This window comes from Canis lupus, chromosome 29, assembly GCF_048164855.1.
Source record: "Canis lupus baileyi chromosome 29, mCanLup2.hap1, whole genome shotgun sequence".
NCBI classification, from domain to species: domain Eukaryota; kingdom Metazoa; phylum Chordata; class Mammalia; order Carnivora; family Canidae; genus Canis; species Canis lupus.
Window position 1 is genome coordinate 29,078,247 of NC_132866.1, and position 990,367 is coordinate 30,068,613.

A 990,367-nucleotide genomic window follows, 5' to 3' on the forward strand; every position below is an offset into this window, starting at 1 on the left:
AGTGTTTACCCAAGTCCATTTTTGTCTTATTTGGCTTTGGAACATCATTTTTGTTAATGTCATACTAACATTTTTCCTTCTTCCCTTCTTTCCATGGGCTGCATGTTAAGTGCTATATGTCATGCAAAAATTTGTTTTACTAAAATTTTAAAGAACTGAAGATGTTTCAGTATTTAATTGCTAAAACATAGATAAATTTAGCCAAGAGGAGCAAAACAGCTAGTTCTGGAGACCTCTTCTGAAATAATGGAGCTCAGGTCCTATTTGCTGTCCCCTGAAGTAATGCTTCTCAGACTTTAAATCAGAATTTTAATCATTTGGGGAACTTGTTAAAATGTAGATTCTAATTTGTTAGGTTGGGATGGAGTCTGAGATTGTGCATTTCTAACCACTCCCACATTATGCTGATGCTACTGGATCTGTGGACCACACTGTGAATAGCAAGACCTTAGAGCAGAAGTGTGATCTGACCGGATGTACAATGAAATATTAAAACACATTTTGCCTTCCATTTACATTTTTTAATGAAAATTAATTGTATGAAATTTCTTAGAGCTGGCAAATTATTTATATTAAATATAAGTATCCAGCATAAATGAGAGGAAGATCTAATGTCATTGAGGATGTGTTGTAAAGCATATTTAAATTTGTATTGGGGTTTAGTTTAGCCATTAAATATTTTTGTGACATTGCTAGGCATTCTAGTTTTACATGTACCCCCACAAATTATTACAATAACTCTGTCAATTAGATTACTATTATTATTCTTATTTTAGGTATAAATAAATTGAGATTCAAGGAAGTTGTTTAACTTTATAAAAAAAAACTTCCTTAAGGCTTCTTAATAAATAGGAAAACTGAGATGGACTTAGGTCTGACCTTGAAGCTCATTTGTTTGGCATTGTAGTAAGCTTCCTTCCTAAATTTGTTTTCCTGGCAAGTAAACTTATATAAATCTTTAAATATGTCTGCGGACTCCTCTAAAGGAGTTTATATGTATATCTAGGAAAATTTAGATAGTTTAGCTTTGTGAATATTTACTATAGTGTTCTGTGAAGCTTACAGTGGTGATGGGAGACATGTGCGTGTGCATGCATGCACACGTGTACATTTCCCTGAAATTAGATGTACTCATGTAAGGAGATACTTACCCATCTCTAAAACCAGTCTCCTGATCTCTAAGATTCCTTGAAGCCCAGATATCCTAGATACATGTGTTAAGTTTTGTTTTTCAAAAAGGATTATGAGATAGATGGGGAATTTAAAATATTTCTACCAGCAGATGGCACTCCAGCATTTCTACAACTGGCAACCCTTAGCTGTTACCAAAGCAGAAACACAGGAGAAAACCGGGAGACATGTTAAAAAGAAAAGGGAAAAAAAGCGCCCAACTCATTAGAGTATGATGTATTTGTCATCATTGTGATGGCAAATTACATATGTATCAAGTAACAGACTCCTGTATATGTACAAAGTAATGTTACAACATAATACTTTACAGTGCTTCCTGGCAGTTTTCACTAACTCTACTATAGCACTTACCAAATGGATTTTTGTTAACCTGTTCATTTTCCCAGGTAGACAATAAGGTTTCCAAGGGCAAAGATATTCTTTGGATCCCAAGGGTGGGGGGAAGACACACTATCTAGCCTGTAGTCAGCCTTCAATATTTCTCCCTTTTGTTCCCCAGAAAATTAAGTATTACCTTGAATACAGGAGAATGTTTAACATTGGTCCACGCAGTCTTTTAGTTTTTCCCTTTGCATGATTACCTTATGGGCATCAACTCTAATGTGTTTGATGGATGTCCTTTGATATTTTTTTATCCTTGTAAAATATATTGGTTCGTGTGTGTTTAATTTATACAATGTTTTTATGCTATAATATCCCGTGTTTTTTGTTCCTCACATTATCATTCCGTGTTCTTGTATTTACATTCAGTTCATTGCTTCTAACTGTTGCCCTCTTCATTTTACCTGTGCATTTCCCTTGTGATGGACATCTAGGTGCCTCTAATTCCTCTGTATTAAAATCAGTGCTTTACTGATCATCCTTCTTCAAGTCCTTTTGTGAGTCTTTTGTGAGTTACTTGGATAATTTATGTCCATACTGGGACTGTTGGATCTTAGGGAATACAAATATATAATTTCATTAAATATTGCCAGATAGTCCCTCAGAATGGCCCAACTCATTTACACTCCCATCAATGTGCAAGAAAGTGCATTCTCCCTGCAAAATCTCCCCATATCTACAACTGGTGTTATTCAATATTTACATTTTGCCAATCAGATAGTGTAAAGGGGAAACATTTCAATCAGTTGAAACTCTGTTAAAGCTAATAGGATATATGGTATTTATTTGCATAATTTTCCTCCTCTGAGGATGGTCTCTCACTATCTGAACTTTCATTGTCTAAACTTAGGAATAGAATAGATTCTGATAATTTTCTTGATATAGCTCTTAGTTTTTGGACTCTTGCTCCTCATTACCTGAAACCTAGAAATCAAAAAGATGGAAATAACATGGTATCCCTTGCCATCTAAATTTGCTTTCTGTAACTAGAAACCCAAATAGAGTTATATAGCAATGGATCTAGGATATGCTGAGGCCCTACTCCAAAATTAGTTCTCAGAATATCTGCAGCTGGGCTGAGGCATATATCTTTTTAAAGATTTTATTTATTAGAGAGAGAGTGTGCATGCACACGAGTGGGGAGAGGAGCAGAGACACAAGCTGACTCCTCACTGAGTGCAGAGCCTAACAGGGACTCCATCCCAGGACCCTGAGAGATCATGACCTGAGCTGAAATCAAGAGTAGGTCACTTAACCGACTGAGCCACCAAGGCACCTTGAGGCATAATTATTTTTAAAAAGCTCCCAGTTGATTTTAATGTGCAGCCAGGGCTGAGTATCAGTGACCCTCGATTCTCAAATTATTTTTATTTCTTCCTGAAAGGGAAAGACATTTGAAAATACTTAAACACAGTAGCATGCTGGCTAGGCTTCAGAAAATCAAAAGAGAAATGTAATGTTTAAGTGTCCAGTGGAAATGAAACATACTTTCTAAAAGTCACAGCATATCATTGTCTCTAGGTGACTAAAAGGACTAGAAGAATTGGAAAATATGGTGAGAGTTCAGGTTGGTAATGTTTAACATAATTGGTTTTGAACCAAGAAAGGACTTCGATATGCTTATGTGGCAACAAAACTATTTCAGAGAGTTAGGAATCTAGATGTTAATACCAGCAGAAGTAAAATATTCCATTGTATGCACAAGTAGTCTATCAGCTGATTTTGATTATGAGGAGTGGACTGAACCTGTGATAGGCTTTCTATTGTCAATATTTGTTTAACTCTCATTACTATGAACTAAACACATTAGGATATTTAAAAAGGTCCAAGTGTGCTGTTTGCCTAGGGAACAAAAGAAAATGCAATCATAGTTGGCACTCATTGCGGGTCAACAAATGCAACTATGTTCCCTGCAAAAGTTTTATTACAGGTTTCATATTTCAATGTAGATACTAAAATAGGAGATATACTGAGATAAATAGATAAGATTTACAAAGGGGTGCCTGGGTGGCTCAGTCAGTTGAGTGTTTGACTCTTGGTTTCGTCTTAGATCATGGTCTCAGGGTCATGGGATTGAGGCCTGCATTGGGCTCCATACACCACATGGGGTCTCCTTGTCCCTCTCCCTTTGCTCTTCCCCTGACTTGTGGTCTCCCTCCCCCATTCTCTCTCAAATAAAAAAAATAAGTAAAATCTTAAAAATAATTTATATATATTTCATCTTCTTAGAAATTATCTTTAGCATCAATTAAATACTTAGAATTATATGACTAGGAAGGCAGTATAATGGAAACTGCTGTATGTATAAATAACTTACAGTGAATGAACTTATAGAATATGTGAAAGGCAATCTGAATTTTTTAACTGGGACATTATATGTAAAAAGTTCTCAGGTATTTTTGGTAACAAAGATAGCAAGAGATTAGTCTGATTATCAGTCAGTAGAACTGGCTTTAGCCTTAGATTCCTTAAGAAACTGCATTTTGAACTTTATTTTTTTAGTGGTGGGGAGGGGCAGAGGGGGAGAGAGATATTGATAATCTTAAGCAAGATCCACACCCAGTATGGAGCCTGACAGTGGGCTTCATCTCACAACCCTGAGCCTAGACCTGAGGTGAAATCAAGAGTCAGACATTTAACCAACTGAGCCACCCAGGTGCTCCAGTATTTCGAACTTTTTGACTTTGTATTTCCTTACCAGAGTTATGAGGATAAAGCTTGTCCTATCTATGCTATAAGCATAAAACAGAATGTATACCTATAAGTTATTATTAGACTATTTCAAATTCTTAGGTTTCAGGTATATAAATTTCTTCCCACCTTATCTATGCAAATTATAATTGTTTCTACCATGAAACCCAACCAGTGAAAATGATAGTTGAATAATAGCTAAGTGCCAAGAACTAAAGACATTATCTCGTTGAGTTCTCACAGCACATGTGGAGTGAAGTATTCTTAAGCTTATTTTGTAGATGGGGAAATTGCAGCTCAGCAAGAATAAATGACTTGTTCAACAAAGGTCACATGAACAGATAGTAAATTCTGAACTGAGTTTAAACAGTTCAAATCTATTGAACTCTAAAGCCCATGCAATTTCCAGTAAAACATGATGCTTTTCAGGACTAATCTGAATGTACAAAAGGCAAAATGGGCTAGGATGGTAAAATGACTCTTAATGAATGTGACTAAGGACATAAATAAATGTAATCCATTTTTCTGTTACTTAGTTTCCTACCTATAGCAGTTTCTCAAATAACTCTCATCCTTACCCCAAACATGCTAAGGGATTTTGAACTGAACTCTAATTAGAGTCAACTGCATTTATTATGGTTATGATCTTCCCCACATAAGTTTACTGCTTGATGGAAACAATGGGAAAAAAAACCCATCCAGCTAGAGTTTTCTTATATAACGAGGTAGAACAATCATAATTATAAATTCCTTTCCTCTTCAACTTTCCATATGGAGAAACTGTTGCCATCCCTTGTTCCCCTAAGCATGACAGAAACACAGTCTTTGTTATTCCCCAGCACTGTCCTTTGCCCACTCTTTTGCCTTCTCCTGTCTTAGTGGAAAACAGAAGGAGCCATGTAAAACTTAATCAACTTTTTCTTCCTTTTTCAGATCCTAGGCACAGGCAGATGAGCCTGCATCTTTTAACTATGTAGTACATACTTGCTTATTACTGCATTTATTGACATTGTATTAGAATTGACCTTTTGTTTCAACTTTATAGTTTAAAGAACTTTATAAGTTCTTTATATATAACTTAATTCTTGCCCCAGTCATCAGTTAAGGGGATGTATTTGTGGCAAGTGTAGAAGACAAGAAATAAGAGATAACAAGAAACCAGTGGCACAGTTGTATAATATTTTGGAATTCATAAAGCAGTTTATCCATAGATAATCTTATTTGCTTCTCATTCTAGGATATTATATTAGTTTTACAGAGTAGGCAGCTGAGACAACAGTTATAAAATTTACCCAAGATCACAAAGCTAGGATCTGGCAAAATCAGGACTTAAACTCAGGTCTTCCAACTCCTAGTCTAAGGTTTTTTCCACTGTACAATGACAAATTGTTAAGGGGTATGCAGTATTTTAGCCACTTACAGTAGAGTGTGTTAGTTAAGAACACTGACATAGGCTTTGGAGTCAGGTCCTAGGTTTCAATCCTTGCTGCCACTTATTAGCAGTATATAATGAGGAAGTTGCTTAACATTTCTGAGTCACTTTTCTCATATATAAGCTAGGTATATAACTGAATTTATACCTACCTCTCAGAGTTAATTAATAAGATAATATAGGTGTAATTCTGAGTATCATCATGGGACCACAAGGTCTCAATAAATAGTAGTCATTGTGGACAAGTACATATACAGTGATGAGACAGCAGGTTGGCTGCTATAGCTTCGTGCTTCCCAGTTCCAATTATTGTGGCAAGAATTTTTTCTTGCTATTTGACATCTTGGTATAAATCTTCCAGAAGGGGAAAACAAGTATAGAAATGACTGTAGCTCTGAATGTTTAATAGAAAGAGAGCATGTAAAAAGCATGTATATCTTGCAGTAAGATGGCATAGTATCCTAGAGTGAGAAGCAAATAAGATACTGTATACTAAAAAGTAGAATTTGGCCATAAACACAGGATGTAGCATTAGCCCCAGTGATTAGCACTGGTACACATATTGGTCACTGGCATATCTCTATTGGTCTGAGATGAAATGATAAAAAATATTATAATGATTTTTCATGAAATTAAATTTATTTAAATACTTGGTTTTTATTTTTGACATACCATCTCAGCTTTTTTTTGTGCTATTTTTTTTCTTTTGGGAAATAATAGTGATAAATAGTTGATAGATGTTTTTTAAGGTCCTGGCTAGACAAAATAAGTTGACAAATATATGTCAGCTCTTCCCTATTAATGTTTATTTTGAAATCCCATAGTCATAGTCTAGAAAACCATTGAATGAGTTAATCTTCAAGATTTCTTACAGGTGTGAGAACCTAGACTCCTAGATATCAAAGGAATTTATCTATGAGGACCATTCGGTAACATCAGGAAGAGAATTTCTAAGGAGATGCAGCTAGTTCCCAGAAATTCACATTTTATACATAGGCCCCAGTTCTTATCTCTTAGGAAATTACAATTTAAGACAGACAGAGATACAGGTCATTGCTACTCAGCACATAGAAACCAGGATAGAAACTAATCTAATATACAGATTAATAATGAGCTACTTATAACATATAATTTAGGATTAGATAGGAAGTAAGACAAAAACCATGCTACAGGGAGAGGAGGCTATTTGGAAAGAATAGCCTTGTGAAGATCTTTATCCAAACTAGACCAAAGGAGCAAACAATCAGGTCATCTTGAAGTCAACCAGGGCTATCTGGAACTCCTTAAATGTTACTAAATGGCTTTCTTTGCCTCGGTGTCCTGAGGCTGTATGTGACTATAGAATTTCAATGGCTGGCCTAAAGAAGATGGTTTTCATCAGGAATTAAAAAAAACAAAACAAACACTGTTTTGTTGGTTTTGATTTTTGTACCACTATACAGGTTCTGAGGAGAATATTAAATACTGATTAAAGTAACTAGGATACCAAACAATTATAGAATAGTTGAGTAAGTAAGCAAAAATCATGGATAAAATTAAGAACTAGGCAGATTTTCATTATATCCAAGTTCATCCTTAGTCCCAAGAGTAGATATTTTTGAAAGGTATATTAATTATAGACATCTATTTGGGTGAGTGACGTATTTCATTTATGTGGTTGTCCTCTGGTCCCAATTAATGTGGCTTCTAAAAGTACATTCAATTGTAAGCCAGTGGGTGTTTAGGCCTTTGGAAAACCTGACTCCTTGTTAAACATATATAATCGATTTTAATTCTGAATACAGCAAATGAACTAACTAATGGCTTCTGAATTCATAAGATAAGTACTTCCTGAAGGAGGTAACCAGGAAAATGCTAATAGCTGGGAAAACAAATTACTGAACAGAAACCTAAAAAACAGTTCACCATGACAAAAAAAAAATCTTATTTTTTTCCATATTTTTCTTGAAAGCACTATATGATTTTAGTGTGTTAAGCATGCTTTGATTTACCATTAATTTATTTCATAGACATTTATTGAGTGCCTGCTAAGTGCCTGGGTCTGGAGATACAAAGATAAATAAGAATCTTTGCTCACCAGGCTATTCCTGTTTAAGGAGGTGCTCAGTGCACATTTTAAAATTATAGTTAATTTCTATGGGAACTTATACCATACCACACACCCACACACACATATTTTAAAGGACTTAGGCATGTCAGAAACTTTCAGGAACGGAAAGAAGCGGGCAGGCCTTAAGGGCTGAAGCCCACATCTAATACTTCAGCATATAACATTCTGGTTTTTAAAATCATCTTTAAATAATATGCCTTGGATTTTCTTTCTTCTTTGTCCTCATTTTATGCAGTCCTACTTCTAGAAGGTCTTAGTGGCACTTCTCAGTCTAACCTAACTTAACTTCCATATTACTTGCTTGCTTAGTTTGATAGAAGCTCCTCAGAGAACTTCAGTTGAAGGTCATGCATTCCAGCCCTTTTCAAATTCCTTCATCCTGTCTGGGGGTATAGAGGGGAGACAGGTTGCCATTTCAGTGTTTGTGGGCTCTGAGACTGCCATTGCATATCCACTTTTGGGGAAAACCTTTGCTCTGCATTTTGCATGTTTGATATCCGGAGGCCCTGGGATGTTCATGCATACCCACAATACATAAAGTAGTTATCTTCATCTGCCAAATAAAAGGCCCATTTTGTTCCAGAAAGAATCTCAATGTGGGTCCTCAACTTTGCTGAGTACAGCAAACTGGGCCCGACTTCTTTCCCTTGATTAAGTTTGGGATCCACGGCTCCGCTTGAGAGGTGGTGTGGGTGGGGCTTGGTGAGCCAGGGCGGGTGGTGTATCACGCGACTCCTGGCGGACACTGGCTGTGACTCCTGGCTGAGTTTGAAAACCCAACTGTGTTACTCTGTTCCTTTCTGGCACTATAAAGGCGCACTTCCCTCGCAAGAGGGATAACCCCAGGGTCGACCTCAAGGAGGGCCTGGAGGAGCAAGTCTGCTTGCACAGTGGAGTGGCCATGCCGTGGTTCAGATGGGCGCAGCGCCGCGCAGACTATCCAAGCACCGACCAGTTTGCTTTGACTTGTCCTGAGTCAGCATATATTGACATTTTTCCCGTGGTTGCAGGCAGAACAGAGCCACGTGCAACCAATCTGGGCTCTTTTGCCCCTACCAGTGTATAAGCCCTTTGACCGGGTCACTCTGTATTCCTTCTCGCTACCGTTTCCCCTACTGAGGTCAGAGGATGCTCTGTGTGGCTGCTCTACGCATAGCTGAGGTCCATACTTGTGTCCATGAAGTCTCCATCTGCACTCTTATGCTTTGGCAGGAATCACAGTCGCCGCTGAGGACCCCCTGCAACTTAACCACTCTTACTCCTGCTCCTTCAACTCCTAGGGAAGGGCCCAGAATGGAAGAAATGCCTGATGCTGTCAGGAGAAACCCGCGCACGGCGGGTGCGCACTCTACTCCGGCGCGCCCAGGGCTGGCGCTGGGGCTTTCGTGTCGGGATTGAAGCTAGAACGGCCCTCCCCAGAGCCTCGCTGGGAGGGAAGTAAAAACAAGACGTCCCGCCCCGTACCCAGAACGTTACAACCGTACAGTTTCGGTCCCTCTCTCTGCTTCCTGACCCTAGAGGGTTAAATCAGGAGGGTACAACGCCACCCCTTCCTCCTACTTCCCGCCTCTATCCTCCACCCCCCCCAACCCCCTTACCTTTAAAAAGTTAAAAAATGTCTGCAGTCGAAATCTCTTAAAGGGGCGGTGCTGGTGAACGAGTACTCTTGGCACGAGTCACTGAGAAGGCTGGCTAGGGGCGTGAGTTCGCTCCACCAGCACCAAAACACTGAAAAAAAAGAGAGAGAGAGAGAGAGAGAGAGAGAGAGAGAGAGAAAGAGAGAGAGGGGGGAAAAAAGGAAAGGAAAAAAAAAAGTGGGGGGAGGCAGACAGACACACACTTTAGATAAGGACAATTAGTCACCAGTGAGACCCTGTAGGAAGAGAGGTTTAAATCAGAGGGATTTAATGAGGGTGCTCTGTGCCTTCCCTGAAGCCATGCCCTCCAGCAACTCCCGCCCCCCTGCGTGCCTAGCCCCGGTGGCTCTCTTCTTGGCTCTGTTGTTCCATCTCTCCTTTTCCTCCCAAGTTGGAGACAGGAGACCCTTGCCTGTAGACAGAGCTCCAGGTTTGAAGGAAAAGACCCTGATTCTACTTGATGTGAGCACCAAGAACCCAGTCAGGACAGTCAATGAGAACTTCCTCTCTCTGCAGCTGGATCCGTCCATCATTCATGATGGCTGGCTCGATTTCTTAAGGTAAGGCAGGGGCTTCCATGGATCATTTTTTTTTTTTTAAGTAACAACCCCCACCCCTTCCTATCCCCCATTCCAAAGGGGGAAGAAGAAGAAGAAAATCAAGCGGATCTCACAAAGAGAAGAAAAGAGGTTTTCCTCCTCCTGGAATATTTGCTGTGAGGCTTTAACTGGTGATTGAGAAAAGCAATGTTTTCTATTAAGATGCACATGTTTGCAATGCAGAAGGCATTTCAGAAACTTATCAGTTATGACTGAAAAAATGTTGTGCTTACATATATCCACAATTAGCCTCCCTGTCTCCTTCTGAAAAAGAAACAAGAGGTTCAGGGCAGTTACAAAAGCGAAGAAAAAGTCTCGAGCAACAAAGACCCGAGAGGAATGGGTGTGTATGCGTGTGTGTGTGCCTGTGTGTTATGAGTGTTTAAGCGGGCTCGCACGAAAGTGGAATTTTCCACGGAAAGATCGATTTGTCAGTTCTCTCCCACTCCAAGACAGAAAATGAATTTAAGCAGAGACTGAGCGGTTGGCAGGTTGGATCGGATTTTTGAAGTTTTCTTTTATATCCTCCGCTGTCCTTTCCAGACTGCAGGACTTTGTTAGACGTTTTTTATAGACCGAATGGCCCCCCAGTCCCTCCTCCTTAAATCTCCTGCGGTAACTGCATAGTTTAGTTTTTCTTTAAAGAAAAAAAATTCTCGCTCCAGTCATAGGGTATATAAGGAGAGCCGAAAGGGTACTAGAAATACTCCGGGGATTTTTCCGAGGTCTGAACCCGGCACCAGCGTATCACCAAACCGGGTGGTTTGTGATCGTGGACCACCCCCCACCCCCTTATTCAAGGGCTTGTAATCTAATTGGGCTCAACTCTCTTCCTGGGTTGTTGCTGGTTAGCAGTTAGGCAACTGCGATCCCTTTCCATCAGGGACAGAGTTGCAGTGTTAAAAAAAAATAAATAAATCGTCTGCAATGTCGAATTCAAGTGTTGAGTTATTAAAAATTCCCTCCAAATTGGATCCTCAGCTGTGGGCTCTCCCGAAGAGCCCCGAGCGCTCTCTCAGTCCCGCTTTTCTGCTCGGAGGCCGCGTCCGCCGCGCGTCTTTCGTGAGTATCTTTCACTCCCGGAGAAATCCGTTTTGCTGCTGCCGTGCTCAGCGCCGCGGTCTGCCCGGGCCTCGGCCGGGTCACTGGACGCGGCAGGTAGCGGGAGGCGCCACGTGGAGCGCCCCTTCCACGTGGAGCGAGCATTGCGGGAGGACCGAGTGGCTGGTGGTGGTGGTGCTGCTGCTGCTACTGCCGCTGCTACTGCCGCTGCGGCCCTTTCAGTTCCTGGCGGTGCCTCCGCTGGGAAGGCGGGAAGAGCTGCGCGCGGCCCGGCTTCCTCCTCGGAAGTCCTGTCGTGGAGCAGAGCGCGTCTCTGGGCTTGTCGGTTGGTTGGGGGCGACGGGGGTTTTACGAAATACACGCCCCACTTGCCTAGCACTACTCCAGCTGCGCGGACTCCTACGGGCTTTTTTCCTTCCTTCTTTTTAAAACCATCTTGTTAAATGCATGCTGCAAAAAAAAAAAAAAAAAAAAAAAAAAGGTTCTGGAAGGCAGCTTTTCGGGGAAGAAGCCGTGGCGGGGCGCATTTGCATTGGCTGTGCAGGCTTCCGGATGGACGGTTATTGGAAATGCCTTTTGTGCGGGGCCGCACTGGCGCGGAGGCTGCTCTGCCAGCCACGGCCCACGCGACGCCCGGACTGCACGCGTCCTGGGACGCAGTCCTGCAGCCCTCGGCTAAACGATGTTCGCGGCCACTGGGCTCCTCCGGGTGCTCACCGCTTTTGTCAGCGGCTCTCCGAAACTGCAGCCCCCGGCTTTTTTCTTTCATATCCACCTCCGATATGATCCCGTGTATTTTCTACATTTGGATTTGGATTTTCAGAACCTGAACCAGCAAAGCGTTAAAAATAACTGATAGATCCAGAATTTAACAGTTGCTCGCCTTAGTACTGAGAGTATTTGCACTGCTCCTTCTTTACCCCGCCCTGAAGTAGCTTTTGGCTTTTAAAACCATTTATTTATGGAAATCCTGAACCTAAATAAATGTAAATGCTTTTCTTCTGGTGCTCCTCGAATATCCTCCGACAAGCAGGTTCCATGTTTCGGCAAACTTCACTTTTTCCTCAGAGCTTGCTTCCAAAGGGCCCCACGTTAGGAATGAAAAAGATGGGAATTGAACTCGGAGAGTCGGAGAGGAGTATGTTACCTTTCCTGAAATCAAGGCTGAATTATTTAAGGGACCGAAGAGACCCTGCTTTTTACCGTGCAAGGCAGGGAGGGGGAGAGTTCCCAGAAAAGCAAGGATTTACCCCGGGAATCTCTTGTCCAGGGTTTGGGAGGTGGACGCGGTTGTTACAAGATACTGTTAAAGGAAAATCAACTTTAGCATTAAGGGAAAGCAACAACCACCGCCCCACAAACTAGACCTCGGGTACCTGGTCTGAGAGAGGAGGCAGGTTTCACCCTATCCACAGAGGCTGCGGTGCCCCTGCGGCGGCGGAGGCTGATCTCGGCTTTCAGCCTCCAGCTTTGGCAGAAGTCGGACCCGGCAGTCCAGTCCGCGCGCTGCGCGTCTCCGCCAGGAGCGCTTTCCGGGCGGCGGCAGGAGCTGGGCAACTGCGCCTTAGCCGCGCATTCCTAGCAAAAGTGCCCCCCCCGCACTCCCCCCCCCCCCCCCCCCCCGCCACGCGCGGTGTTCACAAACAGACTAACCGTTTGGAAAGAAGTACCTTTGGCGAGCGGCGTCCGGTTGTCTGCGGGAGGGGGCCGTGGCCGCCCGGGCGCAGGAGGCGTAGCCCGGGGAGCCGGGCGCACGCGGGATGCCGGGCCCGCGCGGGTGGCGGGTGGCGGGTGGCGGGTGGCGGGTGGGGGGGACGCCGCCTCCAGCCTCGGCCAGGTCGCTCGCGGAGAGTGGGAAGAGGGCCTTGGTCGGTGCCTCGCGCCCCCTCGCCGTCCCCCCGGATCCTTTCCTCTCTCTTTCTCTACCCTTGCAGCTCCAAGCGTCTGGTCACCCTGGCTCGGGGACTTTCGCCCGCCTTTCTGCGCTTCGGGGGCAAAAGGACCGACTTCCTGCAGTTCCAGAACCTGAGGAACCCGGCGAAAAGCCGTGGGGGCCCCGGTCCGGATTACTATCTCAAAAACTATGAGGATGGTGAGAAACTTGCTTCCAGTCTAGCGGGGTGGGGGAAGTTTGAGGACAGGAGCGAGCACTCGCTGTGTGTGTGCGGGGGGGTGGGGGGCTAGCAGGCTAGGAGGAGAGTGTGGTGGAAGCTCCTCTGTTAAGCTGGTGGCTGCGGGCGAGGGGGTACCGGAGTGTGGGACGCCTGGCGTGGTTACGCAGAGGGGGTCCCCAGCTTGTCCCCGTCCCGGCTGCCGGCCTTTCGCTGCGCGCCTTTGCTCCGAGGCCGAGATCTGGCAGGCGGAACAGTTGCTGGCCAGTGCAGTGGGGAGAAGATGCAGTGGGTTTCTTGAGAAATGTCAGACAGGTTCATAGGCTACTCATGGGTCCGGGTCACGTTTCATTCTTAAAATTCTAGAAAAAAGTGCCTTTCTGTTTTTCTTATTTCTTGCTTTCCTGAGATGAGGGTATGGATGATACAGTCTCTTGTGAAATCCATTTAAAGTTTTCTGAATAATCCCTTTTAGATTGAACCTTTGTTGGCGAAGGTTTGAAAATCCTCACAGGAGGTTCTCCTTCAGGCTGCCTAATCTTAGAGTCCTCTCTTTTTTTTTTTTTTTTTTTTTAATGGGGTTATAAATGCCAGCCTTTATTCTTGTCAGGTCAAATGAGTTAAGTGTTGGAAGGGGTTTGAAAACTCCTAATCATATGCTAGTGCGAGAGACCAATATTTTTAGTTTGAACAGTATCATTTTTACTAGGAAAAAAATGAAAATGGTATTTAAAATTTTTGTTGAAGGGATGTAGTGTTAATATATATGAATCTTCTTTGTGGGTAGGGTGACATATTTCTTTTAGATAGTCCAGGTGGTAATTGGTGGGTCCTCAGCTACCAAGACTGTTTAGATTGTATAAAAGAGGCTTTGGTGTCCATTCTTGGAGGGTTATCTCTGCCCTGCTGTCCCTTTTCATAAGTGAGCCTCAGTTTAATTTTTAAAGGGCTCAAGGACAGGTTCTTAGAGCTCCATAGAGTTTATTACATCTTGTCTTGTAAATCAGCAAAATGAGGAAATGCTGATGTATATTCTGGAGTTTCACTGAATGGAGATTCTGGAGAGATAGTGGGATCTATTTCAAGGATGACTGGGAAAAAAAAAATTTTTTTTAAGTGCCAGAATGGAGAAAGAGAGCAAGGCTGAGGCTTCTTGAGTTTAAAGCGTGAATAAGACTTACTCTTATAACATTTGCCAAAGTGTATAGGAGTTTAAAGCTATGTCTTTTCAAAGGTAAATGTCATTGCCATAAAAATGTGGATTGCAATAGATTTTGCTGTCACTCAGCATAAAATGTTGAAAGGTAAAAGATAATCCTGAACAGCAGCTCTGATGGTAATTTGACCCAGGGCCTTATAGCTCCCAGGGTCACTGTCAGCTCTGTGATCAGACATGAGAAGAGAAGGGAGAATATTAATGGTTTTCCTGGTGAAACAGCTCTTCTTGGAATCCATGTGAACCACCACTTCTTTGGCTTGTGAAAAAAACTTGTAAGAGCCCCCAAGAACCACTGGGGGGGAAAAAGGACCATAATAAATTACAGGAATTGGCCTTTTTCTTCCCCAACTTGTACCTAGGATTATATTACCAATTTATTGAGAACATGAGATCTGCTTAAAATGAAGCATACAATTTGTTTCCCTTTGTGAAAGGAGAAAGTGGGCATCATGGGGAGAAAGGAAATTGGCAGAAGGCTATGCCCTATAAAACTTCATAGAATTAAACAAAAAAAAAAATCAGAAATGGAAAAGATCTAAGAGGTCATCTTCAATCCTCCCACCACTTCAGGGGCTAGTATAGGATCTTTCCATATGGAATCCTTTTCTTATTTTGTCCAACCTGGTATTAGATATCTCTAGGAATGTAGTTTTTACCACACTTGTGGGAGAGAGGTCTCTGTCCCATAGGTTTTTGCCAGCATATTTATCCTGAATTTTCTTTTTATAAATATTCTTCAAATATTTACGGTTATTTCCTTTTTGCATTTTTAAAAACATCTATCTTCAAAATAATTCTGTCTTTGGTGTGTCAGCTTCAAAAAATAGTTTCCTCAAAGCTGTTGTTTTTTTTTTTTTAAATCTAGACTACCTGGATTTAGTTCTTTTAAAACTTTCTTTAAAGTCTGTACTTCCAGACACTAATCTGTTTTATTACTCCTAGCTGAGCTCCTTTTGATTTATGTCTCCCTGGTAATAAGATGCTCTGAAATATATCAGTATTTGAGGCCTTGGTAGAATTAAAGAGTAGGAATGCCCTATTCTGCCCTTTGATCGTCACATATCCTTAAATCAACCCATATTGTCTTTGTTGTTGCATGTTGCACTATAGAATTTAAGGCAAAAATGTTTTTGGTATAGTCTTAGCAATTTTGCAAACATAATACTTTAGTTATCACTTTTCACCCAGTGACAATTATCATCATCATCATGAACATCTTAAACATAATTAGGTCTTCTTAGTAAATGGCCCCGTAATAGGCTCTTGGGCATAAGCCCCTTATTAAAAACAAGATGTATTGACTTAAATATAGTACAGAGTAATAACATACATTTTGGGAAATAAGATACACCTTTTGGCACATTATGAAGTTGAATGCTATAGTGAAGGGAATATGGAATTTGGACTTAGAAAGCCTGTGTTGCAGGCCTTGCTCTATCACTTATAATTGTGTGGCCCTGAACTTGCTTCTTTATAGCATATGGATGAAGATAATACTTATTGTGCATTGCTTCTGTGAGGCTTTTAAGAAGTAATGTGTGTAAAATATTTTGTCAGTTACAAAGCACTACGTAAAGGCTAAGGATCTTACTTTTATTAAGAGCAATTTCAGAAAATTTCTAAATTTAATATTTTAAAGTGCAATTAAGGAGTGAATAAGATTCAGTGAGACAAATTTATATAGAAGAAAAGAGAATTAGGGAATTGTCTGAGAGGATTAAGGGAATTGTCTTTAAGGAATGGAGATGGAGAGCATAGGGGGGCTTACTTTTTTTTTGTGGTAATGAGAGAAGAGACCAAACTTTAGTTTTGTTACATGCTAACAGTGAAATGAACCAATAGTTCCAGTGTGGGTAAAAAATACACTTTTATGGTTAATTCATTCATATTGCCACTTTGATATAATTTGTTGTTTCCCCCCTGAATTAAGAGTGCAATTAACAAGACATGTGGCTTATATTTTCCAAATACTTTCTAAGCTTTAGTGCAATTGCATTTTCTCTACTTTCTAAAACCATTGTTTATGTATCACTTTGGGAGAGTCTTTGGTTACTCTTTTAATACAGTAATCTATTCTACTCTATGTTTAGGCACCTTGAATTTCATACAAACATGGTAACAGTGAAAGAAAAATAGGATTGTTCTTCATACCTTGGAATCTTACCATTTGCCTTACCTTTTGGATACTGCTTATTATGCGTGTCAAAAACAAGGTTGATATTTCTAAAATACTATATTCATTATATCACTCTTTTACCCAGAAATTTTGTTTATTTACGGATTGTGTACAGAAAATGTTCGAGCTCCTCAACTTGACATTCAAAGCCTTTCACATCTCAGTCTCGGCTTACGTTTTATATCCTGTGTTTTCATTTATTTTTTATTACAATCCTACTTGATTTTCACTCTCCCTAAAGCACCTTCATTATCTCATCCCCATACCTTTGTTCAGCCTCATATCTCTGCTCTGAATGCCTTCTCTTAGCTCTGTTCAAATCTCACCCACTACCCAATTCCTGAAGGCCCATTGTAAATGCCTATGCTCTTTATTTTTTCAGAGCCTTTCCTAAGCATATCATTGCATAGTGATCTCTTCTTTCTCTGGACTGTTGTAGCTTTTACTCTTTATGTTTTTTTTTTTTTTTTTTTTTTCCGGCTCCATCTGCCTTATTTTGCTCTTTAACTTTTCACATGTGTATGAAAAGTTTTCCTTTCCATTAAATGTTTTACCTTTACAATTAGAAAGCAATTTTTTTGTGGGAAGGGACCATATCTAATTATTGTATATTCTGAAATATCTAGCATTATATAGAACTTCAGCAAGTATTTTTGAAATATATTGGGTTAAGAATACTGTTAAAGCCCTAGGAAAATGGAGGTGACTAATGAAGAATTGAGTGAATTCATACATGAAGATTCTATTCATTTTTCATCTTCAATGCATAGTCTTACAAGTCCATTCTTAATGCTTATTTTTTTAAAAAAGATTTTATTTATTTATTCATGAGAGTCGTAGAGAGACAGAGAGCGAGAGAGAGAGAGAGAAAGAGAGACAGAGACACAGGCAGAGGGAGAAGCAGGCTCCATGCAGAGAGCCTGACGTGGGACTCGATCCTGGTCTGCAGGATCACGCCCTGGGCTGAAGGCAGGTGCTAAACTGCTGGGCCACCGCTTAATGCTTATTTTAATGACAGTTTTCATTATTTTAACCATGTACTATTATGTAGTCTAAATCGTCTTGATTTCATGCTACATATTTAAATCAACTTTTTCCCCCTGATTTAAAGTCTTGCACTGGACTCAGACTAGTTTTATATTGTATCTGTTTCTTCTTTGTCTTTACTTTTGCTTTTCCTTGTTAGCCTTACTTAGTTTCTATGTCTGATTTTTGAATTCCTGGTTTAATAGCACTTTTTCACAAACTTCAGAAGTTTTTAAAAATCTTCCTTATCTTGAAGATTTTCCCTTCAGAGAGCTTCTCAAATTCTAAATGATGAATGTGAGTGCATTTTTAAAACTCTGAGGTACTCTACAACTGTTGTTCACTTTTCTCCAGGAAGTTTTCCCAGTTTTAGTAGAGGTGAGGTAGTTAATTTTTTTCTATTACCATGCCATCAATCAAGACATAAGACATAAGAACAGCACAATTGCCAAAAAACGTATTTGCCTTGAACTTACCTACCTTTTGCTATCTCATTTTATTTAAAATAAAGGTTTTATAAAGGTTTCTTGAACTTTGATTACATTTACAAGGATTTTATGGTTACCTACTCTGTTTAGTTTCACACTAGACAAAGAATGGCAAAATATCAAATAAATAAATGATAGTGTCCCAAATTACTGTTATAATACAACAGTAATAATTGCTGTAGGCAAGATCTACTAATCAGTGTTAAAATAAATAGATGAGGGATGCATTGGTGGCTCAGTCGGTTGGACATCCAACTCTTGGTTTCAGCTCAGGTTGAGATCTCTGGGTCCTGGGATGGAACCCCACATCAGGGTCTGTGTTTGCTGAGGAGTCTGCTTGAGGACTCTCTCTCTCTTGAGGATTCTCTCTCTCTCTCCCTCCCCTTGCTTGCCTTTTCTCTCTCTCTCAAATAAATAAATCTTAAAAAAATAAATAGATAAGACTTTAATGTACAACTGGGTATTTGCATAGCCTCAAATCATCTCTCCCAAATATTTATGAATTAATTGTTTTGGTGGTTTTAGTTTATGTCCATAAATTCTTTGATACTTTTCTCTTTAGGAGGTAGAACTTGACTTTTGTTCCTTTAAGTATAGGATGGATTTAATTATTTGTTTCTAAAGAAGAAAATTTGTAAAAGGAAAAATACTAGCTTTATAGTGGAGAAACAGACTGTTGTTTCAGCAAAGTGATCAAACATAACATAAGCAGATAAATCATGTGGATAATCATGTATTCCCTGATATGATATGATATGATATGATGAGAAGGTATATCACCTTTTTGATATTCTTTGCAAGAATCTCTAACTCTGTAATTATGAGAAAACACTAGCCATATGGAAAGACATTCTACAGAACAACTGACCTGTACCCTTCAGAAGACACTGTCCCTGCTGTCAGTAAACTAATAGCTTACTTAGTGAGATAAATTTATACTGATAAAATTTAAGAGTAATTCAGAGACAGTATAGAAAGAAGTGCTAAGTGAAACATAGTTTGCCAGGTATACTATGAAAAGTAAAGGTGATTATGGGTCAGACTTAGGCAAGAGTTAGGTTTGGCCTTGTGAAAGATATGTAGACTTTAGAGAGGTAGCAACAAGAAGAGAGGACATTTAACTCAAGGGAAAGAGTGTGAAGGCAAAGTCTAAACATGTGTTTGGATAGTAAGGAGACCATCTTGGTTGCAGAGAAGGCACATGTTAGGAATTGTCTTAGTTCATTTTGCTAGAGCTCTGTTTTTTTTTTTTTTTTTTTAGAAGCCTATTTGCACATTTTGTTGTTAATTCAGAAATGTGATAATTTAAAAAATAGAATAAGTAAAGTACATGTTAGAAATTATTATTTAGGGGATCCCTGGGTGGCGCAGCGGTTTGGCGCCTGCCTTTGGCCCAGGGCGCGATCCTGGAGACCCGGGATCGAATCCCACATCGGACTCCCGGTGCATGGAGCCTGCTTCTCCTTCTGCCTATGTCTCTGCCTCTCTCTCTCTCCGTGACTATCATAAATAAAAAAAAAATTAAAAAAATTATTATTTATTTAGAGAGAGGAAACACAAGCAGGGGGAGGGGCAAAGGGAGAGGAAAAGTGAATCACAAGCAGACTCCTCGTGCTCCATCTCATGACCTTGAGATTAGGATCTGAGCTGAAATCAAGAGTCAGACACTCCACAGTCTCTGCCACCATGCACCTCATTAGAAATGATTCTAAGAAAAGCTCTGAGTGCTCACATTGTGTCTAAATTGAGTTTAAGAAGTTCTAATATATTTTTGTTAGCTCTAGAATATGTAATTAAAGAAGAAAGTATGTGTTTGAGGGAAAAGGTTGGTTGAGTAAATCCAGATTACATTATGAAAATCTTGAATTTTAGGCATAGTAAAATGGTATTGTTCCTATAGGAAACTAGAGGCTATTGTAAATTTTCTTGTTCCATTGGAAAAGGGAAGGATATGTTTTCAACATGGGCCGTGACCTTTGCCTTCTCCCATTCTTTTTTTTTTTTTTTACGATTTTATTTATTTATTAATGAGAGACAGAGAAAGAGAGAGAGGCAGAGATACAGGCAGAGGGAGAAGCAGGCTCCATGCAGAGAGCCCAATGCAGGACTCAGTCCTGGGACTCCAGGATCATGCCCTGGGCCAAAGGCAGGTGCTTAACCACGGAGCCACCCAGGCATCCCCCATTCTTCTTTTCAAAATTACTGCACATGTTCACATACTTTAGCTAAAGTACTTGGTGATGTTTGAGTTATGAAGCATGATTGAAAGACAGATAATTTAAAATTTAATAATTAATTTAGTTTTTACATCATCGGTATATAAAAGAAAGGAAAAGGTTTAAAGATTTTTTAAATTTATTAATGAGAGACAGAGAGAGAGAGAGAGAGAGCAAGAGCGTCAGAGAGATAAGCAGGCTCCATGCAGGGAGCCTGATGTGGGACTTGATCCCAGGTCTCCAGGATCAGGCCCTGGGCTGAAGGCGGTGGTAAACCGCTGAGCCACCCGGGCTGCCCAAAAGTTTTTAGAACTTACTTGATAAGTTTTATGATACCCTTCATATAGAATAAAAATAGGCTAATATTTTATAGTACTCATTTACTCATGAATTGACTCATTGAACAGATATCTAGTTCCTGTTTGACACTGAGGCAGAGAAGACGAATAAGGCTAAGATATTAATGTCAAATTTCATACTACTGACCTCTTGTCATGTTAGCAGCATCAGTCAAAAGCAGTTTCTGGAGATTTTTAGGCCGAAGAAGAACTTTCAACTTCATCATTTGGCATTTCATGATTTGTTTGCTAGCAACTTTAGAAGGATTTGATTTCATTTAATATTTTATTAAAGGGTGTCAGAAATCACTTGAAGTTTTATATATGTTTTATTCTGCCGTTTAGAAACAGAATGGATGCCTTTTCTGTAATGTTTAAAATTTGGTACCCAAGTCCTGATGTTAGTTGCAGCTTACTGTATCTTGTGAATTTGAATATGCTATCTCAAAGATACAGTCGTTCTGTCATTTAGTCATTCTGTAGAGTGCTGTAGAGTGCTGGAAGTGGTAGAGATCAGGAAACTCTGGGTCTATTATGGGTAGAGGGGGCTTAATTAATTTCAGTGAGTCAGAAGATCCAGTAAATAAACCTTAGATTCACAATCACATCTGTATAATCTATCACCTGGTCAATCCATAGATGTTGTGTATTCCTGTACAACATGATTATGCTGCTGTTGCCAATACCAAATATCATTACTTTTCTTGCCAAATGAGTTTAAATTCTCTCTCATTTTCTCCCAAGCCCTCCTGGTGGGATGAGTACCTCATAGAAGAAAAGAAATTTCTTTCATGATTCTCTGGGCCTGATCAGGCTGCCAATTACTTGGAGTCAGGAGCATCTTCTGAGAATCCTTCATCGAAATGGATTAGATGTTAAGGGTCTTAACTTTGGTGCTCCTTAATTCCTTAATCAAGTTTTTAGTTATCTTAGTCTGTGTGGCAGTGGATTAGGGACACTGAGAGAGTGTGTGTGTATGCGCATGCATGTGTGTTTGTGTAAGAGAGAATATATGAGCATGAATTTGGTGTGTTTTATTTCTTGCACTTGTCTGTGGATGGTGATATATTCAGAATAAATACATATTTCTGGATTATTGGGTAGTGCTGTATAAGGCATAGATACCTTGTTGAACTCTGATGTCCTTCGGTTTCATGATTTATTGAGTGATATTCAGTTCTGTCAGTTTTCTTCACTTTAGTATAGTGAAAAACAGTGTAATTTTGTTTAATTTAATCAAAATTTGATTATAAACTATGTGCCAAGCTTAGTGCTAGATGTTGGGGATGCCAAGAAGAATAAAGCATGAAGTGCAGTCTCAAGTGTTCTGGTCTTACACATTTGTAACATTTCATAGTAGTCTCCAATATTATCTTTCTATTTCAGTCAGATTAATCTTTGCTTAGTCTCTCCACTTTGCTTATATCATTCACCCTCCTTCTTAAATTCAAAATTTTATTTGTCCTTCAAAGTTATACCCGTCTCCTCTCCCACTAAACCTTCTGCTAAACCAGTCTGCATTCGTCCCTCCTCATTCTCTGAATTTTTGTGAGATTCTTCTCTGAATACTCCATCTAATTTAGTCCAAGTGCCCCAGAATTTGTTTGATTGACTTACGTGGACATCATTTTTGTCTTTAGGATTTTACAATTAAAACACACTAGCATTGACATCGATGAAAATCCATATAGAGATAACTATCAACACACTGCGTGGAACAGGTGCCTTAAGTCAAGCAAAATATTTATGTTATTTAGAAACTTTAATGCATGTGTTTTGCTTTTTGTATGGCAGAGAATAAAGAGTAAAAAATATAAGCTGCATAGAGAAAAGATGGTGTGCATATCTGTATCTATATGTTTGTATTGAGGATCTTTGTGTTGTTGGGGATTAAACCAGTACCTTATTTTCACTTGCTCTGGAAAGGCAAAAATGCCAAGAGGGTTGGAAGGTGAGATTGGAAATCTGGGAAAAGGTTAACTGCTCAGATATGGGGTATTATTTCTGAAATAAGAATGGCTGTTTTTCTGTAGCTTAATAATAGTAATAATATAATAATAATATTACTTAACATTATTGAGTGCTTATTATGTGCCAAGTACTATTTTAAACAATTTACATGCACTAGGACATTTAATTCTTTATCAACCCATGAGAAAAGTACTGTTCTCCTCACTTGACAAATGGGGAAACCAAAGCACAGAATGGTTAAGTAACTTGCTCAAGACCACGCAGCTAATAAATTGTAGAGCAGAGACTCAATGACGTCAGTTATTAAACCTGAAGACTTAAAAATCTTTTCAGACACATAAGACATGCAAAAAATAATAACAACAAGAACAAGTTAAGATATATTCAAATGTTATATCATGTAGAACAAGCTGTAAGGACTCTAGGAGTTGAGAGAAGGAGATTGAGAGTTGGAGTAGTCAGGACAGGTGCCTAGGAGGAGGGCTCTTGACCGAGTCTTAAGGGTATATAATAATAATGCTAATAATAGCTACTATTTGCTGACCTCTTACTATGCTTTACATGTTATCTCATTTAATTCTTAAATCAAGCTGATGAGAAACATTGTGTATGTGTATGAAGAACCTGAGACTCAGAAAAGACATGTGACTTGCTCAAGGTCATAAAGATGGGCAGTTGAAAGAATCAAGATTAGAACCCAGTCCTGTTCTCTCTTTACCATGCTTAGATAGGAGAGGGATCCTGTCTTTGATTCATTCATTATTTTATTTATTCATCTGTTCACCTATCTGGCTGGCCCTCAGAAGCCATATATTAAACATTGTAGAACATTAAAAATATGTGCGCTCCAGGCCTTCCCACAAGGATAATGAAAATCTTGTGAGTTAGGACACAAACTAGTTGTTAGGTAAAACCACAAAAGAATAATCACAGAAAGACACATGAAAAATGAAAGATGGTTGTCACATTTTTAAGATGTATTGAAGGAATAGAACAACTGATCTAATGGGGAGTAAAACTTACTAGTTTATCTGGGAAGGAGCTATATTCAGAAGTGGATACTTTTTTTAAAATAAATTAATTTTTTATTGGTGTTCAATTTGCCAACATACAGAATAACACCCAGTGCTCATCTCGTCAAGTGTCCCCCTCAGTGCCTGTCACCCATTCACCCCCACCCCCCGCCCTCCTCCCCTTCCACCACCCCTAGTTTGTTTCCCAGAGTTAGGAGTCTTTATGTTCTGTCTCCTTTTCTGATATTTCCCACACATTTCTTTTCCCTTCCCTTATATTCCCTTTCACTATTATTTATATTCCCCAAATGAATGAGAACATATAATGTTTGTCCTTCTCCGATTGACTAACTTCACTCAGCATAATACCCTCCAGTTCCATCCACGTTGAAGCAAATGGTGGGTATTTGTCGTTTCTAATGGCTGAGTAATATTCCATTGTATACATAAACCACATCTTTTTTATCCATTCATCTTTCGATGGACACCGAGGCTCCTTCCACAGTTTGGCTATTGTGGACATTGCTGCTAGAAACATCGGGGTGCAGGTGTCCCGGTGTTTCATTGCATCTGAATCTTTGGGGTAAATCCCCAACAGTGCAATTGCTGGGTCGTAGGGCAGGTCTATTTTTAACTCTTTGAGGAACCTCCACACAGTTTTCCAGTGTGGCTGCACCAGTTCACATTCCCACCAACAGTGTAAGAGGGTTCCCTTTTCTCCGCATCCTCTCCAACATTTGTGATTTCCTGCCTTGTTAATGTTCCCCATTCTCACTGGTGTGAGGTGGTATCTCATTGTGGTTTTGATGTGCATTTCCCTGATGGCAAATGATGCAGAGCATTTTCTCATGTACGTGTTGGCCATGTCTATGTCTTCGTCTGTGAGATTTCTGTTCATGTCTTTTGCCCATTTCATGATTGGATTGTTTGTTTCTTTGGTGTTGAGTTTAATAAGTTCTTTATAGATCTTGGAAACTAGCCCTTTATCTGATATGTCATTTGCAAATATCTTCTCCCATTCTGTAGGTTGTCTTTTAGTTTTGTTGACTGTATCCTTTGCTGTGCAAAAGCTTCTTATCTTGATGAAGTCCCAATAGTTCATTTTTGCTTTTATTTCTTTTGCCTTCGTGGATGTATCTTGCAAGAAGTTACTGTGGCCAAGTTAAAAAAGGGTGTTGCCTGTGTTCTCTAGGATTTTGATGGAATCTTGTCTCACATTTAGATCTTTCATCCATTTTGAGTTTATCTTTGTGTATGGTGAAAGAGAGTGGTCTAGTTTCATTCTTCTGCATGTGGATGTCCAATTTTCCCATTGAAGAGATTAATAGAAATGGATCAGCAATGTTATTGATATAAGGGAAATAGCAGGATAAAAACCAGAAAATTAAGTATATTTTAAAAAGTTGTTGGAAAGTTATAAACAAATTGTTGGGCAATTTTAGAATTACCTTATTTTTTAAAAAAGATTTTTTTAAATCCATTTGAGAGAGAACAAGTGGGGTGGTGGGCGGTGAGGCAAAGGGAGAAGGAGAAGTAGACTCCCTGCTGAGCAGGTTGCCCAATGGACAAGGGTATGAGGCTTGATCTAGGACCTGGAGATCATGACCTGAGCTGAAGGCAGAGCTTTAACAATCTGAGCCACCCTGGCACCCCAAGATTACCTTATTTTATATTTACAAATGGACCCATACTCTGCCTTCAGTTCTAAGCCCAGTGAAACCCTGTGAATGATAAAGAAAACTGATAGGGATGAGGTTTCAAGAAAACTCTTCCTTTCTAACCTCCCTCCCTGTCTTTCTCTTTGAATTGAGATTTTTAAATTCAAGTGGAGAACACTTTTATAGCCACTTAAAATGAAGAAACCAACAAACAAAGAGGTTTAAATATTCTGCACAAAGTCTCAGGGGTGATTTAAGTAACTCTGTTTTTAGGTGGCAGAGCTGTGATTGGAAGACATTCTCACTCTGAAGTTAGTCATTGTCACTGTCCCTCTTACAGCATAACAGCACCAGGTTCTTCATTCTTCTACCAAGACAGCTTCAAAGGTCTTTCCATTTCACTAGGGGTTTATATTAGCTTGAGTCTGATTTGGAAGTTTGAGAATAGGGCTACGTGAAAAGTATTATTTCTTTTGTGGCTGTTTCCATCTAGTTTTGTCATTTATTTCCTCCTTCTATCACCTCTCTCTGACACCTGAGTTCCATGTCTCTGTCCTTTCTATCCTGCTGCCTGATTAATCTTTCTGAAGCTCTACTGTCTGCCCAGCTAGAAACCTTCAGAGATCTCTTTTGTCTGCTTATTCAAGTTCTCACTCTCCTTCAGCTTTCCAAGGCCCTTGAGGGTTGGCTTGTACTCTCTCTGCCAGCATTTCTAGCCCTTTGATCCCCCACTCCATCATGTGTTGGCCCATTTTCTACCCATTTCTCAATTCTTTCTACCTTGCAAAACCCTGCTTACATTTGTCCTCCTTCTCTATGAATTCTTTACTATCTCAGCTCAAAGTGGTTTAATTAATGAATTTACTCATGAAACATTCATCAAGCCTGAATTTCTAAGGCATTTATTATCTAAAAATCACTTCTTTGCTATTTTCATATTGTGTTATCTTCTCATGTATCTTTTTGTGTATATTCATGTAGACTTGGTTCTACCCTTAGATTATAGGTCATTGTAAGAGTAGTGATTGTATCATTTCTGTAGTCTCTATAATATCTAGTAGAGTGCCTTTGGCATAGTAGCTCTTCATCACATACTTGTTGGCTAATAATTTGCCATTTATTTGGTAGCTTAATACACTAAAGGGAATAAGCTTTCTTTCATTCATCGTTTCTGCTTTTTTTTGAAAATAGGATATTTCTAGTGAATGCTTAACTTCTTAATTCATATTTTTACTTTTAAAGATTATGCTTTTATTTATTTTATTAATTACCAATATAATGCAGGCTCACTAGTATAAATTCAATAATACATATATCAAATCACCCCCAATCCCACTTTATAGATATAATCACTCTTAATAGTTTGGCATGTATCTCTTCAGACCTTTTTTTTTTTTTAAGATTTTATTTATTTATTCATGAGAAACAGAGAGAGAGAGAGAGAGAGAGAGGGGCAGAGACATAGGCAGAGGGAGAAGCAGACTCCATGCAGGGAGCCCGACATGGGACTAGATCCCAGGTCTCCAGGATCATGCCCTGGGCTGAAGGTGGTGCTAAACTACTAGCCACTCAAGCTGCCCCAGACCTTTATCTATGTATACAGCTGTATATAAACTTTTAAATATATAATTGGGATCATATTGTACAACTTGCTTATCTAGATCATCTTTTAGTCAGTAATTATGGTCAGTTTTTTAGTGAGTAAATGATCCATACGTAGATGAGCTGAAATTTAACTATTCTCTTTAGTTCTTTCATTGGTACTTTTTTGCAAGAACTTCTGTTTGGTATTTGTCCATAATTTCAAACAAAGCAGTGCTGTAGTGTCATATTTCTTTCTCCATATTGGAACTTGATCTAAATTATTTATTTTCCACTAATGTCTTTTTAAATACCCTTATCCATTTTAATCCTTTTAGCTATAATACATTCTTTGAATAAATGTCAAGAAAACAGTCACAGCAAAACTAATTCTGTGAGTCAAAGTGTGGTTTCATTTAGTGAAATAAGTGCTTTGTGAGGTTTTGGATACAGATGGAAAGTGACACTCAAAATATTTTGAGCTTTTGTTCAAATATTATATCACTGTGTGATTTAAAAGAAATCCTAGCTGAGGATTTCTTGATTTTCTTTGAATGTCACTCATCTCATTAAAGTTGCTCTGTGAATTTGAATATTAGTTAGCCAAAGAAGTGAGATTTATGAAGACCTGGAATAATGTTTTGCTAGGAACAGGTAGCCATTTTTGAAGACCTCTCTAATCTCTTGTTTACAAGAGAAAAATCATTACATTTTACATCTGTAATTCTCTTTTTAAAGATTATTAAAACACCTCTGATCCTTAATAAGGACTGTGTATAATAGGTTTACTTAAAATTTTGTCATTTCCATTTTATAAATAAGAAAACAGACTCAGGGAAGTTGTTCAAAGTTACATAGCTTTTAAGTAGAAGAGCTGGAATTAGAATTCAGCACCTCTACCTTCAAGCCTGATACTCTTAAATAAGGTATCACAGCTAATGATAGTCCCTCACTGTACTATAGTGAGCCACATGGGCACTAGTATTCTTCCATGATTGGGTCACTCTGCAGCAAATTCTCTGGGAGGCTAGAATGGGTCTATGGCTTTTGTGAGAGAGTGTGTTTGCTTGAAGGTGTGCTGGGGTCCAGTTTAGTCCTGGGTTCTTGTGTCTTTTTGAACCGCTCTTCATTGACAACGCGGTGGACAGGCCATAGAATGCTATTCTTGGAGATACAGCACCTGAATCCTAGACTCCCTTTAGACCAGATCCAAACCCAGGGTAAGTTTGAAATAATCCAGAGAATGGGACCAGGGGACTTTGAGAGCACTCTGTGGGATGCCAATATCTCTGAGGAGACTTCCAGCAAAAAATTGAAAAGCCTTTTCAATGTAGACATTCATTAGCTATTACAGTATACTCAGTGAAAGGGTGGAGGAGTCTGTTTCATTTACCCTGAGGAGGCCCATAGTAAGTAGGCAGAGAAGTTAGAAATAAAACATGAGCTTTTTGGTGTTAATAGTTACCAAACCATGCACAATTAAAAAAAAATCTTTGTAATCACTTTTGAAATAAATCTATATGTATCTCTCAGTGCCTTAACAGGTATGCTGTTTTCGTCTGGGTGTTTATTTCTTTGCAATTGTTGAAAAGACAGATTTTGAATTATTTGCCTGGCCATTGTGAATCCCTTTGGAAGAGTAGACTCAGGTTAAATCCAGTGAGATGTAAGATTCAAAAGGAACTCCAGGCCAGGCTGAGCCAAGTTAAAATCCACAGGTGAAACTAAACACGTAACCTAAAACCATTACACAAGTAAATGCTATTGTTTCATAGACCATTTGTAGAAGCAAATGAATGGCACCCCAGTCCAAAGGTCAGGATTTTCAACAACTCACAACAGAAAACTTACACTTATTAAATGTCTTCACTAGGGGTTTTTGTGTTAGTAGATGACTGAGGTCTTTTGTTTCTTCTGTTTTCCTCATGGCAATAAAGTTGAAATTTAGCAAGCTTTCAAAATGAAATTTCTCGTAGAAGTTATAACCACAGGTTTTAAGCTTTCATCACCTAAATGTGGAACAGAATGATTGAAAACTTGGGGGGAGGGAGAAAGAGAGTTGAGGACACATGTGGTGTGTATCAGGAATCCGTGTAAATCAGGGAGGTGTGGTAGGGGGATTTCCTGTCTTACAGAACTGCTGAAACAGTGCTCCCCCACCCTCCCGCAATACATTCCAAGTGAGGGTGCTGGCCTTTTCCGACACCTTGCAGAGATGGCTTACCCCTTCCCTGACACACTATAGTTTCCTTGAAGCTTCATTCAATCAACAGTTTGCTGCTAGGAAACACTCATCCTGGGGATAATGCATTCTTTGATTGTGTCCTTTCTTTGGAGCTTCTTGAGTTTGGCAGGTACCTTCCCTGTAGGGTGGGGCCAGACATTTGAGCCTGTTCTTTTTTATTCTTTCTCTGGAACAATTCATTTTTCAAATTTCCAGGTATGATGATAATAACTACTGATTATTGAATACTTACACATTCTAGGTACTGGGCCAAAAGCTTTTCAAAGATGATCAGATTTTTTTCTCTCACACCCCTGAAGCAGATACTCTTAACTGTCCCATTTGAATGAAACCTAGAGATGTTAGTCAGTGGTTCTCAATTCTGGCTGCACAATAGAATTAACTAGAGGAGCTTTAAAAATATCAGGTCCTAGACTAATTAAATCAATCCCTGGGGAGAGGCTAAGGCATTGTGATTTTTAAGAATCTCTTCAGGTACTTCTAAAGTGCACAACATGGTAATAACCTCTGGGTGAAGTGATTTGCCTAAGGTACCCTTTCTGGTCTGTTGTGGAGTTCAAACCTAGGCAGTCTGACTCTAGAGCCCTGGCATAGCCAGCTCTACTGTAGTGATGCCTAAATTCTAACATGGAACGCAAGTCACCTGGGGATCTAGTTAAAAATGAGATTCTGCATTTCTAAAAGACTCCTAGGTCTTGCCCGTGCTGCTAGTTTGGGGACCATACTTAGAGTAGCAAGGCTTTTCTGCTAGTTATTAATATTAGTGCCTATGGTAGCCAGATGCAGAAAATGTTCACCGAAAGGCAGCAGCAGGATGAGGAGCTGGGAAGGCCTTCTCATCCATTTTACTTTAGTTATGATGGCAGAGATCATGGGCTGATTATATGAACTTTTCAGTGTTTTCCCAGGGCTAAATGACTTGTTTGAGAATATTTCCATGTTCTTGAGAGCCCTTGGAACTTCAGGTCTGTGACAAAACTAGTCGTTAAGGCATTTTCACATTTTAGGTAGGAATACTGGGTGTAATTGCTAAGTTGGTCAGCTTTCAAAACTCTTTTTGAAACAGGAGTTTAGATGATAATTTACAAGAAATCCTTGAATTTTCAGTTAAATGTTCATTCAGTAAAGATTTATTAAGTACCAAAAAAAAAAAAAAGATTTATTAAGTACCTTCTATGTAGTAGTATTGCAATCTCTCAAAGAATACAAAAATGATTGGGATATATATAGTTTTTCCTCTGATAGAACTTAAGACTTAGTAGGAAAAAATAACATATACAATAGATAATGATAATATAAAGACGAATAGACAAATTACAGAGGAAGAAGCAGTAAAGTTTACCCGAAGTACCTGAGAACAACTTCATGGGTATCACCAGACAAATTTACTGTTGTTATTTCTGGTTGTTGTAAATGTTTATAAGAATTTAGGTTATTAGACCATGCTGAGATTTCTTAAGTTGTTTCTATATTACAGAATGGCTTTATAATTTTTAGATTAAGGGTCTAGGCAATTATCATCAATAGCATGCATAAAAAAATAGACAGTAAGTGTATTTTCCTCTGGAAACAGTATCAGTAACATTATCAACCTACACTACATTTATTGAGTTCTACCAAGGTACTATAGGCATTTCTCATTTAATCTTTTTCTTTTCTTTTCTTTTCTTTTATTTTCATTTAATCTTTTAAAAAAACACTTTCATTGAGATACGATTTGCATTCAGTATGATTCACATACCATTTATAGGATATACTTCAATGGCTTTTAGTATATTCACAGGGTTGTGCAATCATTACCACAATCAATTTTAGAGCATTTTAATCACTCTAATAGGAAACCTTGCACTGCTTAATTATCTCCCCCTGCCCCCCCCCCCCAATCGAGGCAACCACTAATATATCTTTATTATCTTTGTGTTTGCCTATTCTGGATATTTCATATGAACAGAATTATATAATATGTGGTTCTTTGGGACTGATTTATTTTTATTTATTAAAAATATTTATTTATTTTTTAAAGATCTTATTTATTTATTCATGAGAGACACACAGAGAGAGAGAGAGAGGCAGAAACAGGCAGAGGGAGAAGCAGGCTCCATGCAGAGAGCCCAATGCGGGACGATCCCGGGACTCGATTCCGGGACTCCAGGATCACGCCCTGGGTCCAAGGCAGGCGCCAAACCGCTGAGGTTTGGGGATCCCTTATTTATTTATTCATGGGAGACACACAGAGAGAAGCAGAGACAGAGAGGGAGAAGCGGGCTCCTCACAGGGAGCTTGATGCTGGACTTGATGTGGGACTCGATCCCCAGACCCGGGATCACACCCTGAGCAGAAGGCAGACGCTCAACTGCTGAGCCACCCAGGCGTCTCTGGGACTGATTTCTTTAGCTTAGCATAATGTTTCTTTTTTTTAAAAATAAATTTATTTTTTATTGGTGTTCAATTTACCAACATACAGAATAACACCCAGTGCTCATCCTGTCAAGTGCCCCCCCCCCCCAGTGCCCGTCACCCATTCACCCCCACCCCCCACCCTCCTCCCCTTCCACCACCCCTAAGTTCATTTCCCAGAGTTAGGAGTCTTTATGTTCTGTCTCCCTTTCTGATATTTGTGGGAAATAGCATAATGTTTCTAAGGCTTATCCTTATTGTAGCTATATTAGTACTTATAGCTTTGTATTGCTGAATAATACCCCACTGTATGGATATATCACATTTTGTTTATTCCTAAAAGAATATTTCTTTTAGTTCATGTGTAAAATGAAGCCTTTTTGATGTAATGCCAACTGTCTTTTTTTGCCTTTGGTATTTCTCACTTTCCCTTTGTTCTTATTGTCGATCTTACTGTTTTAGGCCTTTTACTAAAATGGTAACCTTTTAATTGGTGTCAGTGCCCTCATTTCTTTGAAAGAAAGAGAATAAACAGTTCTTGAGCACCTGCCCTCTGCAAGATACTTTATATTACATCTCATTTATTCCTCAGAGATTTTCCAAATATCCTCATTTAAAGATGAGGAAAGTGAAGTTAATCTATGTTTTTTTTTTCAACCATACATGGCTATTCCCAATCCTTTTTAGAATCTTGTAATATCTAGTTCAATGATGCGTAGTGTATGGTCAAAAATGCTTACTTACTTGTATTGAATTCTTGTTTTAAACACACTCTTACAACATTTAAAAGCCAGAGAGGGACAAATGATCTTACAATAAAATAATGATGCCTAAGGACGACTCACTCCACACTTCATGGTAGTCTGGACCTCTCCCTTGTATCTCTGCCCTTGAATGTATGGTGGTGTTTTAAAAATCACTGTATTAGGGACCCCTGGGTGGCGCAGCGGTTTGGTGCCTGCCTTTGGCCCAGGGCGCGATCCTGGAGACCTGGGATCGAATCCTACGTCGGGCTCCTGGTGCATGGAGCCTGCTTCTCCCTCTGCCTATGTCTCTGCCTCTCTCTCTCTCTCTCTCTGTGACTATCATAAATAAAAAAAAAATCACTGTATTATAGTGGGTCTGAATATAGTATGTGCTCAATAATATTTGTTGAAAGAATAATGAATAGGTTAGGTTACGGTGGTCTGGAATCCATTACAATGGAAAACAAGTCTTTAACTCCTGTAACTGGAATGTAGTTGTCTTTCTAGGAGTTGTTTCTGTATCTGCATTTGCAATCAGCATTAACCAAGGGAGCCCTCTAGTCTACAGAGAATGTTTAAGTTTAATATATTTAAATATTCACATGTAGAAAATAGAGGTCTTGAGGAGCTGCAGCTTGCATGTGAAGGAGTCTTACAACTTGAGAGTCTTGCTGTCTTAGAGCTAGTTTGTTTATTCAAAAGGAAAGAAGTATGGGGAAAAACTGAAAACAGACAAAAGCTAACTGGACAATTTTTAGTAATTGGATATGATGAGAGAGTAGAATTCCTAGATTCTGTCCCCAGCCTGGCAGCTGATTTCCTCCACTATTTCCAGCCCCTGGCTTGCTCCCCCAGTGATCTCATTGCTGTACATGAGGGGCTGTGGTAAAGGCATGGAAATGAGTGTTGTAAAATCTTGATGATGTTGGTAGGCTGATGAGTTACCACCATGGAGACTAATGTCATGGTCATCTTCTGACAATTTTGATTTTTTGGAAGTCAAAGGATTCTGAAAATAACTGTGAGCATAATCTGAGAAGTAAAATTTGGGGGGAATGAAGAAATACAGAGTAGATTTTGTTTTATGCATATATTAATCTTTGATCCCTTTTCTACAGTTTTTAGTTATAGGAGTATTTAGAAATGAAGGGATGCTCTTTATCTTTTGTTTGTTTCAAAAACTACTGAATGTTTGGGAATTGATGAACTAAAGATAATAATCATGTGCCATTGGGGCAGTCCCATTTCCAATATACGAAGGCCATTTGGGAACCAGTTGTAAAAGGCTTTCTTTGAGAGGTGAAGTTGGATTGGAATTTAGGATCAAATTGTGGAGGGCAATCTGATAGTAAACTTGAGAGTTAAGTTAAGGGGTTTGGATTTTATCCTTTAGGAAATAGAGAATCAAGGAATGATTGTAACTAGGAAAATTAGGTGTGATATTTTAGGGAGATTTATCTCATGGTTCCTCACAGGACAGAATATAAACAGTTGTAGATTTCTAACTGCAGAGGGACCAATGAGAGGCTTAGTGAAGATCTCCAGGAGTGAGATGAAAACAGATTACATTAATGAAGCAGCAGTGGGAAAGAAAAAAAATAGGGAATCATTACAAAGAAAATTGACAGAACATGGTAATTGATTTGATATGGGTAGTATCCTTTGCAATTAATTTGTGTTCCAGTTCAAACATGAAAGGGAGAGGGGTGGGGGTTTCGTTTTTATTTTTTCTTTTTTTTGAGAGTAACTGGGATCAAAGAGTGCTATAAACTGAGGGATTAATAGCATTGGCAAGAGTCAAACTTAATTTTTAAAAATTTAGTGAGTGCAGAGCAGGTTTTTGGCTCTGTGAGTTCAACTGGAAATAATCCCCTTTTCCACTATTTATGTATGTATGTATATCTTCATTTATTCATTCATTCATTTAACCTGATTTCTCTCCCTAAAAGCAAATAAAGCCAAATTGGATGAGGTTAAAAAAATGGATGGGGATAGGGTTAAAAAAATGTTTTCCAAGTATTATTAGTATATGGGCAGAAAACACTTTTGTATTTCAGCCTTTCTCAGACATTTATAAAATATCTATGTGACAGATAGGTATGAATCTAGTTAACCTGTAGGGGATATTTTCTTTCCTGTAGCTAATCTGCACTGTTAAATCTACTCTGTTGTGCTACAGTTATATGTTCTTGCTTAATAGAGACTAGATGTGTGAGTGGATGTCCCAGTTCTCCTATTCCTTCTTCCACTACCTCTTCTCCTCCTCCCTCTCCTTCTTTTTCTATGCCTGTTTATTACTAATGACTTTTATAAAACATTTAATATGAGTCAGATATTTTATCCACATGAAACCTACTATTTTACTTATTTTTCATAACCATTTTATGAGGTGTAAGAAACATTTTTATTATTGTACACATGAGGAAGCTCAGGCTTAGAAATGTTTAACTTGTTCAAGATTGTACAGCTAGTAAGTGACAGAACTAGGACAGGAATTCAGATCACTTTGATCCTAAAGCTCTGTTCTATCTAGTAAAATATTTCAAGGTACATCTCCAGCAGATATGTGGGGAGCATCAGTATTCCAACTAAAAATGACCAGTACAATATTTTTGAAACTCCTAAAGAAAAATGTGATTATATGGGTAGCCCCAGTGGAATAGCGGTTTAGTGCCGCCTTGGGCCCAGGGTGTGATTCTGGAGACCCGGGATAGAGTCCCACATCAGGCTTCCTGCATGGAGCCTGCTTCTCCCTCTGCCTGTGTCTCTGCCTCTCTCTCTCATGAATAAATAAATAAAATCTTAAAAAAAAGAAAAAAGAAAAATGTGATTATAGGGGCAAGGAATTATTTATAAAATGTTGGACACTAGTTTTCTAGGTTCCTATATTACTTTGCTACATACTGAACACATTTTAATAAGTCAGTGATTAATAGTAATGAGTCACTCTTTGCTCAGGTAGGATTTTTAAAAATTGTGGTAAAAAACACGTAACATAAAATTTACCATCTTAGAACTAATACATGAATTCAGTAAAGTTGCAGGATACAAAATCAACATACAAAAATCAGTTGCATTTCTATATACTAATAATGAACTATCCAAAAGGAAATCAAGAAAAATATCCCATTTACAAAGCATCAAAGAGAATAAAATACTTAGGAATAAAATTAACTAAAAAGATGAAAGACTGAAAAGTACAAAACATTGATGAAAGAAATTAAGACACAAATAAATGGGAAGACATCCTGTGTTCATGGATGGGAAAACTTAATTTTTTAAGTTTAAGTTTCAAACTTTAAGGTGCCCATACTACCCAAAGTGATCTAAAGATTGAATGTAATCCAATTAGAATGTAATCTCTATTAAATCCCAATGGTACTTTGACGTCTGTTTCTATAGTGAAATAGATAAAACAGTCCTAAAATTCATTTGGAACCACAAGAGATCCCAAATAGCCAAAATTATCTTGAGAAAGAAAAACAAAGCTGAAAGTATCACACCTCTTGACTTCAAAATATATGTAATATAAATGTAATAAAATATATTACATTTCTTTTTAAAAAATATTTTATTTATTCATGAGAGACACAGAGAGAGGCAGAGACATAGAGGGAGAAGTAGGCTCCCCACAGGGAGCCCAATGAGGAACTCAGGACTCAGATCATGCTCTGAGCTAAAGGCAGATGCTCAACCACTGAGCCACCCAGGCATCCCAATATATTACATTTCTTTTAGTTTGTCTAATTTGTTGGCATATAGATTTTCATTATATTTTCTTACATTTGTTTGTATTTCTGTGGTGTTGGTTGTTATTTTTCCCCTTTCATTTGTGATTTTATCTGAGCTGTTTCTTTTTTTTTTTTTTTATGAATCAGCTAGAGCTTATCACTTTTGTTGATCTTTTCAAAGAATCAGCTTCTCATTTCATTGATTTGTTCTATTTTTTCTTTTTTAATTTCCATATCATTTACTTTTGCTCTAATTTTTATTATTTCCTTCTTTTTCCTGGTTTTGGGTTTTTTTTTTCTAACTCCTTTACGTGTAAGGTTAGGTTGTTTGAGATTTTTCTTGCTTCTTGAAGTAGTCCTGTGTTGCTATACAATTTCCTTTTAGAACTGTGTTTGCTGCATTCCAAAGTTTTGGTACTGTTGTGTTTTCGTTTTTGTTTGTTTCCATGTTCTTTTTGAGTTCTTTGACTTCTTGGTGGACCCACTCATTGTTTAGTAGCATGTTACTTACCTCCCTGTATTTGTGGTCTTTCCAGATTTTTTCTTGTGGTTGATTTCTAGTTTCATAGCATTGTGGTCAGAAATGGTACATGATATGACTTCAGAGGAGATAGGTGGGCAATAGGGGAAATAGGTGATGGGATTAAGGAGGGAACTTGTGATTGAGCACTGGATAATGTATGGAATTGTTCACTCACTATATTGCAAACCTGAAACTAATAAAACTAATAAAACACTGTATTTTAACTATACTGGAAATAAAATAAAACATATATCACAAAGCTACAGTTATTAGAGCAGTATGGTACTGACATAAAGACAGACACATAGAACAGTGGAACACATCAGGCTCCCCAGAGGGAGCCTGCTTCTCCCTCTGCCTATGTCTTGTGCCTCTCTCTCTGTATCTCTCATGAATAAATAAAATAAAAATCTTAAAAAAATTTTCTAGACCAGTGGAACAGAATAGAGACCCCAGAAATAAATCCAAGTGTATATAGTAAACTGATCTTCAGCAGGGATGCCAAGGATCCACAATGGGGAAAGGCCAATCTCTTCAACAAATGGTGTTGGGAAAACCAGATATCCACTGGATATCCATATGGGAAAGGGTAAAATTGGATCCTTATCTTACATCATGCACAAATCAACTCAAAATGGGTTAGAGACTTAAATATAAGACCTGAAACTATAAAACTCCTAGAAGAAAATATAGGGGGAATGCTTCATGACATTGGTCTTGACAATGATTTCTTGGATAGGACACCAAAAGAAAAAAAAAAGATGAGAGGGATTACATGAAACTACAAGTTTCTACATAGCAAAGGAAACAACAGAGTAAAGAGACATCTTATAGAATGGAAGGAAATATTTGTAAAGCATATATCTGATAAGGGTTTTTATCCAAAATGTATAAGGAACTACTTCAACTCAATAGCATAAACAAACAAAAAACCAAAACAAAATAACCTGATTAAAACTGAGCAGAGGACTTGAATAATTATTTTTCTACAAAAGACATTCAAGTGGTCAGAAGACAAACAGATGGCTAACTGGGTATATGAAAAGATTCTTGACATTACTAATAAAAAGTGAAATGCAAATCAAAACCACAATGAGATATCACCTCATACCTTTTAGAATGGCTTTTATCAAATAAACAAAATATAACAAGTGTTAGTATGTAAAAAATTGAAACCCTTGCATACAGTTGGTGAAAATGTAAAATGCTGTAGCTACTGTGGAAAACAATATAGAGATTCCTTAAAAAATAAAAAACAAATACCCTATGATCCAGCAGTACCACTTCTCGGTATTTTTTAAAAAGATTTATTTATTTATTCAGAGAGAGAGAGAGAGAGAGAGAGGCAGAGACACAGGCAGAGGGAGAAGCAGGCTCCATGCAGGAAACCTGACGTGGGACTCGATCCCAGGTCTCCAGGATCACACCCTGGGCTGCAGGCAGTGCTAAACCACTGGGCCACCAGAGCTGCCCCACTTCTCAGTATTTATAAAAAAAATTAAAGTCCCGTCTCAAAAGATATATGCATTCCTTTATTCATTGTAGCGTCATTCACAGTAGCCAAGATAAAAAAAGAAAAAAATCCTGCTATATGTGATAACATGTATGATCCTTGAGGACATTATGCTAAGTGAAATAAGCCAGTGATAGAATGACAAATACTATATGATTCCACTTATATGAGATATCTGAAATAGTCAAACACATAGAAGCAGAGTAGAATGGTGGTTGTCAGGGACTAAGGGGAAGGGGACTTAGTGAATTACTGTTCAGTGGGTATAAAGTTTGAGTTATGCAAGATGATTAAGTTCTAGATATCTGTTGTACAACATTGTGTAACATCTGCTGCAACAATACTGTATTATACGCTCAAAATTTTAAGAGGGTTGATCTCATGTTGTGTTCTTACCACAATAAAAAAAGATTTCTACCATAACAATAGTATAAAACCCTAAAGTTTATTATATGAATATAGTAGGGTTTTAAAGTGCTATCTGTGACTATTTTTGGCATCCTAAAATTGTAAACTCTGAAAATGGAATCCATGTCTTTTATTTCTTCCATACCTCATGCTTTTAAAATGGTGAAGAACCACACAATGTATAGCTAATACTTGATAAATGGATAGATTTACTAATTATGAGAAAAGTAAGGATTTCAAACTGATGGAAACTGATTTTTTAAATAAGATTATATATATTTTAAAAGATTTTATTTTATTTTAGAGAGAGTATGTGTATATGTGAGTGGGGAGAGGCAAAAGGGGAGGGAGAGGAAGAGGGAAAGAATCCCAAGCAGACTTTGTGCTGAGCCTGGAGTCCAGTGTGGGGCTTAATCTCATGATCCTGAGATCATGACCTGAACTGAAACCAAGAGTCAGGTACTTAACCAACTGAGGCACCCAGGCACCCCTATAAGATTATCTTTTTAAGTTTTATGTATTTAAGTAATCTCTACACCCAGTGTGGGGCTTGAACACAATCCCAAGATCAAGAGTCTCATGCTGTTTTGACTAAGCCATCCAGGTGCCCTGGAAACTGATTTTTAAAAACATTTGCTCTGTGCCAGACACTGTGCTAATGTTTATTATAGTTTGTTTTATTTAAATGTTTACAAAACCCTGAGAGAAAGTTACTACTCCCCTTTTAATGATGAGACATCTGAGATTCAAAAACAGTGAATTGTTTGAGATGGTATGGTTAGTAAGATTTGAAACCAGGGCTTTGTTACGGTTTTTGATTGTTTTTTCTTACTTCAGAAACCTATCTCTTTAGCTACTAAAAATTATTGTGACCTAGGGAAAATATTACTATGTTAACCACTTTTAAGTATATAGTTCAGTAGTGTTATGCCCAGGTAGTTTTGAGTTTATGAAAAGGATTCGTCCTCTCTATCTACTTCACCTTAGGCAGATTCACATTTTATATTAGTAATTCTATGTTATATTTATCTGGTATGTTATTGTTTACTAAGGAAATGACACATAGATGTCATTTAATTTTCAGATAGCTGTGTCGGGGGCACTCTTACTCTTTTTCAAAAAAGAAAAAATAGACTTAGAAATTAGTTGGGTCAGAGTTAGAACTTGAACTTGGTAGTTCGAACTCCATGTTTGGTACTCTTCCTGTTGTAACCTATTAAAGTTAGTAGGGCATTCTCCTGAGTGTTGGAGAAAAGGCAATTTGCTAGTGCTGGTGATTCAGAGATGAATAATATGCTTGCTTTTAAGGAGCTCTTCTGGTACAAAAGACAGATACGCATAAAATGCATATGAAATTGAATGTTAATGTTAACCTGGAGAGATGTACAAATTCCAGTGTTAGTAAGGAAACATGAAAAACACAGTCATCCTTAGCCAGAATATAAATGTTCATCTCTCCTTATATATCTGTGGGACAGTATATCTCTAACTGGAATCCAAAGACATTTGGAGGTTCATGTGTATTGTCAGTGTCTTCTCAGGTGTCCAGGAATTCTTTACTAGAATTTAAAAATGTTATATCTCATCTTAATAATAATTTTTTTAAAATAATAATAATAATCTAATAGATATGTGGATCTGGCTACATTCTAATTCATCTGGATAAACACTTCTGCCATAAGATTTTGCTATCTATTTATTGGTCTTTAATATTGTGTTGGTGTCAAGACATACTACTTTGTCTCAGATTTATGGGGAAAGAACAAGGGTTAGCTTAATATATAAGTAACGTGAACAGCTCAAAATCATGGCAGAAAGGGCTCTAGGAACAAAAATTTTGAAATAGTTCCAATAGGGAAAAGTTGTGGGAGAATTGAATGATCCATAGGGCATATGCCAGATTCAAGATGATGATGATGATGATGATGATGGCAATGACAGAGATGATGATACTGATAATGGTAATAGTTAATATTTTGTTTTTTTAATAATAAATTTATTTTTTATTGGTGTTCAATTTGCCAACATAGAGAATAATTATTTTGGAGTGCTTATTATACACTAGGTACTGTGCATTTTACAGGCATTAGCTCATTAACTTATCGTAACTGTGAGCTAATAAGTTGCATTTTTATTTCTGTATTTTCTACATGAGGAAACTGAAGCATAACCTGTGCCATAAATCTTAGCTATAATCAGATCATGAATGTTGATTTGGTATTTCATAAAATGACACCATCCATCATGTTAAATTTAAATTTTAAGGATCTTTCTGGTTTGTTTCTGTTTAATTTATAAATTTGTTTTTGACAGTTGCTTAAGAACTATAGAGAAAGACTGATTTTTATGCCATTAAATATTTACATAACATGATGATGAAATAATTTCTTTTAATTTGGGGATGACCTTGAGAATTTTTTCTTCCCTACTTTGTCTTTAAAAGGAGAGCTATACATGAAAGATACTGCCAGGGAACATTATAGATATTCTGTTGCTTTCTGTCACAGCAGCATGTCATTCTCTGGGTGTAGAGATTGAAGTAGTGGACTCCCAACTTTTTGACAGTGTAATTCCATTAGTAAAAGCTTTTGAGTAGTCCCACAAATTTTGTTTGTGAATGTATTTACTTATAAATTATATACTTATATTATTGCATTAATTATTAGTATTGATATTGCATATCCATAAAAATAGAAGTTATAAATTAAAATGATACATAGATGTTGCATTATTTTCTCCTCACATCTCTGGTGTAAACATAACCCATTTCAGAGATCACAGGTATAGAAGACAGTTACATTCAGAAGACTGGGGTCTATTCCTGGCTCTGTTGCCTTAACCAAGTAATCTGTTATTTCTGGATCTCTCTTCTTAAAAGCTGAGCTTTATGGGTTAGTTTTTTTCTGTAAATAAGTCATAATTTTATTCTTTCTTATAATACAGTTAGTTTACACCTGTCGGTAATAATTGGTGTACATGCTAATTGTGGAAGTCAGGACATTTGAAATAATTCTTGCCAACATTACCCATATTTTATTTGTGATGAGTTAGCTCCTTAAGTTTTTAGCAAAGGATGTCCCAGTGATCCTGAATGTCTATGAAATATGATTTGTCAAATATGTTTGTGAAACATTAGGTTAAAGCAAATTATTTTTTTAAGGAGTTTTTAATATACTAACATGCAGTGTGAATCTCCGGAAGAGGGATAAGATATATATTTCATGAGATCTGTGTTCCACAAAACATGCTTTGAGAAACTCTGGGTCTGAGTTGTGGGTTTTTTTTTGTTTTGTTTTGTTTTGTTTTGTTTTGTTTTTTTGCTTTTTTGTTTTTGCATCAGTGTGATATAGCAGTGAGGGATGTTGGCTTTTTTTTTTTAAGATTTTATTTATTCATGAGAGACATAGGGATTGTGTCTCTCATGAGAAAGAGAGAGAGAGGCAGAGACACAGGCAGAGGGAGAAGCAGGCTCCATGCAGGGAGCCCAATGTGGGACTTGATCCCGGGACTCCAAGGATCACACCGTGGGCTGAAGGCAGGTGCTAAACCACTGAGCCACCCAGGGATTGCCCCAGAACATTGGCTTTTGAGTCAGGCAGACCTATTTTGAACTCTAGCTGTATGATCTTGGACAAGTCATTTGGTCTTGCTAGGTCTTAGTTTTTAAATTTGTCACAGAAATAAAAATGGCTGACATTTATTGAGCACCTCATTTAATCTTCACAGAAATTCTGTGAAATAGATTCTCATTCTCTCTACAAATGTGGCAGCTTAAGGAATGAAGAAGTTACATAACTTCTCCAAGATTATTCAACTTATATGTGGTAAAGTAAAAAAATCTAACTCAGGTAGTTTGACTCTAGAACGTGTACTTTAATTATTATTCCATACTGCCACACTGGGTATTGTGCAATGAAGTGTGATACATATGTCATGACATGCTAGGTTAAATGACACAATATGTAAAGTATTAACACAATGCCCAAAGCTTAGTACTTAACAAATGATATTTATTCTCTTCATGTAGACGAGTCATTACATGATTGCTCTGTAAAGCTGATCTGTGGCAGGGAAAACTGTACCAAATGAAGTTAGAAAGACTACACAGAGAGGCAGGCAGTGGGGGGGGGGGGTGGCGGAGATTCATGTATGGTAACAGAAGCATCTGTCTAGACTATTACTCAGAAGATTGAAGAGACTCTACTTCCTAAGCTGGCCAGAATATCTCTTGGATTCCCTGTGACTTAGAGAACACTAACTCCCCATTAGGCAGGGTGGTTGATTAATTCAGAGGGAGGCAAGACACTCTAGGATATTTCAGGGGTCTCCTATCTCAAAAAAGGACCCATATGAGTTGTGCTGTTCCCTTCTGAGCTACAGTCAGAGCTCATTCAGGAGATTATGTTCTACATAGGCAAGTATAAACAAACAGGCAAACAAAACAATAGAGAAAAACCGTGCTTGACATAGAATTGTACCATGTGGTCAAGTTCTTTCAGGACACGAATATTGGTATTTCCTAACTTAGAGTTAAGCTGCAGTCTTCATGGGGGTCTGATGTCATTTTGTGTATAGCCCCCACTATGCAATCATCAGACTTTGCAGCAGAGAACACTTTATTAAAATTTCTACACAATGACAAAATGACTTAGTGAATTCATGCTTTTTAATGAGGCCGTCTCCTCTCCTCCCAATCATGGGGTCCTTTTCTCCTCAATTGTCTACTCTGACGTGTAGAAAAGGAAAGAAAGGTAGGTATCTCTGCCTTTTGGGGAAATGTGAGATCTAACATTTAAACTTGCTCTTATGTGTGTTTTGCTTTCTTGGCCTGCTTATATAAATATAAGAAGCCAGAAGCCAGTGAAAATAAAAATCATGAAGCTATCCATGAGGCATGGCAGAAGTAGCCTTGTTGAATGATAAACAAGCTCAGCTGCAGGAAGATCTCTGGTCTGATACTCATTACTGAAAACCTCCCATTGGATGGACAGTTTGTCCAGATGAGTTAATTAATTGTAAGAGCTCTCTGTCCTCTTAGAAATACACCATTCCAGATTGGCTGCAAACATGTTTACTTTGAACATTCATCAGTAATTCTGGGTCAGCCACCCCACAGCTTGGTTTGCTTTGGTGCCAGCTGCATGTGGCAGAAAAGCTAATTAAATGTCTCTTGTATTACAAGGGGGAAAAGTCATGTGGGAGAACAGGACTCTTGCAGAGAGAATGAAATGTTGAGTTTCCACTTCTCAGGACTGGGAAGCAGAGAGCACAGACTAGTCCATATGAGTCCTTAAGGAATTCAGAGGCCTTTCCCAAGGATAGCTTCTCATCTCTACAAATGAATTTTCCATTTTGATATTCTAGAAATACTTAAATTATTTTACTTGTCCAAAGGCTCTTTTTTTAAAAAAAATTCCAGATTTTATCCTGCCTTTCAAGTCCTATTTGTGTGCTACCTTCCTTCACTCCCAATCTCTCTCTTATTGCAGTGACTTTATTAAGCCTTTCCTTATATGAAGTTCTAAAGCATAAGGGAGGTACTAATCTCGCTCTTTTCCATTATATTGTACTGTTTGCTGGTATTTTAAGTGTACTATAGCTCTCTCTATTAAATTTAGGTAAGGAATTACCTTGTGAGTAGATAGAACAAATGATCTTTGTAAATGATTTTGTAAAAAAGTTTCCTCTTCTTCCACTTCTTTTCCATAGCCCCTCCCTTTTGATCTGCATTACTTAGGTAAAATTTGCCAGTTTTTAAGTGTATAATTTGATGATGAGTTTTGACAAATGTATTCATTTAACTATTTCCACAATGTCCTATACATTTCTATATGATGATATAGAGCATTTCTCAAGTTTCTTCTTGCTCCTTTATAGTCAGCCCCCTACTCCTCTAGGAACTGCTGATCTGCTTTTTGTCACTAGAATTTTGTACTTAGAATTTTATTTAAATGAAATCATGCAGGAACACCTTGGTTGCTCAATAGTTTGAGCATATGACTCTTGGTTTTGTCTTAGGTCATAATCTCAGGGTTGTGAGATTGAGCCCTGATTGGGCTTATGTGTTGTGTGTGGAGCCTGTTTAGGATTCTCTCTCTCTCTCTCTCTCTCTCCCTCTTCCCCCACTCCAGTTCCTTGTGTGCTCTGTCTCTCTCTAAATTTTTTTTTTAAATAAATAAATGAAACCATGCAATACATAGCTCTTAAATTGGGCTTCTTTCACTTAGTGTAACACTTTGGAGATTCGTTGGTGTTATTGCATGAATGGGTAGTTTTTGTTTCTTTGTATTGGTAGGTAGTTTCCATTGAACAAATGTACTATAATTTCCGTATCCATTTCCCACCTGACGGAAAATGGGTTCTTTTTAGTTTTTGGCTATTATGAATAAAACTGCTTTGAAAATTCCTGTTTTTGCATGGACGTATGTTTTTATTTCTTTGAGATAAATGCCTGGGAGTGGAATTGCTAGATTGCATGTAAGTGTGTGCTTAACCTCTTAAGAAATTGATAGTAATATTTATTGAGTGCTTACTACATGATGGGCAATGTGCTGGGCATTAAAGAAAGTTTTTAATTTTGATGAAGTCCAACTCATCACTTTAAAAAACATTTTGTGCTTTTGTGTTCTAGGGTTTTCAAAATATACTTTACATGATCAAAATCTCCTTAATAACCATCACTCATTAAGGAGGGCACTTGTGATGAGCACTGGGTATTATATGTAAGTGATGAATCTCTAAATTCTACTCCTGAAACTAATATTATAGTATATGTTAACCAATTGGAATTTGAAGAAAAACTTGAAACAAACAAAAAATAAATGATCAGAATATACTTTTAATTAATATTATACAGTTTCATGCATAGTGTAAGTACCATGCTTCTCCTTTTGATACCTCATGCCATTGATAAAATTTAAACATATGCTATGCACAAAGTTCATTATTCCTGTACTTGCTTGAATCATTCAGCTATCTTAGAGTAAATAAAGAAAAAGATTTTGTTTTTATCTTCATTTATTCCTTTTCTGACACTGTTCAGTTTTCTTTTTTAAGATTTTATTTATTTATTTATTAATGAGAGACACAGAGAGAGAGAGAGAGAGAGGCAGAGACACAGGCAGAGGAGAAGCAGGCTCCATGCAGGGAGCCCAACATGGGACTTGATCCCGGGTCTTCAGAATCAGGCCCTGGGCCGAAGGTAGCGTTAAACCGCTGAGCCTCCCGGGCCACCCTCACTGTGTTTTTACATGCAAGTTTCTGACCTCTAATCCTTATGCCTGAAAACAAGACTTTCTTTTTTAAAAAAAATATTTTACTTATTTATTCATGAGAGACACAGAAAGAGAGGCAGAAACATAGGCAGAGGGAGAAGCAGGCTCTCTGTAGGGAGCATGACATGAGACTTAATCCCAGGACCCAGGATCATGACCTGAGCCAAAGACAGACGCTCAACCACTAAGCCACCCAGTTGCCCCTGAAGACAAGACTTTCTTGAACATTTCTTAAGGAGAATGTATGCCAACAATGAAGTTGTTTGTCTGATAAAGTATTTCTCCTTTAGTTTTGGAGGATACTTTTACATAGTGCAGAATTCTGGGTTGACTTTTTTTTTTCCTTTGAACACTTTAAACATGTCACTGTTTTCTTCCATGCTTTCTGATGAGAAGTTTGCTGTAGTTCTTATTCTTGTTCATTTACAGGCAGTGTATCTTTTTTTCTCTGATTGCTTTCAGGATTTTATCTTTGGTATTTAGCATTTGGACTTTGATATGCCTGGCTCTGTGTGTGTTTGTGTGTTTGTGTGTGTGTGTGTGTGTGTTCATGTGTGTTTGGTTGTTGTTGGTATTTATCTTATAATGTATCTGAGTTTATTGGCTCTGGCCATGTTTTGTTGTCTGTCACTAATTTTGGAAAATTCTTAGCCACTATTATTTTCACGCTGTTGTCCTTTTCTTCCCCTTCTAGGATTCCAGTTTTGCATATAATATATCATTTGATATTTCTCCTCTGCTCTTGGGCTCTCTGTTCTCTTTTTCTTTTTCTCTTTTTTTTTTGTTCTTTTTTTTCTCTTTTTCTAATCCTTTTTTACCTTTTTGCTTTTTCTTTAGATAATGTCTATTTGACCACTCCTATTGCTTACTTGTGTTGTCTCTGACAAAATGTTTGCTGTCATTATATATATGTGTGAGTGTGTGTGTGTGTATACACATACGTGTGTGTGTGTGTGTGTGTGTATAATGTCCTACCTACCAAAATGTCTTTTGCTCTGTGTACTATTAGGATTTTTGCAGGGTGCCTGGGTGGCTTAGTTGGTTAAGTGGCTGCCTTCAGCTTGGGTCATGATCTTGGGGTCCTGGGATTAAGCCCTGTGTCATGCTCTTTGCTCAGTGAGGAGTCTGCTTCTCACTTTCCCTCTATTCTCTCTGTCTCTCTCTCACTTTCTCTCTCAAAATAAAATAAAATCTTAAAAAAAGATTTTCTCTTCAATGTGGAGAGAGGGGAACCCTCTTACACTGTTGGTGGGCATGCAAACTGGTGCACCCACTCTGGAAAACAGTGTGGAGGTTTCTCAGTAAGTTAAAAATAGAACTTACCCCATGACCCAGCAGTTGCACTACTAGGTATCTATCCAAAGAATACAGAAATACTGATTCAAAGGGGCACATGCACCCCAGTGTTTATAGCAGCACTATCAACAATAGCCAAATAGTGGATAAAGTCCACATGTCCATCGATGGATGAATGTATAAAAAGGATGTGGTGTGTATATGGTATATATGAACATATGAACTCATATATATATGAATATTCCTTAGCCTTCAAAAAAGAATGAAATCTTGCCATTTGTAATAATGTGGGTGGAACTAGAGTATATTATGCTAAGTGAAATTAGTCAGTCAGAGAAGGACAAATACCATATGATTTCACTCATGTGGAATTTAAGAAACAAAACAGATGAACATAGGGAAAGGGAAGGAAAACTAAAATAAAATAAAAACAGAGAGGAAGGCAAACCCTGAGACTCTTAACATAGAGAACAAACTGAGGTTCCTAGAGGGGTGGTGGGTAGGAGATGGTTAAGTAGATTATAGGCATTAAGGAGGACACTTGTGATGAGCACTGGGTGTCATATGTAAGTGATAATTATCTAAATTCTACTCCTGAAACTAATACTACACTATATGTTAACTAATTTGACTTTAAATAAAATCTTGGATGAGAAAAAAGAAAGCAAATGTAAGCAAGGATGCAGGGCAACTGAAATGCTCATACACTGAATATGGGAAGGTAAATTAGAACAATAAATTACAAAAAAGTTTGGTGGTGTCTTACAAAATTGAATATATGCCTGTTATATGAACCAAATAATTCCAGTCCTAGGTATTTATCTAAGAGAAATAAAAATACATCTTTACAGAAAGTTTTGTCCAAGAACAGCTGTAGAAGCTTTGTTCAAAAATGGAAATAATTCAAATGCCCACCAGCAGGAGAATATATAAACAGATTGTGGTATATTCAGGACAAAAATTTAGGAAAGTAACTTGGCACGAGAGGGGAACAAGTAGGAAGGGGCCTGAGAAAAATGTTCTAAACTTGATAGGGGTGGGGATTACATGAGTGTCTGCCTTTGGGAAAATGAATTGAATGCTTAAGATAAGTACTGGAATGTAATATATACGGATGACTAAAGCTAATACCGCTGTATAATATATAGGAAAGTTGTTAAGAGAGTAGAGCCTAAGAGTTCTCATCATGAAGAAAATTTTTTCTTTTTCTTTTTAAAAATTTTTTATTGGAGTTCAATTTGCCAACATATAGCATAACACCCACTGCTCATCCTGCCAAGTGCCCCCCTCAGTGCTCATCACCCAGTCACCCCAACCCCCCACCCACCTCCCTTTCCACTACCCCTTGTTTGTTTCTCAGAGTTAGGCGTCTCTCATGTTTTGTCACCCTCACTGATATTTTTCACTCATTTTCTCTCCTTTCCCCTTTATTCCCTTTCACTAATTTTTATTTTTTTTTTAATTTTTAAAATTTTTTATTGGTGTTCAATTTGCCAACATATAGAATAACACCCAGTGCTCATCCCATCCAGTGCCCCCTTCAGTGCCCGTCACCCAGTCACCCCCACCCCCTGCCCACCTCCCTTTGTACCACCCCTTGTTCGTTTCCCAGAGTTAGGAGTCTCTCATGTTCTGTCTCCCTTTCTGATATTTCCCACTCATTTTTTCTCCTTTCCCCTTTATTCCTTTTCACTAATTTTTATATTCCCCAATGAATGAGACCATATAATGTTTGTCCTTCTCTGATTGACTTATTTCACTCAGCGTAATACCCTCCAGTTCCATCCACGTCGAAGCAAATGGGGGTTATTTGTTGTCTCTAATGGCTGAGTAATATTCCATTGTATACATATCCCACATCTTCTTAATCCATTCATCTTTTGATGGACACAGAGGCTCCTTCCACAGTTTGGCTATTGTGGACATTGCTGCTATAAACATTGGGGTGCATCTGTATCTTTGGCTCCTGTTTATGGGTCATATTTTCATGCTTCTTTGTTGGCCTAGGAATTTATAATTGGAAGTCAGACATTTTCAATTTTACATTTTTGGATGCTGGATATTCTGATATTCCTTTAAAATTTTTTTTTTTGTCTTTTTGCATGGTGAACTTAAGTTCTGTGGATCAGTTTGATATTTTTTTCAAGGCTTTCTTTCAAGCTCAAAAACAGTCTTAGTCTGGGGCTAATTTGGCTTCTCTATTGAGGCAGAACCTTTCTGAGGCAATACCTTTCTACATCCATATGCTTCTTACTTGATGCCTTGTGTGTTGTGAGGCTTTTTTAGTCTGGCTGGCCTAACCATGTGAAGTCCTCTGTGCACTGTGGTAATTGTTCCACTCACTGCTTCTTGGTGGTGGTTCTTCTCCTGGCATTGGTAGTTTTATCACATATGGTAGGTCATTACCCAACAGTGTCATGGCAACTCCACTGTAGGCCTCTGAGCACTTTATGTAGCTCTTTCCTTTCCTGTAATCTGTTCTGTAAATTCTAGTTGCCTTGGGGTCTCCAAACTCTGAACTGTGTCTCTTCAAATCAGCAAGACTGCTGAGTTCTATTTGGGTTAGATCTCCTTGTACTACAGCTTGAAAGCTCTCTCTAAGTAGTAAGATGGTATGGCATCCTAGGGTTAACTTTGTTTTTCCTTCCTCAGGGATCACTGTCTTATACTTTCTGTTTTCCTATGTCTGAAACCATTGTATTGTATATGTTGGTCTTTTAAGAAGTTATTTAAATAGGAGAGTTAACCCAGTTCCTTTTTTTCCATCATGACTGGGTGCTGAAATTTATGATATGATTTTAAGTTTCCCAGAATTCTGTCCCCAGATATTTTCCTTACTGCCTTTCAAGGTCCTTATAATTTTGCCATTAAGTAATCACTAATTTGGGTCTTTTGGTATTTGAATATCCTGTTAAGATGCAAAAGTGCCCCATAGGAAAGGGGCACTCACTGATACTCACTGGTACTTATGGGGCATCTGAAAGCATAGAAATGTTATAGAACTAGAACTCTGGGTATATGGATTTAGTCAGAGATCTACCACAGGCTACATATGAACCCCTAGCTAAGTTGTTTAACTTGTCTGGACCCTGTTTGTCATTTGTAAAATGTGAGGGAGATGGAATGAGTGAGTAGTTGGAATAGGTAATTAGTTGGCCTCTGGCTGAGAGCAAAAATAGGCCTATGCCTCACTCCTTAAGGAACTTACGTGTAGTTGGAGAAGCACAACTAAATTTTTAATATAATAGAATATTATCTATGATAAGTGCTATGAAAGTCCATATATATTAACCTAATTAATAGATTTATTAAAAAATAGATTTATTATTATGTATAATATTTTAAAATTATTAATATTTATATATTATTTTGGATAATAATATATTATCCTGAAAGAATAAGATAAGGCTTTGTGGCAGAGATGGAATTCAAGATATTCTTTGAAGGATGTGTATTTTTGGATAAGCCAAAGGGTACAAAAGTTAGAGAAATAAGATGTTCACTTTTGTTAAAATTTTTTTGTTATCTGATGGAAGTTTATTCTTCTAAGATGGGATCAATCAATTTCAGGATATTATTTATGAAATGGAAGTAATTGTTGTTTTTCATATACCACTAGGAGAGATAACACTATTTTATTTTATTTTATTTTATTTTATTTTGTTAACAATATTTTAATAGTGATTATAACTTGTGGTTATTCTGAGATGGTTATAATTTGTTCATAGTTAGGAGTTTTACAGATACTTTCTAGTGTTTCTTAAACCACAGATCCAATTTGTTCTTTAAATAAAACTTACTGAATTTCCCCTTTATTATTCAGTCTCTTGACTTCTGTGTTCCCTACCTTGATTTATGGCATCCAGTGTCTACCTTGTCTCTTGAGGAAAACTTAGAACTATTTCTGATTCTTTTCTGAGCCTAGTCTCCCATACTTACATGGCTGTTAGGTGTAATTGTCCTTAACTCTGGAATTTTCTTTTCTTGCTACTGCTGTGCTGCCATCCTTTCCTATCCCTCTCCTGAACTGTTACGACAGATTAATAGGTCTCTCTGCTCCCCAGCTCTCTTAATATAAATCTCATACTGCTATAAGAGTTATTTTCTGAATAATCTTCAGTAGTCACTTTTCTGATTCAGACACTCTGGTGTCTCTTCAGAGCCTGGAACATAAAGCTCCAATCATAAAGGCACTCATAAATTTGCTCTCAGCCTCTTCTTTTTAACTTTCTTCCCACCCTACTGTACTCTAGTCTTATTATTCTAAGTATGATGTGTGGAAAATGGAATATTTCAGATAGGAAGCAAAATTAGCAAAAACATGAAAATATATAATGTACTTGGATTCACCCTCAGATAGACATACTTATCCTTTAATAAGGACTTGGCTAAGAAGTCAGCCTCCTTTAGTACAGACTCCTGACTTCATCCCCTTCTCTATTTATGCAGATTTTAAGTGCTTACTGCGCTGTTTCAGAGTTATTTCTGTTCTTACTTATTTGTATACTAGGTTGTGAGTTCCACAAGGGTCACTAACATTTATTCATCTTTGCATTTCTAGTGTCCAAGATAGTGTATTGAGCACATTGTGGGAGTTCATGAGTTTGTTTGATCAGCATACTAACACTCTCTCTCTTTTTTTTAATAATACATTTATTTTTTATTGGTGTTCAATTTACCAACATACAGAATAACACCCAGTGCTCATCCCGTCAAGTGCCCCCCTCAGTGCCCATCACCCATTCACCCCCTCCCCCCGCCCTCCTCCCCTTCCACCACCCCTAGTTCGTTTCCCAGAGTTAGGAGTCTTTATGTTCTATCTCCCTTTCTGATATTTCACACACATTTCTTCTCCCTTCCCTTATATTCCCTTTCACTATTATTTATATTCCCCAAATGAATGAGAACATATAATGTTTGTCCTTCTCCGATTGACTTACTTCACTCAGCATAATACCCTCCAGTTCCATCCAAGTTGAGGCAAATGGTGGGTATTTGTCATTTCTAATGGCTGAGTAATATTCCATTGTATACATAAACCACATCTTCTTTATCCATTCATCTTTCGATGGACACCGAGGCTCCTTCCACAGTTTGGCTATTGTGGACATTGCTGCTAGAAACATCGGGGTGCAGGTATCCCGGCATTTCATTGCATCTGAATCTTTGGGGTAAATCCCCAACAGTGCAATTGCTGGGTCGTAGGGCAGGTCTATTTTTAACTCTTTGAGGAACCTCCACAGTTTTCCAGAGTGGCTGCACCAGTTCACATTCCCACCAACAGTGTAAGACAGTTCCCTTTTCTCTGCATCCTGTCCAACATTTGTTGTTTCCTGCCTTGTTAATTTTCCCCATTCTCACTGGTGTGAGGTGGTATCTCATTGTGGTTTTGATTTGTATTTTCCTGATGGCAAGTGATGCAGAGCATTTTCTCATGTGCATGTTGGCCATGTCTATGTCTTCCTCTGTGAGATTTCTGTTCATGTCTTTTGCCCATTTCATGATTGGATTGTTTGTTTCTTTGGTGTTGAGTTTAATAAGTTCTTTATAGATCTTCGAAACTAGCCCTTTATCTGATACGTCATTTGCAAATATCTTCTCCCATTCTGTAGGTTGTCTTTTAGTTTTGTTGACTGTATCCTTTGCTGTGCAAAAGCTACTAACACTCTCTCTTGAAAGTCTGGTTCTTTCCAGAACTCTTACTTCTGTAGGTCCCCTGAGGCTACCGCTAGGAGGCTCCAAAGCCATCCACATGGAAATTTGCTTCCAAGTTAGGCAAGGAACTGATGATGCCTGACAATTCTTATCAAAAGCTCAGATGTCTAAATCTTTGTTGCAATTTCTTTAGAATTCTGTTTTGTTTTCTGGTTGTCTTTGACATTTATCAACTCTGTGTTATGTATTGCCCTTCAGAGAACTTACAATATACCTAAATGATGATAAGCCAAGGATATAAACATTCTAGGCAGATCCAGTCTACCCATATCATGGGAGGAAGTCAACTTTCCAAGAAGCTAAGTTAGTTTTTTAAGGCACAGAATGAAGGTAAGTGCTAGTGATCTCTAATCCAATGCCTAAATATTTCTTCTCTTGTTCATTAAAAAGCATGAATTAACTATAACTGTTGCCTCTTGTCCTTACCTGGTCATTTATTTAGCTTCAAAAGATTTGAATATATCGGATTCCAGCAGAAATTGCCATTTAGGATTGTTGCTTCTCAGTGACCAAATATGCCAGGTCTTTGGCTCTCATTGGCATTTGTGACTGCTGCTTTGGTAGAGTAAATTCTAAACCATTTTGTAGAAGGTTGTCTCTTTAGGGGCTTCTTGAGCTTCTAAGTGGTTTTTACTGTTTGGATGTGAGAAGGAAGAGAGTAGCCCATTGGTGCAGAGCTACATTGTTCTCTTCATGTACTTCGGTCTTCTCTTTGACATCTAAATTCTGTCTGTTCTTCATGCCTATAGCACATCTTCTATGAGAGTTTCACCAGAATGTAATATTATTTTATTTTATTTTATTTTATTTTATTTTATTTTATTTTATTTTATTTTATTTTATTTTATATTTTTTTAGTGCAGGCTAACTAAATGTTAGAGTTGGAAGAACTTCAGTTCATGTAGTCTGGTCTTCTATCCAATTCCACCAAGTGTGGGTAGAGATGGCAAGTATATACTGAGTAAACCAGCCAAAGTTTTGGTTTTGGCTAAGACCGGTTATGTAGTTGTCTGAGCCCATTCCTCTTCTAAGAACTGGTGGTGCTTTGCTTCAAGTTGTATGTATCACAGCTAATAGCTATTTATGATTACACAGTCCTTCCATGAGGCAATTTATTTAGTACTTTTGTGAAGAATCAATCAGGCCAGAAACTAATATAACACTATATGTTAATGAACCAGAATTAAATTAAAACTTAAAAAAAGGAATCAATCAGGCCAAATACAATATCTTTGTGGATGGAATCTCAGCAATTGCAGATGACAGAAAAGAAGTAGATGTGATACATTCTGACACTTTGTATACATTAGTATTAGATCCAGTTCTACAGGGACTCTCACTTGAAAATAGACTTCAGGTTGATTGGGTGTGAGACCTGGTGTACAGATGAAAAAGCAGGACTGTGGTCAATACTGTGAGGATGGCCTTAGAAATATATTCAGCAGATGAATGATTTATGCTGAGCTGTTCAAAAGTCTGCTTCTGAGTTCAGTGTACAACCCAGTTGTGTTGCGTGTTTTCATGAACATACTTGAGATGGAACAATGGTGTCTTCATCTGGGAATGATGTGAAACTAGAGAAATACTGCAGACCACAGAGGAGGGAGCTGGAGCAGAGATTTGAATATTCATGGACATCTGCCAAATATCCATATATATTTGCATACATTTGTAGAAATGGATAAAAATACTTACTGAGGCAGATTCTGCTGTGGAGTCATTTATTCTGCTGGGTGATACAGTGGGAGGAACAATGATAATCATAGGAGGCCTAGGTTCTAATCTTTGCTCTGTACAAAATGCTGTGCAGTCAAGATGCTAGCCAAATCATTTCATCCCTGATTCCAGTTCCCTTATCTGTGAAATTTGAAGATCTTTTACTCTGTATCATCTCTCTAGCACAGGAGTCAGCAAAGTACAGCTTGCAGGCCAAATCTTGCCACCACGTGTTTCTGGAATTTTTTGGAACGCAGTCTTGCCCCTTTATTTATGTATTGTCTATGGCTGCTTTTGCATAACAACAGCAAAGTTTAGTTGCAATAGGAGGCTGGATGGCCCACAAAACCTAGAATATTTACTGTTTGGCTTTTTATAGAAAATAATCTGGCAATCTCTGCTCTGGAAAACATTTGAAAAAATTAGAGGGTTTTAGTCATTGAGACTAGGGATGCTACTGGTATTTAGTTCGGTGGGGGAGCAAGAATGTCAAATGTACTTCAGGGCAGGACATAATGAAAAACTGTCTTAACCTGAAATTCCAATAGCTCCCTCCTAGAAATTCCTTCTCGATTTTTAATTCTAAGAAGAACCACGTTTGAAAGCTGTCTGTACTCTTTTAGGCCACTAAGGCATCAGTTTCCCAAATTAAATGGGTTAGGAATTTTTTTTTAACCATTCCCCATAACCTGAAAGGAGTATCCACTAAGAATCTGAATCCATTATTATGCTTATTGGTGAAATGTTAGAATCATTCCCCTTAAAATCAGGGTGAAGCCAACAATGCCCACAGGTCACCTTTGTACTGGAGGTTCTAGGTGGCAAAATAATGTCAAGAACTCTGAGAGTCTGTGTTTTTAGCCTACTTGCAAGGTAAGAAGGTAGACTGCCAGAGTTTCATGATGCTGGCAGAAGATATGAAACCTCCTGTGTCAAACACAAACGAGTTTGTTTTTTGCAGCAATAGCAGTGGACAGAATATCAGCAACTTTTTGCACTGTTTTCCTGAGTCTCAATTCCCAAAAAACAAGAAGAATGCTAGGTGATACTTGCACATGCAGTGGGTTGTATAACAAGAGGGGAACCCTGAGGTTAAGGAACCTGAATCTTTTATGATGAGAAGTTAAACAGACCTTCCCTTTCCTCTGGAAGGAGATACTATATTATATTAGACACTAAGCGTGCCTGCCCTTTGCTCTGGAAGGAGGGTACTACCTTTGTCTTCTAAGACTCTTTAGTATACAAACATCTTTGAAAAGATAATCTGGAACAAAGGTAGCCAGTATCTCTGATTGTAAGATAAGCATAAATCCAAGAAACCAGTGTTTTCCAATACATAAGAAAAGCAAATTAAAAAGTTTTGGAGGGATGCCTGGGTGGCTTATCGGTTGGGTGCCTGCTTTCGGCCCAGGGCATGATCTTGGAGTCTTGGGATCGAGTCCTGCATCGGGCTCCCTGCATGGGGCCTGCTTCTCTCTTTGCCTGTGTCTCTGCCTCTCTCTCTCTCTCTCTCTCTCTCTTTGTGTCTGTGTCTCTCATGAATAAATAAATAAAATCTTTAAAAAAAAAAGTTTTGGTAACTTTGTATGGTGACAGACAGTAACTACACTTACTGTGTTGATCATTTTGCAGTATACGCAAATGGTAATTGCTATGTTGTACACCTGAAACTAATATAATGTTGTATGTCAATTATACTTCAACAAAATAGTAAATAAATAAAATATGTAAGAATTAAGGAAGAAACAAATTTATTTTTACTAGCAGATATGATTGTTTATGTAGTGAATTCATGAACATTGAGTCACAGATGTTTACAAAATAGAGTGTTTGCCAAGATTGCTAGATTCAAGTTCTGTATAACAAAACAAGCTACATTTTTATAAACTGGGAACAAAAATTTAGAACATATTATAAAATTGATATCATTTATAAAATTAGCAAAACTATAGAACCTTTGAATAAATCTAAGAAACGTTTCACTACATTTTAATAGAGGACATTGTAAAACTTGAAAAACATAAAAGAAGACCTCATGGAGATGCATAATGTCATGGATAAGAAGACTAAATGTCTTGAAATTGTTTCCAAATTAATTTATAAGTTCAGTGCATTTCAAGTTTTTACAGGCTGTGTGTGTGTGTATCTAATTTACTTAACAGGTTGGTCATCCCCATAGATGCAGAGAAAGCATTTGAAAAAATTTAACATCTATTCATGATAAAAGCTCTTGAAGGAACTTCCCTAACCACATAAAAAGAATCTACAAAAATGCTATCGTAACATTATTTTAAATAATGAAAAACTGAATACTAGCTACAATTGAGAAGAAGGCAGGATTTTCATTTTCATCACTCTTATTCCACATCATTCTTGAAGTCTGAGCCAGTGTAAAAAGGGAAGAAAAAATAAATGAAAGGCATACAGATTAGAAAGGTCGGCATAAAACTGTATATATTTGCTGATAACATAATAATATACATTAGAAAATTCCAAAGACTAGGAAAGTTCTTAGTACTAATGATGAGTTTACCAAGGCTGCAGAATACTATGTTAATATACAAAATTAAATTGTATTTCTATATCTACACTTACAATGAACATTGGAATTGGAAATTTACACAAAGTAGCACCAACAGTATAAATTTATGATAGCACCAAAAATTATAAATATAACAAAATACATGCACAATATTTATGCTGAAAATTACAGAACAATGGTGAAAGAAGTCAAATAAATGGAGATAAATATATATATATATATATAATATAAGTTTACAGATTAGAAAATTCAGGGTTGTTAAGACAGCAGTTTCCCTAATATGTGATGTATAGATTCAATTCAGTCAGAATCAGAATCAGGAAACTTTTCTATAGATATATTCGTCTATTAAAATATGTGAATATGTCTGTGTATACACAAGCACAAACACACACACAGGAACTAGAATAGGCAAAAAATTCTGAAAAAAGAGGAATAAAGTTGGAATACTCACATCACTTGATTTTAGTAATTACTGTAATGCTGTAGTAATAAAAAGCATATGGTATTGGTAAAGGAAAAACACATATCAGTGGAACAGAATAGGGAGCTTAGAAATACATGCACACAAATATCGTGAACTAAGTTTTGACAAAGGTGCAAGGGCAATTCAATGAAGAATGGAAGTCTTTTAAAAAAATGGTGCTGGAATGATTGGAAGATACTATGTGAAAAGTTGAACCTTGATACATACTTCACACTCTACAAAAATTAACTCAAAATTGATCATACATACCTAAACATGAAACTTGTAAAACTTCTAGAAGAAATGATAGGAGAAATCTGTATGACCTTATAATTGGCAAGAACTTTTTAGATGTAATATCAAAAATATGATCCATAAAAGAAAAAATTGATTATCTTATCAAAGTTGGTATCTTTTGCTTGGCAGGTGGAAGACCCTTTAAAGAGAATAAAAAAGTGAAGCCACAGACTGGGAGCAAAATTTTAAAATTGCAAATCTGTTAAAGTATTTGTGTTTAGGACTTACAAAAATTTTTTGAATTAAAAAAAAATTAGAAACTGAATTTAAAAATGAGTAAAAGATATGAATAGACACTTTACCAAAGAAGAAATTTGGATGGAAAATAAGTATATGAAAATATGTTCAGTATCATTGTCCTTGGGGAATGAAAATTAAAACCACAATGAGATGCCAATTCAAATCAATTAGATAACAGACAAAACTGAAGTGCTGTTGAGCATGTGGAACAGCTAGAACTCTCATTCATTGTTGGTGAGAATGCAGATTTGTACAACCACTCTGGCAAAGAGTTTGGCTATCTCTTATTAAGCCAAACACACTTATCATATGACCCTGCAGTCTTGCTCCTGGAAATTTACCCAAGTCAATTTTTTCTATGAAATTTATGTTCATAGAAAAACCTGAATGTGAATGTTTATAGGAGCCTTATTCATTGCCAAAAACTGGAAATGACCCAGATTTCCTTCAGTAGGTGAATGGGTAAACAAATGCTGGTGCATTCATCCAATAGAATAATATTCGGCAGTAAAAAGGAATAAACTATTGATGTACAGCAGGATGAATGAATCCTAAATGCATTTTGCTAAATGAATGAAGCCATATTCCAAAGTCTACATGTTGTATGATTCCATTGATATGACATTCTGAAAAAAGATGAAGTTATAGGGACAGAAACCCCAAACCAAAAAACAACAGATCATTGTTTGCCAGGGTGAGAATGGAATGAGAGATTGATAAGGAAGGGGTAACAAGAGGGGTTTTCTTAGGTGATCAAACTGTTTTGTATGCATATGTGTAGTGGATTCTTAATTCTGTGCAGTTGTCAAAACTCACAGAACCTGTCATACCATAGAGTGAATTCTATTGTCTTCAAATTAAAAAAAAAAAAAATCAACCAGGATGTTAGGGAAACAATGATGGAATGTACATTTACAAATGAATATAACTGTATTACAAGGAATGAGAACCACATTGAAGGCTTAGAGAAGAAAAGAGATGACCTAGGTAGCTTTATTTTGACTGGGTTCTATAAGGCTAACGAAAAAAGAACTGAAAAACAAAAAACCACTGTGCTTGATAAATTTGTCATAGGGGTATGGATTAGCAATCCTGAAACTGCATGTTACTACTGTTGAACAAATAAGTAAATATATTATAGTATAAAACAAGCAGATTTCTCACTGTCAGAGAAAGAAATTACAAATAAGAAAATGGGAATGCTAGAATAAACCCTTTGGTGTTGGATTGGAATTGGAGACATTAATATGAACTATGTTTTTTTCCTTTTAATAGGTAGATTGATACAGTAAATATAGATTTATCTATATACATCAGTTAGTAGATACATATACATTTCCTAGGTCAATCTACTGAGAGGATCTAGAAGTAGTGCACCCCAGTAGCAATGAGTGCATGTTGTGCCCAGATCTTGGTTTTTAAATAGCATTCTCAAACAAAAGGAACCAGAGCTCCTTGGCAAAGTATATGATTCAAAGACTGGGGCAAGGAAAATACAAGATGTTCCTGGAACATTTGTGGTGTTAGAAAATAAGGAAGTTGTTAAGAAAAAATGATGTGGGTATGTCAAAAGGACACAAAAGCTAACCTGGAAAAGTTCCAAATAGCTAAAGCTGGAACAACTTGTGCAACAAAATAGATAAATATGATGACTTAAAGAATGAAATAAATACTTGTAAGTCCATACTAATATAAACAGCAATTGAATAAATAAGTGGAGAAGGGCCACTTAATTTCTTACAGAATTAATGAAAGTAGAAGGAATGGGGAAAATAGAATATTCCACCATTGGAATACTAGAGGAATAATTGCTGTAGGCAAGATCCTCTAATGAATACTAAAATTAGTGGGTAGACATTTACAGGAAAGCACGGTATTGTATAGACTCAAAGTTTCTCCTATAAAATATTTATTAATTACAAAGGCAAAATAGTAACTTAACAGTGAAGAAACCTGTCAGACCACCTTAACAAGATTATTGGGGTTAATATCATCATTAATAAGACCTAAGAATAACTCTCTGGTATCCTGGCCCCAAATCCATAATTTATTCCAGCTATGAAAAAACTTCAGCCAACTCAAACTGCAGGACACTTTATTTGAGCCTGATGACTACTCTTGACAAGTGACAAAGTCATGAAAGACAAGGAAAGACAGGAACTGTTACAGTTCAGAGGATATTAGGGAGACTTGACAACTAATAATGTAGTGTGGGATCTTGAATCAGGTTCTGGAATCCAAAAGGGTACTCATAAACTGGTGAAATATATAGTAAAGTCTGTAGTTTAGTTAATCATATTTGTAGCAGTGTTGCTTTCTTATTGTCCCATGGTTGTAAAAATGTAAACTAATATATTTTTTTATCTATGTAATAAAAGCATACATACATACATATATACAGTTTTGTAAGTGTATTATTTGGAGGATTTAGGTTGGTGGTTATCTTTGTAAAGGTGGAGAGAGGAAGGAGAATGTTATTGCTGACAGGTAAGCAGAGGGCTTCACATATTTCTGAACTATTTTCTTTAAACTGATCTGAAGCAAATATAAAAATGTCATGCAACCATGAGAAAATGCTCTGCATCACTTGCCATCAGGGAAATACAAATCAAAACCACAATGAGATACCACCTCACACCAGTGAGAATGGGGAACATTAACAAGGCAGGAAACCACAAATGTTGGAGAGGATGCGGAGAAAGGCGAACCCTCTTACACTGTTGGTGGGAATGTGAACTGGTGCAGCCACTCTGGAAAACTGTGTGGAGGTTCCTCAAAGAGTTAAAAATAGACCTGCCCTACGACCCAGCAATTGCACTGTTGGGGATTTACCCCAAAGATTCAGATGCAATGAAACACCGGGACACCTGCACCCCGATGTTTCTAGCAGCAATGTCCACAACAGCCAAACTGTGGAAGAAGCCTCGGTGTCCATCGAAAGATGAATGGATAAAGAAGATGTGGTTTATGTATACAATGGAATATTCCTCAGCCATTAGAAACGACAAATACCCACCATTTGTTTCAACGTGGATGGAACTGGAAGGTATTATGCTGAGTGAAGTAAGTCAATCGGAGAAGGACAAACATTATATGTTCTCATTCATTTGGGGAATATAAATAATAGTGAAAGGGAATATAAGGGAAGGGAGAAGAAATGTGTGTGAAATATCAGAAAGGGAGATAGAACATAAAGACTCCTAACTCTGGGAAACGAACTAGGGGTGGTGGAAGGGGAGGAGGGCGGGGGGAGGGGGTGAATGGGTGATGGGCACTGAGGGGGGCACTTGACGGGATGAGCACTGGGTGTTATTCTGTATGTTGGTAAATTGAACACCAATAAAAAATAAATTTATTATTTAAAAAATGTCATGTAAGGATAGAGCTGGGTGAGGATACATGGGTGTGGGTGGGTATTCTGTGTACATTTCTCTGTTCCAAACATTTTATATTTAAAGTAATAATGAAGGTTTTTTTTTTTTTTTTTTTTTTGAGGGGGGAGAGGGGCAGAGGCAGAGAGAGAATTCTACTCTGGGTGCAGAGCCTGACACAGGACTCCATCTCATGACCCTGAGATCCTAACCTGAGCTGAAATCAAGAGTTGGATGCTTAAAACTGAGTCACCCAGGTGCCCCAAGAAGGACTTTTTTTTTTCCTAAAAGCGATGTTAATGCCTTGGAGATCCATGAGACTGTATTTGTGGATTCCAGTGTACAGTTTTAGTTACCTGATATGAGGTGCATATTATTAATTGGAATTGAAAAGAAGGGGACAACTTCAAGAGACATTTTGAAACCAAAGTGGATTAATTTGGTGACTTGAGGAACAGGGAGAGAGAAAGAAGAATAAAAGATGAGGAGACCAGAGACTAGAAGGTTAGGAAAATATGTGGCTGACTAAATCAGGGAAATTAAAGAACATAGGCAATGAGTGCTTTGACTTGGGGTTATAGGCTCTCAGCACAGAGACTCTCCTAGTTTCTGTGAACCTCTTTGAAGGGTTTGAAGATTAATCAGTCTTTCTTTTCCTATTGCTGTTTTAGTGGCTGCATTGAAGCCAGGAAGGAAGGGAGTGGTTCTAGCTAAATCCTCCATCATTTGGGTGAGAATAGCCAAAGCATTCTGTCAAGCCTGTACCTTCTGGGTCTGGCAGTACAGTAGCAGCATACAAAATTATATCAAAGTTGTGTTGTCTAATCTCATAATCCTCAGAGAAAACTATATATGGACTTTAACAATGGCATTGCAGCACCAAGATCCTAAGATGGTTCTTGTTTTAATTTTTGAAAAACTCTTATATTGCTGGTCATTTTGATTACTTAAAAAAATTTCAAATGGTCATAAAATACACATAATGAAATTTACCATCTTAACCATTTTTAAGTGTATGATAAATGGTTTTAAGTACATTCACATTATTGTGCAACCATCACTATCATCCATCTTCAGAACTTTTTTCTTCTTGCAAAACTAAAACTTTGTACCCATTAAATAACAACTCCTTTCTCTCCACCTTCTAGCCCTTGGCAAGCAACATTTTACTTTCTGTGTCTATAAATTTGACCATCCTAGGTGCCTCAAACAAATGGAATTATTCAGTATTTCTCTTTTAAAGTTTTATCTGTGTATTACTGGCTTCTTTCACTTATCCTTAAGGTTCATTCATGTTGTAGCATGTGTCAGAATTTCCTTCCTTTTTTTTTTTTTAAGATTTTGTTATTTATTCATGAGAGACACACAGAGAGTCAGAGACATAGGCAGAGGGGGAAGCAGTCTACCTGCAGGGAGCCTGATTCGGGGACTTGATCCTAGGACGGCGGGATCAGGACCTGAGCTGAAGGCAGATGCTCAACCACTAAGCCACCCAGGCCCCCCAGAATCTCCTTTCTTTTAAGGCTGAACAATATTTCCTTATATGTGTATACCACATTTCATTCATCTATCTGTCAAAGGACTCTTGGGCTGCTTTTACTTTTTTGCTATTGTGAATAATGCTGCTACGAACATGGGTGTATTATTTTTGTTACTTTTTAACAGAATTTTAAAGCTATAATTTGCATATGAAAGTTCATCCATTATAAGTATATTGTTATTTCTGTGAAATATATAGAGTTGTGCAACCATCATCCTAATCCAGTATTAGAACACTTGCATGCCTGTTTGCAGTCAATTCTTCTCCCATACCAGCCTCTGGAAACCAGTGATAGCTTTCTATCAGATTGATTTGCCTTTTCTAGAAATTTTACTTAAGTAGATTCATACAATACATAGCCTTTTTGTGTCTGTTTTTTTTTTTTTCACTTTATGTTGTTGAGGTTTTCCAGGTCTAGCATTTATCAGTAGTTTGTTTCTCCTTTATTGCTGAATAGTATTTGTATGTATCTTCCACTTTTTGTTTATCAGTTTACCAGTATATGGAATTCGGGTTGTTTCTAGTTCTTACTGTGCACAGTGCCGATGTATTTAACTACAAGTGTTTGTGTGAAGATACGCTTTTATTTGTTTTGGGTAGATTTCTAGGGGTGGATTTGTTGGGTCATACAGTAAGTTTATGTTTATCTTTTTAAGAAACTGCTGAAGTGTTTTACGAAGTGGCTGTATCATTTTACATTCCCACTAGCAGTGTGTGGGGGTTCTTGTTTCTTTACATACTTGTTAACACTTCATATTGTCAGTCTTTTAGATTATAGCCCTTCTGGGGTAGCGCCTCGTTGTGATTTTAGTTTGTGTTTCCTAATGACTAATGCATGATTTGAGCATATTTTCATGTGCTTATTAGCCAATTGTATATATTCTTTTGTGAAATATCTGTTTGGATATTTTGCCCATTTTTTAAATTGGGTTGTTAGTCTTTTTATTGAGTTGTAAACATTTCCTTTATATATTTATCATATATGTGATTTTTAAATATTTTCTTTCAGTCTGCCTCTTAGCTTTTTATTTTCTTAATGATTTTTTAAAAAGCAAAATCTTTTACTTTTGGTGAAGTTCAATTCATTATTTTTTCAATTCATTATTTTTTTCCACTGTGAATTGTACTGTTGATGTTATAACTAGGGAAATCTTTACCTAACCTAAGGAAACAAAGACATTTTCCTATATATTCTGGGAAATGTATGACTTCAGTTCTTCTCTTTAGGTCTGTGATCCATTTTGAGTTAATTTGTGTGTGTGTGTGTATTATGTAAGGTGCAAAGGTCTAAGTTCTTTTTAAATTCTATTTTGACCCACCATTTGCTTCGATGTGGATGGAACTGGAGACTATTATGCTGAGTGAAATAAGTCAATCAAAGAAGGACAAACATCATATGGTCTCATTCATTTGGGGAATATAAAAAATAGTGAAAGGGAATAGAGGGGAAGGGAGAGAAAATGAGTGGGAAATATCAGAGAGGGAGACAGAACATGAGAGACTCCTAACTCTGGGAAACGAACAAGGGGTGGTGGAAAGGGAGGTGGGCGGGGGGTGGGGGTGACTGGGTGACAGGCATTGAGGGGGGAACTTGATGGGATGAGACTGGGTGTTATTCTATATGTTGGCAAATTGAACTCCAATAAAAAAAATAAATTAAAAAAATAAATTCTATTTTGAAACAAATTTAGACTCCTAAAAACTTGCAAAAATAGTAAAGTAACTAAACTATAAACCTTCCTTGTATTTTATCAGTTTTTAAATGTATTTATTTCTTCTTATTGGTGTGTGTAATTTTTTAGAAGAATTTATTTATTTATTTGAGAGAGAGAGAGAACATGTGGGGGGACAGGGAGGGAGAAGCAGGCCCCACACTGAGCAGGGATTCCCAGGACCCTGGGATCATGACCTGAGCCAAAGGCATATGCTTAGCAGACTGAGCCATCCAGACGCCCCAGGGTATGTGTAATTCTGTGAAATTTTACACATATGTGAATTTGTGTAACCAATAGAACAGTCAGAATACAGAACTATTATACCACCCAAAATCAACAACCTCATACTACTTGTTTGTAATCTGTTACCTGTCTTTATGATTTTGTGATTTTGAAAATGTTGTATAAATGGAATCATACAGTATATAACCATTTGGGATTACCTTTCCTCCCCTATTTTTGGTAATTTGTGTTTCTTATTTTGCCATTTTCTTAAAAATTCTCAATTTTGTTGATCTTTTCAAAGGAACAGTATTTTGTTTCTTTGATTTTCTCTGTTCCTCTGTTTTTTAATTTCAGAATAGACATCAAGAGAAATGTCTGTTTTCTTCTTTCTACTTGCTTTGTGTTTAATTTTTTCTTATTTTTCTAGTTTCTAGGTGGAAACTTAGATTATTGATTTGAGGTCTTTCTTTTCTAATATATGTATGTAATGCTATAGTTTTCTAAGTACAATTTAGGCTCTGTTCCATAAATTTTGATATCACGTGTTCCCATTTTCATTTAGTTCAAAATATTTTCTAATTTCCCTTGTGATTTCTTTGACTTGCAGGTTATTTAGAAGTGCGTTGTATAGTTTCTTCATACTTGGGAATTTTCTAGAGGTCTTTCTGTTATGGATTCTTAGTTTAATTCCAGTGTTGTCAGAGAACAAGCTTTGTATGACTTCAATCCTTTTAAATTTCTGAGACTTATTTTATGGCCTAGCATAAGGTTATTCTGGTTATGTTTCATGTATGCTTAGAAAATATGTATATTCTGCTTTTATTTGGTATGTCCTATAAATGTCAGTTAAATATATTGACCTTTAAGTGATTTTCTACCTAGTTTCATCAAATACAGAGTAGGAGATTAAAATCTTGAACTATAATTGTTGAATTTCCCTTTCAATTTAGTCAGATTTTGTTTCATGTATTTTAGAACTCACTTGTTATGTGAATATACATTTATGGTTGTTGTATCTTCCTGATATATTGACCCTTTTATCACCATGATTTGTTCCTGTTTGTATCTAGTAATATTTACTATCTTAAAAACAATTTTGCCTTGCACAGCAAAGGAAATCATCAACAAAATGAAAAGACAACCTACTGAATGAAAGAAAATGTTTGCAAATGTATCTGATTGGGTTAATATCCAAAATACAGAAGGAACTCTTACAACTCAATAGTAAACAATCTGATTTAAAAGGGGCAGAATGTCTAGATATTTTTCCAAAGAAGACATCCAGATGACCAACAGGTACATGAAAAGATGTTCAGCATTACTAATCATCAGGGAAATGCAAACCAAAACCACAATGCAATATCTCATTCTCATGCCTGCTTGAATGGCTCTTATCAAAAAGATAAGAAATAACAAGTGTTGATGAAGATATGGAGAGAAAGGAACACTTATACACTGTTGGTGGGAATGTAAATTGGTGTAGCTACTACAGAAAGCAGTATAGAGGTTCCTCAAAATATTAAAAATAGAACTACATATGATCCAGAAATTCTACTTCTGGGTATTTATTTGAAGAAAATCAAAATCTTAAAAGAAAAAATATATGTAGCCCCATTTTCATGTAGCATTATTTAAAATAGCAAGATATGGAAACAACCTAAGTACCCATCAGTGGATGAATGGATAAAGAAATTGTGAGACACATTGACACACACACACACACACGCACACACACACACAATGGAATAAAAAAGAACAAAATTTTGCCATTTGTGATAACATGCATGTATCTTGAGTCCATCATGATAAATGAAGTATATCAGTCAGAGAAAGACAAATACCATACAATCTTATTTATATGTGGAATCTGAAACAAAACAGAACATGCAAATTCATAGAGAACAGATTGGTGGTTGCCAGAGTCAGGAGGTGAGGATGAGGTAAAATGGGTGAAGGGGATCAAAATTTATAAGCCTCCAATTATAAAATAAATAATTCATGGAGATGTAATGTATAGCATGTGACTATAGTTAATAATACTGTACTGCATATTTGGAAGTTGCTTAAGGAGTAAATCTTAAAAGTTAACTCATTACAAGAAAAAAATATTACCATGTATGGTAATGGATGTTAACTAGACTTATTGTGGTAATCATTTCACAACATATACAAATATTGAATCAGTATGTTGTATACCTGAAATTAATATAATGTTATATATCAATTATACTTCAAAAAAAGCAGATTACACAAAACTTAAGAAAAAAAGTTAAGTGGGCTGTTTTTCTTAACTCACTCTTTGGGAGTGTTGGCTAGAAGGACTTGCCTATTATGTTAAGTAGTGTGAAAGAAGGGGCAACTGACAGTCAAAATCAGCAATCTTGTGAATATTAGCCATAGATTCTTTGCCTAAAGGTAATGAGAGAGGAACCAAGTTTTCACTCTCTCAATACTGAATGGAGAGCAATTGTTGATAGAAAAAGGAAAATCTTTTTCTTCCCCTCTCCAGAAAAAAAAAAAAAACGTGATTAAATAACAACATAATGGGTACAACACCAAACCTGTATAGATATTTTGTTATGAATTTAATCACTTCAGCTCTCTTATGGTTATTGTTTGCATGATATATCTTTTTCCATTCTTTTATTTTCAACCTGTATTTGTCTTTAAATCTAAAATATGTCTCTTTAACAGCGTATATTTGGATCTTCTATAAATTCAATCTGACTGTATCTTTTGATTATTTAGTCCATTTACATTTAGTGCAATTATTGGTATAGTCGGCCATTTTGGTATTTTCTATATTTCTTATGTTTACTGCCTTTCTGTTAAACCAATTTTCTAGGTTTTCAAAAAGATTTTTTTAGAATACTTATTTAATTGCTTTGTTAGGTGTTACTCTGTATTATTTTCCATTATTTTCATAGTGGTTGCTCCAGGAATTACACTGTGTATCTTAGTTTTTACAGTCAAATTCAAGTTAATACTAACCTAATTTTGATAAGTTACAGCAACTTTGCATCAATATACATTATTTTTCTATTCCCTCTACAGTATCAATTTTTTATATATTACATCTATATATGTTATAACTACAAAATAAATGTCCTCTGTATATAATCTTATGCATTTTAAAGACATTGAAAGTATAAAAATTCTAATACATTTATCTACATATATGTATTTCTAATGTATTTTTTTTCTGTGTATTTATCTGATGCCATTTCCTTTCAGGCTGAAAGACGTCCTTTAATATTTCTTGTATTAGAAAATTCAGTGTTTTTTATATGGAAGTGTCTATTTTGCTTCCATTTTCTGAATGATAGTTTTGCTGGATATAGAATTCATGGGTTTAAGGATTTTTTCTTTCAGCACTTTAATATGTTGTACTGCTGCTTTCTGACTTCCATTGTTTCAGATTAGAAGTCAACCATTAATTATATTGCTGGTTTCCTTTTTTGAGATGATTTGTTTTCCTTTCTGCTTTTAAGATTTTCTTTTTATCTTGGGATTTCAAGACTTGTACTATGATGTTCTAGGTATACATTTCTTTGTAATTATTTTTTTGTTTGTTGCACTTCTTGGATCTGTGGTTTAATAATTTTCATCAAAGTTAGGAATTTTTTTTATTACTTTTTGAAATAATTTTATGTCTTCTCTCCTCTCATTTTATTCCATAGTACTCTGAGTATTTGTTCATTTTGCTTCAATCTTTTTCTCTCTGTTTTTCATGTTAGGTCATTTCAATTCATCTGTTCCCATACTGATTCTTTCTCTTGCCCTCTGAGATCTGCTGTTAAGCCCATCTACTGCATTTTTTATTTCAGTTATTTTACTTTTAAACTTTAGACTATCCTTTTATTCCTCTTTTTAAAATAAAAGTTTCTATTTGTTTCATTATTGTATTCATTGAGTCATTATTAGATTTTTCTTAGTTATTTAAACGTTTTTTAAAAAATTTTTTAAAATATATTTACAATTTATTCTTTGAAGTCTGTCTGCTGGGCCATGATAGAGTTAGCTCTAATTGAATGCTTTTTTTTTTTTTTTTTTTTTTTTTTTTAGTATAAGTCACACTTTCCTGTTTTTTTTTGCATCACTCATAATTTTTTGTTGGAAACTGGGCATTTTAGGTATATAAAAGCCAATCTGTAATTTAATTTTTTTCTCTTGATAGTTGTTGCTTTGCCTTTTTAAAAATAAATTATTCAGACTTAATCTTTTTAAGTGCTGCCACTGATATTTCTTCTGTTTTTAAATTATTATTATTATTATTGTTGTTGTTATTATTATTATTATTATTATTATTATTATTATTTTTTTAGCTTGGCTTCCTAGGGTTCATCTTTCAGTCCTAATAGTTTAGTGATCACCCAAAGATTGTTCAGTAGCTGTGTTTCAAACACTTTGAATCCCCAATCCCTAAGGCTTTTACTTGCTGTTGATGGATTTCTGTGAGGATTGGTAGAAATGTTCAGTTTTATGGTAATTTTTAAGTCTGCCTTACCATTTACTTTCCTCCCAGCCTCTTGGCTCTCCGTTGAGTTTGTGTATGGTTTCCCAGTTAGCCAGTTCTGTGTGAAGAATCTTATGCTGAATATCCCCTGCATGTGCATATAGCCTCCCAGTCAGCCAGGGATGTGTGGAAAATTTATGTAGTTCATTTTTATGTTTTCCAAAGCTAGGATTTCCCTGTTAAAGCTTTTGACTGGTCTACTAATCTGCCACTTGCACCAACGGGAACTATAGCCTTAGGCTAATAGAACTGTGGGTTACTAAGTGATTAAAGAATGGAGAAAGATATATCACAGAAAGAAGCAAAAACGAAAATACAAGCATGATTATGCTCACACGTTCAGAAATCATGATTGGCAATAACTTGACGTTAGGGTACCACCTTTGGTGGAGAATGCTTTCTCCCTTGTTGCCTCCCTCAGGGTATATGTTGGATCTTTGGCATTCTTGAACTACATCAGAATAAAGACCATGGGGGAGAGATGAGAAGATGACATATGATAGCTTGTTACTTGGAACTACTTTAATCACATAGCAATTAGGAATATCAGCAAGAAGGAGAGAACTAGTAGGAGGAGGGTAGAAGTTTAGGGATCATTCACCCCATCAACTTTTCAGTTTGGTAAACCAGGAAAGAGCCAAGGCATAAGGATCTTAAGTTTTTAGTCTATGGTTCCATGATTATTTGATAAATTATTTGAAATTCATGCCTAAATCTCCTGGCTTTGAATCTTTATTTTTTTTCTATTATGTTTGACAAAAGTAAAAGTTTTTGTAGAGCCATAAAATTTTTGAGCTAAAAATGAGCTAAAGGTATAATAATATCCTCCAGTAACAACTTTATGATATTAATATAATTATTATCATCCACAAAAACAACCAGAACTTGTTGATATGTCCCTATCAAGGGTCCTGGAATTGAGCCTGGAGGTTGGCTCCCTGCTCAGCAGGGAGCCTGCTTGTCCCTCTCCCCACCACTCATGCTCTTTCTCACTATCTATTTCTCTCAAATAAGTAAATAAATAAAATCTTTTTTAAAATTCTCATTTTGAAAAATTAGGAGAGATTTAGTGATTTGTCTAAGAGCTCTCAGAAAGTGATAGAGATGGGATCTGAACTTGCATATATTTGAATTCTGCCTTTAATATCTGTCATATTGCCTCATATAATGTTGGTGAAAGTACCTTAACCCTTTACTTGGCAGGCTTTTAATGACTAAACTGAAATAATTTTATTGTGTCTGCATCACCTAGTCTTTGCTTAAATATCTCCAGTGATCAGGAACTCACTCCATCTTTAAGTAGTTCCTTATAGGACAGCTTTTACATTTCTTTCATGTAGAGCTAAGTAATATGTCTTTTGGCTACTCCTATAATGTTTGGCTTTCTGTATTTATGCAGAATAAGTCAGTTTTCTTTTCTGTATGAAGCAAGCCATCTTTAATGTTTTCTTTGCCAGGCTCAACACTTTGTTTCAGCTATTTTTAAAAAAATAAAATTATTTACCATCTTGACATTAGATGATTAATGTCCTGAGAAACTATTACAGGCGGAAAACATATAATACTACAAGTAGAGTATTATAATGGCAAAAATAGTAACAGCTACCCTTTGTAGAGTTCTTATTATGTGGTATCTTATTATGTGGTATAGTGCTAAATCTTTTATGACTCTTTACAGTAACAGGATGAAGAAATAGCCTTCAGATGCATTGTTGTCTGTCATTTCTGCAGCTTATAAGGGACCACCAAGCTAGAATTTGAACCAAGGTCTGCTTTAACTCCAACTCTTTACTGTGCTGCCTTTGGCTAGCATGGAATTCAGGGTGGCTATGTTACCTCCTGTATTCTGGATGTTCTGGTTATATTAATTTAGTCTAAGAATTTTGTTAATCTTTTTGGCAGAAGTACTATATTTGGCAGCATTTTACTGACTTACATAAAGCTTGGATTCAACTAAAACTTGTAAAACTTAAAAAGATCTTAAATATTTAAGCTTCTGTTTGGTCTGGCCTTACCCTCTTATGTAATTAATTTTCAATATAATTGCAGGACTTTGTGTTCATGTCTACATCTTGGGGATTTCAGCCTAAGTTTCTAGGTTGTCAAGGTAATTTTGAATTGTGAATCTGTCATCTATAATATTAACTCTCCCTCCAGATATATATGACCATGTACATCTTTAATAAGTACCTTTTTTGTGTGTTTATCTAGTTTTTGATACAATTTCAAACAGATTATGGTGAATAAAGAATTTGTACAGCATATCTATTTTTTTCCTCAAACATTATTGCAGTGTACATTTCTAAAGTCTCAGATAAATGTTTGGCCATGCCCATGGTTTTCTTTTCTTACTATTATTAAAATAATATGGTCACTTTATTTTAAGGTTCTAGTTGGAATGATATTGAAGCTATCAGTTATAATATTTGCTTTCTTTGCCTTCTGAGCAAGACATTTATTATATAGGAAATAGAGAGTTTGGTAGGTGTTCTACTTTTGTATTAGATTCCTGGTAGAGGTATCTGAATAATTTAAACTCCTTTTAACTCTATATATAATGTTTTGGTACAAGTTTGGTAATGTTTTCTGAGCAAGTATCATACATTTTTCTTTTCTGGATAGACCATCTATGGTTTTGCTGCTGTAGAGATTTTTCTCTTTAGTTCCTTACTTTTATTATTTACCATACTTTACTATTAAATTCATGAATTTCTATATAGGAGTAACTTTTGGAAAGATCACTGGACTTGACTTTGAAAATTTCTGGATTTAGGGACTGACGATGCACTGTGAACTTGGGGAAGTCACTTAAGTTTTGTGGACCTCAGTTTCCTCAAATATACAATAGGGATAGTAATATTATTCTTTATCACTTATGATTACAACAACAGGTCAGGATTTCAAAAATAAGAAATTGATATCTCACATAACAAGAAATCAAGAGGTGGGCAGTCTAGGTCAAGAATGGTAGCTATGGGAACTCCTTAAAAACATCAGCACCCTGATGTTATGCTGGAGCTCCAATGGGAGAAGGCAGCTCAGATGCATCTTGTTCTCCTAAAGAAGCAATTCTCAAATCTTAGTCTCTCCCGATCTTCCATTTCACCATCCTTAATGTGTAGTCCTTTGTCCTCTGGCTTCTTGACTCAAGACACAAAATGGCTACTTTAACTCTGGGCTTCATGTCTATGTTTTAGACATAAGGAACAGGAAAGACTAATATGCTAAAGAAAAAAGACCCTGGTTTTCTCTTAGTGAGGTTTTGTCACTAAGGTTAAGTCCTCCTAAGGATGTCTGCCTGTAGCTTTTTGAGCAGAACCATATTACATGGTCATCCCTTGCTTCAAGGAAAGCTGGGAAATTATTAATTTTTGTGTTTTAGTCTCTATAATATAGCAAAGAAAAGTAGAAGGGATTGTGTGTAGGGTTTGGGTCAGCTAGTCAACAAAATCTGCCACATTCATAGGATTATTAGAGGGATTTAGTGATACAATGTAATAAGTTTTCCTCTTGCTTTCTATTGATGGTCTTAAAAACTAGAATGTATCTTGAATTAATTTATTCTACTTTTGTATTCAAGCCTCAGAAAATCTATGAGAGTATTTACTTGAATGTTAAATGAGTTCACTTTATTGCCTACAGTCTAGAAATTGGCATAAATATGTTTAGGAATAAATACTGCATTATTTCCAACCAGCTCCCCTGTTTTCATCCAAGATTAAGTAAGGACCATTCCCACATCTGGCTAATTGTTGTGTCAAATGCACATCCTAACTCTCATTGCCATGGGTTAGTATTTATATCTGGACTTCTCTTTTAGGGCTATGTTGACGGGTTTAAAGATTTATTTGTCTAGAACGATGTCCATATTTCATGCCACATGCCCTATTTTCTCTTTGAGCATTGCTTAAAGAACCAAATATTTCCTGTTGGTACGGTTAACACAGGTATTACTTTTTCCCTTCCAAAGCCATTGGTATCAACAGTGGCAAAGCAGTTTGTTCTTTTTTCTTTTCTTTACTTCCTTTCTTTTCTTTTTCGTTTCTCTTCCTTTCCTTCTTTCCTTCTAGCATTTTCTCCTAAAATCCTTCAATTTGCTACATAAAACTCGAAAGTTTCTGCTGCTATCCAGATTGCTGCTGATAAACATTATTTGTTTCTATGATAATCAGCTGAATTATATTTTAATTTGTAAAAACAAATAACTTAAGGGCATCAAAGCTCTATGGTAATTGGGAAATGTTCTAGGTGAATTTTTTTTTAAATTTTTATTTATTTATGATAGTCACAGAGAGAGAGAGAGAGAGAGAGGCAGAGACATAGGCAGAGGGATAAGCAGGCTCCATGTACCGGGAGCCCGATGTGGGATTTGATCCCGGGTCTCCAGGATCGCGCCCTGGGCCAAAGGCAGGCGCTAAACCGCTGCACCACCTAGGGATCCCCTGTGCCACCCAGGGATCCCTAGGTGAATGTTTTTGAGGAAGACTATTTTCTGGACAATACTTCTGCTTTGAGTGAAAATCATATTGAAGTATAAAAAGCAGCCTGTCACTAATGGGAAAATAATTGGGAAAGAGACAGATCTGTAAAGGGACTCTAGCCCTACTTTTGCTTTCTTCACTGACCCACAAATACTTTTAGATTTAAGGAGTTACTAGTGAGTCAGAATGCAGCCAGAGGCACATGAAAGATAGCAGGAGAAATCCTGAGCAGCTGACCCATAGAATGGCAGCCCTAATTTGAGCTGAATGAACTGGCTGGGAGATAAATTTGAAAACAGGTCACATGTTCTCTGAATATACATGCAGGAGCTATCACCTGGTCCTACAGCAGGAGGTAGAGGAAATAATCATAGTCACTAGTATTCAGACAAGGTTGTATGACTTTTTTTCTATGGAGAATGGTAAAAGATGTTAAGAAAAAGCCCCAGGAAGTGCACAAGTCCTGGAAGTAGACTGAGAGGAGAATGGAGGAGTGAGAATCTTAAGCGAGGTCACAGTGAGGTAATAAAATGGAAATTGCCAAAGATTTTGGAAATAAGAGGAGCCTGGGTGGCTCATTTGGTTAAGTGTCTGCCTTCAGCTCAGGTCATAATCTCCAGGTCCTGGGATCAAGCCTCACGTCAGGCTCCCTGCTCAGTGGGGAGTCTGCTTCTCCCTCTGCTCTTCCCCTTGCTCATTCTCTCTCTTTCTCTCTCTCTCTTTTTCAAATAAAATCTTTTAATAAGTAAAAAAAATAAATAAAAGAATTTGGAAATGACCAGAGAAACTTGCAGGATGTATCATGAAGTTGGAGACACTTCAGGTTTATTACTTCTGGATCTCTTAATTCTGATGAAATCCTAGTAGGTTATAAATTCTGTCATTTTAGGTGAAACAAGATTTTGATGGGTATATGGTTTTCTGTTATATTGTTTTGTTTTGTTTTTGCTGCCTGCCTTTATTTCTCTTTGTAGACATTGTTCGAAGTGATGTTGCCCTGGATAAACAGAAAGGCTGCAAGATTGCTCAGCACCCTGATGTTATGCTGGAGCTCCAACGGGAGAAGGCAGCTCAGATGCATCTTGTTCTCCTAAAGGAGCAATTCTCTAATACTTACAGTAATCTCATATTAACAGGTAAGCCTGTTGGAGTCGTCTGAAATCTTAGAGCATTATAGATTGTTGGCCTCTATTAATTAATAACTTGATGCTTGGGAGACATTAAAATGGACTCTAGATGAGCCCACATCTGTCTGTCTCCACCCACCATATTCCTTTTTAAATTGTGATGACTTTTGCCTTCCTATAAAAAATATTTCTTGTAGTTTGCAGTATTTTGGCTTGAGGTTATAGGCAACTCAGCATGTGTGTTCTCAAAAGACAGAACCAATGAAAACCTAATGAAGCCTTATAAAAATATGACTTTTTAGATGTGTGCCAGTAGATTTGAAAGAATTACTAAATTTGGTGTCTAAGAAGCTGCTATTTTCCTCTTTCTGTGTATGCCCTTTCTATGAACCCAGTGAACATAAAGATGAAATGTAAAAGAGATAATGATCCACAGGCTGAGCTGAGAATGTTCTATTCCTGGTGGAGTCTGAAAATATCTGGAGAATTTGATTTCTTTTTAAGAGCAAAGAGGCTATGAGACAGCCATACTCCCTTACATCCTTGGTTCAAGGAGGAAAGTGAATTTGTATGAGAGCTCAAAGGAGAAACAACTTTTTGCAGGGCTGCCTGCAAACTTGGCTGGTAAAGAGCATGTGAGTTGCATGCTTTTGTCAAGCTTTAGAGAAGATTCTTAGAGCAGAGCTAATGTGAGAATCATTGAGGACTTGGGATAATTAAGAAGAGCAGTCTAAATTACATTCATTTTCTTGAGCAAGGCATACCTGCATTATATTGATCTAAATAAAGTTAAATAAATCAGTGTCTGTTTTTCCTTGTTTATGAACATTTAAAAATCAAAAAGATGGAATGTCTGATAGGCCATGAACATCTCACACTTATTTTTGTCAACCCCAAGTTAGGAAAATTTTAACTTTTTTTACAGGCTTCCTGGCATTTCACCAGGAATTGCTGAATGGCAACCAAATTGTTTTGCTCTTGAGAAAGCACAAGTCTTCTCTAACTTTTCATCTTGTACCTGGTGGAAAACCCAATTGAATGAGATGAAAGTCAGATTTAAATGTGGCTTTGGTGAACAGAGAAGCGAATTATGGATTTCATAAGTATAGGCCTTGTTTTTTGCTCTTTAATAGGTCATTAAGGAGGGAAAACTTAAAAGTGATTTACGGTCAATGCTTGGTTAGTGAAACTGTTTAAGTTTAGATGTTTGGGAAGAACATAGATTTTTATCCAGATTTCTTTATTCTGTCTCAGGTGTACATGTATTTAGTATTTCTAAATTTAGTTATTAGAAATGAAATATTTTTATTTCATCCTTATTTTAATTTTAGGTCCATATTAAAGGGGTCAAACCCCATGCTCTTTAATGTGGCATAGACAGGGCTTAAGGTAATTCTAACCCTAAACTGTGGATCCAGAGTGTGGCTTGAAGGCATATTATCTTTGAAAACACAAGTGTTCTATTGGGTTCAGTGGAATCTTTTCTAATTCTCAGTAACATAATCCCTTTGGATGTTTATTCGCAGTTCAAACTGTTGGAATCAACATTGTCAACTTTTACCCTGACAACTTGCTTACTTTCCACTAAACAAACTTACCCTAGAGAAGAGCCTCTTTCCTGCTCTCACTTCTCCCAAGCTGCTTCAAAGAGTCCTCAGGCCTTTTCCACATTTTTCACCCAAATGCGTGTACAGAGGTGGTACCTTGCCACAGACAGAGCACTTCGTGTGCACCAGTTTGTTTATATGAAAGTTCAGAAGGTTTTGGTCCAGGTGTTGGGAAGAGATGTACTCACTTCAATTTAGCACCGATGGTAAAGCTATTTTAATGTCCTTTAACTAAGTCTTTGATTTTACACAGTGTGGTTTCCTAATTGTTATGAAGTTTAATCCTTGATTTCTTGTATAAATTTTGAGAACATGGTCTCCAGACAGCTAAACATAATATTTAAACATAACTAAACTAACTTTTGTAAATATTTCCCTTTTCAGTGATGAATGTATATTGGTAAGGAGGGTGAGGTTGAAGGGGCAGAGACCTCTCAAATGAAGTGACTTTCTATACCAACATGTTCAGAACACCTACTCCAGGATTTCTGCTTGGTGATGTTCCACTTATTTTTTATAACTCTGGCATAATCTTTGAAATGTCTGCAATGAAAGTATTTATGTGGAACAGTATGAGGAAACTGGGCCTCCACAATCTCAGAAAGAGATAATTTTCTTTACACTTCTGCCCTCCCCTCAACCCTTCTCTTTAATTGTTTACAGAATTTCATGTATATGGTTAGCAGTGTATCATAATTGTTTCCTGGTCAGTTAGCGGTATATTTTTTATTTTAAAATTGGATTCCTAAGATGGTAGTATGGGAAAAAATTAATAAAGTCAGCAATGTAGGAAATTAATTAAGTGACTGAAATATCAGATAGCTAAAAGCCTTTTTAAAATGATGGGTGTTGTGCTTGCTTTGGTAGCACATATACTAAAATTGGTGGGTGTTGCCTCCACCTAACCAGCAAGCCCTCATTCTTAGTTATTCCATCCCTTAACTAACGTGACTGTCAGTGTTGAGGTGAGAGGTATGTCTTCACATTCTGCATTCCGGCTCATGATCTCTCTTAAACAAGCCACCCCTCAGATGCAGGCTTATGGTATTCTAGCTTTGAAGATCTTCTGACCATTCAATAAAAGGAAACAACTCTGCAGTCCTTAGTGACAGCCCAGTTACAGAAATTAATAATATTTCTTTTAATGTGTATATCTTATTGAAGTATTCCACCTTATAGTTTTGGAAAAGTAGATTGTATTTTTGCATGGTATTAAACATGTCTTAATATTTTCATGTGAATGATTTACATAGCAATGGAAATAATGTTAGCCTCATCTAATCTAGAGGGTTTTTGAAATAAACTCCAAGGCTTTCAGAATATGATGGGGTAATACCAGTAGAATATCAGTGATAGAACTATTTTAAATGGTGATGAGTAACATGATGCACTTTTCACACTGACTCACAACACATGGATGTATGCTTGTCCTGTAGCTTCCAGTTTGTCCTGGAGCTTTTAAGAAAGAACAGGGACGGTTCCTCCATTTCTTTGTGTTCTTATGATTCTTAATGTAATAATGTTCTGTATATTTGTTGGAAATATTCTGCTGTGTATATGATGAATGAATTCATTTGGGATAATTTTGACATCTAATTAATAACTTTCATAGGTTCAGATTCAGCTATTCATTTCTCCTCTCCTTTTGCCATCCCCGTACTTTTTTGAGATGTAAATAGAACTTTTGTGGTAGATACCTATAATCAAATGAAAAAGTCAGCCTTAAGGGGCAATGTATTTTCTAGGGTTCCATTTAGAACATAAGCTTCTGGAGGACAAGGAATATCATATTGTACAGCATTCTGCATAGTTATATAGAGCATAGTGAATGATCTTGAAATGAGGTCAAATTAAAATGTATTTGTGCTGTGAAGTCATTTCAACCCTCTATAACCAGGCAGCCTGAACTGAAGCCATAATAAATAGATGGCTTTACCTAAGATGCTTTCCAATGAGGACTATTGTTATGTTAATTGCTGCCACTTTTTGTTTTGTACCTCCTCTTTCAGTCTTAGATTCCGAAGTGAATTGGAGTCCCTATAGTCAGCTTTACTGTGTTACTGTGGCAAATGAATTGAGCAAAAGAAGCTCGCACTTCTGTGTTGTGGCCCATTCTTCTAAGTTTAGTTGAACCAAGAGCTCAAATCAGTGGAATGAGAACTTTCTTTCAGTTCCCATAAGTCATAATGCTCAGAGGACAATTTGCAGGTCTTTTAATGTTACATTCTGTGGTATTGAAGATAAGATACTTTATTTAACCATTTCCCTGTTAATGTACATTAATTTATATACATGTTGACGCATTTATTTCTGTAGAATAGATTTCTCAAAGAGGGATGTCTGGGTCAAAAAGTTTGTATTTTTAAATTTTACAAAATAAGTTTTTTTGTGGTATAATCTATAAGAAAACATCAATTTTGACAAATGTATACGTCATAGAGTCAAATAGCCACCACTACCATCAAGATACGGATTTCCCTCATCCTAGAAGTTTTCTCATCTCCCTTTGCAATCTCCTTTCCCTTCCTCCAGTCCTTAGCTGTATCTGAACTGATATTTGTTCCTAAAAGTCAAAGAAATGGAATAATAAAGTGGTTGTGTGTCTGATTTCTTTCACTAAGCATAATTTTTTTGAGATTCATTCACTTGCTGCATATTTCAGCATTTCATTCCTTTTACTTGCTGAGTGATATTTCATGTTGTGAATATGCTGCAATTTATTTATCCATTTCTCTGTTGATGAACATTTGGTTTGTTTCTAGTTTTTGGTGATTATGAATAAAGCCACTATAAACGTTTGCTCTCAGCTCTTTGTGTTGACATATTTTTTCTTTTCTCTTAGGTAGTATGGTACCTAGGAGTGGGAATGCTTGATTTCCTGGTGTCTGTTTGACTTAAAAAAAGCTGTCAGATTGTTTTCCAAAGTGGCTGAAACTATCTTATATCCTATCAGTATGTAAGAGTTCTAGGTCATCCACATTTTTGCCAACAATTAGTATTGTCTGACATTTAAATTTTAGCAACTCTAATAAATATATAGTATATCTCATGCTTTTAATTTGCAATTTACCTTATGACTAATGGTATTAGCAGCTCTTATGTGTTTATTTGCCATCTATATGTATTCTTTGGTAAAGAAGCTTTTGCCCATTTAAAAAAATAATGAGTTTTGTTTTCTTACTATTCAGTTTTGAGAGAGTTCTGTATATATTTTGTCTATAAGTCCTTTTTTCAGATATGTGATCTGCAAATATTTTTTTTCTGTGACTGTCTTTTTCCTTTTGACTTTTTTTTTAATGTTTTTTTTTTTTTTTTTTTTTGAGAGGAAGAAGGGCTGAGGGAGAGGGAGAAAGAGACTTTTTTTTTTTTTTTTTTTTTAAGGCATGGGAAAGGAGAAGCAGAGTGAAAGATAGAGAGAGAGAGGATCTTAAGCAGGCTCCACACCCAGTGCAGAACCCAGTGCCAGGCTTGATCTCGAAATCCTGAGATCGTGACCTGAGCCATAATCTAGAGTCTGCTGCTTAGCCAACTGAGCCATCCAGACGCCAGTGTCTTTTTATTTTCTTAACAGTTTCTTTTAGAGAGAAGGGTCTTAATTTTGATGAAGTCCAATTTATGAATTTTTTATGGTTTGCATTTAAAATTGTGATGCACATTGCCAGATAATTTTTAGAAAAGATTATAGCAATTCCTATTCTCACTAGCAGTGTATGAGAGCAATTATTTCCTGACATTCTCATTAGCACTGGATATCAGCATTTTTTTCAAGCTTACTCGGCCTAACAGGTGAGAACTATTATCTTATTGTTGCAATTTTCTGGTGATAGCCAGAGAGAGTATATTTTCACATATTGTTAATTTGCAGTTTGTTTTGTGAGTATTCTTTGTGAATTAGGAATGTTAATCCTTTGTCCTATGTATTGCAAATAATTTTCCTGGATATCATTCATTTTTTTACTCTGTTTTTAATTTAGAGCTTTAATATCTTACTAAAACTGTAATTTATGTTTATATTAGCTTGATGTAAGTATATCACATTATTTTCTTCCATGCTGTGAGTGCACTGTTTTTAAAATAAAACATTCTTTTGCTGCTAAATTGAAACATCATATATGGTTATATATTATATATTATACTCCCACATATATATATGTACATCTTTCTGAACTGTATTTTCTGTCATTTTTCTGTTTTTTATTTCTGTGCCAATACTATACTGTTTTGATATCTGGTAAGGTTTATTAACTACTCTCTCACTTTTTCCCACAAAGTTTTCATAGCTATTCTCATATAATCACTTTTTGAAATGAGTTTCTCATTTCTTCCAGTTCAAGAATACTCATCACTAGATTCTGATTGGAATTGTATTCAATTTATATCCTGATTTGGAGGGAATTGATATTTTTCTTAAGAATATGCTACATCTCTTTATTTGTTCAGTTGTTGTATGTCATTTGAAGATATTTCATAAATTTTTTCACGTGACTTTTTTAACTTCTTCTTTAATGTTTTATACCTTTGCTGATATGGAGAGTGAATTTCTTTCTTTTTATAACTTATTTCCAGTGTAAGAAAGAAGCTGTTGATGAAAGACAAAGGTAGATTTTGATCTCTTTTCTAAGTTTTTACCAAGTATTTTCCTTTTAGTTTCTAAAAACCTCACAAACAATATTGAAAAATCGTGGTGATAGTTGCTTTTTACATTTCAATGAAATGACTCATTATTTCATGTGCATAAACATCTAGATATTTATCCATGACAACTAATAGTTTAAAAAATATGATTTTCAAAATGAGAATAACTTTATTATTTTTCTGATTATAGTGATAAAAATCTTTTTATTAATATCCTTTTGGACATTTCTCTATTCATATACACACATATATAAGTTATAAACATATAGGAAACACACATACTTTATACAAACCAAGTAACATGATACATGCCTGTTATTTTGTAATTTCTGTTAATATTTTGTGAACATCTTTCTATATCAGAGAATATGGGCTCATACTCTTTTTAATAGCTACATTAGAATTGTGTTTTATGGATATATTGTAATTATTTAACTGATCTTTAGACATCATGGTTATCTTTAATTTTTCATGATTTTAAACAGTGTTGTGATGAACATCATTACATTTGTATCTTTGTATACTTCCTAGAAGTATGAGTGCTATGTCAAAGGAATGAACATTTAAACTATTTTTAGTAAATGGACTTTAAAAAAAGTAGTAAATAGACTTTTAGGAAGGTCATGCCAGTTTATACTTATACCAACAATATGTAAGAGAAAACTAATTTATTTTGCTTTTTGCTAATGCTGATTATTTTCCCTTTTTACATGTGTTAGTGTAATAGGTTATAATTAATACATTGTTTCTAATTATAGTTCATTTGATTACTAATGAGGTAATGATTTTTTTATGTTCTTTGTCATTATTTCTATGAATTGTCCATTTCTTTAGTCCACTTTTTTGGATTATTGGTCAATTTCTTATTGAATTATAAGAACCTTTTTATGTGTAAGTGATAGTAATCTTTTGTCATGTATATTGCAAAAAATGTTTTCTTGGACTTTTAGTAGTCTTTACTTATATTTTTTTCAATTTTAATTTTCTTTCTTGTGTTTTCTTTAAAAAAATTTTTTTATTGGAGTTCAGTTTGCCAACATAAAGCATGACACCCACTGCTCATCCTGCCATGCCCCCCTCAGTGCCCATGACCCAGTCACCCCAACCCCCTACCCATCTCCCTTTCCATTACCCCTTTTTTGTTTCCCAGAGTCAGGTGTCTCTCATGTTTTGTCACCCTCACTGATATTTCCCACTCATTTTCTCTCCTTTCCCCTTTATTCCCTTTTACTAATTTTTATATTCCCCAAGTGAATGAGACCATATAATGTTTGTCCTTTTCTGATTGACTTATTTCACTCCGCATAATACCCTCCAGTTCCATCCACATCGAAGCAAATGGTGGGTATTTGTCGTTTCTAATGACTGAGTAATATTCCATTGTATACATATACCACATCTTCTTAATCCATTCATCTTTCGATGGACTCTGAGGCTCCTTCCACAGTTTGGCTATTGTGGACATTGCTGCTATAAACATTGGGGTGCAGGTGTTCTGGTGTTTCACTGCATCTGTATCTTTGGGGTAAATCCCCAGTAGTGCAATTGTTCAAAGAGTTAAAAATAGAACTGCCCTACGACCCAGCAATTTTAGTAGTCTTTAAATTTTGTTTTTCTTTTCTGTATCTCTCTTCCTCTGTATTCTCCCCTGGCAGGCTAGCAGTTTGGCTGTCATTGCTATTGCTCTTGGTGTACCTAGCTCGGAACCAGGTTTTATAGTGGTGTGTGGTTCTGCTCTGTGGTGATATTTGGGGTCTTATTATATCCAGTCTCTGGGCCACATGGCTTGGTGAATTCTAGGTATCTTGCAGCCCCTCTCACTTTTCCCTGCCTGCTTCCCATCGACTTTTGTCTCTGGGCAGCAAGTTAGCGGTGTTTATTTTTTATTTTTATTTTTTTAATTTTGTTTTTCCACTTAGTGAGTCTGGCTCTGGTCTTCCATCTCTCCCAGGGCACTTTTTATCTGCATTATCTCTTAACAGTCAAACTACTGTGACATCACTGTGACAGTGATAGGGTCGGCAGGTTTGGAGCAGAGACTACTTTAGATATGGCAGTCAGAGAAGGTCTCTCTTAGCTGAGACTTTCCAGCTGTGTAATCATTAGTATGTTTCAACCATCAATGTCCCTATCATTAATAGGTTGGTAGTAATATGTGCATTGCTTTTCTTTTTAGAGTTACTTTTGGGAATCATTGTCTCAGAGAGTGTTAAAACTAGAGAATTGGCGTTCTGATCTGTGTTTGAATAATAAGATAATGAATGTGAAAACACTTTATAAGTTAATCTGCTTCATGTCTTTATTAGTGAAGGAATCACAGTGGTCCCTTGGTGCAGAAATACACAAGTAGTTGGGCAGTTTTTTATTCTACCTAGTTGTGTTTGTTCATGTGAGTGAACATGTGAGTTTTGGAATCAGACAGTCTGACTCTAGAACAACCACACCAGCTTTCTTATCTTGGGAAAGTTTTTATCCTCTCTTTAGCTTTGAGTTCTTCAGGCATAAAATGGTGTTTGTATCTTACATATCTCAGAGAATTATTTGAGGATTAAATGAGACTGTGTGCATAATGCTTTAAGTACAGTACCTGGTATATAGTAAGTAATTATCCCATATTTGTTAGATTTATTCTTGTGATTAATTTTATTGTTCTTTCTAATGCATATATTACTCTTGGTAGCTCAATTTCTTTTTGGGACTGAAATTTGTCTATTTTTAGATATCAGTTAACATAATATGGGAAGATAAAACTAATGAGAAACCAATTTGAGCTCTGCTGTTAACTTGTGGTAACTTCATGATAAATGTCCCTACCACTCTGAACCTTGGATTTTTTCAGTTATGTAGGATGTGTGTAAGCATTAGTAAAATAAAGCACAAAGAGTCACTCAGTCTCCTAGATAAGAAAGGTCTGAAACATATGAGAAGTGTTGTTCATGATTTTTTGGTTAAGCATTTTGAGTTCCTTGAAGGCATGGCACACTAGATGAATATTACTTGGTATTAGACTTTTCCTGATTATCCTAAATGAAGCTCTGATGCTGAGCAGAACAGAAATTAGATGGTATTCTATATATTAGAATGAGTCTAATGCCATTATCAACGTAATGAAATGTCTACATAAAAGTCAGTGACCATATACAAGCGCACAGCCATGAGGTTAAATAAATGACTAGAAGTTTCCCTTTTCTCCAGCTGCTTTATGGTTTTAAGTATAAGGATACACTCAGTTGCTGAAAGATCCTCTTATAAACCATCACATGAGTGAAAAAAAGTTATTAACAAACTCAATTTCTTACGTTAAATATCTTCTATATTTAACAGACATAAATTACATTTCAGTAAATATGGTCAGAAAATACAAAACATAAAAAAGAATATAATTATACAAACTGTACATTTTGTTGTATTGACAATTAGAATAATCACTAACGGATGTTTTTAAAAAGTGCTCGTGTTCTGCTTCTCTCAAAATTAGATTTGGGAGCATCAACTGATTTTCTCCCAAGGTGATGGAAGCTTTGTGTGAATCACAGAATGAACTTCCTTATTTCTAGGAGTATTTATGTTAGGAGACATGCAGAAATATGATTATTTCTTGTTTTTCAGCCATTGTCTGTAAAGGTGATGTAGGAAGGAGTCCTTCGAATTCATTTTAACTTTAGTTCTCCTGTTCTCTTACTATGAGAGAGTTTCTCCTATGTTCCTTCAGTAGGCTGATGGCATCACATCAAATATAATTGAATAAAAGTGATTTTTTTTGCAGAGTGAATTAAATGCTGACTGTTCTATACAGGTCTACCAGTGGTATCTTTTAGAGAATTTAGGTCAGTGATCTACAAGGACCAGGCAGGTGTGTGGGAAGGTGTATAGACATTCCAGGAGATGTGCAGATAAAACCCCATCGAGTGGAGGAGTTTTGCTAATTATTAATTACTGTCAGACAGTTTTTAGTTTTATACATTTTTATTTATTCTGAGAATGGAGTGAGAATTTTCATAATTGGGAGGAATTGATAATGTATATTATCTGTTAGGTTATTTTCAGTATATTTCAACATACTGCAGTTCACATGTGCCCAGTTCAGTAGATTTAAAGAGATTTTTTTTAATAAAAGAAGTTGGATTAAATATGGTTCTAGTGATGCCAGCACAAAGGAACAAAAAGAAAATTGCAAAGCTGACAGTTCGTCTTTTTAAAAAAAGTTTTTATTTATATTCCACTTAGTTAACATACTATGTAATATTAGTTTCAGATGTACAATTTAGTGATTCAACAGTTACATACAATCTTTGTCAGCCACATGATTTGGTAAAAATAATCTGACAAGAAATCCAAAAAATTTCTGAATTATCAAGAATATTTGAAAATTGTAGGTAATCAAGTTTACATATTATTTTGAATAATATGTCTTATTGAAAGTTTAATAATACTCACATATTAATACTATTTTAAAAATAGGAGCAAAAAAGTTTTTGAACCATTATCAAAATAAAACAACTTTAAAATATTGCTTATTTAATTTTTAGCTGGTTAATTAAAAATTTCTATTTTGACCTATGTTTTATAATGTAACTAAAATATAACTACAGTAAGTGCATGTGTAATATATATATATATTACATCTATGGAAATATATATTTTATATATTAATACTTATATATGGATCATTTGTGATAAAAATGTTTTACTCATATGCAATCAAAAAATTTGGAGATCACCAACCTATGAAGTTCTTTATTTCTCAAAGCAGTGTAGGAGAGTAGATGTAAGCAGAAATTTGGGGGCTAAACAGACCCAGGTTTTTTTTTTTTTTTTAAGATTTTATTTATTTATTCATAGACACAGAGAGAGAGAGGCAGAGACACAGACAGAGAGAGAAGCAGGCTCCATGCAGGGAGCCCGATGTGGGACTCGATCCCGGGTCACCAGGATCACACCCCAGGCTGCAGGCGGCGCCAAACCGCTGCGCCACCGGGGCTGCCCCAGACCCAGGTTTTGATCCTGTGCTGACCATGTACTAGTTGTATGGAGCCTGGACTAACTACTTAATCTCGTTCTCATTTGTGAAATAGGGAAAATAATATCTTACATGGTTTGTGGGTTTAGATTAGCTAATATGAAGTGCTTAATACAAAGCCATACACTCAATGAATGTTAGCTATGTTGTGTTATTATAATTATTATGTTGTTATTATTAATAAAGAGATTGTCCTTTAGGGAATCTTCCATAAATAGCACATGTCTTGGGTACTATCACAATACAAAGTGAAAAAGAGCTAAATAGATTTCAAAAGAAGCAAATCTTTAAGTTTCATGATTGTTGTCAGGACTTAAGTTTTTCATGCACCTAGAGTGTGTGTGTATGTGTGTATGTGTGTATGTGTGTGAGGGCTGAGGCTTTGGAGGAAATAGAGTGTTTATAGAGATTACAGGGGCATGGGAAAATGAACATGCTTGCCACACTTTTTCCCTAGAGCAGTTCTAGTCTCTGTTAGGCATCTGAACAGGAGAAATGCAACCATCCTACAATTTCTTTAGTTTTTGGCCTATTTCCTTTGAATGTAATGGCTTCAGCTGTTACAGGTTACTCGTTCCTTTCCTTGGTATGAAGAAAATTTACAGATCTGCAGATAAAACTTCACAGATAATCTGGGTGAGTGAAAGTATGGTGGGGGTAGGAAGTGATTAATTGTACTATGCAGCAGGGAAAAATAACATTTTGTGCACCTGGAATAGCCACTTGGTTCTCAGGTGATTCATGTTGTAAAATATATTATTGTTACAGTGATTGATTATATATCAGGGAGACAGTTTTAGAGTTGAGAGACCTGGATTTCAGCTTTGCCATTTGCTTCTATGTACCCTGGGGCAATCCTCAGCTTCCTCGTTTATAAATTTGGAATTATAGTATCTGCCTTTTGTGAATATTTGTACAACCCGTATCTGAGCACCTATCATGTGCTAGTACTGTGCTATCCACTGGGGATATGTAGGTAAGACTTGATTTGATCCCTGCTTTCCCTGAAAGTATAGTATGATAAGGAGACAAATGTGCAAACAATTGTAGCTCACTGTGATTAGGGCTATATTAGAAAATAGTCTGAGTTGGCCTACCGGAATCGAGGAGGTCTTCATGAAAGAAGTGGGGCTAACGATCTTTGAATTTTTACTCTTACATAAAAATTCTGGTTATCACTTGTTTCAGAAGTTAAGAACTGTTTGGCATATTAAAAGGGAAAAAAGCACAGGAACAATTTTCTTCAAATTTGTTGGCAGTCTCTGGTGCCTTCAAATAATAAAAATAGTTTACAGGGAAGGAAGTACTATACCTTTATTTTGTACACTAGAATTAGAGATATATGTATGTGCCTGCAGATGTGGTTTGGAATTAGAATTGTTGAGCAACTTGGAGGATCTCAATCTTTCTTTTTCTGGTTCTTTTTCCTCATCTCTGTCTTTTGCTTGTGTGAGGATATACATCAGGGCCTCACCTTCTGTTGTCTTCCTCCACGTTTTAATCTACACTTGCAGCTTGAATTATCACATAAAGGCACATTCTGGCTTTGTGGGATCTGTAGTTTATAGAATTTTATTTGATTTCTTTAAGACAAAGGATACAAAATTATGAACTCAAAATTAATTACACACCAGTGTTTATATGGAAAGTCAGAAGAAGATCTAGAATAGCCAGCACAGTTCTGAGGAGAAACAAAGAGAACCCAGCTTTAAGACTTACTGTAAGGTGGCAGTAATCAAGATAATGTGATAATCAAGAAAATGTAGTATTGCCTCTGTAAGGTGGCAGTAATCAAGATAATGTGATAATCAAGATAATGTAGTATTCCATCACAAGATAAGTAGATCTTGTGATGGAATAGAGAGCTCAGGAGTAGACCCACACAAATACTTGATCTGGTCTTTGACAAGAGGAAAGGTAATTCAGTGAGAAAGGTTAGTCTTTTTAGCACATTCTACTGGAATAACTAGTCATCCATATTTAAAAAAAAAAAAAGAATCTAGAAACAGACCCTCCACCTTTCACAGAGATGAGAATGAATGATAGATCCAGAGTAAAACATTAAACTGTAAAACTTCTAGAAGATAACATGGAAGAAATTCTCGATGACCTTGAGTTTGGTCAATAGCATGAGTTTTGAAGTAAAAAGTTGAAAAATTGCACTTCCTTAAAATTAAGAACTTGTACTCTTCAAGAGATGCTATAAGAGAATGATCAAGTGGGTCCAGAAACATTCCTAATTTTTAATTTGGGATATTGTAAAATATTTTATGTTAAATTTGTCAAAAAATTACCTTCTTTCTCTCTACATACATTGTGATTTGTATTTCACAAGTAAATTTGTGATCCTTTACAAACTTGTCAGATATTGCTGTTTTATGAAAGGAAAAGTGATTAATATTGAAAAATTGAATGATGCTTTTATGAATCTTTTGGGTAATTTCAATAGAATGTTTGGGTTTCCTAATCCGTTAATAAAAGACAAATGGAATAAAAATATTGTTTTTCTGCTAACATCAAGATTTAAATAAAATGTTATTTTAATGCAGTAAAAACTTTTTTTTAAAAGATTTTATTTATTTATTCATGAGAGACACACACACACACACACAGAGAGAGAGAGAGAAAGAGAGAGGCAGAGACACAGGCAGAGGGAGAAGCAGGCTCCATGCAGGGAGCCCAATGTGGGACTCAATCCCGGGTCTCCAGGATCAGGCCCTGGGCTGAAGGCAGCGCTAAACCGCTGAGCTACCCGGGCTGCCCAGTAAAAACTTTTTCAATGGCCAATTTCCATATTTCCTGAAAACATTTGTGAAAGTGCAACTCTGTACATCATCATATAGATGAGTCTTCTTGATAAATCTTACTCTTCCTTGTGCATTGAAGTCATACGGCATTTTAGAAGAGGAAAGGATGCTTATTATCTTGTGTTCCTAAGGCAAGAAGTTATACCTGTCATGGTATACTTGTCAAGTATAGTGAGCTTCTGCACACACTTTGAGGAGCAGTTTCCACCTTTGTTCTGTGGCTGCTGCTCCTTTCTCTTTAGAGATAATTTTGAGCTGAAAAGCCAACCAGGAGCTGAAAACTAATCTCCTTTTCAAGTGAACCTACTCAAAAGAAGAGTGTATGCTAACTACAGGAAACTAATACTAAGGAGCATGTCTTTTTCTTCTAAAGTAGCTTCATGATAATATTTTCTTAGGAGAAGAAATCCCCAAATTAATATTCTTGTGTCTTTGAGTCAGATAATTCTATATATGGTGTTTTAGAGATATTTCCTCATGACACAAACTAACTAGCTAGTATATTAATTTTTAGGGAATAAATTGTCCTGTTTTCCTTAAAGATTATTTATGCTCCTGTATCCATCAGATCTCTTTCTCCCAGGCCTGTATTTCTTGATTCTCCATATGAGTAGATTCACAGAATCTAATTTTCATGGTACCGCACACAACCAGTCTCATATTCAACAGTGATCTTTAGTACTTTTATTTCTTTTTTTTCAAGATTTAATTATTTATTTTTGAGAGTGAGAGAGAGCATGAGCAGGAGGGGCAGAGGGAGAGGGAGAGATAATCTTAAGCAGGCTCCAAGCTGAGTGTAGAATGTGATGTGGGGCCCAATCTCATGACCCTGAGATCGTAACTTGAGCCGAAACCAAGAGTCTGTGCCACTCAGGCGCCTCTACTTTTATTTCTTCCAACTTAATTGTATCTGTATGCGTTCTTTTTCCTTTTTTTTTTTTTCTTTTTTTCTTACTCATGTGCTAGCAATATCTAATCCAGTGTATGGAGAATTTTTCTTCATGTCATTTTCAACCTCTGTTCGAGAGGCTAATGAAAGAGAAGAACAGGGCACACATTTGTTGTGCAGCCAAAACACATTCTGGAGTGTTTGCGGGTCATTGAATGCTGCCACTTTGTTCCATTGTTTTACTTATAAGAAGAGCCAGTAAAGAACTAGCCCCATATGACACAAGAGCTTCCTGTTTAGCATTATCATTCCATCTTGGAGTCACCCCATTTTTGGCTGGGAAATAATCCATTCCACTCCATGCCAGTTGGGAATAACTTTTGTTTGCCTGGCTGAAATCATTTCGGCATTGAGTACTCTAGGCAAGAATTCCAAGAAACTCATAACCAGATAAAAAATTAACCAGATAAAAAAAATTTCCAAATTAAATATACATTTATAGCTGGGAGTGTTATTAGGAATCAAGTCCAAGCCTGCCACATTACAGGTAGATAAGCTGAGGCTACATATTCAAGGACACACAGTTGCCTAGATGAGACTAAAATGCCTAGGCTTTGGACTCTTGAGTTCATGGCTCCTACTAGTATCCTGTAAAATGCTGTCTCCTGGAAATGAAGTATCTTCTGTTCAGTTGAAAAAAATTATACAATTAAAATAATATGTATACTCCAAAAAGTTTACTGAGGCCCCATTCTGTTTAGTACAGAGGTAGGCACTAACAGTGTGGAGGTGAACACATCAGTGTTTTAGTCCCAGATAAGTCTGCTGCCTGTGGATGTGACTGACAGACAGATCTACAACAATACAAGGAGAGAATAAGTGCTCCACTCTCAGATGTGGGGACCTGGAGTAACTTCATCTGGGAAATAGGGAAGTATCTGAGTTTTGAAGGAAGAATATGAATTGGAAAATGAATGAGAAGATACAGTTTAATTTTATTGAAAATGTGATACATCATTTAACACTTTAAGAAGTAAAAGTGTCAATTACAGGAGTATCCAATTTAAGAAACCACTTCATGTTAGGATTAAGGCTGTAGGATAAATCCAAGAGGGATTTAAAAATTCTCTTTAGGTTTTTAATTTTTGGTGGCTGAATGGTAGTTGCTAATATGGTCTCGCTTTAAGGTAATAATTAGATTTTAGGCATAGACAATGGAGAAAAACAATATTCCATTGCTATATGCTTATATCTTTAGTAGAATTATGATTGTTATCTATAAATTAGCCATGAAGTAATATATAGAGAGAAATTAGAAGAAACAGATTTCTAAATAAGATAGGTATACTGTGTTACTAAAGTAACTGATTTTTTTTCTCTAAACGGTGTCTCCTCTTTCTCTTCCTTGTGGGTTGCAGCAGATTATTTTCAGTATGCCTTTTTAAAATTTGTGCTGATTAGTATGAAGTTATGAAATAACTCCTTAGCACTTTCCTGCTAACCTCTGAACACAATAAGCTTTTTAACAGACTCTCAGATCCTCTCAGCACAAGTCTGTTCTCCAACTGCCTAGTTTTGTATCTCTATTTTTGTTCTTAGTTGTTTCCTGTCTTGTAGTTCACAATGACAGTGTCTTCTTTTAACGGTTCAGTAGCTTTGAAGCATCTCTCAAAGAAGAAACATGCAATGTCATCTGCTTCGGTTATTTATAATTTCTTCATTTAGAGAGGAATGTTATTTTACAGGAGTTAGATAAAAATTGTTATGTCCTCTTTGAAAAAGCAAAACAGATTTAAGTACTAAGAAGGTTTCTTTACAATTAGTCCTATCTTGCTTCTTTGTGGAATATTAGTATTTGCAAAAGGCTAGTGGTATGCCTTCTTAGAAAGATGAATCCAGGAGATACTTAGTGTTCACTTTGTTCCCCTCCTTCATTCCAAGAAAACCTAGTATGTTCAGTGTGCAAGTCCCTGAGAGATACATGTTGAATGTTCATATACAGTTCCATGAAAATTCCAATGGGTATGTTCTTGGGATTTTGAGTAGTCTTTTATCAAACAACCATTTATTGACAAAAAATCAAATGTATACAAGGCACAATGCTAGAAGCCATGGAGAAAAAGAAGTTGAATATATGTTCTTGATTTCCAGGGTAACTAAAACAAAGTGTTAAATATTGATCTAAGAATAAATGCCAATCACTATAAAAATATTTAAAACTACTCATAATAACAAATGTGAAATTAAAAATATTAGTGTTGGTTGAGGTAGAGGAAGACATCATTCTTATAGGAAAGGAGTCTGTAGGGGCATCTGGGTGGCTTAGTGGTTGAGTGTGTACCTTTGGCTCAGGTCATGGTCCTGGGGTCCTGGGATCGAGTCCTGCATCAGGTTTCCTATAGAGAGCCTGTTTCTCCCTCTGCCTATGTCTCTGCTTCTCTCTGTCTCTCATGTATAGATAAATTAAAAAAAAATTTTTTTTAAAGGAAAGGAGTCTATGGAGAGAACACTAACTCATTTTCCAAATTAGCTAAGAAGTGATTAAAGGCTAGAAAATCAATGAGAAAAATTTTTAAAAAATTACATTGTCAGAGTAGAAAGTGATTAATTTATAATGGTATAGTTAGCCTCTCAGAACTAATGGATCTGCTTAAGGGAAAGTTTGAATAGTCTATTTCAAAAGATGCCTAGACTATTATCAGATTAATGTCAGGGAAAAGAACATGAAACATGTTAAAAAAAATTAGCGAAGAGTAGTAATTTCTTAAATGTAGGAGTCAGAAAAGCCAGCAAGACTAGAAAGAAATTCTGACTTTATTAGCTGGACTTTGGAATCACTTCTTTAAGCCTCAGCTATAAAATGGGGGTAATAATAGTATCCATTTCATAGGATTGATGTGAGGATTAAGTAATATGTATGTTTAGAGTTTAGCACAGTGTCCAGTTTATTGTAAGTCCTCAAGTAAGTGGCAGCTATTGTAAGTATTATATAATTAAACCTTGGAAAAATAATAGGGATTTAAACATATTATTTTTTAATTTTTAAATTTACATCACTTTTCTCTTACATTAAAATTAGAATTGTTCTTCTTAAAGCAGTTCATGAGAACTCTAGCACTTAAAAAAATGGTTGGTGAAATATTGATAAAATGTCATTAACTTGTGTGTATGTAACTTGCCCACAAACCGTTAATATCTACATCAATAAAATGGTTATCATAACTGAAGCTGATTCTAAGATTTTTATTCTGGCAGAGATTTCAGAATAGATTTTCTAAATGTGATAAATGGAGTGGTTTGCTATTTTAAACTTTTTAAAAACTAATTGTTTCTACACACATCAATATCAATATAAGAGATGTTTTGCATTCTTTAATGATTCAGGTAATAAAAAGGAATTAAAAATAAAAGGCATGTAAGAAGCATTTATATATATATATTTTGTTATGTTATATTATGTTAAGGTCATCATAATAAGAGAGATTAAGCCCTGTGAAAGAAAGGATAAAAAAAGCAATAGAATTGAAATCCAGCATATTTGCTAAGCATATAGGCTCTTTAAAAATATGAGGTGTGTATTTTTTTTAATTTAAATGTTGTTAGTTAACGTACAGTGCAATATTGGTTTCTTTAGTAGAATTCAGTGATTCATCACTTAACATTCAACACCCAGTGCCCATCACCAATGCCCTCTTTAATGCCCATCACCCATCTAGCCCATCCCCCACCCACTTCCCTCCATCAGCCCTGTTTGTTCTTTGTCGTTTACAGTCACTTATGGCTTGAGGTATGTATTTTTCACTTACTTGTATCTTGCATCGGAATTTAATGATGAAGGGATAAGACTGGATCATATTTGAAAATGGAAAAGATGAAAAAGACAGGCTCCGTGGAAGGACTAGAGCCACCAACAGTTAAGTTACAGCCATAGAAGCTCCCGACTGCTACTTCAGTGTTTTGGCCGCTTTATGAGAAGACAGTGACTTTTCCTATCTGCCTTTTTTAAAGGCAGAAGACCTGGCGTTCATTTCTAGTTCCTTTACTTACTTGTGTTTTGATTTAAGACATGCCACTTAATTCTTGTGAGCCCATTTTCTTCTCTGTAAAATGGGGATAATGATTTCTAGCTAGCTAACCCATAGGATTGTTTTCAAGTTAAATAAAATAATGTACATAGAAGTACTTTGCAAATTATAAAACCCTATTTCATTATGAGGGAGTATTATAATAAAGGGATATCTCTACGTATTAGTTATGTTGTGTTTAAGGAAATATTTTATGGAGATTACTATTGCAAAGTACTGTAAAAAGAAATTTGAACCTTGTGGCAAAATAAAAATTTTTGAACTTGGAATTTTTGTAAATGGAGATAATTAGATTGTGAGAAGAGAAGGCTAGTTTACTATAGAACTAATTGGGATGGATCAGTTATTTTCCAGAATTTTTAGAGAAAACTAAAAACACATTAAAGACATGGAACTTCTAATATTATTGAGATAACCAAATGCCCCTTACAATGTAAAAGAGGCTATACTTGTTACCTCTATGGGGATTCAGAGGATGTAAATGTTCTTTAATCAAAAGGATGTTTTTTTCCCCTGTGGGGAAGAAAAACATTTATTCCAATTTTTACAGTTTAGGGAAACACAATTCCTGGAAGATATTTCAGTGTCCCACAGTATGGATTGTCCCAGGTACAAATGTTTCATCAGTCAATTCAGAGAGATAAACTAAGAAGTGTGTAAGACATAGACTATATAATGATGATTTAATAAAGTAGAAGAGTGCCACATATTAAGGACATTCTTAGTTTCAATTGGCAAAGTTATTTAACAGCCCCAGATCTCATTTTCTCATCTCTAAAATTGGCAACAAATTAAACTCCATAGAATTGTTGTGAGAACTAAATAAGTAAAGCACGGTTGAAAAGTACCTGACATGCATTAAGATTCAGTAAATTTTAGTTACAGAATTATTTTCATGGTTGATAAGATATACTAGAATGCTGGATAAAAGAACAAAATTTTAAATTATGTACTATTGTATGTTCAGTGGAATGTTATGGAGGTATTAAATTGTCTTTTTTATGAAAAGGGAAAATATTAATGGCATGATATTGAGAGAAAAACCACCATATTGCAAAACCAACTGCTCAGTGATTTCAATTTTGTTTCAAAAAAGGATATATATATATACATCTATATATGTATATATCTTTTTTATAATTTTATGAAGATCTGAAGAAGATATGTAAAAGATACTGTTTATATCAGAGTGGTATATTATAGATTTTAATTTTCTTCTTAATCTGGTTTTGTATGGACTTTACTCATCTAGTAAAAATAATCTTCGGATTGCACCATTAAGGCAAAACCATACTATGTTGTATATGAAAAAAGTACTTTAAAATGTGATTCAGAAAGACTTAAGACAAAAGCATATGAAAAGTGTATTAGAATGTCCACACAAAAACTAGTATACAAATATTCATAGCAGCATTTGTCATAATAGCCTGAAAGTATAAAAACCCAAATACTCAAAAATGATGAGTGGATAAACAGATCCATGCTACAACATGGATCAATCTTGAAAACGTTATGCTAAGCTATTCACAAATGCCACATTATTGTGTGATTCCATTTATATAATAAGTCCAGAATAGTCAAATCAGTGGAGACAGCAAGTAGATTGGTGGTCTTTTAGGGCTAGAGGCTTGGGAGGAAATGGGGAATGGCTGCTGATGAGTACAGAGTTTCTGTTTGAGGTGATGACAATGTTCTATTTTTTTATAATAAATTTATTTTTTATTGGTGTTCAATTTGCCAACATACAGAATAACACCCAGTGCTCATCCCGTCAAGTGCCCCCCTCAGTGTCCGTCACCCATTCACCCCCATCCCCTGCCTTCCACCCCTTCCACCACCCTTAGTTCGTTTCCCAGAGTTAGGAGTCTTTATGTTCTGTCTCCCTTTCTGATATTTCCCACAATGGAATGTGGTGATGATTGCACAGTTGTGTGAATATTCCAAAAACCATTGAATTGTACAGTTTAAATGGTTGAATTGTATGATATGTGAATTAAAACTGTTTAAAAGTATAGTAGGCAAATATCAAAAAGAGTAGGAGTCAAATAGAAATACCAGGAAAAGCGAATGGCTAAAAAGCATTAAGTAAGACAAAGCAGAATTTACCATGCTAATAAATACAAAGTGCAATAACAGCTGTAAATACCTACATGCCAAATAATCCTAAAAATTTTCCTAAAGCAGAAATTTAAGAGCTAAAATGACAGGAGATTTAAGAGAGAAAAGGAAAATAATTAGAAACACTGGTATTCACTACTTCACCTCTCAGTTCAATGGAAATCAAGTAGACACCAAAAATATGTGTAAATTCAGAAATGTATATGTATATAAATATGTATATATGCTTTTACTTTGAAGTAGGGAATATACCATCTTTTTGATTGTTCCATGGAACATTCTCTGAACCTGATTGTAAAAAGTTCGCAAAGAAAATCTTAATATAATCCCTGAAGAATTAGTATATAATGTAACAAAACTAGAAATTAATACAAAAAAACAATAGCAATGAAACCTGGAAATTGAAAAAAAAAACCCACAAAATAAAAACTCAAAAAATTGAAAATATCAGTGAGGATGACAGAACACGAGAGACTCCTAACTCTGGGAAATGAACAAGGGTGGTGGAAAAGGAGGTGGGTGGGGGGGGTTGGGGTGACTGGGTGACGGGCATTGAGGGGGGCACTTGATGGGATGAGCACTGGGTGATATATATATATATATATATATATATATATATATATATATATATATGTTGGCAAATTGAACTCAAAAAAAAAAAAAAGATAAAACCCTCATAAGTGTCAAATTCAAAAAAAAAAAAAAAAAAAGAAAGAAAGAAAAGAAAATGCTCCTTCTCAGACTGCTGGAGAGTGTCTGTGCTTCAGGGCAGGCTTCATGGATCTGGTTCATTTGGAGCTGTGCTCTCCTATTGGCTCCCTAGGGGACCTCTTGGGTTTAAATATCACAGAAACTGGGAAGGAAAGGAGAGGTGAGGGCATTTCTGTAGCTATCCTCGTGAATCTACATTCTGTTCACTTGTTTCCATTTTTGTGAGTGTTTCAAATACACATGACATGAAATATTCCATCCTAAAAAAAAAAAAACCTCAAAAAAAATCTCTCTTAATTCCAGAGTCAAACAGAAAATTAAATAATCTTAAGTAAAATATTTCTAGAAAACAATGGTAATGAAAATACAAGATGTCAATCTATGGCATAAACTAAAGCAGTGCTCATAGAAAAATTTGGAGCCTTAAATAACTATCTCAGTCAAGAAAGAATGAAAATCAATCTACTAAACACTTAAATAATTCAAAAAAATGAAAAAATATATGCATTGATAATAGCATGCATTTACATAAATTCAAGAGGGAAACAAAAACAAAAGTGATGATCTAGGAATGGTTGCAGGCCGGAGAGTAGGATGGATAAAAGATTGAGAGGGAAACTTTATATGCCTACTTATGATTCATGTTTTGCTTCTTAAACTATGAGAATGTATAATTTATTCAGTTAAAAAAATAAAGTTATTAGGTTTTTTTCAGGAAAATATTATGCAGAAACTATAATAATTATGATAGATAGCTAGTTATATAGCTGAGAGGAATTTTTGGGAGGTTGATGGGCTACACTTTTTAAGAAATGCCCATCTTGGAGAATGAAGTGAGCTTGCATGGCCAAATCTATATTATCTAATTTTTTTTTTAAAGATTTTATTTCTTTATTCATGAGAGACACAGGGAGAGAGAGAGGCAGAGACACAGGCAGAGAGAGAAGCAGGCTCCATGCTGGGAGCCCGACGTGGGACCCGAATTTGGGTCTGCAGGATCATGCCCTGGGCTGAAGGTGGCGCTAAACTGCTGAGCTACCTGAGCTGCCCTATATTATATAATTTAAATTTCTCAGAAGTCAACAAGTCTAATTGGAATTACAAAAGTACCGAATCTATTTTTTTAGTACCTTCTATGTCCTAGGTGTGTTATTTCTAATTCTTACAACAACTTAGCAGAAACTGATGGTGATATCCTCAATTTACATCTTCAGAAACTATGCATAGGATAGCTAAAGGACCAGGTTGATTTTGAATGTTTGACTCTAAAAGTCAGTTGGATTCCTTACCTCACATTATGGTGTCTCTAAACCATCACTGATTATGCTTTAAGATATCCTGAAATTGTAGCATTTCAGAACTGTTGATGCTCAGGTTCCTGAGAATTTACTGAATTTTTCATTGAAAATATAAACTGACATTATTTCTGGGGTCCCACTGACCCAGGTGCTTTGGACTGAACACATTTGACCACAGCTTGCCATCTTTAGAATAATGGGTTAGCTGAATCATGACATTTATTGACATTTATTATATAGTAGGCATTATATACTTACTGGGTTTTCTAATTTTACCATATAGTAAATTCTGTGGGATATTATTAGGTGTTAATTGGAGAGAGGAAAGGTTACATGGTGAAGCTTGTTTGGGACATATTGAGTAAAACCATTTTTTCACTGAAGGACTTATTAGAGCTTTTAATATGCTGATATATATATATGAATTTTAATGAAGTGAATATAAAGTGTGGTTTTATTTGACCACTAACCCTTTCTCTCTCCTCTTCCCACTTTTTCTACATGTCTTGAGACTGAGATGATCTGAAGAACATACTTTCATAACACTGTCTGAAAGGGTTTGTTTGGAAACTTCAGGATTCTTAGCATCTGAGCTTATGCATGTAACAAAGATTAAAGCAACTTTTGAGTTAGGTTAAAGAACTTTTAAAAAGAAAGCCCAGAGAATTCAAAGCCTATAGTGAATTTTGTTTTAAGTTAATTAACAGAGTGACATGTCCTTTATTTAAAGAGAATATGGTAAAGAGACCAGAAAAAAAAAATGATACGGCACAACTGCAACATCAAGACATTTGGATTCGGGACATAATAATGACATTCATGCCCCCATAAAAGGGTAAATTAAAAGCAGCTGAGAAAGACGAATATGCTGGCTGAGCTATCAAGAAGCATCACAATAAGGAATGGAGCACAGAATACCAAAAAGAACATGTGTAGGAGACTTTGTGTCCTTCCTTTTTTTTTTTTTTTAATATCAGAGCAACTTTACTTTTTAAGGAACAGCAAATTAGGCCAGAATCACACGAGGCAGTGGCTGTGGCTTTAAAGAATGCATTTATAGATTGATTAAGCTGAGTATTCTAGAAATAATTGTGGACTGAGAGTCTCTGGAGTCATTTGTTCAGTTTTTGTTCTGCAGGTGATTCTGGACAAGTAACAAGATTGTTTACCCTTATTTCACAACTGTTCAGGTGAAAGGAAGTAGTGAATGTGATTTTCTGTGCTACGTAGTAGGAGCTTATTAATAAGTTTAGTTGTAGCTCTGTGTCTCTTGGAATATATAAAAGAAGGTTAAGATACTCTAGAACTTCTATTTCATTTTCTGATTTTATGGGATACTATTACACGATGCTGCCAAGAACTAATAATTTAAAAAGATATTTTTTATCACCGATAGCAATGTTGGTCTGTAAATAACATCTCTGAAGTCTTATTACCAGTACAAGGAGAAAATATATGTTTTTTGAATCTCTAGTTAAGGCAAAATCCATTTGTTTGAATTGAAAGATTATCTGTACTCAGTGAGACTGAGGGCTGCATTGGGTTTTGCAGAGTGAGGGACTAAAGGAATTGTTTTCAAATGTAAGTAAGCATAAGGCTCCCCTGAGGAACTTGTTAGAAAAATGCAGACTTATAGGCCACAGCCCCGGAGCTCTTAACGGGAGGCAGGAAATTCCATTTTTACCAGTAAGCACCTCAGATGTTTTTGATGCAGATAGATCTTTGATCACATTTTGATAATATTGAGATACAACCTATATAAAACTATCATCATCATGATTAAATAAGGTACAATAATGTACAGGTGAAAGAATGATTTTTAGAAAATTTATTAATATTTTTACATCTTTGATCTCCACATTAAATTTTTTGAAATATTTTTTCTAATCCTAGTCATCTATTTATTGGTTTGTGTATTTCTCATTTAAACATGTATACTGAAATTTTATTTAGCATTTATAGATATTTAAATTCATGTGAGAGGAGAATATTCTGATAATGATATACTGTTTTGGGGAGGTCTTGTTGCAGTAGAGCTTCCCAAATGCTCCAAGTTATTCCTGAGTGAGTTCTCTCATTCATCCAGAACACACTTCCATTCAGTATATATCAGGCACTGCTTTAATTGCTACAGAAAATTACAATGGCCATTTTAGAAAGGAAGAGAAAAACTAACTAAATAAAACATATACTTTGTTAGATGGTGATAGGTGCTGTGGAGAAAAATAAAAGCAGAAATTATTTGCAAGTTGATTTTGATAACAAATGCCAAAATTCAAAGTTTGATAATCAGTTCTTGATGTAAACTTCTGGTTCTTAGATATCTGAGTTAATTCAAGGCCTATACAATCACACACACACACACACACACACACACACACACACACCATTCCTTTGGGATAAAAGTTATGTCTTTCCTTAGTAAGCTCTTTGAAACAAATACGGTGTGTATATTTTCAGTTTTTAAATTATGCATTGCACCCATTCTACAAAATAACATGTTTGTTATCACTTAGAGTTTTACACAAATTGTAAAGAATTCAGAGCTTAATTCCAAGTTTCTAAATCTTACTGAACTTGATGGATGGGTTGGTAAAGGGGATCTAGATAACTACTGAATTTGCCATTTGGGAAGAGTTCAGATAATGGACTTCAGATATTGCCTGAAGCTAATGGAAAGCCATTGGATTATATTAATGAGAACATCATTCTTAGAGTAGAAGTTTAAAAGGATCATTCTACCACCTGTGTGGAAAATGGATCGTGTTCAAGATAGGGGTACAGGAGACCAGAACAATGAGACTATTATAATTGGGGGAAAAAATGACAAGGCTAAAGATAGTGGAGTTGAAGAAGGGAGAAACTCATGAGTTATTAAGGAGATAGATTTGAAAGGTCTTGGTGTCTAACTGTATATGTGTGGTTTTGTGTGTCTGTGAGTGGACAAGGTGGGGTGGACATCAGACAAGGAAGAGTGACAAATACGGGATGAGCCTCAGGCTTCCAGGTGGTTCCAGATTGCCACTTTGCTCATTTGTCTTTATTTGTATGCAAGTTCATAAATGTCCTGAAATTATTAGGCTTATACTTTAATTCAGTGAAAAACAACAAATGAAAAATATCACAATTTAGTGGCTAAAGACAGCCAAATTGTTTTGTTTTTGTTTTTTTAGGTGATGTCTATTTTTATTTATTTTTTTGTATATTTTTTTATTGGAGTTCGATTTGCCAACACCCAGTACTCATCCCATCAAGTACCCCCTCAGTGCCCATCACCCAGTCACCCCATCCCCCTGCCCACCTCCCCTTCCACTACCCCTTGTTCATTTCTCAGAGTTAGGAGTCTCATGTTTTGTCACCCTCACTGATATTTCCCACTCATTTTATCTCCTTTCCCCTATGATCCCTTTCACTATTTTTCATTCCAATACTTTTAACAACTGTTTTAAAAATTGACATTAATTAGAATCTCAGTTTTATTTTCTCTTTAATTAGGAAATGGATCTGGAAATGAAAAACCTGGCTTTGGGCTGGTCGTCAGGGCAATAACAAACCACAGAACAAAGAGGACTTAAAATCTAGTTCTTTCCTTAGGTTAGAAGGCCACACAGGATCCAACCTGGCTGCGAAGTTCTTCATTTGTGCACAGCCTTCATGCATCACCTCTGGTATTATGTGCGCATTTAAGAGAAAGGAAGCCAAAGTCAAACCAATCTTCACGAAGAGAATTTCAGCAGTCACGTTAGGAGTATGGAGAGGACTATAGTCTGCCCTCAGATGCACACCCAGAATTTCCATTGACGTCAATACTTATTGCTCACACATATCCAAGGGCAGAATCTGGCCCTTAAAAATTAAATTAAATAATTCCCTGTGTGGGACGCCAGAAAGTATCACAGATCTGCTGAGAGGGACAAACTACTAACCATGAAAGGGAAGTTTTTCTTTGGTAATGTCAACACTGATGGATTAAGATGGCCCTGGGATGCAAAATAAGGGCCCTGCCCATTACCATTTAAGTTTACAAACATTTGGGCAGCCCGGGTGGCTCAGTGGTTTAGTGCTGCCTTCAGCCCAGGGCCTGACCCTGGAGACCCAGGATCGAGTCCCACGAGGGGGAGCCTGCTTCTCCCTCTGCCTGTGTCTCTGCCTCTCTCTGTGTCTCTTATGAATAAATAAATAAAATCTTAAAAAAAATAAGTTTACAAACATTTTTGATCTGCAAATGTGTTTTCAAGTGCACATGATTTTTCAAACATCAGGACATGGCTCTTATTTTCATCCTTTCCCTGTTATATGCTTTTAAATGTGATGAAAATAAAATTCTAAACCCTAACTTTCCAAAATCACTCTCATTCTATAATTTTAGACTTGGAATAATGCAGACAAAGCCAAATATTCTCCAAACTAGTCATCCATTCCATCCATAGGTAGATGTGTTTTTCTCAAGAAGGTGTCTAGAGTTTGAGAATTCCTGCGAGTCTTTTGGACTCAACAAATGGGAAAATGATTCTCTGCATGATCTTATTTAGAGGTTGGATGGAGTTGAACTCTTGTCAATCCTTGGAAGGAGAGAAATGGTTCTTTTTTTTGCATGGGAGTAAATAGAAAGGAGTCTTCATTTTGTGAATTTGCCACATTTGTTCTTTGAATGAAAGGTGAGATAGGATAATCTGTTTTCTATAAGAAATCCAATTCAAATATATACAGAGATCATCATTTAAACTCTTCAGATGAAAGTACTCTTGGGTATGTGGATTATTTAATGCTGATTAATAATACTTCCTTTGTTCTGAACCTGCAGTTCAATTAAAGAAATATTGGTTGTGTGGTTGTTTTTTTTTAAGATTTTACTTATTTACTTATTTATTCATAGAGATGCAGAGAGAGAGAGAGAGAGAGAGAGGCAGAGACACAGGCAGAGGGAGAAGCAGGCTCCAGGCAGAGAGCCTGACGTGGGACTCGATCCCAGGTCTCCAGGATCACACCCTGGGCTGCAGGTGGCACTAAACCGCTGCACCACCGGGGCTGCCCTTGTGTGGTTTCTTTAGGCTAGTCTTAGGGCTAGCACTCTGGGCTGAGATCTCAGTCCCAGCTATCCAGATACTTAGTATCTGTTGATAGGAACAGCCATACTACACTATGCACAGAAGACAGAGTGTGCAAGTTCTTGAAACAGACATAGGAACAAGATTCTTGGAGAAAGGGAACTGGGAGAGAAAAAATTCAAATTTACCTGCTGTTTTGGAAAGGCCTCAATTGCTCTGATTGTGATGTACTTTGTAAATGACCGGTTTTGTCTGGTGACAGAGGTGTGGATGGGAAAATGAAGACAGTATTTCAGATGGAGCAATAAACCTTTAAAAGGAATTAGATGAGTGCTTGATACAGATAGAGGAGCAATGAGATGTCTGACATGATTAGAACATAGAATGCCCTGAGTAGTAGTGGAGATAAAGAAGTTGGGACCAACCTTGGCCCTTGAATGCCAAACTGAGAAATTTGCATTTTGCTCTGAAAGCACTTCACATTTTATAGTGTTCTTGTTTAATATCAGTTCATATCAGGATAAAATTCCAGTCATTCTCTTCATAAAAATAGTTTCACAGATATTATCTCTAAGCCTTTTATACTCACATTGTTTTTATTTTTTCACTTTCTTTCAGTGCTTTTAATAAATATCATTCTCTATCTTTCTCATCCAGGAAAGTTTTAATATTGAAAAAATGGATTCATGAACCAGTATGATGAATATCCTAGAAGGGATTCAAGGTGGAAAGGGGTAATGTGAAAATCTTTGTGTGAGAAAGAGACAGATGAGGAAAAAAACAGTTTTTAGCTCTTATCTTTTTATTGTAGTTTTCCGTTGCTTAGGGATGAGGTAGGTTGTGAAGCACAGGCATGAAGCTAGCCCTAGCCCAGTCAGCTGTTGTGCTGGGAAGTAATCTTGGACCTCTGTGTTAGCCCTGTTAGCCCTAGCACATTGACTTGGACAAATGACTCCATATCCCTTGGCCTCATGTTCCTTCTTTTGAAAATAAGAGTTAATCTAAATAAACTCCAGGTTCCCTTCCTCTTTCATTTTTTTTAAATCTTTTTTTTAAATTTTTATTTATTTATGATAGTCACACACACAGAGAGAGAGAGAGAGAGAGAGAGGCAGAGACACAGGCAGAGGGAGAAGCAGGCTCCATGCACCGGGAGCCCGATGTGGGACTCGATCCCGGGTCTTCAGGATCGCGCCCCGGGCCAAGGCAGGCGCCAAACCACTGCGTCACCCAGGGATCCCCCTCTTTCATTTTTTAAAAAAGATTTTATTTATTTACTCATGAGAGACACACACACAGAGAGGCAGAGACACAGGTAGAGGGGAAGCAGGCTCCATGCAGGGTAATGTGGGATTCGATCCCGGGACTCCAGGATTACTCCCTGAGCCGAAGGCAGAGGCTTAGCTGCTGAGCCACCCAGGAGTCCCTCCCTTCCTCTTTCATAATTCATTATTGGGCAGTCATGACTGAACCTAGCAAGAGAATCCCCTCTTGGAATTTTCTTTGCTGCTGCTGGGCAGTGCTGAGCACACAAGCATCTACTCTGGATATATTCAGAGATTCTTGCATCTGGCTTGCTCTGCAGGCCAAATGAAGGGTAGTACAGGGGATGAGAATAAGAGCAGTTGGTGGTCAAGGTGTACTTTGAGCTGGTGGTGTGAAGGATATAGACCAGAAGAGGGAGAACTATAAAATAAACAAAGCTGATCTTTTTCACTACTGAGTTTGTTACTTTTTATGTACCCTCTGTGTGTTGGGCAGCATTGACTAAGGGGCCAGTTGGTTCATTGACTTCTTTTTGCAGGTTCTACTCTGTTAACTTCAGATATAATCACACTATTTTGCTGGCAACTGAAGGCATGCATTTATAAGAGGTGCTATCTTTGGTCACCAGGTTTTCCTATTTTTGTTTTTGTTTCTGCATTTTAGAATATTATCCCTGAGGGGATACAATTCTAATCATTGGCCTCCTTCAAATCAATTTCTAACCAGTGGAGCCACCCTGCCCAGCAAAATGGTTCCCAAGGGAGTTTAGTGTTGGTTTGTTTGCAGAAATATCTAACTTTAAAAATAATTCTCTGAGTATAAGGGGAAACACATGCCCTGAGAACATTTGGATCCCTCTGTGAGGACTTTTGACCTACCTGGGAGCTCATGTGCACTAAGTGGTTTCTTAGTGAAAGGGGCCAATATATATTTGCTAGAAAAAAGGCTATTTTACATCTTTATTTCCTCAAGCATTTTCTTTAGGGAGAAAAAGGCCTAAAATTGTCATTGCCCTTAGTTCTCTGGAATTGAAAATATGGACTTCAGTGCCCTTAAATGCACTGGTTACCAAGAAAAGCAAATGTTTCTCTGTGGCATTCAGTTGACATTCTGGGAACATGATTCTGCCTAGCATTTATTTCAGGATGGGGAGGAATGGAGTTTTATGATCTCCTCTGCAAAGGGCACAAGCCAAACAAATCTTGGGCTTTCTGACCTGGCTGTGAACAGCAGACTTTTTCCAATAGCTGTACCTTCCGTTTCAGATTGAAAATGGGGTAACTAGGCCTGAAATGACTCGGGAGAAAATCTTGAGCAGTTACTTAAAAAAAAAAAAGCTTTTTGCACATTCTCATAGTTTTGTAGGCCTTTAGTTCAGACTTGAAAAAGAACAATGCCTTCTAGCTCACCGATATTTTCAGTCTTTTGCAAAATTCTCAGGTCTTTGCCATTTGTTCTTTTTCCTTCAAGACATTTCTTTTCCATTATTGACACCAAAAGCATATTTGTTGGAGGGAAAAAGTCCCTCTAACGAACAAACACCTCTTTCCAAGAAAAAATAAATGACAAGATAGTTGAGAAGGGGTGGAGGAGTTTTCACTCCTCGATGGATTGTCCACAGGGCACCCAGGAATAGTGTTTTCTGGACTGAGAAAGAAAAGACCTTTACTGCTGGTTAGTGTTCTCTGTGACCTGGATCTATCTTTGCAGTCTTCTCCCTTTGTTTCTTTTACTGCGAAACTACGTTGTCCATCGTATGAGGCCTTTTTGTAAATTTCTGTTCTAGGTTTGTTGTGCCCAAGATTGCAAATCCGAGAAACCACCGAGGAGCCGACACCGATGCAAACACACGAGGGTTTATTTACAACCTCGAGTCTGGGTCCTCAAGCTTGGGTCCAGGGACTTGGACCCAGGCTCGAGGTTGTAAATAAACCCTCGTGTGTTTGCATCGGTGTTGGCTCCTCGGTGGTTTCTCGGATTTGCGATCTTGGGCACAACAGGTTTATTTAAAACCAAGACTTCTGATCCGTTCTTCTTGTCCCCTTTATCCTTCAAGCTTGGGCAGGCAATCTGGGATATTAAGTCATAATAAAAATAAAGAGGTTAAAAACCCCAAAACCCACTGTAAATTGTGAAATACTATTTGAATGTAAGATCTTTTGAGAAACGAAATGGAGGGTTAACATTTTTTTCTAGACTAAGATGTGATTTACTTTAGGTACTTGGAAATGCCCTATTTTTCGCAGTTGCTTCTGATTCAAAAATTTAGAATAGTGACCTTAAAGCTATCTACTTCACACTTCCCTTTGGACAGAAATCCACTTAAATAATCTTAGAAAGATGAATACTCTGAAAAGAGTATCAGTCTGTAGAGTTGAAGAATTCATATCTCTTTTGGCAGCTTTTGTCAGTGTTTCACATCCCTTGAGATGTGAATTCTAATTTTCAATATAAGAATCTCCTGCTATAATTGAGGCTGTTCCTTTTGTTCCATTACAATGGAAACGAAATAGCCATTCACCATTATTAATGTAATATTCCTTTAAATTATTGAAGGCTCAGTTTCTCTGGATGAAATGTGTTTGGTTTCTTTAGATTTTCTATATAGTTACTATTTCCGGAAGCTTTATTTTTCCAAGCATCTTTTTAATTTTCTAACTCTTGTTTTAGTTGTAGAACCCCAAAGTAGAGATTTTTTAATTGAAGGCATGTTCAGTGCTGGAAGATGAATCTGTTATTCTCTTCTTTTTATGTGTTTCTATAGATAGTACTCACATATTATTAGGATTTTTTTTCCTGCCAAATGACATAATGTAGTTTTTGACATTCAGATATTTTTGTATTTCGCTTGTACTTTGCTTAGGACCTAGGTAAATATGAACTTTGAGGTTCCTTTGAAATAGGGTAGAAGTAATGGCAGGTGTTTATGTTCCCTGTAAATTTATTTTTTCATTCCTTCAACAAATAATGTGTATCTAGTATGAGTCCAGTACTACAGATTTATTAATAAACAAAGATTATAAAATCTCTACCCTTCTGGAACCAACATTCAAGAATGTTGTCAAGAATTTCTTACCCCACCCATGCCTCCTCCAACTTTTTCAGTTTAAACGTATGTGGCTTGAGAATGTAGTTGAGACTGGTTATAAAAGGTGGGTGATAGCAACTTACTTGCTTAGGTGTAACACAGAATATAACATGGAGTAGAAATTCCATGGATTTCTCAGGAAGCAATATCAGCTGACTGTGCAATATTCAGGAGCTTAGCCAGAGTGTTCAGCCTTAGCCAAGACATTGAACAGGCTGTGTAGCAACTCTTTAGTTTGCAAAATGACAGGCCCTGTCATTGTCTCTAGCCATCTGAAAGACTGTGGAAGAAGGATTAACTATGGCTTGTAGGGGTCTAGGGTCTCATGAAATATGACTGGTATAATTTAAAAAGAGACATCTTTTAGTTCACTGTATGGAAGGGTTCTGCAATAAAGCTGTCCCAAAATGAATCAGTAGCTTTAAAAAAATTGTGTCATTATCATCACTACCATGATTTTTCATAGTAGAGTAGTACTCTAGTAGCTACTTATTGAATAATATGTCCAGATAGTATGTTCTAAGACCTTTAACAGCATTACTTTTTTTAATCTTCAAACTATCCTGTGAAGTCTCATTATTCCTATTTCACAGATAAAGCACTTGAGACTTAGAGACTTTGTGAGTTCTCCATTTTGGATCTAGGTTACATGACAGATGGTGTTGTAAAGGGATCAAAGCAGTACATGGGAGGAGGTGGCCCATTATTCATTTTTATATTGTGCAATGTGAGTTTTAAATGGAAATATAAGAGCATTTAACTTGGGGACGCCTGAGTGGCTCAGTGGTTGAGCATCTGCCTTTGGCTCAGGGAGTGGTCCTGGAGTCCCGGGATCGAGTCCTACATTGGGCTCCCCTCGAGGAGCCTGCTTCTCCCTCGCCTATGTCTCTGCCTCTCTCTGTGTATATCTAATGAATAAATAAATAAAATCTTTTTTAAGATTTTTTTTTTAAATTTATTTATGATAGTCACAGAGAGAGAGAGAGGCAGAGACACAGGCAGAGGGAGAAGCAGGCTCCATGCACCGGGAGCCTGATGTGGGACTCGATCCCGGGTCTCCGGGATCACGCCCTGGGCCAAAGGCAGGCACCAAACCGCTGCGCCACCCAGGGATCCCAATAAAATCTTTTTTAAAAAAAGATTGTATACAGGAACTTGTATACAGAATCACAGAAATTACATGGTTTGTATTTTGTAGCTCACACATGCATATGCATTTTGATCTTACCATAACGGTGGAAATGCTGTGAAGTCCATCTCAACAGATTTTACTTCACTCTTTGATAATGCACACATTCTACCAACATTCTGTACTTTTGGCTAACTAATCAATAAGGAAGACTCAAAAGAACAAAGAACTATGGGTTGTTCTGTCTTTCCCTTAACTTTTCATGTCATCATTTACATTGTAAGTAGTTGGTTAGTATGGGGAAAGAACATGAATAAGAGAATACGATAGGCTTCCTGGTTGTTCTAGTTTATTAGGATACCACAGCCTTTCTCCTGCATTCAAAGCAAGTTCTAGTTTGAATGAAAAGTGTGGCTTCTCCAGGCTGTGAGTGCCTCTGCTTATTCAATTGTAGATGTAAACACACTTATCCTGGACCCAGTTTGAGTCTCCCTGAACTTACACATATTGTGGATCTGTCAGAATTCTGTGCTTCTAGAGCATCATGAAGGCTATATGTGTGAAAGTGGCGGCAGGATGGGGTGGGGTGGGGATATGCCTTTTGTACCTGTTGCCTCTACTTATGTGTGTATGCTGCATTGTCCCATGGACTTATACAATATAAGTTCAAAGATACAATCATTGAGAATTTAAGATGGTGACATTTAAACTAAGTACAGAGCTCTTATGAGCACAGGACTTTGAGTATAAGGTAAGTATGTTGTAGAGACTGTAGTGAGCATCACAAAAGCTATATCCTAATGGGACAGCAAGGAACCATGGCAGATATGCATATTATGTGTATCTCCTCTGCTCACACTCATGTTCCATTGGACTTCACTTATAAAATACAAGCTCAAAGATAAAATTATTAAGAATTTTAAGATGGCAGCAACAGAGATTAGACCAAGGCTAATGCCTTTCTGAGTGTGGGACCCTGGGTGATAGTATAGGTTGCATGCCTGTGAAGCCAGTCTTGGCTTCTTCACTCACATTTCTGATGTCTGGGATAGGAGGACTCAAAAGTTGAACTCAAGTAGGCCTATTGACTAGAGCACCTACATGTGGCCTCTTGATATGAATTTGGTTTCTGCCATTGTGGTATCAAGCTGTGGAGTCCTTACAGGGACCTTTCAGAGAACAAACATTCTAAAAGAACCAGGTAGAAACTGGCCTTTAAAGACCTAATCTTGGATATCGCATAGTGTTACATCTGCCATACTGTATTTGTAGAAGCAGTCAGAAGAGTATTCTGACTTAAGGGGAGGGGGCATAGAGTCCACTTATTGATGGGAAGAGTGTCAAAGAATTTGAGACCATGTTTTAAAACTGCTTTATTTTATTTTTCATTTAAATTCAATTTAGTTAACATATAGTATATTATTAGTTTCAGTGATAGAACTGATTCATCAGTTGCATATAATACCTCGTACTCATTACATCAAGTGCCCTCCTTATTGCCCATCACCCAATTACCCCATCTCCTCACCCATCTCCCCTCCAGCAAAACAAACTGCTTTAGTGATAAAAGTGCTGAGGTGTTTTCATACTCTTTTTTCTCTCCTCTCCATTCTTATTTATTCCCATCTAGTACTTTCTCTCTCATCTCCCTTTCTCTTTTTCCTTTCCTCCTCCTCTTCCTTCTTTTTTTACTCTCATTGCACTACACTTTTTCTCATTGTTGAATAGGAGAAAAAATTTAGAGAATTGGAGAAATATGAAAGTAGGTGAGAAACGAAGAGCAAGGAAGAGAGAAAGTGGGATTAGCACATCTTTCTTTTTAGCTATGTGAATTTATGGCAATGTTTAAAAATTCCAGATACCTATATTATCTCCATTCACTCCATCTCAGCCCCATCTTCATTTCAAGAAAGGTCTGTGATTATACACATTCCCATTTCTTTATATTTATTTCTCATCTATTTGCTTTTGAAAGTGAGCACATCTACTAGCCCTGGTCTTATCTTCTCTGTGCTTCATTTCCTTATCAATTCTGCTACATTTCTTGACTCTTCTAGAATTCAAGCAACAGGGCTTCAAATATTCCATAATCAGCATTAAAATAAAAGAGATAAAAACTTACTCCAAATAAACTGAAGCAAGATGTGGCTGCAAGAGGAATTTTGGCCTATAAATGTGAAGAAAAAAATCTCATTGTATATTCGAAGAGAATGCATTTGGCAAGAGCATAGACTTCAGTGGAAACTGATAGAGCTGGTTTGTATAAAGCATCTTTAATCCATCTGCCACTTGAATGATGGTTTCTGACTCAGTCTCCTTATTTCAAAGGATACCAGTGGAGTATTGCCTTAAATCTCAAACATCACTCATAAAACAACACTTTGATTTACTAAGTGGAACTAAATCAGAAACACGTAGACTTGGCATCACTCAGATTTACAGAATGATTGAGCAGTGTCAAGATAATGCCAAGTAAAACAATGTGATGAGCTCTAAACATTATTTTCTCATATATCTCAGAGTACTTGGTTCCAGGCTCTTCATAGTCAATGTCAAAGATACCCTGACCCTGAAAGAATCTATGGCTTAACAAAGGCACTGTATCGTGGTATTTGTCCGCAAAGCCATTATTTCCCAAATGCCACAGACTTGATTTGTATTGTTTACTAAAAAGGTAAGAAGTGACAAAGGCATTTTATAAGTATTAATTTTTTTTTGCCAAGATAGTTTAAGCTAATGTATATTAAAGCAGTATCCTCCAAGGAACAGTAGGCTAATGACTTAAAACCCAAATGAAGTTATTTTACACTAAGAAATTATCTTTCTTTCCCTTTTTTTCTTTCCCTTTTTTAAAAAGATAATTACAATATCATGTCCAGACCATTTTGTATTCCACTTTTCCCATGGATTATAACAGTGTGAAGAACATGGGCTTTGGAGCCAGACAGATCTGGGTTTGAATCTAGATTCTATCATGTACAGTCTCTATGGGCTTGGTCAAGTTGTTTATCCACTTTGGTGTTCAGTTGAAATGAGAATGACAATTGACACTCAAATATAACTTGGGTTCCACATGACCAGTCTTTGCTTAGTATCTTATTCACAGAAACAGAATTTAGCAGAAAAATGTAACTAAACATAATTAAGATATATAGTCTTTAAAATATAGGAGAAATTTATAAAACAAAAATTTATTTCATTTAATTGACATACAATAAACTGCACATATTGAAGCATAAAATATAATCAATTTCAGCATTTATATACACCCATGAAATCATCATGATCAAAATAACGACATCTCTATACCACAAAAGTTTCCTCAAACTGCTTTATTCATACCTTTTTTTCTGCTCACTCTGGCTCCCCTATCCCTAGGCTACCACTGACCTGTTTTCTGTTATTCTGCATTAGATTGCACTTAATTTTTTTATATAAATGGAATCAGACAGTGTGTACTGTTTTTTGTTGACATCTTTCACTTAGCATAATTGTTTTGAGATTCATCCATGTTGTTGCACATATCAATAATTCATTCTTTTTTATTTCTGAATAATTGTATCAATATACCACAATTTGGCTATGCATTTACCTGCTGATGGATGTCTTTTGTTTTTTTTTCTTTCAGTTTTTAACTATCATCAATGTAACCACTATTTATATTCTTGTGCAAACCTTTGGATATATGCATTTCTTTGGCAAGTGAGTTTAACTTTTTAAGAAACTACCAAACCATTTTTTTTATAGTGGTTGTAACCACTTTACTTTCCACTAGTATTGTATGGAGGTTTTCACATCCTTGGTATGATCAGTCTTTGTAATTATAGCCATTCTAATTGAAAGGTAATGATATCGAGTGCCTGGGTGGCTCAGAGGTTGAGTGTGTGCCTTGGCTCAGGTCGTGATTTGAGTGTCTGTCTTTGGCTCAGGTCGTGATTCCAGGGCCTTGGGATCAAGTCCTGCATCAGGCTCTCCTCAGAGGGAGCCTGCTTCTCTTTTTGCCTATGTCTCTGTCTCTCTCATGAATAAATAAATAAAATCTTAAAAAAAAGAGAGACAATGGTATCTCTTGTGTGTGTGTGTGTGTATTTTTTTTATTGGAGTTCAATTTGCCAACATATAGCATAACACCCACTGCTCATCCCGTCAAGTGCCCCCCTCAACGCCCGTCACCAGTCACCCCAACCCCCCACCTACCTCCCTTTCCACCATCCCTTGTTCGTTTCCCAGAGTTAGGTGTCTCTCATGTTCTGTCACCCTCTCTAATATTTCCCACTCATTTTCTCTCCTTTCCCCTTTATTCCCTTTCACTGTTTTTTATATTCCCCAAATGAATGAGACCATATAATGTTTGTCCTCCAATTGACTTACTTCACTCAGCATAATACCCTCCAGTTCCCTTCACATTGAAGCAAATGGTGGGTATCTGTCGTTTCTAATGGCTGAGTAATATTCCATTGTATACATAGACCACATCTTCTTTATCCATTCATCTTTCGATGGACACTGAGGCTCCTTCCACAGTTTGGCTATTGTGGACATTGCTGCTATAAACATTGGATGAAATATCTAAATGTGAGATGAGAATCCATCAAAATCCTAGAGGACAACACAGGCAACACCTTTTTGAACTTGGTCACAGCAACTTCTTGCAAGATACATCTATGAAGGCAAGGGAAACAAAAGCAAAAATGAATTATTGGGACTTCATTAAGATAAAAAGCTTCTGCACAGCAAAAGAAACAGTCAACAAAACTAAAAGACAAACTACAGAATGGGAGAAGATATTTTCAAATGACATATCAGATAAAGGGCTAGTATCCATGACCTATAAAGAACTTATGAAACTCAACAGCAAAGAAACAAACAATCCAATCATGAAATGGGCAAAAGACATGAACAGAAGTTTCACAGAGGAAGACATAGACATGGCCAACAAGCACATGAGAAAATGCTCCTCATCACTGGCCATCAGGGAAATACAAATCAAAACCACAATGAGATACCGCCTCACACCAGTGAGAATGGTGAAAATTAACAAGGCAGGAAACAACAAATGTTGGAGAGGATGTGGAGAAAGGGAAACCCTCTTACACTGTTGGTGGGAATGTGAACTGGTGCAGCCACTCTGGAAAACTGTGTGGAGGTTCCTCAAAGAGTTAAAAATAGAACTGCCCTACAACCCAGCAATTACACTGGTGGGGATTTACTCCAAAGATACAGATGCAGTGAAATGGCAGGACACCTGCATCCCAATGTTTATAGCAGCAATGTCCACGGTAATGGTATCTAATTGTGGTTTTAATATCCATTTCCCTAATGAAAAATGATGTTAGCATTATGTCCTGTGAATATTTGCCTTCAGAATATAATCTTTAGATCAAAAATTTGGATCCAAATTTTCCAAAATTTGGTCATTAAAAAAATTGCATTGTTCATTTGTATTTGAGCTCTGAGAGTTCTTCATATATTCTAGATAAAAGTCCTTTATCAGATATGTGATTTACATATATTTTCTCCTGCTCTGGGGCTTGTCTTTTCATTCTCTGAACAGTGTTTTTCAAGGAGTAGAAATCCTAATTTTGATGAAATTCAACATCATTTTTCTTTTATGGGTCATACTTTTGGTGTTATTACATTATTAATGCACAGAAAAACTTAAAAAAAATTAAATATCTTTTTTAATAAAGATTTTATTTATTTATTCATGAGAGACAAACAGAGAGAAGCAGAAACATAGGCAGAGGGAGAAGTAGGCTCCTTACGGGGAGCCTGATATGGGACTTCATCCCAGGACCCCAGAATCATGACATGAACTGAAGGCAGACACTCAACCAGTGAGCCACCCAGGTGTTCCTGGACATCGTTTTCTAAATTGCTCTGTACAACAGTCCTGAAAAACCTTGCTCTGTACTTTCCTTCAAATCTCAATACATAGACATGTAGACTCTTATTTCTTTACCTTTACCCTAGTTTTATTATGGACCAAATATCCCAATCTGATTTGTCCAAGTGAGCATAGTTTTCTTTTTTCAGTGTATCAAGTAAGATTCAATTATAGTAGTTGCAGTGTCTACATAACCCTCTTTAGAGAACAAAACATGGACAATGTAAACTTTAGATGAGATGATACATGATAGCACTGTGTACTAAGTAATGCTCTATATGGCTATCATATTAGTGCCATTTCATACTGATATAGCTTACCACTTTTCATTGTCACTCAGAACTGTGAAGTTGAATATTTGTACTATATAGATATAACTAGGGTATGCACATAATTAAGTATAGAAGAAGGAAGAAGAGAGGGAAAGAAAGTTTTTTTGTTTTGTTTTGTTTTTGTTTTTTTGCAACATACTCTTAAATATAAGGGTTTTTTTTTTTTTAAACTGGAAAATCATTGGGCACATGGGTGGCTCAGTGGTTGAGTATCTGCCTTTGACTCAGGTCACGATCCTGGGGTCCTGGGATCGAGTCCCACATCGGGCTCTTCACAGGGAGCCTCCTTCTCCCTCTGCCTATGACTCTGCTTCTCTCTATGTCTCTCATGAATAAATAAATAAAAACCAAAACCAACCAACCAACCAAACAAACAAAAAAAACCCCAAATCCCAAACCTGGAAAATCACTTGTTTTTCATAGATGTAATAACTTCAAATATGAGAGATCACCTAAATCAGTAAGGTTAAACCAGTAAGGTTTTCTAGAAACTATAAAGTGATTTAGAACTGAGAAGCCTAGCTCTCATGGCTTGATCCTAATATTGCCCTGCAAGCCAAAATATTTCAGTTATTAGCTTCTTTGGGCAGAAATGGTGTGTATGTGTAGTTCCTTTATAGCTTTTAAAGGTAGCTATTCTCAATTTCTTCATGAGATAGTTTTAAATTTTTAAAGGACTTTTGAGATCCAGGTTGGTTCTAGAGCTTTCTTAACATGTACTTGGATAATATTTCCAGCTTCCTAGTTGTTCCTTAAGAATCCATCTGGAACCCAAAGATACCAGCATTAACTGAGTTCTGTGATCCTGGGTTTTGTTCAGACCAGGTTTAGAAAGCACTCTCAGGGGAACATCGACCTTATATTATGAGTTGGGAAGTATTCCCTTCTCCATCTTCTGGAGGAGTCTATGAAGGATTGATACTATTTCTTCCTAGATGCTTTAAATGATTTTATCAGTAAAGCCATCTGGATCTGGTGTTTTCTTTGAATAAATATTTAAAATTTTTAATTTAGTGTCTTTACTCATTATAGATTTATCCAAATTTTCTATTTCTTCCTGAATCCATTTTGTTTATTTGCTTCTTTCTAGGAGTTTGTTCATTTCATCTAAGTTGTCTAATTTATTGACATAAAATTGTTCGTAACACTCCCTTAGAATCTTTTAATTTCTACAGATTTTGTGGTTATGTGTCCTTATACATTACTGATTTTGGTAATCTATCTTCTCATTTTTTTTCATAGTGGATCTTGCTAAAATTTGAATATTTTTTGTTTTTGTTTTTCCTTTTCTGAGAAGCATTTTTTGGTTTTATTTTTTACTTTTGCCTTTTTAACTTCTACTCAATTGATTTACAGTCTAATATTTATTATTTCCTTTCCTCTCTTTATTTACTGTGGGTTAAATTTACTCTTCATTTTCTACATCCTTAAGGTGGAAGCTTGGGTTATTGATTTGATATTTTTTTCTAGCAGAGGCATTTAAAGTTGTAAATTCCCCTCTAAATATTGCTTAGCTGAAAATGGATAAATTTATTGCTGGCTATTTTTTATTTCAGAAGTTTTTAATCTTGATTTGGCAGAGACTATACAGATATTTGTTCTGTTTGGACATTGGGGTTGAATATTTACTGCCCTGCCAAAGCTACAATCTTTAGGAGCATATACACTGTTGCTGGGAATTTTGTTTTGTCCCAAACATTTGTTCTTCAGAGAAAATCTTACAAAACCATTTCCCCAGCTGTCTGCCTGTATCTATTCACTTTATGTTCTGATTTGTGATTTTCTGTGACTTATTTTACTAGTTTGACTATTTTCCATGGCCACTTGAAGCTGAAGAGAGGTAAGGATGCCAGGGATATAGTGTTCCAAATGATGAAAGGAACTAGAAGTTAGAAAGTTTGAATTTTGTTCCCACTTCACTACTCTTCAGAGTCAGACATGTATTTTGGATGAATGAAGTGATATGATTTCAGAGGTGTCAGGAAGGCATTCTTCAGAAACCTTTGTCCAGTTGGTGCTCACTCACTCTTAAGTCTTTGGCTTAGATATTTCTTTTAGAATTCTCTGACCCTTTGCACTTGGTTAGACCTCCCGTCTTTAACATTGTGTCTTAACTCAATCATAACCAACCACAGTGTAGTATAACTACTTGTTTGTTTATCTATTCTCCATGTTTTCTGAGGATAGGGTCCCTCAATTTGGTTCGCATTGTACACAGTACCTGAAAATATTGGGTACTTATGTAAAAAACCAATTTCTGAAATTTAACAGTTATAGCTTTATTTCTTTGTATATTTTTTTACTGATAAATTTGCTTTTCAGATTCCTTTCTGAAAGCAGGATTTATTGGAAGGGTGCTTGGTATAACTTGGGAGGCAGTACTGAAGAAGAACTGAGTACAGAAGGGGGCAAGGGGTACATTAAGTCTCCATTTGCCTCTGAGCTTAGCATGGTTTATTGGAATTCTTGTTTTTTGATGAACTTGTCATATTTTTATGTTACCTTGCATGATGAAATGGAGAGCATATGTGTTTAATTTGCTTATATCTCACAAAATTAAGCTGGTGATCTTGTTGTAAGTGAGAGAAATATGTTCAGATTTAAAATGATTTAATAAACTGAGGAAAGGGGAAGATATAAAAAGAAGGAAATTTCAGTTTGATGTAATTACTTTAGAAGGCAACTAGGTCAGAGGTGGAGTAAAGGTTAGTCACATTTTAAATGTTACAAATTGCCTACCGAAAAGGTTTCTATTTCCTCCAACTGTATATATGAGTATCTTATTTCCCAAATCCTTGCCAGCATTCATATTATCAATCTCTTTAATTCTTGCCAAGCTGAAAGGTGGTACCTCCCTGTTTAGTTTGCAGTTTCCTGATCTCTGGTGTGGTTGAGCTTCTTGTATTTTTTCTGTGAATTGTCTCTGTATGCCTTGCCATCTTTTTCCTCGTGTCATTTGTAGAAGTTTTTGAATTATTAGGGATAGTGATATTTTAAATATTTGTTAGAAGTATTTTCTCTCAGTTTAAAATTTATCTTTTAACTTTGTTTATAGTGTGTCTTACCAAAAAATTCATTTGTGATATGTCAAATCTTTAAGATTTTCATATATATTCTCATACGATCTTTAAACCAAATCGATAAAGGTAAGAATTATTATTATCATTGTACAGATGAGCTAATTGAGATTCATAGAGTCTAAATTACTGGCCCAAGAAGGAAGGGATTCACATGGAAGCCTACATTGCTAGAAATAGCACACCAAAATAAGAGAAACTAGAATTGGCAAAGGAGCCACAGAACAAAGAATGTTTTTTTCCAAACTGACTGCTCCTTATGGCTCAGCCATTGGTCAGTAGTCTTCAAGGAGACTGTGCCTAAAGCAGCAGTTACAGTTTGCAATGGCCTGTAGGTGGTTCTTGTAATATGAGGTGTTTGTAACTCCTCTGGCTTAACTTTGACACCCATTTCCCTTCCCTGCCTTTTCTTGCCAACTTTGTTTTATGATTCTTGGCTTAGGTTTTGGTTATTAATTTTGCTTCCTTCATGACTTCTGGCTCTGACCATTGGCTATGCCTATGGACAGATTATTGGCTACAATCTCAGTGGATCCCCCAGTTCCAGATTTAGGATTTTGGCCCTGGTTGAAGGCCCTGGTGATGATATTGGGATCCTAGGCCTTTATATCTGTAGATAACAGAGAAATGGAGAGCTGACGAAAATGCAACAACAAAAAATACTTTATTTAGAAATGCCCTCCAAATGCTTAATGAGAAAATTCAGCTACTAGATACCAAATATCTTTGAGGAAGTAGGTTGGAAGAGTGGTACATTTCATTCTTCTTTCTGACTGGAAAGAACTAGTTATAGGTAGTTTAATTATGCACAAAAGATTTATGATAGGGATTTTGGTGGCAAATTGAAAGAGGTCTTGGAGAAGTTTCTGCCCGTTCTCCCCTCCCCATTATGATAAGCATATACAATCACTATTTCATACCCAACCATGGGAAAAAGCCAAATTTTTCTTTCATACTTCTCAGGAAATGGAAGTTTCTATAAGTTAAATCTTTTTATTGACAAATACTCCTTTTTTAAAAAAAACATTTTTATTTATTTATTTGAGAGGTGAGAGAGAGAGAGAAAGAAAGAGCACGAGCAGGGGGAGAGGCAGATAGAGGGGGAGAAACTGACTTCCCACTGAGCAGGGAGCCCGACACAAGACTGGATTCCAGGACCCCAGGACCTGGAGAGAATGACCTGAGCCAAAGGCAGATGCTTAACCAAGGGCCACCAAGGTGCCCCATACATGCTTTTATTTTAAAGCATTTCTATTTTTTAAGATATTGTTTACATATAATATCTCATTTTATTCTTAAAATGACCCAATTTATGTATGGGAAATGGGAGACACAAAGAATTTAAATAATTTGCCCATGCCCACACAGCTAGGAAGTGGTAGAGCAGGGTCATCCAGAATCTGTGCTCTTTATTGTTTGTCCTAACCACTATGCTGTGCTGCTCCTCATGGGCAGAAGTATGGGAGAGGGTGAATGTTTTCTTTAACAATAGCCAACACTTACTGTTTATTATATTCCAGGACATGTACTGCGTGCTTTATATGTAAAATGTCACTTAATCTTTACCATAGTCCTTTGTGGGAGGCACTATTATTATCTTTATTTTATAGATGTAAAACATGAATTTTAGAGGGATAGAGTAACTTGCTCAAGGCCACACAATTAGTAATGGCAATGCTATAATGGTTAAAAAGGAAAAAAAAAAAAACAAGCAACAATAAAACCCAGCTACATTTATTCTCCTAAGCATTGAACTTACAGACCTACAATTATAAGTTCAGATACTGAAAGTCAACTTTCAGAAATATGTGAGGAAGTAACAGGAATGGACACCTCACTTGAGGACTTGGTGTGGAGGCAGAGTGGTGCAATGGACAGCATACTAGGCCATACTGGACCACTGGAGATAGGGTACTATGATTAAAGCCTTTGACTGGCCACCAACTCATTATGTGATTTTGTATAGATAGTTCACCTCTTTGGGTTGAACACTTAACTATAAAATTAATGCATAGGATTAGATAATCCCAAAATAACCTTCTGATTCAAATGTTCATGGATTATTGCCACAGGTGGTTGATATAGAGATGTTAGACTGTCTTGGAGTTTGGTTTTCACTGGCTGTCTTGTCTGACATTATTTTGTCTTTTTTTTTTTTTTTTGGCCTAATTTTCCAATGAATTGACTCTTTTTGCCACTGGCAGGCAGCTTTCCTTCCTGCCCAGTTCCCTTCCATCATTGCCCCCCCTCCCATCATTGCCCCTTCCTCAACATCTGCATTTCTTTCCTGTTGTGCTCTGTGTAACTGTGTTCTGTAAATCACTCCCCAGTCTCCTCAGAACCTTCTCTGAGTTCCTGGATTATTTGTCATCTATACCTATCACCAGATGCTTAGAACCTTTTAGTTCTTTCTTGTTGCCCATGTTTGCATTTTCTTTTGTTTCCCACTTTCAGAAACGTCTTTATTGTTTGTTTTAGACTTCTCTGTGTGTATTTCAATATGGTTTGCATAGCCATTCATTTTATTTTATTATTATTTTTTTCATGATAAGTGTACTCCTTAATCCTCATCACCTACTTCACCTGTTACTCCTCCCACCCACCCACCTCGCATCTGATAACCATCAGTTTGTTCTCTATAGTTAAGAGTCTATTTCTTGGTTTGTCTCTCTCCCCACCCCCTTTGCTCTGTCGTTTTGTTTCTTAAATTACACATAGGAATGAAATTGTATGATATTTATCTTTGTCTGACTGATTATTTCACTTAGTATAATACTCTTTAGCTCTGTCCACATCATTGTAAATGGCAAAATTTCATTCTTTTTGATGGCTGAGTAATATCTCATTGTGTGTGTGTGTGTATAAACACATATATATGTGTATATAGGTACACACATATATATAATATATATATATAAAATCTATTTCTAAAAAAAAATAAATAAATAAAATAAAATAAAATCTATTTCTACCTTATTGAAAAATCTCCATACTGTTTTCCACAGTGGCTGCACCAGTTTGCATTCCCCACATGTTTACATTTTCTCCAGAGTTTTAAACACTACTAGCTCAAACTTTTAAATTCACCATTGACTTTAAACCTGAAAAACATAACTCCAAATATATGCCACAAGGACATTCATCTATATCCATATTATCATTTTATTATATCTTTTGTGCTTTACTTCTTATATTTTACCATGTTTGTAATTGTCTTCTTTTTCTCTTGGATCCTTTTTATGCATAGGTTTTTTCAGCTTGGGGATAGGTTGGGGATTTACACTTTATTATTGCCTTTTGGGGCATTTTTCTAATTTTGTTTTTGTTAGGCAAAAGTATTTTGTCAATATATTTTTGAGTTGTAATTTTTCTCATACAATTTCTTTAAGCTTTCATTTTTAGAGTAACTGTGTGGGATTCCAAATTGCTGTACATTTTAATATATATTGAAATATGTGAAGTGTTTGTGGTTCAACATATACTCTTTGTGCCTCCCGATGTTCCCACAACTAGACTCTAAGTTTTTTGAGGCCAGTACCATATCTGTAGCACCAGCTCCTGGCTTATACTTTTGGCTAGGAATGATCCTTTTAGTGAAAAGTCTTCTGAAAAGTACTGTGCCCAAACTTACAAGTTATAAACTGCTCTTCTTGCTTATCTTTTCATATCCAGCTCTTTTTCCCCTTTCAAAGTGATATAGGAGTTTGTTCCCAGCAAATAGTCTGCCAACATAGGATGCTAATCTGTGTGAGTGACCATTTTAGTGCTTTCATTTAAAAAAAAAAGAGGAAAGAAAGAGAAAAGAAATGTACTGCTATCTATATTAATCTTTTTTAAAAATATTTTATTTATTTATTTGTGTGTGTGAGAGAGAGATCATAAGCAGGGGAGAGGGGAAGAGAGAGTGGGAGAAGCAGACTCCCTGCTGAACACGGAGCCCAAGCTCGATCCTAGGACCTTGAGATCATAACCTGAGCCAAAGGCAAATACTTAACCTACTGAGCCACTCAGGCACCCCTATATTAATCTTTACCATCACCAAAGTAAAGTACTAGTAGATACTTGAAAATGTTTATGATCATCAAGACACTACCCCATCTTGATTGCAAACAAGACTGAAGAAGTTCCACAAAAAGAATAGGTAAAGTAGAAAAGTTTTGTTAAGTTTAAAAGTGGAGAAGGAATTCATTTTAGATACACATTTATTTACACATTTAGGCATCTGTGATCCTGAGAAGAAAAGTTTACCACAGTTCCTCATGATATGATAGAATGCTTCAATTTTGAACAACTCTACTCATGTAAGACTCTTGCTGAAGCCATTGTGTAGTTCTGGAATTGAACCTTGAGTAATGGTATTTATTGGCATTAAATAGGGACCAACAACCTGTAGTCCAAGGGCCAAGTCCAGCCTGCTGACTGTTTTTTTTTTTGTATGATTTGAGAGCAAAGAATGGTTTTTACATTTTTAAGAGGTTTTAAAAAGTCAGTAATATTATTTCATGACATGTTAGAAGTATTTGAAATCCAAATTTCATTATCCATAAATTGAACAAAGCCATGCTCATTCATTTACATACTGTCTATAGTTGTTTTTATGCTACAATGGTTGAGTTGAGTACTTGTGACATAACCTGCATGGTCCACAAGTCCTAAAATAGTTGCTAAGTTGCTATCTGGCCCTTTATAGAAAAGGTTTGATTTATACTTCTGGTATAAAACAAGATAGGAGACCAAAAAAAAAAAAATCAATTAAGGGCAGAAATGAGGATAGAAGATAGAGGCAGAATTGCTTTCCTGCTGCTTTTTATTCTTTCCCTTGCCCTCCTGTTCCCTAATAGGCTCTCTCTCTCCTTTTCTTGTATACTACTCCCCACTGCACCCCACCTCCTATTCACAAGCACATATATATTGTGAAAAAAGAAAACCAAAGGCTTTCATTTTTATGAGAGTTTGATTTGTGATTACTCTTAATTTTTAAAATTATATTTTCCCTTATTGTTTTCAATCTGAAGTTTGGACCATCTGGGAAAGAAAACTGGGGACCTCAGTATGTAGGCTCTCCATTTGGCAACAGCTAAAAGTAGTGCTAAGACCAGTCAAAAGGAGTGAGACTGAAAATGAAGCTTTGTTGGACTGTGTTGGGAAATTTGGACCAGATCCGACAGTTGGAGCACCATTTTTGACCATCATGCTAGGAATCATGTTTTGTTCCATTGTACAGAAAACCTTTGGGGTTAAACTCCTACCATTCAGGTTGTTTTGTGTGTGTGTGTGTGTGTGTGTGTGTGTTGGGGGGGAACAACAACACAAAACTAGGGGCTCAATTTGGAGGAGAAGCTGAAACTGATTCAAACAAGATTTTATTAACTAATTTAGGGAGCATTTGGAGCTGTTCTGAGCTGTACAATTACTTCTTTTCTCATCTCTACTGGCACTCTGAGAATCAGATCACCTGGGGAAAGCAGATTTAAAAAATTCCAGATGGTGTATGCGATACTCCAGCTGTGGAGAATCTCTCCCAGTCAGGCAATCTGCCTTTCTGCCGGAACCCTCTAAAACTGTGCTGCCCATTTGTCATGCTTCTCCAATTGCAGCCTTCTGGATAGCTTCTTTTTGCCTTGTCTGACTCTTCCTTTCCAGTTTTTATCATCCCCCTTCATGAGCTAATGTAGTAACATCTCTTCATTGGCTATAAATCCATAGAAGAACCCGATGTAAAATATGGTTTTGTGAAGGATAATTGGAAAACATCTGTTTTTTTACCCATAAGATTCAGTGTTCACTTGTCTCATATGACGACGTGACTGCTTGTGCATGTGTGAAAAAGAAAAGAAACAGGAAGAGGGGAGGGAAAGGCTAGCATGAGGGTGAGCAAGAAAGAATTCATGCATTTGCTTTTGTAGCCAGCTGGACAAAATAAGTTCATCTCCATGTCATCTTGATTAGAATCCTGGGTTAATGTTGGGAAAGGTCAGTCTCATTGACTTGAATGACCTTGATGAGGCTACCGAAGAAACGATTGCTTTTGGGTTGGTCCTGACTATTGTTTTGATAAGTTTTGTCTGGAGTTATTCCTAGCTTATGGTGACAAGGCCTGAAAGCTTATGGACAACTTTTGGTCTTTAGAACATTCAGATGGGGTTTCCTTAGAAGTTCAACACTGTGGGGAGGTGAAGGGAAGAAGCAGATAACAGATGACACTTCATGATTGTTCTTCTATCTTTTCATAGTGGATATGCCTCACCTAATCTGTAGAATACTAAGTGGGCAAACTTTGGAATATTTAATTTTAGCTGTATTAGAATTGGATTCACATAAAGCATATGGGTCATTGAGTTTTATTTTACTTGATACTTGGTACATTTTGAAATCTGGATGGAAAATTATATAAATCAGCAGGAATTAAATTTTTTATATTGTCACTTGAACAATTGAGTAAAATTTATATATCATAAAATGCAAAAATCTGAAGTGTACAATTTGATTGCTTTTGATAAAAGTATGCACCTATGTAACTATCACCTTAAACAGGATTTAGAACATTTCTATCATCCATAAAGTCTGCTGTCCCTTTCTAGTCCATCCACATTTTACAAGGTAACTGCTATTCTGATTTCTGTCACCAGAAGTTCTTGAACTTCTTATATACTGTTTTATGTCTAGATTTTTAAGCTTAGCATAATGTTTTCAATAATCATCTTTGTTTTATTTTTTCTTAAGATTTATTTTATTTATTTATTTATTTATTTATTTATTTATTTATTTATTTATAACACATGAGCAGGGAGAGGGGTAGAGGGAGAGAGAATTCCAAGCAGACTCCACGCTGAGTGCAGAACCCAACATGAGGCCCAATAGCATGACCCTGACATCACAACCTGAGCTGAAGGCTGACTTAGCTACCCAGGAACCCCCAAAATACTCACCTTTGTTGTGTGTATCAGTAGTTCATTTAGATTTTTTTTTTTTTGACTCTTTCCCATCTTGCAAAATGGCAGATGAAAGAGCTGAGAATGCAGATGGTAAGGAGAAGAAACTTAAAGCCAAGAAAGCTGATGCTGGAGGCCAGATTAAGAATGGTAATCTCAAGGCTGAAATACCAAAGAAGGGGAAGCCCCACTGAAGCCAAAACTCTGACCTAGTCAGAGGAATTGGCACACATTCCCAATCAGCTATGTATTCCAAAAAGGTAACGTACATGAGGAAGTATTCAGCAGCTAAATCCAGAGTTGAAAAGAGAAAGAAGAAGGTATATATTTATACCAAAACCAGTTGGTCATGACAGGAATGGTGATATCGAATTGGTTAAACTTCACAAATTGCCTACATATTATCCTACTGAAGATGTGACTTGAAAGCTATTGAGCCACAGCAAAAACCTTTTAGTCAGCATGTGAAAAAACTACGAACTAGCATCTCTCCTGGTATCATTTTGATCATCCTCACTGGGCACCACAGAGGCAAGAGAGTAGTTTTCCTGAAGCAATTGAGCAGTGGCTTGCTACTTGTGATTGGATCTCTGGTCCTCAGTCAAATTCCTCTGCATAGAACACACCAGAAATTTGTTATTGCCAACTCCATAAAAATTGACATCAGTAGTGCAAAATCCCAAAACATCTCACTGATGCTTACTTCAAGAAGAAGAAGCTGAATAAACCCAGACACAGGAAGGTGAGGTTTTTGACACAGTGAAGGAGAAATAATAGAACAGTGCAAGGCTGATCAGAAAACTGTGGACTCACAAAATCTGCCAAATCAAAGCTGTTTCTCAGCTTCAGAGCTATCTCTGCTTTGTGTTTTCTCTCATAAATGGACTTTATCCTCACAAATTGGTGTTATAAATCTCTTGCAAAGAACTTAATTAGACAACTGATCCATTTCGAAAAATAAATAATAAATAAATAAAAATTTAAAAAATCTGAATTGTTTTCCAATGTATGACGATCTATATTTATGCTTTCTCCTGTTAGTGAAGTTCTAACTCTTATTCAGTTTTATAAACTCTGCTCTACAGAGCAGAAAGTTTTAATTATGGTAAGTCCAATTTATCAAAATTTTCTTTTATGTTTAATGTTCTTGGTGTTCTATCTAAGAAATCCTTGTCAACTGTCAAGCCCACAAAAATTTTCTTTCATCTTTTCTTGTAGATATTTTATAATTTTGCTTTTATACTGAAATCTGATCCACTTCACATTAATTAATTGTGTCAGGGGGAGATTAATATTCATTTTTTTCCATATTTTTATCCATTTATCCTAGCAGCATTTGTTAAAAACACTGTCTTTTCCTCTTAATTAATACAGCTGAGGATTGGATTATTTGGCTGTAAATTTCTTTTTTGTAATGTCCTTGTCAGATTTTAGTATCAGGATTAAGCTGGCTTATAAAATAAAGTGGAAACATTCTTTTCTCTTTCATTTTCTGAAATTGTTAATGTAACATGATATTAAGTCTTCTTTAAAGGTTGATAGAACTTTCCAGGGAACTCAGATGAGCAAGGAGTTTTATTCATGCAAAATTCTTATTATAGTTTCTTTGATACATATAGGGCTATACAGATTTTGTGTTTCTTCATAAAATTATGTCTTTTTAAAATAAGAATTGCCCATTTTATTCAAGTTGTTGAATTTATTGCCATGAAGTTGTTTGTAATATTACATTATTATCCTTTTAATGTCTGTGGGATCTGTAGTGATGCTTCTCTTTTATTCCTGATATTGTTAATTTGTGATTTTCGTGTTCTTTTCTTAATTATTATTGCTAGGTGTTTATTAATTTTATTAATCCTTTAAAAGAAAAAATGTTGGCTTTGTTAATTTTTTCTATTTGCTGATTTCTTTTTTTATTATTATCATTTTTATTTGCTGATTTCTAATCTGATCTTTATTATTCCTTTCTTATGACTTACTTTGGATTTAATTTGCTCTTCTTTCTCTGGCTTCTTTTCTTTTTAAAAGAGTTTTAAAATTTATTTGAGAGAGTGAGAGCACGCACAAGTGGGCAAAGGGCAGGGAGAGAAGGAGAAGGGCTCCCTTCTCATTGGGGCTCCATCCCAGGACCCTGGGATCATGACCTGAGCAGAAGGCAGTGGCTTAACCAACTAAGCCACCCAGATGCTCCCTTTCTCCAGATTCTTAATGTGGAAATTTAGATAATTGATACTAAATCTTGCTGTTTTCTCTAATGTGTGAATTTAAAACTAAATTCCTCCTTTAAACATTATTTGGTTTGTGTTCCACAAATTTTGGTAAGTTATTATTTTTTAGTTTGAAGTATTTTCTAATTTCTCCTGTGATTTTTTTCCTTGACTATGAGCTATTTAGAAAAGATTTAGTTTCCAGATACAAGGAGATTTTCTAGCTATCTCATTATTTTTTATTTGTAATTTAATTTAGTTTTTGCATATTTGTGGAAAGTTCAAGATGTTTCTCAAACTCCTCTAGCTTGTCAGGACTTAACTTTCAAACTCCATTTCCCTTCTGGATCTTATTAAAACTTGGCTTCATACTTTATTAGGGTGAATCTAGAGTACGTCTTAAATGAAAGTTTCATTGTTATTCCTATAGTGTGGCCTTCTGCTGTCTCAACCAAATGCCAACAATGTTATTACAGTATTAACAGGATCTCTCCACTCTGAAGGGGCCAGGAACTGTGCTTTTTTTCCCTCCCTCATAGTACTTGTTCTCTAATATCTCTATTTCCCTCTCAACTCTATTTTAACTGCTATCTGGTAAACTCTCATGGTCTCATTCTGAGCCTCATCCTCATCCTCAGTTGGGATTTATACAGGCCTTCCCAATGGGGCCTTCTCTGCACAGCCACTTTTTCTCTGTTACCGTGCATCATAGATTACAGCTTCTTCAACCAACCCAAACTGATTTCTGCCTCTTCATACTAATTGGATCACCTAGAGCAGCTCAGGCTCTAGCTCTCTGCATTACAGTTGGAAAATTATATCTATTTAGAGAACTGGGTGATCACGGGCTCACTTCAAGAGCTTCCTTTCGCTCAAGAGTTACAGTCATGTGCTGTCTGTTGTTCTCTGCCTGAAAAAGTTGCTCAGTTTTTTTTTTTTTTTTTCAGATTTATAGTTTATTTCAGGAGGGCTGATACAGTAACACTTATTTCAACATAGTTGGAAGTGGAATTCTAAGTCTATCATTTTGCTATTTGCTTTCTATTTGTCCTGCCTTTTTCCCTCTTCCTATTTTTTTCTTCTCTCCTGTTTTCTTTTAGGTTAATCACATTTTTATGTTTTGTTTTAATTATTTTAATGACCTTATAACTATAACTTTTGTATTATTTTTAATTAGTTGTACTAAAGATTGCTGTATTGATCTTTAACTTAAGTTCTACATAGAGTTAATGTAGTACTAATTTCAATAAAACTTGTATAACTAGTTTTAATAAAACTGTGATCCCACTTAGACCCCCCATCCTTTGCGATATTGTTTTATGTATTCTGTATCTATGTATATTTTAATCCCATCAATACAATATTATATTTTTATTAAATAATAAGTTGTTTTTTTATTGTGTAAAAAACATACAAAATTTACCATCTTAGTTATTTTTAAGTGTATACTTAAGTAGTGTAAAATATATACTGTCAGTTGTTTTTTCAAGAAATGAGTAGAACATGCAAAATATCCACATATTTACCATGCCCAGTCTCCCCCCCCCACCTTTTTTATGATAGTCACGCACAGAGAGAGAGAGAGGCAGAGACATAGGCAGAGGGAGAAGCAGGCTCCATGCACCGGGAGCCCGACGTGGGATTCGATCCCGGGCCTCCAGGATCCTGCCCTGGGCCAAAGGCAGGCGCTAAACCTCTGCGCCAGCCAGGGATCCCCCCACCCCCCTTTTTTAAAGAGGGAGGGAGTTGGGGAGGGCAGAGGGAGAGAAAGAATCTTAAGTAGAGTCCATGCCTAGTGTAGAACCTGAGATCTTACAACCCTGAGATCATGACCTGAGTTGAAATCAAGAGTTGGATGCTTAATTGACTGAGCCACTCAGGTGTCCCTCGTGTCCCCTTTATTTCTCCTTGTATGTGTGAAGTTCCATCTCATGTAGTTTCTCTTCAGCTAAGGAACTTTTCAACTTTGTGAGTTTTGGGAGGATGGCTCCAGCCTTTTCTTAAGCCTATATATTGAAATTTTTATTTCAGATATTACAGTTTTCATTTCTAGAGTTTTCATTTGGTTCTTTTGCATAGTTTCTATTTTTCTGCTTAGATGTTCCATCTTCTTATCCATTATGATCATCTTTTCCTTTAGAAGTTGATTATAATAGCAACTTTAAAGAACTCCTCTGGAAACAGTATGGAGTTTCCTCAAAAAATTAAAAATAGAATTACCATGTAATCCAGTAACTCTGCTACTGGTTATTTACCCAAAGAAGATAAAAACACTAACTTGAAAAGATATATGCAACTCTGTTTATTGCAGCATCATTTATAATAACCAAGATATGTAAGTTACCCAAGTGCCCCTGGATAGATGAATGGATAAAGAAGATGTGGTGTGTGTGTGTGTGTGTGTGTGTGTGTGTGTATCTTGTATGTATGTGTGTGTATCTATCTATCTATCTATCTATCTATCTATCTATCATCTATCTATCTATCTATCTATCTAATCTTGCCATTTGCAACAACATGGATAGATCTAGAGGATATAATACTAAGTGAAGTAAGTCAGAGAAAGACAAATACCATATGATTTCACTCATATGTGGAATTTAATAAAACCAAACATAGAAAAAGAGTGACAAAAAAAATGGATTCTTGGGGCACCTGGGTGGCTTAATCAGTTAAGCATCTGCTTTTGGCTCAGATCATGATCTCAAGGTCCTGGGACTGAGCCCTGCATTGGGCTCTCTGCTTAGCAAGAGGGAGTATGCTTCTCCCTTTCCTTCTCCCTCTCTCCTCCCACCCCCAGCTCGTGCTTTCTCTCTCTCTCTCAATTAAATAAATAAAATCTTTTTAAAAAATGGACTCTTGGGATGCCGGGTGGCTCAGCAGTTGGGTGCCTGCCTTCGGCCCAGGTCATGATCCTGGGATCCGGGATGGAGTCCCGCATTGGGCTTCCTGCAAGGAATCTGCTTCTCCCTCTGCCTCTGCTTCTGCCTCTCTCTCTGTGTCTCTTATGAATAAATAAATGAATCTTTAAAAAAAATCGACTCTTAAATATAGAGAACAAATTGTTTGTTGCCAGAGAGGAGATGGGTGGGGGAATGGGTGAAATAGGTGCAGGGGATGGGATTAAGAATACATTTATCCTATGAGCACTGAGTAATGTACAGAATTGTTGAATAATTATATTGTACACCTGAAACTAATATAACATTGTATGTTAATTATACTGGAGCTCTCTCTCTCTCTCTCTCTCTCTCTCAGAAATGGATTGCCAGCCTCCCAGTAGAATATAAAGCTCTCCTCACCTTCTGTTTTCCATCTTACTTTAAATCTTACTTCACAGATTTTGTTAAGGGTCAATTTGACCTCCATTTCTTAAATCAGATTTGATAGTGCTCTTTATGAGTCTTCAAAGCACAATTTGGAAGAAAGGCTACTAATTCAAGTTTGAAAAATGTACTCCATGAATGATCTCAGAAGTGTTTGGCAACAACTGCATTATTAGACAAAACTGAAATAATCATGAAGCTGAGAAAGAGCTTATTTTATATATGGTTGGGTAGAAAGCTAAATAATTCTACATATTCTAACATTGGTTGGTGTCCTGACCTTTGTAAACATTTGACCTGTAAAGACATTTGAGAAGCCTACGACTTACTCTGTCTCTCTTAAAAAAATGATAGATTTTATATTTGAATTTTTACAAATGGAGTCACAACTACCTGTATCTCCAAAGGAGCAGTTGTCTTACAAGGTACAGAACATGAGAAAATATATTCTAGAGAGCTCTGGAAACTTTTAAGGTCTTAAAATTTGTGGAGAAAATGAAATTTTATTTGTTTTTAAATGAAGAATCTACATTATGATAGTGGGCTACATCTGCTTGGAAGCAGCCCTTTCCAGTTTTCACTTAGCATGCTGCTGCACGTATTTGCTTAATTCCTCACAGAAATGTGTCATCAAATAAGAAATTATCAAATTACCATTTAAAAATAAATAAGCAGTTGGCATTTTTAGGAGAATCATTTCCATGAAATTCCAGATCTTATGAACTAATGCTAAGCATTTTCAAACCAGTTGTTTCAAGGATTTGAAGAAAATTGATTACTATTAAATCTTGGCCAGATGACCAGTGATAGATTAAATAGTTTCCAAATTTTTGTTTTGGATCATCAGAGATGAAGTAAAATGGAATATGTTTTGGGAAATGAGAAGTAGAGCTAGGGCAAGGAGTTCCCATCCCAAAAAGCTTGGTGTTTTGGAAGGCTCTCCTCAGAAATGGCAAGGAGAATATAGAATCCTACCAACAAGAATGTGGGGCACATAACCTACAAATGCCAATTGTAGGATTCTGCCTCATTCCTGACCATATTAATTCCCAAGTTATCTCTGATCAACTAGCCTTTTGGGAATGAGTGACAATATTTTTTTTTCACTTTTTTTAAGTTTTATTTATGAGAGACACAGAGAGACAGAGGAGGCAGAGACATAGGCAGAGGGAGAAGCAGGCTCCTCACAGGGAGCCCAATGTGGGACTCAATCCCCGGACCCTGGGATCACGCCCTGACTTGAAGGCAAATGCTCAACCGCTGAGCCACCCAGGCGTCCCTGAGTGACGATATTTAAGGGAAGAGCCAAATATTTCAGGAAGTAGAGTTCTCAGCCTCTGATGAAACTTTGATGAGCCTCTCATAGTCTGATGGGGACTGGCCTATGGATTCTTGGAATTATATGGAGATTGAGCTATGCCTTTTACATTCCAATGTATGGAATTAGAGCAGCATGTTGAATTAGAAGTTTTTACTAAGGGATCAATGTACAATAAATGTTACATACTAAAGCAGAGTAACAGTCCAAAGTGTAGAAGGATATACCTGGAAACTGGCCACATCATCTTAAAGACTCCTCATCTATTAGGAGGATATTAAATTATGTATTGCTAGATAGTTGAGGATTTTAAAAAAGATTTTTATTTATTTGAGAGAGAAAGACAGCATGAGTGGGGTGAGGGCAGAGGGAGAGAGAATCTTGAGCAGACTCCCTGCTGAGCACAGAGCCCGACACAGGGCTCAGTCTCATGACCCATGAGATCATGACCTGAGCTGAAATCATGAGTTGGATGCTTAACTGACTGAGCCACTTAGGTACCTCTTGAGGAGGATTTTTAAAGGAAGCTTTATTTGGAGAAAATGGTATTCTGAATCTTTTCCTGCATACTTGTCTCCCAGGAGTAGGGTGAGAGTGCTTCCATCTTCACCTAAGATTAAGAGAGAGGGCTACCTGAGGCACTTGATATGGATTTCCTATCAGTGGTATGGAAGAATGAAATGAACTCACTTCTTTCAAGGAAATCTAGAGGATGAAAGAGATGGCCACCTTCTTTCATGGTGGGACATGGAGAATTGCTGCTGTATTGGAATTGGCCTACACTTCTCAGAGTATTTGGAGGGAAAAATTCATGAATGTATCTAGTGGGTCAGATGTGGTTATACCTACAAGGGCCAGTATGGGAGATTTCTTAGATCCAGGACAATAGAAGTTCATAGACAGGCAAATAGGCCTCAGCAAGGTGGACCCTACTGTTTCCATGGAGCCCAAGGAAGAAATAAATGACTGCCAGAATAGAGTACAGTAATCCAAGTTGAGGGAAATAAATGTGACAGACTGCTAGCATTTGGGTGTGTGTGAGGTGCTTCAAAATACCTGTCATGGCACTCTCACCTTCAGAGAACATGATACCAAATTACAACAGTACCAATTAAATAAGAGTTTTATTGTTTTCCTTACCTTTCCTTACCCTTTTATGAACCTTTGAGCAGGAGATAGATATAATTTTGAATGAAATATAAAGGTTTGATAACCTGAGATTAGACATTTTGTGAACTTCGAGACTTATTGAGTCTTAAAGTTACTATAGAACATTTGCTACCTGAGAGTGAGAATTAAAAACCATGAAACTGCTCAAGTTTCTATCCAGGGCCATAGGAAATGCTTCCCCCACAAAGTATATTTTAAAGGGATAATGAAGACAAAAGTAACTCTACTATCTGATGATCTCCTACGAGTCTGCTTGTTCAGTGTGTTGGTTTTATAAATGTTGTTTCACAGTTTGCAGATTACGGCACAGGATCAATTTAGAAGAGAATAGCATGATGGTTAAGAACATGAGTCTAGAATCGGACTAGTTCCAAGTCTTGGCTTTTCCATTTTTTAGTTATGTTACTTTGGATAACTTATTTAAATTATTTAGGATCAGATCCAGATTCCTTATTTGTAAAATGAGGATAATAGTGATAACTACCACAAAAGATTGTTAAGATTAGATGAGATAATGCAAGTAGAATGCACAGCTGGATGCCTAGCTCAGGTGTTAGCTATATAATGGGTTTAGACTTTGAAGAGTTTAAATGGTAGGAACTTCTACTAGATTTGTTTCCTGAGGCAAGGGAAACAAAAGCAAAAATAAACTGTTGTGACTTCATCAAAATAAAAAGCTTTGCACAGTAAAGAAACAAATCAACAAAACTAAAAGGCAACCTACAGAATGGGAGAAGATATTTTCAAATGACACATTAATAAAACTCACCCAAAATCCAAACAATCCAATTAAAAAATAGGCAGAAGACATGAATAGAAAGTTCCCCAGAGAAAAAATACAGATGGCTAACAGATACATGAAAAGATGCTCAACATCACTCATCATCAGGGAAATTCAAATCAAAACTACAGTGAGACATCACCTCACATCAGTCAGAATGGCTAAAATTAACAACACAGAAAATAGCAGGTGTTGGCAAGCACGTGGGGAAAGGAGAATGCTCTTACACTGTTGGTGGGAATGCAAACTGGTGCAGCTGCTCTGGAAAACAGTATGGAGGTTCCTCAATAAATTAAAAATAGAACTACCATAGCATCTAGAATCACACTACTAGGTATTTACCCAAAGAATAAAAAAATACTAACTCAAAGGGATACATGTAACCCAATGTTTATAGCAGCATTATAAACAATAGACAAACTATGGAAAGAGCCCAGATGTCCATCGCTGATGAATGGCTAAAGAAAATGTCATACATACACACACACACACACACACACACACACACACACACACACAGGAATATTACTCAGCCATCAAAAAGAATGAAATCTTGCCATTTGCAATGATGGAACTAGGGACTATTATGCTAAGCAAAATAAGTCAGAGAAAGACAGATACCATTTAATTTCACTCATGTGGAATTTTTAAAAGATTTTGATTTATTTATTCATAGAGACACACACAGAGAGAGAGAGGCAGAGACACAGGCAGAGAGAGAGAGGCAGGCTCCATGCAGAGAGCCTGACGTGGGACTCAATCCAGGGTCCCCAGGATCACACCCCGGGCTGCAGGCGGCGCTAAACCGCTGCGCCACCGGTGCTGCCGTCATATGTGGAATTTAAGAAACAAAACAAATGATCATAGGGAGAGAAAAAGAGAGGAAAACCAAGAAATAGTCTCTTAACTATAGAGAACAAACTGATGGTTATCAGAGGGGAGGTGGGGGGGATGGGTGAAATAGGTGATGGGGATTAAGGAGTGCACTTGTTTGATGAGTACTGGATGTTGTATGTAAGTGTTGAATCACTAAGTAGTACACCTGAAACTAATATACTATATGTTAACTGGAATTTAAGTAAAACCTTGAAAAAGAAAGAAAAAAAGTAGAATAACAATTTTCTTTTTGCAGTAAGGGAATTTAGTCATATGGATTTTAAAGTAATAGCCAATTGTGAGCTATATTGGTTTTAATGTTTTTGTTGTTTAAAATACTGTCAAAATATTTTAAAATATAAATTATCAATAATTATTATTTGAGTTTATTAAAAAGTTTACTACTACAAACCATGCTAGAATAAAAATGCATGTATATGCTCATTTACTGAGAATAGATTTATTTCTGTAGTGTAGATTTCTCAAAGTGGGATGTCTAGGTCAAATTTCTATGTATTTTAAAATTTCATAAAGTCAAATTATTAAGATATAATTTATGTGCAGTAAAAATGATTTTAACAAATGACTATAGAATACAGTAATGAAGCCACCACAACCATCAAGATAGAGATTTCTATCATCCTGAAAAGTTTTCTTATGCATACTCTTTGCAGTCAATCTCCCTCAGTTTTTAGTTATCTCTCATCTGATATCTGTTCCTAAAGTTTTCCCTTTGCAAAATGTCCTACGAATGGAATTAGCTTCTTTCACTTAGCATAATACTTTTGAGATTCATCCATCTTGTTGAATGTATTAGCATTTCATTCCTTTTTATTGCTGAGCAGTATTCTGTTACATGAATGTTCTACAATTTGTTTACCCATTCATCTGTTGATGCACATTTGGTTTGTTTCTAGTTTCTTGATGTCATGAGTAAAGTCACTAGAAATATTTGTTGTCAGATCTTTGTATGGACATTTCTGTTGTGTGAATACCTAGGAGGAGTAGAATTGCTTGAACATATAAGTGTATGTTTGACTTTTTAAGAAATTACCAAATTTTTCCAGAGTGACTACCATTTCACATTTTCCAAAGTGACTACCATTTCACATTTTCACTAGCAATGTATAAGAGTTCCAGTTTCTCCATATCATTGCCAACAGTATTGTCAGTCTCTAATTATTGACAATCTAATGGGTGTAAAGTGGGATCTCATTGTGGTAATTTACATTTCCCTAATGACTAATGATGCTGCACATATTTTCATGTGCTTATTAGCCATTTGTATATGGTGAAATGTCTATGCAGATCCTCTACTTGTTCTTTTCATTGTGCTTTTATCTTATTATTGAGTTGTGAGAGTTATATATATATATATATATATATATATATATATATATATATTCTGGATATAAGCCCTTTATCAGATAAGTGATTTTAAATTTAAAAATTTTTTTTAACTTTTTAAAATTTAAGTTAAAAATTTTTTAAAGATATCTTTTAAAGAATGTAAGTTTTTTATTTGATGAAACTCTTTTAATCATTTTTTTCTTTTGTGCTGGTATATGGGCTTATCTTTATTTCATCCTTCACATTTATAATGTAGTTTTGCTGGATATGAAATCTTTGGTTGATAGTTTTTCCCTCCAGCATTTTGAATATATCATTCTATGGCTTTGTGTCTTCCACTGTTTCTGATTAGAAGTCAGCTTTTAATGGTATTATTATTCTTCAGTAGGTGATGGATAGTTTTTCCCTTGATATTTTCAAAAATTTCTCTCTGCTTTTGTCTTCCAAAGTTGGATTATGATGTGTCTAAGTTGGGATTTCTTTGAGTTTATCATACCTAAGAGTTCTTGACCTTTTTTAAAAAATATTTATATAAATGTGTTTCATCATCCTGGGCTATTTTCAGCTCTTCTTCAAATACTCTTTCTGTCTTATATGTCTTTGAGGTTTTGCTCACTGTTTTTTCAGTTTTTCCCCTTCTCCTTCATATTGGGTCATTTCTAGTGGTCAGTCTTATAGTTCACTGATTCTTCTGCCATGTTCAATTTGCTGTTGATTCTACTTAATGAATTTTTCATTCTAGTTACACTTTTCAACTTTAATATTGCCATTTAGTTTTTAAAACTTTCTGTTTCTTTCTTGAGATTTCCTGTTTGTTGAGTCATTATCCTCATATTTCCCTTGAAATTTCTGAATAAACTTCTTAAAAGTTTTGAACATATTTTAAAAAAAAGATTTTATTTATTTATTCATGAGAAACACACACAGAGAGAGAGAGGCAGAGACACAGGCAGAGGGAGAAGCAGGCTCAATGTAGGGAGCCCAAGGTGGGATCTCCATCCCTAGTCTCCAGGATCAGGCCCTGGGCTGAAGGTGGCACTAAACCGCTAAGACACCTGGGCTGCCCTGAACATATTTTTAACAATTGCTTTGAGGTCTTTGACTACTAAGTCTAATGTCTATACTCACCCCGAGTTAGTTTCTTTTATCTCCTTTCTTTTCCCTGAGTGTTTCTTTGCATGCTTTATAATATATTGTTGTTGTTGAAATCTGGGTATTTTTTGGTTTGAAAATGAGATTTTTTTTAACTGAAGTATAATTAACATACAGTGTTAAGTTAGTTTCAGGTATACAACATAGTGATTCAACAGTTCTATATATTACTCAGTGCTCATCCAGATAAGTATACTCTTAATCTCTTATTCATTTCACCTATATCATCACCATATCTCCTCTGGCAACCACCAATATGTTCTCTGGATTTAAGAGTCTTTTTGTTTGTTTGTTTTTCTCTTTTTCCCCCCTCTTCATTTATTTTTTTTCTTAAATACCACATGTAAGTGAAATCATATGGTATTTGTCTTTCTCTGACTAGTTTATTTCACATAGTATTATGCCCTCTAGGTCCATCCATGTTGTTGCAAATGCAAGATTTCATTATTTTTTATGGCTGAGTAATATTCTATTGTGTATATTTATGTATACATTGTGTGTATATGTATATATACACACAAACAACATCTTTATCCATTTATCTAGTGGTGGGCACTTGTAAATAATGCTACAATAATAAACATAATGCTACATATGTATTTTTGAATTAGTATTTTTATTTTCTTGGGGTAAATACCCAGTAGTGGAATTACTGGACCATATGGTATTTCTATTTTTAATTTTCTGAGGAGCCTCCATACTGTTTTTAATAGTGGCTGCACCAATTTGTAATTCTACCAGCAGTGCATGAGAGTTTCTTTTTCCCCCACATCCTTGCCAACAGTTGTTGTAACTTGTGTTTTTGATTTTAGCCATTCTGGTAGGCATAAGATGATATCATGATTTTGATTTGCATTTCTCTGATGTTGAACATCTTTTCATATGTCAGTAGGTCATCTGTATGTTTTTTTGGAAACGTGTCTATTCAGGTCTTTTGCCCATTTTTAATTGGATTGTTTGTTTGTTTGTTTTTGAGTTGTATAAGTTCTTTATGCATTTTAGATATTAACCCCTTATTGGATACATCATTTGCAAATATTTTCTCCCATTTGGTAGGCTCTCCCATTTTGTTTTGTTGATGGCTTCCTTTTCTGTGCAAAGCTTTTTTATTGTGGTGTAGTTCAAATAATTTAATTTTGCTTTTATTTCACTTACCTAAGAAGACATGTCTAGAAAAATGTTGGGAAGGCCAATGTCAAAGAAATTGCTGCCTAGGAATTTTATGGTTTAAGATATTACATTTAGGTCTTTTTTTAATAAATTAATTTTTTACTGGTGTTCAATTTACCAGCATACAGAATAACACCCAGTGCTCATCCCGTCAAGTGTCCCCCTCAGTGCCCATCACCCATTCACCCCTACCCCCCGCCCTCCTCCCCTTCCACCACCCCTAGTTCGTTTCCCAGAGTTAGGAGTCTTTATGTTCTGTCTCCCTTTCTGATATTTCCCACACATTTCTTTTCCCTTCCCTTATATTCCCTTTCACTATTATTTATATTCCCCAAATGAATGAGAACATACACTGTTTGTCCTTCTCCGATTGACTTACTTCACTCAGCATACATTTAGGTATTTAATCCATTTGAGTTTGTTTTTGTGTAATGCATAAGGAGGTGGTTTTGTTTCATTCTTTGTATATAAGATGTCCAGTTTTCCCAACCATTTGTTGAAGAGACTGTTTTTTTTCCATTGTATATTTTTGCCTTCTTTGTCACAGATCATATAAGTGTGCATTTATTTTTGGGATCTCTGTTCTGTTCATCTATGTATCTGTTTTTGTGCCAGTACCATACTGTTTTGATTACTATAAAAGCTGGGAATTTTAGATTATATATTGTAGCAACTCTGGACTGTATTTTTTTCCCATTAACAGTTTGTGTGTTTTACATTTTGATTTTTTTCATTGTTTGTTTTTAATAACTTGCTTGTACTTACCCAGAATATGGTCTTCTCTATGGTGTTCAGCTTCATTTTTTGTTCTTATTTTTATTTTTAAAATTTTAGTTTCCAAGGGATTGTCTTGTTCCTGTGTATGTGGTCACTAGTAGATTCAGAAGATACTGTGCCCAAGTTTCCGCAAGCCCCTAAAGTTTTCACCTTCTGTTGATGAATTTATATGTGAAGAGTATATTAAAAGTTCAAACAGTTCATAAGCATCCTTTAACTCTCTGCCTGGCTCTTCCTGGTATCCTCTGTATATGCCTTTGCCAGGGATATGTGATGGTTTATGTAGTTCTATGCTTTGTTCATTTCCAGGCTTGCTCTGTTCAGTTTCTGCATAGTCTTTTACTTTCACCTGCTGAAACTACTTTTTTTGGGGGAGAGTATTTTTTTTTTTTTTGGGGGGGGGAGAGTATTTGCTGACGTCTTTCCCAACTATTGCTGGAAGCCTTACTTGTCTTCATATTTTAAGATTCTTGATTGATATTACAAATCTCTTTCATTCTTCTGTCAGTCTGTAGGCATATATATATATCTGCAAGGTATTTCTGATGGTGGATAATTGAATGAATTATTGTTGTATGAGCCCATGAATATCTTTGTTTTATTTACATATAAATGATAACTTGGCTTACAAAAACTTGTGGTCATGGGACGCCTGGGTGGCTCAGCGGTTGAGCATCTGCCTTTGGCTCAGGGTGTGATCCTGGAGTCTTGGGATTGAGTCCCACATCGGGCTCCCTGCAAGGAACCTGCTTCTCCCTCTGCCTATGTCTCTGCCTTCTCTCTGTGTCTCTCATGAATAAATAAATAAAATCTTTAAAAAAAAGGTTGTGGTCACAATTATTTCCCCTTAATTAATTCTGTAATACATGGTTGTTTTGCAATTGATGTAGAAGAGAAATATGACTTCTGTTCCTTCACATATAACTTTTTTCTTGCTTGAATGATTTTTAAGGATTTGTCTTTGTTGTTTCAATTTAAAACTAGAATATATCTAGGTATAAGCATTTAAAAATTAATTTGGTCTAAAATTGAAATAAATTTAATAAAGAAGACATAAAATCTAAATTTGAAAACTGATAAAGTTTTACTGAAGTTTGTAAAACTTGATATGAATAAATAGAGAAGCATGCCACATTCCTGGAGAGAAGAAATAAATGTTACTTCTTACCAAATACTGTCATCTTTCATAGTATCAGGTGACACATAATCTGTTTGTCACACCATTAGTAATACAATTATAATCTGAATCCAAAAGGGTTTTGTGTGAATGGAATTTGATGAGTTGAGATTTTAAGGTTCATTTATAATAGTAAGTATGTGAAAATACCCAAGAAATTTTGGGAAATTAATATATTATACTGCTAAAATTTTAAAACATTGGGATGGGTGAAAGATCAATGGCATAGAAGAATGAGTCTAGAAAAAAGTAAGTATATATGGAAATTTAATATTTAAAAACAGTTGTGACATTTTAGATCAATGAAAAATAAATTAAAAAATTGTGCTGAATAGTTGAATATGCAGCTTTAAGAAAGTAAATTTAGATTTTTCTACTTTATACTACATACGAAAATTAATTCTAGATGGATTAAAAGTTTAAATATAACTCCTTTTCTAACTATAGAAATCTTAAGGAAATGTGGAAGAATATTTTTATAATTTAAATGGTATAAACACACTACTTAAAACTTAATAATAAAAGAAATGAGGGTCGCTGGGTGGTGCAGCGGTTTAGCGCCTGCCCTTTGGCCCAGGGCGCGATCCTGGAGACCCGAGATCGAATCCCACGTCAGGCTCCCGGTGCATGGAGCCTGCTTCTCCCTCTGCCTATGTCACTGCCTCTGTCTCTCTCTGTGTGTGACTATCATAAGTAAATAAAAATTAAAAAAATAAAAGAAATGAGTGGCAGATTTTAGTACATCAGAATACTCTTCTGTTTTACAAAATACTATATAAAGTTAAAAGTTAACAACACACTGAAAAAATGGACATGAAATACAGAAGACAGAATGTTGGTGAAATGTGTGAAAGTGGACATTGCAGGTAGGAAAATGTTTGGTATAAAAATTAAGAGGCTCATTCCTAACAATCTTAAATCTGGAACATATCTTATGAAAATAATTCCATGAATATGTTAATATGTTTTCCTTATATCATAATTAAAGAAGCAAAATGCTAGAAGTAACTATACATATATTAATAAGGGAATGGTCAAATAAATTTGGTATATCTGTTCAGTTGGAATACAGACAGCTATTAAACAGAATGTAGTAGCACTGTGTGAGCTGGTACAGAAATATGACTGTAATGTATTTTTAAGTGAAAACATAAATTTGAAGAACATCTGTATAGCATGATCCAATTTTTACAAAAAATATGCATGTGAAGGTATATGTGCACATATATGCCTGTATATAAACTATAATCTTCCTGCATAATTATACAAAAAACTGTGGAAAGATATATTTTACAGTTAACAGCAGTTAGATCTAGTACATGGATTTTAACAGATGGAGGTATACATTTATACTTAAAAATCATTTTTGAAGAATAATTAAGGATACATAAATATACTCAAGATATAATTAAAGCATAACAAGTATACCGCTGACTCTCATTATTTTAGTTTGGCTAAGTCAGAAATAAGACTGTTGGATCAAAAAGTCAACTTCTTCCTTTCCTTTTCTTCCTGCTACTCTTAGTATTAACTCTTCTTTTCTACTGTTTAATTCTAAGACTCCCAGAACTCATTTCCACTGAACTTGTTCTTTTTCTCTGTACTACTGTCCCTAGCTTGGACCTTCCATAACCCATTGCAATGTGATGATCTTGTTTAAGCTATGCTTGGAAAGACCAAACGCAGTATCACAGTGCAGAGTACCTACTGCTTCAGATGAGAAATATATATATTTGAGGTTCTTAATTGAGTAGATTTTGTATGTACTCTTTCTTGATTATTCCAATAGTACTATGAATGGGGAAAGGCAAGTATTTCCATTTTAACAGAGGCTTGACATGGTTGGTGTCTTATTCAAGACAAGCAAGAAAGGTAGTAAAACATAGATCTAGATATTTACTCTATTAGAACAAGAGCATAATCAAATTGAGGTGAAATAACTCCAAAGGGAGTAGTTAGAGCAGTGATGGGAATCAGAAGCCTATGGCTTTGAACATTTGATTTAGCCACTTTAGACCTCTGCCTCACGCTATTTTAAGATTAGTCAGATTGGCAAACTCAACTGCCTTTAAGGATTAGACAGGAATTTGAATGAATGGAGCACAGAGTATAAGATTATAAAGGAGTGGAAACTAATGAACTAGATCTCATAATCTCACTCCAAAGACTTTGAAATTAAAAAAAAAAATGATGCTGTTAACACCAATTAAAGCAAGTCTGTTGTTCATATCCAGTGCATGGGCTTCCAGTTTGTAACTTCTAGATTAGTTGATTTCTTTTCAAGTCTAACATCCTTTTATCCTTTTTGTAACATAGAAAAATAATTGAATGAATGAAGGTGGCAATTGGTAGAAGGTATTGAATTTATAATATGATTTTTTTTAAACTTTTATTGAGATCATTTTAGTGATTAATGGTATACAGATTGTTAAAAAAGATAGTATGGAGAGGTCCTGGATATCCTTCATCTAGTTTCCCACATTAGCTACCTAATTTGTATAACCACAGTACAACATCAAAATCAGGAAATCAACATTGGTGTGAAGTATGTATAAAGCTCAGTGTCATTTTATCACATTAGTAGATTTGTGTAACTCACCATAATCAAGTTACATAACTATTTATTTACCACAAAGATCTTCTTGTGTCAGCCCTTTATAGTCACACCCTCAACATGTATGTACCACAGTTTGGTTAATTATTTATCTCTTACAGCATATTTTGGTCATTTCCAGTTTGGAGCTATTTGTAACTAACATATGAACAATTGTGTGCAGATTTTTATGTGGATAGTTTTCATTCTGGGTTAAATGCTCACGAGCGTAATTGCTGTGTCGTATGGTGAGTGTATATTTAATTTTAAAAGAAACTGCCAAACAACTTTTCAGAGTGATGGTTCCATTTTACATTCTTACTTGTGATGTTTCTTTGCATTCTTGCCAGCATATAGGATTGTCACTATTTTCATTTTAGTTGTTCTAATATGTATGTAGTAATATCATCATGGTCCTAATTTCCATTTCCAATAGCAAGTGATGTTGGACATCTTTTCATGTGCTTATTTGCCATCCATATATCTTTTTGCCTTTTGTTCATTTTCAATTTGGATTGCTTGTTTATTTTACTGATGAATTCCCTTGGAATGTCACCTTATATGGCAAAGGGGAATTTAGGTTTTAGATGGAGTTAAGGTTGCTAGTCAGGTAATTAGTCTGAATTACCTGGGTGGACTCAATGTAATTACACGGATCCTTAAAAATGGAAGACCAAAGCAGAACAGTAAATTGTGGTATGAGAAGGACTCGACCTGTTTGCTTTAAAGGTGGAGGAAGGGAATCATGAGCCAAGGAATGTGAGTAGTCTCCAGAAACTGGAAAAGGCAAGGAAATTATTCTCTTCTAGAATCTTCAGAAAGAATTGCAGCCCTCCCAACACCTTTATTTTATTTTATTTTATTTTATTTTATTTTATTTTATTTTATTTTATTTTATTATTTTATTTTATTTTTTAAAATATTTTATTTATTTATTCATGATATATGAATATATATATATATAGAGAGAGAGAGAGACAGAGAGAGAGAGACAGAGAGAGAGAGACGGGGGCGGCGGAGAGAGAGGGAAAGACACAGGCAGAGGGAGAAGCAGGCTCCATGCAGGGACCCCAACACGGAACTGGATCCCAGGTCTCCAAGATCCCACCCTGGGCCGAAGGTGGCACTAAACCGCTGAGCCAGTGGGGCTGCCCTCAACACCTTAATTTTAGCTCAGTGAGACCCAGTGATACCCAATGATATGTAATATATATAAGTAATATATTTGTATTGTTTAAGCTACTTAATTTGTGGTAATTTGTTACAGTAGCACTAGAAAAATTAAATTACATAATATGATTATGCTACATCAAAAAGTGTTTATCCACTATAGGACTTCTAAAAACTTTTAAAAGGTAGAGGAATAAATAAATGTTAAAATAGATAAATATTAATTTGAAAGAGATGGGGGTGGGAGTGTGTATATCCTGAGGTACTTAAATCAAGTCCTTAGGGTTCCATGATATTTACCTTGAATATTATTTATTTTCTTATTCAAGTGTAGTTTACAAACAATATTATGTTAATTTCAAGTGTTCAACATAATGATTCAACATTTATATATATGAAATGATCATGATAAATCTAGCTACCACCTGTCATCACACAAAGTTGTTGCATATTATTAACTATATTCTAGGTGCTGCATATTGTGTCCCCATGTTTTATTTATTTTATAACTGGCAAATTTGTACCTTTTAATCCATTTCAACTAGAAGATTATTAATTATTAATTACTGAATAGTGGTGTATATTCCTGCTTTTGTAAACCCAGTTTCTTATGTGCCAGTGTTTTTTTCTCTCTACTTCTTTTCTCAAGCAGTGGGTAAACAGAAGGGAGACCTCATGATCTCAAAAGAGAATAGGTTGAAGACATTTTCTAAATATTGCTCTATGTGCAAATATGTGTCTGTTGAATCTAGATACAACAGCTCTTTCTCACTTTCTTATGATGTGCTCCAAACATTCAGCAGTATCTATAAAAAACACCTTTAAAATGTCTTATTTATGAAGTGGCAAGTGGAGATTAAGATTATTGTGCTTATACTTGAGCCAGATATATGTGGTGTGATTGATGCAGACATTCAAACTAAGGCTAAAAGCCTAGGTTGATTCGTGCATATTCTGTGAATGTTGTGATTGCTCTCATACTTAATAAGGTAGTGGAAATCCCGGGAACAAAAATCACAGACTAATAGCTTGCCATATTTGAACTTCTGGCATTCTCCATAAGCCTAAAAAGTGCTCAGCCTATTCCCTTTTCATTGCTGATATGTCACATTTAACTTAGAGTTGGATCTATTAATTTAACTATAAACTGTTCATCCTTCTATTTGAGAACTTTCACAACCTTCCCTGTTTTGCATCTCCCAGGAGCACTCTATAAAAAAATCAAAGTATTATAAAAATTATTGTCTTCTGATTCCTACAACTAGTTGTATCTTTTCCTTTCTGTGCCTCACTCAGAATTCTCTCCTCTCCTTCCTCCATCCTAGCCTACAGAAGTTTTAGGCATTTTTAAAATCCCAGTTCAAATGTATCTCCTTCCATGAAGTCTCCTCTTATGTCTTGTGAATGTGAAGGAAGGAATTTGTCTGTTAGAGAGAGCTTAATTAACTTTGCTGTGTAGTATGGAAATTTGAGTATTTATAAACTCTTCAAGATAGGGACTTTCTGAATTATTTTTTCATTTCTTTAGGGCCTAGTGTAGAAATTTAGATTCTCAAGAGATACTGCATAAAGTTATATGAAATAACTGTTAGAGTAGAAAAACTAGGACAACTGACACGAGTCCACACACAGAGGAGATTCTTCACACTTTAAAACCAGCTTTTGGTGACATGGTATTAGTGTTCATATGTGTGCCTTTTATTTTGTATTAATATATTTATTCCTAACACATTGGTTTCAAGTATTTGATATGGAAATTTCAAAGAAGTAGACTACTTAAGAGTAAATAATATATTAGTCTCCATGGGAATGTGACTTTAGAACAAAAAGAGGGAAATTTTGACTATATATTTCTGAGCTCATCTCATAATTGAAGAACACCCAAGAAATTATTATTCTTTCTTAAACCTTGGGAGGCTAAGATGGGTAAGGAATGAAGATTCTTCCAGGGTGTCTTGTTCTATTACAGGCAAATTCCTTCTTGTTAAGCATTCTTATTTCTTCCTCAGCTGCTCACATTGAGCACAAACTAGCTTTCAAGGGAAACCAGATAGATCTTCTGCACATAACTCTGATTCCCTCATTTTCATTTATTCAAGAAGAGAGAATGAAAGGTCAGATTCAACTGTATTAATTAAGAAAATGCTTATTTAACATAGGTGTGTGTCTTTATAGACCTAGAAGGGTGTCTACCTCACAAATCAGTGACTAAACAAATTCCCTGCCCTCATAGAGCAATCATTGTAGTGGGGACATTTTCCAGGTCATTAATCCACATTTTCTCATTGAAAGCCCATGCTTTCTTATCTTCCTATTTTTCCAAATCTTTGCTGATCTCAGCTACCATAATGTACTTACCTCTACCTCCCTTTGTGACTTCATCTTATTTTTGCTCTTATATAGTACTTGGGAATACATGTTATCTGGATGCCAACACTCTAACTTTAATTCACTGTCATTCTTGATCTTCATCTACAAATCACTGTTCTTCATGGTCAGAGCCTAGGCTTGCTGTCAAAAGAGACTGGAAACCTCTGCTTCTGAGCAAGAAGGAGTAATGGGGACTAGATTTAACTTCCCACCTGAAACATCTCCAATACTGGGCAAAATAAAAGTTTTAAAAAGCATACCAGGCAACTCAGGACTGTGATCTCTGAGAAAGGGAAACAAATGAGATAAATTCTAGTTATGCCATTTTACTATTTGCAGAAAGTTTTTTTCAAACTTCAGAGGAAGCAGCAGGAAACCAAAGCTAAGTCCACTGGTTTTCCTGAGATGAGATTGAACTGGGAGTCCAGAAAGGCCAAGGTAGTTAGAGTTCACATCTTTGCACAGAGACAGCCTCAGAGATATTCAGAGTCACCAGTGAGTTTTCAGCTGACTACTGACCAGCATATGTATGAATTGAAACTGTCAAAGGCCAGAGAATGTCTACCCAAAAAGAAGCAGAAGGAGTAATCTATGGGGTTACTTATGTCTGGTAATAGTTGATATTCTCACCAGCCATAGAGAAAAACTTCATAAATAATGGGCATTGGATAAGTTACTCAGAGGGTATTATCTCATTGATGGGGTAAAATCAGTGTTAGGTCAAAGATTGCTCTGGTTCTGCTTAGCAAAATTGAAAAGCAGGCATCAAAAGAATCAAAATGGTTCCAAGAGGGAGGAACTCAGGGGAGTGACTGAATTATTTATAATTATTATATCAACTCTTGTCCCTAAGCTGGGCATGCATGAATCTGATCTTACACACAATATTAAAAACCTTGAGAACTGAATTAAGAGCTAGACCACTGATCCAGTATGATATTGGTCACTGTGGAACACAAATGAAGAATATATTGAAATTGCACCGTAAAGGCTTTGAGAATAGAATTCTCATTGAAATCCTAACCCAAGGGGGCAGCTGAGTAGCTCAGTCCTAAGGTGTCTATCTTTGGCATAGGTCCGGATACTGGTGTCCTGGGATTGAGCCCCAAATTGGACTCCCTGCTCTGCAGGGAGTCTGCTTCTCCTTCTCCCTCTGCCTACCATTCCCCCTGCTTGTGCTCTCACTCTCTCTCCATCAAATAAATAAATAAAATCTGTAAGAAAGGAAGAAAGAAAGAAAGAAAGAAAGAAAGAAAAGACCCAATGAGGACTGGTTTGAACTTGTGGCCTTGAACTCATTGGTTTGATTGTCTACTAAAACAAAAATACCAATGTTCTTCATGGGACTGAACAAGACCCAAAGTCTTATATCATACAATTCAAAATGCCCAGGATATATCAAAAATTACATGGCATTCAAATAACCAGGAAAATTTCAACTTGCATTGGAAAAAATAATAGATGCAGATGACAAGATGACACGGACATTGAAATTACCTAACAAAGACTCTTAGGTAGTAGTATAATAATATTACAAGTAAAGTTGGACACACAACAATTGGAAACAAATGGAAATGTAGATTGTTACGGTAAAGAAATAGAAGCTACAAAGCAGAAGGAAATGGAAATTTTAGAACTGAAAATATAATCAATGAAATAAAAAATGCATTGCAGTGGCTTAATAGCAAGGAGAAGATGACAGATGAATGTGTCAGTGAATGATAGCTCAAGAAATGAAGATAGATCAAGAGAAACTAATCTGAACAAGAGAGACAAAAAATTGAAAAAATAAACAGATCCTCAGGGATCTGAGGATCAATACCAAAATGTCTAACATTTGTTTCTTATGAGTCTCAGAGGGAAAGGAAGAGAAGTGCAGTACAGAAAAATATCTAAAGAAATAATGTCTGAAATGTATCAATTTTTTTGAAAGACATAATCCTGCCAATTCAAGAAGCTTAGAGAATTCTAAATAGTATAAATTCAAGGAACCTGCACTGGACACATAATCTGCTGAAACCTAAAAGCAAAGAAAAAAATCTTCAAAACAGTCAGAGAAAAATGTATTTTTTATGGGAAGTCTACAATTTAAATAATTACAGGTTTCTTACAGAAACCATGGTGACCAGAAAGAAGTGGAACAGCATTTTTAAGAAAAGATTTTATTTTTAAGTAGTCTCTATAGTCAAAGTGGGGCTCAAACTCATGACCCTGAGATCAAGAGTCACATGGTCTTTCCACTGAGCCAGCCAGGCATTTTTAAAGTGCTAAAAGAAAAGAACTGCCAGGGATCCCTGGGTGGCGCAGCGGTTTAGCACCTGCCTTTGGCCCAGGGCGCGATCCTGGAGACCCCGGATCGAATCCCATGTCGGGCTCTCGGTGCATGGAGCCTGCTTCTCCCTCTGCCTGTGTCTCTGCCTCTCTCTCTCTCTCTCTCTCTCTCTCTCTCTGTGTGTGTGACTATCATAAATAAATAAAAATTAAAAAAAAAAAGAAATTAAAAAAAAAAAGAAAAGAACTGCCAACTACAAATTTTGTGTCAAGTGAGAATATCCTTCAGAACTAAGGTGAAATAAAGACTTTCTCAGACGAACTAAAATAATTTCTTCTAAAGGAATTTCTAAAATATTTTCTTCAGGCAAAAGGAAATTTGAAAGATCAGAAATGAAGGAAGAGCAATAGTAATGGTAAATTTTATATTATGTGTATTTTACCACAATAAAAAAGTAAAAGGGTAGAAGTAGTTATATTGTGAAAACACTAATAAAAAGAAAATTGGAGAAGTTACATTAGTATTACACAAAATAGACTTCAGAGAAAATTACTAAGGATAAAGAAAGATACTACATAATGATAAAATGAGCAATTTATCAAGAAATCATGATAATCCTAGATTTGTATACACCTAACAACAGAGCTTCAAAATACGTGGAACAAAAAGTCACTAGATAAATTATTTAGGTAAGTTACATTTAAAATTATTGTACTTATGTAAAATTATACAAAATATAGAATAATTTATAAGCAACAGAAATCAAAATACTGGTTGCCTGGGTAAAATAAGGTAGGATTACCAAGGGGCACAAGGAAACTTTCAAGAATGATGGATATGCTCATTATGTTGATTGTTGTGATAGTTTCCTATGTATATACATATTTTAAAATTTATCAAATTATGTACTTTAAATATATATTGTTTATTGTATATTCGGCTTTCATAAATCTGTATAAAAATTTAAAAGGAAAGACTGTAACAGATTTAATATTTCACATTCATCTTGGATTATAGACTCCAAATTTCTCCCTATTCCTACTCTTCTTCCCTACCAAATCTGCTGTTTACCTTTTTTGGATCTCTGGCCTCTTGGCGACTTCTTTGCTTCTGGATAACCCCTTTCTGGCCACACATGAAGGAAAGTCAAAGTATTGAGGCAAGTTCTCAAATGTCTGACTTTACCATTCCAGCTGGGAATTATAATCTAACCTAAAGGCGGAGAGTATGAAAAGGACAAATATTTTAAAAATTTGTTTAAGATCTTGAATCTTGAAATTACAAAGCTACCAGTAATTTATAAGCTTGGTCTACTGGAAGTTAAACCAACACTGCTGCCTCCCCACCTACAAACAAACATGAAAAGATGCTCAATATCATTAATCATTAGGAAATGCAAATAAAATCATGAAAGAAATGCTACTTTATACTCACTAGGATGGGCATAATAATACTGTTCAAAATGGAAAATAACAAGTTTTGGCAAAGATGTGGAGATACTGGAATCCTTATACAATGCTAGAAAATTGTATACTTATGGTCTGAATGTGATATCTTTGAGATGTGATTTGTGGTTGGTTTCGTTTGATGTCATATGTGTAAGTAAGTGTAAGTAAGTAAGTAAGTGCTGCCACTAGGACATTGTAAATTTGTGAGTAATGTAAAACAGAGAGTCCAGACAAGTGTTAGGACTCTAGAAGAATCCTAGGAAGGAAAAAGTCCTTAGAAGATTACACAATGGACCCTTGTACAACCTGGGTTTGAATTATGCGAGCCCACTTATATACATGGATTTTTCTGATAAATACAGTACAGTACTGTAAATGTATTTTCTCTTCCTTATGATTTTAATAGCATTTTCTTTTTTCTGGCTTACTTTAATGTACGACTATAGTATATAACAAATAAAATACAAAATATATGTTAATTGTTTATATTATTGGTAAGGCTTCTGGGTCAAGAGCAAGTGATTAATTAGTAGTTAAGTTTTGTGGGAACTTAACATATTTTTGACTGTGTAAGGCTAGAAGGATGGTAGGTGCTCTTAATCTCCCAGGTGGTTCACAGGTCAACTGTAATTAATTGGAAGAATGACTTGTATTATTAATAACTAACATTTGTATTAATGTTCTGAATTTTGAAAAAGATTTTATACCAAATGCAGTTTCATTGATTCTTTACTATCTCAGTGATATAAGTGGCATTATCTTTTTTTCATGAGGGAGAGGACTACTTACATTTCAGTGCACTTAATGCTAACCTTCTGAATCTTTTGCTTGGTTAGAGATCACATCAACAAGAGATGATCCCTTTCCAACTGTGTCTTCTCCATTCTTCCTTGAAAGATAAGTTTCCTTCTAAGTCTTGCTTCTGGGATTGCAAAGCAATTGGAAAGTGTTAGTTTGAAGACTACTACTATTTCAGGGAGAAAACAATGCTGAAGCAAATACCTTGGGGCTCAGGGAGTTGTCCTTTTAGGATAGCATGTGTAGAGGTAATAGTCCAATGTGTGTCCATTATGATGTGTACTATGTAAGGTATAGTGAGAAAAAGGCTGCTAGGAAATGTGAACTTGCAGATATGGATGATTTGTTAGTGATCTTCACTCTGTGTAAGCCTTGGATATGTTATTCTAAACTGATGTTTTCTCATCTATAAAATAGAGAAAATAGCGTCTTTCTCAAAAGATTCTCTTGAGGATAAAAAAATTTATGCATTATGAATCACTTAATATCAGACTTGATGTGGAGCAAACAATTGATGCATATTATCTATTAATATTAATAAATCATTATGATGAAGACAAAGATTACATACTCTAGTAGTAGCAAATCTGTTAGAGAACACTTGGAAGTGGGGGGAAGATAGTCACAGAGAACACTTTTAGGTAGACAGAAAAGACTTGGAGAGAGAAAAGACTTACACAGGAAAATTTCCATGAATGGATATTAAGACCACCAGTGTGCAGTCTTATCTGAACTAAAGGATAGGTTTTGGAAGAATAATAGAGGAAAGATCTCTACTTCTAAGTAATCATAAAAGCTCTGAAGTATTCTCTGGACTTAGGGTTGAGGGTGGAAGGAAAACAAGGTTGGTGTTAGGAAAGTAAGTGACAGCCTATAAGTCTTATCAGTGCACTCATCTTTATCAGGCTGCTTTAGATAGGGAGATTTTGTATTTGCAAATCTTTTATTCTAGAACACCAGACATTGTAATTAAATAGAATCAGAATTAATTAGTGTAAGAGATGCTTACACTAAAGCATCTCTTACACTAAAGCAATGTCTAATGTAACTTTGTTAAATTTGATTATGTTCACATAAGACAAAGTCCATATTCTTCAGGAGCTTACTCGAATGAGCAAATGTATATGCAATGCAGATGGCCAGTTTTGGGTAAGAGAGAGTAAAAAGGAATTGATAAGGAAAGAATACATTGTCCCAGAGTCATGGTCTAAAAAGGAAAAATACCAGAAATCATTCTTGAGTATTGTTGGTAATAGAAAGCTATTAGGATACAAATGTTAGGGGACCTTATTTTGTTTGCTTATTCACATGCTTTCTCTGCTGGAGATGGTTACACTTTGGGCACTGTATTGGTTTGCCATTGTTATGTAACAAATGACTCCAAAGTTCAGTGGCTTTAAACAGAGCATATTTATTATTATTATTTATAAGTCTGAGGGTTAGCTTCCTGGAGGTTAGCTGATCTAGACTGCAGTTGGCCTAGAACATCTCTGCTCTTTGGTATAGTGACCTAAGCTGAGCATGTTCTTAATGTGATGGTAAAATACAAGAGAGTAGGTGGAAACATGAAAGGCCTCTTAAAGCCTATGTCCAGAAACAGGTCACCGTCATTTCAGCCTCATTCAGTTGGCCACAGAAACTCACATGGCCAACCAAGCCTAGGGCCAAGAGGTACACTTGTCATGGTGGTGAAGGAGAGTGAGTGAAAATTTCTGACTACTTATCTAATCTATTAACCATAGGCTCTGAGAACACTGAAAAAGGTTTGTCAAGAAGCCAAAGAGCTTGGGGTCCATGACATTGATTTCCACCATGTGAATTGGAACTTTGAGCAGGCCTTTCTATTTACATAGCAAATTCAAATTCAAAGAAAACTTTCATATATATTATTTCAGAACTGTTTATTAATATAAGAAGAGATTATCATTCCTAAATTAAAGATCAGAGACATGATATGGCAATCCCAGGTTAACATTCTCTAGGAATGAATAAACAGGAATAGTTTCCATCTGATTTAATACAGAAGAAATTCTGAAACAATGTTAATACTCAGATGGCATTTTGGGCTCTCAAATCATCAAGTATTTCTTTGTCTTTAGATCAAGGACAAAGAGATTGGAAGAATGGCTTCTCTTTTTCTAAAGTCTGACTCTACACTAGGAAAGAAGCCATAGTTTTCTTTCTTTGACATCAGATGGATGGAAAACGGATTATTTTGGTTGCTTCTATAATTTTCTGTCATTCCAAAAGCCTAGAAGATTGGAATTGATTGCAACTTTGCCTTCAAACATAACTAGATTTGAAAACATTTGACAACTAGTATTTAGCAGTGGTTAGAAGATGCTTCAGTTGACATAGCTACTAGTTTCACTTATGAATTGGTTTGGGTATATGGCAGTTATTATTAGTTTTCCACCTAACAGCCATTCCTGCTCTTCTTCCTTTCTTAAAAGGCCTCACTTTTGCTCAGGGACAGGCAGCTATAAAGCCTCAGAGGAAGCTGATTCCTCCCAACTTTACTTGTAGGTGGATTTTAATTACTTTAAGTAAATCATGGGAATTCTCAACTCTTTATCAGTGATTGGCTTGAGAATGACCAATGAAGTAAAAACAGAAGTCTACTGGGGACACTCAGAAAGATTTCTTCACTTTTAAAAGAAGTGCGCTGAGAAAAATGGTTTTCTGCCTTTAGACACAACTGTGAAGAGGCGATGCTGGCAGCTAGTGCAGCCATTTTGCTACCTTTGAAGGGCAGACACAAGCACAAAAGCCAATACTCTCAGGTCAGCAGAGCAGAAATTGGAAAGGGTTTGCATTATTAAAGATATCACTGAGCCACTGAATTAATCAACCCTAAAACCACCTTATTTCAAGACTTCTTTACTTGTGTGAGATATTACATTTGTGTAGTGTTACACTACTTTTTTCCTTTTGTTTGCTGCTGAAAGTGCCCTAATTAATTGAAAGTAGGACCCTGTAGTGAGATGCCCTACATCTTGCCCTGCCTTGACCCTCAAGGAGGCTATAAATATGGTGATCAGGAGCATGGCTTTGAAGTGTGCCAGACCTATGTTTAAACGCTGGCTCTTGCCTTTTATTAGCTGAGTAACGTTGGATAAGTTATTTAACCTCTTTAAGCTTCCTTTTTTCCCTTCATCTATGAAATGGGAATAATATTATTAGCTATCTTTAGGGTTATAGTATTAAGTAAGGTAAATACATTCCTAGCATTAACACAGTATCTATCACAAAGTATGCACTAAATTCTTATTATTTATTTATTAATGTTAGAAAATCCACTGTCTACACCGTTTGTGCATTCAGCAAATGTTGATTAGACACATAGTTTGTAAATTGAGTGTTGGGGACAGCTTGCTTTTCTCTTGTGGAGACAGAAATCTAAGCTGTGAGAGGAGTTATATTTATGGGAGAAAGTTTTACAGTTTACAAGAAATTGTAAAGCTCTTAATGGAGGGATCAGATAGCTGAGAGTTCTTTATTCTGTGTCCTTTTTTCCTTCTCTAGGGGAGGAGGAGCTGGACTACCCAATCTGGCTGCCCTGACTTTTGAGATAATGCTTCAGAGGGCCCTGACTGCACTCTTCTAGCCAAGTAGCACACTTTCATGCCATAGTCGGTTATTCTTGTTTACCAAGTCATGACCATGCTGTGTTCCCTAGCCCTTTAAGCTGAACTGAGTCACCATTTTCAGCTAATATTTAAAGATTTTATTTATTTATTCATGAGAGACACACAGAGAGAGGCAGAGACACAGGTAGAGAGAGGAATAGGCTTCATGCAGGAAGCCCGGTATGGGACTCGATCCCGTGACTCTGGGATCATGCCTTGAGCAAAGGCAGACACTCAACCACTGAGCCATCCAGGTGCCCCATCAGCCAATATTTAAGATAGAAGTTGGTTGTTATTTTAGAAAATCAATTTAGAATGTCACCCTTCACCTACCTCTTTTTCTTTGGAGGGGCAGGTTATCCCTAAGATAAAGCCAAGGGGCCACTGCCATCTTCTACTTTTACTAGAGTATTCATGTGTTCTTTACAAAAGCTTAGGACACCTTCATGATGGAGATGTTCCTCAGCCATGCCCCCTAAAGCACAAACAATACACTTACCCTTCCTGCCCTTCCCTCCCAGTATGTCTCAGTAAAAAACCCAGAACATTCTGTAGTTGTGGTAAGAGGTAAAAAACTTGGAAAATCCTGCTCTAGAGCAGCTGCTGTGAGATTGCCTTGGAAATAGAATGTCAGATCATCATTCAATCATAAAGAAGCACCCTGAAATACATTAGGGTACAGAATGAAAGAGAACTGGACTGGGAACCAGAAACTGATATTTTATGAAAGACTCACTTCAGGACCTTAGGAAATCACTTTACCTTTCCATGTCTATTTATTCTTTCTCAGTCGATAACTATATATTGACTGAATAATAATTTATTTAATAATCATACATAATTTATGAATTATACATTTATTTGGACAATTGTTTAGCGTTTTACTATATAATTGCTTCCAAGAGATGACTATGTCTCGTTCTACTAGATATTGTAACATTAGCAAAATTCCTAAATTACAGCAAGTGCTCAAAAAATAATTGTGACTAAAGAAATGAATCTATAATATGAGTAGGCTATAAAAGAGGGTCCCTAAGGTCCCGTCCTGTCCTATAAATAAAGGGAAAATTCTATTTCCTCATGCTCTCTTTAGTGTAAAACTGAAGAGTGGTTTCATGAGGAATACAAATACCATTATATTTCAGTCCTTGAAGCATTAAGATACTGGAGGCCTAGGAAAGAACTTTTGAAGAAAATGTGGCTATTTTAACTTGAGATGAGTGGATTTGGCAAAACTTGAAAGTATGTGCATATATGCACTTAAAGACCAAAGTAGGTTAAAGATAAGATCATTGCTTTGGACTATTTGGTCTCAATCAGGAATAAGAGAAAGTCCAATTCTTCATGTGTTGAAATAAATTTGGGAGCTTCCATAAAAGTGATTTGGAAACTGAAGAATTCTGTAGGAGAAATTCACTCCTACCTATATGTGAGATGCCTCGGATGCAGGGACATCTTGAAGTAATATGCGACTCTTGATGACACCTCTTCAACACTTAGTAAATCTGACCTTTCCTTTCATCTGTCATTATGCTGAATCACATGGACCAGCAAGCAGCTAACACATTGCAACCAAACTTCACAATTGCCAGCTGGGAACATGTGCTCTCTCAATTGATTAGTGATATTACCAGTGTTTAAACCCATTTCCTGTCACCTTGGAGGATGGAGGTTACTTGACAGGAAGTCATTCTGCTGTCATCCAGCAGGGCTGCCAATGTAACTCTTTAAACTTACCAGTGAGTTGAGGCAGCCAGCTTTACTCTGGTCTAAAGCTTTTGCACATGTTGAGTAATGCAAGCATTTAGCATGTCATGGAAGTACCTAGTTTTGATACTTATGGAATGTGCATTTCCTTGAGGTTTCTAAGTTCTCAAAGGTTTTGGCAAATGCTGACATGGAAACTGTTTTAGTTAAAAATGAGCTTATTTTGTGCTTAAAGGGTCATTTTGCATTAGCTGTGTCTTCAAGTTGATTTTGAAAAATCAGCTCTTTGGGAGTGGGCAAAAAAGAAGTCCCAAGAGGCAGCACATTTCCTCTAATAAATTCAAGCAACTTTTTCTTTGTATTGAAGATATTATTTGTCATACATTTTCCTTGTCATACTGAGCATTCCCAGACTATCGTTTAAAACAGATTGGTAATTTGGCCCTTAATTTTGGCACCTGTACATCTTTTAAAGCTCTGGTTTGTGTTTGGAGACTTAACTACTCTGTAAGTTAATACCCTTTTAGGGCCTAAACACCACCATTAACAGCAAATTGGCCTCTCAGGATGCTGGATAGAACCATTTTTTATATTTATTTGTTTAATCTTTATTAGCCAAAGGTTGTCCAACAGCTCCAAGGGAGTGAATTGCCCATGAGGCTTGGAGGCATGTTAAATTTTCCCCTATAACTTCAGGGTTAGGACCACTGTAAGTACTTTGGGCTGCTTGTGGTTGCAGCCTCCATTTCTAGGCAGCCTTGAAAACCCAGCCATGAACTCCTTTCATTCCCTGGCTTGTTTGGCCCCATAAGTCCTAAATCTTCATAGCTGGAGGAGACCACAGACATCATCTGATTAAAACCAATTATTTCACAGGTAGGGAAACTCAAGTCCAAAGGAGGGAAATGATTATGTAGGTGCCTATTCCACCTACTTTTTCTCAACACTAGTATTAACGCATCCTCTGCCAGGGAGGAAGACCCCTTAAAATTACAGAAGTTTCATTCCATGTAGTATTTGGGTATGTTTATTTTAGGACAGCACCTAAGCACAGTGCCTGGCATGAAGTTGGTACTTAAGAATGTGTATTGAAAGCATATTTTAAAATGGCTTTAACATAACATTCTATTGAATATTCTATTTTACATTAGGAGTCCAGATTTCCAACCCTAATAGGCTCATCCAAGCATGACTGATGATTATTGAATTGTCAGTATTATGAAATTGTGCAGCCAGCATTCATCCTCATGAATATTTTGTGTTTGTTTTGAAGTATTTGATTAATTTTTTGCTGATTCTTGGCTAGTAGGGGTTGGGATAATTAAAGAATCCTAGATTCTTAGAGTTGGATAGCTTCTTAGAGGTCATCTATGCCAATCTGCTATCTAAGACTTGTTTGCTTTTCCTTTTGTAATGAACTTGCAAAATTGTTAAACAGGTTTTGCTTAACCTACTTACAGGTTAGGGCAACTCCTCATACCATGAGGTGGTCCATTGTCTTTGAACAGACTTAGAAAGCTATGCCTTTTTAAGAAAAGTTCTTATCTTTAGCAATATCTTGCATCTCTTAAAATTTCTGTCCAATGGTGGTAGTTCTGATTTCTGGAATCAGAGGAGTTAAATCTGATTCCTTTTCTATATGATTTCAATTCATGAGTTGGCTTTTTCCCAAGTTTGGTGGGTATGTTGTTAACATTATTCCTGCTTCTAAGGGAAGATGAAGATTCCAAAACAGGCAGATTCCATAGTTATTTTTCTTCAAGAGTATGTTTTATTTATTTTTTATAATACTTGGTGCTTACAGATTTTCAAAGTAATAGTTAATAAACACATTTACTTTCCTTCCTAGTCTTTTGGTTTTCCAAAATGATGGTTTCTTTATGCTTTTGTTTGTTACCTTCAGTGTTGACAAGTATCATTTGATGTCCTTTTCAAGCTGAGTAAAGAATCTCATTCCCCCCAAAATCTCACTGAGTTTTGGATTATTTCTTAATGGGACAGTAGTAATTACCAGAGAGGATTTTAAAGGTCTGCCATTAATAATTGATCTTTGGTAATTTTTTTCTGTCCAAAATAAGTAAATAAAGAGACAATAATAGAGTGTATCACTCCACTGCTCAAAAAGTTTTAGTTGACCATGACTGTCTTTCACTTATGTCTAAATATTACAGTGCTATCCACAGGTGAGCAGCATCAATATTACCAAAAAGGTTGTTGGAAATGAATTCCTAGTCCCTACCCAGGTCTATATGATCAGAATCTCTGGTCCCAAAACTCTATTCTAATAACTCTTCAGGGGATTCCTATACATACTGATGTTTGAGATGCAGTGGTATAAACTTCTTATAGACCTACATTCAACATCTACTGAAATGCCCAAACAACCTTTCTTCTTCTTTCCTTTTTATTACTCTTAAGCTTTGTCCAAATCAAATATGAGTTTTCCATCATGGAACCTTAACTTACTTTCTTACTAATTTTTGCTCACACCATGCACTTGACTATGAAATATCCTTACTGCCTTCTTTTTCTCCCTTAAGGCCCAGTTCAAGTGTGGCATTTTGTTACTTGTTTTGAACAATTTTATTTATTTATTCAGTAGAGAGAGAGTGTGTACATGTGTGGAGTGAGGGAGAGAGCAGAGGGGGAGGGAGAGGGACAAGCCAACTTTGCAGCACTGAGTGCAGAGCCCAGTGCAGGTCTCCACATCACCACCCTGAGATCACAACCAGAGCTGAAACCAAGAAGATGCCTAACTGACTGAGCCTCTCCGGTGCCCCCAAATGTGGCCATTTCTATGAAAACATCAGGAAGTCCCAAGTATAAGTGGCTTTTTCTATTTTTTTGAACTGTCCTAGCAATTTGCATCTCCCTGCACGTTGCATTCTTTTCTAAATTAGAGTTAATACTTATCATTTCTCCAGGATTCTATCCACCTCCCTATTCTGAAGGCAGATGCTTAACCCACTGAGCCATCCAGGGGCTCCACTAATTACTATCTTAAATGTCTTTATTTGCTAAAGCAAATGACTGTGAGATAATGAGCAACCCTGTTTTGGTGCCCTCAGTAATTATTTTTTTTGAAATGTTACTGGTCCATGGAATCCATACATATGTGAATAACTGGCTTAGATGCTTGCGCTCTAGATCTCCTCCCAGGGTTAACATTCTATAGCCTATAAATTGTAGTTGGATCGGCTTGAAAACAAAAACCTGATGGAGAATGCAGGTGCTACAGAACTGAAGTTTGGAATTCTACAAGAGACTGACTGCTTTGTCCCTGTGGTCCACTGTATAGTGGTGGCAAGTATGATGGCAAGGATATGGCTGCCAGTAACCGTACTCTGGGAGGAAGATGAAAGCTGGCCCTGGTGCTCAGAACTCTAAAGATCCTTTAGATTATCTCTAAAAGCATCTGCACTGGAAAACATCATTGGACCAAAATGGAGATTTTCACAATTCCCTCAGTCCTCAAAAAGTTTTTGGTTCACATGTGACAGAGCAATAGAACTTCCAGGTATAAGCTAAGGCAGTGGTGTCAGTAGCAATTCTTCTAAAATGATGCATGTTTTCAGATACAGGACCAAATTCTATTGCAGTAATAAAGGGACCATTTAAGAAAAGCTTATTAAACTGTCCTCAGGACTGCTTCATTCTCTTTTCATTCCAGTCCCCAAGCACCGAGTCTTGCTGCTTTAGTGTTCAAGCAGACTGACTCAAGAGGCTTTCTGTATCTAATTTTACAGTAGCATATCTCTCGATTATTAACACATTAAGGGCAATATACTTCTAGCATAGCAATCTGATACTAATTGGCTTTGGGATATTTTATTTAAAAACATTTTCCAAATGGGGCTGTGAATTGTTAAGTTTCTTTATTCAGGACTAAAGAAAACATTAATTCTGCCAGCAAAGTTGGACCAAAAGTGGGTCTAACAGGGCAGAAACATTAGAGTCTTGGAGTTTACCTGTCAATCTTGTATTTTCATGTCCTTTGCCTAGAAACAAGGCTACAAGCTAATTGACTTCTGTTCCTTTCCTCTTGGCCTCTCATTTTTCTGAACATGGAGACTCAAATTAAAACAAAGATAAAATTCCAGGGGAAGCTGGCATTGATCAAGGTTTGGATTAAATTAAATTAAGTGCTTTTTATTGAACTCAGCAGTATTAGTTATTAAAACCAGAAGGCTTTACCCTGGCTAGTGTAAAAAAAGAAAACAATGACTCATACTGCGGCACAGATTTTATTGGGAAATTAAAGCACTCGTTTTCTCTTATTCCATTAAAACTTTTGCAGACAAACACATGTAAACAAGATCAGGAGATGGAAAGCAGTGAGGAGTCAGTCTTTCTGGGCCCTGGTGCTTCATGGACTCTAGCTTTAGTTGCGGGAATTAAGGAAAAAAATCTTATCGGGGAAGAAAACAGGAAGCATAGTAGGATTTTTTTCTTTGGAGGGCATAAGTCAGACGAGTTGCTGAAATGCTCCTTTGTTTCTGTAGTGACTTGGAGTTGTGTATGTAGGAAAAGGGGAGAGGGCAGCAGTATAGTGTAACATAAAGAGCCTTAGCCAGGTAATTAGGCCGTCAAATCTCAGCTTTAGTTCTGTCACATACAGGCTGGTCAGCCTTGGGTAAGCCACTTCACCTTTCTGATCCCGTTTTTTCATTTGTAAAATAAAGGGCCAGATTGGGTAGTATCTAAAGGCCCTATTGTCATTCTGTCATCTATTTCTGTGTTTTGTTTTGTGCCTCATATGAGAGAGCAATGTTCACTATGATCTATAGTGAATGCAGCAATTAACCCAGACTGGTCCAGGACAAATCTGGCCAGCCACCTGGTATTATTACTATTATTATTATTATTATTATTATTATTATTATTATTATTTTAAATTAACTAAAAAAATTATTCAGATTTCTTTAGTTTTTAAATAGGTTCTTTTGCTGTTCAAGATATCATCTGGGATGCCATATTACATTTAGTCGTCATGATTTTTTTAGGTTCATCTTGATTGTGACAGTTTCTCAGAGTTTCCTTTGTTTTTTATAACCTTGAGAGTTTTGAGGAGAGTGAGTCAGGTATTTTATAGAATGTCTTCCTATTGGGCATTGCCTGGTGGTTTTCTCATGATTAGGCTGGTGCTACAGGTTTTGGGAAGGAAAACCACAGAGATAAGGTGCCATTCTCATTGTATCATATCAACAATATGTATTATTAACATGACTAATCACTATTGATGTCAGCTTGATCACCTGGCTGAGGTAGTGTTTGTCAGATTTCTCCACCATAAAGTTACTCTTTTCTCCCCTTTCCATACTGTACTTTGTGGAAGAAAGTCCTTATGCATAGCCCATAGTTAAGGAGTTAGGGATTTATAAGAATGGAATATTCTTCTGCATGCGAAATTTGCCTGTTCTCTTCAATTTATTTATTTACTCAATCATTTATTAATATCAGTATGGACTTATGAATGTTTATTTTATTTTTTGGTATAATCCAGTGTTATTTTATCTGCTTAGAGTTGTTGTTGCCAAGCAGTTCCTTTTGCTACCTGTTTTTTAGATAAAGTTTTATTGAGACATAGCCACATTCATTCTTTTACATGTTCCTTATGGCTACTTTTACACTACAAAAGACCATATAGCCTGCAAAGCCTAAAATATTTACTGACTCTTTACAGAAAAGTATTTGCTGACTCTTGGTTTAGCCCATTCTGCATGTTTTTTAGTAATAAATTATAGCTGTAACTTTATGGAATGTAATTTCCAGGATTTTCAGATTTAACTTTATGTCATTTTCTTCATGATCTAGACCCTAGATCATAATCTAGAACATGATTTTGGTTCTGAAGAATAAATCACCAGTGGTACCATCAACAAGTCTTTGGTAAATACTCATAGGTTTGGGAGGTTATGTTTCCTTACCCAGGCACTTCAGAGTTGCAAAGTGTTCTTTAATTTTTTTTTAAAATTTTTATTTATTTATGATAGTCACAGAGAGAGAAAGAGAGAGAGGCAGAGACACAGGCAGAGGGAGAAGCAGGCTCCATGCACCGGGAGCCCGATGTGGGATTCGATCCCGGGTCTCCAGGATCGCGCCCTGGGCCAAAGGCAGGCGCCAAACCGCTGCGCCACCCAGGGATCCCGCAAAGTGTTCTTTTCTGTTAGTGGTTTTTCATTGAGAGGGAAAAATGCAAAGATCCAATCTATCATGTCTTTATTCCTTTTACTAACTTGGACTAAAATAATTCATATAACCAAGATCTAAGTTGCTTAAATGGCTATGTATTGATAAATTCCTTCTTGATAGCACTCAGTCTTCCCCATGGAAGCATATAGGTGGAGAACTTGATGTGAAATGAAGAATGTTGACTAGAATTTTGGATAAGGCGATCAAGCTTATTTCATTGGTAAATTTACTCAAATTAGAACTAAAGGTTCCAGTAGTGAAATATGAGTGCATTAGCCCACTTCTCTTAAGTGTTCTCTAAGCCATATGCTCTGACCTATAGTGAGAGAAAATAAATCATCAGTCTCCATAGTGGTTTAATATGTCTAAACATCTGGATTTAAACATAAATCTTATTTCAATATGGTTTTCACAGTCCAACATCATCATCTCACCAAATTAGTAAAGTTGTCAATAGAGGGTGATTAGAGAAATGGGGTGATTTATTTCAAATAATAAGTGTATTAAAGTCCCAATGAAGCAACATTAGTGTTATAAATTCAAATTACAGTTCAACCTTGTAATAACACAGATAGGAGTAGAATGGATAAGGATAATACTCATATGCTTTCTCTGGTGTATCGAGACTGATATCCTACATAACACTATGCACAGAGGGGACGGGATTTGACCCATGGTATGGCCTGATTCAGATTATAGCATAGTGGTGCTTTAGCATAGAATTTTACTATAAAAATTAAAATTAAAATAATGGCCTGAGAAAGTTAAAGTTCTCTCCGGTACATTAAGCTTAGCACATAATATAAAGTACTATTTCTTTTTTCTTTCACTACCAATCTTTTCAAATGTTGTCTGTCCCACAGTCTCCACTTTCAACCCACACTCTCATTAATTCTCTGAAGTCTGCCCTTTTCTATGATTACTTGCCTGAACCAGAACTGTTGAAGATCATCATGACCTTCCAATTGCCAAATCCAATTATCTTTTCCCAGCCATAGTTTCCTTGATTTGCATGCAACATTTGATACTGTTTTGCACCTCTGATTGTGTGTGTGTAAGTCTAGCTCTTAGTCCTTAGCTTTGGTCACTATGGAATTTTCCTTAGTGATTTTGTTTCTTGCTTTGGCTCCACCTCTATGCAGATGATGGTCAAATCTGAATCTGAAGCCTGATCTCTCTCCTGGGTAGACATTTTCCTGTGGTGTATTGAAGTCTCAGATTCGGTGCATTTTAACCTGTCATTTTTCTTTCTTAAATTTGGTTCCTTTCTCTTAAATTTCTACTAATTTCTACTAGAAATAAGAAATTTCTTATTTTTACTTTATAATTTCTTTCTAATTTCTACTACTACTACTTATACTACCATTCTCAGAGTTGTCTGAGCCTTACCTTAGAGTGACATTTGATACACCTTTTCCCTTGTTTTCCATAGCAGTGAGTTAACAAGTTCTCATAACTTTCTCCTTGCATTGCTTTTTCCCTCCTGCTCTGTCTTTCTATAAATATTTACTGGGTATGGTCCACCATGTGTTAGGAGTTGTTTTCATATTTCTCTTCCTTTCCCTTCTATCTTGGGTTACCACTCTATATCTGCACTATTACAATGACTACCTCAGTTTGACTCCTCTGCTTTATTCTTTCTCCACCAATCTATCTATCTTACCCCATCCCAGATGACATTTCTTAAAAGTGACTTCCATAATGTCATTCAAAGAACTATAGTGGCTTCCCACTATAAAGAGAATAAGGTAAAACTCTTAAGATTTGTTGTATAATTTTTCCATGATTTGGCCCAGGCTTGTCTTGGGAGAGTCAGCCTCCTTCTTTTCTGTATAATCCTCTTTTTCAAAACAAGTGTCCTCTTACCCTAATAAACTCATCTTTTTGGGGGGATTTTTCATGGCAGTCAGAGTCTGCTTACCTAAAATGCCCTCCTCACTCCATTCCTCAGTGAAATCTGAACATCTTTCAAATCCCAGCTCACATTTCATTTCCAATGAGATTACATCAGTACAGAGTGATAGCATGAAAAGGCAGTAATATAGATAGAGAACCAAGGGATTTGAACATAGAGGATTTACCTCTCTACTAGTCACCATCTGGGTGACTTTGGACAAATCACTTTATTTGCCCAATCTTCCTTTCCTTATCTATAAAAGTTAGGGTATACTGTTACCTTTACTAGGATATTGAGAGGATTGAAGAAAGAAATATGCCGACTCTCCAGGCATAGTATCTGGCATCTAATCATTGCCCACAAATGTTTGTTGCATCTGAGCCTCCAAAGCCAAATTGCGATAGCATTGTTTGCACAGTCATTTTTCCTTCTGTGTATTTACTGCCCACTATAGTGAGTTATCTGAGTTATCTCTTTGAATTCTCTCTCTTCTCTCTCTTTCTCTTTTCTTCCCTTTCTCTCTTTTCCTCTCTTCCTCTCCCTCCCTCTCTCTCTCTCTCTCTCTCCATCTATCACCTAGTAGAGTACTTTGGGCATAACATGGGAACAGTGAATATTGATTTACATATTATTTCACCCAATAGATAGAGAATTTAACTGTAACCATCTCTCCCCTTTTCCTCCAAACTCGGGGATCCCCAAACACTACCCCCACCCCCTAACCCCCACATATACATACCCATAATACTGAGATCCAAAGAAATAATAGATAAATCTAATCCTAGCCTCAGAATTCTGTCTTTGACCTGTCTTTCCCTTTGGGTAGAGTGGAAGGAGGAAAGAACTTGTCCTATGATAATGATGAATGAGTTTACAAGGTTGGAGTCTCTTTTGTATCCTCTGGTATCCAGGAGGTGTCACTACAGCCTTATATGCATCGTGAAAGGATCTAGAATGTACCTTTTGTATGAGTGGACCTCTTATTGTACGATGGAGCTCTGGGCACTGACTTATCTTCAACTGGCCTTTTGAATAGTAAGTGCATGATTTTCAAGGGGGAAGCATTGAAATTCAAGGCACAAATCCTTATGTAATCCTGAGAAGCGATGGGAAGTTGCTGGAAGGATGAGTGATTTGGTTCAGTTGTTGTGTATGGAAAAAATGATTTGAAGTCTAGTATCCAGAACAATTTGGAGTTAAATGAAGGAGGATGTGTTTCCAGGGAGCTGAGGCCAAGGTGTGTTGATTATTTACAGGTGTGTTCATACCCCTCTTACAACAAGATTTCATAGGCACAGTCCTTGCTGAAAGCACATGGAGAGATCTTCATCTCTTTTGCATCTAGAATTCTCCTCCAGGCTCAACAAAAACTGAGCTTTCCATCAGGTAGACCCTTGAAGGCTATCACAGGGAGAAGAAAAACACTCAAAAATTTCTCCTTTAATATGGCAAAACAGAAGTATTCGAAAAGTTCCTAAAAGGGGAGTCTTTGGATGACAGTGTGTTTGTCTGTACTCTCAAAACCCCCATCACAGCTTTCTCTGTTCTCTCTGCTTGTGATGGAATATATCGAACTAAATGTTGGCTTGACCTTATGACATCAGGATAGAAAGATTTTGTAAGATTTCTACACATATTGCTCGTGTGCAATATTGCACCTGGAAAGGAGACTGCAGGATGGGATGGTTTGGGCATGGATAGTGGGAATGTTTTTTCTGTTGTATTAGAAATAAGCCAGTGCTCCTGATGGAAGGAAAAGGTACTGGTGCCGTGGAACGTGCCGTTTGTGAGATGAGGCTCTGACCACTAATGACACTTGTGCTTTTCATTACGACAGAGGTGTTAACCACATCGTGCTGGCTGTGCTCCAGCCCAAGCCATTGCAGCCTTCTGCTTCTGCAGCCTTCCTCGTCTTCACCTCAGTTGGCTGTAGAATTCTTTGCTTCCTGTCCTAAACTTTTGTGAGGTGTCATGGCTGTTAAACAGCTGCCATGTTGCAGGCCAGATGTCGCTGCACTTTAGTGTGCATGAAATGTTCCTCCTATAAAATATTAGATAGTTTAAAAATCTGTTCTGAAGGTTTGTAAAACGCTTAGGATTCCTTCAGATAAGAGGACTATTTGTATATTCTTAAATTGTAGTGGAAAATGTGCCAAAGTATAAAATACAAAGGATAGAAGTACTGTAGTTTCCTAGTCTTCTGATTGTGAAGATAAGTTGCCAACTCTTCTGAGGAGGAACAAGTGAATATGGTCCAATAAGATTTTCAAAAACCTATAACAGGATTTCTAACCAAAGGCCTTTAAAATATAGTCGTCTCATTGATTTTGGAGTGGGAGGAGTCTGACTGAAGTGGGGACTTTATTTAAGAACAAGGAACAAAAAGAAGGAATCCTTATGTTGTTTTAAAAATTGTTTTATTGAGGTATAATTTACATAGAATGAAGTACAGATATCTTGCCTGTACAGTTTTACCAGTTTTCACAAATGCATGATAGCCCTATCCCTATCAGCACCCAGTATATTTTCATCACCCCAGAAAGCTTCCTTATGCATTTCCAGTCTGTGTTATCCTGCTCCACCCTCAAATAACCTCAGGCCTACCTGATTTCTATCACCACAGATTGAATTTGACTATTCTAGGGTTTCATACCAATAGAATTATGCAGAATGTACTTTTCTGTGTCTGGCTTCTTTCACTTCTCTCACTTTGTGAGATTTACCCATGTTATTTTTTAAATCAGTAATTTGCTCCTTTTTTGTTGCTGAGTACTATTCCATTATGTGAATATACCGCAGTTTATTTATTGATTATCCTGTTGATGGACATCTGGATTGTTTCCAGTCTTTGGCTATTATGAATAAAGTTAATATGAACATTCTTGTGCAAGGCTTTTTTTAGATATACATTTTTGTTTTTCTCATATAAATATTTAGGAGTGAGTTGTAGGGTAGGTATATTGCTGAGTTGTAGGGTAGATAGATGAATGTTTAATGTTTTAAAAACTGTTACATTGTTTTTCTTTTTTTAAAGATTTTATTTATTTATTAATGAGAAACACACACACACACACACACACACACACAGAGAGAGAGAGAGAGAGAGAGAGAGAGAGAGAGGCAGATACACAGGCAGAGGGAGATACTCCCTGCATGGAGCCTGATATGGGACTTGATCCTGGGTCTCCAGGATCAGGTCCTGGGCTGAAGGCAGCACTAAACCGCTGAGCCACCCAGGCTGCCCTACATTGTTTTTCAAAGTGATTCTATCACTTTATACTCCTACCAACAATATATAATGGGTTATTTTACGTCCTCTCCAACATTAATTCTTTTTCATTTTACCAATTCTAGTGGATATGGAGTGGTATTTCATTTTTTTCAACTTTTTTTTCAAATAATCTTAGATTTACCAAAGCTTTAAAATGTATGTAAGTAGGTTCTTAGTTTTTATTTGGATTTCCTTAGTTTTTCACTACTGTCTTTTTGCTCCAGGAGTCAATCTAGGATACAACATTGCATTAATCTTATGATGGTTTTAATATGTACTTTTTTGGTGACCAATGATGATAATTTTTTTCATTGGTAATCTGTAGGTTTTATTTTTGTAAAGTGGCTGTCAAAGTGTCTTGCTTGGTTTTTTTGAGGGGGGATTATTTGCCTTTTTATCACTGATTTTTAGGAACTCCTTATTTGCTCTAAATATGGGTCCACTGTTAGAGATATGTGTTGTGAATATATTTTTTTCAGTCTGTAGCTTGTCTGTTTTCTTTATCATGTTTGGATGAATAAAAGTGAATACCTCCTTAAAGGGAAGTGTAATATTAGAGTTTCTATGGATTAGAAAGAGGACCTAGATTTGATCATTTTAAAATTAATCTGTAAGGAAGAACATACAAAGACTTCTTCAAAGAGGCAGGTTGAACTAAGTTTTCCCGGCATTGAAATATACACCTGAAGGAATATCAGAAATGGGCCTAATAATAATAGCAGTAGTAATTGCTAATACTTGCTGGATACATACTATGTAGCAGATCTTTTATTACTTTATTACTTTTATTACTTTGTAGGCATTATTTTGTTATATTCTCACAACAATTTTATGAGGGTAGGATTATTAATCTCTACATTCAACAGCAAGGAACCCAGGGTTTAAAGAAGTTAAATAATTTGTTCAAATTACAACTAGAAAATGATGACTTCAGGGTTTTAATCCAAACAATCTGACTCTAGAGCCTGCAGGTTTAATTTCCGCAACATTTTGACAGAAAGAAAGAAAATCAGTTAACATCAGTGTCTGTGACTATAAACATGGAAATCAGGTACTATGGAATATTGTTGCCTGATGTCATTGCTATCGTAAAAGGTGCATATTGATAACTTTATGGAAAACACTATTTTATCCTTGGGTAAAACAGGTGCCCTTCTACCCAGAGCACCATGTGTTCAATGAACCATATTCAAAATCATGGAATCAGAAAGGTCAACTAAAATAATAGAGTGAGAGGAGGAGGTGGTGGTAATCAATATATTCAGGGACAAATATACAGGGTGTATCTTTGAAAAGTGAAGAAATCTTTCCCAGAATCCCCCCAGTAGAATTCCATTTTTACTTCAGTGGCTATTCCCAAACCAATCACTAGTGAAAAAAATTGGAATTACTATGATTAATTTAATCAAGAGCCACTTACCTAATATTGGGAAGAAATTGGTTTCCCTTAAAGCATAGCTACCTGTTACTGAACAAAACGGAAACCTTTTTATAAAGGAAGAACTGATATATGAAGCTGGGGGGAAACATAATGAAAATGTCAAAGTACCCAGAGTATGGACAAAAGGATCATGGTTCTTAGTCACTGGATCCCAGAACTGTAGCATTAGAGGACTATCATTAAAACTTCTTCCATCAGTGGAAGCATGAGTATAATAAAAAGAACTCTTTTATATAACTTATGGAACCTATTAACTGAAAAGGTAGTGAAGAGTAAAAATAGAAATATGTTCAGAAGAAAGGTTGAAAGCTTTAATGAATGGCAGTTTTATGAGTTATTTAGGGGAGCTAGCCTGTGACAGGGAAGGGACAAGGACAGTCCTAAGCTTTGAAGTTGATGTCCAAGAGAACAACTATATTCAATTTTAACAAATCTCACTGTAAAACTTTAGGACATTCTATATGTCTGAATGCCTTGTCTTTCCTAGAATACGACATTGCATTTTTATGTTATTGTATATGCAGCTTTCTCTGGCTCTCTTCATCCTTAAAGACTCAGCTCAAAAGGGATATCATTTGTGAAGCCTTACCCAACATTTCTAGGCAGTTAGTCTCTGCTCTATGTTCCATGTAATTTCTTCTATTTTTCTATTTTAGCACCAATTTCAGTATTTAGTGTTATAGCCTAAATTTTCACTGGTGAATAACTGAATGGCAAATCTTGAGTTCAGAGCAATCAAAGAGGGGACAAGAATGTACAATCCTCCTGTCTACCCAGAACTAGAAAAATGGATATTGGTTAACTATAGTGATTTCTACTACAACTATTATCCCTGTTTTGAACTAAAACTCAGAGAAGTTAAGTAATTTGTCAAAGGTCAAGCAGCTGTAAAGAAATATAGCCAGGATTTTAACCAGTATGATATGAAGACTCTTTGACTCCTGTATCACATTTTAATTTACTCCACACTTGGCTATCATTGAGAACACCTGTAAGGAAGAGGGATGTTACTCTCCTTTAGCATTTTGGCCCTCCTTTATAGGCATCATTCTATTCTTCCTTGTATGTCCTTTCTTGTATAATAAGTTTCTCAACTGCAGGGCTTTTCTTATTCGTTATTTCCTCCACAGATCTAACACACTGTTTTGCCATGTTAGGTGCGCATTAAAAATTGAATTAATTGAATTGTATCTTATTGTGCTTCAGTGATTCAACACAGAGCTGAGCTGTGGCTTGGAAATTAAACCCTCATTGCCTTAGCTTCTCCTTATATCTCCCCAGTAAATGATTGGCAGCAACATAATCTTATGCCTGTGTTCTGGGATGCATTAACATTTTCTATTTTAAAATGTCTTATTTAGGCCCTTCTAGAGAGTTATTACTAAAGAAGTTGTATTTTAAAAACAGAAATCAGTTACTATGAAAAAACAACTATTTAAATTATAGAATTGTTCTAAAGAAGATGGAAAGCAAAAGGGGAAAGGGGCTATTCTAGTTCTCTAAAACCAAGGGAATAATAAAATATTTTACATAGTAAAATATATTGTTGTCATTTTTCACATTTATTTTTAAAAAGTAACCTTGCTCACATATGAATTTATCTTTTATTTAGGTATAGGCTCTAAAATATTGTCTCTGTCTTTAAGGAAGTTAAAATCTGATTGAGGAGTTAAGATAAAGTTAAAAGAAGCAATTGATAAAAGATGTAATTGTTTTTTATTTACACATGAATGGAAAAGAGTCAGTGCTATATGTCTTTAGAGGAATAACTGTGGAACTTATGAAATGAAAGAGGTGACTGAAACTTAGAATGGTCAAGGGAGTTTTGGAGAGTGAAGATGTCTGGGTACAGCCTATTTCAGAACTGCTTCCAAGCAGTTTTATGTGGATAAAGAAAAACCTAACACCTTGCTAACTAGTCTTACCTTAATTTCATGACTTTCAATAAGCCTTGGTCATTTTCAGCAGTCTTATTGTTTTTCTTGTCTACTCACTCTCCTATTCTCCTCATTTTCTCATCTCTCCTCAAAACCTACAATACTCACCACCCCCTCAACCCCCAGCCCTTGCCCCCTGCCTATCCTTTACTTTCATTGGCATCCAGTCTCCATCCCAACTTGCACTGGTTGCCCCCTCTCTAACCTTTTTCCTACTCTCCCATTTGTTACCTTCACTGGCCTCTTTGCTCTTCCTTGAAAATATAGAGTATGCTCTGTGTAAAGACTTTTACATTAGCTATTTTTCTGCTTGGAAACCTCTTTTCTCAGATGACTACGGGCTTGTCTCTCACTTCCTTCCAGTCTGTTCAAATGTCAGAGAGACTTTTCCTGGCCATCTACATAGAAGAACAATCCCCACTCTGACCTCAACACTCTGTAGCTCCCTTCCTCTGCCTTGTGTCTCTCTACGTTTTATATTTCTTTGTTTATCCCCATAAAGCCTGTCATTTTCCATTTGAATGCAAGGGACTGTGTTTTGCTCTGTGTTGTATTTTTAGAGCCTACATGTTGTAGACACTAAATTTTGAATGAGTGAATGAATGAATTAGACATTTGAAAAATGGACACACATTTGACAAATAAAGGCTAGGAAAGTAATTCCATGTCAGGGAAATGGTATGAGGAAAAAAGCAGAGATGGAAGTATGGATGATCAATAGAGGTTGAAGAGGTAGTTGTGGACCAGTATGACTGGGGCATTGGGTTTGAGCTGGGAAATGGTAGGACAAAATTTAGAAAGTTATGTGGGGGTATATTGTTATGAGTTCTGAAGAACCAGCTAAGATGTTTTATTTGTATGTATAGATGATGTGAAATGATTGCAGTTTTTAGAAGATTAGAATATCTTTCCTGCCACCAAGACAGAATCCATTAGGTACATCTCATAGAAGCTAATGATCCCTCCAGTGTCCCTCTTGCAAGACTCCCAGAAGCTTGCTTTATTTTGGAATATAGATGAACAGATTTTAATTAAGTTTTGAGCTGAAAGACACATTTGACATGTGTCTAACTACTAGTTTAGTGCCTAAACTACTACCATGAAACACTTATAGTACTTTCATGGCAAGGACTATTGTTTAGCACATTATCTGGCATCTAGTAGGAGGCAGTAAATATTGGTTGTAGGAGTACTATTTGTTGAGTAGAAAGAAGTCTCAAAGAATTTGAGTGACTTACCTCAAGGTCACCCAACAGAGTGGTTCCCAATTCAAGTTTTTTGGCAACTGTTCTTCATGGTTTCTTTACAGCAAGTAATTCTAGTGATTAGCCACATAATCCAAACTCTATACTTAGATTTTTTTCTCCTTAAATTATCAACTATTAAAATATAACAGTATTTGTTGTATTAGAGGTAAATAACTAAGTGAAATATATTTTTGATTAAAATGGAATGAAATAGAACTGTAATTACAAGTTACCTATTCCTAATTGATTTTTTATTAGGATTATAATCTTATCTGGAATGCATAATGAACTGTTTTACTATGATTTTATCTTGGCTTTTGCTTGATTGGTTAGTTGCAACTCTGACTTTGGAAAGGCACATCTGTTTTTAGGAGTTTAGGAGCTTTCTCCTCCTAATTCTTGACTTTCTTTTATTCCTTCTTTTCAAGAACATTTATTTCCTTTACTTCTAGATATCAGGTGTTCAGTGACTTTACTTTTAGATATCAAGTGTTTAGCCTAAAAATTCCTTTACCCAGGAATTTATTTGTGTGCATGTGTGTGTATAAGTCCTGGGAATCTATTGAGTTCATTGAGAAAACTTTCTCCATAGGGAATCTTCCCAGGTCCCAGCTTTTTCATGTTTTTATTGTTGTTTTCTGATTAACTTAAAAATCTTGTAACTTGGCAACTTTAAATCCATCTCTCCTCATTGCTCCAGATTTCTTTCTTTCTTTCTTTCTTTCTTTCTTTCTTTCTTTCTTTCTTTCTTTCTTTCTTTCTTTCTTTCTTTCTCTTTCTTTCTTTCTTTCTTTCTTCTTTCTTTCTTTCTTTCTTTTCTTCTTTCTTTTCTTTCTCTCTTTCTTTCTTTTTCTTTTTTGCCCCAATTTCTTATGAGACATTTTTGTGTCATCAGTTCCATCAGTTGAAAGAGAGTTTTAGATGACACTATTCAGATCAATGGGGGATTTTCTTTCTTTCTTATTCTTCTTTTTAAAACATCAGATGACCTTTTATCTCTTCTATCTCTTATAACAGATGATCTTTTATCTCTGAATTTCTGATGGGGGCTTAACATTTTTCCTCTAAAAATATTTTGAAACATATTGATCAAGAGGAAACAAAACCTAATTTTTGAGGGGAAAAAAAAGGGTAGAAGAAAAAAAAAAGGACAGTTTAAATTTGGAAGCAGCGATTTAAGATTAGTACAGGGTTAATGAGGCCAGTAAAGAGGATATTGTTTAACCTAGGACTCAGGTATTGGTTAAAGAGATATTAGAGAAAATAAGAAAGACTATATGAATGTAGGAAAAGGATTGACTTTTTTTTAAAGAATGGTAAGGGAGAAATAATAATAGCTGTAGACATAAGGCATTCAGGAGGGCAAACTGGGTTTAGATATATTAGAAGAGAGGGGAGAAGGGCGTAGAAGTAGAAATAGTCATCAGGCGGGTGACTGTACTGGACAAGAAGTTAGAATAGGTGTCAGTATTGGAAATGGAGTTTTGAACTTTCAGTAGCCTAGAGTTCTTTTACCCAAAGACTGTTTGGATCTCCTTATGGAACCAGAGTGAGAGGGAAGAGGAGCACATTTCTTGAACTCATCAGTAAATTGAATACTAAGCTAACCTTTCATAAATGTTATTTCAAAGACTCTTGCACTGGGGGCATCTGGGTGGCTCAGCATTGACCATTTCCCTTTGGCTCAGATTAAGATCCCAGGGTCCAAGGATCGAGTCCCACATCAGGCTCCCCACAGGGAGCCTGTTTCTCTCTTTACCTATGTCTCTCTTTGTGTCTCTCATGAATAAATAAATAAATAAAATCTTAAAAAAAAAAAGACTCTTGCACTAACGCTGTAAGGGTATAAGCCTCATTTTTCAAATGAGGATATTAAAGGACTTGCTAACATGTGGTAAATAAAGCCAGAGTTAAACTCAGTATTTTGTTTTCCAAGTTTATGTTCTTCCCATTTATATCACACTGATTCAGACATCTAAGAGGAGGAAAACTGGAAAGAAACTTTGGGGATAGGCATTAACAACTACACAAGGAAAGTATTTGGGGGATGAGAGGGCAGAATGAGGGCATGAAAGAGATAAACTGTTGAAGAAAATCAGGAGTAGCTTAGGCAGTGTGAGAATCTGATTATTTGACTAGTAATATTTTATCTAAAATCAGGTTATATAAATGTGGATCTGATTCTACACGAGACATCTGGTACCTGGTATGCTTGACTGTCAGTATTTCACATACTCAATGCATTGGAACGTTGCTACCTAAAATAAACATACTGTCATCTTTGGCTAATGATTTCACAAGGCATAGCTACTGAAATTACCAGAATTGGAAAAGATTCGGAGTACTCTGTTGGTTAAGCATCTGCCTTCAGCTCAGGTCATGATCCCAGAGCCCCAAGATCGAGGCCCAGGTCTGGCTCCCTGCTTGGCAGGGAATCTGCTTCTTCCTCTGCCTCTCCTCCACTTATGCTCTCTCTCTTTCTCTCTCAAATAAATAAAATATTAAAAAAAATAATTGGGAAAGGTTCTAGTTTAATATCCCACCATACTCCAAATTAGCAGTCAAATCATAGCACGGATTGAGTGATAGAGGGAAAACATTTTGATTTGTCAGCCAGAATATATAGTTACTTGACAAAAGTATTGTCTTCACTGTTTATTTATTTATTTATTTATTTATTTATTTATTTATTTATTTATTATTAAAGATTTTATTTATTTATTCATGAGAGGCACAGAGAGAGAGAGACAGAGACACAGACAGAGGGAGAAGCAGGCTCCATGCAGGGAGCCTGACGTGGGACTCCATCCCAGGTCTCCAGGATCACGCCCTGGGCTGAAGGCAACGCTAAACTGCTGAGCCACTGGGACTGCCCTTCACTGTTTATTTAATACTAAACATTGGGCTGTAGGTTCAGCCCTATGAATTCCAATATTCCATCAGTTTAACAACAGGAGTAAAAAAAATACTAAGAACAATAATTTATTGACATTACTGTTTGTGATATGCTAAATGCTTACTATTGATGATCTCATTTAATTCTTCAAGCAAACTGTGTGATACCATTCCCTCTTTTTAGAGATGAGGCTAAGAAATGTTGAATTTGGGATGCCTGGGTGGCTAAGGTTGAGTGTCTGCCTTGGCTCAGGGTGTGGTCCCAGAGTTCTGGGATTGAGGCCCCCGACATCGGGCTCACCTTGACAAGGAGGCTGCTTCTCCCTCTGCCTGTGTCTCTGCCTCTCTCTGTGTGTCTCTTATGAATAAATAAATCAAATATTTAAAAAATGTTGAATTGTCCATTGGCATATAGTTGGAAGGTAGTAGTTATTTGAGTAGAGATCTCTCTGACTGTACATGCCTTGCCGTTCAGTATGGTGGGTTGATTTCTTATGGAGAAGCAGCAAAGTGAAGACACTTGTAGTAATAATTACACAGTTACATAACACATTCCATTTTAACTAAGCCATGCAAAAATGGATATCGTGTCTCTTTCTTCAAGTTTAGAGTGACTTTTCTGCGGTCAGTCCAGTGGGGCTTTCCCTTTTTTCCTTTGCCTTGTAAATTCCTTCTGTAAACATTTCTCCTTTGTTGCCTAAATATTCTGTTAGAAAATAGAATGTTTGAAAGAGTCTATCAATTAAAAAAGATTTCTTTCCTATTTGTTGTTTCTTTTAAAATGAACTACTATAGTGGTTATATTCTACTAGCTGAAGAGGGTGTACCATCCTCCTGACCCTAGATAATGCACCTACAAATTTCTTTGAATTTCAGCCTCACAATGATGCTATCTTCTATGCTTTTCTTCTTCTTTTTTTTAATTTTTAAATTTTTTATTTATTTGTGATAGTCACAGAGAGAGAGAGAGAATGAGGCAGAGACACAGGCAGAGGGAGAAGCAGGCTCCATGCACCGGGAGCCTGACGTGGGATTTGATCCCGGGTCTCCAGGATCGCGCCCTGGGCCAAAGGCAGGCGCCAAACCGCTGCGCCACCCAGGGATCCCTCTTTTTTTTTAAATTGCTCATAATATCATGAATCTTTTCCATAGCTTTACCACACATTATGGGTGTTATTTTAGCTCTATTTGGAGTGATCCCCTTTTCCTGGAAGTACTCTGTTATTGATTCATTGTCATTGAACTCAAGGCCAACAGCACTAGAACTCATGCCTGAAGGAAGCTCATCTATTACATGCATTTCCTCTGAAAGTCACATCACAGTGTTCCTGAACTTGGGAACACTAGAGAGCCCTTCAGCATTATACTTGGGGGCTATTTTAAATGGTAAAATCACCAACGAAATGCACCAAAATGTGAAAATGTAACATAAAATAGGCTAGGAAAAGCAGACTTGTTTTATGGTTTAAAAGCTGAAACAAGAAGACATTACCTTGTTTGGCTTCAGTTGGGAACTTGTGAATTGGATATCAATTTTTTGGCCATTTTATGCATATCTTGTGAATGATAAGGAGAGCAGCACCATTAGTATCAACATTTTTTAGCAAATGAACAAATTTGCAAATACAGAATCAGCAAAAATAAGGATTAGTTGTAATGGATTTATTAAAAAACACAGTTTTTTTATGCATTGTAATTTTCATAGGTTCCATGGATTTGACATGAGTATTTTGAGGGGGCCATTTTTTAGCCTACCACAGGTAGCAACCACTGTCATGTCCATTTCTTATGAGGGTATGAAGAGTTCCTTACTTCAGGTGTGAGGAATGATTATGTTGCCAACCATAGAGAGATGGCAATATGTACAAAACAGCTCAGCTATGCTTAAGGATTGTCTTTTTGAAATATATTGAGTTCTGAACATCTTTCTAGCCACACATGCTAAGCCGTTATTGAGAAATTTAATTTTCATTTAACCATCCCCCCCCCCCGCCCGCCCCATCAAGGAAGATAGTGGAATACAGGCTCTATATTTTAAGTTGCTTGGCTACAAATCCCTCACCCCACTCCCATTATTTCTAGTCATGTGGCCTTGGGTAAGTCTTATCTGTAAAATAGGAATTATTATAATACTTACCTCATTGGGTTATTGTAAATTAAATGAATTAATACATGTAAATCATTTAAAACAATGCCTAGTGAATAGTATTTAATTAGTTAATGTACATTAACTTTTATTAGCTATTGGTGTACTTACTGTTGTTGGGGATACAGGAGAAATATAAGACATGGTCCCTTTCCTTGAGGAAGTACAGAAATTTGCATTTAGTGAAAATCTAGAAAATACAGAACTAACATAGTTGAGTTCTGGTTCAGGGATGGGAGACCAAAATCAAAAAGTTTGTCTTGCTATGGTAAATCACATGTGAGATAAGAGAGCCTGAACTGGAGCTATAGAACAGCGTAGTAGAAGGGTTGAGTAAGTGAAGAGTTTTAAAGATCAGTGGACCAAGACTTGGAAACTGTATTATACTGCATTATGGGGGAAAACCATTTTTTTCTTATTTTCACTGTTTCTAAAACCAGCATTGGTTACCCTTTTTCCTCTAAGGTGAATTAATGGTAAGATTCCTTCCAGAGCTCGAGTGTTCTGAATCTGAACTCTTCTGAGTTTTGAAGAAATTCCAGAAGTCCAACAGTTTGTTCAGGTGAACCGAGTGCTAGAAGCCTAACCTAGTTCTAGCCTCTACATTGTCTGAATTATTCTCTGCTGCATGATCTATCCTATTCTCACTCGCTCTTGCTCTTACAGTTCTTGAAACACATGGGCTGGATGGCTCTATATAAGAGAAGACTTACTGAATAAATTACATATGCTTACATTACTTATTCTCCATCTAGTCCTTTCCTCTGAAAGAAATACAGACAAATAACCAGGAAGAAAGAAAAGCAAAAGTCTTGAGAAAAGAAGTGGCTGTCGTTTCTTTTCTTTGAACAGTTAGTGTGATCTCACAGTTGATTTTTAAATTATGCAGCTGAGTACGACTGATTCAGCCTAATATAACAACATTATAACTTCAGCAACTGTTGCAGTTTCTCTATCAAATCTAATAAAATTTCATGAAAAGCAGTCACTCAAACACAAGTCAAAAAGGAATCCACTTATGAAATAAAGTTGAAGATAAAATTAAAACCAAGTTAGAAGAACATTCTTACTTTATTTTCATAATTCAGCATTGATGTATTGTTATTCATTCAAAGAAGATAAATCTAACATTTCATCTGCTCTGTTGAATACCACAATAACAGAACTAATAACATTAAGCTTTCCCACTATTAAAGGTTTGATGTTATCTTTCCTCAGCATCAGTTCCCTGCTTCCAAAATGGTGTATCTGTAGTCATCTGCAGTTAGTGGTGGTAGCTGGAGAGAGCAAAAGTTAATTAACAAGGTGGTAAGGTTTTTAGTTACTTTATAATGAACATGTTGGGCCTAAAGTTGAATTACCATGCCTAACACGTAACTCTGAATTTTCCATGATCTCTCTATGACTATCAGGTAATTGTTTTCTCTATCAAGTTGCTTCAATCATTTAAAATCCCACATTAAAGATACAGATTTTCCCTGCTGTCTGAAAGTTCCCTTTAAGCCACTTTTCTTTTTACAAAAGATCTACACTAATACCAGTTTTTGCAAACCTGAAGAAATCCAAAGAGGATATTCCCTTTTATAAAATGGTAATCACTTGTCATTTTGACTTACAAAAGTTTTCATGGAGCACTGTACTTTCAGCTAGCAAGGGAAACCTGTATTTTATTTGGCATTATAAATTATTCTCTTTGCTCATTCAAGTTCCTCTGTATTTTGAACTTCTCTTTTGTCACTGTGTATGTGTGTGGTGGTGTTGGTAGTGGGGATATGGTGCATGGGGAAGATAAGTAGGTTTTTTTGTTAAATGAATTATTCCATTTTTGTCCATTTTGCTCATCATATGCAATTTGCAAAATACAGACAAGTTAAAAATATTACCCAAAAATACTTTTAGAAAATTCCAATGACAAACATAAGCATATTAACCAAGTGAAAAAGATGCTATATTCTTGCTCTTATAAGCTGTTCACATTTAGTAAAGCAAATTTGGGATTTACTTTTTGTTATAAATCAGATGTGATCATCAAGACCATCTAGTTCAGAAGTACTATTTACATCATATATGCTGTTTTAAATTTTGTGGGCCTGGATATTTTACTTTGGAGACAGCATCTTAATTATATGTGAGAAGTTACCACCAGAGATAAGTGTTTGTAAGCAGGAAATTCTTTGAGCAGTCTTAGATAGAGATATGTTGGAGGAATATTCTGAAATTAGTGAATTGGCTTGGCACTTTTATATGGGTAGCAGCTTTTTCTGAAAGGTGTTTCTTTGTGGCAAAGTTGTGACTTGCAGTTAATCTAGACAGAAGCTTATTGCTTATTTTTTTTCCGGGTTATTTTGACATACTGGTAATCGTGTTTATGTAGAAAATGCAAACACTGTCATTTTTGTGTTACTGCTTTGTTGAGGGCTTTCTTGGTAAGGGTTACTATGGCTTCTTATTGATGGAAGTTACAATTAGCCTTAAATTTATAGTTCATTACACTAATGAACTAGTTTATTACCATTCCCACTTGATTTATACAAATCATTATAAAATTGTATAGTGGAAGCCACTGCAATCCTTATAAGAAAAAAACATTAACAGATTTTGGTTGCTTAGTAAAATCTAGAAAAATATACACACAATTCAATATGATCATGTTACTATTACATGACTCAGGAATCAATATATACAATTTATCATCTTAAGAAAGAAAGATCATCTCTAGGGGCACTTAGGTGGCTCAGTTGTTTAAGTGTCTGCCTTTGGCTCAGGTTATGCTCTCAGAGTGCTGGGAACAAGCCTATGTGGAGCTCCATGCTCTGTGGGGAGTCTGCCTCTCTCTCTCCCTCTGCCCCTTCCCCTGCTCATATTCTCTCTCTCTCTCTCTCTGTCTCAAATAAATAAATAAATAAATAACATCTTTAAAACATTTTTAAATATCATCTGTACCTAAAGTGCATTGTTGTCTAAACAAGAAACATACCCACATGGAGTTGTCCCCCAAAATACATATCTTATAAATACATTGAGAGATAACTACATCAAATGAGACTACATTTCTAGGAACTAAAATGCTTTCTGCTTTGTTGATTCCCTAATCATCAAAGTAGGACTTGATATAATAAAAATAGCACTAGGATGCTTGTCTTCCTTCTCTTGGCAATCTTACACTTTTGGGATGGGAGTTGATAGGGTGGTTTGAGCTAAGAGAGGAGAGGAAGACGGAAAGACAGTAGCAAAGTTGTTCTATTTATTGCATAAATGACGACACAATGCCAAATAAATAGCCTGGTGGAGCAGAGTAAAGATCTCAAAGAACAGTCCATGTATGTTTGTTATTTACATATGATTAGGTGGCACCACAAATCAGTGGACCTCTATGTGAAGGATAAGTCCATAAAGTTAATAGAAGAAAATAGAAGTGAATATATGTGTGATCCAAAGCCTCAATAAATGACTTCTTGATAAAATTTTAAGGCACAACTCATAAGGCAAACACTGATAAATTAAAATTAAGGATTTTTTGTGCAATAAAGCATCTAGGGCCAAAGTTAAAGACATGACAGAAGAGGAGACTATATAGGCAATGTGTGTAACTAACAGGAGATTAGTATCTTGGGTATATATGAAACTCCTGGAATCAATGACAAAAGAAAAACAGGTAAAGGATAGGAATAGAAACTTTAGTTAGAAAATTTAGTTAGGAGAAAACCCTAAATGCTAGCAAGCATGTGCTCAAAATCATTAATAATTTTGAAGGCACACATTGTAAAAGCAATGGGATACTACCTGGAAAAATTAGAAAGTTTGATAAAGCCAAGTGTTTGCACACTTGAGGGATATGGAAACCCTTATGCACTGCTGGTGGGATTGTACACTAGTGTATCCATTCTGCAGGGCAAATAGAGTATCCTTACTTTCTGACTTTGAAATTCCACTCCTCTTTTTTTACTTCCATCGAAATTCTCATGTGGGCTTATAAAGGGACATGTACAGGGTTTTCATTGAGCTTTACTTGTGAGGGAGTTTGAACAATTTGGGTGTTTATTTATGGGGGAATGCATAGAGAAAATGTGGTGATTACACAAATATTATACAATAATTAAAAGCAACCAATTTGTTGTTATGGATCATATGGGTGGATCATAAAAGCATTGTGAAAGAAACAGACAGTAATATATAGTACAATACCAAATGCTCACAAAATAATGCACATTTATAAAAGCTCATGCAAAAGAAAATGTATTATACACATTTAAGTGGTTGTCTGTCTTAAGGATGGGGGACTTGAATGTGGTATGGGTATAAAGAGAAATAAAATTAAATGCAATAAGAGTGAGGCTTTGCAAAGATTGATGATGGTGTGTCATGAACTGACCATAATTAATTCTACCCTCTGCACTTGAGATCACAAGCAAAAGAACACAAAACAAGGTTATAACAATAACAGAAATTAAATAACAGAAATTAAAAATAAAACTTATCTATAATTCCTCTACAAATTAATATTGTTTGAAAGAATGAATTTTAGGGCACCTGGGTGGCTCAGTGGTTGAGCTTCTGCCTTTGGTCATGATCCTAGGATGCTGGGATCAAATTCTGCATCAGGCTCCCCGCAAGGAGGCTGCTTCTCCCTCTACCTATGTCTCTGCCTCTCTTTGTGTCTCTCATGAATAAAGAATTAAATAAAATCTTTTAAAAAATGAATTTGTTGTTGCTAGTTTGTATAACTTGTGCCTGACATGTAGTGGTAAGTGCCAAGTTAATTATTATATTAATTAAATGAGTAAAATAAATGGAGGAAAGAATACAACTAATTATTTCTCAGTAACCCTGTGTTCTTTACAGTTGTTATCTCCAAGTTTTAAAATGCTCTGAATCAGGGAAATAAATATAGCCTCCATTTTGGTGGCTCTGTCCATCATATCAAGACTTTTAATAAGAGACATCTATATGAAATACAAATTTGATTACTTCCATGGTCAAATTCTTTATTGGCTCCACTTAAAGTTTTTTTTGGGGGGGGGTGGGGGGAAAGCGACTTTTTAAAATGTAGCATGCACGCGACTTGGCTTATGACTACGTCTTTTGCTTCATCTTTTTCTTCAGGCACCCTGAGCTCCAAGTCATAAGGAACTTCTTTTATTTCACAAATGTGATATGTTGTTTGATCCCCCATTTGCCTCTACACATTCTGATTCTGGAATAATGCTCTTTCATTCAAGAAACTTACAAGATGGTTTCAGATACTTGAGATAATCAAAAAAGTCTGGTTTGGGCCAGTTATTTTTGTTAAGCACTGTCCTGGTTCAAGGGATACAAAGATAAAAGGATACATCACTTAAATTAATGCGCTTTTTAGTCTCAACTCACTTGATTGAACAGGGTTGCCAAATCATTAATTTTCCACTAATTTAACTTTATCCTTGCCTTCATTGAGCTAGAGGAGTTTCTGTAATTATAAAATGTTGCAGTTGTAAGGGGTCTCTGAAGTTAGACCAGTGCAAATTCTTGGGTCACTGGTTAGGAACTGAAGGCAGTAGGAGGAAGTTAACGGCTTAATGCCACAACACATTCTGTATTTTTAATCAAGGATACTTTCTAGAAACCTCATCATGGTGCTGTTTAGTTAACCTCAAGTAAGGACCCAACAGGCACATTTTCCTAGAAAGATAAAAGCAGAAACATAAACAAGAGAAGGTTAAGGTACAGACTTGTCCATTTGCCCCCTTGAGGCTTGTGGCATTTTCCCTTTCCTGTAGAATAGGGGAAGTCTGGGCAAAAACAGTTGGCACTGGGCTTCAGATCAGTGTAACTGTTAACTATCTGAAGTAGGAATGAACAGTGGACATTTCCTTTCTAATGCTGAAGAGCAGATGGAAAAAGGAGAGGTTCATATGAAAAGCTTTGGTTTGCTTAGACTTGACTTATGTAAACTTGGCTTTAATACTTAGTTTTCCATCTGCCAAGATAAATTTTTCCTGGTGCATAAACATATATGTTATGCTCAGCCTTGAGTAGTTTGTTGTGTGAGGAGTGAGAAGCCCCGACAGGAGTCTCATTGGGAAGTCATATTACTGCTTCCCCCCTTTTTATTATAGATAGCTACTTAATTATCTAGTAATGTAAAGTGACTTTGATTTACAAAAACAAGTACTTTCATAAGAATCTCTACATCAGATGGTCCCTGGCTTAAGATGGTTTGACTTAGGATTTTTTTACTTTACCATATTGCAAGAGTGATATACATTCAATTGAAACTGTACTGTGAGTTTTAAATTTTGATGTCTTCCTGGCTAGTAATATGTGGTATGATATTCTCTCCTGATGTTGGGGAGCGGCAGCAATGAGCTGCAGCTCCTGGTCAGGCATGGAATCACCAAGTGGTATGGGGCAAGTAGGCGGTAAACAACCCATACACCTAACAACCATTCTATATCCATACAAACGTGCTGTTTTTCCCTTTAGTACCATATTCAATAAATTACATTCAATATTATAAAATAGCTTTCATGTTAGATGATTTTGCCCTATTGTAGGCTAACGTAAGTGTTCTGAGCACATTTAAATTCAGCTAGGCTAAGCTAGGGTATTTGGCAGGTTAGGTGTATTAAATGAATTTTTGACTTTGGATATTTTCAACTTATGATGGGTTTATTAGGATGTAACCCCATTTTAAGTCAAGGAAGATCTGTAGTAACTTTATAGAAGTCAGAGAATATTAATGATAAGAAATCTGAACAATAGCTATGTGGATCCAGACAGTGATGATTACTCAAACGACAAACTAAGAATATGTTTAGGGTGCTAGCAAAAAATCGTCAACAAGAAAAATAATATCTTTTTTAGAAAGTCTTAAAAATGGCCACCATGGAGAAAATCAGAAATTTGTTGGGCTTCCTTACACTTTGTTTTTTCCTTTACAGGTTAATAATTGTTTTTATTTTGAATTACATGGTGAGAGATGTGCAGAACCAAGTTTTCAGTCCTATAAAGGTTTTAACCAGTCTCTGATCTAAAAAATTCATTATTTAAGCCAGAAGTAAATGAGTCATGTGTGCAATGGACATGTTTCTGGTATTTCCCAAGGCCTGAGCAGTTCAATCTTGAGTGGGTCAGACACTCCCTCTCTTCTTGCTTCTAGGCTCTGGTCAGTTTGGAAAGACACCTACCATAATTGGGTCATATCTAAACTTTCCCAAGTTAAAATCTTACCAGGCATCTATCCATAACAAGTGTCAGTTTGGGGTCACTAGTGGTTATTCAACTGAATCATCATCCAAATATTTTACTTTATTTGCTTTACTAGTTCATTATTTAAATTATTTTTTTCCCCAAACTTAGCTTAGAGTCGTCTGAGGCTTGACCACATGTGAAGTTTGACATTTTAAAGGTCAGCTGGTTTGAGTTATTTGTATGTAAGTCAACAGATTTGTTTTTTCTTTTAAACAGGGAAATGTCTATTGTTTTTTCCACTTGAAGAACTAAATAAAACATACAAATATCTCATGAGCTTTCCTCAGACTTTCCCAGAAAGTGTCTGTATTTGTGCCCAGACGAAGCAGAGGGAAGTTTCAAATTCAGATGGTTTAGAGACAGTTCACATTGCAATAGCTCAAGGGTTAGATAAGGGAAAACCCGTGAAAGGCAGACTTCCACTGGCTTAAATGGAGAAAAGAAAATGTGACTTCTTTATATCTGTTATAGCACTCTACAGTATCATATGCTCCACTACATTTGAGACATGGCTGGAGTGAAACTAATATAGTAGGATGTGTTTAGCTGTTTCTGGAATATTCTATCACTTCTTAGTTAAAACCAGCTCCAGTATTCATATCATCTTTTGAGCTTAAGCTTTCATGAAACTGAAGGTAAAAGCTCAGAAGAAAACATTTTGGAGTCTACCACCTTCCTCTAACTGCTCTCTCCTCTAAAGCATCATCCATATGGCAGAGGATTCTTCTTAGAATGCAAATCAGATCATACACCCCCTTTCATAAAACCCTAACCGTTTTTCATAGCTTGAAGGATGCATGATCTTCATGATCTGAACTCCAGTCTAGAAGGAGGTCTACACAGTACTCCAATAGAAAGTTATTTCAATTTGTAAAATGTTTATGGATAACAAAACAGTGCCGAGATTAGATTTAATGACTGTTCATAAAATAGGCACTTTCATCTGAAAGTAAAATATACCAATGAGACCAATGGAGGTAGAGAGATGCAGTGGCTAAGTTGGTTGAACGTCCGACTCTTGATCTCACCTCTGGTCTTGATCTCAGGGTGATGATTCCAAGCCCCCCTCCACACAGGGCATGGAGCCTCCTTTAAAAAAAATGTGTCATTTGTGTATATGCAACATACCCTGCCTCCCTTCTCTTCTAAAGGTTAGTCCTTCATCATTAGCATGAAGATCAAAACATTGCTCTACTTTAAGTGATTAACATCAAACCTGTATCAGCAAGTTAAAAAAGGTATCAACTGAGTTGATGGGGGACGTGCTAAAAAGGGCCATTGGTTGGTAGAAAAGCTAAATCTAAAAAAGCATCACCATTTAACAGCCTCCTTTTTTTGTCACCTTGGCAGCTTTCATATTTCTACCTCCTAAGTCTTTTCGTTATGGTATTAACAACTATAATTTAATGTATTACAGGCACCTTTAAACATATGTGGCACTTTGGTAGAATATTCTCAGGGGAAGGAGCTACTTCCTCTTCTCTCTTACCGTATTTCAGTCTGGTTCCTTTCTGCTTCTCTACCTCATCTGTTTTGTTTTGTTTTTTAAGTTACTTTGATTTGCCAAGCTGTTTCTGGTCCCAAGACCTTCACACTAGCTGTTCTTTCCACCTGGAAGCTCTTCCTCCCTCTATTTGGCCAACGTTTAGTAACCCGTTAGAACTCAGTAATTCAGTGCTCATCAACAAGGACTTCCTATAAAGGGTTGAATGAGAGATACAAAGAGGAAAAGTGCAGAATGGTAGCCCTCAAGGAACGTGTAATACTGTAAAGGTGATATGTTCTGAATACATGAAAAATTCATGATATAGGACATGAGTTAAGAGAGTTGAGTGCTTAGAGGAGGCAATGACTGCTTTTAACTAAGGTTTTATTACAGGCTTTACAGAGTAGGGCAGGTTTTGAAGAGAACTTGAAGGTTGGTAATATTTGTGTAGGTGTAGAGGAGGGGCACAAGAAAGTGGAATAATTTTCTCATTTGGGAGAAGTAAACATGAGAGCTGTATTGGAGTGGGGAGACTGATTGGGGAAGGGAAACCTTGAATTTTAGAGACAGAGAGACCTTATATTCAGATTCAACTGACTTCAACTTAATGCCTACCATGCATCAAGCATCTTAATTTTGCTTTTACTTAATTTATGTTTACTCCAACTACATGAAAACATTATTACTTATCTCTATATTATGGGTCAGGAAACAGATTCGTGGAGGTTAAGTTACTTGCCCAAGATCAGACAATTAACAAACAGCAGAAACTGGTATTTTAGCCTCTTACCTCCTTATTCAGAGTCCAGTATTCTTTCTACTTACTGCGCCATTTCTTATAGTCCTAAAATAAGAATCTTTCGTGGAGATAGATTGTAGAGGACCTGAATGTGAAATCTGAAGTTTGTTTTTTTAGCCAACAGTACCTATTAAAGATAGTTTGATAAAAGGAATTACATGATGAAAATAGTATTTTCAGATTATTCTGGTAGTCATGTACAGGATAGGTAAGAAGTGGGAGAATCTGTTGACAAACTAGGAAGAAAGATATTGAAGTAGTCAAAGCATGATATGGCCTTATCTGGAAATTGAAAACAATGGAAGCAAGTTATGGTATTAGGAAAAGGATCAAGGAGGAATCAACAGTACTTGGTAATGATTAAATATAATGGGCAGGAAAGGTAAGTGAAGAGTGATTTCAAGGTTTTGAGTCATCTAGGAGAATGGTTTACCTCTATTAAGAATGAAAAGGAAACCAGGAATTGACATTGATTTTGAGGAAAATGTAAAGAAACTGGGTTATTCATATGATGCTAGCAGGACATATAATTAGAAATATTTTGTAGGCATCTTAAGAATATGTGACTGGGAGGCACCTGGGTGGCTCAGTGGTTGAGCGTCTGTCTTTGGGTCAGGTCATGAACCCAGTGTCCTGGGATCAAATCCCACATCAGGCTCCCCACAGGGAGCCTGCTTCTCCCTCTGCTCATGTCTCTGCCTCTCTCTGTGTGTCTCTTGTGAATAAATAAATAAATTAAAAAAAAAAAAAGAATATGTGACTGGAACTTGAGAGAGAAGTCAGGGCTTGAGAGGTTTAATTAATAGTTGACTAATAAATGGGGTAGCAAATGTCATGTATGCAGATGCAATCTCTAGGAGTAGAGGATTTTGATAGAGATGAGAGCAGAGGCTTGGAAACAGATCCATGGGGGATACTAACATCTAGAGGATAAGGAGGGGGACATGGTACCTGAAAGCTAGACAGCAGAGTGATTAGAGGGTGAGAGAACCAGACTAGAGGTGAAAGAAGGTGCTTTAAGAAATCAAGTGTAATTAGCAATGTGACAGTGTCAGATGCTTGATACTTGGAGTGAACATGGTTTTCACGTTATTATTTAAACAATAATTGAGCTATTAGCTGAGAAAAGGCCCAAAAGGAAAATAATGCCAAAGAATACCAATCCAATTACAATTTCAATAAACTCATTTTTATATAATGTGTAACAGCTATTCCCCACCCCCCCAAGGAGCTTAAATCTCTACAGAAAACTTTAAATAGGAATTTATTATATTACACATTCATGGGAATGAAAATAGGAAATAACTGGAAAATAAAACACAAAATTGGGGCAGGGTAGGCAGTTGAGATAAGGGCAAAATAAAAATTCAGGAAGGTGATGGTGATAAGTCACTGGATGGACACTGGGGTCAGGAAAAACTATTGTTTTTTGTGGATTTATTGAGCTATGCAGGTATTCCTCATTTAGTAATAGACACACTCTTTTTAGGTTGTGTGAACATTCACCTGTCTTTCCCATTGAGTTACATTATAATGTGAAATATTTTATTTCCATCTGGCATTGAGCCTAGATAATGGGGCCTACTGTTCCTAATGAGTGTTCTTTACTAGGTCATTAACTTTATCTTGACCTTTGGTTCCTAGGCTATAAAGGCATTTCTGAAACCTTTTTCCAGCCTACACAGTCTATGGTTCTGTGACTAATCCTTAATTGGAAACTGCCATCGTTGCTGTTCTCCACCTAAATAAATATTTTAACATATCTTTTTTTTTTTTTTTTAACTCCTTATGTTTCCTTTTAAGTCACAGAATGCCTCTACTGGGCAAAAGCTATCAGGGTCATTTATACTCATACTTCTGTATTTCTTGATGTTTCTACATTTCTAGTCATTCATGTGGGTGGTACCTAGAAACGAAGTACAAAACAAGGCAGCCCAAGAATGAATGTGAAGGTGATTAAGATGAAAGGCAGGGACACGATTTAATATACAAATGCATTATCAGTGCTCAAAACAAACCAGCAAAGAAAAGGGACTGGAAGAAAACACTCTATAATGTCTATAATGTTAATAGTAGTTACCTGCAGATGTGGAAATTGTGGTTTACTTTTACATATTTTTAAACCTCTTTGCCTATGCCTTTTAGATCATCTAAATTGTCTTAACCTAGCATATTTAACTTTTATAATCATCAAAAAATTATAAAGATGTCTTGTTAGGTTTTTATGCATATCCCAAAGGGCTTTAAAATGTTGGAAGTTTAGTAAGTCTGTCTTGTTGTTTATTGCCTGCTCTTTAATGAAAGTAATGAAAATTGTGTGCTATAGTGAAATCTTATGCTTTGTCAGTCCTGAGGATCCATAAAGTGACTACCAATATTCTACACCTGGGACTGAGATGATTAGGTTCCCAATTCAACAAACATTCACAGAGAATGTACTCTGTGTAACACAGAGGGGATCCATAAAAATGGGCAAAATTTCCAGGAGCTAACTCCATTTAGGAAAATGAGAAATATATATATAGCTAACTATAACTGAAAGAAGATGAATTCATGCTGTATCACAGGTACAAACAGAACTGTGGGACTACAGATGAGGGAGGAATTAGTTTTACCTTGGGGTGGTAGAGGGATACATTTTGAAACATCCTGTTTTCCATTCTATAGTAACTAGTATCTCCCAAATTTAATCATTTCAACCCACCTTCATAATTTCCCCCTTATCTACATTCCAGTTTTATAGCTGATTCACCTTTTTAACTTAATAATTCAAATAAATGAATTAAGAAAGTAAACTTTATCTTACTACTATAAATGGAAAGCTAATTCCCTTGCCATAAAAAGACAGTAACTAAAAATAACGATGGTATAAACAAAATAGTGTTATTAAATTCTGTGTAGGTACTGTTGCCTATTCCTTGGCGCTGAGACTGAGTCCTTATAAAAAGAAAGCTTAGCAAGTGTTGGAGACATGCTAATGACATTATAATATGGCTCTGGGACTTGTTTCTTAATAAATCAGAAAATCAGAAAAAGAATTGAAACTGGAATGGCTTTCTCACCATGTGATTCAATGCTATATAATGACTTCTCTTACCACTTGTGGTACCAATGGTACCACTTTTTTTTTTTAGAAATACTTAGGTAGATAAGCAGTCCAGACTTTGATATGATGGATATGATCTTAGTAGAAAAGAAGCAGATTTCATGGAAGAATTGGTGTCTGAGGCTTTTGGTTGGTAGAAATGAGGCAAGGACATTCCCATGGAAAAGTACACAGAAACATACTGGTTTCTATGGTGGTAGTGGAAAGAGAAGGAGGAAAACTGACTTCTATTTTACAGCCCTATTTTTCTGTCTCCAGAACTCATTTAGGATCTAGAAGTTAGGATGAGCTGAACAGCAGTTTTCCTGTGTTTCTAAGGACTTCTTAGTTGTTTCCATCTATGTGAAGGCCTCCACCCACAAGCCTCTGTGAGTCAGCTTTAGAGTATAAATGCCTCTGCAGATGTGAATAATGGGTGCTTTTTTTTGAATGCAGATGGCGTTTATATACTGAAAATGGACTTCCCTATAAGGTTTCCTTGAGTTTATCAGCTTCAGAAATAAAACCTTTCAAATATAGATCATTGAACACATTAGTATCATTTCACAAGACAACTTGGGCACCAACAGTGCTCTTTGATGCTTTGAAATCCAAGATAAATGCTGTCAGTCAAGACAGAAAGTGATAATTCTTTATGGTCTAGACCTTTGAAGAGATACGGGTGTTGGACTTGGCAGCACATCAGCAGCCACTGGGACTCCTTTTGCACTGGCTGTTTTTTTCAGAGATAATTTTGACAAAAGACTGGAGAGAATCCCTCTCAGTTCTCTGGGGAATGTGAAATTACTAGATTTATAAGATTTATCTTGTTTGCCTCAGCAGAGCACAACTTTAAGCTTGGTATGAATTGTAATTTGTTGCGGAATACAAAGCAATAATGAAAGGACTCCCTTAGGAAGTGTGAATTCACATCTCATGCTAATGTTCAGAAAGCATGATCAATATCCTAGTCATCCTCCTCCCAGAATAATAGTAATAAATATATTGGCTGTCATATTTTTAGTGCTTTTTCTGTTTGCTATATTCCAGACACTGTTTTTTACTTCACACACATTATCTTCAATCTTCACATCAACTCTGTAAAGTAGATATTTATCTCACTTTCCCATGGAGAAAGTGAGGTTCTTGGAGCTAGCCAAGGTCACAAGGCTAGAAGTGGTGGAAGCCAGTACCTCCTAACACTGCAAGTCTATGTCTTTACATATTGTTCCTAATTTTTTTAAAGATTTTATTTACTTATTCATGAGACACACAGAGAGAGAGAGGCAGAGACACAGGCAGAGGGAGAAGCAGGCTCCATGCAGGGAGCCTGACGTGGGACTCGATCCGGGGTCTCCAGGATCACGCCGGGGGCTGAAGGCGGCGCTTAACCGCTGAACCACCGAACCATCCAGGCTGCCCAATTTTGTTCCTAAATTTGACATGATACTCCAGGTGAGCTATGATTGGAATATAATCCAGTATAAATATTATAAACTTTTAATACTAATGCTTAATTTTACATTTTCCTCTCTCCTCTTTCCTAATTCCTGTGACATACGAGCATCACATAAGCATAAGAAGCTGTTAGAGCACAGGGTTTAGAGTTAGACAGATCTGGTTTGAATCCAGCCCCATCACTTATTAGTTCTCAGACTTGGCAAAATATTCAATCCCTCTGTACTCAGTTTCTTTAGCTATAAATAGGTATAATAACAGCACCTGTCTCTTGACATTATTATTTTAAGTAAGATAAGGTAATTTAAGCATTCAGCACATTGCTTAGAATGTAGTAAATGCTCAATAGAGAGCACAAATAATAATCATTGTAATTTTTTATTCATTTAATTGAAGTTAGATTTTTTCCTATTGCATCAGCTTCTCTTTTGTTCCATAGTTCTTTGTGTGACCTCATTTTCCTTGTATGTTTTTTTTAAGAACTATTATGTTTTGGCTAATCCTTGACTTTAACTTGTTTTCTACAATGCCCAGCTAGTTTCTACAAATGCATTAAAAATATATCACATACCAATTAATTAGCCTGGTTTAGTTTTTGTATATGTATATAAATGTATATAAGTATGTGTGTATGTATGAGTGTGTGAGTGAGTGACATTTATGGAGATAATTAAAGACTTTTAAGATACTAGCCTTATAGGGCATTATTTTATTAACAACCCTACTGATCTCCTCTTGGGAATCTAGATCCATCTTTAAACAGCTAAACTTTCTGGAAGATCTGTGACTCAGATTGTCAAAGCTTACAGAGAGCAAACGCTAGAAGATGAGACAGCCTCTCCAGCTGCTCCCTTTCTTCTCTCTGCAGATGTGGACACTTCCCACAAACCCCTATATGAAATGTAGGGGAAACAGAAGGGAAACTGTTGAGCTGTTTATTTTATTGCAAACAAAGGTTAAGAGAGTCTTTTCTGAATGTTTTTCTTGGATGCTGAGAAAGAAATCTTGTATTACTTGGCCAGTTGTTTATTTTGAGGGAATTTAAGATTTAACTACCTTGAATTGTATTTCTATTCAGGACATGCCTGCACAATCTGCTTAAAGCCAAAGCACTCCAATGTAACAATTGAGAAAAGCTGCTAAGGAAGTCAGGGGAAGGAGTGAGACACAAGAATCAGAAACCACTTTATTGATGGAGCATATAGAACAAGAAGACTGCTAAGTAGGCATGTAGTCACCACAAGGGAATTTAGATAAATGCGATGTTTGATGGTCTCCAACTAAGATGACCGTATGTATCCTTATCACGATGAGGACAGCCCTTTGAAGAGGACTGAAAATACTTCAATTTAAATTCATCATTGTGACGAGGCACTTGGGTGACTCAATGGTTGAGTGTCTGCCTTTGGCTCAGGTTGTGATCCCTGGGTCCTGGTATCAAGTCCCGTGTCAGACTCCCCACAGGGATCCTGCTTCTCCTTCTGCCTATGTCTCTGTCTTTCTCTGTGTCTCTCGTGAATAAATACATAAAATAATTAAAAAAGTAAATTCATCACTGTGACCTATCATAAGGTCTAACACGCCAGTCCCCTGATTTCATGCTGTAGCACACTTTCCCTCATTTAATTTTTTCTAGCTTTCTTTTGATTCCAGAGTATGTAGAATTCATTCCCACTTTGGGGATTTTGCTTTTGTCCTTTTATCTGATTGAAATGTTCTACATCCACATCTTTTCATGGCTGTGTCCTTCTCGTCATTGAGGCTTCAGGCCATGTGTTAGCTCCTTAGCGAGAATGCTAAACAAGAATGCTATGTGCTTCCAGTATATTTTCTCTCTTTATCCCCTTATTAGGCTGATTGCCACACAGCCAAACGGCCATATTATGCAGCTTCTCTCTATAGTTGAATATTGTCCTAACTAGCCAATGAAATGTAAGACAAAGTGTAATGTCATGCCTTGAAAACAGTACCTAAAAGGAAAAAGATATGTCCTTCTTTCTCTCCCTTTTCATCCTGTTCTGTGGAATATCAGATGTGGTGACTGGGCTCTAGTAGCTATCTTGGATCATGGGGAGAAAAGGGCTTTTACTAGGGATGGGAGCAGAGATATGGAAAGACTGAGTTTCTGATGAATTTGTGAGTCTCTCAAGAATCCTAGGGTTGTCTATTTCTAGGCTTCTTTTAAATGAGATAAAAATAAATTTTATCTCATTTAAGCCACTGCTATTTTTTATTCCTTTGTATATTCATCCAAACCTATATCAAGCCAATTTAAATGTACCTCCCCTGCCTACACACACTGTGCTTATCATACCATTATTCTCTGGTTTGTCTTCTTCATTGAACTTTTAACAATTAGAATGTCTTTCTTTCTTTATTATTTGTTTCTTCCATTTAGAATGTAAGGTGGGAGCAGGACCTTATCTTCCTTATTCACTATGGTGTCCTCAGATCCAAAAGAGTATTTATTTAGTAGGTACTCAGTAAAAAATACTGGTATTGTTGAAATTCTTTTTTTTAAATTTTATTTATTTATTCATGAGAGACACAAAGAAAAAAGGCAGAGACATAGGCAGAAGGAGAGGCAAGCTCTCTCCAGGGATCCTGATGCAGGACTCAGTCCCAGGACCTCAGGATCACAACCTGAGCCAAAGGCAGATACTCAACCACTGAGCCACCCGGGTCCCCCGATATTGTTGAAATTCTGTAGGCTAAGATTCCTCCTACTCACATCAGTATTTTTCTCTATGATTCTGCTTTTATAGTTAAGCAATCTTCTTCTGATCATACTTTCTTTTTTTTTTTTTTGGATATGATAAAATATTTAAATAGGTCTTTCTAGCCTTAAAGTTTTATATATCATTGATCCTTTGCTCCATTGATATTTAATACTCAATTTAACCTTCATTTCTAATTTTGTTTTGAGGGGAACATCCATTATCATCTCCAAGTACTTAATCAAATTTGAGTTATTTTCAGTTTCACTACAATATAACCTAAAGTATACATACATTACAAAAGCATAAGGTAGAAAATGCTTGGATTTATGTAGTACTCACCTTATACTGTTGCCTCAAAGAGAACGAAAGGTTTTAATTTCATTTATTTCTTACTGATGTGCTAAATAGGACAAGGTTAGTGCTTTGTAGAGCTGTGCTCCCAGGATCCCAATGACTACATGTTGCTAATTGGTGTTCAGCTTGTCATCTCTTTGACTCCATGCAGAAAAACCCATGAGATTTCCCTAAGAGTGATTCAAAGGCAACCACAGTGATATGAGAAAATATTTGGATTACTTTGCAAGGAGTGGAAGGCCAAGGAACATTTATTAACTCTGAAATATTTCTAATGTTTTAAGGCAGGAAAATGAGGAACAATCCAGAATCAAATGCTATTAATGTCTATAGGGAATCTGTGAGAAGAGGTGATAAAATATACAACATTGTGCTCATAGACATGAGAATGAGACCTCTGGATCCCTAAGAGTCAGGGTGGATTGTGAGGGACAAGAGGTTTCAGGGTTTTGTTGGAGAGAAGATTGAAGAAGGATTATGAGAGTAGGAGGAAAAGTAAAGAGACTGCAAGAGGGTATTATGGCAAGTGCAGACTTGGAGCATACAGTTATCCTCAGAAGGACTTCTTTGACTCAGTGTCCTCAGCTTTCACACAGGGCTGGCACTTAGGGATGCTCAGCAAATGATAAATTGAGTAGAAATATAGCCTGTTACCTCTGTGTGGGCAACATCAATGCTATACCTTATTTCACATTTCAAAATTAAGGAAGCAGTCTCTTTCATTATGTTACTTCATAGAAATAAGTAGGCTTTCTACACCAAAGTTACCAAAGCCATAGAAATATATTTATAGTGAAATCAATCTGAAGATTTCCTTTCTCTTACAGAAAAATAAAAGCATAGGAAATTAAGAACCTTTGGAAATGTCAGAAAGTAATTTCAACCAATCGATGACTTTTAAAACTTGAAGCTCACTATGTTCTACCTAATACTGTTAGTGTTGTCATTTTTGAAGAAATTTGGTATCTTGCTATCATGAGCATTTATTTATTTATTTTTAAAAGACTTTATTTATTTATTTATTTATTTATTTATTTATTTATTTATTTGAGAGTGAGACAGAGAGAGAGAACACAAGCCAGGGGAGCAGCAGAGGAAGTGGCAGAGGGAGACACAGACTTCCCACTGAGCAGGGAGACTGATGGAGGGCTCAATCCCAGGACCCCAAGATCATAAGCTCAGCTGAAGGCAGATGCTTAACTGACTAAACCACCCAGGCACCCTGCTATCATGAGTGTTCAATCAAGAAGAGTTTTAGTGATATATATGGTGCCTTTAGGGCTCCCAGTGAAGATTCTTAAGCCTACCCACTTTCCTGCACTTTCCTCCACAAAAACTTAGTGCTGTTTTCCTCCATCTTCATGAATCTTCTTAATAATACCGACTTCTATTTATAGAGTTCTAATTATAGATTATAGTCAGCATTTTGCTAATATTATATATTTAATCCTGGCAAAAGCCATATAAATAAGTATCATCCAGATAAGATCTTCTCTATCTCCCCCCAATTTCTCAAGCTTCAAAATAGTCTATCCTTTCCATTCTGTCAATGTGGAGTTACATTCTTTTGCTCATAAGCAAGTAGGCCCATAAGTCTTATCATAGACCTGGGTAGGTAATATAGAATATCACAGTGCACAGACCTGGGTTGGGGGAGGGGGTAGAAGGGACCAGGATTAGGCAGTGTGAGCACAGTTTGGTGCAATATGATGGCTGAGTTTGCCTAGGTCCCTGATGTGTTGGATAGAAACAGGGTGAGGTAAAATGGCATTAATAGGCCAAAGGGTGGCAGTCACAGTGACAGAGCTAGATTAAACATATCCATGCAGCCATAAGGGCCAAGTCAGCAAGGTTCTAGTCACATGGAAAGACAGCTACCCCAAGGCCCCTACACCAAGGATAGCATCAAATGAATTCGAATTCTGACTGGCATCTTCTAAATGAAGCCTTTTATTGAGTGTCTCAGAACTGCCAGCTCAATTCTGTTACATGCTATCAGCTCTTCTATGTAAGAAGCAACCCCCTGTCCACCAGGCATCTTTTGGCAAGTAGGCAACAGTACTTTTTTGGGGCATCTTTTTTCAACTATGTAGTAATTCCTTTGAGTTATTGGGAGCTGGGGCCAAAGTGGAGAGAAGAGAAAGTATGGGTTGGGTATTATAAGTCCATCTGCTTTCTCAGAACTTAACTGCTACTACTGCTTTGGACGGAATTATGTCTCCCCCAGATTTGTATGTGAAACTCTAACTCGCAGTATAATTGTATTTGGAGATAGGGCTTTTAGGAGGTAATTAAGGTTAAATGAGATAATAAGGATGGGGTCCTAATCCTACAGAATTTGTGACCTTATATGAAAATGAAGAGTCAAGAGGTCTCACTCTCCACACACCAGCACTGAGGAAAGGCCACAGGAGGATACAGCAAAAAGGAGGCTGTCTGCAAGCCAAAAAGAGAGCTCTTACCAGAACCTGACTATACTGGCATCCTGATCTTGGACTTCAGCCTCCAGCACTGTGAGAAAATAAATTTCTATTGTGTAAGGCACCCAGTCTATGGTATTTTGTTATAAGCAATCTGAGTTGATGAATACAACTACTTTATTATCAGAGCCTTTATCCTTAGGTGCAAGTCATTTTCTTTGGCCAGAGCAGCAGTTCTTTCAGTCCTAAAACAAACTGATCACAGTAATTCATAGTTGTGAATGACGAATAAATTTAACCTGAAGGAGGAAGGCTTTACCATTTAAAGTAAGGTTTATTACAGCCCATCTCTCTCTCTCTTTCCCTACTCGCCTACCCCCAGTCTTACCCCATTTTGCCAAACTACACACACACACACACACACACACACACACACACCTCCTTTTAAGCAAGGACTACTTCCTCAGTGGTCCTCTGCTTTCTTGATTACCCTTCCTTTCACCCATATGGTGGGTTGTGGGAATGGGAAAAAGAGGTGATCTCCTTGGAAAAATATTCCATGCACATGGATTGGCAGAATTAATATTGTGAAAATGTCAATGTTACCCAGGGCAATTTACACATTTAATGCAATCCCTATCAAAATACCATGGACTTTCTTCAGAGAGTTAGAACAAATTATTTTAAGATTTGTGTGGAATCGGAAAAGACCCCGAATAGCCAGGGGAATTTTAAAAAAGAAAACCATAGCTGAGGGCATCACAATGCCAGATTTCAGGTTGTACTACAAAGCTGTGGTCATCAAGACAGTGTGGTACTGGCACAAAAACAGACACATAGATCAATGGAACAGAATAGAGAATCCAGAAGTGGACCCTCAACTTTATGGTCAACTAATATTCGATAAAGGAGGAAAGACTATCCACTGGAAGAAAGACAGTCTCTTCAATAAATGGTGCTGGGAAAATTGGACATCCACATGCAGAAGAGTGAAAGTAGACCACTCTATTGCACCATACACAAAGATAAACTCAAAATGGATGAAAGATCTAAATGTGAGACAGGATTCCATCAAAATCCTAGAGGAGAACACAGGCAATACCCTTTTTGAACTCGGCCACAGTAACTTCTTGCAAGATACATCCACGAAGGCAAAAGAAACAAAAGCAAAAATGAACTATTGGGACTTCATCAAGATAAGAAGCTTTTGCACAGCAAAGGATACAGTCAACAAAACTCAAAGACAACCTACAGAATGGGAGAAGATATTTGCAAATGACCTATCAGATAAAGGGCTAGTTTCCAAGATCTATAAAGAACTTATTAAACTCAACACCAAAGAAACAAACAATCCAATCATGAAATGGGCAAAATACACGAACAGAAATCTCACAGAGGAAGACATAGACATGGCCAACACGCACATGAGAAAATGCTCTGCATCACTTGCCATCAGGGAAATACAAATCAAAACCACAATGAGATATCACCTCACACCAGTGAGAATGGGGAAAATTAACAAGGCAGGAAACCACAAATGTTGGAGAGGATGCGGAGAAAGGGGAACCCTCTTACACTGTTGGTGGGAATGTGAACTGGTGCAGCCACTCTGGAAAACTGTGTGAAGGTTAAAAGAGTTAAAAATAGACCTGCCCTACGACCCAGCAATTGCACTATTGGGGATTTACCCCAAAGATACAGATGCAATGAAACACCGGGACACCTGCACCCCGATGTTTATAGCGGCAATGTCCACAATAGCCAAACTGTGGAAGGAGCCTCGGTGTCCATCGAAAGATAAATGGATAAAGAAGATGTGGTTTATGTATACAGTGGAATATTACTCAGCCATTAGAAATGACAAATACCCACCATTTGCTTCAACGTGGATGGAACTGGAGGGTATTATGCTGAGTGAAATAAGTCAATTGGAGAAGGACAAACATTATATGTTCTCATTCATTTGGGGAATATAAATAATAGTGAAAGAGAATAGAAGGGAAGGGAGAAGAAGTGGGTAGGAAATATCAGAAAGGGAGACAGAACATAAAGACTCCTAACTCTGGGAAGCAAACTGGGGGTAGTGGAAGGGGAGGAGGGCGGGGGTGGGGGTGAGTGGGTGGCGGACACTGAGGCTGGCACTTGACAGGATGAGCACTGGGTGTTGTTCTGTATGTTGGCAAATTGAACACCAATAAAAAATAAATTTATTATTAAAAAAAAGAGGTGATCTCCTAAGTACCTCATTTGTGAAAGGAAGCCCACCTCTGCCAGTAAATTGTTCTTTTTTGTCTGTGATATGTGAGAAACAAAATCTTATAAAATAGAATCCAGAGGAAGTCACTCATCACACCCCTCTATAAGAATAGCAATTCAGGTTAGCAGTCATTTAGTGTAGGACTAAGAATATTTAAGGCTTTGGAATCAGCTACCTGGGCATGAATCTTGGCTCCACAGATTATAGTTATATGAACTTGGGCAAGTCATTTTGCCTCTCCAAGCCTTCATTGTCTCATCTGTAGGATGGAGTTATGATAATGGCTATTTAAAGTGGTACGGAGATTCAGTTGGATAATCTATGTTAAACTTGTAGAAGAGAATCTGGTCAATAAATGTTAGCTTTACTATTTATTTACTAATCATCCCCTATATAGGACACTATACTTGGAAGTAGACAGAGAAATAATGCTCTGTTCTTGCCTTCAGGGAGCTTACAAGTATGAAAAACAGCATGCAGCATTCCTATGAAATGAACAGATCCTCATAGACACCAAGTCTTTTAAAATATCTTCAAAATTCCTATTGTCTGGTAAAGCTGCTGTCATGTTTTTCTGCACACTCTGTTTATTTGTCTTCTTAAGTCTTTTGAAGTCAGCTACACTAGGTTTTTTTTTTTTTTTTTTTTGCATCTTTCCTTTTAGCCCTGCGCATAATATGGCCAAATATTATACCTAATGTATTATTTTTTTGTCACTTCCCTGGTGCTTCTCCAAAGTAGACCCCTTTCTTGCATGCAAAGGAAGGAGACTTTCTTGGAAGAACATCTAGTCCAGAGGCTCCATGTATCACATATGCCGACTCTGTCATTTCTTTTCAAAGACAGTATATTTTTTTGGAAAACAAAAACCCAGCTCTGTAAGAATTATCAGAATATTTTAGTGGTACCGACTAGGATAAAAATACTTTGCTTCTTTGCTCTGTTAGAGCTGGTGCTGCAGTGTTTCTGTAGTCATACTGTTGTCAGGATAGAGTTGTTGCAGAAGTCAGTGCGTGTGTAAACTGTGATGCCAATAGTTAGAACAAATAAAGGGGAAAAAAGTCTTATCACTTCTTAATGGCTAAAAATTGCCATGGTACTTCGTGGTTTTAGCATATTATTAATTCATGATGTATCTTTTGAATTTATCTTCTTGGATGAGTTCTTTGAGATAGAAATGTTGATTTGTTTATTGAATGAGCCCATGTCAGTATTGCACTGAAGAACAACAAATGGTGCTGGTCATTCTACCATCATATGATATCATAATAAAACACCAGTTTGATTATAATGTTTCTCTGATCTGTGCTTTTAGAATGTAAATTTTAAGGAAGTTGGTATAACCATGGAGATGGTCAGAAATATTAGGAAATATTGATAACATGGAAGGAAAATTATAATTGATTTTGTGAAAAAGGACAGTTAACCTTTCATCTTTTCATTTACTTTAATCATTCAACAAATATTTACTGAGTATCTCCTACTATATTTCAGTGAACCTAAGACTATCTAAGATCCACCATCATTTGAGGTAGGAATAGAATGGCAGGCAGGTTCTGATACGGCTCACCACCTCCTAGTATTCATGCCCTTGGGTAATCATTGAGTGTGGGCAGGATCTAGTGACTTCTAAAGAATAGAATATGGGAAAACATGGTAACCTTCATGGTTAGGTTACAAAAGACCATGACTTTAATCTTGCTAAGACTCTCTGTTTCTAGCACTCTCCTTTGCCTTCTTGTTTGCTTGTTCTGAAGCAAGCTGCCATGTTTGATATCCTCTATGGACAGGCCGATGTGAGCGACCTTGAGGCAGTGTGACCCAGTTAAACTTCTCCTGGATAAAGGAAGCACTAAAATTGAATCAGCTGTCATCAAAGTTTTGTTTCCTAACTTAATATAGAAATACTCATTTTTTTGTGTTTCAACTAGACATAAATTATGTTGCAATATAGACATATTTTTATATATTTAAATATATATTTTTATTAATATTTTTACTGGAATTTTTACAGCATTTTTTCCATTTGCTGTACTTCTGCCTGTGTTTCATATTTTCCCCTTTTTATGCCTTTTTTTCCATTTAGCTGCTTTTTTTTTCTTTCCTAGGGTACAACTTGTTTTTATAGAAAAGATTTGTATTTCAAGATGAAAGCTTACTGACTTGTAATCTTCCTTAATTTTTCTGAAACTTAAGTTTCCTATGTATAAATTGGGGATAATAAAATCTGCTATATTAGACATGACCTTTTTATTTCAACTGACAGAAACCCAACTCAAACTAACTTAGGCAACCGATAAAAGTAGAAATTCATCAATTTAGTTAACTTCAGAAAGGAGTGCAGTTGAGGCTTAGAGATTACTAACACCAGAGACTGCAATATCAAGAGAACTGTCCCTTTCCATCTATAAACTCTATTACTTTCTAGTCAGCTTCATTTTCTTAGACTGGCTGCTTTGACATGGTTTGAAACCTATTTACCACTAACTCCTATTTCTTACATCCCTGAGACACTTTTGCCACCAGAAAGGGACTATATTTCTTTCCCAAGCTCCAATTTAATAAATGCAAAAGAAAGACTGATTGTCCCATCTTGGATTACATTGGTTGTGGGAAAAGGCCTATATTTGGCAACCCTCAAGAAAATTACCTGGTTAGAATGTGTATGAGGAGTATTATTCTTGTTGTTTTTCCTTGAGTGTGAAGGGCATAGTCTCATCTGTATATTTGTAAAATAGAGACTGTGGTACCAACCAATTTGGAGGACTGGGAAAAATGAAATATTACAGTGTAAACTATAAATGCAAAATAAGAGATTATTATTATCTAATTGTCTCTCTTTTGATACTATTAAATTTTCTCCAAAAAAGGTCTGAGATTAAAAAAATCAATATAAGATTAAAGAGGAACTTTGAAGAGGGAAAATAATTACCCACAATTCTATTTACTTCACATTTTTTAAAAAAGATTTTACTTATTTATTCATGAGAGACACACAGAGAGAGAGAAAGAGGCAGAGACACAGGCAGAGGGAGAAGCAGGCTCCATGCAGGGAGCCCGATGTGGGACTTCATCCTGAGATTCCAGGATCATGCCCTGAGCCGAAGGCAGGTGCTAAACTGCTGAACCACCCAGATGTCCCAACAAATTTTTACATATTCCCTTCCAGGCCTCTTCCACATCCCCCAAAACATCTAAAGAGTTATGACTGTATTTACCTATACTTTCTATCTTGCTTCTAATATTATGTAACAAATATTTTCCATCTTTCTAGGTAGCAATCAGAATAATAACATAATGGTTATATACTGTTCCATTATATTGATGTATATGATGTTTATGCTGTACTTCCTATTTATTGATTGGATTTCACAGTTTAATATAAATAATTTTTGGCTGTCATGGTTTTTACATGATAGTTTCTTAGTAGTGTGCTGGATTAAAGATCGGTTGTACTAACATAAAATTGTTCACAAATAGGCAATTGCAATACTGTTTGGTAAGTGTTCAATAAATACTTGTATGAATGAATGTGTTAAAGAATGAGTTTCATGGAAGAAAGTACACTTTAATATGGAAAGAGCATTTGGCTGAGGATATAAAGAGAGGGAAAGGTGTGCATTTGAAACTGTGAGAGATCTTGTTTTGCAATATAAGATGCCTTTGGTGTCAAGAACTTTAACTTTTTGATCTGCCCAACTCTATAACCTTGAATAAACCTTTTACTTTCTTGAGACTCAGTTTCTGGAGGATTCCTAAAGTTTTCCAATAAAAATTCTTTGATTGTCTGATGACTAACTGCGTACAGATTGTCTGACTGGAGAGAGGATATGGATAATACTTTCCTAATACAGATTACAATGCTGAAAAGAGCAAATTATAATAATTGTGAGAACTTAACTATCTTGATGGCTGCTGGAAACTAGTGTCTGCCAAAGGCAGTAAAGAACTTGTTTGATAGACAGTTTTAGATGGTAAAGAGGATAAAGAAAGAAAGAGGCTAAAGAAGAAGTGTAAAGAAAGAAAGCTGTAAGAGAATCTTTCCATGTCATCTACAAATGTGATAAGTAGGGAAAGCTATTAGAAGATCAAATGTGAGCAAAAGGTCATTTTTAAAGAGAAAAGTAGTGGATTCTGGAAACAATAGAGTGATTTATATGTTCCCATATCTGTGAAAACAATGTAGAGAATTATTAAGCTTGTGCTTTGTAAACATTTAGAAGAAAGAGTGATTAGTAAGAGCCACTAAGAAGAAACCCTGCCAAAATAAATTTACTTCCTTTTTGGGTGGGGTTGGTGCCTTCATGTATGGGAGAATTCCATACACAAAGAGTATATTGATTTCAGCAAATCAATTTACAAAGGCTCCCATGTCATACATCTTGTAGCTAAAATGATGAATTTGCACCTAAGTGAATTTGCAGTTGATTGAACAACGATTGTGGTGTGACAGCAAAACAATCTAAGCAATCTTAGGCTCCATTAATAGATGTGTAGTGTCCATAAAAAGGGAAATAATGGTCTCCCTGGTTATTAAAATTAATAGTGCACAGGAAGGTCCTTGGCTCTCCAAGTGCCCTTTCCTTTCCAAAGTCAGCACTGTGAAGACAGAAGAATAGATGTGTGAGCTTAAAAAGGTCAGGGATGAAGAAATTTGAAGCGAACTAGAGATTTCAGGGATGGATGAAGGAAAAAGGAAACTTTCCACTCAAGCCAAAAGGCAGGTATTGTGATAGGGTCAGACCAGGCAGAATGAGTGTATTATGGGTTTCCTGAGAAATAGTATTATGTCTCATTCAACTTTTTTTTTTTTTCATTCAACTTTTAAATCCATTCTTACCCTTAAAGCCTAGTGCATTATGCCTAGAACAGAGGAAATACCCAGTAAACAATTATTGAATAAGTGATAAATGCAAAAGCACGAATGGGTTGCCTTCCAAGTGGAGAAAGTGCCCTGTCAGTACTTCTGTCCCTCAGGACCACTGAAACAGAATAAATTGTACTTCACCCAGGGCAGTGCTACTGCCTCTAGCATTGTGCAAAGAAAATATTCCAGTGATAAAGTTTATAAACATCCTATCCAAATCTTTTTTTCATATACGGAAACTGAATCCCTAGAGAGATCAAGAGGCTTGTTTAGGATTCCATAGTTAATTAGGAGCACAATCAATTTAGGAAATACTGGTCTCTTGGCTCTTAGTCCAGCAAAGCTTTTTCTTTGCCCCCTGTCTAGTCTCCTGTTCTCTGCTTCAGCAACTTCATGGACAAGTCCCTTAATACATTTTCTACCTGAACACTTGCTCAATTAAAATTTGTTTAAAAGCTATTATAATGGAGGAATACATTTATGCAGTCCAAAAGTAAAATATAGAAAGATATTCCCCCCTCATCTTTTCCCCTTCATAGGTAACCATTTAAAAATGTTTCTTGTATATTAACTTAGAGCAAAGGTTAGAAAATCTTGTTATATAAAGGGTCACATAGTAAATATTTTAGGCTTTAGAGGTCATACTCTTAGTTGCAACTATTCAACTCTGTTGTAGCATGAAAGTGCTCATAGCCAATAGTAAACAAGAGAAGATGGCTTTGTAGCAATAAAACTTTCTGGACATTGAAATTTGAACTAAAAAGAATTGTGTCATGAAATATTATTCTTTTAATTTTTTTTCAGCCATTCATACTTGGCTTGTGGGTTGTATTAAAGTAGGCTGATTTTGCCCACTGGCAGTAGATTGACAACCTATTCTAGACTTTCTTTATGCAAATGCAAGCAAATATTATAGTCTTATTTTTTCTCATTAAGAACATTAAATAATCTGGGTCACTTCAGAGCAAGCCTCTTATCTGTAGTCAGTGAACTTTTGGTTATTGGAAATTCTGCTGGCAACTACTCTATATCTTCAGGAACCATTTAACGTCATACTTCTTCATGAAGTTGGGCTTTTCCTCCCTTTTTCCAGAATGAGGAAACTTTTAGTGTCTGGGATAAATAGTGCCAAAGGAGATTTGGATATCATTTTGTCCACCTTCTTACTCATTTTTCCATTTTATAGACAAGGAATCTGGAAGTCTAGGGTTTTAAAATTTTTATTTTAGCAAGGAGAGAGCTAGTACTACAACTTTGGTCAAAGGAAAGCCTTCCTCTGCTATAGATTATAAACAGCAAGAAAATGGAAGATGATAGGATCTGCAGTGTCTGTTGTCATTGAAGCTTCCAATTTCTGTTTCTTGGTCTGGCATGATGACAGTGATGTATGTTTCTGGAATTTTGTGTCTGTTGTATTTGTTGACAAGGATACATTCAGTGTATGAAGCATATTAATAGTAGTGTATTAGGATGTTGATGGATGCTGGGGAGCATTAGGGGACAAGGAAGACTAAAAAGGGGGTGAATTTGTGGCAGAAATGTGGGATTTGGAAGCAGATGGATAAATTAAAGCTTGTTTGTCTGGTTGTGTTTTGGTTTGGTTTGGTTTGTGGGGTTTTGTTTTGTTTTTTTGCTTGTTTGTTTTTGTTTTTAGAGTTTGAGGGTAGGGTTTCACTGTCCTGGAAAGAATAAGGATGAGCAAGGGAGAAGTTGTATTATAACTTTAATTTAATGTGTACTAATAACTGCCTTTTTTTCTCCCTTTACCTTGTGGGTTTGGTGCAAAAAGCACATGTCAGATTTTTTTTTTAATTTTTATTTATTTATGATAGTCACAGAGAGAGAGAGAGGCAGAGACACAGGCAGAGGGAGAAGCAGGCTCCATGCACTGGGAGCCCGACGTGGGATTCGATCCCGGGTCTCCAGGATCGCGCCCTGGGCCAAAGGCAGGCGCCAAACCGCTGCGCCACCCAGGGATCCCACATGTCAGATTTAATGGTGCCTTAAAGGCATGTGAATGTTTTGTTGTTATGACCATTCTTGGCAGTGCTGATTAGGAGGGCAGGCATTACAATTAGAAGGTATTTAGGGAAATGGGTTGATGATAACTTAAACAGATCAAACTTTTCCCACTACCTAAAAAGCTAGTATGAAGCATGCCTCCTTTTTCTCATGCATCATGCAGTGTTTGCTGATCATGGGGCACACTAACTTAGAGTTTGTCTCCATGAAAAAAAAAAAAAAAGAATTTGTCTCCATGAAGGAGTAATCTTAGCTGTATTATGCTATATTCTTCCTTTAGTTCAGCTGTATGTACTCTTATGTTTTACTACTCTCTGGTCATATTTTAATTTTGCTTTCTACCTTTAATTCTTTTTTTCTGCCTTTAATTCTTGTTAGACTTTTCTTCATTCCTCCTACTCACCTTCAAACTTCCTTCCACTGACAGAGAACTAATTTTAAAAATCAGAGTTCTTTTATTGTTTCTTTTCTGAGACCACTTATTTTATAGCTTCATAAATTCATTCAACAGGTTACTACTGTCAGGCAAAAAATGCTGATGTTTTGAGGCTTGCTTTCTAGCAGGGGAAGACAGACAATAAATCATAAACATTATCCCTGAATAAATATGGTATTTTAAAAGGTAATGTAGCCTAATTCCACTTTCAGGAAAATAGAGTAGATGTACTTTCCTTTATTCTTCTTGCTAAATACAATTAAAACCCTTCATATATCCATATACCCATTTATATATGTGTATATACCAGTAAAGGAACAACCTAGGAAGACATAAAACTTTTAGACAATAACTACTCTACTAAGCCAAACAGCACAAAAGAATTGTGTCCCTCCCTACTATGTTAATTAACCAAGGCTGAGTGGGAATTCTATACTTCTACTCTTGTGAAGCTCTATTGCTGTTCCTCTTGCCAAATTGATGTCAGGTAAGTTCAAATAGGGAACATGGACTTTCATTCCTAGTGACTGGTAATGATGTCACTTTTCCACTGTGATGTCACTGAAACTGGAGAGCTGGAACTCACACACACTCTCCCAGCAGTAAAAAGAGCTCCCTAGGTGTCAGTAGAGGCTAAGTGAGTAACCTGGACTTTTACTTCCACCTGCACCCTTACTTCTACCAGAATGATATCCAAAAAAGCCAGTTAAATAGAAGGTTCAAAGAAGACTCAGAGTCTCATAGCATAATATAAAAATGTCCATGTTTCATTTGAAAATTACTTGTCATAGCAAGAACCACATCTCAATTTGAATGAAAAAAGATAATAGGTGCTGTCATAGCCAATTTTTTATAAGGACACTAATACCATTCATGAGAGCTCTGCCTTCATAACATAATTACCTTCTAAAAACTGTAACTCCTAATATCAACACATTGGGGTTTAGAACTTAATTGTATGGATTTTGAGGGGACAGGAACATCCAGTCCATTGCAGATGCCAACACTGAGATAAAGAGGAAATTAGAATTATCTGACAAAGATTTTAAAGTAACTGTGAGAGAAATGCTTCAATGAGCAATTAGGAATGTAATTGAAAAAATGGAAAATAGAAAATCTCTGCAAAGAAATAGAAAGTATAAGAAGAATCAAATGGGAATTTTAGAACTGAAAAATATAATAACCAAAATGAAAGAGCTCATTGGATAGGGAAGAATGGAGAGGACAGAAGAAAGAATCAGTGAGCTGGAAAATAGAACAATAGAAAAATAATAAATCTGAGCAAAAGGAAAAAAAATAAACTTAAAAAAGAACAAAGCCCCAGAGACCTGTGGTATTGTAACAAATGAGCCAACAGTTCTGTTATTAGAGTTCTGGAAGGAAAGGAAAAGAGAGCTGATAAAGTACTCAAAGATGTAATGGCTGAAAACTTGGCACAAGATGTAAACCTACAAATTCAAGAGGCTAAGTGAACCCCGCATAGGATGATCGCAGAGAAATCCACACCAAGACACATCATAATTAAAACTTCTGAAAACTAAAAACAAATTTTGAAAGCAACCAGAGAAAAGAGACACCTTACCTATAGGCAAAAGCATTTCAAATGGAAGCAAATTTCTCATCAGAAAACATGGAGACCAGAAGAAAGTGGTACAATATTTTTCAAGTACTGAAAAAAAGAACTGTCAACCCAGAATCCTATATCCAGTGAAAATACACTTCAGGATTAAGGGAGAAAACAAGACATTCACAGATAAAGGAAAATAAAGAGAATTTGTCACCAGCAGACCTATCCTAAAAGAATGGCTAGAGAAAGCTTTCTAAATAGACAGGAAACAACAAAAGAAGAAACTTGGAACATTGGGAAATGAGAATACCATAAACAAAAATACATGTGAATACAATAGGCTTTTCTTCTCTTGAATTTCTAAATTATGTTTGACAGTTGAAACAAAATTTATAACACTGTCTAATGTGGTTCTAATGTAGGTAGATGAAATATTTTTAAAAATTATAAATGGGAGATGGTAAAGGGATGTAAAGAGAGGTAAGGTTTTTATTTTTCACTTGACTTGGTAAAATGATAATACTAGTACTTATGTATATGTAATGTAATACCTAGAGAAGCCACTGAAAGAGCTATACAGAGATACAGTCAAAAACACTAGAAGATAAAATGGAATTCTAAAAATATCTTTAACTCCCAAGAAGTAATAAGAAAATAGAGAAACAAAAACAGAACAAATGGAAAATAAAAAAAAATTGGAAGACTTAAGCCCTAACATAGCAATAAATATACTTATTAAAAGACAGAGATTGGGTAAGTAGATTCAAAATCACGATTTTTATTTACTATCCTCAGGAAACTCATTTCAAATGTTATGATATAAGCAGGTTGAGAGTAAAAGGGTGTGGAAAAGTATACTATGCAATCATTAATCAAAGAAAACCAGGAGTAGCTATAATATCAGATGTTAGGTGATAAATATGTTCATTAACTCAATGGAGGGATCCTTTCATAATATATACACATATCAAATCACTTTAAATACTTAAAATTTTGTTTGTCAATTATACCTCAATAAATCTGAAAAATAGCAGATTAAACAGATTTCAAAGAAACAGAGAGGGATATTACATGGTAATTAAAGGGTCAGTATACCACGAAAACAACAATCCTCAGTGTGTATGGACCAGATAATATAGTTGCAAACATTGGAAGCAATAGAACTAAAAAGAGAACTAGATAAATCCACAGTTGGAGACTTCACCTTTCTGTTAACAATTGATACAGTGACTATACAGGAAATTAGCAGGATATAGAAGAACTCAAAAGTGCCATTGACAAGAAGATCTAATCAACATCAATAGAACATTCCACCCAACAACAGTAGAATACACAGTAGAATTCTTTTCAAGATCCCACAGAACATATGCCAAGATTGACCATATCCTGGTCCATAAAACGAACTTAACAAGTGTAAAAGAATTGAAACCTTACAGAGTGTATGTTATCCAACCACAAAAGAAACAAGATAGAAATCAGTGACTGAAGGATAGCAGGGAAATCTCTATACACTTGAAAACTAAATAATAAACCAAACACTAAACAATTCATGGGCCAAAGAGGAAGTCTCAGGACAAATTTTAAAAATACATTGAACCGAGAAAATGGAAATCAGAATACAACATATCAAAATGTGTGGGACCCAGTTAAAGTAGTACTGAGAGGAAAACCTATAGCAATAAATGCATACACTAGAAAAGAAGGAAAGTCTTCAATCAATAATCTAAGCTCCCATATTAAGAAGATAGAAGAAAAGCAAAAAAATAAACCAAAAGCAGGGAGAAGAAAGTAAATACTAAAGAGCAGATATCAGTGAAATCAGAAACGGAAAAACAATAGAAAAAAATCAATGAAAGAAAAAGCTGATTCTTTGAAAAGAGCAGTAAAATTGATAGGCTTGCAAAACAAAAAAAGAGAAACACAAATCACCAATATCGGGAATAAAATAGGCCATTACTAGAGCCTTGCAGACATCAAAAGTATGATAAGGGAATACTACAAACAACTCTATACACATTAATATGACAACTAAACAAAACGGACCATTTCCTCAAAAAGCACAAGATTCCATAACTTACTCAATATGAAATAGGTGATTTGAATAGCTGCGTACTAGGATAATTGAATTTGCAATTTAAAACCCCCAAGAAAGAATTTTCCAGGCTCAGATGGTTTCACTCTAGAATTCTATTGAATTAACAGCAATTCTTTGCAATTCCTTCAGAAAATAAAAGGGACCATTTCCCAATTTATTTTTTGAAGCTGGTATTGCCCTGATATAGAAACTAGAAAAACAGTACATATAAGAAAACTATAGAACAGCATTCCTTCCTAATGTGGATGAAAAATTCCTTAACAAAATGGCAAATTTACCAAATTCAGCAATATATAAGAAGAATTACACACCATGACCATGTGGGGTTTATTCTGGGATGTAAGGCTGTTTCAATATTCAAAGAGAAATCAATGTAAACCACCATATTAACAGACTAAAGAAATATGATATATGTCAACTGATGAAGAAAAAGGCTTTGACAAAACTCAACATCCATTCATGATAAAAGCCCAGACTAATAGGAATAGAGGGGAATTTCCTGAAACTGAGAAAGCATATGTACATAAAGCCTACGACTAACATTCTGCTTAATGGTGAAAAACTAAATGCTTCCCCCTAAAGACTGAAAAGAAGGCAAGGATGTCTACTCTCACCACTCTTATTGAAGATGATGCTGAAAGTTCTAGCCACTGCAATAAAGCAAGAGAAGGAAATAAAAGTTATACAGAACAGAAAGAAAGAACAAAATTGTCCCTGTTTAAATATGATATACTTGCCTATGTAGAAAATCTTAAGGAATTTACCAAAACTAAATACCTGTATTTCATGTCTCACACAATATTAACTCAGAAGGGATTATAGACTTAAAAATAAAGTAAAACTATGAACTTAAAAAAAATGGGAGAAAATCTTCAGGATACAGGCTAGGCCAAGCATTCTTATACTTGACACCAAAAGCATCATCCATAAAAAGAAAAAGTAATAAATTGGGGTTTGTAGAAATTAAAATTTTGCTCTGTGAAGGCTCTGTTAAGAAAATAAAAAGGAAAGCTATAGACTGAGGAAAATATTTGCAAATCACGTATCTGTCAAAGGACTAGTATCTAGAATATATAAAGACTTATCAAAACTCAACAGTAAAAAACCAGACAGTCCAGTTAGAAAACTAACAAAAGACAATAGATACTTCATTGAAGAAGGTATATAGATTGCAATCAAGCACATGAAAATCTGTTCAATACCATTAACTAGCAGGAAAATGCAAATTAAAACCATGAGATGTCATTACAGACCTATCAGATTGGCTAAAATTAAAAATAGTGACAGCACAGGTGGCAATGCTGGTGAGGATGCAAAGAAACATACCTTACTGATGAGTATACAAAATGGCACAGCCACTCTGGAAGACATTTTGGAAGTTTCTCAAAGAAAAAAAAAAAAAAAACCCTAAACATGCCACCACCACTCATTTGACCAGCAGTTGTACTACTGGACATTATCCCAGAATAATGAAAACATATTCACACAAAAACCTGTACATGATGGTTCAGAGTAGCTTATTTGTAATAGCCCAAAACTTGAAGCAACCTAAATGTCCTTCAGTGGGTTGAACAAACAGTGGTACATCCAAACCATAGAATACTACTCAGCAATGGAAATGAATGGACTATTAATATACACATACTGTATGAATATTCAGGGAATTATTCTGAATGAAAAAAGCTAATACTCAAAGGTTATATATTTTATTTGTGTAACCTTCTTGAAGTTACAAAATCATAGAAATGGAGAACAGATTAAGTGCTTGCCAGGGGTTGAGTTGAGAGTTGGGGGGTTGATAGAGAAGGGAAATGGGTGTGGCTATAAAAGGAGTAATAAAGGATCCTTGTGATGATGGAAATGGTCTGTATCTTGACTGTATCAATGGTAATATTCTAGTTGTGATAATATATTATAGGTTTGAAAGATGTTACTATTGGAGGAAACAGGGTACCTGGCATCTCTGTATTATTTATTACCACTGTGTGCGAATCAACAATTATCTCACTAAAAAGTTTAATGAAATTAATTAGTTAATTAATGCTATGGAAAAACAAAGAAGAACAGGGTACAGGAAAATGGAAAATCTAGATTTGCCTGGAAGGGGCATGATTTTAGAGTAGTCAGAGTATGCCTAATTGAGGCAGTGAAAGTGACATTTGAACAGGTTAGGGAGTTAACTACATGCCTATCTAGGAGAAAAACGATGCAGCTAGAAGGAGCAGCCACTGTAATCAGTAGCTTTATTGAAGGATTTATAATTAACTGCCTATAGGTTGTCTGCTTTTAGGATCTGAGACTCTTGAAGACTAAGCCTATGTCTTATTTGCATCTACGTATTTAGTACTTAGCTTGGCACATAAACATGGAGTAAATTCCTTACTTCTGTTCTTAAACACAACCTTATTTCTTATTATATAGATCAAACTTCCAGTTTTCTTCATAGAACTGTATTTATAATATAACAAATAGAATTACCCTTATAACTTTGTTGTGTGCAGGCCTATTTCATCACAGAAACAAATATTCTTGCACTCAATCATAGATATATGTACCTAAGAGCAAAGGGGGCAAACCACTTCTGTTCCCTTTATTTTTCCTTTCATTTCACATAATATGATTTTGAAAGGTTCTGAGAAGTATTTTATTTGTACTTTCTCCTTTCCTTCTTTTTTCTTGTCCTCTTTTCATAGTGTGTCAGTTCATGTTGCTGCCATGTTTGCACTCAATGACTGTAAGCATCTTCTTCCTTTGTTGCCATTTATCCTGTATTTCAGAGTGGAACACCTCTAAGGCAAAGGCAAACACACCTCTTTTACTTAGACTGATGGCGTTTTGTAACCTAACTTTAAAATGTTGGGCTCTGGGCAGCCCCAGTGGCGCAGCGGTTTAGCGCCGCCTGCAGCCCAGGGCGTGATCCTGGACACCCTGTATCGAGTCCCACATCAGGCTCTCTGCATGGAGCCTGCTTCTCCCTCTGCCTGTGTCTCTGCCTCTCTCTCTGTGTCTCTATGAATAAATAAATAAAATCTTTAAAATAAATAAAAAATAAAATGTTAGGCTCTGAGATACCCTACCCTTCACTAAGGAGTGAGGATGGGTTACAAAGTAGACAGAATACAGTATCGTGTCATTCTTGATAATCTTAATAGTTGAGTACTTTATATTAGCAGGTACTATGTACCAACTGCTGTGATAAGAGCATGAAATACCACTATTAATCCTCAAGTACTTCTACAAGGAATATACTATTATTATTCCTACATACACAGATGAGGAAATGGAGATCCAGAGAGACCATGTGGCTTGTTCAGAGTAATGGGGCCAGTAAATGGCAGAACTGGGACTTGAATCCTTGTCTGTATAATATAAAAATCTGGATAGGACATTATCTAGATTTATCAGTTTGGATTCCTACTTGAAACTACAGAACCCACTCTAACTAGTTTAAGCATAAAAAAGAATTTATTGAAGGATATTAGGTAGCTGTGCATGCCAGAGAGGTCCTAGATTTAGCTCTTTCTTTATAGCTGGTCACTTGCATCCAGCACACAAATCTTTCCCCACAAGTTGTCACCTACTAATTAATAGTTACCAACCCCTTAAAAGAGGAGCATGAGATGGGTGACAGAACATCATGGAAAATATTCCCTTAATATCGGTTCTCTTGCACAGATGGGAGGAGGTCTATGATTACACTAATTTCAGAAAATTTCCTCACAGGACACTGGCTCCAACTGTTGGGGAATGGACTTTGAAAAGTAAAGGTTTGTGCTGATAAGTGATGTCACAGTTGGGCGAAGGAGTATGTGCTAATGAACCATGCAAAGCCCCAGTCACTAAAATTGGGGTTTTACAGATGTGTTTTTATGGATCCTTATTTACCATGAATGTTTAGATGGTAATTGGAGCACAAATTGTCTGCTAAAATAGTTATTTCAGCTTTCCCTTGGCCATCGTAATCTTCTGGTAATCCCTCTTTTGGCCCTTTCCAGCTGTCTGCCCCCTATTCAGAAAGAGGCCAGCTTCCCCTTTGCTGCTGTGAGTGAAGACTGAGCCTTAATGTGTGGCCACTTACATAGCTTCTCAACTTTCTAGTTAAAAAAGAGGCCAGATCACTTTATATGGTCAATGACTTCTTCAATGTGGAGAACAACTCTGTCCATTCCCAGAGCAGATGTTCCAACTAACAACAATGACATAAATAATGGTAATTCCCAGATACTAAGTATTTGGTATGTGCCAGGAACTGTGCTAAATGCTCTATCTGCATTGGTTCATTTACTCCTTACAAGAAGGGCATAAGATATAGGTACTATTATTATAATCAGTTTACAAATGAAGGAACTGAGGATTAAAGAGGAAAAAAAAAAAACGTACTTAAGATCACCTAGTTTGAGCACCAGAGGAGCCAGGATTTAGACTCCAATGTGTAGTAGTACAAACCCTGTGTACTTAACTATCATGCCAGACTGCCTCCCTTGACTAGAATTCTTGTGTGTTGACTTTGAGGCAATGTCATCCAAATATTCTCCTGACAGCTGGATGTAGCTGCTTGCGGCAAGAAAGGCAAATTCTCCTGAGAAGTGGATGAACATTGTACTCCAGAGAAGACTCTTGTCTGCCTGAATTGCTTGTGCCCCTGGGGCTCAAAGAGGAGACTATGATTATTTAGGTTGAGAATTCACTTGGTTCAAAACAAAATTCTTATGGATAGAGTTTTCACTATTTTTAGTTCAATCCGGTTTTTATGGGAAGTTTAATCTAATTTAATTCAATTATATGAAATGTTAGTAAAAGATGTTCTGGAAGTTAGAATGGAACATATGACCCAAGGGAGGTGGGTATGTCATTAGGAATAAAATGTCTGACTATAAAGGTTGTTAAACACTGAGCCATTGTGTAATTTCTGGAAAATCCTGGGGACCAGCTAGCTACATTTCTCTCCCAGAGGTTGTTGAGGTGTGAGATTCTCTAAGAAGGGCTTCACATTTCCTTATAACTCTTATTCTTAATAACCTTACCTATAGTACTGTGTCAGTTCAGGCCCCTGAGAAGCAGACACCAAAAGGGGAATTAGGCATGTATGAATTTTATTTGGAGAAACCCCATGAAGAATAAAAAAGAAAGGAGCAGGAGTGGGCAAGATCCTTGAGATGGAGATGCAGGCCTGACACTTCTGAAGGTTGCAGGAGAGGAGAAGAAAATTGGGCAGGGAGAGCTTCAGACCACAATGCAGTTCTGAGAAAGTCTTGGCCAGGCTGATGGGGAGGCTTTAGGCAAAAATTCCCCTTTAGAGGGCAGCCCAGGTGGCTCAGTGGTTTAGTGCCGCCTTCAGCCCAGGGCATGATCCCGGGGCCCTGGGATTGAGTCTCACATCGGGCTCCCTGAATAGAGCCTGTTTCTTCCTCTGCCTGTGTCTCTGCCTCTCTCTCTGTGTCTGTCATGAATAAATGAAAATAAAAATCTTAAAAAAAATCCCCTTTAGAGAAATCCTGTTTTGGGGGAATGGCCCAACTCTGCTGCACCTTCTGTGCTCAGTCATTGCCTGGGAGCAGCACAGGAAGCAGAAGTTGGAGGTGGGGTGGGTAGCATGGCCTCAGAGCTAAAGCTGCCGCTGCCGTGGATCTAAAGGTACAGCCGCTGGAGGTTGTCAGATATCTGTGCTTTTAACAGTTCGTTCTCTTGAAGGGAGAGCTGAATGGGGTATCTCCGTGTCTGCCACAGTTACATATTGCCTTGCCAAACTGAAGTACTTGCCTAAAATTTACTGCTAGTGTCAAGCAAACTGAGAAGACTTTCTGTTTCAGTGGTATTTTCTCCTAAAAGTAACCCCTGGCATCAAAGTGCATTGTTTATAAAAATCTCTTTGTCCCCTCCTCCCTAGACACCATAGCCAGCTATCTGACCTTTTATTTTTAGTTTTTTCTGGAATCTCTTAAAGCTTTGCCATTTTTGATGTCTAATTTCTAAATGCTTTCAATGTCTATTCTGATGTGAATAGAAAGAACACTCCTGTATATATATTCTTCACTTTCATTTTCCATAAATATTATTTAAAATTATTACTAATTTTTCTCTTAAATATATTTAAATTTGTTCTTTTTCTCTATTCCCTATGTTTATAAATTCAGTTCCCTCATCCTCATTTCCTTGGATTATTTTATTTATTTATTTATTTTTATTTTTTTATTTTTTTTTAATTTATTTTTTTATTGGTGTTCAATTTACTAACATACAGAATAACACCCAGTGCCCGTCACCCATTCACTCCCACCCCCCGCCCTCCTCCCCTTCTACCACCCCTAGTTCGTTTCCCAGAGTTAGCAGTCTTTATGTTCTGTCTCCCTTTCTGATATTTCCCACACATTTCTTCTCCCTTCCCTTATTTTCCCTTTCACTATTATTTATATTCCCCAAATGAATGAGAACATATAATGTTTGTCCTTCTCTGACTGACTTACTTCACTCAGCATAATACCCTCCAGTTCCATCCACGTTGAAGCAAATGGTGGGTATTTGTCATTTCTAATAGCTGAGTAATATTCCATTGTATACATAAACCACATCTTCTTTATCCATTCATCTTTCGTTGGACACCGAGGCTCCTTCCACAGTTTGGCTATCGTGGCCATTGCTGCTAGAAACATCGGGGTGCAGGTGTCCCGGCGTTTCACTGCATTTGTATCTTTGGGGTAAACCCCCAACAGTGCAATTGCTGGGTCGTAGGGCAGGTATATTTTTAACTGTTTGAGGAACCTCCACACAGTTTTCCAGAGTGGCTGCACCAGTTCACATTCCCACCAACAGTGTAAGAGACTTCTGAAAGAAATTGAGGAAGACACAAAGAGATGGAAAAATATTCCATGCTCATGGATTGGCAGAATTAATATTGTGAAAATGTCAATGTTACCCAGGGCAATATACACGTTTAATGCAATCCCTATCAAAATACCATGGACTTTCTTCAGAGAGTTAGAACAAATTATTTTAAGATTTGTGTGGAATCAGAAAAGACCCCGAATAGCCAGGGGAATTTTAAAAAAGAAAACCATATCTGGGGGCATCACAATGCCAGATTTCCTTGGATTATTTTAGTAGCTTTCCATCTGTTCTCTTTGCCTCTGTCTTGTAGCTGTTCAGGTCACCTTCTGTCTAGGTACAAAAACAAATATGACATTTTTAGAAACTTTTAATGGCTTACTAGCATTTAGAGGGGGAAAATAATCCAAGCTCCCTGGCATGGCAAGTGAGGCAGTTCATAACTTATCCTCTGCCCATCTTGCCAGCCCATTATCTCCTTCTGTTCTCCCCCATGTGCTTTCTATTCCAGTGCTATGGAACCAATTATAGTTCTGCACACTGCCTGCCTCCTTTGTCTAGACCGTACTCTTTTGTGTCCACTTGACACACTGCTACTAAAATTCTGATCAGGTATTGCACTCTCTTTGAAGTTTTTCCTGATTTCTGTTCAGAATTGATCACTTCATCTTTCATATTTCTATTGAGTTTCTTACCATTCTGTAATTGCAGGCTCCATGGATTGTGTTATAATTATTTTTACCTTTTCTTCAAGGGCCAGGTTGTATCTTATTTTTCTTTACATCCCCTGTACTTAGCACAGTGTTTGGCCTGTGAGAGATGCTCCATGAATGTTGGGGAACTGAACCAAAATTGAGGTACTTTCTTTGTATTGCCCACAATGTCTTGCACAGTCTCCTTGAACAAATATTTACGTAATGAGATGTAAATGAATACAATGAAAATGCATTTAGGGAACAGGAAATATCAATTTCAATATTCATTAACTGGACTTGATGTGTTTGCATCTTACCGGTTTCATTACTTGAGAGCAGTTGCCTCATATGCCTTACTGTGAGGTCAATACCATTCATACGTGTATCATGGATGTATACATAACTGTGATGATGCAATAAGCAAAAACTGAGGGCCTGAATTATCTGACAGGTATGGCCCTGGCATGATATCACTTTTATTTCCATATAATCTGTACCTGGACAGATATTGGGTTGTGTCTGCAGAAAAATGTCACTAGGGATGTGTCACTACTCTTCATTAAAATTCCCAGTGTGAGCTGTCAGAAGAAAGACTAACAAAAAAGGAAGTGAAATCTCCTTGCTAGATGCCTACCAGAGTCTCTCCTTTATGAGTATTGCTAGATAATTATGTTCTTTCCTTTCTTCCTTTCTTTATTCATTCATTCATGCATTCATTCATTCATTCATTCATTTTTCATCTTACAGTGGTAAGCAATTTATTCCAACAGTGGTTACCAATTTATTGGTAAACAACCCATGAGAAAAAAAACTAGTATATGCCAGTTACTGATGCTCAGACACCAAAATAGGTGACTAATCCTCAAAACAGCTCTACGAGGTAGAAAATATTTTCATTTTAACAATGAAGACTTGCATGCTCAGAGAAGTTAAGTGGTAGAGGTAAGATCTGAACGCAGGAAATAGTGCTTTGCAACAGCCACATTCCAGGATTGATTTCAGACTCATCTGTTTCAATATCACTGCCACATACTCATTTAAAGATTGCTCATGTAATCTGTTGTGCTGTTTTTTCCACTCAATCCAGGAATATGATGATATCAACTTCCAAATTAGATGGTGATGCATAAAGTTCTGAATCATCATCATATTTATTGAACAGCTTATGTATATAGTTAGATCATTTGCAGTTTAGTCCTTATTTGGCTCACAAGAATTGTTTCTATTAAAAATTCTGGTGATTCTTTTTCAAATTTCTCTGGTTTTCAACCAGCTAATGGTGAATTGGTGGTGGGGAGGGTTTCTACTTTTAAACTGACAGTGATAAAATTGTCTTGGGTGGATCTGTATTTATGTAATACTTATAAATGGCTTCCTCCTTCCCTACTTTCCCCACCAAAAAAAGCAAGAATTGAAAAACCTGGCACAATCTGGAATAGTTGCCAGATCCTGATGTGAGGCTTTTATTTTGCTTTTAATAATGACAGACCACAATATAGCCCAAGGGGAGCTCCAATCAGCTCTATGGCAGGCTCATTTCCTCCCAGTAGGAGACATGGCGAGGAAGGTTTCTGAGGACAGATGCTCTAGAGCTCCTCCCAGGAGTGCTAATGTGGAAAGAGCTGACTAAGGAGAGGACCAGAGCTGAGCCTTGTGTAGAGGCACAGGCCAGGCCTATGTGTTAAGGCTAATCAGAATAGATGATCTGATTATCTCCCAGAATATAAACACCCCAAAACTTACTGGTCCTATTTATGTTGAAAGAAATCAAGAAACAAACTTCATTATGTTATTTGGAATAAATCTGTGCAAATGGTAAGCAGAACCAGAAACTGTTTGAAGTTTCATGACAAGCCAGGGGCATACATGAATATGATAACTTTTCCTTTTTTTAAAACATTTGATTTTATCAGCTTGTTTACCTATCTGTCACAATAGAGCATAAAACCAAGAAATGCTTGCATAGACTGATATCTGAGAAATATGTTCCTGGTAGCTGAGAAGTAACAAGAGAGTCATACATCAGTTTTCTGCTCTTTGTTAATTGCAGTAATAAACTAGTTCTTCAAAAATCACCTAACTGGTTGTCAAATAGAGTGTGACAGTGGGGAGATTTATAGCAAGGGGTAGGCATTGTCTGTGTAACAAATTGCTTTCTTGCACCAGTATTTCATGCCCTGTGCAGATAAATCAAAAGCAATTTGTCACATTTTTTAAAATTCCCTCCCATTAAGTTGTTAAACAAAGCAAGTAATTGTGGTACAGAGTTTTCTGTTCTTTAATCCTCAACCAAAGGACACCATGTCGGCCTCTGACAAACGTGGGTGGTTATCGCAGCCAGAGCAGAACTGGTTAAATCTTATTCTGCCTTCCAACAGGGAGCTAAAAGTAATTGCAAAATATTTCGTCCCCCTTGGCTCTGCGTGTAGATTTAAAATTAAATTGGTTCTGGTTAGCAAGCTAGAACAGGGCAACTAAATTGAATTTTCTGAGGAATGTTGTGAATCCTATGTGGAAAAAAAACCCCACACATACAAAGTTTGTATGTTTCCCGCCATCCTTTCTTTTGTGCTCTGCTCTCTCCTGTCCATTGTAATCTTTCCATACTCTCCTCCCCATTGGTAAGGCCAGCTTCAATCGTATCTCATTTGGGGTTTTAAATGCATTTGGACCCCGCATATTTATCTGAAAGTTGCAGTCACTACTTGTCATCCTTTCCAAACACTCTTCTCCCCAAGTGCAAATTGCTCCCTTTCTTTCTCTTCTCACACACTTCATGCAATGAGATTATTGTCAGCATTTTGTCGAGTTTGCACAAAGGAAAAACAAATACAGAAACACCAGAGACGGGCATGTGAAGTCTTAGCTTAGGCTGTTGATTATGTTTTCAAAGCACAATCACAGACTTTTGATTATACTAACTTCCAGAGTAGATGATGACATTCTAAAGAAGAATCTAGAATTATCTTAAAGCTCAGTTTCTCTCTCCATCTCATTTTTCTTTTTTATCTTAAAATTTATTTTCTTACTGTAAAACTAGTGCTTCCTTGTTGTAGAAAATATGGAAAATTCAGAAAAGTATATAGAAAATGGAAAAATTATGTCAAAGTTTATAAAGGTAAATAGAAATAGATGAAAAAATAATCTTGCCATTAAAGGCAAAAACAGTGAATAATTTAACATACTGTAGTGCCTATTTCTGTATTGTTGAGAGTTTACTGTATATACATTTTTGAATATTGCTTCAACCTTGGAAAATTTTGTTTTTTATTAAATTGATATTTGATGTAGGGGCCTAACCTTGGGGTGAAGTCTACCTTATACCTCCTTTCCAATGTTCAGCTAGCAAGATATCTAGAATGTGATAAAACTGGCCTCAGCTTGGCAGCAGATGGATGTCCATATATCTTTTAAGCACTTCTCCCTTCATTCTTAAGTGTAAAGGGCAGGTATCTTATTGCTGCCTCATTTCAGATTTCTTTGCTTCTATTATAGAGGGTACATTTTCTTTCGTAGAACCTGAGCAATTTTTCTTATTAAACATTATTCTGTAGTTAAGGAGATACTATGTCAGAAACACATCTGATGCAGCAGGTTACTAAATGGAGCTGCTCTGGATTCAAAGTATTTGCTATTTGGCCTTTAGGTACATATTAGAGCAATCTTGATTTTTATTTTATAGTTCCTTACAGAAAAATAAATGCCTCAACTGATACTAGTGTGTGTGAATTTGAGAAAATCATCGTGGTTTTTGTTTTGCTGCTTTTTTTTTTTTTAAGATTTTTTTATTTGAAAGAGAAAGAGAGTGTGTGTGCACAGTGGGAGAGGCAGGAGGAAAGAAGGAGGCTCCCTGCTGAATGCGGAGCCTGATCCAGGGCTCTGAGATCATGACCTGAACCAAAACCAAGAGTCACACACTTGACTGACTGAGCCACCCAGGCACTCCCTGTTATTGCCTCTTATATTTGTTGAAGAAATAACACTAGGTCTCACAATGCTTAAATCTTCCATGTTCAGCTACTAAAATTTCATTACCCTCACTGATCTTATGAGAAAGAGAAATAGATTATCTCTTTGGTTTATTCCCCTCAATTATTTGTGGGTTGGATGTTCTGCATGTCATTCAGTATGGTACTTACTTGCTTTTAGTAAAGAATTTAAGTTAAATTAAATCTAAGTATTTAAACTTCCCTTTCAAGAAATCTGTTAAAATTTTTTGATGATCCATCTCAGATGCCTCCTGGGGGAGCTTTAATAGTATTTTATTTGCTGTGATTCAGGTATTTCCAAGCCATGGTAAGCAGTCAGTGGGTCACATCCCTGGGCACTGTAAGTGTTGTTTGAGTTTCTCATTTGGGAAACTTTTAGACCAGTTTGTCTCAAATGGTGTCTTTAGGGTGATGTTTTCTAATATTTCAGAAGGAAACCAAAAGCCAGGCACATTTCAGTCTTTTCTGAGGCCAGTTCTTTTTCCAAGAATTGTTGGTTCCTGTTTCACCTCCACTATGCACAAACTGAAGATGCCAGAAGAGGTTAAAAACATTTATACACAGTTTACTTCATTGCATGAGGATAGATTACGTATGATTTTGTCCTGCAGTTCATTTCAACAGTTCTCCCATTAAAGCAGATAAATAGGGCAGCCTGGGTGGCTCAGTGGTTTAGCGCCACCTTCAGCCCAGGGCATGATCCTGGGGCCCTGGGATTGATTCCCACATCTGGCTCCCTGAATGGAGCCTGTTTCTCCCTCTGCCTGTGTCTCTGCCTGTCTCTGCCTGTCTCTCATGAATAAATAAATAAAATCTTAAAAAAATAAAGCATATAAATAATCTAAGATGGTGGTTGGCTTCCAATTTACACAATACTCCTGTTTCAGGGATAGTAACTTTGGTCATTTCAGTTTGGTTGTAGGACTTCTCAAGGTTTCACTATACAGAGATGGGGTTCTTTTAGCATTTTACAGCTGATAATTGTTGCTAATTAGATTAAAACTCTGCCTTGGAGATAAATCTCTTAATACAATTCTCTAATACATTTCTTTTGAATACCTGAAATCTTTGAATAGATAATCTTAACATTAGCCAATGAAGTAGAGGGCAATATGAGAAAGAAAAGATGACTAAACTCATACCAGTGGTGTTGCTAGAGGATTCTGTTGTACTAGACACGGTATCTAGCTGAGGCAGATGTTAGCAATTCAGTGGGTTGGTATTAGACATGTTTATTACAGAGAACAAAATAGTTGCTAAAAACAGGACTTTTCTCTCTCCTTGCATCTTCCTTACTCCATATCCACTTAGTGCTCTAATCCTGTTGGTGGTGATCTGTTTGCATATCCCCAGTATCTGCACTGCACTATCAATGTATTTGTCACTATCATTTATTACCTCATATGTAACCAGATACTACATTAGACACATGTTCATATTTAATTCTCACAATAACAATTCTGAAAAGGTAGGTATTATTATATGTATTTTACAGAAGAGGAAACAGAGGTTTGGAGAGATTATATAATTTCTCAAGGTTGAACAACTTGTACATGATAAAGCCAGATTTGAAGCCCATATTCATCTTGCTCCAAAACTGCTTCATCCATCTGCTTTCTCTATTTGCAACAGCCTCTTGATTTTCTTGCCTCCACCTCTATCTCGTTTCCAGCTCCCCCTAGTCCTTTTTTGCAGTACCTATACATTAGTGTTAAAGTATGGAAACACCAATGTGCCTCCAACTGCCTAAACAATGAAATCTAAGCCTCTTGGCTAAACTTCTCTGAACCTCTGACCCCTGGATCCCTGCTTCATCTCTATCCTTCCACTTACTCCCTGTCTGCCTACCTTCCAGTTCCTCATGCTTCAGCTGCTTATGATTCAAACTAGTTGGCATTATCTGAATGTTCCCTACTCTTTAACATCTCTGTGCTATTTTAGTTGCATACAATACACTCTGCCTGCCTCTTTCTTCTTAGTCTGTGAACTCCTATTCATCTTCCTAGCCCCGGCCCCGTGTTACTTCCTTTGTGAGTCCTCCAACTTTTCTTTTCTTTTTTCTTTTGTTTCGTTTTCTTTTCTTTTCTCTTTTTAAAGATTTTATTTATTTATTCATGAGAGAGAGAGAGAGAGGCAGGAGACACAGGCAGAGGGAGAAGCAGGCTCCATGCAGGGAGCCCGATGCAGGACTCGATCCCAGGACTCCAGGATCACGTCCTGGGCCGAAGGCAGGCGCTAAACCGCTGAGCCCCTCCCAGGGATCCCCACTCTCCCAACTTTTCTAGGCAGATTTTGTCGCTCTGACCTCTGTACTTCTATTATACATGCAGAGAGCCTTAGTTATTTATGTACCTGTTTCTCCCGCCCTGCCAAGTCTGTGAACTCATTAAGAGCAAAAGCCAAGTCTTATTCTTTGTACTGTCTCCTGTAGCTCCTAGCAAAGAGTCTGGCAATGGGCACTAATTAACATGCTATTCCTAGAAAACTAGGAACCATATCATGTCTTAGTAAAAAAGACACAATCCAAAGACTAAAGCAACATTTGTTAAAGCCCTCTTTCCCCTCCAAGCCACTTCTATTATCACTAGAATTTGGTTTTGTGGAAAGATCACTGGGTATGATCAGCTGATCTGGGTTCAAGGTCTCTGTTGTGGCACATACTGATTCTTAAATGTGGTGTGCTATGTATAAGCACTTTGCAAGCTCCCAAGCAGTACACTGACACTGAGTGATGAATTGCTCCTTTGGGCCTGTTCTTAGGCCTACATTGAACATTGTCCCTTCCTGCCTCTAAAGTCTTCTATCTCATGTAGGAAGACACTGATGCTGGATTTTTTAACAGTAGATATTTTGTTATTAAATATAGCATACAAACTCAAAAGTAGCTAAAACATGTATGTACAAGCTAACAAATAGTTATATATGAAACATCATATACCTAGCAGGAAACAGACCATTGCTGGCACTCCCTAAGGTCCCTTCCCATCCCATCTTCCATGTGTTATTTTGTTGATTTTTCACACTTTTAGCACTGGTCTCTTTATCCCTTTTAGTTGATTTTTTTTTTCTCATGACTAAGAATCCTCCTTGGATCTGATGCTGTACTAAAGCTGATGTACTTGGCAATGGAAAGCTTTGTCTAAAAAAGCAGCCCCATCTCATTGCCCAAGGTCCTGTTTGGTCACTGTGACTACTATTCCCCTCTTAGAACTGTCAGCTTCTTTCCTTGATCCCTGGGAAGGTAAGCAGATGGTCTCTAACTGCCCTTCCTTGTAGTCACATTGCATCAATATAGATGTTTGCTCATGTTATTAAAATTCTTCACCAAAATCATCTTAATGGTTGCCTAATATTCTGTCACATGGATATAATTTACTAAATGATTCCTTTATGAATGGCATAAATTTTATAAGTTTTTAAAAATTTTATAAACCTTTCAGTAAATAAACTTTTGTATATAAACTTTTATCTATGTTTCAGTTCATTGACTTAGGCTAAATTCCCCAAAATGGAATTACTGAGTTGAAAGACATGAATTTCAAAATACAACTTTTTTTTTCTGATTATAGAAGTGTTATATCTTCCTTACTGGTATTTTGGAAAATATAGGAAAAAAAATAAAGAATATTACAAAAATTAACTTGTATCAGTTACTAATGTAACAAATTAATTCTTAAATGTCAATTGTTTAACTCATTACTAGTTAATTTCTGTCTCAGAGAATAATGGACCAGGCCTCTCCTATACCTCTACTATATGACTCTCTTCAAAGCATTAGGGACTAAGGAAAGTTTTTTGTGGTTCCATCGTTTTGTGGCTTCCAAGTTACCTTGATGTCACAGCTGATTGACAGGATAGAAAGGAAAGTCTGTAAGGTCACATACAGATTTAGGGCTGGAATTGACATATATCCTTCACATTCAATTGCCTGAACTCAGTTAAATGGCTAAATGAGCCATATGACGACAAGGGAATAGGTGTTTAGGAAAAGAATATGTCTTTTTATGCCATGAGGGAAATGAAATGGCTTGGAGGACATATAGCTTAGAGGCTATAGGATTATAGCATATCATTCACAATCCTGTCTTCCAGGAGTAACCTGTAGTAGTGTGTGATATGGTATGGATATGTCCTCCCCCAAAGTCATATGTTGAAAATCTAATGTCCACTGTGGTAGAATTAGTCATTTCTTTGGGAAATGACTGGGTCATGAAGATTTTGCCTCATGAAGGGGATTATTGCTCTTTAAAAGAGACCACAGGGGAATCTCTTGCCCCTACCACCATGTGAGGATGCAAAAAGATTTTGGTATTCTGTGATATAGAAGAGGGCCTTCACAGAACTTGACCATGCTGCACCCTGATCTTGGAGTTCTAACTCCCAGAACTGTGAGAAGTAAATTGCTATTGTTTATAAGCCATCTAGTTTATGGTATTTTGTTATAGTAGTCTAAATGGACTAAGATAGTAGGCTTAGATATATTTTCTTTTAATATCTTTATATACATATGCTGAATATTATATAAATAGCAATTATTTTGCATATATATATCTTTTATCTGTTTCCTAACACCTTAGGAGCATTTTAATGTCATTAAATATTGTAGCTTTGAGTATTTTTAAAGCTCTTGATATATAATGATACACTGTTTTTTATAAAATGTGGCACCAGCATCAGTATGAGAGTGACTTGCTTGCATGGTTCTTTATTGATTCATATCTTGCTAATCTCTTTGGACCTTTGTGTTCTCATTTATCTACCTTATATGGTTGTTGTGAATGTTTAACAAATTAGTGCATGTGAATATCTTAAAAATAGTGCCTAGCACAGTGTAACTGCTCAGAAGATATTGTCTATTATTATTATTGTAAGAAGAGATTTGAATTCCCCAAGTCAACTATCAATCTTATGATTTAGCTTTGGTATCTTGGATACGTTTTTCTTTCCTTTGTGCTTGGTATTGAGTTTTCTAAGCACTTTTTAAAAAAAAATTTACTTGTTTGAGAGAGAGAGAGGGAGAGTGTACAAGTGGGGAGAGGAGCAGGGGGCAGGGAGAGAGAAAGAATCTCAAGCAGATACCCTGCTGAGTGTGGAACCTGATACCGGGCTCCATCTTACCACCCTGAGATCATGATCTGAGCTGAAACCAAGAGTCAACACTTAACCGACTTAGCCACCCAGGTGCCCCATGTTTTTTAAACACTTTTTAAGTAATTTTTTTTATTCACAAAATAAGGTGATCTCTGTCAAATAAGCTTAACTACAGTGGTGAGATTTTAAATAAACACTAAATTGTTGTTAGGGATACAGGAAAGGAAATTATTGTTTATTGAACATCTTCCATATATTGGACACTATTTTTACTTTCATACTGGATCTCATGTAATTCTCCCAGCAACCCTTTAAAGCAGATATTATTATCTAGATTGATTAGATAAGGAAAGTGATGTCCTCGTAATTAATTCAAGATTACAAATGCTAGTAAGTAGTAGGATCAGAATTTAAACCTAAGTCTGTCTCCTATCAAAGTCTCCCTACTATTCCATGGTGCCTTCTATTTATAATGTTATCCCTGTTGCACTTGTGGTATGTTAATGTGAAATAGTGTGCAGTTCTGAGGCCAAACAGTGTCAGAGCAATTACAGTGACTTTTGTTAAGCACCCAAAAAAGAAATCTGAAGCACATTTGAAAATCCTTTAAGTAAGGTTGAGAGTTTGCTTCTTGACTCTTCCATCATTTTTCTCTTTTACATTTTTCAATTAAGAATCAGAAAGAACTTTTCACTTTGGTTTACAAATATTCAAACAATGTACCAGCACTAAAAACAAGGGAGAACATTGTACCTTCTTATTTGGAGTATATTGGCTACATTGCCCTGATTCATGAGCTGTGAATTTGTATCAAATCACAAATCCAACTCCCCTTCAAAATTGCATATGTTCATTACTTACCTTGCTGGTCATTTAAAACTCAGTCTGGACTGATGGAGAAACTTGGGAAAGTTTGAAAACAATTTATCTTCTTTCCCACATTCATTCCCATCAGTTCTGCTCTCACTTTTACTCCTGCCACTCTGATTGAGATCTCTATAAGCTGAGGTGCCTGCAATGACAGCCTTCTAATAGGCCTCCTTGCTTCTGGTCTTTGTTCTTTCTATTTCATCTCCATCAGTTTGTGGACCAGATCTGGCCTCAGGCCTGTTTAATTGTCCTGAGAGCTAAGAATAGTTTTTACATTTTTAAAGGGTTGGGAAAAAGCAGAAGGAGGAGGAGTGAGGGGAGGAGGAAGAGAAGGAGAAGAAGAAAATGTGACAGCTTCTGATGGTCAAAAATATTTACTACTTGGCCTTTTATAGAAAAAAAGTTTGCTGACCCCCTTGATCTAGATTATCACTGGTGGATGAATCCAGGGAAAAACCCCTCACAGAGATAACAAGGTATATGACATAATGGAATGAATACTAGCTCTTGACTGTGGCATCTTTGGTTCTAATTCCAGACAAATCTTCCTCTATTTGTATCCCTACTTAGAAAGGGAAGTGAAGTGATGTGATCCTTAAATTCTTCTTGTCTTGACATTCTAACATTTGGTTTCTAAAAAACCATGTTTTAATTATATAAGTAATTCATGTACAAAGCACTATAGAATATATGTATATGTGTTTGTGTATCTTAAAAAATGTCTAGGTGAAACTTTCCAAGCCTTTTATACACACACAAATATACATACACATAAATATGTATCTATATAATTTTTTCCAACTCAACAATACACTGTGGATATTGTAACCTATCAGTGCATAAAATATTTCATTTAAAAAAATAGCAATGCAGCTATCTGTTAACCTCCTAGGTATGTGCCATGGCAAAGGGAAAATTTGCATTGGTGCCTTGAAATGAAAAACGTTGCAAAGCACTGATCTGGGCTATTCCCCAGCCTTCATAAAAAGATGGTGTTAAGTTATTCCATATGGATGAAAGTTACGCTTTCATTTTCAAAGACTTATCTTTCTCAAATGTGCCATGCTTATTTTTTATCTTGATCGTGTTATTCTGTCTTGCTTGAATGACCTGCCTGCTGCATTACCTCACATCTATCCTGGTTCTATCAGCCCTTCAATGTTCATCTTTATCTCAAGGTGCCTTTCTTTCTGGATCGTTCGCATGCCATTGCCTAAGCCTAAGTTACTCTGTTTTCAGAATTCCTACTCTCTTGATCATCTCTATTTTCCAGAAGTATAAGACTTGCTTTTTAATAGAACTGCATATAAGAACATTATTTCTATCCTCAATTTTTTCATCACTCACTCAGAGCAGCTCCTAGAAGTGAATATTCTTTAGTTTCTCAAAAGGTTGTAACATTCTGAAAATTTTTATTCTATTCAACGAAAAGTGTAGAATCCTAGATTTTATTGATGAGGGGCCTCAGACAATCATTTGTTTTTCTGAATGCCTTTTAGGCAAAAAAGGCATCATTATGTCTGTTTGACACAGATAGCCACAGAGGCACCAAAAGAGTCTATGATTTGTCAAAGTCTACATCAAATAGTCATTTTTCCCTCTGGATTAGTGAAAATTAAGCATCTCAGATTCTAACAGAGGACACAATGCATATATACACAAAGGGGCAGTTATTCAGAGCACAAATTTTAGAATCAGAAAGACCTGGGTTTGAGTCCTTACTTCATCCTTCTTAGCTGTGTAACTTTAGACAAGTTATTTTATTTTTTAAGCTTTATTTGTAAAATGGGTGTAATAATAGTAATTCCTCATAGCATTGTTGTGAGAATTAAATACTTAAATATGCTATATGATATACTTGCTGGAGCTCCTAACATAAACTCAAATTATTATAAATGCTATTAAATGAATAAATTACTTCTATTAGCAAGTTGTTCTAATATTCTAGCACTTTTAGTTATTGGCAAAATGTCTTTATGTTTAACCTGTATCCTTTATACTAAAATTTTACTGTCTATTCTTATACTATTGGTTTTCTCTCACTTGTCTCTAAAATAAATAATTCCATAGGTAGGCCACCAAAATGCCTTGGGTGATATTTGTTACCTTCTTACATACAGGCTGCTGGATAGGAGTCACTGCAGCCTGAACATTTAAATGTTTTCCAGGTTATTTAAATAAAATGTCTCCCTTTTCCTAAGTTTAGCTTTTTTTTTTTTTTCCTTCTAACCTATCAGTTGCTAGGCTCCAATCAGAAGTACTTGTGCTAACCATGATAGTATATTTCATGTTATGTATGGTCTCTGTTTTTCTCCTGTCTCTTACCATGTCCAGGTTAAGTGTAAACTGACAACAATGTATTAAATGTTGAAAAATTTTTTGAAAATATATCTTACATTTATAGTCGTTAAAATGGAAAAAAAAGGTACACAAGAGTTGGGACATTTGAAATGTTAAATATCAAATAATACTATAATATAATAACTCATATAATAGAGTATTATTTGAGATTATAATTTAAATCATTTGCCTAATATAGATAATCTGGGAAGCCAGCTTACTTTTACCATTGTAAAAATTTCTTTATTTTATATAGATTTATTAGTTAACTTGTTCTTTAGCTAAGGGAGGGATAGGAAACATGCAGAGAATCCACAATTTTTTTTTTTTACCAGAAGTCACCATTGTACAGATAAGCAAATATTAAATCAGCCAGAAAACACGTTGTTCTTATGTCTGTTGATGTAGCTGCTTGGTCTTCATTTGTGGGAGATTGAACTACAGTAGAACTTTGTATTTAAATTATCCTGAAAGGATATTATAAACTTCATTTTCACTTTTTAAAAGAAAATACATGTTGTTAATAATAACACAATCCAAGCTCATGACTCTCACTAAAATTCCTCTTTACTTCCATAGCCCTGCCTTCAACGGTGTGTTTTCTATCATACCTATGTTCTGTTCAAGCTTACTATCCAGTTAGCTTTTGTCTGTTCCAACCATGCTCTAACCCTTCTTCCATGTTATTCTCCATCTCCTCAGTCAGTCTTGAAATCATTATGTTTTAAGCTATTTCCTTTCTTCCAAAAACTATTAAAATTCCATCTGTTACTCTCAGTTATAGGGAAAATATTGTATTTATTATTTTTCCTCAAACCCTAAAGCACATTACTAACTTTATCCTTGCTAGTTTACAAAGAAAGTTAGATAAAACAACAATTATTTCTAAAATATTGACATGTCACAGTGTATTTAATTATCATGATAATCCCATGAGATGGGTGGTATTTTCTTCATTTTACAATTACAAAACTGGTAAACAGGGTAATTAAATGTCTTAAGATCACAAAGCTGTTAAGCCTCTTTCAATTTAACTGAAGGTTTCTGATTCTAAGATAATGGCAAAGTCTATTCTCCCTGAATACTTCTACATGCTTCAGTTGTGACACATGTTGATTTATATCTTAATTATGTGTTTACATATCTGTCTCCTTTACTAAACTATAGACTTTTTGAGGGCAGGCAACAGGTCTCTTTTGGCTTTTATTTTAGGTGCTTAACAAAATGTCTGACATAATAGAACTACTCTGTAATACAATCTACCAATTGAATGAATGAAATCAGAAAAGCCTCAACAGGAATATTGTGGTCCAAGAACAAAGGTGAAATAAAACCCCAAAAGAAAATCTGAGGAGTTTCCCAGAAACATATAAGAAAATTTTAAGTACCAGGATGCCTGGGTGGCTCAGTGGTTGAGCGTCTGCCTTCGGCTCAGGGCATGATCCTGAAATCCGGGATCGAGTCCTGCTTCGGGCCCCCTGCATGGACCCTGCTTCTCCCTCTGCCTGTGTCTCTGCCTCTCTCTTTCTGTGTTTCTCATGGATAAATAAATAAATCTTTTAAAAAAGAGAAAATTTAAAAAAATATATAAAAAGAGAAAAATTTAAGTACCTATAAAGCAAAAATTAAGACAGACAATGAAACCACTTCTTAATTATAGTGCTAAAGAGGCACAATGTAGAGAGAGACTAGATAAATTATTTGACTTAATTTTTGATTTTTAAATAGCTTTATGAGGAACAATTCTCAGACCATATAATTCACTCATATAAACTATACTATTCAATGGCTTCTGGTATATTTACAAAGGTGTGCATCTATCACCACAGTCAATTTTAGAACATTGTCACTGCTCCAAAAAGAAAACCTCCATTCAGTAGCCATCAGCCCCCAAATCCGCATCTCTTCCAGCCCTAGGGAGCCACGAACCTTTTTTCTGTCTCTACAGATTTACTTATTCTGGACATTTCATATAAATGGAATCATATAATATGTCATCTTTTGCAATTGTTTTTCTTACTTAGCGTAATGTATTCAAGTTTTATCCATATTGTATCATGTATCAAAACTTCATTCCTTATGATGGCTGAATAATATTCTGTCATATGGATTTAGCACATCTGTTTATCCATTCATTGGTTGATGAGCATTTAGGTTGTTTCCACATTTTACTATTATGAATAATGCTATTATGAACATTGTGTTCAAGTTTTTTAAGGCATATGTTTTTATTTCTCTTGGGTATATATCTAGGAGTAGAACTGTCAGACCATGTGGTTACTCTGTGTTTAAACATGAGGAACTACGAGACTGTGTTCCAAAGAGGCTTCACTGTTTTACAGTTCCACCAGCAGTGTGTGAGAGTTTCAGTTTCTTCATGTGCTTGCCAACACGCGTTATTATTATCTTTTATTAGCCTTGTTTTCTGTACAAGGGGCTAAGAAACTATGTGGAAAAGATTAGGAAAGAGAACCTTACCATGTGTGAGGGGTTTATAGGGTATAAACACGTAAGATGAATCAAGACTATAGAGTATTTTTCTCTGGTATTTAAATAATTATTTAACTGCTATTTATTTTCAATATTTTATTAGGAAAATTTCATACATAGAGCCAGCTTGACAGAATTTTACAGTGAATACACATATACTCACCGTGTATATTCTGTCATTAACATTTTTGTATATTTGCTTTATTATCTCTCTCTTTCTTTCCTCCTCTCCCTCCCTCTATTCATCTTTTATGGGTGCATTTTAACATAAGTTGTAGAAAACTGTGTACCTCATCCCTAAATGTTTTAGCATTCATATCATTAATGAAAGTTTATTATTTGTGTAGAGGATTGTTTTCGTTTCACACAGAATTTACATACAGTAAAATGCACAAATAGTAAGTATATATATTCACTGAGTTTTAACAAATGTATACACACGATCAACCCAGGTTACAGGTTTTAAGTTAGAAAGGACCTTTGGAAGTCATTAGACCATCCCCTTCCAGCTTACAGATAGGAAAACTGATGTCTAGAGAGGGGAAGTAAGTTGTTCAAAATCCAAGGAGGAATAGAACATCAACTTAGCATGCTTTGACTCACATTGTCATCCAGATCTTAGGTATTGAGGTTGCTATGATCCACAGAGAGCCCCTTAACATGACAGTAATCTTAGGCTGCAATGTCATGCTTGCTGTACAAAGGTTTAAATGAGGCAGGATTTTCCATGTGAAGTAATAAAGTTCTTTTTCAGAGCACTTCATGAAACAAAATAAATTAAGACACTGGAAAGTCTAGCCAAGATCACGAGTTAATTTCTCACTTCAATCAAATACACCTTTATTCATATACTTTCTGGTTTGTAAAATCCTATTCAAGTCTTGCTTCCACTAAAACTTATTTCAAATCCCTCTTTTCTAATCCTCTCACTCTATTGTTTGTCCCACATAATTAATAACTCTTCAGTCACCATATTGTGATTGTGGATTCAGATCCTGAGGCAACTTTAATGCTGAAAGAAATAATTGATAACTGCTTGAGTTGTGATTACATTAACATATTATAGCGTTTTCAGGCAACCTAGATGTGGAGGGCCCCTGAATTAAGGTCTTAGAGATTGAGGTACCTGGTGTTGATTAGCCTGGGTATGAAAGATAAGGAAAGCTGCTAACAAGTGAGGATATACCATACCAGCAGGTATTTTATGAGGTGCTCTCCATGCATGATCTTCTTAATCCTCATAATCCGCATTGTGCTATTAATATGAATATTTAACAGCTGAGGAAACTGAGGCCTAGAGAGGTTAAATAACTTGCTCAAGATCACTCGTAAATAATATATATGGTAAGATTTAAATTCTAGGCCTGTCGGATCTCAGAGCTCATGTTATAATTCTGCCGTATTGTCTCCAAGATAGGTATTTTTGCATATTCAAGGGCTGTCATGAAAGATCATATTAAGGCTACTGCAGAGGGCAGAATTTGGACCACATATGGTCATTAGAGGGAAGTATATTTAGACTCAGCATGGGAAGTTTTTCTGACAAAGCTGTCAAGAAGTGGACAAAGCAGCCGAATGTAACTCTAAACTTCAGATATGAGAAATATTCGGGCAGAAGTAGGTGACTATTGTAGAAAAGGTATTTGCATACAGTGGACTTAAGCTTTGTTTGGAGATTTCTCCAATGCTGGAATCACTTAGTGGAAATTTTTTTTCCCACCAGATTAACTATATGGAGGTAAAATTAACATACAATGAAATGTTCTCATTGTAATTGTACATTTTTAACAAATTTATACAACCATGTAACAACCACCAAAATGAAAATATAAAACATTTCAATAAGCCTCCAAAGTGCCCCTGTGCTTCTCCCAGTTAATGCCTTCCATATCCCTATCTTCAAGCAAACAGTAATCTAGTTATTTCACCATAGAGTAGACTGGTCTTCTTTAGCATTTCGTATAAATAGAATCATACTGTGTAGGTAGCATAATGTTTCTTAGATTCATTCATGTTGTTGTATGTACCAGTAGTTCATTCCTTTTATTGACAAGTAGTTTTCTATTATATGAATATAGCACAATTTATTTATTCACTTGTTGATGGACATTAGGGTTGTTTCATTTCTGGCTATTATGAATAAAACTGCTATGGATGTTTATGTGTATATTTTTATATGGACTTTTTTATTATTTATTTTTTTATTTAGGCATAATTGACACATAACTTTTTTGGACATATGTTTTTATTTCTCTTCAGTAAACACCTAGGAGTGGAATGCATGGGTTGTATGGTAAGCATAAAAAACTGCCAAACTGTCTTCACCTTTTTACATTCCCATAAGCAACGAATGAGAGTTCCAGTTGTTTTGCATCTTCACCAGCATTTAGTATTATACATTTTAAAATTTTACCATTTTGATTAATATTTAGTAGTATCTCATTTTATGTGTTTTTTTTTATTTTTTTATTATTTATTTATGATAGTCACACACACACACACAGAGAGAGAGGCAGAGACATAGGCAGAGGGAGAAGCAGGCTCCATGTACCGGGAGCCCGACGTGGGATTTGATCCCGGGTCTCCAGGATTGCGCCCTGGGCCAAAGGCAGGCGCCAAACCGCTGTGCCATCCAAGGATCCCCTGAAAAATTTTCTTATGCCTTTTTGCAACTCTTCCTTCTTTCCCTTCTACCCTTTACTCTGTGCCCAGGTAAAGTTGATCTGCTTTTAATTACTATAGATTAGTTTGCATTTTCTAGAATTGCATATAAATGGAATATTATAGTTTGCACTTTTGTTTGGCATCTTTCTCTTAGCATATATTTTGATATGCATTCATATGGTAGTATACCTTTTTTTTAAAAAAAAAAAAGATTTTTATTTATTTATTTATTCATGAGAGACACACAGAGAGAGGCAGAGGGAGAAGCAGGGTCCAGGGAGCCTAATGCGGGACTTGCTCCCCAGACCCCAGGATCATGCCCTGAGCCAAAGCAGATGCTCAACCACTGAGCCACCCCGGTGCCCCTGGTAGTATACCTTTTTACTGCTAGTGATATTCCATTGTATGGCTATACCACACCTTGTTTATCCATTCATCTGTTGATGGACATTTGGATTGTTTTCCAGTTTTTTTACTATTATAAATAAAACTACTAGGAACATTTTTATATGTTTTTATTTGTTCATAGGCTTTTATTTCTTTTGAATAAATACCCAGAAGTGGAATGGCTAATTTACATGGCTAGTATATGCTTAAGTTTTTAAGAAATTGCTAACATGTTTTCTAAATGATTGTACTATTTTACATTCCCACTAGCTGTATATGAGAGTTTCCTATCCCTTTACATCTTCATCAAAACTTGGTATAAGCAGTCTTTCTTTTTAGCCATTCTAATGGTATGTAGTGGTACTTCATTATGGTTTTATTTTCCTAATGACTAATGAATGATGTTGAACATTTTTTCATGTGCTATTTTCCATCCATATATCTATCTCCTTTGGTGAAGTATTTATTCAAATGTTTTAAAGTGTGAAGTTTAAAGTTTGGTTGTTTGTTTTTCTATTACTGAATTTTGAGAATCTTTATGTATTCTAGATACAAGTCCTATATCAATTAAATGGTTTGCAAATATTTTTCTCCCTGTATGTCACTTGTAATTTTATTATCTTGATGGTGTTTTTCAATAAGCAAAAGTTTTAAATTTAGATAAAGTCTAATTTATCAATTTTTTAATAGACTGTGCTTTTGGTGTTCTCTGCCTATGTCTCTGTCTCTGTCTCTCTCTGTGTCTCTCATGAATAAATAAACTCTTAAAAAAAGTAAAATTGCCAAGTATTATTGACAGCTCCCACCTCCACCTACTTTCCCTTATTATTAGTGTGATCATGATCATCATCACCATTTATATGGATCATTCTAGCCTTCTGTCCTTGTTTATTCCTTGCATTTGTATCGTACATTTGTTACAATTAATGAATCAATACTGATAAATTAATTTTATATCAAGTCCATGCTTTATTCAAATTTCCTTAGTTTCTACCTAATGTCCTATTTTCTGTCCCAGAATCTTATCCAGAAAACTGTATGACATTTGGTTGTCATGTTTGCTTTGGCTCTTGGCTATAAGTTTCTCAGATTTACCTTGTTTTGATGACTTTAAGAATGGTCAGGTGTTTTGTAAAACGCTCCTCATTTGGATCTGTTTGATATTTTTCTCATGATTTGAGTAGGGTTGTGTTTTTGGCAGGAAGACCACAGAGATAAAGTGCCATTTTCATCACATAATGTCAAAGGTATATGTTATCAACATGACTTCTCACTTTTGTTGACTTTGATCACCTGGCTGAGGTAGTGTTTATCTGGTTTCTCCACTGTAGAGTTACTACATCTCACCGCCAGCTCCCTTCTTCCTATAGAAGGAAGTCATTATTCACAATCCACATTTAAGGAATAAGGAGTTATGCTCTACCTCCTAGAGGATGGAATATCTATATAAATTACTTGGAATTCTGAAAGAGAGATCTGTTTCTTTTTCCTGTTTATTTATTTAGTCAAATCATTTATTTACATCAGTGTAGAATGTTGGATATTTATTTTATACTTTGGGTTATAATCCAGTAGTACTCTATTTCATTGCTGAAACTTTTCAGCTTTGGCCAGTGGGAGCTCTTTCAGTTGGCTTTTGTATCCTTTGACATATCACTGTCAGTGTTTGTGCGTGTGTGTGTGTGTGTGTGTGTGTAGTACTTCCTTGCATTCTGGCACTATGATATCCCAGGCTCATCTTGTATATTTTCTGCTCTGGCCTAGAATCAGTCATTTCTCTAAGAAGCTGTCATTCCTTTTATTGGAGAATGGTATTAGAAACCAAGATCTGGGTGCCAGGTGCACTCATTGCTACTGGGATGTGTTGCTTCTAGGACTTCTCAACAATAGAATAAGGAAAAATATATGTGTGTTTTTATGCATATACACATATCTATAACTATGTTATATAAAACACCTTTATTTATATTAAGATGAACATAAATAATACTGATGTGTCCTACTCTAATCCATTACCATATGGGTTGTTCCAGCTTTCTCTCCTTGTTTATCTTTATCTGTAAACTTCCATTCTGACAGTGAGAAATCTGCCTCACACCATCCTCCATTCAGTTACTTACTGTTCAATTCTAGTATATATCTATAATAGTATCAGAATTGTTAGCCCATATCCCCATGGGAACAACTTTACCACCTATAGTAGAGTGTGTATGTATAGTTTCTTTTACCTTCAGTCTTACAGACTCTACTCATTTTTGAAGTTACATAAACTAGTACTTTTTCTCCTACTCCCTTCAGTGTGATTGTCTCAGACATTTGTAATACAGTTATAGTCTCACATTATGCATTCCATTCCTGGATCTTCTGACCTCCTAAATAATTTTCTAAGATTTGCATAAGATTTTCTAACATTTGTGCTAAGTTCAATGGGTTTTGTTAAATGAATAGACTTGCACCCACCATTAGAGTATCATTCAGAGTAGTTTTGCTACCTTAAAAAAATCACCTGTGTCGCACCTATTCAACCCTTCCTCCCTTTCCCTGAGCAATTAGCAACCACTGATCTTTTTACAATCTTGATAGTTTTGCCTTTTCCGGAATGTCATATATTTGGGATCATATGTACACAGCCTTTTCAGACTGACTACTTTCATTCAGCAATATGCATTTAAGATGCATCCATGTTTTTGTGGCTTGATAACTTATTTCTTTTTATCACTGAATGATATTCCACTGTATGAATATACCGAATTTGTTTATACATTCACTTCTTTTTTTTTTTTTTATACATTCACTTCTTGAAGGATATCTTGGTTGCTTCCAGTTTTTGGCAATTATGCCAATTAATTAATTAAGCTACTATAAACATTAATATTTTTTAGCCTGTTGACCTGGTGGATTACATTGATTTTCTTTTTTTTTTTAAGTAATTTTTATTTTATTTTTCTAAAGATTTTATTTATTTATTCATAGAGACAGAAAGAGAGAGAGAGAGGCAGAGACACAGGCAGAGGGAGGAGCAGGCACCATACAAAGAGCCTGATGTGGGACTCCATCCCGGGTCTCCAGGATCACGCCCTGGGCTACAGGCGACCCTAAACCGCTGCGCCACCGGGGCTGCCCAGATTACGTTGATTTTCAAGTGTTGAACTAGCCCTATTTACTTGGGATAAATCTTACTTTTCATGGTGTACATTTCTTTTTATGCAATGTTGCATCCATTTGTTTATATGTTTTTGAGAAGTTTTGCATCTACATTTATGAGAGATATTGGTCTATAGTGTTTCTTTTTGGTAATAAATGTATCTGGTTTTGATATTAAAGTACTGTGGCCACACAGAATGAGGAAGTCTTTTCCACTGTTTTCAGGTAGAGATTGGAGAATTGGTATCATTTCTTTCTAGATGTTTGGTAAATTTAGCAGTGAAACCATGTGAGTCTGATGCTTTCTTTTTTTAAAAGGTCATTAATAATTCAGTTTCTTTAACATATATTGGCATTTTCATATTATCTCTTTCTTTGTGTGAATTTTGGCAGTTTGTGTCCTCCAAGTAATTGGTCTATTTCATTTATGTTATCAAATTTGTGAGCATAGATTTTTGCCTGGTATTATTATTCTATTAACTTTTCTATGTTCATTGGATTACTAGTGACTCCTCTTTTATTTTGCTATTTGTATTTTATATCTTGTCTTTTCTTCTTAGTTAACATGGCTAAAGCTTTGTTAATTTATTGGTCTTTTCAAAGAACTAGCTTTTAGTTTCATTATTTTTCCCTTTTGTTTTCCTAATTTTAATGTAATTGAGTTTTGCTCTGATTTTTATTAATTATTTTCTTATGCTTGCTTTAGGCTTAAAGTGTTCTTCCAATTTCTTTTTTTTAAGATTTTATTTATTTATTTGAGAAACAGCAACAGAGAGAGCATGAGAGGGGGGAGGGGCAGAGGGAGAGGAAGAAGCAGGCTCCCCTCTGTGCAGAGAGCCAAGGCAGGCTCAATCCCAGGGTTCTGGGATCATGACCTGAGCCAAAGGCAGGCTGATGTTTAACCAACCAAGCCATCCAGGTACCCTTCCTCTAATTTCTAAAGGTTGAAGATTAGGTTATTGATTTTAGGCCTTTTTCTCTTTCCTTCCCTTTTTTTTTTTTTTTTTTAAGATTTTATCCATTTGAGAGAGAGAGAGAGAGAGAGAGGACGGGAGGGAGTCAGAGGGAAGAGCAGAGGAGAGGGACAAGCAGGCTCTCAACTTACCGACCCACCCAGATGCCCCTTTTTTCTTTTCTAATACATGCAATTTAATGCTATAAATTTCCATCCAAACAGTGCTTTTCTTCTATCATCATTTTTCCAGGTTTTAGACAACCAACCAAACTTATGATTAGAACTAGTCTCAGCTGCTGTCTATTTCACTGAATATAGAGTGTCTGATAAATTTACCTGTAGTTACAAATTAACTATTTCTAAAATAGCTAATTTCTTTCTCCCTGATCTAGCACCCTCAGAATATTTTCCCCTATATAATTCTTACAAATGTAAAATTAGGAGTTATTTTTGGTGTGCAAGCCTTCTTTTCCTGGATTTTATGTTGCAATTTACCACCTGGAAATATGCTGGGATCTGCCATGGGCGATGAGAGATATTTAGATGGAGCATGAGAAAAATTGTTACCCCTTGCAAGGGAACTATATATATATATATATAGATATATATAGATATATACCTTCGTACTAGTCTTTCCAAACATGGAGCTGAAGCTTCTATTAACAGTATAGGGAGAGTGGGGTTTAGGATAGCTGGTTGCTTAGAATTATCTGAATTTTCCTAAACTCTTTAAAAAAAGATTTTATTTATTTATCATGAGAGACATAGAAACATAGGCAGAGGGAGAAGCAGGTTCCCCACAGGGAGCCCAATGTGGGACTCAATCCCAGGACCCTGGAATCATGACCTAAGCCAAAGGCAGATGCTCAACTACTGAGCCACCCAGGTGCCTCTTCCTAAACTTTTAAAATCAATGTGTTAAAGTTTACACAGAGATCTGGTGAGGTAAGTTAATTAAAAAGCAATGGCCACTATAGCCAAACTGTGGAAGGAGCCTCGGTGTCCAACGAAAGATGAATGGATAAAGAAGATGTGGTTTATGTATACAATGGAATATTACTCAGCTATTAGAAATGACAAATACCCACCATTTGCTTCAACGTGGATGGAACTGGAGGGTATTATGCTGAGTGAAGTAAGTCAGTCGGAGAAGGACAAACATTATATGTTCTCATTCATTTGGGGAATATAAATAATAGTGAAAGGGAAAATAAGGGAAGGGAGAAGAAATGTGTGGGAAATATCAGAAAGGGAGACAGAACGTAAAGACTGCTAACTCTGGGAAACGAACTAGGGGTGGTAGAAGGGGAGGAGGGCGGGGGGTGGGAGTGAATGGGTGACGGGCACTGGGTGTTATTCTGTATGTTAGTAAATTGAACACCAATAAAAAAAAAATAAATAAATAAAATAAAATAAAATATGCAAAAAAAAAAAAAAAAAAAGCACACAGATTAGATTCTGCATCCAATTTTCAACTATGTGAACTCTGTGGTTACCAGAGAGTTTCTTACAGTGCGATCCTAGAAACTGGTTAACAAGTATCTCAGGAAATAAATTTAAAACATAGTGCCTGTTTTGATAAGCAGTATTTTTAAAATTATTGTTCAGTTCCCTTTATTTTCTTTTTCATCTTTATTGAAGTATAATTGACAAAATTATAATATTTTTAAAGTACGCATCATGGTGATTTGATGTAGATTGTGAAAGGATCTCCCCATTTAGTTAATTACCACCAAATTCATCACCTCACATATTTATCTAATTTTCTGTACCTTCTGTATGTTATTATAATTTCTTACTTTCCTCAGCTAGTAAAAATGTGTTTTTAATTTCTATATGTGTGGTGCTTTTCTAATTAATTTTTTATTCTTAATATCAGTGTTTTACTGTCAGAGTTTGCCTGTCTATGGATGGTAAACTCCTAATTCTTTTTTATCTTTAGATGTCTTTATTTCATCTTCGTTTTTGAAAACAAAAGGCTTTGTTTTATATATAATTCTGGGTTTATAGTTATTTGTGTTTCCATTACTTTGAGGTATTATTTCACTATCATTAGTTGTTGTTTTGAGAAGTCAGACATCAACCTAATTATCATTCCTATGTCTTTATTTTCTCGCCGGCTGCTTTTAAGATAATCTCTTTGTCTTTGATGTTTTGTAGTTTTACTATGATATATCTTAGTATAGATTTTTGTTTTGTCTTGTTTATATTATTTGGTACTGGTTCTATTCCTCAATCTGAAAATTCAAATTTTCATCAATTCTGAAAATTTTCCAACTTTTTATTTTTTTAAAGATTTCATTTATTTATTCATGAGAGACAGAAAGAGAGAGAGAGAGAGAAAAAGAGAGAGAGAGGCAGAGACACAGGAGAGGGAGAAGCCGGCTCCATGCAGGGAGCCCCATGCGGGACTCAATCCCTGGTCCCCAGATCACTCCCTGGACTGAAGGCGACGAAACTGCTGAGCCACTGGGGCTGCCCTTTTCTGCTGTGTCCATTATTTCCTATGGAATTGTTTTGTACTCATGTTAGCCTTCTCTACCCTTCTTTTTTATATTTTTTATACCTTTGACGTTCCATGCATATCTCTAGGTAATTTCTTTAGCTTTGTCTTTTATTTCATTATTTTTTTTACTTATTCTTTTGCCTTATTATTCTGTTAACTTTTTTATTAAGTTTTAATTGGTAACATTTTTAATTTCTAGAAGTTCTGCTTCATTCTTTTTCAAATTTGCCCTACTCTTTCAGTTTTAAAAATATCCTATATTATATCTTTAAAGATAGAAAACATAATTTTGTCATATTCTATACCTGATAATTTTAATGCCTGAATTTTTTTTTTAGTCTGATTCCAGTATCTGTTGTTCTTGCTTCTTTTTGCTCATGGTGACTTGTTTTCTATTGTTACATATTATGAGAGATTTTTTTAGTCCTGAATTGAAGACTTTTTTTTTCCTTCAATTCAGGAATGTGGTTTTACCAGGTACCTTTAGGCACCAACAATCCATGACCACTTTAAAATAAATTGTAAGACTGAGAGGTTTTATTCAGCCATGTCACTAAATGTGAATTTAGGTTACATATTTATGTGGAAGTTAATTTGTGGCATATGTTTTTAGAAAATATTTTTTCCTTCTATCTGTATTCTCTTGCCAAGATTTAGAAAAATAGTATTCTCTACTGTCATCTTTTATATTTTTTTTGTTTGATGTTTTAAATTTTTTTTCTAGTTTATCATTTTATTGTGGTAGAACCCTTGGAGATCTCCGGCTTTATGCAGGGATCTTCTATGACTCCCTGCATTGAGAAACTCTGGACTTTCTCTTTTGTCCTTTTACTCACCAGTATCATAAAACCACTACTCAAAGTCTCTAGGCATTGGTGGATGTTCCCAGGACTTTGGCTTCTGTGCTTGTTTTTCTCTCTGAATTCTCTAATTTCCCCCCTTTGATTTCTCTTGTTTTCTTACCAACTCAGTAAAGCATTTTTCATATATTTTTTTTTTAATTTTTTAAAATTTATTTATGATAGTCACACAGAGAGATGGAGAGGCAGAGACACAGGCAGGGGGAGAAGCAGGCTCCATGCACCGGGAGCCCGACGTGGGATTCGATCCCGGGTTTCCAGGATCACGCCCTGGGTCAAAGGCAGGCGCCAAACCACTGCGCCACCCAGGGATCCCCATATATTTTTTTATCTTTTATTCAGAACTTAATTTTTTGTGCAGGTCAAGTAATGCTCAGGATATCTAATTTGCTGTCTGACTAGAAATGGAGTTTAGGCATTTTCTTTTATTACTTGGTATCCTAGCTCATGACTTTCTTTTAATTTGACTCCATCAATGCAGATGTTTACATGGAATGCATACTCTTTCATCTTTAGGAGAAAGGGCTGTTTTTACTAGCTTTATGACTATGTACCAGTCACTTCTCTTTTAAACCTCATTCTAAAAATGATGGTGATAATGATATCTACTTTATAGTACTATTTGCAAGAGTTAAATGAGATAATGTACATAAAGCACTAAGACTACTGTATGGCATCTGGTAAGTACCCTTCCTCCTTGTTGCAGGAAAGAAGATGGCTCTACAAAGGTTTAACACCAAAAATAAAACAGAGCTAATGGCTTTTTCAACAATGTACTTCTCACTTCTGTCACAGAAGTTAGTCACAATTCTTGGCTACAGGGATAATTAAAATCATTCAGGGGAAACAAGAGACTTGTCATAAGGCAATTTATTTTAGTTGTCAGAGTTAACTGGTTGATGAATTAGTTTGTGGTTTTCGGAAGTTGGGACTGAAACTCAACTCAGCAGAAAAGACAGTGGCACAGTTGTAAATATCTTATTTCTTCCAAAAGAGACCTATAAAGGATAATAGGTTATTTTGCTCAAGAAAAATCTGATAGTTCATTAATTGGGAGCTCAGCAGAGAAAGGTTCATATTTGTTCATTTCTGGTTGATTTCCTATACCTATTTTCATGCTTTCCACATTATAAGCATTTAATAAATTTTTGCTGAATTATGAAGATGGACTTGTTGGTGGTGTCAGGGTAATATTAAAGAATTTTTACTCCAAGTTTATTCCAAAGCCCATTTAGAATCTTTGGGATTATCATGGGGCCTTGTTTCTTATAACTAGGTCAAAGGTTTTGACCTTTGACAGTTGAAGATTTGGATAATGCAACAGATATAGTGCACCTAATCCTGAGGCCCCTCTTATTTTCTGATAACATTTATTTTACTTAAGTTTTTCTTTTCCTTTCACTTAATTTTGACAAGAGTATTTTTCAAATTTTTGTTCACCTACCTCTTTTTATGTTCCCCATATCTAGTTTTGTGTTTGAAAGATTCATGACCACATGCTAAAAGTATAAATAATTCCTTTACACTCTTTTTTTAAGGTTATTTATTTATTTATTTGAGAGAGAGAGTGTGTGTGAGAGAGAAAGAAGAGAGAGAGAGAGAGAGAGAGCACGAGCAGGGGGAAGGGCAGAGGGAGAAGGAGAAGCAGAGTCCCTGCTGAGCTGGGAGCCCAACAAGGGGCTCATGGCTGGAGCTGAAGGTAGATGCTTAACCAACTGAGCCACCCAGGTGCCCCTCCTCCACACTCTTGATTTAAGAATATAACAACTGGGGGCAGTCCAGGTGGTTCAGCAGTTTAGCGCCACCTTCAGCCCAGGGTGCGATCCTGGAGTCCCGGGATCCAGTCCCAAATCGGGCTCCCCGGATGGAGCCTGCTTCTTCTGCCTCTCTCTCTCTGTCTCTCTCTCTCTCTCTGTCTCTCATGAATAAATAAACAAATAATATTTAAAAAAAAAAAAACAACTGTTAACTCTGTTAGTTACATTTCATAAATCAGTTAGAAATAAATGTTCCATACCTATGGGCTTTCAGCTGCATTGATTCTATATGATTTGAATTATTGATTTAGTTTACTATTTTTTCCATGCTTATGGGATCATTTTGGAATTTTGATGACCCACTATTCAAATGGTTTTTGTTGACTATTGCTGCTAATTTGAATATGGTTCTTTTTTGTTGTTGTTATTTACTGAGTTCAACTGATATTTGTAGTAAATAATTTGATGCAATTAACAGAAGAGTTTAAAATTTAATCCTGTCAGTAAAATAGCCATGTCAAAAGCATGTCCTCTGATTACCCTGTGCACATATCTTGGAGATGTGTAAGGTTCTAACTGTTAGGATGCCCTGGGCTTAGTGCTCCTTTTACCATCCCAATGAACCAGAAGTGTCATTTATTAATGTAATTCTTTATCTGGAAGGTTTTTCTTTTGTTTTGTTTTATGTGTTTGTTTTCATTTGCTGAATTAATTTTTGAAATGCATTTTATAACAATACCACACTAATATTGAACAAAATTTTTAATCAATAATAGCCAAACTATGGAAAGAATCCAAATGTCCAATGACTAATGAATGGATAAAGAAGATGTGGCATATATATACACAATGGAATATTAGCCATCAAAAAGAATGAAATCTTGCCATTTGCAACAACATGGATGGAGTTAGAGTTTATTATGCTAGGTGAAATAAGTTAGAAAAGGACAAACACCATATGATCTCACTCATATCTGGAATTTAAGAAATAAAACAGATGAATGTATGGGAAGGGAAAAAAAGAGAGAGAGGGAAGCAAACCATAAGAAACTCTTAACTATAGAGAACAAATGGAGGGTTGATGGAAGGAGGTGGGTGGGAAAATTGGCTAAATGGGTGATGGCTATTAAGGAGGACACTTGTTATGATGATCACTGGGTATTATATGTAAATGAGGAACCACTGAATTCCACTCCTGAAACCAATATTACACTATATGTTAACAAACTGAAATTTAAATCAAAATTAAAATAAAATAAAAATACATAGTTTATTTAAAGAAAATCTTTGCAATGAAACGCCGGGACACCTGCACCCCGATGTTTCTAGCAGCAATGTCCACAATAGCCAAACTGTGGAAGGAGCCTCGGTGTCCATCGAAAGATGAATGGATAAAGAAGATGTGGTTTATGTATACAATGGAATATTACTCAGCCATTAGAAACGACAGATACCCACCATTTGCTTCAACATGGATGGAACTGGAGGGTATTATGTTGAGTGAAGTAAGTCAGTCGAGAAGGACAAACAGTGTATGTTCTCATTCATTTGGGGAATATAAATAATAGTGAAAGGGAATATAAGGGAAGGGAGAAGAAATGTGTGGGAAATATCAGAAAGGGAGACAGAACATAAAGACTCCTAACTCTGGGAAACGAACTAGGGGTGATGGAAGGGGAGGAGGGCGGGGGGTGGAGGTGAATGGGTGATGGGCACTGAGGGAGGGGCATTGACGGGATGAGCACTGGGTGTTATTCTGTATGTTGGCAAATTGAACACCAAAAAAAATAAATTTATTATTAAAAAAAATAAAGAAAACTTATACTCTCTAAAAGAAACTATAGACCATCATATTATTACCTAAAAAGTCCATTCTCAAATGCAATAGATTGGTAATTTTTACAAGGTTAATGTTATCATTTTTATACATGTTACAACTATGCTGACTCCAGTTTTAATGACATTGGATTTTGGTGAAAGAATAAGAAGATGAAGGCCCCTTAGGAGTATAATTCATGAGCATTTGAAAAACAGTAATAAGTTACATTATTTATCTTCTGAAAGTCAATAATCTAGTTTAAACTATCCTTACATATTTTTAAAGTTTTTAAAAAGAAAAATAAAATGATAACTCAGTTTACCCACATATATCCATTCATTTCACTTTTTTGTGTTCTTTTCTAGCTCCTATATACAAACTTAAATACTTGAAATCATAATATAAAGCCAATTTGAATCATGCTTAATATCATTCTACACATATTTTCTCATAATGTTATCTACTCTTTATAATAATAATTTCAACAGATTCTTAATTCTGTTTTTTTACTGCCTTTCAATATTTTTCCCACATTTCAATTGTTGAACATTCATATAGTTTTAAAAGATTTTATTTATTCATGAGAGACACGGGGGAGAGAGAGAGAGAGAGGCAGAGACATAGGGAGAAGCAGGTTCCATGCAGGGACCCTGACGTGGGACTCTATCCTGGGACTCCAGGATCATGCCCTGGGCCAAAGGCAGGCACTAAACTGCTGAGCCACCCAGGGATCCCTGAACATTCATATTTTTTGCAGTCTTTTTCCTACTATTTTCAATGATATCACAAATTATCTCATCAGATGCCTTGTTTCTTCTTTACAATTATTTCATAAGGATAAATCCCCGGGAATGAGTTTATTGGGTCAAAGCATAACAAAAAATAATAGCTTATATGTCTTTGGTATTTGCCATGTGCTGGGTTGTGAGTGGGGAAGGCCTTTAACCTGAATTTAATCTTCACAATAATTTCTTCGATAGCTACATTAGTATCTTTATCATAGACAAGATAACTGTGGTAGGGCAGCCCCGGTGGCGCAGCGGTTTAGCGCCGCCTGCGGCTTGGGGTGTGATCCTGGAGACCTGGAATCGAGTCCCACATCGGGCTTCCTGCATGGAGCCTGCTTCTTCCTCTGCCTGTGTCTCTGCCTCTCTCTCTCTCTGAATAAATAAATAAATAAATAAATAAATAAATAAATAAATAAATAAAAAAGATAACTGTGGTAAATAGCTTAACTAAATGGGCATTGAAATCTTGCCACACTGAAAACTAGAGACTGCAATTTGGAACCACTGTGTGAGTCTCACTTTCTGGACGTATTTTACCAGATTTCTTTTCTAAAGGGTTATATTAATTTCTAGTAATTCTCCACCCTGTCTTGTCCATTCTAGCTATTAATGAGAGTACAGAATCTTAGAAGGTTATGCATTCCCCTCTCCCCTTCCATTCAATTTTGTTAATTTAATAAAAGCAAAAATTACCCCATGGTTAGAGTAGAATTTTGGAGCTGGAAGGAACTCCTGAAATATCATCTTACTGATTAATAAATTGAAGTTTAGAGGAGTGAGGTAATTGTCCAAGACCAACCTGGTATCACTTGATTCCCTGGGCCAGTGCCTTTTGTAGTGTACTTTGCTGCCATCCAGCTGTTTGTGTCTTTCTTCTGTGTTTTCTTTCTTGTTCTTACTTGGTCCTTCCCCCTAGATACCAAATACAAATTTTGCAGAGCCAAAATAAAAGTTTAAAACTAAAATAAATCCAGTCTATAAGATTGAATCAACCTTATCTTGTTATTTTTTATTGAGGAAGGGGCAAGAGAAAATCTAAAATAAAAGTTCATGTTATTTTAGAAGGGAAAGTGATTGATCTGACACTGGTATCACTGGTGAGATTACTAATTCTGAGAATATGGCTCCAAATTACTAGCTTTTACATATCTTTTAAGCAATTCCAGATTGAAAGAAGTATCAAATTTAACTGGCTTCCCACAATTCCTTGTTTTTGTTGGATAAATGCCTTGTTCACAGTTAACAAGAGATTTACTAAGGCCTATGGACTATAGAGAAATATTTTTTATGTATATAAGTGAATTTTAAGTGTCTTAGTGTTTATGCCAGCCAGTTTGAGGAGGAAGAGAAAAGGAGACGGTAATTGAGCACTTTAATATGTACCAGATTTGTGTTGAACATACCTTTGCTTCCCCAAACCAAGGATATCATCACTCCCATTTTACAGATGAGAAAACTGAAGCTCAGAGAAGTTAGCTGACTTACTCAAGTTCACAACAGATAATTAAGAAGTGAGATAGTATCAATTTGATTCCACTATGGTTTGTTTCTCATTGAAGCTCATTGGTATTCTTCCTTAATTTCTCAGTACCAAAATTGGGATAGTCGGTTAAATGTATCATTTTTAATAAGTAGATAAAAAGTTTATCCTTTTCTGACTTTAGAAAAGGTGATTTCTGAATAATGACTCACTAGGAGTTATTCTGAGACAATTTCCTTAAGCATAAGGATGTAAGTGATCAGACTCCACCAACAGATTTCAATGGAAAATAAAAGTAGGGCTGCTTAGGTGGCTTAGTTGGTTAAGCATCTGCCTTCAGCTCAGGTCATGATCCCAAGGTCCTAGGATCAAGCCCCACATTGGGCTTCCTGCTCAGTGGGGAGTCTGTTTCTCCCTTTCCCTCTGCAGTGGGGAATCTGCTTCTCCCTCTCCCATCACCCCCCCCCCCCCCCCCCGCCTTGTAGTCTCTGGCTCTCTGTATCTCTTTGTCAAACAAATAAATAAAATCTTAAAAATAAAAGAGTAGGGATAACAGAGAGAAGACTGTATTTACTAAATTTACTTCAGGGCTGGTTACAATATTCTTCTGGGCTTTCTTTAAAACTTATCCTGGTGTGTGTGTGTGTATATGTGTGTGTGTGTGCACATGCACGTGTGTGTTTAAAGGCTTGTCTCTATTAATTTTTACATCTGGTCTTTTCATGTGTTCACATTTTCATTTCAAAATTGCTATAATTACATTTTCCTGTATCATGTTGCTTTCACCAAAGTTTACATTTCCTGTTTTCTAAAGGGTACATTTGCACCAAATTTGGCAAAGAATTCATCTCTCCTTTATGGAGCTTCCCTTACTGTCTTCTTGGTAGGTTCTCCTTTTTATGTCTTCAAGATTGCATCATTTCTGCTCCTTCTCCTTTTGTGCTTTTTCGGTTAGTTTTTGGTCTGCCAAATTGTTTTTCTTCAAAGCTCATTCTCATAAATATATCTTGGATTAATCCTATTTTACTTGTAAATTCCTGCCACACCTTGGATGCTTTCTTTTCTGACCCCTTGGCTTTCATAATGCCTCTTTGTCTGTTCTTCTTACATCTCATTTACTAGACTTGCTGATCCTGTGTTGTCCACATGGTTCAGATTTTTCAAACTAGAAACATCTGCATAGGGAGGAGATGCTAATAATAAATAATTAAACTTAGCACATTCCATGTCTTAGACCTCTTTACCAATGTTGTTTAGTTATTTCACACAACAACAGAGCTAGTAGGTAATATCAATTTTTTCCTCACTGAAGAAACAAAGGAGGCTAATGACTTGAAGAAATTGAGGTAAATTGAGTTTCAACCCTAGGATTTATGCAATAATTAGTTAATACTATGATTCCCAGTTTTGACCTGAAAAAATTAACTTACACTGTATGTTTATATTCTATTGGACATTAATCAGAGGTGATTATATAGATGTAGATTTTGTGATAAGGAAAACTCAATTGTTTGATATCTTAATCATTTCAAATTTGTGACTGTTTTGACTGTCAGCACTGAAGCATTTCTTTGTCATATCTGTATAAATTTACAGAGGAATCAAAACTATAAGTCTGTGCTTCGTTTTCTTCAGAAAGCAGAAAATTGAAAAAGATCTGACCATATTGTCTTTATATGGATATGACAAATTGCAAATGAGACCAATAATTTGGAAGCGTTTTTAGCAGTTATACTATTGTATCTTTCAAATTAATGATACAAAAAAATAAATAAAAATTAAAAAAAAATTAAAAAGCAAATTAATGATACATCCTATTACTCCCATGCTTAAAACAACAACAACTACAATAACATTTTTCTGGCTTGTTTCCCATTTCCTGCTGAATTAAGGAAGTACTCCAGGAACTATAACTGGCTGCCTCTGCCTTACATATTAAACTCTTTTTTTCTCCCTAATCTCCCTTTCTTATTCACTGAGAAGTTTACTCATCAAGCCATTCCAGATTCTAGCACTAAGCCTAGAACAGGTTAGCAACTCACTGTTCTTTACCCCTGTTGAGTAGATGAACCAAAGTATTCCTTCTGGTCTCCTTTGAATCTCCCTAATTCTGCAGGAGCTTCCCTACAGTGCTCTTTTCTTAGTATTAGTGCTCTTTTCTTATGCTTTGTATTAGAGTCATTAACATGCATCTCTTCTGTGCCCTAGTAGACCTTTAACTCCTTCTGACAAAAATTATGTGTTGCCATAGTGTTAAGGTATTATTCATAATAAATGTTCTGTAAATTTATGTGGGGTTTGGCATATGTGAAAATAATAAATATTTATTAAATATATTCTACTTGATTAGATTGGCATGACTTTTATTTAACCCAAGCAAATGTGGTTTTATCTTATGTGTTTTGTATGTATCTATGTATATGATTCATATATAGCCTTTATATAGAATAGATGAATATTTATAATATCTCTTCTCCAGTGTTATTTTTGAAAAACCATGTGGCAGGAGATTAATGAATGAGGAATACAAGAACTCATGGCAAAAATAGTCTTAGGAGGACTAAGAATTCTTTTATAAACATCTTTATAAAATTCTTTATTTAATATACCTTAATATTGATGCCTGCCTCACAGGAAACTTTTCAAATTTTTTTCATCCTAAAGTTTTAACGAGATTCTCATAAACTGGTTATGCTTCTTTTGCAAATAATATGGGTATGAAGGATGTTTATTTTTCTATAGGTAGTCTTTTATCTAAACTTTCAACACCTTTCAGATTGTATGTTCTGTCTCAGGTTTCACCATGATTCCAAAGGTTAAAATCATTTGGATGCTTTGAATGGAAACACAAAACAAAAATTAAAAAAAAAAAAAAACTCTACAGATAGCCTTAATTTAATATACACTGCAGAAATGAGCAGACATTTTCCAATTCTCCTAGGCCTTAGCTCTGTCTATGCCAAAGTGTGTTTTTTCAGCCCTTGTTCTTATTTTTGTCTAACAAATTAAGCATTCAGTTCTAAACACTGAATTTACTTTCTATAGTTTCCCTTATGCACTTCAAGATAACATAGCAAACATTTCTACTCCCGCTCTGCAAACATTTTTACTTTTTTAAACTTTCCAACACCATCCTTTTTTCACCATCCTTTTTATCCATCGGAGTACCCCCAAATCAGCTATTCATCGTTTACTTTCTTTGAAGTTATGGTTATAGATTTTGGCACTTATTGGAAGCTCTTAATCACCTCCGCTAAATTTACATGCTCTAGAGCACCAGCAAATAATGTAGATTTTAATGAAGATTTCCTGAAGGAGCAGAGGAGACAATTTATATCACTTGTTCCACAGCCAATACATTCAGAATCCCTATTAGATATCATTTTTCTTTAAAATTTCTCCTTAGGCTTGCTACCATCAAAGATCTTCTTCTTTTATTTTTTCTCCATGTATACCTCAGCTTCCTTGGCTCCTTTCTTTGCCAGATTTCCCATATGAATTCTTAGTTCCTTATCACTTTATTATGCAATGTTTTGAGGTCAGTTCTATCTCTTATCTGCAAGTTTATATTTAAGTCCATCACAGGGCTCAAATAACCAAAAAACCCTTAATAGTAGGATCAGTGTTGCTTAGGAGGCACGATCTTCTTTTATTACTTGAGCAGTCTTACTCCAAACTCTAAACATATAAAGTATTTATTTAAATTATGTTCTGTGCTTCCCACCCCCCCAAAAGCTGTCTTACTAGATTAGAGAATGAACATCTATGTTGTTTATATGTCTATTTTGTTGTCACATCTGATTCTCTAGTAGGAGTGGCTTAAAATGAACATATTTTGGAATAAATGCATTGAAAAATGAAAGATACACAGAAATATTCTATACCAGAAGTTTGTCCAAAGGACTAGCTGTTGTGGAGGAATTACGGTTGGAAGTATTAAATAAGACAACATGTATTAAGTGCAGTGTCTGGTTATTCTTTTTTTTTTCTCTTAAAGATTTTATTTGTTTATTCGAGAGAGAGAGAGAGAGAGAAAGAGAGGCAGAGACACAGTCAGAGGGAGAAGCAGGCTCTATGCAGGGAGCCTGACGTGGGACTCGATCCCGGGACTCCAGGATCAGGCCCTGGGCGGAAGGCAGCGCTAAACCGCTGAGCCACCGGGCTGCCCGTGTCTGGTTATTCTTATTATTATTTCTTTTTTTTGTTCATTGTTTTATTGTAAATTTTGTTACATAACAAACTAAAATGATATGCAAGAATCTTTTAAAAACAAACATATTAGAACTCTAATGTCCAAATGAGCTTTAATCCCTTTAAGGCACCTATTAGAGGTCAGATACACACTGTAACAATGTTGTTATCAAGCTAAACATTTTTGTCCAGGGAAATTAGCTTTCAGGCAGTTATTTTAAGGTCTCATCAGAAGAAAATCAATTTGACTGTAATGTAATTAAGATTGGTTTTTCTATTCCAAATGTAATTAGGTAGGTTAGTCACAAACTTTCTATGCTAACTTGGCTCCAGATTGCTTTAGATTTATCACCAGTGAGTGTTTGTTTCCAATAATGTGCCACAGGCTCAGAAGACAGTGCCCAAGGAGGACCAATAGTGGCAAATTTGGGATAAATATGCCATTTCCTCAATACTTGTGTGATCTTGGGCAAATAATTTGCAGGGCCTGTTTCCTTCTTTAGAATATTGAGGGGGGTACTGTCCAACTCTATCATTCAGTTATCACAGTAGAAAATCAAAGCATATAAAAGCAACAACCTAAGGCAATCTGACATGGAGCTTAAAGACGGAGAAGAAAGAATAAATGCTTATCAGAAGTGTTTTTTTTTTTTTTAATGCTGTCATTTAAATTTTAACTCTCCAATTTGGAAAAAAATAGTTCTTGCAACTGACTTTTTATTAGAAAGAACATGTCTAAAGTGTAGAGCTAAGAAACGTATTGTATTATCTAGAAGGCTATCAGAAAGGAATGAGTTATCTGGTGATAAATAGGCTATTTGTGAATTTGAATGAAACTGAAGTAGAACCCAGGAATCCAAGTGTTATCTCTTTTTGTTGTATTGCCTTTCAGTGATCAGAATTCAAAGTTGGATGTATAATTTAATTGGCAACCAGAGCAGCTGAGATGCCCTCATTGTCAGAAGGATGTATGGCCCCAAAGATTAGGACCTGGCTTTCAGAATACCAGTTAAGCAGCAGCCAGGGCTAAAGCCACAGTGTTCCAGAGAAACCCTCTCAGAACAGCAAACCAGTGGAAAAAATACAGGCTTTAGAATCTGATATGATCTAAATATACATCCTGGCCCGGCTACTTACAGTTCGGTGACCTTAGGAATGTGACCTCACTTCTTTCAATCTCAGCTTCCATATTCGTATAATGGGAATAATTCTACCTACTTTGCAGTGTTGTTGTCATGAGAAAGTGTACACAAAACATAGATACTCAATTAATGGGATTTTGATTTATACCTGGTATATTCTTTGAGATTCATGGAAATATAATTCTAATCTGTATGCCCCCCCTAATGATCAAGGGCAGGTAAGACATAATCCTTTTGGCTACAGGAACTACACTGACAGGTTTTTACCCTCCCCAGAGGAGGCCTATACAGAACCAGATATTTTTTGTCCCTATTTTCACAAAAGTGTTGGTATTACTAGGTCTTGGTCTTAAAAAAAACAAAACAAAACAAAACAAAATGTATTTTTTTAGCTAAAATACTTTAGATCTTAGGCAGTTGGAATAATTTAATAGTATATAATGTTATTTATAATTTAATGACATTTAATAGCAAATGTTTTGAAGTTATGATAATACTGTTATAGAATTACATTCTTTAGTTTTTTCCATTTTAGCCATTTTATTATTTTCATTTTATTTTATTTTTTATTTTATTATTTTTTAAAGATTTTATTTACTTATTCATGAGAGACAGAGAGAGAGGCAGAGACACAGGCAGAGGGAGAAGTAGGCTCCATGCAGGGAGCCCAACATGGGACTCGATCCCGGGTCTCCAGGATCACGCCCTGGGCCAAAGGCAGCTCAAACCGCTGAGCCACCCTGGCTACCCTATTATTTTCTTTTTAAATTAAAGTGTAGTTGATATACAATATTATATTGGTTTCTGGTATGCAACATAGTGATTCAACAATTACACACATTACAAAATGCTTACCATATAAGTGTAATTATCATCTGTCACCATACCAACTTGTTATAATATTATTGACTATGTTCCTTATATTGTACTTTTCATCCCTGGGACTGACTTATTCTATAACAGGAAGTTTGTACCTCTTAATTCCCTTCACCTATCAACCCACCTTCCTCCCCTCTGGCATTACCACTTTATTTTCTGTATTTATGAGTTTCTGTTTTCTGTTTGTTTGTTCATTTGTTTTGTTTTTTAGATTCCCCATATAAGTGAAATCATATGGTATTTATCTTTCTCTGTTTGCCTTATTTTTCTTAGCATAATACGCTCTAGGTCCATCCATGTTGTTGCAAAAGGCAAAATTTCATTATTTTTTATGACTTAGTAATATTTTATTGTATATGTATGCCACATCCTTTTATCCATTTATATACTGATAGACACTTGGATTACTTCCATATCTTGGCTTTTATAATAATGTCTCAGTAAACATAAGGGCACATATATATTTTCAGGTTACTGTTTTCATTTTCTTGGATAAATACCCAGAAGTGGAATTACTAGATCATAAAGTATTTATAGTTTTAATTTTTTTCATTTTAATTATTAAAGAGGTGATTGATTTTTAGTTTCAATTTTTATTTAAATTCCAATGAGTTAACATACAGTGCAATATTAGTTTCAGGTATTGAATTTAGTAATTTATCATTTACATACAACACCTAGTGCTCATCACAACCAGTGCCCATCACTCACTTAACCCGTCTCTCCACCCACCTCCCCTCTGGTTACCAGGAGTTTGTGCTCTACAGGTAAGAGTCTATTTCTTAGTTTCCCTATTTCCCTTTTCCTTTGCTTGTTTGTTTTGTTTCTTAAGTTCTACATATGAGTGAAATCATATGGTATTTCTTTTCTCTGACTTATCTCACTTAACATTACACTCAAGCTCTACCCATGTCATTGCAAATGGCAAGATTTCATTCTTTTTTATAATATTCCATACTATGTATATATATCACATCTTCTTTATCCATTCATCAATCCATGGATATTTGGGCTGCTCCCATATTTTCACTATTATAAATAACACTATTGTAAATAATGTTTCTATAGAGGTGGTTGCCTTTTAATTGTTGATGGTTTCCTTTGCTGTGCAGAAACTTTTTATTTTGATGTAGTTCCAATAGTTTATTTCTGTTTTTGTCTTCCTTATCTTAGGGGACATATCTAGAAAAAAAGTTGCTAAGGCTGATGTCAGAGAAGTGACAGCCTGTTCTCTCTTCTAGGATTTTTATGGCTTCAGGTCTCACATTTAGGCCTTTAATTCATTTTGAATTTATTTTGTACGTGGTGTGGTGTAAGATAAGAGAGTGGTCCATTTTCTTTCTTTGGCATGTTGTGTTCAATTTTCCTAACACATTTGTTGAATAGACTGTCTTTTCCTGCTTTGGAAAGAATTGTACATTCTTTCCTGCTTTGTCAAAGATTAATTGACCATATAATTGTGGGTTCATTTCTGGGTTTTCTGTTCTGTTCCATTGATCTGTGTGTTTATTTATTTATTTATTTTTTTGGCCAGTACCATATTGTTTTGATTACTACAGCTTTGTAGTATAACTTGAAGTCTGGAATTTTGGTTCCTCCAGCTTTTCTTTTCTTTTTCAAGATTGCTCTGGCTATTCAGGGTCTTTTGTAATTCCATACAAATTTTAGGATTGTTTCTTCTAGTCCTGTGAAAAAGACTTATTGGTATTTTGATAAGGATTGCATTAAATGTGTAGATTGCTTTGAATACTATGACTTTTAACAATATTTGTTCTTCCAATCCATAAGCTTGGAATGTCTTTCCATTTCTTTGTTTCATCTTTACTTGCTTTCATCAGTTTTTTTATAGTTTTCAGAGTAAGGTCTTTCATCTCTTTGGTTATGTTGTATTCCTAGGTATCTTGTTGTTTTTGGTGCAGTTTGAATGGAGTTGACTCCTTAATTTCTCTTTCTGTTGCTTCATTATTGGTGTATGGAAATGTGACACATTTCTATAGGTTGATTTTGTATCCTGAGACTTTACTGAATTCATTTATCAGTTCTAGCAAGTTTTTTGGTGGGGTTCTTAGAGTTTTCTCTATACAGTATCATGTCATCTGCAAATAGTAAAAGTTTCACTTCTTCCTTACCAATTTGGATGCCTTTTATTTCCTTTTGTTCTCTGATTGCTGTGGCTAGAAATTCCAGTATTATGTTGAATAAAAGTGATGAGACTGGACATTGCTGTCTTGTTCCTGACCTTAGGGGAAAGGCTCTGTTTTTTCTTATTTACGATTATGTTAACTGTGAGTTTTAAATATATAGCCTTTATTGTATTAAGCTCTGTTCTGCCTAAACCTACTTTGTTGAAGGCTTTTTTTAAAAATCATGAATGATGTTGTTTTTTTGTCAAATGCTTTTTCTGCATCTATTGAAATGGTAATATGGTTCTTATCCTTTCTTTTATTGATGGGATATATCACATTGATGGATTTGTGAATATTGAACCACCCCTACATTCCAGGAGTAAATCCCACTTGATCATGGTGAATGATTTTTGTACTGTATTGTTGGATTTGATTTGCTAATATTTTGTTGAGGTTTTTGCATCTGTGTTCACCAGAGATATTGGCCTATAGTTTTCTTTTGCTGTAGTGTCTTTATCTGGTTTTGGTATCAGAGTAATTATGGCCTCATAGAATGAATTTGGAAGCTTTCCTTCCTCTTCTGTTTTTGTGAATAGTTTGAAAAGGATAAGTATTAACTCTTCTTTAAATTTTTGGTAGAATTTGCCTATGAAACCATGTGGTTCTGGACTTTTGATTTTTTGGGAGTTTTTTGGTTACTTATTCAATTTCCTTGCTGGTAATTGCTCTGTTGAAATTTTCTATTTCTTCCTGTTTCAGTTTTGGGAGGCTATATATTTCTAGGAATTTATCCATTTCTTCTAGGTAGTCCAATTTGTTGTCATGAGTTTTCATGATATTCTCTTACAATTGTTTGTATTTCTGTGTTGTTTGTTGTTGTTTCTCCTCTCTCATTTGTGATTCTATTTGCTTGGGTCCTTTCTCTATTTTTCTTGATAAGTCTAGTGAGAAGTGTATCAATTTTATTGATTTTTTTTTTTTCAAGGAACCAGCCCCTACTTTCATTGATTTGTTTTATTGTTTTTTTCCTTCTATCTCATTTATTTCTACTTTAATTTTTATTATTTCCTTCCTTTGCTGGCTTTAGGCTTTGTTTGTTGTTCTTTTTCTAGTTCCTTTAGGTGTAAGGTTAGGTTGATTATTTGAGATTTTTCTTCCTTCTTGATTTAGGCCTGTATTGCTATAAACTTCTCTCTTACAACTGTTCTTGCTGCATCCTAAAGATTTTGGGTTTACATTTTCATTTGTTTCCATGTACTCTTTAATTCTTCTTTTATTTTCTGGTTAACCCATTCATTGTGTAGTAGCATGCTATTTAACCTCCATGTATTTGTGTTTTTTCCAGGTTTTTTCTTCTAATTGACTTCTAGGATTGTGGTCAGAAAAGATGCATGTTATGACTTCAGTCTTCCTGAATTTGTTGAAGCTTCTTTTGTGGCCTAATATGTGATCTATTCTGGAGAATGTTCTGTGTATACTTGAGAAGAATGTGCATACTACTGTTTTAGGATGGAATGTTCTGAATGTATCTGTTAAACCCATCTGGTCCAAAGTGTCATTTAAAGCAACTGTTTCCTTGCTGATGGTCTATTTGTATGATCTATCAACTGATATAACTGGGGTGTTAAAGTGCTCTACTATTATTGTATTACTATCAATTACTTGCTTTATGTTTGTTATTAACTGTTTTCTGTATGTAGGTGCTCCCATGTTGGATGTGTAAATATTTATAATCATTATATCTTGTTAGATTGTCCCCTTAATGATTATACAGTCTCCTTTTTTGTCTCTTGTTACAGTCTTTGTTTTATAGTCTAGTTTGTCCAATATAAGTACTGCTGGTCTGGCTTTCTTTTGACATCCCTTTGCATGATAAATGTTTCTTCATCTCCTTATTTGCAATCTGCAGGTGTCTTTAGCTTTAAATTATTTTTTTTGTAGTCAGCATATATTTGTCTTTTTTTAAAATTCATTTTAACACCCTATTTCTCTTGATTGGAGCATTTATTTTATTTAAATGCCAAGCAATTATTGGTAGATATGTATCCACCGGTATTTTATTACTTGTTTTGTGGTTGTTTCCGGACATTTTCTCAGATCCTTTGTTGTTTCTTTCATGATTTGCTGGTTTTCTTCCATGATGTATTTTGATTTCTTTCCCTTTATTCTTTACATGTTTATTAGTGGTTTTTTTATTTGTTGTTACCATTAGATTTATATAATACATATTCTGCATTAGCAATCTATATTAAGTGGATGGCCAATCAAATTTGAAACCATTCTTTTCTCCCCTCCTCCCCATGTTTTAAGTATATGTTATTATATTTTATATCCTTTTTGTGTGAATTCCTTGACTGTTATTTTACAGAAATATTCATTTTAACTGCTTTTGTGTTTGCTACCTTTTTATCTTTTGGTCTCTACGCTCAGAGAGCCCCCTTCAATATTTCTTGTAGGGTTGGTTTAATAGTCCTGAACTTCTTTAATTTTTATCTGGGAAAGTCTATCTCTCCTATTCTGAATGATAGTCTTGCTGGATAAAGCAGTCTTGGCTGCTTCCCTTTCAGCACTTTGAATATGCCATGCCACTCCTTTATGGTTTGCAAAGTTTCTGTTGAAAAATATCTTGGTAGCCTTATGGGTTTTCTTTTGTAAGTTACTGACTTCTTTTGTCTTACTGCTATTAGCATTTTTTCTTTATGACTATATTTTACAAATTTATTTACAATGTGTCTTGGTGTGGGCCTGCTTTTGTTTATTTTGATGGAAGTTCTCTATGCCTCCCTGATATGGATGTCTGTTTCTTACCCCAGATTACAGAAGTTTTCAGCTATTATTTCTTCAAATAAATTTTCTGCTTGATTTTCTCTCTCTTCTTCTTGGACTCCTATAACATGAATGTTATTATGCTTGATGAAGTCACTGAGTTCCCTAAGTCTACTCTCATTTTGCATAATTCTTCTTTCACTCTTTTGTTAAGCCTCATTACTTTCTAGTACTTTGTCTTCTAGGTCATTAATTCATTCCTCTGCTTCTTCCAGTCTGCTGTTGATTGCATCAAGTTTCTTTCTAATCTTGTTTATTGCATTCTTCACCTCTGCTTCTTTTTTAACTCTTCTCTCTGTAAGGGTCTCACTAATATCTTCCATGCTATTTTCAAGTCCAACGAGTTTCCTTGGACCAATAATTCTTATGATTATTGTTTTAAATTGTCCATCACACATATTACTTATATCTGTTTCACTTAGACCTCTGGTTGTGGTCTTACCTTCTTTCACTTAGAATAAATTCCTCTCTCTTCTCATTTTATCTAATTTTCTACTTCTCTGTGTTAGAAAAGCCAATTATATCTGCTGTTCCTGAAAGTAATGGCCTTAAGAAGAAGAGGTCATATAGTGCCCAGAGCCCTGCATTTCAAGGAGTGTCTATGGTGTGTGCAGTATGCATTCTGCTGGTGTGTTCTGGCCAATCTGTCCCTCAGGTCAGTCATCTGCAGAGGCTCTCCTTACTTGTTTTTGGCAGTTTTTGGTCCCTGGCCTGATTATAAGGGAGTTTTAACTAGGTAAACCCTGGTCTGCTTGTGTAATGAGACCGATTACTACCTCCACCAGAACTGAGGCCCTGCAAAACTCTGTGGTTGAAAGACATGGTATGAGCAGGGATTTGTGCTTATCTTCTGGGGCAGGAGTCTGCTGTGCTAGGACTGAAGTAGGCATGACTGAAAAAGGCTGTTCTACCAGAGTGCAGGAAATGGGGCTTATTGTAAGCAAGTTTGGTAGTCAGTGTTTGTGCTGTGCTGTTTTCTGCAGGTGGCTCTGTGTTTATGCTGAGGAGTATGGGAGGAAATGGTACCATCCAGCTCCTTTGTTCTTGGAGAGGCCTTTCCCTGAATGCCTTCAGGGGCATGCTCTGAGAAGAGCAAATAATCTCTCCACTGTGTGCTTTAGGGTCTCTTCAGATCATTTTTTCCTCACTGAATGCCCCACAGGCTGTTTTCCTGCCTTGTCTTCAAGAGCAGCATAGTGCCCGCCAGGCTCTCTCCCAGCCAAGCCTGCTGGCCTTTAAAACTCCAGGCTATGAGCTCTGCTGGTTGCAAGAACTCATGAAATTCAACCTGTCTCATTTTCCAAGCCAATTTCTATGGGTAAATGTTCTTTTTTTTTTTTTAAGATTTTATTTATTTATTTATTCATGAGAGACACAGAGAGAGAGGCAGAGACTTAGGCAGAGGACCCTGGGATCATGCCCTGAGCTGAAGGCAGATGCACACCCACTGAGCCACCCAGGTGTTCCTATGGGTAAATGTTGTTGTGTGTTCCCCTATGCTCATCTCTTTCACCTTTTTCCATGCCCATGACTCCCTCACCTCCTCAGTAGCCAGGATCTGATTCTTCCCCAACCACATTCTCTCCCTTCTCTGATGTGGCCTCTTCTCTCCCTTTAGTTGTGGAGTTTGTTCTGTCAGTCTTCAGGTTAATTTCTGGAGTATTTAGGATGATTTGATAGTTACCTAGTTGTATTTGTGAGATGAGGCAAGCCTAGAGTCACCCTACTCTGCTGCTATCTTCCTTTTTGCTGTTATTTCTTCAAATAAAACTTCTTCGCCATTTTCTCTCTCTTCTTGTGGGATCCCTATAATGTGAATGTTATTATGCTCGATTGAGTTGCTGAGTTCCCTAAGTTTATTCTCAGTTTGCGGATTTTTTTTTCTCTCTCACCTGCTCAGCTTTCCATTACTTTGTCCTCTATGTCACTGATTTGTTCTGCTTCCTCTAGTTTGCTGTTTATTCCAGCCAGTTTGGCTTTAATTTTGTTTTAATTTTGTTTACTGTGTTTTCCTCTCTGATTCTTTTTTTATTTCTGTTAAGTGTCTCACTGATGTCCTCATCTGTTCTCAAGTTCAATGAATACCTTTATGAATCATTACTTATATTGTATATCAGATATATTACTTATTTCCATCTTGCTTAGGTCTTTTGCTGTGATTTTGTCCTATTCTTTCATTTGTGATACCTTCCTCTGTCTCCTCCTTTTGTCTACTCTCTGTGTCTGTTCTCTGTGTTAGGGAAGTCAGCTATGTCTCCTGCCCTTGAAAGTAGTGACCTTATGAAGGGAAGTCCTGTAGTGCCCTGCAATGTAATATCCTCTGTTTACCAGAGACCGGTACTTCAGGCGGGTCTCCTATGTATTACATGCAGTCTGCTGTTGTGGCGAAGCCACTTTTGCCTTCAGTCTAGTCATCTGTTGCAGCTCTTTTGCCTGTTGTTGGCAGTGTTTGGTCCCTTTGTGTTTAGTGGACCATTCTGGAGCTGCCTTGGGCTTCAGTTGAGTCAGAGCAGTGTTGTCCACAAATCCAATGGTATCAAACTGCAGGGTACTTTCTGTGTTGTCCCCTGAGTAGTTTTTGTTGGTAGGCTGAGCCTGCAATCAGACCAGCTGTCTGCCCCCAATCCACTCCAGGGCTGCATTCTGACTGATATATGTGGTTATCTTTCCCTCTTCCCAGGACAGGACTCACTTTAGAGAGGTGCTGGTCCTTGTTGGGGCTGCTTACACACTGTCAGGCTTATGGCCCAGGTTTGAACGGGCTGTGGCCAAGAGAGTATTGGAGGGTCAGATCTGCAAGTTGCATGGGGTAAGTGAGGCAGTGGTGTTAGCAAGGTTTGTGTGCCTCAGGTCTCTATGGGAGGGGCCTTGCAGCACCAAGACAGAGGCAGGCCTTTCTGGAAGGAGCCAATCTACAGAAGCCAGTATGAGGGTAATAGCAGTGGGAGAAGATGAGGGGATGGGAAACAGTGTAAACAAGTTAGGTAGAGAATGTTGGCACTACACTGTTTACTGCAAGTGGCCCTGTGTTTATGCTGGGAGAGGGAGAGAGAAATGTGCCTACTGGCTCCTTTTTTCCTGAAGGAGTCTCCCAGTGACCTCTGTCCCTCTGGGATACACTCTGAGGTTAGTATATAACTCTCACTTACATATGCTCCAGGCATTTTTCAAATTACGTCTTTTATGTTGTATCTCCATGAGTTATTTATTTTGCTGTCTCTTTAAGGGTGAGGACTCCGTTTCCTCTCACCCTCCCATTTCTCCCAGGGTCAAGCCTGCAGAGTTTTAAAATTCTAGGCTTTCAGTCCCTGTTGGTTGTAAGAACTCACAAAATTTCACCCCTCCAGTTTTCAAAGCCAAATATTATGGATACTCTTCTTCCCCATGTGGGCTTCCCAGTGTGATAGTCTGTTTTTCTCCCTTCTTTCCACTTGTGGGTCCCTTCCTAACACAGATAGTCCATGTTCTGTTTAGGTCCTCACTGCATCTCTACCCTTTCTATATTTTTCTTATGGCCTCTTCTCTACATTTAGTTGTAGAGCTTGTTCTGCTAGTCTTTGTGTTGTTTTCTGGGGGTATTTAGGAAGATTTGATAGTTATCTAGTTGTATCCATGGGACACAGTGAGCTTAGGGGTCCTCCTGCTCTGTCATTTTCCCAGCAATCACATACTTAGATTTTAATAGTATTGTTTTGTTTACTGTTTTTAAATGTGTTTATGGAGTAGTATATTATAATAGTTAGGCAGACAGGCTTTGTAGTTACTTAGCCTGGCCTAAAAATACTAGGTCTGCTACCTACTAGGTATGAGATCCTAGATATGCTACTAAACTTCTTTGTGTCTCTTTGCTCTCAAATGTGTATGGATCAAATGATGGTGCTTGCTTCATGGGGTTCATGTGAAGATCAAAAGAGTTAATATATGTAAAGCACTAAATACCATGCTCTATCAAATACTCAATAAATGTTAGCTATTATTTTTATTTTTGGCAAGGATAATAGTTTTCCATTATATTAGGAAATTAATTTTATGTTAAAATAAAAGTTGAAAAGTAAAAAAGTAATCAGTATAGAGAAAATATTAAGTAAATACTAATGTAATTCATTGAAGGCTATAGCTAAAATCATGATGGTAGATGCCTCAACTTTGGAAGGTAGTATGTTAGGGTATTAGTTATAAGTGAGTTAACCAGTTCTGGTAGAACCACCAAGAGGCAATGACTCCCAAATCATGTGTTCTGTGGAACTACTCCAATGTTTGTGACCATTGGACTTAACATATAGCCTGGCACTTAACAAGGACTCTATAAATATTTGTTGAGCAATGAATGATTAAGATAACTGGTACATAGATTATTAGAATTTCCTTGGTTAAAATGCAACTTTTCTATTTTATTTTTTAAGGGAAACATCGAACCTATTTTCAGCCACCTTGTAGCTCACCTCTAAGCAGACGGTAGATTTTTCTGGTTGTTTTTATAATAAAATGGCAACTTTGCCAGCTATACATTAATATTCAAAGCATATGGATTTTCTTGCAAGCAACAGCCAGAGAATATCTTTATTGCAGGCTTTCACAGGAGAACTTTGTCCTAAAATTGTTGCCATAATGTTAGCGGAAATCATTAAGATTTGAAGAAGATGGGCCAAAGAAAATGCTCTCTCTCTCTACCTTTCTATGAATTCCAAGTTCTATTTTCAGACTGGATAAAAACAACAGATGAATATTTATCTGAATCTCATTACTTATTATCCTGAATATATACTTTTATTGAAGTTTTGTTGTTGTTGCTATACTTCTGGAGTTAATTGGACATGGCTTTATTATAGGGAATACTATTGAATATTTTATAAAACCATTCCCCAAAACACCATTTCATTATAAAATATCTATTACATAATAAGAATATATAGTATAAATTGCCTTTAGAAGATGAATTAGCACCCTTCCTTTTATTATAAAATAAAATTTATTTGGAGACTCATTGTGTTTCCCTTTTACTTTTAAGTAATGGGAAGCTTGGGATTAAAATTAATATTCTTTTGCAGAAACATGGATTAGTCCAAATTTTTCTAAATTTTTTTTTATTTAAATTTATTTATTCATGATAGTCACACGGGGGGAGAGAGAGAGAGAGAGAGAGACAGAGACACAGGCAGAGGGAGAAGCAGGCTCCAAGCACCGGGAGCCCGATGTGGGATTCGATCCCGAGTCTCCAGGATCACGCCCTGGGCCAAAGGCAGGCGCCAAACCGCTGCGCCACCCAGGGATCCCGGATTAGTCCAAATTTTTAAGGAACTACATGCTTCCTATCACTATGAGTTTTATTTAAGAATTTTGTTTTAATAAAATATTTCATAAGTGTTTTATTATAAGCATACTATAATCCTATTTGGAAGTAGAAAGTACTAAGAGGCAGTTTAGGTAACAATAAAAAGTACACATGCTCAAATTGTCCGTTTAGATCCCTCCTCCATTGTGTTCCAGCTGTGTTATTTTGACAGTTCACTTAATCTTCCCGTGCCTCATTTTATCATCAGTTGAGTAGGAATAATAACAGACAACATCTCATAACTTTGCTGAGATGATTAAATCAATTAGTATAGTGCCAGGCAAATCATAACTGAAAACAAATGCTAGATGTTTTTCATAAGCAGGAACTGTGATAAATTAAATAAGTAGTAGTTAATCATTATGAAAAGTAAACTGATAAAGAATTGAAATAGTAAAAAATTAAATGTACAATTTTTTTCACTTCCAAAACCAGAGTACCAATTATTTATAGGATTGTGATTTGCCAAGGCAGATCTACAGTAAGTGAGGGTATTTGGGGGGTAATTTTCATTCAACTCTTAATTTATTCAATGTTCCACATGTTGTTCTGGGCCCTGGTGATTCAGAAATAGAATCCTAGCCCATTGGAAATTAACATCTAGGTTTAAGAAAGTATCAAAGGAAGAAGGCTAGTTTCAGGGGTGAAATAGAATCTAAACCACAGAGAATGATAATGTGTCGTAATTATAAAGGAAAGTATTTACATTCTAACCTTTAAAATTGACCTGGAACATCCACTTGTAGCCAAGGTGAAATAATCAGGACCAGAATTTTGCTCTTGACTTAAACAGGTAAAAATCTGGACAAAATATAGTTAAGTTTCAGATCTTAGATAACAGGCGGCACAAGACTGTAAACACTGAGGAAAAGGAAAGAAATGTCTCCAACTTACAGCCTGAAAGTAGTTTCTAGATCACAGCACATATATAGGATGCTACAGGAGTGTATAGTAAAGGAATTTATTGGGGGGGGAGGATAATAGAAGGTCTTCTTGAAGAAGTGATATTTATTCCAAGACCTAAAAGATTAATTTATTCATTCAACAAATATTTGCTAGACATCTATCACGTGCATGCATTTTTCTAGGTGTTAGGATGGCTAGCCAAAAACAAAACAGACAAGGTACATAGCTTGCTGTCATGGACTTTATTTCCTGGTGGATGAATAAGAAATAAGTAGGTCAGGGTTGTTAAGGGTGATAAAATGTTCCAGAATAAAGAAAGAGAAGGTTCAATGATCCAGAAGTGAGAGGAATCCTAGTATATCTAAGCAATTAAACGTTTAGTTTGATTATAATGGAATTAGAGGGAGTTGACGGGTGTCAAGCTAAAATGATGCTAGAGAATGATGCAGGGATCAGAGAATGCAGAGGATTGTGGGTCATGTTAAGAATGATGCTCTATCCTAACGACAGTGGGAAACCACTGATGTTTTTTAAGCAGAGATTGAATCAATTTTATATTATTAAAAGATCATTCTGCTCTAATTCAAGAATGAATTGGAATGAGCAAGCAGCAGGGAGATCAGTTAGAAGGCTAATGCTGATGCCTCAGTGAATGGTTATGGAGTCTGATTACAGTATGGCAGTGGGAAGCAAAGAAGTAGATGAGTGAGATAGATGTCTCGAGAGATGTCTGGAGAGAGAGTGAAGGATAATTTTCCTGTTTCTGTCTTCAGCAACTGGAAGAATGACTCAGTCCTTTACTGAAGAGACAATTCTGAAGAAGAAATATATTTGGAGGAGGTCAAGATAAGTTCAACTTTGGACATATTGCATTTAAGATGTTTATGGAATATCCACGTGGAGTTGTCAAAGTAGTGAATACACTGATCCAGAGCACAGGTCTAGCAAGATATGAGAGGCTCCCACGGGTAGATAGTAACATAGGTCATAGATGTTGGTAAAAGTAGCCCTTTCCCCCACAATGTGCCTGAGCATCTTCTGTTTGTTTTTGTTCTTGTCTACTTCTCTGTATGCTTGGTAGTTGTTTTAAGGTACTACACACACATCTGTTTTCTTAGTCTTTGATTTCCTCTAGAGTACTTTTACATCTTCCTAGCTTCTGGTATAAACTTTTATACATAATACACGTACCATGAACATTTTAATTAGAGAAATCAGGATGAATTATTCCTGTTCCAACCAGTGACTGGTTAGAACCCACTTTTCTAACAGGTATATCATTCCACATTTGAGGCAATAGATTTCTTAGGAATTACAGGAATTTTGAAGGACTTTTTCTTCTACCATGATGTGTATCCTGGCAAAATAAATATGCATTCCCTTATTGATTCAGGCAGCCAGGAATGAAGAGCTCTGGGAAATCCCTGAAGTAATAAGCTCTGCTGTGTAAAGACCCATGTGAATCATTTTCAGGCACAAGTTGATTGAGCTTGTCCCCAAGTTGGCAATGGCTTTATGGAGCAAACATCTGTGGCCTGGTGGACCTCAAGAAAATAGACTTAGAGCTGACAGTTTTTGAGTTAATAGTGTAGAACAATTGTAGCTCCGTGTGTGTGTGTATGTGTGTGTGTGTGTGTGTGTGTGTAAGATGCATTTCTGCAAAATTCTATTATTCTATTCCAACAGGGAACATGAGTTTTACATTATGGTTGTTTGCCTTTCTGTACATGATTTTCCCTTCAGTTTTTCTCTTGCTGAAGCTGCAGTGCTGGTCTACTCTGATGTTTCTTCAGTGCAGCTGGAGGCATGTCTTTTGGCAAGGTTCTGTGTTTATTATAATCTCTGTGATGTGCAAAAGTAAATTTCTTCTTTAACTTTCTCTTTAAATACTTAGAATTATGAATGTGGTTTTAATTAAGGATTTCAAATAGAAACATTTCCTTTTTCTTAGGACAGTTTTAAGTTAGAATATTTTAGAGGTTTGAGAAATACCAGATCCCCAATTCACAAAGTTCAGGAAAAAAAAAAACCCAATCATCAGTTGCTTTAAGCTGCTATGGTGTCGCTAAGGTTGTAGGGCATGAATTTGGGTCATAGTCACAATGAAGTAACTCTTTTTTGCCCCTATAAATGTCTACAACCTATTGGCAGATTTGGAAAATCTTCCCCTACATAATATGGTGAGTGTTTTTCCTTTATATAAAGTCAAGCCTGTTAGGCTTAGGTCTTACTCCAGGCCTGGCTTTTCAGATCAGACACTGACTTTTCTTCTTACAGGCTATGACCTTGACAAGCCAAATTAGCCTTTGTGAACCTCAGAAGCTTCATATGTATAACTTACATGTTCTGCTCTTACTAGGTACAAAATGAATATTCAAAATTAAATGACTCTATATGCTGTGCTCCCTTTTTTTTTTAATTTTTATTTATTTATGATAGTCACAGAGAGAGAGAGAGAGAGGCAGAGACACAGGCAGAGGGAGAAGCGGGCTCCATGCACTGGGAGCCCGATGTGGGATTTGATCCCGGGTCTCCAGGATCGCGCCCTGGGCCAAAGGCAGGCGCTAAGCCGCTGCGCCACCCAGGGATCCCTTCCTTTTGATCATTAAATCTATCTCTATCTATCTATCTATCTATCTATCTATCTATCTATCTATCATCTATCTATCTATCTATCTATCTATCTATCTATCTATCATCTATCATCTATCTATCATCTATCTATATATCTATAAATGTGCTTGTAATTCTATGGAAATAAGTCTGTGGAGCTAATATAGGACTTGAGTAAAAACTGTTGCCTCTAGGGGTTGGCTAGAGGTAAGAGGAAGACTTATCTTTTCACTATATATCCTTTTGTACCTTTGAATTTTTTTCCATGTTCAAGTATCACTTTTTAAAAACAGCAAAGCAAAATAAGTATGAATACAAGCCCCTACTTTGTGAATTGTGAGAAGTATTTTCTGTTCTTAGAGTTTGCCTTTTCAGATATTCTTAAGATTGCCGTGCCAGTCCTAAGTGGTCAATCCTATTTACTGTCATTAGAAAGTATACCATGCCAGGAAAGGATTTGCACCCTACTGTTGTTACTACTTTCATTATTCCATAGTGTTTCTCCTTTATTCAAGGATAGCTCCTAGGACCCACTAGTTCCTGCCCAGAAATACAGCTTTGTTTGCTTCCAGATTTGGGCCTCCACCCTTCTCTCCTTGCAGTCTCATGGCCTCAGCACAGGCTGTGAGCAGCTGCTCAGGAAGAACACAGAAAGAATGATGAAGTCATAGAATTGCTAGTGTTTTCAGGAGGTCTATTCTTGCGGGAAGCTGTCAGCTCTGTTTTTATGGGTATGGATTCCACAGCTTCCCTGGGTAGATATGGTCCAGTTGAGTCCTTCTCTCTTATGTTGTCAGTGTAACATTTCTTTCAATGACTTCGATGAAGATAAAGTGTATATACGCCATGAAGGTGATAAAATCAGGATCCAAAAATATCAGAATACAGCAAGATAGTCTTAAATATACGTATAGCCAAATTATTTATCACTTAATAGGAAGAGATGTTTGAGCATCAGTCTGTATGAAAGAGAAGCAGGATTTTAGGTGAAAGTGATGGGCTACCAAAAATGTTAATGCTTAGGCTGGCTTAAAATAAGAAAACTACCTAGAATGAGAACTATCATAATCTCTTCTATCAGATCAAATGCTTTCTACATCAGCACCTTATTTTTGAGGGATACAGTAACAAATTACATTTATAGCAGAGTAGCAAAAATGGAGAAGAACCTGAATCATTGTGATAATATTTAATTATAACTAGCATTTGTTTACCAGTTTCTATGTATCCAACATTCTGTTAAGAGCTTCTATTAGTTTTTGCTGCATAACTGTAGTAGATTAAATTGTTTCATAAATATTCATCCCTCTCTCAAATCCATTAGAAGAATAAATCTTCTTCCCCTCCTCTTGACTTTGGACTTGGGCACATGATTTTCTTTGACCAATGGTCAGCTAATTTATGTGACAGGTAAAAGCCCAGGTTTTTTGCATGTGTTTTCTTAGTTGGGTTTGCCCTGTTACATTCCTGCTTGTAACCATGAAATGAACATGCCTTGTGTAGGTGCTGGAGTAAGGAGGATAGGATTTATTTGGAGCAGATTCATATCCAATCTGCAGCTTTTGGAGCAACTCATAGCCAAGACCAGTATAGATCAGCTGAACTGCAACCTATAAAAAATAAGTTAGAAATAAATGCTTATTGTTATATGCTATTGAGTTTTTTTTAATTTATTTTTTATTGGTGTTCAATTTACTAACATACAGAATAACACCCAGTGCCCGTCACCCATTCACTCCCACCCCCCGCCCTCCTCCCCTTCTACCACCCCTAGTTCATTTCCCAGAGTTAGCAGTCTTTACGTTCTGTCTCCCTTTCTGATATTCCCCACACATTTCTTCTCCCTTCCCTTATATTCCCTTTCACTATTATTTATATTCCCCAAATGAATGAGAACATATAATGTTTGTCCTTCTCCGACTGACTTACTTCACTCAGCATAATACCCTCCAGTTCCATCCACGTTGAAGCAAATGGTGGGTATTTGTCATTTCTAATAGCTGAGTAATATTCCATTGTATACATAAACCACATCTTCTTTATCCATTCATCTTTCGTTGGACACCGAGGCTCCTTCCACAGTTTGGCTATCGTGGCCATTGCTGCTAGAAACATCGGGGTGCAGGTGTCCCGGCGTTTCATTGCATTTGTATCTTTGGGGTAAATCCCCAACAGTGCAATTGCTGGGTCGTAGGGCAGGTATATTTTTAACTGTTTGAGGAACCTCCACACAGTTTTCCAGAGTGGCTGCACCAGTTCACATTCCCACCAACAGTGTAAGAGGGTTCCCTTTTCTCCGCATCCTCTCCAACATTTGTTGTTTCCTGCCTTGTTAATTTTCCCCATTCTCACTGGTGTGAGGTGGTATCTCATTGTAGTTTTGATTTGTATTTCCCTGATGGCAAGTGATGCAGAACATTTTCTCATATGCATGTTGGCCATGTCTATGTCTTCCTCTGTGAGATTTCTGTTCATGTCTTTTGCCCATTTCATGATTGGATTGTTTGTTTCTTTGGTGTTGAGTTTAATAAGTTCTTTATAGATCTTGGAAACTAGCCCTTTATCTGATATGTCATTTGCAAATATCTTCTCCCATTCTGTAGGTTGTCTTTGAGTTTTGTTGACTGTATCCTTTGCTGTGCAAAAGCTTCTTATCTTGATGAAGTCCCAATAGTTCATTTTTGCTTTTGTTTCTTTTGCCTTCGTGGATGTATCTTGCAAGAAGTTACTATGGCCGAGTTCAAAAAGGGTGTTGCCTGTGTTCTTCTCTAGGATTTTGATGGAATCTTGTCTCACATTTAGATCTTTCATCCATTTTGAGTTTATCTTTGTGTGTGGTGAAAGAGAGTGGTCTAGTTTCATTCTTCTGCATGTGGATGTCCAATTTTCCCAGCACCATTTATTGAAGAGCCTGTCTTTCTTCCAATGGATAGTCTTTCCTCCTTTATCGAATATTAGTTGCCCATAAAGTTCAGGGTCCACTTCTGGATTCTCTATTCTGTTCCACTGATCTATGTGTCTGTTTTTGTGCCAGTACCACACTGTCTTGATGACCACAGCTTTGTAGTACAACCTGAAATCTGGCATTGTGATGCCCCCAGATATGGTTTTCTTTTTTAAAATTCCCCTGGCTATTCGGGGTCTTTTCTGATTCCACACAAATCTTAAAATAATTTGTTCTAACTCTCTGAAGAAAGTCCATGGTATTTTGATAGTGATTGCATTAAACGTGTATATTGCCCTGGGTAACATTGACATTTTCACAATATTAATTCTGCCAATCCATGAGCATGGAATATTTTTCCATCTCTTTGTGTCTTCCTCAATTTCTTTCAGAAGTGTTCTATAGTTTTGAGGGTATAGATCCTTTACATCTTTGGTTAGGTTTATTCCTAGGTATCTTATGCTTTTGGGTGCAATTGTAAATGGGATTGACTCCTTAATTTCTCTTTCTTCAGTCTCATTGTTAGTGTATAGAAATGCCACTGACTTCTGGGCATTGATTTTGTATCCTGCCATGCTACCGAATTGCTGTATGAGTTCTAGCAATCTTGGGGTGGAGACTTTTGGGTTTTCTATGTAGAGTATCATGTCATCGGCGAAGAGGGAGAGTTTGACTTCTTCTTTGCCAATTTGAATGCCTTTAATGTCTTTTTGTTGTCTGATTGCTGAGGCTAGGACTTCCAGTACTATGCTATTGAGTTTTGATGTGGTTTGTTATACTGCATCATTGTGGAAATAGGTGATCAGTATTGTAACAGACAACCTCAAGATCTCAGTAGCTTACACCAAAAAGCTTTCTCCCCGTTCCTCAAGTGTCTGTGAATCAGTTGTGGTTCTGCCAGACTTGGCTGAGATAGGTGAGTCTTGGCTTCTGGCTGCAGATTGGGTTCAAGTACGCTATGTGTGTTTTCTTCTTTTCCTTAGACCAGTGATCTCCTGGGAGCATATTCTTCATATGGAAGATGATCACAGCACAAGAAAGCAAGCAAACTATGCAAGCATGTTTTAAGTTCTGATGATATATCACTTCTGCTAACATTACGTTAGCTAAAGCAAATCATTTAGCTAATAAACCCATTATCACTGGGACAGGGAAATATGCTCCACCACAGTGGTGGTCGCTCCATACATAGAAAAGAGCATGAATATATACTTCTAAGACAGGGAGAGAGGGTGTAAAATTTGGAAACAGTAATCATCCAATATACTCTAGTGCTTAACGCATAATTTATTTTAATCTTTATGACAATACTGTGGAATCAATACCATTCTTATTTATCTTTCATAGATGGGGAAGCTGATATACAAAGATAGCATTTAGTATCCAAATATCACACAGTCAGTAGGTTGTGGTTATGGGATTTGAACCTTCGGAGTGTGATACTGAAGAATGTGTTCTTTACCACTATGATTCACCTCCTCCCAAACATGTCATATAAGCAACATCTAAAAAATTAGAGCTGCTTTGCTTGGAGAGGAGAAGCCATGTGTTCACCATCTTCCTAACTCTGAAGGGTTATCATATGGAAAAGAGAGATAAGATACATTTTATGTGTTGTCAAAATGTAGTATCCTTGGTAGGGATAGTGGATAGAGAGATCAAAAGGTTATAAATTTTGGCACAATTAAGTCCTTTTTATCAGTCAAAAGTTCTCAAAGATGGAATGTATCCAAGTGAATATCGAGTAGGCATGGATGTTATACAGAAGATTTCAGTATCATATGGAGAATCAGGTTAGCTTGAGAGATGATTGAAACTTTAGGGATGCTTTCAGCCAAAAAATTTTATAATCCTATAACATGTAAATTGTTCTAAAAATAGATACTCATTCTCAGTTAAAAACTTAATAGTGATAATAAAGCAGAGATTTCTGATATTTAAAATGGCTAGACATTTTTTAGAGATAGCTAATGATTAAGAATTTAGTGTCATGTTCTGGGTCAGCTATGCCCCATTCTATAATATTCCAAATGTGGGCAACAGATAATTTAGACATGGGTTATTTATGACTATGAGGTGTAAAGATAGTTCATTAAACTCCAATTCATCACAGTCACTAATTTACCTCCTCCCACTCTGGAGCTCAGTTTCCTCCTATTTTATATAAAATAGGCGGTGTTAGGCTAGATACTCTCTAAAGACTTTCAACATGTCTCTGATAGTTTGTGATTCTATATATTAAGTATGAAGAACTCAGGGATTATTATTAGCTTATTTTATTTTTAATTTGTCTATTTAAAAAAAAGTAATTTGATGCATCCAAAATTTACAGTTGTTCTTTTTTTTAATAAAATAATTTTTTATTGGTGTTCAATTTACCAACATACAGAATAACACCCAGTGCTCATCCGTCAAGTGTCCCCCTCAGTGCCTGTCACCCACTCACCCCTTCCACCACCCCTAGTTCGTTTCCCAGAGTTGGGAGTCTTTATGTTCTGTCTCCCTTTCTGATATTTCCCACACATTTCTTCTCCCTTCCCTTATATTTCCTTTCACTATTATTTATATTCCCCAAATGAATGAGAACATACACTGTTTGTCCTTCTCCGATTGACTTACTTCACTCAGCATAATACCCTCCAGTTCCATCCACGTTGAAGCAAATGGTCACTGTTGTTCTTTTTAAAAAAGAATAACACTATTTATACCCAGGCAGCTAGAAGAATATCAAGTGTGCAAAATGAAGTGTGGTTGTCTGTCTTTCTAGGTGATACACAACAATCTATCTTTTCTCCCTTTATCCTCTTTTCTGCTCATTTCTCTTCATTGGATTTTGTGATACATTTTTTATTGATAATTAAAATTTAAAACTCATAATAAAGATAGCATTTAAAGTTTCCACCACCTAATTCAACTTTAAAAGAATATATTTTAACCCTAAAATATGCTAAGATGTGTCTGATAGCAGGTTACAAATTCTCATGGAATTCTTGTCTAGCAGAATGTTGTGTGATGTGGTGAACTATAGTTTGTTGACAAGGTTGCATGCTAATGTCCTCCTGGGTTGGTACCATAAGACCTTTCCACTATTGCAATCTCTTACATGTCCAGATAACAAAGACAGTCAGCTGGAAGTCAGAGGATGTCAAAGACAAAAAAAAAAAAAGCTTGGTGGCAACAGAGGCACCACTTTACACTTCATATGTTTCAAGAGAGAGGTCAAGGGACCAGCCAATGTAATGACATTTGAACCTTCAGTTTCTAACTGAATATGTTGGTTAAAGTAGGAATATTACTTTTGTTGGGTAGATGTGTCTTGCTATGGTAAGTGGCATGGTCTATCCCAAAAATGTTCTTGTTACAACAAATTATGAGAGGGATAGCTTCCTGAAGTCCTTATATATTTAAAATTATATAATTATTGATATAAGTCCCCCATAGAAATAAATGTGGAGCCTTGTAACCATTACAGAAAATTTTGGACTTTAATGATGCTTTTTGATATCCTAATCTTACCTCAACATATTAGAAGTAACCTAGGATAAACTGCACTTTCTTAAATTAGCAGCTTGACATACTGTGGTAGTCTCAAGCATTTTTCATGGCATTTTATCAGATCTAATTTTCTTGAGTATAGTGTTAAACACAAGTTCCAGTGTTGAGTAACTGACAGAATAGCATTATTGTAAATAAAAATTATCTTAAATTGCAGAGATGGCCACTGTGAAAATAACTACACAATAATTAACAAAACCTCTTACCCAAATTTAATGCACATGAGCAGTATAGTTCTTACCTTACTGGTATCAGTGACTGGTTTGTTTATCAGTTTAAATGATACCACTATGAGGTAAATTTTATAATTCACTTGACCTGTTACCTTTGAAATTTCTTGACTTTTTTCCTCCAAATTTTGCACATAAACTGAGGCTCTATTTCAAATTTTTTTCCTTTTTAAGTAGGCTCCATGCTGGGTATGGAGCCCAATGCAGGGCTTGAACTCGTGACCCTAAGATCAAGACCTGAACTGAGAATGAGTCAGATACTTAAGCAACTGAAACACCCCTCTATTTTTATATCAAACTTCCCCCCCAGATTTTAATAATTCAAAATGCAATGGCACTATACCTACATGCTGCTCATAAATCTGTCTTTCTAGTAGTCAGGCTGGAATTCTTTGCTGGACATTCTTTTTAAGAGGTAGCAAAGGACTTGAGGTTTCCCACCCCGTGTTTCACATGATGGGCTTTGGTCTCAGATAGAAGGTGAGCAATTTATACTTGCAGAGAGAATAGCATAGAAATTGTATTCTTATTACAAATGGAATTCAGTTGATCATCCAGCTCATGTACAGATGTACATACTAGTTCTTCTTGTTGAAATGGAATGGAATACTTATGAATACCATCTTTCAAATGAAGGTGTGAAGGCAGTGTTGTGGCATCTTTCACCTACTATAGAAAGCTAGAAGGAAGGTCACTCCTACTCTAACAACAACAACAAAACCCAGATAATATAAAAAGTCATAAATTTTATTTGAACCTATAGTGAGCTAAGGTTGTAAGGAAGCCATCTAGTTTGAAATCTGAGTAAAGGCAGGTGTCTCCAAGAGAGCACTGGGTTACATGTAACAAGGCATAGGAGGATGGGGTCATTGTTAAATGGATAAGATGAATTCAAGTGAAGTTTTTAACAAATTGTTAAGTACTGAATATGGGCTATCATGAAAGTGTGGACTATATGGGAACTTCAGACACAAGGAGAGTTCAGACCCACTTGCCAGCTCTTCTCCATAGGCCTCTACTGGGTTCTCACAAGAAAGACTGGGAGTGTAACAAAAAAGAGACTGCAGGAGGGGATTGGCTGCCACTGCAGGAAAGGTAAAAATTCCCACTTGGACCCTTTTTCCGTAAGTAACAGAAGCCATAAGTCCTGAGAGAAGGGCACCAACAGGCATAGGATAATTGTAGCTGGTAGATGAAAATAGGAAAAATATTTCCATTCCCAGGTGTAGAGAAAGAAACTATGTTAGGCCCAGACCAACTAGGGAAAGGGAGGATCACTGAGAACCCTGTCTCTAAGACCCAGGAACACAGGGCTTGCCTAAGAATGAAGACAACAGAGAATCCTACTCCCAGCCTCCTATCACCAGGGTTGCTGCACTGAGTAAATAGAAATAACAATCTAATGATGGGGTGGATTGGGGTGGAGTAAGGGAAAGTTTACTTCAGAGATTTAACAGAAACTCTCTCTAAGGTGTAAGAGCTCAAGGAAAGCTTAAAGCTATGGATGGAGCAAGAACATTAAGAAAAATTCTCCTGCAGATCAGTACCATCCTAAACACAAGGTAGAGCTGGAATCATTTGAAAGTCACCACCACAACAAAACCCTGATTGAGCTCAGTTCCTTATTAGATTGATTCACAGACCTCCACCCCATCCAATAACTTAGTAAAGAAAGGTATGCCCATTTCCAAGCATACATACTGTGTATTTTGTCTCCACAATTCTATACACATTGTTTGGAATTCAGTAAAGTATTATGAGACACACATACAAGGGCCAAATAACTCTCTGTCAAGAAACAGACCCAGATTCAGAGATTACCCAGATAGTTGAATCATGAGGCAGGGAATTTAAAGTAACTATAATTAGTATGTTTAAGTCTTGATTGGAAATTGTAGGCAGTTTATTAAGCATGTAGGGAATTTTAGCAGAGATAGAAACTAAAGAGTTAAATGGAAATATTAGAAATTTTAAAAAACCATGGTAACAGAGATGAAGAATGCCTTTAATGGATTCCTCACAAAGGAATAAAGGGATTAGTGAACCTGAAGATATATCATTAGCAATTACTCAAACTGAAACATAAAAGAAAAAATTAAATGGAAATAAAGCAGAGCAAAGGCACATGGATGGCTCAGCTGGTTAAATGTCTGACTCTTGATTTCACTCAGGTCATGATCTCAGGGTCATAGGATCAAGCCCCATGTTGGGCTCCACTCTGAGTGTGGAGCCTCCTTGGGATTCTCATTCTCTCTCCTTCTCTTCAAATGCCCCTCCTTCCCCATCATGCACACACACTTTTTAATAAATAAATAAAAAAATAAATAAATAAATAGCACAGCAGGAAGATGACAGCCTAGCAGAGTAGGAGGACACTAAGCTTACCTCATCCCAGCCACATCAATGTAAATAGCCCAGATAATGACCTGAGGGATGGCAGAAAAAGCTCTCTACAGCTAAATGTAGAGAAAAGACCACATCGAAGAAGGTAGAAAGGGTAGAGACAGGGTTGAGAGCTAAATGGACCTGTGGTACCTTTCATAAGAAGAAGACTGCTGTGGCCATGGAGAGAGGAGAGAAATAAATTTTTATACCAGGAAGCCCTCATGGGGTAAATTAATTCCCATAACATTTGGGTTCGAAAACCAGAGAGGCCCTTTCTCAAGTTCTTACAATCAGTGGGACTTAAAGCCTGGAACTTTAAAAACCAGCAGGATCATGGGAGAGCTGGGAGCCTGAGAGGAAACTGAATCCCCACCCTTAAACTGTTGCACAGCAAACAGTCCTATGGAGATACAGCATAGAAAGCAATTTGAAAAATGCTAGAAGTATACAGGAAGGGGATTTGTTTACTAATCTCAAAGCATGTGCTGGAGGGACAGGGATCATTGGGAAACTTCTCCAGGAAATGCTGGTGGTCACTATTTCCCTCTCCCACACCAAAGCCTAAACACACAGACACGTGAGGGAATCAGCCTTATGCCAACACTTGATACTGAACTTGCTAATAGCACACTTCACCAACATATTCTCCTATGGACAATTCCCCCATCCAGTCAGGCATCACCTCCAAGTCTCTTCCTGCAGCAGACCCATGAAAATCTTGCTAATACTACAACATATTTATGCAGATCCACCCCCTTCAAACAAGCAGCAATAAGTTCTCTCCCAAGACACTGCAAAATCTGCCCCTCTGTTCTCCTACAGTTCAGTGCTGCTGCATCTTTGGTAAACACCTCATCTGACATGACTTAAGCTCAAGAAAGCCCTAGAGTGACCCACTAACAAGAGAGGGACCAAATCCTGCCCACAAAAGGCAAAGAGTATTGCAGATGACTGAACTGAAGGCAAAAGTGGCTCAGCCATAACAGAGCACATGCAGCACACACAGAAGACTCCACTTGAAGCACCAGGTTCTAGGGGACACTGCACTGCAGGGCATTACATGACCTCTACTTAATAAGGCCAATACTTTCAAAAGCAGGAGATGTAGCTGACTTTCCTGACACATAGATAGAGATGCAGAGAGTTAGACAAAATAAGGAGACAGAGGAATATGTCCCAAATTAAAAAAAAAAAAAAGACAAAATCACAGTAAGAGACCTAAACGAAATGGGGATAATAATATGCTGGATACAGAATTTAAAGTAAATGTCGTAATGATACTCCCTGGACTTTTCTCAAGAGTGGGGGACCTCAGTGAGACCCTAAACAAAGAGATGGAAAACATAAAAAAGAACAAATCAGAGATGAAGAACTCAATAAAAAGTTTAAAAATACATTAGGTGGAATAAGTAGTAGACCAGAGGAAACAGAAAATGGATCAGGGACTTGGAGGACAAAGGAAATGGAGAGGTACAAGGAGGACAAGGTAAATAGGAGAGAGAAAAATAAAAAATGAAAATAGACTTAGGAAAAAAAATAGACTTAGGAAAGTGAGCAACACAATCAAGCGTAATAAGATTCACATTATAGGGATCCCAGAAGGAGGAGAGAGAAGGAAGCAGAAGATTCATTTGAATAAATAATAGCTGAAAACTTCCCAAATCTGGAGAAGGAAACATAAATCCAGGTCCAGGAGACATAGCCCCCAACAATGGCAACCCAAAGAGGTCCACACTAAGACACATGGTCATTAAAATGGCAAACAGTAGTGATAAAGAGAATTTTTAAAGCACCAAGAGAAAACAGTTACATACGAGGGAAACCCCATGAGGCTATCAGATGATTTTTCAGCAGAAACTTTCTAGACCAGAGGAGAATGGCATGCATGATACATTCAAAGTGCTGAAAGGAAGAACCTTCCACCAAGAATACTCTATCCAGCAATGCTATCATTCAGAACAGAAGGAAAAATGAAGTTTCCCAGACAAACAAAAATTTAAGGAATTCATGACCACTAAACCAGCCTTACAAAAAATGTTGAAGGGGAATCTGAGTGGAAAGAAAAGACTATAAGTAGGAGTAAGAAAAGTAGAAAACACAAAAGCAGTAAAAATAAGTATATCTATAAAAATCACCCAACTGACTCATAAAATAAAAGGATGTGAAGTATGACACCATATACCTAAACATGGGTGGAGAGGAGTAAAAAGTGGGTTCAAACTTAAACAACCATTAACTTAATATAGACTGCTATATGCATAATAGTTAATATACAAACCTAATGGTAATCACAAATCAAAGCTCAGTAATAGATATGCAAAAAAATAAAGAGAAAGGAATCCAAGTATATCACTAATGAAAGCCAACTTACCATGGGAGAAGAGAGCAAGGGAAGAATGGAACAGAGCAGGACTACAACAACCATAAAATAAGAAACAAAGTAGCAATAAATATATACCTATCAGTAATTACTTTGAATGTAAATGGACTAAATACTCCAATTAAAAGACATAGGATGATGGCAGGGATAAATAAATAAGACCCATCTGTGTGTTGCCTACAAGAGACTCACTTAAGACCCAAAGACACATGCAGATTAAAAGTGAGGGGATGTTGTATGGAAGTATTGAATCACTATATAGTACACCTGAAACTAATATTATACTATATGTTAACTAACTCGAATTTAAATAAAAACTAAACAAAGAAAAAAAAAAAGAAAATAAAGGGATGGAGACACATTTATCATGCAAATAGAAGTGAAAGGCACATGGGTAGCAATACTTATATCAGACAAAACAGACTTTAAAACAATTGTCACAGTACACTATATAATCATTAAGGGAACAATCCAACAGGAAGATAAAAACAGTGTAATTATTTATGCACCCAACATGGGAACACCCAATATATAAAACAGTTAATAACAAACACAAAGAAAGTAATCTACAATAATAGTAGAGTACTTTAACACCTCATTACATCAGTGGATAGATCATACAAACAAATTCAACAAGGAAACAGTAGCTTTGAATGATGTATGGCCCAGATGGACTTAACAAATATATTCAGAACATTACATCTAATGTTGTGCAGGATACACATTTTTCTCAGGGGCTTATGGAACATTCTCTAGAATAGGTCACATATTAGGCCACAAAACAAGCCAACAAATTTCAGAAGTGTTCTGTAGTTTTCAGGGTATAGATCCTTTACCTCTTTGGTTAGGTTTATTCCTAGGTATCTTATGCTTTTGGGTGCAATTGTAAATGGGATTGACTCCTTAATTTCTCTTTCTTCAGTTTCATAGCACCTGCTTTCTTTTTTTTTTTTCCTGCTTTCTTTACTAGTTGGTTTTGCTTATTTGCTTTCTTATTTTTTTAATAATAAATTTATTTTTTATTGGTGTTCAATTTGCCAACATACAGAATAACACCCAGTGCTCATCCCGTCAAGTGCCCCCCTCAGTGCCCGCCACCCAGTCACCCCCAGCCCCCGCCCTCCTCCCCTTCCACCACCCCTAGTTCATTTCCCAGAGTTAAGAGTCTTCCATGTTCTGTCTCCCTTTCTGATATTTCCTACCCATTTCTTCTCCCTTCCCCTCTATTCCCTTTCACTATTATTTATATTCCCCAAATGAATGAGACCATATGTATGTCCTCCAGTTGACTTCACTCAGCATAATACCCTCCAGTTTCATCCACGTCGAAGCAAATGGTGGGTATTTGTCATTTCTAACGGCTGAGTAATATTCCATTGTATACACATTTGCTTTCTTAATCTTATTTCCTAGGCACACTGTATATTGGACAAGAAATAAGGTAATGTAGGTGTTATTAGATGTGAGTTCTTACATTCACAGAGTTTTTCACTTTGCAAAGCTTACTTCTCCTACATTGCTTCATTCAAGTTTCTCAGAACTCCTTTGAAATGAATATTACAGACGTTATTTTTCCCAGTAGGTAGATGAGAAAACACAAGTTCATCTGAGTATATTAGAATTCAGCTAGTTAGTAATAGACCTGTGCCTCAAATTCAGTTTTTCTACTTTCAAATCTAATGTTCTTTATTTTCCAGCTATATTCTATGAAAAGAAATGAGATTCCCTGATTTTTGTTTTACTATACAGTAATGTCCTGTTATTATGTGACCCACTTATAAGAATCTAATAGTGTCATTAGGTCTGACATTTTCTTGGCATCAAATCTCACATATATAAATTAAAAAACACCAGCAAAATTACATAAATCCTACATATCACTTAAGTCATAGTCTCCAAAACTGTGCATTGGGATAGTAGCCCTATGAAGTTCTCCACAGAAAGGGGTTCTTTGACCAACTAAACTTGAGACTGGCTGTAAATTATGTTCTTATTTCAGAAATTTTCAGTGCTTAGTCTCTGAGAAGCCCTGTAGCAAGAAATTAACATTTTCTTTGTTATGTTTCTTTCAACTCCTTTTGACTAACACAATACCTTTAACATTCTGCAAAACCAGTAACCTGAGGAATACATTTTGAGAACCAGTGAACCAAGGCAAAACATTCTGAGATACAAAGGAATGTATGTAATAACCATGTGGTCCTATATTCATTGATGTGGTACTTGGTTAATGGCCCTCAAAGATATCCACTTCCTATCCACTTCCTATCCACTTCCTCAAAGATATCCTGTCCTATCCAGAACCTGATTGTTAATTTATATGACAAAAGGGAGTTTGCAGATGTGACTAAAGTATCTTGAGATGGGCAGAGTAACCCAGATTATTCAGGTAGGTCCTAAATTGTAATCACAGGTGTCCTTAAAAAGAGAGAGGCAGAGGGAGATTTAACACAGAAGAGAAAATAGGGTATGTGACCATGGAAGCATGAGGTTGGACTGCAAGGAAGTGGTCATGAACCCAGGAGGGCAGGCAACCTCCAGAAGCTAGAATAGGCAAGGGAACAGATTTTCCTCAGAGCCTCCAGGAGGAGCCAATTCTGCAAGCATCTTGACTGTGGCCCAGTAAAACTGACCTCCAGAACTATAGAAGAATACATTTGTATTGTTTTAAGCCCCTAAATTTGTGATAATTTGTTTTAGCAAAATTAGGAAACTAATATGGATGACTTGGAAAAGCAGGATATTAGAGAGTTAGTACTAGTCTTAGCCTAGAGGAGGACAGGCAGGAAAATATTGACCAAGCTTTGGGTCCAGATGTAATGTTTTAAATTGGGTTCTGGATATACCTCACCCCAATTCCACTTTATATCACCCCTTTATAGATTCTCTCATAAAAATGCCTGCCTTTTAGACTAGTGATCTTTCCCCCACATTGGATGGTATATGGAAAGCATTTTGCACAATTATCAATATTAACATAAGCAAAATAAATAATTTTATAAGGATACTTATAGATTCATCTGAGACTTAGTCACCCTATTACAAGGAATCCTTAAATCCATATGGCCATTGAATATTGTCTATGTATTAAATAAAGAATGTTCTCATATAAATGTGAGAATTAAGTTTTGAATATATGCATTCCTATGAACACACTGAATTCTGAGAGGCTTTTTATTATTATACATTTTCTCAAAGAACAGAACTAAAGGCTACTTGGGTTTATATCTTAGCTTGGCCTCTTGCTAGTTGCTTGACTTTGGCCAAGTTCTTTAACTTTTCCACACTTGAGATAACTCATCAGTAAAATGAATAGATCAATATTACCTCATCGCCTTATTGACAGATTAAATGTGTGTGTGTGTATGTGTGTATACACTTGGTACAAAATATTGATCATGGAGCCTAGTTTATAGCTAGTCCTCAAACATGTCAGCTATTATTAATCACATAGTTAATTCTTTTTTTATTTTATTTATTTATTTATTTATTTATTTATTTATTTATTTTAAATAAACACTGAGGTATAATTACTTCTTGGGTCTTCCTTTTTTTTTTTTTAAATTTATTTATGATAGTCACAGAGAGAGAGAGAGAGGCAGAGACACAGGCAGAGGGAGAAGCAGGCTCCATGCACCGGGAGCCTGACGTGGGACTCGATCCCGGGTCTCCAGGATCACGCCCCGGGCCAAAGGCAGGCGCCAAACCGCTGCACCACCCAGGGATCCCTAATTCTTTTTTTAAAAAAAGATTTTATTTATTTATTCATGAGAGACACAGAGAGAAGGAGAGGCAGAGACGCAGGCAGAGGGAGAAGCAGGCTCCATGCAGGGAGCCTGACGAGGGACTTGATCCGGGGGCTCCAGGATCAGGCCCTGAGCTGAAAGCCGTGCTAAACTGCTGAACCACCCAGGCTGCCCAATCACATAGTTAATTTTTAATAAACATCCACTGGTACCCATAGCTCTGTTGGTATTCAACTTATAGTACTGGTTTCCTATTATGAAAACTCTTAAAAACCATAGACCTTTGCAGTGACCCAGTGGCTGTTTACCAAGAATTGGTCTGCAGTATCACTTTAGCTGCTTAGAAAGAACAAATTTCTCTTCTATGTAATTATTTTTATAAAACTTTGACCTTTTGCTTTTTAACAAAATATTAATTACAGTGTGGCATAAATAACAAATATAATGAATAGTGTATTCCATATTTATTCCTCCTGTGCTTTTCAAATTAAAATTCCAGTTGGTTAAACTTTAGTATATAAAATTCAGTTTATAGATTCCAATTAAAACATGATGAAGTCTTCCAGATCCTTTACCCTTCATATATATATATATTTTTTTTTTTTTTAAATTCAATTTGCCTTTACCCTTCTGAAATATATCCTAGAAATGACTCCTTTTGGGGCCCCTTTTCTAGAAGAGAGGCCAGTTAAAAAAAATAAGAGTAAGCAAACAGAAACTTTCTTGTTAATGACAATGCATTAAGTAAAATTGAATTTTTTAGGAAAAAAAATCTCATTCTAAAGGATCAGTGGTCCTCAATATCAATAGATTTATAGAAAAAAATTTATTGGATGCCACACTTTTTGTCAGATTTAAGTCTATTTCCTACTTAAACATTACTAAACTGTTTTGTTTCTCACATTTCCTTTAACTGCTTTCATTAGAAAAACACATAGAAAACAAATGACTGCTACTTAACAAATGTCTATTAATGTTTTCAAACTAAGCAAGCCTTCCTAAGATAAATACTAAACTACATTACCACTCCTATTAGCAAATGGTTTATCCATTTCTTAAATTACTTATGTATTCTCCTTACCCAGATTCAGTTCTTATTCACATTTTTCTTTTAAAAACAGATTTACTGAGATATGATTGATATAAAATAAACAGTATATACCTAAAGTATTTGATTTGATGACTTTTGACATATATGTACTATATATTATATATACACACACCCAAAAAACTATCACCACAATCCAGATAGTGAACATATTTAGCACGCCCAAAATTTGTCTTATGTCCCTTCATATCCCATTTGTTTGAATGGGCCATTCATTTTCTACTGCTTGGCCACTGCATTTTTGTCAAAAATCAGTTTTTCATATATGTCTAGGTTTATTTCTTCACTCCATTCTGTTCCATTTATGTTTTGTCTTTATGCCAATGCCACTGTCCTGGTTACTGTCCTTATTACTGTAGCTTTAAAATAATCCTTGAAATCAAATGGTGTTAGCCCTCCAACTTTGTTCTTCTCTTTCAGAGATGTTTGGCTAATTTAGTTCCTTTGCATTTCCATATGAATTTTATTTTATTTTTTTTAAGATTATTTATTTATTTATTCGTAGAGATGCAGAGAGAGAGAGAGAGGCAGAGACACAGGCAGAGGGAGAAGCAGGCTCCATGCAGAGAGCCCGATGTGGGACTGGATCCAGGGTCTCCAGGATCATGCCCTGGGCTGCAGGCGGCGCTAAACCGCTGCGCCACCGGGGCTGCCCTCCATATGAATTTTAGAATCAGCTTATATCTTTCTGCAAAGAAAAGATTGTTAGGATTTTGGCTGGGATTCTGTTGAGCATATAAATTGATTTGTGGAATAGTCACAGCTTAACAATATTGAACATCCCGATTCAGTAACTATCTCTCTATTTATTAAGGTCTTCCTTAATTTCTCACAGCAATATATTATAGTTCCAGTGCACAGAATGTTTGTATATTTTTGTCAGAGTTATCCTGTTGTGGACTGAATTCATATGTTGAAGCCCTAACCCCAATGTGACTGTACATAGAGGGCATTTAAGGTAATAATTTAGGTTAAATTAGGTGGTAAAAATACAGCCCTAATCCACTGGGAAGAAATAACAGGAATGTGCACGTACAGAGGAAATGCTATGTGAGAACATAGTGAGAATGTGGCTGTCTGCAAGGCAGGAAAACAGGTATCACCAGAAACCGACTCTGCTGCTGCCTTTACCTTAGACTTCCAGCTTTCAGAACTATGAGAAAATAAATGTCTGTTGTTTAAGCCACCCAATCTGTGGCATTTTGTTATGGCAGCCTGAGCATACCAATACATATCCATAAATATTTCATATTTTTGGTAATATTTTAAATGTTACTTAAAAAATTTTAATTTTCAGTTGTTCATTGTCAGCATGTTTAGAAATAACATAGTTTTTAAATATTGATTATGTATCCCATAAATTTGCTAAAGTCACTTTTTCTAGCAGGGTTTTTTTTTTAATATCCTATTGAATTTTTTACACAGGTATATTATCTGTGAATAAAGACAGTTTTACTTATTCATTTCCAATCTAGATGCCTCTTATTTCTTTTTATTTGCTTAATCAACTGTTTAGAATCTCCAGTACTATGTTACATAGAAGTTATAAAAGCAGATATCCTAGTCTTGTTTCTGTTTATTTTTTTTAAAAGATTTTATTCATTCATGAGAGAGAGAGAGAGAGAGAGAGAGAGGAACACAGGCAGAGGGAGAAGCAGGCTCCATGCAAGGAGCCCGATGTGGGACTCGATCCCAGGACTCCAAGATCACACCCTGGGCCAAAGGCAGGTGCCAAACCACTGAGCCACCCAGGGATCCCCTCTTGTTTCGGTTTAAAAGAAAAATATTCATTCCTTCATCATAAGTATATTGCTAGCTAGGTTTCTTATTAATGCTCTTTATCAAGTTGAGAAAGTTTCTATTCCTAGTTTGTTGAGAGTTTTTAACTAGAGTAGATGTCAAATGCTTGTTCTGTGTCTATTGAGATAGTATCATTTTTCTTTTTTAGTTTGTTAATGCAGTAAATTTTATCAATTCATCTTCAAATGTAAAACTAGCTCAGCATTCCTGGGCTAAACTCTCCTGGTTCATGATGTATTATCCATTAATTCAAAATGATTTTGAATCAAATTTATTTTTTTTGTTTTTGTTTTTTGTTTGTTTTTGTTTTTCTTTTTTTTTGAATCAAATTTAATTCAAAAACTAATTTGCTAAAAATATGTTTGGAATTTTTGAATCATGTTCATGAGAAATATCATAAAGTCTGTATTTTTCTTATATTGTCTTTGTTTTGATATCAGGATAATTCAGGCAGGCCTCACAGAAAGAGTTGGGAAGTACTCTCTCCTTTTCTATTTTCTTGGATAGTTTGTCACAATTTCTTCCTTAAATGTGGGTAGAATTTGCTAATGAAGCCATCTGGATCTGGAATTTTCTAGGTAGAAAGGGTTTATTTTAGCTACAATTTTAATTTCTTTAACAGATATAAAGCTATTTAGGTACTCTGAACGAGATGCCTTGATCTCTCCAGACTTTTCTCTTCATTTCCTCAAATTGAAAAGTCTATCAGGTTCCCTCTCACTTTTTCCTCTTTGTGCCCTTGTGTAGGATCTATTATTTGTAGAACTTGTAGTGACATTACCTATTTCTTAATACTAGCAATTAATGTCTTCTCTCTTTTCCTCTAATTTATCTGACTTGAGGTTTATCACTTTTATTGATATTCTTAAAATTAATTACTTCGATTTTTTTATTTTATTGACTCTACTTTGATCTTTATTATTATCTTCTAGTTATTTTTCTTTAATTTTCTCTGATTTCTCTTGTTTCTTAAGGTAGAAGATGAGATCTAATCTAGGCATTTAATGCTATACATTTTATCCTAAGCACTTCTTTAGTGTCGTTCCATAAGTTCTCATGTTCTGTTTTTATTTTCATTCAGTTGAAAATACTTTGTAATTTTTCTGTCTCTGCACACAGATGTTATTTATGTATGCATTTATTTTTAAAGATTCTATTCATTTATTCATGAGGGACAGAGAGAGAAAGAGAGAGAGGCAGAGACACAGGCAGAGGAAGAAGCAGGCTCCACGCAGGGAGCCAAATGTGGGACTTGACCCGGGGACTCCAGGATCACACCCTGGGCGGAAGGTAGGTGCCAAACCATTGAGCCACCCAGGGATCTCCCAGACTTCTTTTTTAAATATTTTATTTATTTATTCATGAGAGAGAGAGAGAGAGAGGCAGAGACACAGGCAGAGGGAGAAGGAGGCTCCATGCAGAGAGCCCAACGTGGGACTCTATCCCCGATCTCCAGGATCACACCCAGGGGTGATGGTGATGCTAAACCGCTGAGACATCCGGGCTCCCCAGACTTTATTTTTTAAAGCAATTTAAGGTTCATAGCAAAATTAAGTGGAAAATACAAAGTTCCCATATACTCCCAGCTCCCACACAGGCACAGCTTGCTTCACCATCAAAGTCCCATTTGTTATAATAGATCAATCAACATTGACACATCATTCTGAAACCAAACTCAGTAGTTTACATTAGAGTTCACTTTTGATGTTGTAGTTCTATGGGTTGTGGCAACTATATAGTAACATGGTCCGCTATTATAGTCTATAGAATAACGTGGTCTGCTATATGTCCTATAGAATTATTTCACTGCCCTAAAAATCTGCTGTGCTCCACCCATTCATCCTTCCCTGGTCTTTTTATTGTCTCCATATTTCTACCTTTTCCAGAATGTCAATATTTGGAATAATACAGTACATATACTCTTTTTGGTTGGCTTAGTAATATGTATATAAGGTTTGCCTATGCCTTAGTGGTTTCATAGCTCATTGCTTTTTAGCACTGAATAATATTCCATTGTCTAAATGTACCACAGTTTATATATTCACCTATTGAAAGATATCTTGATTGTATCCAAATTTGAGCAATTATGAAAAAAACTGATATAAGCATCCATGTGCAGGTTTTTGTGTGAAAGTAAGTTTTAAGTTCATTTGAGTAAATACCAAGGAGTGCAATTGCTGGATTGTATGTTATTAAAAATTTTAAATTTTGATTCCAAATGTTTATGATTTTTCTAAGGGTCTTTCTAGTATTTATTTATCTATTTATTTATTTATTTTTTATTTAAAATCAGTTAGCCAACATATACTACATTGTTAGTTTCAGGTACAGTGTTCAATAATTTATCAATTGTATATAACACCCAGTGCTCATCATATCACATGTTTTCCTTAATGCCCATCACCTAATTATCTATTGCAACCCCTCCAGCAACTCTCAGTTTGTTTCCCAGAGTTAAGAGTCTATTGTGGTTTGTCTCCCTCTCTGATTTCTTCCCATTGTTTGCCCTCCCTTCCCCTACGATCCCCTGCATGGTTTCTTATATTCCACATATGAGTGAAACCATATGATAATTGTCTTTCCCCAAACGACTTATTTCTTTTTTTTTAATTTAATTTAATTAATTTATTTTTTAAATTATTTTTTTATTGGAGTTCAATTTGCCAACATATAGCATATCACCCAGTGCTCATCCCATCAAGTCCCTCCCTCCCTGCCCATCACCCAGTCACCCTAACCCCCCACCCACCTTCTTTTCCATTACCCCTGTTCGTTTCCAAGAGTTAGTCTCTCATGTTCTATCACCCTCACTGATATTTTCCACTCATTTTCTCTCCTTTCCCCTTTAATCCCTTTCACTATTTCCCAAATGACTTATTTCACTCAACATAATAACCTCCAGTTCCATCCCCATCAATGTAAATAAGTATTCATCCTTTCTGATGGCCGAGTAATGTTACATTGTATATATATATATATATATATATATATATATATATATATATATATACAGAGTTTCCATTATCACATCTTCTTTATACATCTTTATATATTCATCTGTCGATGGACATCTTGGCTTTTCCCAAGATTTGGCTATTATGGACATTGCGGCTATAAACATTGGGGTGCAGGTGCTGCTTTGGATCACTACATTTTTGGAGTAAATACCCAGTAGTGCAATTACTGGGTCATAGGGTAGCTCTATTTTCAACTTTTTGAGGAACCTCCATACTGTTTTCCAGAGTGTCTTCACCAGCTTGCATTCCCACCAACAGTGTAAGAGGGTTTCCCTTTCTCCACATCCTTGCCAACTTCTACCATTTCCTGACTTGTTAATTTTAGCCATTCGGACTGGTGTGAGGTGGTATCTCATTGTAGTTTTGATTTGTATTTCCCTGATGCCGACTAATTTGAACATTTTTTCATGTGCCTATTAGCCATCTGGATGTCTTCTTTGGAGAAATGTCTGTTCATGTCTTCTGCTCATTTCTTGACTGGATTATTTTGTTTTTGGGTGTTGAGTTTGATAAGTTCTTTATAGATCTTGGATACTAGCCAAGATATATCATTTGCAAATACCTTCTCCCATTCCTTAGGTTGCTTTTTAGTTTTGTTGACTGTTTCCTTTTCTGTGCAGAAGCTTTTAATCTTGATGAAACCCCAATAGTTCATTTTTGTTTTTGTTTCCCTTGCATTTGGAGATATGTCTAGCAAGAAGTTGCCACAGCCAAGGTGAAAGAGGTTGCTACCTGCGTTCTTCTCTAGGATTTTGATGGATTCCTGTCTCATATTTAGGTCTTTGATCTATTTTGAGTTTAGCTTTGTGAATGGTGTAAGAAAGTGGTCCAGTTTCATTCTTTTACATGTGGCTGTCCAATTTTCCAGCACCATTTATTGAAGAGACTATCCTTTTTCCACTGGATATTCTCTCCTGCTTTGTCAAAGATTTGTAGACCATAGAGTTTCTGAGTTCTTTGTTTTGTTCCAATGATATATGTGTCTGTTTTTATACTGGTACCATACTGTCTTGATGATTACAGATTTGTACTATAGCTTGGAGTCTGGTATTGTGATATTACCAACTTTGGTTTTCTTTTTCAACATTCCCCTGGCTCTTCAGGGTCTTTTGTGGTTCCATACAAATCTTAGGATCATTTGCTCCAGCTCTGTGAAAAATGTCAATGGCATTTTGATAGGGATTGCATTGAATGTATAGATTACTCTGGGTAGCATAGGCATTTTAACAACCAAAGTTGTTAAACACTTTTTCATAAATTATTGAGAGAATAGTATTGAAATCTCTGACTAAAATTATGCATTTATACATTTCTTGTCATTCTGTCAGTTTTTACTTCATGCACCTTGAAGCTCTGTTATTAGATGCATAAATATTTAGGATAATTCCTTTTTCTTGACTTATTTACCTCCTTATCACTATAAAATAACTATCCCTGTTAATATTCTTTGCTCTGAAATCTTTGTGTTTGTAAATATAACCACTCTTTTTTGACTACTGTTAGCATGGTGAAATTTTGCCCATTCTCTTGCTTCTAGTATATTTGTTTCTTTATATTTAAAATGCAGTTCTGGTAGACAATATATGGTTTATCCTGCTTTTTTATCCACTCTGATAATCTTTGCTTTTTAATCAAGGTGTTTAGAGAGTTTATATTGATTATTGATATGTTTAGGTTTGAGTCTGCCATTTTATTTGTTTTCTATGTGTCCCGTCTTTGCTTTACCCTTTTTCACTACCTTTTGCATTAATTGATTTTTTATGATTCCATTTTGTTGTCCTTATTGGCTTATAAACTGTTATTCTGTTTTGTTATTTTTGTGATTGCTTTTAAGGTTTAAAGTATACATTTTAACTTCTCATAGAATACCTTCAAGTGACATCATACCATTTTATGTGTAGTATTAAGAAGCTTACAGTAGTATACACCCATTTGTCCTCTCTTAGCCTTTGTATCACTGTTGTCATGCATTTTACTTTTTTAATGCACTTTATTTAAAAAAAAAAGATTTATTTATTTATTTATTTATTTATTTATTTATTTATTCATGAGAGACACAGAGAGAGAGAGGCAGAGACACAGGCAGAGGGAGAAGCAGGTTCCATACAGAGAGCCCGATGTGGGACTCGATCCCAGGACTCCAGAATCACCCCTAGGTCAAAGGCAGGCTCTAAACTGCTGAGCCACCCAGGCGTCCCTGCACTTTACTTTCACATATCATAAACCCCACAATACATTGCTATTATTTTTGTCTTAATAGCAAATTATTGTTTAAATATAGTTAAATCATTAAAAATATTACATATCTATTCCTATGTTCCTCATTTCTAGTACTCTTTATTCTTTTGTATAGATCCAAATTTCCATCTGCTATTATTTTCCTCTTTCTTAAGAACATTATTTAACATTTTGTGTATTTTAGGTCTGCTGATAATGAATTATTTGACCTTTTACATATCTGTCTTTATTTCACTATTTTTTGAAAGTTATTTTGGCCAGCTATAAAATTCTATATTGACAGGGTTGTTGGTTTTTGAAAATTATTTTTAAAATACTTTAAAGATGTTGTTCCCATCTTCTCACTTGCATTGCTTCCAATGAGAAATCTGAAGTCTTTGCTTCTCTGAATGGAACATGTATTTTTTCCTTCTGGCTGCTTTAAACATTTTCTCTTTAAAAATTTTTTTTAAGTTTTTATTTAAATTCCAGTTAATTGGGGCACCTGGTTGGCTCAGTTGGTAAAACATGTAACTCTTGATCTTCAGGTTGTGAACTCAGGCCCACGTTGGGTATAGAGATTACTTAAAAATAAAATGAATTCCAATTAGTTAACATATGGTATTATATTAGTTTCAGGTGTACAATATAGTGATTGAGTATTTCCATACATCACCTCGTACTCATCACAATTGCACTCCTTAATCTCCATCACCTACTTAACCCATTTCCAACCTACCTCCTCTCTGGTAACTATCAGTTTGTTTCCTATTGTTAAGAGTCTATTTCTTGGTTTGCGCCCCCCCCCCCATCTTATTTTCTCTTTGCTTTTCTGCTTTGTTTCTTAAATTCCACATATGAGTGAAATCATGCTATTTGTGTTATCGTTACTTTTGAGCAATTTGATTATGATGTGCCTTCATTTAGTTTTCTTTGTTTCTTATGCTTAGGTTTCTGCAAGACTCTTGGATCTGTGATTCTGTAGTTTTCATCATTGGAAAGTTTTCATCCATAATTTCCCCAAATAATTTTATACCCTTCTCTATTACTTTTGAGATTTGAATTATATGTATATTAGGTTTCTTGGAATTGTCCTGCATCTCACTGAGTATCTTTTCATTTTTTTGGATCCTTCTTTTCTCTGTGTCTTACTTTGGGTCATTTTCAGTATTACCCCTTCAAATTCATTAATATTTTTTCCTGAGTTGTCTAATCAATTGTTAATCCCATCCAGTATACTTTTAATCTCACACATTGTAGGTTTTATCTCTAGAACTTGATTTGGTTCTGTTTTGTATCTTCCATATCCCTATTAACTTTCTAAAGTATAGAATACAATTACAGTAATTGTTTTAAGGTTCTTTTTTTATTCTTCCAATTCTAATATACCTGTCAGTTTTGGTTTGGTTTTGCTTAACTGATTATTTTTCTTGTATTGAGTTGTGTTTTCTTGCCTCTTTGCATACCAGATAATCTTTAACTGCATGCCAGAGACTGTGAATCTTATCTTGTCAGGATCTATATGCTTTTACATTCTTATATATTGTTTTGAGCTTTGTTTAGGGATAGAGTTAAATTACATGGAAACCGTTTGATGTGCTCATGGCTTGCTTTTATGATTTGGTAGGAGCAATGTTCAGTCTAGGGGTAATAATCTACATAATTGAGGCACTTCAGACTCATCTGTGTACTCTATTTAATGTGCTGTGAGTAATGAGTCTTTTCAGTCTGGCTGGTGGAAATTAGCACTATTCTCAGTCTTGGTGAGCATCAAGCACACTGTTCCCTGTAATTTTTTTTATGGTTCTTTCCATGGCCTCAGGTAGTTTCTTCATACAAATATGCTGAATACTTGAGGAAGACTCTTCAGATATCCAGGGCTAGGTCTCCCTGCATCTCTCTACCCTCTGGCACTCTGAACTAGGTCTCTCCAGATTCTCATCTTCATCTCTTCAAATCAAGGAGTCTTCCACTCTGTGTCATAGCATATAAACCCTCTTCAGGCAGAAAGATGAGAAATTATAGTGCCCACCTTATTTGTTTCTTATCTGTCAGAGTTCACTATCCTTTTTGTCTGATATCCAGTGTCTTAAAAGTCATTATTTCATGTATTGAGACTGGTTCTTATACTTCATGTTGGCTGGAAGGAGAAATCTTTCACATTTTCTTTTTTTTTTTTTTTTCACATTTTCTTTAAACTACAGTTAGTGACTTACTAATTTGGAAATATCTTAGGAATCAGCCAGCACACCTTCTGTTTTTTAAATCTTTAGTTTTATTTTCTTTTTGTGGCCACCTGGATTAAATTGATTCTTCCAATTGAGAAGAGAAAGTTCTCGACTACGATTCACATCTTAATTCTTGTCCTAACTAGGGGTACAATTGTTGGGTGTCAGTTGAAATTACCTTTTATTAATCTTTTTAACATCAACATTTTATGCATCTGTTCTCCCATGACAATAGTCATAAATTGTTTTGGTAACAGTTTGTGAAGATAATAGTAGTAAAAAAATTAGTTTGACGTAATTAAATATGATTGCTGCCTACTAAAATTACCCAATGGTGGAACCTGCTCTCACATATACTCTCAGTTGTTGAAGAAAGAAATGATCTGAGAACCATAATTTTTTAAATTCCTTGGATTATTAGGAAATGAAAATTATAAAACATTTATAAGTATTGTTAAATAATATGCATTTGATCAGTAGTGTTCAAAATTACTCTAAAACCAAGCCAACATGTTGCGTGCACTGCGGCAACATGATCAGGGTCCTGAGGATAAGGGGATGAGAAAAATGAAAGAAAAGTAAAGAGATGGGGACAGGAAGGACACAGTGGATGATGTCCAAGCAGTGCCAGCTTTATTCAAGGTTTTACAATATTTTATAGCATGAGCAAAACAAAGCCAAGAAGGTGTTTATTTTTAGCAGGTTTGTGAAACCCTCCAAAGTTCCCTTTTCTCAGCATGCAAGACAGACTCACAGGTGCCAGAAGACCTTGGTAAATAGATAAGCTTGTTGCTCCAGATGTGCATACTTCAAAGGAACATTAGGTATGGTAAACAGACCAGCAAGGACAGCACAGACCCTTATTTTCATTTATGACCAGGTCAGAATAAGTTGTATCTATTGTGTTATGTGGGCGATCACATACATGCGAGCCCTGAGAACCATTGCTCAAGCCCTTTCTCAAGCGTCTACCAACTATTCACCCTTTAGGCTCCCGAGCCTTTTGAGTGAATGAGGGACTCAAGTCCGGGCCTGGTTTGGTTCAGTTACTCCAGCTAGTTCGTGGTCGCCCACACCAACATTTTCCAGGCTTAGTCAAATAATGAGTGTCAAAGGAAAAAAACCTGGCCATTTATACAGCAGCTTTTCCTGATGCAGAATGCATGGTTTTGACATTGTTATTCTTTAGGGGCAACTTGTATTAGTGGGTATCCTATTGGCTGGCCTGGGAAATGTACCATATATAGTGTTTTTACACAGTCCTCAAGTAGGTTTAGTGAATCTGACAAACTGGGTAAATTTATTTAGTCTCTTATAGGTTTACTGTCTTTATAAAAATGATAATAATAATAATAATATCCATCTTAGTGTAGGGATTAAATAAGATAATTCCTTAGTCCATGCATCCTCAATAGCCACAATATAGCCCCCAAGAAAAGTTAGTTTTTACCAGAATATGTGTAAAAAAACTTAGATATTACAATGGTTTGTGCTCCTCCAAAGGGCTACAGTGATAAAGCAGGTATAAAGTATATGTGTAGTATTAAAATTTCATGGAGGAGGGAGGGTGATTAAAAAAACCAAATGCCCTAAAGGGCTCCTGGGGGAGATAATAAGAAGAAAAAGTTGAGAATCACTACCTTAGTCTAATGTTTAACCATTATCATTAATTTGGCTTGGTTGATTGATTAGAACCCAGGGTGCATTTTCTGTGTGAGATTAGTCTTATAAATCAGTGGTTCCTAACATGTGGACCTCTGGTTTCTAGGAACCTCAGAATTAGAAGAGGTTTTTTAATCCATTTACATACTAATTATTACCTGTAGGCTAAATAAATTTTATGTTTTGCATAGTGCATATAATTTCTCAATTATGTATGTATTTATTAATTATATATATCAAATATATATTTATTATGGTGATAAGAACTGAAATTCATTTAAAAGTTTTAAGTTCATAACATCTTTTTTTCATTATGTATTTTCTCAACTTAATAGATTCTTAAAAATCCAACTACCATTTTTTTTAAAGATTTTATTTATTTATTCATGAGAGACACAGAGAGAGAGAGAGATAGAGAGAGGCAGAGACATAGGCAGAGGGAGAAGCAGACTCCTCACATGGAGTCTGATTCAGGACTTGATCCTGGACCCCAGGATCACACCCTGAGCCCAAGACAGACAATCAACCACTGAGCCACCCAGGCGTCCCCAACTACCTTTATTTGAGAGCTCAGATGTTCTTCTATTAGAAAAAACTCTTATAAGGTCAGTAAGCACATGAAGGAGAGTTAGGTTTTTTAGGCCTGCACTAAAGACCTATTTAACCCATAAGGTAGCTGAGCTGTCTTACCGATTGTTGGCTTGAATACCTCTGACACAGACCCCTTCTAAACTTGAAGCAGAAGGGTATTGAAGAAGAGGATGCTGGCTATAAGTTTCCTCTACTGGTTATCCTTTAGTGGCAGTGGGCAGGGTGAGTAAGAGGAGACAAGAAGCAGCAACTGTATATGTATATATATATATATATACATGGTAATTTACAGGACAAATCTTCCTAAGTTGGGAAATAAATTTAAAAATTATATACATACATATATACACACATACACATACATACATTCATATAAACACAAGCACATCTGTGTGTATATATATGTGTGTGTGTGTGTGTGTGTGTGTGTGTGTATTTAATCAGGTTTATTCCTGTTTCCTAGCCTATGGAATTACTGACAAGATCTCCCAGAAATAATGTCAGTGATTTGGGCATTGGAATTTCCTAGATCCTAACTGCCTTGTTATTTCCTCTCCCATAATTTTTTTCCCAAAGCTTAGGTCTCATTGCCTGTGACTTTTTGTGGGAACCAGTAGTCAACAAAGATTCTGTCTTTTCCTTCTCTTCAACTGCTGTCACATATTTCATTCCTTGGGGGAATCAAGGATTTTCCTTTCCACTTATATATTTTTAAAAGATTTTATTTATTTATTTGAGAGGAGAGAGAGAGAGCGTGCGCAAAGTGAGGGGGTAGGCAACAGGGGAGGGAGAAGCAGACTCCCCGCTGAGCAGGGAGCCCAATGTGGGGCTCAATCCTGGGACTCCAGGATCATGACCTGAGCCAAAGACAGGCATTTAACAGACTGAGCCACCCAGGTGCCCCTCCTTTCCACTTATAGCAACATTGTTTCCACCTCTTGTCCCAAGAATCCTAATGAGGCCTTCTTGATAGTTATCTCTTGCTTGCTCTACTCTTTTGGGACTTGGTGCACAATGCAGGTGTTTTGTTTAAAATTTTTCTCTAGGGATTCTGCTCTATTTTGTAAGCAATAATGTATCTTTCCACAATCATTCTCCCACAGGCATAGGCAAGAATAACTGTAGATTCTAAACTGACGATCTGATGATAGCATTAAGTAGCATTAAGTTGAATAATATGAAATTTGTCATCCACATATTAATAGGAGGTTAAACAACACCAAGAGATGGGACAAATATTATTAGCCCCATTGGACAGATCAGAGAAGTTAAATAACAAGTCATAGTTTTAGTAAGTGGAAGTAACAGGACTTCAAAGCAGACTTTCTGAATACCAAGTAGAGATTTTTTTTTTTTAAATTTCCAAGAATTGACATTTGGAATTATGAGACCTTTAGGTCTGACCAATTTGAAAATCATGAGTAAAGCCCCTTAAATTCCTACCTCTCTATTTTTTTCTCTCTGGAGGCCAGCTTGCTGCTGCTTCTCTTGGGCTTCCATGGTGTCAGCCCGATTTCCAGTACCCTTAGAGCTCTGGTTGCAGAGTGCTAAAGATGTCACTTGCTCCACCCTATGTTATAGCTATCTGAGCCTTGGATCCAGCCCAGCCAGTACCCCTGTTAAGGAGTCAAATGGAACACTTTCTTGATATGTCTGCTAACCAGTACTTAATTAGGAGTACATAATTAATTTTTTTTTTCAGTTTAAGCATGGGTTTCTACCTTGATATCATACTGGACAATTCATTATCCTTGTCCACACTAGAGAGCTTGTGTTTCAAAGGTTCACCCCTGTATATGATATTTAAATTATAGGACATCTTGTAGTCATAAGTAAAGTAGCCACATTGTTTACCAGTGGTGGCTCTAGCATCAACCTGCAATGTTGAAATATGGCCCTCTAAGTCCTCTTTCCAAAATCCCCCTCTTGATAGTGCCAGGATCATTATCTTTTGGTTGTCCAGTGATTCTCTGATATGATCACCCTCATAGGTTTGTCCTCTCCTCTTCCTCCAGATTTTTTCTTGGCCTTGTATCCATCAAAATTTATCTTCACATTATGTCAACAGGCAGATATTGAATGCTGATTGCTTCAAGGCCTATTTTGCTCTAGGTGTAATTGATGAGCTAGTAAGTAATACAGTACTAATATATGAAAATGCATGGATGAATTAGCATTTATTTCAGTATGGTCTCCCAAGCCAAATTGTACTCTGTGTCCTAGATGTTCTGTTGTGGTGTGCCAGAGGTCCTTTGGAAATGGAAGAATTCTAGATCTTTCTGTTTCTCACCTCTCCAACCCCCACTGCTTCAATCACAAGTTGCAGTTTTGTCTGTTTTATAATTGGGATCTCCATGAGGATTTAAATAAAATATTGAGTGAATAAAAAAGATTGAAGAAGGTCTTAACCCCAAAGAGATATGAATGCTGGGACTTCTGTTTTTCTGGCTAGATCTTATATGATGAAAAGAGCTTATTTAAGCTCCCTCACAGCATCCCCTCATGTTGTATTGGCCATATTTAAGGCTTGGTTGAGATGATTATGTGGGTCAGAGAATTTCTTGATTATCACTTTCCTAGAACAGCAAATGAAACCAAGCTTCCTACCTTTCATAATGAGAATATTTTAATATCTTTACCAGCTGATGAATTTTCTTCAGTAGAATATTTTGTTTAATATCAGAAGCTAGCTGCTCTACTTTAATCCATTCAACCAAAATGGATTTATAAAGTAACTATTGAGTATGATATAGTGAACTGTAGTTTTATGCCCTCAATGGGCCCAAAATTCACATTTTGTTTGTCTGTGCATGTGGGGGATGGGGAATGGGGTCGTATAAATTAGAATACAGAGTAAAGAATACTTTCATAGATGGGCAAAGGGCTGATAAAACAATTAATATAGTTATTTGAACTTCTGAGCATAGGGAATCTATGAGAAAGGTTTCATGAAGATGCTGGCATTTAAATTAAATCTTAAATATTGGAAGACTTTCAAAAGTTAAAAAGGGGATATAGCTTGTGGTTTGTGGATAATAGCACAATATTCAAGATTGTGCTAGATTGCCAGGGTTTATATCCTGACTCTAACACCTACCAAAATTATTAGTTGGAGCCAATATTTAACTTCTTGTGGTCTCAATTTCCCCACTTGTAAATGGGCATATTCATAGTAACTATTTCATTGAGTTACTGTGAAGTGTAAATAAAGAGTGCATGTGCAATACTTACCTTGAAAACGCTCAATTTTTAAGTCATAAATGTTAGCTGAATTTTTTTTAAGTTTTTTTGTTGGGGGGAGGATATTCCAAGTTGTCTGAACAGCATAAGCAAAGTTAGGAAACTATGACTGAAAAGTTTGCTCTGATATTCAATGCTTCCATAACTGGAATGCCACCAGGCAGGCATGGACTTGCGGAAGCTATTAACACCATAGCACAATCACATTTTAAATAATATCGCTTTTTGCCAGCCAACTTGGGAATGTAATATTCATTTATAATGAGGACCAGCAATTTTTTCTGTAAAGGGCCAAATGAAGTGTGAGTGTATTGTTTTAGGTTTGTGAGAGATAGAGTCTCTGTTGTAACTGCTGCTATAGATGAAAGCAGCCTTAGACAATACATAAACACATGGTTGTGGCTATATTCTAATAAAACTTTTATCCATGGGCACTTAAATTTGAGTTACATGTAATTGTTATGTGTCATGAAATATTAGTCATCTTTTGATTTTTTTCAACCATTTAAGAGTGTGAAAGCCATTTTTAGCTTGTAGGCCATACATAACCAGGTTGTGGGCTGTATTTGGCTTGCAGGCCATAGTGCTGATTCCAGATTTGGAATGTTGTTTCCTGGTGAAATGAATTCTGTATTCTTCAACAATTAAGTTTGAAATGAACTTTTGTAGTACAACCTGTTGGTAAGGTAGGTGCTATGTAACTCCTATATTCTTTTGGCAGCCCCCTCTGCTGGTTGATTTTATTCACAAAGAACATAAACAAATTTCTTAGGAATGCCTTTTCCTTACAAATAACTTGTAATTCCAGCTCACATATATTAATAACATTGAGTTTGACATCCTTCCACACAATTCCAAAGAGGTTTTTCAACAACTTTCCACTCTGGTATGGACCACTGTTTCTTCTCTAAACTTACTTTTCCCTAATTCCTAATGATGAATAATGAAGATTGTGGCTTTAAGACCATAGAAGTCAACCTATCAAGTATAGAAATAAAATTCCTATGATAAAATTTGGTTTTCTATTATTTGACTGTAGAATATCCCAGATCTTTAAAGTTGCCAGGGAATCAAGACTTAATAATCATGCCTCAGGATTTTGTTGTTGTTGTCTTATAGGCATCTAATTGTTGGTACTTTATTCTAGATTAAGGTCAAGAGTGACAGAATCTACAATTTCTGGGTCAGTTCTTTTCTTGATATATGAAAAACCAAATTCAGTCTCCAGAGGTAGTGATGCTAATGATTCAAGACAGATTCATTCATGTAGGCATTCAACAACCTTTGTTGTACTGTTGGCCAAGCTACTTAAACTTTCTGAGCCTCAGCTTTACTGTAAATAGGAATAATGGCTATTTTGAACGATTATTAAGTATTGAACGAGATGATGTATGCTACCTGATAACTTGATATGTATGATTATTATTTGATAGTTATTATTTTTCTCTAAGACCCATGTTTTTCCTTTATAAAACTATCTAAAAAATTTAGTCTTTACATTTTTTCTCTCATAGTGTTTTGTGAAATGAAATTATATTTTCTCCTTGTTTCTTTGACATCTTAAAATCTAGAAAACTTTCTGTACTCTGCAAATGTAAGGTTTTCACTATGTGTTCCCTGTTTCTGATAATGCTTTAAAATGCTAAATAAAATTGTGTTGGATCAGATCTTGTGGTAACTTCATTATTAATACTTCTTCATTAGGATATAAAGAATGACATCATATACATAAGACATAGGGGGTAGTAAAAATTAGGGCTTTTAGAATGGGTTCAAAATTAAGCAACCATCAACTTAATATAGACTGCTATATGTATAGGATATTATACATAAACCTTCAGTAACCACAAATCAAAAGCCTGTAATAGATATGCAAAAAATAAAAAGAAAGGAATCCAGCATATCACTAAAGAAAGCCATCAAACCATAAGGAAATAGAGCAAGAGAAAAAAGGAACAGAGAACAACTACAAAAATAACCATAAAGAAGTGACAAAATGGCAATAAGTACATGTCTATCAATAAATATTTTGAAGGTAAATGAACTAAATACTCCAATCAAAAGACATAGGATGACTGAATGGATAAAAAAACAAGACCTATCTATATGCTGTATACAGGAAACTCATTTCTAGCCTAAGACACATGCAGATAGAAAATAGAGGTATGGAGAAACATTTATCATACTTGGAAGTAAAAAGAAAACTAGAAACTGGGGAAGCAATACTTAATCAGATAAAATAGACTTTAAAACAAAGACTATAACAATTGACACGGACACTACATAATGATAAAGAGAACAATCCGACAAGAAGACATAACAAGTGTAAATATTTATGCACTCAGCATGGGAACACCAAAATAAATAAAGCAAGTATTAACAGACATAAAGGAAAAAATTGATACTAGTACAATAATAGAAGAGGGCTTTAACACAACTTACATCAATAGATAGATGTTCCAGACAGGAAATCAACAAGGAAAGTGGCTTTGAATGACACATTGGACCAACTGGATCTAACAGGTATATTCAGAACCTTTTATCCTAAAACATCAGAATACACATTCTTTTCAAGGACATGTGAAATATTCCCCAGAATAGATCACATATTAGGCCACAAAACAAATCTTAACAAACTCAAACAGACTGCAATTATATCATGCATCTTTTCTGATCACGACAGTATGAAGCTAGAAGTCAATCACAAGAAAACAACTGGAAAGAACAGAAATACTTGGAGCTGAAAAAACATACTACCAAAAAATACATGGGTCCCAACCAAGAAATCAGAGGAATTAAAAAATGCTTGGAAACAAAAATGAAAACACAATGGTTCAAAATTTTTGGGATGCAGCAAAAGCTGTTTTAAGAGGGAAGATTATAACAATACAGGTTTACCTAAAGAAACAATAAAAATCTCAAATAAATAACATAACTTTACACCTAAAGCACCTAGAAAAAGAAGAACAAACAAAACCCAAAGCCAGTAGAAAGAAGGAAATTTAGAGCAGAAATAAATGAAATAGAGACTAAAAAACCCATAGTAGAGACCAATGAAATGAGAAACTGTCTTTTTTTAAAGATTTTATTTATTTATTCTTGAGACACACACACACACACACACACACACACACACACACACACACACACACACCTAGAGGCAGAGACACAAGCAGAAGGAGAAGCAGGCTCCCTGCAGGGAGCCCAATGTGGGACTCCGGTCTCCAGGATCCTCCTCAGGCTGAAGGCGGCGCTAAACTGCTGAGCCACCGGGGCGACCCAAGAAACTGTTTTTTTAAAAGATCAACAAAATTTAGTCAGATTTATAACAAAAGGACTCAAATTTTTAAAAATCAGAACTTAGGATAAATAACACCACAGAAATACAAAGATTTAAAGAGAATATTACAAAAATATTATACATCAACAAATTGGACACCCTAGAAGAAATGGATAAATTCTAGAAACATATAACCATCCAAAAGTGAATCAGGAAGAAATAAAAAATGTGAACAGACTGATTATGAGCAATGATATTGAATTAGTAATAAAAAACTCCCAGTAAGCAAAAGTCCAGGACCAAATAATTTCATAGGTGAAGTCTACCAAACATTTAAAGAAGAGTTAATAACTATTATTCTTAAACTATTTCAAAGAATAGAAGAAGAAGAAAAGATTCCATATTCATTATTGGAGGCCAGAAAAGATTCCATATTCATCATTGGAGGACAGCCATCAGATAAAGAAACTACAGCAAAAGAGTACTACAGACCAATATCTCTGATAAACATAGTTGCAAAAGTCCTCAACAAAATATTAATAAACCAAATCCAACATACATTTTAAAAAATGATTCACCACAATCAAGTGGATTTATTCCTGGGTTGTAGGGGTGGTTCGGTATTTGCAAATCAATCAATGTGATACATCACATCAATAAGAGGAGGAATAAAAACCATGCTATCATAATAATAGAGGCAGAAAGAACACTTGACAAAGGACAATATCTATTCATGATAAAAACTCTCAACAAAGTAGGTTTAGAGAGAACATACCTCAATATATTAAAGGCCATCTATAAAAAACCCACAGCTAAAATCATTACCAATGGAAAAAAAGCAAAAAAACAAAAAAAAACTTAAAGCCTTTCCTCTAAGATCGGGAACAAGACAAGGATGTCCACTCTCACTACTTTTTTTTTTAATAATAAATTTTTTATTGGTGTTCAATTTGCCAACATACAGAATAACACCCAGTGCTCATCTCATCAAGTGCCCCCCTCAGTTCCCGCCACCCAGTCACCCCCACCCCCCGGCCTCCTCCCCTTCCACCACCCCTAGTTCATTTCCCAGAGTTAGGAGTCTTTATGTTCTGTCTCCCTTTCTGATATTTCCCACACATTTCTTCTTCCTTCCCTTATATTCCCTTTCACTATTATTTATATTCCCCAAATGAATGACAACATATAATGTTTGTCCTTCTCCGATTGACTCATTTCACTCCGCATAATACCCTCCAGTTTCATCCACGTTGAAGCAAATGGTGGGTATTTGTCATTTCTAATGGCTGAGTGATATTCCATTGTATACGTAAACCACATCTTCCTTATCCATTCATCTTTCTAAAGATTTATTTATTCATTCAGAGAGAGCGAGAGAGAGGCAGAGACACTGGCAGAGGGAGAAGCAGGCTCCATGCAGGAAGCCCGATGTGGGACTCAATCCTGGGTCTCCAGGATCACATCCCGGGGCTGCAGGCGGCGCTAAACCGCTGCGCCACCAGGGCTGATCTCCATTCATCTTTCGATGGATACCGAGGCTCTCGCTACTTTTATCCAACATAGTGCTGGAAGTCCTAACCATAATAGTTAGACAAGGAAAAGGAACAAAGTCATCCAAATTGATAAAGAAGAAGTCAAACTTTCACTATTGGCAGATAACATGATGCTATGTAGAGAAAACCCTGAAGACTCCACCAAAAAACTCCTAGAATACTACTCCTGTATCAACAGGAGTTCAGTAAGGTCTTGGTACACAATTCATGTACAGAAATTCGTTGCATTTCTATACACTCCTCATGAAGTAGCAGCTAGAGAAATTAATTAAACAATCCCATTTACAATTGTACCAAAAAGACTAGAATAGCTGGAAATAAACTTAATTAAGTCGGCAAAAGACCTATGCTCTAAAAACTATAAAACACTGATGAAAGAAATTGAAGATGGCATAAATAAATGGATATTCCTTGCTCATGGATTGGAACAACAAATATTGTTAATTGGCCATACTACTCAAAGCAAACTATAAATTTAATGCAATCCCTATTAAAATACCAGCATCATTTTTCACAAAACTAGAACAAATAATTCTAAAATTTGTGTGGAAGTACAAATGACCCTGAATAGCTGAAGCAATCTAGAAAAAGCAAAACTGGAGATACCACAATCCCAGATTTCAAGATATAGTACAAAGCTGTAGTAATCAAAACTATGTGGTATGGCACAAAAATAGACACATAGATCAATGGAACAGAAGAGAGTCCAGAAATAAACCCATACTTTTAGAGCCAATTAATCCACAATAAAGGAGGCAAGAATATACAATGGGAAAAAGACAGTCTATTCAACAGATGGTGATGGGAAAACTGGATGGCTACATGCAAAAGAATGGAACTGAACCACATTCTTATACCATGCACGAAAATAAACTCAAAATGGATGAAAGACCTAAATGTGAGATCTGAAACCATAATATTCCTAGAAGAAAACATAGACAGTAACCTGACATCAGCTATAGAAACATTTTTCTAGATAATGTCTTCTGAGGCAAGAGAAGCAAATGCAAATGAAGCTGTTGTTGGGACTACACCAAAATAAAAAGCTTTTACACAGTGAAAAAAAACAATGAGCAAATAAAAAGACAAAAAGAATGGGAGAAGGTATATGCAAATAATGTATCCAATAAGGGGTTAATATCCAAAATACATAAAGCACTTCTATAACTCAACAGCAAAATATATGCAATAAAAAAGTGGGCGGATGAGATGAATAGAAATTTTTCCAAAGAAGGCATATCGATGGCCAACAGAAACATAAAAGATACTCAACATCATCAGGGAAATGCAAATCAAAACAACAATGAGATATCACATACCATCTGTCAGAATGGCTCTAATAAAAACACAAGAAATAACAAGTGTTGATGAAGATGTGGAGCTAAAGGAATACTTGTACACTAATGGTGGGAATGTAAATTGGTGCAATGACTGTAGAAAACAGTTTGGAAGTTCCTTAAAAAATTAAAAATAGAATTACCATATGACCCAGTAATTCTACTACTGGGTATTTACCCAAAGGAAACAAAAATACTAATTCAAAAAGATACACGCACCCCCATGTTTATTGCAGCATTATTTACAATAGCTAAGATATGGGAGCAACCCAAGTATCCATCAATAGGTAAACAAAGAATATGTGGTATATATATATATATATATATATATATATATATATATATATATTATATGTAATGGAATATTATTCAACTATAAAAACAAAATCTGGCCATTTGCAACAATATGCATGGATCTAGAGAGTATAATGCTAAGTGAAACAAGTCAGAGAAAGACAAATACCATATGATTTCATTCATATGTGGAATTTAAGAAACAAAACACATAAAGAAAAAAAGACAAACAAAAAAACAGACCCTTAAATATAGAGAACAAACTGGTTGTTGCCAGAGGGGAGGTGGGTAAGGGAATGGGCGAAATAGATAAGGGAATTAAGAGTACAGTTATCTTGATAAGCAGAGTCATGTATAGAATTCTTGAATCATTATATTATACACCTGAAACTAATATAACACTATATGTTAATTATACTTGAATTTAAAAATACTTTTTAAATAAAATTTATATATATTTAACCCTCATATTTACTTCTGAGCATTAATATAATTCTGTCTAGTATAAGAACTACAGAATAATATACACAGATATACACACACACCCCTAAATCAAGTTCCAAAGACATGAAAAAATCTAGAGCAATCAACCTTAATGGAGTTCCTCATCTATTTCAACCATTCCCTTGTGGAATGATTTAAAAATTTATGGCATTCAGTGTTCTCAACCAATAAAGAGATACTTGTTGCTCCAAAAAGATAATATTGTTCCTATTGCAGCTAGCACTTGGAGGACTGAGTTGCCTTCACATGGTAGTGAGCTATTATATAGCTTATATAGACATATAAATGTCTTTTGTTTCTTCTGTTACATATTTTTCTGGCTACGAAGTGTAGATATTAAGTCCTCTCTATGCTACTAAGTTTCTCAAGGGGACTCTAAGTAAAAGAGGCAATCTTGGGATAAGTAAGAAGGGCTGGCCATCATAATTAGGAGGAGAGAAGGTCTAAGAGTAAGAGGATGAATTAGTTCTAAGTCCCAGAAAGGGAGCTGACTGCACATGTTTGGTCTGATATCTCCTGAGAAGTGATATCTCTGGGCAACTCTACTAATTATCACGTTTTGTGATCAAGACTTGAGGGGCATGGGCCTGGAGGTAAAGTCAAATGAGGAGAAGCTGAGTGTGAAGAAGTGATGGAGGGGAAGGAGACATTATCTGTATTATGGAAAAGCTAGGATACCCACTGGATCACTGAGTCTTGGCCAGACTGCTGCTGATCATAGGCTTCTTTGAGTATGGAGAGTTCTCTTTGGGAATAATACTAAAGTAGGGCCTATTACAATTACAATGTTTCTGATTCAGCTGGAGACAATTGATAGATACATGTGGGGTAAGTATGTGCCTGCTGGCTTAGCTGTGAAAAGCAAGAGGCAGGAGAGTTTTTCTGTGTTGTCATGGTTTAGCCTTATTCTTAGGCACTGTGTACCTGGGTCTTAGAAGTAGAGCTTTCGGGGGATCCCTGGGTGGCTCAGCAGTTTGGCACCTGCCTTTGGCCCAGGGCACGATCCTGGAGTCCCGGAATCGAGTCCCCGATCAGGCTCTCGGCATGGAGGCTGCTTCTCCCTCCTCCTCCTCCTCTCTCTCTCTCTCTGTCTATCATAAGTAAATCTTTAAAAAAAAAAAAAAAGTAGAGCTTTCTTGTAATTGATTCTGCCTCACTCTGGGTGATAGATAATCTTGAATGGTCTGGGTCAAGGACTTTTCCTGACCCACTCACAGTGGTAGTGGGCTTTTCCCTTTTCTGTCTCTCTCCCTCAATTGCAATGTGTTTTCAACTATGCCCTGATAATGATAGGGTGTGTTTTCAATTCCATAGCAGCTTAGAGCTTTTGTACCTTAGAAAAGACAGAAGAAAAGAACTAGAACATGGCTTTGTGTCTTTCCCTGAATGACTGTTATTCTCTCCTACCCTCACCCCATCCCTTCCAGGCTTGAAAAACCAAGGACTCTCTGGTCTCCTGCCCTGCCCTCCTCCCTGCCTTTCTGACCAATCATGAGATTCAGAGAGAAGAGGCTGCAAGTGGATGAAAAACTCCCTTTGTATCTAGACTCCCAGGGGTTCTATACTCTCATGCTAGTCCACATTCTGCCTTTTTCAATTTGTTGTACTTTCTAGTTGAGTTCTTACCAGCTTATATGATGTCTGGCATCTCCTACTCCCATGCTCTGCCCTAGGTAAACAAGTCCAGGCATCCCATCTCTGCTTGGAAGTGCATGTCTTTGCTTAGAATTGGGATTAGTTGCTTGCTCTGAGATTTCTGAACTGTTTCTGATGAGTTCAATAAATAATTTTGTAGATTACCTGGCTTTTTTAAAAAAAGATTTTATTTACTTATTCATGAGAGACACAAAGAGAGAGGTAGAGACATAGGCAGAGAGAGAAGCAGACTCCCTCCAGGGAGCCTGATGCGGGACTCGATTCCAGGACCCCAGAATCATAACCTGAGCCAAAGGCAGATGCTCAACCACTGAGCCACCCAGACGCCCCCTGGCTTTTTGTTGTCATAAGGATGGGAGTGAAGCTTTCTGTATTCTAAGAAGACTTCAAAAGTCCAGTAGGTTAACATCAGAACTTTTAAAGATGTTGAATAGATTAATTTCTTTTGTTAGTTTTATTGGCTATTATAAGTGAATATTATAGATAAGGAACTTGGTGATTTAGAATAATTTCCTATAAAACAAATATAAAAAGCTTGTTTGTCTTGCCTTTCACTAGTAGTGTCCATAGATTCTGGTTTTCATGTTTCTCAGTATATACTCCATACATGTTGTATGTCATTCTCTTTTCTCCCTGGTAAACTTTTAGTTCCTTGAGGGCAGCAGTTATATCCATTTTTCATTTTTGTGCTTTCGAACTTCCCCCATCATACTGCCTATGTGTAGCTGTAGCAGTAGGTTAATAAATGTTTGCTAAATTCCAATTAAAGGAATTTACCCTCAATTATAGATCACTAGACTACTGGATCTTTGGAGTCATTTCTTTCCCTGAATGGGAGGTAGAAATGTCATAAACTGGCCTTGATAAGCAAAGAAATGTTGACATTAATCCCTAATAATACATTTTAAAAACAAAGAACAAAAAACAGATTTCAATCTTCTCTGTGTAAGTAGTACATTTAGCAATTCATAATTGGATTTCTCCTAAGTGAACCTTGAGACAATTCTCTCTCTGCTTGATTACACAGTAAACCATTTCTCATAAAAGAATCATCAACTCATAAAATAGTCATTATGATATAAAGTGTGCATTAAATGTGCAATATAAGGAAAGCAGTCTAGAGGAAATTAAGAGAAAGAGCAGAGGACATTCAGGAAATCTTTACTTTTAAATTTTCATTCTTGCCTTTATGATCTTTAATTCTCAAGGTAAAGGAAAGGGGGAAACTTTTTCTTGTTATATTGCTTTTCTTAATATACTTTAAAAAATTACTAAGATACACAAATCATGCTTATTGTCTGGATTCTTCTGATTAGCCTACTTAGAGAAAAGAACAGAAGGAAAATAAAGAAAACAATTCCCTTCCACTTGTCTAGCACTTTACAGGTTATGAAACAATTGCACATATCTCATATGTGAGGTAGTTAGGACCTTTAGTCTCATTTTACAGATAAAGTAACTGAAGCTCAGAGCAGATATATCAGTGGCTCAAAGTCATGTGGTTAGTAAGAAGTAGAGTTGGACCATCTCTTCTGGCTTAGCATCATAAACTGCCTCTAACTGCTCTAGATTTTGTTTGGATTCTTTTTTTTTTTTTTTTTTTTAATTTTTATTTATGATAGTCACAGAGAGAGAGAGAGAGAGACACAGGCAGAGGGAGAAGCAGGCTCCATGCACCGGGAGCCTGACGTGGGATTCGATCCCGGGTCTCCAGGATCGCGCCCTGGGCCAAAGGCAGGCGCTAAACCACTGCGCCACCCAGGGATCCCTTTGGATTCTTTTATAAATATACATTCAAGTTCCAAATGTATGGGATAGTTTGTGCTAAGGAAGCTATTACTATGGGAAGGTGAGGTTCATGAGGGAGACAGCAATTTAACTATTTCTTGGCCATTTTACTCTAAACCATGCCATCTCCCTGTGCCAAAACATTTTTCCTAATGATACATGTGGAAAGGAGAGGATATGAAAAGAAAGAAGAGGTAATAAGGAGGTGAGACTCCCCTTCAAAAAAAAAAAAAAAGAGAGAGAAAAAGATAAAGATAGGTAACCTCTATTTTCTTTATGTCTACTGTCAACACCAAAGGCATTATCATTGACTGAGAGAACACTGAGTTAGAACACAAATCTCAGGGAGTTTTGTTTGGTGAAGCACCTTGCTTCTCTGAAGAGGAATGGAACAACTTGCTTTGATGCCTTACTTGGCTTTATGACAAACATAAGAAGGAAAGCATCTCTCCTTTGTCTTTGTTTTATTTAGAAGTCCTCCAAAAATACTCAGAACTTTTAGGGGAAGTTTTTCTGCTTCTTCTCATTTAGCTATGAGAATAAAATTATTTAGTCTTTCATAAATTGCCTATTGCATAAGAATTTTCCAAAGAAGATTAATGACAAAAACATTTATGCAAATGTCTCTGTGACTCTCATTTGTAATTATTCAGATATGAGATATGTGGCTTTTGCCATTTGTATTTAATTTACATTTTAAACTTCTTTTTTTGATCTCAGCCAGACAACATAGAGCCCAGCAGAGGGCTTTGAAACTGTAAACAAGTAAATAAATGATCCAATGAATGTTATATACCTATAAAAAACTTCTCAGTTCTTGTTCAAGGAAGTCAGCAGCTCTCTAGTGGCAGGTGGGTAGAAAGTCTCATCTTACTCTTCTCAATTTCTTTGGTTTCTTCCTTTAATTTGTAGGTTACTAGTAAAGATGCAGGGTTATAATGTTTGTGAAGTCTGCATCTGGAGAGGGTTAGTTCTTTCAATGTAAATGAAATGGGGGCTACCATAGCTGGACACCAGTCTTGTTGACATAGAGGATTCATTATAAACCCTAAATTTTTAGACTTATTTTTTTTCCATTTCCTGGTTTACCTCCTAATTATAGCATCTATTTTTTATAGTTCTCTTAGAAGACAAGGCAAGAGGGAAGCCTTTACCAAACTAGCTTACCAAACTGACTTTGACTAGGTCATGTGGTTGTAGAGAAGAGGACTCCAGAAATAATTGTTCTGATCCCATATAGAAACTTTCTTGGAGATGGAAGTGACCACAATTAAAATAAAAGCTAGTTTAGTCTTTGTCTTAATGACCTCCCAAACTGGCTAAGGAGCCAACATTCTAGCTAGGCTTTAAAGGAGATGAATGTAGGATTAGAGAACTTTTTAAAGAAAGACCTTTCAAAATGTGAAGAAGAAATGTGAAACCCTTCAAAATGTGAAGACACATAGGAAAGAAGGTCTGAGTGGTGAAAAGCCAAGGAGAAACTACAGAGAAAGTGTTGTTTCATGTGAGAGATACTTGCTTTTTTTCAAAAAGGAGAAAAACAGAAGGATCTAGGAGGATGCTAAAAGAGAGGCATGAATCGGTTATGGGACATATTTTCTTGAGGAACACTTTTTCTGGCTTTGTGCCCACAAAAATACAAAAAACTTTCCACTTTGTAAAAATCTTTGCAGCAGGAGTTTAAGGACAGGTGGAGAGAGAGGGAGTGGGCATTGAGACATTCCAGAGAGAAACAGCAGCAACCACAGCATCACTAAAATTCAAGGCTTCCTCTGTTCAGCAAGGGTCCCTAAGTCTCAGGTAACTCTCTCTGCCTCTGTCATCAAGATCCTTTCAAACTTCACTTCCAAAGATTATATAAGGTCCAGATCATATGGATATCTCTCCTGAGGTACATTTTCCCTTCCAAATTTACCTCTACTCAAACATGTATGGTTGGCTGTTGAATTCATGTTATCATTATGTAAAACAATCTCAAAGTACAGACTATACTAGCTTCTGATACTTAGTTTTAGTCACATTGCCAACTCAGTTTGACATGGATTTACAACAAATACTAAATTTTAGAGTCATTTCTAGTCTAGCTTTCTGGTTCATCTGCTGAATTAGTATCTATTTCTTTCAGCGCTCTTGGAAGACAAGATGAGGGCAAAATATACCTGGTTTTATTGAGGAAATTTATTCAACTTTTCTGAGATTTCTTACCTATATAAAATGGCAATGATAATAGCCCAGGCTTATTGGGAGAATTAAAGTCATAATTCTAACTCATTTAGCATGATATCTACATCCCAGTAAGTATTAGAGTCTACCAATTTGTTTCAGATAATTACTTCTACAATTGCCAGAACTCTTTTTATTAATTCTTTCCTCATCACTTTTAAGCTGTATTTGTCACTTATATAAGGGCTCGGGGCAACTGTTGAACAAAGTTAAATAGATGTAGAATATGCAATCCACACCATCTGAGATGATTTGTGTAGTACATACAGGTCTTTTCTATCAGGAAACTTCTCTATCATCAGCTTGTATGAAACTAGACCTTCTCACAAAAGGGATGTCATTGGTATATTTGAATTCACTTCTTTATATATCGAAGAAAAATATTTTTGAATTCAATTTTCTTATTACTTTTTATTACTTATAATTCAACTAATAGTGAATTATTAAATCTTTATATTTATTAATATATTGAGAAAGAAGAATGAGTTGACCTACTTTTCTAGTTCTCATTTTTTCCCCCTTTAGAAGATCCTATGGTCATATCAAAGTCTTGACTTCAATTTCCAAAGTAAATCTGTTCCTTAACTTCCGGGTGATGAATCCAGTACTTTCCTACCTTGGAAGACTTTATTCATTCATTCATTCATTCATTCACTTATTATTTTTTAGAACTCATCATCCCAACTAGATTTCCTGAACCTGGAAATGTATTATCTTTTGGAAGCAGAAGAATGATTGCCAGATATTTCAAATCTTAGCTTACTCTTTTGCTTATTTTATTCTGATTCTGTGTAATAATGGTGCAAAATTTTTACTTTCTTAGTCTTTTGCAGGGTGCAGGGTGCTTTCACATATATCTAGTGTTATCCTTTACACACATGTGTTTATAGGTATGTATGTGTGTGTATACACATATGTCAAAGTCTATGCATATTAATTATGTAGCCTGTATAGAACTTAATTATCTGGGAGGGAAAGAGGGTATATCCTTCACTTTCTTTTCAGTCATTCGTTCCTTTTCTACCTCTTCTTTATTGACCATATTCTATAATATAGAGAGTTGATATTGGACAATTCACTTGGACTTCGTTTTCTTCTTCTAACTGTAAAAGGGAGATAGTAATTCCTTGCCCTGTCTAAGAAAGTGCTTTTAAAGTGTTGTGAAGGATCCCTGGGTGGCGCAGCGGTTTGGCGCCTGCCTTTGGCCCAGGGCGCGATCCTGGAGATCCGGGATCGAATCCCACGTCAGTCTCCCAGTGCATGGAGCCTGCTTCTCCCTCTGCCTGTGTCTCTGCCTCTCTCTCACTGTGTGCCTATCATGAATAAATAAAAAATTAAAAAAAAAAGTGTTGTGAAATTATACTGTATTATTGTTCTTCTCCCCCACTGGACTGTGAGCCTTGGAATGGCAGAGAGTGAATCTGATTCACTTGTGTAAACCCAAGGTTCTTAGAACATAGAAGGCCCTCAATAATGTCTTGTAAGAGGAAGGTGAGAGCAAAGAGGGGAGGGAAAGGCAATGAATGGAAGGACAGAAGGGAACACAGAGTTAGGAGGAAGAGGAGAGGGTACAGAAAGAATCTTCAGTGCATCTGGTTACTTTCTCATCTTGGTAGAGGTTAGCAGGTAAGACTGTGTTGCAGCTAAAGGAATGTGTTGGAACAAAAGGAATGCCAATGGCCTGACTCCCCTGCCCTTGTCTCAGGACTTGGATACTCTCACCCATTTCCAAGGCCTGTGAAATGCATGTTCTATTCCTTGTACCCACAAGACTAACTCTGACCCATCTGTGTTGGTACAGTGATAAAAATTGCCAGAATATAAGTGGTGAGTAAATAATCCGTTCTGTAGAGTAAGATATGGCTTTTATGAGTTTCACCTTTGATCTGATTCTCTTTTTCTTTAACCTTGCTGCTCTTTTTACCCTTTCCTAGTTTTTAATTCCTTTGCTTACCTCCTGCTCAGTCAGTTTTCATTTTTAGTTTCAAAACTTGGGTTAACTCTTTTACTGTGGACAAGTCTGCTTCATCTTAGTCTTAATCTTTTCAAGACTGTTTTTTCACCCTGATTATTTTATAAACAATATGCACAGAAAAGATCTAGCTAGTGCATAAAGGTTTGTTAATATTTTAAAAACTGCTGGTCCTGTTCTCCTACCTCGAGTGAACTATCACATATTTATAGAGAAATCAAGGCCAGTTCCTCATTCCTTCAAATTATACAGCAATCATACAGCCTGGATAACCTAACAAAATAACTAATTAAGGAAATTCTGTTAAGCTAACAAACCACATATTCTCATAATCATCTGGCAAAATGTGGTCACATAGACGTGACATAAACTGGTCTACAGGGTTGATCACATACCATACTTAGAGAGTAATACTTCATAGAGGAAGCATTACCTGGGCAGAGTTGGCACATACCTGATTTGTATGTCACTGCTACCACTTATCACCTGTTACAGCAGACATCAATAAATGATCACAATTCTTTTTCTAATTGAGGTCACACTTTGCCTAAGAATCTAAGAATGTATTCCCAGTGCAAGGAAATTGGCACATAAAGTGAAATCCAGTAATAGTACCTGGAGTAGCAGTTAAAACCACAGGCTTTAGTGTTTAGTCAAATTTGGGTTTAATTTCAGCTCAACTATTTATTAGCATGTAAACTTTCTTAGTCTTAATTCCCTTAGCTATAAAATAGGGATAACAATAAATACATCCTAGAGTTGTTGTATTATATGAGATAATATGAGGCACTCAGCAAGTGCCTGACATCTAACAAGTGTTCAATAAATGGTTGTTCTTATTGTGACTAGAAATAAAGGAGCTACCCAATGCATTTTGGGAGGCAGTATGACCCATGTCTGACTGAAAGGCAAGGGGATATAGATTCTACTCTTAATTCCACATCCACATCACTCTGGGAAATCTCTTAATAATCTGGAGTTTGTATTTCTTATCAAATGTTGTTATTGAATCTGAAGGTGGATGATAAATTAAAGAGGCGACTGTGCCAGATTGTTAAGAATATGTTTGGGCTAACTTCAGCCATCAGTATTCTTCCTCTGTATTTTATTACTTGCTTGAAATTTCTCTAGGTTGTTTTGCATCTCTAGATACAAATTCTCTGGCTTGCACATGACATTATGGAATTCATCTCTTGCACTAATCAGTGTGAACCCTGTCATTGAAAACAATGTGTCATTACAGCTGTTTGGCAGCTACCTTAGGGAACTAGGGAACCTCATTTTTAAAAAGCATTTGTTTTTTAAAAATCTGTTTGTTGGGCACGTGGGTGGCTCAGTGGTTGAAAGTATGCCTTTGGCTCAGGTCACGATCCCAGGGTCCTGGGATTGAGTTCCACATCGGGCTCCCTGCAGGGACCCTGCTTCTCAGTCTGCTTATGCCTGTGCCTCTCTGTGTGTGTGTCTCTCATGAATAAATAAATAAAATCTTAAAAAGAAAATCTGTTTGTTGACTTGAGTTTCAGTAACTTTTGATTTTTTGGGTTTTACTGGAAGTTTTCTCCCTAATGATGAAGATGTTTGAATTGTAGATTGGTTATTCCAGATATGTCTCTAACAGATGCTACCCCATTCCTGGGTTTCCTAGACAACAAGGCAACACAATGTGTGCGAGAGATATATAGCAAGGGGAGTCTCCATGCTCAGCATATTCACATACAGCCTTGTGTTGGATTTTCAGGTTTCTTTTCATCTGAACTTCAAAGCTCAGGTCATGATAAAAAATATATATATATCAAGTGTAAGAAGTAGCATAACAAACTAAAAGATACAGTAGCCTTGGATCCTAGTCCAAGATCTGATACAAACTAGTTGTTTGACCTTTCTTGTTTAAATCACATAACCACCCTGGGCCCTAATACTTTTGTCTCCTAAATGAAAACATTGGTCCATAGTACTTATTCTTGGTGACTTAGGGGAGCCTCTAGGACACTTAAATGCTTTTTTTAAATAAATGTTTTTGTCATATGAGCAGTCTGAAAAGTTATATTCAATATTGTAATGTTATATTTGAAAAGCAAAAAACATATTCTCATAAATAAAACAACAGAAACTAAAACTCAAAAAGTTCTTCTTGTAGTAGGACATGTATGTAAAAAGGTTAAGAAACAGGGATGGCCTGAGTGGCTCAGCAGTTGAATGTCTGAACTTCAGCTCAAGGTGTGATCCCGGGTCCTGGGATCAAGTCCTGTAGCAGAGACCCCCGCAGGGAGCCTGCTTCTCCCTCTGCCTATGTCTCTGCCTCTCTCTGTGTCTCTCATGAATAAATAATTTTTTTAAAAAAAGACTAAGAAACAAAACTTTGCAGGTATTTCACACCTCTGCTACATGTATTTGCCATATAAGAGATGTAGAGGTCTATTAGAATTGGCATGTTCAAACGTGAATACAACACAATTTCTGGCCTGTAGTAGCTAGTAATTGCACAGTAATACCCTTGTACCTTTACTTTCCAGTCTCTGCTCCTTGAACTCTTAAATTTTTAAAAATTATTTCTTGTTAATTTTAAGCCATCATTTCTGGGTAATATAACAAGTGCTATATCAACTGCTTTATGTTTTCTGTTTCAAAAATCCAAAACATGAAATCTGAAAATAAAATAGCAGCCATGCTTTTTAAGCTCTAACTAACACTAAGGAATGTTCTACTTGAAAGAAGTGGAACTTTTAATTCAATATATTTTTTTAAAGATTTATTCATCCAGGGCAGCCCTGGTGGCGCAGCGGTTTAGCGCCGCCTGCAGCCCAGGGCGTGATACTGGAGATCCGGGATCGAGTCCCATGTCGGGCTCCCTGCATGGAGCCTGCTTCTCCCTCTACCTGTGTCTCTGCCCCTCTCTCTCTCTGCATCTCTATGAATGAATAAATAAATAATCTTAAAAAAAATTAAAGATTTATTCATCCATTTATTTTGAGATAGCAAAAGCACGAGAGGAAAGAGGGGCAAAGGGAGAGGAAGGAGAGAAGCAGACTTCCCACTGAGTCTGTAGCCTGGCACTGGGCTTGATCCCACAGCACAGAGGTCATGGCCTGACCCAAAATCAAGAATTGGAAGCCCAACCAAACACCAAGCCACCCAGGTACCCTTCAATATTTCTTAATATAACTATCAAAAGAGAACCTAAAATAATTCATATATGAACATGGTCAATAAAGTCATTAGGTTTAATTTTCTTCCTTGTCAAGAAATTATATGTTAGACCTAAACAGAACGTTTTGCTTATCAAAGTATTTTTCAGATAAATATATCTGTAGTGATCCCAGAAGCTAGGCAGGTAGCTATTACATAGCCACTAAAAACTTCAATTTTGATTCATTCTTTTTTTAAATTCTCAAAAGCCAGTATCAGCTTTTTACCCAGCTATTTTTCTTCTTAAGCTTTATATAGACAAAATAAACATTTTCTATCAGTAAGTTTATAATAATATATTTCTCTGCAGAATCAGCTATGACAAAAGCACATCTGATAGTGAATAATTTCTAGCCTAAAGAGAATCTGTAAAGTTATCTTGCTTGAAAGGAAACAGAAATCCCACACCACATGCCAGGCCCAAGGCCCCTTTTTCTGCATCTGTTAAGCGGGAAATACACAGAATGGAAAAGAATTCCTCTTAGTTGGGAAATACAACTACTGGTAATTACAAGCTCTGATTACTTTACTGAGCAGTCCCAAGACAATCAGTAGGAGCTTGTGCTCTAAAGACTCCAGCTGCCTTCAGCCTGCAAATGACCCAGTTCCCAACCGTATGTTAGTCCATGACACACCTGTGCATTGGTCCTGACCACTGGAGAGTAGACGGGAAGTCCCTCATTCAGCCTGCTCACAGCCACATCAGAGACACATACCAGGTGTGACTGGAATATAATGAGGCTACTCAGAAACAAAACAAGACAACTGGACCAAGACAGGATTTATGCATCCAAGTGAGAATTGTTCCTCAAAGTGGTCACTGTGGAAAACATAAAATGCTGCCATTGCTCATAACAATTTTAGAATGTCTCCTTGAGAGTGGCCTTTAGAGATTATGATCTTCTTGAGAAAATTTGTCCATTTCTTTATACTCACATGTTGGTCTTTTAACCCAAAACTTTGTGATTTGCTAAATAAATGTGGTGGTGCTCTGAGGAAAGAGGTTTACAGGAGATAGATAACATCAGAGATGCCATCATTGCCACCACTCACCTATTAGAAACAGTAAAAGGAGATGAGAAACTGACATTGAAAGTCATCTTAAGGATGTTCACCCAATCTCCAGCACTGCAGCATTGACTTGAGTGGGCTGAGAGGAGTAAAGTAATGAGCTCTCCTGCCTTGACCTCATGCTCTTAACTTAGTTTGACAGATTGCTTTCTATTTCCTTTTCTCCACATCTTCCTTAGCCCCATCTAGTTACAAGGCCGCTCCCTGGTTCCTAGCCATCCATTACCACCTCTCCCTCCTAGGTGCAACTTTAGGAATTAGCTCCATTTCATTTGTGTCACACTTGGCAATGTCTTCTGCCAAGAAGTTAGAATCTTAACGGCATTTAACATTTGCCTTACCTTGCATATAATAGAAATAAATTTTCTTAATTTGATATAATTTGCTGAAGGAGAAATGCCCAGGAAAGAAGTTGGAGTTTTCAATCACAAGTCTAGAATAAGAATCTTGAGGTTCTCAAGTAATGTCACTACTCTAAGTTTCAGATTTCTCACCTGTACCATGGGAATAGCAGTACCTACTTTTCAGGATTTGTGGTAAAGATTAAATATTAGAAATATATATGTAATGTAAATCTATCTAATGCCTAGTACATAGTATATATTTAATATGTGGTAACTATTGAAAGTAACTGCTGAGGTGGCTGCATGGCTTGGTTGGTTAAGCATTTGACTATGGATTTTGGCTCAGGTGATCATCTCAGGGTTGTGAGATAGAGCCCCATGTCCAGCTCTGTACTCAGTGTGAAGTTGGCTTGAGATTCTCTCTCCCTTCCTCTGCCCTTCCCTGATCACTCTCTCTCTCTCTTTTTCTCAAATAAATAAATAAAATCTAAAGAAAGAAAGAAAGAAAGAAAGAAAGAAAGAAAGAAAGAAAGAAAGAAAGAAAGAAAGAAAGAAAGAAAGAAAATGCTGAATTTCTCAGAGGCTAAGTGACCTTCCCAAGAAGGCCATGGCTAATTGATACCCTGGTACAAACTGAGTTCAAGTATGTTGAATCTGTGATTACTGGTATTCCATGGTGCTTTTTCATTCCATTAATATTCCTCTATCTTTGTCTCTAAAACTTTCTGTGTACAGGTCAAAACTTGATAAAGGTCTAAATTCTTCAATCTCCTGTCTATTTCTAAGGAAATTATTGTTGAATGTACCCTATCATTTAAATAATTATTATAACCACATAAGAAAATAAATAGCTTAATATCGTAAACTCAAACATAGCCTCAAACCCAAAACATAAACAGTTCTAAATGAAGATTCTTGCAATCTAGAGACTGACGACTCCATAACCCTCAGTTGTTTTTCATGGAGGCTTTAATTTTACAGATGCCTTCTGCGGAAGCTCATTCCCCCCCTTCCCCCCCCCCTTCTTTTGTACTATTGAAACCAGATAATATCAAAGTTGGAAGACATCTCATAAATCATATGGTCTGCTTCTGGTTTACAGATGAAGAACCTTAGGCCCAGAGAGGTAAAGTGACTTGTTTAAGGTCACATAACTTAGAAATAGAACTAGGTCAATTAATACCTTATTTAAATGAGCCTTACTATTGGTAATTCCTTACAAGCACCAAGGAATTTCTTTCTTCCAATGAAACTACCATCCTAGAAATGAAATAAAATTCATCTTTAGCCAGAATTAGAATTGAGGTAATAATATTTTCTAAAAATAGAGGAAATATATGTATCTAAAATTGAGTCAGATGACTCAGGATTTTATTTACTTTTCTGCAACAGGCAGTAAAGTCATCGTGTAGAGGCTTTAGAACCAAGGTATTTGAATACCCTTTCCCCACCATAGGGAAGGTGTAGTGCATAGATAGAGACGTTTAGAGAGAAAAGAAGTTGGTTATTTGTAGATTTCTTGTAGAATTCTAGTTTTTTTACAAGAGATGTTATGTTTCGTTTACAGAGTGGGGGCGGGAATAGCTGTTAGCAGGAAGTAGGTTAGGGATTTGAAGAACTTTACATTTTTTAGTAGTCATTACGTTATGGTTTAATTTAATTACTGAAATTTTATGTAGTTTAAAAACCTCTCCATATTCCAACATAAGTGCCCAAATCCTAAGCCAAATACATATAACTTTTGAATTAGTTATATCATTGTTTCACTTCAGTTCCATTATAACTAAGAATGTATTGTATTCTGTATCATATTGTTCTTTCTAGTATCAACCATTTCCTTTATATCTCAATATAAAGTTTTATATTAGAAAGGATATTAATTCTTAATGACTCCAACTTCATGTCATTGACGTATCTATAAAACAATGAAGTAAATAGTTTGGCACACTCAACCAGAACCAGCTCATCCAAGTGCATATTGTCCCGTATAAGAATAAACTTGTGGAGGTAGCAACCATAGCTATGGTCTCTGGAGTGTGCACTGGGTTGTAGCTCTTAGGTAAGCACATAAAAAGAGAGTATCTTCTGATGACCTACTCTGTCCTTTTTCACTGATGTTTCTATATACTAGTTCCCATTGCTTCAATGTATATGAATAAATATTTCTTGAGTGTCTATTATAAGCCAGGCAAGGAGATTCTGCAGTAAATAAGAAAGACTAACCCCTGCCAAAAATCATGAATTTTCATTCTACTGGGGAAGACAATGTACTTTTTTTCCATCTTTTTTTTTTTTTTTATTTATGATAGTCACAGAGAGAGAGAGAGAGAGAGAGAGAGGCAGAGACACAGGCAGAGGGAGAAGCAGGCTCCATGCACCGGGAGCCCGATGTGGGATTCGATCCCGGGTCTCCAGGATCGCGCCCTGGGCCAAAGGCAGGCGCCAAACCGCTGCGCCACCCAGGGATCCCGTTTTTTTTTTTTTTTTTTTTCCATCTCTTTAATAACTCTCAAGTTTGCCTATTACATGAGAATACTGAAAAAAGAGTCCTTATGAATAATATGCTCAGAAGGAGTAAGTGTAGCCCATTTTTTACTCACACTCACAGATACAATTCAATTGTGAAATACAATGTGATTTCACAGATGCATTGTAGCTACACAGAAGTAAGAATGAATCTTAGCAATACTATTGAGTGAAAAAAGTAAGTTTCAGAAGATTACCTAAGCATGAGTATAAAAGTCATGATATCTTTTTTATGAAACCAAATATAACTAAAAATAAGAAATATACTTCTTACGAATATGTCTAATCAACCTATATTTTTTAGAAAGCTAAGGGAATCATTAACAAAATCATATCAAAAAACCTTAGAATAGCTACTATCAGAGAGGTGAAGGAAGACTAGAGAAGGAGCATACAGGCAAATGTATGTTATTACCAGTATTACATTTCTAGTGTTGGGTGTCCAGCTTGAAGTGTTAACTAGTTAACTAAACAATAATTAAAGTGTGTGATGAATTAATAATTATGATTAATCAAAAAATAATTATGATTAATCCAGTGCTGTGTACTGTAGGTTATAAAAAATTTTCCCCTGAACATGAAAGATCTTTAAGTAAACATGGCTGTCATGACTTCCTTTCATTTTCTTAGTTCTGGGCTAACCATGCTAATTTCTTTAACCATTCTCATGTATGGTCTCAGTAAACATTGAATTATCATCTTCCTCCAAACAATTTTTTCTTCAGCATTTCATGTTTTAGTCGATGACACCATCTTCCTCCAGGCCACTCAGGCTTGAAAATTTGGAGTCATCTGTGAAGGTTACTTTTTCTTTTTTCTTCTCCCAAATTTAGTCAGTTTTCAGGGCCTGTAGGGTCCCCCTCTTCTCTGTTCCCACTGTCATCACCCTAGCCCAACCCCTAATTATCTCTCTTCTACAAGATTGAAATAGCTCTCAACTTCTGTCCCTGCTTCTATCCTGTCTCCCCTCCCATCCATTTTCACTATGCTGTTGTATTTATTCTCCCTTCATACTTTCATATTTCATGGCATATCTCTACTCAGAGCTTTTTAACATCTCAGGATACAATCCAAGCTCAATACCTTGTCATCTAGACCTTCCATCTGCCCCTGCCTACTTTCAATCATATTTTCTTCCCTTCTCCTTTACCTTTTATATAATTCAGCCCAGCTGAACTATTAATTCACTTTTCCTTATAAATGACTCCCTACTCTATCCTGACAGGAGGTTTTCTTACTTAAAGGATTATTTGTTTACCGGAATGAAAAATCGACATGAAATAAGACAGCTTGACTTTAAGTTCAACAGCTATAGGATCTTGAAAAAAATCACTGAATTTTTCAAGCCCTGATGTCTTTATTTGCAAACAAACGAAATTGAACTGAAGACTGTCCTAAACACTAAATAAGAATGTATATCTAATGGAAAAAAGTCTCTTCAGCAAAGTGTAAGAAAAACTGGACAGTAAAATACAGAAGAATGAAACTGGCACTGTCCTACACCATACACAAAAATAAATTTAAAAAGGATGAAAGACCTAAATGTGAGACAAGAATCCATCAAAATCTTAAAGAAGAACACAGGCAGAAACCTCTTTGACCTCAGCTATACCAACTTCTTATTAGACATCACTAGAGGCAAGGGAAACAAAAGCAAAAATGAACTATTGGGGCTTCAAGATAAAAAGCTTCTGCACAGCGAAGGGAACAATCAACAAAACTAAAAGGCAGCCTATGGAATGGGAGAAGAAATTTATAACAACATATCTGATAAAGGGTTAGTATCCAAAATCTATAAAGAACTTACCAAACGCAACACCCAAAAAATAAATAATTTGGTTAAGAAATGAACATAAGACATGAATAGACATTTTTCCAAAGAAGACATCCAGATGGCTAATAGACACATGAAAAGATACTCGACATTACTCATCATCAGGGAAATACAAGTCAAAATCACAAGGATATACCACCTCACACCTGTCAGAATGATAAAATTAACAACACAAGAAACAACAGGTGTTGACAAGGATGCAGAGAAAGAAGAACCCTCTTGCATTCTTGGTGGGAATGCAAGCCACTCTGGAGAACAATTTGAAGGTTCCTAAAAGTTAAAAATAGAACTACCCTATGATCCAGCAATTGCACTACTAGGTATTTACCCAAAGGATACAAAAATACAGATTTGAAGGGGTACTTGCACCCTGATGTTTATAGAAGCATTATCAACAAATAACCAAACTATGGAGAGAGCCCAAATGTCCATTGACTGATGAATGGATAAAAAAGATGTGATGTGATATATATATATATATATATACATATATATGGCTCATATAATATATATAATGGGATATTATTCATCCATCAAAAAGAATGAAATCTTGCCATTTGCAATGATATGTGTGGAGAGAGCTAAAGTGTTTTCTAAGTGAAATAAGTCAGAGAAAGACAAATACCTATGATCTCACTCATATGTGAAATTGAAGAAAAAAACCAGATGATCATATGGGAAGAGGGAAAGAAAAAAAGAGAGAGGGAAATAAGCCATAAATGACTCTTAAGGTTAGAGAACAAACTGAGGGTTGATTGTGGAAGGTGGGTGGGGGATGGGCTAGATGGGTGATGGGTATTAAAGAGGGCATTTGTGATCAGCACTGAGTGTTGTATGTAAGTGATGAATCACTAAATTCTACTCCAGCAACCAATATTGCACTGTATATTAACTTTAAAAGTTGAATAAAAAGCATATCTTTAATATATATATATATATATATATATATATATATATATATATTTAAATGCTTTGTAAAATATATTTCAGGGCAATCGCTTATTTATGTGTATGTCCTAGCTCTCCTACTTAATTATAAGGATCTGTAGGATTAGGTACCAGATCACTTCATCTTTAAATCTGCCTTCTGGAACTTAGGATGCTGTCTTAAACATTGTATATATGTAACATATATTGTATAATTTTGTATATGTAAGTTCTATTATACTCAATGGATGAATGATGAATTTGAATTTGATTACAAAAGTATCATTTACCTTTTTTAATTTATTATTTTTATTTTTTTAAAAGATTTTATTTATTTATTCATGAGAGACAGAGACAGAGGCAGAGACACAGGAAGAGGGAGAAGCAGGCTCCACGCAGGGGGCCCGATATGGGACTTGATCCTGGGACTCCAGGATCATGCCCTGGGCCGAAGGCAGACATTCAACCACTGAGCCACCCAGGCATCCCAATTTATTATTTTTCTAATCTCAATTTTATCTTTCAATAACAGACTACTGGTGAGGTTTTAGGATTGGTTTGAATCTGATAAGAGTTTAAAGTTTCAAAACTGATATCAAATGCAGTAGCAGAGCTATGTGAGTTGAGTAACTAGACATCAATAACATGAGAAAATTACCTCTCTTAGTTCTGCATTCAAAGTTTCAATCTTAATGTTGCATGGCTCTGATTTTGGCCTTTAATTTATAAAGTTTCTGTATTTTAATTATGTCTAGATGAATGAAGTGAATGTTCTTTATATGGCTCATTACCTACATTAGTAAAGACATACTGTAGTAAAATATGAATCACATATTTTTCAAGGGCCTATTTCTAGAACTGATCTATCTATTGCAATTTTATATTAACTGTCTAGATGGTTTATGAATTTTAAATATAAAGTAGATCATAAATTTCTAAACTCCCCTAGCCAGGTGAAGACTATATATGGGATCCACAGATGTGCCCCTATGTGTGTTGTCAAGAGAGCTCCGCTCATTGGGGTTAGCCGAGGGCTTAGGAAGCCAGTAGGCTGTATAAAATAGGGGAATGGGCATCTTCCCATATTCTTTTATAATCATTTGAACACCTAGAACTGTGCTCAGTGCTGTGAAGAGTACAAAAATGAATCAGGCCTGAATACCTCTCTAAAGGAGAGGATAAAAATTTTAAAATATAATTATACCACAAGGTAGACAGAAACAATACAGTGCATTCAGCTCTTCTGTATCAGGCTGTATGTACATTACTGTTATATTTTAATGTAGTTACTCTTTACAATGAAAAGGTTAGATACACACTCTTGTCTCTACAGATTGGGAAACTGAGGCTCAAAGGAATAAAGTTATTTGTCTATGGTCATTGAACTAGTAAATTATAGAGCTGGAATTTAAATCCAGGTCTGACTTGAAAGTCAATTACAGCAGGATTTGAACCATAGGTGAGATGTACAAACTACTGTGGGAGACTAAAAAGAAAAAATACTTCCAACGTGCAGTTTCAGGGACAATTTCAACTATTTTTTAAGAGGAACTTGTCTGAAATATGCAATATATTTTCCTGATGGCTTTTAAAATATTATGAAATGGTTCAAACATACAGAATAATATAGAGAATAATACTGAGAATAATTAATATCCATGTGCCTACTACCCAGATTTGTCAAATATTAGTATTTTTTTCAAATTTGCTTTAGATATTTTTTAAACAAAACTTTACCTATACTGTAAGCTTTCTTTATACTCCTCCCAGATCTGATTTATTCTCTCTCATGAAGTAATTACTATCCTGATTTTTATATTTGTTCTGAATTTATTATTCCTATGCATAGAAAATAGGAAGTGGTAGTAGTGCCAAGAAAATAGTAGTATTGTCAAGTAGATAACACTGAATATGAATAGCAGCCTTAGGACCTCCCATCATTTTCTGGTACCTGTCCCATTCATTGAAATGAATAGACAGTTGTCATTTCTCTCTGTAGAGTGCAAATCCTGTTGAAGCTCCCAGCTTACTGCCTCTAAACCTCTCCAACACAAAAATTCTTGTCACCACTGAATGACAATAATGCTTACATTTCTTAATGTTTTGAGTCAACCTATGAGTATTAATAATAATGCTATCTTATACTGTGATATTTTGATGTATTTGGAAGACTAAAGTCCTTAGCTGTTCAATCAAATGCTGATATAGGTGCTGCTTTAAGGTACTTTATGGATGTGATTTAAGTTTGTGGTCAGTTGACTTTATTTAAGGGAAATAATCCTAGATAATCTGGGTGGGCTTGATACAATCAGTTGAAAGGTCTTAAAAAGCAAGTTTGGGACTTCTGAGGGAAGAAGTTCTGCCTATAGACAATACCTGATGGCCTGTCCTATGCATTTCAGACTTGCTGGCCAGACCACATAATTGAATAAAGCTTGTAATAAGCCTTTTTATCTTCTATTGGTTCTGTTTCTTCTGTTTGAACTCTGACTGATACATATACTATATTGAAAAAAATTCTGGTAGAGTGTCTGTTTTCTGCTTCTTTGTCCCTCCTTCCTTTCCTTCCTTCCTTCCTTCTTTCCCTCCCTCCATCACCCCCTCTCTTCCTCCTGTTCCTCTTTTTGTAAATATTAGGTATGTTTTTATTATTATCTATTATTCAAAAGTTATCATTTTAAGTTGTTTCTCTATCTCCTCCCTCATGTATTTTTATCTTCCAATATTTAACAGTGTATTGTACATAATACACAGTATACATTTGCTGAATTGGCAATCTGTAGTCATCCTTCTCCCTTTCTAATTTGTCAGTTCTAACACATTTTAAGCTTATAAATCAGACAAGCAAGTATTTAAGAGAAGTACATGAAGTAAGAATAGATAGGCTCTAATAAGTATTGGAGGAACAGAATAAATGGCATGGATTTTTATGCATCTGACTCAGGGATTTGTGACTTTTTATCAGAAACCACCTTAAAGTTTGTCAGATCATTATGGAACTGGTTTCCTGAGAATCTACTTTGTGCTAGTTTACTGCAAAGAGGCAGGTGGATTATGAGTGAATGAAGATAGCAAAGAATTCCAGGTTCTGTGCTAGAAATTTGCCTGGAATACTTGAAGGGTCTGAAGGAAGCAGGAGCTTGCTTTATAACTCAGCATTAAATTAAAATGATTTTACTGATTAAATACGTGAAACATTACTTAATTTTCAAAGGTGGTTTTAGATTCCAAAGAAAAGATGTTGAGAACCCATGATGAGAGTTACAAACATAAGAATTTGAGAGGCATATAGCTAGTATCCCACCTTCTTTTAAATTTGGCATTCAAGGGTGGTCTTTTTAAGTTGTAACACATCCATCAGTGTAACATAATGGGTAAGCAGACAGATTCTGCACTCATTCTTGTCATGGAAAGTGTTGAGTGGCACAGGAACTTGCCCTATTTTATTGATTCTAAGATGAATTCTTCAGGGCTTGATGAATTATTATAAGGTAGACACCTTTATAACAACTACCAAGGTCAAGAGGTAAAACCTTTTAGCCACCTTGAATCCTCAATGTACCCTACCCTAGTTGAGCCTCTCCTTCCCAAATAATTACTTTAGCAATCATTTCCTTTTATTTCTTTAAACTTTTATCTTTCAAGTCTATATCCCTAAACACTACAGTCTTGCCCATTAAAAAAATTCATGTTTTGAAGTCTCTTTTAATATGTTCTCCCTTTATCCTTTTCTGTTTCTTATACTTTGTCTGTGGAAGAATCCAGGGCATGTGACCTGTGGAGTTTCCCACAGTCTGAATTGTGTTGATTGCATACTTATGTTGCAGTTCAACATGTTTCTCTGTCCTCTGTTTTTTCCTGAAAATTGACAGCTGGATCCGAAGTCTTGATCAGACTCAGGTTCAATATCTTTGGCAAAACCAACAGTTCTCAAACATTTTAATTTCAGGATTCTTTTATTAAAAATTTTTGAAGACCTCTCCAAAAGCTTTTGTTTATGTGAGTCATATTTATCAATATTTTCCATATTCAAAATTAAAACTGAGAAATTTAAAATGTTTATGTAATAATTCATTTAAAAATAACAATAATAAACCCATTACAAGTTAACATAAATAAAATTTTTTACATTATAAATAACTGTATTTTACAGAATGAAAAAATGTCTGGTGAGAAGAATGACATTGTTTTACATTTTTTGCAAATCCCTTTAATGTCTGGCTTAATAGAAGACAGCTGGATTATCATATCTGCTTTTTTTGCAATCTGTTGCATTATGTTGTTTTATTTGAAGTGTATGAAGAAAACCTGGCCTCACACAGATATGTAGTTGGAAATGTAAGGACCTCACAAATCCCCTGAAAGGATTTCAGGGTTTTTAGGCTACACTTTGAGAACCTCTGAACAAGTCTATTGGTGGTTTTTAGTTTTTTTATTAAGAAGGGCGCGATGACTGGGTTGCCCTTCTTCTTTGTGGTAATAGCAGCTATTAATGCTCAGTGTCCAAATGAATTAAATAATTGGAAGTTGGAAAATGGTGATATTCTATCATTTATTTTTAATTTATTGGCTGTAATGCTTTAATAAAAATTTGTTTCCCACATTTACCAGTACTCAGTGGTAAAGTTAATGTAGGAAAGGTGGGATAAATTATTCTTTTCCCTTATTTACCATTTATTCACGATAATTAATTGGTTCTCTATCATCCTTCAAAGATAATCAGTTGGCTTTTAAATATCACTATGGATTAGTGGACTTAAATATATTTTGTGAGTTCCAATCAATCACAATTTATATCCTTTTTGAAGCTTCTATTGCTCCCTCTTTAACTACTTAGAACCTCTTGAAATTGCCACCTGAGTCCTGATAGTGAAGAAGTTAAGTCCTGTCCTTTTTTCCACAATCAACATCTGTGAAATAAGGGGAGATGTCTTATAATTTGGCAACATTGTTTATTTGGCAACATTTTTTTTTCACTTAGTGATACTAAAATAATCAGTGAGATCTTAAATTTGCAGGAATACTTTCATACAATTAAAATTTATTTCTTGCTTAAAGACTGTAAAAGTATCGCTTAAAGAATGTAAAAGTATTACTTTTACTTTCATTTTTCATTGGCTAACTTTAATCATGTGATTGCAACTCAGTTGCGAGGGATGCTGGGAAGTGTAGTCTTAAGCAATGCCTCTGTAATATTCATTCGGTAACTTGCTTAGCATCTGTGTCTTCCTTTCCTTATCCATGAGGATAATAACAAGACCTACTTTATAGGATTATATTAAGCATTAAATAAGTTAGTACATATAAAATATTTCATACAGTACCTGATATATAATAAGTGTTCAATAAATGTTACCTATTAGTAATAATATTATTTCAATAGCAGTGTGTTAAAACAAACACCTAATATGTTCCAGAATTCTGAAGCATGGTTATTCCTTAAAAGGTATTCTTCAGAACATGCTCAGATTCAAGAAGCATAGAAGGTTTTGGCAGAGATATCCATGCTTTAAACCAGTTCCCTAATGAAGCCATCTTTTTAAAAATCACCTTGAATTGTCAGGTCAAAGAATAAAGATATCCAGGAAGAAATAGTTGGTAGTAATGGTTGATTTTTGCTTCTTCCCTAAGGGATCATTTCCATTTTTGTCTCTTGAAGAGCCTCATGGATTATTAAAGGTATTTGGAGAGCTGTCTGCTTCTTGACTATTTGAGTATGCTTTTAAAAGTTTCCAGAAACTGCTATTTGTTGATAAATCAGAATAATAAGAAAGAAGAGTATTAGTGAAACTGTAAAAGTAGGAACAAGATTTTATGCAGTGGTGCCAGCTGTCATCCCACATAGAAACACACATCATAGATTTCAGTGCTTTTCAGACGTCTGCTCTTGTAGCCATATAAAACAGTCGTTCTGTCAGCAAAAGTCCTGGCAAAAGAGTTCCATTATTTCAAGAATCACATTCCCAGGCCTGGTGCCTGTATCTACATAGTTATGGATGGAGAAGTCCCATAATATTCTTTTACAAAATTAGCCCATGACCTAGTACTTGTATACAGATTTTCTTACCCCATGGCTGGAATTCAAGCTTCTTGCTTCATTCGCTAAATGTATAGCCCAGGATCAATGTATCTGGGCACCCTCTCTATCTCATAATTTGAAAAGTGTAGCCACTGTCTAAATCTTTTCCCACATGGATCATGACCACAAGTTTTCCCCAATCATCTAGTGCAGATTCTTAGCTACCTCACCTAGACTTTAGAATCCTCCAAGCTGAACTCATTCCTCATGACAATTATCTAAACCCTTAACATTTTGAGATTGAACCCAGATCTTGCAGTTTATTTCAAGCTGTTTGTCAGCTTTCACTTGAACCTAGAAACCATTGTTGTCATTTGAACTCTTTACCATCTGACGATTGAAACCAGACCCCAAGCTGGTCTTCCAAGCATTTTAATGACAAGAGATTGAACCCAGACCTCATTCCTGACATCCAAAACTCTTACCATTTGAGGATTAAATTCATTCCCAAATATTGTCCAAGCTCCATGCCATTTGGGGACCAAAAGTTTAGGTCTTAGAACTTTTATCTAAGTACTTTACAGTTTCTGTATTTAACCCGTGCTGCTCATATGTTATCAAAGCATTATATCAATTGGAGATTGACTGCAAACTACAAGGCGGACAGCCAAGCTCTTTAGCAGTTAGATATTGAACCCAGACCTCACTGAGCATTGTCTTCCAAGTTTTGTGCCAGCTGGATTTCCAGCCCAGTCTGTGGCTGTCTTCCAATCCCCTTATTGGTGGGGGAGAAACAGAGGTCCCAAAACCACTTTAGGCATTCTATCCCGAGGGATCAAACCTATCTCTGGTCATTATCCAACCTCTTTACCAGCTGTGGATTGGACTCAGCTGTTAAAAGCCAAGCGGAAAGATTGGTTGAAAGCCTATTTATCTTTTTCAGCTGCTAAAGATCTTGAATGATGATATTAGTAGCTCTGAGGAACAGTATTTCTCAAAATGTGGTTTCCCACCACCTGCATCAGAATCACCTGAGGCTGCTTATTAAAAAGGCAGATTTCTGGGCTATGTCCAAGTTCTTCTGGCTCAGAATTCTTAGGCCTGTGACCATGGAATCTGCATTTTTAGCAAGCACTCTAGTGATTTCCATGCACACTAAATTTGAGAACCAGTTCCCTTGAGCAAGGTCTCCCTTATCTGTTGATGAACAATCCCAGATCTCCCAGCTGCCATCCAGCTGCTCACCAGCTGGGTTTAAAATGCAGGTTCTTATTAATATATTCTATCAGTACACTACTTTATTAGCTTGGATATATAAGCCAATTTTTTCCTGTTACTCAGTTGTGCTAGTTTATAGGAGGGGACTCATTCCCCTAGTTCCCCTCCTTTAAAGGGAGGGGAGTAAGCTGAGTTGTGGTACAGCACAGCCAACTCTGCCACAGGGATTTTATTTCCCACTCAAAGAGGACCACCAATACAATACTTGCCTTAGGGAAAGCACACCAGCAGCCATGAATGCATGTTCCTTAGAATCATATCATCCTGCAAATACAGGCCAGTATGATTTCTGTGAGGGTAAAACTGGCCTTGTGCAGCTTCTCACCAGCAGACAAACTGGTCAAATTGGCATAGCAGGTGAGATCTTAAACCTCCTCCCCACCTAACTTCTTCCTGATTTCTTGCACTCCTCCACATATAAAGAATCAGAACAGTTAAAAATGTACTGTTTTATAAGGAAATGCAGAGGGGTGGAGAATGAAAAACAAACAATCTAGATGTTAACATCTGGAGCAGACCAAATTAAGACATAAGAGCTCATTACTGCCGCAATTACTTACTAAGTCTGGGAAACTTAAGCTTAAATCTGGATTGAAATTTTTGAAGCATGCCTTAATATAAAAATAACTTGGGAAAAATCTGCATGGACTATTGTGAATCAAATTGAATTTCATGTTCACTATTGAAAATGCATGGCTCTGCTTTCCCATTGATTCTGAGGGGAGAATCATGCTCTCTAGGGTTGAATATGTGTGTTTGCTTTTAACCAAGGGATATTAAGCTAAAGAATATTTTAAAACATCAAGTCTTTTCCCCACATATGATAGCTGTTTATTTTTTTAACTTCTTGGTTAAGTGAAGCAAAAATTCTCATTATGTTAGAAATTTTGTTTATAAGGCTTGCTTGTGTCCACATGAACATTTTTATTGTTAGATCAGCTTCAGGAAGTGTCAAGCATAATTCATGTAAATTCTTCTTACCAGGAATTGTAACCCCTGAGTCTCAGGATTCTGCCATTGAACCAACTATTTTCAGACTGAAGCCTTTTGTTTCTAAATCATAGATGTCTTTTGCCCCATTAAGTGGAGGAAGGCATGATACTGAATAAAAAGGAGAGAAGGATGGAGGGAATTCCTACCCTTAAGAAGTATATAGACTAAGGACACCTGGGGGGCTCAGTGGTTGAGCGTCTGTCTGCCTTTGGCTCAGCGCATGATCCTGGATTCCTGGGATTGAGTCCCACATAGGGCTCCTTACATGGAGCCTGCTTCTCTGCCCTCTACCTATGTCTCTGCCTCTCTTTCTGTATCTCTCATGAATAAATAAATAAATAAAATATATTTTTTTAATTTTTTATTTATGATAGTCACAGAGAGAGAGAGGGGCAGAGACACAGGCAGAGGGAGAAGCAGGCTCCATGCGCTGGGAACCCGTTGTGGGATTCGATCCCAGGTCTCCAGGATCGTGCCCTGGGCCAAAGGCAGGCGCCAAACCACTGTGCCACCCAGGGATCCCTAAATAAAATCTTTTAAAAGAAGAAGTATGCAGACTACTAAAGAGGATAGAGAAATAAGCAATTTCAATGCATACTGCTAAGAGCTACAGTAGAAATAAGGTCTTAAAAGAGTTTTAAGAATAAAAACAGCAACAACTAATGCTGCCCAAAGGGTTTTCTTAAAAACCAAGCCCACTCATGAAGTGGTTTTGATATCCAAGGCAATTTCCATCACTCAATTTAGTCTGCAGATGGCCTGAGTAGCTTAAGGGAATAAAATAATAAATATGAGAATCAGAATATAACTAATATGAGAATCAGAATATAACTAAATCTTTCTCCCAGCTTATAGAATAATAAAAGATTAGAAATGAGATGGACATCTGAAGTCATCTAAAGATTAGCTCCTTTATTTTAAAGATAAGGTAAATGAAGTTACATTTTGTTAACCTAGTTAGCTCTCTGATGATAAGGGATATTAGTTCACCCACAAAATCTACAAGTACTACATGAAGGAAAAATGAAGGAATATATTCTGTTATTATTAATAAAATTTTATTGCATAAAAACATACATGCAGAAAAGTGCATATGGCATTAGTGAAAAGTAAAATGCATTTTTACAGTGAGCACAACTGTGTAACAGTCATCCAGATTAGGAAGTAGATCATTACTATATATTTTTTTAAATGTTATGTATTTTTTATTTGACAGAGAGAGGGATGTGGGGGAGGGGCAGAAGGAGAGGGAGAGAGAGAATCTCAAGTAGACTCCACACTGAGCACAAAGCTTGACACGGGGCTCAGTTTTATGACTCTGAGGTCATGACCTGAGCAGAAATCAAGGGTTGGATATTCAAATAACTGAGCCACCCAGGTGCCCCAGATCATTACTAGTTTTGACAGGGTCTTGTCATGACCACTTTCTCTTACTAAACTTCATCTTCTTTTTGAAGATAACCAATTGTTCTTACTTCAAACTCTATAAATTAGTTCTGCCTTGTTTTGAACTTAATATATATGAAAAGAGATACATTTTTTTATGTTTGGCTTCTTTTACTCAGTATTTTTGTGAGATTCATGTTGCATATAGCTATAGTTTATTCATTATTGTTGCTGTATACTATTCTAATATTTGAATATATCAAACTTATTTACTATCTATTGTTGATGAACATTTGGGTTTTCTCAGTTTGAGGCTATTAATAATAGTACTTATATACAGTTTTAGATTTTGGTGAACATATATTCACATTTTTATTGGATACATGCCTAGGAGTGAAGCTGGTAGCAGCTTTATATGCTGTCCAACAGTTTCCCGAAGTGGTTATAAAATTACAAACCCATTAGCTATTCTAGTTTTTCCATGTTCTATCCAACATGGTATCAATAGTCTTTTTCATTTTAACCATTTTGGTGGGTACATAGTGTTATTTAATTGCATTTTCCTCATGACTAATGAAATTAAGCATCTTTTCAAATATTTATTAACCATTGGGTATCCTTTATGAAGTGCCTTTTGATGTCTACTTTTCTATTACCTACCTTTTTCTTATTGAATATGTGTGTGGTCTTTATATGTTCTGAATACAATCTTTCTGTTGATTATAGTATTACAAATATCTTTACCTACTCTGTGTTCTATTCACTGGCTTAGTGATGTATTTATGAAAAGAAGTTCTGGACAGTACTGTAGTTTAATTTATCAATATTTTTCCTTTTTGTTAGTGCTTTTATATTCAGGAAATTATTGCCTACCCCATGTAATGAATATATACTTCTGTATTGTTTTGTTTTACTGTTTTACCCTTTACATTTAGACCTATAATACCTATTAAATTACTCTGTATATGAGGTGGTAAGGTGGGGTAGGTTAATTTTTTCTGTTTGCATACCAAGCACCATTTTTTAAAAAAGATCATTCTTTCCCTGCTTGTCCACAGGGTAGCCTTTATCATAAAACAAGTATCTAGATAAATTTAGGTATGCTTCTGGACATCTGTTCTGCCCATGCTTATACCAATATCATATTATCTTAATTATTATAGATTTATCAATCTTGATTTCTATTAGAATAGATTCTCCAACTTTGTTCTTTTTTATGGTTGCCTTGACAATTCTTGACCTTCACATTACCATATGAATTTAGCATTAGCTAATCAACTTCTACAAAAAGCCTACTTATGATTTGATTGGGAAAGCATTCAATCCATAAATCAGTTGAAGAGAATTAAGCTTTCTAGCCAATGAACATGATATATCCATTCATTAATTTATCTTTTATTTTTAGCAGTATTTTATAGTTTTCTCTATAGATGTCTTGGACATCTTTAAATTTATTCAAAGCAATCTGGTTTCATATGTTTATGCTGTTGGAAATAGTCTCATGCTTTTCTAATTTTATTTTCTCATTATTTGTCGATAGAATGTAGAATGCAATTGATTTTTGTATGTTGACATATATCCAGTGACCCTGCTTAATATACTTATTCATTCTAAAATTTTATCTGCAGAATTTTTGAATTTTTATGTACACAATCATATCATTATGAATAATGAAAGTTTCATTACTTAAAGGCAGAAGTTTATTAATTATGTATTTAAAAAGTATTCAAAGAAAAAAGAAGAGGAGGGAAAATTTGAGGTGACTATCATCACCAAAGATGTTCAGAAGCATTGCTTCAATATCTGTGCTGTTGCATACAGTATTCACTAGCCACATGTGGCTATTGAGTGCTTGAAATGTGGCCAGTACCATATGTCAAAATGATATTTGGATATATTGGGCTAAAGAAAATGTATAATTAAAATTAATTTCATCTACTTTTTCTTTTTTACTTTTTTTTCTTAAAGATTTTATTTCTTTATCTGAGACAGAGAGAGAGTTCATGAACAAACAGGGTCAGGGGTGGAAGCAGGGGGAGAAGGAGAGGGAGAAACTCTATCCCAGGACCCTGAGATCATGACCTAAGCTGCAGGCAAATACTTAACTGACTGAGCCACCCAGGTGCCCCTCTTTTTTACTTTTTTAATGGGCCTACCAAAGACTTAAAATCACATGTGTGGCTTGCATGACATTTGTTTTTCTGGACAGTGCTGCTTTAAAGGGCACAGGATACATTAGCATTTGTCAACTATGGTTCATGGAATACCTGCATCAGATTCACTTGGAATGACTTGTTAAAATGGCAGATTCCTGGGGTGTCTGGGTGGCTCAGTCAGTTAAGCATAGATGCCTTTGGCTTAGGTCATGATCTCAGGGTCCTGGGATCAAGCCCTGAATCAGGATCCTTGCTCAGTGGGGCGTCTGCTTCTCCCTCTGCCACTACCCCCTTCTCCATCCACCCTTTCCCCTGTTTATGCTCTATGTCAAGCTAATAAATAAAATCATTTTAAAAATTAAAAAATAAAAATATAAAATGGCAGGTTTTATAGTCTTAGCACCAGAATTCCTGAGAGTCAACCTCAGAAATCTGTAATTTTTAAAGATTTTTTATTTTTTTTAAGTAATCTGTTCACCCAACATGGGACTTGAACTTACAACCCTGAGATCAAAGATCACATGGCTCTACTGAATGAGCCAGCCAGAAATCTGTATTTTTAACAGGTATTCACAGGTGATTCCTGTGCATAGTAAAGTTTGAGAATTCCTAGGGAAGTCTTTTATTCCTGTCTTTCCCATTTTCAAATCAATTGGAGTTAGGACACTTCAGGTCAATTTAAGATTCCTACAAAGACTCCTATTGATAACTCTTGGTACATTCATAATCCTCTCTGAACAATATTCCTTGTGAATTGAAGATGGAGCAAGAGTTACCCATTAGAAGATTAATTGTGATTGAAACCTATCTGGTAGTAATGTAGCATTTTCTTTGGCTAGTGCTGGATAGGTATATGAGAAAGAAACACACTAATCAAATGAAAGCTGTAGTGGCTTTACTAAAATGAGATATAGTAGAGTTCAGAATAAGGAATATTGCTATAGGTAAACAGGAACATTATATAATAATAAAAGGTTTGAGTCACCAAAAAGATATAACAATCCTAAATGTGTATGCAAACCAGATAATATGTGAATATTATATGTGAAAGCAAAGCCAGATAAAATTCAAAGGAGAAATAGACAAATTGACATTTCTACTTGTTAACTTCAATACTCCTTTCACAATAATGAACAGGATAAATATGCAGAAAATCATAAAGGTATGGAGGACCTGAAAACATTGTCACTCAGCTTTACTTGATTAACATTTATAGAACTTTCATTCCGATAAAATACACACTCTTTTCAAGTGCACAGAAATATTCACAAAGATAGACCATATTTTGGCCATAAATTCAGGCCGAAATTAATAAAATTAAAAGGGCTAAAATTAAACAAAGTATGTCCTCTAATTATAGAAATGGAATTAAACTAGAAACTAATAACATAAAGATATCTGGAAGATCCCTCAAATATTTTTAATTTCTTCAAATACTTGTATGTTAAACCACACATATCTAAATAACCTATGGGTCAAAGAAGAAGTCACAAAGCAAACTTAATATTTTAAATAGAATAAATATGATAATACACTATATTAATATTTGTGGCTGCAGCTACAGCAGTGCTTTGAGGGAAATTTCTGGCATTAAATGATCTAAGCTTCAACATTATGGGACTATAAAAAGAAGAGAATTTTAAAACCAAAGAAAGAAAAATGAAGGAAACAGTGAAGATAATATGAACAGATATAAGTGAAATTTCAAACCAAATAACAATAGACAAAATTAATGAAACAAACTAAGTGCTTTGAAATCAATAAAATTGACAGATTTATAGCCAGAATGATCAATAAAAAAAGAGATAAGACACAAATTATATGCCCCAAGTATCAAGAACTTAGATGAAATAGACCAAGTCTTTAAAAGACCTAAGCTACCAATATTCAGTCAATGAGAGATTACTTGAATAGTAATGTATTAAGCAGAGAAATTGAATTTCTAAAAGCCTTTCAATAAGGAAAACTCTGGGACCATATTACTTCTTTGGCAAATTTTGCCAAACATGTAAGGAAGAAATAATACCAATTATATACGAACTCTTTAATAAAACGAAACAGGAGAAAGTACTTCCCAATTCATTTTATGAAACTAGTATTATCCTGATACAAAAACCAGACAAAGCCATTACAAATAAACTACAGACCAATATACCTTGTAAACACAGAGTCAGAATCCTTTACAAAATATTAGCAGATTGAAGCTAACAATATGTAAAAAGAATCAAATAGTATTTATCTTGAAAATGCAAAACCAGTTCTACATTAAAAAATCAGTGTTCTACAGACTAAATAAGAAAGACCAAGGGAATATTAGAGGAATTTGGTGGAATAGGAGGACCCTGCACTCACATTGTCCCTTGCATACAACTAGTTAACAGCCACACGAGTGTGAATAACCCAGGAAGCCATCCAAAGACTGACACAACAAACTCCACAGCTTAATATAGACAAGAGGGCACATTAAAGGGGATAAGAAGGGCTGAGACTTGGTCAGGAGCTAAATGGACCTGTGGGAATGTCTGAGGGAGAGAGAATGCCATGGGCTTAGAGAGGGGAGAGAAACCAATTATCACACCAGGGAGCCCACATGGGGAAGACAAATCCCCATAATATTTGGCTTTGAAAAAAAGAGTGGACTCTTTTGTGAGTTCTTACAACCAACAGTACTTAAAGCCTGGAACTTTAGAAACCAGCAAGATAATGGGAGAGTTGAGAGGCTGAGAAGAAACTGAGTTCCTGCCCTTAAAGAGACAGTACAACAAATAGTCCTATGGATATACAGCATAGAAGCAACAATTTGAAAAATCCTGGGGGTATACAGGAGGGCGATGCGTTTACTAATCTCAAAGCATGTGCTGGAGGGACAGAGATCATTGGGAGACTTCTCTGGGAACAAAGGAACCGGTAGGCACCATTTCCCTCCCCCACACATAAACACACAGTTACCTGAGTGAATGAGTGCTATGCCAACACTTGACACCAAACTTGCTAATAGCACATATCACCCATGTATACTCCTACAGACACTCTCCCTCCAACCAGGCCATAACTCCAGATCCCTTCCCACAGCAGACCTGTACGCAAACCCTAATACCACAATATATTTCTGCAGATACACCCCCATCAACCCAGCAGCAGAAAATCCTATCCTGATGGCACTGCACTCCATGCTCTTCTGTAGCTCAGTGCTGCTGCATCTCTGGCCAACACCTAATCTGACTCAACTTAAACACACGACATCCCCAGACTCATTAACAATACAGGGACCAAACTCTGCCCACAGAGGCAAAGAGAGCCATTGCAGATGACTGAACTAAAGGCAAAAGTGGTTCAGCCATAACAGGGTACATGCAGCACACATAGGAGACAACACTGAAGCATCAGGTTCCAGTGAGGAGGGGACATTGCACTGTAGGGAAGTACTGGACCTTGTCTTCGTAAGGCCACTACTTTCAATAGCAAGAGATGTAGCTGACTTTCCTGACACATAGATAGAGATGCAGGGAGTTAGACAAAATGAGGAGACAGAGGAATATGTCCTCCCCAAAAGGCAAAATCACAGTAAGAGACATAAACAAAATGGAGGTAGTATACCTGATAGAAAACTTAATGTAAAGGTCTCAATGATACTCCCTGGACTTTTCTCAAGAGTGGAGGACCTCAGTGAGACCCTTAACAAAGAAATGGAAAACATAAAAAAGAATAAATCAGAGATGAAGAACTCAATAAAAAGATTAAAAATACATTAGGTGGAATAAGTAGTAGACCAGAGGAAACAGAAAATGGATCAGGGACCTGGAGGACAAAGGAAATGGAAAGTAATCAAGGTAAACAGGAGAGAGAAAAATAAAAAATGAAAATAGACTTAGGAAAAAAAAATAGACTTAGGAAAGTGAGTAACACAATCAAGTGTAATAAGATTCACATTATAGGGATCCCAGAAGGAGGAGTGAGAAGGAAGCAGAAGATTCATTTGAATAAATAATAGCTGAAAACTTCCCAAATCTGGAGAAGGAAACATAAATCCAGTTCCGGGAGACATAGCCCCCAACAATGGCAACCCAAAGAGGTCCACACTAAGACACATGGTCATTAAAATGGCAAAAAGTAGCGATAAAGAGAATTTTTAAAGCACCAAGAGAAAACAGTTACATATGAGGGAAACCCCATGAGGCTATCAGATGATTTTTCAGCAGAAACTTTCTAGACCAGAGGAGAATGGCATGCATGATACATTCAAAGTGCTGAAAGGGGGGATCCCTGGGTGGCGCAGCGGTTTGGCGCCTGCCTTTGGCCCAAGGCGCGATCCTGGAGACCCGGGATCGAATCCCACATCAGGCTCCCGGTGCATGGAGCCTGCTTCTCCCTCTGCCTATGTCTCTGCCTCTCTCTCTCTGTCTCTCTGTGACTATCATAAATAAATAAAAAAATTAAAAAAAAAAATTCAAAGTGCTGAAAGGAAGAACCTTCCACCAAGAATACTCTATCCAGCAATGCTATCATTCAGAACAGAAGGAAAAATGAAAAGTTTCCCAGACAAACAAAAGTTTAAGGAATTCATGACCACTAAACCAGCCTTACAAAAAATGTTAAAGGGGAATCTGAGTGGAAAGAAAAGACTATAAGTAGAAGTAAGAAAAGTAGAAAACACAAAAGCAGTAAAAATAAGTATATCTATAAAAATCACCCAACTGACTCATAAAATAAAAGGATGTGAAGTATGACACCATATACCTAAACATGGGTGGAGAGGAGTAAAAAGTGGGTTCAAACGTAAGCAACCATCAACTTAATACAGACTGCTATATGCATAACATGTTATACACAAACTTAATGGTTACCATAATCAAAAATCAGTTATATACATGCAAAAAATAAACAGAAAGGAATCCCAGTATATCACCAAGGAAAGCCAATTTATCATGTGAGAAGAGAAAAAGGGAAGATAAAATAGAGCAGAATTACAAAAACAACCATAAAATATGTTAGAAAGTAGCAATATGTACATACCTATCAGTAATTACTTTTAATTACTTTGAATGTAAATAGACTAAATGCTCCTATTAAAAGACATAGAATGATGGAATGGATTCAAACAAACAAACAAAAAACAGACCCATCTATGTGCTGCTTACAAGAAACTCACTTGAAACCTAACAATACATGCAGATTGAAAGTGAGGGGATGGAGAAACATTTACCATACAAATGTTAGTGAAAGGAAAGCAATACTTATATCAGGCAAAACAGACTTCAAAACAATGACTGTAACAAGACCCAAAGAAGGACACTATATAATCATTAAGGGAACAATCTAATAAGAAGATATAATAGTAAATACTTAGGCACCCAACATAGGAACACCCAAATACCCAAATAGAACAGTTAATAACAAACATAAAGGAAGTAATTGCTAGTAATATAATAATAGTAGAACACTTTAACACCCCACTTACATCAGTGGTTAGATCATACAAACAGAAAATCAATAGGGAAACCAGCTTTGAATGACACATTGGATCAGATGGATTAAAAACAATCCATCCTAAATGGCAGTACATGAAGAACATTTTCCAGAATGGTTCACATATTAGGCCACAAAATAAGTCTTAACAGATTCAAAAAGATCAAAGTCTTACCGTGCATCTTTTCTGATCATAATTGTTTGAAACTATAAATTGATCACAAGAAAAAGTCACAAATATATAGAGGTTAAAAAACATGCTATCACACAATGAATGGTTAAAGGAAGAAACCAAAGAGGAAATAAAAAAAAAATCATGGAGACAAATGCAAATGAAAACAGAACAATCCAAAATCTTTGAGATGCAGCAAAAGATGTTCTTAAGAGGGAAATTTATATCAATTCAGCCTAACTCAAGAAGCAAGAAAAATCTCAAATTGCCATTATACCTAATGGAGCTAGAAAAAGAAAAAAGAAACCCCAAAACCAGTAGAAGGAAGGAAATAATAAGGATCTGATTCTTGGGAAAGATCAACAAAATTGATAAACCTTTAGTTAGAGTCATTGTGAAAGAGGACTCATTTATAAATGAAATCAGAAATGAAAGAAGAGAAATAACAAGCAACAAGAGAGAAATACAAAGGATTATAAGAAAATTTTGTGAAAAATTATGTCACCCATTGGACAACATACAGGAAATGGATAAATTTCTAGGAATATTTCACCTCCCAAAACTTAATCATGAAGGAATAGAAATTTTGAACAGATTGATTACCAGCCATGAAATTGAATCTATAATTTAAAAAACTACCAATAAACAAAAGTTCAGGACCAGAGGGCTTCACAGGCAAACATTGCCAAAAATTTCAAGAAAATTTAGTACCTATTTTTCTCAAAGCTTTCTAAAAAATGGAAAAGGACAGCTTCCAAATGCATTCTATGAGGCCAGCATTACTCTGATACCAAAATCAGATAAAGACACTACAACAAAAAATACTACAGGACAATATTTCTTTTTTTTTTAATAAATTTATTTTTTATTGGTGTTCAATTTACCAACATACAGAATAACACCCAGTGCTCATCCCATCAAGTGCCCCCCTCAGTGCCCATCACCCATTCACCCCCACCCCCCGCCCTCCTCCCCTTCCACCACCCCTAGTTCGTTTCCCAGAGTTAGGAGTCTTCCATGTTCTGTCTCCCTTTCTGATATTTCCCACACATTTCTTCTCCCTTCCCTTATATTCCCTTTCACTATTATTTATATTCCCCAAATGCAGGACAATATTTCTGATGAACATAGATGCAAAAAATCCTCAAACAAAATATTAGCAAACCAAATACAATAATACATTAAAAAAACATTCACCATGATCAAGTGGGATTTATTCTTGGGATGTAAAAGTGGCTCAATATTCATAAATCAATCAATGTGGTATATCAGTCAATAAGAGAAAGGCTAAAAATCATATAATCATTTCAATAGATGCTGAAAAAGCATTTGACAAAGTACAACATCCATTCATGATAAAAATCCTCAACAGAGTAGATATAGAGAAGACACACCTCAAAATAATGAAGGCTGCATATTAAAAACCACAGCTAACATTGTACTCAATGGTGAAAACTGAGAGCTTTTCCCCTAACATCAGAACAAGAAAAGGATGTTCACTCTCATCACCTTTATTCAAATAGTGCTGGAAGTCCTAGCCATAGCAGTTACACACACAAAAAAGAAACAAAAGCATCCAAAAGAAAAAAAAGACACAAACTATAGAGAACAAACTATTGATTATGAAAGGGGAGATAAGGTGGATGGTTGGGTAAAACAGGTAAAGGGAATTAAGAGTACACTTATCAAGATGATCACTATGTAATGTATAGAATTTTTGAATCACTATATTTTAGTGTTGAAACCAATACAATACTGTTTGTTAACTATACTAGAATTAATATTTAAAAAAAAAATAAATACTATGTGATTATCTCAAAAGATACAGAAGAATCATTCAACATATTCAACATCATTAATGATGAAAACTTCCAGCAAACTAGGAATACAAGAGAATTTCCTCAATTTGATAAAGAACGTGTTCAAAAAACACTAATAATTCGTGGCGGAAGACTAAATGTTTTCCCCTTGCATACAAAACAAAGCTAGGATGTTCATTTTAAACACTTCTATTCGGCAGAGCAATAAGCAAGGAAAATAAATAAAGGCATACAGATTGATAAAGAATAAGTAAAATTGTCTGTATTCACAGAGAACATGATTGTATAGAAAATTCCAAAGAATCCATAAAAATACCACAGGAAGTGATAAGTGTGTCGTACAAGATTACAGAATACAGGTTAATTTTTAAAAACTGTATTTCTATATCCCAATAATGAACAATTGGCAATTGAAAATTTAAAAATAGTATTATTTACAGCAGCACCCCAAACTATGTAACAATTAGGTGTAACTCTAACATATGTGTAGGATTTTCATGCTGAAAACTACAAAACAGAGATAAAATAGATCAAAGAATCCTGAGTAAATTAAGATACTTGCTGTGTTCATGGTTTATAATACTCGTTGTTAAAATGTTAGTCTGCTCTCTAGAGTGATCTGTTGAGTGAATGCAATTATAGTCAAAATCCAGCAGGATTTTTGTGGAAATTAACAAGCTGATTCTAATATCTACTTGCCTATGAAGTTGTTCCGAGGATCAAATGAGACAACTACATTTAAAGAGTTTACTGAAAAACCTAGCATAGAGCAAGCAAAAATTATTAACCCTATAACACAATTTTCATTGTTCCTTTTGGCCAGTGGATATCTTTGAACTTAGACACTTCATGCCCTTCAATAAATACTAAGAATTGTATCCTCTTAGGCACTCATTCTCATTCATTTCTTCATTAATTCTACAAATATTTTTTGAGCTCCTACTCTGTACCCGGCATTGTGTTAAACTAGAGGGAAGATAAACAAACACTGTGACCTCTATCATCATAAAGTTTATATTCCAGTAGCAAAAATAGATACTAAACTGCTTTTTACACAACTCTGTAATTGCAATCATGAAAATGTTTTGAGAAATACTAACAAAGTAGCATTTGAAATGAGGTAGAGGATAAGATGAGGGTCTAGACAGAAGGAACTACCTATGGACAGGTTCTGAGGCTAGGAAAGAAGATTAGTGCAGCTGGGTATATAAAGAAGAGTTCAAGAGGCTATTGGAGAGGAAGGAAAGAGCTAGATTATGCAGTAGTCTTGATATTATCAAGAATAATGACAGTCCATTGAAGGGTTTGTATCAAGGATTTGGTAAAAAGAGGATTAATCCTAACCCATGCTTGTTCTCATGTATTGCAACTTTATTTTGAAGACTAATATGTGTAAGTCATTAGGCTGATTCAGAATTGCTGAGAATTCAGCATGAAGAAGCCAGACATAGGTTTATCGTGAAGCTAATGAAGCTTAGAGTTTGGGATGCATCACTTACAGAGACTCACAAGCGCTTGTGAGTGCTTGTAATGGGAAGGGAAAGCCAGGCTGCAATCAAGTTGTTTCCATGTGAGGTTATCTAGTGAATTATCTAAAGAAGCTTCAGAAGAGAGAGATCTTAATATCTAAAGCTTCAATAATCTGTTGTGATTTCATTTCTCTTTTCATTTTAAATAGACATTTATACATAATTTTGTATTTATAATTTATATTTTTAAAGAAAGCTCCCAATGTTGTACTAGTTTCAGGTCCCACAAAACCTGGATCCACACCCCTGGTTGACTTCATCTTGCAGTTTTATGGGGGAGGCAGATTAGTAAACAGTTTTAATATAATATGGCAAGTGTTATGATATAGGAAGGCACAGGACCCACGTATAGGTGGGGAAGTAGAGAAAGGCAGAGAAGATAGTACCTGAAGTTTATAAGAATTAGTAGGTACAAAATCAGGGAGAGAAACAGATCCCTTGGCAAAAATAGGGAAGAGGTAGGAGTATTTTTGGTTCAAGCTGAAAGGTAGTAGCTACTGGTTGCCATGGAAACACAAATTTACTTCGATCAGGATTTTGAAGAAAATTATGAATTTGGACCCAACTAAGGGACAAAAAAAAATCTTTTATGGTTTTCCTCCATCTGTTCTGCCTATAACAAAAAAAGATCAAAGAATTAAGTAAAACCTTGCCAAGAAGTAACAGAAGGCAGTCCCAGATAAGGTTAGTAGGAAAAGCACTTAATTAAAGTCAATGCCTTGAGAGAGTAGGTCACATAAATGGATTTTACCTTTAGTATGTAGCATGCTTTGAAGTATAGTCATATACCTTTAGTATTTCTTAGTATTCAGTACTCCTAAGAATATGTCTCCAAGTCCCTGTGGCACTAAAGATTTTAGATATTAATATAATTATTATTTTCTATATTTTTATATTCCTAGATGCTGATAAAAATTCAAACCTTATTGCAATATATAGAGTAAGATATGATCATCCAATTCTATCCGAACCTAATTACCAGGGTTAGCTGTCAGTATGGTAGGTCTCTGTCCAGGCCTTTATCTGTGGATATGCAAATTTATATACCCATAAATGCACAGAGAGCTTTAAAAACCTCAAAATGGAGCCATATCATACTTATTGTTTATTAACTTGCTCTTTTTCACTTAGCACATATCATAGCTCTATTTCTGTGAGTACAGATTGATCAGTGTTGTTTCTATTGTTACATCATATTCACAACAGATATGTAACTTAATTTTTTTAATTTATGGAAAAAATTTTAAACATGCAAAAAAACCAGAGAGGATTATATAATGAACCCATCATTCAATTTTAGCAATTAACAATTTATGGCAATTTTGTTTTATCTATACGCTCACCCACTCTACTACCCATTTACATAGAGGCATTAAGATTATGTCTAAGATTTTACTAAACAAATGTGATCATTGTAGATATATTTATAAATGTATCTGTGCATGTATGTTATCAAAACTTTGAGCCCCAGAGCACCGGAGTGAGTATCAATTGGGGTATTCTCTGATAGAAGAGTCACTTAGGAAGGTAGATATCTGGATTATACTGGAATGCAAAAAGAAAAACTAAGCAGAAAACTACAATCTGGAAGTTAGCTGTTTTGTATAGCTGGGGGCTGGGAATGGAAACCAGTCATTAGAGATAAATGTTCTCAGTTAAGATAAGCTCTAGCTTTCATGTTAAGCTAGTAAACTGGAATTTAGAGTCACGTAGCTAGGACACTAATTGGAGATTATCAAGACTGGAACTTTATGGCACCTTTGAAGGGCTCTCTAAATGTAATAATGGGAATACAAGTTTTTATATAGAGATTGTAAAATTAGGGAAATGTGAGCTATATTTGAGAGGGCCCAGTTTGCACTCAGACTTCCTTCGGTGTGATTTCTCTGAAGATTATCAGATGTTTGCATTATTCAGACCTAGTTATAAAATAACATGCTTTACCAATAAAGAAAACTTTGTTTTTCTCTGGCTCAGACAAAGGATTTGTGTCTTTTTAAGCTTAAAAAAAAGTGTTAGATGAAGGGCTGCCTGACTCTCACTTAATTTCTAGAAGAGTTTAGAGTTCTTGCCTCTTGGTTAAGCATTATATGCTAGAAATTATATTTGATTGACCATATGAGCTGTTGCATTAATTAGATTGTGTAATTGTAATGTCCCCAATTAGTGGAGTTGGGAAAAGTGTGGAGCAAATGAAAGAGATATTTTGAAGGAAGAATCACTCTTCTGTGGACTTGAATGTGGTATAGGGGTTAAGGGATTTAAAAAGTTAAGAATGAGGCTCTAGTTTTTTTTTTTTTTTTTTTTTTTGTTTTGTTTTTGTTTTTGTTTTTTTTGAGGCTCTAGTTTTAGATAGAATGACCAAGAGGGTGATAGCTCCATAAATAGAAACAGAATTTCTGGAAGGGAGAAATATTTTGGGGTTATGATGGCGAGTTCATAAGATTCTTGAGGTCAGAGAACTGTTGACTAAAGATGTTAACTTGACAGCAGCTCATAGGTACATATAGACCAAAACCATATAAATGAATTATCTATTGGAGATAGTAAAGGAACTCAAGACAGAGGAATAGGTATTAAAATATTTCCCCACTTAGTATGCAGAAGGATAAAGTGAAGCTAAGAAGAATCTATGAGAGACCAGAGAGTGTAGTCAGGGTAATGACCCAGAAGGAGAGTCCGCGCTTTGCCATGTCCTCCATAGTAATTCATCCATTAAAGGGAAGTCAAAGGTGTTTTTGATTTGCCTGCCAATACACTAGAATAAAGGGCTGCAATAAATTGAGAAATTCCTCACTTAGTCTACTGGAGCTTGTTTTATTACTGTTACAATTAAATACTATCACTAAGCTATAAAGAACTTTGTTACTTTTCTACAAAGATCATTATCATATTAGAAACTTAATTAGGTTCATAGGTCCCACCTAGATAAGGTACAAAGGAATAATGAAAAAATGTCAAGAAAATACAAATAAAATTGAGAGTCATCACATCAGTGAAATGGAATCCATTGTGTTATCAGCACAGCTCCTTTGGGAACAGTATTACCATATGAATGGGTGGGTGAATGAACTAACAGTTACTTAGTGCCTATTATGTGATACTACAGTGCATTCTTTAAACTCCACAACAACTTTGAGATAGATGTTATGACGTTCATGGAAAAGGAACTGAAGATTAGAGCAAAAAAGTCATGTGAATTTGGATGAAAATTGAGGTGTTAGATATCTGATTTAAAAAGTGAGATTCTCATAATCATGGAGGGATAGGTGGGGAGTGGGTGGAGATTTAGCTGATATGAGAATGGCAGACACAACATGTGAATGTACTAAAAGCCACTGATCTGTACTAAATATATGTACTAAACACTGATCTAAATGTGGTTAACATGGTAATTTTATGTCATGTGTATTTTACTACAATAAAGAAGAATGGCAGAATTTTGAATATATTAAAGCTAGATTATAGGTACATGGGGATTCATTATATTCTATTTAATTTGTATACATTTGAAATTTTCCAAAATCAAAAGCTTTTCAAAAATTAAGATTCCTTAAAGATAAATTTGAATGTATGCAACTTCTTTTCTAAAGCATGAGAATTAGGGAAACAAACTACATGTCATACGATAGTCACATGACAGCCTAGTTATTTGAAAAATAACTGATATTGTATTAATAGTGATATTTGAATGTCTCCTTTGCCAGCATTTTGGGGTTCTAAGCCTGAACTGTTTGCCCTCTTGTAGTATCACTGTTGGGTAACTTTTGGCAAATCAATTAACTTTAATTACTTAATTTTTCTCATTTGAAAAGAGAGAGAACTGAACGAAATTACTGTCTTGGTTCTTCTTCATCTCTAAAATTCTACGGATTAGATATCATGTTAACTTTAGCACTAATAGAAGTATAGAAATAAAAAAAGAAGTAGCCGTCATTTTGCATGTGCGAGGTCATAGACAGAATTTGATTTCTAAATATGATATTTTAAGACAGACATTGATAAAGAAAACTAAAACCAGAGAACGACCATGCCCCATGCCTTTAAGGCCCTTAGGATCTAGTGGTCTAGTAAAATTCACATTATGGAACTTCTTGCTTAATCTATACCCACTCTCATTCTTTATATTTTCTATATAGGTTTTATATTTGCTGGTCTTTTTTTTCTCCATTATTCCTAGTGACAACATTTCAAACCGCACCTTTCTTATTTGTTTGCTTTTGGATAGTATTTATGGTAAACAAGATATACTATACTATACTATACTATACTATACTATACTATACTATACTATATACTACAATCAAAGGGAAGCTATACTACAGTGGAGACCCTTGTGATTGCCACTGGGTGTGTACTCATTTCAGTTTCTTCAATGCTCAACTACTCCTTTTCACATTGCCAATGTAAAAGCAACTTACTTATTTATCTAAATATTCAGTTTATTTTATTTAAGCTGTATAAATTTATATTCAAAATCACAGTTATTCTTATTTGTTGAAAGTTTGCTAACATACCTTTGTCCTTATTGATAACTCACATTGTGTTTTCCATCTCATTCTTCTTTAATGTTTTAGAGATTCCTGAGGTTTTCTTCAAGCTCTGTATTCAGGATTTGAGCAAGTGAGGAAAGCTTTCTTGCATTTGCATTTAATTCAGAATTTGTCTACATTATACTTCTATATTTAGAATTGACATTATTTTTTTGCTACCATCTAAAGCATAAACATACATTGATCTCCCCCTAGCAAAACTGCATTTTTTTCATCATATTCCTCTTGCATACTAGTAATGGAACAAACTGATTGATGTTGTGTGCTTCCTGGTATATTTAAATAAAAAGCATAAGCTTCATAACCTGAAAAACCTGAACCTAATTTCAAGGAAATATCAAACAAACCTAAATTTAAGGGCATATTGTGAAATAAATGGCTGGTACTTTTAAAAATATATTCGTGAAAGACAAGGAAAGAATAAGGAAAGTTCCAGGTTAGAGAAGACTAAAGGGGCATGAAAATTAAATGAAATGTGTGATCGTGGGTCAGATGAATAAAATTTCTAAAAAAAAAAAACACTTTTGGGACCAATAGTAAAATTTAAGTAAGGTAAATTAGATAATAATATTATATCAATGTTATTTTCTGATTTTGATAATTGGATATGTTAGTGAAATTTTCTTGATTTTGATAATTGTACTTTCACAGTTGTCCTTGACTTTAGGAAACACACACTAAAATATTTAGGACTTTTTAAAAAAAAAAAAAACACTTCACAGTTTTTGAGATCTCCCATGTATAACTTTGACTTAACAGTACCAGTGTGCCTCTTGGATCTCTCAGAACTCATGTCCTACCTTTCATAGCATTCAACAACCTTAGCCCTATTTTGTTCCTCAAACATTTCAAGCTTATTCTGTCTCAGAACTTTTGTACTTGCCATTTTTTCTGCCTACAACATTCTCTTCCTAGATCTGTGTAAGGTTGGCCCTGGCTCAAATGTGATACTTCCTAACCCCACCTAAGGGCAGAGCTTCTGACTACTCAAACAAAAGTCATTCTCTACAGTTTCAATTACATTAACCTGATTTCTTGTCTTCATAAGACTTCCCACTACATGAATTTATGTTTATTTATTACCTGTCATCTCCCTCACTCCCACTCTTTGTTTCCTACCTATTTAGAATTTAGGGCCATGAAAGCAGGGACTTTGTCTTGACTGCTATAAACCCGTTGCCTAGAACAATACCTGATACATAGCAGGTGCTCGGTAATATTTGTCAAATGGATGAATATACTTATATGTAAAAAGACTAGAGATGAATAGCAGCAGAAAAAGAAATAGATTGCAGGGAGTGATGTTATGTGTAACTGCAAAATTTGTTCAACATCACTCGCCCAGTTGATTTTATACTAGAAAGTGTCCATTACTCCAAAAGAGTTAACACCTAAGGTGCTTTCTGCTATAGTGGTAGCAGTGATTGTTTGCTTTCTACCTATAGCAAAGGTGTGAAGAGCTAGGACATGATATGAGGATTAGGGAGAATAGTTTCCAATCTTAACTGGTATGACAGGGGAGAATATCTAAAATCCAAACTATCCTGGAGTGTTCGTGAAATAGTATATGTCCCTGAGAGAAGGCAAGACTCCAGGCTGGTGGAAATAAGGCATTCCCACATTCTAAGAACAATCCATTGGCCTGAGGGCTCATTCTGATGAAAAATTTCACATTCCAAATCACTTTTTTGTCTGTGAAGTGGGCATGTCATTATTGCTTTTCCACATTTTGAGATGTGCTGGAGAAGAGCTACGGCAGGCATTTGTTTAATAAAGGCACTAAGTAACAACATTCCTCATTTCATCTTCTTCCGACCTTTTCAAAGCCCTTCTTCAAAGCTATTCTCTTTGACGCTGTATTTACTCCATATTAAATGTCTCTCTGAGTAAATTCTTTGGGTAAGGGCCAGTCTTCATGGCGTTCTTGCTAATGCAAGACTGTGGAGCTATCTATACATGACAGGTCTCCTTTGTACAATTGGTTGGAGCAATAACCACCACTCTGACCCCTGGGTGGCAGGAACCATGTCCCATGTCCCATTTTTCATTTTTTTTTTTGGGGGGGGGAATTTGTAAGGACCTGGGCTTCATTAGACTCTTTTAAATACATAAAAATACCAACCACACTTTACAAACATGATGTTTTCAGACACTTGTAAGTTCAAAAATACCCTTTATTCTTTCCAACTCAGTATGAAGGCTGTTCTCCCATGGAGGCCTAGCCACAAAACAAGTTTGAAGTTTTCCTTTTTTTTTTGGCTTATATGGAGTTATTGGTGAATTAGCTATAGAAGCCCCTCTGCCCTTTTTTCTGTTTGGGGTGAAGGAGGAGGTAAATGGGAGAAACAAAGCCAAAATTGTCTTCATTTCACTCTACTTTATGTTTAAAGGGATCAAACAGATTTTTACATAAATATAGATATTGATAATGTTTTAACCTTGATGATAAACAAAGAGAAAAAGAAATCGCTAATGATTAGACTTATTGGCTGAAAAGAAAACTGTTTTGGATTGTGTGGTGGGACTGTATTTTAGTGGAAATCCCTATACACCCAAAACAACAAGCACAGGGATTTACCTCTTCAATGGTATGGTACATTAATTTATAAGTTCTTTTATGTTCAGCTCAGAGTTATACTTAGTTTTGTAGAAAGCAGAGATGATAATGAGCATATTTCTTCCCATACTTTTCTGGAGACAGATAAGTTTTAACTATTATAGATCTGAGATAACATAGAAACTAATCAAAACAGGGTAATTTCAAAGAACCATTCTCATTTTATGCATGCCAGAAAAAATAAAATTAGATATGTGGAAAACTTGAACTAGAAATCAAATGACAAAAGAATAATTCAGTAGAAGGGATATGGAATTAGGCATCAGAAAACTGGTCCATGGATCTGTTTCTATCTAGCGGTGCAAAGTGAGGCAAATCTTGTCATCTCTGTAGGCCTCTATTCAAATATTCACACTATGAGCAATATAATACGAGAAATAGGAAATTATTTTGAAAGAATAAGTGCTATAATATTGGGGGACTAATGGAGTAATTTAGTTAAGTCGAAGTATCTCTGCAGCACAGATGCATTTGTGGAGAGATATTGTGATGTGAGGTCAACTGCCATTGAACAGGTATCTTGGTAGAATATTTGAATCTTATGAATAAGGCAAACAAATCCATATTTGAGAAGTTCCTTAAAAAGTTGCCCTGGCTCCCCTCCAATCTTTCACAGCAGATGTGCTAAACACATAGTCTGTCTACTTTCAAAGCACACTGTGAGTCCTCAACACCAGACAATCCGATTTCCATCTTCAAAAGTATTATTTTTCTTGAAGCTCAATCGTTATCTGTTGACCAAATCCAACAGCCTTCTGTTAAAGCTTTATACTGAGTATCTGCGATAGCATTACATTTGCTCTCTCCTCCAGGTCTTAATGCCTGCCCCTGCCCATCCCTGCCAATCAATTCTGATATTCTTTATGTCTTTATATTCTAAAGGGAAAACAATGACAAGCTGTGGGAAAATGATAGACCATGAAACACAAACTATATGTAAAGTTGTGAAACATAAGATATTCTCTTTGTTCTAGGACAATAAAAAATTTGCAGAATGTTTATTGATAGAAACTCTGAAAAAGTGGAACTATGAGTGCCATCTTGTGGCAAGGCATGCCCTGCCACATCTAATTTGATATACCTCATGGTCTGAGGTCCCCCCAACCCCAAATCTTTTAGCTGTGTTCTGCTTTTCAGTGTCATTTGACATTGGATTCCATTATTTTTTGAGACTTTATTATCCCTAGTTTCTAAATAACTGAAGTAATTCTCAGTCTTTATCTTCTTTTATCTACCTTCTCCACTTTTCAAGGTTCTCTATTCTATCATCATCTTATTATTTTAAAAGATCACCTCCTTCCTTAGATCTCATTACTATTACTTCATTTTGGTTCTTGGATCATTCTGTGACTTCCTCTTATCTCTTTATATCAATTCTACTTAACTTCTTTTCTGACAACTGTGGCTTTACTCTAAGATTCAATCCGTAGATGAGTTGCCAGATAAAATACAGGACACCCAGCTAAATTTGAATTTCATATAAACAGCGAATAATTTTTTAGTATAAGTATATCACAAATACTACATGGGACAGGTGTGTATTAATGAAATAACATTATTTGTGTTCATATTTATTAAATCTGGCAACCCTAACCATTAGCCTTTTCTTCTTTTTCATTTGTGGTAGATATGTAGATATATTGCTCAGGTTTTACTTCAGAGAAGTGCTTAGCACCTAGATTTGGAGAGTGAGGTCAGCTGTTGTCTCATTTAGGATTCTCCTCATTCAAGGTCAGTCCTTCTCAGGGCACACACATTAGTGACTGAATGAGTTGGGGGTATTAGGCCCAACCATTCTGGTCTGATGCAGGACAACACTGACAGGCAATATTTGCTTCAGAGCTCCCCATCAGGTTGGCTGAGGCATATTCAGCTTGCACTGCAGTTTAACTTTTTCTCTGTCCAATGCACTTACTTCCCTTTCTTTGAAAGGTATTGATCCTTAATAAACACTCAGACTTTGTCTCAGCTTTTGCTCATGAAAAACCCAACCTGCAACACTCATCTCTGAGTAAACTCATTTCTATGACTTCAACTATGACCCCTCCAACTATGCTGATGTGTCCCAAGTATGTGTCTATGGATGGGTCTCTCATTCTTGAATTCACAGATATATCTTAGTACCTCTCTATTCAAAAGTCTCACTGTTTTTCAGACACAACTAAACTTATCTTTCTATTCATTCATCCAACAAATATCTCTTGAGTGCCTACCATGTTCCAAGCACTGTATCACTGGGCTTATAACTGTGAAGCAAACATACATAAACAGACCCAGCCCCCATGGAAGGCATTCTGGGAGAAATAATAAGTAAGATAAGTACATAAAATGCATTATAAATTATAGAGTGATAAGTGCTAAAAGAGGAAAAAAGTAGGGATGGTAAGTGTGTATGTGTGTGTTTGGGTTTTTGTGTGGAGAGAGGGTCAGAGGAAATTTTAGATAGGGTGACCAGGGAAGATATATATTCAAAATAAGCAATGCTCTACTACCCAGCAATTGCACTGCTGGAAATTTACCCCAAAGATACAATGCAATGAAATGCTGGGACACCTGCATCCCGATGTTTCTAGCAGCAATGTCCATAATAGCCAAACTGTGGAAGGAGCCTCGGTGTCCATCGAAAGGTGAATGGATAAAGAAGATGTGGGATATGTATACAATGGGATATTACTCAGCCATTAGAAACCACAGATACCCACCATTTGCTTCGATGTGAATGGAACTGGAGGGTATTATGCTGAGTGAAATAAGTCAATCAGAGAAGGACAACATTATATGGTCTCATTCATTGGGGAATATAAAAATTAGTGAAAGGGAATAAAGGGGAAAGGAGAAAAAATGAGTGGGAAATATCAGAGAGGGAGACAGAACATGAGAGACTCCTAACTCTGGGAAACAAACTAAGGGAGGTGGAAGGGGAGGTGGGCAGGGGGGTGGGGGTGACTGGGTGACGGGCACTGAGGGGGGCACTTGATGGAATGAGTGCTGGATGTTATGCTATATGTTGGCAAATTGAACTCCAATAAAATAAAATAAAATAAAATAAATTAATTAAATTAAAAAAATAGGCAATGCTGTGCTGTAGTAATAAATCTAAATACCAGTGGTTTTAGCCCAACAAAAGTTTACTTTTTGCTCAGGGGAAGTCTGATATAGGTGATTCATTACTCCATTCAGCAATTCAGGATTCCAGGCTTCCTCCATAATTTGATGCTACCACATTGCCATATAGTTTCTTTTTTTTTTTTCAAGATTTTATTTATTTATTAACGAGAGAGAGAGAGGCATAAACATAGGCAGAGGGAGAAGCAGGCTCCCAGAGGGGAGCCCACTGCAGGACTTGACTCCAGGACTTCAGGATCATGCCCTGAGCCAAAGGCAGATGCTCAACTTCTGAGCCACCCAGGCATCCCTGCAATATAGTTTCTAAGGGTAGAGACAAATAGAGGTAGACCAGTAGCCAATAGGTATTTGACCTGTAAGTAACACATATCTCCTGCTCATGTTCTCATTTGCAAAACTAAGTCATGTCTTCCCACCCTTAACTACAATACAAGGGAAGCTAAGAAATACCTTCCTATCTGCCCAGAAAAAGGAAATAGTGTGGTTATCATGCCATTTTTTGTTTTCCCTTACAGAAGGCTTCACTGAAAAAGTAACATTTGAATAGACCTGAAAGATTTTTCCCAGAATTTTTTCTCTATTTTAAGATTTGTCAAATGTATTTTTAGATTTCACAAATCTCACAACTCCTTTTCTGTTGAAAACATGCATTTAACTTATGTTTTTCTTTCATCTTCTCTATCTAAACAATCAAAACCTAACTCTTGTCAATGTATTATAATAATCTCCTGTTTTCTATTTCTAACCCTAACCCTAACCCACTTTCCAGTCCTCAGTCCATCTTTCATGTCACAGCTAGGGTGAAAGTTCTAAAGCAAAAAATCCTGTTGATGTATGCTTTACTTAAAAAAATAGTTTTTTTATTTATATAAGAAACCCAATTGTAACCATGTTTCTGTGATTTTCCCACCAATTACTGTTATTTACACAACTCAAAAGTTATAACAAGGAGCAAGACTGAAAAAAAGCATAAATATTTCAGTACAAATGAAATGTCTTCCTAATAAAAATTTAGCTATTTATTAATCATTTCCAGCAGTTATTGATAAACACAACTTTTTCTAAGAATTAGAGATTTTCGATGCTTTGTGCTTGACTATGGTTTCATTTCCCATATTAGCTCTTTGCACACTTTCTTCAGCTGTTAAATTATCTGCTTCTAATTTATTTATTTATTTATTTATTTATTTATTATTTTAAAAAGATTTTATTTATTTATTCATGACACACACACACACACACACACACACACACACACACAGAGGCAGAGACACACGCAGAGGGAGAAGCAGGCTCCATGCAGGGAGCCTGACAAAGGACCGACCCCCGGGTCTCCAGGATCACGTCCTGGGCTGAAGGCGGCGCTAAACCGCTGAGCCACCCAGGCTGCCCTCTGCTTCTAATTTATGAGAAAGAATTATCACCTGTTTTCTGAGTACTTTGTAAACAGTTCTCAGAACCTCTTTTCTAAATTGGCCTTCCTGCATATACTGTTTCTCCCTCTTTCCCTCCCCTCTCTTCCTTACTTTCGTTCTTATAAAGGAAACAATTTTAATTTTATGTAATTAAAAAAAATCTGCTCAGAGAGTTTCAGCTTAAAGTAAGGTAAAACATGTATTATGGGAGATCCTCCATGCTTGCAACCAACGTTTGGCTGTCTAGTAAGTCTCTCCCAAATCAAGCAACTCCCTACCCTTTGATGTCAGCTTCTTGATAAAAACTTTGTAAGTTAACTGCAATGGTTTGGACTTCAAAATTAATGTTTTTCTAGTATTATTACTAGAAGTAGTACTAGTAGGATTACTAACTGACTGAAGTCTTCCCCTCAATAAAATAATGGAACTGCATAAAACAGTACCATTCCCTAATTTGTGTTCCTACTTTCCATGTTCAGTGAGTTGAATAATATGGGAGCACTTCTTCCTTCAGCTTTATTACAAGTGATTCCACCTCTCTCAAATATCAATTTCAATGTGCGGAAGTAGCTCTGTCTTTTGGAAGAGAGAGAGAGGGAGAGATTGAATAATTTCAAGGTATTTCTGTGTCAGTGACTTCAGACACTGATCTTTCTCAGAGCTTTCAATAATTTATCTCTGCATCTATCGGATGACGGAAAATGAGACACTAAGAAATGAATTTTTCTCTTTCATGGGCTATATTCATATCAGTGCATTTACTCACTGCCCCCTGAATCCATTTTCTGCCCAGTAACCAAAATTGAGCTAAATCTCATCCTGCAGCTTAAAACTAATCTCTCACTTAACATCTGTTTCACCATATTATTTAGATTTTCATATGTAATTTGATATAAATCTCAAAGATGACATATTTTGGATTTCTGCTATATCATCAGTGACTATGATATAACAAGTGACTTATCATCATTAAACTTGACTGTGACTTGGAACTTTATCTTTTTTTGACTTTCACAATTTCTTTGAGATGATTTCCCTTAAGAGGAAAACCTCTTCTATACCAGAGTGTATTACACAAATTCTCTTGTGCTTTCTCTATGCCACTTCTTAGATTCATGGACAGTGAGGGCAAAGAGCAGATGGACATTGGATATAATCTGATCAACCACTGCCTTTTATAGATGAACTATGATAGGGACTTGCCATAGTAGTCATCCTGGAAGCAGAATCCTGACAACCCGACTTCCTATATGCATAGATTTGGTCTTGGGTGTTTTTGTATCTAATATGTTTATGTTAGGCATACCTGTGGCATTAAGGGCTACATCATATTTCTCTTGATTTAGACCACTCAGCAGGAAAGGCTGGTGAAATGAGAGGACCTATGCCTCAAAGAAATACAAGTAGTTAAGTAATACCCCCTGAAGGAGTAAAAAGTGGATATGACAAGGGAAGAGAAAAGATAGGGAGACAGGGATTCCCTCATAAGGCACCTTCAGGTTGTTATCCCAACTGCAACAAGAATTTTACTGGGGCTTGACATAGAGTTTAAAAAATTGTTTTATTTTGTTGTGAGGCTGAATAAAACTATGATATAGAGAATAAACAAAAAACGAATGATGTTATTAGAAGACAAAACTTCAACTATCTTGTTTGTAAAAGGTTTACATGTTTACCCTGCAAACTTCCTGTGTCATGTAATAATGCACTTTATTGGTCTGACAGCTATAAAAATTCTGAGACATAATTCAGTTAGATTTTCTCTTATTTATTTACCATTTTTCTGATTTCTAAAATGAAACTAAGTATCTCATTTAGTTGTTATGAGGATTCAATGAAAATTTGCTTGTAATTGTTTTCATATTCCTTTGTATGAAAGAAAATGGCAGGTAGGGCAGCCATGGTGGCTCAGCGGTTTGGCGCCACCTTCAGCCCAGGGCCTGATCCTGGAGACCTGGGATTGAGTCCCATGTTGGGCTCACTGCATGGAGCCTGCTCCTCCCTCTGCCTGTGTCTCTGCATTTCTCTCTCTCTCTCTCTCTCTCTCTCTCTCTCTCTCTCTCTCTTTCTGTGTGTGTGTCTCTCATGAATAAATAAATAAAATCTTTAAAAAAAATAAAGAAAGAAAATGGCAGGCTTAAATCAAATTTATCTGTTGAACTACCTAGTCACTTCCATTTATAGCTTTTAAGTCTTGCATTAACTTGTGATATGGTACTTATTTGGGAATTAAGCCTGCCAGAGGTGTTGGGGATGAAAGTACATGGCTTTGGTAGGTCAACCTTAATGACCTCCCTACCATTTTTTTAAATCTCTAAGAAATTCAAGTTGTTTTTGCAAGATGGAAGATGTCTACTGGAAGAACATTTAGCAATGGTGATTGGCTCCTCTCTTTCTCTTTTTTCCTACAAGTTTTATTTTGAAAAATTTAAAACCATAGGGAAAATTGAAAGATTAGATCCATCAGTTGTTTACATTTTGCCACATTTGATTTCTTTCTATCACCTAGCCATCTACCTATGTAATTTTTTGCTGAATTGTTTGAGAGTAAATTGCAGACATCATGATATTTCATCTCTAAATACCTTAGCATGCATCTCCTAGGATTAAGAATTTTCTGGGACGCCTGGGTGGCTCAGCGGTTGGGTGCCTGCCTTTGGCTCAGGTCATGATCCCGGGATCCAGGATCGAGTCCTGCATCAGGCTCCCTGCAAGGAGCCTGCTTCTCCCTCTGCCTATGTCTCTGCTCCCTCAGTCTGTATCTCTATAAATAAATAAATAAATCTTTAAAAATAAAAAAAAGAACTTTCTCCTGTATAAACACAATACCATTCCAACACCTATGAAACTCAACATTTATTGATTCAATATTATATAATACATAGTTCATATCGTAGTTTTCCCTAATTATCCTAATAATGTCCACGGTAGCTATTCTCACTCCCTCCCCATCAATTTTGAATGCAAAGAAGAATCATGTTTATATTTAGTTTTCTTTAGTCTTTCTTTATCTAGAACAATCCCTTCAGTTATATTTTTGGGTTTTTTTTTGTGAAATTGGTATTTTTGAAAAGTCTAAACCAGTTGTCTTACAGAATGCACCTAAATCTGTATTTGTCTGATTGTTTCCTTATGGTTAGATTCTGTTTAAATATGTTTGGCAAGACTGCTACATAGATGATGTGTAGATCTCCTTTTTAGAAAGCTCTCTGTGTTATAGTATGGAGACAAGATTGAAGGGTGCTAAATGGGAAGGCTGTGTTCTCAGTTTTTTGGGTGAATGATATGGTGGCATGAATTAGGATAGAAGTGGTGGGGACTTTGGAAGGAAAAATCTAGGAAAGGTTTAGAAGATAGACTTGATGACCAGCTTTGGTTGGTCCCAAAGGGAAGAGGGAAGAACCTGGAATAAATTCCACAATTTCTGATAAATGATATATAATTTATCAATTCAGAGAATATAAAAAATATTTATTGGGGTGGAAAAATAAATGAGTTTATTTTTTCACAGGTGCCATTTGAAATGCCTGTGGATTATTCATAGAGATGATTGATAAGACCAGTATGGATGGAGTTCAGGAGAAAAACCTTGGACTAGAGATTTAAATTTGGGAATAAAATACTAACATGTATAGGTAGGTATAAAGCCATAGAGATGGATCAGATTGCCTAGAGAGAGTATTAAGTGAAGAGGGATGAGGTGATGAAGCATTCTTAGTTAAGATTTGACCAGAGCTCATAGTCCAGTGCTCTTTCCTTAGTTCTTGCTTAGTCTCTCCGTGCTTTAATTTCTGAGGTTGTTTCACTCATTTGATTGTTAGTCATCAACTAAACTCAGAGTTGTTGGGACTCATCACAGACTTCATTTACTCCAACTAGACTAGAGAATCACTGGCACTGACCCCACACTCATAGTGATCCATATTTCATCTAAGTACCCTTAAGTCAGTGTGGGCTTTATCCCAGAAAGGAGCCACATCCTATTTAAGATAGAACTACCAAACATTCCCCACTATTACTTAGTTCAATCTTCGAATGTGCAGAGGCACATTATGCAAATAAACCAAGCACAATAAAAATGATCATACATCAGCTGTGTATGTGCACATGTGTGTTTCTGCAATCTGGATTGCAATTCTGTGATGGAATGGTTCCAGACCTAGCAAAAGAAAAAAGAAAGGAAACCTGAAGAATGTTCTCTCAGCTCCATTTAATGCCTTGACTTTATCAAACTTGTGTGCTATGTTTCTGCCTGTAGCTCTCAGCATATGGAGAAAAGAGCCAGGAACCAATCATTCTTTCCCACTCCACCAAGAAATCTTTTATCCTAGATAAAAGATTATCTTTTTTACCTCCACAGGTAAGATTCTAGGTCACCAACAATACTAGGAAGTGTTTTATTGAGACTTGTGGCATTATATCATCAAAACCTTCTCATTCCCAGCACTCTTAGAATCATGTCTAATGAAGATCTACAAAGTGGAAATTCTTACTTAATGACCTCTAAAGAGGAGCCGAAGGAGATTGAGGTGATATAAAAGAAAAAGGGAAATCTGCTTGTGAGGGAAGGGAATGCTGAGCCTGGTTGGGAAGGCCGACTGTTCAGCTGCCAATACCTGTTACTTAAGAACTGACATTTTCCAGATCTCACTTCAGGGAAGGCAACATCTGATCTCACTTAAAACTGCAGCATCTGCCCTGCTGCTTTCCCCCTGACCAGGCCCACACCTCACCAGCCAGAGTAATGATGACTAAAAGAAAGAAGGATGCAATTAACTGGTGAGTGGAGGTTGGAATGAGTGGGAACCTCTTGAGAGTTTTGATCTGATTGTGCAGCTGACTTAGGAGGTTTCTCCCACACACTAACACACATTAATAATATAGTCAAGTGCCAAGAAGCAAGAGAGAGACCTGATGCCATCATTTAAGCATAATGCTGCATTTTGTTTGGGTGGTTGTTGGTGATGTTGGCTTAGTAACTGTGGCTCTCTAGCTTCTGCTTTCTTGCATCACATAGCATTGAGGAACAGATAGAAATATGTGGAGCAGATAGGAATTCTTCTCTTAAATATTACATTAGCCTCTCCAAGGAGAACTGTGAAAGTTGATCAGGGCACTAACATTTAATTATATTATTTCCTATTCTGGTTGTTAATATCTTCTCTATCTTCATTATTTTTGTGTGTACACAAATACATATAGTGATGGCAGAGGAGACATTAAGGACCAGAATAGGTACGTATATGGATGGCTGGGTGGATATACAAATGCAAAAAAAATTCATATATATATATGTACATATGTATATCATCAAAAGATGATTAAAATTTCCTGTTAGTTTTAATTTGAAAGATCTCCATTAAGGCTGAAATAAGACAGAAAGCTCAGAACAATAGCCAAGGCAGAAAGCTTTAAAAGCACATAAATATTTATTTAGCAATTTTTTTAAACAAAGGGATTATATTTATTGTTTTGTAATCTATTTTTCACTTAGTAATATTAATATTTTCCTATGTCAAAAATGTTTCTCTGTAGTGCATTTATTGAATCCATCCTATGGATTTATATTCCATTTCCCCTATTCTTAGAAATTTAGCAAGTCTTTTACTCTCTCTTTCCCTACCATTAAACAAAGCTGTGATGAACATTCTTTTTTTTTTTTATTGTAATGAACATTCTTATGTACTTGGAATTCAGTTCTGTAAATTCCACAGAGAAAATATTTAGAAGTGGAGTTTTTTAGTCAAAGGGTATATGCATTTTTAAAGCTTTTGATACATATTGCCATATCTTTTTCCAGAGGAGGTGTTAAGTCTTATGAGGATTATTTGGTCTGAAATTTCCATAAACAAATTGGAATTTAGAGCAGGGGATTACAAATTACAAGGGAGGTTGTTACTGTATATCCTAAAAGTGTCAGGACCAGAGTAATTAGTATAATTGTCTGTGAATATTGTGCCAGAGTAAGTCTTTTCTACTCCTATGGACTGGTTCAGAGAAAGAGAGCTAATCTAAGAAGTGGGTCTCTTATTCCTTATTAATGGAGTTCTGGTGGATGCATCAGTAGTTCTGGTATCTAAATGAACCCACAGGTTCTGAGTTGCAGAATACTAAAAGCCTAGAGTCTCATTTTTTAAAAAATCCAAGAAAATATAAGGAAATAATATTATGCTAGAAAAATAGTTAAGCTGTAAAGGAATAGATTCTTGCTGTGTCTATTGATTTATTATAATACTTCTTACATGCAGAATAGCCTTGACTCTGGGTGAAGGTTCATATACCTTTGGCTAGGATCTCAGGAACAGGCCACCAAAAGTAAGCTTTTAAATAAGGAGCAGCAAAGTAGAAGCTAATGGCCTTTACAAGAAGAGGAAATAGATTTTCCTTAATCAGTCATAATTCTTTGCTGTTCTCATTAGCTTACTGAGGCCTAATGGAAGGACTGTCCTTGCAGTTTTCATTTTCCCTAGAAATCTCTGGTATCTAATAAATTTCTACTCAGTATTCCAACCTCCCAGCAGTAATTCTCATACTCAACACTTTTTGTTAATGATGTTTTTGCCTCTAGAATTTATACATGGAAGACTACCTTCTGTAGCCATGTCCAAGAAATGGAACCTTTTTCCTTATTTTCCATACTCGTTCTTGGAGTAAATCAAATCAATCAATCAGTAATAGGGGCCCTATTGACACTTTTAGTCTCCAGGTATCACTGTCCACTCAGCCCCTATACTAAATATTCCCCAAAATGTCTGAGTTCTTTCTTTTTTTCAGTGTAAATTATCTGACTAAATGGCTCTAGTACTTTTATGGGGGAAGGAGAATCATTATATGATGCTACAGTATTCCCCCTAAATATCTGGCCATGTCTTTAGTCAGTGGGTTCTGGACCAAAAAATTGACTCAGGATCAAGAACTAGTAAGAGATTAGGACCTTTTTATTAGGGCAAACATCCTCAACTTCCTGCCCATCCATTTCTGTGGTTGTAGATATTAAATAACACTCTTGTTGGCTGCCCATCTTTTTGCCTCTAGGGATGTCATGCTTTATTAACTACCTTCACAATTCCCTGCTGGTTTGGCCCTCTTGGCTGCCCCTCTCACCTTGCTGGCCATTATCATAATTGTAACCTTTTGGCTTCTTATAGTTAAATACCACCACTTGGGCTCTATTTCTTTGGCCCCCATCATCCTATCCTTATGGTTATTGACAAGCCCAAACCTGACCTGTGGCTAAGAGCCACCACTGAACCTTATTAGTGATGCTGTGCCCCTCTCACCAGCACATTTCTTATGATCTTTGTGGAATGGTGTCATTTGGCTTCTCCCATGGGGCCTACTCCTCTGGTGGGTCTTCTGGCCTTATTAGTATATCCATTCTACCATGTCCACTTCTCTCAGTCTCTTGTTCCTCTCTCTACCATCTGCCAGGGCAACTCAGGCATTTCTGCACTAAATATCATCTTAGCAGTGAGTTTGCCCCATCCCCTGGGATCCTTGTCAGCTGTTAAATCCCATGTCCTAAGAAAACATCCCCAAGTCAATGAATCCTTGATTATCCAATCTTGTCCTGGCCCTCTTGATTCAACATCTTCAGGAGTATATCCCTGGCTTCTGTTGATACATACTAGCTAATTCTCCCAGACAGTTGACTATATAGTCTCTTCCTTTCCTTAACTGGTAATGCTGGGCTTTAGTTCTAGTAATGAGCCTGGCAGCTAGAAGAGGAGATGGGGCAGCTTCTGAGGAGGAAAATTGCTGTCTTGCAGAGAGAGGCTTCTGCAGTGTCTTGCAACACAGGATGAGTGCAACCTCTTACTTGGGAAGAGTGGGCCACCTTGTAAGCTCTAGGGCATCTTCAGCTCCAACATCTGGGACATCAATCCAGATGTCCCTAACCCATACTTCAAGGTACTGGTTTTTTCCACACAGAGCCCTGATATTATGATAACAGACATGTCTTTATTAAGCATTCAAATGTCTCTGAAGCTGTGTAACTCTTAGATCTTCAGTTTTCTACTTAGCTGTCTGCTCTTCTACCACAGAATATAAGGGTGCCTCTATAAACAACCAGTGAAGTCCTCTGGCTCTCACACTTAGCCATTAGTTATTTGTTAATGGCTCTCAATTTCTCATTATTTTTCTTCAGAGCCTGAATGCAATATAGCAGTAATCTGCAACTCTGCTGTCCTTGTAGACATCTTCCCCTAACCCATTTCTTTTGCAGCTGAATCTCTATATACCTGACTCTTGTGTCATGTTACTACCAGAGAAATCTTTAGCACCCATGTTCCACACTCAAGATGGTATTTTTTTTCCCACAAGATGGTGAGTAAGCCAGTCCCAAATTCCTATCTTACTTAGACCATTCTCATTATTATTTGCAGTAGTTTATGTCAAGAAGCAGACACAAAGATAGGATTAGTCTATGCCAGAGATTAGGGGTAGGGGAACTGTCAAAGGGGAAGAAAGCCTTCAGACCAGTTGAACATCTGTGGAGAAAAAAAGGAAAAATAGAGTAGAAGGAATCAGACTACAGCACAGTTCCAGAAAAGGTTCTGTCAGGCTGATGGGAAGTCCTCAAGCCAAATTTGTAGAAGTCTTGCAACTTGCTGGAATGGGCATGCCTTAGTAACTTTGCCCACCATTTTTAGTCACTGACTGGCAAAAACAGCTCGAGGGAGATATAAGTTCATCATGAACACAGTTGTGGATGCAGATGGGCAGCAGCTAGAGCAGATCATCAGTTACACTCCCTGTAGCAGGATTTCTGAGTGGTATATTTCATGGCACACACATACACGCTCAGTCATTGCTTAAGATCAGCAAATCTTCATGTTCAGTACTAGTAGATGAAAGTGTGAGGGGCTGTATCAAAAGAAAGGGGACCTTGGCATCTCCAATTCAAATTTGAAATACACAAACACACACATACAGATAGTACACATAGGAGTCAGACTCTACCATGCTATTAGTATTACAATTTTTTATTTATAGTGGATTTGTACAAACTTTCTTGGGCCAGTCTAAAAAATGACCCCCATTTGTGGTTTTGTTTCTATGTGAAAATATGTGCCAAATTTCCCACAGCCAACTGCTAAATGAGTCTTTGGAACACAATAAACTATAAACGGAGAATATCCTGTAGAGAGGCCACTTGGGCTTCTTCTGGGCACTTGAGATAGAAACAACCAAGTGTGCACTGTCACTATTTTAGTGGCTTTGGCAAAGGGACTTGTCTGTCCATGCTGTTTCTGGACAAAGACTCTTCAAGCTTAGCAACAACATTCCATCTTCACATCCAAAAGAAAAATAATACAATCTAAAAGTGTGGCTTTTGTATGTGACCAACATGACTAGTGCATGTGTTTTTGCCTCATTATTCTATTCCATGTTGATAATCTGCTGGTTGTATCCAAGTCACTATATCACAGCCTATAAATTCCTTGAAAGCAAGGACCATGTCTCATCATTGATTACATTCAATACCCAAATGACTAAATCAGTGCCAACAAGTACTTGGTGACCTTTTTCCTTAACCCTCTCCCTCCTTCCCTGGACCAGCTCTTTATAGTTCCCCATTAGAATCATAGTCTTTGGAGAGATGCCCCATATCTTTGTATAATCATTTCTCTTCTCTGAATTATTTAGCATCCCCACCTCTCCCTCATGGGAGAGCTGGGTCTGCCCTAGAGCCAAAATGGTTTTAAGTCAAGTAAGAAGTGTACTTCTTACTGCCATATAGTAAGATTTATCACTGGCTTAATGGGACCTTTGCCAAAAAAACTGGCTAATGTGTCATCATGGCATCTTAAGAAATTTCTTCCTAAGAAAATATTTTTCATGACTAAAGAAGCCAATTTTCATAATGTCGCTAACCCACATATCACAACTGCTACCTCTATCCCACCAGACAACAAATCATAGTTAGAGGCTTCAAGACACATATACAGAAGTAAGATTTTTTTATTTATTTTTATTTTTTTATTTATTTATTTTTTTTTTAGTAACTAACATGTTCTAGAAGAGTTTGGACTATGGATGTTAACTATGAGCCCTTGAGAATTCCTCCCAGCCTTTCAGTGATTTCCTACATTTCTTCAATTCAAATATGCTTTATACTATTCAAGAAAATTGATATCCATTTTCTTGCTTGACATTTAAAATAACCTTGCAAAACAGGTATTATTATTGACACCTGAAAAATAAGGAATCTGAAAAATAGATTGTCAAAATATACAAATAGAGTTACCATAGAGTTAAATGATATATCTAAGGAGTAAATTTGTGACCAGTGATTAGAACACAGAGACCAGGGTGGACTATAATCTTTAGGAAATGAAATACAACAATCAATCAATATGTACTTACTATACTCTGTGTGTTGGGCACTGCAGCTAGACTCAAGAACACAAAGACAAGTAAGATCGAGGCATCAAAATGTTTAGAATCTGTGAAGTGGTCCTCAAACTTTTCCAGTTTCATAAAAGACCATTTTCATTAAAGCAAATAAAAATCTTTTAATTGTAGTTGTTAATCAACAAGGTTACAAATCAAATACTGCAGAATTGGTTATGATGAAAATCAATAGTCTCCTTCTCCTTTCTGCCACTACCTATCTTAGCCCCTCTCCAAAAGTTACCTTTTTCATTAAAATAACCATATTAAAACTTTTTTATTTTTAGCATTTTAAAAAAGATTTTAGTTATTTATTCATGAGAGACACACACAGAAAGGCAGAGACATAGGCAGAGGAAGAAGCAGGCTCCCTGCAGGGATCCCGATGTGGGACTCAATCCCAAAACCCTGGGATCTTGACCTGAGCCAAAGGGAGACACTCAGCCACTAAGCCACCCAGGTGCCCATTTTTAGTAATTTTATTAGGAAAAAACAAACTAAATAAAAGGTGTATAGAGAATAATGAAATAAATACCATCTACTCACCAATAATTAACTTTATTAAGGCTAATAAGTCTTTACATATGGATATATTTACTTCAGATCTTTTTTTTTTAAGACAACATCTCAGATATAGTTAAAACCACTTGAGTGTTCCTTTCCAACCCCACTGCCCTCCATCTCAACACATAGGTAACCACCAAGCAGTGAATTTTTTACTTACATTGGTCCTCACTTCTATTTTACTTATACTATATACATAATACACACAGATGTATATATACAATATGCTGTATATATACATACAATGTACTTCTATAATGAATATATGATATTATTTGTATATTTTGACAACATATATCATTCTGCAACTATTTTTATTCTGCTTAGTTTTTGAGATCTCTTCTAATACATATAGCTCTAGTTCATTATCTTTAAATTACTTCTCAGTTCTCATTGATGGACATTTAAGTTGTTTCTTATTATTACTGCAAACAACATAGCATTCAGTCTTTCACCAATAAGTATAACATTTGCAGAGGATTTTATTAAGCCACTCATGTTGAGGTAGGAATGACAAAAAGCTGTAGATACTTAGTGTATACAACTAGATGTATTTAGAGATTAGATACCCATGAAACCATCATCACTATCAATGTCATGATCTCATTTATTAATTATCTCAAAAAGTTTTCTCCACCCCCTTGTTTTCTTTTGGGGGTTGTTTATTTGTCTTTCAGTGGTAAGAGCACTTAACCTAAGATCCCCCCTCTTAGCAAAATTTTAAGGATACAGTGTTGATAATATGTGGCTCTATGTCATACAGTAGATCTCCAGAATTTATTTATTTTGCATAACTGAAACTTTGTACTCTTTGACCAACACTTCCCTACTTATCTCCCCTTAAAGCCTCTGGCAACATCATTACACCTCTCTGTTTCTGTTCAACTATTTTAGATTGCAAATGAAATAATGTAGTATTTGTCTTTCTGTTCCTGGTCTATTTCATTTAGCATAATGTCCTCCAGATTCATCTATTCTAGCAACCTAAATATCCATCAATGGTTAATGGGCTAAAGAAAATGTATATGGATCTACAGCTACCCAGGGAAGATGGCCACTCCAGTAGTTTCTGGGCTCTCCCAGCAGGTGTGTTTCCTTAGTGCATCTGTGGTCAGGGTGTTTGCCAAGCACATGAGACCACTTCTTCAGGTATATGGTATTGAAAGTTGCTATGCCACAGCTCTTTCTGCTGCATCTAAACAGAATAAACTGGAACAAGTAGAAAAGGAATTGCTGAGAGTAGCACAAATATTGAAGGAACCCAAAATGGCTGCTTCCATTATGAATCCCTGTGTAAGCAAACAGTGAAAGAGAAAAGACTAAATGACATGACAGCAAAATAGAGGTTCTCTCCCCTCATGTCCAGCCTGATCAGTTTTCTTGCTGAAAATTATTGCTTGAACAATATCCCTGGAGTCATTTCTGCCTTTCAACCATGATGATCATGCACCATGGAGAAGTCCCTTGCACAGTTTCCACTGTATCATCTTTATTTTTTTTTGAGATTTTATTTATTTATTCATGAGAGACACACAAAGGCAGAGACATAGGCAGAGGGAGAAGCAGGCTCCCTGCAGGAAGCCTGATACAGGACTTGATCCCAGGACCCCGGGATCATGACCTGAGCCGAAGGCAGACACTCAACCACTGAGCCACCCAGGTGCCCCCTCTATCTCCTTTAGATGAAGCCACTCTTTCTGAAATAAAAACAGTCCTGAAGAGCTGTCAAGCATAGTGGCAAAGATTGTCCATATTGGAGAAAAATATACTGATACTATGAAAACCCAGATTCAGAAGCTGATCAGGGCTTTGTGGGAAATTTTCTGAAAGTGCTGATTTTCTGTCAGTGAAAATTCCTAAACTTGGAGCAATGATAAAATGCTTCCTGAACGATAAAAAAAGAAAATGTGTTGTATACATACAGTGGAATATTATTCAGCCTTACAATGGCAGAATTTTCTTCTTTTTAAAGGCTGAATAATATTCCATTATATTTATATACCACATATGCTTTGTCCATTTAGCTGTTGATGGATTTTTAGGTTTGTTTACAGATCTAGGCTATTATGCAAAATGCTGCAATAAAGGTGGGAGTACAAATATCTCTTTAAGACAAAGATTTCAATTCCTTTGGCTATATATTCAAAAGTGAGATTATTAAATCAAATGATAATTCTATTTTTAATTTTAAAGGAACCTCCATATTGTTTTCTGTCGTGGCTACACCAATTTACATTCCTACCAACAGTCACAAGGGTTCCCTTTTCTCCACATCCTCACCAACATTACTCCTTTGTTTTTTGAATAATAATTATCCTAACAGGTGTGAGGTGATAGCTCATTGTGGTTTTGATTTGCATTTCCCTGATGACTAGTGATGTTGCACACCTTTTCATATACCGGTTGGCCATTTGTTTGTTTTCTTTGGAGAAATGTGTATTCAGGTCGTCCTTTGCCCATTTTTAAATTGACTTACTTGTGGGGTTTTTTTCCTATTGAGTTGTAAGATTGCCTTATATATATTGGATATTAACTTCTTATAAGATATATGATCTGAAAATATTTTTTCCATTGCAGGTTGTCTTTTCATTTTGTTAATTGTTTCCTTTGCTATGTGGAACCTTTTTAGTTTGAGATAATCTCATTTGTCTAGTTTTGCTTTTGACATTTCCAGGAAATCATTGCCCAGTCCAATATCTAGAAACATTTTTCCTATGCTTTTTTCTAAGAGTTTTATGGTTTCAGGTTTGTCATTTAAATATTTAATTCATTTTATTTGAGTTTTGTATAAAGTGTGAGATAAAAGTCCAGTTTCATTCTTTTGTATATGGATATCCAATTTTCCCAACACAATTTATTGAATAGATGATCTTTTCCCCATTGTATATTCTTGGCACCTTTTTTTAAAAAAAAGATTTTATTTATTTAGAGAGAGAGCATAAGTGGACAGAGGGAGAGGTCTCTATCCCAGGACCCTAGATCATGACCTTAGCAGAAGGCAGACACAACTGACTGAGTCACCAGGCACCACTCTTGGCACCCTAGTTGAAGATCAGTTGACTGTATGTTTATGGCCCTGTTTCTGGGTTGTCTATTCTGTTCTACTGGTCTGTCTGCTTTTATACCAGTACATAGTGTTTTACTATAGCTTTGTAATGTGTTTTGAAATCAGAAAGTGTGATACTGGGATCCCTGGGTGGTGCAGCGGTTTAGCGCCTGCCCTTGGCCCAGGGCGCGATCCTGGAGACCCGGGATCGAATCCCACGTCGGGCTCCCGGTGCATGGAGCCTGCTTCTCCCTCTGCCTGTGTCTCTGCCTCTCTCTCTCTCTCTCTCTCTCTCTCTCTCTGTGATTATCATAAAAAAAAATTTAAAAAAAGAAAGTGTGATACTTCTACCTTTATTCTTTCCCAAAACTGCTTTGACTATTTGAAGTCTTTTGTGCTTTCAAATGTACTTTAGGATTGTTTTTATATTTCTGTAAAAAAATTCCACTGGAATTTGGATAGAGATTGCATTGAATCTATAGATCATTTGGGGGAGTATGAACATTTTAACAATATTAATTCTTCTGGCCCAAGAACACAGAATGTCCTATTTATTTGTATCTTTTAACATTTATATCATCCTTGTTTTGCAGTTTTCAGTGCACAAGTCTTTTACCTGGTTAAATTTATTCCTAAGTATCTTATTGTTTTTGATGCTAATGTAAATGGAATTGTTTTCTTAATTTCTGTTTTGAGTAAGTTGTAAATGTACAGATATATAATTGAGTTTTGTGTGTTGATTTTGCATTCTGAGACTTTACTAAATTTTTTATTAGTTGTAACTTTTTGTGTGTGGAGAATTTAGGATTTCTACATTTAAGATCATGCCATCTGCAAACACAGACAATTTTACTTTCTAATTTAGATGCTTTTTTTCTTGCCTAATTACTCTGACTAGGAAAAAGCCTATAGTTAATATCATATTCCACAGTGAAAAGTTGAATAGTAAAAAGCTTCAGCCCCTTCCAAGAGTTGGAAATTTTTTGTAGATACCCTTTATCAAGTAAAGGAAGATTCTTCTCTTCATAGTTTTCTAAGAGTTTTTATCATAAATGGAGGTTGAATTCATTAAAAGCTTTATCTGTATCTATTGAAATGAATGCAATTTTTCTTCTTTAGTTTGTTGATTTGGTGAATTACATTGATTGAATTTTGAATGTTGAATCAGGTTTCCATTACTGGGATAAACTTACTTGATCATGTTATTCTTTTATATATTTATATTTCGGGATTAAATTTGTTAATATTTTCTTGGGAAGTTTAAGGATATTTCTTAAGGGACATTAGCATGTTTTTTTTTTTAATTTCTTGTAATTGCTGTTTCATTTTGGCATCAGGGTAATGCTCGTCTACTAAAATGAGTTGAGAACTGTTCTCTTCTATTTTCCCGTAGATATAGTGTTGAGATGGTATTATTTTTTCCTTAGTGTTCATTGATACAGAATTGGCTTCACTGGTGAGAATTTTTTGGGCCTGTTTTATTTTTTGGAAAGTCTTGAACTATGAATTCAATTTCTTTAGATGTATGCCTATTCCTATAATCTACTTTATCTGATAGAATTTTGGTAATTTCTGTCTTTCAAAGCATAGTTCTACTTTATGTAAATTCTTAAATTTATGGACACAAAGTTGTTCATAATATTTTATTCTCCTTTTAATGTTTATATGGTTTATATTAACTCCTCTCTTTTAATATTGGTAATTTGTGTCTTTCCCCATAGTTTCTTGGTCTGTTTGTGAGTTTTGTCAATTTTATTGATTTTTTTCAAAGAACTAACTTTTGGTTTGATTTTATTCAATTTTACTCATTTTTATTCTTTTTTAAAAATAATCTGGGTCCTTTATTCTAGGTGTTTATTCTGAATCTTTTTAATTTTTATAAATTTATTTTTTATTGGTGTTCAATTTGCCAACATATAGAATAACACCCAGTGCTCATCCCATCAAGTGCCCCCCTCAGATGGAGCTGGAGGGTATTATGCTGAGTGAAATAAGTCAATCGGAGAAGGACAAACATTTTATGGTCTCATTCATTTGGGGAATATAAAAAATAGTGAAAGGGAATAAAGGGGAAAGGAGAAAAATGAGTGGGAAATATCAGAAAGGGAGACAGAACATGAGAGACTCCTAACTCTGGGAAACGAACTAGGGGTGGTGGAAGGGGAGGTGGGCGGGGGTTGGGGGTGACTGGGTGATGGGCACTGAGGGGGGCACTTGATAGGATGAGCACTGGGTATTATTCTATATGTTATTCTTTATTATCTTTCTCTTACTCTTAGCTTTGGGTTTCGATTTTCTTTTTGTAGCTTAGAATAATGATATAAAATCTTTCTTTTATGTGAAAGAATTAAAACTAACAATTTCTCTCTAAGCAGTATTTTGTTTGTGTCCCACAAATTTTGATATATTCTATTTTCATTTTTACTCTGCTCAATATATTTATTAATTTCTCCTTGACTTCTTGTTTTACCGAAAAATTATTTACTGTGAGGTATAATTTCCAAATATTTAGAGGCATTTTCCAGATATTTCTATAATTAATTTTCAGGTTTTATTCCCCCATATATTCATGCAATTCTGTGAGACTAGGGTCACCTGAGAGGCAAAGTGATGAGAGAGAAGAAGGTGAAAGACGTACCAAGGAATCCCTCATTATTTGGGCAGTGGGAGCCCATTTAAAAAAATCTTTGCCCAGAAATATGAATCTTTTCTCAGAGCTGTAGGTGCCTGTGTCATCAATGTTACAGCCATAAAATTCCCAACTGGCCAGATCTACTGGTAGGGATGAGAGAGAAAAGAGAAAGAAGGAAAAGGCTGAAAGAAGGTATTTCTCTACACACTAACATGCCGGAGCCTCTTTTCCTGGTTTCATGGCTAGCGGTAATATTTTGAATCTGAGAATTTTTGTTTTCAACACCCATAGCACAGTTCTGCCATTTGGGCCTTCCCTCAGCCAAAGGTAGTAGTTAAAGAAAGAAAATAAGATCGTGAAACTTGCCCTCATTACAGACCATTGCCCATATTTTGAGTTCAGTTTACAGTCTGCTTGCTAATGTTTACTTTTCAGAGTACTTAGGTGGTTGTCTTCTTCTGTCCAGAGATTTTAGTTATTATCAGTGTGAGTGATATGCTGTAATTGGCTTATTTCATCTTGGTTGACACCGATGGAGTCTTAGAAGTCCTGTTTTCATTTTTGGAGGATATTTTCCTTTGGGTAAATGATTCTATGCTGAAAGTTTGCACTCTGAGAAGTTTCATTTTCCATTAACTTGCAGTTTCTATTGAAAAGTGAGCTGTCAGTTTTATTGTTGATATGGTAAAACTAATATGCCTTCACTGTGATTGCTTTTAAGATATTCTCTTGGCTTTGAGTTTTCACAACGTGGCCATGATTTTTCTAGATTTCCTTTGTATTTTTCCTACTCAGAGTTTACTGAGCTTCTTAAATCTCTGAATTGATTTATTATTTATATTTTGGAAAATTATTGGCTATTATTTCTTCAAATATTATTTACCCCATTCTCTTTCTCCACTCATCTAGGACTCAATTACACATATGTTAGAACTTTCATTCATCATCCTACTCCAGAATTGGCAAATGTCAGCATAGAATAAAATGGGTAGCAATCATTAGCTAACATCAGGAGGGATCTCCTCCTATGAGGTGCTTTGCTTTTTACTCTTCAATATTAATTTTAAGATCACTTTGTCAAATTCCATGATAATCTCTGATGGAGCTTTTATTGGATTTACATTATACTCATGTGTTAATATAGGGAGAATTGGCATTTTAAGAAATATCAACACTTCTTATCCCCAAGTAAGGCATAATTTTCTATTACTCAAACCTTTTCATGACAATAAGGTTTTGTAATTTTCTCCATAAGGGTAATATACATTTTTCTTGGGCATGTGCCTTGTTATTTTACAGATCTCTCTATATATATTATAATATATCCATAATATGTTATCATGAATGGTATTTTTTTATGTTTTGTATTTTTCTAATTGGTTATTGCTGATGTGTAAGATTTTCCATCTCAATTTTAGTGACATAATGCTTTTTATATATATTATTATCATGTAAAAATACTTTAACACTATTCCTTTTTCTTTGCTAAAATTATTGTTATATGCCTTTTCTTCATTTTTTTCTTTCTCTTCCTTTTCTCTCATCAAACTTGCTAAAGATTTTACCTTTTTTTACTATTTTACTAGTTTTTCAAAGAATTACCTTATGGTATTGTGGGATTTTCTACTATTTTTTAATCTTCCAATATCTTCCAATATTTAATCTCTCTGTGATCAAATAATATGCTCATACATCCTTTTATTTAGTTAGTTATGCTATCAAAAGTATTCAAATATTGAAAAGCAATAAAGACGATCTACGGAATTATTGCATAAAATTCTTTTATTGCTGGGACAAGTTCTATACTAGATTGACATTTTCTACTTTGATATTCTAATGTCACAACTCCTGAGCCACTCAAAGAACTTCCCTATAATCAAGGTCAAACAATCTTTCTTTCCTTTGTACTCCTTTAACTCCTTTAAGATCATATCCATTTTAGATTATTTCATATTTGGACATAAGTTTCTTATTCAGCTTTTTTGTTCCCAGTTTTTAAATTGCCCCTTTTCCCTTACAAAATGTGTCTTTGTCACATCTACACATTTTTTCTATTCCTCTCATTCAATGTAAACTCATCCCCTTCTAAGTCTTCTGTGTAAGTCTCATTCTTGGGCTTTTCATTATTACACTCTGAATTTATCTACTGCCTCTGAATCTCATGCCTTCTTTTCTTGTTTGACTGAATTGCACCCTTAAGTAATTCCTCTAAGGAAGTGTGTGGAAGTTACATTTTCTGAGTCCTCGTGTGAGGAGTCCTTTTTAATATGAAGACATCTAATGAACTGTCCACATAAGACCAGTTACACTTTTGCTATTCACTGATTAAGAAAATCAATGAGAATGGGAAGTTTATGTGAATCCAGTAATGCCTTTTAAAATAATTTTAATGCAACCCCTATCAAAATACCATGGACTTTCTTCAGAGAGTTGGAACAAATTATTTTAAGATTTGTGTGGAATCAGAAAAGACCCCGAATAGCCAGGGGAATTTTAAAAAAGAAAACCATAGCTGGGGGCATCATAATGCCAGATTTCAGGTTGTACTACAAAGCTGTGGTCATCAAGACAGTGTGGTACTGGCACAAAAACAGACACATAGATCAATGGAACAGAATAGAGAACCCAGAAGTGGACCCTCAACTTTATGGTGAACTAATATTCGGCAAAGGAGGAAAGACTATCCACTGGAAAAAAGACAGTCAATTCAATAAATGGTGCTGGGAAAATTGGACATCCACATGCAGAAGAATGAAACTAGACCATTCTCTTGCACCATACACAAAGATAAACTCAAAACGGATGAAAGATCTAAATGTGAGACAAGATTCCATCAAAATCCTAGAGGAGAACACAGGCAACACCCTTTTTGAACTCGACCACAGTAACTTCTTGCAAGATACGTACACGAAGGCAAAAGAAACAAAAGCAAAAATGAACTATTGGGACTTCATCAAGATAAGAAGCTTTTGCACAGCAAAGGATACAGTCAACAAAACTAAAAGACAACCTACAGAATGGGAGAAGATTTTTGCAAATGACCTATCAGATAAAGGGCTAGTTTCCGAGATCTATAAAGAACTTATTAAACTCAACACCTAAGAAACAAACAATCCAATCATGAAATGGGCAAAAGACATGAACAGAAGTCTCACAGAGGAAGACATAGACATGGCCAACAAGCACATGAGAAAATGCTCCTCATCACTTGCCATCAGGGAAATACAAATCAAAACCACAATGAGATACCACCTCACACCAGTGAGAACGGGGAAAATTAACAAGGCAGGAAACCACAAATGTTGGAGAGGATGTGGAGAAAAGGGAACCCTCTTGCACTGTTGGTGGGAATGTGAACTGGTGCAGCCACTCTGGAAAGCTGTGTGGAGGTTCCTCAAAGAGTTAAAAATAGACCTGCCCTACGACCCAGCAATTGCACTGCTGGGGATTTACCCCAAAGATATAGATGCAATGAAACGCCGGGACACCTACACCCCGATGTTTATAGCAGCAATGTCCATAATAGCCAAACTGTGGAAGGAGCCTCGGTGTCCATTGAAAGGTGAATGGATAAAGAAGATGTGGGATATGTATACAATGGGATATTACTCAGCCATTATAAACGACAAATACCCACCATTTGCTTCGTCGTGGATGGAACTGGAGGGTATTATGCTGAGTGAAATAAGTCAATCGGAGGACAAACATTATATGGTCTCATTCATTTGGGGAATATAAAATATAGTGAAAGGGAATAAAGGGGAAAGGAGAAAAAATGAGTGGGAAATATCAGAAAGGGAGACAGAACATGAAAGACTCCTAATTCTGGGAAACGAACTAAGGGTGGTGGAAGGGGAGGTGGGTGGGGGGTGGGGGTGACTGGATGGCGGGCACTGAGTTGGGCACTTGACGGGATGAGCACTGGGTGTTATTCTGTATGTTGACAAATTTAACACCAATAAAAAATAAATTTATTAAAAAATAAATAAAATAATTTTTATGTTAATCCTAGAAGTATCTATAGCTATTCAAGAAATATCATTACATAAGTGTTTGACATATGTTATTTATTCAGCCTAGAGGTAGAATAATGTCTGGAATTCTGCAGTAAGTTGTCCATATCCCTCAGGTTGGGAACCCAGTATAAGCTAAGAATGGTTTTTATATTTTTAAATAGCTATTTAGAAAAAAAGAAGAATATGTGACAGAGATGATATGTGGCCCACAAAACATAAAATATTTACTATGTGGTCTTCCACAGAAAAAGTGATGTGATTCTTTGCTAAACTTTCATAATATATAAGAATAATCTACATGTTCTTTGTTTCACTACAACAAAAATACTAGGTTGTATTGTTTGCTGTAGTGAGTGGGAAATCTTTTCATTTCAGAATTCATGTGAATCAGAATCATAGAATACTGGGCATTATATACAAAAGAACATAGTTTATTTAGAATATTTAAGCAATAGCACTGAAGACTTAATTATTTTTTTTCACAAAAGCAAACCCTTAAATTATATGATAAATATTATAGATTATTTTCATTTTTTATTCCTTTATTTTAATATAGAGAGATATAGAAAAGAAACTGAGAAAAGGACCATAATTTCTTGCCTATAATCCTTTTTTTGGTAGAAATTCAGACTTGTTCTGTCTCCCTTTCTGATATTTCCCACTCATTTTTTTTCCTCTGGGAAACGAACAAGGGGGGGTGGAAAGGGAGGTGGGCGGGGGGTGGGGGTGACGGTGAAGGGCACTGAGGGGGACACGTGATGGGATGAGCACTGGGTGTCATGCTATATGTTGGCAAATTGAACTCCAATAAATAATAAATAATACATAAATAAATAAATAAGTAAATAAATAAATAAATAAATTCAGACTTGTAGAAACTGAAAAATAAAACTGTCATTTGCTTTTCTTACCTTCACTTCCTGTCCTCCCAAATTATGAGGGTTTTTTAATATTTTATTTATTTATTCATGAGAACAGAGAGAGAGAGAGAGAGAGAGAGAGAGGCAGAAACACAGGCAGAGGGAGATGCAGGCTTGATGGGATGCAGGCTCCCTCCCCATGCAGCCCAAAGTGGGACTGGATCCTGGGTCTCCAAGATCATGCCCTGGGCTGAAGGCGGCGCTAAACCACTGAGCCACCTGGGCTGCCCCAAATTATGAGTTTTAACAGTTTTATTTCCTTGCAAAAAAATGGTTGTTTAAATACCCATTTTGTATATACATATATGATTGTATATAGTTCTGTGTATATGTGTACATGAATATATCACTTAGAAGAGATCATATTATACCATTCTGGTCATTTCTTTTTTCTTTTTCATTTTTTAAAAATGGTAATAAATCTTGATTTTTTTCCATATAAATCTATACAGATCTCCTTTTGTTTTTTTTTTCATGTTTCATATTAAATTATTTTTAGTCTTATAAAAGCATTCATCAAATTTTGTGAAATCACAATTCATGTGTAGTTCATACAGATCTCCTACATTCTTTATCCAACTTCCCCTAATATTAACATTTGATATAACTAGTACAATTATAGAAATAAGGAAATTTAATATTGATATAATACTGTTAACTAACCTATAGGCCTTTTTCAGATTTGGCCAATTTTCCCACCATTGCCCTTTTTCTGTTCTAGAATTCTGTCTAGGACACTACATTGCATTTAGTTGTCATTTCTCTTTCAATCTGTGATCATTCTTTAGTCTTTTGTTTTCTTTCACTTTTGAAGAGTCCAGGCCATATATTTTGTAGAATGTCCCTTAAATTGATTTTGTCTGATGTTTCCTAATGATTGAACTCAGCTTTTACATTTTTTAAGATCTAACTACTGCTAAAGTGATGTTCTACCTGTGTCAGGGCTTCATATCAGGGTTCCTTTTGTCAATATATCTACTAAGGTTAATTTTTTTAAAGATTTAATTTATTTATTCCTGAGAGACACAGAGAGAAACCTAGACATAGACAGAGGGAGAAGCAGGCTCTTAAAAGGGAGCAAAATGTGGGACTCCATCCCTGGACCGGGATCACGCCCTGAGCCAAAGGCAGACATCAACCACTGAGCTACCCAGGCGTCCCTACTAAGGTTAATTTTGATCACAAGGTTAATTAAGATAGTGTCTGTCAGGTTACCCTGTATAGAGTTACTATTTCTATCTTTTTATCTTGAGGGAGATACTTTGAGACAATCCAAATCTTTTTTTTGTCATCGTACTCTAACATACTAATTTTAGCATCCATCAATGGTCCTTGACTGTAGCAATTACTATGAGGTTTTGCCTAATGGCGGTTTTCTATGTCCATTCTTTTACATTTATTAATTGGTATTCTGTGAAGAAGAGCTGTTCTTCCTCTCTCTTTTATTTGTTTAGTCATTATTTATACAAGATGACTCTGGGGTCTTTATTTTTATTCTGAGGGTTATAATCAAATGTCATCATTATTCATTTTGTTGTTCAAATTCTTTTAGCTTTAGCCATCAGGGAGCTTATTCAGGTTAGCTCCTATGTCCTTGTGACATGCCTTCACTTTTTTTTTTATCACTCTCTTAATTTCTGGTACCACAAAATATTCTAAACTTATATCTTGTCTTACTTAGCTCTGGCATCAACCATTTGTTTAAGGATCTCTGGTTCCTTTTATGAGAGACTGGTATTTAGAAACAAAGATCTGGGTCCTAAGAGTGCTCATTGATTCTGTAATGTCATTGCTTTCAGGTTTGTTCAGTGGAGAGGAAATTATAAACATAGATATAGATATAAATAGATCTAGATATCTCACCTGTATATACATTTCTATTTCTGTTTCTATCCATATGTACATATATTAAAAACCATAAATTATATTGATAGCACCAATTCCAATCTAACTCCACATGGTTTATTCATGCCTTCTTTTCCTTATATGGAATCTCTTTCTGTAACATAGATTCTTTATAATTTATTCAACAGTCCCCATTACGTAGGCATTTGGATTATTTTCAGCTACTGGCTATTAAAAAGAGAGGTGCAATGATAATCTTTGTATATCTTGGGGAAATTATGAAAGTATATGTATATATAGGAAAAATGTCTAGTGGTGGACTTGCTTGATCTAAGGGAATGAACACTTAAATTTTGTTAGGTATTTCCAACTATCTTCTAGAAATTTTATTTTCATATTCTAAAATCATTTACTTAAGGGCACATTTCTTAAAAACAATCCTAGCCTCTTTAATAATGTCAATGTCTCTTTTATACTTTCCCTGTCATGATTTATATGGACTTCTGATAGGATCCAGAAGACCCATTATACTCACTGGCATTTAGTTTTCCCTTTAAATGTAGTTAAATTGATTAATACAATAATTAGTCTCTGTCCTACAGTCTTGGAGAGTGTTGTAATTTTTATTCACAGACATTTCCCAAATCTCATTCTCCTTCAATAGCTTCAGTCAAATTATAGACTTTTAAGCTGATTTCTTTATAACCTTGTTAAGATTTCATTGCCCTGACAAAACTGGAGATATTTCTCTTCGTATTAAAATTAGCTCTTAGCTTAAAAGGATATCTTCACTCTTTGTGAAATGGCTGTGTTTTCCTCCCAGGCAATTTTCAAACTGTTCTCTCTTAATAGCTACAATTAAAATGCTCCCCTTTTTATTGGTTGTACTCACTAATTCAAATGGTTCCCCATTAACTGATGGTTTCTCTCTGAATTACAAGAGACAGAATTGGTAGAGTTCACCTCACTTTGCTTTCACTCTCACATTTCTTTCTGGCTTCTGTTAGAAATTTCTCTGTTCTTCCAGCCTCTAGTGGATAGTCTCCTATACCTCCCCGATATTATTCACTCCAAATTGAACACTTAAAGCAATGAGCATATTATGTGAGTGCATTTAAAAGCATGGAGTAATAGACGTAATCTAGAGTGAATTTCCTACAGTGAATAATGATTACTGAGATTGGGTGTTTATGGTACAGCCAGATTATAAGTGGCATTGAATGGGTCTAAATAACACCTGCATGAGTTAGATATTTATTAAGACTTATTGTGTATCAGACACTGAAAAGGATGCTAAAAAGGCAGTCATGGTACCTTCTTTTTGGTAAATGGTCCAGTATAACTTTAGAGGGTGGGGGCAAAGTTGAACAATAACGACATAGCTGGCTTTTGCTGTAATGGAAGCTACTAACTTTTCCTCTCTTTTCTTCTCCTAATCTTCCACACTTCCTTCTTCATTGCCGAGATTATCTGTCTGTTACTCAAGCCAAATACTTCGGAGTTTTCCTTGACCTCCTTTTTCTGCATACTCCACATCTAATCCTCCAGCAAATATTATCAACTCTACCTTTAAAATATCCCAGGAATTCAGCCATTTCAACCATTCTGCTGCTACCACTCTAGTCCAAGCCACTGTTATCCCTTGCCTGAATTATTACCATAAACTCCTAACTACTTTCTGTGCTTTCACTTTTTCCCTCTCCTCCCCCTCTAGTCTCTTTTTAGCTCAATAGCCAGACTGATACTTTTAAAATGTGAATTGGGTCATATTCAAAACCCTCCGGGGTTTTCCTGTCATTTGGGGTAAAAAGCAAAGTCCTTACAGTGGTCTTTAAGGCCCTACACAGTCTGGCCTTTCTACTGCTCTGACCTCATCTCCTGCTGCTTTCCCTTCCATTCGTTCTGGAGTAGCCACACTAGCTTCTTTGCTGTTCTTCACATTCATCAGTCTCATGCCTGTCTCGAGCCTTTGCCTTTAAGTCTACTTGATTTACTCTCTTACTTCTGTAGGGTCTTTGCTTAAATGTTACCTTATCAGTGAGGCTTTTTAAAAATAGCATACCTCTTCCATTGGTTCTACAATCCCCTACCCTGGTTTACCTCCACTACTGAACCCCAGGACAACCACTCTAAGTGTAAATTCCATGGGGCTAGGGCCTGTTTTCTGTTTGATTCATCACTATAATTTTCAAGTATATGATATTACCTGGCCTATAGTTGGTGCTCGGGCAATATTTATCAAATGAATGAATTCTATTAGCAATTTTAGCTACCAGTTCCTTAGATTAATAAAAGTCCTACTTTTTTTGTCTGTTGGTTTATTATTATTTGTCTACTTTGTTTTTATTTACTTTGTTTTAAAAGTGCCAAATCTTGAGGAAACTACGGAAAATAACCATCATTCATATATTAATGTGAATTCATTGATTTTATGTGTTTATAGTATAAGTTTAGATTAGCCTTATTGAAGAAATGGCTTTTTGACAAAACTAGGTGTTGGATCTTGATTTTTCTTAAACCTATCTTTGGTGCTTCTCTAGTAACTTTTTTGTTTATTTTCTTCCTGTTACTGCCACAGAACTTCAACAAATAAGTTGAATGTACCAGAGTCTATTCCTTGCTCTTTACCACTCATTCTTTAAGTCTATACCCTAATCTAAATTTAGTTTCTAACCTCACTGTTTGATTATTTGTAATAACATTTTTTTCTCAGTCCATTTGCTTCTCAATTTCTCACTAACATGTACTGTCATTGACTAGCACGTCCTTGAAACTATCTTCTTTAGGATTCCTTAAGATAACATTTTTGTGTTCTTCTTCTCTGCCCTTTTTCCTGATCTTCATACATAGATATTTCTTAAGGTTTCATCCTCAATCATTGTTTCCTTCAGAAGCCTCAAGAACTTTTGCAGCATCAACTACCAGTACTATATAGATGACTCCCAAGCCTATTCTCTTTTTCATCTCAAGCCCCAGATCCTCATCTTCATCTTCCAGTCAGATAAGTTTGCTTAGAATTCTGTTCATGTAAGATGCCAGGGAACTTGTCTAGGAGACATAGAAGCACTGGCACCCTCTGGTGGAGAGAGTAGAAAGTCATATTTAAGTATCTGCTTGCTTGGATGCAACCTGACAGCAGATATTCCAAGGAAGATTCATTCGTTGAGCATCTACTAAATGCTCTATATTCAAATATATGTAATATTCTAATAAACTATAGAGTACATATGTGAGCTAGCAATAATAATTATTAGACAGATCTTTCTTTGGGTCCTTCAATTTTTTAATAGATCACTTATATGCATCAAAAAAGATTTGGGTTTTAAGAATACTTCAGCATGATTTTAAGGCAGGAAATTATTCTCAGATAGATGTGATGAAGGATAGAATGAGGTAAATAATAATCATTAAGGAACTTAGCATGTTAACTGGAAAAACAAGCCATTCATTCTGGAAAAGTGCCTAAATCAAGAGGTAAATCCCAAGATAAGATAATCCCATAGATGTCACAGAGCACTCAGATGCTAACAAATGATATAAAACCTGTGTTTAGAGAAAGTTGTGATCACTGTAGAGAGATTAATATGCTCAGGAATGACTTCATAAAGAGGCAGGACTTAAATTTATCCTTAAGGAGGTATTTCTCAAACTTCTAGCACTCTAGTTCTCAATTTTTCCCATGTTAACAAACCATCTATATTTTTATTTCTCCATACTTTTTATATATTGACATATTTTGGGGGGTAAATCCCTTTGCCTTGTCTTAAATCATCAAAGCAATGAAATCATAGGTTTGATGTGCTTTTATGTTTGACATATATTTGTTTTTCTAATATACATGAAAACTACAGGAAATATTCATTATTATAAAGATAATTCTAGAAAAAGGTCACTTAAAGGAAATCAGTCTAACTAAAAAGTGTTAGTCATTCATATTCAATTTTGATGCAAAAGTTTGATTTATAAATGACACCTAAATTAAGAAAATAAGTGTAATAGATTATAAGTTGTTATTGCAACTATGAACAATTTCAATGAACAAAACATTATTTAATTGAACATTGAGTATTTTTCTGAGAAAATAATTTAACTTTTGTGGCAGGAGCATAAATATTTAAAGACTTCAAAATAGACCTCTCTTATCTTTTAATATTCAAATTATTTTTTCTTTTCTTCTTTTCTTTTTTTTTAAAGATTTTATCTATTTATTCATAAAGAGCGGTGGAGACACAGGCAGAGGGAGAAGCAGGCTCCCCAAAGGAGACTGATGTGGGTCCAGTCCCAGGACTCTGGGATCATGACCTGAGCCAAAGGCAGATGCCTAATTACTGAGCTACCTAGGTGCCCCTCAAATTGTTTTTGGGCAACCTATTGTGTTATCTTGTGAGTTTTCTCTCATTCAGTTAATTGATTTAATTCTTCTAGATCTTTATTTATTAGTGGATTTGCATGTGGTTTGAGCAACTATCAGATATTGTTTTCATTGATTTCATGAAATCCTGCCTCTTTTGCTCAGACTTGCAACTTGGCTTTCCAATAGATTTGATTAGTGAGGATTTTGCCAAGTAGAAAGAATGCTTAAGTCAGTTCTCAATTCAACAGTGAATATTTTGGTGTTCAGATGACTTGATTTCCTATGCATTCTTTAACTCTAGGAGAACTTTCTCAAATTTTTTATACCAGAGGAACACTTAAAATAATTCTCAAGTTTCAGGGAACCTCTGGATAAAAATATCTAAATCTCATGGTATGTCAGTGAGATCATTTAATTATAGATATTATAATCCAATAATATTTGCCAATGTTCACTTAAATAAACAATTGTAGTTTCTTGAGAATCTGTGCAACCAACTTCTTAGCCTATTCTTTTGTAGGTTCCCTCTTCTCCACAAAGGATACCAACTCCAATGAAGGTTAGTGGTATAGATAGAAGATACTTTAGTTTTCCTTTTTAAAATTTCCTACTTGATTTCTTTATATCTTACCCAAGTAGGGGTAAAAGTCTTACTACAAATTTCTATCATACTATTGAGTATGCAGGGCTATTATGATATGTGATATAGGGTAGGTACAAGGATAGGTTTTTTTCTCCCTATTTAAAACTAAAAATGACTTTTTAGACAACCGTACTTAGAAAAAGAAAAAGAAAGTAGTTTACTTTCTTTCTTGAAATTAATCTTTCTTTCCTTTACATGAATTTGAAAACTTATAGGCAAATATAATATGTTTTTGTTAAATAACTGGTTTAAGCCAAAATGGGATGTAATTGTTCTAAAGGTAAACTTGTTAGACTTACTTAAAGCTTATGAATTTAATTAATGTTCTCAATATGAACATAAATGAACAATGTTGAATAGTAAAGTTAATAAAACTGCATGTCAAAGCAATATAAATAAAATTATAGCCTAAGACACAATTTTATATAAAACTTTGAAAGAAGGCATTTTTCTTAATGAGTGGCATGATCAGGCTTGAAAAAGATAATTGTAAAATTAATATATACATGTATTGGTTTCATGATCACTTTAATAGGCTTATGAATGAGTTTTAATTTTAATTAGTATTTTGGAGCTAAAAATAAATAAGTGTATTCCTTTTTGTTTATTTCTTTAATGTGAAACCTATGCCTTTTGTTGTTGCATAGTTACTAGACTGTGGGCTGAGCGTGAGATAAGTTCCTATGGATTTTATTTTCAACTGAAATTAGACAATTTCTGTTCTTTTCCTTCATGCTTCTTAAAAAAATATTTTCTCATATATATAAGAAGACAAAAATGGCAGCCTCCCTATACTCCACTTCAAAAACTGATAATGGACTCAACCAAATGATTGTGGTTCTGCTTTACAAGACTAAAAGAACAATTGCTAATGGGACATGTTGGTCACTCTGCATCATCTTTTGTAGAACCCCCTCGTGTTCTACAGAACTCCATTTGAGAAACCCTGCTCTACACACTTGGATAATGAATACTAGGCTGATGTGAACCTCTGTACATAATTATTAACCTAATTTTTTTTCAGTCTATTACTTAAGTCATATCATGCATATTTTGTAAAACACTGCCTAAAAGAACAAGATCTGGATATGTTTAAAAGAGGGAAAAGGGCATGTCAAATGAGAATAATTACTAATGGAGCAGGAGATTCTGCAATAAATAGAACTGGGTGACAACAACAAAGAACTCATAGATGACAATAGAAAGGCTTGAAGTTGGGGGGAAATTTGTTTGAATTGTAGAGTTCTTGAACTAAAGAAGAAAACAGTCTAAAAATCCACTAAATTTTGAGAAATGAATGAAACTGATGAAAGAAGTTAGAAAGAAGATGAGTCTGGACAGGCAAGCACAGATATTGTTGTGATAATACATGCAAGTAGAAATGAGAGCCAGAACCAGAATAGTGCCAATAGATATGAAGGAATGGGATGGGTATGAGACACATGATGAGTAGAATTGATGGTGTCAGGGATCAAAATGACAATAAATGTATTTACATTAATGGTGTTTCCATTCTCAGAAATACTAGAAATGTAGAATCAGGTGAATTTTTTTTTTTGAAGTGCTGCTAGGGTGAGCTATTTTCCAATGCCTACCAGCCAATCATTTGTCTCGGACTCGCCTCCCAACACTATTCTTATCATTTCATAAAGCAATACAGACCCAGCAGTGTCAGATCCTCAGACTTTTCAAGAGGAGCTAGAAACTAGCTACTTTGTGATACCTTCCCATTTTTAAATTAGCAATTACATTTTTTTGTTGTCGTTAACAAATAAAACATACTATGGACTAGACTTGGTTGCTAATTTGCAACCTGTGTCTAGAATTCTATGTGCTGCTGTCTAAAATCACTTCAAAATGCACACTGAACCAAGAGGTAATATAATCCTTTTGAAGCCTCTCTGCATAATTCCTAGCAGGAATTAATTAGCAGGAAGCTTGTAGAAAGGCTTTTTTGTAGTGGCTAATACTTTCCTTTTGTTGAAATGTTGATTTTAAAGTTACAAGCCTTTTTCTGCTTCTTCCCAGCCAGGTCTCTAGACAAACTTTATAACTTTGCTGACTGTTCTGGACTCCACCTGATATTTGCTCTAAATGCACTGCGTCGGAATCCCAACAACTCCTGGAACAGTTCTAGTGCCCTGAGTCTGTTGAAGTACAGTGCCAGCAAAAAGTACAACATTTCTTGGGAACTGGGTAATGGTAAGTAAGGATGTTATTTCCTCTGAATTGACAATATTAAAAATAAATTGGCCTGGGATATAGCCTCAGTCAGACCATCTGTAGTGTACTGGCCCAGAAAACACTTGGGAAGTTTGGCCACTGAATTGACCTTCTAAATAAGAAAAGACCACATAGTGAAGTACAGTGGATTTAGTGAATCTACACCTGATTCTTGGAACTGTGGATATAATTTGCTGTGTTGTTTCACTTCATATTAAGGATGACATAAGAATCATTTAAAAGAATACTATTGGCCAAAGGATCTGAATAGATATTTCTCCAAAGAAAAATTCTAAGAGGCCAAAAAAAACACATAAAAAGATGCTCAACATCATTAGCCACCAGGGAAAAGCAAATCAAAACCACAATAAGATAGTACTTCACATCCACTAGGATACCCATAATAAAAAAAGGATAATCACAACTATTGGCAGAGATGTGGAGAAATTGGCACCCTCATACACTGCTGGTGGGAATGTAATATGGTGCAGCCACTTTGGAAGACAGTCTGTGAGTTCCTCAAAAAGTTAAGCATAGAGTTGCTATATGACCTAATAATTCCACTCCCAGGTATATATTTAAGAGAAATGAAATATATGTCCACAGAAAAACTTATATACAATATTCTCAGTAGCATTATCCATAATAGCCAAAAAGTGGAAACAACCCAAATGTCCATCAACTGATAAATGGATAGGGATGCCTGGGTGGCTGAGGGGTTGAGCATCTGCCTTCAGCTTGGGGAGTGGTCCTGGAGTCCTAGATCGAGTCCCACCTCAGGCTCCCCATGGGAGCTTGTTTCTCCCTCTGCCTATGTCTCTGCCTCTCCCTCTGTGTCTCTCATGAATAAGTAAATAAAATCTTTTTTTAAAAAACCTAATGAATGGATAAATAAAATGTGGTATAGTCACATGTTGGAATATTATTTGGCCATAAAAATGAAATGAAGCACTGACACACATACTACAACATGGATGAACCTTGAGAAGATTATGTTAAATGAAAAAACCCAGTCACCTATGTCCAAAATAGGTAAATCTCAAGAGACAGTAGATTAATGATGGCCTAGGGCTGGGAGTGGCAGAGATGAGAGGGAACTGCTAAAGGGCCTGAAATTTCTTTTGAGGGTGATAAAAATGTTCTAGAATTTGTTGTGCTGATGATTGCACAACTGTGTAAATATATTTAAAACCATTGGATTAGACATTAATTTGGTGTATTGTATAGATATGAACATCTGGATTATTTCTTTTTTGGGCTTTGATAAATAATGCTGCTATAAAGATTCACATATAAGTCTTTGTGTGGATATGTGTTTTTATTTCTCCTAGGAAGATACTTGGGAAGGGAGTAGATTTGCTAATTCATATAGTAAGTTTATGTTTATTTTTTGACAACTGCAAAACTATTTTCCTAAGTAGCTGTACCATTTTAAATTTTCACTAGCAATGTATAGGGGTTCTAGTTTTTCTACATCTTTGGAAACACTTGTTAATGGCTGTCTGATTATAACCATTCCAGTGAGTTTGAAGGAATATCTTAATATGGCTTTAATTAGTACTTCCATAATGACAAATTGTGTCGAGGGTCTTTTCATGTGCTTATCAGCCATTCTTACATCTTATTTGGTTAAATGTCTAGTCAAATCTTCTGCCCTTTTAATTGAATTACTTTATTATCAAGTTGTAAACGTTTTAAATATACTCTGGATATCAGTTCTTTTTCAAATATATGATTTGCATATATTTTCCCCAGTCTATAACTTTTCTTTGTACTTTCTTTATGGCATTTTTTGAAGTCCAGAAGCTTTGAAAATTGATAAAGTTCAATTTATCAGCTTTTCAGTTTATGGATCATACTTTTTGGTATCATTTCTTTGCCTAACCGCAAACTATGCAATTTTTTTCTATATTTTCTATATTTTTCTAAAAGTTTTATAGTTTTTGTTCTTACATTTGGGTATAAGATCCATTACAAGTTAATTTTTGTGTATGTTATGAAGCTAGAGTCTAAATTCATCTTTTTGCATATGGATATCAAGTTTTTGCAGCCCTACTTAAAAGATTATCCTTTCCTATTAGATCCTCTTAACACTTTTGTAAAAAAAAAAAAATGATAATGGATTTATTTCTGGACTCCTAATTCTGTTCCACTGATCAGTATATCTGTCCTTGTACTAGGATTCCATTGTCTTGATTACAATAGCTTTGTAATAAGTTTTGAATTTGGGAAGTATGAATCCTTCAACTTTTTTCTTTTTTAAAATTGTATTTGTTATCAGAGGTGTTTGCATCCCCACACAAATTTAAAGGTCACTTTTTAAATTTCCTCAACAAAACCTGATGGAATTTTAATAGAGATAGCATTAAATCTATAGATCATTTTGGGGAGAATTGCCAGCTTAACAATATTGAGTCTTCTTGTCTGTAAACATACAATATCTCCCCATTTATTCAATTTTTAATTTCAGCAATGTTTTGTAGTTTAGTGTACAAATTTTGCACTTATTTTGTCAAATTGAATCTTGAGTATTTTTTTCTTTTTCATGCAACTGTGAATGGAATTATTTTCTTAATTTTATTTACGACTTGTACACTGCTGGTATTTAGAAATATGAATGATTTTATATATTGATCTTTTATCCTCCAACCTTGCTGAACATTTTTAGATCTTGTGTTTTCCTCCTGCACATGTGTGTGAGTTGTTTAGGATTTTCTATATACAGGATATGTTGTCTGAGAATAAAGAGAGTTTAATTGCTTTCTATCCAATTTGGATGCTTTTTATTTCTTTCCTTGCCTGACTACACTGGCTAGAACCTCTAATACAAGTGCTGAAGATAAGTGGCGAGAGTACACATTCCTGCTTGATCACTGTCTTAGGAGGAAAACATTAAATATTTCACCATTAAGTATGATGTTTTACCATTAAGCATTCAGTATTTCATCATCAAGTATGTAGGTTTTTCTAAGATACTATTTATCAAATTGAGGAATTTCCCTTCTATTCATAGTTGTTGAGAATATTTATCAGGAGTGAATGTTAGATTTTGTCAAATGCCTCTTTTTGCACTTATTGAGATGATAATGTGTTTTTGGTCATCATTTAATATTATATTTTACATTAGTTAGGTTTTTGATATTAAATCAGTCTTGCATTCCTGGTATATATCCCACTTAGCTGTTGTAATGTAATGCTTCTGAAACATTGCTGGATTCAGTTTGTAACTATTTTGTTGGGGATTTTTAAATCTATATTTATGAGGAATATTCATCTGTAATTTTCTTTTCTTGTGATATCTTTGTCTGACCTTGGGATCAGGGGAATATTACCCTGGTAAAATGAGTTGAGAAGTGTTTCCTCTTCCTCCATTTTCTGGAAGAGTTTATGAAGGATTGGTATTATTTCTTCCTCACATATTTGGTAGAATTCACCAGTTAATCCATCTAGATCTGTGCTTTCTTTGTGGAAATATTTTTAATGACCAATTCAATGTCTTTTGTTGTTATGGGCCAATGCAAATTTTCTATTTCTTTTTTAGTTGGTTTTAGTCATTTATATTTTTCTTGAAAATCTTTCATTTTATCTAAATTGTCTAAATTAATGGCATAAAGTTGTTCATAGTCCCTTATCCTCTTAGTTACTGTGAGGTCTTAGCTACTTCCTCTTACTTACTTCCATGTCTTAGTGGTGTTCCTTCTTTCATTTCTAATTTTGGTAATCTGTGACTTTTCTCTCTTGTTTTTTGGTCAGTCTAGCTAATGGTATGTCAGGGTTTTGTTTTTGTTTTTTTTTAAGATTTTATTTATTTATTTGAGAGAGAGTGTGGGCACGCACGTGTGAAACAGAGAACAGGAAAGAGAGAGAGAGAGAGAGAATGAGAGAGAATGAGTGAGGGAGAGAGAGGGAGAAGCAGATTCCAGGCTAAGCAGGAAGCCTTTTTTTTTTTTTAATTTTTTTTATTTATTTATGATAGTCACAGAGAGAGAGAGAGAGAGGCAGAGACACAGTCAGAGGGAGAAGCAGGCTCCATGCACCGAGAGCCCGATGTGGGATTCGATCCCGGGTCTCCAGGATCGCGCCCTGGGCCAAAGGCAGGCGCCAAACCGCTGCGCCACCCAGGGATCCCCTTAAGCAGGAAGCCTTACTTGGGCCTGTATCCAGGACCCTGGGATTGTGACCTGAGCTGAAAGCAGATGGTAACTGACTGAGCCACCCAGGGGCCCCCTGGTATGTCAGTTTTGTTGATCTTTTCAAAGAACCAACTTTTGCTTTTAAGATTTTCTCTATTTTTTTTTTATGTCATTGATTTCCACTCAAATTTTTTTAAAATTTTTTATTGGTGTTCAATTTACTAACGTACAGAATAACCCCCAGTGCCCGTCACCCATTCACTCCCACCCCCCGCCCTCCTCCCCTTCTACCACCCCTAGTTCGTTTCCCAGAGTTAGCAGTCTTTACGTTCTGTCTCCCTTTCTGATATTTCCCACACATTTCTTCTCCCTTCCCTTATATTCCCTTTCACTATTATTTATATTCCCCAAATGAATGAGAACATATAATGTTTGTCCTTCTCTGACTGACTTACTTCACTCAGCATAATACCCTCCAGTTCCATCCACGTTGAAGCAAATGGTGGGTATTTGTCATTTCTAATAGCTGAGTAATATTCCACTGTATACATAAACCACATCTTCTTTATCCATTCATCTTTCGTTGGACACCGAGGCTCCTTCCACAGCTTGGCTATCGTGGCCATTGCTGCTATAAACATCAGGGTGCAGGTGTCCCGGCGTTTCACTGCATCTGTATCTTTGGGGTAAATCCCCAATAGTGCAATTGCTGGGTCGTAGGGCAGGTCTATTTTTAACTCTTTGAGGAACCTCCACACAGCTTTCCAGAGTGGCTGCACCAGTTCACATTCCCACCAACAGTGTAAGAGGGTTCCCTTTTCTCCGCATCCCCTCCAACATTTGTTGTTTCCTGCCTTGTTAATTTGCCCCATTCTCACTGGTGTGAGGTGGTATCTCATTGTGGTTTTGATTTGTATTTCCCTGATGGCAAGTGATGCAGAGCATTTTCTCATATGCATGTTGGACATGTCTATGTCTTCCTCTGTGAGATTTCTCTTCATGTCTTTTGCCCATTTCATGATTGGATTGTTTGTTTCTTTGGTGTTGAGTTTAATAAGTTCTTTTTTTTTTTTTTTTAATTTATTTTTTATTGGTGTTCAATCTACCAACATACAGAATAACACCCAGTGCCCGTCACCCATTCACTCCCACCCCCCGCCCTCCTCCCCTTCCACCACCCCTAGTTCATTTCCCAGAGTTAGCAGTCTTTACGTTCTGTCTCCCTTTCTGATATTTCCCACACATTTCTTCTCCCTTCCCTTATATTCCCTTTCACTATTATTTATATTCCCCAAATGAATGAGAACTCTTTATAGATCTTGGAAACTAGCCCTTTATCTGATAGGTCATTTGCAAATATCTTCTCCCATTCTGTAGGTTGTCTTTTAGTTTTGTTGACTGTATCCTTTGCTGTGCAAAAGCTTCTTATCTTGATGAAGTCCCAATAGTTCATTTTTGCTTTTGTTTCTTTTGCCTTCGTGGATGTATCTTGCAAGAAGTTACTGTGGCCGAGTTCAAAAAGGGTGTTGCCTGTGTTCTTCTCTAGGATTTTTATGGAATCTTGTCTCACATTTAGATCTTTCATCCATTTTGAGTTTATCTTTGTGTATGGTGTGGTCAAATTATTTTAAGATTTGTGTGAAATCAGAAAAGACCCCGAATAGCCAGGGGAATTTTAAAAAAGAAAACCATATCTGGGGGCATCACAATGCCAGATTTCAGGTTGTACTACAAAGCTGTGGTAATCAAGACAGTGTGGTACTGGCACAAAAACAGACACATAGATCAGTGGAACAGAATAGAGAATCCAGAAGTGGACCCTGAACTTTATGGTCAACTAATATTCGATAAAGGAGGAAAGACTATCCATTGGAAGAAAGACAGTCTCTTCAATAAATGGTGCTGGGAAAATTGGACATCCACATGCAGAAGAATGAAACTAGACCACTCTCTTTCACCATACACAAAGATAAACTCAAATTTTTATTATTTTATTCCTTCTTGCTTTGGGTTTTCTCTTCTTTCTCTGCTTTCTTAAGATAGAAACTTAGATAATTAATTTGAAATCTTTCTTTCCTAATATAGGAGTCTTTTTTCCTCCTAAACAACAAAAATATATTTTCTCATTGTTCTGGAAACCTAGGATCTTAAAGCCTAGGATCTAGGAATTAGCAGATCTGGTTTTCTTCTGAGGCTTCTCTTCTTGGTTTGCAGATGGCCAACTTCTCACTATTTTCTCACATGACCTTCTCTCTGCGCATCCCTAGTGTCTCTACATTTTTTTAACACATTTTTGGGGAGAGTTTTAGGTTTATAGCAAAATTGAAAGAAAGTATATATTTCTCATATATTCCCTTGTTTTCCCTAGAGTGTCAAATGGTTGGAATTATACAGTATGTAGCCTTTCACATTGGCTTCTTTCACTTAATGTTATGCACTTAAAGTTCTTCCATGTCTTTTCATGGCTTGTTACCTCTTTTTTTTTTTAGTGCTGAATAATATTCCATCGTGTAGATGTACCAGAGTTCAAAAATCCATTCACCCACAGAAGGACATCTTCATTCTTTCAAGTCACAACAATCATTAATATAGCTGCTATAAATTCACTTGTAAACAAAAGTGAAGACATAAAATTTCAACTCCTTTGAGTAAATAAGAGGGAGCATGATTGCTGCATTATATAGTAAGGATATGTTTTATTTTATAAGAAACCACCAAACTCTTCCAAAGTGACCATATAATTTTTCTTTCCTGTTGCTCTACATTCTACTTAGTTTTTGGTGCTGTCAGTGATAACAAATTTTGGCTGTTCTAATAGGCATGTAGTGGTATTTAGTTGTTTTAATTTACATTTCCCTGATGATGTATGTGGAACATCTTTTCTAAATTTTTTCATCTTTTCATATTTTTATTTGTTACCTGTATATATCTCCTTTGGTGAGGTGTCTTTTGAAGTCTTTGTCCCATTTTTAAATCAGGTTGTTTCTTTACTACTAAATTTTAAGATTTCTTTGTATACTTTTTTCTTTGTATATTTTGGATAACAGTCCTTTATCAGATGGGTCTTTTATAAGTATTTTCTCCCAGTTTGTGGCTTGTCTTCTCATTCTTATACTATTGTCTTTTGCAGAGCAAATGTTTCTAATTTTAATGAAGTCCAGCTCATCAATTATGGCTTTCACGGATTGTGCCTTTGGTGTCATCCCATATGCTTTTGTATATTATATTTTCATTTTCATTTCATTAAAAATATTTTCTAATTCCCCTTGTAATTTCTTTTATGGCTCATGGATTACTTGTTTAACTTCCAAATATTTATAGATTTCTCAAATTTCTTTCTATGGTTGAATTCTAGTTTAAATCTGTTGTGATCAGGGCACATACAGTCATTATATGATTTAATCCTCTTAAATAGATGAGACTTGTTTTATGACTTATCATATGGTCTATCCTGAAGGATGTTCTATATGCACGAAAAAAATAATGGGTAATCTACTGTTGTTGAATGGAGAGCTCCATAGATATCAATCAGGTCAAGTTGGCTGATAGTGTTATTCATGTTTTTTATGTCAATGCTAATTTTCTGTCTAGTTGTTCTATTTATTATTGAGATTTTGGTATTGAAGTCTCCTAGTTGGATTTTCTATTTTTCTCTTCAGTTTTGTTTCATGTATTTTGCTGTTCTACTGTTGTTTATATATGTTTAAAATTGTTATATCTTCCCAACAAATTGACCCTTTTATCATTATAAAGTGCCCCACATTAACTCTGGTAACATTGTTGTCTTAAGTCTATTTTGTCTGATATTAGTGTAGTCATTCCAGGTCTCTTATGGTTACTCTTTGCATGGTATATCTTTCTTCATCCTTTTACTTTCAACCTATTTGTGTCTTTTACTTTGAAGTATGTCTCTTTAGTTGGATCTTAGTTTTTTATTCAACCTGACAATTCCTCCTTTTAATTGGAATGTTCAATCCATTTACATTTAATGTGATTGTTGATATGGTTGAATTGACATCTGCCATCTTGCTGTTTTCCATTTATTTCATTTTTTTTGTTCCTCTGTTTCTCCTGTACTACCTTTTTATGCAGAAGAGGTAATATCTAAGATATTACTTTAATTTCTTTGTTTTTATTTTGTTTTACTTATTTTCATAGTAGTTTCTTATTGCAATACATCTGAACTCGTTACAATCTATTTTAGAGTAATACTAACTTAATTCCAGTTAGCTATAGAAACTTTGCTCTAGTAGAACTCCATTTCCCCCTGCTTTGTGCCATTATTATTCCAAATATTACATTTTCATATCTCATAAGCCCAACAACACAGGCTGACAATTTTTGTTTTATGTAAGTTAGTTAAGCTAGTTAAGAAAAGAGTAATGGATATTTTCAACTGTCTTTTATATTTACCTATATAATTGCCATTACCGGTGTTCTCTATTTTTTTTGTGTGGTTTTGAGTCACCATCTGGTGTCATTTCCTTTCAACCTAAAAGACTTCCTTTCTCATTTCTTATAAGGTAGATTTTCTCACAACAAATCCTTTCCTTTGTTTTTCTGGTTAAGGTCTAAATTTTGCTTTCAGTTTTGAAGGATAGTTTGCTACATATAGAATTCATGGCTAACATTTTTTTCATTCAGCATTTTGAATATGTCAGGCTACAGTCTTCTGGCCTCCATTATTTCTGGTAAAAATTCAGCTGATAATTTCCTTGTGTTCCTCTGTATGTGAAAAGTCATTTCAGTTCCAAGATTTCCATTTGATCATTTTTATAATTTCTATCTCTTCATTTATATTTGATTGGCCAAAACAGTCATACTTTCCTTTAATTTTTTATTGTTCCTGGTAGTTCTTTGAACATATTTATAGTAGTAGTTTTGAATTCCTTGCACATGAAGTCTAACATTTGGGTCCCTTAGGAAGCAGTTTCTATTGACTGCTTTTTTGTTGTTGTTTATAGGTCACACTATCCTATTTCTTTGCATGCTGTGATTTTTGTTGTTGTTGAAAACTATACATTTTAAATACTATGTTGGAACAACTCTGGATTCTGAATCCTCTATCCTAGAGGTTGTTTTTGTTGTTTCTTTTTTCTTTGTTTAGTGACTTACATGGAATAATTCTGTAGAGTCTATTTCCCTTGAATTGTGTAGCTGCTGATATAGCTTATGTTTTTCTATTTTTTAATAATTTCTTAAGGCCAACTTCCTAGAGGTTGTCCCTGAGTCAGCATAGCTTAATGGTAAGACAATGATTCATTAGAGGTTGTGCTTACCTTGCACCAGTAAGGCTTCCATCCTTTGCCAGTGGATCTGTGTGTAAGTTGGAGGACACATTCCAAATTTAAACAGTTTATAATTCTCACTGGCTTTTCCTTTCTGGCATGCCTTCTCATGTCTCCTTTATAAATGTGCTAGGTTTCACATTTATCTGTGAGTACATGGATTCTTAGTGCCCTCTCCAGTCTCTCTTGAGTATGCACAGCCTTCTAGACTATCAGGGGTATGTGTGAGCTTATCAAGGCCCACTGTGTCTTATTCCCCCAAATCTCCCTGATAAATTCCTTGCAAGTCTGCTGGTCAATTTCTTGACCCTACCAGTATCAAAACCTCAAGGTAGCTGCAGTACTGGCCTTACCTGGGGGGCATTTGCTTAATTCCAAATCAAGTTAACTTTCTCCAGCAGTGTATTTGCTGGTTTTTAGGACTTTCCTTCCCCTTTAAGAACTACTAAGTTAATGGAAACTAAAGGAGGATGTGGTGTTCTAAATTTTTTCACCCAGCTACTTTGTTATTAAACATTAAGATTTTTCTTTAGCTACAATGGCTATCTTTATAAAGCCTTCCTTTCTTATTATTTGTATCAGTTTCCTAATTAGCCTGTTCATAACAAATTACCACAAACTCTGTGGTGTAAAACAACAAATGTATTCTCTCAGGGTTCAGGGAACCAGAAATCGAAAGTCAGCATTGACAATGTTGATTCCTTCTGGGGGCTCTGAGGGAGAATCTATTCCATGCCTGTTTCTCAGCTTTCTGTAGCTGCCAGCAATCCTTGACATACATAGCAGCATCCCTCCAATCTTTGCCTCTGTTGACACATGGCCCTCTTCTCAGTGTATCTGTGTACCTGAATCTCCCTCTCCGTTTGTTCTTTTATAAAGATGCCAGTCACTGGATTTAGGGCACACCCTAATCCCATATGGCCTCATCTTAATTACATCTTCAAAGACCCTATTTCCAAATAAAGTCACATTCTGAACTTACAGGTAGACATGAACTTTGGGGGACACTATTCAACCCAGTAGACCATTCATTATAAAGTATCACCCAAAATCAGCATGGCCTCTCTGTTGTGGATTAGGTGAATTTATGTGAAGATTAGTTTGAAAATAGTAGAATGGTAAAATGGCACTTGACTTTTTGTTATGATGTTCCTCAAGCTCTAAACTAGCTTACACTCTCTTTTTGGTTATTTTATTCACATTGTTGAGGAAAAAAGGCAGAGAGATCTGTGGACAGGAAAGGGTTGGCAGAGCCTTACCCTTCTCAACTCTGACTTGCATGTCTGCTTTTAATCTAGAGCCAAATAACTATCGAACCATGCATGGCCGGGCAGTAAATGGCAGCCAGTTGGGAAAGGATTACATCCAGCTGAAGAGCCTGTTGCAACCCATCCGGATTTACTCCAGAGCCAGCTTGTATGGCCCTAATATTGGGCGGCCCAGGAAAAACGTCATCGCCCTCTTAGATGGGTAGGTCATATTTTTTAGCAGTTCTTATAACACTATTCATTAATGTAGTGAATTAATGTATTTGTATTTTTGCTGGTTATTTCTGGTCTTAGGAAAGATGGAAAGACTTTTTCCATAGTGACTTCTCCAACTCTAAATCAGTGATTCTCCATCAAACAGCAGAAGAGCTTTGCATCTCTCCAGGCCTTCCATAGTCAGCAGAAGGTGGTGGGACTGGGGATGGATATTACAATCTCCTGGGCAGGTTGGAAGAGATAACATTGTTTTAAAATCACATTTAATATTGCAGCATTTCATATCATTTTATATTTTTAAACAGCCAAAATATTTTTAGTGTATTCTTGTGACCACTTATAGAAAATAATGCTTGACAATCCAGTATAGCTGGATTAAAAAGTGGAGAAACACCACTGCTACTTGTAGATTAAAGCATTGCTTAACTGACAGATTCATTAACCAGTATTCTAGAGAATTGCTACCATGTGATTAACTTGACTGAATCTAATAATCATTAAGCATTGGTTGTGGATGAGGCACTATGTTAATGCTCCCTGCCCGGTCATGTTGGTGGGGCAGGCACAGATTGAATCCATGCAGCTTAGATTCAGTTATATAGGGTCAGAGGGAATGTCTGAGGGAATGGTATGAGAAAGGCTGAAGCTATGTGTTGAGTCCAAGACCCAAAATGGAGATATGATTAGAGCAGGAAGGGTGAGAACTATAAAGTTGGGAGAGTCAGGAGTTCCCCTAGAGCTCAGAGTATGCACCAAGACACACCTATTATGGTGAGATCCTGTCATACTCTGGAATAGGTATGCTTATTCCTGAAAATTGAAAGGTGAGTAAGATATTTTCCAGTGAAGTGCACATTCCAAACGAGGTTAGATAAATGTTATATAAGTACAAACAGAGATTATCTGAGGAAAGAAACCTTTGGCCAACCTCCAAGATGACCCTTGTAGCTTGATGTCTCTTATAATTCCCTCCTTCCTTTTGTGATGGCTTAGTTTTGATCTAAGGTAATGAACATAGCAGACATCACTGAAGGTTTGGGAAGGCACAGGGACTTACACTGTAATAGCATTAACAACCTGAAATTTAAGTTTAGGCATTTTCTTTTTTTACAAAGAATCTCTAAGCCCTTAGTTCAGTTCCTATTCTTTCCCTACCCTTTTCTTTTTTCCTCCTCTCTCTCAGGAGCAGCTTCCCCATTTTTTTACACAGCAATTTCATGACCTTGGCCCCTACCCACAAATATAGTTCTTGGTTTCTTTTTTCATACTTTCACTGAACTTTAAAATTACTATGTGTGTATGATGGAGATGAAGAGGTTGCTTTCATTTTATGTGTTACAATTCAGGGATAAGAACCACAGATTTAGGACTTTATTCATAGTTCATAATACATAATAAAGTAAGGCCAGTAAATATCATTTTAATCCATGTAGCTATTCTTTTGGATTGTCCTTTTTCTTTAATGATTTGATCAGTGTATTTTCATGGAACTGACAATGTCCTCTCAGTAACATGACCTTACAAGGTCAATCATTCATTCATCCTGCAAATATTTCTTGAGTAACTGCTATGTCCTGGTATTACATTAGGCACTAGGAATGTAATAATAAACAAAACAGATACTTTCTCTGCCCTCATATAAGATACAATATGGCAGGGGAGACATAGAAATTAATTAAATGATCATAAAACTAAGACAATACCAAGGAAAGGTACATGGTGTTATGAATGACTGTAAAGGATGGGATTTGATTGAGTTAGGAGGTCATGGAATATGGATGGCCCACTTCCCCATACATCCAAAAACTAATAGGACTCAAGAGACTAGAGAAAATCACATAGGGAAAGGAAAGGTACTGATAAGCACTTTTAAAATGTTTATATGCCAAGAAAAAAATGGAGATTTATCTTTCTCAATGTGTATGTACTAAATATACAGTGAATTATAACTTGAAACACGTAAATATTCCCAGCAACTCAACCAACAATAACAAAAATGTCAGCACTCTAAACTACCAGCTCTGTAGTCTTTTCTAGTACTCCTGGTTATACAGATATAATTTCACATAGTTATGATCATCCTATATGCATCATTTTGAGTACTGATTTTTTACTCATTGCTTTATATTGCTGTTTTCTTATTTCTACATAGTTCTCATATTTTTCATTCTTAATAGCAATAAAATATCCCATTGCATTAATGTACCAAAGTCTGCTTAAACATTCCCTCACTGTTGGGCATTTGGGCTGTTTCCAGTTTTTGTCTGTAATATATAGCATAGCTATAAACATCTTTATACAAATAGGTTTTTTATTTCTTTTGAATTATATCCTTGGGCTATATTCCAAAAAGTTGTGTTTCTGGGTCAAAGTACATGATAATTTTTATGGCTTTTATATTTGTTGCCAAATTTCTTTTCAGAACGACTTCACCAGGTTGTAGGGCAGCAATGTATTAGTATATCTTTCCCCCCCCAAGACCCCACAGCAGTGATTATAGTCATTTTTATTAATTTACTCTATTTTAATTAATGCAAGCCTGTGCCTCATGGCTGTTTAAATTCGAATTCTGTTAACTATGAAAGGAACTGAACATTTTCCAAAACCTTATGTTACCTCCTTTCCCCCATCCCAGGTTTGGTTAATGACACTATAACCATATGGCCTGAGGTGCAGACCAGGAAGGCCATTTTACATTCATTCCTTTCCTTTGTCCACAGAGTCCATTAGATAGTTATTAAATTCTGTTTTTTCTGACTTCTTAGTAACTCATATTCTATCTTCTTTTCATTTTTATTTTAAACCTTATCCTTCTTCCTCCTTAGTGGTTTCTCTATATCTCATCTCAGATTCTATATATATCCATAGATTTTCCAAGTAGATTTTTAAAAAATAAAACATGTGGTCAAATCACTCCTGCTTGAAATCCAACACTTTCACCCTGGCCTGTAGGGTCCAGTGCCTGCCTCACTTTGCAGCTAGTAATCAGCTATGCCTCTGTGTACAACCTGCCCTTATCTAAATCAATGTATATGTATGTTTTGGAAGATGCTATACACTTTTTACTTTTGCCCCTTTTTAGTTTGTGTCATTTTCTTTGGAATACCACCCTCTCCTCTCATTTTTACTCTTTCTAACAGGTCTTTTCTGACACGCTCAGGCAGGATTTTTCACTTCCTCAGGACCTAGTCTATCTTTTCTACATCTAGCCTCAGAACCTATGAATACAGTAGATAGCTGGTGAATGACTACTGTCTTATTCAACAGATGACTCTAAATTAATCTGATCTGAAAACACTATGTACAAATGTGATTGTGAAGCACTGTAAATCATTGTATAGTGATTTAAATAAATTATGGTGATTTATATAAATCATAATCATTAGCTTTAGTTTTAGAGAACCAGTTTTAAATTTTTTTACTTAGGTAGTTTCAGGACTAAACAGAATTATCTTCCTAGTTAGGATATAACTCCACTAGGACAGAAATAGAACCTTCACATTTGTTTCTTTAGAGCTAGCATAGGGAGGTATTTAATAAAATACTCGTTTTATTATTTTCATTTCCTCACTTGTGAACTGGCCATTTTTAGTCAGTGATTTTTTTAAATTTTATTTATTTATTTATTTATTTATTTATTTATTTATTTATTTATTTATTTATCTAAAAGGGTAAGAATTGTTCTTTAGGGTTATATCAGTTTCCTGCTTTTCTTTTGTAAACCTGTATGCACCATCTATATAATGACAATTTTTTCTTAATCTGTTGCTTTTCTTATTACTTTGAAACGTTTTTATTGTTTCAGAAGTTCATTTTTATTGTAATTGTTGTTATCTGCTTTTTTATTGATAGTCTTTTCTTCCCTTACACATTTAGGATAAAGTTACTATTTTATTTCCATCCAGGCTTCCTAATGTTTTAATTTTCAGTGTTAGGCTCTCTTAACTTATTTGGAGTTTGTTGCTGTATCTGCTATCGAGTAAGAATCTAATCTATTTTTGCTGATGTGCAGTGTCAAGAAAAGCATGTATTCACTGAAAGCGTGTTTGTTGGGGCTTTTTTTTTTTTTTTTGAGATCTTTACCTCATAGTGAGATGACTACTAAATTTCCTCTCAATAAATATTTATTGAACACTACTTTGTATTTGAGTAGAGAGAACAAAGTTCTAGGTAGAGGTTCTAGGCCATGTTTGTCAATGTCCTAATCAGAAGTAAAGGTAAGGCATTTGAGGAATAGAAAGATGGGCAGAGTATAGCGAGCAAAAGGAGAGTGGTAGAAGGTAAGAACACACAGATTAGTCAGGACAGGATCATAACTGGACTATGCATACCATGGTAAAGAAATTGTGTACTTTATTCCATGAACAATGGAAAACCATTAGAGTTTTTGTAAGGGTAGTGATATTCACTAGAGTCTATTCTATTCTTTATGCCAAATAGAGGCACAAAAGTAAGGGATCAAAAGAAGTCAGAAAGAATACCACTTTATTACAAGATGGTAGATTGAGTTAAGGTAATGGCAGAAGAGATAGAGATAAATTAGAATAGATATGATTTATTGATAGATATCTTGGCAAAGTGGGGGTGAGAGAACTAACGAAGGATGACTTCCTCCTTTTGGACAGTTAACAGCTCTCTTTCAAGGGTCATCACATGCAAAATGCGAGCTTTTCCAAACGAAGTTACACCAAGACAAACATACATTCATATTCAGGGAATACTAACCCTAGAGCAACAAAAGAAGGCTTTAAAAAATATTGAGTGAGCTTCAAGTTCAGAATAGTGATCTGAGCACAAGCTCCATTTCCTCCTGGAACCACTATCCCAACTCCTATTAAAAATTGATTTAGGGATCCCTGGGTGGCGCAGCGGTTTGGCGCCTGCCTTTGGCCCAGGGCGCGATCCTGGAGACCCGGGATCGAATCCCACGTCGGGCTCCCGGTGCATGGAGCCCGCTTCTCCCTCTGCCTGTGTCTCTGCCTCTCTCTCTCTCTCTCTCTCTCTGTGACTATCATGAATAAATAAATAAAATCTTTAAAAAAAATTGATTTAAAAAATCCATAATAACACACAAAAGAGGGATTATAAGCAGATGAGAGATTTTTGACAGATTTCTATAAGACAGTAAACAGATGGAAGCCTGCTGACAGATTAAGCAGAGTGAGGAAGTGGCAACCCAGAGAACATAGGCTCTGAGAAAAGATAGCCAGTCCACCTAACAGATAGCCTCAGAGTCAGGAGGGGTTAGGATAAGAAAGGGGTACCAAGCCAAGGGGTTTACATAAAAGTTTGTCTGCCATGGAACTACACTTATAGCTCAGGTCCTCTCTCCATCATTTTAAGTTCTCTACACTGCCCAGATAGAGCAAAGACAGCTCAGTGTATTACCTCTGAGTAAATCCCAAACCAAGGTTTTTAGGAGCCTTCACTAAAGAAATTGAAGGAATTGTTTAGGGATGAGCTAGTATTGCTAAAATGGAGTTGTTCCTGCATAGTAAAACACTGAGATAAAGCACTGTCATATACTCTAGCCCAGAGGCTGTCTATGCCCTCCGTAGTACTTTACTCCTTCTCTAAAGTGAGGTGTATTGGTGAACAAGCTCTGCCGACAAAATAGAGATTCCAGTGAAAGGAAAGCCATATCTAAAAAGCCTAAATATTCAACAGCTAATAAAAATCTGTACCTGCTACCTAGAAGAAGAATCTACTTAGTCCCCAGTTTTTAAAGATGAATAAATAGCCAAAGATCAAAAGACACAAGAAGGAAATCAGTAGCATGAAGGAGAAAACCCAATATAAATAAATTTATTTTTTTTATAAATAAATTTAAAAAGTGACCTAGGAAGAATTATAATTTAAGAGTAGAATTTAAAAAATAAAAATATGTAATTAGTATCCTTATAAAGATATAGGAAGATACTGTACTTGCAGAATATAAACACATTTCTATGGAAAAAAAGGTACAAACAGATATTTTTTTAAACTAAGCTTATAATTGCTGAAATTAAGTCCAGGAAAGGTTAGACAGTAATTTCTTAGGTACAACACTAAAAACATAAGTGATAAAAGAAAACACTGATTAATTCGACCTTATCAAAATTAAGAAGTTGTATGTGTCAAATGACACTATCAAGAATGTGATGACACAGAACGGGAGAAAATATTTGCAAGTCATGTAACTGATAAGTGACTTGTATCCAAGATGTATATAAAGAACTCTTACAAATTAACAATAAAGAGACACATAGCCTATTTTATAAATTAGCCAGAGGAACTTAAATAGACATTTCTCCAGCGAAGATATGCAAATGACCAGTAAGCACAAGAATGGATGCTTAGTATCATTAATTAGGGAAATGCAAATCAAAATCACAATGAGATACTACTTCATACCCACTGGGATGGTCAAAATAAAAATGACAGAAATAAATATTGGAGAAAAGAAAAAGAATACACATTGGAGAAGATGTGGAAAAATTGGAACCTTCATACACTGTTGGTGGGAATGTAATATGGTACAACTGCTTCCGAAAACAATCTGGCAATTACTCAAAAGGTAAACAGAGTTACCATTATGACTCAGCAATTCCATTCCTAGGCATATACCCCAGAAATTAAAATGTATGTCCATAAAAACATGTGTACAAATATTCACAGTGGCATTATTCTTAATAGCCATAAAGTAGAAACAACCCAAATATCCATAACTGATAAATAAAAAGCGGTATATCCATACATTGTGATATTATTTGACGATAAAAAGAAATGAGATGCCTATACAGGTTACAACATGGATGAACCTTGAAAACATTATGCTGAGAGAAGCCAATTACAAAAGGCTCCACATTGTATCATTTCCTTTATATGAAATGAACAGAATACGTAATCTATAGAAACAAAAAGTAGAGTAGTGGTTGGTTAGGGCTGGTGGAGATTGTGGGGAAATGGAGAGTGACTGCTCATAGGCACAGGGTTTCTTTTTGAAATTAAATATTCTAGAATTAGATTGTATTGGTGCTTGCCCACTTCTGTAAATAACTATTGAGTTGTACACTTAAAGTGTACATTTAAATAAATTTATATTGAATCATATCTCCAAAAAGTTCTTTAAAGAAAGACTCCAATAAAATAATTGAAAGAGAAAATCTCCCATATACAGAACTTTAGACGCAGATAGAAAATTTGAGATAAAATAGAGGATCATTTCAGGATACACAACAGCTGTTAGAAGATCCAGATCTAGGGGATCCCTGGGTGGCTCAGCGGTTTGGCACCTGCTTTTGGCCCAGGACTTGATCTTGGAGTCCCGGGGATCAAGTCCTGCATCAGGCTCCCTGCGTGGAGCCTGCTTCTCCCTCTGCCTGTGTCTCTGCCTCTCCCTCTCTCTGTGTCTCTCATGCATAAATAAATAAAATCTTTTAAAAATATATATAGAAGATCCAGATCTAGAAACAAGGAAGAAAATTATGGTTACAGAAAAGAAGGAAAACCTTATCAACTTTTACAATGTAAAAAGTAAAGAGACAAGTGACAGAAAATAGATGGTAGAAATGGAGAAAAGAAATAAGCTGTATAAGGGCTGATAGCCTCGTGTGTGTGTGTGTTGAGTCAGAAAATATTGTCTAAACTATTGAAATAATCGATAGGAAGGGGAGAAATGGAGTCTCAGTAAACCAAGAACAATGAGTTAACTCTTGGTTAGAAAGACTTATGGTAGCATTTCCTTAAATGTGGTCTGGAGAATATCATTTTTGCAGGAATATTAACATTATGTTGGGGGAGGGGGATTAAAACATTCCATGGTCCAGTAATTTGGAGAAATACTGGGATACACAAATGTTCTGAGACACTTCCTGGCACCTTTAATATAACAATTTACATTCTGAATCTCCAAGAAGGGGATTTAGCAGAATTTAAGTTTATTTGACCAGAATCTTACTTTCAGAGACCATCTTGAAAGACTAGTGTTCTACAAATATGTCTGGACAATTTGAAATGTGAACCCTGCTTTGGGGGAGGGGTGGCAGTGAAGCAGATAATAACAAAATAATTACCACTTGGAGAATTCAGAATCTAGACCACGTTAATAGTCTTATCAGTGCACTTGCTTCTATTTTTCCCCCCTTTGATCTATTTACCAATCAGTTGTCAGAAAATTTTCTGCAAACATAATTCACGTGACATGTCTCTTGCTAAAGACTCTTAATTACTTTTCATTGCTCTTAGAATAAAATTCAATCTCCTTACCACATCTACAAGGCTCTACCATGAATAATCTGACTGCTGCCTAGCTCTTCATTCTTATATTCTTCAGCTTTTCCCTTTTTTTTCATTTCACTTACACCTCAATGGGTTGGTATGTGCTAAGCTTCTCTTTACTTGGGGGCCTTCACATATGTTCTTCCTTCTAGAATATTCTCTCTGCTTGCCACATAGGTAGTTTTTCCTCATCTATCAGAAACCTTCCTTGAGTAACTGAGCTAAATAATTCTCTATCAACACACTCTGTTGGTTCTCTTTGTGGCATTCATCACAGTTTAAAACTACATATTTATTGTATGTTTATTTGTTGGTTAAAGATTACAAACTCCATGAGGGTGGGAGGTTTATCTGTTGTATTTACCAACATGTATGCAGTGCTGGCAAAAGGCCTAATGCATAGCAGGTGCTCAAATGTGTTGAATGAGTGAAAAATGAAAGTTATCCTAACATTCTACAGAGCTGTTAGTAGAATATTCCAACCTGAACTTATGTTGGAACAGAAAGCTAGACAGGGCCTTTAGCTCCCATGGCAGCCCAAAGAGCTGTGTAAAACATTCTATTTGGAACAACGAAGGTAAAAGCAGAAGGGAATTAGGCAGAAAATAATGGCCTCCACCATCTCAGCAGACCACATGATGTATGTTACATGTTCAGTGGTCTGCAAACCAGAAACAGAAAATTTTTTCTTTTTATATCCAGAATTTCTCTTTAGTTGTGTCTAATTCTCCTACTAAGCCTAATGCTGATTTATAGACTCTACTTGTACTTGAAGCATAGATAGTAATGAAGGCTATATGGGTGGATAAGGATGGAAACTTTTCTATGTTCCTATTACTGGGCTCCCATTATGACTTTTATGGGCTGTATGTATTTTTTACTTTATGGGTTCCTTCCTCCATAAAGACATTATAACAACAACCTGTTTTCAACTGTAGTGAGTAGGATTGGGGAAAAAATAGTAGGATAGTGAAGAGCATGCACTTTGCAACTAGTTAAGACCCAGGTTAGTGACTCACTTGGTCATCTTAAGAAGTTATTTAATGTCTGTAAAACCTCAGGCTTTTTATCTGTAAAATGGGACTAATTACCTGTTTCTTAGACTTACTGTAGAATTAAATGAAATAATGAATTTAAAGTGCTCAGCACAGTTCCTGGCACAGTTGACACCTAAAGGAATATCAGCCACAATTGTTAAGAAGAATAACTATATTTCAAAGATGAAAAGGCAAGTTTTCTCCTTTTTTTTGCACATAACTTTATGCAGCTTTCCAAGTAGTTTAGAGGATCCAGTGGATATAGAAACTAGAAAGATTAACTATAACATGGATATAAGGATGATCACAACTCTACCTCCTGTGTAGAAACCACCACATTCTCATTTGGAGTAGGAAGATGCACAGCTGGGGACAATTTGTTGTGCAGAGTAATTATTACAATGTTATTCCTAGTAATTGTTCTGTTTTATTTCAACTGTGAAAGAGTTATATAACTTGACCAAACTACAGGAGGAGAGAACAATTTATTCCTCTTAATTCATAAGAAGAGAGTTACCATCTCTGCATCTAGAGAAGCAAGGCCCCCAGCAGCTGTTCAGTGCTCATTAACAAGGAAGCATTGGCTACTGCAAGGGTCTGCTCCCTAGCTAAGCATTGTGATAGTGACTACTACTTCTAAACTTGCTTTATTTTCTTTTATTTTTTTTCTGGAAAGGACTTCTTTCCTGATTAGAGGAACAACCTAATTCTTCCCCAAACCTAAGGTCATCAATTATTGTCATTATAATGAAATGGTTTTCTCTTCCTTCAATATCAGAGAAGTCAGATGGGGGTTAGAAAGAACATTGGAAAAGGAAGCTGGAGTCCCGGGATATAGACTTAGATTTGACACAGATGGTCTTAGGAAATATTCTTCCTCACTTTCTTTTTTTTCATTTATTTTCTCATTTTTTTCTTCTACTATCACTTAGAATCCTACCCTCTCTTCCAAGAATGGCCTACCCGAATAGGCACTGCTAAGATATGGCCTACTTGAACAGGCATTGCTAAGATCAGAATCTGTCAAAGGTGTGACCCATGGTCCTCCTGCATCAGAAGCGCCTGGAGAGTTCTTAAAAATGCAGCATGATTCTTAGGCTCCAGCCCAGACCTACCAAACCAGAATGTGGGGGATGGGACCTCGATATTGGATTTTGAACAGCAACTCTGAGGCATTCTTTGCACACCAAAGCATGAGAACCACTGCCCTGTAATATAAGCAGAGTTGATTTTATTATATTTGTTTTACAGATCAAGGAATGGAGGTGCACAGATGTTAAATTTTTATCAAACTCATATTTATTGAGTGCCAACAGTATGCCAGACAGTCCCCTTGTTCCCTCATGTGTGTTATTTTGTTAATCTTCACAAGGCCTTTGAGAAATAGATGCTGTTCCCTCCATTTGAAATGGTTTAGAGAGATTAAACAATGTAGCCAAGGGCACATGACTAATAAGCTGTGGAACCAAGTCTTAAATCAAGTATCTTTCTGACTCCTGGGCCTATGGTCTTACTACTATTTTCTTGAATCTTCATTTTTTTTTAACAAAGTCACATGGTCTAGCATACCAGGAAAAATATAATCCTTTTCTACTTTAGTTCCACAATGTTCACTCTCCTAAATTCAGCTTAATACGAAGGCTTGAGCTTTTGGAAAGTTTAGCTTTACATGTGAAATTTGTCATGACATCTTGATGCATTTTTTTTCTCCTTTCCATCAGGCTCCACAGCCAGGGCAAATCATATCAGATCAGTTATAGCCTTCTTTGTTTGAATCCAAATCTTTATGACTTCCTTAGCAGCATTTTAGACTGTCAAGACATGTCTATAATAATATTCCCCTAACAAGTGCCTTCCAGCTCTAGCTGTAGACTTCCAGGTCTGTTTCAACATCTTATCTCATCATTCCCCACCCCTTTGCCATTTGCCTTCAATTTAATCAAGCAAACTTATTTTGTCCTTTATGTATTATTACCTCATATCTGCCTCTATTTTGTTCCAAACATGGTCCTATAGGCTCCCTCCTTTTAACTCCCCACTAGCAGCAAATAGCCTCCATTGCAGGTAATAGTGCCTGGTACCCTGTCTTTAGAAGGATTCACAGTTCAATTATGAGATTAATGAGACAATATTGAGATCTATTACCAATATCTACTATGGGCTCAGAAAAAGGAGACTGCACTACACACATCACAAATTTGCTATCTCTGCATGGCTAAAACAAGGGCTTTAGACTCAAAATGAATCTCAGCTCTGCAATTTATTACCTGGGTGATCTTGAACACAGTTTCTTCATCTATAAAATAAAACCTTACAGGGTTGTACATTATGTAAATCACTTACCAAATGCCTGTCAATCTGTAAATGGTAGCTAACTTATTTTTTCCTTTCTTCACTCAAGATTTCCCTTAAATTAAACCTCATGGAAGTAACTTTTATTGGCAAGAAAGATTGGTTGAAGAGTCTCATCCATTTCAAGTTCCAGTACATTAAAATCTCTATCAGTCTGTCAAATTGAGGGAATAGTAAGCTAGAAGGGAAACCCAAACAGAGAGCTGCACTAGCTTTTAAAGTTGATGAACAGCCATGCTGTTTATCAGCTTACTGCCAATGTAATATTAAATATAAATAGGAGTGGGGAGAAAAAAGGAAGGGAGGGAGCGAGAGGGCGAGGAAAGGAGAGAGGAAAGAGAAAGAAAGAGAAAGAGATATATCAATATATCATTTGTTCTATGCAACATCTAATATATAGAGTTCAATATATAACTAGCCATGGAAACATAAGTGGCTTTGGACCACATGGAAGATGCCTGGTTTGCTGTAACTTAAGATGAGTAATTTCCTCGAGGGTTTTTCCTAGGCTTTGTGTAGAATGGCTGTCACATCTTATCCATGCTAGTTACACAACCAAAGTTCCCTTTGTGGAGAAGGGAAAAAAAAAAAAAAAGATCAGACTACCTCTCTCTTATTTAAGTTTATACTCATTTAAACATCCAGTTGCCTGTGAAGGATTTATCCTCCTTCCTGGGAGCAAAATTCAGAATCCAGTTTTCAGCGTTGCATTATGTGGTCCAGAAGTAGAAATCAAACCCCAAAGACCATGAATAAAGATGTGCCTTATTATATGAGAGAGCTGTGATATGCCCTGGGAGAGAAGGCTCAACAATATTTCAGATACGTCATATATGCAGGTGGATAACAAAGGAAAGAAATTCTCCCAGATTTGGGATCTCTTGGGGGAGGAAAAGGAAAAGGAAAAGGAAACTCTCACAGTGAAAGGGGATATTTTGTTCTTTTCCTTAGCAGCAGATTGGCTCCAATGGGAAAGATCCCCCAATACTGAAAGGTCTGCCTGGCACTGGCCAATTTCTTTTGATACAATCCCTGCCCTTTTCTGTCTTATCCTTCTTTGCATGACTGGATGTCAGCATGAGGGCATACATCTTCTGTTCTCTGGAATAATACTCTAGGATTTCTGTCTTCATAATTCAGGTATGGAGACATCCCACCTTAGAAAACCAGGATCTTGCCCTTTTGTTATTCACATCCTGGGTCATCTTTTACTTGTGCATTCATAGACCTAAATCTAGGGATTAGAATGGAAGTGGATGGCTGAAAATCCTTGGATAATACCAGATACTAAATGGAATTTCACTTTCCCAGTGGTATTTCACTCCTGACAGCACTAGTCTGTGTGCATGTTATTCCACCTCTAATATTACTGTTGTGGAGCATTCTGCAGCTGTGTTGAAGTTATTCATTTATGTGGTTTGGGCCAGTTTCTGAGAAACAGGGAGAGCTAGAGAGCAGAAGAATCCATCAGTGTTAGATTTGAACAAAGAAAATTATGATCTTTATGGACTTGCTGTCTTCCAGAGTGCCAATATAGATATAAAAATAAAGGATAGAAATGGTAAAGATACAGGGTAGTTATAGAGAGCCCTAATTTTCAGGAAAGGAGCATAGAAGTGGGGAGAATTCCCCAAACTCATTGACTATAATAATGTCTATCCTTGGAGTTTTGTCTCATCAGTTTCCTTTATGCGTTATTTCTGTAGGGTTTTTTTTCTTTTTCTAGTTTTAAAAAATATATATCAAAAATTTCTTAGAACAGGATATTTCTCTCATTTGAGATGGGTTTTTTACACTTCTCAAAAAACAAGAGTATGTTTGGTCATCTTGGTAGTATTTGGAAATGCATATTTTGTTTGACATTATTTATATATTAGATTTTTTCCTCCTCAGAATAAGTGTAGAAATGCTTCCATATGTTTGAAGTTGGTTTCATCATTTTGCTAAGAAGAAAAAAGGAAGAATGTAGTTTATAGCAATTTTCATGTGAATACATATTTAATAATGGTGTTTCCTCAAAGTTAGCTAAAACAGCTTTTCTACTGCTTCAATATGGTACTAAAGTTAAGAAGATAATAATATTTGTTCCAAATTTTCAATTGTAACTGAGATATTCTTTAAATACGATGAAACTAAATTATATTACTATTTTGATTTCTTATACAAAATACAATCTTAGGTGAGGATATGACTTTAATTTTTTCCCCAAATAGCCACAAATCACATAGCATCTTTAAAGAAATGATTCATTTTTTCATATATGAAATTCTTCTCCATATAATAAATTCTTACATATAACTTTTTAAAAAATCTTCTTTGTTACATAGATACCCTTACTAATTCCTAATCTTTTTGCCAGTTCCTAAGATCTCCTTTCTAATTCCTAGAAATGTTTTAATAATTGTGGGTTTATGGTATATTTTAATATATGGTAGTTCTAAATAAATGTCCCTTCATTTTCCAATTTTAAAGAATATTTTTGCCTTCTAGATGAATATTAGAATGATTTTGTAAAGTTCCAAAAATATCTGCTGGGATTTTTTAAATTAGAATTTCATTAAACCCATAAATTAGTTTAGGAAGAATAACTGAATTTCCTATGCAGGATCATGGTAGGTCTTTTCCTTTATTCAGTTTTAAAATATTTCTTTGTAAACTATAATATCCTATATAAGAATCTAGTATATTTTGGGCAGCCCAGGTGGCTCAGTGGTTTAGCTCCGCCTTTAGTCCAGGGTGTGATCCTGGGGACCCGGGATCGAGTCCCACGTCAGGCTCCCTGCATGGAGCCTGCTTCTCCCTCTGTCTGTGTCTCTGCCTCTCTCTCTCTCCCTCTGTGTCTCTCATTAATCAATAAATGAAATCTTAAAAAAAAAGAATCTAGTATGTTTTATATTTGCTTATAGATTTTATAAGTTTTCTTTGGGGATGTGGGGTAGGATGTGAGGGGAGAAAATATTAGCCTTACTTTAAATGTTCCTAATTTTAGTTTTCCTATTCTTTTTATAATGCTACTTTAATAATGGAAAATTACTTAAGAACTTAATTATCAACCTATAGCAGAACAGACTATCTAATGCATACAAGGATCTCCAGATTATAGTACGATGAAGAACCAGTTTTCAACTTTTAAGACACCAAATTAGAAATGTTCTTAATTGCCTATCCAGAGCCTTTTAGCCAAGCAGGGCATTAGTGATTTTTTTCCTCCTTATTTTTTGTGAATGCATAGCTGTTATCATCAATGACTATTTAACTTAAAGTTCTTTGAGGCATATTCAAGAGGATTGGAATACATTCACCAACATCAGCATCAAAAGTCTGTTCCAGGATTGCCCATCTTGGGCAATGGCATTACTACAGTTAAAAGTTTGGGGTCCTCTCTTTTGCCCCTTGCCCAACTCAGATTCGCTCACCAAGTCCCCGTGAGTGCTCTACCAGTGCTACTAAATGGGTCTTTTTTCATTCTCATATTTCCAAGCCTCTCATCAATTTTACAGTCATCTCCTGCCAGTTTGTCCACACCAGTACCATTCACCTTTACCACAGTTAGAGTGATCTTCCTGACACTCAGATCTGATCCCCCTTCATTTGTTTACACATGGGATAAATCCAACAAATATACATGAAAAGAGCCAGCTGTATTTTTCAATATTACGTTGGGTGCTAGACTTGTACCTAGTTGTTAAGGGGTAAAGGCCAGACTTAGCATCACAGCCTAGCAGCTAGTGACCTGATGTCTCCTGACATCCATTCAAGATAAACTCCTGAGAACACACTCACCTTGACTCTACCTTGCATTGCCTGCTCTTCATGGAAAAATCCTATCCTTCTTTCACTGCTAGATTCAGTGTCATGTGTGACGTGAAGCTTTTCTCAATGCTTTTCTCTCTTCTAACACTACAGAGGGTAGAGCTAACTGCTCCCTTGACTGCTGCCCCACAGCAGTTGGTTTGTACCAGTAGTACAGCACATAGAAACTCTGATAGCTGATTGTCCCCAGATCTGTCTTCTTGGCTTTATGGTGGTTGTCTTATAGCAGAGGCCCTGATTTATTGTTTTGCTTGGTCATGCCCTGCTTCCCCAGGAGTGCTACTAGGAGGGGTGGCATGACTCCATAAAAATGGGCTGTTCGGGATGTCTGGAGCCACTTCTTCTCTAGCCATTAGGAAGGTTAATAATCTGTATAATGGAATCAACAATATCCACCTTACCAAACAAACCAGTTTTGAGAATTATAAGAAATAACATTGTAAATGGCTATAAATGGTACTAAGTAAGTCCTCAATATGTGTTATATTCCCTCCAATCTCCATTTACATTTTAGCCTTGCCCATCAAACCTTGATCACCCCTATGTTCCATTTCCCATATTCTTGTTCCTGGACTCCTGAATGGTATAGGAGAAAAAGAGGCAAGACATAGACAAGAGCCAAGCTGTCTCCTCCTGCTATGTCCTTCTCCTGTCTTCCACATTTCTTCTTCCTCTTCCTTGTCCTCCTCCCCTTCTCTTCGTCCTCTCCCATTGTCTTTCCCCTACCCCACCCCCATTTCCCTCCTCTCCTTCTTGTTCATCTTCTTTTATAAACTTCACTGATGCTAAGCAGCAATCCTGGCATCCTCTCTCTTACTTCCAATCTTGCAAAAATTAAGTATTCTTCCACATCATGGCAAAGCAGATCCTCTGTTTGGGCAGCACATGGCAACCCCTTTGCCATGTGTCTGCCTGCAAGATTATTCTAGGATAGGGTGTGTTAAGACCTAATTGACAAAATAGTATCTCCCTTCCTAATGGAAGAGTTCTTTGGTTATGAAGTACTGATGGAAGATTGTTTCTGTCTGAAGAAAAGTTCCCGTTCATGGTCTCAAGGTTGAAAGGAATGTCTTAAATAACTGAGATATTCCTTTTGATTTCCTGTTTCTGGGTGATAACTCTCAAATACTAGTCATGATAGCCCTGGCCTCAGAACATGTGGATAGGGAGAAAGGAGGCAAGTAAGTGGTTGAATTATTCAAAGACTTGCAATTTATGATCTCTTGCAGCATATATGGGGCCTTGGATGCTTCCTCCCAGCTCTTTGGTTCTTGTAGAACCTATAGGAGTACAGGAAGCTGGGGAATTAGTAACAAGGCTTTGCTGTGTGCTTTGAAAGGAAACAGGTCTGGTTTCTCTTGAGCTGAGCAAATGTCAGACAACACTCGGTTCTCTACTTAACTGCTTCAGAAATAGATTTCTCTATGCTATATGTAAGTAATGAATTTTAAATTCTTCTTCTGAAACAAATATCATACTATATTTTAACTAACTAGAATTTAAATAAAAACTTGAAACATAAAAAAAAAAAGATTTCTCTGTGTGGTACTCAGGTTTCTACATTCAGGTATGGCAGCCCATCACTGGGGCACATTTGAAAGTGCTTTATACCTATATAATGAAATTGGGTTTTCTCATGCTCTCTTCAGAAAGAGAGGCCTGAGGTTATTCAAAGGAATCTATTGAGTTGCCATCCTTGGGAAATGTTATAGTTTGTTTCCTAGCAGATTTCAGGGTCCTTAGAGGATAGAAAATGAGAGAAAAAGTTTTATGCATGGGGAAAGTGATGTGGGAACCTTCAGGCATGGGCTTGGGAAGACAGACATAGATAACATGCTGTATTGGGGTCTTGATTTCCAGATGGTAAGGTTGTGTGAAGAGCTGAAAGTATCCTTACCTTCACATTCTGTATAGTTTACCTTCCAGTAGCTCTGGATAGGCCATAAATATGGCTATGGAATCTTAGCCCAAGGATTGGCCTAATCTATGCCTCAGCTTATTTTTCTTGTTTTTTCTGTTCTATACAGATTCATGAAGGTAGCAGGAAGCACAGTGGACGCAGTTACCTGGCAACAGTAGGTATTCACCATTTTTGCTTTTATTATAGCTACTGTGAAATGAAAGAGAATTGTTCCAAACTTTATAGCTGACATCTAAGAGAAAAAGCTAAAACTAACTCCAAAGCTATTCTTGTGATGCATAATAACTCATATAATTTTGTTTTGTTGTTTAAAAAACAAAACAGAAAACAATGAAAACTCAGCTATTATGTATACTTTTAAATTATTCTGTCATCAGTGAACAGGTAATGGGAATCTGAGCATTCCACAACTTACTCATAAGCTTTTCCTTGGGAATAAATTTCTCTACGAGAGGAAATAGTTTTAATTACTCAATATATCATGTGAAAATAACAGCACTTCATTATAGTAATGGGAGTGGTCTTAATTAGTGCCAAGATTATAACTAATATGAAGCAACTTAAAAAAAGGAATATGAAGAGAATGAAGCATCCTCAAGAGAAGATAAACCCCGGTGTTCTTGGAAGAAGCTTATAGTGGCAAAGACCTGTTACCCTGAGAGTAGCTTAATTTGTAAAGGTAATGATCTGATACATAAATACATTTTCTTAAAGTTTCCTTATGGTATTGGTGCTGGAATGTCAGCATCTCACAATGTCTTACCAATTTTATACTGAAATCTTGCCCTTCCTTTTTGTAAGAAATCTATCCCATAGAATCTTCCAAGTCATCTTTCATCTAATGTGGTCCGCACAGCTCAGTCATGTGCTCTTATTATGGGCCCCCATAGTTATCAACTATGACCACCTCTCTAAACTACTCTAACCCTGTCTGCCTATCTCACTTACTTCTCTTCTCTAGCCTCCATTTTAAGTGGGTCATAGTATCTCTTGGGATTCATGACAGTTGTGAAAGAAGCAAGAGCAGTAGATGAAACCTGTATTAACTATCCCAAAAGGATTTTTAATTCTTGGCAATTAAAAACTTCAATCATAATGGAAAATATTTTATTATGCATTTATACTTAGTTTCTCTAACCATCAAGTTACAATGTTTCCAGAAATTCTTATCCTCCTTCAGTTTGTTTTGTGAATCATGGATGGAGTAAGTCTAGGGATCTTATCATTCCCATGCTTACAACCCCTTGGTGCCTTCCTTTTGCTCTTAGACAAAAGACCAAACTTTCTACTCTGGCCTATAAGGAAGGTACTTTGTGTTTGGCCTCTGCTACTTTATGATCACTTCTAGTGCCACCCTGACCTTACTCATTGTGTCCCACACTAGTGGTCTTTCACTTTTCAGAAAGTTCACATGCATGTCTGCCTCATGATCTCATTTTTTGTGTGGCTAATTCCTTCTCCTCTCTAAAGATTCAATTTACATGTTATCTCCTTTGAGAGGCCTTCCCTAATGATCCTACCTAAAACACCCTCCCTTTAATTCTTTCTTAGCTCTGTTCTTTCCATGGTACTTCACATAGCTTAAAATTACTTTACATAAATTATAATTTTTTTTCTCCTAACTTGTCTTTGTAATTTGTGTTTTTCTATTCCACCACAATAGCACTTAGTTCAACAAGTGTTTATTTAGGCAATTGTTTACCGAGGCTTTACTATGGGGGAAAATAACAATGATGATAATAACGTGGCAAGAACTGTTCCAAACCTTCTATGCGTTACCATATCTGATTCTTACAACAACCAAAATGAGTTTAAGACTAATTTCATCTCTTGCATAGCTTAAAGGAAGTTGTAGAGAATCCAAACGTTACACAGAAAGTGGTAGATTTTGGACTTAAAGTTGAGCCTATCACAGATATGTATCACACTCCAAAGGCTATTCTCTTGTTACTACTTTGATAATAAGACACTGATTTTTTGCTGAAAATATTACATTCTACTAGAGCAAATCACATCCTCTTCAGTGTCTTTCATCAAAGGCTGTCTGGATAATGTAACATAAAGGCTGAAGCTTGAAGAATATAAAGTGTTTGTAAGGAGAAATAAAGAAATCAGTGTATGAAAATTATTGGGTAAGAATGTAAGGCTTGCTCAGTTATAATGACTGACAGGGAGGGATCAGAAAAAGGTTTTCTTCCATATTCAAACACTCTCCAAAGCACAAACAGAATAAAGTGAGCCCAGTCTTTTTTTATAATGGAGAAATTCGATTTTTATAAATACATTTTTTATTAGCTATTTTTAAAACATTGGCCACTTCTCAAGATAAATGTCATGTGTTTGCAAATGCTCTAAAAATACCCCCCAAATCAGGCAAAGAGTTGTGTTTCTTTTGGCTCCAGGATCAGCACTCATTTGGGGACAAACAGTAGCACCTGGAATCTACCATTTATTCCTTCCAGCTACATTTTTCAATCAAGACTTGGAATAGTCATGGAACAATTCCAGGAAATCCTGGCCAGGAGGATTCAGTGAATATTAAAGCCAAATACCATGTTTCTCTAACCCTGAGAAATGCTGAGGTGAATTTCTTAATAATGTAAAGAAATCAAGAGTCACAGTCATAGTCAGAAAAAAAGAACACAGAATTTGTCAGTATATATCTATATATATAGGTAGCCAAAAGAATCAATTCAGTGCTGGAATATTGAACTTGGAGCTTGAACAACAAGAACTCTGAGTCTGAAGTAATATATAGTTAGACTATTTTGATTTGAAAGTTCATACTCTTCTATTTTAAGGACCAAGATACATGACTTAATGATTGCTCCTGCCCAATACATGCAGAAAACCCAGCAAGAGTTAGTGAGATGAGGTCCCAATTATAAAAGTAAGTAGTGCAGTAGTTTGTATCAGTTATCAATGATAAATCTGGATGAAAAAATATTACACACACACACACACACACACACACGAGAATGACCAAAAGGCAGCAAAAGCTAGAGAAAGTTATTCAATCCTTGAAAGAAGTGAATGATGCTAGTGAGATCTGTGGTTACTTAAGAATCTATCCAGTATGATATGGCTAGAACTCAAACAAAATACATGGCTGTATATTAGTTTGAGGTCTCAGGATTCAGAAGGTAGAACTCTCAGAAAGAAGGAACTATGGGCAAAACACCAAATATGCAAATAAACTTCCTTCAATTTCTTGCCTGATCCCTGCAATGTGTATATTCAAGGGAGACCCCAAGGAGTCTTGTAGAAAATAACAGCTGGAAATCTGAAAAAGTTGAACAGCAATTTCAGCTGCTGTCTGTCACATGAGGGACAGAGATTGGAAAGTGGATTTCACAAATTTAGAGGGACTTCATAAACACCTTGTGCTTTCCATTGAAAACTGAGAGTTATGCCACAGGAATAAAGTCTTGTCCTGGGACTAAGGATTTGCCCTAAATCTAATGTACAACCGAAACAGATTCACCATAACAAAGTATAAACTGAAGCTCCACAAGAACGAGATGATCAGTCATTCATCCAACTTCCTGCTATATCCAAAACCTACATTCTTTTGTTTCTATCAAATATCATCCATTTACTTTGCGGTTTACAATTACAAATTATTAGATATGTAGAGAAACAGGAAAGTGTGACCATGGACAAAAGAATGAGCGATAAATAGAAGCCCTGAAATGACCTAGGTAATATCATTAGCTGACAAGAATTTTAAACAAGCTATTGCAAATATAATCAAATAATTAGGGGAAAATGTTTGTATTGAGTGGATACATAGGGAAAGATCAGCAGGGAAATGAAAACAATGTATATGTATGTAAAAGAACTGAATGAAATTTTTAAAGAAAAAAGAAACAAACAAAAAACACACTGGGTGCACTTAACAAGAAATTGGAAACTACAGAAAAAAAAGGTTAGTGAACTTGCATATAGATCATTAGAAATGATACAATTAAAGAACAGAGCAAAAATATTGGGAAGAAAATGTTCAAAGCTTCAGCAACCTTGACAATATCAAGATGTCTAATATGTGTGTAATTAGAGACCAGAAGGCAAAAAAGAGATAATAAAGCAGAAAAATTGTTTGAAGAAAGCAAGAGCTCCTCTCAAATTTGGTGAACCACATTAACTTATAGAACCAAGAACCTAAGAAAATACTAAGAAGGATAGGGGCTCCTGGGTGGCACAATTAAGTGTCTGACTCTCGGTTTCAGTTCAGGTCATGATCTCAGGGTCCTGAGCTTGAGCCCAGGGTTCTGAGATTGAGCCCTCATGCTCAGCACAGAATCTGCTTGAGATTTTCTCTCTCTCCCTCTGGCCCTCCTGCTCATGCGTGCTTCTCTTTCTCTCTAAAAATCAATCAATCTGAGAAAAAGAAAGAAAGAATATAGAAAGAAAGAAAGAAAAAGAAAGAAAACCCTAAGAAGAATAAATACAAGAATAAATACCTTGGCATGGCATAGTCAAACTGCTGAGAACAAAGGGTAAGGAAAAAATCTTCAAAATATTCAGATAAAATCATCCTTTATATACAGACAACAAAGACACAAATTATGGCTAATTTGACATCAGAATCAATGGAGAATAGAAGACAATGGCACAACATCTTTAAAGTGCTAAAGGAAAAAAAAAAAGTCAAGCCCGGATTCTATATCTAGCAAAAATATTCTTTAAGAATGAAAGTGAAATAAAGATGTTTTTGATAAATGAAAGCCAATAGATTTGTGGTATAAGAAATTCTAAAACAAGTTCTTCATATAGAAAAATAGTAGTAACATCTGAAGGGAAACTTAGATTTCAAAAAATAATGAAACACATTAGAAATGGTAAATTTGTAGATAAACATAAAAGACTATTCTTCCTCTTTACTTCCTAAAAAACCAACTGTCTAATGCAAAAACACAACATTGTATCATGGGGTTTATAACATAGGTAGATGTAAAACCATATGGGAATCATACCACAAAGGAGAAGGAAAGGAGGAGGACCAATAGAATTACACTGTTGTGAGGTTCTTTTACATGAAGTAATACAGTATTCATTCCAAGAAGACTGCAATAAAAATAAAGGTTCAAATTTTATTCCTAAAATTATGGTTTCACTTGGAACTAAGGTTGCTGATCTAAAGTAAAGTAAATCCAAGTTGTCCTGAATTATCCAGATGAATCCAATGTAATCGTAACACAGAAGAGGGAGGAAGATTTAACTACAGAAGAGAAGGTTATGGTAATGTGACATGAGAAGGACTTGACCCATCATTGCTGGATTTGAAAATGGAAGAACGGGTCCATGAAACAAGGAATGTGGGTAGCCTTTAGAAGCTGGAAAAGCCAAGGAAATGATGGATTCTTCCCTAGCACTCCTGAAATGAATACAGCCCTCCCAATACTTGATTTTAACCCAGTGAGATCTATGATAATGTCTAAACTACAGAACTTAAGTTTGGTTTGTTTTAAGCCACTATTTGTTAATTTGTTTAGAGCAACAGTAGAAAACTAATGCAGTACCTAAAAACAGAGATCCAAATACACAAAAGAAAAACTAACAGAACCACATGGGTAAAAAATAGACAAATCCATTGTCATAGATGGATATTTAAAAACACCTCTTTCAATAATTAATAGGAAAATTAGATTAAAGGAAGGGTATATGGAGGCACCTGGGTGGCTCAGTCAGCTAAGCATCTGCCTTTGGCTCAGGTCATGGTCCCAGGGTCCTGGGATTGAGCCCTGCATCAGGCTTCCTGCTCAGCAAGGAAGTCTGCCTCTCCCTCTCCATCTGCCTCTCTCCCTGCTCATGGTCTCTCTTGCTCACTGTCTAAAAAAGTAAATAAATAAAAATTTAAAAATAAAGGAAGTATATAGAAGATTTGGGTAATACTATGAATCAGTTTGACCTAATGGACATTTGTAGACTACAACTAAACACACATTCCTTTCAAATTCACATGGAACATTCACCAAGATAACCATGTGATCAGCTGTAAAACAATTTGCAATAAATTTGAAAGCACTGAAATCACACAAAATGTTTTTTGATGACAAAGAAATTAAGTTAGATATTAGTAACAAAAATATCTATCAAACACATAAGTATATGGACATTAAATTATACATTTTAAAATAACCTATGGATCAAAGAAAATATCCTGAAAGAAAGTAAAAATTATTTTGAAATATATATGAAGATATTTTATCAGGATTTCTGGGATTCAGCAAGAACAGAACTTAGAGGGAAATTTACATCTAGTATGTGTAATTAGAAAAGGAGAAACACTTACATAAACAGACAAATAGGAGAGAAAATTTACAAAGCCAAAAGTGTTTCTTTGAGTAGATCAGCAAACTTGAAAACTAGAGAGAGAGAGAGAGAGAGAGAGAGGAAATAAATTATCAGTATCAGGAAAGAAAAGGATTCTTACTGTAGATCCCACAGACATTAAAAGTATAATAAGGGTGGGGAGCAGGGCAAGATGGCGGAAGAGTAGGGTCCTCAACTCACCTGTCCCCACCAACTTACCCAGATAACTTTCAAATCATCCTGAACACCTAGGAATTCGACCTGGGATTTAAAGAGAGAACAGCTGGAATGCTACAGAAGAAGGGTTTTCGCAAGGTAGGAGGCAGAAAAAAATAAAATAAGAAAGAACCAAGTAGGGGAGGGGCCCCGCGAGGAGCTGGGCTAACGGGGCGAGAGCCTCCGGGACAGGAAAGCCCAGCCCTGGAGAAGCGGTAACTTTATTTTTTAAAATATATATTTATTTATTATTTATGATACACATAGAGAGAGAGAGAGGCAGAGACACAGGAGGAGGGAAAAGCAGGCTCCATGCCAGGAGCCTGACGCAGGACTCAATCCGGGGACTCCAGGATCGCACCCTGGGCCAAAGGCAGGCGCTAAACCACTGACCCACCCAGGGATCCCCGAAGCGGGAACTTTAAAACTCCGCACCGGATTCTTCCCAGACAGAAAAGTGCTCAGCAGGGAAACCCGACAGAACAGCAGGAGGGGCAGTGGGGCCTTCGGGGTCCCGGGGTCACTAACAGGAGGGGCGCCTGGGGAGAGCGCCCCACACACCCGGGCCCATCTTGGTAAAGGGCTGGAGCACCCGGCGGGGCCTCGGGGAGAAGCCGGGGGGCAGGCGGGGGCTCCCGGGAAGGGGGCTGTGTCCTGCTGCCTTTGGGAGCCGCAGCCCGGGAGCGCGATTCCAGCAGCACAGGCCCGGGAACCCGGGGCTCGGGGGACACTGCCCAGGACCCTGCACTCCCCCGGGACAAGACGGAGGTGGGGAGGGCCCAGGACAGCGAGGACGCTCTTGCCCCGGGCGCCCCCCGAGCTGCACAGGCCCCTGCAGACTGGGAGCTGCGGGAGTTACTGCGGAAGCTGACTCCAGGGCTGGAGGGCTGGCCGCCGCCAGTGGTGGTGTTCCTCCTTGTTGCACCTTGTGCCTGGGAGAGGCGGGGCTGCCAGGGAACAGAGGCCTCCCGGCGTCAACAGCTCCCACAGAGCCTGGCACCCGGCGGGGGGGTGGGGCAGCTCCCCCAGGTGCACACACCTGAGAATCAGCACAGCGGGGCCCCTCCCCTAGAAGAGCAGCTGCAAGGACAGAGGAAGAGCAAGTTGTTGACCAAGCAGCACTGGAAAGCTCCAGGGAAGTCAAGGGATTTACGGTACATAGAACTAGAGAGTACCCTTCCTTTGCTCCCCTCCTTTTCCAGTACAACTAGTTTTTTTAGGAGTCTAAAATTTTCCAACATTTTTTCTCTTTTCCCACCTTAACTACAATATTTTACCACCTCTTCATTTTTAAGTTTCTTCCTTTTTGACTTTCATATTTCTACAATTACATGTCTTAGATATATTTTCCACTTCCAGATTCCCTTCAATATACTCAATTCAATTTTGGGAGATATACAAGATATGTTTTTTTGTTTTGTTTTGTGCTTTTTGTTTTCTCTGCCTCATTTTGTTCTACAATGGCAAAAGTTAATACCTTCTAAAACATGACCAGCATGCACCCAGAACCAAGTGGTATACCATGCTGGTTCATTCTGTGAGATTATATTCTCTCTTCAATCCCATTCTGCCCCCCTCTTTTATCTCATTTATGTTTTGGTGGTCAATGTTGGGGCTTTCTCTCTCTCTCTCTTTTTAAAATATTTTATTTATTTATTTATTTATTCATTCATTCATTCATTCATTTATGAGAGACACAGAGAGAGGGAGAGGCAGAGACACAGGCAGAGGGAGAAGCAGGCTCCATGCAGAGAGCCCGACGTGGGACTTGATCTTAGGTCTCCAGGATCACACCTTGGGCTGAAGGCGGCACTAAACTGCTGAGCCACCCAGACATCCCTATGTTGAGGCTTTTTGCTGGTTGTGTTGCTGGTTTATATAAATTTGGGACTGAGCATCTTCTAACATACAGAACTTAATACACTCAGAACCAAGAGGATCACCCTCTAGGACCCCTCAGGTAGACTACATTCTCCCTCCACTACAACTTCTTCACCACCACCATCTCTCAGATCCCCCCTTTTTTTCTTTCTTCTCTCTTTTTTTCTTTTTTTATCTTTATTTTTGCTTTTCTCTCTTCTTTTTTCTTTTTTTTTCCTTCTTTGGGATTCTTGGCTTTTTAAAAATGTCTTAGGGGATCCCTGGTTTGGCGCCTGCCTTTGGCCCAGGGTGCGATCCTGGAGACCTGGGATCAAATCCCACGTCGGGCTCCTGGTGCATGGAGCCTGCTTCTCCCTCTTCCTGTGTCTCTGCCTCTCTCTCTCTCTCTCTTTCTGTGTGTGTGTGACTATCATAAATAAATAAATATTAAAAAAGTCTTAATTTTTTTTTATTGTAACCATTTAAAAAGGTATGATTCAGTAGCATTAAGTACATTTACAGTGGTGTGCAGTGGTCACATATAATTCCAGACATCAAATTGAAACCCCACACTCATTAAGCAGTTCATTTTCCCTTTCTCCCCACCCTCGCAACCATCACTCTGAATTAATTCTGTCTCTGTAAATTTGTTTATTCTTATCCACCTTGCCAAAAGGTGGAAGTAACTCAAATGTCCATCAATGGATGAATACATAAATGATATGTGATGTATCCATACAATAGGATAGTATTCATAAAAAGAATGAAGCTCTGTATTTGCTACAGGATGGATGGACTTTGAAAGCATTACTCTCAAGTGAAAACAGCCAGACACAAAAGAGCACACAGTGTATGGTGCCACAGGATTTTTAAAAACTCCAGATGACCATGATGTGGAGCAAAGCTTGGAAACACTGCCTTATTGAGTTTCAATCAATCCAGGTGTAGGTTGATATGGTTCATAATCACAGTGGACAATGACATCCCAGACCCGAAATGAACTTATTTCACAGGCAGATGTGGATGAGGTGCTCAGTCCCCATGTTGCTCAGTCTTTTGGACTGCTTTGCAGAAAAGTGAGGTGAGATACTTCACTGAACGTGCACATACTTCTTGGAGATCATTTTCCTGTAAGTTCACAGGGAAGTGGCAACATTCTACCTCTATACTACAGCCGGAGAATGGCCATGTATCCAAAGACTAAAGACTGTTCACCCTTGGGCACATGTATCAATCCATCTTTGTAGCAATAGAGCCCTTTCCTTATTTGGGGTCTTTATTGTTTTTTTTTCCCCTTGTGTCTTTTATTTTTATTTTAAATTTTATTTATTTTTTAAAAATTTTAAATTTTATTTATTTATTTATTTATTTATTTATTTATTTATTTAGAGTATGGGGAGAGGAGGGGGGCAGAGCAAGAGGGAGAGAGCATCTCAAGCAGACTCCCTACTGAGCACAGAGACCTTCTGGGAGCTCAATCTCAAGACCCCAAGATCATTACCTGAGCCAAAACCAAGAGTTGGATGCTTAGCTATTGGAGCCATTGTTTTTTTTTTTTTAATTGGAGTTCAATTTGCCAATATATAGCATATCACCTTTTACTTTTTACTACTTTGTTTTAAAATTTGTTTTTCACTTTAGTGGTCCTTTTGTTTTATTTTGTTCTGATCTTTGTTTCCGTTTTCTGGTCTCTGACCTCATCAGAATCATCTAGGGTGAAATTACTTAGGTCGTGGTTGATACTCTTGACTCAACCCACTCATATGGCTACTCTGCACTGAGCAAAATGACTAGAAGGAAGAATTCACTACAAAAGAAAGAATCAGAAACAGTACTCTCTTCCACAGAGTTACAGAATATGGATTACAATTCGATGTCAGAAAGCCAATTCAGAAGCACAATTATAAAGCTACTGGTGGCTCTGGAAAAAAGCATAAAAGATTCAAGAAACTTCATGACTGCAGAATTTAGATCTAATCAGGCCAAAATTAAAAGTCAATTAAATGAGATGCAATCCAAAGTGGAGATCCTGATGATGAGGGTTAATAAGGTGGAAGAAAGAGTGAGCAACATAGAAGACAAGTTGATGTCAAGGAAGGAAGCTGAGGAAAAAAGAGAAAAACAATTAAAAGACCATGAGGAAATGTTAAGGGAAATAAATGATAGCCTCAGAAGGAAGAATCTACATGTAATTGAGGTTCCAGAAAACACCAAAAGGGACAGAGGACCAGAAAGCATATTTGAACAAATCATAGCTGAGAACCTCCCTAATTTGGGGAGGGAAACAGGCATTCAGATCCAGGAGATAGAGAGGTCCCCCCCCCCAAATCAATAAAAAATGTTCAACACCTCGACATTTAATAGTGAAACTTGCAAATTCCACAGATAAAGAGAAAAATCCTTAAAGCAGCAAGAGACAAGAGATCCCTAACTTATATGGGGAGAAATATTAGATTAACAGCAGACCTCTCCACAGAGACCTGGCAGGCCAGAAATGGCTGGCAGTATATATTCAGTATACTAAATGAGAAGAACATGTAGCCAAGAATACTATATCCAGCAAGGCTCTCATTCAGAATGGAAGCAGAGATAAAGAGCTTCCAAGATAGGCAGAAACTGAAAGAATATGTGACCACCAAACCAGCTCTGCCAGAAATATTAAGGGGGACTGTGTAAAAGAAACAGAAAGCACAAAGAAATAATCCACAAAAACAGGGACTGAATAGATATTACAATGACACCAAATTCATATCTTCCAATAGTTACTCTGAATGTGAATGGGCTAAATGATCCCATCAAAAGATGCAGGGTCTCAGACTGGTTAAAAAAGCAAGACCCACCTATTTGCTGTCTACAAGAGACTCATTTTAGACCTAAGGACAATTCCAGCCTGAAAATGAAAGGTTGGAGAACAATTTACCATTCAAATGGTCCTCAAAAGAAAGCTGGGGTAGCAGTCCTCATATCAGATAAATTAAAGTTTATCCCAAAGACTGTAGTAAGAGATGAAGAGGGACACTATATCATACTTAAAGGATCTATCCAACAAGAGGACCTAACAATCATGAATATTTATGCCCCTAATGTGGCAGTTGCCAAGTATATCAATCAATTTATAACCAAAGTAAAGACATACTTAGATAATAATACACTAATAGTAGAAGACTTCAACATGGCACTTTATGCAAATGACAGATATTCTAAGCACAACATCACCAAAGAAACAAGGGCTTTAAATTATACACTGGACCAGATGGATTTCACAGATATATACAGAACTTTCCATCCAAACGCAACTGAATACACATTCGTCTCAAGCGCACGTGGAACTTTCTCCAGAATAGACCACATATTGGGTCACAAATCAGGTCTCAACTGATACCAAAAGATTGGAATTGTCCCCTGCATATTTTCAGACCACAATGCTTCACAAAAAGAAAGTTGCAAGAAACTGAAACCCATGGAGATTAAAGAGCATCCTACTAAAAGATGAATGGGTCAACCAGTAAATTAGAGAAGAATTAAAAAGATTCATGGAAACTAATAAAAATGAAGATACAACTGTTGAAAATCTTTGGGATACAGCAAAAGCAGTACTGAGAGGGAAATACATCACAATACAAGCCTCCCTCAAATAATTGGGAAAAACTCAAATACTTAAGCTAACCTCACACCTAAAGGAACTGGAGAAAGAACAGCAAATAAAACCTCACCAAACAGAAGAAGAGAGATAAAGATTCAAGCAGAACTCAGTGAAATAGAGACTAGTAGAACTGTAGAACAGGTCAACAAAACCAGGAGTTGATTCTTTGAAAGAATGAATTAGATAAACCATTAGCCAGCCTTATTAAAAAGAAAAAAACTCAAATTGTAAAATCATGAATGAAAGAGGAGAGATCACAACCAATACCAAAGAAATACAAATGATTTTAAAAACGTATTATGAGCAGCTATACACCAATAAATTAGGCAAATTAGAAGAAATGGATGCATTTCTGGAAAACCACAAATTACCAAAACTGGAACAGGAAGAAATAGAAAACATGAACAGGCCAATAACCAGAGAAGAAATTGAAGCAGTCATCAAAAACCTCCCAAGACACAAAAGTCCAGGGCCAGATGGCTTCTCAGGGGAATTCTACCAAACGTTTAAAGAAGAAATAATACCTATTCTACTAAAGTTGTTCCGAAGGATAGAAAGAGATGGAGTACTTCCAAACTCATTTTATGAGGCCAGCATCACTTTAATTCCAAAACCAGACAAAGACCCCACCAAAAAGGAGAATTATAGACCAATATTCCTGATGAACACAGATGCAAAAATTCTCAATGAGATACTAGCCAATAGGATCCAACAGTACATTAAGAAGATTATTCACCATGACCAAGTGGGATTTATCCCCAGGATGCAAGGCTGGTTCAATACTCGTTAAAAAAAAAAATCAACGTGGGCAGCCCACGTGGCTCAGCGGTTTAGCCCCGCCTTTGGCCCAGGATCTGATCCTGGAGACCCAGGATAGAGTCCCATGTTGGTCTCCCTGAATGGAGCCTGCTTCTCCCTCTGCCTGTGTCTCTGCCTCTCTCTCTCTCTCTTTCTCCCTCTCTCTCCTCTGTCTCTCATGAATAAATAAAACCTTCTTTAAAAATCAACGTGATAGATCACATCAACAAGAGAAAAAACAAGAACCATATGATCCTCTCAATAGATGCAGAGAAAGCATTTGACAAAATACAGCATCTATTCCTGATCAAACCCTTCAGAGTGTAGGGATAGAGGGAACATTCCTCAGCATCTTAAAAGCCATCTACAAAAAGCCCACAGCAAATATCATTCTCAATGGGGAAACACTGGGAGCCTTTCCCCTAAGATCAGGAACAAGACAGGGAAGTCCACTCTCACCACTGCTATTCAACATAGTACTAGAAGTCCTAGCCTCAGCAATCTGGCAACAAGAAGAAATAGAAGGCATTCAAATTGGCAAAGAAGAAGACAAACTCTCCCTCTTCACAGATGACATGATATTGTACATAGAAAACCCAAAAGACTCCACCCCAAGATTGCCAGAACTCATACAGCAATTTGGCAGTGTGGCAGGATACAAAATCAATGCCCAGAAATCAGTGGCGTTTCTAGACACTAACGATGAGACTGAAGAAAGAGAAATTAAGTAGTCAATCCCATTTACAACTGCATACAAAAGCACAAGATACCTAGGAATAAACCTAACCAAAGAAATAAAGGATATATACCCGAAAAAACTATAGAACACTTCTGAAAGAAATTGAGGAAGATACAAAGAGATGGAAAAATATTCCATGCTCATGGATTGGAAGAATATATACGGTGAAAATGTCAATGCTACCCAGGGCAATTTACACGTTCAATGCAATTCCTATCAAAATATCATGGACTTTCTCCAGAGAGTTGGAACAAATCATCTTAAGATTTGTGTGGAATCAGAAAAGACCCTGAATAGCCAGGGGAATATTGAAAAGGAAAACCAGAGCAGGGGCCATCACAATGCCGGATATCAAGTTGTACTACAAAGCTATGATCATCAAGACAGTGTGGTACTGGCACAAAAACAGACAAAGATCAATGGAACAGAATAGAGAACCCAGAAATGGGCCCTCAACTCTATGGTCAACTAATATTCAACAAAGAAGGAAAGACTCTCCACTGGAAAAAGGACAGTCTCTTCAATAAATGGTGCTGGGAAAATTGGACAGCCACATGCTGAAGAATGAAACTAGACCACTCTCTTACACCATACACAAAGATAAACTCAAAATGGATGAAAGATCTAAATGTGAGACAAGATTCCATCAAAACCCTAGAGGACAACACAGGCGACACCCTTTTTGAACTTAGTCACGGCAACTTCTTGCAAGATGTATCTATGAAGGCAAGGGAAACAAAAGCAAAAATTAACTATTGGGACTTAATAAAGATAAAAAGCTTCTGCACAGCAAAAAATACAGTCAACAAAACTAAAAGACAACCTACAGAATGAGAGAAGATATTTACAAATGACGTATCAGATAAAGGGCTAGTATCCAAGATCTATAAAGAACTTATGAAACTCAACAGCAAAGAAACAAACAATCCAGTCATGAAATGAGCAAAAGACATGACCAGAAATTTCACCAAAGAAGACCTACACATGGCCAACAAGCACATGAGAAAATGCTCTGCATCACTTGCCACTTGTATTTCAGGGAAATACACCTCAAAACCACGAGATACCACCTCACACCAATGAGAATGGGGAAAATTAACAAAACAGGAAACAACAAATGTTGGAGAGGATGTGGAGAAAAGGGAACCCTCTTGCACTGTTGGTGGGAATGTGAACTGGTGCAGCCACTCTGGAAAGCTGTGTGGAGGTTCCTCAAAGAGTTGAAAACAGATCTGCCCTACGACCCAGTAATTGCACTGCTGGGGGGTTTACCCCAAAGATACAGATGCAGTGAAACTCCGGGATACCTGCAGCCCAAGGTTTATAGCAGTAGTGTCTACAATAGCCAAACTGTGGAAGGAGCCTTGGTGTCCACTGAAAGATAAATGGATAAAGAAGATGTGGTCTATATATATGCGATGGAATATTACTCAGCATTTAGAAATGACAAATACCCACCATTTGCTTCGACATGGATGGAACTGGAGGGTATTATGCTGAGTGAAGTAAGTCAATCGGAGAAGGACAATCATTGTATGGTTTCACTCATATGGGGAATATACAAAATAGTGAAAGGGATCATAGGGGAAAGGAGAGAAAATGAGTGGGAAAAATCAGAGAGGGTGACAAAACATGAGAGAATTCTAACTCTGGGAAATGAACAAGGGGCAGTGGAAGGGGAGGTGGGCGGGGGGAATGGGGTGACAAGGTGATGGGCACTGAGTGGGAAACTTGACAGGATGAGCACTAGGTGTTATACTATATGTTGGCAAATCGAACTTCAATAAAATTATACGCAAAAAAGAAATATAAGGGAATATTATGAATAACTGTATGCCAATTAATTTGACAATTGAAATGGACATGTTTCTTGAAAAATATAATTTACCAAAATTGACACAGATTAAAAATTCTTAATATCCCTATATATAATGGTTCATTTTGGAGAATCTGGCAATTTCTTATATAACTAAATGTATACCTATCCTATGACAAAGCAATTCCATTGCTAGGTGTATACCCAAAAGAATTGAAGACAAATGCCACGCAAAAACTTTTCTGAGAATGCTCATAGCAGGCAAGGACTAGAAGCAGTGCAGGTGTCCATTGACAGGAGAATACATGAAGCAAACTATTGTATATTCATACAAAGGAATGCTACTCAGCAAGATAAAAGAACAAACTTATGATACACTCCACAACATGGATATTGTCTTAGAATCATTATGCTAAGTGGAAAAAGGCTTATGTAAAAAATTGCACGTATTGCAATTATATGAAGTTTTAAAAGTTATAACATTGCCTTTGCAGTTGTAGAGGGCAGGAATATGGATTGAGAGGGGAAGGCACATGAAAGAACTTCTGGGGTTATTGTAATATTCTACATCTTGATAGGGGTTTGGGGTTACAAAGGAGTATGCATTTGTTAAAATTCATCAAATGATACACTTAAGATTTGTGCATATTATTATACATGTAAAATTTACTTAAGAAAAATAAGTAAACAGATGAAGAAAAACCATAAATGTTGAGATGTTGAACTCTAGCTAGCAATATTCCTAATAAAGTGTTTAGGATGGAGTGTAAAGTCTGCAACTTACTTTGAAAGGCTTCAAAATATAAAATGGATCAATGGGTGGATACAGTGATAGATTTGTAAGTGTGAGATAGAGCGAGTATATTAAACTGTTAATTGCAGAACCTAGGTAGTAGCTTTACTGTTCTCATTACGTAGTTTTTTCTACTTGTTTCTGTTTAAACTTTTTTATAGCAACATATTTGAAAAAAACCTAAATTGTTACACCTAAATAATGTTATCTATTATATAATATAATTTATTGCTATGAAAATATTCATGAAAAGTATAATAAATGAGGGAAATGCTTTTGTGAATAAAGTAAAATATAAAAAATATATAAATTGTACTTCAATAATATAAAAAATGCACATAAGAGGCACTAATAGGTCAAAAGTGTTAATATTTAGATATAGGGAATAATGGAACTCTTTCATTCTCATTTTTACTAAGTAAAATTTTTGCCTTTTCTGTAATAAGCATGTATTGTATTTTTGTTTATAATATAAACCATCAGTACCCAGCTCTACCCTTCTCACCCCCTTATCCACCTCTCCAGAACCAATCATCACGATTTGAGACACTTCTTCTGTTTCCATATTTCTAAACAAATTTGATGCTGCCATTTCTTTATATTTTCCACAATTCAAATGTTATCTATTAATTTCCTACTATGGAAAAAGAGAATTTAGCTCTTATACCTCTCTAACTCTTCACATACTAAAACATATTTACCTTTCCCCATCCCCCAATATTTTAGATCTAAGCATTTGTTAGATCAGAATTCAGTATTCACATTTTTATTACTGTGTAAATATGACTCAGAGAGAGAATGTGTTGTGTTAAATTTTCTTTCTCTCTCTCACAACTTGTTTTCCCTGAGTTAAATACTATCTCTTTTTCATTTGCCTATATTGTTTCTATTAATCTAATAATAATTAGATTATTATTCATCCCTAAACTCTGTATCAGAGAGGTAAATCTCCCCTCTCTCTGCAAACACCCCAGGTAGTCATTAGTTTCATCTTGTCCTTGTCCTGCTCTCCTGAAGCCATCCCTTCTCTGGTCCCATCTGGACTGGTTGATCTCCGTGCTTCCTGCACAGCTGTTGTCCTGGGATCTTCCTTCACCATCATCTTAAGGATTCTTTTGACTCTCTTATTTTTTGGATCCATGCCTTTTTTTTTGAGGTTTACTCCCTCATTTTGGTGGAACATTCTTTTTCTAGGAACTTCCTGAGAAAAGATTAATGAGAGGTAAACATGTTGAGACCTTGTATTAGAGTTTGATTTATATTTTGGATGCATACAGATTTCGCTCAGATTTTGATGCTTTGGTTCCATTTTATTCTAGCTTTCCTGTAACTATTGAGCAGTCCAATGCCTTTTTAATCTCCAGTCGTTTTATTTTCCCTGTTTTTTCTCTCTTGGTACATTTAAGATCTTTCCTTTGTCCCCAAGGATCCTTTATGTGACTCTCTATTCTGGTCACTAGGTATACAATAGATTCTCTCAATCTGAAATTCATACCCTTCGGTTTGGGAAATTTTCTTGGATTTTTTTTCCTTGATAATTTCCTTCTATTTATTTATTTATTTATTTATTTATTTATTTATTTATTTATTTTTTGTGCTTTCTCTTTCTGGAACTTCTGCTAGTTAGATATAAGGATTCTTCAAATAGTACTCTAATTGTTATATATTTTCTCTCCCTTACTTTTTCTTCTGTTTCTGATAAATCTCAAGGATTTAAGATTTTCTCTGAGGATATCAACTTTAGTTGTTTGTTTCTTTTGTTCCTTTTCCTCTTTTTTCTTGTCTCCTTCTCTTTCTTCTTCCCTCCTTTCCTTCTTTCCTTTCTTCCTTGCTCCAATAATCTTTTTATATTTTTTGCATTAAATTTTTTTGCTCTTTGATCTTCCCCACTTCTGCCATCTTAAAAAATTTTGGTTTCTGTCTTTCACATTAAAAATTTTCCTCAAATGTCAGATGATCCTTAGAATTCTATTCCTATTAAGAGATGCATGAAAAGCTGATCAGATGTTTTTTGTTTGTGGATATTTCTTTTTAACTAATGGGGGTCTCTGTTGAGTGATCTGCCTGGCTTATTGCATTAGGGGACTCCTCGCTGTCCATATCTGTTGGTCTTTTCTCTTATGTAATTTAGTTTTCCCTTGAGAAGATTTCTCTCTTCTCTCATCTTAGATGTATAAATCAGCAGGTATTCTCACATTTAAGGAAAGGGACTAGATATTTTATTTTTTACTATGTAGCCTTTCACTTAATCCTCTTGTTTGCAATGTGGTTGGCCCCACCTCAACTGTGCTTAGTGACATTGACTCTAGCTCAACTTTGAGTGTTCCACTTTATCGGAAATGGGGTAGTTTCTTAAATGTGTAAGGCAGTGATCATTCTAACTTTCCGTTTCAGGACTCTTTCATCTTGAAAAATATTGAGTGCCCCAGTAATTTTTTTTAATTTTTAAAAATTTATTTATGATAGTCACAGAGAGAGAGAGAGAGAGAGAGAGAGAGGCAGAGACATAGGCAGAGGGAGAAGCAGGCTCCATGCACTGGGAGCGCGACGTGGGATTCGATCCCGGGTCTCCAGGATCGCGCCCTGGGCCAAAGGCAGGCGCTAAACCACTGCGCCACCCAGGGATCCCTGCCCCAGTAATTTTTATGCAGATCATATTTATAAGTATTATAATTAAAACATAATTTTTAAAACATACTTATTTTAAAATAGTAAAAAATGTAAACCTGTTACATTTTACCATAAATGATGTATTTTATAAAAATAACTATATTTTCTCAAAAACTAATTAATGAGAAGAGTGGCATTATTTTATATTCATGCATATCTCTTTAATACTTAGCTTAATTGAAGATAGGACTCATATCTTCATACATGTTCTATGGCAGTATGTTGTTTTGGTTTGAGAATTTGAAGAAAACTTTCAGTCCAAGAGATATGTATCTAGAAAAGGTAGCAGTATTTAAATAGCCTTTTTCAGATTATCATGGCTATTTTTTTCAGATATTATACCAAGTTCAATAAGTGATAGGTTTCTAAAGGTTAGTTGAAGTGTGAAATACAAGCCGTATCAGTGACGTGGCTTCATATGCTCTGATGCATAAAAATCTATTGCTCTTATGTTTTGAATATATCTTTTACCCATGCATGATTGTGTATCATACATCAGTCATTTGGAAAATACTGTTTTATTGAGTTATGAGTTATACAGATCTCATGTGAATGTTAACACTTTTTATGAAACATCAAAAAAAGCACATTTATTAATATCACCACTGACCTAATCAGAAAAATCTTTTGGGAAGCTGACAAGCTAATAGTAATTATGAGCTTTCTAAAATTCTAAAATTCCAATGTTCACCTAACAGTTCAAAATGTATAATCAGCAACAAGTTCTGATTGTTTTCCTTGAAGTGAAAGGCTTACTTTGTTCATTTTTGAAAAAAAAAAAAGGTCTTCCCAATAACCAACACTGAATAACTATAATTTGTCCATCATTTTAAGTAAAAATATTGTTCTATGAAAAAAAATGACCAATTCAGTTTGCAGCTCATACATGTGCTTGTCTTTGGGATAGACAACATATTTTACTGTGGAGATGAAGTCTTTTATGTATATTTCTCATTTAGTCATAGAATATTTTTAAAAATGTGTACTCAGGGGTTGAATTTAATAAAATTAATAATTTTACTATTTTATCAAGGAAATTTTTTAGTGAAACTGGCATTTTTGTTTTATTGCAAGTATGTGACAGTAATCACCAACATTTTGATGCTCCTGACTTGATTTGTGTGAACTTGCCAGTAGTTTTAGCACTGGCAAGTTTAGTTGTACCATCAGTCCAAATGTCCCTATAGTTTTTCCAATACAAATGAGATAACACTTTATCTCATCTATTTGTATTTAGTGCTAATACAACCAGTATATTTTAGTGTCATTCACATAAAAGAAGATCTTACCAATGATTAGTTGGTGTTGACATTAGATGGATACAAGAAAAAAAGCTTCATCTGTAGACCTATCCATATTAATATTAATTTTGTCTTCATGTTTGCAGCTAAATCTTTAACAAGTTGCTGTATTGTTGAGAAGTGGCACTGAGGTGATTTCTTTTATCAACTTACTGACTTTTCATTTGGCAGGCATTTAGTAATATCGATTGTACAGGTTCTATCAGTCCCTCAGCTATTTTGTGTACCTTTCTAGCCAGTGAAATATGATAACCTGCTCTTTAAGATGCTTTCCAAATTTAAAATTTAGAAAAGTCTTCAAAATAATTTTAAGATATTATTGCAAAACAAGACAACAAAGTGTTTTTATTTCCATATTGGCAAAAGTAAGATATCAGAATTTCTAAATAACTTACTGAATGATTATGGTGTTACACAGGTTATAGCAGGTATGATGGTATAGATTGTAAAACACAGTAGAAGTATTGAGAACAAACTGAGTTAACTTTTGAAAACATACATACTTATACCCCAAAACTATACTTTAGAAAAGTCTAGAAAACAAGAAAATAAGAGTTCTATGTTTCATTAATTGTCAGAGAAGTGACATTGTCATGTCATATGGACCGTGGAAAACTCCCCTATATACTTGTGAGATAATGAGAGTGAAAATGGCAAGTAATTGTTTTAGTGTAATTATGAAAACAGTTTTGATTCCATGGACCCCTGAAAGGGTCTTGGGGCTCCCTAGGAGTCCCTGGACCACATTTCCAATAACCACTGTTATAGCAAAGGGTAGGGATCTGAGGATCTAGTTATTTCTCAGTTGTCCTGTTTCAGTGCATCCTCCTATTCTCAATGGCACCTGCTGCTTCCAGCTTCTGAGACTGATGTGGAATCCAGTGTCCTCTGGTCAGCTAAAATACCACTCTTCCTTCAATTTGCTTATAATATCTTTGTGATGTTTTCCTGTCCTATTCTCTGGTACCATGTAGGTGAACACCTCTTCTCCTTTTTTTTTTTTTTTTTTGGTCCCATTTCTGTTGTTTTAGGAGACAGCTTAGTAAATACCTGTTTTTAAACCTCCATATTTAACCCAAAATTCTGCTGTCTGCTTTTTTGTTTCTCTCACATTTTTTTAAGGGAAGCTTTATTAGCAGTCATGAAGAGTGTGCTGAACCACAAAGGAAAAAAATTACTAAATAATGTCACATACCATTGTTCACACTGTGTCGAGGTTCTTTATGTATTTTACCTTGTTTCATTCTCACAATTATCTTGGGAAAAAAGATAATATTCTCACTTTACAAGTAAGTAATCTCTCAGATTATCTTAATAAGATAAAATTTGAAAATTAATTTCTAAAAAGATATGAAATCCTTTTTTAATATTTGTCGAGTTAGGCAAGCCCCAGTGTTCTCGATGTCTGAACCCTGCCAGAGACCAACAGGATAAAATTCTATGGCTGTGTTGCCCAATCATCAGTACTTTTAAGAAGTTCATTAGTTGATTCTGACATTTAGTGAGAATTGAGAACTACTACCCTGGAGCTTTCTGATTGAGCATCAGTAGGCCCTGAGCACTTAAACTGCAGTGAGTACACTCTGTTTATAGTTTCTAGATCAGCAGCAGTAGCAATACTCGAGAACTTGTTAGACATGCAGATTCCCAAGCCCCATCCCAGATCCACAGAACCAGGACCAAGCAATCTGTGCCTTGACACACCCTCCAGGCAATGCTGGTCACACTCTAGAGCTGGAGATCGCTGCCATAGAAGATGACTGCCTGGATCTGATTTCTGAGGATACATTTATCACTTGAGGTTTTGGCATAAAGCTTTCTCCAGTAGCTTCTTTTCTAATATGTGGATAGGAGAAAAGGTGTAAGAAAAATCGTCCTGGGAATTGGCCTTCAGAAAATTCCTGCCCCTGTAGTTAGAATCAGAACTTCAAGTCATCTAATTTTCAGTAAGTTTTTCTTGTATACAGAAGTCAGCACTTTGGTACTAACTAAGACCTCTTTGGTCTTAGTCTACACTTATATACATCGCTCCTCTCTTCTGCTGTTGCAGAAAAACAAATGTGATGTGTCTCCTACAGTTGTAGGCTTAAAGAGATCAATTTTAATAGATCAATTCTATAATTTAGATTTTCAACTACATGTAAAAGCATAAAAATGAACATTTTAAAAAGGAAGTCATTGCAAGCACAACTATGGATTTTCCTACAACATATGTGTGAGAATAGCAGCTATTGGAAGTTCACAGGCATTTCCAGGAGTAATGGGACATTAGAATGACTTGTTAAGCAATGATTCTGCTTTAAGGGAAAAGCTGAGGAAATTAATCAAATTAATACCCAATTTTAGAGAAAACAGTGCTGTTGAAATGTGGACCTTATTTAGAAAAAAAAATAGAAGCAAGATTTAACAATGTAAGTGAATTATAAGAGTGTAAAAACTTGTTTAAGAGACTATTTTGGAAGCCAAGAACCTATGGAGCTGTGCATTTTGGTTTGTTAGAAAGAACAAGGGCTTTGAAGTCAAACAGGCCTGGACAGAATCCCTCTGACCCTTACTAGACTGGTGGTCTTGAGGAAGAAGTAAATCCTGCAGAAGGATCCTTTAGTTTTCCCATCTATTAAGTACAGTTAAAGCCCATTGCACAGGACTATCTAGAAGGCTAAGTAGGGTGAGACATGAAAAGCTCTTTGCACAGCACACACAATATGTTAAGCCCTCACAAATGTGAGTTCCCTTGTTCTTTTCCCTTCTGTCTTTCTGTGATCCCCCCCCATCTCTCTGTGTTTATGAAAGTGTGTCACTATTTATACAGATGCTTAGCACATATTCTGTTACTGAACATTTTTATAGCATTCTGCAGATGCTTCAAGATTTTTGCTTATGGTCTTTTCAGCCAAAAGAGGAAATTGGGCGGTACTGGGGGGTAACCCTGTTGTGTTTTATTGATTAATCCATTCAAAAGATATTTATTAAACACCTGCTAGGTTTAGGCACTGTGCTAAATGTCATGAATAAACTAGGGAGAAAAAAAGACAAGATCCTTCCCTCTGGGAGCTTAATAGGGTTCTAGTTAACAAGGAAGTTGTCCTTCTAGTGATCACTTTTGGAAACCATGCTTATTCTCCTTCCAGAAGAGGAGGTAGAAAGGGAGAGGTGCTCCTGGTGGAGGAAGTAAGGATGACAATAGATCCTTGTGGGAAGGATCCTGTGAAGAAGATCCTTGTGGGCTCCAGAGATAGTTGTGCTAAACAAATATCTGCTGCAGAGGACTTAAAAAGGAAAAGATAAGGAGGGAAGGGAGCCATAAATGACATAGGGAGCTGGGCTACAAAAAAAAAAAAAAAAATTAGAGAAAAAAGAAGAGAGAGAAAGAGAACTTTCTAGAAGTGAATTAAAGAATTCTTTGTGTTTAAAAACACTGTATACACACACCTGTGTGTGTTTATGTGTGTGTGTGTTTATTTAATTTTTTAAATATTTTATTTATTTATTCATGAGAGACAGAGAGAGAGAGAGGCAGAGACACAGGCAGAGGGAGAAGCAGGCTAATCACAGGGAACCCGATTTGGGACATGATCCTCGGACTAAGGATCACACACTGAGCCAAAGGCAGAAGCTCAACCACTGAGCCACCCAGGCATCCCTATTTATTTAATTTTAATTGATCATTTTCTGGGGTTAAGCTTTGTGCTTTATAGAAGTTACCCAGAGCATGAATTTTGTTGTCTAGTAGACTGAATTCATATCCTTAGCACCTACTGTCTGTGTGAACTTAGGCAAGTTGGTGAGTACTTCACTGAGCCTCAATGCCTTCTTTTATAAATTAGGCATAATACCTATGACCCAGGTATGAGCCCAGGGACCCAGGCTCCCTATCATCAGCTGAAAGGGTGCTTGTAGCTTTTCTCTCAGTCTAATTCTGGAAGGCTGTGTAGTCTCCGTTCATGGCTGCTTTTACCCCAGTCACTCCCAGGGAAGCTGTCCCAAGTGGCTTACTGTTGCTTTGCACTATTCCTTTCTCATCAGAGTATACACATATACACAAAACCCCAAAGAAGACTTGATCTGGCATTATCTCCAGGTTCCCACGATATCTCCTTTGCCTAAGGAGGAAGAGTTTGAGAAACACTGGTCCAGAGCCTTGGGTATAGCTAATAACATCTGCCATTCATTAAAGCTGCCCCAGCACATTTTATGCATTACATCAAGGGCATCTGCTAAATGTATGGGTATTAAATGGGCTGCTTTTAGAGACTTACTAGGCTTGAAATTCCAAGATCATCCCTTCTATCTTTGTGCCAGGTCCTAACCGTCCTTTTCTCAATCATCCTAGATCCTACCCTAGGGAAGTGCTCGTTGGTAACTTCATGGGAAATGGAAGGATGTGAATGCCAGCCTATTAGACTTAGAAATTCCAGACCCTTACTGTCTTTACTCCTCTGTTAAACAAGTTTTAGACTAGCCTGGAGTCAGATTCTCTGGTTTTAAATTTGGGCTCTAACACTTATTTCTCATGTGACTGTACTGAGTCTTAAATAGGTTTAAAGGAATAAAAGAAGTGCTGGAGGGAGGAGGGCAGACCACAGTATTAAATAGGGTGATCTTTGAAAAGGGCATTAGAGCAAAGATGTGAAAGAAGTGAGGGAGTCAGCTAAGCAGATATCCTGAGGAAGTGTGTTCCAGGTAGAGGGAACAGCTAGACCAATGTCTCCAAGATGGGAGTGGGTCTGAGGTTTCATATAATTCCCCACCAATATATATTGCTATGAGGAAAATGTGATACTGCATGTAAAGCATTTAGCATAATACTTACAATCATGAATGTTTAGTGAGTTTTTGATCATGGCTATTACTTATTATTTTTATAGAAGTCACATTTCTAAATGTACAGTACATTATAGAATCTTTCAAAATGTTTCATCCACATAGCACATGAGTAATATGGTGCCTTTTTGAAATTGCTATTTCCCTCCATCCATATTCTTGACTTTTATATATATATACTTTGAGATGAGAAAATATATACATTGTCTCTGAAGAAGTTCCTTTCTTGGCAAGAGGCATGAAAGAGCTTTAAAGTGTGTTATATTAAACATGTTTTGAAGCTAAATGGGTCATTCCCACGACTTCCAGTGTCTCCTCATTCACTCAGTGTCTAATGTCAAAAAGACTACTATGACCCAAAGTGCAGCCACCTTCTGGGGGGGACTTTCCAGGATTCCCAGCCTGCCCAACCATTTTTGCTTTCTATGTGTCTTTTCAATTTAGAAGAAAAGAATGAAAGATTTTGTGTTATTAGAATTCTGTTTTGCCTGTCTCAAACTGGAAATCCTCAGAGAAACTGAAGCTCTGGATACCTGGTGTTTTATATGATATATTGTGTGGGGGTGAGGATGATGAAAATGAAAGGGAAGAGCACTAACTGAAAGCCTTCCATCTGCCAAATATTGTTTTAGCTGCTTTATATAAAATTCAATCCCTGAAATACCTGACTACCTTGCTACTCAAGGTGTGGTCCAGATCAGCAGCGTTAGCATCTTCTGGGAATTATTAGACATACAGACTCTTGGGCCTCAACACAGGCCAGTTACTGAATAGGAATCTGCATCCTAATAAAGACCCAGGTATTTCATATGCACATTAAAGTCTGGAAAGTATTACCCTGACAAGACAGAGTAGGTAATTTGTCTAAGTACACACAGTTAATGCTAATAAGTGATGATCCAGGATCTGTTTAGTGAGTTTTTGATCACAGAAGGTCTATTCACAGAAAAAAGTTCTTACTGACTAGTTCCCTCACTAGTTCTTTTAATAGGTGTATTTCTTAATCTATTTTATAGAGAAAAATATAAGTCAGCTTCCCCTTGAATGTACTTTGAAAGCATTTGCCCAGACAGGATGAGTGTAAACACCTGATTCAAAGAAGTGGGCCTAGAAGATGAGAATGGAGTTTGTGTGCGGCTGTGGATGGATGAGTCACATGGTCCCTTGTTCTTCTGAGGTAACTGGCCTTTCTATTGAATTAGGGAACCCAAGTGTAATTGTTGGCAGGATTCACCCCAAATCCTACACTGATGAACAGAAGAATGGGGAAAGGCAGACCATGGCCTGAGGAGATGAACAATCTGGCGTACAAGTCAGAGAATGTCTTTTTTTATGAGCAAGGAGGTATTTTTATGGTTTGCCTGAGTGAATAGTCTCTGATGTTGGGAAAACAGACTGGGAACAGCTGGACCACACTTTGGATCAGTTGCCACAACAACTTGATACATTTGTCTCTGGTGTCATTTGATCCCTTTGAGAGCTGTATTACCTCAGTGTGGATGTTTGACTTTCAGGCTTACTTTGTGCAGTAAGCATGTCTGTTTGATTGTATTCCTCAGATTACATAGAGTGTTGATTATATTCCTTTGGGAGTTTGGATTCTAGAATTACAGAACATGGTAACCTCACAGGTGACTGGATCCCAGAATCTTATAGAACCATCATTATATTTACCATCATCAGATCTCTGATTTCCAGGGGGCAAACTCTACCTGAACAGCACCTGGGAAAATCATGGAGATATATTCTATGTCATCCCTAATTTTCAATTTCTGGTAATATATTTTACGTTCTCATCTCAGATGATCTTTGTGAGCAACACTCTTAAAACAATGTCAGTACAAAAGTTATTGTTATTATCATTATTTAGTATTTACCTTTTTCTTGGAAAAATTAAACAAGGGATACTCGTCATTTTAAGGTTTGCAAAGTAGAATTGAATGCACTTACGTGATTCCAAGAGCAGCTTAAACCTTTTCTCTTAAGAGGTTTAGAAATTACTGGTCTCTTGATGACACACTGAGAGTGAGCCCAGCTACTGTCACACTGGAAAAGGCTGTGTTCTGCATGAATCATTTACCCTGACAGACATTTGTTCTCCCTAAGAAAAGCGGCTGCTTTCTCCTCTCTTTGATAAGAAATAGTCAGGCACATCTATCTCAGTTCCCAATTACTAGCAACTGAAACTGAAGGTCCTGATAAGCTTATATTACCACAATTGTGTCCACCATCTTCACCATCACCACCACCTCTGAAAGCCACAGTTAGGCTCTTTACTAAAAACAAAATCTCCTCAGAGAATTCAAGAAAGCAAAGAACATCAACAAAGAAATTTATGTCCTTAGAAGCTATGGAGGATGGTTTTGAGCATGTGCAGGATGTAATTTCATTATTGTCTAGAGTTACATGACTGTTTCTGGGATCAGGGAGTTTCTTAAACAGAGTCTATTGTTAGATGGCAGCATAACTGTGGTTTTCTGCTGGTATTTTGGTGCGGAGGTGGAGGGCTGTTTCCTGTCATTTTCCTTTTTTCCCCCCCCACCTCTATTCCCACTTTGTTTCATATAAATAAAAGGAAACAAAGAGTAGTAAAAGCACCACCACCAACAAACGCTTCTGTAAAAGTTCCAAACTTGGCCAAAGAAGTCAAGGAATTCACATTTTCCATAATTCTTAAAATTTCATTTACATTGTAAATAGTATACTTGTTTCAATGCTTGTTCAACTTTTACATAAGATGCTTTAATGTGAATCACATGAAAAATGTGGCCAAACATTATGAGCACTTTAACATTTGCATTTCCTGTTCTGTGTAGGTAATTTTGTAAACTTGGGGTTAGCCTAACAGGGTAAGAGGGGAATGAAGAGGAAGTTGGCCAGCCAGGCTTGGAAAATGCCCTTCTGGATATCTGGTATGCCCTGAATGAAGAGATGGTAATTTCCCGGGGGGCGGGGGGGGCATTTTTATTTCATGAAGAGCTGAACTTTGCCATAAGGGGAGCATAAAGCCTCTACTCCAGACAGGGCAAAATCAGTAGGATCACCAGCAGCGGCAACCTTTCTTTACGTAAGAAAACTAACCTAGAGACTGGGCAGTTGATGGACTGGTGGAACTTGAAATCCCAGGAAGGACCTCCAGATCTTAAGAGATTTCCTAGATCCTTATCCACTTAATCACCGGCACCAAATCTCTAGTACTATTTTTTGGGGTTTAAGATTCCTTTTAAAGTAATCAATCCTTTACAATTCGATGAAAACTATTGATTTTCTTTGAAAAATGTATGTGTATATGCAGAAACACACACAAAGTTTTACATAAGATTTCAAGGTTTTTTATAGATCCCTTGAAACCCATTCATGGGCCTCATAGGGAATCCAAAGACCCTATGTTAAGAACTAGGTTTGGGCATTAGTTCCTCCACACTACTGACTCTGCTGTTCCCAAGTCCTCAATTAAAATGCTTCTGAAGGGATCTCTGGGTGGCGCAGCGGTTTGGTGCCTGCCTTTGGCCCAGGGCGCGATCCCGGAGACCCAGGATCGAATCCCACATCGGGCTCCCAGTGCATGGAGCCTGCTTCTCCCTCTGCCTGTGTCTCTGCCTCTCGCTCTCTCTCTCTGTGACTATCATAAATAAATAATAAATAAAATAAAATAAAATAAAATAAAATAAAATAAAATGCTTCTGAAGTAGAACATGTAAAGGCCCAATAATCATAATGTAAATTAACTTACTCTTTTTTTTGGGGGGGGGGCATTTTTCAGGTGTTAGTTTATTTATTTTTCTTTTTTTTTATTGGAGTTCAATTTGCCAACATATAGCATAACACCCAATGCTCATCCCATCAAGTGCCTCCCTCAGTGCCTGTCACCCAGTCTTCAAAAACCTCCCATGACACAAAAGTCCAGGGCCAGATGGCTTCCCAGGGGAATTCTATCAAACGTTTAAAGAAGAAACCATACCTATTCTACTAAAGCTGTTCGGAAAGATAGAAAGAGATGGAATACTTCCAAACTCATTCTATGAGGCCAGTATCACCTTAATTCCAAAACCAGACAAAGACCCCACCAAAAAGGAGAATTATAGACCAATATCCCTGATGAATAGATGCAAAAATTCTCAACAAGATACTAGCCAATAGGATCCAACAGTACATTAAGAAGATTATTCACCATAACCAAGTGGGATTTATCCCTGGAATGCAAGGCTGGTTCAACACTCATAAAGCAATCAGTATGATTGATCATATCAGCAAGAGAAAAAAAACAAGAACCATATGATCTTCTCAATAGATGCAGAGAAAGCATTTGACAAAATACAGCATCCATTCCTGATCAAAACTCTTCAGAGTGTAGGCATCTTAAAAGCCATCTACAAAAAGCCCACAGCAAATATCATTCTCAATGGGGAAGCACTGGGAGCCTTTCCCCTAAGATCAGGAACAAGACAGGGATGTCCACTCTCACCACTGCTATTCAACATAGTACTAGAAGTCCTAGTCTCAGCAATCAGGCAACAAAAAGAAATAAAAGGCATTCAAATTGGCAAAGAAGAAGTCAAACTCTCCCTCTTCAGAGATGACATGATAGAAAACTCAAAAGACTCCACCCCAAGTTTGCTAGAACTCATACAGCAATTTGGCAGTGTGGCAAGATACAAAATCAATGCCCAGAAGTCAGTGGCATTTCTATAAATTAACTTATTCTTGTGTAACAAGACAGAAAGGGGGTGTAGGTACCAGAAAAGAGCAGTCTTTCTTAGTCACCCCTCCATCATTTCACATAATGTTTTGTATGTGATTAGTGATCATTAAATCACTATAGAGAGAAATGGAGATGATACACAAAAAAGACGCACATCACTGCCTGATGACATTTTATTTTATCTGATTTTATTTTTCCTGCACTGATATTTGCCAGGGTCTGGGTGTGAGAGAAAAAAAGGCAGTGAAATGTTTGTAGAAGATCATGATCCATACAGTTTTATGAATTTCTCCCTCATAGATTCAAGGGATATTTCTGGCCAGCACATTCTTCTTCTAACACTTCTGGGAACATCTGTAAAGACAAAGCATTTTTACTACAATCATACTAAGAATTTTAATTGACAGAAAATAATGCACAACCCATTTATCAGACATGTAGTGGACAGATTGTGAAAAGCTGCTGATTAATGTGGCACAGCCTCATTTTGCAGAGTCTATTCAATTAATAATTGGTTTCTGCTCAGTTGCTTCTATGTTCAACTTCAGCTTTCCAAGAGCTGCACTGTAAGTGAGTTAGCAGATAGAGAGGAAAAAGCTCTTGACTCTAGCCCGGCCTTATCACTTCCTCTCCTCTCCCATCAGTTCTGTCTCTACATCCATTTAGTCAGATTCTAACTACTTACTGCCTCCAGGAACCATCAAGTCACAGGGTAGCTGTTGTTTGCTTCCTTATGCTCTCTGCCCAGCGCACACACATTATTGAAGCTACAATTCCATTGTCTCCAGGAGGAAGGGAATTAATACATTTTTTGGTAATTGTTATTTTACTTCACTTCTCTACTTCTCAACTTCTTTGGGGACTCTTAGAGCTTCTCAACTCATGGAGTCTTCCCAATGACCTACCCACTTTTATTACATTGCTGAATCACTGTCTTTTAAATTTATGTATTCTTTTGTACTATGGAAGAAATAGCATCCTACTTGAAATCCAAAGATCTGAGGTTTCTATGATCAGCTATTCACAAGTTGTAGAGCCTTAGGCAAATATATTTAATTTTCTTGAGGCTTCATTTCTTCATCAATAAAATGAGGGTAACATCGTCTACCTCGTAGAATAATTGTCAGAGAAAAGAGAGTAACATGTTAAAGTATTATGTGGAGCCATATGAAATTGTCAAGGTTCACTGTTCTTGACCCACAAGAAAGACAATTTTAGGTGCAGTTCAACCTAATACCAAACACATTGTAAATTAAAGACATTTGATAAATGTTGAATGTGAATCTGTCTCAACTAGGGGGAAAGTGGCACAATGATAACACAGGGCTGTTTTTCAGAGACCTTCCCTGATCACACCATAAAACACATGCTTTATTCCTGAAGCACACCCCTAACAAAGTACTATGGGGAGACAGTTCAGGTCTGTTCTATATCACAACTCAACCCTGAGGATAAAATACAAAATTTCAAGGCCACAGTGTTAGGTACCAAGATGGTTTTCAGACTCTGGAAAAGAATAACCTTAAATATAATACTTAAAATTTTTTCAACAATCTGGCCAAAAATTGTTATGTAATTAATATAAATTATGTTATAGCATATGTATTAAGAGTATTGTTCCTGGAACTATGTTTTTGGTCAAAACAGTATTATTCTATTTTGTAGATGATGAAAAAGAGGTTGTAAAACATTAAATCATTTAATCAATTTATCTTTACTATAATCAACTTATTTATATTATTATTATATATAATTATCTTTTTATCTCTGTTATCTTTATTATAATTATAATTTCTCTTTATATCTTTATTATAATACATCTCTATTATTTACTATAATTTGTATTTATTATTAGTTATAATAATTAATTCATATATTTAGTTAATAGCAGAGCCTTTATGAGAACCTAGATTTCTAAAATTTCATGTCATCCTGCATTTCTTTACTCAGTTGGACACATACTCATTGAGTCCCTGCTAGTTGACAGCTCTGTGCCCTTTCTGTTTAGTCCAATGGTACAGTTTCCTGGTTTATACTGTGAATCCTGCTTTCCATCTGCACCTGGGTTTACCCTGGACTGGTCTGTCTCTCTGAAGTTGTTTTTAACCTGTGAAATTAAGTGCTTAAACAGAGGACTCCATTTTGGTTCTAGATACAATTCTGAGTAGAAACAAGGCAGTCATTGTCAAATGTCATTATAATAATGATGCAGCTTTTTCATATTCCCCCCAAAGGGCTGAAATAAGCATCAGTAGGTGGATTGGAAACAAGATTGGCCCACTGTCTAGTCAATTTTGTCGTGACACAAAGAGGCACTTAATAATCAGGTATTACATTTACACTGGATCAAAGTAAATAAAGGAGATGAAGCAGAAGAAGAGAAAGGAACAGAAGAACAAGAACAGGAAAAATATAGGAAAATGGAAACCATAGGGAAATAACAATGTCCAAATGTGCTTGTTGTCTGTATCATTTGTCTCTAAAAGATTTAAACTCTTGAAACTACGATGTATTTTCTAAAAGGACTTTTCTTTTTGTTGGCATTCACGAGGAGGACAGTGAAAGGGAGATGAAAAGTGGGAATGCTAAAAATAAATTTACCCCTTAAAATGTGACCAGTTTTCTTTCCCAAGGCTAAGCCTGCCTTTAGATGTTGGATTTGGGGAGAAATGGCAACTCCCTCACATTAGCTAGAAATACACCCACTTCGGGTGGTCCAGAATGAAAGTTTTACATGCCCTAGAATAGTTTTTTAAAAATTCAATCAGTGGCTTTCTGTCTCCAAGTGGTAACTTAATTAACTAACATGAAAAATCAAGGAGTCAGGAAATGATTACATTTCATGCAGGTCTCAAAAGCGGTTAGTTCCAACTCTTCTAATGTCAGTTGGCCATCAACCAGCATCTCTCCAAAGCCAGCTGGCACTGTGACTGGTGCCTGTATGCCATGTATCTCAAGACCCTAGAAACTTCATAGTCGATTGATACATTTCTTGAATACTCATTGCCAAGGACCCCATGGTTGTGCTTTTAGAGCCTTAGGGGTAAACTTTACCACCTGAATGCCAGCATGGTTTATTCCTTGCAGAGCTGGCTTCATGGCTTTGTGACTTATGCGTCACACAGGGCTCTGTGCTCAGAGGGCCTTGCGTTTGGTTTAATCCTCTGTATCACTGATGAAATACTTAATGATTTTTAAACAAAGTGCATTTTCATTTTGCACTAGACTCCACAAATCATGTAGACAGTTCTAATTCCTTATAACACTTTTAGCCCCCTTTCATTGGCTCTGTTTTAAAATTTTCATTAAAATGCTTGACTTTGTTGGAAAGATCATCAAATATCTATACAACTTGGTGCAGGAAGGGGCAGGAAGGAATAAGAAGTAAAAAGCATAATTCAGTCTGAGCCTGTTCAGCTTCAAAAATTTCAAATGCTAAAATTCTCTTTTCTGATTATTACTTCAGGTTTAGTCAGAAAACTTTTCCTAAGTTTTGTTTTGTTTTGGAGAGAGAGACAGAGAGAGAGAGAGAGAAAGAGAGAAAGAGAGAGAAGGCATCTGTGGATGAGAGCAGAGGGAGAGAATCTTAAGCAGGCTGTATGCCCAGCTGGCACCCAGCATGGAGTTCGATGTCACAACCCTGAGATCATGACCTGAGCAGAAATTAAGAGTCAGATGCCTAACTGACTGAGATACCCAGGTGCCCCCTAAGTTGTTTTAACTTACAGAATCAGCCTTTTGCCTTCTTCCTGGTGGAATTAATAGCTATATTGTCACATACTTTATTATGTGCCTTGTACTTCATGTTTATCTCATTTAATCCTCATAACCACATGGAAGGTTAGTACTGTTATCCGCTTTTTACTAATGAGGAAGGCAAGGCTCAGGACTTAAAATTAGATCTAATTGTTTGTTTGTTTGCATCCCCAGCACCCCCTGTTACTTGAACATCCTTTTGTATGTAAGACCAATATTTAGTTCCATTTGAGTCCTCGCTGAATGTCTCTCAACCCTGACCTCTTTCACTTTCTTGGTCTTGTCTCCTACCTTCTTTTATTCTTGTTAATTTTCATTCCTCAGTTCTTACTCCTTCTAGACCTGGACCATCCTTTCTCACTTGTTCTCTAGTCTTTATTGAAAATTCTGTTTTATTGTAAAGAATTCCTCTGAATCCTTAATTTTTTCACAAATAATCCCTCTGCCTTCTTGCCTTTTGCAATGTTATGACTTTGATATCATCCCATAAAGAATTATGTAAACCAGTTAATACTGCAAGAAAGGAATAACTATTTTGTGTACATCACAGAGAACAGTATTCTCCAAAGTGAGTCATTTACAGCAGTTTTGGTATCAGAATCATTGCATATTGATTGATCGCTCAACCAACAAAGCAGATTAGGTCATGTAGATTTAATGGCTTTTCTGCATTAAATTTATAAATATTAAAAAAATTATAAATATTTATTGAGTACCCCTGCATACGAATATTTTTGAAGAAAATGTAGTTGTTATTAGCATTCAATTATTTAAATTATATTCAACAAAGTTCCTGTTGATTACAATTAAGAACATTGTATACCTGGCCTATTAAGGTTAATCTAGACTGTCAATAATCTACTAACTAGGTGGTCTCTCTACCTCTTTTCTATCTCACTTCCCAGACTTCTCATCTCCGTTACCAGCTATTTTTCTAAAACACAGTCCGATCATGTTGTTCTTCTGTTTAAAAACAGTGATTCACTCAGCAGCTATTTATTGAACCCCTACTATGGGCCAGACATGTGACAGACACTAGGAATACAATGGAGAGCAAGATAGGTAGAAGGCCTTGCTGTTATGGTGATTACATTCTAAAGATAACCTCCCAGATTCTCCTTGGTAATGTGAACACTTTAGAAACATGCAGAATTTATCATAATTTGGATGCCACTTACCTCTCCAGATTTACTCTTCTCCATTTTGCTACCTTTCTCATCCTGGGCATGCCATGCTCCAGTTGGGGCAATGGTTCTTTTTCCACAGAATGCACTTTCATGTAGTGCTATTTCTTCTCCCTGGGATGCCTTTCTTTCCCTTCTCTTACAAAATTTCACCTCTCCTTTAAAGTTGAGTTCCCAGGGCACCTGGGTGGCCAGTAGGTTAAGCATCTGTGTTCGGCTCAGATCATTGATCCCAGGGTCCTGGGATGGAGCCCTGCATGGGGAAAGGGGGGCCGTGGTTCCTGCTCATTGGGGAGTCTGCTCCTCCCTCTCCCTCTGCCGTTGACTCCCCCCTGCTTATACTCTTTCTCTCTCTCTCATAAGTAAATAAAATCTTAAAAACTAATAAAATAGAGTTCCCATGTCAAACTTTCAACTTCTTTACTAAGCCTTTCTTAACTAATCCACCTACCTCAACATAGTAACTATTGATTTGGAACTTCCTTCCTGGTTCCCTTCCCTTCCTTGCTCTTTGAAACTGGAGCTTGTTTTTAAGCACTAACTTTAAAGATTCACAGGAAAATAAAAGAAGTAGTGGAAAGCACTATATTTATTATCTGAGGATTGTTTATTCTCAATCAGTTGATAAACACTGGATGATACGTAAGGGTATTAGACAAGGTTCCAGCTTCCAAGAAATATACAATGTAGTAGAGAAGATACAATTCTTTACATGATATTATAGTGAGCAATACAAAAAAGTAAATAATAGAGTGCTAATTTTGAGGCACAGACTAAACTAAATGTATAGATTTTACAACTGAAGTTACTTCATGAGACCCTTTGACTTCGTCTGCTAACTCCAAGCAAGAAATTAATGACCCCTTCATAAGTGGGGTAGGCAAGACCCAAAGGGAATTATGTGGGCTGTTCAAAGTCACAGAACCAAATAGTAACAAGAGAGACCAGAAGCCTGGATTTTTCCCTCCTTGTACGGAACACTTTGTCTTACACTACCATCACCAAATCTTCTTAGTTGTCCATTCAAAATATATCTAGATTCCAAACACTTCTATTTCCACTACTACCATCAAATTTCAAAAGAATTTTTATTATTTCTCCAGACTATAGCAAGATCTCCTTGTTCTAGCTATGGCCTATTTTCAATAAGCAGCTAGAGGGATCCTATCATTTCTTTGTACAAAATCTTTCAGTCTCTTCATCTGACTTAGACTTAGAACTCAAACCCTTAAGTTGGCCTATAAGGCCAAAGTTAACCAGCTCCTTGAATTCATCTCCTTCTACTAGCATCCTACCTTCTGCCTGGCCCTACTCCCATTTGCTTACTGTTCATTGAACATGAACATCATGCTCTCATCTTTGGTAGTTGCATTGCTTTTCCCTTTGCCGAAAATGCTCTTCCTTCAGAAATTTGCATGGCTCTCATTTCTTTCAGGGCTCTGCTTCAATGTCACCTAAGTAAAGTGACCTTCCTGGCACTTTTTGTAAGAGAGTAATTTCCCCTCAGCCCAATACTCCTTGTAACCTCTTTATTCTGCTTTAATTTTTTTCTTCTAACATTTATTCCCAATATGGCACATTTATTATTTTTATTTTTTATCTGCCCCTTCTACAATGTAAGTTCCATGAGAGCAAAGGCATTATTCACCTGACTCACTGCTGTTTCCCCAGCACCTAAAATGGTCCCTGGTAAATGAATGATGCTCAATAATAAGTTAAATGAGAGAACTAAAAGATTATTGGTGAAGACTAGTAGCCTGGTCAAGCTGGTTTCCATTATGCCCAGAACATGACTTGTGTTTTCTTGAGTCTTCAAATGTTTAACTTTCAGAACTTTGCCATTGAGTTTGCTCATCCTTTGTGGCCTATATTAATTCTGACTTTCTTTATAATGACCTCTTTCTATCTCTAATCCTGTAGTTAACATGGAGTAATTTATTTCATAATTCATCATATCTTATTCTTAGTCTCTTCAATTTTTTCTTTAGAGTTCTTTGAATCTTTTAAAATTTATTTTACAAGTTTGTATTATCTTCCTAGACAGATTACTGTTTAAAGCAAGTAAACAATTATTGAGCTATACTGCTCAAGCATGTGATAAATGCTGAACATACAAAACCTTGAGACTGATTCCATAGCTGTAAAATAAGAGGAAACTGGACTAGATTCCCTTTTCTCAAAGTGTATTCTAAGAAACATTAATTCTATAGCATGTTAACAGTTGGTCCCTGAATCAATCAGCATCCTTCAGAGAAACAGGACCAATAAGATATGTGTATATTCAGAAAGATATTGATTATAAGGAATTGCTTCATGTCATTTTGGAGACTGTCACATTTATAGTGTGGTACAGTAGGTTCAAGACCCAGGAGAGCTGATGATGCAGATGAAGTCCAAAGGCATCCACTGGACTGCCTCTTGTTTTCTCTTACTTGGGAAAGCCAGTCTTTTTTTTTTTTTTTTTTTTTTTTTTAAGGTCTTCAACTGATTGGATAAGGCCCACCCACATTATGGAAGATAATCTGCTAACTCAAAATTCACCGATTTAAATGTTAGTCTCATCCAAAAATACTCAAGTTAATACATAAAATTAACCATCAGTTTCTGGAAAGACTACCCCATTATTAAATAAATTTATGAAACCCTGGATTAATTAATTTGTGTTCAATGTGGTCTTCTCAGAATCTAGTTTGTATTATCAGTTTCCAGGGTATGTACCCTTTGGGACTAGTGTTTCATGGACATGCTTTGGGAAAGTGCTAGACCAAATGGTCATTAAGATTCTTTCCATTTTTAAAAGGTCAGAATACTAATTGATTTTTCAAGGCCATCATGGCTGCATAGTATTAGAGCTTAGATAAAAACTCAGTTCTCATAGACCTAGACATCCATTACACAAGGCTATTCATTGCAGCTTTGTCATAACAAAATATTTGAAGCAACTTGATGGTATTTTAAGAAGGAATCAGTTAAATGAAAATCATGGTATATCCATGGTATAATACTATATAGCTTAAAAAAGAAAGAGGAAGTTCTTTGTACTATAATATGATACAGTTCCCAAAATGTATTATTTAGGTGAGAAAAAGAAAGTCAACAACAATCTACAATACTACTTTATGTATAAAAATGTATGTGGAGAGGGGAGGTAAATATATGCTTTGTTTAACATTATTGATAACATTTTTTTGCCTCCTGCAGAGGGAATAAGGTCACTAGGATATAGAGGTAGGAGGGAGACTTTTCATTATATACCCTTTGTTCCTTTGGATTTCTGAACCCCATGAATCTAGTGCCTACTTAAAAACAAAAATTGAATAAATAAAAAGTAATTTCAGGTGATTATAACAAAGCATGGATGTGGAAACCAACTGGACTATATGTTTTCTTACTGGACCAGAATCCCTTGAGACGTCATTAGTTGAAGTTTTATCATGCTACCTCTGGTGACTCTCCTTATGCATCCTTTGAAAAATATAATTATGTCCTCCTCCCTCATTCATCCACCTTTCCCCTTTCACACAGGCTTATGATTTCCAGGGGAGCACCAATGCTGGTTATTCTGCATGTCTCAGGCCTGATACAACCTGGGAGGAAGGCTGTATCAGGGCAAGGAGAACCCAATGGCTAGCAACCAGAATTCAAAGTGGGCATCCCAAGGTGATCCTTGGTCTCTAGTGCCAATTTAGTGTACTCTTTCTTTGCGTTCAGCTTTCTTCTCTGGAAAGTTGGGACAATAGGGCCTGACTTAATCATATAAGGAAAGTTTTGAGGCTCAAATTAGATTATAGATGAAAATGTACTTGGCAAACACAATGGGTCCCATATATATGGAAGAGAGAGATTTTTTGTGGAGAGTAAACTGCTCCAGGTACATCTACTAACATGACAATAAAGCAGCATTGTTCCAGGTGGCTGCACCACCATCCCTCATAAAGGAAGCAGGAAGTGGCTATGTATTTTTCAAGGTCTGGAACTTGAGAGTATAAGGGATATTTGGAGAAGCTGAAGCAAGTCCAGAGACACAGCCAATGCCAGGAATTACCTCCTCTGTTCAAATGAGCTCACTTGCCACCCCATTGCCAAAGTCTTTCCTCTGGCCAAGAGAGGTTATGGTGTGACAAGGGTGTCTTTTTAATAGGGGTGAAATAATTTTAGAAGTAGAGCACAGAATTATTTTCAGAGGGATTGGAAAGAGGCCCAGTAATGACTTCTATGACCTTGGACCAATAATTTACCCTCTCTAGGTCTCAGTTTCCAAGTCTGTAAATGAGAAGATCCTTAGGACCATGTAGCCTTTCCCAATTCTAAAGTGAGAAAATTACCCAACACAACTGGAAAAAGGAAAACAGAAACCCTAGGTATTTGTGCAATTCTGCACTCAGACTGTCATCAAATTTAGAAAATAAATTTGCAGTAAGAAGATTGTGCTGAGAACCTCTGCAGGATCAGCTCTCTCTTGTTCGTGAACACATGACCATTCTTTTCTCATGTGTACTTCAACTTGATCTGCCTCACCAGCAGTACTTCCTCTCTTCAATGAGACAAAAAAAAAAAAAAAAAGTAACCAGCCTAGTGGCCAAGAATGAAATTAGTAGCAGGCAGAACAGCTTAAGTTTAATGATGCTGCAATCAAATTTTTCTTTAAGATTTTATTTATTTATTCATGAGAGACACAGGCAGAGGGAGAAGCAGGCTCCATGCAGGGAACCTGACATGGGACTTGATCCCAGGTCTCCAGTATCACACCCTGGGCTGAAGGCAGCACTCAACCATTGAGCCACACCGACTGCCTTACAATTGAACTCTAATTGAACTCATGACTTTCCTGTTCTTAGCCCCTAATGCCCTGCAAGCACTCAGTGAAGTTGGCTACACCTAGCTCCCAGGGAGGAAGATGTTGACACTGGGCATCTATTGTCAGTCTTCCTTTCCACCTTTAGAAAAGAACCCATTTCCCTGCAAAATTTCTATTTCACTTTGGCCTAGGTTTTGTTTGCTTATTTTCTTTATCTTTAAAATTTTTGTGAAGAAATTTGTTTAGAGGATACTCTTTACTGATTCTTTTTCTGAGGTGAGAGGGTGGTTGGTTACATTTAATTAACTATCCATAGGGTCTTCCTCCTGTCTTGTTTTGTAAGTGATCAGAAATGGCAGAAGAAATAATTATATGAAAACAGTGTATCCACACTTATAATATTAGTATGTTTTGAAGTTTTATTTATGATATTTTTATATAAGACAAAACATCACAGACATGAAGTTGAAGTCTACCTGTTATACTAATTAGTCTCATTAATTCCAAGAGAACAACTTACTTAACTTTATATCGCATGCTGCCGGTTTATATTTATATTTTTACTAAAACCAGGAGAATCTATAAACTATCTGTTGTATTATTTTGTATGCACTAAATGTTCACATAAATTACATAGTTGAAAATTATATAAAATTACATAAATATAAGAGTACCCGGGTGGTGCATTTAGTTAAGCATCTGACTCTTGATTTTGGCTCAGGTTGTGATCTCAGGGTCATGAGATCCAGCCCCATGTTGGGCTCTGCACTCAGCGAGGAGTCTGCTTAAGACTCTCTCTTCCAAAAAAAAAAAAAAGGCTCTCTCTTCCTGGGCAGCCCTGGTGGCTTAGCATTTTAGCGCTGCCTTTAGCCCAGGGCGTAATCCTGGAAACCCAGGATCGAGTCCCATGTCGGGCTCCCTGCATGGAGCGTGCTTCTCCCTCTGCCTGTGTCTCTGCCTCTCTCTCTCTCTCTCTTTCTCTCTCTGTCTCTCATGAATAAATAAAATCTTTAAAAGAAAAAGACTCTGTCTTCCTCCCCATACCCTGCCCCCCTGCAATCTCTCTCTCTCAAATAAAGTATTTTTTTAATTACATAAATATAAAGTGCAAAGACTGCTTATTCTGCAAATTGCTTTCTTTGCTCAACATGTTAAGATCTATGTATACTGTTACATATAAATTTATTTTATTTATTTTATCTGCTGCATAGTATATGAAAAACATTTCCTATTATAAGATAATAATTGTTTTTTTTCTTAGATATTTTAAGCTTTTTAATACTTAGGTCTAATTCTGTCTCAAATATATTTTTATTTATGAATATGAATTAGAAATCTGATTTCATAAATTTCTTCATATAGTTCCTGTACATTTAGATAGATTTATTCCTAAGGATCTTACAGTTTTGCTACTATTGTGAATGTCGTTTTTAATATATTTTCTAATTAGTTATGTTTAGTATTTCAGAACACAGTAGATTTCTTATGTTCATCTTTTAAGTAGCTACCATGATAAATTTTCCCACTAGGTGCCCAAATTTTCCTATGATTACTTTTTGATTTTCTGTTGCAAATAACGATATATTTATGTTTTTCTTTCCAATAGTTATGTGCCTCCCTTTTTAATTTTGATTTTTTGAACTGGTTAGGACATTCTGTATTGAAGATAAATGGTCAGGGTGATAGAGGACATCCTTGTCTGTTCTTGACTTGAATGAGAATGACTTACTTTTCACCATAAAGTATGTTTTCTCTGGATATTAGTAGTTGGCCTTTATCAGGTTAAAGAGATCTTATCTTCCTAGTTCATTAAAGAGTGGTTTTATTTTAATTTTTTAGGTAATGAAAGTGTCATATTTTATCCAACTTATTTTTTTCTGTATCTATCAAGATGATCCTGTGGGTTTTATCCTTTAATATGTTAAGATAGTATATGATATGGACAGTTTTTGATATTTAACTATTCTTCTATTTATGGGATAAATCCTATTTAGACTGGAGTATTTTTTACTATGTTGCTGTATTCTGTTTGCTAATATTTTATTTTAAAATTTTTGTTTCTGTATTCATAACTAGATGATTCTACAATTTTGTTTTCTTGTACTATTTTTTACTGCCTTTAGAATCAGAGTTCTACTATTATAAAATGGTTTGAGTAGTTTTCCTTCTTTGTCTATTCTTTGTAGCAATGTATTTAATATAGGGATTATTTGTTCCCTCAGTATTTTGTTAACTTGTTTGTTGAGAGGTTCTAATCTGGCCATGTTGGTGTAGTTTGTAATGGACCAACCCTCCTACCGAAAACAACTCTAAAAGGTTTAAGCACTGAAGTATAACCAATAGCAGGAGACTTAAGTGGCTAGCATCCTTAAAAGAAAGGAAATTCATGAAGTAAACCCCATATCACCATCATCAGATTTTTTTCCCTAAGGATGTTTTCCAGATTACACCCTAGGAAAATAGAATTTAAGCAGAAATGTTATTCTTATTGGGCTGAGGGTTCAGAATCAGAATTTGGGGACATCAGAGTGGCTATATATTAAAGGGCAAAATTCCAGAGAAAAGCAAAACACAGAGAAGGAACCCAATAATAAGAATATAAATTCCCATAAGTCATGGCCACCTCTTCAGCTACACGTAAAAATAAGACCCGCCTAGAAACCAAGTAAAAACCAACAGCTGATTTAGAAAAAAAAAAAAAAAAAAAAAAAAACAACAGCTGAGAGGATAAAGTGCTGCATAAAGATTTCAACAACCACAAGGTGATAAAAAGACAGATTGGAGCACAAATCTTCCCAATGTGTAGGGGCTTTAAAAAAGCCTCCTGATTTTTAGTTGTGACTCTACAAGGCTTATGCCCTAGGAGTAATGATTATGGCTTAGAAGTAAAGACAGTATCGTAGGAGTAAGGGCAAATGTGAAAGACCAAACCTACTAAAGCCTTAAATAGAATCAAGGTAATCTTCTGGTATTCTATATTCTTTCCAGAAGAAAACATAACTGTCTTTGAAGAATGGAAAATTATCTATACCCTTTAAAATTTTTCATTCACAACCTCCAAGATCCACTTGAAAATAATGAAGCATGCTAAAAAAAATAGAACTAAATGGCATGTGCACACTCAGATGAGCCTGGCACTGAAGTTATCAGACAAGGAACTTTAAATAACTCTGATCAGTATGTTCAGGAAAATGTAAATAAAAGATAAAAAGGAGAAAATTTTAACAGAGAATTGAAATCCATTTTACAGAAGTGCCTAGCTGGCTCAGTTTGGTTAAGTGTTGATTTTGGCTCAGGTCACGATCTCAGGGTCATGAGGTTAAGCTCCACACTGGGTGTGGAGCCTGCTTAAGATTCTCTCTCTGCCTCTCCTCCTCCCACCCCTCTCTTAAAAAAAGAAAGAAGAAAAAAGAAATCCTTTTTCACAAAAATCAAATGGACAGTCTAGAAGTGCAAAAATATCTGAAACTAAGAACGCTTTGGATATGTTTAACAGCAGATAAGTTATAGCAAAACAAAAGAAAACAAAAAACAGAATTAATTGTCACCAGGTTAATAGGAAATATCCAAAATGAAACATGGGGAATTTTTAAAAATGGTGAAAAATGAATATAAGGAACCTGTGGGATACAGTCAACTTTTATTATACCTAGAATTGGAGTATCAGAAAAAGAGGAGGGAATGTATCAGAGACAATTTTTGAAGACAATGACCAAGGAAATTCCACAAATTCAAGAAGCTCACATCCTCAAAAAGTTAAACATAAAATTACTATATGACTCAGCAGTTACACTCCTAATTATATACTTCAACAAACTGAAAACAGATATTATCCAAATTGTATTTATATAATTTTTTAAAATTTTGTTTAAATTCAACTAATTAACATATAATGCATTATTAGTTTCAGAGGTAAAAGTCAGTGATTCATCATTTTTATAAAACACCCAATGCTCATTACATCACCTGTCCTCCTTTATGTCCATCACTCACTCTATCTCCCCATCCCCCTCTCCTCCAGCAACCCTCAGTTTGTTTCCTATGATTAAGTTTCTTATGGTTTGTCTCCCTGATTTCATCTTGTTTTATTTTTTCCTATCTTCCATCTATAATCCTCTACTTTGTTTCCTAAATTCCACGTATGAGTAAGATCATATGATAATTGTCTTTCTCTGATTGACTTATTTTACTTAGCCTAATACCCCCTAGTTCCATCCACATCATTGCAAATGGCAAGATTTCAATTTTTTTGATAGCTGAGTAGTATTCCATTGTGTGTGTGTGTGTGTGTGTGTGTGTGTGTGTGTGTGTGTGTATCTTCTTTATCCATTTATCTGTCAATGGACATCTGGGCTTTTTCCATAGTTTGGCTATTGTGAACATTGCTGCTAGAAACATTGGGGTACAGGTGCCCCTTCGGATCACTACATTTGTATCTTTGGGGTAAATTGCTGGGTTGTGGGGTAGCTCTATTTTCAGCTTTTTGAGGAGCCTCCTACTGTTTTCCAGAGTGGCTACACCAGCTTGTATTCCTACCAACAGTGTAGGAGAGATCCCCTTTCTCTGCATCTTCATGAACATCTGTCCTTTCCTGACTTGTTAATTTTAGCCATTCTGACTGGTGTGAGGTGGTCTCATTGTGGTTTGGATTTGTATTTCCCTGATGCTGAGTGATGTTGAGCATTTTTTCATGTGTCTGTTGGCCATTTGTATGTCCTCTTTGGAGAAATGTCTGTTCATGTCTGCCCTTTTCTTGACTGGATTATTTATTCTCTGAGTGTTGAGTTTGATAAGTTCTTTATAGATTTTGGATACTAGCCTTTTATCTGATGGACATTTGCAAATATGTTCTCCCACTCTGTTGGCTGTCTTTTGGTTTTATTGCCTGTTTCCTTTGCTATGCAAAAGCTTTTTATCTTGATAAGAAGATAGTCCTAATAGTTCATTTTTGCCTTTGTTTCCCTTTCCTTTGGAAACGTGTCTAGCAAAAAGTTGCTGCAGCCAAGGTCACAGAAGTTGTTCCCTGTGTTCTTCTCTAGGATTTTGGTGGATTTCTGTCTCACATTTAGGTCTTTCATCTATTGTAGTCTATTGTTGTGTATGGTGTAAGGAAATGGTCCAGTTTCATTCTTCTGCATGTGACTGTCCAATTTTCCTAACACCATTTGTTGAAGAGATTGTCTTTTTCCCATTAGATATTCTTTCCTGCTTTGTCAAAGGTTAGTGGACCATAGAGTTGAGGGTTCATTTCTGGGTTCTCTATTCTGTTTCATTAGTCTATGTGTCTGTTCTTGTGCCAGTACCATACTGTCCTGATTATTACAGCTTTGTAATAGAGCTCAAAGTCTGAAATTGTGAAAAAGTTGATGGTATTTTGATAGGAATTGCATTGAATGTATAGATTGCTACAGGTAGCATAGACATTTTAACAATATTTGTTCTTCTAATCCATGAGCATGGAACATTTTCCCCTTTCATTGTGTCTTCCTCAATTTCTTCCATGAGTGTTCAATAGTTTTCTGAGTACAGATCTTTTAACTCTTTGGTTATGTTTATTCCTAGGTATCTTATGGTTTATGGTACAATCATAAATGGGATCGACTCTTTAATTTCTCTTTCTTCTAATTGTTAGTATATAGAAATGCAACTGATTTCTGCTGAAATTCAACTCTGCTGAATTCCTGTATGAGTTCTAGCAATTTGGGGGTAAAGTTTTTCTGGTTTTCCACATACAGTATTTTGTCATCTATGAAGAGTGAGAGTTTGACTTCCTCTTTGCTGATTTGGATGCCTCTGATTTCTTTTTGTTGTCTGATTGCTGAAGCTGGAACTTTTATTTCTTTTAAGATTTTATTTATTTATTTATGAGAGACACAGAGAGACAGAGACATAGGCCGAGGGAGGAGCAGGCTCCCTATGGAGAGCCCCATGCGGGACTCAATCCCAGGACTCAATCACATTCACCCGAAGGCAGATGCTCAACCACAGCCACCCAAGCATCCCAAGGAGTTTTAGTACTATGTTGAACAGCAGTGGTGAAAGTGGATATCCCTGCTATGTTCTTAACCTTAGGGGAAAAAAACTGAGAGGTTTTTTTTCTCCATTGAGAAGGATATTCACTGTGAGCTTTTCGTAGATAGCTTTTATGATATTGAGATATGTTCCCTCTATCATTACACTGTGAAGATGTAAAGAGGTATTCTTAAAAACAAATACTTGTATGAAAGTGTTCAGGGATCCCTGGGTGGCGCAGCGGTTTAGCGCCTGCCTTTGGCCCAGGGCGCGATCCTGGAGACCCGGGATCGAATCCCACATCAGGCTCCCAGTGCATGGAGCCTGCTTCTCCCTCTCCCTGTGTCTCTGCCTCTCTCTCTCTCTCTGTGTGTGACTATCATAAATAAAAAAATAAAAAAAAAGAAAGTGTTCAGAGCAACACTATTGACAATAGCCATAAGATGGAAGCAGCCCAAATGTGTATGAATGGATGAATTATGTAAATAAAATGTGATATATCTGTATGATAGAATAAGTACTGATACATGACACAACATGGATAAACTTTGAAAACATTATGCTAAGTAAAAGAAGCCAGTCACAATGGACCATATATTATATGGTTCCATTTATATGGAATGCCAGAATAGGTAAATCCTAGGGACAGAAAGATTAGTGGGTTTTGGGAGAGAGGGAAATGGGGAATAACTATTGAATGCATATGAGGTTTCTTTCTGGGGTGAAAATGTTCTGGAACTAGATAGCGATGATGGTTGCACAACATTGTGAATGTACTAAATGCCACTGAATTGTAAACTTTAAAATGACTGATTTTATGTTATGCAGTTTTGCCTCAGTTGAAAAACATTTAGAGAAGAAGCTCATTAAATTACAATAAGGACTCATTCATACAAAGAAAATCATGCCTCAATAAATAACAGTCATACTGGTAGAAAACAAAGTTGAAAAAAATGTCATTTCATTATCTTCTAATTTCCATAGTTTGCATTGATAAGTCAAATGTAAGTAATATGGTCACTCTTTTGAAGTTATAGTCTTTTTTTTTGTTTATTTGGCTGCTTTTAATATTTTTACTTGATCCATATTCCACACCATGAAGAAAAATGTTCATTCAAGAGAGATCATAGGCCTAAATGTATAAGGTAAAATAATAAAGCTTCAGAAGAAAAATAGCATACATTCATGATTTGAAATAGGCAAAGATGTTGTAAATAGGGCATAAAAATCATTAACCCTGAAAAAAGATTGATTAATTGGACTTCATGTCAATCAACAATGTTCACTAAATCAAAAAGAAAGAGGAAGAGAGATTCCATACAAGAGTAGAAAGGCAAGTCACAAACTGAGAGAAGATATTGGCTATATATACACACACATATATACAATGTATATATATAGTATATATATAGCCAATATCTATCTATCTATCTAATCTATCATTACATATATATGTATATATGTAATATATAATACATATATATATACATACATAATTTAATACCTATATATATTATGGTAAAAGAGAGTGGTCTAGTTTCATTCTTCTGCATGTGGATGTCCAATTTTCCCAGCACCATTTATTGAAGAGACTGTCTTTCTTCCAGTGGATAGTCTTTCCTCCTTTATCAAATATTAGTTGACCATAAAGTTCAGGGTCCACTTCTGGGTTCTCTATTCTGTTCCATTGATCTATGTGTCTGTTTTTGTGCCAGTACCACACTGTCTTGACGACCACAGCTTTGTAGTACAACCTGAAATCTGGCATTGTGATGCCCCCAGATATGGTTTTCTTTTTTTAAATTCCCCCTGGCTATTCGGGGTCTTTTCTGATTCCACACAAATCTTAAAATAATTTGTTCTAACTCTCTGAAGAAAGTCCATGGTATTTTGATAGAGATTGCATTAAGTGTGTAAATTGCCCTGGGTAACACTGACATTTTTACAATATTAATTCTGCCAATCCATGAGCATGGAATATTTTTCCATCTCTTTGTGTCTTCCTCAATTTCTTTCAGAAGTGTTCTATAGTTTTTAGGGTATAGATCCTTTACTTCTTTGGTTAGGTTTATTCCTAGGTATCTTATGCTTTTGGGTGCAATTGTAAATGGGATTGACTCCTTATATATATATCTATTTCTTCAGTCTCATTGTTAGTGTATAGAAATGCCACTGACTTCTGGGCATTGATTTTGTATCCTGCCACGCTACCAAATTGCTGTATGAGTTCTAGCAATCTTGGGGTGGAGGCTTTTGGGTTTTCTATGTAGAGTATCATGTCATCGGCGAAGAGGGAGAGTTTGACTTCTTCTTTGCCAATTTGAATGCCTTTAATGTCTTTTTGTTGTCTGATTGCTGAGGCTGGGACTTCCAGTACTATGTTGAATAGCAGTGGTGAGAGTGGACATCCCTGTCTTGTTCCTGATCTTAAGGGAAAGGCTCCCAGTGCTTCCCCATTGAGAATGATATTTACTGTGGGTTTTTCGTAGATGGCTTTTAAGGATATATATATATATATATATATAACAAAAAGGTTTGCATGCAGAATATATAAAATATTCCTGCTAGTCAGTAAGATAAAAGAGGGAATTTGATCTTTAAAAAAGGCAAAAGACATGAACAAGTGCTTCACAAAGTTTCCTATTTTAGGTATGGAGCAGCCCTCTGAGATTTCTGGTACAAAATGTAGCCCCCAGTTCCCACCCTTCAGGTCAATCCCTGATCCAGGTTCTTTTGATTCAATTAAATTACCATTATGATTTTGAATCCTTATTTATTGCTACTATTCGGGGATTTCCCTTTATTTCAAGTTTGGCTAATATTCTTTGTTTTATTTGTGCAGTATTTTTACATGTTTAAGATTGGAGCAGGGATTCCTAGCATCCACTTAGTCATGGGCATTTACTTAGAAGTCCAAGTGACATTTTTATGAAGTCAGTTTTGATTATAGTGAGTGATATTGTCCTGACTTGTTTCTGGATTCAAGACTTTATATTAATATAAAGTATAGTGGACACAGTAGATTAGAAGAGTTCACAGAGAAGAAAGCTGTTTAGAGTAGGCAGAGTAAAAGAGAAATCTGGAGCTTTATACAGCTTTAGGAAACCAATGTTGGAAGACCAGATGTATTTTTAGCACTTTATTTTCTGCTTGACCTTACTTTGAGCACTTGCTGTTTGTCACTAGGGACCAGGTCGATTTTTGTTTGTTTCATTTATTTTTTTAAAATTAATTTATTTATTTTGGGGGAGGGAGACAGCAAGAACATGTGAGTGGGTGAAGAGGCAGAGAAGAGGGAGAGAGAATTCTCAAGCAGATTCCCCGCTGAGCACAGAGTCCCATGGGGGGACTCCACCTCAGGACCCCAAGATCATGAAATGAACCAAAATCAAGAATCAGATGCTTAACTGAGAACCAAGGCATCCCTATTTGTTTTACATAAACAAAGTATCTAATAATTTATAGTGATCCAATGATTTGTAAAGTTTATAAAATCATATTACCTGGGATGATGATTAAATTACATATACAAAAGCTTTACCCAGGGCCACAGAATCTATATTTAACATACTTTCTATAATGGTGATTTATATACTTAAGTGTGAAAATCATTACAGATAAGTATCAGAGATATGTATGCTAGCCCTACCAATAGTGATTATAAATCAACTGTGGGAAATCTGGCAGATATGCTTAGTCCATGGGGATAACTGGTAGTTTTCTAGTGTCAGAGAATTTTAATTGTTTAGAGGGGCAAGGACTAGCAACCTATTGCCTGCAGGCCAAATCCATCCCATCATGGATTATTGTATGGCCAGCAAGCCTTACAAAATTCTATTTGCATTTATAAATGGTTGAAAAAATATCAAAACAAGAATAATATTTTGTGATATGTGGACATTTTATGAAATCCAAATTTTAGTGTCCACAAGTTCTATTGGAACATAGTTATACTTATCAATTCATGAATTGTCTGTAGTTGCTTTTGCATTACAAAAGTAGAGCTCAGAAGTTGCAACAAGACCATATTGCCTCCAAAACCCAAATAACTAATTACCTGTCTCTTTACAGAAAAAAATTTGCAGGTTCCTTGGCAAGACTATATGCCTTCACATACTTTGCAGGACTGTCAATCTCCCCATAATCCTAAATCTGCCTCCACTTCTCTACCAACCTCCAACCCTCTAACACCACCCACACCCCCTACCCTGACATATACATTCCACACACTGAATGAGTGTCCTGACTGACTGAATGTCCTATAGTGAAGCTCTGGACTGCCTTCTTTATTATGAAAGAAGATAGCAAAACTGCCCTGTTCACATTCAGAAAGATCCTTTAAATTTACCTGTGAAGTATTCTGTGATCTTTGGGGAAAAAAATATCTGGAAATATCTTATTATATTGATTCAATCTTTGCCAACTCTTGGGGCCACTTCTGACATCCAGGTCTAGCCCCAGAAAAACACAAAAATGTCTAAAAATTCTTAGAAAGGGAAATCCATTTACAACAAATTAAAGGTTAATGGATTCATAATTCAACCTCAAACTATATTATATCAAATAAAACAGTTGACCTGACAAAGAGTCTTTAAACTTGATAAGAGAATAAGACTTCCTGAAGCTTTACCAAATATTTGATAAAATATGGATTTTGTATAAAAGAAAGAAAGCATGAAATAGGACAAAGGCTTTTTGTTTTGCTTTGCTTTGTGTAAATAGAGGGCTAAATATTTAGTTTGTGAATTACTGAGTGGCTTTTATTTAGTCACAGCTTCTTTCAACACTACTTCTGGTCGCTTTTCTGTCCAAAAGTGAAATGATAAAAAATAAATAAATGAGGAAATAATAATAGAGAGAAAATAGAGTGAGAAGGGTAATAAATCAGTGGGAAAGATTAGCACTCTAAAATGTATATCAGCTGGTTTTATTCTCCTATTAGTGATGGACTACAGATTTGATTTTATGTTTCCAAGTAGATAGCCAAAGCAAAGTAGAAAACAAAATCTAGTGGCTACAAGTCAAAAACTAAACTAATTTTTCATGAGAAACATCATTTTCCTATTACTAAGCTTTGAGATAAATTTTGGAAGGTCCTCATAATAAGTCTACCATGTGAAGACATGGATGCTGTTTTATACATACATACAGTATAGACACTTTTGCGTATCCTATTCTTTCAAAGTCATGGATGCAAAACCCACATTAAGGAAAAGCATAGTATAGGGACTGAGGCAGTGCAAAACAACAATAATTTCTCAACCTCAGACATAAACAAGGGTGTGGAAAATCAAATTCAAATAGAAAACTCACATGAGACCTTTGGCCACGTCATTTTGTTTTGGTTTACTCATATACTGGTTATATCCCTGTGTACATCTGTTGAACAACTTCATAAGCAAATGCAATTTCATTAATATTAATGGAAATAGTAGTCTCATATGTGTTATGAGAGGGAACACCAGTGTTATTCCACTCTTTGCCAAAGAGAAGACCTTGATCCTTGAATCTGGAAAGGGCCTTAGAAATCATTTTGGTAAAAAATGGCAAATATGTAGCATATGTGGCTTTATTCCTTACTGTCATTACCACAACAAACATTACTAATTGAATACAATACACTGATTGACAATACAAAGTAGAGAGAAGGCTATTTCTCAACACCATCCTTCATGCTAATACTGCTGAAAGATCAGCATTGGCCTATAAAATAAGAATGTGTTTAGTGGACTTCTGATTTTAGCCCCAGCATGTAAAGAGCTTGAAAGTTTTTACTTTCATCCATTCAGCAAGGAAAAGCTGAGCAATTTGAAAGTGAATGACTTTCTTGGGCCCATCAGAGAATTAAGATTGTAAGACAAACCATACCACCCTGAAATCTGGAAAACCAGGTGAATCCAGGGAGTCACCAAAATTTACTTAGCTGGAACAGAATATACTAAAGCCATAAACCTGTAGGAACACTTTGGTGATAATTTCAATGAATTGCTAGAGAATTAGTATGGACTAGCTGAGAGTGAAGGCTGCAGTCTCAGCCCCCCCCCACCATCCCCACCCCCCCCATACACACACATACTTTTGTGGAATCCAAAATTTATAGTAGTTCTGGTAGAGAAAGGGAAAAAGTAATCATTGTCAAATATCACCAGAGCATTCTCTGTGTAACAAAAGCCAAATCTCCAAGGGGAAAGACATAACCAGAGCCTTCTCCCATCTGGGGAAGGGATTCCTTTCATTCTAACCTCCTTTAGACTTTCTGTCTCACCTGAAGGTGAAAAAGCTATACCACTGGGAAAAAATCATGAGGTTTATAGTCCAGAGATATGGATCCACTAAAATATTGAGATTTACTCATAAAGTTAGGGAATACTTCCTTTCCTCTGTATCCAGCTGCCTCACCAATAGGGTTCCAGTATGATAACAGTGAATTATAGTTGAAAGAGCTGCAAGACACAAACTCTCTCTAAGGAAGGGTAATTAGGGAAGACTGAAGTCAAGAGAGGATGCATAAACAAGGACATTAGAGGAATTTGAAGCCTCTGGCACCACAGCTATAGCATACATGAAACATAGTCCAACTTCTAACACAAATCCTCACACTAAGGTTCTGTTTATCTCAGTTCCTATTACCCATTTCAGCATGGTGACTTTTAACAAAAAACTACAAAGTATACCAAAGTACACGAAAAAAAAACATAATCTGAGCAAACAAAGCAAGCATCAGAATTAGACTCAGATATGAGTTGGAGTATTATACAGGAATTTTAAAATAAATATGAATAACATATTAAGGGCTTTAATGGAAAAAAGTATACAACATGAAAAATAGATGGGTAATGTAAGCAGAAAGATGTAAACTCTACAAAAGAATCAAAAGGAAATACTGGAAATCAAAAACTCTGTAAGAGAAATGAATGCCTTTGATATGCTCATCAGTAGACTGAACATGTCTGAAGAATCAGTGGGTATAAAGATAGGTCAACAGAAATTTCCCTAACTAAAAGAAGAACGGAAGAAAAACCAAAAAAGAACAGAATATCTAAGAACTGTGCGACAATTTCAAAGGTTATAATATGCACATACTTGTGATACCAAAAGAAGAAGAAAGATATAACAGAATAGTAGAATAATGAAATAATAATGGCTTGAGATCATTCAAATATTGAAATAATAATTCAAATATTGAAGTAATAATGGCAATAACTTGCCAAAATTAATGACAGACACAAAATCACAGATCCAAGAACCTTAGAGAATATCAAATATGATAAATACCAAGAAAGCTACACCTAGGAATATCATTCAAACTGCAGGAAGCCAAAGAAAAAGAGAAAACCTTGAAAGAAGCCAGGAGAAACCCACACTTTACCTATGGAGGACAAGGATATGAAGTACAGTGATATGAAGCAATATGAACAAAGACATGAAGTCTCAGTTGGAAACCATGCAAGCATGAAAGAATTGAGTGAAATAATTAAAGTTGAAAGAAAAAAACCCTCAGCAACATGGAGTTCTATATCCAGCAAAATTATCCTTGAAATGCAAAGAGGAGGGACACCTGGGTGGCTCAGCAGTTGAGCATCTGCCTTTGGCTCAGGGCATGATCCCAGAGTCCTAGGATCAAGTCCCTCCTCAGGCTTCCTGCATGGAGTCTGCTTCTCCCTCCACCTGTCTCTGCCTCTCTCTCTTTCTCTGTCTGTCATGAATAAATATATAAAATCTTTTAAAAAAATAAATGTGAAGGGGAAATAAAGGCTTTCTCAGACAAACAAAAACAAAGGAAATTCATCACCAGCAGATTTGCCCTACAAGAAGGATTGAAAGTAGTATTTTAGGGAGAATAAACATAACATAGGTCAGGAATTCAAATCTGCATAAAAGAAAGTGTCAAGGAAGGAATAAATTAAGATAAATAAAATATTTTATTTTTCTTTATTTTTGATTGATCTAAAAGATATTTGTTTAAAGTAATAATAGCAACAATGTATTAGGTAATTATAGCATGTGGATAAATGAAATGAATGACAGCAGTATCATATGAAAGAGGAAAGAAAAATTGAGGATAATGTTATAAGGTACTTACACTACATGTAAAGTGACATATTTTTATTTGAAGGTACATCTAGATTAGTTTAAAATATATGTTGAAAACTCTAGAGCAACTAATTAAAAATTTTTAAAAATAAGTTCATTGTATCCTAGGAGAGGAGATAAAATGTAGTGATATATATTATTAAATTAAAACCAGGGATCCCTGGGTGGCGCAGCGGTTTGGCGCCTGCCTTTGGCCCAGGGCGCGATCCTGGAGATCCGGGATCAAATCCCACGTCAGGCTCCCGGTGCATGGAGCCTGCTTCTCCCTCTGCCTGTGTCTCTGCCTCTCTCTCTCTCACTGTGTGCCTATCATGAATAAATAAATAAAAATTTTAAAAAAATAAAAAATAAATAAATAAATTAAAACCAGAAAAAGAAGGAACCAAAAAAAAAAAAAAACAAAAAAACAAAAATCAAAGAACAAGCTCAAGGAATTAGAAAATACTTACATAGTAAATATTAATCCAGATTAGAGCAATGATCACTTTAAGTGTGAAATAAAAGACAACAATTAAAAGATAGATGTCTGGAAGGGTGTTTGTGGCGTTAGTTGTTGAGTGGTGAGGCTTGGTGGGCTGTGCAGAGGTAAAGTAAAACACAGAGGCCAGGAGGGTGATTTGAGTTTTGGGAATACTAAAACATCCCTGAAAGGGAAATGCCCTCTTTCCCCCTATCTTCCTGTTCTTCTCTTCTTTATATATTTCCTTCTACTCTAATTGCCCAAAGCATGTAACCAGAATATATTAAATGACATTTTACCATTCTGTTCTTAATTTAGAAGTCAAACTATCATTGTTTCTCTCAAGGAAAAAAGTAACAGAATGTATTTGCTTCTTATTTCTGTCTTGATTAACTTTTGATTGATTAACTCTTTAAAAAAGAAAAAACTCTTTTAAAGGGGACTGTCCTAAAGGAGAAAAAATGAGTGGGAAATATCAGAAAGGGAGACAGAACATAAAAGACTCCTAACTCTGGGAAACGAACTAGGGGTGGTGGAAGGGGAGGTGGGCGGGGGGTAGGGGTGACTGGGCGACGGGCACTGAGGTGGGCACGACGGGATGAGCACTGGGTGTTGTTCTATATGTTGGCATATTGAACACCAATAAAAAATAAATTTATAAAAAAAAGGGGGACTGTTCTACCTAAAAATCTTTGTAGTCAGCTTGCTTTTTCTTCCTATTCAAACAAAAGCTTTAATCACAGAGAAGACAATATGGGCTGATCCCTAGCCCCTTTTTTTGGTTTAATAACCAAAGTGACTTTGTAGCAGATTTGAGAGAAAAAGGACAGTTAGGGATAGTACCCAAATTTTCTGAAACTTTTTAAAAGGAAGGGCAGTAAGGAATCCTTTATTTGTAGAAAGGTATATGACATTTTACCTTGAAATTATGACATTAAAACTCCTATTTGATAAATAAATCTAATCAAATCATCCATCAGTTACAAATCATATGATTATGTATTCTGAGTAGTAGCCCAAGGATTTGAATTTTATTTCATGGTAATGATGTGATTTATAATATTTACTCAGCTAGAAAACAAATATATGTTGTGATTAAACATTGATACGGATCTGACTTCAAACTGGCCTGTGCCATTTACTAGCAAGGTATTCGACTTTTCGGAGACTCAGTTTATCCATATGTAAACATGAATACTGATAGATTCTACCTAGAATCTAGAACATAGCTAGTATATAGTATAAGTTCCATAAGTGTTTATTGAACGAATAATCTCATAATATTGTGTGAGTTATTATAAATGTGTGTGATGCAGGACACATACTCAGCATAATTGTTAGTTTTATACTGTCATCAGCATCCTTATCATTAATTTCCCTATTTGATTGGGGAGCATTCAGCTAAAATGAAAGAGGATGTTTTATTGTTTCTAGGAGAGTAATGTCTAAGTATTCCTCCTAAACAATCAGAACTAACTATCTTCTGGTTATAACCTTTAATGTAGTTAGAGATCCTTGAAATTGAAAATTTGATATAAAGCTGTCTCATTTATTATAAAAAACTCATATCAGCCAATTATATGTACCCAACTTGTCTTTCATATATAGAGGCAGCAGAATGAAGTTTTCAAGCATACAGAAACTTAGGGAAAATTTAGTTATGCACAAGATTTTGTTGAAAAATCTGCTTGAAGGTGAAGCAGGCAAACAAAAATGGAATCATCATGGAGAAATAGTGGTAAATGGGATTGGTTGTAAATATATAAAATAAGTTTAATTATTTTTATATTTAAGGATTAAGATTAAAAATTAAAATTAAAATTTCTGGGATAAGAGTTAAAAATAAATATGGAAATTTTAGTTCCCAAAAGATGGAGTATATATATTTTTGCCTGTTCCTCTATTTAGGTAGAACTAAAAGCTCTAGCTATTATTTATAAAACAAGTATGAAAAATATCTGAAAGGTGAAGAGAAGAAGGTAGACTGAGAATCAAGGAACAACACAGTGGTAAACATCATTGTTTGTATGTGTGTGTTTTCTGCATAGATCCCAGACTTGGTTCTAGAGAATCTGGGAACCCAGATACAAACAAAAAATGCTCTAACAAAGGCCAGCCCTCCCTATCCTAAAGGCCAGGAATGGAACAGCCTAGCAAAAAAGAAAAATCTTAGACAATAATCACTGTATTCTAGTCAAACACCACAGAAAAACTGGTACAATCCCCACTCCAAAACCTGCCAGTGAAGGCCAAACAGGGAGCGGAGACTTTTACCCTGACCAGACTATGATAAAGCAAATCAATGCCCCCACTGGGGTGCCATCAATGAAGGCCTAATGAGGAGTCCTGAGACTTTCACTTATGCTAGTTTATAATGAAGACCCTCTCTACCATCCCCACTCAGGGGAAACAAAATGGGGATCCTGGATTCCTACCTCCCGTTGTCAGGAATGACACATACCTTCTCTCTGGGATGCTGTCAGAAGATACCTACTGGAAAGCCAAAACTTTCACCACCACCTAGCAGTAGTGATACTATTCTCCCATTTATGTCAGTGGAAGCCATGTGAGGAGCAGTAATGAGGCACTCCTACCCCTTGTATGGTAGTATATCAGTGGATACCTAATGGGGAGTTGGAACTCTTGTACCCAATTACCAGTAATGAATTCCCCTATTCCCTGAGTGTCAATGGAGGTCAAGTGGGGAACCTGGACTTCTCCCCCGCATATGTGGCAGTAATGAGGCAGTGTTCCTCTTACCCTTCCAGAGTGGTTTCTAAGGAAGCCAATCAAACAGAAGACTTAATTAAGATCCAAAGTCTTATAACACAATACCCCAAATGTCTAGATATCATGTAAAAAATCACTTGTCTACCAAACACCAGAAAAATGTCAACTTCAATGAAAAAAGATAAGCAATAGATGCCAGCATTGAGACAACAGAGATGTTCAGATTATATGAGGATTTTAAATCAGCCATCAAAAAAATATTTCAATGAGCAATTTCAAAAACTCTTGAAACAAATGAAGAAATAAACTCCACAAAGAAGTAGGAAGTCCTAAGAATGAAATAAAAGATATGAAGACTAGCCAAGTGGAAATGAAAATATGAAAAATGAAATAAAAGCTCAGTGGATGTGTTTAACAGAAAGAGGGAGGGATATTTTTAAAAATCAGTGAACTTGAAGATAGAATAATAGAAATTACCCAATCTGAACAATACAGAGAACATAGACTGGAAAAAATAAAATGAAATAATGAACAGAGTCTTAGGGATCTGCAGGATCAAAACAAAAGACCTAACACTTATGTAAAGAATTGTCTACCCAGCATTCTATATCCAGAAGAAAGGTCCTTCAGGAATAAGAGGGAAATCAAGACATTTTTAGATGAAGAAAAAATAAACTTTCTTGACAGAAGACCTACCTAAAAGAATGGCTAAAGTAAGTTTTCTAAAAAGAAAAGAACTAATAAAATATGGAAACGTGGAACATCAAGTAGGAAGAAAGAAAAACAGAAAGGTAAAATATGAATACATGAAATAGACTTTACTTCTCCTCTTGAGTTTCCTAAGTTATGTTTGATGGTTGAAGCAAAAGTTGTAACACTGGCTGCTGTGGTTGTCAATGTTATAGAGACAGAGTAATATCCTTCTCTTTTTAAATTTTTCATAAAACATTTTAAGGGAATAGAATCCGATATTCATAATTACTTATTTTACTTTAACTTCTTTCTCTTCTAATACATTCATATACCATTAAATTTTGCCTATTTTGTTAACAAAACAGAATATATAACATGATAACATTGCTCTAAAATAGTTGATATCAGTATTTTTATTATACTTATATACACACATACATATGTACATATATACAGACCTGTCTGCAATGATTTTCTCTGAATGTTGATTGATTAAAATGGCATATTGAGATTTGGTATGATTATTAAACTTCTTTGTGCTTTTTATTATCATGTTTAAGTTTTAAAATGAGTATGCATTTTATTACAGAATTATTATTATGTTTAAGAATTATGAATCAAAATAATACAGCAATTGAAAATAAACTATTTAAAGGAAAATTACAATTTTATTTTTAAATATTACTGACACTCAAATTGCACAATAATGCAAATACTAAAATTTAAAATATCCTACCAGAAATGCTTTCCTTGGGGCCTCAATTCACATTCTATGCACACAAAAACTGATTTTATGTTAACCACAGTCTTGAAATCTAATAGATTTCTCTCTCCCTCTCAACCTCTTTGTCCCTCTTAACACATATACACACATGCATGTGTGTACAAAGACATATATTCATGGTAAATAGTCTCTTTAAAGGCTTTATATGGCAAGAGCCTTTCCAGCCTTTCTTTTTAAATAAAGAAGTGGCATCTGTCATGAAAAGAATTATATTGATACAAGATTTTTATATAGGTATAGTCTACACAGTGAATATACTTCAAGGAAGTATAGCTCTCTGATACTGAATTTGCTGAGAATAAAAGTTAGGTACAGGAATTAAGATATATAAGATGATGGCAGATGTAGCAGAAGCAGCTTGGTGTGTGTGTCTGCATTTATGAACACTGGGTGTCTGGAAATAAGCAACCTCATGCAAAGTAGAGTTGAACCTCTGGTTTGCCTGTGTATGTGATGTATGTAAGTGAGGACGTGTGATTTCATTCACAGTAAGTGAGGACATGTGATTTCATTCACAGTAAGAATGCTTAAATAATCTAACTCAAACTAGCTGTCCCTCAAAATGAAAACTCAGATTTTCCCCAGAAACCTAAGGGAAAATGCTGAATATTGAGTTAAAAGGCTGCCACTTACTGATTTATGACAATTGACTCCCCTTCCAAAGAGCTAGATTCCCTGTTTCCTTGGTTATAAATAATTGCCCTGATCACTATTTTCATCCTGGGCTCAATTTGCCTAGATACAGAAAAATATGAATGATCTCTTTCCCTCATCTACTGTACTCACATGGCATTAGAATTCAGCCCCTTGTTGACGGTCATCCAGTCAATTCAAACTAAAATTAACTAGAGTTCTCCAGGTTATTCTTTTTGTTTTCATACCAGGGACCATTTACTTTCAAGGGACACCTCTTTATTATGAACAACTCTTCAAGATTTACTGGTGTGATGGAGTTTTGTTGTAACAAATACCTCTGCACTAATAAATATAACTCTAATTGCTTTAATAAACAAAACCCCAAATCTCAATTGTCTTAAACAATAGAAGTTTGTTTCTCACTAATGTCATGTCCAATGCTGATATACCTGATAGATGGCCTTATATGTGATCATTTCAGAACCCAGGCTTTTACCATCTTGTGACTTCTCCTTGGAGACTTTCCATTCATTTGGCAATGGGGAAAGAGACTATGTGAAAGATATGGCTTCATAATTTCTGCCCCAAAGTGATACACATCTCCATCAACTTGAGCCCTGAAGTGATGTATTACATCTGCTCACATTGCTTTGGCCCGATTAGTCTTTTAGGCCCCTCTCCTGTGACAATGGCACAGTAATAAGAGGTTTTGTCTAGGTAGCTGCTTCTTGACAAATAGCTCCCACTATATAGCTTGTGCTATAGAAGGAGAGCACAAAATTTTGGTGGTCAGTAAACTATCTCCACCCTACCCAGGGGCGCAAGCCCAGGTGAATGTAAGGCTCAACTCATGTCCCCCCCTCCCCCCATTCTCTCAAAGATCACAGCCTGAGTTGGGTGCTAACTACTTCAAACAGTTGTTTTATATATTTTGTCTTGGATTTTGAGTTGTCTATGACAAAAGGGTAATCCTTATACCAGCTATTCCATGGTGGCAGGAAGTAGAATTTGGTTTTAACCCAGCATTTCTTAAACCTATTTGACCATGGAGCCACTTTTCTTCGTATAACAGTTACTAAATGACTTTGAAAAACATTTTTGCAGAGTAAAGCTATACGACCTCCATTTCTTTACTTATAGCCCCAGGTTTTTGCTTTTGTTATTGTTTTGGTTTTGTTGCAATGTTTTGTTTTCTAGAAAAATTTGAGTTTATCTCAGTATTGTTTACCTGGTCAGGATGGCTGAAGGAAGCAAGACTAAAGATGGCTGGAAAACAATTGTACTGGATTACAGGGCAGATGAAGTAAACACAGTATTCTATAGCTCCAACACTGGCAGACCAGAGAGGGAAGAGTATTTGGTAATTATCACTTAGTACATAGAAGATCTTTTGGGATGCCTGGATGGCTCAGTGGTTGGGTGCCTGCCCTTGGCTCAGGGCATGATCCTGGGATCCGGGATCCAGTCCCTCCCGCATCAGGCTCCCTGTGAGGAACCTGCTTCTCCCTCTGCCTGTGTCTTTGCCCCTCTCTCTCAGTCTGTGTCTCTCATGAATAAATAAATCTTAAAAAAAAAAAAAAAAAGATCTCTGGCTTTCTAGTTACTCTCTTTCTGTGAGCCACAGTTTGTAACCTGTAAAACAGGGAGTATTCTTGAGGATTAAATGAGACACCATATGTAAAATATCTAGCAAATAAGGAACTTAATACATATAAGGCTCCTTCTTCCTCTTTCTTTTTTTTTCCTTTAAAGATTTTATTTATTTATTCATGAGAGACACACAGAGAGAGACAGAGACATAGGCAGAGGGAAAAGCAGGCTTGCTGTGGGGAGCCTGATGTGGGACTCCACCCAGGACCCCAGGATCACAACCTGAACCAAAGGCAGATGCTCACCCACTGAGCCACCCAGGTGCCCCCTCTTTCTTCTTTCTATGTTCTAGTTAGTAATATACTAACTTAATTATAGTTAAATTGGTTGTACTATTCTGCTACAATGACAATTATGTGAAAAGAGACCAGGGAAAAGATGAGATAACTGTATAGACAGCTCCCAATATACAAACATTGAGTTAAAAAGCACTGCACATTGAAGGTTAGGTTCTGATAACTTAGACCCTGCCATTCTTACTCTCAATGCCCCACAGTTAATTGGCCATGAAGCTAATGACTGAAGCTTTGAGCCCCTCACGTGTCTTGGCTCCTAGGAGTGCTGGGAGATGGTGAGAGTTGTGGGATGTTCTAGGTGGAAAGGGGTAGGGCAGGTTGCTATCAGGAAGCATTACTATGTAAACATTTCTGGCAAATTGCTGAAAGAGCTCTCAGGAAAAAAAAAGGGTTTGATTCTCAAAGTTTCTGGGTGTTTGTTTCAATTTCTTTTATCACTCTAAATGAGTATTTGCTTTTGTACCTAATTCTCTACTTTTGATTTCTTTTTCTTGAAGATGGTCCCACAAATTGTTTGAGAACTCAAACACATGGATCTGCTCCTGCCCACACTTTTGGTTCCATCACCTGCTACTATTCCGAAAAGTCCCAGAGGTGCTCTCCTCAGAGCCCACTCTGAAGGATGGAGCTGCAGATGGCTTTCCTACACCTCTCCTCTACCTGGCTTTCCTTAGAGCTCACCTCAACACTGCTAAGGTCAAGGCCCAGCTGTTTGAGCCTCTGCCAAAACATATCTCCGCATATCCTGGGTTTATGAGGGAGAATGACCTGGGCTCAAGGCTTAGGACCCAAAGTGTGCGAGGAATTAGGAGAGAGAAAAGGTCACATAAATGGGTCCCTTAGGACAGCAGTTGCACCTCAGGGCCCGTCTTTTGGCTTATTGTGGGTTAGCTTATTCAGGCACACATGCTTTTATTAAATATATTTTTTGAGTATTCATTATGTGTCTGTGGGATTGCCTGCAACCTTCACCTTTACTTGTACCATTTTTCAATGATAACGTTTTCCCAGAGTACAAAACTTTATAATTCCTGAAGACTTTAGTCAGCTGGGTGACTCCTGTATGGATTTATAGGAACTTGTTTAAGAAAGCTAAAGCACATCTATATTCTGTAGAATCTTTATTTAATTGGTAACAGTGTTCATTTCATCCAAGCTTTACCTGCCCAACATTGTCCAGAACAGGAGATAAGAAGATTGACCCATTACAAAGAAGATCAAGAATAAGGTAGCCTCAGAAAGAAAACCTAAAGGCAAGTGTGAAGTACAATGTGCTCAGCAGGAGCCCAGTGTGAGAGCCTTTGGAGGAGGGGCAAATACAAGGTATAAAGCTTTAGAGAGACTCAAGTTGGCCTCTCCAGAGTTTGGCTTCAAGGTGTCAGAATAGGTTTTATAGGTCAACAGAGTTGTTCTAATGATTATCCAAGTTTCTCCCCCTTCAGCTGGGAAGGCCCCAGTTTTATGGAATTACCTGCCCAGTCAGCAGGCTGGGTGTTAGAATTCTGAGCAGACTGCCCCTCCTCCCTGAAAGCAGCAGGCAGCAAAATAGGTCCGGAAATTCCTGTGCATTGGGAAGCCAGCACTAATGCAATTACCTGAAATAAAAGAAGGGGTCAGATAATAAGGGGCAAAGGTTTTTCCTTTTAACGTAGAGCCAGGTAAACAAAACCAGCTGTCCCTGGAGCCAACAAATTTTCCTCATTAAATGTTTTAAGAAGCTAATGGGCATAAGTAGCTACTTGTAGTACAATCCTGAAGACTGAATCTAGGGGCCTGGAGAAGGCAGAGTAGGAGGATCAGGGTTAAAACCTGGCGGACAGAGATTGAAAGGAGATGAGACCTGCCTCTGGCAGATGATCCTAAATGGACAAAATAGAATTAAAATAAGAGTAAGATGTTTTGACCTGGAGTCTTTAATGTCTCTTGTCAATATCCTTGTGGGATGGGCTTGAGAGTTAGCTGGTACAGTTTTAAGCTTAAAATAGGATCTCAAATGAGTTTTTTTAAAATAACCAATTATGGGAAATTTTATGTGCATTTACTATGAAAAATCTCTGAGAGGATATACAGCAAAATGTTAACAGTAGGTTTCTCTGAGTGTTGAGCTTATTGGTAATTTTTCATTTTCATATTTAGATTTTGCTTATGTACATTTTCTAATTTGTCTATAATGAACATTTATTTCTTTTATAATAAATAAATAAAGGGCAAAATTTTAAATAAGATGAAAAGTCTTAAACCAGAAATAAACATTAAGGAGGGCAAGAAAGTTTGTGAAGGAATTGGTAAGAGGTTTTAGTAACTTTGTATAGTCTGCTATGTTTGCCACCTCCCCAGATGTGTGCTTGATATGACCTGCCAATCTAGAGGCCAGCAGAGGAAGGAATAATGGTTGTTGGTAGTAAGCCAAACAGGCTATTTGTCCACACACAAAGGTTTTGACCTCATTGCATTTGTAATAGTTCCCAGAAATGTTATTTCTACACAGCCTCTCTTGGCTTCAGCTGTACGTTAAACAACACAGCCACTTGTGGTTTGATCCTAAGAGATGCTGAAAATTCAAGAGAACTTGGAGGAGGATTATGATTTATATAAAAGCGTCAGTCTTAGTGTTTGGAGAACCAACTATTCTGCCAAGGTTTATGTGAAATATGCCGAAGCACCATGAATTGATGGATTTGCCTTCTCTCTCTTCTTACTTTTTTTCTTTCTCAATCCTTACTTTCTTTTCTCATTTATTTGGTCTTCTGACACTTTTGTAGCCATTACTAAATTAACTAACTCTTTGGAAAGATTGCTTAATGTCTGAAAATCATCTTTATCCTCCCAATGAGAAAGACGAAAGAGCGTTGCCCCCAGGTCACTGGACAGTTAACTGGAATATAGTACTGTTTCCTTTTACCCAACCTTGGTTAGAAATCACCATCTTTATCATTTTTAATGATACATTCAATGATATATTCTTTCCAAATGGTTATGGTAGACCATTCCACTTCCGTGTCCAAATCTGTACAATATAGCTGGCCACAGGCACTCACTACCAGTGGAATTTTTCAAATAACTACTGATTATCAACACTGAATGTTTTTCTTCAATGTGTCACATTTATGAAGGGTAAATGTAGCAAGCTAATTATCCAAGGGTACCAAAGAAAAAGGCTTAGGTATTATCAGACTTACATATGGTTAAATTGGCCCCTCTCTTAAAAGTGACACTAAATTCTGAGGTGCCAAAGTTCATATTTCCGTAGTACAATATATAGGTGGATTTAAGATTGCAGATTAATGTTGCTGAAACGTCTCAGTATGATATGGGGATTCCTTTGACATCCAAATGTGAATTTGACTCAGATTGAGGTTATTAAAATGAGTGAGGAAAGAAAGGATTCTTAGCTGGGTCATATGTAGAGGTAATGCCCATGGCCATATTTGGCAAGCATTTTAGAAGGTTTCTGACATCTCTGTTAAGTTCTCCTATCTTCTTGGAGAAGTCATCTATAGCTGTAGATTCATCTATTACTTATAAGCTGATAACCCAGCTATTTTCCTATCTCAACTTTTATCTGTACTTCCTTCTCATTTCTCCAACTATCTGTTATATATTTCCTCCTTGATGTTCTTTGTGTCCTTGATATCTCAAATAGAATTGTTCATCTCCTTTGACAAATTAAAGCCTAGTCTAACTAACCCACATGCTCATCCACTGAGCCACCCAAGTGCCCCCCTCTTTCTACATCTTCTGGGCATCAGTATTTTCCAAGATATTCTCTCTCACAAGCTCTTGGTCATCACAGATTCCCTTCCTCTTTCTCTTACAGACTATAGAAGCCTTATTTTATTAGTTCTTCCTTCACAGGCTCTCACTTTTACTTCATGACCCTGATCCCTTCCTGCATGCACTATTGAGATAAGATAACCTTGTCACACTGGTTTCCTGCCCAGAGTTCTCCTCTGCTCCATTCTAATTCATAATCCACAGAAATAGCCTGAGACCAACTGAGAATGATTGAATACAGCTTGTTAGGTAAAAAGTGGGGCCAAAAATAGGCTCTAAAAAGCTTAAGCCAAAGTTTTTATTGGAATTCCTCTCCCATATGTCACATGAAAGAGGAATTGGATGATTTCTTGGTCCAAGAAAACAACCATTGAGTGGACAGTAAGAGGGAGCAAATTTTAGACTCATTAGAAGAGCTTTCCATGGATTCAAGCTGTAGTACAGTGGAACAGTACAAGTAGTATATGAGAATGGGTTCTTTGTCCTAGATAATCACTTCTCAGTCATGTTGTAACAAGCTTACATGCTTTAGACTACGTTGCCCTTCAGCTGTTTTCAAATTCCAAATTTTTGCAACAGAAACACAGCTCTTTCCATCTGTCCATCTGCCTCCCACCTACTGGGAATCCAGAGTCTATTCTTGCTGTCCCATACTTCCCTCATTCCAAATCTTACAGTGAATGAATGAACATGCTCTCCTTCAGGATGTTCCCCTGCTGACATCATCCCATGGCTTTTTCAGTCTAGGTTGTTGCTACTTTGGGCCCTTTATATAACCTGAAGGGTAAATTTGCTTATTGGATATCTTTTATGTGCCCAGATCTATCTCCAGCATTTTTCCTAATTTGACTAATACAGTGTACCCTGAATACTGTGGGTTTGAGGTTCTTTTTTAATCAACTTCAAAGCTGGGGAAACCTAATATCTTATAAGTGGTAGGTAACAAAGCTGAAACTGAACCAGGGTTTTCTAACTCCAAGTTCTGAGTTCTGGAGAAAAGAGACAAAAGGAAGGAATGGAGGAATAAAAGGCCCCTCAACTAAGGAGAGTGCAGGATAGGAAGGATGTTCACAAGGAACCCTACATATTGAAAAAGTACATCTGGCATTTTTATCTCAGTAAGTATTAAAGTATACATGTTGCCAGCAAAACTTATAAATTCTGATGTTTAAAGTAGCTATTGGGAGCTAACAAAGAGAAAAGTGGTAACTATAATATATTTGATTAAAACATAAAAGAACACTAATTATAGTGCATTTTTATTATGTGCCTAGTAATCATGTAATATAGTAACAAGTATTTATATCCTTCAGTGTGTATTAGGTTAGCATTGCATGAATTATTAATTTTATCATTATTATGTTTTGGTATACCTAGCTTCTATATAGCAAGCTATCTAATCACATTTTTTAAAAAATCAGAAATGCTAATAGTGAAGTACTAATAGGATGAGTTTGGAGTGGTAAGTAAAAGGCACAGACATGCCCAGCACCGTGTGTTGCCATAATAAATGTTTATTTGATCTGAGTCTAGCATCTGTACCAGGAATGAAATGAAAAGTCATGTCATTATTTTGTTTTATTCCCTAATATAAGTAACCACCAAAACTTTCAAAATCACATACCCTTTGATATAGTAATTCCACTTTTAGGATTCTAGACTCACACATAATTTAATCAACCATCCCCTATTGTCTATGATTCCATATTTGTGAACTGAAAATGAAATTAGAAGAGAACTAAGAGTTGTTGAATGCCCAACACTTTAGATTTACTTGCTTAATCATCAGTTAATCCTGGGAAGTAGATGTTACCTCTTTTAAGAATAAGAAAACTGTGGTTCCTGGGTGGTTCAGTTAGTTGAGCTTCCAACTCTTGATTTCAGCCCCAAGCCATAGTCTCAGAGTTGTGAGATCAAGCCCTGCATCACACTCCACACTTAGTGCAGAGTCTGCTGGAGATTCTGTCTCTCCCTCTCCCTTTGCTCCTTCCCCCGCCCATTTCTTTGTCTCTGCTTTCTCTCTCTTTCTCCAATAAATAAATGAATCTTTAAAAAAAGAATAAGATAAGAACTCCTGGGTAGTTCAGTCGATAAAGTGGCTGACTTGATTTCAGCTCAGGTCATGATCTCAGGGTTGTGAGATCAAGTCCAATGTCAGGCTCCTCACTCAGTGTGAAGTCTGCTTGGGATTCTCTCCCTTTCCCTCTCCCTCTAATGCTCTCTCTCTCTCTCTCTTAAATAAATAAGTAAATAAAATCTTTAAAAAAAATTTTTAGCCATTATACTACACATATTGGTATGGGGATTTGACATTAAAAGAATTTTCACATAGTTCTTTTTTAAAGTTTTTTTTAATTTTTATTTATTTATGATAGTCACAGAGAGAGAGAGAGAGAGGCAGAGACACAGGCAGAGGGAGAAGCAGGCTCCATGCACCGGGAGCCCGACGTGGGATTCGATCCCGGGTCTCCAGGATCACGCCCTGGGCCAAAGGCAGGCGCTAAACCGCTGCGCCACCCAGGAATCCCCATAGTTCTTTTTTAAAAAAGATTTTATTTATTTATTCATGAGAGACAGAGAGAGAGAGAGAGTCAGAGACATAGGCAGAGGGAGAAGAAGGCTCCATGCAGGAAGCCTGAGCCCAATGTGGGACTTGATCCCAGAATTCCTGGATCATGCCCTGAGCCGAAGGCAGATGCTCAACCACTGAGCCACCCAGGCGTCCCCACATAGTTCTATAATATGTACTGATAGGTTGGTGTCTTATTAAAAATGAAATAGTCTATCATTAGCCATCAGCTGAGGAGACTTGAGTGGGTTGGTAAAGGCACCCGGGAGTCATAGGCATTTATTTTAATTCAACTGATTTAATCAGAAAGTTTGTAAAGATGGGGGAGGATTTGAGATGATAAAGGTCACCTAAACCTGGAAAGAGTCTCCGCTTAGTCTTAGAGTAAGGATTCACAAAGCTGGATGGGCCTGTTTTGGTCAAATGTTCACAACATTGTATCAGCACAACTTGATGTTACACTTAAGCGACCTAACAAAACCCACACCACCACAGCCAGTAAATGCTGAACTTGTTATTATTTTTAGGAGAGAGCTCCTAGACTTAATCTAATTTTTTGTTTGTTCATTTATTCATCCATTCATTTATTCTGGAGGTGGTAGGAGAAGATTGACTGTAAGGTGAACTGGAGATGAAACCTTTGAGACCTACTCACTACACTAACTCAGATTTTTGTGGTTATGATTTGTTTTCTCATTGAAAGGTGTGGAAACCTATAAAAATACTTGAATATTCTTTCTAAATCTCTCAAATACCTTCATTACTTTAAGGTTGGGGTAGGGGTGGTATGGGACGGGTGTTAAATAACTCTTCCTAAGGGAAAAAAAGTAAGCTTTTCCCCATTACTTACTTTGTATTACAGATTCCTGTCAGCTCCTATAGAGCAAGCAATGCAGTTTCATGTGACAATGGTTGAAAAAAAATCACAATATAGGCCATAAATGGAGGTAGAAATGAAGAAGATACAAAAGCATATTACTTGTTTGAAAAGCACCCAGGATCAAAACTTCTTAAGATGTAAAAGCCCAGGTGAACTCTGAGCTGTTTCTTCAGGCAACAGAGACCTCTGGCTAGCAAAGTATATTGGTAGTCTCCTCAAGATTTTACCTGATTCTTATTTTATTTTTATTCCAGTTGCTACATTGATGGCCGAGTGGTCAAGGTGATGGACTTCCTGAAAACTCGCCTGTTAGACACACTCTCTGACCAGATTAGGAAAATTCAGAAAGTGAGTAAAAGTCCCCTGGGATGAAGGAATGAGTTTGGGGATAAGGCAAGGAAAAGGTCTCTGGTCCCAGCTGGATGTCAGCCCTTTGGGAACCAGGGTAGAAAAAGAGTATAGTCCAAAGCTCCCTTTCACAGCTGATGGTTGTTGTTTATTGTTTTTCAAATTGAGAACCGTTTGAATGGGCTATTTCCAGGTTTAAAAGCTTCTATATTTTAATAACAACTATTTTGTGCTAGTTTGCTTCTAAATTGTGAGTTTCATAAGAGAAGGGTAGGTTTACTTTGTTTTCTTTTTGCAAGAGTTTATTTGGAGCTAGTTTAAGGAAAGAATGATTATATTTATTCAGTGAAATTCTGGTCTGGGGCATCAGCCATGTTTAAACTATTCTAAAAAGTGTTAAATAGCTACACCATATTTATACTATTCCTAGGTGTCTTAGAATCTGTCAACTAACATCTTACTTTTGTAGAAATGTGGGAGAAACTATATTATATTAAGCAGTTGCATGTAGGTCCCATTAGCAAACCACCTTTGGTCAACAATTCTCAAACTTGAGTGCAATCAAAATCATCAGATGTCGCTCATAAAGTTTGCAAAATCACTCCTGATGTTCTGATTTAGTATGTCTAGAGCGGATCCCAGACAGCTCTATTTTTAGAAGTCATGTGTCAAGTGATTCTACTGAATGCAAATCACATTTTGAAATAAAATGGATTAGTTAATTTTGAATTGTGATGATCTTATGTCTGTAATTTCCACCTGCCTCTACAAAATGATATCCCATCTTTTGTTGCTTAGTCAGGACAGTTTTCTAGGAAAGGGGGACATTTTGAACACTCACCTATGTCTTGAGCAATTTAAACAAGTCTTTGCAGAAAAATTGCAAAGGGTAGATCCCCATTAATATGGAATTAATGAATAAATGAATGGACAAGTGAATAAATGGATCATGTATAAAATGTGCTGTGAAAGAAAATCATATTTGGAGTAATCATAAAAAAGCACTCTTGATTGGTAAAGTGGTACCTTTTTGTATTCAAACCAATGTCCTGCTCAGATTACAAAAGCTTTTTGAGTCCCCATGTTCTCAAAGAGTATTAGCAGCTGGGAAGCCTTAGGACTTCTGGACTCCTGCATCCCAGTTTGATCCCTCTGGGGATCAGGTGCATTGGTCAGCATCCTTATCTGTCACTGCCTCCTACCAGGCAAAGTCTGGGAGAACTAAATAATTTGAAATATCTCTGCCAGTCTCTGTTTGACATTCATTTAGTTTTTAATATTAATTATTTCATATATACTGAGAACTTAGCAAGTACCAGGCAAAGTGCCAGGTGCTGGGGATACAAAACAGAATAAGGCATGGTCTCTGCCCTCAAGGAACTCACAGTTTTAAAGTTTAACAGTTGATTTAAGCAGGCTGAAAAACATCACTTACGGTAGTTGAATATCAACCTATTGAACAATGTAAAGCACTTTATGCTAATCTGATATTTAGGTATCATTTTTTAGAAGGAGGGAGGAAATTTCTTTCATTCATCATTCATTTGTTTTTCCAACCAACAGATATTTACTGAGTATATACTAGGTTCCAGGCACTATGCTAAATGCTTGTATTACAACAGTGTAGAAGATAGACAAGTCCCTGTATTTTTGACTTTTCTGATTTCAAATTGAATGACCTGATCAAGGGCTGCCATTGGAAATAAAATAATTTAGTGGTATCATGGCACTGAGAGTAAAAGTTCTAGCTGTGCTCATTACTTATTTAAGTAAAACATATAATTCTAGGTCAGAACTAGACAAAGGCATTGGGAGTCATGTTCTTCCCTTTCTCCACACTACCCACCTCCCTCCACCACTGAATACTTCTTAACCACCACAGAATATTCAAAGACTGAAATAAGTGGCTAAGCTCATCTTCTAATTTGTCCAGGCAGAGCCAAAGAACCTTAAAGAAAATGGCTCAAACCCCATGCACAACTGAGGTTCAGATTCAGACCTTTTAACATGCCTACTGGACTTGGAATGGAGGGCCAAGTGCAATTGCAGGGAGGAATAGTGAGTCTTTTTTTTTTTAAGATTGTATTTATTTATTCATGAAAGACACACAGAGAGAGGCAGAGACATAGGCAGAGGGAGAAGCAGGCTCCCTGCCTGGAGCCTGATGTGGGACTCAGTCCCTGAATCCCAGGATCACACCTTTAGCCAAAGGCTCAACTGCTGAGCCACCCAGGCATCCTAGGAACAGTGACTCTTTAAGAGAAATGACCTTTATGAAGAAGTACCTGGCAGGGGACAGTTAGAATTAGCAGTAGGATCTGATCTTACCTTTGGGTGTTGCAGATAGAACATGCCAGAGGTCTCCTCAGGCCTAGGTTTCTGTTCTGGTTATGACTTCCTATACAACAAATTACCCCAAAACTTAGTGACATTAAACAACTATTTACCACGCCCTTGGATTGTATGTGTCAGGAATCCCCACTGGGAGCTATGGGGATGGCTCATCTTTGCTCCATGATGTCTGAAGCTTCAGTTGGAAGACTTAAAGGCTGGGATGACTCAAAGGCTGGTGACTGGAATCACAAGACTTGTTCATTCACAGGTCTGGCAGCTGATGTCAGCTGTCAGCTTGCACCGTTATTGGGCTGATAACTGGAATACCAACACATGAACTTTCTACGTAGCCTGGGTTTCCTTCCAAGGTTCAAAAGTCAGATGCCCAAGGACAAGAGTCAGGTGGAAGCTGTACCACCTTTTCTAACCTACCCTCAAAAGTCCAGGGACACCTGGGTGGCTCAATGGTTGAGCATCTGTTTTTGGCTCAGGTTGTGATACTGGGGTCCTGAGATCGAGTCCCACATCAAGCTCCCCTCAGTGAGTCTGCTTCTTCCTCTGCCTATGTCTCTGCCTCTCTCTGTGTGTCTCTCATGAATAAATAAATAAAAACCTTAAAAAAAAAGTCAGAGGGCTTCACTTCACCCGCAGTCTAGTCCTTGAGATAGTCATCAAGACCAATGGAGAGTCAAGGAGAGAAGAAATAAACTCCTTTTGATTAGCAAGACTCTGGAAGAGCATTTAGGACCAGAATGATTTTTACAGTCATCTTTGAAAATACTGTCTGCCACAGTTTCATCCTCCCTATATCATTTAGTAGCCCTTCCATCATTTTCCTGTCTAGTTTTCTTTTTTCAACTCTTCTTTACAAAGCTCTTGCCAGATATTGCCTTAAATGGGTATCTGCTGGAGTTGTTGCTGGATTATAGATTCCCTGGGATTTGATTTATGGGTAGGCTTTCCATTGGCTGCACAGCCTGGACACCCAGTTGCTAAGGCCTCCAGGATGAGAATCTCTCTTACCACAGCCAGGATGTGCTAGGCACCAGTCTGCTCTGGGGAGATGGGGACTGGGAAACGAGAGAAAGTTCACCATGTTTTGCCAGTTAAAAAATTACTTTGACTATTTCTGAGGTCCTCTGTGGGTGAGAGGATGGTCCGGGGAATTAGAGTCCAAGGTATATACTGGGATAGACTGGCCAAACTTCTTTTCTACAAGCTTCCAAACCAGTTTAGAGATGGACCAAATAAGATTTTAAAATGTATATATCTAGAAACCTCATCCAAAAGCTAAAAGTAGAATCTTTGTTTCTACTCTATTTTGAAAATCTCACAGAAATTATGATGATCCCCCTTAGACCTACAGTGATAGAAAAAGTACAGATTTCCTACCAAAATCAATTCATGAAGGAGTGGTTAGATAAATCAGTGTTAAGACTGTTTTTGATTAAGAGATAGAATACAGGATTTGAAGTCTGATGGCTTGGGTTGGAGCTCAGGCTTAGCTGTGTAACCTTCGGTTATTCACTTAACCTCTCTAACTTTGTTTCTTTATCTGTAAAATGAGGGAGCTAAGAATACGATCATCTTTCTCTTTTACAGAGATTAGAAAAGTCACATGAGCCCCTGTCTTGTTAATTGCTATTGAATGCTAGTACTTATTGCTATTATTATTGTTTTTTCAATTATTATAGTTTATTTCTTTTCTTTTTCTTTTTATTCCAGTATAAATATGGAACACTTTACAAATTTGCATGTCATCCTTTTGCCGGAGCCATGCTTCTTTGTTTCATTCCAATTTTAGTGTATGTGCTGCTGAAGCAAGCACTGTTATAGTTATTTTTAATAATAATTTATATGACTGGAAAAGCTTCCTGCTACCTTTATCCTCAACTTGTTCTTTGCTTTTTTCCTCTTTCCTCTTTCTTTGAACCCTGGGGAATATGGTAGGTGATATTTTTGGCATCTGAAAGGCAGTGACTCAATTGCTAAAAACAGCTGCGATTTTCGAATTTGGACTGCCACGTAAAGAAGAATTCTGAGATTTCTGAGCAGTGGGCAAATTCTGGTTATATGAAAATCTACATTATGTGTTTGAAAGCCAGAAAGAGACAATGTTTAAACAAGCCACCCCTTTGGATGATCTACACATTCTCTCCCTTCCGTTAGAATAAGGATAATCATCTGTACTTTGGGAGATGAGTCAGGGGAAAGAGTTGAAAGTCTAACAATGTAAGCAAGAGTCAGATGGGAAAGTGAGAGATGTTTAGGATGCAGTGCAGATGGTATAGTGTGGATACCTGGGATGACTCCAAAACAATGACATAAGAACCAAGAGGAACCCCTTTGGCTTAAGTCACTTGGACTCTATGATTTGTGTCTTCATCTCCTAGAGGAATCAGAGGAGGAAATAACACTTTTTGATATTATTTTCAGCTATTCAATAAGCATAGGAAGGAGTTGGTGAAATCCTAGTCATAAGGAAAGTAGTTCCAAAAGTACTATCCATACGATTGCATTTTGAATACTAAATAAACTGAACAATTGGCTTCCCCAATATTTGAAAAATTTCTTCCTTCTCTCTTCCTTTCTTTCCTTCACTTATCAACTGTTTATAACATTCTTAGTATTTTCCAGACCCCTGAGGATAAAATGGTGAGCAAGACTTGCATGATGGTGGTCCTCATAGATCTTGTGGTCTAGTGGAAAAACAGTTAATGAAGCAAGCCATGAAAAGTGTGATGACTTTTATAATAGGGATGTATAGGGAGATCTATGAAGGCTCACATCCACTCCATGTGAGCCCATGATGGAAATATCTACCTTCATGTATAAAAGAAGGGAAAGCAGGGAGATCCTTCCAGAGGAAGTGACATTTAGGTCAATACCTAAAGGACAGACACCTTCTAATTTATTCAGTTTCGAGGATGAGAACAGAGGACTAGCAGTGTTAAATATATATGGTGGAGAGAATGGTTTATATGATTCATATTAGGACCATGATTGTTCTTTTGTTAATATCATCATTGCTTACGATTTTTTAAAAAATATTTTATTACTTTGAGAGAGAGAAAGCACAAGCAAGAGAAATCACAGGCAAGGAGGGGGCAGAAGGAGAAGCAGACTGCCCCAGGCTCGATCCCAGGACCCTGAGACCATGACTGAGCCAAAGGCAGATGCTTAACTTACTGAGCCACCCAGGCACCCCTATTGCTTACGATTGATTACAATATTTAATAAAGATGAACTCTTTTGAGGCTTCTTTTTCCAGTATATGTTAGTTACAGGATCAAGGAAGTAGGTAAGGCAGAAGAATTTTTAATCCTTTTGAAGTAATTAATAGGTCAAAAAAGACCTATTTGGTCTCAACCAACCTTCTGGTTTGAGCCTCTTAGGACATTAAAGGGGAAGGGGATAAAAAATAGCAGCTATTCTTGAGGATCATAGAATAGCTAGCAGCCCAACTAAGGAAAAATGGGGACAATGATAACGTTAATCTTCTCTGAATGAAGAAAACTGGAAAATGAGAATGACATTACTAGGGTAAGAACAGTAGCATCACCACAAAAATCAGTGTTTGGCTCTTCTATTCATTGAGCAATGTTAAAGGCTCGTTTCTGTGTGCCAGTACCTATTTACCATAATGCCTATCATTTGGCAGGGTCTTAATAAATGTTAGTGGGAGGAGAACAGACAGGAAAGGGAAGGTAAATGAGCAAAGCAAAATAGTGGAAGTGTAAGAGAAGTAGTGTCTTTGTCTCATTCACATTTGGATCTGCTATCTCAGCTGTTCGCATGCAGAAGAACCTAATCTGCTGCTAACTGTGTAGCATAGTGCTGAATAGTTGGAAATTGATTTAGGCAGCCATAAATGGGCTGTGCCTACATGTAGGCAGAGTAGGAGAGTGTCTTCTGGGTATGTGTTTAGGGGCGAATGAAGAAGAGTTTCTTTGTGGTTCAAAATAATATTTCAGTCTGTTTGCTAATGCCAGATATTTCATTTGAAAAAAATAACCTCTCATTCTATATTAGGAGGAGGATGCAAAATATAAAAAAACCTCAGAAGAGTTAAATCACACTGGTTCAAAGTCACACTAAGGTGTTAATATCAAACAGAAATCCTTTCCCAAGAGCAGCTTTTGATGGAGAGGAGGAGAAACAGGGGACAAGGATGTACTCAGAAGAGGCAGAGTACCAAACACAAACAGTGCCACAGGAACACCTGGGATGACATCTCTGAGTATTCTAAGTTTTATGGAGATAGAAGCTCTTACAATGGAGACCTCTTTAATAAAAACAAAATGAATTTGCGCGTTTTAGAAACTTATCTGACCACATGAACACAATACGAGGGCCCTTCCCAGGACACCAGCAAAGGCTTGTGAGAGTGGGAAGCTGAAAGTTTGAGCTTCATGAGCTTCCCAGTAAATTAGCTTCTGTGACACCACTTGGCTGTGTATCTGCAAATGGGACAGTATGACCCAAGGGATCTTCAGCTCTTTTCTTTCATATAGAAGACACTAATAATAAATAGGCGAATCTAGCTAGAAAGGTACATTTACCACAAAAGAGTTTCAAAGTTTTAGTTGTTGGGATCTTAGGAACAGTATCTCCTTGATTGTTAAACACAAATAATTTTTAAATGTACCATAAATTTAACAGCAGCTTAGTGGGGGAGATAGGAGATAGGGTAAAGGGCTGACAAGTTTCTTTTGATATGGACCATGAAAAACATTCTGATACCTTGAAAAAAAAATTCTGATTTCAAAACAATTAAAATGTGGAAAATGCATCATTAACTTACAGAAATATAGTAACCATATTATCTTTTAGGTTACAAATGCCATTTATTGAGTGCATCAGATTTTGCCAACCCATTGAAGAAACCAGTTATTTGCTCAAGGCCACCAGTAGGTAAAATCAGAATTCCAGGCCAGACCCACTGAACTCCAGAGCCCACACTCTCACCCCATACACTCTTCTGCATCTGCCATACTTATTAGCCATTTGTTTTATAGCCCATATAATATCTATATTCCTAATCACTGAGAATCAGGAAGACTTTTAAAGAATACTGAATGTCCATGGTGAAAGAACATCAATTTGACCCCATGATCAGATCATCTGGGGTGGGTGTCCTAGATGAATTAAATGAAAGCCGTATACCCCAATGTTGGGTAATGTCTAATATTAGCACAGTATTAGACACTGGAAGAGGACAGGGCTTTTCAGGGAGTGATTATCATCCATTCACTGGGCTACATTCTTATATCTCATGTGCACAGGCTTTTGGTCAATGCACAGTGAAGTCTAGTTATGTGCAAGACAATGACAATATGAGGATATGTGCTGCCTATGGATACTTAGAGAAATGGCCCTGGGAATAAATTGTGGTTTGGGGCAAAAGCTCCTTCAGGAGGAAGAGGCAACTTGGGTGACCTTCCAATTTTCCACATGGAAGTGGGAGGATTATAGGGTTTGTCCTGAGTGAGAGGAAATTATTTCTGAGGCTGATAAAGCCTATAACTTGTCAGTGGGGAGACTGTCCAGTTAAGCCTGGGGATTGGTTCTTCATGGAAAAGAACTGGGAAGGAAGAGTCATTCTTTTGCGTCCAGTCTCTCCCTCTACTAGCACTTATCCTTGAACATAGCCTTTGCTTTGGGATTCTGTAAAATCCACTTCATCTTCTTGCATATGCTAACACTTTCCTTGCCTCCCCTATGACTATATCTTTTTAGTGTATGCTCTTATTTTAATTTTATGTTTGTTGCAATTACATACAGCTGCTTTTCTGTGGTTGGAGATAACAAGAATAGAATGCAATTTTAAATCCTAAAAATGTCACAGAAACAGAAACCACAAATTAAAAATTGATCTGATACCAAAAGAAAATGGGTAAATATGGCATTCCGGAATAGGGAGATGATAAAAAGAAATTATACGGAAAAAAAAACTAATGAAACTGACAGGAAGTACATCAGACAGAAGAAATAAATCAGGAAGAATGTGATGAGATATTAGAATGGCTGAGCTCAGAATAGCCCAATTTGTCTACCCTGAGAAGGACATACTAAATACGGAGGCAGGTTAGTCACCCAGAAGCTTCTAGGTCTCTTCAAATGAGAAAATTTGATTAGAAAGTAGATTGAACCCTGAACTGGAATTGTAACAATTTGCTATTTGCTCTTATGGTTTTGAGGTTATTAGTTATCTTTACTGAAACTTGGCCTTTTCATCAGTAAAATATCATCCCCCTCATTTATTAACAAATAAGTTATTTCATTATTGTATTATTTGACAAGTATTTAATAAGCAAAGTAACTGTCAAATGACATGTCAGATTCTTAGATATTTCTACAAGGCAGGTAAAAAGAGAAAAAAAAATGTGGCCTTCTCAAGCTATTTATAGTATAGCATGGAAGACAGATAGATAGGCAAGCAGAAAATTACAATTTAGTTTAATAAGGTCAAGGTCAGAGATAAGTTTGAAGAACTTTGGAACCCAGAGGAGAAATGAATTAATTTTCTAAAGATTTGAGGAAAGTTTCACAGAGGAGGTAACATTTTAAATAAGCCAGAAAAAAAAAAAATCAGACAATGTGGATGAGGCGTGGGTAGGAGAGGAGGCAATCAGTTAAAACCTAAAGGAAGGTCTATAGTTGGAAAATAGTAAGTCCACTCTGTGTGGTGAACCATAGGTCTTGTGGGGAGGGAGGAAGAAGAGGCCGCTCAGGGGTCCTTGTGAAAGATCTAAGATGCCAAGTTAAATGAAGGCAGCTGGCATGTATGCTGAGGGCTGGTGGTTCTCATCGTCATTCCACCACATCTAACATACTCCCATGAACAAATCAGTAAAACAGACTAGGGATTGTGTGTATTTACTGGCTCCTTAGCCTTTTTTCCCAATTAGGGAAACATTTCATAATTTTGGTGAATTAAAAGAATGTTATTGTAACATCTTAGGATCCATTTTTTTTCTTTTTTAAGTAAATCATTCCTTAGATCACTGCTTTCAATATGATCATAGCACATATCCCAGTTAACAGCACAGACCTCTGTGAGCCCGTGATTGAGTGCTTCTGCCATTAATGGGGAGCCAGTGAAGGTTCTGAAGCTGAGGAGGGACCTGGCAAGTTAACAAATGGCAGCGTGAAGGATGAACTTGTGGACGAAGAGATTAGAGGTGGGAGACCAAGGGAGGAATGATAAGATCCAGGACTCAGTGAGGTAGGAGGTGGCAAAATGGAATAACCCCTTCCTCTTCCAATATGGTAGGTAGGCTAGAGTCAAAAATACATAAGAAGGATGGACAGAAACACAGAACATTACTGAACTCTGACCTGGACCTCTAGTAAATACAATAAGAAACAAAGAGGCAGGGGCACCCTGGAGAAGAGCCCTGTGCATAGGCGAGGTTTAAGAAGCTTCCTGAAGCTATTTGCCTTTCTCTAACTGGTGATCAGGGGACCAGTTCTGGTTACTCAGAAAGCTACTGCTCTTCCCGAAGTCATGAGGAAGGTTGATTTCCAAGTAGATGAGATGCTGGAATTAATGGACTCCAGGTTCTTTTGGAAGTTGGGCCTCCTGCCAGGGCTGATTAGCCCAGCTGGCCTGTCCACTATTCCTGTTTTATTGCTTCCTTTCTCATTAAGGAAGGTGTTGGGTTTGGATAACCATAAACAACATGTCTACTGCTACAGAGCTACCATCTCTTGCACAGCCAGTGGCTAAAACCAGGCTCTCAGGAGTTTTCGAAAGACTTAGGTCACAGTTTTGGAGAAACAGGAAAAGGAAGCCCAGATTTGAAAATGTGCCACATAAATGGTTATTTTCTTTTTTGTTTTCTTTCTCTATGCGAAAAAAATTTCACAGTGGCAAGGAAAATAAAACTTTAAAAAATAAAGTAAAATCAGAGCTGTTTTTCCTCATTCTCTCTTCTGTCTCACCCCTGCTCTCTCAAGTCTCACCCCTGCTCTCTCAACACAGCCACATGGAACAATCCTGATGTCCTCAACCCCTCAACCCCCGAGATGGGAGGAAAGGGAGTTGGAGGCTACCTTTTACATCAGCCTGCCCCCAGCAGGGCCAAGTAGTCGAGCAGCCACTGGCCACTTGTTGAGCTGTTCTGTGGGTTCCTCACTACTTCCCTTGTCCACCTGAGCCCAAGGGCTGAAATCTTGTGGGACAACAGAACCCTTGAAAGGGAGCCAGTCACCTAGCCCTTCTATATCCTCACCCTAGTAATCTCAGTGCTTAGATTTCTTCCCTCTCCCCAGGCAACATGTTCTTTAAAAGGACCTTCACTGGCACATCATTTCTCACCAGGAACTGTACCCTTGTTCTTTCCAGTCCAGCAATTTTCTCTCTTCCAGCACAGGGAGAATCATATTTACTCAGAAAACCACAGTGTTGAACTATAGCCCTCAGTTTCTTAGAGTTTCACTTTCTAAGGGAATTTTGCAGCTGGTTCCATCTGCTTTTCCTGATTTTTTTTCTCTCCTCTTCTGCCCATGCTGATTTCTTCCCCAGTCCCAACCAGTCCCAGCCTCAGGACATCCCCAACATGTCACCATGATGGTCTTTTCTGCTCATGGTAGACACACAACTCATCAAACCTCTCACCATGTCCCAAACAGCAAATGCTCAGAAACTCCTTGTTGATTTGTACCAACTACTGCCAGAGCCTTTAGTATTAATACTTTCTAGGAAACTCTCCCTTGCAGAACATCTCATAAAGCTGGTTTTGGTTGTACATAAAAGTCCTATCTCACCATATTTTTTGTTCACCTGGCTTGTCTAGAAAAGGACGGGAATTACTCCTGTGCTGAGGATTGATAAATGAGCTACTCTAAATGCTAATTATGTTAATGTGAATTATCCATGTGTGTTTTAAATTTTAAGCAGACCTTTTCCTGCTAGTTAATATACATCTGGGCTATTATCTACCTCCACAAACATGTCCGAAAGAAAAGCAACTAACTCTAATGTTAGATTGATCCAAATCCAACTCAATGTGCTTTAGACAAGTAGCATGGTCTAGGTTAACATTTGGCTGATTTTAGGAACTTACCAATAAGCCAGATACCTTTCCCAGGGCTTTACAAATATTTGATCATTTAAATATAAAATGTTCTGAGGTGGATATTATTACTATTCTGATTTTACAACGGAGGAAAGTAAAGCACAGAGAGGTCACACAATGAGTAAACAATAGAATCAGGATTCAAACACAGGCAATCTGTGTGCAAAGCCCATTTCCCTAACCACTACTTCACGCTACCTCACCAATAATAGCATCTTGTAAATCATGTATTGCAAATCCCCCTGTGAGACAGAAGAGAATTCAGATGAACTTCTATTTATATGGTGTCTATGTCCCTGCAAAGTCTTATGCATACAGTAGTCTATGAATCAACCATTTTCTGGATTCAAGTCCTCATTTAAAAGAGCTAGACTTTCAACTCCTTTTGGAATATAACCATCTTATACAAATTGATGCCACCTTCTGATGAAATACTTATGACAAATGTCCTCACAGGATAGGTGGTAGGAACATGATTGTCTCCTTATCTTCAATATCAGAACTTTATAATAAGCTCAATACATCATAAAATCCTCTGGTCTCCAAATCTCATTAGATGGTGACTTGCCTTTACCACTTCTGGGATTGTTGGATTCTGTATATAAATTACCTGGTAAGCAAGGCATAATTCCCTTTCCTTCTCTGAAATTTCCATCTTTCAAAAGTCAAGAGAGAGGAGACCCCAGGCCTCATATCCTGAGCTTTAGCAAATTGACATGTATTGGTCTTACCTAGATCTTTAGTGCCATTGTAAGTTTTCATGGCATGCTTTTATTTTTCCTGATCTACAAAGTTGTTTTTGTATTCAAGGTACTGCTTCCAGTTCTTAGCCCAGTTCAGTTGCCCTGTCTTAGGTCATATAACTTCTTTAAAGAGTGGCAGTTTCCTGTGAGCTTGTACATGGTCAGGTTTGGAATCATATTGACTTCTTTGTGCAACTAGAGCACCACAGCCCCCAATTAAACACTCACTCTGTGCTGGGCACTCTGCTAGGAAGTACATACAAATGATACAAATGATATAGGATCCCTGCCTTCACAGGGAGGGACTTTTAGTAAATACAATAATAAATAAGAGCTAATAGTTCAGAGTTTCTGAGAGTAGTCCATAGATTCCTGGACTCCTTTGTTGGGTCATAAATGATAGTTCAGAATCCTACCACCAAACTATAACTATGAATTATCAGTCTATTTAGCATTAGTTCATTTGAATTCATGCATCACCTTAGGTGGACCCACATAAATGTTCATCTGCTATGTCTATGCCACTTTCTGTAGCTCTCAGGATCTTCCTGTGATTGGCCTAATTTATCATTTGACTAGTAGTCAGAATCCTTGACTCAACTTTGCCAAGTATTATTCCAGCTCATGGATGAGGAAATTGAAGCTCACAGTGATCACAGAAATAACAGAACTTCAACATGTCTGTCACTTCAGTTTTATTTTTTATGTATATATGATCTCATAATATGAAATATTGTCATAAATCACTTCATATTACTTTCTTGTATAAATACCTCCAATAGCTTTCCATCACTCTCAGCATAAGAAATATCCATCCTTTCTTCTCTGACCTTTTTTTTTCCTATTTTGTGTTATTTTATTTTCATAATGATAAGTGTGCTCTTTAATCCCATCCTCTATTTCCCGTATGCCTCCACCCATCTCCCCTCTGGTAACCATCAGTTTTTTTCTCTATAGTCAAGAGTCTGTTTCCTGGCTTGCCTCTCTCTTTCTTTCTCTTTTTCCTTTGCTCGTTTGTTTTGTTTCTTAAATGCCACATATTCCACATTCCCTTACTATACTCCAGATGGTCTTCTCTTGGTTCTACAAACCTGTCTGTATATCTTGTCCTTTTTCTGTGCTCCCTCTTCACTCAAGTCTAGGCTCAGATACCACCTTTCAGAGGGGTGACCTGAGCATAGCTAAAGTATCTACCCCCACCCCTCCTTCCAAGTCACTTTCTATCAGATTATTCTGTTTCATTTTCTTCCTAGCTCTTATTATTTCTAAATTTCTTTTCTTTGTTCACTTTTTATTGTTAATATTTTTCCCCTTAACTAAAATATAAGCCAAAGAGACCAGAGCCGTGTTCTGTTTAACTCGATGCTGTATTTCTACCCCTAGAATCCATTTAGCATATAGCAGGTATGCAAGTATTGGTTGAGTGAATGAATAAATGCATTTGATAATACCTTAATGTTTTGTGATGGAAACCCTAAGCCCCTTGCTAGACTCATTTTTAGATATTCTCCTTAGGTAATTTCATCTACTCCAATGGCTTTTTCTATCCCTCTCACTATTTACCTCTAGCTTGATTCTTTTTTCTATCTCTCATATTTGTTGTTTATGTAATTTTAACTTTCATAATCAGAGATACTCTTGACTGTTGAGAAATAGGAGCCAAGGAGGTTGGTATTAATATCACAAAATGCTAATACATTTTAACACTTTATATTTTAGAAGGAGCTTAGTTTTCATCTATTTTCAATTCATGGCTTTGCATGTAGATGAAGAAAGTTCAAGATAATAACAAGCCCAAAATGTCACAGCCAGTGTGTGCCAGAATCCAGAACTTCCAGGGTACTGTTTCCACTGTAGTTATCTGCCTATTAGATGCTACCGCTCCTTTTGCTAGTGACACCACATACATGCACACATAGAGTTTTATTTTTGGAGATAAAATTCACATACCCTGAAATTGTGCATACCCTTTAAAAGTGTGGAATCCTATAGTTTTTAAGGTATTTACAGAATTGTGAAACTATCTATTTAATTTTAGAACATGTTGATCACCCTTAAGAGAAACCTCATATCTGTTTGCAGTCATTCTCCCCTCCCCCAGCTCCCCTACATTCCCCCTCCCCTTCTCCAGCTCTTGGAAACCACTAATCTACTTTCTGTCTCTGCAGACTTGCCTGCTCTGGACATTTCACGTAACAGAATCATACAACATGTGGCCTTTTGTGTCTGGCTTCTTTCACTTAGCTTAATGACTTCAAGGTTCATCATGCTGTAATTTTACCTTTTTGTTTTGCTTAAGCCCTTTTCTCTAACTGCCTTATTTTAATATCTGTCTTTGAGCAAAAATTAAACTCTGAATATCCTGGAAGCCAAAGGCAAAAAAGAAAAACAGAAATATGTTACTCTACTCCAGTTAACCATAAAGGAAGCCCACAGTTTATCACGAGCACAGAGTTTTTGTAGCACTACATTTTGAAGGGAGCCATCAGTGCAGTCCAGTTTCCCATACAGCTCTGTCTTTTGATCATTTAAGGTGTTTTTCTCATTTTCTTAGTCATCCTATCCTTCCAAAGGGAAGTGGGCACCATAAACCGTATGGAGAAGGGAGAGAGAACTACCTTGTGGTGTCCTCAGTGGCTCTTCATTTTCTGAGTACAAAGGGGGCATTCTTATTTAATTTTTAATAACATTGTAATTTGACCTCCACTTTTAATTCTCAGGATCTTTCTTCCATTCTTGATCACAATCCTTTCTTCCAACTCAAATTTGTGAAATATTTTTACAACTTACTTCTGAAAGAGTCAAGCACTTTGCCAACCCTGATTCTAAAACAGGTCTCAAATAATACAAATACTCTCGTAGATGGGGGAAGAGTACAAGCAGTTATACTTAGGGAAGGATGAAAAGAGGAATATGATTGTTTGCTGATGCCTGCCTCTGGATTTGGTAAATGGCAAGTTCTAGCATTTATGCTACATCTCACATTATTTTTTTCTTTTTGGGGATCTGAGATGCAGAGAATTAAATTAAAATCATGCTTCTCAAAGACAGCAAACTATCATCAGTTCATGCAGAGCCTTGCTTTTGTTTTAATTTTCACCTTGATCTCTAATCTCTGCTGACATCTACCTCTCTTTTATACATGCCTCTTTCTGCGTTTGATACATGTCCTTAAGAGACATGTGTCTTTATAAACTAGTTAGTGTTATTAGATGTGAGTGAGTAATTACACAAATAATATTGTGACATAAATCTCATTCTGTTGCTATTTTTTTAACTCCCCACTAAATCTTTAAAGCTAATTCATGTTGCCGGATTTACATTGACTCTCTTGCTCTAACTGCTGCATGTTTTATGGTATGTATCCAACACTTTTTACTTTTCCATTCCTTTAGCAACAGAAACCTGTCTCAAACAAGAACATAGTGAACATCCTCATACTTGACTCCTTAGAGGCCATAGGATTCAGATACACTATTGTCTTTATACAGCTCACCTTGTGCATGACTGGCATACTCTCAGCCCTACCTCCTGTACTGACTATTGCTGCAGGGCCCAGAGGTGGGCAGGTGCACAGGCTGTCACCAGCTTGGTGCCCATGGGATGCGGTACAACCTCACTTCTTATTTCTTGCTCTGGGACTTCACCAAGGCAGAAATACAGAACTTGGGGAACCTGCTCAACACTCATGCCTACACAATTAAGTGGGGCAATGGGGAGGGGCAGGGGTTCAGCCCCAAGACCATTCTTGACCTTTTGAAGGGTAGGAGCCAAAGGATAAATATGCTTCTTCTTGAATTCCCTTGGGAGAAGTTATGAGACGTAGTTCATAAGACTCTTAGCAAATTTCCTGTGAGGTTGGGTACAAGTTTCCAATAGTGGTTGCCAACTTGAAAACACATCCTGGTACTGGTTTTCCCTTTTCCCTGATTTAGACCTTTAGTTCCTCATTCCAGCTCCCTGTTATTACTTCCCAAATGAACTACCTGTAGATAAGCCTTTGTCTCAGGCTCTGCTTCCAGGGGCTATCCAGAGTACAACATTATCCCTAAGTATTGACACACTGCTGTCTAGGAGATCTGGGCCCTAGTCTGGATAGTTTGCCCATCTCCAACTTGAAGATCAGAGACTGGGCCATTTCAAAACTAACAAGAAGCTTTGCCTCTGCTTGGAAAGCTCCTGAGGTAGGATCTTTCACCTGTGGATCGGTGATTTTTTTTTAGTACTTACTGCAGTTATTTTTAAAATGTGGTTGTAATATACATACATGCCCTGGTGATTATACTATATTTCTCCCAAATATTGACCTCTGCCTTCATGATTTATGACTTCTGATGCATGGGCAGTAGACTCATCCTAGGATGTGCCATAACAGAGTATTAAGAAAATTTCCTTCTCGATACTTGTTAATATGGAAACATCATATGATTTATACTTTCCAATGAAGGGTATTGCAGTCAGCTTAGGTCCTAGAAAATGCACTTGTTCTCATTGTCATATTTTCACTTGGGTTTACTTAGGGAAAAAGGGTCATTTTTTTAATTGATATACATCAATGTTAATGCCTGTATGCGTGTGTGTGTGTGCGCATGTGCGCGCACACTCATATGCACACATGCCAGCTCACTGTGTGGGGTGAATCATCATGAAGAAACACAGACTGTGACTACCCACCTGGGAGCAGGGTATCAGCAGAACTCCCTCAAGAAATATGTCTTCCTTCTCTTAAGGAACAACTTTTAACAATTTCTTATCCCCTTCTGCTTTTGTTGTGTGAACAGGTGGTTAATACATACACCCCAGGAAAGAAGATTTGGCTTGAAGGTGTGGTGACCACCTCAGCTGGAGGCACAAACAATCTATCAGATTCCTATGCTGCAGGATTCTTGTGAGTAACATGTGCAGTTTCACTCCCAGGGACTTTGTAGAAAGAAGGATAGTGAAGTGGTACTGCTCATTATTCTGCCTCCTGGAGGGGAAGGTTCATTTCCCATTAAAAGTTCCTTATCTGTTCCTTTGTGAATGGCTGTAACCCATTCAACCAACAGTGATGAGTGACTTCTCTAGACACTAAGATGACACAACAGACATCAGAGCAAAGATAGTAGTAATAAGAGTAGTAGTAGTGACCATGACAGTCATAAGACTTTTATTTAATATCTATAGTTCATAGTGCAGACAACATATAATTTCTCATCCAGTTTTCACCATAGTTCTAGGAGATAGGTAAGAGTAAGATTGGAGGAACAGAGACAGGAGATAAGAAAAGGTGTAGGAGATTACTGCCATAATAATAACAATTTTAACTGTATGTGCCACATGCTTCTGAAGTACTCTCTCTATATCTAATAATTCAACAACCAGTGATACGGATACTATTATTTTACAACCACCCAATGAGATGGGTATGAGAGCTTGGACTCAAGCCCAGGCAGTCTGCTTCATGGTCTAGCCTCTTTATCACTACCTTAGACCATCTTTCTTTCTGCTTCACACGGTCTGTCCAAGAAAAGAAGTGATAGACAGGCAAAGAGATCAGGAATTTCTCTGACTGGGAGAATCAGGAAGGGCTTCATGGAGGAAGTAGCATTTGAGGGGAACATAGAAAAATTAATTTCTGTAGGTAGAAAATGGTGGTGATGGTGGAGGAAAGCATGAGAGGCAGAAGGAACATTATGGGCAGAAGCACAGGGAGGGGAAATGAGTCATGTGATAAAAGCCTCAAGAGCTGCAGGGATGTAGTGAGGGCTGCAATGAGGTGGGGGGCAGGGTGCTTCTCCATCAGTCATGAGGCCTTGTTCTAGACTCAGTGGCAAGCCACTGAAGACTTTGGTGGAAGAGAGAAACACCATCTGACTTGTGTTTACACGTTGGCTTTGGGAATAGTATGCACAAGAATGTGGAGAGGCAGGAGATAGGACAGTGGATTTGAAGGCTTCTGCAGTTATCTGGACAATGACTTATACCAGAAGCATAAAGGACTCCACTTGGCCAGCCAGCATTATGTGGCAGGGACAAACCTCTCAGGACCATAGACTAACCAAGTGACCTGGTCCTGTGCCACTCTGGTCCTGTGGCCCTGACTTTTGCTTAGGGAAGTTCCTCCTAAGAACTGAGCTCTGCCCTCAGCTTTGTGTTTCCTTACTAACAGCTGTTTGTAATTATACACATGAAGTTTCCTTCCATTAAGGCAGCTTCTTGAATACATTTGTAGAGGACAAATCAGGGCAGTCAAGCAGATTGTTTCTGCAGATGGAATCCTGGAACATGCAGATGAAGATAATGAGTCAAAAGAATATCTGATGATACGTTGGGTCTTCCATGCGTGTTCTCAGCACCCAGCCTTGAGTGAAACAGAGCAGTTGTTCCATGAGCATGGTTCAAGTGGGTGAAATGGGATGAATCAGCATTTGATACAGTGGTTCTGAGAGTCTTCTTTCAAAAATACAGTCCTCACCAGGTTTCACTGTGAGCTGTGGAGCAAGGGCGAAAAGCTAGTGGCAGAGGCCTCTCAGAACCAGCAGAGAATAATTAAAAAAAAAAAAAAAAAAAAGAACCAGCAGAGGAATGGCTGTTGCTCAGCTGTCAGAGACAGACTCTGCTGCTGAGACAATGAGCAGCACCATTGTTCTGAGTGTTTTCATGAGCATTCCTCCCTTCAGAGAATGATGTGAACTGAGAAACACTACAGCCCTTCATAGAGGGAGCTGGAAAGAAACCTGCCTTTTCACGAGCACTAGACAAATATCCATGGATCAGTGATTCTGTAAACCTAGATTAACCTAGCTGTTCAGGGTTGGGTTGTAGACTAGGTATCTGATGTGTGGTGGACACAGATCAGATGAGAACTAGCTCACTGGGCTCCTGGTCTTCTCTCTTACCTCTTTATCACCCATTTGCTCTCCCCTCTGCTGGCAGCACCCAGCAAAGTGTCCTTTGAGTCTAGTTCTCCAGGGAGCATAAATTGCTTTCTAGGGGGACAAATAAAGCACTCTAAGAAGCTCCAGAAGACTAGTACAACTGCTTGGAAGGAAAGCGTCTTCAGGCTTTTTTTCAATACATGGTATAATGATGAGCCTACTAGGACACTTGCACATTCATGCAAGAATCAGAATTTTCTGATTCCAGGCAGGGCTTTGAGACTCTCTGATGCACTACAGATATACCCTTGGCATACTGCTGTGTCTCCAGTATCAGTAGTGTCTGCCACCCAGCCAATAGTCAACATATTTTTGTGGAATGGAAACTACTGGCTGCAGTAGCATCCTTGGTGGGATGTATCAGTTGTCTTGTGACTTTTCACTGCTTATGCATGAAAGGGAGACTTGAAACATCATTTATTTCCCCCTCTCAGAGAGCTTATTATTTACAAGAGGAAGAGGAAGACAACTTCCTCTAACTGTTCCACTCTGAAAAGCACAGGGAAGCAGGGATTCTGGTCATAGTCATTTTGAATGCTCTAGACCGCAGATGTGCATGTAGGATGTGGGTTTAGAAAGGAGGGTACATATTTTTCCCTCTCACATTAGAGTTCCTTCAAAAACTCCCTATAGTAGCAGGAAAAACCCCTCCAGATTTACGAGTTAACATATTATTTGTTGAGTATATATTCTTTTTGGATCACTGTTATAAGGTCTACAGAGATCATAAGTAGGAATTTGATACCATTCCTATAAATGAGTACAGGTATTTATGTACACAGTGCTTTACAAATGACTCACATGTCATTTGTATATCTATCCTCAATACTGAGAAGCATTTTTATATCTCCTCAATACTGAGAACAAGGCCTGGCATTTGCAGCTGATTAATTAGTGTTGTTGAATGAGTGATGACTGAATGGCAAATGGGATATTTTAAATACCAAAATACAGTCCTGTATGGATATTCAGCTGCTGCTGCTGGATATGATTACGTATTTACTCATCATTTTGTTTCTTCATTCAGCAAGTGTAGGTATAGAAGGGTGAATAAGACATACTTGTTTTTATAGATAAATACTTGCTAGATATAGATCCTAGTTTTTAAAAGATTTTATTTATTTATTCATGAGAGACACACAGAGGCAGAGACATAGGCAGAGGGAGAAGCAGCTCCCTGTGGGGAGCCTGATGTAGGACTTGATCTCAGGACTCCAGGATTCTGTGCCAAAGGCAGATGCTAAACCACTGAGGCACCCAGGCACCCCATATAGACCCTATTGAATTAGTGCTACATTGGTGGAGAGACCATTGATTTAGTGCATCAACTCAGAATTCATGTTATGGTTCTACCCCAGGATATTTGTACTGTGTCTCCGTGGTTAAAGGAAAAACTAAATCAGCTATCCTGATTTCATGGGGTTGGTAAATTAATAAAAATAATAAAGGCAAGTAGCTTAGCCATGTGGTATTCCAAAAGTAATTTTAGTTCCTAGGTTGCAATGTTGCAGTCTGAACAACAACAACAAAAGTTCTGTTACATAATTGTCAGATTTTCTTTTTTATTTAAAACTTTTGTTTTTACATTTTGCTTTGTTTTGTTTCTATAATCTAATTGTCAGTAAATATTTTTTAGTTTTAATATAATTGTTGATGTGAAAAAGATTGTTAATAATATTCATTTATAATATAGAAATTAGCAATGCTCTTTATTCCAGTAAAGAGAAAGTTTAATTCTACAAATCACTGGTTTGGAGTTCCATATGGTTTCAAATTCGGAAAATTATGGCTATGCATAATTTGTTCTTAGGATGCTGAATAGTGATTCTCAAAGTTCCTTGAATCTAATTTTATCTAGATCAATCTAACATAGAGTCTGAAGCACCTACAGTGTGCTGGGAACTGATATAGATGTTTGGGTACAAAACTAAAACATTGTGTGTGTTCTCAGTGAGCTCCTAACCAACTGGGGACAGCAGAGAAGTAAGGAAGTAATTATCGTGGGCTGGCAGAGGGTGTAAATGAGTTCTGTGAAGGTACAGAGGAGGAAAGTACTACTGTTGGCTGGGCTAGCAGGATTTAGAAGATGACACTTGACTTGAAGATGAATAGATGGCAAGAAATTTGCCAGATGAGGTGGGTTAGAGGAAGGGGAAGGGAATTCTAAGCAGAAGTTAAAAAACGTATGAATACTTAGGTGAATATGCAAAAGCATGGTGAGTTTGAGTAGCCTCGAGTAGTTATATGTGGCTTAGAGCTAGGAAATGGGAGTTTAGGGTGAGAGAAGGGAAAAGAAGTACAGATGAGGACTCACATGTACACTCAGGAAAGATTGTGAATGCCTTATCTTTTATACTATTTAAGACTGAAGCTCTCAGTCACATTTATTATATATTATGTATTATTACAATTAGAAATTTCCCAAAGTTACAGAAGTAGGAATACAAAGAGAAAATTAAATGAATGGGTGAATGAGTGAATAAATTGAATGCATAAATAATAAAGGCAGAGCTAGCAGTGGGTGTTGGAAGAACCAAGAAGGAAGTACTTTGGAAGGATTGCACACCCTGGAAAGTGGGTATTTGGCATAGTGGAGTATGTGATAATGTATGAGCAATGCAGGTCCTCCATTATGATGTGTAGCATAGTTGAAGTTCTGCATTGTTAATTACAGTGCCAAGGAAATTATTATTGCATTGACTGCTGACAGTGGTATATGAGGGATGTAAATGGCTGGACCTTTCTTGCATAGGTCATAGGAATATGTGAGTTAGAGTCACATGAAAGGTACATATACATTGACAGGGTGCAAGCAGGGAAGTTTGAATGATGGAGAGTGTAGTGTGTATTCTCCTGTGATTGTGTGTCCTATAGCCGGGGGGCAAGGGAGATGATAATTGGGCTTATAAGCGGCTAGGATATTCATTTTATTTGTTAGTATTACAGGGGTAGGATAATTCATTTGCAACAAAATATTTTACATTTTATTTCCCGGGACCTCTGTTTCTTTTCCTATAAAATGAAGAGGTTGGACTTGATAATCCCTAAAATGTCTTCCAACTGTGTACTCAATGCTTAAAATAATCTTCTCCTTTAAAGTACTATGTAAATTTCATGGTGGGGGTTGGTGTACGTGTGTGTGTGTGTGTGTGTGTGTGTTAGCCAATCGCTATAGAGCTTGTTATATTGCCATTTTTAAGATGTATTGATAAGGCATTTTTTTCCTGCTTTTTTTTAGATGGTTGAACACTTTAGGAATGCTCGCTAACCAGGGCATTGATGTTGTGATACGACATTCATTTTTTGACCATGGATACAATCACCTTGTGGACCAGAATTTCAACCCATTACCTGTAAGTGTATGATAAAGATTCCCAACTCCTCTTCTATGTCATTCAGTTATTTTGACCACATCTTGTCCATACTGGGAGAATTCCCCCTCCCCCCGTAATGAGGTAATTTCATAAATTGGACAGAAGCATTCATGTCTTTGTTCTCTTGACCCATTTTACAGACTTTGGCTTCACTACACACACACACACACACACACACATATCTATATATACACACATATATACATATGCATACGTATGCATGCATCTGCATTTATACAGTTAATATATTTATATACATTTATATATTTATTTACTACAAATTATTTTAACAAACCTTGTGCAGTTGAGATTCCACATCTATTTGTGGCCTTTTTGAACTCTGCTTGAGAGTGAATTTTTCCAGATTGTTTTTAATGCTAATAGGACACATTAGTTAACGTCAGATGCAACATGTTGAAAGCAGATGGGAGCGTGTTGGCCAAGATCAGATATAGTAGGAACCCATCTCTTAGGGAGTGGCTGAAGTACACTTGCAGTTAGGTGTTGATTCCTATATGACAATGAGGGGATTCACCCTCATATAGTTGGTGAACTTCTCTAGGAGAGAGAAGGGAAAGGAAAGCTAAAGAAGATTGGCAAGAGCAGAGATCTTGATTTGTCAGGGGACTGTATTGACCAATCACAGAAATCCCACTTAGTCCAGAGAAGCTGCACTCATCAGAAATACTACATGGGTCATCCTTTTCATAGACATCATGGTCATGGAGAAAGGTCAGGCTCCTCTCATTAGCTCAGAGACTGTCAGAGCTGGGATTCTCCTTTGAGGAGATGAAGTTGCACCTCCTATAACAGAAGAAGATATAGAACCAGCTCTAGAACCCTTCCCTCTGTCCTAGTCCAGTACTATTCCTACAAAATTACACCTGCTCTTGGGTCCACAGTAAGCAAACTCAACTAGAATCAGTGAGTGTTCCTGCCATTTGCTTCCCTCTGCCTGTTCCTGCCCTGCATTCCCCTTATTTTCACCCTTACCCTGAGCCAGGAGGCTTCTAAGCCCAGAACAGAGAACAGCTTGGCACCCAATGGTACCATTTCCATGTTTTGAAAGAACCCCTGTAGGTTAGAGGACTAAGTAGTTATTGTATCACTGATTGTACATGACTCCAATTAAGTCACAAATACTAGAACTGACTGGAACAGTTGTTTCTATTCACAGGGCCAGGCTACCTTTCTCAAAGTCTGGTAGTGGGGAGGAGAGTGACTAATGTATACTGGAGAGGGAACTTTCAAGTTGGAACCAAATGGTTTTTTGTTTGTTTGTCTGAGCTCATAAACCTGTAGAAATAAAACAAAATAATAATTAGAAAAGTTTCTATGAAGTGTCAGCATTAAACAAACACAATGTCACACAAAAATAAATTCTTACTGACCATCAGGCACTGGAGAGGAGACCAGTAATAAATAAATGAATAAACAAATAGTAGAGTACTATAACAAGGAATCAGTGAGGGCTTCTTTGGAGGGAGTGTATAGGAAAGCTTCTCTGAGAAGGTGACTTTTAAGCCAAGAGCCCAATGACGAGAAGGAGCCAGCCATGCAGACTTTGCAGAGGAACTTTCAAGCAGAGGAAGGGGCTAGCACAAAGGCACCAAAGTAGGAATGGGCTTGGCATGTTTGAGGAAACACAAGGACACCAGAGTGTTGGGGGCCTGGCAGAGAAGGGGAGACTGGTTGGACATGAGGCTGCCAAGAGGTCAGATCCCATAGGGCTTTGAAAGCTAACAGGAGTTTGACTTTATTATACATAGTATGAAAAGCCAGCAGAAGGTTTTAGGCAGGAGAATGATACGATCTAGCTTATATTTTTAAAAGATTCACCCTGGTATAACTAATGCATCAACTGTTACTTATTATTTTAAAATGTGGGTAATACTTAATAATTCACAGATCACTTTCATATATGGTACCTCACTAATGCTATATCCACTCTGACCTTCCTTTTCTCTGTCCTTCCTTCTCACCTCACTCAAATCTCATTTACTCCTCTTGATCATGTACTACATGTTGGTCACCATTCCTGGCAGTGGGCCTCTTTGATGAACCAGAAAGACAAGGTCCCTGAACTCTTGGAGCTTATAAGTTAATAAAGCATAGTGATAAATAGAACATAAATAAACATATAAACAAGATAATTGCACTTTGTCATAACTGCTCTGAAGAGAGTCTGGTGAGAGATGTAGGACTATTTATACTTACCTTGCTGAAGAACAAGGGTTCTGTGAAGATATTAAGTCCAAGGTCCCACAAATACTGGGACAAAGTTTTACAGTTCTAAATCTGATTTTCTTTTCTCTTTCTGTGGTACTCTTTGGTGTCTGTCCCATGGTCTGAAGCCAAAATTTGTGTCATTTGGGTCTGGACATGGAAATGGGCATTTTATGGAACTGGAGAAAGGAAAACTCTAGGCTAGAAAAAGATATTCTTCGGGTGACTAGATAGGCTGAATTTCCAGAGGTGGACAAACCTGGGTTTCATATCAACTCTGTGTGCCTTTGCTGGCCACATATAGGTTAAAAATGCACGTGTTCATGGCTTTGTTCTCCTCAAATGAGAGTGGCACAAGAGTCCTCGGTTGATAGGTGGTGCTGCAGAGCTCCCACAAGACCATGGGAAGCTAAAACACCTCCCACTGATTCAGTACAAAGGCTCAAATGAGCTGGGCAGCTGTATTTCTGGAAACAACAAACTCTAATAATAAGGAAACTGAATGTAAAAACACTTAAGGTGGCAGCCTTTCTTTTTATTTTCTTTGCGCTAATAAATTCTGCACCTTATAAGTAAGGAACTCGACAGACTGAAAGTGTGTGTCTTAAACCTCCCTTGGAAAGAATTTACTAGGCTAGACCAGGGCATCAGTCAGGAAGACCTTGCCAGCAGGCCCTTGGAATGGGCAGTGGAGGCAAATCTGGGAGTTGTACTGGGTGCCACTTTAGAGGGTCGTACAGTCAATAACCAGACATTGCCGATGAAAACTTGTGGACTTTACATTGTGATTAAACCTTCAAGAGAGTTTGTTAAGAGCTTTGGGGATTGGTGAGGTATGTTTTGTCTCCCAGAAAAATCAGTAATTTCTATTTCAGTTTCTTCCAACTCAGCTCAGTGTATTTAAGGAAAGGATCTTATTAGCAAACATGGTTTTGTTTTTGTTTTTGTTACTGCTCTTAGATAAACTTAGAAAAAGTGAGGATCTTGGCCTAATGGCTCCTCACTCCATATCCCATATGACCCCTCCACCTGCCGAGTTGACTTTGATCCCAACTTGTGGGATTCTAGCAGCTTTGGCAAAGTCATTCCAATAGCAGTCTAGGTAAGAGAGAAGAGGAGAGTGGCCCTTTAAAAAAGAAAACTTGTCTTCAGAAAAGATAATTTCCAACTACATCTCATGTTCTTTATGGTTGTTCTTCTAGAAAAATGCCAACACTCCTACTGTTGGAGATTTTCCCTCCTGGGAAGAGGAGAACATTTAGTTCAGCAGTGCTTCATCATCAACTCCCACCCCTTTCCCCTGACCCTCCTGCCATTGGGAAAGAGGGAACGTGTGAGTCTCCACAGCCAGTCAGCCAGTCAGGGACTCCCTTGGGAATAAGTGATGTTTGTGCAGAAGAGATCTGCACATTTGGTGGACATAGTCCAGACCCCACCAGCCGTGGGCATTTCTCCTAAGAGAGGGTTTTGGAATTTAGCTTGCTGCTTTTTTTAAGAGCCTGATTTACAGAGCTTCCAGGGAAAGGAATGGTGAATTACTAGTCAACATCTTTTTAACTCCCACGCCAGCCAAGCAAATATAATTCAATTCAAAAAACATTGACACTTCAAATGTGTCTGCCTCTGTGCTAGGTATTCTGGGGACACACAGATAAATAAGATATGGTTCCCTCATCTGCAGAGCTAACAGTCTGGCATGTGTTTGTGTTTGGTGGATTACAGTTTAGTCCTCTATTTAGAATAAAGCAGAAATCTAGTTCACACTGGACTGCATTTTCTATAGTGGGTGTAGTGGTGGCGATATTTATATTTGCTGTCACCTTTTATGCTGTCACTGCTGAATAATAATATACATTCAGTTCAGCCTGATGCACATTTATTGAGCACTTACTGTGTACATGGTTCTAGAATTTAGTCAGTGGACTGGAGTGCTACCCACTAGTTTATGGTAGGATTGAACCTATGGCTGTGGTTCCCACAGCAACATGCTCTCAGCCAAGCCCTCACTGTTCAGATGCCATTTGCCTACTGGAAGAAAACTCTGAACCTTAATGGTGCCTGCCTAACTCTGCTGGTCACAGGGATGAGATCCTAAATGCTCCATCCTTGTTTCCCTTAGAAATGTTAGACAGTGCCCCTATGCACTGCACAGGTATGATGCAGATATAGGATCAGCTTAAATCTGTCCCTTTCCTGAGAAAGAGCATCTAGTTACAAATCCATGTGCCATTGATTGTAGGTTAATGCACAATTTCTTCTTGTGAGAATAACGCCACTTAAGTAGGAGACCTACGAGGAGTAGAGGAGCCTGGGACTATGATGAGATTCAGGGCTACTATTCCTGACTCTGCCATTAATTAGATGTGTATCTTGCATACCAGTTTTCCCATCACTTAAATTGCAATCAAAATGCCTTCTCTATCTGCTTCCAAAAAATCTTGTTGTAATCCTTGAGAAAATTAGGTAGGGCAATAGGATTCCAATTTCATATATATTCATACACACAAATTACTGGAATCTCTTCATACATCTAAATGTTAAAAGTGGTTTTCTTTGGGTAGTGGGATTACAGACAGTTGTAATTTTCTTCATTGTGGATTTTTTTTTTTTGGTATGTAAAATTGCTGTAGTCAGTATTATTGCTTTTTTAATCTGAAAAAAAGGCTATTTTTAAAAGAAAAAATAAAGTATTTTGAAAGACTCAAGTGCTTTAAATAGTTAAGCAAATATTTTCCCACACTATTTCATTTATCATTCATGATTCATTCATTCAGAAATACTTATTACATTTACGCTGTATGCTAGATACTGTGCTGGGCCCCAGGGAGACCGTCCCTGCCCTGAAGGAGCTTATAGGGTGGAAGGGAGACAGGGACTGTGGCAGAAGTGCTTTAGCAGGACAGAAGAGGAACAGAAATCAGCCAGGCGGAGTGAAGGTGTAAGACATCAAGGAGGGCTTTCTGGAGGAGACAATGCCTGAACTGGATCTTAAGGGAGAAGGACAAGTTAGTCATAGGAAGAGGAGTTTGGTGTCTAGGGAGGATCTTTCAAACAGAGGCAGTAGCAGATGCAAAGGGACAGGGGCAGTAATTTTCTAGAGTCATGTGGATGGATTATGAAAACTTTCTTAGGAAAGCTTTTCCCATTGCTGTCCAGGGGCCACACAGGGTGTGTGAAAATTCAAGAATTTCAAAGATACCCATCTGGAGGTAGTGGGGCGGGGGAGGTACAAAACCCCGCCAAACCAGCCTGTGACCTGTTTCTTGGTGTAGCTTCCTTTCTTTTTCTTTTCATTCCCGTGGGAGCCATCCAGAAGATGAAAGAAGCAGAGTGTACCTGTTTAGGGGTAGCTGTGATGTGAAACCCAATCCTCTCATTAGAGGCCCTGACAAAGCCTTCTCCATGAGCAGCCTTTCTTTGTGGGGCCCTGTGGCTGCTGAGGGAAGAACATCCCCTGCTGCACGATCAATCACTGGGACCCAGGCCGGTTCATGTCAGTGGCCGCTGCTCCTGGGCTGCGTGCCCAGTGGGCATGACTTGCCTCATTCCTCCTCTCTGCCTCTAAACCCTGGTCTCCCAGCTCGGAGCTCATGCCTCACCATCAGACCAGGCAGGCAGCTCTTTTACCTCTAATGCTTTGAATGGAAGCTCCTCTGATTTTTAACTACCAGCCTTCATCCTTTGCTTATTTATCAACCTGAGTGGTGCACATGGGGCATCAGCACTTATGATAGCTCACCCTGACGGAGGCCATCTAGAGGAGAAGGAGCTCTGTGTCTGAGGTCTGAAGATGCAGCATTCCAGTGTTGCTATTGCTGGACTCTTCATTTCCTGGTTTGGAAAAGGGGCCTGACTATGCCGGGGTTGGGGTGGGGAATATTTGAGGGACCACTTAAAACTATTGGCTTTGGAGTCAGACCAACCTGTGTTTCAAATCCAGCTCTACCGCTTACCGGCTTACTAAGCCTCCATAAACATCAATTTCCCTCATAAAATGGAGGCAACAATAATGTCTAGCTCACAATGTTGTTGGAAAGAATTGAATAAGCCAATACCTATGTACCTTTTACGACATAGTAAATATTCAATAAATAGTAGCTGCTGTTATTATTTATAATGTCACTTTGTAAGTATAAAATTCTCTAAGTCTCAGAAATAATTATCATTAATAATGTGAACTATGGTGAGAAAATAAACATTTGAACACCTGTACAGATAATCTAGAAATCAATTCCAGTAATAATAACTAAAATATGAAGAGTAGATATTTTTTGCAAAAATTAAATTACTAGAAAACTAGAAAAAAAAAAAAAAGCTGTGAATCGTGCCCTTGAAAGAAATTGACTGCAAATGGTTAAAGACAAACTAAAAATTACAATTTATTTTCTTCCCTAGAAGATGTTGCCAACTTTTCCCAGTGAAGGCAATTAAGGCAGTAACCACACTGCAATACCAGCTCTAACACCTTCATTTGGTATTTATAAATGGCCCAATAAGCCCTGGAAACCATGATATGTCACATCGAAGTGCTAATGACAGTACATTATGTGAATCACTGAGAAGCAACAATTGAAAATTTCTCTCTGCCATCAACCATTTATATTGTTCCCAGATTGCAGTACTGAGGGATTACAGCTATGGCGAGGCGTGCTGGCAGCAACCTAAATAAATTAAGGAGAAGAAAAAGTTAAAGCCCCACAGAATTTGAGCTCAGGAGCAGGGTGCCATTCTCGAAGCAACCTTCACATGATGGAAGAGCAAGGCAAGCTCTGGAAATGAGAAAAGTTGCACCTCACCTAACCTCATCAGTTCACCTAAAACACTAGAAAGAACATATCTAAAAATAATCTGACAAGGAAGAGAGGAAGGGAGGAGGGAGGAAGAGGAAAGAGAAGAGAGATAAGATGGAATGCTCTTTGGTGGGTTGGAAAGATCTTTTGCAAGTGCCACAATATGACAAACTTAAAGTTATTTCGTTTGCATTTTATTGCAAACTCTATGGCACAATGTGGTCTGCTTATGACGTTTAGGAAGCAACAAGTAGAACTCTGGTAGAAGTGACCTGAGAGCCAAAGATAATCTATTCTTTCAAACTCAATTGTGTTTGTGTTGTTTGTGTAAATAAAAGCAGAAGTCTTTTAAAATAGAAATAGAACACATACACATAAATTTTGTTTTTAATTCTTAAATACACTACACTATTTATAAATTTTAAAAATCTATCCATCATTAGGTACTTCAATTTCAACTAATGTCAAACTGTTTATTTCATCTCTGATTTGTTTTTTTTAAGATTATTTATTTATTTGAGAAAGCATACACGCCAAACAAGTAGGGGGAGGGGCAGAGGGAGAGGATCTGAGGCAGACTCAGAGGTGAGTGCAGAGCCCAATGCAGGGCTCTATCCCACGACCCACGATCACGACCTGAGCCAAAACCAAGAGTTGGATGCTCAACCGACTGAGACACCCAGGTGCCCCCCGATTTGGTTTTAGGCATTGAAAGGATTGAATAAAATACATCATTTTGACTCACTCTAAACTTGAGCAGACTGTCTTCTACTCACTGCTCTCATCTTGATGTTAAAATCCTTATAGCCTTTTTTCATTCGAACAGTGATTCTCGGGGAACCCAGATGGCTCAACTGGTTAAAAGCCTTCAGCTCATGATCCAGAGTCCCAAGTGGAGCCCTGAGTCAGGCTCCCTGCTCAGCAGGGAGTCTGCTTCTCCTTCTGCCCCTCCCCCGGCTTGTGCTATCTCCTACTCTCTCTCTCTCACTCTCAAATAAACAAATAAAGCCTTTAAAAAATAATAAAAAGGGGGATCCCTGGGTGGCTCAGCGGTTTAGCACCTGCCTTCGGCCCAGAGCATGATCCTGGGGTCCCGGGATGGAGTGCCGCATCAGGCTCCCTACATGGAGCCTGCTTATGTCTCTGCCTCTTTCTCTGTCTCTCATAAATAAATAAAATCTTTAAAAAAATAATAATAATAAGAAGAAGAAGAAGAAGTGATTCTCAAGCTTATGCACATTACAATCACCTAGGGGGCTTTTAAAAAATACTTCTGTGTTCGTACCACCTCTGAGGATTCTGATTCAGCTGGTCTGTAGAGGATACCAGGTGTTGGTATTTTTTAAAGCTCCCCAGGTAATTCTAATGTGCAGCCAGATTTGAGCACCACTGGGTTAGAGGTTTCCATTTACCCTGATTAAATCAGAAATTACCTTTCCCCTTTTCTCTATTCGTTTGTACTCAACCTTTGTTCACCTTCCAAATATTAACAAAATTTTAATAGTCTATCATTAATTCATTGGGCAAATATTTATTGACTATTGTTTTCCAGACATTTGTTCTAGTTTGTTGAGGAAATAGAGGTGAAGGAAAAAGACAAACCCCTCTCCCACTGGAGGTTACAGTCTAGTAGTGGAGACTAAAAATAAGTAAACTAACAAATAATTAATTACAAAATTCAGAATGGTGTGTAGGAAGCAAGAAGCCTACTAAATTGAAGAATAATGAATAGAAGATAGTGCTTTAGAAAGTTTGGTCAGGTCAGTCATCAAGGAAGAGGCAGCAGCCGTTGGAAGAGCTGGTAGAAGAATGCATCATTCTCTAGGAGGAAGTAGCATCTGCAAAGCTGCTGGGGGGAGAGGCTCAACTGCACATCAGAGGTCATGCAGTTCCTCTAAGACCACCCTGAGGCCTGGCCCACCCACAGCCTGACACAGCCAGCCAGTGAACTGCCTGGTTCAGTTTATCTCAGGCTCTCCCTTGTACCTGCCTGATTCCTACTCCACACCAAGCAAACTGATTTTCTCCCTGTCTCCTGCTGAGAATGATTGTGCTATATCCCATTGCCTGCCCCTATGTCTGGAATCCTCAACTGAGCCTAATGCCCATTGTGTCCCCCTGCCACTGGCCTGGCCATCTCCACGTACACATTCAGTCACCTCTCTAGGCTTTGAAACAAGAATGGCAGCGTAATGACACTTGTGGAAGCTGGCAGTGAACATTTGGGAATTTGTCATACTATTCTATTTTTGTGTATGTTTAAAAATTTTAGTGACAATTTTTTAATGTCCTCATGCTAGGATGTTGTGACATACACTAAAACAAAGCACCATTTTAGTTATTCTGGGACATAAAGAATAAAGTTGGGTTCTTTCTCTCCACGTTTACAATCTGTTTGGAGTGAGAAAACCTAGAGCTTTGGAGAGAAAGCTAATAGATGATGTATGTGAAAGTCTGTCTTGTTCACTCAGTATCTCCAGAGCCAGACCTCTGAGTAGGAGACATTACTACTGGCTGGAGGGAAGTGGCTAGAAGGGAGAATTGGGGAAGGCCTGTGCAACATGTCCTGAGTGGACATTTGTGATATTAATTACCCAAAGAATACATGCTCCTAAGAAAGCTCCTTGCCCTGTGGTACTGAGACCATAGGAAGGAAGGAGTGCCTTAGGAGTTCTAGATCCGATATCAGGCTCTGCCACCAACTCATTCACCCCGGGGCACTGAGTACTCTGGTTCCCATGTGGATGTTGAAAGAGACCGTCTGAGGCCCCCTTCAGCTCTGACGATTTCTGCTTCATCTTTAAGACTTCCATACCAGTATCTTCAGACAGACTTCCCAGCTGAATTTATATTAATAAAACCTTTAAAGTAAAATTGAAAGGGCACCTTGTGGCTCAGTTAAGTGCTTGACTCTTGGTTTCAGCTCAGGTCACAATCTTGGGGTCCTTGGATTGAGCCCAGCATCAGGCTCTGCACTCAGCATAGAGTCTGCTTAAGACTCTTTCCTTCTGCCCCTCCCTCCCTTTGTCTCTCTCTCTTTTTCTCTTTTTCTGTCTCAAATAAATAAATAAATCCTTTAAAAATTAAATTAAATATCACTATTTCACTTTTTTTAAAGATTTATTTATTTATTTATTTTATTTATTTATGATAGAGAGAGAGAGAGAGAGAGAGAGGCAGAGATACAGGAGGAAGGAGAAGCAGGCTCCATGCCAGGAGCCTGACGTGGGACCGGATCCCGGGACTCCAGGATCGCACCCTGGGCCAAAGGCAGGCGCCAAACCGCTGAGCCACCCAGGGATCGCCACTATTTCACTTTTAAATCATTCAAGGAGGAATCCCTATTTTCTTAAGGCTCTTGTAGCCCTGTTACAGAAGCTAACACTTTCTTTTGTTATTAGAGTTGTTTGGGTACATCTAACTTCCTCTCTTTGACTGTAAGTGCCTTGAAAACAGAAGCCACCTCTCCTATCTTTATGTCCCCCCTAATGACCGCTCACAGGCAATCCGTACTGAGCTCTAAAGATGCTCAGTGACTGGGGTTCTAGGGGTTTACAGTGCACTGCTTGGTAATGGAAATATGGAAGGCAAGCTTTTTACTGCCAGGTGTTGTGTACATGCTGGGAAGTAGTAGAACATGGTGCTTAAGAGACTGGGCTCTGGAGTCAGATAGATCTGGATGTGAATTTCAACTCTAGTGTCTACCATGATGCATCATGTTTGGCAGATTCCTCATCTTCCATCATCTTTATGATGGGGATGCTAATAATCTGTGCCTCATGGGCTTACAATAGTTTCTGACACTTAGTAAGTACATAATAATGTGACCATTATTATTTGTTCTAAATACATGAAAATTATTCCTTGGAATTGGATGAAATTCTAATATCTTGGGAAAGATAAGAACATGTGGGAAACAGCCATCCCACAAAGTAGGTGCTACTTACAAATTGTAAGTAACAGGAAATATTTTAATTATAATAATGTTAGTTGGCACATATAGATTGTTTTAGAATCTTCAAAATCCTTTAAATATCATTTCATACTCCATAAACCTATCTAATAATAGTTTTCTTCTTTGGCTTCTTTGACTTTGTTCTTTATGTCCTGCTTTAAGTTTCCATAGCTTATTTCCATCCATTAAATCATCTGGCCTTTCCAACTTCCTGATAAGGCAGGTAGGATAGATATGCCCAACCAGTTTGGCAGAGAAAAAACTGAGGCCACGAGACGCCCAGCAACTTATTCAAGGGAACACAGCAAGGTAGAGCAATGGTTATGAGTTCTGTGATTCTTCATTGCTACTTAGTTTTCTCTCCTGTCATTCTCCCACAGCTTTGTCAAGTCAAGAATTCAGGTTAGCTGTCTCTGCTAGCAGCCAAAGCAGATAGGAATGGCCATGAGGAATCAGAAAAGGTGGTTTCAAGGTAAAATAAAATGATCCAGGAGATAAAACCTGGGATTTAACAGTGGCTGATTCTTCTAGATTTACATTTTTACTGAATAATGAATATAAAAAAGAAAGGAACAAATTTTCAATTTCATGCAGCAGTAAGTTAGTTTCACTGCCTCTATTGAATGGATTAAAAAAGCAGTATAGAAGGTCTACCTCTCTTAAGGTAGTTATCATTCTGCCCCATTATATATATATATATACACACACACACACACACACACACACACACACATATACATCTACCTCCATTTTAAAACCTTTCAAACCTTAGGACCATGAACAGTGCAGGAGCTGGACCATCCTCTAATGTTCAGCCATCCGATACAGATAGCAGATGCAGATCCAGAAGTCAAGCACATTGTTGAGAGAGCCATACCAGGGCATTTGCGTTCTTGAAGAAAGTTCCAGGATGATTCTAAAGGACAAAAGATCAGTAATATTCCTTCATTAATCTTACCTCCTGGGAAGTACTGCAAACATGTATTAGAAGCTTTGCCATGAATAAAGACTGATCTGGACCCTTGCCCTTGAGGCCAAAATAGAATAGGAAAGAAGCTGTTGGCAGCGTCCAACACAGCATACCAAGTGCCATCCGTCTGTGCAGCAGATTCAGTTATGGTTACGGTGTCTGCAATAGCTGGGGCTGTAGAAATAACAACTGAATTCAGTTGGTAATAATCTACCATAAGTCTCTAGTTCCCATTCCTCTGGACATACAGGGCTGTAGTATTGAGATATTACATCTCTTACTAACCACGCTGCCTTTTAGACCTTAATCAAGGTTGTGATTTCCCTATCTCCTCATGAGACCACTCAAGATAGAATTGGGAGATTGGTTGGGGAGTGATTTACATGGTCTATTACATGTGAATATTCCCACTACATGTCCCACTACTTCTCTACATGTGACTCTCCTCAATCAGGACAATCCCCTCTGGACATTATGAGCATTCACAGCACAAGCATGTAAAACATCAATGCCAATATACATTCAGTAGGGAATGTATGTTGGAAGTCACAACAACAGGACATTGAATTGGTCCCACAGGCCTCACCCACAAGGTCACTTTAGATTTATTTTCCCTACTGGGAACCTTGCCCAAACCTTATTAGTTGAATTCAAGAGCCCTCCTCCCCAGCTAAATTGATAGGATAGTGACTTGGGAACTTGTATCTAACAGAGCCATGAGAGTTTGAGTTCCTTCCTCCCCAGTGTTTCTCACATACTTGAATGTATGCATATGGGTTTTGGTCCCCATGGAGATCGGGAGGCCTCAGTTCCACCTCTAGGCATTTTTCTTCTTAAAACAGCTAAAGCTAGGATGGGAGGAAGTGCAGGATTGGGGCATTAAGGAAGAGAGCAGCTCCCCACAGTAAGAAAGCTTTGTACTTACAATAATTTAAGGTTTTTAAAAATAACAGCTTTATTGAGATAAATCACCTACCGTAAAATACTCTTTAAAAGTGTACAGTTTGGGACACCTGGGTGGTGCAGTGGTTTAGTGCCTGCCTTTGGCCCAGGGCATGATCCTGGAATCCCAGGGATCAAGTCCCACATTGCCTGCATGGAGCCCGCTTCTCCCTCTGCCTGTGTCTCTGCATCTCTCTCTCTCTCTCTCTCTCTCTCTGTCTCTCATGAATAAATAAAATCTTTTTAAAAAATTAAAATAAAAAACAAAACTGTACAGTTCAACTGTTTTCAGTATATTCATGGAGCTGTGCAACCATCACCACAATCTGTTTTTAAATGCCACCAGAAAAGGAAACCCATACCTATTAGTAGCTATTCCCCATTCTCCTCCCCTCTGCCACCAGCCCCTGGCAACCACTAACCCATGTTTTATTTTGTTATATTTGCCTGTTCTAGATATTTCGTGTAAATGGAATCACCCAATATATGGCCTTTTGTGACTGACTTCTTTCACTTAGCCAGTTGTCATGTTGTCACGGGCCATCCTTGATTGTAGTGTGTGTTACTACTTCATTCCCTTCCATTACTGAATAGTATTGCACTGTGTGAATGCACCACATTGTATTTCTCTATCAGTTGATAGACCAATGATGTTTAGCATCTTTTCATGTGCCTATTGCCATTTATGAATCTTCTTAAAGAAATGTCTATTCAAATTCCTTGCCATTTTTAAGGGAGGGTGCTGTTTGTCTGTTGCCACTTTGACCCACTTAGTCACCTATGTGAGTAGCTATAAATTATTCTTTATCAGAAGTTAGATAAGCCTTGTTGTATAGCATACTCATCAAGAACATGTAGCAGTTGATTATCAAGGCTGGTGGCCAACTGCCTCTCCCTGTAATCTACTCCTTGGCTTTACATGTTCTTGGCTGAACTCAACTTTATACTTGAGTGTGCCACTCTGTCAGCCACTCTGATTAATCTGACTGACAGAGGCTGGAGTGAAATTTGTTCCATTTGTCTCACACAGTATGATGACTAATATTATATATCAGGCTGGCTAGGCCATGGTATCTAAATATTTAGTCAAACTTTATTCTAGATATTTCAATAAAAGTACTTTTTAGGTACGATAACATTTATATCAATAGACTTTGAATGAAACAGATTATCTTCCATAATGTGGGTGGGCCTTGTGCAATCAGTTGAAGGCTTTGATAGAAACAAAACTGACCTTTTCTGAACAAGAAATAATTCTGCCAGCAGACTGCCTTCAAACTCTAATGGCAGCATAACTCTTCCCTGTGTCTTCAGCCTGCTGGCCTACCCTACAGATTTTGGACTTACAAGATTCCACAGTCATGTGAGCCAATTACTTAAAATCAAGCTCTTAGATAGATAGATAAACACACATGCATATTCTATTGGTTATTGGTTCTTTTTTCTCTAGAAAACCCTAATATATATAGCCTTTAATTAAAATTACCATCAGCAGGACCTTTATAAAATAATGATCATATTGTATTGTAACTTACCTGTTCACCTTTCTTTCTTCTCTCCTATAAAGGAGAGAAACATTTGACTTGAAAGAGACTGTGAAATGTTGGGTGCACAAACTTTATTTTAGTCATTCCCATTTTCCTCAAATGTAGTAGACACTCAATAAAGGTTTGTTGGATGAAAGAGGGACTGCATGTGTTTGAGTGCATGATTAGAGTTCTATCAACCATAGTTGCCTTCCCCAACATATTAATCTAGCAAAAAAGCGCAGCCATCTTTCAAGGTCCATCTCCAAGATCAACTCTCTTTTTTTTTTTTTTTTTTTTTTGATCAACTCTTTTCCAAGATTTTCTTTGATTCTTCTAAGTGAGTGTTCTCTCTTCTTCTCTTAAACCTCATTAACATTTTATCTATATCCATTTATGCATTTATTAGGCATGCTATTAACTACAAATGCTTAGTCTTTTGCAAACTTGTCATATTTTCATTCCTAAAATATAAGTTCCTTAAGAGTAGGAACTTGGTACACTGATCCTTCTGCCTCTTCTAGCAACCAATACACCATCAGTACTTAATAGACACTCAAAAATTTCTGCTGAATTGGATTGTCTCAAATCAGGGTAGGGAATCACTGGTGCCAACGTGCTAATTACCCACAGCTGGTCTTAAAGGTGTTTCTGATTATTACTTAGCAGTTCAGCTCCGCTTTAGGAAACATGGCCTTTTTGCTAATGATCACTTTAACTACCACACATCTCAGTAATGGCTGGTTGCCTTTAAAATGAGCCAATAACTAGAAGTTTATAGAGAGCATATATGTGAAAGACCTGTGAATACAATCCACAAAAGGTTCAGAGTCCCAGTAGCATGGGTGTTGAATTGTTCTAGAAATCTTGGTTCATTTTCCTCATTATCATTTTCATATTTGAGCTACCATGAAGTGGGAGCCTTCTCTATGCCCAAAAATAGATCATTTCATACCTTGTTTTTTAATCCTTAAAACAAATGGAGACACTATCTTTCGTCTATTCTTCAAGAAAGAGGGTGCAGAGAGTTTTGGTAATTTATTGAGAGATCACTCACAGCCCATCTAATTTTGATATTTTGCTCATCTCTAAGCCATTTGGAATCTCTCTCAGCAATGTGTTTCAAAGTCAAGCTATTCACTGTTGTTAGTCTCTGTCATCATTTGGCACCTCTTTAGCTCTTATCTGGATCATCACAGTGGCCTCGTCATGTTTCTCCTGCCTGTAGTTTCTCCCACTTCCAATATGTCTTCCACAGTGTCAGTCAAAGTCAATGTCATCCCCTTCTTCAAAATCCATGTTGAATCCTTATTGCCTACATACTGCCCTAAATTACTAAGCATGGCATTCAAGGTTTCCCATAATTTGGACTTTCCCTACTTTTCTCATCCTGTTTCTAACCAGTTACTCCCAGATGGCATGTCTTTTACTGGAATCGCTTGCCCATTTTCATCAACACCTTCTCTAATGTCCCCAGTAGGAGTCTCTTACTCTTATTCTCTCGCAGCGTTTTGATTGTGTGTTACACTTGACCCTCACTATACAATGCCATCCATCATAATCATAAATATACAAGTCAGTCTCTTCTTTTAGACAATAAACAAACTGAAGGCAGGGAATATTATGACTTATTGTGCCTAGCATATAATAGGAAAGATTATTAAATTGGCCAAATTACATTGAAATGGGCTTGAATTTGGGGTGAATAAGCAATTAGAAGCTATGCCCAATTACAGCTGAGGCACAATTACAGCTGCTGCCTAAAAAGATACTGATTATAAATTCTTTAATCATTCTCTGTAGTGTAAGACATCAACCATTCAGGCAACTGTGTATCAACTACAGTATGAACAGAATGGAATCTCAGGTATATTCAGGGCTTTTCCAGTGCTGAGAAGCACCTGGTTGTGGTGGTTCCATACCAACTTGAATAAGACCTGAGAGGGGATTTGAAAGGTGAAAGAGAGGTAGCTTGCCAAATGAAATGTCTTAGAAACACCAATTTAATGACTTACATATAAATTAATCATAAACATGTGGATTAAATTTCCCCAGAAAAGGCATGTTTTGGCTCTCTGTGGACCACAAATGATTGAAAAATGATTGGAGATATTTCCTGAGCCCAAAGACGAAGAAGGAACAGGTCTATACTTCTTTAAATGCAAATATTAGTGCAATAGATAAATTGCCAAGGGGGTCTGGGGAAGTTAGAAATATGGACAGGAAATAAGAAAATGAGATTCAGCTTGAAAGTATGCTTCCAGGTACACCTGGGGCAAAATAATCAGAAACAGAGAGATTTTGTTTGAGTGAGAACCCAATAAAGTTATGAAGACTATATAAGACATTCAGAGTGATTTCTAGTTGGCATGGCTCATGTGATATAAAGCAGGTCATTCTTATTCCTGAGGATGCAATAGTCCTGGACTATGGGATATGAGATGGTATTCATTACCCATAGAGTGTAAACAAAGCCTTTGCTTTGGGTTATATCAAGATTTACTGGTATAAAAAAAGATTTGGCTAAAATTAAGCTGACTTTTGCAGACAGCTCAAGGAAATAAGTGACCAAAGTTAAGACTGTGGTCTTTGAGCAGAGTCCAGAGGCAAAGTGGAGTCTAGATCTGAAGCAAAAGAAATTGAAGCTCAAGTTCCTTCCCTAGGAAGAGGCACAGTCTTTGTTTGAAGGCATAAATGCATTATAGGCCTTCCACAGAGGCCTTCCTAGAAGTGTTTTATTCTCCCTTGCCATTTGAAAACACCTCTTAAAGAGATTAGACATTTGAATAGACCAAACTAAAGTAGTCATTATAGGCAAGTTCTGACCTTGGCCATTGGGCCACGTGGTGTTTTACAAGTACATTGAAGTAAATACCAAATGCTCTTTTGCCAAGGAAATGCAAAGAAGTTAATCCTTGAGTCTAGAAAAAGAGTTGAAGAAAGTAATCTATTGTTTTCTAGGAGGCAGAATATTTTACAGAAGTCTCACATTTCACTAGGAAATGTGAGAAAAATAATAACAATGATGATAGCGGCATTTTGCATTTGTACAATGCTTTGCTATTTACGTGGTGCTCCTTATAAATTGTCCTATAATCTTCTCAGTAACTGCCAGGTAATATTATTGTCTCATGTTTACAGATGAAGAAACAGAAGCACAGAAATGGCAAATAATTTACTAGCCAGTGGCAGTGTCAGGGACTGAAGTCTGGTTCTCCTGACCCCTAATTCAGTATTCTTCTTGTATCTAAATAATTTAGTAGCTTATTAGTGTGATTTTATAGGGAAGAAGATTACTATAGCTTATTGAGAGTCTGTCTACATATTTCAAATTCTTTGTTGATGATTAGATGATCTAAGCACTTTATTAACTCATTTAATGCTCACAACAATACTATAAAGTAACTTTATTATTATTCTTATTTTGAAGATAGAAACAGTTACAGAGGGATTAAGTGACTTGCCCACTGGTTATTAAGTGGAGGAGCTGGAATTCAAATCCAGGCATTCTGACTCCAGGACTCATTCTCTAACCTACTGCACTGAACTGATTTTAGAAATGTTTTTATCATAAACGCCATATTCCATGGTTAGGAAAAAGCTATATCAGGATGAAGCTGGTATCTAATTCTGGAAGTATCTACTCCTGGCATACAGATTTCAATGAATTGCAAAGAGAATTCCAAAAGTGAAAAAAATGGAGAGTGTTATTTAAGTAGTGTAGTATTTAAATGATATGACCCCTGGAAGTATAACCAGAGTCCTAATGCAGCATGGTTGCTTCTTTCTTCTAAATGGGAAATAAAGAGAATAGAAAGTCATTTGATATTGGAACTTTATCTCCTATTTTTTTTCCTCTTGCTTTATAGAAAAGTAGTGACCAGGGGACTTGGACTTGTCTTCCTAATTCAGCTCATTTCTTTGTTTAAAATCTACCAGCCTAATGGAGACAAGGCAGGGAAAATGGTGAGCATCCGGATAGTTGAGTTGTAGTTGCCAGAGGCCTTTTCCTGACCATCCCAGCTAAATTCTGCAGTCATTCCATAGGGGTTTGAGTCAAAGATGAGGATTCAAGGGGCATGAAAAGAACCATCCCAATCAAAACTGAGAGTAAGAGAGAAGTCATGTGACGTAGTGATGTGCACCAGGGTGGAATAAGTGTTGTGTGAAGGGACCATAGACAACTTGTGAATGCTTCTACAGAGAGCAGTCTGGGACAATGGAGGGACTGTGAATCTAATGATATGAGCAGGGGGGAATGTTCTGGGAAAAGTAGAAGGAAGAGCGGACTTGCAGGTGATGTGAGGTTGTCTTCTGACATCTGAAAGGCTGTCATGTTCAAGAGAGTTTAGATTATTCTATAAAGCACAGATTTCTTTCTTTTTTTTTTTTTTAAGATTTTATTTACTTGTTCATGAGAGACACAGAGGGAGAAGCGGGCTCCCTGTAGGGAGCCTGATGTGGGACTCCATCCCGGAACTCTAGGATCATGACCTGAGCTTTGCAAAGGCAGACGCTCAACTATTGAGCCACTCAGGTGCCCCTAAAGCATAGATTTCTTGTAAGACACAGAGCTGCACCCCTGGCTGGAAACCAAAAGGAAAGGGATTTTAATTCCTGCTAAAAGTGAGCTAGGATTTGAAGCCCAAACCTGACCCCAGATCACTTTGTCCTAACCCCTATGCTATTTTAATAGGAGGGCTTTAATGTGTATTCTACAACTCAGATGGTTTAAAAAAAATGAAACTTTATTTCACTAACTAATCACTCCTGACCCCTAACAGTGCTTGGGAGTAACAGAACAAAAAAAGAAATCAACTTGCCAGTTGAAGCCAGTTAAAGGCTTCTCTTCCTGGTAATTTCAGACTTGTCAGAGTTTTGATGTTTTTCTCCTTCTTTCCTTTCTCCTAGTTGCCATCTGGGTACAAAGGAGTGCTGACATTATATGCTGATAATGAGGGGGGGCTGCATGGGTCCTGTGCTGTCATTGGATTACTTGGTGACTTTCACTCAATCATCCCCCCATAATTACTTGACACACTACCTACTATTTACTGAGGCATGGTGGCTGCTGCCAGGTCTTCTTGGCTTCATGTTGGCAGCGGCTGTTGAGCATTGGCATTACCATTGCACTATGCTTAGCTTCCCATATTCTGGGACATACTATCACCAAGATTATTCCAGAACACCAGTCCCCTCAGCAGTTCTCTGTGGCCTCACAGAGTCCATGATAACTCATAGATCTCCTATAGCCAGGTGGAGGCCATGGCAGGTAGAAAGCACTGACTCAGGCCCTTCCTTTGCAGAATCACACCAGGCCACGATTTCCATGCCACTCTTGCTGCTGTAGGTATTGATATGTGAGGCTTCCCCCAACCCTGGAGTTCCATGTGGAAATGGAACACATGTATGCTCTTCTTTCAGTCTCCCCTTCTTCCTGGCATGAGAACTGGAGGGATGAACTGGGTCTCTTTTCTGTGATCCTGGCAAATTCCTAACCCTGGTCTTATTCCCTCAGAACCTCCTCTGTCATGTCCTCAATCTTCTCTATAGTAAGGCCTCCAGTAAAAACTTATGTTCACATTTCTGCACATTGCTAGTTAAGAAAAGCTTTAAAGGTCACCTGGGTGGCTCAGTTGGTTAAGCATCTGCCTTCAGCTCAGGCCATGATCCCAGGGTCCTAGGATCAATCTCCACATAGAGCTCCTTGCTCAGTGGGGATCTGCTTCTCCCTGTCCCCTTTCTCTCTCTCTCTCTCTCTCTCTCTCTCATGCATGCGCTTGCTCAAATAAATAAATAAGATTTAAAAAAAAAATCAAAACTAGGTTCTTCTGCTTCCAGGAAGATGGTATAGAAATGCTTTTTTAAAAAAATAAATAAATAAAAGCTTTAAGAATTTGGAGGAGGGGAGTGGGCTACTTAACAAAATTTGTTTTCCAAGACTTTGCCTCACTAAAGATTTTTAGGCTAATTTGAAACTCAAAACTGAACACTGACCCTTCTGGTCTAGGTGGCTTCTAACTTTCTAAAGAAGCTTGAATGTCCTGGATTCAATACAAAAGGAGCTGAAGGGCAACAGGATTTACAGAGAATGAAAGCTAAAATTGGTTACAGAGAATAAAAACTAAATTGATTATTTCGCGTATTCTGTTTCAGTGAAATATTTCATAATAAAAAATTTTAAATACATTGGTTAAAAAAAATAAAAAATAAATACACTGGTTTAAGATTTTAAAATATCATTTTCATTATACTTTACTGCCTTCTGTAGTAAAGAAAACCAACCAGGGCATGTTAGCATTAGCCTGTATTCAAAAATGCCAGGCAAGAAAAGGTTCTGAAGAAGTGTTCTAACTTGGGGAAGCAGGGCAGAAGTTTTTAATAGGGCTTTTAGCAGAAGGGGTTAGCTGAAGTTCAGCTGGTTTCGGGAATAGTTGGATCAAGACAGTTCTCAGAAGAGGGAGGAATTGTACATGTGAGTTAGCAGCCGTTGTTTGGGCAATTTGATTTTATTAAGAGTAGAGAAGAACAGCTGTGGAAGACAAGGACATGCTAGGGCCATAGTGGAAAATTCTCTGGCTTTGAATGTCTCTTAATTTACAAAGTGGAAAAATAAACCAGTTGCTCTGTTCAGTATGTGAAAGGCTGTTTTCTGAGCAACTGTTCTAATGATGTGGCCATAACCCACCTTGAGTATTCTGTGTCTTGATAACTGAATTTGCAAATATTTTCTGAAATAATGAGATGGTTCAAAAGGCTTTGAACATAGCGGGATTTTAATCAATATCTGCTTGGCTGGCTTGAGAAGAGGCTCTGTCTTAGAACTCACCAAACAACAAGTGAGACAGATTTGAAACAAATTAAATTATCCTATCAAAATGATAGCATGTTCAGAGTGTTCTGAAATTTCAGGGAAGAAAGTGGCATTTCTACAAGATGGAATGACATTTGATTTATACTTTGAAGGATGATAATGATGATAAAAATAATAATATTAATATAAGCTATGGTTCACTTAGCCCTATCATGTGCTCTCTATAGACAGTATTTCAATTTTTCAAAATCTCCCACCCTTCATCCCTCAGGCTACTAAAACAAAAATACCATAGACTGACTAGACTTTAAACAACATACATTAATTTCTGAAACTTCTAGAGGCTAAAAAGCCCACTTTAAGGTATCAGCTTTGGTGAGGCCTGCTTGCTGGTTCATAGATGGCTGCCTTTTCTCTGTGTCCTCTAGAGGAAGGGGTGAGGAGTCTCTTGAGATTTCTTTCATAAGGGCACTGATCCCATTCATAAGGGCTCCACCCTCATGACCAAATCACCTCCCAGAGGCCCACATCCAAATACTATCACCTTTGGGGATTAGGATTCAACACATGAATTTTGAGGATGGACAGAAACATTCAGTCTATAGCACCCACTGAGATAGATCTTATTTACCTAAGGAGTAGAAAGTGAAGTTTACAGAGATTAAGTGACTTGTCCAAAGCCAAATTTGCAAATAGCAGAGCTCCGATTTGAGCCAAGCTTAATCCGGCTCCAAAGCCTACTACTGTTCTCCTGTACCAGTGTATCCCAAAGTATGGGGCAGGCACCAGTGATGAGAAGGGAGAGGAATCTGGATGCCTTGTGAAAAAGATTAGGAAAATCATGACATAACATTACATAACACTGAATCCCACAGTGGGGAATTATTCTCATGTCATTGTTCTGTTAACATCTAAGAGAAAGTTTCAGTTTGATGGAATATGTCCACACCCCTCCTTAATCTTTCCGATCTCCCATTTTACAAAGAGCCTTGGGATCATTGCATTTGGCAGCTTTCTAGCTAGAATTTAATAAACTTTTCATAGTACTTATTTTTATGGTTATTTTCCAACTAGAAAATGATGCTTTTTAAAAATTTACATAATTTGAGATGAAGTTTCCAATTTATAGTTATTTAAGTTAAAACGTATGTAGTATTTTTTAAATATTGGAAACATATTGGTGGAGACAGATGATGAATATGTGACGGTGGCCTGCATGAGTGGTGTTGGGACTCAGACACCATACCTTACTGACCATGTTTTCACTAGATAAATGTGACCATGAGAAATAGCTGCTGGTGGTGAAGGGAAGAGAGCACTCCAAAGAGAGGAAAAGACTCCTAAAATGAGGAGCATATAAAAATATGATGCATTTGGGGGTGCCTGGGTGGCTCAGTTGGTTAAGTGTCTGCCTTCGGCTCAGGTCATGTTTCCAGGGTCCTAGATTGAGTTCCATGTGGGGCTCCCTGCTGAGTTTCTGCCTCTGCCCTTCCTCCTAATTCTCTCTCTTTCTCTCTCTCTCTCTCTTTCTCTCTCTCTCAAATAAATAAGATAAAATTTAAAAATATATATGATGCATTTGGAAACAGTGACCAGTTAGGGAGCTAAAGTGTGCATGATGGATGGAGCTGGCAATGTTGTTATTATATACAAATCCTTTACCTCACTATTCCATAATGGAGATGTGACTGATAGTAAATAGCATTCATGTCTTTTTTGTTATCTATTGTGAGCTCCCTCTTTTTTTTTTTTTTTACAAGAAGCTGCCATAACCTTGATTAAAAATTAGAAAAGCTTTATTCTTTGTAAGTAGGTAAGAAATGAGGATGAAGGGAATCAGAATATACCACCCCAAAATATGCCACTTTTGCAGGGCTGTAAGAAGTCTGCCTCCCCATTGACCTAAAAGCAGAACATAAATTTCCCTTTGTGAAGGTTTTGCTCCCTCCCCTCTTCTATACCAGGGGGAAGAAAAACTATGATTATCACCGGAGACAGAAAGTCAGCAACCAAGATGGGTTGGCACAAACAAACTTTACTAAAATAACCCTTATCTTCTGTTAGGTATACTAGTTTCCCCTATGTATTTAGTTCCCCACAGTTTACCACTCCTAGAAGCCCAGTATCCTTTTCCTTAGTATTGCCACTTCTCCACAAATCTATCACTCTTTGTTAAAATGGTAAATAACCTCTGAATCACCCTGCTTCTTTGGGTCTTTTCTTCTTTTCTATGAATACCTCTATGTGTGTGAAAATTAAAATATCAACATCAAATAAAATTTGTATGCCTTTTGGGATCCCTGGGTAGTGCAGTGGTTTAGCGCCTGCCTTTGGCCCAGGGAGCGATCCTGGAGACCCAGGATCGAATCCCACGTCAGGCTCCCAGTGCATGGAGCCTGCTTCTCCCTCTGCCTGTATCTCTGCCTCTCTTTCTCTCTGTGTGACTATCATAAAAAAAAAAAAAAAAAAAAAAATTTGTATGCCTTTTCAACTGGCAATCTGTCTCTTGTCAGTCTAATTCAGAGGCTGCAGATACAGAACCTAAGAGGGTAGAGGAAAAGTTTTTTTCTTCCCCTACAAAGGTCTTTTAAACAAATGAGCCTCATCACAAGTTTCTCAGAAGGCAAGTTGGAGAAGAATGTTGTTTTGAGTTTGAAAAATATGCCCCCATATTGAGATGTGCCTGTCTCATTTGAGAAATGTATTTTAAGGAGTACCTGGGTGGCTCAGTTGGTTAAACATCTGCCTTTAACTCAGGTCATGAACCCGGGATCCTGGAATCCAATCCCTGGTCAGGCTTCCTGCTCAGTCGGAAGTCTGCTTCTCCTTCTCCTTCTGCCCACCACCACCCCCACCCCCAACCCTGCTCATGCTCTCTCTCAAATAAATAAAATCTTAAAAATATATATATATATATTTTTGGGAAAATTTCTGCTTTTTCCAGTCCTTTATCTCTGGTTATTTCAAGTCAAATAATAGTAAGAAAAATAGGTGAGAACTTATATATGAAGTAAGTTATACTCATTACCAACTACATAAGTTAAATGATTTCAGTGAGGGACAAAAAAAAAAGTGTGGTGACAGTTAAACCTTCTTTTTTTTTTTTTTTTTTTAATTTTTATTTATTTATGATAGTCACAGAGAGAGAGAGAGAAAGAGAGGCAGAGACATAGGCAGAGGGAGAAGCAAGCTCCAAGCACCGGGAGCCCGATGTGGGATTTGATCCCGGGTCTCCAGGATGGCGCCCTGGGCCAAAGGCAGGCGCTAAACCGCTGCACCACCCAGGGATCCCCAGTTAAACCTTCTTATGAAGAAAGCAAAGCCTAAGAGACTGTTCTGCTCCCTGGAGCACACCACCCTCTTTTGCTTTGTTTCCTCCTCTCATCTATGATTTGTACAGAAAAGAAGGAGGATCTTTGAAACAGGGGAGGCAGGAAAGAGAATTGAGGCCCTCTTATGATCTAAGACAAACACCGTGAGTAAGGTAAATAGTGGAATCTAACAAAACCATAAATAACAATGCTACTTCATGCTATGTCACTGAGCTGGCCTTCCAGGGTAAGGGGGGGGGGGAGGGGGAGGGAAGGAGAAGTAAAGCTGAAGGCAGATATATGTCCTTTGCCCAGGGTGAGGGCAGCTTCTGCCCTCCTCATTTAATTATTAACAAATTGTCACTTACCAAAAATATACCTATAATATAAAACATTCTACATCAAATAAACATCAGGCAAATCATTCTCAAAGAAACTACTTTAGAACAACTTTTAAAACAAAGAAGCGCTTGCGGTATAATTTGGCACCTTTCTTGCTGATGATAACTTTCCATGAAGCAACCCAAGATTCAGGGCAAACCATGTGACTTAAGGCATTCTAGTCATGGCTTTGTCACACTACCATCATCTGGTAGCAATAGAACAAACTGCAGGAGTTTTCTTAAGTGACTAAATCATTAGAAACTTCTAAAAGAATTTGTATTCTTATAGAATATTTAAATTTTATTTTCTGTCTTTGCCTTTCTCATTTTGCAATCACAGTACTGTGTGACTTTTTTCCTTCACTCTCCTTTGTAACACAGGAACCTTTTACTACTCATCCCTATGCAGCTTTGGCCTTTTAGACAGGAAGGCAAGACACCTGTCTATATAAGTACTTAGGGCTGCTAGCTTCCTTTCACAAATATCCACTGTTGGATGCTAACTTTCCAGAATATCACCAAAGCAACCTGTTGGTTGATAAGACAAAAATGTTTGGTTTTGCTGGTTAAAAAACAAAACAAAACAAAAACAAAACAAACAAAAACCACTGCTACATATAGTGTGTGAGCTTGGTTAGAATTGGGTAGGAATCATGATAAAATAGGTTAGTATTGCTGAACAGCCAGGTGAGGATTTTAAGGTGAGGAGTTCAAAGGACTCTTGGGGTATAAAGTGTTCTTTGCTGTGAAGGATTGATGGGTCTTTCAGGAAGTCCCTGGAATGCACAATTAAATTATTTCCATATCTATCACTCCTGGGCAAGAATTTCCTGAAGTAGTAAACTTATATTGATGAAGACAGTTAAGACAGGAAAGTCAAGTTACTGTGGACAGTGAACTGTGTAGGTACAGATAGTTTGGGTTCTTACTACCCAACCACCAAACTCCTTATGTCTGCCCTCACATGGCTGAAGAATCATTCCCATAAAGGCTTTCTGGTCCTTCAGGGTAGCACAATGAAAATTGCCCAGGTTTTGAAGTTATTAGATTTTGCATAGCCTGGTACTCAGTAAGTGCTCATTCTCTCCAATTCCTTTTCCTCTCTCTGCTTTCTAAGCCTTCTGTTAAAATGTGGAGAAATTGGAACCCTCATACATTGCTGGTGGGAATGTAATATGGTGCAGCCACTTTAGAAAGCAGTTTTGGAAAATGTTAAACATAGAGTTACCATATGCCCCAGCATTTCCACTCCTAGATATACACCCAAGAGAATTGAAAACATATGTCCACACAAAAGCTTGTGTACATAGACGTTCATAGCAGTATTACTCACAATAGCTAAAAAGGGGAAACAACTCAAATGTCTATCAACTGATGAATGAATAAATAAAGTGTGATATGTCCATGTGATGGAATATTGTTTGGCCACAAAAGGAACAAAGTATTGTACATGCTACAACATAGATAACACTTGAAAACATGAAGCTAAGTGAAAGGAGCCAGTCACAAAAGACCACATATCATATGATTGTACTTATATGAAACGTCCAGAATAAATAAATATACAGAGACAGAAAGATAAGTGAATGCCTGGAGCTGACTGGTGGGAGGGAGGGGATAAGTGAGGGGAATGAGGAGTAACTACTAATTGGGGTTCCTTTTTGGGGTTTTGAAAATGTTCTAAAATTGTGGTGATGGTAGCACAGCTGTGTGAACATACTAAAAACCACTGGAAGGTACACTTTAAAAGGGTGAGTTGTGTGCTATGTAAACTAGATCTCAATGAAACTGTTTTTTTTTAAAGGTTCCCATAAAATTTAAATACTCCCTTTGCTAAGAGTCATACTATAAAAGAATATAGTGCTGATAAAAGAACTAATGGCTGAGAGCAAAATTGTAGAAAAGGCATTTTGGGTTGGTGAAGAACGAGATGGGGAGCAGGAAGGAACTTGGCTGGAAAGAGGAAGCGCCCGTGGAGCTGATGAACTGGCAGCTCTGACCTTGCCTGGTTCAGACCCCGCCTGGGCTTGCCCTCACAGAGGCCAAGTCACGCAGGCGCATGCTCAGTGCATTTGGCACCCAGAAGATCATTTTTTAACATTCCCATTCCTCAACGTGACAGTGTTTTGCAGTGATAATCAGTAATAGCATTATTTTCTTGACTTCTTTTTTTAGTATTAAAGCAGTTGACAATTTAAGAGTGCATACATTTCTATTTTAAAGATGTTTCTATTTAAAGAGAGTGTTCAAATTCAGTAACAGATTTTAGTATGAGCTAAACTTTGCATTTGTCAAACAAGAATAATATACCTCATAACTGGCATTCTGTGTTCACATTTAACTTAAACACAAAATCTCTAAGTGGTCACATAAAGTGACAGAATTGAAATAACTCTAGTTCTGTTTTATCATCTTAGGGTCACAGAGCAATCTCTGTTTACTTAGAGCCTGTGGTTTAAATGTAGGTATATTCACTAACCCTGGGGTGGAAGATGTGAAGGGAACTCACACAGTTCAGAACAGCTTGAATCATTACAAAATTATTCTGGAAAGGAACATGTGTAATCAACACTGTAGAGGACCCACTGAATAACTGGGAGTTCTCAGAATTAACTTCTATGTAGAATATAGTTTTTACTAACGGATGCATTGTGAAAATGTGCTAATTTAAAGCTTACATATATATTATTAAAACTTACCAGTAACCACTGTCGTTGTTTGGAGTTTAGATCAACAAAAGACTTTTTCAGGGAGGAGTATTTTATCACTGCAATGTTTAGAATTGTTGGCACATGGTGATAATAAAAAGCAGACTGACTTTTAGTCGGTTTTATTATTGTTTTTAAAAACTCTACACATAACGCAACCTCTTGATGCCTGTGTCCAAGAAGGCCCCCACCACCCTACACGTGGAACACTGCTGAGGTTAAGTCACAAATTCTGTGTAGATTTAACTGCATCCATGGTAAATGATTATACCATTTATTATTATCTAACAACTATAGTTACTGTGAATAAAATAGGTTAATTTAAGAGTAAAAAAAAACTATCATTTAGATCTAAATTTGCTGTAAGCCTGTTATATAATCCTAGCACTAGGATTAAAAGGTTAATTTTTATTATACCTCTGAGCTCATGAAAGCTCTAAAGCCCACACTAATTTATAATAAGTTAAAACGGATTTCTCAAGGTAAAAATTGGTTTTGTTTGTTGCAAGAGAAAGACTAACTTTTACAAACTACTTACAGCCAGATGGTGAGTTCCTGGGGCATCCAACACACATATTGTTTTTAAATGTTGAAAATCTTTTAAAATAAAAAATAGGGCACGACAGATGAATAGTAATAACAAGCAAATAATTATAACAGTACTCTATGAAAGCATTTGAAACCACAACTCATAATGGTGTATTGTCTGAGTTCACCTCTGTTTTAACAGAAAGGTGGCATGAAATATAAGAAATATATACAAGGAAAATAAGACCAATTGACACTATAATCTGAATCATTAGGAATTCTAGAGACTTCTTATATAATTTCCTCATATGTTAGAGATCTAACATTTATTTGAAAAACTGAAATACCCCATCAAACTATCCACTCATTCTCTTTCCTTCCTGCCTGCCTGCTTTTCTGACCTCTTTACCCCCTTTATTCTCATTCTTCATTAATTTTCTCTTATATTCCAGGCACTATGCTAAGTAGTGGGTTACAAACATGGATAAATTACCATTTTTGCCTTCAAAGATCTCTTAGTCTGGTGGCAAAGACAGACACATAAGCAGCTTAGTATAACTCATGTGGCTAGTGCCGTACTATAAGAATGCGCAGATAGATGTATGAACACCAGGGAGCAGGCAACTAGCTCTGTATGGGCAGGGAGAAACTCTACAGAGGTGACATCAAACTGAGTTTGAAGAGCTTCAGGATTTCTCCAGGCAGTGATTCACATAGGCAATGTGGGAAGCAGGGTGGAGCAGAGGGAAGACATTCTACAGTGAGAGCCCAAGACTTGATTTACTTTTTTCTCCTTATGTTCCTCAGTTTTATATTGAGGTAAATTAAAACTCATTCATTCTCAATATTTTATTGAGCATTTCATATGTACTACATGCAACTAATGAGAAATTCCAGAATCACTGATTGCTTACAAATCATGAATTGCTTTTCAGAACTGGTTGTCAAGTTCACTTAAGTAGAATCTGCGCATATTTAAATTCTAACCCTAAAATCTTTTCTTTCTGCTTAGCTCTACTCAATAGTTAAGTTTTGGACAATCAGTGCTTTATAACTTTTCCTCACCTCCATCTTTCAAGTTTGAGAGGTCCTGTTAATTCTAATAGTCCATAACGTGGTTTACAAAACCTGCTTACCCTGGTTGATTCCCTTGAGGGGCAAAGTCAGGGAAGCCAATAGCCCACTGGGGCATGGCTTCTCCTCAGAAAGCTGTCTCGGTGAGGGGCATGCTCAGTCTCATTGGAAGAAGCACCATCCAAGGGCTACCTTCCCCAGGCCCTGAAATTCCCAACCATAAACAAAATTAGTTGAGAAAAGAAGAGCTGCTCTCAAAAACAGAGCTGCTCCTACATGGTCTTAGAGCAATAAAAATTCACTCAACCTAATACCTGGAAGTATTCTTGCACCTTGTTTTCCAGACTACCAGAGAAATGTCTCCCATCCCACATGTTCTTATGTTGTGACCTTGACATTCCCACTTTAGAGAGAGGGCTCTATGTTCCTTCTCTTTGAATTTGGGCGTGCCATTGTGACAGCCTCTGCAAATAGAATTCGGGAGGAGATGCTATGTGATTTCTAAGACTAGTTATTAAAATAGAGGCACTCTGGATGCTTACTCTTACATCCTAGCCTCCATGCTCTGAGGAAACCCAAACTAGTCTACACAGAGAGGCCACATAAAAGTGTTCTAATCAATAGCCCATCTGAGGTCCCAACCAGGAGCCAATATCAGCCACCAAATATGTGAGTAAAAATGCCTCGAGATGATTCTAGTCCCCAGCCTTTGAGTCCCTGTAATTATTTTATTAACATTTTATTTTTCTAGATTGATCTGATACTTTTAACCTATAAATCCCTATGACCTACTATGCTACAATAGCCTAGCATATGGATCTACCATGACAAATGTTTTACTTCTAGGCTTGTATTGAGTTAATTTAAGTAGGATACACTATAATAGAAAATGTCACCTAAACTCTTTTCTTCATGGCTTCCTATTCATATCTAATGAAAAAAATAAGTTGGTCAAGCTCTTCCGCCTCCCCGCTGAGACTATAACACTTTCACCATGGCTGGGAGTCTGAGAGCTGTAAATGGAATCCAATGTGAATGATTTAAGGTAACCCTGCCTGTCAGACCATCAGACAGGATTTGACTTGGACATTCTTCTCTTCCTCTCGCTTCCCAATTCTACTCAGCAGGACATCACCTCATTGTCCACCTGGCTTCAACATAACCACACAGTATTCCTATCTTTCTGTTTATCCTGTTAGTCAGCCTAGAAGAATGGACCCAATACATAGAAGTTTCAGGAGCTTTGGAAAGAAAGAATTGGCATTTCTGTAGTTCTGGCAATAATAACAACCTACCTCAGATTTGTCTACCTTTTACAGTTTCAAGTGCTTTATACTGCTGATGACAATGCAGAGAAACTTAATCTGTCACACTTTGCTGTGAAATAGTATAGCTACTCTGGAAAAACATTTCTTAAAAACTAAATTCACACTTATCATATAACTCAGCAATTGTATCCCTAGGCATTTATTCCAGAGAAATGAAAACTTGTGTTCACATAAAAACATATACACTATTGTTCATAGCATCTTTATTAATAATAGTTTACAGTCTGTTAATAACCAAAATATCTCTTAATAGGTGAATGGTTAAACTGTGGTATATCTGTACCATGGAATACTACTTAGGAATAAAAAGTCAACTGTGGACACGTAAGAACTTGATTGGATTTCAAAGGCAGTATGCTAGGTGAAAAAAGCCGATATCAAAAATAAATTAAATAATGTATTATTCATTGGTATAGCATTCTTGAAATGACAAAAACATAGAGGTGGAGAACAAATTTCTTGCCAGGGATTAGAGAATGGGGGAGAGGAGAGAGGGGTGAGAATGATATAAATGGGAAACATAATGGAGACCTCTGTGGTGGAACAGCTTTATGTTTTGACTGTTCTGGTGGCACACAGATGTACACATGGGATAAAATGGCATATAGCTACACACATACTATACCTATGTCGGATTCCTTATTTTGATATTGTACTGTAATTACCTTAAGATGTAATCATTAGGCGAAACTGGGGAAGGGTACAAGAGACCTCTATACTATCTTGGAAACTTCCTAAGAATCTCTAATAATTTCAGAATTAAAATTTTTTAAATACATTTTTTCCTCACTCTCAAAAATCCTTTCAGACATGTAAACATTTGATATTTGTCCCCACTTTTTAAAACTAAGTTTCAAAAGGGTTTTGACTAGCCTAATGCCACACAGCTAAAATGATTTTGAAACTGGTTCTTCTAACTTCAAGTCCAGTTCTCTTTCATTCAGTGATAGCAGAACCACCTCAAGTCTGGGGGTCAGAAACTTAATACGTCTGTTTTAGTTTCACTAACATTTCATTGGGTTAGTTTCACATGGTTTATTCAATTGATTTTTTTAACCACTTGGACTTAATAGTGTATCATTTCATGGCATAATATTTGTAGCTCTATAAAATTAATTCTTTATTTATATGAGTGGAAATGTTATAGGACCAAAATAGCATAAAGTATGTATTTGAGTACTAAGGTTGAACTCAAGTTCTTTTAAAAAATCTGTATAGTAAATATATTTGGGACTTTAGGGATTTAAAAATTTCAAGCCTCAAAATATTTTGGGGTTTTCTTCTGAAAAATGGCAGGTCAAAATAGTCTTATTTTGTAGTCTCAGGATTTGTAAAACTGAAAAAAGAATACAAAAATTTTTAATCCAAAATGTATTTAGCTCCTTTTGCCTTTTTCCAATTTCTTTTTTTTTTTTTTAAAGATTTTATTTATTTATTCATGAGAGACACACAGAGAGAGGCAGAGACACAGGCAGGGGGAGAAGCAGCCTCCTCACAGGGAGCCCAATGTAGGACCCAATCCTGGACCCCAGGATCATGTCCTGAGCCAAAGGCAGATGCTCAACTGCTGAGCCACCCAGGTGTGCCCAATTTCTTTTTTTTTTTAAAGCAGAGCCAGATATTAAAGATACTTGAGAAAAATCTGTGACTAGAATCTTTATACAGTTTTATGATATTTTCCTCTGTTTTTGTCCACACCTAATTGGCAGCAGTTTTCTTTTTGGTAGGTCTCTCATGTACCAAGTCTTTCCAAAATATTCAACTTAGTTTTCATGAAAGTAACAAGTCTCTTCATATTTTATTGGTTTACATCATAAATTATATATATGAAAAACAATCATCATTGGCATTACAAAATTTGAGGGAAAAAAACACAACTCTTCTTGATAGGTATTCATCTCAGCTGATGGAAGTAGGAATGTGGGCAAACCTGTGAGTGGCCTATTAGTCATGAGCATGCTGTGAGTTATTATGCTTCTCAGAGGGACAGGAAAGTATGCATTAATCCAAAAAGCTAACTAATGGAAGTCAACTAAGAGGGCCTCTAGTGTATTACATTCGAAAATTAGAACAGCAGGCTATCTTGTATACTAAAAAGGGGAATAATTAAAAAATAAAGACCTCTTAGAAATTAAAAATATGGTTTTCAAAATAATAATAATAACAATAATAATAGAAAATGAAGTAGAGAAGAGTCCCCATGTATGGAGCAAAGAGAAAATCAAAGAGACAGAAAAAAATGAGATAAGATTTATGAAGTGGAGAGGACTAGAAGGCCTCAATTTCACTAGTAGGTTTCTAATAAGAGAGAACAAAGCAAATGGAAGAGAGGAAGTGGTCAAGGAAATAACATAAGAAAATATCCTAGAAGTGAATATGTCCCAGAACAGAAGGGAAGTAAAAGTCTTGACATTTTAAAGGCCTAGAAAATTCTGAGCAGAATGAAAGAAAAATGATCTACATATATACACATCACTTAAAATGTTCATAAAACCAAGAATAAGGAGAAAATACTAAAAGCTTCCAGAGGGAAAAGGGAATAAAGCATAGACGGCATTACATTTCTCATCAACAACATGGGAGGCCAAAATTCAATAGAACAGTTCTTTTAAAGTTCTAAGAAAAGATAGTTTTTAACTCAGAAATCTGTACCTCATCTAACTTTGAATCAAATGTGAGGTCAAAATAGAGAAATTTTCAGACATGAAAGTCCACAAAGCACCAGCTGGGTAACAAATCTACAGAGCTGAAGATCAAGATTGAGGCAGGAAGATGGAGGACTCCCAGAGGAGGGTTTCTGGGGAGAAAATGGCAATTTGATGAAGCAGGCAGTATGTTGGAGATTTTAGGAAAAAACTGAAACATGATAAAGCAATAGAGTTCAAGAATAACAGAAAGGCTTTTCAGGCATTCTGAGATGGAAGGAGAGGAGAGAATTAAACCAGAAAGTAGCAATTCAAATATAAGCAAACTAAAAGCTGATATGACGTTCAGTTTTTAATATTTAGAATACACCATTAGACAAATAATGAGAAATAACCGTGGTTATAGAATAGTTCATAAATATTATCAAAGCCTTGGAAAATTATACAAGTAAAGATAGCGCTGATAGAAGTTGGATGGTGGAAGGTGAGAGGAGAGATGGAGGGAAAAACAGGAAAATTAATGACCTTATTTTACAAAATGGAACAATAATCTGTTATTATGGTAGAAAAACAGAAAAATAACCTATTGATATGGAAAAGCTGAGTATATTGCCTACCACAGTAATGGAGACCACTACTGTAGCAAATGTTATTCTATTTTTTTTGTTCTAAGAATCTTTGAAAATATACAGTGAAGGATTAATGGTCTGGCAATAGGATTCATTCCCATTTCAGATTTCACTTGCATATTAAATCTGCTATTTCTGGTTAAAAGCCATTCACAAAAGGTGAGAGGAGCCAAGAGTCACCTCTGCTTCAGGATCTGCCCTGAATGCTGCTGTCTCTAAGTGTTAAAGAGCTTATCCTTGAAGTCTCAGATGCACTTACCCTTTCTTTTCTTACAAGACCAAACTGGAGCTTCCGGTGTAATTCTAGGTCTTTTAAGACAGCCTCAGGGTCTTCCCATTCCGCTTTCTCCATCCGAGTTTCTGCATCGAAGATTCCCATTAACATATGAACAAATGGGTATAGACTACTCTGGGAGCCCTGAATCATACACAACTAAAACTATTCTAAATTTCTCTGCAAATTTCAATCTATCTTTTGGAAAGTCTTTTTTTCCATGACTTCTCTCAGCTCAGATCAAGACCAGGAATCAGCACAGGGTATTATACTATATGTTGGCAAATTGAATTTAAATAAAATATATTTTTTAAAAAAGGAAAGAAAACAAAAACTATAATTCAAAAAGAAAAAGAAAGACCAGGAATCAAAAGCCAGAGGATTTCCCTGTTCTGAAAGGGGTTTAACTTTAAGGGGTAATTGAGCTTTAGAGTGTCTGCCCATCCAGGAGAGAAGGCAAGAGGGTGAAGGAGAGAAGCAGAGGGACATGAAAGAGCATGGGATGAAGAAAGAGGAAGAGTAAGATGAGGGCCATTTGTTTCAAGTTGTGAGTTGTGGGGGTATCTAAAAAAAAAGTTTTAAATGTTTCACATGTTTCCTTTTCCTTGGCCAAAGAATCTCTTAAGGAAATGATTTTGGAATTTAAATTTCTTTTGTATGATTCTTCGTGCCAGTCAAAAACTGGAGACCATTTGATATTTACAAGCTTTTCATTCTAAGGTATTTCTCAATTGAGCATTTTTATTCTATGTGAAAAACTCCATAATTCTAAATTATCCCTTGTGAAATTATGTTACTTAGAAAGTAAGTTCATGAATTTGGACTTTGCATGAGTACTTAATAAGAAGGAGTATGGCCTGGAAATTTGAATCAGATTTAGATTTAGACTGGGTCACACCCACAAGAGGCTGTGGAACTGGTTAAAAGTGTCACTATGCACCTCTTGACTTGGGTCCCATCCTAATGGCTAGCCATCTCTGTTAGAAAATTTGATGGATTTCCAGCTCCCATAGGACAGAAGGTTTGGAGAGAAGATCTCTCCCAGAATCACAGTCTCACATACAAAACAGCAAGAGTAATCAAAGTCCTCAGAAGGGCAAAGACAAAGTTGGGGTATTAATGAGGCTTTTTTTTTTTTTTTTTTGAGATGTAGTTTAGAGTAAGTCTTACAGTGTGTGGGCTTGATTAGGATTAGTTAAGTATCATGACAATATAGTTTAGGATTGGTAGACACAGCAAAGGAAGTGTTTTGAGGTGAGGGTTTCTCTTTTTTATCTTTAAAGATTTTATTTATTAATCTGAGAGACACAGAGAGAGAGGCAAAGACAAAGGCAGAGGGAGAAGCAGGCTCCGTGCAGGGAGCCCCATATGCAGAAGGTGGACAGTAGAGAAAGCAAGAATATAATTTAGTTCTGTTGGGAGAAGAAAAGAAGGAAAAAGTGGGGGCTAAGTCCCCATCTTTCATCTCAGAAAATCAGGGATTTTTCTAAAACTAATAATTAAGAAATAGTATATTTGTTGGGTGAGGTGACACTCTTCATTATAAGCCTTTATTGTTCTTTTTTTTAACCATGTGAATATATATTTCTTTGGTAATTTTTTAAAAAGAAGAAGGAAAGGCTGATTAGCAACTGAAAGTTCCAGAGGAAGGCCAGAGAGAACAAGGGCTGTGTGAGAGAAGGGGTCATTGATAATCTTCTCCAAGTTTCCTCAGAGCAGGGTGGGGAGGAAGGGGAGGGGGGAGCTGGGGAGTAAAGGGAATGCCTGGGAAGTTTAGGCAGCAAAGAAACAAAGAAATAGGATAGTCCTGAGGCAGGCACTCCAGGAGAGGGAGCAGCCTGACAGAGACTGATGCAGAGGTGTCTGGGACCCTGCTGAGAGCCCTCTTTTCTCTCCCCTGCACTCCCTCTTTCTCTGCTTCTCCTTTTCCTCTTTCACTGGCTGTAACATGGGTCTGGAGTAGTTTTTATTACAATTTTTGGTGTATTTATTGACTATAGTTTTATGTTTCCTGTTCATAATTGAAAAAGCAGATGAGTTAAACATTTCATGTTCCTCACAAAATAAAAAATATTAAACCAAATTGAGTTGCTTTTTATATCTCAATTGTCTTCAGTTGACTTGTTCTGTGGGTGAGTGGTCTTCAAAGACTCGTGCCTTCCCCCTCACCCCAGCCTACACTATTCCCTTTGGTAAATGTAATCCACCTTCTCAAATGCCAGAATTTTTATTGTTTCCCTGGTGATTTGTGCTCTTCTACAACACCTTTGATTATTTTAACCTACTCTTATCTCTGATCAAAAGTTCATCACTTTGTAGCTTAATATATATAATATCCAAATTATTTCTGAACTCATTTTTGACCTTTACATATATTTCTTCCAATAAAAAGTAAAGCAGAGCTTTCACTCCACTTGGAAACTCAGGAGTCAATTTCGATTTTAAACAGTGACAATAAACTCCTGAGGTTATAAGTGTCATCGTGTCAACTAGAGGTTCACACAGGATGAACAAAATTCTAGCAGAAAATTATTTACTAAAATAACCTCTTGTCTTTATCAGATGAATTTACTTCAAATATACAATTAAAAAATGACAAGAAAGGATTAAGAAGCCTGTCTTCAATTTGGAAGCTATGAGGAATTAAAGATTTCAGTTGTAGGAAGCCTGAGACAAGAAAGTCAAGAATTGGCATCTTGAAAATTATATCAGACTAAAATCCATAAACATGAGGTATCATTCTAGTCTCTTACTAGCTGTTAGACTTTAAGCAAATTAGTTAATCTCTCTGAGTTATTTCTTTATCTGTAAAATGGGGATAATGGTAACATCTGCATCATAATGCTGTTGTGAGGATTAATAGAAATAATGAATATGAAATGCTTAGCACAGTGCTTGACACATAATGAGCACTTAATAAAATATTAACTATTTTATCATCTATGTTTCTATGATGCTTGCCACTACAAATTCACCACTGGACTTCAGGCAAGTGACGTTACATATTTGGGCATCTGTTAGAATAGATGAGTTCCATCTTAACTGTTTTTGTGACCTTCCAGCTCTGCTCTCTTCTACCTGAGATCTACCATGGAGCTCCACAGCTATGTGGAGACCTGGCTTCTATCCCTACATAGGTAGATGGCACACATCCCTTCTAAGGTGATTATTATACGTGCAAATTCAGTCATGCTTAGGTCTTAAGCAACAACACAGTCTGTTGAAAACAAACCTAAGTTCTTCTCATAATCCTTAATTAGCTGCTTAAAAACTTAAGACCCTATCTGATGCCTTTTCCTTTTCAAGGATCCTCAAGGGATTGTCCCCTATAATGACTGGCTGCAGATTTAGTTTGCCCAGCTTCTCTTCCCTATTATCTCAGAAAATAGTAAAAAGGAAAAAAAAAAAAAAAAAGGGAAAGAAAGAAATAAAGAAAAAGACAAGAAAGTTCCCTTTTCTCTTGTTTTAAGAGCTACACCACTATTCTCTGTGTGGACACTAATCTCTGTGGAGGCTCCTGTAGTTAGGGTAGTTCCCAAGTTTCTAGAAATTGAATCTTGCTCTTTGTGTAGCCATCCTGGATAATGCAGTTCCTGGTTCCCTTCTCTATCCTGGATCCTGGCAGTCTTCTTACTCAGTTCCAGTCCCCCACTTCCCTTGAAATCAGTAGTAAACAGCACAATTTGGGGTGATCCTGTGGTTGAAGTAGACCTTGTTTGTGACTCCAGGACACAGACGGCCTCATTCCTTCCTGGGCTTTGCTCTGCACCTAAATTTTATCCAAGGAGTTGTCTGCACACTGGGTCAGTTGGAGAGGTCTGTGATATCTGAATGGTCCCAAGTTCTTTGGGAGCTCTCAGGGCACTGGGACTCCCTGTCCACTTTCCCTCTGGGGACTTTTCAAGGAAGCCTACTTCTCTCTCTCTCTCTCTCTCTCTCTCTCATTTCTGATGTTCTCTTTTTCTGTCTTCGTTCTCTTCCATTTCCGGTTTCCGAGGATTCTGTGGAATGACCCAATTGAGTGAAGGCCAGCAGTGCCAGTGGTGAAAGAATTCATCTGAGGCAGAACAAAGGAGATAGAAGTTAACTGAATATGACACAAGGGAGCAGCAGGCAGGACAGTGAAGGAGAGACTGCTTGCCAGGAGGCAGTGATGAGGGGCTGTAGCTAAGGGGGAGAGAGGAGGTATGAGAATGTATGCAATTTTCCTTTTTGGTACCTGTGTCTGATTGTAAGTAGCCCACTGGTCAGCTAGGGCTTATGGATTTTCTGAGGTGGGTCACCTAATGGGCCTTTGTTCAGCCCAGTGGTGACTGTGACCCTTTTATCTCACTTGGGTTGCCAGTGCTCAAGCCTGTGGCCTAAAAGCAGGCCTCTACAGATTCTACTGATATATCCTCTAGCTCAGAGATTTTTCTTTTTCTCCTCAGCTGTGTCCAGTCTACTCATAAGGCCATCAGAGGTGTTCTATTTTTCTGCTACAGTTTTTATCTCCAGCATTTGTTTCTTTCTTAGGATTTCCATTGCTCTGCTGTCTGTCTGTTCTTGCACACTGACTATTTTATCCATTATAGCTCTTTGTATATTAATACTAGTTGTTTTAAATTTCCAGCCTGATAATTCCAATATCCCTGCCATGTATGGTTCTGATGCTTGCTCTGTCTCTTCAAATTGTGCTTATTTTACTTTAGATATGTCTTATAATTTTTTCTTGCTAGCTGGACATGATATGCTGGGTAAAAAAGAACTGCTATAAATAGGATTTTAGTAAGGTGGTGCTGAGGTGTGGGGGAGGGGAAACATTCTGTAGTCCTATGATTAGGTCTCCCTGAACCTGTGTCGCTGAACTAGGAATCTCACAAATATTTCTCTCCCTTTTTTTTTTAAACCCCCTTAAGTGAGACAGGATAGCTAGAGTGGGCTGGAGTTGGGTAATTTCCTTCCCCACATCACTTAGATTCTGAGAAAACCCCAGCAGGTTAGGCTCTGGTTAACTAGTTGTGAAGAACAGTGTTCTGTTGGATTTTAAAGTAGTTCCTTCTCTGTGTCCTCTGCCAATGGCCCAAGGAAATTTTTCTCTGATATTTACTGTGGGAACCTGATCAAGCTCCAGGAGGCAACTCTCACAGAATTGTGGGGCCCCTCTATGACTGGGTCCCCCTAGAGTTTTTAAATCTTAGGGTCAAATACAGTTCAGTTCTCCCTGTGGGGCACTTGTTCCCACAACGTTTTCTGCTCCCAAGTCTTTGTTCCCCTTAGCAATGGTGACCCATACTCACCTGTCTTCTGTCTTGAGGGCAGTGGTGTTCACTGCACCCTCCCCTCTCTTACAGATCCAAGAAGAGTTGTTGATTTTTTAATCTGTTTAGCTTTTTACTTATTATTAGGATGGAGTGTCTACTTCCAAGCTCCTTACATGTGAAACCAGAAATCTGAAATCTAATGTTCCCTTTTTTAATCAATTTTTAATTTTAAAGTAATACATGAATAAACTGTCCTTGAAAAAAATTAATATATTGCAAATAAGGAGAATTTTCTTTGTATTCCATCCTCAGTCTTATTCTTCTTCCCCCTCCCTCAGTTCTGTACTTTTATCATTTTATTGTGCATTTTTTAATATTTTGTATTTGTATGCATAGATTGGAGACCTTATCAACATATGTAGACTTAGCTCATTATTTTTAAAGTGCTACAGTGATCCACAGTATGGCTATACCCTGCTATTTTTAGCAACTTCCCCTTTGACAAACATTTAGGATACCTCTGTCTTCAGGAAATATAATAGTGCTAAGTGAAAGAAGCCAGTCACAGAGGACCACATATTGTATGATTCCATTTATATGAAATGTCTCTACTAAGCAATTCTGTAGAGACAGAAAGTAAATTAGCGCTCTCCTGGGCTGGGGACAGGGGTGGGGGGAGAGCAGTGTTGAGGAGTGATGGCTGAGGGGCACAAGGTTTCTTTTTTAAAAATATTCTAAAATTGTGGTGATGGGTGCAGTGCACAACACTGTGAATATACTAAAAGCCATTGAATTTTATACATGAATCAATGAATTATATGGTACATGAACTATATCTCAAGCTGTATAAAAGAGAAAGAAATATAGTAGTCATCCCATTAGGTATGCTTCATCAGGACTAATTAAATTAGATGCAGTCTCCAGGGACTGCCTAATTGTGCTGGTGATTTTTAACCTCAGCCCCTCATCTACACAGGTGGCATACTCTGTGACAAGCTTATTCTCTTCAGCAATTAAAGTTTTTTTAGGTTTGATACATGACATTAAACTTAAGTAAATGGTCCAAGGTCATGCAGATCTGCTGCCCCAAAGTCAGTGTCCTTCCTACTATATCACACTATCTCCTATGTATTTTAGCCTTGGGGACTCTCAAGGACTCAAGGGCTCTTTGAGGTCAGAGGCCTTACTCACTTAATCTCTGTCTTTTTTTTTTTTTCAATTTTTTTTTTTTTTTAATCTCTGTCTTATATGCCACCCCACTCAGGGTGCTTAGCAAAAGTTGGTTCCTAGTGCATGTTGGTAGAAATTCTTAGGACGCATTCTTAGGACACTCTACTCTATTTGTGCAGATCTTGCCTGAGTGTGGCCATGTACCACCTAAGGCACCTGAGTTCCTGCAGGGAGTTCACACAGGAGACCATGTGGAGCCTCTGACTAACTCCCAAGAAGGGGATTTTCTTTTTAAAGAGGATGTTAGGAAGAGTCTACAGGGAAATGTTAGGAAATTAAAATCTGTGGAATCAGCATGAAGGCTGCTTACAGATTACATTAGTCATGGAAGGTGAATTCATTCTCAAGAAAACAGAAAAGGGGAGAAATGGAGAGCATGCAGTTGGCAGGATACAAATGACAGGTACAAAGTACCTTCAGAAGGAGGAAGCCCAACCTAAGTCATTCCTAAGGCATATAAACATGTGCAGATCAGATGAAGAAGGAGAGAAAATTAGCGTCATGGCCAAAGCAGAAAGAGACACATTGAGATGTGGTTATATGCTTATAGAAACAAATAAAACTGACCTCTGGAACACATAGATGCTACCTCTGGACAACAAATAAGTCAACTATAGCATCTTGCCTCAATAGAAGAGAGATTCTATATTTGGAAATCAATTTGTTTTGGAATTAGAAGTAAAGCCAGATAAGAACAGAAAAGGAATAAAGAAATTCTCTTCTACTTGGAGTCCAGAGTAGACAGACCAAAATCCTAGTGACATGGACAGTTATGAAAAAAAGCCTGGCCTAACTGCCAATCCCTGAAATGAATCAGGTGGACCTAAAGATCTTCCATTGCTCAGCAATTATTTTATGGGAGATTTTATGAAGTCATCTTTGAATGTCCTCAATTCTTTTTTTTTTTAAGGTTTTATTTATTTATTTGAGAGAGAGACAGAGAGAGAAAGAGGGAGAGAGTGCTGAGTGGGGAGTGGCAGAGGGAGAAGGAATCTTAAGCAAACTCAACCCTGAGCATGGAGCATGGAGCTGGACTCAGGGTTCAATGGGGGGATAGAGCAGGGCTGGATCTCAGGATCCTGAGATTACGACTTGAGCTGAAACCAAGAGTCGGAGGGTTAACCAACTGTACCACTCAGGCACCCCTGAATGTCCACGATTCTGCCCACAGTTTCTTCATCTCATGAAATAAGTCAGCAGCCCATGAATATTGTCACTTCAAAATTGGAGTCCAGTCTCTGGAGTAAATCTTGAATTCAGTCCTAGGTCCACTGTGGACATGTTAGGGGACACTAGGGGACACTAGTCAGTTACTACATTTTTCTCTTCCTACATTTCTCTCTTTGTAACAGAGATAATGTAGTTTTCTTAGTTACCTCAGGATAAATGCTTTTAAAAATGTGAAATTATTTTACTCCTTTGAAATCTATTCAACAATCATTCATTAAATATTGGTCTCCTTTGTGCAAGGTACAGGGCTTGAGTCTATGCAACATGATCCCCATGCTTACTTAATCCAGAGGATTATTGTACCAGGCAGCAAATGAACCAAGTACTGACATGCATTAGGTCTTTTCTACTTTCTTTTCTAGAAATATCTCTCCTGGAATCTGACTCTGGAATTTCCTGACTTTTCCAAGTTTAGATAATAAATCTTCCATTGCACTAGTATAACTTAATGCCTTTATTTGCCTGAATTATATTTTAAAAAGAAATTTATACAGTCTCACTGCCCTCAGCAAGCCACAACATATTCAAGCATATTTCATTAGATTTATACTCTTGAGATTTTACACTGTACAGTACTAAGAACTTTAAACATACAATAATTAATACTATACAGTTGAAAACAGAACCTGGGAAGGAATATTTTTTAAATTGGACAGGATTTATTTCAAGCCTCATACTTAGAGTCAGAAGATGTAAGGTGCCATTTGAAAGAAGGGGCTCCAGTTGACCTATCCTAGTTAGTGGCCCATCCTGGATCCCCAGCCCCATCTGTGGCCATAAGGTCACGTTGTACAAAGGGCTGCTTCTGTGGTAACCATCTGATGGCTCTGCATTACATGAAAAGTTAAGGGAATCGGTAGATGAGGGCTGAGCAGACAAAACAATCCAACCACCCAGGTCACCACTGACTGCTGGTTTTCCCATTCTAACGGCCAAGTTCAGAAAAAAGAAAAGAAAAGAAAAGAAAAGAAAGCTCCCAAAGTGCCTAACACAAAGACAATTGAGAGTTAATTACTTAATTAACAGTAATTAATTAACTGTGTATTATTAAAAACAAAACAGTGGTGCCTGGGTGGCTCAGTTGGTTAAGCATCTGACTCTTGATTTTAGCTCAGGCCATGATCTTAGAGTCATGAGATCAAGCCCCATGTAGGGGTCTGCACATAGTGCAGTATCTGCTTGTCCCTCTCCCTCTGCTGCTCCCTTTCTCCTCCTACCCCACTGCTCTCACTCCCAAATAAATTAAATAAAATAAATAAATAAATAAATAAATAAATAAATAAATAAATAAATAAAATCTTTCTTAAAAAAAGAAGAAAATTCACTTTAGCAGATATTCACCTGAGTACCTGCTGGGTACAGTGTATCAAACTATGTGGTGAGGCCATAAAAGCAACAGAAGCCATGCCATGTAGATATTACCAGTAAGGACAAAATCCTGGACATAAACTGAACAAGGAAAGATCAGGTATGTGTGGCAAGGCTACTTAGAAAAAGAATTCCTTCCAGGATAAGGAATGTTCAGATCTGGCTCTGGGATGTGGTGAGGGACAAGGAAAAAGCAGATTCAAGAGAGAATTCCATCTGCCAGGAAGAACCCTTGCAAAGACAGCAAGTGGGCATGTTGAGAAGAGTCAGGAGATGCCAGTGAGATTCAAAAGAGCTAGTCCAGAGAAGGCCTCTCAGCACTTAGGTGGACTCAATAAGCAACTTGGATCATGTTGGGTCCTTAATTAGGAAGGGAAAGTAAACAGAAATGTATCAGGAAGTTTCTTTTGTAGCAGCTCTTTGGGAGTCAGTGGAGTAGGAGGATCCAGGAGGCAGAAGACCAGATCCAACCCTAGTCTGAGTCAGAGACTGGGAAGCTATCCTGGAAGACATGAATGAGAAAGACTCCTAGGTAGATGAGTACCCCTGGGTGTTCCTGTTATTATCCTCCTTTACCCCTTCATTTCTCCACTTGAAGCCTTCCCATGCAGAACAGATAGGTGTAAAAAAGCACAGGTTTGATAAGTGATTAGATAGAGGACTCTTGCTGGTGGAGACCCAGAAAGCGTTAATGGGATAAATCTGGAAAGATTAATTGGATTTTGATGGGCACAATGGTACTTGAGGAGGGAGAGAAAGACGGAATGAGAAGGAATGTAGATCTGCAGGAGTAGAGGTAGTGTTTCATCTTGGTTCACAATACTATGTGATATGTTATGGCTCATTATAGTTTAATTAAATTTATACTTTGTAATTTAAATGTGTAATTTAAAATTATAATTAAATTATAATTTATATTTCAATTAAAACTACGGAAAGACAGAAGAATGGAAAACTAGATAGTCTCACTTATTTTATTTGTAACAACTTTATTGAGATATAACTCACCATAAAATTCACCCTCTCTTAAAAAAATATTTTATTTATTTATTCATGAGAGACCCAAACACAGAGGCAGAGACACAGGCAGAGGGAGAAGCAGGCTCCATGCAGGAAGCCTGATGCAGGACTCAATTCTGGGACTCAAGGATCACACCCTGAGCCAAAGGCAGACGCTCAACCGCTGAGGCACCCAGGTGTCCCTTCACCCTTTTAAAGTATACAATTCAGTGGTTTCTAATGTATTCAGAGTTGTGCAAACATCATCACTGTCTAATTTTAGAACATTTTCATCACCCCAGAAAGAAACTGCATCCATACCCATTGGCAATAGTCTAACCTATTTTTAATCTAAAACTCACAAACGCAATGAGAGTAGAGACTGGCTGTCAGGAACTCTCTTGTCTTTCCTAGCTGGGGAGGAGCTTTCAATAATTCTCATTAATCTTCAAGTCCCGTGTCCCTGCTGCTCTACAGAAAAACTTCCTGATGTGGCTAGGTTGTAAGGATGAGAGGAAAGGACCTGGAGACCAGAATGGAAGGATGTGTATGAGAACCTCAAGGGATGGAAAGGGAGCAGTTGGGCCTCAGGGAAGGAGAAGCCAACCAGAGTGAGTAGAGCAGATAAGGCAGCACTTCTCCCAGCAGCCCCAGGAACGTGAAAACCTCACAGGACAATCACGTAACAGCTCTATCCCCATTCACCTCTGGGGCTTCACTGAGCAGGAAATAATTTCCCTTTTTCCACCCATCCTCCCTGGAGCAGTGGAGCCTTCTCATCTCCCCCTTTCTGCCATGTGGCTAGGAACTTTCTCTGTGTTGACTCACAGAGATAATTTAATCCCCACACCAGTCCTAATGAGGTAGATATGGTTATCCCTGTTCATTTGGAGATCAACAAGTGTAGCTCATAGAGTTAAAGTACCTTGCTCAGGATCATTTGCCTGGTAACTGGTAGAATCAATTTCAAACCCAGGACTCCAACCAGGATTCATTTAGCTTCTAGATCTTTACTGTCACTGCCTCAAAGGGTTCCACATCGTTCTGAATCCCTCCTGACTCCCCAGGACAAAGAACCAAGGTATAAGAAGTCTGCTCTTCAAGTCTGATAAAAGCACTGTGGTGACTAAGGTTATAAAAATTTTTGAAGCCTTCACTAATGTTTTTGAAAGTGATGTGGTCTTCCCAGCAGTGTCTTTTCTGTGTTAGCCCTTTGCACATCTGGCATGCTAGATCCCAGATGTGTGATTTTCATCCCATGCGGTGGGGGCCACAGTACTGGGGATCCTGCCGGTTCAGCTGTTCTCAAGAAGGCCTGTTTCTTTGACAGGGCCTGCAGGAGGTGGCTAGTGGTGGTTTTGTAGCCCCTGATTTATTACTGTCTCCAGCCAGAGACAAGTGCTATGCAATCGGTACACACACAAAGACACGCGCGCACACACACACACACACATGCACACACATGGACACACCCCATCCATTTGGAGAGGAACACGAAGAAGGAAACATTCACAAGGCATCACCACTGATTTCTCTTTTCTCCCAGATCAACTGGTCTGACTTCTCCCTGTTGCCTCCTTTGCCTGTGGTCTGTCAGCTGGAGGTGATGACAAGGAATATTTCAGACTCTTTCCCCATCTGCTCCAAACACCAGGAAGCTGCAGGCCTGCTTCCCTCCAGGCCAGCTTAGAAATCCTGGTGTCAGGATAGAACAGCCTTCCAAAAGCCAACCACAGAACATTTAATACCTGTGCAAACCCCACGTAGAATTCATATGCCATAGGGTCATGGCTTTATGAGTGTTTCCATGACATGGTATTATTACACCCCAGATCTCTCACCTCATATGTCACTCAAGCATTCTCTGTCAGGAAACCAAGGATAAACATCCAAAAAGAAGATTAATATTAGACTAAAAGAGTAAAGTTCACCTAAACCATATGGTTCAGCTCAGAAGGGATGTGTGTCAGCCCTTTTCTCTATCCCTTCACCCCTGCCTTCCACCTCATCTTGCCTCACACTCCAAACAGGAATCCCTTTACAGCAAGTCTGCGTGGGCTACCTATGTCAGAGTCAGGAAAGTTTTTTAAAAGGCAGATTCCTGGGAATCATCATTTTTGGGACATGACCTGAGAATCTACATTTCACAAGCTCCCCAAGAGATGTTTGTAAATGGCAGGTCCCCAGGGAACCTCCCCAAGAAGCAAACCACCTACCCCTGTTTGAGTACATTTTGTCATGCAGAACTCACTACTTCCTTGGGCAGCTGAGTCTAGTGTAAGATGATTGTAATGAGAGGAAAGATCTCTTTTCTTGTGCTGAATTTGACCTTCTAGAATTCTCATCCACTTTTCTTTCCATTTTTCCTCTTCCCCTTGGAGCCACAGGGACTGCAACCACCCTTCCACAGAAGAGCCTCTAGCTCAGACCTCCCTTTGTTCCATCTCAAAAAGCAGAAAACTGAGTCCACCCACTGGCCTGGCACAGCCAGTCGGAGCAGGGCATTGAATAACAGAGTTTTCACCTGCCATGGTCTTGCAGAAGGCCTGGAGCTGAGTTAAAGGTTAAAGGCCCAGCCCCTGGATTCCTATCAGGGGTGGATCCTGACTATATACCCATGGGCAAGATGCTCCTTCTCTCTGTGACCCAGTTCCTCATTTGCAAAACAATGATAGCAATGCAAGTTTTTGTAAAGATTAAATAAAATAATACACCTAAAGCACTCATGAGAGTGCTCGTTACGTATTAAGTGCTCTGTAAGTATCATCATCATCTCTGAGTGGGAAAAAGGCAAGGAAACAAATTCTTCAAGTTTTGCCTGCTTTGACTTCTGCTTCTTTTTTTCTGGTCCACACATTGACAAAAAAGTAAAAGTTTAAGGATATAAGGTTGTTACACAGACCATGAGAGCCAGTTGTTCTTCTCTGTTGACTACTAAGTAAAATAATGTGGGCGGCACTCAAAACAGCACTCCCAACTAATTGCCATTCATGGGGTGACTATACATCCCAGCACTTTGCCCAGCATTGCCTCACTTTGTTTCTGTGGCCATTATTCATACTCTTAAAGATATCTGTTTAGATGACAAACTGTTAAGTTGCTCCAGACATTAGATATTCGGAAGACTTTCAATATGGGTTGGAAGCATTAAGACAGGTTACTAAAAGAGTTTGTGAAATCTCTTCCTCAGAAATATTTAAAACATGCCCATCTGGCTGGGATGATTTAGAACAACTGCAAATAAGTACGCATTTATAAACCCCTAAAATGCTTTGTTTGGTTTGGTTTAACTAAACTGCCTTTCCCTGCCTCCAGGAGGCACGTAGGTAGTAAAATTAATGGAAACAACATTCTTAACTATTCAGTTCGCCCAACAAAAATTGACTTGTGCTGTGGGCTCGTGGATGTGGGTGAGCAACCATTATGAGCTTAGAGTCAGTAACATCCTGCCTCAGATTATAGGAAAGAGATACCACAGGCTAGCAAGCTAACAAATGCTTGGATAGCTTAGAGTTTGAAAGCAGAATGTAGTCTTTTACTTGAGTAAGAATATTGTAAGAATGGTTAACAATGTGCTGGGTATTGTATAGATATTAACGCATTTTATCCTCAAAAACCCCTATGAACTTACTGCTGTTATTATACATAATTACAGATAAGAAAACTGAGTCACAGAGAGTTAAGGAACTTGCTCAAGTGTGTGGCAGTTTGTCCCTGGTGGTTTGCATCCAGAGCGCATGCTCTCCACCACCCTGCCGCATGCTCTCTAGAAGAGAGAATACTTTAGTAAATGAGGTGGGGACAGGAGCTCCAGCTAGTCTGATCTGAGCTGGCTACTGCTGAGAGCAGACTGCTGAAGGAAAAAACTGGTCCTCACTGAGGGATGAATGAAGAAAAATAGTATTTCTAGGACTTTACATGTAATCCTCACAACATCCATGGAAGATGGGTATCACTGTTTTCATTTCACAGTTCAGGAAAGTGAGGGCCTAGAGAGGTGGAGGAGAGTCCCCAGGACCCATTGTAAGTCAGGAGCAGAAGCAGGATTCTGACTCAGGAATCCTACCTGACTGGGAACCCCTGCTATTCGTATCTCTGGGAAATGCCTGCCATCACCACTAAGCCAAATACATGGGCTACAAACTTGGATAGAGAAAACGACCCCGGGTGTGTGTATGTGTGTGTGTGTGTGTGTGTGTGTACACAGAAAAAGGAGAAAAAGAATGTATAGCAGAAATGTCAACAGTGGGTAGCTCTGGATAGTGGAATAATAGGTAATATGTTTCTTCTGTATGTATTGATTTTCTAAGTTTTGCTTAATGAACATGTATCTTTTTTAACAGTTTTATTGAGATATAATTTAGATTCCAAATACTTTGCCCAGTTAAAGCGTTCAATCCAATGGCTTTTAGTACCTTCACAAAATTGTGCAACCATCACTTCAGTCACATTTAGAACATTTTCATCACCCAAAAACGATACCCACAATCAGTAGCATCACTCCCTGTTTGCCACCAGCCCCTCCAGCCCTAAGGAACCACTCATCTACTTCCTGTCACAATAGAATTACTTATTCTGGACATTTCATATAAATCAAATCATGTAACATATGGACTTCTGTTAATTGCTTCTTTCATTTAGCATGTTTTCAAGGCTCATCCAGGTTGTCACATGTATTAGTACTTTATTTCTTTTTATTGCCAAATAATATTCTATTACATGAATATACCACATTGTATTTATCCACTCATCAGTTGATGAGCATTTGAGTTGTATCCATTTTTTAGCTATTATGAATAATCATGCACCAGTTTTTGTGCGCATATGTTTTCGTTTCTCTTAGGTACTTAACATTAGAATTGCTGAGTCATGTAGTAACTCTATGTAACCTTTTGAGGAACACATGTATCTTTTTAAAAGTAATTTGTTTTAAAGCCTGGACCCCAGGAACCACTTATATGATAGTTGGAGCAGAAAAAAACTATCTTAAAATTAGATGTTCCATGTCAAGCCTCTTATAAAATCAAATCATACAAACAACAAAAAGAAAAATAGAATAAAAAATGAGAAACATAATCCTCAACAGATATTAATATGTATATTGAGTCATTTGTCTATTCATACTACAAATATTTTTTAAGTATCTATTATATATAAGAAAGGACCAGTGGATTTGAAGTCAAAAGACCTAAACACTGCCTTTTCAGGCACTCTCTCTCTCTCAAAGGGTAAATGTGAGGTTCCAATAGGATCAAGTGTTTTACACTGTAAATGTCTGTTCACTGTGAAGGAGTTGCAGTAAAAGGGATCTCAGAGAGACAAAGTCCTCCTGAGGTATACTGAGAAAATGTGCTCAGTGGAGAAGAAAAGGCCTGAGAGGCAGAGAGGGAAGTGGTGCCTGTATGGGTACAGGACCAGGCTTTGGTCTCAGGCTGCTCAGGGTTTATCAGGAGACCCCAAAGGGAGGACAGGGCCCAGGACCATCTGTGGGGTGCATCTCAGGGCAAAGACAAGTCCTGTGTGGCTTTGCTCCTTTGTCTAGCTACTCTTTATCCTGATCAGATTTGGTTGGTTGGGAGAAGAAGGCAGCACATGCAATCACACTTGAAGGAGACTTCAGGCTCACCAGCAAAGGAACAGGGAGAAAGAAGTAGGTTGTGATGTCACTCCCAGTACCTAGACTGCTGTGGTAGTTGGGCAAGGAGATTTTCAAAAAGATTTGGGAATATGATTGACAGTAATGGTAAGTAGAGTGTAAGGGGGCGAGGAAGGCCGAGGGATTTAGAATTGGTGAGGTGAACGTGAATAAAATGGGATTGTTTCCAGCTCTGTACTCCATTTTTCAAAACCTTTCAATAGTCTGTACTACCTATAAAGTGAGGCCTTTAGTGAGGCATCCAAGACCCTCCATGGTCTGACCCCAGCTTAATTCTCCATCCTTACTTCCCACTGCTTCCCTTCAGTATATTCAGCCACACTGAAGTATTTACTTTTTTCACAAATGAAACCAGAATCCAGCCTTTGTCTGGAATTACCTCCTCTACTCTCTGAGTATCCAAAGTACTGCTCATTCTTCAAAGCCCAGCTTCCAAACTATGTCTTCCACAAGGATTACCCAGAACCCCCACACCCTCCTTCCCAGACAGAATTAGTCCCAGGGGTGCCTAGGTGGCTCAGTTGGTTAAACATCCAACTCTTGAACTCAGTTCAGGTGTTGATCTCAGGGTTGTGAGTTCAAGGCCCACATTGGGCTCCATATTGGGTGTGGAGCCTACTTAACAAAAAATTAGTCTCAAACTTCACAGGATACATATAATGTTTTATCCATATAATGACTCTCACAGGTTGTCTTTACTTCTCATTAGAGAGTAGGTCTCTCAAATTCACCTGCCCCTGATATAAAGTCTGACATATAATAGATATTCAATAAATATTTGTTAAATCAGTGAGTGTAGGAATTAATGGAATAAAGGTATAGATAAGGGAAGAGAAAGGGAGATTTGGGGGATGTGAAGATAGATATATTCAGGTAAGTTCCAGGGCAGCCAGGAGAGAAGTCTTCATGGAGAGATGACTGGAGGTGTGCTGAGTAAGGTACAATCAGATATGAGTGGAGATTGATGGTGGGGTGCTAGAGCAGACAGAGAGGAAGGGAATATACAGGGAAAAGAGTAAATTCTACCCTAGGGACTCAGACTTGAGCTAGAACCAATAGACAGAATGGGTTTTATTCCTGGGAATGAACTCAGAGGCCTATGAAGGCTAGACATAGGGCACCAATGTGTCTTGTATGACAGTATAGCTGTGGCTCAACTCCAGTGAGCCTCTTGGAGGGAAGGCACCATGGACAGGTCTTGAAATGTTTTTAGGAGAAGCCAGATGTGTTTTTTGATGAGATTTCCCCTTTGTGAAATATTACAAACTAATTTGGGCTTTAAAAACTTTATTGAATATGTAGAAATGAACTCATGTCCTAAGTGAATTTTCAATGAATTTTCACAAACTGAGCATGGTCATGTAACCAGTACTGATCAACTATCAGAATATCACCAGCAATTCAGAAGCACACCTCCCGCACCCATATGCTCCCTTCCAGTCCTTACTGTCTCAGTAGTAATCACTCTTGGCTGCTTAGATCATAGAATAATTTTGCCACTTTTATATTCTATATAAATGCAATCATGTAGTACTTAGTTTTTGGATGTCTGGGTTTTTTCACTCAACATGTTTGTGAGAAGCATCCATACTGCTGGATATAGTCATGGGATTGTGCATTTCATTGCTGTATAGTATCCCACTGTGTGAATATACACAACTTATATGTTCATTCTACTGCTAGAGGACATTTTAACTATAACACATAGTGCTGCTAGGGACATCTAGTAGGTGTCTTGGTGAATATATGAATATATGTGCCCATTTTTACTGAGGATACCTAGGAATAAAGTAGCAGAATCCTAAAATATGTATATGTTCAGGTTTGGTAGATGCTGCCAAAATGTTTGTACAGATTTGCATTCCTATTAGCGATATATGAAAGTTCTGGTTTCTCTACAACATTGTCTACACTGATTTTTTTTTTCATTTCAGCCATTCTTGCGCATGTGTACTTCTACTGCATTGTTGTTTTGATTCATATTGCTCTGATGAATAATGAAACTGAGCACCTATTCCTTTGTTCATTGGCCATTTGGGTAGCTTCTTTTATGAGGTGACTGACTATTCAAGTTATTTGCTAATTTCTCCATTGAGTTGTCCATCCTTTCCTTTATATATTCTGGATATGATGCTTTTGACAGATGCATGTACTATGAATACCTTCTGCTACTCAGTCACCTGCCTTTTCACTCTGTTGGTGGCACCTTTTGATAAACACAAGGTCTTAACTTAATTGTTCAATTTAATCATCATTCTTTGTGTTTTAAAAAATATTTGCATACTCCACTGTCATAAAGGTGTACTCTTATGTTTTCTCTAGAAGCTTTATTGTTTTATCTTTCATATTTAGCTCTGCAATCCATCTGGAATTGCTTTATTATATGGTATAAGGTATGGTCAATAAACATCTTTCCATGTGGATATCCAATTGTCTCAACACCATTTATTGAAAAAGATCATCCTTTTCCCAATGCTCTGCAATGTTGCCTTTGTCATAAAACAGATTATCATAGATGTGAGGGTATGTATCTGGATTATGTATTACATTTTATTTGTTAGTTTGTCTATTTTTGCACCAAAACCTCAATGTCTTAATTATTCTAGCTTTATAATAAATCACCAGATCTGGTGGTATTAGTCTCTTCCAGCTTTGTTTTCTTCTTCAAAATTATATTAGATATTTTTGGCCTTTAGCATTTCCACATAAATTTTAGAACCAGCTTGTTAATTTCTGCAAAAGAACCCCCCTGAAATTTTGATAGAGATTGCATTAAATCTACACTTTAATTTAGAGAAAATTAACATCTTTATAACAGTGAGTATTCTATTCCATGAATATGCTAAATCTCTTCATCTATTTAGATTTCTCATTTCCTCTCAATAATGTTGTGGTTTTCAGGGTAGAGGTTAGGTCTTACCCACTTTTTATTAGATAAATTTGATATTTGTTGAAGTTATATCTTTTTTAAAATTTTATTTTCTATATAGTTGTTGTTAATACATAGCAATGAAATCAATTTTGTGTGTTGACCTTATTATAACCAGTGATCTTGCTAAATTCACTTATTTCTAATAGTTTGTAGATGCATGTGGATTTTCTACATACACAATAATATTGTCAGCAAATAATTACAATTTTATTTCTCCTATTCTGATTATTACTCATCTTTGATTAGGGCCATCTATTTGCTGAGGAAATATGTTTATAGAGGTGACCTACTATTTCTATTGGGATTTATTGTTCATACCTCCTTCTACCATGATTTTATTTCTTTTGCTCTGGAACTATATATACTCCTTCTTCTGTTCTCTGAATTCCAAGGGTCAGTGTAGCTCACAGTAAATTTCTTTAGACTGTTACTACTGATGAGCTCACCTTTCCTTTTATCACCACTGCACTGTTTTTGCTAGAAGTGTATGTGATAAACAATAAAAGTGAGTAGTCAACATGGTTTCTTGTTCAATTTGGTCTTTTCTGTGGTATGGAGCTAAGTCTCTGCTAGGAACACTCTCCATTTCTCTGGTGGCCCACCTATGCCTAGATTTCTTAGTGCCAACAAGAGTATGCTTTTAAGACTGTCTTAAACAAACAGGCCTAGCATTTGGTAAGGATGCTAATTATGGTATACTGTGGTGGTTTCCGTGATAATGGTCCTTCTTCTTACTGCTATTTCATTACTTTTGTTTTTGTCAGTGGGTTTTGAAGGAGATAAAGTTAAAATGCCTTTATTCCATCGTCTGCAGCCAGATGTTCCCTTTCACATTCCCCTCCCCTTCACATTTTAAAAAACTAAAATGTATAGTTCTTTATTATAAACATTATACATGGTCATTGTGGAAAGTATAGAAAATAAATGGAAATACACAGAAGAATCATTAAGAATAGAATAGTATGGACTTATTTGCTTGAGGCAAGAGCAGCAGAGACTTTGGTGTAACTGCAAGACAAGAGGTGTTAATGGACAAAAGAATCCCTTAGAGAGCCAGACTGTGCCAAAATATACAGCCCTCAAAGGGGAATTTAGTTAGACAAATCCACAGGACAAGCCGAGTGTGCAAACACAAACAGCCCTCAGAGGGGAGATCTGGTCAGGCAAACCCAGACAAGGCCCTGCAGGAAAGCAGAGGCTACAGAAAAAGCAGAATGTGCAAACAGCACCTCTCAGAGGGGAGGCATAAAGAGGGTGGAATCCCAGGCATTAGAGGTGCTGGTAGGCTTATTAAGTTACATTTCATTCCCTAGGGCCAATGCTGAATCATTTCCAGCTAAAGATTAATTGAATGCATTTTCCTAAATGACTCAGAGGGGGCATGGCATCCCCAGAGAAGAGAGAGCTATTATTGTTGGAAAGGATCTCAGGTACAGTCTAGGCCAATACCTCCCAAAGCATGGTCCATGGGCCACAACTGGCATAAGAAGTTATTTAAATGGTACAGAGACTTTCTTTTTACTTGAATAGTCATATTTATTTTAATTTGTGTTTGAAAAAAATTATAAACAACAAAATGAAACCACAGTTTCATAGATATCCTTATTTAGGATGAGGCTATTAAATTTGATGGTAATGTTAGACCTGGGCTAATTTAAAGAAAACTATTAAGCAAATATAGTACAGGATTAGGCAAGTATCGCAAAATCAAGGTTTGGGAATTCTGTTCTAGGGCAGTCCTCTGACCTTAACTATGGATAATGGTGAAGTCTCATCTGGCTGGAGGCCTAGATAGAGGAAGCAGCGTGTAGGATGTTCTGAGAGGTATGACTTTAAGGACAGATGAGTCTGAATCTTGGCAAGCATTGGAAGCACTGCCAAGAAATTTTAATTTTAATCTCTAGATGATGACAAAAGGTAAATGGGTCTGAGGAGTCCCATATTTCCATAGTAACCATGACATGCCTATATTTAAAACTAAGAGTACTAAATTTCCTGAATCCTTAGTGAGTTCTGAGAAGGAAAGAGCACTAATGAACCACATCATGATGCCAGATTGTACTATAAAAAGAAACAGGGACTAGAGGACCAGCAAGACAGAGACACAGTTGGCTGTCCACTTGCAATGAAGGAATCTCAAAGAGGATGAAAAGCAACTTCTCAACCAGCATAGGAAGACCCATAGAGAGAAAAGAATGACAATCAAGTTCCTCTTTCCTATTGTGACATTGGAGAGGCTTCAGCAACCCACAGTCTTGGAAAAGAATGAAGGCTGATGACTTCATGTGATCTGAGGATCCAGAGATGAGAGGCGAAAACAGAGCTTCAGCAATGGGATGCCAAGGCTAGAAATGGTGGAGAGAAGGGTGGTAGAAAGATAATCCAGGGCAGACCAGAAAATTTACCTGGCCATTGCCAGGTGTGAAGTATGCTGCGGGCATAGTGTATGCTTGGGTAGGAGGTGAGCCCTTTACTTCAATAAAGATGCATGTCTAAGCATGTAGTTGGTCCCTGAAGATCCTGGGAAACTGAAAACACAGAGAAGGGCCACCCAAAGCCTCACATGTCATCAGGGAAATGAATAAAGCTTCATTAACATTAACATTAATATGTGTGAACATTGTTCTCTCTTCTCACAGAGAACTTTGTTGTAAGATTTCTGGTACTGTCTTTTCAATATTCTCTCTCAGAATGCCTAGAGTATGTTTTCTTGAAATAGTTCGTATAATCAACTGTTTTGAATCAGATGTGATGATAACAATCTGAAAACAAGTATGCGTTTAAGCATGTCAAATTAACTGTGGATTAGGAACAATGATGAGGCTAGTTGCAAAATATCAGAAATTCTAAAAATAATTGATATCTTCCTTTGGAATCCAGTTTAATTCAAGCAATTTTTATTGATGTCCTTCTGCAGGCAGAACCATTTACTATATCCTTAGAGAAACAAAAGGGAGAATCAGGGCCTTTCTTGACCCCTGGGTCAAGAAAGTCTAGTAGTTGATAGTCTAGTAGTTGCAGTCTAGTAGTTGATAGACATCTCTTTATAGGCAGACTGAAATCCATGTTATAAGGAAAGCTCATCTGAGGTGTCTCGGTGGTTCAAAGAAGTGGTTCACACTTGTCATGTCTCATTAAATCTAAGATACTGTCAGTTGAATGACACACTATTATATTATGCATCACTAAGGAAAAAAGAACTCAGAGTAAACTATGATATGTCATTGATTATAAGAGGCATCCTTTTCCCAGAGATGTTAAAAAAAGTGAAAAAAGCCATCTTAAAATTAATGAAATATGGTAACTGAAGAATTTTGACAGGTGGAAATAAGAGGAAAAGCCCACCACACAGGGGTCCTCCTGCTTTTTATATACTACATACTTCCTTTAATCATTCACATGACTTCAATCACTGCCTCTACGGTAACTCATAAATCTTCAGCTCCTGCCAGAATCTCTCCCCTTAAATGCAGACCTTTATGTCTAACTTTATTTCACTCATTTATTTTACACTTATGTAGTACCCATCATGTGCCAGCCAGTATTCTGTTTTGTATTAAGTGTCATAAAAACTCTATGAATAAGTATTATTATTATTCCCATTGTACATAGAGATTAAGTGACTTGCCCAAATCACAGAGCTCATAAGTGACAGAACTAGAAAAGATGGGCATAAGAGAAATTGCAAATCACAGGACTTGAATCTATAGTACTTGTCAACTGAGTGGGGATAGAGGCTAAGAGAGAAGGTTTTAAAAGGAAATGACAGGAAGAATCACTGTCTTAACTCAGGCTGCTATAACAAAATATCACAGACTAAATACCACTGGCTTAAACAACAGATTTATTTCTCACAGTTCTGGAGGCTGAGAAGTCCAAGTGCCAGTAGCTTCAGTTCTTGGTTGAGAGCCCTCTTCCCGGCTTGTAGATGGCCACCTTCTCACTGTGTTTTCACATGGTGGAGATAGAATGAGCTCTGATATTTCTTCTTCTACTTATAAGGACACTTATCCCATCATGGGGCCCCACCCTCATGACCCCATCTAAACCCAACAGCCTCCCAAGAGTCCCACCTCTAGATACTATCACACTAGGGTTTAGGTCTCAACATATGAATTTGAGGGAGACACAAACATTCAGTCCATACAAATCAGCAATAGGGGTAAGGGAATCAAATAAGAAAATTTCCTTTGGAAGGAAAATATTTAAAGTTGGGCAAGTTGTGTTTTTAAGTGCTGCAAGAAATGTAGGCATAAATATCCTCTACTCAGTTGGAAACACTAGTGTGCAAATTTGGGCCGATATCAGGATAGGGATATTGATTAGGTAGTGAGGTGCAGAGCTCAACTGTGGGAGTGGATGATATACTGAGGAAGAGATCTGGTACAAACAAGCTAAGGACAACTGGAGAAAAATCCATGTCTAAGAGAGATAGAAGAAAAGGCTCAGTATGACATAGGAAGAGTCCAAACTATGGAGGGTCACAGAAGGCGAAGAAGAGAGTTTCAAAAAGGAAAAAGTTGTTGGTCAATGTTAAACTACTACAGTTAAATGCAGAGGTGAAGAATGACTTATGTAAGGTAAGGAGAAGCTCACTGGAGATGGGAAAAAGCACTAGCATCTGATTGATCGGATAGAAACTAGTGGGTAGGTGACTTTAAAAGAAGGCAGGAGTTGCAAATATTGTTTTCAAGAAGTTTATCTATGCTGTGAGGAGAGCTATAGTCCTGTAGCAGGAATGAGGAAATAGGTTTTTAAAATGGAATTTTGAAGTAGTGAGGGAGTGGATTCAATGCAAAGTCAAGATGTAAGAGGCAGGTAATTAGAGAATCAACTTTTGAAGGAGGCCAAAGAAAGGGGGGTCTTAACAAGTAGGGCACTTCATTCTCTGCATTGATGGGATAATAATAATAATAATAATAATAATAATAATAATAACAATAACAATATCATTATTTTGGACTTTTGCAAGGTATCAGGAACTATTCTAAGTAGTTTATAAGTAATTTATCTTATCAAAAATTCTGTAAGATAAAGCTCTTGTTCTTCTCATTTTATAAGATTTTTAAAAAGTGAGGCTCAGAGCTTTAAACAACTCATTTGAGGTCTCAATGCCAGTAAGTGGTATAAGCAAGATTTAATCCCAAGAATTAAATTATTGATTCCAGAATCCCCACTCTAAACCAGTATACTGTAAAATAATAAAGATATTGAGAGTGCTAAAATGGAACTTTAGAATTAGATGGCTTAAAACTTTGTAGTAAAATAGAACTTGAGGTTTTCTGCTGTAAGTGGGCAAAAAAAGGGAAGGTTGGGGGTCTCTATGGGAACAGGGATGATTTGAGAATCTACTGTAAGAAATTCAATGGATTTGAATTAATAAGAATGAATTAATGAGAATTAATAAGGATGAATCAAAAGATCCATATCCTTCTTACCTGCCACAGTGAGAGAAATATGAATATTATGGTAAGATTACTGTGCTTTTTTTTCTTGACCTTTCCAAGGTGTATCCAGATGCTGAAGTACTTGATTGTAGAATTAAAGGTGTAGGGATGGACCTAATGTTTCAGCTTCTCAGTGTGCTGAATGGGATTCCTACAGTGGTATGCATATGGCACCATTCGAAGGAGCTCTTATTAAAAATTATAAGCATACATCTGTGAATCTCTGAAATTATATAGGAAGATATTGGGTAAGGGAATTTGTCCACCCATTGTCAACATTATGATTTTTTGTTGACATTCATTCACTAAGTCAGAGAATCATGATTACAATCTAAGTTTTATAAGAGCTATTAGATCTGAATAATATATACTTTTTCTCTGTGACTTTAATGCTTGTCTTCTTATGAAATCTATAACTTTCATTATATTATAGTTATTTGTGGGCATTTTTTTGTCCCCCTGTAAGACCATCAGCTTTGGAAGGCAAGGACTTTGTACTGTCCATATCTATTTTTCCAGTGCCTGAATTCTCCTCAATGCATAATATGTCTTTACATTGAATTATTGTAGGGGAGAAAGACCTCTTGCCTAACTTTTTGGGAATTGTGTCTAGTTCAGTAATCCTGAATTAATTTTTTTTTTGTAATTCTGAATTTAAATTAATCCCTGGACATGGACAAGTCATTTTCAATATCCTTACTTTAGTTTTTATTTAAGTGATTTGCAGAGACAATGGCAGTGTCTCAATAAATATAATGCTTCTGTGTGGTTTGAAATTTGACATATGCAGCACATTTAAGGGTAGTAGAGTTCAACTCTGAAAAATTAAATTTTAATAATTAAACCCTGATGTAGCACTATAAAGTTACCCTAATGTTCAAGCCCTTTTAATTATAATTGAAAAGTAAAAAACTAATTTTTCCAACTACAATGACTCTAAAAAACATTTATTCCATACCAAATCATTACATGAAAACCCTTTTTAAAAAATTATATGACTGTGATTAGTGAAAACTGTTCTATTGAGTCATCCAAATCCTAAATAAGAATTATTTCTAAGAGAATAGCTATTCTTCCCCTTCACATTGTTCTTGCTTCTCCTTTATAATTTGATACAGTTTATATCACAGTCTTCAAGTCTATACAACCTTAAATTTAATTATCCTGATATTTCCTTTTTACATCTAAAATCCAATTATATCATAGTGTATGCATTTGAAATGGCTGTGCATTTCAAACTTGCTGTTTCCTAACTGGATTATAAGTCTTAATGTGCTATGGTTTAGTTGCTTTTGTTTACTTAATTTTCTTGCTGTTTAACTTACCCTCTATCTTGCAAACTGTATTTTCAGAGAGAAAACATTATCTATTTAAGTTATTTATGTGCTTTTGAAGGAGTTTATGTTTTATATCTTTGGTTTATTGCTCTAAGACCCCTTGGACTCTTTTTTATTCATATAGTCTATTTTTTAAATGCTTCTTTTGCTATCTTCATATGCTCTTGATTTCCTCAAAAATGTGTTTAAAACACACTTGTAAGTGATTTTAGAGAATGGTCAAGCCAACCATAATTGCATTTGGCCCACTACACCTTCATGATCCAGTAATGGTCAAGGTCGCAAGTCCTTTACCATATGGGCCCGTTTATGTCACACCACTTTACATATCACAGACCTTGCTCATGACCTTATTCAAAATTCACACAAATGTATATTTTTAGGCACAAGAGAAACTAGGAAAAAAACATGTATGCATAAATCCACATCCAACCCCACTACTAAAAAAATGGTTTAATTTATGTGCCCTACCATTGATGGCTTCTTCAATGAACACGTGTTTTCATTACTCAACAAAAAATTGACTTCTTCCTATGTTCCATGTACTCTTTTAGTTACTGGAGGCAGCAAACAAAAGAGACTATTCTAGCCCTCATGAAATTTTCATTATTATAGACTCCCACCTTAAGCATAGATAATAAACATAATAACTAAGATACATAATACATTGCATAGAGATAATGCCAAAGATTTTCTGAAAAGCAAATAAAATAGGAAATATCAGAGAGAAAGGTAAAAATTTTAAATAGAGTGGCATCTCTGCAAAAATCTGTTGGGCACCTGCTGTGTTCCACGTATATGGTAAAAAGGCAGACACCGTTCTTGCCTTCAGGGAGCTCACACTCCTATAGGTAAGACAGATATTGAACAAGCAAATACCAGGCTGATGAGTGATCCATAAAAGGGAAAGTAGAGTACAACCAGGTATTATAAGGGGTGCCAATCTGAGGGCAAGGGAGAACCTCCTTGAAGAAGTGGCATTTAAATGAGACCTATCGGATGAAGAGTTAGCCAGGTGACAATGAGGAAACCCAAAGTTACAGATTTGGGGAGGGGCCCTTAGACATCACTCTTCCCAAATTTATCATTTCGTATTTAGGAAAACTAAGCCCCCAAAAGATAAAATTACTTACCCAAATTACACAATGAGTTAGGGATAGAGTTAGGACCATAATCCAGAACCACCGGAATGAAAGCTTCACAGGAAAGGGGTATTCATCTGTTTTCTTAGTGCCTAGAGCAGTAAACATTTGTTGAATCAAAGAATAAATAAGTTGCCTGATTGGCTTGTCAGTGGTTTTTTCCCCCACTCCATAATAAAGCTCATACATAAAACTGTATGAGGCCAAAAGGGCTGTGTGTGATATGAAGTAAAAGAGACACATTCCCTGTCCTCCAATAGCTTGTCATATTAGACCAGCAGCTCTCAAACTTTGTGGTCTCAGGTTCTCTTTACACTCTTAGAAAAAAAATTTTTTGAAGATTTTGTTTCCTTATTCATGAGAGACACACAGAGAGAGAGAGAGAGAGAGGCAAGGACATAGGCAGAGGGAGAAGCAGGCTCCATGCAGGGAGCCCGACGTGGGACTCGATCCTGGACCCAGGATCACACCCTGAGCCAAAGGCAGATGCTCAACCACTGAGCCACCCAGGCATCCCTATACTCTTAGAAATTATTGAAGAACACAAGTATGTGTGAGATATATATATCAATATTTACCTTAAAGAAATTAAAGCTAGTTTCATTCTTCTGCATGTGGATGTCCAATTTTCCCAGATCCATTTATTGAAGAGACTGTCTTTCTTCCAATGGATAGTCTTTCCTCCTTTATCGAATATTAGTTGACCATAAAGTTCAGGGTCCACTTCTGGGTTCTCTATTCTGTTCCATTGATCTATGTGTCTGTTTTTGTGCCAGTACCACACTGTCTTGATGACCACAGCTTTGTAGTACAACCTGAAATCTGGCATTGTGATGCCCCAGATATGGTTTTCTTTTTTAAAATTCCCCGGCTATTTGGGGTCTTTTCTGATTCCACACAAATCTTAAAATAATTTGTTCTAACTCTCTGAAGAAAGTCCATGGTGTTTTGATAGGGATTGCATTAAACGTGTATATTGCCCTGGGTAACATTGACATTTTCACAATATTAATTCTGCCAATCCATGAGCATGGAATATTTTTTCATCTCTTTGTGTCTTCCTCAATTTCTTTCAGAAGTGTTCTATAGTTTTTTGGGTATAGATCCTTTACCTCTTTGGTTAGGTTTATTCCTAGGTATCTTATGCTTTTGGGTGCAATTGTAAATGGGATTGACTCCTTAATTTCTCTTTCTTCAGTCTCATTGTTAGTGTATAGAAATGCCACTGATTTCTGGGCATTGATTTTGTATCCTGCCACGCTACCAAATTGCTGTATGAATTCTAGCAATCTTGGGGTGGAGGCTTTTGGGTTTTCTATGTAGAGTATCATGTCATTGGCGAAGAGGGAGAGTTTGACTTCTTCTTTGCCAATTTGAATGCCTTTAATGTCTTTTTGTTGTCTGATTGCTGAGGCTAGGACTTCCAGTACTATGTTGAATAGCAGTGGTGAGAGTGGACATCCCTGTCTTGTTCCTGATCTTAGGGGAAAGGCTCCCAGTGCTTCCCCATTGAGAATGATATTTGCTGTGGGCTTTTCGTAGATGTTGAGGAATGTTCCTTCTATCCCTACACTCTGAGGAGTTTTGATCAGAAATGGATGCTGTATTTTTGTCAAATGCTTTCTCTGCATCTAATGAGAGGATCATATGGTTCTTGGTTTTTCTCTTGCTGATATGATGAATCACATTGATTGTTTTACGGGTGTTGAACCAGCCTTGTGTCCCAGGGATAAATCCTACTTGGTCATGGCGAATGATTTTCTTAATGTACTGTTGGATCCTATTGGCCAGTACCACTCTCTTTCACCATACACAAAGATAAACTCAAAATGGATGAAAGATCTAAATGTGAGACAAGATTCCATCAAAAACCTAGAGAAGAACACAGGCAACACTCTTCTTTTTTAACTCGGCCACAGTAACTTCTTGCAAGATACATCCACGAAGGCAAAAGAAACAAAAGCAAAAATGAACTATTGGGACTTCATCAAGATAAGAAGCTTTTGCATAGCAAAGGATACAGTCAACAAAGCTAAAAGACAACCTACAGAATGGGAGAAGATATTTGCAAATGACCTATCAGATAAAGGGCTAGTTTCCAAGATCTATAAAGAACTTATTAAACTCAACACCAAAGAAACAAACAATCCAATCATGAAATGGGCAAAAGACATGAAGAGAAATCTCACAGACGAAGACAGACATGGCCAACACGCACATGAGAAAATGCTCTGCATCACTTGCCATCAGGAAAATACAAATCAAAACCACAATGAGATACCACCTCACACCAGTGAGAATGGGGAAAATTAACAAGGCAGGAAACAACAAATGTTGGAGAGGATGCAGAGAAAAGGGAATCCTCTTACACTGTTGGTGGGAATGTGAACTGGTGCAGCCACTCTGGAAAACTGTGTGGAGGTTCCTCAAAGAGTTAAAAATAGACCTGCCCTACGACCCAGCAATTGCACTGTTGGGGATTTACCCCAAAGATTCAGATGCAATGAAACCCCGGGACACCTGCACCCCGATGTTTCTAGCAGCAATGTCCACAATAGCCAAACTGTGGAAGGAGCCTCGGTGTCCATCGAAAGATGAATGGATAAAGAAGATGTGGTTTATGTATACAATGGAATATTACTCAGCCATTAGAAATGACAAATACCCACCATTTGCTTCAACGTGGATGGAACTGGAGGGTATTATGCTGAGTGAAGTAAGTGAGTCGGAGAAGGACAAACATTATATGTTCTCATTCATTTGGGGAATATAAATAATAGTGAAAGGGAATATAAGGGAAGGGTGAAGAAATGTGTGGGAAATATCAGAAAGGGAGACAGAACGTAAAGACTGCTAACTCTGGGAAACGAACTAGGGGTGGTGGATGGGGAGGAGAGTGGGGGGTGGGAGTGAATGGATGACGGGCACTGGGGGTTATTCTGTATGTTGGTAAATTGAACACCAATAAAAAATAAATTAAAAAAAGAAATTAAAGCTAAACAAATTAAATATTTATGTATTCATTCAAAAATAACAACAAATCTCATTAAATGTTAACACAAATAAGTTTCATACGTCTTAGGAAAATAGTTATATTATCCAAAACAAAAAAGTAGTTAGTGAGAAGAATAGCATTGATTTTTATATTTTTGCAAATTTCTTTGTCTGGTTTCACAGAAGACAGCAAAATTTTCATCTACTTCTTGCATTCGATTGTTGCAATATGTTGTTTTGATTAAACTATATGAAAAAAAATCTGTACATATACAGACATGCAGTTGGGGAAAAGAGAAGGGTATTTAATAGCCTTTTCAGATTATTCAGATATTGCTTTTGATACTACACCAAAACTCAGTAGTAGTGATTTTTCAAAGGTTAATTGCAATGTGGAATCCAAAACTCTACCAGTGAACTTTTCATATTGTGTTGCATGAAAATCTAGGATCTGCATTATAATCTTTTACTCATCATGATTTTGTAACATCATTCACTGGTCATCTGGAAAATACTGTTTCACTGAGCTATGTGAATCTCCCAAAGTTATAGAATTTCATTATACAATGTTTAAAAATAACCTTACTGATATCATTAGCAATCTCATGAGAAAAGTCATTTATTATTGGGAAGCTGTCAGGCTCACAGGGGTATATCCAAGTTTTCCAAAATTCTAATTTTTCACTTGAAAGTTTAAATTTTTATTATTGCCAACAAATACTGTCAGTTTCCTTGAAGTGGCAGACTCACTTCGTTTTGGAGAAAATGTCTGTGGCAGTATCCAGGTCCAAATAATCATGGTTTGTTACTCGCTCAAGCAACAGTTATGTTCTAAGGAAAAAAGCAGTTAGTTTAGCTCATAACTCAAACACATAAGTGCTTCTCTTGAGATAATCATTGTACTTCAGTATGCACAAGAAGTGTGCTTTATGCATGCTTCTCATTTTGTCACATGGAATATTAAAAAGATATGTATTCAAGGGTCAAGAGTTAATAAATACTTTCTCTTTTACTCCTTCATCAAGAATATCTTAAAGGGAACTTAGTTGTGGCTGTTGTTTACTCCAAGTTTGTGGTAGTGCCAGGAAACTGAAGGAGACAGATGAGTGGGAGACTGAAGAGGAAAGAGAAGGATGTGGAGACAAAGAGTGAAGATGGAAGGTGTGGGGGCAGAGAACAAAGAAAAGAGATACAGATGTGACAAGAAAGAGGTGGCTGGAAAAGTTGCTGAAGTGGAATGGCACCTACACTCTTCTAATAATATGAGTAAAATATTTTTGGAAGAAAGAAAGAAAAAAAAGAAAGAAGAGTGAAAAAAAAAAGGATCATACAAACAGCTTTCTTAACATGCCTTTTAAGGAAGGGTAGGCATCATGCCTTCACTTACCAGACTGTTAAGTATTATGGAGTTGATTTGTTGGTGAAATGGTTTGACAAGAGAGGACCAGAAATAGATTTCAACCTCTCTACCACTTTCTTGAACCTAATATTAAGCTATCACCTATTTTTTTTTCTCCATGTAATGAGTCAGTAATGCTGCAGAATGGTATCCTGGCTCTCTACTTGGTACTGCTACCACAGACTCAGTCTATGTCACTGGCCAACTGTGGACAATTTAGACAAGATATTCCAAAGTACAGTATTTGGCAATACATAAGAAATCATCTGCTATGACCCCACCAGTGTCTTCACTATCCCCATAAATAGGCATGCTCACTCCATTCACTTACATTCCTCAAGAGCCTGCTCGAGTTTTTCACTTCTTCCATTAAGCTAAACCAACCAGTTCTCTAGAGATAAATATATGCTGTTTATTAGGAAACACTAATGCAAGATCAGAAGCCATCTTAATTAAGGTCAATTGTTCTCAATCTTGGCTACATATTTAAGATCACCTGGGGAGCTTTTAAAAATTCCAATTCCCAGACAACATTCTAGACCAATTAAATCAGAGTTTTGGAGGGTAGGACCCATTTATCAGTATATTTTAAAGCTCCCCAGATGATTCCAGTGTTCAGCCAAAGTTCAGAACCATTGACCTGAGCCTTCTTAATGAGATATACTGGGGGACATTACAGAGGCCCAGAGAATTAATAATCTGCCTGTTTGCTCTCAGCTGCCCCAAGAAATTAATGTAAAACAGTAATAAATACATTTCAAAACCTACTGGTAATATTAGGTAAACCAGGTTTCAGAAAAGTTCACAACTGTCAGGACCCATAGAAAGATGAAGAAAGCCCAGTGGAGGAGAAAGTTGATAAATGCTTGAGTTTGAAACAGTATTCTTCCTGGCTTCCCACCTACCCTTCCTGCTAGACTTCATTTCTCTTTGCAAGCTTTTCTTCCTCTACCCATCCCCTAAATATCAATATTCTCTAGGGTTCTTTCATAGTCTTACTTCTTTTCTTATTCTAAATATATTCTAAATATGTAAGCTCATCCACTTGCACAGCTCCAATTACCTTCTATTCATCAGTCATTCAAAAAATGCACATGTGTAGCCAATTCCTCCATCCTGACTTTGAGCTTGCTACTAGATATATCTCATTGGATGCTTCACAGGCATGTCTAAATGTAAACTGGACACCTCCCTTCCCCTACCCTCTTACTCCTGTGCCATAAATGTGGAAGTCCTTTTATGCCATATTTAAATGAATGACACTACCATCCACCCAAGCTAGAAACCTTAACTTATCCCTTCACCTCATTCCCTAAATCTCCTTAGCCTGTCTTGGCTCTTCTGTGCTTCTCTTCAGTGTATTTTCTATATTGCAGCCAAAGTGATTTTCTAAAACACAATGCCTACTAATACCTGCTATAAAACAAACAAAAAACACCTCTAACCCATTGCCTCTGGAATAAATTCAAATGTATTAAAATGATGCACAGAGTCCCACATGATTTGGTCTCTATACCCACATCTCCAACCCTGTCTCCCGCCAAATTGAATTTCTTTTAGTTCCTTAAATGTGGTTTGTTTCTTTTTTCATCTCTGAGTAAACTCTATTGTGTTCTTTGCTGCAATCCCAGTGCCTGCCACAGTACCTAGCACAGAGTAAGCACCCAAGGAGCAGTTGGAGTGTGTGTGTGTGTGTGCGCGCGCGTGCACACACACATCCACATGAGAGACCAAATATGTTTTCAGGCACTTAAAGCCTTAGATGTTCTCCTTTCCTATAATGAGCTAATTCACCAGCACTAATCTATTGATTCAGAATAATTCTTATCTTGCGTTACCTGACTCTCTTTTTCTTGACCCTGGCTTAGCAAACCTGACTCTGGCCTCTTATGCCATTGACCTTACTTCTTAATGCTTTTCCACTAACCCTGACTTGCTCCTTTCTTCCTCCTCTCTGATAACCAATTCTGTCTCCACGTAATTCTGAATAGTTTAGTAGGAAGGACAGCAATATTTGCTGTTCACATCAGAAACACTGTCTTTCCAGCATTACCTCAATGGCCTCTACAAGACCTTCTTCAGCAGTTTTCTTTGGGTTCTCTACTCACCCAAAATATAGCTAAAGAAATAGTCATGTCTGAAATGGTTTTTTCTTTTTTTAACATTTTATTTATTTATTTGACAGAGAAAGAGAGAAAGTGAGCAAGAGAGAACACAAGCAGAGGAGGGGCAGAGGGAAAGAGAGAGAAGCAGACTCCCACTACGCAGGGAGCCTGACATGGGGCTCAATCCCAGGACCCTATGATCATGATCTCAGCCGAAGGCAGATGCTTAATTGACTGCACCACCCACGCGCCCCTGAAATGACTTTTCTAATAATAAACTGAGACTATCCATTCAGCTTTTCTGTGGCTTTGATTCTCATTGAGCCTTTGGTTTTGTAACAAATGGAACTTTTCTGTTGCCCATTTTAACTCAGGAGTCAAAGCTAAGGTCAATGGGTGTAAAGTGCCCTACATCACAAAGAGAGGCTAGAGTTAGACCATTCATGCAGGATCTCCTACAGGGTGGTCCCAGACCAGATGGTATCTATTGCCCATTTCCTGTCTACATGTAAGAGAGGCTAGAAGGCTAATGAGAGAGAAGATTATGTCTGTATCTGAAGAGAGATTTATCAGCCTAGAAATAGGGGAACAGGAAAGGTTCTCTCTACCCCAAGCCTCAGCATTAGAAGTGTTCTAGAAGAGTATAAGGAGAGTTCTTAGGAGGACTTGATGTGTGTTCCCTGTAGTTTGGCAGACACAGAGTCCAGAGCCTGGTCCTCACCTGGAAAGGTCTAATGAAAAGGCTGGCTGGAGCTGTCCTTAACAATTCAATGAAGTGAGAGAGCTGGCCTAGAGTAGATACCACAGAAAATAACCAAGCTTCAGTTGTCTTAAAAGAATCTCATCCAAGAAGAAAGAAGCTGTGAGAGATATATCATCAGGGTAGAAGCTCAGAGGAGTTCTAAGTAGTCAACTATAAAGCCTGTTGTCTGCATAAGGTAATAGTATTCATGGAGGGTCCTAGCAGGAAAGTATTAGAAGAAGCCACAAAAATGTCCCACAAGAGAAGGGTCCATGATTTGGGCATCTCCCTTAGAGGGTACACCAAAGCCACATTGCAGTACCATCAGTCAATAAGGCATTTTTGCCCCTGTCTTACCTTTTTTCTTCCCATCTAGTCCTTTAGGAATTGGTAAAGAATAGGATTAAATTAAAAAAAAAAAAACAGCAAACAAACAAAAGTATGTATCCCCTCCATCCCCTGCAGTTTTCTGATTTATTCCAAGCTGAAACTGGTCAAGAAATGAATCAAACTGGATTTAAAAAAACTAAAGTTTTTGATACAAGATTGGGCTGGACTTTTTAATACCCAAAAATGAAATTATTGATTAATATTCAAAATCTAAGAAATAAGCTTTGAGATGACATTCAGAAATAGAAAATTGAGTTTGAATGGCATAATTTTAAAAAGTAGCATGAAGTTGTTTTCTGTGGGTACCCCCACCAAATTGAGCCCTTTCAATAAACCACTACACTTGTACTCCTAACATCTAATGAGGTGGTAGAGAGCAGGGAAAATGAAGTGCCCTACATATGAAGTAAGCTTAGGGGGTAACACGCTAACTTTTTCTCAAGCACACCAGAACTAATTTATCCAAATGAAAGGACTTCTCTTCAAAAAGAGTCACTTCAGAAAGCTCTACAGTTCTTTTTACTGATATTGCCTTTGCTGAAGATATCTGTGAAACATCTCTTTAGGAATTGCATCCTGCATTTATGGCACATTCTTTAGTGTCTTATCTATGGTTAATCTTTATCCTGTAGTGGTGGGTTGCATTTTTTGAAGTAGCTAAATGTTATTTGGAGTCAGGAAGACTGAACAGAGTGGATAATTTAACTGAGAAATTTCACTTGGGGTGAAAAATATCCCAGATTGTGACTATGGAGTGGATTTCTTCCATGACTTTTACTGGCTTAAAAGGCAATTCCAATTTAAATATCCAAATGGTTATGAGTCATGGCAGTGTTATTTGAAGCACCAAGTGACTGAGTTGGTGTCCAGCTTTAAGAATCAAATTGTCCTCAATTTCTCAGTAGGACAAAACAGGTGGTACTTGTCGGGTCTTCAGAGCAGATGCCACTCATGCCCCTCAGTATCATGGTTTTGGCCAGTTCTTCCAATTGTGATGTCCTGGCATTTAAAGGCTCATATCTAACTCGTATTTCTGTTATTTTTTTAAACTATGAATTTCTTCTTGTCCTGAAAAGCTAAGTCATCGCCCAGCCTCCTTTTCTTCAGACAAAACAACAACCACAGTTGTTGGACACCAACAGAGTCTAGTTAATTGCTCTCTGAGGACCAAGTGAAACTGTTTCACATCATTAGAAAAAAATGAAAATGGTCATTTTGAAATTCAGGATGACTATTAATGACCAACAAAATCAGTATGTTCTCCATCTGCATTTAAAGTCCCCACAAAAGAGTTCTATTGGCTTTCATTGTTCTGTCCAATTTTGAAATTTCCAGAGCCTACCAAAGTCTGCCGGACAGCTTCCTAACTCCCTCCATTCCTTGGAGTGAGCAGTATTCACTGAGCTATCCCAGGCCTTCATACTTTGCTTCAGGAAAGTGCCTTTCCAATTCCTCTGCTGACCCCATTGCTAGAATGTCTAAGGATTTCTCCCCATCTTGAATACCAGTCAGAACCATCTCTGAAAAAAATCAGACCCTAATTTCATCAAAGAGTTAACTGGTGTTTGGAACCATACAGGTCTCTTCACTATAAAAAACATATGTTTAAAATTGACATTTGGACCAATTTTTGCATCCATTAGATCCCAGATTTAGAAGAATTGCATGTGATTAACATTACGAAACATAAACACTGTTCCAGTGACTCGAAAGAAAGCCAGGAAATTTTGTATTAAGGCATTATTATATCTTTAGAATGCCCAATTGTGAATCCTCTAAATACCTCCCCAAACCTACCTTCTTTTATAAAATTCTGCTTTAGTTTGTTTAAGCCTCTAATTACTGTGATACTAAGAAGTACTAGACATCACAGCTGCTTCATTTGTAGTCTAGCCCATTGGTTGCAATCTTTATTGCCCACACTGCCCTTGAATACATCCAGCTTTGTTACAGTCTCAGCCAAACACCCACAGGAAAAGGGTACCGGTTGAGATCTACAGACTCACAGAATATTGAAATTAGAAGGGACTTAAGAGATCCTCCTAATTCCTAAAACAGAATCTTGAGGTCCCAAAGAAGGGGCATACGTGGCCCCAGGTCCTCAGAGAGAATGATGGTACCAAGGGAGTATCTGCAGAGATGGAAATGAATGCAGACCCCTGGAAGAGAAAGAGCTAGATCAGCACACATCCCTGAGAATCAATAATGCCAGCAACAATAATGGTCAAAAGAGACAAAGAGAAGCTTTTTCAGGGTCTGTAGTTTGTTCTCTAAATCCTAAAGAGTGAGAAGGTTATTGTTCCACACTCTGAAAGGTAAGATGAGGCTAGAATCAGCTGACTAGACTTGAGAAGAATCTTTTCGGATCATTTTCTCCTGATCCTTTATTCTATAAAGAAGAAATCTATTACTAGAAAGCTATTACTTCAACTTCCAATCTGATTTTCTTTCCATTATGCTACAAGACCTAATATTACTGAGTGCTTGTTAAGTGCCAGGCACTGTACTAACAATGCTTTACCAAATTCTATTACTTGATTGTCTCAACAGCCTCTTGAGGTACATACTTTTATCGCTTCCATTTTTTCATGTAAGTAAGGAGAAGCAAAGAGTGGTTAAGGCACATGCTTAGGATCACAAAGCAGAGGCAGCATCCAGACTCATGTGACCTAAGAGTCCATGAATGTAACCATTACTCATGCTTTAGAAGAAGTGGTTCAAGATTTCCATGTTGGTCATTTGCATTATTAACTGTCCCCTAGGATCTGATGTGCCTTCTCTATTCTTTATGACTTTGTACCTCATAAACAATTTCAAGGAGTATAGAAGATGTACTAGAGACTCCCAACATACAGGAAAGAAGAGAATTTTCTTCCAGCAAGCTCTCAAATATCTGAAGAACTGCTCAGCCATAGGATTTAATTAGGGGTCTTCCATGTTGATGGAGCAAATACTGCACATGGCCCTTATGAAACCCAGACAGAGTTCTGAATTAAAGCTATGAAAAAAGTGGAAATATGTGGAAATTTTGGGCCTATTCACCTAAAAATGCATTTGCTTAGCTTAAATGTCAATAGAAAAAAAAAACAGCTAGTAGTTATTGGGAGCTTACAGGTATTATTTCATTTCATTCCCACAACAACCCTATGAGTGTAGATATTATGATTCCCATTTATGGATGAGGAAAACTGAGGCACAGAGAGATAAAGTAACTTGCTAAGGGTTACATAATTAGGAGTTAGATGTGGAATAGAAGTTCAAAGTCAGTAGAAGGCTTCCTATGTTGCATTTTCAAGTAGGTATCTGGGAAAATCACTGCTCCGTTCCCTATGTCACAGGCTATCAATAAAGAAAGGCCAACTTTCTGAAATGTTGGTACATATTTGAAAATGAGATGTAGAAAACTGAGTTTATTGTCTTACATTTGAAAAACTGGACATCTTTCCCTCAAAGGACCCTCTTTGAAGTTTTAAACTACGAATATTAGTTAGTAATCGGTAATCAAATCAGTAATTTTGCCTGCATCTGCACGAAGTTTGTTAGGCCCAGAGTAAAACAGATCATGGCAACAGCTGGAAATTCAGGAAGCTGACAAATATCCCTGGTGGGCAGAGCTGCAATTAGAAACACCCAATGTTCTTGATGGCACTAAGTAAAAGCTTAGAAATACACTGCTTCCGCATCTCCTCCTCCCCTACTCCAATAGCACAGAAGGGCACTCTATTGTGGAGAGATTCTAGTACTCATTCTGTTCCCCAAAGCATAGACTCCCTGCTCTTCTCCTTCTCCTCCTACGGCCAGCTGGAATGACACCCCCTCTTCAGAGTCTAATTTCTTCAGTCAAAAGTAATTATCCTTTTTTTCCGGGCTCTCTGTACTTCCAGAATTTGCATTTTAGCACTAAATGCTTTTTATTTTTTAATTTTTATTTATTTATGATAGTCACACAGAGAGAGAGAGAGAGAGAGAGGCAGAGACATAGGAAGAGGAGAAGCAGGCTCCATGCAGGGAGCCCGACGTGGGATTCGATCCCGGGTCTCCAGGATCGTGCCCTGGGCCAAAGGCAGGATCCAAACCACTGCACCACCCAGGGATCCCAGCACTAAATGCTTTTGATCTCCTGTGGTAACCACTAAGGTGTCTGTCTCCTCCAGTGGGGTCTAAACTGTTCGAGGGTGGGGACCAAGTTTTCTACATTTGTTGCCTCTGAAGTCCACAGTACTGTGCCTGGCACAGAGCATACATTCTCTGTGTTGGAGCAGAGTTAACATTGGGGCAGAAAGGAAAGAAGAAAATATGTTTTGGGTAGAGGGAGAATGACATGATAGAGAGAAGGAATGAGTGGCTAATATATCAGGTCCTTCTCCCCAGGATCCAGAGCCCTTCCTGTGACAATGGACTCCCTGAACAGTCTGTTGGCTCGCTCCCCACTTGGCTGCAGAAGGCCCCTTCCCCGGGAGGATGGGAGGCAACACAACGCTGGTGGGGAGGGGGGGTGAGAACACAGGATGCATCGTCTCCCATACCCAACACTCCAGAGTCCTGCTAATGGTTATGTATGGAATGCCATGTACACACTGCAGGGTGAGAGGCTGCAACCCTAAAGCCAGACAGAATAGAGACATTCCAAAGGGCTGTGTGCTGCCCGTCCAGAGCAGAAATTACCGGAAGTTGTTCAAACAGCAAAGTCAAGGCTCTGGACTGTGACCAATAAAAGGGATGGCTGCTCTCCCGAATGACCACATGGCACTTGCCTAAGGATCCGCACGCATGAGAAAAGGAGAGTAGGCTTACTCCATTAAAGTGGTGATTCTCAAAGTCCAGTCCCCAGACGATGTGCATCATCTGGGAATTTGTTAGAAATGCAAATAAATGCTCAGGCCCACCCTGGTCTTACTGAATCAGAATCTCTGGGGATGGGGGACAGGAATCGAAGTTTTAACAAGCCCTTGAGGTGATTCTTTTTGCACTCTAAGATTTGAGAACTACCAAAATATTTAAAAGGCCTCCAAGTGAGGGATGGAACCCTCTTTTCCCTCACTTGAGGGAACTGAAGTAAGTCTAGCTGGGTTTAGTATCTTTGAGTAGGAGAGACCATCTACCCCACCCTATCCCACCTGCACATATACACCCCCTCCATTATGTCTGTCCATAAATATAAATGAGGCAACCAGAAGGAAACCAAAAGAAGCCAGCGGGCACCAATGTGGTCTGCAGGTTCTTTACATCAGACAAAGCCTGGCAATTGGTGAGTCAAGGAGGTCTGTGCCAGTAGCACCAGAGATGATTCTAATCTGAGTACTTCCTAACTAAAGGAAACTCTGTCTTATTACTGTTAGCAGAGAAGTAATGAGAGTGTTACCTGTTTCATGGTTTTTAAATTATAAGATGTTATAAAGAGGTAAAATTTACTCTGGAAGATTAATCTTCCTAGCTGGCCAGACTGAACTTTTTAAAGCACAAAGTCTTTTAAGACCCTCCAGTTCCCATCCAGTAAATGCAGACTACTCACTCTCCATACAAGATCCTTCCTGGTCTGGTTACAAATCTACTTTTTTAATTGTCACATTCAACACAGTTTTTCGTAGCCACCTCAAGTTAATCTTTTGGGAAAAGGCACAGCAGGTCTCCATTAATTAATGAAAATGGTTACTTACATATGTGTCCTTTACCCCCTAGCTTCTAATAAACAGGACCTAGTATCTCTTGGAACAGAAATGCAATATATGGCTACGTTTTTGTTAATTAATATATGTTTGTATTTTAATTTTAAGAAGATTTTAAATTTTAAAAGTAATCCATAATTATGTTAAGAAATTCAAGCTGTATATGGGGACAGAAAGGATTCCCTCTAAATAGAAGTACCAGCTATCACAGTTTCTTGTAGGTTCAGGAACTTTCCATGCATATGCTATAATATATTTGGGTGTGGCAGAAGACTTTTTAAATACTATGCTCTACAGTTTTGCTTTTTTTTTTTTTTTTTTTTTTACCTAATATATCTTGGACAGTTTTTTATCCCTGTGAAAATAGTTCTACCTTTTAGTATTCTAAGGATATGCCATCATTTATATAACCCTTCACTTATTAGTAAACATTAAAGTTGTTTTTTATTGTTTGGTATTATAACAATGCTATACCTAACATTCTTGTATTCATTTGTTCATTTACTCAAATATTCATCAGTATTTATCGATCTCTTTCTATGTATGACATATTGTGTGAAGGGTTAGGTATACATATCTGAATAATATTCCCTGCCTTGCAGAGTTTACAATCTAGTACCCAAAATATATAGAATAAATGAGGAAGTAAATAGGCAATCACAAATTGTGATAAATGCTATGAGGGAAATGAAGTGTGCTAATGTAAAGTTAACTGGGAACACTTACCTGGAGAACTTTTTGAGAAGTTGGTATTTAAAATGGAACCCAAAGGTGATAAAGCATTCCAGGCATATGGAATAGCATTGGAAAGCCCTAGACAGAAATGAACTTAGTGCTTTTAAGGAATTGAAAAGAGGCTGTGGCTAAAAGGTGATAGATAAGAGAAAGCAGCATGAAATAACATTGCAGAGGTAGAGAGAGACCAGTTATAAAATACCTTGTAAGCTGTGGTAAGAAGTTTGGGTCTGAAATGTTACAAGAAGCCACTGGAGAATTTTATTCATTTAATGTGATTAGATACAGATATGGATATAAAGATAGATAGATGATAGATAGATAGATAGATGATAGATAGATACCAATACAGATATAGAGATACATATATAGAAAACCACTCACATACTCTGGAGAACAGATTGTAATAGTTAGGTTTAGGCCAGGAAGGAAGCTTTTTCATTAGTACAGGCAAGATGATGATGGCTAGTTTGGGCCAGGCTAGTGGCTATCAAGATAGACAGATTCAACATATCTTTAAACAGTAGAATTGACATGCATAACAGGGATGGATGTGGGAATCAAAGAATAGAGGCTTGGACAACTACTGAGTGGTGCAACCATTCACTGTGTGAGGAAGACTAGGGGAATAATAAATTTGTGGGGAAGGATGGGTCCTTTGAACATGTTAATTTTGAGACGCTTGGGAGACATCCAAGTAGAGTATCAAGTATGCAGATTAATCATATGTGGTCTATGTATACAATGGAATATTACTCAGCCATTAGAAACGACAAATACCACCATTTGCTTCGACATGGATGGAACTGGAGGGTATTATGCTGAGTGAAATAAGTCAATCAGAAAAGGACAAACATTATATGGTCTCATTAATTTGGGGAATATAAAAATTAGTGAAAGGGAATAAAGGGGAAAGGAGAGAAAATGAGTGAAAATATCAGTGAGGGTGACAAAACATGAGAGACACCTAACTCTGGGAAACGAACAAGGGGTAGTGCAAAGGGAGGTGGGCAGGGGGTTGGGGTGACTGGGTGATGGGCACTGAGGGGGGCACTTGGTGGGATGAGCACTGGGTGTTATGCTATATGTTGGCAAATTGAACTCCAATAAAAAATATTAAAAAAATAATAATAAGTCTGGAGTTCAATGATATTTGTACTGAAGATACAAATTTGCCAGCATATTTTAAGCCAGGCAAAAGTATGAGGATTGACAGTGCAAAAAAAGAAGGTGGATTTGAGGTGGTAGACAAAGCCTAGCCTTCTTTGGGAGAGACAGCACTTCCGACTTGTATAGGAAGAGAGTAGGATATAGCAGCAACTGTGCATGGACTAGGTGACAGAAGAAAAGGAGCTCCCAGATCACAGTTCCTTGTATTGTTTGAGACATAGGGCAAGATGATTGAGTGGAAGGCATATGAGCAAAGAAAAGGATTTAAGCAGAAAAGAAATGTACGAAATAGTCACTTCAGAGAGTAGAAAGGCCAGTTTGATGAAGAAACTTAAAAATTGTCATAAGATTACCAGTAGCACTGAAAGCGCATGTGAGATGTGGGATCATATTCAAAATGAAACCTGTCTGCCTGAGTGTGTGGTTTTCTACAGCTACATTCAGCTTCTTGGTTACAAAAACGGAGAAGATGGGTGCTTAAGGATGTCTTTGTGTAGTGTAGTAAGTCTGCATAAAGATACCTAGAAATAAAATTACTAAAGTAAAAAGGTATGTGCTTTTAAATGTTGATAGTTATCACTACCAATCTATATATTTGCAGATTTACCTGGAAAAAATTTAAGAACCACTCTTCATCCTTGTTAGTCTATTTCGATACAACAACAAAAAAGCACTAAATGGATAATAGTACTGTTGTGACTAATAATTTAGATATTTCAAAACAGGAAAGTATAGTGCAATTTAAGGAGAAAAATTTAAAAATTACTTGAATAATTCATCTTATATGTATAAGGCTATTACTACATGTGTGTTGGTTAAGTGTGTGTGTGTGTGTGTGCGCGCGCGCGTGTGTTTGAAAATGGAAGGTGACCCACCTTATCCTGAATGGACCCAGAGACATTACACTTGAGCACAAAGGGTACCAAAGCAGTTGTTACCACTGATTTTTCGTGTCTTCCCACTGTGCAAGTCTCTGTCAGGAAAACAAAGTGGTTTGGCTGGATATAGTTGGGATTTGCTATGACGGGGGTAAAACTGTCAGATTTATATGGCTTTTTCTTCTAAAAATATATGGCCTTCCTCTTTCATTCACAATAACTGTGAAGCTCATTTAGAGCTGTTGTATCCCCATCACTTGGCTCCCGAATCCTAAAGAGTGCATAGCACATGGCTCAGAGGGACTGCACTTCCAGTGGACACATCAGATAGGAAATTCCCAGTGATTTGGTCCCAAAATGCCTTTCTGGGTGTCCACATTTACATAGTTCTCTCCTTTCACCTGCCAGTCAAAGGTTATTATAACTAATTGGGTATCTGTCCTGCACTGGCCTTCATGGGTCGATCAGCACACACTTAGTTCCACTGATGGAATCACCATGTGATCTGAGGAATGAGTGTTGATCAGTGTACTGGCCATCCTCTTGCTTTCTTGACTTTTTTTAAAAATTCCAGCAGCTCTGCCTTAGGAAATGTCCTCTAAACCTCGCATCATATGCTTTTTTGGGTAAAATGACATGACTCAGAGAATGCGTCTAGAATTATATCTCCTAAAGCTCAGCTTTCAAAACTTAAGTATGTTGAATGAAAGCCAGTCAAATAAACTAAAAGCTGGCCGGGGGAAGACAAACACAGGAGAGTGATGAGTGACTCTGGGCTGCACAGAGGGATGCCTGCTGGGAGTCTGTCGAGAGGAGGAGTCGCTTCTTTGTCCTTGTCTCTCACCATTATTCCTCATCTAGGAAGGCAGATGTTAAGGCTACCTTAATGAAAATGCAGGTGATGCTAAATTTAGAGGCATTCTCCAAGGCATAGAAATGTAGGTGAAAAGTCCACAAAAGAAAAAGTGTTCTTGCTGAAGCTGCCACTGCTGTGATTGAGGGTTCAAAGATCACCTGACCATGTGCTATAACACCTGCCCCATCCCTGAAGGGCCTCTGCTAAGCACCTTGGGAGCTTGAAGATACGTTTTATTTTATTGTCCAGGTACATTCATCAGCTCTGGAGCCGCAGATTACTTCCCCAGAAATGACTACAGGATTAAGAGGTCCAGTTTTAAAATATGCTGATCACTACAGTGGCCTTGTGACAGGAGATGGGTTTAGTTATTCACACATTCTTACAGAGTGCCAGCTCTGTACTAACACTGTGCTAGGTTCTGGCAATATAGCTATGATGGAAATAGACATGGCTTCTTGTTCTCAAGAAGCTCAGAGTCTATCTTGGGCAGAGAAAAATAAGAAATAAGTAACCAGAAAATAAGATAATTACTACAGATTGTGACAATAACAATAAAGGTTTGGAGAAATCTGGTGAAGGTTTGGTGAAGAGGCTACTTTATTATTTTTAAGATTTTTAAATTTATTTTAAGAGAGTGAGACAGAGAGAGAGCAGGAGTAGAGTGGGGGAAGCAGAGGGAGACAGACAAACAAATTCTGTACTGAGGACAGAGACCGATGAGGGGCTTAATCCCACGACCCTGAGATCATGACCTGAGCTGAAATCAAGAGTCAGATGCTTAACCAACTGAGCAACCCAGATGCCTGAAGAGGCTTTTTTTAAAAGGATTTTTTATTTATTCATCTGATTCAGAGAAAGAGAGAATGAGCATGAGGGAGGGATGGGAGGGGGGAAGCAGACTCCCTGCTGAGCCCAGACCCCAATGTGGGGCTCAATCCTATGACCCCAAGATCATGACCTGAGCCGAAGGCAGATGCATGGAAGTGGCTATTTGAGATGAAGTGACACAGATAGGTCCCTGAGCAGGAAGTTGAGCAGGGAGCTGAACGATGAGAATGAGGTGGCCTCAAGAAGAGCCGGGGGAGCACTCTTGTGCTGGGGCTTTCAGAAGGGAGCAGGTCCAGAGGATTCATAGGGTGGAGAAGAAAGCTGAGTGAAGTAGGGAGGTAGAAGAGGTATATAAAGAAGCTAGAGAGCTAGGCTGGAGCCAGATCATGCAGAGCATAAGGACCACCATGAGGAGCTCAGGTTCTAGTCCAAGAGCAATGAGCAGCCACTGAAGGGAACTGCTCTGATCTGACATAAGTCTTGGGAAAATGACTTGAACTGCTCTGTGGAGAACAGATAGCAGAGAGTCCAGAGTTGGGGCAGAGAGCCTAGGGAGACACTGTCATGGACCCAGTGAGAAACTATGAAGGCTCGCACAAGGGCACTGGCAGTGGCAATGAAGAGGGCAGAAGGGGACTGATGAGAGAATATAGTAAGAGGTAGAAATGATAGGCCATGTGGATGGATTGGATGGGAAGGAGTAAAGATAAGAGAGGAACATTTTTTTTTTTTTTGCCTTCCACTCCTTTTATGCAAACCCCAGGATAGCATTATCCTAAATCATCACATTAACACTGTACAAACCACAGAATGGGTTGGAGCTCTCCTGAAAACATGTTTCCACCCCTCCCCCAGCAAGAGTGGACTGGCTGAACATCTTTGCAAGGTACTTGAGTTAATATTAGCACGGTTGGACACTGGGCCCTCTTCCTGAGTGCTAGGCCCCAGAAATTTTTTTTTATTTTTGTATTTTTTATTATTATTTTTATTTATTTATTTATTTATTTATTTATTTATTTATTTATTTATTCATGAGAGACACAGAGGGAGAGAAAGAGAGGCAGAGACACAGGCAGAGGGGAAAGCAGGCTCCATGCAGGGAGCCCAATGTGGGACCCGATCCCGGGACTCCAGGATCATGCCCTGAGCCAAAGGCAGGCACTAAACCACTGAGCCACCCAGGGATCCCCGGCCTCAGAAATTTATACCACTTTCATTTCCCCCAACCCCAATGAGCCCCCATCCTAATCTAGACATGACCACACAAAGATAGTCCTTCGCCATCATTCACTTTTATGGTTAAGACTCTCTCTAGGCCTCTACCCTGCATTTGTTCCTGTTTAGAATTCCCAGCCTGCCCTTCTTCTCATTAGTGTCATCTATAAACTTAATGATGACCATGTTCTGTATTTTAGCCCCCAGGTCCTTTAGAAACTATGTTCTCTGTATTTATTTTTGAAGTCATAAGCAGATGGCCATGCTGTATGAACACAGGCATTGTAATCTGAATCAAGGAAATATGATTTTGGAATGAGACTGGCCCCATGACTAGTGCTAGACTTTATACTATAGAGTTTAATTTAATATTGTAGTTAGTGTTGTAATCAAAATAAAATTTACAGCAGAGCTGATCTGGTATATCTAATAATGTGATTGTTATTATGCTGAGAGAAATGACATTTGTATAAATGACTTAATACACATTACTATTTCACAGCCCCACCAAAGCTGTAGTTTTCGTGTAAGAATTTTCAATAATTTTCCTTGTCACCCATGTGAATACAAACTCACAGAGAAAGACAAATATTCTATCTAGACCTTACTTCTAATCATTGTACTCACAGGGCTAAGATTTCCGTTCCTACACTCAGTCCTCTCCCATAGCTTGCCCTATACCCAGGTCCTGAAGCAGCACACATTCTTGTTTCCACATCTAACCATACTAGAAGGCTAGATAGCAGAAACTCTAGCTGCTGAGGCTATGGATCGAGGTTATGATGGCAATCATCATATCCCTGTTCTGTGAGGTGATTAAGGGCTGTGTGATGTTGGAAATTACATTGTAGGCAGTGCATTCTTAGACAACTCTGCATGTGATTTTGCCTCACACTCATGGAAGCATCCAACCCACAGAAGAGTTAGATCAAAAATTTTAAGTTGAAACATTATTCATGATCGGTATTGAAAGATGCCAAACACCACTTCCCTTGTGCTGCCAAATTCAGAAATCCTTTTATGGAGGTAAAATATTGAAGAACCTTTCTACCAGTCTCGTCCTTCCATGTTTACATGCTCCTCACCCCAACCCACCTGCATGTGTCACTTCCTGCCCTCTGTGGTCCAGAGGCCACAGTGGGAGATGCAGGGCACTACAGCAGCTCACAGGCCCACTTTACTTTCTCTGAATCATGTGGGTCTCACCCATCAAACTCAGTTTTCACCAAGGCAAGATCCTTATAGCCCCATCTCCTCTTTTTCTATGGCTATTCCTTTTATAGCCAGCAATCAGTTTGAATCTCCCCTTAGACCTGTCTTCCCAGCAGTATCTCTCCAGTTTTTGGACTCCCACCCTGTTTTGGTAGATGCTGGTGAAATATACAGGAAGGGGATATTACAGTGCTGCAGAGTTGTTGGGAAAAGTGAGGATGGATCCTGCCACCTTACATAATCTGCGGGACCCCATGCAAAAAGAAAATGTGGAACCTCAGTTTTCGAAAAGTGCCATTAAACATATACCAAACTGCAAAGCTTTTTTCCTTTCTGCCAGTCTCTCTTCTGACAGTATTTTTTAATTTGGTATTAAAGTTTTTCTAAATAAAGAACAATTAAAAATTTAAATAATTAACATGACTTTTGCCATTCATCTTTCTATTGTGAATGCGAGACATAGTGCTAATAGAAGAGCCTTTAAATTCCATGCAAATTACCAAAATTATACAATTTGTATTTCATAGCTTGTACATGTATATGTATTTTGTTCTTTTAGAACAATGAAAACATTGCATAAAACACACACTCACCTTGCACTCACTTTGTCTCGTTGAACTCTCATGCATCATGAATCCACTGGAATTCTGTGCTCATTGGTCATTATCAACGTTATGTGTCACTTGGGTAGCAAAGAACTACAGACACGCATATTGTGCATATCTCCTCTGCTCATGCTCATGTGCATGTGGGTTGGATGCTTCCATGAGTCTGCAAAATCACATGCAGAGTTGTCTAAGAATGCACTGCCTACAATGTAATTTCCAACATCACACAGCCCTAATCACCCCACAGAATAGGTATATGCCAAAGGAAATCCCTTATTATGTTAAGAAAGGCCCCGAACCTATTGGGTTCTGGGCTCAGTTTCTGTCAGTAACACCTGAAATTTGTATTTATATCTTTGACTATGAGGGTAGAGAGGATAGGAGGGAGTTCTGCCAATTTTTTCATTTATAGTTGACACGGAAACTTCATTGAGGTAGAAGAGAGAGACCAGAGAGTGAAACTCTATGACACAGTCTTTATTTCCTAATTGTAAGGGAAACTTTTAAATGCATTTTCACTGTCCTACTTACATTTTTAAAACAACTGCGGTCATTTAAAACTAAGGAATGGTAATCAGAGCAAAATAGAATAAAATTTTCCATCAAGCTTAATTTGTGTGGAGAATTTGTGCAATTCAAGACTTAAGTCAGCAGGCTTTTGCAAATGTCAGAATTATCAAATTATGTAATGAGATTTATAATAATGTCTTCATTCAGGGTTCAAGAAGCTGTTTTCCAGCTGGCAATTTTCTGGCGTTGGACTTCCCTTTGAACTGTGAAAATCTTGCACATTTCAGAGAGTCCATATTCTATTTTCTTAGTGGGTTTCTGTGCCAGGGTTGCTATTCTTTCCAGCTTCTCCATCAACTAATATTTCTTTATGCAAAGTCTGTAAAACTCCATAAATGAAGCTTTTTGGGTTTATAATGATTGATTTCCAATATGTAGGAGTTATGTATGAAAACATCAAAGGTAGTTACTGAGTTGGTAGTGTGGCTTCTCGTTTGTACTTATTAAGAATAGTAATATATAACTGGCAAAGTACCTGCTCCAAAGTGTTCCTGTCACTAACCCACAATTGTTCCCTGAACAGTAAGGATGTAATGGCTAAAGATAGAAACCTCTGGTGGTTCTGGCTATGCCCAGCCAAGAGAACTGCTTCTTGCCCCTGGTCATAGGGGAGCATCCATATAGGAAACATTGAGCCAGAATGCTGTATGGGTGACCACTTTGGTCAATTCTGTTTCTAGTGTATTTTCTGTTGAGAATGATATAGTTTGGCAACATGGGTTTGCCAGTTAATTATCAGTCCTCACTTTTAACTTGATATCAGCAAAATGGTCACCGAAATGAGAAGTATACTCAAGGCACAGAATAGAGACAGACCTCCTACCTTTTCTCTCTAATGCTTCTGTCTCCCCTTCTCTAGATTCCTGATGGAGATGGGCTTTATTCCACAAGACCTATTTTCTCACATCCTGGAATTGCCCCACACACTTCATACACTGCCTTTCATAAATAGCAAAGTACCTACTAGCTTCCATTATAGGATATGGAATACAACAAAGATTCTCTGTCCCTCCCCAGCTTGACTCTTTATCTTATTTCATATTTCTACACATATGCCCTGGCTTTAGGGTATAGTAAATGCACTTTGGTGATTACAAGGTTAACTATTCTTTTAAAATCATATAAACCCTGATATGAATGGAGATATCTTAAAAGCCAACAAATATATAGTTTCTTCTTAAAGGATAGATCTTACCCTGATCCGTGAAGCTCACTTCTTTGGCTCCACTCAAATTATGGGCCTTTTAGAGCAGGGTCTGGAGTCTAGACAACCTTAGTGGACCCTATAAAAGCACAGATAGCATATTCTACACTTAAAAAAGTCAAGCGTGAGGTCATTTGGGACTATTTCCTGAAAATCAGTTCTTAAATTTCCTTGTAGATGGCCTGAGGGTCTAAAACCTGTGGCTAGCCTAGCAATTTAACTTTGCCCAGGAACAAGGGGAGAGATGAAGAGACTAACCTAGTTATCTGAGGCAGTGTTTCTTTTCTCAGGAAAGATCCTGAATTTAGAAGTGCCTCAGGCATAGAAAACCTTTCTCCAGTGTTCAGAAAAACTGAAGGGGGGAGCTAGCCCCCTTCTTATGCCAGTTGAGTTCTGGGTGTATTTGTCCTGCAGACCTGGATTGATAGAACCACTTTGGTCATGCTTTCCCACCAGTTACACATTGTAGCCATTTCAGGTTCAGCCATGCATGCCAGATTGAATTAAATGCTTTTTAAAAAGTCTCCAAAGCAGGAAAACATCTTTCTCTGATTGTTTGGTTTTTATTTTTTTTTTTTTACATATTTGTTAATGAGTGTCTGCACAATAAAGATGTGGTCTGTAGCTTGTTTTCCAAGGAGAAATCCAATTTGGCTCTCATTGGATGTTGCTGCTACTCAGATATAGTTTAATTCTGTAATTGAAGCAGCTGTGGAATAGCTTGTGGACAATGCAGTGTTCCTCCACAGGCTTTCCTGGAGCTGTCTGGTTGGAGACCACCTTTACTTTTGTGTTCCAAATCCCCTGAGCTTGTCAGAGTGGCTGTCAAAAGAATGTCTCCCCTGGGGCTGGTTGACCCTGCCATTGGCCTGTGAAAGCTGTGGTCAGATCTGTGGCTGACTTCACAGACTTGATTCTTCTCCTTGTAGTCAGAAAGGTGCTAGAGCATGCCACCCAGCACAAAGGAGCAAACCAACTTTTCTCCAAATGCTCTTCCAGAAATCTCTCCACTGGCTCAGCATCTGTAGCCTGCCTAAAAGCCTGCCTATTCTTCTGAAGTCTTTTCAATAAGCACCTCAATGCACTTAACTTTCCTGACTTGTACAAAATATTGGGCACAGAAAAACATTGGTGGTAAAAGAGCACAAGTTGGGGAGAGAGAATCTGTTCAAGGTTTGACTCCTTCTGCCTACCAACATCCACAGACAAGGCCATTTAGAGAGAGTAGGACCTCTGAGTTAGATGAAAAAGTTTACTTAGGGACCCGGTAAACCATGAGCTCTTCAAGGTGTGACATTGCCTTATTATTTGTTTGTCCAATGCATCACAGGAACTCAGTGAATATTGCCCGATGATAATGATAGCAAAACAAAAGGCTCTTCTACTACCTGTCCATTCATTTTTAGTGAAGGTAGGACCTTGTCTCTGGCCTGACTCTCTAAGCCTCTAGTGCACACAGCTACCTGACCCCCAGCTTTTACATAAGAGTACCACTATGCACTTTTAACCTTTGTCTTTTTTTCCCACTTTTTCTATCTTATTCCTGCATTTTCTCCCATATATAGCTTATCCTCTACTTCTTCTCTTGTGATTGGTTAGTTATTTGACTTCTGTCTTATCTACCTTGGGCCTTGTTATCCCCATCATTCATCCTTTCTAGAGTACATTCAATACAATAAATATAAGCACAGGTATCCACAGAAGACAATTATTCATAGTACAATCAGCTAATACTGTTCAGTATCTACCACTCACCAGGCACTGGGCTGATCCCTTTACATACATTAGCCTTATTAATCCTCACAACATCCTTATGAAGTGTGTACTTGCCCAAGATTGTGGTCTTACCTAGAAAGTAGTGAAGTTGAACTAGAACCCAAGTCTGACTTCAGTTGCTGCCATGCACATTATGGCTTACAAAATGACATTGAAGAGGCCTCCTGAGTGAAACACAACTTCTGTAGCAGCAGCCTTCTTACCCTGTGAGGACAGCTTTCCTGATAAAGCCCTACTCACTTAAGCCCCGTCTTCACTTACTGTCTCCCGAGCTGTTTCCAAGCAGTCCAGGTCAAAGCTCTCAATCACATTCAAGAACCTTCCCTGATTATCCCAGCATGACTTTGCCACCTGCCTGTACTATGCTTTGAGAAAAGCTGAAGAAATATTCGGGGGCACTAAACTCTGTGATGGAATCTTTCTCTTATTCCTATTTCCTGGGTAGTAATCCAAGACCAAGGGAAGAAAACATTTATGAGCAGAAACTGGTTCAGCCTGCTGAGACTGGGCCAGGCACTGTCCAAGGCCTCATCTCATCCTGAATTTTCACCATGATCAAGCAAGGAAGGTTCTCATGGTTGAGGAAATTACAGCTCAGAACAGTTGAGTGAGTTAACAGTGAACACAGATAAATGAGTTTTAACTGGAATTCCAGTCCAGGGTACCTGACTCCAAAACCCAGGCTTTTCTACCCCTGCTAGGAACAAACACAAGTGCCCAGAAATCCAGAGTAGTCTAGGAATTCAGCTCTGTTGTCCATGCAAAGATTGGAGCACAAGCTTTCCATGCTTGGAAACATCATTTGACTGGGGTGAATGGAAAGAATGTTCTTAAATGATCACTAACAAGCTATTAGACATTCTTACATACCACCATCATATATAAAACATAAGGTTAATGGGATGCTACATACTTCCACACCACATACATAAACAAGAAACATGAGTGTGTCCACAATACATTTATGAGATAGCCTGTGAAATGTAGGGATGCACCAATGTTTTCCACTTGCCACAGTCTAGGTCAGTGGTTTGTCAAACGAGGGAAGGTGACTTGAATGCTGAGGGGAGACTCAGCAGTGTCTGGAGGCATTTTTGTTTGTCACAACTGGAGGAAGGGAATGCTACTGGCATCTAGTAGTTGCAGGCTTGAGATGCTGCTAAATAACCTACACAACGCAGGGCAGTCTGTCCCAGTAGAATTATCAGGCCCAAGCTACCACTAGTGCTAAGGCTGGAAGACCCTACTCTCAAGTTTATGGTCTGAGTTTCTCTCAGGTCCTTAGGATCCTACAGAAGGGATTATTCCTAGTATATTCCACTGCGCCTGCCTTTGGCCCAGGGCGCGATCCTGGAGACCCGGGATCAAATCCCACGTCAGGCTCCCAGCATGGAGCCTGCTTCTCCCTCTGCCTGTGTCTCTGCCTCTCTCTCTCTCTGTGAGACTATCATAAATAAATAAAAATTAAAAAAAAAAAAAAAAAAAGTAACTGCCTGGAACCAAGAATCTGTCTGAGAAGACTCACTGGTTTGTTTGTTTTTTTTCCTTTACTCTCACATTCTGCCACACTCACACTTCTAACCCCAGATGTGGAGGTTTTTTTCCCAAAACAATCAATTATCCGATCCAGCTGAGTGTCCTGTGATTCAGTTTAGTTCTGAAACTATCTACCTGGAGTAGCATCAGGTCCCACCAGAGCTGTCTCACAGTACTGCCCCCACTTCAGACACCAATCACAAATCCCTGGCTGTCCCTTGTACTTCTGACCAACAAAGCCAGGGTTCCCATGACTCCCTCCTCAGGTCTGATAATTTACTAGAATGGCTCACAGAATTCAGGGAAACACTTAATTAGTCTTACTGGTTATTATGTAATAAAGAATATGATAAAAGAGAATAAAGAATATGATAAAGGATACTGATGAACAGCCAGATGAAGTGAGAAATAGAGCACGGTTCAGAAGAGTCCTGAACACAGGAACTGTGTCCCTGTGGAGCTGGAGTATACCACCCTCCTGGCACATGGATGTGTTTACCAACCCAGAAGCTCTCCGAACCCTGTGTTTTGGGGATCTTTATGGAGGCTACATCACATAGGTACGATCAATTATTAATTCAATTTGTAGCCCCTCGCCCCTCTCTAGAGAATAGGGGAGGGGATACTGAGAGTTTTAAGCTTCTAATCATGCTTTGTCTTTCTAATGATCAGCCCCAACCCAGGACCCCAACAAAAGCAACCTCATTAGAACAAAAGATGCTCCTATCATCTAGGAAATTACAAGGGATTTAGGAGCTCCGTGTCAGGAAATGGAGTCAAAAACCAAATATTAGCAGGAACTGAGGGTAGAGACAAATATATGTGTGTGTATTTTTTTTTCATAGAATGTCTGAAAGAACCCAGTGAATTTAGGAGATTAAACAATCCTACTGAAAATCAGGAGAGTTATTATCACTTACTTTTCTGTTTGCTGGATCCCAACTTAAAATTCAGATTTTGGCAGTCTGCTCATTTCTGCTTCAGTGCAGCACTCAATTGATTATCACATTTGTCCCAGGTTAGTTCTTCGTATTCCTGGAATATTGCTCAGTGTGATGGTCTGGAAAATGACATTCACATCTGGGCTCAAGCTTTGTTCAGGTCTTCTAGTGCAGCAGGAGCAGTACAGGGCATTTTGGTGGCCAGTTTAGGTGAGAAGCGTGCTTTCTTCTTGCCTTGTCCTGTACCTAGTTTAGACAGTGAAGTATGGCTGCTATTTAACTAATTCTCACAGAAGCATTCATAGGAGGAGAAAAGATGGGACAGATTTTTATCTCTATGCAGAAGTGGCTCTGAATTTTTTAGGGATCTTCACAGTGAATTCACTAATCAGTGAAGATAAGATGTTGTTTCCCCCTTTAGCTGTATACTGACATCTTACTCATTTGATCAGGCTGGCACTTTATTTTTTTTCAAGATTTTATATGTTTATTTGTGAAAAAAAGAGAGAATGAGCAGAGGGAAAGGCAGAGGAAGAGGGAGAAGTAGGCTCCCCACTGATCAGGGAGCTTGACATGGGGCTCCATCCCAGGGTCCCAGGATCATGACTTGAGCCAAAGGCAGATGCTTAAATGATGGAGCCACCCAGGTGCTCCCAAGCTGGCATTTTAAATTCTAGTAACACTCTTTAATTATAGATTCAGAGAACTGCAATAATTAGATTTATTGACATAATTTTAGTATATTCATTCATTAATTCAACAAATATTTATTAAGCACTTACTATATACCTAAAACATGGTGCTAAATGCTGGAGGTACAACTCCAGCACTTAGGTACATTGCTTTATATCTCTAAGCTCCAGATCCTTACCTATAAAAAGGAAAAATAATAGTGTTATTTTGATAAATTCAGTGAGATAATACATATGAAACACTTATAGCACCCAAGGGATGTTCATTGACTTTATTATGAAAAACATGGACCCTGATCTCCCTGAAAGGTCTAGTAGACAAACACATACAAGTCAGTAGGCAATTACCACACATTGTGAAAACTGCTATAAAAGGAAACTACAGGATTTGCCAGATCACATACAAGAGAAAACCTAACCTGGACTCAGGGTTTCAGAGGGTATTCCAAGAGGAAATTTCATTTAGATGGAAATCCAAAAAATATGAAACAGTTAGCCAGACAGGACAGTGAACAGTGTTTCTAAAGGCCCAGAGATGAGAGAGAATGGGCCTTTTGAGGACCTGGATGAAGAAAGATAGTACTACTCAGAGATAGATACTGTTTCCATTTTGGTGTATATCCTTAAAGTTTAACTCCAGAGAAATGTTTAATTCTCCTCAAAAATAGGATGACCCTACTTTAGAGCCTGTTCTTTTTTTTTCAAGTTTATACTTAAATTTCAGCTAGTGAACATACAGTGTAATATTAGTTTCAGGTGTAGAATTTAGTGATTCAATACTTACATACATTCAGACAGCCAAAAGACATGTGGAAAGATGCTCAACATCACTCATCATTAGGGAAATGCAAATCAAAACTACAATGAGATATCCCCTCATACCAGTCAAAATAGCTAAAATCAACAACACAGGAAGCAATGGGTGTTGATGAGGATATGGAGAAAGGAGAACCTTCTTATACTGTTGGTGGGAATGCAAACTGATGCAGCCACTCTGGAAAATAGTATGGAGGTTCCTCAGAAAGTTAAAAATAGAACTACGTGGGCAGCCCGGGTGGCTCAAAGGTTTAGCACGGACTTCAGCTCAGGGCCTGATCCTGGAGACCCCAGATCGAGTCCCACATCAGGCTCCCTGCATGGAGCCTGCTTCTCCCTCTACCTGTGTCTCTGCCTCTCTCTCTCTCTCTCTCTCTGTCTGTCATGAATAAATAAATAAAATATTAAAAAAAGAAGCACTTGCACCCCAATGTTTATAGCAGCAATGTCCACCATAGCCAAACTGTGGAAAGAGCCCATATGTCCATCAACAGATGAATGGATAAAGAAGATGTGATACACACACACACACACACACACACACACACACACACACACAGGAATATTACTCAGCCATCAAAAAGAATGAAATCTTGCCATTTGCAATGACGTGGATGGAACTAGGGAGTATTTTAAGTGTAAGAAGTCAGTCAGCAAAAGACAAATACCATGTGATTTCACTCATATGTGGAATTTAAGAAACAAATGAACATGGGTGGGGGGAGAAGAAAACCAAGAAACAGACTCTTTACTGTAGAGAACAAACTGATGGTTACCAAAGGGAAGGTGTTTGGGAGGATGGATAAAATAGGTGAAAGGGATTAAGGAGTACACTTGTCATGATGAGCACAGCACTAGGTGTTGTATGAAGTGTTGAGCCTGATTTTTTTATCTACACCATAATGAACATGTTTTGACATCATTAATTATTATTCTAAAATATAATTTTTAGGGACTGTAAAATATCCATAGTTTGATCTACTACAATTTGTTTATCCAGTAATTTATTTATTGAACTTGTAATTGTTTTCAGATTTTTTTCCCCATTAAAAATAATGCTGTGATGACCACTGAACCAATTAAGATTCTTTGGCCATAGCCAAAGAGGGAAGGAAGAAATCTAGGGATCTTAAGCGGAGAAGAAATGGGGTAGTTGAAAAGCTGAAGCACACAGCCTAAAAAGGATAGAATCCAGGGAAACATGGGACCCAGGTGGCAGCACCAGTGACAGTCTGCTCAAAGTGCCACTCCATAGAATAAATCTATTCCAGCCACTCTTAATGTGCTTGGCTATACCATTCGGTTTCCAGATTTCTTTGGAGAGAAAGTCCAGCTGGGCTAATAAGATCGCTTAGTCTCCTCAGTGGAGATCAGGGAACCTTGATAAACAGTATACAATCATGGCTGAATCGCTTCCTAGTAGATCCACATGCTGTTATCAGGAGAAGGAATTTAGGGCACAAAACCAACTATACCTACTGCAGCCATCTTGCAGACAAATCTTTGCACATATTATGATTATTTCTTTGAGATAAATTATGAGAGGTGGAATTGTTGGGTCAAAGGGTATGCAGCAATTTGAGGCTGAGATGCATATTTCCAAGTCATTCTCAAGAAAGATTATTTCTGACAATTCCTTTTTTCATTCTGATAAAGTATATAGAACATAAAATTTGCTAATTTAACCATTTTTAAGTGTACAATTCAGTGGCATTAAGTATATTCTCAATATTGTGCAACCATCTCTGCTATTTCCAAAATTTTTCATAACTCTGAATAGAAAGCTATACCCATTAAGCAATAACTATAACGTCCTATTCTCACCTACCCCCCATATGCCCTCTAGTAACCTCTATTCTACTTTCTGTGTCTCTGAATTTACTTACTCTAGATGTTAATATAAGTGGAATCATACAATATTTGTCCTTTGTGTCTGGCTTGTTTCACTTAGCATGTTTTCAAAGTTCAGCCATGTTGTAGCATGTGTCAGAACTTCATTCCTTTTGATGACTGAATAAGATACCACTGTGTGGATAGACCACATTAAATTCATCTAGTGATGGACACTTGGGTTCTTTTCACCTTTTGTATGTTGTGAACAATGCTATAATGAACATTCATGTACAAGAGTCTGTTTGCCTCCCTGATTTCAGTTCTTTGGGGTATATTCCTAGAAGTGAAATTGCTGTGTTGGGGGTAATTCTATGTTTAATTTTTTGAGGAACTGCCAAACTGTTTTCCACAGTGGCTGTGCCATTTGGCAATTTATTCTTGATATTAAACACTAAGAAGTGTTTCAATGACATGCTAGACTTTCATGATCTGACTATCAAAGTTGTTGAAATAAGGATAGAATAATGCATATTTGCCAAAAATAACTCTCACTGAAAGCGTATAATTTGGCTTCATTTTAAAGCAAACTTCTCAGTTCTGCCCCTGGCATTTTGAAGCCAGACAACATCACTTGCCTTGTCTCAGATCAAATTCAAGATGGGCCCTTATAACCCTTTGTGCAAGCTTGTGATTGCTTCCACGTATTCCTGGAATCTTGATTTTATACCCCAGTACTTCTGGTGCCCCTTGAGTGATGACTCTCTGGGATGCCTTTATAGGCTGAAAGCTTCCTAGGTCTTGAGTCTGCTCAATTCTCTGGTTTGGGCATCATCCCCATTGTACTGAGCTAGATGTTCCTCACTGCTGCCCCACAGAGCATCACATCACAGACTGCATCACAGAGCCCCACTGCATCACAGAGCCCCACTGAGCCAGTGCTTCCTCCCACCCTTACTTAAGTCTGGGATTGATGAAGCTGAGTACAGAAAAACTCTGTAATTTGTTTCAAAGTAGATTACCCAAAGTCCAGCTGTAGATAAGACTGAGGAAGAGGAGCAAGGGGCAGGAGGCCAGAACAAGGGGTAAATGGGTATCTCTAGGCCCCTTTAGTATCCCCTCTTTAACAAGCACCTTTATGTTCCAGGTACTGTGTTAGGCTCAGGCACACAGCTGTGAGAAAACACAGCACCACCATCATGGAAGTCATAGTGTAGAAGAGAAGAGATATATGAACCATAAAATCCTACCCATAAATGTGTAAATACAAACTGAATCAGGTATCCTAAGAGAAACCATTTCTATAGTTCTATGAGAACATATAACACAGAAATGTGACTTAGCCCAGGTAGGGAATGCGGGTGGTCCAGGAAGACTTTCCTAGGAAAGTGACCCTAAAGCTGATATCTGAATTAAGAGTTAACAAAGCATATATGTATGCACTAGTGATCGTGCATACTGGGGAGGGATGTGTGGGATGAGATGGGGAGGTAACTAGAGAAACTGGAAGGCCTTGTCCAAGGTGGGAGGAAGAAAAAAATCAATGTCCTCGAGCATAAAAGGCCAGGTAGAGAAAGACAGGATGGTAAGAGGCCAATTCATGTTTGAAAACCACCAGTTTAGCCACTGGTCTCTAGACTGTGAGCATCAGGAAGCCATTTGATAGTTGTGAGTAAGGTGGTAAAAAAAAAAAAAAAAAAAAAAAATTGATTGGAGGGATTTCATCCCCTCCAGGGAGGGTAGCAGGGAAAACTGTAGCTTTTAGTATTTCCAAAGATGCCTTAGTCACATGGAAACTTTCTGGATCTGAATCTTCCCTGCAGCTCCCTCTCTGTGGAGGAAGTTGGAGCAGCAGGGTTCTTTCCCTTACACGTGAGCTCTGGCACACTGCCATGTCTAGCGCCAAAATCCACAGTGATGTTCCACTTCATTTCTTCTTGGCTCTCTAAGGTCAGATACTAGATGAAGGTGGCTATTGGTGTAGTATTTATGCCCACTAAAACGTAACTAGGTTTTTTGTGACTTTGCAAGTCAGACAAGAAACTCCGTGAAGGAAAAATATTTGTCATTTTGCTGTCTACTTCAGTGCATCTATATTATTCACAAGAAGAAAATATTGAGATTAAACAAGTTTAGGAAGCTGCAGCAAGGCCACCAGTGCTCAGAAAAACCATAACCTTTGAATCTTGCAAAGTTGTCATTTCACTCCCATTCATCCCTGGAAGCTACCCCTCCATCAGCTTCAGGAAGAGAATCTTCATTTGATCATTTATTCAATCAAACATTTGTTGAGTGCCAATATCTATGTTCACAGACATTGGGGATGCAAAGGTAAGCTCTGACCTCAAGGAGGCCTCTTCCAACAATCCCTAATCTTCCAAAACATGCACACATGTATACACACACACCCAAGCACACACACATACCCCAACCCCCTCCACACACATACCAGTTATGTTTATGTTTTCAGGGAAAATTGTGATTTTCCTGTGATACAACTATGTACATACTGGAATATAACTATTTTCATGAGGCTAAAGAAATCTTTCAAGGAATAAAGAGAAGAATAAGCAGCATGTATTAAATATTTTATTTACCAGGCACAATGACAAATGTTTCCAGATATATCATCTCATTAAACCCCTATAAGGAGACTGGGGTTTAGAGATAATAAATCACTGTCCAGGATTTAAATGTGTATCTTTCAACTCTAAGCACATTATTTCTCCACTTTTGTTTCTCTGTGAAGCTTTCCCTGAATCTCCTGGTCATAAGTAATTGCTTCCTCTCTAAATTCCCAAAGTACTACAAGTGGTTTCTGCTCATGTGGAGTTTACTTTGGTCAGCCTCGTTTTACAGAGAATTATTTACATGTATCTTGACCACTAAGTTCCTAGAGGACAGGAAGATGTCTTGTTCATCTTTGTGTCACCCAGACTCAACGGAAAAGTTTGTGTGCCACTAATATATGTTCAGAAAATGTTTGTAGAAGTCAAGAATGTATTCACAGCTCTCACTTAGTTGGTAAGCACATAGGGCCATAGCTCAGCACCCCTACCTACACCCTAGTGTATCATCAAGGGCGTCATGGTCATGTATTGTAGCTAACCCAGTCTAAAGCCCAAGCCCTGATCACATCTCCATAACCAGCTGACCTTTTCCACCTTTTCAGCCTAGTAGTGCATACCTTTAAACTATTGTCTACTCTTAGGAAGCCAGATTCCAGGTTGAGATCTATGATACGAAGTCCTGGCTATAAAATAGGGAATTCTGGGGCTCAGAACATGGTCTAGAAAGAGGCATAGGCCCTTGGCTCTGTGGACTTCTTACCCCATGGAGAAGGGTGCTGCCAAAGGAAGACCAGAGCTTGGCTCTCTAAAGCAAGGGTCCCCTTGCCCAGCTAGATCTATATCAATGGATATAGTAAATGTGAGAAGTAGTGGATGAAGTAAGTAAATAAAGACAAAACATTTCAAAAATATGCATTGGATTTAGTATGCACTAAAAATAAAAAGAAACTTCAGAACTAAATTTCAGGGACACATTAGGAAATATTCATCCATTGCAATTTGTTGGATATCATTATCACTCTGATTTCTCTTAGGTATGTTCTGTGCTTGTCTCTGTCAAAACCTGATCACACTAAGCTTTTGTGGGCTAGGATTGTGTTAGGAGGAGGTGCGTTGAGGATTGAAGGGATATACTGTACTTGTCTTGCTGTAGTCATCCCATCCTCTAGAATTAAGGATTGGAGCACTTAAAAAGCTCCAAATCCAGGTTTCATGCTCATTCTCTGTATCTAATCAATCACCATGTCCAATCAATTTTATCTCCTAAGTATTTCTCAAAATCCCCTTCTAATTTAACTTCCTCACCTTAATCAAATGATCATTTTTCTTCTAAACTAATCTCCTAAATGGTTTTCTCCAGTCTGTTTTCTTCCCAGCTGTGAAAGTCAACTTGCTAAATGTAATTTGAATAGTATCTGTTTTTCTGTTAAAATTTTACAGTGGCTTCCCATTTATTTTAAGACAAATTCTAGAATCCTGAGGTCTACAAGAACTGGCCCTGCCATCCTCATTTTGTATTTACTGCTGAGTTCCAAGCTCAGTTGGTCTGCTTTCAGATTCTCAAACATTCCAAACAAACTCTTCCCCTTCTCAGAGACTTTTCCTAAGCTCTTTCTCTTGACTAAAACACTTTCTATCCTCTCCCCTTTTTTCTTCAAATCTTAAATGAAGTCTTTTACTCCATGAGAGATTTCTTTCCTCACCACAAGGAAGTGACCCTAGATTGGGTCACAAGTTCTATTATATTGCAGACTCACAGAGTCCTCCATTACCATTATACAATTAAAATTAATTATTTACTTAACGCTTTCTTCTTGCTAAATATAAGCTTCATGATAGCAAGAACTGCATGTGTCTTATCACCACTATATACTTAATACCTAGCATGGAACCATAAACATAAGATTCCATAATTCCACATTCCATAATTTAGTTCTAGCACCTCCTGCAAGGCAGGTGCTCTACTAGGCGTGAGCTATAGCAATGGGTAACTAGTCTTAGACCTCAAGGAACACACAGTTCAGTGATTAATCCAGTAAATTCTGCAAAATTCTGTCAGTTTCTTTCTCTTTTCCCATTTATTTTGGTTCAACTTACTCCATACACTGCATTGTCTAGCTTTCAGACAGCAATTGACTTTTTGATAAATAGTAAAGGAAAAGAAAAGATTTAAAACCTCTGTCTTTTTAGTGTCATCTGTTATTAGTTTTCCCTCTCCAGCTAATAAATGAACACTATTTTTCTTCCACCTTTCCTTTGTCTGATACACTTAAAGAATGTCTGTTTGTTTCTCCCTCTGTCCCTTGAAAATTGCAGTGCATTCTTTGCTTTAGATTTTTTTATTGACAAAAAAGCCATTATATTAGCCCTCCTTCTTGATGACTCTTACTGTCTGAAAACTTCTATTTATACTCCATCTTTCTTTCATATAATGTATTGTTGTTGTTGTTTTCTTTTTAAAGATTTTAGTTATTTATTTATTCACGAGACACAGAGAGAGAGGCAGAGACATAAGCAGAGGGAGAAGCAGGCTCCACTTGGAAAGCCTGATGTAGGACTCGATCTCAGGATCCCAGGATCATGACCTGGGCCAAAGGCAGAAGCTCAACCACAGAGCCAACCAGGTGCCCCTTGTTGTTGTTATAAGATATGCATGAGCATTCTTCATTTTTCCTATCTACTCTATACATAGAGGTCATTTCTTCTACTTTTTCATGTCATTTCCTTAACAGATATTCAGGAATCATTTCATTTGCTTAGTTTTACTTGTGATTATATAAATGGCACGTATCTATAGTCAAATAAAAGAAAGAAAGAGGAGAAACGGAGGGACTATCAAAATGAGGCCCATAGAAAATATAATTTGATTCTGTTGGGAGCTGGTGTACATGAGGGAGAGATAAGGACAGAAAAACAGGGATGGTAGAATTTTTAAAAAGAGGTAGGATAAATAGGGAACTGAGAAGAGCAAAGGTAAGAGAGGAGTCTGAAAATTGTACATGGAACTAAGTAAAGGTGAAATTTTCACATTCAACTTGACTTTTAACCTACCATCAACTCCCACCAACCCAAATCCTCTATTCCCCTGAAGGAAGAGATGATGAACTAGCAGCATATTACCATAAACTCATCTCTCTTTGGGCAAAACAATTAAGGGATACCAGCTTATGGGTGGATTGACAATGTCATCTTCAAAAGGGAAGCTCTGATAAACAAATGCATACACAATTTTCTTTTATTATCTTTTTAATATTTTATTTGACATGTTCAAAAGATTATCTATGCCTACATGTTACTTTTAAAGCAGAACAAAAACAGCACCATGACTCCACCACCCAACCCCAAAACGAAGCTACTACCATCAACCTCTACGTTCTCCCATTATGCAATTCCTGATTCCTCCCACCCCACCCCATTATCCTAAGTTTCATGTTTATCAACCTATTGCTTATATACCTATATACACAATGTTATCACAAATATATGTTCACTTAAACAATATATGTATGAGCCAAATGTAAGTATTTTTTAAAAAAGCAAATATTTGCCTACCGCATCTGAGAAACACACAGATATTGCCTAGATCACATACTTTACCTGAGCACACTATCCTTGAATTCCAGGAGGTTGGGTGGGGTGGGGTGGGAGGTGGGGAAATAAAGGCTTTTGTCCATCCATGTGTGCTTTTAGAAATGAAAGTGTAAGTAAAGAGATCGTTGCAAATAGATTGCATAGAATACCAAAAGGATAAGCAGAGAATAAAGGGGAAAAGGAATACAGAAACACTTTGAAAGTGCTTTCTCTAGAAATGGAAAATCAGTGAATCTGCCAATAGAGGAAATTTGAGGCTTAACACCAGATTCTCCTTATTGCCATGCTTACTACTAAATGGTTAACAGAAAACTCCTAAAAATAAAATGTTTCCTGATTTCAGTCTCTGAACAGAAAATATTTCCATGTTTTCTTCTCCTTTCAAGATTAGTTTTCATTGTGAAACATCTAGGATACTTTCTGAATAGAAAAAAAATTAGATGATTGTGAACTTTGAAAGAAAGAAAAGAAACAAACAGACAAAAAGAAACAAAGAAAGAGAAAAGATTCCTTGACTGGAAGGAATTTACTTTTCACTGCCTTTTGTATTTATGGATGAGAAGACTCAATAATATAAGAATGTAAACTCTTCTCATTTGAGCTGTAAATTCACTGAAATTCCAAAGTCCCAGAAGATTTTGTTTAGATACTTAATAATCTAATTCTGAAATGTCTGTAGCTGAGCAAAGGTCCAAGATTAGCAAAATCATTCCTGAAGAATAAGATAGGAGGGTTTGCTCTACCAGATTTCAAGACTTATGTAAAACAATGGTAATTAAAACAGTGTGGCAGTGATGCAGGACAACACAATGGGACAGAATAGAGAACCCTGAAACAAACCTATGAATATATGAAAGTTTGATATATAACACAGAGGACATTACAGATCACTAAAGAAAAAGAGACTATTTAATAAACAATGCTGGTATAACTCACTATCCACATAGAAAATATGAAGTTAGGCACCTACCTCACACACCATACTAGCAGATCAATTCTAGATTGATTAAAGATGTAATGATTAGAGGGGAAAAAACCTTCAAAAGTTATAAAAGAAAATATAAAATATCTATGAACTGGACACGAGGAAGGACTTCTTAACACACAAAAAGAACTAGACATTTTGTGCCCACTAGATTGGCAAAAATTCAGTCAGAAAAGAACAGATGTTGGCAAAGATGTGGATCAAAGGGAACTTATACAGACAATGCTGGAGGAAGTACAAGTTGGAATAACTGAAATCACTTTGGAAAACAGTTTGGCATTATCCTGTAAAGTTGAATATTTGTATATTTTTGTATGACATAGCAATTCCACCCTTAGATAGGTGCTCTTGAGCAGTGCTTCTCTAACTTTAATGAGCATCAGAATCACCTAGAAAGCCACACAATTTTGGGGCCCCACCCCTGGAGATTCTAATTCCTAGGTCTGTGAGTGTGTGCTTTCTGAGAAGCACGCAAGTGTTGAGGCTGCTGCTGCTGCTGCTGGCTTCCCATCACAGTGGAGCAGTGCTTCTCCAGATTTCCTCACTTGTGTCTTGAGAAACAGGAATAAGAATATTCAGAGCCACATCGTTCAGTAACAGCAAAAACCTGGGCACAACCCCAATATCCATCAGCAGAAGAATGGAGAAACGAACTGTAGTATGTTCACACAATAATGTATCATATAACATTGCGAATGAATGAACAAAAGTACAGGCAGTAACCTGGATGAATCTTAGAAGCATAATGTTAAGTGAAAAAAAATGAGTCGCGGAAAATTACATTCAGCATGAGACCACCTTTATAAAACTAAAAAATTAAATAATATATTGCTTAGGAGCAAATGTATGGATAAAACAAAATATGAAGCAAGTGAATGAAAAACACAAAAATGGGAAAGGGAAGAGTCACATATGGGATGCCTGAGTGGCTCAGCAGTTGAGCGTCTGCCTTTGGCTCAGGGCATGATCCTGGATTCCAGGGATTGAGTCCTGCATCAGGTTCCTTGCATGGAGACTGCTTCTCTCTCTGCCTGTGTCTCTGCCTCTCTTTCTGGGTCTCTCATGAATAAATAAATAAAAATCTTAAAAAAAAAAAAAAAGAGTCACATAACTAGATGCCACCACAGAGCTGTTAAAGTAGCTTTTCAGGTGGGTGGCAGGTTCTTATATGCTTCAGAACTCTCATATAAATTATAGGTACACAAAAATTTGTTATAAATATTTGTCATATATATACATATATATATATGGAAAACATATACATGGTACACATAAATGGAAAACAATTTTTAAATGAGTGCCAGACAATCAGGTAAGCTAAATGAGACAAGGTTATAGGGAAAGTAAAATTGTAATAACAATTAAAATACTCAAGTGACAGAAATGATCCTGAAGGAAATGTAAAGGACAAATTTGAGCTATCCTCTTGCAGAGGGAAAACAAAAAGATTGAAAAGTGATGAGAAAGGAGATGATAGATGTGCAGGATTGAGGATGGAGGGTTCACAATCAGACTCCTGAAACAAAGAGTGAAGCAAAGAGAAAGAAAAAGAAGTCAAAGCTATATTTAAGGAAAATTTTCATTGGTAAAAAAAAAAGACCTTAGTCTTTCTGATCAAAAGTATTCCTCAAATATCAGCAAATTGATGCAGAAACCCACATTGACATGTTTCCAATAAAAATTCAAATACCAAGGATAAAGCATGCCTTCATAAGCATTCTGGCAGAACACAAAAGATAGAAAATAAACAGGCTAACCAAACAGACTAAAATTCAGACTGGCCTCAAGTTTCTCTGAACAACAAACGCTACAAAAAATTATTTCAAAGTTGGTTTGTAAAAATAAATTGATATGACTAATTAAAGAAAGTTTGATTAAAGAAAAATCAAAAATGAACTTGAATCTCTAGATATTAAAATGTAAACTACAATAATGAAGTGATATAAAACTGTATAATACAATGTGTTATATTACATATTACACTGTTATATATTTATATATTTTTACATGTATATATAAAACTTGGTGATTAAGATGGATTTAAAAATACATTATCAACTGTATGATGCTACAACTAATTCCTGTAGAATAATTTAGAAAATAATAGTACCATATCACAAAATAATTTTCAGTGAATTAAGAGGTTATACTTTTAACTGATGAACAAGAAGAAATATCTTTGAAGATTTATCTGATCCTTGTGTGAGGAAGGACTTCCTAAGAATAAAAGAGGTGAAAGAAATCAAAAGGAAAAAATAGATTTTCTCTATAATTTTTTTTAATTCTCCATGTCAAAAAATCATAAACAGTGATAACAAGTGAACTACACACTTGGATGGAATATTTGTTCAATATACATTCCAAAGATTCTTAACAATAATATGAAAAGATGTATTACAAATCAATAAGAAAAGGATAGTGTCCCATTGGAAACAGGTGTGACTGTGATAATCATTTAATAAAGTTTACTTCAGATCAAAAATACAGAAATTGTAGTCAAATAAGAGCAAATGAAACAATGAGATTTTTTTCATTTATATGATTGATGATGATATTTAGCATTTTAAGTATTAGGAGACCAAATTTAATGGCCATTTTGAAGATACTTAAGGTTAATTAAGGTAGACAGTTGGGCAAGTCTTAGAGCTCACTATTCAGGGCAGATTTAGAGCTGTTCTGGTGGCAAAGGGGCTTGGAGACTTTGTTCTGATTTATGCAATTCAACAGATACTTTTAAGCAGCTGATGTTATAGATAAACACACAAGGAGAAAAAAAATCATTAAAAGATTTCTGCCTAGAAAGATGAAGGCTGAGAAGACGTGCATGATGTCTTTTAGACTTTGAGAAGCATGCCCACATTGAGTAGCATGATTATGGAATTCCAGAACTGGGGGGAGGGAAAAAGCCCCCAAACAAATTAGGAAGCCCTTTATTACATGGAGAGTTATAACCACTAAAGTCATTACCCCATGATTGGATATAACAGCAAATACAAAATAAATACAAAATACAAAATATGTCTTGTATCAAGTATAAAAAACAAAATATGGTAATAGCAAATACTATAGAAATTAAGGTGCCAGTGAATAGACTTTTGTAAGGTCAGATACACGTATGGGTCACAAATTGAATATTTATTCATCAGTTACAAATGGATGCCAGAATGGTTGAAAGTATCATATTCCTTTAGTTTAGAATTATTCATTTTATTTTAGAATTATTGAGGATGACCAAGAATTAGCACCAGGGTTTGCAAACATTCTTCTGTTTGTGTTTCTGACTCTGGAATTCAGAAGTCTGATCTCTTGCCTAGAGTACCTTCCTCTCCCTCCCACCACACAATTAGTCTTTAATGATAATATTTGAAGGATGACGTGTGGATTCTTATATTGATGGCAATCCTAAAGATTGGAAATCTTCTATCCTACAGTTAAACACAAGTGATAAACCAGTATGAAAGTAAAGTTAAAGAAAGTAAAAAATTTAAGGCCCTGACAGGTTATTATTTCATATGTGAAAAACTTTGATTCATTTGTTTTGTATGCTGGTCTGACTCCACCCCACTTAAATTTCCCCATTTGGTCAGTTGAAAAGGTCACTTTAGATAGTGCCCATTTCATTATCAACCCAAGGTGAGCACTTCATCGTGTTGACATGCTTAACTGAATTAGGGTCTCTAGTCACGATTCACTGTACCCCTAGTAAGAAGTAGTTTCTGGCCTGTGTGTTGGCATATTTATCTTTGACACTCAATGTGCATCTTTCTCTGACTCTCCACCTCTCTATTCTCCTCAGGACTACTGGCTCTCTCTCCTTTACAAGCGCCTGATTGGCCCCAAAGTCTTGGCTGTGCATGTGGCCGGGCTCCAACGGAAGCCACGGCCAGGCCGAGTGATCCGGGACAAACTAAGGATTTATGCTCACTGCACAAACCACCACAAGTAAGTCTTCAGAGAGATGTTACAGAAGGCTACTCCCAAAGGGCTTCAGGCTTCAAATCCCTTCTTAGAATTCCATACCATTTGGGACCCCTGTAAGACTTACTGTAAACTGCTTCTGGAATTATTTTACTTGCTCTTTACAGGTTTTAAAGGATCTCTGATAAATAGCTTTTTCTCCAAGTAAAACCATTTTCTCACTCTCAGAAGATTGATGCACAAAAAGTTCAGAAAAACACATGCCATTTTTTCATTTACTTCATCCAACAAATTTTTATTGAGCCTTTTCTCTGTGCCAGGTGATGTAATGTGCATGAGGCTTTTGTATGTACCTACACCTGAACCAAGTCTAGAGATATAAAATTTGTTCTTATGATCCACCAGCAGAGCTTGAGGAAATAAGTCTACATTTCTAAGGTGTATGCTGAAGAGCTCTACCACTAGAAACCTAGCCCTAGATCTGTTGTGTCCCAAGCTGGAAAGCCCAAAGGCAGTCACGCCAGCTTTAGAATCATTTTCAGAATTTCAGAAATCTTTCCAGCTATTTTAAATGTTAAGAGGTTAAATAAAATCTGGGCTTCCTTTTTTACAGGGCTGGACTTAGAACAATCAGTGTGGTAATGTGTGGCTATCCTTCTCTTTTTGATCTGAAGCACTGGTTGTCATTGAAGTCTGTAAACAAACAGGGAAAGTAATTATCATTAAACTGATAAAGTTTAGCAGATGCCATTTTAAAACATGAGAATCATAAGGTAAAAACTGTAAACAGCCTAAAGCGAATCCCATCTGACCAAATATGGCTTTCTTACATCACTTCCTGTTTAAGGAGCAGCGTAGGCAGCTCTGGAAAAGAACTCTTTCTCTTAATGCAGGTGGGGGAGGGGGAGGAGGAAGCTAATGCCTCCAGCCAGACCTTCATTCCCGTGGGCCTATCAGGGGCAGATCGTGGTCAGTGGATAGCACAAAGAGCTCCAGTGGTCAGGTTACAACAGAGGCTCTTTCCCCTTCCTTGATGAGAGAGGAGCCAAGTCAATTAATTTATCATGATAAGATTTTTCAAAGAATCACTCTGAACATAGTGGGGCCAGGGGCCAGTTGTCTTGTCTGTAGATACAAGTGCCTATTGTGGATGAGAGGAGGCTGGTTTGGGCAGAGGCCAGAGGTTTTCAACGTCCCTTTTGCTCAACAGGAAGCTCAATCCAATACCTGACAGAGAGTGACTGCTTTATGGCTTTGGCTGGAGTTATCTGATCCCCACACAAGGATACATTGTACTCCTTGTCTCCACCCTAGCCCTGAGGTAACCACTCAAAAGGAGGACCCCCAGCTTCAAGAGAGAAATATTACCCTTAGCACCTTTTGTCTCTGTTGGGAAGCACTTCAGTTGTGCCCTTTAATACTATCAGTCTGAGGAACCAGGGGGAAAATGTCAGTAGCCATGGGCTTTGCTGACCTTTGGTGTCCTCACAGAGGGCTCCTCACATAGTCTCATCTCAGTGCTCATCCTGATATTCTTTGACATTCTTGTCACTAATAGTCTGAATATACCATGAACTCAGGGCCAGTGTCTCGTTCATTTTTGTATTCTTGGTGTCTAATATAGTGACTGGCATGAAGAAGATCTCAGCAAATGTTTAATGAAGGAAGGAATGAGTGAATGAATGCAGAAATAGGACATCAAGACATCATGGAGGATTTACAGTTCTGGCTCTCTTCCCCTTTGATGTCAGCACATCATCCAGAAAGAGGTGGTGTGGTAGAGTGGCTACAAATTCTACCATTCACTAACATCATCTGGATCTAATATTCTCTCTACATCACCAGCACCCCTCTACTTTCCATGGGAATACACTTCAGAACCTCTCTGGGGAAATGGTGCCACTGTGCTTCTGTCAGTACCATCCCTCTTCCCCATTACAAAAGAGAGACAAGACTAGACTGATGCACATATGACCTTCATGATAATAATAGGGATGAAGGTCTTGTTGTTCCTATTTGAAAAGTAGACCCACAATGAATGCATGGAACTGGCTGGGGTTGCAGATCTCCTACATGTCTATTGGTGTCAAGTGCCCCAGATTGGTAGGCACAAAGATAGGACAAGTGTCTCTGCTCCTTCTCCCTGGAAAGCCATGTGTCTTGTCTGTGTCTGCTCATCCCTCACAACAGTCATGAGGAAGCACTACTGATTCACTTAGTTGATTTATGGTCAACAAGCTCAAGGTCACAGAAATGTCCCAGAGTGGACATCTTGGCTTCACACTATTCACTCTTGACCAATACTCTGAAAATATATATCCTGGATCAAAACAGGGATTGGGTGAGAAAGTATAAACTTACCAGTAGAACAACCCAAAGAGAATATCTATTGAAACAACTCCTGAACTTCAGTGTATATTGAGCACTTGCTGTATGCCAAGCATCTTGCCAGATATCTACACTTATATTATCATATTGAATTCCAAAAGTTTTATGGTATCACTCCTGTATTCAAATAATAACAACATTAATAATGCAAAGAATTTTACACTTGGGAAGAAACCTTAGAGATCTTTGGCCCAATATCCTATACAACAGAAATTCCTTTTACAGCCTCCTTGACAGTTATGCAACCTCTATTTGAATATCTTACTGAAAAAAAAAATGAATATCTTACTGCCTTTCATGGCAGCCTCTTACATTATGGTTTGTTTCTGACCTAGGAGAGTGTTGTGTTTTACAATCGATTTAGGATAAAAAGTGTGATATGTATACCAACACCAGCAGGTGTTCCACTGCCTTCTGTTCTAGAGTCAACAAATTACGAGCCTGGTGGCATGGCAGTTCTCACCTTAGATCTTCTTGTTCAGAGAACAAATAAGTTTTGACTGGGAAACCTTGTTTTATAAATCATTCTGCTGAAACAATGTATGTTTCTGGGGAGGAGCTGAGGTCTTAAGCCAAGTTCAGAACCAATTGGAACCTGGTGGATACTGAAGCAAAATTGAGCCGAGCCTTTTGGGGTTCAAGTTTGTTTATTATTGGCAAAACATGACTTCCTGTTTTTTAGAAGAAATTTTTTTAAAGGCTCATAAAAAAGGTTCCTGAGGCTTCTTGGACATCAAATCGCTCTTACAAAACAATATTTTGATGAGTTAAGTGTAAATGAATCAGAAACATGTGGATTAAATTTCCCTTAAAATACACAGGGGCTTTGAAATTAGGGGAAAAAATGTTTGGCAAAACATGGCCTGACTTTTACCGAACCCAAAAACTTTGAGTTAGATTTGGAGACAATGGACCAATCCAGTTCTCAAACACACGGACTTTCACTGGAAATGACCATGGATTCCAAAGCACCGTCTTGTCTTCCCTTTTCTCATCTCCCAGCTTCACTGGAGACATTCCTAGAACAGTGACTATTTTTTATCTGGAAGTCAAGATGCAGCTCTCCATATGATGTCCCCCACCTCTTAAATCCAGGATACTCCACTTTGAGCCTCCCTTCCCTGACTCACTTCCTCCTACCCCCATGGCATCACAGAGATGTCAGGCAGCAAAAGAACAGCCAGAAAGATGAACTCCAGATGCATGGATTCTCTGCTGGGGAAAAAGTCTGACTGTGAGTGAGACATGGAGTAAGATAGATGTTCTACCAGACAGAAAGAGACATTCGCTAAGAGAACCAAAAGCCACCTGGACTTGACCTCAGAAGACGATCGATTGCCTGTGAGCCATTCTTTCAGTCAGATCCCTAACTTCTTAGGGAACAACATTCTTCCAAGATTATTTTTCTGTGGGCAGAGAATATATATTCTTCAGGAATCTGGATTCTCGACACAGTACTTTCAGGTTGGTGCTGCACTCCCTCGCCAAGAATGTGTCTTCGCAGCCACAGGACCTCTGCTTAATATCCTTGCCCATCAGCCAAGCAGAAAAAGGGATGGGTGAGGCAGGCTTCAATGCCAGTTCCTACCTGAAGAGGCTCCATGCATTCTGAGAGCCTCTGCACAAGGGTCTCTGAGCTGGCTTGCTGTATGGTTTGTCTCCCCCAGGGGAACTATGTAAATAAAAATCAGACCATTGCCAAGCAGCTTGAAAAGACAGCTTTCCCTGTAGCAATGCTGTGCTGTCAGGTCTCCCTCCCACCCACCACTTCCCTACATCCCACCCTTCTCCTCTACAGTCTCCCAGGGCTCATTCTGCCCCAGCTTTGCAGAGGAGAAACTCGTAAATGCAAGTGTGCAGCTCTCCCTCCTCCACTGCTGGACTTGAGAAGGTTGTCTGGTGGTAGTTAGCACAAGAGTTTACCACAGTCTGGCAAAATTGGTACCCACGTACCATGCGGGTACCATGCTCATACTGAAGCCCAGAGTACCTGTAGTTAATGTTTCCCTCAATTTCCTCAGCTAAACTAAGCTTAAAGCCCATTAATAGAATATAGTTAATGTTCTTTTAATGATGGTAAGTGATTACACAGTCTAGCATCCTTCTTCTGAGCTCTGGTGATATAAGTCTGTTAGGAAATGGGCATTCTCTTCTGACCTAACTCAGTTGGCTCCAAAAACGACTTCACATGCTTTAGAAGACTAAGAAGGACCAGAGGAGGAAGAACCAGAGAGAAAAGTCATTTAATAATTTATCAGAATATCAGTGCAGGCATTCAGAAAGCCTTGAATACAATGAAGTACCCTCCTACAGATGCAAGAAAAATCTTCTGACACAGTCAGTGGAATGAATACACATTAAGAATTCTAATCTTAATGGATTGCTCTAGGCAAGTGGTTCCCAAACCCACCTCATCTGCCAAATACCCTAGAAAGATTTAGACACACACACATACCTACACATACACACACAACAGCTCCCTAGTTCCCATCACAAATGGATGGAATCAAAATCTCCAGGATGAGCCCTGGTAACTGTTTTATTAAAAAACAAAAACAACCCAAGTTATCAAGTTGACCTGCCCTCAGTCACTCAACTCTTAATTAGCACCTTTAGAAGCAGAGGTGAGTGACCCAGAGGCTAAGGGATGCTGTTTCTGCAAGGAATGATATTTTCCTCTGGGCAAAGTTGACTTAGAGTTTCTCTGAACTCCTTTGAAGGCAGGACTGGGTCATTTCTTCTGTTTCCTCTCATTAACCCATCCAGATGGGGCCCTAGGGGACCCCTTAGAAACAAAGTCTTTTTTCCTACAAGAAAGAAGGAAATCATTATAGTTTTGTTGATACATGCTGAAAGGCTCTTGCATGTAGGCATATAGTTCTCCCAGGCTTCTGAACATCCTGTGCTGGTTTAAAAGGATTCCAAAATGTGAATAGGCTTATAATCTTGGTGTAGATAAAACAGCAAAAGCAGAAATGAAAAAGATCAATAAATTTGACTACCTAAAAGTTTTTAACTTTTATACATCAGAATACAATATAAACAAACTGAATTCATCAAAGAAACCCCAGGGGAAATTTTGCAACATGCATGCAAAGAATAACTATTTTTAATAAATTGTTTGTTTGTTTGTTTGTTTAAGATTTTATTTATTTATTCACAAGAGATGCAGAGAGAGAGAGAGGCAGAGACACAGGCAGAGGGAGAAGCAGGCTCCATGCAGGGTGAAGTGGGACTCGATCCCGAGACCCCAGGATCATGCCCTGGGCGGAAGGCAGCGTTAAACTGCTGAGCCACCCGGACTGCCCAAATAGTTTTTTTAAATCAATAGAAAAATGGACAAAGGACATGAATAGTCAGTTTATAAAAGAAGAGATGAAATGGCAAACAGGCCAATGAAAACAATGCTGTACCTCAACATAAATTTTTTTAAAATACGTATTAGTACAACATCAAAATCCCACTATCACCTCTTAGGTTAAGAAAGATATTTTAAAAGGTTAATATCCATTGATATTAAGGGTATGAGGAAATGAGTGCTCTTATAGATAGCTGAACAGAGCAAATTGGTACAAGCTTTCTAGAGAGTTGACATCAGTGTTAGCAATATGTGTGTTATCAGTCAGGATAGGTGAGGTTATGCTATGATAATAAAAGACCAACAAATCTCCATGGCTTTCAATAAGAAAGTGTATTTCTCATTCATACTACTTGTCTGTCATGGCTCAGCTGTAGCTCTGCTCCACATCATCTTTGTTCCAGGACGCAAGTCAATAAAATAGCCTCTGTCAAGAACATTGTTGGTCTTCTGGCACAGGGAAAAGAGACATGGCAAAACATAGGCAGCCTCTTAAATCCATGCAAAGATTTTAACATGTCCATCCATGTTTCATTGGCCAAAGGCAATCATATGATCCTTAGGGTTCCACATCAGGGCAGAAAATCTTCCCACAGGGAGGAGCATCACTGGGAATGAACCAGAAGATTTGGTTAGGAATCATGCGATGTGCATTCCCCTTGACCTAATGTGTCCAACTTCCAGGACTTTATTAGAAATGATGATATGCAAAAAGTTTATATAATGGCATATGTAATTTGTGATGGCAAAAATTTGAAAAGATGTAAGTCCCCAAAGGTAGAGGATTAACTAAATAAATTATATTACATTTCTATAATGAGGAATTTAGCATTCTTCTGTAAGTAGAAGAAAATACAATAACTTAATAACATAGAAATATGTCTGAGATGGTCACGAACTGAAAAAACAATGTGGTCCCAATTAGATGAAAACTGAGAAATATATATGTATGTGTCAAACTACTCAGTAAATATTTGAATTAATATTGAATTAATAAACAAAAAATACTGGAAGGAAATTTACCAAAATTGTATCATATCGCAAGATACTTGGACTATGGGAGAATTTTCTTTTCCTTTTTTGTATTTCTCTGTATTTTTCCTTTTTATTCTCTGCAGTCTGCATGTTTTTTTCACACTCAGAAAAAGATATTTTGTTTTCTAAAATCATTGTAATACATTTAAACAAAAACAAAAAGAGTGTGGTGGGAAGTTGGTATCTTCTTTGCAAGAAACCACAGTAACAAGGCCTTCCTGTCTTTGAAGGTCAAGAGTGACCAAGAACCATAAAATCAGTGCCCTTTCCTGGGGCAGTCCTGTTTGGTGCAGTCTATAAATTATTTAGCAGCATCTAACTGACCACTTTATTTCCATTTTCCCCTTCTCTCTCTCCATCTCAGCCACAACTATGTTCGAGGGTCCATTACGCTTTTTATCATCAACTTGCACCGATCAAGAAAGAAAATCAAACTGGCTGGAACTCTCAGGGATAAGCTTGTGCACCAGTATCTGCTGCAGCCCTATGGACAGGAGGGCCTGAAGTCCAAGTAAGTGCAGACCTAGAAATGGCTTAAGAGCAAGTGCAGCAGGAGCTGGATGGGGGAGTTGGGGCGGGGGGAGGGGGGTAGGGAGCTAGAGCTGCCTCTTTCCTGCTGCTAATTCACTTGGGGGCTCAGTGGGATGGAGTCCATGGACTGCTGACTCCCTTTGGGACTCTGGTCAAGCCCTTCCTGGTCTTTAGGCTCAACTGTAAAGTCAAGTGGTAGATAAGGTATTTCTCAACAAGGGCATTTTTGGTATCTGGACAAGACAATTCATTATGAAGGATGATCTCATTTCAAGCTACTTATTTGCACCCTGGGTCCCTGCCCACTAAATGCCAATAGCACTCCCTAGTCATGTGACAAACAAAAACCCTGGTAGTTGAGAACCATGCCCCTTTCAGCTGTAATATTCTGTGATGCTGTATCTCCCTGTTTGTCAGCATCTATAAACCTCACGGGACTAAAAGGGAGGAGCACTGAGCAAAGGGTCAAAAGTTCAGAGGTCAAGCGTCTGTTCTGCCCCAAAATTTTATAACTTTGGACACATCATCTCTTGGATTTCAGTTTCCTTATCTGAACATTTATTAAAAGAGACATTATATTCTGGGGGCTCTGCAATTCCCTCAAACTCTATGAATATATGCTTCTGTAATGCTCCATATTTCCCTCAGTCTCTCCCAGAGACTATTGACAACACTGACATCTATCAAGAGAAAGCAGTTCTAGGCCACAGTGAGAAGAGCTTGGTCAAAGGCAAGGTCACCTCAGCTCCCCGAGTAAGGCCTCCCAGGAAGGGTATGGGATGCTGTACAAACTGGGAGCATTCCTAGTCCATTTTTAATGTTTACCAAGTTTAACAAAGCTGTAAACTTGGAGCAGGTGGCTTGCACTCCCACAGCTGCCCACAACTATTTGTGCTATAATTGTTCACTGTTTCACTGCAACCTTGGTGGCTTGCATTTGGCTTCCAACTGTATGTGCAATGGGAACAAAACACAATCTGGGAAGTCACTTACTGAGTTGCTTTAGCCCACCCGAGATCTGTGTTTTCAGTCTTGGTTCACATACTGGCTCTTTTCTCTGGCTATGTGTACATTGCATCTACTTGTCTTTCCTCTCAATCCTATCTGTATTGGGAGACTTTCTTGAGTATTTCATCCCCTCTCTTTCTTTTCCCCAGTATTCACAACTAGTGTGCTGAATTTTCAGCCTTCATTCTAGGAAAGAGAACCAGTTCTGGTCCCAGATTCACTAAATAATCACTTGACCTGGGCAGATCCTTGAATCCTGATCCTTTGGCTTCAGTGTTCTCATCTGCAAAATTCAAGAGTTGCTGTATATTTGGTAAGGTCCCTCTGGCTCTAAAATCCTCATCCTGGGTCTGATTTTCTGAGGATCATGGGTATGTTCCAGTTTCCCACTGCCATTCATTAATGACCTGAAAAGGCATTTCTGGCACAATCTGGTGTTAGCAGTGATTGTGATAGTTCAAGATCCTCTGGAGCCAAAGAGATTAGGAACTGAGCCTGCCCAACATTGGGAAGACCACATGTACCATGTGGAAGGAATGAGCCGAATACCTTAATTCCAACAAGCCACTTGCTGGCTCTGTGTCCTTGAGCAAGTTCTATAATCTCTACAAAACAGTCTCCATTTCTTCATCTCATAGGGAGAGGAGTAAAGAAGGTAATCTATGTAAAGTTCCTGACATATAGTCAGTGTGCAGTACATGTCCATTGCCTTCCTTTTCCGCAGCTCATGACTCCAGCTGGCTGGGGAAGAAGAGGGAAACAATTGCTCTCTTTCTAACACCTCTTAGATGTTCTTCCAAAGCAGAATCTTCTCCAACTTTTTAAGATAATGTGTTGCTAAGACATATGTTAAGATTATAATAAGAGGGCAGCCCAGGTGGCTTGGCAGTTTAGCGCCACCTTTAGCCCAGGGCCTGATCCTGGAGACCGGGGATCGAGTCCCACATCAGGCTCCCTGCATGGAGCCTCCTTTTACCTCTGCCTCTCTCTCTCTCTCTCTCTCATAAATAAATAAAATATTTTTTAAAAATATTATAATAAGAATGGGATAAATGCAAAACCAAAAACAAGAGGAGATGTAGTCAGAGGGTGACATCATTTTATGAGCTTTTCCCCCCACAACCAAGGCATACAGGCCTCCAGGCCTGTTTACTCCACTCTATGTCCTGCCTCCAGGATTATTCCCCTAATATTTGAACCTGGCCACATCTCAGTCCCTCTTGCCTGTACCTGTCCTTTAGAGTGACTAAAGCAACTCCCACTGGCTACTGATATGCTCTATGTCCCAATTATGCTGTCTTGCACTTCACCTTGTCCCCATCTCAGTGAGAAGCTGTGTTACGGCTTTGTTGAAAATGTGGGAGACAGACAGGGAAAATGAGAATTTCATTCCAGAGGGGTCCTGAAGAGGGATTTGGTAATGGCCACCGAGATCAAATAACAATGTCATGCAATTAAAAGAAGGGGGAGCTGGAATCACAAGCCCTGTGAATCCAGTTGCTGCCATTTACTCCTGTGGGCAAACCTCAGCTCCCTTACCTGTCAGATGGGGTTATCGTGAGAATCAAACTAGAGCATGTGGGTGAAATACAGCTTTTTACAAATGAAAATTTCATACACCCAAGTATATGCCTATGTATATAAGTAGAAATATAGACAGGCACATATGAGTTTACATATATCATATTAAAGAGAATTTTGGATTGGAAGTCAAGAGAACTGGATTCCAGCCCTAATCCTACCATTACTTCACTGCGGAGCTTCGGGCTCTTCATTTAATTCTCTAAGCCTGTTTCTGTCCTGTAAACTACTGCTAATTTGACACCTCTCCTACTAGACCTCAGTGGTCTGTGCCACCTTGGACTGTTAGCTGCTGGCAGGGGCTGTCACGTATATGTTCAGTGCCCCCCAGTGCTGTGCTCAGTAACTATTAATGAGTGCAAGAGCCCTCAGTGGTTCTGAGATGGGGGTCTCACAGGAAGGGTGTGGTTTTGGTGAAGCAGACTCTGCAGGAAAGGATGAAAGGAAATGCAAGGAAGTGATTTCAGCCTTTAGTGTCTCCTTCTCTGTTTTATAAGCCTCTGGGGCTAGATTCTGTGTTCTGTGTCTGCTAATTCCTTGCTGCAGCCTGGAGCCATATTAGCTCAGAAGAGGATGGAAAGCATTGGGAGCAGAGGAACCTGTAATTGCTCTTGTCTGGAGGAACCAGAAAGAGGATATAGAGCAAGTCAGTGTGCCATTCAAGCCACCAGTTAGACCAATTTGGCCTGGCGGTTCAGGAGTAAAGAGATGCCAGTAAACCTTTATGACTAGTTGAGAACATGGAGTAACTGATTCTCTCGGAGCTGCCAGCAGGACTGGGGATATTTGAAATCTTTGCAAAGGTATCTCCACGAGATCTCAGGGCTCAAGAATGTCAGGTATTGCACATGAAGCACCCTTAGGGCCACTAATCAGGCACAGTCTAGGGATCCAAGTCCACAGGTGAAGATTCCTGTTTCTCATTTCAGTGAGTGAACCAATCTTAAGACCTACCACTCAAGTCTCAACTCTTTATGCAAGAAATAGTTCTCATTCTTGCAATCAGACCAAAGGTGGGTGACCAATACCCTATAGGATAGGAGAAGGGAAGCTCAGAAAACTGCAGTATGTACACAAAAGGAGGGGGTTCTGTGTCTGGAATACATATTATGTAAGGCTGTCTGAAGGAAATAGGGAGATTTCATTCAGACAAGAAAAATAAGTCATGAGGACTTTCTTCAGATACTTCAGGAACTGAGAAGTGAAAGAAAACAGATTTAGCCTAGAATCCTCCAAAGTGACAGCAAACCAGGGAGCATAATCTAAAAGAGAAAGAATTCACCACAAAAAAAAGAGCTAATTTTCCTTCAAAGGCTTGCCTGGTCTGACTGAGGACAGGGTTTGTTGGGAGGTAGCCTGTTGCACAGAGTGAGCAGCCATGGCCAGCCCAGAGGGGCTCCAAGATTCCAACTCAGTGGGAGGGTGAGCTCAAAAGAGTTCTGCCTCCCATTGAATTCTAAAATGTGATTCTTCTTTTCCATTCTCATTCTCCCACTCCCACTTCACTTTTGGAGCCTGTTGTCTCCACGGTCACCAGCCAAGTAGCTTCTTCAGGCCACTAAAAGGCCACACAGAGAGGCTGTGCTGTAAGAGGAAGTGACCGTAACATTAGGCTAGTTTTTCTCCAGAAAATCTCCAGCTGCAAGTCCATCCTCTGTCCTGTTTCCTACATTCTCATCTTTCTGGGAGGAAGACTGATCATTTACACCCAAGACAATAATAGTTCCCATTCTGGATAAGTCAAAAAGAACCTTTGGAACATCTCTGTCATCCATGAAGAAAGGAATCTGCCCAATGCCTGATGTGATCACAAATCAGTGAACATTGTCCTCTAGGGAATCAGTTCTCCCCAAGACATAAATATCTCCAGTGTCTTTTGACAAACAGGGAAAGCAGCATGAAGTGAGGCCAAAGAAGTCAACTTACATCAAAATACAGGACTCAGATTTTTAGGGAAAAGTCAAACCAAGAGCAAGGGTTTGGTCACATCCCAGTGTCCTGCCCTATGTGTCTCATTCAATTCCATTTGAAAGGAAAACTATCCAAAAAAAGAAAAGAAGGAAAGAATTTTCACCACATTGACTGTTCTATTCTGACACCAGAACCTGAGGGAATCAGATGCTAAGAATCCTGGGGCAGAATGACATTTTGAAGTGATCTGCTCTATTCTCCCTACCCTTACTCATTTGCAGCAAAGCCATCTGGACTAGAAGATGCTCAAGGTTTAAGGCCTCTGGGGAAGGAGTGCCCACAACTTCAATCCTGTCCGAACACTTAATTTTATAAGAACACTGTGGCCCAATGTGGTTAGGACTTTATAGATAATAAAGAGCTTTAATAGCCATTATCTCATTTGACCCTCTAAATAGCACCATGAAGAAAGTAGAACAATCCCTGCCTCCCTCACACTTTAGAGTTGGGGAAACTGAATCTCAGAGAAGTAAATGACTTATTCAAGTCACCCAACTATTAAGTGATAGAAAGTATCTAGCACCCAATTTTCCTGGCCCCAAATCCAATGCACTTTCCTCAACACCGTGCTACCCCAACTGGCATTCATACAGTATAGATCACTGTACCCTATCACCATAGTGTCTGCTTTCATTTCATCATAGGCTTTTCACAGAATGAATGTGAAGAGCATCAGATTAGTCAGCAATGTTCTCTCCTCTAGGCTAACTCACTCTTGTTTCATTAACTTTTCTTCACAAGTCCTAATTTCAGATCCTTCTTAAAAGTTATTCTCTGAGCTTCTTCAAAGCTTCTTTTTCCCAGTCATATAGAATTTTAATAAAAGCTTTTGTTTTCTCAGCAAAAGTGGGGACTTCCTGTTTCCTCTATGCTTTTCTCAAACAAAAGGATTATTACTTTCCAGCAGTGACTATAAGCTGGTTTAATTTGAAGCCTCTAAAAATCAATTTTGACATAGTATATTCTAACCCCATACATATAGGCACTGCCAGCTAGTTCCCCTTCCCCTACTGGAGCACAAGCCCAGAGGCACATCTCTGAGGGAAAGATGCTGGCACATGAGCCTTCTCATGTCTTCATCCATCCATCACCTTTTATTGAGATCCTACTTTGTGCCAGACATGACTTGTTTCCCTTCAGCACTCTAATGTGCAGTGGCAACTAATGTAGCCAAAGTTTTAAATGAATTGTAGTCCCATAATTATAAAGAGCTCAGGAATCCCAAATACACAAGTTAGGGGAAAACATCTGAACCTGAAGTTCATTGTGAATACTTCATCTCAGAATGTCTCCTGATCCTTCAAATGCCAGCCCCACATCATCAATGGCCTTCAAAAGCTATCCAATGTGGGATATTAGGGGGGAGGGGGGAGGGAATTCTAAAGTCCTTATCCTCAAGTTGTTCATCTCTGTTATTAGAAACAAACAACTAACAGGAAGCAGCTTGTGGGTGGTGCATGAGAGAGGTGTGGAATATTTCTGCTTCAGGGCTAATCAGTTCCATACTAAATATTTGCATTTCATATCTGTATTAAGCCTCTCCTTCAGCTGCCATGATTAGCTGAACTTGAGGCTTCTATTAACCCAGAATCTTATTGACTATTCTGTGAAGAAATGAACATATTTTTTTTCTTTTCTGCATACTGCTTATTTTTTTCATCTCTCCGGGATATGGCTTTTGCTTTGATTTCACCCTCATTAAATCCTATATCAAAGAAAAACACTGGCATCTAACTGCATGCCTTTAGAAGGGTGTCATTTGATGTTAGCCAAACAGAATAGTTCTGAAAATACTCAAGTTAACTCCCAGGTGCTAAGACTTGAAAACTATCTTCGTGTCCCTGTTGGAACAGACCACATTATGATACTTCATCTCCAGATTCAGAGCTTGGTGAGTGTGAGGCTGAACTGGCCACCACCTGACCTACCACAGTCTCTCTCTAAAGATGACTAGAAGCACCACGTTTATTTTTGAACATGGACAAATCTGGGAAAAGAAGCTTGGGGAAAAGTCTTAACCCTAAGATTTCTATACCAAGACTTCTCACTTACACACTTACAAACAAAAACTGAAAACCTGCTTTCTAGAACCAAAGGGCCATTATTCCACTTACCTCAGCAGACTCAAGACAAGTAAGTGTGTAAGTTCTCCCCTGCTGATATTAGTTGGTACCTGGAGTTTTTTAACTCTGTTTGACCAGACATACTCCCTGCAGGTTTCCATTTTCTCTACTTGTCTGGGATCATTTAAATTAGTTTCTTCTTAAAATAAACCACTTTATGAAAGTTCTGAAGTTATTAAAAGGTGACTTTATAGAGGAAAAATTGGGGAGTACTCTTAGGGATCAAGAAGTTTCCTCTGTAACATCCCCGACAGAAAGCCGGCAGCTTCTGTTTGCTGAGACTACTCATGTCATGAGTCAGCCCACTCTGGGACTCAACAGCTCTGATTGTAGGAAAGATCCTCCTTGTATGTGGCCAAAGTGTGTTTTCTTCCATCTATCCCCTTGCTTTAGAAAAATTAAGCAGAGTAAATCTATGCCTTCTTCATAATAATTTTTCAGTGTCTCCCCGTAGAGTTGTAGTCTCCAAACTAAACAGTCAGTTCCTTCAACCATTCCTCAAATGGTCTGGTTTCCAGATTTCTCACTATTCCATTCATGTTGGACTCCATTGAACTATATAGAACCTTATCGCCTATGATTAACTGTTCAATTTTCTTACCTCAGACAGGCTTAGTTGTGGCGGCCTGAGGAGTAGGAAGTGTGAACATTTTGTTATTCCAACTACCTCACCAGCACAGAACAGGAATATTTTTAAATCTTTGCCAACTTCATAATGAAAAATAATACTTTCATCTTAATTTGTATTTTTTGAGTATTAGGGAGGTTGAAAATTTTTCATGCCTATTAGTATTGCTTTTAGGCATTTTCTATCTCTTCTGCTTATTTTTCAGTTGAGTTGTTATATTTTATTAATGATTTCTAAGTTTTTCTAACATGAGGCAATTTCAAAAAAAAAAAAAAAGAGGCAATTTCCCCTTTGCTACCTATCAGATGTGTTAAAATATTTTCCCCAGTATTTTTTTTTGCTGTTGTTACAACATTTCATTTTTAATGTATTATCTTGACATACAGAAGTATTTCCTTTTTATATAGTTAGATCTATATATCTTTTGCTTTGTGGTTCCTTCCATTCCACTTATATGTCTATGTATTTATATTCCTGATATCAGATAAATATGTATCTTTGTTTTATTCTAGTTTTTTTGTTTCATTTTTTATATTTATTTCTTTAATGCCTCTGGAATTTATTTTGATATTCTGTAGGAGGTAAGGACCATCAGTAGTGCTATTGGAGCTGAAGTGTGTGCAGAAGCTGTTCACCCACACAGGGCATCTGGTGCTGGTTTTTAAAAGTCAGAAAAAAAAGGGGCGCCTGGGTGGCTCAGTTGGTTAAGCATTTGCCTTCAGCTCAGATCATGATCTCGGGGTCCTGGGATGGATCCCTGCGTTGAGCTCCCTGCTCAGCCAGGAGTCTGCTTCTCCCTCTCTCTCTGCAGCTCCCCCTGCTCATGCTCGCTCTCGCTCTCTCTGTCAAATAAATAAAATCTTTTTTAATAAAGTAAAAAAAAAAAAAAAAAAAGGATCCTTTTCTTAAAAGTAGGCATTAGAATAGAGACCTCTTTTACCTGGAGGAAGAAGCCCTGCTGGGCAGATGCAACCACATTATCTGCAGCCCCTTTAAAAGGGCACTGAGCACCCCTCAGGAGGAAAGATAAGCCACTGATGCTGAAGCGCTGAGTGGGCAAGAAAGGTTCATGGGACAGGGGAGATTTGCAAGCTGGCCTCAAGGGAACAGGAAGGTAGTACTTAATCTAACCAGCAACATTGAAGCTAGTGTTCCAGTTCAGAAAGTCTGAAGTGGACACTGTGAAAGTAGAAATGTAAATATATATGAGTATGTATATTTGTAAAAATACTTACACACAAAGCTTTGAGTTGTCTATAGAAAAACTAAAGAGAAGTAAGGACATAGAGAAATGAGCCTTACAAATCTTCAGTTAATGTAAGCCTACTACTACTCATTGAAACCTAGAGGATTTGGATTCTTTTAACCCTTGTGCTCATTTCAGGGTATTCTGTGGTTCAAAAAGACATAGTAGCCATAACCAACATATACTGTGCGTTATCGGAGTAATTACATACATATCTGGAAACCACAGTGAAAATACTGGATGATATATTTAATCCCCTTCGGTTCCTCTTGCCTGGAAAGAGCTTGACCCACCTTCTGTCTGTAGGGAACTCTCTGTGCCACAGCTCAGAACCTCAGAGAAACCTAAATGCCTTTGAGAACTTGCCCTTCAAAAAGAAGCAGAAGTTTTCTCCTGAATGTTAAAGAAATGCAGTTTGTTATCTGTGCAAATGCTTCATCTGATTAGGTTCTTAATTCATCCTGGGCAGTGCTACACACTCGCCTCCCTGGTAGTAAGGAGCATGTTCATCTCACTAGTGGACACACTGGAGGGAGAAATGAAATGAAGCAGTTCTCTTGAAAAAGCAAAAATGCTTGCTTCAGACAATTCAAAAAAACTTGCCTTTGAGAAGCTCACATCTGGGGTGCCTGGGTGGATCAGTCATTTAAGCATCTGCCTTCAACTGAGGTCATGATCCTAGATCAAGCCCTGTGTTGGACTCCTCGCTGAGCGGGGAGCCTGCTTCTCCCTCTCCTCCCTGCCTGTGCTCTCTCGCGCGATCTCTATCACTGTCTCTCTCTCAAATAAATAAAATCTTAAAAAAAAAAAAAAGAAAAGTTCACATCTTACTATTAGGTTAAAAATAATGTGGCCTCTTGACATGGTACTCCAAAACAGTAAGAAAAGCTCTTTTTATTGGAAATAAATGAAGAATGTTATGGTTAGAAAGCTGTTTGAGTCCCTTCCACCCCCAGCTGCAAACATATTCCCACTCTCTCTTCTACCTCTGGTGCTCAACTGTGGCTGTGCTCTGAATCACCTGGGAGCTTTAAAAAAAAAAACAAAAAAAAACAAAAAAAAACATGCCCAAGCCACACCCCAGACCAATTAAACCAAAATCTCTGGCCTGGGACCCAGGCAACAGTATTTTTAAAGGTCCCCAGGTGATTCAAATATGTGGTCAAGGTTGCGAACCATTGTCGCTCCAGAAAACGCTGGAGCAACATCCCGGCTGATTTCCATCTTTGATTTCACCCAGATTCTAGTCTTCATTTAGGCTCGAAGCCATTTTGCCAAAGGTGTGAACATGCCATGAGCCCCCGGGAGTTCTCTATGACTAAGTGGAAGGATGTGTACGGCTCCCCATAGGTTTTATTGTTTGTTTTGTTTGAACTCCCATATTAGTAATGTACAGATCGCTGTGCAGATTAGAGGATTATAAAATGCTTTTATATTTTACAGTAACTTGACATCTTAAACCAAGATGTTTAGGAATTCAGGGTTTTCACTTTGCACTTGGGGTTGTTTTCTGAGAGTTTTTCATTTGTTCTCGGCTCCAGAATACATTTTCTTGCAGCTCACTCCCAGCAGCTGGAATCTCTCTGCACAGCTGTCCATCAAGGCTAGGGCCTCCCCTCCCCACCTTCACTCACCTGGGGACTCTCACTGCAGGCAGAGACTTCTATTCTGTTCCAGATAACCCAGATGAAACACTGGTGAATGAGCACTTTAGGCTAACACTCACATGTTTCTGAGCAGTTGACTCCAAAATGAGGGGCAAGGAAGCAGACTATGTAGGCAGTTCTGCTAGACTGAGAAGAAATGGCCCTTGTCTTCTCCTTTCTCCACATCCTCCAGAGGCTGTGGTTTGGGTGACAGACAAATGTAAGCCACAGGGAACTGAAAAATCTTAATCCAACTCATCCCTACGGCAGGGCCTGGGCCCTGAATCAGTAGATCTTTGGCTGCCAAGCACCAGGAAGCCCGAGATGACATGTGGCTTATTCCAGATGAGGGGCCTAGAGCACCAAACTGGGGGACCAGCTGCCCAACACCAATAATCACTTGGCAGACTACTTCTTCTCTGCTCACCTTTGCAGGAATGATTCTGAATCACCGCACACTATGCATTTTGACATCTGTGGGCTCTGGAACAGAGCCTGTGCCACCTGGGATGTCTTACTTTTTGCTTTTGAGGGTGCACCTGATACTATAGGGAGCATTTTATCAAAATCCCATAAAACCGAGATATTTATCCCTTTAACATATTTGAATAGGTATTCATGACTTTAGAATGATGGAACTAATTTTGGGTGTGGCTTATAGACTTTATCTCATACTTTTACATATGGAAAACCCATCTGTGCACATGTGCACACACATACACCTGCCCTCTTGCCTGACTCTCTTCATCTCACCTGTAGACTGCCCATAAAGGAGACACTTCTCATCCCCACACTTGCCTCTTCCAGCTCCACACAATTAGAACTGGGGGAACCTGGTGATATTTTAAGACAAGAAGACAAGACAGACCACAAGAGGGTAAATATAGGAAAGGGGAGTATAAGGAAGGAAGAGATGAATTCTAACTTGGCAACCTAGGAAGTCCTCAGGGCTGAGGGCCACTGAGCAGGAGCTGGAAGGATGAGTGATATACCTAGGAAATGCTGGACAGAAGGAGATTCCGGGCAGTGGGATGAGCTTACTAATGTTCAGAAGTACAAAAGTTCAAGGCTCATTTTGTTTGAAGGGAGTGGGTGATGGCAAATCATTTTACATGATTGGAATATAAGATGCTTTGTATGGGTGAGAGGAAAGGCCACAGAAATATACCAGAGCCAGAACACAGAAGACCTCAAAATCCAGGCTGAGAAAGTGTGATTTTCCTTGTCTCTCTCCTTGTGTAATGTGTTAATTATAGTGTATCTGACCACACATTTGCATGTTTCTGAGTTTCTGTCTTCACGGGTAAGGGCTCCGTCTGCTACAATTGAATTTGTACAACACAGAGAACAGTAGGGAGATGAGTAATGCCCCTTGTATACTCATGAATGCCGGAGATCATGGCACCGATTCTTTATAATGGGAAGGGAACAGAGTTAACCACATGTTAAAGCCTCTCCATGGTTTTTATAGCTGGTTCTTATTGTGTCCTGTGGTTTGAGTGTGATAGGCCTATGACATGGAGCTTTGAGATGGTCGCAGAATCAAATTTTCTTTCCAAACTGCCCCCAGATGATTTCCCCATCTGTTGGGAATTAACAATATCAGTATAAACCCAGGTTCCTTAGCTGGGCTCTCATCTTGTCTGCCAAATGTGCTAAGTTACTCTAAGCCATTAGAAGCACATGGTAAAATCCCAGTATGGAGTAGACATTATTACACAGCCTGGGATAGAACACAGATCAAGTCATGACCCCCAAACAGGAAAAGCCTAGATCTCTGACAACTTGTCTATAAAATCCCCCAGCTCTGTCCGCATAAAGGAGTCCTAGTGTTGGTTCAGTGATACAGAAGTTAGACCAAAACTCCTCATTGTTTCTTTTTTTTTTTTTAATTTTTAAAATTTATTTATGATAGAGAGAGAGAGAGAGAGAGAGGGGCAGAGACACAAGCAGGCTCCATGCAGGGAGCCCGACGTCGGATTCGATCCCGGGTCTCCAGATCGCGCCCTGGGCCAGAGGCAGGCGCTAAACCGCTGCGCCACCCAGGGATCCCCTCCTCATTGTTTCAACACACCCCTCAAAGAATAGGATGAAGGGCAAATGATCCTCTCAGCCTCAAAGGGTCTGAGTGGCCAGGAGCCTCACACACAATGTGGGGCTACTTGAGGGGTGAGGGGAACAGGAGATCCATTTGATCTCTCTGGTACAGTCTCCTCTCCTTAACAATAGGGGAAGGGGTTAGTGTCCAATCAGGAGAACTCCTAGAGAGGCTGACTTAGTGGAAGGCAACAAACATTAAGTAGGATTACTCTCCTAAGCAAGAAGGCACTGAACCACATGCTACTGAAAACGAGGAAATGAAAACAGTCGGGTGTAGCCGGCGAAATGACCCCAGCACACAGGTAAAGTAAAGCCGGCAGGACGGGTGCTAGAGGGAGCTGCAGATACCGGCCTCTCCTCCGCTGCCCCATGAGGCCTTGAAGGCCGCGGCCAGTGGGGCCTGGAGGGAGAGGGGACTTTCTGACAGTCTCTACCAGGTTCCAGGCGAGGCAAAGAGAGGGGGAAAGCTTCAGGGCGCACTGGGACGCCATCCTCCCCATGGCCCCTGAGGCAGGAGCACCCCCGGGAGGGGAGTGAGCATCCTGCAGCCCCTGCTCCAGCGGGGCTAGTGAGGCCGGCGACACTAGCTGCGGCGCCTCCGCGGCCCTCCGCGGCCCTCCGCGGCCCAGTGGCATCACTCGCGGCCCTTTCAAAGGAACTTCCCCTCTACGCCACCCAGATGCACGGCCTCCCCGGGAGCACGGGGACAGCAAGGCCCCTCTGTCCTCGAGCCCCCAGGCCCCAACCTGGCGCTGGCCCTGGCCCTGGCCCTGGCCCGGAGAAGGGCAGCCGCAGCCGCACAGCCCAGCGTCCTGACTCGGCCGCGAGGGGCCGCGAGGGGCCGCGAGGGGCCGCCGGCCCCGGGGAGCCTGTAAAGTGCACACAGGTGCGCGGCCGGCGCGGAGGCCCGGGGCTCCGGGGCGCACCTGCGCCCCCTCCCTGCACGCCGGCCGAACCGCTTCCTGAGTCTCGGCAACCTTCAGGCGGGCCCTCCGCCAAGGGGACCGCGACGCGCTCTCGGCTGGGATCCGAGCGACCCTGCGCTGCGCTCCTCGGGGAGGCCGCGCGCGGGCGGGGGCGGCGCTCCGGAGCCCTTGTGTGGAGCAAGAGCGCCCTCTAGTGGCGCAGGGGGCGCCTCCTGGCCCGAGAGGCCGCCTGGGAGCACAGGGAGCCGAGGCCGCGCCCCAGCACACGCGCCAGATTCCTATGCATTATCCTCCCTCTCCTCTGCCTCCCTTCTTCTTTCCCCTCCAACGGTTTAACGATCCAGGAACAAGGACCAGACAGACTGGTGACAGGGCCAGGCCGACATAGTTCATGCTGGAAGTCTACACTAAAACTCGGGTCTCTGGCCTTCCAGTCCAGGGTCTTTTCCTTCTAGGTTCATCTCCCTGCATACATCTATATCTATACATATACATATAATCAGTCCTTCTTTTCTTGATCACCTGCTATGTGAATTGGTATAGGGAGACTGCAGGAATGGACAAGACACACACATGGTCTTCCCGCCTGGGGGAGAGACTGACAAGCTGTCAGCAATGCCAGTGCCCTGTGAAGATGCCTCTAAAGGGCTGGAGACGTAGGTAAAAGGCTCTGGACAGTGTTCTAAGATCAGCAGGGCGCTACTGAACATTAGGTGGGCGAATATCGTGATCAGATTTCTAACTGTGCAGGATCACTCTGAGTTTGAGCAATGCCTCAAGCTAGTTGTTAGGCTTTGGACAACCCACCTAAAAAATGTTCAAGACAGAAGGAATCTTAGGTTTCAACTAGTCTATCTTATACATAGAGAGACCCAAGCTCTCAGAGAAGGCAAATCACTTCCTTGAAATAGCTGAGTCCCTTCACCTAAGTCCCTTCACCTCCCACTCAAGGTCCCAAATATGCCAGCCTGAAGCAGACACAGCTCCCACGAATGCTCCCTATAATACAAAGACTTCCCTAGCCTCTGCCCCCACAAAAGTTCACCCGGGGCCAGACCAGAGTCAAGCAAATTATCTTCAAGACTGACAAAAAAGCATGCTCACTAGACCTGCTACCCTGAGACCTCAGGGTAGTTGAGAGCTTGCTTCAGTATCCATGGCTAGCAACAACCAGGGTAAGACATGAAACCCAGAGACTGTAGACAGGTGTTGGGGGAAGGAGGGTGACCTTGGCAAGGGGCTCCCACAGAGACCTGGGGAGCAGGAGGCTTGACTCACACTGACACATTGAATTCCATTCCAAATAGCATGCAAAATAAAGAAAACAAGTTTAGGAATTGAAAAGTAACTCAGACTTTGTAAAAACAGATGGTGATAAAATGCAGTTGTCCTAATATTTGGATAATTTAAATGCCCTCAGCAGCTAGGGAATTAAGAGAAATAGTTCAACATAGGCTGGATCATTTAGCATTTGGTTTGAAAAGTCATGGGCAGTAAAGAGGTCCCAAAATATGATGGAAACATGATAAGGAATGGTTTTGAAATAAAGAAACATGATCGGGGTGAGTGCCATCTGGAATTGGAGAACACCATGAAATAGTAGAAAGAGAGGTCGGAAAGATTGAATTCGAGACCTAGCTTAGCACCTATTAGCTATGTGACCTTGCCCAGACCACTTAACCTCTCTGACTTCATCTCAATAGTAAAGTTACAATAATAATAATAATAATAATTGCCCCATGTACCTCATAGGGCTCTTTAGCAATCACAAGGGAGGCCAGATAGGACCATGATAAAGGACAGCATTGCAGATCTCACCCCTACCACTTATTGGCTTTGTGACTTAGGTGAGGCCCCTCTAAACTCTGAGGGGTCTCACCATAATATAGGGATGTTAACCCCTGTTTCAGCTGGTTGTTGGAAGAACTAAATGCAATAGTCAAATTAAATCATAGCTAAATGACTTTGTCTACAAAATAGTGTGTACCACTCGATTTTTATCATCAGTGTGACTGTTTTCAAACCTACAAATTATTTATAAAAATGAAATATTATTGTAATATTTAGCATGCTATGACTTCACTGGGTAACAGGATAAATATTTAAAGAAAAATATACACAGAAAAAATTGGATGGAGGTGGTAAAGCATGTGGTCCGTCTTTATAAGGGAGGGAGTTCATAGATAAGGATGTATGGGGACTCAGGGTCTCACCAAATTAACTCATTTTAACTTAGTTAAGAGATGGTCATATGGATCTTTTTTAAGGATGAAAAATACTGTCCATGATCAATGGCCTTGTGTCAGGTTGGGATAAGGTATTTGGTGAGTGACTGAGAATCAGTGATAATTCAGGTCTTATCTAACATCTCCAGAGCCACTGAGAGCAAGAGTAATTGGTAGGTTAATGAAATCTGTAAAGACAGCGAACCTCCAGGGAGCCAATCTCAAGCTGGAGAAACTCCCCCCTCCTCCCCACAGAAGATAAAAAGTAATGCAGAAGAGCACCAAAGTTCATTCACTCCAAAAATACTTCTTCCCTACTCTATACTGGGCACCTTGTTAGGCACCGAGGATTTAGGTTTGAAAGACATGATCCCCTTCCTCACCAAGCTCACAGCCCAGTGAGGGGGAGTGTAAGTCACTACAATTCAGTAGGTAGTTATAGAGAAGTTTAGGGTACAGGAGTGTCCAGAGTTGGGGCTTCTAGCCCAGCCCAGAGATTAGAAAAGGTTTCCCAGAGGGACAACACCTGAGCAGGTTCTGCAAGGACCCAATGTAGCTAGTCTGACAGGGGGTCTGACAGGGGAGGAGGGTGGTTGTATTCTAGGAGGAAGGAGCACCACAGAAGTGGAACCACAGGTTGTTCAATTTGGTCCTTCAGGGTAAGGGAGTCAGCCCTGCAAAAGAACTAGGGTTCTTTTTATTATTATTATTATTATTTTATTTTATGATAGTCACAGAGAGAGAGAGAGAGGCAGAGACATAGGCAGAGGGAGAAGCAGGCTCCATGCACCGGGAGCCCGACGTGGGATTCGATCCCGGGTCTCCAGGATCGCGCCCTGGGCCAAAGGCAGGCGCCAAACCGCTGCACCACCCAGGGATCCCACTAGGGTTCCTTTTTAACGTCGGCTAATGTCATGGCCTTGCCACATTATAGTGATTGTCCTTTTAAAATCTCTTGCTTGAGGGGCACCACAGGGGCTTAGTCAGTTAAGCGTCTGACTCTTGGTTTAAGCTCAGGTCATGGTCTCGGGGTCCTGAGATCCAGAGCCCTGCCCTGCATCAGGCTCCATGCTCAGCAGGGAGTCTGCTTGTCCCTCCACTCCTCTTTCTCTACCACCCTCCCTCTGTCTCTAAATAAATAAGTAAAACCTTAAACCTCTTGCTTGAGAAAAGCGCATGATGCCCCCCGCCAAAAAAATTCCATTAGGAATCTTTTAACAGTTTTCTATGAACTTGTGTCTTACTAATCCCAACAGTGTCTGCTGGTACTTACACTTGAAAAATATTTATTATACTTTTGAAGGAACTTGTGTACTTTATTCCCAACAGTATCTACTGACATTGTCATTTGAAAAATATTTATGTGCAAGACTTAGCTAGCTTTTCATTGTGAAACACTCTTTGTTCATGCATAATTGTTCATGTTCATGACCTTACAAGGACTGCCAACTCAGCTCATGCCCCACTCCCCACCCCCAGAAGTTGGTGAGCCAGTTAGCATTGGAGTAAAGGGTACTGGCAGGATCTGAGACTGGAGAGCTAGCCAGAGCTAGGCTTCATTGTCCCTGTGAAAGTAGAAGGCATGGGGAGATGCTGAAGGGTTTAAAGGAGTGACAGCAATTGATGCTCTGCTGGCAATGTGGCAAGCAGCAGGAGAAAGGCAAGGCAGGGGACAAAGAGATGGGTTACATGGCAAGCTCTGAACTAAAGAATGGAAAGAAAGGAGCAGATATGAAAAATATTAAAAGGTAGAATTGATTGGACTCAGTGACCCTGATGTAAGAATTGGGGGCAAAGTCCCAGATGACCAGCTTGCTGGCTTAGGTAATTGGGTAGATGGTGGTACCAACACAAAAAAGGCAGAGAAAAGGACAGGGTTTGAGAAGAAAATTTTGACTTTGGACATAGCGACTTTGTAGTTCCTATGGGACAGCCAAGTGGAGATATATTAGAAGAAGGACCTAGGCTAGGTTTGGGAAGTATTGACATGGATAATAAAGTCCTGGGTGTGGGTAATAGCACTCAGCCATGGTATAGAGTGTGGGAGAAGAGGTCCAAGGACAAAACACCAAGAACCTCACCATCTAAGAGGCAGGTAGAAGTGAATAATTCCCCTCAGGAGGCAACCACATGCAGAAATGAAGGAGAAGGAGAGTAGCGGCAAGAGAGACAGAAAGAGACAGAGGTACCATGGAGCCAAGGGAAGAGAGGATTTTAAGAAGAAGCCATGAAATTTGTCAGTCCCAAGAGCAGTCAAGTACAAGGACCAGGGATCCCTGGGTGGCGCAGCGGTTTGGCGCCTGCCTTTGGCCCAGGGCGCGATCCTGGAGACCCGGGATCGAATCCCACGTCGGGCTCCCGGTGCATGGAGCCTGCTTCTCCCTCTGCCTGTGTCTCTGCCTCTCTCTCTGTGACTATCATAAATAAATAAAAATTTAAAAAAAAATTTATAAAAAAAAAAAAAGTACAAGGACCAATAACTTTACTAGTAGCTATGGTGAAAAGAATTAATAACAAAATACCATCTCCTACTTATGGGGCTCATTATGCTGTCAGAGCACCGCATACTTTGTATTTCATGTGTCTGGCCCTACAGCCTATAGCAACTGTCCAGAGGAAAAAGCCCCTAGAATGGAGGTGACTGTCTAGCAAGTTAGTGACTGGGCTCCTGGAACTGGAGATCAGTCCAGAATCTCAACCATGCTCCCTGGTTCCACCCACACTTGGGTTAGTGTCTTACATAACCAACAAGGAAATCAGAATGGGCCCTGTTCCAGAATAATGATATAGACTTTCAAAGGCTTGCTTATCACACTTTCTTTTGCACTTCCCAGAATCCAGAGGTATCAATGCTGTGGGATCATGTGACTCCTAAAAGGCATTACCTAATTCCTTACAGGAAGGGCTTGCACCCAGTTCCATATGTAAGAGGGATCATTGAAGGTCTTCAAGTAGAGCAGTGATATCAACTGAGGAGTCATTGGAAAGATTTATTAATTTTATTGAACTTGTATTTGACGGTACGTATTGTCTGGTTGTTGGATATTCACACCACCTGAAACAAAATAATGACAGTACACTGTGAAGACCTGTTCTGGATTTTTTTTTGCAACTGGACCCCTTCTCCTCACCATACCTCCTACTCCAATGAGTAGTCTATCTTCACCAGAGAGAATCACTCAAATTTGGAGCAAAAGCTCCTTGCAGATTTGATGAGGTCAATACTTCATCAGATCTCAGTTCTCCTCCTTCTGTGCTTTTCCAGGGGCAGGTCTGGCTCTCCCTACAGGAGTCCTCTGCTCACTCTTTCATCCCTGAATCACACCAATAAGAAGAGGGCAGCTGCCCTTCTGGTCTGTCAGATCTGGACCAGGCCCAGACTTTTCCATGCGGGACCAGGCTTGGACCTGCCTCCCTGCCTTGCTTTCTGTTGGGAGCAATTCACAACATACTTATCTCTGGGAATTCACTGCTCTGCTGGGCATAGGTCTGAGTATCTCTCTCTAAACCTATCATTCATAGCACAGAAGTAATATGAAAAAAAGACCTCTGGGGGATCCCTGGGTGGCTCAGCGGTTTGGTGCCTGCCTTTGGCCCAGGGCGCGATCCTGGAGTCTGGGGATCGAGTCCCGTGTCGGTCTCCTGGCATGGAGCCTGCTTCTCCTTCCTCCTGTGTCTCTGCCTCTCTCTCTCTCTCTCTCATAAGTAAATAAATAAATATTTTTAAAAAGACCTCTGTATCAGTGTCTAACATTGCATTCTCTACATCTCTCTATGGCCCAGATAGTATCACTGCACTGTTATCACATTGGAGGTTGGGCAAGGCCCCAAAACAGTCACCACTATGCAATGTTGATTTTCTGAGGGTGACTCATAGCCTTAGTTCCAGCTGGTGGCCTGGCTCTGGCCTTTTCTTCTGACCCAAAAAACTGAGCTTCAATCTGGGTACATGACTGCACAAGTCATTCCGGGTCAGGAACAGCTGAGAAGTTCTCTGGACTCTGTACCACTGGCCAAGGATGAGTGATGAGCTACTTCCTTTCCTCCTAAGTGTACTCTGTATGTGGCCCTCTTCTCATGATTGAAGATGGCTGGTACACAGGAAGAATAAAAGCAAGCAGGATGGGTGAATTGGAATTTTAAAATGCCTGCTTTGTCGCCTACTCCATTGTGTTGCTAAAACAGAAACATCCATTAAATATTAGATATGAGGGGCACCTGGGTGGCTTAGTCAGTTGAGTGTCCAACCTTTGATCGTGATCTCAAGGTCATGAGATCGAGCCCCACTTAAGATTCTATCTCTCCCTCTCCCTCTGCCCTCTGTCCCTGCTCACATTCTCTCTCTCTAAAATAAATAGTTATGAAAACTCATTCTCAGAAAAAGGAGAGTCATTAAATGTCTGTCTCCTCCTTCAGAACAAGCCTAGACAAGTAACATGATGTTAATTCTCTCATCTCTCAACTAAATTAAAGAGATCAGTTAACTAGGAGACTTCTGAAATCATCTTAAGCCTATGCAACATTCCACCGGAAAAAAATTCTCTCTGTGTAAAGTCAAATTGAACTGCTATTATGATTTTAAAAAAATAGGTGTGATACACTTTTTAGCTTCTGCATCACAGACTTTTTGCTTGTCTAAATGACATGTCTCTGCAACTAGACAACCTGTGTTCAAATCCTGGCTCCCAGACCAACAAGCTGGATGACCTTGGACAAGCCACTTAGCCACCCTGGGTAAAATGGGATAATGGCATTTCTTTCTCGGAGCATTGCTGGAGTATTTTTAATACATTTTAAAAAGTAAAACACCGAGGTGAGAGCCTGGGCATACCAAGTGTCAGTACAGGATAGCCCGGGGAAGTTTCAGACTGACTGATACTGGGTGGCAGGCAATCAGGGGCTGCCCAGGCTCTGCTGTGATGGTGCAATAACAAGCTCCCTGCTGTTTTTCTTCACTGTAGGTCAGTGCAGCTGAACGGCCAGCCCCTAGTGATGGTGGATGATGGGACCCTCCCAGAACTGAAGCCCCGCCCCCTGCGGCCTGGCCGGACTTTGGTCATCCCTCCAGTCACCATGGGCTTTTATGTGGTCAAGAACGTCAACGCTTTGGCCTGCCGCTACCGATAAGCCACCCTCATACCCACAAGTTACCAGCTGGTCTGCTGGACCGCTTTCCACTCTCCCACCCTGATAGTATCCTGATTTTTCAGACATCTTCTTAGCAACAAATCAATCTCTGCTGCCCCATCCTGCTGGAATCAGCAGACTTGCTCTCCAAAGAGACTAATGCCATAGCATGAGCTTAGCCTAGGTAGGCCACATCCACCCCAAAGGAACATGTAGACATCACCCATCACTGTACCTATGTAAGGATGAAGGTACATGTATAGAGCTGTATGTATCCATGTATACACCATGTAAATGAGCTGATGGCACATGCCAAGGACAGATGAAACAGCTCTCCATGATCCGGGTCACACAGCTATACGACTGTGGACCATAGTGTGTGACTGCTGCCCTCAGCACAAAATGGGGAAGGAAACCACCAGGTGGGCCCTCAGGAGCCCAATCCTCCTCTGATTCCTCTCCTTGTCTGTTCCCTGCTGTTGCCCTGGGTTTCCCGTCACCTCTCTTCCTACAGGGGAGCAGGCAGGTGGGTCAGCGCCGGCCTGCTGGGTGAGCTGTTTCTGTCATTTCCTGGTTGATGCATGATTGTGTGCATCTGGGCTTCTGACAGTGGCATCCATCACTGACTATTCCTCTGGGAAGCGGGTGCTTCAAAAGTAAAATTGCAATCATGCTCCAGATTTTGTAAGAGGGTTCTATTCCTCTGTGCATCCAGATTCCCCTGGGGTTGGAATGGGAGTCAGGTAACAATATTCATGGAGTGGAGAACAATGTATTAGGCACCACAGAAAGCAATCATCATCCGTCATGTGGCTGAGAGGAAGGGAGCTTCAGCACAAAGAGAAAGCACACTGAACCAGCAAATGCACATGCACACGTGCACACACGCACGTGCACACACCCCCCAACTGAACAAGCAAATAATTAGACCTGTATCAAATCTGAAGGAATTTTAAGGGCATGTAGATCAAGCTCTTAATAGTTTGTCTGACCAAAACCATAAAAAAAAAAAGGTGTAAATCGAAAGTCATCACTGTAAGATACAAGGGAATCTAACCTTTCTGCCTCTTCCCAAGGAGTGGTGAGCCTGCCAGTGGCATTTCCTAGGCAGAAAGCTAATCCAGTCCTGAAAGATGACCAGGTCCCTGCTCCCCCAGACCAGCCCCCAGGCAACAGAACAAAGCTTTCAGTTCACCACCTGGGGAAGAGGGTATCTGGAAACTGAGGTCTGCTGGGGAACTGTGGAGTGGTGAGTGGGATCCCCCCCACCCCCGAACTGGGCAGGGGACATGGACTGATTTAAAGTTTATGATAAACCTTCCATATGATTTAAGAGGTAAGATGCAAATAAGCTGCCACTGAAACTACTCTTTCCTATGGGTTTGATTTTCTTTCTCAGGGTAAATGGCATGAATGACAGGGGCTAAGGACAGGGCCAGGTCTGAGGTGACACAAGGGAGGAAGTCCAGGAGACTCAGCATGGAGAACAGAGATGGGGGGTGATTGGGGGGAGGGAAGCAACAGGCCACTCTTTGCGTGAGGAAGAGTGGACTTGGGTTTTGTCAAGTGTGTCAGCAGGTCCAGGAGGATGAGCACACCGGAGGTGGGGGAACAAATACTGGGCTGGACCTGGTCAGTGGGCATGCTCAGCCCAGAAGAGGATGGAGAGAGGGGAGCAGACCCTGGCACTGTCAGGTGCAAGGTTATCCTAGGGGGCCTCCTCCTCAGGAAGCAGGCAGCTCCTGCTGAAGCCTCAGCTCTGGTGGGGAGCAAGGGAAGAGAAGCGCCAAGGCTGGGATAGAACAGCCCAAATGAGGACAGTCCAAGTAAGGAAGACAGAGGAAAGGAGAGACCAAGTAGTTGTCTCCCCAAAGTTTAAAAAATTTGTGCAGATAACAAAATCTCCTCTATATATGGGCACAGCTATAGGCTTCCAATGATAACATAAGAGCAGCGGTCCCAGTGGGTCTGGGCCTGGCCAGTTTGCTTTACATATATAGTAGCCCCATGAAGGAGTCCCTGGTTTTACCCCCACCTTCCGATGAGGTGTGGAGAGAGGTCGTAGCTGGCCCAGGGCCACCCAGGGCAGTGGGTTGCTGAGTGGAGAATAATCCAGTGCCTGTCCATTTAACCACCAAGCCCAGTGGTTGCCCACCTCACAGCCTCACTCCCTCACCTCGAATTCAATGCAGTCAAACCTCCAGAACTCCGTGCAAAGCACACTTTGTGTAAATAAGTGTTGATTCTTCACTAAGCTTCTAAGCCTGCAGAAGATAGGCAGTTTCTGCTTCTTTTTTCTTTCTCTGTGTATTAAATGCTCCCAAGAGGTTTAAATTTTGCTTTTTGGTTTTTTTTTTTTTTTTTTTTTTTTTTTTTAGTTAATAAAAAGGGAAGAGGGAATCATTGAAATTTATCTTTGGGGTCCTGAAATTCTAATTTTGTGACTGTCTCGTGGAAGTATTTGCGTTATTCAAAGGATACTGATAACATCATATTCTTTAGGGATTTCCCTATAGAGCACCTGTCCTGGCTTTTGCATTTGGGATGGGGGATAATTACTAAATCAGTAGGGCTCACTTCCTATAAGGGATTCCCCTATAATACTCCCCCAAAAGACAGCCTGTGGCAAAACTCAGCATCACAATGCATACCAGGGGAGCAGTTTGCAAGGCTGGGCCCTGGGACAAAAGAGTTCATCCACTAGCTTCCCAGATCAGATTTTTTCCTCCTAAAATAAGACACGACTGAGATCATCCAAGACTTTAGAGCCACTTTACTTGAAACTGAAGAATGGGCTTGCAGAGATGCTTATTTGAAAGCATAATAAGGTATAATGAGAAGTCTTTGCCTTTTGTTGAGATGATTGTCTGTTCTCCCTGCCTCTAGGAATGATTTTCTTTCTCTTTTCTTATCACAAAGGTTCAGAACAAATTCTCATTGTTGTCTGAAGAAAAAGTCTCAATTCTTCTAGTTCCCTGAAAAAGCTGCAACTGTGGAATATTAGCTTATCTCTGGATGGAGAAAAGCTTGAAAATTCCAGAACAGGTTTACAATGAGGCTAAGGCCTGGGACCCCCCAGAACAATTCCCAATGGCCCAGTGGCCCTCATAGCCCCAGCCCCTCCCCAGCAGTTGGGCCCAAGCCCTGCATCCTCCAAATGGTAGAAGCTTTTGGTGGATTTCACCTGAAAGTCCTCCTGCTGGCCTGGAGCATCAGAAGCTGCTGAGGCTTTGGGAGTGGAGGGGGGTCAGGGGGGATGGAGGGGTTGGAGGGGGGTCCGGGGGGGTGTGCAGGGAAGGGATCCAGCCTGACTGTGAACCTGGCTGTGAACTGCTGAGCTGCTGGAGGGGTTCTGGCCATGCCCCACATCTGCAGGTGTGGTCCACAAGTACATTCCAGGCCCATGTTTGGGAAGGATGCAGCTGCTGGATTCACCTTGGAAATCCACTGAGAGAGGCTTTATTTCTGAAAACAAAAGGGCAGTATTTAAACTCTGCAGAAGCAAAGATGAAGCAGGTAGATATCACTGGCAATAAAAAACACTAGGACAGAAAAAGACTTTAAAAATTTGAAGCATCAGGGGATCCCTGGTGACTCAGCGGTTTAGCGCCTGCCTTTGGCCCAGGATGTGGTCCTGGAGTCCCGGGATCGAATCCCACATCAGGCTTCCTGCATGGAGCCTGCTTCTCCCTCTGCCTGTGTCTCTGCCTCTTTCTGTGTGTCTTTCATGAATAAATGAATAAAATCTTTAAAAAAATTTTTTTTGAAGCATTAATAGAATATCTAAAAATAATAGAGATGTGTCTTGGAGAAGGCAAGGGAAGAGGGGGCATAAAACATTTATGCACAAGGGTTCCTCCACTACCCTTCTCTCTCTAACCTCAGTACTCCTGCCCCAGCCTGGACACTGCCCACTGCTTTCCCACTAACTCCTCTCCAGTTTCATTGCCTTCCCTCTGCCTCGGGCTCCCAACCTGGAGGCCAGGGAAATCTGTACTGACCAGGAATTAAGTCTTATTGTAGAATTGTTTGCAATCTTTTCTTAGGATATACCAGAATTGCAAATAAGGTAGTAAGGGGCACTCAAAGATAAACAGTTTTTATAAGACTCAAACAACTAGAGCTTTAGAATCATTGCTTTAGAATCACATGGACACAAAAACTTCTATAACTGCCTTCTTATGCCCAGTCCTGGGTGGTGACTGTTTGGGGAAGACCAGAGAAGTGATTTGTCCAAGACAATCCAGATAAGCAGAGCGGCAGAACCAGGAGTCAAACCCAGATCTGTTGGATTCCAAAGCCTGCTCTCATTGAACCATGCTCTCTCTCATTGGACTGGTGGTGGCCAACTTTTTCTCACCTCCAAAGAAGCTCCACAGCTAGCTTTCTTAACAGCCTGTGAGTGTCTACAGAAACCCCTACTAGTGCTTTCACCCAGGACAGCTGTCAAGTGGGGGGAAGCCTGTGAGCAGGCCTAATGAGTAGTGAGTAGGGCTGTAACCTACCAACCTTGGCTGTAACATTTGGAATCCACCCTCCCCTCAGGCCCACCAGTGGTCCTCCTGGTCACTCCTTCCCTGTGTTTTTCTGTAGAATAATTTAAAGGACAACTCCTACCATCACCACCCACCACAGGTGATGATTCCTGATATTTCTAAGTCCTGGAGAGCCAGGCAGCACCTACACATGCATTGTCCCTGAAAGCACTGCTCCTCCTGTCCCCATCACTAAGAGGTTTGGAAGTTTCTCTTTGTCTTCCAGACTAAATAATAAATCCATTAACTACTGCCAGAGGGGTTGTATTTGTATAGACCACTCTAAAATAAGAAAGCTAAAACACAAGAAACCAACTGCTTTGGCACCCACTTCCTACTAAACAGCAGAGCAGCTCCCCCAGGAGCCCTGGAGCATTTGGAAGGAGATGACCAAATTCCAAATGACTGGCTCATGAGTAAACCCCCCTGTCCTATGCACCCAGCTGAGAAAAGGGGTCCTTCCTTACAGCCCACAGCATGAACTTTACTCTTCTAATTATTATTCATGAAAATATTCTAGGATTCTTTTTCAAGTTCTAAATGTTATATAATAAATTATATTTTTGGAAGAAGCAAAAAAGAAACCTAAGTTTTATTCATCTGGAAGTTGGCAAAATGAGTAAAGGAACACCTCCCAGGGAAAGTTTCTTCTCTGCAGGGGATTTTACCAGGTGTTAATATTTGCTTCCAAAAACAGATTATATTAAGGTTTATACGAGCTTGGTGATTGCAGAGAGTCTGGGTCCATGAGGTAGTTTATATTTTGAAATGACATTCTGTAAGTAATAAAATGTGAATGCTCTAACTTTCTGTTCTCAGGGTGTTCTGTGGGGAGAAGGGGGAGGCGGGGCACAGTTGTCCACACTACATTTCCACCCAACAAACTAACACACAGGTGGGATCATTGGTTTCGTGATGTGCTGCCATCTCCCTATTTCCTCTTCTCCACAGGCTTTGCTTCCAGTATTAGGGCTCTAAGTGCAAATGAAATGTTGCTGTTCAAGTTAGGTGACATGCACTATGTCAAAGTAACTGTTAACTGCAATAACAGATAAACCCCAGAATCTCAATGACCTAACATAATCGACATTTCTTGCTAATAGATCATGTAAAGTTCAACTGGTGGCAGTGGGGTAAGTAGTGGTTCCATTCCCCACAGCCCTTCAGGGACCCAGATGGAAGGCAGTCTGCCATCTCAGCACTTGGCCTCCAAGGTTGCTATGGGCATCCACCTGTAGTTGGCAGACGAGAAGAGAGAGTGTGCAGAACCACCTATGCTAGCTTAGGGGCCTAACCCGGAATTCACATAAATTCCTTCCACTCAATTCCATTGACCATCAGTCACATAGTCCCATCTAGATGTGAAGGTTTCAGAAATGATGTCCCTGGCTGGACAGTCACTTCTCAACAGTTGTATTTCATTGCTATAAATGGAATGTCTTTGATCCCCACCACCACCACCAAACTCATATTGAAACCTTATCCTATGTGATGGTCTCCCAATGAGATAGTATTTGGATGTGGGGCCTTTGGGAGTGATTAGATCATGAGGTGGAGTTTTCATGAATGGGATTATAAAAGAGACTGCAGAGGGCTCCTTTGCTCCTTCAACCATGTGAGAATACATCCAAAAGGTTCTTATGAACCAAAAAGGGCCTCTCATCAGATACTGAAGCTGCTGGAACCTTGATCTTGGACCTCTCTGCCTCCAGAGCTGTGAGGAATAAACCTCTGTTGTTTATAAGCCATCCTGTCTATGGTATTTTTATTATAGAAGCCTGAACAGACTAGGACATTCATGAAAAAGGAGCACAAAACTTTGATGGACAGCTAGGAGATGATAAAATGTATCAATGATATTGGGTCGCTCTGGTTAATTTGCCATCAAGTGAGTGTTACAAGTGAGTGGTGATATCTAAATTCAGAGGATTCTTTTACATATTTCAGATTGACCTAGAGGAGCTTTCTTCTCCCTCTTTCCCTTCCCTTAAGTCATGCCACTCCAAGTACTTGGCCTAATTTTAACAGAAAACAATCTTTGTGTTGTCTCACTGCTATCCAGTTAGGATGCATCTGGTATGGATGCTGTGCCCTCTACCAGACATAGCAGAAATATAACTTAAAACCTCCAAATAAAATAATAAAAAGTAAAACCTCAAATAGCAAAGCGGAATCAAAGAGGCCATAGCTACAGACCAAATGGGAACCCACCCCTGGAGATGACACAGTTTTCACTGGTTGAATCCACCTGAGGAGAGTGGGAATCTATATCTTCAGGCCAGTTAAGGAGGCTATTCTGGTCTCCGGTCCTGACTTCCCGTCTACTGTGTGATGTTAAACAAGTCACTGGCCTCTCTGGAGCTTAGAGCCCTCATCTGTAAAATGAGGACCTCAGATTAAGTGAACTCTAGGGTCACCCAAAACTCCCTACTGCCCGAGTTCATAAATATATGCATACACACACACACACACACACATATATACACATATATTGTGTATATATATATACATATATATGTATAAATATATACATATATATTTAGATATACCTTTCTGAAAGGTCTCAAAGTTAGCCTTACATTTTTTGTCGCTGCTTCTATATAAATACAATGTGCCTTCAGGATCCATGCACGTGAAATTTAACAGACCACACCATTTGATGATTTTTGTTTCTAGAGGTAAGGTCATGATTTTTCTTTGAGTTAATTACTTGACTCCTCCCATCCAAATTTCTTCCAAGCAACGACTTAGTACAAATTTAATGTAAATGAAGCACGCCCCAAGGTATACTCGCCTTGTTATTAGGTATTTAAAAGAAAAAAACAGTTGACCTCACTTTTGAGAAATTAAATTGCACTAGAAGACATGAACAAGGGATGCCACAGCAACATTTGAAATGTAACACAGTAGATTTTTTTCATGTGTACACCTAATGTCCTGGAATTCAACTATTTGGGGGGGGAGGTGAGCAGTGGAGGAGTGAGGAAGTGGGAGGGGCAATGAAAGATGCAGGGTGGACAGCAAAAAGAATGAATAATTAAAATAATGCTAAGGGAGATGCAGGGAAGAACAAAGAGCAACATAAATGGTAAATATATGGGGAAATCTAAATAAATATAAGACAATAATAATGGTATTTCTTTTTTTTTAATGGTATTTCATAGAATTGAAAATGCGTTACAATAGCATACATTTTAAAAGCAGACAGGCAAGTATTCTAACATCCTTTCATTTTCAAGGAAGAGGTAAAAGTACCAATTTATATTAAACTTTGATAAGTCAAGGATTCATGTTTTACTCCCTAGGGTAACCACTAAAAGAATATTAAAAGAAGGCATTATTTCTAAGTGAATAGAGGCAGGGAGAAGAGTGGAATCAAAATAAGAAATAATTGATCTAAAAGAAAGCAAGAAAAGAAATAACAAAGAACAGGTGGGACAAATAGAAAGTGAATAGTAAGATGATAGATTTGAACACAAATTTGTAATGTTATTAAATGTAAGTAGAATGCTCCAATTAAAAGACAAAGATTGTCGGAGAAGATAAAAAGAAACAAAGCCCAACTAAATGCCATTTAAAAAGAAACATCTAAAATATAAGAAGGTAAAAGGATTAAAAAAGATATGCCATGCAACAAGAGGTTACGTTGATATAAGACAATAAATACTTTTGTAAAACAAAAAGCACTGTTAATAATGGAGAGGGACATTTCATAAAGAATTTTTAACCATAAAAATTCTAAATTTGCATGCACTTAAATAACAAACCTTATCTGTAAGAAAAGCCTCACAGAAATATAAGGGGAAAAGACAAAATCACATGTATAATAGGAAATTTTTTTTTTTTTTTTTTTTTTTTTTTTAATGATAGAGAGAGAGAGAGAGAGAGAGGCAGAGACACAGGCAGAGGGAGAAGCAGGCTCCATGCAGGGAGCCCAACATGGGACTTGATCCCAGGTCTCCAGGATCACACCCCAGGCTGATGGTGGCGCTAAACCACTAAGCCACCGGGTCTGCCCTGTAATAGGAAATTCTAAACACATTTCTCTGAAAAAATGAGAGAAAAGGCAGACAAACTCAGAAAGGATAGAAAATTCAGACAATTAACAAATTTCATCTAAATGAAATTTGATGCATAAATTTTAAAATGAAATTAAATCATATATACAGGGATACCTGGGTGGCTCTGGGGTTGAGCCTTTGGTTCAGGGTGTGATTCTAGAGTCGCAGGATCGAGTCCCGCGTCGGGCTCCTTGCATGGAGCCTGCTTCTCCCTCTGCCTATGTTTCTGCCTCTCTCTGTGTCTCTCATGAATAAATGAATAAATATTTTTTAAAAATTAAAAAAAAATCATATATATACACGTATCTATGTGTGTGCACATATATGAAGCAAAAACTGACCCAGTCAGTAAAAATGTTTTTGTTTGTTTTAGTAAAAATGTTAATGCCAAGCTTACTAAAGCCTGAGGCAAATAGGTAAATCAGAAATACTGATCATATTTATATTCAAAATTTTGATATTTTGTTCATCATGGATTTTTTGCATTAGTTTTGACTTTTGGAAACATTAATTAGAATAGTATTATATTGATTACCAAATTTTTTGACATCCCTTTAAAATCTTCAGAGTATCTCATTCTCCCCACCCCCCATCCTGGTCCTGAAGCTAATATAGGAGGTAAAATGGAATCCTAGAAGGACTCATAAATGTTTTTAAAGGCATAAAAAGAGGAAAAAAGAAACAAAAGGTGGGACAAATGCAAAACAAATAGCAAGATAATGACTGATAGGCTTTAAACCACAGTACTAATCCCATTAGTGTGAGTTGTTCTTTACACACAATCTGACAAATCTGTCTGGCAGAGATGGTCAGTCTGGAAAAAAAATCAGACCCAAGTATAACGTGCCTACAAAAAAAAAAAACTGTGTTTTACATATGAAGACACAAGTAGGCTAAGAGTAAAGGATGGAAGATTACATATGCAGGGGAGGTAAAATGTCTCCTCTACCCTCTCAGGGTTTCTGGCTGAGGCTGACACAAAACAGAGTCCCAGGAGAGAAGCACAGAGATTTTATTTAGTAATTTTTAACACCTATGTGGGAGCCCCCACAAGAACGAAGATCCGAAGAACCAGCAAGGCCTAAGTAGATACTAGACTGAAGAAAGTGGCAATTGTGGAAAAGTAACTAGAGTATATGAAGAGACTACAGAAAGATAAGAGTTATTTTAACCTAGTCTATTTGTACAGATTTCTCTCTGCCTAGATTGCCCTTCTCTGGTGCAAAGAAATTTCCTTTGGAGGAGGGCATCTTTCCCATAGAAGTTTCATCTCCTGCTTACTGAAAGAAAAGGGAAGGTCACTGTGCCCTTCTTGCACCTGCTATGTTTCAAGTGCCTTTAGCTCACAATAATCAACACACCAAAGTAGCATATTTTGGGGTTACATGTCTTGAACGCTTCCATATGCCATATTAACTAATCAAAATAAAGCTGTCGTGGTGACACTATTCTCAAAGTAGATTTAGTGCAATGAATAGTGTTAAGGATGAAAAGGTAATTTTATAATGGTATGGGGGCTCATTCATTAAGAGAACATAATAATCATACTGTTAATGTATCAAATAACAGAGCTTCAAAATATATGAAGCAAAACCTGACAGAATCATGAGGAGGAATAGACAAATCCACAATTGTAGTTAGAGAATTCAATATCACTATCTCAATATTTGATAGAAAAGGTACACAGAAAATCATTAAGGAGATAGAAGACTTAAGTGTCAGTATCAACCAGCTTGGCCTAATTGACATTTGTAGATCACTCAACCCAACAAAAGAATGATATATATTATTCTCAAGTACACCTGAAACATTTACCAAGATTTACCATATCCTAAGCCATCAATACATTTAAGAGGACTCAAGTCTCACAAAGCATATTCTCTGGCCAAATGGAATTGGAATAGAAAACAATTAAAGAAAGATACCTGGAAAATAGTTGGAAATAACTATTCAAATAGTTGGAAATTAATACCACACTTCTAAATAATCTACGAGCCAAAAATAATCAAAGGAAAAATTAGAAAGCATTTTGAACTCATTGAAAATGAAAATATGACATACCAAAAGCTGTGGGTGCTGATAAAACAGTACCTCGGGGAAAATTTATAGGAGCAAACTCCCTTGTTGGAAAAAAAAGACGAAAGGTCTCAAATAAAATGGGTCAGTTTCTACCCTAAGAAACTAAAAAATAATAAAAAAAAAGAACAAATTAAATCCAAAGTAAACAGAGGAAAGGAAATAGTAAATAGTGCAAAAATTGATGAAATAAACAGAAAAACCAATGAAAATTGTTGAAACCAAAAGCTGTTTGAAAAAAAACAATAAAATCCTTAGTGTGATCTGAATCCTTCTAAATTTATTGAACAGAATAGAGAATCCAGAAATAGAGCCACATATTTATATTCAACTTATTTGAGACAAATGTGTCAATGTAATTCAATGAAGAAAGGATATTTTTTTCAACAAATGGTGTTAGAAAAATTGGGTATCTATATGCAGAAAAATGAACCTGAATATTTCTCTCATGCTTTCTACAAAAAATCAACTTGAAATGGATCATAGACTTAAGTGCAAAACAAACTATGAAACTTCTGGAAGAAAACAGGAGGAAATCTTTGTGACCCTGGTTTAGGCAAAGATGTTTTAGGCAGTGGTTCAAAAAGCACAAAAATTTCTGTTCCTCAAAAGTCACTGTAAAAGAAAATGAAAAGACAAAGCCACAGGCAGGCAAAAGAAGAAAGGAAAGGAAAGGAAAGGAAAGGAAAGGAAAGGAAAGGAAAGGAAAGGAAAGGAAAGGAAAGGAAAGGAAAGGAAAGGGAGAAAAGAAAGAAAGACAGAAAGAAAGAAAGAAAGAAAGAAAGAAAGAAAGAAAGAAAGAAAGAAAGAAAGAAAGAGAAAGAAAGAAAGAAAACATCTGGTAAAGAATTCATTCTAAATATATAAAGGAATCATATAAGTAATAAGAAAAAAATTCTAATTTTAAAATGGGCAAATGATTTGAACTTTTAACACATGGCATATAAACACATGAAAAGAAGTTCAACGTCATTAGTCATTAGGAAAATGGGAATTCAGACCCCAGTGGGATACTACAACATACCTACTAGAATGGCTAAAATTACAGAAGGACGATGTCAAATGCTAAGGAGGTGACAGAGCAGCAAACTCTTTCAGAGCTGCCAGGGTGGGTGTAAAATGGTGCATTCACTTTACTGTACAGCCTATACCATACAGTTACTTATTATACAGCCCCACCATCCTACTCCTAAGTATTTACCCAAGTAAAATAGAAACTTATGTTGACACAAAAGCTTGGATATAATTACAAATGGGTATAGTGGATTAAATCAAAATTGAAAACGTTTGTGCCACAAATGATACCATTTAGAAAGCAAAAAACCAAACCACATAAAGGGGGGAAAATTGTAAATCATAGATCTACTAGGGGACTTGTATCCAGGATATATAAAGAACTCCTACAATTTGATAATAAAAAGACAAGTAATTTTTAAATGGGCAAAGGAACTGAACGTACATTTCTTGAAAGAAGATTCACAAATGGCCAAAAAGCACACGAAAGATGCTGAACACCGTTAGTCATTAGGAAAATGCAAATCAAAATCAGGAGATACCGCTTTCCACCCACCAGGATGGCTAAATAAAAAGAGACAATAACAAGCGTTGACACAGATGTGGAGAATTGGGACCCTCCCACACTGCTGGTGAGAAATGGAAACTTCTAGCAGTGGCAGGGAAGAATGGCAGCATATCCACTTGATGGAACTAATTCAAGCCCTGAAATCCGCGCTTATGAAGAGTCTTAGAGAGGAGAGAAACAAGGGGAGCGAAAACGGGGTGAAGAGCGCAGCGCCACCGGATCTCAACACACTCGCCTGCAGCACGTGCGAGCCGGGATGGGCCGCTGCGAGGTGCTGCGAGGTGCGGCGCTGAGGCGAGCGGGGAGGCGGGAGCAGCGGCGGGGCGCGGTGGAGCCCGCTCGGGGGCCCGCAGTGCAGGCTGCAGCTCCCGGCCGGTTCTCCCGACTGCTGGGCCTGGCCGCGACCCCCCCACCCCCCCCACCGGGCTGCGCCCAGCGCCCCCAGGGAGCCCCGAGGCACGGGGCGGGGGGGGGGGGGTCGGGAGGGGATTTGCTCCCTTCCAGGATCTTCATCAGCAACCCTCACTTCAGCCGCTCGGGGTACACCATTTATATGGAAAACACGGGTTCGGGATCCCTGGGTGGCGCAGCGGTTTGGCGCCTGCCTTTGGCCCAGGGCGCGATCCTGGAGACCCGGGATCGAATCCCACGTCGGGCTCCCGGTGCATGGAGCCTGCTTCTCCCTCTGCCTGTGTCTCTGCCCCCCCCCCCCCCCGTGACTATCATAAATAAATAAAAAATTAAAAAAAAAAAAGAAAGAAAACACGGGTTCTAGGCCGAGCCCCTAAGGTGCCCTGGCCGCCCAAAGGGATTGGGAGCTTTCATCAGGAAGTTCCAGCGTCGCGCTGCGGGGGCAACCGGGCCCTCGCGCGGGCGGTCTCCTCCCGGGGCGCGGGAACCCTCGCTCGGAAAGCCGGAGGGTGCGAAGGGGCGGGCGGGAGCCCGGCGGCCTGGGCTCCGATCCCAACTCGGGCCCTCTGCGAATGATTTCTTCTTTCTGGGCCGCCGGGGTTCAAGGCAGTGGGGCGCGGGCCGGGCTCGAACCCGCGGAACCGGCCTCCGCTCCCAGCCCCTCCCCCGGCGGGGCGGGGACGCGGGCGCTCACGTGACCACACCCGGAAGCGCGCCGCGGGCCCGCACGGCCGGGCGCGAGCAGGTACGGTCCCCGCCCTCCGCCCGCGCCGCCCCCCGCGGCCCCTCCGTGGGCGGCCGAGCTCCCCCGGCGCCCCCGCGAGCCCCGCGGCCTCCCGGAGGCGGGCGCCGGCCCCGCCCGGCTGCACGTCGGCTGCACGTCGCCCGCCCGGCCGGGGGCCCGCCGCTGCTCTGGACCCTGAGCCTCCTCGGCCGCGGGGTTGGCGGGCGCCCCCCGCCGGGCCCTCCGCCCGGTCGCCGTGAGCTTCGTGGGGTGCGGGGCGGAGCGGCCTGACCCGGCGGCTGCGGGCGGGCGGGCGGGCGGGGGGCGCTGACGCGGGGCTGGGCCTTCCCAGCGGGCCCGGCGCCGCCTGCTTGGAGCGGGACGGAGGGGAGAGCGGGGAAGCGCAAAGGGACGCGGGCGAGGTGCGCTTGGCAGCGGCCTTTGGGAATCAAACAGTGGAGCCTGGCGTCCGCGGAAAAGCATCTCCCCTTTCCTGGGAACGGGCCACCAGGGCTGGTCCCGCGGGCGATGCCAGGTCTCATGCTGCAAAAGATGCAGAGCCCCGAACTACCCTTTCTTGCCTCTTACTTGCGTACTACGTTTGGTTTCCTAATTGGGTTACAGCTTCCTGTGGTTCCTGCCTTGGATCCTCAAAATGTAAATGATTCTGGAGCCGGCGTGGTTCGCCCTGTTATTTGACAAAGGGCAGCTGGGAAGTAAGAACGGAAAATAAGCCCACTTCTACGTAAGAAAGCAGAGTTTGCTTCCCGCCTGGCTATTCTTCCACCGCAGCCCTAGGAGGTAGGGCAGGGGTTGGAGACTCCCAGGTCCAAGTGCCTCGGCCAAGCCGAAACTAGATCCGGGTGGGTCTCCCGCGCCTTTTGTTTGGGGTATTTCATGGTCCCAGGATTTCACCTCCTCCTCCCAGGAGGGCTTCCCTATGGGGCTGGGATGTGCTGCGCCGTTTCCAGTCTCTCCTAGCAAGATCCTTAGGGCAAGGTCGCTGACCACACCATGGTTCTGAGTGACCCACGGTAAAATGAGTGCCCGGAAGGAAACAGGAGGTGGAAATTAATGCTTGTGGGCCCCTGCTGTGTCCAAAGGACTGTGCTGGCCTGGTGTGTGTTGCGGGTTGCGGGTTGTGGGAAGGCAGGGTGGGTGGGATACAGGGCACCAGGCAGGCGCCTCCTGGCTGTGGGGTGTGTGTTCTAGAGAGACGTTTGACCACCGAGTCCTTCGCCAGCTTGTCCTCCCAGAGATGATCAGCAGTGAGATGAGAGGCTCAGCTTGCCCTCATGACCTCTCTGTTTTAGGCATTTGCAGGACCCTGGCTGCTGTGCCGCTCTCCATGAGCTGGTCATCGAATCTGTCTACTGCAGCCCTTTCTGAAACTGGCTGTCTGGAGGCTCTGCTGTTCATCTCAAGGTAGATGATCCTGCCTGGCCTGGGGGCAGAACCCAGGCATGCGCCACCCACTCCGGGGCTGTTCTGGGGGAATGAGTGGTACACGGGCAGGGCAAGAGGCAGGCAGTGGACTGAGCCTTCCCTGGCTCTGCAGAGCCCTGTCCTCCCCAACCCCTGCCGCAGCTCTGCCTCCTGATGTCACCTTGCCTATTTTCTCCTTCCCTGCATCCAGGCCCTCACCAAGACCTAGGACTCTAAGCTACATCTCTTAAATCGGCCCCTTCCTCTCCTGGCCTCCGCCAAGAAGTGGGCCCTAATTACCTCCCACCAGGATCCTTAACCTCACCCACCTGTGCCCAGCATGTCACTCCTCACACCCTTCCCAGCCTCCAGGGGGTGCTGCTGCTGACCACAGCCTCCATTCTGTAGCCCACCATTGCCCAGCACACACACTCCTTCCCCATCAGGCTGGCCCCTGTAGCCCCCCTCTCTTCCTCCCCGGCTTTGTCACACTCACCTGGGTGTCCCAGAGCCACCTCTTCCTGGTCCACCTGCCCTCAGCCAGCAACCTTGACTTCACACTCCGTTGTTCTCCCAGTCTCTGCCTTCTGTTTAGCAATTCCATGGGAATAGGCTGCATTCTTTTCCACTGTGAAGGAACCACCCTGAGGCTAGGTGCTATGAACTAATTAGAGTTGATAAACCAACTGGAGATTTGGGAGGAATTCACTAAGTGCCACTAAGTTGGCTGGACCTATCAGGTATCCTGAAGAGGATAACTGAAACTGAGACCTCAAGATACAATGATCCTATTGAAACTGGACATCCACTCAGGGGGGCAGAGCAGAGTTTTCTGGTCATCGTCACGTCTCAGCACACGTACAACGTGATCTCATCTGTGTGGCACACTGAGGGGCAGAAGATGTGAAGCCCCTGCCTGGGGTTTTCTCAGCTGCAAGTAGCTGGCCTGAGAACCCTGGCCTCCCCTGGCTTGGGCGGGCTGCCCCAGGAGTTGAGAGGATCAATGTTTTGCTGCACACCAGGAGTGAAAGGCACGGTGTGGGAAGCTCTGGATTAAGAGTCTCCCCATTGATGAATAATGAAACACATTTTGTATAATCAGGCATTAAAACATGTAGCACAGAAGGTGTGGGTGGTGGGGAAAGTGATTTGGGAGGGCCACGGTCCTGGTGGATGCAGCGGAGGAAGCCGCAGCTAAACAGATGTGAGTGAACTGTGGACAAGGTTAGGCAGCCTCTGTTTCCACCTAGAGCAGAAGGAGCTTGGGAGCAGAAGGAGCTCCGTCACAGTGAACCCACCACTGGGGGGGTGGGTTGGAACTTGTCTCCTGGAGCTGTCTTTTCCTCAAGGAGGAACACATTTCTGAAGTGCCCAGTGGGAGGTGCCTTGGCCTCCCTCCATTCTAGACCAGGTGCTGACCACCCTGAGCCACGCACGATACTCGCTGCCTCTCCTGTGCAGTTGATTCCATGTCCAGATCAGGAGCGGGGTCCTTCTGTCTATTTGGTGCAGGTAGGCCCATGAAGAGCCTGACACTCTGGTGAGAAGTACTGGAAGACGTGGAAGCAAGAGCCCCAGCCTTAGGCCCGGATTTAGATCCCAGTGGCTCTGCTACTCCAAGCTGTAATAAGTCTTGCACCAGGAAGTGGGAGTAACTCAAGATTCCTGCCTCCTCAGGGGCCTGGGAGGGTATGACAGAATAACAGCAGGAAGGCCCCTGTCGTGGTGCCTGGTGCCCAGTGAGGGCTCAGTAGGTGATTGCAGGGGCAGGCTGAGCTTATGGGTGAAGGGGCTGGTAGGTGACCTTGGCCTTGCTTCTTCTTGCCAGATGAAGTGCGTCTTGGTGGCCACAGAAGGTGCAGAGGTCCTCTTCTATTGGACAGATGAGGAGTTTGAGGCAAGTCTGCGGCTGAAGTTTGGGCAGTCGGAGAATGAGGACGAAGAGGTGAGTGCAGGGTAGGGAGGGAAGAGCACAGAACTAGCAGGAAGTGGGAGAATCTGCCCGCCCACCCCGAGGAACTGAGACGGTGGTGCCTGTGGCCCAGAGTCCTGCACACCCAGCTGCTCGTCCTCTGAGGTTGGCCCCTTGATGCTCTCAACTTAGTGACCTCACCCCTACTCCACCAGGGCTCATCAGGCTAAATGAGAGCAGGAGAAGGAGGTATAATTTTAATCACACAACAGGGACGTTTGGTGTTCCTAATTTCTTTACCTGAGAAGTTTAGCATAAGCTTAACACATCAATTTTTTAAACGGCTATGTACTGACATACTGTACACTGAACATTCTCAAAGGGTACAATTTGACACACACACCTGTGATTCTGTCACAGTCAATAAAATAAACATATTTTTGTCCCAAAACCTGTGACCCCTCCCTCACCTCCCCCAATCTGAGCAGCTACCAATCTGCTTTCTATCATAACAGAGGAGTTTGTATTTCTTAGGCTTTTATGTAAACGAAATCACACATTATATACACAAGGTTTGGGTTTGGTTTTGGTCTGGCTTCTTTCTCGCAGCATAATTTTGAGATTTATCCATGTTATAGCACGTATCAGTAGTTATTCCTTCTCGTTGCTGAGGGGAGGCAGTCTGTTGTGTAGGCACACCACTGTGTATCCGTGTACCTGTTGGTGGTAACTGTGTTCAGCGTTTGACTCTTCCGAATAAAGCAAGTGTGAACATTCACTCTCAGGTCTTTATGTGAACATCGCCTTTCACTTTTCTTGAATAAATACCTAGGGTAGAATGGCTAGATCGTGTAGGTATATGTTAAACTTTGTGAGAAACGGCCAGATTTTGCCAGAAGGGTTGTATCATATGATAGCCCGCTACTCGTGTATGAGAATTCCACTTCTTCTGTTCCCTCCCTAACACTTGGGCTGTGGTCTTTTTAATTTTAGCCGTTCTAACAGGTGTCTCTCGGAATCTCGTTGCCTTAATTTTCATGTCCTATTGGCTGATGATTTTGACATCATTTCACGAGCTTATTTGCCCTCTATCTTTTTTAATTGCAGTCAGTTCAAATTTCACCCATCTTTTTATTGGGTAGGTTATTTCTTATTGTTCTTCCTGAGTTTTGAGAGTGTTACATATGTAGTTTGGAGCAAGTCCTTTATTAGGTAAGTGTTTTGCGAATATTTTCTTCCAGTCTGTGTTTTATCTTCACATCCATTAACCTGTATTTTGTGAAAAGCGGAAGTTTTTCATTTTGATAACTCCTGTGAATCCATGTTTTGCTTTTAGGGAATCACACTTTTGGTGTCATATCTGAGAAATCTTTGCCCAACACAAGATCACAGAGTTTTCCCTGTATTGTCTTCTGGAACTTTTATCTTTGTAGCTTTTATATTAGATCTAATGATCCATTTTGAATTTTTATATATGATGTAAAGTATGGATTAAAATTTATGTTTTGTATGTAGATGTCCAGGGTAGCTTTGAAATATTTCAGCTCAGAGATAGTTGTAATTTTCACTTGTAATTTCTATTCTACATTTTAAAGGAGTATTGTATTTTGGACATTTTTTCCAGATGAATTTTGGATTAAAAATTTTTGCAGGGAAAGCAGCAGAGAGAGTTCTCACATTTCTGCAGCAGCACAGACTGGTGGCCTGCCAGTCCCCTTCTCGCTCTGCTGGGCTTAATCACCAGCTGAGTCAGTTCCGCTTCAGCAGGTTAATCCACCTCAACATCACCAATATTCTTGTCACAGACTTTAGGAATAAAGATATCAGAGATCATGACATTTTAGTGGTTTTATTTAAGCTAAAAAACAAGTCTGTCTCTTAGGCTCTTTTATTTTTAGCAGTCAATACATACATTTTTAAAACATTATTTATTATAGAGAGAGAAAGTATGAGTGGGTAGAGGGAGACAGAAAGAATCTCAGACTCCCCAACTGAGTGTTGAGCTAGATGCGGGGCTTGATCCCAGGACCCTGAGATCACAACCTGAGCCAAAATCAAGAGTCTGATGCTTAACCAACTGAGCCACCCAGGCGCCCTGATACTTACAGTTTTTTAAAGAATTTTTACATATTTTCATTCTTAAACTATTTTAATTAGGTCAATTGAAGAAGCAAACTATCAGCAGACCTCTGTATCTCCAGAACCTGCCATAATATTGGCATAAAGTCACTTAATATATAGGTGAATGAATGAATAAAACAAAAGAAGCAAGTTATGTGATAGTGTTTATCTTCCACATTATTAAAAATCTTGTAAAGAAAAAAATTCCTGATTTTTCAGTTCCTAAATGACTAATGTAAAGAAAAAAATGCCTTCAAAATTTTATTTTTTATGTACCTAACGTTTCTTTTTTTTCTGAGTCTATAAATAACATGAATTAATTGTAGGAAATTTGGAAATACAGAGAAATCGTTTTTAAATGACCCATAATTCTAGTACCAGAGCCATTAGCTCTTCTACATATTTCCTTTGGGTCTTTATCTTTTATGCATAGTTGGGATCATACCACATTTACAGTTTTATTTCCTGTTTTTCCCACTTGCCATTATATCAAAACAGTATTCCTTTTTGTTAAATATTCTCAAAAGCATAAATCTTAATGGAAGCATTATATTCCAGTGTACAAATAAATGTATCATTTATCTGACCGTGTTTCCCATACTAGACGTGTATATTGCTTCTAGTTTGCTAAAACTATTGCTGTAGGGAACATTTATGCTTGAATTTGATCCCACATCCCATTATTTCCTTAGGATAATTTCCTATAAATAGAAACATTGATTCAAAAGCCATTCAGAGATAATGTACCACTTTATAATTCCAAGTAATAGTTATTCCTTTACACTCCATCTACGCCAAATATTTTCATCTTCCCTAGCCTTTTTAAAAAAATTCTTGCTACCTGCAGAAAAAGCAACTACTTTAAAAATGGAGCTGCTGTACACAATCTAGATTTTTTTAAGTGACTTTCTGTTAACCTAATTCATTCATGACAGCTCAAGAAAATTGTGGTGCATGAATAATTCAACAAATGTTTGCCTATGTGGAGGGATATTCATTCAACGCATGTTAATTGAGAACATACTGTGTACCAGCCTTCCGGGGGTGAATCAGTGAAATAGCAACAGGAGCCTGCTCTCGCAGAACTTAGGGCTGGGAAGGGATGATACACGGTGACCCAGGTGCCCATAAACACAGGAGAGAGGCCAGCAGAGCTGAGACCCAGGTGGGGCACAGGAACCACTGCTAAAGCTTGCCAAGCAGACCCCGGAGCAGCAGGACCCAGCTCGGTTGCCAGTCAGTTGCTGAGCACCGAGAAGGTTGGAAGGAAATTCGCACTACTGTGCTGCTGATGGAGTTCCTGTGGTAAATGCTGCCATTGCTCCAGCAGGCTGCCTGTTTTTCTTTTCAAGGCAGGGTCTTCCTCCTCTCCTTCCAGATTTCACAAGCTCAGGATTTGGCTTTCTCTGTATTTCAGTCAAGACTCCCAAGGTGACATGGGGAACGTCAGCTATCCCCTGTCTTCCCCTTGCAGTGAGGCAGGTTTGAGTGGCGACCATTCTGCTGGCTTTATGCCAGTTGTATTCCCAGATTTTTCAATAGATTTGTCCAGTTTCTCTTGGTTTTATTTGTTGTGTTCCTTATTTTGGGGGGCAGAGAGAACAGTTGGAAGAAGAGCTTGTACAAGGGAAGGTTGGCTTGTTAGGGAGATCAGGACAGTCCAGAAGCATAACAAGGAGGGATGGTCCCTCATACTCTCTCTGCCAGAAGGAATAACTAACAGCGTAGCATTGACTTTCTTAATGTTTTTTTTTTTCAATACTTTATTTTTTTATGCATTTTTTTTAAAATTTTTATTTATTTTATGATAGTCACAGAGAGGGGGGGTGGGCAGAGACACAGGCAGAGGGAGAAGCAGGCTCCATGCACCGGGAGCCCGATGTGGGATTCGATCCCGGGTCTCCAGGATCGTGCCCTGGGCCTAAGGCAGGCGCCAAACCGCTGCACCACCCAGGGATCCCTTTTATGCATTTTTAAATACAGACCATTCACAACTTGTTTTTTAACATAGTATCAGAGAAATTTCCCATGTCATCAAAACACTCCAATATTTTAGATGGCTATATATCCTTCCATCATTTAGGTGAGCACTGGGTGCTGGGCATTTCTGTTTTTTACAGTTGCTTGCTGCTGTAAATTATACTGTAGTGAACATCATTGTGTGTGGGTCTTTGCCCTATCCCTGCTCATTTTTTTTAGGACATGTTCCCCCAAAGTAGACTTAACTCCAACAAAAAGCATGGACTTTGGGACACATAGAGAACTTCCTTAGAGTTCGTCTATTCTCCATTAAATGCCCCCCAGACATTCCAGTGTGGAGAGGTCCTCAGTCCTTACTGTTTCTTTCTAGATTCAGAGATGGAAGGGCACAGAAATCTGGCTGAGCCTTCCCAGCCTTTTCTAACTGCCACCCATGGTGTAGGGGGCAGTGTCCTCTTGCCCTCTTCTCTGTCAGGACCGTGGTGCCTTCCAGGCAGGTCTAAAACTGTGAAGACCCTTGCTGGGGAGGCCTGGGTCCTGTCCATTCCTCTGTCGCTGGGGTCTGGCAGTCTGAGCAGCATTCTTTCCTTCCCATCCTGCAGCTTCCTGCCCTGGAGGACCAGCTCAGCACCCTCCTGGCTCCAGTCATCATCTCCTCCATGACTATGCTGGAGAAGCTCTCAGATACGTACACCTGCTTCTCCACAGAAAACGGCAGCTCTCTGTATGTTCTTCACCTGGTGAGTGTGTAGCCCAAGCCCATGTCCCTCTTCCCTATGCTCCATGGGCTGTCCACACACCTCTCCCTTACCTCAAATTTTAGACTCCTTTAGAAGGCAAAAGCCACGCCTTCCCTGAACCCCTGGGGCTCTAAGCCTCCCCTCGCCATCCCCGAGGATCAGGACCGGTGCAGGGTCCCTGGGGCTAGCTGACACCCACCCCCTCTGCTTACAGTTTGGAGAATGCCTGTTCATTGCCATTAATGGAGACCGCAGTGAGGGTGAGGGGGACCTGCGGCAGAAGCTGTGCGTGCTCAAGTACCTGTTTGAGGTCCACTTTGGGCTGGTCACCGTGGATGGCCAGCTCATCCGGAAGGAGTAAGTCCTCCTGTGGTCCCCTCTGAGTCCTATGCTAAGCACCTTCTTGAGGCCGTGCTATGTGTGCCTGGCCTCTCTGAAGCTGTTCACCTACTCCCTGTCCCTGGCTCCTTCCTGGGTCTTTCTACCTGGCTTCATATTGTAGGTCTTGGGGGGCAGGGGCAGCCGGAGAAGTGAAATGGTCTGTTCAAGCATCCCGCTCCACGTCCATTGTACAGCCTGGCCCTTCCGTGCTTGGCGGCCTCTGCCGCTCCTTTGCCCACGTCACAGGAGCTCGCCCAGCCCCAAAGAGAGCTATGCTCCTGTGGTTGAAGGTGGGGACAAGCAGCTTTCTCAGGGTCTTCTTTACTCTGCCCCCAGGCTGCGTCCCCCAGACCTGGAGCAACGTGTCCAAGTGTGGGAGCATTTCCAGAGCCTGCTGTGGACCTATGGCCGCCTGCGGGAGCAGGAGCAGTGCTTCGCTGTGGAGGTGACTGCAGGGTGTGGGAGTGCTCAGGCCCCAGGAGAGTCAGGTCGGAGGGCTCGGGAACTTTTGGGCCATGTTTTGACTCGCACATCCCTATTTGTGAGTGCCTTGTCATAGGCAGACCACCAAACTGTTGCATTTCAAAGGTTGCCCTTTGTGGCCACCCGGTGGGTTAGATGCTCTGCTGTGTTCCCTCTGATAAAACAGTGAGATCCTAGGTAAAATAGGCTTTTTAGTGCAATTTTGGGCTCACAGTAAATTACAGAAATTCTGAAGATAACCCTCAATTCTGACCTCCCCGCCCCAAAATTATATTGAGCTGAAACTAGTGTGGAAAAGTAGTGAAAACTAAGCAACACTGAAGGCAAGATTGCCTGAGTGCAGATGGTGATAACACACCATTACAACATCTGGTTGTAACCAGAACACTAACTTTGGTCCTCAGCTGTGAGGGGAGCTGAGCCTGAGACTCCTTGCATCAAGCCCAGACCTACCACTCCCTGGCTCCCTGTGTAGACAAACACAGATTTTCTCCAGAGTGGTGGTTCTCACCCTTACTGTACATCCGAATCATCTAGTCTTGTTAGGTAAAGGTTGCCAGGCCTCACTTTTCTCATAGTAGGGTGGTATGAGGATCTTTTTTAAAAGATTTTATTTAAAAAAAAAAAAAAAAAAAAAAAAAAAAGATTTTATTTAAGAGAGAGAGAGCACAAGCCAGGGGAAGAGGGAGAAGCAGCCTCCCCACTGAAGAGGGAACCTGATGCGCGGCTCAAATCCCAGGACCCTGGGATCATGACCTGAGCCGAAGGCAGCAGCCCAACTGACTGAGCCACCCAGACACCCTAAAATTTGCATTTCTGACAACTTTGCTGGTGAAGCTGGTATGCTGGTCCAGGAACTGCACTTTGAATGCTACTGCTTTAGAGGACAGGTCCAGAGCAAATAAATATGAGCTCACAATTAACAGATGCACAAGGACATGAGCCACCACAAGTGAGAGGAAAATCAGTCAGCAATAGATTTAGATCCCAGGGAGCTTGATATACTGGAATTATTAGGTACAGAATATAAAATAACTTTGAAATATTTAAACATGTAAAAACTAGAGGAGAACTCATGTAGATATTTTAGAAATAAAAACATAATTGTTAAAAACCTCAAGGGATGGGTTAAATAGTAGATGAGACATAACTAGAAAGAGAATAAGTGAACTGGAAAATAGATCTGAAGGATTCATTTTCACGCCCCACTCACTCCTCTGATAAATGTATAGTACCTACTGTATGCTAAGAGGTGTGCCAGGCCCTGGGAACAGAGATGAGTAAAGACACAATCCATGCCCTTGAGAGGAAATCAGCCATACAAATACACCTGAAAATACAATAAAGCATCCTGGGCGCTGCCACATTGGGTTTCCCATCCACATCTACAATGGCACAAAGGATGGCATGGTCAGCTCTTTCTGAGACATCTGGAAAAGCTTCTTGTAAGAGATGGCCTAATGCAGTTAGAATAAAATCCAGAACCTACCAGGCCCTGTATAATAAGCTGCTGCTGCAGGACTCACCCCACCCTCATCTCATGTCCCTCAGCCCTTGCTCATTGTGTACTGGCCACCCAGGACTTCTTTGCATTTCAGGAGTACTTGACATTAATTCTGTCCAGTTCGGATATTTAGCTACATTTGGCTATTGAACATTTGAAATATAGTTTGTCCAAATTGAGTTACATCGTCCATGTAGAATATATACTGGATTTTGATGACTTAGTACAGAAAAGGAGTGTCAAACATTCCATTGATAATGCTTTTATAATATATGTTAAGGTGATAAGATTTTAGATATATTGAGTAAATAAATTATTAAAATTAACTTCACCTATTTCTTTTTACTTTTTAAATGTAGTTATTAGCAAATTTTAAGTTATGCATAGGGCTTGCCTTATATATCAGTTGGAAAGCACTGCTCCAAACTCTCTTCCCATCTCAGGGCCTTTGCATATGCTCTTTTCTCGGCCTGCAGCATTCTCCCCCTCCACTCTCTCTGACAGGATTTCCTGTTCTTTAGATATCAGTTTAGAGGTCACTTCCTCAAGGACATTTTCCTTGGACACCCTACCCAAGCAGGCGCTGTTCCGTACCAGGTGTTTCCTACACAGCACTTATTAGAGTTGGCAGCTTTTTGCATATTGTCTGTCTCACCCAGTAAAGTCTAGTGACCAGATCATAAGCCCCAGGAAGGCTGCCCCAAGTCACCCTGTTCCCAAGTGACTGGCAAATAGCATCCATTCAGCATGAACCAAGCGAATATACCCAGCACCCACCCAGGACCTGGCACAGGGGAGGGTGGCAGGTGACCTGGCTTCCTTTCCCTGCCCGCCAGGCTGTGGAGCGGCTGATTCACCCACAGCTCTGTGAGCTGTGCATAGAAGCCCTGGAGCGGCACGTCATCCAGGCAGTCAACTCCAGCCCCGAGAGGGCCGGCGAGGAGGCCCTGCACGCCTTCCTGCTCGTGCACTCCAAGCTGCTGGCCTTCTACTCCAGGTGAGCTCTGGTCCTGGCAGGCGGGGTGGCCCAGACTCCTACCCCTTATTCCCTCTGCCTGGAAAGCACCACCTCCCCAGCCAAGAAGACCTTCGGGACCCATCTCTTCCCTATGATGCTCTGCTGTGTTCCCTATGATAAAGAGTTAAGCAACTTACTTAACTCTTCAGTTCTTGACACTCTCTGCTCATTCTCTTCTCTGAATTAGGTCTTCCTGGAACACTGCCTCCAAATCTGAATCTTAGAACTTCCCCACTGGTCCCCAGTGCTTTCACATTGGTCCAGATTTTTTTTTTCTTTCACACGCCAAGTTTTATTTTAAAAATTAATGAACTAGTTAATTTTATTTGTACCTTGCCTTTCTCCAAGAAGGATGAAGCTAGCCGACACGTTCATAAATTCCGAGAGCAGGGGCGATGCTCCAGATTCCCTCAGCCTGCCTACCCTGGGTGCTGACAGCTGTACATTCTCTCTGCAGCCACAATGCCAGCCCCCTGCGCCCAGCCGACCTCCTCGCCCTCATTCTCCTGGTCCAGGATCTCTACCCCAGTGAGAGCACAGTGGACGATGATGACCCTCAGGTCTGGGGCCGGCTCCATGGGCAGCTCTGAAACCCAGTCTGGCAGGTTGCTGGGGAGGCTGTATTTCTGCATCACAGTTCTGGGCATGTGGTTGGCCTAGACTTCCCGTTGTTTTCAGGTGTAACAGATTCTAGAATGCATGAGATTTAATCAGTGAAAAGTACAGATTTTCAGAGTACTTACCTCTCTAAGCCTTGATTCCCTTATCTGTGCAATGGGATAAAGGTTGTTTGGAGGAGTAAAGGGCACAGTTTAACTAGGGCACAACCAATGCCTGGGGTGCTTGTAGGTGCTAGCCACTACCATCGCCAACATTGGCCCCATTATTGGTGGTGGTTTGGTTGCCAGTGTGTTGGAATTTGGGGAATTTTGGTGGTTCTTGAGAAAGACTAGGCCACCTGGAATGGAAACATCTGTGGAAAGTGAGGATGCCCACCCAGGGCTGCATGGTGGCAGTGGGAGGCACAGGGGTTATAGGGCTCCTCCGTGGGGAGAAGGGATGGAATGGAGGAGCCATTCAGAGGAGCTCTAACTGGGTCTCCCTTGCCCATGGCAGCCTTCTCCACGGAAGCCCCGGTCCAGCCAGAGCATCCCTGTGCAGCAGACCTGGAGCCCTGGTTCCACAGCCCAGCCCAGGAGGAGTTCCGGAACAACTGTGTGTGCTCTGTGCCCACCATGTGGAGGGGAGAGGAGCCCAAGGTTGAGCCCATTAGGAGAGGCTCTCCCGGCCCTCAGCTCAAGGTGCCCTCTTCTCCCTCCCAGGAGACTGACAGCTTCTCCCTCCCTGAGGAGTACTTCACACCAGCTCCTTCTCCTGGGGAGCAGAGTTCAGGTGAGGCCTGGGCAGGAACAGGAGGAGGCCCAGGCACAGACACCCAGATTCCTAGAGCACAGGATGCCGCCTGCAGGTCCCCTTCTGCCCACCCTGCCAGCTCCAGTGTGAATGAAAGTGCAGCCACTCAAATGAGACCTAAAGCTGTGTGACAAGCTGATTTCATTTAAAAATTCATCTCCCCTAGGTGTATTCTCTGTTTTTTGGGGGGTAATCAATAAGAAACTAAAATTAAGTAATAATAGTTTGTTTTCAAGTATATAATGACTTTCAAGTATAATTGAATACAAATATTCAATTTATATACCTGTTTTTCCAGATTATGTGGGTGAGTGAACAATAAAAAGAGATACAAAATATTCAAAATGTTGCTAACAAAACAATAGATAAGATTGCCGAGAAAAAAGCCAAAATCTGTCCTGTTGTAGCCTCTTTGAAGTTCTTGGGAAGAAGGAATGATTGTATCGTTTGTGTGACCTAATAGAAGAAGGCCAGGGTTTCGGAAGACATTTCTCAGGGACTGAGTTTTGTTTTTAGTTTAGGTTTTTTTTTTTAAGATTTTTAAAATTTGTTCATTCATGAGAGACAGAAAGAGGGGAAGAGACACAGGCAGATAGAGAAGCAGGTTCCCTGCGGGGAGCCCGATGCAGGACTCAATCCCAGGACCCCAGGACCACAACCTGAGCCAAAAGCAAATGCTCAACCACTAAGCCACCCAGGCACCCTCTGGGGACTAAGTTTTGAAATGAATTTGCTCTGTGGTGTCCTTAAACCACTGGTTCTCAACCCTGGCTGCACATTAGAATCACCCAGGCCACTTCAGCCAAACCGGTTAAGCTGTAGCCCGAGGGCTGGGACCCAGATGTGAATACTTCTAGAAACTTGCCCCGTGTGGCTTGTGAGCCTCAGAGTAGGAACCAGCACTGCACAGATGTAGGTTAGATAGTGGTTCTCAGCCTTGCCAGCCCTCCCCCATGTTCTCACCTAGGGATCTTTAAAAACCACTGAAGCTGGGCTTGCCTGTGCCAGAGATTCAAACTTAATTGGTCTGGGACGTGGCCTAGCTTCCAGATTTTTAAAAGCTCTCATGTGCAGCCACAGTTGAAAACCAGCAGGTTAGATGTTCTTAACTTTAAGTCTTTGGATGGGCTACCAGGAACCTGGAACCAGGGACCTCTGAGATTGTGCACCAACTCCTGTGGGCTTGCACATCTCTCCAGGGCTGGGTTCTGTAGCTACCCTCGAGTCTGTAAGCTCTCCAGGAGCCCAGAACACATCAAAAAACACCACTCTGGGGTGATCACCAAGGCTCCTTTTTCTTCTTACTACTCCCTTCCCTCATTCATCACAGTCCTCCTCCTGGCCTCTTTCTCCATGGTTAGTTTTTATGCCTCCGAGCTGTAAATAATGCCATTTCAGTGCCTGGAACTCACCGCTTACAAAAGGCTTGAAGTTGTACTCATTCATTTGTAAATCAGGTGTTCAAAACGTAGAAACAGGCTTCCCAAGAGAAATATGATTATAAATGGTAGTTATTTGCAATGAAATATAAGGGAGAAGAGTATTATTACAAACATGTAATATTTCAAATACGTAGTGGGTTCAGTAAGCTTTTGTGAGCTCTGCTGGGAAAAGAGATGTGCTCAATTCTGGGCATAGTAGGTGCTCAGTAAAAGTTTGCTGATTGAATAAGTGTGCTGCCTCTTGGGGAAGAGGCCCTGTGGTAGACAGGGAGAAACCTGATGGAGTGAGAGGGTGGAATCAAGGAGGGGGCTCAGGGGGCTGAGGAGAACATGCCTCACCTCCCCCCTGCCATCCTCAGGAGCCTGCACCCAACAGCGGGCCCTGGGGAGCAACTCTTCCCCAGGCCGCTTTAGCTATGAGACTGTACAGTGCACCCTGCACTGCTGGCCTGGGGTCAGATGAGATGAGCAGGGCAGTACTGCTCCAGCCCCCACTTGGTGCCCTTGTACCTGCCAGGTCCTCTGCCCCTCCCCCCCCATTCTGACATGCCACTGGGCTGTTACTCACGTTTTCATTATCTATGTTACCTTATTTTTTGTGTCCTGTAGGTAGCACCGTCTGGCTGGATGAAGGCACCCCCCCAACTGATGCTCCTCAGGTCCAGGTGAGTTTCTCCCAGGAAAGGGAAGGCCCCCTGAGCACAGGGGGCTCTGAGGTGTCTCCTCCCCAGGACTCTGCACGAGGCTGGCCCTCCTCCTGTCACCTCAGGGCTGGTCAGCATGAGGACAGAGCTCATGCCAGGGGCCAGGGCCAGGCAGGTGGTGGACGAAGGGTGGCCTCATCTCCTGAGAGATCTCACCCTCCTCACTATTGTTGGGACTAAACATCCACTTTGATTTTTAATGATTTTTTCAAATGAGGAAATAAACATATTTGCTGTAGAAAAACTGGGAAGTATAAAAGTATGGAAAAGGAATAAAAATAATGCTCAGTCCTTCCCTCAGATGTACTATTAAGATCTTTGGGTGTTTCCTTCTGGTCTTCCCTCTGATTTTATATACATATAGGTACATATACGTGTGTGTGTGTGTGTGTGTGTGTGTACTGACACATATGGTGTATATATTTTTCCTTTTACCAAATTTGAATCCTAACGTACTTCATTACATTTCCTTAAGCATTTTTCCATTTATTCTGCACTGACTTTAAGAGTCCATCACATGCCTCTAATACTGATTTAGCAAATCTGCATAGCAACTAGTACATTGTTGCCAGCTTTTGGCTGTTACAACTAAGACTGTGACACCTCCCGGATGGACAAGGTCTTGGGGCATCTCTGGTGATTGAATTCTCTACTTTTTCCCACTAAAGCCTTTCTTATTTACTAAGGCTGGAGTCTTGCTCATTTAGTCCTTCTACACCTCAGTTTTCCCCATGGGACCTGCTGTCCGGATGCTGTGAGGTTGTGTAGAATGACCCTGTTATTGGAATGCTTTGGTCTCAGTGAAGGCCTGGGAGGGAGCTTCCCCCAGCCCTGACCTTTCCTGCCCCTTTATCCTCTTTTCTACCACCTTCCCCAGTTCTGTTCTCCGTGGGCCCTGCTTGCCATCCAGTCCTGACTCCAGGTGGAAGGGCTCAAGAGATGAGACGAACAGCAGGGCCATCACAACAGCGCAGGGATTTAAGAACTGGATTTTCTTGGAGCTAAAGTGTCTACCCCCTTGGTTCACAGGGAGACCATGAATGGGCAACCGTGGGTGGGCACATGAGGCAGAGGCCCAGCAGCTCCCCCACCCCAGCCCTCCCAGCGGCAGCTCTTCTCCACAGATCACTGAAGACAGCCTCCAGACACTGGTCCCTCACTCCCCAGTCGCTTCCCGCCCCAGAAGGATTTTCCTGGATGCCAACGTGAAAGAGAACCACTGCCCCATGGTGCCCCACACTGTGTACTGCCTGCCCCTGTGGCCAGGCATCAACATGGTGCTCCTGACCAAGGTGGGAGCAACCCCCATCAACCTCAGCCATGCCCCAGCCCTGACACCTTCCCACAAGGTACCCCTGTTCTTCCTGCCCTGTACTTCTTCCCCTAGGGCCCCAGCACCCCCCTGGCCCTTGTTCTATACCAGCTGCTGGAGGGGTTTTCTCTCCTGGAGAAGAAGCTGAAGGAGGGGCAGGAGGCCGGGAACACCCTGCGCTCCCACCCCCTCATGGGGGACCTGCGTCAGAGGATGGACAAGTTTGTCAAGAATCGTGGGGGGCAAGAGATTCAGGTAAGATCTGATTTCCGAATATGCCAGCCTCCAGGAGAGGAGGCAGGGCCGGGTGGAGGGGGGGTCTGTTCTGTCCATGCTAGGTGAGGGGCCGAAGCTCTGGTTCCTGCTGCTGCCCCACCGTAGGCCTGTGACCCTCATCATGAAATGATAACAGAAACTCAGTATTTTCAGAGCATTTTGGTGGGAGTTTGGCAGGATATGAATTCTAATTCCTGTATTTTATGTGAGGAAACCAGGGCTCAGATTACTCAGTGAGGGCCAGCGGCCGGGGCCCGGCACCCCTCACAGTCTGGCAGCTCACACACAAGTGCAGGACACAGCCAACACCCCACCTCAGGGGCCCAGAGTCCAGGTCAGAGATGAAGCCTGGTGAGGCATAAACAGTAGAAACACATAGTCTCTGGGGAGCCTGGAAGGAGTTTGGGAGGGGTAGATCACCCAGGGGAAGCAGCTGGTCGTGTTTGGGTCTGTCTGAGGACCCAGGATTCACTGTGGCTGCCATACATGTGCATCTGAAAATGAGGAGAAGGATTGGAGGAGACTGAGCAAGTGAGTGAAGCTCAGACTCAGACCTAGATGCTGCTCTGAGGAGTGCTCCCAGCGTCTCATGGTGCGCCAGGCCACCACAGTGAACACTGGGGGTAGAATGCAAGGTCCCCCTTTAAGGAGCTTGCCAGGGCCCCACCTTAGCACCCCAGTGCCTACCCCATGGCCGCACCTCTTTGGGATGTCCCTCTGACAGCATTAGTCCAGCAAGGCAGTGAGCCCAGTGCTTGCTGCATGGAAACTGCTCTTGAAAGGGATGCCTGCTGAGTGAAGAGAATGGTGGGTATGGTGAGATGCAGGGAACTGGGGGGGGTACCCCAGAAAGCTGCCAGAAAGCCAGCTTTCGACTGTGTGTTGAGCCTAAATATTGAAGCAGTCGGAGGGTGTGGGTCCCCTCTTAGAGCCCAACGTCACAAGGGGCTCCCCTGGACGTCACCGTGGGGCCATCGTCAGGAAGCCACCCTGTCCCTCATCCTACAGAGCACCTGGCTGGAGTTCAAGAGCAAGGCTTTCTCCAGAAGCGAACCTGGATCGTCCTGGGAGTGAGTGGTCAGCTCTGAGGATGGGGAGAGTCATCTGGACAGAGGGGCAGTTTCCTCCAGGCCAAGAGGGAGAGGAGGATGCTCAGGAAGGAGGGGCTTCCCAGAGAGAGGAGTCCATCCGGGCCGCAGATGCTGGAGGGAGACTGGGAGGTAGAAGGGCTGCAGGTGGAGCAGAGGCCAAGTTCCCACCCAGCTTCAGCCCTGAAGGGTACACCTCCCCTCATTTCTGCATAAACCATGGGATGGGGTGAGATTCCAGGAGCTTCGACCACATTGGGGGAAACCAGTGGGGGGACGGGCTCCTTCCTGTCCCTCTGAGGACAAGGGTGTGCTTCAGCAGCTGCGTCTGTCACTGGTCTGGAACAGGGGCGCCCATGGGATGAGTGCGGCCCTGAGTGTGTGTCCTCCGCTCGCATGCGGATGGCCCACCCTCCGGGCCCTTCCTGCGGTCATGCTCCCCTCTCTGGGCACCAGGCTGCTCCAGGCGTGTGCGAAGGTGAAGCGGCAGCTTTGTGCCATCTACCGGCTCAGCTTCCTGACCACGGCTCCCGGCCGGGGGGGCCCGCACCTGCCCCAGCAGCTGCAGCACCAGGTCCAGGCCACCATGCAGTAAGTGCGGGTGGGGCCCTGGGGAGCCAGAGTGGCGGGGGGGCGGGGGGGCACCGCGGGGGTGGGCACCGCACCACAGCCCGCCTCCCCGCTTCCTCGGCAGAGAAAAGCTGATGGACTGGAGGGAATTCTTGTTGGTGAAGAGTAGGAGGAACGTCACCATGGTGTCATATCCTCACGCCGAGCCCCTCACACCCCCTCACCTGCCTGCTCGGTAGGACTTCTGGGAAAGGGCGGGTGTACTCCACTGCCTCAGCTCCTTTACTCCAAAGGAGAATAGGAAATATCGTCATGGGTGGCTTGTCTGTAGGAAGGCTCCAAGACGGAAATTTCACAAATCCCTGCTGTCTCATGGTTACATCATAAAAGCTTTGGCAATTGTTGATGTTGACGTCCAGCCAGCAAAGTGGTAGCAGGTGTTCCAGGACGGACAGGGGTCCTGGGGTCAGGTAGGTAGGCAGGCCATGCCCTCCTTAGAAGTTACAGTACGCAGTGGAACACGAAGGCTCTGAGAAGGCCTGCACCAAATATGCTTATCCCTGTTTAAAAAACCTTGTCCAAGACCTATTTGGCCCTTTTATTATGGAATACTAGGTTTATCAAATACTGATTTCTCCTAGAACTTCACATAAAGCAGCTTTTCCTATAGTAAGACCTCAGAATGCATGTGAAAGGGATGACAGAGGCCCTCTTCAGCCACCAGCCACCACCCTGCCATGTTTGTTGGCTCTTCCCTGTCTAGTAGGAACCATCCAGCTTCACAAGGTGAAGTGTGGAGACATGAATAAAACCACGCCGAGGGGTGTGGGTTAGGCAGTCAGCCAGGCTCATGCATTAGCTAGGTAGCTCTGCTCTACGCCAGCCTCACCGTGTATGTGATTTCAACTCCTCCCTCATGAAAATGATAAAGTATGAGCATACACTATTCCTGTTGGGTCGAGAATCCCCGGGTTAGATGGGCTAGTGTTAAGGGATCCGCTGTATGTGCATCGTAGCATTTCACAGGGTTGGAGGGTTCAGAGGTGAAACGCTCCCGGAAGACAGGGATCCTTGGTGGGGGCTGACATGGCAGCTGTGGGGAGAAGGGGGTATATGGCAGGCCTGGCCTCTGGACTCTGCTGCTGAGCCATGCCGGAAGCCTAGGTGGAGGCTGGAGTAGCACCCTCCCTGGTCCCTGGCTTTTTGAGCACCTTAACTCAATCTTCACCTACCTAGAAGACTTCCCAGGCTTGGTGCATTTTATCTACGTGGACCGTACGACTGGCCAGATGGTGGCCCCTTCCCTCAGCAGCAGTAAGAGGATTTCATCAGAGTTGGGCAGGGGCCCTCTGGCCGCCTTCGTCAGAACCAAGGTAACCATCACCTGGCCCGGGTACCCTTTACCCCCTCTCCCCCGTCAGATGAGGCCTGCCAGCCTGACCCCTGTCCAGGAGGCTGATGCCTCCCAGCCTTGGGACCTCTGTGAAGCCTGGAGCACACCTGCCTTAACCCTTACTGTACTCTTCTGTCAGCGTCTGCACCCAGCTGGCCCACAGGCTCCTAAGGATAGCAGCTGGTCCTCTCTCTCTAGGGTCCTGGCACCCAGGGCCACACGGGGCCTTCCTGGGTATATTCTAATGTACCTGAATGAGCTCGTCTGGGCGGTAAGGTCAGAGGGAGAACTAGCCAGGACCTAACGTTGTGCCTGACATAAATAAGTCCCAGGAAGTATTTGTTGAATTAACTCAAATGGAAAGAAGAGACCCCAGGTCAATCAGTTTGAATATAGGATTTAACACCACGTGGTTTGTACTAAAGAATCATTGTCTGAGGGTTCTTGTATTCTCTTTAATGGACTCATGGCAAACTAGTATGTGCATGTTTATATATTAGTATGTGTCGTAGGTGGTATAGCATAGACTTAGATTTGTCTCGATAAAGTATACACTAATGGTTAAAATCAAGAGAGTGACAGAAGGCAGTCCAGCCCTGTCTTTTCCTGGCCATGTGGCCTGGGGCTGTACTTAGTCTGAGTGGCCATGTGCTTATCTGTAAAGGAGGCTAGTGATACCATTGACGTTCTCGAGTGGCAATGATTACAGACACCTCAGATGCCATTTGTTAAATACTTAGCATGATATGTGGCACAAAGATAGACGGAATTCATGTAGCATTCCCTGGTATCAGCCTCTCCAGCCATCTTTCTGGAGGTTGTTGGGGTTCTCTGACTGCATTTCCTTGCATTTTTCTGTGTAGTTTGTTGCCGTTGGTCATTATCACAGATCATTCCGTAGATGCAGTTGTGTTTACCCACTTTTTCACTCTCTATCTGATGCATTTCCTCATGTCATTAATTCTTTATAAACAGGATTCTTAACAAGTCCACAATAGTCCATCATGTGGATGTAACATAATTTCCTTAGCCATTTCCCCAATGTTGAACAGTTAGATTGTTTCCAGGCTCTCGGGGTCATAAATAATTCTGCAGGACACACCTTTGTGCATCCATCTTTGTCCTCGTCTCTGATTATTTTCTCAATATGGATTCCCAGAAATGGAATTACTAAGTCAAATGGGAGGAATGTTTTTAAGGTTATTGATACATGTTGTCAAATTGCTTTCTTGAAAATACAGCAAATCCATGTATTTGTTTGCAGATGTAATTAGACATTATGCTGTAGTCAGGCTTGCCGTGAATCATGCATGCCTTCCCCTGAGCTTTTCCAGCCCCAGGAAATGGAGGAGTCAGGCTGTCTCTGCCTGTCCTCCCTCGGGCAGGTCACAGGCAGCATCAGAAAGTCCTTGGATTAGGCCAGAGACTATCACCCAGGGGATATAAGGCACATTGTCCCTTGGTTACTGTGTTTGTGTTGGACCTCTTGGTGAGCCCTAGTTGGGACTTTACCCCTGGAGCAGAGGACAGGCCTGGCTCAGGGTACTCTGTGTGTCCAAACACTTGACAGCACCTCCCTGGCATAGAACCTATGGCAGAGACACCTGGCCCTGGAGGGGACTGGGTGAGTGGGTGGCCCTGGACAGCAGGAGGGGTTTCCAGGTGACCACACACTTACCTCCCTTTGTGTTAACTAATGGTGTCCTTGGCTATTTTCTGGGCTGAATGATAAGTTTACTAATTTATGGCTTCTGTGCATAGTAAAAGTCACTTGAGGTGTTTCTACGTATATTTTATTATCATGGTAATGGTGGAGGGTAGTCCGCCCACCCATCCAATAATGATTTCTTTTTGAGCTCCCACTTCTGATCCAGGCCATGCCCCGGCACTAAGAAAACGGGTGAGCAGAAGCAGCCCCTGGCCTTCCGGGAGCTCCTCCTCTGGGCGCTGTTCTTCCAGAGGCGAGAGCCTGAGCCCGGGGCCTGCTGTGGGGAGAGGGCCAAACCCGCAGGCCCTGGTGAGGCCCAGGAAGGCCACGAGCACTCTCTCTCCCCGCCCCCAGGTCTGGTCTCTGATCCGGCTGGCACGCAGATACCTGCAGAAGGGCTACACCACGCTGCTGTTCCGGGAGGGGGACTTCTGCTTCTCCTACTTCCTGTGGTTCGAGAACGAGATGGTGGGTATGGCCAGGTCCTGGAGCAGGACAGTCCCGAAGTGCTTTCCTGTCTGCTCGCTCCGAGGTCCCTCCCTTCTGCGCTGTGTTCAGTCTTCTGTCTCTTCACCTCTTCTCGTCCCTGGCGGAGCTGACAGGGAAGCGTGGCCATTGGGCCCCAGACATCAGAGGTCCCACTGTCGTGTCTGCTTTGTGACTCTTCCAGCAGCTCTCTGAAAACTCGTGCTGTCATCCAAGGCAGCGCCCAGGTCACCCACGAGCAGATGGACACAGGCCCCATGAGAAAGGCCGCTCGTGTGTGCTTCCATGTCATCATCCGCACTTAGGGAGCATGGCACGCTGTCGTTCCCATTGTAGAGGCAGATAAACTGATGTTCAAAGCAGTTAGGCAGCCTGCCAAGGTGAAGATGACAGTATGGCCTCCTGCCCGGTTCTTGTCTCTAGACCTCATACTACAGTGTAAGCATAGGTCGTGGGAGCTCACTGGCTGTTTCTCTCTCTCCCTCTCTTCCTTTTCCTGTTTCTCTGTTTTCTCCTCACTTGTCACTAAGTCAGTGTTCCGGCTCTCTGCGTTGCTTCTGCCCCTCAAGTTCCTGCCGGCGCCCACCAGGCCCTGCCCTCTCCTGCTCCTGGCAGCAACCCGCCTTCACTCTGCCCTGAGGGCGATAGCCAGCATCTTCCAGAGTGCAGGTGCTTACGGGCTCTCTCCCAGCCTCCCAGCCTGTGCCGTGGTTAGGGCGGGTATCACTGGCCCCATTGTATAGATAGAAACACTGATGCCTTGACATCAGATGCCTTGGCCATGGCCACTGGGGTCATAAATGATGAGGCCAGACCCCAGGCTCAGGTCTCCTGGCCCGCAGGCTCCCGTCTGCACTCCATGCCCAGGATGTGTGTACAACCTTTACCTGAGCTTCTGGGTGGTGACAGGGCCTTGTGTGCGTGACTGGCCCTGATGGAGTGATAGACCAATGGAGGGCTGTGGGGGCAGAGCCAGCTGTGAAGGCTGGCACCTGTGCTGTCTTGGGCAGCCACTCAGCACACTGAGTGCACCTCCTTGTCTGCAGGACGGGCCCCAGAGTGCCCATGAGAGTGTGGAGAGGAACCCACATGACTGAGCCCGAAACAGGGGACTGCCCTGCAAATCTTAATTCCATTCTCCTCCTTTTTGTACCCTGGGTATTTCAATGGCTTTCAAAGCAAAGACTTGGGCCTTTTGACAATGCCTAGCCCTTGGAGACCCTGCATGAAACCTCCCAGAGTCACCCTCCCGGCAGCCCTCCTGAGCTTGTACTTGTCACTGGTCTAGGTCCGTGCACTGATAGATGTGAGCTACCACATGTGTACCAGGCAGGACACGCAGAACTTTATATGCGTCACCTCCAGTGTTCACTGGGAGCTTACTGTTATTCCCACTTCAGAGATGAGAGAACGAAGTAAAAAGAGGTTCAAGCAGCGAGCATTCACCAGGCGGGGCTGAGCCAGGCTTGAACTTGGTGTCTGACTCCTGCTCGTATTCTTTCCACCATACCATCACCTCCCCATTTAAGACTGTCTTCCTCTTCCTCAGGGGTACAAACTCCAGATAATAGAGGTGCCTGTCCTCTCAGATGACTCGGCCTCCATCGGCGTGCTGGGAGGAGACTACTACAGGTGACCCTGATGCACAAGGCTGCTGGGAACAGTGGGTGCCCAGCTAAGTGCCTGTCCCCCATAGGGGAGCAGCTCCTCCTTTGGGAATGCCTCCCAAGAAGCCCTCAGTGGAAGCTCCTTCCTGCCCAGCCCCGTGTTCAGTGAGAGAGGGGTGCGTGGGGAACACACCTGGGTTTCTGCCCATCTCTGGTTGCCTCACTCTTGGCAGCATCTGTCAGTATGTGTGGTGGGGCCCTCAGGCTTCCCTGCTGGCTCTGTGGCATCCCTCAGCCTGGACACTGCCAGACTCCATGTGGAGTGGGAGCCCAGAGGGGTGGACCATTCAGCCCAGGGCTGAGCCTCGTGCAGTTAGGTCCACAAGGGGTGGGAGGGCTTTGCTGGCCAGGTGCTGGGCTGCTCTGACTGCGTTCCTGAATCCTGCCCCCCCCCCCTCTTTTTCCAGGAAGCTCCTTCGCTACTATAGCAAGGGCCACCCCGCTGAGGCTGTCAAGTGCCACGAGCTGCTGGCCCTCCACCTGTCTGTCATCCCCACGGATGTGCTAGTGCAGCAGGCCAGCGAGCTGGCCCGGCGCCTGTGGGAGACCTCCCGTATCCCCTTGCTCTAGGCCAGGGCGCACTGCCCTGGTGCAGTCTGTGCCCAGCCCTGGTACCCATGCATAGCTCCCACCTAGGAATAGGACAACCCTCCTCCCAGGTCTCTTAAAGAAATCACCTAGACTGGTCTCCCTTTCAGGTACCAAACCCCCAAATCCTTCTCTTTGGGGAAGGAGGGAGGCCAAGGTGGAGTTCCCTGGGTCTCCATAAAACAATGGTGGCTGTGAGGTTAGAACGGATTCAGCTGCTTTCAGAGCTGCCTCTCCATTTATCACCGGGAGACGGGAAGTCCCCAGTGCCTGCAGGTGCCTGAAGATACCTCCTTTATGCTTCTCCTAGAGTGGAGAAAGAGCGCCCTCAGGAACACATTCCTCTCCCCAAATGAAAGGTGCTGCCTTGGCTGGGTGGGAATTCCATCTGTGCCACTTTCTCTCTGCAGTCTGGGCAGGTTTCCTACACTCCAAACCTGTTTGCCCACGTTTAGAGGGATGGCACCCACCTCTTAGGGTGGTTGTGAGGACTGCCCGACACACAGCAAGTGCTAAATAAAGGCTGGTTGTGGTTATTGTTGTTCAAGCCAAACGTGCCTGGGCTCTAGGGCCCTTTGTGGTGCCTGGAAGTCCTGGCCCCTTCAGACCCTGCTCTGTCTTGACTCCTGCCCCAGCTCCACCTCAGAGATTCCTGTCACTTAGTCGTAGGGATCCAAGGCATGGGTTTGTTTGTTTGTTTGTTTTGTTTTTAATTTTATTTTTTTAATTTTTTATATGTATATTTTTATTGGATTTCGATTTGCCAACATATAATATAAAACCCAGTGCTCATCCCGTCAAGTGCCCACCTCAGTGCCTGTCACCCAGTCACCCCATCTTCCCTGCCCTCCTCCCCTTCCACTACCCCTTGTTTCCCAGAGTTAGGAGTCTCTCATGTTTTGTCACCCTCTCTAATTTTTCCCACTCATTTTCTCTCCTTTCCGCTTATAATCCCTTTCTTAAACTCCCTGTATAAGTGAACCCATGAGTTTTTAAAAACTTCTCAGCTGGTTCCCATGTGCCCTGGGTTGAAAACCACTGCCCAAGGGGTACAGCCCCTCTCTTGTAACCTAGAAGCTCCCACCCCAGGACAAGAGAGCATCAAGCCTACCCGAGAGAAGTGCCGTGGCAGAAGGAGGCACCCAAGCAGTGTTTCTGACTTGCTGAGAGCGGCCAGGCCTTTGTGTCTTCAGCCTTGAGCCAAAATTCACTCAAAGACTCTTCTGTTAAGGAAACAGCTGGTGGGGGCAAAGAAGAGGCAAAGGTACTGAAAGAGCTAGAACACACCCCACGCTAACATCCTCAGGTGGCAGTGAGGAGCAGTGTCCCCTGGGGTGACTGGGACTGCATTCCTCCTCGATATCTTGACTTCACAAATGGAAATTTAAAACATCAATTGTGTAAAACACAGAAGAGCAGAAAGGGGGAAAAGTAAGGTCTAGAAGCCCTCTGCTGCTTAGGGTACCCACTCCTGTCACCTAATATTTTCCCTTAATTTGTAGCAGCAGCATGATGTGACAGGTCTAGTTGAGCCAATCCCCTGAATTTTTCAATATTGTGGCACGGGTGAACATCCTGCATCAGATTCCAGCATAGATTCACACAGCGTGAACCTGGCGTGGGGAGGGGTGTCTCAGTCGTGAGTAGAAAGCTCTTCAGAAGGCGCTCCTGCTCAGATGCGCCTTCTCTGCATACTCTCCCTATGTTAAGATGCATTTCTAACAGCAGGTTTCTAGAACATGGACAGATGTCACAGCAGTACAGAAACTCAACTCGTGGGTGCTTTTTTCCCTACAACAGAAGGAATGGCCTGCAAGCTAATGGGCAGAGAACAAAGGAGCTCCTAATTCATCATAGGCCAAAGAATAGCAAGAATGTGTGAGCCCAAGATATTCGCAGATGTGATCTTTACTCCTCAAGGATTCTGGGGAAGTGGGAAAGGTGCCAAGAGACAGATGAGGGATGTCCAAGCCTTCAAAAGAAAAAGGCAAACCCCAAGCCCTTGCAGGCTCCCTGCAGTGGCCTGCTGAGTGCAAGGTGCTTCGGTGTCTGAGAGAGCGCTCGCTCACCAGGGGCCGCGGCGACACGTGTGGCCATCCCCGTAGTTTTGCTGAGGCCCTGGTCAGTCACGGCGACCCTAGGGGTGTCGGTCGAGCCGCTCACTGTCCTGCAGGCAGAGGGATGGGGAGCTAGAGCAGCTTCTGGAGGTGTCGCTTCGGGAATCACCCCCAGCACAGCTTGGACACTAAGCTCCTTAGAAGCAGGACAGTGCCTGGGAGGGAACCCCACCGACACACCCCTGGCTGCGTGACCCCCCCAACCCTCCTCCCAGCCTCAGTGCCCCTCTTCCGTGAAATGAAATGCGAGTTCTGGGGCCTCCAGGAGAGGTGGGGACTGTGGACAGCCCCGCACCCGGCACGTGGGAGCCCTGGAGTTGCCAGCACAGTGGCTGCTCTGGCCTGGAGGTGACAGCACCTCTGGTGAGCAGGCGACTCCCGAGACTGCCCTAGGCGGACTCTGGGAGCTGCACGTCCTGGGCTTAGGGCCCAAAGCCAAGTTCGGGGCTGGACTGCAGCTCCTCCTCTCTTCCGGTTTGCTCCCTGCCCCTCCCCCTGCCCGGGCAGCACAAAAAGCCGATTGTAAGCAAATTCCTGGCCTAGGACTGGGCAGAAATGGCTGCGAATGGCCTGGGTCTCGGCAGGGCCTCGGCTGCCTCTCCCTGCCCCCCTTGGAGACGAGCTCACTGGGAAGCCAGGGGACGCCTAAAGCCTCAGTACGACGCCGTGGTGATAGGAGCAGGTAAAGGAGCTGCGCCAGGGTGACGGGGAGGGCAGCCCTGCTCAGAGCCTGGCGGGCTGGGGAGGTATTTGTGGGGCTGGCTCTGCCATCACCTTGCTGTGTGGTCTGGGCAGATTCTTGCCTGCCCTAGGCTTGGGTCTTCCGTTCTAGAATGACCAGGGAGGAATAGGTGAGCTCAGGAGTTTCCGCGTATCCCCTGCAGAATTAGCGAGTTGCCACCACATTCTTGGAAAGCATACGGTAGGGTCGGAAAGACCCATGAGATCCAGCCACCCCAAGTGCTCTGAGTTCTGGTCGCCACCACCTCACCACTGAGACACCCCCCCCACACACAAAGGAAACTGGAAGGTTCCTTAAAGGGGAGTTAGGAAAAAATAGAACCGAGTCGCAGAGATCCTACTGCATTCCTGAGGAGGGTGACAGCCCCCGTTGTCCCGCATATCTGGGGCACGCAGGGACCTGCTGCACTTTGCTGACCCTCAGGCGGCGCAGTGTCAGATTCCACCACGTGATTGTGGGAGGCCGCAGGCCCTGGACGGGGTTTTCTGCCTAGAGCCTTCCATTCACACTTCCAAAGGGGCCCGAATTTCAACTTCTGGCATTCTCTCTCACTGGGCTCAGACAGACAATGGCAGGATTGAAAGAAGATGCTCATCACGGTTTTAAAGCTGCGTTCTTTTCTGCTACCTTTTCATTCTTGTGTGCTCTAAGAGCAGTTGTGGCCAGTAAATGTTCCACAGTCACCCCTCCAGGGAAAAAGGTGTGCAAACATATATACATAGGCTTATGATAAATACTGAAACAAAGGAAGTGTAGCACACAATTTTACAAATAAGATACATAATATTTGGCTAAATTCCGGGTAGCCAGTTGGCTCTCCCCAGAGTTCTGTGATTTTTTGCTAAACTTGGCAGCAAACCTGTGGTTACTGTTGACCAATAAGGCTAGCTCTGACGGGAACATTATTTGCTGTTTGCACGGATTTTAAAGCGTAGAACTGAGGTGAGGTGACAGAGTCATGTCTGAACTTCGCTCCTTCAGTGATGGGAGAAACTGCTCAGATTATGTTTCTCCCATCCTAGGAGAATCTTCTCTCCAGGTTTTGTGCAGTTTGCCACAAAACAGCTGCAGACAGCGTACTGTCAGGTTCCATCTGCACCGTTAGCATTTTATCCATCGCTTTCTTATATCGAACCGTCAACAAAGTAATCCCATCAAGCCCTGAGGTGTACTATTCGCTGCCTTCCGTGGTGCCTTTCGTGCGAGCTGTGGCCTTTATCAAGTTGCCAGCGTGGGGTGGCTGCACGTGCACTAGGGAGAGAGGCACAGGCCCTGACGGGTGCTCGGAGGTAAAGAACCGCAAGAGCATAGGTCATTGCAAATTGTGGAAAAACGATGAGGAAGTGACAAGTTTTGAATATTTATTACCTTTGTTTTTAATGCAATTTATTTATTTCACTGTAAGTTTATAGACTCTAAATTTATTAATGGCTGCGGTAGATGACCGTCACTAACCTCCTGGCCGGGGTGGAGGATGCCATCTCCACACCTCGCTGATTGGGCTCAGTAAATGGAAGCTCCCCACCACCGCCCCTGCTTTTCTCCCCTTGGTGACAGCGCATCCCTGCTGTCTCCTGGAAGGGAGGGTTGACGCCAGGTCACCAGGGGCCTGGGTGACTTGCTCACACGTGTCTGAGTCTCAGGTGTTTTTCCTTGATGTAGTTTAATTGCTAAGCATAAAGGGAAGCCCATTAAGGGCATTTGGGGACCAAGTAAGGAACAGTGGCATTTTCTGAGAGCCACCTTGAAGATGACCCTGATTAGTCACTTGACCATGCCTAAGAATGACCCAAGAAGCTTGTTAAAATGAAGTTCCTGGGCCCTAGCCCAGGAATTAGGATTCAGGGAAAGTCAGCACATCCAACCAGAATTTGGAGTGGGTCTGATGCAGGTGGCTGCAGGCCCCACTTGAGAACCCAGGTTCAGAGCAGCTTCTCTTGGGATCCCCACATGCCTGCCTGGCTGTAAGGATCTCTGGAGTGAGGCTGGAGATGATCAGAGCCTGCAGCTTAAGACCCCCACAGGGGAAAAGGAGAGATCTCCAGAAGCCCCAAGAGGGCTCCGGCAGGAGTGGGGATGGAGTGGTGGAGGGATGAGGGGCGTGGGTTGTTGGAATATCGACCTTTGTCATTTGAGATCTATGTGTGCATCTGTGGGCTCAGGTGTGATGCTTGAACTGGACCCAGTTGCCAGGAAGCCTTTATTAGTTTTTCAAGATTTATGATCAGCACTATTTAAGAAACAAATAGTTACCATTTATCGTGGGTCTGCTGTGAGTCAGGTGCTTTACATATATTATTGGTTATTCTTGCTCCAACACTGCAAGAAGCATGAAGTACAAGGCTGGCCAGAATGACTCTCTGAGGGCCACATCCTGTAAATAGCAGGAGCCAGGTTGAGCCTGGGACAGTTGGCCTTTAATTTAATGTATATATTTGAGACCAGGCCTTTCCGAACTGCGGGCTACAACCCACTCATGAATCCCATCCAGCAAAGCTTTTAAACCTTAACTAAGAAACTTTTCAAAAGTATACAAAAATAGTAGATCAACCAGTCTTTTTAAATGAAATATAATCAAATAGATCATCATATGCTTATCGCATGGTGAGTTAATATGAGTTCATGAAACTTTCATTTCTGTGAAATACATTTATATGTGGGATGTGTGCCAGGTCATAGTGTAAAACACGCTTCTTCCTGTGGCTCATGGTCAAAGAGGGTTGAAGAACTCTATTTCAGAGATTCTTTTAATGGAAGAGATGTTGGCTCAGTGACCTCTAAAATTCTGGGTGTCTCTATGTGGAAAATATAAAACAAAGTCAGCTCAGCCATGAAGAAATCCGTCATGTGGGTCATTGCTGCCTCCTATTTATGGATGTTTGTCAAATTAATGGCTGAACATTTTATTTGAGTGAACACTGGGTTCAGGTTGGTGCTCAGAGAACATAGTCTTCTGCTGACATCTTTGAAGACTCAGAAAGACCTTCTGTCACCAAGGAGAAACACGTGCCAAGTGTTCCAGACAAGACCTGTCCCCACTACCTGAAAACAACCAGGGCCTGTCCTCTTCCCAACAAGGGATTCTCCACAAGCAGCTGCATTGTATCCTGAGAGTGAGGCCAGAGGAGACACTCCCAGCCCACTGGCCATGCTTGACCACCTGCATCCGAATCACCTGGGGGCTTGGGAGAAATCCATCCCAGGTCCCTGCCTGCCCGCTGCTGAGCAGACTCCAGGGAGGGGTTATGAATCATTGTTCATACGAGTTCTCAGGTGATCCTGAAGCTTCTCAAAGCAGGAGAGGCACTTAGTAGCAGTAGACCTGGTATGGAACAGGGAATCCCAAGCTGAATTTAGGGCACCTAACCCAGGGGCAAAAATCCTGAGATTTTTGACAAGAAACTTAATATAGAAGATAGATAAATTCACCCAATCAGCTGGCACTCCGTTAGCACACGTTGAAGCTGTATGTGTTTAATTACTTCATTTTGAATTGTTCCTATTTTATTTGGAGAACATTGGTGATTGACAAAGACAAAACCATGTGACTAAAGCCTTCTGGGTGCTAACGTGCACCACATTTGGGGAGAACAAGCCGTGTTTGTCAGCAGCTGTCCACATGCCCAGCATGCACCTGGATGGTGATTTCATGCCAGACGAGGTCCAGCACCAGCCTTCCAGCCATGCTTCCCTTCTGTTCCCACCAAGTAAACTGTGATACTCCCTCCACCAGCCACTTGCTCGTCCCCAAGCTATGGAAGCCCAGCAATGCTTCATGGGATGGATAGCTTTGTCTGATGATTGTGGATTTCTCCTCACCCCTCACTCCAGATGGAGCCACAGGCCAGGGCAGGGTGACAGGACTTTTTTCAAGCTGGAGCATAGCATTGCATACGCAAGAACAGGGTTTTCTGAATCCCTAGAGACCAGGTGTTTTATGGCATCAAGCTAGATGCTGTTGCAACATCCAGGTACAGGTGGGGAGTCCCATGCCCAACTTTCTGATACCTCCCCAGGATCTTCAGGGGCATGGGGACAGGGATGGGTGACATATTCCCCAAGGAGCGTGTCTGTTCATTGACCACTGGTGCTTTCCTCCTCTGCCTTGTCTCATTGCAGGACACAACGGGCTGGTGGCTGTGAGTACCTTCCCCTCTGTCCTGCTTCACTGGCCCCTGGACATGCGGTGTTAGCCAGAATGGGAGGAAGTGGGCAGGGTGCAGCCCCAAGATAGACGGGGAGGCGGCTCGTCTCCTCTCCCTGGCGCTGACCAGTGGCTATCAAATGGGGTCAGCAGTAGTCAAGGAGGAGAGCAGGAGCTCCCTTTCCTCTCCTTTTCTTACTGTATGTGCATTTCCCTTGACTTTGGGAGAGTCAGGGGGCTTTCAGAAGCAAGATGATCAAGAGGTGGGAAAGTATGTAACTGGCATAGCCAGGGACATGTGTTAGAGCCTGGGAATCTGGGGCTGGTTGGGGCCCCCATGCCCCCAGCTAGGTCCAGACCATGTGCCAACCTGAAGCACCCAAGCAGCTACACAGCCCCAGGTGTACCCCAGAGACGACCACGAAGCCAGTCTAACAGAGGAGGGAGGGCCCTGCCTCCAACACCCGGGCTCCTACGTCCAAAGCTGAGCCAGGCAGGGTTACCCTAAGGCTGTGCTTCTCAAACTCTGGTCCCAGTACCCCTACGAGGCCATAGTATGTGCTAGACAGTGTTCACAAAACAAACATGGAACATTTCCCTGAGGCAGTGGCGGCTCTGGAATATCAATAACAGGAGGAGTCGGCAAGGTCGGGGAAGGCAGGCTCTGAGACGTGTGTTAAATCTTGCTTCTCTCCCTGACATGATAGTTTTACTTGAACATTTTATGGGGAGCATCATGTAACTCAACTGATCAGTAATTTAAAACATTGATTTTATGTTAATATAAACATGGGTTCATCCCCCAGCTCTGCCACTTTCTATGTGTGAGTCACTTTAGGCTCCTGAGCCAGGGTGAGATGAGAACAAAACACCCCCTCACAGAGCTGCTGTGAGGCGAACAGACGATGTGCTCCAAGGACCTGCCACCCAAAGCCTCACAGATGGGGACTCTTACTACTGGAGGTCCCCATCCCAAAGGAGGCTGGTGTCAGTGCCCTTCAGCCACAGACCTGGGCCCCTCAGGGGAACAGCCTGAAGTTCAGGAGGCAGGAGGCAGACAATGACTGGCAGTGGGCTGGGCGGGGGTTGGGGGGGCAGGGAGGGTGAACAGTGCACACCTTGGGGGACCTCGAGGATGCTCAGGAAGCGAGGTTAGGAAACCTGCTCTAGGATGTGAGCTCTGGTTGGATGATTTGGGGGACAGTCTAGGGAAGCAGAGGTTTCCTCTAGGTTGGATACCATCAGAAAGCAGGAAACACCCCTGTAACTGGGCATCTCGATAAATCTTATTTGGGAGGGGTCCCAGTAGGAGGAGGGTTAACTGGTGAGGAAGTAGCAGCCACTTAACTCTAGCTGAGCCAGGAGGCAGGGAGTATTTTGTGGGTGACTCAGAGCCCTTGTTTTTGTTTGTACTCAGACAAAATTATGAAGTGGCCTTGCTCTGTCCTGTTTTACCATGGTCTCAGACTATCCTCGTCTGAGGCAGTCATTCCGTGAGGCCGTTTGCGTTGATGGGAGAACAACACGGTGTTCCTCAGAGGGCCAGGCCACTTCCCAGTGCCAGGGCTGCTGTTTTTTCCCTCTCTCTGGGTTGGGTCAGGAGCATCGATCATCAGGCCCAGACCACCTGGGTTCCATTCCCAACACCTGTACTCATGAGCTCGCTGAGCCTGAGGCAAGCTGTTAACCCTCCTGGGCCTCTGTTTCCTCATCTGTGAGACAGGGAGAACCACAGCACCCACCTCGAGGGTTGTGAGATGCATTAACGGGGTGATTCACTCACAGTGTCTGCCAAGTGAGCTTGTAAAAGGAGCATGGCTTCTGAGCAACGCCATCTCTGTTGTTACCCTGGTGGGGGTGATAGTGGGGGGGGCCAGCATGGCAGGTCTGTAGACCCAGGGCCAGTTCGATTCAACACATATTTCTTGAACTCCCATGAAGTGCTAGGGGAAAATTAAAAAAAAAACCCTGCAGTATCTTTCACCCCCCAAAGGAAGCTGTCATCATAGCTTCATCTATGAAGCACGTCCTGTGTTCTGGGGACAGCAAGTCCCATTCAGGGGGCAGCTGAGTGAATCCTCCCAGCAGCCCCGAGAAGCAGGCCTAACCGGTGTTGCCATCATCAGCCCGGTGTTGGTACACAAGGGGATGGAGGCCAGACGGTTCAGGTACTGAGGCTGCCTGCCAGAAGGAGGAAGAGCAGCAGAACCTGGGCCAGCTGGCTCAGCGCTCACAGGCCAAGCTCACGTGCTGCTCCCTGGTGCTTGAGGAGGCATGAAGCTCACCCCCACCTGGAAGAGATGGGCACCCCAGGCAGGGCTGGGCAGGGTGCAGTAGGACTTCACACAGCCACCCAGGCTGCACAGGAGGGAAGGTCAGCTTCTGCTGGGTCGTGGAGGGGCAGGAGCAGTCTAGGAAAGTGGGAATTTACAGAGGAGGCAAGGGGAATGGCCTTCCCAGAGGCAGGAACAGCGTGAGCCAAGGGGCAGCATGCTAACCCCGTAGCAAGGACCCTGAGCTGGCAGATCGGTCCCAGGGATGAAAGGAGGGCCCCGTGTGCCCAACCCCCAGGCCGCGTACCTGCAGAGATTGGGGGTGAACACAGCAGTCTTCGAGAGACGTCCTGTGACAGGGGGTGCAGCTGTCACAGAGGAGATCATCCCAGGTGAGCCCTGACAGGTGGTGTGAGGGTGGCAGAGGGCGACTGCTGGTGACCGCTGGTGACTGTCTTCATCGGATTCTGTTTCAGGGTTTAAGTTCTCCCGAGCATCCTACCTCCTCAGCCTGCTGAGGCCACAGATTTACACCGACCTGGAACTGAAGGTAGAGCGCCCGTGGTCCAGGGGGGGCGGCGGGGCAGTCCCAGCTTCCTGACCTGGGGTGAAGACTCCCTATTTTGCACCCACGTGGTTCCTGCACCTGGAGACTCTCTTCCATCCAAGGGTTTGTTTATCCCACATCCTCTCCTCGGTGCATTCCCACAGATGGGTTTTATGTATTCTACCCAGGGTCTTTAAAATGGGAAATTGGACATCTTTTGAAGAACAATCCTTGTCAACGCGAGGCTCACATTCCCGCATGCAACACCAGCTGGTGCCTTGCCCGGGACTGGGGTTCCAGTTCTGCCCGGCCCCATCACTTTCTGGCGTCTTGTCTGGCCCTCGCTGGGCACCTGCCTAACCCTTGGGCCTCTGACAAAAGCCTGATTTCTGCCTTCATCAAACCTGAGGTCCTAATACCTTAGGTGGCAGCCTGAGCAGAAAGTTGGACCCCAGGGACTTTCACCTCCTCTGACCCCTGGGCTGCTTTGCGGGGGTCCCGTGGTCCAACTCTGCCCATCGTTTCAGATTCCTGTCACCCCCACTGCCTCTTCTATAAGCTTGGTGACCACATTCCCAGAGCCCACCTAGCTTCTCCCTGCTTGGTGCCCTGCCACCTCCACTCAGAAAAAAGGGTCCTATGTGTCATCTGTATAAGAAGCTGTGAGCACTTTTTTTGCATTTTATTTTTTTATTTTTAATTTCATTTTATTTATATTCAATTAATTAACATATAGAGTGTTATTAGTTTCAGAGGCAGAGGTCAGTGATTCCTCAGTCTTCTGTAACGCCCAGTGCTCATTACATCACCTGCCCTCCTTAATGCCCATCACCCAGTTACTCCCTCCCTTCCTCCCCTCCAGTGACCCTCAGTTTGTTTCCTATGATTAAGTCTCTTATGGTTTGTCTCTCTGATTTCATCTTGTTTTATTTTTCCCTCCCTTCCTCTATGATCCTCTGTTTTGTTTCTTAAATTCCACATATGAGTGAGATCATAGAATTGTCTTTCTCTGATTAATTTATTTTGCTTGAAGCCATGAGCATTTTAGCATTAACTTTGCTCTAAATTGAAAGTTTAAAATTAATAAGACGTTCAACCACTGTTGCCTACTGAGAGAGAGAGAGAGAGAGAGACAGAGAGAGAGAGTGAACGAGCCACCAGCCCAGCGGGGACTGATAAAGTCTAGCCAAAGTCTGGGAAAGCATCTCTGGCCTTCAGTCCATACCAAACTATCGCTGAAGGCAACTTGCAGATGTGCCAGTGACACATAGTGGCAGACGTGGCTGGGCATGAGGGCTGTGAAAAATCTGACGAAAACTCAGGATCACAGAATAGAAATTTTCATGTAAATATTATCTTTATTTTTTTAAAAAAAGTTTTCTTATTTGAAAATGGTTTGTTGGGGATCCCTGGTGGCTCAGCGGTTTGGCGCCTGCCTTCGGCCCAGGGTGAAATCCTAGAGACCCAGGATCAAATCCCACGTCGGGCTCCCTGCATGGGGCCTGCTTCTCCTTCTGCCTGTGTCTCTGCCTCTCTCTCTGTTTCTCATGAATAAGTAAATAAAATCTTTAAAAAAAAAAAAAAAAAAGGAAAGAAAATGGTTTGTTTTTGGATTCCTTTAACTAGAACCTCCCCCCTGCCCCCACTGAATTGAGTATATGACTTGGCCTTTGACCCTGGGCTGCATTAATAGGAGCATGGTGCTCAGATGGAGGGAGGAAACAGTCCTGCTTCATGCTACACAGAACTAACCATCCCACATGGCATATGGAGTGCCTTATTTAACAAGACACTGATGAGCCGGTTGGCATCTATAGGAGGGCAGCTGAACTCTTTCTGGGAAGGGTCTATTTCCAAACAACAGTAAAGAACAGTTCTTTTACCAGTGTCACCACTTGGACTACAAGCTCTAAAGCTCTATCCATTGGTCTTCACCTGTGAGACTGGTTAATGTTCCCGTTTTGTGACGACAGAACCACGGTTCTGGGAGGTTACGTTCACACACTATGAAATGACAGCTTGAACCAGGTCCACTGCCTTCTGCTCCTTGTCCTGGAGTTACCGTGTGCTGCCACGGGCATTGTGACCACGGTCCTGCTCAGCTTTACACATTCTGGCACATTGTAGTTTGCCCTGGATGAGGTCACACACAGAAGCCGTCCACGCAGCCCACCTGGGCAGAGGACAGGGCTGAGCTGACAGGCTCTGGGACCCAACGGGCTCATCTTGAATCCCTGCTTGATGGTCTTATCAGCTGCCTCGCGGTGCCTCATCTGCAAGATGGGGAGGGGAGTAGTACCCACCTCATAAGGCTGTTGTTGTGATTAATATGTTTGCTAACCATCAGTGCAGCGTCTGGGCATGGTCAGTCCCCTGTAGCTGTCAGCTAGCATTATTACTTCCATGTGGCAGTTGAGAAACTGAGGCTCCAGAGAGACAGAGCAGCTCCCTAGGCACCCGGGGCTGGCTGTTGCCCCTCAGACCTAGCCACTACGGGCCTGTCCCCAGTTAGCTGGGGGATGGTACCCCTACCCACATGGGGCCTCCATAGTCTGTCTTCTGGGCCTCCGTTTCCAGCTGCCAACAAAAGCATCAGATGGGATCACCCCCTGGTTCTGTCTGCTAGATAACAGTTTTGCTTAGCAGTGGCCCCAGCACACTAAGTGCTGGAATCCAGGCTGGGCTGGCAGAGTTCCGCGCTGGTGGGATCTCTCCTCCTCCATCAGTCAGCAGCCACCTTGTCCAGCTCTCCCTGGGCCAGCCTTGACCTCACACAGGTGGCAACCCTTTGTCCTCCCTCCCCACTCTCACTAATAATCTTCTGGGTCCCAACCAGATCATTATGCTCCTGCTTTGCTTCCAGAAACCTAAGGCAAGGCTCTCAAACTCTCAGGTCTATCAGAACAGCCTGGGAAATGAATGGGACCCTAAGGGACCTTGAACCAAAGGCTGATTCTACAGGACTGCAGTGGGGCCTGGGCACCACACCTTTCACATCTCCCTTACCCCTGGTCCCTCATATGCACCTTGTCCCCTCCTAGCAGTTTCCACCCAGAGTGGCTGTGCATGCTGAGAACTCTCATGTGGGAATCAGAGGAAGAGTTTTATTTTTATAAGAGGAGAACTGCATGATCTTAACAAATCTAATGGTGATTTAACATCCCTCTTCTTATTCTGACGCCACATGATTAAAACCATCAAGAATGACAAAGGTTCCATTTATAAGAAAGTCCTGGAATCATACAAAAAATTATTCATATTCAATTAGTTATACTTGAACAACTCATGGGTCCCTTATTCGGGTGGAGTATTGATTCATTCATTCAGTAATTGCTTCTGAGTCCCTGCCCTGTGTCCCACACTGGGAGAAGCCTGTGGGGATACCATGGTGAGGGAGGGAGGCCAGGCTTCTGCTTTTAGTAAGAGGACTTCGGATAGAGGAATGTGTTACCTGAAGAAAGAAAGACAAGGCAATATGATAGGGACCAGAGATCTAGCCTAGACTGACCAACGACGACAACTTTCCTGAGGAGGTGACATTTGAGCTGACATGCAAGTGCTAAGAAGTTACCAGCCTTGTGGTCACCTTAGCAGAGTGTTTCCATCAGAGGGAAGTAGAGATGGACGGGTCCAAGGTGGAAGAAAGTAGGTAAGGGATGGGCAGAGGGACAGTAGAGGTGTGGGAGAGGGACTAGGGCCAGCCAAGACAGGACCTTGTAGGCTGCAAAGGAAAGACTTCATTTTATCCTGAGTGCCAGGGGCAGAGGAAGTAGAGGGATGGAGTTTGTGACTTCACAAAAGGTCAGTCACCTTGGGTGTTGGGTGGTGTGGAATGTGGTAGAAGCAGCTGTGGTCTCAAGGAGACCAGTGAGGCAGCAGCTGCAGCGGTTCACAAGATGGCGACTTGGGCTGAGGGGCAGTGGTGATAGAGGGGAGCGCACACAACTTCTGGAGACTGGACTGGTCAGTGAGACTGGTGACGGATGGGATGAGAGGAAAGAAAAAGGAGGAACCAAGGATACTTCTTGGGTGAGTAAGAGTTTACTAACCTGAGAGAAACCAACGCTTGGATCAAAGACATTTCCACATCTTAGTGTAAGAAAGGATCCTGGAGGTCTCCCAGCCCAAACCCCTACCAATGTTTGGATTCACCTCCACAGCAGGCTCCACCCATAGTGATGCCGCCATCTGGAATATCTCTGACTTGGGGAAATTTCGGTTGTAATTGTTGGAGAGGGCTTTTTTTGTTTCCTTGTGTTTTCTAGGACTTCTACTCACCGATCTTGTTTGTCTCTGGACATGTACCTGGTTGGCAACATGGCATTCATTTATTCAATCAACAGAATGCATATTAACTGCAGTATATCTAGGTGCTGGAGATATAGCACTGAGCAAAGGGACTGTGCCCCTGCGCTCACAGAACGGACATTCTACCTGAGAGAGACAGGAAGACTAAGCATGCAATTAACCAGGTGGCAGTGAGTGCTTCAGAGACAAAGAAAGCAGGCCGAGGGGGCAGGAAGTGCTGGGTGGCAAGGGGGGCCTTGCTGCTCAGGTGATATGTGAGCAGAGCAGTCACAGAGGGCAGGGAGCTGGCCATGTGTCTGGGAAAGAAGTCTCTAGATGCCAGATTCATCAGGTTAAACACATTAAATCTACCCAGCTTTTGGTATGTCGATCATACCACAATAGAGAGGTTTCAGAAAAAAAGATGTCTCTAGTGGGAACAGTAAGTCTTATTTGTGAGGATAACCCAGGCCCCTTTTTGTTTTATCTGTACTTCTGTTGAAGAAGTAGATGTACTCTTGGAAAGTTCTGTTTGCCAGTCAAATATTTGTAAATCGAATCATATTTTAAATACATCGAGGGAACTTCCATTTAAAGTGACCCTGGAGTAAATGAGTCTGCAAAGTAAATAAAATTTTTTGATGTGAATAATTTATCTACCTTATAAGTATGGATTTTCACATAACCATTACTTTATTGTGTCTTTCTACATTTTAATTATTTATTTCTGAAGTGGGAGCAGTTATAGACTAGTGCTGAGAGCCAGAGCTTTGGAGTCACAGGGATGTGGTTTCGAAACCTAGATCCACCTCCCAAGGTGACCTTGGACAAATTATTTCTCTGCTCTGAGACTCTGTTGTTGTATTTGTACAATGAGGATAGTATACTTACAGTTGCTGTAAGGTGATCATTATAAATCCCAATACAGTCCTTGGCACAGGGTAGCATGGTATGGTATGGTGTAATGTGATGTAGTGTAGTGTGGCGTGGCATGGTGTAATGTGGCATAGTGTGGTGTGGTATGGCATGGCATAGCATGGTGTGGTGTGGTGTGGTATGATATAGCCTGCCAAAGGATGCCTAGGCAAGAATGCTTTTTATACACTTACATTAAAAAATAAGAAGCAGCACCACTGCCTTGGGGAACTGTATGCAGGTACCTAAATGGCTACAAACACAATCAGAGAAGGGTCAAGGGCAGAGGACACAGACCCCTTAAAATGCTATGCTATGTGTGTTCTGTAGAAACACGGGCTGAGGCTTCATCTTCGGAACCCCTACTCCTTCACCCCAATGCTGGAAGAGAGCATGGGGAGCAAGGTGCCCAGGTCCCTTCTTCTGGGCACAGACATGGCGGAAAACCAGAAGCAGATTGCCCAGTTTTCACGGAAGGATGCCCAGGTAGGAAAAGGAACTGGCAACGGATCTCTTCCTCCCTCATCAGCCTGTAGGTGGCTCTTGAAAGGAATTGGGCCTGGTTGGAGTTATCCCAGAACATGTTGTCCAAAGACCATGAGAGCTTGGACAGGCTGTCCCACCTGCCCTAGGAGAGCTCCAGTCTGTGCTAGCCATGATCTTAGGTACTTTGAAGAGAAGGGGATGGAGAACAGTGATTAAAACTGGTGGCGGACACTGGGGGCATCTGGGTGGCCCAGTGTGTTAAGTGGCTGCATTCAATTCAAGTCATGATCTCAGGGTCCTGGGACTGAGCCCCCAATCAGGCTCCCTGCTCAGCAGGGAGTCTGCTTCTCCCTCTGCCTCTCCCCCTCCACTCATGCTCTCTCTCTCTCTCTCTCTCAAATAAATAAAATCTTTTTAAAAAGATGGGTAGACAATGGAGCCCCTCAAGCCTGTGTGTTCAGTATGAGGTCACTGTTCAGGCAGTCTCCACCAGCTGTATTTCAAAAGGGAATCCACTGGTGCATACTTATACTGTATGTGTTTTCCATCTCTCCTGCTTTTGGAAAGAATTCCAGGTGGTTATCAATATTAAAGCCCATGAAAGCCATAAAGAAGGATGAAGGGAGGATCAGAGACAATTAAGGATAGAATGAACTGGATCAGTTATTTAGGACAGGAGAGTTGTAATAAATATTCATTTGATTTGGCATCAATCCCCTGGCAGCTCAAGGCAAGAAATTGTCCATGATGGCATGCAGGTCTGATAGAAGGAAGTACATATGTCTGATGGAGAAGGCACATTTTTTCCTCAGGATTGAAGTATAAGGAATTTGTTGGGTGACCTTGTGTACATGGACCATTGAAGAGTGTTACGGGCCTGGTGTGACCGATTTTGCAAATACAGATTCTTTGCATGGACATACTTTTGTACCAGGCCTAGGTACAAGCTGAAGGCACAGCATGAACCCATATATCAGTGAGAACATTTTCTTAAGAAGACCTAGGTTAATACAATCAATGTGTGTTGCTTTTTGTAACCTAGTGTTGGGTAAAGCCAAGAGAACCTCGGACACACAGTATGTCTCTTCAACCAGTGGCTTCTAAACCTGGCTGCTGACCAGAACCACCTTGGGAGCTTGCTTTTTTAAAGTGCTTCTTTTCTGTGCAGCTGGTGGGGGACTAGAGCCTCTACCCTCCCCTCCAAACCCTGACCATCTCAGATGCACCAGAGAGGATTCAGGACCAGGCCACATCCCCGGGCCTAGCGGAGAGTAGTTGTGACCTTGCATGCTAGTGACCACAGGAGGAGAAGGCAGGGGCCACATCCTGTTGTGGAAAATAAGGAAACCCATTTCTGGCTTTGTCTTCTCACATTGTCACACTGAAGGCCTACTGTATGTAGAGAAGGCTGCTTGAGGTCGTTTTTATCAAGACTTCTCAAACATACTTCAATGCAGAACTTTTCTTTATGTAATCTTATTAAAATTCCACAGATATATTCATGAGTATAAATGAACCAAAAATTGAAAGCTGGGGGCTGAGGATTGAGGTAGGGCCCCCGGTGGCACAGGCATCCATCCCTGCTCCTGTCACCCACCCAGTGAAGAAAAGGTGGGTGTCCTAACCACGCTGTTGAAATGGATTCTGGGGGGAAAACAAAGGAGAGAGAGAGAGAAAAGAAATGGATTCTGTTACTTGCACTTGTGGGGCAAAGGGATGTGGGCTTCTGTTTCTGCTTATGTCAAGAGGACAGAGGAGATTTGCAGACCAGGAAAGAACAGTCATCATGCTGGAATACAGGGGAAGAGATGTTACTTTTACCAATAATATATGGAAAGACGACACAGAGAGAAGAAACTTGAAAGTGGTTTTGTGGTTTATCACAGAGACCACACCCTAGGATACTTGGCAGTTTTCTGTGGCTGACAACTGGTCTTGGCCAGCATAAGCCCGTGTCCCTGCCACCATCCTGGTGGCTCATAACCACCCCTAGTGCTGACAACAGCTCACAGACCTGGATCTGGGAGTAATTTACCACAGCCAAGCTGGGCCCAGGCTGGGTGTGAGGCCTGAGAAGCCACAAAGGCTCCAGTAGGAGCAGCAGGCCACGTGAGGGCAGCCTGGAGGACAGAGCGTGGGGGTGATATGCTTGTGGGATTCTAAGCAACAGGGCCTTGACTCAGAGCTCTCTGTTCCAGGCCTTTCCCAAATATGAGGCATTCATGAATCGGTTGGCTTTAGCCATAGACCCTCTGCTGGATGCAGCTCCCGTGGACATGGAGGCCTTCCAGAGGGGTTCCCTGTGGCAAAGGCTCCGGTCGCTCTCCACACTCAAACCCCTGCTGCAGGCAGGTGAGTCCCAAGTGCAGGCATCGGGGCATGATGAGTGACCTTCAAGGAGCTAAGCCCATTTTCTGGATGATAGAACATGAGCTTGAACCTTCATAAGCCTGCCAGCTGCCATCCACAAATAGGGATTGCCCGGAGCACTCTAGTGAGTGGGTATTAGCCTGGCTACCCTAAAAGTAGAACCTGAGATGAAGGCTTGTGTGCAGGAGTTCATCTTGAAGGGTGGCCCCAAGGAAAGGAGTAGTGAAACTGGAAAGAGAGAGAATCAGTCCCAGGGTGTGCTACTGTGCTGGCCACCACTGCAGGTGACAGGTGCTGGTCCTGGGAGGCCACCTGAGTAGTGCTATGAAGTGCACGTGAGGATGACTCCCAAGAGAAAAAGAGGAAATGTTTATACATCAGGTTCTGTCCCCTGATGGTCAGAAATTGACCCATGGGGCTTAACTCCCACCTGGGGCTTAACTTCTGGGCTGTGCACCCATGGGTGTCAAGTGGGTTCCCATGGTGTCCTGTCATGGTGCCAGGCATGCCTCAGAGAAGAAATGAAGAGGTTCATCTCACAGATCTGAGGTGAGATGCTGTCGGGTTTTATCATGCAAAGCTGATTGAAGCCTGCTTGGATCTTGTCACCATAGTCATGGCTAGAACAAGAAAGACTGGCCGGGAGAGTGAAGCATCCTTCCAGGAAGGATGCTAGATTTGGGCTCAGCAAGGACAAACTCTATGATGAATTAGTGACATTTGCCACAGGTATGGGAAAGGACATTTCACCAAGCATGCTACTTTTTTCTACCATTCCTCCAGGTTATGAAAACCAGGTTAGCTTCTGTATTCTGGAAAAGTGCTGATGAGTTGGTACTCATTCAAAACTGCTGCATAACAGACAACTATAAAACCCAAGTAGCGTGTAAAAATAAACATCTATTTCTCACGTGTCTGCACAGTTCAGTCTGGTCTGGCTTCACACGTGTGTTTACGGCTGGGGCACATCAGTCAGACTAGCTTTGTTCCAGGTGCTTCCCATCCTCCTCCTGGAAGCAGCAGGCTGGTCTAGGCATGGCCGCCTTCTGTCAATGGCAGAAGCATAGAGGGCAAGCACCGATGTGCAGGCCGGCTTCAAGCGACTATTTGCATCCCATCTGTAAAGATTCCATTGGCCAAAGCAAATCATGTGGGCGAGCCCTGAATCAAGGAACAGGGCAGGTCAACCCAGCTACAGTGGGAGGCACTGCAGAGTTGCATGGAAAAAGTGTGTGGATATGGGGAGGGGTGAAGGATCAGAGCCAGCAGAATCTACCACAAATGCCAAAAGTAGACATTGCCTCTGAGATGACCAGTCCAAGAAGCTTATGCAAAAAATTTATTAAGCAAGTGCTATATGCTAGACACTAAGCCAGGCACTGGGACTCCAATAGCTAGAGATCACTATCCATGCCCTCAGGGATGTCCTTACTGTCCAGTTATTTTCTGAGATAGTGTGAATCAGCATCAGGGCAGTGGACTGGCCAACCAGGCCACCTCCTGGGGGATGGGCCTTCCAGAGTTCAGAGTAAGGGAATAAGGTACAAGTTAACATTTTTCCAAAAATTATTCCAACAACCAAAATGTATTCAGTGCCTATGAGCTTGCAAATGCTATGATATGCCATTTAATCCTTACAGGAGCTCTTGGGGATATGAAATATCACTCCCATTTTACAGATAAAGAAATAGAAACAGTTATCGAAGATTGGAATGACTCCGTCTTGCCTGACTCATTTTGTTTTATGGGTCTTCTCTTTTAGGTCGCATACTGGGAGCCCAGCTGCCCCAGTATTACCAGGTCCTCACAACTCCAATTATAAAGGTGAGGGGCTCCCCAGCCTCAGTCTGGACCCCACAAGTGAGGGGGCCTCTCCCCTCCAAAGCGTCTATGCCTTGCTCACTGCTGTTTCGCTGTCCCAGGTGCTGGATCAGTGGTTTGAGTCTGAGCCTCTAAAAGCCACTCTGGCCACGGATGCTGTGATTGGAGCCATGACAAGTCCCCACACTCCGGGGAGTGGGTGAGTGCAGGGGTGGGGTGCATTGGGAGTGGAGTGAATCCCCCAATGAGAGTGCTGACGGATGTTGCCCACCAAGCTCTCCCAGTGAGCCAGGCACGAAGCCAAGCACCCATCGGACCCTCAAAGCAACATCTGAGAGCCACGGTTCAGAGAAGGGGCAGGTCTTGCCCAAAGTCACACAGCTAGTGGTGGCAGAGCTGATTTCCAGCTGACCCTCCAAGATCTTCCTTCTCAGTCACTACTCCCTACTGCTTCAGGGAGAAAAGCCTCTCTCCCACTGTGATATCTCAACATGAACAACTTTCTGCTCTCTTTTTCCTACTACTCTTCCTCCTTTTTCTCTTTCTCTCCCTCTTATCTTTCTCTCCTCTTTCTATATCTTCTCCTCCCACAAAATTCCATTGCCCCCTCCATCTGCCACAGATCCTTTCTCTGGGCTCTAGGACATGCACGCACAGACACCTTCATAAGGGACACCGCCTTTCCCCTTGTGAGGGGGTGTGTTGACAGCCCAATCCAAGAAGGGGCAGCCAGACACAGTGAAGTCTGTTCCTGTGGTACGACTACCAAACCCCTTGTAGGAGCAGGAATGGAAGAGGTGCGTGTGTGTATGTGGGTGTGGGGATAGAGGATGATGCCAAGTGTTGGTCCATTTCCAGTGCATCAGAAGATGCAGTTAGAAGCTGTTGACATGGCTTTTCTCTCAAAGGATGAGAACCACCCTTGGAAGTGGTTTTTCAGCACACATTAAGCCAGTTCCAAATTCCCAAGGGCCATGGAAAAGGGGCGAGGGAAGCGTTGTCAGTGGTTGCCATATCTTGGCCAACTCTGTAATCCACCAGCCAATCTGGATCTTCCACTGGGGCCTCCTGTCCTTTTTTCTGTGGCTCTCCGAGAGGCATAGCTACTGCCCAGTTTGTGAAGTGGGCCTTTAAGTAATTTGTTTCAGCATTAATTCCTCCAGTGAATATTGATGGAACCCTTACCTGTGCCAGGTCCAGGGCTAGATTGTGAGAATGGCGCTGAGATCCTCATAGGAGAGGTAGACACAGAGCAAGTGACAATAGTGGAGTTCTGTGAGGGTTAGGAAGGGAGTAGAACAGGAAAGTGATGCTGTCCAGGATCAGAGGAGACCTCCATGAGGAAGAGATGTTTAATCTGAGATTCTCAGGACAAGAAGAATTAGCTAAATAGACACAAGGGAGGAAGGGGCTTCCAGGCTGCCGGAACAGCATGTGCAAACGCTGGGGGCTAAACATGGATCATGTGGAGGTTTACTTTGGCAGGAATGTGGGCTGTGAGGGGGAGCATGGTGAAGGATGAGGCTAGAGCCCTGGGGCCATTTCCAAAGACTAGCTATGGCCCTGAGAGCAATGCTGAGCTGGCAAAGGCATCAAAGAAGAGAATTGACAGGACTTGGCTGGGTTTTGCAATCGGGCTCCAGGTCTTCAGGAAAGAAAGAGTGGGAGGAGGTGGTCCAACTAGGAGGACGCCACTGCAGAAGTTTAAGGAAGGGAGGAGAGTCCTGGACCAGGGAAGAGGCCCCAGGGAGCCAGAATTGAAAAGTTCTTTGGGAGGCAGGGTTGATGCATGGAGGAGGCACTGCTGCGAGTTGAGACTGGGCCTCAGCTTTCTATGGGAAACAGAAGCTGCCATCAGTAGGATGGGGAGAACAAAGGGAAAACAAATTGGGGAATGGGGAAAGAAATGGGTTTAAGCCGCCTGCCAAAAACACACTCAAATGGGGGATATCTGGGGTAGCTGGTACTCAGGAGAGAGTTAGAACTGCGGGTTTGGGCCTCGCCACCTCAGTTGGTGTTTAAGCTCTGCCTGCAGACACGTTTGCATGGGGAGAGAATGTAGGGCATGGGGCAAAAAGCCCTCACAGGGGCCTAGAGCCCATTTAAAGGCTGACGGGAAAGGCAGTATGGGGGCAGGAGAGGCTAAAGGCACCAGAAAGAAAGGACTGTTTGTGCTTAGAACTCTAGGGACGTTAAATCCCACCTCCAACCAGTGATCCCAGTGATCTGTCCTCAGGTATGTGCTGCTACATCACGTGATGGGGGGTCTGGAGGGGATGCAGGGGGCCTGGGGCTATGTCCAGGGTGGCATGGGTGCTCTCTCTGATGCCATCACAAGCTCAGCCACCGCACATGGAGCAAGCATCTTCACTGAAAAGGTGAGTGACCTCCCCCCCCACACCCCTTACCCTGACTATTTGCAAGCATCCCAGTGTAGAACAAAATGTCAAATTTGAAAGCTTCCTCATTTTACTGATGCACAAAATGGGGCTTTGGAATCAAGGGGCTAAGTTTATGGAGCCTGTTAATGGCTGAGCATCTGTCAACCAGGTCCCAGTTCTTCTGACCACCCCCCTTTGAGCACTCTGGCCCCTAGCCCCCATTAGAGCTAGCCTCTGCATGGGAGCAGGTGGGCTGAGGCTTTGCCACATTGTCACAGAGCCCAGCAGGTGGATTCAGGCTGGGGAAGCTGTGAGCCCCAGGAGCAGCCCAGACAGTAGAAATCCCCCAAGATCCAACCTGTATTTTCCATCGTGGGTGGGTGAGTGGAGGGGAGTTCCCAGGGCCTCACTCCAGTGAGCTCTAGGCAGTGGCTAAAGTGCTGGTGAGCAGTGAAGGACGCGTCCAAGGAGTTGTGCTGCAAGATGGCTCGGAGGTGAGGAGCAAAGTGGTGCTGTCCAACGCATCCCCACAGGTCACCTTCCTGAAGCTGACACCACAGGTAAGGCCTGGGGGCTGGAGGCAAGATGTCTGCCAAGACGGCAGGGGGCAGTGGGGAGGAGTGTTGGTCAGGGGCCCCAGGACTACATGGGGATGGAGGTGCAAGTGCCAGGTCTCTGCACTGGGGGAGGCCAGTCCTCTCCCTTTTCTAACAGGCAGGTAGCAGACAGGGAAGAAGCCTCACTGGTGGGGAGAAAGGTCCAAGGGAATGAGGTGACCTAGGCCATGCAGCTGGCAATTAGCAGAGCCAGAGCTAGAACCCAGGTCTGACTTTTAATCCAGAGTTATCCTACTACCCTGATCTCCTGCTCTAACCAACTCTAATTCCACCATCTGTGTCAATTATCTATGGCCATATCGATGCCGTATGAAACAACCACACAGCATCTGGGCATTTAATAAGAAATACTGACTTAGCACACAGAACTGGAGAATTCAGTGGAACTTGGCTGAGTTCAGCTGACCTGGGCTTGCTCGTGCACCTTCCGTCAGCTGTGGGTCAACTAGTGGGCCCTGCTCTTTGTGGCTGGCCTCGCTCACGTGCCCAGGTTGGCTGCCGTGGCTAGACCAAGACAGCTTCTGCTGGAATGAACAGGCTGACTAGCTCTGCTCTGTGTGTCTTTCATCCTGAGGTATGATAAGTCCAGGCATGTTTTCAGGGTCTGGCAAGGGCAAAAGTGAGCAAACTCACTTAGGCAGGTGGTTTTCGGGATTCTTTTTGTATCCTACTTGCTAACGTTCCCCTGTCCCAAGCCCAGAGCCACTGTGAGAGGATGTTACGAAGGTGTGTGCATACAGGGAGGGATGAGGATTAGGGGCAGTTTTTACAACCATTCATACCTTCCGTGTCACCAAAAGATACGATATGAGTATGGAGCTCCCAAACATTCTTCGAACTGTTCTGGGGGACAAGGCACCATTTTTTCTTAGTGATTCCACTAAGAAAATTCAACAAACATCAGTTCAAAAGCATCTTGTCAAGACAATTCTGAGATAATCAAGATCTCCAAGAGTTTACAGACCAGAGGAGAAAAGGAGCCTTCAGCCCACTGGCCATAGCCAAAGTAAGAGTTGGTCTGGGCCATTTACATTTGCTCTGGCAGAGTTCAAAGGAAAAAAATGGTTAGTGATGAACTGGAGGGGATCCAGGAGGGCTTCACAGAGGGGGTGCTTTGGCTGAGCTCTGAAGAGTGGAAAGGATTCTGGCAGTAGGGATTGAAGGACCATCCTGAACAAAAGAAGAAGGCAGGCCCCTTCAGGCCTCCGCCATTCCCAGGCCTTTTCATGGAAACTTCTTCCAGGAATGGCTTCCTAAGGAGTTCGTGGAGAGAATCTCCCGGCTAGACACCAAGTCACCTGTTACCAAGATCAATGGTAAGAGGCACACACATTGCAGAGCTATCTCTTTTGACATTATCTGAGTGAGAAATCTCCCAATTTGGGAAAAACTCCCTTACGTCATCATCTCTCTCTATTCCCGCATCTCCACCCTGGCGCCCACCCACCCCCACCATACTTTTTCTTTCTAATCCACCACTTGAGTGAGCAGGGTGATAGGTAGAGAAGGAGGATCCTGGAGGCTGAGGGCCTTTGGGCCCTCACCCTCCTCTTTGCTCCCTCAGTGGCTGTCGACAGGCTGCCTGACTTCCTGGCGGCTCCCAATGCTCCAGGGGGCCAGCCACTGCCCCATCACCAGTGCTCCATCCACCTGAACTGTGAAGACACACTCCTCCTCCACCAGGCTTTTGAAGATGCCATGGATGGCCTGCCTTCCCACAGGTGGGTGGGACCTAGGGTTTGCACCCCCCCCCGCCCCCGAGACACTCTTACATACTTGGGCTTGAGGGGAAGGGGTAACTGTCTAGACACAGGAAAGATGGCCTCTTCCTCCTGGTGTTAAGCCTTCAGTGTCTTAGATTTGCCTAAATCCACACTTAAGTTCTGAGGATAGGAAGTACATCCCAGATGATAAATCTGTGCGTCAGGGCAGGTAAGGAGTAAAGAATAGGGCACAGTGCAGCCAAGTGTCACAGATTAGCAGAGGGGTCAAAGTATTACAGAGAGAACATCCCTGGCATTTGGGAGGAATTGAAGGAAATGCTTTCTGGAAGAAAAAGCATTTCTCTGACTCAGCAGCCCATCAGAGGGCACACACTCCTCCGATGCCCCTGCTCTATATTCTGTCTCTGATAAGCCGCCTTTGTGCAAAGCTTCTAAAAACATCTTCTACCTCCCATCCCAGCTGTATCTCCTTCTGGGAACAGGCAGGGGTGTTTCAGGAGCAAGTATCTCTCCATGCTGTCAATTGTCCACCAAAGCTTGTTGAAAATCTGTTCTGTGTGGGCCTCTTTATTGAGTATGGGTTAGGGGATTTGGGGGTCGGGCAGGGGCATGAAACAGACACAAAGCTTACCACAGGGCAGGCACACAGACATTATAGCACGAGGTGAAGAGGATGTGTGCCTGGGAGACGGGTAGAAGGCAATGTCCATTCTTTATTCATAAATATTTTGGAGCCCCTCAGGCTTAGTCCAGGGACCTGGGCACAGAGCAGCAAGCAAAGTCACATGTCCTGCCCTCCTTCATGGTAGACCTTCTATGGTAGAAGGCAAGACAATGAACAAACATGCACTGATAGTATGGAGAAAGATAGATCAGAGGTGATGGTTCACTAGTCTTTATGAGAAGGTCAGGAAAGAAAGGCATCTCTGACAGCAAGGTGTTTGAGCTGAGACCCAAGGGAAGTGAGAATAGAGGCCTTATAAATTTCTGAGGAAGAACATCCAGGCAGAAGAGAAGTCAGGTACAAAGGCCCTAGGGTAGGAGTGAGCTGCTGTGTTGCAGGCACAGGGATATAGCCAGAGAGGCTGGAGAAAGAACCTGGGAGGGGGGAGTTGTGGCGGGGGTTCCCCAGAGCTGCAGCTGGGCCCTGTCAACCACTCCTGGCTTTTACTCCTAGAAAGTTTGTGCTAAGCCTAACTTAGATTTTGGAAAGACCACTCTGGCCACTGTTTGGGGAAAAAAAAAAAAAAAAGGCACTTGTTGCAATTGGTTACTATTGTAGAATCCAAGGATCAGAAGATGGTGGCCTGGACCAGGGTGGGGATGGTGGAAGTGACGAGAAGTGGCCAGATACCGGGTATTTTAAGATGAAGCTGGCAGTATTTGCTATTGGACAGGAAGTGGGGTGTGAGCAAAAGAGATGCCACCGGAAGATGGTGTCTGTCTTTATAAAAAAGGGGAACCTGGTGTGTGGGGAGGTGGAGGAGCAGGCTTTAGGCATTCGGGTTTGGACAAGTTGCTTTAGAGATGCCTACAGGACATCCAAGTTCAGAGGGCACATTGCAAGTGAGGGATGCAGGGAGAAAGGGCATTTCATGTGGCCTTGAAGGTGCTCATATTTAGAGATTAGAGGGAAAATGTGCTCCAAGTGGACAGAGCATTGTAAGCAGGGGAAGGGTGGGAAACAGATTGGGGTTCTGTAGGTAGCTCAGCAGCTCTGTGTTGCCCAGGCTGCTCCGGGAAAGGTAGGCAGATAGGGGCAGCCTGGGTTGACATTTGGCCACCTGAGCTCCTGCTGCCCTGGGCCTGGCCCCTTCCCTCATGTGTGCTGTCTGCTGGGCTCTGAGACCTGTCAGAGTACAGGCTGTGGTGGGGTTTATGGGGACAGGCATGCATTTAGAGGGAGGCTAAGTGGGACCTGAGACCCTGAGGCAATGGCAACAAAGGGTGTGTCGAGGGGCTGGGAGCTCCTTTAGGGTAGTACCGTCCACCAGGCGAGCAACTGCCACGCCCCCCAGACACCCCATCATTTCACCTTAGGCCTTCCTGCATTTTGCCCCTGTCACTTCCGAGAGGCTCCCATCCCCTTGACACCCAACCCTCTCTCCTCCCCCGTGCAGGCCTATGATTGAGCTCTGCATCCCTTCCTCGCTGGACCCCACCCTGGCTCCCCCCGGCTGCCATGTGGTCTCCCTCTTCACTCAGTACACTCCCTACTCGCTGGCCAGAGGCAAGGTGTGGGATGAGCAGGAGAGAAACGCTTATGCAGACAAAGGTAAAGAGCGCAGACTGTCCTGTCTCCACAGTGACAGCTGGCCACGCTCCCCCCAGTGGGCCTCTCCCTCCTGAGTGCCCTATTCAGGATTAAGGCTAGTTAAGTCCTGTGCCAGAGGGAGAGAAATACCCCCATGGAACCTAGGTCAGCACAGCGAATGCCTGCTGGGGCCAGGCACTGGGCTAAGAAAGCCTAAAAGGCACAGTTCCTGTCCTTAAGCTGCTCACAGTCCAGTCGGGATTTGGGGGATGTTACGATACAGCATACTACGTGAACCAAAGGAGGAAGCCATTTGCCTTTCCAAAGGAAGGGACATTTGAGCTGGGTAAGAGGAGTTGACCAGGCAGCAGTGGGCATTCCAAGCAAATAAACAACTTGAGCAAAACAACGAGGTGCAGAAAGCTCTGCATATTCATGGAAGACAAGTAACTCTGTATTTAGGGTTGGGGTGAGCAGGTGGGAAAGTGGGGTGGACCCATAGGCCTTTGTAATGGATTATTTACTTGCCCATAGACTGTTTTTATGTATTGCTTATTGAGATATGATTTACATTTACATTTACATTACTTAAAATAAATAGATTTTAAGTGTGTAGTTTAATGAATTTTTGTCAGTTTGCCAAGTTGTACAATCAGAGCACCTCCTCATCTTCCTCACGGCATCTTGTTTCTCCACTGTCTGGTGCACAGTGTTCGACTGCATCGAGGCCTACGCCCCTGGCTTCAAGGGCTCTGTGGTGGGCAGGGACATCCTCACACCACCTGATTTAGAGAGAATCTTTGGGCTTCCCGGAGGCGTGAGTATAAGACCAGGGGTCCCTCATCACATCCTTCTCCCTGTGACCCCAACCCCTTGGAATGCCCCCCTGGCATTCTCTTGCCCCTCCACACTCAGCCTGTACCAGGAAGGGAGCATGGTGCAGAGACAACGGTAGAGAGGGGACGGAAAAGTGGTCTGACCTAGGGAGTGCGGAGGAATGAGATCAGATAGGAGAGCTGGTGCCTGCTGAGCGGGTCACCAGGGCTGTGGCACCCCTGTCTGGACATGCATTGCCACCTCTCCCAGCTGGCTTTCTTCAGAGGGAGCTCCCCTCTTAAGGCAGCATGTCCTTGGACTTGCCTCTCTGATTTATCAAAACCTCACTGAGACTGGAGGCAGAGGGACCAGTTAGGAGGCCAGGCTCATACACCTGGCATCAGCTTCATGTGGCTCTTGGTGGCTTCAGTGAGATGAGGCCAAACTGCATGTACAAAATGCCCCCCAGCCGGCAGAGGCTTAGGATGAAAAAAAACAATGTAACCACATCTCATTAATAATTTCTATATTGATTGCATGTTAAAATGATAGTATTTCAGATCTATTAGGTTAAATAAAATATTATTTTATACATTATTGACATTCATTTCACCAGTTTCTTTTTAAATTTTAATGTAGCTCCTAGAAAATAAAAATTGCATATGTGGCTCATGTGATGTTTTTATTGGATAGCGCTAGCCCCGAAATAGAGGGCAAGAGACCCGGCAGTGGGGAGGGAACGGAGTGGGGGATATGGGAAGGTGGGGCAGCAAAACTGAGAGGTCTTGGTACAAGGTGCAAGCAGAGGTCAGGGCAGAGGTGAAGGGAAGAGTCCCTCCAGCCCAGGTGGGAAGCTGCACACTGAGGTGGGGAAGGCGGGAGACAGCAGACTTGGCAGGGAAGGGCGAGCTCAGCTTGGGACACCCTGAGAGGGTTAGCTGGAAGGATGTCCCTGTGGTGACGTCCAGGAGGTGTTGGTATCCTTGTCCAGACCTACATCATAAGTCTGACCTTCCCCCTGGCCCTTGTCCCCCTCTTTCTGGCTGCTCAGACCCAGGCCAGGGGAGCAGAACCCACCTCGAGTCCCTTGCACCTTGCCTCCTGCCATCTCCTGTGACTCTGCTAGGGCATGGACCCTCCCCCCCAATCCCCACCTCGGGCCCCAGGCTCCAGTGGGTGTCTTGGCCAAGGAAATGTGAGCTGGCTGCCAAGATAAGTCAAATCTTCCATTTTTCAACCACAGTGAAGAGGATTTATAGTCCTCAGCAAAATCCTCAAAATCCCCCTTTTCCTCACACTCTAAAGGTTTTCCTCACCTTTCCTTTTTCCTGAAAACTGCCTCTGGAAAATTCTCTTCCCCACCCGAGGACATGTACCTGTTCTCTCTCTTCCCCTCCCTTTTCTGCTTCCTAAGAGTCCAAGAAAACATGCTGGAAGAAGAACCTTCCTGGGAGACGGGGAGGGGAAGGAATGCACAGAGGCGGTAAGACCCTGGCACTCCTATGTTAACCACTGCGGCCCTGCCTCCTGCAGAACATCTTCCACTGTGCCATGACCCTGGACCAGCTCTACTTCGCCCGCCCCACGCCCCTGCACTCCGGCTACCACTGTCCTCTCCGGGGCTTGTACCTCTGCGGAAGCGGCACCCACCCAGGTGAGTGCCCAGGGCCCCTTCCCAGGTGCAGCTGTGGGGAGGGCTGGGCCCAGCAGTGAGGGAGGTGGGGGGAGAGGGAGGGGAGCAGGGAACTCCCAGGAGAACGGGCCATCCCCCACATTCTGGCTTCTGAGCATGCGGGAAAGGAGCAGAGCAGCGGGGTCCTCTGCCAGTTGGCCGCCCCCTCCACCCTGGGGGAGCTCACACCTCCCCCTCGCCAGGTCTGAGAATAGGTCCCAGAGGCGGCTCTCCAAATGCCGACTCTGGGCTCAGAGGGACCCACGTCCCTGAATCCCCGCTCCAGATTTTAGACCAGTAAGAGTTGGTAATGTTACATTTCTCAATTTAAAAATTCTTCCTGGCATCTATTCCAAGCCTAACTGACCTCGCCAAGGCTGCCGATCCCTGTGGACACGTCCCAGAGAGGTCTGTACTTCCACAGCTTCTCCCTCAAACCCTGAGTCTGGTGCTTTAGTTTCACAGTTGAGTTTCGCCATCTAGCACCTTGACTTCCAGACTGAGGGGAGCACTTGCTTGGACTGTGCCCCGGGCCCCCTGCCCAGAGCTCTGAGGGAAGAAGCCTGGGGGCGAGCTCGGAAACTGTCTCAATGGTCATCCCAGGGGCTTCTGATGCCCATGGTCCAAGCACCACCCTGCAGGCATCCATGCTCTGCTTTGTTGCTGGCTTCTCCATCAGCCCTGGCCCTGTCTGCTCCCTGGGGAGGGTTGTGAGCACAGCTTAGATTCATGGGCAGTTCCCTTCCAGGAGGAGGTGTCATGGGAGCCCCTGGACGCAATGCAGCTCATGTTGTCTTCAGAGACCTCAAGAGCATGTGACCCTGAGCCAACTCTGACCCAGGAATAAGAATCCATCCTGGAGATTTTAAGTCCCCTTTGGGTCAGCTTCCCAGGATATGGCTGGAGGCAGACAAGCCCTCATGCTCAAGCCACTGTTTTAGAAGAACCATACAGGTTACATTTGATACTTGTTAACCTTGCACCCATGACTTGGATGAATTGGTTTTGTTTTATTAAAAACAGTGTTTTGTATAGATAGTCTGTGTTTTTTTCTATATATTTTCTATGCATTAATAGATTTTGCTTATTTTTCTATATGGTAGCTTTTTCTATGTATTAGTGCATATGACTATGTAATTAATAATAGGTGAGATAAGCTTGTCTAGGATACTCAGCCTTCTCACCTTGGCTCCAAACAGTCCATTGACCAGAGCAGTCTTTAATGCGAGCACCCCTACTCACTGCTGGGCCCCACTACCAACTAGACTGGGGACTGTTCTGGGGAGGCCTAATCTACTGTGGTCACATTCCTGGCAAATTGTAAGAAAAGACCCAATTCCCCAGTGAGCCAAAAGCCATCCATTAGGGCCAGGGGTCTGAATGAAGTTTGGCATCTCAAGCCATCAAAACCACCAGTCAGGCAATAATAGTCAAGGGTAAGGGCAAAGGGATGCAGCTGGAGGGCCACCTGGGAGCTCACATTCCTGATTCGAGAGCATTCAACCTCCTACCTTCCACAAGCTACACCTGCCACATCACTGAAACCTTTAGGTGTAAACCTGTGTTATTTTAAAGTGAGCTGGGCCATCACTCTTGATCAGAAAGATTCATATAGATACCCCATGTGTAATGCAGCTCTCCTAGCCTGCTTCCCCAAATCCAGCAGCCAAGGCTGTGGTCCAGAGGGCCTCATCAGCAGGGAGGCAAAGGGTTCTGTGGCATCTCTTCTCTCCCCTACCTTGGAAAATTTATACAGATTAAGATAGAGCCATCTCATTAGTCAATCTTGCTTAACTCCAGTGTTTCATTTGTAAAGGAGTTGTTTAAAGATCAAATAAAACAATAGGTCATGCTTTGGTCCAGCATCTGGCACACCATGAACTTTCAGTACATGGTGGTGGTCTGGCTGCTAATACCATTTTTGTGCTCTGCAGAAGGCAACCTCTCCAATATTCTTTTTTTAACTTGGCACCCAGAACTGACACCAGCCTGCTAGAAGAAGCATAACTAGGACAGAACAGAGTGATCTTTGAGTCTGCTAAGCTTTTTCCATTAGAATGGCTGCCAGGCTAAGGTTCCTGGTCAGCGCTGGCACAAGTGACCTTCTGAGCTTGTTGCAAATTTGGTTCTGGTCTGGATTCTGAGATTTACTGCTTCTTTCCAGGGCCCAAAGAGGGAAAACATTTGGAAGACAGGGAAAAAGGAAGGGAGGGAGGAAGAGGAGTGTGGAGTTGATGGCAAGTGCTGGTTGAAATCTCTAGTGAGACACAGTCTTCATTCTCTGCAAAGTCAGATGCCTTGTTTACATCTCCCCCGGTCTCAGCACCCCCCATTCCCAACACTGGCGTAACAAGAGCAGAACCGAATCACAAATAGGAACCCACCAGATCCCTGGAGCCCTGGGGCACATCACATCTGATATGGTGTTTCAAAATGTCAATGACTGGTGGTGGTGGTGGTGGGTGGGGATTGGTGAATAAATGTCACAAAAGCTTGTAGGAATGTAGGGAGAAATTTAAATATAATAAGACAGAACATAAAATACAAACATAATCTTGCCTGCAGAGAAAATCACCATTACCATTTACACAATTTCCAAATAGTCTTTTAGATGATTTGGATCATATTCTATATTCTGTCTGTGGGTTTTACATCTCTATTTCAATTCATGTCATGAGCATCTTGCTGTCATTGAAATTCATTGAAAACATTATTTTAAATAGCTGCCTAATATTCTCTTGTAAGGATATACCATAATTTATTATGGAACATTGAGTTCAGCTTTGACCTTGATTGCTAATTAGCACCAGCCAAAGGCCAGGAAGCTACCCATTTACTGCGTCTACTTCCACGTGAATGACTCGCCATGATGCCTGCCAGGGTGCAGCTGCCGTCCAGGCAAACATTCCCTCGCGGAGGGACTCAGAGGACAAGTGGAAGGAGTGAAAGAGCACTCTTAGCACAGAGAGGAAAAGTTTCCCACTGTTTGGTGACTTCCTGTCTCTGCCTCATGGCTGTGGATGATAACACTTGGCCCAGGCCAAGATACGCGATCGATGGATCAGGCTGGGCACTACAGGGTGCCCAGGCCCTCGGGCTGAGTAAGGGGGACTGAGCTTCCCTAAGTGCTGACTGCACATTGGCCGTGGATCAGGCAATGGCTCCCTTGTTGCCTTCAGAATGTAAAACTCTTACAAGGATAAATAAGTCAGTGCCATATTGTTACCTGATTTACAGTTGCCCATTTCCCCAGAACAGCAGGGAGCACTTCCTCTGAGGCACAATTGTGTAAAAACCCAAAGTGCACGTGAACCTCACCTGGTTAAGTCATTAGGAAACGTGGCCGGCCCCTCCTGCTCTGATGGCCCCTGGGTGGTGTCCAGAGTCCGGGTGACAAGTGAGGTTTATAGCCCTGAGAGGAATTGGGGCGTCCTCATCGGAGGAAATGACAGATGTGGCTGGCCGAACCACCTGCGGGCCTTGGGAAGGTGCATTTTTCTGACACATGTTCTGTTTGCAAAGTATTTGACAATGCTGAGTTTTCTGCGAGACACTGCTATCACCTCCATAACAAAAGCAGAGATGAGACTTGCCCAAGTACAGGGCAGCATTCTGTAGGGGAATGAGAAAACGTGAAATAAAAACGAATACGAAATGGAAGTGTGGAGAAACTCAGACAGCAAATCTGAACAAATATTTTACCTCACCAGGAATCAATGAAATGCAGTTGAAACTAAATTATCACATTTCACCTATAAAACTGAGAAAAAATTATTGTAATAGAAAATTGTCAAAGTGGGCAGAGAAGATGTTCTCGTATGTTGTTGGCAGTGGCATAAATTTGTATTTGGTGAGACACAAAAACTAACGTCCAAAAGTCAACCCATTTGGTGGGCTGCTCAACATCTTGTCACTTAGCCTAAGGAAAATATCAGGGATGTCTGCAAGAATTTAGGTAGAAGTGTATACATGCTGTGTGACTTGCAATGGCAAAATGTTGAAAACAGCTTAAATGTCCCCAAATAGAGAATGAGTTAAAAGAATCATAATAATCGCATGTGAAAAAAAATAATAATAATTGCATGTGATGGGTATACCTAATATGTATGTATATGTATTAGAGCTATCTGTATGATGTAATGACATGTATGTCACACACAGAGACACAGAGAGAGGTGAAGAAGAACAGAACCAGAGAGACAAGTGAGAAAGAACCAAATACACCCAAATGTCAGCAATAGCCTGAAGTCTATCTCCCCACTCGGTGGCAGTTTGGAAAATGTTCCTTACTACCTTTATACAGTCTATCTTAGCTTAAGAACAAGCCCAAAGTAAATGGATGGGGCTTTGAAACTTTGTTTAAAATGTTGATCCAGGCCTGGTCTAAATGGTGTGAATTACTTGTGCATTGATGCATGTTTATTGATCATAAACCTAAGGATTTCAGACATGGTCTGGGTCTTAGTTTCTCTTAGTGGGAGGGTGAGGATTTTCCTCACTTAAAGTTCCCTTAACATCATCAAGGGGAAAGGGCAGCATATTGTAAATGTTTCAACAGTCTAATAGAAACCCTGTGTTCTTGTAAGAAGACTAAGAGGTGAACCCAAACCTGGACTTTCTTTGGTTTTATCTGAAATTACATCAGTTCTGCTAGGCAGGATGTCAGATCAGCAGCTATGCCGCTGGTTAGATATGTTCCTGACTAATAAGAGAAATGGAAGATGAAATAAATGATACTGAGCCAACATTTGCTTAGTAGCTTGGTATGCAGAAATCTTCCAAAACAATGGGTCTCTTAAGAAAAAGTAATAAAGCGTTGTCAATAGTAAAAAAGCACTGGAGCCAGACCTACACATTCTCCACTGTGCCGGTTGGCCTTTCCTCGTGTTTGATCTTCCAGGACCTCTGCAGGAAGTGTAGGTCTGGCTCAAACACTGCCATGCATAAGGGGCTGAAGATGCCTTCCTCACACAGGGGATGTGAGAATTCTATATATAAACATAGCTCACCAAAATAGGTATGCCCTACAACCCACCAATCCAGTCCTAGGCATATATCCAGCAGAAGTGCTTATGTGTGTTCACTAAAGACACATACTAAACCACTCATAGCAGCACTACTTGTAACACCTCCAAACTAGAAACTAGCCACATGCCCATCAACAGTAGAATGGATAAGTAAATTGTAGTATATCCACACAATGGAATCCTATTCAGCGATGAGAACTGAACAACCTAGAACTACATATGCCACAATACCATGTTAAGAAAACCAGACACAAAATAATACAGCTGTTGGAGTCTACTTATAAAATTTTCAAAAACAAGTAAAAAGTAACCTTTGCTGTTAGAGATCCACCTTCAAGGGTGTTAGGGACTGGAAGCAAGACTGAGGGGGTCTCTGGGATGCTGGTAATATTCTGCTGTTTGATTTATGTAATGGTTACATGCCTGGTTACATGCCTGTGTTCACTCTCCAAAAAATTCATGGAGCTCTGCATTTAGGATGTTGCAGTGTTCTGTATGTATGTTATACTTGAAGAGAAAGTTAAAAAGAAAACTAGCTTGGTGCCTGGCACAAAATGGTATTACTTATTAGCATCATTACCATAAAGCTCTTACTTAATGGCAAAGACCTAACTCTGAGTCTATACTAGGATGGGAAATGAAGAGGAGGGTAAAAAGGAAAAAAAAAAAAAAAAAAGAGGGGAAAGGACAGGAAGGATGTGCTGGACAGACCCTCAAGGTGCCCCCACCCATGATCCCTGCTTCCTGCTGTTCGTGGACTGGTGTGATCCCTCCTTTTGAGTGTGGGTAGAACCTGTGACTTGTTTCTAACCAATAGAATATGACAAAGGTGATGAGATGTATGTGACTGTGTCACAAAAGGTAATAGTGCCATCCGGCAGGAAGCTATCTCTCCCTGGCAGGCTGTGAGGAAGAAGGGGCCACATTGGGAATCCCCACATGGCAAGTCCCTGAGGTGGTCTCTAGGTGCTAAGAGCAACCTCCAGCCAACAGCCAGCAAAAAAGCCTGAAGTCCTCAGTCCTACAGTCTGAAGCAACTGAATGCTGCCAACAGCCATGTGAGCAGGGAAATAGGTCCTTCCCCAGTTGAGTCTCCAGATGACAGTGCAGCCCTGGCCAACACCTGGATTGCAGCCCCATGAGACCATAAGCAGAGGATCTAGCTAAACCTGCCTGGAGTCCTGACCTATAAAAACTGTGAGTTAATACATGAGGGTTGTTTTAAGTTTTCAGTAATTTGTTACACAGCAACAGATAATTCAAGAGAGGCCAAACAGCCAGATCTGGGTACAAAATGTCTCTGATGAAATAAATTTAATTTGTGGCCCTAGATTTCAAAATTTTTCCATTTAAAATGACCCTGTGATATGGAAGTCTCTCAGTGGGGCAAAGCTGGTGTTGGCCATCACTGAAGTCAACAATCAGACACATGGGTTTGGATTCTGACTCTACTGACATTTGACCTTGGGTATACATTTCTTTACTCTTCTGAGTCTCAGTTTCTTCTGACTAATGGGGAGCATGATATTTTGCATGGCAAGGGGCACACAACAAAGACTGGTTTTCTTTCTTCCTTATAAAATGACATGTTGCCATACTCAAAAGCAAAGTGTTTAGACAGAATGAGAGATACTCTGGAACATTCTGTGCCCAGCTGAAGCAAAGGAATAAAATTAAAGCTACTGTATGAAGAACTGGAGCAAGATTTCCTTTGGTTTCTGGTTTAGAGCTCCCTCAGAAAGAAGGCCCCCAAGTTAAGAGCTTCCATTTTGAGATAGCAGCACACACACACACACACACACAAACATACTAAACTACACCAACTCACACACACAGATCAATATGTCAGGGCAAGAGAGAAAGAAGCAGGCAGGGCAGTTTGCCAAAGACAGAATCGTTGTGTGGGCTGTTGAGCTGTATTTCTGGTCCAATAAATCAATCTGCCTTGAAAGAGTTCCTCCGACTCCATGACTATAATTGGAGCTCCCTTCCTCAGGGGCTGTTTGTTACGTTCAAGGTCAGGTGACAAGTACAGGTTTTCAGAATCAGGCACAGTCAATCTTCACCTGCCTCTGGGAAGAGCTCTACAATATCTGGAGTATTAGCTAAAAGCTAGTCCATCCGTAAGCTGTTGAAAACTTGGTAGGAATAGAATTGAGTTAACCTCTGATTTCTTTCCTTGTTAGATTTCTAAACTCACTTCAACATTCACTCTAGGATGCCTCCCCTAACCAGTGTCTCCATTAATTTGGAATTTGTTGTGTCTTATTGTAACAGAAGTATCTGGACACCAGCCCCCCAAAAAGCCAGAAAATATTAACCACTGCTGTTTATTGGGTCCCAATTCTATGTCAGGTACTAGACCAACCATGTATTTCACCTGCATTACTTCACTTAAAGCCACAACACTAGCTGTGTGTGTTCATAATTGAGGAAAATGAGCCAATGACGTTAAATAGCTTACCTAAGGTCACAAAGCTGGGAGTTAATACAGTCAAGATTTGAACTGAGGTCTTTCTCACATCAAAGGCCATGCACTAAGCAAGAACAAGTAGACAAGTGGATCCAACAAGTAGACAACTGGTTATATCATAATCAAGGCGCACTAATCGTTTATTGATTTATGTGTAGGGCTGTACACGAACGTGAAGCCATGATCCCTAGTCTCAAAGCATCTAAACTCTAGCGGGGGGAGACAAAAAACATGCATATAAAGGGTCACTAACATCTTAGGGCCATGTGACCGCACAGAGCACACCAGTGACATGTGACGGGGAGAGAGCTGCCAGTGAATAGGTAGGGTCAGAGAGTATTTCCTCCAGCAGACAGACTTGAGCCAGAGTAATTTTGCCCTAGACTTCATTGAGAAGAAAAGACTCTTTGAGTAAAAAGGATGAAGACGGCATCCTGCTTCCTCCAGGCATAGGGGTGTGGCAAAGGCATAGGGGTGAGAATGGGAAGATAGAGAGGGCTGGATTTCCACTGGAGAGACCATATAAACAAACTCAGGAACACACGGTTGGCTGGGAAGAGGATTTGTGAAAAACAGTGATGGGAAATACGTGAGACAAAAGGCTCAAGGGGAACATCATGTCCGGCTGAAGGTGGGCTTTGTTCTACAAGCAACATGGAGTCTGTCTGAGAAGATACTACACCAGAAGATTTCACACAAGTTAAGGATGGCCAGTCCCTTAACTTGTCTAAGTGGCCACATTCACGGTGTTGGCAGAGACCATCCGAGGCAAGCTTTTGGGCTGCCCTCATCCCCTCTCTTGGCTCTCTCCCAAAGCACTCAAATGAGCTTTTCAGAGGTAAAGTGAGCTAGGAATAGGATGTTGTCTCCAGGAACCAGTTTTTCAGACCATCACACCCAGCTGTGTGCCCTGGCCAGGAGCTGAGTGTGGGGATGTCAGTAGGAAGCCTATGGGGCTTCTTCTGGTCTCCATAGAAAACCCTGTCACCAGCAGCCTCAATGCCAAAGGCTCCTTGGTCACCCCTGCTACAAGACAGACTCTGGCTGTGGGGCCTGAATTTGGGGAGATACAGTTGGCAGCCTCCACTTTTTCATTAGAGATGTTTGTAAAACCTTGTAAATGTAACAACCTCCAGAGCCTTTCATTCCAAGAGTAGTCTGGACAACTGTGCCGTGAGCACCTGCTCTAGGACTGTGTAGCTGACCTATATTTCATCAAGGATCAGGACAGGATCCAGGGGCTGGGTTTCCCCCTGGAGAAGGTGGAAATCTGCTCACTGTATAAACTGGAGCCCATATTTGGAATTGGGAAGAAGGTTAATAATAGTAAACAAACTTCCTTGAAGGGATGGCCTAAAGGGAAACTGGTTATTAAGAGGGAAAAAAAACCAACACCACTGCTTTTACAGTAACTCTCCTCAGTCTATAATGAGAAAACCTCTCTTCTGTATAAACGACCTCCTAATGTGAGTCACCCCAAGACCCAGCTCCCAACCCTTAGTCCAGGAGGCAGGGGCATAATGGAGCAGTCAGGTGTAAATTATAGGAGCCCGCCAGGACAGGAAGCAGGGTGAGTTATAATAGTAGAGTAAATTAATTTCACATAAGTGGGATTAGCAGTTAAATAAATAGCAGCCCCACCACTAACCCCGTCTGGAATGCTGAGTGTCTGTCCCCTGCCAGGGGACAGAAAAACCTTATGGCTGAGCAGGAATTCGGTCACAACACGGTCACCTACCCGCTTTTAAGGACAACTCCTCTAGAAAAGTAAGGCAGAAAAATGTTTGTGTTAGAAAAGACATTCCAAGTTAAAAAAAAAAAAAAAAAGATGAGATGTGAACTGCCTTCTGTTGATGGTTCGGCTACAGTTCATGGTGGCTGCGATGCCCCATGAGTCAACAGAGCCCCAGATGCAAGCTGAGCAGTGGGGGAGGGGTCATCCAGGATTGGGGGCAATGAGTTCTACAGATGGACCCCTCAAGAGTTTCCATTCCAGGCTGAGAACGTGTTGGTTTTCTTTTTAAATTGTCAACCTCTTGATTCCTTGTTTGGTCTTTTTAAGGCTTCTGTCTTTTCACAATTTGACAGAGACCTCTGTTCAGGTGAGTGGAGTACTTGGGTTTGGGGGACCTCAGAGGCTATGGGATGTGGTGGGGAGACCAGGGTTTGAGCTAAGCCAGGAAAGGGCAGGCTGGACTGGAATTTCAGCGTTGGCTCCAAAGTAGGGTCAGTCATACTTCATGCAGTTGTTGTGAGGGTCTTAATTATACTAAGTCAAAAGCAAAAAGCCTCTAATCCTAGTTGTGACATGCTGAAGATGAACGTGTAAGTAAATGGCAGCTCTCTTTCCCCCTCTTTGACCTTCCCATGAAACAGTGGAGCCAAATAAGAGGATCCGTACTAGACACCAAAGAAGATTATATCAATGCCAGAATCTTAAGGTGGGGAGAATTAACTACCTTTTAGGTAATTCTCAGTAAGGATCTCCAGAGATGCTTCCCGAAGCTGTGATTCTTTCTCTCCATTTGTTTAGACATTAAGCCAAGTCAAATGGACTTGTAGACTTGGCTACAGCAGGGAGGGCATTACCATCAGCCCTTTACAGAACCATTTGTATGGGGCCAAAGACCACCAACACCCTACCTATTCTATATCTCCTCTGAGTTTGGTAAATTAAGGGGCTGAGGTGTAGGGGAAGAAGATGAGAATGCAGAGGAACCAGATGAATTTGTGGTACTGAACCTGTTGAATATTCAATATTTGTGACTCACTTCCTGTGTATCTTAAAAGAGAAGAACCTGACATTATCCACTTGATTATAAATGAATGCCCTCTGGTCTCAGAAATAACCCTACTAATTTTATTCTGCTAACCTTGAGTGTAAGATGAAAGTTATTAGAATAGCACAAATCCAGAAAAACAGGGAAGCAAGCCACCAATTAAGGTTCCATAAATAATAGGGTGACCAATCAGGCCAGCTTGCCCAGATTTTCTTGGTTTTAGCATTGAAAGTTCTGCATGCCAGCTAAACTCTCTGTCCTGGGCAAACTGGCATGACTGGTCACTCTACCATACAAGTAAACTGTACGGGATTAAGTCCATCTCTCCCTTAGCAATAGGGATCTATGAGCCATTGCTTACTGAGCTGCAATTCATTTCTATATAATGTCTAGATAGTGGACAATTACATAGGCCAAAAATACCCACTCAGGACAAACAAAAACCTGTCATGGCCTAAAATGGATAATGAGGGCACAACCCAATAGTAATTTATAAATAAAGAGTCTGAATAACAACAACTGAAAACCACAACATAACAACTGCTAAAACACCAAGTAAAAAGAATCCTTCCAAAAATCGGAGAAATTCTGCGCATGTAAAGTAGAGGAGGAAAACCAAATTGAGTCCTCAGTAAACTGTGTGAACACTAATTTTAGTTTATGAATACCAAATTTTTGTGGGTTACTGGCAAATAGCCTTTAATTGCATGTGAGGAGGAAAGGCCATGAAACGTGTCCGCAAGTCATCTGGAGAAACCACAGAAGAGACTTGCATTTTGGGGTCAGTTCATCGTCATCACAATGACATTTAATTCCTACCAGGATAGCACAGGCAACACCATGAAAGTTGCTGCTTTAGCTCACTTCATAAATGAGAAAAACAAGGCCCAGACGAGTTAAATGACTTTTTCAAAGCTCTAACGGTCAGAGAGATACCACAAAGATCTTCGTGCTATAGAGCTGTGTCAGGAAGGCAGATTTTTAGATACGGAATCTGTCCTGTTTGGTTGTCCCTCTAGATGTATCTGAAATAGTGAAAGGATGAATTCAGTTGGCTTCCACGAAGATATGCTTGAAGTTCTAACCCCACTATCAGCGACTGCGACCTCACTGGGATAGAGGGTCTTTGCAGACACATCAAGCTAAGAGGAGGTCATTAGGGTGGGCCCTAATCCAATATGACAGCCCTCCTTCCTTTCCTAGAAGAGGAAAATTCACACACATGCATGTACACACATAAGCACACAGGCACACAAACGTGCAAGCACACATGCATGCACCTAAGTGGGCACACGCACGCACACACACACACACACACACAAACACACACACACATGTGACTGTGCTCTAAGAAGATACAGATGCAAGAGGGAGGTGGAGCTCTGAGTCCAACAGCCACAAGCCAAGAAATGCCTGGGGCTACTAGAGTCAGGAAAAAATCCTGGAAGGATCCTCCCCTAGAGGCTTCTGAGTGCACCTGGCCCTACTGACACTTTGATTTCAGACTTCGAGCCTCTAGGCCACAAGAGAATAAATTTCTGTTGTTTTCAGCCACCTAGTTTGTGGTACTTTGTGACAGCCGCCTGGGAAACTAACACAGGACCCCAAAGTAGCTCCCAGCCTCCAGGGCCTGGGTATCTTCCCTCTGACACCTCTCCTAGCAGCTGGTTGGGATCAAAAGATGAGGCAGTTCTTCATCAGCCTCTTTTTTGTGAATTTCCTATCTGCTCTAGCAGCATTAGTGAGCTTTGGGGCCTTCTCCCGCTGGGTGGGCACACATCTCAATCAGAGAGAGTGGCATGATGTCAGGGCCTGTATCTGTGTACCAGGAGGGTGTGGGAACCCTGGTGGGCACCCCTCCCCTTCTCCGTGAGGGTGCTGTTCTTTCCCACATGCTTCCAGCATGACCACTTGACATTTTCCTGTCCACACACCATTTGGCAAGGGCAAGAGATTCGATGAGCCGTCCTGCCCTTCGCTGTTTGTTCTAGGACAAAAGCAAAGAGCTCATCAGATTACCGAGGGACAGCTGCCACTTCAGAAACTGAGAAGTTTGCACACTATCTTGCTTTTATGTCTAAAGTCTTCTTCTCAATGCAACATATAGAGTCGGTTGGGTTACAAACTACTCTGCCTGTAAAATTCTACCCAGAGTTAACCCATAAACTTCCCCAGGGATAGGAAGGCACCATCCCATGGAAAGTTGATAGCTAGAAATATTCACCAGATGCAGAGTTTGATCCTAATTTTATAAAATAAAGGCACTTACATGTCTATTTGTATATCAAAATATCTGAGAAGAAAGCACCAAAATGTTATTTATCCAAGGTAGAATTATGAATGTTTTTATTTTATTTAACTTTTATTTCTAATAACTTTTTTAAAGATTGTCTTTATTTACTCATGACAGAGAGAGAGAGAGAGGCAGAGACACAGGCAGAGGGAGAAGCAGGCTCCATGTAGGGAGCCCGACGCGGGACCCGATCCTGGGTCCCCAGGATCAGGCCCTGGGCTGAAGGCGACGCTATACCGCTGGGCCACCCTTAACTTTTATTTCTCTTCTAATATTGCTACATTAAGCAAGCAGGAATGATGTAATAAAGCTAACCAAATAAAAATTCTCCCCTGATTACAGCTCTTGACCACAAATACCGTTACAATTCTGATGCTTGATAGCTGAAAACACCAAGAGCTGTAATAACATAAAAATACGTAATACAGAACATTAACCCTTTCTTACTCTAGCAAGGAATAAAGAGAGCTTTTTCCAGTGAAGCACTTTTTTTCCTAGTTGGGATCGTTCTGTGTTTATAAAACTGTGGTTTCACTTAAAGTCATAACAAGCACTTTCCCGTGCTGTTCTAAATCCTCCCATTCATAATAGCCATAATATCCAATAGGTGCAGAACAGTCACATCGAGTATATAAACTTTCATTTACCTGCATTTTTAATGAACCGCCATCCAGTTTGATTTGCCCTCATGGAATGGCAACTTTCCCTTCTGCTAAAGTTGTGAGAGAATTTGCAAAAATCAGTTTAGAGCCAAGATGCTTTTAAGTGTTGTCTGGCCTATAACGTTGGCTGCACCTGGTCCAAGGGAAGAGAAGGCTGGTGGACTCCCGCCCCCCTGCTCCTGCCAATGCTCACAAGATGATCAGCTGAGTTGCACCTCTTTGGCCGACATTTGAATTTAGGCTTCTTTTTGCCCCATGCCAGCCAGCTTGTAACCAAGCGCTCATGCTACTGTTTTTCACTTTGCTACTGGCCTTGTGGGACTGAAAGTGATTTTGAATATCAACTGAAATTGAGTAAATGAACACAATTTTTGCTCCCAGGTCTCCATTTTCCTAATATACCACTGATATTTTCAGCTTGAATCCTGCCCTCCCTTCACTCATGTGACATACCTGTCTTTCTGCAAGGAGGCAAATATGCGGCATATGTCACATCATTCCTCATTCCTTTCCTGTGGCCAAATCACCAAATGGTCACTACATTCTTTCGGCAGTGCCTGGCCACAGCACTGATTGGCGTGGTGCTGGAGACCGAAAACTATGTCATGCCAGGACCTGATCATGTTTAGTGCCTCTTCTAGCACTGGTATTCTGTGAACCCTACCCATATCTCTCCGCTTTTACCCTTTTAATTTAAAATCTGAACTGTGTAATATCATAAACAGAACATAAAGTCTGCAATCACACAGATCTTGACCTGAGGAATCATGGTAGAAGGAAGAGAGTCTCCCAGGACCCACCAGTGCGGGGCAGGAACAGCCTAGAAGCTTGAATAAGAGGATCAGAGGCACAGAGATGATAAATCCAAACCAGGTGAAAAATGGAAACACTTCCTTAACCACCCTGGGCTGAGGATTTTCACCAATCCTTGGTGAGGAGTGATCGGAAATTAGTAGCAGAAGCCCGCTGTGTATCTGTAATTCACAGCATATAATTAATTATACTTAAGTTTACTTTACAGTAAACTGTCTATAATTCTCATTCCATAGTGTAGGTTCAGACAGCCTCAAACAATTCTTTTGTTGTCTTTAGAAATTCTACACTAAAAATCTTACTGGATACCTTTATAATTATAAATCTGTACTGGAGGGTCCCCACTGAGTGACTGGCAAACAAGTTTGCAGTTACCAAAGAAAGGAGACCAGGCTAACAGAATCTTTTCCAGAATGTTGCTTTAATAAAGCTGAGTTTGGGGGTGGGGTGGGGGGGGGTACTACACGGGCCAGCAGCCCTGGGGGCCCTGTGCTCGTGGGCCATCATTCACCCTCCAGCATGTGCTGAGCACTTGGGGCCGAGCACACACTGTGCTGGGTGCTGGCAGCGCAGAGCAAAATCAGTCTGTGACCTCAGAATGCCTCCAGGAAATAAATAAGCAATACACAGATGAGTGGGAATAGCGTTTTAAGAAGAGAAGGTCCGGAATAACCACTAAGGGACAAGGATGAGGAAGACAGTGAGAAATTAGCAAAGGGCTACCGTAAGGCTAGGCCCATACTGGGCAAGCCCATGCTCCCTGGCATCTGTAGGTAACACTTAGAATAAAGAGAAGAGAGGGATTTCTGTTTCAAGCTCCGGGGGTGTAAACAGCGTAAACAGTGAGGTTCCGGAGGATTTGGATGGTTGTGAACATCAAGATGTCAGGTGGCGCACGCCCTGGAGTGCACGCAGATGGCTTCAAGAGGGCATGTGAGCCAGGAGAGGAATTCGTGTCCTCCGGGGGCAGGGGAGGTGGGGCTATTAGCAGCGGCAGCAGCGACTGAAATGCCCATCTTGGAGCGCAGCTGCAGGAAGGACAGCCAACAAGACACAGGCAGGCGACAGAAGAGGGAGCGTTTCATCCGGTGCCATCCTTGTGCGATGCCAACCCGAGAAGGCAAAGACGGGAAGTTTGGAGGGACCCCACCTTTGTTGATACTCAGCCTCAGGAGCCTGATTACCAGGAAGAGGTTAGCATTTGGGTTCTCAGGAAAGGAGACGGAGCTTAAACCAGAGCTGTAAAAATGCTGGTGGAAGTTACCACCCCACCTGGAGGCCATTTGGCCTTGGGGTGTGTGTCAGAATGTAGCGGGGAGCCTCAGCTCTTGGCAATGCTTGAAGCTGGGAGCAACTTGAAAGGCCACATGACTGCATCCTCCAGACTCTCATCTGCCTCCTCAAGCCTCCACTCCCGTACTGTGGTTTGTAGCTGCTGTTCTGGGCATCAGCCACTTACCCCAAGCAGCCTGGCCTCACTTGATAATAATGAAAATTATAACAACGCCTCCTCATAGCTGTATATAGCTCACAGTTTACAAACTTCTGACAATTTTTGGTTCATTTGATGGAACAACAGTGGAGACAGAGTACACTTTATTTTACCCCCATTTTAGAGCAGAACAAACTGAGGCACAGAGAATAGGTGGATCTTTTCTCAGCACCTCATAACTGGTGAACGGCACTAAGACTCCCAGCTCAAGTTGCTTGACTGTAAAGACCACTCTAATATGTGGTCTACACAGCCAGTTATAAGTTATTGATTGGTCTTCAACCTTACAATTGAATCTTGTAAGTTTTTTTGCAGAGAAGGAGATATGCTCCTTCCCAGTAGCCAGATTTGGAGGATGTGAGAGCCCAGCCCATCTCTGCTAGAGAGCAGGAGATTGTGGCCATCCCAATAGCATGAGTAAGACTCAAACTGCAGGGCCCTGACCCAGCCCTAACTCGGTTTGGGGTGGCCAGAATCTTAGTTCCCAATACCTAGAATGTTCTAGTACAGTAGTCATCTGCTGTTTGGGCACTCTGCATCCATTTCTTCTTCATTTGCTAATAGCATCTTGAGTTAGATGTCTCTTCCCCAAGTGTGCCATCTCTGGGCTTGTCTCCCTGGCTTACAGGTACACACGAGGTCCCAGGGCAACCAATCAGGCTCTTTCCTGGAACTTTGACAATTGCAGAGTGAAAGAGAAGCAAGGAAAGCAAATCTATTCTAGGGGCAGGGCCCCAAGGAGGCTCAGACACTAGATCACTCTGGTTCTTGTCCTTTCGGAACCGTGGCTCTCCTACATCCCACTGGATTCTGAGCCATCTGTTGGCCCTCCAATAAAAACCTTTCCCACCAAAAGTAGCTAGAACCAGTCTCTGTGGCTTGCACCCAGAGAAGGGTTGATAATCGCCATCTCCCTTCCCCTCCCCATGCCCCCATTCTCTCCTATCTCCTTTGTGGGAGAAACAGAATTGTATAAAGGAAAGAGCCCTAGAATCAAAGTCATGAATTGAGTTTGAATCTAGTCTCTGCCAAGACTTTGACCTACCAGCCAGTTAACAGTGAGTTACAGGCGCACAGGACAGTTTCAGTGGTGCTTTTGTCAATAGATCATGAGACATCAGGTCCATTAAAAATAGCTTCTAAGATAAGTAAGAATAAGGAAGGAATTCATAAAAGCTGAGGGTAAAGCTGTTTATCCTGGGGGAAGAAGATCCGTCTTCCTCCCTAGAGCAGGACCCACAATCCTGCCTTGATCTCTAAGGGGAGCTTTGTCCCAGATACTTTGTAAGAAAAAGAGGGCAGGCCCAGAAATATTCTCTATGGAGAAGAGTAAACATGCTGGCACCCTGGACACCAAGTAAGACAACCGCCCTTTTTCACGCGGGGACAAAGAGGACACTGAGTGTGAGAACACGGTGAGGGTGGGTGTAGGGAACGTCGGGCTGGCTCTGAGTCAGGTGCTGTGTTTGGGGCCGGACATCCTTTTCCTGTTGTGCATTTGTCTCCCACCTCACGCCGTGTGTGGAAAGAGGGGTCGCCAGGGCTGTGTGTGGGCCTCTGTGCGTGACCCAGGGGGACCTATTGGTCCCTGGGCAGTAATTAGCCTTCAGAAAGGCAGCAGGCAGCTGAAAGGTCAGGGCCCGACTCAGGTGGAGACAGAGCCCCAGGCTGCATTGGACTTGGCTCTGCCAGCACCATCGTGCTCTATGCTCTTCACTGCCTTCTTCCATCTGAGCTCCTTTCCATTGAACTTGTAAGAGGTATTTTAAAAATATTTTCTTTTTTTGGTCTTAGATGATAATGAACTATTGACTCAGCCCCATGCAGCTTCCAACAGCCTTCAGAGCCAGAGCCTCTCAGGCCGGAAGGGCAGAAGTTCCAGTGACATGGCCCCACCAACTTGTCTTTTGTCCCCTGATCTGTTACTGGTCAGATGCACGTGCCCAAGTGAGCGCTACAGCCTGGGCCACATCACTAGGCTTTCTGAGATGCTCTAGCAGGTGAGAACTATCTGAATGTGGCCACATGCGTGGGCCATCTCAAATCATGTCTTACCCCCCCAGCACTTTCAAAATTATTAAAACTCTGTGTGTGAAAATGTGGCATTCTGGGTGAACAGTGAACCCTCAGAAGGCAAAGCCTGACATTGAACAGGGCAAGCAAGAAGAGCTATTCTTCAGATGCCCCCATTGCTGAGGCCCTCAGCCCCACGACGCTGGTCCCAAAGAACACATTGCTTCCCTTCTCCCTCCTTTGTCTCCTCATCTCCAGTCATGAGGGAAGGAGGACCATGGGCACTGGTGGATGTCATTGCTAAGTGACTAGTGTCTGCCCAGAGACAGATGCTAGTCACTGAGGTAAGGAGCTAGTCCTCTTAGGTAAGGAGCAGGATTTACCTGGCTGCTCCACTGAGGTGTTTGATTCAGGTAGACTTGTGTTGTGTCCTGCGTGTTCTCACTGTAAGTGTATGTTTCTCTCAGAGGGGCAGCTTCCAGCCAGCTGCCCGCCTCCCCAAGTTTGGTTCGGTGCTCCATCATTTGCTAACTATGTGGGCAAGTGACTTAGAGTTTCTGAGTGATACTTCCTTGTCCCTAAATCAGGCTGCTAGGGCTTCAGAGAGCTATGATGGTTAAATAAAATAAGAGAAAAGCATCTGACACAATCTGTGGCATCCAGGAGATGCCTAATAAATGTTAGTTCCCTTCCTGTGTTTGGTGGATGGTAGTAACAACTGTAGTTTGCTCCCTGACTCCACTCCCTCTCACTCTCATTCTGGATGTGGCCATGCAACTCTCCTTGGCCAATAAGATGTTAGTAAATGTGACATAGAGATTTGAAAAGTGCCTGCATAGTGGGCCTTGCCCCCTTGTTGCTCCCGGAACCCTGCCACTCTGTGACCAAGCCTGTGCTAGCCCCATGGAGGAGGAGAGACCACCGGGTGGGGACAGAGGTGGCCCAATCACCAGCTGCCAGCTTCAGCTGGCACAAACGAAAGTCTTTAGAGCATTTACTTCAAATTACCATTGATCCCTCAAATGCACAGTGTTTTAGGGCCAGTCTCTTATTGGTCCCACAGCTTTACCTCATGTTAGAATTTATTGAAACAACAAGATGATTGACTTCATATTTGAATTTTTATCCAGCTGTCTTGCATCAGATTTGCTTCTCAGATGCCTAAAAATCATGGCAAAAATTAAAGTTTTGAGAAAAAGCTTCCTGGAAATTAAGCTAAATTCACTTTCTAAACAACTAAATGGACCACGGAGAAAAGTGCCCCGATGTCCAGTTTGCCAGGCAAACTCAGAAGGGGCCCAACCCCAAAAAGTCAGGCTGGGCCAAGAGAGGCAGCTGCCCAGGGCAGACAGGACAGCCCTAGCCAGAGGCAGGTTCAGGGCATGCATCCCAGTCACAGTGGCCATGCCAGTGCTGATGGGGCAAGGCAGGCCAAGAGCAGGCAAGTGGGCCATAAAGTCAGTCTGAGAAAATTGGGAATATTTGGGAAATAAAGGGCCAAGTAGATCATAGTAAATGGCTTTTAGGATAAAACTATGGATACTGTGAATGAATTAGAGTCTCTTCCAATTGCATGGGCCTGGAGCGGTTGACCTTTGGCTTTCAAATTAACCTCAAGGCTTGGCTGAATATAATCTCAGCAGATTAGTCAATGAGTGGGTACTAATGAAGCACCAACTATATACCCATGGTTAGGCTAGGCTCTCAAAGGAATATAAGAGCAGGCTAAGGCCCCTGCTTCATGCCAACCGGATCCAGGAAAGTATGTTCAGAGCAATAAGTGCAGAAATGAGTGGGAGTTGAATTGTTTTGTACAGATCTTTGGAAGAGAAGGCTTGAGTTAGACTATGAGGAATGGCTATAATTTAACAACAAACAAACTTTTTGGCTTTGGATCCAGACAGAACAGTGTGAAAGAATGCCATGATTGATTAGTGATGTCTGCATGAGCATATGTCTATTTACCACCTCTGGCCTAGATGATATTTAAAATCCCTTTGATTATCTTTGATAGCCATGACTGATGGACTAAACCAATTTGTTTTAAGATATAGCCATGGCACCCAGGATCCCTGTTAGTTAGGGTAGTCATGGGAGGACAAAGACAGATATTATATTTTCCTTGTCTGGATTTCTCACCCAGAAACCTGAGAAGTTGGTTAGTCTGGTCTAGAATCATCCCTGCTGCAAACATGCTGGTCATTAAAACAAACAAACAAACAGGTAGAAACCTCAGAAAACAATGGATGGAAAGAAAAGTAAGGGAATGATTAACATAAAATTCAGAATTACTATTGAGAGGAGAGAGGGGGGCTACACTGGGCAAGCAAGAGTAATATTCTTGGTAATATTTTATTTTTAAAGCTGGCTGGTAAGTACTCGGGTGAATGGTAAGTGAATATTTGTTATATATTCACAGAATTGTGCAACCATCACCACAAACAATTTTAAGACATTTCATCACCTCATAACCCCATAACCATGAGCAGTCCCTCCCCTTTTCTCCCGGAACCCCTCAGCTTTAGATAACCAGTTATCTACTTTCTGCCATGTGCGTTTGCCTGTTCTGGACATTTCATATAAATGCTATCATGCAATATGTGTTCTTTTGTGATTGGCTTCTTTCACTTGGTGTAACATTTTCAAAGATCATCCTGTGGTAGCATAACAGGACTTGGTTCCTTTTGATTGCTGAATAACATTCCATTGTATAGATATACCACATCTTATTTATCTATTTATCAATTGATAGACATTTGGGTTGTTTCCACTTTGGGGCTGTAATGAAAAACGCTGGGTATTAGAAAAAGGAGATTTTTATACCTATTTATTGATTAAAAAAAAAACCTAAGGAGAGGTTAAGTGCCATGTCGAAGGTCACCTAGCCAGGAAGGGGTAGTCAAGTTCTAAAACCTTGGTTCATCAGACTTTAGAGTCTTTCCTTTCCCCTCCCCAACCACTGTCCAAAAAACACCTGGGTGGGCACATCAGGACTGGGCCCCTCCTACTTCTCTGCTCTCTCCATGCACAACATGGTCATTCTTTTTTTTTTTTTAAGATTTTATTTATTTATTTGACAGAAAGAGAGAGAGAGAGGGAGAGCACACGTAGGCAGAGCAGCAGGCAGAGCGAGAGGGAGAAGCAGGTTCCCCACTGAGCAGGGAGCCTGATGAGCGGCTTGATCCCAGAACCCCAGGATTATGACCTGAGCCAGAGGCAGATGCTTAAACAACCAAGCCACCCAGGTGTCCCCAACCTGGTTATCCTTAAAATCACCCTCCTTAAAACACTCAGAAATGGACACTGAGGAGCCATAAGCATCAGTTTGCAGTAGCTTGAGCTGCAGGATTTGGGGAATGGGTGCCAGGGTGGGTGCCAGGCCATGTGGGGTCTGCTCTGTTAAGCTGCCATTCTTGTTGCAAAAGCAGAACTCTAAGGTGTGGTGCCAAAATTCAAAATATTATCGAAGTACATTTTTATTTGCATTTTATAATTTATTCTGAATAGCTGAACTCCTTAATAGTTATCCAAAGTGTGTTCCCCTTTAAAAGCACACTTTAAAATGTTTCACAGCATCCAATATGATTTTATTACATCTTGGAATCAAAATGTTTTCTAAAATTAATGTCTAGTTTTATGACTCAAGACTATCAGAAAATAAGCCTAGTTACATTCAAAAATTACATTACTGGAATCTGTTATGTGTTTCCATTCCAAAAGGAGGTGTGACATGCTTCTCTCCCTCCTCCCTCCCTCCCTTCTCTCTCCCTCCTTCCCTCCCTTCCCCTCTCCTCCTTCTCCCTTGCTCTCCTGCATTTCAAAGAGAGTCAGAGACTAACTGGTGGGCCTCCAGACAACAGAATATTTTTGGCCCCCATAGAAATTTAAAACCACTTTCAAACATTAAGTTCCTTGTACCTTTTTGGAAAGATGAGATATTGCAATCTGGGGCTTTTTCACTGTTTAAGCATTTGCCATTAAAAACCAGCTGCTGTTTTTCTCCTTTAAAGCACACACACCAAACCACACAGGCAGGGGGTTCCCCTTTTGCTCCAGTCACTTCCATCCCACCTCCTAAACCCTGGGGATTTTATGTTTCTGGGGAGGGGCAACACACTGGAAATCTAATTCACCTCACAAACTTCAGGCAGACACAGAGAAAGCAAACATAGCCATAAAAGTGGCTCATTTATTTTGCTGTATTTAGTTGCTTCGTGGCCTTCAAGTGGCTCTCAAGTTCCTCCAGGTCACAAAAACAAGCCAGCAGCTCCAGCAGGCTGCCTAAATGCAAACACAAAGGCCCGCTTGTTTGTAGGAGATGATCTGCGAGGCTGGAATGGCATCGGCTGGTTTAGGAGGCTCCTAACTGGCCTCCCTGCCTCCAGTCCCCCTATCTCTGCCCAGGCTGCACTCCACAGGAGACCTCTCTGAAATGCCTAGCACTTCTCTTCCCAGCTTAAAATCTCACAGATGGCAGGAAAGGAGACAAACAGGCATCCCGAACCTCCTGAAGTAGTTTTGGAAAAGAAAAAAAAACAAAAACAAAAAACCACGGAAAGAATCGAACCTACATCTGCTACCATCTCTAGCTCTAATTCCCAATTTACAGGAAGCACACAGATAGAGGTACATGTTTATGTTTCATGACACCGTAGGCTCGCAACCCACAAAATCCAGATTATGGTAGACTCTACAGGACACATGACCAGGTTTCTTCCACAAAAGTTTGCAAGGGGGGGAAAAAAGAGAGATGAAAGGGGAGCCTATGAATTCAAGGACTTTAACAAGCAATCTACAAATTTTATATTAATTAAGTAAACTGGTAAATAAAAGGAAGGGGGTGGGGAGAAATGTGAACACCTGACTGGATACTTGATGATATGAAGGAAATATTGTTAGACATTTTCGATGACTTAAGGGTATTGTGGTTATGGCTTATTTTCTTTAAGAGTCTCTACCGTTTAGAGACACATACTAAATGTTTACAATCGAAACCATGTGATGTCTGAGATTCATGTCGAATTAATTCAGGAAGGTGGGCAGAGGTGGAGGTACAGCCACCACCTGGGCATTGTTGAAGGTGGGACAGAGTCTCTTACATTGTTCCCTCTACTATGGGAATGTTTGGAAAACTTCTATAATTAATAATATTTTCAAAAGGAAGCAATGTTCTGATGGGTCCCCAGGGTCTGTATCAGCAGTGATGGATCTCAATGAGACTCAAGATGAAATATCTAGTCTCCACTGGAAAAATGCATGCACACTCAGATACTTCCATACAATTTGGGAGATCACAGACCCCTGTGATGCCCCTTTCACTTCTGGCCCTCGGGTTCAAGTATATTTGCCAATGCCCTTTGTGATCTGGCCTCAGCCACCTCTCCAGCCTCTCTCTACCACCTGCCACAGGCTTTGCCCATACTCGCTCCTCTTGACCTCTACTCCTGAGGTCCCCTCTGTCTGAAGACCCTTTCCTAAGAAGGTCCCTATCAAATCTCCTCTCCTCTGGAGCTGTCCCTGATTAGCAGCTCACTCCCTGCCCTGGCCCCTGCCCCCTCCAGCAGGCTGCTTGCTCACCAGTCAAGTGTCCCGCCCTGTACTGGAAGCCTGGGCTTACAGGTTCGTTCCTGTCATGCCAGGAGCTTCCCCAGGGCCATTTCACCATTTTCTTTTCTACGCTGAGCCCAGAGCTTTGCAAAGCCAATAAACGTTGGTTAAAATGAATTCAGTGGAAAATTTAAAGCCCCAGGGTCAGGGGAGAACTAATGGGATCTCACAGCTCCAATACTATATGTCAGAGCAGAGGAAATAAAATGCTGAGCTCATTGCTAGCAGGTCTTGGTCACATTTGTTAGGTGAGGAGTCTTGCCCCAAGGTGGTCGGGGCGGAACGGGGACTTGGCCCAGTCTGGTGGCCGGCACCGCCTCAGCCCACAGGGACTCTGCCCTTGATCTCAGCTAAAAGGTGAAGCTGCCAAGAGAGCTCACGTGAGTCCCACATCTAGCGCTTCATTCTTTCCCCGAACAGCCTGGGGAGAATGTGTCTGCAGGGGGAGGAGGGAGTCCTCTTGGACAAGGGTTCATTCACCCTGCTGCTACTGAACCTGTGTGCCGGCCTGCCAGCCTGCTGCCTGCACACCCACCACCGCATGCCACCTGCCACCCTCCATCTCTCACACCTTCTCTGCTCCTGGCCTGCAGGTATATTGCAGAGTGAGGCTTCATTCACCCCTCCATGTACATTAGTGCAATCTCTCAGCTGAGGGAGGTCGGGGACTTTGCGCGTTGGACACATAGCTGAGACTCAAGGCTTCTGGAACTGCGAAAGTGGGATACTACAGAGGAACGAGTTCAGAAGGGGGCAGGCAACCAGAAGACGTGGGCAAATACTGAGTCTAGGGCAGACAGAGTGGCCAAAGCCAGGAAAGCCAGTGGACCTTGTAGGAAAGAATGTGGGGCTCAGTCAGGAGCAGACAGGGCCAACGACAAAGTCAGAAGGCCAACCCCAGGGGCTAAGCCCCCACTGGCCCTCCACGGCATCAGCCTGGCGCTTGAGATTTCTTTTAAGAGGTTTTGCCTTTCCCTTTTTCTAAAAGAAACCCCTGGGCTTGGAAAGAATGGGAGAGGGCCAAGGGAGAAGCCCCTTGACTTTTCTGAGCCTGCATTGATGTCTAAATACCGGCGTCAGGTGCAGTCTGAGCGGCTGCAAACTAAGACTCTATTTGACCTTCCAGGCACCTTGGCTTCTCTTCCTCCTCTGGGAAGGGAGGGCTGTCTTGAGTGCGGTACTGAGGTATAACCCTGGGCACCCGTTGTCTCCGGTGACCTTCCCTGTCATCCTCTGAGGCAGGTACTGTGATTCCCCTCGGAGAGTTGGGGAGACATGGCAGGGTGATCAAGTCCCTTTCCAAGGAAACTCCTTGAGCAGGGAGTGGTGCTGGGATCAGAAGCTGAGTCTGACATGCTTAGAAGCCCTGGGCCTCTTAGAAGCCCTGGGCCTAGAGGAGGAGGAGGAGGAGGAGGAGGAGGAGGAGGAGGAGGAGGAGGAGGAGGAGGCTCCCCTGTTCCCTGCAGACCGTGCCTGTGCCTGAGTCCTTTCCGTTAGCCATGGCTGCCCCAATGGCAGCCCTGGTACAGGCGTGCAGGGGCGTGCAGGGACGTGCAGGTGTGACACAGTATGGAGTGAGAAGTGACTTTCCCGCTGTGCGGGGAGCAGGAGAGGGTGCCGGCCCCAGGGGATGAGTGTGGGCCTGGCCAGCCTTGGCTCTCTCTCCAGCTCCCCTCCCTCTGGATGCTGAGGCAGCAGCTGCCAGGAGAAAGTTCCAGAGATGGTCCTTCCTCTCCGGGGCTCCTGTGTCCCTGGGCAAGGTTTCTGATTCTAAAATCCCCTACTTCCCCTTCTGTCGGTAGCATCTTATGGGGGACCCCCAAGCTGTGTTCCAGCCTCAGGCCCGCCCACATTCTCTGACAGATCTGGAAATTGCTCTTACCACCCTCTCATTATCTCATTAGCGACGGCGGGGCTGGGACTTGCCCCGGGTGGGCCTTCAAAGCTCCCGCCCGGCGATGAAGGAAGGCGCCCGCGGGGAGAGCACAGGCCTTTCCCCCCGCCCCGCTTGTCTGCTGAACCTTAATTCTCGCTATTTGTTCTCTCGTTTCTGCTTTAATCGTAGATGTGCATACTTCCCATTTTTCCCACTTTGCTCTTTGAAGCTGTTTGTGGGCACTTCCTGAGTCTCCCGGAGCTCCTCTGTCCAGAGCGCATCCTGGGTGCGGTTCAGTTCCCTTTGCTGCGATTTTAACTGCTCGCCCGGCCGCAGTCCCAGAGCCCCGAGCTCTGCTGCTTCCTCCTCCCGGAACACGCCCCGACGGCGCGCTCAGCAACATGAACTGGCCTGGGAGGCCGCAGGGTTATCCCAGCCCATTCGGGCCCCAGCTGACCCTCCCAGCCACCCCAGGCCTATTGCACAGCGGGGGGAACAGGCTCAGAGACTCTCCCGGGCTGCTGTGCCACGTGAGCCATCGGGGTGCCTGCATTTTTTTAAATTTGTTTTTTATTGGTGTTCAATTTGCCAACATACAGAATAACACCCAGTGCTCATCCCATCAAGTGCCCCCCTCGGTGCCCGTCACCCAGTCACCCCCACCCCGCCCACCTCCCTTTCCACCACCCCTTGTTCGTTTCCCAGAGTTAGGAGCCTCTCATCTTGACCGAGTTTGCTCCTTTCCCCTCATTAGCTGCGATCAGCAGCAGCCGGAGGGTGAGATACGATCTTATTCTGGGAGGACCTAGCTGTGGACATGTGCGGATTTCTCAAACTGAATTCCAAAAACATCGTTCCGTGCCCGCCCCAAGCACCGTGTGGGTGTTTCTGCGGGTGCTCAGCAACCATCCCGGGAGAGAATTGCGACTCCTGCAAAGGCTGGGTGGTATCCGCCCTTCTTTGTCCAAGTTTCTAGGCTCCAGGCCTCTTCTGCTTTGTGGGAGACAAGGAGAGCAAAAAAATGGAGGTGGGAGCCCCTCCGTAGGCTTGTCCCCCTCCTGCGGGCCTCGTCTGGCAGCTCTCCCACATCCCCACCCCGTCTCCAAATCTGGACCTGTTTCTCTGCAGAATGCATCAACCCCTGCATTTTATAAGTTGTCCAGAGTTTATCTGTTCCTTTCTGAACATTTTAAAACACTTTATACCAGGTGTGACTTGCACACGAACGTCCTCAATAACCTCGCCCCTGCCTGTCTACCCCCTCTCCCCTCCTGGGCTCGTACAGTCCTCCCGATTGCCTTCAATTTCTGGACTTTAGCCCCAGCTCTTAACACCTTATCAACTTTAAATTCAATGGGGACCTATCAACGTTTTAATCAACGTTTTAAATTCTTCATAATTGATGCTTTCCTTCTTCATTGGAACAGGCACGGGACGTTTTCTCTTCCTTGCTGTAACAGAATCCCCTGGTCTGAGCTACCGCGTCATCTGGGCTTGTACTCACAGCTTGGCCTGTGCCCATGATCCAAAGCCTGTGGCCACCACCACCAACACCTGCCTTAGTTTACTCGAGCTGCTAGAACAAATTACCACAGAGTGGGTGGCTTAAGCAACAAACATTAATCCCTCACCACTCTGGAGGCTGGGAAGTCCAAGATCAAGATTCAGTGGCCAGTGAGGACCCGCTTCCTGGTGCATAAAAGGCCATCTTTTCACTGTATCATCACATGATGGACGGGGAGGGGGAGATCTCCGGGAGTCTCTTTTATAAGGGCACTGATTCCGTTCATGGAGGCTCCTCATGACCTAACCACTTCCCAAAGGCTCCAGGTCCAAATACCATTACACTGGGGATTAAGTTTCAACATATGCACTTGGGGGTGACCCGAACATTCAACTCTCAGCAATACCTACTATCTACACATGCTGCCCTCTGAGGCCCTCTGTGCTACCCTCTGTGGGACTGGGGAGAGTCCTGTTTACATGGTGAGATCGTCCTTCCAGCATGGGATTCTCCCTGTGTAGCCTTTCCTCTGGTCTGGGAGCCTCCCTGAGAAATCATAACACATGGAGTGTGTGTCTTGTGGACATGGGGTAGGGGTGGGGGAGCTGCCTGTAGGAGTGTTGCTGTTCCCTGCAGGATGAAGGCAAAACTCTGAGAGACAGCCTTGTGCCCTAAACCAAGGGTCATGGTGCTCACCAGCAAAAAAGGAAGACCAGGGTCGGCAAACAGAGCTCTGGAATCATAGAGCAGGGTAGTTCAGGAAATTAAATCTCAGAATCTGATTCTCACTGGGGAAAAAAAAAAAAGAAGAAAAAAGGAAACTTTGTGAGGTGATGGATGTGTTAATTAACTTGACGGGGAGATCCTTTCATAATGCATATGCATACCAAATCATCACATTGTACACTTCAATTATCTTACAATTATATTTGTCAATTATACCTCAGGAGAGCTGGGAAAAAATAAAACAAACAAACAAATAAATAATAAAACCCTATTCGTAGCTATTCCCACCCTACCTCTTTTTTACCTTTCTGGCTTGGTATTTTTTATCTTGAAATAATTCAGATTCCCAAGGAAGTTGCAAAATAGTATAAAAATATAGAAAACTTCATTTTGCAGATCTTCATTTCAAAAGATAGCACAGACCCTTACCAGTTTCCCCAAATTCTTCCGTAATTATAGCCCAATCTCAGAACCAGGAAACTGACACTGGGGCAACGTATGTCTATGGTTATGAAAAATACAGCTTCCCTTTTTGTAGGGTCCTACCAATGTTTTAGGTGCTATGCTAAGTAGGATCACCTTTACTTCCTATAATACCCTACATACCCAGCGAGAGTTTATAATTGCCTCTTGAATTATTAATTGTAATAATTAAGTCTGAAGCCCAACATGAATATGTTTCTGACTGAGTCTCTCACAGGTAGTGACAGAGAGAAAGAACTCATGCCGGGGTCTTCAGGTCTCTGTGGCGTAGCTAGCTGTGTTGTGCTGCTCCAGGCCATGGGTCAGGAGCCCCCCCTTTAGCATGTATCTGTTGAGGATAAGGCTGGGCTTTACATTTGGAACACAGAGACTGAGGAGAACATCATCCCAGCATCTGCCTTGTCTGATTTCATCACCAGAACTTGATACTCTTCAGGTGAGAGTCAGCAAACATTTAGTGTGGACAGTTTGTGGCAGAAAATAGAAAAACAACATAATTTAAGGAGAAGCCAACCCTAAATGAGAGAATGGATTCGTAAGAACACAAAATTGAGCAAGAAGAATGTTTTCTCCCCTTAGCGAGGAAGGACAAGCCTCAGCAGAGGTGTGAGGCAGAGGCTTATACAGAAGAAGGGTGAGCCATGCGGCATCAGGGCTGGAAGGATATTGCCAAAGATCTCTGGGGGGCGATGGAAGAGCTGAAGCACCTGGAACAAGTGCTCAGGCAAAGGGCTATGGGTACAGGTTGTCCTGCAAATCTCAATCTTTTCCTCACCACCACAGCAGTGATGTTGTTCAGAGCAGGCTCTGGGCTATTTGCCTCAATTCCCACTTCATTCATACTCCATTCCGTAAAAGATCTTTCCACTTGCAGCATCATTTGCTCTAGAGATATCAAAACTGGATGCTGTGTTTCACTCCTACTGCTTCTAACCATACAAAACCAAGAGAACACCACGGACTGTGAGCTGTGCCGGAAGCAAGACCCTCCCAACCCATGAAAAGTGATTTGTTTTAACTCATCATGCACAGACTAATGGATTCATGTATATTGGCTAGTGTGGACTCGTAGAGCCATCACATACGGACTCCGGGATTCACATCACGTGTAGACTCATGGATTTACTCCACCGTCCCCAGGCTGTCCGCTTCAATCTTTCCTTAGCACATCTACAATGAAACTCCCTTTTCTAGAACATAAGCTCCCCAGGCCATTTGCCATCCCGGAGCCCCTCGGGGATGCCTCCTCGTGTGTGGGTTCCTCCGTGGAGCAAGCACTGAGGTGGTCGCTGTGTGGTCTCTGTTTCTCCTGTAACAATTTTTCCCTCTCACTCAGGCAGTCGCTTCGAACTACAAAGGGGGATGATGATGACGTGGGTTACAGAGAAATCTCCAATATGTTTTGCTTCTTTCTTCTTCCGGCATAATTTCTTCACCTCTGAAAGAGACGAGTTGCAGCATAGCACGCCTGATCGTGACAGCGTAGTTGAGAACGAATGAGCCCCCGTCATTTTTCCTGCAAGATGCCTTCTGTTTTGTCAAGTCTAACGCGAGGATGTCTGAGCCTCTAGCAAGTGGACTCTGGTGAGTCTCTGTGTAGTCACTCAGTGCGGCTGTTGGCAGAAAGTCACTCATTTTGAAATACCTTAAGGCTGTTTCCACTTGGCAAGCGTGATCACTGCTGCTCAGTAACGTGGTGCTTTTGGAAGTGGCTGGATGGGGCCATTCACGCAGCCATTACTTACACGTAGCCTCTTTCCCTCCCCCCTTCTTTTTTTTTTTTTTTTATGGCTGCAACATTTTATAGTTACATGTTAATCACATTTTCTACTTCCTTCTCCACCAAGTTCAGACCAGGCAGTGATGTGTTTAAGAGCCTCCTCTCAGCACGAAGCAGGGATGCCTGAATTCTTAGTTGACAGCAGCTTGCGGACTTGGAAGCTTTCCTTCTGTCATCCTGTAGAACGTGGGCTTGTTTGAGGTCAGGATGCGGGAAGTATCTGTGTTGGCCAGACCCGCGGGGTCCCCGGGGAGCCATACTTCAACAGCAAGAAAAATGTATAGTTCTTGCTTAGTTGCGAGTCCAGATGTGCACGCTGAAGAGACGGCACGCTGAGAAGTGTTCAAGGTGAACACTCAGGGCAGCTGCTCTTCAGAAGCAAGGCCTGTAATTTGGCACCAAGTACCCTCTCCTGCCGTTTGTCTGGAATTGACATTGCCGGTCAGGGTGCTTTGAGAAAGGCTATAAATCTCTTCTTGCCTCTGATTGGATCTAGCAAGCTGCCAACCCTCATGGGACATCGGGTAGGTTGGCTCTTCAGTGGGCTAACCCCAGCTGTCCTTCAGCCACGGGGATGGGGGGCAGCCTCAGGGAATGAATTATGGCCCCGGGGCCATGATCATTACTTGGAAATTCTGCACATGGAATTGTTACCTACGTCCGCAGGTCCCAGGAGGGCAGAACTTAAATGTTCTGGCAGATTGGCTGATTCACTTAGCTGTGACCCAGAAATTCTATGGAGAAGAACGTGCGAAGGAGTTCTTAGATGGGAATATCAGAGACCTAGTTGAGGCTGATGTTGATAGAGGATGAACACTTCTCCACCGATCCAAGAGGCAATTGATAAACCAGTGGGAACCTCAAGTTCAATGACCAGAGGAGGCAGCCTTGCTGGGGGCAGGTGGTTTATATTATGGCTGTTGTTTTTTTGCTTCCATGTGATACACCAAGAGATATTCTTAAGAGTGTCTTCTTTCAAATCTAACATCTTCTAAAGTAAAGTTTCGCTGTGTCCCAGATACCCTGCATCAGACTACTCAATCCTCATAGTACTCCTCTGCTACAGGTGTTGGGATCTACCTTTCACCAATGACTACAGTAAGGCTCAGAGAGAATAAAAAAATGTGCCCAAGGCCCCTCAGTTAGGAAGTAGCAGGACAGAGGTTCATGTCATCCCTCCTTCTTGAAGTTACTTAACCTCTGAAAAGATGTATTAATTCACTTGGTCCGCTATCACAAAACATCATAGACTGAATGGCTTAAACAACAGAAATTTGTTTCCTCGTAGTTCTGGAAAGTGGGGAATGAAATATCAAGGTACTAGCCCATTCAGTTTCTGGTGGAGGCTCTCTTCCTAGCTTGCAGATCACTACTTTCCTGCTGTGCCCTCATACCACAGAGTCAGAGACAGAGAGAACAGGACGGGGGAGAAGGGAAGAGAGAAAGCAAGAGAGAGAGAGAGAGAGAGAGAGCGCACACTCTGGTGTCTCTTCTTATAAGGGCACTTTAATCCTACTGGATCAGAGCCCCACTCCATGACTTAATTTAACCTCAGCCACATCCTTAGAGGTCCCATCTCCAAATACAGCCAACTGGGAGTTAGGGCTTTGCATCATGAATAGGGTGGGGGGCCACAATTCACAACAGACAGCTACCAGTTCCAACTGGGCATGAGTAGGTTGAAGGCATGCCCAAAAAGGCCCTGTATCCAGCTCGGCATGAAGCAAATGGTTATCTTGCTTACACCTGTTCTCCTTAAAGGAGAGCTGCACCTGGGTGGGACTGATGAGAGGGGTGCAAAGAACTGGGGCTACTGGGGTTGAGGGCTAGACCCAGGCCACGTGTCCCAGTGAGATGCATACGTCTGGCTGGAGAAAGGGCGTGTGAATCACAGGTTACTCTTGAGAAGGGTGTGGGTGGTGTCTGAGGTTTTCCAAGAGGGACCTGGGATTTTGGATAGAAGGATTCTCAAACAAGCAAAATAGCAGAGGTCCCCTCTTCCCCCTTCTTTCCCTTTTCTCTATTATTTTTATCATTTATTGATTTTGGTCTTTGCCTCAAAAGCCCTATAGGCAGAAATAAATGGGACCAGGGAGGCCATCTTCTATCTCATCTAGTATCATGGTAACTCATTCACCTACAACACTAATGCCACAAATTCATTCAACCTCTTCTTGAATATGTCCCACCTCCTAAACCAGCCTGTTTTCAAATATCTTTAACTGACACTACCTGCACATCCTGGTTCTACCTTCTGGAGCAACACAAACGGAGTCGGCCCTTTAGAAGACATTTAAAACAAATCTTTTCTCTCTGCTTGAAATTTATGGTTCCCTTACCTGTTCTTCATGCCCAGTGTTTCTGCCCATATCTCCATCTCTGAGATGAACTGGCCAGTTCCTAAAATATATTTTATTTCTACATCAAGCAGCAAGTTCTAGAATTCATAAATCAGTATGCATTCACCAGAATTAAGCTTATTTTAACTACTCCCTCCATCACTTCCTTCTGAGCCAGGAAGCTGCCATTCATACACTCAAAAACTACTTAATGAGCATTATCTATGTGCCAAGACCACCCAAGGCATCAGGATGACAGCTGAGTAAGACAGTCAGAATCCCCACTCTCCTAGAGCTTTGAGCATAATGGAGGAGACAGGCAAACAAATAAGAATGTCAGGTAGGAAATGCCATAAAATAATATTTTCTCTTACAATCAAACTATAGTTTGCAAATCTAGTGAGCACTTATTTTGAACAAGGCGCTTGGCTAATTATGGAACAAATAATCTTGTGTGCAAGTACAGGGTTTGTTTTGTTGTATAGGTTTCATAGAGCTTTATACTTTTTGATCCTCGGAAGAATCTGGTAAAGTAAACATGATGGGCATTATTTTAAGATTTTATTTATTTATTTGAGAGAGAGAGAGACAGCGTGAGTCAAGGGGAATGCGCAGAGGGAGAGGGACAAGCAGACTTCCCGCTGAGCAGGGGGCCCCAGACAGGACTCTAGGACTTGGGGCTCACATGGGGCTCTCAAGGTGGGGCTTGATGTGGAGCTCAATCCCAGGACCCCAAGATCATGACCTGAGCCAAAGGCAAATGCTTAGCCGACTTAGCCACCCAGATGCCCCCAGGATGGACATTATTTTGATCATGAAGCCCATTTTGCAAATGAGAAAACTGAGACTTATTTTTGCAGCAACACAGCCAGTGAGGGTTTCCCAAGCCAGCTCTAATTCGGGCATGAGCATGCCAGTTTTTGTCAAATGTATGCATTCATATGTTTATTTGATAGCTTTGATATATCTTGTATCTCCCCATCATCATCAGCCTTCACAGGGAGGATCTTGATGTGGGGAACCAGGGAAGAGGCTTGCTGGGAGGAAGGGACATCATCACAGAGCAGGGAGGCAGCTGTCTGAGTCAGGAAGCGCAGGGTGAGACATCTGGGGAGGTCAACCGGCCACTCATTCCACAGCCAGGACTCAGGGGCAGCCCAGGAGCCCTGAGCGGGTCACTCTGCACAGCTGCAGGGAGGCAACTGAGCTGTGAGGGCTGAGGGGATGGACGAGCAGAATGAAACGTCTCCTAACAATTGAGGAGGCGGCTGCGTTTGGCAGTCTGCTAAATGAGGTGACAAAAAATGCTTCTGGCTCCCTTGCTGAGTCTCCGCCTTAGCGAGGGCGCTCAGCTCAGCTTTCCCTCCTCCTTCCACCCACTAAGAGGGGACAACTCAGAACACAACGCACCCATCTTTCTCCAGATTTCTCATTGCTAGTCTTTCAGTCTAAAAAAAAAAAACAAAAACAAAACACACAAAACCTGCATAGGACATGTTTTGTTCACCCTCTGATTGGTTCTTTAACCATTCTGCTGTGTAACCTCTCTGAGGTCCACCTGCATATGGACCCATATCAATCCCTCATGCTTGCAAGGTGTCGTTGGGTCAGCTGGACCAGGGCCCAAACAGGGAATCTGGTGGGCACTGGGCACTGAGATGGTGCAGGGCTCTGTCAAAGACATCAGATAGGGTGACTCAACTGTTGAGTGTCTGCCTTTGGTTCAGGTCATGATCCGGGGGTCCTGGGATCTAGTCCCACATCGGGCTCCCCACAGGGAACCTGCTTCTCCCTCTGCCTATGTCTCTGCCTCCCTCTGTGTCTCTCATGAATAAATAAATAAAATCTTAAAAAAAAAAAGACATCAGATAGAAAAGGGGTGGCAGGAAGTGGGCTCTGCTCAAGAAACGAGACAGGATGGAAGGAAACCCTAACTTGGGAAAGAGGGAGTGTAATGATGCTGAACACAGGAGACCAGAGGCTTTTCATCTTTTTCCACCTGTCTTGGCAGCGGGATCCTGACTCCACAGAGGGTCATCATTTCCGAAACAGCCTGCCCATCACCACAGAGAATCAAAGGTAATTCATACTTTTCGGAAGACAACAGGGCCTGGGTGCCGCTGAGTGAGCAACTCTGCCCCACTGAACAATTAGAACTCAGTTTCTACGGTGAGCAGCATGAGTTGTCCTTAGAATGACATGTGTATTGAAAGTAAAATGTAAACTAGGAGAGTAAAGAACAAAATAAAAATTTAAATCAGAAGAGCTGGATTCAGACAACCTGTGATTGGTTCGATGGTATTTGATTTGTTCTACAGTTAGGCACATGTGACTGAATCTGAGTGCATTTTTCCTAGTCTGGAACATGACAGGAATGGGTCAAATAAACCCCAAGATCCCCCCAAACTCAGACACACAGGATTCCCCTGACAAAACCATAAGACGAATGAGAAGGCAGAGGCATACTAGTAAAGAATTCTTCAAAGACACTCGAGGTTTTCAAATCTTGCTAATTCTCCTGCTCTCAGCATCACGTTCCCAGCTTACAGTGTTTCACTTAGATGAGCACCCTCATAAAATCCTCATGGGGACCACATGCCACCTCGTTTGACTGGCGAGGGTACGACTCCATGGGTGGAATTAGGTGAGTTGTCGGAGGTGACGTGCAGCTCGGGACCAGCACGGAAACTGGGCCGTCTGACCCAGACGTTCTCCTGGTTCCTTGTCTGGTCTTGAACCTGCCACAACATCTGGCTCTGTTCTCCACTCCTTCATCTGTTCCTCATCTCTTGAACTCGTACCTTGATCCCAGCCTGTGGCTCATATTCATCCCCTGCCCCCATGGAGGACTGGACTTATGCTCCTCTTACCACTGCTGGGCTCCCTTCCCCACCACAAACCGTCTTCGGCCTTGGGTTGCATTTGTTTTTATTAATCCAGGCAACACTCAGCTCAGACCTCGACTTACTCTGGTGTAAGACGGCGTGACCGGCATCTGCGAGAAAGGAGTTCAAAGATACCGCACAAAAGAATCAGGCACATAAACCAAGAGGGTCTTTTTGCCACATCTCTGAACAGGAAAATCAATTCCACAAATATTTATTGAGCACTTACTCTGCGTGAGGCATGGTCTGTATATTAAAAAGAAAAATGGTATGGCCTTGAGGTGGTGGAAAAAATAAAAACATGGTTCAACCAATTTGTAAATGTCGGAGAGACTACAGGGAACAAGGTAGGCTCCATAAAGCGCGTGTCCAATCAGACTAATATCTCTATTTATTCCAAAATAAGAATAATGACATCTCAAAGGATATGTCATCCCTCTGGACAGCAGTATGACTTCTATTCCAGAAACCAAACAATGAGCTACATCAAGAAGCAGCGCTGTGCCTGAGGGAATGAACCAGGCAATGAGGAGGCCACCCAGGGGGGCAGCTGCAGGCAGGCACACGCCCAAGCGCAGTCCCCAGGGAGGTGGCTGCCAGGGGTGAAGACAAAGCTGAGCTGGGAAAACTCGTGCTGTTTGCTTCTCCTTTGGTCCCATTTCCAGGAGATTTTTCCTCTTTTTATTTAACGGCTGTGTCTCTATGTGCATCCTATGTGTTTCTTTTTTTTTTTTTTTTCAGAAGGACCATTGTCCAGAACTTCTTGGCATGTGGAACTCAGAGATTAACTCAAAGCTTCTAGGGATGTACTTAACCGATTGAGGTTGGAGATAGAAATGAAAGAAAGCAGACTGAGGCAAAGCCCCTAGGAGACTCCCCCACCTCAGCAGTCAGGCTCCAGAAAATGTGCCTTCTGGGGCATCACATGAAGTCACAGAACTGCAAAGACCTGTGACACTGAAGTCCCTCACACCACTTCCAGAGAGGTCACCCAGCCTCAGCTCAAAAATCAGCACTGGTCACCATTACCTGTGCTGGCTGACCAGCAGGTGGTGGGGATGCTGTGCTGATTAGCACGCTCTATCTCAAAGTTCATTTCCAAAATGACTTCTAATCCATGATTATGGCTTCTGCCTCTTGGGGCCATAATGAACAAGCATAATTTCTCAAATTTTCAATGTCTGGGAATCTAATGCAAGATTAAGAGCTTCTAGCATAGGGACCAAATTAATCATTTGAGATCCTTTTGCAATCCTTTTGCAATTATGAAAGAAATACAGCTCCCTGTATAAAATTCAAACCATATAGTCAAGACATTCAGGTCTCCCTTCACCTCTTTCCCTACGACACCTGGCATGAATAATTTGGCAGGTACATCCAGACCTTTTATTATGCATTTCCATTCATCAGGGGTATGATTTCCACTTTTAAAAAAACTCTGTTTTAAAAAAATAAAATAAAATAAAAATTAAAAAACTCTGTTTAGCTGCAGGAAGGAGGCAGGAGCAAAAACAGGAAGTCCACTAAATCGAGGTGAAAAAATACTGGCCGCCTAGGCAAACATGGTGCAGGGAGGTAAAGTCAAGTGGGCAGATGCAATGTATTTTGGGTAGGTAGAACCAGTAAATAATTGTTCAGTGACTCACTGAACCAATGCTTGAGGTGATCTTCCTTTTCCGGTGCTCCACTTTTGTCTACCTTCTCCCTGGCAACAGTCAGAAAACAAAGAGCTTTAAAAATACATCCAAGCTTCCCTCACCTGCCATCTAAACACCGTCCCTGGATAGCAAAGAAAACGATAGCATAGGGAGCTGCGTCTGCTAGCTGCAGAGGAAACTTTTCCTTTCAAATCTCTATTTCTAAACACTGAGCACTTACTACAAAGTGACCCTCCAACATGCACATATATTTAGCTCCTGACGATTTCCAACCCAAGGCCGGATATTTGGGAAAATAACCAACTCATGCCACCTTTTGAATTGCCCCAGATTTATTCCTGGGGTGTAAGCCTATTTGCAGATTTCTTTTCTCTTCCCACTTGTTTTTAAGCTGCTGAGTCGTCCCTATACATAGTCAGGGAAGAGGCTGGCTTTGCCCCGAAAATAGCTACTTAGAGAAACAGAGCAATTTGGAATAAGCAAAAATAGCTCTTTGCGGTAAACTGGAGTGTCTCATTTTTGATATTGATTTCAGTGCCCTCTTGAGTGTGGTTTTCTAGAATCGCAGGTGGAGGCAGGTCTTGACACCACCCTTGTTTATTTCCTGGAGCACACAACACACGGTGGCCCTCTGGTCACTCCTGTTTAGAATGTGAAAGTAAGAGAGCAGACTTATTTTCACGTGTGGTCACAAAACCTGTAGGTGCCACAGTCATGATGGTACACAGATGTCTTACAATGTATTTCAGACACCATAGAACATCCCATTTTTTTTCTACAAAATGTGATTCCTTCCACTAGGTGCTGCCTGAATTCCTTTTCCTTCACTTTAGTGCTCACTGCCTGAGTGACTTTTGGAAATTAGTGGCATTACTTCAGATCAGTGGTTTTCAACCTGCCACACCTCAGACCTCTGAACCATTGCAAATGGGGTCTGGGCACATGTCATGTGAACAGGCAAGGTTTGAGCCCTTTCAGTCCTACTGCTTTGGAACCATCTGTATGTGCCTGCTACTAGGACACAGGGAACATCTGAGTAATCAAAATGCAAAGTGGTAGAAACCCTAGGCCACTGCAAGTCTATGCCGGGTAAACCCAGCCAAGACTTTGAAGAAGCATTCCACGGGCCTGCGTCTCTCCCTAGAAAATACTTTGCCCACTATGTGCGAGAGAAAAGAACATCCCCCCCAAACAAATCAATAACAGATAGGATATCTCAAAATAATTACACTGAATAAAAGAAGCCAGACAAGAAAATAGACGCATAGGGAAGGATTCCACTTATAACAATTCTAGAAAATGCAACTAATCTATAGTGATAGAAAGCAGATCTTCATTTGCTGGGGGACAAGGAGAGAGGAGGATAGGGATTATAAAAAGGTATAAGGAAACTTTTTGGGGCAATGGACAGGTTCATTATCTTGATTGTGGTGATGATTTCATGAGCAGATACATATGTCAGAGTTCATCAGATTGCACCCTCGAAGTATGTACAGTTTATTGTACATTGGTTATACTTCAAAAAAAGGTGGGGAAAATAAGACAACTCCAAAAGAACTGGATAGGCAGTGCTGTTCATTACTCTTGAGCCATAGGAAGAACATCAGACTACAGCTCATCTTCAGCACCATGCATAGCCCATGCCAACCTTGAGGTGCATTATCTCATTTAATCCTCATAACAGCCTTGGGAGGAAAGGCACGTGTAGACATAATGAGGAGTTTGCTCAAATTCCTCCAGTGTGTAAGTGGTAGAGCTGGAATTGTACCCATGTCAAAATGGCTTCACAGTCTAACCTCTTATGTCCAAAGAAATATTTAGTCCTGGCTTCGTCACTAAACAGCCAAGTGACTGAGTTGGGAGGGTCCCCAAGCAAACATCCTTTTGAGGGCCTGAACACCCCTCAAGCAACATCTCTTTATAATAAGACTTTCCCCTTTTTGGGAGGGGAACCAAATTGTTTCTAAAATTGGTCAAAGCCTGTAAGTCTTAAATAAAAAGCTGACTGATGTCATTCAGCTATAATGTGGCAATTTGAAAGTAGGAGTCACTATATTTGAAACATAAAAGTGCATTTAACTTTCCACTCCATACTTTTAATGAGTTGTGGGTTTTTTAAGATTATTTATTTATTTACTTATTTGAGAGAGAGAGAGGGAGAGAAAGTGACAGAGCATGAGCAAGGAGAGGGGCAGAGGCAGATTCCCCCACTGAGCAGGGAGCCTGACTCAATCCCAGGACCCTGGGATATGACCTGAGCTGAAGGCAGACATTTAACCAACTAAGCCACCCAGGCACCCCAGCCACTCCATACTTTGAAAGAATGAGTGGGTCAATGGGATCCCTTGTTGAGAGTCCCTCATGGCCACCTCTTTGGGCAGCCAAGGCAACAGGCTATCCACATGAACATGCTGTTGATGCAAATTTCCGAGCCACCCAGATGGAAAAGCTGTTCCTTTTCCTACTAGAGGAGAAAGAACCAGAATCTTAGAGCTCTTAGCTCTTCTTCATATCCCAGTGCTCCATCCTTCCTGGAGGAGGGGTAAGGAGCTTTTCTTTCTCTCTTGCTGGGTCTTGGGCTTGTTGTACCCACATCTCATAAGCCTGCAAATGTTCAAGTCTCAGTTTTCCCCAGTTGGTAGGAAAAGAACCTGCTGCTAACTTCCCCCTAAAACCAAAAAAGTATCCCTTCATCAGACTAATGCCATGACCTTGAGAAAGTCATTTCAGTCTTTCTCACACCAGTTCCTTCAGGTACAATAAAAATAACAAGTCATTAGTTAAATGACATTGAGCAAGCCATCTAACCTCTCTGTGCCTCATTTCTCTCATCTGTGAAATGGGACTAAAAATAGTCATTTTATGTCATATGGTCCGTCATATGATTTATGTAAGCATTAAATGAAATAATATGAGTAAAGTATAATTGTTAGCTGCGGCTGATCACTCCTGTGCCACTTACAAAGAGCTTTAGGAATTCATTTTGTACCCGTGTTACAGTGGAGGGGCCTGATGTCCAAGAAAGTTAAGTAACTTGCTTAGTTAGTGAATGCAAGCTAGAACTTGAGCCAGGATTGACTTCATGATGGAAAAGGCCCTTCCCACTCTAGCTGTAGGTGGTTTTTCTCCTTTTTGACCAACAATGTCAATTCCCTTGCAGTTGCAATTCCCCTCCTACAAGGTCTCCCAAATCCTGCTTACAACTCTTGAATTGTCACAGAGATGACGAGAGCGGGCAGAGGAATCCCCACTAGAAGACACTGCCCTCTGTTGGCAAGGACACAGAGGTGGGAATGGCAGGAGTGACCCCCACTGGAGTCCACTGTCCCATGTTGGCAAGTCCTCTAAACCTCAGTAGCTGCCCTAATTAGCAGCTCATTTCTCATCTGGCGTCCACTGCCCCCTGCAAAACAGATTAATTTTCCACTTCCAAAAGTATCTTTTGCTAGTGAGTCTGTAAACTTTTGTTTGATTTGAACTCTGAAGCTATTTGGAACCGGATGTAAAGCATCCCCTGTAATCTTGAATCAATGGCAATCCTGAAGGACACTCAGACTTGATTTAGAAGCATCTTTGTGAACCAGACTAAAAATCTAGGATAGCAATGCCAAAACTATAACTTCTGAATCTTCTTTATTTACTGCTGCAAAATCCCAAACCTTATCTGTCAATTCAGTGGTCTAGTTAAGAGGAACATTTCTCAGGGACAAAATGTTGAAATGTGTTTGCCTTCAAAATTGAAGGAAACAAAAAACAGCTAGCGTTTGCTCGTTATCAGTGCCTTAATACTCCGAGTTCTGGCTTCTTGGTGCGAGAAACAGAAAGCCACTTGGGCTAATTCAAGTAAAACAGTTACGGAAGGAGCGAGGGGCATCTAGAGGTCACAGAGTTATCTACTCATATCCATATTCTTTTTTTTGAAGAGTATATTTTTAAAGCTGCATAAGCTTTGGGCCCCACTCAGGCTGGACTATTCCTGTGTTCCATGCTTCCATTGTCTGCAGAATGGCCTTCTCTGCTTGCCTGTCCATCTGTGTGCCCTGTCTGAAGTGCTATCTGAGGACAGACTCTGTCCCATTCAGCACAGGACTTCAGTACTTTGCCTGGAGTCACTGCTACCTTCAGCTCAGATCCTGGATAGAAGGGATCTCACCAATTGTTGGCCATCCAATGCCTTGCCTATCTCCCATCCAATCACTTGAAAGAATGTAGGGGAAGGGACTCCGTTGGTTTAAAAATGCAACTGTCTTTTTAGCATAGCCTTTGAGGGAGATTCTCAATAAAGGTAGCCCCAGAATGGGAAGCAACCTACAGGGAAAGACCCTGAAGAAAATGACCAAGTCCTCAAATTCCTCTTCTTCCTCTTCCTTCTCTTTCTTTCCCTTGGAGGTGGCAGTTACAGCCGGGGGCTGAGAGGCAGCCCGGCAAAGGAGGTGGTGCAAGCCCATGGCCCAGGAAGCTGCTATGGGCGGAGATGGTGGAGGCAAGGCTGGAAATTCAGAGGCTGTCGGCCTTGTTGGGAGATGAAGACATAAGGGGGAGTGAGTAGAGAAGTAAATATATTGAGGCTGATTGGAACTAAGTTGCTCATTGCTGGAGAAGGCATTTTCAAATAGGGAACAGAGAAAGGGAGAATCCTGAAGTGATGGGCTATAGTTGGAAGTTTTGGTGTAAACCTGTTGTCAGACAGAGAGAGACAGAGACAGAGACAGGGACAGAGTTAGGTAGCAGGCAAGTCAATCAGAAGAGGTAGCTCTTCTTTACCTTAAGATATCAATAAACAAATGTAGAAGGAATAATAGCAATCAATTATTGCTGTTTGGCAACCATCGTAGAGGTTGTTGATAAAGGCACGAACTAATATTGAGACAGGTGGAGGTCGGCTAAGGAATAAGATATCTGCATAGTCTTAGAATATCTCCCCAACTATATTTTGTAGTTGGAAAATACTTGTCAATCACAGAGGGGAAAGCAATAAGTCGGCAGTGGAGAAGTCTGGCAGACAGCACCTTGACCAGATGGATGAGTATGGATCCATCACAGCAGTGTGAAGAGGAGACCATGAGACCCCTGACAAAATGCACCCCAGCCTCATTTCTGTTCTTTCCCAATTGAAAGGTATGGCCTGAGCTTAGCATGAGGAAACACTGGAAAACCCCAATGAGAGATCTTTACTCCATAAATGGTCAAGATCAAGAAAGAGAGGAAAAAACTGAGGAACTGTCCCACACTGAAAACAAATCAATGTGATAACCAGGAGCAGCATGTGGTCTTGGATTGGTCTTGAACCAGACGAGAGAAGGAAACATTGTGGGAAGAGCTGGCAAATTCTGGATGAGATCTATGAATGGGATGGCCCGTCACAGCAGTATTTCCTGATTCTCAGGATTTGTGACTGCCACAGAGGAGGGTGTCCTTGATTTAGGGAAGTACATGCTAAAGTATTTAGAAGTATGAGGGATCATGTCTGCATCTTGTCCTCAAATAGCTCAGGAAAAGAATAATGATAATGGGTAGATCCATGGAGACAAGAGACGGTAGTGGAGCAAATGCATTATCACTTTAACACATGGGGAATCTGGGTTGATATAAGATATAAGATATAAGATATAAAATATAAGATATAAGATATAAGAAAGGAAGCAGATGTATCCAGGTATATAACGTATATAGAGTAGGTACCTAAAGGAAGTTCTTGGCATTCTTTTTGCAATGTTTCTATAAGTCCAAAAGTACTTCAAATTATAAAAATTTGTTCAAAAAATCAACCAATTTTTGGGATCCCTGGGTGGTGCAGTGGTTTAGCGCCTGCCTTTGGCCCAGGGCGCGATCCTGGAGACCCGGGATCGAATCCCACGTCGGGCTCCCGGTGCATGGAGCCTGCTTCTCCCTCTGCCTGTGTCTCTGCCTCTCTCTCTCTCTCTCCCTCTCTCTCTGTGACTATCATAAATAAATAAAAATTTAAAAAAATTATTAAAAAAAATCAACCAATTTTTAAAATATCTATCCATGCCCCCAGTCTCTTGATAAAAAGCAAGAAGTGTTTCTTCACTGTGCTGAGCAGAGCCTCTTAAACATTCTAGCCATCATCTACTTCAGTGAAGCTAGTACATCCCCCTCTTCTGCTGACCGCTGCAAAAACAAAACAAAATCAGAACAAAACAACAACTAAAAAAAAAAAAAAAAAGTAAAATAAAATACATTTTTAAATCTCTCAAGAGAATAAACAAGAAACTGGTCCTGCTTTGGTAAGACGGTATGAAGTAAACCCTTTGTTTCTCAAAAGCAAACAATCGATTCACACCAGAAATAGAAAGCATTTAAATTTTAAAAGTAAGTGCCTCTGGCAACAGTTGAAGTTGATCAATGCCGAGGCAAAATCGTTGTCCATAATATTTTCACTTACTTCAGTCCTGTTACAAATATTGACACTGAAGAAGGTAGCCTGGCAAAGCCTAAGGAGCCCATGCTTGGGAGTCAGATGTGGCTGGTCGAATTCAGACTCCTCCACTTTCCAGTTGCGTGTCTTCAGGCAAGTTACTCAACCCTTCTGTGCTTTGGTCCCTTGGCCTGTAGGGTGTGGATAAGAACAGCTACTTCCTACAGTTGTGGTGAGGCTTGAGGAGATATCATAGGTCAAGAGTCCTGCATTTAGGACCCTCAATAAACACCTGTCTCCTTACTTTCTGTGAAACTTGGAAAAACTTCAAGGGCCACCTTGATCCCTAGGCCATACTTTGAGAACCATCTCAACGGACACCAAGGCACTTTGCCAGCTTCATTTGCATCTCTCCAAGCCCAGGAGTCCTGTAGGCTGTGATTTCTTGTCTTCACCTGAATGACATTTTTTCTGTCTTTATTTCAACCAGACATCCCTTCATCTCGCAGCACAAAGTCCAGGCCACACTTCTGACATGCTCAAATTTATACTTTTCCCTTGAAGACATTTCCCTTCACTTCTCATGGCTTATAAGCTAGGGAGACCAAGAGGAAAAATGTTCATCTGTCGCAGCCTGTCTGCAAAGAAGAGCAACATGGTAAGAAATTGGACTGAGATGAATTTTCGGAGGGCTGAGCTTAATAGCAAAAAGCCAAGTGAATCTCAAGGAGTGTATACACAAGACCCAGGGGCAGCGCTTTGGGGTCCTTGTCTCTTAGAGGCTGGTTTATCTGGAGAAGAATGTTTCATCTTTTAAAAGCCAGCCCGATGTCAGGGCCAGCAATTGTTCTTGGTCTGTCCTCCCATCATTTGTCACGCGGTAGGGAGATGGCCGAGAAGCTGCTCTGTCAGTACAGGCCTCATGATCCTCTCGTAGCCAATCCTTCACCATCACGTCAGCTGGGATGGGAGAGGGAGGAGAGAAGGATGGACCCTCAGGGGTTTCAGGCTCTCACAAGAGTTGCTTCAAACCCGGGGGGACAGAGAGGAAAGGACAGTACAGACAAATGGCCTGAAGATGCTCTGATTCTATTCAGAACCAACTTACTCTCCTGAAGTCAGGGAGCTTGTTCCAAATGTGCTTCCTAAAGAGCATCCTGACACTCGGGAGATTCCTCTCGTTTGCCTCCAGAATACAGAACTATAAAATAATACTGCTTTTAAAAGTACTTCTTCCTCCTTTTTTTTTCATTACCAAAGACATACATAGTATTCTAGTAAATACAGATAAGCCCAAAACAGGGATAGAGGAAAGAAAGCAAAATAGCCTATAATCCTACCGATAAATACATTTTACCTTTTTCCAAAACTAGAATGGTCCCATGCCTGATCTTTTGCAACCTCCATTCTTCATTGAACAGACAACTGCAAAGCATCATTCCTTGTCAATAAGAATCCTTCCGAGCCACTCTTTGTGATAGTTGTACTATGTTCCTTAGGAATGCAATGTGTTTATTAACTACATCTCTAATGGTGAATATTTAGGTTGTTTCCACACTTTATGACATAGATAATGCTGTAGGGAATACTTTTATGGCATTATCAGTCTTCACATGCAGCCGTGATTATTTCCTTAGAATAAGTTCCCACAGGCAAAATGAGTGTAGCGAGAGTACGCACATTTTTAAAACTTTTGCGATAGGAAGCCAGTTTCCTGCCCGAGAAGTTGTCCAGTGAAATAACACGTTCTTACTTGCAGTAGGTCGAAGCTGCCAGTATCTTCCATCATCTTCTTTCCCCGTTGTGAAATTAATGCATGTGACTTATTTATACAACTCGGAAAAGTGAGGTCAGGTTTAGTAACTGGTAAGCGAAGCAGAAACAGGAATGAAGAGCATGGCATAGTCCTAAAAGTGTAGACACCTACTTGCTTGGAAAAGCACCTGTTCAAACAAACATGGGCTCTTGCCGGCGATTCCCCTCCACCACGCAGACCTCCAGAATCAGGATTCAGAAAAGCAAGATTTCTTTCTCTTTCTTTTCTATTTCCAGAAGTTACACCAGCTAAGTCCAGAAGATTTGGGAAGTGAAGCAAATTATGAACAAAATAATCCTCCAAATCTCTATCACCCAATAGTTAGTACCATGAACATTCCAGCAGATTTCCTTCCAGTCATTCATCTTTGCATGTACGTTTTGTTCATGTAAATGAAAGAACACTGGTTTCATTCCATGTTGTGGTCTGTTATATTTTGTCCTTTACCAAGGACTTGCTTCACTTTCCTCCACTCAGGACATTACCTTGTGCTTTCAGGGGGAAAGGGCAAGACGGTGTCAGTGGGGTAGTACTTTCTCAGCCTGGCTACCAGGGGGAAAGCCACACATCTCCCCCAAGACTTTGACCTCTGGCTTTAACCCTAGTCTTCTAAAAATGCCTACCTAGGCCTGCCTCTACAACAACAGTTGACAAGCCATTAGCTGGGGCTGCATGAAGTCTAGAAGGGTTCATCCCTAAGACCTCAGCTTTTATCCAGGGTTCATGTAATGAACGACCATTTGAAGAATGTTTCTGCATTTCCTGCAGAGGTCTTTGAAGAGAGCATGTATTATGTGCCTCTGTGTCCTTATATTGAGATCCTCGTGATAAATTTGTGCTCACATTGAGTACCAGGGAAAAGTTTTCCTCTCCTGACAAATGGCTCTACTTCCTTTCATCCAATAACTCATCATATCTCCCCTTTTGCTTTAGCTCAATTTAATGCACAATCGCAATAACTATCTTCTGCTAGGTTTCTGCTTTAATCATTTCCTCCCTTCATCCATGTGACTCTGGATATTTCATCCCTAATCTCACTGTCCTGGGCCTATATTTTTAATTGTCAGTCATTTCAAATTTGTTTGAAAGTTGGTAGGAATACCAGTCATAAAGAAATAAACAACAATCTTGACCCATAGGTCATCTCTTGAAGGTCATATCTGCCTTAGTAATTAATAATCCCTTTCATTAACTCCAAGTTCTTTCCTGGCATTTCCAGGCAACTGCACTCAGAGCTATTATAAGATGCAGTTGGGTACATTAGGCCTGAATGAGAAGAATTGGATTTTTTAGGAATAAATTCTAATATATTAGTGTCGCTTAGTCATTTTCCCACAGAACTGAAGTCCTGGTAAGCCTCTCTGATCAAATATACTTCTTACTGTTGTGACAGTAGGTTTATTTCCCTGTAAGGATGGTAGCCAAGCCACTTTTGTGCTAGGCCATTTGGTGACTGATAAAACAAAATGCAGAAGGGCTTCTTGGCAGTGCCCTGGGACCCATGGAAGCGAACACTACTGTTTCTGCCCGACCTCGTACTGTCACTTAACATCTCCTTTCCCCTGATGCTGCACCATGGACTTTCCCTGGTGTGTGTGTTTCTCACTTTGGTGTATGTCACCTTGGTGATCTCTTTATCACCTAAACCTGCTTCCCCCTTTTAGGGTCCACTCTTTATGTGGTAGATTAAATTAGAGACCACAATTCTTCACCTCTTCCCTGCAAATACACCCTTACTCTGGCCTCAACATGGGCAAGTGCATTTCCCCATTCCTTGACTTCACGCTTGTCCCTGTGGCTTGCTTTAGCCAATAGAATAGGGGCAGAAGTGCCAGTGTGCCAGTTGAACCAAGGTCTTAAGAGACCTGTCAGGCTTCCACTTGTTCCTTGTGCTTTTGCCATGGCCACTAAAAGAGCTTTGAGAAAACTGCTGTTTCTTCAGCCTGGGGTCCATACAAAGCAGAGCTTCCCCAGGTAACTTGTAAATCTGGGAGCAAATAAAGCACTTGTTGTGTAAGCCACTGAGATGTTATCATAGTTTGTTACACAGCAAAAGCTGATCAACACACTCTGTGACGGATCCTTCTGGGAAGTTCTGGTTCTTTTCTTGCCACTAATCCTTTGGCCTTGATTCTGCAGACCATTCAGTTGATCCCCAGGTCCCCTGGAAATTCGATGTCACTCCTGTGTGCAGTCCCAACCTGCCCCAAGCATCCCAGCTGAGGTCAGAGTCCTGAATCTCCTGCTTGTCCCATGGTTAGAATCTCTAATTAGGAAGCTATAGAATGTATACATCTCTGTCCCTGGAATTTGGGTCCTTGACACTGCAAATAGTTAAGTGCTCCCGAGTGCGTACCAACAAGAGGTTGGGCCCTGCCATAAGCGCCTTCATGTACTAGTTCAGACACTCCTCAGATTTACGTGGCAGGTATCATTATCACATTTGCTGTGCATGGGAGTAGACAGATGCCCTCAAAGGAAAGTAAGTTGCCCAAATGCCCTGGCCATGGGGAAGGGGAACTCAAGCCCACCCATGTGCTATCCCAGAGTCACCCTCTTAGCTGCCTAAATTGTGTGAATTGCTGCATTCACACAATGAATTGCCTGGGTGAAGGGCCATGTCCTGGGATGGGGAGCTGGCATCTCACCATTGCTCCCTCCCCACACTCCAAGCCCTCTGCCCTGCAAGTGGCCTTCTAGATGGAAATTGTGACAGGAGCCTGTGTAGATCCTGCATAGGACCTCTTTGCTGTGTCCTGCTCACCAAGGCCTTTGGGGAGTGGGAGGTGCTGCTGGTAAACCCAGGGGCAAGGGAATGATGGATCATTGGGAAGGTTTTCCAGAACTTCAGGGAGGAGCTCCATGTGGCTTGTGCAAAGGATCACACTTGCTTTTCCAGGTCCATGCCAAAGCCTCCACTACTGCCCCACACTAAAGAACTATAGCAAGGCAGAGCTGGATAGGGCCCTGGAGAACTTTGGTTACAGAGGGGGAAACTGAGGCCCATTTATTTATACTGCAGGATCCCAAGCAGCATCAGCAAGAATTACATTGCCAGAGCAGCATGGAGGTCCTCTTAGTAAGGCTTTTTTTTTTTTTTTTTTTTTTTTAGATTTTTATTTATTTATTCATGAGAGAGACACACACAGAGGCAGAGACCAGGCAGAGGGGGAAGCAGGCTCCCTTTGGGGAGCCGGATGAGGGACTTGATCCCAGGAGCCTTGGATCATGACCTGAGCCAAAGGCATACGTTCACCCACCAAGCTACCCAGGTGTCCCTTAGTAAGGCTTATTATAAGCCTTTGTCTTTAATTCCGTTTGAGATTGCATCCCTTAATCCTAATTCTGCATCTGGCGCATTACTGTTAGTGCGCTAATTCATTCAGCTGAGACTTGAATGTGCCAGACTGTCACAAACCAGACACCCTCTGAGCCCTGCACCATAGAAGCTACACATTTTCCTCTAGACACTCATCCAGATCTTTTGTTTAGGAGTGTAGATTTATATTGTGTGTAGATTTATATCATGAAAACCTGTCCCTTCCCCACTCCACAGGCCCCAGGGACAGTTGAAATTGCTCCCCCCAGAAGTCTCTTGGGATGGGAATATGTTTCTGAGCAGACACGGGCCAATGTCATCCTGGAGAGAAGGGGCTCCTCCCCTTCCGCTTATTTTCCACGCCCTCACGACTCTGCTTCCCATCTCACAGTGAGGTGTCTTATCCAAGAGACGAAGTTTACTTCCTAGGAGATAAGCCCTTGGAGTGGAGACCAAAGGTGGGCTCTATTTGTGGTTAAGAAAGCTTCATCTATCGTTTATCGGTTCCCGTGTAACTCCATTCACGTCTTTACCCCCACACCTGGCCACAGTGATCTTATGTACCCCCGATTCCTCTCAGAGAGAGAGTCCTGAGATCCACTCAGAAAGGTCCCCAGAGGCCACCACCCAGCTGTCTCTCAGCTGAGAATGCATGTCCCCACTGTCCTTCGACAGGTCTGCGGGAGGTGACAGCCTCGCGGTCCTCTGGCTTTCGGAGCCGGCCGGTGCCTCCCTCACCGCACCCCTGACAGGTGTAAATTGGCTCACAAATCCTGCAATTCGTTTAGCCCATGCTCTGCTGAGTTTCCTAGGCGATTTTCTGGTTTATTGCCCGTTGCCTGGTTGCTAAGATTCCTTGTAAATTGCATTGCCCTCTGCTCTGCTCCGCCGTTTGTCCAGGCTCAACGTGGAAGCTGCTGTCCTGGCATTTGCCACGTGCTGCCCGTGAGTCGCTGTAAAGTCAAAGCTCTGCTGCAGGCGGGCCGCCACCGGAATGGCAAGGAGGCTGCGCGGTGAGACAAAACCCCAAGGGCACGGAGCTAATTTATGCCACCGAGCAGAACTCATCCTTCTTGCCTGTCTCATTCCGGAGGAGGAATCAATATCTAGAGGTGGTGGGATCGCTCAGCGCTCTTGAAATGTTTCTTGATGCCATCACACTCTTGGACTGCAGATGACTGACAGACAGACAGACAGATGGCCCTCCATCAGCGCTACAGAGACAGACAGACAAGATGGGACTCAGAGGAGGCTGACAGTGCAGGCTCTGGTCAGATGATCTAGGTTCAAATGCAAGCCCTGTCACTCCCTGGCTGTGTGACCTTGAATTCGTTGCTTCAGCTCTCTGTGCTTTAATTGCTCTTCTATAAGATAGAAGCAACAGGAGCACTTAGTGCATTGGATTGCTGTGAGGTTTAAATGAGATAATGTTTATAAACTCAAACTCCCTGGCATATAGTAAGTGCTCAGTGAATGCTGACTGTTATTGCTAGTATCATCAACAACATCATTGTCCCAAAACAGCGTGCCAGAAGCCGGGGAACCTCGCACCCTTCGCGTCCCTTCACCCAACTGAAGGCAGCACTGTTATCCTGACCGCTCCTTTGGCTCAATGTGTCTGGTTAGTTCCCTCCCTTGTCTGCCTTCCTCCTCAGCTCCCTCCTCTTGACTCTGTGGCTTCACATTTTCTTGTACCCTTTAATTGGGAGAGACAAGCCACTTGTCCTAATGAAAAGAGGGGCCTGGGCTCTTGCTCCCACTTCTGCAGAGCAGAATTGTAAATTACGCATCACATTTCTGTAGATGCCCTATAGTTCCCTAAATTACAGGAAATGTTTTTATAGCATGTACATATGAACCTTTATATAGATAAACTATTTATACAGGTCCCTCTAAGAAGGCTAATGTACATTCTCCTGGCACAGACCAGTTCTCAAATGTTCTCAGCAGCCACCAGACACCAACGGGCTGATGGAAGCCTTCTTCCACGTTAACCTTCCTTGTAGCTGCCTTTACACAGGAAGTTATAGAACCCTGGGGGCTTAGCAGCCACTTTGGAGGAGCTGTCTCAGGAACTCAGAGCTGAAAGGAACCTCAGGAGTTACTGAACCCAAACTCTTGCCATGCCCGCAAGTCCCGTTTCCAGAAAAGTATGCCGCAGAGAGAGAGAGTTTGTTCGTTGCTGGGTGGCTCAAGATGTCAGACAGTCACTTCTTAAGTTGAACTAAAATCTATCCTTTTACAATTCCTTGACCTGAATCCTCTTGGACAACGTTGAAAAAAAAACTGGACCTTTTAAATACAACAGGCTTTTCAAACGTTTGATTCCACCCTCCCATCTTTCCTTTGTCCTCTCTTCGCCAGGCTAAAAAGCCTAAATTCCCTCAAGTATTCCAGGCCCAGTTTCTCCATCTCAGCCACTTCCCCTGACCACACCCTGGGGCCGACACACCAGCTGTCATATACTCCTCACAATGTACAGCCTGGCCTGGAACGCCTCCACCTAGATGTGGCCTGACCAGCCCCGTGGCTCTCACGCCCCTTCACCCTGATACCACAAGGAATTCAGATTTGTTCTGTAACCTGAAATTTGAAGTGACTTTTCAGTTGTAGCTTTGACAGTTGAAACCTCTTCAGGTCTTGCTCACCAGGACTGATACTCAGCCGTGGCTCCCCTAACCTGCATTTGCAAAATCGATTCTTTAACCTAAAAGTGTAACTGTACACATTTATTCCTTGCAGCCTTTGGCTCCGCATCACCCTTTCCTCAACTAAGCAGGGCCACATGCATCTAGGGGGTGGCCTCAATCACTCTGACACTTAGAGAAGCAGGCATCTTAACAGTGACCCTACATCATTGATTTCTCCTTCCCCAGCCTCCACCACAGTGCTGTGCATGCAGTAGGTGCTCAGTAATAGCTATTTCTGCATCTCACCTGCCGTGTTACACCCAAGTCACAAGCTCAAATGTGTGACATATATGAAAGCCCTTCGAATAGTGCCAGGTGCTTTAAACATATCACCTATTGCGAATGTTGCCAGGGCGACCAAATGCCTATGGAAGGCAGGAGCCATAGGCTGTTTTTTCTCCCCCTACGGTGGCCAGAATGACGCCGTTCACACAGCAGGTGCTCCATGAAGGTTGTCAGTTGAATTTAACCGCAGTGGCTTGCCCAGCATCTTAGACACAGACTTAGAAGAAGAAAGTCCCAACATGGGGTTGAAGGTTCTGTGGCCAGGCCATGACAGGAGATGAGGGCATAGGACTAAACAGGGAAGTAAAAAGAGAAGTGGGGACAATTCTGAATGCGAAGGGGTTCATTTCCCCGGTGTCTGCGCCTGATCAGCTATCACTGCACAGCCAACCAGTCCATGGCTAAATGGCTTCAACACATCAAGCATTTATTATTGCTCATGAGGCTGTGGGTCAGCAGGCTTGGCTGGCCCCGACTGGCTCCATCTTGCATCTGCGATCAACTGGTGGGTCGGCTGGCGTCCCCTCACATGCATGTCTGGCAATTGGCCACCTGCAGCCTGGGGTGATGGGGTGACCAGGTCATGAGTCTCTCATCATGCATCAAGCTAGCTCCTGCTTATTCACTTGGCCACTCAACAGGGTTCTAAAGAAAAAGCAGAAGTGCACAAGATGTCTTGAGACCTTGGCGTGGACCTGGTCACTGTCACTTCCACTGTATTCCACTGGCCAAAAGCAAGTCACAAGGCCACCCCAAATTTAAGGGGTTAAGGTGGGGGAGACTTCACCTCTTCATGTAAGGAGTTCAGAAGTTACATTGCAAAAGGTCATTGAGAGAGGCATGAAGAATTGGAGACATTTTAATAATCAATTTACCCCTTCCTTGCTTCCTTGCTTCCCACCTTCAATCCATTCTTGCATCCATCCATCCATCCATCCATCCATCCATCCTTCCACCCATACTTCTATCCATTCACACTGCTTGTATATTGACTATAGGACAGGACCATGCTCAGTGTTGGAGGCATGCCTGGAGAATGTGCATGTTGGTGACATAAGCCCTAGACTTTAAAAGAGGGTTCCAGTGTGAAGAAAGCCACCATGGAGGCAAATTCAAAGGAGGGCTGCCCTTAGCCAGAGTTGCTTCCATGGGCATGAGTAGTCTCTATCTTGCTGTGACCACAGGAAAATGATCCCTGTGCAGATGCTTTATTCACAGCCACTTGCTCTTGTGACCAGGCCAAACCCTGATGCCCACCCAGCATTGCTTGCTGCCGCTGCTGCCAACATGCTGAACAATTTATGAATTCAGTCAGTTGCTGTGCACCTTGCCACAGCGCATGTCAATCTAGCCCTGGCAAGGACATAAACAACCTGATGGGCCTCTTGAGGACTCAAGGAGCCTGGCAGTGAAGTCAGCTGTAGAGCTCTCGCAGGGTGACTTGGGACAAGGCAAGGACTGCCGGGCTGGGCGCCGGGCTGGGCGCAGCCTGGGATAGAAAGTGCTCTTGGCAGGGCACTGTTATAGCTCAGTTTTATGAGCTCTTAAATCTCAACATTTACTAAAATGAGGGAGCCCGGCAGGAAGATTAAGCACTGTTGGGCCCCTTAAATCATCAGCACCAGCCATCCTGGGGGCTAGATTTGTTTTAGCCCCTGGCATGATCTCTGTGTCAAAGACCCAGGGAAATGAGCAGTAGCTAAGTGCTCGGGTTCCTTGCCAAGTCCTGCCACATACTAGCTTGAGCTAGTATGACCTTGAGCAGGTGACAGAACATTTCTGTGCCTCAGTTTCCTCTTCTGTAGGTGGGGCTGTAAGCACTTGAAAGAGAATGCCTAGGAAGTTCAAGGGTGCTATTATAGGCTACAGTGACTCTGGGGGCTCTTGGGAGCTTCCAGCCCCAGGAAGAACCCCTCTCCACCCACCTCACTCCACCATGACCTGGAAGGCAAAAGGCCCAGGACTCACGTTCCTGAAGAAGCCCTCAACTCTTAATCAGCCAGAGCCAGAAAGAGATGCTCTGACCCAGCCTGAGATGGCTCAGACCCTGGAATACTCTGTAATCCCTCGGAATTGCACTGGGGTCCAGGGTAGAGATGAGCCGTGCTACTTCATGCTGCAAACTTGCTGAATGACTCTGGACAAGTCACCTAACCTCACTGAGCCTTGTAATGCTCCCAGGGACTTTGAAATCGTACATCAAGATGAAAGTCCTTTAGAAATTGTAAATCTCTGCATAATTCACTCATCTGTTCAACAAACATTCACTGAACACCACGAACCAAGCACTCTGCCAAGTCCTGGAGATGGAAAGAAGAACAAGCCTCCATCCTTGCCAGATGCTCATGGCTGTGTGGACAAGTAGGCAGTTAGCAAGCTCCTGTCATCAGGACAGGGTCTGGGGGAGCCCAGGGGAGAGTAGCAGGTGTGCCCCAGTGTCCGGGAGGCTTTGCAGAGGAGGCAAGAACAGTTAAAGCATGACAACCCAAGGGCTTAGCCAGGTCAAAGAGGCTGAGAGAGAGCAGGAGAGGAAGGTCAAGGAGGATGAGATGACCATGTGGCCATGTGGCCGTGAAGGGCAACTGCAAGCTGACTGGCTGGGGCCTGGGGCCTGTACCAACAGTAGGAGGTCAGGATGGAGAAGAGGAGAAGATGAGCTCATGGAGGACCTTGTAGGCCATGCTGAGGGAGCTGGATCTAGCCTGAGGTCACAGGGTGTCAATTAGCAGTAGCAGCATGGGCTCTTGGAGGAGCTAACCTGTGCTCATGTGTGTCCTGAGCCAGCATGTCCCGAGTACTTAGTACGAGCAGAGCACCGTGCTGCATACCGATCTTCTCCCAAGAAGTCACTCTAAAGGTAGGGTGCATTTTCCAAGTGAGGCAACTGCTCTCCTCACCTGAGGCCACCCAGCAAATCAGAAGCAGAGTGGGCTCCAGACCCGTGCAGCAATGCCTTACCGCCTCTCTGGGACCTCGGTGAAGTGCAGCCTCCCCCACTTTCCCCAGGACCCTCAGAAAGTGGATCTCCTCAGGCCCCCCAGCATGGACTGGTTCATCTACACCTGCTGCGTTTCTCACTCCTGCTTGCCCATCTCCGGCGCTGAGAACAGGCATCACTCGACCTGAATTGAATCTTCCCCCAGGACCTAGCAGGGAACCTGCCAGTAAACTCTGTCCCCAGAGAGGGCATTTTGAAATCCTCTTCATTAGACTCCTAATGTGGGAAATTAAAACTATGAGCTTGAAGCTTTTCAGGGCAGCAAATAATATTTACGGTAATACCATTTTAGAAGATCAAATATTTATAACAGGGTAGACTCCATCACGTTGCCCGTTGTCTGAGCCTCTGGAGCTGCTGCAAGTGCATTATAGATGGATCCAGGCATTAAAACACTTTCAAAACCATTTGTGCTCCTGAGATCCCCCTTTCCAGGGAGCAGGCTCCAGCTCTGTGTGAGAAAAGCTACCCAGGGCTCCATGAGTCAGGGTTCCAGGGGCTGCAGCAATGCCCCGCCCCTCCCATCCCCTCTCTCTTGGGCCAGGGAAGTGCCCTTCCTTTGTTCAGGTGCTGGGGTTCCCATGATCTTTCCCATCATCCATCCTTATAGCTGTAATTACCATCTTTCTTTCTGGATTCCCACCTGAGAATTCATTTCTTAAAGGGCAGACAGTGTCTGCCTTCTGCATGCTGTTTCCTTTGGGCCCAGCACAGAGCCTGACACATGGTAAAGGCTGAATAAATTATGACCATGCCTCCAAAATCATAATTTTCCTCAAGAGCCTACCGTGGATCCATCAGAGAGGGATTTTGCTAAATCTTTTTTTTTTTTTTTTATCTAGCTATCTTTTCTGCATATCTTTCTTGTAAGAAACTCCATTTTACAAGGAAGTATTTTTTTTTTTGGTCTGATTTAAAGTCATTTCTTCCAGGTCCAGAGTATATTCCTTGTTTACTTGCTCCCTCTTAACTATTTTCTTCCTTCTCAACCTTGTCTCATATTATTCTCAAAAGAATTTTATTGTTATTTGTATGGTCGAATTATTCTTTTTATTTTTCTGTCTTCTTCTCCCAAACCATCACCCCCTTGATCTTCTGGAAACTTCTCTGAACTGCCTCTGATTTGGGGGTATCCAGTAGCCAAGAAGCATCCCATCTCCACTGTGGCGAGCTCATTGCTGAGTTCAGAGGTAGGCAATGTTTTCCAGCAAGAGGCCAATCAGCTTCCTGGTCTTTGCAGAACTCCCTATAAATTCCTGCAGAGACTCCACAGGGACACTAGGTCCTTTTTCCAGGTTTTATTGGATAGCTCAGTAGGATGCAATTTAGGCCAGGGAGATGGTGGCCCTGATCCCAGGATAGGCCCTTCCTCCAGAGGGTGTTTCCCAAGGCAACTGATTGAGAAGTGCCAGGTATGGACTCTGGAGCCTAGGGCCAACATCTGTGATGCGGCTTTGACACAGACAGCATCCTTTTGCATGGACAGGTGTAGACAGATGAATCAAAGTGTGGCCAGGAAGGAATGAGGTTATGTTTGGCTAATGAAATGAAGCTGATTTTCTGGTTTCACTCGAAGGCCAAAAAGGTCTTCAAGAGTGTTTTCTATCAACTCTATTAGACATGGAGTCTAATGAGATACTGCTTGAAAATTTTAAATGCCTTACATTTATCAGTTTGCCTGTACCTGTTACAGTTTCCACCTCCCCAAATACTGATGAATTAGCGACAGATGGCTTCTTTCAAACATCCTCCTTACTTACATGTTCAATGATTTTACCCTTTATTATAGATCAGTGGTTCTCAAACTTGTCCATGTGGCTGAGCACCTGGAAGTTAAGGGCTTTTTGCGGAACACCATGAAATACTGATATATTTAATCCCATTATGTGAGCCAGGAACAATTTTACTAGCAGAAAATATGACTATATTAATGTGTGCAATATAATATTGTGACCACAAACACACGTGTCCTAAAAGAAAAAAAATAAGCTGCCAAGCTGAGATTGGCTGTATGCGCAGTTTCTCTTTGGTGTGTTTATTGCTTGTTCTTTCATGCTGTTTTCTTCTGAGGCGGCCCAGTGGTCAAGGAGCAATAGGTACCAAAGCCTTAAGAAAGAACTCGAGAGTGGGGGTGAGCAGACTGAGCAGGTGCGAGCAGGAATCCGGTCCGTGAGGGTCAGAAAGCCTCTTCCAGCTGCCTAGACAAGGGGCTCTGTTGTCCACAACGCCCCAGGGACTAGGGCAGCCCCCACTCCCGACACTATCCCCAGGCCCTTCAGTTGCTAAGACCCACAGCCAACGCCCTCCGAGGCTGATCTCTGTTCTCTCATGTTCTCACACCACCTTACGTCACCTGGGCCAGTCTATCCCTTGTGATCATGACAAACTAGTTGGGAAAAACCGGAAGGATGGAGAAGCAGGAAGTCACCATCTGACAATCCATGTCACCCAGGAGAGGCCCCACCCAGATAACCCAGGATGATGTCACCTGTGGCCAGAGCGCATGCCGCCCCAGGAAGAGGTTAAGAGGCTCTTGATTTGTGTTCCCTTCCTTCCGGCAACAGCCCCACCCTGTGCTCTTTATGAGAACCACAGTCTCCATGCATCCCAGTCTTCCACCAGGGTTTTCACCACTTAGTTCTGTACCCCTCATATCAGTTTCCTAGGGCTGCCAGAACAGATGGCCACAAACTTGGGCTCTGAAAATGACAGAAATTTATTTTTGCGTAGTTCTGGAGGCCAGAAGTCCAAAATCAGTATCACTGGGTCAAAATCAAGCGGGGCTGCACTCCTTCCACAGGCAAGGAAAGATTCCTTGCTTCTGGTGGCTCCAAGTGTTCTTTGGCTTGTGGTTGCTTGACTTCAACCTCTGCCTCTGCTTTCATATGGTCGTACTGTTTTCTGTCTCTTATAAGGGTCCACCCAGATAATCCGGGGTGATCTCACCTCAAGATCCTTAATGTGATCACAACTACAAAGAATCTTTTTCCAAATAATGTCACATTCATAAATTCTGGGGATTAAGACATGGACATATCTTGGCGGGGTGGTTGGAGGGGACACTGCTCAACCCACTACACCCAAGATAGGATCACTCTAGTGAAAAATCTTATCAGCAGGGATGATGCTAGCCCAGCTATATATCTCTCCTCTGCGGGTTCCCTTTGCCCTTCCCCATCCCACTCTTGCCCACAGTCTTGGCTTAGGTTATTGTAGGATCTAGATCATGCCTGAATGCTTTAGTAGCCACCCCAGGGAATGAACAGTCCCACCAACAGGTGGACCTAAGAATTGCACTCAGCTTCACTCCCATCTCATCCTAAGACCAGTACACCTGACCTTCTAGAAGGAAGTAGATTTTCCATATAGACTGGCTTACTCCAAAATGATAAATTCTTTTTTATTTTATCTTTTTAGAGCTCACTCCCAGAGATGGTTTTTTGGGTACAACGTTGACAATAGTAAAGAAAACAATTGAAATAGTTTATTTTCTACAATTAGGACCAGAAAGTAAGATTATCACAGCCTGATTAAAGCTGAGAATTTCTGGGGCCACTGGAAAGTCTCATCCCCTCTGCCTCTGGGGAAATATTATCCTTAAGACTGTGAATATAATGAAGCAGGTGATACTTGAGAACAGAGTTCCACCTCTGGCTGATTCTTCCAGGTGCAGGAAAATGGAAAGATGAAGCCCCTGCCAAGTTTAGACAGACCCCCACCTCCAGAGGAATTCCACGAGGCCAGTGAGGGTCCCCAACTTCACCCCACTAATCCCTTTCTGCTTTGTTGCCTCCAAAATACTTATCATCTGCCAGAGGATAATACTTTCATGTGCTGCTTGTCATCAGGCTGTTAAACTTCTTGCTCTTATATATTCATTTTGGCCATTTGGATTTTCCATCTCATTGTCTCTTATCTGCAGTGCAGAATGGTAAAGAAGCCTCAACGGCTTTTTCCAATCCCAACACAGTTCTTTCTCCTTTCAGAAGGTGCCACAGAATGGGAGCAAGGTGGTGAAGGCTCCTGGCCTGGACCCCTCACACCCTGCGGGATCAAGGCGGAGGGAGTGCTGGTACACAGACCCAGCTCTAGCTCCAAGCACAGAACATGACTTCAGTACGTTGCACAGAGAGCAGTGAGCAGGATCTTCTGACACCACTCCTGGGCGTACCTCAGCATCATTTCCTGGCCAAGTCGTTAGAAAACTTTTTTTTTTTTTTTTAATGTCTTGTGTCTCACCAGACTGTGAACTCCCAAGGACAGAGATAATAATAGCACTAATAGTCACCATTTATTCAGCTCTTACTATGCACCTTGCACTGTTCTAAGCATTTAATATACATGACCTCAGCTAATCCTCATTAGAGCCCAGCGAGTTGGCCGCTGCCGCGGGCTTCATTTTAAAGATGAGGATGCTGATACGCAGGGAGGTGACATGGCCCAGGGACAGAGTTGGAGTTTGGATCTGGTCCGACCAACTCCAGAGTTTCTGTCTTACCTCCAGCACGAACCACAGTGCCTATCACACAGTTGACATGTAATAAAATGCAGTGAAAGGAGCAAATGGAAAACCAGATGCCTTCTCTCTGCCTCCCTGCTTTGCACGTGCTCAGCAGCCTCCACCCCATCAGCTCTTCCCAGCATGGAGACCACAACCTGGCCCTTCCAACCAGGCCTCCCACCCAAGGACCCCGGTGACCTCTGTGTTGCTGCAATGTGATTCCAAGGGGAAGAGCTGCTCATGGTTCAGCACCATGAAAATCCAGAAGACGAGATAAAACCAAAATTGTCTGCTGAGACCTTTGTGGGTGTGGCTCTCACAAGTGTAAGACAAGTGATTTGGTTCACCTCATCCTCACATTTCCCCTTTCATGGCTCCCTCTGTATGCCACCTGTCCCTGTCTAGGCTGCTGAGGAAAGAAGCATAAAGTCGAGGCCTGGCCTCAGGGATGCCCACTGAGAAGGACATAGTGTGCCTGGATCTTTCCAGGAATCGGAGTCTCAGAAAGCAGAGGGCTCCTAAGGGCGACCAAGCTGTAGGGGGACAAGATGGCCTTTGGAGCAGACAGACCTGGTGCTCCTGCCCAGTAGGGTGGCCTCAGAGAAGTCTCAGCCCTCAAAGACCACATTTCTTCATCTGTAAACACAGGATGGTAAGACTTGTAATTATGGGGATTAATAAAATACTAGTATGTAAAGAGCCTAGCCAGTTCTCTCCTAGTCTTTCCCCTCTGGCCCTGCAGTGGGTCTGAAACACAGCATTACACAGAAGGGTGGTTAAACGCACTCTAAACGCATCTAGAGCCAGATGTCCTGGCTTGGAGTCTCAGCTCTGAAGCTTCCTGATGCCACTTCATGATTTGCCTGTATGTCTCAGTTTCTCCAGCCGTAAAGGAGGTGTTCACTTGCCCTCCTTCACAGTTGTGAGGATGAAATGAAGCAAAGGGACAGACAAATGTCCCTGTGACTAGTAATATCATGCCAGCAGCAGGGGCAGCATTTTTATGATGACTCCCACCTCATCGCCAGATACAGGGAAGCATCACCTCCTACAAGTACTAGTGTGAGAAGGCCTCAGTCCCTACTCCTCACACTGCAGCACCTGACATCAAAGACTCCAGGAAAGAATCTGAAACCCTTAGAACCCTGTGCCCTATCTCAAAATATTCAAAGCCCCCCCCCCCCCCACACACACACACATCCCCTCCAGAGAAGAACACTTCTGCCCCAGCAAAGATTCAGGAACTCAGGTCTGGAGCTCTGTAGAGAGAGACCAAGGTGGAAACTCCAGTTCCACTACATGTAACCATTCCCTAGGTACTTAGCCTCTCTGGGTCTCAGTTTCCTCATCTGTAAAGTGTGTGTGTGGGGGGGAATCATAGCATCCAATCTCTTAGGGTAGAGGCTTAAATGAGATATTGCAGGTAATTCATTTAAAACAGACTCTGGGGGATCCCTGGGTGGCGCAGCGGTTTGGCGCCTGCCTTTGGCCCAGGGCGCGATCCTGGAGACCCGGGATTGAATCCCACGTCGGGCTCCCGGTGCATGGAGCCTGCTTCTCCCTCTGCCTGTGTCTCTGCCTCTCTCTCTCTCTGTGAGACTATTATAAATAAATAAAAAATTTATAAAAAAAAAATAATAAAAATAAAAAATAAAACAGACTCTGGCAAATTGTGAGCACTCAGTAGAGTTTGGCTATAGCCCTTTCTATTTGTACCATGCTTTACACAGTTTATAAAGTGTTCTCACATGTAGCCTCTCCTTTTGAGGATCCAATCATAATGGTAGACCCCAGGAGGCCTTCAAATTTCATTAAGTGCTAGACATTCCAAAGTAAGGATTATCCCTGTTTGACAGAACTCAAGGCTCAGAAAGAACATGTGACAGGCCCAAGGCAGGGCCAAGCCTTATGACACTGGAGAGCATGCTCTTAATCACCGTGCCAGGCTATTTCCCAACCGAGGAAAAAAATGTCACCACACCCATGGAGATATTCAATTTTGTTACAGCCCTGGGGATCCAAGTCACTTCTTTGCCCTGGCTTGCTGGGTAAACAGCTTTGCTACATGTCACCTCTGAGAAGAGGCCACTGTTATAAGGCCGAGGCTTGGATGTTGACATGCTGGAAACAGTTGCCCACCCATTTTCATCCTGCAAATAAATGCCTGACATCTGGCCAGGGGCAGGATGACCTTAGTATAGATTAAAGCAGGGCCCTGTTGACAACCCCCCTCAAGCTGGAGGCAAATGGCCCCTCCTCTGTTGTTTTCCAGTATCTTCTCCCTATTAAAATGCAGGCTGTGTCAATCCCCTGTTGGAAATTGTGCTTTTGCATGTGTTATGAAGGCTGTGACCATACTCATGTTCCCCAAACACTCTTTGCTGACCCAAGGGATCCCTTTAGCTAAAAGTCTCAAAGGCCTGAATAATCCCTCCATTTCAAAAGACACCCCTATAAGAAAGCAGTCAAATCTCAACCCAAGTATCAGCAGATACATCTTCAATGGAAGAGAGCAAAGAGTGAGAAATGCCAGTCGTCCCAAACAGAGATCCTTCTATTTTATTCTAAACGAAGAGAATGAGTTCATTACCCCCGTAGCCCCACTGTGGAGCTGCCGCCAGACCACTGTGTCTCAACATGTGCTCCATGGGATATTCCATGCATTAAATAATCCACCAGGGACAAGAAGGCATTGGAAGGAGGGGAGGGTGCCATTGTCAAATAAGTTTGAGAAACTCTGGACTAAGGAAAGTTAAATGAGTGTCTTTCCTCCTCAAGCCTTTGAAAATGCTATTGGAGATGAGCTACAAGAGAAGGACCCAGAACACAGTGCTTTCCAAACATGTTGGACAACCATCACCACGTGGCATGTGGCACAGAGCCACGCTATGAGGTCATTCCAGAAATGCTCTGTCCCCATCCTGAGAACTCTGTAAAGGCAAAGCCCACCTTCTTCGTCGTGGCTTCCCTAAGGCACCTGGCACAACACCTGTCTTGCAGTAGACAGCAATAAAAGTGTGTTGACTTTAATTGAATTCTAAAGCCCCTTTAATTCTAAAGCTGTTTGTCAGCAGCTTTGCAAGGTCTTTGTCCTTGGAATTCTAGCAACAGATTTTAATGCTCCCAAGTGTTCCTGAACACTTGGAGCAGTTTCTACTTTAGGCTCAATTAAATGTAGCTTAAATTCCTGCCCAGGATGCTAGTGGCTTCTGTGAACTCTTCTCTGGGATACCTAGCTCTTACCCTCAAATACAAGAGAAAAGCAATCGGCCACAAGAGTTCACAAGCCAGTGCCTCCCTTCCCTAGTGGGGGGCTCTGAGCAGGGCCTTTTCTCATTGGAAACCTGAATGTGGTTCCTGCCTAGGCTCACCTTGGGGATTTAACCAGAGAATGGAAGTGACAGAGCTGGCACACAGCAGGCCCTTTTTCAACATTAGCACCTTCCTTTGTCACACTTCCAAAAATCTGAGTAAGTTACAGAGACAGGTGTATCTGCAGACAGGTGCAGCCTAAGAGCTTGGGCAAGACCCTCGCAGAGGGAAATGCAAACCTTTAACTGACAATTAGTATGAATGCCAAGAAAGGGCTCACAAATGGTGAAGCCGTACATCCCCCAGAGCCCCAGAAGCGAGTTCCGGGCTGAGCTAGCCCAGCTTCAGAGGTCTTCTGCTGGAGGGAAGGCATTTACACTTAGTCAAAACCACAGAATGCCTGGTAGTTGGTCTGAGGTTTTAGCAAATAATTCATAAGCCGCATCACCAAATTCGGCTTCCCTCTCAGAGCACTTAAGCTGAGGCTGAGCAGTCAGCTGCTCGGGGCCAGCAAAGAGGGACAGACACATCTGCCCCAGGGTCCCCACTCGGCCACTTAGTAGTTGTATGATTTGGGATACGCTAGTGTCTACAAGCCTCATTTTCCTTGCCTATAAAATGGGAATCACGATGCCTACCTCCTCAGAATGTTATTATAAAGATCAAATGAGCTAGAGCAAAATGAAAAGAATTTGTAAACTGCAGAGCATCCTGCCATTCAAAGAGAAGCTGTTTTGATGCTATTTCTTGGGAAAAGCCCTGACATGCCCAAGGCATCCAGTGTGTCACATGGGCTGCCCAGTGTAAGGAGGCTCTTCTCTCTGGATCCTGCAACAAACGCAGTGCCACCCTTCGGGGACAGCAAGCCTGTGACCTCCTCCCTGGAGATTTTGCTGACTTTCAGCCCAGCACTCCTACAACCTGGCTATGTTCCCTTCTTTCTTTAAATAAAAGTGACCTTTACTGAGCACATACTACGAGCTGAGTGTGGCACCGAGTGCTATACATCATCGAGTCCTCACATAGCCCAGTGGTTTGTGAAAGAGTATCTTCATTTCACAATTAGGGAGATGAAGACTTGGAGGCCACACTGGGGAGAGGGAAAGAGGCAAATAAAGAGAAATGATCTGTTTTCGAGGGAGGTGTCAGTTACTACCTGGTCAATGAATGGAAATGATGAATCATCAGCCACTAAATACTGTTAGAAGCATTAGGTAGCAACAAAAGAAAATGATTGTATAATGATGAAAAAACCAAGAGCAAAATGCCAGGTGCACCATGGCTACAGCTGAGGGGTTACACTCCTAGGTATGAGTGGTGGGCTTTTAGGCTGATTTCAACATGAATTAATTGCATCTTGTAAGTGGAGGAGAGAGGGCACAGGTGTCCATGCTAGGGGAGCACAAGGAAGGTAAGATTTCCCAGGTGAGACTGGAGGTGCTGGTGACAGGAACCAGCATTTACAGGTAAAGGGACTGACAGAGCAGGGATCTGGAGGTGGCCAGGTCCAGAGATTTAATGAAGCCCAGAGCACCAGAGGGGAGGCTGAGAGGACTGACACAGAGAAACCAGAGCATAGAAGTGCTTCCTCATCACTGGGTGTTTTCTTTGGTTTCCAGGTAGCAGAGAGCTGTGTTTCTGCACAGGGTGTGCCACTGTCTCTGTTCCCTGGTATAAAGACGGTCCACGAATTGCCCCTAAGGGGGTGGTGGTGTTCCCTTGAAGAAGAAACTCCTAGGCTCCCTCTCTGAGGGTGGATTTGAGCCCTCTGTGTCTCCCTAGGAGCCAGGACCCAGGACATCCTTGCCGAGGTCACTGGAAAGCCCCGCAGAGCCTGCCCAAGCCCTGACTTTTCTAGGCTGGACTCCTAGGCCCCAGAGGCCCCAGGGCGTCTTGTAGCAGACGCTGGTTCAGGGGCGGCCATAAGAGGGCAGGAGAGCGCTGGTAATGGGCCCTGCAGCCTCTGCAGTGCGGAGCTGGCCCTACTGGCAGGAGGAGGCCCTAGGGGCCCTGCAGGCTGGCTGGCGGGAGTTCTGAGTCCATGTGATGGGGTGGCATGAGGTGGGTATGGGAAAGAGAGATTGGGGGAGGGGGCAAGGTTACCACTGCCCCTTGGGGCAAATGCCATGATGAACACTGGACTATATCGGACAGACCTGGGTTGGATTCCCAGCTGAACCACTTCCTGGCTGTGTGAGATTGGATGAGTTAACTGACCTCTCTGAGCCTCATTTCCTCTTGAGCAAACTAGGAGATGTTAATAGCAAAGTTATTGAGGTGTTCACACAAAAGAACGTGGGGGGACAAGCCTGCATTGATCCTAAGGCACTGGTCTTACACAGGTGCATAGATGGAGGTTTGAATGTGGGCTCCTCTCACTTTTACTGAAAGAAAAGCCACTGGGGTCACTCCCCTACAGCCTCCCTAAAGCTCTCTCTGCTGCTGAACCACATTCCTCAACCTCTTCCCTCAGCCCCACCCCTATCACTTTCCCAAGCAACACCAGGAAACTTGCCCACCCAACCCCGGACTGCTAGGACCTGTTGGAATGTGCCTCCAGGTGTGAGGGTTGGGGTCCCCACCTAAGAACCCTGCATGGGCCACTTCCTCAGGGTAGACTGAATCCAGAGTCTATGGGACATAGTCTCAGAGCGCAGACTCCAGAGAAAGGCTTGTCCAGGGAGCTGCCTGGGGCAATCAGGGTCTAGTCCATTCCTCTTCTCCCCCTACACTTCCCCACTTTTGCTACCCAAACTATAGGGTTAAGGAGAAGAATGCTAGATCCTCTTCACTGACGACCCTGAGGGATGCACAGAGTGGCAGTGGGGGACGCGGGTGAAGACCACACCCCTATCACTCTCCTTTGGGTTCCAACAGGGGGCCTCTCAGTTCACCTTAATACATACTTGTGGACCACAGGTCATCAGATTATGTTATTATTACCTGGTGACAACTGGGGACCACAAGCTCTCCTGCCCTCACCCCAGACCATGCAAACAGAAGCAGCTCGCCCCGGGTCACCTCCTCAATAGGGGAGGTCACAAGACCCCTTTGAGAATCAGATAAAAGCAACAGACCCTTTACCTGAAACTAATGTAACATGTCAACTATACTCAAAAAAAAAAAAAAAAAAAAAGGACCCTTTTTTTTTCCCCAGAAAAAAAAGCCACCTTCATATTCTTTTCTGCATACATTTTTAGAGAATTTATGGGTTCCCCAGCCAAGGGCCACTCCTGGGCCCTCCTGGGCAAGATTACCCTGTACCAGCTCCTAGGAGAGCTGCTCACCCTGAGAATCAGGAGATCAGGACTGGAATGGACTCCGAGCACTAGAACAGACTCTGCAACCTGAAGCAAATCACTTTGCTTCTATGGGCCTCAGTTTCTCTATCTGTAAAATCAGGGCGATGATAACAGCACTGCATAGCTTATCGAGTTGTTTAAGGACCGGATGTGCTGGTGAGCAGATCAGAAGCACAGTGGCTTGTTCTTTTGAGGGCAGCCTCCCTTCCAGGCCCTGAGAGGGGTGTACAACCTCTGCTCTTGCAGAGCTAATGTTAGAGGTCCCAGCATCGCATCTAGAACATAAAAGAAAGGACTGTATCCTCAGCCCCAATTTTCTCATCCCTCAAGCTCTCTGTCTCCAGGAAGACCACGGGCTACCCAGGCTAGAAGCTGGGGCCTCTCCCTTTCCCCAGGCCCCTGTGGCCAGTCCATCACCCCTTAGACATCCCTCAGTTCTGTCCTCTCTTGCTCACTTTCTCATCTGGGTGACTCCAATGGCACCCTGTCCACAGTCTCACCCTTCCCATCCCTTCCCAAAAGAGTATCACAGGATCTTCCTAAAACACCAGTAAGATCGTGTCACTCCCCTGTCTAATGTCCATGGCTCACCATGGCCTCCAAGATAAAAACCAGGCAGGCACCTCAACATGACCCAAGAGGTCTAGCCCACACCTCTGCCTGCCTCTCATACTCCCCAATGACTTGTAGCTCCTGGAAGTGTGCTGCTCTTCCTAGAATGCTCATCCCCAGCCCTTCCTTCTCTTCCCCATCCCCCCCTGCCCTTCTCTGGCTCCCATGTGCCCATCACCTCTCCACCCAAACCTCACGTGCTCTGCGAGCCCTTCCTGTCCTCTCTCACCAGGGCCAGGTGAGGAGCCCCTGCCCGGTGCCTCTCCACCCCATCCATCCCCCTGTCAAAGCACCGACCACTCTGGGCTTTAGTCACTCACTGCTTCACTCAGCCACAAGCTCCACAAGGACAGGGGCCAAGCCTGAATCCCGGCAGCCCCAACCCTCAGCATTACCTGGCCTGTGGCAGACAGCTGCTCCAGAAAAGTGTATTGACTGGATATGTGGATGGTTTATATGGGAACAGAAGCCACGGCCTTTGAGGCCTACACTCACCCTGGAATGCTCAAAGATAGCAGCGTTCTTCTCTGTCCCTTCTCTGCTCACCTCTCTGTGGCCCATCCCTTTTCTTGTAGAAAACCCTTATCCTAGCACTGAGTGTCAAAGAACCTTGGAACCCAATTAACTGACCAAATAAAAATAAGTAGAGTGAAAATTTGGATGCCCCAGGCGCTCTGCTGAGCTCTTTACATGGGGACACTTGATTTAACTCTCAATGACAGGCCTATGAGGCTACTGTCCCATTTCACAGACTAGGAAGCCAAGGCATGGAGAAGTTCAGGGGTTTTCCCAGGCCCTCCCAGCTGGCTTCCACATCCAGGCTGTCTGATCCGAGAGCCCACAGCTCACTCTCCCCACCACTCACTGGTAGGTCGTACCCAACCACCCCTGGCTCACGCAGCAGACTTGTAGGGATCTAGGACTGCAGCTCAGACCTCCACTCTGGGCCCCGGGGCCTCATCCTTGCTACCCTGCCTTGTCTGGGGAGCCCCACGCCCAGAGGATGCCACTCTTTACCTCTCCCCTAACACCCTGCTGCCTGCACACCCTGAGGTGCTTCCTGACAGCTGAGCTCCCTCCTGAGCATGCCAGACCCCACAGGTGGGCACGTGAGCACCCCCCACACACACCCCCTGCTGCCACCAGCTCCTGCCCCCGAGCCTGCAGCAGCGGTGAGCGAGGACGGCTCACCATGGCATGAACCCAGTTCCTCAGGGGCTCAACTGGGACTGTTCCACAACCACCAGGATCCCATCCCAAACCTCTCTCCACCCAGCCACCCCATTCTGAGCTGCATCCCCCCCCTCCTTGGTGTGTGCCCTCTTCCCGAGCTAAGAAGGCTTCGGAGTCCCCAGCATAGAGGTTTCCCAACAAAGCCCCAGGGGGCAGAAGGGGAAGAGGTGCCTGGGTGGGTGCCTCCAGGGTGGGAGGCAGAGAGGGGCTCCGCTTCCACCACAGAGGCCCAGCTGTCAGTCTGTTTCATGTAACAGGATCCTATGTATGCTTTTGTTTGAACAGAGGGTTCTTTCTGAGAAAGCCTTCTAGCGCCTAGAGTGGGATCAAACCCTCGGCAGGTTCTGCGCTCCTCCAAGTCTCGGCCTTAACATCCGGGCCCGGCCAGACAGATTCCATCCCCTCTCCTGTTGTCACCTTGCAGATATTTATAGCATCACCATGGCCACCAGAGAGCATAATGGGCTTTTTAGGCTAAACCAATTAAACTCTCCGCCCGTAAGTCATGTCTTCAGGATGGCTTCTGCTGCCCTTCTCTGAACTTGTACTATCTTCATTATCTCGGCTCTCTGTGGCGGGGGGCAGGGCACAGCCCGGCGTTCACACATGGGTTACTGGGGGATGTCAGCCTCTCTTCCCAGCCCCATCTGCATCTTTCTGTCCAACAGCACTTCTTGATCCTTGTGTGAACTTGCTGCGGACCTGGGCAACGCTGTCTGCCCCTTGTAAACTGGGAAGCAGAATATACTCAACAAGGGAACAACGGTCTTTTCCTCCTTTTTCACTTTGCTCCCTCCGATCTACAAATTTCAAGCACCTATGTGGCGGGGAATACACCTGGCTGGCACCTCGAGACTGCAACACACAGTGACTGAGTTCCAGGATGGGCTGCCCAGCCCTACAGTTTGGTGGAAGCCGGTGTAGGCGTTTCCCAAGGGTTGAGTGTAAGCCCAAGGACTCATGAAGATAGAACAAGAGATCTAAGAGCTTAAACGCAACGATACAATGTTCCCATTTCTTGTCTAAGTCAAAAACAAAATATTTACCTTTCTAAATGGGATGGTGTGAGCGCTCCGAAGGCATGCCACGAGAGCACACCCACCAGTCGGCTGAGATCGGGAAAGCTTGCCTGTGAGTCAGCCCCCGCCCATTGGCTCATCACATAACCGACCACCGAGAACCACTCGTAGTTTTTACCAACAGGCAGTATTAAATTCTTTTTATGTTTAGTCATACTCAGCTTAATTTACACCCAGTATGGACCATTGGTTTAAGACAAGAAACTTAAGGAACGCTGAGATGGAAATATGATATCAAGTTAATGGACATAAAAAACACAGTAATTCTCAAAATTTTCCCAATACTCCATAAACCATTGCAAAAAAAGGGCAAACACACAGTGGCAATTATAGCCAATTTGGCTTTTTTATTTATTAAGAATAAAGATGATCCACTCGTAGTGTGTTTTTGAAAAGTGCTTATAAAAAGCAGTTTCAAGCTTTCTCTTTAGTCTTGATATACAATGGAAGAAAACCCTTTATGTCTAAAAAAACAAGTTGATCTTTCAAAACACAAAAATTTCAATAACTCCAAATAAAAGGTCCTAAAAAAAACTGCTTTTGATGCTGTAACTTATAATTGCAACTTGCATTTTAAAATATATTTGGTCTCCAAATGAAACATCAAATTACAATTTTGTCAACAAATCACCTTTTTGCATAATTAACTTAAAGCAAATTAAACATTATTTATCACTTATTCAATGGGAAAGGTGCCCAAATTCATCTTTAAACATTATGGATATAATTAAAGAGTGATTAAAATAAACTTTATAATCTTTAATAATACCCTGATCTAAATTATGTTATTACACTTAAAATTTACTCTCTTACATACCACAGAAAAATTACATAAGTGATTTTTAAAAATTCATTAGTGTGGCTCTCTAAATTTTTCCAGTCTTTTTCTTTCTGGGTCCCATGACAGATTTGTATTTGTGGGGCCCCTGTAGTTAAAGTTGCTGGCCAATGAGTTAGAAAGTGGGAGTGTCTAGATCTTCCAAAGTTCCTTTTCTCTCTGGCACAGGGACTGGAGACATTTGAGGTGGTGCCTATTCCAACAGTTGCCTGTTCCAATCAGTTGCCCTGGATCCATCCAGCCTTGTCTGATGCCAGCAAATACCTCTTTATTCCTGGTTATATGAGTCAATAAATTCGTCATGGGTTAAGCTAGTTTGTGCTGAGTTCTGTTGTTTGCAACCAAAAACATCTTGATGAGTTCAGACATGCACACATATAAGACGTGCACAACCGTAGCACCATCTAGGCGGAATGTGATAAGCACCACAGGAGACATACCAAAGGTGAGCAAATATACAGGGGAGTGCGTAGTCCGGTCTGACTGGCTAAAGTGGGTGGCGATCAGGAAGGGCTTCCTGATGGAGGTGGCACTTCAAAGCAAAGCCCTGAAGAAGGGTAACCTGTCAATGGATGGTGTTGTATTTATTTATTTTACCTTTTTAAGTACTGAGAACCTGCATCCTCTCCCCCACCTTACCCTTTCAGACCTGGACAATAAATCTAGCAGGTGATGTGAATTTTCCCTACTTTCCTCTGACTAAAGTTTAAATTAGTGTTAAAGAAAACACTTAGAAAGTTTCCAGGCAGATTTTTCTTAAGCCCTGTAGTGTCCTCACATCTCCCACTACCCCAAATTCTAATCATCTGTTGACAAAGTGACAGGTACAGGGGACGTATCTCTGAACTTTATGGAGCTGACAGCTTCCCTGGGAGGGGGGTGGGGGGTGAGAGATCATGAATATCGATGAGAGCCACCAGGGAAAGCAACAAGGAGCAAGATGGAAGATAACCAGGGGGTAGAGGGTGAGGCATCCATATCGCATAGGATGTCCAAAGCCTTTCTAAGGCTTCAGAAGAGAAGCTTTATTTTCCTTCAGAAGAGAGGGAGGCAGTCATCAATGAGAGGAAGTTCATCGGGGCAAAGGGATCAGGGTGTTCAGAGGCTCAGAGGTGGAAGGAGCAGAATGTTAGGGGAACTGAAGGAAAAGCAATGTGGATACAGCACAGTAAGGACAGGAGGCTGGAGGGGATGGAGCCTGAGAGATAGCCAAGGACCCAAGCATGCTGTCTCGGCAGCCATGGAAGGAGCTGGGGTTTATCTTACAGGTGTAGAAAAATCCCTATAAAGTTTCAAGCTGGGGAATGACAAGATCTCTCCCATCTCCCTCACTTTAAGCCCAGATCCTACCTTTTACCCCACCAACCCCATTGGAGGGATTTAAGGACCTCACTCAACTGACTGCTTCCTCCAGCTTCCTCCTGGAGACCTAGTGTCTCTGTTCTGGTGGCTGGCCCTGTTGTCCTGTTGCTTAAGCTCCAGACTTGATTACTTGCCCTGCAGCGCATGTCCTCTGAGATTGGGGCCTCTCTGTTCTCATTACTTCTCCTGGGCTAGAGTATTTCAAAGTATCATAACAGGGCATCTGAATCAGAATCACCCAAGGAGCTCCAACTCCCAAGGGAGGCTGAGTGGGCAGGCCTGGTTGGTGGAAGCTTCTGAAGGCTCAGAAGAACTTCCTCGTATGAAGTGGGACTTCTTTCTCCGGGCATCCCTCACCAGGACTGACCCTCTCCCTCCTGATTCACCTGCTTTGCCTTCCTGCTGGCACCAAATGTAGACCACTTGCCCAGGGTTTCCAGACTCTGAGTAGCCAAGGCCCATCTGCCAGACCCATACTCCCAGTAATTCTGGCAAGACATCCTTCCGAGTGCCAGACATCTGTCTGAATACTTGTCTATCACTGTGTTCTCCTCCCCAGAGCCCCTGGCTGGTCAACTTCTCGTCCCTTGCAGCTTGGGATCCACAAGCCTTCTAGGCAGATCTACTTCCCACACTGCCCCATGGCTAAACATGTGGGCTTTATGGTTGGACAGGCCTGAGTCTGAATCCTGGCATTGCTATGGACCAGCTGGGTGGCTTTAGGCAAGTTACTCTCTTCAAGTTTCAGTCTCCTGTTTGGGAAATGAAGCTAATAGTGACTATCTTATCCCTTTGCCAAGAAGATTAAATGAAATAATACATTTAGCAGTTCACAGTATATAGCCAGCACTCAAAAAATGTTAGCTACTATTGCTATTATTACCATGATTACTATTATTATTCCTGGCCAGGTATGATTAGCTTGCCAACCAAGCTCCCATTCTTTTAAGTGATGATAGAAGCTTCCTCCTGACATGAACATCTTCTCCCTGCTGTCCCTTCCTGAATGAGGACACTGGTCCAGGTGCTGTCGAATGGTATTTCAGGACATAGGAAATGGCAAGAAATTATTCCCTCCGGGAACCAGCTATCCTCTCCCACAAGGTAGACCACATGGCCTGTGCTGATTTAGGGAGATGAAGAGGGTTTGAGCCCCTGGCCCCTCCTCTCATTTCTGCTGCCCTGGCTAAAATCTATTTTTGTCAGCTTTGTACTCCCCTGAGCTGAGATATTTGGCTTCAGGGAACAGCTACTCCAGGGGGGAGAAAAACCCCATAACCTCTAAGCCTCTTTCTAAAATCAATTGCAAGAGTGGTTCTGCTGCTCTGGCACCTTTGTGTGCTCCAGCTGGGAGACCAGCTGTCGAGATGCTGGGGCCGAGGAGCTGGGCTGAGACATGCACAACCCCCCTACCTCCGGATGGGGAGAGGAACACATTTTCTCCCAATCCAACTGTCTGGAGGTGGCCTGAGAGCTCCAGGGACAGGGCCAATGTGGACACAAACCCACATGTGAGCCATCCTCCTACCTGGTACCTACAGGCCATGTCAGGAAGTGAGCTGCTCAGAACTGCCCCTATTAGAGTCAGCCAGGCCACAGAAATCCTTTCTTGCTGCCTCTCCAGCGAACAGCTGGGGAGCTAAGGCCAGAGAGGAAGGCAGTCTCTGAGCCCTGAATAAGGCAAAGCCACAGCTCCTGGCCTCATAGTGACCTCCCTGGGGGACTCACTGCCTGGGCTGCTCAGCCAGGTCATCTGTTGCCTAGAGTAACAGCCACATCTGGCTGCACCAGCGCCCCTCTCCAGCTGTCTGGTTGGTCCCTGGTCCCACTCTGTTTACTGCCAGCATTGCCTTCCTGTTTGTTTTCTTACGGGAAGAGCCAGAGGGGCCAGGCAGGGCCACAGCGATTGAATAGCCCTTCTGAAGAGCGGACTGTTATTCCAACAGCTCTGGAATGTCTAGAAGGATGAAATGGAACTGCTGTTTGCAGGAATGGGGAGTGATCTGGACCTGGCTTTAGCGCTGTGTATATTATGAGGTCAGAATTCTTAAACAGTACCACATCCCAGATTTCAAAGCATGTGTGCATCATTTTCATGCTTGCTTCTCCCCATGCTCCTGAGAGGTTAAGGCTGAAAGATTTCACAGCTACCACAGCCCATAGATGATCAGCTGAGGATCAACCAGTCAACTGAGCAGCCTGGTCACTAGTTCTCACTCTTCCATCTTGAATCAAAGTTTTGGAAACTGCTTTAGTTCCATGTTCCTGGGCCAGATACAACTGACAGAATGAGATTTACTGTATGTATGATGCATAAAGTACCTCAACATTTATGGGGCTTCCAAATAGAGGGTCACATCAGTCTACACACATCTTTGTACAAAGCAGACAAAGGTTCCCGTTGCATACCTCATTTTGCTTCCAATGTTAAAAAAATTGTTGTGATATCTTGGTTTTGCTAGCACAAGATACCTGATTGCTGGGAAACTATGGTAATTCATTTACAAAAATCTGCAATGTGCACAACATGAAGGGAACTGCTAGAGTGGTGCAATGCATCACCTGTACAGCAGTACGTGGTGGCCTGGGGCGATGGCACAGCACCACCTCCTATCTCAGACCCTTCCCAAATGGCCCTGTCCATGCCTTTGACTCTCCTTTTCCATTATCTGAATAGCTGGCTCAGCCAAGGATGGAGAGCTTGTGGTGACCCACAAACTCGGGGAGCAGATTGAAGGGGCCCTTTGCTAGGCCCTAAGTGCCTCCTTCACCTTCCCCAGGACGAGGAAATGGAGAGCAGCCCCAGGGTAGAATAGGAGCTCAGGCTGACATCTGCTTGGAACAGGAATAGTAGGGCAGGAGGCCGGGAGCTGCTCCTAGCAGTGTAGGTGGGCAGTGTTGAAGGAGTGGTAGGGTGTAGAGTGCCAGCCAGTGTGGAGGAATGTAGGGAGAGCAATAAATGGGGCACAAAGCCAAATGTGTCCAGAAAGCATTGAGACTCTACTCCCAGGGTCTTTCTCTAAGCAAGGAAAGGGATATCCTAACTAACTTCTCTAGATGGAGAACATGACAGTGGAGAATAGACTCCTGGATATAATTCCCCTCCACAGGCTGAAGACAGAACTATCAAACTGCTGGATACCCCTCACCAGAATCTCTCCACATAAGAGAAAAAAGAGAGAAGACCCTGGGGGTTTAAAATTTATTTCCACCTTCCTTTAGGAACCAGAAAGCTTTGCTCCCCCTTCTCCTCACTCACCCCACCATCCCTCCCTCCATCCATCTGGGCCTTCACCCTTGTCACTGCCTCTGGGCTCATTATCTGCCCACTGATATTCAGAATGATTTCATTAACGTCATCGCAAATGCAGTCATGAAGAACTTATTAAGGAAGTCTGAACTGGCCAGGGCTTCCCACAAAGAGCCAACTTAAATACCAAGCAAAATACCCATTTTCAGTGTCAAAGAAAACCCCAAATGCACAGGGTCGAAGAAATATTGTTGCTCCTGGTTGATGCGGAGGGCGCTGCCAGAGAAGCTGCAAGAAAATTATTAATATCTATTTTTGGGAAACATAGATTAAAAATAAACAGCCATAGTTGAGGGCAGACATGTGACGATGGAGCAAATGTGAAAAGCAAGTGCAAGGATGTTCAGTCACAAATTTTGAGCCTGAATGATCAAGCTTTATTTGTTCTCTGTATGGCTCATAATTTTAACCTTTTATTATGCAAAACAACCAGTTTGGTTTTACATTGCCAAAGGAAGCTTGGATGATTAACAGTTCACATTTGTCAATCATTTCATCTATGAAAAGGTGGGCTAGCCTGAAAGATTTTTTTTATTTTCAACATTTTGGACGTGGAGAGATGGGCACCCAAAGTCAGCATTCTCTCCCAAAAGCTGATGCAGGGAAAAACTTATGATGGGGAAGGAAGATATGGAGGATGACCTAAGATAACGGGGAAGAAACCTTCCCTGAATGTCACTGCACAGCCTTCAGCTTCCAGAGGTGCAGGGTGGGGGCTGAGCTGCCAAGCAGAAGGGTTTCGTCCTCCTTGCTCCTTGGGAGCTCTCCAGGGTCCTGGACGGCCTCTGCCTGAAAGTGTCCGACCTACTGGACCCTCGGGCCATCAGCTGGGCTGTAGCCTCTGCCTTCCTGGCTTTTATACTCCAGATACCAGGTATACCTAACATGAACAGCCTGCCAGTATCTGCATCCTCTGCAGTCTTACACAACGTGTGAAAGCAGCATGGTGTCGTTGAAAAGAAGCTAGATTTTCAAATGAGACATGGGTTTGAATCTCTGTTCTACCACTCATTATGTGAGTTGAGAAAGCTATCTCTTCTCCTTGAGGTTCAACTCTCTTTCTGTAAAATTAGATAACAGCATTAACCTTTTAGGGCTATAAAATTTTTTAAAGTTGGTGAATATAAAATACTTATCTGTGTCTGACGTAAAGCAGGTCTCAATAACAAATGCATGACATTATTATGCTCGTTAGCTTCCATGCTGTCCCTGGGCTGCTTTAGCAACCTGGACTGGTGACCTCATTCCCTGTTCACGAGTTAGGGCTCAGTGGTTGCAAGCAACAGAAAATGGTCATGGACTTATGTAAAAAAGGGGGGAGGAGGGAGGGTTACATTACAAAGACATGGTGGTATCTAATGGAAGCCAAGAGTCTGAGTGTACCACACCTTCGTAGGGTGGTAAATTGAGAGTGGTGAGGTCACCAGGACCCATCGCCATCTCCCATCTCTGTTCCTCTCTGTTATCTCCTTCTTCCATCTGTGGGCAATTGTCCTGTTCTTGGCAGAAAATGCCTCCAGTGTTCATGAGTATTCAGTTTATAGGTCTAAATAGATACTGGCTCCATTTTCTCAGTTCTGATTATTGTTTATTGGAAGAGAAAATAAGATTGGGTCTGTTTGGAATGACCCCTGATTAAAACAAGCCAGGATTGGGGCAGGTCACCCAACAGGAACATGGCTACTGGTCTTTGCCAGGAGAGACAGGGTGGACACACATCCACTATGGTCACCCGGGTTTCCAGTGCAAACCACCTTCAGGTACTGGTTGATGTATAAAAGCTGCTAAATTTTTTGATAGATAGATAGATAGATAGATAGATAGATAGATAGATAGATGATAGGATTTTGGAAGTGATAGAGGCAAAGGTGTGTCAGTCACATATTTTCAAAATGTGTTTTTCTTGTCATCAGACTCACGGGGAATAAAAAGCTAATGGTCTTGTCAGAGTGAGACTTACCAACACTATTCAATAACTTTCACTGTGTGGGGCCAGGGTAGGAAACATTGAAGACATTGATCGGCTTTGCCCAGAAGCCCCAGAGGCCTGCCATCCTATGTGCCTGGCAGCGCAGGAGGTTAGAGTGACCAGGGCCCAGTGGTTTCCCAGCCTGTGTGTTAGAGATAATGTGACCCTGAAGAAGATACTCTTGACCAAGAAGCACTGCCATATATAGAGAAGAACCTAGAATCTGTCTCCATATAGCCTGTTCTAGAATATATGTCCAGCCTCAAAGGGCTTAACTGTATGACCTCATTCTCCATGCTCTTGGGACCCTTCTCTGCATTCTTTTCCCTACCAACACGTCCTAACAGCCTCACCACAGCCTCTGTTACCTGTCTAGGCAGTGCTTCTCAATTTAGCCAACCATCAGAATCATGTAGAGAGTTTAAAATATGAAGTTCCTTAGACCACCCACCCTGCCCCCGACAAACACACTCTGCTCTCAGGGACTGTTCTGAAAGCTGGGGGTGGGGAGATGCGGAGGAACTTATTTTTAAACAGCTTCCCTGGGTGATTTGGATTTACATCAGCCTTGAGAGCTCTGAACCAGGGTAAATAGTCTCTTAGCAAAATGTAAGTTAAGGCTCTATTATGCTAAGCCTGGGGGTAAAGGCTTTAGATATGATTTCTATGAACTGCCTCTGCTTCACTCCTCAAAGAGAAAAGAATGGCTTTCTTGTGTGCTGCTCTGGCAAGCTTGCCAGAGTGCAATGCCTTGGGGACTGCCAGGTTGATCAACAGAAGGATTGCTTCTGTACCATAAAGGGTGATGCTCCATCCTCCCAAGAGCCCTCAGAAGAATGTTACCCACAAGCCTGCAATCAGAGAAGAACAGTGTTTTAGTACAAGACAGCTACACAAATGCCCATGGGACAGTGGTGCAGGGACTGGCCTGTGATTACAGGGCCATACTCCACATTGAGCCACTGTTTACATAATCCAACAGTCAGGACTAATTGCTAAGGGCCAACTGGTAATGGGAAAGTGAGAGCCGCCAGCCTGGCTAAGAGGGGCAGAGAGGCTTTGGAGCTGGGTGGGAGAGGGCAGCTGGACCAGAAGCAGAGAATACGGAAGAGCTTGACAGGACAGGGAAGCTCGGAGGAAACGGAGGGCTAAATCAGAGGGAGCAGGGAACTAGACAGAAAACACTAACTTCTCAGGAAGTCTAGGAGAGAAGGATACTGGGCAGAAACAAGCTGACCCCAGCTGGCCTACAGAAGCCTGTAGACTTGAGTAATTTCAGGGGAAATTTCAGGAGAAGAGCTCAGAGCTCTCCAGAAATAGAGAATTTGGCCTTAGCTGCAAACTTGCCTCTAACAAGCTGTGCAACCGTGGACAAGCTGCCAAGCCTCTCTGGGTCTCGGTTTCTCCATTAATAAAATGACAGACCAGGGGTCTGCCCAGAGCAGTGGGTCTCTAGATTCTGTTTCAGCTCTGAGACTGGCTGATGTTGCTCAGATCTCCCACATTGACGGGACCACCCCTAACGACTGACTAGGAGGAGGGAAGATGGGGGCAGCCTGGGAGGGAGCCATGGAGGTGGGGAGCCCCGAGGGGCGTCATGGCCATCTGGAGAGCAGAGGGGACTAAAGCATAAGGAGACCTGAGGCCAGGCCAGCGCTCCCATTGTGGGCTTCTCCACACAAGCCCCACCCCGAAGATCTCAAGGAACCCCACAGAGAGGGATCACTACTTCTAGTGGCAGAAGGGAAACCCTAACTCTGCACATGATCAGGTTACACAAGCCAACCGGGGCATCGGGCTTTTTGCTCTGGGCTGGAATGGCCCCATGGCAGTGTGGTGACTGGTGACACCGGCAGCCACCCATGCCTTTGATGGATGAAGAGCAGGTGTTGAATTACAACTTCCTCGTGCAGTCGGCTTGGTAGCTGTGGGGTCTGTGTCCATGTGTGGTGGGGAAACAGGAACCGCAACAGTTATTTTATCAGGGACAATTTAATCTAGAGAACTGCTTAAAGCCATACTGGATGGGAAAGAGAGTGAATAACTACAAACGCAGCCCCCCTCCCCCAGGCAGGAGCACAGGAAGAGCGGGGGGCACCAGAATGTGCGCGCTTGGAAGCGGGGCTGCAGTGGGAGGAGCGGGCGGCCGGGCATCTGCTGCCCCCCTGATGTATCTGAGCAGGCGCAGGGAGGCTGGTTCTAGAAGCATGCCGGAAAGGCTAGAAACTGGAACCAACTTCTGCTGCCGGGATGCAGGACCTTTGTTAGGGCGAGACTGACAGGAACAAGAAACAAATTGAGAAGGAGCAAGCGCCAGTTCCTTCCTCCTCTTGCCTTCTTGTCTCTTTCCAGCCTCCCCAGCCAGGGCACCACAGAGTTGAATGTACAAGAATGGGGTCGGGCCGGGTGACCCTATAGGGCCGTCTGTTTGGCAGCGTTGAGGCCACGGCAGTGGGGGAGAATTCAGGGGGCCCGGAGGGGGCAGTGTGAAAACTCAGCTAAAGCTTGCTGTGGTGTGATGCCTCAGCCTGTGTGCCACAGCCCCCCAGGCTTTACCACTCGGCCCAACCTCCTGCCACCAGCACCGCAGCCTCCTCTTCCCACCTCCCGAGTGTGAGCAGTGGTGGGATTGGCATCCCTGTTGCCTTGCTCCCAGGTACGCTGATGCTGAGGTGCCTGTCTACACCACTTCCAGCAGAGCTGGTCCCCCCTCCTGTCTTCCAGCCTCCCTTGCCCACCCTCACAGCAGTGTTGCCTGGGATCCTCTCCTGAGCCTCATCACCCTCATCTGAGGGATTGAGGCCCCCCCAGAAATGGTGAAAAGGAGGCGAGCCTCATGTTCAGACAGGAGCTGGCCCCACTAGAGGACCGGCCAAGGACGATGTGTGGGCACCGGCCTCACCCTCTGCAGGCGGCCCCAGAGGCCCCCACGGGAGGCGCCCACAGCCAGGCTGCCCTTTGGAGTCTGGCCTGACGCTCAGGCTTGAGGTTTCTCTGAGCGGGGCTGCGGCTGTGCTCTGGTTGGTATGTTTTCCCCGAGACTCCGTCACACCCATATCTACATGACACCCGGCCCTTTGAGCTCCTAGCATACTTCTGAAAAGGGAAAAATCTAGGTCAGACAGTCACCATGCAAGCAAGGTTTCAAAGGACTTTCCATTCCCCAAGCCCTTCCCTTTGAACCTGGCCAAAACTTTCCTCCTAGGCTGATATTTCTTCCTCGGAATGATAGCCCAAAGGTGAAAAATGCAGGGCAGCATTCACCGCAAGTGGGTGGAGTTGTTTTTTCGTCTGATGAGTAAGCGAGGAAAAGTACTGGCGGCCCAGGCTGGCAGCCCAGTCCTGCCTGGGACCGCTCGGCTCCGTGCCAAGGCCTCGCCAGTCGCTCATGCCATGGGCTGCCACTCGGAGAACTTCCCTCGTGGAACCACAAACTGGTTAAAGTCACCACCCTGGTCTTTCCTCCTCATGCCTCCTGATGTGGCCCTCCACAGAGCTCAGGTTCAGTGATGTGTCCTGGCTGCACGGGGCCGGAGGCCAGTGCCAACACTTGTGTCACCACCCTGGGTCTCGTCCCTGTACCTTCAGGTCATCCAGGTCCACATGCCTTGGGGCCCTGGCTCAGTTGGCCAATTCAGGCTAATTCCTTTCTGGGGGACTTGCCCCAGTAGCAGATGGAGTGACCACACATTGTTCTCTCTGGGTGTATGATGGGGGGCATGGGAGTGAAGGGGGGCTTTCTTCCTCTGGGACCTTAGGAAGTGGAGCACAACTCAAAGGAATAACCGCATGGACGTCACACCTCTGCCCCCGCAGCCATCAGCTGCTCCTCAGCATCCAGAGGAAACAGGGCTTTGGAGCCTCTTGGCCAGTCCCAAAGGAGACCAGAGAAAGCCCTGGAGCCTGCTGTCCCCACCAGCCCAACTCCATGGAGAAAGGAGGCAGATAGTTGGTGCTGTGGCCACTTCTTCAAGAGCTGAGGGCAGCGCTGCTGTAGACAGACCCACTGCCCATCTGGATTCTGAAGCAGGGCTGTCCTACCAGTTTGGAGAGCTAAAGGGAAGATCCACAGAACGGGCCCCAGAACCACCCTCCTCCACGTGAAGTCCCTCTTCCTGGTACTGTCAGAGTTTGATGTGTTCCAACAGAGGAAGATCCTTTGCTTTCTAGTTTTTCTTTCATTCTCGGTGTACAGTAACAAATGTATAGATTCACATACCCGTCACGGCAGTCAGGATACGGGACAGTTCCATCGCCCCCAGGACTCGTAGACATACCCTCCTTTCACCATAAAACTCGGCAACTGCTGACCTCCTGCCAATGAACAGAAATAAAAACAAAGTCCGGGAATGAATTATATGGCAAGTCAGAGTGATTGTGTGCTTCCCCCCAAAGCACCAGGTGTGTGTAAGGTAGAGAACACTTCAAGCGAGGCTTCAGGTAGACCTGGGAACATGAACACCTGCGGGGAGAGATTGGGCTTTGTCACGGGAGAAGTGGGTCTTAGCATGGACTGAGCTGTGTGCCTGTTGGTAGGTTGCTTGGCTTTCCTGAACCGTGGTTTACTGGGACTGATGCTTCCAGGTTGGATAAGGGTGTTTCGATTGTGGTGAGTATCCAAAGAAGGTCTAACTAAAGGCTTAGGTCCCAAGTGTAGCCTACCTGCAAGCCATCCTGGAGGAAAGAACCCCTCTTGAGATATTGAGGAAAAGTTACTTTCTAGCCATGTGCAATCCGTGTTTCCCAGCTGACAAGTCTCTGGTGGTGTGAGAACAATTCCTGGACATAAGAGCCAAGGAACAGATCTGATCCAGAGGAGAGAGCTCCACTCTGGCAAAAGTGGTGAATAAATTTGAACTTTCTCTCTGGACCACCATGACGCCTCAGCTCTTCCTCACCTCTCTAGGTTTGGACTCTTGGAATCTAAGCCTCCACTCCCCCACTCAGCAGCAGAGAGGTCCCCAGAGCAGATGATCAGAAGATCATCGTCCCCTGAGCCACTTTCTGGCTGGCTGGCCATGGACAAACCCCTCAACTTTACCAGCTTCACTTTCATCATCTGTAAATGGGGGTGACAACAGCCTCAATCATGGGGCTGCCCTAAGCATCAAATGAGCCAATACCTGTAAAGCCCTTATCATGGGCCTGGCACACACCAAGTTTTCAGGAAAGGTCATTTTGTTTGTTGCTCTGTTGTTCTTTATAGTTTTTTAAATTCAAGGAAGGATGCTGGACCTCAGTTCCCAAAACTTTCTCCCAGTTCTGGTGTTGGTTAAAAAAAAGTAGGTCCTACTTGAGCATTCTGGAAATCTAAAGTTAGGCAAAACTGATTTCCTGGAAACAAGGTCTACCCTGGAAAAAGGGCCAGTGCTGGCCTCATTTTTTCCACTGGACCCGAAATGATGTTAGCATCAGTTTTGTTGACTGTAGACCAGAAATTCTCAAGCTCCTCATCACAGGTGGAAGGAGTCAAGTCAAGGGCTTCTGGAGCTGTACAGAGAGCCAGGGAAGCCTGGGTCCTCATCCTGCCTGCAGATCTGTCACTCATACCCTCTCAGGCCCACAGTCAATCTCCAAATTCATGTTTTAAGTCATGGAGGTTTCTTCCTGGTCTTGGCCACATGCAGCGAGGGGACGCTCGACCCCCTCCAACTCGTAAATGTACAAGCAGACTCCATTTTGCCTCAACAGGTACCTGAAAACTGCATAATAAAATGGATTGTTTTAAAGCAGCACACATTTTCCCAGAGGCCCGGGGTTGTAATTGGTGGTTACTGGTCTGATCAGTGGTGACTTAACAGCAAATTTATACCAACAACAACGTCATAAAAGCAAATACTGTATGTCTCTGTAATCGCTTACAATACTCCAGCTCTGCTCCAAGTCCTATAAAATGGGCATAAATATACTGAACACTTCATTACATGAAGGGAACCAATGGCCTATACGCAATATATGTGCAGCTATAAAAAACACAACCATGTCATAAATTTGAACTAAAACCAATATTCCAAACTTAATGGACATCAATTAAATATTTAATTAATGCCCATTTTCCCCACTCGCTTTGAATTCCAAATGAATTTGGGAAGGATGATTTGGGGAGTTCGGGTCTCTTTTAAAAACCACCCAGGGAAATCTGCATGGTTACTTTTGTCCCTTAATATATGAAGGTCCTAGAGGAGACAGCAGCAGCAAACTTCACGAGTGAGTGAATCAGTGAGTGAGAGGCAGTTGTTAAGAATGGTGTTAATCCCACAGAAGAGCCAAAGGGCTGCCCCCACCACATGCCCCCCGCCTCCTCCACTTCTGAAGAAGAAGCTGATCCGCCCAGCTACCTGGCCACCGAGCTAAGGGAGGAAAGTGGTTTTATGGAGTTGCCACAGGAGTGCTGCAAGGGAGCACTGGTGTCAGAATGGTGTCGAATGCAGAAGTCTGGGCCTCACCCTGAAGACCCACTACACCGTGTCTGGGACAGGGCCTAGGAACCTGCATCTCAACCTGCCCCTTGGCAACTCCGGTGCACACCAGTGTTTGAGAATCCCTCCACAGGGGTCACTCTCATCTCACCCCACTCCCGGCCACACAGACCCCCACTGCCGCCCCCTCGACAGCAAACCTGGGTATGAGGGCCCTCCTCATGGCCATTCTGTGACTACTCTGCCTTCCCTGCAGGCCTCTGCTGTCATTCATTGGGGGTGCATCTTTCTCGACCTTTTTAAAAATGCATTTGCATGCCCACCTACCATTTGAAGTTCTTCTCATTTACACAAATGGCATCATGCTACCGTATTGATACAGAACTTGCTTTTTTCACTTTTCAAAATGCCAGGCAACCACTTCATGTCAGTGCCTACAGAGCTGCCTCATTGTTTCTCTCTCTCTCTCTCTCTCTCTCTCTCTCTCTCCTCGCATTGTATAACAAGGCTCTGCCACGGGCTATTTCGTTACTCTCCTGCTGAGGAACGTGTAAGTGGCCCCCCTCCCTCGTTCTGGTCACTAGCCAGGTTTCTTTGCACAAGCCTTGGTTTCATTCATACTCTTTCTATTGATGGGCACTTGCAGGCCTAGGAAAGGAAGGAAGCCAAGGCTCTGAGGATCGCTCCCGGCAAGGAGCGCAGCACTTTAATGAAAATCTTCCAATGACAACCAGGACCTTACTTAGCTCATACATTAGCTTTTCTCACTAACTTGCCTATGCCTTAATGGAGGGTCCTTATCACTTGAGACCAGGAATAACCCCCAGGTGTGCTCCCATTTGTGCTACCACATTGCTCTTCCTAGCTCACCATTTGATGGTGCCATTCCCCTACTAAGCCTGTGGGATGGGCTGCAGCGTCTGGTCCTCACCTTTCCAGCATTATCCCCTTATGGGGCCCTTCCACTGACCTGCTCCAACCCACCCGGAGTCTCCCCTCTCTCAGTCCCATGCGGGAGGTTGTTGGGGGATGCCTTCCCACCCAGTGTGCATCCCCCTGGATAACCTACCTGCTCCTCACACCCTACACGCGCGCGTGGCTCCCTCTTCCAGAAGACCCCCTCACGTTACTCCCTCCAGCCTTCGCACTCCCCCTAAACACTCACATATGTCCCCTCCTGTTGGGTTCCTGGCTCTAAGTAGTGCTACAGCCAGCAGCCTGCACGCCTCCTCTGCCCAGCTGGATCGCCAGCTCCTCAGGCCCGCGGTTGCCCCTGCGCTGTGGACATTAGAGGCCCTAATCCAAGGCTCCTCGGCCAGCGAGCGTGGACTACAAGGATGCAGGTGCCTACCCCCTTCTTGCCTTCACGTGCTCCCTGCGTGATGTAGAGCTTGCTGCGTTTTCTCCACAAGTCAACATGACACTCTTAGCTGACTGCTAGAACTAGCTGTGCAGAGGCCTCGGAATGTCTGAAACAGGACATAAACCTGTCCTGGTCCCAGCGTCTGTGTTCTCTGATTCAGCCTCTCTCAGCTGTGGGTTCTAAGGCTCTCAGCCTGCTGGGTCAGCCTCCCCCAGGTACTGGGCTAGCCCAGAACGCATTCAATGAATGAGGAGGCCCTCACTCCCTGAGGGCAGTATTCCCACCTTGGGGTACCCAGGCTTTTGCTCAGATGGAATGGCGGCCCCACCAGAGTTTCTGATTCAGAAGGTCTGTGGTGGAGCCTGATAACTGGTACTTCTAGTAAGTTCCCAGATGATGTTGAAACTGCTGCTCTGGGGAACACACTTTTAGAACCACTGCCTTAAACGGCATTGGAACCAGTTCCTGCTGCCCTGATTTTGGGAGAGATGAGTCTGAGGGGAATCCCAGTTTACTTTATGTCCATCACCAAACTTGTTCTCTTTTTGCAGCTGTTTATATACAGCTGACAGGGAAGGTTCCTGTCAGGGCTGGTGGCCGGCAGCCTGGCTAAGGGTAGGAGGGCAGCTTTGCAGGATTGTGACAGGAGGTGCTGCAATTGACCACCAGCAGCAGAATCACCTTAGCTTGAATCTCCCTCCTCTTCCCTGGCACAGGCTATCTATCCCCTTTATTCCTGTGCTTTGTGTCCTTGGGAGGGTCACAGGCCACTTTGCAAATCTGATGAAAGCAATGGGTGCCTGCCCCTAGAAAAGCATATATACAGACAATTTTGCATTTAGGGGAGACATCATAGATGCTTCCCAGAGCCCACCATGGATCTCAGGTCAAGGACTCTGCTCTAACTCAGTGATTCCTAACTTTAATAAGATGTCACCTGGGAACTTAAAAAATATAGATGCCCAGAAACACCACAGCCACCACCACCACCACCACCACCACAGAGATTCTGATGCAATCTGTCTGGAGTAGGATGGAGGCTCAAGTGTTTTTTCAGGTGTGGCCAAGTTGAAAACACTGCAATTTGCCTCCTTGCCTTCGACCAGCCCTTCCTTCCCTTTCCATTCTGCCTATACCCTTTTTAAGGCCCTTCTGCTTAGTGAGGCCCTGGGGCCAGTCCTGAGCCCCTGTTGTTTGCTATGATGATTATGGGTTGGATGGGATGGCTTGGTGTCTGCGCAGGGTCACCTCTCTTCAATTATCATCCTTACAAGGGTTCATGGTCAATCTCTAGGCTGTAACCGTATCTTCTCTGAGAGGGCATCTGGAGCAGTCAACCCCATCCTTCCCACCTGGGAACATCCGTATGCCCCATTAACTGGGCAGCTCCTTCCCACTTAGATTCAAATCAGCACTAGAAGGAGCTGCTATTCTATCCTGTCTTCAGAAACAATTAAGATGAAAAAGTATCTCAAGCAACCACATGGAAAGGTCGGCTCAGCGCAGGGTGTTCACGTGCCTATGAGAATCACAGTGGCAAAAAAAAAAAAAAAAAAGAATCACAGTGGCAGGGGTAGCATCCCAGGAGGGTACTTTAAGACTTCCAAGATGCAGGACTCCATAATCAATACTTGGAGACAGCATAGGCGATTGTAAATTGATTAACTGAAGCGCTTAAATAGAACAATCACAGTCTAATTATCGCCCATCACTGACTCGAGGTATACTCTGAAGTTATTAAAAAAAAATCTGTGGTTTCTCTCTCCTCCTTCTGAGGAACCGAGCAGGAAGAAGTAGAGATTGGGGGTGGGGAATCAGGGGGAGAAGAGGAACAGTGAGCCAGCTTTTGTCCCTTGCCTAGGCAGCTGGGGTTTCTGTCCGCCCAGAATCCTTTCCCCTTTGTGGTACCAGCACTTCAACATTCCTTTTGAGGAATTAATCCTCCCATTCTGGGATGCCTTGGTTCCACTTCCAAACTTCCTACTTCTCACCACCACCTCCTCATCCCTTAGCATCATCTGCCCCAGTCAGGCCTTCACTGGTTGAATTTCAACTTGATGGGATATGACCTGAGGCCACTTTACTGGCAGAAACTTGAATCCCCTGTCCTTTAGTTCTGGCTACTAACCAGGTCCCCTGCACTGTTAGCCTGCTATCAGCCTGGATTATTCAGCTTTTCTTGTATCCTTGCAATAAATTCTCTTTTTCTATTTTTTGTTTTTGTTTTTGTTTTTGTTTAAATTAGCCAAAGTTGGTATCCATTGTTTCTAGGTAACACACACTAACTAACTTATCCAAGTCACCCCAAAGGGTCCTACTAGGAGAGATCTGAAGTGTGATGGATAAAAAGCCATATCCTGTGTCTTCTATGAGGGCAAGGTAGGGGCACGCAAGCCACTCCAGGGCTATCCTGAGTGTAGGCACCATGCAGGTCAGGGCCAAATTGAATGGGTACAAATACTGTAGATATGGCCAAGTTCAGTCATATCAGGGGTGAGGGCCATGAAGCCAACAAACTGTGGAATGGCTGCTTTCCAGCAATCAGAGGTGACAACAGCAATGGGGCAGCTGCTCCATCTTTGCAGAGCTTGGTCCTCTCACAGCAAAAATTTCCATCTCTGCTAGTGTTATGGTTTCCTGCAGTTGCCGCAACAAATTACTATAAAACATGGCTTAAAACAACAGAAATGTATTACCTCAAAATCTGGAGACCAGAGGTCTGATATCAAGGTGTTGGTAGGGCCATGCTCCCTCTGAAGGCTTCAGGGGAGAGTCCTTTCTCAATTTTTCCAGTTTCTGGTAGTTTCAGGAGTTTCCTAACTTCTAGCAATATAACTCCAGTCTCCAATTTCATTTTTAGGTGGTCTTTTTTCCTGTGTTCATGTGTCTCAACTCTCCCTCTCCTTTCCTTTATAAAGACATTAGTCATTGGATTTGGGAGCCACCCTAAATCTAAGATGATCTCATTTCTATGTCCTAAATTGCATTTGCAAAGGCCCTTCTTCCAGACAAGGTCACCTTCATAGATCCTGGGAGTTAGAACTTGGACATATTGCATTTGGGGCCACTATTCAATGTACCACAGCTGGTATCTAAGAATGGCATCCAGCCCTGCCTACCCCTACCCTCCATCAGAAAGCAGTCTGAATCCCATGGGAGAGTCAACACTGGGGGAAGTCTGGTTGATGAAGAGGCCAGCAAAGTTAGAATCAGTCAGGAGCAACCTAGACATAATGGTTAGGAGTATGCCATAGGTCAGAATATACCGTAGGCCAAAGATTATAGGATTAGCTGTCAATACGGCTAGATTCCATATTCACAGCATGGTAATATAGCAGATGCTTCTTATGCACCATGCCACATCCCCACAAGGTGGTTAATGCCCCAAAGGTAACCTCCACAATTGAGGACACAATTGGAGAAAGAGTAAGAGTTGATAAATAAATGCCCTAAATGTAAGAAGACTCCAGAAAAAGTAGAGAGAAGAAGGCAAGCCAGCTAGGGACTTTGGAAACCAAGGAATGACATGACATTGAGTTCCTTGAGTTTTCTTTTTGCCTCATATATCCCAGACTTGTTACTGAAGAAGCCAACAGCTTGGCAGCACCAACAGACACAGACCACAAAAGCCCCAGCAAAAGCCAACTCTCTCAGCCAAAGGATCAGGAAGCCTATCTAGACAGAAAACTTTTAGACAATGACTGCTCTACTTCAGGAAATACCATAGAAAAAAACTCACTGTGGCACCATTCCCCCACAACCTGAGAAACACACACATGCACCCACATCAGCAAAAGCCAAGTAAAGAGTCCAGATTTCCACCCTTACCAGGCTGTAACAAATACCTAATCCCCACCCAGACACAGGGTGGTATAATAATAGAAGGTTGAGCAGGGAGCTGAGACTTGCATCTCTACTGAGTGGAGGCATGTTAAGAAATCTTCAGGGAAAAAAAAGAAAGAAAATATAAAGAAAAGCCAAAAAAATTTTGGAACAGAAAAATACAATAATATTTTCAGCTATTACTTCTTCAAGTATTTTTTCAATCCTGCCTTCATTTTCCTCTGCTTCTAGGACTCCAATGACATGAATGATGAATATTAGATCTTTCATTATTGTCCTGCAGTTCCCTGAGGCTTCATTAACTCTTCTTCTTCTTTCTTTAATTCAATTTTTCTTTATGTTGTTCAGATTAGGTCATTTCTATTTTTCTATCTTGAATCCACTGATTCTTTCCTCTGTCATTTCCATTTTGTTCTTGAGTTCACCCACTGAGATTTTAAATTGAAGAAGTAACGGCTGAAAATGTTCCAGATTTAGCAGAATGAGTAAACCTATAAATTCAAGATGAACAAACTCCAAACAGGATAAACCCAAACAAATTCATACTGAGATACATCATAGTCAGACTTCTGAAAACGAAAGGCAGAAAAATCTTGAAAGCAGAGAAAGAAAAATGTCCTTACCTATAGGGGAAAAGCAGTTTGAATGACAAGGGATTCATCATCAGAAACTAAGGAAGCCCAAAATAAATGACACATTTTCAAAAAAGAAAAGAAATGAAAGAAAAGAACTGTCAAGACAGAATTTTATATCCAGCAAGAAAAATTCTTCATGAATGAAAGGGTAATCAAGCCCTTCTCAGATGAAAAAAACTAATAATTTGTTGTTAGGAAGTCTATCCTAAAAGAATGGCCAGCAATTCTCTAAAAAACAGAGAGAAATGATCAAAAGAAAGCATTTTGAAATATCAGGAGGGAAGAAAGAAAAACAGAAAAATAAAAGATGGCTAAATACCTATTTTCTTCTGTTCTTGAGTTTTCTAAGCTATGTTTGACAGTTGAAGCAAAATCTATTAACAGTGACTTGTATGGTTATAAATTTATGTAAAGGGAATATTTAAGACAAGTATATTATAATTGGGAGAGGATAAAAAGACAAAGGGAGATAAGGTTGCTACTGGGAAAATGGCAATAACAGTAGACTTAAAAATTATATGTTTAATGTAATACCTAAAGCAATCACTAAAAAATGGTACACAAAGAGATATTCCCTAAAGCATCATATAGATTAGGGGTGCCTGGTTGACTCAGTTGGTTAAGCCATCTGCCTTCTGCTCAGGTCATGATCTTGGGATGCTGGCATCAAGCCCCGAGTCTGGCCTCTTCTCCGTCTCCCTCTGCCCCTACCCTCAGATTGAGCTCTCTTGCTGTCTCTCAAATGAATAAATAAAATCTTTTTTAAAACCACTATAGATTAATCAAAATGGAATTCTAAAAAAAATGTTGTAGTAGCCCACAGCAAGGCAGGGAAAAGAAAGGGAGAAACAAACAAATGAAAAAAGAATTCCAGACCAAACAGAAAAGAAAAAACAAAATGACAGACTTAAGTACTTAATTGCATTAAATGGGAATGGTCTAAATACACCAATTAAAAGGTAGAGATTGATAGAGTGGATTTAAAAACATGACCCAACCACATTCTATCTACAAGAAACTCATTTCAAATATAATGACATAGGCAGTTGGAAGGAAAGGATAGGGGAAAAAAAAGATATCACTCAAGAATTAACCAAAAGAAGGCAGGGGACACCTGGGTGATTCAGTCTGTTGAGCATCTGCCTTTGGCTTGGGTCATGATCCCAGGGTCCTGGGATAGAGTTCCACATCGGGATCCCTGCTTAGTGGGAAGTCTGCTGCTCCTTCTGTCTCTGCCTCTCTCTCTATCTCTCATGAATAAATTAATAAAACCTAAAAAAAAAAAAAGAAGGCAGGAGTGCTGGCTATATTAATATCAGATAAAGTATACCGTTGAACAAAGATAATGACCAGAAACAGAGATAGGGGTTATATAATAATAAAAGGACCAATCCACCCAAAAAAGGAATCCTTAAATAAGCATGTACAAACAACAGAGCTGTAGATGTGTGAAACAAAAGCCGAAAGAAAAAAATCTATTATTTTTATAATCTACAATTATAGTTATTGACTTCGACATTCCTCTTTTGACAACTGATGGAACAATCAGAAAATCAGTAGGATATAAAATTCAACACCACCATCAGTCAACAGAATCTCATTGACATTTATAAAATACTGTACCCAATAACAACAAGATATACATTCTTTTCAAGTGTCCCTGGAACATATACCAAGATAGATCATATCCTGGGCCACAAAACAAACCTCAACAAATTTTTAAAAATTTAAATCATACAGAATGTGTTATCTGACCGTAATAGAATCAAATAGAAATCAATAATAGAAATAAAACTGGAAAATCACCAAATACTTGGAAAACTAAACAACACACTTCTAACTAACTCATAGGTCACAGAAGTCTCAAGGGAAACAAACAAACAAAAAAATACACTGACCTAAGTGAAAATGAAAATATAATATATCAAAACTTGTGAGACAGAATTAAAGCAGTGCTAAGAGGAAAACTTATAGCATTAATGCTTATATTAGAAAAGAGTAAAGCCTCAAATCAAAAATCTAATTTCCTACCTCAAGAAACTAGGAAAAGAACAAGATAAACACAAATCAGAAGAAGGAAATAATATGGATAAGAGCAGAAACTGAAAACAGAAAAACAATGGAGAAAATTGATGAAACAAAAAGTTGGTTCTTTCAAAAGACTAATAAAATTGATAATCTTCTAGCAAGAAAATGACAAGTAAAAAGAGATTTTTTATTACAAATTACCGATATCAGGAATAATCAGGGAATATAACACCTATAGACATACATCCTGTCAGATATCGAAAGAATAATAAGAGAATACTGTGAACAACTCTACACAAATAACTTTGACAACATAGGTGAATTGGACCTCCAGGTAACATCTTATTTAATGATGAAAGGTTGAATGCTTTTCCCTTAATATTGGAAACAATCCAAGACAAAAATATCCAATATTGGGAGTACCATAAAATGCAATAGGACAAGAAAAAGAAACAAAAGCATCCAGACTGTAAAGGGTGAAATAAAACTGTCCCTATTCACAGATGACTTACTTTTCTACGAAGAAAATCCCAAGGAGTATATAAACTACTAGAAGTGAGTTTAGCAACTTCTCAGGACACAAAGTCAATGAGTAAAAAATTATTGTATTTTTATTTACTAGTGATGATCAATTGAAAATTTAAAATGTTTAAGTGCCATTATAATATTAGCAAAATGTGAAATACTTAGGCATAAATCCAACATATATGTCATATTTGAGATCTTTAGGTCAAAAATTACAAATCATCAATTAAAGAAATCAATGAGAAATGGAAAACCATATTGTGTTTGTGTATTAGAAGGCACGATTATCTTAAAATATCACTTCTCAAACAGATGTAGAAATTTAGTGCAATTCCAATCAAAATTCTGGTGGGCTCTTCGGTAGACAAGCTGATTCTAAAATGTACGTAGAAAGACGAAGTAACTAGAATAAAACAAAACAATTTTGAAAAAGAACAAAGTTGGAGGACTCATACTATTGATATAAGACTTAATATAAAGCTATAACAACATAGGTGAAAAGGTAGGCTGTAGGCCCGTGAAACAGACCAGACTTCAGGTGACACAGCACAGAACCATGGGGAGGGGGTGTCTTGGGGTGGTGAAAGGCATTCTCCTCACTTTGGAGAGAAGGTGGCACCGTTCTATGCCATGAGAGGTGGCCGCTTTAGAAGCATCAAGAGCTAGCCCCTCTGGCTTGGATCTCAGCTTTTTTCTCAGTGAGCACTAGCCAAGAGTACTTGAAAATTTTTCAAGAAGCTTCTCAGGTAATGAACATCAATGGTGGGGGAGGGGAGGGTGCAAGGCTGGGAAAGAAGATTAAGGAAGACACTACAATTTAACCCTAGTTTATAGCCTCAATTATGAGTCCATATTGACCATCTGCTGAAAACTCCTAGATGTGAACTGGGTGAGAATTTGGTTGAAGGCAGGGGCAGAGGGTGCTGGAAGTGCTCCCTAAATAATAGAGACAAGAACCTAGAAAATGTGACCTTTCCCATTAGTATGACTCCAGTAGCACAAAGAGCCTGGGAAACTTGGATTATATTTACTTTTCTAGATTTCTTTAAGTGGCTACATAAATAGTAGATGCTCAATAAACATCTGTGGAATGAACAAGTAAATGAATGATCTTATCTACACAGATTCCACGGGTTGATGTAATTCATGTAATTCGTATAATGATATAAATATAACCCATGACTTAGGTGACTTACACTGAGAGTAGGAACTGGGTCTTTATCTCTTTGTGTCTCCACCAATTGCAGCAAAGTGTTCTCTGTACAAATATGACGGATCTCTGCCCAATATTTAGGACAAGATATCACCTTGACTTGAATGAGATGAATTCACCCTTTAGCTCTGGTTTACAAATCCCTGCCAAAGGCGCAAGGCACTGCACCAAGTTCCTGTCACACCACCTCACCATAGTGACAGTAATTCAGAGCGCTGGTGGGCAGAAGCTTATGCTCATTAATTACTAATGAGGAGAGGAAATTATTTCCCCTAAGAAGTTAAGTTTCTGCTGATATCTTGGTGGAATTCCTTTTCTCCTACTTTGTTTACTAGCTCTCAATGCTAAAAGGAGACATCGTTTATCTACATTTTTTTCTGGATAGTTCAGTCACACTTTAGAGGTCAGGCTGTCCTAAGAAAAGTGGTTTTCAGTTAATGGCTAGGAAATGAAGCTTTTCTTGTCCTTTCTGGGCAGTTTCCTTTGTGAACAAATTAACAACCTTGTATCTATTTAACTCTTCTTGGGCTGCTGGTATGTCCAGAATGGTCCAGGATGAAAAATTATCCTGCAACTCAAGATGTACTGTGAATTATGAAAGCCAGGACCAGCTCCAGGAAGAAGAGGGCCTCTGGAACCAGCTCTGGGCCCCTTCTGCCTGCCCAGAGCTGGTGGGCATCAATGACACCTGTTGGCCAACTGGTCTCCCGGAAGATCTCAGACTTCAGGCTGATGTTCACAATGGCATAGATTTTGTGGCATTGAATAGATGGTGAAATTCCTGTCACGCAGGAAGATCCTGTCAGAATCTCGATGTTGACCTGACTTCCACTCCTGGCCCAATAGTGAGGAATCCCTCCACCACCACCCTGATAATGCTCCTTAAGGATGCAGAGGTCCTTGTAGAACTCTACATAGGACAGAAGATATGGCATGAAGGGATTGCAAATCCATTTGAGAATAACTGGGATGTAGAAGACTGTGATCCCCCAAAACTTGGCCCATCATATGTGGAGGAGCCTCCTTATAACACAAGAGGACCCCAAGAGGGCTGAGCTCACCAGGCATGTCTGGGACTCTAAGGAAAAAGGCATCCATAAAAAGGCTCTAGACTCTGTCAGTGCAAGCATTTTCCAAGAGTATTATCTAGAGAATTGGTTCTCAAATGTTAGCAGGCATAAGAATTATCTGGAGAATGTGTTAAAATACAGGTGCTAGGGCCCATCCCCAGAGTTTCTGGAGGTAAGGCCTGATAACTGGCATTTCTAATGGGTTCCCAGAGGATGCCGCTGCTGCTGGTCTGGGACCACAATCCAAGAACTGCTGGGCTGAAGTGTGAGATTGCCAGGCCAGCCTCCAGTTCTGTCTGCTGTCATCTGAATCAGCCCATCAATCAGCCTTGCCTTCTGGTGGGGCTTGTCTTTCTTCCCTGCACCCCCGACCCTCACTCCGGGTGTGGCTTTTAATGCCAATGGCTCCTCACCTCACCTTCAGGATTCTGGCCTTGGTCTTGACTCAGCCCCTGCTTCATCCAGGGACTTACCCTGACCTCTGTCCCTGTGGGTTTCCACCCCCACCCTCTGGGGGCAGGCCAGGTCCTGGGAGTGCTCCACCCAGGCAGTTCCTTGCTGCCCCCTCCTGGTTCCTGGAAGTGGAGCATTGGTTACAGGAAAATTAACCCTTTGGAGCCTGTCAGTCCTAGCTTTCGAGAAAACTAATTCCTCACAAGGAACCTTGACAATATTTGCAAAGTTCTAGATCAACAAACTCAGATGCAAGAGAATACAGAACTGGTTTTAGGTCACATGTCCTTAATTGACAGCTCTGTTCCCGAACTCGTATTTCCCACTGACTGCCATAATTAAGCCCAGAGGTCATTCAGAAACGTTGACCCTGTTGATCAGAGGCAAGGAGTGGCCCCTAACCCTTAGGCCTGCAATTTGGCTCTGCCCCCAAATTGGCTAACGATATTCCTGAAGAGGCTAAGAGAAGGCGAGTCCCTGGGCTAGGGGAGGTGTTGCATGGGCTTCAAGGTTCCCAGGATAGCCCACTGAGGCCTACTGCCCTCAGGCAGCACAAGAAACTGGGAAAAGCAATGCAGTTACTTTATTCGTTGTTTTTAAAAATCCAGGAAAGCAGCGTGGAATAAGAAATATTTTTTAATTTAACTTGTCTGGTGTTGCCTGGGGACAAAGGGGTTCAATTATAGGCGGGTGAGAAGGGCAGCACAGACTTCTGGGAGCTTCCGAAGGGGCCTGGGAGGCTTCTGGGCTGTGACGCTGAGTCTTCATCCTGTCTCATTTCCTCCAGAACTTATGACTTTAATTTACCTGAATAGAAGTGTGTCCCAGCATCACCAGTGTTAGTTACTGGGACAGGGAGAGTAGGGGTTTGCAGGTGGCACTGAGGGGGAAGAGAGGATGGAAGATATTCTCAGGAGACTAGAGGAGGCCTGGGTAGGGGGAGTTTGGGCAGGGGCCTGTGACTGAGAGTGGGAGACAGGGAGAGAAAGGAAGGGAGTGAGCAGGGCGGGAGGCCCTGGAGGGCGGGGAGGGGGGAACTGATGATGGGGAGAATGCTGGTTGATGACCATCCTCAGGCGAGGACTTCAATATGACAAGCAGGGTAATGAGGTGCGAGCTTGTGTCTGGGGGAGCGGGGGCTGGAACAGGCTGAGGGCAGAGGCGCATGTTAAGCTATTGGTATCCAATCAAACTGAACGTTCAAACGTCTGTGGGAACTCAGGGCCTTTGAGCTGGGGATCCCAGGGGCAGAGGTGGACATGGGGGAGTTTAAGTCAGGTTCTCTGGCTTTCAGCAGCTTATGGGTTGCTAAAATCCTCCCTATCTACCTCCAGAACACCCCTTCCCAGCACCCCCACCCCCCACCAAAGGTATAAATCTGTGAAGAGTTAAATACTGGCTCAAGACAGCACCAGCAAAGATAAAAAAAAATTCCTAAAAAAAAAAAAAAAAAATTTCCTAAAAGCTTCAGTGCCCCCCACCTGCGGCTGCCTGGCCCACAGCACCTCTAAACACCACTTCAGTGACTCGGCTCCCCACCTCTCCCCCACCTGTAAGCCACATTCCCATCTCCATGTGGTGCCTCTTGGCCCCCCCACCCATACACCTGGGTGGCCATCTTCAGACCTGGGCATTGCTCCCTGCTCTGGCCATCCACGCATCAGAGGGCATCCCTGGGGCCCTTGGCCAACTGCACCCTCCCCCACAGGGCACAGAGTTCACAGGGCCAAGGGGATGTGCCCACTGGAGCCCCCATCCCACCTCCAAAAGAAGCTCAAGGAGTGCCTTGCCCAAGAAGCCAAGCCTGCTTCCAGCCCTTCCTTCCGAATGCAGACTGCACCTCCAGACTGTGCACCCAGGCCCAGGGGGGCCAAAGGGCAGCTGCTGGGGGGCTCTAGACAGAGCCTCCTGTGCACGTGTTCCTGTCACAGCAGAAGGTCCCTCGCTGTGTGGGATGGAGCAGAAGGTGGGAGAGGAAGGGGATGGGTCACATTGGGCTCAGGGTCAGAGGTAGATACCTCCCATAATAACATGTTTCATACAGAACTCTAAGGAGTAGAAAGTTCTGGATTCAAATCTGGTCTTCTAGGTCTTTCCGAAGATGTTACTTGTCAAGGCAGGAAGAGAGACCATGTTTTATTTAACAATGACTTAGGTTTGATTTTTAACTCTTAGATGTATGACATGAGGCCCTCTGACGCATGCCAGGCCCTGCCAAGGTTGAGGTGAGCCTGTCCAACTCCAAACGCTTCGAGGGCAATTTTTCTGAAGCTTTCAGAAGAATAGGGGGGAAGTTGACATCGCATATTGCAAAACAAAACTTCCTAAAATTTCTCTTTAACAGCTCTGTCTTCCCCAAAAATGTCCTCTCCTTACTGTAGCCAGCTCATTTCTCTCTCTCCCCAGGAACCATCTCCCAAGCCAGCCTCTCCCTGGCGGTCCATCCCTGCTAGATCCACCTCCTCGCCTCCCCACCCCAAGACTTCTCAAAATCCCCTCTGCTCCCACCCCTCCCATTGGAACAAAAGCCTTGTACGCTGGTTAAACAGCTCTCAGCAAAGGAAAAGCCTGTCCTGCGTGGGACCAGTCAGTTCCCCTCCCTAAGTCCTGCCACCTGTCATCCCAGTCAACTGTCCCATCACCGCCACATCTGTGAGTCAGCTCCCATCAGGCTGGTGCATAACCGAGGGCAGCGATCGTGTCTGCTTTAGCTCTGTGACTCCTCTGGGACCTGATACTTTGAGAGCATTCATGTACGCTTTCATGGGCAAATTAGTAGAGGAGCTGGGATCAGACTGAGGCCTCAAGGACAGATAGAATAGAAGAAATGAAGTCAGAAGTGGAAAGAAGGACAGGGAACAGGAGGAACAGCAGTGGATTCTCCATATCCTACAGGCAACAGTGAGCCACTGAGGATTCTAGAGCTAAGGCATGACAAGTCAATCTGCTCACTGAAGTCAGCAACAGGCAGGATGTAGGAAGAGAGGAGAGCAGTTTGGCCCTTGGATGTCAAAGGGCAGGCATACAAAGGCAGGACAAGAAGATGCAGGGGGCTGTACCTACCCTGGGCTAGGCCAAAGGACTTGCCTGGCCACACAGTTCAGACAGTCAGAACAAGAACTCGGATCCCCCGATTCCTAAACTGTACAGTTGCCTCCCTAATGAGTCTCAAAAGAGGTGGGTCTGGACTGAGCCCTGAAGGCCATCGAAGAGGAAAGCTTGCCCAGCAGCCCTGGAACTGTGTACTCTAGCCAGGTCCCTGTCCCACTCCCTACCAACATCCCGGGACACAGCTTTCTGCAGGAGAGCTTGGCCTTTCCATTTGGAAGGAAAGCACAGGCCCTGATTTAGGTGGGTTTCCCCATGGGAAAGAGACTCGTCTTAGCTACTTTTCAACCTCTTGGCTCCTCACCATGGGAGGGGCGGGCAAGATGGTAATACATATGCCCTGGTCCTGGGGGACTGGAGGAAAGAGATGGGACAACTCGACACCTGCCCGGCACTCCAGGGCGTCCAAAGCACTATACATGACCACCCCACTTTCCCATCTCTCTACTTAGTGAATTTGCAGAGTAGTGGGAGAGACAGACCCACAATCAGCCAACAGATGAGGCATTGTCATCATTATAACAGCTAGCAGGTCAAGCCATCCTTCAAGGCACTTCTTTCTTGAAGCCTTCAATCCTCAGACTCTACCTGCACCCCCAACCTCCCCGCCCCTGCTCTGTAACGGGGAGCGCAGAGCACAGAGCAAACTATGCTTCAGTTCACCACTCGCTACTCTCTGCAGAAAATGGCTGTGTGGTTCTGACCAAATCACGTAACCTCTCTGTGCCCCAGTTTCATCATCTGTAAAGGAGAGTGATGACAGTGTTGTCCATGGGGATTTCAAGAGGATTACATGAGATGATACAGAGAGCAACTGCTCCACACCTGCTGGCTGTCATGATGATGATGAGAATGAATGCCTTGTCTGTTGGCTGACTGTGAGTCTGTCTCCCCCACCACCCTGCAGGCTCCTTGAGGACAGGGATCCCATCTGGCTTGTTTGTGTCCCCCCTTGTGTGAAGCCCAGCCCTATGTCTTACTAGTGGTGGGATTTTCTCCGCTGCTCCGCTGAGTGGCCATCTCCTCACCCTTAAATTTGATTGCTGTGGGGGTCAAATGGGACAGTTCAGTTCATCTCAATAAGCTCTGACTTGATGGAGACGGCCTGCTACCTCCTTCGTGCCTGTGCTCACAGCCACAGCCAGAGCCAAGGACCTCTCGATATACAGGTCGGTGTCCTCCTCGACTCTAGGGGTCCCTGGAACTTCTATTTACTCTAAACGCAGATTCTATCACAGGGCTTGGTGTATGGCAAGTGCTCAGTATATGCCAGCAGATTGAATCAACGGGCCTGCTTCGTGTGGGTCCTTGAGCTAGCTTCACTTCTGAGAAAGAGCCTTACAGTGACCCCCCACCTCTGCCCCCGGGAGATTCCTCCTTCCACTGCTCCCTGGCCTCAGCCTCTGCCCAGAGTCTTGTAGGTCAACGGACTTCCGGGCAACACATCCATTCATTCCCTGGGCTCTAGCCGGGCCAGCCGCTAGCCTCTGGGGTATTTTTAGTTCTGGGTGGGTGATTGGCAGCAGGTGGAGCCCAGGTTTTCCGGGCCCTCCGTGTTGTTCCTGGCTCAGCATAAGAAGTGGCTGGGAATGGGGAGGGGGCTGAGGCATACCTGGCACCCTAGCCCACAGCTGCCTCATTGTCCCCAGGGGTGGGGCCAGGCTGCTGCCGCTGCCACTGACCCAAGGCTGGGAGCATTCTTTCCTGTTGATTCATGCAGGGAATGCTTTGGGCCCTGATGGGGCGGGGCGGGGGCACTGGGGGGACATCTGGGACATGAGCGGCCAGGGGTGGACAGTAGTCCTCCCACAGCCGGGTCAGTGTGACCTGGCTATCACCCAAGGGTCAGAAAGGTCCACCTTGCCATCCTAGCTAGCCCTTATCACCTTCTGCCTTGTGCCTTGTGCTAGTGTTTGCTTACACATCTGCCCCGGCCACCAGACTGGGAAACCCCCCTCCCGCCCCCGCAGCGTCTAGCACTCCAGCACCCTGTCTAGCAAGGAGAAAATCAATAAAGATTTGCTGAATGAATGAGCCTTTGGAAGGACATTCAGGCAAGGCTGGGGAAAGAGGAGGAACCAGGCTGTACTGATCTGGACCTAGGGAGGAAGCTGGAAGGCTGGAACTCTATCCATTTTACAGATGGGGACACCGAGGCCCTGGGAGGAACCAGGACTATGGGGAAGAATTTGGTAGAATGGGGCTGGGATTCGGGTGCCTAGGAGTTCAGCTGGGCTGATGGGCCTCCCCTCTTTCAAGGTTTTCTACTTTTGTTTTATCACACAGTCCCCCACCCCCACCCCACCCTCTACGCGTACCCTCCCCCCATGGGCCTGTCAAGGGCCAGGACTGCCTCATTCAACTCCGTAAGGAGTTGTAGAGAAGGATTTGAGTTGATCCATTTACGGCTTATTACTGGGAGGAGGGGGCGGGGCAGAGCAAGTCGCGTCTCTTGGGGCTCAATGTTCCCAACTGTGCAATGGGCAGACCAGAGATCTCGCGCGCACCAAGTGCTCAATACATTTCCAGGGACCAGGGCAATGGCAGGGCCGCCTGTTACGGCAAACAGCGCACCGGCACCACCATCCCGACCTCGACGGGTTTGAAGCGAGCCCCCCACGGCCCTCTGGCCGCCCCGCCCCCAAGGGAGCCCGATGGCCCGGTGACAGCGAGGCGCTCCCGCTCCCGGGGGATCCCGCGCTGGGCACTGACACCTCCGCCTCCCGGGACTCACTGAAAGGGAGGACCCCGGGGGCGGGGTGGGCAGGGCCCCCGGCTTCGGCCTCGGCTCCAAGACGGACGCTGCGCGTGGGACGGGACCCCCGAGGCGGCGGGCACCGCAGGCAGACGCAGCCCGCAGGCACCGCGCCGCCGGCCCCCCGCGGGACTCGGGTCCTGCCCCAGCGCCCCCCAGCAAACGGCTGCCCCCCGCGGCCCCGGGGCTGCGCGCGGGGGCGGGGGCGGGGGCGGGGGCGGCACCGGGTGGCACCGGGCGGCGCGCTGGGCGGCGGCCCGCGGGGGGCGCAGGGCCGAGGGGGCCGAGCGCGGCCGGGCGCCCGCCTAGACCGGGTCCGCCCGGGGGCGGGGCCTGCGGGGCCTCCTCCGCGGGCGGCGGGGTGGGGGGCGCCCGCGGGCCGCCGCGGGATAAAAGGGCCCCAGGGCGCCCCGGGAGGCCCGCCAGCGCTGCTCGCCCGGCGTCCGGCCCTGCGCCACCGCCACCGCCGCCGCCACCGCCGCCGCCGCCGCCCGTCCGAGCTCCCCCCGGTGAGCCCCCGCCGCCCGCCCGCGTCTTCTCTCGCTGTCCTGTCTGCCTCGCTGCTGCCTCTCCCCAAGGGCCCTGAAGGCGGGGGGCTGGGGCGCTGGGGTCCCCCGGACTGCTGGCCTCGCCTCCGGGTCGCTCACCAACCTGCTCCAGTGGAGGAGACCAAATTAGGGAGCTTGGCCCAAGGCCCGCCCGGGGTGGCCGGCCCTGGCCCGGGTGCCTGCGTGTCTTGTTTGTGAACACGCTGCGTGTAACCATTTCTCTGCCCTCCCACCCAGGCAGGAGGCAAGGGCAAGGGCAAGGTGGGTTCAGATGTCACTCTTGGGACTCGAGGGGCCAAGAGGCAGGGTGGAGCCAGGCTCTCCAACTAAAAAAACCGGAGCTGATTATGCTGGGGGGTGGGGAGGGGGGTGGCAGAGGACCAGGGGTGGGCAGAGGGCTTCGACCTGGACAGGTCCTGTGCCCCGCCAGGTAGGGCTCAGAGCCACTTGCTGGCACCATTTCAGGTCACCATAATTAGTGGTTCCAGGGAGGGACCCCATCACCCAAAGAGCTAGAAAGAAGGGGCTGATGCCGGGGCTGGTGCCAGGGGCAGTGCCCCCCACCCCCATGCCAGGTGCCCCAGGAGCAGTACCCCTCTCTCCTGAATACCCTCGGGCATTTCCAGCCCTCCCAAGGGGGGGCGGGCAGGTCAGGCCAGGTGCCAGAGTCCCCTGGTAGCACCTGAACAGGTGACTCTCTGCGTCAAGCTGGCAGGGTCCTGGATCTGTCACTTGGTTGCACTCAGTGCTGGCACCAGCCCCAGTGCCCTCACACCACGGCTGGGTCATCCATCAGCCAGCAACAGGGTGGAATTTCATTCATCCCCCTGCCTCTCCTTTCCTCCTTCCCCTCCTCCTCCAGCGTTCATCTCTCCCATGGCTCAGAGCCTGGCTTCTAGAGCAGGGCTACCTGGCTTTGAATCCTGGCTGGGCCGGTTATTTAGCTCCTCCGGGCCTCAGCTTCTCACCTATAAAGTGGAGATAAGTACTCTGTAAGTAGTTTTAAATGTATTATAATAAGTATTATTATTAAAAGCCCCTCCCCCACCTTCCTTCCCATACCCTGTCCCCTTCTCCTTCACTTGGAAAGAGAACTGCCACTTTTGAGGCTGCTTCCTTCTCTAAGGGAGGCTTCTCAGCCAGCGGGCTTGCCCATGCTGGGCACTGGTGGAACAGTTCCGGGGAGACGCTGTGGAGGCTGGATGTGGAGACAGCGAGCAAACACCAAGTGCTAGGGAGGTGGGACCCCCGGAGGACTTGGTGGCGGGGTAGATCTAAGCTCGGTGTTGGAAGACCTGTAGGAATTTACCAACCTGAGACAGAGGGAAAGGGTACTCCAGGTAGAAGGAGGAGTGAGAGCAGAGGCTTGGGATGTGGAAGGAGAGAATGGACAGATACATTTGGGGAATGGTGGGAAGGCAAGTGTGGGGTGAGCAGAAGCTACAGAGGGCCCTTTAGTGGCAGGCAGGCTGGGAAGAGGGGCCCTCCCCACATCGACTCTCCACTTCTGCTGCCGCCCATCCACTCCCTGGGCAGCTCTCACAGCAAGGAGCTGTCCTCAGCCAGGTCCCAGGGTCCTGCAGCAGAAGCCCACCCCAGCCTCCAGGCAGGCCCAGGACTATGCACAGCCTCTAATGAGAGCTCTGTGGTCCTATGGGACATCAGCCACGGGCCATACGGCAGACCTGCCCAGGCCACCCTACAGCTCATCACAGCATGTCATAGATAGCTGGACCCCTAGGGCCACCCCCTCATTTTATAGGTGTTGCACCTGAGTCTCAGAGAGAGGAAAGCCCCTGACTCAAGTCACATAACAATTTGGTGGCAGAGCGAAGAGCATCCTGACTGACAGGGGCAAGGGCGGGGGCACAGGGTCATTTCTCAGGGCTGACTCAATGTGACCACTGGGTCCTAACAGCTGGAGGGCCCTGAACCCAGTCCTTCCTATCCTCTCTTGTCATCTGGGGAAGGTCCCTACCAATAGTGACTTCGATTTGGCTCAGTCCCCAGCTGTCCAGCTCATCCTTCAGGGGGCACAGAGGAGGGAATGGCACATCCGGACAGCAGAGAACACACTGCTCACAGTGACAGCCAGGCAGGAGCCCCCACAGGCTCCAGAGCGGAGAGTCACATAAAGAAAACAGTGTTTAAGTCTGGAAAGGAAGTGCAGGAGGGATCACGATGGGAAAAGACTTAGGGGTGAGGATGGGGGGAGGCAGCACTTGGCCCCAGGGAGGAGAAGGAGGAGAACCTGGCTCAGAGGGAAAAGCGGCAAATCTGGAGGATGTCACAAAGAAGGGTGCTGGGGACTTGTGGCTGAGTTCGGATGTAGCCTCCGTTCCTTCTTTATCCAAGAGTGGCTGTTCCAGCTGCCGTTACTAGTGGTTAACTGTCAGTGGAGAGCTGCTCTTCTCGAGCTCAGCATGCGTCCGTTCATCTAAGCTCCACAAGAATCCTATGGGGTGGGCGCTATTTATTATCCCCATTTCACAGAGGCTCAAGGGTGGCGCTGAGCTATGAAATCACCTGCCCAAGGCTACCCAGAAACTCATTGTTGGAAGTGGGATGTGGACCAGGCAGTCTGACTCCCAGTCTGTACCCTTAAGCACGTGCAGTGCCACCTTGCAGCCATGCAACCTTGAGTATTTACAGGGCACCCCTGTACCTGTCTGGCACTATTCTGGGCACTGGGGGCATGACACAGAGCTGCTGTCCCCGTGGAGCACCCGTCCTGAGCCCATCTAGTGTACTTCTAGGAGCACACTCCACCCAGCCCTGGGCTCACCAAAGCGGGAGGATTGGTGGCCGGAGGGAATGGGCTGTGTGCAGGAAGGAGTAAGGACTGACTCCCAGCCAAGTACCAGTCTGTGGGAAAGGGCATAGCAGGAGGCCCTGGGAGACCCTCCCTCTGGAGACTAACCAGCTATGCAATCCCCCAGGGCCAGCTGTGGCCATGGAAGAGGGTGTCTCCCCAGAATGAGCTCTCTTAAGACTCAAGCATGGAGCAGGATTTCAGGGACCCAACTTTCTCCACCATGTCCCAGGCGGGCCTCGACTCCTGGTGCAGGGCCTGGTGCCAGAGGAGCTTCAGCATTGGTGGCTGCAGACGCTCTGGCAGCCCTCTTCCTCACTGGCCATGACACTCTCCCCCGTCCTGTTCCCAGAGCCAAGGCTGCAAATGTACGAGGGGGAAAAGACCAACGCTTAACCTCAACCCCTCTGAGGACTCAAGGTGCATGTGATCACAGCCTCCTGGAGCCCTCTGTCTGGTGTATGGTCACTGCCTAAAGCCCCCGATGACCCCTCACCTCCTATAGGATAAAGAGTAAACCCTGTGCATGGTGCACAAGGCCCTTGATTGTCTGGCCCCTGCCGGTGCCTCCACTACTACAGTCCAGGGGAAAGAGAGGATATTTGCTGCTCTTGCACAGACTCACCTCTTTCCCCCTCTCCTCCTTTACCCATCCCATTCTCTCTACCTGGAATCCCTCTTTGCCCACCCAAGAGAACTCTTACTCACCCAGTGAGGCCCAGGTTAAGTGTCCCTCCTCTAAAATCCCTCCTTTCTTCCCCTTCTCTGAGCTTCGTGAGAGCAGGGAGTAGCATTTGATGTATTCACTTCTGTGTCCTGGCACCTGGCCTAATAATTGGCCTGAAGCATGTATTCCAAAAATGTTGGATCAATGAATCAGACACCTAGATGGAGCCAGAGCCTGAGGATATCATAGACTATCTGAGCTGGATCCAGAATTTTTGGTTCAGTTTCTTCACTTTAGAAATAAGGAATTAGGACCTGGAGAGTTGAAGAGACTTGCCTGAGCCACATAGCAAATGGATGGTAGAGGCCTAGACCCCCCTCAAATGGCTTTATCCACCCCAGCATTCCATGTGCCTTCTATGGTGAGGGTGGTCAGGGTGCTGGGGACATTGCAAAAAAGGCGGAGCGATGTCCCTGGGATAGCTATTCTGGACCTGAGGGCACTAGGGGGGCTCTCCTGTGACTCAGAGAGTAGGCCACCCCCTTTCCCCCTTTTGATATAGGACTATATCAGGATTAGCTATTTATTGAGTGCTAACTGTGCAGTAGGCTGATGCTAAACACTTTATATACCATGTTTTATTTAACACTAATACCGCTGAGATGAGGATTATTATCCCCATTTTACAGATGAGGAAGTTGAGACTCAGTAAGGTCAAAGCTAAACTTCCTCAAGGTCACATGGACAATGAAGGGTAGGTTTAAACCAACTGACTAATCCCAGAGCCCAGACTCAGTCGATGCCACCACGCACACCTACACCTGTGCATGCAAACACTTGGAGGGACCCTGCCATCTTTTGTCTCTGCCAGCAGAAGAGGCTGAGGTCAGGGGGTGAGGTGGTGATCATTGTCATGTTTCCTCATTCCCCAGGTGCTTCGGCCCCAACTGCGCTGGAAGTCCCCATGATGCGGTCCCTACCAGCAGCCCTCTCCCAGCTCCTGCTGCTCCTGCTGCTGCTCCAGGCCCCTCCTTGCAGGCTCCAGGCACTGAGCACCATGAAGCTGCGGCTGGTGGGCCCAGAGGGCAGGCCAGAGGAGGGCCGCCTGGAGGTGTTGTACCAGGGCCAGTGGGGGACTGTGTGTGACGATGACTTCGCCCTCCAGGAGGCCATGGTGGCCTGCCGCCAACTGGGCTTTGAAACAGCCTTGACCTGGGCACACAGTGCCAAGTATGGCCAAGGGGAGGGTGAGTGCCTGGTGCCGCCCAGTGGGATGACAAGGAGATGATCATGGGTTTCTCTCAGAGGCTGGGCTCACTGAAGCTTCCACAGACTCCTGCTCATCCTTTCATACCCAGCTCAAATGACCTTTATGAGGCATTTCCTGAGTGCCCCAGCTACAAGTGACCCCCTGCCCTGACCCTCTCATTCTTGCTTGCAGCAAGGCCACCACCATCACCACCACCACCCCACTCTGCTCCTACAGAGTGACTGGCACATTACAGGTGCTCAGCAAATGTTGTTGAGTGAATGATGGATGTACAGATAGATCTAGTATCTGGCATTTTCCAAAAACAGATTCTACAGGACCTACTGCCAAGAGGAGGTGGTAGGTAGGGTTATAGATACCAAAATCCAGGGAGAAACAGCTTCTCTCCCTCACCCCTCCTTTCTACTCAGGCTCTGGAAAAAGACAGTTGATAACTGTGGAGTCTTGTAGAGGAGGCACAGCCCAGGATTTGCCTCTCTTTCCCTCAGCATCACCCTTCCTCTGCCCACAGGGCCCATCTGGCTGGACAACGTGCGCTGTGTGGGCACGGAGAGCTCTCTGGACCAATGCATGTCCAATGGCTGGGGTGTCAGTGACTGCAGCCACTCAGAAGACATCGGGGTGGTGTGCCACCCCCAGCGCCAGCGTGGCTATCTTTCTGAGAGGGTTTCCAACGCCCTTGGGCCCCAGGTAAGGAGGCTGTTCAGGCCTTGGCCTGAGCCAAGGGTTGAGTCATGGACCAAGAGGCTCCTGGGTGATGAACCTGGAAGAAGACGGAAGAGAAAGGGCACAGAGTAGGCTAAGAAACATCCCCCAGGGCCCTGCCTCCTGTCAGTGGCCTGGAGCAGGTGCATGGACAGAGGCCCCACTTGTAGCAGGGCATCACTTCCCATAAGGGAGGCAGTGTGGGGTGAGGGGCTGCCTCACCCACAAGGCCCGGCCACAATTGCTGCCTCTTCCCGGCACAAACAACCTCGAGCTAAAAACAGCCCAAGCCAAACAACAGGAGCAGGCAGGGCCGGTTCTGGCTTTCACTCTCCGCTGCTAGACAGCCCCAGCCTGAGGACAGCTAGCCCTGGCCCACGAATGCAGCAGACCAGGGTGGGGTGGTCTTCATCGTCCAAGTCGCTGCAGAGCTAGGGTCCCATGGGCCAAGGATCCTGCTGGTCATCTCAGGAAAGCCTCAGCTTTCCCCAGGGTGTCATAAAGAAGGTCCCTCTGTGCCCAGTGGAAGGCTCTGCTCTCAAACTCCAAAGGGCCTGAGCCTGATCCCAGGGAGGGCACAGATCTGCCTGCTTCTCTCTGGAGTTGAGGAGAGGAACACAGACACACCAGGGCTCTGCCTCCTGCTTGCTGTGTGGCTTTGGTAAATGCCCTCATCTCTGGGCCTCTGCTTCCTGCCCATCCAGTGAGGGCCTGCAGGGGGCCGGGGATAATCTAAGTTTCCTGAACCCCAGCTCTCCCATGTGAAGGCATGCAGCAGGCCTAGTGGGTGCAGGAATCTCGGGGGTCACGGTGACCATGCACCCTGCAGGGCCGGCGGCTGGAGGAGGTGCGGCTCAAGCCCATACTCGCCAGCGCCAAGCGGCACAGCCTGGTGACGGAGGGAGCAGTGGAGGTGAAGTATGAGGGCCACTGGCGGCAGGTGTGTGACCAGGACTGGACCAGAAACAACAGCAAGGTGGTGTGTGGGATGCTGGGCTTCCCCAGTGAGGCACCGGTCAACAGCCTGTACTACAGGTAGAGGGGATGCTTGGGTGGAGGGCCTTGGTGGGGGCGTGGGGTTGTGGGGCAGTGGCCAAGTGTGTGCCTGCATGCGTGAGCATACATGTGTGTTCCTGTGTGTTGGAGAGATACATGTGTGAGGGTGCATGCGTGTGACAGAGGGGTCCTTCCAGAGTTCAGGCAGGGTGGTGAGATGGGCAGGGGTGTCTGTGGCAGGACTTTTGGTGGGTTTGGGACTGGGGGGGAAACAGGCCCAAGGGACTGCCTGAGTTGTGGGTCTCTCAGAATAATGAGGAGGAGAATGAGGACGAGCTCGGAGACCCTGTGAAGTACCTAGAAACAGGTACTTGCTAGTCACATGAAAAGAGCTGAGAACAACTGAACACAAACCGTGTTCCTGATTAAAAAAACCTGGACTTGACTGCAGATGCCTCTGGTGGTGCTCCCCAGGGACAGAGGACCTGAGTTCTGGTCTCAGTTCTGCCAATAATGTGCTGTGGGTGGCTAGTGGGGCCCCCGGCCCTCCATCAGCCAGTGCTCAGGGAATTTCCTCCACTCTGATCCAAGCCAGGCTTCGACTGCCTTGCATGTGAGCAAGGCGTGGGGTGGGGCAGCACTTGGGAGAGACATAAAAATACTCCATCAAAAATGTGACAACTGTCACAAGATTGCATCAGCCTCTAAACAGTACAAGCTCTGTGCCAGTGAAAACTGTGTGTGTTTCTCATCAAGGGAGAAGGGCCCCATGCTACGTATGAGTGGTCTCCCCTTGCCCACCCCAGTCAGTTTAGTGGCTCTGATGTGGAGGGGCCTGTTCCTGAAGACCAGCCACGTGGCTCCATCCCTGGGGATGACTGGGACGTGGGCCCCTGACTCCCCACTGCCTGGTAATTGCACCTGTGGGCCTGGCTGACTCGCCCACTGCCCCTGAGGAGGGCAGACCTGATTATAGCCTCTGGGCAGCCCCCAGCAGCAAGGCCTTCAGCTCTCACCTGTGCCCAGAGGACTTTCCCCTGGGTCCATTTTCTCAGGGCACTCCCTAAAGGCTCCCCTTCGTCTGCATGGGGAGAGGGTGAGCTGGGGTAGACAGTCCGGCACAGAAGAGCCCCCAGTTCTCCCTGTGAAATGGAGACCATGGGTGTCTGCAAGGAGACCACCCTGCCAGGGCTGCTGTGAGGCTCGGCATGAGAATGATGTGACTGAGTTTACAGCCGGACTGCAAACTCAGGGACAGCTATGAGGAGTTGGGGGACAGGGAGGGTTCAGCACCTACTCTATCCCCACCGTTTTCTCCCACCTAGGAAGGTCTGGAATTTGAAGATGAAGGACCCCAAGTCTAGGTGAGAAGCAGCATCCAGAGAGGAGGGTGCAGAGGGGGGGTGGCACAAAGGGGAGGGCATGTCCCTTGCCTCCCTGACCACCGAGCTCCCTCAACCCCTCCCCACCTTTAGTGTCCCTTGTCTTCCAGGCTGAAGAGCCTGACACAGAAGAATTCCTTCTGGATCCACCGAGTCAACTGCCTGGGAACAGAGCCCCACCTGGCCAACTGCCAGGTGCAGGTGGCACCAGCACGGGGCAAGCAGCGGCCGGCCTGCCCAGGCGGCATGCACGCCGTGGCCAGCTGTGTGCCCGGGCCCCGCTTCCGCCCCGGGAAGGCAAAGCCGGGGCGCAAGGAGTCCCGGGCAGAGGTGGGTCCGGCCAGTGTCAGCGGGAGCAGGTGGGAGGGACCGGCAGGGAGGGGCGCTCCAGGACAGGCAGGAGTGGGGGGACGAGTCACCCCCATCGAGGAGGCATTGGTGTAGACTGGGAGGAGGAGAACAAAGCATAGCGTGGTAGAAACTTGGAATTTATTTGAAAGGAACCGTTTATAACCCGACCATAAATGGAAAGCTGACATCAGCGGCCACGAATAGCAGGGAGCCGTGAAAACAGTAATTACATCGTAGCTAACACCCGGTTGAGGCCAAAGGTACTGAACCTGAGACTGGCGCTTTGTTATAAAAAGCATCAGGCTAGTGCAGGCGAGCTGTTTCGGACGGGGCAGCCCCACGGCGGGGTAGCCCCTCCGGAACTAGGAAGGGCTGGACGAGAACTAGCGCGGAAGGCACCTCCCCACTGCGAGTGGGCCTGATCCACGCCGCCGCGCTGCTCCGGACCCCTTGGGGAAGCGCTGATCTAGTTCAACCCCGGAGCGCCAGGAAGAAGCCAGGGCTGGAGGAGAGGAAGGGACCCCCCTAGGGACCAGGGCGAGGGTGGTGAAGCCCAGGAACCCCAGCTCCTCAGGCTCCCTTGTCACCGCTCTGGCTGGTGTGGTGGTTCTTTGTCATGAAGAAAGGACACTTGAGAAAACCGGCCTAGTGGAGTATTCGAGGTGTTAGCTGAGCCGCGAGAGGTGCCACCGGCACTGGCTGGCCCAGCCAGAGGGGGCCCGGCCCAGGCTCCCCCAGCAGCTGGGCCGTGCCTGCTGCCTCCTCCTCAGCCCACCCTGAAGCCAGTTTTCTACCGGCAGGAGCTGAAGGTGCGCCTCCGTTCTGGGGCCCAGGTGGGTGAGGGCCGGGTGGAGGTGCTCATGAACCGCCAGTGGGGTACAGTCTGTGATCACGGATGGAACCTCATCTCCGCCACCATCGTGTGTCGTCAGCTGGGTTTTGGCTCTGCTCGGGAGGCCCTCTTTGGGGCCCAGCTGGGCCAAGGTAAGTGAAGAGGCCCAGGGGGGTGGGGGTGGGGACCCGGATGTGCCACTCTCCATCCCTAGGTGGCCCTGATGCCAAGGCCCAGGAAATTCTCCCCGCCTGTGGAGGTGTGAGGTTACAAGGTGGAGCCTTACAGGGCACCTCTCCCTCTCTCTGCTAGGCCTGGGGCCCATCCACCTGAGTGAGGTGCGCTGCAGGGGATATGAGCGGACCCTCAGCGACTGCCCCTCCCTGGAAGGGTCCCAGAATGGTTGTCAACATGAGAATGATGCTGCCGTAAGGTGCAACGTCCCTAACATGGGCTTCCAGAATCAGGTGAGCTCAGATTCGGGCATGGCCTCAGGCTGGGGGGGAGGGGCAGGAAGCCCTGAGAGAGCCCCAGGACCTCACATCAAGCCAGTGGAGAAGAGGTTCTCAGAGCCAGTCTGGAATGTCCTCTCTTCTAGGCCTCCCCTGGCCTGACCCACATCTCCTCACAGCCGGGTTCTGGCTTTCAGAGATGTCCCGTGGTGATGGGGACTCTTGGGTGGATGCACTCTCCCACTATACCCTCTCTGGACCCTGTGGGGCTGAGAGACAAGGTGGCTAGGACCACAGGGCCATCAGTGCTGGGGAGTGTCAGTGGCGAGGCTGCATGGGATGGTCAGAGTTCACATGTCACGCATAATGTGGACAGTGGGCAAGTCACCCATGTCTCCGAGCCTGGTTCTCTCTTCCTTCAACTGGGGTGAATTGTCTCATAGGGTTATTTTGAATGCGACCATAGATACGAAAGCCCTTTGCAGTTGGCAAGTCATCGTTAATGGTAGAATTTCAGGCCAGAGGAGTACAAGTACTGGAGCAGGAGACCCAGGTGCAGGCACCCCGAGTGGGATTTCTCTAGTGGGCAGGGACAGCAGAGACTAGCTAGCAAAATGTCGTCGAGTAACAGAGGAAGGCCAGTCCCGGGAGGGGGAGAGTTGCGCCCGGGGCTGCACAGCGCGCTGACCTGGGCACGTCTCCCGGGCAGCGGTCCTGAGCCCTGCCCTCGGGGGCCACCGTGCTCCTCACACACCTCTGACCACTGCAGGTGCGCTTGGCCGGTGGGCGCAGCCCTGAGGAAGGTGTGGTGGAAGTGCAGGTGGAGGTGAACGGAGTCCGACGCTGGGGGGCCGTTTGTAGTGACCACTGGGGGCTCACCGAAGCCAGGGTGGCCTGCCGACAGCTCGGCCTGGGCTTTGCCAACCATGCAATCAAGGTGAGTCCTGCCTTGCTTCCAGACTTTCTGTGCCAAAAGTACCAACCCTTCATTCGCTCATACGTTTGTTCATTTGCTTAGTGATGAGTTATTGAGTGAAACTATGAGCCGACGTAATGCTGGAAGCTGGGGACAGGGTGGTGAATGAGACATAGCTCCTGCCTCATGGAACAGTGATGTGAGGAAGGAAGTCGCTAATAAAACATTCGCACGACAGGCACATGCTTTTTTCTGTAGGAAGGATAACTAGAAAGAAGCTCACCAGGTGAGGTGGGGTGGGGAGAAGCAGCCCATGCAGAGGCCCTGTGGCCCACGGAAGCTTGACTCTGTTGGGTAAATCAAGGACCGGAGCCTGAGTGGGGCTGCCAAGGGTGAGTGGTCTGATGTGTGAGGGAGGGAGGAAGAGGTAGGCAACCCGTTCAAAGCCTGCAATGCAGATTTTTCCAAAATTTCTTCAGTGCGGGTTGGCTCGCTATTGGGGTAGAGATGAACGTGAATATGGGAAACATAATATCGCAGGAGCCCAGCTGAGAAAGGATGCTGGCGTGGCCCAGACTAGTGGCTGTCCAGGGGGAATGAGGATCAATTCAAGGAGGATCCAGGAACAAGAATCACGAGGCCATGGTGTGACTGGAATGGCAAAACATCCTCTGCTGGACCCGCATTGGCCAGCAGGGCAATGCCAGCCCCACTTCACTTAGAAAACTGGGCCCAATCCTGAGCACAGCTGACCACCCAGGGCTATACTAAACACAGCTGGAAAGACAGGGCAGGCCACCCGAGGCTGCCGCAAGAGTGCAGGACCTCCTCTTCAGCAGCTGAGGGTGGGGGCAAGGCCAGTGGGGGAAGAAACATCTGATTTTGGAGGGATGCAAAGTAGCAGGGACTCTCCTGTCACTGAGATTTTCAAGTGAGGCTGGACATAGGGGTGGCCAGATGGGGTTCAAACATCAGAAGAGATGACTCCAAAGCATCCCTCAGCCTTGACTGGGTGCTGCTGGTTGTTTTCTCAGGACACCTGGTACTGGCAGGGGACGCCGGGGGCCGGAGAAGTGGTGATGAGCGGCGTGCGCTGCTCAGGCACAGAGCTAGCCCTGCAGCAGTGTCAGAGGCACGGGCCAGTGCACTGCTCCCATGGCGCGGGGCGCTTCTCAGCTGGAGTTTCCTGCACAGACAGTGAGTAACACCCACGGCGCAGGTGGGACAGGCTGGCCTGGGCCCCCCCAGTTTGGCAAGCCCATATGTCCCATTTTCAGGGAGGGCCTGAGAGCTGGTCCCAGCTCCAAGCCTGGAAGGGTGGGGCGTGGAAGGGAGGCTGGACTCGGAGCAATGGCTCTGCCATTTACCGGCTGTGGGTGGCCAAGTCACCCTTCACCTGGGGATCCAACCCTGTCCGGCCCATCTCATAGAGTTATTGCAGGGACTAAAGAGAATATGAGAAAACTCGAGGATACACCACAGTGTTTTTAATTTTCAGGTCGTGACAGGTAGTTGAAAAAAAAAACAGTATGGAAAACAAGAAAACGTGTTAGACTTAGTAAGGGCAGTCCTTTCTTCTGGAAATTATGTACCTGTGCACGAGGCTGCAGCATAAAATGTATTTCTTTGTGATGTCAGTAGTAAGGAGTTTGAAAGCAATTGTACATGTATGTAAACATGAGGAGCATGAGGGGCCCAAGGTTCTGCCCTGTCCCCTCTTCCTAAGCGGTGGGATTTGCCCAGCAAGCTATAGGACAGGATTGTTTTGAGGCATCAGTCTGCTCTACACACCCAGATTCTTGGGGCAGCAGCATCTGTTTGACATCTGCCAACCAGGTCTACGCCAAGATAACTATATCCAGTCCAAAGGCTGCAGGCTGGCACCAAACCAAGTGGCCGCTTGACCTTCTTCCCAGCCAAGCTTCCATGCCAAGACATCCTTAATCTTTGTCAGCGAGCTTTAGGGCTGCCTCTCTGTCATTAGGAGAACCTTAAAAGAACATTAGGTCCTCGCAGCACACCCGCACCAGCAGGCTGATGTGGCACCACAGTGGGCCTTCCCAGCACCAAGGCTCACAGCGTGTTGGGGGCCTGCTCCCCAGTTTCTCCCCCTCCTGAGAACCTTGTACCCCTGTCCTGTCCTACTGCCTGGAGTGGCAGCTCTCCCCCTAATGCTTTTGACATTTTGCAATGGCTGAGCACAGACAGGTGACCTGCCACCTGAGTGACCATCCCTATTCCTCTTCTGTGATTTTTCTCATTCCTTTTTTTCCTTTACCCTCTCTCCTTCTCGGTCTCTCTGGAAAATCTTCTTTCCCTCAGAAACTCTAGGGTTTGCCAGTGGGTATAGCCTAGGAATAACCACAGGGATCTCAGGAGCAATTGGTGATGGTCCAGGCATTCCAGGCCCCACTGCCACCCTCGATGCCCACCCACTGAAATAAACCAGTAGTCCCATCTCACCATCCTTAGCACATAGGCTCTTACCCAGGTGATGCCGCTACCAAAAATCTAAACTGTAACCCTGCTTTTGCAAGAGCAGGCCTTGAGAATAGGCAACTTTTCTCTCTGGATGTCACATGATAACAGCTGAAGATCTCCACATCTCTGTACTGGCACGTGGCCGGGGAGACCTGTGGCTTCCGAGATGGGTGAGAGGCCCTGTGACAGGAAGGGAACCGGAGATCTACTGAGCGGCATTTCCAGCATGGGGCTTCTATGCACAGGGAAGCACCGGAAACGTCCTCAGAGGAGAGCTCACAGGATAGCCTCATGCCTACCCAGCATAGCAGTCGGGTTAGAACAGGAACCCTGGGGGAGGCCCAGGCTGAGAACTGTGGCAGAATAGACCAGAATGGTGGAGCTCAGGAGCAGGCTCAGAGATGATCTCTTCTGACTCTCCCGGCCAGTCCTCTCCCCTCCACTCCCTACCTTAAAGGAACTGAGCCCCAGGGAGTGTGATGAGCTGAGGAAACTGAGCGGGCTTAGGAGGGCTGCATGAGCCAGGGAACACAGAGGCACATGTAAGCTGAGGAGCATTTTACAAATGAAATACTAGCTTACATCAACCACAGGCTCGCCATACAGTGACCTGAGCGCGATACGGGTATTGGCATTATTGGCATTATTACTATCCCCAGCTTAGTGATGAGGAAAATGAGAAGCAGAAGGTGAAGCAAGTCACAGAGCTAGTTAAAGGTGTGGCCAGAAACTAAGCAAGACTTGAACCCAGGCAGCCTGACTCCAAAGCCGTCATGCTTAACAGGGACACTGTCGCTGCTCCCCAGGTTAGGGCGATAGCTCATTCCTATCTAGCGGTTCTAGCGGTGACTAGAACTCACCGCTCCTGACTCCTACACCACCCTCCTCTTCTGGGTAGAGCCCTGCTCTTCTGGCAGGTCCCCCAGAAGAGCTTGGTTTGCGGGCAAGCCTGCCCCCCTTGCCCAAGAGCAAACAGGCCCTGTGTCTTCTGTGGCCCCAGGCGCCCCAGACCTGGTGATGAATGCCCAGCTGGTGCAGGAGACGGCCTACCTGGAGGACCGCCCACTCAGCCAGCTGTACTGTGCCCATGAAGAGAACTGCCTCTCCCAGTCTGCTGACCACATGGACTGGCCCTATGGGCACCGGCGCCTCTTGCGCTTCTCCTCTCAGATCTACAATCTGGGCCGGGCCGACTTTCGTCCCAAGACAGGTCGCCACAGCTGGATTTGGCACCAGTGCCACAGGTTAGTGCCTGCTCATGCCCTGGCTCTATGGGGACAAAAAGCAGAGTCCCGGAATCAAACCAATCTGGTCCTTCCCTGACCCTGGGCGCTTTCCTGGGAGGGGTGCACACTCCGAGTGAGAACCTTCCTTCCTACATGCCTTACTGGCTTTGCCTCTGGGAGCCAGGAAGGGAATCCCAGGAGCACCGATTTGCCCTGTCACTCCCTTGCCTGTTCTGGGTGCACCGTGGTCGATGGTGCTCACGGGGTGCGTTTCCCCAGCAACGGCACGGAGCAGTCATTGCGGGCGGAGCTGGTCTGTTAGGATGATACTGGATAATCACTTTCTCTATGTTGGACCTTAGGCCTTGTCTTTAAAAGCCACATAAAGTGGGGACTCCTAGAAACCTGGAAACCCAGAATAGACATTCCACCCAGGATGCTGGCTCTGCAAAAAAAGCTTGCTGGTTCCTGCCGCAGCAGAGCAAGGTCCCCAAAGAAAAGCATGAACGCTGGTACTAAAAGGAAACTGGGCATTCTTTCCTATCAGGAGTCTCCAGCCCAGACAGGAGAGACAACGCCTGTGACAAAGACAGAATGGGAAAATGGTGGTTTTTTTCCTTCAGGACACAGCATGGGTGGGGAAGACTGAGTGGAAGGGGCAGTGACTTTGAGACTTGGCCTCACTGAGATAATGAGCACCTTCCCCCGGAGCAGGAACAGGGTTGTCATTAGACCTGGATGGGAGACAATGGTAGCAATTTGATAGCAGGCTCACAGGCTGCAGAGTAAGCACCCCTCCTCAGCAGCTCAGCCCTGAGGCTGGTTCCCAGAGGTGTCCCTTCCTTCTGCCTCCAATCAGGCCTGGCGGCCAGGCACCCGCCCCCTGCAGGCTGCCAGGGCAGTGCTTTTCCCTCCTCACCTGGGTTATTACCCTAGGTGGTGGGGGCGGCTGCACCTTGCCGCCTGGCTGGGCTGCCAGGAAAGTAGACTGTGGGTCACATGAATCCTGGGTTGGAGAGGGAGAAGGCACTGCCCTGCCTGGGTAATGATGGGGCCTAGCGTGACGGCCTCCATCTGCCCTGCTGACACCTCCAGAGTGGACCCTCTGCTGTTGCTGCCAGGCTGACAGCTCTTCCCCTCCTGCAGGCACTACCACAGCATCGAGGTCTTCACCCACTATGACCTACTCACTCTCAATGGCTCCAAGGTGGCAGAGGGGCACAAGGCCAGCTTCTGCCTGGAGGACACAAACTGCCCCGCAGGTATGTGGTTCCGGGCCAGCAAAGCCTCCTCAGCCCCTGCAGGGTGAGCTTCCCTTCTGCCCTCAGGTAGAACCGCCTCAGGCACCTGCAAATTCTGTCCTGGCAAGTCCATGCTTGAGGCAATTCAGAAAGGTGTTTCTTACCTTCTGACATCTTAGGTGGAGGGCCTTTCTGCCTCTGCCTACCTTAGCACACTTCGTACCACTTCTAAATGCTTAGTACTTTCTATTTGGGATAATAGCTGCAGGCCTATTTCATTTTGGCTAAGTCCTCTGAGGGCGCAGATCATCTGATTCCTACTAGCATACCCACAGTTCCTAGTCCTTAAGAATGGCATGGCAAACGCTCGCTCCTCAAAGGGTTGGAAAGATGGACAAATTATTAGCATGTAGGACTGGAACCTTCCACCCATACTTCCTAGGCCAGTAGAAGCCAATAGAAATTGCCACTGGAGTGTCCAAGAAGTCGTCTCTGTCACAGTTGGGGCTTGCTACAGTGCTGGATTCATGGTTAGTAGGAATTCCAGCTGATTCTCAGGCAAGCTATCTAAAGGACCCACAGGTCCCTCACCTGATTGCACTCAAGGGTATGACCCATGTAAAGATTCAGTGTGAAGGGCTTCATGAAGTGCTTGGTCCTGAGCATCCATTCACTCCTTTGGTAACCGTCAGTGCCCTTCCTTACAGGACTGCAGAAGCGCTATGCATGTGCCAACTTTGGGGAACAAGGAGTGACTGTCGGCTGCTGGGATACCTATCGGCATGACATTGATTGCCAGTGGGTGGATATCACAGATGTGGGCCCTGGGAATTATATTTTCCAGGTAAGGGGGCTTGGGGATCCCCCACAGGAACTCCATTTCCTGCAGATATTCCAAGTCTCCCTGAGGTCAAATGAAGTTTCACAAATAAGGTCTCCAACAGGTGTGGCACTTGAACACTGAATGAAGACCCAGAGGATCTAGGTCTGACTCTTGATTCAATGGACAGTGTTAATTAATGCCTACCCTCTGGGTGATTAAAAGGTTTAACGAAGCGAAGAATATAAACACTCCTTGTGAGACTACATGAAAGGTATTGGATGATTACAGCCATTATCAATGGAAAAGCCACACCACCTGCTTTCACTTGTTCCCTGTCTCACTCCAGGTGGTTGTGAACCCCAAATACGAGGTGGCGGAGTCCGATTTCTCTAACAACATGATGCGGTGCCGCTGCAAGTATGACGGGCACCGGGTCTGGCTGCACAACTGCCACACAGGTAACTGCAAGCCCTTGTGCGGCCAGCTCTGTATGGGCTTGGCAAGCCAGAAAATGCTACGTGTACCCCCAAGTATGGCTGGAATATGGACGTGGAAGGCCAGAGATAGGACAGAGATGTATTCCCTCTGTACATCTTCTTTTTTTTTTTTTTTAGCTTTTTTTTTTTTTTATGATAGTCACAAAGAGAGAGAGAGAGAGAGAGAGAGAGAGAGAGGCAGAGACATAGAGGGAAAAGCAGGCTCCATGCACCGGGAGCCTGATGTGGGATTCGATCCTGGGTCTCCAGGATCGTGCCCTGGGCCAAAGGCAGGCGCTAAACCGCTGCGACACCCAGGGATCCCCCCCTCTGTACATCTTCATAGGCAAATTTCTAACCCAACTGGTCACATGAGCAATCTCACCCAGTAACCACTTACTTCTACATCTCTTTGTCCTTAAGGCTGTTTGGATTGTAAACTCAGTCTCTCATCTATCCTGGTCTTTTCTAGTCACTTCAAGCCAAGTTCAGATTCCTCTTTCCCAGTCCTGCTGTTTGCCCCCCACCCTTTCATGTGGTCTTTCTAGTCATGCCAGTCCAAAGTTGACTGCCTACAGGCAAAAGTAGAAGTCTGCCAGCTGTGTGTTGCTATCTCCAGCTGTGATGTCAGCGTATAAGGTGGCAGCAGCAGAGAACAGGGCTCAGGACATTTGCAGGATTGGTTGTATTGGAACATGGAAGAAGCAATGATTCACTGGGGGGCAGAGTATAGAGGTGGTTGCTCTACTTGTCTGTAAAGAAAGGTAGCAAATCCCTCTATCTTCAAGTTATGGAATGCTTGTACTTGCTATGGGGTGTGTGCCTTCACACCCACACTTTGCACATATGGGGTAGAGTGCAGCAGGACTGGTTTATTCAGTGAACAAACATTTAAAACCTACTTTTGTGCTGAATACTGTACCAGGCACTAGGAAAATAAATAGGAGTAAAGTGCGGAACTCAAATTGGATAAGCAAACATGCAAATGGATAACCCCAATACTACTGAGTACTCCAGACCAATATGAACTAATGCTGAGCAAGCATAGAAAGCAACAACCTAGGGATAGCAAGGTTTCCCGGAGGAAACATTTGAGCGGTGTTTCAAAGGAGAGGCAGAAGTCAGGAAAGAAAGGAAGGAGAAAGAGCATAGGATTTGGCCTCAGGCTTCACTGGGTTCCAAATCCAAGTCCACCACTTTCTAGCTAAAAGATTGAGGAAAATCTCAATCTCAAAGAAGTCTTTTTTTTAAATGGGGGGCTATATACTTCAAACCCAGTAAAGTGTTTTGCAGGGAGGGTTATGATGGTTCTTGCTAAAGGAATGACTATCCTGTGGGCTTTCTGGGAACCACTGACCAATTTTAGTCAAGAGGGGGCACAAAGATCAGATTGATGTTTTCAAAAGGTAACTCTAGCAATTGGTGAAAGACAACAAAAAGGAATTAGTCCAAGGATTTGAAATTGACTGAGTAGATTTTGCTGCCATTAAATGAGACAGAAACATCAGGGATATCAGGAATTGGAACCTAACGCTGCACAAGAGAGAGCCGCCATAATGCCAGTGGCAGGCTTCAAGGGATCCAGGGCAGTAAGGGTGGAAAGAAAAACAGTGCACCTCAGACCACTGTAGGGGCCCTTGTAGGAAACAGAGGGTGTACCAGGTGAGAATAGTTATTTAATCAAAGGACTATTTATAGAGGTGTGAATAGGACTAAGGAAATGGGTTGTTGAGGCATCTGGGGATAAGCAGGAGTGGGAAACTGTAAATGCCTTTCGGCATGAAGGGGCACAGGGTGTCCTGGAAGCAAGCAGAAGCTCTACTTTGGAGAGAGAACCTGCCTGCAGCAAGGCATAGGAGAGACTATCACCATAGGACCAGGGGAGAAATACCCCAACCTCTCCCTCCTTCCATTGCTTCCCACTGACCTAAATCAATCAGAAACCAGAGGATGAGGAAGTCAGGGTGAGGCCGTTTCTAGGGGTCAGTTCTCTAGGGCACAGAAAAAATAAAGAAGGGTAGAGAATGAAATCGGATGGGGTGGGGGGCAAAGAATAACCAGCAGGACCCTTTCCACTCAATGCCTCTTCTTCCTGATGTCCTTGAAACTACAACTACACATCAGGGTCACTTCTACAGAATGGATTGGTATTTGTGCCCATGACAGACCTAATATGAAGGGTGAGTGGTGCAGAATGTATCTGTGTGTGTGCGTGCAGCTGTCAGGGAGGGGATGAGAGCATGGCAGGGTTGGCTACTTATCCATTCTCCTTTGGTCCACAGGGGATTCCTACCGAGCTAATGAAGAGCTCTCCCTGGAGCAGGAGCAGCGTCTCAGGAACAATCTCATCTGAAGCCACGACTGCAAACTTCCAGCTGCTGCCCACACACCAGATACCTCAGCTTATTGGAGCCATGCCCTTCAGAGAGCCCTAACTCAGAGGGAGAGGGGCCAGTGCTAAGGGGCAACAAGAACTGCTCAGGAAGCCTATTGATGGCAAGATCACCAAACCAAAATGGTACTGCTCCCTCAGGACTCTGGGCCTATCTTTTAAGGGCCTTTGGTCTGTGGTCTATGGTCTGTGGCCTCCAGGCTTTGTTCAGCTGAGTTCCTCTTCCACAAGGAGACCCAATCCTTCCTGGATTTTGCCCCAACGTTCCTGGTTCAGGAACGATCAGTTCCTAAGAGATGGGACTGTTGCCTAGCCCCCCATTTAAATGGTGCTTTGCAAATGTCTGGGAGGAGTAGAGGACAAAAGGACAAAAAATATACAGGAGGTGGGATTAACTCTGCTAGAAGCTCAAAGTCACAACTGGCAGAGATATTGATGAATCCAGTCCCTCATTTGGTCTGTGTTCATTTAGAACTCACTCATTCTAGGAGTCTGCTCCAGTGCCTTTACCTTTATCCTACTGCACATATGGATGTTTCTAATATCCTGGAAGTGTAGGCCTCAGGCATCCCCTTTTCTCCCAATGGGCCACCACCACCAGTTACTGGGTGCTTGAGAAGGGGCAGGATTTGCAGAGGTGGCCAGATAGGGCTTTCCTACAGAGCAGCAAGAGAAGGCCAAGCAGAGACTACTGCAGTAGTATGGACCCCAGCCCCTGCCAGGGCTTCTGCCAAGGGAAAAAATATATATGCCATTCACCTGGCAGGCAATCCAGTCTCCCTCAAGATTACTGTGCATCTCAGGACTGGCCTAAATTTCAAGACTCAACCAAGTTTCTGGAGTGAACTTTGCATGGACTAAATTAGACACATATAAGAGATGATTCTTACAGGTCTGACACCCTAATGCCAATAAAGGTTGCTCACTATGGACAGCTACAAAGGCAAGACTGGCTGTGATTCTTTGTTCCCAGCACACAAAGTCTAACCTTTTCCATTCTTCCTGAGCTGGTGACTAGGATGTGTGCAGTACATATACTACTCACAACAGTCCCACTACATTTCTCTTGATATTATAATGCCTATGGTCTGCTTTCCCCATTCCCTCCCCAGGCTCAGGGCTGAAACATGGGTTGGAAAGGTTAAAGGATGAAAGGGAGGCAGCAAGAAGGAAAAGTCCAAGGAATGTAAACTTTTATAACTGGGGCTGCAAAACCAAAATGAATGGTAGCAGATGGGGCAGATTTACAGTAGCACTCACTCCCCTCTCCACATCATGAGAGCCACCCCCTCCTCAGGGAGTACAAAGGGACACGATCTTGAGCTACCCTCTATGAACACAAAGAAGTGCTTTCTTCCTTCTTCCCTTCTGCCTTCTCTCTTCTCTGCTCCTTCATCTCCTTCATTAGGCAAAGGACAGCATTCGATCTTGGCATGGCCGTTTAGGTAAACAAGGGAAGTACTAATTTCCTGTTGGTGCCGGCAAACATCGCCTGAACAGTGACAACATTATCCTAGCACATGCAGCTAATGGTCTGTGAAAGAACGTGCAGCCCACGGGGAAGCGTGTGGCAACGGGTGACTACATTCAGGCAGGGAGGTCACCCACTGCTTCTTCTTGGATCCCAGTTCCCAGGGGGCCAGAAAAAGCTGGCCAGGCAGCCGGCCTCCGGCTCTGGTCTCAGGCTTGCTGCCCACATCACACATTTGATAGGTGCAGCCGGTTCCAATTCTTGGAAAAAGCTGTACAAGGGCTGTGCTGTTACACCACTGAGTTGAAAGGGAAGGACATGGGAAGATTGGTAGCTGGCATGACTTGTGACTGTATGAGGAATGTTAACAGAACACCAACCACCAAATTCCAGACAGAACCAAAAATGTCAGATCTTCACTTCAGCATTCTTTAGCCTCACAGAAGCTGAAGTGCTAGGAACCTCAGCTTACTAATTAGAAGCCTAATTTATTTCTATTCCACCAAGACCTTCACTCTATAGGGAGCTTATTAGAGCTCAAGGGAAATGTACCTTTCTACTACAAATTCCAGGTGCCGCTGGGATTTAGTCATGTTAACAAATACGAACCAACAAAAACACCTAGCAGAGTGCATTCACAGTCTTCTGGAATATCTAATAAAGAAGCTAGTGGCAGCTCCAGGATGCTCTCCAGTTAGCTCAGCTTGTGAAGATATGGTTTAGATGTGGCCAAGGACTGGGTTCCTAGGAGGACAAGCTCAATGTTATCCATGGTGGGCCATGGCAGGTCCTCTTACCTCCACCTAGTATACATGAATTTTAACAACTGGAAAAGTAGAAATAAAAAGCTCATTTTCTACTAATGGTGGAAGCAGCAACACTCCACAGCTTTCAGTATTAGCTAAAAATAAATCCCTTTTCTGGGTCCAATTGTAAGAATAAATCTGAAAGTTAGAAGTAGTTGACCATTAGCTGAAAAAAAGCATATGCTATTAGCCACCTAATACATACTGCACTAGAATAAGAATAGTACCTTACTGAAGTTAAGAGTAATACAAGAAAACTGGGTAATAAACGTGGCTCTATTAACAATGCCCTGCAGGCAGCCCAGGTGGCTCAGAGGTTTAGGGCTGCCTTCAGCCCAGGGCCTGATCCTGGAGACCCGGGATTGAGTCCCACGTTAGGTCCCTGTATGGAGCCTGCTTCTCCCTCTGCCTGTGTCTCTGCCTCTCTCTCTCTCTCTCTCTCTCTTTCTCTCTCTGTGTCATGAATAAATAAAATATTTAAAAAACAAAACAAAAACAAAAAAAAAACAATGCCCTGAAAAGCCACAATGGTATCAGAAAGGGGAAGCATCTCAAGGATAAGTGAAAGGAAGAGTTATCTTTTTTACTGCCCAAGGTCACTCCTAGCCTTGAAAAATCAAAACAGAGCAAAGGTATCCCTCTGAAATAGACCATTCAGTTTGAAGCCTGGCTACAAACTGCAGCCTTTCCACTGCAGCCATATTATTCAAACAGATCTGCCTATCTTAGAGCTCTGCTCTGTGAAGAGCACAAGTCCTGCAGCTACAAGCCAAAGTGATATGCACTGGTCTGGGTAGTACTAAGAGGGTCAAGAGAAGGATTTATTTAATTCTCCAAACTTGAAAAGGAAGCACTGGATAGGAACAAGGGGCAGTTCCAGAACTGACCAAGAATGAGAAAAACAATGCTGAGGAACTACAAGAAGGGTCCAAGATCAGAAGAGCAGTAGGGACAGTTGGATCGCACCAAGACCCAAGGCCAGTGTCATCTGAGGAACATTGGAACAGAGCCCCCACTTCACCGTGTTCTAGGCAGTGCTAATATTCCATCTCTGTCATGGGCACTAAATCATACAAATATGAGGCTATTGCCCTCACTGAAAGCACAATGGGACATTATTTTGCTACCGCTGCCTCTTAAGGTCTAGCACTACCAGTTCTACAGTGTAAAACTTTTTTCCAAAGACAATGAGAATGCAAGTATGAGATGGTTGGATGGCTCCGAGTTGCCAGTGTCCTTCAGGAAATTTCTCACTGCCCAGAGGTGTTTGTTTTATTCTGGCAACTCTTCACTGTAATGGATGGTTTGGTGTTGCTTGCCAAGCGCCTCTGGCATGGGCTAGGAAGAGGACATGCTGAGTGCCGGATGCCTTCTGCAGAATGTCAGGTTTGACAGATATGGAAGAAGGCAAGAAACTGGGGTTGGGGTCTACAGGCAAGGCAAGAAGGGGAGGGAGCTACACATACCAATCCCAAGGGATACATTTTTGTCGGATATTCTGGGGCAGAGAGATGACTAGCACTCTACCCAGTGGGGCTCAATAAAGCCAACAAACCCACTGAGCCCACACATAGCACTACAGGGAAGAAGATATGAGGAGAGCTGTTCTCCAATTTTTTTTGTGGGAATGACAAAACTGATAAATAGCAGAGTGGTACGTGCCATAAAATGAGCTTTAATGTCTCCCTCTCACATGACAGTACTGTTTCAACTGGAACCAGCTCCCAAGGCTGGCTTTCCATGAGGAATGAGGCTGGCAGGCCCCTGGCTGCTGTGCAGCTGGAGCAACCCCAGGCTCTCGGCTCAGTAAAAACTCTTGAGTCCAAACACCTACATCTGCTACAGCTCTCCAGCCCTGGAGTTCAGGACGTGACAGTGTAGATTCTGTGAGGACCAAGTACTTCAGACACTGTTGCATCTCTCTGCACTAACTGCTTCCTCCATCTCCCCTCAGTTTTGTGAGGCCGGAAGGAACAGCCCAACTTTGCGGGGCTTAAATCTCCCAACATCGCAGGTTTGAATCCTCTGTTTTCTAACTTCTTCAAACTTCTTAGACGTGTGAGCCATGCTAACAATGGGACTTGCCATACTCAGAGGACTCCTGGAAGTCATATCCAAGCTGTCACAAGTCAGCTTCCTAGCTGATGGCTCCCTTCTATGCCCAACACAGTAAGGCAGTTCCAAAGAACTGCAGTTAGAAGAGAAGATAGACAGGAGTCCACCTTTCTATACCCAGTCGGTGCTCATCTTGATGGTTTTCTCTCTTTCTTTAACATGCACTTCTGCATGTACACAGAACTCTAGAAGGATCCTCCAACTGAAGACTATGGAAATATTTTTTGAATTCATAGAACTATCCCTTTTGTTGAGTGATATTCAAACCGCCGACTGATCTCTGCCTTCCCAGATATCTTCGCGTTGCTTGGCTTCCAGTCGTTTTCTCTCTGTAAGTAAGGACAATATTAAAGGTGGTGGTGAATTGAACTCCAAATAAAAAATATACAAAAAAAAAAAAAAAAAAAAGGTGGTAGTACACTTAATGTAACCAGTGACTTTCCTTTAATCCAAATTATAAGCAAATTTCAATCATGAGACAGGAGGATTTCCTGGTCTTCTCCTTCCTGATTCCAAGAGTCAATATCTTTAACTTGCCAAGCACTTTGTAAGTGGAAACGATGTTACTAGTACTTTATAATAAAGAGAAAGATCTGGGGCTAACAGAAATAAAAAGTATAAAGTGGAGCACCTGGGTGGTTCAGTCGGCCAAGTGTCCGACTCCTGATCTCAGCTCAGGTCTTGAGATCTCAGTGTTGTGAGTTCTAGCCCAACATTGGGCTCCACACTTGAGTATGAAGCTTACTTAAAAAGAAAGAAAAGTATATGGAGTAAGTCAGAATCTAGGAGGATCTAGAATCTAGTCTTGCTGATAATGTATTTATTTTAATTCTATTTTTCAACTGTGTTAGTGGTTTAATATAATTGCCTTTTATTCCCACTTCACTGATCTTTCAAAATACTTCAATAAGAATGGAGAATATGTCTCAATATTCTTCTGCCTTCTTGCTCAAATGGAAACGGTAGCCACTGGGCTTTAGTTATATCTCCCTAGTACAGTCTCAGAGAAAAAAATATTTCAGAGGCAAATCAAATTTCAGTATTTTCAGAGCACTTTCAGAAGCCACAAATCTGGAAAATATAATTCCAACATGGGAAAACGACCACCTATAATGAAGGGAAACAAAGAACTATTTCTGAAAACAAAACAAAATAAAAAGCACAAATCTGGGCAATCCATCTTGAATTTTTAAGAGAAGCTTGGTTTCCATTTAATACTTTCACCAAGACTTGAGATAATAGAGACCATACATGCTCTGGTGATCCAAGCACTTCATTAGATGCCAAAATATTAGCCCTAATTTTATGGCTAGTCATTTTACCTTTTCACCATAAAACATACATGATAAGCTTAAGTGCTTCCTCTCAAGGACTATTATTGCAGATGATGTCTGTAAAAGATTTTGTAAGTCATGAAACCAGGGAAATCAAGGTGGGTTTAGAGTTAACACTCGCCATGTTGACATATCTTTCCAAATCAGCAGACTCCCTTACAAAATTCCTTTACTAAATATTTGACTGACTTTAAAGGCAAAGAACTTGGGTCAGGAAGTTGACTGGCACTTGGAAATGTGAGAAAGAGAAATTCACTGCTATTTGGGCACCACCTTGTGGCATTATCTGAATATAGCAGCAAAGTTATAACTGGCCAAAAAAAGGGGAGTAGGGGGTCAGCAAATTCCAAACTGAAGGCTAATTAATTCAGTATCTTGTGACCTGGCTTTAAGGTAGGCTTGAATTGGGATTGGGATTCCTTAGGTAGACTGCACTAAGGAAAACTGGCTTGTCTAAAACATTCCAGGGTTTCTTAGGAAGGCACTGTGGTTCTCATTCTTTCAAACTGGGTAAAGTTAGAAGAGGATCTATCTATAGGCAAAAACAACAGTGGATGAAAGCAATCAAAAACTGGTTCTGGATTCCTAGAAAAAGTGAGGAAATCAGGAAAGTGAATTACTAGAACTCAAATTTTTCAATATGCTCAGAAATTTAAATCAGAAAGGCTATCTGGGAAGTTCTAAGAAAAAAGATCCAGGTGCAGTAAAAAAAAAAAAAAATATATATATATATATATATATATATCATTGCCCATAATCCTCAAGTCCAAAATCAAAGCAGTTCAGAAAACAAAGCTTTGGTTTTCTTTCTTTCTTTCTTTCTTTCTTTCTTTCTTTCTTTCTTTCTTTCTCTCTCTCTCTCTTTCTCTCTTTCTCTCTCTCTCTCTCTCTCTCTCTCTCTCTCTCTCTCTCTCTCTCTCTTCTTTCTTTCTTTTTCTTTTAAGTTTAGGGCCCAAATTCATTCAGTGGTAAATATAACCTGAAAAGATGAGAGGCTGCTTATAGTCTTATATATGCCACTTTATGGCATAGTCTTACCGTTTGTGGCAGAAATATTAAAATTAGTGTGTTTGATTCTGGTGTTATGAAATATATATTAAGATAACCATATTATTTTTCTAAAATTGAAAAAGTTTAGAATACTGAAGCATTTCCTACTCTAAAACTTCTTAATAAATCTCTAGTGCAATATATATGTAAATATGAGAGGCAACTCTGGTGGTAAGCCATTTGAGAAACCAGTGAAGGCCAGGGCACAAACTGAGCACAAGGAAATAGTGGCAATGTGAGGCACACATTTAAAAATTCAGAACATGAGTAGAGAAGGACTTTTTAAAGAGACTGAAATGGAAGCATGGAGAAGCTAAGTGACTCGCCTAAGGTTACATAACCAGCAACAAACTAAGGCTGGAACACAGGTCCTTAATTTTTAAAACAGCATACTTTCCACTGTACTGACATCTGAAAATGTCTACAAAGAAAAATGAAAAAAAAAAAAAACATAGAAAGATAAGAAAACATGTCATCCCTTTATTAAAAGGGAAAGAAATGTAGATAATAGCTGATAGACTGCATGAAAAGAGCTCCTTATTAACTTTACTTCCAACAATTAAAAAAGTAAACTAAGTAAAGAGAAAGCCCAACAGCAGCCATAAGGGTAAGGAGCTAAAGGAAGAAGAGAAGAATTCATATGAAAGGATTAACCCACAGTGCACATGAGCTGGCCCTGCAGACTTTCATTTCCCAGGAAGAGAAATCAACTGGCAGAAATGACTCTATTGAATGAGGTGACTGAATCACCACTTTTCACTTAGGGAATGGAAGGGGCTGAGGATGAAAACAAAGGGCCAATTTGGTGTCGTTTCAAAAGAAAATAAAGAAAAGGGATGTAAATCAAAACTTTCAAAATCTACTTCTACACCTAAGAAAATAACGGAGAAAAATCATCACAAAATTCCTGGGCAGCTGCCTACAGAGTAATAATCAACATGAAGACTGGAAGTACAAGTCTGGTCAAACTGATCTAATTGTCTTCTTTTATGGATTGACAGACCTGGTAGATTAAAGAGAAATAATAAAAGTAACCTCTTAATTTTAGCAAGATTTTAGGTTTTAGGCTTATAATCATTAATATACCAAGAAATATATAGTCTGGATCACACAAGTGTTAAGGTGGCATTTAACTGGAAAGTGGAATGTTCATCAATGTATTAAGTGTCAACACAAAGAACTGTGTGCTACTTATTTAGCAACAGCCAGTAAACTCGTCAGTTAATTTGAGGGTTAACATTTTCATCTCTGATGTAGGTCAGGGATATAAGTTTACCAAATAGAAGATGAAGGCAAAAATGTGGATAAATATTGCATCTCAGAAAAAGAGATCACATTAAGATAAAAAGAGAAACATGGTTAGAAATAAGGGGAAATTTCAATTTCACATTAGGGAAAAAAGACACCAAGAAAATGCCACACCAACCTAGATTATGAATCAGCAATGCAGAAGAGTCCTTAAAGGCAGAATAATGGGATGCCTAAAGAATTTGAAAAGGTAGCAGTTGTGATTAAATTTTTTTATTACAGTTGACTAAGTATTCTATAGGGATGATTTCATTTTTAAGCTCTTAGTGATTTAATTAAGCAAACTAGGGGATCAAATCATTACTTACCTACTTTGCCTTTCAGGCCTGTGACCCAAAAGATGCCTTTTAGAACCAGCCAATTAATCATCTACCCCCAAGAGTAAAATGGAAATAAGTTATAAAATAAAATTTTGGCAAGCTCTGAAAAATGAGAGAGCATTTTATTCTGAGAAATAATGATTATCTTCTACTTGTAATTTTAGGTGGGAATCAAGTGTTTTAATAAGTAAAACATGGGGAAATTTTACACATACTCCTGAATCTGGTCTTTAAAATGTAGTTTCATTGTTATGTGTGAATCATTGCTTTAAAACATGATTCAGTCAAATACAAAGGATCAAGGATGATCTATGCTTTGATTTCCCACTCTTAGTGCAGCTCTGATCTATTATGCACTCTTCTGGACTAATCACTTCCCCTGTGTTCTAAGACTTAGAAACTAAAGTTCTTATCCTCCAGATATACACATTAAGATTTGCTTAAAATGATTTGGGTACTTTTTTTTCTCGATTCTTCTCAATACTTTCTGAATCTTGTTTAAAATAAATAAATAAACTAATTAATTTTAAGTAGGTGGAGCCCAACACTGGTCTTGAACTCACAACCCCAAGGTCAAGACCTGAGTTGAGATGGTGTTGGATCCTTAACCAACTAAACCACCCAGGTACCCCCGAATCTCCTTTTTAATTAAGGACAAAGACAGACTTCTCATTTTAAAATGGTAAGAAGACCAAAGCAGGGTGAGGGAACTTAGCAGGAAGTATTTAAACCTCAAAATCCCAAATCCCAAATTCATTAATTAGAAGGTTTTCATATGCAGTGTCCAACTCTGGGTCTTATAAAGAAAAACATAGAGGACTTAAAAGAGTTCAGAGTATAATCTGAACGAAATCAAATAAAGAGTTATGAAGAAAAAGTAACCACTGTCAGTCATATATTCTTCAGTCAATGAACATACACACTGAGTATCTTTTTATGAACCAGACACTATGCCAGACAGCAGAACCCCTCAAGGGGGGCAACTAGCTATTTTACAGCACTATTTATGGATGGCACACAGATTTCAATTTCCAAGCTAATTCTGATCAATTGGCAGTGATCAAGTCAAAACTCACAAAAAAGTGTCATAACTGATTAGCATTGTTTGTCATAGATAACAGATGGGAAGCAGAAGTACATAATACATATTTGTTTTTACTGTCTCATATTATAATGAGCACTAATTTTCTAAGAGCCACATAAATAATAGTATGCTTAATTTGTAAAGCACCTTTCTAAATAAATGTTTTTACACATTAACTTAGGTTGTGCTAAAAAAATTCTCCAGGGTACATCAGGCATTAGTTTTGCTTTGTTAGAAACTAGAGCAGAAAGATATAAGAGACGTGCCCATAGCAACATAGCTAAAGTTAATGACAAAAACTCTATTACGGATCAGACTTCTTTATTCCTAAATAATTGGCCCCTGATCTCTAAAGATTAGAACAGGATGGTGTCCACATGTTCCCTATTTCTAGAAAGGAAAAAAAGAGGAAACTAGCCTAAACTACTATACAAATTTAAGTTAAACCTAGGGAAGAATTTTTTTGACAGCAAAAGCTGCTAACCATTGAAAGAGGTAACTTTAAAAAAGCCTGCTATCTTTCACTTTCGGAAGACCTTAAAAAAAATTTTTCCCCCTGGAAAAATTGTTAATTACTCCAAAAGTCCCTTAAAAGGGATTACAGTATTGTAAAAAGAGCATGGGTTTTAATTAGAGAGGCCTTGGTTCAAATGCCTCCTCTCAATTTACCAATTAGGTAATTTTAGGCCAGTTACTTAACTTTCCAGCGCCAGCTCTAAACTGGAGATAATATCTTCCATCACAGAATCATCACAACATATTACATTGCCGGGAGTTGCCTTCCCATCCTTTTAATCACAAAAACTCATTATGCTTTTAATGTTAAAATCTTCAGAACTAAAAACAAATAATCCCATTAAAAATGGGCAAAATATTTGAACAGATATTTCTCCAAAGAAGACATAACAGATGGCCAAAGACACATAAAAAGATGCTCAACATCATTCATCCTCAGGGAAATGCATATAAAAATCACAATAAGATATCACCTCACACACTGCCAGAATGGCTAAAATCAAAAACATAAGAAACAAGTGTTGGCAAGGATGTGGAGAAATAGGAACTCTTGTGCACTGGTGGAGGGAATGCACACTGGTACAGTCACTGTGGAAGACAGTATGGAGGTTCCTCAAAATATCAAAAATAGCTACCACAGGATCCAGTAATTGCACAACTGGGTACTTTATCCAAAGACTAAAACACACTAATTTGAAAGGATACATGCACCCCTATGTTTATTGCAGCATTATTTACAAGAGCCAAATTATGGAAGCAGCCTAAGAGTTCATCAATAGATGAATGGATAGAGAAGAGGTGGTATATAAATACAATGGAGTATTATTAAGCCAAAAGAATAAAACCTTGCCATCTGCAACACCATGGATGGAGCTAGAGAGTGTAATGCTAGCAAAAGAATACCATATGATTTTTCACTCATATGTGGGATTTAAGAAACAAAACAAAGGAACAAAGGAAAAAAAAGAGACAAACCAAAAACAGACTCTTAACTACACAGAACAAACTGATGGTTACCAGAGGGGCGATGGGGGGATGGGTGAAATAGGAGATGGGAATTAAGAGTATACTTATCTTGATGAGGGCTGAGTAATGTATAGAATTGTTGAATCACTATATTGTACACCCAAAACTAATTTAACACTGTACATTAACTATACTGGAATTAAAAAAATTCTTCAGAACTGAAGTGAGAAGAAAAACAACTGCTTAAAATCATATTTTCTTCCTTACTCAAGGCAGATACCCTCACTTGATTATAAGTCTTAAGCAGAAAAACAAAGTTTTTCCATCTCTCTAATTCTCTCATATAAAAGCACAATGCTTTACACAGGGCAAGTGCCTAGCTGAAATGCTAAATGTTGTTGATAGAGCATTAAAGGAGACTTAAAATAAAAAGGGTACGGCTAAAAAATATGCATTGAAATCTGTGCTAGACTCACCATATAATATTACCACTATTAGTAAAAACAGCAGCAGCTAACATTTATCATATACTTATTACAGGCCCACAGAAACAGGAGAGTGCACATTCCGATGGGTTCCAAAGATGACTAAGCATCTTTTGTGGATTATCTCACTTTATTTCCACTTTATGGATGAGAAAACAGAGGCCTCCAGAGAATACATAATCCATCCAACGTCACATAGCCAGTAAATGGTTGAACTTAGAGGTAGATCTAGCCAGCATGATTGTACAATCTATTATGTTATCCACTATGCTGTACTGATCCCTCCCCTTCCAGTGGACGAAGATCTGGAACAAAAATATCTATTCTGTTTAATACCTAAATGGTACGTTTAATTTCCATAGGAAAAAAATCTTTTTTTTTTTTTTTTTTTTAAAGAAAAAAATCTTTAAGTGAAAAGTCTTGGGCTCTATGCAGGCAGCTATAAGAATATCTATCTGCCTAATGCATAAAGAAGTCAAAAAGAGATATATCAGGAATTTTCCACATGCGTTTTCTCAGAGATGAAGAATGGGAGAGCTCTGAAGCATTATAAAGAATCTTCTATAACCTGTACAGCCTCAGCACCAATGGATAAGAGGAACTTATCACAGTGAGTCTCCATTCACAAATAAAGGCCTTCTTTAGAAAAGTAATAGGGTACTCACTGAGCCAACAGTCTCATTTTTAATTGCATCATTGAAATGTCCTCTGCATAAGTGGGCATTTAAAACAAATACTTCAAATAAAGCTGCATGCTAATGTGCCTACAGAAAAATAGAGGGCAATACTTAAGATGGTATCTGTGCAAAACTATTGCTGCAGTACACGTAGAGTTCCAGTTAATATTACATGCATACGGTAGGGAAGCATGAGACACTGCAAAGAGTACTCTCTCTCCCTCTAGTTATCTTCTGAAAGATCACAGAGAAAGCACTTTCCTCAGAGATAATTAAAAGAGGGTTAAGGATATTATACATTCTCCCTTACTCTAGTTCTATTATTAACATGTATAAAAACAAAAACAAAAAAAACCCCGAAAACAGAAAAATTCTCACTTGTTTCTATACAGTCTGTAAAAGGCCTTTGAGTGAACATGCATTGGAAAAAATCAAAACTGCCTCATTAAAATCATTAAGGTTTCAAAAATTAGTTGGGTTCAACTCTAAAACTCTAGCACCTGCCATGACACACTCTGTCACTGGTTATCTGGCCAGTGCAGCTGAGAGTCCGCAAGCTGCCTGCTATCACCAAAGCAGAGTGGACAGGAAGTATTAATGGCCTTGTTAGAACCGGCAATAAACAAGGAGTCTGAAACTTCAATTCGTTTTAATGGAAAAATGAAGTTACTTTTTGGTAAGTGGAATTTTCAGAATAAATTGCCTTCACAGGTTCCACAGATCGTGGGCTAAGGCAATGAGACTGTCTAAAGCCTGGAGGTTGATAAAAAGTACTTAAATGTAAGGCCAGAGTCCCAGGCCTTTACATGTAAGTCAATAGCCTAGAAAAAGGGAAGAGAGATTTTAACCTCAATTCCAAACTACAGGGAAAGAAAAACCCTGCTGTGGATCAGTGGAAATACTTTCTAAGGACATGGAGGTACCGCACAATAATCAGAAGATAGGTTAATCTAGATGTACACTAATGGAGCCACTCAAGACTGTCTTTAAAGAAAAAAATACCTCCTACAGTTACTATCATCCATGTCAGTAGCTGGCTTTTCCTTAATTTGTTTTTTTACTTTTAATCTAAACCATTAGATAATATCACAGCAATTGTGGCCCTGTAAAACCACAGCAAATGTTTTCTGCTTGGGAGACTACTATGTCTTCACAGGAAAATTTTGCTCAGACTTTGGAGCAGGAACTACAGAAAAAGCCACGGCTGATAAGCTGAGAAGACCGAACCTATCTCCTGGAAAACAACAGTTAAGAGCATGGATTAGGATGCCGTGGTATGTGGAACAGAAGGACAAATCCTACAATGTCTTCCCCCTAAATATAAGGCATGAAAACAATTTCAACACACTTGGAAGGCTCCTAGGAAATGGAAAACAAAATGGAATGGGCTTCATTATTTTTTTTTTTTTTTTAACACATGCCTATTGTGAGCTCTAGAGAATGAGAGAGGAATGCCATCACTTCAACTCACCTCGGGCTTCCTGCAGTTTCTTGAGCTCTGCTTGTCTTTCTGTTTTATTCTGCTTACTTCGAACCCCAAGGGCACTGATGACTAACCTTCTGGCAAGGGCTGCTGAAGTCTCCGGACGCTCCTTTGCTGGCTGGAGGAACTCTGAATGGGAGAAAGGGAGGGAGCAAGAGGAAGTAAGGAAGAGAAAGCACTCTAGCACCAAATAATTTAACTCTGTAATTAACATATAAAATAGACTAACAAGGGCTGCCTCAGCAGTAATTAATACAGGCCAACAGATGACGATCAGAGAAAACTAACATGGCAAAGCACAAACAACCCTGGCTTCCTCATCTGTATTAACACAATTTCTACAGTAACACTTTCAAACAGTTCAACACTGAGGTAAGGTGGAATCAGATGTCATCAGAAAACCGCAGCCACATTGCTTGGCTGTAACTCCCACCCTCTCTCCAAGTGGCTGCTCAGATGCCATATTTCCAACACAGCCTTTGTCTTTTCTTTAAAAACACACTTCCTTTAACACTAAAAATAAAAGTGATATGTCTTTAGAACGCTAGATGAGGTACAAGTGCTGGAAAAACAGTAACACAACCATCAACAAGAAAAAGCCCCTGAGATTATAGGCTCACCAGCATAAGCTCTAGCTTTGGCCTTGGCTGCTCTTGTGGCCTGTGACAAGGGCCGGATTTTCACCATGGTATGTTTACTACCCAGAGCATCACGAGCTGCAAAGAGGAATAAATATAAGGAAGTAGAAGTATGAAGAAGAGTGATACAAAAGAAAATTTAAGGCTAACCCTCAAAGTATTTCCTAGATATCTAGATGTTACAGTTTTATTTTTCATGGCAAGTTAAAGAGGTGGTCAGCTCTAGAAAATCCATAAACAACCTGGCAAGTGATTATTTTAGATCAGGGATCAGCAAACTATGATTTTGTGACCAAATCCAGCCAACCACCTGTTTTTTGTAACATTTTATTGAAATAGAGCCACTTCTATTCATTTGAATACTGTTTAAGGATGCTTTCTTATTACAACAGCAGAATTGAGTAGTGACAGAGATCTTATACCCTAAAATATTTACTATCTGATCCTTTACAGTTGCAGACCTCTATTCCAGGTGGTTCAGACAGAAACCAACATCTCTAATTTCTTTGAATGCCTCTGTATCACATGGATCATGAGGCTAATGATAGATGTAAATAAGGCCCAATCAAATATTCAGAAAGTAGGTATTAAAATCTCTCACTAGAAAGGTTCAAGGGCTACTTCAAATTCATTTGCCTAGGTGGGGAAAAAAAAGTCACAAAATTGTTAAGATTTAGTAACACTGGCTTCTTAAATTTCTACCTATAATCTATTTATGTATGATCATAACTGACAGTTATACAGCATGTAACACTGGAAGGAGCTGGCTCTCTCTCCAAATTACTACTGGATTAAGGTGAAAAGAGAGAGGGAGAGCACATGGGTACAAAGTACTATGCCTCAAAAACCTGTATGTGCCATTTATCTACACCGGCTGAATAAAATGCCAACGGGCTAGAACACAAGGGAAGTAAGAACAAGTAGCAGGAGAAAATAGACAATAAGGGAAGAACACTGCAATCCACTGGGTGAATACCTGTAATTGGACTGGAGAATACTCCTAGGGCATGTGTGTCATCCACCCATTTAATATCAAATCCTTTCTTTCTGTAACAAAACAACACAATTTTATTTCTTAAAATAAAATTTACTTTTATAAAACATCTTTCAAATAGTCTCGTAAAGCATTTCATGATGAGATAAACACTCAACGAGCGCACAGGTGGAATGGGGATAATGACACAAAAAACAGCTTGGAGGACAGAAGAAGCCACTGAATTTTAAAAGCAATTATACCATCATAAAGAACTACCTGGGACTATTTTACGTTCCCAGCCATTTTATAGACACCAACTAATTAATCCTCACATGTCCCTTGGGGAGGTAATGTATTTATCATGCTATTTACAAGAGATGTTCTTATGGGCACAGAACAAGAAGAGGTGAAAAGAGGAAGCAGAGGAGAGGTAGAAGAATAGTGCAAGAGGAGGTAGGCAGGGAAGGTCACCTGGATTTAATGCAAATGAAAGCTCATAGACAGACGGAGAGGGAGAGGGAGATATGTCATTCAGAGCAAGAAACTGGGATGCCAGGGTGGCTCAGTGTTGAGCATCTGCCTTCAGCTCAGGACGTGATCCCGGAATCCTGTGATCACGTCCCACACTGGGCTCCCCTCAAGGAGCCTGCTACTCCCTCTGCCTGTGTCTCTGCCTCTCTCTCTGTGTCTCTCATGAATAAATAAATAAAATCTTAAAAAAAAAAAAAAAAAAAAAAACAGAGCAAGAAACAACCCCTCAGAACAAAACAAAAAAATCAAGGAATTGAGAAAAACTGACCTGTTCTTTCTAGTTGGAGAAAGTAAGAAAGGGAAAACAGGAAAGAACTGCAGCAAAGTCAGAAAAATTCAGGATAAAAGATAATCAAGATTAGAGAAACATCAGACAAAATTAGAAAAGAATGACTGTTAAAAATACGTTTATTGTGGAACAGAGCTACATTGCAGTGAGCACAATGACTATCAAAATGATGATATTTTTTCAGCTAGGAACTTAAAAACTGTTCATAGATTCAACATAGCTCTTCTGTAGAAAGGGCATGGGGTTGAGGGTCAGATACTATAGGAGTCAGTCAGCATTCTGCCACCTTGAGATCTTGGGCAGATTTAACTTCTCTTGAAGCGAGGTCTGCTCATCTATAGAAATGGGCATAGCACTTTCCAAACAGAGTTATTATGAAAATGGAAATGAGATCCTCTGTGACAAGGCAAAGAGCACAGTGTTGAGCACTTATGGGCATTTAATAAATGAATGGTGCTCATTATTTTTTACAACTAATAGCAATATTCATCAGAAATATTATTAATATTGATAAAGATAGTGACTAAAATATAAAGTTGACTCAGGTATTTGACCCTCGGACATTATTATAGACTTTTGCACTGTGACCTTGACTTTATTTTTATAAAGCACTATAAAGAAAGAAAAAGAGACAACAGCTAAAATATCTTCCTTCAGTCAAGAAAAAAATTCCTTTGAGGAAAAAAGGAATGAAGAAGGCTTTGAAGGTTAGTTAAAGAATTTCCTGAATGTAAGAGTAAGTCTGACCATGGCATAAAATGACCACAGGGGTTGGAGACTGAAAAAGTTCAATAGCAGAAGAGCCTATATAATAAGAGTCTACAAAAAGGTTAGAAAAAGACCTTAGATGAGATCTGGAGCGCCTTTTAGACTTTGGAATTTCATAATCCTTTAAAATGCTTCTCCTTTTTTAGGAATGTTTTTGGGTTTGATAGAAAAATGGTCTATTAAAGGTAAAATTAGGAAGAAACAAAGCAAAGGGAAATTAATAATTCATAAGAATTAATTAGTCTTTAGGAAATTCTAGACATCAACAAAGCTAATCTTTGATTTTAAAAATCATCATTACTAATAACAATCTAAAATAGTTCTACTTTGAAATTAAAGCTCACTGCTTTTTCAAATCTATTAGGCACTTTATATGGAACAGGTGCTGATACAAGGTCTTAACATGTTAATGAATTCGACTAACTGACCAACCCTATACAATCAGCATAAGGTCTATGGAAAGATTAGCTATCCTCCAGGATCCAGTCACCCCCTTACTTTTTTTAGTTATAGAACTGATACCCTCCCCTCATCCAAATTTAAGTGAGGTGCGTGGCTGCTAGCTAGTTTTGCCTGTTCTAGAACTTTATAGAAAAACAGGGTGCGGGATCCCTGGGTGGCGCAGAGGTTTAGCGCCTGCCTTTGGCCCAGGGTGCGATCCTGGAGACCCGGGATCGAATCCCATGTCGGGCTTCTGGTGCATGGAGCCTGCTTCTCCCTCTGCCGGTGTCTCTGCCTCTCTCTCTCTGTGTGACTATCATAAATAAATAAAAATTAAAAAAAAAAAAAGGAAAAAAAAAAGAAAAACAGGGTGCTTGTTTTTGTACATAAAATTTCACTGAATACAGCTATGCTCATTTGTTTACATACTGTCTGTGGCTGCTTTTGTGCAATGATGGCAGAAGTGCTTAAAATATTTCTTATCTGGCCCTTTAAGGAAAAGTAGGGGGTTAAACCCTAACAGAATTTTACAAATTCAAGATCTACATGAGTTGAATTTTAAATTAAAATTTGTAATATCAGATAACAGACCTACTTATTTTTAATATCAGGATTAGAGTGTTAAAGTATAATCCTTCTTGCTATTGACTTCTTCCAGATCCTGAAGATCTCTTTCTTAGTAATTTTCTTTCTGGACGGTTTCTTGATTCCTGAAGCTTATTTTCTTCTTATAAGTTAAAGATACAGAGGTATACTTCTGATTCACTTAGCTTGTCCTATACATGTATGAACTATGTACATAAGAAGAATTAGTGCAATTGTTTTCAAACCCACTTATGTCAGTTTTGATTCATTACGTAATTTAGTAAAATTAAAACAATGAAATATGAGTGTGAAAAAGAAAGATGTTGTGTCTATAAAATCAACTGAATGCTTTGCAAGAGTAGAGAGAATGGTGAAGTCACTAAAAAATCCAAAAATGAGGGGGTGCCTGGTGGCTCAGTTGGTTGAGTATCTGCCTTTGGCTCACTCAGGTCATGGTCCCAGGGTCTTGGGATCAAGCCTCACGTTGGGCTCCCAGCTTGGTGGAGAGCCTGCTTCTCCCTCTCCTGCTACTCCCCTTGCTTGTGCGCTCATGCACTCTCTGTTGAATAAATAAATTTTTAAAATCTTAAGAAAAGAATCCAAAAATGATTATCAATTATGTTTGACCAAAACAGCTCTAAAAGAGAAAACATTTTAACCTATAAGGAGTAAGCACTCAGATGACTCTAAAGGTTTATTAAAGTTCTCACTCCACTTTAGTTGATGTATTAGGAGGATAATCTAAAAGAACTCTTCTATCAATAGGCCAGCAACTTAAAAGAAAAAAAAAAAGGCCTCGGCACCACATCAAAGACTGCCAAGTGACTAGACATTTATATGTGTTGTTAAACTAGTTGAGACACACAACGATCATTTTTTACCATTCTCCACTTGACTATTTCTATCTCGGTGGTCAGAATAACCTCAAATCAATAATTTAATTTACAGTGCTGCTGAACTTTTAGGGCCCTTGGTGCTTGGCAGAAGAAAACACGTAACCTCTCAGGAGAAATCTTCTACTGTAGACTTCAATTCCCATAAATAAAATTCCAAGGAAACTAGTTGGCTCACAGTAAAAATAAATAAATAAATAAATAAATAAGTAAACCTCTAAAAAAGCAAGGTACCAAGAGTGAGAATTTGCAGAAACAGAACTAAAAGACTTCAGGTAAAGGGATTACCAGAAAGACCACAGAATGTCTACGTTTAATACTTAAGTAATTGTTTAAATCTTGAAAATATTTTAGAAAAAAAAACAAGAAACTATAAAATGCCCATATAGATTTTAAAGAGAGAGAACTTAGAAAAATGAAAAACATAGATGAAATTTAAACATTCAACAGACAGATTTAACAACAAATTAAACACAGCTGAAGAAAAAATTAGTGAACTGGAAATATATATATATATATATAATATATCTTTCCCTCTAACTATTCAGAATGTAAAAGAGACAAACATGGAAAACAAAAAAGAGAAGTAAAATGAGGATTAAATGAGAAGGTCTAATACATATTTTCTTGGCATCTTAGAGAAGGTAAAAGAGAAAGACTGGCAAAAAGGCACTACCTAAAGAGATAATGTATATATTCTCCAAAATCAATGAAAAATAAAAACTCACTGATTTAAGAAGCTCAAGTAATCTCGAGAAGAATAAATTTTTAAAGAAGCAAAGCCACATCATACTAAAATACACAATACAAGAAAAGGAGAAACCTAAGAGCAACCAAAGAGAAAAGACAGATTACATTCAAAAGCAACAGTTGTGAACTTACAGCTGGCTTATACTCCATAAAGCCAGTAAACTAAATCTGCACATTTCTGAGAGAAAAATAACTGCCTACCTAGAATTCAATACCTCGCAAACATCTTTGAGAAATGAGGCTGAAATAACACCATTAAAGAAACAACAACAAAAAAACAAATGGGTTTGTTAACAGCAGATTGTTACTAAACTAAATGGTAAAAGAATGTATTCCATGCAGGAAGAAAAAGATTTCAGATGGAAGATATGAGATGCAAGAGGTATAAATGAAAAACACAGGAAGTAGATAAATTAGAATGCTATGTAAAATACTAACAGAAAATGGAGTTTAAAAAGAAAATAGTCACAAGAGCATATTAGTTGGGGGTGGTGGAAAGGGAGGGAATTGGATTGGGAAATGGAGTTCAAAGCCCTTATAGTATTTGGAAAGAGTATAAAAATATTAACTTTAGCCATTGATAAGTTAAGCATGCAGTTTGTAATTTCTAAAGTAACCACCAAAGAATAGAAACACAATATCAGTTCCAAATAAAATAGAATGAGAAAAAAATACCTCATCAATCCAACAGAAGGCAAGAAAGAAGAGAAAAAGACGAAACAAGTAAACACAAAAAAAGATGGCAGGCATACATCTAAATATATCAATAATTATAACAACTATAAACAGACTAAATGCACCATGAAGACATCCAGAAGTCATCACTGAAGATATTCTTCTTAAATGCCTAAAATGAGGTCTAAAAAGACTATTTGGCATTTTTAAAGAACTTTAGAAGACAGGCTTGATACAGGAGATTTCCAACGGATTTGGAGAAGACAATAAACAAAACTGATGCTAAAGTAAACAACAGGGAATATGCAAACAAGAGATGATTTTTCAGAAGACATTTTAAGAAAACTTCATCCCACCTTCCCAAGTATGCCCAACCAATTGTAAATACTTACTGATAACTGCAGAAAACCCGCAGGAGGTCTTCAGTACGAAATTCTTGGGGGAAGTCATAAATTTCAATGACATGTGGAAATTCACAATCACTGAGGTCAATATCAGGAACTTCATGGTTGTAATAATCAAATCTAGGTTCCTGGATACTTTCTCTATTCTTCATATTCCCTGATAACTAGGGAAGAAGCAGCATGTAAGTGACTGTTATATCAAGCCAGAGCATTCTAAAATATCCTACCATGTGTAAATAATTCTTGTCTCCATATTCCAATTCCTTAACCTTTAGCGCTGTCTCTGTATTAATGCTTTTTGTGAATACAATAATGACCTGGGGTCTATCATTCAGTTTATATTAACATGTGGAATACAGGGGGTGCCTGGGTAGCTCAGCTCAGATCATAAGCCCAAGGTTCTGGGATAGAGACCCACGTCAGGCTCCCTGTTCAATGGGAAATCTGCTTCTCCCTCTCCCTCTGTACCCTCCTCCCCCACTCATGCTCGCTTGCTCTCTCTCTCTCCCAAAGAAATCTTTTTTAAAAAATGTAGAATACTTAAAAAGGTGTTGAAATTCCAACAAAGATAGGCAATGCATGAAACTTAACTTGCATCTATCAACTAGAATGTGAGAAAATGTAGAATGATTAATGTGGTGAGTTACAAATGGTACATCTTAGAAAATGAATTTCAGAAAATAGCTGAAGATGAATTAATAACATTTGTTTTATTTGAGCTTATTGATCAGGCTCATCTCAGTTTCTTTTCTGGAAGTAAACAAAAACAACACAAATTTTAAAAATGAAAACACTCTGTTAGCCTACTTTTTGGTGCATGTAGTTTACAAAGGAATTTGTTAAGACAAATATAAGTGATAAAAGCAATTATGTTTAAGGTCTCTAGCATGACAGCTACCTATAGGAATTCTTACATAGCAGATAAGTAAAAAAAAAAAAAAAAAAAACTAACAGTAATGAAAAATACTTAAAATTCTACTATCCTATGAAAAAACTGAAGGCTATTAACTATTTCACATTTCTGGAAGCAGAAAGGAAGGGGGAAAATGGAAAGGTAGGTAGAAAAGCCAAAACAGTCATTTTGTCATTCACCTGTTAAAAAACCTAGCTCCTACTACTGACCACCCAAAGCCCTCAGACCTGAGAATGTCTTCTCCCTGTTAAATCAAAAGTCCAACTAGGTCTCTTCCAGATTTTCCCTCATTTATATTCTGCCTCACTGCCCATCAAATGAGGAAATGAGAACTTACAATGCCAAGGATAACATCTCCTTTTCTTGCAGAAGTAAAAAATGGATTCGAGAATTTTATTTGGGAGGAAGAAGGAAGGGAAGATGATAATAGGTAAAGTCAACAAAAATGTTCCTTTATTGTTGTACCTCTAGTTCCTTTTCTCCATTAACCTTTAGTTTACATCTAAAAAATATAAGAATAAATATAGCACCTATACCCACAGATAGGTGTGTGGATTAAATGATTTGTAAGTGCTCAGCACACTAAGTATAATACTTATATATTACCTAAGTATTCAATGAATTCAACCCACTTAATTAAATTTTAACTGAGTGCCGAATCTATTACAGGCCAAGTGCCATGTTATTTCCACTCTGCTTAGGATGTAGAAAGCAGGAAGAGAATATTCCTTCCATCATAATAATGAAAAAAGATTAGGTGATCCATAAAATCGTTAACTCTTCTCAAATTTACCACATGGCTGAGTATGCAAGACAACAAGAAAAACCCTGAAATCCCAAGAGTGACAAGTCCCTCCAAAGAGAGACAGAACACAGAAACTGTTTTGCCACTGGCAGATCATGATCAAAAAAGCAGGCACTACAAAAGTGGGCAAGGAGGAATCAGCTAAACTTAAATTCTTAAAAGCCTAAAGAGGGCTGGTCTATCAGTTTAAAATAACCCAGAGCCCCAGAGACAAGGAAGGTATGCAGTCATTTCTAAGTCTATCCATATGCCAGTGCCACACTGTCTTGATTACTGTAGTTTTATAACAGTTTTTGAAATCAGAAAGTTTGAGTCTTCCTACTTTTCCCTGCTTTTTCAAAATCATCTTGGCTATTATGGTCCCTTGGATTTCCATATAAATTTAAGGATCAGCTTGTCAATTTCTGCCCAAAAAGGGGGAAGGGAGCTGGAATTTGTTATATATGTAAATCAATTTGAGAAGTATCTCAACATTTTAAGATTTTATTTATTTATTTGACAGAGAGAGAGAGTGCAGGTGCACAAGCACAAGCAGGGGCAGCAGCAGAGGGACAGGGAAAAGCAGGCTCCCCAAACGAGCAGGGAGCCCAACTTAGGGCTCGATCCCACAGCTGAAGGCAGACACCTAACTGACTGAGCCACCTGGGTGCCCCAAGAAGTATCTCAACAATATTAAGAAAATATGAACATGGGATATCTTTCCATTTATTTAGGTCTTAATTTCTTCCAACAATGTTTTGTAGTTTCTGAAGTACAAGTTTCATACTTCTTTTGTGAAATTACTAAATAGTTTTTAAATGCAATTGTAAATGGAACTGTTTTCTTAATTTCATTTTTGGATTTCTGGCTTTGCCTCTATGAGTTACTCTGCAAAAACCAAAACAAATCACCGCATGTCTGTGCATTTATAAATTGGGGCTAAATACTGCATTGTGAAAGGTAAACAATGCATGACTACAATACCTTGGAATTATAAATCCTAAGAACTGACTATAAAGAGGAAGGAAAAGAGGCACAATGGTCTGGCAGGAACATTTGATTATGGTCCTTTGTTCTAACCTTTGTCAGTAAAATTGAACTTATATACTTCTATCCCATTTCTAAGGAAACTATTCAGTGTTTTGGCTTCTGGGGCTGGTTAAATACAAAGTGTTAATAACAGAAAAACACACAATTCTTATTCTATATTTCAAAATAATGGATATAAAGCCTGCAAATTACATACTCCTGACCAGTTTTTCCTATCACACATCACTGTTATCAGGGATTCCTAACTTTTCCAAGGAGGAGGAAGAACTTCATTTTATTTTCCCATGGTACTGATATTGGTGAGATCAGTTTACATTTCTGGTAACACATTTTTTGTGCAGGTAGAGTGATAGGTAGGAGGCCATACTGTTAATGGCACTTTCCCTACTGAGAATCTCAGCCAAACATGACAGGGAGCCTTGACAGAGTAAAGAGAGAGTTTGTGACAGTGAAGAGAGAAATGCCTGAGAACAATATGGAATGAAGTGAGGATGAGAGCAAGACTGTGAAGGGAAGTGAGGGGGTGGGGCCGATGTCACAGAGGGATTAGACAAGGCAATACACACAGCTTTAAGGAGAGGTGCTAAAATACCATGCACCAATTATGTAGATATACCTGCAGCACACCTGTACTGTCCAACACCGTAGCTGTCAGCCACATGTGGCTACTGAGTACTTGAAAACTGTGACTAATCTAAATTGAGATGTGTTTTATGTATAAAATACACATCAGATTTCAAAAACTTCATAGAAAAAAATAAAATCTCATTAATTTCTTATATTGATTACATGTTGAAATGATATTCTGGATATATTATTAATTTCACCTGTTTCTTTTTACTTTTCTTAATGTAGTTGCTAGAAAAATTTTAATTATATACATGGTTCCTATTTGTAGTTTGCATCATAATTCTATTACAGGCCACTGAAACATTTACTCTAAGAGTCACACGTACTGAAGTAGTAGCTGCTATACTGTCCATGTGAAACCTTCATATTTTAAGACCTACATATGGATTTTTCTTTTTTGATGACTAAGAAGTGTTTGATAGATCAATAAAGGGAAAAGTTCTGAATTTGATTCATTCTGATATCTCTATTAAAACAAGGGAAAGTTTGCAAATAACAAATAATTTTAAGAATCATAAACTTTTTAGAATCTTTTAACAGTGGTCTGTCGTGTTTGTTTAAAAAGCATAAGGGAAATCTGAGTATTCCTTTATATGTATAGCTAGCTTCCACAAAACCATTCAACTAAATTAAAATTCTCTTCCCCAAAGCGAGGGTTTTAAGAATCTCACAGCCTGGTAGTCTGGTCTTGAAAACAAGTCTGTAAAATAGTACCTGACCTTGCTATGACTTAATTGCCTTGATCCCTATTTGTAGTGGAAAAAAAGAGTGGGCAGAGTAGGTCAATTAGGCATGGATCACTGAGCTTTTTATTTTTTGTTAGATCCTTGGTTCTTTGAGATACAGAAAGAAACATAAAAAGTTATGAAGTTACCAGTTATTTACTCTCTACAGACAAAAAACAAAAATATGCTACATTATTTTGGAATAAAGTCATATTTATATCTCTGTCAGATGAGCATATCCGATGGCTGTTATTATTATCCTGATTATAAAGATGGAGGATTGCATCACTGAGAGACTAAAGGATAGCCTTAAGATTACAAATCAAATTACTGACAGAGTTTGAATCGTAACTCAGGTCTCCTGACTACTAGTCTAATATTCCTTCCATAACATGATGAAAAGGTCTTTCAGTGAACACAATCAGAAACAGTGCTGTATGCTTCTCCCTCTGCCTATGTCTCTGCCTCTCTCTCTCTCTCTGTGTGACTATCATAAATAAATAAAAATTTTAAAAAATGTTAAAAAAAAAAAAAGAAACAGTGCTGTATTAATGTTCAGGACATTAGTATTCTCTCTGATTAAGGATTTATGGATATAAGGAAGAAGGAAGGGAAGGAGAAAAGGAAGGAGGAAGAGAGGGTCTATGGCAAAACTAAAAAGATAATACAAGGTTACGGATTTCTTTCTAGCCGTATATTCTAGATAACATACAAAGCATAAATTAGACTTCACTGTTGTGACCATGTCACTCAAAGATCTTCAGTGGTTACACTTAAAGCTCTCATAATTTGGCCCTGCTTCTCAAAGATATGTACTAATTCCCTTAATCTGTGATTACAGTACACAACAAAGGAGAACTGAGGTAGGAGATGGAATTAAGGTTGCTAATTGGCTGACTTTAAATTAGGAAGATTATCCTAGATTTTCTGGGTGGACCCAGTTATAATCCTAAGGGTCCTTAAAAACAGAAGAACTCAGAGGAGAAGAGACAGTGAGTCAGACTGATGATATTGGAAGGACTCAACTGATTATTGCTGGCTTTGAAAATGGAAGGGCCATGAGCCAAAGAATGTAGGCAGCCTCTAGAAGCTGAAAAAGGCAAGAGAATAGGTACTTCCCAAGAGCCTGTAGAAAGGAATACAGCCCTGCCAACACTTTAATTAATTAGCCCAGTGAGACCCATTTTAGACTTCTGACCTCCAGAACTGTAAGATAATAAATTTGTGTTGCTTTAAGACACTAGTTTGTGGTAATTTACTACATCAGCAATAGTATACTAATATACCTTTCTAGCTTTATCTCATGTTATCCCTCAAAATATGCTACACTCCAACCAAAGAATAATACTCACTATGTCTAAACATATCTTATTTCCTCCTCCTTATTGCTTTGGTCTTATCATTTTGCAAGTGCTAACATCGGTTTGCACATCTCAAAATATCATACCACTTCTTCTATGATTCCTTCTCTATATACCCCAAATCATATATAATTTGACTTTTCCTCTACCCTTTTACAGCATTTACCTCATCTGCACTACTTTTGAAATACTCATTACACAACACCTTATATTACAGCTGGGCCTGTCTCTTCCTTCAACGTCATTCTGATCACCTAGCCACCCACCCAACAAACATTTAATGTATGTTCAGCATAGATTTTACAAAAGGAACTTGAATTTCAATATGTAATAGAGTTGTATTAAACTTAGTTATGTCTGTAACAAATTTAAACACAGGGGCATCAAGTCACAGGGACAAGAACAACAAAGACTCAACCACAAGCTGGTGATGTAACATGTTAACATTACAGAAATAACCCACGCAATCAATTCTCAATTAACACAAGTTAGGTTACTCAAGTTCTTTGTTTCTATTTTTCTCTTCCACTTACATCTTGTGGCTACTAAATAACTGATTAACTCACTTTCTGTTGAAGAAAAGCAATTTAAAGTGTCATTATTTACTATAAACCTTGATAAATTAAAAGATTTGGTTGGAGAACAGGCTAAAGCTATAAACAACAACAAAATAATAATAAGGTTTTTGGACTATCTGGATATAATTCTAAGGTGTGCTAGTATCACAGAAAGTTGAGAGCAACAGCCAAGAATTTTTCATGTTGGTCTACACTACTGTGAATAAACCAAAAGCTTGTATTAAAATGTTTCACCCATTTAACTTCTCATATTTGGTAGACAGGGAAATAGCAGTGTTTATTTATTTTTAAAGATTTTATTTATTATTCATGAGACAGAGAGAGAGGCAGACACAGGCAGAGGGAGAAGCAGGCTCCCTGCAGGGAGCCAGATGCAGGACTCAATCCCAGGATCCCAGGATCACACCCTCAGCCAAAGGCAGACACTCAACTGCTGAGCCACCCAGGCATCCCAACAGTATTTATTTTTAAAAAAGAAAAAATTATTTCAAGTTTTTCAAATTTCTCATTACCCAAGTTCAAAAACATCCAAAAGGAGTTCCCTAAAAAGCTATCAGTAAAGTATTACAGCATAAATATTTATATGCTATATAGCAAAAATGATAGCTTCTAGCCCTCTTTTACACTATTTTGGGCCTAAGTCCTTTTCAACAGAAGGATAAATTTAGACTTTTAAACTCTAACATTTTATATAGTAGGTATAAGAGTAGATAATGTCTCCAATGGAATTCCCTACCCACAAATAAAATTATCAACTATATCTAGGCTACACCTCCACTGACCTTACCAGGAAACCAAAGCCGGAAAGGATAACTTTGGCTTCATAAAATTTGTAACAAGAATGAGTAGAATGCCCCTTAAAGTGTCATCTACAGATTTCTCTAGCATAGATATAAGCAATATCTCAATACTTCTGCTTATCATCAGTGAAAGATGGTTTAAGGGGTTTATAAAGGGAAGAAAGTGAGGGAGCAAACAGAAAACAGAAAAGGAAAAGGGCAAAAGGAAGAAAAAAGCTGTAACAATGAGACATGTTTGGTGCCCCAACAATTGGTTCAGATGATCATTTACTGGCCCCAGTGCCAGGGTATAAATTTGACAACTCTAGTTCTCTCTATTGTATGGTAATATATGACACATGAATATGTGTCATGATCAAGTAAACATCCTGAACCAACACGGACCCGGTTCCTAATCAAACAGTACAAAGGTTAACGTGGCAGACTGATGTTGGCATTCTTGACAAGATGCTAAAAGATCCACCGAAGAGATTTAATTTATAGTCAAGAAAGGACTGTGAAGGCAGGGAAACATCTGTATTTCCTCCTCTTCCCAGCGTGACTGGAAAGACTAGTTGGAGAGATGTCAATGATGCAGTAGAAAGATCTAAAACCAGAGTACCCAAAAATAGATTGCTTGCTAGAGGTTCAAATCCTCCCAAACTATAACTTAGGTACTGCTATGATAATCATTGAGAATGGCTGTCCAAAAGAAACATTGCAAAACAGATAAACTTAGCATTTACTGCCATTCTACTTCTTGATTTCTCTAGTCCCTGATTATGCTCTGTTTAGCTATCTAAGATCCTAAATCCTATCCATGCCAATTCTCCCAACTAAAATTTGTTTCCTTGTTTATTACTTTAGAGAGTATTAGTCCTTGCCTATCTGTCCCCATCAGGTAATACATCTGTACTTTTGACCTTCAAACTGCAGACTCAGACCCACGGCTTCAAGAAATGAGTCAGTCTTGTTCCAGACAGGCAATACAATAGCACAACTCATCATCTAGGATCAGAAACATTGTTTTCATGCATTAAGCCTAGTATTTAGTATGCCTGGGCATCCTCTTGGCTTTTCCTTGGCAATCTCAGTTTTTGGTCAATTCACACAAAATATCTTCTGTACAAGGTTGCTGACTAGCACTTAAATTCCCTTTGTCTCAAATCTAGGCATTATTGCAAATTTATATTCCAAATTCATAACACAAAACAGTCTGAATTCAAAGATATTGTGACTGTTGGCTACCCACTTCATCAGTCAGGCCTATAGTTGGGCCCTTTTCCTCTTTTACACTCCCTCCCAGAGCCCGGCCACTGAGTGTCCAATGTGCCCTACATGCAATTTCTGATACAAATGATTATGTTAATTCAAATCAGTGTAGATGAGTTTAATTCTCCTAAAGGTATGTTTCTATCTTTAACTAAACTTTTAACACAAATGAATTTTTAATTTAAGAGTATAGCTCTTAAGTTCATTTTTCTCCTGAGGTAGAGTGCACACTCGGGTTTTCTTTGCCAATTCCACCATTTTGCCTTCCTGCTATTGTCACTAAACAGGGAATGAATTAAATGGAATAAACATTATGAGTCATATCACTACTCCTACTCCATCTGCCCCAACTATACCCCACATACCACATCTCATGGCGCTCACTAAAGCAAAAGCACTGCCAGGGACAGAGTAGGGCACACCAAGAATTTCTGAAGCTTGAGATAAGAATACCTCCTTGTACCAACAGAGACCTAGAGCTGTTTACTTCTCTTTAGTTATAAAAAAGCATCAGAAATTAAAATGCTATTGGTGTGAGCAGTATCTCTTTAATGTCCCCTCTTTCTGTGTGAACCAGAGATCTAGTCATCATCCACTAGCAGACTGAACAACAGAGTACATAATTCAATTAGATTCTTCACTGGAAAAAAAAAAAAAAAAAAAAAAAAAAAGATTCTTCACTGGATGTCCCAAGTGATTGCATTCAAATATATGGCATCTGGAATCCTCACTTAGGCAGTCAATAACATATTAATTCAGAAATTTTAATAAAAATATTAAATATAAATCTGTTAAAATGAGTTGCAACTAACAATAAAAGATGCTGTGAAAATAAAAATCAAAATAGTAATAAAACAGTGAGGGAGTATATGGAAACCCAGAACTTTTCACTCAATTTTTTTTTTTTTTGTAAACCTAAAACTGCTCAAAAAAAGAAAATCTATCAACTTTAAAAAACAGAAAAAGTAAACAGAAATTGGGAACAGAGAACAATCTCTGAAGTAGGGCTTCAAATCTTGTTTAATCTTAAGGCCTCAGCAACAAGCAACAGTGTCAACCAGTTTAGCCGTCAGGGATCTCATCCTTGGTTGAAGCCACTGTCTAGATCACCCAACAGGCAATCAAATTTAGGACATCTCTTAGACAGTGGTTTTATATTAATTTTCCTTCAGATTGTTATGTGACTATCTAATCACATGGTTACATCTTGCCGCTCCAAATAAAATATAAGGAACTTTAGATGAAGCTGAGAAAAAAGCTGGCATGTAACACAGTGCCTTTAAAATGGTAGTGTTAGGGCAGCCTGGGTGGCTCAGGGGCTTAGCGCCTGCCTTCGGCCCAGGGCATGATCCTGGAGACCCGGAATCGAGTCCCACATCGGGCTCCCTGCATGGAGCCTGCTTCTCCCTCTACCTGTTTCTCTGCCTCTCTGTCTCTGTTTCTCATGAGTAAATAAATAAAATCTTTTAAAAATAAATAAATAAAAATAAATAAAAAATAAAATGGTAGTGTTAATAATCATATATATCCAGTTATTTACAATTTACAGTTTATCAAAACTCTAAGTACACACCTTTCCATTTAAATGCAAAACGACAAGGTATCAACTTTAACGAAGTCCCTAGAAGATGGCTTATGGACTTTCCTCCCTTCATAGTACTTCATATAATTTGCTTTTAGTGGTTGGATTATGAATTTTTCCTTTCACTTTTGGGTTTCCTACTTAAAAACAGAGAGCATTTTTACAGAAGTCTATAGGACGTTGAGTCAGTACACATAAAGGGAGATAGTTGGGGATGGGTGGCATTTCTTTATTCTTCTCTTTTCCATGGTTATAAACATTGCTAGTAGTCTTCTGTAACAAAACCAGACTCCTACCTAAATCAAGGCCAGAAATGACCAGTGTCAAATTAAAGCCAGAAGTGGCCAGTAAAGGGACCAGATGCCACAGTCTATCAAAACAAAGTTATGCTGCTCTATCTTACTAGCTCTACTACCAATCAAAATAGATTTGCAGATCACTACAGGAGGCAGCAGGGACTATGGAAGTTTTGTACCAAGATCTCAGAGGGTTAGAAGTCATGCCAACATCTTTTTCTTTATCAGTTACCAACTTAAATGTCTGGGCATCCCAAACGATGGCTTTAGAAGATTAAGTGTGATCTTTAGAGATTCAAGAACTGCAGTTCCAGGAGATCAGTAATGTCCTATCTAGGATCTATATCCACTCAGGTAGTTGTAGAAGTTCAAATGTTGCAGGAAAATTGCTTCACATGCCAATGGCCGTCACACCCTCCTCTATAGCATACCTCCCTGCCTATTAGAAGTATTAGACATACCTTAATGTGTAGCCATTGTCAACAAAGAAACAGGCCCACTGGGAAAAAAGCCAAAAATCATTGGCTGGCAAGTTTTCAAAGATAGGCAGACGTTCTGGTTTAGCCTTTAATAAAGTATGTTTGGAACAATATAAATAATAAATTAAGAATAATAGTCACCAGAGGGCTATTAATGTTACTGGATTTGTGACATCTTTTAATAACATTATTATTATATCTCCTAAAACTCAAAGCACAGGAGATCATAGTTTGGAGCTGATCTGCTACCTGCATTTCTCAATCCATTTCCTTCCTTCTTGCTCTCATCACCCATTATCCCTAAACTACAGATCCCACTCCCTGACAAGCACCAACTCAGTACGTGGTATCCAAACACAACACCCAGGCACTGGCTGTCTTCAGCTTAAAACATTACATACTTCATTTCCTAGCCATTCCCAGCTTTAGGTCACACAAGTGTCCTCTTTGGTTACATTACTATGCTCCTCAAAACACTGAGTGGTTGCCTACATTCTTCTGCACCTATTCTACAGCGTTAAGACCTAAAAAACAGAGTGCACACTTGAACCCTCTTCCCCGATTATAGGAGCTGTATCCCTAAGCTACCACCATACAGAATCCAAGTTCTAGCAATAATGAAGTATTATTGAAAGCCCGTGGAGTCCACCCTAAAAAAGCACGATACTCCAACTCTGCCCTATCATCTACATCCATTCAATAAATATTTACTGAGTCTCACCATGTATAAAAGGCTCTGTGTGCCATGCCTTTCTTTTGTAGGAAACTCTTTCTTTTCTCCTATGCATATCTGTGCTCCCTACCCCTCAGGTAATCTCTTTGCCAACTCATATAAACACTGAAACTTTCTTCCAATGATTGGATCCTTAATAACTTCTTTATATTCACCTAACTTACCACATTCCTAGTATTTAATCTAATTTGGGTCTAAAACCTCTGCTGAACAGTGTTTTTCTTTCTAGTTATGATTGGACAGCCATCTCTAGTTACCACACTCACATATTACCTTTTGAGCAATGGTTCTCACTTTATGTGCATCAGAGTCACCTGCAAAACACCTAAATATACAGACTGTTGAGCCAAAAAGTTTGCATTTCTAACAAGTTCCCAGGTGATGCTCATGCTGCTGGTCTAGGGACCATACTTTGGGAAGCACTATCTTTGAGAATCTGATGAAAGCTATAAAAAACTGCACACACATATAAAATTTTACGTGCAATTTCAAAGGGTTCATGGATGCCCATTCCTAGATGCCTCCTGTTCTATATTTCTGTCTAAGGAATGTTTAGGACACAGTGTTTCCTGGCTTGACCATAAAAAGTGCTAACTGTGGTACAAGTGAACGTGCAAACACCTAAGCATGACAAGGAATAGCTTGGTACTGAAAAGTCAGTCTGTGCAATGGGCTGCCCCCTCCTTCAATCTCACATGTCTCTTCACATACATGTGATCATTTTTCTGTACTTCTGGTTCAGTTCTCAGAAACAAAAGTATTAGTCCTTTCATATTTAATAGGCTCTCTGGAATCACTAAACAAAACTATTTTATAGGTAAAGATGTGGTCGGGTAGAAAGAACATAAACATTGGAATGAGGGAACTAGACTGAAAACCTGATTCTGCCTTTCTTAAAGATATGACTGCTAAGCTTCAATTTCCTCATTTAAAAAATTGGAGACTTCAAAGGGAAATTATTTTTTCCCCTTCCAGACAAAAGTTATGTGAACCCACTACAAGAAATGAAGAGGGAAGTGGTTCTATTTAAAACCAAAGATTCTTATTTATGGTAAGGATTTTAAATACTACAAAGTGAACACCTAAATTAAGAAAATGAAAGATTAAATAATTTCTAAAATGCGTTCAAACCCAACATTTTGTATTTATGAACTCTAACTAACCAGCATGTCATTATTCACTCCTATCTTCTATATGTACTCAACAACCATTGGTGATATAACTCAACATAAACTAAACTACATAAACAATCATACCTTCCCTTATTTTACCCTTCCCTTTCTGTATTTCCTTCCATCTAGTGTCCGGCAACATTCCAAACTCTCCAGAAAAGACAAAATATATATGAATACTAAGTTATTATCCCCTCAGGCCTGTGTAAAATACATCTTGTCAATGCAGAAAATCCCTCTGCATGGAGAAGTTCCCTCTGTACTTCTTCAATAGATAGCCAGAATCCATTAAATTCATATTTAATCTATTCAATAAGATCTTTCAGGCTTTGGCTAAAATAGATACAGCTCAATTTGGTATGTTTTACTTTTTAAAGATCTGCCAGGCATTCTTTTCTCAATCTACAATACTGTTTTCTTTTTCATCGCAGGAACCCTTATACTGGATGTAATATGTGTGAATGTATGAGTGTGCACAAATGTCTGTTAAAATTACCCCCAAAATACCAGGTTCTATCAATCTATACATTATGTTAAGCATCAAGCAACTTCTACCAAACAGACCTCTTGTAGAAGACGTGGATCCAAGCAGTCCCCATCATCATTAAACAAAGACTCCCAGCTCTCCTCAGTAGCAGCACTTCCCTCCACGTGAGACATTTCCGTTGCTTTTGGTTCCATGGATGTTTCCATAGATACAGATTCTATATCAGGAAAGGATACACCAAATTCTACATTTTCTGAGTCATCTTCCTCTTTTGTTTTGAACTCTTCAGCAGTTTTTAGTTCATGCAATGCCTCTGTTATATCACCACTACAATCTAGATCATTGCCAAAGGCACTGTCTGAAAGTACTTTTGTCCCATTTAACATACTGAGTTCAGAGTCCAAAAAAGTGTTACAATTACTACCAGCAATCTTCTTTATAGGTAAAGAAGAAGCACAATCTGACAAGCTCTCTATCAACTTTCCTGTTGACTCTGTGAAACTAGATGAAATACTCTCAGCATAAATATCTGAGCAAGCAGTCAGGTTGCTGAAATTTCCTGTGTCATTCCCACTTCTAGCTACATGAAGAGGGGCTGTATCTGCACTCATTTCTAAATATTTTGATAAACTATCTGTGCTGCTACAGGCCTCATCAGCTGTTCTAACTGCAACTACACAAGGGCTGCCCATAGTTATATGATCAGATGGGACATCTGTAACGTCCATCTTACATGCCTTATTGGTAATGTCACCTACACTCTTCAACCCATTATCTGTATCTGTTTCATGAACAAGGAGAGCTGTATCAGAAGGTTCATACTTTATACATAAGTCATCTACAGTGCTGTCATTCTCCTCACACTCTTTAATCACTGTTGGATCAAAAATGCCATTTACATTCTCTAATTTGCTGCCCATAGTCATTTTATAAGAGAGGTGATCCACAACCTCAGGAATGGAATCTACACCTCTCTGACTCAAGACGAAATCTGTACTGTTGGCTACATCACTAACATTCTCAGCTTCAAAGTCTATGGAAGTTTGGTCAGTGATACCATCTGGGCTTCCAGGAACAGAAATAGCAGTGATGCCTCCACTGCTGAGAGTCAACATTCCACACGATGTTTGCATGCTTTGTTGTACAATTCCAGAATCAGAACTGAGTTTTACAGGTACGATCACACTCTCAGGTTTCAACACAGAACTAAAAACTCCAGGAAACTGGGATAGTATCTCCACAACCTTAGCATCAGTTTCAATTCTGCTTTCTAAACGTCTGCCTTCAAATGTTTTGCCACTTAATTCCTGTCTATTGACATCACATAATTCCACATTTTGGAATGGTTTGTTTAGAACTTGGGCCTCACTTATTTCTGAACAAGACTGAGACAGAAGCAACTTCCCAGGTCCTGCCACATCTGTGGTTTCAACTTCCAAACACTCCACCTCTTTTGGTTTAAAATGTCTTTGTAAAGATATACTAGGTATCATCCCAGGATCTGGGATGCTTTGCTGATGTCCCTGGGATAATGTTTCTTTAGATTCTATACTTTCCCTCTTAACACAAATCCTATCTTTCTTTCTTTCTTGAAGGCACGTGTCTTTTCTGAATTTTGTTGAAATTTTCTTTCCTTCTCTACAGTTGTGCTCCTTTTTATCAGGATTAATGCTTAGTCTTTGAATCTCAGATTTATCTCTAAAGATCTCCTTTTGAAAGAAACCATCTTCTTTTTTCACCACGGAGTTAGATGAACCACAGCTTTTTTCCTCATCACCTGACTTGAGCAACACTACATTCCTTCGAGCTTTAGGTACATAAAGTGCCATGTCAGGCCTTCTGGCTCGAACTCTGCATCTCTCTGTTGCTTGCTGCATGGTATCACCTCAATCTGCAAGAGAGAATAATTCAATTACCAAAAACTAATTACAATGTATTGAATTAAGAGACTTTTAAAGACTCAGTAGAGGGCCTACTAATCCATCCTACAGAAACCCTCATGTTAAAAGAAAATAAAACCTGCCATAAAATAATTAAAGCAATCAGGTAAGGAACTAAGGAAAGTAAATTCCAAAGTAACTCATGAGCTCATGAATTTTATCCGTATATCCTCTTTCTTCATATTCCCAAAACTCTTTATCTCTATGTCCCAAGTCCTCTCTACCTTTTTAACAAGCAGCCTTATCTTCTCTGAATTAAAAGTATTAGAAAAGTGAGTGCCAGCTTTTAAGTACTCATAAAATACTACTATCTCCCTATTACTGGAGCTCAGAATTTACACTGAAAAGTATATTCAAGGAGGATCCCTAAAAACACGTTTGTTCAACATAAGTATACACATAAATAAGGTTTTAAAAAATAACTTGAATGTGGGCTAGAAAATGAGACAACTAATCTAGGGCTGCCTTCTATAAGATGCTTACTATTTAATCAAGTGAACTACTATAAATTTTCTTCCAGCAGCAATAAAAAACAGCAATAAAGCAGAATGAAGAAGAGTGGAGACCAAGAAATGTGGTGAGACAACTCACATTAGTAATTTCTTGATATCCTCCACCATGGTTGGTCAAAGGAAATTAACAAAGGGAAAAAATTTAACAAATGTTTAAATAAACCTTTGCTATCGGAAAAATACAAGAAAATGTGCTAGACAACTTGAGTTCTTTTAATGTTCAAAATCATACTATGAAGTATTAGGGTATCCACAGCAAAGAGAATAAGAAGTGCAATACATTAAGAAACACCCTTTCACACACTCAGAAGTACTCATTGTTAAGATTTCACTACATACATTTCAAAGGAAATAGATAGTAAGAGAGAAACTACTTCCAGATCCCTAAATTCTCACCTGATCCAGAATACCTTCTCAGTAAAGAACCTGGGCTCTCATGGCACAGGCTGTTTTCTTTTCAGCCCAGGTATATACCATGGCCCTGATCATCAAGTGTTCCTAGGAATTCTCAGTCCCTTTCTCTTTTAATGTTTTTATTATTATCTAACCCACAAATTATTATGATGGATTTTCTAATTGTGGGTGAAAATGACTTTAACATTTAGACGTGCCAGGATTTTTCAAAAATGCCTATTTTTCAAAGACAGAAGTACTAAAGTGTATATCACTGGAGGGGATCCACAGACATCATGTATCTTGATCTCAGGAAAGCATCTGACAATATACATCATGATGAATTTCTGAATATAAGATGGAAAATGTGAGCTATTTAACAGAACTAGTAGCACCCACAGAAAAAAATATAATAGGTAATAGTGAATTTAGGATTATTTTAAAGTGATCTGTGTCCCTACAGCCCTTTGAAATTCAACATTTTAAACAATAATTTGAATATAAACAATAACTACTCAGTGCTTATCAAATCTGCTAGTGACATAAAATCAGTAGGATTAAGAAATTCCAAAAATGATAAAATTATGATTTAATGTCATTTCTACAATCTGGAATGCTGTGCTAAAAATGTAAATACAAACATCTACTTTAAGAAAAAAAGTTTAAACAACCTAACATTTGACTTGTGTATAATTTGCACACACAAAAATTTAAAGGCTTTTACTTCATCCACAAAGTCAATAAACCCCAAAGGGTAGAGATGTGGATGTTTAAAAAGGCAACACAGTTTCAGATTACAGAGCTCAGAAAATACACACAAAATAGAGTTGAAAGAACTAAATAAAGGTGTATTTCTTGCCCAAAGAGCTCTAAATGGAAAACATCCAAACTACCTTTATACCTGAAGATTGGTTGTTCTACAGAAGAGATAAATGTTCTCTTCTATGTTTCTCCAGAGGTCAGTACCAGAACCAATTGGTAGAAATGAAAGGAAAACATGGTTGAGTTTTCCCAGTCTATAGAACTCTAAGAGCTCTCCAACACTATTATCAGGTAATGAGCTCTGTCTCTACGTCTAGATGACTGACTGATACACTAAAGAAAGAATTTCTAGCTGTAGATTGGTCTGGATTTATTTTAAGCACTCTTTGAGCTTGCAATTCTATGATTCTATTTCTCTTCCACAAGAAACATATATCAAAGGCTTCAAATTTAAAATTATTTGTGTCACAGCTTAAGACTCTTAACACTCAACCTTTCTTTTTTCTTAGTTAATGATTATATATATATATGTCATGATATGATTTCCTAAAGCTGAAAAATAGTCTAACGAATTTATATTATCCACTTCTTACCAAAACACTGAACTCAATTATGCCATGATCAGAATGTGCTGGTAAATGTTTAGCAACCGGTTTTCCACATGTAATTCAGAGTGCTGGTTGATATTTTTGCTTACATCAATGATGTCAGCAATATGAGTAACATCTTTGCTAAAGTGGATAATCATTTTTGAATTGCAAAATGTATTCTCAAATTTTTGAGCTATGTACAATGTAATAGCTAAAGACATGACACTTTTAAGTTTGCATTATTAGCATTTTCTCCATCACCTTACATCTAGACAAGCAATAAACAATAAATCAAGCCCTGATTTATGGCATTTGCCTAACTGTATAACATAAATATTCCCACCATAGCTAATTTCAAGCTATCACTGTAACATCACTGAAATCAGAGCTGGGAAAAGACACAGTAGTATTCCATGACACAGTATTTCAACCTAAAGGTCCAATATTCATAAATAACTTCAAGAACATAAATTATAGTAAAATATAGTGAAATAATTAGGAAGTGATGAAGTTTAAGTATTACCTTTTTATAAATACTATTTAATAATAAGCTGTGTAATTTTTAATGATGGCTATGTTTAACAATCAGTTTGCATAATTTCTAAAATTTTAATAATCAGCTCTCAGGCCACCAGGAGATGCTCCGTTACACCACTGGCTAGAACAATTCTTTTATAGTAACTCACAGACATACGAAAAAAGAAAAGCATCCCCATCTTGTGGACTTTCAAGATCATGCCAATTCAGTTTAAAGCCTTGTTGTATTTTTGTGAACTTCTTTTGCAACTGTAGGCACAGAAGGCCTTTAACAAGGGGAGAAGGGATGCCTTTCATATACAATTTTTTAAATGTACCTTAGATTAAAATTTTCCTATCCATTTATTTATTTACTAATAGTACTTGATGTTTTCTCTCTTTTAACATAGTTTTAACTTTTTAAAAACATTCCACATGCTTTTATTGGTCCAGTTTGCTTTTTTTTTAAATATTTATTTATTTATGATAGACATAGAGAGAGAGAGGCAGAGACACAGGCAGAGGGAGAAGCAGGCTCCATGCAGGGAGCCCGACGCGGGACTCGATCCCGGGTCTCCAGGTTCCCGCCCTGGGCTGAAGGCGGCGCTAAACCGCTGAGCCACCCGGGCTGCCCTCCAGTTTGCTTTTTAATTGGAAGGGAGAATCAGTTATTTGGGGTATATTTTGTAGCCAACTCATCCTAGAATGGCCATGAATATGAAATTCTGTTCAAAATTATATTTTATAAAGGAGATGAAAATTGATTCCTTTATGAATTAATTGCTAATATACACCTTTAAAATACAAATGAGCTTGCAATTCTATGATTTAGGTCAAATCATCTTTTTATATACAACACTTCTGAACACAAGGATCGTATCTGAGAATCTGTCCAATTGCTTCTATAGTTTCAAATATTCCTTGAGAGAAAATAATCAGTAACTTCCTCTGCGTACCTCTCTGCCCCATCTTCATGAGTAAGTGAACTAGCACAAAACAAATCAAGCTTTTCCATCTTTATAACAAAATTTTAATGTCATTTGTCTATGTTTGGTATATAAAACATATGGATCTCTCTTCATTCAACAATAGAGAATACTGACACTTAAGGCATTCATTGGATAATTCAACCATGAACTGATTTGATCTAGTGCTTACCAATGGCTCACTTGAGACATCTGATATTTGAGAGAAACTGCCTAACAGGCATGTTAACTATCCATTCTTCAAGAATAAATTAAGCACTATCACTTTGTTAGCTCATTAGAATGCATCATAACAGCATATATCTTGCCTTTTTACTTAAAACGAAATAATTTTAAATACACAGGTAAGTTACAAAAGTAAAAATACTACAAAGAGTACCAGTACATCTTTTACCCATATTTATCTGCTAGTAATGCTTTTAGTTGCAAGGGAAAAAATGCACAGTAATTATTCAGTACAGAAATTGGACAATACCTTGATAAAAGCAATCCATAGGGTAACACTGCAAGAGCCTGTTCCTCATCAAAATATCCCCCTAGATTTAGCATCCACTAATGATTCTAATCTGATTCGATCTTTATTATGATGGTTGCAAAATTGTTTTCCAACTCCGAAAGTCCCTTCACATTTGCCAGTCAATCTAATATTTTTTTCTGAAAGCAGAAGTAAAACCATCAAAGTAAGCTATGATTTCCTAGGTTAAAATTCAATGTTAAAATCTCACTTTTCAGTTATTAGATAAAGGAAATGCCCATCTGAAAAACATTTTTTAACTTTTGCACACCGAAGTTGAAAGGAACTACCATCTTACCCCATCTCGCATGTATGAAAAAGAAGGGGGAAAAAAAGCATGTCTCTCAAAGTTACATAATCCCTTTAGGTAGAGCAAATGTGTCCCTTTCTCCTCTTTTCCAGTAAACACAGATTTAAGTTGGGTGTATAAATACAATGATTAATCCATCCCAGATGTCTGGTAATATTTATTTCTCTGTCCCTTTTTAAAATCATGTCAAATTCCTTTGGGAAGGACACAAGGCAAAATTCATGTATGTTAATAAACAGAAAAAGGATCTTCCCTGTATCATTTTCATATCATTAATTTCTTCTCCATCTTTAATTTTTCTTCCTTCAATTTTCTTTAGGATAACACTCTATTCCTATTTAACTTCTGAGTTAGTGACTTAATTAGCTATATTATAACTTTTGTATTACAAAATTTTCAAACATATATAAAAAAAGAAAACATTTATAACTCTCAAATGCCCATCACTCAGCTTCAAATCATGGCCAGTGTTTCCTCATTTTATCTGTGCACATTCTCAAATATCACTTCATTTTATCCTTAAGTACCCTCAGTATCTATCTTTAAAAGATTCAGATTTTTTTTAACAAAACCATAATACCAATACACACCTTAAAAAAAAAAAAAGGAAATAATTCCTTCTATCATCACATATCCAGTGCCAAAATTTTGCCAACTGTCTCCTTTTATGTGAACACTTGGTTTGTTAAAATCAGGATCCAAAAAGATCTACATGCTGGTCTTTTAATTTATAGGTACCTGTCAAACTTTTTGTTTTCCTGTCTTGCCATTCATTTGTTAAAGAAACTGGGTTATTTGTCCTATAGAGTTTCCCACATTCTGAACTTTGCTGATTGCATTCTTGTAGTATTGTTCAATAAATTCTTATATAGTCTCTGTAGTCCTAAAAAGTAGTGGTTGTTCCAAAGGCTTGATAGGATTTGGGTTTAATTTTTTTATTGCAAGAATATGTCTTAAATGGTGCTTTGAACTCCCTACTGTGTCACATCGGAAAGCTAAAATGTCTGATTGTCTCCTTTTTGTAATGTTAATATTCATTGATCAGTGGGTTCATGTACTGTCAGCCTGTACCATTCACCATAAAGCTTAGAATGAGTTTGCCACCCAATGGTTTTAGCAGCTTCTGATGAATACTGCCAAGACATACTATTTCATCAGGGTTTGCAAAACGATGACATTCTAATTGTTGTTCTTTTTGCATTTATTAGCTGAAATTATTTTAAAATGAACTTTCTCTCACCAACTATTTTGTGACTCAGAGATACAGTTTATATGCCTAAGACAGAATACTTCATTATTTATTTACCAGTTTCTGAATAAACTGGTTTCATGGCATCTTCCAAAGGTGACCAACATTTTGTTGATTTTAACTTTGTGTTTCAATCCACTGCACTAATTATTCCTCTTGAAGCTCAACCTATCTTTGGCCAGTGGCTGTCCTGTCTGAGGGTCCTTTTGAAAGAACCCCAAGTTGTCCCTGACAGTTTCTTCTTTTCCTTTTTTTCATGACAAGATGTCCTACTATGCCCTACCCAGTGCTGGAATCAGCCACATTTTTCAAGAAGTTCTGGTTCACTTTAATGAAAACAGTATTTTAAAAACCACAATCTGGGCACTAACATGAGTATACTGCTATTGCATTTCATTGTGTCTAAGCCCTTTTAGATCTCACAAGGTTTTTGATTCTTGGAAAGCATGATAATGAAAATACCTATTTCCATGTTTTTTCATCGCATAAGTTATTCAGAAGTATCTAAAGCCTATATATTTTTTTAAGATTTTACTTATTTATTCATGAGAGAGACAGAGAGAAAGAGGAAGAGACAGGCAGAGGGAGAGAGGCAGGCTCCATGCAGGGAGCCTCGATCCCGGATCTCCAGGATCACACCCTGGGCCAAAGGCAGCACTAAACCGCTGAGCCACCCAGACTGCCCTATATATTATTTTTAAATTGATTTCCAACTTAATTACCTGTGGTCAAAATGAGATCAATTCTTCAAAATTTGTTGATTTGGTTTTATGGTCTAATAAATGGTCAATTTTGGTAAATGTCTCATCTGTGCCTAAAAGTAATGTATACCAATCAAATTTTGGGGTGCCGTACCTGTGTGTAATCATTAATCAAGTTTATTGAAGTATTATTCAAATACTTCAATACCCTTACCTGTTATCTGTTTAGTTAATCATGGGTGGTGCACGTGTGTTCATTAAATCATGTTTTTTTTTTTTTTTTTTAATTTATTTATGATAGTCACAGAGAGAGAGAGGCAGAGACATAGGCAGAGGGAGAAGCAGGCTCCATGCACCGGGAGGCCTGATGTGGGATTCGATCCCGGGTCTCCAGGATTGCGCTCTGGGCCAAAGGCAGGCGCCAAACCGCTGCGCCACCCAGGGATCCCTAAATCATGTTTATTAAAGCACTGTTCAAATCACAGCCTTATTATCTGTTAGCTTAATTAATCATGAAGATGTATATGTAAAATACCTATGTATGTGGATTTATTGATTTATCTGACTTAGTATATCAATTCTTATATTTTTATGTAATTTTTGATGTTAACAAATAAAATTTAGAATTGTTCTATTTTCCTTGTAAATTGTTACTTTTACCATTATGCAGCAATCCCTTCTATTGTTGAACTGGAGGAGTACAAAGTCTTTTTTGCCTAAAAGTAATATAACTATGGTAACTTTCACTGGTATCATTAGGTATCTTGTCCTTTTCCTTTCAACCTGTGTTATAGGTCTCTTGCAAAAAGTATACAACTAAAGAGTGTATTCTTTACCCATTCTGTCAGTGTCAGTCTTTTGTCAAATTTAGTCCATTTACATTTATTGCAATTATGGATGCATTTGGAAGTATTTTCTATCTTTTTATTTTGTGCTTCCTTTCCATTTATCCTACTTTTTGTAATTTTATTTTCCTGTTTTCTTTCAGGCTGATCAAGTTTTTTTCTTCTATTGCTCAAAAAGCTCTATGCTCTTATTTCTAGTCTGTTAGTTTTAACTTAAGTGCTTATCTAAATATCTAAAGCTAACTATTATTTGTATATGTCTCCTAAACAACTGTACAATACTTTTATTTCACAATGCTTTCCATATGTACTCTTAGGTTTTGTCTGAAAATATCTTTACACTGCTCTCATCCTTTAAAGGATTTTGACTTTCATTGTTACTGTTAAGCAATCTGTTGTCAATCTATCATTGCTTTGTAGGTAATCTCTCTTTCTCAAGATATTCTCTTAGGTATTTGGTGTTCAAGTGTCTACTGTGTGTTTATTATTTTTCTACTAGAACAACACTATGCTTCTTGATTATTTTAGCTTTGAGGCTTTTACCAATTCTATTCATTCAAGGCAATACCTTCAGATCCACCTTTCCTATCACTAGTTTTCTCTCCAGGTTTGCCTATTCTGCATTTTATCCTATCCAGTCATTTTTAAATTTTAATGACTAAGGTTTTGTCACAGAAGTCCTATTACCTTCCACCCTCCCCCTGATTTCCCTGGTCTTATGTTTTCTTTAATAGCTGTGTTGATGTTGTTCTGATATTTGTTTTCTTCTTTTATCTTTAATCACTTTTAACATTTCCATTTTACTTTTTAATGTTTATTATTATAATCCAATCTTTTTTTTTTTTTTCAGAAGTGTGTGTGTGCATTACATGAATGAGCAGTCAACATAAGCTGTTTCCTGGGTTAGAATCCCAGTCTCACACTTGATTAGCCCTTACCTTTGACAAATTACTTAAGTTTATTGGGGCAAAATGTACCACTCTAAGCCTTAGCTTACTCAAAACATAAAATGAGGATAATAACAGGCTTATTTCATAGGCACACTGAACAAATTAAATAAAATATGTATACAAATTTGCCAGTCATGGTAAAGTCTCAATAAAAGTTAGCTATTACTTAAATAAGTAGTTGAGTTTCTTAATTATAAGTTTGCAGAGAGAATCAAAAGCCCTTTTGATACAATATTCAAAATGTGCCTTGATCACTTATAAAATCCATTTCTACCTAACACAAATATCTACTGTAACTATGTATCCTGGTTTTGCCTATCATTCTCTTACTAACAGTCTAATATTGTAAACATCTAATAATTCAAAGTAAACACAATGTAACTCAGTTGCAAAGTAAAAATACAAATTTTGAAAAGAACGGATTTCCTGAAGTCTATGAAGATAATGTTGAAAGAAGTGTTCATCTCACAGCAAAACCCTTGGGGAATGAATATCTGACTGAATCAAACCAGTAACAACTGAAGGAGGGAAAAATGTAACAAGGATGATGACAGAATAGGAAACAAGAAAGAAAATGTCAAGGGATTAAGAAAAATCCCTTGAGAAACTGCTAAAGCTCTCAATAGTTTTCCTAAGACTGATGCACTAGGTCTAGTCTGTATGATAAATACTAAGAAAATCAAAGTGAAGGATGCTATCAGACTATCACACACTTTTTGTGGAAAAATCATACCTAGAAAATATATTATTTTTTGTTATGGAGAATTAGCATAGCCATAATTAAAACCTAAATTGTATTAAATATGTGGTAAAATAAATGTTTTTATTGCAGAAAACAAATTTTTTTTTCATTACTAAGAAACACTTTAAGAGGTATTTTCAAAGTAGCAATTTTCTTAAGAATTTCTCAGGGCACCTGGGTGGCTCAGTGGTTGAGCATCTGCCCTCAGCTCAGGTCATGATCCCAGAGTCCTGGGATCAAGTCCCACATCAGGCTCCGTATAGGGAGCCTGCTTCTCCCTCTGCCTATGTCTCTGCCTCTCTCTGGGTCTCTCATGAATAAATAAGTAAAATCTTAAAAAAAATAATTTCTCATAAATGTATTTTCTAAGGGAAGAAAGACTATCATATAAACTGTTAACAGGGTACCTGGGTGGCTCAGTTGTTGAGTGTCTGTCTTTGGCACAGGTCGCGATCCTGGGGTCCTGGGATCGAGTCCCTCATTAGGCTCCCCACAGGAAGCCTGCTTCTCCCTCTGCCTATGTCTCTGTGTCTCTGTGGCTCTCATGAATAAATAAATAAAATGTTTAAAAGTTAAAAAAAATAAACTGTTAACAGTGGAGTAGAAAATGAGAGATGAAAAAAAAAAAGAAAATGAGAGATGAAAAAGAATTAAGGATTAATTATCTTTTTATACACATACCTCAGTAGTGTGTGAATTTGTTACAATAAATGTAGTATTTTTGTAATTAAAAACAAGATTCCTAAAATTTAAAAATATGCTATTGTTTTTGTACGAGGCCATTACCATGAACTGCTGTAGGAGAAAGCAAAGGCAATGAAAACTGATAAACAGATCTTTATTGGACAAAAGGACTCCAAATAGGAAAATGATGATTGGAGAAAAGAGTGACCTCTTTAATATACTTGACAGTATAATAAAGCAAGTAGCATATAAATTACTTGATGTTGAAAAGATACCCTCAAATGTTGCAAATGCTGAGAACTTTTACTTTCAGTCTAAGAATGGTCTAGAACAACACTGTCCAATACATAACCATTAGCCACATGTTGCTATTGAGCATTTGAAAAGTGGCCAGCCTAAACTGAGATGTGCTATGCACGTAAAAACACCCCCTGGATTTCAAAGGCCCAGTACACCAAAAAAATAAAATAAGAATAAAAGGAAAATGTCTCATTAACATTTTTAAATTTATATATGTTGAAGGGATACTATTTTGAAATATGGGTTAAATAAAACACATTAAAATTAATTATGTTTTTTTAAACGTGACTACTAGAGAATTTTAAATTACATATGTGGCCCATGTTTGGGTCTGTGTTACATATCTAACATGATAGCACTGGGCTAATATCTTGCCATATCTAATACCACAAGAACAAACAGTCTGCTTATCCTCTTGTGTATTACCTGTTTCAGAATTTTCACTTTTAACAACAAGACAATATACCAAACCAAGAAATCAACTAAAACATAAATGTGTAGGTAAGCTTATCTCTGCATAGACAAAACACTTTAAATGTTCCATAAGTTCACAAGAATCAAAACAATAAAGCATCAAAAGAAGTCTACTTATATTTCACAAATTAGAAAATAAGACTGATTAAACAACATAACTATGTGGTAAAAGTTATCCTCAACTCAAATTTATGAGCATTTTTTTCAGATATATTTAAAACTGTGAAGGGCCCTAGATTTAGAATCATTTCTTTGCATATAATAAAGCTTCCTTTGTGTTATTATTCTATTAAGAACATTCTTATTCTCACTGGTCTACTTACAAACTGGCAAAACTAAGAGATGCCAGAATCTTTCAGTTCAGCATCATATATGTCCATTTGGAAGGAATAAAAATATCTTGAAAGTAAATTTAGGGCAGCTCCGGTGGCTCAGCAGTTTAGCACTGCCTTCAGCCCAGGGCATGATCCTGGAGTCCCAAGACCGAGTCCCACGTCAGGCTCCCTGCATGGAGCCTGCTTCTCCCTCTGCCTGTGTCTCTGCCCCCAAACCCCCCCCCCCCCCCCCCACACACACACACTCTTTCTCTTTCTCTCTCTCTCATAAAATCTCAAAAAAAAAACCCTAAATTTAATGATGTTTTTAATTAAATGTAATATACAAAATATGTTAAGTGACACAAGTAAACTAACAGATTTCTGAGAACATAATTATATACTTTTAAATTCTAGCCATCCCCTCAGAAAGATTCTCTGCTCTTCCCTCCCCAATTTCATAGTTAGGGGAATGGAATCACTGTCAACCCAGCTGTTCACACCAGCAACCTGGAAGTCATTATCCCTGACATTTCAATCAATTACCAAGCCCTGTTCATTCTACTTCTACACTGCTTCCAGTAATTTTCTAAAATACAAATTAGATTTGGCCATTTCCTTGTTCAAAATTCTTCAGTGGTCCTTATCACATAAAACCTTTAAAGTATCTTGCATAGTGTATTTGGCTCTATGTGATCTAACACTGCCACCCCTAAAAATATCTATCTACCTAGTTTCATTTCCAGCCACTCCTAATTTCAGACTTCATATTCCATCAATTCCAACTCCTGGTACTACTAGAAACATGACCAGCTGCCTTCTCACACCAAAGGTTTAAGACTTACTACCTTTTCTGTTGGATGCTTGCCTAATGATCTCCTACCTGTCCTTCAACTCTCACTTTAAAGATTACCTCGTCTGTAACTTCGTCACTGACTCTTCCTCATCTGTTCTTGTACTACTAGTAAGTTCCCACTATATACCTTTACATATACCTTCACTAAAGCAATTATCATATTGCTTTACAGTTATGTGTTTGCATGTCTGGTTCTCTTCTGAACAGTAAGTTCCTTCAGAGTAGGGTTAGTGTCTTTTTATCTACAATGCCACAGCACTACATTTGACACTAAATAAATACCTGTCTGATCATGACAAGTGAGACTTCTCAACAGATGATACTTCCCTAACCTCCAGCTGTGATTCAGGGCCCATACATTTATTCATTCCACAAACATTTACCGAACACCTATTATGTGCCAAGTCCCGTCTTAGGCACTAGGAACACAAAACAAAACAAGTCTCTGGCCTCATGCAGCTACACTATAATAGTAGAGACAAAAAATAAACACTGAAACATATAAAGTCTGATAGTGATAAATGCGATGGAGTAAAATAACACAGGGACAAAGATATAGAGTGATAAGACATATGGCTATTTTAGAAGGGAAAACCATAGAGCAAAGCAGGGAAGACCACTCTGAGGAGTTGATACCTGAGCTGATACTTGAACTGAGCCAGAGAGTCACACAAATCATCCAGGGAAAAGAGAATTCTAGGAAAAAAGAACAAGTGCAAAAGCTCTGAGGCAAGACAACAGAGTAAAAAGGGGTACTAGAAGATAACTAACGGCCAGAACAAGTAGGGGCCCACAGGCCAAGGCAAGAGCTTTGAAATTTATTTTGAATGTGTTGAAAAATCACTAGAAGGTTTCAGTAAGACAATGACATGATCTGACTCACCTTTGCTAAAGATCATTCTGGCAGAGATGTAAGGAACTGACTACAAAGAGTAAGAGTAGAAGGAGGAAAATCTGTAAAAAAAAAAAAAAAAAGTCTAAAAACTAATAGGCATGCAAGCATGTCTCCTTCAACAGAGGAGGTCACAAGAAGTAGCCAGAGTAATGAAATATACTGAAGGGTAAGCTAACAAAAACTTGGTGGAATGACTGTATGGGACGTGAAAAGAAAAGAGGAGTCATTTTGAGAGTTTGGTCTGATCAACCTGGGTGAAGACAGTTACATTTACTAAGTACAGAAGACTAGGGGAAGGAAATAGGAAAAGAGAAATCAAGAGTTGTGATCTGTACATTTTAAATTTGAATGCTTTTTGGACACCCTATACAGTTGCTAAGCAAGCAATTGGAAATGTAAGTCTAAAGTTCAAGGGAGGTGAAAGAATTGGAAGATAAAATTTTGGGAGTCATCACCATAAGGATTCAAGTCAAGAAACAAGATTAGGCTACTACTAGGGAGTGACACAGAAAGAAGGCCAGGGGAACTGAACCACAGGGAAAATTACAACCTTTAGATGTCAGGAAGAGAAGATGTGGGCCAGTAAAGAATGAAGAAGAAAACAGGAGGAACAGAAGCATGTAGTATCCCAGAAGCCAAGTGAAGAAAACATTTTTTTAAAAAACATTTTTAAAAGGCAAGAGTAGTCATTTGTATTAAATACAGAAAGGTCAAGTAGGAAGAACTGAGAATCTTCTCCTGGATTTGGCAGGATGGAGGTTATTGGTGACACTGGAATGGTTTCAGTTGAGCTGAAGAGATAAATACCTCACTGGAACGAGTTAGAGAGCAAGTACAAGGTATTAAGAATGATCCAACAAAAAGTTAACAACTGTAAGATTCGAAAATCTATCAATACTTGCTCTGTTATATCTTTATTAGAAACGTAAGGGTAGTGCTAGGTAGGATATAATGTTTGGAAGTGCTCAATTATTCACCTCAGGAGTTAAAGCACCTTGAGCCTCATATTCATATATAAATCAGGCTCATATATCCAACATCTTTCTTAAAACTTATTTGTACCTTAGCAAAGTTCAGGATTCATTAAAGCCTGTACAAAATCAGTTTTTCAGTCACTTGAATTCAGTCACAAATGCTTAAGTTCTGATTTTTCAGCAATGGGCATATATAACTTTGGAGTACTGGGTGATGAACTTGGGAATGTAGCAGTTACTATTCATTTACAAACTTTTACAGAATATTCAGTGTTCTGATCACAATAGATTACAAAGTTCTTCTATTTGGTCACTATGGTCTACTACCTGAGGAATGACATCTCCAAGTTAGAAAGAGAGAGGTCAAACAGGTTACCTTTTTAAAAGATAATAGATGACTCAAAGGTCTGTAACAGAAAATCATTTTAAGAAAAAATTTAGTAAGGTATAAAACTAGCTAAAAAGGTTAAGTTTTAGGGGTATTTTTCTTAATGCAAAAGCATCATACAACAAACCTAAAACTTAAAAAGCTGCATTCTCTCCTTATAAAAATAATCACTACAAACATATTACTACATATTCTTCTACTTTTTGTATTTTTTTAAAAAGCTTTGTAAGACTTATCTGCTATGAGCATAGATTCCTGTTAGACTTTCTAAGCTAGTTTTTTTCAAAATTTTTCCTGCACTCCTGTTAAAGACATTTCACATGACACAGTATGAAATCATACACACAGATGAGACTGAAAAAAATTCCATAAAATACCCTTACTAAAAAAAAAAAAAAAAAAAATACCCTTACTATTTGCACTGGTCTTGTTTTTTAATCTTGTTTTTTAATTATTTTAGTTTAATTTAAAAATTTTAGATTTGTATCATAATTTAAAATCAATTTATTCACTAAGTTGTTTTACTTGATTGACTTTAAAAATACTAAACAGCATACTCATATCAGAGATTTTCACAGCAGGCGCAGAAAACATTATTTCAAATGATTTAAAATTTTTGTTGTAGAGCAAGACAAAAGGGAAAGTAAAACATGAGTAAGACATCTTAAGATTTAAAAAAATAAAAGACATCTGAAGATTACACCACCTTACCAGGAGTCTTTGGCAAAATAATAAAATTTGGAATAAACCTATACCTAATCTTTCCACTCTTGTAAGGTTCTATACTCCCACAGCTCAGCATATTTCTGCAAATAAAAAAAAACAAAAATGTCCTTCCTCTGCAAAAGAGCTTCACTTTAAAATACACTTGACCTAAACACAACACAGAGGCACTTGTGTGTGATATAATAACATAAAAAATTATACTTGGACAGCAGAGAAATGGCTTCACATTTAAAAACTATAAAATCTGCTAATGAACCACGACTGATTCTGCTGTAGTTTTCTTAATGCATCCTTCCGTAAATGCACTTGCACTAGTTAATACAATGACATATTTTATACTTGAAAACACAAAATAATTCCTACATCCACTTGAAGGTTTATTCTTAACTTCTATTCAAACCAGGTTCCCAAAATATAGCTTATATTTCAAATAAACAGAATAAAGACAATAACTTATAACATTACTATCTACAGTTGAGGAGATGATTCCTAAGGCTTTCTTTTAACACCTGGACTGAAAAAATAAGTTTTAGACACTCATTTTGAGGACCTTACATAATCCTTACTCAAAGGTATGGAAGAAACAGATTCATTAATGGGAAGCATTATCCAAACTGCTAAACTGGTCATGTACAAAGTAACACATCAGGGCCTTACTCATTGTGAAAGGCTGCTCTCAGCCCACATACAACACAACTATATTATGACCTCCAGATTACTAGTAGAGTACTATTTTTATTGTTTCTGCTCCTCCATTACCTGTCATATCTTGCCACTCTAAGCATTTTCATTTCTCTTAGAGTGCTATAAATTCCATTGTTCAAAGTATCTATAAAATAAGAATAACAGGCTTCTAAGTAAGGATCAGAAATGCCTTTTACTTGAGCAGAGTGTATTAACTTTAATATATGAACTTTATGATGCCTATCTTGAACCCTTATCAGTTATTATTTGCTTATTTGATGATATTCAAATAGTATCATCTTCATTCAAGTCTCCCAAAACCCTACAAAGCAGTATTACTACCAGTCCAATTTACAGATGAGAAAACTAAGCCATGGGGATGTTAACACACTAAAGGCCAAAGAACTAGAATGTGGCTGATTCTAATCCAGATTATCTGACTCCAGTGTGTGTGCTCCTAACTCCCTTTTGGCAATATGCTTTGATGCTTTATGACAATACGAATATCCCAGTGTGTTCAGAACCTTCAGCTTTAATATCTGACAATCCTTTGCGGGGAAAAACAGTTAGGAAAACCATATCAATTAGCTGATGTCTAGGAGATCAGAAGATCTAACTACTTCCTTTTGCTTCTTCAAAAGCTGTTCCAAAAATAATTGAGCCATGGAGCCATGGAAGTAAAGAAAAGCCAGAGGAAGACCAGTGGGTCAAGAAAGCTGATCAGCAAGTGTTCAGAGATCTAGTCTTGCCTAAGATTACACCATGCCTGTTCTATAGTGAATCCAAATCCAAGATTCTCCATTACTATTTGAAGATCTACTTGCCAAGAATGATGTAGGACTGTTCCTTTTGAGATGCAGCCCTAAATGATCTCTTTGAATGCCTGCTGCATGTTGTAGATTTCAATAAATATTTCCTGAGTAAATGTGGGGGAGGTATTTTCTGCTCCTTGCTGCCATACCAAACTACTAGCTCACTCAATTCTCAATTATACTCTGAGCTCCTTGAAAGCAAGAAATGCCTTATCACAATCTTATATTCTCAGTGCCTAGCACCATTCCTGGCAATGGACGGTGTTCAATAAATGTTTGGTAAATAAATGAGTATAAAAGCAAATGTTCCTAACACAAAGCAATATGAATCCAGATGTTTCTCCTTAATTTGAGACTCTGAATAGGTGAAAGTATTCTCAATGAAATTTAAGAATTCTTTATCGTTGTGCTATTATCGTTGTCCCTATTATCCCACAAGTAGACCTTTCTTAATGTACCATATGTGACACATAGTACATATCTATTTACAGAAAGAGACTTAATGTGCAAACTAATGGTGAGAGAAAAATTAAACCGGAGCCAGGTTAAATCCCTGTCCTCCATACCTGGTTCATTCCTGAATACCACAATGTACTACCACCATCAAAAAAATGATACTCTATATTTTTAAAGTATTACCCACTTTTGGTCAGTACTGAAAAGTGCTGAGACTATGAATGTTTCCAATACTATAAAAAAAAAAAACCTTATAGTCTGTTGGATTTAAAGAACTGTACATGGCAACATAACTTAAATCTGAACTGCACTAAAGTTGATGAATAAAGCACTACGCTAAATGCTCATATATATTATCTCATTTAACCATCAAAAACAAGTCTTCAAGATATGTACAACTATTACCATTTTAAAGACAAGGTCACTAAGAATCAATGTCATACATCTAGCTAGTAAGCAGTGGGAACAGAATTGAAACCCAGCTTTGACTGATATTCAAGCTTAAAACTGCTCAGAACTCTGCACTCCACAGTATATCCTCAATAAACAATTCTTGAATTTTCTGAATCACACTAACTTTAACATTGTGTTAACATACCATATTTAAACTTTATCATTCTGAGAAGTAAAATAAAGGAAAATTGTTTACCTTCATGAGCTCTACACATACTTTTACACCTTAACCACTGAAATCTTGAATCATATAGAGGCGTCTATCACTAACTTTCCCTTCTCTGAAAATTAAAACTTTGCTCCTCCAATCCTAGGAAAACACTGTTGCCATCCACCACTGTGTTCTGTATAACACTTGCCACAGCTACTGGTGGCGGTGGTCACTACCTTGGTGACACTGTGGAGTCTTAGAAGACTTGTTCTCCCCAATGCTTGTTTTAAAGGTTTTTACATCTACCACATGAAATGTTGACTAAAAACATCTGGGAAAAACAAGGAAATTAAGTGATTAAATATAGTAAATTTCTCTCTGCATGGAACAGCTCTTTCAGATCGATTGTATGCTATTTTTGTTCCAAAATAACAAGGAAGACAGTTTGCAGATTTTATTTGTTTATATGCCAACAGGCTAAATATCAACACTGAAGGAATCAAACACTCTTCTGTATTTCTCAGGACTCAAAACAATCAGGGAAAAGAACCAACTTTATTCAGTATGGCTTACCTATTACTTAGATTTTTTTTTCCTTGTCTCCTTTTCTGATTTACTTCTACTCAAAACCTCAATGAATTTTGAGACATGGGCCATGAATGGTGGTATAATTAAAGTGAACCAAATATATTTCCTTTCTACTCTCTTAGGGGAAAAAGGAAATTTGGAGGTTCTGCAGACACATTCTCAAATAGGCAGGACTTCTGGACACTGTTGAGGATGTAGAAAGCTGGAGAATATCATTTCCACCCTTGACACATACAAAATAAAAGGTAGAAAATGTGCATAATCACAGATTTTCTTGAACTCACAGAGAAGGTCATAGGAAAAGCAACTAACACAAAATCTAAGGAAAGAAGCCAGGGTCTTCAAAGACCTTCACTGGATATACTTCAAAAATCTTCTTTTCTCTCCAAACTCAATCACAAGTACCACTCATCTTTATACCTAAGTACCTCTTCAATCTGTATAATTTTCTCCATCTTTAAAGATACCCCAAGTTAAACTCACACAAATGCCCAGAATATTATAAAAACCCATCTGTATGGTCTCTCTGTGTTGCTTACTTTCTATTCATTCTTTACCTTGCATCAAGAATGATCCTTTTAAAACAATTAGCTACTTAGGTATCCTCCTCCCTAAAATCTTACAACTTCCCATCATCCTTATGATAAAATCAACTTTTTAAACATGGTGTATAAGACTATAACCTGGTTCCAACCAATTTCTCTTAGCTTTTGTCACTTCTGTCTTCATATGCCACACAGCCACATCAAACTTCTTTCAGATTCTTGAACTCTCCATGTTACTGGTTTTCTCATCTTAGTTTCTACACAACCTCTTCCCTCTATCTAGTCTTACTCCCCCTGCAGCCTCCTAACCAACTTAACCTAATTTCTACTTAGGCTTTAGAGGTCTCTATCATTATTCTTTTTTGGAGAGCCTTACCTAATGATTTTAGATTAGGTGAGGTATCATTGCCATATACCTCTCCTGTTATAGCTCTTATATTTGATTACAATTACTTCTTTAATTCTCTGGTCTTGGGATCCCTGGGTGGCGCAGCGGTTTGGCGCCTGCCTTTGGCCCAGGGCGCGATCCTGGAGACCCGGGATTGAATCCCACGTCGGGCTCTCAGTGCATGGAGCCTGCTTCTCCCTCTGCCTGTGTCTCTGCCTCTCCCTCTTTCTCTCTCTGTGACTATCATAAATAAATAAAAAAATAAAAAAAAAAATTCTCTGGTCTTCACCACTGTACTATACGTTCATTAGAGAAGGAATTATGTTTTCCTGTCCATCACTGCATCCCCCCACACTTAACACAGTCCCTGACATATTACATAGAATCAAAATAATTTTTTTCTTTTTGTAGAATAAATGAAAGAACAAACAAAAATAACAATTTGGGAACAGAAATTGAGAATGACAAATTTAAATGGTATTCCAACCAACAAAAATCCCATATCTAAATCATATCCTCAAGTAAGTAGAACTTCTGGACACTGTTTATGGTGTAGAAAGATGGAGAATGTCATTTCCACCCTTAACACAAACCAAATAAAAGGTGGAAAATGTGCACAATCACAAATTTTCTTGAATTCATCAGAGAAGCAAAGTCAGAAGACAAGCACCTAACCCAAAATCTAAGGAAAGAAGACATAGTCCTCAAAGGAGAGAAGGGACATGAACACTTCCTTACCTGTAGTGAATACTAGACACCATAAAAGCCAGAATGAAGAACTCGGTTAAAATGTTTTAAAAGTTGCTAAGGCCAAATTGGACTATCAGCAGAAGACAGAACCAAACGCAAACACAGAAACAAAGGGAATTCTCACCCACTCACAGAATCTTTTCCACAGACCTCACTGGAGGCTCAAGAGACTAAGAACTAGGCAAGAGACAGTGAAATAAAAGTCTAGCCTTGTGGTATAAACTTGGAAGAAAGAAATAGCATCCCATGTGGGCAAAGTAGCAAGCCCCACCTGGATCCTTCTCGCCTACCTCCCCTACAGGAAAGAAAAGGGGGGAAAAAGCTTTAAGTGGCTGGGGAAAGGCAACAAATCCTGTTACCCTCAGCAGCAAGTGAAGGCCCACTGCAGCTAGGCAAAGTGAAAAAGAAAAAAAAAAAAAAAAAGAAGAAGAAGAAAAAGAAAAAACAACAACACCTCTACCCCTAAGGAAGGGGCAAGATTGCTGAAAAAGCCCCACCCTGAGATTCAGGGGGAAAGCATCTACCTTAAAACGGAGACTGAACCAAACCAGCAAAAAATGCCATGCCCCACTCCTCTTTCCCCAACAACAGCCTAGTATGACACAACAGCAATTTACTGCTTGGGGAAGAACAAAGAACAGAGACTTCTCTCAATGCAAGTTCAAAGGGAAGACCTAAAGCTGAGGGGAGAGCAGACTAGAAGAGAAACTCTTTAGCAAACCAAACTGCACCCAAACCACAAGCTAACATAAGAAAAAGCTGAAGACCATGGTAAATGGAAAGTAACCTAACAATAAAACCCAAATTCAGCTCAAAATCCTGACCAGAATGTTCTGGCTCAAACCCCTCTCCCCTCAACATACACACAAACATCACAGCAAAAGATAAAGCAAGTTCATCTCCAGGCATAAATAGTATTTACTACTCTAACACAATGTGCAGATTTTAACCAAAAAATATAAAAAAAGAACAAAATCACAAAAATCAAAAATGAAACAAACATAACCTGGATTGTTAAGAGACAACCAACAGAGCCAGACTCAGATATGATCCGGATGTTCAAACTAATGTAAATGGAATTTAAAATAGTTATGATGTTAGGGGCACCAGGGTGGCTCAGTAGTTGAGCATCTGGCTTTGGCTCAGGTCATGATTCTGGGGTCCTGGGATTGAGTCCCACATCAGACTCCCTGCAGGGAGCCTGCTTCTCCCTCTGCCTATGTCTCTGCCTCTGTCTCTCATAAATAAATAAAATCTTTAAAAAATAATAAAAACTATGATGTTAAAAGTTCTAATGGCAAATGTGGACAACATGTACAACAGACGGGCAATTTAAGCAGAGAGGCAGAAACTAGAAGAACCAAATGGAAATGCTAGAAATAAAAACACTAAGTAACAGAGATAAAAACCTTCAATGACCTTATCAATGGAGTCGACACACCCATGGAAAGAATTGGTAAAGATGGGTCAACAGAAATTACTAAAACTGAAACAAACAAGAAAAGAGAATTGAAAAAACAAACAAACAAACAAACAAAACCAAAAAACATAAGACAGTATCCAAGTACTATAGGAAAATAGCAAATAATCTAACATATGTGTACTTGAAATCCCAGGAAATAAAAGAGAGAGAATATGTGACATAGCAATGCATAAAAAGATAAATCCAAGAATTTTCTATAATAAAGTATGTCTAACCACGTATCCAAAAAGCTCAGCATTATCAAACAAACAACTTGAGAATCTATGCTGAAATCAACACCTCGACAAATCATATTCAAACTGCAGGAAGAAAGAATAAAAGATAAAGCTTAAAAGCAGCTATAATGAAAAAGGCCAATTATATACAGAGGAACAGCATAAGAACTTTTAGGAATTATAAAGCCAGATATCATTAAAGTGCTGACAGAAAAAACTGTCAATCCAGAATTCTATACCCAGCAAGGATATCTTTCAAAACTGAAGAAGAAACAAAAACTTTCTCAGCCGAACAAAATATAATTCGCCATAGCAAAAGATCAAAGAAGATAAAATATATAACCATCTCAACAGATGCACAAAAAGTATGATAAAATTCAACATTCATCCATAACAAAAAAATTTCAGCAAGCTTGGGAACAAAAGGGAACTTCTTCACTTTGATAAAGGTTATCCACACAAAAAAACAGAAAACAAAAATGAAACAGTTATAAAAACATACAGCTTACATCACACTTGATGGTGAAAAATCAATGGTTTTCCTCCTAAAATCAAAAACAAGGTAAGGATGATCACTCTCACCACTTCCACTCAATAGTGAAATGAAGGTTCCAGCCAATGCAATTAAAAAAAAAAAAAAAAAAAGATATCCAAATTGTAAAGAAATTGTCTTTGCTGAATTACTTTCTACATATAAAATCCCACAGACTTTACAACAAAGTTAGCAGAACTAATAAGTGAATTTAGCAAGGTAGCTAAATACAAGTAGTGTTCTATATGCTATCAATGAACAAATAAAAACAGAAAATGTAATGAGTACCACTTACAACATCACTCAAAAACATGAAATAACTTATGTATAAATCTAACAAAATATATGTAGAATCTATGCTGAAAACTGTAAGACACTGAATAAAAGAAATCAAAGAATATCTAAATAAAGTTCACAAATCGGAAGACTCAATATCAAGATGTGAATTCTCCCCAAATTGTCTTCATATTTTAATCAGAATCCCAGAAGGAATTTTATAGAAACAAGCTCATTCTGAAACAAATAGAGAGAGGCAAAGAAACTAAAAAAGCCAAAACAACTCTGATAAAGAACAACAAAGTGAAGACAACTTACTCTATCTTATACTACCTTATCTGTTTACTATAAAGTATAGTAATCAAATCAGTGTGGCATTGGAGAAAAGATAAATATATAGATCAACAGAATGGGGGGGAAAAGTCCAGAAACAGACCCACACATATATGATCAACTGATTTTCAGCAAAAGAACAACAAAAATTCAATGGTAAAAGGAAAATCTTTCCAATAAATGGTGCTGAAAAAATTAAAAATTTGTTATAACAAAAAGATAAATTCTATTCATACCTCACACCATATACAAAAACTAACTCAAAATGAATCACAGCCTTAAATATAAAACCTAAAACTATTAACGCTACCAGAAGAAAATATAGGCAGAAATCTTTTTGACTTTGGGTTAAGCAAAAATTTATTAGGTACAATACCAAAAGCATGATCCATAAAATAAGAAAAAAATGTTTAAATCAATAAACTGGACTTCAGCAAAACTAAGAACTGTTTTTCACAGACACATTTAAGAGAATAAAAAGACAAATCACAAAACAGAGGAAAATATTTCCAAAATGCATATCTAATAACAAATCCAGAATACATAATGGCCTCTCAAAACTCAATATCCAAAAATAAACAGCAATTTGAACAATACTTCACCAAAAAAGATATAAAGATGGCAAATAAGCACACCACAAAATGCTCAGTATCATTTACCACTAGGGAAATACAATTCCACTTATGAGACATTCTACAAAAAGCAAAAATTGAGGGGCAGAAAATATATCAGTAGTTATATGTAACTATAACTCAAGCTCAGGTGAGGGGCTGATTACAAAGGGGCAGAGAGGAATTTTCTGCATTGACGGAACTGTTCTGTATATGAATTGTGTGAGATTTATAGGACTGCATGCTTTTACCAAAATTCACACAATATACTCTAAGAAAAGCAAATTTTACTGCATGTAAATTATACATTAATTTTTTAATGAAAAAAAATCACATTCCCTAGAAATTCCTATCAAAATATAGGTGACAGCACTGATTCCTTAATTTCTGATTCTTGGCTTTGAGAAGCCAGTGAGTAATTAGCACAACCTTAATGAAGTTACATTAGTTAAGACCAAAGATCAATTTGTTTCTTAAAACTTAAGGTTATAGTCTTTCCTAATTTAATTCTGTAGTCATTACTTAAAAGTTCCACTGACTTACTCAACTTAGATGTGTAAAGATTGTAAAACTTTATTATCTATTCTACATATAACCAAACCACACAATCTTTGTATTGTACTCAGGGACATATATTGATCTATATTTTTAATCTGTTTTTTGTAATATTTTTATATTTTATTTATATTTTTAATCTGTTTAATAGTTTTGTTCGGAACAACCTTAGAAAAGAAGACAGTGAGAGTATTCTAAGATACTCTAGTAATTCCAAATAACATCAGGCACATCAATATATAATACTTTAACACACACCTTTTTTTCATAATTGCTTGCTCAAAACCTTGGTGACTCACCAGAGTCTATAAGATATAAATTAAATCTTACCCAAGATTCAAGGTTCTCAATAATTTGGTGTCACTCTAGCATTTCAATCATATTTTCTATCACTCTCAGACACAAATCCTCCATTCTGCATTGGATGGCCTCATGATCTTTTCACTCCAACTTTTAAAATGCTCTCCTTGAATTGTCTCAGTTTAAATGCTCTTCCTAGTCACTATTCCTTCAAAAACCTTATCTCAAATCCAGCTTTTCCCTTTTAACTGTTTGAAAACACACTGATTTCACGCTTCTGTGAATTCATGTGCATTCATATCTACAGTATTTGTTTCATTATATACTAACATATTCTTAAGTGTCTCACTTATGAATGTCACCTCATATTCTGTAATATAGTTTCTTAAGAGCAAAAACTATTTCCCACATGTTTCTTGTATCTTCAGGAACATAACAAGTACTCAGTAGATGTCCCAAGAAAAAAATTAATGTGAAAGTTAATATTAAAATAATTTTAGGGGTGCCTGGGTGGCTCAGTCAAGTGTCTTGGATCTCAGCTCAGGTCTTGATCTCAGGGCCAGTTCAAGCCCTGCTGCAGTAGCCGCACAGCATGGAGCCTACTTTAAAAAAAAAAAAAGTAATTGTGTAAATCACTTTAAATTTTAAACTAATTTAAAATACTTAACTTCCTAGAAAAGCTTATTTTAAAGCTTGAGAGACTGAAGCCAAGGGCACTAGACTTTGCTTACCGAGGTATGTGCTGCATCACATTCATCTTCCTAGTTCCAGGGTTGAATAGAGTGCTTGACATGTAGAATATACTTAATATTCAAATATTTTACTGAATTTCATTTTCTAAAGCCAAAGTAAGAACTGAAAGCCTGGAGTTCTATCCCAATTCTCCCAAGATTATATTAGTGCCTTGAAATGTTCTCTAATTTCTCATATGTGTTCATAGATTCTCCCTAAATAGACATAAAAAAAAAATCACAAAAACAAAAACTGTACTTTCTCCTCTATTTCAAGCTCACAGAGCAACTACCATAGTGCTGAATACATGCAGAGTAGGTAGGCAATACTTCCACCAGATTTCTTAAAAGCAACATAAAGGCAGCTCATATATACTTTTCTGCCCCATGTAAAAACATACTAGTTACTCTTCCTACTAAGAAGATTTATTTTTCATCATCTTTGGCAAAAATTCTAGAATGCTATCTGCCAGGTCCACTGCCCCAATAAATATGCATCCACCAGCAATTATGGAGATAGATAGCTTATGGGGAGGGGGCACTCTTTGGTCAGGTCCCAATGCTGGCCTGTGGTTAGGGGGAAGGGAAAGTGGGGGGAGGGGTGTGGCCCCATGATTAATCACTGCCCACTCTGCTTAGGGGTATTTATCACAGCCCGCTGTCAGGTAAATCACTGGAAAAACACCTCTTCAGTAATTAATGTGAAGTGACGGATGGACAGCCCCTGGGCCCATTAATCAGGAACATCAGCAGCCTACTGAGATTATGAATGTCAGGATGCATAAACTGCCGGTGGATCAATAGGCCCAGGAATTCATCCAAGGCTCTCATTTCCGAGGCATCTCCGGTACATTAGGCTCCCCTGACCCCTCCCCCAATCTGAAATGAAAAGCAAGGCTTCAGAACAAAGAGCAGGAGCTGAGGTCTGAAGTGACCACTTCAAAAAAGCAGTCAAGGAAGCTGGCCATGGTAGGAAACATACCAGAATAGGCAACATGAGCACAGAACTATACTCACAGTCCCTGCCTTAGCAATGATTTGACTTAACAATTTTACAACTTGGGGATCCCTGGGTGGCTCAGCAGTTTATCGCCTGCCTTTGGCTCAGGCCGTGATCCCAGGATCCTGGGACTGAGTCCCACGTCGGGCTCCCAGCATGAAGCCTGCTTCTCCCTCCTCCTGTGTCTCTGCCTCTCTCTCTCTCTCTATCATGAATAAATAAATAAATAAATAAATAAATCTTAAAAAAAATAAAAAAAAACAATTTTACAACTTTACAACAGTATGAATTGCATATATATTAAGTTAAAACCATACTTTTGAATTTTGACCTTTTCCTGGGCTAGCAATATGCAGTACAATACTTTCTAGTGATGCTCGGCAGTAGTAGTGAACCACACCTCCCAATCAGCCACACCATCACAAGGATAGACAACCAATACACTTAGAACCACCCTATACCCAAACAACCACACTGTTTTTCCCTTTCAGCACAGTACTCAATATATTACATGAGATATTCAACGCTTTATTATAAAATAGGCTTTGTGTTAGATGATTTTGCACAACTACAGGCTAATGTAAATGAGAACATTTAGGTTAGGCCACGCTAAGCTATGATGTTAAGTTAGGTATATTAAACGTATTTTCAAATTACAATGGGTTTCTCAGGACATAACCCCATTGTAAGTCAAGGAAGATGTGTAACTGACCAAAAGGTCCTTAGAGGTCTCAGCACCTGGCAGGGAAGCAGGAAGATGACAGTTAACATTTAATCACTCAGAGCCTGGTTATCTGTTTTAGGAGTAATCTAGCTTCTAGCTTCTCGTCTTTTACACATTTCTCTATCCATATTTTCTTTCCTTCATATTGACACCACTAATATTAAGTAGAGAAAAATAAAAGAAAATTCAATTTCTGCTACCTAACAACCTAGGTACAATTTTCAATTTAATAGGAAAAATAATTCATATAAAATAACTAAATTATTTTCAAATTTAATTTAGCCTTATCCCTCAATACTACAACAAAGTGGGAAGTGCCAAAAGTACCCAGTGTTTTCAATTGAGAAAAAGTGGTTATCCTGATTCATTAGCACTTACAAAGCATTCCAACAATATAGGATGCAAATTCAAGGGTATACTGTGGTGAGATTCCAGCAAAATGAAATCAGGTCTTAATACTATTTCTTCTCCAAGTCAAACAAAAAACTTTCCATCAAAAGGATCTGTTCAACTTGTAAAACAATATGGAGCTGAAAGAACATTACTATTTGCTGGTCACCCCAAGTTTATCAAATTTTATATGGGAAGTATAGCTGTGCTCTGGTCTCATACGGAACACATTCTAGGCTTGCACTGACGGGAAAGAGACTACACTTGCTGCCACATCCCGCCAAACCCCAGTGCTGTGCTTTGTGGTCAGACTCAGGCCAGGGCTACAATTGTTGGTCAGAAAGTGTCTCAGAGTTACGGCTGCCTGTTCCGCTAAATCTCATTTCATCCTACTGATGGATGGATGGACAGATGGCTGCTTGGTGAAAGCAGCATTATCAGGCAGCTTCTATGGAGCCTCTGAATGATGGATAGCCCTCTTTCTACTTTCTCCAAACCACCATCGATCCAAGCCATATTTCAGCGGTCAGAAGCCCAGTAATATTAAGACACACAATCAGGTTAAGTTACTTGTAGTGTAAACCTCTGGAATAGAAATTCTAACACCTCTGCTTTGCTGTCATGAACTAGGCTGAAAATGTTACAGTTTCATTCTTTCTAGCTGCTATCCCAATGAATTCCAACAGCTCAAAGCCCAAAGGGAACAGCTGGGCTCCATTCCTAGGAGCACTCGGAAAGCTACCTTGCTTGCCAAATTTTTTACTAGCCAGTTCTGTGAAACGAACTCTGCAGTATTAGTGCACAGATCTGTGACTATGTGTATCCAGTGGAGTGTGAAGCCATCAGAGCCATACAAATCATGTAGAGTTTGTCAGTGATATTATCACTAGCCTCAAATGTGTGGAGCCTTGGATTTACTAAGCAGTCCCTGCCTACCAACACCAAGGATGGTGCTTAATTAAAGCCACGACAGGTTAAAATTTTGTCTTTTGCTCATAATCCTAAATTCTATCCAGTCTGCCTGGCTGGCTTCGACTCTCTTATGTACGTATCAAATTCTAAGTACTAATCCTTGCCTGTGTTCACAAGCACGCTTCTGCAACCATTCGCTCTGTTGCCTTCTAGACACTCAGCTTGTCTATTTGGACTCCGTGCCCTCTTTGTTCCTTCCACATTATCCAGTGCTCTCAGACAGCAACTCAGACTCATATAACTGGACTCTGGATCAAAGTTATTTCCACTTATGTAGCTGGAAGAAATGGATTCTGACTCCAGCTTTTTGATATAGATTCCCTTTGTGATATAGATACCCTCTTTTCAAAGCTCACTCATCCCCAAATGACTTCCCCTATGAATGTTTCATTATCAGCTATACCCCACATCAGCTTAACCTACCTACCTATTAATGGCCCCCTCTTGATTGATTTGTTGCACCCTGAGCCTATGGTCCAGAGAATTTGTAGGATTAGAAAAATCTCAGTGGAGTGTTCTTCTTGCTCTTGTGTAGTTTAATACTTTAATGTTTATGCCTTAACAACATCTATAGTTCTGTTCCTTGTCCAAAAAAAAAAAAAAAAGAAATTATGTACTATTTTTACAAGATACTACTTAATTATAAGGTTGTATCAAGACTATCACTGCCCTTCACATAAACATTAAAGAATTTTTACAGAATCTTAGAATTACGTTACTGAAAGGGACTGCATAGGTCAGAATTCAACACCTTAATTTTCCAAATAAGGAAACTGGGGATCTGAGCTTGTGATGTCCATGGTTAAATAGATATTAAGTGACAAAGAAAGGCTAGAACCTAGGTTTTAATTATAAGTGCTGTGCTCGTTCTATTGTTTTCTCAGACATTTCATTTTCATCCTTCGGATTTCAAAGACAATGGAGATAATTAGGGTTGAGTGTCATTTGTGTGTGTGCCTGTGTATTTGGGGGGAAGAAGGTGACCACAAATAATTGAATTTGGTCACCCACACTATTGTGTCTCCCATCAAAGTTGCCCACTGGTCATCTGAGAGCCATTCATTATCTTGGAGAACAAAATTAAATGAATCCCTGCCGACTAGAAACCTCTACTCTTCTCCCTTATTATTTGTCACACTCCTATCTAGAAAGTTGAACATAGGAAAAGCAGAAATATATTTAATTCAAGTAGAATCAGAAAAGCAAGAAACTCCATAATTTATTTAAACTAAATGGATATAAGAGCAATGTGACCTCCTCATTTCCAAGGACACTATCTTCTTGTCAAAACACTGCACATGCTGACTGACTGGACTTTTACCCTCTTGTGGCGAAAATGTGTCACTGCTGCGTTTCCGGAAAGGCCAAGCTACCTCCATATGTATCTTAAAAGCTTCTAGCTGAAAAAGATCTTTAAAAACCAAATGGTATTACCTCATTTTAAAGGTGAGGAAAGTAGTTGAGGAATTTATCTAAAACTTACAGCTATGTGAGTAGGAACTGAGATCAGAACCGAGGTCTCGTACCAACTGAAACTAGTAGGTTTGTCCTCCTCCTAGTTGCCTTACCCAGGTCTTCACCCAGCAAGTACCCTGGATATAGCAGCCAAACAAAGTCTAATCAGGAAGTTAATTGTGCTGTAAAAATAATCGCATGATGCAGACCATAACCAAATATAGTATCCACACTAATGCTCATCTCCATTAGTATAAATCATTAGGAAGATTTTCCATCCCATTTCCACAAAATAGTGCCTCATACACTGGACAAGAACTCTACCATGACTATTCTTAACACCAGACAAAACATTTCTCTAAGAATTTTTTAAAAGGCACTCCTTCAGAAAAAAAACAGCTTGTGTTTTGTGAGCAATAAGAAATGACAATACTTTGAACTTTTATTTCTGTATACTCCCTAAGTTCACAAAAAGCCTGTTTTATTTGCATTAACCAAATACACTATAAAATAATTTTTTAATATTCATTTGCAAGGCTATCTTAAGTCAATGTAACAATCCTCTCATGAAAAAAGTCTTTTTTACGGAGTTTCTATTTGGTTAAGATCTATTAAGCCATGTCTAAGAGAATAATGATATATTTTTCAAAATCTGTGGCTGTGAACCATATCTAATTATGTTTTCTGTTTCATTAAGGTTCTGGCCCTACAAGCAAGATGGAAGAAGTGATAGAGTAGTACCAAGAGTAGTAGCAAAGGAAGAAAAAGAGGAAAAAATAACCAGCTACCATTTAATGAGTATTTACCACATGACAGGAACTATGCTAAATGTTTTTATATACATAAACACATGTATAAAAAAGATCTCATTTGATTCCAACTATAATACTGTAAGGTGGCTATTATTATCCCAATTTTACAGATGAGAAATCTGAAGCTGAAGTAACTCAAGATGACAAAGTTTTGAGTGCCAGTCAGGATTTCAAAGTCCCTGCATTTACCTGCTACAATATACTTCTTGATATTCAGCAGGATGGTCTCTCACAATAATATATTAATTTCATAAATATTCACAATTTGCTTAGAATCTGTATGAATACAAAAGCAACCAGAGTTCAAAGACTGCTGCAGTAAAACAAGAAAACCAGCGAAGGTAAGAATGAAAGAACTTTAATGCTTTCATGGCATGTCTATTTCTAATAACCTTCCAGCCTTAAAAGTGCTGACAATAATAATTCACTATTGCCTCTGAAACTTCCTCATTCACCTTGCCTCACCCTCAAAGCCATATGGTGAAGAACTTCACCAGGTGTCAGAAGAGGAACTCCCTCTCTTCTATTCCCCATAAGAATAATCTCTATACTTCTTCCTACCAACTCCCCAACCATTTGAAAATATATCCTTCTCTACATACTTCCCTTTCTCCAGAGGCACATGTGAACATGGGAACAGCAACCAGTGAAACTGGTAACACAATTCTTAGACTGGAAAAAGCTTCAAAGCAGAATGGAGAGTGCACTTTCAAATCTGAGTCTAAAAACAGAAGAAACTTGTATATCAAATACCTACTGAAGATGTTCTTTTCAGATGTTATCTTAAACAGGATATAATAGTTACAGTATTTTGGTATTAAGTCTCTTTTGGAGATGTATAGCCTTTGCCACTCTGCATGCAGTTGCACAAGAATATAGTTTGCATAACTGGAAGAAGTACTTCATGAAAAATCTGAGTATTAAGACAATGAAACTGTATACAGGATACATGATTCCAGTAGGATCGTAGGGACAGCAAAATATATAAACAAACTATGGCATGAAAAGGTTTTTCTCACAACTAAACACAATTCATGTCCTCAAGTTATTTTACACTCCAGTGACTAGAGTCGCCATGCATCGGCACCAACTGATTTCACGCTTTATAGGCTGGGAAACGGTCTGAAGCTTAGTCTCTTTCACACACCACTGACATGGTAGCCCCATAGTTCACAATTTAACTGTTCGAAGTTTAATGTTAGTACACCTATTACTGAACACCTCAAAAGGCAGTCAGACAAAACTTTAATATAACTGAACAAAAGCAATATAACATGTAGGAGAAAGGTGGAGAGAAAACTCTGCTTCTTACTCTGCATATATACCTGGTGATGGGAAAAGAGAAAAAAAAACTCCCTCCTAACATTTCTTTTCCTACCAGACACTGGAGGTTGATCTGTATTTCTGGACTTATTAGAAATTAGTTCCTCTCCTGGGTCTATCCCGGGTTCCAGTCACTGATATCCTAGAGTTGACAAGAGAGTTAAAACAGACAAGACTTTAGGGCTGCACCTCAAATGTGACATGCATTAAAACTTGATCTTTCTTTCCTTTAGGAATCACAGACTAATGCTAATAAACCACACAATAAACTCTGAAAGTAGAAGCTACTAGGCTTAACCTGTGCTGTTGTATACATTACCTCATTTGATGCCAATTACAAACTAAGAGTAGCTAGGATTATCCCAATTTTACAGATAAGAAATCTGAAATTTAAGTTACTTAAAATCACACAGCTTCCAAGCATCGGCTAGGATTCCAAAGTCCCTGCACTTAACTACTATAGTAGACTAGAATATATGCCTTCTAAAAATTGGGGTAGGGGCACCTGGGTGGCTAAGTCAGTTAAACATCTGGTTTTGGCTCAGGTCATGATCCTGGGGTCCTGGGACTGAGCCCCATGTTCAGGCTCCCCACTCATTGGGGCATCTGCTTGTCTCCCTTTCCCTCCACCCCTCCCCCTGTTCATGGATACTTTCTCTAAAGTAAATAAATCCCCTCCAAAAGATGGGTAAAACAACAGATAGCAGAGAAGAGCTTTAAAAACAAAACAAAACAAAAAGTGCAGTAGCAGTAAGAGAAGAATTGCAAAGGGGATGGAATCCCTATGTTAGAAATAGTTATAACTCTGTCTCTCCTCCCTCCTTGTAGCTATACTAGCAAGTGTGAAGGCCAAATGTAGCTGATAAGAATCTGAGAAACCAAAAGAAGTTTCACTTCAAGGCAGACATAGAAAAAAATTAGAAAATTAACAAATAAGAGCTTCTCCTAAATGCAGACTGAAGGTTTTTCTTGTTTTTTTGTTTTGTTTTGTTTTGTTTTTTATTTATGAGAGACAGAGAGAGACAGAGACACAGGCAGAGGGAGAAGCAGGCTCCATGCAGGAAGCCTGACATGGACTTGATCCCAGGTTTCCAGGATCACGCCCTGGGCTGAAGGTGGTGCTAAACCACTGAGCCACCCGGGCTGCCCCAGACTAAAGGTTTATTAATTAGAGATTCAAGAATAACAAATACTGTAATTACCTTAGAATATATCTTCAGAGCAATGCTCTTTTAAAAATCAGGAAGCCTGTATAGAGCCCTACAGAAGGCATTCCAAGTATAGTGTACTGAACAAACATGAATCAGGTACTTAAACTGCATTCTAATATCTATTATTTTTATGATACAAAAAGAAAGATAAATGTTAAAGACTTGAAAAGCTAACAATAGGTAACAGCATCTTCTCAGAGCCAAATATTTATTAAGTGCAGATAATGTATTGAGATCTATGCTGGGACGGTGAAGATTATAAAGTAAGACTACAATAATATAACATGATTTGAACCACATGAATAATGTAACCTCCCCTTTAAGTTGTCCCCACCTAATGGGGAAGGTAAAAAAAAATTTTTTTCAAAAAAATATGAAGGTAATATATTACAGGCAAAGAGAAAAGCAGTAAATAATAAAAACCCAGAAAGAAAGAAAGAAAGAAAGAAAGAAAGAAAGAAAGAAAGAAAGAAAGAAAGAAAGAAAGAAAAAAAAAAAAAAAAAAAAAAACAGAAAGAGAAAAATCACTAAGGGCCTGGAATGGCTGACGATGTCATAAAGTAGGCAGAATTGGAGCCAGGCCTGGATAAGCTGGTACAGAGAAGAGAATCAGGGGGAGACATTCCAAGGAAAAGGAATACCCTCAACAATATGAGGAGGCAGTAAGTCAAACAATGCTATTTTGGAGACAGTTACAGAAACTAGTCTAGCTAGAGGCAAAGGCTGAACCATACTGAACCATAATCTGCCCCATATTAAACTCTATTTCCACAATCCAGAAATACTCAGAAACCCATGCCTTGATGTCCAATGAAGACTGCTCTAGCTGGCCAAATGTTTCTGAAACAACACCAGTTGGTGGTATGTGTATATAAAATCTAATATGTAAATAAATAACAGGATATACAGTTGTCTGAGATAAAGGCCCAGTCATTCTGGATCTAGATATGGTAACTGGCCTTACTACCATTATAATAATTCCTGGAAAAGATAAGTTCCATCCCTACCACCCTGACTTTTATAAGTCTCATTTCCTGGCATGAAGTAGTATTTCGAGTGTCTTCAAAAATTTAAATCTATCCAATCCATACTTTCATCAACAGACCATCTAGCCTTATAGTTTTGATGACAGAACGAAACAATAACACTCTGAAAGGAAAAGTGAAACGCACAATTTTCTATTCTACCAACCTCCCCACACACACTCTGGCTATTCATTTCAGAGTCATTTTAGCAGAGCTAACAATAGCTTCCATTCAAGCTACTTACAAAACCCAAGTTACTCCGCTCTTTTCTCATTTGTTCCCCTCCCCATCTTCTCTGTAACTTACACACGACTTACAACTTCACTCTGCTGGCCAACAATTCACAGGCCATCACAGATTGTCAGCACTGCGTTCAGGGACTTGAGAAGTACTCTTGTGGGACAACGCAGTGTGTTAGTACAGCATTTTCTCGGACACAATGTCACTCTTTATAGCCAGCTGCAAATTAGTTTCTTCTTAAAAAAATAATACTCCTAATAAGACAGGTACAAGGAGATTTTAAATAACCAAGATTAAAACTCACTTTGGTATGCTCTAAGATCAGAGCCATTTCAGACTCGTGCACAATGAAATCCCATGCCTCTGCTCACACAAGCCACAGACACAACTCTAGAAAAATCAAAAGTCAGCTTTCTGATGCTAACATAAGCAAAGAAACTACCAAAAAAGATATGAAAGGAGAATATTATTTCCCTTTCTGTAGCTGCTCCTCATCCTTAGATTCTATTTGAGAATACTTAAGCTCAGCTCTCAACATCAATATTTACTTTTCATTATATGCTGCTGTGTAAAACCATTTAATAGAAAATTCTGCAAATCACCAGTATCATTTCATTATAGTTTCCAATTTTTTGCCAAATGCTTTAGCAGCACCTAAGTAAAATAATCTTCCGACATTTGCTGTGACTAACTCTCTTGTTACCACTAAAGCCTTCACCCTACATATCAGTTTCCCAGTTAACACTGGTGACACATAAGAATCAGAAGCTGAAATAGAAGGGATCCCTGAGTAGGTTCAGAGTTTTAGCGCCTGCTTTTCGCCCAGGGCGTGATCCCGTCCCAGGATCGAGTCCCACACTGGGCTCCCTACATGGAGACTGCTTCTCCCTCTGCCTGTGTCTCTGCCTCTCTCTCTCTCTCTCTCTGTGCGTGTGTGTCTTTCGTGAATAAATAAATAAATAAAATCTTTAAAAAAAAAAAAAAACAGAGATAGATTGAGAAGATCATTTAAGAGGACATGGGTAAGAAGAACCTCTTACAAAACAGTGGTCATATCAACTTACTGGTCTTCCAGGAAAAAAACCATATATATATATATATATATATATATATATATATATATATATATATACACACACACACACACACACACACACATACATACATGACAAAAAAAAAAACACCTACAGCGTAATATGAAACAAAATCAGGGACACCTGGGTGGCTGAGCAGTTGAGCGTCTGCCTTCGGCTCAGGTCATGATCCCGCAGTCCCAGGATCAAGTCCCACATCGGGCTCCCTGCATGGAGCTTGATTCTCCCTCTGCCTCTGTCTCTGTCTCTCTTGAATAAATTTTTTTTAAAAATCTTTTAAAAAATAAAATCAGTTTCACTAAATATCTCATTATTTTTCATTTCTAATTTGATAGTATTATTCATTCTGCTTCATTATGCTTTACTGAAGATAAAATTGACCATCTATTCTTCCTGAATCAACTCTTCAAAGCTCCACAATAACACAGCTTCTTTACTGCTCCCTGTATAAATGAGAGGGGGAAGCTCTAAAGCTTTACGGGAAGGATGTCAATTCTCAGTTCTTACAGGTAGGAGGAGACTGAAAAGAGCAAAGCTAGTATTCCAGCTCTGAGAACTAACGCTAATATTTAACCAGCCTTTGTTCCCTTTACAACAAACACCAAAATTAAGAACAACAGTAAACAGAAGAAAATCTTTGAGACCTTAAGTCCTTCAGGAAATTGCCACTTGCAAACTTGTTTCACATGAGAGTTACAAATAAAATGACACTAAAGAAACAAAATATAAGCAAGCAGGGATCCCTGGGTGGCGCAGCGGTTTGGCGCCTGCCTTTGGCCCAGGGCGCGATCCTGGAGACCCGGGATCGAATCCCACATCGGGCTCCTGGTGCAAGGAGCCTGCTTCTCCCTCTGCCTGTGTCTCTGCCTCTCTTTCTCTCTGTGTGACTATCATAAATAAATAAAAATTTAAAAAAAAAAATATAAGCAAGCAAACAAATATTTAGAATAAATAAATACTTCTCTAATATATGCATGAAGTCGTCAACTGACTTACCAAATAAATGACATTTAATTTTTGAATAATAAAACTCTAGAACAAGCAGATAGATTTTCTCTAAAAGGCAAGCAGTACAAAGATTTCCTTCTGAGAAACAGCAACCTCACCTGGAAAATAATAATAAAAGTTATTTTTATAAAAATATATAATTATCACTTCTTTGACACCAATCTATGCAGTTAACTTTCATTATCTCATTTCATGAATACTAAGAGCTTACCTACCACAGAATGTACAATGAAGATAAACACAAATGACAAAAATACTTCTTAGAAGCTCATCAACCAAACAGAATAAAAAAATGTCATCTTTTCTCATTCTCAGTCCTGTGAAAACTAGTCTGAGAGGGCAAAAATGCCTATCATATGCCATTTAAAAAAGAGAGGGCAGTTACTGGGGTGGCTCAGTCAGTTAAGCACCTGCCATCGGCTCAGGGCATAATCCCAGGGTACTGGGATTGAGCCCCTTTTCGGGGGTGGGGGTGGGGGCGGGGAGCTCCCTACCCAGCAGGAAGTCTGCTTCTTCCTCTCCCTTCACCCCTCTCCCAATTTGTGTGCTACTCAAATAAATAAAATCTTTTAAAAAGAGAGAGAGATAAAACAAAATAATACAAATGATGAAAAACAAAAAGATGATCAACTTCTAGTCATTACTATAGTTCTAACTTACAGGATGGCACATGGTGGATGCTCAGCAAGAATATACTGAATGGATGGTTGGATGGATAAAAAGTAAACCAGCAAAGAAAAAATAAATCACATCAGTTAGCAGAGAAATGCAAATAAATGTACCTTTTTTTGCCCATCAAACTGACAAAGATTTTTTAAGGGATCCCTGGGTGGCGCAGCGGTTTAGCGCCTGCCTTTGGCCCAGGGCGCGATCCTGGAGACCCGGGATCGAATCCCACGTCGGGCTCCCAGATGCATGGAGCCTGCTTCTCCCTCTGCCTGTGTCTCTGCCTCTCTCTCTCTCTCTCTCTCTGTGACTATCATAAATAATTAAAAAAGGCCATTTTTTAAAAAAAAGGATGATCTCTGGTTCACAGGATGACTAAAAGTGCAGAGGTCTTTAAAACAGGGTGATTAAGTGACCCTGTTAAAAGCTAAGATCTATGGTTCCCCACCTCCATCCCCACACACCAGCTCCCAAAAAATGCAAATTGCTATAGATTACAAGGACCTCGGAGCAACTACAAATATTCAGCACTACATAAAAAGAGACTCGGACCCACACCAAGACACATCACTGTTAAATTTTGGAATACTAGGAATGACTCAAGAGCTGAGCATTTGGCTTGGGCTTGGGGCATGATCCCAGTATCTGGGATCAAGTCCCAGGGCATTGGACTCCTTGCAGGAAGGCTGCTTCTCCCTCTGCCTATGTCTCTGCCTCTCTCTCTGTGTCTCTCATGAATAAATAAAATCTTTTTTAATTAATTAAATTTCAGAATACTGGAACAAAGAAGAAACTCAACAAGTTTCCAATAAGTAGGTCCAAATAAGAGGATTTACATTTGTTGAGGCCTTCTCAACAGCAATAAAGGACAAGAAGAAAAAACTATGCCTTCAAAATTCCAAAGAAAAACATTTTCAATCTAGAATTTTACACTCATCCAAACTATATTTATCAAATGTGAATACAGGAGAAAAAAAGACACTCTGACATGGAAAGGCTCAAAAAATGACCTCCCATGTATATTTTCTTAGAAAATTACCAGATAACTGAAAATTTAAAGTTCTAAAAATTTAGGAAAAAACAGATTGTTTGCAGCCATGGTAAATTGCCAGAAGAACCAGTTTTAAATCCATTCAATTGATAAGGCCAACTTAATCCAGCAGGCACTCTTTTACAAGTCAAACAATAAGGGACAGATTCACTCCAATAAACACATTCCGAAGTGCCAACCAATAAACAATGTCACCCAAGTAGCCACGCTTCTACAGATGTTAACCCACTTCCACCTCTTAAAATCTTCCAATCCCTGAACTCTACACTTCCCAAACCACTATGTTTAACAATCTGCTTTGTTCAAGAAGATTGGCCTGATGAGGTATTCTAGATAGTGAGTGATAGTCTCACCATCCTTTGACACCAAATGAAGAAATAAACCAAAACAAAGAAAGGCACAGAATATGGAAAACAGGAAATCCAACAAGAGAGTAGTGAAGGAATATTGGTGAATGGACATTTCTGGATTCCAGGATGCAAACTGCACCAAAAGTAGAAGGCACCTGATCCAGACTGAAACTATAGGAGTCAGGCATGTTGGAGGCTGTCATCCCCATGTTCTCTGCCACAGTAACACGTTTTTAATCCAACACAACTATTAGAGGATGTGCTCTACCTAAGCAAGAGGGTAAATGATGAAAAAAGTAAAAATCAAACTGAAAAGGAGAAAAAAAGTATAAAGATAACAAGGGGAAATCTTCCCAGGAAAAGGGCTGTGAAGTAGGCTCAGATAAGAGGACAGTGAAGGTCTCCAGAAGAGAAGTTGCCAAAATTTTTTTTTAAAAGGTAAGAAAATTGGAACTGACAGATTACTGTGACTGATTTGTGGAAAACTGCCCTGAAAGGCTACTATTTCAGACACTATCAGCAAATAAAATTTGTACAGCCATAATAATGTAAATACAACATTAACTATCTCATTTCATTGAATATTATAACAACTAAATTGGGAAGCTAAAGGAGAAATAGTAATGGTAATGACAGTTTAAGAACAGGACATATTTCTCTCCCATAATAGAAACTCAATATATAATGAAAAAAGTGGCTGAAAGTCGTTCCCTTCAGGAAGGAAACAAAGAGTACACAGGGATTCACTATATTTTGTTATAAATCCTTTTTTTTTTTTACTGTTTGACTTTTAAAACTTGTCTATTTTAAATGATATGTCTGTTGATAAAATATAAAAAAAGCAACTGATGAATTTATCTTAAATGTATTGTTCATTCAAAAATATATAAATAAGACGTTTTCAATTGAAAGGAATTAAAAAAAATCTTTGGGGAAAAAAGTTCTTCCTCTTTTTGGGAAGACCTTCATATTTCCAATGCTAAAAGAACACAAATATACAAAATCTAGAGGCTTTAAAAATAAAACAATTTTAAGGCAAATAATTAACACTTGAGTAGACAGACAGAATTCAGTAATTGTTATACTAGAAAGATCGTAGGTCTGATCTTACTTACAAATTCATTACTGATCAGGAGAATGCAAATAACACATTTAATTAAATTTGCCCATTTATCTATTTTGGAAAGTACAATTAACAGCAGTGAGAGAGAGCAGTAATATAAAAGGACAGAGATGGATTAAAACATTGCCCAAAACAACCAAACTGGAGAGTGGATGGAAAGCGAAGTAAAATTATAGGCTTAAAACTACAGAAGTATTAGAGGCTTATTTACCATCATTTTACTGCACACTGCTGCCATATGAAGTAATTTAGGCCGATGCCAATGTTAAAAGAGGAAGTCTATAAAAATCCACACACAGTATGTTTATTTGTATACACACAAGTATACACGTACATACAATTTTTTCCTTATAAGGGATTGATAATCCTTATTAAACAAGAATTCATGAAGGATTACATCCTAAAAACGAAATATTGTTGAACCAATCTGACAAGAGTGGTTTTATACTCACAGTTTTCCAATGTGTAGAAACTCTGTTAAGGATTACCAATAATGACAAAGTGCCCTAAAGACAATTAACTGTGTTATCTACCCTATATTCTTCATCTAGCTACACTTGGATTACCCTCATTGTTCCTGTACTTTATGCCCAGGCTCTGACCACTCAAGATAGGCTACGTTTCCCAACCTCTCCAGCAGAAAGGTATGGCTAAGTGAGTAATTTTCACCAATGGAATATAAGCATAAATGGTAAAATATCCTCAAAGGGAAGGAGATGTGTTCTCTTCTTCCTCCCTTCTGACGATTGGAATGTAAATAAAACAGCTGGAGCTCCAGTAACTGTCTAGACCATAAAGTGACTTTGGAAAAGAACAGAATCCATGCACAGAAGAGAAGCAACATGACACCCTAACAAATCAATCAGACCAGTCCTGGACTACTTTTGGAATATCTGACATTAAGAGAAATACAATTCTATGATGTTTAAGTCTCTGTTATCTCCATCTGCTCCTTTGCCAGCCCCTTTTCTGCCTCCCAACCCCTTTCTAGGAGTATTTCCCAATATTCCGCCCTGGGTCTTTTCTACTCTTCTCCCACTGGGTTCTAGGCCAACATTCTAAAAAACAAACAACCCACCCCACATCTCTCTATGTCAGATCTTTTGTGTTTTAGTTTTATCTCCAGCTGCCTATCATTTCACTTCTATGAGATATAACTAAACAGGAACATAAGTGATTTTCAAAACAAACAAAACAGAGAGGCACCTGGGTGGCTCAGTAGGTTAAGCATCTGCTCTCTGTTTGGGTCAAGATCCCAGAATTCCGGGATTGAGCCCCACATCAGACTCCCTGCTCAGCAAGGAGTCTGTTTCCCCCTCTCCCCTCTGTTCCTCTTCCAACTTGTGTGCTGTCAAATAAATAATATCTTAAAAAAAAAAAAACAGATAATACAATAGTGACAATAGCAATAATAGTGGTGGTTGTGATACTAATAGATGGCTAATATTTACTGAGCTCTTAATATTTGTGAGGCACTGTTGTAAGCACAAGAGCTAATCTCAACAACAATCCTATGAGGTAGGGAGTATTATCACCATACCCATTTTAAAAAATGAGGAAACTGAGACACAAATAACTTGCTCAAGACACTTAACTAATGTACCAAAGAGATCATTCAAACCTAGGCTTTCTAGAACCTACCCTTTTAACCAGTGTGCACTAGCACTTTAAGGATGCTATCCCAGCTTCAGACTTTTTAAGTTGTCCTCAGCAACCACGCTACAGTCATTTATACATCCACCATAGTAATAAATTTTATGCCTCTGCTGATTCATTTTTAGAAACTGTCAAATATCACTTAGAAGTAAGTAAATAAGATGAGTGATCAAGCTAGAAAATACTCTCTTGAAGACAAAGGATACGATTACCAAGTAATGAGACTGGTTTTCTTGTATGACTCAACTGGTCCTGAAAGCAGTTTCAAATGACAAATTCCAAACAATATATTTGCTAAAATAAATGCACGACCTCAAAAACAAATTATTTTAAAGGGGAGAGCATTCATTTTTAAGTTCTTTAGTTTTAAAGCACCAGATTTTTTTAACTACCACTCAAATTATCTAATACCTAAAACCTGTAATAGCACTTGCACTCATTATCTTTCTCCCTAGGCCTATTTGAGCTCCTTTCCCAATGTCACTATCAACGACACCATAATATACTCACTAGATCAGGCTCAAAACTTTGAGTTATCCTGATTCTTCCAGCTCTTCCAATCCCATGTTTACTGTTCTTCCTCCACAAGAGCTATCATGTTTTGTTTATACATTACTCTACCAGTGTCCTATTGCAATACTCTCCAGCCACTCTTAACTAGAGGTTATCCCATAAAGCTGCCAGGACAACCTTTCTCACTGTTTTCATCATATGACTCACCATCACCCACAGGACCAAATTTATATTCCTCAGCCTAACCTTCAAAGCCTTCCATTAATTCTTCCTCATTATCACACATATATAAACCTAAAAAATCTCATCTCATTACTACTCATCATCAATAAAAATCAGACCTTTCATTTGTGCAATACTATTAACATTCCCTTTTTGTCTCTGCTCACATATCGTACTCATTTTTGCTTCTAACTTCCCATCCTTCCTTTCTGTGTGGAACTCTCTTCTGTCCTCTCCAGTCAATTTGTTATTCCAGCACTTCCTTCAAGAGCCTCCTCTTCCTTGAAGCCTAAATAACCTCACAGATACTGATATATTCAGTATTACTCAACACAGGGATCATCCAGTAGCAGAACTATAAGAATCTCAAAGACTGACCAGACCAGGTCTTCTGTGTATGAGTGATTGTTCTGTCAAATACCTTAGAAAGTTTGCATGACAGCTACCATAATAAAAGCCCAGAGATAAACTATAACTTGCCCAGTTTTTCAGTTTGGCAATGGTAAAGCTAGAATTTGAACCCATCTCCTAAATTTCCCATTCAAAATGATTACAAATTTGAAGGTCACTGCCCAGAATATAATTCATGTTAATTCTAGAAGTTGTGCTAGACACTATTCATAAACATATTACTTTTTTAAAATTAGGATACAAAAGTTCTATACAATAGCAAGAGATTCCAATTTAAGGGTATCTGCATTACATTAAACACATACACAGAAAAGAGAAAGGAAGGAAATAATCCAAAATGTTAACAGTTACTTCCAGATGGTGAAAATACAGATATATCTTTCAAATCCTCTGTAATGAGCACATATTGAATTTATAATAGTAACAAGAAATGTTTACAAAATTAAAACTGTATGACATTATAAAGTCAAAGATAAATTCCTTGACTGAACTCAAGGGTCAGAAGCAAAGAAAAGTTTCAGACTACTCAAGGAAACAAACAAGAAGCACAATACAAACAAGAAACACTATGGCAAGAAGGGAAAGAAAAGCAATGTCACATTAATGGCATTGGTGGCATAAACCAAAAGCTGCATGGCTCCTGGGGCTTGTCAACTCCAATATTTAATAAATCGTTGGTTCTCACACTAGAGGAGTCAAGAGGCCAAAAAAGCCACTGGAAATTCTGAATGTATTGAAAGATGGTCGCACTGAGTTTGAAACTGTTATTTAGAATGGTTGCAGAAAATTACCAATCACATAAACAAATCAAGGCTATTTCTTTTCTTCTGGGTCTTTTCCTAAAATGAAAATGTGAAATGAAAGCACAAAAGTTCAGAAAAAACTCATAGAATTAAAAAGTTTAGAACCACAATATAGGCTAATAAATTCATCTTTTCCTGGCACTAGGTTTTTAATTCCAGTACAAAATCCCTTATTCAAAATTCTTAGGGCCAGAGAGGCTTCAGAAATCCCAAATTCATGGATGAGTTTGTGTTCCTCTCTTAAAGACTCTGCCCTTCAGTCAGTTACTTCCCCGCACCTACCCAGTACCTCATTTCCAAAACATTCTTGTTACCTTTTGCCTCTGATCTTTGTAAACAAGCAGGATTGCTATTATTATCCCTATTTTACAGATAAGAAAACACAAACTGGACTACCAGTATAAATTTGAGAGCATGGGATCCATGCGTGGCTCAGAGGTTCGGCGTCTGCCTTCAGCTCAGGGCGTGATCCTGAAGTCCCAGGATGGAGTCTTACATCAGGCTCCCTGCATGGGGCCTGCTTCTCCCTCTGCTTGTGTCTCTGCCTCTCTCTCTGTGTCTCTCATGAATAAAAAAATAAAATCTTTAAAAAATAAATAAACAAATAAATAAATTTGAGAGCTTGCGATTTAAATCCAAGTGCTTCTTTTCTTTCTTAAAAACTCTTCTGGTATTCCATGGTAAAGAACTAGAAACAGACCAACTACAAGTCAATATTAGAACTATGCATATATTCTTTTCTAAGAAGCAAATCTCCTACTAACAAGTGCCACATACCTTTTGCCTCTATTTTGCCTCTGGGCCAAGTTAAATGGTCAGGAGCTGTCACAAATCTGTATCGTCATATTCATCTGTTAACCTGTATTATCTAGGACCCTCACAATACTAAAGACCAGAACCTGCTGTCTCCAACAGTGCTTCCCTGCTTCTCTATTTTTATCCCTAGTCTGACATCCCACATTTGACATAAAAAGGAAGAAAAAAAAAAGACACAAGAGGGACAACAAATATTAATAAAACTGAAGAGTGAATTTGAAGAATGGAAAGCTTCATAGAATACTAGCGTAAGACAGGTGAAAAATACACACCACGACTGGGAGCAACTGGTCTATGTTTTACTCCAAATTCAGGCTTAGAGCTTGCTGAGCAACACCCTATAACTTCTCTTCTATCTAAAGCTCTGACAACTGGTATTTCTCTGTAATTCAATAAACTCTTACAAGTACACCAGCATCATCCATCCTGCTGAGCTCATTAATGGGGACCTCTAAATGTTTTCTCCACTAGCTAAGAGCACATTTTCTGATGGGTGACATAGTAAAAGGAGGGTTCTCTTTCAAGATATGAATAGCCTAGTTTCATTTCTTCTCACTTCTCCTATAAGTGAGAAGTCTACAACAAATACTGTTCAACAACTAAAAGAAATGTCTAAATTATAAATCAGGTTAGTGGCTGTCAAAGATCATCCTTTAGGTCCCCAGTTTTATACAAAGTGTGAGAACTAGTCTTATATTTATACAGGTTTATAATTAAAAATCTATACTTTTACTTCTGGTAGTAACTCATTTAATTCTGTCTAATGAGTGTATGAGTGCCAAATCAACAATATATCAGTTTTATCATTCATTCTGGTGAGCTATTTTTTGAGTAGTTAGCTTATGGAGCTAATGAGGACAGGGTCATAGATTCAAACATGTGGGCCAATTAGCTTTGCTGTGTTTTCAGGATTCTATGGTCACAGTCAACAACCTTAACCTTGGCTAACAAAACAAAACAAAGCAAAACATACATACATACATATATACACACACACACGCACACACACAAACACTAATCAAGTAAAGCATTAGGGAAATGAATGCAGATGTATTACCAAACAAAGCAATGATTATCAGAAAAACATAATAAAAAAATTTAAGTAATAATAATAATATGATCTACCTTTTGCTAAGGCTGGTTAGTACACCACACAAATAATCTCTTATCTTTTCAGTCATATGGGGTTGATATTACTATCCCTGTTTGACAGATAGGAAAATGAATTCAGAATGATAATATGAATCGAAGTCATCAATTACCATTAAGTAGTGGAGCCTGGATTCAAACCTTGATCTAACTCCAAGCTTAGATTATTTCCATGATACTATATATATATATATATATATATATATATATATATAGTCTCTCGAGAGCATGCCTTAGGGACACATGACAATCAACAAAATGTTTTTATTCAGAACTATTCAGCACAGTCATTACTAACTGAGCATATCCACTACATACACTTAGATGCTACAGCTGAGAACGAGCCTACCTTCCAAAACTTCTCTAGGTAAAAAAAAAAAAAATCATGAACCAAAATTTTAAAACAAAAGAAAAAATAACACAACAGAGTACACTAAATTTTAATGGAAGCAACTACTGCCATAGTTTTGTATAAAAGTTTATAGTGAAAAAATAGTTACCTGGCTGATTCATAACTAAACATAAGAATGAGGGGTGCCTGTGTGGCAGAGTTGGTTAAGCATTCAACTCTTGGTTTCAGCTCAGGTGATGATTTCAGGTAGTGAGATTGAGCCCCACGTCAGACTCCGCGCTGAGCATGGTGGAGCCTGCTTAAGATTCCATCTCTCTCAAATAAATAAACAAATCTTTAAAAAAAATAAGGATGTAATTTATAAGGCAGAGCCAGAGGATACCACATTCAAAAAGAGAGTAAAAGAAACATTTCCGGGATCCCTGGGTGGCGCAGCGGTTTGGCGCCTGCCTTTGGCCCAGGGCGCGATCCTGAAGACCCGGGATCGAATCCCACGTCGGGCTCCCGGTGCATGGAGCCTGCTTCTCCCTCTGCCTGTGTCTCTGCCTCTCTGTCTCTCTCTCTCTCTGTGTGACTATCATAAATAAATAAAAATTTAAAAAAAGAAGAAAGAAACATTTCCTAAATATCTGAGTCTGCAGAAATCTTGTAGTCAACACTCATTTGTAGGAACTAAAAAAAAAAAAATTTCAATTCTTAACCCTAAGATTTTGCTTTGACCAACAGATCAGTTTTCTCTATTAGATTTTTCTTTTGGTTTCTCTAAACTCTCACTCCTTGCAAATGCACATATACCAATGTCACTAAAAGTTTTCACCTTCAAAAACGAGGTCACCAAACCTTCTGGAACCTACCCACTAAACTAATTTTTGGAGTCAAATAGTCTGACTTTAAAAAAAAAAAAAAAAAAAGGCAGGGGTGAGGGGAAGGACAAAAAATGCTCTACAAAACTCTCTTCTAGTCAATAGTCACTAAATCATAAACATAGATAACTTCTACTACAAGCTACAATGTGCAGACAGAAAACCACATTCTTACTACAGGTTACAAATGAAGCACCAGTCCAAAGCACATCCCAACAACAATCTTTTCACAACAGCATTTGGAAGCCTCTAAAAGTAAAAAATAGCGTAATATAATTTTTATATAAAGTGCAATTACTAAAAAAAAAAAAAAAACTGCAATCTGAGAACGTCTATTTACAGTATTTTTGAGCTAAGAATAGCTACCTCATTTTACAGGAAAAAAAAAAGAATCTCGAGAAATACATTACCTAAATTATCATTTTTGATCATCACCGCAGTCAACAATTACAACAAAATAATGAGCACTTACTACCAGCACTACTAAGCTCCTTATATTCACATCTCATTTAATCCTAATAGATACCTTGGCAGGTAAATGTTATTATATCTATTTTAGAGACTAGTAAACAGGCTTAGAGAGGTCAACTAATTGGCCAAAAGTTAATGCAGAAGTCACAAAGTAAGACAAAAAGCCACCTGCTTAGTCTCAGATCTTAACTGCCAGAAGACTGGAATATGGACTATTTATATTCTGAATTCTAACTATGAAGAAAGAGAGTTAGGTGAAGATAACCCCAACGTTGCAGCTAGTATGCACACGAGGTTTGCGGGATTGTGTCAGAACTAGAGCCCGATTTAGCACCAGTTAGTATCTGAAAGGGGGCGGGGCGGGGGGGGGGGGGACACGACCTGTTGGAGACGGGCATTAATTTAACACAACTAAGAAACTGTTAAGTGCTGAGATACTTGCACTTCTGTAATGAAGGAAGGTTAGAACAGAGCAAAAAGGGTAGACGGGTGGGTGTGTTGCGGGGAGGGAAGTGTCCAAATTCAGGGGGCAGGGTTTAAAATCCAGATGCAGTTGAAAATGGACTCCACAGGGGCTAGGGCCTTAATGTCACCTCTTCAACAGGTACATGGCTTAAGAATGTGTGTACGGCTTCCTCCTATTTACTAACTCATTTGATTTTCACAGAGCACGGTCATCTTTATAATCGAGTTCACAAAGGCGTGAATGTGGTTTTAAAATTACAACTGGGGACCCCTGGGTGGCGCAGAGGTTTGGCGCCTGCCTCTGGCCCAGGGCGCGATCTTGTGGAGACCCGGAATCGAATCCCACGTCGGGCTCCCGGTGCATGGAGCCTGCTTCTCTCTCTGCCTCTCTCTCTCTCTCTTTTTCTGTGACTATCATAAATAAATAAAATAAAAATAAAAAAAAATTTAAAATTACAACTGGCAGAGACTGAAGACAGTTGGAGGGTGAGCTTGGATCTGATAGGTGCTTTCTCACACGTACCGCTTCTGTTGAAGCCCCCAACGCTGAAAGGCACGCAGGCCGAAGCCTATCATCCCCATTTTCCAGACACACAAACCGAGGCTGCGGTAAACGGGCTACAAAAGATCACAAGTCCAGCAAGTGACAACCCTAAGACTCCCAGAACATTAGAGCCCAAACCCTATGCCTCTTCCCTTTCTCAAGTCTGAGAGGCGGCTTTATTAATAAAAGAAAAAACTTAATAATCGGCCCTGGGGTTTTCCGAGGGCCGCTCAAGAAAACCAGGAAGTACCTCCTCCCGCAGAGACGGCTCACTCCCAGCCCACAGCCCACAGCCCACAGCCCACAGCCCACCGCCCGGGGCTCCCGGCCGGCCGGGCGGACGGACCCACTCGGAAGGCTCGGCTCGCAGCCGGGAAGTCGCCAGCAGCCCCGGGGTCTTCTCGGGGCGGCCTCGGTGGCCCACGGCCCCGGAACCCCGGGGCGGGGAGGGGGGTCGCCACGGACCCGCTCAGTACCTGTTGAAACCCAGGGACGAAAGGTCCTCTCCGCAGAGAGTATCTGGGAAGAGGGCCCAAGGCGGGCACGCAGCCCGCAGCACAACAGGGCCTCGGAGGATCCCCGCAACCCCGGGCCCGCAGGGGTCGAAGGGCCGCAGCTTCCAGCAACCTCCGCCCCGGGCGCAGACCCGCCCCCAGCGTCACGTGAGAGAAAAGAAATACCGGTAACAGAGGGGAAAGGAAGTATTGTCCAAAGTGTGCGGGGAGGAGCGGGAGCCGCCAGCCGCGGCTCGGGGTGCGGAGGGAGGGAGGGACTGGGACGTGGGGCCGCTCGTTACCGGGGGCGCCGGGGCTCTCCGCTTCCGCCGCCGCCTCGAAGCTCTCGCTCTTCCGCCCGCGCCGCTGGGGCGCGCGCCAGGCCTCGACTCCGCCCCGCCCCTCGCCGCGCCGCGGGGCCTTCTGGGGGTTGTAGTCCGTCCACGGCCCGCGCTGCGCGGGCTGCTCCGGGTCACGTGCGGGAAGGGCTGGCACCAACCGCGAGGGTGGGAAGGCGTTTGCGCTTCTGGCTGCCGACCCTACCCCCTTCCTCTCGTTCGTACACTGAGCTCGGACCCGCTCACACCTCGCTCAGTCACACCATCCCTCCTTTTCCCTTGACAGCCAAGTTTTTTTTGAGAAAGGCAATCTGATTCGCCTCCAATTCCTCCTGGGTGCTCTGCGGCGGGTTCTGCCCCCCTCAGGAAATGCCCTTGTTGCCAATCATTACATCCTCGTTGCCAAACTCACGGCAGGAATTTTCAGGTCTTCTAACTTCACCTTTAGCCACCATTTGAGGCTGCTGGACATTCTTGATCACTTCCTGTCTATGTTACTACCTGGATTTTCCTTCCTCTCAGGCCATCCTCCTCAGTGTCTCCTGCAAGGATTCTTTTTCTAACCAATCTCTTAAATATGAGTGTTTTCCGGAGTTTTTGGCAATGGAGTGAAGGTTGGGGGCAGGGGAGGGCTGAGCTCCACATTTGTAATCCCAGCTTCTTAGAGGGCCCCTCCTCATCCGTGTCCCACAGGCCTCTCAGATGTAGCAGTTGGAGAAGTAAACGACTCTCTGCCCCCTTTCACTAGTAATCACTCCAACCTCCCACCTAGATTCCTCCTTCTCTCGCTTCCTCTTCCACCCATGCCCAAGTGGTCACCGTATCTTAGAGTATCTCCCAAGCACCTCTCCAATCTGTTCCCTCTTCACACCAACCGCCGGTGATTTAACTCAGACCTGCATCATCTCTCCCATTGGCTTCCTTACTGATCTCAGCACCTCAGCACCTCCCATTTGTGTAAATGGCAAATTTAATTATGTCATACTTTTGGTGATATCCTTTCAAGGATTCACTTGATTGGATTTGGGAAGAGGTATGGAGGTGGATCCCTTAGGTAGCTTTTACAAAACAAGAATGCCAACCCCACTACTCCCCCACTGTCCCCATCCCATATTGTGATTAGGAGGTTCAGAGAAGGGAGACTTATATAGTATCTCTTATTTTAGGTTAGGTGGGCATAGGCAAGGTTTTAAAGGTTCCCAGGTGATTGACTCATCTAATAAAGATATTTTTTATTGCCTACTGTACAGTAGGTACTGTGCTGGGTGCTAAGAAAATACTAATGAACAAGATAGTCTTTGTCCTTGCGGAGCTTACATTCTCTTGAAAGAGATATTAATCAAATGATTACATACCAAAAAACAAAACCAACAATGATAACAACAACACCGATTACCAGCTGTGATAACAATTAGGCAAGAAAAGCAGTCTCTTTTCCTTCCCCTCTGCTGCCTGCTCCAGCCCAGGTTGGGAATCAGCATATGCTCCTCCCTCTATCAAACAAAACCTATCAGGAGTTAATCTCCTCCCACTCCCTCACACAGATATCCAGATTCACCAAACTATTGGATTGCATTTGCTCTCTCACCTTTGCAAAAGCTGTCCCTCTGTTTGGAAAACCCTTCTCCTTCTCCCTTTACTAACTCCTACACTGTCTGACTCTCCTCTGTTGGACTAAAAGCAAACCCAAGAGAACACCAGCCATATGGAAGGATTTTCCGAAGATTGGGCTGAGTCAGCTGATAACTCCCAGGCAAGCAGAGGGGAGACTGGATGGTTGAAAGTGGGCTACGGGGAGCAGGGCTACATTAACCAGTGTAATATTGGCCTATCAGGGCCTGAGTCAACATACCCATCCTTCAAAACACAGATGAAGTGTCACCTCCTCCAAGAAGCTTTTGCTGAGCTCCCCCAAGATGAACTACTATCTCTTTCCTGGGTTTTCATTGCACCCAATGCCAACCTCTCTTCCAGTAAAATGCTAGACCCAGATCACACCAGGTCTGAAGAACCAACTGTTAAGTACTAAGGAATTTTGCAATTCAGTTTCTAAACCATTGGTAGCTTGAAATCAGCTGTGATGGGAGTATTTACACAACCTTGGAAATAAATGACAAATCATGGCCTTTGGGGTGTTTGTTGGAGAGTCAGTTTGCCAGCAAGTTACTGCCTTTATCATCTCATGCATCTCTACATTGTATTGTGGTGATTACTCCCCTATTAGATGAATTCCTTGTAACAACTTCATTTAGCAAATATTTATTGTTATTTATTACCGTGCGGCAGAGACTAGCAAGATGCTGAAGGATATACAGTAGAGAACAAAATAAGCATGCTCCCTACCGTGAAGGAGCTTGGAATCTAGCAGATAAGACAGAAAATAAACAAAAACCTTTATACTTACAGATTGAGCTGGGCTGTTTTGTGACAGGGCATCCTGAAAATAAATGGTAGTGAACAGGAAATACTATACTACTTTAACAAGGTGGGCTAGGAAAGTTTCTCTGAGGTGATCATTCCACCGAGCATCAAGGATGAGAAAGAGATAGTCAAGGGAAAAAGTGTCCCAGCTGAAGGAATCCGGTTATACAAAAGAAAGCTAGGCTGTTTGAAGGACAGGATCATCAGTTTTGCTGGGATGGTGTGATGATTAATTGTGTCAACTTGACTGGGCCACAGAGTGCCTAGATTAAACATTATTTCTGGGTGTGTCTTCAAGGAAGTTTCTGACAGAGATTAGCACTTGAATTGGTGGACTCAGTAAAGTAGATTATTCCCCCCTCCAGTGTGGTCAGGCATCATCACATCTGCTAAACCTTCGAATAAAACAAAAATCAAAGGAAGGGAGGATTCATTCCCTTCTTGCCTATCTGTTGAGCTGAGATATTGGTCTGTTGGTCTTCTACTTCTCTTGGACTGGGATTCACACTATTGGTTCCCCTAATTCTCAGGCCTTTGGACTCAGACGCCACTGACTTTCCTGGGTCTCCATCTTGCAGAAGGCAGATTGTGAGGCTCCTCAGTCTCTACAATCACGGGAACCAAGTCCTCACGATATAAAAAATGTATAAATCTCTTATATATACATACACATAAATAGGAGATTAGATAGATAGATAGATAGATAGATAGATAGATAGATAGATATCCTATTGACTCCTATTTCTCAAGAAAACCTTGACTAATTCAGACAGATGTGGGTTGAGTGATCCAGATGACAAGAAGAGGTGTGCATAGAACCAGGTGTGCATGGGCTTGAGGCCACAGTAAGGACCCTGGATTAAATTATAGCCACCAAAAAGGTTTAAACAAGGGAATGATGTTATCTGATTTACATTTTGATATTATTCACTCTTGGTTTTGTTTGTTGGACCACAGTAGAAGTGGGAGCCCATTTGTTGCTATAGTCTAGGTAAGAAATAATGAAACAAAGTGCTGGCAGTGAAACAAAGTAGGTGGACTTGATAGGTATTTTGCAGATTGAGTCAACAGGACTTGCTGATAGATTGCATGTAGAGGACAATGGGCTGGTGAAGGAAAGAGAGGACCCAGGGACTGAGGTTGTCATATTCATCTCCATATCCTCAACCCCCTAGAATAGGGCCTGGCACATAGTAGGTAACTGTGTTAAACAATTTCATCCATTCTACGTGCTAAACCCTATGCCCTATCAATGTCACATTGCTTCATATAGGGCCTCCAATAGCCTATATAGTACCTTTGTGCAAATGAGGGGGGAAAAAAGTGCTCCTTCCTCCAGGTGGACACAGCCCATCACCAGGGTGCACAGATTGATGAACGGAGCATAGACTACATTTCAGCTTCTAATTACTCCTTCAGTGTGCTGTGTACCATCTGCACAACCACATACAGCATCCCTGGTTTAACATCCCTGGGAGATGGTTTTGTGGCATTAAGCCCAGTATTCTCGGGGAGTATTTGGGGTCAAGAGAAAGGAAACTGCCTGCCTGGGGTTACTAGAGCTGCTGCTGTGACTGAGATTCAAACCTTTGCCCTCTGAATCCCTGTTGGCTCTTTAGCCTTGGAGCCACATTGTCTCTTCCAAATCACTCAACCCATCAATAAAAAGCTAACTTCAAAATGGTGACTTTGCTTCCTTGAGTTTCTCATCTGTCTCAGTTACTATTGTTAGAGTATTTCACATTTACATAGTATCCAATATGTGCTTGGTGCCTTACAAAATACAATAAACGAACATGAAACCAAAGGACCTTGATTTTTTTTTTTTTTTATAAACAGAATAAATAAGGAATGGCTGGTTTAAAGGGCCCTCAGCTCTTGGATTAAAATGAGCTGTCATGTATTGGTTTAAGGTGATGCTGTATAACAATACAAAAGAAAAAATAGGCCCTGTGCAAGCTGCTTTTCCATTGTACCCCCTGACCAGAAGAGGGAGGGTGCTAGCTCAGCTGGCTTCAGGAATGCAACTAGGGAGGAGGTCAAGGACCTAAGGAAGGAAAAGAAACACACAGAGGACAAAAGGATTCTCTCTAGTAAATAATAGCACTTAACATTTAACAGTGCTTAATGTGTGTCAGGAGCTGTGCAAAGCTCAGCCGTCTCATCTGAGTGAATCCTCACACCACCATCCAAGGTACCATCTATTACTACGGTTAGGCAGGAAGACAGGCATGAGCCACAGGAGGGTGGACCTCAGACATCCTGACAGAGAGCCCCAGCCGAGGCTGGGACCCCATTCCACCCATCTCACAGTCAGTTTGGGGTCCGGCATCCCCGCAAGGGAAGAGTTAAGTTTGTTGTGCTTGTTACATGTGCAGAAAGCCTCCACCTTGCTCCTTCTTGACCTATGTCTCTAGAATAGAAATATGTTGTGGTTTCCTACTGCACTAGCAGGTATTTTGAATGCATCTTGGGAAAGGACACACTAGTTGGCCAATTATTATACCATCCAGGCCAGTGGCTCAGATGTTGCGACCCTAGGACCCACCCAAAAGAAAATACTAATGTAAGCCCACACCCTTGAGTTTCTGGGTCCTTCATCTCTCCTGATTGGCCCAATCCTCTCTTAAAGTGTTCTTTCATAAAATTTTGCTCTGCTTTGCTTTCATTTTGCTATCCTGTGATTCTTTACTGTGGCAGCGAAAAGAACTGAGGCTTCTTTCCTTTCCCATCTCACCCTGGGTAACAGCACCGTCATCTTACACTGGAGGATGCTGAAGCCCAAAGCTGTGAAGCTAATATGTGACAAACCTGAGGTTGTAACAAAGGCAATCTGGCTCTGGAGTCTGAGCTCTCAACCACTAAACTACAGTGCCTCTCAGACAGATGTTCCTAATGCCAAGTCCCTTGCTTTAGTAGCATGACCCTTTGTGGTCCTTGGATAACTAGTAGGATATCTGGTTCTCAGACTCAGGGATTGCACATGGCCTGTCTGCTCAGCGATTAGGGCATGGACATCACCACCCTCGCTTTCAAATCCACAGTTTGAACAAGGCATATGTAAAAAAAAAAGAGAGAGAGAGAGAGAGAAGACAAAAAAAAAAAAAAACCACAACCCTCTGCTGGGAGACATTTTACATTCTCCCTGGAGTTTCACTATCCTCCTAGTATAATACCTTAATTACCCATATGGCATGGAACATGGAGGAGAAAATGTTCTCAGGAGGGAAGGACTAAAGAAGCCTACCCCTTGGAAGTGTGGGCCCTGATTGCTAACCCCTAACTTGAGGATTCTCTCCTTTGTGACTTTCAGCTGATAATCCCAGAAGGATCCAAATTTTATTGGGCTTTTAGGTACTTAGATCCTTCCCTTATGACTAGCATTAATAAATACTGCTACTATCTAGAAATGTATGAGTATTAGGCATCAACTGGAGCAAAGATAAGACTTTTTAGGACAATAGGAGGGCAGGGTATCCACAGTCAGCCCCCATTTAATTCATGAGGAAAAGCAGAACAGAGAAAAACTCTGATGCACAGTGGGGACACCAGGCCCCCAAAGCCTAAGTTAGGAGCCCAGAAAACTCTCCTACAACTCTTATTAAAGCCACCTTACAAAAGACATGGCAGAAATTACTGTTTTGTTGCCTCTGTGCTGTGAGGTCACAGCATCTGATCATCCAGCTGTGAGCTATGCCAGCACTCTCACCACATACACACACACATACACACACACCACATCCTTACAGTTCGCTTTCCAGCACAAGGGCTATTCTATCTGCCCCTTGAACTCAAGGTTTCTATGGCTAAACAATCCAATGCCACAGTGCCCACTCGGAGGGAATGGCTTGGTGATGGTATGCTCATCCTGATCTGAGATTGACTACTCAGAGCTATAACTGAGGACTAGTCTAGTAAATTCTGCCACCTTGAACTTCTACCATTATATAACATAGAACCTTAGATGATTCACCAAGCCCCAATTTCCCCATCTGTAAAATGAAGACCCACCAAAGCCACCTACCTCTTTGGTTAATCATGAGGATTAAAGCATAAAATGGATGGGAATGGTTTGGGCTAACCAAGGAGAGAGAGCATGCATACTACACAAGGTTGCGCTCATAAGGAACAGAGATGAGTAGGGAAAAAATTGATTTTTTAATTTAAATTTTTAAATTTCAAAGCTGTTTTTTCCCTTAAGAGAGTGGTAGAGGCACAGTGCCCCTTCTTCAGTTCCCCTTCTAGACCCAAACTGTTTTCCATTGCTCCATATCACTTGTCCACAGCATCCAGCACAGTGCCTTACCTATAGTAAAAACTTGGTTAAACAAATCACCTTTTCCACTCAAGAGCAGGACATCAAGATTTTAGCTTCACATGTCACAAAGAGTTACATTCTCAGGGATATCCTAGAATTCATGATCCAGTCCTTCATCCCGAGCAACAGGGACCAAATCTGTCCCACTTAACTCAAGAAACCCAACTCCAGGCAGAAGGAATTCCTTGTTCCTCTCCAAACATCCATGTTATTCACATGCCCTTTCCTTTGCACATGCTGTGCTCTCTGCCTAAACTGCCCATTCCCTCCTTCCTCCACCTTCATTAGGACCCAACTCACATCACCTCCACAAAATTTCTCTGGACCAACAAGTCATTTCTGCATCGTCCTCCCAGTGAGCTCTCATCATCCGTGGTCATAATGCTCCCCACCAAATCATAATTATTTAAGTGTGTCTCTGCCCCACCAGAATGAGTGCCATAATTAAACACAATGCATAGCACATAGGTCCCACACTCATTTATTGGATGAACTGGTTTTTCTGCCTTTTTAGGCTGGGAGAGGAAAACCAAGGGTAAAACCAGAGGAAATCAAGTAACCAACAACTTTAGTTTACACTCTCATTCCTCGAGAACACTGTAGCTGACAGCCTCCCACCCTCAATCCCTTTACCTCCAGAAATAATCTTGCAAAGCATATGATGAATTGCCTGGGAGTAAGCAGAACTTTTCAAAGCGTAATTCTGCTTAACCAGGTCCCTCTCACCCACCCTCGGGCTGGTTCATCAGGACTCTGAAGCAGAATAGCCTGGTTTTAAATCCTAGCTCTAGCAATTACTAGCTGTGCAACTTTAAGCAAGTTACTTAATCCTTCTTTGCCTCAGCTTTTTGATGCATACAATGATAATAATAGTAGTGATATCACAGAAGGTGGGTGGGGATTGTGGGTACTAAATGATATGTACCCAGCTTTTGGCACTTAATAAGGGCTCCATAAACAGTAGCTGATTTATAAGCAATCCACTCTTAAAGATGACAAATCCATTCTATTTAAACCTTCAGAAGGCTGGATTTGCTCCAAGACATTCTGGGCAGGGTGGGGGTGTTGGGGCCACTCTGGAGATTTGTCTGGAGGCTGAGACAACTGGTGTCATCGACCCTTGGTTCTAATCTGGATCCATCACTCACCAGTCGTGGCCCTAACCTGAGTAGCTGATCTTCCCAAAGCCTCATGTCCCCAGTAGGGCTAGCAGTACTGAGCTGTCTCACAAGGGGGTGCTGAAAAGATCAATTCGTGTTAGCAAAGTGCTTTGGAAATGTAACATGCTAAATATTAATGGGTCTCTCTGAATGTCGGGAAATTTGCAATCTGAACTCTGCTCAGGGCAAGCTGAAGGTGGGGAGAGCAATTCTGGGCAGCCGATCCACATCCTTGGTCTAATTGGGAGGTGGTGCTGAAGAAGAAGGGAGTGCATCTGGGGGCTGGGCAGGGCTGTGGGATGGCAGTTCTGGAAGGAAGGATGTTCTGAGGAAACACCTAATTACAAAAACACAGAAACCTGGGGTAGGTTTGGAGCAAACCCAGAAAAGTTCTCAGGCCTTCTTTACAAAAAGCAAACACATGCTCTCCGCTTGCTGTTCTCTCTCTCCTTCCCCAGTTCTGGAGAGGATGTCAGCCATCTGAGTTCTTATCCTACTCTCAACCTCCCAAACCCCATGGAAAGAGTGACAAGTAGGAATTTTTTTTACCCTAGCCAGAACTCTCAATCCAAAATCTTTAGTGTCATCATACATCAAGGACTTTCTGCCTGTGCCGTTGCCACATAGCTTCTAAGTAAAGCATCCCTTAGGACACTGCTCAACTATCTCCTCTTTCAGGAAGGCTTCTTGGACCCAACCAAGTTGATCTGGGAGCTCCTCTTTGTGGCATTGGTAGTGGCCTGTGCTTGTTGCTATAAGGGCAGCTAACAGACACTGTCAATGCCCACCTACATCCTCTTGGCACCATCATTTCCTACACACCCATGGCTTTCTACTGCCTATGGCCATGCACGTACCTATAGTAAAAGGTACGTGCATGGCCATAGGCAGTAGAAAGGCAAGCCAGAGGGGGAAGTTAATGGACAAATACCCCAGATTCTTCCCCCCAGATGGCATGACACTGAGCCTCTATACTAGCTCTGAGAAATCCCAAAGGGACTGAGCCCCAATTGTCCACAGCAATAACCTGCTTATCGACACACCTTGCCCTGGCTCCCTTTCCTCCTCTGTCTCAGCTGCTCACTCCACTCCTGGTACTTTCAGAAATCACTGCCCTGGAGGACTGCTTCAGGGGCACCGAACCGGGTATGCTGCCCTCACGCTGCTATGTGAGCGTTACCTGTCCGTGCCTCTCTTCTTCATTAGACGTAAGTGACCTAAAAGACTGTTCTGCTTCATCTTTTTAACCTCAATGTTTTATACAGTGCCTGGAACAGAAGTGTTCAGTAAATATTTGTTGAGTGAATGAATTAGTCAAGTATTGGGCCAAAGGATGATATTAATAATAATATCCAGCACTTACTAAGCTCTTCCCTCAGTAGTCTCAATATCAGGCCAGAAACAAGGAATTCGGTCCCAGGCCTTACAAAGAAAACAAATACTTCTAATAACTGAACTGACCAGGTGTGGCCAAATCTTGCTCATCTACCCTCACAGTTAGCTTCCATCCCAGGAGGGCTGCCCTCAAGAGCCCTACATGTCTCCCATAGCTCTGGCCTCTGGGAATTCATCACATTGGGTAGGACAGTAGCTTCTGCTGTATATAACAGCTTCAAATGTTTCTTTCTCATGCCAACTCCTCAGGCCTCCTCTCTCTTTTCTGTTCTTCATATTAAAAAAAAAACTGGCTGACTATTTTTCATGAATTTTCTGCAGTGTTGCCTTTCTCCCTGATTTTTTTACTTTCTCAGTGCTAAGAGAAAGAAAAGAACATGAATCTGTAAGAATAGTGTCCAAAAAAACTGAAGCTAGAGAAAGAGCCAGTTCTCCAGGAAAAGCTAAAAGGAGCCAAACACAATAGCCCTTTTGGAGGAGAACAGTAAGAAAAGGCTAAACCGGGGATCCCTGGGTGGCGCAGCGGTTTGGCGCCTGCCTTTGGCCCAGGGCGCGATCCTGGAGACCCAGGATCGAACCCAGGTCAGGCTCCCGGTGCATGGAGCCTGCTTCTCCCTCCTCCTGTGTCTCTGCCTCTTTCTCTCTCTCTATGTCTATCATGAATAAATAAATCTTTAAAAAAAAAAAAAAAGAAAAGGCTAAACCTACTGGTGGTGGAAAATTCAGAATGTATACGTAGCAGAGACGAGGAGGTCAAGCTATTCCACGTTAATTTTTTCCCTACCTTCTCCAGTCTTTATGAAGTTCAAACTAGAAATCATATGATAATCAATATAAGAATGTATAGAATCCCAACAGTAGGAAAGCCCCTAAGCAGTTTACAGCAAGATCATATCCTACAAATTCAACTATTGGCATTTGGGGAAAGAGAAAAACAAAGAAATTGAGAGAAAATGAGCAAGCAATTACAATTCAAATAGTCTAGCACATTCTGCCTACCTTTCCACTCACTGAGCCCATGCCCTAGTTGGAACACGAGGTGGGAGATAATAAGATAATTGCTGATATTAACTGAAATGCTTACTATGTTCCAGGTGCTGGTCTAAGGACCTGATATACATTAATAAACTTTGTCCTCTGTATAACCCTATGAGGCAGGTGCTATTATTATCCCATTTCACAGATGAAGAAACTAATGCATACATAGCTTGAATAACTTGCTTATAGCCATATAGCAAGTAAGTAAGTGATGGAGCCAGGTTCTGACTCCAGCACTTAGCTCCCAAACACCTCCTATAAGAAAAGTATCTAACCAAGTAAGAGTGAGTTGGGTGTTCAAAGATCCATATTCTTCATACTGCAGGGCTCCTAATGCAGACAAATCAATTCCTTGGGTGCACAATTAAAGAATCAGTGATTTGTTGCAATACCGAGGATATTCAAGGAAACATCCATGATATGTCACTGGATGCTCATGATATGAGCTTTCTATGCTGACTTGAGACTGTAATCCTCATGCTAGATGTGAATTCTCTGTGCATGCGATTTGTCTAGGTCCCTAGGCCTAGGTAGAAAATCTTCCAAACAGCTGAAAGAATTTGCAGATCTCAGAGCCACAGTCAAAATCTTTGAGAAATCATGAAAAGTGGGACACACCACACTATTTCAAGTGAGAAACTATTAGGGCTCGTTTTCAAAGAGATTGAACTTATTTCTAGAAACTATAATCAAGTACACTAGCTGTTAATATCAACTGCTGCTAGTTTTTTAGAATAAGTTATCCAGAAGATTGACTCATTCACTCACTCCACAAATATTTATTTGGTACCTATTATATGTCAGGTCCTATTTGCCACACTAGGGATACAGCAGGAACAGAACAGATACAATTCATGTCTTCCTAAAGCTTACATTCCACTAGGAGACTGCCAGTTAATGAATAAACATAAAGATAATCAGGTAGTAATAAATTTTAGTTAGTAAATAAGGCAGTGTGGAAGGATAGCAAATGACAAGTCATGGTGGGCGGTGGGTTTGAAGTTTCTCAGCACAGCTGACAATGGAACAGAAACTAGATGAAGTGAGGAAGCAAGCCATTTGGAGGTCTGGGGGAGTGCACACAGGTGAGAACCCTAAGACAGGAGTCTGGTGGCTTCAAGGGACAGCAAGGAGTCACAGTGACCAGTGGAAAAATGAGTCGTGAGACGTGGTGAGCGGCCAGGCCAGGCAGGGTCCTATAGATCACCATGAGGACCTTGGCTTCACTTTGGAGTGTGGTAGAAAGCCATGGAGGGTTTTGAGCAGGAGAGTAATGTGATCCAATTTGGTTTTTAAAGAGATGATTCTGGCTGCTGTGTAGACACAAGAACAGGTCATCTCTTCTCTTTTCACTGGAAGTAACTACCTTTTCCTCTGTGCTTCCACATTAGCTAGCCTATGCTTGATAATAACCTTGGTTTGTGTGTATGTGTGAGTGTGTGTGTGTGTGTGTGTGTGTGTGATTCCCCTGCCCCCACAAAAGTGTCATTTCCTTGGAGACAAAAATCTGAGTTTACTTGTCCTTGTTCCTCCACCTTGATCCCCCCTCTGGAGCACTCATGTCCACTGGCATGCATACGCCCATGCGCACACAATGCCTAGAATATTGCTGAGCAAATGAAACTCTTGATAACTCTGAAAAATGACTAACAGTACAAGGAGGCAGGTTTCAACTGAAAGGGAGGAACTCTTGAACAGAGGAGTCAAAAAATGGAATGGACTGCTTTCAAAAATCATGAAGATTTCTCTAGGGAAGATACTCAAGACCTCCATTATTTGCAGGGCATGATGTAGTCTGGCAATTTCAATCATCAGATGGGGGTGATTGTGCCTTTTAAGCATCTTCAGAACTCTGAACTTTTATAATCCCAAGAATAATTGTTAAATCATAAAAATTAACAGGAGGTGGTTTGTACAAGAGTCTGCATGATTCACCTCAAACAAGTTGTGCCTGGAGACACCTTGATACACCTTGTTAATTTAGTGAACTCCTTTTCATCTATCAAGACTTTTACCTAAATGTCCTTCTGTGTTGGTTTGTGCACTGTGTGTATTCTGGACACCAAAGTTTGAGAGGAAGGTAGCCAAACTGGAGCATGACCACAGGAGGCGAACCAGAGAATGAGGGGTTTGAAAACCAAATTCTGTAAGAAACAGCTAGAAGCACTTAGAAGAGTTCCTCTAGAAAAACATAATAACTAAAAGAAGACTAAGGAGGGAGGGAGGAGTTACAGACGGCACAACCATCCTCAGGTAGTGAAAGGGCTGTCATGTCACAAGGGAGAAGCATACTGTGTGCTGTCCATAAAGCAGGTATGGGGCCATTGGGAAGAATTACAAGGAGGTAGATTTTGGAAATGTTTTAAGAAGCTCCTTCTCAACACCTAACCAAGGCCTTTCCTGCAGTAAGAACACTGTGTTTTAATTGAATTGGAGGTTTAACAATTTAAGCTATTCAACAACCAAATAGGCTCGCTCACAAAGCCTCTAGAGCAGCCCTCCAGAAACCTGTAGAAAGGAGACCTACTGGAATGATGTTAGGTTGAATTAAATCAGGAAAGGTAAAAAGCTTTCACATTAAGTCCCAGCCATGAACGTTTGGCAGTGGTTGCCTCAAACACTGGTGAGAACATTTTGAGGCTACGTCCCTGCTCAGCAAGCGAGTGTGTGGATGTCAGTGGGCAATGTCTGCTGCGGGTGGAGGCACATGGAATGGCAGCAAGGATGCCAGCCCTAATATCAAAGGACTCGTTTGACCCATCAATCGTATGTTTGTCTGTTGCTATATGCTTGTGTATTGGGTCTTCAGTGGCCCAGGGGCAATTGCAGGTATGAAATTCAATAAAGTGTCTTCCAGTCTCCCAAATGGGGAAACGTTGTTGTATTCCACAAAGTCAGCATGAAGCCATCCATGGGTGCCGTGGCTTTCAGATCTGCTCGGAGACCTGGGGCAAGCTGGCATTGATTCTGTTTGTTTCCTTAGAAAGAATTGTATTGATCTACCGCACCGTGAAACCTGCTCCTGGGTCGCCTGGTTCCAACAAGCAATTCCCTTGTCTTTGGCAGCCATTTCAAAGTCCCCTGGACACTCTCCTTCTATTTGGCTCGGCCTCCAGCTAACACTCTACTCATGCTGGGCACCACCACACAGCCCCCCGTTTAATCAGGGTTTAGAACTACTGTTTTTCCACGTTCCAAAAAATCCACGTTGAACACCTGCCCCTTCGGTGCCAGGAACAGCACGGGCACATGGCATACGGCTGGCTCCAGACTTCAGTCTCATGCAGACGACAGGGAAACAGATAAATCACCAAGTCTGATGTAAGCGACTCTGGCAAACAAAAGTAAAATTGGCGCTGCAGGATGGCAGAGGAGGGAAGCCAAGCTCTGCTGGTGGGTGGCTGGGGTTGCCGGCTGCTGCCTTGATGGAGGCTCAGAAGAGGAGGGCAGTGAATCTGGGAGAATGAGTCAAGATTTCTCCTAAAGTAATTAGCGCAATGTTACAGCTTGGAAGTCATCTCGAATGGCCTGACAAGAGTTCCAAAGATTAGTCAACAAAGTGTGAAATCAGGGCCAGGGCTGGACAAATTGTGAGGAAGATAAAGTTTGGCATTTCCTTTCTTTCTGGATCCTCTCCCTCAAACCTGGACACGCTTCCTCAGGTCCAGGAAACCATCTCTTCCTCTACCTTGGCCTACACCAGAAGAGGGCGCCCTGAGCCCTCACGCTTCCCCTTCAAACACAGGGCTTATCCATTCAGGGCTCTACTTGGGCCCTTTCTCATGCCAATGTTGCCAAGCTTCAGAACACTCAGGCTCTGGCCATCGGAACTGATCTTGGCCACCATGTTCATAGCAACATTATTTACAATAGCCCAAAAGTGGAAGCAACCCAAGTGTACCTGGAATGTGGTATAGACATACAATGGAATATTATAAGCCTTGAAAAGGAAAGAAATCTGTCACAGGCTAAAACATAAGTGAAAAATAAATAAATAAATAAAACATAAGTGAATCTTGAAGATATATGCTAAGTGAAATAAGCCAGTCCCTAAAGGACAAATACTATAGGATTTCCCTTATGTATCTAGTCAAATTCACAGAAACGGAAAGTAGAATGGTGGTTACCAGGGTTGGGGGAGGGGAGAATGGGAAGTTGTTGTTTAATGGGTACAGAGGTTCAGTTTTACAAGACAAAATAGTTCTGGAGACTGGTTACTCAACAACATGAATGTACTTAATAATAATGAACTGTACACTTAAAATGGCAAACAAGATAAACTTTATGCTTTGTGTATTTTACCACAATTCGACATATTTTTTCCTTGAGTAGACTCTACACCCAGCCTGGAGTCCAACATGAGGCTCAAACTCATGATCCTGAGATCAAGACCTAAGCTGAGATCAAGAGTCGGATGCCAGGGCATCTGGGTGGCTCAGTGGTTGAGCATCTACCTTTGGCTCGGGTCGTGATCTCAGGGTCCTAGAATCAAGTCCCACTTGGGCTCCCCATAGGGAGCTTGTTTCTCCCTCTGCCTATGTATCTGCCTCTCTGAGTGTCTCTCATGAATAAATAAATAAAATCTTAAAAAAAAAAAAAAAGAGTCAGATACCCAACCAACTGAGCCACCCAGGCATCCCTCAACACTTTTAAATTTACAAATACAAAACGAAATGAAAAAAAAAAAAAAACACCCATGTAATCCCCACAATCTTCTCCTTGTGGGATCCTCCACAACTGGGCATAAGCTTCTGAAGGGAGCTGACCTTACTCGTGTTTTCATCTCACTGTCTCTGATTCTGTAACCTCTGCCAGGAGATGCTGGCTCAGCCACCTAAGTGATGGTTCTAAATGGATGATAACGGCACAAAGTGATACTTCTCCTAGTTTGTGTACCGTAACTAGCATCTCCTGGAAATCGTTCCTGGAAACCAAGGATCATAGGTAGGGAAGAGCATTTAGAAATGGCGATGGTCCATGCAGAGAGAGGTTTCTGGGGACTCACTGGACTGGAAGCTCTGTGAGAGAAAGCCAGTGGTTTGTTTTTGTTTTTTACCACTGCTGTCAAAATTCAGAAAAAAACAGAATTAAACCCAACGAATCACCAAAGTAGTCATTAGTAAAAGTTGATTGTGCCTACACCAAAAAGGCAGTTTGCAAACTGTAGTACTCAAACCAAAACATGGAATGGGGCCCGGGGAATATCATTATAAAGCAGCGTGTGTAGTGAGAAAGCAGTGACTATTTATTCTTCACGGGGATTGGTTATAACATTAGATTTTTCTTAAATGATAGAGAAGTGGTCAGTGATTACCTCCCATCAACCTTGGGAAACAGCTTAAGTTTTGCTTATAATTTTCAGAGGCATAGTAGGCAAGTAATAGGCAAGTAATTAGACAAGTAGTAGGCAAGTAATAACCCAGGTTAAGTTAGTCTTGCAAGGGGCACCTGGGTGGCTCAGTGGTTGAGCATCTGCCTTTGGCTCAGGTCATGATGCCAGGGTCCTGGGATCGGTCCCACATCAGGCTCCCTGCAGGGAGCCTGCTTCTTCCTCTGCCTGTGTCTCTGCCTCTCTCTGTGTGTCTCTCATAAATAAATAAATAGAATCTTTAAAAAAAAAAGTTAGTCTTGCAAAATAAGCTAAATTGAACTATGTTTATATGACTCATATGGTTTTGTCTGCTCAGGGAATTTTCAAAGGTGGTCTCCATCTAATTTTTATTTTAACAATTCTCCCCTCTCAGAGAGCATGACCAACCAATAGAGCACTATTCTCAGGTAACACCCCTGATGTAATCAGATCCAAGAGTCACACATTCAGTGTTTCCACGAGTTGAGTTGTCAGGCTAGAAGGCCATGCAGCCACTGTCTATATCACTTGTGGTTATTTTTGATTTCATCCAATTCTCCGAGCCTGATGGATACCATTTGGCCTTTAAGTGGCTGCCGCCTGGCATTTAAAACCCTCAAGAGTCTGTAACACACCAGAGAGGTTAATATGATGACTATGAGGAGAACAAGAGCCAAGGATTGAGAAATTCCCCAGAGCAGAGATTCCCCAGGAGCCAAGATTTAACCAATTAAATAACTCAAGCATATTGTGATTTTTTTAAAATTATTTACACAGGCATAACATGCTACATTAGCAAACTTATATCCTGGTGACTACTCAGGACAGAATGAACATGAGGACATTTTCTTTTGGGGGTGCTGTCAGGTAAGCTTCCACTTTAGGTAGGCCTCTACATGATGTGAGCAATCAGGTGATTTAACGAGAGGCAATCCTATGGAAACATAAGAAAAACAAAGGTTAATAGTTTGAGAAAATTATAAATTCAGTTTCCAAATTTGGACAGTAGCCAATGGAGATTTCTAGATGTCAGGTTCTAAGCATCTTCAGATGGAGCGAGGGCAGGCAGTGGCAATCTGACAAATTTTCCTGGTTTACAGCGTCAATGTCTCTGGTGATCTTTCTGAGCAGCCACATAGCCACAGGCATGAAAATTGTCCACACATGAGCTGTTGCAGTGATTTCCTTGAAGTTTACATCAGATTGTCCAGCTTTAGGTTGCATGGCTTCACGAAAGGGAAAGTTTTAGTTTCATAGTGATTCCAAGTTCAAAGAGTGGGAGAAAATTGGAAACGTTAATTTGGAGAGTTCTAGCCAAATGTTAGAAGAAACTGAAGAATTTAGGATCCAGTCCAGTTTACAGCTAGAAAACAAAACCTCAAAGACAATTAGCAGTAATCGAATCTGATATCCACAAAGGCACGTTACTGAAACATAATTTTTCTCTCCATAATCATCCCCATTTCTATCAAAGATAACCAAAGTAAGGCTACTTTGTTTGCAAATTAAGTCTAGTTTCAATAAATTTGGCCTGATTATTTACATAAGCACAGCAAGAATACTGATTGTAAATATAGGCTCTTTTAAAACTGCTTTGCTCAAACTTTTCATAAGGAATCTCAGATTGGACTTTCAAAAGCTTCTCAAAGCTTGGAAGCCAAACTTAGGACTTATTCAATTGTGTCTCGTAACAAGGATAATAGATTCTTACTGAACTTATACAAATACATATACCATCATGAAAAAAGAAGAATATTTAATAAGAGTTTCAGAATTCTGGATGGATCAGATAGAGAGAAAAACATAAGTGTTTCAACCTTTGTTGCAAAGATACACTTTACCAAATTGCTGTAAGGTATACACAGTTTAAAGAGGGGAGGAAAAAAGGTCCTTAAGTCTAGAAAACAGTACATTAAAGAACTAATAATGTTTTGAATGAAGTCATAAAAATTATAATCATGTTCATCAGTTCATTCAATGTTATGCAATTAATTCTTGTTTTTGCTTCATCTTGGATTAATAGCTTTGTGAATCAATCTGTTTTCCATAAAAGTTTTAGAAATTCTTACCCAGTTTAGTGAACGATCTTAAAGTTAATCAGAAACCTACTTTTTAGAAGACTTGTCAGGGTCTTTTCCATGTATCTTTTTGAACATGAGGCATTTTTGCAGGAACACTTCTGCAAAAGCATCAGAGCAAAGCTGTCTATAAATAACAACAACAACAAAAAAAGACTTAAAAATGGCCATGGTTAAAGATCTGATGAGAGTGCACATACACACAGATATAGACACACATACACACAAATGACGCAATCACCAACTAAATTAGGATGTTTTTGTGATGTATAATATTTTAAGATAATAGCTGGAATTATGATTGAAAACATTATACTAGGATATATCAGACCTTATTGCTATTGTTTTAAAATTTTTAACCATGTCTCAGACAAAAAACTTAAAAGAATAATCGTATCCAAATTGTGTTTCAGGCAGATAGATTAAGTTAAGAGTACGTATTCCGATGGCCAAAGAGTTTTCACTAAAAAATTTTTATTTGCATGCCATCAAGATCCTTCTAGGGCTGCTTATGAGTCATTTTGTCTTTTAGAAGCTTCTGCAAACCAATCAGAGAATGCATTTTGTTGTCTCTGAGAGGTTTAGAATTTCTCTTTAAAGGATGCTCCTTAAGGTAAACTTATCTAAGTGAAAGTTTCCCCAAAGTGGCCACTACAATTCCAAAAGTTCACCCATTTTTCCAAAAAGACACAAGAATTTGGTCCACAGAACAGGTGGAACCCATCTCTGCCTTTAGATTTCCTAAGATTTTCCTAAGATGTCTTAACTATGAAGGGCCATGAACGGCTGTTTTTCAACAGCAATTCCAAAACACAGAAACCTTTAAACAAAGCCTTTTAAACAAAATAGGATGACTTACCAAGAAGGTTTTGACAAACAAAATTCACGATATAGTCAGAGAGTGGAGCTTGGATCCAAGAGAGACTTACCCTTGAATCCCAGGGGCAGCAAGATAGCAGGGAGTGCAATGGGCTCTGTGGGTACCAGCACCTGTTCACTCATGGGCCTCAAAGTCATTGGGAGTCTTTTTCAAATTCCACTTCTCACACCATAGAATGTCAAAAGTTCAGAAATACCAGAAGCAATACCAATGAATAACCAAAGTAGTCGTTGGTAAAAGTTAATCATGCCCACACCAAAAAGGCAATTTGCAAACTGGGAGCACTCAAACCAAAACATGGAATAGGGCTCAGGAGTTTATGGTTACAAAGCAGCATGTGTAGTGAGACAGCAGTGACTGTTTATTCTTCAAAGGCATTGGTTAAAATAGAATTTCCTTACATGATAGGGAAGTGGTCAGTGGTTACCTCCCATCAACCTTGAGAAACAGCTTCAGTTATGCTTATCATTTTCAGAGACATAAGAAAGAAATGACCCAGGTCAAGTTAGTCTTACAAAATAAGCTAAATTGAGCTTTGTTTGTATGACTCAACTGGTTTTGTCCGCTCAGGGAATTTTCAAACCTAGTCTCCCTTTTTTTTTTATTTTTATGTTTTTAAGATTTTCTTTATTTGAGAGAGAGAGAGAAAGAGAGAGTGTGGGGGTGGGGGAGCAGAGGGAGAGGACAGACTCCACCTCCACTGCAGAGCTGGAGCCAGGGCTCCATCCCAATGACCTTGTGATCACAACCTGACCCAAGTGGAAACCAAGAGTCAGACACGTAACCAATTGAGCCACTCAGTTGCCCCCACTTGTTTGTTTTTTAAAGATTTTATTTATTTATTCATGAGAGAGACAGAGACATAGAGGGAGAAGCAGGCTCCCTGTGGTGAGCTGGGTGTGGAACTAGATCCCAGAACCCTAGAATCATGACCTGAGCCAAAAGCAGACACTCAACCACGGAGCCACCCAGATGCTCCATTTTTGTTTTGTTTTGTTTTGTTTTTTTAACGCTGCTTTACCCTAGACCTTAGTCCTGAGCCTAAGGCTTAGAGACACTCAAAATGGTTTCATTTTCCCTAATAACAGTGAATTAAGCTGGGCCCCTTAAAAAGCACAAAGCAGGAAGTTTTGAACATCTTATGGAAAAGGATGTATTTTCTCTTTGTCACTAAACCAGTTTTGTCTGTCGACATCCCTTCTTTTTTAGAGGAACTACCACCTCCTCATTCCTATGGTCAGTCAACCACTGCATCCTTCCCCATGGGCCACAGAAGTGGGCATCTGACTCAGCCTGAGCCAGCCATAGTACTGCATCCTTTGGACCTGCTGACTGGTCTATATGTGGACATAGGACCCAAGCAGGGTCAATGAGAATCCTTCCATGAGATCTGCATGCAGACACAGAGATAGCCACCCTTCCCACCAACTAGAGAAATCCTGCCTCAGAATGAAGCCACAGAAATGGGAAATTAGAAAGATTCTAACTTTAGTCTTGTAACCTCTGGATGCAGCAGTGTTTAAAGCCATACCCATTCTACAACATTTCATTTATGGAAGTCGATAAATTCTTTTTTTTTTTCTTTCTTTAGGCTTGTTTGACTTGGGCTTATAGACCTTGCAGCAAAGAATCCTGACAAATACAGTCTGTTCATTTCAGCTTGTGTGTTTCCCATATGTATTTCACCTTATCACACTATTTCTAAGAGTCCACAAAATATACTCTGTGCATCTTTATATGCAGTGCACCAAGATACAGCATACAAATCTGGAGGGAAAGATTTAGAAAAGCCAGTGTTTGCCCTAAGGGGCAGTCTAATAGAAGTGAAGCATTGGGGGAAGGGAAGATTTCATTTAACGAGTATTTTAAAATTATCTGCTATGTGCCAGATGTTTTCACAAGTAATTGTAGTTCATCATCTCCAACCCTAAAAATAAGACATTCTATATGTGTACTTTATTGATAAAAATCATAGTTCAAAAAAAAAAATCATAGTTCAGAGAAGTCAAACAACTTGCCCAAACTACCCAGCTATTAAAAGGTAGAAAGAGCTTTCAAACTCAAGCCTCTGATTCCAAGCTCAGTGGTCTTGCCACAGTACAAGTCTGCCTCTAAGACAGGAGATAAGACAAGTTCAAAGCCAGGATAAGGAAAATAGAAGAATTCGTTCATTGATCCATTCAGCAAATTCCTATTCAGTATCTGCTATTCACTAATGTCTGTGAAAATACTTATTAAACAAGATATACTACATACATGCAAAAATATGATCAACATGTGCAAGGCTCCACATTAGGCACTGTAGAAGGGGGAAATAAAAATGAACAAAGCAGCCTTTTCCTCAGGGGCCTACAATAGAGCAGACCTAGAAATATTACACAGCAAAGTATGATTAATGGCATAAGAGAGGTTCAAAGTGCTTTGAGAGTTCTGAGCAGGAAATGTTCACATCTGATTGAAAGAGCCGGAAAGACTTCATAAAAAAAAAAAAAAAAAGTATATTAGGTAAGTGCAAATGAATGTATGGCTAATGATGTGTTTACCCGGGTGCCGATGGGATTTTGGAAAGAATGGGAAATAAAAATGAAAAAGAAAAGGAGGAAGGAGGGAGGGAGTGAAGAGGAAAGAAGGGAGGGAAGATGGGAAAATGGGGGAAGGGAAAAGAGGAAGAGAAGAAAGGAAAGGGAGATAAGATAGATAAGAAAGGAGGCAAATGAGCAGACACGCAGGCAGCAGGCAGTGACTGTGTGGCCCTAGGGCTGTGACCCTGGTAGCAGACCATAGAGTAGGGATGCTCTAACCTTTTGCTCCACAACACTTTGTTAGGGCAAGCAGCCCTCTGGATTACTCACTCATCCATTCTACTCTTCACTGCAAAATCATTGAAATCATTACTTAATCCAGTAATCCCCATATCTTAGAATAGAAGGAACTTTGTAATTTTAAAAATTCTAGAGCTGTTTAACTTGAGTGGGAATAAGAATCACTTGGAGGGCTTGCTCAACTGAAGACCCCTAGACCCTCCCTCCAAAGATTCATTTTCAGCAGTGAAAGGACTGACTTGAGTCCAGGGAATTTTGAGGGTTTTTTTTTTTTTTTTAATTTTGAGTTTTAAAAGTCACTTGGGTAAATCTGATGCAAGTGTTCTGAGGTCCACGCTTTGGGAAACACTGCAGCCTAACTGTATTGTGTCATAGGTAAAGGAGCAAGAGAGTCCCAGAGAGGTGAAAAGACTTGTTTAAAGTCACACAGCTAGTTAGTGAAAGATCCAGGCCAGGATCCAGTCCATTGGGTTTTTTCCCCACTAGCCTTAATAGCCATACAGCCATCAGCCCTCACCTTCCAGGAACATCCATATGGACCATGCTTAGAGAACCATGGCTCCGAATCATCCCAGGATGCAAGAGCTCAAAGCTAGCAACTCCCAGATTCAAAGGTTAACTTGCACATAGTTAGTACCAAATAAATGCTTATTGACTTGATAGATCCCTAGCTGGAATACGAGAAAGAAAAAGAAAAAAAAGAGGTGGGGATAAAAGAATAAGAGTCTCCTTGTCAGGCACCTTCTTATAGCATCTCCTATCCATAAGGTTCCCCTTGATTTGGGCTAATGTCATATTTATTTAAGTGCCTACTATTTTCAAGACCCTGCGCTCTGTGCTTAAGAGATTTTTAAAAATCTACTTTTCTATTTTGATGAGTGCCACAAGAGTAACGCATTGTCGGGGTTCAAAAAAGAAATATGTATCTATTTGGAGAAATCACAGTATACCTTATTGCAATGTCTTTTGAGATGAGTCTTAAAGGATAAGCAGTATTTCAATGGGTGAAATATGAAGGGAAGGTGGTCCAGGTGGGATCCATCTCATTGGCAGTAAGATGTGAAAGAAATAGTAAACAGCCTACTTTGGCAGGTGCCTGGGCACCAATGAGAAGGTAATGGGATTATAAGATCAGAAAGATCAGGAGAGACCCTGCAGGGGAAGACTTAAAGATTTAGGATGCAAAATTTGGTATAAATCTGAAACATTGGAAAATCGTTGAAAATATTTGCTTGCTTTGGGGTTTCAGGAAGACGTTTCTGATAAAGGTGTTGTGTAGGGTGGTCAGCAGCTGGGGCAGCCAGGAGGCAAGAAGACCAACTGGGAAGAGAGTCAACTTGGAAGAGAGGTAACGAAGGTGAGGATGCAGCCAGAGGTGAAAGTGTAAGACTGTAATCGTTGATTGTGGGGTGTGAAGGAGAGGAGTATGTGGATAACTCTAAAGTTTCAAACTAGCACAACTAAACAATCAGACATGGGGAAGAAAGGAAGCTGATCTGGCTTGGGTGGTGGTGAAAATGGTGGTGTTAAATGATGGTGCTAAAATGAAAGCTTCATAGATTGCATACAGCTACTCAGCAAAACGCTGGCAATGCTGGAGTTGGAGATGAGGAGACAGGGGTTAGCTAGGGGTGTAGAGGAATCATCCACATAGATGTGATTGTGGAAGCTGCTAGAATGGGTGAGAGCAATGAGATAAAAAGCATAAAAGGAGACTAGTAAAGAGGGCTCTAATGGTTATAAGTTTCAATTGCAAGTAACAGAAAGCCTTAAGCATTATGATTTAAATAATACAAGGAATTTATTGACTTGTGTGGCTAAAAAATCCCAGCTGCTGACCATCAGGGATCTGGATCCATTATACTTCAGTTCTCTAAACTCTGCTCTATTCTGTGTTTTGACTTCGTCTTCATACCAGATCGCTTCAAGGTTGTAAGATGGTAGCCAACAGCAATCAGCAACTAGATTGATATGCTTTATCATTTACACCCAAGAGGAGAGAAACAACTGGCTTCTCTGAGCTATGAAACAAAAGTCTTGAGCTTTGTTCTCACCAAGTCACCATAGGTCACACGTAAGTGCCACATGTTGATTGCTCTGGTCTGCTTTCCCCTGAACCATCAGTGTGGTAGGAGGAAGGGGTTTTTACTCATGGCCTTAGATCAGTCATTGCTTACCACTAGAGGTGGGAATGGGATCATTCCCACATTCCCACCCAATTCTTCTGGCTGCTGTAGAGTAAGAGGCAGAAGTAATTTGAAGTTCACTAAAAAGTCCAAGAACGGATACTTCTAGAGGTACAACATTAATAGGAAAGAAGGGGCTCTAAGGAAATTGCACTGCCATGGCACCCCAGACAGGAGCGAATTTCCCAAGGGCACAATAGTCAACAATCACTTGTTTGAGAAAATCATTGGTGGCCTTAAGATGGCCGCTTCGGTTGAGCGTTGGTCATTAATGAAAGGGCAAAAAGCAGAGAAGAATGTGGCAGGTGAGAAGGTGATGTGAAGCTCATCCTTTCTGAGAGATGGACGGTGACAGAAGAAGAGAATAGTTTGGGAGAGAATGGAAATTGCTTATGGCTTTTAGGGAAAGGGAGACGAGATGTCTGTAGGCTGGAGAAAGAGCAGAAGAGATGGATGATGTGAAGGGTGGAAAAGTGAATGCAGCACGGTTTTGAAGAGACAGAAGGGAATGAGGTCACTCTGCAGGCAGGGAGGTTTGTTGGGAGGAAATTGGGCACCTCTTCCTCAGAAATCAGTTGGAGTGAAAATAGAAATCTTGATGGGGAAGGGAGCTGAGGAAAGCCGGGGACACATGCCTGTGACTTTCTCAGTAAAATTACCTCTGGTCTGGAGGGTGAGGGTGGCTGGAGGCCCCTGGCAAACCCAGGAGATTTGGAACAACCTTGTAGGAATTCATTAGGAAGCTACAAAATATGAATAAAAGGACCAGAGAATTGCAAATTAGTATAGTCTTTCTGGATGCCAGTCTGGCAACTTGCAACAAAAGCCATAAAAGTGTTCGTAGCCTTTGACCCAATAATGTCTCTTCTGGGAATATACACCATGGAAATAACTGAAAAGGAAATACAAACTATTTGCAAAAAGATGTTTATTGCTGCCTGTTCATAACAGGAGAATCCTGGAAACCACCCAAATGCTCCACAATCGGGGAATGGTTAAGTAAACGATGGAACATTAATATGATGGAATATTATATAACCATTTCAAATGATAAATAGGAGTTCTCTGTCAATACGTGAGAAAGAGTGTACAGAAAAATGTTAGGCGAACAAGGTAGAGGATGAAATAGGATGGATAAGTTGATTTCTACCCTGGAAAATGATGCTAATACAATGCTATGGTTCATAAAAGGTCACTGAATTATGTAAACAGTTGGTGCGAGGAGGCGAAGAGATTTTTTTCCCTTTATAAAATTGTTTAAATACACATTTTTTAAAAGCTGTCAAGGCAGGCAGCGTGCATTTGTAGTGATGCTGATCTGCAGGGCTCTCAGGCAATCTCCCTTGGCAGAGAAAGAAAGAGTGGGAGCCATTCAGAGCCAAAGACGGGTAGGATGGGAGGTCAGGAAGTTAGGGGTCAGGTGACTGAGGCAAGTTCTTTGCTGAAATAGCCCATCACGGTGCGGATTTGTAGGGAAATGAGCCAAGACAGAAGAGATAAGGGCACTCGGGCAATTGAGAGGAGGGGAGAGGCTGAAACCCCAGGAAGAGAAGGGTTGTTCTCATGGAAATGAGTAGGTGGGAGCTGTGCAGTCCTTTGGGTGCTTTATAGAATGGGGTGGGGGAGCCATGGGGTGATAAAAAGGTAAGAACTGATGGAGGTATGGGTGAGGGGAGGGTGGAGAGAGGTCCCTGGAGTAACAGAGCTAGAAGGACAGCAGTGTTAGTGAGATAGACAGACCTGGAATGAACAGAAAAGTATCACAAACACGATGGCTATCCATCCATTCATTTATTCACCCGACAAATACTTCTTGAGCTTTAACCATGTGCCAGGCACTGTCACAGGCACTGGGGAACCACGGGTGTGATTTGCCTCGACTGTGCCCCTCGGGGTGGTACTGAACCACATTTCTTTTCTACGGCAGGTTCTGCTCTATGATTGGTACTTCGTTACTTTGGGTTAAGAAGATACAGAAATAGGATAAATTCTGCTGGTCCTTTAAAGTGGGGTCCATCCAGTTTGCTAGAGCGCTGGAAATAGTGGAGGGGAGAGCATCATGGCCCACTGATCTGTCCCAGGGCAGTTGGGAGAGTTGCCCTCCAAGGAGGTGGGCACAGCAGAGATGGAGGGGTCAGGTTGAGAGAGGAGGGGTGAGGAGACACCATCCTTTCTAGAGCCAGAGGGAGCAACATGAAGATTGACGCAGGATATGTTAAGATGTATTGAGATGGAGAGTGGTGTGTCTGGAAATCATTCATGCAAGTTCTCAGTGTTTTCCATGAATTCATTTTACTATTTCCTGGGCATCTACCTACCCACACAGGTCTGGGCCAGGAATTGTGGGGCCTGTAGAGATGACAACACTCAGTACTCTTCTTACAAAGCTATGAAATCGGAGTTGGCCTTACAAACTGGGGCTTAAAAAGAGACGATCTACTCCTGCATCCCCCAGTGTAGGAAGAAGTAGTGACAACTGCCCGGAGCTCTGTCCCTCTCCCAAGTTCCATGAAGCCTGGGGCCGGAAGTGAGAACACCATCCTGTGCAGGGTTTCCAGGACTCAGGCCAGGGCTAGACGAGGACAAGGGAGGGAGGCTGCAGAAGCTGCAGTGCTGACTGCAGAGCAGGCCTGGGGAGGGACTGCGGGACGGGGGAGAGGGAGGGTGGGTGAGTGATGAGGGCTGGTTCCAGGAAGGTGACAAAGATTCTTCTCTAGGGCCTTGCCTTGTCTGGGGAAGAGCGGACAAAGCCTTCAAGGCAAGTAGTATGATGCCCTGGAGGCAGAGAAAGCCTGAGCACACAGACACAGGGAGGGCTGGATTAATGGATCTGGCTCAGGAGCTAGACATCAGCACGGTACCTCTGCCAGTCTGCGTAAGAAGCCGCTGGCACCAGAGGTGGGGTACAGGGGAGTCATTTAGTCAGTCAAACATTTACTAAGCTCACACAGTCCTGGTTTCTAATACTTATTCTGCTGTCGACTAACCATGCGTCCTTGGACGGGTCATTTCACTTCCCCAAGCCTCAATTTCTTCTTCTGTGAAATGGGTTTAACACTCTGGAGGATTACACAAAATAATGTATATGAAGGCCCTTCAGGGTGCCGAATAGGCCATCAATACAGGCTAGCTAGTATTTTTATTAAGAACTATGTGAGGGATACAAAGAGGAGCAAGATACAGCCCCCCTCCCCTTCCTGCTAGAACTTCCTATAATGAGGAGAGACAGATATAAACAAGGGATTACAAGCAACTAGAATATAGTGCGCTAATTGTTAAAACAGTAGCATGCCTGCTATGGGAGCCTGGAGGAAGAAATAATTAGTTCTGCCTGGAGAGGTCAGGGAAGGCTTCCCAGAGGAGGAGACATTGAGCTGGGCCACGAAGAGGATCACCTGGCAGAGAAGAGAGAGAGAGGCATCACAGGCAGAGCAACCGCCTCCGCCTCGAGCAAAAGCAAGGAGGCAGGCAAGGGCAGCATGGGTTTGGGGAATCGTGACTAGCGCTGCTAGCCTGCAGCCTGGCCGGGCAAGGCGAGTGCAGACCTGGAGGGTTCCCCGGGCCACGGGCCACGACTGGAAGAGCCTTGAGCTAAGGGCTTGAGCTAAAGTGTGTAGTTGGTGGTGGGTTTTCTGCTGCAGTGGGTGATTTCTGAGTTTTTGTCAGCAAGGTGGCGAGGTGCTCAGGATAGATGCCTCTGGCGGGATGGGGGACAGAAGAAGTCGAGAGCAGGTGCAGGGGCACCAGCAGGAGCCCAGGGCTCAACTCTGACCCTGCCCCCTGCAGCTATGCCGCCGCAGCACTCCCCCAGAGGACTTCTTGTTTAGGGATCCCGTCCGCCCTGTACCGCACCCCTGCATCAGGTACAGCTGCCACCCACACATTCCCTGCAGTGGGCAAGAGTCCCACTGGTGAATACAGTGCCAAGGCACTGCGGGCCCAGAATCTCTCTCCTGCTAACCTGGGGGTGCTCTGTGAGCCCCACACCAGTTTGGGGGGCTGTCGGGAGGCAGGCCGCCTTGGACGCTTTCACAGGAGGAGTGAAAGGACAGTCCCCACCTGTTAAGTTGATTTTCCTTTTCAAAAAGAGAGAGCTTTGCTGATGAAGAGCGATAAGTGTCTTTCACTGGTGAGGAAAGGATTTTAATAACAGCTGCTGATGACTCTTGCCCTGCTCCACCGAGATACAGAGACTCATTCTTCTTTCCTTTAATAACTGGCGTGACTGCACCGGGAGGGAGCCAGCTCTGACCGCTCCCTTCTCCTCACCCCAGTGACGGCCGATCCTCTGCCCCCGGCTCAGTCGTCTCCTGCGTCCTCAGTCTCCCTCTCTTCCCTGCTTCCAGATCCTACTTCCCTTTTCTTCCCTCCTCTGCCTCTCATTTGTCCTAGGGAGTCAGGAGACTGGGAGACACTTTATTAACCAGGAACTCACTCCAAAGAGGTCCATGAGCTGGTCAGCGGAGGAGTGAGCTCCCCGTCACTTTGGTAGTGATCACATAGTCTGGAGATCTTGCCAAGGAGATTCACGTTAGCAGATAAAATGAGGTTCTCAGACTTCTGTTTGCTCTAGGATCACCTGTGGAGTTTATTGAAAGCACAGTTCCAAGCCCTGTCCCCAAGCTTCCACTTTCTGAGTCTACAGAGGCCCCAGGAATTGCAGTTTCCACAATCCCCTTGGGAGACCAGGGCAGGAGACACTTGGGTGAGCTTGGGCAAGTTGCTACCTCAAACTTTCCTGCTAACCCAGGCTGACAGCGTTTCCTCCAACTCCACCTCCTTTCCACATTCCATGGAAGTCTCGACCCATTTCGGTGGTCTGGGAGCTCGAACCAGTTCACATGTTCATAGTCATATATGAAACTTGGTTTTATAACCGTGCGGTAGCTAACGCATATGGAGCACATGTGTGCAAGGCATCTGGGTAAGCACTTTGCATGCCTCTCATCCAGGGGGCTGACCACGCTGTGAGCATTCCCTTTACTGCCTGGGCCCCAGGTGGGTAAGGCTGAGCGGGCCCCCGAGCCCCTGCCCCTAACCCCACTCCGTTGGCTCACAGCACAAGCCCATTGAAGGGAGCTTAAGGGGAGGAAACATTCGGAGGGATAAAAACCACAATGGAAACTTCTTTTCCCATTAGAAGTTCAAAAGAAAATGGCCCTCAAAAGAAGAAAGCTACTTTTTCCAATTGTTTCCCTTCCCTGGGTCTTCCTGTATGTGGCCTGATATCCTTCCTCCCAAATAATTCCCTCCCCACCTGCACCCCACACCCCCTAACTCAACTCCCAAACCACCCCATTAGTCACCCTCCTCTCCGGTTCTTGGGTCTGTAACACATAGATTCCCCTTGATACCCTCTCTCCTTCAACCCATGCCCCCAGCCCCCGTGACCCCTCGCTGCAGCCTCTCTGGGCTTCACCCCTCGATTGCTTTCTGGCCTCTTACCCTTCTCCACTACCACCACTGCTTCTTGCCTGGAAGGCTCCCTTCATCACCCTCCTACCTAGAATTCAGTCCTCCAGCCTTCGGACCTTCTAGGGTGGCCAGCGTCAGTTCCACCTTCCTAAGCTCATCGCTGTCATCTTGCATTACCTTGCTTAACCATCTGCATTGGCTCCTCATTGCCTTCCGCACGGAGTCCAAGTCCCCTGCCACCCCAAACACATCTCCCTGCTTCAGCTGCGTGAATCCTCCTTCCCTGCAGGTCTGCTGTGTTCTCTCCAGCCACAGGCCTTTACTTCGGCAGTTTCTGCCACCAGACAGGCCCCCTCCCCATTTTCTCTAATTCCAACTCTCCGGGGCCAAGCGCCTCACCACCCGCACCTGCCCCACACAGCCTCCTCTGGCGGAGGCTACCTTCCTTTACTGTTAAGTCCCCGATGCACAGTGTGCCCGCTTAGCATCCCCTACTCTCCTACTTATTTGTTGTCTTAGAGTTATTCTAAGGTTGTTTCAGGTCTGTGTGTTTTTCTATCCCCAGCCAGATGCTGTTGTTTAAGAACAATAACCAGACCTCCTTGCTCTTCAACCCCCGCTCCACCAGAACACAGGGAACGGCTTTAGTAACTTTGCATCGAATTGAAACAATTCCTAAGTGACCATCCCTTTAATTACAATGAATGACTCTGAAGTCCAAAGCCAGTGGAGTGTGTGCTTTGTGGATGAAAATGATCGGATGATATAATGGGGACAAAGAACACAGGACTAAAAGGTAGAACACCTGCTTTATAGTCCCACATTTTCTACTGAGCAGCTGTACAATCCAGGGCAAGTTGCTGCACTCCTCCATCCTGAGGGGTCAGACCAGATGTTCTGTGAGACCCTTTCCAGCTCACGTGCTATGATCTGTGTTGACCCGACCACCCTGTCTCCTAGCCAACGATCAAGGACACATGCATCTCTCTGGATCTTCTTTTCCTTAATATGTGAAATACAGACTCCGGTAATAGTAATTAATTTATAGAGTTGTAAGGACTAAATGCAACAATTCAGAAAACTGTTGGCCCAGAGCCTGGCCCATAGAAAGTGATAATAAATGGTAGCTATTATTACGTCACTTGGCCAGGGTTAGGAGAGTGGGATGTGCCCATGGAAGAAAAGACGGTGGGCCCCTAGGGTTCTGATCCAAGTAGGAAGTCCCAGGGTCCAGGAGGCCATCTGAGCTCTGAAGAGGTCAGGCTGGGTCCCTGCCCAGTGGCCTTGTAGTGGTTGGGGCGCCAACTGTCCCATTAAAGACAGCACTGCTGGCAGTTGGGGTGACCCTGTTGTATAGGCCCATCGATTTTCCCATTACCTTTTAATGCTGTGTATTAAAGGCTTTGCAGATCCACTCTGTTACCTTCTTTCTTTATTATCTCCAGGGCCTGTCCAACTGCTTGGGAGGCTAAATTGCCTGGTTACAGTAAAGCTCTCCTGAGGGTAGGACAGCTCTTCTTGGGCAGAGCTTGGAAGCCAGGAGCCTTGGAGTCCCTCTTGGCTCTCTCCTTGGGTCATGCACACACTGACAAGAACCCCACAGAAGGAAAGACTATGCACTTGGGGCCCACACACCCCCACTGCCAGCTGCAGGAGGAAATGCCAGCAGAGCCAGGGCTCCACCTCTCTGCTAGGCATCCCCTCTGGTCTTACATGGTCTCAGCCTGCTCCTGGTGAGTGACTGCCTTTACATGATCATTCCCTCCCAGGTTCCTCATCTGGCTTCCTCTTGGCCCCACCTGTCTCTGCTCCAGCCTTGCCTCCTGGAGATCTCTTTGTTTGGTGATTCCATATAGTATTCTAGATTCCAATACATCAGTGCAGACTCACAAAAGAAGCTTTATTCTGAACTTAAGTTTGCCTCGATTTTCTTATTTGAGAAATGAGACTATGAGTCCTCTCCTCAGGACCGGGGGAGATGGAGTCCATATGGTTCTCTGAGCAAAAGAGGCCAAGAGAACATGCGCTGCTATTATTTTTGAGGTACGACCAAAGATAATGAGGTTGATATTTCATATTACAATCATCTAAGCAAATTAATTTTCTCTCATTCACCTTGAAAAGCAAAACAGTGATTCAAAGATGTATATGCAACCCATGCTCAGTTGGCACCCTTATTAGTACGTCTGCTCCCTCTGAGGGCAGGTTGGAGTTTGGATATGATTGATCAGAATTAAGTCTGGTGATCAAAGAGAATATTATTCTCCTCCCTCGCAATGATATAAAGTAAGGAGATGACTTGATTGTTAAATTGGTACTAATGGAGGTTTTTTTTAGAACTCAGTGAGGAGTTCTAAAACATTCTTTGGAATAAGTGTTGCTTCCCAAGGTGACAGTTTTGAAGGGAAATGAACTTACATGATTAAGTTTTGATATACTGGCTTATTAAACAGAAGCTTGTTTGTTGGCAGGTGAAAGAAGTCCTTTTTAAGGGAAAAATAATTTATTGTCTCAGGGATTGAAACATCCACAGTTGGGTTCTCTTTCAGGCATGGCTGCATCCAGGGGCTGAAATTATGTATTCAGGACATGGTCTTTCTTGATTTCTCAGTTCTTTTCCTGTGTTCTTTTTACTCTTAAGCAAGCCTTCCAAATATGGTAGTCCTAGCAGTTTAATCTTAAAATCCAATGGAAAAGAAGGCCTCACTTTCCTGGCAGTTCCTTAAAATAAGTCCCAGGATAGACTCTTATTGGCCTGGCTTGTGTGATGCCCTTCCCTAAACAATCACCTGGCCCAAGGGATGGAATTCCCTGAGTGACCACGCCTGGGCCAAATGTGTTTTCTTGAAACCAGATTTATCCCACATGGATCAAGAGTAGGGAAGTGGGGACTCCACAGAAGAAAAATGAGATGCTGATACCAGGAGAGGGACAAGTACTTTCTTGGCAGACAAAAACAGCAGACGTGCACTGTGGCTTTTTTTTTTTTTAATGGGCTTCATAGTTGCTGTATTAAAGTGATGAGATCATGAAAGATTTTCTTTTAAAATATTATTTTATTCCTGTGTTACAATTAATAAAATACATAGAAATACAGATGTCCCTCAAAAGGGATTTATTCTTGAGGGGAAAAAAAAGAAACTGCTTCATTCATTTCTGGTTGCATTTTACGGTGTCCTTGCACTGAAGTGTAAGGGCATTTGTCCGGAGAGGTTTTCAGGAAGGTCTAACCAATTAGCATGGATATGTTCTCATTTGTTCTCCCCTTTATGCAACATCTGGCTGGCATGTTGGGCAACACTCTATGGTTACAGAATAGAATTAAGGTTTTCAAACTCTGTTTAGAAGTAGAACCCTTTTGACAAATACCATCTCTTCCACTCGTCAAATGATGACAACATAGCTGCTCTGGTTGACCTGGAGTAGGAAACTCAAATCCCATCCACTAAGCTCTCTCCTTCTCCTGTTCTCACCCTTTCCCTCAGCCTATGATTCATGACTGCAGAATCCTGAGGCTCTAGGAAATGCAATTTGAAAACCACTGGAATATAGCAGAGTAACTAGCTCTCTAGAACAAAGCCTAGGGTGTTGGCTGCATCAACATAGTTGGAAGATGCACAGAGCAGACATTTATTGGCACTTACTGTTCAGATACTATACTTTCTTTATGTCATTTAATGCCTATGACCACCCCATGAGAGAGGAATTATTACTATCCCTTTTTCCAGAAGGGAAGATCGAGGCTCAGCATATCATGAAGCTGACAAAGTATGAAACTGGTTATAAAGTCAGGTCTTTCTGATTCAAATTGCCTTATGCCTCCTTGGATGTTCGCGGAGAATCTCCTATATGCCAGGTACAATACTAGGTGCTTTGATACAATCTATTTCATTTAATAATATATATTGTATAAATTATTATTTATATTATTATATAAATTTAAAAGTACACCCACCTAATCTATAATTATAGAAATCGGAAAGAGGGATTACCCTTGGTAGAGAAGAGATGAAGTGGGTGGGTGCTACTGGCTAGGAAGGAGATTGAAGGAGTCCTGTGGGGTGCTGGCAATGCTTTGTATCTTGACCTGGGTGATGGTTGCACAGGTGCACACAAGTATAAAAATCCACCAAGCTATACACTTAAGATTTATGTGATTTATTGCATGTGAGTTATACCTCAGTTTTAAAAAATTAAAACCCTACTGTTTTTTTAAATTATCATTGCTCATATGAGAAAACTATGGTTCAGGAAGGCAACTCATCTAGGATCCCACTCTCAGAACTGGAATGGTCTAAGGACTGTGTGGCACAATCTTCCTGGCATGGGCGCTTATCTAGGGCATTTTCAGTACCCTTTGGGTGGAAGCAGTAATATCCAGAGACTGTCATTAGAAAGAGCCGTGTGTTGTTCAAGGTAGTGGTCAGTCACTTCAATATGCAGGGCCATGTCCTTTCCCCTGCCCTCTCTCACCCCCACTGCACCCCCATCCTCTTCACTGTGTGGCTTTGGTTCAATGGCACCTTAGCTCTCTCTGATGCTTCTGTGTTGCTCTGATGGCTATGCAAGCCCTCCCTGGGGATAAGGACAGAGCACTGGGCAAAGCATGGGCTCAGAGCCAGGAAAGGTGTAGGTTATGAGTGGGTGAGGGAAGGAAAGTCAGGCCTTCCACGTGCCATCAGGGACACTTTGTCTCCTGCCAGAAGGCCTGGCCTCTGCTCCTCTTGCACTCAGAGCCTCTGGGTCAGTCTCCGTGTCCCCAGAGAGCCCTGCAGGCATCACTTCTGTCTGTTCAAACCCTGCCTGGGTCCTTTGCCTCTTCACTTACATTATAAAAGCGGCTTTTATTTTTAGATTCCATTGTAAGGGAGACCCTGGGATTCAGGCCAGGGATCCAGGGAGCTGGGAAACCACAGTCCCAGGGGCCAGATCAGCTGTATGACTGAGTGGATAAAATGGCAGCAGCCTTGGCATCAAGTGGGTATAAATTTAAGCCTGGTGGTGAATCACTGGGAAGCCCTGAGCGAGTCCCTGGCTCCCTGGACCTGAGGTGCTGGGCTAGGATTCTGTTCACAGTGAAAGGCCAGCCTCCCTCCCCTCCCATCCCCCTCAGTTCTATCTCCCATGACACTTCAGGAACAATCAACCTAAACCCAAATCTGGCCACATTTTCCACTGGAAACTCTGCAATGCCTCCCCTTACATTCAGCAGCTCAGGAGCACCATCAGAGGGTTTTAAGGAAGGAAACAAGTTCTATGGTAGAGTTAGCAGCTGAGCCAAGTCTTGAAGGATGAGGATTTCAGTAAGTGAGCAGAGAACCCACTGAGGGAACTTGGGAGCCACTGTCAGGCCCAGGCTAGGATATTGGACTTCATACATAGGCACTGACAACTACTGACAACATTTTTGAAAAGAAGAAGAATCTGGCAATGGTGTTTATTAAAAAAATAAAAAAAAATTTTTTAAAGTTCTATGTAAGAAGATCCAGACAGAAAATATACTGGAGGCAGGACAACCATTTACCTAATCATTCAACAAGCATCATTGAGCACCTATTATGTGCCGGACACTAGACTAGGTCCTGAGGAAACAGTGTCAAACAAAGGAAATATGGATCTTGGCCTCCTGGGCTTTATCATCAACAGAAAGGGAAAATACCAAGCAGGAGATTGACAGTGTGATCCGTGCTTTGAAGAAGTCCCAGTGTGGCAGAAGTACACATCAGGGACAGTTGTGACGTTCTGGCTGACACCTAGAGGGTGGGAACCGGAGGGGCAGTGGTGGGGACGAAGTATACCAGGCAGAGGGAACTCACATAAAAGGTCTCTGAGACTGAAAAGAACAGGACACATTTGGAAGTTTTTAAAAAGTTGAACATGACTCAAGCTCAGAGTGGGGAGGAATCCTGATAGACAAAGCTGGAAAGGAGAGGGGTGAGTGTGGCAGAGGGAAATTTGAACCCAAGGGTCTGTAGAAAAGCCCACCTGCCATTTTTAAGATCACTCTGCTTCCAGGAGGATAGAGGGGGGAGGGACGCGAGAAGGTTACGGGCTGCCATTTAGGAGGTCATTGCCAGGAAACAGATGACAGAGGCCATAGTGGAGGAATGGAGAGGAGGGGATGCATTCCAGGGCCCTGCGGAGACCCCTGATCTGGGAGACCTGGTGGGGAGGGAGAGGGAGGAGTCTGAGGGCTCCAGGGTTCCCAGCCTGGAAGTGTCCACACCACACCAGTGAAAGCCTCTTTCCCCTTCACTCCCTCCTCACCCCCAAACTGGGTGTTCTAAGCTTTGCCTGTTAGCCGGATCAAAAGTTCCTGGAAGCCAAATAGTAGGTCTTGCTTTGCCCCCGATAACATCTACCCCAAGACCTTCCAGGTGAGAAATGCTCAGTAACTAGCTGCTCATTGAATGAATGATAACCACAAGGAAACATATGAATTGATCCCAACTGTGGCTGGCCATGGCCAGCCCTGGCTTTTCTCCCCTTTCTTCTCCACTCCCCGCTAATGACAGGCAGAGTCCAGGGGGCAAGGGGCAGGAGTGGCTTGCGGGCGTGATGCCACCTGGAATACTTAAAACATGAATTGCGAGTCAAGTGGCCCCTCTCACAGTTAATCGATGGCAGCATATCCTGATCGCTTTCATTATTATTATTTTCTTATGCATGTGTGATCGGGAGATTTATTGTTGAGGCTACAGAGGCAAAATCAATTATTCATGTTATAAATTAGAAAATGATTTATGTCTACAGGAGACGAGGCCTCAGCAAGCCGAGCCCATTACAGATAAGCTTTGCTGAAAGGACCAAGATTTATCTGTAAACTTCACAAATTGCAGCTCGCCAATCCAGTCCTGTCCCCAACCCCTCCCCCAGGGCACCCATCCCTCTTCCTGAGTCATTCTGTCTTTCTCCGTTGTCCACCATCCCCTTGACTCCTTCCTCTCCCTGCTTGCCACTGACTTCTGTCCTGTTTTTTACCTTTGACAAATGCCCCATCACTTACTCGTATCTCTTTTGGGGGAAGACAGGCTTGAACTTCTAAATAAACTTTCTGGTCTCTGGGTACATCCTGCCCTGTCAGGAAAGAGTCAAGGAACAGACTGGGGAAGAATCCTCTTCATTCATCTACAAACCCATTGAGAGGGCTGAGTCACATCTCTTGGAGCTGATGACTCTTGCCTCAGTTAAAAGACAACCATTATCCAGCATGTGCACTGCCTTTCTCTTGGGTTCCTCCCAGGGAATGTGGCAATGGGGAGTAACCTGAGGCTGTAGAAAGCCCATGGGCTTTGGAGTCAAGTGGACAGGGAGTTGGGTCCTAGCTGTACTGCCAACAGTGTGACTTTGGGCAAGTCATACTGTCTGAGCCTCAGTTTCCTCATCTTCAAAATAGGTTTTCAACACTGGCCCCATCTCAAAGGACTATTGAAGAGTAACAGGGATGGCAGCCCCAGTACTGTGCCTGGCACAAAGGGAACGCTCCAAGATGTGAGTTTACTGGGGTGGACCAGAGACTCCAAATGGAATATCCCTCTCCGTGCTTCTCACTCTTCTGCCAAGCAACAGCTGCCCTGAACCCAAAGAAAAAGTGATCCATCAAAGAGAGGTCCTGCGAGTAAGGGAGAAATATGTGCCGATGATGACGGCTTCCAGTGAAGGCATCAAGAACATAAGGAACAGGGCTCTGCCCCAGAAGTGAGGAAAGCAAGGTTACAGAATCTGTGACCATGGCAGGTCCTATTGCTCTCTGGGTCTCCTTTCCTCCCTTCCTGTTGAATGAGGACAGAAGAGGAAGAGAATATCTGCCCTGCTGCCTCCTAGGATTTTTTGTTTTGTTTTGTTTTATTTTGTTTTGTTTTGTTTTATTTTGTTTTGTTTTATTTTGTTTTGCTAGAGAAAGAGAGTATGTGGGGGGGGGGCAGAGGGAGAGAGAGAATCTTAAGCAGGTTCCACAGCCAAAGAACAGACCAACTCAGAGGTCAATTTCACGACCCTGAGATCATGACCTGAGCAGAAATCAAGAGTCAGATGCTTAACCAACTGAGCCACCGAGGTGCTCCCCTCATAGGTTTTTATATCAAATTAAAGGAAGACTCTAGAGTTGCTTGAAAAATCACAATAATCACAACATCTTCTAGCATTCTTACTGGATGACATTATAGAAGAAAATAGAAACTTGGGTTGGATGGAGGACAACCACAGCAGAAATATGCTTAAGAAGAATCAGTCTCTTAAATGGTTGAGTAGATGCACTAGAATGCCCTAAAGTGGATGCAGAACCTCCTGAGGGATCTTCATACCTCACCAGGGGCTGTTGGTGGTCTTGCCAGCTCACCTGTGCCTGAGCCCCTGGCCTTGCCAGACTCCTAAATCCATGGCTAATATGATGGCACAGGGCAGTCTCATGTCCCATTTGGTACAGTGGCAGGAAGTGCTGCCCAGAGAGCTTTACCCCTGAGTGCCCACAATGTGCCAGGTACAGCAGCTGCTCCCAGGAAGCTGACAGTCTAGTGGAGGAGACAGACATGAACAAAATCACATACACACATAAGCCTATGAATTGCAAACCACAAGAGGATTCTATGGTAAAGATGTACAGGGAGCTATGAGATCCAGGAATCGGGCCTACCTCTAGTGTGGGAGTCAGGCAAGTCCCTTCTAACGAAGTGGGTCTGAGCTAAGACCCAAAGGACCAAAGGACAAGTAGGGATGATTAGGGGAAAGGGACAGGTGGGGTAGACTGCATGAACACACACCCCCACCCCCCACCACCACCCCACTTAGGGAGGATAGCAGGGAATTAAAGGAAAGGAGGCCAGTGTGGCTGGAGCATAGTAAGACAGGAGACAGGTAATAGGTGAGTGGGGTGGGAAGGAGGCAGGCATGCCTCTAGCCTCTGAAATTGCCTCTAGCTCCCCAGCTGAGAACCTGCCTGCTTTTGAGTGGTTGTCTAACTGAACCCCAGGAGCCTGATCCCAGGGGTATAGTCCTGAGCTGGGGAACTCAGCCAATCCTTTTACAAAGGGCTGGAACCCTGGGATCTGCTGAGCCTTCTCCTTCAAGAGATCTCATGTTGAAAGACAGAGCTTCTCCCTCTCGGCCCTGAAATATCATGAGAGACTAGGCTCTATGCTCTTGGAGAAAGTTCCAGAGTCCACTCCACACCACTCCTGGAGCCCTGGACCTTTCTCCAAATTCATGGGCCCCTGCGCCCCTGCCCTTGTGGGTCCTGAGGCCTGAAAGAAATGTTTCTCATCTCTCATGGCTCTTTCTTTAAGTCCTGGTCCTTGATCTTTAAGCTGATGGGAACCCCATGAACCCATCCTCTCTCTGTGCCCAGTGAGGCAGCCCCTACACATCTCGCCTTGGCCCAGGCAAGAACCACATCCCCCAGAGCCAGCCTTGAGTGCCACTTAGGACACACAAGTCCTCTAATGCCTCCTCTCCTGTTGACCTCAGACTCACCTCAGTTCCAAAGATATTCTCCCTAGATTCAACTTTAATTCTTTCATCTGATTCTCCAAGGGCTGGTGTTCAAATATTTCCAAGAAGTATTGATATTTCCCCCAGAAACCCCACTGACCTTAAAACCCACATTAGATGATCTCATTCTCTACCTCCAAATCCCAGTGGCTCCCCATTGGCCATGTCTATAATGAGGTTCAAAGTCATTAGCATGACAGAGCAGGTCATCGAAGTGGGGCTGCACATGATATCCCAGCCCTGTCTGTCCCGCTTACCATGTGGTGTCCTTTATGCTCTTCACATACCCTCTCTCAAAATCTTGCTTGTACTTCATGGTCCAGTTCAAACACTGCCTCCCAGGAGGCCCCTGCCAGGATGGAGACAGCATAGTATAGTATAGTAGCTCCTCAGGGCTTGAACCTTGGCATCTCTACTGCATAGCTATGTCCTCTTATTCAAGACCTAACCTCTTTGGGCCTTGGCTTCTCCATATCTTAGATAGAGGTCGACTGTTTCCCTCCCAGGTAATGTAGAGTCTACATGTTTGGGCGAGAGCTGGGGCTTGGAGTCCAAAGCCAGCTAAGCAGACAGATGAAAACTTGAAACCAAGCAAAGAGATGGGGAGCAGCCTTTCAGAGGCAGTCCAGGCCTTTCAGGGGCCCCAGAGCACTGTTGGAACAGGGCTCCAGTACTAACGTGGAGCTGAGAGGAGTCCAGTGAATGAGCACCGCGCTAGCTTGCTGTCCACATCACAGTCATCAGCACTGGATTATCGAGGAGGGCAAGTGGGGGCTTTGGAGGGAGGAGAGGTGGCAGACAGACTCATTGCTAGAGCTAGCAGCTGCCCCTGGGACACCGCCCAGCTTGGATCGGGATGGGAACTTCAGCTCCTGCCGGAGAGGAAAGCGCAGGCGGTTGATGAACTCGCTTTGGCAACGCTTGGTTACCTTGTCCTGCCAATAAAGTCACCAGGATTGAAAAATGAAACCAACTCCCTCCCTTGCCCTTGTCCTCGGGTGTTCTATGTGTCTGAGCTCTGTCTTTTTTGCTGCCAAATTACCTTTGCTCCCCTTGCTTTGAAAAGCTGCTGGCGAAATGACACCCCCCCCCCCCCATAGGCCATACAGCAATACTGGATGTGTTAAGCATGTGGATGGTGCTGGAACTGAAGGTGACTGGATTCACAGGGGAGGGGAGATGGGCCTGGAGGGAAAGGACCATCTGTCTCTCACCCCAGGTGAGAAACCACCCACGAGGCTTTGTTCAAAGGCAATAGGGAGTCAGTTAAAAGAGTGTATTCTCAGGGGTGGGTTCAAAATCAGGTAGGCCTGCAATGGAATATGGGTTCTTCCACGCAGCAGATGTGTGATCTTGGAAAAGTCGACTTAACCTAAGCCTCGGTTTGCTCATCTGAAAAATGGAGGGCATCATGTCACCTTTAATGAGCTGTTGGGAGGTTTCAATGAAGTTACATGTCGAATTCAATGCCTGATGATGAGTGGTTGTTGTAAGTGGCAGCCACTATTGCCAACCTTACCTCCCAGCTGAACCCTCCAGCTTTCTCTCAGAACCGTGTGAGGAGGCCAGGAACTACAGAAAAGCAGACTGGGAGAAAGAAGTTAAGGTTGACATCAGGAAGGTGATTATGGCTGAGAGAAAGATAGGTTTGTGTGGGGGGAGACACTGCCCAAGAACCTGAGAGCCCTACCTCAAATTCCCTTTGGCATGCCCTCGATTGGGGGGTGGGCAGAGGAGGAGAGCAGCCAGCAAGATTTATCCCCCCAGCCTGTGAGGGTGCAGACAGGGTCTCACGGACTCTGGGCGGGGAGCCAGGCCGGTGTTAACTATAACCCAGCCTGAGTTTTTCGTTTTTAAAAAGCTCTCTTAGCCTCTGTGCAGAAAAACGCCTGGTACAAATATAATAAATGCTTAATAAATTTTTTTGAAAGGAAAGGAGGTGATAGAAAGGGTGCAAGGGAAGAAGGGAGGTGGGAAAGGCAGGCAGATTCCAAGGAAGGATGCCAGTGAGAGCGGACCGGGGGTCTGGGCTCACACCTGTTCCCTGTCTACGATACCTGGCAGGTAAGCAGGCTGCACCTGGTTGGCCCCACCGCCTCAGAAGCTCTGCTGTGTATGTTATAGTCTGATCACTTCCCCTGCTGCTCGGAGGCCTCCAGCTGGTCCACAACCCCCTCTGTGCAGATCCTGGCAAGCTTGTGGCCCCCCTCACCTCCAGCCCCAGGCTCAGGCTAGGCAGCTCAGGTAGGAGCTAAGAATTCCCAGGCCACCTGCTGCCTCCCTCCTCCTCCCGACCCCACGGATCTTTTCAGCTGCCATCCCAGCTCCTTGCCTTGCTTCACTGACCAAGCAGCTCATCAGTGCACTGCCCCTCAGGCTCCAGAGCCTCCACGCCTTTGCGGCATTGGCCTGTTTCACCTTTTAGAAAGAGCAGCATAGTCTGAAACCTCCCACTTCCCCCTGCCTGCTTGTAACTGCCTCTTCCCTCCCTCCCCTGTTATTGACTCTCCCCCTCTTACCAAAGCAGCTTCTCCCATCTTCTGGATGGTGACTCCACTTCATTTTGAATTAAATTGGTGTATCTGGTTCTGTCCTGTGTGGGCACTCTGACATGCAGGGTCATCTTAGGAAACCTCAAACCCCCTCAAAACTTGCTCACATCCTCCGTCCAGAATGTTTTTCATTCCCCTTGCTACCCCTCCACCCTTCTCTTCCTGCCAGAGTCCACAGATGATGCTTCTGTAAGTCCCTACATTTAGCTAACCTCTTCCAATATAGAGTGCACATAAGGCCCAGCTCAAATGCCCCCTCCTCCGAAGCCTTCTCAGAACTCAGCCATCAGAATCAATCACCAGCACTTTGCCCACAACCCTGTTTTAAGCACAAGTCACAGACTGCCTGCATCAGACTCCGTCGTGTGTCTCTCTCCTCACCCCACCCCTAATTGTAAACAGGAACCTTATTCATCTCTGCACCCCTGGCACCTAGCTTGTTGCCTGGAAGGTACTACGATAATGTATGTTGAGTTGCCTAAATGGTGGACACTTATGGACTGGCTGCTTTACCAGGCCCTCAGCTCCTTAAGAAGATGAAAAATTGTAGTGTTAAGAAGGACATCGCCTCAGGTTCACAGTCTCCCAGGGATGGAGTGATGACCTGGCAGTTTGCCTCTCCAGCCACGAGGCCTCCAACACACATGCAGAATGGCCCGTGCATGTGAAATTCCCATCTGTCATCACACCACCATAGTTAGGAACTATTTTCTACTGCAACACTGCTTTCTACTAGGACCCCTAGGTCTTTTTCATCCATATACATATACAGCCTCAGAGTACCTCCCCACCTCTACACACACCTTTTCATTTTTGGAAAAAAACCGTTTTGACCCATCTGTATCATTACCAGGAAATAATCAATTTGGGCCAGCATTCATCTTTGTCCTTTTCCCAATTTCCATTTTCCTTGTAGATGGCAACCTTCAGGTTAAAAACCTCAGGCATTTTTGCCTCTTTAGATTCACTCCTTCCCCATATCCAAAGAGTTAGTTCATTCTTGGAAATGTTTTCAAATTTATCCCTCCTCCTCTCTCATCTTTAGAGTCACCACTTTCGTGACATAGTCCTCAACACCTTCCATCCAAGGACAGCTCCAGTGGAATGCTAGAGCAGAAAAGAATGTTAGAAATCATGGTCCAATCTCCTCATTTTAGAGATGGGGAGACCAATGCTCAGTTGCGAATTAACTGCCTAGTGTCATGCTGAGAGAGAGTGAACGCCCCATGAGGGCAGGGTCCATGTTCACCATATCCAGCCCTGTATCCCCAACACCTGGCAAAGTGGCACACAGCACTAGACCCACTAAGTGCAGGGCCTGACCAACCAGGTTCAGAGCTGGATCTTCTGACTCTCACCCCAAGGCACTGTCCTCCCTGGCAGTGCAGTGGTCACCTGGCTCATCCCCTAGTCACCAGCCTGTCCCATTCACCAACCTAAACTGTGTTTTAACACCCCCCCCCAAAAAAAAAAAAACTTGCTTTGACAGGTAATCCTCCTGCCTTAGAATTTAACATGGAACCTTATTTATTGCCTTATAATGAAACACACTTTCTCTCCTTTATTAAATCATAGGGGCATTAATGTTTTTCTTTCAGAAGAAAGATCAATTAGTATGTACTGTTGAGGGTGATAGAAGAGAATGGGCTTTGACATTCAAAATTCATGAAAATCAAAACCCCATCTCTGGGCAACAGGATCTCAGGCCAGGAGATGATGAACCACTTTTCTGGCTTGATGAAGATGAGGATAGGAATAAAAGAGGATGCAAGGCCAGGTGAGACAAGGTAAGGAGCTGGAACTGAGGGAACCTTAGCTTTATCTGGAGAAGCAGAGCTCAGCAACCAGGATCCGTCCTCTAGTTGGTAAGTTCTGCCCCAGGGCTTATCAAGTAGGGAGGTCAGGACATACCCAGTCTTCAGAATGCAAACCATCCATTCACATAAGATTGGTATCTTGGCCAAGTATTTTCTGTCTTGGGATCTGGAGCTACAGTGCCAAAGGGAGGACTACCACTCAGCATCTGATATCTTTAGTCAAACATCCAAGACTGGGCCTTTCCCTCTGCATTCATCTGCTCTGGCTGCCAAGACAAAGTATCACCAAATGGGTAGCTTAAACAACAGAAATCTATTTTCTCATAGTCCTGGAGCCAGAAGTCTGAGATGAAGATGTCAGCAGGGTTGGTTTCTCCTGAGGCTTTCCTCCTTGGCTTGGCTTGTGGATGGCCATCTTTTCCCTGTGTCTTCATACGGTTTTTCCTCTATGCTCACACATGCCTATGCCTGAACTTTCTCTTCTTGTAAGTACAACAGCCAATTGGATTAGGATCCATCCTAATAACCTCATTTTAACTTAGTGACCTCTTTAAAGATTCTGTCTCCAAATACAATTACATTAGAGGACTTCAACATATGAATTTGGGAAGGGGGACAGAATTTAGCCCCTAACCTCCTCTCAGAGAACAGAGTCCAGGGTGTTGTGGACCCGGAATAAAGGCTGCAGAGGATCTACCTGGCTTCTTCTTGACATATGTTCACAGGTAGGAGGGACTTGAAAGTAAATGCCAGCTGATAAATTCCTATGGGTTAGGGGTTTCCAGTTTGGAAAACCTTTGATAGAACACTGCTTCTGAGACTCTGGCACAGTAAACAGGTTCTGAGTGGGCAGTGTCTTCATCACAGTCCTAGGAAAGGCAAGTTCAGTGTAGCTAGGGATATCCAAACATCTACCTGGGCAGGACAAGGTGTGAGAATCAGCTTATTGTCCCACTAGCAAGTGGGCTGTGGGACCCTAGGCACCATAGAGCTCCTGATGATGAGGGTCGGGAGCCAGATAAGCAGCTCATTAAGCAGGACCAAGATGGTGGGAAGTAAAGTAAGGCAGTAGAGCTAAAGACCTTGGGAACAGAGGCCTGGTATAGACTGGCTGTGCAAATAGCTCCAGGTAATGGAGCTACCCTGTATACTCTCTACCCTGTAATTCTATAGTCCTGCCCACCTTGACTCTGGACTTGTCCATGTGATTTGCTTTAATCAACAAAACATTAGCAAACATGCTTGTGAGCAGAAACTTAAAAGGTGATTCTGTGCATCCATTCCCTGTACGACTGGGCTCATTGGCCATGCACTTCTGCTATACCATGAGAGTATGTTTGGGCTAGCCTGATGGACACTTGATCGAGAGCTGAGTCATTACAAACATTTCAGTCATCCAAATCATCCAAGATCAGCCAACAGCAGCCAACCACTCCACGAATGTGGAAGAATGCAACTATTACAGGAAAACTTCCTAGCTGAACAGTGACCCACAGCAAACTAAAAAAAGAAAAAGAAAGAAAAAAAACTGCACTGTTTAAGCTTCTGAAAACTGGGGTGGTTAGGCAGCATTATTGTGGCAAATTCAAGAGAAAAAGCAAGGCAAGCGGCATCCAAGCACCAGACAACAGCCAGTAATCTAGAGACACTTACTTGATCTGTGGGCATCTAGCAATTTGAGACCCTAAAAAAAAAAAAAAAAAAAAAAAAGACTGGCAGAAGCCTGGAGGCCAGAGCAAGAGCAAGACTTGATCCCTGGTCAAGGCACATTCCTCCTTACCTTGGATCCCTGATCCTCCCCAAGTACTGACCTTCACCCATATTCCACCAAGGTTATTGTGCATTTGACTAATTCCTGTACTACATATTACATGTCTTGGCTTATCCCTCATTGTCTCTTCTCTTCTCTCCATCTCCCAAGGGTGCCAGAAAACCACACTGAACCAGGCACCAGGCCTGGCTCTTCTTATACTAACTGAGTGGCCTTGGGCATCTCAGTCCCCATGACTGATATTCAGTTTAATGGTCAATCAAGTGAGAGGTGAGGCCAGATGACATCTAGGGTGCCTCCAGCCTTCCCTGTCACTGGTGATCCCAGATCTTGAATTTTTTCCCTTTACCTTCCATTCTCCACTTGTTTTCCTTGCCTTTTTGTCTGTATGCAGTTTGTTCTGGCTACCCGAGAAATAAAGCATTGAAAACCGATGCATTTTTGGTGCCATCTATTATCAGCATTCCCTCATCATCTATTAGGAAGAAACATTTCCCCTTATCTTTCTCTTGTTCCTAGTGTATTTTAAAGAATGTTTTTCTATTTCCTTTTATGTGTTTTGCAGGTCGCATCTCATTTCTTCCTTTGATTTTTCTCTTCTCACACCTATAAATTCTGGCTATTTCTTTGTTCTTTTCTTGGGCAACCGGGCCAAGCTTCCTGTTTTTGCCTTTCCAACTGGCAGATCTGTTCCCTCTGCAGCTTTTTGTCTGACCAATGAGATTTCTCCTCATCACTTACCAATCCTGTTTGAGTTGGAGTTTTTTTCATAGACAATTAATTCTGTATGCTGGAGAGCTAGTTGGTAGTCACAGCTCTGCAACTTAACTGAATGACCTTGGGCAGGTCCCTTAGCATCTCAGAGCCTCAGTTTCTTGACCTGTAAAATAGGGAAGTAATATCTGCCCTTACTACCTGCCCAAGTTGTTATGAGGCTCTCAGAAGAAGGTGGTAAGATAGTCTTTGGTAAACTGCAGAGAATTGTATCAAGACAGAGGTCATAGATTTTGTGGACAGGCTTGATCTTCTGCCTTATAAAGGTGAGCTCTGCAGGTAAAATCAGGACCAGAACTGTTTTTTAGTCCTAAAGAGCCTACTAAACAGGGATTTCTCACCTTTCCTGAGCCCTGCTTCCCACAGCCTCCCCCCTTCCCTCTCAGAAGTTAAGATCATCTAGGGAACCCCTGACCTGACTGCCTGGGACTGTGTATTTCTACTATACTTTTCTTTGTCCAATCTGATTCTTCATCATGTTTTTTTTTGTTTCTGTTTCTTTAGGAGGGTCCTTCATTACTTTGGGTGATGCCAATTGATCCATCATCCTCATTTCTGTGCCCTTCTCCCCCAAACAAGTAAAACCATCAGACTTGGGTTGATCTGTCAGGGTATGTGAATATGACCTAAGCAGGGCCAATCAGAATCTTATCTGTGATCAATGCATGAAATCTGGGAGAGAGAAGATACTTTTCTGCTGGTGTTGCACATCAGAGAGGGTATGATTCCTGGCAGCCATCTTGTCATCACGTGATAAAGAGCCTGTCTCCAGAATAAAGCAAAGCAGAGAATGAGAGCTGGAGGAAGGGGGCAGAGTCAAGATGACATCCCTCATTCTCTCCTCTCTCCACCTCCTCTCTCCCAAGATTCAGCATCTGAAGCTGGATCTATACCTCAACTTCTAATCTTCTGTGCTAACTACCTATCATTTTGATTGGGCTTGTTTGAGTTGTGGAAACTATTATCTTACTGAAAGATTTCTGCCTAATACACCTCATACATCTCAAACAGTTCTGGAGTCTCTCTGCTCTCCCTCACTACCAGTTAGTGGTCACATGACCAAGATGGCAAGGAGACACTTGGAGGAAAAAGGGAAACTGAGGAAATTGTCTTTCTTTCATGAGCTCACATAAACTGTGTATAGACTAGAATGTTCCTTCCTCTAATGGTGGCCTTAAGAGAGGATCATGAGGGTTTATAAAGACTCTAGGCTTTAGAAGGAAACGGACATGAGCCTTGATCCTGCTCCTATTTATAAGTCATGTTATTTGGGACCATACCCTCTCTGGACTTTTATAAGACTATTTAGAAAGAATGTATATATACAGCCTGGCTTATAGTAGACACTCAATAAAACATACCTGTTATATAAAGTTTCCAAATCTTTCTGAAGTCATCTTTCTAGTGGAAGTGGTCTTTCTTTTGTATTTCTTTTCCTGTTTTCTTGGAAATCTTTGTCGTAATAGTTTTTGTCATTACCTCTAAGGTTATTTTCAACTTTAAAACACTCAAAGACTTTCTTCTTCCTTATTGTACCTGGATACTGCCTGCATGCAACAGGCCCTCAATGATTTTTTGTGGGATGAATGAGCTGGTGAACACTGAATTGAAAAGTGCATTCACCTCATTTTAGGTCTATTTTCAGCATCATGGAGCTGTCCACAGTATTCCCTGGAATCAGGGAGTCAAATCATAATTTAAAACTTAAATATGGATTGGTCTAGCAGACGTCTTTAACTATTTCATGTATGTGATCTGGTGTCTCCAACCTGGAAGTAGACTTCTTGGTAATAGGGAACTTCCCGTTTTATTTTTTTCCTCATTCATTCACCCAACAAAACTTGATGCGAGTTCCTGTGCTAGGAAGTTATCTATTGCTTTCAAAGAGCCTATAGACTCCCAACTTACAAAAACTTAAACTTATAAAAACAAAAATTTTCCTCTACAAATTTCTAGACATGTGGTGTCTGCTTCATGGAGGTAGAAACAGAACCACATGATATTAACAGTGGAAAAAACCTTCAAAATCAAATACCCCATCTCTCAGCACCCCATCCCACTTTCCCAACCACAGTTTATTCATACATGCAAAACTGGTGCCCCACGACTTTTCCAAGGCCACACTTCTGGTTTGTTATTTGCTTTTCTACAGATTTCATGCAACCATAATCAGGTATTAAAAGACTTCCATCTTTGGGATTCTGGGGATCAGCCCAAAGCTCTTCATAATTTCTGCTCTGGTCAGAGTCCTCTGGTACTCCTTGTCATGGGTTGACAATGCTCTCTCCCCCTCCATCTTCTGCATGGGCTTGCCTTGCCTATCTTTTTTTTTTTTTTTTCTTTTGTAATTCACTCATGAGAGACACAGGCAGAGGGAGAAGCATGGGGAGCCTGATACAGGACTTGATCTTAGGACCCTGGGATCACGACTTGAGCCAAAGGCAGATGCTCAACCACTGAACCACCTGGGTGCCCCATCTTGCTTTGTGTTCAAGGCCACACCACTGTTTTCCCTTTTTCATGTATTCTGTGTTCTCAGAGTAGTCTGGCTGCAGAGTTGGCCCAGAATTTCAATCATACACATCACATCACTGTCACCAGCACCAGGAACCCCTCCAGTGGAGGATGTTTTGCAAATTACCTCTTGGAAATCAGGATCCCTTACCAGAATGTTCTGTCCTCCTACCCATCACCTTTGGATATAAAATTTTTCACCATTTTCCTCTTCCTCACATAGAGCAGAAAAACTCCTCCATCTTCCTACAATTTATGTTGTTAAGTGGATGGTATTATTCAGACATGGGACATCGATTTGACCACCAAAAATGGAGGTGGGAATCACTTAGAAGTGTCAGAAAAAGTAGGAACCTAGGTAGGATTTTCTCAAGACCCTTTCAGACTGCCCCTTACACATTTCTAATCACCCATTAATCTCCCACTCTATCACCCCCAGGCTGGTATGCTTAGTGGAGTCCTTTATATGGATGTATTACCCCTACCTAATCTCTACCCATCTCTGGCAGAAGTTTCCAGAGGAAGAACTGTACTTGGAGGAGAGGAGGGCAGAGGAGAAAAGAAGTATTTGCATGCTTGTTGGCTTACTGATGGCTGCCTCCCCCACCAGACTATAAGCTCCATGAAGACAAAAACTAAGTCTAGTTTTGTTCACATTGTTTACCCAGCACCTGGCACATAGCAAGTATTCAGTGAATACTTGTTGAATGGAAAAATAACCACCAAAGAAGAGAAAACAGAGAAGTAGGCAGAGGAGAGGCACTTCCAGCAGACATGTCTCTGTCTTGTGGCTAATGAAATTGTATGGATGAAAGGGCAGTCTGTCCTCAGAGGCTTGTCCAAAGGGCTTTTGTGCTCCCTTCCCTCGCCCAAGGGCCAGGGTTACTTTCCATGATTTCTGATCCAAAGTTGACATTAGTCCTGGGGGGAAGATACAACGGGTGGCTGACTCTCTCTCCTTATCTTTGTTCAATCATCTGTAACTGTGACAGATGGCAGCCAGGAAGGGCTGCATGTGAAAGGGGGCAGAGGCAGTGAAAAGACCAAGACAGGGAGAAAGGAGCTGCCTCAAGGTTTCAGATTCAGGTCACTTCTGAGTTCTGAATAGGCAAAATGGATAGTCTTTTTTTGGTCTTCCAACACAGGTTGAGCTCTCTCTTCAGCCCATAATGTGGGGTTTCAGAGACATCATTGTTCTGGACCAGTCTGAAGCACTCCATGTGCAAGGCATCACAGACAGTGTTTGTAAGGGAAATGGCAGGATGCCAGAAGATATCTCAGCTTCTTTGGAAATGCCCACATGGGCTGTGGGCTCTACTGGTCTTGGGTTGAAAATCTAAGCCTCCATTATTGTCCTTCAAACTAATTTACCAGCCTCTTGGTCCATTACATTCCCTCTATGTCTCAGGGCATTTTCTTCATGGCCCCTATGATTTTTCAGGGAATTTGATTAGCAACTTCTAAAATTCATATGGAGGAGCCCATGAGCAAGAATAGTCATAACTATTTTTTAAAAAGAACAAAGAGGGGCTTGTACTACCAGATATCAAGACATATTACAAAGCTATATGAATTTAAATAATGCAGTATCAGCTCAGGTATAGAAAAAGAAGACAATGAAACAACAGATTCCAGAAAGAGACCCAAATAATTGAGGGAATTTGGCATAAGAAAAAGATGTTATAATTAATTAGTAGGAAAAAGAATTAGCAATTCACTAAATGGTGTTGGGACAATTAATCACCCATACGAAAAAAAATAAGAATCCTTACCTCACACCACATAAAATATATTCCAGATGGGTTACAACTTTTACACACTCTCCGTTCTACTGCTTTTACTTCCTTAAACATGTATTTCTTTAAATATGCACTTCCACATCTCTTTGCTTTTGTTTATATTGTTCCCTCTGTCTAGAATAGTACAAATTCTAACTCTGCTCCCCCTTTTCTCTAAACAACTTTGCTTTGAAGACCCAGACTAAAGGAGATTCCACAATGAAGCTTTCCATGGTTTCCTGTTGGATTGGAAGCTCCCCAAGGACAAGAGCCATATCATACCTCTACCTATCTGAACTTAAAATTTAGAAAAGTTCCTTGTAAGGATCTCTGTAAATATGTACTAATGATGATGATGATGATGATGATGATGATGATGATGATATGGTGCTGGTGGTGATGAAGAAGCTTAACCAGATGTTTTGGGAAATAGAATTCGTGACTCATGGTTTGTAAACAAAATGATCTTCATCAAGCCCCCAATTAAACTGAGAGTCAAGACTCCAAGTTAAGTTCCTTCTCTGATATCTATCTATTAATTCTTGATCTGGAATTTAATACTGAAAATTATACTTGTTCATTCATCTATTACTGAGACACTTGAGTTATCTTGGCTATCATAAATAAGGCTTCAATAAAAACATGGAGTACATATGTTTTTTGAATTAGTGTTTTTGTTTTCCTTGGGCAAATATCCAGTAGTGGGATTATTGGATCATATTGAATTTCTATTTTTAATTTTTTGAGGAACCTCCACACTGTTTTCCACAGTGGCTGTACCAATTTGCATTCCTACCAACAGTGTACTGGGGTTCCTTTTTCTCCACATCCTTGCCAACACATCTGAAATTAATGTAACATTGCGTGTCAACTATACTCATATTTTAAAAAATGATACTTGTCAGCCAAGGCCATCCAAGATCTTTTCTTTTATTGAAGTATAGTTGATATACAATGTTCTATTGGTTTCAAGTATACAAAACAGTGACTCAACAATTCTCTATATTACTCAATGTTCACCATGTTAAGTGTAGTCACCATCCAAATCACTGATGGCCTATACTCAAGAGAGTTAAAATGACGCTATATTTGGAAATAAGTAGTAAAATCATAGGAATCAAATTCTTAGAAAACTCTCACCACTAATCAATTAATTAAAAAGTATTTATTGAGCTTTTCTTCTATGCTAGGATCTACAGTAGATACAAAGAGCTAAATTCAAAGAAGCCAGTTACAAAGGATACACAGCAATATATGCCAAATTCTATTTCTGTAATTAAAAACATGGGTTTGAAATCAGAAATATGTGGGTCTTCATCCTGACTCTGCCATTTCCTATCTGTGTGGGCCTGAGAGGATTATTTTACTCCTCTAAGCCTGTTTTCTCATCTCTAAAATGGACATAAGTATCTATTTTATAAGGTTGTCATGGGACTCAAATGGAATGTATATAAAGCACTTAGCACTTAGCATAGTGACAGGTATTTAGGAAATCCTCAATATATGCTATCAATGCTTTTTATGTTATTCTAGAACAGCGGTTTCCAATCCGGGTAATAGATCCTAGTAGGGCCCCAGAATTATTATAGGAGAATGCCAAGTTTGCAAGACAACCAAGAAAAATCTATAGAACAGATAAATAATTTGCCTTTCACACATATGTCTTACTGTTTTTCAAATGGATATAAATGCTGTTGTAATGGGGGGGAAAGCTGATCTAAGATAAGAAAGGAATGTCATTGTTCATTTTATCACTTGATTTTTTTCCCCCAACTTCTGAGCTAGCACTAATCCAAAGATAGTGAGAAGAGTTTTGCTTCCTTTTCCTTGGGAAACCCAGAAACATGTGCATGGGTTGTAGGCAAAGGACTCTAAAAGACTATTCTCTGCATAAGAGTTTGGAAAGAATTTCCCAAGGTTAGAGATTTGAGCTAGAGGTTATGCATTCCTCTCGCTACCTTCCCTTTCATCTGTAATTGCTTGCAGATGGGAACCAAATGACCAGGATCCTTCCTGATATCAGTGCTCAGCACAGGGTGGCTGTACCATGGCTAATCCTCCAGTTTTCCTATAACCGTCATTACAGAAAAGAAGAAAAGCCAAGCAGGTCCACCTGAGGAGGGTGCTGGTGAATAGAGAGCCAAGGAAAGGTTAAAGGGCTATTTCTTAATAGAGCACCAGGGATTTGGAATTGTGAAAGGCAACATTAAGATTGATTTCTGGGGATCCCTGGGTGGCGCAGCGGTTTGGCGCCCGCCTTTGGCCCAGGGCGCGATCCTGGAGACCCGGGATCGAATCCCACGTCAGGCTCCCGGTGCATGGAGCCTGCTTCTCCCTCTGCCTGTGTCTCTGCGCCTCTCTCTCTCTCTGTGACTATCATAAATAAATAAAAATTAAAAAAAAAAAAAAAAAAGATTGATTTCCGTGCAAAGTGCCTTTTTCGTAAATGCTATCTATCTTTGGGTGTTTAAGTGGATAATCTTTATTTTCAGGAACTTTTCTGAGGGAATTGGACTTGAATCTTTTAAATGCTGAAGTTTCATTTATTGAAACCCCTGTTAGTCTCGGGTGGCCCAATATTTTGGTCTCCTCTAATGTTATTGCCAACTTTAGATTTCCCAACTGACAAAACCAGCCATATACTGGCAGGTGTGGCTGAAAGGATGTGTATAAAGAGCAGAGGTCAGGCCAAAGAGACTATAAGCATCTCACATGCAAGACCCAGACACAGAGGCCAAGTACCCAAACTTCCCAGAGGAGAGAGAGAAAGAGACAGAGAGGTTGAGGGTGGAGAGGGTAGAAAAGGGTTTCACTTTATCAGTTTCCAGAATTACAGAATCAATAAGCCACTGAAGCTCATAAAGGGAAGACTCCTTTCCAAGGCCAAGGAATGAAGGTCTAGAAGAGCTAGAACTAGAGTCCAGGTTTCTTGGCTCATTGGTGATACCCACTGACTCTACCACATAGCCCTTTCCCATAGTGACACCATGGAGAGGGCAACCTAAGAGCCAGGAACGCCAAGAGCCAAAGATGGGAAAAGAAGACTATGCTGACTCATTTTTTGCCATGCAACTTCTAATTGGTGCCAGAGTGAGGATTTGGCAGAGTCATAGAATGGAGAAAGAAGGAGATGGAACAAAATTTCCTGTGGAAAGTGGTTAGGAATTCTAAACAGGGCAACCATTGACTGCTGGTTGCTATTCCATCACCCCCAGCAATCCTGGAGGTTCAGGCTTACTCAATGGTTAGCCTACCTCAGCCAGTGATACTCTTTCCCCTGCCTCTGTTCAGGAGCATTGCATCCAGGGACAGAAACTTGAGAACAGGTTCAAGAAATCTGATAATGGAAGAAAAAGTAGTCCCTGGCTTAGCAGTGTTTAGACATCAGATGTCCTGAGCTCATTTGAAATGTGACATGGTCTCTTCTGGTTGGTGGATGGGAATGACAAGCAGTTAGATTTACTTTGGAAGAGAGGACACCTGGACAGGGGCTGCGGTCTGTACCGATGTATAATTATATAATCCATGATATGCTGAAATGCCTCTAAAACCCATAATTCAACTCTCCTACTCAAATTCACTCACCTCTGTAACAGGTAGAGCTGGAAGAGAGGCATCAACTACTTCTATTAACAAATTAAAATGTCCCATAAGAAAGGTGAAAATGGGGAATATTGTCTCTGTTTTCCCTTCTGGGTCCAGCCTTCCAGAGTGGCTCCCAATATTCCCATCCATACCCATCCCATCTGGCCCCCTCTGAATGCAGCTGACCTCTCCATCAAATACCGAACCACAGGTATTGACACCTCTCCAAAATCCATCCAGTTACCTCTTGTTTGCCAGTTTTGACCTCTGGGAAGGCATTCTTGCTTTTCCTGGCTTTCCAAGCCCCATTTGGTTCTGTGTCTCTGGAAGGTAACATCAGCACCCACCCACTCTTTGTTGATGATCACTGGGGGGTCTTCCCTGGATCAACCTCTGCTCTATTCCTTGTATTCCACTCTGGTATTTCCTGCCAAGCTCCTCACACAATGACTCAGAAAAGAGATACATCTATTCAGCCTGATTCTGTGGGATAGATTATCTTCTTGTTCAGGACCACCTTGCTTAAAGTGCTGTCTTTCAGCCCCTTTCTCTCTGGCTGGTACAGTTCAGTAATGAAGTTCTACTATGCCAGATACCAAAGATGTGAAGATAAATGAGACAACAATCCCTTTTTTCAGGAAGCTTACAATTTGTTGGGAGAGAAAGAGCAGTAAACAAGCAAAATATAACAGTCAAGATTTAGTTTTAGGTGACAAGCTTAGGCAAAAAAAAAAAGGCAAGGGGATTGGAGAGAGATGAATTTATTAGTTTGTTGTCACATGTAACCTAAAAGCTTAAGAGTAATGACTTCAGGCATGATGTGATCCAGGACCTCTAAAGATATCCTGAGGAAGAACATGTGCCTCTTCTCTCTCTATTCTGCCTTTATTCTCAGACAGGCTCTGTCTGCATTATTTCCTCCACCCTTATCCATATGCTCCAGCCTTATACCCTACCAGCTCAGCAACCCCCCAAGAATATGACTCTGTCCCAATAGTTCCACACAAGGCTAGGGGAGGCCTCCTATTGGCTTGATTCAACCACAAGCCTTTTTGTAAACTAGTTACAGTGGCCAAGGGGATGCAATGCTCCAACTGACTAAGCCTCAGTCATATGAGAGTGAAATTCCATGGACTAAGATTGGAAAAGGGATCATTTCTGAAAGGAAAAATCAGGATCTTGTGTCTAGAAAAAAAGATGCTGGGCAGGTCAAAGCAACAAGCACTCACTCTACAACCAAACCATACTCTTTTCTCACCTATACTCTCCCAGACTCTCCAGGCCATCAGCTCAGCTAGCTTGACACCTAGGATGACTAAAGTGTTATTGTGCACTGGTGTGTTCATCTGTCACTATGCTCATCACATACGTATACCATTGCTCTTTGATGAAAGGCCCAATGGCATACCCTCTACCAGTGATGGATGTGAAAAATCACAGTCCACAAAGCCGAAGAGGGGTGGGGAGACTTTGAGAAAGAACAGCCTTTGAGGTGCCTCTCAAACACCATGCCCCATCAGCAGTTCTTCCTCTGATCCTCAAAGAGCTGACCCTGGCTAATGCCATACTCTATTCTATGTAGCACTGCTTTAATTTTGTATCATTTAAAGGCAAACACAGCTGTTTGTACAATAAAGACTCAAGGTTTTCATCACAGGGTGTTTGTATATTATGTGCATGCCTGAGTTTATTTCAAGCACAAACAGCCCATCCTGAATTGTTAAAAGACTTCCTCATTTGCCAATATACACATATACCTCCTCTGTGCTCCAGCTACCTCTACCCACCCTGCTACCCTGGAGACTTTGAAAGCTTTCTGTCAGGGTCCCACTCTTTCTAGACTGCCTAGAACAGGGTTAAACTCTGCGCCATGTTGAAAGAAAACCTATAGGTTAGCTAACTATGCCACTTGGCCTGTATCAATTGTCCCAACTGCCACAACATTCACAATGTCCTGCCAAGGAATGACTCAACATTGTCAAGAATTCAGGAGCAGCTAAAAAATTAAAAAAAAAAAAATACGTCTATCTGCCAGCCAAGGATGATTCGCTCAACCTGCAAAATAATGTGCTGGCAATAAAAGCCAATGGCCTAAAGGCACTACGTGTTTGAGGCCATGTTCTTCCCCAGCACTGAACTGGGGTCCCTGAGACTTTCTATAAGCAGGGGGCTGGATGCATCCTGAGACCCATCATGAGTGTGTGCCTGCATCCTGGGCTCTCCCTCTGGGGATCATGTAGAAGAACTGCCTTCCTTAGGCAGTACTGTGGAATTGAAAACTCTCAGGTTTGGAGATCAGATATGTCCAAGGTTTAGTCTTGGCCATACTACTTATTTGCTCTGAGACTGTGGGCAAGCCTTGGTCTCAATAGTGTAAAAGAGGGAGGATAACACCAACCTTCCAGCCAGCTGTAATGATTTAGCAAATATTTACTGAGTACCCACTCTGCTCTAGACTCTGGGGATGTAGCAAGGAACCAGATATGTGGTGCCTGCCATTATAGAGCTCTAATTATGTAAGCCATATTATAGTGTATGCAAAGTAATTCCCCATTGGAAATGCAGGTTGTTAGTTATGATGCAGATCGAGGAATTCCAAAATCTTCCCGCTATTTGTGGGGAGGAAGGTGATGGAGAGAGGGAGCAGGAAAGGGCCCCATGGGAAGTGGGCTGAGCTAACGTTCCTCCTCAATAAAGAAATGTTTGTTGATAAACTATTAGTGAGTGCTGACTTTTAAATTGGAAAAGTCTTCTTCAAGGCTTAGTTGGGGTAATCAGAATCCTCTCAAGCTTAAAACAATCTTGACAGTGGTAGATTATTTTTCTCACTTCACCCCAGAGGGAGCTACAGCCCAGAAAGGTTAAGTGACTTGCTTAAAGTCACACAGCTCATAAGTGATGGAGCTAGGACCAGCCCCTGAGTCTGTCCAATGCCAAACCCCCTGTTATTAACCCCTGACCATGACACCTGTCTCTCCAGCCACTGGAGATACTGAGCCCAGATACTCTGAACAATAGTCATTCTTAGATTCATGCAACAAATATTAAGTATCAGTCCCTGTTTGGGCTTTGGGGATACAACGCTGAACAAGGTGAACAAAAATCCCTGCCCTCATGAAACTTACATCCTAGTAGGGGTGAGAGACAATCAAAAAAAAAAAAAAAAGAGAGAGAGAGATAGAGAGAGAGAGAGAATGATATGGCAGCTTAGAGAGTGATAAGAGCTAGGGAGAAAAATGAAGCAGGGAAGGAGGCAAGGAGGTGTTGGACAGAAAATTGCAATTCTAGACAGGGTGGCCAGGGAAGGCCTTATAGAGAAGGCAGGAGTGGAAGGAAGTCCTGTAGATATCTAGGGTCAGACTAGAGGGAGAGGAGGAGTCCATTGAAGACTTGGCCTCAGGCATGCCAGAATAGATAGGGTCACGGTGGCCATGAGAATGTGCCTGATAGACCTCCGAGTGCAGGGACAGGATTGACCAGGGCTCCCAGTGCCAGGATCTAAAACCACCCACCACCCACTTGACAGCAAGGCCCTGCTCCCCATTAATGACTGAGCACAGCAGGGATATGCTCATGGCAGGCCCATGCCCAGGGGACATCAGACCCCTTAGGCAGCCAGCCCAGGCTCAAAGATAGCCTTGCTGAAACTTCCTTAGACTAGGGTCTGTCAGGAATGTCCACCTTCTCTCCCACACTCCAGGTCAGACTTACATTGCTTCTTCCAGCTTTTTTAAAGCTCGTCCTCATTTTCTCTCATACAGGTGTTGCCCTCAATAGAAGTGATGCTCCTTCAATCCTGTCTTGGCATCTGCTTCTTGGTAGACTAACACAGGGTAGAGGTAAGCAAGAAAGAAAAAAGGAAAGAAGAGAAAAGAAAAATAAAGAAGAGGAGAAAAGGAAAGGAAAGGAAAGGAAAGGAGAAAAAAAAGAAAAGAAAAGAAAAGAAGAAAAGAAAAGAAAAGAAAAGAAAAGAAAAGAAAAGAAAGAAAAGAAAAGAAAAGAAAAGAAAAGAAGAAAAGAAAAGAAAAGAAAGAAAAGAAAAGAAAAGAAAAGAAAAGGCCTGGGCTTCCAGTCGATTGTGCCCACTGAGCTAATCCTGAGTCATCTTGGGTTGAAGGGTCTCTGCTCTGCAAACTCATCCATTTACAGGCCTTTGTACTCCCTTTGCTGGGTTTGGTTTGGTAACTGACCAAGGATTCCCCTTAAGTAAACCAGCAGCACACAAGCTCCAGGGCTGTTGCCGCTAACCCAAGGGACCGGTGTTCCTTCACATCCAGGCGCCTGCACAGCAGAGGCCGTGGTGACAGTGGCAAGGCGGGGATCAGGGGCCAGATGTGGCGGTGGCAGCAGGACGTGCCTCCTCTCCTGGCGGGAGGCTGAGGAGGACGTTCGCGCCCGAAGCCTGGGAGGCTACGAGCGCGGAGCGCGCAGCGGGGAGCGGGGAGCGGGCAGCCGGGTCCCCAGCCCATCTCTTGGGCTCCAGTTTCGGGCTCTAGTTTCAGAGAGGCTGGGAAGGGGGCGGCTGTGGTTGACGTGTGGGTATTTCGGGGGAGGGGGAGGGCCGGGCCATGAAAACCCTCCGCGGGGTTCAGCACGGTCTGCCCAGGCTCACTGCCTTCGGTTCCCCTATAGGTTGTGAAGGCAAGTAAGTCATTTCCGGCTGTTCTGCAAACCTCAGCTCCAATCGATAGCATCTGAATCGTTTCTTTGCCCCATTTGTTTTCAACAGCCCGCCACTGGCGGCCCCCTCGCCGACCTTCTCCGGTGGCAGCCGTGCGCTCTGTGCTCTTGGGGCTTCCTGTCGGTGCACAGCGGAGGTCCCCAGTTCAGGCCTTTCATCTCCTGCGCAGGGGGGATGAGTCCCCGGTTCACAGGCATTGACTGCACAAGGGACAGCCTTCCTTTGCCTTTTTCTATGTTTGCTCCTGAGAAGAGCATTTCTGAGTAGGCAGGACCGTCCCTCCCTCACAGACAGTCCTGGGGAGTTCGTACACCCCGGCACCTGCGACACCTGCGGGAAAACTAACGATTAAGTTTCCGGGAGGAAGAGACTCAGCAGGAAGAAAAGGCTCTGTGTCCCCCATCCCCAAGGATAAGATCTGCCCTCAGACAAAGCCCTGACGTGGTTAGACACCCCAACCAAAGTTGATCACTAGAGTACCTGGTCCTGCTCTCCCCCAGACCTTTCCAAGAAGCTCTGATTATTCATTTACCCATTTACCCATCTACCTACGTTTCTTCAGCAAATCTGAGCCCCCCCCCCCCCCCACACACACACACATGCCCAGCTGCGTTGTGTTAAGGATGGAGCACACGGTGTCTGTCCCCAGTGACTGCAGGACAGCAGAAGGGAGGGCTGTGTGGACAGTCAACTGCCACCGCTCATTTAGCTGAGCCGGAATGCTCACGTCCTGGAAAACAGCATGGTTGGGCATGTGAGCTGGGATAGGAGGGGTGCTATTTGCTTTGCCACATACTTGCATTCCTTTACACGTTGATTTATAACCAAGTCTGATTATACAAGGAAACAGGCTTCAGCCATGTTGGAGAGCATTCTACAATACAGAGGACCAAAGACTCAACATGTCAGCCAAAGAAGAAAAATTATAAAAATAGAAACTAAGTGTATTAATTGAACAGTGTGGGTGGAGGTGGGTAATGAATGACCCCACTAGAATATAAGTTCATGCAGTCTGGGAATTCAAACTGCTTTGCTCACTGCTATATCCCCAACTTCTGGCACGGTGACTGGCATATAGCAGATGCTCAAAAAATACTTATTGAATAAATGAGTATTGAATAAATTGACAAAGAAAGAGATGGGGTTTTAAAATAAAGATCAGGGTCTATAGTGTACTATCTATTAAAAACAGAAAGTGATGATGAATGTACTTCTTTTTACTGCTAAGTGAAAGGAGACACAAGAAGGAAAGTCAGCAAGACGGTGGCCAGAAGGAGACACTGAAAGGCAAGTGAGACCAGGAACATGAAGCCAGGGACTTGGGAAGGCCCACGGTCACCTCCTACTTCTCCAACGTATCGCAATCCTTGCTCGCTGCATCTGCTCTGCTACCCAAGCACTCACCAAAATCCACCCACAAAACAACCCAGATTATGAATATGTCAAGCCTCTGGATTCCTCACATGCCAAGGCTACCAAGCCAGGAAGATCAGTGTGTACACTGGAAAGGACAGGCCTCAGAACAGCCCTGCAAAGTCAACATTATCATCTCTGCTTTATGGATGGGGACACTTGAGGTTCAGAGGGTTAAGTAAGGTGTCCAATGTCACACAGTTAATAAGCATCAGAACTGGGAGTTATTCCCAGGTCTGACTTGAAAGCTTGTTCTAGTTTTATGTCTGCCACTATTCATGCATCCCTGGCCAAGACAATTCATCTATTTGGGCTTTAGTTTCCCCATCTATAAAATGAGGAGCTCATGGGACATCCACCCAGTACAGTGCCACTTCCAGATCAATTGATCGATTGATCGATCTATATATCTATTCATTTATCTATTTATATATCTATTTCTTTTAGAGAAAGAGAGAGAAAAAGCGTGAGGAGGGAGGTGGGGTGTAGGTAGGGGCAGAGACAGAGGGAGAGAGAGAATTTTAAGCAGGCTACACACCCAGCGCAGAGCTCCATGTGGTTTCACAACCCTGAGATCATGACCTGAGCCAAAATCAAGAGTCAGACTGCTAACTGAGCCACCCAGCAACCCCCAGATCTATATTTCTATCAAGGCAGGCCCCTATCAGTCCTCCTTTGTACTACCTAGATTTCCCCACATCTCTCTTGGACACCCCCCCCCCCGCCTCCAGTAAACCATGAGCCCAACAATCCCACTATGCACCTTCCCCACTCTGAGCCAGACTGACTCCTAGAGCCACCGCCCACTGTCAGCTTCTTCCTTCACACCCTTTCCTTCACTGAACTGACTCCTTCTCTCCATCCCTCAAACCTCAACCAACTAGGAACCACATCTGCCTCTAGAAGCACACCAGCTCAGTGAATGAAATGCCTGGGAATAGGATGCCCCTCCTCAAATTCTGGAGCCTTCCTTCATGTTGCCATTAGAGTTGTCAGCCAAACAGGCAGATGCTCAACTGAATCTGTTGCTGCAATGGTGGGTAGCAGAAAGGACAGGACAATCTTAGAAACATGACATAGGCCACAATTCTTTCTCCTTCAAATCCTTTTTCCTGTACCCCATATCCCGAGACCTGGAGTTTGGTCTTCTCGAAAGTGCAAGGCAGCACCTAATGACCATGATGGTGCTGTGTGGCAGGCTGGGATAGAGGGCAAATGAGAGCAGAGACAGTGGAACTGCAGCAAGTGGCTGCTTGAGCTGGTGATGATGGATTGCCAGGGTTGGGAGCTGGCCAGGGCACCTGAGCAAATGTGTTGGCAAAATAGGTCGGTGTCTTGGCTTATCTTCTCCGCCTGGGATTTGGGCTGAGTTCTGGGCTGGAAAACAAAATACCTCCTCCAAATTCCTCTGAGGGAAAACTAGGGGGAGGAAGGGTGGAGGCTAAGCCTTAGAGAAGCAGGTGGAGCGGTCTCTAGTCACCAGCTCCAGCAGAATCACAGGCTGTGCATCGCCCCAGGAGCTGGGACACTTAGAGCTGTTCAACCAATAATGATAATGGCAATGCCTTTCATTGGCCAATGCTCAGTGTTTACAAAGCCTTTGCCCTGGGGCTCATTTGATCCACACAATAATTGTGGGAAAAAGTAACATGAACAATCCCCACTTTACAAATGAGGAAACTGAGGCCAGGTACACCATTCAAACCAGGAATTCATACATTCTTCCTTGGTCCAGGTACGCCTCCTCCCAAAGGTAGATATGTGCACAAATGAGGCAGGGCCCAAAAAGGTGCTTTCTCCTTCAAGAGGCAATATGGTGCTGTGGCTAAAGCACTTAGACACTTAGACTACGGAGCCAAGCTTACTGGCTTTGAATCCTGGCACCACCACTTACTAGCTGTGTGACCTTGGGCAGGTCATTTGCTTCCCTGCCTCCTGCCTCAATTTCCCTCTCTCTTAGATAGGGATTATAATGGCATTTATTTGTCAGATTGCTGGAAGAATTAAATGCACTTAATACCGGCCCTAAAACTTTAGTACTACACTAAATAACTACGGAAGTGTTGGCTCTTCCTGCCACAATTAGGCGGGGTTTTGAACTCACATCTCAGCAAGCTGGACCATGCAGGGATACTCTTTCCTCGTATCAAAGGAGACCATTACCATTTATTCCCTTCAATATCCAAACTCAGGTCTGGGAACATGATGCCCTATGGGATACAAGGTCGCCCAAAGCAAAGAAAGGTCGAGAACAAGAGAGGGGGGCTTTCCCAATGCCTAGAGTGATGCTGGTCTAAGCCTCCACTTCAAGACTCCTCAGATCTCGGGAGTTATTCCCAGTCTGACAGCCTCAGGAAGAAAGGGGGCGGGAAGATAATGGCATCATCTTGCAAGGGTGCTGACATTAGACAGCAACCCAATTTCACCATCCTCAGGGTGGGCCAGAAAGAAGAGTGGCCAGGACCAGACACATCACCTAACAATTGCCCTCTGCCACTTCACCAACCTCTGTACTGCCAGAGCTCTTAAATTAGCCAGTTCCATCAGCCACGTAGAGGGAGAACCTGGTGTACAACTCAGATCCTCAGTCTCAAGTCCCAATTACCCATAGTGCTGATTTCAATCTGCATATCAACTCTATTGGCCACTGTCCCAACCATCTCTGAGCCCTTTTCACCACTGACAAAATGGGGGTCATGATTCTAAATGAGCTCAAGGCTTGTTTGGAATTACTCTGGAAATAGCATGAAAGGCTTTTGCTAATAGGGAGGGCTATTTAGACTAGGTGAATAGCCAGCTCAGGCTCATGTGCAGTGCTTCTAGAAACATGCAGGGTGTAGAAGAGCAGGACTTTGAATTCCTGGGTGCTTGACAAAGACCAAAGGGAAATGGACCTATATCTGGAACTGCCCCAGATGTCCACAGCACCGACTCTATTCTTTTGCCACACTCTAAGGAATTCCAGATTTTATAGCAATGTTGGGAAACTATAGCTTTCCTACAGCTTCACAACCCCAGGGCAGTGTTTCCTGGTCTTTGTGGGACTATGGACTCCTTTGAAAATATAATTAAAGCTGTAGTCAGTCTCCCCAGAGGGATTTGTAGTATGTGAGTGCCTACAACATTTTGCACACGACTTTGAAAGCATCACAGTGTCCCCTCTGCCAATTCCCCCTAGAAGCCTGATGCAGGTCCTGACTTTGGGTTTGGAGAGTATGCAGAAGAGACTAAGTTACCTAAGCAACCTGTGACTAATGAGAATTTTTACATTTATCGAGTACTTCACACTCTACAAAATGTTTCCTTTCCATGTCCGCATAGTTCTTACAGCTATCATGTTCATGATGGAAATGAGGCTCAGAGGAGTTAAGTGACTTTTGCCCAAGGTCACAGAGTTAATACTGATAGATACAGTTTACTACAACTACCTGCCAGGCATTGTAGATATGTCCGATCTAATTTCCCAACAGTATCATAAGGTAGATGTTAATCATTATTCCCAGTTTGTAGATGGGGAAACGGAAGCTTAGAAACGCTGAGTAGAGTACTTGAAATCACCTAGCTACAAATGACAGAGCTGGGATTTGAACCCAGGGCTGCCTGAGTGCAAAGATGCTCCTGGACACATAAAGGATCCCTGGAATAAGAAGCAAGTATTCTTGTTATAACAGGCTGTCTGGTTAACGAAGGAAAGCATTGTATTTTAAAAGAGCATTTGGATGATGTAGAAACATGGGTGTTTCTCCAATATGGAGCAGGAAAAACTATGTATCTAGTTGCACTTAACTGTGGTAACAGTCTGGCCAGTTCTGGGTCTTTCAACCAGGCCAAACCACTCCAGGTCTTATGCAGCAGGCCCCAATAACAGCAAGCTCTAAGCTTCCTAGGCGTACCTGCCGTGAAAGTCCTGGACCCTCTCAGAGCGTGCCCACTTCTCCTCCTTGATTTTTCTAGTTCCTACTTGGCACCTGCCCTCTTGGCTAATCTCCCATGCCAAACCTCATGCATGCCCCTCAGACCCGATGACCAATTGAACGTGACTTCTCTTTGAGCCCTGACCTCTCTCTCAGATGCTGCTTGAGTTCATCCTTCCTCCGTACTTGCTCTTGCCCTCTCTGGGATCCCCTGTCCCCTCCCCCACAACTAATCAAGCGTATTTGGTCAACATCCTCCAGCTAGACATGTGCCTCTCCCTCCAGGTGGGGTCAGATGGTAGTTCTCAGAGTAAATAAATATGCTACAATCAGCCTCTTGTAAACTTGGCTTCGTTGATACGAATCAGACATGCACTGATAAGACTCAGCTCAACTTTGTGCCTGGGTACCAGGTCTCCTGGTGTCCTTGCTCCCATATCCTTATTTTGTCCCATATCCTTACATTTGCCAGGGAGATGTGAAACAACCATTCAGGCATGTGTGCATCCATTCACACATTTGTTGAGCACCTACTGAGTATAAGGCTGTCGCACTATATGCTGTGGGCACAGAAGGGATACTATTTTTTGTAGCTCCTACATTGGGCCAGATCCTGGACTGGGTGCTTTTCCTACATTATTATTCAGTGATTAAGACACAGTCCCTGACTTAAGGTGTATATTTTTTAAAACCTTTTGTTGACAAGAGATATAAAAGCACCTTAAGGAGAAAGAAAGAAAGAAGAAAGAGAGAAAGAAAGAGAGAAAGAAAGAAAGAAAGAAAGAAAGAAAGAAAGAAAGAAGAGAGAGAAAGAAAAGAAAAAAAGAAAGGAAAGGAAAGGAAAGGAAAAGAGAAGAAAAAAGTTCAGAGTTTCATTGGGGAGAATAAAAAGCATGCAATAATTATCATACATGATAGACTGTTCAAACAATATAAATATTTGGGGGAATAGACAATCTTTGCTAGTGGAAGAGGCTTATGTACTAACCCTTCAACTTTAAATGGGCTTCCCTATATTTTCCATAGTGAATCCCTCAGTCATTTATACATTTATTTTCCTTTTCCACCCCTGAGATAGGTAAATATCTTGCCCATTGCATGTCAGCAGCAATTCTACTTGTTCAGGCAGCAGATCAAGGCAATGATATGGACCCAATGCATCTTGATTTCAGCATGGCATTTGACAAATGTTTTACCTGGTGCCCTTGAGGATGTGATGGGGAAATGAGAATTGGGTCACAGGACAGGAAGTAGAGTCATAGCTGGATGAGCAACCACAGTCAAAGAATGTTGATTAGTTTTTCTGTGTCAACCCAAAGGAGGTCTCTAGTGGCATGCCACAGAGCTCTGTCCTTGGCGCTGACCTCGTTGGCTTTGTTACCTGTGACTCAGAAGACAACGTACAAGGTGTTCTAATAAAGTTTGCAGCAGACAGAAAGCTGGGAAGTATAGTTACCACTACAGATGTCAGAATGGAAATAAGAAATGACCTCAACAGGAAGGAAAACAGGGCTGAAACCAACATGATGGAATGAGAAGAGAGAAATGCAAAGTCCTGCATTTAGGTTAAAAACTAATTGCACAAGCACCGGATAGGGTAGACCTGGTTTGGCAGCAGTCCAAGTGAAAATGACCTATTTGTTTGTTATTCTGTAAATTGGCCACTAGCTCAGCCTGATCCAGCTGTGTTATGTGGTTGATACATGATACATAAAGTGAACACAATCTTGGCTACATTAAGGGAAGTAGATCATAAAACGGCCTCAATTTGCTCAGAACTGGTCAATCCTGTCTGGAACGCAAGGCTCAGAGCTGGACATGACAGAGTAAGAAGGACATTGAGAAACTGGAGCACGTCCTGAGAATGGCAGCCAGATGGTGCAGGAGCCGAAAGTCATGTCCATAAAGAAGGCTTGAGGGAGCTGGAAAACTTTGGTCCAGGAGAAGAGGCGAATCAAAGGGTGTGTGGGTGCTGCTTCTAATATGTGACAGGTTGTCATGCAGAAGCTGGAGCAGACTTCCTCACTGGATACCTTTAGGCCAGTCGTTCACAACGTTCATCTGCCAGGATCCATGGGACAAATAACATTCACATGTCCAACACATTCCCATGGCAGACCCTCATGTTTAGACACCCCCTCCCACCGCTGCAATTGCAAGAAAGTAAAGAACTTACCATAACTGGTCATTGCCACCACAGAGTCACATTAGTTGTGGTGACTCTCTGGCCTCCAACACGAGTCTGGTAGTCAAGAAACTGTCACAGCTTCTCTTCCTGTTTCCCCATCTCCCAGAAGGAATACTCTACAGCTGATCAGGTCTGAAGGTGCTGACTAGGGCAGCCTTGTGGGGGTAGAGCCTGTGCAACCATGCTCTTGGTGTCTTGTGCTTTCATCTACTCGTTGCTGGCAAGAATGGCTTTTCCTCGAGTTGAAATATTAAAAGCCAGGTATTGGGTAGACATTTTGGCATGGAAGCTGGCAGAGCAGGCCTTTTGGCTGGCATTGGTTCTAGGCTGTCTTCATTGAGGTAAAAGAGTTGTCCAAAGGGTTCAATGTGGCTCATTGGCACCCTGCATCGGAGATTGGGGCCAAAGTCCCAAGAATAATAACCTGTTCCTTTGCTTTGCCTTGCTCCCTCTGCTCTGCAATCCTGGGGACCTCTCATAGAAACCTGGCAGGATTCCTGTATTTTGGTCCCTGGGCAAGGGGTATATGAATTTTCCCAGCTGTCTCCAATAGTCATGGAATAATTCCAGTCTATCAAGGTAGACAGGTCTATAGACCTGTTCCAGATCTTATTCTGATTTGTTTGTTTGTTTGTCGGCTGGGTGACCTTAGCAAGTTATCCAACCTTTCTTTTTAGTTTTCTCATTTGTATAAATGAAGATAGTAATGGCCCTTACCTCCAAGGATGAGTGTAAGGGTCAGATGCAATACTACACAGAAAGTTCTTAGTACATTGCTAGTCACAGAGCACATGCTCAGTATTAGCATAATTGCTGACCCATACTCTCCTCAATTCCTGACATCCCTGGGCAGAGATGGGAGAGGGCATGGGTGTGTGCCATGTTTATGATGTGGCCTTAATGCACACTTTTCTCTTCTGATCAAAAAATGTCGGGATCCCTGGGTGGCCCAGCGGTTTAGCGCCTGCCTTTGGCCCAGGGCCCGATCCTGGAGACCCGGGATCAAATCCCATGTCGGGCCCCCGGTGCATGGAGCCTGCTTCTCCCTCTGCCTATGTCTCTGCCTCTCTCTCTCTCACTGTGTGCCTATCATAAATAAATAAAAAGATGTTTTAAAAATGCCCAGGAACATGAATGAGTAAAAGCAACACTGTTGTAGGAATACTCTTGAATCTGCATAATTAAATTTAAGAAGTGAATAATTTGCAAATTTTGCCACTTTATTTTTAGGAAAAATTACTGGCAGCATATGTCACAACTGATCACACTGTTAGGCACTGTGACACCTATCTGAGTGTCTGCCTGTGAGTTTGGTTCTTATAATACTGAGTGTGTGTGTGTGTGTGTGTGTGTGTATGTGTGTGTGTGTGTGAGAGAGAGAGAGACAGAGACAGAGAGAGAGAGACAGAGAGACAGACAGAGAGAGAGAATGGCAGAGAGAGACAGAGAGAGATAGAGACAGAGGGGGGAAGGAGGGAAGAGAAGAAGGACAGAGAGAAGACAGGGTAGAAAGAGACAGAGAGAGAAAGTGGTGAGCGAGAGAAAGAGACAAGAGAGATGTAAATCCCTGGGCTCTTCTCCTGGAGATCTGGACCCAGTGGGTCTTAGAAGGCACTGAACTCCCTGCCATATTTTCTGGAATTTTGAGAAGCACAGTTCCAGAAAATAGAAGCCAGAGTGATTTATGGAATGGAAGCACCTTGTAAAAAGAAGAGTTTTCTAACAAATATCCAACCATGAGGCAGACAGGGCCACCAAGCTTCCCATCACCAGAGGCTCTCACACGGGTCTGCCACAAGTTACAGGACTGTGGTGCACGCTTACCATGAAAAGAATGGCCCCAGGGGCGCTGCCTCCCTCCCTCACTGCTGGGATCCCTGAGCAGCTGGCTGGGATGTCCCTGAACCAGAGGTGAGCCCCCACCCCACGCTGGGGCAGACATGAGGAGCAAAAATTTGTCTCAGACAAGCTTCCTTTCCTTTCTCTTCTCTTCCCAGTATGAGTGGCAGGGAGGCAGGTAAAGACTCAAGGTCAGAGGCTTGGTCCCTTGTTAAGCTACTCCTCAACCACCCTGCAGGAACCCTTCTGTCAGTAGTGCCTGCATCCTAATAAAGGGACTTCTCATATTGGCAAAACCCTATGAACTTGCATGTAGGAGCTGATGTGGGTGTTCCTATTCTGTCATAACCTATCACTTTAATATTTACAAATCCTCATTGCTGAAGACAATACAGTGGGTGGTTTTGAGCAGGGGTCCTAGGCCACGGAGTCCACTAGAAATATAATGTGAGCCACTTATGTCATTTAAGATTTTCTAGTAGCCACACTCAAAATAGGAAAACAGGTAAACAGGTAAAGTTAATTTTAATAACATTTTTTACTTAAATCAATGCATATCCAAAAATACAACCATTTTAACATGGAATCAATATAAAAAATATTAATGACCCATTTCCCATTCCCCCTCTCTTTTTATACCATCTCTTAAATTGGGGTTATAATTTATAATTAAAGTACACCTCAGTTCAGACTAGCCGCATATCAAGAGCTCAGTGACCACATCTGGCAAATGGCCACATTTTGGACAACACAGTTGTCCCTAAACTGTCCCAAAGGCTTCCTACCTTTTCTACTTTACTAGCACAAGACCTCAGGCAAGTTATTTAACTTTTCTTTCTCTGACTTGCCTCTTTCATAAGCAGTGAAAATACCAATAGCAGCTTTGTGACAATTGCTTTGAGCAGGTGCTCAGAAATTCAACGTTCCCAGCTCTGTCTCATAGGAAGAACAAGAGTTTTCATCTCTTTTTTATACATAAGACATGCACACTTATCAAGCCTCTCAATATGGCAGGCTTAGAACTAGAGGTCACGATCTCATTAAATTCCCCAGCAACCCAGACAAAGAGATCATTGCCATGTTTTAATAATGAGGTTCAGAGGAGTCATTTGACTTGTCTGAGGCCACACAGGATGGACATGGGAGAGAGGAATTCAAACCCAAGTCTCCTGATGGCAAAACCCTGTTCTTTTCACTGAACTATGTGGCCCAAAGTGAAAAGAGGTGACCCAAGTTCTAGAACAAGTAGTGAGAACTCTGAATCCCAAGCTGCCACCCGATTTCTCCAGCAATCTCTCCCTTCACCAGGTTGCCTCCCTGGGGATAGAAGTGTAGCACCATAACAGGGTAACGGACATATTTTTGGTGGAGAGATCCTCCCAAGGATTTCTTCAGATTACGTCTCCTTAGATATTCCCAAGGTTGCCAACAACACTGGGCCTTGGCACCCCTGCTGGAGGGAAGGAAGAAACAGGGGCTTTTCAGATTCACCAAAAACTCCAGAACCTAGTTCTTGCCCAGGTTCTGCCCAGTGTCTGTGTCCTTGGGTCTTCAATACTTTAAAAGAAGGAAGTGGGCTCTCTGGCCAGAATGCCACAAGAAAAGGATGCCCCGTCACTTCTCCCTGGGTGCCCCTTGCCCCACAATACCCCAACTCCCCAGCCTGCAGGTGATAAGTGATCAGGGCAAGAGGACTAAAAGAAAAACAGGAGACCCAGGAACCAGGATCCAGTTACAGAGAGAAAGGGGGGATAAAAGAAAGATAGTGAGAGCTATTGAGAACAGCAATGCAGCAAAAAGAGCTTTTAGTGATAATTAATAATTAACATTTCTAATGATGTCCTGGCGACAGGAAGAGGCCAGCACAGGGCTCTGGGGCATGACTCGACTCGGGGTGACTGCGACCTCCAGGAGGACCAGCAGCTTCATTAACCTTCGCAAGCTCCCCATGCACCCCGTCACGCAGCCAGTGGGCAGCGGATGCCAAGATGGCCATTGTCATGACAATCAGAGAAGGGGGAGGCTAGGGGTGATTTAAGGAGAGATAGGCTGCCAGTATGAGAGGATTCTATGAAATTTCTTTTCTGGACTTGTAGATCCAGCTCCTATAAAAGTCAAGTTTCCCTTGACCAAGGCAAGGAGAGAGGAAAAGCATGTGCAAAGACACAGGACACTCCTAGGGAGCAGCAGCAAGTTAGGAACCAACAGAAGAGGGCAAGGCGGTGGAAGGAAATAAAGACCAGAGAATGTTGTGTGGGGGGTGGGGAGTTCCTAAGAGGGGGCAGGTTTGACTAAAGCCAGGAACAGGAGGGATGGGTGGCTATCATGGTGGTAGTCGCACTGGATGGTAGATGGTACCCCACAAAATGCATACATCGAAGCCCTAACCCCTAGTGTGATTGTATTTGGAGATAAGGCCTTTATAGAAGGAATTAAGGTTAAGTGTGGTCATAAGACTGAGACCCCAACCTGATGGGATTGGCATCCTCATAAAAGGAGGAGGAGACACCAGAGAGCACTCGCCTCTCCCCACATGCATGGGGAAGGAAGGCCAGGTGAGAATGCAGCCAGAAAGTGGCTGTCTACAAGCCAGAAACCAAGTCGGCCAGAAGCTTGCTCTTGGGAGATTCTGAACCTTCCAAGAGCCAGAACCTGGCTCCCCCAAACTCTAGAAATAAATTTCTGTTGCTCAATATCCCCAATCTGTGGAATTTTCTTTGGGCAGCCTGAGCAGACCCCTGTGGTGATGGTCGAAGAGACCCAGCAATCAAAACACTAGTTATAGGCTCTCCATGCCCCTACATCCCCAATGCGCCCAGAACCAAGGGCCTTCCTGGAATTCACGGTTTCCAGCGCTCACACTGGGACAGTCATCAGGATGGTTGGTTGCCCCAACTAGTCACAGCAGCAGTAGTAACGGTGGCAGTAGGAGTAGCGATGGTTGTAGTAGCGGCAGAGGTGGTGTGATACCTAACTGATGCTTTATATTACATTTATATAATAATTCTATATTTAATCACTTTTAAGCTACCTCATTCCTACAGTTTGTAGATGCTCGAAGCCCTCGTGCATAACAGGCCTCTGTGATACAAAGCATTTTCACAGACACATTCCTGACAATTGGAACCAGGCCTCTCTCCACCAAACTCAAGTATGGCCCATTTTACCCCAAAGGCCAGTGTGGACTCAGCCAGCTGCAGGGGCCCTCTCCTGCACACTGAGGAGGCTGGCCCCCTCACTAGGTGCCAAGCAGATGCCCAAGGCCTCATCCTTGGAGTTTTGGATTTCTTCCAGCCAGGTGGGGCCCGGGCTTCAGCAAGGTAGGTGAACTCTCCTGGGGGTTCTGAGGAAGACCTGCACTCCAAGTGCCAAACAGTGGCTCTGTCTACTGCTATTTAGGTTTATTTTATTTGTTATCACTTTTTATTTTGATAAAATTTACAGAAGGTTTCAAGAACTTTGTAAAAAAAATAAATAAATAAAGCTCATATCCCCTTTGCCCAAATATACCAATCGTTCACATTTTGTCCATTTGCTTAATCATTTCTATCATTTTTTAAAGATTGTATTTATTTATTCATGACAGACACCAAAGAGAAGCAGAGACACAGGCAGAGGGAGAAGCAGGCTCCCTGTGGGGAGCCCGATGCAGGACTCAATTCCAGGACCCCGGGATCATGACCTGAGCCGATGCTCAACCACTGAGTCACCCAGGTACCCCTATCATTCTTTCTTAATCTAAAAAATAAAACAGAAAGTGGGGTGCCTGGGTGTCTCAGTCAGCTGAGCATCTATGGCTCTTTTATTCAGCTCGGGTCTTGATCTCAGGGTCTTGGGATGGAGCCCCCCATCAGCCTCCATGCTCAGCGGGGAGTCCACTTGAAGATTCTCTTCCTCTCCCTCTGCCCCTCCCCTCGTTCTCTCTCTCTCTCTCAAATAAAATAAATCTTTAAAAAATAATACTAAAATTAAAAATAAAACAGAAATTTAGCTTTCCTAGCGTATATTATACATACGGACAGCAAGACATGTGTGATATATAAATAAATGAATCCATATATTGGGAGACATACATATATTTTGGCAGCTTATCATCTGCTTACTGATAGAGATGTGTCATCATAACCTTTGGTGGCAAGGATCATGGTTACCTGGGACTGGGAGTAAAGGGAGATCCGGAGGTAGTGGAAACATTCTATATCCTGATTATGGGTGGTGGCTACAAAAGTATATAAACGTGTCAAAACTCACTCATTTGAATGTGTGCTTATAATACATACATATTATTGTAGGGAATTTGTACTTCAATGACGTTGATTTTTTTAATGTAGCCATTTGTTAAAGTTTAGTAGCCTCTGCTCTGAAGGACCCCACAGAGAAAAGTGATGCCTGAAGGAGTATGAATTTTATGCCCTTGCTTATCATACATTTACTGGGCACTTCTTAAATGCCAGGCTCTGTTCTAAGCACTTTATCAAACAAACTCACCGGACCCTCACGACAAGCCTGTGGTGCCAGGGCTGTCATGGTCCCATTTTACAGATCGCGAAGAAAGGTCAGCTAGCAGCCCCAGATGGCACCGTAAAAATGTAGCAAAACAGGACTCTGCGCCCAGGCAGGCTGGGACCAGGGCCCCTGCTCCCTAGTACTATGCTGAACTACCTGCTAATGTGACAGGGAGAACCCGGGTCCTGCGTAAATGTGGACTGTCTGCTCCATCGCAGAGGTGCCCCTGAGCACCCAGGACCAGCCAGTGGGCAGAGCAAAGCCAACTGTCCCTGGGGCTTCACCCCTGAGCACCCACATCGTGAGACTTTGCTCTCCATGCCTGTCAGTCCTGACTCCAATCGCACAGTTGTAGGAGGTATCCGCTGTCGCCTTTTAGCCTAGTGCTGGAGACAGAGCTGATCATGTAAGCCACGCTGCCTCTCCCCAGGAGATATTAACGTACGTGTGTGTGTGTGTGTGTGTGTGTGTGTGTGTGTGTGTGTGTGAGAGAGAGAGAGAGAGAGAGAGAGAGAGAGAGATTTCCTGAAGTTTTTCTATACTTTCCTCAGGACCTGTCTGCAGGGTTCTGTGTGGCTAGAGCACTGGACCAGGTTTCAGGAGTTCAGGCATGGGCTTTGCTACTGAATTGCTGTGTGATGTGGGGCAAGTTACTTCCCTTCTCTGGGTCTTGTTTTCTCACCTAAAATAACAGGAGGTTAGATTGGAGCAGGGATGCTTGGCTTCTGGATCCCTACGAAGTCCACAGATGGATGTCAAATGTTCAAAGAATCCCCCAGAATTTGTATGCAGAATGTTTTGTGCCTGTGGCTTAAGAGCCCCTGGATTCTTCCGTTTTCAAAGGGACACACTATCATTCTAAAATTTCAGCATCACTTTCCTGCCAAAATCCTGTCTAGTTCTAAAAGTCTAAGATTCTATGTATTAATCTAATTCTTTGTACTGCATACCAGCCTGGAACCTTCATTTACAGAGAATGACAAAGGAAACTGAGCATCTATGGCTCTCGTATTCAGCTCGGGTCTTGATCTCAGGGTCCTGGGATGGAGCCCCCATCAGCCTCCATGCTCAGCGGACTAGCAAAGAGAGGCAAAGAGAGGACTAGCACATGAGTCTCCTGATTGTACTCCAGTCTTTTTCATGCATTCATTCATTCATTCACCATATACCCATTATCACAGTTATGAGCTATTCAAATAGTAACTTCGACATATGCTATGAGTCCCCACAATGCCCCAGGACCCAACACAGCACCAAGCACATAATAAATATTTGGTGGATGAGACAGTGAACAGGGACGCTGACTAGGTCCTGGGAATAGGAATTTGGGGGAGAAAAGACTGAACCCCAAATTAGGAGATCCAGGTTTTGGCCTCAGCAGGGCTCTACACAAAGCCTCTTCCTTGCCAGCCCTTCTTTTTCCATCTTTAAAATGAGGGAATAGACTGGCTAAGCTCCAAGGCCCCTCTGGATTTAAAATTCCAGGATGTCAAGACTACCCCTGGCTACTTGACTGGAGCTGGGAAAGAGCAGTGCCTGAGTTCTCTTGCCCAGGGAGGTTGCTAGCTTGGTATATTCATTATCTGCTGTCATGTGATAAATTAACCTAAATTTCAGCAACATAAAACAACAGATATTTATTATCTTATACACTTTCTGAGGGTCAGGAATCTAAACTAGTTCTGGTTCAGCCGCTGTCATAAGATTACCATCAAGACATAGGCCAGAATGGCCATCACCTAGAGCCTACTTCCAGGCTCACTCATGTAGCTGTTGGCTAGAAGCCCATTTCCTTGCCCCGTGGACCTCTCCACAGAGCTGTTCACAACATAGCTGCTGGCCTCCCCCAGAGTAAATGATCTCAGAGAGAAAAAGAGTCATCGAGATGGAAGCTGTAATGCCTTTTTATAATCCAACCAAGAAGTGAGATACTGTCAACTATTTAATTGGTTATACAGATTAATTCTTAAAAAAAAAAAAGGTTTATCTTTATTTGAGAGAGAGAGCAGGAGCAGGGGTGGGGACAGGGGAGGAGAAGGGGAAGGGCAGAGAGAAAGGGAGAAGCAGACTCCCCACTGAGCAGGGACCCCAATATGGGGCTCAATCCCAGGATCCTGATATCATGACCTGAGCTGCAGGCAGATGTTTAACCAATTGAGCCACCCAGGAGCCCTGGTTCTACAGTTCAATTCTGGTGTCACGTAGGAGGGAACCACATCGGGCCATCATTTGAGGGCCATCTGGGAAGCTGGCTGCCACACCCGGGCTGAAGCCAATGCCACAGTGCCCCCACTTAGACAAGGCCACTGCTCACAACTTTTCAGGGATGTCCCAGCTCCCACTACAGGTAGGAGCCAGCCAGTATCCTCAGTGGAATGTCCCTGCTGTTCCTTTCCAAAGCATGCACAGGAATTCTGCAGAGCTCCTCACGGAAACCCTGCTGCTCAACACAGCCCTGCTGGGTGTGAGAGCAGAGCTGGGGGGAGGGGGGGCTCAGCAGAGACCACCCAAATAACCCAGCAAAATCTCAATTAACCAGAGAAAAGTCAGACAGGCCCCTCATCTAATCACATTTTTTCTGTACTCAACTCTCCCACCCCGATAAATAAATCCAAATACTATGGCCGATGATAAGGATACAAATGGCAAGCATTATATTACCTTTAACGAATTTTAAAAGCCCTCCAAGGATATATACCTGTAAGCTTGCATGCTGTCTACATCTAAAATATTGTAAGGTACTGAAAAATCCAGAATTATCAATGAATGATCTGTTACCGTTATTTCACTTGCTAAGGCAGAAAAGTGAAATAAAACATTTTAGGAAGTTTTAAAAAATTAACATTTCTAACAATGTAGCCTTTCTGCTGAACTTCCATCTAATTAGGAAATTAAATTAACCAGACCATTTCACTTCCTCAGTAAATGGGATTGGATTTCTTGTGGTGGCGACTCAGACTCCTTTCTCCATTTCCCTGACATATCCGGCTCTTCCCACCCCCATCTTTCATTCCTCCTGCCACCTGGAATTTTTGGTGAGCCTGGAGTTGGAGTGAAAGGAAGTGGGTTCCAGTCTCTGTTCTAGAGCATGTCTCTTACATCTTGGACACGTGGCCTCTCTGAGCTCCATTTCCCTGGCTTATAAAGGAGGAGATTAAAATACATGATCCTGGGATCCCTGGGTGACGCAGCGGTTTGGTGCCTGCCTTTGGCCCAGGGCGCGATCCTGGAGACCCGGGATTGAATCCCACATCGGGCTCCCGGTGCATGGAGCCTGCTTCTCCCTCTGCCTGAGTCTCTGCCTCTCTCTCTCTGTGACTATCATAAATAAATAAAAATTTAAAAAAAATAAAATAAAATACATGATCCTTTAGGTCTCTTTTACCCCTAACATTCTAGGACTCCTTACACTGACCATTCTCTCCCTCTTCACTTTCTTTTTTTTTTTTTTTAATTTTTATTTATTTATGATAGTCACACACAGAGAGAGAGAGAGGCAGAGACACAGGCAGAGGGAGAAGCAGGCTCCATGCACCGGGAGCCCGACGTGGGATTCGATCCTGGGTCTCCAGGATCGCGCCCTGGGCCAAAGGCAGGCGCTAAACCGCTGCGCCACCCAGGGATCCCCCCTCTTCACTTTCTGAAACTAACCTGCTTTCTCAAGATGCAAATAAGATGTTTATCACCACCTTGGAGACTCTCTTATTCCATGGAGACAGAAGTAATTTCTTGCTTCTGAAGATACAGCAATTAGATGTTACATAGTTTCATGTATTAAATTGTATAAATTCATGTATAACATTTTGTCTCTCTGAGCAGACCCTAAGCTCTTTGAGGACAAGGGCCTGGACTTTCTCATTTTTATATTCCTTAGCATTGCACCTGGCACATAGTAGGTGCTCAATCCGTGGTTTGAACAAAGTCCAAATTGTCGTGGTTTTGCAGCACACAGCTGTATTGGGTACCCTTAGCCAGCAGGGGGAGCGCTTCTGCTCCTTAAAAGAAGAAGCCAATTCTGAACATTTTTTGTATGGAGAACTGATGGATAGATTTACCTCTGAGGATGAGAGGCCCATGGGACTGGGATGAATGCAGGGATGAGGGAGAGCCTGTTATTTCTCACTAAGAAGGCACCATTTATTTTGCCACTTGGTAAACAGAATAACATCTCAAGAGCAGAAAGTAACCTTCGTGATAAATTCAGAGTACTTCCTATCTCTAAGGCCTACATGGAGTTACAAGGGGGATACATTCTTGATTAAACACTGTGTACCTTGGGGCATTAAGTCTATGATAAATTAGGAGATAGGGCCCTGCAAACTCATTTTTTAAAGGATATTTAATTACAAAATTCCATAACAAAATTACAACCTTATTAAAATGGTTTCTCACCGAAGAGAAGGTCTAGAAAGATGAGACAATGCCAAGGGCAGCTTTTGGATTTCCCAAGAGCTCTCCCTGTGCTACTGCACTCTATTCAGAGGTCAGAAAGAAGAGACAAACATCTCCATTCAGAAAATAGCCCCTTGGGAAGGGTGGTCTCTCTCTCCACCTACCCCCCCACCCATGGCCCTGCCCCTACAAGAGCCTGGAGAGCCAGGCAGCTAGAATCCCAATAGAGAGAGATATCTGGTGGATAAACTAGCTTCTCTTTAAAAGGACAAGCAGCTGCCAGTATTTGGTGGCTTATTAGTCACTCACATCTTAGTATAAATTATAACAATCATTTTCTTCTAGCCACCCTGCAAAATGATAAGAGGGTGTTTTGCCCATGAATGGTCAGTTTGGTTGTATATTAAAAGAAGTCATAATTCCAGGGTGCCTGGGTGGCTCAGTAGGTTGACCGTCTGCCTTCGGCTCAGGTCATGATTCCAGGGTTCTGGGATAGATCCTGCTCAGCAGGGAATCTGTTTATTCCTCTCCCTCTGTCCCTTCATGTTAAGTTCAGAGTACTTCCTATCTCAAATGCCTACATGGAGTTACAATGGAGATACATTCCTGACTAAACACTGTGTGCCTTGGGAATTAAGCACCTATCCCCCCCCACTCATGTGCGCATTCTTTCTCTCAAATAAATGAATAAATCTAAAAATTAATAAATAAAATAAATAAATAAAAGAAGTCATAATTCTAGAGCATAAGATTCTTTGGGGGAGGGATGCCAGAGAGATAAGCCTTTGAAGGAAGGCTTTGGGCAGTCAGAGAGTGGTGTGGGGGACTGCATTAAGAACCATGGCAATGACAACTGTTCCTGGATTTTTCCAAAAGCTTGCTCCATGACCAGTCAACACATCAGACCACGTGCCCCAATTTCTCATTCAGAAAATACAGTTCCTTCACTTTCCTGGTCAGTTTCTTCCTCCACCATCTAGAAGCAGAAACAGGTTTGACCTTGGGGTCTTTATTTCATCTCTCAGAGGCAGAGACCCGATCTCAACCAGCAAGTAGGGAGAGTCATCTGACTCCCCTCATAGGAAATGCACCAATAGGTACATGCGCCTGCTTAGTGCATAGTAAGCCCTCAGCTGCTGATGGGGCTGTCAGTCCCCGGCACATCAGAGACCCTCCATAAACACTGGCTGGTATAATTACAGAATCATTCTGGGTCCTGGATCCAGGGTCGGCCTGTGACACAAGGTCCGCTGCTCATTACTTACATCCACGTTAGCTTTTCACCCCTCAGCTGCCTAATTAGGAGCCAGAGAATTGTATTGAAAAAAAAAAAAAAAACAAGAAATCTGACAAACCCAGCTGTGCTCTTCCTTTTCCCGGTCACTGTGTGAACCAGAGCAGTGCTCCTTAGGAGGTGAGTGCCACTTCTAGGAATTAAATATTCTGGAGCATCAGGTGGAGGCGGTGTGTAAGTGCCAGATGCTTTGTGGCGAAGCCCCATCGTGTTCCAGCTATGTGACTTTAGGCATGTCACTTAACTTCCTTTTTTGTTTCTTCTCATCTGAAAAATAGAGACCACAAGGACCTGATGCCACCGTACCCATTCAGTGTCTGATGTAGAGTAGGAATTCAGTCAACATTAGCTTCATTTCCTGCCAACCTTTACTCTTGCTCCTCCAACCCCATAAAGGCCTAGAACCTCAGAGCAGCGGGGAATCTGAAAGACCAGCCAGCTCTGTCTTATCTCTGAGATTAAGGAAGGACACTGGGTGAGACAGAGGCTGGCTCAGGATAAGCCAGGCTGCCCCTTCCTAGTCTATGCCCACCCCTAATATGGCTCTACCATCATATCACCTTAGTAGGGCTGTCGGCTCAGAGTTCAATTCTCCTGGTTTCATTTAACCTGGTTTGTGGCTCGCCTCCTTCTCTCAAATTACATCAAGGAAGCTCTAACAACCATTAGCCATGGTGGTTTTTCCTTTCCGAGGCCACTCGCATCTTTGGATGGAAATTCATCTGTGTAAGCATCTGTACTCTGCTCAGATTTCCAGCAGACCCTAGGAATTGTGCCTGGATCTGGGTTTCTCCTTACCAGTACAGGATGCTAAATTCAAATTCACAAACCAGAGCCTGCTTTCTGGAGCATGTCCAAATGTAGGTGAGTGGGAACAGGCAGTTTGTAATCCTGAGATGCTAATCTACCTTTCCAGGTTCTGACTGTGGTGGAGGAAGTAATAAAGTCGGAGAACAGAATAGGTTCCAAGCCTGAATGACCAATTAAGTCTCTTTTTAAATGACCAAGAGCAATATCTATAAGATACAAGCTAATTACAAGAATTAACAACAACCACTACCAAAAAAGCTCAGACACTTCAACTATATCAAATACTGAGGACCAGAAATGCAAGCCATCTTCTTTTTACTGAGTCTAAAATTTTCTGCCTACCAAATTAAACCAAGTCCAAACCGTGGCCTCGGTTCACTACTGGTCCTGGATGTATAGGGGAGGGGGCCAAAGAGAAATGAGGCAGGGATGACAGGAAGCCACAGGAGAAGTGAGAAGGCCTCTGAGTTAAATGCATAATATTCTAGTTGAAGAGCCCCTTTCCCCTTGCCACCTCCAATGATTCATCCAGCAAGTATTTGAGGAGCAACTATTTTGCGAGAACCCGGGATGCAGTGGTGCCTGTCTTCACAGAGCTGACATTCCCAGTGGGGAACAGAGACAACAAACAACCATATAAACAAATCAACAAGATCATCTCAGAGAGTGCCTAACCCTGAGAAGGCAATGTGGGAAGTCAATGGACAGTGAGGAACTGGGCTTACCTGGAGGCACCTTGGTTGCCCGGTTGGAAGAGCATCTTTGAGGAGGTGACCACTATGAATTGAGACCTGTATAATCTGTAATAGATGATGGGTAAGCCTGAGAGAAGACTCCATGCAGAGGGCACAGAAGGTGCAGAGGCCCTCTTGAAGAATGCAGAAAAGTGCAGAGTGGCTACAGGTCAGGGAGCCAGGGCTGTGGTATGAGATAAAAGATAAGATGAAGATAAGAGCAGTAGGCAGTGACTGGATGGTATAAAGCAGGGGGAGGCAGGACAAGGAATGTCTAGGAGGAAGTAGTCCCTGAGGTCAGAGCTGGATTTGAATACCAGCTTTAAGATTTACCAGCAGCATGACCTTGAACAGGTTCCTTAACCTGTGAGCCTCAGCTTCCTCATCTTTGAAATGGGAGTGATGTAAACAGGACCAACCTCACATGGCTAGTGGGAGGAATGTGACAGAAACCGTTGCCAGTGCTTAGCAGAGCCCCTGGCACACACTCCACAGTCAGTAAGGTCCAACTTCTACTACTACGTGTTTTTTGTTTGTTTGTTTTGTTTTTGTTTTTGTTTTTGTTTTAGAGATTTTATTTATTCATGAGAGAGAGAGAGGCAGAGGGAGAAGCAGGCTCCATGCAGGAAGCCGGACGTGGGACTCCCCAGTCTCCTGAATCATGCCCTGGACTGAAGGTGGCGCTAAACCGTTGAGCCACCCGGGCTGCCCTTCAAGGGCTTCTTATCACGACCCCTCAAGGCCACGCCTCAAGGCCCCGGGCTCCGTTCAGCCGCCACCACTCAGGACACCACCAGGTGGCAGTCGTTCAAGATTTCTAGTTTCCACCGGTGCCTGGTCCTGACTTTTCACCATTAGGAAAGGGCGAAGACCCTTTGGAGGCAAGGCCTGGTTGGGTGGGTACAGGGTTACTGGAAACGTACAGGGAATATTTTCCAATTTCAGCAACAGAAAGTCATGGAAAGGATAGCAGGCTAAGAGCCAGACCTGGCTTCTAGTCCCTACTTCACCTTCAGACCAGTTGACCTTGTCCATGCATTTGCTCATTCAAGGGCCCCCTATCTCCCCATCTACCTGTACCATGATACCATCGTGAGGCCCCAGTGGGGTACCATGTGTGGAATGGCTGTCTAAAATGTACCTGAGTGTCTGTCCCAGCTTTGCCACTTGCTTACTATCTACATAACCTCAGCTTTTTCATCTGTAAAATGGGCATAAAAGAATTAGAATCATAGTCCTGCAGGGACGATTGGAGCAGTAAAACCACATAACAGTGCCCAGCATATAGAAGTGTGGCTTCGGTGTGAGCTGTTAGCATTTGTGACGCTCCATTTAGGCAGATCAGCTTATGAGCACAGCCCTTGGTAGCTTTGGTTGTGGTGCCTACTGGAGAACGTTTGACAGATGGTGAGCTCCCAGGAGACCATGTGTAAGCAGAGAGAGAGGAGAGTTCCACATAGAGAGAGGGAGGGAAGGTGCCCAGTCACCAAGCCTGGGAAACCTCTCCTGCCCTACAATTGCCAGGAGAGTTTGCAGGATGAAGGAAGAGGGGCATCACCTGCTGGCCCCCTCTCCCCAGCCTGTTCCTATTCACTATCTCTTTCCACATGAGTTCGGCATCAATTCCCTGCTGTATTGTAAGCTCCTTGAAGGCAGAAAAGGACTCATTCATCTTTGTTCCCCCACTGGCCTAACACAGAGCCCACACCTAACAAGCCTTGAATAAATGCTGGCTGAGACCCATCCATTCTGGACTGTGCAGTGAATTGGTCACATCCCAGAAACCCCTGGGCTATGCACTGAGCCGGAACTCCTCCTGCCCAACCTAGGAGTTGGATGCTCTGCCTGTGACCCGGGGACATTGATGTCTCTGTGCTAATGTCCTTATCTGTAAATGCGTGCACAGCATGCCATCATCAGAGGCAGGAGAATAGGCACAGGCACCGGCTGGATTTCCTGGGCTCGCCATTTGCCCTGGACCTGTCCCTCCTGCCTAAAGGCTCTTAGGAGGGGGCACAGGCAGTGAATGCTGTGTAATTGCTACTGATAGGGAACAGGTGGGGGGAGGATGGGCAGCATGACGGGGACAGGCAGCAGGCACAATGGAATAGGCATGGCATTCCAAAACAGAGCACCCACATTCCTAAGCCTCCTTTGCCAGATGAGAATTTTGTTGAGGGGGAGGGAATCACTCCCTCTCTCTGGGCCTGTTTCCTCAACTCCACTACAGGGATAATATAAACACCCACTTCTTTGTCATAAAGGGCATAGTGCCCAGCCCACAGAAAATGCTTAAATGCATGTTGAATATCCCGATGAGGCAGTGCACGAGACAGTGCTTTGTATAGACTAAAGCAGCTCTGGTAAGACTTTACTGCCAAAGTACTCTCAAAGCAGAAGAAAGGCTTATCCCACACCCCCACCCCCACCCCAGGGGCCTGGGGGATCTCACCCAACAGGAAGTCTGAAAGGTCTTTTGTCTAAAAGATGCATGCACAGCTGTGCATTCAACTCTGTGATATATCTAGATTTATCAAAATGAAAAGTGTATTTTCAATTTCTTACCGGTTAAATTACCTACCGCACCTCTTCTTGCCCCCTACCCCTAGCACATCTTCCAATAAAAATGGGTCCTCAGGAAGATGTGCTTTTACCTGGGGCAATCTGTGGCCCTGGAATCCTCCCCAAACATCCCTGCTCAGGGAGCCTGGTGAAAGAGCACTCTTCGGGGTCTATTATTTGCATTTCATATTGTAACGGGCCAGCCTCTGCACCCTGCTTTACTTACGTAGAATACCTGGCTTTGTCCGGTTGGGTCCAATCGCCTCCTGAGGGTCCAGAATGAGCTCCCGCCCCACTGCAGTGCTCAGTGGCCCAGCCAGCAGGCAGTAATTGGACAGATCAGACAACAGACAGCCTGTGGGGCTCTTCACTCAGAACTCAACGTTGTTACTGCTGTTCACATTGCCTGAACCTCTGGCCTCCTGCCTCCCTGGAGCCCGCCCTCCCCTCCCTGCCCCAGCCCCTGGGCCTGGCTTTGAGGTTTTCCCTCTGGCCTCCTGAGATGTCCTAAACCTCCCTGCTGTCCGTGCCCCAGCCTTACACACAGCTGTTGTAGCCACCTCGCTGGAGAGCAAATTGTGCTCTGGCTCTTAAAGACCTCCAGGGGAGCAGTTTCTACAACCTCTGCAGGAATCTGGTTCTAACATCTCACAACTCTTGCGCGGAGAAGAAAGCCTTCTTTTCATGAAATCTCAATTCCTTTCTGTTGCAATGAGCATGGAGTTGCTTTCATCCTCGCTAGTTTGAGCTACACTCAAACAACCATAATTCCTCCCGATTTTCTCCTCACTCACCAACGTGTGGACGTTGGCTTTGCTTCCGGTCAGCCTTCACCCACCATGTGCATGGCCCTGGGTCAGGGCTGGGCTCTTGCTTCTGAGATGTGAGCAGAGCGACATTGAAACGGAGTGGCCCCTTCCATCTCAAGGGGTGGGGCTGAGCCAAGGGTGACCCTCTGTCTCTCTGGGTGCCTGGAAGGAGTGACCAACTGACACCAGTTGAGGACCTCTTGTGGGCCAGACCCTAAAGGTGTTTATGGGAAATATAAAATCATGTCTCTGTGAGAGAAGTAATGACTTGCTTGACTCTCTGGATAGGAGGCAGTGCCCAAGAGACTTAAATCTGCATCCCAGCTCTGCCTTTCATTAGCTGTGCCTGGTTGGGCAGGTCACGCACTCCTTTGAGCCATCCTTTGTGTCTACCACATAGTAAGTGTCAATGAGGATTTTTTTTTTTAATTCTGTAAAGTTCTGCACAAACTGAAAGTGTTACTAGAGATTGGGTGGGGAGAGTATGAAGGCAGGGTTATCTCCAGATCTGCTACTGCAGGAATACAAAAGTGGGGTGCTAAAGGGTGTAAAGAGAAAGAGATGAAAGTGAGTGGCATTTCAAATGAAGGACAGGCCAGTGGAGGTGACAGGTCGTGCACAGAGACTGGAGGAAAGACAAGAATGACGACAATCACCATTTCTGGGACACTCACTATGTACCAGGCACTCTGCTAAGTGCTGTGCATACATTATCTCATGTGTTCCTTATAAAAGCCCTATAATCGTTTTTATCGTCCTCATTTTACCCTCGCATCTGGCGGTTCATAACAATACCTCCAGACCCTGAAACTGAACCTGTGAGAAATCCATTCTATCTTTAATGGAATGGGGTGTCAAGATGAGGATAGAGTTTTCGAACAAATCAGGAAAGAACCAAGAGGTGCAGAGAGAAGTGGCAGGGGGAAGGGAATTCTCCACAAACCCTGGCTAATGAAATCACGACAGAGTAATCAGAAATAATACCCCTTGCACATTTCAAACACAGTTTCCCTTTCCCAGATGCAGTCCATTCTTGTCCACCTGTTCTTGGCAGCCCTCCACCTCTAACCCACCTCCTTTCTGCAAGGTCTTGCTCCTCCCTCCTCCCTCTCTTTTCCCTAAGGCTCCTCCCTCCTTCGCTCCTTCCCTCACTCCCTCTCTTCCCACACAATTACCCTTTCCATCTTCTTTTGCATCAATACTTGACTCTTTGTTGATGACAAGACTTTCATGTTCAGTTTACACATCCAAACAGACTAGAAACATTCTCTTCCACCCTTTGCTTCTTCTCCCAACATCCTCCCTTCCCTTTCTCTCCTCTCTTGATTCTTTCCCTCCTTTTATTTACTCCTTCCTGTTTGCCTTCCTCTCCTCTTCACTTTTCATCCATTTCTCTCTTCCTTTAGGATGAAACTGGCCAGGTCACCCCTAGTCCAGGAGCTCCTGGCACTTGCTGCTAGCAAATTCCTGCTTCCACTCCCCAACTGCTAAAGGCTTTTTTATTCTTCTTCTTTCAAACCATGACCATGAGTTCATGTCTGTCACAGACATGTCTGGGTTGGCAGCTGGATATGCCATACCAAGAATGGCTGGAACCTGGATCAAGACCTACCCACCAAGGCAGGGCCAGGATCTTGGGAGGTTCTGGCAGCTAGTGGTAGGAGGAAGTGAGGCCAGGTTGAGGGTGCTGGTCAAAGGAAGGTGGCATGAGGCAGTAGGTGGAGGTTCAAGAAAGCAGTTGATATGAGGGATATGAGGCAACAGGTGTTAAAGACTCAGCCACAGGAAGGGAAGTAAAGCATCTGGACTCCAGAATCCTAGTGCCTGAAAACCTAGGTTATGTGGTTGGATACGAGGATGGGAGAATGAGATAGAGAGCCAGTTATTGGAGCTGGGAGGGCCAGACAGAGTTCGGTCAGAAGAAAAAGGTAAGAGCACGTACTAGGACCTGGAGCAAAGGCAAAGCAGGACCAAGGGTAGCAACAAGGCTGGCCTTAAAAGTCAAGATGAAGTTTCCTGCTACTGACCTTGGGTTCCAGGGAGCCCCCTGACCGTGAAAGGTACTGCTGGCTGGGCATCTCAAGCAGGGATAAAAAGCTGTGCACTCAGGGGTTCACCATGGCCTTGCCTTGTCTCTGTGTCATACTCTCAGCCAGCCTCTCAGATTGAAAATCCACTCCACCACAGTGTGGGAAAACTTCAAAGCACCCAGATAGATGCAGATTGACATTATTGTCAGATGTCTACCTGCAGCATCGCTCCCAGGCTCCCCTCAGCCCTAAGAGGCTCTGACCTTTCTAACCAGCTTTTCTAGGATCCCATAATGTTCTCCTTTTTCTAGTCTCCTTCCCCAGATCTGCCCTCTCTCTACCTGGAGAAGTTTCCTGTAGCATGCACTCCCATTTTAAGCTGTTCTGAATTAGGTCTCCCTGGCCAGCCAGAAGTCCACCATGGTTTGTGGCTCCTCTATAAGAGCTTCCGTGCCTTCACCCCTACTTGCCTCCCCTACTAGGTCCATTCTGCACATCTGTCATTTACAAGCCACTGTTAACACAAGTGCATCTAAAACCCACCAGCCATCTGATAAATATGTATTCCTTAGAAGAAAGGAACAATAGTGCAGTACAAGTTGGCTTGAGAAGAGTTTATTTCCTCACCTCCCTTAAACTCCTTACTTCTTGTACAGGTTATGGTTTCTCATTTGCTACTACTGCTGCATTCCCACACCCTCACAAAAGCATGCATTTCTTTAGGGACAACCAAGCCTAATTCCACAATCCCTCATCTGCAGTTCCAAGTTCTCAGATCTCCGAAAGTCAAGAGGTGCATTTTTATTTTGTTTTGTTTCTCTTGCAAGTTTGGTGTCAAAACTCATCTGGTGACAACATCTACCTAAACTGGTGTGAGGCTATTTTATCCTCACACTTGCTT

General features: G+C 40.0%; 5 protein-coding genes, 9 long non-coding RNA genes, 1 other non-coding gene and 2 pseudogenes across 55 annotated transcripts; 8 read left to right on the forward strand and 9 right to left on the reverse strand.

Annotated features, from left to right (window-relative positions):
- Positions 1-6,332: 6,332 nt before the first annotated feature.
- LOC140621030 (uncharacterized) lies at positions 6,333-12,662 on the reverse strand. Its single transcript, XR_012020755.1, has 3 exons — positions 12,480-12,662; positions 9,404-9,533; positions 6,333-8,188 (listed from the first exon to the last, which is right to left on the reverse strand). It is a non-coding gene; the product is annotated as an uncharacterized lncRNA (long non-coding RNA).
- HPSE2 (heparanase 2 (inactive)) lies at positions 9,549-638,693 on the forward strand. Of its 4 annotated transcripts, XR_012020748.1 has the most exons (13): positions 9,551-10,002; positions 13,038-13,195; positions 74,832-74,993; positions 387,273-387,446; positions 398,187-398,358; positions 415,861-415,908; positions 484,002-484,095; positions 501,037-501,143; positions 506,414-506,528; positions 608,345-608,490; positions 615,612-615,758; positions 634,132-634,252; positions 636,194-636,332. XR_012020748.1 is itself a non-coding variant. In XM_072805742.1 (12 exons), exons 1-12 carry the CDS (start codon positions 9,713-9,715, stop codon positions 636,357-636,359), a joined length of 1,779 nt encoding a protein of 592 aa, XP_072661843.1. In that variant the 5' UTR covers positions 9,554-9,712; the 3' UTR covers positions 636,360-638,693. The 4 variants fall into 4 exon arrangements, 3 of the variants coding, with proteins under 3 accessions (XP_072661845.1, XP_072661844.1, XP_072661843.1); XM_072805742.1 differs by lacking the exon at positions 634,132-634,252 and having other exon boundaries at positions 9,554-10,002; positions 636,194-638,693; XM_072805743.1 differs by lacking the exons at positions 74,832-74,993; positions 634,132-634,252 and having other exon boundaries at positions 636,194-638,693.
- On the reverse strand, positions 113,034-151,143 carry LOC140621026 (uncharacterized). Of its 2 annotated transcripts, XR_012020750.1 has the most exons (4): positions 151,073-151,143; positions 150,860-150,992; positions 149,694-149,834; positions 113,034-113,347 (listed from the first exon to the last, which is right to left on the reverse strand). It is a non-coding gene; the product is annotated as an uncharacterized lncRNA (long non-coding RNA). The 2 variants fall into 2 exon arrangements; XR_012020749.1 differs by lacking the exon at positions 151,073-151,143 and having other exon boundaries at positions 150,860-151,066.
- On the forward strand, positions 124,976-128,465 carry LOC140621025 (large ribosomal subunit protein eL6 pseudogene; annotated as a pseudogene).
- On the forward strand, positions 368,839-369,615 carry LOC140620490 (ATP synthase subunit O, mitochondrial pseudogene; annotated as a pseudogene).
- Positions 445,619-486,562, reverse strand: LOC140621029 (uncharacterized). The gene is made up of 3 exons (XR_012020754.1): positions 486,424-486,562; positions 477,996-478,119; positions 445,619-445,785 (listed from the first exon to the last, which is right to left on the reverse strand). It is a non-coding gene; the product is annotated as an uncharacterized lncRNA (long non-coding RNA).
- Positions 488,156-488,257, reverse strand: LOC140621268 (U6 spliceosomal RNA). Its single transcript, XR_012020993.1, has one exon. It is a non-coding gene; the product is annotated as a U6 spliceosomal RNA (small nuclear RNA).
- On the reverse strand, positions 563,031-598,282 carry LOC140621028 (uncharacterized). 2 transcript variants are annotated; one of them, XR_012020753.1, is made up of 5 exons: positions 594,854-598,282; positions 594,044-594,310; positions 588,023-588,200; positions 570,981-571,061; positions 563,031-567,328 (listed from the first exon to the last, which is right to left on the reverse strand). It is a non-coding gene; the product is annotated as an uncharacterized lncRNA (long non-coding RNA). The 2 variants fall into 2 exon arrangements; XR_012020752.1 differs by lacking the exon at positions 563,031-567,328 and having other exon boundaries at positions 570,834-571,061.
- LOC140621027 (uncharacterized) lies at positions 614,527-620,040 on the reverse strand. Its single transcript, XR_012020751.1, has 2 exons — positions 619,687-620,040; positions 614,527-614,820 (listed from the first exon to the last, which is right to left on the reverse strand). It is a non-coding gene; the product is annotated as an uncharacterized lncRNA (long non-coding RNA).
- An 11,009-nt stretch (positions 638,694-649,702) lies between the features above and the next one.
- On the forward strand, positions 649,703-674,495 carry HPS1 (HPS1 biogenesis of lysosomal organelles complex 3 subunit 1). 6 transcript variants are annotated; one of them, XR_012020756.1, is made up of 22 exons: positions 649,703-649,769; positions 650,373-650,549; positions 651,062-651,173; positions 653,002-653,118; positions 657,789-657,926; positions 658,141-658,283; positions 658,644-658,752; positions 661,131-661,291; positions 661,770-661,872; positions 662,429-662,527; positions 662,635-662,704; positions 664,777-664,832; positions 665,996-666,163; positions 666,259-666,438; positions 667,468-667,529; positions 668,004-668,138; positions 668,242-668,306; positions 669,345-669,490; positions 671,573-671,686; positions 672,239-672,373; positions 673,254-673,336; positions 673,779-673,824. XR_012020756.1 is itself a non-coding variant. In XM_072805748.1 (22 exons), the coding sequence occupies exons 4-21, from the start codon at positions 653,002-653,004 to the stop codon at positions 673,295-673,297; spliced, it is 2,049 nt and encodes a 682-aa protein (XP_072661849.1). In that variant the 5' UTR covers positions 649,703-649,769; positions 650,373-650,549; positions 651,062-651,173; the 3' UTR covers positions 673,298-673,336; positions 673,779-674,495. The 6 variants fall into 6 exon arrangements, 5 of the variants coding, with proteins under 5 accessions (XP_072661849.1, XP_072661846.1, XP_072661850.1 ...); XM_072805748.1 differs by having other exon boundaries at positions 672,235-672,373; positions 673,779-674,495; XM_072805745.1 differs by lacking the exon at positions 672,239-672,373 and having other exon boundaries at positions 673,779-674,495.
- A 1,959-nt stretch (positions 674,496-676,454) lies between these two features.
- On the forward strand, positions 676,455-704,159 carry PYROXD2 (pyridine nucleotide-disulphide oxidoreductase domain 2). Of its 5 annotated transcripts, none has more exons than XM_072805750.1 (16): positions 676,455-676,758; positions 680,938-680,957; positions 683,534-683,627; positions 683,712-683,785; positions 689,315-689,470; positions 691,669-691,822; positions 693,603-693,664; positions 693,763-693,860; positions 695,898-696,039; positions 696,468-696,602; positions 697,903-697,975; positions 698,224-698,380; positions 700,504-700,658; positions 701,348-701,454; positions 702,987-703,107; positions 703,863-704,159. In XM_072805750.1, exons 1-16 carry the CDS (start codon positions 676,632-676,634, stop codon positions 703,970-703,972), a joined length of 1,785 nt encoding a protein of 594 aa, XP_072661851.1. In that variant the 5' UTR covers positions 676,455-676,631; the 3' UTR covers positions 703,973-704,159. The 5 variants fall into 5 exon arrangements, with proteins under 5 accessions (XP_072661851.1, XP_072661854.1, XP_072661852.1 ...); XM_072805753.1 differs by lacking the exon at positions 703,863-704,159 and adding an exon at positions 703,483-703,843 and having other exon boundaries at positions 676,459-676,758; XM_072805751.1 differs by having other exon boundaries at positions 676,468-676,758; positions 703,874-704,159.
- A 76,358-nt stretch (positions 704,160-780,517) lies between these two features.
- LOC140621036 (uncharacterized) lies at positions 780,518-802,727 on the reverse strand. Of its 2 annotated transcripts, XR_012020760.1 has the most exons (3): positions 802,605-802,727; positions 782,761-782,855; positions 780,518-780,816 (listed from the first exon to the last, which is right to left on the reverse strand). It is a non-coding gene; the product is annotated as an uncharacterized lncRNA (long non-coding RNA). The 2 variants fall into 2 exon arrangements; XR_012020759.1 differs by having other exon boundaries at positions 780,518-782,855.
- LOXL4 (lysyl oxidase like 4) lies at positions 802,393-822,465 on the forward strand. Its single transcript, XM_072805770.1, has 15 exons — positions 802,393-802,462; positions 806,913-807,227; positions 807,762-807,940; positions 808,785-808,990; positions 810,277-810,315; positions 810,444-810,663; positions 811,485-811,668; positions 811,829-811,983; positions 812,738-812,905; positions 813,919-814,081; positions 816,366-816,609; positions 817,738-817,853; positions 818,540-818,676; positions 819,002-819,113; positions 821,414-822,465. The coding sequence occupies exons 2-15, from the start codon at positions 806,945-806,947 to the stop codon at positions 821,482-821,484; spliced, it is 2,277 nt and encodes a 758-aa protein (XP_072661871.1). The 5' UTR covers positions 802,393-802,462; positions 806,913-806,944; the 3' UTR covers positions 821,485-822,465.
- A 2,990-nt stretch (positions 822,466-825,455) lies between these two features.
- On the reverse strand, positions 825,456-905,019 carry R3HCC1L (R3H domain and coiled-coil containing 1 like). 16 transcript variants are annotated; one of them, XM_072805758.1, is made up of 10 exons: positions 904,803-904,876; positions 892,656-892,765; positions 888,145-888,231; positions 855,007-856,820; positions 842,077-842,252; positions 836,753-836,823; positions 835,759-835,854; positions 835,127-835,267; positions 826,547-826,659; positions 825,456-826,244 (listed from the first exon to the last, which is right to left on the reverse strand). In XM_072805758.1, the coding sequence occupies exons 4-9, from the start codon at positions 856,804-856,806 to the stop codon at positions 826,556-826,558; spliced, it is 2,388 nt and encodes a 795-aa protein (XP_072661859.1). In that variant the 5' UTR covers positions 856,807-856,820; positions 888,145-888,231; positions 892,656-892,765; positions 904,803-904,876; the 3' UTR covers positions 825,456-826,244; positions 826,547-826,555. The 16 variants fall into 16 exon arrangements, 15 of the variants coding, with proteins under 15 accessions (XP_072661859.1, XP_072661861.1, XP_072661864.1 ...); XM_072805760.1 differs by lacking the exons at positions 888,145-888,231; positions 892,656-892,765; positions 904,803-904,876 and adding exons at positions 904,102-904,196; positions 904,919-904,994; XM_072805763.1 differs by lacking the exons at positions 888,145-888,231; positions 892,656-892,765 and adding an exon at positions 904,102-904,196 and having other exon boundaries at positions 904,803-904,915.
- LOC140621035 (uncharacterized) lies at positions 889,871-900,090 on the forward strand. Its single transcript, XR_012020758.1, has 3 exons — positions 889,871-889,962; positions 896,409-896,501; positions 899,835-900,090. It is a non-coding gene; the product is annotated as an uncharacterized lncRNA (long non-coding RNA).
- A 15,868-nt stretch (positions 905,020-920,887) lies between the features above and the next one.
- LOC140621037 (uncharacterized) lies at positions 920,888-935,861 on the reverse strand. 11 transcript variants are annotated; one of them, XR_012020769.1, is made up of 5 exons: positions 935,396-935,861; positions 933,038-933,181; positions 931,590-931,997; positions 922,746-922,841; positions 920,888-921,570 (listed from the first exon to the last, which is right to left on the reverse strand). It is a non-coding gene; the product is annotated as an uncharacterized lncRNA (long non-coding RNA). The 11 variants fall into 11 exon arrangements; XR_012020770.1 differs by lacking the exon at positions 931,590-931,997 and adding an exon at positions 929,262-929,345 and having other exon boundaries at positions 920,899-921,570; XR_012020762.1 differs by having other exon boundaries at positions 920,912-921,570; positions 932,564-933,181.
- Positions 935,862-935,921: 60 nt separating this feature from the next.
- On the forward strand, positions 935,922-955,336 carry LOC140620584 (uncharacterized). The gene is made up of 3 exons (XR_012020330.1): positions 935,922-936,060; positions 937,746-937,873; positions 954,905-955,336. It is a non-coding gene; the product is annotated as an uncharacterized lncRNA (long non-coding RNA).
- Positions 955,337-990,367: the final 35,031 nt, after the last annotated feature.

Bases quoted from the DNA above. Each gene is read 5' to 3' on its own strand.
- LOXL4 (XM_072805770.1), top strand. From the start codon at position 806,945: ATGATGCGGTCCCTACCAGCAGCCCTCTCCCAGCTCCTGCTGCTCCTG. The intron at 807,941-808,784 runs GTAAGGAGGCTG...TGCACCCTGCAG, and splicing joins CCAACGCCCTTGGGCCCCAG to GGCCGGCGGCTGGAGGAGGT. The intron at 810,664-811,484 runs GTGGGTCCGGCC...TTCTACCGGCAG, and splicing joins GCAAGGAGTCCCGGGCAGAG to GAGCTGAAGGTGCGCCTCCG.
- HPSE2 (XM_072805742.1), top strand. From the start codon at position 9,713: ATGAGGGTGCTCTGTGCCTTCCCTGAAGCCATGCCCTCCAGCAACTCC. The intron at 13,196-74,831 runs GTGAGAAACTTG...TTCTCTTTGTAG, and splicing joins TCTCAAAAACTATGAGGATG to ACATTGTTCGAAGTGATGTT. The intron at 506,529-608,344 runs GTAAGTGTATGA...TATTCTCCTCAG, and splicing joins AGAATTTCAACCCATTACCT to GACTACTGGCTCTCTCTCCT.
- HPS1 (XM_072805745.1), top strand. From the start codon at position 653,002: ATGAAGTGCGTCTTGGTGGCCACAGAAGGTGCAGAGGTCCTCTTCTAT. The intron at 658,753-661,130 runs GTGACTGCAGGG...CCTGCCCGCCAG, and splicing joins AGCAGTGCTTCGCTGTGGAG to GCTGTGGAGCGGCTGATTCA. The intron at 666,439-667,467 runs GTAAGATCTGAT...CTCATCCTACAG, and splicing joins GTGGGGGGCAAGAGATTCAG to AGCACCTGGCTGGAGTTCAA.
- PYROXD2 (XM_072805750.1), top strand. From the start codon at position 676,632: ATGGCTGCGAATGGCCTGGGTCTCGGCAGGGCCTCGGCTGCCTCTCCC. The intron at 697,976-698,223 runs GTAAGAGGCACA...TTGCTCCCTCAG, and splicing joins ACCTGTTACCAAGATCAATG to TGGCTGTCGACAGGCTGCCT. The intron at 703,108-703,862 runs GTGAGTGCCCAG...ATTCATGGGCAG, and splicing joins CGGAAGCGGCACCCACCCAG to TTCCCTTCCAGGAGGAGGTG.
- R3HCC1L (XM_072805755.1), bottom strand. From the start codon at position 856,806: ATGCAGCAAGCAACAGAGAGATGCAGAGTTCGAGCCAGAAGGCCTGAC. The intron at 836,824-842,076 runs GTAAGTATTTAC...GTTTTGTTACAG, and splicing joins CGGGTTTTCTGCAGTTATCA to AAAGAAAGGATTTGATATTA. The intron at 835,268-835,758 runs GTGAGCCTATAA...TCTCCCATTCAG, and splicing joins CAAAGCTAGAGCTTATGCTG to AGTTCCTCCAGCCAGCAAAG.